This window comes from Camelus dromedarius, chromosome 34 (assembly GCF_036321535.1).
Source record: "Camelus dromedarius isolate mCamDro1 chromosome 34, mCamDro1.pat, whole genome shotgun sequence".
Lineage (NCBI taxonomy): Eukaryota > Metazoa > Chordata > Mammalia > Artiodactyla > Camelidae > Camelus > Camelus dromedarius.
Genome location: NC_087469.1, coordinates 14556621 through 15710053, shown reverse-complemented (window position 1 = coordinate 15710053; position 1153433 = coordinate 14556621). Strand labels below are relative to the sequence as shown.

Here is a 1153433-nt window from a genome sequence, read left to right as displayed (position 1 = left end):
TCTTTCAAACCCCCAATACTGAAAGAACCCAAACAAATGTGTCCTCCATACCTGCACCTGAGTTGCTGAGCACAGATTAAACACACACGCACCTGCGCGTACACGCACGTGCACACACACACACACACGGAGACGACTTGGTTCCACTACAACTCCAAGGTCTTCAAACTATGATGAGTTAACTACATTGACTGCAAGTCTACTCTTTCTCTCTTCAAATCTTTCTCTCACTCCCCAAGTATTTCTACTCTTGTTTCAAAGAGAAAATAGAAGCCATCGGACAGGAACTCTTTCTTATTTTTCTTCCAAGACATAAAAATCTTCCATCATCTGCACCCTTCCTTGCTTCCTCTCCTATTACAGTGAAAACCTTGTCTAAATTTCTGCAAAGTGTGCCTTCTTTCATTCCTTCTGACCTTCTGAAGAACTTAACACTATTTTTAATCCTTCTTTCTGTAGCGGCATCCTCCTGCATTAGATTTTTCCACCAACATTTAATTCAGCTGAATTTACTCTAAACAACTAGAAACAAAACAATGCACGACAACCCACAGATGGGAGAAAATATTTACAAATCATATTTCAGATAAGGACCTAGTAGCCGGAATACACAAAGAATGCTTATAATTTAATAATAAAGTGTAACTCAATTGAAAATGAGCCAAAGATCTGAATAGACTTTTTTTTAAAAGGAAGATATAAAAATAGCCAATAAACAAGTGAAAAAAATGGTGAACATAATTCACCATCAGGGAAATGCAAATCAAAACCATCATGAAACACCACTGTACCCTTCTTTTACAGTCAGAAAGACAGACTGTAAGTAAAAAGTGTCGTTAGGGTTTGGAAAAATTGGAACCCTTATATACTCCCAGTAGAAATGTAAATCTTTGGAAAACAGTCTGGCAGGTTCTCAAAATATTAAACTTAAATTTATCACATTATGTAAGTTTCATTTGTAAAACATTATATTTCCATTTCTGTATACCTACAGCATTCTCACCAGGAAGGATTTAGTTTCCATCCATCACCATATGGTTAACCTCTTTTGCCCATTTTGCCCTCCCTCCCCTCTAGTAACCACAGCTTTATCCTCTGTATCTCTGTGTTTGTTTTTATTCAGTTTGGTTCCTTCATTTATGTTTTAAAAATTTGTATGCATATTTGTTATATTCCATATACAGTGAAGTCATACAGTATTTATCTTTCTCCATCTGACTTATTTCACTTAGCAAAATACCATTAAGACCATCCATGCTGTTACAATGGCAAGGTGTCATCTTTTTTATTGCTGAGTAGTATTCCATTGTGTGTATACATATATATATATGTATGTATGTACACACAATAGAATATATATGTACTGCATCTTAATCATTCATTCGTTGATGGGCACTTAGGTGGTTTCTATACTTTGACTATTGTAAGTAATACTGCAATGAACATGAGGATGCACATTTCTTTTCAAATTAGTGTTTCCATATTATTTAGATGAAATATATAATATTGTAAACCAATGTTACCTCAATTTAAAAAATAAAAGATTAAATTTAGAATTGCCATTATGACCCAGTAATTCTACTTCTAGGTATATATCCAGGAGAGCTGAAAACATGTCCACACAAAAACGTATACATGAATGTTCACATAGGAATTATTCATAATATCCCAAAAGTGAAGGCAATCCAAACAACCAGCTGATGGACAGATAAATCAAACATGGCACATCACTATAGTTCAAGATTTTAAACATAAAGGAATTAGAAGGGATGATGTGGCATATACTACAACATGGGTGAACCTTGAAACCTCATGCTAAGTAATGTAAGTCAGTCAGAAAAGACCATATATTGTATGCCTATTTAGATGTAAAGTCTGGAATAGGCAAATCTATTGAGGAAGAGAAACAGAACAGCGAGTATTCGCCTAGAGCCGGGAGTTTGGTGAGAAACAAGAAGTGACTATTAACGATGACTAAGTTTTCCTTTTGGGGGCTGATGAAAATGTTCTCAATTTGATTGTCGTGATGGTTGCACAACTGTGGAAATACTAAAAATCACTGTATTGCACACTTTAAATGGACGAATTATGTTACATGAATTGTATCTCAAAAAAACTGTTAAAAAAAAACCTCGGGAATCTGATTTTTATGAGAATGCAGTTTTATGAAAGCATGAATAAGAGGTGCTCAATCCAGCCTGGAGACCCAGGGTTTCAGTGCAGACTTCCTCCTAGCAACAATACTTGAGTTTTAAAGGAGTCATCTGGCCAGCCAGAGTGTGTGTGTGTGTGTGTGTATGCATGTGCATGTGAGTGCATAGTATAAAGAAAGAGAGGAGAGGAGAGGAGAGAGAGAGGGAGAGAGAGATCACGTTGTGGTGGGATATTCTACAGAAAAACTGCATATAATTAAGAGGTAGCATGAACAGATATAAAGCTTTGAACAGTAAGTAAAGGTCATAATACAGAAAGCCTCTGAACGCCAGGTTAATGTGTTCAAACTTAATTCTACGTCCACTGTAAAACTGTAGATGGGATTTTGGTAAAAGACATATCATGAGGTCTGTATCCTACTTCTGAGTTGTGGTAGATGGGTTCTTTGAGAGAAGGAGAAGCAGGGTGGGAAAGCTAAGAATGAAGGCAGTGAGGACAGGTAAGGCACCACCACAGTTACACAGGCAAGAAATAATGACAGCGGGACACGGACCAAGGAAAGCCACGGAGAAGAGCAGCAAAGGAGGGAGGAGACTCAACAAACCTTGAGGAGGTTTCATGTTTCATCTGGTGGGTTTGTGATATAACTTCCAAGGGGAAGGTGGGAACGGAGAGGAATCAAGGATCAGGCCCAGGTTTCCAGTAGAATGAGCCAGTTGTCTTTGAACTAACGAGTGATCTAGAAAACACAGAAAGAAGGCTGAGTTTAGGGAAAGCTGCAAGCGTTTTGGTCTTGAAGACCAGGTATGTGTCTTTTTCCGTCCAGCAGATCCAACATGAAACACAGTGCGAATCAGATAGCTGAATGGACACATTGCAGTAGAACTAGATTCCCAAATCAGGTATCTGGGTTCTCAAGCTTCCACTGAGCCGATTCCCCCAAAACCCCCCAAAAAATGGCCAGCATTTGGAACAAATGCAGAAAGTAGTAGTTAAGCGTTCCTCTGGTTTCTAAGCCTGCCTGGTGTTCTATAAAATGAGGTACTTGCCAAAGTTCATGGTGACAGAATTGTGGAGGAAAGGATGTTATTGGGGTGGAAAAACAGGCAGGCTTTGCAGAATTTTGATTTAGAGCCTCGGCTGTAAATGCCAGTTGTTCCACTAACTTCATTTTGCTAATGCAAGAACAGCGTTTGCAGTAATAACATATTTCAGTGTGAATGTCTTTTTAATAATCCTTAATTTGAGTCCTCATTCCCTTGATAGCCACTTTGAAGAGACAACTGCATTCCAAAAGTAACACTGCATGAGCGCATTTGAGGGAAGACTAACCATATGCGCACACACACACACAATCAGAAAGATGTTACATATATTTTAACACATTATCATATTTCTTAAATGTCATCAAAGGAAGACCCCGAGCCCTTTAATAAGCAGTCACTCAGAATTTCACAGGCATCAGCAATTAACAACCCATACCTTATCGTCTGTCAGCATCTGAGCAGGACAGAGATAGAAGGCAAGGATGCTGTGATGAAAAGAGCAATAATAGAGAAAGACAAAAGAGGTGGGTAGAGAAAAAAGCACAGCTCATAGTGTAACCACAGAAGCCAGGGCAAGCTTGCAGCAGTGGGGACAGCTGAATATATTTTATCATGGAATCCGATATAATTTAGCCACATTTTTTTTTTTAAGCCAGTGGAGAGAGGCAACAAGCTAAGTCAGGATCAATGAGTTGACATTGATGGGTCCAGAGTAACAAAACTGCCAAGAAAACATAAATGCCAACAAAGAAATATGTGTGTGCCCTCACCTTTCCCCTCCCGAGCCCTCGGTAGAACAAATTTATTTTTGTGTTATTGAAAATTGCTCACACTAGCACCCCCACACTCCTCATCCATCCCCAACTGTCTTCCATTCTTCCCACCTGCAGTAATTCTTAACTCTTGCTCTGAGAACAGTGTCATGAGACTAGCCTTGAAATTCGGGCCAGGAGGCTCAGAGAAGCTTGGTCACCGTGAAAGAAATGTCAGCAATGCTGTGTGTTTACACAACGCTCTTTACCTGCCACGTGGGAAGAACTAATTACTTAAAGATAAACAGAATGTAAGTATTTATTATTCTTCAATCTCTTACCTCCCCAGCCACATAAAGTCTCCTTCTTGTTAGAGCTTTTTGTTTGTTGACCACCTTGTGTTCCCTTTTTATGCCACTTACATCCTTAAACAATAACATTTGTAAGTACTTTTTGTTGTCTGTTTCCTTGACTGTGAGTCCCATGAGACTAGGGGATGTCTTTGTTCACTGATCCCTTCTCCTAGTCCAATGGACATTTAGCTAACATGTGTTTAGGGGTGGTAGGGGGAAGGTACAGATGGAAGAGGAAAAAAGGAGAAAGAGGAAACAGGAAAGAAAAGAAGAAATGTCAGCTCTTGGTTACTCATGATCAGATACACAGCTAAGCATGGCTCAGGCATTTTGGCTCTATACATTTAATAAGATTTGGGTCACATGGCCCCACCAGATCTTTACTCATACAAGAGAAGTAACAATTTATGATCTAGGTCCTACTTGCCCCAGTATATGCCAGCTCCTTGCCTGTTTCTGTACCTATTATGGTGGACAAAGAAGGGAAGACCAGCTCCATAGTCTATGGAATTTCCATCTTAAGGCCCAGAAATTTTTTAAAAAGCATAGCAGAGTGATCTAAGGAAAGAAAAAATAGTAAGTATGATTTTATGTGACCACAGTTCTCTATCCCTTGATTAGACAGTTCCATCATTTACAGACCAGTCCAAAAGGAGCCCCATTCATAAGAAGCGGTCTCTAACATCACAAAACATTACCTACAAGTAACAAAATAGTTGTTTCTCTAGTGATACTATGAGTACAAAAACAAACAAAAAAACACAAAAACTTTAGGGTGGCCCCTAAAGGTAACTGTCTCTTTTGAATTTTCCAAAGGACATAAGTTCTACACCATGGAACAGAACTTTCTGTAGTGACGAAGATGTGAAGTTTATCCCCATCTGTGCCATCTCCAATATGGAGCCCATGGCTATTCAGTACTTGAAATTTGGCTGATGTGACTAAAAAATTAAATTTTTTATTTCATTTAACTTTATTTACATTCAAATTTAAATAGCTACATATGGTTAGTGGTTACTGTTGGACAACTCAAGATAACATCAGAACAACTTGGCTAATGAGGAAGGCTGGCTTCAGCCTCCTACTCGTTGACTTTCTGTTTCCAAAAACAGTCTGAGTGGGCATTTCTAGTAATATCTGACTGCACTTTAACTGGTAAGCCAATAAGTACAGATGTATTAAAGTCTGTGAGTAAATCTTCATCGTGTCTTTTTACAACCTAGCTTGAAATAGTCCTCTCTGGAGTCACCTCTTTGGTTTACACAATAAAGAATGGGGGCATTTTCTTCAAATAATAATGCACATGCCTTGTGAGGAAGGAAACATGTCACTGTATGATCTGCAGGTGGAGGTGGTACCAAATGTGGAAGACAGTCACGGGCAGGAAGTCTCACTGGAAATTTGGGAGGTTCAGAGCAAGAGAAGTAGGATGGTTCATTCACATTCTGAATCCTGCAAACCAGGAGATGGGAGTGCAGCGGCGGGTTATCCTCAGAGGGCTCAGCTGGGAGGGCACCAGTCTATACACCAGTGGACCTTAGTCTGAACACCACCACTAGCACTGTACACTGTCAACTTCTGTCCTGGGTCTGGTGTATGGGAATACATTTTCACAAGATAACTGTCCCTAAGAGAGCAAGAAACCTTAGGAATTATCAGAAGATTTTAGTTACCAATGTTTCTTCTTTCTCTCTCTCTTCCCTCCCCTTCAACTTTTACTTGCTCAATAGCTATTTGTTGGTGGCGGATCATGTTCTGGGCTCTGTATGGAGCAACAGGGACACAGCGCTACACTAGTCTCAGACCATAACTTCGAAAAAGCCAAGTTATGTTGGGGAAACAAACAAGTCAACAGTATTAAGTTGCCTTATGAAACTCACTGAAAAACTTAATTTCAAAAATTCTGAGCTTCTACTAAAGGAGAGCTGGAATGAACACATGGTGTTGGTACACAGTTTGGGGCCCAGGGAGCACTACCTTCAGTCCCACTGTTTTCCTCAAACACACACACACACACACACACACACACACACACACACACAACAGGTTTTTCAAATTCCATTTTTAAAAAAGCCCAGAATACAAGGACGTGATGGGCCTGTTTTTCCTCTTTTGTTTTATATTTATAGAAAACATTTCGATGATGATTTTTGCTGCCTTTGCTTTTCCAGCCTTTCAAAGGCAACATTATTCAAAACCCCTAGAGCTTTTTATTAATTCATTTTGGTTTGGCTTCAGATTTTGGATTCCTAAGACTAGATATTGGTCAATGAGATGAGATGGGGCCTCGGTAAAGACCCTGGTGCCGCCATCAAGGCTGGCGAGGTTTGCAACCACAAGCACTGGGAAAACCTCTAGCCTGGGCATTGGTGCTGGATGGTTGACATGGATTTGGAGAAGGGGGTGTGGTCCTGACACACTTCTATTCCACAGGGACCCACTGATTTTATAATTGAGTTGAGTTTAAAATGTGAAACAGATTGGCTTTGCTGGCAAACTCTGAGCACAGGTGTGTTTATTTCTTCATAAAACAATGATACTTCCATACAAAGCCACGGGACCCCAGCTGGCTCCCCTATTTCTCATCACGTAGCATCGTCAACTCAATTACAGATGGAATCCACTTAACTCATTCCATACTCCTTTCTTAGACTCATTTAATTACCCATACTTATTGCTGTTATTTTTCAAGGGCATTTAAAAAATTACATCTTTTCATATACCAATGTGGCGTACATAAAAAAAATAATCTGAGGCCTGATATGAAAAAATATCTCCCTTCAGCAGTGAAAATGCCATCAGTCCACTAGCATTTTGGTTTGATGGCAGTGCCGCCTTTGATTTGACTGGCCTTGGCCCTGACCAGCATATCACCCTTTTACAATATGCTCCCTCCAATATACCATGTCAGTTCCCACCAAAAGTGTTGCACTTCTCCAGATTGTCCTGTATTGAATTAAACAACCAGAGTACAAGGTTTTCTCCTGTTTATGACTCAGACCACTTATAACCCAACCCCCACTAATTACCTTATGACTATGACCAGAGGTTCTTGTTTTAAAGAACACATGATAACTAAGGCAGATGTAGAAGTAATTTTAATACATGGTGATGCCTATAACAATATAAGTATGATCACAAAGCTGGGATGTAGACCTGAGGAAGGAGAGACACTCAGTTTGGAGGACCAAGGAAGTTTCAGGGAGGAGACCCCTCCTTCGTCAGGTTTGATAAGAACCCATCACATACAAAAATGGGAGACTCTTCGAGGAATAAAGGATATGAAATTGCATGTTCATCTCCATAGGTAGGTATCAGAAATGAAATATTTAGTGAGTACTTCCTATGGAGTATAGTGAAAAGATTAGATAGACTTTGTGGTTTCAATTTCTGATCCTACTTCTTACTGCAGGGCTTCAGGCAAATGATTGACCCTCTCCAGGCTTCGGTTTCCTCATTTGTAAGGTGGAGAAATGTTACTTTGGGCATTGGGTTGCAGTAAGAATAAATAAGACAGTGAATACAAACTCATAGAAAATGCTCAAGCTCCCACATCAGAAGCTCCCACTTCTGTCCTTGCCGTGAGATGACAGAATACCAAGCACAATTTCTCTTGGGGAGACCTCCACAGGGAAGCTCGAGGAGCCCAGGATGCCAGACTTCTTTCTGATAGGATGTCCTCTCCTGTGAAGGTCACCATCTCCCTTGACCATCATTCCTAACTTTTAGGGAAGCTCCTGGCAAAGTTACAGCGAAGACAAAGTTCAACTCTGCCTGCCTTTCTTCAGGCTCTAGGCTCTGGAAGTCAATCCAAAGTCGGGAAAGCCAACAGGGCCTTTCCTGGCCATTAGGTCTATCAAGTCGCTGCATAGCACACGCTCCATTAGAGAGCTGTGTGATATCTACCAGGGAAACAGAGCAACAGCCTGGATGACAGTAGCGGCAGCTCTGAAAATAATAGAACCACATCCTTAGGGGGAAAAGCTTTAAAAGTTAAGTCGCTTTCTCACTTAGTTATCTCCATTCATTATTCACACGAAAGTGCACTTGGAGGAAACACAAGGCTGCAGTAAATGGATTCTAACTCTGTGCAGGACGCCAATTTCCTGACGGCGACGGAGTCGCTCTTGGAACTTGCTCTTCTTGGGAATCAGACTGATGTCTCTTGGCCATGGCTGGTTAGCCCTGACGGTTAAGGGACGATGATAACAAGGCCGGGCTCATGGGTTTGATGCCAGGGAGGTCCAGTCAACCATGCCTTGTCCCTTCCCATTCACCCCTCAGCCGTTTACTAGGTGCCAGACCACGTGCAAGGCAATAAACAGGAGGAAAAGGGTCATGCTCTAAGTCGGAGGGAACTCACAGTTTAATGGAAAGGCAGCAATGGTAGTAAGGTAACAGAACAGCTCATCGGTGGACCAATGGTGAAAGAACCATGATGGCAGCCTTGGAGAAGCAGCCCCAGCGCTCTGGCCGTCGCCAGGATACGGGAGCATCCTTGGAGGCTGGATTAACTGTACAGTGAAGAGACAATGGGTCTCACCAGCCTTCCAGGTCATTTACACTCACAGATGTGTGCTGCTAAGTTTGGCCCAGCCCATCTACGAAAAATGTAATGAACAACATCCTGGAAGAGCTATGGCTAATTCCACAATCTCTTGTGGTTAGAGCCATGTAACAACCCAGGAATTCCACCCCAGACCAGCACCAGGTAAGCAGACCTTAGCATCTGGAGGGAGAAGTCCCAAATAGGCTTCAGCCCAGGCTAGCAGCCCCTCTTCCAAGGACCAAGCAGGGTTAGTGAGGTTGGTGAGGGCCAGTGCAGCTCCCCATTCCAGTCCCTGGGAGCACAACAGACGTAGAAAACTATGTGCTGCCACCCACAGCCACAGAGGAGGACAGCCAGTGTCTACAAGGTGAGAAGGTGTGAATGGGTCAGTGCAAATCAACCACTCCTGAAAAAAGTACAACCTCAGAGTGTATATCATGCAAATATTAGATCCACAGCGCCCTGCAGTAATGCAATATTAATCCTACTGCCCCAGCCAAATCACTCTGATGACCTTCTGATATCTGCAATAGGCTGTTCTTCACATTCTACAAAGAAGAGCTCTGAGCCGTGTAGCATAGCAGTGACTTCCACAAGTCTCTGTCACAGATCAGAAGCCAGGGCAGAAACACCACCGGCGAAGAGGGTGGCCCAAGAGTGAGGCAACGGTGGCCCCATCCTTGGCCATCAGCTGATCTCTCTAGAATGGAAACCTGCGAAGATCCTGGGATCGAGACCCAGACAGTCTTCGGACGGGGTCCTAGATCTGCCACTTGCTGACCGTGTAACCTAGTGCAAGGTCACTGAAGATCCCCTTGCCCCAGGGCTTTATTTGTAAAACAGAAATTGCAGTTTCACCCCCACAGGATGGCGGTGAGGGTTAAATAAGAGCTTGGATGAATGCAAAATACTTCCGGTGTGACAAGCAGTTGCAATCAAAATATGCCAATGGCCTTCCATCGTTCGGTTTGCATCTGAAAAATACGTCTGACCTCCCCAGATATGGAAAGCGTTGAGCTCCTGGGTGATAGACCCAGAAATTCAAAGTGAATATTTGAGGTGTGACTTTATTCTGATAGTCAGAGGTTTCCTTAGAACAGCCCCTGCCGGTGATCGGGCTGGCATTAGGGATTTGCATTTTTTTGCTCCTGCTAACCCCGGTATTCCAAGACAGCGGAGGACTGTGTTAACTGATACATCATATGTTACAGGAACCGGGAGCTCACACACAAGCTGAAGATTAAACTGAGCCGCATACCCAGAGCCTCGTTTACAACCTCCGCATGTTCACTGCTGCCATTTAGCAAGCCGGGGCGCTGTAATTATTACCTGAAGCAAATAATATAGTCAGCACTTCATAAGAAATGCAAACGCTTCACCCTTCCTTCGGTTTTCAGAGCAATACCATTAATTATGATAAATTCTTCTGATACTTGTGTGACTGAGGTAGGTAATTTCTTAGGTATTCCTCTGCAATTTGACATCAATCATTGTCCACTTAGCATAAATTAGGGCCAAGATTCCATGGCTAAATTTTATCACTTACTCTGCCTCGTTCAAGGAAGCTAATTCTTTTCTTAAACAGGTATCGAATTGTTTTCAAAAGATATTTTTTAGCAGTGGGTGTGTTCAGGGCTTCATTTATGTTGTTCCCAAAGCACAGAACTCTCACAGGGATTTTCAGCAGCCATCCTACCTTACGAACCCAAGAGAAAGTTCAATTTCCTGAAAGATCCCTGGAACTTCCCGGTTCAGTGTCTCTGAATCGTTTTATATGATGTTCCATTAACATCTCCCACCACTTTGTCTAATTGTCTGTTGCCTTCCTCTTATTCACAACTCACTTAATGAACCTGACAAGGCTGATTCTCATTAACTGAAAATCTGCAAGAGTATTGGGGTGTTGATGGCTTCTCTTCATGGACTTAAACTTTCAGAAGAAATACATCCTGGGAAAGAAAGATGGAGAGGAATTATCTCCACGTAGCAAAGTCACGTGACGTTAGGACACCAGGAGGAACTTCCTAAGGAGATCTGCCTGATTCCTTCTTTTCTCCCTCTCCTCCCACAGATTCAAATATTTCAATTTTCCCCTGGAAAAAAAAAAGTGGCTGATAAGTCTCCAGAGTACCATGGGCATGTAAAGGCATCTCCTTGTTTATCAAATCTGTACTTAGAGTTGGAGAAATCTTATGGTTTCTAGGATGCAGTAATCTATCAGTAAGTGGTGTTCCAGGGCTGAATAGGGCTCTGCTGATGCTAAGCCAGAGTGGGGTATGGCCCACCGAGGAGCACATAGGCTATTGAGCAATGAGACTTGTGCTCCTGAGATGAAACATGAAGATGACAGTCCCCACAGCTCTGGGATGGAAAATAGATTCTCCACAATATCAGAGACCGATCGAGTCATGATCAGCGAGGATTCATAAAGAAGGTGAAATTAAAGCTGCAGCTTGAAGAATTCTTATTGGGGCAGAGCAGCTGGGTGAGGTGGATATTATGGAGAATCACAGGAGCATGAGGCCGGGTAAGTAGGTGAGAGGAATGGCTCATGAAGAGTTTCTGGAACCAGTGAGAAGTTCACCTGCTCTGAGACGAAGTTCTCACTGGAGGGTATAATTTTGGACGGGATTGCTAAAGCTGAACTTACCATGCCAATGCCCTTTCAAGCCCAGGGCGTAGCACGAAGACAAGCACTGCAGTTTGAAGGAGAAGGGATGGGGACTCCCTATTATTAGGTTAAGGAAGCTGCTCTGGTAACCACTGTATAGAAACATCTCACAACTTGAAAGCCCAAAGAACACTGGCTTCTTGGTCAGAAAAAAAAAAGAAGATCATGAGGCTTTCAAGATTCTGAAACCCAAACTTTTTATTTTGTAGATGAGGCTGGTGCTTGGGCACTTGGTGACTCACTGAGGACACACGATCTGCTAGTGGCTGAGAACTGTTTACGCCCCCTCGGGCCGGGGCGCCCTGCTCCTTCTCTCCTCACCACCGTCAGCTCACTCCAGCTTGCTCCTCTCTCCCTCAGGGAGGGAAGTCTTCCTAAAGACCATTTAGCAAGGCTGTCCCTTCACCCAACGTTCTCCTCCGTCTCAGGGTAGGATCTTGCCGTGTTCTGAGATCTAGCATCGACGTCACCTGCTTAAAAAGGACTCGTTGGTTCCGGGAGCAGCCGTGATGTCTCCCTTCTGCTGAGCTCACAAAACCAAACACCTGTGGCTCTGGTGACTTCCCGTCACGTCTTGTTCCTAGTCACTCGTACACGTGTCTCAGCCTCAGGGTTACGAGGGAGCTTTCCGGGATGAGAACCTTGTGTTGCTCGTCTCGGTACCCCCTCTCTGTTTAGCGCAGTGTCTTCACATAACAGGGTCCCTAAATACCTAATGAATGTGTTGAACTGTTGTACCCAGTGTATTTATATCAGTCAGTAGCTATTAAACACAAGGTGCCTGAATCACAAGTACAACGGCCTAGTGTAAAACACCGCTAAGGGGAATGCCTCCGAAATGCATTCCAGTGAGTTTCCTAGGTGAGGTAGCCTGAAACAGAAAATAATTATTGTCGTTGTTAGTGCCTACAATGTGCTGGGCAGTCGTGACTTGGAATATTACAAATTTATGGGCATCCTGCCTATAAAGGAGTTATCAGTTGAGACAAGATATCGTCCTCTCTAGAGTCACTCTGTGAATGCTGGCAGGTCTGATGGATTTGCCGAGCTAAGCTGGCTTTGGTGGGAACTGAAACAATTTGTCAAACTCTAAGGGGTTGTGAGCGTGAATGGGTATGGGAGCGGACGTTTAATGCTGCCTGGAAAGCGAATCTGGAACTTTTAGCCAAGGCCAGACAACCCAGGAAGGAAACAGCCCAAGGACTCTGAAGCGGGCAACGCGACGTCCTGTGCAACTCGCTCTGGTTAAAGGTTGACAGGAGGAAAGATTGACATCCTTGATTTCCAGGCAGTGAGAGGGCCAGCTTCCCACAGAAATGGGCCCCAGCCTCAAATTAAAGCAGCGATTTACAGGGATGAAGGAGGAATTGAATCCCCAAACCACCGCTCTGGCCCTTGGCCTCTCTTCTGAAACTTCAGGTGTTTGGGGAAAACATATGCTGAGTCAGCAAGCACAGTGAACGGGAGACATGCCTGTAATCACAGCCCGGGGTGCCTGCTGGTAAACCGGCACCGCCCGGGCTCTCTGTCCTCAAGGAGACTGTCATCTAGCAGGGGCTGAGCTCATGAATGAAGAATAAAATCTGAAGGAATGTGAGAAGGAAAAGATGTGAAAAACCTGGAGGAAAGGGAAACTGGCACTAACCTGTGTGATTTAGAGGAGGGTTGGAGGGCAGAGATGTGCTGAGTGCTGTGGGCAGGGACGGAGAAGCCATGGAGCTGCCACCATCTGCCCGCAACCTGCCCACCGCGGGCACCTGGAAAACGCAGTCTCCTCCTAGACTAGCCCCTGACACTGTGGTACCCAGCAGCCTGACATTAACTCATCAAAATCTCCGTCTCCTCCTCCCTAGGTTAGAACTGTGGTTAGAAATGCCAGGATGGCTTATTAACAGGACTCTGTCAAACGCTGTCAGCAAACGTAGTAACAATAGATAGTATTTATCAGTTATTTACTCTTTGATGACCATTATTCCAAACTTATCATATATATCAATTTGTTTAATCTTGGCAAAACTTCCAAGAGGTAGGAAATATTATTATCCCCCATTTTACTGATGAGAAAACTGAGACACAGAGAGGTTAGATACCTGGTTGAGGTTACATAGTTGGTAAGTAGGGGAGCTGGGATCCTAACCCAGGCAGTCTACTCCAGCCCTTGCCCCCGGTAGCCAGAGAGCATACAGTTGGCAGAGCCAGGACTTCCAGGAGATGCCACGGTCCCTGAGGAAGACGTCTTCACTGCAGGCTCTCCCGGACATCTACAGACACCCGCTAGCTTCTTCACTGAACTCTAGTCCAACAGGATCATCAACACTTCAGTCTTCATGCCCAGGTCAGACCTCTCTTTCCTCCCCTGACTGTAAGCCAGGTGATCTGCCTACCATTCAGGAGGGCAGGGTAGCCCACTGCTTCTGTCTTTTATTCAGTCTCCTACTGACTATGTAGGGGTTAGGCAGGGGAGGAAGGGGAAGAGGGTAATTGCAAACACGCAAGCATGGAAAGCTTCTTATGGCAGATGTTTAAGCTGATTTTTTAGCCCGTGGATGTTTTCGTGGGTCCTGAGAGCCTCTCCCGCGGGGCCCCCCGGCTGCAGACCCCAGGGTGCTGGCAGTGCTTCCTCCCCTCCAGCTGCTGCTGCCGCCTCCTGAGCCCAGGTGCACACATCACTCCTCACAGGTCATTTCCGCTGGAATCTGAACCCTTTCAGAGTCCTCCAGGGAAGGGTTTTAACCAGTTCCAGGCTGACTCTCCACCTGTGGGGCCCACAGTCTGGTTCCTGACCCCAGTGCAGCAGCTGTGTCTCTCTTTTATCCAAAGCAGCTCACTAGCCCTCCTCTCTGGTCCTCTGGATGGTCTAAGTGTGAGCTGGGCATTGGTCCACCATATTCTGTAACTGCCGAAGACACACCAGAGCCTTCTCAAGGAGGCTGCTGGGTACGGGCTGGCAGGAGGCTTCCGAGCACTCGCGTGGCCCTCTCAAAGATGCTCCTCACCGAAACCTCCCAAAGACTTGCCTCCTTTCAAACAGCTCTGCGGATGAGGGAAATTCAAGAGTCATACCACTTTTGCAGAGGAAGCCTACTTGGCACCCACCTCATAGTGCACAGGCACCTCGCTTTGACATTTCTCGGTGCTTCCGTCAAAAGTCCTAATTCAGCATGATTTGCAGAATGCTTATTATGTGTCAGGCACTGTTATAATTGTTCTGAATGTACTACCTAAGTTAAGCTTCAAAATAATTCTATCATGAGACACAAATACCCATATTTTAGATATAAGGAGAATGAGATTTAGACTGCAGATGTGTTTCAGTACAAAGTATAAGGGCTTAGCCACTTCAGGCAAAGGACCTGAACTTCTACGTAAGTTGTCTACGCTTGCCGTCTGCACCATTTTACTCTGAAGCCCACTCCAATCTGACTTTCAATCCTCCCAACTCCGTTAGAACAACTCTTTTGAAAGCATCAAGCACTTCCTCGCTGCCATAGCTTGTCATCTGACATAGCTGAGCCCTTCTGTCTTCTTGAAACACTTACTTCTGCAGGATTCCATGACCACACACTCTTCTGGTTTGCTTCCCACCCTGCTGGCTGCCTGCTCTCAGTTCCCCTCTGCTACTTCTTCAGCTGGCCCCTATGTGTTGAAATGACTAGACCTCAGCCCTGGACCCTCTTCCCTTCCCTGCATTCTCTCCCTTGGCACTGAGTGTGATGCCTTTAAATGCCACGCCTATACTGAGTCCCAAAACTCTATCTCCACCATGACCCCTCTAAGTATGAGATTTGCACGTTTTCACTTGGAGATCTTAACAGGTATATTAAGCAGAATTTGTCCAATATGGAGTTTTTGATAACCTACCCCTATCCAAATATCTTTTTCCTGCCTCCTATCCTGGTTTTCTCATTAAAAAAACCTAGCATCACGGTGCATCAATCTAAGTACCAACCACTGTTACATCCTCCGTTAAAACTGTGCCCCAGTCTCCACGTTTCCTCCATCATCAAATCCAATTGTTTTTATTTTCAAAATACATCTCAATCCTCTCCAACTTCATGATCATCACTCTAGTCCAAGCCACCAACTCTTCCTCTCCACATTCCTGATAAACTTCGAGTCATCTCTTTAACCTACGTGTGTGTTGTTACATTTCTTTACACGGCAGCCAAGGTGATCTTAGAGCTATAGACCAAATTGCACTGTGCTTTGGATTAAAACCTTTCAACATGATCCCACTGCACGTACATAAAATATTCAAACTCAACTCCATAGCCTACTTCTTTTTCCTCTTCAGCCCAGATTTCTTCTCTTCACTAGCTTATGCTTCACTTCCACCGCCTACCTTTAATTTCTGAGCGTGCCAAACCCTTTCCCACCACTGGAAACTCCCATTTGCTGCACGTCATCCTTGAAGCACTCTTCCTCAAGCTTTCTGCAGTGCTGGTTCCTTCTTCCTCGAAGGCCAGCTTGGATAGCACATTCTCTCAAAGGCCATTGATGACCATCTTATTCAAAATGGCTTTCTCCTTTTAATCTCTATCTCATCACTCTCTTTATGGCTTTTCTAATATCACCAACATTTGTAAATAAACAAAATATTATTTATCCATGTGTTTGTGTAATTGTTGGTCTCCTCCATCGGAAGGGAAGCTTCAGAGGATGGTGAACCTTATCTCTTGCTTTCATTGGTATGTTCACATAACCTCTCATATAGTAAGTAGTCAATAAATATTGTTATTGACTGGATGAATGAATGAACAAATGGATGGATGGTTGAAGGGCTAAAGCAATGAATCATGACATGTTGGTAGATTGAACACACTATTAAGTAGGTAACATATCAAGCCCTGGAATAAAATTGGACAAAAATGGATATTCTACAAAATGTTAAATGGAAAAATTGATCCTGTTTACAACTGATCCTTTTCTACAGATAGCTTAGCCCCTTTGGCAACTGAAACCACAACACTGCCTTTCCAGGGCTCAGAGTGGAGGCACAGAGAGGGGCGCTCTGGACATCGATGAGCCTCAGGCAGCCCAGCCAGAAGATGCCCAGTTGGAAGCAGTAAGAGGGAGAATGCCCTTTCCCTCAGAACAAAAGCCTCCAGTAAGCCTGCAGGATCCCGCATGACTGCAGTCCTGAAGGCTCCACTTTGGAAGATTTTAATCTGAGAAAAATGGCTTAGTACATAGCATGCTGTGGGGATATTTGTTTTGGAGGAGATTGAGTTCAAGTCAAATGCTCTGCATTTACAAATCCAACTGATTAATAAACAGCCCCAGAATTTTGCTCTTTCTCTACAACACACTCAGGAAAATGGATGAATTTTATTATTCTACTTATTATTTTTTATCAGCAAAAGTAAAAAAACATGATTTCGCCCATCCCTCCTCAGCTGTAAAGTGAGAGAGGCAGTATGATTATATATTGCTGGAAAGAGATGCAATTGCAGGGAATTATAAATCATATTCTTTTGTTTGGTTGGCATTTTTGTTTATTTGTGTCTAATGCAAAGAGCAGAAGATTTACCATAATTTGTGTTCTATAACCTGCAGTACATGTGACAGGAGAAAAAAAAAATCTATTAGCAAAAATGTGTTTTGCCTTTCTGGGCCAAAAGCAAAATAGTGCCAGGTTGAAATATTCATCTATTTCTCCTGCCAGGGTTTATTCCTTTTAGTGACAGTCCTCTACCCTTAAAAAACAAACAGACAGACAAAAACTCTAAGGGACTCTCTCAAAAGGCGTTGGACAAAATGCAAAGCTTTGTCTTCTGGTCTCATTAGTGATTACAGTGACGGATTTCTTTCCAAGAAGGAAGAAGATTCCTTTTGTTTGTAAAAGAAAATGCGAGTGATCAAGTTGCAGGGGTCCTCAGGGCGGGACTGTGACTGGGAAGCGCGTGTGGGGCGGCACACGCACCCTTGGTGGGAACGCCGTGCAAGGGAGCAGTCTTCAAGTGGGTTTGCGTGTGCTCTGCGTTCTGAAACCACCTTCCGTGGCAGAATTCAAGTCTGTAAAGGAATCACGCTTGAGTGTATGAGCAGGTTTTGCGATCATTTTCTTTGTATCCATTCGGGGCAAGTCAAGAGGATACATACTTAAATGTTAGTATAAAATCTTTAAGCTAGACAACTGGAAACTCATTTAAATGCTGAGGAGGAGGAGACAGGAGACAACATTCCTAAGGGAATTTTCATAGTGTAACCCTTTCCAGATAGTTTTAGTTTTGTGTGACAAAACCAATCACATACATAAGGGCAGATATAAAACAAGTAAACCCACACGTCTCTTGATTTTTAAAAAAAATTCCTCATTCTACTTGATCATTGTTGGTACACAGGAATGTGATTGTCTTTGTACATCAATCTTGAATCCTGTGACCTTGCTATAATTAGTTATTTGTTCTAATTTGTTTTTTTTGTTTCGTCAGTTCTTTTGGATTTTCTATATAATCAGGCCATCTGTGAACACTGACATTTTTATGTCTTCCTTCCCAATTTATTTTTTTTTTCAATTTCTTTTTCTTGCCTTATTGCATTACCTGGAACTTCCAGCTCAGTGTTGGAAAGAAATGGCAAGAAGGGATCTCCTTACCTGGTACCTGATCTTCGTGACACATCTTCAAGTTTCTGACCTTCAAGTGTGAGGACAGTTCAGCGAATCAGAGACACCACCCATGGTTCCCTACTTTGGGGAGCCCCATCCTACCGCATTGATGGGCTCTTGTTCATAACCAGACTACTAGAAAGCAGGCGTGGTTTTATAGCTTATTGCTGAAAATTCATGTGTATACACTTGAGATCACGAAAGCAGGAAGACATAGTGTGCAGACTTCAAAGGATGAAAACTGGTGGAGAGAATTTTAAGTGGCAAGATCTTTTAAAGAAAGGCTAGGCCCACTGGTACAGCACACGCTAACCTACTTGTCCCCCCTGCCCCACCCCAGTCGTTGAGGAAGAAGGAACCTGGTTGATGGTCTTCATATCCACCACAGGCAACACTCGTATCCTAGGAGACGTGAATGTCCGTCTGGACTGCCTCTTCAACATCCTGACCTTTCAGTCTCTTGAGCAGATCATCTCCAATGACATTTTCCACTCTATTCATGCTACTCATTCCCATAGTTACATTCTGGACCCTGTCATCATTCATAATTGCTCTGTCTCACCATCTCCCATCTTTCACTTACTGTTTATATGGTTCAAAACAATTGAGAATTTCAGCCTGTTAACCATATACTTTCACTTACTCCATCATCCCTCTGTTTTCTTCTCTTTCTATCGATGTTAGGTTACCTCTTTATTACCCATCTCAGATGGCATGGTCCGTATTTTTAGTAATATTCTTACCAATACCCTTGGACACTGTTTTTCTCTTTTTTAACCATTCGTTTTCTGACAGGCTTAATCTTTTGAAAAACCACAACCAGGAAGAGTCCTTTATTCCTGCCCTTCCATGGCTCTCTTGGGGCAATGCCTGAATGGAGAGAAAAGAGAAGAGAGCTGCGTGGGAGGGAAAACAAAGCTGGCTAATATTTCAGAAAGAATATCTGGCCACATGAATATTTTAAAAGTTAATTCTGCTAATTATTGTGGAGAGGGAGCTCAGGGCACTATCAGAGCATGCCCAAATGATCCGAACGCTTCCTCATCAGGGGCCCAAGGAATAGGGAGAAGGCGTCAGATTAGTGAGACAGTGCTGTCCAGCCCTCCTTCTGATATTTATACTTCAAGATGTCAAATTTAACTCCCGTCGCTAAGGAAATGAAGATGGCTTAGCCCTCACTCTTCTTATATATACGTCTCAGCATCCTGCCATCTGTGACTTATTTTTGTTTTTAGGGCTTCCCTAGACAATTGTTTACTGTCTTCTAATTTTGTCTGGAAAAGAGTGACAGATTGTGCGTGCATGTGAGGAAGGGGTAAAGTGAGAGAGGGCAGTGAAAAGTGTCACCAAACCCAGCCCCCCCCCCTCGCCGCCCCCACCCCCACCCCGGGGATGAATCTTGGCTCTGCATTTGCATCCCATTGCCCTCCCCCCAACAGCTGCTGCAGTTGCAGAAATGACCACGTATGCAGGTGACGGTGTTGAACAAACCTGACATTCACCCTCTGCTGAGCTTTGACAAAGAACATTAATTTCTCAGCATAAGTAGTCTTTCTCTGGAAGTTAATGAGAGAGACGATCATTGTCTTCAAAGGTGGAAGACGAGCCAAGGGCAACACCCTAAGTTCCCAGTAAGAAGCGGCAGCAAATCCTTAGTTCTGAATCCAAATCCCGTCTCACTTTTCCACCAGGTGATCTGATCCACCCGCACTCGCTGACCGTCAGCTGCGGGTTGTCGGCTTGTCCTGCAGCAGAATCAGTGCTCGCTGGAACCTCTTTCCCGCCTCGAAAAAGTACAACCACCTTCTCCCTTTCGAACCTCTCTCCTGCTCGCTTACATCCCTGCACCGAATCTGACGGTGTTCAGGAGCTGGGGGGAGCCAGATAACCACCAGGCCCCATGGTCGTGTGCGGCCTGCCAGTTGCCAACATGGGTTCGTGCTGGCTGGCCCTTCTATCCGGATTCCAAATCAGAGCAATTCATTTCGGGGCCGCTGTTCCTTGCAGGCACATGTGCAGTAACGCAGTCGGCCCATTAACACGGCAGCTGCGGAGACGAGCCACATGCGCTGCGCCGCCGGGTTAAAGCATCCTCGGCCGCTCGTGGAGTCAGGGGCTGGCGCGGGCGCAACGAGCTGGCGCGCCGTGCGCAGCCGTCTCCCGGCGCAGGGAACACAGTCTCAGTTTTCCGTGTGGGCTGGCAGGCTGAAAACATCTCCCAGCAAACTGGAACTTTCTACACCACTCAAGAGTGAGGGAAAGGGTCCAGGTGATCCCCATTCTCTGCTCCACCGGGGCTCTCCAAGCTGAGTTTAAAACCGTGGCTGCCTTCATCGACTCGCCCACAAAGATGGATTGACACCTTCCTCAAACCAACGATGGCTTTTGATTGGTTATAACGGATCCTGAAATCTCTACAGAACAAGGGCTTCACGTGATCGCCCTCTGCAGTGCTCAGCGTTATAGCAAACGTTGCTGTGCTCTTGGATTGCAATGTATCCTGAGAAACACACTCTCCTTGTGTACAAATATTTCATGGATATCTACGTATCACCGTTTTAAAGACTTGAGGATAAAGGGAACACAAACGTGCAGAAATGACTTCCATTTTTACGATGCATCTTAAACAAGAGGAAGAAATGCTCTTGGCACAAAGGCTGAGCGTCTTTCCAGACCTTCCCAGGCATGATGTGAAGTAGCTTCAAGCACAAAAATAACTAATAGCAATCGAAGGAGTGAGGCTCAAAATGGTAACGCTCTCGTCCTGGGGTGTAAGCTGAAAGATGATCATATTTCTCACATTCCTACGAGATAGCGCATATTCGTCAGAGAGACAGAGAAAACATATTTAAGAACCTTCCAGTAAACATATGTAAGAACCTTCTTAAATGTGTCATCACAACCGCGTTTGCCAAGACCTTTCCTAAAATGATGGACTCACTTCTGTTCCTGTGAGACATCACAGATAGCCCTTGAATTAGCCTGCGAGGGCTGTCATGACAAAATACCACAATCTGGTTGGGTTAAACAACAGACATTTATTTTCTTACAACCCCAGAGGCTAGAAGTCCATGATCAAGCCGTCAGAAGGTCTGGAGTCTTCTGAAGCCTCCCTCCTTGGCTTGAGGCTGCATCTTCTCACTGTGTCCTCATGTGCTCTTTCCCAGTCGCCTCTTCCAAAGAGCGCCAGTTGGACCGGGTTGCAGCCCACCCAAGGGGCCTTATTTTAACTTAATCACCCGTTTAAAGGTTTCATCTCCAAATGCAGTCACATTCTGAGGTCTTGGGGATTAGGTACAGATGAATCTTGAAGGGGCAAATTTCAGCCTGTCACAGCCCTTCCCACGTCAGTCTGTGTCTACACTGAAGAGTGGAGAAGGTATCTTTCGGGGACAGGTTAGCTCCTTGCTTTCAGTACGGGCTGCACCTTAGAACCAACTAGGGAATTGTGAAAGCTACCAGTGCCCAGAGCTCCACCTCACGTGAACGAAAGCATCGTCTCACCTCGGAGGGTGAGGATGTGAGCATGTCTCAGACATTCACTAGGTGGTGACGGTGCACATTCAGCACTGAGATTCACTCAGAAGAAACAGAGAGGAAGGGGCTGAGGGCCACACCCCAATTCCTTCCCCCAGTCTCCCAATCACATGAGCTGCTTCATTTCTCAGGAAGATGAGTGAATAAGGAAAGAGACCAACTGCCCCCTAAGTACCCCTTGCAGGTGTCAGGGTGCCCTGAGACAGGTGGCCTGTCTCAGCAGAAACACAGCCATCATGCGTGGTCAGCGATGGGGTGGTGGGAGCAGTGGCCCTCTCCCTCCTCCACTTCCCTGACATCTACAAGGGAGGCCATGACCAGTTTCTAGTAGCCAAGCCTCATTTTGCATGATCCAGGCACAACCCTGGCAGACCTTCATCTCAGACCATCTCACTGGGGCAGCAAATTGTTCCACCCAGTCTTTGCACGAGACATTTATGGACCACGGAAAGCCAAGACTTAGTTCTCCGTTCCCTGAACCCCTCTGGCTACTGGACCTCAATTCTGGGCAGCCAGGCAACACATCAGAAATCCACTAAAGCAAATCATTTTGCTTCTCCACAGCAGGCTGACTTCAGTAACGACCAAGAATTCATGACTGCCCTGGTTTGTTTACACTGGCTGGGAACCGACAGTGTTGTGAATTATTTGGAGACACAGTTTCCCCTATAAATTAGTTTCAATCCATGCTTCAAATGAGTAGGCCAGCTTCGAGAGTGTCTTCTTTGTTTTCTTTTCCTTCTTTAGGCAAATGGCTACTCAGGCATCGCCCTTTACAGAGCATATCCAATCAGTAAAAATAAATATTCTCAATTAGTAAATAAATAAGTGCCTTTGACCCCAGCTATGCAGATCCGGAGCTGAAGAACTCCTGAGTTTCGGTCCCAGCATCACCATTAACCAACTATATGAAATTTAGAAAACGCACTTATCTCATTTCTAAAGGGATGGGTGTGTCAGGCTGGTCATGATTACTATGGTGTGGAATCTCTGTAGGAATAATGACAGATGAAGAGAGAAGGGAGATCTGGATACTTTTGGTTTAATTAAATTAACTACACTGTTGCTGACTGTCTGCTATGTGCCCGGGACTGTGCTGGCATCCAAAGATAAGATACACAAATAGATACTATGTGACTCTGCCGTGAAGGGCACCTTAAAGTACGGATCTTGGTTAGCAGGATGGAGAGTGAGGATAATGGCAGGTGGTGGCTGTTGTAAGGATGCCTTAGCTTCTTTAAAAGAACAAAGTATCAGACTGCATTTGTATCAGTCTCTTTGGAGACTGTAAGGAGCACCCCTTCCCAAGAGACAACGCAAATAGTAGCAAAGATAAAAAAAAAAAAGTAAACGGCAAGCCCAAACTGAAGGAGCACCGTCATGTTCAATCCCAGCCAGCTAAGGATGGTGGGAGCTATCGGTGTTAAACGTAACTGAAAAGAAGAACCCTGCTTCCCCACGTGGGGTGGGAAGCAGAGGCAGGACGTGCTCTCTGCCTGTCACTCTCCCCCCACCGGCTGGATCTGAGTGGACTGTGCTATGACAAACGACAACAGGGAACAGCCAAGGAAGGGTTAGTGCGTGCGGGGCAGAAGCGTACCTCAGGCACCGTCATCTCATGTAACACGCCGGTCCCCTAGCCGCATGGTACACACGGAAGCGTTTTCCTTCTACAAAATGGATAGCACAAAAGAGTGATCTAGCCGGCATACTAATAATGGGAAATAAAGGTGTCGGGGAAAGCTCTTTGAAACCTCAAGGACTAATTTGGGAATTCTCGGCTTTGCGTACCAGAGAGACGCGGTGAAGATGTTACTCAACAACTCTGACGCACAGGTGCCTCACGCTGAGCGCGCACTCTCGTTTTTGTAATTGCTGCTTATCTCAGACCTTTCCTTCCTGATCTCTGAGGACATTTTCGGAAGCTAATACTGTCACTATCTCCTGATCAGGGTTATGGGTGGCTTTCTTTTTCTTATAGAAGGATTATTTTCCTGGTCCCTTCTCCCAAACACTGCAGTTTAATAATTGTATCTTTTCTGGGCAGTATTATTAGCCTGGGGTTTGTAACCCCATCTCCTGAGCTCCTACAATGAGCCAGGGACAATAGCATCTACATTATCATGTCCCTTTTGTGGATGCCAACCCTGATTACTGTCCTAACTATGGTGTGCATCTACATGTGTGTGTGTGTGTGTGTGACAGATGACAATCGATAGATCGATAGAAAGAGTAAGTTCTCAGACTTAGAGCTACCAGTTTTCTATAATCTGTTTTTAAAGGTTAGTGACCACGGCCATGTTCTTGGTCCATAATCAGAAGCCCACCCCTCCAGGTACAAATAGTTCATGTGTCCATGCACACATCACCACCATACGCTCGACAGAGCCAGGCGCAGAGCCAACACAGAGATAGTTTACAGGGAAACGGGAGAGACACAGGGAACCCCACCTCAGGCACAGCCACACGGCACATGGTCCCTTCATTAGACACAGACCCTCTCAAACACAGACAATGGTACTTGCGAGCGATCAGAGGACCCCACGATGCACTTGCTCAAGTAACATCAAGTCAATCAGGGGCAGACTTTTACTTCCCCTTAACTTCTCCCTTTACCAGTATTGTGATCTGATGTGATACTCAAAATATGCCGCCAAAAAAAACATGTTTTGCAAGCTGCTGGACTGAAGTTATTTCAGGATGATTTTTCCCAAAGAAAGAGAAAACTTCTAAGGAAAGGGAGGTGTGCCTCTCAGCACGGGACTTTTCAATTTGCTAAGATCATCTCCGTCACAGCAAACATCAAGATACTAGGCAAGGCACAGCAGATTTTTGTGCCTCTATTTCTCCATCTGTAAGATAAAGCAGAAATTCCCATTTAAGGGAACGATGGTCTACGTATGGTACACATCACACGTGGGAAATTACATGCTGAGTTGGGAATCTGTGTTGTATTTCTTTTTTAAACGCACTCTTTAAATAAGAAAAATAACAATGAACATTTCTGTAATATGAATTTCTAAGTTTCTCATCTTTCATTTATTGTTGGAGAAAATCAAATTCTACTGGGTCCCCCAGGGCGTCCTAGTTTCCATATAGATGCTGCGGGGGTGCCCTTGACGAAGAGACTTTTCAAGTGTCCATGAGACCCAGAGTCTTCCAGAGCGTTCTTGGTGACAGTGAGGTCTACACATTTCTTGCCTGCTCCTCCTGGGCCCTGAGGTGGGTCAGGCCATCCCAGTGAGACAGGAAGGGGGCAGGGCCCAGCCATTCAAGGAATGCTACAGCGATTAACATCAAAATGGTGAAAGATTCCACCCCCAGGACGCCTTGAGGCTCAAGATGGTGGGAGATTTGACCTCTAGTAGACCTTGAGCTTCACTATGCACCCATTGTAATATATTAACATGGTGAATAACATGCCCACAGGCTCCGTGGCACTCCCAAGGCTGGCCACAGAAGGTCACAGAGTGGGAAATGGCCAACTCCCTGGGAATCCCAGCCCCTTTCCCAGGGTAGTTAGACTGGTCCTTCCACTTATTAGCATATGAAGCTACCAAAGCCCATAAAAACTGGCAACACAGCACCTCAGGGCAGCCGCCTCTCTCTCTCTCTCTCTCTTTCTCTGTGTCTATGGAGTGTGTACCTACTTTTAATCTGAGCACCCAACCCCCACACCTCGTGGCCTTTCTCTTGCCTTTCGATGTATCTCTCTGAATAAATCTACCTTGACTCAACTGTGGCTCACTCTTGAACTCTTTCCTGCATGAAGCCAAGGACCCACACCTGGCAGGGCACGTCCCAGGGGCTCAACTGAAGCCCGGGACACGGCCCTCCTCAGGCCCCACATCTGTTTTTCCTGCATCCCCAGGACAGGTCCAGGGTCTTCTCTACTGCTAAAGGGTCTTGCTGGAATTCAGAGATGTGTGTGGCCTTGGGCAGACTGGTTGGCTGGAGAGAAAAGGGCTCCAGGACTGTCAGATAAAATTATTAGGCAGGGATCTGCAATTTCAAGTTGAGTTCAGAGTGGGACTTTCCAGAGGACAATCAGACATTTGCTTGATAAAAAAAAATTCAGTAATCTGATTGTATAGAGGCTTTAGCCCATATTGTTACAGATCAGGTTACAAGGGTCCAGGGAGGTTAACTCACTTGCCAAACCACATTGCTAATAAACGAGAAGGGAGGAATTGATACCAGATCCTTGGGCTCAAAATCCAGTGTCTTTCTTCACCATGATGTGCTGCCCATGGGGGACCCTGAATTCTCTGCCTGGATCTGGCTTCAAGGAGGTTTGTCCAGTCTGCTCCATGCAGTTTGTTCAAGCACAAATGAACCATCTTGGGAGAAATATCATACTGCCCACTGCTCTGCTAACCTATCCCCTGGGCTCACAATCATTAAGATGTCTTTATTCAAGTGCTGATTAGCTTGACAAATATTTCTGGGATGTATGCTTTGTATCAGTCTGTGAAATTGTGATTTATGTGAAACATATATTTGGTCATTTGCATATAACTAAATACACACACACACACACACACATATGTATATATATAAAAACATAGACATTTGGATATTTGAGTTAAAACACTGAACCACAGAAGAAAGATCCAAGATGTTATTTATACATAGATGGATAGATAGATAGATAGATAGATAGGAAATGTAAATATACATACACACCCCCACACCCCCACACTCTTGGCCTTCCATATCCATGGGCTCTGCATCTGCAGATGCAACCAGCCATGGATGAAAAAAAAAAAATTTTTTTTTAATTGCAGGAATTTCAAAAAAACCAAAAAACTTGAATTTTCCATTTGCAGACAACTATTTACATTGCATTTACATTGTATTTACAACTATTTACATAGAATTTACATTGTATTAGTTATTCTAAGTAATCTAGAGACAATTTAAAGCATAGAAGAGAACATGCTTCGGTTATGTGCGGATACCGCACCATTTTACATGAGGGACTTGAGCATCTGCAGAGCTTGGTACCCAAAGCAAGTCCTGGAGCCAATCCCCCATAGATACTGAGGGACAGCTATATATATGTAGGTTTTTGTTTTTTTTTTCCCTTCAGAGCAATCACATCAGATACTAGATGGGATTTAAAACTATTTAAATAGATGAAGTCATCGAGAGAGAGGAAAGAAGTCTCAGATCAGAGCACTGAAGAATTCCAACATTCACAGGTCTTGTTGGGGCAGAGTGACAGGCAGAAGAAACTGAGAAGGAGCAACCAGAGAAATAGCAATGGAATAAAGACACCATGAAGCCACAAGAGCTAAGAGAAAAGAGTGAGGCTGCATTTAGTCAAGTGAAAGCCACTGCAGAGTCTGATGAGATGAGAGGTAAAAATTTCCATTGAAGTTTTCAAAATGGAGGATATTGGTAATCTTTGCAAAGGCGGTTTGATTGCTGTGATGAGATGTGGGCTAAATTAAAGCAGGCAGAAGAGTGCATGGGGAAGATATTTTTGAATAAAGATATTGACACGGGTGACAGACGCTGTCATGAAACAAGCAAGCTACAGGTTATATTTCTACCCAAGTCCCTAGAAATTATATAAAGTGTTTATTTAAAAGTATTTATTTAAAGACTCTATAATAGTACTGGAAAATGAGAAGGGGTGTCATCAATAGATCAGACGGTATGAAGAACCTCTCAAAAATGGAGTGCAGATTGGATTGGACTGAAGGAGAATAGCAAACCTGAAACTCGTTCAGGGGAGGATAGATGGACAGGTGGGAGCAGCTGGAGAACTGATGCTCTATGATGGTGGATGCAAAAAGCAAGAGGCAAGGGGACCTCTTGGTGTGCTTGGCTGGAGAACAACCAAAAGACCCACCAGGGAGTTTGGCTCCTCCCTCCACCCTCCACCTGCCTCCATCTCGGGCACCAGTGAAGGTGGGGCTGGACAGGAGGAGCAGCACCCCGCATCTGAAGACACAAGAGGGAACAGGAGCATCGCCTCTTCCCAGAGTGACTACTAGAGCATCTCCCCAGTAGCAAAATCTTCCCAGCATCACAGAAGACCAACCTTTTTAGGCAGGCAGAAAGGTAACTCCACAATGAGACATCAGTATCTGAGGAGAAAGAGAGGCATTTCCTCAGAAATTGATAGATGGAGATATTTTTCATGTATTTCATATTTTTCATCAGCATGATAAGAGAGGCTTCATGGTGTGATGTATTAAGTACCAGTAAAGGTCCCTGAAAGAAGAGCCAATGCCGAAGTGTTAGGGAAATGAGCAGAGTGGACGGAGCTGTGAAGCCAACTGGTGAGATGGAGCATCTGAATGAGGAATTATTCCCCCAAGGCAGGAAAAGTTAGCAGCCATGGGGGACAGATTTAGATCTTTTAGCATATATTTAACAGCAGATTAAGAAGGAGAAAGTAGAGAAATTTCAGAGCACTAAAAGATAGAGAATCAGAACAGCTTATAGAGATTCTGAGAAGCTGACCTCGGGAGGAATGAGAAGATGAAAATAAGATTTATCACTGGCATCTCTTGTTTAGACAAGAAGATTATCTCTAAAGTAATGAGGATGCTGGACATTATCTCTAAAGGAAGGAGGAAAAATAATTTTTTAACAACAGTAAAAGATGCTCTTCCCAGCTGTATTATCATTCAAGCACAAGAGCTAAACAAAGGGACCTTCAGAAATGAAGAGTCTCAGAAATTGTGCTGCAGTATGAGCTTGCACTACTAGTTAAGAGGAATTAAAAATCACAGAGGGTGGGGGTCAGGGGAAATATCAGCCACCTAAGCTACTTCTATTCCCTCCTGAAGTCTCGCTGAAACAACTCCAAAGGTATTTTAAAGCAAACCCTCCAAAGATATGGAAGATAAGAGAGGAGAAAACAGTAACAAAATTCTGATTGGTGCAAATCAGATAGACAAGGAGCAAAATCGTTTTGAGGCTTGAGAAAACTGAATCCCCAGTGAGAAAGAAGAAAAGCCAGGAATAAACGCAATTTACACCAGCATCTTCAAAAGACTTAATAACTGGGGAAGCCAGGCACGCTGGAAACCAGTTTGAAGCAAAGGAGCTAAATTAATGAGGATTGATTGAAAATTGATTTGAGAAGTAAATCAGATCCTCTCACCAACCTGGACTGGCTTGTTGACAGCCTTCCCCTTCCCTTCCGTGCAAAACTGGAGATTCGTCTTTTGAGCAAATACAAGAGAAGCTCTCTGGACTGGCGGGTGCCTGTCACAGTCAGGGCAGGAGTCCATGTACTAAAAACAGGGGACCCAAGTGCACATGTGACTACTGGGCACTGACAACCTTGTCCTGTTCTTCAGTTCACCTCCAAGAATGCTAGCAAGCAACTCTTCACCACTGACAAGAGACTAGCAGTCTTCTCTGGGGAATCCGACCCAGCCAAGAGAAAAGATCCACAGCAACTAAAAGGTTTCCCCGTGGGCTGGTCCAGCCAGGCCCTTCCAAGTCCTCGAGCCAGAGCCACACGCTTAGAGCCTCCAATGAGCTTTGTAAGAATGACTCTGAAAATAAGAGCTGGGAATGAAGGATTGCCAAACATCTGAGGATAGTTTATCATATGAAATATAGAGACCAAAAGAAATATCAATAAACACCCTCCAGAAAAAACTGAGACGATGCAAGAAATATCCTCTTATCTCCCTGCTTGCAAATAAGGAAAATTGCAGCCATAAAGCAGGAGCAGAATGCCAATTTAGGAACACTGGGAGGCCCTGGAAATTATTTTTTGTAATAATAATAATATAATAATATAAGATACAGGGGGAACTATGGAGAGGTTTGGAAGGCAGCATTGAGGAGATCACACAATATGTAGCAAAGATTTTTTAAAAAGGAGATGGAAAACAAGAAAGCAAAGATGAGGAAATCAGAGGCCCAGTGGAGGAGGTATGAATACAGATGAACACAGCCAGGTCATGGGAGGGCAGGTCCTCACGAATCCAAAGCATTCTGACGGGGGCATTTGAGCAAGTGAGTTGAGGGGCTGGCAGTGGGGGTGGGGGTGGGGGACTGGCAAAGTGTTCCGACAGAAAGGAAAACAAGGGATAGAATTTCTTCAGTGGCCTCTAACGTGGCAAGAATATATAAAACACAGGTGAAAAGGTGACCATTAGCTTTAGCAATTAATAAGCCATTGATCATAAGGACCTTGGCCAGCAGAGCTGCACAGCAGTTACAGGGGCAGAATTCACGTGGCCCTGGACTGAGTAATGACTGATAAATGACAACGTGACTGGTGGCTACTTTTTACATTTTTATTTCTGAGGAAGTAAGGGCGCAGAGCAGGGTGCTGTACAGAGGGTCTGGGTGACTTCCTGTCGGCCATGAGCATCATGCTAGGAAGGTTTATCCTAGAGGAAGGATCATAGAAACCCACCTCCCATGCCTGTAGTGAATGAGCGTTTTCTCAAAAACAACACAAAACAAAAACACAGGAGGAAGACTCACATTCCACCAGGGGAGGGAGTCTGAGAGCTGGCCTTTGTCAGAAACACCTCAGAGACTTCCTTCCCACAGGCTCTGACATAGAAATACCATAGATACTCCTGTGCCCCGGGCATGGTTGGCGTTTGGAGTATTTCTAGGGTCTTCCCCCCTGAGTTTCCTTTGAGGTACCCTTGACAATTGAGTTCACTCGTCCCTCAGTACCCACAGGGGACTGGCTCGTTCTAGGACCCTCTTGGAGACCAGAATCTGCAAATGCTGAAGTCCTGTGTATGAGGTGGGATGTATCTGCATGTGACCTATGCACACCCTCCCGTATGCTTGAAATCATTTCTAGATGATTTAAAATACCTAATACAACGTGAGTGCTATGTAAATAGTTGCCTGAAGGCAGCAAAATCAAGTCTTTCCCTTTGGAATTTGCTGAATTTTTTTTTTCCCCAAATATTTTCGATCCTGAGTTGGTTGGATGCTCTGATGTGGAACCTGCAGATACAGAGGGCTGACTGTATTATAGACTTTTTAGCCTTGGATCTGGACCTTCTCACACGTTCATCTTGTCGTTCCAGACCTTCCCTTGCTTCGGGACTCACTTTCATTAGAGCTTGGATGTCAGCAGCCATGGGCAGCCTGCCCACCCCACAACCAACCCTGGCAACTAGAATCCAGGTTTAGAGCAGGCTCCAACCCTTGTAGGACCCAGGAAAGGAGGGGAGGGACAAGAGTAGGAGGGCGTGGTGAAAAGCGGAGTGCCCAAGGACAAGGGACTACTCCGCTGGATGTCCCAGAGGCTAAGAGGGTACCGGGGGCTCTTCGTGTCCAGGGTAATGCCTGGCATCTGGTAGGCACAGAAGTCACTTGTGTTGGTGGGGGCGGTTGTTATTCAGACCCAACAACCAGCTCACCTGCCACCAGTTGCGGCAAAAAGGAAGCAGTCCTGAAGCAGTGAACTGGCCCGAACCCCCAGCTGTGCGCCAGGCTACTTGCATGAGGTTATTATTTCCTCTAATCTTCACAATAATGCTGCCAGGCACCAGCTCCCCACCAAATTTCATAGCAGATGAAAATGAAGCTTAGAGAAGGAAGAAGCTTGCCCAGAGCTATTCAGTGGCTGAGCCAGGATGTGAACCAGTCTGTCTGCTTCTCCCCTACAGGGGAAAGCATTTTACAATTGATGGAGAGGTGACTCCAGCATTTTAAGGCGTGTGCTTTTCCGATTAATGTCACCTTCCAGAATCAGATGCCCCATTTGCAGACTGAATTGCGACAAGCTGACTAGTCTTCAGTTTTGAAGGTGCAAAAGGTGTTCCAGGGGCGTTTTGTTCTCCTGCCTCCTCCTGCGAAGGGACTATCAGATTACAGAATGTGGCCGGGGGGACTTTCTCCCCTCCCCTCTTCCATTCTCCCTAAATGAGTTTTCATTTCATAACAGTCATTAGCTGAGCTCTGGGAACGAAGTGTAAAAATTTCCCCTCACCTCGGAGCCCTTACTGGCAGCAGTTCCTTGAAACTCCTGTAACCAGAGCTGCATTTAAGCATCAGAACCTCATCAATTAGGGCCCCCTGTGCAAGGGTCACGTGGCCTGCACCACGCTAAGCCGGACCCACGCCAGGGAGGACCAGAGGCCTCATTACCAGCCCTGGGCTTTTGTGAAATTCCTGAATAAGCAGCCATGGAGTATCTGCAGAAGGTTGCATTTTCTTTTTCTTTTTTTCTCTCTCTTTTTTTTTTTTTAACCTGGCTTTAACAACTGCTTTTACAGACAATTTAACGCTGTGGGTTGCCAGCTGTGTTAATGCTGACCCCCTTCCCTCCTGATGTCCGCCTTGTGAAATGGCCATCAGAGGGAGACTCCATGCCCCTCCTCTTCCCAAGAAAACCGTGCCTTTCTTCACGTCCGGGGTTGGGACTCCATGCCAAGGACAAGGATTTTATCCCAGTTGCTGCTTGCACAGAAGCAACCAAGGGCTTGAAGTCTGTGTTGCTGACATGTGACCGAGAAGGACCCTGTGGGATCTTCCCAGGGCAGACAGCGCCCCCAGGCATCCTTTGCAGTAGCTCCTCTCTGAAGCACCCAGATAATAGCATCTCATGTTTATTTCCTGAGTTTTTCAGATGCTAAAAACCACCACCAAATGGAAGAAATGAACTCCTTGATGATCGAGAGCACGTGGCCCCCAGACCCTCTGGTGCTGAGGGAGCAATAGTGCTGACTGCCCTGTTCCCTGAACATCAGCCAATCAGAGAATTGTGCACCAGCTGATCACCTACCCTGCGACACCCGCCTCCCTTACCTGGCCTTTAAATATGCTTTGCTGAAACCCTTTGGGGAATTCGGGGTTTTTTTGGGCATGAGCCACCCCATCCTCTTTGCTCGGCCCTGCAATAAATCTTTCTCTGCTCCAAAATGCAACCTTTAGATTTGGTTGGACTCACTGTGATCGGGGCACATGAACTTGCCTTCAGTAAAATGTAGCTCATTGGTTAGTGAGAAAAGGTTGCAAATTGTGGGGGGGGGGGGGGTTGGGGGGGCGGTGATGCCCCGAGTCTAGGCTGCCTCTGGGTGGTGGACAGGGAAGCAGATGAGGACGGGGGTGGAGCTTGATCTCCGATAGTGTCTGCAGCCTCTCTGCTGAACGGGCGGTTTCAGCATATGTGTCTCATTTGCTCTTGGCCCAGGTGAGCCATGGCCACGGCTGGGGGATCCCCTTGCTGCTCAGGCTGAGCCTCATGTAACAGGATCAACTCAGATCCAAGGCTTGCTTCCTCATGTTAAAGGTTCAGGAAGTGAGTTTTATCAGCTTGCTCCCTGCTAATTAGGGTCTAGGGGCATCTAATATACTGACCAAGCTCCTGTTAGGTATACTGATGAGCCAGACTCTACTGATGCTGCTTAAATTACAGTGAAAAATACCAGAATACTCACGTTGCATGGTCCCTGTCTTCTCTATTCTCTGCCCTTAAGTAAAACAGAAAACAGACACACACAGAAAGAGGGTTGAAATCTATTTCAAAACCATTAGAATACTCATAAAATTTGAGCCAGCAATTCCACGTAAAGAAACTTGAAATATGAAAATCATTAGAATTACATACAAAGATTTAGTTATTAAAAAATGCCACTTATACAAATCTAATATTTTGGAGAAAAAAAAAAAACTAAGTGTTCACAAATAGAGGATTGACTTTAAAAATTGATTTAGCCATGCAGGTTAAACTTTAGATTACTATCTGTGCAGTAGGAATAGAGCATGACACTGTAAGTTAAACAGGGAACAATAGACTTCATGGTTTTACGTATCAGACTAAATAACCTGAACGACCCTCCTGCAGGAAAGAATAAAAAGTCTGGATAAAATATACACTAAATATCCCTTGAAGGCTTATAAAAAAAATGAACAACCAAATAAATGAGTGTCTATAATGCTCAGATTGTGATTTTAAACTATAATTTCCCACTAAAAGCAGAACTTCTTAGAAAAGTAGCTAATTTTAAGTCTTGGGCAGAAAAAGTAGAAGATGATCCCGGAACACCTGGGGTCCTGTTAAAAGGACTTTGAAAGCAAGGCCCTTGAAGGGGCTCTGAATAGCCAGTGATGGAGCAACTTTTGCTTCACTGAAGGTACAGGCAGACCTCAGAGATACTGTGGATTCTGTTCCAGACCACCGCAATAAAGCGACTGTCGCAATCAAGAGAGTCACATGAATTTCTTGGTTTCTCGCTGCATGTAAATTTACGTTTACACTATCCTGCAGTCCATTAAGTGTGCAATAGCATTATGTCTAAAAACACGATGTACATCCCTTAATGTAAAAATGCGTTATTGCTAAAAAAATGCTAGCCATCATGAGACTTTGGTGAATAGTGACATTTTTGTGATAGTGACATCAAAGATCCCTGCTCACAGACCACCATAACAAATATAATAATGAAAAAAACTGGAAATGAAGGATATGTGATTGACACAGGGCAGATGTAAAGTCCTATTCTTGATCTGAGTATTGGTATAAAGGTGTTTACTTTATACATTGTTATATATTTTTGTGTGATATTCTGTATCTGTTTTTGAGTTTATGATAAAAAGGTTAAAACATATCAAATGGGACTAAAAAGAATTCATCGAGGTTGTTGAAGTTAACTTTTGGCCTGAGGACAAGTGCTGAATCTTGACGTCTTTGAGGCTCTCTGTTTTGACGGCAACATGACACACTGGTTGTCGGTTTCCCAGGATCCCTGTCGGAAGCAAATTAAAATCCTCTCTGAACAAGCACACCTTCAAATCAGGCAACAAAAACTTTCCAAAGATAAAGTTCCAAAGAGCATCAGCTCATAGTAAAACTGCCAAAACCCTCAAGAAAACAAAGAACCATGAGCAAGAGACAGCAGAAACAGCTAACAGCAGAATCAGACCTGTAAAGCAAATGCCATAAAAAAGAAAATAATAGGTAATAAGTATGCTTAATATGGAAGAAAACAAACCATTGAAAACATCTAAGTAGATGTTTTTTTAAAAAAAATCTAATTATAGAGATAAAAATAAATAAATAAACCCCAAATTTAGGACACAAGTGGGGGACAGCCAACTTCAAATACGATGAAACAGCCTGTGGCAGGCAAAATGCTTGCCAAGAACAATTAGAAAAGCAAAAAAAAAAAAAAAAAAGTACAAACACCTATTTGAGGAAATCTCAGCACTAGTAAGGTAATCAAGTTTTGAGGGGGAAAAATTAGAAAAGGAGTAATCTTAGGAAAAATTGAACCAACATACTGCAGATGAGATTTTTTTACTTCGTTTGTGGTCCTGAACAAAATGATGCGCCAAGGAGAGCGCTTGGGGAGAGGGACCCTAGCAGTATAGAGAATACGTAAAGAAAAAAATAATGATAAAAGATAACCAAGTTAAAATTTGGCAAAGGGTTTGAAGTAGCATTTCACAGATGAGAAAAATGATTGGCTGCAAACAGAAGAAAATTTGCTCAACATTATTAATAAGGAGATACATGCAAATGAAAGCCACAATACAATGGCATCTTATTCCCCCCAAATTAGTAAGTCTGACCATTTGAAATGCTGAAAAGAATAGGAAATGATGGAAATACCCCGCTCAGAGTCCACTGATCTGGGAACACAGTTTAGCCTTATCTAGGCTCCAGGAGGTCCGATTCGAGGCGAGCTCTGGTATGGGTGCGCCATGAGAATGGCAGACATTTTTAAGGAAATATATAAATGACTTGCAGTGCATTTATATAATCGGATACTATAAATAAATATGAATGAAATCCAACTATATGATGAATCTCAGGAACATACAGCAACAATGAATTTTAAAATTTATTTTTAATACAGGTATAAAAGAGTACATTCAGTGTAACACTACTTACGTCAAGTTCAGCAGCACGTACATGAGGTTAGTTGTAAAGATATTCAAAGAAATGTAACACAGACTTCAGGATATAATGTTACAATTATTTGAGGGCATGGAGGAGGGGGTGACACAGGTGATGGATCAGGAAGTGCACCCAGGCCTCCAAAGCCCTGGCGATTTAACTGTACATGTCAGTTGTTGTTGATTGCTTTTTAAGCCTGTATACTTATTAAAACATTTTGTATAAATTAAATATTTTAGCAAGTTTTGTTTAAAATCAATCTGTACGAAGTGCAGTATGATTATAGAAAAGGAAGGAAGGAAATTAAACAGACTGTAAAAATTTCAAAAACAGCAAGTTATTTTAAACAAGTCCTTATTTAGTAACTAATATGTTCCAGAAAAAAAAAACAATTTATGATTAGGCAATATATTTTAACACTTTGACATAGTTTAATAGACGTGAGGTTCAGAGAGGTGATTTTCCACAGGCTGCCTAATTGCTAAGTGGTGAAACACTGTTTCAAAGCAGGACTTTTGATTTTATAATGTGTTCTCTTGCTTTGATTCTAACCTACTTTCTATAAAAATTCAGGTCCAAAGTTTGGAAGTTTTGGAAAGTTTTAATATTAAAAAGTATCCTCCATTATAAGGGTGTCTCCTATCAAGACATAGATTTTTTTACAAACGGGTTAATAGGTTAATTATGTGTTTTTTTTTTTATTTTATAAACTAACATTCTACAATGATCTCTTGAAAAATAAGATTATTTTCTAAGAATGATATAAAATACAGAAACTGGGATTTAAATGTTTGATTAAATAGACTACATCTTTTTTTTTTTTTAACCTTTCATGTGAAAAAAAAAAATCACCTAAACAAATCTGAAAAGCAACTGGAAACTGGAAAACAAAATGGTTTATACCAGACAAAAACTTTTTAACCCTAATATGTAATAATCTCTGGGGAAGAATAGCAACAGAAGAAACAAATTTCCCTCCAAAAAAAAAAAAGCAAAAGATAGAAACAGGTAATATTCAGTAAATGCTAAAGATACAAAAATACTAATTAATCAAAGAACAACACAGATAAAGAGCTTTTTAATTTTTTTAATCTATTAGTTTGGGAAAGGTTGGAAAGGTTTACAAGATATGTATTGTTAGGATTTGGTCATATTTCTAGCTCTGTGTCCTATTGGTACTAAGGCAACTGGGTTTAAGTTTTCAAGGGTGTATTTGGCAATATTTTTCAAAAAACAAAGCACACACATCCTTTGCCTGAGCAATTATGTTTCTAAAAATGTTTTCTAAGAAAAGAAACAATAGCTTTCAAAGGCATATGTATTAGGTAGTTTATCAGAGCATTATTTATAATAATTAACATTTGAAAATAGCATTCATCAATAGGAAATTGGTTTCATAAACTATGGAATTACATGAATAGAATATTATGCAAAATATTATGCATTTAAATAGTCATATCAATCAATATTGATACAGGAAATGTCTGTTCGTTGATTGAAAACAGATTAAAGAAACTGACACTGGCTTCTCTGGATGATGAAATTTTATGAGATTTTTATTTTCTTCTTTTTTTATTAATTACCTATTTTTATTGAAGTATAGTCAATTTGCAATGTTATGTCAATTTCTGGTGTATAGTATAATGTTTCAGTCTTATATACACGTACATTTACTTGTTTTCATATTCTTTTTCATTATAGGTTACTGCAAGACATTGAATATAGTTCCCTGTGCTCTACATTATAAACTTGTTTATCTGTTTTATATATAGCAGTTAGTATCCTTATTTTATTTAGCAATGAGCATATCTATATGTAAATAAGAAGGAAAACCAATATTCAAAAAAAAACAGGAAAGAAAATGAATCCTCAAACACACAAGCATATTATTAGCAAATGGATTTTCAGAAATGTAACTGCTACCACTTATCAGATATTCCTTTTATGTCAAAAATGATTTTCCCCAAAATCCTGGAAGATATGGCTTAGTTACACACTCGTGTAAATAGCAAAGAGGTGATGTGGTTATTATTCTGAGGTCAGGTACCTCTCGCTTTCATCAGTCTATGCTGACGCATAACACTTGGGCTCTGCACCTTGACTCAGTGGACCAGAGCACCGTGGACAGGGTTCAGTGGGTCTGTGAACCTGAAATTGTAAGCAAAATTGCATTTGTATATGAATTTTTCTGGGGTAAGAGTCTATATCACCCATCACAGAGTTATTCCATATAGTCTCAAAAGATAAAGGACCCTGCCTTCGAGGGAATATGGCTTCACATAAGATCATCAACTCCTTGTAATGGTGTAGACAGCCATACCTCACTTTCCTGCACTTCACAGATATTGCATTGTTTTTTACAAATGGGAAGTCTGTGCAACGCTTCATCAAGCAAGTATATAAGCACCATTTTTCCAACACTGTTTGCTTACTTCATGTCCCTGTGTCACATCTGGTAATTCTCTCCTTTCAGACTTTTTCTTTACTGTTACATTTCTGATGGTGATCAGTGACTTTCATGTTACCACTGTAATTGTTTGGGGTGCCACGAACCATGCCCAGGTAAGATTTCAAACTTAACGGATAAATGTTGTGCGTGTTCTGACCACTCCACTGACCAGCCATTCCCCGATCTTTCTTCCTCTCACTGGGCCTTCCTGTTCCCTGAGACAAAATAATATTGAAATTAGGCCAGGTGTTCAAGTGAAAGGAAAAAAATCACATATCTCTCACTTTAAATCAAAAGCTAGTGATGATTAAGCTCAGTAAGAAAGGCATGCTAGGCTGAAAGCTAGGCTGCTTGTGCCAAGCAGCCAAGTTGTGAATGCAAAGGAAAAGTTTCCTGAAGGAAATTAAAAGTGCATCCACAGTGAATACACAAATGTTAAAAAAATTGAAATCAGCATTATTGCTGATACGGTGACAGTTTTAGTGGTCTAGATAGAAGATCAAAAAAGCCACAACACTCCCTTAAGCCAAAGCCTAATCCAGAGCAAAGCCCTAACTTTTTTCCATTCTATGGAAACCAAGAGAAGTGAGGAACCTGCAGAAGAAAAGTCTGAAGCTACCAGGGGTAGGTACATGAGGTTTAAGGAAATAAGCTGTCTCCATAACATAGAAGTGACAGGTGAAGCAGCCAGTGCTCACATAGAAGCTGCATCAACCAGGAAGCTCACTGAGCAAATGTCCAGAATTTTTACTGGGGTTTTAGGGCATAGACTTGATTTATTAACTCACTGGCCATGTGACTGCACTCAGTCTCTAGCCTCTCCCCTCCTTGGAGGTTGAGCTGGCTCAAAGACTAACCCTCTAATCACATGGTTGGTCTCTCTGGTGGTCAGACTCCATCCTATCTAGGGGGCCACCACCACCACCACCACCACCACCACCACCATCACCACCATCACTACCACCACCACCACCATCACCACCATCATTACCACCACCAGTCACCTCATTAGCATAAACTCAGATATGATCCAAGGGGCCGATGAGTAACAAAGACACTCTGTCACCAGGGAATGTCAAGGGTTTAGAAGCCCCATGCCAGGAACCTGGGACAAAGACCAGACAAACGCTTTATTGTACCGCAACCTCCCTCTTTCCATGTCTCTTTCCCACATCCCATTTTGTTTGGCTAAAATGAAACTTCCACTGTCAAACTCTGCATTTTTTAATGTGGTTTTGAAAAATCATACAGCCAACTTTATTAAGATAATTCTTTCGGTAGTAATAGTCATTTATATAGACTGACTGTGGATATAAGGAATTCACTTGTAAGTGAAGAATTAGACCCTAATTTTTGGCACACAGCTTTTGTCACATCGATTCTGAATAGTCAGGGGACTTTTGTTTTCCCTTCTGTATCCCCGGTGAATCTGTCAGTGATTCAGGTACTCTAGTCTTTTCACAAGTTTGTCTGACAGTGAAGTCCCCAGTTTTAATTTACAGTTGGGTTCCAACTAATCACTTGGTGTCTATGAATATTTTAGAGTGAATTAGTCTTCAATTTCCAAGTTTTTTAGATTTTTAAAAGATAATATGAAATAGTTTTAGAACCCGTGCTTAAATGTTTCTAAATTCACATGTAATAAATCACTTTGATACTTGACTGCTCAGAAGTTAGCCATTCAGTATATAGACAGTTTGGCTTTTAACCTTCGCTGTGTCTCTCTTATATAACACACACACATACACATACACACACACAGAGAAATAGATGCACATACGTAGGCACACATACATACATTTCACATAAAGGAGAAATTGGAAAAGAGAAATGGAAGAGAAATTCCTCAGGTGAGCAATTTGGGGAAAAGGGATGAGATGCCAACAGTGGTGAAATAAAAGCACAGCACAGATTCCTGTTCCTGATGAGCTTATGTTTCCATCAGGATTACTGGAGCAGCCAGTGTTCCTTTTGGCATTTTCTCCTTGAATACTAAAAATTTCAGGGAACAGAAAAACCCTCCAGATTTATTTAGGCGAAACAAGCAAAATGTAACCCATGAAACAGCAGAGCCCCTTTGGGGGCTAAGGCAGGGGGAGGAGTTGCAGGCACCTAGGAAGAGGAGCATGGTGCACAAGCCAGTCTTCATCAATGACCCAAACCCAGAACCATGATAGTAAAAAATAAAATAAAATAAAATAAAAAAATCTCAATCCAAATATGTTGTCTAAGGAGACTAAAAACTCCTTAAAGTACCCAAGCAGAGAGGGAAATTCGATGCAACTACACTTGGATCAGATGCACTTCAGGAGCACCAGTTTCTCTACCTAATTCTTAGGGTTCCTTATCAGAAACCCTGTTGGGTTCCCAGTCCCTCTGCTTTTTTCTCTCTCCTTGACCTCGTCCACCTCTGAGCACGCACATGCAGGGAGACAAATGACTTGGTCAGAGGCCAAAACTGATGCACAATTCTGTCATGAGTTCCCCCTAAATCAACTGAGAGCAGCAGAAGAAATGGCTTGGAAGAAAACCTAGAAAACAGCAAGTCCTCTTTTTCCTCTCTCTCTCTCTCTCTCATCCTTGTAGCTTTGGAGCCACCAGATGGCGATGTCACAGACCAGCGCTTAGAGCCTCCGGGTGCAGTGCAAGCCTGAGAGTTGGAGGGTGCATTAAAGGGAACCCTGCAGGGTGTCGGTGCCTGTGTCCCCAGCTGAGAAGCCAAATGCTGTGCAAAGAACAGCAGCAGCTTAAAGGTGGGTAACTTTCCTCCCAAAGTTCATTCTGAAACAGCAGGAAGCTACAAAGCAGATTCCACGGGGTTAGATCAGTTTAACCTCACCAGCCAGATCAGTTGTGAACGCACAGATGTTTTCCGAGAGTCAAGGTTTACTTGAAGACTCCAGAGAAAAAGACAAAACCCAATGAAACCAGTGAAACCAGTCAAATCACGCTCTCAAGAGCTTCATGTCACCCCATCCTTTGTTTAATTCTTTCCGTTCACTGGAGCCGCCAGCCGCCTGTCACGGCAGTTTCACCCCAACACAGGCAACACATGCACACACTCACATTTTAAAATGCAAAGATTGCAGAATTACCAATAACCACACCGGCTAACCAAAGAAAGCTTTTCATTGATTTCCTGTGTTGTAAATTGATCCAGATGATTTCGGTGGCTTACGGGGCTCATTAACTCACTAATTTGAAATAATCTGAACACGAGCCGAGTTAAAGTTCTCTTTTGCCCTGTGTCCAGACCCATTTAACTCAATTTCTTGGAGCGTGGCGCAAAGGAACCCAAAGCTCAATGTACGCTTGCTTGTGCTGTGTTCCACTGACAGTGCTTCTTGCCCTCAGCCCTGGCTGTGTGTCTAGGGTTAAGGTCAGAAGAGGAAGTTAAGGAGCAGGGACAGAAAAGAGAGCATGAACGGAGAAATACAAATATACTCTGGTGACTGGGAGGAAAATACTTCAAATCCAGTCTCTGGTTTTCATTCGAGGTAAGATGGAGAAAACACAACCACACTGTCCCTCCCGTTGAATGCAGCTCTGTCGCCCATACAGAATGCACAGAGCATCCTTTTGGGGGCTCTTAATAGTAAATAGTAGCAAGAGGGTTGGCGAAGAAGACGAAAAATCAAATACCACTAAATTGGCAGCAAGTTTCATATCGTAATTCCTCTCTCCTCTCCTGTGGGCTTACAGTAGCATAAAAGCTCGAAGTGGGGGCTGACCTGTGGGTAGAAAGCCCAGCAGGAGGAACCTGGAAAAGAAATAAAACCATCCTTATTCACAGGGGACATAATTTTCTATGTAGAAACTTCAAGAAAGCAAGAAAAAAAAACCCTAGAAATAATGAGTTTAGCAAAGTCACGGGATATAAGGTAACACACAAACATCAACTGTATTTATACATAGTGGCAATAAACAGTTGGAAACAGAATTTTTTTTTAAAAAAAGCACTGCTTATAATAGCTTTAAAAAAACATTAAAGACTTAGGTATAAATCTCACAATTCACACTCTACTGTATCTCTTTGCTGAACACTGTAAAACGTTGATGAAAGAAATCAAAGAAGACCGAATAAATGCAGGGACACACAGTGCACGTGTATTGGGAGACAATAGGTAAAAATATCAATTTCAAATTCATCTATAGATGACACAATTCCAATAGTAAGAAACAAACAACTCAACTGAAAATGGGCAAAAACTTAAACAGACACTTCCCCTAAGAGGATACATATATAGGGTAAAACAAAACACACCAGCACAGAAAGATGATCAATAGCACCCAGAGACAGCCATTGGGGAAATGCAGATTAAAACCACACGTGATCCATCCGCACTCCTACCAGAATGGCTAAAATAAAACATACTGACAATACCAAGTGCTAGCCAGGATGCAGAGCAGCCGAAACTCTCACACCTTACTGCACGGTAGTACAGCCGCTTCAGGAAACAGTTTTTCTAAAGCTAAACATATATTTACCATAGGACCCAGAAGTCCTACTCCGGCACATTTTACCTTTGAGACTTGAAAATTCACATTCACACAAAAAGCAATACATCAAATGTTGATAGCAGCTGTAGTCACAGTTGCCAAACCTGGAAACAATCCAAGTGCCTTTCAAAGAGTGAATGATAAACACGTTGTGATACATCCACGCACTGGACTGCCACTCGGCAACGGGAAGGAACAAACTATGGATACACACAACCACCTGGATGAATCTCAAAGGCATTACGTAGAGTGAAAGAAGCCGGTCTCAAAAGGTTATATAGTACATAATTCCATTTATATGATAGTCTCAAAAAGACAAATCTACAATGATGGAGGATATATCAGCATTTGCCAGGAGTTAGGAGGCTGGGGTGGTGCACAAAGAGGTTAACAAAGGAGTCTTTTGGGGAGATGGAGCTGTTCTGCATTCTGTGGTTATAATACTCTGTAAATACGGTAATATTCACAGGTCTGCATGCCCCCCCACAAAGATTTGGTTTTGCTGTATCATTTATAGGACAGGCATTTTACATATATTATCTCATTTAACCCATATGACTCTCCAATTGGTTGGGTTATATTATCCTTTTTTTTTAACATTTTTTTATTGAGTTACAGTCATTTTACAATGTTGTGTCAAATTTCAGTGTAGAGCACAATTTTTCAGTTATACATGAACATACATATATTCATTGTCACACTTTTTTTTTTGCTGTGAGCTACCACAAGATCTTGTATATATTTCCCTGTGCTATACAGTATAATCTTGTTTATCTATTCTACATTTTAAAATCCCAGCCTGTCCCTTCCCACCCCATGCCCCCTTGGCAACCACAAGTTTGTATTCTAAAAAAAAAAAACATAAATACACAACAGAAACAGACTTATAGACATAGGTTTTATTACTCTTACGTTAAAAATGAGAAATGAGCATTTGGAATGGTTAAGCAGATAGCTAGCAAACAGAGGAATTAAAATTCGAAACACAACTGTCTGCTTTCAGGGACTACATGCCTACCTGTTATGCTATAGCCTCTCCATCATTTAATTAAAGGAGGTAGGTTAATGCTACCTAAAGTATAAACTTTCTAATCTCTTTTAAAACTATTTACTATGTAAAACTTGGCTATTTATTAAACCAGCCCCAGCAGGCCTTCCACTTGGAAATGTCTTATTAGATATTGGTTAGTTTTTCCGTGTAGTCTTAGAAAGTGCCTTCTCCAACCCTGTCATCCAGGTCTCCCCCTCATTCTGATCGACCCCACCTTTGCTTATTACACATGCATAGGGCTTTTATTTTATTACATACCTCTCGGACATGAAAGGAATCATTTCTGAGGTTGTTCTATCTCAAAGCTGAAGTCTTACACGGGCCCTAATTAAACATGGCACCGCTATTTAAACCCTCTGATTTAAGAACAAGATGGAATCGTGGTTCAAGCCTTTGAAGTAAAACTCTGCTGCATATGCAGTTCGTGGAGTTGTGGTAATCCGTGTCTGTGTGTGGAGGCCCCTGGCACGGCCCAGAGAGGACCGCCCTAGTTCTGTCCTCCAAAGGCATAGCATGTATCAAATGCGTACTGTCACCTGGTCATGCATCATTCGTGCAAAAAAAAAAGAAAAAAAAGTCTGACCCTAAAGCAGATAGCTTTAACGTCTTCCACAACTGGCATTATCATTTCTGCCACTTGATGCACTCACCAGGCCCTGGATCTGGCATTCCGTGCCCAGGAAGTGAAATTGTTTAAAGAGCAAATACATCCAACTTCCAGCAAAGAAATCCTATACTTGCCATTATAGTTGTCGGTGCTGAGCCCAGTTATGACGTGCCTGTAAGACAAAGGGAGGGGAGCAGGGAGCTCCGAGTCAGGAATCTAGGGGAGGGGATTAGTTCACACATCCAAATTGCTCCTAACTTACAATCCAATGAGTGAAAAGCACCAGGGACGCATGAAGATGGACGGGCTTCTTAATGTAATCAAGCGGGCACTCAATTTCTTTTTACTCTAACAACATTTCTTGGACTTCAGGGCGGGCGAACAAAGGAAACCCATCACAGGTGACCCCTGTGAGCTACAATAAGATCTTTCGGAGGGAAGAAATTCAGCACTACTGATTTTGCTGATCTTACTGCAGGATCTAGCATATGGCAGACGCTCGACAAATGAGGAGGGGGGAAACAGGAAGACAAGAACAGGAAGAAAGAATCGAGAGAAGAGAGACGGCTGGCCAGGAGGTGAGCTGGCTCCCAGTTAGGCGGAAAGACTGAGCCCACAATTAGCAGAAGAGATTCTCCCAGAAGGCCCTGGTAGTGTCTGCAATGTCTCCACCTCTCTTTACTTGACCAAGGAAGCAGGCTTAGGAATCCTCTCACGATCACAAGGAGCCGTGAGGCACTGGTAGATGATCCGCCAGCAAGCCGCTTCCTAGCCTCCGACAGGAATCCAAGTGGAAGTACACGGGCCAAACCAGCCTCGAGGATTTCCCAGCCTGGTGTGCAGGCTGGTTGGGTGGATCGGACAACCTCTATGGAAGCTTCACTACTTTCTGTTACTTCACTGCACATACAAAATTAGTGATTAGCATAAATAACCTTATGCATATGGTAATAGTGTCCGTGGGCACCTCCTACGTACACAGGCAGGGCGCCAGGAGGTGTCACCAAGTTGTATCAGACGTAATGGAAAATCCAGGCACAATTCATGTTTCCATGAATAAGGACCCATTTTCTTATTCACTAGTCAACACAAGTATACAAATAACTCTGAAGTCCAGGTTCAGGAGAATCAGTGTCACACGGAGGGGGAGCAGTACACCTGGAGAAAGCAGGAGGGTGAGCGCTGCTCTGCGGTTGGATGACACTAGCTAATACCTCCCTAGATCAGAGCCACTGTGTCCTAATCTAGAAGATGCGGGGTTTGATCCAGAGCAGCGCTTCTCAGACTGTAATGTGCATTTGCATCACTTGGGGATCTTGGTCAGAGGCGTGATCTGAATCAGGAGGTTTGGAGTGGGAATTCTGTGTTTCTCCAGGCTTCCTGCAATAGCCATGCTCGGCTGCATCTTCAGCAGCAAGGATGCAGACAATCCGTAAGGTAGCACTTTGCTCTAAAACTCTGAACTAAGGAAGGGATGGTCTGGCGGCCAGTTCTGTGCATGTTGTCTCCGGGGTGTGGTTTTGTAAATGCGACCCACAGTAAGAGCAGGGAGTGAGGGGTGTGTCTCCATCAGGAGCCCATGAGTCAGTGGACCCCAAAAGTGGAAGATGCAGAGACTGGCCCCCATCCAAACTTCAAGAAGAAAAGCCACTGGAGAGAGCGCAGTTATGAGAATGGCATCGAATCCGCACCACTGCCGGTGTGTTCCAACGCCATGTTCCCTGCCGTGAAGTTGCAACACGTTTCAAAAGTCTTATTTCATTCTGAAATCATCTTTTTCTTTCCAGCCTCCCACCCACACTGCCACACAAACCATTTGTTTTTTAGGAGAGGGAACATCCCTGCGAGACAACCCAGAGCTCAGAGCAGGGCTGAGGGTGGGGGACTGACGAGATGTGAGCAGTTCAAACTTGGGTTTGTTTTGTTTTGTTTTTCCCTCCAAATCTCAGCCTGTTCTAACACTTCATAGACCACAACTCATTAAGAAAGAAAGTAGAAATTCTGAGCTGTACCCTTCTTTCAGCTCCCCAAACTGTGGCTCTCCAAATTGCACAATAACATCAACTTTACGAGGAGGTGAGCAGACAAGTAAAAACAACAACAAACAGCAAAAAACAAACAAGCAAACAAATCTGGACTAAAGACTGTTCTTGAGTCATAAAGCCAGCCATGCGGGCTTATTGCCCATCCTAGGAATTAATTAGAAACCAGTTCACCTCTCATCTAAGAAAATAGTATCACTTCTCTTGCTTTAATATGCTTGGGCTTTGGCTGACATTTCATTTGTTCAGGAGGATTTTTTTTTTTTTTTTTTGCTCTTTCCTGTCGAGAGACATTGGCAAAGCTTCGTGCAATCAACTTTCTCATCCCGCCTGGCAAGGACTGTTAGATGCTAAGACAGGAGCTGCGCAGGGCCGCTGTCATGGATTTGGATACTCAGCATATGGATACAGAGCCATAAAACAGGAAGTTTTTAATGAGACACCTCAGCCCCCAAATGTGACTTGTTTGAACACTGTTCAAACTCTCGTCTAACTCCTCCACTGCTCTCTGCTGGCATCTGCGAGGGGAAAGGAATTAAGCAAGAACGCATCATCTTCCTGAGTTTGCAAATAACATCCCCATGTGAGGCGCCTCCATCTCCCCCGCTGGAAAATGGTGATGGAAATGACCTACCTTATTTAATCAGTGTTTATAATACTTGATTAGCCCCTCAGGCCACCGCGGCGAGGTTTAGCTAAGAACGGAAAGTCCTCTACACGAGGCTGTTACCTTCCCTGCTTCTGGGAGAGATTCCGTGTGCAGCTGACAATAGCAAAGTGACTTTGCCTCCCATCTGCTTGGGTAGATGGAAAATACAGAAGTAGGGGAGGGAGTTAAAAATGAGCCACGATTCAACTGGGTTCCCAGGAGAGCAGAAAATGAGCCAAACAAAATAATGTATATTTTTAACTCATAAATAAGCCAGCAATATCATGTTCAATCTTTATGAAGTGCTCTGGTACAAATGTGGCCACTAATATCCTCCTTTGCCTGGCCATCTCCACGTTTCTTAATGTATTTTATTTCACTACATGAAGAAAATAATAGGAGGCTTTGTTAGGTAATGATTCTACATTCAAAATGAATTAAGTAATATAAGTAGTGACTCTGATTGTTTAAATGATTATGGCTACTTCACTCTAATCATGTGGGTGTTTCACGAAAGGTTTTAGGTACAACCTTTCCTCCTGCCCGCAATAAAATTATCTCCGGAAATCCTGACATTCTGCTAAACCTTTTGTGAATAGGTAAACTAAGTCCTTAGCTTAGACTTGGAAACCAACTATTAAATCTTTCTAGCCCTTAGAGTCTATGAGTTTTAAGTCGCAGCCCCATTTTTAGAAATTTACAAGTCAAAAATTCATTCATTCACTCTTTTTTTCCCCAAGAAACATTTATTGAGTAGCAATTACTTGCTGGGCATTGTGCTGTGTATGTAGTATACAAGCGTGACCAAAGAGTTCCTCCCTCATGGGGATTACAGTCCACTGGAGAAGACAAAAGTCAAACTAATAAATCCTAATTAGCAAGGGTACTAAGTACTTCCATGAAAGCTTAAGACTGGGTACTTAATCAGTTCTGGGAAAGTAATATTTGACCTGAGTACTGAAGGGTCAGGAGGGATTACAATTGAGAGAACAGCATGTGCAAAGGCCCTGTGGTAGGAGAAGGGCACAGTGTATTAAGAGAAGTGAAACAAGGCTTGAGTCAAGTTGCATGTAGCACTCACTGGACAAATGAATGCCGTAGAACATGAAAGGAGGGAGGATCTCCATTTAGAAGAGGTGATCAAGGAAGACTTCCTGGAGAAAACAAGACTTGAAGCCAAATTTTAAAGAAAATGAAGATGGTAGAAAGGAAAGTATTAAGTATTTCCAGCAACTGGCATAGCAAAAACAAAGGCACAAAATATGATAGCATCAAATATTTTATCACTTTTTACTACCTTTCTTTTAACGTATGTACATGTGAACTTGTTCATTTGAAAATCAAAGATGTAAACTGCCATATTTTACAATTGAATTTATACAGAGGAGGACCTAAAATAAAAAGGATCAGTTCTTCTCATACAAAAATTAACTCAAAATGGATTACAGACTTAATGTAAAAGGTAAAACTATGAAGATTTTAGAAAAAAAAATAAGAGAACAATTTACGGTTCTAGGACTAAATAAAGAGTTCTCAGATTTGACATTGGAAAAACTGATAAATTGAACCTCATCAAAATGAAAAATTTGTTCTGCAAAAGCCCACGTCAGGAGTATGAAAAGGCAAGCTAGAAACTCAGAGAAAATAATTTGCAAGCCAAATCTCTAACAAAGGACTTGTATCTAGAACGTATAAAGAACTCTTAAAATTCTGCAGTGAAAAAAATTTAAAAATGGGCAAATAAGCACATGAAAAGATGCTCTACATATTAGCCATCGGGGAAATGCAAATTAAAAACCGTGATACCACCATACTCCGATCAGAATAGTTTAAACAAAAAGAGTGACACCACCAAATGCTGACAAAGATGTGGAGAAACAGGACCATTCCTACGTTGCTCGTGGGAATGTAAAATGGTACAGCCACTCTAGAAAAGTTTGGCAGTTTCCTATAAAATTAAGCATTTAATTACTCTGTGTCCCAGTAATTGCCTTTTTGGGCATTTATTCCAGAGAAATGGAAACATACTCAGACAAAAACCTATGCACGCCTGTTTCCACCAGCTTTATTGAGAATAACCAAAAACTGGGATGTCCTTCAGCCAGTGAGGGGTTAAACTGTGATGCATACCTTCCGTGGAATGCTATTCAGAAACGAAAAGTAACTAACTATTGGCATACACAACCACGTGATGTATACCCAGATGATTATGGTGAGAGAAAAAAAAAAGCCAAAGGTTATATACTGTATGATTCCATTTACATAACATTTGTGAAATAATAAAATTTTAGAAATGATGAACAGATTGGTGGTTGCTGGGGTTAAGGATACTGAAGGTTGTACATTAAAAATTACAGAGATTTTTGCAGCCTAGAATGATACTACCTGAGAACATTTTTTTCTGACAGGTGACTAAGAAAGGAGCAGTCCAAATCACCTGAACCCAGCAAAAGACGTGTATGATGAAAACCTAGGCATCAGTCCATGCAAGGTCCGGTTTATTTAGGATTTACTCTTAATCCCAGGGTATCGCTCCTCCATGTCCTAACCCAAAGCATATGGGATTCACCAAGGACCCGCTACTTGCAGACCGTGAACTTCAGCATTTGTTCTGAAGTCGTTTGAGTCTCCTGAAACTCTGCCCAGCTATGCTTCTTAAATCCACAGATGTCCCCCTAGTTAAAAGCTCACTTCTCTTGGCTTTCTTCTTAGGGATTTTTGGCTTCACACTTCTTCAATGCTTTGTTACTTCTCAATGCTTCAGATTCTTTCCTCTAGATTTTCTAGTTTTTCTCACTGGAATCTCTGCAGTCTGCCTTTCGTGGAAGAGGAAGTCTCGGTTGCTTTTTATTTTTAATTTTATAAAACAGCTTAACAAAACTTCTATTTTGTATTGAAGTAGAGTTGATTTACAGTGTTGTGTTAGCTTCTGGTGTACAGGATAGTGGTTCAGTTGCTTTCTTACCTTGATATTCATCTAATTTACCCCTTTTTTCTGTATACTTTCACCCAGAGAGACCTATCCTTCTGCTCCAACCTGAAATAATTACTTTCAGAATGTACTCTTGTGAAAGATAAAAAGTCTTTATCCTCAGATGTCTCGAAAATATTTGTATCTCTTTTACAATTTTTTAAATTGAAGTATAGTCAGTTACAATGTGTCCATTTCTGGTGCACAGCACAATGTCCCAGTCATGCATGTACACACGTGTATTCACTTTCATATTCTTTTTCATTAAAGGTAATAATGAGATATTGAATATAGTTCCCAGTGCTATACAGAAGCAGCTTGTTTTTAATCTATTTTTATGTATAGCAGCTAACATTTGCAAATCTCAAACTCTCAAATTTATCCCTTCCCACCCTCTTTCCCCGGTAACTGTAAGATTGTTTACTACGTCTGCGAGTCTGTTTCTGTTTTGTAGATGAGTTCATAGAGTCCTGTATCCCTTTTGATTAGAATGTTTTCTGGCTGTGGTAGTTTAGTTTGCCCATCATTTTCACTCAGGTGTTTGAAGTCGTTTGCCACGTTGCTCTGAGTGCATTTAGTGAGCATTCGGAGTTGCTGATGAGAACACAACTTCATTGGATCTGGAGCGTTTCTTCCTCCTCTTCCTCTTCTTCCTTCTTCTTCCCCACGTCGTCTTCTCCTCCTCCCGCCCCTCCACTCCCTCTGTTGTTCCTCCTCCTTCTTTGTTGATATGCATTTTCCCACTGTTTCTCCCTCCTGTGTCTCCTATTGGTTGGATGTTGAATCTCCGTTGTCAATTACTGACATTCCTATTCTTTACTTGCCAAATTTTTATCTTTATAGATTTTCCTAATAAATTCTGAGCAATTTTCTCAGTTTTTAATGTTTTATCTCTTCTCTTTGCGTGTATTCATTTCAGCAATCATATTAGTGATTTTTTCCCTTAATTTTTAGGATGTTCTTCTGGTTATCTGACTATCCCATTCTTACAGTGTTCTGTACTTATTTCAGAAATAAAGTGTCTTCTTTTATCTGAAAATGTTGATTTTTGTAAGTATCTCTAAGTGGTGGTTTTAAAATATGTTGACAAAATCTTTTCCAATCCATCCCTCTAAAGATAGAGACGAATTCCTCTCTCCTTGAGTGTGGGCTAAAAACTTAGTGACTCACTTCTAAGGAACAGAATATGGCAAAAGTTGCCACCAGTAAAATGGCAAATCAAACAGTTTAAAATATAAAAGTACAAACCTATATACTCTCAGATCTCTTTTATCTGCACTCATAAGTGGCAGACTAGCTCCTCTATAACAGTATTTGTGAACTTGTTTAATTTAATGAAAGTTGAAATATTTTAGAAAGATAATATGACATTGGAAAATATAGGAAAATAATTGAGGTATAGTTGATTTACAATGTTGTATTAGTTTCTGTTGTACAGCATAGTGATTCAGTTATACATATGTGTGTGTGTATATGTTTGTGTGTGTATATACACACACACATACATATTATTTTTCATTATAAGGTACTAAAGGTAGCTTTTCAACAATGAAGTAAATTAAACATCTCCTTTTCAGCAGACCAAGGTTTGCCATACAGGACAAGGCAGAAAATAGATAACATATTCAATTAGCGGGCTATGTAATTCCGTATCGAACAGACAGATAGATTGCTGGCTGAAATTGAAACAACCCATAACTAATGGTACAAACATGTCAGTGGTAAAAGGACTTTTTCATAGTACATTGTGAGACTTGATACATAACAGAATAATAGAAATTCTTGTTAATTTAGTGGCATAAATTACTAGTTCCTGATTATATGGATATTAATCCACGGTTCTGTTCTGTTTTGTTTTGTTTTGTTTTTGTATTTCATACATCAGAAACTGAACAAAATACTAGAGAAAAAATATTGAGCAAAAAATAGACCTGGAGCATGATTGGAAACTTATTTTCGTGAGAAAGATAGAAACATTAATCAAATAGTCACACAAGTAATTGCTTGACTAAGTCAGCATTTCCCAAATTTTGGAACACAGAATTTATTACAAATAAAAATGTATTATTGATGAAACACCAATAAAAGACCCTAAGATACAATATGCAAATGAGTGAAAGCAGGCGGCAGGGAGTGGTACCACAGAGTACTTAATTACTGTGAGGAGTGATAAAAATTTGATTCGCTTGGGGTTTTTGTTGATTCTATCATAGAAAAAAAATCAAAATTAGAGAGAGAGAGATTTTATTAAAAACAAGAATAAATAAGATGATTCAGTATCACAATATATGTAAAAAATAAGACCCTGTGTACAAGATGGGCCAGCGGAGACAAAATAGACCACATACATCAATGTGATAGTTAGTTTGTAAATGTGGCCAGTGTGTCAGTGCACAAACTGAATGTCATTTATCCATGCATCAGGTGGTCATCCAGGCAGCACCTCAGCATTCTTCATGATCGCACCCCATTTCTTAAAAGGCAAACAACAGCATAGTAAAGCAAACAGCGATAAAAACATTCTTAGTATTTTCTTCATACATATATTTTTAAAACATTTTTATAAGAAAGCCTATTCCATGCATCACTTTCTTTTTCCCTCAGCACTTCCCTCTCCTAAGTATTTTCTGGGACACTCTGTGTAAGCACCAGCGGGGAATCTCTGAGGGAACGTGTTTTTAACTCTCTATTGAATAATAAGATAATAGAAAGTTAAAAATAGGAGTGAACTTCAGGGATAATTTTAGTTAAAAATCATAATATTACAAAAGAAGAAATAGCAAATTTTTCAGAATATTGCAGCATTTTGGAAATTAAAAATACCCTAAAAAATATCTAACTAGACCCCCTATTGAAACTGGCACTGTGCAAAATTCCTTGCCCAGCATTCATGTAGTGCCTGCCTTGAAATTTTCACAGATGGATGCATTCTCATATTTGTCTGTTCAGTAGATGTTAATAGACTACATTTGTTATGCTAGAGATAATTGCAAAATCTCAGAAAATGTGGTTTTCTAAGCTCTCAATTTAATAAGGATCATAATAGCAATGAGGTCATACTTGACACATTCTACAATAGAGGAGAAATAAACCTAAATATTACTGGAACTTCAAACAAATTAAAAATTAGACACTTAATATTCAATCTCAGCTTTGTAAAAATATGCTATTTTTTTCATGTGCAATGATTAGGATACAGAGGGAAATCATTTTAGGTTAAAAAAAAAGAAAAGCTAACGTTAACAGAGGAATGTTGTAAACAACCAGCAAGTATTATCAAAATTATTAAGTTGCTCAGGGTGGCCGGGACTGTTGTGATGTCTTCATCATTAAATTCCACGTTTTTTCTTTAACCGAGATAACTAACACCTTCATTAGCCTAAAATGTTTCCTTGCACTCCTTTGTAATTCCTCCCTCTCCATCTACCTTTCCAGTAACCCTAGGCAAACACTGGTCTGCATTGAACCACTATACATTTTAGTTTATGTTTTCTAAAATTTCACACATGCAGAATCATAAGTGTGTGCTCTTATTTTGCCTGAATTCTTTCACTCAGCCTAATTATTTTGAGATTTATCCTTGCTGTCTCATGTATCAGTAGTCCATCCTTTTATACAGCTGAATAGTATTCCAGTATATGGATAAAACACAATTTGTTTATCCAGTCACCTGTTGATGGACGGTTTGGGGCAATTACAAATAAAGCTGTTATGGCCAATTCTGTACCAGTCTTTGTATAATTTTTTTTAATTTTTGTCATATTTATGTATCAGTACTAGTCGAAAGACTGAGTTGAATGGTAGATCTGTTTATCTTCTTAAAGAGACTTCCAAACTCTTTTCCAAAGTATGTGCACCATTTTATATCCCTCCCAGCAATGCATAAATGTTCTAATTCTTTCACATCCTTGCCAATATTTGATACAGTCTTTAATGTTAGATATTCTACTAGATATGCAGTGATATCTCATGGATTTGATTTGCCTTTCCCTAACAACTAACGCTGCTCATCATGTTTCCATGTGCTTATTTGTCATGCACATCTATTTTCCCCATTTCATTGTCAGATTTTTTACTGAGTTTTCTTGTTATTGAGCTTGAGAGTTCTTTATATATTATAAACACAAGTCCTTTATCATATATGTGGTTTGCCATGATTTCCTCCCAGTCTGTGACTTTTTCTCATCCTCCTAACATTATCATTTAAAGGGCACAGTTCCTAATTTTGATAAAGTGCAATTTGCCGATTTCTTTTATGACTATGCTTTTTACGTTGAGCTGTGTTTTATGGCTTAAAGCAGAGGTCAACTAACGTATTTTTTCCTGTAAAATGTCAGAGAGTAAATAAAGTGAAAAACTACCGTGTACAGTAACCAAGGTGGTGTGATAGCAGTAGACACCGATCGATTGAACAGACTGGAGGATCCAGGTATGTATTCACACAAACACGATAAATTAATTTATGATAAAAATACAAAAACTATTCAGTGAGGGAAAGGATAACCTTTTTCAAGAAGTAGAGTTTGAGCAATCAGACATCCTTGTATTAAAAAGAAAAAGAACCAAAACCTATACCTTACACCTCACAAGTTTATTTGTAAAACGTAGAGCTTTAAAACTTTGAGAAGAAAACATAGGCTAGAACCTTTACACTTTTCATCTTAGGTAAAAGGTTTTAAAATATGATCCGAGAGTACAATCCATAAAAGAAAAAAAGGGGATTAAATTTCAGCAAAATAAGAAAGTAATTCTGCAAAAGACACTGTTAGGAAAATTAAAAGACAAGATACATGTGCAATTCCTATGTTTGACAAAGTATTTGTACAGGCATAGCTCAGTTTATTGCACTTAATTTTATTGAGATTTGCAGTTATTGCATTTTTCACAAATTGAAGGGCTGTGGCAACCCTGCATAGAACAGGTCTATCAGTGCCATTTTCCAATAGTATTATTTTTTCACTAAGGTATGTACATTTTTAGACATAATTTAATACACTATAGTATAGCGTAAACATAACTTTTATATGAACTGGTGGTCTAACCCACACATCTCACCCACATTGTCCCCACGGTGTGCCTGTATCTGGGATGTATAAAGAACTCTCAAGACTCAACAAAAAGAAAACAAATAACTTAGTGAAAGAAACAAACAGGTAAAAGATTTGATCAGTCATGTCTCGAAAGAAGATTTTGGTTGGCAAGTAAGTATATGAATAGGTACTCTAGGTCACTAGACACTGGGGAAATGCAAATTAAAACCATCAAGAGACACTAATGCACTTATTAAAAATAACATTTTTGTAATGAAACTGACAATATCAAGTACTGGTGAGGATGCAGAACAATGAGAACTCACACACTGGTGCACAACGGCACATCCACTCAGGAGAACAGTTTGGCAGTTTCCTGTAAACTTAAAACATACTGGGATTTCAAAATGTAGAATGGATAAACAAGATTATACTGTATAGCACAGGTAAATATATACAAGATCTTGTGGTAGCTCACAGAGAAAAGAAAATGTGACAATGAATATAGGTATGTTCGTGTATAACTGAAAAATTGTGCTCTACACTGGAATTTGACACAACATTGTAAAATGACTATAACTCCATAAAAAAAGTTAAAAAAAAAAAACACATAATCACCACATGACCCAGAAATTACACCCCTGTGTTTTACTCTAGAAAAATGAAAACTTAGGTTCATATAGACACCTGTACATGAGTGTCTACAGCGGCTCATTCAGAACTGCCCAAAACGAGGAATACCTCAAGCGCCCTTCAGCAGATACATGTAACACACTGAGGTGCGTCTGTGCAAGGGAACATGACTCAGGAATAAAAAGGGAGTGACCGCTGATGCTCTCGCAACCTGCGGCGTCTGCGTGAAGAATCCGGCCTCAAAAGGTTGCATGATTCTATTCATGTGACATTTTGGAGAATGAAAAACTGTAGTTCCTAGAAATAGATAAATGGCTACTAGGAGCTGGGGGAGGGGGGTTTAACTGCAAAAGAGCGGCACAGAGAATGAAGTTTTTGATTGATAGACCTGTTTTGACTGTGGGGGGTGCTGCATGAACACACACCTGTGTTAAAACTCATAGAACTGTTCACACAAAAGTTAATTTTACAGCACACTCACTTAAAAAACACAACATTACAGTCTCTTTAATGACTGCAACTCATTCGTATCTCTGGCAAACCCAAAACACTGAAGATCCTGCTCAGCACAATTTCACTAATTTCTTTTAAAATTCTGGATAGACAACCCTGTGAAAGTGGGAACAATTTATGACAATGAAATGCATATGAATATTTTGGTAGTGTAATCAAGAAAATCACATCAAGTTAAATTCATAGCAAAATTCATTTAACACATATTACTGTTAACGAATCATTATTATTGGGTGGCATGACACGTAGTCTGTTTAAATGAGGGTAATTAGCATTACTTTTATAGACACCCATTGTAAACATTTCAGTAGACTCTGCAACGGTTGTCAATGTTTTTAATCCTGTTGATCATCAAACACAAAACTCCTGTACAGACGTCATACGCTTGGTCCTTATAACAAGAGAAAGCATTGTTTAGAAGTGGCATAATTGGATCATCGGGCTACTGAAGAGAAGTATTGGAAGGCTTCTATGAACCCTCAATGATTTCTTGCGTACCTACTGCATACAGTGTAGCATGTTAGAACTTTGTGGACACAATTGCAAATAATCCATGACCCGCAACAAGATTCATGGAAGAGGGAGAAAGATAGAAATCATGAAACGGCAGATGCAAATATGTGAACTCTAACGTGTTGTGTGAACTACAAATACTACGAAGGAGGGTTCGGTCCACACGGTAACCACAATAATCACAAAATTCATTAGGTTTTCACAGGAGGAAGAGAGGGTTTGTAACTGGAGAGGGCGAGGACCTTGCTGGGAGGACAGCGACTGAGTGGCACAGCAGTTAGAGTTAAGGGCTTACTGAGACTGCGCGACTCACTTGGGATGGCAGGCACTGAGTGAGGAGACACGGGAATGGAGGCTGGAAAGATGAGGAATGTGGTTGGGACAGGCTGAGTTTGAGGCATGGAGTAGATGGAAATGCCTATCGGAAAAAAATAAGGTGAAATGGATGAGATCATCAAGAAAATGGGTAGAATGAGAAGGAAGAAGGGATGTGAACAAACATCTAAATCATATGGGCTTTAGTAGGAGAAGGCGTCGAGGATACAGGCTGAGCAGGGGCTGGCGAGGGAGGAGAGCCGGGAAAGTGGACTAGAGAGGAGGGAGAGAAGACCTTACTAAACCCTGAAGGATGCTGGTGACTTACTTTTCATAGGCTGCTGTCAATGGAAGCCAAATTTCAGATACATGAAGACAGAATGAGAGGCAAGCAAGCAAAAACACAAAGTAAAGATGTTTTAGGAGATTTAAACATCCAGTGTGAAAAGGTCAGCAAGCCTGATTCTCTTAGGACAGGGTTAGTCTCAAAGAATGGTAATGGCCACAACAGACATTTGGATTACGTGCAGAATTGCCCCCGTTTCTTCTTGGAACAGAATATCCACAGAGCAATTAAATCGGTACCTGCAATTGTGGCTGGACAACACCTCAGCCTGGGAGGTCAAGGGAGAGGCATTATTCTTCTGATGATTTGCAGCCTTCTGGGGAAAAATAATGTTGTAAGTGGGTTTTTTCTCCAGCTGTGACCAATTTCCCCGCACTGCATTAAGGCATTCAGCTCAGAAGCAGCGAGCTCAGATGACTGGAGCTCCCAGGACACCTCACCGTCCAGGCACCAGGGAATAAACGAGTACCACCTCTTGGTCAGGTCTTGATTTTCCTTTTGTCCTTTGGGGACTATTGCTACTGCCCATAACTGGGTCCTTGGACAGTCTGTCGGCAAGGTTCTGTGGTGCATTCCCAAGTTTTCCGCGTCCTGGACCTCACCTCACGAGGCGCTTCTCATTTGCTATGACCTGCTCCTGATCAGTGAGGGCGCAGCGACTCATCACACTGGGGGAGCGACAGGTGAGCAAGGCGGACTGGAGAAACCGGAATCAGCGTCTCTCTAGAGGCTCTTGTTCCATTTTTTTTTTTTTTCAGTGGTCACACATGATAGTGGCCCCATGGGATGGAGTAAGACATCTCACATCCAAGAAAACATAACAAAAATATCTCCCCTCTTTTGCTGCCCCAGCCTCTTCTTCCAGGACGTGAGCACTCCAAGACAATAGAGTACCCTCACGGAAACAGGCTAAGTGGGCTGTTTTAATATGTGTTTTTGTTTCATTTTACTGAAGCTTCATTCTACTTCTGTGGAGACCTGGCTGGAGGGTATTGGATAAATGCTAAATAACGATCAGGCTGAGAAACAGAAATGGATTCCCTAGCACAGTGGATATAAAGGGAACAGGCTTAATTATTGATTCTCATTCCTGCTTTCTTCACACCTCGGCTCACATTCGAATAACTTGAGGGAGAAAACGGTTCAGAATCTAGTAAAGCAGAAACTATTCTAAGGCGCTTAGAGTGTCAATTCCATCTTTCCTTTAATTTGGAAATACATTTCTATGCCGTGGTACCAGATCAATAAAGAAAATACAGGAAGAAAGTTTGCCGATACAGAGTCTAGGGGCTGAAGTTGTGGCTCGCCAGGTGGAAGATTAAGCACAGGAGGAATCAGACGGCCTGCCCTGTGGGATGTTCTGAGGCCACCTTTCTATAGGATTTTCAGTTTAGAAGCGTGTGTCTTTAACTACCAATTAGAAACCTCAAGAAAATCTTTGGAGGCAGTGGCTTGGCGTGTATTTTGCTTTGGCATTTTGTGACCATGAGTTTTGAATCGCTCCAGCTTTTTACTAAAGGAACCACGTGAAACATGAACATCTCTCCGATTTATGAAACTAGTTCCAGACTCTCTCCTGGTGTATCAGGGTCAAATTCAATGAGTTAATGTAGGTGGAGAAACAGATGTCTACAACAGGCGTATTACCTTTGCCACTTTCAACATGAAATTGTTAGGGCGCTTCGGTGAAATAATAAAGAAAAAAATCAGAAGTCTGAGCTGTATGAATAACAGGAACGTGATTGTAATTGTTCCGCAAGCTTGACTTTCAAGATGTTTCTACAGAGGCGCAGTGAAAAAGAGAATTGAGGCAATTACACATTCAATCTAGGTGTCAGCTGAGGTCCTTTGAGACTTTCATAAAATTAACTTTGACCACTATTCTCATCTTTAATAAGAAGCTCAATATCCTCTGTAAGATTTTTGCGCACACCTTAAATGCACCTTCTCATGGTTGTCTGTGTTTTTAATTAACTATTCCTATTGAAGGTGCACCTGCCCTCCCATGACTGTTCCCCTCTGGTTGTCCCGAGCTGACTCACTCACCAACAGTCCCTTTACTCCCTAAAACTCTATCCTTAGAAGACATTTTTCTGTAGCAAATGGCCGTTACATTGCAACACTATCCAGAATTAATTTTAAATATGAATCTTGCTATAATTCCTCCAGCCACCCCCACCACCAGGAAATCCTCATTGTCCAGCATTTTTTTCTGGAACCCTTCCCACAGACACCGGAACTTCTCTCAAGTTGCTTGGCCCTGTCTCCTGTCCTCAGAAGTCTCCCCTTCTTTTAATTTTTTGCTTCCTCAAATAAGTGTTAGCACTCATGCAAAGCAGTTTAACTGTCTCTTCATTTCATGGTCTTCTTCCAGAATTTCATGTTCTCAGAGCGTCCTCTTTCACACCTACGAGCAAGGCATTTTGCTGAACAGAAGAACAGAAGGCCATCCTCTTAGGAGAGGTTCACACCACTCCCCTAGGGGGCAAAAGAGCAGTTATCATGTTTTTAAAATTGTTTTTCCAGGTAAAGTAACCATCCCTATTGAAAGATGAACAGAAATTAAGCAGCTTTTGAAAGCCACAAACGTGGCCATGGAACTGGTCTGGTAGCTCAGGCCCACCTGGCCCTGAAGTCTTTAAGCTCTTTCTTTTGTGCGTCACCAACCAAGCACACCTGCTTTAGGTGCAGTTGCTCAACGAACACGAACCCAGTGTGTGATCCGCAGCCCACACTGGCCATATTATCCAAGAGAACATCACAGTAAATTCTGCTAAACATCTAGCTGCAGGCGAAAATGCACTAAACCTAAAGTATGACTTTATCAACCACCCATTTAATCCTGAATTTGTTTTTAAAATGACTGAAAATCAGAATGACTAAATTGCCTAACAACCTAAATTCACTTCAAATTGTGATTCAAATTGTCTCCCACGTTAAGCACATGTATATGAGCTTCTGGGTGCAATTGTCAATTGTCCTAGTCTGTAGTTTGGAACCCACCATTTTTCCCATATTAAATAGTAAGACAAAGTTTCTCTCAAGCAGCCTCTGATATGGTTGCATTCTTCAAAGTACATCACAACTGTTCCTGAGTCGTTATTTTTACCATTTTTTTCTATACCCTGTTGTGTAATTTGTTTACACCAAGTAACCCGAACACCATTAATACAGCCAGCTGAATTTTTACCAGCTCTGTTGATATTACAAAATTTCCTTCTCCTTTTTTGCCTCTCTTCTTCTTCTTTTTAAAATTTCATTTTCTGATTAGAAAAAAAAAGAAAGTAAAGTAGCAATGAAGATAGTGGATATGAGTCATGTTGTTCTTGTCTTTTTTTTTTTTTTTGGTTTTTAATGAGAGCATCTCTAGAGTTTTGCCATCAAATATGTTAGCTGTTGATTTCAGCTGAATACCCTTTTGCAACAGAGTTTAATCTTCTAAATCTAGTTTCCTTAATGTGTTTATACTTTTGTAAAAAAAAATTGAAAATATATTGATTGTCATCAAACATTTTACAGCATCTTTTAAGATTATTATGGGGGTATTTTTGTATTAGACTTAGAGATACGGCATATTGCAATCATATCTCTCCTGATATATACCAGCCTTTCAATCTTAGGACAAATCCTACTTGGTCATGGTGGGTGATTATGTGAAGATACTTGAATTTGATTTGCTAATAGTTTGGGGTTTGTATCAATTTTTCTCAGTGAACTCACTTACAGATTATTATTTTTTCTTTCTTTCCTGATGGCTGGCAGCTTTCTTGTGCAGGTCTTTTTGTGGCATTTGAGCTTAAGAAAATGAAGTGGATAACACTGTCATCTTCAATGCTTTAGAATAGTTTATATTGCATGGAAATTATCTCCTCTTTGAAATTCTAATGGTAAAGTTATTTGATTATGGATCTGTTTTGAAGACTTTTTGGTAATTTATTTTATATTTTTGTTCAAATCAAATTTTCTACTTTTCCTTAATTTAATTTTGGCCAACTGATATTTTTTTTCCCTAGGAAATCATTCACTTAATGTAGTTTTAAAGTTATTTAGCATAAATTGTGTGTAATATTTCTTTGAATTAAAAACAAAAAACCCCAAAACACCACTTATATGTGGAATCTAAAAAAAAAACCACAAATGAACTTATTTACAAAATAGAAACAGACTCACAGACATAGAAAACAAACTTATGGGGGAAGATGGGGTGGAGGGATAAACTGGGAGTTTGGGATTTGCAGATACCAACTACTATATAAAAAACAGATAAACAACAAGGTCCTACTTTGTAGCACAGGGAACTATATTCAATACCTTACGACAGCCTATAATGAAAACGAGTATGAAATGGAATATACATGAACGTATAACTGAATCACTGTGCTGCACATTAGAAATTAACGTAACAATGCAAGCCGACTATACTTCAATTAAAAAGTCTCTCTTACTATGTGCTCATTTTTAAAAAATATTTTTGTTTTCTCTTTTTTGTCTTGATGGGATTTGCTTTTTCATTGCCATTAGTATGTTGTGCTTAAAGAACAGCTCTTGGATTTACTGAGAAATTATATTATTTTGCTTTGAATTCATTAAAAACCCCTATACTTATTACATGTTTTCCTCCATTTTCTTAGGTTTATTTTGTGGCTGCTTTTCTGACATATTGTCTCGATTGCTAAATTTCTTTACTTTATTATTATTTTAATAATGAAAACATTTAAGATTATTGCCTCTGAGAATAACTTCCGTTGCATTGCACTAAAATAATAAGTAATGGGTTTTTTTATTTCTGTTATTTTTCTAAATAGCCTATTATTGTAATTTTGATTTCTTTTTTGTCCTAATAGGTTTTGTAAAGAATGTTTTAAATTACCAAATTGCTGGGTTTTATTTTTGTTGGTTTTTTTAACCTTTGGTTATTAATTTAGTTTATTATATTGTGACCGGGTAACATTTTCCTATTCAATTTCTGATCTGCGAATCTTATTTGTGTTCTACAATTGAATCAATTTTTATAATTGTTCATTAAGATTTGAAAATAAGACATATGCTCTGGGTGTCATGTACAAGGTTCAATATATCCATGAACTGAAATGTATTATAATATTAAAACTGTCTAAGTCTTCAAGATATATTTTAATGCTTCCTATAACAAGCATGTTTCAATCAATTTCTCATTTACTCATTTAACCAGTGTTATTTAGCACCTTCTTTGTGCCAGGCTCACTTCGAGGTGCTGGGGACACAGCAGTGAAGATAATGTGGGAAGACCTCTGGGGGCAGAAGCCGAGGGAGTGAAATCATTTACCCAAGGTCACCCTGTAAGAGATGAATGACTAGGTAACGTGCATCCATATATACGTCTTCCACATTGAAACACTTCCATAAACACCATGCTTTCTGTACGCACTGCTTTATACTTTGATTTTTATCATTTTTCTTTCTATCTTGGTTTCAGTGCATCTTATTTTATTGCATCTTCATGGATGTCATAGTGGAAGAACCTGGGACCAACAGACAGATGCATTTAAATGGCTTCAGTTCCCCCTCAGTTAGGCTTAGCTTATCCTTTATGGTTTCATGTTCACTTTTTTTCCCCTTAAGAGAGAAGTTGTGGGTGAGCCATTCCCTTTCCCTTGCTGCTCTCTGTCTGTACTACATGACCTTCCTCAAGAAAGTTGCTTGCCCGTCTTCATGAAACGCCTCTTGGACAAACTTGAAGTCCTCTAGGTTCCATCTCTTACTCCAGCCATGGCTGCAGCAGTCCATTCCAAGAAGACATCCGCCAACCTAGAACACCACACCTCTGTGCTGTGCCCCCATCACGTCCTGCTCAGGTCCCTTCTGTAGCGGGAGTGGCCGGTGTGATCCTCACCCAGCCACAACCCGGAAGTGCAGGGCACCATCCTCAACCATGGAAGGATGAGAAGATGGACAATACAGCTAGCTTTCATTTTGGGGTCAGGCAGACATGAGTCCCACCTCAAAAGGCTCCTCAGAAGGTTTGTGGGGTCCAGCCCCAATCTCTCTCAACAGTGGCCAACTCTACCACGCGTCCTGGTATGGGCTTTGCCTCTTGCCCTGTTTCATGCCTCTGCCCTGAAGCCTGCTTCTTGGCATCATGTCCAAATATGTCACCATACCTGAGCTTTTGTCTCAGGCTCTGCTTTCTGGAAAACCCAGGCTGGGACACCTTTCTTGCTCATCCTGCTCTGCACATAGCTTTTAACTCTCCTTACGCTTTTTAAACCATCTTTCTCAAGTCTTCATCTCATTTTCACATTTAGGCTACCGAACATTGTTCTTACAACCTGGTGTTGCTCTTTTGTATTCTCCTGATGTTTATTTTTCTCCTTCAATATTTAATGTATGTCCTTTTAAAACTGGAACACGACTTTCAATGACATTAGCGCCTTTAGATTTATATCCTTTTTCTTTATCATTAGAATAATTTCTGATTATATGGATTTTGTTTCCTGAGGTGTCTTTTTTTTTTTTTTTAACCATCCTATCCCTCTTAAGCTGTGTTATCTTTCAAGCCTCTTTCCTCAGGATCACACACCCACCCACACATTCTGATTATTTTTAACTGCGGTTCTGAAGTCACGTGTGTGTCTTTTGAGGCTTTGTGAACATCACGAGATTGCGTTCTGCAAGCACCTCTCATGACAGTGACCAGATTTGCCTCCACGGTCAGAATTAAAGCAGTGCGACAGTTCCCTCCTTGTGACTTTCTTTGCCACTTAAAATACAAAACAAGAGCAAGTCATGTCCCGGCTTTAACAGGATGCTCCACTTTTAGAAGATTCAGATCCTCTAGGGGTGCCTGCACAGTCAGACTATCCCATTAGGTCAGTCCCTTTCCCCTGAGGAGTTTTGCATCATGTTTCAGGGACATTTATACAGTGGCTTAGTGAGGTTACAGCATCCCTCTGCAATCACGACACTTTTACTTGTTTCTGCTTTAATTCCATGGTCAACTATATGCCATTATGCTCCAACCTGAGGCTGGAGACTTCTACTGATAAGAGTATCTTAACATGTGTGTCTTAACTGTTCTCCTGCCATTTTTATTGCATTCATTTTGTTGATGCAAGCTGTCCCCTTCTATCACTGCATTGTAGCTATATTTAAATTATATATATACACATATATATATGTATCTGTCACTTTGTATTGAAATGCGCAGCCAGATTTTACTTAATGACAGTGTTCAGTGCCTGACACACAGATACCTGAGGCCCACTGATATTGTACTTACTGTATTCATTATTTTCTCATTGTCCCTCCACCCCCATCCCAAGGCACACCTTTTGCTATCCATGGTATTAATTTTGCAGTTGAAGCTTTCCTCTGCCTTTTCAGAAAATGTTTATTTTTTGTTTTAGTTGGGATCACAGTGATGAGTGGGTTTACATCTTCTTCCAGGTGTTTACCTGAGGTCCTCCATCATTTTCTCAGAGAACATCATTCTTTTATAATAAGCCATGATGCAGAAAACCAATTTTTTCCTTATTATTAGTGTAATCAGGAGATTATTTCCCATAGCCTCCTCCTAGTAATAACAAAAATAACAACTACAGTTACAAGTAATTGAGTTTCTTTGCTGCACTAGGCTTACTGTTTTTTTATGTACATTATATCGAACCCTCATAACACCCATGACAGCTGAGGGCTCCTGGCCCCTTTCCCAGTTAAGAAGATTGAGTTCTCGTAATCAGAAGTGGTGGATCCACCATTTACCCTAAGCTTATCTGATCCCAAATCTTTTGCTCTTCTCTCTACTGCAATATATTTATTTGTTGATTAAGGTTCCAAAGTTGTTTTAATGTCCCTTGGTTGCTGTAATTACAGGGAAGACAGGAAATAATTTTTTTTAAGCCTAGGTGTTCTGTCCCTGGTCAGGTATGCAGAGTCAATAAAGACATTTTCCCTTTCTCTGTACCTCTTCCTTCTTCTCTTGTGAAAGAGATGAAGTACGTTGTGCTCGGAGTGTTTGGCAATACAAGTGCGCACTCTGCAATTCACCGTGCCGTGTGTACACGTGGTGCTCGGCCTCACACGTCTCGTCCTCTTGGGCCCATAATGGAAGTCCCTACCCCTGCTCTATTCCTCTGCTGGCGCAGGAGGCTGCCACTTCTGCAAACACCCTGGCTTGGTCCTCTGTTGGAAAATACCCCAATCTCTTTGGTAGACCTTTTGTAGTTGTTATATTTAGTACCTGGTGATGGAAGAACAGACAGAAAGATGCACTACCGATGAGTTAAACGATAGTGAAAATTGTTGAACATTGTAAAGAGATGTTCAAATAGAAGATCTTACAGAAGAGGAGTTAGATTCCCCCTGCCCCCTTGCAAGGACTTGAGAAGAAAATGGACAGTTATATTCTTATCAAAATGAATGTCATTATTGCACAAAATTGTATTGAACTCATTCTTCCAGACGTCCAGAGTCCGACATGGATGATGTTTACATCGACAAACTGAGTCCCTGTTGAGTCAAGTCAATACAAAAAGTCAAGGAACCCTGATTCCTGTTGTGGAGATGACTTAAATCACAGCCTTTGCACGTGGCTTCAGGTTCCACCGCTTACAAGCTATATATGTTCTTCAGCAAGTCACGTAGACTCTCCGTGCCTCCACTCTCCCATCTTCTGTAGAGCTTACCTTAATTTTTATAGCTACCATGTAAGTCCACAGTCCTCTTGGAACCTCAGAGGTCAATGACTGGCGTGATTTGTAAATTAGTGAGGACTTTTGCAGATGCTCTAAGAATCTCTGTAAACTCTGTATCTCTTGCCCCATGGCTACTGTGTCAGTGAGGTGGCTATTAGCTCATCAGTTCACTCAGCTCTGCAGTTACCTTTTTGGGGACAAGTATTCACAAAGTCCCAGACCCTGAGGTCTGTCTCTGAAATGGTTGCAGGAAATAATCTTCTCTTCCTTGTGGGAGCAAATTCTCAACAGCAAATAAACAAGGTATTGGTTGATTTTTCTTTCCAAAGAAGAGTGAATTTATATTTTGGTTGGTAGGTGGAATCAGAAAATACCTATAAAAGAGACTAAGAAATTTTCCCAAGGTCATATGGTGACGTAGGTGAGAAAACCAGGGCTTATGCCCAAGTCTTCTAGATACGAAACCCTATGCTTTTCATCTCTACCCCATTATCCCCACAGGAAATATACACTTACAAATATATTTACTGAATAAAATGCAAGTACCTTATCATCAAACAGATAAAGTTTAAGAAAGAAGTAGGGGTTTCAGAGAAGGCTAGAATTAAGTTGTGGGGTTGGGGGTGGATCTACATGGAAAGCCACACAGATGAGCTGAGCATATGATGTGGACACTGGGGGCTCTGAGGAAGAAGGTTCCAAGTGGAGAACATTGGCACCAAAGGGGTGAAAGCTGTCTGAGGACAAAGCTAACCAATTTTACAAGTCTTCTTAGGGTGACAGTCTGTACTTTTGGAGTCCCTCGCGGGTCAATATCCAGCACAGTATCCATTGTCCAGGAGAGATTTGTCTTTGCTGCTGATGCAGTTGTGTGTGTGTGTGTGTGTGTGTGTATCCCAGCAACCACAATTTCTAATAAATATTAATGGATGAGGAGGGGAGAGGGGAGTAGAGAGAGCAGTGGTGTTTGGCCTTGGGACAGCACGCAGAACCCACCTCTTTAGTTTAGGTATCCCCAGTGGGCTAGATACTGGGTTTGCTGCATTGATTGCTGTTTCATAATATAAAATTTAATTATCTCTATTATTTTACAATAAGCTGTTCTGCCTTGGGGCCGCTGGCACAGGGTACAGTTAGTAACAAATCTAATAAATAAAGAAATAAAACACTTCATTTCCCGTTCAGAAGGAAGCTGTGTTCTGTTCTATATGCTTTGAGCTTAGGGGAATTCACTTTAGCTTTCCCAAATACACTTGTTCTTTGGCTGAGATGAAACAAAGGTGTCTTCCAGAAGAAGGGTTTCAGAGAGGCCACCGTCAGAGGCTCTAGACTTTAAGATGTGGGAACAATTGCGCTCCTCCTAGCAGTAAACATGTCACATCTCCACACATGTTCTGGGGGTTTTTTCTTCCTCCTCAGACTTTTATTGGATTCCCCCTCCTTACATTTGTTAGTCCAAGAAGTACAGAATTATGAATCCTAACTCTGATCAGTCCTTCACCTACTTACATTTTGCTTACCCAGTTTTTTTTCTTTTGAGCAAAGATTTCAGTATTAGCCAGATTCAGGTTAGCAGATACAAAGCACAGATTCTGAAAGATGGAAGAAATGTTACTGAGGATGTAATTGAAGTCAAACACTGTGGTTCAGTGAGATGAGGAATACATGAGATGTAGTTATTATTAAGCCATCCAGACTTTGGATAATGTGTAATAAAGGGTCCTCCATCCAAATACACACTGTCAGTCTCAACAGCATGCATTTAATAAGCATTGTATAAGCATAAAGTACGCATAATCGTTATGTCTAGTGTTTTTGAGGATACAAAGAGATCTGAGACAAACACTTTGAAGGACTAAAAAAAAACAGGAATAAATATAAAAGAGACTCAAAATTATATCTCAAGGCAGAATATAGGAGTTCCTAAAAAATAAGAAGAAGTTAAATGTTCTGTCAAAGAGCATATGGAATCTGATAGAATGATGGGAAAGGCTTCATGGAAGTGATGGTGCTTAAAGTTGGCCTAGAAAAAAAATGAGCACTCTACAAACACAATATTCAGTGAAGAAACAATTCCAAAAATTATATTCAATATAGTCTCTATAAATTTCAAAAATTTTTTAAATTAAAAATAGGTGGCTTAGGAAATACACACAGATGGAACTAGAAAAAAAGGTAAAGTGATTATCACAAAAAAAATTTTAAATCATTTCTACTCTGGGGAAAAGCAGGAGGATGTAACTGGGTTTGGTACCCACCAGTGGCTTCTAGGGGGAACGTATATTCTAAACCAGGCTGTTGGTCGATGAGCTTTGCTTTACAAACACTCTTTGAGTTGTGTATGGTAGTACATATGGCTTCTGTAGGCTTTTCTGCATGTATGGTGCATTTCGAAATAAAAAGGTTAAAATATACATGTATGATTAAATTCCCTTAAATACTTTGGTAAAAAGGGGAAAATGCCGTTGTAGAGATCAAGCTATTGGGGAATCATAATTTTATTAGGCTTTATATGATTAAATGAAACTGAATTAAAAATAAGGTAAACTACTAGTATTTTTTCAGCATGAGGGGAAGGCATTAACATCTGAAGTAAGTTAATGTCAATAGAGACTTAAAAAATAAAAGGAGGGTGTTTCTGAGGCTTTGAGGATGGACAAAGTGTACTGATTAGAGTTGTTTTTGTTTTGTTTTGTTTTGTTAAGCCACAAACAAGCACCAGTCCATCCCTCTTCCATCTTTCAAAGGTCAAAGTCTTTGAAAGAGTTATCTGTTTGGGGTTTCTAATTTCCATGATTTAATTACATAACATGGCACCCCTGAAGGCTTCCCTATATTCCAGATCCCCTTTTCCTACCCTAAGATTTTTTTTTAACCACAGCCACACTGGGAATATGACAGCAGACAATCATCTCTCCTTTCTCCAGCCTTCATACACTAAGATGAAGATGTAGATATGGTCCAAAGCAGTAGCAAAGGTAAAAATTGGACATTAGTGCTTCAGAATCAACTGGAAGAATCTGAATGGCTCTCAATTGGCTGACTGTGTTCCAGCCATGGTAACCTCCTTGCTCATTCTGCAGTTCACCTTCTAGCCTCAGTGCCTTTGAACGTGCCTTCCTGGCATTCCACTCCTCTTCCCCAAATATTCACACAATTCACTTTCTCACTTCAATACATCATTGCTCAAATATGCACACATCAGAAAGACCTTCTTAAACACTATCTAAACTAGCTCCTCACTGCACCCCAATGTTCATAGCAGCACTATTTACAACAGCCAAGACATGGAAACAATCTAAATGTCCATCGACAGATGACTGGATTAAAAAGTTGTGGTATGCATATACAATGAAATATTACTCAGCAATAGAAAAGAATAGAATAATGCCATTTGCAGCAAGATGGATGGACCTGGAGATCATCATTCTAAGTGAAGTAAGCCAGAAAAAGAAAGAAAAATACCATATGATATCACTTACATGTGGAATCTTAAAAGAGAGACACAAATAAACTTATTTACAAAACAGAAACAGACTCACAGACATAGAAAACAGACCTATGGTAAAGGGGGTGGGAAAGGATAAATTGGGAGTTAAAATTTGCACCTCTTGGGGAGTGATGGAAATATTAGCTATCTTGATTGTGGTAGTGGTTTCATAGGTATATACATCTATCAAAATTCACCAAATTGCACATCTGTTGAAAGTCAGTTTACTGAATAGAAATTATACCATAATAAGGTTGTTTAATTTTTTTTTAAATAAATAAAAACTAGCGCCTTTATCTCTTCCCAAAGTCGGGGACGTTTTTCCTCTATTGACATTTTTCCTACCTAATTTTTCATATATTTAGGTTTCTTTTATGTTATCTGACTCCCACACTGAATTGTTAACTCCATGAGAACAGGGACATTTTCTCCATTTTTTTTTGTTACTGTGTCTCTAGAATTTGAAACAAGGCCCTGGCACACAATGGGGTCTAATAATTGTTTGTGGGATAAATGTGTTTGTGTTTGAAAGACCTTAATAGATTCAATGGCTCTTGTGCCCAAAGAGTTGGCAGTAACGCTGGCAAGTGAGCACCATAAATATCCCTCTTCTTTGCTCTCCCTGGTGGCCTAGAACACTCCATGGAATGAGGACTGGATTTAAAAATTAAAGAGAACAGTAGAGCTAAAAGAAAAAGAAAAAATCTCCCTTTTCACTTATAAAGATTCCAGAATTCCTAGTTAATCTGAGAGCAGCACTTAATGTGAGAGTTTCCATCATGCCTTGAAGGCAACCCCCCAAAAACCAACAAAAATCAATGAAAAGGGGGCTTGCAAAGCAGGTGTAACATCAGGATAAGTCCCTTCCCAGCCCCCCGTCCTGCCCTGCCTCCCTCCTGACGAGGGTATCCCTCTCATACAGACGCGCAGTGGCCCCCACCATTGAAAAGGTGAGTGAGAGGTGTTTTGAGTGCAGCTGAGCGTGGGGAAGCTGTTTCCAGATTCGGATGGACTAGGAAAGGCAGCTCAAGGGTAGGGGTGGCGAGGCTCTGCTGGGTTTCACTAGAAGAAGGAGCATTGTTGTGGCTGGAGTGGCGGTGAGATGAGATCAAGGGAAGGGAAGAGGAAAACTCAGGGGGAATCTAAGAACCAAGATTATGAAAAGCTTCCTACTTATGGATGCTGTTTCCAACCTTCAACTCTGCGTATGATGAAGACCCCAGGAACCTCCCCCTTGGGCCCCCATGCTAATGTGCCCATTCACTTCCCACCAGCAGCCCATATGAGCTTGCTGATGCATGTGGCTCATTTTCTTTGAGCTTTTATGAGGTTTTGCTTGGTGAGGCCATCCCACTGTGTTCAGATCCTGTTTACCTACAGAATCTGCAGCACTGCTATATGGTGTTGAATCGAAGGGCATTTGAAAAGGGGGATGAAAGGAAATGAAAGCTCGTCCTTACCTTGAAACACGTATCAGGAGCTGAAATTAGATCCCACCTACTGGGAAGGGAGAGCACCTGTGTCACCCAGCAAAGCTCAGCCCCTTTGGCACATCCAAAGCCTCATGTCCCTGCCCCCTGGGCTTTGGCACCAGGGGTTCCACGGCTGTGCCCAGGATAAAAGCACTGTCCCCAGCTTGCTCTCAGGCAAAGACAGCCTGCTTTTAATTAGAAGCAGGAGCCGTTGTTAGATTTGTATTTTTCTTTCCTTTTTTTCCCCCTATGTTTGATGGCATGATGTGTGTTACGTATTTAATTAAAGAGGATCTAATGAGTACTTCTAACAGCCCTGGGGTCAGAAGAGCCACTGCAGAGATTCATGCAAATGAAATAGGCTTTATTGCTTCCCTAGTGAGCAGCAGTGATGTTGTCCAAAATGGCAGAGTCGGTGCGAGCCCATTGACTTCCAAATTCCCCAGGAAAAAAAAAAAACAAAAACCCAGTGGGGGCAGGCAGAGAGGTGGGGAGTAGAATTTGCAGGCTTGTGTCTGGGCCCAGAAATAAGTCTAAATATAGAAGGGGGGATGTCTAAATAAAGTCTAGACTTTATGAAGAAAAGGTACAAAGGAGCCAACTGGGTCAATGGCTTAGGCCCGAGAGCAACTCGAGAGGACCAAGACCCTTAGGAACCCACTTGTGGACATAGGAAAGTGAATCGGGAAAGAGCGAAGGAAGCAGAGGTGAAGCAAAATCTGCTAAGGCATTTGAAGTTCATTTTATGGGAAATGGGCTGTTACATGACTTGATATGCACTTCCTTCATCATGCTGCGTTCATGTATCTGTCGCAGCACTTGTCCCGTGGTTTATCTGCAGATGTATCTACTGGACTCTGGACTAACTCCTTTAGAGTGGGCACCTCCTGTCTCTGCTCCCATGGATCCTACTAAACTTCTTCTGCTATACTAGGTACTCCACTGTATTATAATTGCCTGTTGAGTTTCCGTCTATTGTGCCTGCCTGAGAGTTGATTAACTGTGAGAATTTTTTTTCCATATTATTTTTTTCTTATTCAGATGCATATGCCTAGCATCTGGCACAGGGCTCAGAATATCATATGCCCTCAGCAAGTCATCATTAAATGTATGAATGAATGAATGAATGAATGAATGAATGAATGAATCCAGTGTAATCGGGCTGATCTGAGGTTAGTCTCAGAATACTTATTGCATCCACAACAAAGACTGACCACAAATTTGCCCCTGAAAATTAAAATAAGAGAGTTGTTTAGAATTTTATTGAAAGTCAGCTACTTGGGCAAATGGTGAATGATGTTATATTGCATATTATACCAGAAGACTTCTTTAAAACCTTCCCTAAACTAAGATATAAAATAAGAAATGTAATTCATTGTCCATAGTTGTATTCTAGTTTTGAAAAAAAAAATACTGAGCTGTTAAAGATATTTTTGATAATTGGGGGGATAGTTGGTATTAGATGATATTCAGAAATAATGTTTGTTGGTACAATAATAGAGGCTGTGTTATATAGAAGGTTGTCTTTGTGGTGGCTTTTAAAAGTAGCTGCAAGGGCTTTGATACCTACCCAATGGAAGGAAGGGGGTCTATGGCTCTTTCCCTTGAATATGGGTGTGTATGTGCCTTTGTTGGCCAACAGGGTTCAGTGGAAGTGATGCTACGAGGCTCCCAAGGCTTTGTCAGAAAAGCCTGAGCAGCTTCTCCTGGAAAGGTCATTCCTCTCTTGAGATGCTCCCCATCAGAGCCCAAGTGCCATGCTGGGAGAGGCCCATGCCACCTGGAGGGGCCACATCTGGCGGCTCCCGTCCACAAGCCCAACTGAAACCAGACTTTGAGTCATTCCTCGGCTTATTTACAGAGGCCTCCAGATAAATCCAGCCCCCAGCCATTTGGACACTTCCTACTGAAATCCCAGATACCGTGGAGCAGGGGCAAGCCACGTCTCCATGCACCCCTGACCCACAGAGTCTGCAAGTGCAGTGAAACCATTGCTACACTGTGTCAGTAAGTCTGGAGTGGTTTGTTCAGCAGAAATAGTAGCCGTAACTGTCTTTGCTATTTTCTGGAGGTGCATGCTAAAGAACTGAGAATGAAGGGCCGTGATACCTTAGCTTACTTGTAAAATGGCTGCCCCAAAATGTGAACAAAGACAGCCAGACAGATAGAGCAGTCAAACTCAGCACAGTATTAGCAACTGTCAAAAATAGACAATGATTCTGTTGTTACCCCTTGCTCTCTTTTTCTACTTTTCTGTAAGTTTTAAATTTTGTATAACAAAATTTTATTTTAATAGTGTTTCTAAACATCTCTTTCTTTCCCCAAAGCTAGGTTGATCAGGAAAAAAACTAAATGTATCACTCACATAGCTCTCTGGCCTCTCACAAACCCCTTTGTACAGCTGTCTCCTTGTTCGGGTCCTGCTTCCTCCCCTTTCCTCCATCAGGAACTCTTCTGCCTGGTGGTTCCAATGAAGAAATGCAACCTACTGCCAGCAAAATCATCTCTCTTTTTAGGGAAATATATCCAAGATCTTGCGGTAGCTCAAAGAGAAAAAAAAAATGTGACAACGAATATATGTATGTCCATGTATAACTGAAAAGTTGTGCTCTATGCTGGAATTTGACACATTGTAAAATGACTATAACTCAATAAAAACATGTTAAAAAAATCACCTCTCTTTTTGAGATGCGTCATTTTCCAAGGCAAGGGAAGGGATTAGGATTGTAATAACTAATACTTTAATAGGGTTTCTTTCAAATTAATGACATAATATTTTAAAAGACTTCTTGAAACTACTAAGATTAGTAAAAAAAAAAAAAAAAAAAGAACAGAAGACCTTCATTAAATTTCATATCTATTGGCAAAACAAGGGCAAAAGACTTCCTGCATTCAAAATTTAAAATTTCCAAAGCAAGGCAATGGATTACTATTCTCATCAGAAGAAAGCAAAGCATTTTTCTAACTCATTGTAGGACAAATCAAGCCAAAAAAAAAGGAACGTTAAAAAAACTTTGATCAGAAGTGTTTCTGCCTCTATCCTGACTCCCAACCCCAGGCTCCCTTTACTGTTTAATTCACTCTGGAAGTTCCAGCGTGAACCCCTCCCTGCTTTCCCCAGCTCCTGCTCACTGCTCTGACCATCTGTTCCTTTCTCCTTTTGAAGGTCACTGTTCCTCGGAAGAGCAGAACCAGGGTGAACCTTGGAACCCCTATTCTATTACAGACAAAATTTCTTTCATCTTTAAAATGTTCCTTAAACACGCCTCCCCACCAGGCTATGTAGACAGAAATCATTTTCTCCCCGATGACGCCAATTCCTGTACATCCTTTCTGATAATAATAATAATAACAACAATGTGAATGCTAATTTTATTGAATGTGTACTGTTCTCTTATTAATTATTTCAATTAATCTTCACAGCAGCCCCATCGTTAGATTAGACACCATCATTATGGCCACTTTAGAGATGAGGAAACTGAGGCAAGAGGTGGTTGAGTAGCTTACCCAGGACCGTTAAGCTAGGAAGGAACTGAACCAGCATAGAAGCCAGGAGTCTGACCAAGAACCATCATGTGTTACTGCCTCCCCTAGAAGCCTTTCAACAAGCTCGGATTCTGCACCCCCCACCCCTAATGCCCAGAACCAGAAGGAATCTTCTTGTGCTCAGTGCATCATCCAGACCACTGTCGCCTGACTGTGCCAAGACATCTGCTAGCCTTTGAAGTCCATGCCATGTTGTCCTCATGATCTATGTGGCACCAGGTTCCTTGACTTCACCATGTGGAAGTCATTATACTTCTGCTATTGTTCCCTGATCCTACACACCAGCAATCATGCTGAAGATCTTCTAACACTCCAGGATCAGAGACCACTTAATCTTCTGAGCTTCTTACAGCCACATGTCACCATCACTCAGATCTGACTCTTCTATGTTTACGGTCTTGGACTTGCAGCAGTTCCTTTCTGATTTCTCCCTCTTTATTCTCTGTCTCCCTTTTGCCTTTGCTTCTACTGAAGCTGCTCTTCATTTTAGCTGTGAGTTGCAGTGTGTGTGCCATTCCTTTTCCTTCTGTAACTCCGAGCTTCCATTCTCAGCTCACCTCTCTCCCTACTCACCTCAACGTTCTGCTGAGTCATTTACCACCGCCCTCAAATGCTTCGTTCTCCTTGTCTTGTTTCTCCTTGACAGTTTTCAACTTTGGGAAACTACCCTTTGCTTTTTCCATCCACCCACCGAGGCTGTGAAATGCAACTGGAGAATTTCATAAAAACCTGATTAATCTTTGTTAACCACGAGTTGATTTAATTCAACTCAGCTAGCTTTTCATCTCATCTGAAATTTCATCACCCACTTATCTCAACTCCACATCTAACTTCCCCTGAAAGATGCCTGGAATCGATTTCTTCACCCACCCAATCCACCCACACTCCACCCTAGGAACACATACGTAATCTGTCAGAAGTCTAGAATGCCTTCCTTTGCTCACCCTCTCAATCAAACCTCTTATAACAGAAGCAACCCCCACTGCTTCTTCTTGAGACCAAGCTCACTATGTTGGGTTTCTTTCCCATCACTTCCTTCTTTCTCAAATCTTGCTCTATCAAAAATCCTCACCTTCTGTCTTATAGCCTCAGCCATTCTTCTCTGACTACCTCTGTTCTATTTACAAACATGTTTTTATGTCTTCGCAACCTCAAAATAAAATGCTCTTTTGCTCTCCTGCTAACCTATCTCTCACTACCTTGAAGCTGCTACTCTATTCCCTCAACAGAGTCTCCCCACCACCCAGACCTTCAGCAAAGACATTTGCATTCATATCCTAACCATCCACTGACTAATTAAATCTTTGTGAGATGGCTTTCCCTCACTAGTCTTTCAAAATGGTTCTCTCCAGGCTGCTGGTGATCTCTAGATCATTAAAGCCAACAAGCGTTTCCAAGTCCTCATGTGCAGACTTCTCTAAAGAATCTGAAACCTTTGATTATCCTGTATATCATCAAATTCTATCCCATATAAATCTCCTTGTCCCCTTTCCTCTCTCTCTTTCCTATTCCTCTTTCTCAAAAAGAAAGCCATGAGGTCAGGTCTTTTATCACTGGTCCCATAAGATTCTTTCCCTAAATTTCCTCTAAATTGTCACTTCCAAGTAAATGTCTATATAAATGTATAGTTTTCAGCCCCTGCTTATTTTCTCCTGATGTCCAGTCTGGAATTTTCCAATGCTCCTGGATGTCTCCATATATTGTACAGCAATTTCAGACCCAACATGTAAAGCTGGATGGCCAGAGTGAGCATCTTACCGTAACTAGCCTATTCCTGTTTGTTGCCGAGTCCACTAACTGCCTTGGCACTCCTCCTCCTACTGAATTAGGTCACTAATCCTCCAACTGGACACCAGTGGTCCATACAGTGGAGCTCTTATCCTGGCATGCCTCTGCTCAAGAGCCTTCAAAGGCTCCCTTCTGCCAATGAATCAAATCCAGTCTCCGAACTGGCAGTCAAGTTCTCCCGTGCTCTTATGTACCCTAATTTTCCAGGATTATCTCTTCTCTTATCATATATTTACTTTTTTTGTCTGTTAGGCCAATGTGTGAAGAGTTTAAGCTCTTTTTAAAAGAGTGTGTTATCAGTACATTTATAAAACAATGGTGCCTGCTTTAACATGCCTCAGGAGAACGTAGTGATTAAAGGGATGGGCTTTGTGGTCCTATTTAAGCACCTTAGAATTCTAATTCTGCCTATCTAGGAGCTCTATGCCCTGGGCAAATTACATCCTTTCTCTAAGTTTCAGTGTTCTCATCTATAAAATGGGTGTTTTGTGAATCAAATGAAATAATGCAAGAAAAGTGCTGTCTAGAGTACCTAGCACATAGGTAACATTTTAAATGCTTCTTATTTTTCATTTTGTCAAACTGTTTTATAATGATTGATCTCTGCTGCTTCAGTCCGGGTCCCACACAAAGGACCTTCATTCCAAGCTCACTTCATAAACAAGCAGTTCATTTACATAACAAAGAATTGGGATTCCAGCAGGCAGTGTTCTGTTGTCCTCGGTGAGAAGAACTGATCAAGTGATTTAAATAGTTTCTGACTTTTCCGGAGGCCACTTACTTTAGTAAATAGAACTGTTCAAACCAACTGAAACTAGACAATGAGCCCTCGAGTTTTCTGAGCAGCCATCAGCAGTCCAAGAACTCATTTACATTTACTGGAGGCCCCTTCCTTCGTTTCCCGGCGCTGACTCTCTGACAAACCAACTAGCCGCCCAGGTTCTTTCTGAATTTGGAAAAAGCTATCTGAGTTCTAGTTTTGAATCTACCAGGAGGTCTCTGTGTAACCAAGGTAAAGTACATACATATTTTGGGCTTTTGTTTTCTCAATTCCCCTCCAAAAAATAAGAATCTCCCTTACCCTCACCTAAAAGCACGTGTTAGGCGCTCAGTAAGTGTCTACATGAGTCAACAGCTGCTCTGAAAGCCAAATGAGTCATTAGGCGCAATCACACTTGAAAACTAAAATAATAATTTAAACTTACACAAGGTATTAAATACCATACGATGAGTACACCAACTGCCTAGGTTCGAAGGCTTGAGGACCTTCCCTATACAGTCGGTGTGCATCCACGGGCGCCGCATCCGCGGGCGCCGCATCCAACCAACCGCGGATTCGGAGGGCGGACTGTACTACCTGCCACTGTATGTAAGGAGCTTGAGCAGCCGGGGATTTTAGTAAATGAGGGAGATCCTGGAACCCTTCCCTCACGGATACAGCGGTGGCTGTAATCCTCCGACTCCCCAAACCCCCGAGCCCCTCCTAGAAGCCCTCCCGAAACACTTCACCGTAACAGAGCATCTAAGGTGGAGCACGGAGCCATCCTACCCAGAGGGTCTCTGCGTACCACCAGCACTCGGGGACCTAACTATCAGTAATTTCTCCAGGATGCCTGTTACCGGTTCCTTGTAGCATCAGACGGGGCCGGAGAGCTGGGGAGGCTCCTGGCGCCTGTCCTGGCCCGTCTGCTCTCCCGGTGACCCCAGCCCGGGGCAGCCCCCGGAGGCGCCTCCCTCGCACGCGAGCCCGGAGCTCAGTCCCGCTGGCGCGCGGGTCTCGGCCCTCCCGGCTGGGGAGCAGTGACTGAGGTAAACCCTGGCACCGCAAACCCCACAGCCATAAATTTCACTTACATCTAGTAAAACACAGGCGTCCAATTAAACCCATAATCCTATAAACTCGCCAGCAATCAAGCTCACAGGTAAAAATGAAGACGGACAGGTGCACTCAATCAATACCACAGAGGTTACAGCCTGCAGTTTGGAGGCTGGTCCTACGCTGATTCTTCTGCTGCTCTTGCTGTTGTTTGTTTTCTGCCTGGGTAGAAATAACAAATGTTCTTGCTTGCTCTTCCGTTACGTCGTCCTGAGCACTGGAGCGCGGCGGAACCCTGAGGCGGCCCAGATGTGGGACACGCGGGGGCAGGGAGGTCCCTCCCGCAGTGGGGCCCCCGCTCCCCGCCCCATCCCGCTCCGCGGCCCGCGTGGTCCCTTTCCGGCCAGACCCCGGGTTTAGCCTCAAGTGCCTAGAGGGTGGCAGGGAGTCGCTGGTGATTTCCTCAGCCTGGGGGAAGGCCTCTGCCTCAGGGGCCTCCTCTGACCTTTACATCCATTCCCTTGGCCCTCTGGCCACCTCGGCTGGCTGCTGCCCTCCTCTCCCAGGACCATTTACACTCTCTGGGTTGCTATGGTTATCCAATTTACAGGGGATTTCATATAAAGATGAACACCTTTGAAGAGTATGAAAAAAAGAGTTAATCACTTAACATTCCAGCAGGCAACAGCCCTCTGAAAGGGCAAGGCGGAGGCGGCTTTGGGGGGTTGCCTAACTTCCAGCACTTTCCTCAATACTCCCGTCCCCTTGTGCAGCTTCTTCCTCCCTTTCCTTTAAGTCCTCCTGCCTTTCTCCCCTTGATTCTCTTCTGTCTGCCTGCTAAGCCCTTCCTTCCCTCCGTCTGTCCTTTCTCGACTCCTGTCCTCTCACACCTATTGTGTGTATGACCCAGTCTGCACGCGCCCTTCTCCCCTTTTTTTCTCCAGCTCCATAATGTAAACTAACCTCCCCTGATTGCTAAGTGAACGGTGAGATTATAGTTTTGTCTTCACGGTGCTCTAATTTTTCCAAGAACACAGAAAGCGGCTGCACGGGTCTCTAAACAGATTTCTTCAGCTATGAATTAATGTCTCCCAAAGCTTCCCTTCCCTCTTTTGCCAACTGAAAAAAAGATCCGTAATGGGAAGTTTAAATGCTCAGGAAGGAAAATGCATCTAAGCAACACATCTAGGTCCTGGCGTTTGTTAGGATCAAAAGAGATTTTTGGTGACTAATGACTTTTTTCCTTCTCTGCAAATTCCTAATGGAGTCTCTAGTCAGGCCTTTGGACCGTTAGCTTCTCCGATGTGGACGTCTCCTGTTGGCTCAGGCACCGGGGCCTGGGATTTGCCAAGCCTTGTTCATTATCCCGGGGACACGAGTCATTACAACATATAGAAGAAATGTTTCTGGCAGCGTGCACGTCTGATCCCTGCAAGTAAGAACATCAGGGAGACGGGAAGGCTTTGGAAGAAATTCAGGTCTATTTCTCACAGAAGCCTCTACATTTCCCTTGTCCAAGGATCACGCAGCTCTTGAAATTGGGGGAAAAGGGTATATAGGGAACATAAAGAGGATTACGAAAAAATCCAACCACGTAGATATGTTCTTTCCTTAAAAATCATACAACTCATGTTCACAAACACACACACACACACACACACGTGTATTTTCTCACACGGCTGTGTTGTTGTACAGAGCGGGATTAGCTCTTTGAAACTCAATGGTCAGATTCCAAGGCTGGAAGAGAACACAGTCTTCTTTTACACAATATACCTCCCCGCAAGGCTGCATGTGGACCAGAAAATAAACTCCACCTGCTCTAAGGCAGCCGATTTGGCAGAAAAAGGGAAAAGCTACGAAATAGGTCCTCAGCCATCACAGACACCCAGGCCGAAACTGAGGTCGAGGCGTTGGACCTGGCGCCTCCCATTTATGTGGTCTTCTTTCATTTTCAAGACAAGCCCATGACTTGAATGTCACCGTTTTCCCCATTTTGCCAGTGAAATGTCATAGCCAGAACTGAGACGTGAGCCTGCGTCTTCTGTCTCCGCGGTTTGATTCTGGCCCCTGCCCCGTGCCAGCCCCGCTCGGCTTGGACTGCCTTGGCACCGAGGAGAGTTAGTCTTCACGCCACTTGGCGCGCGGGCAAAGCAGACGTTACCCCCAGCAGCCTCAGCCCCAGAAGAGGGGCGGGGCGACTCTTTCCCTCGCCTGCCTCTCCGAACCTGGTGACAGGGATAAACCCCACAGAAAGGGTAGCTTCAGCGAGTGTGGATAATCTCCTTCAGACACTGGTGGATAGGAAATATATATATATATATATATATATATATATATATATATATATATATATATATATATATATATACTTTGTCATTAAAATAACCCTGTTTTTCTAAGCTGCTAATAGGATTATTCAAAATGTTTAAAGCAAAATCCCAAAGCCTGTTATTGGTTTGCCAAAGAAACTAAGTCTTTTTTTTTTTTTTTTTTTTTTTTTAATCTTTCTAGAATGTTGATTCTGAGTCAGGCAAACACATGGGCACCCCTTTCTGGGCTGTGCCTGTCGCTCAGCATGCAAGGATTTCCTGAGTAGGTTTCACCAGCCCTGGTCCCTCCCTCTTGTTATTCCATCTGCCTCCCACCACCCTCCTTGGCACCATCACACAGATACAGGGGGCATCAATCTGGCTCGGCAACCTTCCTGCGGTAACCGGGCAGATGGGCAGAAGTGTGCAGTGATTGCATCTTCTTCCACTCAGCACTCAGGCACGCAGCCCGGGCTGTGAGAACTAGTGCTTGTCTGAGGGCTATCTGGTAAATGCCCTTAAGTCACGTCAAGTCGGTGTGTTTTCTTCTGGCAATTAGATTTGAAGGAATGCGAGATGACAAGGTGGATTTCTGTTTCTTTATTCTGGGTTATTGCATCTCTCTGTCCTCCTTGCTCCATCACCACACGTCACAAAAGCCCCGTGCCTCGGCACGTGCCCTGTACAGAGTTAGGGGACAAGTACCCAAGGCAGAGGTCAGCCCTGGTACAGAGAGCGGCTTCTGTCTGGGGGAGTGGCCATCGGCCCAAGTAAACAACAGAGCACATCTTTTTGACAAGGAACACCCGGGCAGATAATGATGGGGGAGTTAGATGCCTGGAGGTGTACTACCCAGAGAGGACAGACGCCTGCACACACAGGTTTACAGGCTGTTTATAGAAGCTTTCCAGGGTGCTTATGGAATGCAAAGCAGAGCACCCCTCCAGATAGATAAATAGCTCCTACCTGTTTATGCTGCCGCATCGCCCCTACTCACCTCCCTCCTCCCATCTCCACCCCTGGACCCTGTGCCGCGGCTGCGTACTGTTACCGAGACTGGACTCAGACATCACCTCCTTTCTGAAAGCCTTCCCTGGCCGTGCATTGCCCAGCCCACACCTCCAACCCCCCCCCCCCCCCCCGCTCACGGCTGCCCAGCTTTTCCTCCCGGAGTCCCCGTGACCCCCTGAGCTCAGCTCAGCTCAGCTTGCGCTTCTTCTGCTAGAATTAGTTCTTACTCGTTGTTCAAATCCCCAGTGCCGAGAACGTAAGATGAGGGCGTGGAGCACGTACGCAGTGAGCATTTGAGATCTAGAAGAATTCGCCAATGACTTCATGACCCAGACTGGCGGGTTCTGCTTCCGCTTAGCCCGGCTCTAGCTCCACTGGTCTTTCCTCCGTATGTTCCTACCCTAAATACAAACTACTGAAATGGGAATTTTCCATCCTTCTACCTGGGATGTCTCAGGTTTTGCAAATAATAGCAGGAAATTGCAGTGCTGTGATGATGTCGGCTTTTAGTTTATTGTTTCCTCCTGTAACCTCACGTCGTAGCACATACACACACAAACCCTCATGTGATAGAGCTTCATTCTCCCTCGGTGGATGAAGTCCCCCGTGGATGGCGCTTGGGGGGCTATGTCATTTGTCTGAGAGATACGGGAGGAAGAGTTAATATTATGGCGAAACAGACAATTAGCATAACAGGGTCATTAAATTGACAATGGAAGAGAACACGGCTCCACAGTCCCCCAAAGCAATCAGGGTGCCCTAAAATGGGAGAGTGGGGGTGACAACAAAAGAAACTGAACATACTCTGCCTCGTTTTTGTAGTTGCCCTGAGTCTGGTTTTCAGCAGAATCTGTATCCGGGGAAGGCTCTGAGTAAGTCTGCTGCACGCAGATGCCTGCATTCTCGGCTAAGAGACGAAGAGCAGGAAGAGATGGTAGACTTGCTAAGAGGGGCAGGAGGCAGTGAAACTGCTAAGGGGGTGGGGGGAACTGGGGAAATCGTCAATGAAAATGTGTAAGTCAAAAAAATGCCTGGGAGGGCTAATTGGTTTTGAAAATTATTTTCTCTGCCAAAAATGCTGATCAGGGATCTCGCCTTCTATTGGGAAAACAGAAACCATCACACACACAGTCTCTCGCCCTCCAAACATCAAACCTACAAACCTGTTTTCCCTTCATTTATCTTCTTCTTCCCTCTTGTTACAAAAAACATTTCAACCACTCATTTACTCAAGTGAAAAAGGAAAAAAAAAAGGGTTATCTTCCATCCGCCCTGTTCTTTCATCCCCTCAACCCACAGAGCAGCAGATTCACAGTAACTCGTGCTCCAGCTCCCCGGTCATAACCCTTGTCAGCTCAGCACTTCCCTCTTACCTGGACTGATGCAGTAGCTTCCTCACCGGTGTCTGCTTCCCCTCCAGCCTCTTCTGATCTCTCCACACAGAGGCCAGAGCGATCTTGGCAACTTCCAAGTTGTATAAGGTCCCAGTTCTGCTTAAAACCCTCAGATTACCTCCCCGCCACTTAGAATAAAATCCAGATCCTTATGACAGCCTTCTGCGTTCTACAGGAGCTGGCCCTCACCTGTCTCTCCAACTTCTGGCCACACTTTTCCTTGTTCACTAGCCCATAGGCACCAGCCAGCTGGACTTCTTATGAGTTGTAGAAAACACCATGCCTTTTTACTCTTTTTCTTTTTAAATTTTTTATTGAAGCGTAGTTGATTAACAATGTTAGTTTCAGTTATACAGCAAAGCGATTCAGTTATCCATATACACAAATATATTTTGTTTCTTTCCAGATTATTTCCATTATATGTCATTATAAGAAATTGAATATAGTTCCCTGTGCTCTACAGTAGGTCCTTATTGTTTAGCTGTTTTATGTATAGTAACATATGTCTGTAAATTCTCAACCCCTAATTTATCCCTACTCACCCTTTCCCCTTTGGTAACCATAGTTTGTCTTCTATGTCCATGAGTCTGTTTTTGGTTTATAAATAGAATTTGTTGTTTTTTTTAGTTCCACATGTAAGTGATGTATTTGTCTTCGTCTAACTTACTTCCCTCAGATGATGACCTCTAGGCCCGCCCGTGCTGCTGTGCGTTTTATTCCTTTCCTTGAGACTGAAACGCTCTCCCCTGCCATCCACTTTGCTCATCCTCTTCTTCCATCGTAAGCTCTCCCGGAAGCCTTCTCTGTCTAAATTAGGCCCCTTCCGTAATTCTCTCCCTTGTCGTCACCTTATTGTTTCTTGTAAACTTCTCACGGCTTGCGGTGAGTTAATGCATGTTTCTTTCCCTGTGCTTGGGTCGCTCCCTGGAGTGGAAGCTCCGCTAGAGCAGGCCCCACCTGGGACAGTGTTGTCCCCTGGGCTACCCTGGGGTTTAACTATCATGTCTTCAACAAGTAAGCTTTTGGTTAGCGGGGTGGACTCCAGCAATTCAGATGAATTTAGAAATAAAATAGGAGAGCGGTAGAATGACAAAGAAATGCACTTTTAGGACTTTCAGGACATGCAACGCGCTCCTACAAGGCCTAATTTATTGAAGGGGTAAGACTCGTTTGTAGCTGGCAGCGTCCATTTGTACCCATCTGCAGCCCAGTGATTAATGCCAAGTTCTTAGAAGCAGTCTGTTCCCTTAAGGAGGCAGAGTCTGCGTTTAAATTTGATAGAAGTGGCCTGGGTCATGGGAGAACTTGACTCTGTCTTCTTGAATTGTTGTCTGTTCTTTTCCACATGTGAGAGTCTCTTTCAAACCAACTGTAAGACACTTAATAGGGAGGAATTTGCCCTGTATTTTCTCTCTTTATTTAAACCCTAAAAACTGCAAACTTTTCTTTTTGCTAATTCTAAACATAAAATGCATCCTTCATGCATGAGACGAGTTGTGTGTGTGTTTGTGCGTAAGTGTACAAGTTTGTGAGCACCCACCCTGTCATTGTCGCTACCATGCAATGAACAATGTGTTAGAATCCCATATCACCTTTTAATTCAGGTGAAGAATGCATTTCCGCTATGCCTCCCTGCTATTTTCTGCTGCTATTCAGAATATAATTGAAAAGAAAATAGGGTTTAATCCCATATAAATAGGCCAAAATATGAATTCTGTGAGGGCGGGAGACACGGTCTGCTTTGTTCATTGTTGACTTACCGGTGAGCACAGAGCACCACGGCTGCTGCGCTGTAAATGCTCGGTCAGGACTGAATTGATGTAACGCTTCCTGTAGGTTTAGATCATGTCCAGAGGTCATTTCTTGTGCATCTTCCTCCTGGTCTGTCCTTCACAGGGCTCATGGCAGGTGTCTAGAAAATAAACACCTGTTGATTTTCCCTGACAGCTGAGGTTCCCAATGCCTTGCCATGGCCCCAGTTCCTCCAGTTAGGCTGTTTTTGAAAAACGATGTCTTCCCAGCAGTTTCAGTGACCATGTGGTTTATCTGTAGGCAGTTTTTTTTAAAAAAAGAAAAAAACAGCCCAAACAAACAAGGGTTCTGGGACCCAAAAGGAGAGGTTAGCACGCCCAGCCTGTAGGGGATCCCGGAGCCCTGAGCCCTGCAGAGACCTCCGGAAAGGAGTTTCCCATCTCAGTTCCCTCTGGCACCAGCCAGCGTTAACGCTCCAAGCATTTATCCCTGTACCTTTTCTGTCCTCAGATAACTCAGAAATGGTTGGATTAAGAATGTCAAACTTGGCTTTTAGGTAATCCTCAGTGCAGAGGGCAGCAGAGTTAAATTTGAAGAGAAAAATGGTTAAAAGATAAAGAAGATCTGAAGCAGCAGGAGGAGCCAGCACGTCTTATTTTAGGGGACACGGAGATATTTTCAAAACCCTTTTCATCAATTAGGTGCCTGGGTATTTTCTGCGTATTCGCCTTGGCCCGTCTGGTGTGGGCTACAGGATAACAAAGACTGACAGAAAGTTCCAAGACCCTCCCACATTGGAATCTCGCAGCTGCAAGAATCTCCCTGTTCTCAGCTCTGGGTCTTTGCTCAACAGTCTGGGCTCAGACCCTGCTCCTGTCGCTCACAGGCTGTGGGAACTTGGACCAATGACCTAACCTCTTGGAACTTGTTTCTCCTCTGTCAAACGGAGGTGTTAACCGTGTCTTACAGAGATGCTGTGATGAGTTTACCCACAGCAGCAATTCCTCCGGGGCGCGGTCCATGGCAATTGCTAACTACACGTCATCCCTAACATCATCATCATCTTCTCCTTCTTCTTCATCATCTTTAAAAGCACTCATCTCTTCTCCCCTCCTCTCAGCAGCACAGGGTGGCAGATCAGGACTCCCCTCCCCGTCCTACCTGGGCAGGAACGTGAGGGCTCACCTCCATGGTGCAGACTTTAGCCAGCTCCTGCCTGGATTAGCACACCAGCTCCGAGGCTGGCCACTGGCCTCCAACAGTGCTGTTATATCCTGAACAGCAGCAGATGATAGCAGGGAGAACCTCTCTGCCCCAGAACCCTCCTGCTCACCACTTCCTTGTTTAGTTTGACTCTGTCAACACTATTAAACGAATCTTTGCTGCTGTGGCCAGTTTGTGCATCTCACTGCCTCCCTACAGCTTGTACCCATCACTGGCCCCTGCTTAGCCCTTTTTAGCCACCTCACTTGTCCTCGCTCACATTTCTGCTTCATCTATATAAAGCTACTTTCTCCATGAAGCTTTTCCTGACCATTAGCTCCAATATCTAATTCTGAATTTCTCTAACACTTTAAAGCCTGTTTCTCTCTTCCGGGGACGTGGTTAATCAGACACTACCTTATTCATGATGAATGTGTTATCTGTGTTGGAGGGCAAACAAGCCTTGGTTCTGTCTGTGTGACTGTGGGGAAGGTATTTAAATTCTCTGGGACCCAGTAGAACACATACAAAACAGAAGTAATTGTATACACCTTGACTGGTTATATAAATGAGCGCGTCTAAGAGAAGTCATGTTAACACAGGGCCAGGTTCATTTTAGGAGTTTAATAAACAGCAGGGGCATTGTCCTGAGACTGTCCATGTCTGGAACCTCTTCGAAGACAGGGCTTTATATTTCTTTGCATACTCACGCTGAGCAGAAAAATACCACACTTGTCATATACCCTTAGTTTATGGTGATTAGTACCTACTTACTGAATGAATGAATGAGACATACTTCTACCCATAAATCTCTTCTGTCTCGGTGTGTTTACCATCCAGCTATTCTGGAGTTTTGTGTGTGTGTGTGTGTGTGTGTGCATGCATATGTTTTGCAATTCCTTTAATAGACTCAGCCTTGTTTGTAAAATAATTAGATCTCTCTAGAGATCTTAAAATTGACATCCAGTATCAATTTGTCACAAAGACTGAAATTCCACCATTACAGAGATTTTCATTCTCACCCAGTAATCCTTTCTTTTTAGTGCAAAACCCCCATTTCCAGGTCTGTATTCATCAGCTCAGGATGCCATAGCAAAATACCATGGGCTGGGAGCCCAAAACAACAGAAATCTGTGTTCTCACAGTTCCTGAGGCTGTAAAGTCCAGGATCAAGGTGCGAGCAGGGCCAGCGTCTGGTGAGATTCTCCCCGTGGGCTGCTGACGGCCGCCTTCGTACCGTGTCCTCACATGGCCTTTTCTCAGTGTGTGCATGCAGAGAGCTCTCTCTCTCTTCCCCTTCTTGTAAGGCCACCGAGCCTATCAGATGAGGACCCTTAATTACTTCCTAAAATACAGTCATGTAGGGAGTTAAGGCTTCAATATATAAATTTGCCGGGGACACAATTTGATCCATAGAGAAGTAATTCACACCCTCATGTAAATTCCACTTCTGGTACTTTTCCCTCCCTGAGAATGACAACAGGTAACGTGGGGAGTAGGGTCTGATAGTGGGGAAATGACTGCAGGCAAACTTAATCTGGGGCTTCCTGCGCACAAATGCCGTGTTGCAAAAGTATTGTCATGGTCCCAACATATTAGGCTGTCATTATAAATTTGTCGAAGCAACTTGGACCCCTACCAGCCAAACCTTCAGAGCTGTGGGAGACGAAGACGGATGCAGGCCCTTCACATTTCTTCCCACGACCCCACCACTGCTGTTAAATCCCAGCCTTCCAGCTGCTGCCAGAGATGGAGGTCACCTCTCTACAGCTCACGGACAGTGTCATCAGTTTTGAGTAACTGTCCCCATCCATGATGGGGACATTGTGAAGAGCAAAGCCCCCCCCCCCCCCAAACCTCTGCCCAAAATGCAGAGCAGTGGTCTCTGGCAGGAAAAGGGCACATGAGAAAGAGGGAAAACAGAAAGCCAGTTTCCAAGGCTCAGTGCAACTAAGCACCCATAAATCACTGCCAGCCCGGAGGGCTGGCTTTCTTGTTGGTGTTCTTTGCTGTGATTCGCTTGCTCTCTAGCTGCTCTTAAACTAGAATCCTCCCACTACCTCTACGTTTGTTGCTTTTTATGATAATGATTTTTTGAAGAGTACAACCCAGTTGCCTTGTAAAATGCCCCTTGTATTGGTTTCCTGTTGCTGTGAAACAAATTACCATACGTTTAGCAGCTTAAAATAATACCTTCCCTGCCTCCCAGTCTCCATGGGGTGGGAGCCTGAGCCTGGTTGTTTTGTCTTCTGCACAGAGCCTCACCAGGCTGAAATCGAGGTACTGGCTGGGGCTGAGATCTCCTCTGAGGGTCAGGGCTCTCTTCCAAGCTCACTGGTTGTTAGAAGAATTCAGTTCCTTGCAGGTGTCGATCTGAGGCTCTCAGTTCCTAAGTCCTCCATCTGCCATGTGTCCTCTGCATGGCAGTTTCCTTCTTCAAGGCTAAAAGGAGAATGTTTGCTGCTGCTTCTCTCCCCAGGGAAAGGGCTGAGCCTTTATTTAAGCCTCTCTTACTGACTGAGTCAAGTCCACCCAGCAAAATCTCCTTCCAAGTAATCATCTAAAAGTCAACTGATTAGGGACTTTAATTACATCAGCAAAATCCTTTCACCTTTGTCATATAAAATATTCACCAGGCTTGGTTCCAGGACCCACCTGCCCTCCCCATGAATACCAAAATCCACAGATGCTCCAGTCCCTTCTAAATGGACTTCCATAAAATTGTCTAGTACAGATGGCCATCCATGTCCACAGGTTCTGCATCTGAAACCCCTGGGTACAGAGGGCCAAGTGTATGTGAACATTCAAGGGAGGGACTGTCCATCATCCACAGGCCCTGCCCCTCCAATGTGGGTGATTACACAGGGAACGCACAACTGAAGGATCTGGGGTCCACCTTAGGAATCTGCCCATCACACCCTCCACTTTGGATATGCCGGACTTTCTATCTCCTCATAATTAAAGTCAGGCCATAGATTTTTGGCAAGGCCATTGATGGAGCAGTACACACGTGCTTTCTTGTCTCCACTGCTCCTAAAATACTGCAGGAGAGGAAGGCAGTCCATGTTTGTCTAATGGCTCTAGTCCCATCAGCTGACCTGGCACCTCCCCAGGGTGACACCTGCCACCAGGAGGAATCAGATACTGGTCGAGTGTGCTGCAGTAACACTGCCTGGATTCAAATTCTGACATCAGCACTTACTGGCAAATGACTAAACTCTCCATTTTCCATTCATAAAATATGGATATCCCTAAGCCTACACAGAGCCCATCCCTAACATTTTTAAGGTCCAGGGGAAGAATACGAATAGCAGCTTACAGATCGTGCATCAGAATGTTCCAAAGTAGAAATGAAGCTAACAGATCTCTGAGTGAAACATATCTTATCCTCCTCACTGGGCAAAGGCAGGTGTGTAACAATCTGGAGGCACACGGACTGAGCTCAGAACTCTTGGACTCCCAGGAGGTCCTTGCTGAAATGGGATGCTGTCGGGGAGACAGTGCCTAAGCTTCTGCTCGTGGATGACTCTCTTCCCATTCTCTTCCCACCCCTGGCTCCATCCCACGTTGTGAGTTACATGAAAGTAAGTTGACTGACAGCCCAGGCTGCACAAAACACTCTGTGTGTCCGTCAGCCATGCAGGGGGGTCTGGTCCTGGCTTGGAGACCCAGGACCACGTTGAGAACACAGTCTTCCAGCAAGGAAAGACCCAGGTACGAGGTCTGCTCAGAACCTCAATTCAACTCGGGGATGTTAGGGAAGGAAACCAGGGTCCCAGGTGCCTGATGGGTATGTCCTTTCGTCCCCATAGAGCAGATTCTTACCCTCTGGGGAGCGACACATATGGCGAAGAGCCAAAATCAACCCACTGAAGCAGGGAGTCGAAGTAGGGACCTCCCTTGTCTGAGTCTAAGGGGGAAACTGACCTATCTCATAAAGATGAGTGAGAAACGAATGAGAAAATGCATGTTGAGTGCTTAGACCAGGGTCTGGTACAAAACAAGTTTCAGTATATAAGTTAAGTCGTTATTTTCAGATGCTCTGCAGTTTGAGAGAGGGAGAAACTCCAGCACCACCAGCATCTGGCACTGAATTCTCTTGCACTCTTGCATTTTCTAGCATCTTCTCAAACCTAAAGGCAAACATAGAGGGAACGCTGCAGGCAAGCTGTATTCTCAAATCAGTTTCTCGCAGCCAGGGATGACGTCGTGCTCTGAGCCCTCTGAGTCAAATTAAAATCCCTACCTACTCCCCTACCTCAAATGGAGCCTGCCTGATCGAACCACTGATCACAGACAGGGACGAAACACACATCTCACCATGTCTGACATCCTGCTTCCTTCTTCATTTGGCCGGTATTCATCTGCTGTCTCTCTGCATCTTCATTCGGTTTATGAGTTATCGTTAATTACAGAATAAATCACGAATACATGCTAAGCTGAAGAATCTTGTCTTTGAAAAGCTTCTTCCTGCCTTCTCAGTTTGTAGAGAGCTGTGTTGAGAAGGCAAATGCATTCCCTGGCTGGCAGACTTTGTCTTCCTTAGAATTTAGGTGTGATCTATATTCAAATGACAGTTTAATGAGCCTTTTCCTATTTCCAGAAACCTTATCACATCATTAAAGCGTAGAAATGAATAATACATCTAGCAGTTGGATTAAGCTGAACTTGAGACCTGATGCATCTTCAAAGAGAAAAAAAAAAATGGAGCAGAGGCAAAATCAAGGGATGCTGAGCCCAGGAGAAGGGGTTAAATGAGGGGGTCAAGAAGGGATATTTTTACTCTCATGAACCAACATAGGTAAATGTCACCAGGATTTTTCAAAGTCTTAATGTGGCCCTCCTGCTTCTCTGGGCATGGGCTGGAAGAGGATTTTGGAAAATGATCGGCTGCCAGCCAAACTGGCTGAGGATGAAGCGTTTACCTGCCGTGACGTCATTGTGAGCAAGACGTAAGCTGCCTGCATACGTGTCCACACCACTCCCAGGGCAGGGGAGCTCACAGTGACCAGAGACCTGAGCCCCAGGGTCAGAACTCCTCCTCTGTCTCCCCCTGTGTGTCCTTGGGTTGAATAGCTTGACTTCCCTACGTTTCAGGGTTTTTTTTTTTTTTTTTTTTTTTTCCCCATCTGCAAAATGAGAATAGTAAGTGCACTTGCTTGGGTGGGCTGTGGGGATGACCCAGCGAGTAAGCCTAGATCCAGGTCCTAGCGCTGGGCGTGGTACCAGTAAAGGCACAGTATATTTCAGCTATTATTTTTCATTCTTTAGTATTGTTGCCAAAAAGTTGGTCTCTGTACCCCTTTACCTGAATTGCGAGTAGGAGGCAGAGTTTGGGGTAGAATTAAGAAAGAACAGCTTTATTGCTTTACAGGCAGAGGGGGTCACAGCCGGCTGGTGCCTTAAAGGCTGTGAGCCTGTCTTGGGGTAAGGGTCCTGGGGTTCGATAGAAAAATGGGAACAGGAGGGTGATAGCAATCAGGGTGTGAGCAGGGGCTACATTCCTTTCATCTTAATAAGAACTTGCTGTTGTTACGGAGGAATTTAGGAGGGTCTGCCCATTTTCTGGAGGTTCAGTCCGTGACCTTCTTTCAAGACCTCTAGGGTAAAAGGATAAGTTATTCTAAGGAAAGAGTGCACAGGGAGGGGAGCGTGTCAGTCACAAGGTCAGTTTAGCTACAGGTACTGGCCTGAGCCACTCGGGAGCCACCTTGTCAATTTCCTACTCTTTTGGTGCCTCTGCACTTGCTACGTCCCTGCTGGGAATGACCTATTTTCCCGACCTTCACCCAAGTCCACTCTCCAGCCTCAATTCCCCAGCCTTTCTCCTTCTGAGAACTCCTACTCATCTTTCAAAACCCAGCTGAAATGCTCCCCAGCATGATCCTCCCTGACATCCCTAGTCAGATCAAGTGCTTCTTCTCCAGATCCCCTTAATTCCCTCGGCACACCTGTGATCAATGTAACGCTTTGCTGAGAGTTTGTGTTTTACCGTGGGTTCTTAAATGTTGGTTGAATGAGTCTAGCTTCACTTTTCTCTCCTTCCTGATCGGTAGAAACACAGAGGTGAGGGCACGTTTCCTGGTGGCCTCAGGGCTCTCTGTCCAAGGCTGAGAGATGCACGTGTTGGTGATAAGGGCTTTTCATTGCCCCAGAGCAAAGTCCTTTGACAAATTCAGCCAAGACAGCAAACATTTTAACCCAACACGCCCCATGCAGAGTGTTGGTGAGAATGTGGCAATTTAAGTCCACTCCCAGTTCCGCTGCCCCGGACAAAGTGTCTTGGAGATGCTGCAGATCCAGAGGCCATCCCTCACGACTCCCCTTCCCCCACACACCACACTGGGGAGCTGCCAGGGCACTGCACCACTCACGGTCCTCCCGTCCATCTCCCTGTGTCCTTCTCATCACATCTCCTGGCTCACAGCATCAGGACCTTCTCCTGATTACAATATCTTCTCCTGGCTGTCTCCTATTTATCTCCCTGAGAAATAAATCTAATATGTCATTCTCCTACTTTTAAAAAAAATAGCATTTTTCCTGACAAAAGGAGCCCAAACTTCTAAGCTAAGAATTCGAACCCTTCATACTCTGATCCCAACTTTCTTTTAGATTTTCTTCTTCGTACTTTCTTTTGTGAGCGGTGTCTTGAAGCTACACCCTGTGCCATTGCAAATGTGTAAATCAGATCATGCTACTCCTCGGTTTCAACTAAATTTTGAGTAACCACATTGGAAAACTGGCAGTTCCACTTACACTGATCATGTATAACCTATGACCTAGCAAGACCTCTCCTGGATGCTTTCCCAACATAAATCCATATAAGCACACTGCAAAAAAAGTGTGCAAATATGTTCAGAGCAGCACTATTTGTAATAACACCAAAGTGAAACAAATTAAATACCCCAAAGAGTACAATGAATGACTTATGTTATAGTCCCACAAAGAAATACTATACAGCAATGATAATAAATTTTCTAGAGCCATATGCAGTGATGTAAATGAATCTCACAAATGCAATTTTGAGAACAAGAAAGCAAACACAACTAGAACAAACTGTATGATTCCTTTTGTGTGAAGTTTAAAAAAAACTTTTTTTTAAAGGTAAAATTTAAAAAAAACAAAAAACAAAAAAAAGACAGGACAGTGCTGCCCTTGGGGAAGGTGCGACTAAAAAGGGACTGAAATGGGTTAAATTGTGCCTCCCAGAAATGCATGTCCAAGTCCTTACCCTGGATGGTTGTAAATGTGAGTTTATCTGGAAATAGGGTCTCTGGAGATGTAATTTAGTTAAGGATTTCAAGATGAGCTCATCCTGGCTCCAGGTGGCCTTGAATCCAATGTCTGGTGTCCTTATGAGAGAAAGGAGAGGGAGCTTGGAAACACACAGGGTGAAGGCCATGTGAAGATGGAGACGGAGGTCGGACTGATTCACCTGCAAGCCAGGCCACGCTGAGGATCGCTGACAGGCGCCAGAAGGCAGGGGAGAGGCGTGGAAATGACTCTCCCTCAGATCCTCAGAGGAAACTAGTCACGCCGATGCCTTGATTTCAGACTTTGGGCCTCCAGAATCACGAGGGGACACGTGTCTGTTGTTCTAAGCCATCCGGGTTGTGGTAATTCGTTACAGCAGCCCTGAGAAACTAATACAGGGGCATTCGGGGGGTAACTGGGACGCAGGTGACATTCTGTTTCTGGCTCCGTGTTCAGCTGATGAAGATTCACTTGGCTGTACCCTTTGCTACATGGGCACAATTCAATAGGTATGTATTCTAAAAAGTTAGAAGCATATATAATTGCCCTTTATTATAGTTTGAAAGAAGCCGTCTCATCACAGTCCAGCAGGGAGAATAAGGCTGGATGTCATCTAGTCACAGATCATCCCAAGTGACCCATGACAGCCAAGGCCTGTATCCCACCCACGCGTCACGTCTTTTGGGGGTCACCCGTGGCTCTGCTTCGCATCACCTTCATGAACCAGATCAAGTTTTCCTTCCCGTGTGACGCTTTCTAGAATTGTCGAGGCAGACAGGAGATAACAACAGAAGTTCTCTTTCTCCCATTTCATTGCTTTTATTTGGGCTACTTGCTTGCACATTTATTTCTGGCACTAGATGTGAACACCCAGATGGCAGGACCATCCTCCTTACTGAGCAGAGCTTAATGACTGGGGGCGCAGTTTCCACATCAGACTTGGTGTCAGACGGACTGGGGCTTTAATCCCGTCCCTAGTGACCTCAGGCAATTTAATCCCACTCGGCCTCAGTTTCCGCAGCTGTAAGATACGGGGTAGTGCTACGGATGACGTGATAACGTTGTGAGGACTAAAAACGGTAACAGATGAAAAGTTCTCAAAACCATCCAAGGCATGGATGAAGTGTTCAGTAAACACTCCCTGTGTCCTTACTGCTATTACACACCTACTGCAGGTCCGGCTCTGATCTAGGGTTCTAGGATTTATGGTAAAAAAGACACAGTCCTGGCCCTTAGTGGGCCAGGCTGCTGCCCTTACCATTGTTGGCCGTTGTCTGTACGCCGAGCCCCCAGCACAGAGGACACGTAGTAGGTCCGTGATAAATGTTGTCGAATGCTCACTGCTCATCCCCTGACTCCAAACTGCCAAGCTTACTCTTGACTTCTCGTCCTTTCAGACTTTTCCCTCAATATTTTTTCTCCCTGGATTCTCACTCCCATTTTTTCATGAGTCATTCCTTGAGAAAAGCCAGCTTTTGGGGTGAGTGTCACAGCCTAATCTCTGTAGCATCGCATACATAATAATCCATGTTAACAGATGCCCGATTTATGGGGAAATGTAAAGCCATGATGTGGGGAAATTATTCATCTCATGCTTTTGTGGAAGAAGCAAAACACACAGTCAATTAAGTCTGGTCTTCTCGAAAGCCTGCATTTTTTAAAAAATTGTGACAGACCCTGGGGAGCACACTCTGTACCACGTGGCAATAATTATTTAGTCATCGTGAATCGGTTTCAATTGCATTACACGGGAAAATGTAAGGGCCCTCCAGCGGCCGGATAATCCCTCTTGAATCCCAAGGGTTCTTTGCGGCAGACGGCGTCTCCAACGGAATGAAATGCCCACTTCGTCTTCTGTAGGGAAAGAAAGAGGGCGAGCCCTATTAAGGTCCCATTTTCCCATTTTAAAAAGGACTCTTGTCTGATTCCAAACACTCAGACAAGTTTGAAGCAAACTGCTTTATCCCTTAATGCAGAGATCATACCATCTTTCTGAGAGCTAACCATCGCTATCAGACAACACCTTTTTGATTAAGCAACTATTGTAGCTGGGCTTTGTGGGAGGGAACAGCCTACGGAGGGAGAGCGAGGTGAACAGAACACACCGCTTCCATCCCCGAGGGACTTCCAGTCTGTTGAAGGGACAAGACTGACTCCTTTGGACAGCAGGATGATCATGTGTGAGGCTAAACTTGACCTTTCTTGTCCAAAACCACGTTTGTCACTCTCTTCAGGGCACGGGAAAGACAGTGCCTCGTTTGAATAAATAAAAATGTATTTGCAATTTACTGATGGTAAGTGCTTGTGAGCACCTGTGCTGGAGGGACCAGCATGAAGGTAGCCGTGGCCCCCGACAGTCTGCGGGGGGAGTAACAGCGAGTGAACAGGGCTCAGGGGGCCTGACGGGTGCTGGGACAGACAAAGTACCGGCGGTCTAAGGACACACGGAGCAAGCGTCTAACTAAAACTGAGGAGGGGAGGGCGGTCAGGGAAGCCTCTAGAGGAAGTGACATTTAGGTCAGGGCCTGAAACGAAGAGATATTTAGTGACCAAGTGATGAGGATGAGCTTAGAATGTTCTAAGAGGTGGGAAAGGGGGCTGTGAAGAGCTGATGGGGGAGGGGGAGGGTTGTAAGACTGAAAGACATTCCGTATGGCTGGAGCAGAGGGGAGGGGGGCTCAGGGAGAGGAGGGGTGGGAGCCGCGCTACACCACTGGGAGCTGCAGATAAACGCTGCTGCCCACCAGATCTGGTCCAGGCTCCACGCAGACCCTTTCTTCCATTATCTCCTGCCAAACACCATTCTGTCTAATCAGAACTTATTTTTGCTTCCAATTCCCCCAATTAACACACATTTTTATTCTCGACTTACCTTCCAAATCCACTGCATCCTATGGTCAGTCAACTCCTGGGCACCAACCTGTTTCCAGTTTCTGGTTTTAACTCTCACACCCTTTCAAAAAAATGCAATCCTGTCATGTGAGCATTTTTTCAATCACTGTTTCTAACAATATTTCCTCCTGCCTCTCCCTTCCTGGCCTCAGTCCACAGCCTGGCTGAGCCCCTCTGCTGGGCCCAGTCGGTTCCTAGAAGGAGTCCTCAGCCTGGCCTGGGTCAGGAAGGAAGGTGCTGGAACACCTGGGGAAGCCACCCCTGCCTCAGGTGTCTGAGGGGCACGTGGCTGCCCTCACTCGCACCTGCAAGAATCGCCAAATCAAGAGGTGGGAGGGAGTGGTCCCACATCCGAGTCAGGAGATGTGCAATCTGTCAGTGAGATAAACAGCAAATCTGCCCTGAGCCTTGCACTTTGCTGTGAAGTGGTGTTTGGTCTAATGTCACCGGGCACAGACCCCTCAAAATGAATTCATCCACAGGGACAAGAGGGGACAATATCCTCTTCTGGACCCGACCCAGCTGCACGTGAAGCCTCTCCCCAGCACCCTGGCCGACCTCGTCCCGGTGGCCAGTAAGCCTTCCCACGCTCCCCTGCCGTCCCAAAAATGACCCCCGGCCTTCAGCATGGGAGAAGAATGATTCTCAAAGTAAACACACTTTCTTTTGTTTTTCATCACAGAAAACACTCTGCAGGGCTGATAAGAAGGGTTAGACCGTTGAGCTATGTTAGCCTGAGGCTCAGCACGGCAGGCTCACGGGGTGTACTTGTGCAGAAAGTTATTTGGACCTAATAGGTTTTACACAGTAGAGGGCAAACCAGCCACTTCCATCAGCCAGGACTGCCCGTTACCTGCTGCGGGTGACCTGTGCTGGTGGCTGCCGAGCCCAGGGAGCTGGACTCCCGACAGGAGACACGAGCCGATTTTGAAGCTGAGGAGGGTCTTTAAACTGGTGGCAACATCCCGGGAACTGGCGCATCTTGACACCACGGGTTTCTGGAGCTCCACGCAAACCCAGCTGTGGTTCAAGTTCTGCACCTGCAACGCGGGATCTCCTTCTGGACAAGTTTTCTTCAACCCCAGGGCTGGTTCCATCTTTGGTGACAGGATTGAGAAGGATAAAGTGTATACAGAGGCCAGTTCCGACAGTTCGAGGTTTCGCGACCTGTCTGAGGATCCTGAGACGCACACAGCCCTGTCGCTTCCCTCCTCCTCCTGTTGTGTCCATCGTCTTCCCCTTTCTCCTTCTTCTTCTTCACTATTCATATTTTTTTACTATGGCAAGAGCACTTGACTTGAGATCTTCTTCTCTAAAAAGCAAATTTTTAAGGGCATTTTAAGGGCACACAGCAGTGTTAACTATGGGCACAATGTCGCACAGCAGACCTCTAGAACTTCCTCATCTCGTGCGCCCACTGAACAGCACCCCCTTCCCTCCCCACCAACCCCCGACAGCCACCGTCGTGCCCTGTTCTGGAATCCCCTGCAGCTCCATAGCAAAAAAACCAAATAACCCAATTTAAAAAGGGGTGAAGGAATTGACTGGATATTTCTCCAAAGAGCACGAAAATGGTCAAAAGGTCTATGAAAACATGCTCAACATCACTAATTATCAGAGAGCTGCAAATCTTCTCCCTTAGTATCCAAGTCATCTTTAGGTGTAAGGAGGAGGAAGAGAAATGGACTAGAGTATCTCCAGGTCCAGGGATGTCAACACAGCCTGTGTGTGTGTGTGTGTGTGTGCACGCGCGCGCACGTGCAGAGGGTCAGGGGACAGAGGGAGGGGGACATTGGGGTGGGGTGGGCATTGGATTCTCAGAGGTTGTATTACATGTAGAATAAAAGAGTACATGCTTCCCCGTCTGTTAGTCAGAGGTTCGAGTCCTGCGTCTTGACACGGACTAGCCACGAAACCTCAGCCAAACCTCTGCTGTCATAGCCTCCGAGAGCTTCTCCACCCAGAGACGGAGGAACAGAAACAGTGCCTTCCCCGACAGTCATTGTGGGGACGGACAAACACAGCAGTCAGAAAGCTCAAGTGGCAATAGGACCCACAGCATTGAAGTTCGACGCAGCTGGGTGTGACAGAACCGGACGCCAAGCACAGGAGCTCACTGGCAAGAGGACACACCACAGAGAGCCTTTCAAATGCATTTTCAGACAAGACGATCGCTGTGCATCTGGGAGCACAGTATATGTGTGTGTATACGACCCACAGCTCACCTGCTGTTCCTCCACAGGGAAAGGTCTGGCCCTGAAAAGGAGACTGAGATTGTCTGGTTACCGTTATTTCCTCCAGAAGAAGCCCCAGCTCAGACCTTCCAGACCCTCCCAGAGACACCCAGCCCGCACGAGAGCCTGCTCTGGAACCCGACTGCTTTTTATTTCCAGCAGAACCCCTGGCCCGCCCTCACCGAGACGGAGGAAGGACTGCTGATTCTCCGCTGGAAACAATCTCTATTTCCAGATGCTTCCACTGCTTCCTTCTGCTGCGGTTCCCCTCTGCCCCCTCCTCCCCCCGCTTTTGCTGCCACCCGAATCCAGCACCGACAGGACAGCAGGCGAGGACACCAGCGAGGATGCGCACCGCCTCTGCTGGCGCCGCGAGCCAAACAACGGTCAGCTCCGTCCCCTCTGGCGTCCTCTCTCCTGCGTCCCTGCAGCTCGGAGCCTGCGCGCGGCCTGATTCGGCTTCCTGGAGAGCAGGCTGCCCTGTTCCTAGTCGTCCAGAAGCCGGGCTGGAGTCCTATAACAGCGGACTGCTGACCTGCGGGCCAGACCAGGAGCAAATCAGGTGGCTCATGGTGCCCATCTCTGCAGGCCATGGGCTCCTGCCCAACTCGGATTTATTTTCCAACATGAGACCTGGAACAGAAAGTAGAGAATAAAGGAGGACGTGTTAGGTTTCACCAGCTGACGTAAGTCGCAGCATTATGCCTCGTGACTGGGGAGAGGTCCCCGCGCCGCATGGCTGGTCTCCCCCTGATATTTTCCCCAGAGGCCCCAAGGGCGAAGAGACCAGACTGCCTGGAATGGATGATTTACACCTGGAAGTTGTGGACTCACATCCCTACATGCAGACGTCATCCAGGGTGCCTCCCAGGTCAGATGAGGGAAGGTGGACTAACCCCTTCTTCTGCCCTGCAGATTTCTTCTAGAATGCCACGGAAACTCTGCCCACCTCCCTCTCCCATCCAGTCGCCATTCCTTCCTAGGACGGGCCTCATCAGTCCTCAGGACATGGCAGAGCTGGGATTCCAAACAACAGGCTCCCCCAGGTCCCCCTTGGAGGCTGTGCAAAATGCACAGTCCTCAGCCTCCCCCCAGAAATTCTTATTCATTTGGGGGCTGCTTTTTATAATGTCCTTGGTGGCTACATAGGAGCTCCTGGCTGAGAATCCCCGCTTTAGAGAGCGGAGGAGGAGCAGGAGGGGGGACTGAGCCTCTCTCTGTCTGGGCTCCGGGGTCTGCGTCCTCCGATCGCGTTGTGGTCTTTAGACCCGAGTGCAGTGCACTTCGAGGGACTGTCTCTGCATCGCCATTGCCCACCAGACGGACAGCCCAGCAACGAAGCTCGCCCACCGATTCTCTGTGTCCTGCGGAAATCTGAGTCTGGGGGGGACGTCAAGAGCTTTGGACTGAGGTGTCTGAGTCCTGCCTCTGACCTGGCTCAGTCCTGTCACCACCTGCTCAGATGACCTTGGGTTGGGCAGACCCTTGAACACTTCCCCAATCTCATTTTCTTCACCAGTTACTAGATGAGGTTGAAATAAATAATAATTTCCCTACCAACAGCAAAACTCTGCAATTAAACAATCATGTCAATGATCTTAAAAAAAAAAAAAACTTGTTCATGTATTATTTTGATCCATTTTTGATGGAATTTGGTACAATGAACTTTCTCAATTTATTTTGAACTTTTTTTGTAAAAAGCAGAAAATAAAGTTCTTGGCATGTCAAAAATTGCAAAAAAAAAAAAAAACAAACCCAATTATGTAATGGATTTTTAATGAAGTCCATATTTTTCCCCCCTTTGGAGTAGCAATCCTTGGTTTCAGGGTCTAATAGTTAAACCCAAAGTGATAAGAATCAAATCAAGTGAAAAGAATTTTAACTCTGTCATCAGACTCCTGTGTGGTGATGGCTAAGTCTCTTCCTGGTGCTCATGTATCGAGGGAGGGTATTGAGGGGAAAAACAGGTGCTGGCAGAGCCCGCAGGTCCCCAGAATTAGGGATGGGACTGGTGGCTGTGGAGCTCATGTCCTGATGTTATCAACAGGGCCCGGGGCCCAAACCTGGTGACTCCAGGTCAGGATAAGAGAAAACTGCCACTGAAACTCTGCCCCAAGCAAGGGCCTTTTCCTTGCAAAGATCTTGCAAAATAATAAGGGAAGGGAAGGAGGGGAGAAGATGGCTGTATTTGAAGTAGAATCATGAATCTAAAGAGAACGTTTCCAAAGATTTCTACGATGCATCAGCAGCTCCTTAAAGTCACAGCAAACAGTTTAGATGCATTATTTAGTTTCCATGGAAAATAAACAACAGGGTCGAGTAGAATAGTAATAGTGAATTTAGTCTTCCGTCCCCATCCGTCACCTGTGCCCATGCATTTTTAAGACAGGAAAGCATTTTCCCGATTCTAGCTGGAGCCGGAAGGAGGAGAGGGAGGTGGGTTGGCTGGGGCCTGCCGGACGCCTGGCCTGTGCGTCCGCGGGGCCTGAGGTCAGAATGGGACAGAGGCTGGGTGGTATTTAGGGTCACGGGGATACCTGGTCCCACTCCAGGCAAGACCTATCCCTGCACAGGACTTCACAAACCCACTTTGAGGTGTTCAGAACCAGAGTGCCTCCACCCCCAGGCTCTGCTCCTCAGGCCCTCAGGGCTTCTCCCTGCCACCTGGGTGGGGGGCTGGAAGGGTCCTAAAGTGCCTGTTCAGAAAGCCTGCAAAGGGGCCCCACAGCCCAGCACAGAGGCCTCACCCTACCCCGTCAAGTCCTCCCCCGGAAATCAGCTCAGTCACCTCCCAGAAAGCAAAGCAGGGAGACAGGAGAAGCTCTGTGTGCCTCGCTCACCAGCAGGGCTGCCGGAGCTCTGAGCGCCAGCTCTCGCCGTCTGACCGCGCTTCCCCACTTAGGGATGACTTCACACACCCGAAATAGCAGCAGCCACAGAACAAAACACAACGAGGCTCAGGCAGTAAGAGCCAAATCAAGAAATAAAAATTAACACGAGAAGTGCCCACCAGTATCCAAGGTGACGTTAGGACCTTCTCATGATGCTGAGACAGGATGAGCTGAAGGTCCGGGACTGGGGCCGTTGAAAGGGCTCTGTTCTAATGAGGCAGCAGAGAAATGAGACTGAGTTTTTCTAATACCTTGTTTTGGTGGTTTTGTAAAAGCATTTTGAACATGTCCCTGTTAGTTCTGGACCGAGCTGTTTGGGACTTTTCTGCGAGCAGAGGCACAAGGCATCTAGAATTCCAAACTCCACCCCATCGTCTAGGTACCAAGGGGTGCACCGAATTCTGTCCACGACATTAACTGAGGGAGAGAGAAGTGAAGCATGCCAGCTCCAATCGCTCTCATCTCACCTTTCAGACTGAATTCCTGTCTAGTAATTACCGCCTGCGATTCTGAGCTGTAATACACAGTTATCAGCCAGCACATCAGAGAGGTTAGCAGAGCAGGGCGTCCGCCGTAGCCTCGGAGAAGAGGCTTCATTATGTTTTTGCTGAGTTACTTCACCCTGTGGCTGTTTACAGTTATCTCCACTCTGCAGAGCTGTTCTGCTCTTCCAGGTCCCGAGTCCGGACCTTTCCCCTCTCCACAGCTGGAAGCGGGGAGAGTTCACAGACCAGACCCTCCCCTTGAAGATGTAAGACTGAGGCTTGTGGCACATTCTTGGAGGAAGTCCTTCACTCTTGGGTTTCTCCTCCCAGACACACAACCTTATGCAACCTGAACACTTACTCTCTCACTTAGGAGCCAAATGACCTTAAGACATATCCTGGATCACTTTGGGGCTCGCTGTCTCCTTCTGTAAAATGCGGATGGATAATACCTACCTCATACTGCTTTTATGAAGATTAAATTAAATAATACAGAGAAAATAAATAGGTCAAGTGGTTAAATTCGATTGAGTACAGCATTTTGGGTCTTGCTGAAGCTCAGGAAATGGTAGATGAGATTGTTATGATCTTCTAGCAGGTTTTGTTATGAAATTTGAAAGTAACTGATACTATGTCTGAAACAACACTCAGCAGATACGTTAGCTGCCCCCTCCCGTCGCTGGACCACGCCTCCCCCACTGGCACACAGGCCGCCAGGGAGGGAGCACCGGAGCCTGGCTCCCCGCCCAGCGCAGCGTCTCTCCCACTGCACTCACAGAATCATTCCTGTACACACCGTGGTGACTGAGCGTTGAGGAAAGAGTGCTTTTTTCTCTTCTCAGCTTCTGTCTCTGCTCAGCTCTCACCAAACGAACCACCAAGGAGCAGAGTTGGTTGGTCAAAACCCACAAATTTGCTCAGCCCCACTGACCAGCAGGTGCATCCTCAGCTGTTTCTCTGTTGAACCTTCTTACCAGCCCTGAAAGGGAGATATTATTATGTTCCCTTTTCCTATGGTGTTTAAAAGCTTGGTCTGGGTTAACAGTCTGCCCCAGGGTCTCCATAGCATATGTGTGGCAGGGAAGGATCTGCGTCCCGGGCGCCTGAGAGGGTCAGGTGAGGCCAGGTGATGTAGGTGGAGGGCCTGGCACAATGCTGACATACAATCTCAGTAATCTGATCTTTTCCTTACCCTTATCACCTCCCAGAGTAAACCGTAGTGTGGAGGTGGTCCTGCCAAAAAATTTACCTGCCACCTCTCTGACCTCTGCACCCCTCACACCCGTGCTGCAGGCATGGTGAGCTTCTTGCCAGTATCTAAATGTGGTCATTTCACCTGTACGCACTGAGCCGGGGCAACCCACTCCTCCCTCCAGCTACATCCCCTGCTTGCCATTGTCTTTAAATTCCTCTGATAAGAAACATGCCCTACAGAAGACCTAAATAGACATTTCTCCAGACATCCAGATGGCCAAAGGGCACATGAAAAGATGCTCAACATCACTAATTATTAAAGAAATGCAAATCAAACCTACAATGAGGTATGACCTCACACTGGTCAGAATGGCCATCATTAAAAAGTCTACAAAGAAGGTGTGGAGAAAAGGGAACCCTCCTACACTGTTGGTGGGAATGTAAATTGGTGCAGCCCTATGGAGGACAGTAAGGACGTTCCTTAAAAAATTAAAAATAGAGCTACCATATGATCCAGTAATCCCACCCCTGGGCATATAGCCAGGAAAGATGAAAACTCTAATTTAAAAAGATACACGCACCCCATGTTCATAATAGCACTGTTTACAGTAGCCAAGATATGGAAGAAACCTAAGTGTGTATTGACAGAGAATAGATAAAGCAGTTGTTATATGTATATTTTCACACACACACACACACACACACACACACACACACACACACACACACACACACACAATGGAATATTACTCAGCCATTAAAAAGAATGAAATAATGCCATCTGCAACAGCGTGGATGGACCTAAAGATTATCACACTAAGTGAAGCAAGTCAGATAGAGAAAGACAAATATTACATGATATCACTTGTATGTGGAATCTGACAAATAGTACAAACGGACTTATTTACAAAACAGAAACAGACTCACAAACATAGAAAACAAACTTATGGTTACTAAAGGGAAAGGGTGGGGAAGGGCTAAATTAGGAGTTTGGGATTCACAGACACACACTACTATTTTATATATAGATGAACAACAAGGATTAACTGCATAGCACAGAGAACTACATTCAATATCTTATAATAACCTGTAATGGAAAATAATTGAAAAAGACGTGTATATGTATATATAACCAAATCACTTTGCTGTACACCTGAAACTAACACACATTGCAAATTCAGTTTTAAAAAAAGAAAAGAAATGGGCCCTATTTCCCCCAGAACAATGGGACATTATCTCCTTCTGCTCCAGCAGCAACTCGTTATCCTGTACCTCTGATTATAAATTCCTTCTCTGTTTGACTCTCTCTCTTACTGGATTCAGAACCTTGGGTACCAGAGTTTATGGCTTATTCTTTTTGTATTCCTGGCATCTAACAGAAGGGTTGGCACATAGTAGGCACTTAACAAATTTTTGTTAAATGAATTAAAGCTATTGAATAAAACCCCTGGAGTCCCATGGTTTCTGATCCTCTGCTGACTCCCTGGAACACAGACAGTGAAAGGCTAAGGTTCAAGTGATAAAAATTGAGAATCTGGAAAGAAGCAGGCATTAAATGAAGCCCCTGCTTAGAGAGTCCTCAATTCAGTGCCTGTCCCTCTGGGAGCAGGAGGGATTTCCATTCTTTCCAGCTCCCTGAAAACTCTGGCAACCCCTTGTGTAGCTGAAAAGAATGGATGGTGTCCCCTTTGGTGGAGGCATCCTGAAGGCACCTGGATGGACGGAGCCCTGTGCAGACAGGCGAGTTCCTCCAGGTGTGACTCTGTGATGGAAAAGCACTGTGGGCGCTTCCAGGAGGCACTTCGGTGGTTACCCTGGCCCAGCTTGCACGCAGCCGCAGACAGCTGTGTGAGTTCCACGAGGGCGCACTGGCATAAATGTACTGGATTTCCATGTTCTTTTTTCTCTTCTCCGTGTGCATTCCTTCCATGCCAGAGCAGGCGATCACCTGACTAGATGTTCACAACTGCCCAGCAGCATGGCTAGAGACCAGACCAAGAAAAAAGAGATGCTTCAAAGGCCAGGAGAAGGAAGATAACAGCTCTATATTTCAGCCAAATATATGCCCCACTGGGGCCATGCAGATATGACAAACCCGGGCTGAGTCTAAAGAGAAGAGGTGGTCCAGACCCGAAGCCTGGGAGATGGTGTCCCTGCAGATGTGCCAAGGTCTCACTCGCCCTCTCTGGACGAACTTGGACTTTGCACAACTCTCATCTGCAAAACCAGGAGAGTCGCATTTCATAGTCACAGTGTAAGAAGGATCTCCAGAGATGTTAGTCCCAAATCCCTCATTTTAAGGGGGAGGAGACATAGATGTGCAGGGGACCACCCGGCCAGTCTGCTGCAGCGCTGGGGTAGGGACCCAGGTCCCTGCCTCCATCTCTCAGTCACTGCACTTCTTCTGAACAGCATTTCCGATTCCTAGAAGACAGTGCTCTGAGCCAAACAAACTTACAGTCTTGCTCTGTGTCGAACCCAGGGACTAGGAGGAGCTGTGCGCAGCTTTAGAAGACCAAGAGCTGCCGGGATAATTTGTCTAAGGTTTGTGTCTATGAATTGTGCTTGTGGCTTGATGCTGGATTGAACATTAAAGTCAGAGAAACTAAGGAAAATGTTAACAATCAGATATGTCTTCCCTTTCGCATGGTCTCTTACCCCAAGCTTGATGAGGTCCCCAGGGAATTTTTCCCCTATGCTTTCATTCCTGAAGCCTCCGCAATTTGACTTCGCATCAGTTCCTGCCCCGGCTGTCCCGGTTTCACACACCCACACGCCCACCCACACTTACGAAACAGAAATAGTTTTATCAAGTGGCCGTGCCGCAGATTGCTTCCAAACAGCTGGGCTCAGGAAAAGCTCTGGGGATGAGTTCGGATCAGGAGCGGTCTTCCCTGGCACGCTGTCTCTGGATTTGCATACATGTGGGCTGAATGTTTTAATTAGCGCTGTCAGCCGGTCTGGTCACAGCTCCCCACCAAATGCCCTGCTTCTTAGGTGAACAGTCGAAGGCTGCTCAGAGGTGGAGCGCTCTGGCTTCTAGAAAAGGGAAACAACACCTGGGCGCCTGCAGCTTACTTGTTCATTCATGTTCAACAGCTCTTCCTCGAGGACCTATTAAGTGCCAGGTATTGCGCTAGAATGTGGGGATTCCAAGAGCAGTAAGACATGACTCCTGTTCACAAAGAGAACACAGATGATAGGCGTTAAATGAACACGTTATAAACGGGCAGCGGGTGGGAAATGTGGACTGCGATGACACCGAGGTGCCCAGGGGGTCACGGGAGACCAGAGGAGGAGCATTTTACCCCGCCTGGGGCACCGGTGGGAGGGGCCAGGGAATGCTTTCCGGTGCTGAGCATCAGGGAAGGCTTCCTGGAGGAGATGTTCAAAATGAATCCCAAAGGATTTGCAAGAGCTGTTAGGAAACAGGATGGAGTGGGCAAGGCTTTCTCGGCAGAAGGAACAGCATGAACAAAGAAATGAAGAAGAGCAGCATGGGAGCGGAGTGGAGCGGCAGTACAGGCGGCCGCATTTTGAAGAGGTGGCTGGAAACAGAAAATAGCATTTGGGAGCGAGTGAGGGGTGGAGCAGGGGAAGGGGAAGAGGCTCAGGCAGGGAGCACGTGCTTGACATCGGTCCAGCGTCTCACGCGTTGGCATGCATTGGCTCATCAGCTGCAGAGCAGCCTCGTAGTGTGTCCAGGGGAGATGCTAGCGCTTTGCGAGTCCGCTGGCAGGCCCTTAATAGCCAGCCTAATGATTCCTCTTCCATCTCCATCCTGCTCTGTCTCCCACCGCCTGTCTTCTCTCAAGCTCCAGGGTCTTCCTCGTTCCTGCTCTTCCTCTTAGCACTCCGGTTTTCCCTTTCAGTCTCCTCGGCAGCTAATCCACTTCAGTGTAACCCCAAATATTCCCTTCCCTGGGGACTTACCCTTGGTCCTCCTGTCACTACAATTGCACCCATATCTTCATGATTACCAGATCCAACTCCCCAGCTCCTACCTTCCTCCGGGGATCTGGTCATGAATCTCCACCTGCCCAAGTGGACATCTCCACCTGGGTAACGGGCACCTCACTGACTATGTGTGAACTCACGATTTCTCCATCAGACCTTCTCTTTTAGCTGCAGTGCTGATCTTTGGAAAACTGGACCCTATTCGTCTCTGCATTACCCCGAGTCCTTCTTTTATCCCCAAACCTCGTCCATCTCTAAACGGTGTCTTCTAATTCAGAGCCATTTCCTGCATCAGCTCGTCTCACCGTCCACCCACCTGCTGCTCCCATGGCAAGGCCTCCATGTGCAGACGTCCTATGACCCTACTGTGAAGCCTTCCTTGATTCCACGAGGCATCCATGAAAGTTTTTCAGTCTGTGTTATTCCACTTGTTTCACTGAATTATTATTACCTTTTAAGCCATCTGCTACTGGCCTGAGCTCCTAAAAGGTAGAGAACAATCACCCACCGCTGGGCTAGCCCCAGGATGAGACTCAGACTATCACCTGGTGCCTGGATGAATCATCAATTTACAGGAAGGAGAACTGAGGTTTGGAGAAGTCGAGCATCTTGTGAAAAGTCCAACACTGGTCTATCTGGGACAAAAACCTTGGCTGTGGGTTCACAGATTTTTCCTTTAAAGTCAAAACCAGCATCTCCAAGTGTACCACTTCCAATTCCAGTGGCACCACTTCTGGGAACACTCTCCACAAGGCATTGCCTCATTTCTTGGGTAGCTGAACCTCCAGGGGTTCGCATCCCAGTGCACGTAGGGCAGCCAGCTGTCTAGAGCGAGGGACGCCAGCAGTGACAGCCCCCAGGCTGCGCGGCAAGTTGCTTTTCAAATGGCTCTTAGGACGGAGTGAGTCCCTGCCAGGACGCATACACTCAGCCACAGCCTGAGTGTCTCCCCCTGAGTCACACCTGCAACTTGACTCCAGCCCTGCCATTTCCCAGTGCCACGACCTTGAGCAAATCACACCGCATGGAGCTTGTGTTTGCTCACCAACGAGAGTAAAGATAGCTACCCTTCAGAACTGTTGTGCAGGAAACGGAAAGCAACGGTAGAAGTGATAGACACATTTTCCATGTGCCTCGTTACTGTAGCTTGGTGAGTACACTCACACTGCAGCAGCCCAGTCGGTGCTCACCGTGATGACATCAAGTGCCACGTGGTCTGAACAACAATCTGTTCTCTTTTCAGCAATTTCTCTGAGCCATGGATCCTCCAAAGTCCCCTTTGTTGGCCCTCCAGACCTTGAATGTGCAGAGAAAGGAGAATGCAAACTCACATAAATAAAATAGAGTCTTGATACACTGCAGATCCACCATGGTGGTGCTGTTCTGACCTTATTGTGGTCACTTTTAGCAAAATGCTTTGATATCACCCCCCGACCCCCGGAAAAAAAGACATGCAAGAGAAATGCAAGATGTGTGAGAGGAAGAGGAAACCTGTGAGAGGTGTTCCTGAGGGTCAATCACACTAAACATCTTAGAGAGGATATTTGTCTTACCAAGGCATTTTCCCCAAATGAGTCTGTGCGGGTTTCACAGTTTTCACACGTCTCTTAAAGAAAAGGCCAGTGTACTCCTGGCGTTAGAAATTCAGCCAAATGGTCCGAGCATCCAGGAAAGTGTTAGATCTATTTCTAAGAATTCCCACAGGCTTCATCACCCCAACTTTTATTTGCCTTATAAACCCAAAGTTTCCAACCTGTGTGCCAAGGGCCCTTGAAGGATATAAAATTATTGCAAGCAGTTCCAATTGAAGTGTGCATTGTGTCATCTCCCACCTTAAAAAAAAAAAAAAAAGATAATTAGTGTTTTGCAAATACCTCCACACTTATTTTATTTTCAAGTGTATTTTATATTGTCATCAGTAAAATGTATGTCCATATAAGATCATTACTGAATTTATAACAGCTGTTGGTCATTATGCATTTCTCTCCAAAATAAATATTAAAGTGACTAATAATAACTTAAATTTTTATTGTGGGGAAATTGGCAAGGGGTGTGCTCTGCAAAACGTTTGACATAAAAAGCAATGGCAATACCAGAAAAGTTTAGACATCACTCTTACAAGTCAGAAGCCAGGATAGGAGCGGACCTGGCAGTTGGCTTCCGGGAGCAACTCAGAAACATATGTGTGCTGCAGAATGACCTTGAGAAAGATCTTCCTGCTCCCGAAGATGAAGCTATTTGGGTCTGTCTGCCAAGCTAATCCACCACACAGCCCTGGCATGAGATGCAGGGAGAGCTAATCTTTCCTCCTTCCATCTGGGGGACCCAGGGGGGGGACCTGGGGGTGGGGGACCCGGCAGTAGCTGCCAACCCAGGGCCAACAGGAGGATGAGCAGAAAAGGGCAGTGGCAGCACCTCCCTGCCAGGAGCATCTCTCCTCCATTCCTCCTGCATCCCTCTCCATCAGCCCTCATGACAAGGCACCAGCAGTAAGTCAGACTGGCAAACACTCGGCCAGGGGAACGCAGCGGTGGCAAGCAAGGTGACTAACCTCATCAAGTCGTCACAAATTAAATACGGTCTGTGCAGGAGAGTTCACCTCCCTGCTTGCTTTGGGAACAGGAAGCTGAGATTTTCTACACTCTGACCAGGTAAAGCCAGCCTAGGTCAGGACAGGACCAGTGTGAGGTACACTCACAGCAGGATTGTCAGCTCACCACCAGTGGTACACAGCGGTCACCCAGGCAGGTCACTGCCTGCCCCCTGGGTGACACAGACGTGGACCCTGGTAAATTGGCTGAAGACTCCTTTCTTCCCTACTGAGCAGAATAACCAGCCACTGGACCAGCCACTGGACTCCCGCACGCCTGTGTCCCCACGAGGGAGGAAGGATGCTGTTAATACCCGCTCACCTTCCGCAGGGAACCGAAGCATTAATTAAGCGCGGTTTGTGAAGTGCTCTGAGGTTGCTGGATGAAAGCTGAGCTCTGAGTGCAAACTATTATTGCTAATTAATTATTGTCAGCAGAACTATTTACTCTGTGTTTTCAGGACTAGGAGCCCTTGTTTACTGGTCAAAGAACGTTTTCGTTGTCTGTTTTCCATCCTTTTCTCCCACCCACAGCTCTGGCTTGTATCTCTCTAGACTTTCTCCACCGCCCTCCTTCCTTCCTCTCGCCTCTCCCAGGTCCCTACCTGGAAAGCAAGGTATTCAGCCTCCTCCTCGCACCCTAGACATAAGCAGACTTTCATAATGAGAGGATGAGAAATCCTTAGGAATGTGACTGTGAGCTGGAAAATAAGAGGGATCTGAAAGTAAAGGTCTGTAGAGTTGGCTAGGAAACACAGAGTCCCTTTGGGAAAAATATGCAATTATCCTCGACAGAACACAGAGCTGAAAGATGGGAGCTTTCTGCTGAGACGGTTTTTGCTAGTGTACGATCATGACCTCTGAGGGGCGATGATGCGCACGATCAGAACAAGTCATCGGAAATTCTCGTTGCAGTGAGCGTATGTCAGGACCAACAGTCCTCCTTTTTATAAATCCCTCCCCTATGCCACCATCCCACAAAAAAAAAAAAAAAGCCTGTTTAACTTTAATTTCTATCTTCAATTAGTTAGGATAACAATCCTATAGAATTCCTAGAATAACGTGTGCCCCTGAGATTAAAAAGAGGGAGACCAGAGGCATTAGGAGAACAAAGCAACCGGGATGGAACAATGCACTGTCTTCCCATCTTGGCTGCCACCTGGCACTCACCACGCTGGCATCTGAATCAAGGGCATTGTGGATGCAAGACAAGAGACTCCCCAGTGAACGGTAGCTTTTATGAATAAATTGTACTTGCCAAAATTGGCCGGTTGTTTGTGGACATTGATTTATTTCCTCTGATTCTTTCTGATTGTTATATTTTGGATGGTGCTTACTGACGTGCGAAAGCCATCTCGAATGGCTGATAAATCTTAGAGATAACGGCAGAGGTCAGAGAAAGTAGGGAGGAAGGAAAAGGTGCGCTTGCCGTACACTGGGAAAACTTTGTATGTAAAGAGCGACTCCCCTGCCCATTTAAATGCCGTTTCACCCCATTTTGTCATTGTACAGTTAGTCAGGACATTTGCTTGTTTTGTTTTGTTTTGTTTCGCTTAATTTCCCCTTCTGGAGTTAAGGCTGGAATGGAGAGTGTGGTGCAAGGGCGCGTTTTATCTGTATGCTCAGACATTCCTGCTGGGTTTCTTTGTTACTTCTTTGCCTTTGACTCCTTGACACTGCACTTGTGTGTGTGTGTGTGTGTGTGAGAGAGAGAGAGAGAGAGAGGTGGGTGAGGGCAGAGAAAGGAGAGGGGGAGCTTTTGGTGTAGCAGTGATTGGCACCCCTGGAGAATAGGACCTTCTAATACTGCTTTGAATGTGCACACCTAACATTTTCAAGGTCATGCAATGGGAGCACACAGTGCCTTCAACGTGAGCCCAACCTGCTCGATTCCCTGGGTCTCAGTGCTCTCTATACTGGAGTCTGAGTGCCAAGTTTGCATCTGGCTGGCTTTCTAAAAAAAGAGCATTGAACTCAGTTTAACTTCCAGGGGGATAGTTAAGCATTAAAGTTGCGGATGTAAGGCTGGGGGGCCAGGGAGGTGGGGAGAGGAAACAAGGGCTGAGAGGGTGGCAAGAGGCTGTTTCCACCTTTGGATCACAACTCTTGAAACATTACACCTAAAATAGGTCAACAGGGATTTGGGATAAAGTGGGATAAGCTTTGGTTAATTATCCCAATGTGCCGAACGCCTGCTTTTAAATCCTGAGTTGGATTTAATCACAGGAGCTGAGAAGATCTTCCAACATCCAAATCCATTTGAAAATTGACTGGAGGGGCACTCTATCCAAAGGGATAGCTTGTCCAGTAACAAGGGAACAAACACAGCAGCCGCATGGAGACAGGAACTCACGAGGGCTCGTCTGTGCACCGGCTCCAGGTGTCATTCTGGGAGCCGCGCAGCAGACAGAATTAAGGAGCAAGGGCTGGCTCTGATCATTTTCCACATCCTCCCTGTCAGGCTGGGTCTCCTCAGTAGAACAAACCTCAAATTCAATACAACAGAGACAGGAGAGGAGACAAAACATCTGCAATCAATTGGTGGGGAGACATTAATAAGAGAGATGCTGAAAATGGGGGACGGAGGGCACTTTAAATCTCACTTTTGGACACACTTTGTATTTAGAATTCTCTTTGCTTTTTGATAATCCTGCACGCATGAGTGCACAGTGGGGGCCCATTTTAAGAAGTGTGAGCCTTCCTGAGAGGTACGTTATTGTTAAAAAGACTAACTTTTGCTACAGATCTAACAGCAAGTCGATTTATTTCAAGAACAATTTGAAAACCATCCTAGAAAACGGTTTGGGTTAACCTCTACTGTCAGCTTTTTAAAAAAGCTTTCCATGACCTTGGTGAGGCAGAGATTCAGAACAGACCTCCCCAACCCAGATTCCTTTTCCCACCGCAGATCCATCCCACCCCCTCCACCCACAAAGGCATTGCGCACGAGAGACCTGAAGTTGGAACCCTGCCGTCAGAACCCATCTGGGTCTACTAGCTTTGTGTTTTAACATTTTCTTTTCAGTTTTCTTCCCCTTTGCTATGCATCCCAAATCACATGTTTGCAGAGGGCAAGGGTCCTATCCACTTAGGTTTGGGAGTTAAAAATCTCAAAGAGTACTATACCTTTGAAGAGCACTAGACTATGTCTGTTGTTCAATAAATGATGAAATGATAGTGAAATGAACTGTTCTAATGACATTGGTTGAGTGTCCAATATGCAACGTTGCTGTTGTAATGTGTGCAAAAGCTCAAAAGCCCTTTGCCCTCAGGAAGCTTATAAGCTAAGAATGGAAGGAGGAGCAGAAGCAGAAGGCAGGAATGACTGCAATGGAGGTAGAAGAAACTGAGCGCCACATCAGTTGTGCAAATAAAGTGTCGAAAGAACACGGAGCAGGAAGGGTTTCATGGAGATGACAGGTGGAGGGCTTCATGGAGAAGGTGGCATATGAGTTGGATTTCATGGGAAGATTAGGGCTCTGAGAGAACAGGGCAGGAGAGGAATTCCAGGCTAAGAAAGCTACATGAACAGCAGTACGGAGAAGTGAACACGAGGGTGGGGTCAGACCACCGTGATTAGCCCAGCATCTGCTTTGACCCAGGATGCTTCGACAGATGTGGGAGGAGCAAACCAAGGTTCCTTGGAGAATCACGTCACTCACCTGCTTCTAGAATTAAGGGAGTCTCTTCAACACCCAGGAATCAGAGAAATAAATTTCCTTTGCAAAATCACCGTATCATTCCAGGGAAGAACCCACAGAGTGATCAACTATCACACAAACAAAGACCCCGAATTCCCCAAATCTCACTCTCATGAAATAGCTAACCCCTACGCCAACCCTCTCTCCCCAGGCTGTTTGAGAGGCCTTCCACAGTCACAGATACAGAGCTTTCTGCCAGACTTTAAAACAAGAATTTCACCTCGGAGGTGAGAACGGATATGAGAAATTTCAGCCCGAAGAGTGATTTTTCCCCCAAGGCTGTCATGAGCACCTGAAAACAGGGGTTTATAATGGAAGTGTCATCGCAACTGTAACTACATTGCCATGGAAGTGTGACACTGTCCTCCAGGACCAGCACAATAATAAGACGGAGCATTTAAATGATGCTTGGAAGGACAGCCAAGAGATGTCGTTGTCTTTTTCTAGATAATCTCTTCTCCCACTCTCTTCCATTTCCAGCTTTTAGACACACAAGTTTCACTGGGAAAAAACTTAGTGCAATAACAGGAAGTTTTATAACTGGAGAAAAAATAATTACAGAGGATGCTGGTCTCTGACTTGAGGCAACTGTCACAAGGAGGCTCTGATAACCTCAGGGCTCTTGGAGAGTTCACCAGGGTTCAGTTCCCTCCTGGCCAGCCCCCGAGCCTCGCCAAGCAATTCCCAGGGATTGTCCCAGAGTCAGTTATCTTAACATTCCATTCCAGTGCAGAATCAAGGTCGTGGGGTCAGGCTCTCCCATTAGACAGCACAGCATAAAATGTAGCTCTTTGCAAGAAGCTGTAGCCAATATTAACACAAAAGGAGGTTCTTTCGCCAACAGTTGTACAAACTACTTCATTGATCCGCTTCCATAGACTGTATCCTGAGTTCATGCAGAGTTTCATCAAATTTAGTGAAGATGTCCCAAGTCACAGAGGGGGGAGAAATGAAATTCACGTGCTCACATGAGACATCAGGGAGAACAAAGCTCACAGAAAATGAAAACCACCCTGTCATCACGATGAAAACGCACACAAAGTGTACAGCCATACATTGTATATTATATACATGTTTGTTTCAAAGCTATAAGCAAATTTCCACATCGCACATGCCTGTAGGAATATCCTTTTGATGTAACAGAATACCACACCGAAAGCTGTGCGTCTCAGTCTTTCCCTCATGCTAAGTGGGAGCAATTTAGCTAATTGTGCATGGCTTTTTTTCATTAGTACAGTTTCAATCCTCCTTGAGTGATTTGTTAAAGAATAGCAAACCTCCCCCATTTTCACATTTAGCATAAGACATCCTCTCTCAAGGGATGCTGGGTACCACGAGCGAGCACGCCCATCAGCGCAAGTGAGCCTGCCCATGAACCAGCCGCTCAGACACCTGCCGTGCATACTTGTACCCTGAACACCTCTGAGAAGTCAACCCTCCACAGGACAACACAGACTTTCCCAAACTTGTTTCACCACAGTATTTATATTCCCCACCCTCATCTTAATTATTTTTCTGACATGACAATTATTCATTGGGAGTGTTTTTGGGAAATGCTGGCATGAAATCAGCATGCACACTCACAGAGTATGATGCAGGGTTTGGGGTCAAGGTCACCAGGAGAGGCCACTTCCCCAGCCTGCGTTTCCATGTGGAAGGCCTTACACCAGAGGAGTGCATCAGGCCTCCCCTCCTCCCCGATCTGGATCTGTCTTCCTCCACACCCCTACTGGGGCAGCTGGGACAGAGACTGAGCGTGAGGGACGTTAAGTCTCTCTGGTTCTGGGGTGAAATTTTAACCCTTGTCAGTGAGTCCAAAGCTACATCCACCAAACTGTTTCATCTCCAAACAGATGACATTTTTGAACTCCATCTGTGAACTCTGTATCTACCCTTCAGATGATCCCAAACTCGGGGGAACAGGAGGATGGTTTGTTTGCTCCCTAAATTTAACTAGCAACAAAAGTGTTTCTTCTTCCCTAAAGCCGGTATCACTGATCCACTGTGTTGGGCTCCCTTCAGGAGCGGCTAACACAGGCTCGTCGCAAGAGGTAGGTGCAGCGTTTGTGATGCGAGTGAGGGTTACACCTGGACAGTCCCCAACCAGAGGGAACTTGCCTTCCTCAAAACGGAGGTTCCACCATTTGATAGCCAGCCGTCCAATCCCAGATGTTCACTTGTAAGTATCACCCGGGAAAAAAATCATTGATATCCCTGGAGAAGAGGTTACAAATGCAATCTTTCATAAACCGTCACATTAGCAATAGACTACATTAGAAAATTCATGGGTTTTGCAATTGAATGATCCTCAATTCAAATCTTGTGTCTCCCACTCGGAATGAGGTTCAAGATGCCTACGGTGGTTTGAAGCTTGTCTGGAGTGAGTGACATAGTCTGTGGCAACATGTGACGTCCAGTCCACAACACGAGCCTGAACCACTGGGTCAGGTGACTGATGCCAGGGCCCCGTCCTCCGCCCGACCCTGGTATGAGAGAAAGAGCAGAGCATTCTCACTGGAAGGAGAGGTGAGGTCGAGGAGGAGCCAGGCCAGTCCACGGGGCCGGACAGTGGGGTAAATGGGACAGAGCCCCAGCGAGGGGTCTCGGACTCGGGTACAGGCCCTGCCTGTCTCCTCCATGGCTCCACCTGAGCCAGTTCTGAGGAAGCAAGCGCCCAGGTTCCTAGCCTCTGGCCACTAGGGTGTTTCTTAGGACACCAAGAAGGCTGTGACAAGTTCAGGGACTGGCTCCAAATCCTGCTCCAAGATTCATCTCAAAGTGGCTCGGTGCCCAGCAAGCCCCTGCCCAGGATCCAGGCAGCCCAGGCCAGCCTCGGGGCCTGTCTGCAGACACCGCCCCCCTCCCCGTTCCAGTGCCTCCAGGGGCAGCCGCAGCCCCGTAGCAGACAAGCATGGCTTGCAGTGTGTGTCATTTTAAGTCCGCACCATCTGTTCTGGGCCCTCATTATGAATTCATAATGAACATATGTGACAATTACATCTGTAAAAGGAAAACAGGAGGATTTTTTTGTGATTTAGTTTCAAGTCAGTGCTCTTTGTGCAAGCAAGCGTTGTTCTGAGGACTTTATTTTTGTTTTTATTTTTGTTTTCCTTTTTTCCTAATACTCGAGAAACTATTTGTGGCAGATTAAGTTCGAGCTCTAAGCGCCAACATTCAGCTTCAAGTGACTAAAAATGGGAGACTACAGCTCCCTGCTCTAAGAATAAGACATAAAGTAAAAACCAGGGCCTCCCCCCTGCCCCCTGCCCCCCTGCCCCCCTGCCCCCAGGAGCGACGCTGGAGTCAGGTTGCAGTAACAGCAGGGATGGAGGGCTTGGACCACGGCTCTGATCTCCTCCCAACTCTGTGACCTCAAGCAAGTGGCTCTAAGCCTTGTCCCCTCTACATAACAGACATAACAGCAACTCTGCATCAAGTTGGGAGGAATAAGGGGGGAAGCCTGGCAGGGCGACCAGCACAGCACGCAAGGCAGCTTTTAGCATCAGGCTGCAGTTTTACCAAACTTGAAGTGAGAGGAGGGCTGACATTTTATAGACCAATAGTTGGAAATAGATCTGGCCCTCACTTTCCAGAGGCCAAGAATCTTATAGTGATAAACTAGAAGTTTTGAAATCTGGACAGTTCTTTTACCGTGTGTGTGTGTGTGTGTGTGTGTGTGTAGCTATGTAGAGACAGATGAATGATACATTCTTCTATACATAGTTAGATACATAGATACATAGATTACATACATAGAGATGTAAATAGATGCATAGATTACATACATAGATATGTAGATAATAGACAGACAGACGTGATTCACACACGAAAAACTGGGAGACCATGTTTATCATTTAAATAATGATTAGCTCTGACAGTATGATTGGAAAGGCAGGGGAGGGAGAAAGTTAAGAAAAACAAAAAATAATCTGAATAAGGGCTCTCTGAAGACCATTCTTGGTGTTCTGAATAGTCACGGGTTCAACCCACGTAACCAGGAGGGCTTCTCTGCTCCTGACGGCAGCACAGGGAGACATTACAGAAGGTTCTGGACTTATTTGCAGGTATGCATGCTGGGCCAGGTTGAAAGGAAACCATTTTGAAATGTGGGGAACGGAATTCACAGCCTGACTCATCCGCTCCTCAGGAGGGTCTGATAACGTGGAAAAGCACCAGGTCACCTCTGCCGCCAGGTCAGCAGGAACGTGGCCGGGAGGCGGGCCGCACCAGCACCTCAGCAGCAGATACCAGGATGTGCGAGGGTCCAGGACGACCCTGTGCTCCGGGCCCAGCAGCTGCTTAATCCCAGCTGAGCCCTACGGTGCGGGGGGGGGGGGGAGGTCTGCCCCCTGAAAGCAGGTGGAGAAAGTCCCATGACGTGCCTGTCCCACACGGGGTGGATTTAACGAGCTTAACACTTCAGTCGGTTGCTTCTGCCTCTAAAAGCGCAGGAGAAGCTTAGGGCCACCCGGTGAATGGCACCTGCTCGCTCTGCGTCCGGGAGCAGACCAGGCACAGCAATTACAAACTTCTTTCTCGCCTGGACGAGGTGACAGCGGACAGCTGGCAGCGTTCAGCCAGTCCGAGCCCCGCTTAGCAAGGTGCCCCGTGGTACCCATCGCACCGAGTCGCGCCCATCACCAGGGCACGTGGGCGTAGACGGTGCGCCGAGGGCACTGCACAGGGAGCTGGGAAGTGTGCTGCTCAGACCCGTGGGACAGCAATGCTGCCTGACAGATGGGGAGTCAGGCTGGGGACTGACCCACGAAGAGGTGCAGTGACATGTGTTAGGGCGTTGACGTCTCGAGACCTAATACTACCCTCCACCTCGTCCCCTCCAGAGGCAGGTGAACGTAGGGAGAACTCCTTGAGATGTCCACCTGCTTGCACACAGAACCTGCATCATCTCTCGTTTTTTTTTTTTTTAAACCTGAAACTTGGGGGATTGTGCTACGACAGCTTCTTAAAATCCTCTGGTTCAACCCTCCCCACCCCCCCGTACACATGAGAGAAATGAAGGAATCCTCAAGGGTGCAGGTTTTCTGAAGTCTGTGCAGTGTTTATCCTACTGCCTTGATGATGAATCAATGTCTCTCTCTCTCATTATGACCTTTTCGGTCTTAATTTCCCTTTTTTGAGACGTCATCTTACTTATTCTGTGATGTTGCTCAATTGTCAGCCCTCAAGTTCCCGCTCCCCTGATTTGCAAATTATTCCTCCGCACTCAGGAAAAAGAGGAGGGTGTGACCTGATTAATTTGGGGCGGGGCGATGAGGAGAGAGGATGAAATCTTACTGTTCTTCCTCAATCATATTTAAAAATTATAGCAGAGATGCACTCAGAGGAGCCCTGGACCAGATGCTGCCCTGCCTAGGTCCCCTGCCTCCAGTATTCCCGCCTCCACACCATGCTTAGTAACCCTGTCTGCTGATCTTTGGTGACGTCCATCTGAACCCAGGTATCTGACACATGGGGGTCTTCAGATATAATTCAATAATATTAGGGATTTTTAAAGTACGTTTTTATTTCTGATAATGTAAAAATTAACCCAAGCATTTTGGGAGTCACCCAGATGCTCACCTTGTAACAGAAAACTGCCAAGCAATTAAAGTGCTTGTGTCTGTGTTTGTGTTTACAACAGCGATGGTGACAAGTTGTTCTTGCTTCATACCGAAAGCTAATGAGAGGCGAACAGAGGCCGACTACATACATAAATTATGCTTTCTTTCAAAGTGAAGGTCAAATGACCTCAGTGTTCACCATATGCATGAAGATTTCCCAGTAGGTGGAATAGAAAGACATAGTGGAAGAATGGAGTTATCACACTGCACAGGGTAATAAATTATGACAAACACAAAAGCTACATCGCGGCAGCCGGTCACCCACACAGACCTGCAATTTAGACACACAACCCAGAGCACCGTATTAAACTTTGCTTAATTTTGATTTTATTGGCTTTAGTTTCGTCTGTGTTTAGTTACCCATTTTTAAATTTTTTTAGTTCTATTAGAGCTACAAGAACTGTATCCCTTAATGTGTTTGTGCATATATAGCTGTGCTATAATAAAACTATTTTTGTCAACATCGAGGGTTGACGGGTCTGTCAGTTAGGGTCCCTGAACCATCTCTTTCCAGAGAAGGCCCACGTAGAAGGGTTAGCCTGAAAATAATTTAATTTTTATTTTAATAACGAAGGGATGAAAAGGAATCAACAAAGCTTGTTGAGGAATCCAAGAACTAGCAGCAGTGGACCCAAAGGGGCAAAGGGAGGTCTCCCGGAGAGCGCAAGGAGCCAGAGCAGCTGCAAGAGGGGCTGTGACCAGTCCTACAGCCCAGAGAGACTGGACCGCTTCCACAACCCAGCACCGTAAGAAGAGGGAGATGAGGGAACAAGTGCCTGTCGCTCTTCCCACCACGCTCTGACCGCCGCGGAGATGGCCCCAGTCATCCAGAAGCCAGAGGGCGCGGGAAACTGGAGGAAGCAATTTACAGAGGACACCCCGGGGCCACAGAGCAAAGCGAAGAAGGGTGGAGACTGGCTGGGGGAGGAAATGAAGAATAACCAGAATAATGTGGATTTTTATTTTTTCTTTAAAAAGTGCAGCAGAAGTGATTCAAATTTGAGAAACACTGTCCTGAAAGCCGGAGTCCATAGCGCGGTTCCCAAGACCCTCCCCTGGCTGGACTTCACCCACCTCTCCATTCTAATCTCTAGCCAGGTGAAGTCACTCACAATTTTCATAGTAAACCATGTTTCAAGCCACTATCACCTTCCTAACATTAAACTCCCTGCCCAAAATATCCCTCTTCATCCCCCCTGCTTGTTTACCATCCACCTGTAAACCGTAACTCACCTTGCAAGTTTCAGCACAAATGTCAGTCCTTCCATAAAACCGCTCCTGACTGCCCTTAGCACAGATGAAGCAGTTAACTACACCCTCCTCTGGACGCCTAGTGTGATATCCACACACACAGCACTTAGAATAGCACAAAAGCATTCACCTTAGCACTAGACTCTAAGTTCCTAAAGGGCAAGGTGCGTATCTTTACTATCTCTTCATTCACACCCATTAAAAGAGTATGTCATATAGTAGAACTCAGTAAGCACTAGGAAGGAAGGAAGGAAGAAAGGAAGGAGGGAAGGAAGGAAGGAAAGAAGGAAGGGAGGGAGGAAGGATGGAAGGAAGAAGGGAGGGAGGGAGGAAGGGAGGAAGGGAGGAAGGAAAGGAGGAAGGAAATGAGACCATATGAGTATCCAAGTTTTGTCATTATAGGATCTTGAGCAATTTATTGCATCTCTGGGTCTCAACATCCTTATCAATGAAATTAAGACAATGATAACCAGGTTCTCACAGATCTTGAGAAATCTAAATGGGAAAAAGTGCAAGCCTCTAGCACCGTAGCTGACTTACTGAAAACAAATGCAAATGTTCCTTTATCTAATCATCCATTGTCTCCATCTACACACCGTCTTTCAGAAACTGAAAGCACTTGTAACTCTGATCCAGTCAGTTTTCTGGATCTATTCCTGAGTCAAAATAGCAATCATGTGGCCCCATGGATAGACCTGTCCACCGGTGCTCGTCTTTCCTTCTAAGGGAAACAAAAACCAAAATAAAAACAAACACAAAAAACATGCTGCTTCTTTCTTGATTGAGCAAGAAGGGAGAAAGTAAACTGGTAAAGACATGTGGGTGGAAATACGTGATTTCTGCTCTTCAGCAGATTTTTTTTTTCCTTCAGATGACTGACTGGCCGACTAAGTGGATGGGTGAATGAAAGAATTTTCTTCAGTATAGGAGTATGCTACTTGCATGGCTGGTGTCTCTGAATTTTATTCATGGAAGGAATCAGCTAACTTTATCCATGGAGGGAAATTGTGATCAGGCAGAACCCAAAGGAACTGCTGGTTATATGGGAAAAAGCAGAAAGAAGTCAATACTTGCTTCTTGAGATCAAGTCAAATCAAGTCAACTGTTAAGCTCTTACCTATAAGGTCATTTACAGCTCAAAGAAAATACCCCAAACCAGACCAAAACAGAGTGGACAAAGAAACACCATGAGAGGCTTTCCACGTAAACCCCCAGATGTCTGATGGACCTATATTCGTTGATGCATTTCTGCCTGAAAGTTCTAAATGAACATCGAGTGTCTGTCAGTTGATATAAAGTGATTTACTCCTAGGCTCATTCTTTTGGAGATGCTGGCCAACTTTGTGAATCTCTGTTGTAGTGAGGCAATTCTACAAATACCAACGTTATTTTTTTAGTAGAATCAACATGCTACATCACAAACTTTTTGCATGGTCATAGTGGGAAACTTCCTAGTTTATGTAACTTCAGACGTGTGTGATTTACAGCAAAGCCAGCAAATTTAACAGTGGCTTCTGTTGGATCTGTGTTTCTTTGCAGCTCAGTTTCATGTAATGTTGTCCATGAAAAAAGGAAATGAACAATCTGAGCAAAGAGAGTAGAGGTGAAGACTCTCCAGGGATGGAGGAAATTCCTCTGACCCAAAGATCTGTGAGGTTGCTTCCTTTTTCAATTCTCCAATTTTCCTATAGCTCCTTTAAAATGCAACATGTAAAAATCTTCATAATATAGGGCACGCTCTTGTGGAAAAATTACTTTAAACTTTTACCATAATTTAGTACATTTATTTCCATCTTGTAATAGCATCTTATCGGGATTGATCTGCAGTTGATATTTGGAGTTTCCTTCAGATCTTTCCTTTGAAACTTCCCCATCTCACTACAGCTTACATATTTTGGGTTTCTGGCTTTAATTGCATTACTTGGTACCTCTTCATTCTGAGTTATGAGTTTTACTACAGCTTGTTGAGGTCATTTGAATGGCATCTCAAGGTCATTTTGAATTTTCTTTTTCTTTGCAATGAGGAATGTGTTAAGATTATTTTCACATTTTCCCACTCTGCACTTGGGACCCGCAATGATCTGACCTCCATCCGGGACCTCTCTCTGAAGCATCACTTGACGCGCACCTCTGGTCTGCCTCACACTGACAACAGTTACCTTTCAGAAATGGTCTTGATCATTCCTCCAACTAACAAGAACATACCTTTTCAGCCTATAGTTGAAAGTACCATTTACACAATTGAAGCAAAAAACCCTACTGAGGTTAAGAAAGATCATTGTCTACTTCATCTAAGTGTCATAGCAGGAAACCATGTTGGTCTAGAAGCCTCACTTGCCGAAGTGTGGTCCATGGACTAGCAGCATCAGCTTAGAAATGCAGAATCGTACCCCTACCTGAGACCTGAGTTCAAATCTGCAATTAACAACATCTTGGTGCCCCATGTGCACATTTGAGTTTGAGAACCAGTGCTCTAGACGATGTATTTTTCTGATAAAATGTCCTGTGCTTTCCTAGATAGCTGGAAATTGATAGTTTCCTGGTTTGCCTTAAGATTGCCTCGATTTTGATGGGGCTGCAGTTTTCAGGGTAATAATTTTTCAGGGATGGCACCTACACGCACCCTCCCGCAGTCCTCAAGAACTTTCTACTTCTACATAATTTCTCTGTAGAAGTATTTACCAATTACATTATTACCTCAACATATTTCAACCTTAACTCTCCCTGCCTTTCACACTCCAAGGAAACTTGAAGTAGCTTAACAGGTTATATAAAGGAAAAATAAGATTATTGACTTTCTTCGCACGGGTACCCAGTACCAAATTCTTAACTGATTGAAGGGCAATGTTTAAGCAAAATAGAAGCGTGAACATGTATTCACATTTACACCAGAGGAATTTGATTCAGAAGACGCTGGCTCTTGTAACAAGCTGTTTTATAATCTCATGGGCAACCTGCTACTTCCTTGGACCATGGACTTCACTGCAGAATGTAGAAGGCATGGGCTTGGAGGTAGTGCTGGGTTGCGATGATAACTCTGTTACTAATTATGTGGTCATTGGCTGATGCTTAACCACCTTCAGTTCAGATTTAGCATATGTAAAATGAAACAGTAGTACCTACTTTATGGACATGAGCATCAAATAAAACAATGCATGAAAAAACACCTCTCTGGACCATACGGGGTACTCAATAAATAATTGTTGTTATTGTTGTTAAAATGACACTCAAAATTGTTATTGCTAAGGATTGAGACCTTCTCTTAATAATTCAGTATTTTATCCCCAGTGCTTGGGGCTCATTAACTATGTGTTGAATTAACGATTAAATGGATGGATGGATGGACAGATGGATGGATAGACGGATGGATGGGTCTAGCTTTCCTGACCTCTAAAGTGAAAGATTTGTAATAAATGATTACCAAATTATCCTCTACCTTTAAATTTTGACCTGTGTTATAAGTAATCCCTAGATTTGTGCTTAGCATTGATTTCTAGACATGACTAAACCTTAAAAACAAGAATATGGGCGTGTTCAGAAGGCAAACTGCGCTATGGCCAAGGATAACATAACAAAGCATACCAGGGGAAGCCAAGGGGAAAAAACCGTGACATCCCAGGGAACACGTTCCACCAGCCACTCTGGTTGTGAATGTCATCCATTGTTGCTTTCAGCAAACCAGGGATCCAGAAAATAGGTAAGTGCTAATGACCCCAGGGAAAAAGCAGCCTATCTATTTTCATACGCACACCTAGAAGAAATTACACCTTCCTGACAACTTGATTTAGATGAAATGTCATGAGAAAAAGAATGTGCTCAATTTTTCAACAGGGAGAAAAAAAAAAAATCCAGTAGAAAACTCAGTTAGGTCTTGGGGTAAGATTTTCTTGATATTAAGCTGATGATGCCCTGTGTGCAATAACTGCCCCTTGACTTTTATTTGTATAAAGATAGTTTTCTTCACAGGTTCAATCGTTTTTAATCATTGCCTCTGCTTGGGACCTGACCCTGTACAGTGCAAGAGATTGGAAAATATTTCTTGAATGGAATTACTTCATTTAACCCTCACGACTATAATTCTGGATAGCGGACACAAGAGATTTAGGTAGTTTTATTTTGTGGTTTTCAAGGTTCTGAAAGGCTAAAAATTACTCAAGCACACTTGGCGAATACTAATAAAGTCAGGTCTTGAACCACTGACCGTTGTCCCAAAGTCACTGCACAAACCAGGACATCACACTACCTTTGGTGGCCACAGAAGCTGGATTGAGACCAGGAGTCATTCGTTCAGTTAATATTCATTGGACACATCCTAGGTACTAAATATATAATGATAAACAAATCAAACATAATTACTGCCCCAGGTAAAGTTGTTAGGAGACAAAATAGGCTGAAAAAAGATGAAGCTATGTTGCCCAACTCCTACCAGGACTATCCTTGGCAATTGGATAACCCATCTAAAATATTTTTTAAAAACCTGTAACCCCTCAGAGGACTCAGCGATAGACTTTCAAATGGCAACAACGTTTAGTGACCAGGAGGATTTCCATGCAAATCTGTCCTCTGCTTCTGGTCAGCCAAGTGCCCCTGGGAATGTCAGGAGGTCCACTTTTCCGAACATCAGTTTCATCATCTCCAAAGACAGGGATACAATGTACACTTTGAGGAACCATGAGAACAAAAGGAACTTTAATACAAGAAAGCCTGGAAGGCAGGGCCTATCACAGAATAAGAGCTCAAAAGACTTTCTTTTCTTTCCCCTTTTTCACTTCCTGTCCTAAAAGTCAATGGCAAGCACCTTGATTTCCTTCAAAGACATGAAGTCCCGTAAAAAGCAAACGAAAGAGGCATAGAAAAGGGAAACGGGGTGCCTGGCTGCCCAGTTGGAATGTGACTCTACATTTCAGCAGAGGCTGGATGGTACCCTCCCAGCAGCCCCGGCGACTTACGAATAGGCAGCTCAGCGCCACGTGGCTTAGCCTCCCCGCAGAGCTGCAGCAAGGGGGCAGCCGTGGTTTCACATCTAAGAGCTTTGGGGATGGCTCTCGCGGAAACCAGAGGGGAGTGGACAACCACCACGTATCTCCGGCTCCAAGCATTCCGAGTGTCTATAAAGAAGAATGCTGAGTGTCTTTAAGGAAAATATGATTATTAAAAATTATTGTGGCGCTTCTGTGACTTGTTCCCAATATGCCTCTCTATTTTGTCCTGTTATTTGTTTATCCTTAAACATTCTCTACTCGACCCAAACTGCATTATTTTATTTTCCTTCAGTTTGTTCTGAGTTTTGCTGACTTGGATCATGCTGTTCTCTCCCTATAGAATGACTTTTTCCCTTTGCTACTTCAAACCTAACAGTCCAACAAGACCCAGACCAAACACTCCTTTCCCGTCAAATTTTCCTGAAATGCCCACCTACCATCCCACTGCCAGCTGAAATTAAACTTCCAACTCTGGTTTCTCTTTGCACTGCCTGCCTACTTCTTGCTGCACTCTCGTTTTCCATCATGTATTAATGTAATCTCTGTATATGCCTTATCTTCCCTTTTAGATCTGAACTTCCGTGAAAGCAGGAACCACATTGGAGTCATTTTTATGTCCTGATGGAACCACAGTTGATTAACATATAAAGAAAGCTAAATAGGTCTTCATGAAATGAAGAAGACAGTTGTTATGATGATGATGACAGTTGTTATGATGATGATGGTGGTGGTGGTGGTGATGATGATGGTGATGATGGTGGTGATGATGACGATGGTGATGGTGATGGTGATGATAATGATGATGATGATCAACTAACATTAATTAAAGGTTACTATGTGTCAGGCCTTCTTCTTGGGTTCTTTGCATGGCTTATCTCATTGAAGTCACTCCATAAACCTATGTAGTAGTAACTGCAGTTACTATCTTCAAAGATGCCAAGTTACCTACCCAGAATCACATAGCAAGAACATGGATTTTAACCAAGTCATTTTTCTTCAGAGATAGCATGAAGAACTATAAAAATTATGGTAAGAGTTAATTTTATGTGTCAACTTGACTGGGACAGGAGGTGTCCAGATTAAGTATTATTTCTAGATGTGTCTGTGAGGATGTTTCTGGATGAGTTAGCTTTTGAACCTGTGTACTCAGTGAAGTAGATGGCCTTCCCAAAGTGGGCGGGCATCATCCAATCCATTGCTGGCTGAAATGGAACAAAAAGGTGAGAAAGGAGGCATTCCCTTTTTCCCTCCTGCCTCCCTGCTTGAGCTGAAACATCTTATCTTCTCCTACCCTCATACTGGGGTTTACAGCATCAGCTCCCTGGTTCTCAGGTCTTCAGACTCAACCAAACTGGAATGACAATTTTCCTGAGTCTCCAGCTTGCAAATGGCAAATTGTAGGACTTCTCAGCCTCCCTAATTGCAGGAGCCATTTCCCCATAATAAATTCTATCTATATATCTGTCAATATCTCTTACTGGCTCTGGTTCTGGTTCTCAGAGAACCCTGACAAGTACACTACCTGACTTACCTCCATTTTTTGTCCTTACATTCTCATAGTTTTAGGAAAGCACTCCTATAATTTTGGAATTACATAGCCTCTAAAGAAAACTTTCAGACTCATTTCTTCTTTATACTCTTTTTCCCTCCTATCTTTCAAAAATGAGGCTTTTAACAACCACTTAGTGAGAAGACATTGTGGTTAATTCTGACCAGAACAAAGCTAAAAGGACGCCCCGGCTGAGTGGACACAAACCTTTGATGCATCCGGAGTCCTGGCTGAGTCAAGTGCTTTCAACCTCCCTTCAAAAGGAATTATTCCCACAGGATTATATTTAAAGCCCTGCGGACATTAACAAAAGCAGATGCATCGGAGCAGCAAGACATATACCGGGAACTGCAGCACAGGAGGAGATCCCCAAGTTCCTCCCTCACTCCACAGGTCAAGTTAATGCGTAAGTGCCATCGCAGAGTGTGGACACCCCAAAAAGTGAATAGCTCTGTACCAGTTAGCATTCTAATGAAGAGATACATGGTGCACATGATCAAGGACTAAAACAGGTGGTTCCAGCAAACCTCAGACAGAGTGACGGGGAAGGGGAGAGAGTAACATGTAGGCTGGGGTCTGGCACGAGGGAGGGTGTGATGATGAGGAAGCAAGGTGGCAGGATTCCAGGATCTCTGAGCTCTCTACAGTTCTGCTCCCCCATCTGGAATGGTCCTCAGGGATTCAAGGCAAACAGAAGCAGCACTAACTGCGGGCTCATTAAAATGGCACGGGGCACATTTCCATTAGAATTCCTGACATGTGGATGGAGAGTACGGACCTGGGTCATTTCTTGGCTTCCCCTGGCCCTCTTGCCCTGCCCCTGCCCAGTGTCTCTCTTTGCACTGGCTTCCCTTTCTGGTCCGGGGTCCCCTTTACTCTCTCATTTTCGCAGCCGTTTCCCTGACGTTTTCCGTATATGAACACAGCACACGGCCTTGCACGATGTGGATGCTCAAGAAACATTTATAGGCGGGTGGGGGGGTGATTTGGCAAAGGTCTCTAGTCTTTGTATCTTTGGCACGTAGCTAATCAATAAAGGCTGATTGGAATAGAATGAGGGCTGTGTGGCCAAAGAAACGTTTTTCTGAAGCTCAATGGCTTGATTTCGGAGAGCGGTTGTGCCTTGGCAAGAAGGTGTCCATTTCCAAATTCACAGCATAAATTCCGTTTAATTAGTGACATGAACTAGATGGCCACAGCTGCTGTTTCTTGCAGCGGCCAAGGGCCTGGGGGGACAAAGCAGCGGCAAGTGCAAAATGACTCAAATGCTCGGGGAGCAGAGCATGGTGGGCACAGATGGGCCCTGCAGACCTCTCCCTGCTCCACCGCCCAGGCCCGGAGGAAGTGACGCCAGAGACGCAGAGACACACCTCCTGGCGCCTGGCCTTTAGGTTTCCCCAGGGGGGTCTTGGGAGCCCAGGAAAGTTTCATCGTTTTTATTTTCACACACGCATTCAAAAAGGAGCTATGAAGCAGCCTCATTTAGCAGACTAAATGTAGAATTTACAGTCAAAAGATGGAGCTTAAGAATTGTTATTTTTGAACAGGTGTTTTTTTTAAATTGAATTTTAGTTGCTGTACAATGTTGTGTTAGTTTCCAGTGTAGCACACAGCGATTCAGTTATATGTATATTATTTTCCCTATAATACTCTTTAAAGTCTGCTCCGACAGACAAATGGTACGAGGCTTGACAAATGTATCTGATGACAAAGTCATCTCTAAAAGGGTATCAGTAATAAAACAAGGCAAAATGATACTTGTTTCATAATTACCGTTGTAACTGGGATGGCGGAAATGTAATGTTTGGATGTCTATGTTATTACTAATGCAAAATTAAGAATTTATGTACACTCAAAAGTTCTCTCTTTAATGGGAAATAAAATCCAAGTGAATGACTTAAAAAAAAAAAAAGGAGACAACATCTGACTCCATCTGCAAACACTAGCCATGTGCCATTAAGTGACCCGCTTTTTGGCTTTGAGCCTCCATTTCCCAACCTGCTAAACAGGAATGACAGTTCTGGCTCTAACCACCTCAGCAGTATGCTGCGGTTATCAACTGAGTCCGTGCACACGTGTTTAGCAAAGAGCAAAGTATCGTGTAAATGCAGATGAGTTCATATTTACCAAACAAGTGGCCCACTTGTGGACAGAACACGGCCCGCTACCCTGTTAGGGACATTTTTGCTCCGTAATCCCATCCACTTCACACAAAACCGCTGTGCAGGCAGTAGTACCTTCCCTTTGCAAGGCAGGAGATTAAAGACGGGTTTCATGTTTGCGAGCGGTCACAGAGCTCACGCATCTGGATTCACCTCGTTTCTGCTCCTAATCCTGTGGAAACGGAGCCCTTGGCCCCGACTCTAAGTCTACCTGTGGTTCACATTTGGGCTCACAGCTTTAAACTGCGGTAGAGCACCGCTGGCCCTCTGTACCCTGGGTTCCACATCCACAGAACCAAATGCTGAAGGATTTTTTTTTTTTAATTCCAGAAAGTTCCAAAAAGCAAACCTTGAATTTGCCTCCAGCACTTACATTTCACCGACCTATAGAACATTTGCACTCTATTAGGCATCATGAGTGATCTAGAGATGATTTAAAGAACACGGGAGGATGTGTGTAGGTTATATGCAAATACTGTGCCATTTTACATAAAGGCCTTGAGCATCCTTGGATTGGGTGTCTGCAGGGGGTTCTGGAACCAGTGCCCCAAGGGTACCAAGGGATGACTGCACTGTCTTCTGAACTCCCACACTCAGGCACGATTCATCCAGCCCTCCGATCCGCATGCTCACTCTACGTGTAAGGCATTATTTTCAATCCTGTGGAATATTTTTAAATGTGTTAGTGGCAATGTCTTCCTTCATGAAGCTTACATTCCAGACGGAGAGAAAAATCGGGGAAAATTACTTACAATACCATGTATCACAGACCGATGACCAGCTGTGCTGTTAAACACTGACTATATAATAAACTCCCTTCTAAGCATTTCAAATGTACCGGCTGTGGACATAAATGAAGACCACCCAGATGAGGAAAAACAATTTATTCAGAGCTTGCTGTGGCAAAGGAGGCAGTCACCATCACTTGCTTCTGGCTGAGACTCAAATGCAGGCAGAGAGTGAGAGCGCTTTATAAAGGGGGAAGGGAAGGCTCCGGGCACGCCTTGATCGGAAGCTGTTGGTATGGGGAAGCTGGAGGCGGGCCAGCTGGAGGTGCGACACCCTGCGTGGCCAGTGAGGGGAGCATGCTTGGCTTTCTCTAATTAGTCCTAAGTAGGAAGCAAGGCAAAAGTCAGGGAAGCTGATAGTGCTTGCCACGCAGGTTGTGGCTTGGACTAGTCACTTCCTGGACTAGTCATGGAAGACTGTGGGTGTTCTGTTCTCAGACATGTCTGGCCACTGTCCATTTGTGTATTCAGTCTCTCATAATTCACTTACCACCATCATGTGGCACAGACACTGTGTTAGCCAGAGGAAACTGAGGCACAGAGGGATGAATTAACCTGCCCAGAGTCACACAGCTAGTAAGAGCCAGAACTGTGACTCGAATCCAGGCTTCCCCCAGAACCCGTGCCCTCACCCACCACACTAACGCCGTTGAATAACAAAAGATCAGCCACACGAAAGGAAATGGGCAAAGAACCAGAGCAGAGAGTTTACAGAGAAGAAATGCAATAACTCAAGATTAAAAAGGACGTTCAGACCTAACCAAATTCAGGGGAATAGAAAATAAATTACAACCAGATACCCTTATGATTTTACCTACCTGGTTGGTAAAGATCAAAAAGTCTGATGATGTGCAATGTGGGTGAACTTGTAAATTTGAAAATCTGTGAAGGAGAATTTGATAATATGGATCAAAACTACAAAGACACCTCTCTTTGTCCCAAGTTTTATTCTTAGATATTTATCACACAGATAGAAAGCCATGAGAGAAACGACATACACACAGGGATATTCGTGATCACATTTGTAAGAGCAAGCCCTGGGACAGGAGCACTCACCATTCTCAATGCTCATGTATTAACTCATTAATTCCCCATAATGATCCTAGGAGGCGGGCACTCCCTCCATAGTTTACTAGATGAGTCAACCAATGTACAGAGAGCTTAAGTAAGTTGCCCAAGGTCATAGAGACAAGATTTAGACTCAGGCAGACTGGCTCCAAATTCTGTTCTTAACCGCTGTGCTATGCTGATTCACCACCAGAGTTACAGAAGACATGGTTCTACAGGTACCAATATATAATGATCTCCAAGAAATAAAATGAGAAAAAAAAAAAAAAACACAACACAGGGCAAGCTCCAGAATAATATGTATGTGTGTTAATTGGATCTATAACACATAAATATATATAAACATTATATTATATGTATATGACATGTATGGAATATACTCAGAAGGTGAGAGGAAGGACAGGGTTGAGGAAGAGATACGTCCACCATAAAAAGTTATTTTTTGAATTTTGGGCCATAGACATGTTATTAAAAACATAAGGATAAGCACTGAATTAGCTCATATCACTTTCCTGCTGGAAACCCTAGAGTTGCTCCTATGGTACTGAGAACAACCAACTGCAGACTCCCTGGCACCGTCGAGGCCCCGCCTGAGCTACCCCTCCCCCTCTGGAGTGTGCAAATCTCCTTCCAGGTCATGCTGTGCAGTGTCTCAGGCCTCCTTTCACAGCTTAAACATGCTGAGCTGTTTCCCACCTCAGGGCCTTTGCACATGCTGTACTTTCTGCCTAGTTTCTTTTTTCCCACATTTTGCAACCACTTGACCGCCTCTCATCCTGCAGGCCTTGCCTTAGCTTCCCAAGGAAACCATCTCAAGTTGTTTCCCTCATTCCTGTTATTTATCAAGTACCTTCTTTTATTTATTTTTCTCAATTAGCATGACTCATAAGCTGTAATTACTTATTTTGATTCTACTTTCTTAATGCCTTTTTAATTTGTTATTTCCTTTCCCACAACAGGACTGTATTTGTCTTCGTTTGCATGACAATGCCAGCACCTATCACAGTTCAGAGCAAATAGCAGGTCCTCAATATTAATTTGCTAATTAGCCCTGTTATTCATATAGAAAGAAACCCAGCACGCAAGAGAATTTGAAGGGCAGGACTTTTCACTCCCAGCCTACAGCACAGTGGGAGGCAGGAGGATTTCACAAGAAACCTTACCTTCACTTATTGAAAGGGTCCCCCAAATCTTGAAACGAAGTAGTTGCATGATCTGTGAGGGAAAGATAAACGCACCAGCTTTGATGTTATAGAGGCCAGAATTCAAATTTCTGTCAGCATATTCTGTGGCTCTGGGTAAAAAATTAACACCTAAGAGCTTGAATTGTGTCATCTGCAAACTTGGGATGGTGAAAATACGGTGAGGATTGAATAAAACAAAATGTGTAAATCTTGGCCCATAACAGTCCCTCAGTTAATGGTGATTGTTAACACCTCCTCACTCTTTACCCGAGCACACAGATGCCTTCAGAGAGGGAATCAGCAACAACTGACAGCCAAGCCTGCTTGAGGGTCCCGCGTCCCTCAGAGTCTGGAAGGAGGGTCCCTCCCCCCAGACTGCTGTCACTGCTGTTGCTTTGGCCCCACCGTGGCATGGGACAATAGCAAACCCTAAGCATCACAGTCCTTCGCTCTGCGGTGTGGAGCCGCGTCTCCATAAACAGCGTGTAGTGTTGCCGGGGATGCGACTCCATCAGCGTCACCCAGGTCCCATTGTCGCCATCAGCCTGGAGCACAATGGCCACATGTCAGGGCCTTTCAGACGCTTTCATTAAGGAGGATTTGGATGTCTTTTTTATATTATTATTATTCCTTTTCTCCTTGGGCTGTGCAGCCAATGTTGTCTGGATGCTGTGAAGCAGACGGGTTATCACTGACCTGCTTCTTCCCCGGGTTCTCGAAGATCAGAGAACCCGCCTGTTCCGAGGAGAGGCGGACCCCGGGGCTTCAGGCCGGCCTGGGCACCGCGGCCGGCTGTGCCCGAGACGGGCTTGAGACCCTCACACGCGAGTCACGCTTCCCCGGCAGTCTGCCTGTCGTGACCCACGGGAGCAGAACGAGGCAGTGACCCTGGAGACGGGAGCCCCGCCGGCCCCTGCGGAAGGGTGCCCTAAAGGCGGCCGAGAGGGGAGCTGACACGCCCTTCAGGGCTCCGCCCGGTTCCAGAGGAAGGATGTGCACTCCCGGTCTGCTGTTTCCCGAAGTCCAGCCTCCAGGCCCCTCAGATTTCTCCCCACCGTTCGAGGAGGAAAAACAAAGACAGCCAGCCAAAGAAAGAGAGAACTCTGCCAGCCAAACTCATCAGCCTGTCCTCAGGCTCTGAGAGCGTGAAATGGAAATGGCCGGTCTCCAGTGAGCCTGCTCTGACTGTATTATTTCAAAAGGCTCTGGACACAGATTAACTCCCTTTGCCTGCTGTTTAGCTTTTGTTTTTCCTTCTCTGTCTTCTTCTAGGGAATGAGAACGAGATGCTCGGTGATGAATTCGTCGGCCGGCACTCTGCCCCCACCACAAATCCTTGACGTGCCTCTCTCACCGCTTCTGGATGGGAATGTTCCATCTCGGAGCCATGCTCCTCATTCTGTCAACCCAGACACACTCCTTCAGCGCCGCCCCAAACAGCCACGCCACGGCCATCAGGGAGCAGAGAGGAGGGAGCGAGGCAGGGGGGCGACTCCTCTCCTCACCGGGACGGGCGGGACACATCCATGTCCCAGCAGTCGGCTCTCGTCCGCAACAGCTTTCCATCCACTTCGCAGTGGTGCAGATGGCCTCTCTCTGGCAATGTTGAGCTGCTCTACTTCCAGCACCTCGAGGGGCCCTGGCAGGAGGTGAGCCACCTACAGTGAGTGATGACATTGGCCTCCCCCGCACTGTAGCTGAGGGAAGTTGCACTAAATACTCCAGACACCGTCTGTGCAGAATACAGACGTCCAGAAAGCAGACAGCTCATCCTGCAACGTAACCGTAGTGGAGGCAAGGGTTAATGTGAGCAGGACGGCGCTGAAGACGAGAGCCCCTGAGTCCTCCTCTTCCAGTAACGAACTCTCTTACGGCCTCGAGCGCGTGCCAGCCTTCGTTTCTCCATCAATGAAATGGGATGACTCCTAACTGAGAGAACGGCATTCTTTATTCTCACATTTCTCAGACTCTGCTTTGAATCCTTTGATTTCTTTTAATATGTGCAGTTTCTTCTCTTCCAAGGCAGCATGTTATGGTGAAAAAGCAGACAAGCTGCAAGAGAGTACCAGCTTCTTTCTTTGCTGCCTGACCTTGAGCAAGTGTTTGAATTCTTTATGCCTCAGTTTTCCCATTTGTAAAGCCAGAATTAGCGCTACCTTCCTTGGAGAAGATAAGATAATGGTTTGAAACTGCTTAATGGATGTATTCCAAAAGCGGTAGCCACTCCCATTGTGACTCACGACCACCAGGCACTCACTTGACATAAATGTCCCGTCTCCTTGCATGCTTAGGACATCCCTGGCGTACAGCAGACTCTCCGTAAATATTTGCTAATTGATACACTTTCAGGCTTCAAGGCAGAACAGAACTGTATTTCCTAATGGTGTCATCCTCGCAGGATGGTTTTATAGCCCCGTTAGTTTGAGAGCAGTAAATGGAGCTAAAAATGCTCACGTCAAAGAGTCGTGGTATCCAGGCCACTGAAACATTTGATTTCTCCTTTTCCCCATCAAGTGCCAACATGTGAGTGAATTCATCTCTCCTCTCCATTTTGATGTCTGTCTTGACGCGAAACCCATTCTGGGAATGAGCTGATGACACCCAAACCGTATCCTATTAACACATCTTCCTTTCAGAAGCCGCTGCTATTTTACAAAACGCCTTTGGGCGCGTCGCGGAGAGAATGCCTGTGACAAAGGAATCCAGGCTTTGATCAGAATTGTTTTCCTTTGCGCTCTCTTCAGGCACCGCGGGAAGTTTACTCTCACAACAGACTGACACAGTTGTCAGCGATTCTCATGGAAATCTGGGGAAATATTGCTTCTGTAGTCCCTGCATTTCTGGTCGGAAACAATGTTCCTGAGGCCAGCAAGCCACACGAGTGCTGCTGTCCTGGCAGGGCCACTGTCCAGCTCTGACCACCTTGCTGCCGAGGCTTTGACGGTTTCAGGAGGATTATTCTATTTCCTGAGCCCTCGATATCCCTGATCCATGAAGCTAGGGCCACTATGCCATTATCTGCAGGTCCCGCCCTGGCCCAGCCTCCAAGAATGATCCTGTCCCCTGGCAGGGGGAATACAAGTTCCCTAATTCAACATCGGGTGAGAGTTTGTGCAGTTCCCATCCTAAGGACATTTATTGAATCAGATACTCTGTAAGCAAGTAGCTGCCTTATTACATTGATTCTTCTCCACAGCCCTAGGAAGTGGGGGGTACTATGATTCTTATTTTACATAGGAAGACATTGAAGCACAGAGAGGTTACATCTCTTGTCAAGGTTCCTTAGCGAGGAAGTATTGGAGCCAATGGTCAGACATGGGGACCTCTGCTTTTAACCCCTTGCACACCGCTGTCTCCCAGGGCTGCCTCTGGTTGTCCTGCAGCCACTCTATCTGATACCTGGGTCTTGTTCAAGGCTGGATTTCTTTTTTTTTTTTTTTTAAACACCTTATTGTAGTATGGTTCCTGTACAGTAAACCATATATATTTCAAACGTACAATTTGATGAATTTTGATAGATGTAAATACCAATGAAATCTACCACAATCGAGATAGCTAACATTTCCATCACTCCCCAAGAGGTGCAATTTTCGAATTTTCTTGATCGTGAAATCTATACAGAGCTGCTCAAACTTTAATGTGCAATGAATCACTTGTAGGTGACTTGGAGAAGGGGAGGGCTTCAAAGAGAAGTGTGTACGGCCGGGAGGAGGGGGGATGCTGGTTAGAAGGCATCCCGGGCAGAGAGAAGAGCAGAATAAAGGACACCGGTAAGAGGGACACAACCACTGGGAGCCCTGCAGGCAGCCCAGCCTGTCTGGCATCGAGTCAGTCTTCCCGCAGTTCCCGTCCATCCTGATGACAGCCTAGCTTGCCAGGACCAGATTGTCCAGATGAGGCAAGAGATGCAGGCAGGGTCTGGCCACCAGGACTGCAGGTCACAGAGAAAGAAGCCAGAGGTGGGTTACCTGACACGTAGGGCAAAGTGAAAGGCCAGCCTAGAAGTGGAAAGAGCTGGCTTCACAGAAAATCCGTGTTACATTCCAAGGTTCAGTGTGAGTCCAAGATGCAGCGTGTGTGCCCCAGTCAGGGTCAGCCAGGCAAAGCGCTGGGTAGCACAGAGCTTCTGGCAGGGAGGCCCCCATTGGGGGAGATGCTGGCAGCCAGCATCAGTGCCCAGGACCACATTCACTAGATGTTTGCTATCAAAACACGCAGGGGACACAACGTCACCACTGTGATATTCCTGCCAATAGCACATAGCCTGAATCTAATTATGAAGGAACATCAGACAGTCGCAAATTGAGGGGCATTCTGCACAATAACTGGCCTCTACCATTCAAAATTTTCAAGGTCAAGAAGGACAAAAACAGCTGAACAGTTGCTCGAGATTACAGGAAACTCAGAAGACACGGTCACCGAATGTGATCTGGGATTGGACCCAGGACCAAATTGATAGAAAGGATGAAAATCAGAAGACACAGGGACCGAATGCAGCACGTGACCTTGGATTGGACCCTGGACCAAGGGGGAAATGTGATAGAAAGGATGTTACAATCGAAAATTTTTTAATATAACCTGTGCTAGATAACAGTATTGTATCAAACTTAAACTTCCTGATTTTGATTAATGTGAGAGAATATCCCTTTTCCTTAGGAATTTAAGGGTATGGGGGCACATTGTTACGAACTTATTTCCAAGTACTTCAAAAAAGCATATATCATATGTAAATATGTAGAGAAAGGATAAGAAAGAAAAATGTAAACAATTGTTGAATTTGAATTTGGATAAAAGAGTATAGTATTTCTTGTACAATTCTTATAATTTTTCTGTAAGTTTTAAAATAATATTAAAATATTTTTTAAGTTTCAAAAAAAAAAAGACTTAAGAGATAAATAAGAAAAAAAGAATGGATCTTTAACCTGTAATTTATTAGCATGACAGACTCTCAGACCCCATACCAGACCCACAGACTCAGAACCTACATTTTAACAAGATCCCCATGTGATTTATATTCACCTACAAGTTTGGGAATCTCTGCCCTACTGCACCCAGGGCTGGGCACCTGCTCCTGGCTCTCAGATGTTTCAATCCTAGCTCATCTCCAAACTAGGTCCCAAACTCCTACACATCCCCTAAAACACAATCCAGAAATCATCTCCTCCATGCAAATATTTCGTACCCCTGCCCACAGCTTCCTTCCAGAATATCTTGCTATATTCAGTGATTTCCAAGGAAAATTTTGATTGTATCCCCATTTTCACCTTAAATTGGAATTCAGTTGCATTTTCCTATTAGACTAAGATACTTATTCTTTGGGGATCCTCGGCACTGAGTCAGTGCTCAAGAAACTTCTGGGTGAATGAATGAATGAACAGTTGAATGAATAAATTCAACTCGGTGCTGTCAACCTCCCTGCTATACAGATGGCTCCGGGAATAAACCTCTGGAGTCTCACAAGGGACAAGAGGTAATTTAGGTCCGAGCAGGCACCGGGGTCTCTCAGCAGGGAACAAAGGAGTTGGTAGGAAGAGGGGTCACAGCAAGCCGATTTCCAGCCTCTGACCCAACATTGCTCCAACACACTGCACAGATAACTAGCACGTGACCTTGTTATTCTCGGGGCTCTGCGCCTTTAAGAGGCAGCCCTTTCTCTCTGCTCTGGCAGGTGCAGGTGGGAATACAGAATAGAACATCAGAAAGCTCAAGTGACTGAAAGGAAAGGAGAGGCTTTGGTTTCAGAGGAATGATCTCCCTCTCTTGGCTTCAAATGCACAATAAGGAATGGATTTATAATGAGCTGCTTCTATCCAAGAAGTAAAGCAAATTCAAAAAGATCTACTAGTTACAATCCAGCCTCCCTGGTGTTTTCAGTGAAAGAATAATTTTGGATCTCAAACCAGAGCGTCCTGGCTACGTAAGGCTATGCAGACTCCAGATCTTACAATGCAGACGAGGTCGGCTACCACAGGACTTGCAGAAGAAGTATTTTATTTTGAATCAATATGGGACTTTTTAAGAATTCCCCCAGGAACAGGGTTTTGCCAAAAACTGGAGCTTAATTTAATGAGGGTGAAAAGTTTAAGAAAGAAATATAAAAGGAAAGTCCCGCAAGGACAGGAGACTTGGAGCAGAATCTCGGGCCCAACTAGTTGAAATGCAGCAGCCATGGCAGGGAGCAGATTTGGGCCTCTGGGGATTTTCAGTGAGACTCTCCTCAGCCTGGCGCATGTGCCAGAAGCTTCGCAAATGTGCAAAAAGAGAGCCAGGTGGAATCGCTTGAGGGAGTTTATTTATTTTAATACGGACTATGTGATAACTTCATCTGAGTCTGGGAGGCAGGTGAAAATCACCTTTGTTTTGCAGATACAGAGGCACAGAGGACCAGCGCCTGCCCAAGATCACACAGTCTTCAGAAAGGTCCACATCTCCCAACTTGAGAAGGCCACAGCAGCCCTTTAAAAAGCTATCTCTTTGTTTACAGAGCCATCAAGCCACCTCCCCTGGTACCTCTTCCTACTTACTCTCTGAACCTCAGGCCCTGCGGGCTCGCAGACCCTGCTGGGATCTTCACCTTGGACTTTTCGCATCTGCTGGCCTCCTACAGAATTTTCACTTCAGTCTCATCCTTTGGTTCAAAGCCTACCTTCACTCAAGATGTTCCTTCAGTCCCTTTGGTTCCCGCTGCCCCAGCCAAGAGCCTGTGCACCCATTTGTGCAGCCCTGGCTCCCAGGGCACCAGCCGAGAGCGCAGGTTCCTGGTCTACAGCAGAACCAGAACTTAACTCCAAAGCCCAGGCTCATTTTCCTGTTCCTCAGTGTCAACTGAAGATGTCCCAGGCTCTGTCTCTTCTCTGTGGCTGAGAAATTAAACATATTGAAATGTCGGCTTCTCTGCTCTCAGAAATCTGTCGTCTAAGCTGAAAAGCCTAATACTTCCAAGGTCCACAAATCAAATCTAAGAATTCTCCTGCTCATATTTCATTGTTCCACAAACAGTTTAAGAGCCAAATGAAGCTCTGCCATCATTAAATGGCAATATACCATTTAACGTAAGCCCTGGCACAATCAAAGCCTGCAAACTAGAAGATGTAAAATACTCATCCCTATCAAATGTGCGATTTTTTAAAGAGTGCATTTGTACTTAAGGTACAGACTGAGCAGTTAAAAAGTGACGTATTGGTAAGTGGGGAGGAACAGCGACAGGAAGAATGGGGAAGTCACTGGCCCATTGTAAGACCAGAGACAGGGCGTGTTTGGCAGCTGATCTAGGTCAGCTCACCCGAAGACTGGGCGCTGACTGGGCCCTTGCTCTCACCGCGCTTCCTTGTGAACCTCGCCTTCACGCTTTCACGCTGGTTTCTCCGTGAGGCTGGACCCCTGGCCGCTGGCAGTTTCGGGGCTCCTGTCTTCTCATCTTCACTGCCAGGGTGCACAGTAGTCTCTTTCCTTGGATTTATTGCCCAAAAGAAGTTCGCAAAGCTATTGATTAGCTGGGCTTGGGTCACGTGACCAGCCCCCTGGCCAGGAGGACTCAGTGGCATAGTTGCCCATGGATGGAATTTGAAACAAGTTTCACAGGAGAAGAGATGTGGACTAGCCAGAAAAAAAAAAAAAAAAAAAAAAACTATTGACCTCCACTATATTCTTGAAGGAGAAAGAAAACTGTTTTTAATTCACAAGGGCTGTTGGTTAGGATAAAAGAGAAAAGAAGAAAGAGCTTTACAACAGTGAATTCTTTCATTTCCTAGGGTGAGCCCAAATACAGAGCTGAAGCACTTTGCTATGATTGGTGAAAAAGCTCAAATCAACATTAACCAAGCCCTGATCGCATTGCATTATAGCTCTCTATGCCCAAGACCGTCTTCCCAATGACAATTGAGCTCTTTAAACTTAAGATCCTATTATATCTTTACTCCTGAGGCCAAGGCCAATGCCAGCAAATAGTAGAGGAGTTTCTGCAAATGTATAAGCAGGGAAGGAAAAAGAAGGAGAGGGAGAAGTGATTTTTTACTCAAATTGCCCACCATCCAGTGGAAGAGCAGGCATGATGCAAGCAAGTGCAACTCAAGACAGAATAATCAGTGCCAAGTGAGATTATTAAAACATTCTTCAGTAATTTAAAAGCAGTGACTTACTGCATTGAGGAAATCAGATAAAGCTTCATAAGAAAGTTGCCTTTGCAGTATTCCCATAGAAACTCAACTCAATGACCCATAAAGAGGAGACAGTGTTCAGATCTAAGCAACAGGCAGGAACACTGCACCATAACCGTAAATCGCTTATACATAGCATAGGGTGACTTCAAGTGTCCGAGAAAGGTCTTTCTCCCTCTTATCTCTGTAAAAGGATCTCCTTCATCTACTCATATTGCCTGAGAATTATTTGTAAGGAACAAAGCCTTTCACTCCATAATTAAGGACAAGTTTTTAAGTGCAAATATTCTTTGACTTATAGGAAGGAGTAAGTGACTGATAACTAACCCTTCTGCAGAAGCTAATTGTGGTGGAAGGAAGAGAAAGGGTAAAATGGAGGCACTGGGTTCTGGAGATCAAAACAGACACTGCTGAGAGAAGGCAATTACGCCCTCACGCTCAGAAAGGCAGTGAAAAGGGGAGGTAGAACCCATCCCAGGCTGGACGATCTCACAGTGTCTGTTGAGCTGGAAATGCAGTGACACTCCTCCTGATGCCAGGCCCTCCATTAGAAAGTAAAGCGAGCGACCACTGGCTCTGTCTTAGCATGCCTTGGTTTTAGTAGATTAAACTTAGGTGGGGGCTTGGCTTCACAGTCAACTCTGTGCTCTACCATGGCAAAGGGAATCAGCCTTTTAATGAAAATCAAATTAGCTCATAAAAAAGCAAGGAAGTGGTTTGACTGAGTTCTTTTGCCACAACAGTGAGTGCTACATAGCAAATTCAAGGACTTGAAAGTAAACTTTTATCATTGCTCACAGGTACATGGCACGATGGTTCATTTTGAGGGTTAACTTGGCTAGTCAGTGTCCAGGTGTTGGTCAAACACGAGTCTAGATGTTGCTGTGAAGGTATTTTGTCGATGCGATTAACATTTACAATCAGTAGGCTTTAAGTAAAGCAAATTGCCCTCCATAATATGGGTGGGTCTCGTCCAATCAGTTGAAGGCCTTAAGAGCAAAGACTCAAGCTCGCTAAGGAAGAGGAAATTCTGCTTTAAGACTGCAACATAGAAACCCTGCTTGAGGCTCCCATCTGTCAGCCCACCCTACAGATTTTTAGACTCAAGACCAAGGTATCAATTCTTACCTGAATTTCCAGGCTGCAGGCATACTCTACAGATTTCAGACTTGCCAGAAGCCACAGTCATGTGAGCCAATTCCTTAAAGTCTCTTGATTTATAGGTGATAGATAGATAGATAGATAGATAGATAGATAGATAGATAGATAGATAGATATTCTCCCCATAGAACCCTGACTGATGCACATAATTGGATAGGTGGGCAATTCTTTGGGTGTCAGTGATTACAGGCTGGTCTCTCCTGTTCTAGCAGGTGAGGCGGGCTCGTTCTCAGGGTGGCACAGGTGTGTGACAAGAGTGGGGGTAAAGCACCTAAAGAAAGAGTGGAGGACATCTCGAGACCTAGACTCAGAGCCAGCACACCATCACTCCCACCACTTCTGGTGGCCAAAACAAGTCGCAAGGCCAGTTTGGATTCAAGGAGTGGGACAGCAGAGTCTGCTCCTAGGTGGGAAGCATGGCAAAGCCAAGTGCAGAAGGCGTGGAACCAGGGAGGCCGTTACTGGAGCAATGAATGCAGTCAACCTAACACACTTAGGAAACAGGCCTGCAGAGTCTTGACGACAACGCAGTTATGATCTGCAACCTGGTTTGGTGACTGCCGACCCCCTCTCGCACGAGGGCACGTGGCTGTCCTCTGAGTCCTTCTTCATATTTGCCCGTGCAGCCCGGCTCTTAAAAGGAGTCTTAAATGCTGGTGGGAGCAGAGTATCCCAAATCTAATAATAGACCTAATCCATACAAAAACGTTTACATTTTATGATTCGATCTATGCAGCACTCATCAGCTCACAAAGCACTGTTGCAGTCATCGTCAGCTTTGATACATAAGACCCAGGAAGTGCTAAGGGTACAAATGGAATTAAAGGAAAAACTAAACAAAAGGGAGCGAGAGGAAGACCCGAGGAAAGAAGGGCGCTGAGGCTCGAAAGCATTTCTGCCCGAAGACAAATGCGAGAAAGAGCACTTGTGGGGAGAGCTGTGTGCACCTCGGGGACAATTCTGAATTAGATTCGGAGATGGATAGTGAGTGGGTGAAGATGACGGATGGCGTTAGGGGGGATATATGGCACCAACTCCTGGAGCAAGAGAGCAAAACAATATCTTTGGAAGATGAATTTGGGGAAGGAAGTCTTCCTAGGTGTAAGCAAAGGTATATTAAATGCGAGTGTGTTTTTATTTCTTTGAAATACATTTCTTTTTACCTCTCCCCTCTTAGGAAAAAAGAGAAAGGGCGGAGGAAGGGAAGGGACATGATACAGAACACAGGAGAGGAAAGAGGACGGGAAAGGCATGGAAGAGATTCTCTGCCTCCTTCTTCAAAGTCACCTGGAGGTGGAATCTGAGGGTGAGAGTGGAACGAGCGACGAAGATGGAGAGCCACGGTGTCGGAACTCAGAGAGCGTGTGGGCTTGCCGTAGCATGACTAGGAAAACAAAAGCAGCCCCGAGATGCTCACAGCCAGGGTTCACTCTGAGATGACAAGAGATTTAGGCAGATGTGCTGAGAGCTTGAACATTCCTGCCCCTGTTGGCAAGATGATAGAACTCCCCTCACAGCTGTTCCCAGAGGAAGGTCAAGTGTTAAAAACATACCCAGGGCTGTGCGGTCTGAGCGCAGCACACAGGCCCTTTCAAATGCTCAGGGATATCAGGACAGCAGTTTGATGTTTATTAAACACCAGTGGGGTCTCCAGCAGAGCGCCAATCCCTGCGAAAGCTCAGGTCTCAGCGCAGAGACATTTTACAGGCACAGGGCACCAGGGAGGCCAGGTCTGGGCAGCCACCATCATCACACAGTTGGGCTGGCCTTTTACAATCTGGTCACTGTGGGCAGGGAAGGAGTCTGCTTTCAGAATGAGATGTTTTATTAATCTTCTCCCTCTTGGAAGCGTTTCCACAGCCAGCCATCAGAGAAAACCCTAGATGATCAAGAAAGGATGAAATATTTTCTGGAGTAGAGAGTGTGAAAAGAGATTGGAAATAAATGATGCCGAAGGCAGTAACAGCCACAATCCACCCATGCCAGCATCGCTGCCAGTCATGTTTGTTCGGGAGAGTCACTAGGCTTGAGGGAGAGGGTCTGACTCAGGACAAATAGCAGGAAAAAAAAAAGACGAAGCTAAGTGAAACCCGACAAGGAGGTCCATAAAAGGAAGTCCAAGGAATGAAAAGTAATTCTCAAAATTATATGACATCACAGATCAAAACAAACATGAATACAACATGATTTGGGGAAGGAGTACAAAACTGAAAATTAGAAGAAGCTGGTTCAGATTCTGGCTCGGCCACTGACCAGCTGTTACTCGATCTCCTCCAGTCTCAGTTTCCCCCAGGAACTGGGAGAACAGTCCTAACTCACGTGATTATGGTGAGTCTCAAGGCAAGAAGTCCTAGGAATGTGCCTGTAAGCTACAAACGTAGCTTTTCAAATGTTAATTCCATAATTGGTATTATCATCATGTTTGATAAAAAAAAGGTGATTCCAGCATGTAAATTTGCATATTCACCAAAAGCTACGAAAATGCTGATGCGGTAACTACGGTCACTGCTGTGGAACCCTCCTCAGTCTAGATCGGCCAAAAAGAGGATTACAGAAACAAGTCTGAGGCAGACCTGCCCTCCCTCTTGCACCGGTTAGAGAAATGAAAAATGGACTGTATCTTTCGCAGAAATGTCCCTGTTACCGCCTTCAAACTAAATATTCATTCTTGCCAACTCTCAGAGCTATTCTGAGACAAAGCAGAGATCATAGTTTATCTCTTGGGCTTTTAATATCCCCCACTTGCCTGGATCGAGAAGTTGAGGTGCATGGAGACGTAACGCAGCTGGTACCAAACCCACGTCTGCTGGGTCCAGCCCGGCCTCCCCCGCCAGAGGGCAGGACGCCGCCGGGCGCCCCAGCTGCAGGCGAGGAGCAAAACCCAGAGAGGATGTAAAATGTTAAACAAATCAAGACCAAGAAGGGAAGAAAAAGATGTACTCGGAGACGTATTTTCAAAATAAGAAAGATAAATTCTAAGAATGAAACAGGTTGGGAGAACAAGACAGATGCTGAAATAAATATGAAAAGAAGACGAATGTGGGCCATCCAGAAAGCAGAACTCGAAAGTATTGGATGGTGGTTGAAGAAAAGGCAAAACCGGGGGAGTCAGATAAACACGGAAGGGCAATAAATCATAGAAATAGCACTTCTGAGAATTATTGGGAATACAGCACATCCCACAAAGTGAGTCTGCGGGAGTGAGACAAATGCAGCGTGACGCAAGAATGCAGATATCGTGACAAGGATGGAGGCCACTGTTGGGAAGATAAATGCCCAGAACACGGGCCGGGCCTCCCCGGCCGTGCGCAGGGAATCCGGTTTACATGCGTTTCCCTAAACTCTTCCTCTGGGCTCTTCTCTGGTCTCTTGCTACTCAGTCTGGGAGTGGAGGTCACCTCCCCGGACCTGACAGTGGCTCTTATTTACTTTGTAAGTGACAGATGGACTTGTGCTCTTAAGAGAGACACTGTCCTCCTGCTATTAACTGGTAACTTCTCCTGGGGAAGAAGCCACAACCCTGCTCTCCTATTCCCAAGTCTGGGCCTGGTTGCAGGGAGGTGAGTGGCTCCAATTACGGCAGGCAACATCCACAACGTGCCCATCTTTAGCCCGGAGCTCATCACTGCCTTCCCACGGAGTCCTCAGGCCCGAGATGAGGCTCGTCACCTGCCTCTACCATGAAAATCCCCAGACCAGAGGGAGAAACAGCAGCTTGTCACAGGGCAGTGGAGGCCGGCTTTGGAGTCAGACACACGAGGACTTGACGTTATGCAGCCATTGCAGATCAGCTGTGTGATATTGAACCAGTTAGTTGACTTCTCCGAGGCCCCTGCTGCTTCATCCGGGAAATGGGACTAACATTTAACACGCAGAGATAATTATAAAATGCATGTGTTTTATGTAAAACAACTGGCTGCTCTGAGGACTCAGAAAAGGTAGCGTTCGGAATGCCTATGACTCATCACAACCATAATCCTCACCTGCACGTGGGGTCTGGGTTCTGGTGGCCCAAGGCCTCGCCACCCCCGGGTAGCTCAGACACAGCAGAGATGAGGCTGGAGAGGACCCGCATCTCAGCTCTGAAGGCAGGCGGGAGTCCAATTAAAGCAACAGGCAGCAGCCAGACCACAGTGACGCCGTCATGTTGGCATCACTCATTCCACATTCATCAGGTGCTTTCGCTCAAGGAGGGGCTCGGATTTTGCATACTGGGCACAATTGACAGGATGCTAAGCCTACTGACTCTCTTTATAGAACAGGGCTTTTTTTATTGTTGTTTTTCCTTTGGAAGTAGTTTCACATCCATTGTCTAATGTGATCGCTTCCTTTCAGTGATGTAAACGGAGCAAGGGAATAGCCATCTCATTCTCTTACCTGAGGAACCTGAGCCCCAAAGGTCGTGACCCACCTAAAGTCACGCAAGGTCATGCAACCAGTAGGTGGCAGCTCACAGAGGTTCCAGATCCACCACAGAGGACGGTACAGCTCCCAGCCATCTCAGCCCTCTGCAAAGGGAAAGAGTGATTGCTTCCTGTGCTGCATCACAAGGACCCCCTAAGCTAAAATCCCTCAGGCAAATGAGTTCTCCTTCAGGGAAGAGAGTGCACAACCAAACGATCAGATCAGCAGGAGAGTAAATGCAGTTACTGTCAAAGTGGAGACCCAGAAATCGCCTCTCCTCTCCACACAAAGTGTGGTGCTCCAACCAGCAGCACCGTCGCACCAGCGTGCTCATAAGAAATGCAGAATCTCGGGGCCCCCTCCAGAGCCTCTGAATCAAAATCTGCATTTTAACAAAATTCCCAGTTGATTCACATGCAGATTCATATTTCAGCAGCACTGATCTCAATAATTCAGACAGGAAATTGTCTTGCCACGGATAGAGTCCTGAATTCACTCTGTCGGGGAGGAGCTCTACTCTGCACCGCCGGACCAGGATGGCTTTTAGGATCCACCTGCGTAATGACCTACCCTCACCGCTCCCTGAGCGCATCCACCCAGCTGTCTGCGTCAGTTTGCCTACCTCATTCCCAGTCGGCTTCTGTCTTGACAGAACAGATGCAGAGAGAGCATAGTTGGGGGAAACAGCCCTCATAGAACTAGAGAGGGAATAAAGCTGACTCAACCTACATCATCTCAGGGTCTCTTGCAATCCTAAAACCCCACGGACGGCTCTGTGTTGTATTCTTAGTTTGAGCTTCTTGTTCTGTGCAGGTTTCAGAACTTTGGCTTGCCCTGATCTCTGACACGTCCCTATTTGTCAGATATTTACCAGGGGAAAAGTCAGATGTGTACCTTTTAACCTATTTACCTGGGGATAAACTTACAGGCATAGCTGACTGCTCTCCTGATTACTTCTGACCTCTGTTACCGGAAGAATCACCCAACAGCAATTGACTCTACGTGGTCCCTCTTATTGGAACAGCTGCATCTGGAATTCAGAGGAACAGTCCTTTCAGAATATTCTGGGGAGAGGCATGTTCAGTCTATGACCCAGTTTCATCTGTTTTGCAAAAATAAGGCAACTCTACCTGGCTCTTCTCCTAGGAGAAGTGGGACCACATTACATCATGCACAGGGAGGTGTCCAGAGGTCCCACCCAAAGGTCATCATTGTGGAACAGGATTATTACCCTCTTGCCCCTCAATTAAAATAAGTGGCACTTTAAAATGCAGTAACAGCTGCTCCCAGCAGTGTCTCCTTGCAAAGCATTTGTGTTCCCAGTTCTTGCTTTTCCCTACAGCCTTTTACGTCTTTGTTTAAGCTGTGCTTCACATTCACCATTGTGAAATCCACAGGAAATCCTCAATGCGAAATACCTGATTCCAACATCCAAAACCAAAACAGAGCCCAGGGACCCAGAGAACGCGCTACAGCTCTCACACCTGGATCTGAAAGGCCCTTTGCCACTAGAGCATTTTGTAGCCATAGCTTAAGGTGGGGGGTGTCTTCCTGTGATGCAGTCAAATCCACAAGCTTCACACTTGGGTCCTGTAAGAGGCCAGCGGCGTGCAGTAAAAGCAACACAATGTGTCAACTACATGTGCTCACCGTTGGGAAAAATAATTCGGATGCATCCAAACCAAAGAGAAGGATCCACAGGCTTAGTTTCTATGGTCTATTTCATGACATAAAATAATCAGTGTCAAATACAGAAAACGATGAAAATAATCAACAGGAATAATCTAACTCTTCACGCTGTATTCTCTTCTCAAACGTCCAACAGCCCTTCCACTTCCTTGCTCTTAGCTAATGACCTTGCTTGTGAAGAACTTTCGTAAAGTTCTGTCTACTCCCATCTGAGTCCTTATTCTGCCCACCTCCCCACCTTATGTTAATCACCGAGGACCAGGGCTCACCACTGGCCAAACACAGTCCCTAATCCTGGGGACCGGATCTCATCACCTCTTCCTACTCAAGAACATCACTACAGAAATTCTCTTCTCTCTCCATCCCATTCCTTATTTCCTGGTTCTTCTCCACTGCTGGGCTGTTCCCATTAACATCCGAGCATATCGTAATTTTTCACATGAAAAGATGGATGCTTACAGCTACATTTCCCTCCATCTACTGGCCCCTTTTTTTGTACACTCCTTTGAAACAAAACTCCCTGGAAGTGTTTTTCCATATTCACTGTCTCAATTTGTCTTCTGTTAACTTCCATTCCAGCTTTCACACCTTCTGACTGTCTCCAGTGAAACCGCTCCTCTCAAGGTCAACAGTGACTGACACATGGTTAAATCTAACTTCGCATTTTCAGTCCTCATTTCATTTGATTTATTAGCAGCACTTGATAGGACTGATCACGTCTTTCCCTCGGTGTGCTCTCTTCACCAGGCTTCCAGGATGCAAAGGAACATTCTTGGTTTCTTTTTACCTCACCAGTGGATCTTTCTTGGTCTCCTTTTCTGATTCTTCCTCAGTTCCCTGATCTTTAAAGACTTGAGTGTCCGTGGCTTGAACCCTGGTCCTCTCTGTTCCAGATCTACATTCCTCCCCTCAGTGACCTCGCCCAGCACGACAACTTTGATGTTCAGGTGGATGACTCCCAAGTTTATACAGCCAGCCCTGACACCTATCTTTAACTAGAAATCTTCAATATTTAATAGGCATCTCAAACTTAATAGGCCCCAAACGGACATCCTGATCTTGGTCCTCAAACCCACTCCTCCTGCAGTTGTTCCCATTTCAGTTAAACGCAACGCATCCTTTATTTGCTTGGGCTAAAGCCATTGTTTCATCCACGATTTCTTTCTTTCCCTCACACCTCACAGCCAATCCATCAGAATTATTTTTTTAATTTCTCACAAACCATTGAGAAGGTGTTCACTTCTCATCAGCTACATTATTCCCATGTTGGTCCAAGTCACCATCATTTTTCACCTTTCAAATGACCTTGGGGTTTCTGTCCCTGTCCTCTAAAGTCCAGCCAAAGTGATTCTTTTAAAATATATTAATTAGATCATGTCACTATTCTGTTCAAAACTTTCTGGAGGCTTCCAATCTTACTTTATAGCTGGGTCAAGTCATCATTAGCAGGACTTCCATATACGCATCTACGAAATGATAACAGAGGTCCCCACCTCATAGAATACCTGCGAAGAGTAGATGCTGTAATGTCTGCAGCTCATTTAGGGGAATTCTTGGGGTGTGCGAGAAGCTCGGAGATGTAAACTCTCATCGTCCTTAGCAAATACGTTGATAAAATATTTAATCAAAAGGATCAATATTCTATGTCTACAAATTATAATAAGATCTAGAAATAAAGTGAGAAATTCTGTTCCGCTCTCTGTGCAGTTATTCCTAAAGAACCAGACTTAACATCAGGCACACCATGAGCCAGGCATCGCCTGGGCACCGGGCGCCGGGAGGGGTGGATAAGCTTACTCAGCCGGCAGAGAAAGAGTCCAGTGCTGGAAGCCAAAAGGTGGTGACAGTGGTAACAACAAAGTCAGTGAGGAAGGAAATGTCGGTGACGACCAGCAAGAATTCACCCAGGACATCCATCCTTCTGCCAGCTCTAACTTACCATGGCTCTGCCTCCGGGGTAGTTAGCCTGCAGTTAGCCCCCCGCGATCCCTCGTGCTGCCTCACCCCGTCCCCTGCCCTCTGGTGCCTCCGTCTCTGCCCTGCTCCCCAGCCCTCCCCACGGGGACCCTCTGTGGCTGCTTCTGAAGGAGAGCTGTCCCACCCGTACCGGCCGGCAGAGAGAGCGTCTTTGCGCTGGTGTCTGGTGACTTCTCCCTGTACGTGTGGCTTCTTTTTCCCCTCTGAACTGACTATGACCGCTTACCACCTGAACGGCACCACTAATGCAGCGAGAGAGGAAGAAAAAGCGCCAAAGCCCATTAAAATGTAACAACAAAATAGCCCGAGGCTCAAGATGCTGAGGCGGCCAGCAGGAGAGCTCCTTCCGGTCCTCACTCTCTCTCTCATTCAGCCGCCCGCCCAGACATATCGGCCTCCCCCTCTCCGCCCCCAACGCTTTTATTTTCCCCCGTTGGCTGCCTGGGTTCCCACATTCTCCTTCCTTCCCTTCCCTTGTCCCAGCCTCCTCGCCATCCCTCCTTCCTGAAAGATTTCCCTTCACAGCCTCTTCCTTTCTGCCTCTGGGTAGGCTGGTGTTATGGGGTCTACGTATTACTAATTCTCAGTGAGAACATCATCCTGGGGACACGGGAAGGATGGGGATGGATGAAGGGAGACCACAGGAAGCAGGAGACCTGCCCGTCCTCCTCACAGCAAGCCCTTAGCCAGAGGTAAGCGGTGATGAAGGACAAGGACGCAGCAGGAATGGGGACAGAGAGCCCTGCTGGGGGAACCCAGAGCACAGGGCTCAGAGCCAGCACAGGGTACAGAGGAAAACTGCCACTGACTTGCTGGGTGACTATGAACAGGCCATTAAACCCTGTGAGTCTCATCTGTAAAATGGGCGTGGCAAGCCCTCCCCACCTCCTGGCCTCTGTGAAGGTCAAATGAATGGTGATTACATGGGAGAAGTTAGCATATCTATAAATTGGTTGTTATTATTACTTATGGAATCTCTTGAAGAAAAGATGTGCGTAGGCTCATCCTGGTGACCCCAGAATTAACAGATGGCCTTGCATGTGGCAGGCAGCCATTGAACTCTTGTGGAATAGAACTGAATTGAATTCCCAATCTTTTCACATATTCTGGAAACACCCTGATGTTTGATTTCAACAATAGTCATTTCTTCTATCTCTCAAAATCACCAGGACTAAATAAAACATGGCACTGCCCTCTAATGAAATATCTTCTGTGCGATCGTTAAAAATTACCTACTTAATGAGTTTCAACAGCCTGACAAAATGCTCTTGTTATAGTAAGTTTTAAAAGATACAAAGTTGCTTATATAGTATGAGCCCAATTATTCGTATTGTGAGTACATAATATTTATATCTAAAATACTAACATTCCAAAATATTATTACTCTTAATTTTAATAGCAGTAATTTCTGGATTGTGAAATTACGGTATGTATATTTGTGTGTGTGTGTGTGTGTGTGTGTGTGTGTGTGTGTGTGTGTGTATTGCTATTTAGAAGATTTCAACAATGATTAATATTTTGGTAATTTAAAGAAAATATAGAATGCTATTTTAAACAAAGACTACAAATGCAAGGAGCGACTATATGTGCCCCCTCCTCACTCCCACCTTACCAACAGTACTGAGTTCTTCTAAGACAAGCAGAGAGCGCAGGGTCAGGAAACCCATAAGACACCAATGAGTATGTGAGTTATTTTATTTCCAAGACATCACACCTGAAATTCCAGTGCCTCCATTTCTCTCAGATGTCAACAACCTCTTCATGTAGAAAATTTGGACTAGGTTGTTATGCTCGTGAGTCCAGAAATGGGTTACCAAGATGGCAGAGGAAGAAGGAGGTGGCCGCATTCATAATTCACCTGAACTTCCTAGCATCTCTCTCAGGCATGTGACAGCACAGGTCTGTAGGTGGCCGCACGTTTTTACTTCTCCTTGAAGGAGCTGCGCTCGCTGATCACTGAGGGGGGCGTACCCAGTGGGGAGCTGACAGAGCCGCCACATGGAGGCCGGTGATGGGGTCGTGCAGGAGAAGGATCACCTGGGTGGGATACAGCACCCGGTACTGGACCAGGGGGAGGGAAGGTTTATGAAAAACACCAACTTCCCGTGCAAAACCTATATTTTTATGTCCTCTCTCTTCTAAAAGATATACCTTTCAAACCCTGACTCATTCAGTACCAAGCTCCCAACACTCCCAGAGACAGCGGGAAGCTCCCTCACACGTGTGTTATGTTTTATGCACTAAAGGCTTCAATACACTCAATCCAAATGTCTTGGTTCCCTTGTTTGTTGGAAGGGGATTTTGTCTGCTCATCTGAGACTTTTGCCGTGTTAGGTGAGGTATCCCAAAGGTTTCTGCTTTGAGAAAAGTAAACAAAGGTATCCTCCCATGGAGAAACGTTAAGTATTTTAAACCGTCCAGATATTGTGGACTGAATCAGAAGGAGCTGCGATGTAAAATGTAACATCATGGTGAGAAAGTAGGTCTCTTATGAAGCTGACTTGAAATTGAATTCAACTGCTTAACAGGAAGCTAGTGATTAGCAAAATTAGGCAACGGCCTCGGACGATAAAGAGAAATTTCTTGGATTCCAGGACGGAACCTGTTCCCGAGAGGTAGAATCTGTGCAGAGAAAATTCCATTGTTGGACCTGCCTTTTCTCCATCGCTGGAAGAGATTTTTGTTAAGGCATCTAAACAAAAATGTGCCTAGTTTCTGAGGAACCACATTGGCTCCAGATTCATATCTTATAAACAGAAGACACCTCCAAACAAGAGAACGCAGGTAACATTCCTTGGTGTGTGTGGGCGTTTTACCAAGTGTAATTTTCTAAAAGAAACTCGGAAAGGGTGCGTGGTTTGTAATATGGGTCTAGGATTTACCCTGAGTCTTTGCATTGACGTGGCGCATTTGTGTCTGCTACGGCTGTATGCTTGGTGCATCCCATCGGGTGCCCCACCTTACCTGGTCCTTTTCTAACACTGAATTAATGTCAGAATCCCAGCCCTGGTGATGGGAAAAGGCCCAGTGACGGGAAAAGTCGTGGTGATCATTTTCCCTTAGTTACACCTAGATATACATGCATATATATATTTGTACATATATATAGATGTATAAATGTATTAGTACATGCAGATGTAATATATATAATTAATATATGCAGACATTATATATGTGTGTGTATGTATGTGTGTATATATATATATGTATGTACACCACTCCTGCTGTGTTATTTTTTTTTCAAACTTTTACCTGGGTTCACTCAGCTCTCACTAATACTCGAGCCATTTATCTTAGCTTGGACTCCAAAAAATATTTTTTTGAAGTGTATAAGCATTCGAATTTTGGTTGAATACTGCTCCTTGGACACGTATGAACCTTCAAAATAAATCTTTCTTTTTGATGTTGGGCCACTGAGTGCCTCATACCTTTCCTGCAGTGCCATTTATCTTAACCAACGTATTTTCTCATTGGCTGTATAAATACACATACGTTTTCTTGTTTTATTCACCTTGCCACAGAGGGGGGAAAATGGACTCTGACGAGAGGCTTGGGTGATCCCTCTTCTGCCACAGTCCCAGGAGGAAAAGGCGGCACAGAGACTGTCAAAACCTGGAGAATGCCTGAAGTGTAATGACTTGTCTAACTAGCCTTCACAGCATAAACCACTTTGAGAAGCTTCCAGAATGGCAACCACGATAGTAAATCGACAGTGCCATCTGCCAAATGGCCTGGAGATGCAGAGAACCGATGGGCTCATTAATTATGGATGACAATCAGAGTCAATTTGACCTCATTAGGGGCCAAGAAGAGGAAATCATTGAGAAGCCTGTTCTTAATGGACCTAAGTGTGACGGGGGGTGTCACGGGGGTGGGAGGGCCCATCTCCCCACCTCCCCTCTTCCTTCTCTTGGAGAGCAGCACTGTGACCAGAACTGCATGAAGTATCTAAATAATTTAGGCAAAAGTCAAACCGTGGGAGGCCCTGAATTTCCAAAACCCAATACCTGTCTGTATGGCTCACAGCTCATCAGATCATGGCACTATCCTCCCCTGCAGGGAGGAAGAGGACTTCACCAAAATAGCGTTTCTTCAAGAATTTTTTTATCCCTGATTTTGTGCCCTCTGTTCAGGGGACAATGCAAGTCACCTCCCTGTAGATGAGACACACCAGGGCGTGCGGAGATGGGGGGACCGTAGGGCTGCCGTCAGCCTCTCTGTCACACTGACTCAGCTTCCTGGACCGTTTACCCACTCCTTGGTCACAGCCTGTATTTCTCAGAGCACAGACTTTGGGAAAAGAGTGAAGCTGAGTGTGACCTCTGATTGGACCTGCAGGGGGAGCTTTCGGGAGACAGGATGCAATTACTCAACGGGGTTGCAGCCAGAGCCAACGGGATGACTCCGCCTCCTTTGTATTTCTCCAGCAGAGCTCACTGCCGCTTTCCCATTTGAGCTTGAGAAGAGCCTCCATCCTTCTCCAGCACTTTCTCTTTCAAACAATCCAGTTCCACTGAGCAAAACAGAGATGAAGACACCCCCCGTTGTTGTGCAATTCATTCTGGGAGTTCTAAGCAGAGTCAGAGGTGTTATCTATGTGATCAATTTAGTCTGTTTGTGGAAACAAAATGTAGACCAAAGGAACAATCAGAGAGTAATAGAAAGCATACACTAGTTCACAAGCAAGGGGCCCCAAGCCGATGTTACCATTATTCCTAGAGAGGAAAGGGAGCCATGAGCTCTCTCCTTGGTTACAGGGGACATAGCAAGTGATCTTGTATTTAATTAATTTGTTAATAACCATACCTGTACATTGAAAAATTAATTGAGACAGGATAGATGTGTTTTGATTAGCTAAACTACCCCAATTCATTTCTCAGCGCATAGACCTGAATTTTCTCTCCATTCTAAACTAGTGTTTTTCCAATCATACTTCTCTAGAATCACTCTTTGGCAAGTGCTTTGGTCACCACGGTACTACGTAGAGCTCATCTTCACTCAAGGATGGATGTTTGAAGCTTCCGAGCAATAGGCATGCCCCTTGATCCCTAGCATGGTGGCTCTTCCCTCTGTGCATCCTCGTGAACCTCTCTCATTAGGAACCATGAGCAGTTAAATCAGAAAAATCCCTTCTGCTCATTTTGAAGTGTCCTGAGCAGTTTGCTTATACTTATTCTTTGAAATTATTACTTTGGATTTTTAAATGCACATTAAATTAATTGGAGACTACTAGTGAAATATAATAGGAGGCAAATCAAATGTAATATTGAGAAATGCCCATGCTCATTACTGCCCACTATGCAACTAGGGTGGTCCTTCTCAAAATATATATCAGAAAAAGCATGCTCCTTTTTAGAGTATATTAGAAAGACTACTGTTTTCCAGTATAATAAAGTACCTTCATAACCATTCAAAATATTTGCATAAGCATTGTCATATTTGATTCTCACAGAGATACTCCGAGGCAGATAAGGCATGTTTCCCTGTCCCCACATTCCTACTGAAGAAACTGAAGTTCTGCCTGCTCGTATACTTCTCTAAGGTCACACTGCTAGGAAGTTTCACAGCCAGCTGCTTGACTGACTCCTGGTCCAGTGTTGTCTCTGCTACAATCTCTTGTGACATTTCTCTACACCAGGTATCAAGAACTGAGAATTTAAATGGGATAGATTCTACCCTATTTGCAAGCTGACAAGTTAGATGGCCACAGTGTCATGGATGCTGGAAAAAGACATGAAACTCCTGGTTCAGAGATAAAGGGTTATTACCCACAGCAATTGTCATAGCTAGAGGAATAGTATCTAGCCCCAGTTCCCACAGCCCAGTTCCCTCAGCTGCTGGCCCAGGTGACGCCTGAAAAGGCAATAAGCTCCATTATAAAAGAGTAACAAAAATAAATAAAAATAAATAAATAAATAAAAGTATAACAAACACTAATCATAGGGAACCAAGCCTTATACGATATCCATTAAGCATACCTGTCTTTGCACGTTATCTTTTTCTTTATTGAAGAAGAGTTGATTTACAGTGTTGTGTTAGTTTCTGGTGTACAGCAAAGTGATCCAGTATATGTACTTTTTCACTAGGCTTTATTACAAGGTATTGAATATAGTTCTCTGTGTTATACAGCAGGGCCTTATTTTTTTAATCTATTTTATATACAGTAGTTTGTATCTGTATGTCGTCTTTATTATACTGGAAGTGAGATGCTTTCCCTTCTCTCCAGATGGATATTTGCGCTCTCTCTCTCTCTCCATATATATATCTCCTTTAAAAAAGTATATGTGTATATATATATCCTTTTAAAAGTGTATATATACACCCTTTAAAAAAGTGTATGTATATATACATGCACACTTTAAAAAAGTATATATATATAATCCTTTTTAAAAAGTATATATATATACCTTCTTTAAAAAAGTGTGTATATATATAGCCTTTTAAAAAGTATATATATATCTCCTTTAAAAATGAGTCTAAAACAAAGGCACTCAGTACCTCTGTAAGGTATGCAGAAATATAAGAGACTGATGGGGAATTGCCTCTAATTCTATGTACTAATACTACGATGTGCAGGTGTTACAGTTTACTTGAGTTTAAGTGAAATATTCCATGTAACAAAAACTAGTAATGGTTGGGTTAGTACTTAAAACCCATGTATTTCTAATCTACATTCCATTTGCTACTATTCTATGCAGCCTGTCCACGGTTGAGGCAGCATCTGGGGACAATGAATATCTCTACATCCATGAAATCACACCTTCTGGTCAACGACCTCTCCCTCAGTCCTGTAGTAGAAAAACCAAGCACCTACTTCCTTTGCATGCAGGATACACCCTCTATATAGCAGGAAATGTACTGTGACTCCAAAGAGAGTGAACATGAAACAGGAGGACTTTGATCTGATGAGCTACTTGACAGGAGTGTGAGTCCAAGATTTGGAGCCAGAGAGAACCTGGTCGCCCTGAATAAAAAAGCAAGAAGACATTGAAATGGGAGGATGGAGATCAACAAGGGAGGGAGGACATTTGTGGAGCCCAGAGGCTGAGTAGAGTAAAGGCAGCTACTTAAGAAAACAGAACTAATAAGATGTGAGTTCTTATGATGCACCCTAGTGCTTTGGAAGCATTGGGAAGAGGGTCTTTGAGAAGAACTGGCAAGTAATGAGTTTCATTGGTGAGTCTCCTTGGGTTAGAGATAGTGACAAGTCAGGGTTCTGAAGGGAAGGGAATCAAAAAATCACACCTGTCTGGAAACTCACCAAAGCCTCAGGAAGACCTAGGACATTTCCAGAGATGCTTTGTGCTACAGAAAGTTGACTTAACATAGTCTGTATCGATTGACCCCTTTTTCCTCCAGGTTCTAGTTGGTTGGGTTCAGCCAATGGGAGGGACCAACAGTAGATCCAGAGGAGGAGACTGTAGCCAGGGTAGTCACTTCCCCAGCTCCCCAACTAACTGGCTGTCTCACTTTACCTGCCCTCACAGTTCTTATCAGGTCATCCTCTCCTAACGCCTTCTCCCTCTAGCTCCATACCTTGATCTCAAGGAAAACCCAGTTGTCATCAAGGTAGAGTGCCATAGCTTGGATTCTTAATTAGGCTTCACCACTTACTAGCTGTGTGATCTTGGGTAACTAATTAACTTCTCTGTGCCTCCTTCTTTATGTGTAAAATTGAGTTAAAAATAGTACCTATGGCAGAGGGATGTGTGATGATTAAATAAGAAAGTCCTAGCATAGTGTTTGGCATGTAGTAAGTAGCTGACAAACACTAGCTAATTTTCATCATTTTATTATTGCTGTTATTGTTATTTTTCAACATCATCAGTGTGGGAAAGAAGGAAGTTTTGCTCTCAAAGGCCCATTAACTGTTAAAACTGAAAGACCTAGCTAGAGACCCAGTAAACGTCAGTGAACATGTGGCCCTCCTAAACCAGGAAAAGTCTAGACCTCATCGTATTCATAGCATATTCAGAGCATAAGTTGTGCATATTTCAGTTGGCATGTCAAATATTAACAGCCCATGTTTGAATATGTTCATTCAGTTCTAGAAAAGATGTCATCTCCATATCAAGGGATTAAAATCATTGTGTGAATGTTTCCTCTAAGCTGAGATTTCTTTCACGTTATAGGATTCTCTATTATTAATCATTTTCTTTAATATCGTAATAATGTGATAGGAAAATCAAATTAGGCTGCTAGAAATTCCCAATCAAACCATATTAACTTTGTCTAGTAGAGACTTGAGTTCTCTTCCTAATGAGAATGCTAACAGCCGGCTTCGTCTGCACACCACGCGCCTCAGACAAGCTCCCAACCCCGCTTTTTCTGGAGAACGTGCCCGTCACCCTGCACTCTTTCCCCTTTGTTGCCATTTACAACCAGCCAGTTTCCAGTGTTTGTCAATTCTGCTCTTGTATTAACTCCCCACTCTCTGTTCTCTCCACCAGGGCACAGACCCTCACTAACCCATGTCTAGTCTGTCATCACTGCCAGCAGTGGCCCCTGCCTGGCCTGTTAACACTCTAATTGATCTTCCACATTCTTGCCATATTAAAAATCGATCAAAGGCATGCCTCTGATTATGTCATTTCCTTGTTCAAAAGGCTTTTACGATACCCTGTTATCTACCGGAGGCAGAGGTTAGGGGACACATTCTTAGCATTTCAAGCACACCCGTGCTGGTCCTAAATTACTTTCCCAACCTTGTCTCACACTACTGTCTTCACTAACATGTTTTGGTAGTAGAATTGGATTTTTAAGCTATGCTGAATATTTTCACTTTGCATATTTGCACAACATTTCCAAATGCGCCCTCTACTTTGTCCACCCTGCTCTGTGCACCAGGAAATTTGGCCTATGGGGGTTATCTTCCTCTCTGGTTTCTAGCTGGGTTTGGCCATTGGAAAGCACAAGTAAGAGATCAGTGAGCTGGAGGAAATTTACTGTTAAGGTCCCCACCCTTTTGCAGAAAATCCCTTTATTAAACTCTCTTCAGCTACTCAGGTTGAGTAATCAGCACCCATCTGTTCTCCACTGGGACCCTGGCTGATTTAGTAGCAGGTACCAAGAGTGGCACCAAGGAAACAGCCCTCCAGTGTGACTCAGGGGATGGATTTCAGGAGCACATGGATAACCTTGAAAGATGGAAACAGAATGCTGGTTATCTGACTTTCAACGGCATTAAGATCACTCAAATTAACAAGCATGGCAGCATGAGACAGGCGGCAATCAGGAAGCTGTGGCATTAAAATGGCTATAGGGATTCTAAAGCTGTGAGATCAGGTGACGCTGCTCCCGCCAGCTACAGAGAGAGCACACAGGGAGAAGGACAAACTGAAGCTCTTCAATTCCCAGCTCAGGACTTGGGTGGAAAGTCAGGAAGGTTCTATGACAGCTTTGAAGGAGGCCCTCATCCCTGTGGCTGCAGGGCGGTTATGGCTGAGCAAAGACACAGTGGCAATTAAATATCAAAATTTGCCAGATGTCTTATGTCAAGGTAAGGCCACCGGTGGGAGAGGAGAGGAGAGGAATCCCATGGCACAGGAGGGGACATTTAGTCAGATGAATCAGAAGGGTCTGAGAACTCTGGATCTGCAAATCTCTCCAAACCTCCTTTATCTATAGAAGCCCCTCATCGAAGCCCTGCCTGATGGAAACTGCCTTCCCTTGCATAAAAAAAAAAAAAAAAATTAATGATTTACATGAGGCAACTATTTTACAAGGCAGCACTGACCTCCTGCAGAACCACCCCCTCTCATCACCTACCACCCTGCATCACCCCCAGGACCATAAGAAGAACCAGATCCCAGATGGAGAACCTAGGCCTGGAAGACTTGGGCTATGCATGGTAAGAGCTGAGGACTTCACCTGTCTGTATTGCAGATTATATTAAAGAATTGATATACTCAATGGGTGTGAGATCGCGGTTGCCATTGGTAACGCCATCCCTCTACGGAAAGTTACGTCTCCAGCTTCTGATTCATCTGCCTAAATGTCCCCTCCCACATCATGCGATTCCACTCCTTTCCCACCGGTGGCCTTACTTTGACATAAGATGGTACAGTTGCATTTATGTTAAACGTCCCAAATAGGTGAACCTATAGAGACAGAAAGTAGATTTGTGGTTGCCTGGGGCTGGGAGGAAAATGGGAATTAACTATCAAGAAGCATGAGGGACCGCACTGGGGTCATAAAACTGTTCTGAAACTGGTTATGTTGATAGTTGCACAACTTGGTAAAGTGACAAAAGATCATTTACTTTTGCACTTGAAGTGGGTGAGTTTTATGATATATAACTCCTTCATAAAAAAAAAAAGAAAAAGAACCGCTTGCTGCCCTCCCACCTACCCCCCCCCCAAAAAAAAAATCTAGTGAAAGCACTTGAAAACCACTCTCCAGTAATGCCTGTTTGGGGGCAGGGAGTCCTTCCCATTTTTAACTAACTAAACTGATTAATTTTTCCTTCAGTCAGAAATTTGCAGTTTTTTCCAATTCCAATGGCACTGTGCTTAGCTCATCAACTTTTTTCAGCTCTTCCCTCTCACTGACACTTGGCACCTCTACTGTTGTAACATAAACACAGAGTAAATGAGTTGTAGCTGCGATTTGCAAGGCCCACAGGAAGAGGAAGAGACTCCAAGAAACAGATTTTAAGCAATAACATGTGAATATATCTCATTCTCATAAATGGCCTTTTTCAAACCTTATATTTACCAAGTTGGTAAAGAGCTATATTTTATTGCCTTTTTACCTTAAACAACAAAGGTGAATTTTTGAGTGAGTGCTTCCACTGTTAACACGACACCACAACCCCTGTACGTGCTCAAACTCTAAATAACTGGACAAAAGTTTCTCAAGTGCAGTTTCCCCAACTTGAAAAGAGAGGGTGAGGCTGCAGGAAGCAACTGGAATCAGGTTATCCTGGAAGCATGGAGACATTCTGATGGTCTGGAGATAAGCAGACAGAAGGGCAAAAGGCATCTAAGCTACAAGGAACAGAAGAGCCTGGAGGCTGGAAATTACTGCAAAATGTCAGGAAACAAGAGGTAGTCAGGAGAGAGAATCCAAGGCTCTCATTGAGTTTTGTGATCCTTGTACGTTGCACTTGTCTTTCAAGCCATTAGAATAAACATTTCCTTACCGAAAGATTTGAGCTGAGTTCCTGGTTCATTCATATAATAGGTGTGTGCTGTGAGCTACTATGCATCAGACGATATATTATGGAAAGCATAGCGGCGCACCATGGGGAAAGCAGGGTGGCACGTTGGTTAAGAACGAATTTCAAAGTCAAACTCCTTCAAGGTCAAGTCCGGGCTGCTCCATTACTAACAATGTGGCCTCAGGTAATTAGCCTCTCTTAGCCGGTTCCCTCATCAATAAACTGGGGATAAAACATATGTCCTACATCACAGGGATATTAGAAGAATAAGATAAGAGATTGTATATGAAATTCTTAGCAGCGTCTGGTAAATAAGTATTCAGTAGCGGTTGCCTTTTATTTCCTGAGTCAGTGTAGAAGAGTATTATGTTGATGAGAGGAATCACCAGTGAAACAATCTGGGTCTGGAGTTCTCTTTGTGGGATAAGAAGTTTAATTTTTTTAACAGCTGTAAGGCTACTAAGATTTTCTATTTCATCTTGTATCAACATGGGTAATTGTATTTTTCAAAATATTTGTTTCTTTCAATGAAGTTGTTGAATTTAGTACCATTTTGTTGTTCATAATATCTCCTTATTTTTCTCTCTATATATGATCTATTTTATATATAATATGTCTGTATATACATATTTATATAGATAGATAGATGTATACGAATATATATGTTCCATGGTGATAATTACGTACATTCTTGATGCTGTTAATTTATTTTTTCTCTTTTCTCCTTGATGGGTCCACCTAGGAGTTTATCAATTTTGTCGATTTTCTTCAGACAACCAACGTTTGGCCTTGTTAATTTTCTCTATCTGTGAGTTTTCTATTTCATTCATTTCTGGTCTTATCTATTATTTCTTCCTTCTACTTATTTTAGTTCTATTTTGCTCTTCTTTTCCTAGCTTCCTTAGATACAAACCTAGGCCATTGATATTATATCTTTTATTTTTCTAGTAGAGGCATTTTAATATTATAAATTTCCTTCTAGGCATTGCTTTGGAAACAAACAAATTCTAATATATTGTATTTTAATTATCACTTAGTTATATCTTCTAAATGTTTCCTGTGATTTCTCCTCTGACCCGTGGGCTGCTTATAAATTAAATTTCCATATTGCAGTTCCCTCCGTGCTCACTCATTACTGCCTTATTCTCTTTTACATTCTTGAACATAAACATAATAGCTCTATACACTCTTTATCTGCTAAATCCAACATCTGGGTCTGTTTCTGTTGATTGTTCTTTCTCTTGAATATCAATTGCTACATTTTTGTATATTTTCCTATACCTAGTAAATTTCTTTTTATTTTTATTTGGTTCCAGATTGATGGAGATATAACTGACATATAACATTGTGTAAGTTTAAGGTGTACAACGTGTTGAATTAATACACAAATATGTTGCAAAATGATTACCAGCCCAGCATTAGCTAACACCTCCTCTGTGTCACATAATTATCATTTCCTTTTCCAACTAAGATTTATCCCCTCAGCAAGTTTCAAATATATAATATAGTACTGTTAACTATAATCAGAGGCCCTGAGCTGGCTGTTAATACGGTTCCTGAACTGGGGGGGGGGGTGGGGTGGGGGAGGGGAGGGGAGTAGAGAGGGGGCAGACGAACGGTGGCAGCAAACGTGAACACCTGTGGAGTAAAAGCTGGGGAAACGTGCAGGGAGTGCACAGCACCTGTGCTGGCTGTTGGCTTTGTTGGTGCTGCAACCTGCTGGGTTTGTCTGCAGAGCAGGTCCCTGTGAACCACACCTGCTCCCACTGTGGGGTTGCTACTGGTAGCTTATGATTTTCATCCTTCTTCCCAGCTGTCTCTGCACAGCTCAGCTCTGCCAGCCTGGGTGGGGTGGAACCAATGCGGGACCTTTGTGCGATGACCTGAAGGCTGTGGAGGATCTTCCTTTCCTGGCAAGGGGAACCTGTTTCCCTAGGAAGCGCCCTCTGGACACTGAGCAATGCTGGCTTGGAGGAAGGAGGTGGTGTGGGATGATGCAGGCAAAATGAAGCTCTCTTTTTTCCCTTTTTGTGTGGTTACACTCAGGTTTTTTGTTCCACTGTGTTGCTAAGTTTCTTATGTGGACTCCAGAGCTGCTTTTTGTTCATTGATCTTTGTAGGGGGCTGGAGGCTGGGGTCTCCTGTGCCACCATTTTTGTCTACGTCTAATAAATTTGGATTGTCATCTAAACACTGTGTATGATAAACTGCATAAACTCTGGATCCGGTTACATCCCTCCAAAGAGTCTTGATTTTGTTTTGTTTTAGTAGCCACCTAACTAGACATAGATTCAGAACTCAACCTGTTTGGGGAGGGGGAAGATGCTGAAACCTCTGTCCATTCTTTGTGTCTTGGCTGGGATGCTCGGAGTCAACCTGGGGCACGCACATTTCACGGCTTAGTCACAGATCTGGGCAGTTGATTTATTTACAGTATGGGGGAGGGGGGCGCTTTCCCTCTCTCGGGCTCTCCTTTCAAGGATTCTTCTCCTCCTCACTTTCCAGTTGCTGTGAGTGCCCTAAACTCTGGCCTCTTGTACTTCGAGACAATCTGATTGCAATCTTCTATCTAAGTATTTCCAACTTTGCCTAGTAGGTACTGGGGTCTGTGCTCAGGAAACAAACAAGCCAATAAACACAAAACCAGCCCCTTGACAATGGATTGAATAACACTGCAGAAATAAAAGTGACAAACCTGCCAACCAATTAGCAATAAGGGAGTAAGAGAGAAATCAAAGACACACACACGGAGCTCCTCTGATCTGGAAAGCCTTCTTCTCTGCACGCATCAAAAGCTAATTCATCCTTCGAGGCACAGCTCAAGCTTCTTTTCCCAGTCCAACCTTTCTCATTTCCAAACATCACGGAGGCACTGCCTTCGGTTGCGTGGGGCTTTGTGGAGCACGCGCTTTGCACTATCCAAGTTGATTTCAAGCTCTGTGAAATTAAAAACACGCTTGATGCATTGTTGTATCGTCATAGGGCCAATCATAGGGGAGGTTCTCCATAAGTACTTGGCGATTAATTGATTCTCCCACTAATCTCAACTCACAGTGTCTCTGATAATAGAGAAATAGCTCCTAAGCATCTCTAATCCTCACCAGGCTTTCTTAACACTTGCTGAACCTCCGCTCAGAAGGAATTGCTACACTTGCTATCAAGCTTGCTGATCCGTTTATAACATCGGGTTTTGCCAGAATTGTCCATTTCAAAGGGACAGAAAAAAATGCTGCATTGAGAAGGAAGAACTTTTCCTTTTGAGTAGCTAAAGACCTGAAGAAAACATGCTGGACTGGTAAGTAGGTCCCTGTAGCATGGCTCTAGCTCTTCTTCGATCAGGAAGAAAGGGAGCATTGTCTGTGGCCACAGGGCCCTCCCCGTGGGGTGACCTGTCTGTGTGGGGCGGAGGAAACCCTGTGCAGCTCTTAGAAATGTTGATGCACTAGACTGCAGACATAATGAATGCTAACATGCAGCTGCTCACACCCAAAGGCTTCTTAGTATAAATAACAAAATGCAAAATTATAATAAATGGAGGTTCTGTACTTCCGGAAAGTTCCCAGAAGGCAGCAAATTGAAACGGCTCAAAAGCCCAAAGCAGAGTAAGAGAAAGGAAAGCCAAGGTGCCTTGGATCACAGGGCCCTGAGGAGCTCCAGCCAAGTGCGGCCCACGGAGAGGGCGGCTGGGGTCCCCTGTGAGGAATGCCCATGACTCGCCGACAATTGGATGGAGCCTGTTTTAAGGCTACACCCAATACACACGCACATGCACTCTCTCTCTCTCTCTCTCTTTACCCCCTCATGCAATGAATGAGAAAGAGTAAGTCTTAAGACACAGAGAATTCTGCAATCTTAATTCACTTTGTCTCTTTATAGGATTAGCCTGATTAAAACAAACAACGTTTAGAAACGTCTATACAATAAGAACAGGTTTTAGGGGACAAACCAGAGGCAAAGGTGGGACCTGAGCATGAGCAGACAGGGGCAGGTTAATTGCTGCCACCACCACATCCGCCACCACAACCTGCGCGACATGCCTCTCCTGGAGACACAGCCAAGTGTTCCCTTCTGTCTCTCCTGGAATTTGACTAGTGAGCCCTGTGTCCATTCTTTGTTAAAGAGCTCCTGTAGGGAGAACAGGTATGTTCTGGATCCGTCTTATCCTGACGTCCCTGAAGCCTCCACGACCCTGGGGTGAGGTCAGCTCAGCACAAGGATGCGATTTGTTCCATTGCTGGATCAGCTCCGTGAGGGTAGGGGCACCACCCCGGCCTTCCTTGTAACCGGTGTGTCCAGCAAGGCAGAGCCTGGCACAGTCAGCACCCAGTGCACGTTTCTTACCAGCTTAGTGGCTTGGTTTCCACATACTTAAATAGGAATATGGATAATTACAATGCTTAACTCACAGGATCTCATGATTATGATATATTAAATGAGGTTAAACATTTAAGGCAGTAAATCAATGCCAGGCCGTCCTAAATGTCCAATAAGAGCTATTTATTATTATAATAGTTATTACTGATATTATTAAATTGGATCCTCCCAAGGGTCTTTTACAGAAAAAAACCTGTGATGTTTAAGAGCACCTATAAAGACCCCCTATTTTAACATATTTCCCTCATTGAAATAAAAGTACATAAAGATTAAATGTCTTTTGTAAAAAAAAAAAAATTCTCCTTTACTTACTGATCGTTTTGAATATATAACCTCTGGGTGGAGAAAAACCAGAGATCTCCAAAACCTTGCTAAGTTTGAGCTTTTAAGGTGATTTTTCCTTAGGCAGAATGGAAGCACCGAGAACCTTGGAGCTGCTAGCAAAACGTAACAACAAGTGGAAGAAAGACAGACTACTCTGGGGTTCAGTTTCTTCATTTAGAAAAGGAAGTGGCTGGCCTGAGTGGTTTTTTTTTAACATTTTTTTATTGAGTTATAGTCATTTTACAATGTTGTGTCAATTTCCAGTGTAGAGCACAATTTTTCAGTTATATGTGAATGTACGTGTATTCTTTGTCACATTTTTTTCTCTGTGAGCTACCACAAGATCTTGTATATATTAGTTTCTAATGAGCTTTCATTTCTAAGAAGCCATAAGCTCATTTAATAAGCTAACTTGGTTGAAATGAAAATGTCATCTAAGCCCAGACTTGCCAGTTGTTAGGCTAAAGTCCATCCCTCCTGGTTTTACTTTGGAAGCTCGCCGTCTGGTTATCTGCACTCCCATGTTCTTATCTGTCTAATAGGTTGTGTGGAAAGACTGCAGAGCTTCTCAGGCGGCATGGCTTATCAGGAAGAAGGACAAGGGGGCCCAGTTTCGGAGTGAGGGTCCAAGGCGGCCCCACACCAGGAAGCCAAGCCAGAGCTGCCACGACTACTGCTGTGGTCAGCGGTTACGTCGCCTGCCAGCTTCAGCCCCCTGTCCTTTCTGAGAGCCCTGTGCCTTGGTGTTCCAGGCAGGCAAGCTCTTCAGTACAAAATGACTTTGTCCCTGCACTGTGTGCGTGCATGTGTGTACATGTGCACGCGTGTGTGTGAACACAGACAGGCATGGCATATGCGGAACAGTCCTATCCAAGAATATTCTTCCAAGCATCACGATTATGAAGACACAATGCATTGTTCCCATTTTACAGATCGAGAAGATTGCCTCCAGAGTCTTACTCACAGGGCTTCTCTCAGCCAATCCTGAGGACCCCGTCTCCTCATTACACACCTGTAACTGGGTCCCAACACACTTATGAGTCGGCTTCCCACAAGAAGCACTCAGTAACATCTTGAGAAGAAAGTAACAGATTTTCAAGAAGCAGAGACTGTAGGACCAATGCAAAATTAATCATGTCCTACGCTCTTGTCAGTCCCACCTCCATAGAAAACCCAACCTGAACTATGAAATATTGCTTCCTCCCTAGAGAGCAACTTAACAAGGAAGGCCAGAAATCCCCCAAATAAGAAAGATTACCAAAAAAAAAAAAAATTCCTGATGTTGCAGCTAAAGATGCAAATGAGACCTCGTATATAACGTCGCGTCTGGCTTTACTGATGGCACCCAGATTCCCGCGCCGCACCCCCGCCTGGCGAGGACCAGCAGCGCCGCTCCAGGCTGTGCCCTCCGTCTTCGCTCTCACCGCTGGGAAGATGAAGAAGCCCAGCGGGTGTGTTTAATCATGCAGCCTCCTCACCTCCAAACTTCAGAAAAAGAAAGGGGGGTAGGGAGAAGGTTAACATGCCAACTTTTTCCTCCTACCTCTTTTTGCTTTTCACATGGAAAGAAAGGGGAAAGGTGAGATGTTTTGGCTGATAGCCAAGCCAGGGAAAGAGAGATCTGAGCCCTGCGAAGGAGAGTTAAAGAAAGACTCCTTTATATCTGGAGGTGAATGATGAGACATTTCTGCTTGTCAGTAGAATCTAAGGAAAATATTTATTTACTGGGGAGCTGCCCGGGGCCCTGGGGATCTTAGGTGGAAGAAACTAACTCATCGACCTCCCTTTTGCTGGTCTGGGAAGTCCAAAGGATCCAACCACGGAAGCCCTGCAAGTAGGGACTAACCCCTCCCTGCCCATGCCTTCCATGCACTGGGTAAGAAAGACGGCTCCTAGGTGCCAGGGCCATGGAGATCAGGACCCCTGTGGTGCAGTAAGTGAGCTGCCCCCACCAAGGAGAGAAACCAAGACCTTTAGAGAGCTGCACGTCTTGCTGAAGGCCTGGGGTGAGCAGCAGGTCCATGGCCAGACAGCCAAGGTGAGTCTACACTGAAGGGGATTCATTGCACCTGGACCTGGATGTGAGGCAGCATTGTGACTGTGAGTCACAGAGATACCGGGGCTGAGCTACGGAGACCCGTGTTAATCTGTAAACAGGATGCCGCTGGCACTAGGAACCGAGCCATTGCCCTGGAACGGGGAGGAAGGAGGGAGGACCCCCTTCGTGAGACAGTAGCTGTCAGCAGGGCTGCTTCTGGGTGAGGGCTCACACCAGGCTCTTGGATAATATTTGGCAACAAGATGGCCCCTCGGAGTAAGAGTTTGGGGACTGGCTCTCCACCTGGGACCTTCCGCTGGCTCACTTAGCAAGGCAATGGAAAGTGTGAGGGCTACAGCAGGACTTTCCTGGGGAAAAATACTCATGGGAAGTTGTTTGAGGTCCATAAAATCTGCCTCTGATCAGTAGATCATTTTCAGCAACATGGCAATGAACCACACCTTGCTAAATTTAGAGGAATTTGATAGATCTCTGAGGATGGCAAATTAAACCCGTTTAGTCCAAGGGCTGTAAATGAATGGCCCAGGGCTAAACATGGAGCTGGCTTCAGAAACACTCTCTCTCTACAGGTGCTTCTCCCAGTGGAACGTAGTCCCTGTCGCTCCCTGTTTGATGTGTGTTCCCATCTGCTGGTGTCTTAGGTCCCCGGGGGTGATATAGGCTGTGATTTTACTCCAACTCCTTTTCCTTGGACGGATGAGGACACCAAGACCCAGAGAGTTAGGGGGCAGAGGTGCTTCTTCTTCAGGGTGTCTTCTGTCATGGCCTGTTCCTTCCTCACTGGTAAATAAGAATCTGTTATTTCTTCTGGCTCTCCCCGGGCTTTTAGTTCTGGACTAAGAATCGAGTCATTTTCTGCCTGGAGATTCTGACAGCACCACCCCCTCCCATGCATGGGCTCTGGGACTGCATTGTTCCTTTGCAGAACGAGCCCCTGGTAAGTGTCCAGGACCTGAATGAACATGTCCATCTGGGTCCTCCTGACCTTTACCGCATTCATCAAGTTTCACTGGGTTGAGAGAAAGGTAATAGCGCCTTTTCTTTCCTCTGTCCTCACAATTTAGCACCTGATCCTCAATTCAAGTCTATTACCTTTGAAAAGCTCATGAAGAATTGTTTTCCTTTTGTCAAATCTCAGTTGAAGAAAAAACTCTTGTTCAAGGTTTTAATGGGCTTCATCTCTAGTAGCACCTGTTAAATACCCATCTTGGCTACTAATTTCCTGGCAAATTGTCAAGAGTTCAGTTTGTTGCCGTTGTCAGTAATTAGACAGCCTTCGCCTTGTGTAAAGGAAAAACCTACAGCTTCTCCTTCCTGCGTAAGGGAAAACCCCAGTTCCCTGTGTGTCTCCTTTACCTCCATGGAGAACATTTTTGACACTTCACTTCTGGTCATCAAATGCGTGAAGGATTTTCCCCACATTAAACAATTCTCTGTGACCCCAGTTGGGTGTCCTTACCACTCAACCCAACTCTGACACTGTCTGCTAAGAGGTAGCGTCAGGTCCCACAGGTTAAGGGCTCAGTCCCACAAGACTGCCTCCCACCACCCCCAACACACACACACACACACACACACACACACACACTTCAGATGCCCTCACGAGTCCAGGTTGTTACCTGTGCTTCTGACCAACCAGCTGTAGATCAGAGGTTCCACGACTCCTTCTTTGTGTTCAGTTAATTTACTAGAGTGGCTCATGGAACTCTTACACTTACCAGTTCAGTATAAAGGGATATGATAAAGGATACAGATGAACACCCAGAAGGAAGCGATGCACAGGGCAACACATGAGGGGAGGGGCGTGGAGTTTCCACGCCCTCTTCAGGAACACCACTCTTCTAGCATCTCCATGTGTCACCAACCCCAAAGCTCTCCAAACCCTGTGCTTGTGGGATTTTTATAGCGCCTTCAACATGTAGGCATAATCGATTAACTCCTTCTCAGGGGAATGGAGGGCAGAGCTGAAAATTCCAAGCTTTCAATCACAGGTTGGTCTTTCTGGTGACCAACCCTTTTCCAAGAGCCCACCTAAAGTCACCTCATTAGAACAAAGGGCACTCTTATCACCCAGGAAATTACAGGGGGATCAGGAGTCCTGTGTCAGGAACCAGGAGCAAAAAACAATGTATCCAATGTATATTTTCTATTATCTCACACCTTGGTACCCTTTACTTCCCAAAATTGAAAGGTACTTGGGCCAAACGTTAACGTTTTGGGGCTTCCTTCAAGGCCATAACACATGTGTCCATCAGACCTAAGGGCTGCATTCTTCAAAGCAGGTAGCTTTCCAAGAGAGAAAGCTTTCAGGAAATTTGCCTGAGTTTTGATCACATGGCACCCCTCTGTCATTTGATCAAAGAACAAATGATATCTTGGCTCCACAAATGAATGAGCCATTGAATGAGTGAAGGGATAAGCATATACATGAACTGATGAACGAATAAACAGAAGGAAACAGCGAACAAAGTGGGAGAGGCTGCAATCCACCAGTTGAGCTGCTCAGACTGTCAGTTCTATGCTTTCATAGTCAGGGAAGAAGGATGCTGAGATTGTGTAAGGGAGTCCACCAGTTTTATGGTGGCAAGAACATCTAGATTCAGTTCATTCTCTTCCTCATATCTTGATGTCACTTGCCATTTTCACGTGCTCTAAATTGACGTCACCCAGACGAGGGAAGTCACAGGGAAAGAACGCAGGACTCTGACTCCCAGACCAGTGGGCTCTCCACCCAGAGCCTTTCCCCAGCTGGGAAGGTGTCGGAGAACTTTTGAACCCAGCAATTTCAGAGTTCCGATAGCCACTCTGCTGCTCTGTTTTTTTAAAGGACTTATTTCCTTTTGTTTCCAAATGCAGATGCCAATCTATGAAGGATAATGCACCTTTTAAGCAAAAATTTTGCTAGAGAATGTATTCTCAGAGAACAGTCAATAAATACACATTTCTCTAAAACACATATAAATGGCAGAAAAATGATTATCTATCAAGCGGGTTTGGCACCAAGAAGAAAGGTTTGCATTATGTGCAATGGTCAACAGAGGAGTCGTTCAAAACTCTGGAACCTCAATCTAAAACCTATGATCTTCTTTAAGGAAAAATGATTGTTTAACCGAAGGCAGATTGCAAAGAGCAGAGAAAGCTGCTGCGACAGAGGCTACAAATGTTTCTAAGATGGAGGGCGTAGACTTGAGTGGGGGAGGTAAAAGGTAAAGTTCTCGAATTTTCCTGGTGCAGATTGCCATGGGCGCCCTCTCCACCGCACACCAGCAACACAAAGGCTGCTGCGCACTCAGAGCCTTGGGTCTGGCCTGGGCGGACTCTGAAGTCCCCTCCACAAGGACTGACATCTCGACAGACAGATGGCTCCCATACTGACGGTGCAGACACCCAGCCCTGCGGCCTCACTGGGCATCCATCAGCACCCTCAGAAACAAGTCTCTTCGAGGAAACAAAAGAAAGGAAAGAAGAGGAACACGTCTTCCTAAAAATAATAACAAAGGTCATAGAATTTGCTTTGGTTGTGGCCCTACCCTTCCTTCCCTGTCATGCAGTTGGGGTTGAACTCTCCTGCTAGTCTGACCTTGACCTAAAGCTGTCTTACACTCTGCAGACCCATATGAGCTGCTTAGCATCCAGCCAGTAAGCCTTGGCCTCTGCCTGCCTTCTGTGAGCTGACCCAGCCGGGGCCCAGGAACGTGGACTTCACCACGAACTGTGGCCCACATTACTGGGCTGCGTTCCCCTAGCCCAAGGCTCCACACTCGTCTCCTGAGCAAGGAACACTCAAGATCCTACGAGACAGTCTGTGTCTGATTTGTTAGTTATAATCAGCGGCTGAAAGACTGCAAACAGATGAGGCACTTTGAGTGAATGAAAGAAAAAAAGAATGACTGGATGGATGGAAATTCCTGGGACGTTTGACTGTCAACCACTCCAGGAATCCTGAACTCACCCCCTCACAGCCCACCCAGAGCTGGGCGGACTATCAGCCTTCTGAACCCCCACATTCTCTAGACTTTCTGCATCTGTTTCCATCCTGATTTATTATTTATTAGTTCATTGTTTTTAACTTAGCATCTGCACTTGCTTCACCTTCACCTCACTCATTCGAGACATAGCTATTGGACACTAAATGTTCTATGAGTTTTAGAGGATAAAGAGACAAACCAGGTCCACACCATCTCCTCTGGCGTGGATGCTGGCTGGAGGTGGCGGTGGGAAAGGGTGTGTGTCCAGACTCGACGGTGTGGGGAGTGGAGTGAAGTGGGTGAGAAGCAGAGAACCCTTAGAAGAGCTCATGTGTATTGAGTGCTTGCTGTGTAATAGAAACCTTACTAAGTGCTTGGCAAGCATTAGCTCATCCTTGCAAGACTCCCCCGGAGTCAGCGTCATTACCACCCCCACCTGGCAGACGAAGAAACCGACTCAGTCTTAGAATGGTTACGCAACTAGCAAAGTAAAAGCCAGACTGGGGGTGGGGGGTAATTTAGGAGTTTAGGATTAGCAGGTACACACACCACACTGAAAACAGATAAATAACAAAGACCTGCTCTAAAGCACAGGGAACTATATTCAATAGAAAATTTTTTTTAAAAGAGCCAGAAAGACTTTTCTAACTCAAGAACGAATTCCAATTTATTCCCTCTTTATCTCTCTCTCTTTCTCTCTTTCACACACACACACACACACACACACACACACACACACACACACACGTTTTGGGCTGAATTTATATTTTAAGGACAATAGCTTCTATATCGTTAGGAAACCAGTCTCACATGTGGAACTATTTTATTGAACGGGCTGGACTGGATAAAGTGCAATCAAAAGAGTAAATTTATTCTTTCTTCCAAAGTCCCTGCAAAATCACTCTGGATTAGTCTTCTCTATCCCTGGGATAAAATTTCAGGAAAGTCTTAGAGCTGTCCAAGCTCCTTTTAATCACAAAAGCAGTCTCGATTCAGCAAGTGAGTCCAAAAGCACCCAGCGCACTCTACCCGTCAGAATGCCGAACTTCGCTCCCCCTTAGGATTCTCCTTCCGCCCAAGCCTGAGCGCTTGCAGTGAGGCAGTGGGGACCCACCACTCCCCTTCCGCTGCTCAGCCTGCTCCCTTCCTACGCCCCCGCCCTGCCCAGGATGAGAGGGAATTAAAAGGAAACTACACCATTATTCACGGAAGGTACTGTTGTAATCTGGAGATGGGCACCCTCTGGATAGCAGGTGTACAGTTGTTAGCCTTTTTGCTGTATTTTGCTTGTTGTCTTTTGCTTTTAAAAGCCTCCTGCTGGGACCCTTCATTACATCTCCCTGGATCTGAGCGCAGTCTTTCCTCCTGAGACCACCTAGGACTTCCCTTCCAGAAGCCCAGCCATCCAGGGCTCACTGTGGGGGTTTTGCTCCTCTCAAGCAGAATCCCCATCAGACATCCCCAAGCCAACACCCACGCGTGGCCTCTGGGATGCGTCTCCCTTCATATTAGAAGAGACGTCTCTCCCAAGAGCCTCTCTGTGCTGGTACCAGGCAACCAGCTCCACCCTCAGCTTCCATCTTCCTCAGGCAGAGATTAGACAGCAGTCCTTAGATTTCCCAAGCTCTAGAGAGCTCCTGACAGGTTCTCTGGGTAGCCAGCCCCCTTAGAAGCTTCCCTTATTCTGCCTTGAAGAAGAAGAAATGCTTTAGGGCTCCGAAAGCCCCTTCCCAGCCTCTCCAACCTTGACTGCTCCTGTCGGGTGGGTGAGGGTGGTCCCCACCTGTGCTGTTTCAGAACCATCCCAGCATCTCCTGCACAGGTGGGCTAGCCCTGCCTTCAGGAAGAGCCGCTTGGCCCTTATCTTCTACTTCCCTCTACTTCTCCTTTTATGGAGGAAAACTTAGAGTTTGGGCTTTACAGCTTTCCTCTTTCTTTTTTTCTGTTTCAATATATATTTTGTCAACAGGTAATAACAGTAATGACAAGAAGGTCAGATGTTCCATCTGCACATCCGAAATTATGTTCAGTGAGACTTTGCCCCCCCCCACACACACAAACCATGAGTTTTAGAACTTTCTCTTTCCTTCAGAGGCAGAAACAAGCTGCAGTTGGTCCCTGGGACTGAATTCAACTTCCGGGAAAGAATACAAACCTTCAGCCAGAAGACTTTCCTTCCTCCCCTCTCTGCACCAGTGCCTGTGTCAGCAGGGTGCCGCCACGAGAGACTTTGTCTCATCTTATCCAACTGCTGGCAAGTTCTGAATCTTAAAGAGAACTGTTTTGTAGTACAAAGATGAGAGTGCTTCATAGACTACTAAAAAAGGAAGAGGGAAAAAAACTAAGTCATCAAGAAAAGTTTTTAAAAACCCTCTCTGCATAGGCTTAGTTGAAGAGCCTGTATAATGCACTTGGAATTTACTTTAATTATTAACATTGAAAGAAAATGTTCCTTCTAAGCATAGAAACTTCAAAGGGTAAGTAGTGATCGGGCTCTGGGTACCTTTCCTTAACGTGTTGTCGTGACAGCAGGTGCAGCCACGCAGCTGTTTGGAGCTTTGGTGGTGGTCGGGGGTGGGGTTTGTTTTGTTTTGTTTTACGCAGTGATTGCAAAGTGTTTTATTAGCGAAAAATAATCAATAAAGTTCTACGTCGTTGGCGCAAACTGAGACATAAACTCTGACTTGGCCCAAGGTCACCCTGCCAATCCTTAGAGGATGCCCTGCTCTTTGCATCAGCGACCGAGAAGAGGGCTTCCAGGGGACAGTGAAAGAAGGCGTATGTGTGTGGCAGCCTGCTCAGTGACGAACATCTGAGACGTGCCAAGGGTCTTGATGCCAGGAGGAGAGGGACTGATTAAGGAGATTCAAAGGGAGGAGGAAACAAAGACCTGTTAGAAACTGCACAGAGTCCAGCCAGATACATACACACGACCTTGGATGTCCTGTAAACAGCTTGGAGACTCCAAAGCGGTCTCCATCACTTGTGCAGCTTAAGCCTAAACTCACGGACACACCAGCCCTCCTTCCACAGAAACGAGAGAATAACCTGCTAGTTATTTGCAACTGTCACCTCTTCCCGTCTGCAGTACTGAGCAGCTGCAGTTTGACTTTCTGGTGGGGAACCATGGCTCGGAAGTCGGGGAAGCCGTCTCAGGTAACACTGACCTGAGTTTTGTTTGTTTGTTTGTTTGTTTTAGTTATTTGTAACTTTACTCTCAAAAGAGCCTGATGATTAACAGGAATAGTTACCTCTGAGAGCTCACAAAATAAACTACAAAGTGGAAGGAGGTCCTTAAACCACAGCTTCATCGCTGCTACCGTCTTCATCACCATCCTCATCCCTGTCTTCTTCCTCTTTGTCATGCTCATCCCCATCACCATCCTCAGCATCACCACCATCGTCATCAGAGAAAGTCATCAGCCTGTTTTAAGTTATGGGGTAAGTATTTCCCATCCAGCTCATATTTGGACAGGTTTCTTTGCATTCCTTAAACACTCGTTTTCACCTGGAATGTCCTTGACCTTGTTCCCCTTAGCTGAAAAGTTTCTTTTCAACTGTAGTCTCATCACCTTGTCCCAGCCAATTAGATTCTATCCATGTCTCCAGGAGTAATCTACAAAGGAGAGTGTGCAACATGTGTGCTCATACCTCCCTGCAGGTGGCCAAGAGGCCTGTCACTAGAAATCCCAGAAGTCACCTGCTTGGTTCGGTTGGGAGACATACACACTTACACACACACACACATGCACAGAGTAAACGCTCAACATTGGTGCTTTTCCACGGGTGGATTATTGATGGATTATCCTGAAGGTGGCGGAAGAATGGAGAAGAAACAGGAGGCACAGACCAAATACTGAGTATTTGCTCACTGATTAATTCAATCAACAAAAATGTATTGAGTTTGGAAACTCAAAACCCTCACTTGTACAGCCTCTTCCCTCAATAAACTTGATTCTACACAGAGTTCAGCAGAAGCAATTATCTAAAGGAATCAAGCCTCGTCGATTGACAATCTCAGCTAAGAAACACCTGCACCCTCTTTTCTTGAAGAGTTTGCCTTTATTTTTGATAAAGGCAGAATCCTAGGACAAGCTCGCCTTCCAGTGTCACATGCTCAGCCTGATTCCAGGCCTCTCGTTCGTAATAATGCCCACTTAACTGGTGCCATCATTGCTACTGTCATTGTCATCAATAAATATTTGTGGAACAGCTACTGGGTGTCTTGTGCTGGACCAAAACCCTTTTTGTAAAACAGAATGTGCCGTCCCTGCTGTCTAGAAGCTTAAAGCAGTAGATGTTCAATAGATTAGCTAATTAATGGCAGAGAATTGTTTAAAACTCCAGAGCTGGACCAAACTTGAAAAAAAAAAGCTCTCATGTATAATCAGTTACTTTTGATTTATGGAAAATATACTCTGTTCCCCTCTAATAACAAGCAGGGAAATAGCTATTTTCTGTTTCGCCCACAGGGATTTCTGCATACAAATAATTCAAACAAAACCAAACTCTCAAACTTTACGCTTTCCCAAGGGAATCATCTTTTATTAGAAATCGTCACTTCAAAGGTTGGAATAAACGTGGGTTTTTTTTTTTCAAACACCGCCAGCAATTTGCATTTTTGTGTGTACGTTCACTAAATGATTCTGATCAGAGTCGGGGAATTCATCCTGCCAGGAGTGCTGTGAAAGTGTGAAACTTCATAGCACAGCGATATCAACCAATTAGTGACAGAAATTGGCTGGATGTTCGAGCCCCTCAAATAAACTTGGGATCAATCAGATGAATTTCTGACCCAAGCGCAAGAACTGATGGTAGGAGTTGGTGTTTGTGTAGAACCCCTTCTCCAGCAGCATCAAGGGCTTTTAAAGACTTACTTGTTCCTGACAGATGTCATTTTTAACAATAATAACCTGACATTTTCTTTAGCACCTTACCAAAGTTTACAAAATGCCTTCTCACCCAATATTTTATTTCTGTCCTTTTTAAACATTCCCATGAGTTTGATCTTGTTATTCTTCTTATTTTATGATCAGAAAACTGAAGTTCAGGCCCGGTAAGAATTGCACAGTTAAAACACAGACGAGCAAGATCTGGAAGCCAGATTTTATTTTAATATATTGGAATCCATCTTAAGCTGTTTTGGCCTGAAGTTTTCAGATGGTTTTATATCAAACTGTATGGAGAGAGTAACGGTGATGATAAAAGGAACCTAAATTATCCAAAAATCCCATTACGTGCATTAGAAATAGTCCAGATTAAAAGTGACCTTTCTACGTCCCTTGATGCCAAGCAGAACTACACCAGGAAAAGACTTAAATCAAACTGCTAACTAGCCCTGTCTTTCTAACCACAAAAAACCATGCCATGTGAATAAACCAGCAAAGCGCTGAGACTCAGCTCATATCCAGAGCCGATCATCGCGGGTGTGCCCCGGCACAACCTGTCTAGTTGTTAACGACACGCCCCCTTTCTCACACGTGAGCACCTGCAGTTAGATGCCGAGGGCTTTCTGTAAGCCTGACTCTAACCTGAGCGGCGTCAGATATTGTAGCTCGTGGAGCTCTCAACAGCACCATTCTGGGATGAGCATCAGCCTAATTTTTTTGTTGTTGTTGTTCTTCTTTATTTTTTGGTGCATCTTAAAGACATTGAAAAATGTCTGAAGATGCTACTGAGTAACTCACATAAGCTGTAGCCATAGGGACACGCTGGGGAAAGCAGACGGGCTGTGTTTAGCTGGGGGGAGTGCCAGTGGGTATTTCGTACGAGGGGCAACTATAATCTATTGTATGGCCACTGTAGGAGAGAGGCTTTTTTTTAATCTGCTTATCTCCCACGCAGGCTTTATTTGCTTTGATGAGACCTCTCTCTTAGCCTTATCTTGCATAATACACAGCAGAGTGCCAATGAAGCATGGCGAGCTCCTTAGGAAATCATCAGTGCCCCACAGGGACTGGAGCCATTGATTCCCTCCTGGGAACTGCCTTTAGAAAGAGTGATCTCAGAGGAATTTAGAAGAAGCATTAGCTCTGTCAGTAAGCCCAGAGGGGGAAAAAAAGTAGAGACAAATTCCACCCTCCATTCAATTCAATTCAGCAAGTATTTACTGAGCCTAATGGAGTCTTCAGGACATAAAAGGAGAGGGAGGCAGACCTTGTCTTCAAGACGTTTGCCCTCTAAGGGTGAGATGAAGGGGAGCTCCCGTTTCCTGCAGAGTGACAGTGTCCCCCGATTCGCCTTCTGCTCCCATTTGGTCCACGGGGCCAACTCCTTGACACTTGCCCACCTGTCCTCTGCTACTGGCACTGTCTGTAAGTGTTGGGACATAACTCAACGTGGTCTATTGGTATTTTCCCGCTGTTCTCTGCCGAAGTCCTTCCTGTTCTCTGCCGAAGTCCTTCCTGTTCTCTGTTCATAATAATGTGTCAGCTCACCTTTGTTGGTTACGCACATCTGCTTAGCAAGGCAAATGCCAAGAACCATAGCATGGGCGTCCCTCACAGCCTGCTTATCCTGACACCTCACTGGCTCCATTCTCTCTATTTTGTTTTTCTTGGAAAAGGCAGGAGGACCTAGATTCGCTTTCCTTTGCAAGCGTCTTAACTTCAGTGTGTGTTGTGCCCACACATGAATCAAATTCTCTAATAAATAAAGCTAATAAAGAATGAGGTTCAGTTGAACAAAGAGGGTCTATCATGCAGTGACTTGGAGAAGAGGCTTAAGGACCAATTAAGAAAGATGATTTTGATGAGGGAAAAAAAAAATGACAGCTTACTTTCTGCCAGTAAGTGTGAGATGTGTGTGCAGGTCAGAAAATACTAATTAGGTTTAATTTATTTTCCTGAATTGGAAAATACTAGTTAGAGATATGCCAATTTCACACACATACAACAGATTCAAATTGTATCAGCCAAAATAGACTCCATGAAAGAGGAGCCCCACGTGTACATCTAAATATTAAAAAGCTTTAAACCAAATAATCAACAAAGTAAAATCTGTTCTACTTTCCCACCTTAACAAACATAATTCACTATGACTTAAGAGATCAGCTTTGAATTTAGAATTGCGGGCCTCCTCTGAGTTCTCCATTGCGTCCTGGCAGAAGAGAAAGAACTGGGGGGTACCAAGCCTGTACTGCACCTTCTCACCTCTGGCTCTGACCCACAACACAAGGAGCCTCATACACACGTCTGTGTGCGCCCAAGCCTCACCGCCGCCCACTGCCCACAGCCTCCCCTGGACCCCACAGGCCTAGCGGTGTGCACGTCAGTGATGCAGCCCATCCTCAGGAGGGCAGACCAGAAAAGGGGCCCTTTCAGATGCAGTGAGGGAGCTAAAAGCCGTCTGAGTGGGGAATTTTGAGATCCTGGGTAACCAGAAAACAAACGGTCTAGAAAAGGGGTGAAGCCTCAAAGTGTGCACTGTCCCCTGGCTCCACCGACTCCTCGCCCTGTGGGGAAGGGCAGGACTCCCCTCTCCTCAGAAAGTGGTCCATGGATTAGCATCAGCTGCATCACCTGGGAGAGTCAGATTGCATCGTCCCAATGTCCCCAGAGGAACTGGATGCACAGCGAAGTTCAGGAAGCGCCGCTCTGAAGTGTGGAGCCTGAAAGCAGCCCGGTTTGCCCGGGCGAAGGCAGTGCTGGCCATAGCGGTGTGCGCCCCTCTGTCCCTCTCCTCCCACCCCAAAGATCCACATGGACCCTCCGCTTGCTGCCTGATGACCCTCTCATGTTGGTTGGTGGCTAACGGCAAATCTCGTTTCATCTGTGAGTCGTTCAGCCACAAGTGAGGCTCCCCAGTTATTTCAAGGCCATTTTCCTGGCCCGTGAATGGAGAGCCTCAGAAACACAACTTCGATACCAAAGAACGTGCCTCCCTTTGTGATCCCCATGCGAAGTAGGTCAAGGAACTCAAAGATAATCAAAGCGTTTTAAATTGGAATCAGCTCCCAGATACCCTATAATGGTTTGCAAATGCAGGCTTATCTCTTCCCCATTTAATTCCTTTCAGTAGGCGCGGGTAGAGAGAGGCCTACTTTATTCCGAAACATCCTTGAGTCATCGCCCCTGGACTCCAGTTCCTGAAAACATTACAACATTGATCAGGGCTATGATTCTGAGCTAAAGGGTGTCTATTGTTGGAGGCCCCTGCTGCCAGGCCACGTGAAGAGCTCTGGAGGGGCTGCAGAGGGGTATTAAGACGCCCTGAGATACGAAACAGCTCCCTTGGCGGTCGTGCCTCCAATACACAGATCCCTGAATGAGGAAAGGCAGAGAGAAGTGCAAACACCCTGTAAGAAAATGAAGGCGCTGACATAGAAGAGTCTGTGTTTCAGATAGGTTCCTTCCAACCTATTAAAGACTTGATTCTCAAGTTTCTGGACAGATCAAAAGGAATTGACCTCAGGTCTCAGAAAATTATCTTCTTCTGCAGGGTACCTCTTCTGCTCTAGGTAAGGCAGAAAGGCTATTTTTGACATCTTTATGTTTTTATCTTTTATAAGAACTGTATTTATACGTGTTCCCAAAGTACAGAATTTGTCACTGGCATTTCCCAGCTCATCACGAAATAGAGACATGTGGAAGACTGAGTTTTTGTTTTGATATTCAGAGTGGGAAGGCATGTTCTGGAAAGTCCATCTGTAGAGAAAATGACAATTACTTTATTAGAATCATTACTAATAGAACAGGTTGACATAACTCAAAGTGGAAAGTAGGGAATTATCAAGATAATTTATAATTCAGTACAAAAGGACACTAGAATGTCTGCCTTAAAAATTCGAATCCACTATGTCTGTGGTTCTCAAAGTCCGGACCCCAGAGCCACAGCACCACATCACAGGAAAACTTGTCAGAAATGGATTCTCAGATCCCGCCTCGTACAGGATTCAAAATCTCTGGGGACAGAGCCCAGCAGCCTTGTGTTTTAACAAGACGGTCTGATGCACAGTCAACTGGAGAGGCACTGCACTAGATCACTGGGTCTCAAATTTGGTAACAAATACCAACGCAGGGCTCACCTTAGACCCTTTGAGATGCAATCCATTACACGGAGCCCAGGTTTCTCAGGAGTTTTTAAAGCTCCCCCAGTGATTCTAATTCTAATTCTGCCTAAGCCAATGGCTTAGACCCCCTATACTGGATAATTTTCATTTTATAGACATAGCTCTCATGTACTTCTAAGAAAACTTTTATTCAAGAATCGGCAGGCAATTTACAAGCAGGGGCATGTCATCAAAGACCTGTACAGCCAAGCCATGATCCCCAAATCATCGTGGGCTTTGGGCATACCTAGCTCAAAACTGCGGCATTCCAGGCTAGCAAGCATCATTTGCACAGCTACAATTATTTCAACCATGGTTAAAAAATGAGAAAGGAATTCAATTAGCTTGCAGTCTTTTTACATGTTTCTAGAGAACATGGCACCTGTCACTCGGAATAAGAAGTGCGTCTCCGTCTCTCAGGATGTGGTATAATGAGGTCCCTCTCTGAGCTCTGAATGCAGAGATGTATTTATGGCACAAAGGGAGATTTATGTATTTTCTAAAAATCCTGGAAGCCAATAATAGCCTTGACTGACTCTCTAGGGCTCCAAATGCAACTAGATTGTATTTGGGTATAAATCTGGATGCATTGTAATCTTAGCCCTGTTTCCCTCCATTAAAGGCCAGATGGGGCAAAGGGGTTTAGAGGGGAAAAGTAATGAAATTATTTATAAAATGCATAAAAATAAAATACTAAGCCAGAGAAGGCCATTTTGGTATAATCTGCACAAAATTCTCAAAGACATCGTGCATAAGTGCCATCTTGGCGACTATGCTAATGAGTTCTTGGATAACACGGATTCTGTACAATCACAGCTTGGTGGGTAACATTTTAATTTTCCTTAGTGTCATAGAGAGTTGTAAGGAAAATATATTCAGTAAAGGATTTGTCCCAGGGTAAGAAAGAGATTCCAGAACTGTTTAACATCTGCCATCTGATATTTCCTCTCTCCTCGATCATTTCCCCCTCATTCAAGAAAGCATTAATGAGAGAATGAAAAGTTGGGAATGGAACTGACATCCTTCATGGCCCTGTCTGTGATAGATGGGATGACCCCGGGTCTCAGGAAGACGGGGTGGCGGCAGGTGTAGACAGTTTCTTAGAATCACTCCGGCTCTGAAGTGAGGCATGTATTCCAACAGTTAAAGATTATAAGCACCCAAGAAGAACTTAAAAAGAGCTGACACATGGCCATTAATGAAACTGCGCTAAAAACGTAGCACGATCGCTTTAGGAATTCAAAGGACGGAGGCTTGGGCTGTATCCTAAATGGTACCAGAAGCTCCCGGTTCCATTAGCCTTGTCCCTACTCCAGACCTGAGCGTTCTTGGAAATAATACCAAGCATTCCTCTGCGCTGTTGGGTCTTGACAAGCTGTTACCTATCACTCATCAGTCAGAGCTCGATGGAGATTCATGACCACACCCAGAAGGACACCAGCAGAGGCCCGAGTGTGTGGAAGCTGCTGTGACATAAACCCAAAGGCCACTGTAAGGGCTCTGACGGGGGTGGCAGGTCAGCACTGCTGCCAATTCCTATCCTCCCGAATAGGATAAAAAACATCATTTTGGCCACAGCCATTTGGAAACTTGATTTAAAAAAAAAAAAATCTATCCTATGGAGCAGAACCAAGAGTAGTAGAAATGCCCTAAAGACATTTTTTCCAACTAAATTACATGCATTTATTTTTCACCATGGGGGTCAGGATCGAAAAGCTAACAGGCTCCAGAGGGACGGTGCATGCTAATTTCACTCATGGTAAAGGTCCTTTCAGACGTCACTCAAGCCGGCAGCACTGGCGGGTTTGCGGTGTGCCCGGCTGGAGGGGTGCCAGGCACGCTCCCCCTGGAACCCATTAGACTGCCTGCAGAGAGATGGGCGCTGCCCGGCCACGCACGCATCCTCGCCATCCCAAAGTTTAAAAAAAATTACTAAGCAATTACACAGATTTCCCAGCTCTAACAACAAGGCTAATGGCAGCCTATTTATGACTGAGGACAGCAGATCGGTGCGGCACAAAGACAGCTAAGCAGTTTAGCGCCGCGTTCCAAGCTCCCACTGAAATCACATTCAATTGCGATTCATAGAAAATTGTGGGGAGGGGTTGTGTTTCGTGGTGCACACACTGGGTACCACCCTCAACCATGTGGAGGGAGGCAGGCCACACCCGACTCCCTAAATGTTCGAAGATGCTCTTCTAATCGGCTTTCGGGATAAACAGATGCCAGAACACCATCTTCAGGTACTAAAAAGGAAGCAAAGACAAGCAGGTCCAGTCTGCCTAGCTCTTATTTTATAGATAAGGAAACTGAGACTTCCAAATTTATGCATGAACACATACACATGCACACATGTGCATACACGTGCTCATGTACACACACACACACACAACACACACACACACATACACACACACGTCTCTCTAAAGAACACTATATAACCTAAAAAAATTCTATTAGGGACTCTTCCAAAGGAGTGTCATGCCAACAAAATTCTCTTCATGAGAAACCTAACCCAATCATGCAGGTCACGTCCCTCTTGGTGCTAAAAGCATAGAGTGGAGACACTGCCTGGATTTCTACCTAATGCCGCACAAATCAGAGCATCCTAGCCCTTTTCCCAGCTGTAATTTATGATCTATCGCATGGTCGCTTGTTTAATCTCTGTCACTCGCAACTGTAAGCTTCATGAGGCCCAGGTGAGATCACAGGCTTGTTCACTATTGGATGCCCAACACCTGAAACTGTACCTCATCCATGACAGTCACCCTATAAATACTGGTTGAATGAAATGAACAAAATAAGAAGAAAAATCAGTGGATGTCACAGTATGGTGTTGAAGTGCTTCAGCTGAGCCTCTCGGTGAAGCTCTCCTTCTCTCTACAGACAGGAAACCCAGAGAATACATAGCTGCTCCTCCACAGGTGAAAACCGCCCCACCCCACCCTGAAACCTGGATCTCCATCTTGGATGACCGTGAATAACACCATTACCTCGGCTCATAGTGATGATAGCGATGGTAGGAAAGGCGAGAGCTTTCTACATGCCAAGAAGCATAAGGCAGAGGTTCCAGCCTATCCCAGGGGAGGGTCACCATTCTCACTGCAAAGGATATTTGGGGAAGGCCTGTCACTCTCCACTGTGCCTTCAGTCAATGGCAGGGACTGGCAAGGCTCGTTGCAAAGAGGTTAAATCTATTATTGCCCAAGCCTGTGTCTGACCCGAGAGGCTGAGCTCTTCTTAGACAGGACATTTGCCGTGACCAGCATCGCCAAAGGCCAGAAGAGTGCCCTGCATGGAGTAGGAGTTCAACGAATGCCTGTTGATGGAGAGCAGAGGTGGGATAGGAAAAGACGATGATGGAGAGGAGAAAGTACATGAGTGACGGGAGAGACGACGTCTTGTTTACTCTGTGTCTCTGGTCCTTGCACGGGACACAGACCGTGGCATGTGTCCAGGACACCAACAGCACACACTGGAGACTTCCAGGCTAAAGCAAACCACACCTTCCTGACTTCTGAGGGGAAGAATCCAAAGTGATGGGTGCTGTGTTTCTTCACATCAGTGAAGGAAAATTAGCCGGCCCCATGAGTTCAGCAGAGCAGCTGAGGTCTCCAAGGGTGATACCAAAGTTTCACACTTGACGTAGCTGGTCCCCTCCTGCCTGTCTGCAAGAGAGCTCCCCCATCCAGCGGCAGCCTCCACTCTGCTTCTCTCCTCATCTGCTTAATTTCCTCCCGCAAGACCAGCAGCAGTTCACCTGTGGACTACGTAATTCAATAGATTCGCAGACATGTCTTGAGTCAATTTTAATTCTATTTAAAGGACAGTCGATAGAGTCATCTCTGGGGCTTTCTGAGCTGAATTTCATATTCCATACACTAAACAACGTGGACAAGAAAAACGCACTTCTCTTTAAAGATACACGACTTAGGTTTCCAGATTGCTCCATGCCTACCCCGTGTCTCCATTTCAATGAGACTCAGGCTCAAGCTTGGGAGCTCATTTAGAAAATCTGAATGGCAAAGGAGGATCGCATTTATACATAAGGGAAGGTTTAGACTGATCACCGTCTTTTTCTTTGGGGTTTGCCAAAATGAAACTGGTAGTCACATCTTTCTCAGGAATTTCTCACTCTTGTACCTTTCCCTGAATTCATGCTGTTCCCTCTTCCTGGGGTGCTGTTCCTTGCCTTCCTATATGTTCTCATCCCTCCATGCTTTCAAGACCCAGCTCAAATGCTACACCCACCAACTAGTATCCTCTTCCCTCCCACTCATCCCCACTCCCTCACTGGAAAGCACCTCCTGAGAGTATTGCCTCTCTTTATCACATTTTAGCTCATATTGTTGCTATGAAATGTATTTTTTTAAATTTTTCTCACTCATCTGCAAGCTCCTTGAGGGCAGCTGACATATCTGATTTATTTTGTTGTCCTCCTCTATTAGTCTGGTTTTGTTGGTTAAAGTTTGCTATTCCAATGAATCTAGTAGCTATGCCCAAAGTTTCACTTACGACAACAAACATGGATTTCCCTCACTTGTGCATCTGACAGTCAGCTGGGGTGCCTCTTCCGGGGACTGAGTTCAAGTGCACTCACCTGCCTCTCAGTCTGGGACCCAGACTGAAGAAGCAGCAGCTGCTTGGACAAAGCTTTCCCTCTGGTGAATCGCAGGGGAACAGGAGGCCGGGCTAAGCCATGCAAACACAGTTAAAGCCTCTGCTTATGTCACATTCTCTCCTATGACATTGGTCAAAGCACGTCACTTGGCCAAACCCAAAGCCAGTTGTGGGGGTGGGGGGAGAGCAGAGATGAATACTCTGCATTGCAGAGTCACATGGGTGCGTAATTCTGTCCCATTTTCTCCACCTCGCAGGCTGCCAGCTTCTCATGGTGCTTGGCCGAGAGTCACACTGCCCACCACTTGTACTTGGCCCAGCACAGTTCTGGAGGTTGTTTGAGGGTTGAACACACAAGGAAGTGAGTAGGGTCAAGAGGGTGGCTTCTCGTGTGCAACACATCCTGGCTCCTGTCGAGCTCCTAGCCTGGGGTGTATCCACAAAGGGGCCACAGGGGTGGAGGGAGAGAGCAGACAGCCATCGCTAAATGATGGCTGGGACTTTTTGAGGAAGCAATCCATTTCGAGACATTGGTAGTACTGAGTGGACTACCACCAACATTTATCGCTGGGGTTCTGGAGGTGAGAACAACATCTTTGCTCCTTAAGATTTTCATCTGCTCCTGCTGTCTTTTCCCACCTGAAGTGCCAAGTAAGCCTCTTCCGGCCGCGTCACAGCCACCTCTGGGGCAGGACTCACTGCAGGGTCCAGACACCCACCTGCGGGCTCAGGTGTGAATGACCAGCGGGTGTGAGCGAAACAGACAAACAGCGAAAATCCCATGTCTCTGGGGCTGTAACAGATACAGAGGAGGGAAAGCAAAACAGATACTCCAGGGAAGAGCCTCCTGTACACTCGCGACTTAGCCAAGTTCAAAGTGTTCTCCCGCATTAATTCACGGACACTGGGGAGGATCGCAGAATACAGAGGAGGCTGGCGCACACCTACTCTTCCTCAAAGGCTGAAAGAGAGGGTCCCAGAAGCAGCCAGTCCTTTCGGAAGGTCAAGGGGGACTGGGCGTTTGGGCAAGGTCTAGCGTGCCGAGATGCCGGCCCCCGAGGCTCGGCGCGTGTCCCCAGACGTCGCTCCGGAACGCGTTGCTGTTAAAGCACTTACTCTTCTATTGGATTCCATTCCAGTCAGCGTTCAAGAAGGCTTTTAATTGCACAATAAAGTCCGTTTGTTTGATCCACGATGCCGGCTTTCTGAACTGTGTTTGCTCCCACACACCCTGATCCACGCTGCTCAGTGCGCAGTAATTAGTCAAGTCGATCACAGCCCTTAGTGAAAATTTACGAGGTTCTACCAGAGTGGGCTTCTGAGATCTTGATGCAACATGAGGATGTCACCGCCTCTGCCCTCATGATAGATGATCAATTTATTTAACTCGAATTGCATTTTCAATAGCCCTCTCTTCCCAGAGTCAGCATGTCTGCTGCAACTTGCACTTGCGACGGGGAGCCAGTGATAGGGTGTAGCGGCTGGAGAGAAGCTGGGTAGAAAGAGAAGTGTTTTGGGGTTTTTTTTTTTTTTTTTTTGCATGCTACCTTGGATAAGAACAGTGACATTTTGAGCAAGGACAACAGTGCCCGTGGTAGCCACAGTCCTCCTCAGCCGGGAACAATTACCAGGGGATCTGGGCTGCCCAGGCTTCCTGTAAGTTCTCCCGATGTGATGTTAGTGGAATAATTAATGTATATCAAAGCAAAGGCTAGCCCAAGTGGATATTTAAACAGCATGCCGTGTTCCTTCGTCACATGGCTTCCTTCTAACTGCACAGAAAACCCAAGTGAACACTTAATTCCCTATTATGCCTTGGAAATGAACTTGACGGCACTGATAACAGCATCACTTTAAGACGGAAAGTTGAGAGAACATATTCTCCAGTGTCACCCGTATGGCATATTTGTCTTCTGCTTAATTTGCCCTCACTGTGTGTTATTAGAAGTTAACACTGTAGTTTTGTTTAATAACCGGCTTCACCGCCCATGGCTGACTCCAAACTGATCACTCAGGCCTGCTGATGAGAGTCCTAATTCATCCTTGTTAGAGCAATTAGAGGGAAATTGGATAACCGTGCCTCTTCTTGCAAAGGTCTACGTGCAGCCACAGCCTATCCCCCAAGATGTTAAACAAACGCTCACTTTGGCTGCAAGTGAAATAGATACTTTCCTTGTAAGTGAGATAGGACCAAATTAATGTAGACTTCAAGAAGTTTTTAAGTGGGAGCTGGAGCTCAGCTCCCAGTCTCCTCTCCGCTCCGTTCCCCTCTCTGCACACGGCCAGGTTAAGTGTTCTCTGCCATTAGAAATCAATTATGATGCTCTGCAGCGCTGCTCGGGCTGCCGGGGCCCCAGCTCCACCTCAGCACATTGCCTCCAGGCATCTCTCCTTCTTGCCCTTGACGTTCGAGTCATCATCTGAAAGTAGGGAAGTTCTCGGAGCTTCACGGCGCATCCTGTCTCTGACAGGTCCCACGTGCCTGACGGAAAGATAGCCACACATGGCTTGCGTCTGCCTGGGAAGATGCTGTTTCTTCTGGAGATGGATTTTTAACCACAATGGAAAGGTTCTGGGGTTGGGGAGAGGGTTATGATGGGCTGGGGAGACAAGAGATGGGAGGAGGAACACAAAAAACGACGTGAGATGTGAGGAGAGACGTCTGTTGTGTGATGGTCCAGTTGGTCTGGACCCAAAGAACAAAGACAGGCAAGAAGCAAGCGTCAGTGAAAAATCACAACATTTCTAATCCTTAAGCCAACGTTTCTGCTAAGATTATTAAGTTTGCTCTGAGTCTTAACTATACGTATTTAACTCCTTGGGTCTCTTATCTGTTTTCTTATCTGTTAAATGAGGTCCCTGTGACCTCAAAAGTTCCTGCTGACTCTATAACAGAAATGTGTTTTGCTACAAGTAATGGAGAAAATGTTTTGGTTTTTTTTTTTTTTTTTTGGTGTCGCACCACAAGAAATCTAGAGAGAAGTCGCTGTTGACGTTGGTTCAGCCGTTAGTAGTTACCCAGATCCGTATCTCTGCAGTTCTTTGGGGCTTTTTCTCATCTTGCCACCTGCTGGTCGCCCAGGTGGTTGATGGCTTCCAGGAGTGGCGTCCATGTTGTTCCACACAAGAACACGGGGATGAGCGAGGAAGCTCCTCTTCCTGAGGCTTTGTCTCTTTTAGGAAAGAGATGCTCTCTCCTAGATGCTTTCTGTCTACATCTGGTTTCCCTGGAACCTGCCCTTGGCCACCCCTGGGTGCAGAGGTGCTGGGAAGTCAAGGGTTTTCCAGCCTCTGCTGAAAAGGAGGCAAAGCCAGAGGGTGTTGAGATGGGTTCTGAGTCAACCTGCAAATCTATCCCCAGGTTTGGAGCTTGAAGTGTGCTGCCTCCCAGCTTGGCTGTCTCAGACGCGCAGAGGAAGGCAGTGTGGGCAGGCATTATTACTGCCATAAGTATTCCCAGTTCTTTTCCATTTCCATACCCACCCTGAGGGGTAGTGCTTCTCCAGCACATGAAGACAGGTGCAGCCAGGTAACTTGCTCTGGCCAATAACATGTTTGCCAAAGTGGGGTGTGTCCATGCCCCCCGTAGTTTCTTCACAGATGAAAGCATTTATGAGACAGCATGCAGTTCTTAGCATCTTCTTATCCCCTACCTCCAGAGATGTTCCCGGGGCCGGGAGCTCCGTCAGCCTGGGTCCAGATGTGAGGATGAAATGGAGCAGAGGCCCTGATGGTACCCAAGCTGCACGTGGTAGGGTCGTGATTCCGGGGATTGCCAGTTATCACAGTATAACTTAGAGTGTCTGGACTGAAACAGATGGGCCAAGAGGGTGTCCTTATTGTTGAAAATTCCACAACAGCTGTGAGGCCCCAGTCTAGACCCTCGCATCACCAGCTTTCCCAGAGTTGGCCCATTTCCTTTGCCCCTTTCCTTCACTTCTGCCCTGCAGTCTTGAGAGCTCCCCAAATGACTGAGTGCTATTCTGGCCATGGAGATGTGATGATGGAAAATCTGTGGAGGTGAGTGCTTTTAGAGCGCGGCAGCTTTGTGTCGCGATGGGGACCACCTGGAGATTCTCCTTTCAACATCTGTTTGTTGAGTTTCTTTCTGGCTCCTCCAGGCAGGGGAGAATGAGGACCTTTCCTGGGCTGCCGCACTTGAAATCATTTTGTTGCTGCAGCAAATGCAATAATAACAATGGCAAAGATTTCCTAACCATTTCCTGGGATCCTTTTTCCCCATAATCATCACCACCACCCCAAGGCCATCACGATTATTACTGCTGCCTCTAATGACATCTAACATTTAGGGAGCCCTGCGGTTGGGCTGGCGATGGGAAATGTATAATCTCTTCCCACTGAACATACATCTTTAAAAGCCACTGAGACAGGCAAGCCATAGAAACGCCTGAGAGATGGAAAATCCTCACCTAGAGACGCAAAGCGAGGCAGGGTAGGAGGGAGAAGGGGCGGGTTAGACGTTCAGGAAGCTCGTTTCGTACTCATTTACAGCCTCCCCTCTGTGCCCTAAATGAGGCTCCTGTCTTTTTAGGGTCCCACTTTCTCCAATTCACTATTAAATATAAAGAACGTAGGCACGTGAATTCTTTGTATTCTAGTAAACCCAGAGAGACAAGCATTGATTTTAGAAAAATCTACATAAGGGGCAACCTGCCCAAGCCATGTCTGCGGTGTGGTGAGGGTCTTCACAGGCACCGGGTCCTCCCTGAGAAGGCGTTTCCTCCTTTGTCCGAGCTATTTGTTTACTTGGAAGGAGAGACATGGACAAGCAAACAGGAAAGGCTAAAGAACACTGGGCTATTTATTTGCAAATATGAGCAGTGCTGTGGGGTCTGCAAACGCAGGAAGATGTCAGATCACAAAGAAGAAGCAGAGATGGCTTATCGGCCGGGAACACCTCACTTCTGGCTACAAAGTCTCATGCGTCACTTAGACACTCTAGCTCTCCGAGTCCTTCCTGGCGCGAGCTTCCCCTGGGGGCTCATACGTGCCATGTTCCGCCAATTCTGGGGCCCTCTGAGCGGTCTGGGGAGGGGACCTCGTCCCCATTCTCCCTTCCAGGAGCTGGCATCTTCCTCCACGGGTGGACAGAAACAGAAGGGTGGTTGAGTTCCCGAACGCCTGGCCAATATCACTCGGAGGCCAGTTGCCCTTTGAAAGGAGACCCGGGAGTCATGGCCCCTTCCTGGGAAGCTGCCCTTTCCTGACCTGGTTTTCCACCAGGTTTTCCACTCATGCCTTCTCTCTGCTGGAAGACGCCACACTGCATCTGGTTGCCGTGTCTCCTTCGTTTTCTCCGGTCTGTGACATTATCTGTCTTTCCTTGTTTTCATGATCTTGGCAGTTTTAGAGTACTAGTCAGGTAGTTCGTAGAATGTCCCTCGATTTGGATTTAGCTGACATTTTTTTCTCACAATTATTCTGGAATTTGGGGTCTGGGAATGACAATCACAAGAGGTGAAGCACCCTCTTACCAGGAAGCAGGGGCGGGTGGGGTCTGCGTCACGTTCACCAGCGATGTGTTGCAGCTTCTCTTCTGCAAAGTCACCGCCTTACGTTTCTTTATGCTGTTCTTAGGCGGTCCGGGCCACACCCAGGAAGTGGGGAGGGAGTTCAGCTCCACCTCCTGGAGAGGGTAGTTATAGACATTGTTTTTGGAAGAAAGATTTTTGTGAGGACGATTTGTCCTTTCACCACCATTTATTTATTTATATTGGTATGGACTTCTGTGTGTTTGGTTTAGACTCCGGGTTACAATTCAGTGCTATGTGATTTATTTTCTTGCTCAAAGTGTTCCAGCTCCGGTCAAGGGGAGCACTTTCAAGTTGGCTCTGTGTTCTTCTGATATGCTGGCGTCTCCCTTCCTCCCTTCCCTCATTCCTCTCTTTCTCTCTCCCCTCCCTCTCTCTCTCTCCCCCCTTCTTCCTCTTTCCTCCTTTATTTTTGTGTAAAATGTTTAGCACTTTCTTGCTTTCTGCCACTACAGTGCACTCCAAGCACATCCCGCATTTTCTCTGCTCCAGCCCTGACAGCAGGAAACCCTCCAAGGAGCCCTAGTTTCTCTTTTTCTTTTTCTTTTTCTTTTTCTTTTTCTTACTGAAGTATAGTCAGTTACAATGTGTCAATTTCTGGAGTACAACATAATATCCCAGTCATGCATGCATATATATATATTTGTTTTCATATTCATTTGCTTTAATTGGAGAATGGCATGTAGAAACCAAATCTTAGTATTGAGTGTGCTCCTTGCTACCCATGTCACTGCTTCTAGCGTCTCAACTAACTGAGCTGGAAAATACACGTGTGTATATGTATGATTGTTTGTTTCCTGTCTCCCCAACTAGACAGGAAGCTCCACGCGGGCGGAGACTCTGCCTGCCTTACTCACCACTGCATCCTAGGACAGTATGCCCTCCAAAGCAGGTGTTCACTGAATACTGAAGAAACTGAGCTATTACCAGTAAATAGGAATGTTATTAAGATTGTTGGTTTTCTTAATATCAACACAGGACTCGACGTTCAATCTCCAAAACCTATTTTGTTAAAAGTTGCTTTCTTATTGAAGCCTAACATTGGCTCTTTAGGGTTTTCGTTAATTTTTTCTTTTCTTTTTTTCTTTGTTTAGGTTTTCTGTTTGTTTCCACCTGTATGATAAAGTCACCAAAACATTTCAAAAATAACAATAATAGTCACACATCTAGTTAATATCTGTGTTGATATTAAGGAAACCAACCAACCGGGTCACAAGTCTTTTCTTTCACTTCCCGTCCAAACTCTATTCTGTGCTCCTGGGCGCTGTTAATGCCTCACCTGCCCGCTCATCTCACCTTTGATTCTTCTGTCTGCCCTTGTGTTGTAAAGTGCGTGGGGTCAGACACCATCACTTCACTTTGCTAAGTAACAATATTAGAATCGCGGATAATGATGAGGGCGTGTGAAATTCATTTCAGTTCCTCCTCCAGCACCTTGGGATGCCCCAAGCTTACAACAACGCTCTGTACAGAAAAGGCTCATTATTTTAGACCAGAGGAAGGAGGGAAAGAATGATGCATTCTTTACAATCTGAATTAAATACAAATAATAAAGCAGTTCAGTTTCATTCCTTTTAAATACAAATAATAACTAAAACCAGGTTTAAAAAAATTGGTGTTGAATACAGATTCTGGGGGACCTGTTTTCACAAAAATAAATGCTATCGACCTGGCATTTCATACTTGATTCTAAGCCAACTGTAAATGCCAGCTGCCATGAGTAACAGTGGATATTGCTAACTTTGATCAGATGTGTGTTACAGATTCCTCCAGGTGCGCCTACCTACAATGCGCTAGAATTTTGCCCATTTACAGAGGTAACTGAGTCCCGAGTCGTCAGGAAGTTACATGCCCAGAGGGACATGGAGTTCTGTCCTGAACCTCACTTCTTACGACCTTATTTGTTTTATGAAACCCCTGTAAAAATAAACTCCAAACCTTTACCCAACTCTCTAGGAATTTGGAAAGAAAGAGCTCAGAGGTGGAGAAATGCTACCACAATCGCGTGGGGAGATTGGGAATCAAGGAAGGCAGTGCTGGAAACCGTGCCATCATTTTGGGCTCTGAAAGCAATTCCCCCATGAACCTTTATTTTCAACTCGTATAAATCTTAGCAGATCAATTCTGCAGGGACACCACTCGCTCCCCGCCTCCTCCCTTTGACTCAGAGGAGAGTCATTTCGGCAAGTTTCGGCCGAAGCAGAGGTGCCCTTTGTGAGCCACGGGCCCGAGAAAAATTAACGTGTTTGGGTTTGCTTGTTTTGTTTTGTTTTTAAAAAGTCAAGACCTTTCTTCCCCGGCTCCCCATAAGTCACAAATAGCTTTTCTTTCAAAGTTCAACCTTGTCAGGCTGTTAATCCTCGGTGAGGAAAAGTGCCTGTGATAGGTTTCGAAAGGTTTAGCTTTCCAATAAGGAAGTTATTAACTTTTACATTCCTGGTTGGCACTTTCTCGATGGTTCTGGAAGTCTCTTGGAGACTAAACAACAAAGGAGCTCCAGCACTGGGGCAGCTGGGCCAACCTTCTCCTCTGGGTCCCTTTCCTCGCCTCAGTCCTGCGCTTTCCCCATTCGGAGAAAAGGTGCCCTCATAGAGATGTCGCCATACAGCACAGGGCAGGATGGGGAAAAGGGGCAAACTTCAGGCGGAACACCCGGGGGTGGGAAGGGCGACAGCCTGGGCTGGGGGCCTCGGCATCTGAGCACCGACTCCCGCGCTCACAGGGGGATGCTGTTCATATATGTTGAACACCGTAAATTAGACCTCAAATATTCTTGGGCTTATCAATAAGTTATTAGTACCCTTCAGATTCATTATCCATCAGTTAGCAAGGCTTTCCCAAGGCAGCTGTGGAAAGAGTGAGGGAAAAGAGTAAGGATTTTAAGTTAAAAGATCTGATTTTGAATCCCAGCTCCAGGTTAAGTAAGTCGACACTCCTGAGCCAGTTGGTGTCTCCTCACCTATAAAATGAGAATAATCCCCACTTCTTCAGGTGTTGATGAAGATCATGGTAACTGGCATTTACCGAGGGCTCACCACGTGCCAGGCACCGTTTTATGTAGGTTTCTTACTTCATCTTCGCAGGGGGCACACGCCATTATCATCTTCATTTTCTAGATGAGGAAACGGAGGTTTCCAGAGATTAGGTAACTGTTAGCCAAGAGAGCAGACAGGGTTCCCCAACGCCCACTTACTTAGCCATGGGAGGTAATGGATGTCAGAGCATTTTGTAAACTCTAAAGGGCTGCACAAAGATATTGTCTTCATCAATATATGGCATCTTGAGTATAATTCCAGATGCTACAAGTGACCTTGAAGTAAACCCAGCAGAGGAGGAACCGTGAGCCCCTGACAGGTGATTGTGTGTAATGCAGTGGTTCGCAAACTTTAGCAAACTTCCGGATCGCCTGGAGGGCTTCCTGAAGCGCAGATGACGAGGCCCAAGCCCGGAGCTTTGGCTTCAGTGGGTCTGGGGTGGGGCGGCAGACGTGCGTCTCTCACCAGTGCCCAGATGATGCTGGCGCTGCTGACCTAGAACACGCTTTGAGCCCCACGGGTGAGCGTTTGAAAGCACAGGCTTGGAACCAGAACTCAGTTTTGCCCTTTGCTGACTGAACAAGTTTTCTGGACCAACCCTCTCGTCTACAAAGCATAAATCACAATAATGTCTACCTTGTAGACATTCTGTGAGGGTAATCATCAGTAAAACACATGTCCAGGCCTTCGACCCAGACCTGGAACGTGGGAAATGCTATGTGTGTGGACGCCATCCTCTGCAGACCCAGCTTTGCATCCTTGTCGGAGATTTACTGCCAAATCCTGCAAGGGTTAAATAGACCATCGACATTTTCTGTCTTTGAAAATCTGCAATTTCATTTTTCATTGAAAAGGGGATGAAGTCATACTAACATGCTGTAACCATCAGGGTCCCAACAGGAAACAGATGGTACACTCAAAATAGGAAAATTCCAGGAGGGTTATTTACAAAGGGACTGTGCATAATGTGTGGGTGTTGGGGAACCACACGGGAGGAGACAGTGACCTGGGGCGGAGTAGCAGTGAAGGGGCCATCACTCTCCAGCCAGAAGGAATGAGGACGGAAGGGGCTGTCGTTGGAGCTGGTGAGAAAGGATGCCTTAGCGTCGGCTGCCTTGAAAGCAGTAATCTTTGATCAGGGGAAACAACCAGATACGGGCGGGCAGGGCGAGAGCCCAGGGAACCGATGCCCACACTCCTCCCTACCTGCGTCCTGCCAGGGCTCCCAGATGACAGCAGTGTTGACTCTGTTTCATCCCACAGAGACCAAACCCAGCTGTGAGCCAGAGAGCATGGGAACGGGGATGAATCCAGCAGACGTGCTGACGTGTATCGTACCATTTCATCCTTACACAAGCCCTATATTCTCCCCATTTTACAGATGAGGAAACAGAATCAAGCTAGTGCAAGTAACTTGCTCAACACCATGCTGTTGGAAGTGGCTGGGTCCTCAAACCCAGGCAGCCTTGTTCCAGAGCAGGTCCATTGAACAGCTACAGTAGAGGAAGCCTCTAGAGAGAAATAGCAGAAATTAAGATGCATATTCTTGGTTAGTATAAAAAAAAAAAACCCTGTAAATGATGAATATTATGTCATTGGGAGCTAGGGCCCCAGTGACCCCATCTGTCTTGTGAAGTTTTTATTTCTTTTAATTGAAGTGCAGTCAGTTACAATCTGTCAATCTCTGGTGCACAGCACAATGTCCCGGTCATGCATATACATACATATAATCATTTTCATATTCTTTTTCGTTAAAGGTTATTACAAGATATGTCTTGTGAAGTTTGAAAATAAAAGGAAACAACTTTATATGCTAAGATGACAAATTGGTAAAATGTGCACGTGGTCATTGGTAATGCTGGCTATACTAGGGCATTCAGATGACGGACAATTTTCTTTTTATTTTCTCCATTTTCTGAAGTTCTGTAACATGGGCAGATCAAGCTCACATCTTCTCAGCATAAAAGCAATGAAATAAAATTTTAAAAAATAAAGTAAAGTGAAGGGTGAACCAGAGACTCTCCAAGTTCCCTTGAATGTTTTATGAGGCTACAATCTTGATGTCAATCTCTTTATCTCTCCTCTTTTAATATTAAAGCCACCCTACAAATATGAATAAGGGTCTGCAGAATCCGTGTCAAGCCTGCAGACCGCGTGCTTTCAGAAAACTGGTGAGACGGGAGTGAAAGGGGTGAAGTATTACAAAATTGCGGCGAAGCCCTCCGGTGCAGAAGCGGTGGGTTTTACCCTCTGGCTGGGGAGAGCGTGATGGTCCACAGACGCCCCTGACGAGGCCACAGGCGGGCTGTGGACCATCTTCCACATGTGTCTCCCTGCGTGCGGGTGATGGAAAGCTACCCCAGTGCTTCTCCCCTGAAACAAAAGTGCTCCATAAAGACGACATAGAAGGGCAGGCTTCTGCGTTTCTGACTGTGGTACCACGTTTCACCATCACAAATACGGGAGGCTAACACAAGCCCGTCAGTTCTCAATATGGTGTCGGCATCTTTTCTGTGTGTTCTCACTGGTCCACCATCCATGTCTAAGATGGGTTAGCTCTCTCCTAAGCAGAGAGATTATCTAATCTGGCAAGTCACCCACTTTCCACTCAGTATCTCTTTGAGGGCACTGAGTCAGTGGTCCCTCGTGGACCTTTTGTTTTGTAGCTCTTCTCAAACCATGTTGACAGAAGAACAGCAAATTCACCCTCAATGGGCAAAGGAAGTGCCCTCAACTTTTTAAAACCCTGCAGAGTTCCCAGCATAAGGCCTTGTATTGGGGGCAGATAGAGGTGAAGAGACAGGGAAGCTAATACATCCGAAATGTCAGTGCCTCTCACTTGTAAGAACCCATTCCGAGACCCTAAAACTGATTTTTATGACTGTACTTTTGCATTCTTCTTTCTAAAGAGAGCCCCCCAAACTGTGCACAATTCAGACATCACAAAACCTAGATGCACCTTGTATGTACATGTGAGGATTTCAGACTATTCCAGGCTCTCTAATCCGCTTACATTTAAGTAACAAAAGCTCGAGAAATGCTCTCCTCCACCGCTCCCCACTACCTCGCAGCCGGTCGGCAGCTAGAAGGAGAAGATGGTCCCGGTGCCTGAGCCGTTTAGAGATGAAGGATGCCCACCCCGACGGACTGCACCTCAGTGATCGGGTGGGGACTAGGTTCCGGATGGGCGGCAGTGACAGGACAGCGAGGGCAGAGCCGAGCTGCCCAGCAGGCACGGGCACAGGGCCCGGGTCCCGCGCGGTGCTGAAGAAGTGGGCTGCAGGCATCTGAGCGCGTTCCTCCGCGCCGAGTCTGCGCCGCTGAGCCGCGGCGCTCAGAACTGCCAGCCTCACCTCCTCATTCACAAGGGGAAAGCGGTCTTGTCTAGCTCTCCAGGTTTCTATGAAGATAAAATGGGACAATACGTGTAAAATGCCCAGCGTGTTGCCTGACACATCATAGCTGTTCTATAAACAGTAGCTAATTTTCTTACCACTAAACCAGAAAAATAATAATGATAATCAGAGCCCCACACCCCCACGCGACATGCAGTGCGATGCTTCACTGAGCACCTTACATCACTCCTTGGCCCAGCCTTCTCACGTCTCTTATTGGCACACCATTGTAACTGTTACAATTTTATAACTATCCTATAAACGGGAAAATATATCATAGAATTAAGAATAGAAGTGAAAACTCAAATTAACACAACAACAAATTACAAAATCAAAATTGGGAATTATATTCCGAGGGAGCTCAAACAGTTCACAGTGCATTTACTTCAATGTATGTTCACCGATCATCTTCTGTATATAGGCATTTTGCATGATGCTATGAGGAAGTCGAAGATCAGAGAGATTCTCTACTCTCAAAAAGCTTGTAAAAACCAGAGTGGATTTCCCAAAATGGACTGTTTCCATGGAATTCTAGTACTGGTAGGTGTTATATGAAAAAGTTGTTCTATGGACAAATCTCAGAAACTTCGGGTTAAACAGAAGTAAACAGGCTCCTCGACTATACGACTTCTCAGGGTCTTTATAATGCTTATTCTCTTTACAAACCTGCTCAAAGGGAAAAAAATCAGTCTGCAACACTTTCCAGACTTATTTGACCACAGAACTCTTTACTATTGTAGAATCCCACGGGTCCAGGTTTCCTGGAAGATACAGAGGGAAATACTGGATTAGAGAAGAGAGATCTGCCACGAACACACCCGTGACTCTAAGGTTGAGTGGCATTCGACATTTTATAAAAACTGGATAAAGAGAGCTGGTGTCCTAGTTAGTGAGAGTCTGGAGAGGCTTCCAAGGGAGGTGTGGTCTGTGATGGTCCTCAAGGGCTGGGCCAGGTGTTGTATGATGGCGACGCACAGAAGACAGGTGGGAAAGGTCAGAGAGCTTGGGTGGAGCCTTGCCACAGGGTAGCACGGGAACCACAGCAAAGAGTCCTTGGAGGTGACTGAGCCGGGACCAAAGCCACACGCCAAGAAGAACGTTCCGACCAAACGTGAAGCCTGCGTTGCAGGGGGTAAAGTGAGGAGGTGGGAGGCCAGACAAAGCTTATCTCATTAATCTCGGCAAGAAGTAATACATTTTGAACCAAAGAGACAACAACCAAAAGCCGGGGCTGAAGTGTTTTGGAGCTAAAATCGAGCTGACTTGACAGCTTCTGTATGTTTTATTATATTGAGTGACATCTTTTTTACAGTCAGACGTGGTCAAGTTGTGTGTATTGAGTTTACAAGATTAAGTGAACTCAGCTTCTGTGATTCTCAGCGTGGCGTGAACTTGAGAACGTGAACTTGAGAACCCGAGCAAGTTGCTAACGGACAGGTGTGTAAATTTCTCACAACAGAAGACTTGCCACGGGAACCAGGGACACAGGATGTGACCAGATAATGACAGACCCTTCTTGTCTCCCGAAAGGCGATGCCTGGAAGTAGACCTGAAATCCTACGTGCCTTTCTTCCCCTTGACTGATGGCTGCCAGTATCCATGAGGGTCCCCCAGACACCACCCACTTAGAATCCAAGGTTCTGCAAACCTGGAACCATGTTGAAAATTGCTCCCAGCACAGTACACAAACAGGCCCCGAGAACAACGTAAGCCCGGGCCTCTGCTCTCTTGCTGACCAACTGGCCGACCCACAGCACACGATGCTGTGACTCTAGCTGCTCAGGCGGCAGCAGGCTGTCTCGGCCTCCTGGCCCGGATCCACCGCCCAGAGGGCGCACACCCACATGTGCACGGAGAGGCCTGTTCTCCATTCGTCAGATGAAGACCTTGCTGCCCCATCCTGTGAAAGGCAGGTGCTTTCTTCCTTAATTGTTGAAGATTAAAATTCACAAACCAAAAGATAAAAATGCTTCCCCAGGCCATGACGGTCAATCAAATCACAGACTTTGGGAAGAAATGTGTTGACTTTTTCCTCCCTTCTCCAAGTGAGTGAAATTGCCCCCGCCCCCCCTCAAGTTATTTTAGCCACACACAGATTTGTGCTCCCTTCTGCGCCAGGTAGTCACCAGTTACTCCTCCGAGGGCAGCCGGAGCAGGGAGCCTAGGTGCCTCTGTCCTTGAGAAACTGGTGTTATTCAGCCACTCAAGAAACCTATCTTGTTAACATCCTAGGCAAAGCTCTGTGCTAGACACAGTGAGGGAGATTCAAGTGTTTGTTCAAGAGACCTCATCTCAATGAGAGAAATCAGGGAAGTGATCTTTGAGCTGCACTTGAAGACCCGGAAGGATTTGAACAGGCAAAGATGAAAACCTGGGCATTCTTTGGGAGATAAATTTTATAAGTAAGAAAATATCAGACAAATAATTAAAAGCTAGGTTTGGGGTACAGGATAGTAAGCCAGACCGAAGGCATCATAGAGTAATTATCTGCGGTTTATGCCTGAGTTATGTGAATAGATGAATAGATGGATCTTGGATTATTTGCATGACTGATAGAACAGTAATAACCCTTTTTTATTTTATGGAAAATGTGCACAATCTAAAAGGGCTCCAAAGAATTAACCTGGTTACAGAACAATGTGCAAAATCATATTAGAATTTAAAACACAGACACAAATTCTAACTGTGCTGGAAAAGGAAAGAATTGATTTATCAGCAATTGTTCCTAATTAGACAAGTCCACTCCACTGTCTGGTTACAGCTGGCAGAAGCAATAATCTTTACACATCTACCCTTGGCAAGAATGGACTACAGTTCATTTTAAATTTCCAGGTTTATTTGGGAAGTATAAGTACCCTTTTGGACGTAATGAGATATAATCGGAATGATAAATATGAGTTGCTTCATGTATACAGGGCTTCAGTCTAATAACTGTTTAATGAAAAATTATTTGGCTGTTGTTAAATCTTAATAAATGTTTTAAATAATAAATTGGCCTGTATTAACGGCTGGCTATTAGCTCTCACACTTCTTATTATGTACTAACACAGTGCTTTAGATTTAATATGGTAGTTCTCATTGTTTATTTTCACAGTTATTGCTCAGACCTAATACTGCATTTTTATTCCTCCAGATTCTCAGAGCTCCTTTCTAATGTTAATGATGACTTCTCTCTTTTTCTAAACCCCCGTTGACCTCCATCCAAACACAGCTGCACCACTGGGTGCATTCAAGGACCCACCTACTCAAATGAAGACTCTGCTTCCAGAATTTTCCAGACTCTCGTCTTTCTCGGTCATGGCTTTGACTAGGCTTCCATTTTAATGATGCTAAAGAACTTAATGCAACCTGTGACTCTTCGGGGTGATGGCACCTGTTGAAAGGACTCACCATAAATGTGAATTCCTCTTCTGTCTTTTACCATAATGTAGGGATTGAAGAGAACGTTCAGTGAAAAAGAACCTGGGGCCTCACAGCAGAGCAAAGGGTCCACGGTGCCCCTGACGCTCCATCCGGTGATGGCAGGACCCCGCCCTCATTGGGTCATCTTCTCCACTTGAACCCTCGGAACAAGTCTCAGCTCCTTTAAGAGCCTCCAGTGAGAATTCAGTCATTGTCTCTGTGGAAAGTACGGTTCCCCCAGTGCAGCGTGGTAAATCACGGGTAATAATAGCTCTTTCCAAAACAATCCTGAGGCAGAAGCAAAATCCAGCTGAGAAGGTTGTTCAGAGTCAAGACGTGGGACCTGGATCTGTCTTTTATTTAGCTCCATAAAAACACTGAGTATCTTCTGTCGCTGCTGTTGACATAATGTATTATTATTACTGTTCAGCTATTATTCCCTTAATGCCTGTATTTTTGTCTCTTTATTTCCTACCAGGCCTTCACTCAATGGGCCAAGTGTCCACCTTTAACCCTTAGTTGCCTGCTGGCCAGATTATTGTTCAAAGTCTCTCCACTTCACCACCAAGCGTCAGGGCCACACTTTAGGGAGATTTCTAGTAACAACATCCTAGTGTGCAGGGAGTAGAGCCAGGTTTCTAAACTGCCCTGATTCCCACTCCATGGTGGGTGGCATTATCAAGGTTGGATTTTTTTTTTTTTTTTTAGGCAAAACCCCCATCACGTTTGTTAAGTCATTTTCACAGTATAAGAGCAAGCTGAACGTTTTATGTCTATGCAGGGACCCTCAGAGGGACTTCCAGCCCTGTCGTGACCGCAACTCATTGTGGTGATTCATCTTCTGTGTCAGCTTGACTGGGCTAAGGATGCCCGGGTAGCTGGTGAAAGCTGTTTCTGGAAGCATCCATGAAGGTGTTTCCAGAAGACAGCAGCATGTGACTCAGTTCACTGGGTGAAGCTCTGCCCTCCCCAGTGTGGGCAACAGCCCATCCACCGAGGCCTGAATAGAACAGAAGTGCAGAGGAAGGGGGAGCTCTCCCTCTCTCCTTGGGCCGGGATGATCGTCTTCTGCTGGCCTTGAACACTGGAGCTCCTGGGTCTCAGGTCTGTGGACTGGGGGACTTGACACCAGTGGCCCCTTGGTTCTCAGGGCTTCGGCCTCAGGATGAATCACACAAGTGGCTTCCCTAGCTCTCCAGCTGCAGAGGACGCACTGTGGGACTCCCCGGCCACCGTGGCCGCACCAGCCAATTCCTGCAATAAATCTCCTCTTGTATTTACGTACATATTATATATTATATATGTGTGTGTATATATCTTATTGGTTCTGTGTTTCTCTCAACAACCCTGACTAATACCCTGATTATCTGGGACTGGCTGGGACTGCTTATAACGTGACTTAACGGGCAGAGATGTGGAAGTTTTGCCACAAGAGTGTTCAGAGAGTGACTCACCACGCAGTTCACACCCCGAGTCTTAGTGGCACCACAGCACCGCCTGGAAGATAGGGCACCCCACCCCGAAGACCCCATGTCCTGCACATTCCTAAACCCTAACCCCATATGCGCTCAGGTGCCAGAGCTACCTGGGGCTCAGCCAGTCAAGCCTCCTCCTTAGGAGCTTCGACTAAGTTTCCAAGACCCCAGGATGTGACATCGCCCACAAGTTCGCGCTTGGCTTCTTTTTGACTTATGAGACAAACCAGCATCATAATTCTATTTTAAAATATCATAAGGCGGATTGTTTCATTTTCCTTCTTTAGCGTGTAATTATTTCTAATTCCACAATTACTTTGCAAAGTGACAGTGCAGTGATTAAGAATGCTCGCTTTTAGCAAATTTTTCTTATCACCAAACTCTATAAAAAATTTAACTTCCTCCAAAAATTATGGCTTTGTTGGGTAGTTTTTTATTAGACAATTTTGGGACCTGAAAACTCTTTGTGACTGGTTCTTCCATACTCCAGCACACGTGTAATTATAATTAATTGCTTTTCTGCACATTTCCTTTTTCTCTGGAAGGAGAGAAATAGTTTTGGGAAAAACAAGAACTGTAGGAAAAGCGGGGAGGGGCCCTTTTCTTTGTTAACTGTGTGGGGCTGGCTGCCTGTCTAGCTACAGTCAGCATTTCAACCGCACATCTTTTCAAGCTGCGCTCCTGAGCAGCTGGAACAGGCTATGAGACCCAGGCCAGGATGAAATGCCACAGCGTTACATGGTTTCAAACCAGCAGCCAGTCTATGTCTCCCTGTCTCTCTCTCACGCACAGACACACTCACACACAGACACACTCACACACGGGGACTGGGACTTGAACTGCCCCAGAGTCTGTCATTATGCTGGATGATATGGGCTTTAGAAGCACGTGAGTTGGCAAACCTCTGCTCTTCACCTTCTCTGAATCCCAAGTGAGGTCTGAACCCCAGGCCAGGAAAAGCCTAGGAAAACAAGTCACCTGGTCACTCAGGCACGTGTCCCAGGGTCCCCATCACTGATCAGGTACACACATGATGCTTTGCGAAATCAAGTTCCAAATCTCTGGAGCCTTACCCCAGGGTGAGCCTGCGAACGAGGATGAGAGACCAGGTCCAGACACCCACAGAGCTCTTGGCCACTGGAGGCATAGCCCTGCCAGGTCACTCGTTTTCTCCCAGGACCACAACTGAATGAGCCTCTCTCTGGGGGCCGTTGTTGCGAGTAAAGAAAAGAACAATATGCCTTTTTATCCAACCACAGTGAAAGGCTTATGGAAAAAATGCGGAGCCTGGCATTTGATGGAGAAAAGAAAGATAAATAATCCCTCATACTTGGGTCTCTTAATTATCTGAGGGGCAATGAGGTCTGGCTAACCTTCCCTTCATTATCTCTGACCCCTGCTCTCCGACTCTGGACAATGGAATTGGAAGCTGAAAGCTGAATGAAGGGCAGGGAGCAGCTCCTCAGACGATTTTCAGGAGGAAGTGCCAGAGAGAGCCTGGGAAACTTCCGTTCCAGCAGGTCGACGAGGTGGGGGCAGTAATAGCTCAGTGCTCTGTGTGTGTGTGTGTGTTAAATGCGCTAAGCGCTTCCTAGACATGAGCTCACACAGCCTCATGGTTCCCTGGTGAGGCAGGTGGAAAGCTTCTGATGCCTCTTCTGCGTGCGTTGACTGTCAGCACCAGCGCAGACCCGCCTGTGCAAAACCTCAGAGGAAGTCCCAGGTACGGAGGGAGCTGAGGGAGCTGTCCCCCCCACCCACCCCGATACACTAGGATCTGACGGGCGAAGATGGATTAAGTCCCTACTGTGTGCCTTGAATTGTTCTGCGTGAAATACACACTGAGAAAGTGAGAGATGCAGTTTTTCCTCTTGACGACCTTACACTGTGGGTCAGGGAATGAAGCTGTATGTGTAAGAAAAGCCGGCAGTATGGCCCGTGGGGAGAGCCGGGCAGCAACTGGACCTGCTGCTAAAATCCCCATGTTTCGCATCTCAGGGCCGCCTTGGTGGGCGACTGGCACGGCCTTCTTTGCAGTGCTCCGTCTGGACATTCCACTGGGGATGTGTGGGCTCCTTAGGACTTCCACTAGAGGAAGACTTCAGGGTTTTTGTTTTTGAGATTCTGGATCTGCTCCCAAGACTTGAGCCCCCTTGGCGTCACCCTCCAATCCAAACACAAGGACAAACGCACGTCCTGGAAATGCTGGCGGCCTCTGAGAGAGGCAGCTGGAACCCCTCGATGTCTGCTCCGGGTGGGGCGCTGCTGGCCTCCGTCGGGAGGGCGCACTCCTGCCCGTGAACTTGCGGCTGCGGTTCTTCCATTAGCGTGCCCGCGGGTCAAAGGCAAAGGTGGAGCGGACCGCACACCGCCCGGCCTCCCGCCTAGGGCTGCGGAGGGGCGCCGGAAGGGCCCGGCTGGGCGGGGAGAGGCGTTCCCCCCTGTCTCTCTGTCAAAAATAAAACAACAATAATAATAATAATGCTGAGGATGAAAAGCCCATTATGGCTGGAGGGCGAAAATAACATTTTCATTCTAAAGTCTATAGGAGACATCTTCCCGTAGAAAATGATGATCTTGCACGTCGGGGAGTGCAAAGACTATTTAATCAAAGCCTTTAAGAAGATCAAACCTCATCATGAGATGTTAAAAAAAAATATACAAAAGCAGATAAGAAGAGGTTTGGGTTGCATGACCAGAATCTGAAAATCAGAAAAGAGCCTTTTAGTTCCTTCCACGACAAGAGAAATATGTCATTTTTTTTTCCCCTCTCGCTCAGCAATCCAATTTACTCGCTACAGTGGTATGAGATGGGACTTAAAGAGCATGGCCAGTCCGACAGCCTGGGCCCCACAGTGCTTGCCTGGCTCTTGTTCTCCCCACGGTCGTTACTGACTGGCCCCGTTTTCTTGTTTTGGTTCATGTTAGGTATGATTTTTAAAAGAGATGGTAGAGACATTCCACCAGACACGGATAAGAAGGTGCCATGGGAAGAATAACAAGGTTGCAGAAGGATATGGGACGGGGTGTGCGGCTCCCTCTTGCTGGTCCCAGGAGAAGACTGAGGGTTCAGATCTTCACTTTTAATGAGGTGGGAAGCCATAAAGAGACTGGCAGGACCCCCAGGCAGGGCCACTACTATCCTGCCAGCACCATCCGGTTCTCTGGCCCAGATGCTCTATCTCACTTTTTGCCTCTGAACTGGCTTACTTATCCCTATAGTTCTATTGGTTCCCTGAGCTCACTCCTGATTGGTTATTTCCTTCACTCCTGATTGGTCCATTTCCCTCACTCCTGATTAGTTATTTCTCTCCCTCCCGATTGGTCCATTTCTACAAAGCTTGTTCCTAATTAATCAACTTTTGTGATACCTTTTTTTACATGTGATGTTGCAAAGTGTAAACTGGCAGCATATAAAAGCCTGTGTATACCTACACGCGGGGTCCAGAGCCAGGAGTGTTAACTCCTCTGGGTCTGTTTGTGTAATAAAGCTGAGTTCTCCAGCTCTCCGAGTGCTGCTTGGTCTCGTGCCCAGATCCAGGCTGCTGTCACAACTGAGCTGTGACACAGTTTTGTGCAACATTAAGACCAGAGCAGGACTAGCCCCACAGAGGGCCCGGGTGGACAGTGGGATGCTGGAGCACAAAGCCTGTGGAGAAAGTGGGGGTGGAAACAGTACCATAAGGGTGAGACCAAGGACTCAGGGCACGATGAGATTTTAATGCAATTATCTGTACTTCCGCCAATACAAAGTGAAGTGTGCTGGACACTGTACGTGGGGAAATATTAACACCAATAGCTCCCACTGAGGCATTACCACTTTCCTACGTTGTGTCTAAGTCACCACAACTTCTCCAGATAGGCATTCTTTAACCTCACTTCACCCGGAGTCAGAAAGGTGAGGCCACTGGATTCATCTAAGTTGTAGCTGGAAAGAGCCAGACCTGGAATCCACCTCAGGTCTGCACAATTAAAGAAGCTTTGCTCTTTTACTTACGGAATAATTCCCAATTCTTTTCAAATATAAAAGCCTCTTTTTATACCCACCTTCCCTTTAAAAAAAATTCTAGAACTTTTACTGAGAGGTAGTTGCACATTCATGCGTACAGTCTGTGGGTAGTATCGGTTTGCACTTGCCTTCAGAGGCCCGTAGCAATCTCTCTGCAGCCCCAGAGGCTCTCAGTCCTCATCATAAAGAACTTACTATGAAAACCATTCTGAGAAAAACAAACGTGAGTGGTGGGCAAGGGTTCACACATTCAGGCTCCCTCTTCCCTATTGAAAAAAGAAAGAGGTCAGCTAGCAGGTAGGCTACAAGATGTAGCCAGCTGCAGCTCCATCCCTCCTGGCAGCCCCTTGGGCTTCTTACATTTTGTGATATCTTCCTCCTCCAGCATGTTTGCCAGATGATTGTTTCCCTGCTGTTGCCTCTCCAGGCTCCTCTGATTAACACAGCATCGTTGTTTAATCAGATTTCACCTAGATAGAATTGTGGGGTAATTTCCCAGGACCCTCACAATCTGCTAGGAAGGGTTCTAGGTACAGTTTGATGAACAAGGCAGACACAGGAAACACACACACACAATACGATGAGATCTCAGTGCATGAAACACACACATGTAGAATGCAATGAGATCTCAGCGTGTGTAAGGAATATATATATATATACACATATAATAATAGTACTAATTATTATAGCGTAAAATTGTGTAGAGGTAGTAAGAGGATGGCACACAACAGAGGAATGGGAGCTTTACAAAGTTCTTAAAGAGGTTTTACACATGGAAGGAAATGAGCTAAAAGGAGATTTTGAACAGAGGAGAGAGAAGATGAAATGAACACCCCCACGATGAGAAGGACTCACTAGGCAGTAATGAATCGGAGAGAATATAGAACATGAGTTTCGATGTGTTTACCATTGAGCTGAGGATAAATAAGTAATCCACACAAATAAAAGAAAAACTAAGGCAAGCACTGCACAGCATCCTAAAAACGCCACTGCCAAGTTTTGGCCTCTCCATGACCTTTTTCTTTCCGCCACCTCCTGGGGGAAGAACTACTCTGAGGAGGAAGGAAAAAGTCCAGGGACAAAGGCTGGGCTTCTGCCTTCCTTGGTTTCCTGTCCCAGCTTCTTCCGAGCCCAGGCAGGCCAAGGAGAGCCCAGCGGGAGATACACAGGACACACACTTCTGCCCCCAGCATCACTTCGGAAGTTGTAAATGTGCTGACTCCCACTTGGAAAAGAAGAAAAGGTGAAAATAAGAGATGATATAATGTCTGCATGTGCCTCTGTCTCTCTCTTACTCAAGCCTGTCACCTCCAAAGAAGGAAATGGAAAAATGTAGCCAGGAGCCTTTTGAAGGGGAGAAATGTTGCAGTCTGTAAGCAGTATGTTTGTACCTGGTGCCCGGGTTCTCCTCTCGGAAAGATGTGGCCTTCTGTAACTCTGGGTTAGACATTTTCACGCTCTTGAGAGCAAGCCTATTTTATAATCAGCAAATACGCCTGAGGTTCCTGGCTTTAAGCAGTCTCCCACTATTTTGGTGAAACCGCCTATTAATCTTCACGTATCACATATACATAATCAGAGGCACTTAGAGATGGATCCGAATCCTACAGGAAGCCCCTGGGGCACCGGTGACCAGAGGTGCGTTGGGGGGGGGAGGGCGGGTGGTTCCGGACACCAGGATATTTAGACAGTTGTCTTCACAGTGCTTCTCGCTGCTTCCTGATCTCAGCAGCTCAAGTGGCTTGGGGAGACTGGGCTACCCAGGATGGCTGAACACCTCTCTGCACTAAACCCTTCCACATTCATGATCTCACTTAATCCCAACCAGAAGCCTTCAGGGTAGACAGTTTATTATTAATGTTACTTTATCAAAGAAGGAACTACATTGCCCCAAATCAAACAGTCAAAGAAGTCTGAGTCAAAGGCAGGTGGGTCTGGGCCACACCCCAGAGTTTGCAGAACAGCGTCCTGCAGAGACAAGGACCTGGTCTTGAACACAGATAGCATGGAGAGAGGCAGGCTCTTTGGAAAGCACTTTGGAAAAGGGATGTAATGAGTCAAGACCCAGCAGAGGGTGACCCATGTTGCGACAGCAGAACTGGCCCGAGCTGAGGGTGTGGGGTGGAGTGGCGAGGCTGCCTCTGGCAGTGTTCTGGGGACACAGTGATGCCCTGCTGGGTCACATGGATGCCCATCAGACGAAAGACCCAGCTCCTTTGGTTTTCAGCAGAATAGCAAAGCAGGAAAGCTTGACCTTGGTGTGTGCCTTGGTCCATCCCATTACCCTCTCTTTCCCTGCAGACCGCTCTCCCCACCACCAGTTTAAAGACGTGTCCCCAGGAGCATCTTCCTTGGCGCCCCTTTCATCAACATTGTATTTTGCTGATGCAGGTGCATGGCCCTTATTTATGTTCATCTCCTAACCTTGGATCTTTTTCTGACCCTCCTCACTCTTACCCCTTTCCTTTCTGTAATATTTCCTTACTTGCTGCTATGATTTCTCATCTATTTTTCTCTCCTGAGATAGCAAAGAGAACAAAAGAATAAGAATGGGAGAGATCCTTTGCATCTCCCTGAATGATTCATTATTTGATTTTCTTTCATTACTTTCTTTGAATGAGCTTCATAAGATCTATGGTAACTGGGTACCCTATTTGTGTCAAATGCTCTTTTGATATCTTGGCATTGACTAAATAAGCATTTTGGAGCATCTTCATTTTCCTTTCTTTATTTCACGAGTCTGATGGTTGGGTCTCCAGCTAAAGGAAGAGAGGAAAGGAAAGGGAGGAGAGAAAAGAAAAGAGAAAAAAGATTTGCAGGACAGACAGAGGCCAGACAGAGAGCAGGCCTTGTCCATTCCCTGGACCGTTCTGGCCTTTGTGTTCCCTCGGGAGAGAGGGACATGGTCAGGGAAGAAGTTCAGAACGTGCCACCCCAAAATACGTCACTTTGGCATGTTGATTAGCTTGAGCTGAAAGCACTTAAAAAACAGCAGGGGCTGAAAGGCCCCTCTTCCCTCCCCTTCTCTAATATTCAATAACAAAAAATCAATAATTTTTAAATTTCAAGATCTAATTGGCTTTATTAAATGATTCATGAATAGGGCAACTTCCCATCTTGCAAGCAGAGAGGCACTCTGAGGAGCTGTACAAAATGGAAGGCTTTTATAGGCAGAAGAGGGGAAAGAGTGGATTGTTTCAGGCTTAGGTACCTGCCCACGGGGAATAGAAGGGGGCTCCACGGCAGATCACTTCATTGCTGAGGACCAGAAAGTTCCAGACTGTCTGGTTAAGACTGCTTTTCCTGGGGGAGGTTGTAGCTGCAATTAGGTTAGGGATTAAGTCTTGGTTTGCTGATGTGGGGCTTGGCATAAGTGACTCCATATCGGGCCTGTCATTTCTTTTGTGAAAGTATCTGAAAGCAGGATGTAAAATTTCCCATGAGAAATGTGTCCCCTCTGCACTAGGAAGAAAGGAGCATTCTTATCACCAGAAACCAGGAGTCAGCGCCGAAATGGACCCATACAAACAAATCTACCAGAATAACCGTGATCTTCTGTTCATTCCCCCCTTACACTTCCTAGTCACTTTCTCGCAATGGACTAACCCCGAGAAGCTTAACCCCCCTTTCCTTTGTCTTGTCACTTCTGCACAAAGTTATCTTTCTTTGTTAAAAAAAGGTATATAAGCTCTCAGTCTTAACCTCCCTTTCAGATCTTCATTTTTCCTATGAAGGCTCCCACATGCACGAAAAAATATTAAATAAAATGTGTATGCTTTTCTTCTGTTAATCTGTCTTTTGTCAGTTCAATCCATAAGCCCCAGCCACAGAACTAAGAGGGTAGAGGAAAATTCTTTATTCTCCCCTACAGCATCAATTCAGTGTTTTGTACATGTGCGCGTGCATGCGCACACATGCACACGCACACACACACATGCACACGCACACACACACGCACACACACACTCTTCATTTTCTCTGGAAATGTCAGGGTTGGAAAGGCATGGAATCGTGTAGACCACCCATTCATTTTGGAGCTGCAGAAACAAAGACCCAGAGGAGCATAGTGACCTCATTAAGCAACTAAAACCCCTTCCTGTTTACACTGGAGATAGCATCCAAGCATCCTGACTCCCATTTTGCCGTATTCTTTCCACCGACCCACCTAGAAATGGAGCACTGAGGCTTTCTGCCTTTCCCTGTAGTAATCATTTTTGGCTCTATTTTCCATGAACTTGTCTGAAGTCTTCTTAAAGCTATTTCTGGTTTCAGTGTCACGCTCCCAAGCAAGAGGTTGAAGCCATTGGGACAAAGGAAGATGGGACCAGGAAGGGATTTATTTTTGTAATGTCTCCGATTCGTGACCTCTTTCCTTCTGAGAGAGTCAGGGGCCTTGCAACTTAGGAGAGTGATGTAGACGTGAAGGACTTTGTTTTAGGAGGGGCCTCATGGCAAGCTGTTAGAATTTCTCAAGCAATGAGTTATCCTTCCTCCCAGATAGAGGTTGGCAGCCCACAGACATATAAAGGGTAACCTGGTCTGACTCTGCTCTTGGACACCTGTCCAGCTCTTCCATTGCAGCCGTCAGTGAGCTGAGAGCCAGGGTAGCTAGTCAGAGGATGTCTCAGCCGGGACCCCCACCTGCCTCAAAACCTTCATTAGCCCCCTGGCGGACAAACATGGGCCAAACTCCCCAACCGGCTCCTAAATATGATAAAAATAGCCAGTGGAAACCAGCCAGCTATCTCCAGCACCAGATCACGGGAGAGTCAGGAATGGAACCCAGGGGTGGAGACTCCCAGGCGGCAGAGCAAGCCCAGCTTTGTTCCGGGGGAGGCTTTCTGTGCCTTGGCCAGCTGTTCGGAACTGAGGAACTCTTCAAATGTCTCTTGAAAATCCAAAGTTGGGAAAGGTCTTCTTTTTAATGATCTCAGCCTCCTCCTGTTCATTTCCCCGCAACATGGCCTTTCATTTTACCCGGGGTCCGAAATAAAAGGGCTTGGCCGGGGCGGAGAAAGAGACAGGAGGAAGCCGAGAACCACAGGGCTTGGGGCTGGATTCTCTCCCTTCAGGCTGTGAGGATACCAGCTGCTTGGGGGATTTGCATAATGAAGAAGCGAGAAACTGGGGAGGCTGGGGCTGAGAAAGTCTGAGGGGTGGGGGGCAGTCGGGTGGGGTGTGCTGCCGTGGAGAGAGATGGCGGACCCTGCCAAACTGCTCCTTTTCTTCTTAAGGAAATTCTCATTTCATCTTTGCTCTGTCTTCTCTGTGACCATTTAGAGGAAGGAAGACTTCCAATCTGCATTTAAATGGAATGATTCAGGAAGCACAGAAGCCAGTGCAGGCTTTGCACCTTCCCCTCCAGGAGAAGGCCTTAGATGCATTTAAACTGACAGCTGCTCTTTGCAAAAGCAGAGGGCAGTTCCCACCCATTTCCAGGAGCCCCGATGGGCCTCCGCCAGGGGCTCTTGTGATATGGTTTCAGGGATGGAGAAGGGCCTTGTCTCAAAGGAAGGATCGAATGCTGTTTGGAATTCCACCATTTAATCGAATTGAACTTCCTCCCCTGTTGCTTTGATCTGTTTTTAAACTACAGACGTCCCAGAAGAGGTAAAGCTCTAACTGATTATCGGCCGTTCACATCTAGGTGTGACTGGGGGCTTTGAGAAGAGGTTTTCATTCCTTTCACAAATATTTGAAAAGCAGCTGGTCCCGGGCAGGCGCCTGCTGGTTTCTGGGAACAAGGCAAGGCCTGGCTGAAAGGAATCCTCAGTCCATCGGTGGGTTTGCGGCTCAGGGTAAGGTGAGAGGGCGCGAGGTGGAGGGAGAGAATCTGAGCTCAATGGGAGGGAAGGTGGAGCAAAAAAAGAGAAGCTTGGGCATGCTGAAGATGCACGTTTAGGACAATTCTGTGATTTTCCATTTTTGTCCTGGGTGGGTCCTGTCTCTGATAAATGGCTCCCTGCTTAACCTCGGGGGTGAAGAGGCTCCTGGCCTCATCCTGGAGTCACTGAAAAGAGAGCAAGGGGCCGGGAAGTAACTGTTCCCATAAACGAGGGTGTCATTTTCTGAGTCTCCTCCCCGTCCCCCTCCCAAGACAGCTTCGCTTCGTCCTCTTATTAAAATCTCCCCTCCAGTTTGCTTGGTCAGCACGTGAATGTGCCTTTTCATTAAGATTATTTCTATTTCTGACCGGCCCCCGGGTGGGTCACGGGACGGCCGCTTCACGCTCTTGCCACATCAGTCCTCGTAATTACTTCTGGAGCTGGCACTCCGCACATCTGCATTGCCTGGGGGCCAGGGAGGGCGCATAAACCCTCTGAGTGACTATTGGAGACGGGGGGGGGGGTGGGGTGGGCAGGAACAGGAGGAAGTGGGTGAGTGGGATGGGGGACAGTTTGTGTGAGACCCTAGTAAGCACCCCATCCTTGGCTTTCGGAAGAGACGAATCAGCCATCTGGGCCAGAGGTGGGCGGGGGAGAGAGCGGAGATGAACCCTGGAAGAGTCACCACAAAAACAGTACCTTCTCAGCAGGACAGGCTTCTCCTGTCACTGCATTTGCCCAGCAGAAAAGCTCTCTACTCCGTTCTTTCTGTCTGGGAACTGGCTCCTGGGTTCTGGCTCTGTCACAGGGAACTTGGCAGCTTTTACAGGTGCTGCAGCCGTGCGAGGGAAAGGCTCGTTGCCAGAGGACGGCAAAGTGCTGGAATGCCCCGGGAAGGACCCCCCGGCCCCGCCCCCGTGGGCCACTGCAGAAAGTTAGCGTTGACCAGGTGGATGAATGAAACTTCTGGGGTGGGGTTCAACGGTCATGTGGCCCAACAGCCAGGCTAAAGCACCTCTCCCTGCCAGGCAGCACCGACTGGACCTGCCTTCAGGCGGGAAAGGTGCTTGTTAGGGTTACTTTTGTTCTACGGCCGAGGCAAGTGAGTAAGACCCCAAGCAGCTCCAGGAGGCCCCCAGGGCCCCTCGGGGATAGAACACGCCGGAGTCCTGGCCTTCCTCCCGGGCTGCGGGGCTTCTGCTAAGTCTGTGTCCTCTCCGTTTAGGGCTTAGATGACTAAGAGGGTACAGGCCGGATGCCATTCCTGCCGCTCACATTCTGGGAGGAGGACGCTGCCTTGGACTTTCGGGTCCCCTGCTCATCCTCCCTGGGCGCCGGCTGGTCCAGGCTCAGCAGGGAGCACAGCATGGGGCAGAGGGGACAGAGCCCCACTGGAGAGACGTGATGGGACTTCAGTACTGAGCAGCTCTTCCTGGGACCAAAAAAAAAAAAAACCAACACTTTTCACAGCTGTGTCTCCTCTTCAAGTCACCTCTGTCTCGGGACGGGTGCTGGAAACTCACGGCTGACAAGCCAGCCCTGTGTGTTCGTCTGTACGTTCCTTTGTTCTTGGTGTTGAGCACAGCGGAGCCAACTACATCCCCCCCCGCACCATCCTGGTGGGGGATGCACAGATAGGACCAGATGCTGCCTGCAAGGAGCGCTCATATTGCCTCTCGAAGGCAATGGCATCCCTCCACCTTCGTGGAGCAGCACAGTCACTGTCCTTTGTGCTTCACAGATGTCTTGTCCTAACTCAGAGCAAGCCCATGGGGCGGGTGCTGAGTGGCCCAAGGTCACATGGGTCCCCCAGAGCCATGATTTGAAGCTGGCTCTCTGCCATCTGAGCTCCTGCTCTCAGCCACCATGCTGAACATACACCAGACCAGCAGTAGGACGTGGTGTCCAGAGAGGGTTGCGGCTGTTCAGAGACCACAGCCATCTCCTCTATGGTCCCTGCCAGGTGGCTTTTGATAGCTGCTTCCTGACGCTCCACCAAAAATCCTGGCAGCTTTCCTAGGCCGGCTTAGAGACAGGGACAGAAGGATGGTCCATTCTGATTGGCCCTGTGTCTCAGAACAGGAACTATTTCCCACTCCCTGGCTTCAGGATGCCAGGCTCTCTGCTCTAGAGCTGAGATGAACAGTGAGGCTGGGAGGGGCCTTAGAGGTAATCCAGTAGACCAGTCCACCTCCATCCCTCAGTTTACTGGAAAGGAAACGGAGGCTCAGGCCGACTTACCAGGGGTCACGGTCTGTGGCAAAGCGGGAACCCAGCCCTGGGCCCCTGTGTTCCTGCTCTCTGCTGCTTCTCAGGTGGGAGCTCACCAGGGAAGCTCAGGGAGAGTGGCTGGCTTTAGCATGTACTGTCTACGAGGTCAAACGGGGGATGAACAGAGGAGCACTGATCTGGGGCCCTTGGCTTCTGTCAGTCTCCCCTCTTTTCCCCAGCCTGGCGTTCACCAAAGACCAGATTCTGAAAACTCCCATTTGAACGAAGTCTCTCCCTGCTTCATCCTGACCTGCAGCCCTAACTGAGCACAGCCCGCTGAGCTGGCGGTCCCTGGGGGGTGGACTGCACTCCTCTTGCTCTCCTTGGCGAGGGACTGAGCCTGGGGCAGCACCTGGACTGGGGTTTCCCTCCACCTGCACGGTCTGGTCTCCACACTCCCTCCCCTCAGCCCCGTCAGTGAGTGTGCGGCCAAGAGCACCCCAAGGATGTTGTGAGACTGACCGAGCCCGGCGACCTGGGGGGCAGGCTGTAAAATGAACTGTTCATTTTACTGGTTTTATGAATGAGGACCCAGGGCCGCACTGGATTTTGAATTTGGGCAGGATGTGTCACCTAGGGTCATCTCTGCAGCAGGAGAGAACTAGCAGGGGACTAGAAGGGGGTGGCCCAGGGGGAGATAACATCTCCCACCTGAAGAGCCAGGGCGATGATTTACAGGTCTGGGAGTCTAGTGCCTGATTCAGCAGAAACCCTTTGTTTCATTGCACCGGGTGAAATTCAATCATTCCCAGGGAGGGCCTTTGCCCGGGAACGGGGGGATTCGGGCTCTTGGTAAATTAGGATTAAATTGCTGATCTCAGCGAATGAAAACTAACAACGGCGGCCGGCCTGCCATTGGCTAGGGCACCTGCAGAGGAGACGCAGCCCCGCCCCGGTGAGGGCGGCTTGAGCCACGTGAGGGTTTGGATAAGCCTGTGGGGGTGGCCGTGCTTTAGGGCAGCTCTTGAAATCTGCCATCTCAAAGCCCTTGCTAGGGCTTATTTCCTTCCTGAGCTGCCACAGAGAGGGGACACGGGGTGAAGAATGGAGCCCTGATCTCCCAGGAGCTGTACCCTAGGGCTGCCCTGCGAACTTCTGCACAGTTGCTGCTCCGTTCACTCTGGCCCTGCACACTAGTGTCACCTTCCTGAGTCTTCTCCTGGAACACTTGGAAACGTCCCCGCCCTCCTTCCCTGACTGCTCTGCAACGGTGTGCCCGGTCCTCGTGGTCTCTGTGTCCCCTCTCAGGGAAGGCGCGGGATGGCTGCCCTCACTTAAGGGCAGTGTAAATTCTCTCGTCTCCAAGTATCTCCGTCGCGAATGCAGGTGTGACTTAGGCCAGTGCCTCATCAGACAACACGTTAGCTCGGCTTAGTAACAATCAACTGAGACGGAACGTGAGGCTGAGCAGCCACAGTAATGGCAGTAGCTGTCATCTGCTGAGTAATTACTAGGTACCAGGCACTATGCTAAGCTCTCTACAAACAACATCCTCATTCCTTTCTCTCTATTTTTTAAATCCTGACTGCAGCTCGGAGACAGGCATCACATTCCACATTCAGAAAGGTTCAGAAATGTATCCAGGGTTACACACCAAATAAGCTGAGTCAGAAGCCAGCCGCAGGTGGTCTGACCACCCCTCTGACCCCCAGCTTAGACTTGTGGCAAACGCTGGGCAAGGGGAGCTCCGAAGGTGGGGACTTTGCCTCCAGGGGGCCAGAGAGGAAGGAAGGAGAGCAGAAGCGATGGAACAATGAACGTCCTTAGAGCGGCCCGGAGCCTGACCCAGTCAGTTCTGACATGGTCTCCCCGCCTTTGCCTGACTTCAGGCAACTCGCTTGCCCCCGATTGTCATTTTCCTTGTCTGGTAATAGGGACAGGGTTACCCCCACTCGCCTCCCTGTTCTCAGGTCTCTGCTTAGGGTTTCTTCTCAGAAGCCTCCCTGACCTTTCACCCCACACATATTTTGCCCTTTCAAGGCAGGGATGTGTCTCTTCCACAGTTACACCCTCAGCCCCTCATACACATTAAATGAATAAGTGAATGAATGAATGAATGAATGGGTAAATGCATGAGCTAGCAATGGGAGGGCAATAGCCTGGAACACAGATGACATTCAAGAGATTAGCTTCATTGGTTCCTTTGGTAATTTTGCCGGGGGTGGCTTCAACGTTAAGGTTCAGAATCACGTTCCTGTGCTCCTGTGAACTACGATAACAGCGCTTGAGGACGAAGAGACTTTTATTATTAATATTTCCCTGTGTTGGGCGGGCAGCTCTGGCCCTTCGGAAGGTATTCCCTTACCGTCAACCTCTGGTTTCCAAGCATCTGTTTCTCCGACTCACGAGGTGGCGCTAAGCTTGTTAGGGAGCAGGACTCAGCGATGTGCTCTCCACCCGGAAGGCAGCCGATGGTGTCCTCTGTCCTGCAGGTAAATGTCACACCTGTTCCCTCACCTGGCCCGCCCAGGTGTGCAGAGACACCCCTCCTCCAGTAGGTCTGTGGGTTCTTCAAAGCAGGATGGAAGTGAGCTCCGACGTTGAGCCTCCCACACCCACCTTTCTCCCCTTTTTACACACCCATGCACACACATGTGTGTGCTCACACTCATGTGTACAACTCATACACACATGCACACACATGCATATATGCACACACACTCATACACGCACCTCCACCTGAAGTCCTGCTGCAGACATCAGCTGCTCACGCTCCCAGGGAACAGAAAGGTGCGGTCGCCTGGTGTCCCAGGGACAGCCTCCTTCCTGTGCACCTTCCTCGCCTGCATTGGCTTCTGACAACCAGGCAGATATTTTTCAAACCACTTTTGGTTTTTTTACTGAACAAAGGAAGGAAAAAAATGTTCCTGTCATTGTTCACTCCGCTGCTCCTTCCTCCTATTAGCTCTGCTAAAATGCACCCGAAGAAAAGAAAATACAATTGCATACAATTAGCAATGGAAATTATTAATAGGAGCAAGAGATTCAATCCATTCTACAAGTAATTCTGAAGTGATTTTAGTAATTGATAGTAATTAAACACTAATTAATTCATTTCCTCATTAATGTATTTACTTTATTTATGGGTATTCACTTTAATTACACTTGTTTGCAGTCCTTGGGTGAAGCAATACAAATCTGCTCTGTTTTCTGAAAATATTTAGTCGGGCTTCTGTAAGTCATTCTTTGAACAAAGACTAATTGCTTTGGGTGGCAGCTAAGCACGCCAATCACTCACCTGGGAAGGTGGAGCTGAGGGGAGGGGAGGCTGTGTTACCTGCTGGACTGGGCCCCTCGCTATTTGGTTTAGCTGTTTAATGAACACTTTGTTGACACCTCTTAGAAAAGACCAGAAGCTTAACCATGGGAATCTGTTCCCCATGGACCTGAAATGTCAGAAAACGGACATCCCATCTTTGAGCCTCATTGGAATGAGTGTGTGGACCCCAAAGAGACATGGCGCCGGCATGTGTCTGTTCTCTGGGTGTGGGGTTGTTAGCTGGGTTTGACTCCCAGACTCAGAGTGCCGGGAAGGGCCCCCCTCCCTGGTCCAGCCACTCAGTTGCTGCTCATCTGTCTCTATCAACTGGCCGTGCTCCTCGTGTTCAGACACTCCCCCTAATATTCCATTTCTGAGCAGCTCCAACAATTAGAAATTCTTCCTCATATTGAGCCCAGAAGTCTTTATTGGAAAGCATCTTCCTGCCTGATTACTCCCCATCCTCAAGAGCTCTACCCGCGAGGCCATAAGAATAAGTTCAAGTCCTTCCACAGGTCAGCCCATCGGATGTGAAGCAATTAACGTGGCGGCTGTAGACACGCCAGCCCATTCACCATTCTCACACTGAATGTGTTTGCAGCCCTTCAGCAACCTGCTGGCTGAGGGGAGTCCAGTCTCTTCTTCATCACCTCTAAGGTATGTGAATGGCTCTGGTTTGACTATCACAGTGAAAAATGGACATGACCTCCCTCAGTCAAGATCCTGTACTTCTATTAATGTGCATGCGCTTGGACTGGTCACATAACAATCACGGCTCACGGGGTTGTAGTCCCTGCGAGGAGCGACAGATGGTGTGCTGAGTGTTTCTGAGGACTGTTACGGATAATGGATAGGTCACAAGGAGTAAAGAGACTTTGGTCATGAAAAAGGTTTGGAAATCCCAGGCCTGGCATCAGCTAGAGGGAAGGGGAAGTCTGCCTCCCTGTGCCTCCCTTTGATGCAGACTGTGTTTGAGCTCAGCCTGGCCCGGAGAAGGGGTGAGGAGTCAACGGAGGCACACAAAACACACAGGATGAGGACAGCAAACAGGGCCACGCTCGTGAGGGCTGCCATTTCAGTCCCCATCATTCTGGACCCCAAAGCTCCTCTCCATTTGGGGAAGGAAGGAGGCCCAGGTAGGGGAGCAGTGGTTGAATTTGGAAGGGACAGGAGAGTTGGGATGGGTCTGTCTTCTGGGACGCCCCAAACTGAATGTCTGTGAGGGGCACAAGGGCAGGGGCTGATGGCAATGGCCACACAGCCAAACTGCTAGAGAGTCATGTCTGGGGCTTGATGTGCTGAAAGAACTGTGTTGGAGAAGGGGTCGGGGGACAATCCCAGGAGAAGGCCCCATTCCTGGCCTGGAGGAGCTCGTGCCCGGCGAACACCTGGGTGCGCAGAGGAGGCTTCAGGAATGACCACACTCCCCACCCCTCCGGGGCAGATGGAGCCTGCTCTCCGCGGGGAGGAGAGCCCTCGCCTTCCCAGTCCCCCCAGTGTTATCTGGTCCCTTAGAAATGCCTTTCATCCTGTTAAGTAACTCCTGCCTCACTGATTTTTGAAACTGCAAAGGAAAGGGTTTCCACCTGTGTAGAAGTGAATGTATCAGTAATATGGATGTATGTGGATTTTCATGAAAATTGTGTGTGTGTGTGCACACACGCCATCTAGAAATACCCAGAGGTGTGTTGTTTAGTTTCAGCGGCCTACACTGTAGGATTTGCATCTGCTAATCAGTTCAGGATCTGGAAAAGTAGCTTCCGATAGAAGAAGTCCATTACCAGTCAGCCAGCTGTGAAATGCTGTACCTGTTCCATATCGTACAAAGAAAGGCCTGTTTTCATCTCCTACACATACACACACATGCATGCGCGCTCACACACACAAACGCCCCATGTGCCCCTGGTATGCCACAAGGGAAATCAGGTAAGAATTCATGGAAAAGTCCCTGAAAGAAGAAAAAAAAAATCAAGATTCTTTGAATTTCGTTTTTCTATGAACTGGAATGAGATTTCAGGACCAGAATCTTTAACATGCTGTTTTATAATTAAGGAAGGATGGAAGGAAAAAGTGAAGGAAGGAAGGAAGGATGGAAGGAAGGAAGGGAAGGGAGGGAGGGAGGGAGGGAGGAAAAGTACTCTTGCAAACACAGAGGAGTGTGAGCTTGATAAAAAGCTGTTAAATGAAAAATAATAATTATGAGAATAAAGTGCATATGCCCCGTATATAAGCCAAATTGTCTCACCATCTCTCCTTCTTCCGTCATCTTTGGAGTGGTGACATTTAAGCATTGACTGGAGTCACATCCCCTGAGCTATTGATCACTGGGTTTTGGCTCTGAGAGTGTAATGTTAACACAACTTTAAGAAAATGAGAGTACGAAGGAGAAAAAAAAAATCAGATGAACCACAATGGAAGAAGAATAATGGGACCTTATTGAGAATTGTAGTCCATTATCCTATTTGTTGCTAATCATGACCCTTTGCCTTGGTTTCTTGTCCCAAAAAGGACCCTCTCTACATTCAACGTGAGTTGTGTATGTGACTACATTTAGGCAAGGAGATTCCTAACCCAGAAAAATAAGAGGAACACAGCCACCTTTCGTGGAGGAGAATAATTCAAACTGGCAACAAAGCACCCACCCCACCACTTAATGCAGAGGCTGCAGCAAGCACAGGATTCTGACCAGCTTTCTATTTAAAGTGAGTTTCGTAATCAGGAGTCTAATTACTGAAAGGCTCTCGTTGACATGAGATGAGAACTGGAGCAAAACGAGTGACCTGGCCACTCCACGCCTGATAAAGGACGAGCAGCCTAAAATGAAGCCAGATGAGCTGGGGACACAGGCGGCCTCTAATCGAGGTGCAGAAGCAACTGAAGGGCTTGAGGAATCAGCAGAGCAATCGAGAAAATGCCCCGTCGGATGTGTCTCTGCTCCGACACGATGGTTTCCGCACACTGCTCTCTCCCCGCGAACAATTCCACTCTGTTTATTTTCCGTTCCCTGCTTATGTGAGTCGTCTCCCTCCAAACACTCGGCTGCACATCCACCTGCTTGATGTGCTGGTTCCCCAGTGAACATACCACCGCCACCAACAAAGCTGGCCGTGTGCCCGGCCTCCCGCTTTGCTCTCCTGCTGTATTTCACATGGTTGATCAGTCCACTCCCCTGGGCTACCAAGACACTGCCTCTCATGTTGGCTTCCAACCCTGGGGAACTGAATGTGCCAGGACCCCGAAGTGTGTGCACTTTGACCTGAACAGTGTACGCACTCATGCTAGGGAAACTCCCGGCTCCTCTTCCTCTGTTCCCTCTTCCTGAACAGAAAGACTTACGGCCACCAGCGCTTCCCTCCCTTCCCTGTGTGTTCTCTCATAGCAGTTGCACACACGGATAAGGCTTTGACTCTCACCTCCATACATATGATTATCAAATTTAACTTCGGTCCTGAAAACAGGCCCAAGAACCACTTCCAAATGTCCAATGGCTTGTGAACATATCCATCTGGACGTTCCCACCAGAACTTGAAACTCAGTACATCCCAGTCTGAACTCACCGTTCCTCCTCTATGTCACCAAAAAAGAAATGAGCTTCTCCGTGTATCACGTGGGTCTGTTATGACACCTCCATCACCGCAGGCCGCAAGCCCTCAGCATCCCCCTTCCTCTTCCTCTGCAGCTGATTCCATTTTGAGCTCTGTCCATGTTGGCTCCGTGCTATTTGCTTTATCTGCCTTCAGACACCTGTCATCTGCTGTGAGGGTTACTGGAATAGCCTCTTACCTGCTTCGATGCCCCTCGTCTTCCACATCTCTAACTCATCTTACAAATCCCTGCCAGAGTGGTCTTCCTAAAGCCTCGCCCTGATCATCTTACTGACCTGTCTGAAAACTTCCGGGTCTCCTGACTCACTCAGTCACAAAATAAAGCAAAACAAACACCATGAACAAAACCGTCATAATCTGCATCTACAACCCTCCGCACAAAATCTAGCGTAACTTGACCACATCACCCACTGATGCTGTCACCCACCCCGAGCGTTTGATCCAGGCTGGACCACGTGCTGCTCCCTGCCCACCACCACTTCTGTCTCTGCACCTTCGTTCCTGGGGCTCACTCAGCCTGGAACGCTGTGCCCGTTTCCACGGATGCAAATCTCTGACTCAAATGCCATCTCCACCTAGAAGTCACCCCTGGTCTCCAACTGAAAGCAATGTTATATTCATCTGATCTCATTTACCCTTTTTTTTTTTTCATAATCCTATCCCTTTCAACTTTGTATTAAAATTGCATGATAGCATCTCATTTCTTTTAGAAAACAGAAAGTCCTTGAACTCGAAGCCAATCTCTTCACACACACATACACACACACACACAGGCACTCACCCCGTGCCTTCTGCATGGGCTGTGCTTAACATGCACTGAATTGATGATCATATAGGAATAAATACAGGCATCTGAATGCTCATACCTGCTCACTAAACATGCAGCCATTCATGGCCACAAAATATGACTCAGTCACCATATAAGTCGCTTAACCACAAAGTTACGATGTTCCCACGGTGAGAGCTGTGTGTGTATAATTGCCTGTCCGCGTGCACTCATGTTTAAAAAGACAGGAAAACAAACTCTTTGAAAAAATGGGCAATGACTCTTCCTCCAAGGACCACGAGGCATCCTAGTGCGGGCGCCTATATAAAAAAAGAAAGTGGAAACACGGATGTTGCTTTGAGAATTCCCAGACCAGATGAAAAAGCTGCAGCAACTGGATGAAGTCCACATGCGTTGGATAGATATGTGAGCGAGGACGGGGGCCGACCCAAGCTGCCGCTGGTGGGATGAGGCAGCCCAGCCCAAGAATGTGCTTAGAGCGAAGGAAGCACAACCGCAGACAATCCCAAAATGGCTCTATATGAAAAACGGCCTCCCAAATACGCAGCAAGCGACGCTGGTGTGGCTGGCATAGAGCTGTGTGTGTGTGGATGGGGTGGGGAGGAATATGGGAATGAATGAATGAATGAATGAGTTCAGGGCACCCTGATAAATTCCCCCTGGGATAAAATCCAAACGTCTGCTTCTAAGAGATAAACAGAAAGCTCTGCTCCTCAGAGGCTTGGCCAGTGGCTGAACACCACGCTAATCTCCTCTGCACCGGGTCCCGGGCACCACGGCAAATGTGTGTCCAAAAAAAAAAAAAAAAGAAAAGAAAAAGGAAGCAAAGAAGAAGAGAATCTCACTAAAGGCAATAATGTGAATTCAAATACTCTTTGCAGTTTGGATGAAAGGAACCCAAATTAATGTTGTTTCAAAGAGGGAACAGGAGCAAGAGCAGAGAAATAGATTAACTTGGCTGGAGAGATGAGGAGGACCCCCGAGCTAAAGGGGCGAGGGCCTGCGGCTGCCAGCGAGCACAGCGATGCTGGGCCTCCCCGCGCCTTGTCCCCCGCTGAGCGCTTTTCTCTTCACTGAGCCTTTTGATCTTGCGACCCCCGCAGGGAACAGCAGCCCAGGTGCTACCATCCCCCCTCCAGGGAAGAAGGGGAAGAAGTTTCCTGAGGCCGAGAGAGCCCCACACTGGCCCCCACCTCCTAAGGGCTTCAGGCTGGCGCTTCTAAGGTTAGTGTGACACCACCGGGGGCTGTCCTGAGATCCAGATTCCAGGGGGGAGGGTACAGCTCGGTGGTAGAGCGCGCGCTTAGCATCACACGAGGTCCGGGTTCCACCCCCAGTACCTCCATTAGAAGAACATGTAAATTAAAAATAAAAATGAATAAACCTACTTACCTCCCCCGAAAAAAAAAAGGATTTAAAAAAAGTCCAGATTCTAGCTGCCAGTCAGAGGTAGGCCCATGACTGCACTTTCAGGCCCCCCCCCCGGGCAAGGCGGAGGCTGCCCGCTCGGGCTGACACTTTGAGCAGCCTGGCTTTGGACGCCGCATCTGTCTGTGTGTGCCGGGTTGGAAAGACTTGTCTTGGTGAAACCAGACTATTGGCTCTTCATTCGAAGAATGTTCTTCAATTTACACTTCTAAAGCCCCAGAGCAGGTGTCACCAGGGGCGCCCGGTAGGACTGAGTGGTCTTCGGCTCAGACGGGCATCCTGAGCTGGAGCGATGCCCCCTCTCCCATGCCTCCGAAGTGACCCGGCACACGCCGCAGACTCTGCAGATCTCCGTGTCTCCGAATGAGCAGAACCAAAGCTCACCGCCTCCGGTACTGCACTACTGCCCTGCTGAAGGAGGCGGAGAAGCCTCCTTGTTCTGATCAATTCGGCCCTTGCAAACCCCCCGAAGTCCCCAAGCGCGGAGACTCCAAAGGAAGCTGGTCTGCCCCACGACACAAGGCAAACTTGACTCCTCGTGTGCCTTCGGGGACCTCACAGGCTTCATCACCATCGCGGTGCCCCTCGTACGGGAAGAGCAGGCAGGTGTCATTACTCCAGCCCTCCCTGAGGAAGCAGACAGGCACGAGGAGGGAGAGCATCTTACCCGGCATCCTGGAGCGAGGTCAGGACCAGGCTCCGATGCCCCATTGCTGACCCCACGCTGGAGAGAAAGGACCAGCTCCTCACTGACCACGCACGGCTCCTGCGTCCCACCACTTCAAACGTACTCCTCTGGGACTCAGCCCTTTTTATCTTCAGAATGTGGTACATACGCTCCATGACACACTCTTTGGACTTAAAAAGGAAGGAAATACTGACACGTGCTGCAGCATGGATGGACCTTGAGGACATTATACTAAATGAAAGAAGCCAGACACAAAAAGACATGTCATGTGTGATTCCACTTAGATGGGGCACCTAGGGCCCTCAGATTCACAGGGACAGAAAGTAGAACCACCCTTGCCAGGGGCCGGAGGCGGGAGGAACGGGGAGTTACTGCTGAGTGGGTACAGAGTTTCAACAAAAGACTTCTGTGGATGGATGGTTGTGTTGATTGCACCGCAATGTGAATGTGCTTAATGCCACTGAATTGTACACTTAAAAATGGTTAAGATAGTAAATTTTATGTCACGTGTATTTTATCACAATGAAAAACAGGGAAAAAATGTTGTTCTAAAACTAGAATCATTCCTGGGGGAGCTGGGTAACACTTTTAAACTCGGATCATTTAACATCAAGGGAATTTATGTATTAGAGTTCTGGTGACAACCAGCTGATACAAAGGCACTGCTAGAATGCGGGGAGGGAGGAGCAGGAGGGGCAGGAGGGGACCCCTGAAAGCCAGGCCCGTTTGTACGTCTCCACCTGCACCGCCGGGCCTCAGCACTGGCTGCGGGGACTGACCTCAAGGCTCTCGTGGCCTCCAGAGGCTCCCTGGCCAGACATGGTCCTCCCTGCCCGTGGCCCCCATCCACGCTCAGGCTGAGCTGTGGTTGGTTCCCAGAGCAGGGGCGCCCTGACACCTCCGTGCTGTTTCATAGGATGTGGCTTCGGGTCAGGGAGACTGGGGTCACTGACTCCACAGCAGCTCAGCGCTGAGCAGGCCCTGCTCCCCGCAGCTCACCCTCAGCAGCCTCACGGAGACCGTGACGAAGAACTCCGATATCCGGCCGCCCCGCTCCAGGACCTGCTGCCGCGGCCTCATTGCCAGCCCCAAACGCCCTTCAGGTACAGCAAACCTCCAGGAAAAATTAAATCCTCACCCAACACCCTTTAATTTTATCCACTTGGCTTAATGAAGTTTCCGGTATCAATGACCTCGGGGGCTTTTCGTCTGACAGTGCCGCTGGTAACCAAGCCCTGGGCTGGGTGCCCCCACCCCTCCCTGCAGCCTGGAATCTCAAGCATTGCCTGTAATCTTATTATCTATTTCTGGGCTCTGTTGCATTAGCACCTTTTTATTTCTCCTGGCATGTTTGACAGTGAGTTCAGGCTGGTGAGAATCATCTCTTTGTGCTGGCAAACGGGGACTGCATTGGTGGTTTTAGAATAACGACTCATAGTTAAAATTACCCCCAGGATGTCATAACTACATGGTTACAGCTTTCTTCTTTGACAAGGTGGAGAGGCAGAGCTCAGGTGGCCTACAGGAAGTTGCTTTGGGCAGAGGAGAGAGAAAGATAAACAGACGCATACCCTGAGTCCCCGGGAAGCATGAGCACAGGAGCAGAGGCCTAAGCTTGTGATCAGGAAGGAGGTTGTTCACCCCCATGCCCCCGACATCCTTCTGCCCATCCAGGATGGACATGAGAATTTGCGGGATTCCCCCCCACGCCCCGTAACCACGAATACCCCAGGCTGTGGGGTTCACCCCCGTTTCTGAAATTCACAAGTGAAGCTTCCATTCGGCCTCACTCATTAAAGAAAGGTCTCTGCTAAAAGGGAAATGTTATTGGAGGGGGTGGGGCTCACTATGAACATTAATAATCCAGGCTACGTTAATTCATAGGAGCTCTATTGCAATTTTTTTTTTATGTTTGCTTTTAGTATCGAGATAAACAATATCTCATGTGAAGCAGAACGTAGAATGCAGTGGTATCAGGACTGTGACCTGGCTCCCACCCACTCAGCCCTCCATCCCCGCCCCACTCTCGGGCTTCCAATGAGGAAGGAGGGGCGGTGGTGCGGCTTGACAGCCACTGTCCTGTCAGCCTCTAGCAGGAACCAAGGGGGTGGTATCCAGAGATTGGAAAAGGAAAGTTTTAAAACGCCGATTCCAGTCAAGGAAGGAGGTCACAGGGGAAGGCCAGGATGATGGGGATACAGGCCCCTGGGGGAATCGATGTAGGGTCAGAATAGGAGCAGAAATGGGACGGGGGTAAGATATGTGCATCCCTCAAAAGGGCCAACGCAGATGAGCGGACGTGAACCTGGCCTCGAGAGTCAAACCTGGGTCCAGCCGCAGCCCCAACACGACCACCTGTAGGTCACTGAGCAGATTACTTAACTTCTCCGTGACTCAGTTTTCTCCTTTCTGAAATGAGAACAATAGGGGAACCTAATTTACAGTGAGGACTGAGCACGTTAGCACAGCAGAGTGCTCCGAGCCGAGTCGGCCGGGCGCAGCCGGCATCGGCAAATGCTTTTCACATTTTTATTATTTCCCTGTAGCTACTGCTGTTAGGACTGCCACCCTCAGCCCCTAAACTGCTGTCTCCTTCTCCTCGTCTGCAAGTCCCCAGAGTGCCGCACTCAGCCCCCGGGGAAGGGGGTCTGGAAGAGATTCCAGGGCAGCTGGGAGCTGAATTTGTTGAGTCTGGAGGAGACACAGTGTGGGGGGAACGGGGTGAGCCCAGGGCTGGGGGCAGCCTGCGTTTGTCAGGAGGGTGAACGGGAGCCCAGCAGGGTATGAGGAAGTGAGGTGGGACCCCGAGAAAGCCGATTTTTTTAAACCCAACTTCTAATCTGTGTAATTACTGCCGCGGGGCCAAGGCACCAGGGAGGAGGAACCTTGTACACCATCTTCTCTTTTTGTTTTCCTCTTCATCAGGGAGACCTTGAGAGACCTCCCCAAGGTTTTGAAACATAATTACATTTTTTCCAAGAGCAGGGCGGACTCAGCCTGCAAGAATGAGGCTGCATCCCAGCCTCCCAGGTTGCCAACTGGGGCTCCGGAGAAGCAAATGTGCAACAGGCCATTTTTCAAATGACACAAATTAATATGGGGGTTGTTGGAAGAGCCAGTGCACTTTGGCACCTTGATTATAACGCTCATTGCTCCCCAGTGACACTGTCTGTCCAATGGGCTTCTGGTGGGCGCTTGTGTGAGGGCAGCTGATGAAGGAGGCACGTGCTTGGTCCCCATTTCCATCCCAGTCTGTCTGTCGCTCGGACTAAACTGTCGCCTGAGAGCCTGACAGCTTTCTCCGGGTCTCATGAGATAAAGGGTGATGACCAGCACCATGGAGGATGGGGGCAAGAAGGTGGTATGATCTCACGCAGGGACCCAGAAGACGTGAGTTTAAGCCAGCGTCATCTTTGACTGATCAGGCTACCTAACTAACTTCTTGGACTGTTATCATGAATAATACTGACGTTCCTGAGTCCAAACTTGTTCTGCTCACTGCACAACAGGCCAGTAAATTGGGAGACAAGGTCTTGGGGCAAGGAATAATGACGTTGTTCAGAAAGCCAGCATCTTCCCCAAGTCAGAATTCAGGCTTCTCTTATACTAAAAAGGGGAAGTGTGTGCTTGTTGCAAATTTCTTGGTGTTGGAACCCTTTGTTCTTGCAGCTGCCCATGTGGGTCAGGTCACAGTGTCCCCTGCAAAACCTCCCACAAATGTTATTTTCTATTCTGCAATGTTTTATCTTTTTATGAATGCAAAAGTGTTAATATCCTTAACCGTCAGAGCCCAGAGAGTAGGCTGCCCTGTATGTTTCAGGCTTCAGGGAACATTCTTTTACAAAACGTGCAGGACCAGCCCAGGAAACAGAGCACAGGGCTCAAGCCAAAAGGAACGGGTCTAATGTGGAGTCAGATTTGCTCTTTTCTATTACACTGATACCGCCCAGCCCACCTCACAGGCGTATGCATCCTGTCGTAACGGGTGCCAGAGAGCCTTCTAAAGGCCCACAGGACAATGTGACTATCAGGATGGTGCTCAGAGACACAGCAGGAGTGGGCCGTCGATCCAGCAACACCAGGGCGTGCAGCGCAAGTCTTGGTACGGCAGCGAGTGAGTGGGGTCGGGATCACACTGGAGTCCGCTAGCGACAGCTGTGGAATGAGGTGTCAGAGAGCACCACACCCTCAGCCTTTCTTTCTGACCATGAGGATGCTGCCCCCACGGAGATCCTCCTCTGTGATGCCGCCCTGGGGAGGCTCCCTCCCCACCGTGGTCACGCAAAGCACTCAGTGCCAGGCACTCCCCACCAACGCACTGTCCGTTTCTTTCTTATGTCTGGACACCTTGCCTCCTTGCACACACAGTGACATCTCTGATTCTCTCCGCAGCTCATGTCTGTGTCTGACTGGCCTGGTGGCAGGATGCCCCTCAGCCCGGTGCATCTAGTGAGCTCAAAAGCAGGTATCGACCGACTGAGCCCGGTTCTCCCCAGTTCGCTCAGTGCCCGGCTGTGTGGGGAGGACCTGACTTCTTCATTTCCTGAGACCCATCCTTCCACGGCTCTCTCTGCCTGCAGGAACCATGCTGAAGCCCCAGCCCCGGCCCCTACCAGGCTGCCTGTGCTCTGTCACTCCCAGGGCCAGTCTGCAGGACCCCAGGACCCCACCCAGGTCCTCTTCTCTTGAAGAGCAGTGACACCTTTCCCCAATCGTCCACACCCACCAGAGAAAGAACCAGGGCAAAGTTTTGCAGGGTCAACATATGAGAGGGCTGTCATCTAAGATGTGCAGCCTCAAGTCAGCAGAGCTAGGTTACCATTCTCTTTCTCTCTCTGGGCCTTGACGTCCTCATCTGTGAGATAAAGGGCCTGGACGAGGTGATCCCTGCAGTCCTTCCTACACCTGAGACTCCACAGTCCACCAAGGAGGACGGGACGGCAGCCAGGAATCACTCAACAGAGAGCTAAGCACCGGGTCGGTTCCCAGGCTCCGGGGCTTCAGTTCCGCAGGTGCCCCTGTACCAGCCCCCTCCCTCACCGCGGGCAGGGACAGCACAGGCGGCTGAGAAGGTGTGAGGGTGGCTGATCGGCTGGATGTGGGCCCAGCGGGGTGGTGCTCTCATTGCAGGACGGTTACCCCCATGTTTTACACATTGCTTTGCAAGCGCCCCCTTACTAGTTGTCAATCACGCCTCCATAAAGCTGTTAAAATTTGAAAAGAATCTGCTTATAAGAGAACGTCTACTTTTTTCCCATCATTTTCACGGCATCATTTGTTTACACACAGCAAAGAGAAAGTGAGGGATTATGAAGAAGGATCTGTCCACGCTCTGGTTTTGTGCTTTGTTCTGGCTCTGAAATAAATTACACATTATTCTGAAAAAGAAAACAAAAAAGAGGGTTAAGCCCTTTGATTGGAGAGTTGGCAGCTTGTGTTCAGATCCTGATTTTGCCTCTTACAAGCTGTCTGATCTGGGCCAGGTGATAATTGTCCCAGTCCTCGGTTACATCGTTCCTAGAGGAATAACATACATCCTGTCAAATACGAGTGTGTCAAGGATTCAGTGATGCCCTTGGCACCTGGCATACGTTAGGTACCGAGTAAGTGACAGTTCAGGGGTTAAAGTCAGGATCTGAATTGCATGGGGAAGTCACACCCAGGACCACGTGAAGTTTCACCCTGTTCCTGAGGTCTAGCCTGGTTTTGCGAAATTGTAGGCCATTTTATTTTAAATGGAAGAAATCTCCAAAAAGAGTCCAAAAGAATCTTAACTCCCCAGGGTCCAACAGCACGAGCGGTGAAATACTGGGGTCCGGTGTTAGCTATGTGGCTCCAAGTCTGATGTCTTAGGGCTTCTTTGTGTACTAGTTCCCCCCAAGTTCTTACCCCTTTTTCCTACAGGAGAACCTTATGCCCCGCCTCTCCCTGGACCCCCAAGCCACGCTGCCTCCGAGGCACCGGCTCCAGGCTGCAACCCCCGACTCAGGAGAATGCAGACAGTCTGATCTCTTGGCACGTTACAGCTGTGTCATGCCACTCTCCTGAGGTGGCAGTTTCTTGTCTGCTGTTCTGTTGAGCACATTTTTAAAGAAGATTCTCTTGGCTGCCGCTGCCTCGCTCTCCTTTGTGGTTAGATGCAGTGGCTAGAATCTTGCACGTACGTACAAGTCAATTTGCCTTTAATGATGATTTTACCTGCTCTGAAGCTTATCAGAGGGAGGGCTCACGCACCCGGGGTCTCGGCTCGGAGCTTCCCGTGGTTCTCAGCAGCTGGTCCATAGACAGTTGCACCTGTTTTGAATGTCATCAATGTGATGCTAATATGCAGAGCGATTTGTGATGCAGGGAACTGGAACCAACAGTGAAAGAAATTGTGTTTGGGATTATAAATCACTTCCCCATCAGCCACTGAGCTTTCTTGGGGATTCAGCCGAGGGGGTTCTGCAGGCGATGGGACCCTGCGCCATCCCCTTAACTGACTCCTGGTCTCTGAGAGGAGGGTCCGGAGGGACATTGTTAAATCTGGGAAGGCGGAATTAGAGGGGGCTCAGGTGGAGGAGAGGCTGTAGGCAGAAGGCAGGAGCGAGGGAGAGAGGGCGTTTACTTGGTAAAAGGCTCCACGGAAGCATGCTTAGGCCCGCTTCCCTTGCTATGGCTGGTGGCTTTTGCAGAGGTTTGAATGGAGAGTTCTGGGAGGGCCTTACCGAGAAGAAGGGCTCCTTTCGGGCTCATTAGAAACTCAAGACTATAATCCCCACCTCAGAAAAGCCTCCACTTCAGGGAGTTGCTCTTAACGACTTTGAATGAACCAACTTCCATTAGCGAAACAGGATGGGGAAAGTTCAGGGTCCACTAAGTCCTGGGGACGGCCGGGCTCATTCCGACGCTGAGCCTCCTGACTTCCGTGGAGTCCCAGGGCCGTCTCCCAAAACGCAGTCGGGTCCTGGTCGCGCGCATCTGTGAAACAGAGCCAAACCCTCTCCTGAGCGGCCGGGCCTGGAGAGTTTCTGTATGCTGTTATCTTTGTTTCCTTGTTTTATTTCTCAGAAAGAGTGAGGATGGGCACAGCATAAAACAATACATGACCCTGAGACCTAGCTCTAAAGACACTCACCATCCTTCCGTTGCCCTTGAAGCTGCACGCTCCTCGAGACTGAAAACAGGTGTGGGACGAGGCTGGGGTTCTTTAGGTCAAGCCATAGAGTTCACTGTGGTTTGACCATGCGGGTAACTCAGAATTTTCTGGAAAGCTGCAGAGAAGTTTCGGGTTTGGGTGACAAAGGACAACAAGGTGGGGTGGCGCAGGTAAGAGAGGTCACTTTGTGTCTACTTGTGACAGCTTTTATGTGAAGGTTGCTATAGGCTGTCAGCGCTGCGGGACAGACGAGCCTGGGAATCTGCTACGGGCAGGACACCAGGCAACAGCCCGCCCTGGAAGAGTTAACACAGCCATGAAACAGCAGAATAAAAGCACAAGGTGGTGGGTCCCAGGTGTACGATGTTGGTGCGTTGAATGCGGCAGGATGTCAAGGGAAGGGGAGCTTATCCTAGCTGGGGGCAAAGAGGAGGCGAAACTTGATCTGGAACTCAGGAACTGGAGTGGAAGTGGGGAGGGCATTCTGGACAGAAAGAGCATCAGGGACAAAGGACAGGGTGCGTGCACGGCGGTGCAGCCTGAGGACTAGCAACACGGAGCTGCGTAGCGTAGGAGAGGGAGACCTTGGGTACCGGGAAGCCATCAGGGCAGCAGAGGACACAAAATGAAGACACCCTGAACTTCCGATCTTGCTCCTTTGTACCTGAGACGCAGGGAGTGCAGGTGGGGTGGGGAACCCACTGAGAGTCTTGCCACCCAAGCCGGCAGGTTCTGTTCTCACAGCTGCAAATAATCCATTTTCACCAACACTAGAGGGGGTTAGCTGGCAGCGTGCGAACCCACAGGGGTCTGGGAAAGGGCGTCCCCAGCGCAGCTCCCTCCCAGCTAACTCATGCAAGTGTCTGGGAACAGCTGAGTCTCCACCAGCCGAAGAGAGTCACCCAGAGAGTCAGCATGCGAGGGTCTCTGAGTCCCAACCCTGCTCTCGCTGTTTCCAAAGCTGCAGTAGAACTCTGGTCCCTCTGGATTTCCTTGGGAGAAAAAACTGTTATTTACTCAGTGGGTTTATTAAAAATGCACCCATTACCTGAACACCACGAGGCAACCATACAAAAATATATTTTTAAAAGAATGAGAACTCAGCTAAGCAGAGATGCCAGCGCACCTGCAGCAAGTATGCCAGTGGGGCTGCCCCCCATCGGATGGATGAGAGCCCCAATGTGAGGGGTCACTCAGGATGTTCAGGCTCCCTAATCCAGCAGTGGGAGAGCGGTGGAGATGGAAAGGTCCACCATGTGGTTTCCTATCTTCCTGCTCATCCGCATTCCAACCTGGGGCTTCTAGAGTGGTGCTCAGACTTGGGTCAGTGATGAGACCAGGAATGGGTGGGATGGGAGGTCTCAGGTAGAAACATCCCGGAATGGAGTTTGGGAAACACTGTTAATTAGCTGCCTGCGTGTTATTCGGGCTTCACGCTCCTCCATAATCTGAAACACGTTTGTGGTTAGGCTGTGACTATTCCTGAAGAAATCTTGGGGGGTAGGCAATGATCTTTCTAAAACTCAAATCAGATGATGTCCATAAGAGTCCCCATGGGTGCCCAGTGCTTTAGGGTCCAGATCCTTCCTTAACACAGTGTGTGTGGTACTTTATCACACACTGGCTGGCTGGCTCACTCCCCTGACACCCCCCACCCTTGGTCACTCACAGCTTTTTCTAGGGCCTCAAACCATGCTCAGCTGGTCTGCGCCCCCAGGTGGAAAGCCATTTCATCTCTCCAGAGTACCTGAGATGTGGACATCAACATCTCACTTCTGCCCCAAGTGATCGCTCCTCATCCTGCAGGTCACCAGAGGCGTCACCTGCTCCTGGAAGCCATCCCAGGTCTTCCACTCTGGGATAGGAGCTCCTTCCCAAATCCCAAAGGGCCTGAAGATCACACTGGGTTGTAACCCTTTGCTCACCTGACTGTCCCTCTGGGGACAGTTCATCCCAGGATGACAGCGCCTACTGCCTCAAAGGAGAACCTCCAAGTTAAAATAAAGGCCTGACTCTGATGCTTGAGTTCCCTAAACCTCAGGCTCTCCTCTTTCTGTAAAAAGGAGGTGATAATAACACCTGCCTCACTGAAACATTTTGTGAGGATGAAGGAAGACATTGTATAGAGACAACTCAGCTCATCACCTTGTGCAGAAAGTGACCGGCATGGACGACCACGGGCTCTGTCCTGGACTTCTTCAAAAGAAAAGACTGAGGCTCAGAAGAGTGAACTCACTCACCCAAAGTCACGAGGAAGGTAAGGAGACAGCACAACCTGGGCTGAGCCAGCTCCAAAGCCCTGTCCAAACCTCTGTGCCACCCAGGGCCCTGCGGACCAGAGACACCACTCCCTGGCCAGACTCGGCCCAGACGGCAGACCCATTTCTGGTGCAAGGGCAACACAGACTTCCTGGGCCTTCCAGCTGAAGAATCTGGGGGATCTGCTTCACCCTAATCATCCGGGGCAGTGATTCCGAGTTAAGCTTGCTGAAGACACATTTGTTTATATCTGGAAAATGTAATAGTTTAATGGAATGGACAAAGGACTGGGAGTCAGCTACCACCTAATGAAACATTATCATGTCAGTTCCTTTCCAGCCCTTCCTTTCTCCATCATAAAATAAGAATTTGGGAATAAATGATCTCTATGGTCCTACCCATTTCTAAATTTCTGTGCCACATATGAGAAATAAGACAGCTAATGCATTCCCAAGTCAACACAGGCCTTGGGTGGCCCACTCTCGGGTGACGCACACCTCTGCTTCCCTCCTTGGCTATGCATCATCCAAACCTGTCAGTGCCTTTCTGCTCTCCGCCAAGGTGAGGTCATGGGAGTAAGGTCAGCCACAGGGAGAAAACATTCGTGCCAAACAAAGATGGTTCGAGCCTCCCTGAGCGTCGTAGGTCTCCTGGGGGACAAGGAAGCAGGTGCAAGAACCATGCCTGCATATTCTCTCAGCACCCTGCTCAGAGGCCAGTCCATCTCTGCCCCCCTGGTCTAGTGAGGACTTGGTCCTGGAGGAGCAGCTACTTAAGAGAACTGACAGCCTCCCATCAGCTACACTGCAAGAGGCTGATCGGCTGCTGGCCCAGCAATCGCTGCTAAGAGACCAGTCTCCACTGGGGATCACAGCTGTGTTTGCATTAACTGTCTAGGGTGACCTGCCTTCCCCAGAGGCTCAGCGCACGCTCAGCCCCACGGCTCGGCTCAGAGAAGGCTTTGCTTTCAAGGAAAGGAGCGTGTTTACCATCGATGTGATCATGTGTCACAGGGAGCTTGAGACTTGCCTGGCTTTTGCTGCAGCTGTGTGAATGGCTGTCACAAACTTTTCTCTGTCTGGCCCAGATCACCCAGAGCCATCGCATAACCCTCTCTACCTACCGTGTGGTTAGGGGCAGGGAGTGGCCACAGAGATGTCGTCTCCACCGCAGGCTGCCCTTGATTCACGCAGAGAGAAAGCCCCAGGTTGCAGGCAGCGGCACCGTAGCTGCGCTCAGATGCTGTGATGGCTTCATCGACCATCACCTCATCGGCATTAATTCAAAACAGCACCTACCTCATAGGTCTGTTGTGAAGATGAAATGAACAAATATAGTTAAAGCCCTGAAAACGGTGTCTGGCACGGTGGAAGCTGGCTACAAGTGTCAATTGTTGTTTATATTCATTCAGTCCAGTGCATATTTAGGGAGCACCTATTCTGTACCAGGCACTGAGCCAGGACTGGAGACTTAACAGTGGGTAATGGGCAATGGAGACCTGCTTCCTTTCTGCCCTCCAGACACTTAGACCCACAAGCGTTCTGGGGGACCTTCTCCAGAGCACAGAAGCCTTCCCCATCAGTTGGGAAGAGCAGCCTCTCAAATTCCCACTGTCCAGGGTGACATGTGAGAGAAGTCGCTCAGACTGACTTCTGCCTGAGATGCAAAGCAGGGGACTCCCCGCCTGCATCTCCCCTTGGGCTCTGCAAGCCACCCGTTGTCAAAGCTGGTCCCTAAGGCCATTTGGTTTCAACTTCATATTTACCTACTGAAAAAAAAATCCCTTTCAGCAAGGCCTCCAGGTCCGTCTTCTAGCAGGACCACTCCAGGTACAGTGAGTCCCCAACTCAATCCTTTCAGTAAAATTGTCCCCTTTAGACAATTTAGAAACAAGAACAAGGTAACACTGAGAAGATGACCCCATTGCCACCCTCGGTGAACTCATTTTTGGTTCCCCATAAAACCTCATTATTCAGTGATGACTTGATATTAAGTGGGCAGTTGCCCCAGAGCAGCTGAAGCATCTCAACCTGGCCTCCTCCTCTTTAGGAGCAGAGAACAGCCACTCAGCATCCTCAGTGAACAACCCCAGGAGGGGAGCCTAACCCTCCGAAATGCCAAGCAGTTGCAGAGAAACGTCTGGAATTCCTCTTAGGAATTCATTTTAACTGATCCCTCATTCAAAAAATATTGACCACGTGGCACTAGAGGTTAAAAGAGTAAGAAACGTCTCTTCATTCAAGGAGCTCACAATCCTGTAGGGGACGCAAATGTAGAAAACTTACAATGCAGATGGGGTGAGCTTGACAATAGAAATGTCCAATGAGTGACTGCTTACTGCAGAGTAATTTGTTTAAAATGTTATGCGGTTGCTGACAGGCTTTCCATCCTCAAAAACTATTCTCATCTATTCTCTGGAAATTCCTGAGATATATGTCTACTATGTTGGTTAATTCCTTCACCTGCCATGCCCTTCCCTCCTACTTCTTGTCCATATGGTAAACTCCTATTCATCCTTTAAAACCCTTTTCAGACTTTGTCATTCAATTTAAGCATTCCCTTCCCTATACTACTTGCCCACTTTTTTCATATTTCTCTGTTTGCATGTATTGTTCTATAATCTGATGAATTATTTGCATGTCCACATTGTTTACTAGATCACATGTTTCTTTAGGGATTAAGACAGTACCTAGCAGATATTCTTAAATGTTCATTGAACTAAACTGTATATAACAAAGAGTGGTATGACTACTATGACCACCACTGTATCTACTATTTTTGAGAATTTTTATGAGCCAGGCATTCTGATAAGTACTTTATGTGTATTTCCTCAGTTTTTCCTCAAAATGCCTTTAAAAGCAGGAAGTTATCACAGCTGGCTTCTCCAGTAAGTGGCACCTTACACAAAGGGAGGAAGGGAGGGAGGGGGGAAGGACAGAAGGGCGGGCAGTATCTTTCATGAGCCAGGGGAGTTATTTAGATAGAAAATAGTATTCCTCATAAACTCCAAATACTCTTCAACCAAGCAAAGGAAAAGGAAGATCAGTGAGCACTGGAGCCTGGAAGTACTGAGTATATCACTTGATAGAACACCCTCGTTTTACAAAGAGAAGTCTAAGGAATCTTGGTGAAATAAACGGCCTTTGTGCTTTCAGTTGAATTTAGGCAGAGACCTTTTGCTTCTCACCCATCACTTTAACCTTGGACCCAATGCTTCTCAAGGACAGTCCCATTGGCCTCTTGTGTGTTCTTTTTCCCCCAAGCAAATGGGGCAATACCAATGGACACTGAGTGTCCGTTTATTTGCTAACACCTTTACTGCCCATTCTGTGTCAGGCTCTCTACCAGGTCTTGGGTTCACAGAGACCTGTCCTCTGAAAGCTCATATTTTGAGACCAGGTGATCCCACCTGATCCCCATGAATCCTACTACGCAAACCACCCAAGGTCAGCTCACCAGTGGTGGGAACGTCTGTGTACTCAACTAGCCAATAAAGTTTTTAAAACTACTTAAAAATCAGGAAGAGAGAAATAATAAACACCTGAAATTGAATTGGCCTCTGATTTTAACCTAAGAGTTGGAGTGACTGTGGGGAAAATGTTATGCATAGAAAATAAATGTAAAATGCGCCCACTTCATTTTTTCCTGTGTCGTAGTTAACAATTATCTGTGACAAATGCCTTTCCAGAGCAAATCTCCAGATTTGTTAGAATCTACTTGTAGACTATGAAGTCAGGCAACCTGCAGTCCTTCCCTCCCATATTCTGTTATCTGACTTGCAGCCAACCTCCTGCAGAGCCCGGGACCACGTGACAAAACTCATCCTTCTCTTAAGGCACCGAGGGAGGGGTTGTCTGTGCTCAGAATTCCTCGCGGACGAGGCTGCTTAGAATGCTCCACAGTCCTCCTGGATCTCTCTCCCCATCTTCTCCAAAGCTCTCATCCCATGTCCCAGCCTCACTGAGACAGTTGCTCAAGGTTGGAGGAATCACCAAAGGGTCACCCATTGACTCCCAACTGGTAATAGTTTTACAGGATGAGCCAGATTTTTCCAAGCCAAGGAGAAGGAAATCCAGCTCCTTTTGGGGTAGAAGTAAGCGACGTACCTCACGCCAAGACCGCAGCTTCCCTCACCCGTCACCCTGCGACTTCCCAGACACCTGTGGGGACAAAGCCCCAGGCAAGTGTTAGGTTGTCACACCAAACCTGGACGCCCTAAGTGCTGCTCACCCACCAGGGCTGCTCAGGCCGCGGGAAGGCAAATATAACCTGTAATTCCTCATCTCGGTTAGCAGGTGACAGGCTCCCATAACGTGGCATCCATATGGCATCACCCGTTCTGTTGAGCACAATTTTAGGGCAAGATTCATACTGCTTCTCTCTGTGCTCAAAATAGATGCCCAAAATTGGGATAGAATTTACATAAGTTGGCTGAAGAGACTGTGTTCAATTAAAAAGCTTTTGTTGCCAAGGAATTTTTTTAGTTGATACATATGCTCCTTTATTGCAGTCCTATGGGGGGGGGTGTTGGTTCCCTCTCTCTCCCTCTCTCTCTCTCCTTCAGTTCCTTAATTAACAAGGAAGGGGAGGAGATGGGTATCTGCCCTGATTTGAGCGAGCAGCAAATGAAAAAGCAACCCAGATGGAAAGAACACAGAACCTGGCCCAGAAGAAACAGAAGTCAGCGGTGCCCTCCTGCCTAGCCTGGGGCAGGGCAGGCTACGGCTCTCGTCTCTGTGTGTATTCTGGGCTCTGTCCCAGGGAGAATGGGCTGCCCCACTTTGCAGTCACCATAAATTCCATGGGATGTGTTTTCAAATGAGCTGACACTGAGACAGGGATTCTAAAATACAAAACATGCTTTTAAAAAAAACCATAAAATAATGCTGTTCTTGGGGAAAAATTGGAAAACAGAAAAGCATAACAGAGAGGAAATTCATAGGTAACTTGATCTTTCAAAGATGGACCCTGTTAACATCTCAGTGCCTTTCCTTCCAGCCTTTGCTGCAATGGTGTATATTCACACAAATTTGGGACCATAATATATAAATACTTTTGTAACTCAGCAGTTCTGTTTAATGTTGTATTCTAATTTCCTGAGCACTTTTCTATATCATATATTTTAGGAACATCACTTTTAATGGATGTAGTCTAAGGTCTTAAACCCTTTCTCTGTTTTGGATATTTGTGTTATTTCCAGTTGTTTTGCTAGCCCTATATAAATATTGTTGCAATTAACAGCCTTGACTTTGCACACACCTCTGATGACTTCCTCAGGATAACATTTGCCTGGGTTGAGATCTGAAGTGTATATTTGATAGTGAAAAAAGTTACAGTGAGCTTTTCACATGCTTTGGGACTTTATGATTAATACATGCTTTTTTTTTTTTCTGTGACCCAAGGTTTGTCTCCCAAACTATCCTGATCGCAAAACTCAAGAGAGGTGCTTGTTAAATACACAGATCACTGGGTCTCTTCTCTGGGAATCCTGATTCGTAAGCTTGTGTTGGGGTGAAGAAGTCAGGGTGATGGACAAGCACCTGGAATTGTGTTTTGGGCACATCTGAAAAACCTGCAGATCAGTAGAGCTCTCCTGGCTATAACCAGGATATAACGGATAATGTCAATTAACCATAATCACAAAGAACTAGTAGCATCTAGAAAAGCAGTCCTGTGAAGAGGAGAGACCCCTATCAAGGGGATTCAATGTCCTGGACTCAGATCCCGACTCTGACACTTGCCAGCTGGTGGCTTGGCGCAAATTATGTAACCTCTTTGAACCTGTGCTTCTGCCTTTGCAAAATAAAGAAGATGCTCATTGCCTCTTTCCCTTCAGGAAGTGTAATTAGATGATGTGTGTAAAAGTGTGCCATAGATGAGAGAAATTTTTGGTTTGATGTCTTGACTGGGAGCAAGAGCTGTAAGATGCTCTGTCTGATGGAGGAGACAAGCTTTGCCACAGACACCAGTTGTTTGTAAATATTCGCTCCACGAAAACCACTCATTGCAGGGCTGTCCCATTTTATGTCAATACACCAACGCCGGAAGGTCACCTCAATAAATAACAATTAGCATTTATTGAGCACTTACTCTCCATCAGGCATAATTCCAGGTGAATTAGTCACATGGATCAATTGAAGCCTCACGCAGCTCCATGAATAGGGGCTACTTTGATTACTACCATTTTTCAGTTGAGGAAACTGAGATGTAGCTGCGGTCTATTTACACAGCCTACCCGAGGTGCAACAGCGGCATAGTTAACTACCCCGTGAGAGGTCACACAGCCGTTCAGGAGCAGAACAAGGCTTTGAGTGCAGACAGTCTGCCTCCGTGGTCCCTCCTTCTGATCCACTAAACCACGTGATCATGGGTGGTCTCCACAGTGACCGGGAGAGCAGCTAGGGTTTCCGGTTCCTTACTCTGCCTCCCCTTTAAAAAAAATGTGAAAGAGATGAATAGGCAGAGCACCATGTGATACCATTGTGGTGGATACATTCATTCTACCCGTGTTCAAACCCATAGGATGTACAACATCAAGAGTAAACCCCATGTACACTCTGCACTCTGGGTGATAACAATGTGTCAGTGTAGGTTCATTGTTGTAACAAAGGTACCATCAGGGCCAAGGGGGACACTGATAGTGGGGGAAGCAGGGGATATATGGTAGCTCTCTGGACCTTCCCCTCAGTTTTGCTGTGAACATAAAACTGCTCTAAGAAAACTGTCTATTAAAATAAAAATGCAAAAGGTAGTAGTTTTCGTATAGGCCAGCCTACGGATGTCCATTTGCCCTCTACAGCGTTCACCCTTCTCCTCCATAGTTATTCTGTAACGGTCGTTACAGAATATTAGGACTGGATGGCATGTGGACAGACACAGAGTCCAGGGGGATCTCAAACCAGAGGCCCCGTTCCAAATGCGGCCCCCCGCAGCCTTGAGGTGCTGCTGTGTTGGGGAAGGCCTTTTGGAAAGGCAACAGTAGGCACCTTGGCACTGTCACGCCTGGCCATTTCACATCTGTATTACCTGCCCAGTCCCAAAAGGCACTTGAGTTTGCTCCTCTTATCCAGTCTCACCCTCCAAGAAGAGACAAAAAGCCCAGACAAATGAAATGGGTTGCCCACGTTCAAAGCAAATGAGCGGCAGCGTCTGGAGCAGACCCCAGCTCTCCCAACTCCCAGACCAGTGCTCTTCCAAACCACAATGCAGGGGGAGCCACAGCAGCATCCTGGCCCGCAGCAAAAAAAAAAAAAAAAAAAAGGAAAGAAAAGAAACAACCAAAATCATGACGCACAGTTAGGAAGGGAGAGTGAGGATGGCTGGAGACGGGACAGACGGCTCCCGGCAGGGCCGGCGCCCCGAGAGCGCGGCTCCTCTGCCCGACGCAGGACGGGAAGGCGCCCTGGCCGCCAGCTGCCCTCGCAGCGCAGGTGCTCGCGCGGTCGCCAAGCCACCCTCGGCTGTCGCGGTGCCTGGAAGGGGGAGGGGGAAGCCTCGGAAGCGCCCCACCCCCGCCCGGAGAGGCGGGAGAGGCGAGGCTGCCGCCGATTGTGGAGCCTTAATTGAAGCCGGGGAAGAAGAATAGGGGCGCCCGGGCGCTTTCTCGGAGGCCCCGCAAAGAAAGTGTGCAGAAAGGATGCGGGAGCAGAGCCGCACAAAGCGCGCCCCGGGCCGCCTTCGGATTGCCGCCTCCCAGCGCCTTGTAGCTCTGGAGAACTTTTAATAGAAATCTGCGGAATGAAATGGGCTACAGCTGTTTGCCTTGATAAATATATTTTATGCTACATGCCTCAGCCGCCATCTGTTTGCTGATACGAGCACTTCTTCGTGGCAACTAAGGAGAAGCCATCAAAAGGCATAGCAGGAGATGGGTTTCCGAGCAGGTAGAGAGGGAGAGGGGGCAGGGCAGGGGGACTGTTTTCAGGCTGAAAGGGGCCGGCCTGGGGATGAAGGAGGCAGAGGGCAGTCGCAGAATAAGAAGTGCTTCAGGCGAGCTGGAGAAACCACCGACCCGTCCCCTCTTCAGCCATTTTCCAGGATGCTCCCACTGCATCCTAGAGCCCTCATTCTCTCCTCCCTCCTCCTCCTGCCTTTGGCCTCCAACACTAACACCAAGATGGTGCCAGGAATTGCAAGGGTGCCTTTCTCCCAGCCAGTGCGGCCCATGGTGAGCATGGCAAGTCATTCCCCCGCCAGGAGGGGCTGTGCACCTGATTCCACAGTCCCCTGAGCCCGCCTCCCGACCCCTCTGATCTGGGCAGAACAGACACGGACAGGGGCAGAGGCCAATGCCCTGAAATAATGTAACCTATTCCAGGACCAAACCAAATCAGGGAGCAGTTTTAAAGGCCCTCTGCTGAGCCCTGTGGCCACACAGCTACCCATCCCTGTAAGACCATTGGAGAGATGGCCCACGTGTGCTGAGAACAGACATGCAGGAGGAGGGGTTACCCATCCTGGAACTGTCAAATATTTTCATGAGAGGCAACAGATTGGCTCACTCTCAAACCCTCAAAGCAAAAGAACAGAGGACACCAGCATCCCTGGGGAAAGGCTTAAAATACTGGGAGACTTCTGATTTCTGAAAGCAAAACCTATGTGAACGTATCTTTCTTCTTCCTTTCCTTCCTCAGGGAAAAATGGGAGAGGCCAGTATGACTCACCCCTGTCCTGAGTGGCTATTTCTGGCACCCCGTGACATCACTTCCTCCTATGACCCTACCCACCAGCTCTCCCGCAGCTCCCCTGAGAACAGCGCAGCCCGGCTGGGAAATGGAGTCAGCAGGTGTGGACCCCACAGAGCCCCACATGGAGCAAACTGACCCCCCCCAAGTGCCCCTCCCACCGGGGTGCTGTCAGGGAAGAGACCGTGCTGACCCATCCAGTCATACGAGGGCCACTGTCACCACCAGCCTGCCCCCGGTGCCTCCTTCCCAACCCTTTTTGGGGCTGAAAAGGGGGGACAAGGTTCCAAAAGTGTATTCATCAGAAACAAGCTGGATGGAGCACCTGCTGCTCTGTGCCACCTCCTGGCAAGGATGTGGGCAGGGTGACTGTTGGTGACATGTTTGAGATGCTCTGACAGAAGGCACTAAATCATTGTGCACTGAAGATGGTGATTTTTGGTCCAAGAAACCAAGGGCTTTGGCCGTGCTTCAGAGCTGCTGGCTGTTCATCGGAGCCAGAGCAAGCCTTGGGCTCCGTCAGAGCCGCGGCCCCTGGTATTAGTAAGTGTTTCCATGGCACTTGATATTTGCAATTATCTTTTCTAACACGTCTGCCTTAGCAGAGGTAGCGGGCCAAATGGACATCCTTCTGCCCTCCCTGATGTCTGCCAGCCTCTGAGGGAGCAGTCCTGGCCCCGTCGTCCACCTTGAGAGGCGATTAGCAGGGCCGGCTGGTCCTAGAGTTTGCAGCCTCTTCTGTCTATACTCGGTTGCTGGCTTCACCCTCACTTCTTTGAGAACTTCTCTGTCCACGCTTCAAGGCCCATTCAAAACAGACTTTATCCACCTGCTCCTCCACTCATTTATTTCTCAGTTTTTTGCTGAGCGCCTGCTATGTTCCAGGCACCGTTTTAGGCACTGAAGATACAGCAGTGAATAAAATAGAAGAAAAATTCCCTATCCTCATGGAACGTACGTTCAATTAGGTGGTAGATAAATAATAAGCAAGTGAATATTTAGTACTATGAATAAAAATAATGCTAGGGGAGGGTTAGAGAGTATCTGGAAAGGATATCATTACAGATCTGATGGTCCAATGGCCTGACCTCTGAACAGAAACTGGAATGAAATAAGGGACTAAGTTATCCAGGGAGAAACATCCCAGGTAGTGAGAGAAGCAGGTGCAAAGGCCCTGAGGTGAGAGCACACTGAGTGCTGAGAAACAGCAAGGAGGACCAGTGCAGGACATGTGTTGCCGTGGTAACAGATGTAGACAAAGAGGTAGCCAGGTCTTTCTCTTTCCAACAGATCCAGCCCCACAGGACCACCTTATACTGGTCCTGTGAACTATACTGGTCCCGAAGTGGCTCATTTGGACCTTACTGACACCTGTTTTGTAGCTTCACCATTTCACACACTTGTGTTTTCTATGCCCAAAGTAGATGAAGTTTCCCCAGAATTTCTCCAGATTCCTGTGTCTTTCCTGGGCCCCGTGGTCTTCCCATCCGTCCCTCCTGCCCGACATCCTGGCTGCCTTTCCATTGCCCCCGTGAAAGGGGATGCTGTGAAAGAACCACATCTCGTCCATCAAATGTCCCCGTGAACCCACCTGACGGCCCAGGACCACCTGCATTTTTAGTTTTATTTTCAATCAGAGAATGGTTCCACTGTTCAAATTAATTTTAAACACTTCCATCTTATGAGAGAGCATTTATTCACTCCGGAGTCATTGATTAATTCATTAACTTTAAAAAAAAGTTTTACTCTGTGCTAAACACTGTGCTGGGGAACAAAAGGTGAACAAGGCAGTTCCCCTCAATTAGCACTAAGTCTAGTGGACAAACAAGCTATAAGAACAGAAGCAGATGCCAATACAAAAATACAAAGAAAGGGCCATGAGAGAGCAGAAGACAAAACAGTTAATTCCCCATCCTTTCTGGAGAAGACAGAGAAGGCTTTCCCAGGGCAGTGACATGATAGGTGGACATTGAAGGATGAGTAGGAGTTTACCAGTCAGAAGGGAGTGAAAGGCTTTAGAACCAAGACTCTCCACTGGAGGTGATGTTTTTCTCTCTGGGACAATGGGCAATGTTTGGAGACAATTTAGTTGTGACTCAGGGCAGGGGTGCTCCTGGCCTCTATTGGGTAAAGAACGTGCAGAACAGTCCCCAGCACGCAGCTATCCAGGCCAAATGTCAGTGGTGCGGAGGTTGAGAGACCCACGTTAGAATTAAAGAGAACAATGTGTAAAAGGCATCAAGTTGTACAAGGGTCAGGAAATTCTAGAGAACAGTTGAGGTTCAAGTGTGAAGCAGAAATCTGGTGGCAGTTGAGTCCACGGGAGGAGATGGTGCTGGAAACGCAGATTTGAGAGAAGTCTCACACCCTAAACTATGAAGTCTGGCCCCACAGATAGAAAGGAGCCCATCAAAGAGAAGCTGAAGTGGGTGAAAAGGACAGCTGTCAGCCCCCCAGCCTCTGCCCTGAGCAGGTGCTTTACTGCGTCGCCTCTCATTCTTAGAAGAGAGAGACAGAAGCTCAGAGAGCAGTTGTTGTTTCTTCCTTGATGATGAGGAAACAGGGAAACCAAAGTTCAGAAAAGGGAAGCTGCTTACTCAAGGCCAGCCACAGGATCAGCCACAGAAAAGGATCCGGATTCCAGTGAGATCTACCCGACGTCTGAGCCAGTACCCTTGCTGGCAGGGCAGCCGCTCCCAGTCTGACCTGCACGCTGTGAATCCCCACTGGCTTCCAGAGGCAGCCTTCCGGCCCCTGGGATGTAACCACGCTGCTCTGCACAGAGCCCTCCTGGAGGAAGGGGAGGCTGGCTAACACGTGCGTCCACTGCAGAAGCTGGCGGCCAGATTCCATTCTTTCTACTCGTTGGCATATTTTGGGTCCCAGGAAACATGTTTGAAGCATCTCTGGAGAACAAAGGAGCATTTGAGAATCATTCCCTTTTTCCTTTCTTTCTCTCTTCCTTTCTTCCTTTCTCTCTTTCTTCCTTACTTCCTTCCTCTCTTTCTCTCTTTCTTTTCTCTCTCTTTCTTTTCTCTCTTTCTTTTCTCTCTCTCTTTCTTTTCTCTCTCTCTTTCTTTTCTCTCTTTCTTTCTTTCTTTCTTTCTTTTCTATCTGTCTGTCCTTTTGTCAGTCTGCCTTTCTTTCCCCTGACTCGGTGTGCTTGGCACACTATGAAAATTCACTGAAACCTATCTGCCTTCCCCCCAAACACATAAGCAGTGGCATTTCCCAGCCCTCCTGTGGCCAGGTAATGGAATCCCGGCCAATGAGATCTCCATGACAGTGGCCTGTACCTCGTCCAGGTGTGGCCCACACATCCCCCTGCGTGCCCCTCCTGCTCCTGCTCCCCGTCTGCTGCATCCCGAGGGTGTGGAGGGTGTGGAGTTCCATGGAGACACAGAGGGAAGGAGCACAAAGCCTGGGGGCCAGGAGGTCTGCTGCCGACCCACTGTGCTCTCTCTGGGCTTGATGTGAATGGCAAGCTTTTACTGGACTGAGCTACTGAGACTTGGAAGTTTGCTACAGTAGCTGGATTTACTTGCCCTACCTAATATAGGGAGCACAGAGGAAAGAAGATAACCTAGAACTGAGTTTTCCATACACACAGAATTCAAACAAGTGGCTTCTCAGGCTGAAGTCCAGGAACAGGCCGGTCTGGCAGTCATCCGGGCATCACAGCCCTCCCACATGCCTGCTTCACCGTCTCTAGTGTGGGATGCCGACACCACATTGGCCTTAGAGCCAAGCGGACATCACCGCTTAGGCTGAAAGAATGAGAAAGAACACAAGAGAAATGCCCCTAGTGCGTCAGCGCCGTCGAGGGCCCTGCCTGGAAGCCCCACCGCATGACATCGGTCCACCCTGGGGGGCTTGCCTCCTTGCAGGGGAGGCTGGAAAACGTTACCCTTCTACTTAGCATCTTGCTTCTCAGGGTAAAATCAGGGCTCAGATAGTAAGAAAGCAGGGAGAATGGATATTGGCTGGGAAACTAGAAGTCTTTGTTTTTAAAAAAAAGGAGGCGACAGTGGTTGCGAATCAGATGCTGCCGGATTGGCTATGTGGTGCCGCCCTCCGCCCTCCATTTATGTTCCAGGCTGCTTCTGGCTCCAGCGGCCCATGAGGTAAAGACGCGGGTGTCGAAAATGGCTCTGCCCCAGGAGACGCCCACCCCCACCTCCGAGACAGGACGTGCCCCCGCGTCGTCCCTCACGCTCAGCCCAAAGCCTCTGCACGCTCGCTCCCACCCGGTTCTCCAAGAGCCGCTCCTGCAGCAGATGCAGGGCGTCTCCCCACCCCGCGTAGGGCTCCTTTCGGCGACTCGCCCACGACGGGGAGCCAGGGCGTGCCAGGGCTTCGGGGCGCCGGCTGCTCCCTCGCCTCCCAGTGAACACCATGAAAACACACACTCTCCTGCCATCTGACGAAGCCAGTTTCCAAGTCACGGGAGGCACTGACGCTGCTCTCTCTGCCTCTCCTGCTCGGTGTTACTAAACGCTGCTCCCTGTGGCACTCAGCACAGGCCTGCAGGGAGAGCCGAGCCCAGAAGTAACCTTGAACATAGGTGTGCGGGTGACAAACAGCTTTACCAAAATGAGCATAATAAAGGGCCAGGAATCAGCCCCTTGAAGTTTGCACTTTGGGGGGCCCCATGGGAAAAAAAACTGGGCTGGATTTTCAGACCTTACACCAGGGCCCCCACCCCTGCACCCCGGCAACTAGCGAGGAGGCCAGCTGAGGAAGTGGAAATCAGCCTGCCTGGCACCTGTGCCCCGGGAAGCAGGCGGGGAGCGGGGCCGCTCACTCAACCGGCCAATGGCCGTGAACCAAGGCTACTCCTGGAGCCCCAGCACTGGGATTTTAGGAACAGACTCTCCATGGTCTGGTATAATTCAGTGTCTCCCCAGCAGGTCAGACTGTCTCTTTTTGTTTTCCTCTGTTTCTGTTTCACTGAATCTGATTTCTTCCCTTCTCTCTTGTATGAGAAATATCTTATTCACCCGTGGAGGGAGTGGGGGGACTCTGGTAACCCAGGGCAGTGCTTCCTAAATGCTAATGTGTGTACACATCCCTGGGGGATCTTGTTAAAATGGAGATCCTGATTCAGTAGGTCCAGGGCAGGTCTGAGATCTGAATTCTGAAGGGCTCCCAGGTAACACCAGCGCTGCTGGTCCAGGGACCAGCCCTTCACCTGGGCATCACTGGCAAATTTGCTTTGATTGGGTTAAGCTCTGAGATTTGAAGGTTGATTTTTCCAGTGTACCTGGAGCATCGTCAGGACCTTGGATGGAAGACGCTGGCACTTTTAGAATTGCTGATCCTTCCCTGCACCTTAAAAGGTCATGAGTCTAAGGCTTAGAGGCATATTTAAAGGCAGAGCACTTTGGCAAACGAGCCCTCCCCCCACGAGACAGCGAGGTGCATCTGAGATGTGGATCTGTTGTTCCCAGGAGGCACCGCTGACTTTCGGCAGGCCATGAGGGGGTGACTCTCACTGTACAGTATCTCTGGGGAATGTCCTGCTTGCACGTGGCCTCCCGAGCAGAGGGGGCCAAAGAAGCTCATGCCTCCTTCTCTCTTTGTTGTCAACAAACGGCTGTGTCAACAGCATCCCAAAGACTGATAATCTCGGGGAGAACAAGGTAGGGCACAAGGTGTTCACCAGAGCACAAAGCTGAGGGCTTGTCCCTTTAAGCCAGCCTCACAGGGATCACCTGACAGTGTTAGGAAGGAGCCAGCACTGCTCTGCAAAGTGTCCGTGACCACCTTCCAGGCGTGTACCCGGCACCACGTGGAAGGGCTCTTGTGTCTAAAGCATCCTTAACAACAGACTGAGCCACTTCATCCGCCCAGGTCTTCGCCTCCCACCTCATCTTCTCTCTCTTCTCTTAGACACTTAACTGCCTCTTTCTCTCCTAGATTTTCCCAATTGTTCTTTGTCTTGTCCTTGCTTCACCCTTTGGATATGACACATTCTGTTGCCTTCCCAGTAACAATTGTGTGACTTTAGTTTCTCTTTTCTCCATTTCCGACTTTGGATGAGAAGCAGGTCCTTCAGCCACCTTAGGTAAGATGCTTCCCACTCCAGCCCCTCTCCCAGGTGACCTCATCCACCCCGTGGTTTCATCGACCATTGGTGTGCTGAGGTATCCCAAAGCTCTTCTCTGTTCCAGACTCAAATATCCACAGGCACGTCAAATTCAAGGTGTTCTGATTGGCGCTGATCATCAGATCTGAAAGAATAAAGGAAAGAAATAAGCAAAGGACTTCCTCTTTAATCCCCTAGTTCGTGAAATGGCACAATCACCCCCCTCGATGCCGGGAACCACCCTTCACTCTGCCCTCGCCCTCGCCTACCCACAGCTCAATCAAGTTTTAAGTCTTATAACTTCCTTCTTCAAACTACTGTAGACCCTGGCGTGTTTTTCACTCTTTCGGTGTCTGCGTATAACCTTCCCCTGTGCTTGGGTGCTCGTCCTCCTCTTCTTAAATGGCTTACCGCTGGCAACCTCGTGGATCACGTCCCAGCCTGCTTTGACTCGCCAATGGTGTATCGACTCTCTGTTGCCAAATGAGTGCACAGAGGAAGTGGTCCACGAGTGCGTGAGTTAGGAAAGGCGCCTGCTAAGTTGGGGGTTTTGCCCAGAGCTGCATTGCCCTTGGCTTTCAGGTCATTTACACAACACTGCTGAGGACACTAGTACTTCCCCCAGGAGAACGATTCCCAGTTATCCCAAGAAAGAAGAGCCACCCCCATGACTCAGCAGAGAACAGTAAACTCTCCCCACTCGTGATGTGTTTGTCTCTCCAGGGATCATGTCCCTGCAGGTGAAAGTTTACCGCACTGACTCCCCCCTGACTTGTTTCTGGCCAGCAGGGAGATGGGAGCGATTAGAGACTGTTTGGAGGAGGCTAATGAGCCCATGCTCTGCTGCTCGGGTGGCATGGTTTTCTCCCTTTCTTTTTGCCTCTCCTCCTGCCTAGGAGCACTTCTCATGCAAGAATCCTAGACAGTCTTTGAAATGCAACTCAGTTTTCGACAGTGTATCTTGTGTGTGTGTGTGTGTGTGTGTGTGTGTGTGTGTGTGTGTGTGTGTTCCAATAAAGCTTTATTTACAAAAATAGGCAGTGGCCAGATTTGGCCACAGGATGTAGTTTGCAGATCTTTGTCCTAGACCATCATTTGTCCGTGAGGCCTTGGACTGAATGCTTTGTTGACTCCCCAGGCCATGGCAGGGCCTTGGGGAACCTGGTGGAGTGGGGAGGGGTGGACTTAAGAAGTCTCTTGCTCAGGCCTAGTGGGACTGAAGCTCTGGCAAGGGAAGGGGCTGAGACAGAAGATACTGGGGAGGACAGGAGCCACCTGAAGCCGTTCTCTCATCCTCGGTTAATGCTAATTCCTGGGCTCACTCAGGAGCCAGCAGCTCTCAGTCTGCGGGGCATCAGAATCGCCTGGGGCACTTGTTTAAAAACTCATGGACCCCTGACCTCAGAGCTTCCAGGAGGTTCAGTGAAGCTCAACAGTGCATCTTTATACCACGGACCCCAAAATGCTTTCCAGGAGCTGATACACGATGCGAGCAGGCTGCATAATTCTGCGTGAACTAGAATACCAAGCCTTGGCTTCCAAGCGCTAGGTCTGTCTCTTACCCGTGAGCGAACGTGGGCAGGTTACTCAGCATCTCCGACCCTCAGTGTCTTCCTTTGTACAGCGGATCCCTCCCACCTGAGTGACTATGCTAATTATTGGAAGCAATATCAGCATTTTATAACCTCTAAATCATGAGATTACTACTGCTGATAACAGTAAGTGGTTATAAGCAAGTTTTGGTTTTTTTGTTTTTGTTTTTTGTTTGTTTTTGCAGGGGCTGGTTACAAACAACTTCAGAATTGTTAAACATTATAAAGAGAAGATGAAGTAGAGAGGAGGTAACAATGAGTCATAAAATGAAGACAACAAAGGCTCCAAGACAAGAGAGTTTGGTGATGGGAAGGCGCTGGCACGCAGACTCTGGGGGTGGGGTGATAAGAAGTCGGGGTGGGGGTGTGAGCGGCGCCCATCTGTGCAGACCTTTGGAGGCCACGTTAGGGGGTTTGGATGCTTTTCTGAAGGCCATGGAAGTGATGAATGTATTTCAAGCAGAGGAGCACTGTGATGAAGTTTTCATTTAAGAAAGTCATTCACACTGCAGTGTAGATATTGGACCCAAGTAGGTCAAGACTGGAAGTAAGGAAACCAACTCAGGACTCTGTGGCAGTGACCTAAGCAAGGACAGACAACAGTGATCAGGGCTTAGAGAACAGCCATGGAGATGGAGAGTGGCGGAGGGAGTCAAGAACAGAGTCCAAACGTCACAATCTCATCTCAGAAACCTCAGCTCAGCAACTGCAAAGGACTCCCTCTGGGAAGGCAGATGGGGTTAGCAGGAAGGCTCCATACTCCTAATCAAAAGATCTGTATTTAACTCCTAGCCTTGCAGTTAATTAATAATTTAAGTTAGCTTCATGGATTTGGACAAGTCACTTAACCTCTGCAAGCCTCAGTTTCCTCATCCATCAAATGGGGATAATTAAGACTGTCCCACCGCGCTTCCTGAGTGGTTGTGAAGCTCAGATCAAATACAATACAGAAGTGGTGCCTTGTGAATTGTCAAGCGCTGTGCAGTTGTGAAGCAGCCACAGCGTTCTCTAGAGACGCGGTCAAACCCAACACAAAAGGAATAGACATAAGAGACAAAGATCACACGGCTCCTCGTCGGAGCCTCCTGCCTGACTCTTCCTTGGCCTGTTTGACTTATATTAGGCCAAGGCTTATTTTCATGGTTCCTTAAATTTTATAAAAGCTTTCATAGTGAGAAAACTTTGTGAGAATCTTATTAGACACAGCAAAGACCAAATCAGCACAAATCTCACATATAAAAGCCTTAGGAAAAAATAAGGATTTCTCTAGAGGTTCTATATGTGCTTAAATGGCGCAGATTGCTAAATGGTGAAATTACAAATGAGATGTGGAATGGCATATTTGATTATACAGAGTTATCTGCAATGCCTCATAGCACAGAAGAAATTTGAGAGACTGTTTATCTGGCGCAAACTCAGGAGAAATCTGCAGAACTGAATGAGCTCTAATAGGGCGTTCCCCAGACAGAGGGGTGCTCTGTGGGGACCGCACGGCCTCATTGGGGTACCTGGGACCCCGGTTCCACACTCTCTCCCAAATTCCAAAGGCTCACATGAATTTGATTTCACTTGACACACCTGCAAAGAAACGCAAAGATCATCCCCATTTCACAGGTAACGAGATTGTACCCTAAACAGTTATAAGGTGTGGTCTCTACTCCCAACGAGTTGGCAATCTCTTCGGGTCCGTGAGATGGGTGTGTGATACAAATAGTGCTCCTGCGTGGTCCAGTGCCAACACAGGGTCCTACATCCTCTGGGAGACCAGAGACCACAGGCTTTGGTATGTGTACACAAAGGAGTACTACTCAGCCATAAAAAGAATAAACTGATGCCATTTGCAACAACACGGATGGACCTAGAGATCGTCAATCTAAGTGAAGTAAGCCAGAGAGAGAAAGGAAGATACCATATGGTATCACTTGTAAATGGAATCTAAGAAAAAGACACAAGTGAACTTATTTGAATCACTATTAATAGTCTGCTTGTGTTGTGGATGTGCTTACGACCAAGGGTGGATGGAAAGTCATCCAAATGAGGGGAGGTGGGGGTTGCACCAAGGGAGTACGTGGCCTCTTCTGACCCTAGATCAGCACCATGCTCTTCATCAAAGTCCCGAACGTCATCTAGGGGCACGTGAGTCCTAGCCACAGCAACCCCCTAGATGTGGATGTTACAGTGGCACCCTCACACATCTGCACTCTCAAAGTAGACGGTAAAACAATCAAACAAAAGCAGGTGCCCTCCCCCCACCCAAATTCCGCTGGAGCACCCACAGCCAGTCTTCTCTCTGCACCCCAGCCCGGCCTCAGGGGCCCAAAGCTGCTTGGCCAGGGCCCTTGGGAAGGAGGACCGGGCTCCGGGCTGCTGGCGTGGCAGCTGCAGCGCCCAGCAGGCAGGTGTGCGGGCGGGAGGCGCTCACGGGAAAGAACAGATTGAGAAGGGCTTTGGGAAGCCTCCGGCACAGATGCCAACGCAGAAGGGAAACTCCCCCCTGTGCTCCATCTTCCCACCCCTCCCAGCAGCCCAAGGAGCGGGGCAGGGAGTCTGAGATGGAGCAGGGAGAGCCGTTCATCTGAATCCTGCAAGGTCTAGTGCCTCCTCTTCAAATCTGGGCAGTTGAGGCTGTGACCCTGGAGGTCAACATCACGGTGGATATGTATTAAAGCCCACGTGCAGGGGGCCACATCCCGCTCAATGACAAGAATTTGTCATCTGATTGTGGAAGCACAGATGACAAAGCAAACACATAATAAACCTGGGTTTGTGTGTCTGTGCACATTGGTGGGTGCGGACATGTGCTGAAATAGAGGGGATGAGGGGATAGGAGATCCACACACGTTGGTGTGACTTCACTTTGTAATCATTATTAAAAGAACGAAGGTGGAAATTGGAATCAAGAAATAGCACAAAGGCAGAAAGAGAAGGCTTTTTCCTGCTGGCACCGCCTACTTTTCCTCAGGTCATAAATAACCACGCAGAGGGGTCTACAACAGCCTTTCCTACAGTGATTCCATTTTGTGATTCTTACACACACGCGTACACACACCAAGTTTAAGTAACATTTCTCAGCTGAGGGAGACACTGTTTGTCTACCCTTTTATCTTAGACCTTGTCACAGAAATAGACCCCAGGAAACCCTGGTTACAAGACCCCCCTGCACAACCAAGTCCGCTTCTGCCTAATGTCTGCCCGATCTCAATCCACAGACACGCGTTCAACGCCCACGATGTATCACATCCCACGGATTGTATCCCACGCCAGGTCCTCCAGGAAGCCTTCCTTGATCCAACCCCGAGCTTTGCTCAGCGTTCCTCATTTCTGCCCTCAGATACCCTGCATTTACATTTTTGTAGCACCATGTGGTATTAAAATAATTTACTTTTAGATCTGCCTCTGACACTGAATCGATTGTAACATCTTGCAGGCTTTGTAAGCTTTTAGCGTAGAACAGCGTCCGCCGCGGAGTAGACACGCCGGGGACGTTTGCTTGTCAGCGCTCAGCCTCCGTCGCGGCACAGTACGTCCGTGTTACAGTCCCTGATGTACCTGGCCGTCTCACCTAGCCGACTGTGGGCTCCTTAAGGACAAGACCAGATTCACCTCGGAATCCCCAGGGCCTAGCACAGCGCTTGGTACCCAGTCATGAACAAATGAAAGATGAGTGAATCGCACATGAATGAATCTATCCTTAAATTCCCTACGACTTCTCCGAGGCTGCCTCTGATTCTGAAATGAGAGTGAATGTGTACCGTGCGCGCGCGCACGGGCCGTAAGTGCCATCGCCTTTCTCAGGAGGGGAGGCCAACGGATCGGGAGGCTTTCTAGAGAAAATGTGATTTCAGCTGGGCCTGGAGAAGGCGCGGTATGTGGATATGTTGACGGAGAGGGGAGGATTGTCCGGGAGGAAGGAGGAGGGAGCAAAAGGAAGGAGCTGAGAAGGAGCAGTCCCTCTGGCCCCCGGGCCTGCTGTCTGTGTCTGCTCGTGTGCAAGAAGGAGCAACAGGGTTGGCTCGCTCTCCTTCCCTTGCACTCGTTTCAGACTTCTCCGAGCCAGCTGGTTATCTGATTTGCTTCCCACATGATCTTTCATAACTAAATATTCTGGGGCAGGGATGGGGGGGTCGTAAGGTGACCAACTGTCCCAGTTTGTCAGGGAGTAATGGTCTGCTCGGACTCAGGACTCCCGATGGTAAAGTTGGGCACGTCCCAGGCACAGAGGTATGAGGTGGCCCCCGCAGCCCTGGTGAAGAGATGGGGAGAACCGGGAAGAGTCACATGAGGCTCTTAAAACGACTCTCAGCCCCTTCCTACTACAGCCTCTAATTCTTGATTTATTTTCTCCTTTGAGGACAAAAGGAAATAGTTTGACAACTGAAGGAGATATTCGACCCCCTCCAAGAAGCTTTCTCGCACGCCTCCCCCTCCTGATTTAGGTGCCCCACCTCAGGGCTACCATAGGAAAATCGCAGCCTTGTGTGCACCACCGACTGTTGTGAGGTAGTGATCTGAAGTCCACGCTCCCCAGGTGCACAGTGAACCCTCTGCCGGCACGCGCTGTGCCTTATTCGTCCTGGCAGCCTCAGTGCAGAGCGCCGTGCAAGCCGCCCGGTGCGTATCAGTGAGTTTTGTTGGTTGGTTTATTGGCTGTTAGGTGATGGTGCCCCATGATTTGAGTGTTCCACGGTAACTAGTGGATCCATCCAAAACCGACCGGTGTAGGCCCTTCTGGAAACAACCTACTCCATCTGCAATCCCATTTTGAAAGGAAGGTGAGGCAACTTTGGTGTTGAGCAGAAATCCCCCATGTGACACCAGTTTTTAGTCACAGGTATCCACTGTCGAAGGCTGAAGGCTCAGCAAACCTTAGGCCACTGAGGCCGCGTACCTCCCCAGACACTCTCTCAGGTCAGTGAGGAGCCAAACAGCTTTCACCATCCCCGCTGGGGAGGCAGCAGAGCCCAGAGGTGGTGGCCCCTGCTTGGCAGACTCATTATCAGAAGCCTTGGCCCCAAGCAACTTGCTACGTCGTGCTGAGATTTGGGGGAAGGGATGAATTAAAGGGTAGAAATTCCAAATCAGGTCCAGGAAAAGGAGAATTTATGGATGAAATCATGTCGGCTAACTGTATTTTTCCCAAGGCTTTTTTTTTTTTTTTTTAATTTTCAAGCCTACTGAAGATCGAAAGTAAATATGAATGAAAATGCATATATCTTTCTTTGAACTTGGTTCTCCAATTGCTAACATTTTGCTCTATTTGCTTGAGATTGCTCTCAATGTTTTTGCTAAGTCATTTGAAAATTAGTTACAGACGTCTTGAAATTCGACCCCTGAAATACTCCGGCATGCATGTCCTAAGAATTAGGCATTATCCTACATAAGCACAATATGTTTTTTTCACTCCTAAGACATTTACCTCCCAAGGCATTGATACATTAACATTATCTAATATATTGCCCGTACACAAACTTTCCCAATTGTCTTAGAAATGTTCTGATCCAGGAAGCAATCAAGAATCATCTACCCCATGTAACTGACATTCTCTTTAGTCTTGACATTCTTTTTAATCTAGGGAAGCCCCCTACTTTTTTTTTTAATCATCTTTTAAGACTAATAGTTTTGGAGCACAGGTTAATGTCTTGTAGATTATCCCATAGTCTAAATTTGGGTGTTTGTTTCTTCACTCTCAAGTTCAGATCAGACATTTCTGGTATAAGTACTACATAGATGATGTGTCCTTCTCACCCCAGCATATCAGGAAGCTCACAGTGTCACTTTGTTTCAGTCTTGGTAATGATCCCCCATGGCATCAAAGGCTCAGGAGCAAGAACAAGTGGGGCAATCAGGCAGGACCCTTTGTTCCTGCCACTTGGGTAAGGTGATGTCTGCTAGAACTCTCCGCCATGAAATCTCCTCTACTGTTTGTAGATAACAAGTAACACATGGGGTGAGACCACGTGAATATCCCATTCTCCAACAGAATTCACCCAACAGGTTTATCATCCATTGATGATCTTTGTCTGAATCCGTTATTGCCATGGTGGTTACAAGTGGCGATTTTTTTTTTTTCTAATTCTATCATTTCTGCTCCATGTATAGGCTAGCATTCTTCTGTAAAGAACACCATGGTACCCCCTAGGCATACACATGCTTATTTGTTAACTTTTTATCTCAAAATAATTATAGACCCACAAGAAGTTGCAAAAACAATATTACAGAGAGGCTTAGTCTACCCAAACCCAGCTTTCCCCAGTGATAACATCCCACACAGTACATTATCAAAACCAGCGAATTGACACTGGCACAGTGTGATTAACTAGACTCCAAACTTGACATGAATTTCACTACTTTTCACAATTTTTTTTCAAACTTAATTGTTTGCATCACTTTTGACTCACTGTTTTCACTGTGTTATAATCTATTACTGTCCTTATTCTTTTTGATGCTCAAATTATCTCCAGTTTGGCGAGTGAGAGCCCCTTCAAGCAAGCTCATGTAACTTGTTATAAGCGACTTGTTATCAGTCTCTGAGCTATTCTTTGGTTTCTGACGCAAGATGTCCCAGGCTCCAGATCTGAAATTAGTCATTTCTCCTGGTCCCTTCTTTTTTTTTCCCCCTTGAAACTGATTCCATTTTTTTCAGTGGGGAATGATATTTCAGTATAAGATCTAGGTGCTATGTGAGCAAATTGCTACCGGTGTGTAAGGCCCTTTCTGTGAACAAACCAGAGTTCAGACTGATTCCTCTCATTCAAATCCAACAGCACGGAATTCTTGCTCTTATTTCTACAAACCTTCTCCCTAGCTCCTTTCACCATCAATATATTTAACTCATCCGCTCAGACCTACAATATATTCAGAATTGTTAGAATTACTGTATCACTGCTGACCACAAGCCTACTAAGTAAGTTCAAAGTGTCCTTACAGTTCTTTTTTTTTTTTTTTTCAAATAATCCATCAGGATATACAGTTGGAACATTGTACTTGAGAGTCTGTGAATTCATTATTTTCCGCATGCTTATGTTACCAATTTGATACGTGGTTGACTTCCTTTGTTTCATTTTATACTCAGGCTTAAGATTTGCTTTGTATTCATTCTGACTGATTTAATCTCATTTTAAGATATATATATATCTTAAAGATATATATATATATATATATATATATATATATATATATATATATATAAAACATTTGTATGATTTATAAGTCAAAACTCTATGGAAAGGCACATTCAGAGAAGTCCCACTCTCCTTCCTGACCATCCCTACTCCGCTCGCCCCACAGACCCCAGGACAGGTAACCGTTTTCATTAGTTTCTGGTTCGTGCTCCCTGCATTTCTTTTTGCAAAAAACAGGAAAATAAGTACATTGTCTTGTTTCTTTCCTATACAGAAGGTAACGTACGATATGTGCACTTTCACACCTTAAGTTTTGTATTTAACAACATATCCTGGAAATCACTGTGCATCGGTTCATAGAGCGTCTTCATTCTTTCTTACATTGTGTGTACTCGCCCGTGTGGATACACCATAGATTATTCAGACACTCGAGTTTAGATTATGGGATATTCTACAAGACATTTCAGAAGGCATTTCAGTTGATATCACTTTTTTTTTTACAACAAATAACATCACAGTAGATAACCTCATCGCGGTGGTTTGTATTTGTGGAAGGGTATCGCAGGGTAAATCCCAATAAGAGTAATTGCTCAAAAGGTAAGTGCCCAGCTTTGTTCAGTATCCTGGATTCTTCTCCATGGAGACACCATTCTACTTGCCCACCGTCAAATGATAAGAGTACCTATTTCCCTGTCCAAAGTGTGTTTTGTCCACCTTTTTAATTCTACCAATCTGATAGGTGAAAAATCGTGTCAGAGTTTTGTTTTACATTTCTTTTACTAAGAGTAAGTTTGAGCAGTTTTTTACGTTTGAAGACTATTTGTATATATTTTTCTCTAAAGTGTCTCCTTCTTTTGCTCATGTTTCTTTCCAGTTTTGGACTTTTTTGATTTTCGAATGTTCTTTAAGTATTAGGGAGCTGTCAGCCCTTTATCTATGAGCTATGTTGCATATAGTTTCTCCAAGTTTGTTGGTAGTCTTTTGGCTTTGTGATTTTTTTTTCTAAGCAAGAATTCTGTGTTTTTTTAAAATATGGTCAAATTTATCAATCTTTTTTTCTTCTTAAATCTGGATTTTGAATTATGATTAGCAAAGATTTCTCCATACTCAGATTATAAAGAAATTCACTCATGTTTCTTCAAGTACTTACATGGTTTCTTCTTTCTTTTTTTTTAACATTTAAATCTCTGATACATTTAGAATATAGTTTGGAAGAGAGTGTGATGTATGAGTTCATTTTTATCTTTTCCCAAATGGCTATCCAGTTGTCCAACCCTTTATTAAAATGTCCACCCATTTCTCAGAGCTTCTTAAATTTGGAGGCCTTCTACCTAACAAGTCCGGCAGTCAGCATTAGTCAGGTTGAACCAGAAACGGATGGCTTTTTATGTTCTGTGTGAAGCTGCCAACCCTAAAAGAAAGAGAAGACACTGAAACAGGGTTAGAAACTCAGAGTTTCTAAATATACATATTTTGCTTATTTTTAAGAAATACATGCAAATGACAAGTGTATTTTTAAGAAATGCATGCTAATGACAAAAATGTTAAATAATACAAAAAAGTTGTAGAGTGAAATGTGAAATCATCCTCCTATATCAGAGCGCAGCCTCTCTAGAAGCTACCACTGTTGCCAGATTCCTACATTTCCATCCACATAATAGATGTTTGTGCAGAGAGAGAAAATGAGAGAAAGAGACAGAGAGACAAATGCTTTAAATGAAAGAGGAGGAAAGTGAGCTCACATCCCCTGAAGACTCAAGCACAGAGCACACACAGGTTATCTCTATATCTGCCAATGATCCACATCTTCCAATGGTTCTGTATTTTCACTCCATTTTACAGATGAGAAATTGAAGTTCAGAGATGTAAAGTGACTTGTCCAAAGACCTCAGCTTGCAAGGGGAGGCTCTGGATTTAAATCAACACTGTCTTCTCAGCACCATGATGTGCACACACACGGAGTGGGTGGTCACCACATATAAGTGGCTCCTTGGAACTCTTGGGGGCACACTGATCACTCCCAAAAATGACTTGGCAGTGGAGCAAAGGGATATCCAGGTTGTGCTGAGAAATGAACACGTCATGTCCTATTCATGTGCTCCTCAACAGGAAACTCCCCACGATGGGAAGGGAGGTTCATACATCCAGGCTAAACCTCCCATTCCACCAAAACTCTGAAATTTTTCCCTAAGCCCTGCTACCAGGAGAGAAAAAAATCAAAAGAAAAACTGGATTGTGTCAAGAAACATTAGCAGCTATGACTCAAAGATACATGGTGGGTGGGGGGTGCAGATCTGTTGACTCAGAGGGGTCTGTCTCTTAGTCACTTAGCAGCTTTCACCACACTTTAATCTTTTAGAGAAAGAAAGTGATTTACAAAGTGGGGGGGAGGTAAAAATAAAGAATGGCAACAGAAGGATTTGCTTCACAACAGCAATCCGTGGCAGCATGCAAGGAAAGTATAGAGAAGAGAGCATTGTTATTTCTATTCCGGAGAGAGGGCTTTTGAATAGTGAAGTAGATGGGTGTCAATTTCTGTGTATTAAAACACTCAAAACACAACTCTTTCTCACAGAAGTTCCCTCTATTGTAATGGAGATGGGTTTTTTTTTCTTGTTGTTGTTTTTTTTTTTTTCTTGTTGTTTTTTTTTCCTTCTCCTCTTTAGGGATTACGACTCTTTAGATGTGCACAGGATAAAAGAGAAAGGAGGAGTCAGCGGCGAGGATGGGGGCGGGGGTGGCCGATGCAATTCCTCTGGAAGGTTTACAGGCTGTTTTTGATTCCCTGAGGATTTTACTGCTTCTAGACTGAGGTCCTTGGGCTGGTCCTTTCCTTGAGATCCATGAATGTTGGATGGTAACAAGCCTCTCCAGTCGGTACTTCATCAGTATATGGTGGAGTTCTAGCTCATGACCAATCCTACCCAGCTCCACCCTACCCTCTTTCCAGTCCCCTCAATTGTCACCACCACAGAAGATTGTGGGGCACTAGAATTCTAGATTCTGCACCTGCACTGGACATGCATTCGGTCTATATTGATTTTGATCACCAACTGCAAACCTGCACTTCTCTTGCAAGTACACTGGAGGCCTTGCAAGGATGCTCATCTTCCAAGGATGCCCGTCCCTGCATCGATGACCATCTTTGCACTGACAGCCCTCTGTGCACAGATGCTCATACAATCGTCTGCTTGCTCAAGGGCAGGCTCCACCCCAGCACCTCACCTGTGACCTCCCAGCCTTCCAGTAACCCTCCTCCTTTTCTCCGTCCTTTACCTAATTTCCTTCTGCTTCTACTCAGATTCTAGCCAAGGGAAAATGCTGTTCCTACTCAGATTTTCTCCTTTGTACCATCAGGAAATATTCCTCTGCTCTTCCTAGCAAGTCTCCACACCCTTTTCCATTTAAAAATTCTATTAAAAACCCATGATTCATAGCAAATCTCCCTTGAGTTCTTCAAATGTTTCAAACAACTCTATTCTCAACCTTTAGCATCTGTCTATTGATCCAACAACTAGCATGTTTATTAGACACTGCTAATATGAGGCGAAAATGACATTTGTATATAAGACTTTACAATTTGCAAGGAATTTTCACACATTTTCCTATATGACCTCCACAATAAGCCCTAAAGTAGGATGGGTAGAAATAATTAGTAATCCCATACTGCAGATTAGAAAACTAAGGCCCACCCAGAGAGGTCAGGTGGCCACTGGAAGTGAGAAATCGCAAAATTCAGAGATCATGTTTGAAAGCTTAGGCACTTTGTATTAAGCAGGAAGTTGCACGTGTGCACGGGCGTGCGCCCCTCCCCCCAGCCCACACACAAACACACACGGTCTCTCTTTATAGTTGGAATTAGTTGGAAGCATGTTTTTCGCTGTCTTCCTGATGTGTTTGTTCTGCCTTCCCTTTAATCAATAAAGTCCCCCTAGACTGGAGCCCAGAGTGGCTCTCTGAGCTTGGTGCCGAAAGGGGTTGGGAAAGTCAAATAAATCCACAGCTTTTAAGAGCCAAGCTGGATAAAGGTTTCGATTTGCGCAGGTGCTGTCCCATCTGAAATTGCAGTGAGAGGTATTGAGGGCCCTTGCAGGTGGGCTCCCTTGAGCTTTACCCATTTCGTAAGTATTAGTGTTTTGGGGGGAGCAATTTCCATTCTGCCGACAGGATAGCGAATGAATCGGCGCTGCGGTCTCCATCCCAGCCATGCTCCCTCCCCTCGACACAAAGGCCAGTGCAGATGAAAAGCCCCCATAGTGGGCACATAATTATCATCAAACTGCAAACCCATTTCTCAAGGCTTCTTCCCCATTGCTTGAGAACTGGATTAATCAGCATGGCTCACAGTGGTTTTTGCATCTCTTAATTTACTACCAAACACTCCTTCTCTCCTGAGAGGAGATGTTTTGTTACGTGTAATTAGACCATGTACGCAAGCCTGTGTGGGGCTTGTTATTTTTGCACAGGAGGATTACGGAGCAGTCTCCAGGTGGGGGACGCTGACATGCTGCGGGAACAAAGGTATGCTGGCTGCGTGTTCATTTGCAAACCTCCTCTGGCCCAGCGCTGGCAGGCTCGGTGGGGAGACGTTAGGGCTGGAGGCATACATGGGCCCAGCTCCTCCTCTGACTAATTGTCTGGGGCCAAGAGGATCAGGAGATGGTGGCTGAAGCCTGTGCTCTGTTTCTCCTGAGGCTTCCTGCCTCCTGAGAGCAAGGCTGGCAGCAGCCACCATGGGGCTGGAGGGCATGGTGGTGACTTCAGCACCTCCCTCTCCAGGACACACGCAGGGGACCAGGACATCTAGGTTGAGCTGCCTCTGATTTTCAGGAACCAAGAGGTGACTGGGCTTTGGAGACCGAGGTGCCAAAAGGCTTTAATCGCCCATCTCGGGGCTCTTCCATGCAAAAGCCTGATTCCCCATAATCCTCAGCACCGCCCACAGTGAGGTTCTTGCAAATCTCAATTTCACCAGAAGCAAAATGAAAAGAGAACCCTGAAGCTCCTACTCGCCTGTTTCCAAACCTCTCCACTAAACTCGCTTAGAACCTCCACTTGTGACTCAGAGCATATGAGAAAAAGCTGTTTAGAACTCGAGCCAGTCCGTGAAAAGCATCCTGTGTTTGCACATGTCCTCAGCTGTCTTTATTTTCCTGCTAATGATGGAGAAGCAAGGTCTGTCGGGATTACTTAGGGTCAGGTGCCTCACGGGAGCGAGAGGCGTGCTGGTCAGACAGGAGGAGAGAGACTTGACGCCAGTCTAGACTGTGTGGTTAGGAGGCCCCAGAGCTCAGCCACGCTTTCGATCAGAGGTCCCCGGTTCCTGCTTCGTCGCTTCCTGGCTGTGCGACCTTGGGTAAGTCATCAGGCCTCTGAGCCTCCCTCTCCCCAGACATCCGAGGATGGTAACAGTGGCAATGTCTGACCTTCCTCCCAGGGCCCCGGCGACGATCAAAGGAGATAATGGACGTGAAAGAGCCTTGTAAACTGTACTCCGCTACACAAAGGAGAGTCGTTGTTATTGATAATAATGACTCTTCCCACTGGTAATGGCTCTCATCTGGGACTTGGGGCGGGGGCGTTCTGCCAGCTCTGTTAAGGTCCTTTGTAAAGGACCAGCGCTGAGGAGCATGCACCCTGTCCCACCCCAGGGGACTCTGTCAGAGGTGCCGGAGGAGAAGTGCCAGGGCACCCCGTCCCTCAGGGTTGACACAGCATAATTGTTTTGACATATGATGGAATTTGTCCTCGCGTGGGTCAGAAAAAAGCCTGGTCCTGATGCTTTTCATCTCATTTCAATTACAGTCATTAAAATCCTTACTCCTGAGTCAAGCCTTTCCAAAAAGCCATCAACGACAGCCCATTACAGAAGAGTTATTTATAGCGGCGCATGTTAATTTTACAGTACCACAGACCGATGATTCATGGCTTGGCATTAGGGAGAGACATCATTCACTGGGCTGAGTGATCCCTGCCATAACAAGAACGGCTCTGTATCTCTGCGGGGACGACTCAAGGCCTCAGACTAGAGGCCAGGCCCTGTTCAGAGCATCTTGGCCTTGGCCCATGTCACCCAAGGAGATGCTCTGCCCTGGGTGGGGGAAGGACGGCACGACCTGCTTTGGGGTCGGTGGGTGACGTCTGTGGGGTTTCTGAGACGGTCTCTGGCCTGGGCCAGAATTTCAGCTTCTCCTTTTCATATTTACAGCTATTAGTGTGGGCATTCGGTAGACCTCATCTCATTTGCTGCTGTTCAGTACCTCTTAGGGGATATTTGATACTCGCCTGGACTGGATGGATAAAGATGGATCTGGGGCCATCAAAAGCCCAGCATCCTTTTACCCAGACTCCTCCAGCCTCAGGTTTGTAAGTGCCACTTCGACCGATCAATATTGGGCCTCTTGATTCTCGGTCTATTTGTAGCTGAAATTCTCCCCCTTGATTAAAAATTCACCAGGAGGCAGCCTGATGTGACATTTGTGAGTTCCTGGAAGTCCATAAATGTTGAATGTTAGAAATTAGCCCTAGTTGTTTAGATGATGAAAAGCAATAAGCAAGCAGGAGGGCTAATATTCAACACTCCTATATTTTTATTATCTGTCTGTAAAACCTCATGGCAAAGTGGAACTCAAACTTCATACAAAGCACCTCCGTGTTTGATGGAACCTCTGTATCTCTCCCTCTAAACGACCCTCCCTTGCAAAAGAAGTTGAGTTGGGTTCAGTGCAACTGACAACCCTCTCTCCTTCCAGCTGGTAACACTTTGACAAAGGCTAGCTGGCCCAAGTTCCCTGCTCCGTCTTAACACAGACCATGAAAACAAGTATTGGAATTGATTACCTTTGCTCTGTCTTCATATAATAGTACTTCTGTGATCACTGGGAGGGTAGATTGGCAAAAATACGTGACTTCATTATTTTGGAGTTTTCAACCACAGAATTTTCACACTCGACCCATGATTATTCCTTTGAAATTATTTCCTACCCACATCCCAGCACTTTTCCAAGCCTCTGTTCCCTTCTTTTAAGCGACTTCTTCTGACATTTCTATAACGTTTCCTCTGTAGACCCTTCTGGGCCATTGATCACGGTTCTGGGAGCTTTGCACGCTTCCTGGGAGGCCTTGTCTAGTCTGGGCTGAAGTCAATGAAAAAACAGAGGAGGTTCAATGACTAAAGCACTAATCAAGCAGGCTGAGGGCTGTCCTGTTTCTTTCACTGCACGGCCATCCAGAGAGCAGTTTGTACACGGAATTCCAATTCTGTCTGGCGGCCAGTACATCTTACAAAATACACAGAGACACTCTTCTTGACTCTGGAATGGGGAAACCTAGAAATGTGGTCTCTTAGGGGTGGATTAAGGAAGTGCAGGGGTAAGAAGGCAGAATCTGGAGCCGAGTGGTTTGAGTTGACTCCTAGCTCTTCCATGCATCAGGTCTGTGACCTTGTCTCTCTGCATCAGTTTTGTCTTCTGTAAAAAGGAGGTAATGATGACATCTGTCTCAGAGGGTTGTTATGAGACAGTAAATGAGCTAATATTTGAGGGCATTTCCTAGCATACAGTGTATACTAAGTGTTGTTAAATAAGACGTTTTAATTTAAGAAGCGTTTATGGAATACCCATCACCTGCTGCAAGACACAGTATTAACATGCCAATGTCGAAAAGGAACAAAATGTGTTCGCCTTTAAGGACACTTTTTGGAAAGGTGTAGACATGTTCTCAAACAAGAGGGCAGGGCTGGAACGTGCCCTACACGGGTCTACTCACACAAGCCATGGAGGAAGATACTCTAGCTGGGAGGGGTCCAATGGTTACACAAGAGACAATATTTGAATTGTTCTTTAATGGATGAGTAGTATTTCCAAGGGCAGGTAAGGTGGGGCAGGCGGCAGAAGGCTGCCCCACCCTATGCGCGCAGCACAAGCACAAGCCGATTTGCTACCCCGCACGTCCACCAGCCCCGTATTTGTCCCTTCCACGTGCCTCATTTCCTAGGTCGGCCTGCTCTTTCTTCCTTTTTTTTCCATCCCTTCCTCTACTTGCAAATTTCTACCACTGGCCTCCCTTCCCCTCCAATTACTACTTTCTGTTTATTCTCTGTTTCTTTTTATCTCAAAAGAAAAGCAAGCAATTTTTAAAAATAAATAATATAGAAGGGTATAAAATGAAAAGCAAAATGCTCCACCATCTCCTCCTTAGAGGTAACAACAGTGTGGTGGTCCATGAATTCTTGATGCATCTCCCCCGGATGGGGGCATTTTGTCTCTCTCTCCTTGAGTCTGAGCCAGCTTACAACCCCTTCCACCCCTAGATAAGTGACAAGTGGCAGTGACAAGTCTTCCCAGGCTGAGGCATAAAAGGCCATGCAGCATCCTTGCCACTCAACACACATACACACACACTCACCTTTCTCTCTCTCTCTCTCTGTCTCTCTCTCCCTCTCTCCCTCTCCCCCCCTCCCCCAGAGCCCTGGGCTGCCATATAAGACTGCTTCCCCGAGACAGCCTTGCTGAAGGGCGCTGGCACTTGGGGCATTCGTCCCCGCTAGGTCCTGTCTTCCCGTTTCCTCCAGTGCTTACCTAGCTACCTCTCTTAGTGAACGGACGCCACTGCACAACTGACTTAACCAGCCTTTTAATGGTAACCACTGCAGTAACCTCCAGGTTTTTGCATTACAATATGCAGCCATAGGGGGAGGGTATAGCTCAGTGATAGAGCCGCGCCTGCTTAGAATGTACAACTCCTGGGTTCAAGCCCCAGTACCTCCATTTTTAAGAAGTATAAATAAACCTAATTACCTCCCCCCAAAAAATTAAAAATAAATTTTAAAAAATGCAGCCATGAACATTCTTATCCATATGGTTTTGTGCATTGTCTGGGGGTGTCTGCAAGATGAACTCCTAGAAATAATATTGCTGAACCAAAGAATATGTAATTTTTTAAAAATTTGCCAGACAGTACCAAATTGCCCTCCAAATAGGCCCCATCAGTTTAGACTTTTCCTGACAGTGCATAGAGCACCTGTTTCCCTGCAACGTCGCCAACACTGAGTGTTACGAACTTTTTCATCTCTACCATTCTAACGTTGCCTCTGCCTTCCTTACCACGCGCCCCAGCTGTACACAGTGTGAGCAATGATCCCAACGGTGACTGGTCCCAGCCTGCAAACCCGTGGGGCTGAGGTGCGTGTGGAAGCAGGCAGGGGGCACGTGGGATGGTAAAGGACAAAGACAATGCCAAGGGCAAGCTATTCCTAACTCAGGTGGATGAGAGCTAATTTAACATAAAGGTGAGCCACAGAACATCGCAGCCCAGCAGAACGAATCTGTCAGAACGTAATGAAATTCAGCTCAGTGACATCCTACTAATGGCAAGTGTTATCTGAGGTCCAGAAAGACCCAGTTGGAAGAAGAGGGCTGGGGGCTTACGGAATGAGGAGGGAGAAAAAAAGGTCTCTCAGTTTATCAAAGTACTCACTGGACAGCTGGCTAAAAATGGAATATTTTATAACGATTGATTTCAACCTGCACGATTGAAAGAATAGTGATCCCCAAACCCAGCTGCCGAGCGGTATTACCTGAAGCAATTTTTAGAAAAATACAGATATTTCGTCTTCCTTGCCATCGCCTCTGAGCACATACACTGTCATTTTAGATTCTGATTCAGCCCACCTGCCCGTCTAGCCAGCCCTCAGGAAATTCTGAGGCAGAACAAGGTTAAGGAAAGTGTTTCTGGAGCAGCGTTTCTCACACTAGAATGTGCGTCAGAATCACCCAGGACTTATTAAAACCCAGGGAGCTGGACGCCACCACCACAGCTTCTGATGTGGTACATCTGGGTGGACCTGAGCTGCTGCATTTCCAGCAAGCTCCCGGGTGGTGCTGGTCCGGAGCCAGAGCTCGAGGAAGGTTCCCACAGCATCAGCAACACCTGGGAGCTGGCTGGACCTGCAGGCTCTGAAGCCCCACCCCAGACCTAGCGAGTCAGAATCTGCATTCAACAAGATCCCCCGGGAATTGCGTGCCCACTCAAGTCTGAGGAGTGGTGCCCTGTGAGTCTTACCTCTATTGCCTCCGGTACTATTCAAAGGGAAGAGAAAGCTGGGGGAGGACCTGAGTTCTGGTCCCAGCGCTTCTACTAATAACCTTTGTGATAAAATTAATTGCCTCATTTCTAATGGTTGCTAATTCCTTTTAAATAAAATGAAAAGCTGGGCTAAGTAATCCTTTAGATGCCTTTCCTTCTTTCCTTTGATTCTAATTTGGTCATTTGTACACTGTTATGGGCTGAACTGTGTTCACCCCAAAATACATATGTTGAAGCTCTAGGCCCCCCCCCCAGTACCTCATGATGGGACCATATTTAGAGACAGTTTAAAAAGGTACTGAAGGTTACATTGGGTCATTAGGGTGGTAATACAATTCGACTGGTGTCCTTACAAGAAGAGATTGGGACAAAGACCTGGTAAGATTGTTGCCAGAACACGGCCATGTACAAGCCAAGGAGAGAGGCCTGAGAAGAGGCCAACCCTGCTGACACCTTGACCTTGGGCTTGTACCCTCTACAAGCGTGAGGAAGTTAATTTCTGTTGTTTAAGCCACCCAGTCTGGGCTTCTTTGTTACGGCAGCCCCGACAGATGAATACATACATACTGAGCTTTGTAATTAAAGCTAGATTAGAGTCTAAATGCAGAAATCTAATTTCTTGCTACGACCCACTTCACATCAGATCCATTAGCTCTTGTAGGCAGATTCGCCAAGAATGCCAGGGCTCTCCGCGTGTAGTGCCTCGGGTTTTCTGGGCAATACCAACCCAGGCGCAGGCTCATTTCCCTGGATTCCATTCCCAAGAACCACGGAACCCTCATTTACCACCACACATTCATCCCACTCTCTCCAATCTGTCATTCCTGCACCCCCACCAGCCCCTCCCACTCTGCCTGCATTTAGCTGTAAATTTTGATCTCTGACCTCTGATCTCCTTACACCCTCTTTTTCAGAAATCAGGCAAAGTACACTTCTACACCCTGGCCCTGGTTGTTTCACAATCCCTTTGCCCAAGAAAAAGTTTACACTTTTTACATTTTCAGTCAGATCGTGTCCTTTTTCTCAGCTACACCAAAGAACTCTTCTAGAGCAAACAACGGAGAAAGATGATGAGGACTGAACCCTCCCGTGTAGGTGCATTCAGATTACCTCCCCACTTCACTGTGGCTGCTAGCGCAGCACAGCTAGAAACAAGGATTCTGGAATTCCTCTAGTCAAATCAAAGACTCAGACCTCAAAACATTAACATGAGACTTCCCACTGTTTTGAGAACCGTAAAGGTAAGCCTGTTTTTCACATGCAAAGGATGTAAGCATCTTGGGCATTCTTCAGTAGAGACACAGGTAGAGTCCCACAAAAAAAAAATTAAACATTTTCTGAGCAATGGAGAACACGTTAACACTTTTTTCTTTTTTCCCTTCAAGGTAGTATAAAGCTTGTTTCTCAAACAGTAATGTGCATGCCTGTCACCTGGGGTCTCGTTAAAGTGTCGATTCTGATTCAGAAGGCCTTGGGTGGGGCCTGAGAGTCTACCTTTTTTAAAAGCTCCTAGTGGAGGCCCGGTCTGCTAGTCCCTCGACTGCACTCTGAATAGCAGGGGTCTAATGGCAGCTGAGACCTGTGCTTTCTGCGGTTTCTGCAGAGACACACCCTAGCCTGGTTAGGAGAGCTCAGCGGGCTTCTCGCCTGGTCCTAGAGGGCACAGCGACCGCACGACTGTAACTCGCGGGAGCCACCGGAAACGGCAGTCTTCGGTCTCCCCAAGAGTTCACCAAGTTTCTGAGCAAATCCATGTGAATAGTGCTCTCCATACTTGTCTGCACACTGGGGTCACCTGGGAAGCTTTGAAAATTGCTGATGCCCAGGATAACCCCCAAAGACTGTGATTTAATTGGTCTGGAGTATGTCCTGAGCTTTAGAATTTTTTTAAGATCCCACCCCTACGCCAGGGTGGTTCAAATGTGCAAACAAGTCTGGGAATCACCACTACAGGGTGTATTGACTGAGTACAGGACTGGGGTGAGGGAAACTGGTTTTCTGGAGGACTCTCAGTTGATCGTTCACGCATTCATGCATGCATATGTGCGACAAATAATCACTGAGAACGGACTTTGGGCCAACACTATGCTGGGTCCTTAAAATTCAAAGAGGAAAGACATAGCCCCTGCCCTGACAGGGTTTATAGTCTGGAGGAGGAGATGCAGATGAGTGAACAGACAGCTAGAGTGCAGGGTGATGGTTCCCGGGGGGTGGACCTGCGGCAGCAGAAGTGAGGCCGCGGGGCTGAGAAATACAGGAGGGGCGACACGAGTGACACAGAGCCACTACCTCTCAGGGTCAGGAAACCAGACAGCAGTTCTGATGGGAAGAGCTTATGACACTCATTCATTTAACAAACATTCCGTGAGAGCACGGAGCATGGGTCCGTCATCCAATGAGTGGCCGAGAAGATTGCAAATGAAGCAGTCGACTCGATAAACACAAAAAGTCTCACGCTCCACTCAGAATTTTTGGACTTCCCAGTAGAGTAGATGTTTCTTGTCCCCACCTGCTGGTAATCCATTCTCTCTGCTGGTACCAAAACTCTGAACTTCCTCTAAGAAACAACTTCTCCATCACTCTCCGCCCATGTTACCTGAGGATCTATGTTCTTCAGAACACCAAGTCTGCCCGGCTCTGATTTTACACTTGGACATCAACCCGGTGTGTATGTGCACATGGAACTGTTGGCTGCCATCTTTAAACTGATGGATAGAGGCTAAAGATGCAGCCAACCTGGAGAAGGGAGCCAGGAAGCAGAGACGGGCATCTGATGACACTGTGTACCTAGAGGAAGTCATGCCTTTGTCCCCTACTGCATCTGCTCATACATTTCCTTTGGGACCTAATCCAATTTGAGTTAGCTTTTCTGTTATTTGCAACCCAAAGTGTCCTACCTCCTACACCTAAAATGTGTGATTAAAAAAAAGACCCATTAATGTCTGTTCATGAATTGCTCAGTTTCCTGTTTTGTGAAAATGTGTTTTATAGAGATTCTATTCTAATATGCCTTTAGGTGTATAAATGGAATTCTGTAAAGTCAGTCAGATCGTGAGCTTAAGATGTTCTTTAGAAAAGCATTTAAGTGATGCTATACCTAGTTAGCAGCTGCCAGCTAAGGCTCAAAGAGCAGATGGAGAAAAATATTCCAGATTGTTCTATTCACCTTCTAACAAGTACCTGAGAAAACTTTCCAGGTTTGGAGAAATGCACTGGGGGTTTTCACTTTCCAGACAGTATTGCTGTGTGATTGGGACTCACGGGTGAAGAGGAGCTGGCGAGGCATGGGAAGTCCTAAGGCGCAGAAACACAGCCAGTCAGCCTGGAGTCCCAGCAGAGGGATGTGCTCAGCTCCTCCAGGGCCAGGGTGTCCTGGGCCCCAGGGTGCACTGTGGTCACTACAGTGGTAGCAAAGGTTATAAGGTGAGCTGGAGAAGAGATTGTTAAACTAAGCCTGTCTCTTCACCAAGTCCTATTGGTGTCCTGTTTCTAAATATCTCTTAAATTGTCCTCTGGATTCCAAACATCCTAACATGTTTGTCCAAATTTTCATCAGCGCTAGCCTAAACTAATGCAACAGCCTCTTAATTGTTCTTCCCACTTTTAATAGCATTTCCACCTGCAGGCACACCTTCAGTCCATCGTGCAAACTGCTGCCCAAGTGGTCCAATCATGCTACGTACTTAGAAAGTTCCACACATGTCCCATCACTTAGAGAAGAAGGTCCAAGATTAGTGTCAAGGTACCTTTTGCCTCTATCCACCTGTGAAGCCTCCACATCCAGTCCCCAGCATGGGCCAGGCTGCTTCAAGTATTTGTGCCCATGCTCACGGCATTCCTTCTGTCTTGAAGGCTACTGGGAAAACTCCTCTTCATCCTTCAAAACCAAGTTCAGATATTCCCATCTTCAGGAAGCCTTTCTATGAACCCTCCCCACCGGTAAAGCCGATTCCTTCCTCCTCTGTACTGTGTGTGTAACTTCCATTTACTTTTGTCCCCTAACATCCTGTTATTATATGCTTGCCTTTCTGTCTAAATTTGAGTCCCTTTAAGATGGACCAGTTATTTATTTTCTATCTCTAATACCAAGTATAGTGCCTGACATAGAGGAAGCACTCAGTGAACGTTCAGTGAATTGAACTGATTGTGTTTGTCTCCAAGTCAGCATTGAGGGTGGTTTAGAAGCACCTGATCATCAGGCTGGAGATCAGAGTTAGGTTAAGATGTGGTGGGTAATAGCTAGAAGTCAGCAATGAAACGTTACCCCCATGTTGTCGTCTCCCCTGAAAGGTTATTTGATTTAATACATAAGGCTTCCCATGTTTAGCTCTGGCATTAGAAGTCATATATTGTGACTAATATCTGAAAAAAATATATTTATAAAATGTGTAGGTTTGAGCTGAAGTCTCCATAGAAATCTCAGAGGCTCACACTGACTTATACCCAAACATCTTCTACACTCTGGGAGAAAATGGGATTCTAATTACCTACCCTAAATTAAGTAAAAACGTCTAAGAGAAAAAGGAATTCTTGAAAAAAAAAATTAAAAGACTGACTTTGATCCTAATTATGCAAAACTAAAATTAACTAGTTGAGACAATCTAGGCTGAATCCCAAAGGGTCAGAGCCGGCTGAGGAAAGAGCGAAGGCTCACTGCCAGCCCGCCTCCCCGACCCAGGTGACAGTTCCTGAGTGATGATTTCCGAATAATCCGGCCCAGAGCTGTGGGGGGGGAGGGCGTGAAATGGATGGCCCCTCGTTTTTCTTCCCTGAGTCTACATTCACCCTCCTTGGATAAGCCCTGCTGGATTTGGGTTGTGTTTATTCCCAGTAACCATTACAGTTACAGCATTACTTTAAACTAGCTGCAGTAAAAGAAGGGAAAAAACAACAACAAAAAAAACAAGCCAGAGGGAGGCGGAGATTGCCTTGTAAAATTGGCAAGGACTTTCACTTGCTTTTTGCTGGTGCTCTTAAATTCAAGGCTGGTTTCCATGTTCCAGAAGCCCTGTTCTGCTATTGACTGACACTCAGCAGAAAAGGCAGGGGGCTCTGGGGCAATGGTGCCTGCCGTTTACCCTCCTTGTTTAGCAGGCTCCTCGTTAACATAACAAGATTAGCCTTTCTGCTGCAGTGAGTGTGGCCTCCTCCTTCCAAGGACACCATCGTGTTCGTAAGTATAATAAATCCTTAAAAAAAAAAAAAAACCAATAATAATCAAGAGACAAATGTAACAACCTGGAATTTCTGGAGTCTCCATCAATCTAATTAGAATGGCAGTGAAAGGACACGTGCCTAATTAAACCTCCAATCAAACTGAAATGATACCCATCCTATTTATACAAATGTTTACTTCTGTGGCTGGAATCAGCCCTTCTAGCAGAGGAGGCAGCAACTGGTGATTAAAAAAACAAGTGAGATCAGATGTCTCCACCAACTAAGTAAAGTAACAGCTTTACTTGGCTGCTACAATGCATCTGATTCTTTTTTTTTTTTTCTCATTAAAAATGGTTTTATCTTTTTAACAAAAATGCATGTATTATAAATACATGGCTTGATCAGTTTCGCCGTACTGAAGGCATCCATTTACTAGCACCAATCACAGAACGTGTCCAGCACCCCCGAAATCTACCACTTACCCCTTGCAGTAACTCATCCCTCTCCTCTCAAGAGTAACCACCGCCCTAGCTTCTCTCCGCAGAGCTGAATGTTGCCTGTTTTTGTTCATTATATAAATAGAGTCATTTGAAATGTACTCTCTAAGTGTCTGTCTGCTTAACTCAACACGACATTATGAGATTCACCCAGAGTGCTGTGTTTTACCTCGTTCTGCCTTGTGGCCGGGTAGCGTGTGTGTGACTCCACGGGTCCACCCTGCTGTTGGATCCTATTCTTTGTTTTCTATTTGGGGCTACTATAAGTAGTGTTGCCATTAACATTCCAGTACTTGCCCCTTGGTCAAATACATTCACAGGCCGACTAGGTACATACATAGGGCTGTAATTGCTGGACCATAGGTTACGCACGTCTCGTGAACACTGTCACGTGGTTTTTCCACGTAGGTTGTAGCAATTCGCACTTCCACCGTCATGATAAATCTGGCTGCCCCACTTGGATGCTGCCCACGTGGCTGGGACTAGGCAGTATGTTACTGAGTCTTCACATCAGCCCCGAGTTCAGATGGGGAAACTGAGGCTAAGAGACTTGCCAAGATAACACTAAGGGACAGCTGGGGCTCCCACCCAGGTCCTCTTGTCCTGAAAGCTGGAGCTTTTATTCTCTCTGCTAATGCCTCCCAAGTGTTCTGGTTTGATGTCAGATACCAAATGCACCTCATTCCTAGCAGAACTCCCAGGCTCCTGCAGTCTTGCGTTGTGGTGCTTGTCAACTTTACTCACCCCTACCCATCATTTTTGTTCTCTGAAGTTTCTAAGTCCAAGTGATGAAAGGTTCACTTGACTTCCAGGGGCCCACACTCTCCTCATTTTCCTTCTTGGCCTCCTGGCTGGTTCCTTCTCTCCCCTCCACCTCTGAATGTCCCAATGTTCAAGGCTCATCCTTTCTGTCTCCACTTCTCCCTTAGTGACTGTGGAGACCACGACCACCCAGTGCTCCAGATGTTTCTGCCTCTCTGTCTCCCAGGCACAAGGTAGGACTGTGCTTGCTGGGCTACCCGACACCTCTTGTATGTGAGTGAGGCTGTGTGGCTAGTGCTGGCCGGTGGTTGTGAGCAGATGTGATGTGTGTCACTTCTGAGCCAGAACGTTTCATTGTTGACACAGTGTCTCCAGAGCTCGCTCCCCTTCTGCCCACCTTGTCAGCCTGGGTCCTGGAGGAAGGGAATGCAGAGCAGAGCTCACAGTTGACCCACAAGGGATAAATTGCATAATAAGGAAGAAAAGTGGTGAAGTTATAAACCACTAAGATTTGGGAGAGTAAGAAGTGTTTGTTACTTAGCATAACCAAGCCCATTCTAACTGACACAATGAACATATTAGTTTTAAGAATTTAGGTAGACCCTATATTTTGACAGTTCTCAAATTTTAACTCTTGGTTGATTCTGAGTCCTGAACTCCAGGCCCAATTATTCCATCACTTCTCTCAATCTTCTCTGTGGAACTAATATACATCGCAAACTAGGCATGTCCAAAATGGAGTTTCTGATCTCTCCTCTCCCTGGACTTGGACCACCTACAATCTTCCACTTCTCAATGAATAGCAGCTTCAATATTCCCGGGACTCAGGACAAAACCCTTGGGAGAATTCTTGTCTCTTTCTCTTATACCCCACATTGACTCCATCAGCAAATCATTCAGGCCCACTTTACTTTTTCATAGTTTTTTATATTTTCCAAATATATCCAGAATCTGACCCTCCTTTGGTTATCTAATTCTAGATATCGTGTTTTTTTTCAAAAATTCATTCTTCTAGATTTTAGCACTTTTACTGCTTTTTTTCTTTGAAATGTTCCCACAGCACCCTGTCTCACCCTGCCCTCAACCTTTATGCCATGACGTTATGGGGTCCTGGCTCTCCTGTTCTGATCTTTCTTTGCATTTCACTGGCTACTTTCTCTCCCTCATTTCAGCTCCCTGATCTTCTTGCTATTCTATCTCCATGAGAAAATCAATGCTTCTTATGGCTTTAATTTTCATTTTTATCCACGGTTTACAAAGTGTATGGGTAACTATTATGATGCTGGGAATGATGTTAGGAGGTATATGGATGAATATTTCTGTTTTAACTGTTATCATTTTATTTTAATTGTGTATTAGACAAAAGACAACTAGCATATAAAGCCTGAGATTTCACAGATATTATTGCTTAGATGAAGTCAAAAAATAAGTTTAAGTCAGATTATAGTAAAATATTAAATAAACAATATTATAGGAGGTGTGAGACAGGGTGAAAAATGTAAGTAGTGAATCCTCAAAGATGAAAGGCGGTCAGTTCCCTCCAGTGAATGGACACTTGTGGCCACCTGGAGAGTTCCATCTGGATGGTCTGCCATACCCTCAACATTAATCAATAAATCTGAAGTGGATTTTCCCCCCAAAACCAGTTCATCTGTTCATTCAATGATGCCACTCTTCTAGCAGGCCAAGTCCAACAACTGGACATCATCTTTTATTCATCTCTCTCTTTTGTCCCTTTTATTCACTACATTTTAAAATCCTGAAGTGACTGTCACATTTACCCTTTCCCTTTTATTCTCATTAACATCATCCCAAGCCATGACCCAATTACGTCATACCCAGATCATTGTAATGACCTCCAAACTATTCTCCTGCCTCCATCTAAATTCAACTGCATTCTGCCAATGCCCCAAATTCATCATCCCCATGTTACTGATGACAATGTCCAAGATCCCTAACCTCATGCTAATAATAACTAGCATTTATTGAGTTTTCTGTGCTAAAAGCCTTACAGGAATTTTCTTATTTAATCCTCATGACAACCCTATGAGGTAGATACTACAGATGAGGAGACTAAACTTTAGAGGTTAAATGACTTGGCAAGAGCTAGTTCTGGCAGAACCAGAGTTTCACCCCAAATGGCCTAATGCCAGTATCTTTGCTCTAAACTGCCACAGTATACTGCCTACTGACAAAATTAGCGTTCTTTCTAATTACACATCATCTTTGTCTCCTCTGTTCTACTTCCTTTTTCCCCTTTATTTAGGTGAGTCTCATTCTTCTTTATATTTGATTTTTACTCATCTTTTTTATTGAAGTATGTATAGTCGATTTACAGTGTGTTAATTTCTGGTGTACAGCATGATTCACTTATACACACACATGCACACACACTATATATACATTCCTTTTCATATTCTTTTTCATTATAGGCCATTATGAGGTACTGAATATAGTTCCCTTTGCTATACATTAGAACCTTATTGTTTATCTATTTTATATATAGTAGTGTGTATCTACAAATCCTGAATTCCCAATTTGTCCCTCCCCATCCCCTTTCCCATCCTGGTAACAACCGTCCTACACAGTTGGTGAGAATGTAGTTTGGTGCAGCCATTAAGGAAAACAATATGGAGATTCCCTAAAAAACTGAAAATAGACTTACCCTACGATTAGCAATCCCACTCCTGGGCATATATCTAGAGGAAACTTTAATTTGAAAAGACACATGCACCCCAGTGTTCACAGCAGCACAATTTACAACAGCCAAGACATGGAAGCAACCTAAATGTCTATTGACAGATGATTGGATAAAGAAGATGTGGTATGTTTATACAATGGAATACTACTCAGCCATAAAAAAGAATAAAATAATACTCAAGGCTGGGCTTCTCAACTTCTTATGCACACAGGGCCTTTTCAGCTGCCCATTCCTTGTGTTCAATAGACATTCATAATCATAATAACACAGGCTGATTTCCAAAACAAGCCAGTGTTTCAGAGACAAGGAGTCAGGTGTGAGTCCTGCCCAGAGAAATCATGGCCTCAGTGAGCATTTGGTCCACCAGGATTTGTTTTGCTCATTGATCTTCTTTCAACTGGTCAATTCATTCCTTGAGTTTTTGTCCACAGAGAAGCTGGAAAAGAAATTGAGCTGGCAAAGATAAGCTGTCTCTTCTGTTCTTTCTGTGTAATAAAAGGCCACACACACAAACACACACACAAATCTTAGAAACTTAGACATCATGTTGCCCCACCCCTTCATTTTGAGATGAAAAAACTAAGACTGATACAAAGTGACCCACACAGGATAACATAATTAATAATAGTTAGTGGCAGCTCCAGGATTGGAAACCAGAACTTTAACCACCAATGCAGCTTGTAAATCCTAGCTCTTTTAATAAAGTCATGGCCTTGCAAACATGGTTCTTTCTGAGATTCAGTTTTCTTAATTCTGCAACAAGGCTAATATTAATGATTACACTTATTCTGAAGGATTGTTATAAGAGTCAATTATAGTTAAGTGAAATAAGTAGGGAGCAAACATCCAACACATAATAGTTGCTCAACAGACGTTTGTTTATTCACCCAAATGGTTAAGTCAAAAGACACCCAGGAAGAATCTAGAAAAGAGATGTTTTTAGAAGATGACAAAAACACTGAAGATCTAATCACACAAAGTTTCCAAAAATCAGAGAGAGCCTTGAAATCAGGGTGGGGAGAAGGGAGGCAGGAGTGAGAGGGGAGTTTAATAGCAAAGGTGTCTCAGGTGTTTGTTTATTAAAGGAAAAGGTGTGTGTCAGCTGGGTGACCTGTGAAACACTAATTAAATTTTTTATTCTTTTTATCCCCGGAAAACAAACAAACCACTTTTAGCAATGCCAAGCTTTCTGGAGACCCAGGAAAATAATTGCCTGGGTTGAACATTAATTGCTTTGAAAACGAGTTTTAAATTTTAGCTTTGGCTTTGTTTTTCAAGATGTTAAATGATTGTTAGGGCCAAGTCTTAGGTGGCTGGTGACCCCTAACCCAGCAGGAGGAGGCAAAGCTGAGGGGAGTTGCTCCCCAACCTCTCACCCTGAGAAGTTCAGACCTCAGGCTCCTTGCTAGGTCTCTGTGTAGCCCTGGTGCAGGGCTACAATGTCACACCCCAGCTCTCCCGTTGACTTGGTGGAGGCCCTTGGAAGACAGTTTCTCTGAGTGTCTCTTTCTGTCCTTGTCTATTTGCTCTGAAGGCTATGAGATTTAAGGCTTACATGGAGACTGTGAGGACTGATATTAAGTGATCAGGAAAATTCTGATCTTGCAAAATGTCTTGAATTTTTAAATTATGAAAAACTTACATGCGTGGAAGTACATAGTATCATTTAACAATTATTACCCATGAGCCATCCATATTTGACACACGTTAAGAGAGATTTGCAAATGTCAGCCACTATATATAAAAACAGATTTTTAAAAAGCTTCTTCTGTATCACACAGGGAACTATATTCAATATCTTATAATAATCTTTAATGAAAAAGAATATGAAAACGAATATATGTATGTATATGCATGACTGGGACATTGTGCTGTACACCAGAAATTCACAGTGTAACTGACTGTACTTCATTTTAAAAAATTCCTTATCTGCTTTAGAAAAAATTTTTTAATGGAAAAATTTACAGATGTAATTGAACCCCCTCCAAACCATATTTCTCCCTCTTCAAAGATAATCACCACCTTGAAGTTGGATTTTGTCTGTCCCGTTTATATTTTTACTACTTAGCTATTCACATATAACACACAATATTAATGTGTTTGTGAATTTTCTATAAATCATCTGCACATATATTTTTGTAACTTGCTCTTTTCACTCAGTAGCACATTTTTGAGATTATGTATGTTGATACATTTACATCTAGTTCATTTTATTTTAATTAGTAGAAAATGAAAACATTTCATTGTATGAATGGACTACACTTTATCCATTACATTATTGATAGACATTTAGCTTGTTTCTGATTTTTTGCGATAAGTAGTAAGTCTGCAGTGAGTATCATTGATCATACCTGCTTGTGAACATGTGCAAGATTTTCTCGAGGATATGCATTTAGAAGTCAATTCCTGGATCACAAGGCATGTATTATCTTCAGCTTTACTAGATATTGACAAATTCCTCTCCAAAGAGGCTGCACTAATTTTACTCTAATCTCAAGTTTATAACAATTCTTGTCTCCTCTTCAGTGCTTGATGTTATGAGACTTTAAAATATTTTTCCTAATCAGATGGGTGTAAAATTGACCTTCCCTTTAGAAGTTAGTCCTTGACCGCTAGTCTGAGACCCTCTGCATTTTGGGTGACCGTTTTACCAGGAGGCCTGTTTCCCTCCATGACTAACTGTGTAAGTGCGTGCTTATAAAGGAATAAATTAATTCTTTAATTACTTCTCTATTTTAACATATTTTCTTTTCTACCAACAAGTTTGCACATCTTAAAATTTTATTGGCTATTTGAATTTCCTCTTCTGTAGATTTCTTGTTCATGTCCTTTGCCAATTTCTCTCGTTTTTTTTTTTAACATGTTTGCAGAAAAATATTTTCAATATTGTGGAAACGAATCCCTTGTTGACTATGCAATATTGACTTCCACATTCCAGAGCTCTCAGTTATTTCTAATGGGCAGACGTGGATGTGAGAGCAGTCAAGAATAAGCCCTCGTGTTCCGAGTTGCCCGGGCACAGTCACAACAGATCTGGAGAGCAATGTGGTGGGGGGGCTGGAACTCAGAAGCCCTCGTTTCTACACGCACCTTGACCTTGATTATCTAGGAATTCTCAGGCCTCTTTTTCTTCATCTGTGCAATCATAATATTAATACCAGCCTCCAGAGCTTTTGTGCAAAGCAAATAAGATACATGAAACCACCTTTGAAAATGCTGTGCAAATGCTGTTCTTGCAGCAGGACAAGATGCAGCAGAAATTCAAACGTAAGGCTATTGTTTAGACCGCTTGGGTTAGTGTAGATAAAGACCAGAGGCTGGGTGGTTTAAACAATAGAAATTTATTTTCCCACAGTTCTGGAAGCTGGAAGTTCAAGATCAGGTGCCGGCTGCATTGGTTCCTAGTAAGCACTTCCATACTGGTTTGCAGACAGTCCCCCTCTTGTTGTTTCCTCATGCGGTGGAGAGTGAGTCTGGTGTCTCATCCTCTTCTCATAAGGGAACCAGTCCTACCAGATGAGGGCTCCACCCTTATAACCCCTTCTAACCTTTATCACCTCCTCAAAACTCCAGATGTAGTCACACTGGGGATTAGAGCTTCAACATAAGAATTTTAGGGAGACACAATTCAGTCCACAGGAGCCATGGTCCATTGGTGTTCACACATTTATTTCCAAACAGATCTAAGTTTCTTAATTTTTCATCAGAGCTTGGAGACCTAGGTGGGAACACCGTTAATTTTGTAGCATTATCTCTGGCTTGCTCTGTTCAAAAGTATTATTGTTATCAAACCAAGGCTTGACTATTTCTGTGACTAGCATTCGTCTTTTTCCCACACAAAACTGACTGGGCAAAGAGACTAGACCAATACTGTCCAACGGAACTTCCTGTGATGTTAGAAACAGTCTATCGAGTCTACAGCGTCTAACACAGTAGCCACTGCTGGACCTACATGTGGCTACTGGGCACTTGCATAGGAGTGAAATGATGGAAGAATTGTATTTTTAATTTTACTTAATTAATGTCAAGTTAAAGAGTCCCACGAGGGTAGTGGCTACTGCATCAGGCCGTGCAGGTCTGGACCACGTGTTCTCCTCCGTCACGAGTGACTGTTTCAGCAGCTGCTTCCCCTCCTCCGTTGTGTGCTCATAGGTCCCAGACTCAGCACAAGACGGTGCCTTGTATCTCCCTACCCTCTGATGACCAAAAAGGAAAAGAATAGGAGCTTGAAGCTCACATCGGAATTCCAAACTGGGGACTGGGTGTGGGTGTCAGAGAACGGCACAAAGCAGGAGGCCTATGAAGTCAGGAAGGAAAAGAATCTGCAGGAAACACTCCTACAGAAAGTGTAGCACCCGCACATGCTTTAAAGGTCAAGCATCCGGAAAGCATCAGGTTTTTACCTTTCCCATCTTTCTTTCGCTTTCAGGAAATCTGAGAAATAATCCTCGGCAATAGAGGGTTTCCAGATTTATGATGGAGAGGTCCCCCTGCAACCGCACTGAACTAAAATTCAGCACGCCTGAAATGAGAAGAGAAAAAAGGCAGCCACTTGTTACTTCAAAAGGTTTCCGCTTTTAAAATGATTTTCCCTGGGTCCCAAAATAAGAGTAGTGCACAGAAGGGGACCAGAGAGCAAGACAATTCAATTACCAGCCAGACTGTGAGATCAGCCATCGCTGGTCCCATCTCTTATGAGGATGTCCCAGGGAAAGTTAATCAATTCAAGTTCCCAGTGCATCTGAAACTAAGAGCTATTAGTTCAAATAAGCAGGATGCCCTCAGCTTGTTGATAAGAGAGAAATACCACAGATTTATGAAAGCCATGACTCTGAAATATTTGTCAAAGCAGAAGACAGACTGGTCCAAATCTGCTCTGAGAAAACAGGTTTGAAAATACCAGCTTTTCCCTACAGTGTTTGGAATCTTGAAAGCTACTTCTCCAAACCCTGAGTCTGAACTTTCAACCACCAACCTGTCTCTCTGGCTCACCCTGCTTCTCACACACTCCCAAGCTGTATTCACTGAGTTTGTGATTTAGCAAATGCTTTTGTGTGCCTGACAACAACAGACATTCAAATGATGAGAACAAATTATTGTGCCCAGATCAATAGGCCAAAGCCACACACATTTTTGCTCAGAAAAAAAGCTTTCCATTTCCCCACCTAATGGCCTTTAACATCTGTGCCAATAACCATCAAGCCAGGACTAAGTGTCCCAGAGCTGGAGCAGGGAGGTGAGTGAGACAGGAGCCAGGGGATGGTGGACACCATGTAACTCACCAGAATCATAACGGTTCGGAGTTCTCAGAGGCAAGCTCGCCCTCCAGATCTCCGCTCCATTGTGAAGTCCCTCGCCCACCCTCCTTCGCCATGCGGACACTTCTGCGGCCTTGCCCCAAGTGTCGGGCATCATCAAGGCCCTCCAAAGCGATGGCAGGATCCAGGTTTCCACCGTGAGACAATCTGGCCTCACGTGAGAGAGGCACAAAGCCTGGAGGCATCCTACTGACTTTTCGGAAGTCTTGTTCCGCCCCTGTTACTCCTCAGTGGTCCCCATTGCTGTTATTTCTCGCAACACATTCCCATCTCCTGCCTAAGAATCAGAGTAACAGCCAAGGCCAGCAGAGTGGCCTGCAGTTAACAACGCACTTGGTTGGGAAGGGATGCGAGGGCCACTCCCCCCAGCACCCCCACTTGACCTGGGGAGCACTGTCAAACCTCCCCAGCCTCTCTTCTCATCCACACCGTGGGGATCATAATAGTAACAGACCTCCGGTTCCTGGGGTTTCTGAGAGAGAATTCTCCATCAAGGACCCCCAGACGCCCGAGTGGGCTGAGCCTGATCCCCCAGCTCTATTAAAACTCCCAGCCAGGAGGGAGGCAGCACAGGCTTTCTCACTCCCTCATCTCACCCAGACCCAGTGACAACAAAAGGTGAGAGGTTTAACACTATCCATGGTGCCGTTCGGGCATGTCTTGCACCTACAAATTTGAAAAAAGAAAATTAAAAAAAAAAAAAAAAGTCTCACTTGGGCTGTAACACAGAGCAAACAGTGATGAGCCAGGGGCATGCAGTCTCTCCACAGAGCCCAGCCAGGGCACCATCTGCATCTCTCCAGATTCCCTTACTACTCATTTGCTTTTCAATGTCACTTGTATGACAGGGGTGATGCCTTGCAGGCCCCAATGCCCCTTCCCTGGTTCACAAGGACTCCTTAGCTTCCCCCCCCGAAATCCACAAACTCGCACTCCAAGAAGCATCTCCGGTTTTGTCCTCTTGCCCTTGTGGATTTCACAGCAACAGACAGTGGGGGCAGGTAGGAGTGACTACGCCTTACTTTGGAAGACTGCATCCCAGCGGAGGTGGGCAGCAGAAACGTTTTTTCCTCCCTGTCCTATCGCAGGCTTCAGGGGTGACTGACCCACAGCTCCCTTGGTGATTCTTGGAGGTTCCTAAGACTGTGCAGGGCCTACCAGTGAACATGCCAGAAATCCTGTCTGTGCTGAGCGGGACTCTGTCCACCTACTGGTGAGAAACAGAAAGAGACCCTCGGAAGGAGCCCAGCAAGGCAGGGCTGCAGGAAACACCTAAGGAAGCCGGCCAAGAAAGAGAAAACCAGACAAAGAAAGGCACAGTGGAAACAAAAGCTGGTAGTCTGCGGGCAGAATTTGCTTCCAAGTATCATTGCACATGGGAGATTTAGAAGGAATTCTTTCCAGAAAGTTCTGAATTTAAGACATCAGAGTCAAATGTAAAAAAAAAAAAAGTTATGGGAAAATCAAGTAACACAAAATAATCTCAGGTTTTAGAAAAACTGATTGTCCCTAGATTTTCTTTCTAATTGGATGAAAAATCAGATGTAACTTTGTTTTTATGGAAATCTGGCCACCGGCGGTGATTCACAGCCCAGCCCAAAGGACCCAGTGCACAGTGTCCAATGTCTGTCTACCCCAGTCCTTGCGGACCCCTGGAAGCGCCAGGTAGGCGAGGCCGCTCCCAGTGACAGAGCTGCGAGGAGACAGAGCTGTTTCTCCCCCACACATATGTTGATATGCAGAAAAGCGGACGGCCCTGCTTCGCGCAAGCTGTCCTATTGAAGCCTCATTTCCTGTCAATCTTCCTTTTTTTTTTTTTGCCATGAAGCTTTAATTTTTTGCCACAGCACTTTCTACATTTTGGTTTCCTGCAAACCTCAGGAAATAGACTGAAATTAATATCGTCAGATGCTTCTAAAAGTGCTGGCTTGGCGGCATTGCAGAACGCTTTCGGATGCCATTTTGGGATTAAAATATACCAGTTATGTCCCCATTGTTTGTCGGAGAGATCTGTGCAAGGGCTTGTGTCTGAGGTGGGACCAAATTGAAATGCAGGTTTAAAAAAATGGGGAAGGAGCCCCGCAGTCTGAGACCAGGCAGAGGAGGCAGGTAAGCACACTGGAGGAGGAGGCAAAGAAACCCAGCTCCAGGCTCACAGAGCTTCCCCAGCGCCCCGCCGGGGGAAACTGAGTCCAGGACCCCTCACTTCTGTTTTCCATGTAGAACTTTTCAGCGTTGGGTAAGACCTCAGCGCCTCCAGATCTGACTCCAGAGGGAAGCAGAATGTGTCAGGAGGAGTGAGAAGAGGTGGAGAGATCTTTTATTAGCTCTGCATTCTGAAGCCACAATGTGTTGGGGGCGGAAGTAGCCAGACCCTGGCTTTTCTCATGTCTCTGGCCCTGAGGAGTCCAGGCCTGGGGTGAGGCCAACTGAATTTCGAGTGCCCGCCACGCCCCAATTCTCAGCAGACCCCCACCTTTGCAGACTGCAGTTTCTCTGTCAGACTAACGGGGAGAGACAGCAGTCTTCCCTTTCTCGCTGTGCAAGGACCTCGCAACAATCAACTCGTAACAACTGTGCAAACAGGCTTTGGGTTCTTGAGGGGGAGAGTGTGACATGAATCCAAGTTATTTTTATTGTTGGCTTCTGCATCGACGACTTCCTCAGAGTGTTAGATGAGGCCACGCTGGTTCCACGTTCTCTAAAATCTACGTAAAATCTTTGTAATGTTGCGGAATACTCAGTCCTTTCACATTCTTTGGGTTTGATGTAGTCGTCTTTGGGAAGAGTCAGCTACAGTGTCTCCCTCTACAGCACACAGCCCCCATCCAGTTAACCCGGGAGACTTACTGATCATATAACCAGCTCCTTTTCCTGTGGGTGGACACCCCCGGTTCAAGTCCTTACCACCGTCTTTCTCTCCAACCCCAACAACCACACAACTGGCTTTCCTGCTCCGGGCTCTCACTCTTCAGGCAGGCTCCCCAACACCTTCTCCCATCTTCCTAACATGCTGCTCTAGACAGGAAACCTCAATCGTCCTTCATAGAGCATCTAAGAAAACCTGTATTTTACAAATGAGGACACCATTCCCAGAAAAGCTAAGGGCATCACCCTGACTCACCTTGCTAGCCAGGGGAAGAGCCGGACTAAAAGTTAGATCAGATGGCCAAATACCAGGTCTATATGATTACTTATCGCATCCAGGGCTACCGCAGGACTAGAAGCACAGTCCCCTAGCACCACGTCTGCACTCCCGCGTGTCAGTCTTCTGGGGCTCCACGTATCCCACAGAGTAAACTCAAATGCTGGACCACTACACGCAGCTTCATAGAACAGAAATATGACACAGAGGCTTGAACACTGGGGTTCGCTTTTTTCACGTAAGGAGGTCAGGAGGTAGGTGTTTCAAATCAGATGCTGCCGCCCCAGGAAGTCATCCTGGATGCAGGTGGCTTCTCACGCCCTTTCTGCCCTCCTAAGCCTGGGTCTTTGCTTCGTGGTCCCAAGACGCCTGCTCCACCTCCAGGCCTCAAGTGCACATTGGAGACAGGAAGAGGGAGAGAGGAGCAAAGGGTCAAAAGCATGGACCGAGTGAATCCGTTTTTATCAGTTGTCCAGTAGCTTTCCCAGGAACCTCGTCTAGTAGACGTCTACTTACAGGTGGAAGGTGAGAGGTCACGTGACACCCTCTAGCTGCAAGGGAGGTGAAGAGGTTCAGAGTTTTAAATGGACATAATGCCACTCTAAAAAAAACCTGAGATTCTGTTAGTGAAGACAAAGAGGAGAAGGAATATTGAACAGATCACTGGCCATCTCAGCCCCAGAGAGCTTAGGGTCGACATTCAGACCCTCAGTAGTCCCAGCCCAGCTGACTTTTCTGGTCCCACTTCTTCTGCCTGGCCACTCGCTCCAAAGCCCAGCCACCACAGGGCTCCCCAGGCCTCCCAAGCCCGTGTGGTGCTTGTCTACCTTACATTGCTCGTTGCCCCTCACTTCTTTAAAACCCAGATGAAACATCTCTTAGCTTTCCTAATGCCCGCAGTCAAAACTGACCTCCAACTTTTCTGTGCTCCTATAACATATTGTATTTATCTCTAGGAAAGGACTCATCACATTCCACTTTGAATCGTAATTTGCCATGCACAGATCGGCCTCATTCAGCAGAACGTAAGCTTCAGAAGAGCAAGGACCACCTCTTGTTTATCTCCACATCCAGGACAAAATTTAAAACGCTGGTATGTTCCCTAGTAAATGCCAAAGTGTTTATAATTGGAATTTTTTTTTCATTTTGCAAGCATGGCTAATGATGGATGAAAAGGAACATCTCATAAAACTGTGTCAGTAAAAAGGCTGTTATATCCCATCCCCCTGGAATCGTGTAGTATTGCTCTCCTTGGAAGCAGAAGGATGAATTCTGGAATTCTCTTCCAGCCTGTGGATTCTGTGATGGTGTTGACACCCCAGGGATCATGACTGCAGCCTTGGTGGCTGATGGTTTGCTCTGCATCCTTCAAGCTCTAAGCACGCTGGGTGACAAGGACCAGGGTTTCTTTGCCCCTTTGGTTTGAACCTAAGCCTTGTGAAACTCTGCCGAGTTTTTCTGCCCTGCCCTGTTTTGGTTTCCAGTCCAAATTTCCATCAGGCTGAAAGGATGGCTATTTTCTGTATCCCCTCACTGCCATCAGCACCACCAGGACTCACTCTCTGACCTTCTCCCCTTGGCTCTGTGCCCTGAGGGGCTGACTCTGTGGACTTCATCTCCAGATTCCTTCTCCTCTTTGTTTCCATTTGGGTTCAGCCATCAGGAGTCACCCAAAAGAGATGAGTGTGCAGGAGGAGAGAGAGAGGTGGGAGTACTTCTTCCTGTTTCCTTTCTGCTTCAGTTCTGACACTGGTGGCATCCTGTCCCTCCAGGATTCAGCCCCTGCCAGGGGGCCCCACCCCCTTGTCTTCAGTTCACAGAGGCTCTGCCTACACTGGTGCCTCCCCTCACTGTGCTTCAGGGCTGAGGTGCTGGTAATGGGTTAACCACTGTTCCTCTCCCCTGAGTGCCTCAACATCACCTCTTATTGGCTCTCATAACCCTGCCCATCCCTCTGGGCAGTCTCTGAACTTCCTCTCCACATCCCATCTGAGTGCACCTTATTTTATCCAGACTGGCCTGGCTGCCCAGGCCCTTGCTCTATGAGCTGCATTAAACATCTTCATGGTAAGGAGTATTCAGAATTCTGAACCGACTCCATAAACGTACCATCTATGACACTTTCCAGAGAAGCCCCGGGCAGTGTCCTTGTTCTCCGAGGACTGAGTGGATCTTCACCAAAGACCCAGATGTGTGTCTGTTTCCACAACTGCACTATGCTTGCATGTTCCAGAATGAAATCTCCTTCTCTCATAACAAAAAGAACACTTGTCCTGTCTGGTCCGATGGCTTATATTTGGGGAGATGGGGAGAGGAGTCGGGGATAAAGACCCAATGGATATTAAAGTCTCTGATTCATTGTGTCTAGAACCAAATAAAGAATTTTTCCCCAAAGACTTCATCTCTCTCCAGAGCTGAAAGGTTTGGATGTAAAGAGAGAGCTGGTCAGACGGTCACCCTGGGAACTCAGAGTGAACACATCTCTGCTTTGCGTGTGTGCTCAGGATGTGCTGAGGGAATGCAAGCTTCCAAACCCTCCCAGAGCCGGCCTCCGAGGAACTCAGCCTCAAGCCTGTGGAGGGAAGAGGCATCTGACTTTTGTCTTTCTCTCTGTCTCTTTCTTTCCTTCTTTGTCTTCATCTCCCTCCCTCCCTCCCTCTTCCCTCCTTTTTTCTTCTTTCCTTCCTTCCTCTCTCTCCTTCCCTCCCTCCCTCCCTGGCAGGGGTACCCTAAAAGAACACCACTAAAGCATGCGTACGTTTTTGCACATGGAAAATGACCACTGTCAGTGGACTTGCTAGTGGTTAGTTTCAGGTTCGGGCTCCTCCCCGAGGCCTGCTGAACACTGTTTGCCTAAAACTGTCAAGGGTTCATCTTTGGCCCTTGTTTCCTTTCTGTGCATTTGAGACAAATTTAAAACCCTGGAGACTCAGCGTAGCTCATGCCTGCTCCTGGGCCCTCGCCTTTTCCCTTCTGCCCTTCTTTCCCGCCCAGGACTGCAATTACTGCTTCCCCAGAAGCCCGGATCAGATACGGATGAAAAAAAAAGCAAGTCTTGCCTTGGAAAGCAGAAGACAAAAGGAAATGAATGCCTCAATTTCTGCTTCCTGCAGGCATATTAAAGCAGACTATCACTGGGAAAAATCGATGAGACATATTGTTAAATTCAAAGAAGATATAATTGCGGAATAACAGGTACCATGTGTGATTCCATTTCTGTGTCTGTGCACCGAGCGCTTGTTCCTTGGTGTGTATGAACACGGAACAAAAGACTAGAACTGTTACCCCTGGGAGCAGATTTGGGGTGAGGGTGGGTGAAGGAAAGTGTTCACATTTTACTCTATATGCTTTTGCAGTATTTGGTTTTATAAAATGAGATCATCTTCTTTGGGTTTTGCTTACATAAGTCATACATGGATTCAATCACAAATAGTGACTTCTTTCACAGTTTCACAGGATCTTTTCTTTTCCTTCTGGTCTACAGGGAAGAACCAGATTAATTTTCTTTAAGTTTTAAAACTTGAGATTCCTTCCCCTGAAACACATTCTCTGTCATTTCGGGGTGTCATCTTGCTTCCCGATCATGATTTAAAATAGGTTGTAATGAATCATGTTCCACAGCAAGTTTGACTCAGTCAAGTAAAAATGGTTCAAAGGAAATCAAAATTATGAATTAATCTCCTCCTCGATTAGCACCGTGATGCCTCCCGCACTGAGTTTTATGGCTTGTGTTCTGGGAGGTGGAGCACCAAGGGGAGAAAAAGGGAGCATTGGGCATCAGGGTCTCTGGTTTAACGGGGACTCTGTCGGGCTCGAGCCCTGTCCCTTCCCACTGTGAACCCATGACGAGACTCCCCTGCTCACCCAGCCCCTCCCCAGAGCATCCGTGTCTCTGAATCACTGTCAACCTCTCTTAGGAGCTTATACTGCTGTCCCCTATGTCTCATGAGACAATGACAGGCTCCTTGAGGACAGAATGTAACACTTTTGTTTTTGTTTTCATTTGAGCAGGGTGGGGGTAATTAGGTTTATTTATTTACTTATTTTTGGAGGAGGGACTGGGGATTGAACCCAGGACCTGGTGCGTGCTAAGCATGCGCTCTACTACTAGAACTATCCCTTCCCCCTAGAATGTAAATCTTTTTTGTCTCTGTGTCGCCAGCTCCTGAATCAAGCGTCTGACACAGAGTAGGTGCTCAGTAAATGTGTGTCACATGAACATCAGAATGAATGAACAAATGGTGGGCTGCCTGTGTGTCTTCAACTGCATCGAAGGTACTCAAGGGCCAGGACTTATGTCTTAAGTCCTCTGCAGCCCCCTAGAATGGCCTAAGAAAAATCAGCATTCAACAAATACGTTGATAGATTGCTCCTGTTTTAAAGGATGATAAAAACTATCCACAGAGATTTATCTCTTGATTTTTTTTGCCAGCCTATTGACAATTTCAAGGGGAGGAAAGATGTATTTTTTCCCTCATTTGGTAGATAATTCAGATGAGGCACAGAAAGATGAGATGGTTTGACAAGTGAGGAGAATGGAAATGTACCTCCTGACCTTTCCAGGGACCTTTCTGGCCCCCTCCAGAGCCCAGTGTTTTTGACTGTGGACTTCCTCTTCCCCATTAGGGAGCATGCCCAAGCTTGCTTGACAGCCCACTGCTAAGTGATCTCTGAGTTTCAGGTTAGTTAAAGTAGAAAGTGGCACTTCATAATTAGATGGTAATAGCATAATTATTTGAAGGTGCCTTATAATTACATCCTTCCTCCCCAAGCTCCTTTAGCTGCTTCAGCTGGGATCTCTGGTTCTGTCCCCTTTGTGTCCTGTATCAATGCAATGCCACGGGGCCAGCATGAAGTGTTTACCAGCAATGGTTGAACCTTACCAAGGGAGGAGCCCTCCGATGGATTCTCTTGCAAACTCAGAACTCACGGGCTCTCACTGCTACAGCGTGGCTAGCTCTACTTCAAATCATTTTGCACGTGGCGCCAGATAAATGAGTTAGGGGGTTGAGAGATCATTGAGAAGCCATTAAATCTAGATACCTCTTCAAGATTTATCTCAGAAGGACTCTGTGACTTCAGTACACCTTGCTGAGATTCTTGCCATAAGCAATTCTTTCTTATTTTGTAACTTCCGGTCCCATGACAAACAGATTTCCTATTGGCTTAGCCTGGAAAGAGAAGAAAAATTACCGTCACCACCCTCCACTGAAGAAAAATATCTGTGCTTCTCTTTTCTCTTGAGATAGAGTATACCTTCAAACCGACGGTCTCTGAGCAGGCAACACCCCCAAAGACGAGGGCAGAGAGCGCTAACCATCAGCTCAGGTGGAACAGCACGGGGGCTCGCAGTCAATAGCACACATCACCCACTTTGAAAAATGGCTGATTGAATGAACACCTTGTCTCAAGAAAGAAAGGGGCCAAGGGAGTCATTAATGAAAGCAAGAAACTCAGTTGTACATCTCATTCCAAAGATGGATTCACTGTCCTCCTCTCCGTCCAGGTGGGTGAGTTAGTGTAGTGTGGAATTTGTCCGCCCTCACTGAGAACTCTGGTTAGGCGATGAATTATTCCAAGTAAATTAACTGTATCGATCCCCTCCCCTTTCTGACACTTTACAGATATTGCTATCAAATCACGCTCCACACAAGTGTCAGTTTTTGCCACAGACGTCTGAACAGAGGAGCAAATATTCTCTTGAGTGTCTCAGAGTCTAATAAAGCCTCGTGGGGTCTCACAGGGCCTGAGGGAAGCGGGCGGTGACCTAAACCTTTGATGAGACTGGCTGCTCACATTGGAGGGCTGGCACACTCGGCTGATAAGAACAAGGTCATGGGTGTACTCCCTTCTATGTCTGAGGTGATGTCAGATCCTAGTCATGGGCTGTATCTTAACTCTGGCCAATTCTCATACAAGTGCAAGGGGACCAGAAGGAAGATCTGGGCCACAGAGCCTGGAAAAAAATTGTGACTATTACAATTCTGGGAAAATAACCAGACTACATACCCTATGAATACGATGTAGCACAAAACTTCATAACCTCTAAGGAGGCAGCCTCTTCCAAGGTGAAGTCGTGCAGAATTTTGTTAAAAGCCACAACTAGGGCTGGCTTCTTTGATGTTAATTCTTCTTCCTCATTATAATAACCAAACTCATTCTTTTCTAAATAATAAATTCTTGATCCAAAAAAAAAAAAAGGAATCTTTCTCTTTCTTATCTAATTGAGCAGGTTTTTTTTTTTTTTTTGTCTTTTTTATCCCCCTTCGGATGAAAACTACCATATTAAGGCTGTTGAATGTATTCTAAGGATGAATTGTCTAAGATGACAATTCATTCTTAGCTATCTGGTCTGTCCCAGATAACTAGCAAGTGTATACTATACAGCATTCTTTTCATCCACACTAAAGGCCCTTATCGCAAACTGAAATACTTATGGGTGGAGGGATACAATCTCTGAATTTGTCTCAAAATAAGGAAGAGGCATGGAGGATAAGTGAAACAGACTTGGCCATGGGTTGATCATGGTTGAGGCTGGGTGATGGCACAGGGGGGTTCTAACAGCAGTGGTTCTCAAACAATGGTGTGCATCCGAATTATGTGGAAGGCTTGTTAAAACACCGAGAGCTGGGCCCCGCCCCAGAGGTTCTGATTCAGGAGGGCTGGGGGAAGCCTGAGGGTTTGCATCTCTGCTTGACACTGCTGGCCCAGAAACCACACAGTGAGTCATTTGTACTATACTATTCCCCGTTTCAGATGATTTAAAAAAAAAAAATCAAGTGGGGCTGAACTGGGCTGGCACAACAAAGCAAGGTGGAGGAAAAGGAGTTTCTACTTCTGCTCAGAATCTCAGACACACAGCAGAAAAGAGACACAGACTACAGGGGAAACACTGAACCACCAGCTCAATTCCCATTGGGCCGAGTTTGGGAAATATTAACACTGGTTCTCCTCATCTCCTCTGAACCTATACTATGTAACTGGGAAGTATGCTAGCTTCTCAACTGTCTTCAGGCTGTGCCACCAAGCACAACAACCAGGATTTCTCACTGTTCTTTTCATACAAGAGCTGGAGTTAGGCTGTGATCTATACAGACTGACAGCACCACTTCCCACATCTGCCTCAGACTTGGGTTGGGTTTCAAATGCGTAGTCAGAAATCTTTTTCTTCCATCTTTCATATGCACCTTGTTCCAGAAGATGGATATGGAATTTTATGCATCTAGTTGGGTATCAGGTGATGGAGAAAGAAAATTTCAAGCTTGAGGCTGAAGGATCACCAGGAGGACAGCAGGGCTTTGGGTCTAATTTCATTTTGTTTAAAAAAACATTTAGCAAATAATTACTAGATGCCCAGCATTAAGCAATAGACTCTGGGATATGCAAAAATACACTTTAAAAAAAGTGGTCCTTGACCCTGAAGTTCTCATGTATAGTTTGGAAGGAAGACATGCAAATAAATAATTATACTATAATGTTAATCATCATGGAATAAAGGATCATAAATGCTGAGGCAAACTAGATGAATGCACTTCTTTTTTTGTATATATGTATAGTTTCATATTTTATTCATTTATTATTGTATCATTTTATTTTAAATTGGTGGGGGGAAGTAATTAGGTTTTATTTTATTTTTAGAGGAGGTACTGGAGATTGAACACAGGACCTCAAACATGCTAAACATGCACTCTACCACTTGAACTATACCCTCTCCCTGTATATATATAAAATATATATATATATAATTAAAGTGTAGTCAGTTTACACTGTGTCAATTTCTGGTGTACAGCATAATGCTTCTGTCATACATGAACATACACAGATTAGTTTTCATACTCTCTTGCACCACAGGCTGCCACAAGATATTGAATATAGTTCCCTGTGCTGTACAGTATGAACCTGTTGTCCATCTATTTTATATATATTTGTTAGTATCTGCAAATCCTGAACTCCCCATTTATCCCTCCCCATCCCCTTCCCCCTAGTAACCGTAAGTTCGTTTCACTGTTCATTTTTGACTCAGAGGAGAAAGAGGTGAAGCAAAAGTCATTATAGAAAACAGTATGGAGATTCCTTTAAAAAACTGAAAATAGGCTTGTCCTATGATCCAGCAATCCCACTCCTGGGCATATATCCAAAGGAAACTCTAATTTGAAAAGATACGTCCACCCCAATGTTCATAGCAACACTATTTACAATAGCCAAGACATGTAAACAACCTAAATGTCCACCAACAGATGACTGGATAGAGAAGATATGTTCTATTTATAGAATGGAATACTACTCAGCCATAAAAAAGAATAAAATAATGCCATTTGCAGCAACATGGATGAACTTGGAGATGGTTATACTAACTGAAGTAAGCCAGAAAAAGAAAAATATCATATGATATCACTTATATGTAGAATCTAGAAAAATGACACAAATGAATTTATTCACAAAACAGAAACAGACTCACATAGAGAACAAATTTATGGTAACCAAGGGGGATGTGGGTGGAAAGGGATGAATAAGGAGTTCAAGATTTGCAGACGCTTACTACTATATATAAAATGGATAAACAACAAGGTCCTACTGTATAGCACAGGGAACTATATATAATATCTTATAAAAGCCTATAATGAAAAAGAATCTGAAAAGGAATACATGTATGTGTGTGTTGTATGTATAACTGAATCACTGTGATGTACATCAGAAATTAACACAACATTGTAAACTGACTATACTCCAATTTAAAAAAAATTTAAAGAAAAAAATACTGTACATATAATAAACAGAAAAGAAAAAATAAAGTTTGTCATCTAGGAAAAATGCTTAAAGGGCTTCAAGTGAGACACACCTGCTCCCTGGGCTCCTATAAAGGTTTACTAACCTAGGCCTAGGGTATGTGTGTGTGAGGGGGAAGGGGGTTATGAAAAAGAACAAAGGAGAAAAAGAATAAATGCAGTAAGATTTTTTTTAAAGACTTTGAAGACCACAAATGAGTCATAAATTGGAATTTCACTTTGTCTTTCAATATTTTCCACATAATCAGCCCATTCATATACACATGGCCTGTTCCAAAATAACACAAGACGTGTTCCAAGCACTGAAGAGTCATGCTGAGGCTCGCTTCTGGTGCCATCCCTGGGGCATGGATGAAGGTCCCGGCCTGTGCGTTCAGCTGGCGATGAGACAAGGCCCGGGGGCACTGCCACCACCTTTCATACCGTTTCCCGTATCTTTTCTTCCCTGTAAATTATACACTCCAGGCTTTTGCCGAGGGAGATAATGCTGTTCCCATGTGCACTGAATACCCAGCGCCCTGCATGTATGCGTGTGTGAAGGCTAAACAGGTCTATTGTTCTTAAACAGTGCTGCCGGAGAATTGTCTCCTCGTGCAGAATGATGCTGAAGAGATAAAAATATCTTTCATTTCTATACTGCTGTGCATCTTAAAGTGTGTTCCACATTTTGCAAACTATATATAGGCTCGATTCATTACCCATCCCCATAAAATACAGCCGGAGCAGTGGCAGGCACGTGCCAGATGTTTGACAATGATTTAATAACAGAGGGAAGAATAAGTTATATTGGACTCAGAAGAGAGGAAACGGGATGTGGGGCACTAGGTAAAACGTTGCCGTTCAGCCCACATCATGTACTAAGTGCCTACTGCCTACTGGGGTACCAGCTGGGCGCTGCGTGACCTGGGGAGGCTCCGCTCCCACGTTCGTGGGGCTTCCGGGAAGTCGAGGGAGACACACAATCAGATTGATTCTACAGTCGAGTCTGATTCATGGTAAGATTGAGTTAAAATCAAGGCGCCATGGTCCTACTGCCTTTGAAGGGAGTCCTTTAACCATCAGCCACTCTGATCTCAGCATTTCCTTCCTTTACTACAAGGCTTGCACCCAGCACAATGATCGAATGTATGTTGAAGAAAAGCTGTTCTGGAACCCAGAATCCAGGCCGGACTTGAGGCATAGGTCTGGGGGAAATAAGGAAAGAAGAGAAATCACAAGTTGAACACGTTGGGGAAAGACCGAGGGCACTCAGAGTAAGATGAACGTGAAACAGTCTGGGGAACAGTCATAACCAACCAGCGCAGCGGGGTCGCAGGGAGAACGGAGTCGGTCACACTCCCTCTCATTGCCTCCGGGCCCAGTGACTCAGCAGTGTTATCCCGCCTGCGCAGTACCCGTGTGTTGTTGCGGAATGGCTGGCGCTGCGCAAGCGCAGTGGATAGCCCACGCGGTTGGCTACATGGCTTTGCTTGCTTTGCTGTATAAGGTGGGCGGGGCTTTCCTCCGCGCCACCGTGGAAGTGGGTGTACTCCGCTCCGTGATGAATGCGTGTCAGGGATACCTACAGCGTTCTCCGGCCTGCCTGAATCCGTCAAGCTGCCAGGCCTCAAGCACTTGCAGTACAGGGGTCCATGCAGATGCCAGGGCCACTGCTAATGTTCTTGTGGGTGGGTATCTGCCCTGATGCTGAAGTCATTAAGTCACTGGGGAAGCACTTCCAAATCTCTCCAGGCTGAGAGGTGTGGCTTCTGGAAAACAGATAATAAGATGTTAGGATTGGGAAGGATCCCAGAGAGCCACTGCCTGAAGAAGAATATACCCAGGTTTATTGAGTGGCTACGAAAGGTAGCAGTGCCCAGGCCAGAAGGCTCACCATGACCTCTCACTCGGGCCTGGCCTTTAGTGAATTAGTGGTGCAGACTTGCCTGCCCTTCGAGGGATGCTTCTGAAAGCTGCATTTCTGGTTCTTGGGGCCTTACTGCATGGCTGTGGAGAGACTGACCACAGTAAACAGGGGTTAAGGTCTTGTAATCCACCTACATAGATGTGAAGAAGGAATTTGTTTCAGATGAGTGAAAAAGAAATAGGCTAGAAGATTATGACTGCCCAGGTCAGACAGGCTGCCACCAGGGAGACCCTCGGAAGCCCATTTGTTCTCCGGAAGTATATGTAGCTTCACGCCCTTATTAACTTATCCAGGATGGAAGAGTCAGGTTACCCCAAACTCCCAGGAGGGGCCGGTTCAAAATGTGTTTAAATCCCTGGACAAGGAAGCTTAAACCAGCACTGGCAGGATATATGAAAAACAAAAGGAAATGTGGTTTATAATGTATCTGTGCAACCAATATTGCAAAGAGGCATTAAACAGGAAATTCTGCTCATGATGACAGCCTGCCTCATAAAACAGCCTTTCTCTCCCATTCGTGGCAAGGCTACCTGGTGAACACAGCTGTAGACGGGGTGGGGGTGGGGGCAGTCAAAACTCTGGCCCAAAGGTTGTGCTGCTTCTCAGCCCAGCAGCTTCCTGTAAGACTACAAGCAAATGAGCCTAGAAAGACCAGTCTAGAAAGGATTCCACCTGACTGATGACCTCCAGGGCAGTTGTCTGTCTTATTAAAAAGCCAGTGAGATGTTCCATCATTTTTTTCCCCTGCATGCACCTGTGAACACATCTCCCCAGCTAGAGGACAAACTTTCCAAGAACAACAATTCATATATTCATTCCACACGTCTTTATTCAGTACCCAAAACAGGCCTTTGCACAAACTGAGGGAGTAATAAATATTACAGACACTGAACTAACAGCCAGGAGGAAAGTCACTAGAAAGCAGTGATGAGTCAGGGTCTGACCTCCTGCTGGTTCAGGCTGAAGAGCAGTGCCCCTCCCCCCCACCCCACCTGCACCTGGACCCAGAATCTCCTGCCTCACTCTCTTTGTCCCAGACCTCAGAAAACCGCCCGGGCACGCTTGCTGCCGGGAGAGCAGAGCGTGGAAGATGCGCAGGGTAGACTTGCCCCTCTGGAACTTCTTGGCCAGCGAGCAGCGGTCTCTGGGGCAAGCCCTCATTCCCTGGGGCTCCGCCCCCGCGCAGCTCTGGGAGATCCCGCTCCGCCCGCCCCGCAGGCGTGAGGTGGTTCAAGGGACACGGCACTTGGCCCAGAAGGCCTCAGGGTGGGGGGTCGGGGAGCGGGGAGCTGAGGACTGTTGAAGAAGGCCTCCCGGGCTGCACGCCAGGTGAAGAAACGCTAGAGAGGATGCCACCTGCTGGTGAGGGGCCCCGGCTTGCACGGTGGGCGTCACGGAGACCCGGAGCCTGGATGTGCACAGAAGAATTCGGGCAGCTTCCCAAGTGACTGGGTTTCGGCTGTCTCTTCAGGGCCGCCAGCTCCTCAGACCGAGCCCACAGCCCCGGACCCCCGGGCAGCGCGCTCCGGACGCCCAGGGACGCCCAGGTTTCCCACCTGGGGCGGCCGGCGTCCTCGGCCCCTCCCCTCGCGCGGCGCTCCAGGTCTGAGACTCCAGCTCATCTCCATCAGGTGGAGCCGTCAGCTCCTCGCCGCCTCCCTCCTCCCCTCCCACCTCGCCAGAGAACTGCACGCCGGCACCTCGCAGCGCCAGGAGGTTAACCGAGCCCCCGGAGGAGGTGAGGCCAAAGACCAGCCTGGGCGGAGATGGCGGGGCCGCCGTCGGTTCTGGCGCCAGAGCCCGGCCGGCTATGGGTCCTGCAGGTACCGCTGTGTTCTCGCTGCCCCACGTGGTGGCTGCCGAAGACTGCCGTGGTTTTTCCGGCACTCAGGGTTGAAACGCCTCTTGGTCCTTTTAGAGGCAGACAGCTCACCACTTAATCCGAGCTTTTTTCCTTTCTGCCCGAGACCGGAGGCTGCGAGGAGGGGGGCCGAGGGGGTGGAGAGGGGAACAGGTCCAGCTGGCTGGGGGGATCTGAGCCAGGTTGGGGGTCAGGAGGCCAATCGCAGGGACCAGGGGGAGAGCAAAACCAGGTACTGCAAACCTCGCACTCCCCCACCCCTTCTCCTGTCCAGGAGTGAGCGTGTGTGGTTTGCACGTGCTTGTATGTGGGCCTGCTTTCAGTGCATTTCACAGGTCGTGACCCGGGCATCATGACCCTGGGCCTCGACCCTGGTTTTGTAATGTTTTCCTCAGGGACTGAATTAAGTAAGTCTGGGCCCCAGGCCACTTAGGAATTAGCAATCAAAATTAAACAACAGCTTAAATGATAAATGTCAGTTGCAACATCAAATGTTGCTGTGTGAGGTACAGCTTACATTCTAATATTATTAGTCTTATCCACTGCAAGGTTGGTCTTAGGAATGGTACCCAGACCTTAAACTTCTTCCCGCCCCTATAGATTCAATGGAAACTTCCTACCAAAGTTACAGCACTACACATGCCATATTTCCACTCTTGGTATGTTATTTGGCATACGTTATTTAGAATGATTATTCATCTTTCGCATGTGTTTCTTGTTTGCCTCTTCTGTTTCATTGTGTTGTCTGTTATAGCAAGTTCTTGGACTAAGGCAGTTCTGACACTTTGCTTCTGTACCTTGTTTTTGCTAATTTAGATGATGGGGTGCTTCTTTTGGGTTCCTTTAGTTTCTGTGGCTCAGCGTTTCTTTTTCCCCCCCAAAGCTTGCTTACAAATTTCCTTTGATATATTTAACAGCCTCGAAGGGATGCAGTTAAATAAACTATTAAGAACAGAAAAGTCAACAAAGTAGACACCTATTAACTTGTAGATCTTTGATGTCAACATGTCACTACCAGACGTCAGCTCCTACCAGCAGACACTCTCACACGTGCCCCTTGCTCATAAATACCAAGGGGTGCGTTTTTAAAAGTTAAGATCCACACGGAAACTTGGATTTGGAATGTGCAATGCAATCAGCAAAGTCCCCCAAATATGCAATAGTGATGGAAGAAAAGCTAAGGGTTTCCCAACAGATCTCCCCAAGGTCCAATGACTGATGAAAGTAATGATTGATTTTATAATCGCAGGGCACAAATCAAGAGAGAATCTTTCATTTCCCTCTTCTTACTCATGACCTCCCCTTCTGTATATTTTTATACGTTGTTTTGTAATGATCCTTATAATTTGTATCCTGCGTGCATACTCCGCTCCCACACTAAATTATGAGCTCCTGAAGGCATGGTCTGTGTGCCTATGATTTTATTTCCCCCAATGCCCTGCTTATACCAGGCATATCTACATGTCTATCAAGTAAATAGCTCTAGATAAACTCCCTTTGATATTCTGGATGAAATAGAGTTTGATTTGAGTGTGGGTTTCACGACAGGTAAAAGGTTCTTAGGAGGCGGTTGCCTATGACCTTGGCCTCTCCTTTGCAATAGGATTCACAGCACCTCTTGGAGAAAAGGCACGCTCAGGGTGATGGAGAGGCTCCAAATGCAAAGACAGTCTGTTCCCCTATCCTTGGTAGGAAATGCACAAACCAGGATAATAATAATAAGTGGGCATGTGTCACAAATCTGCCTGTTTTCCCTCTAGTTCCTTCATTTTGTTTTCCAGGAGTATCGCGAAGCAAAGCCAAGGTCCAAACGTTCTGGTTTTATTACCTAGCCCGCCCCCACCTAGGAAAGTCTCAGAAATGCAAAGCATGTTTATCTCTTCCCCAACTCAGAGACTCCTGCTGCACACCCCGGCCAAGTCCTTCCCGAGGAAAGATGCACCCCCTCGCTGGCCCCTTTTCCCCGCTCAGCCTAGTTTCCAGTCCCCGGTACAAAGGCAAGGCACGCTTATCTTGATGTGGGCTCGTGCAGAGAGCCATCCTTAAGTTCACCCCTTAAACAACATTATGTCCTGTGGACATAAAGTCACAGCTCCGCTCCCTGTTCAAGATGCCTTTTGGTCCATAATGGTGACCAAAGCTGAATTTCCCCCTGTGTAGGGGGTTATAAAAAGAAGGAAGGAAAGAACAGAGCCTCCCCCGACTCCCTCCGTTTTGCCTAGATCTCCTTTTTCCGAGTGTTTCCTCTTTAATTATGACCTGTTTCCCCTCCCTCTCCCCCCGCCCCAGCTTCAGTGAAAGGAGCCCTTCTGTCACTCGTCACTCGCTCCCTGGCTCGCTCGCGCGCTGGCTGTGGGAGGAGCCGCTGGAGGAAGCCGTGTGCCTGGGATGCCGAGCGCCAGAGGATGGATCTGCTCCGAGAGGGGACGTCGCTGACGATCCCGGCTTCCCGAGGCGGCTAGAGACAGGCAAATTGCCTCGGCTGGCTGCCGATCCCGCGAGGCACGGAGCCCGAGGCCACCCGGAGGGACCGACGGACAGACCGATGGTCGGCGCGGAGCCGGGAGGACCGCGGCGGAGGCTGAGCAGCGCGAGCCGCCGGGCGGGAGAAACTCGCCGCGAACCCAAGTTGCCCCGCCGGCTTCCCCTCTCCGCGCGGAGGAATGAGACCTTTCCAGCTCGACCTGCTCTTCGTCTGCTTCTTCCTTTTCAGTCAAGGTAGGACCCGTGCGCCGCTGGAGTTGCAAAGAAAGTCGGCGGGGTTGTCAGGGCGCGGGAGGCGGCGGGCAGGCGTGCGGGCAGGCTTCGCAAACTCGGACTGATGGATGCGTGTCTCCCGGTGCCCGGCCGAGCTGCACTGGCCCTGCCTCTTTGCCTTTGAAAAGGCAACAAAATGACACTGTTTGTTTTCCCTTGGAAGGAAGGGCTGCGGGAGGGGAGGGTGACTTTCTCCCTTCACTTGTCAACATCCAGCTCAAACTCTCCAATGCAAATGAGTTCTTTATGCTCCCGGTATGTTAATTAGGAGTATCTCGGTGGATGTGCCGCTCTGAACTTCTGGGCGCCACCTCTCCTTCAGACGCAGGTTGGGGAAGGAGAGGCTGGAGAAGGAGAGCTTTGTTTAGGTAGATTTTTCAGCTCTAATAAGGTCTGGCTTGCACGGGCGTATTCGGAAGGGAATGTGTGCAGAGGGAGGGGGCTTCGATGACCGAATGGACCGTGGAGGTGATTCGCAGTGGTTGGGGAAAAGCTTCTAAAGAGTTTCCTTGTACGTAATGGAGTTCTCTGAATAAGGCTGAATTCCGAGTCCTTCACGGCACTCGATTTCAGGGTATAAATGCAGTTCCGCCCCTGGTGCTGATTGCTGCCTTTCTGCAGCCTAGCAGGGGCAGAGAAGCTGGTGGACACTGGGAGAGAACTTTGCCACCTGGGGCTCCCTGCCACTGGGAGCCCTGGGGCTGGGACCGGTGGAGGGCGGGGAGGGCAGTTTGGGAAAGGGATGGTGAGTGCCGGCCGGCTTAGCCGGCAGCGTCCGGAGTCACCTGTGGAATTGAGTTTGAGGGCTAAGTCAGCCGGTTCCTTCCCCCTCTCTTGGAATGCTGTGGCTGTCTCTGCCATCTGAGGCAGCATTGGTGCCAGCCAGCACAGCTCAGAGAGAAACAGGACTCGCTCAGAAAAATCCACAACAGAGCACGTCCATCTGTTGATTAAATGAAGGGTAAAAGTTTTCGAGAAAGCAGAGCACGGCCATGGGTGGCTGGCTGTGTAAGCACACGGCATAGCTCCCTCTCCTCCCCTGTCAGGGAGAAGCCAAATGAAAGCAGAAACCCACGCCTCCTTCCCCAGCTCTTCCCCTGGTCCTTGTGGTCACTGCAGATTTTCCCCTTGTCCAACTTGGCTTGTGACCATCCTGATTAAACCTGGAGGGCCCTCCCCACTCGAGTACATATGTACCCCTGCTTGTGTATAATTATAATGTACACACACACTCTCATGTATTCCAGTGGTTCTGTGCCTCTCACCAGGACTCCCTACAGCAGCAGGAAGATAAATTGCCTTCCCCAGAGCTTTCAGGCTGAATGAATAAGAACTATCTTGGAACACGAGTATAGAAACATTTGGGTTCCATGACCATTTGGTGAGACTGCCTTCTTTCTTGGATGTGTACGTGCTGGCTCATGGGTACACACCTACACCAACACACAAGCTCACCTGCATTCCGCTTTGCCTCTTTCCAATTCACTCACTCAGGAGGTTACCTGTAGAACCTCTGAAGAGAGGATCCAACCATCCCCCCTACACCCATGTTCACCAGACCAGTGCATGTTGTAATCAGTCATCTGCAGTCTTAGAAGTCTGAGCTGCGACTCGTCTCTAGATGGACAGGAGAAGCTAGAGGTATCTAAGTGCCTCTCTGGCTGTCAGAACCATCACAGCCTGCATCTTCTACTTTGCTTCTTCCTTTCTCAGTCCAGAGCTGTTTCTTGACTGCCTCGTATAAATTTTTAAATATTTACCTATGGAGGTTAAATGCTCTGTTTCTTCTCCCCTTAGCCCTGAAAGCACTAGGAAGAAACCACAACATCATGGGGGTTCATAGTTCCTTGTTATTCCTGAGTGTTCTGAGCTTGGCCAGCTCTGCCCACCCTACCGAATGGTAAATGCATAGTCCACAGGACTCCAAAACAGGTCTAAAGAAAGACAAGGAGACCAAGGTGGACAGAGCCAGTCAGAATCCCCTCCATCACTGGGCAGGGTAGGCTCCTTGAATAGACAGTGTCTGACTACAGGAATTAACGGTCAGGTGGGACAATGCTTACCAGACTTCACTGGGAATATCTTTTGACTTGATCCCTGGACATTTATTTGAATGTGGGTGTTGTTTTGAGTATTGTGAATTCCCCAGAGGATTCTACTTGACCCTCTGCACATAGATGCTCATGTATGTTCATACACTGTGCCAGCCCCTACCTGGTGCCATTTATCAAGTTATGGGATAGAGTGTATCTACTTTGAGCAAGTCATGAGAGGACTAGCCCACAGGCACCAGCTGTCTTGCCCCTGACTGTGGTTGCACCCCACCTGGCAACCCCGGACAGCCACCCGTCTGATCCCACCTCCTGCGTGCGCTTCCTCCTGGGATGCTGTCCAAGGAAATGTGTGGAGATTCTGGGATGGTCCACCACTCAGAGAAAACAAATATCCAGGGTTCTTTTTAGGGCTTTCTCTGGCCCTCTAGTGACACATCCATCTACTGACTGACACCTGTCATGTCATTTTGGAGTTTCTGGGAACAGTCCTCCTGCTTCAGATCCAGGTTATCTTAGTTTCCATAAAGAGAGGGTACTCCCTAGGGCGCTCTGAAGGCTTTAAAACACCTAGATAAACTCTTAAAGTCATTTCAATCATCCTTTCTCTTCTAATTTGTTGAACATTTATTCACTTTTCCTTTTTTTCATGACCCTTTAGAGAGTGAAATTAAGATATAATTCATGTCAGTGATATGCTGTATCTTTTCAATTAAAGTTTGGGCCTTGCATGTAGATTGTGATGAAATGTTTATTTATCATTCTTAAGGTGGCAGTAGAGAGGCCACATGCCAGCCCTGCGTGTCCGCCCTGGCCGGTGTCCCTGGGCCCGGCTCCCCATGAGAACGTGGAGCGCTGCCCGTATGTGCTGTTGGTGGGTTTCTTTCTCGCTGGGGATGCCTCTTCCTCAGCTGTCAGGACCGCGTGCTCTGTACAGAGAGGGATAATGTCACAGCACCATTTGCCTCCTGCAGAGAAGAGGCCTGTTCTGCCCCTGGGTGAAAAGGAATCGATTCTCTTGTCATCCATACACTTAGAACTTGCTATACTTTTTTCCCTTTATCATTTCGGTTTGCCCACAATGATTTCCTCTTCTGCCCTCCTTCGTCTTCCAGACCAGCCCAGCCAGCCCGCACATCCATGTCTTAAGTAGCTTTGGAAGGATGGTGCTCTAGCAAGACGATGATGCCTTGCTGGCCATCAGATCTCGGGGTTGCGGACAGTTGGGGGGGATGTGCGCTGATACAAACTCGCCGCCTCCCACTGCAGCCGCTCCTAGGAAAGGTGTCCTCTTCCCTGCTTGCTGACCTTTGCCTCTAGCACTCCCAGAGTGTCCTGTCCTGCCTAGTAACTTTGTGGGTCTGAAGTTCTAATTCAGTGAGTTCAGCTCTCTCGTTGGGTGTCCGTGTGCGCCACGCTGCTCTGAACTTGTGGGGGTGAAGGTGAAAGCTTGCATTGCCCTGTCCGTGGCATCCCTGAGTGGAGGACTCGCCCGGGGTCTCATTTCCCCCTTGGGAAGAATCTAAGCCACTTGCTCTCCTGACTTGCTGGCAGGATCACCAAGATAGGCTGTCAGCTGGCCATTGAAGGGGCAGAGGGTCATGGTGGCATGAATGTCCAAGGGAACAGAGAAGCATCGAGTGGGCTGCGGGTAAAATAGAGTGTGAATAAGGAGAGGTGGTCAGGTGAGGGGAGCCCTGGGGGTGACAGGAAGCATGAAGAGGGAGGACCAAGACCAGAGCCTTCAACTTCCAAGAAGTGCCCTTGGCAGCAGGGAGGTGGGGGGCAAGGAGGGAGGGGGAGGGCGTCAGAAGCAGCAAGAGCCCATCAGAGGCGGGCAGCCACAGGAATGCAGGGGACCCTAGGGGGTACAGGCCCAGAAGGCATTAGGAAAGGAAACTGGGAATGAACAGCAACTTTGGAAACATTTATCCTTTCCCAGAAATGTCACAGAACAAAAGACGGGGCAAGTCGTTTAGTGTGATGCTTCCCCATGGGCACCCCAAGTGGTCTGACGCCTTGTCTAGGGGAGGAAGAATTGCTTCTTTTGTCCTGGAAGGTCAGTGCATGGCTGCCAAGGGCATGGGACCACTTCTTTCACAAACCTGCTGGGTGAGGGGAACTGGGGCCGGTCTATAGGGTCTAGGGGGGCAGTTACTGTGTCTGCCGCCTGGCAGGGAGTTCTCAGTTGCCAACCAGACCTACTGAGCAGGGAGGAGAAACTCCCCAGGCGGAGAGGAAGCGGGTGGGGTCTGGGCCCTCACACTGCACTTGGAGGATCCCACGGGAGCCTCCCTCCGGGACGCAAAGGCAGAGCTCGCTTGGAACATGGCAGCAAGGAGCTAGGCATGGTCCCAAGGAGCAGGTCTGCCTGGCGCGCCGGAGCTGGTAGGAGCCAGGGCCAGCAGGAGAGCGGGGGGAGCAGGGCGTTAGGCCTGAAGATGCAATTTTTCTTTTTTGTTCAGCCCAGTGGGGTGACTTAGGCGGCATTATATTGCAGACCCAAAAAAGGGCATGAATAATCCCGAACGAATTTGAGAGATTTCAATAGCAAAATAATAACAGTACTAATGATTCCTTTGATTTGCAGAGTACTTTTCTTCCAAGGAGATAAAAAGATAAACTGTTTTGGAAACATGAACAAGGGAAAGAAAATTGCCTGTGGTGGAGGATTGGGGAGCAAGGCCAAGAACATTCATTTTGGGGTCTCAGTGTACACGGGGGTGGGGAGGGGGTCACAGGGGCTTAGGCATCACGTCTCAGCTATAGTCCTTATCCCTGCAAGATGTTCAGGTGACTTTTGGGTGAAAGATCAGCCCAAGCCTTTTGAACCAGGGTCACTGCAGGAAAGGCAGGGCACCGAATTCCCTTCTCCTGTGCCTGGGAACAAGGACGTTTTAATTCAGCAGTGGAGGGGGCAGTAAGGCCAGGAACGGGCTGGACTCCACACTTGGACTCTCACCCCTGCGCCAATCCTCATTTAATGGTGGTTCTCACAGCACAGTGATGGGGGCCCCAGTCTTCCCTCAAGTGGACACCCCAGCGGTCATGGTGCAGGGTCTGGCTGGAGCTGCTGCCCTGGGATGTCCGTGCCTGTGGGTTTCACATCACATCACTGCTCCCCACAAGGGGACCAGGAGCAAAGCCTGCCAGCATCCTGGGCCCAGGTTGTGATAGTGTCACCCAGTGTCCCGAACAGAGTGGGATTTCATTTCCAGTTAGGAGCATGAGGCAGCGTCCAGTGCACAGGGACAGGACTGCTCCTGGGTCATTTTCTTTTCTCCAGTGGAAAGCCAGACTCATCCAGTTAGGAGAGCCCGTCAGATAAGAATACAGATACCTGTAGATCCTTGGGATACTTTGGTCGTGTTCACACAGAAAATGCTGCGTCCTGCTTTCTGCTGAGCTCGAGGCGTGAGCCGAACCCATCCCGTTGTCACTGCATAGGGGTCTCCACCTGCACGTTTACCGTGAACTTTTCATTAACTTTCTCCTTCTCACCCACTGAAAGAGCTAGGAGTCAAGCATTATGCTCTTTTCCCCCTTTTCCTCCTTTCCCAAAGGTAAAAATGAGTATTCAGGCTGGATACTTCTAGAAGTCAGTAAATGTCAATATTAGATAAGTGTTTCCTTTATATCACTGCAATTTAGCATAAGCTGCTTGGAAACAAATGTCTTCCGTAAGCATACAGCGTTTCCGTGAGTACACAGTCAATACCTCTATGAGGATTAAATAAATGTCAGCTTTCCCTGGGTGCGCCGGTAACAAGCCAAAGCCAGGGGAAGAGTGGCCGGCGCGAGCGAAGCCTGCGCCTTGCAGAGTTCTTCTGTTGCAGCCCTGGCTGGGGCGTGGAGGGTGGGAGGTGGCCAGTCATCTACGTCCCTGCCAGAATCAAGGGGAGGGGCTTCCTGGCAGTCTGGACACTTCACCAAGCCTCCTCCCATCCGTGACCCCACTCCTGAGACACACACACACACACACACACACACACACACAATTGCTAAAGTGTAGCGATGCCCAGAACTTAGAACAAATAAGCCATTTTCCTCAAACGGGCGATGAGCTCCCCCGCTGATCTTCCACCTGGTGTTGGTGTCCTCGTGTGCAACGTGAAGTTAGATTCACCCGAGGTCGCTTCTAGACTGTTGAGATGAACGTTGCAGTGGAGTCCGTTTGTGAGGACTAGAAGGAGGCGCCCACCAGGCTGGACTCTCTAGATAGTCTGCTCATGTGTCCGCGTTCACTGGACAGTTGGTGCAAGTTCACGTTCTTTCTTACACTTGGAAGACAGAGATCTGAAGTCTGGCGCTGAGAGCAGCAGCAGTGACCAGCAAACCTCACCCCCGCCGTTCCACCTGCCCCGGGGCCCCCGTACAGTCTGGGTCCTGAGGGCCATGTTTGTTACTCCTTCCTTTGTGGTCAAGCAGCATTTTATGACACCAAAGCTCAGCCCTGGGCCACTCGGCCATCCCTCATTGTGGGCCTACTATGTGGTAGGCACGGTGCCAGGGGCTGGTGCTGTAGAGATGCGTATGGCTCTGTTTCAGCCCTAGGGGAGCTCTCGGTCTAGTCCAGGAGCAAACATGTGGCCTCGTGGTTACAACACTGCGTGGCTCAGAGCAGGCAGACTGTTCTGAGGGCAGCAGGACCGGCTGAGGGCATCAAGAAAGGCTGCGCAGAGGAGGTGACGATTGTAGAAGACATCTAGTGTGGTCCCGATGAACCTCTGAGTGTGTGCGCAGGCCAGAAGGCAGGACAGAGGGTGGCGGTTCCAAAGCATTGGGTTCCGTGGTGGCTGGAAGGCCGTGTGTGGTGGCAAGTGGGAGAGGAGGCTGGGGGTGGTCGGGACGCCGGGCTAAACGTTTTAAGGATGGATTGTCAGAATTAAGTCTGTTCTTCATTGTTAGTAGCTTATGGGTCTGTAATTCTCTCTATATCATGGGTTCCAAGGACCAAAAAAAAAAAAAAAGAGAAGAATCAACATGTTATTTATTCTTGGTATTCCTTGAGTTTCACATGGGGGTTAAAAAAATGTAGAACTGAATGGAAATACACTCACTCATCTTCCTACACAGGTGTGCACAGAGGGGTGGAAATGTGAGCAAGAGAGTTAAGTGTGAATGACTGGCCTTAACTGTTGGTTTAGATTCCAGAAGGAAGGCCAAGGAAGGTAGTAGGTAGGTGCATTCTTAAGAGTGATGTGCTGGATAAAGAATGTGGAAGGGACCACGAGGACACAGAAGCAGAGGCGGCCGAGGACACACTGGACTGTTGGTTGGACGCAGTGCAATGAGTAACAGAGGTTACCAGTTTCTGGGCCCCCGGGAAGGCTGGCCAGAGACAGAGGCAGCCTAACAGTGAGGACGAATGGTAAAGCAGATGAGCAGACGGGGACAAGGATGAGACAATCAAGAGATACCTAGGGCCGCTGTGCAGATGACATCCTTCCTGTTCTCAAAAGGAAGCTAAGCCCCACTGGCTTTGAGGGAAACAAGGTTATAAGCCAAGTGATGTGACTCAGGTGTGAAAAATGTTTACAGGTCTCCAGCCCCAAGAAACCTTTCCTTCAGGAGTAAACATCATCACATCGACCACGTGCTCCGTGTTCTGTTCCCTTCAGGAAATGGGGCAGGGGAGGGTGGCTGGCAGGGCAATCTCAAGACTGGAGCCAAACTAGCCATTGTTGTGCAGAAGCAGACAGTGACATCTCCAAGACTCGACGTCCAACCCTAGTGTCTAAGGCTGGACCAGTGGACAGCCTCCCATTGCTGAAAGGCCAAGGGAGTCTGGGCCACCAGGAATGGAAGAATCAGTTCCTAAGAAGTAGATCAGAGAGTAGACTAGATGACATTGAAATTCTCTGCAATTCCAAGCTCCCCTGAGTATTACCTGTTAACAACAAGCTGCTTATTTCGGACCATGCCTTCCTCTGCTGTCTGCAAGGTAGATGATGTGTTATAGATCTCTTTGCCCAGCGCATGTTCTTGTAGGTGCCAGACAGATTCTTTTGGTGGTTGGTGGTGGTGGTGGTGATGGTGGCAATAACTGCACAATCAAGATGATTGTGATAATACTTAGGGTTTCTGTGAAGCTTCATGTGTTGCAGACCGCCTTCCACACGCACTGGTTCACTTCATCACCACCGCAGCAGGGAGAGGCGGCTCTTGCCACCATCATGCCCTCAGAAAGGTGCTGTTGCTTGACCGAACTCACTCGCCATCCAGTTCACTGCGCTGTGTGCCTCGATGCTTCTCAAGATGCCGGTAGACCCAATTCACCGACACTGAATAATGCATGAGAGGATCCTAAGCTGTGGCCTAAGATGAGCCATGTTAGAACTTGTGGGAATCCTCAGTGTCTAGGCACAGAAGAGGGTTTTAGGGGTTCCCTATGACAGTTGGGGAGCTGATCTCTGAACCAGGACCCCCACTGGAGGGCTTTCTCTTTTTGACTTCAGATTTTTTCTGAGCTGGTGCCTTCATCTTTCTGGCATTCAGCTTATCTTCAGGGCCCAAGGTTCCCAGGCCCCTCCCACCTGGGGAAAGGACAGGTCAGACTTTGGATAGCAATCCAGACACATTGCCTGGGTACTTCCTTTGGTAGTTGTTCTGACCAAAAAAGACGAAAAAAAGATTAAAAAAAAAAAAAAAAAAAGCAAGGCAGGGTCTTTTCTTAACTGGTTGATTAAAATATCCATTTCTTTTATCCGTGTACCACATCTTCCATCCCCGTGCCTAGCACACTATCTGGCACCTAGGAAGCTCTGAATAAATACTGAAATATTGGCATGAGATGTGAGGACAAATGAAAGGAAAGAAAGCTGCCCCCCCGACACCCCCACATCACCACACAGCACAGCGGAGGCTGGGAGCCCCCACAGGGGGTGGAGGAAAGACCCCGACTATTTAAAGTTTAGTTTTGCCCCATAGGAAGCTGTTCCTCTCCAAGTGAGGCCTTGGATGGCCATGGGGTCACCAGGATCACTGCCAAGAGAAGCATCCTCTGGCTGGCCACCCACTCCTCCCAAGGAACAATCAGCAGGGGAGGGTATAGCTCAGTGGTGGAGCGCGTGCCTAGCAGGGTTCAATCCCCAGTACCTCCATTAAAATAAATAAATAAACCTAATTACCCCCCCCAAAAAAAAGACTCCAAAACAAACAAAACAAGCCCCAAGAAACAATCTGGCCCTTCTGTTACCTAATGCGTGTCCGTCCCCATCTCTGTCAGTCACCTGCACATGTCACAGGTGACTCATCTCTGGTGCAGTGTGACAGCCCGCCTGTCACCCTTGGCGATGCTGGGAGCTATGACAGCTTCAGCATGATTCCAGGCCTGGCTGGCTCGTCACGCAGGCATTCAGGGGACAGAAACTTAGAGCTCTCTCCTGGAGACCCATCCCAGTGCCGCCCAGGGAGCGCCTGCCCCCGTCCCCTCCTCACCACCCCCGTTACAGGAAACAGCAACTGCCAGTTAGTCTCGCAGTGGCTTTGCTCTCCACGGCCTGGGACCTGCACTTCACTGTGCCACGCTGAAGGATGCTGGGGTTTACCCCACGTTCACAGGGAGACCCATCTCTTTGGGGAGCTGGACTCTGAAGCCTCCTTCTTGCATAGGATGCTGTGTGAGTGGGACCTGGGGTGAGAGAGCCCGTTTTTGTCTTGGGACCACACGGGTCAAGAGCTGGCTGAACGGTTTCGGATCTGAAACCAGATGAGCACTGCAGTTCCTACATTGGCCTGATGGTGGCAGCAGCAGCGCTTGCAAAGCCCAAGCGTGAGCTGAGAGCCGGAGGGCCCCGGCGGCCCCTTAGTGCTAGGAAGAGAGTGGGGCTCCCTGGTGAGGGTGCCCGGCCCTTCTCGGCCCCGGGGCGGCGGGGCTGGGGCAGCTGAGCGTGAGCAGAGGGCACGGGAAGGAGGAGCCGGCCTTCTGCATGGCAGCGGCTTCTGGAGGAGGCTCCCTTCCTTCCCCTCTTTCTGGTAGTGTGAGGGCAGGGTGTGAAGGGGGCGCCCGTGCACAGGGGCAGGAGGTAGTGGGCTCGATTAAAGATGCTCCCGGGCCTTCAGGTACGAACTGCTGTATATAAAATAGATAAACAAGAGATCCTGCTGTGTAGAACAGGGAGCCATGGTCACTGGCTTGTAGTAACCTATAATGGAAACGAATATGAAAATATATGTAATCAATGGATAATGGAATAGCTATGTTGTGCACCGGAAACCAACACAACTTCAATTTAAAAAAATGCTCAAGGGGCTTGGAAGGGCTGAGGAAGTGAGAGCGGTCTCCCTGCGGGTCATGAATGGGTCAGTCCTCCCAGGAGGGTGGCTGGCAGCCAGGAGCCCCACTTCTCCCCCAGGGGGCCCCCTCCCAGGTGTTTGCCCTTTTAATGATCTGGGAACCAATATTCCTCATGCTGCTCCCCTCTCCTGCTGAAAAAGCCAAACAAACCTGCTGAACTTAGCCCTCATTGTTCCTGATCCCCTGGGCAGCTTGAGAGGAGTTACTCTGTTTCACCTCTGGACAGAAACGGACACCATTAGAAAGTTGCCATGAGCGGTGGCTGTGTGTTTGGAAGTGTGTCTTTCCAGGCAGGGTGACCGGATCCCGACGTGGGTGCCAGTCACCCATGCCCTGCACTCTGCTGGAGGGAAGTGGAGGAGTCCTCTTGGCCCCGAGAATTCCTTACATCTTCCTTTATCTTCTGGGGGAAGCCATTGCCTTGTTCACCTTTTGAGAATTATGAGCAAGATGGACTGAAGGCCCAGGGTCGATCCATGTGCAGCAGAAAACAAGATAGTGAAATGTGGGCTGGAGGAAGGGCGAGGTCATGCTTGGAGCAGGCCTCCCCCGTCGTCTCCGTGTGGCCTGGTCGGGGCTGCTCGAGCTGGCCGTTTCTGTTGCCTGAAGTCATCAGACACTGTGTGACCATCCGTTAGGTTTTGGTTACCAGTGCGATTTTGGATGAAGTTTGCTCCAACCCAAGCAGCCTCCCAGACCTGAGTCACCACCACAGCCCGTCGCTGCCATCTGCCAGTCCTCACTGTCTGCCTGTCTTCCCGGGGGTGGGGGAGGGCACAGCGGAGGTGGGGAGGAGGTAGAGTTGTGCCATTCGTTCTACCGACAGGTCCACCGGCAAACGGCAGGTCGCCTTTTGGGCATCTCATGTCAGAGAGGAGAACCTTTGGCATAATGTTTGCAAAACCTTATTTGAAACTGCAGGCTTGATGCTAACGCAGGTCAGGGAGGAAGAGCAGAGCTGCATAATTTGAGAATTTGCTAAACACAAGAGAGACAGTAAACAGACGCTACAGCAACACGGTGTGTGCCCTTGGTCCTCCGCCTTCCTGGCCCCTTGATTTGGCCACCGGCTCCCCTCTCTCCTTTCACAAGCGCGCCCTTCCTTCTGGGCTTCATTAGAAGGGTGCACGGGGGAGCGAGGACGTGGTGAGAACAGAAAAGATTCAGAACCAGAGCGCTCTCACTGTGCTTCTGTCTCTGCCGCTAACCCCTGTGGTTGCTGTTTGGCACAGTCGTGGGGAGGCGTTACCAGGGCCTGTGGCCAGGTCCTTTGCTGAGTCTGCCTGCACTCTCTGTCCTGGTTAATTCTCCCAGCAACCTGATAAAGCCAGGACTGCTGTACCCATTTGCAGATGAAAACTACTGAGGCTTAGATGCTATAACTTGCCCAAAGGTCGCACCACTGGTGAGGGTGGAACCACCATTCAGACACTCATATGAAGATCCCAGGTGCTTTGCCACCCATCCCTTCAGGAAGAATTCTGGTCCCACTGGTCCCTCACAAGCCACAGAAAGCCTCGGCCTCGCCCGTGGTCCTCCTCCTTTATAACATGTGGGGCCTGGGGAGAGGAGCTGATGAAAGCGGAAGAAATCGTCTCTCCTAATGCAGAAGCACAGGGGAGAATTCGAGGAGCTCTGCTCCACGGCTGGTGCTGCCTGTCCCCTCCACAACCCAGCCCCGGTTCAGCCTAATATTTTGAAAGCCAAGTGCTGATTTCTTAACAAGGCTCCATCATCCCCTAACTTTCCTTCCATGGATTAGAAAAACAAGTTAAACCTCATTCTGCTTAGGGAGAGGTCAGCCTGGCATTAGCCCTGCTGTAAGGATGGGGCCACTCTACGTGAAAGGACACGCAAGACGTCAAAACCCTCCTTTCTGTCAAGTCTCGACGAGTAAAAATGGCAGGAGACCACATGGATCTGAAACGATGAACACTGGTCCTTAGGGAGAAATAGAAAGGACTCTTAGGAAGCAGGGGAGTCTGCACTCCGTCAGCCCTCGACTCTCCTCTCTTCAGCTCCAGCAGGTGCGTCTCACCTTGTGTCAGAAGTCGTTTCTGAAGATGGCATGGCTCTACCGAGGCCGTGCTGGAGGTCATAATATTGGCTTAAGATAGCCACTTGTGATAAACTAGCAAGACATGAAAGTTCTTCGAAGTTTTCAAAGCTCCTTTAGGTGCAACCAGTGGAATACAGAGGAAGGATGCCGGGCAGGTAGATCTCCGCGTGGAAGACATAGAGCCCCTTCTCGCTGCACTTCAGCGGAGCACACGGGTCGCGCTGGCGCTGCACTGCCCGCCTTGCCGGGGCTCCGAATCCCCGTGGAGGGGTGCCTGTTTCTCCAGGCACGAGCTTTGCTTGGGGTGGGGGGGGTCTCATCATCAAATCAGGGCAGAGGCACTCACAGATAGAAATCCATGTTTTATAGGTGAAAGCAATTGAATGATGAGCTGATCAGAATCAAGGAATACTATCTGGAGAAACGTATTACCTCCCTCCCCTGTCCTGCTGTTGATAATCATGGCAAATCTCTGTTTCCCTCTCATTGTCAGCAGATACTCATTTTCTCAGGTCCATGCCGCTGAATTCTTGCTGAGGGAAGTAAAACTCTATAGACACTGCCACATTTTTTTTAAGTGAAATTGTCTTTGTCTTCTTGTGCTGTGTTGTCCACCTTAAATGCTCACACAGGCAGGGCAGGGGTGTCTACGTCTTTCACGAGGGCTGTTGTAACCACATGGACTGAAATGTGTATTTTCAAAGCCAAATACGAGCTCCCTTTATGCCAAACAGTTCTGCTGCTTTTGCTGAATAGGGTTTAAAGCATTTGAATGCCCGCCAGGCACCAGTGTGTGGGGCACGGAGGTCACAACTTTCTGTAAATGTTCAGGTGCTCTCGTATAGCAACTTGGTGGGTACATGTCCATAAAAGGAAAACAAGTCTCTGGTGGGTGCGTTTTCTTGCGTGCGTTTGAATTCCCCGCGTCGACGCCGCGCCCCAGCCTCAACCTCGCTTCTGTGTGAATACTGCGCATATTAACTTAGGCGGGACAAGGGGTCTGAGAGCAGTTTCTAACCAGAAAAGGTCAGGTGGCTCGTGGGAGCTGCCTCTGAGAGGTTTTGCATCACGTCATCTTTTATTTTTATTTATTTATTTTTTTATCGATGTACCGTTGATTTATAATATTGTGCTAGTTTCAGATGTACAGCAAAGTGATTCAGTTATATATGTATAAATATTCTTTTTCAGATTCATTTCCATTATTGGTCAATACAGAATACTGAATACAGTTCCCTGTGTATACAGTAGGTCTTTATAGATAGTAGTGTGTATCTGTTAATCCCAAACCCCTAATTTATCCCTCCCCATCTTTCCTCTTTGGTAACCATAAGTTCTTCTCTGCTGTGAGTCTGCCTGTGTTTCGTAAATAAGTTCATCTTAGGATGACTTGCCTGGTGAGAATGGACTAAGGGATCTCCCTGGGTCCTGAGCTCAGGAGACCAGACGGGTGCTACGGCCAAGAACATACAATTTGGAACATGGTGGCTCTGTCCGCCTGTCACTCACGTCACTGTCTCCTCACAGCTGAGAAGAAATCTGAGAATCACTCCTTTCTGTGTGACTCTCAGCCCTGACCCAGGGCGGGGAGCCCGGGAGAGCCAAGCGATCGTCTGTGCTGATGGGGAGAAGGGCGCTCAGGACCCGCCATAGGTTTTCTTCCACCTGCATCTTACAATGTGTATTTTAAAGTCCACCAGCGATGCTCGTGTCCATAAAGGATGGATTTTCTGTTTGGTCCAGTGTGGAGATTCCACATGTATGTAACAGTGCACCCCGAGAATTCCTGTTGCGTTTTTAGAAAATCTTCAAGGTCAGGACAACCACAGACACTGATATTTACCTCCTGGTGAACTGGGATCTGCTGGCTGCTTGCTGTCATTTTATTTTTCAATTCATATAAAAAAGATGTTCTCATCACGAGGCCTCTGGGCCTCTTTCTTCAACCCAGATCACTCAGAGGAAAGCAAACGCAGGAGCTGGTGAATCCAGCGATGGGAGGGAAGAGCGGTGGGGCCGGCACCAGACTTCAAGGCACCTTCAGCCCCGCAGTGGCTTCTGTGGCTGGCTCGTGCGCGTCCCCAGGTGTCTGAGTAACGACGTGGTGATCAGAGAGATGAAGGGGCAGAGAGACACAGGTGCGTGCAGCTGGCAGGCTCTCGAGGAGAGACAGATGGGCAGACAGAAAGATTGAGCCAGCTGAGATGCGTGTGGGAGACAGACACTCGTCCCCCAGAGATCATAAGACTGTAGGGTTCAAAGAAACAGCTTTAACCCTCCCGATCCGGGTCGGGGGGGGACCGTCTTTTTCATGATCAGCTCTCATCCTCACTTTAAAAAGACCAAGTTATGTCGAGTGGCCTCTCTAAGGTCACACGGGCAGTCAGGGTGGAAGTGAAGGTGGAAACCCAGAAGTTCCAAGTACAAGCCCAGAGGTGCCTCCACCCCTCCCCACTGTGCTCCTGTCCCCAAGGGGCATGGACTTAGTGGATTCTTGGCAGCATAGGCCTCTAGGGTATTTCCTGCGTTAGCACATGGGGCGTGCTGGGGGCAGTGTCTCCACCAGGAGTCAGGAGAACTTGGGAGGGGGCCTCGGACAAGGGTCCTGGTCAAGGAAGGGTGGCTGGTGCTGATTCCAAGTAAGGTGCAGAGGTCTCTGTGCAGAGGTCTCTGTGCAGAGGCTGGGGGAAAAGTCGCTCTTGACGGGGCCTCTCTCTTATAAATGAGGCAAACTGAAGACACTTAGTAGCTTTGTTACAGTGAGGCTTTTATGGTGCCTGGACGCTCTTCCCGGGGCACCTGCGTGGGTCTGTCAGCCTGTCAGTCAAGGAAGACCTGGTTGAGGGACCAGAGCACCCTCATCAACTCGTCATCCTCCAAGCCTGTGACGTCGGCCCTAGACTAGAGGCCAGAAGCCATTGCCTGTGCCCGTGCCTGTGGCCTGGCGCTGGGCGTAACCCTTGGTGTAACCCTCACATTTAAAAGGGCCCGGGTGTCCTCTCCTCCCCGCCACCCAAAGGTGTTACTTATTGAGGGGCGTCCTGAATCGTTACGAAGCTGCGCTAAAGAGAGGTGAGGTGTTTGTCCCTCTGGTTCAGCGTCTCCAGATGTGTCGAGCCGGTGTCCAAGGTTAGGACAGACCTGCTGGGGTCCTCAGTCTCTCTTCAAGGCAGGACACCGCGTGGCTGTCTGCCAGCAGGCGAGGCCAGTCAACCTTTCTCAACAGAGCTCATCAGGAGAATTAAAACTCAAATGCCCTAAAAGACACCCATGGTATTAACGAATGAATTTATCCCTTCTGTTTCCAAAGTGGTGCTAGGGATGTGGTGTCCTTGGGAGAAGAGAAAAATAGTTTTCTGGGTGCCCCGGTTCAGAAGAGAGACCTCCATTGAGGAAGGCTGTCTAGGACTGCATTAGCTTCCTCTGGCCGGTGTGCAAATGACCACAAGCTTTAGTGGCTTAAAATGACACAAATTTATGATATTACAGTTCTAAACCAGTCTCACTGGGCTGAAGTCCAGGTGTCAGCGGGGCTGGTTCCTTCTGGTTCTTTCTTGGGGAAGTCTGTTCCCTTGCCTTTCCGGCTTCCAGAGGCCGGCCACCGGCATTCCTTGGTGTGTGGCTCGTTCCCGACAAACTCCGACCTCTTGCCTCTGTCATCACATCTGCTACCACTGAGCCTGACCCTCCCGCCGCTCTCATAAGGATGCTCGTGATGCCATGAAGCCCACAGAGAGAAGCCAGGGTAATCTCCCATCTCAGGATCTTTTAACTTAATCACATCTGCGAAGCCCCTTCTGCTTTGTAAGGTGACATATTCAAGGGTCAGGCACGGACATCTTTGGGGGTTCATTATTCTGCCCACGACAAGGGCCAAAGACAGAGCAGAGCCTTTCAGGAACACGTAGACATCTCTGTCTCTCTGTGTGTGAAGTCTGTGCCTCAGTCTCCCTAGTCCTAAATTAGAGAGGACCATCTCCCGCCCCATTTGTATGTATAACGTGCTTCGGGATGATCAAGCAAGAGGTGCTTGGTGTGGAAGGGCTACTGTAATATCCCACTATGACTTGTATAAATTATGCTACATTAATCAATGGAGCTGCTGCTAAGCCCGGTGCTGGAGTCCCTTGGGGAGAGGCTGGGAGGGGTGTGTCTATTAAGAGTCTGTAGTTAAACCTCACTAAATGATTCTTAATAGTGATTTACTTTGGCTTCATTAGCACGGGGTGTGGGAACGCTCCTTTAAGACGCCATATAGACGGGCCTCCTCCTGTCTTGGGAGTAACTGAAATGAAACAGGGGTCAACACAACAATCGCGTAAAACAGAGGCCACAGGGCCCTGGGTTTCCACCTGGGTCTGCGGGCTGTGGGCATGTTGGCTGTTTCGTCCCTTTGCCTCTGTGTCTGGTTGAGTTTCTGGCCTTTGGCTGAGGGTCCGGCCAGGAGGGAGGCATGCGGAGTGGGTGTCACGGGTGTGTGGCAGTGAGCGTGGGCTTGTGGGCTCAGGGATGGGCTTGTGGGTTCCTCGACACACCAAGCAAAGCAGAGTGTAGATTGTGATGGATTTAGACACCACTTTGGATCGTTTAGGTTTTAAGACCCCATCAGTGCACTGGGAAGGCTTCAGGAAGTCTCCCGCAGGTTAGAGAGGGAAGAAATTCAGGAGCTTAGCTCCCCACCGCCCAGCCCACCACCAGGTGCCTGAAGGCCCTGGAGAAGGCTTGGCTGTTGGCTCCTTGCCTTGGCACTCATCAAGGGGTGGAGTGACCAGCCCTGTCCTGGGCCAGCTCCCCGGCTTCCAGGAGTACAAAATGTGGGGCCTCCGACAGGTCTGTGAGTCTGCCCCCATCCTGCCCTCACCCCACAACCCCCCGCAGCTCTACCTCTGAAGCCCCATGAGAGACGTCAGCAGTGGACAGTGACAGCATCTTCAAACAGGTTCACAGAATGCTCAGCCCTCCAAGAGCCTGTGTCCAGGAAAGGTCCTGTTGCTGCTGGACAGTCCCGGGGATTGCCGCTGGCTCCGAGCACGGGGCTCCAGGGACTCAGAGGAGAGACAGGCCCCGAGAATGATTATAATCCCATTATGCAGAGCTCCCCCTATTTATTTCTTCATATGGATGCATTTGTATATATTTGCATTTTGTTCTATCTGATAATATGCATAGAATTCAAATTGAAATGACTTGAATCGATTTGAATATTAATGAGGCGTTTAAAGGCTGCCATTCCTGGCAGAGTTCCCTGGCAAGAGAGCTTGTGGTGCAGGAGTTCAGCCATCTCCTCGGGCACCAGCCCCACCAGGCACGGCCACCAGAGCCCAGGGCGGGGGAGGGGCATGCCCCGGGATCGAGATTGAGGCCCCTCCACGGCTCCCAGCCCCACGGCTCCCAGCCCCACGCCAGGAGCCCACTCCACTGCAGGGGGCACCTTGAAGACAGCCCCTCCGAGTGTGCTTCAGTTCTGCTCAGAGATCAGATGGTCTTAGCAAGGCCAGGAGGAATGCTTCCCACATTAAGAAAAGCCTGGATGGGAGGGTATAGCTCAAGGGTAGAGTGTGTGCTTAGCATGTACCAGGTCCTGGGTCCAACCCCCAGTACCACCATCAAACAAACACACAAACAAACCTAACTTACCTCCCCCACAAAACAAGCAAACAAACAAAAACCCCAAACAAACGAACAAGAAAAGCCTAATTGCCTTTCTCTTCGAGAACTGGGTCACGAGGGGCAGAGACGTGTGGCTCCCAGGCAGGTCCGGGCGAGGGTGGCACCTGCTCAGGGACCCATCCCGGTGCTGGACTGTCTGGAGTCCTGGAGCTGCTCCAGCACATACAACATACAGCACCTCCCAGGTATTTTGTACAGGATGATGACAATGTGTCCAGGTGCTCTCAGGGGGCCTGAGGGCCGTCAGCTCTTCTCGAGGCTCTGGTACGGAAACACTGGATGCTGGTCACTGCGGGACAGCCGCATCATGGCACCTGCTTAGGTCCTGGGCTGAACTTGCAGAAGGAACAAGATAGAATGGCAGGTGCACGTAAGGATGCCCCCGCTGGGACTCAGCTGGCCACCCTTCCTCTCTTTGTCTAGACACTCGGGGAGCAGTTTGTCCTAAGCCTGTGGTACCTACCAGGCTTCAAATATTTAAAACTCAGCATCAAAATTTGTTGGCCCATCGTGGAAGAATAGCAGTTTCCAGCAATTTAAATTGGGTTAACCATTGTCCACTGTATAGAGTATTAAGGATTAACACTTCTAAGTGATGCCCAAATCACTCAGTCTTGGCTAGTTCCAAGTTTAAACCCCTAACTTCCATTCTAGCGGCTAATTATGAGAGCAAGTGGTAATGAAAATATATTTGAGTCATTTAGTTCCCTCATCCACAAGGGTCTCGTGTATACCTCATTGTCACTTCTAATTCAACCATCTGAAAACTAAAATCACTTCACCCCCAGTTGTGGTCCTAATCTCAGTAAAGGGCATGCCTGTATTGCCAGTACCTCGCTCTGAAACTCGGGTCACCAGCAGCCTCCCTCTCATCTCCCCTGGCCAATCGGTTCTCTTATTATGACAGACCTTCCCTCCTTGGTCGCTCTTTTCTCTTCCATTGTCCCACTTACCCTCATCATTTTCTCCCAAAGTATTAGAGCATCCTGTCGATTCCTCACTTTTCTCCTAAGTCGTCTTTCACCATTGTCTTTCTTTATTACTTGTATCCTCCTAAGAGATAAGTCAGATTTACTCTTCCCCATCTCAGCCAAGTCCACTGGCTACCCTTACCCTTTGCCATTTCTATAAACGGAGCCCCAACACCTCCACCTGTATCTCAGTCTACACCATCGCCCCACATTGAAAGTGCTCTGCAATCTGGCACCACCTGTCTTCCCAGCACCACCTTCTCCCCATCCCTCCTTGCTCTCCAAGCTTCAGCCAGATGAATAAATAAATAAAAGACAAAAACAAAAAACTGATGTTCCTTGGAGAGATCACGCCTTCACGTCTTTGCGTATGCTGTTCCTTCAGCCTAAGTATTCTTTTCTCATCATTTTTAGAAATACTCTTTATATTTCAAGGCTCAGCTCAAACCTCACCTGTTCCGTGAAGCCACTTCCTGTTTGCAGCTCGGGGATGCTCCTTTCTCTGTCCTCCTCCCTCGATGTGGTGTAAATGTCCTGTTGTATCCGGTGTTCCATCCTGTCCAGCTTGTGTTTACCTGATGTCTTACCGGCTCAGTTGGGAGTCTCACAGGGAGAGAAACCCTAACGTTTAGCATCTTTGTATCATCTGATCATCTGTGAGTGTGCTCCGCAAATGTTTAATGAGTGAGTAAGTGACAGGAACGAGTGGAAAAGATACACTACTGTTCAGAGCTTGCCCGGTACTCTGCGGCCTCCTGTTCAGCCCTTGCCCCTAATGGCATCTAGTTGTCTTGGAAAGACACTGACATTTACTAAGCACCTGCTCCACCTGCCAGGTACATCTCGTGATCTCATTTGATCCTCCACAAAAACACTACGACGAAAACATCCTCATTCCCATTTTGCAGGCGGGGAAACTGAGTCTCAATGAGTTTAAGAAATTTGCCCTAGGTCATATCTCGGGTGGATAACAGAGCTGAAACAGAAGCCGAAACCTTCTGAGTCCTGTCCTCTTGCCACTACGCCAAAGCCGCCTCTCCCTCTCGAGGGAGTCCGAGCAGCCTGCTCTCGGCTTCCCTGGCCCCCGTGTCAGGTCTCAGCGCTCCGGGAGAATGAGTCTCCTTCAGATCAGTCCTGGATGCAGTTATTATTTTAGAGGGATGTTGTAAGTTGATAAGGTAGCTGTTATATGTTAATAGCTATTGTAATGTTGTTCTTAAGGCCTATTACTTGTGCTGGCTTGTATTTTAATGTGTGCAAAGGTGATTACAACTTTAATATGAATGTTAAACAGATTAGCTGATTTATATGTGAAATAAATAAATAAACGAAACTCATACTCTCATTTCTATTCATTTCTCTCTCCCTCTCTGTCTTCCCCCTCCGTCCAAAAGCAGATGTGGTCTGTGGAGCACTGACAATGGAACAAAAAGAGTGTTTTCTGGGGGATAATAGCGGTTACAGACAGGTCTTCTGTTCCGAGTGAATTTGGACTCTGTGCCCTTAATAGCTGCTTGTCTGAGAGTTTGTGCTTCTGGCTGTGTTTGGGGAGTTCAGTTTTGTTTGTGAATTGTACGTTCACCATTCTCTCCCTTGAAATTGTGTTTCCCACCTCTGGTTTGCCCCTGGTGTCCTCTCGGTACACACTGGAAAGTGTGTCAAGCTTTTACAAAGGCAAGGCCATCCCTGTGCATCCCGATGTATCCACGGGCGCAGGACACAGAAGGGAAGACAGATTAGAAAACGAGCAATTAGAGCACAGAAACCTGGGGCCGGGGGGTCTGCACAGAGGTATTTCTGTGGGAGCAGGCAGAAGGGAGGCTAGCCGCCTGGTGGGGCGAGCTCTCAGAGGAAGCTTCCTCCAGGAAGCAGAGCTCCCAGGAAGAGCTGAAGTTAGCTAAGAAAACACACAGGGGGTCTGAGGGGGCAGGGGAGGGAGCTTAGGGGAAGGAGAGAGCATTGCAGGCAGAGGGAGTGGCATGTGCTAAACCCCCAGAGAATGCAGCCCAAGAGCTCGGCGTGGCCAGAACCAGAGGCACCGAGGCCGTCGGTAGCGCCAGGGCTTCAACACACTGTGCACAGGTCCACAAGTCAGGGAGGGGCCATAAAGGGTGTGAGGTTGCCAGGGCACCTTCCGTGAGGATGTCACTGCTGCAAAGGACAGACGAAGGGAAGAGACGGTGCAGTTTGGTTAGAGATTCCATACGTGGGGTGGAGGGAACCTAATTAACAGTCATTGAAAGTGAAGTTTGAAGGGAGGGTGGAGAACACACCGCTCTGAGAGGACAGGGAGACACAGAAAGAATGGTAGTGGAGGAGAAGTACACAGTCACAAAATATTGGAGAAAGAGGGACAGAAGTGACGCTGGAAGCACCCTGTGATTACCCACACCCAGCACATCATGATCAGTTATGGTAGCGTTAAAATCCAACTCCCTGAAGTGTTAACAGTTATCCCCTGGGCTTGATGTCACAGGCTTGTAGGCGGCACCTTTGAGGGGGCCACAGTGAGGATGAAGGTGATAGCCGGACCGGGCATCAGCCCTCCATCGTGCGGGAATCCGGGCTCCAGAGTGCAGGGTGCACGGTGGGCAGAAACTGAGTGAGAAATCAAAGAAGAAAGAGACAGGGGTGACTCCTCTGACTGCGCAGCGCGCAGGAAATGGGTGCTCTTTCCCAGTGCACAGAAGTGAGTTACAGCCGCGACGGGGCCCTCCAGCTCTGTGCACACTGGCTGGAAGGCCGGTCCGGAAAAAGCAGAATTCTTGACATACTCCCTAATCACCTTGTAGGCAGCTTGATTTTGCAGACGGTTGGAGGGAAAAAAAAATCAATGACGGACTCTACCACTCTGGGCTCAAGTCTAACAATCTTCACTTTTCCAACAAACATTTAATACTTATTGAACACCCAGTATGTGCCAGGCCTCATGCCAGCAAGACATAAACCTCTTGATGACTTAGACAGGCAGGTACTAGGCACTCAGTAAATGTACCCTGAAAGCGTGTAGGGACGATGAACAAATGTGATGGGAACCTCGAAGGGAAATGGGTGCTCATCTTCAGAATTATAATGAAAACACGGCACTGGGCATGATCAGACACCTATTCTGGGCTATAGGCCTATCGCTGAAATCCAGAGAAAAGAAAGATCTAGAAAGATGCGTGAGGAAAAGGAAAGTTGGCTCCAGAAAAGTGAGAGCTTCAAACAACAAAAGGTACTTTGACAACACAATGCAAATCATCCTGATGAAGAAGGAGAGGGGGCAACGTCTAAAGAAACCAACGTGGCCGCATGGGCAACTCTCCAAGGAACTCAGGTTGTAAAAAGACCACATAGAAAGGATGGAAGGGGGTACCTGGCACAGGGTGAGGACAAAAGAGGAGGATGGGCCAGGTGGCATAAAGAGCCTGACTGAGCCAAGTGTGCAGAAAAGGAAAAAAGAAAAAGCAAACCGTGAGAAACAATATGGAGATTTTTAGGCTCCAAGGAAAGTGAATTAAAAGGAGAGTACTTCTTACGAAAGGAGCATAACATTAATCAGTTATGGAGAACCTCTCCTCAGCTTCTCTTTTGATGCTGCCTTTTGGTTGGGGAGGAGTTGAAAGCTGAGAGAGGTGGTGTGATGGTCAGAGCCTGCATAAAGTGGTGGGTGGTCCAGAGTCCCAGAGGTCAAGGATGCAGCAGCAGCTCGGCCTCTTCGTAAACTTGTGCCCGTGGTAACCTCTCCTGGTTGAGTTTTCCCTACTGTAAGATAGAGGTGACAAGAATATGTATGTCACAGATCTGTTGTAAAGATTAAAAGATAAGGATGCCAATAAAACACTCAAAGTCTGACACATAAATTCAATCAACGTTAGCTGTCGTGATGCTGATGAGGATGGTGATGATGATTAAATGTTTAAAACAAATCTGATTACAAAGCCCAACAAAATTAACTTCCCGGGATATTGAAACAATTTGAAGATATGTCCCTGGAACCATGCTGGGTGAACAATAGTCAAGAAATAATGGAAAATAGGAGAGTCTGGAAAAATACCATGATTTTTTATTTTTAAAGTGGAGGAGTAGATGGCAATAGATTCTAGAAACAGTGGACAGGAGGTCATAGAGACCTCCCGAAAAACAAATCTGCAAGAGATTAATTTGATGGTTCATAAACACCCAGAAAGTCATCTGTGGTCACTAGAAGCCACCGTGGGCTTGCTCAGAGCAAGTCATGCTAACATTTCATTTAAGAAAAAAGATTGGCATTATAATTTCATCATCTGTCTCTCCTTTGTGATGTTGTATTATTTGCAAATTTGATAACAAATCATCCTCTGTCAGGTGTATTCCAGAGTCTTAACTGAAAAGATTTGTTAATTGAAATCTCAACAATGAGCTCACTGTGTGACATGGTGACAGATAGTGGACCCTTCCGTTTCCTCAGTAGAAAGCACTGTGTTCGGGCTGGGGACACTGGTGGTCCCACAGCACTCTCTGCTGATGTGACCCCATGTGGGATAAGTGTGCTCCACCCTGAGGCTCATGCCTTAGCTGCTCACAAACAAGGACGTATGCAGAAGAGCCAGAGTGGTGCCAAGCCTGGGGGTTATGTCATCTGAGGAGGGTGGGGAAACTGTGCGTTATTTAGGCAAGAAAGTCAAGACTTAGGGGTTCTCTAGCTTTATTGTGCATCAGAATCACCTGGGGTGCTTGTTTAAATTGCAGATTCCAGTGAATCCAATCCCCAGATTCGTAGAGATTCCAATTCATTGATCCCAGGAGGAGCCCGGGAGATTGCAATCAAACAAACGTTCCAGGCGGTTCTCATTCCAGTGGCCCAAAGACCATATTTTAAGCAACATTGACTTGGAAGAACAAAATAACTGTCTTTGGAAATAAAAGGTAGACTCTTGCATGTGGTTAAGAGGAGTCCTCGACTCCCCTGTCAGCCACCGGAAGGTGGGAACCCTGGCTACTCACGCCTGTGTCTCTGGTTCCAAATAGGGTGTCTGGCACCCAGGAGGAGGCCAGCAAATACTTGTTTAATGAAATCACAGGAAGGCAGGAGAAAGGACTTTGCCGAGGAAGAGAGCTGCTGGAAAAGGAAGCAGGTGGCCTTGTTAGGCAGCCAGCCGCCCATCAAAAGCCATCTTCATGGGGAGACTGGATCCTAATGTGTAAGAGCTGGCGTCGAGGAGATCGCACAGGGAGAGAGGTTCGTCTATGGTGACCACCAGCACTTTCCCCATTCTTAAAACTCAGTTAAAGAAATACATTGAAAACAGCTATTTGACCACAGTCCAGAGATAATGGAGTCAGAAGGACACGGAGAGGAAAGGGACGTAAGTGATAAGCATTCAAGCAACACTTAAAACACTTGACAGAAAGCACTCGATGTCTTATCTGCAGAATCGGCACCTGCAACATTGTACATTGTATGTACCTTAACCCAGCCCCTAACATTCATTGAGCACCTACTGTACACAGGCAGGAAGCAGAGCTGGAGCTGGTCTCTGCCCTCATGAAGCTTACAGGACGACAGATGAGGTCATGAGTCTTGTTCTGCCCACCCCCCACCGCTGATCACAGACCATGAACCTGCCCCTTCTAGTAGGAACAGCACCATCTGTCACACAAATCACTAGGTCCCCAGTGCTTAGCACGCTCCTGGCATGCTGGGAGCATCAATACATATATGTTCAATGAATCAATGAATCAGTGAATGAATCAATGAACAAATGAAACTAGCATTTACTGAATCCCTTTTTGCTGGACAGTGTAGTGCCTACTTTGTATCTATCATGACTCTTAATTCTCCCAAACCCTCTAAAAAGCATCCTGCTTGTTTTATAGACATCAGAATGGAAGCACCGTGGAGTTACTTGCCCAAGGTCATAAAGCTTGTGTTTGAGTTTTGTGTCTCTTAAACCCATGCCCTTTCCACTGCACCGTACTAGTACGGATAACTCTGTTTCAGACAAGGGGACTGAGATCCAGAGAGGTACAAGGTCTTGGTCAGGGGCAGCCTAATTGTTTGTAACAGAACTGGGTCCAGACCTAAGCTCAGAACCATGGTTTCAGAACCATCCGGGGCTCTTTGTCACACAGCAGCAGCTGACCTTGCCCCGCCCACTGACCCATTTTTGCCAACCCTTTCAGGCTCCCAGCTTTCGCCAGGGAAGCGTGTGCCTTAGCCAGCTTTCTCTTTGCCACTGAGTGGGGGCCCCCGAGGCCACCTCAACATTGGGTGGGTCAGTTTGAACTTGGCCGTGCGGGGCTGGGAACTGTGGCAATGCAGACATCCTAAGAAGACTCTCCCACCATAAAAATGAGCAGATTTTCATGCCCAGGGATGTTTGGCCTGTAACTTAGAAGCCTGTGACTAACATACTCATGCAGATTCACCTCAGGACTCAATTTCTGCCTCTTTCTTCTTCTTCTTCTTCTTCTTCTTTTTTTTTTTTCCAAAACTCAGAGTTGGCAGCAAAATAAGTTGTGTGCTAAATTGTTCTCCAGCCTCTCTGGGCTCAGCTCTGCCCTTAGTTATACAAATCGAATTCCCATTGACTTTGGCCAGCGTCCTGCTTGAGTGGAAGAGAGGGTAGATTTCAGGCGATCAGCTCAATCAGGGCAGAATATTGTTCCTTCTTCTCTGTCACATTTTATGTGGATGATGGGGAAAATGAATAAAGGGCTTTTTCCCCTGACTCCTCTGCGGTTTGTCAGCTAGCTGTGCTGCAACATTTTTCAAGGCAAGAGAAGAAGACTGCGCAGGGAAGGAAGAGAGGGTGTGCGGTGTGGTGTGTGCACACATGAGGGGTGCTGGCATGCACACGTGGGTACAGTGTCAGCAGGGGCCTGAGCGGCCAGCAACAGGAGCCATCTGGCTGGTGTAAATAGAATAGTGGGCAGGTCACAGAATTGCACAAGAGCCGATGAACCAGGCTCTGAGGTGGTTTGCATAATACCCCAGACCATCATCCCCACGCCTGCTGTGGCCTGCACACACGCTGACCCCGGCGCCGATCTCACCAGCCCTGCTGGAAGGGATGCTCTGCTTAGCCACTTCTCAGCATCCCTGCCTCTCGAGGCTGAGTCTGAGAAGTGGGTCACGTGAGCAGTGGCTGGGTCCTGGGCCCGCACTCTAGCTGCAAGGGAGGCTAGGAAAACCAGGATCAAGGCTTCCCTTATTCTCGGGGGAAACACAGCGTGGGAAGGGAGACGGGCGCACAATGCTTCTCGCTCTGCCAGGCCTTTTCTGTGCAATCACAGATCTGGGAAAGGTGTGCAGGTCGATTCTCTACTGTGATATTTTTCCCTGTGAGATAGCCTGCCCTCTAACTCATCTGCAATTCTCAGCTTTCCAAACGGGAGAAACCAGATGAGCTTCTGTGTCACTTTGTAGCCATGGGTTTATAATCATAAATTGGAAAAGGGACCCTATAAATTCTCTGTCATGGATCTGTCCCTCCCAGCCTGGTTGAATTTTCAGATGTTGCTTTTACCTCATCAGGTTCAGTTCCTGGTCGTGCTGTCTGTGCACTGAGCCCAAGTCACAAAGAACCAGTATCTTTGAAAAATTAGAGTCTTTTGAAATAAATAGCAAGAGTCCCCTGTCTCTTTGTCTGCAAGCCTTACAGGATGGACTATAGGAAAGACGCAGAAGCTCAGCCTGGCGGTCTTGGCTAATTTAGGTCAGAGACATTGATTTATGACAAGTGCCTTCCGTACTAACACTTTAGGTTGATCTCAAAGCAGAGAATCAGAATGATTTTTTTTCACCTCCATGGTTCCTTTCAGAGCCCTCACTACAGTAACTCCCCCTCCTAGGAGTGCTGAGTTAAGCTCATGCGATCCCATTTTAATGGGTGCAAGAAAGAAAGAGTCGCAATGACATGTCGAAGGTCAGATGACAGGACAGAGAAGACGGCACCCAGAATAGAACCTAAAAAGCCTGTCCACCGTCCAGGGCTTCTAACTCTCATTTTCACATCTAGCTGTTATCTCTTGAGACTTTCTAAGCAATTGGTAATGATTACATTCTTTTAGATACAGATCATTACTCTCTGGTCACAGCTGGAAAAACCGGGCACTCAGTGAGTTGCGTCTGCAACCCCTGTTCATTCTAGGATCAGACACACATCTTGGTGATTTTTCACTAATGATTTAACCTCCAAACTGGTGCACTTTTTGCGACATCTCTTCAGTTTTGTTTTGGAATTCATGTTACCAGAATTGTAGATAGTACATTCTGCTCATAAATAGTCAAAACCCACCTAAGTAAGAATCTGCTTCATTGAGAGAGATAACAAAGAAGTTGTGGTATATGTATACAGTGGAACATTACTCAGCCATAAAAAAGAATAAAATAATGCCATTTGCAGCAACATAGATGGACCTGGAGATTGTCATTCTAAGTGAAGTAAGTCAGAAAGAGAAAGAAAAATACCATGTATGTGGAATGTAAGCAAAAGACAAATGAAGTTATGTACAAAACAGAAACAGACTCACAGATATAGAAAACAAACTTACGGTTACCAGAGGGGGAAGGAGGTGGGAAAGGATAAATTGGGAGTTTGAGATTTGCAGATACTAACTACTATATATAAAATAGATAAACAACAACTTTATATGGTATAACACAGGGAACTATAGTAACCTACAATGAAAAAGTATATGAAAATGAATATATGTATGACTGAAACATTATGCTGCACACCAGACGTTGACACAACATTGTACGCTGACTATACTTCAATGAAAAAAAAAAAAAAGAGATACAAAGGAAGGTGAAAGCTGTTGTGTTGAGGGGACTAACAACAGATTAAAGGGGAATTGAAAAGCAGTATTTGTTTACTGTTTCAACTCTTAAAACTACCGGAGCCGTTTTCTCAGCCACTGCAAGTGATGGAGGTACTGGGGGCTGGAATCCGAGGGAGAGACCACAGCACCGCCACAGCCAGCCTGTCCCTCTGCAGCTGCGTGTACGTCTCCTAGAGACTTTTTAGATACCCACGCTCAAGTGTTTCTTCACTTCCTCAGATGTCACTTATTTGGAACTCGGCAAACACCATTGTCATGGAAGCAGTGTTCTAAATTAAACTGGATTCCTAAGCGAATCCACAGAATTGTATTTAACTCGGAATGTAGCTGAAATACTAAATGTCTGCAGTTTAATATTGTGTAGAAGCCACCCCTGTCATCATGTCAGTAAACTCGTTAACAATTCAATGACTGAATTTAAAAAGGTAAAATCAAAAAACTCTTCCGTAATTTGGTACTTAATAAAAAACAGATTTCTTTAGAGGACAGTATGTTGATGCAATGCATGACTTTTCTGGACCCTAAAAGGGTGTCAGGGCACTTGTAAGTGTTGTTTATTTGTTTGTTTGTTTGTTTTGGTGGGAAAATGTACTTAGGTTTATTTATTTTCAACAGAGGTACTGGGGATTGAACCCAGGACCTTGTGCATGCTAAGTGAAGAGTGAAAAACAGGAAGAAGGACTTTCGAAATGCATAACATCCCTGAAGGGAAGAGGGTGGTGGGAGAGAAGGCTGCAGTCCCCCAAGCCACCCCCAGGTGGCAGTGTCAACCCTGTGCAGTTTGGCTGTGGTTTGACTTGGGTAAAAGAAGGCTAATTTCAGCCAGGTTTTCTTTCGCGTTGTGTTGTCTTAACTCAGGTGGAGTCTTGCATTAAGCCCATTAACACAAAACTGTTTCCCCTCATTGGTTTTGCTGGAACAAAATGCCAACCCTTCAACACCACTTAGCGCACTCGGACCCCAGAACTCTGCAGTTCCCGGGCAGTGCAGGGTAGGGAGAAGGTGGAAGGTTAAAAAGCATGGAAAGGCTCTCCTGCTGCCTCTTTCCTCCACCGAACAAGAAAATCCTGGGAGGAACCCCTCTCCAACTTTGAAGACATCCAAGAAAGCCCTATTCTGGTACGGCAAGCCCGTCACTAAATTACTCAAATTAGCCTCCTGCCATCAACTGTGTGAAGAGAGTCAAACCTGCCATCACGGCTCGCTGGAGGCCCTTCCACTGCTGCTCCCTCTGCCTTTGTTCATGGGGCAGACTGTCGTGTGGAGGGCAGCCCCTGCATCCTAATACAGGGTGGCTTCCATCGCCCTGAACACACCACGCTGCACCCTGCCCTCCCCACAGCTCCACAACCCCAACGAGACCTTCTTACTCCCTCTGCCCTGGTTCCCACCGACTCATCCTTCTAGACTCTGCCTGGACAGCCCTTCCTCAGGAGATTTCTTTCACTCTTTCTGTGAATTTTCCTAGCACCCACGCTTACCCCCTCTTCAGACTTGCCACGCCCTACTGAATGGCCCCTAAGTTTTCCCCCACGGTAGCCCCTCTCGCTGGAAGACTGGCGTTCCTAAGGATAGAAATCTGTCTTAGCTCTCCTCCCTCTGTGCCCATGGGAGGCCTTCAGCAAGTGCTTATTGACTCAGTGAATGGAGTGAATCCGCCTGGACCACACTGATGTTCACTGACCCTTTTGCCCCCAACCTGGTTTTCACCGATGAGTGGCTGCATTGGCACTTGAGCGCCATCTTCTGTCCGAGGAGGAGTTGGCTGTGCTCTGAGCCTGGTTCTCTGGTGGTCCCAGAGCCTAGGTCTTTCCCGGCAGAGACCTGTTCCAAAGATGTGGCAGAATTTTTCAAGATGGTTGGAAACACGTGTAATCATATCCTGTTAGAGCTGCAGGGACTTGAGATACCGTCCAGCCACACCCACTCTGTTTACAAATGAAGGAACTGGGACCCAGAGAGGTGCAGTCTTCTTCCTAGAGTCACACAGCAAGCTTGCTGGCAGGCCTGCAACTAGAAATTTCACCTCATACCCTGCCCCTTTTCTACTGCAAAGTCCTATTGTGTAGGATTCCTGATCCGCGGGCTCCTGAGAGCCTACTCCTGGGATAAAGTGAGCAAAAAGGGTGCAGTCTTATAAATGGGCTAAATACATAAATATGACAGCTCACCCATCTCAGAGCAGCCTTCTTCAGGAGGAGCTTAGCATATTTAGTAGGGTACTTGTAAACAGGAGCAATTTGAATAGTTTCTCCAGCACACTGTTAACATTTATACGTGCCCCATTTCATCTGTAATCTGCTTTTACAAGGCGCTGGTGAGCCTTTGATGGCACCAACGAATGACCCAGACAGCTTCATCCCAAATGTTCAAACCGAGCTGAAAATTTGGGAGCATCTAAGGTATTCATCTCCGTAAAAAAACAAAATCCAAACACGTTGACTAGAATTGTTCTTCTCCATCCAGATACATTAACTTTTTCTTCTTTTTTTCCTGTCTTCCTTTTGCATTTTGCCATTACCATGTTCTGGTTATTGCCCACATCTGGAGCACGGCAGCTGTCCTGTAATGTGCCGGCTGCGGTGTGTAATTTGGAGGACTGGAATACAAATATCTGTTAATTAAAAAAAATAGAGAAGCATGCTTGTCAGCTTGTAATTATGTAAAGAAGAACACCAACTCCCAAACTAATTTAAAAAGCACAATGAAAATAACTTTACCAGCGGCTTTCCCAAATCCAACAACTCTGCATGTAGCTATTAAGTTTCCTCCAAGCAGCCCAGCTTCCTTCGCAAACGTCCGTGAAGCGTCTCTGCGAAAGGCAGGTGGGCCCACTAGGACAATCAGGGGAGCAGGCCTGGGCTGACGGTCAGGTCACTGGGCTCTGTTATTTGTCCCTCATGACGAGTCTAAGGCAGGGGTTCTCAGCCTCGGCACTGCTGCTTTTTCGGGATGGGTGATTCTTCGTTGTCATGGGCGGTCCTGTGCGCTGCAGGATCCTTAACAGCATCTTCCGCCTCTACTCCCTGGAAGCCAGTGGACCCACCCACTCCCCAGGGGTGATGAACAAAATGTCTCCAGACACTGACAAAGGTCCCTGGGGAAGGAGTCGGGGGGAGGACTTGCCCCAGCTGAGATGCAGTCATTTTCACTGGCTGTATAATATAAAGAACATGGCGCTTGGCCTCCAAAAACTTGGGTTTAAGTGGACGTTTCATTCTGATTCTAAGACCCCAGCCACATCACCTGGCTTTTCTCTACACCTGCTTCCTCACCTCTGCCATGGGTTGCTGTGAAGATCATGTGAGACATGGAAGATTAGATTCAGAAAAGAGCATTATAAAGGGAAGTTTTTGTCATTGTTTTTATTATTATTATTATTATTATTATTATTATTATTATTATTATTATTATTATTATTATTATTATTATTGCAAGATGGCTCCCAAGGTGAAAGTTTGGAGGCCATGGGATGCTGTGCGCCATGGGAAGTGATGCCCTGTTAGGTCTTGGACCTCGTTAACGCAGGGCACAAACTGATTGGCCTTCACCGGTTAGCACAGGTAGGGAGGACCCCCCCCCCCCACGCCAAGGCTGGACGGGCAGGTAGAGCTCGCGATGTTCTTTGGAGAATCTGTGGGCACCGGTGGAAGAGCACTGGGCAGAGACACTTGCTGGGAATCAGCTGATGGAAATGGAGTAATTTTACACACACGAGAGGAAGGGCTGTGGGAGGGGCCCAGTTCCTTCCCACAGCCTCCCTTCCCACCAACAGGTCAAAAGGTGTCTGAGCTACTCAAGCTGCTGTGAGGTTGTGTTTCTGAACCTTTTCTATTGTTTTTTCTTTTTTTTTTCTTTTTCCTTAAATTGAAGTATAGTTGATTTGCGATGTTGTGTTAGTTTCAGGTGTATGGCATAGTGATTCAGTTGTACAGATACCTATATATTGTTTTTCAGAGTCTTTTCCATAATCGGTGGCTACAAGATATTGAATCTAGTTCCCTGCGTTTGTAATAATCTAATGGTCTTTTAAAAGCAAAGAGATTAGCAGCTGTCTGGGCGGATGGGAAGACAGCTGGGTGGACGGTGAGGTGATCTCTCAGGGGCCCTTTCAGCTCCAGAATTCCAGGACTCCGCGTTCAGGGCCAGGTATTCTGGAATCCAGACCCTCCCTTAACTCGGCCACCGACTTCTGTGGAGATCACTGGGACAGCAGCAGCTGCCACTCACGGAGGACAGCTCCGGGCCAGACAGTGTGCGCAGCCTTCTAGGTTTATTATCGCATTTAATCTTCCAGACAGTCCTGTCAGGTGGCTGTGATTCCCAGTTTCCAGCCGAGAAAGCTGACGTGTTTACAGGTGAAGTGACTTAACGCAGAGCAAGGGAGCGCTGTTTGTAAGAACGAGGTGGTCCGTGTGGCGCCCACGCCAGTTAGGAGCAGGGTCTGGGGAGGTTGCTGGGCTCCCAGCACACAGGCACGTGGGGACGGAGGGCCATGGGGATGGTGCCCGGGGCGGGGGTGCAGAACTGGCCTGTACACACCCCTCCTCCCCTGCCCCCCGCCCCCCGCCCCCCGCCCCCCGCCCCCCGCCTCCTCTGCTGAGCTCTTGATGGCTCCGCGGCTAAGCTTTGAAGGCCAAGCATTATGTGAGGGTTTAGGGGGATGCTGCAATGTAGAAAATAAAAAATAAAATAAAGACAGGAGGGAGAAGCTGACAGCTTGACTAGAGCACATACAATCAATACACCCAAGACAACAATTCCTGCAGAACCGCGCCTTGCTTACCCAGACCCCCAGGAGACGCACTCCGCGCTGACACTCGGCGGGGATTCTGATGCGCTGCAGATCTTTTCATCTCCTGCCTGCTCTTGCCGACTGTTTCATTTTACGTTATTAAATATTAAGTCCCGTAAACACTTTCATTTGTCTGCGCCATATCGTCAGACCAATTACCCCTTGGTAACCGTGTCAGTTCCTGTTGGTTTCACTTATTCCCTGAGCAATTCCAAAATCCTAGTGCAGGAGAAGACACTGCTGGCCAGGACTCCTGTGTTCTTTTTTTTTTTTTTTTTTTTTCAGACCCTGGCATCAGCTAACCCCTTGTATCTACTCAAGCCGAATTGTTTTCTTTCCAAGTGAACAGAACGGACATGTTAGTAAGACCCCACCATTCCTCCAACAGACTTAAGTCAACTGGTATAACTTTGACAGTTCAAAATTCTAAAAGTTGAGCTCCGTCAACTCCAGTACCTGAGTGTGGGTTAGACAGAGCATGTCCTCAAAGTTACTGTCTTGACACCCAGAACACGTCACATTCTGTGACTTTTCTGGCTGTCACTGGCTGATGCTCTGGAGTTGTTCATTATTTCCCAGTGCTCAATAGCCAAAGAAAAACATAATGAGGCCAACGTGATACCCAGGGAAATAATATAGTCTGAAGTCAGAAGGAAATAAGATTGTTGAGTTGGATGATATTTTGGATTATCTATGTCTCTTTTCTCTCCGTGGCAAAGACAATCAAAGCTTAATAATATTTACAGTTCAGTTTTGAGACATTACGAAAGGAAGAATAATTAGATACATGTATTCAAATACCAGTTACTTGTAGGTGAGTAGTTAATCATGTTTCTCAGTAGCTGCATCCCAGGACCCCACTGTGAAAGCCAAGGCAGTCCTGAGAATTGGAATCAGGTGGTAACTATCATGCAACTAGAAGAACAGACCGTGACCCTTCCCTCCCAGTAACTACCAGCGTACTTCACTCGCTAAGTCAAGTACCAGTGTTCAATAGATAGAGCTTATGATGTGTAAACAGCCAAAACGCCTCCCTGTAAATAAGCAATACAATTGACCGACCCAAGGAGATTTGTCAACAGTGGGAAATAAATTAACTAAATTAAAGTAATTAAATCAAATGGACTTAGTTTTTACCAGGAACTTTAATTAAGGCATCGTCCTATAGATCTTTGCTAGTCCCCTCAGAGCTCCCAACCCATGCTTACGTCTAATCCATCTTCTCATTCTCGTGCCGGCTTTGTTAGTTAACCTTTTCTTGGCTCTCATGACCCATCTGTTGAGTTGGGAAGGCAACAGTCTTACGCATCTGGCAGAGGGTGGTACACTTTAATTAATGTTTGGAAAGTGCTTTGAACTGGAAGTGCTCGGTATTAATATTGCTTTCCAATGCCCTAGACAGTCTAATGAAATGATATCTTAATCTGTGTCACAGCTAATTCATTTTGGAACTGAGTCTACTGAAGACAGATTTCAGTTTGGGGGTCACGGGTAAGATTTCTTTTTCCTTGGGGCAAATATTGACCTCCTGAGCCTCCATCAATATTTACCTCTTGGGTCAATAAATCTCAGTGTTGACCTTGATAAAAAGTCAACATCTCCGCAGAACCTCAGGGTCTTCATCTGTGCTGCCTTAGTTCCAAGACTGTCACTTGATTCTGTTTTAATAAATCCTTATTTGGAGGAGCTTAGAACACAAGCTGTTGGTGTGCTCCCAGGGGCAGAGTTGCTGGGTGTGTCCCCGGCACTTGTGCAGAAATGCTGAGCTGAAACTCTCAGTGTGCTTCCTAGAGAATTTCTGGTCTTGTGTTCATACTTCTGTTCTTGCATACTTCTGGCTTTCTAGGAGGGCGGACCCAACATGGAATAAAAGGAGGGCCAGGCAGACTCCTCGCAGAGTTTATCTAACCGGACGATTTCATTGAGTAGCTGAAGGCTGTCTGTCTATTTGGGAGAAGGGCACTGCACACAGGGGCCCCACCTTGGGCCTGTAGACGGTGGACGCTAATCTGAACATACTGACTGTAATCAGTAATGCCCATTGCGACCTAAGGGACCATGTCACTTCCACTCCAAACCTATGAACGTGCCTGGGATAGTCTGCCGCCTGGTCTGGGACCCATTGTTTCACGTGTGTGGATCTAGTCATTCAATAGTCGTGTTCATTGGATATTTTTTAAGAAACTGCTGTGCCAGGCTCTTTGCCCGGTTGAGGGTCTGCTCTCTCTCAGTCCCCACATTTGCCCGCCACCTGGTAGGGGCTGAGAATGCAAAACTGCATGAGGCGTGGGGCTGGTGATGAGGGAACTTCCCCGAGATCACAGGCACAGTGGAGTAGACTCTTCATTTTCCCCATATCTCACCTTGCTCAAGGGCTCCTGCCCATGCCTCTGCCGCTGTGAGTGAGTTCCGGCCTTGCTGGCATATGTGTGTCTCTCAAGTTGGAATCACGTGCGGGCAGGACTGAGGCAGGTCATTCACTCCAGGGCCGTCACTTCCAACCGCCTTCAGACATCTCACCAGCGTCACATCATCTGTGATCTTCAGGGAATGGTTGGGGTATTTGCCTTTGATGAGGACATGAGAAGCACGTTTCATAAGAGCAGGAGGTGTCTGCTTTTGAGCCCACGGAGAAGATGTTATCCAAGAGGGAGGGAGGGCAGCGGTGAAATGACAAACTGATAGTGCGTCTGCTGTGTGCGTCCTGTTTGGTCTTCGAGGTTTGAATTTAATTGCTCTTCATATAGATTCGAGAAGTGGGAAGGGTTCATCACAAAGTGTTTTGTTCAGAAATGTTGCACAGATAAACAGATTTCTAGAATAAATGTGTGTCAAACTCAAAACCCTGTCCAACACATCTTAAGATAAATGAGATATTTTTATGCAATTCCCATTGATTTATCTGCTTTTAATGGGCCCATTTGCAAGCAGCAGTGCTTCCAAACTCTCACGGATGGGGGGGGTGTGTGTGTGTGTGTGTGTGTGTGTGTGTTTGGTGAAGGAAGAAAACTAGCAGTTCATTCATTTCAGAGACCTGAGTGTTGGAAGGCCAGATCTCTCCTGCAGCTCTTCCTCTCCTCTCCCTTATTTGTCAGTCGTATCAGTAATTCAGGGTATAAAGCCTATTTTGTATTTACCTAGATTTTTCCAAATAGTTGAGGAAAAGACACTCATGAGAAGGTGAAAAGGAAGGGACCTTTGGACTTATTCACAGGGAGGGTCTGTGTTGTCTGAATTTTTAGCTTAACTGTCTGCTTCCCATCTGCGTTTTTCTGGGTATCCCGGGCTGCCTCGTCTCCATCCAGGAGCCAGCTCAGCAGTCTGGTCTCCGAACTGTTAGCAGCTGCCTGGAACCACAATTCAAATCAGATCAATCTGGATGAGTTTGATTAATTGAGCTCCAGGAGTTTTGCTCGGTGCTGGTCCTTTGACTCAAAGCCTGAAGATCCCAGGCAGTGTGTGTGTTGGGAGAACTCTAAATATGCCCCAGTGGCTCTTTAGAAAGATTGGATTTGTCTCAGTGTCCTAGGCTCCATTTCTGAAAATGGCAAACAAAAACAAAAACAAACAGACAAACAAAATCTCCCATAGCAGAGTTTGCCCCGTACCGTGGAGAGTAGCTGGGACATTAGCTGCCCTGCTATTAAGATAACTGCTTGTTTTTGTTTTCCTCACTTCACATCCATTTATGGGGAATTTGCCTTTTATTAATTTCTGGCAAACAAATTAACTTCTTTTTCTCCTTTGTGTCTCCCGAGTCATGCCAAGGTCTTATCAGGTGCTCTGCCTTGTTCCCTACTCCCAGCAGACTTCCAGGGGAAGTCATTCATTCACTCATTCATTCAGACAACAGCCATTTATTAAGTTTCTGATATTTGCCAAGTATTTTGCTGAGACCTGTGGAATTTTAAAAAAATGCATCAATCAGGATTCCTGCCCACAAGGACAAAACGTAGCATAGAAAGACAAGTCTCTATAAACATGTGCAATAAACATTAGAAGTGATGATGATAAATGACCTTAAACAGTGCTAATGTGCGTGGGGTGGGATCAAGTCTCCTGTCCTTGAGCACTGGTTGGATTTAGAGAGCATCAGACACATGGCCCCAAGGTTGGCTAACAGAGTGAAAGATAGAGCATCCTCTGGAATAGGGACCAGTGGAGGGGAGGAAGGTTCATGTAGAAAGTGCCATCATCTCCTTTGGACTCACTGAATGTGAGGGAACTTGGGGATCCAGGCAGGGAGGTCAAGTTGACAGCTGAATGTAAGATACTAGAGCTTGAAGTGTGAAGGTGGGGGAATCTGGAACAAAGAGAAGGATTTGGGATTTTTCAACATAAGGGTGGTGGTTGGAACAAGGGGAGTGGCTGAAGTTATCCAAGTATAGCTTGTGGGATGAAGAGAAAACAGGCTCAAACAAAGTCCCAGTAAAAACCAAAATCCAGGGTGTAGTGGTCAGGATTTTCCAGGGGGAAAAAAAAATACAGAACCAATAGGCTGTACAGAGAAAGAAAAAGAGATTCATTAAAAGAAATGGGCTTATGTGGTGTGGAGGCTGGGAAGCCCCGCCATCTGCTGTCCGTAAGCTAGTAGACCAGGAGAACCACTGATGTAAGTCCCAGTCCAAAAGCAGGCAGGTTGACCCAGGAAGAGCCAATGCTTCAGTTTGAGTCCAAAGGCAGAAAAAAAATTGATCATCCATTCAAGCAGTGAGGCAAGAGGAATTCCCTCTTCCTCATGGGAAGTTTAGCCCTTTTTGCTCTTGTCAAGCCCTCAACTGATTGGATGAGGCCCACCCACATGCAGGAGGGCAATCTGCTTTACTCAGTCTACTGATTTAAATACTAATCTCTTCCAGCAGCACCCTCCCAGGCATACCCAGAGTACTGTTTCACCAAATATCTGGGCACCCTGTGTACCAGTGAAGCTGACACATAGAATTAACCATTACAGGGGCATACAAAGGAGACGGAAGGGGCACCAGAGAAAGAGAAGGTAAAAGAGATAAGAGAAGTGCTCTCATTGGTAGGAATAATCCCCCAAAGCGCCTTTAACACTTTGCCAGGGAGGTTTTGCATGAGTATTTTGTATTTGTTTGCACACTTCAATATGATTGAGCAGAAGAGCTATGTGTGAAAAGCCCTGTGCTAGGTATTTTAGGAGAATTCACAGATGAAGATGATTCCATGCCATCAGATTTAGTGAGAGAGGTAGGCATATCCATTGATAAAATGGAAGAGTAGGGATGGGGCTGATGAAAGCACCAGCCAGTCTCAAGGTCTTGGATGTGGGTCCCTGTCATACACCATCACTTAATGCGGGCAGTCGGGGAGAGGTCCCCTGACCCAGAGGATGGGAGTTGGACTCAAATGCAGGAGCTTCTTACAGATGCTTGTACGATGTCAGAAGGAAGATATTTCCATGGGGCACCAGCCCATGTAGATTTCACTTAAGATCCAGGGTCCTCTGGGGACATCCCATGTTCCAACATTCTGTCACTGTGAGTGATGACTGGTCATGGTCACACAATTATTCATTCATATTCACACTCCCAGATATCCTGTTAATGTTTTTTTCTTAAAAATTCTAAACTGCAACTATTGGCAGGGGTGAGTTAACATTTGTTAAATGCCAGGCAGTGTGCTCCACACATACATGAAATTGTCCATAAACCTAAAACTTCAATCCACTTGAGATTATAAGAAGCTGTGAGGCTTAAGAGACAATAGAGGAACGCTGTTTTCCATTGTGCTTTGTAGACTGCAGAGCAGCAAACAACTGAACAATGTTATGGCTGAGTGACAGGGCAGCCCTCGAGATTGATGGCATGCTGTCCATTTTACAGAGGACCAAACAAAGGTTCCTTGAGACTGATTTACTAGTGACTAGGAAAAGCTGGCAGTAAACCCAGGTCTTCTGACATCTAGACCTGTTGGTCCCAACCTGGTCCTCCAGGTGACCCCCAGCTGCCTGTGTAGGAGGAGGTCAAGTCTTGGCCCCACATCCCGCTCCTGTCCAGGCGGAAGTTGACCGCGATTCAGCAGACAGCCTGCAACCTGCAACAGGGCCACCCTGCCTCCTGCTTCTTAGAAACCTCTCCCATTCTAGAACTCGCCCAACTCCCAGGCCCAGCGTTTCTTTGCAGCCTGTGCTCTCTTCTAGACCCAGAAAGTGCAGCCCTGGCACCGCCGGCGGCTCTGCTCTCGGGGACACTGAACATCAGGTAAGGTAGGTTTGAGCTCTCACCTTCCCCCCGGCAACAAGATTTGACAAGATTTTGCAGTAAAAAAAATTAAAGATTAACACTTGACAATTAATCTCTGACTTGAAAGAGCCGTCTATACCATACGTGTAACCCCTGGACATTTCAATTTCCAATCTGTGCCAGTAAGATAACGTCCTGAAAATGAAACGCAATCATTAATTAGCAACGTTCCTTGGAATAGATTGATCTGCAGGGGTGAGCAGTTTCCACGATCTGAGCGGTGGCTTATAATAAGGAAGGAGAGAGATGAGCGTCGGAGCCTTGAGATAGGTCCCAAGGGCTGGAGTGCAGAAGGCCAGCTTCTGTGAGCCAGTGGCCAGCTCCGTCCTCCTGGGACCTAGCTCTGTGCATTCATCAGCCAGCAGCAGCCGTTATCTCGGCCACAGTGGGTGAACTGAGGCACAGAGGGGAGACACCAAAGAAACAGAGGAGGAGGCCCCTGCTATGAAGACTTGTAATTGCACTGCAGAATCAGATCATATACACACAGAGCAGGTTAGGCGCACCACCAAGAGGGACCCACAGGAGCACAGATCCCTCCAGGGTCTGGTGTTCCTGGGCCCGTTTTCCTCCCTCTGTGTCACTGAGGATGACAACTAGAATTGCCTGGCAGCAGTTGTAAAAAAAACAAAAAAAAAAAGTATTTGTAGATCCTTGGCGAGGAGTCATCAGGCCAAAACAGTGCATTGTGATTTCTTATTATATTTAATGGAAAATTGAAGCACTCGGATATTTCCAAAGTGTAATTTGTTCTGATGGGTGGGCCGACAGTGAATTGGACTGCTTCGCTAGGGAAGAGGCAAAAAATAAATTAAACAAATTAATGACTGTGACGCATTCCAGGGGAAAGAAAGCGCGTTGATCATCCACCCCCATTACCACCCCTAACAAAAAAAATCATCATTTTTATTGCAGTCACATCTCCTTGGGCTGCTGCTTCTTGTGGGTATTTTTAAAGAAAACTTCCCCTCCAGTCGTTTTCTTTAGCCCAATAAGCACAGTGGCTAATTTTCTCTCATTTGGAGATTCCCCCCTGGAACCATATGCCATTAAAATGCTTAGACATGTGGAAATGGGCTGATGAAGATATGAGGAGACAGGGAGCTTCAGACGAGGAGAGACTTTGTCAGATGGAATGACTCTGACATGGGATTCACTAACCAAAAGAGAAGGATCCTGCCACGGGGTGGTGAGGAGGAGAGCTGCGCCCTGTCCCCTGAAGCGTCCGGGAGGCACCGTGTCCCCGGTGCACAGTTCAGTGCCCAGCCTCCAGCAACTGCTCCTTGGCCGAGCGAGTGAATGAATGAGTGAATGAATGAATGAACCGACGAGCAAACGGACAAATGAGCAAGGCAGATGAGCCACGGAAGCAGAGAGGGGGACCAGAGTCTGGGAAGCAGGTGGCGGTGGGATGCCGGGCTTGGGAGCAGGTGAGCATTCAGTGGGGACCGTCAACAGAGGGCAGACAGAGCACAGCATGGCGGCTTGGCCCATGTCCCTCGGGCCAGTGTGGACCCAGAGTGGTATGTCCCCTCTTCATAGAACTTTTCACATGGCGCGTTTACTTGTGTGATCATTCTTTCTCTCAGGGTAATGTTCAAACCATGTAGGAACTGGTGTGTCAATGGCACAGACCATCCAGAACAGACACAATCCCAAGGGACAGTGGCTATGAAGCCTGACCGTGTCTCTGTCACGAGACATAAGCTTTCTGAATATGAGATCATGCTTGTTTCAATACTGCTTGGACGCCTCAGCACCTGGCTCAAGCTTCTGACATAAACATAGTTCCTCGTTTCGGCACTGTGGCTGCTCTGTGCAGTAGCTGCTCAGTAAATATTTGTGGAATGAGTGAAGGAAGGTGTTAGGTGAGGAGGGATGGGTTGGGACAGACTGCAGTGAGGTGTGGGCAGGGAGGTTTCCCGGGCTTACGCAGATGGCAGGACCACCTTCCTTCCCTCTGGGGGCCACATAGGACCACCCTAGGGCCTTGACATGCTGGGGAGAGAGGGCACAGGCAGGTCCAGGCCCCCCCCAAGCAGCCCAGACGTTTCCTCCAAAGAGCTTTCCTCGGCTTGGGTAAGGAAATCTGTTCATACTCTCCGACCTCCTCCCCTTTGTTAGGGATCCCAGCGTATTAATTAAAAACTGCGGGCAGCTGTAAGTGTCTCCAGAACAAGGATTAAGCCAGCTTTGTGTCAGTTGCTTTCAAAGCAATTGCTTTTGCTCGAGCAACGCTTTCTTCAGGGGTGAAAGCAACATGCTTTCCACTCATCTCCTCTGTGACCTCGTTACCCCGCTGGCCCCGTCCCCTAATTCATGCTTCAAAGCAAGTGCAGCAGGGGGGACCACAGTGAAGCGCCATGTGCCTGCAGCCACGCCCCTTGGACAGACGGACAGACATGGTTCACTGGGTGCTCATGTGATCAGAGCAAGGCCAGCGTCGCGAGTGGTCAGCTCCCCTGCCCCCAGCCACCTCTCCGCGTCGGCTGAGTTCAGACACCTGAAATATGTTGACATCACTCACGCTGAGTCGTGTGGATGACAGTCTTCTTTTTGGCGTCCATCACGTAAGCATTGTTGACTCTGTACCAGTGAGCACACCAGGGGACACGTTTCTGCCTTTTCTGGGAAGGGAGTTTCTGAGAGAGCCGTTTAAGGTGAGCCCGGCTGTCCACAGGGGGAAGCCACTGGGACGGGCACTGAATGACTATTAAAATGAACCACCCAGGAGGGCCACCTGGATGGCCTGTAAAGGCCCTTCCTAGGTTGACACGTAGTTTCATAAATCAAGTGGGCTTGAGGTTTGAATGAAGACCCTCGCCCCTCCTCGGTGGCAGGCAAGGCTGTGTGCCTTGTGGGCCGTCTGCTCTGTGGGGCCTGTGCCGCAGGCCCCCCATTATCCAGTTTCCCTTTCTTCAGTGTCAGCTACCCATGGTCATTGGCAGTCTGGAAATTACTAACTGGAGAATTCCAGAAATAAACAATGCATGCGTTTTAAATCTCATGCTGCTCTGAGTAGCGTGATGAAATCTGCCGCTGCTGTGCCCTGTCCTGCCTGGGACGGGAACCATCCCTCTGGTCCGGCGCATCCTGCCTGTTAGCCGCTTGGTAGCTGTCTCGGTTGTCAGACGGACTGTGTTCAAGTAACCATATTTTACCTAATAATGTCCCCAGAGTGCCAGAGTAGTGACACTGGCAAAGAAAAGCCATAAAGTACTTAAGTGAAAAGTTCAAAGTTCTCAACATTATAAGGAAAGAAAAAGCCTCGCATGCTGAGATTACTAAGATCTCCGATAGGAATGAATCTTCTATCCGTGAAATTGTGAAGAAGGAAAGGAAACGGGGGCTAGTTTTACCGTCACACCTTGAACTGCACAAGTGAGGGCCACTGTGTATGATGAGTGCTTAGTTAAGATAGAAAAGGCATTGAATTTGTACAGGGAGACATCTTGAGAGAGAGAGAAGCCACATTCACGTAACGTTTATTGCAGTATAGTGTTACCCTTGTTCTATTTTATTAGTTGTCATTGTTGGTGATCTCTTATTCCGCCTAGTTTATATATTAAACTTTATCATAGGTATGTGTGTGTGGGAAAACCCATGGTATCTATAGGGTTTCCTGCTTCCCGCAGTTGCAGGCATCCTTTGGGGGTCTTGGGTCTTGGAACGCATACCCTGGGAACAGGGGAGCCTACTGTCTAGAGGGCTGGAGGGGGATGTGGGGGTCGGGGTGGGAGACAGACAAGCACAGGAAAGGCAGGACAGAAGGAAGCCATTCTGAGCCCCCAGACAATTTGTAATTTGCAGATTTTTATGTTATGAGCAATGAATATTAAGCAAATCAATACATTCTCCATTGAAGTGATAAATAGTCAATCAGCTGTAATAGTACAAAATACGTCTAAATTCAACTCTAATGTGGCCATAAAATAAAATGTCAAATCTGAGGCAGACTTTTTTGGAGAGACCTGATGTGAACTTCCCGAATTCCTCCCTAATCCTCACTTGGGTGCAGGCGATGGCTGACTTCATCCTCCAGTACCCATGGTGTTGACGTCAATATCTCCATCACCCTCGTTGGGAAACTGAGAGGAGTTACATGAGCTACAAGAGATGTTCACAGCCCCTGGTGAGAATTTAGACTCAGCACACACACACGCACGCGCGTGCACACACAGGCACACGCACACACAGGCACACGTCCGGGCATCTTGTCTGTATGCCATTCAGCAGACTGTGCTGTGAAACCCAGCTTCAGCAAAGAAAGAAAGGGGGAAAGAAAAGATCTAAATCAGGATAACATAAATACGCCTGTGGCAGGCAGAGAAAAACCCAAACAAGTAATAACACCAGGGAAAAGTCACTGCCGAATTTATATAAAAACAGTATATCAGAAAAGCTGTTTGAGAGACCTCTGAGAGGCAGAAATCATGAAAACTCTTTCCTGCCAGCCTGTGGTTTAAAAGTGTAAGAATTACTCCTCTGTGAAAAACTGGTGACCAATTTGATTATTTTCTGTCAGCAATCAGCCTTTCTGTCTTAGTGGCTTAGTGGGGCTGCCTCTGTCTCAAATGTGTGTGTGTGTTTAACTCACATCTGCATCTCCGATCTTTTCTGCAGCTCTTCTCTCTGAACTATCAGTGTGTTCAAATCATAAACAAATAAACAAAACTCTGTTCTTGAATCCTCATTGTTCCTCTATCTCCTGTCTTTTTAGAACTTTCTACAGGACAGCTATGTAGGAAAGATGCATACATATTTGTTCGAGCTCTTGTGAGCCTCCAGCCCATGATTGGCCTTTTGTAAAAGCATAGTTTCAGTTCTTTGTTTTCCCCTTTGGTGAATGGCTTCTTTCCCCCAGGGGAGTGCTCTGCTGCAGACTTCAGGAGAGTGGGAAGGATGTCCAGGAGGCATCCAGCCAGTTCTGCCTCTGCAGGATTGATGGACCAGCCTGTCTGTGGCTCCTGCCATCACTCAGAGGCTTGGTTTCCTTCTGGTTACATTGTCTCCAGTGTCTCATATGCCAGGGTAGAGGTGGGCACAGCTGTCTTCACACCTCAAATGCAGTCAGCCCTTCCACGATGAGGAGGTGGGCAAGTGTTTCTCATGGAGACCTTGGCCTCTAATCACAGCCCTGTGACAACAAAACCTTCTTGTTCAGGACTGTCTACTACTCCCTGAGTCATTCCTAAGTAGAAAACACCCCTCCACCAGCAGCAGACACCCCACAACTTCCGCCTTATGCCAACACTCACGCTGGTCAGTAAGGCATTACTGGGCACTCACTGTGTGCTCTGCAGTGAGCCAGATGCTGTGGGCAATAAACTGGAAATGGTACGACATGGTTTCTGCCCTTCTGAAGCTCATGTTCTAATTAGAGAAAAATTCAGAAATCTGAGAGTCCATTATCAAATGCTCAAAGCGTTTCTACCGATGCGCTCGCCTCTCTTTTTAACCTCAGGGCTCTGGGATTATTAGGCTTTTTCCGTTGCTTCTATTTTGTCTCAAAGCAAAAGGCACACGCGGTTCCTCTCTCCCAGGGCCCTCGTCAGCGCATGTGCTTTCCTCGCCTCTTACGGTGGCCCGACAGCGGCCCCCGAAGATGTCCACCTCCTAACCCCGGAGCCGCTGCGTGTGTTAGTTTACATGTCCAAAGTGACTTTGCGGATGTGATTTGGTGAAGGATTTTACCATGGGGAGATTACCTTGGGTTATGTGGGTGGGTCTAATGTCATCACAAGAGCCATTCTATGGAGAGACAGGAGGGACAGAGCCAGAGAAGGAAATGTGATAACAGAAGCAGAGGTTGGAGCAATGCAGGACCAGGAGCCAAGGGAGGCAGGCAGCCTCTAGAAGCTGGAAAAGTCAAGGAAAGATTCTCCCCCCAGGGCTTCCAGAAGGAACCCAGCCCTGCCAACCCATCTTCGACTTCTGACCTCCAGGACTGTAAGACAGTATAATGGTGCTCTTTTCAGCTGTTGAATTTGCAGGCATTTGCTACAGCACCAATAAGAAACTAGCACACAATCATGCCAGCCCTGGTCACCTGACCCCCATGTGCCTCAGCCAAAGCTGATTTGAATGATGACACATTGTATTAAACTTGGGAGCATTTTTCTCTGCTATCTAAAAACTGGTTTTTCTGAGTAGGACGCCTAGCTTAGAACTTTCTTCCTTTCTCTGTGTAACTTCCCTGCCCTCGTGGCACAGGAATCCTCTCTCTGAACTGATCTGGTCTTGGAAAGTCCCCTTTGTTTGGGAAGTTCAGTCTTTGTTCCCCAAGAGGCCTTTCAGCCCAGGTCTGCTTCATCATTTTTGTACCAAGGAGCTTAGTTACTGTGTAAGTGTAACCAGTCCTAGCCTCCTGAAAGTCCTGTGGTGGATGTGCAGATGGGTGGCTCCCCGCCCCAGCCCTCAGCTGTGCAGCGGGAGACGGGAGAAGAGAGACCCCAGCCCAGGTCAGCACCAGCTGGCAAAGGCTTTCATTCCCAGCTGGACCTCAGAGAAGGATGTGTCTTCCTACATGGAGGAGAAGAATGTAAGCTTCTTTTTAATACAGCAAGCATGAGTAGAGACCTGATGGTAGAAATAAGAATGAGCGATGGGAGAAAGGTGGCCACAGTGAGGAGAGCAGCCTGCTTAAGCTGGAGCGTTTATGAGACATGGAATTAGTTAAGCGCACAGGGTCAGGTTCTGAAGGACCTTAACCGCCAGCCAAGGGATTAGCCTTGGTGTTAGGGCGCTGGGTATCCTCGTGTATTTAAAGTTGGAAAGTGATCTAATGCTTAGGTTTCCATAAATAACCAACCAAAAGCAAGAAGGAAAAAAATAGCCAGATATCTTAAATTCCTCTTGGGCCTATTGCCTGGTTTATCTTGGACCCCAAACACATAGACATGTGCAGGCTTTCTCAGATTATTTATTTTGGTTTTAATGTACACAGTGGAGAACTCGATGTGAGCTTGGCTGGATGCTTCATAGAAAAGGGCTGTGTTCTGTGTGCATCTGTTGATGCAACTGGTACCCAGACCATCTGTGGGTGGTTCCTGCCATTCTTAGCAGCCCTCCTCTCTTGGAGAAAGAAGGCTCCTACACTGAGTCATTGGGTGGCCACTGGATTTTATTTTAGGAATGTGTCCTCAGTGCTGCGGGCTTCCCACTCACTATGCAGAAGAGGATGCCTTGTGAGGAGAGGAGCCCTGTTTGTCTAACAGCAGCACGCTGCGCAGGCAACCTCTCCCTTTTGTCGCAGGCTGAATGAGGAAATGCTCAGCCTTTGATCTGCAAGGGCGAGAGAATCCGGGGAGGAAGCGAAGCAGCCTGTTCGGACTTGAGTCCTTTATGGACTCGATCCACAGACATAAAAACACCCTTCCATCCCTCCACATGAAGACGCGTGTGCATCACCATTGCAGCGTTCCAGGAGAGTCAGAATCAGGAAGCGTGAGAGCTAGAAGGGGCCTGGGAGTCCGACTGCCTGCCGGTCACCGAGCTCCCTTTACGGAAGTTCCAGTGAAGAGTCCCGCTGCTGCTTCCTGCTCGCTTCTGCTGGCGGAAGACCCACCACCCCACAGAGGTGTCTAATCCACAGCGCCCAGGAAGCTCACAAACAGCACTTCCAGAGAGACCGGGTTATATGTCTAAAGTTCACTGAGAATCATGCTTGCAGACCCAGCAAATTCATGTCTAAGAATTTACCTAAGGAAATAAATGAATTAATCAATGTCTAATATTCCTCTCAATGTCTAATAGTAAAGAAATTAAGTGAATTAAAAATCATGTTGTAGAATGATAAATATTATTACAGAAAACCAGTAATACCTAATATTTTCAGCACTCAGTCTGTGCCTTTCCTGAGAGCTTTGCATGTGTTGTTTCATTCATCACTCACTCAGCTCTGCAGTGTTTCTGGTACGTGTGTGCACGTGAGCAGGTTTTGGAGGCCGGAAGGGTTGGGGATTCTGTGAACACGTTAGAGTTTGTGCGGACCAGCTAGTGAAGTCTCCTCCCTCACACCCTGGTGCTGGCTTCTGAATTGCTCTGCCTGCCCCCAGCTCTCTACCTCCCTGGGGCTGAACAAAGCTTTCCCCCCAGTTTGCTTACCCCATGAGTGGGGTCAGTTACCTGTTACTCCCATCCTATCAAGACAGGCACCCTCGGGAGACGGGACTTTTTAGGAGGGCTTTGAAGAAAGAGAAAAACAGCATTGGGCAAAGCTCTGAAGAAGGAAAATGGAATCCCATGAGTCTTTTTAATGTTTAATTGTTTTTGATATTCTTTGAGAAGCCAAAAGCTCCTCCTTGTTTCCTGGACCTGTCGCCCCTAGGGAAGAGCTGCGCCGCCGTCTGTCTGGACACTGGACTGTGAACCAGGGCTCCTCCTTGGAGGTCCTAGCATGACTCTGCTGACTTTCCAGCTGTGCACGTAGCCTGTGACTGTCCTGGACCTGAGCTAACAGCTCAGTGATTAGAGCCAGATCCAGGTCCCCCTGAGCTCCCAGCCGCACTGAACTCCTCCTACACAGGGGACAGCTTCATTCCAGGGAGTCTTATGCTGTTCTTGAAACTTGACCTTTTTTTTTTTTTTTACAATCAAGAACACTTTCAATCATACAGAATTGGTTTCTTATTAAATGAAAGGAGGAAAGATACCAAGCGTGGTAGGTATTATACTTTAAGTTGATTACAGAAAGCATTTATTGAGGGTTAACCACTAGGCAATGGATAGAAAATCAATTACACGGTAGTTAAACATCCAATAATATGTGTTTTAATGAACAATTCATATTTAACACCTCTTAGGAAATAATGAGTGGTATTGGAGTTTTGGGGTTAGGCCGCAGGTGGGATTTCTGAGTTAATTCCTGAAGAGCCTGGCGCCATTTTTTTTTTTGAATTGAAGTAGAGTTGATTTATAAATATTATGTTGGTTTCAGGAGTATCAATTACATGTGGAACCCGATGCCATGTTTTATCAAACAGCATTTCACAGCCTCGTGGTGAGTGAGGGCTGGTTCACTTCTGCTCAAGCACTGTGTTTCCTGACAGCTTAAATGACCACAGAGCTTCTAAGAGTCACCCATGTAGGCTGGGATCAGAGAGACCACTGATGTCAGGTTTGTCAGAAGGAGCTGGTCGTTGTTTTGGAGAACTCGCTAAGGTGACGCTGTGCCTCATGAGATTACATTTCCAGGTTTCCTTAGGTAACGTAGTGGCCACGGCATCCCAGTCCACAGACTCCCACTTCTCCATCGGCTGCCATGTGTCTCCCACGTGGTACATGAGAACCTGGCCCTGAGCGCTTCATCTTTCAGAGGTGTGGTGTGTACTGCGTGCCTGTTTAACTCAGCTCAGCTCCTCTCCATGCTTTCCCTTCTCACTACACTGTCCAGTCAGGTGCGGTTGCAAGAGAGAAAGAGGCCACCCAGGGTCGACACCTGCCGAGACGCCCACACCTCCAGCTTCCGTGGAAGCCGTCCCGGAACCCCTGGCTCTGCTTCGGCTCTGGGTTCTCTTACGTGCAGCTACTGTTTTCAAAGTTCACAGTTTGTGCTCCTAGAGTTAGCCCATGGTAGAGTCCTCCAGTTTAGTCAATTCACAGATATTTTACAGAGTTACAGGAGAGGTGAAGGAGGGAGCAGAGAGTGGAGGACAAGAAGAAAATAGCAGTGTTCAGCTGGCAATTGAAAATGAGAACCAGTGAAGCGGGGAGAATACAAAGTGGGTATTTCATGGGCAGAGGACGGCGGAGGGGAAGGTGAGCTCACGCGCGGGGACGCGGGGTGGGAAAAGGACCAGAGGAGCCGGTGAGCTACTGACTCCGACAGCACTGGCTTTGGTGGACGTTGTGAAGATCGCCAGCCCAACGTGGGGGAGGAAGGGTGGTTGGCAGTTAGGAACCTGGGCTGCCGAGCCTGGAAGGCAGGATTTCCGATTCTTCCTGCCAGTTGTTAGCCTTGTGGCCAGGATGTCATGTAACCCCTCGAGATGCAAGGCCTGTCACGCCCTAGTCACACAGTAGACATTGTGGATGCACAATGTGTGGACCCGTCTACCCAATGTGGTTGTTTTGTCCAGATAAATTGCAAAACCCCATATAGAACATTCAACGTATTGCCTGGTACGTAACAACTAGGACATTAATAGTAACAATAATTGTTGTTGCGTCTAGGAGTAAGTGAGATAGCCAAGCGTTTGATTCTCTGTAGCCACTGAATCTTAGTATCTAAGTGATGTTCTTCCTGTTGCTTTGTGAGCTCTTTTCATAGTGACTGGCATACAGTGTGTTCCCAAGATATGTTCAGTAAGTGAATCAAACAGTCTGTAGAATTTTATGGTGGAAGTTCACCCTACTGAACATCCAGTCTAACCTGTAGATTATATGCGCATGGCCTGTAACTCCTTGTCTGACCATTTATCAATAACTAAAGCAGAACAGCATTGCATTCACGAGGAAGCTGAGGCCCAGAGCGGTTAGTTGGTTTGGGCTGGGTGACCCAGTGCATGAGGACCAAACCAGACTTACAGCCCAGGCCTTGCAGCTCCCGGCGTGGTAGCTTGTCACGTCAACCAGGTCCTCCCGCCCATGGGACACGGGTGGCTGGCCAGTTGCAGAGCCTGGAGGCCACTGCCTGAGATGTGACTTCATTTTGCAGTTTCAGGGGCTTCACCATCATTTCAGGGGAAGAAATGCAACTTGAGTCTAAACTCTGGGTTTTTGTCCTCACAATGAGGGTTTGCGCCCCCGTTCGAGGCCTCAGGGTTCCTGGGTTCCGGGTCAGAATGCTTGGCGGTTCTGGTTAGGCTTCCTGACTCGATCTACATTTCTAAAGCACCCACCCAGGATCTGAGGTTTGGAGAGGCCGCCGTCTAGCAGCTGTCAGCACGCGTTGTGGGAAGGGCGGATGCAGAGTGCCAGGGGTCAGTGCCGTCTGGGGAGAAAGCGGCAGTTCTCCTTGGAGGGCGCATCCCTGCTCTTTCTGGCTGATGTGCTGGGTTGATCAAAGGGGATTCGCCTAGAAGCAGGGACCAGGGAAGAGAAGATGGTGACTACGGGGGATGAGAAGTGAGACGGGGTGTGAGCACCTGCATCCAAGAAGCATTTGGTCTCATTTCCTCTTCCAGCCAGGTTTACTCCATCCCGTTCCCTCAGGACTTCAATCCCGGGGACTCTTAGCAAAAGGCCTGACACATGACAAGTACTCAATATGTGTTTGATGAATGAATGAATGACTCCCTGAATGAATAGAACTTTAGAGCTAAAAGGGACCTTAATGGACCACAAGTGATGAATATAACCAGTATCATTGCAATCATTAATTCCAATAAAGCAACTCTCAATAAAGCACTATAAAATGCAGAATTTGTAGTCATCAACACGCTTATTGTTGTCGCCATCAGGAGGGTGGCCTGCCTGGGATTTCCCTTCTCTTTTCCAACTGCCCAAAGGAGGTAGGAAGACTGACATACAGCCCAGTGGGGGAAGGGAGCATCTATTGTGAATCTAATGCTGCTCGGAGGGTGGAGGCAGGTGAGTGTCTTCCCCTGAAGGCACCAGAGGAACCCGAGATCTGTTTCCCCACAGCCCCAGGGAACATCTCTAAAGATCTGCTAAATTACAAATACAGATTAAAATGATATTGAAAGGCTGCAAGCCGTATTCTTCTAGGGAGTGGAGACCCAGGAAGAATGACTTCTTTCAGCAGGATGATGGCAGTGCTGGCTGGAAGGAAGGTGAGGAAAGAAGGCGTAGGAATGGCTCCTCAGTGCCTCCAGGAGACGAGCAGAGGTGTCCTGGTGCCCTGGACACAGCTGTCACACCCACACTTGTGGCAGAAGAGCTGCAGACTCTGGGATGCCCGAGAAGGATCTTGGCGGTTTTGTCATCACCAAAATCACCCTGGCCAGCGGCGAGCTGGGGGTGGGGGCTGCAGAGGGGAAGGCCCCGAGAATCTATGAACACGTCAAAGCAGTTTTACCATCGGGAAAGCAAACCAAAAGCGAAGCATAATGGAGAACTCGGCAGATAGAGTCTGTCAGTGAGATTTAATTTGTTTTGGAGCAGAGAGAGTTGCGAGGGCCCCGGATCTTGATTGGAGTGGACAGCGGGGAGGTGGCTGCGTGGAGGGCCGGAGCTGTTCAACCCAGGTCGGACTCAGGTAAACCAATCGGATCAACCTCTTCATCAGTGTCTTGGATAAAAGGCAAGTGGAAAGAGGGCAGAGAACAGCCTGTAGATTAAATTTGGTTGGAGCCGATAGCTGACAATCCCCCATGCTGTTAGCCAAATGAAAGCTAATGCAACTATGAATTAGCAGCTCCGGGAGCCGTGGAGAAGGGAGTTCAATTCTCCCTCCAACCCAGCTCCAGCCTGGATGCAGAGGAGCCCCAGAGGCTGGTGTGCCCTCCCCAAGCCCGCAGGTGTCGGAGGGGGTGGCGGGGAGCAGGGCACCCCCCATGCTTCCCCTCTCAGGTCTCAGCATGTGGCCTCAGTCATGCCTTGTCTCCTGTGGGGCCACGTTGAGCCCTGCCTCCTCTGGAAGTTTTCAGGTGCAAAGGAGCTCTGTCCCCTGGGAAAAATGGATTCATCTTCTCACCTTCCCCTGCCAACCTGGAGCAGGACTCTTTCCTCATGGTGAGCCCTGGCCTGACACCTGAGATGCAAATTAAGAAGTCCCCACTCAGCCTGAATTCAGTAACAGTGTAGCCCCCAAATCTTGAGACTGGCCATTTCCTCACCTTGTTCTCACCCATCCCCACCAGATGTTAGTGAAACTAAGAGGACGTAGGGGACAAGGACGCCTTCCTTTTACTTAATGGAAATTTGCTCTTGAATTCTTCCCTTAGAGGAAATGCCTGCCCTTGACCCCTCACATCACTCATTCTGGTCCCACTGACCCTGTGGTCGTGCCCAGCTCCCAACCTTCCACCCGACATGGCACTTATGCTCAGAAATGGATTCAATATTTATGTGTGACTTCATTTATCTTTTGGTCTGTGATTTAATCTCGTCCTGAGCTTGCCCTTACCCGTGGCGCTGTGTGAATGTGCCTGCAGGCTCCAAAGAGGCCACGTCAGCCCCGTCTAGGCAGGTCTGTGTGTACAGTACAATCTGTAAAGGGCTTCTTTTGATGCAGTGGGGGATAATGATATCAGATTGTGCCGAGAAGGGCAGAGAAGAGCTGAGATGAGACGCAGGAGTGAGGTGCTCTGTGGCAGAGATGGAATCTCCATCCCTCCCTCCCCGGACACGGCTTTCACTGTAAGCGAGGGGAGGGAAGGGATGAAGATGAATGTCTTACCATGGGGGCTGCTCAAGGCCCAAAGCCATCTCAAGAGCCAACCCCGAGACCCCCAGGGAGAGGCCCAGTGGAGCCGCACCAGGGCCTATGACACTGATGGAACATTTATCAGGAATCTGTGCAAATGAGAATGCCAGAGCAGGCTGGTCCCAGGAGACTCTGTCTGCAGGAGGTGGGAGGTTGGAGGAATATCTCAGAATAAAATCTTTTAATGTTCCCCTCCACAGCAATATAGCCTCCTTAATATGACAGACCGGAGCTCCTGCCTGCCTTACTGCCTGCATGCTGATGAGTGGAGCCGTGTAACAGTGCCTCTGGGTGAGGGGACTTTACAAACAACTTGGCTTTGCGATGCTCGGAGATAGAGAAGGAAGATGAGGCTGCGCGAAAGCAGCAAGCCTGGAGGAGGAGGCTGCCCCCCTGCAAGCCCGGGGGTCTAAAGGAGAGCCCCCAGGGAGAGTCCCTGCTCTTGGAGTGGCCACACCGAGGGAGCCGGGGGAGACGTCTGAGCCTGCCTTCCACTGAAGGACCCCATTCATTAAAACAATATACAAAACACCCTCCAGCACAGGCCACACGACTCCCAGGATGAATGCAGGTCACTGTCCCTGCCTCGCGGCCACTCCATGGTACTTGAGTGACCCTCTCCAGCTGGGAGAGCAGGGAAGGGTGTGGGACCTGGGCTTTTATGGGATGAGTAAGCCCCTGTTTTCTGAGTTCAAGGTTAAGGTTGTGCCCTGATTCTTTGTTGCCAGGTTCTTGAGATCAGTTGGCAGGGTGACACAGTGGCCAGTGTGAACTGAGCCCTTTGGAACCCTATTCTGTGAAAATGGTGATGAGGAGGAGGAGGTAATACCGCGTAACATGCGCTCAGTGTTTCCACGTGCCAGGCACGGCAGCATGGGTGTTGGATGCTTGTATCATTTAATGCTTTCTCAGCTCTTCGCTCGATAATGCCATTACTCCATTTTTATTAATGAGTAAACTATGTCTCAAACAGATTAATAACTTGATTACAGTTATAAAGCTCTTAGGTGATGGAGAGTGTAAACGTATTAATCATTGGAAGAACACGCACGGAGCTCCCTTGCCGTATGCCGTACTACAGAGTGCTTGAGCCAGAAGAGAATTTAGGTATCATCTGGCCCAGCACTTTTCATATCTCTGGTGAAAAACAATGAAGCCTGGAGAGACTTCTGTAAGGCTGAAGCCCTGGAAACTGGCGAGGCTTGTATGAGAGGCTAGTTCTGCTGAATTCTAGCCCTTTGTTCATTTCGCTTTGGCAAACTCCTTGTCTCGTCGTCTGTCAGTGTGGAGCATTGCAGGATTTTAATTGTTAAGTAACTTGTTGATGGCTTGTGGGGAATTAAGTGCCTGACGGAACTCAACCATCTAAAAATTGGAAAACCACCAAGGGGAATGCTTGTGTCCGTTGAGAAGTTACAGCTGAACTGAGACAGACAGCTGGGGAGCCCGCCACCTTCCCTGGGGGAGCACCACCCGACATGGGGGTAGCTGCCTCCACCCAGCCCACTTGGGGAAGGCTGCAGAGTTGGAGGTGTCTGGCTCTGGGACCCTTGTTCATCCAGGCAGGCTTGTCCCTGAAGACTGAAAAAGGATGACGAGGAAAGAGTGGGGAAATGACCAGAGATGAAGCCTTCTGTCTAACCCACCCAGGCGTGCCTAGCCCGTGCTCTGGGCTGGAGTGGTTTAAATGCCGGTTTATGTCCCGCGCTGGGCTGGCTGCCAGGAGTCCCTTGGAGAGTAAATTAAAGGTAGATTCCTAACCTCTTCTCCTAGAACTTCTGATTCAGTAAGTCTAGGTTATGATGCATCTATATTTGTAAAAATTGCTTCCCAGGTAATTCTGATTATTGGCCAGACTTGGACCCACCACTGAGGGCTCTAATGTCACTGGGCAGAAACACAGTTTCTGGGAGCTGGAGAAATCAAGTGACAGAGATGGCCGGTTAAATGAAAGAAGGTGGTGTGGGGCCTGGGGACGTTTTTGTTTTTGTTTTAACTGTAACTCCTGGGCCGTGGCTAAGAATGACGCTGAGAGTGATTCAGGTGCTGAGAAATAAGAGAGAAAGGACTTATGGGCATGAGCCATTATTTGAATGCAGATGAAATTTTCAATAATTACAACTTCTTGTCAAACATAAAGGCTCAATTGAAATAAAATCATGAATGGTGTCCGGATTATCTAGATCGATTCTCCTGTAGGCACAGTCCTGGTAGTCAGCAGATAAAGCTTCTATCACACTAGGCAATTATCTGGATAAGTGAGGCAACTGATAAACTCCACAGTAACCTGGCCATAAGTGGATTCGCTGGGACAACTCTGGCCGATGGAGCTGGAGGAGAGGAGGGAACCAGAGCACAGTCCCAAAGGCTGCAGGACCATCATGGCCTCATTTGGTGCTGTTGACATTTAAGGGCTGAATTACTGCCTGTAGGAGGAAAGATGGGGGAACAGGATAAATTAGAGGTCTAAGGTCATCCCTCAGTTTTGCAGCTGGCAGGCTCCCAAAGAGAAGTGTTATGAGCCTTAAAAAATACGGCAACTTCAACACTGAGAACATGACCTGAGCACATAAGAGATGAATGTGTGGACACTCTGGTAGCAGACGGGGGTGAACACACACACACACATGCACACACACATATATACACAGTGCAGAAGTGGGGAAAAGTTACTTCTCTCTGTTGTAAATTCAAATGAAGTCCGGAGTAGTGAAGGCCATTTGTAAGGTCTGCTGAGCTAATGGATTCATAATGACTTTTAAAGCTTCACTCGGAGAAGAAACACTGTTCATTTTTTAATTGCACATAATTATACTTTTTCATAATCTAGGGCGGCATAGCAAAAGTAAATCTACTGGCTTAATTATAAATCTTTTTATTATCTGGAACCCTGCTGAAATAGGAGGCAAAAGAAACAACTATTGTTTTTCTAATCTAGGAGAAAGGATTAAAAAAAGTTCTCTCAATGTTAAATGAGTTATGGTGCTTTTGAGGGGAAAACACTGGTTAGTTTCACGGTCGATACTCCTTTTGGGGGAAGGCGGTTTGTAGGAGGGCCGGGGGGTTCTGCCTGCCTGTGGTCCACACTGCTTCTTGTCCTAGAGGAGTGGGCATTTGGTGGTCTGTTCAATAAGCTAAGAGTCCACATTTATCCCTAGAGGTGGACTCTGGGCAGAGCTTCCAGCTTGAAGGGGCAGGAGACTGGGGGGTGGGGCAGCAGAGGGGGTGAGAAGTCAGAGCGGGTGAAGCTCCCGGGGGCATAATCAGATGCTTCTTTCTACTGGGTGTCTCCTAATGATTTTCCCAAGGCCCTTGGGTGACGCTGTGGCTCACTCCGAGTGACCCTGGAGGGGGAAGATGTATCTCTGACGGACATGGGATGATAAGTTGGCCAGGAAGATTCATGGCTTTCATGGAGATAAGATTTGCTGTATTCTCAGTTTCCTGCAAAGCAGAAATGCTGAATCAGTCATGCAAGGGAAGCAGCACCATCTGGGGGGAGTGAGGGCAAGTTCCAGGGCTGTGTGGAGGGAGGGAGGGATATTTTTCTCACTGAGGTACAGCATGGTTCTCCACGTCCGGCTCTCCTTGTGTCTTATCTCGCAAATCCGAGAGATGCCCGCAGCCTGTCAGAGGGCCCGTCTCTAGGAGGCAGCAGTTGGGTGGTTAGTGCTGGAACTTGTGAAAATGGGGTGCCCTCTCAACGGCACCGTCCCAGCCCTTGCTGAGCTGCCCCCAGGGGCCTGTCTTCTCCCTGGGCCAGGATTCCATGGTCCCTTCCAAAGGCATCAATTCTGGATGCCCCTGGTTTGAGTGAGTCAATTATTCAGTCATTGTTGGGGAGGCAGGAATCCAGAAAGAAAAACTAATTAAGCCCTTAAAGGTTGAGCAAGCCATTCGGGTCTGGTGGAGATGAATGATGGGGTAGCGCATCTCAGAAGGGGCAGATTACTTCTTGTGAGGAGACAGCAGTTAGCAATTAACATCTCTGAGTCCCTCTGAACTGCTTTTTAACCATCCTCTCCCAATTCCAAACCGACATGCACATCAAGCCCCATGACAGCTCAAGTACGCTGCAAAGTACCTGTGTACCTGTGTCACACCTGGAATAGCCGTCGTGACCACCTCGGTGGTGCGTGCGGTCTGTTCCCGGAGCTGGCTCCTCTCACTGAAGCCTCTGTTTGCCCAGGCAGGCTCCCGGGGCTGGGCTTCACCCTCCGTGGGGCCTCTTGTCTCCTTTTGCCGCTTCTAGGCTCCAGGAGCTGTCCTTACATCTGGTGCTGCCGAAAAGCAGTGTTTCAGTTTTTACCCCTCTCTCTAGAAAGAAGCAGAAAGAAGTGGAGAAGTCCCTTACTGTCCTCTACATCCTGTAATTAGTGTGGGTTTCCTGGAAAAGGTGGACTTTAAGGTGCAAAGGTGGTAGTAAACAGTGAAAAGACAACTGGGTCGAGAAAGACTTTATTGTACGGTGTAAAGTATGAATATTGTAACACACCTGCAAGCATTATGAGTTTTGCTAGCTAAGCTGAATCCCACTCGGAACCTTCCAGACCCGTTTCCAAGTATATAATCAATAGAGACCTAGAACAACTGGTCACTTTATCCCAGGGCATGCGCTTTATTCCCTTCAACTCCCTCATAGCCAACAAGACACATGCAAGTTGAGCATCCCGGCACCACCACTTACTAGCTCTGTGACCTTGCACCATTTACTTAACCTTTCTTAGCCTCAGTGTGCTCATCTATAAAATGGCAATAATAATACCGAGTTTGCAGAATTGTAAGAATTAGAGAAAAAATAAAAGTCAGGTGCCTGGAGTCAGAGGCTGGGTACCTAATCGATGCTCAGTAGGTGTTTTTTGTCCTTGTCACTGTTATCACTGTCACATGACTGGATGCAGGAAACTGCACACAAGTCACTATTTTCCCACTTGCTGGGAGTTTGACCTTGGATGAATTGCACAGTTTTTCAAAACCTTAGTTTTGACATCTGTGAAGTGACTAGTAATTTCTACTTTACCAGAGAGCAAAAGGTTTGGCAACAACAAACAGTGGCTTAAACAAGTAGGGATCCATTCATCTCACTTAACAAGCCTGCCAGGGACATGATGCTAGAGATGGTTCAATAGCTTAACCTCATCAGGACCAGCACCTCAGCAGCTCTCCAGGGTTTTCCAGACCTTTTCTATTGGCTCCACTCTTCGTGGTCTCGGTACAACTGCTGTCCCTTTACAGCGTCGGGGAAGGGGGAAGCAAAAGGCGCGGAAGATCTACCTCTTTGTGTCAGGAAAGCAAAAGCTTCCCCTGTAGCCCAGCCAGCAAATTGATGCTCGCATGTCCCTGACCACGACTGGGATGAGGGTCGGCCCAGCCAGCTAACAGTGTTTGCCACGTCTCGTAATAGCGCTGCTGAGAGAAAGATGAGCTAGTGTATGTTAAAGCATTTTGTAAGTGCTTTACAAAAGAAAGTTATTATCCTTACCCCAGCCTTTCCACAAAGCAGAGGCCAGTCAACTGGTAAGATAACTATATCGTTCAGGCCTTTTAACCCTCACGGAGATCAATGGAAGGCGCTCGGGAGGCGGTGGTTGTTACAGTGCTAGCGGGCAGGTCATACCCTCCTTCTGACCAAGCTGGGGGTTATCCTATTTCACTCTGCCAGTGAGATGATGTTTGAATGGGGCTTGGTGGCTTCAATTGTCTCTGCTTGATCTAACTATGAGGGGACGCCCTAGATAAATCCATGGGATTTCTAGTACCAGCAGGGGGGACTCCTGAAAGACTCTTTCTCCAGTAATAGGGTGATGTTAAATTCACCATAGGTGGTCCCCTTAATGGGTGCCCCCCTAATTTGTATACCCTCATGACGTCCGTAACAAGCATCTGCTGTTTTTTAACAGCTTTACTGAGGTTTAATTTACATACTGTAAAATTCATTAAATGCACAATTGAATGATCTTTAGTAAATTTACACAGTCGTGCAACCATTACTACAATCCAGTTTTAGAATAATTCCATCTCCCTAAAAGGGTCCCTCATGCCCCTTGGCAAACAACCCTCGGAACTGTCCCCTGCCCCACCCCCGCCCTGCTCTGGGCAATTACTAAGCTCCTTTCTATCTCTAGATCTGCCTTTTCTGGACGGCGGAACTGTACAGTATGTGGTCTTTTGCATCTGGCTTCCTTCACTTAGCACATGAAAATGATCACGTTTTTGCATGTAACTATCCAACCGTCCCAGCACCATTTGTTGCAAAGACTATTCTCGCATTGAATTGCTGTGACATCTTTTTAAAAAAATCAATTGACCGTAAGTGTAAGGGTTTGGTTCCAGACTCTCCATTCTGTTCCATTGATCTACATGTCTGCCCTTACGTCAGCACCACACTGTGGGGATTACTGTAGCTTTATAGAGTGTTTTAAAATCAGAAAATGTTAAGTCATCCAACTTCTTTCTTTATCAAAATTATTTGGGCTATTCTGCGTTCCTTGCATTTCTGTATAAACCTTGGTATTGGATTATCAATTATTGCAAAAAAAAAAAAACCCTGTTGAGATTTTGATAGGAATTATGTAAGATCTAAAGATCATTTGGGAAGAATTGCCATTTAACATTTCTGAGTCTTTCTATCCATGAACATGGAATGTTTGTCCATCTATTTAAAACTTTTTTAATTTCTCTCAGCAATGTGTTTTAGTTGGCAGTGTGCAAAGTTTTCCCTCTTGCTAAATTTATTCCTAAGCATTTATTATTTTTGATGTACTGCTCATGGGGTTGTTTTCTTAGTTTGGGATTTAGATTATCACCAGTATATAGAAATAAAACTAATTTCTATATCTCGGCCTTATATCCTGTGACCTTGCTGAATTCATTTATTAGTTCTAATAATTTTTGTTGTAGACGCCTTAGGATTTTTAATATATAGGATCAGCTACAAAGAAAGACAGTTTTCTTTCCTTCGTCTTTCCCATCTGGCTGTCGAGTATCTGTTATTAAATTTTACATTTAATTACAAAGAGGAGAGAGGAGGTCCTCAGGGAAGATAATGTGATGACCTGGCAGAGGCAGGACCTGCAGATTAGGTCTGGGACGGCAGAAGGACCAAGGAGTCCCTCATTAGACTGCAATGAGTTTGGACATATGCATTCACTTCCCAAAGTGCTGGGATGAAGGAACTTTCACGAGAAAGACATGTGTAGGCTTGATGGCAGGGACTTTGATGGTGAGACAGAAGATGCGCTATTGTTGAGCTCCTTTCAGAGAAACTGAACGGCAATCTGGTGTTTTTCACCTTGGTCCGTGATGAAATGGTTTGTTCCCTTCCCATTAAGTCGGATGTCCTGCTCTGCTCAGCAGAGAATGGCTGGTACTCTGCCCGTTCCAAATAAAGGTGAGAAAACGGTGCCACCAAGGTAGCCAGCTGAACAGTCAAGAAAGCCTGGAGTACAGGGTTTATCTGCCATCCCAGCGGTAATCCCAAAGCGGAACAGCCATGCCTCCTCCTTTCCAGTGAAGAGCCTTTTAAATCAGCCTCATTATTTAACCTGCAATGGCTATATGGCTGTGTGAGCTGTTATCTATTTATGTTGACTATTAATAAATTATTAGACCATATTGTGTGGGTTTTAATAACTCCATAGGAAGGGAAGTGTGGCCAGGAGGTGAAATCTCAAGCAATTACACATTCGTAGGTTGAGTTAATTTTTTTCTAGCACACAGAAGCTGTTCACTTTCAAGTCAGTTAAACACGTGGGCCCTGTTGCCCTTACTGAGGATTCCGGCCGTGCAGAGAGAAGGCTGTCCCCGCAGGCGCGCGGCGCCTGGCCGGGAGAGCGGGCAGGGAGCAGGCGCCGCGGGGACGGCCCGGGGAGGGCTGACGCCTGTTGGGTTGGGTGCTCTGGGCCTTGGCTGTTCACGTGGGCCAAAAGCCTCCCTTGGGACAGGAATGTTGACGGTCGTGGTCCTATCTGCGTGAGGCCAACCAGGGCTGTTAAAATGTATTCTTCTAAATCTGCCTTAAAACAGGGCCCCTGAAATTGGCCCGCTCAACGGCTTTCCGCATGAGACCCAGGGAGCCACGCGGCACCCCTTACACGCATACTCTTTCCTATTCTGGACAATCGAGTGAGAGGCTGTTGGAAAGTCAGGATTAGAGTGTCAGCCAGGGAGCTACCTGATGAACTCTGCTCTGCGATGTCAGACAGAGGCAGGGGAAGCACCAGGCTGCAGCCACAACATGGAGATGGACTCAAATCATTTTCTTGTCAGCAAGGATTTTAAAATCAATACGAAGCCTCCTTGAGACATACTTACTCTCTTTCTTCTTCCTTTGCTGTGTGCTGAGGGTAAGGGTGCAGCCTTATTTCCAGGCAGCCGTGGAAATAAAATCTTTATACTCTCCCTGGGACATGGGGGCCTCGTCCCCACCCATCCAGGGGAGAACACAGCACCCTGCTCTGCAGTGTTTGTCACCATCTTTCCCCTTTGCCATCAGGAGATTGAATCCAACTTTCCTGCCTCGTGGCTGCCGTCTGGAAACTGGTGCCAGCCTTTCCAAGGATGCCATAAGGAAGAATGAGGACAGGCATACGACTGTTGCCATTCCACATCTGAATTATTTGGAAACCTCTAGACTACTCAGATCCTCACTCTTACACTTGCTACTAGAAAGCAGATTCGGACGTAAAATAAATTTGTTTCCTAGGATGGCCATCCTAGAGGGTTTTCTTAGGGAGTGTTCAAAAGAGAAGTATTGTAAGATTGTCCCAAGCGTGGAGTCCACAACACCTGGGCTCCCAGAAGATAGGGAGGGTCTCCGTTGTATCCTTCTTCTCTTTCCATGACCAGTAGTGGATGCTTGCGGACTGATTGACTGCAAAGGACAAAGGGAAGGAAAAAGATTAGAGGGAGGGAGGGAGGGAGGAAGAAGGGACAGGTATAAGAGAGTCCAGTCTGTCACTCATTCACTCAGTCTTGACTTTAGCACATGCCATGTGCCAGGCACTGGAGTAAATGCTGGAGATACAGCAGCACCCACAATATGGGCCCTTCCCTCAAGGAGGGTGTTGATGAGCTGGGGAGGAAGACACGCATGGATAACACGCAGAAGTCTGTGCTGGGATAAGTGCAGAGCGCTCAGCAGTGGGGTGTTCAACTCCACAAAGGTTTCTGAGAGAAGGTGAGGACTTCTTGTCCACGTGAGAATGGACGATCAGGAGGGGAGGGTACTGGGAAGACGGAATAGAATGTGAAGCCCGGAGGGGAATGACTGCATCGTCTGGTTGAGTCGTTCAGTGTGGCTGGGAAGAGCGCGGGTAGAAGAGGGTGGGGGCCCTGGGGCCAGTGGGATGCCCGGTCTGTAGGTGATGAAGAGCTCTGTAAGAAGATGTGGGGAGGATTTGGGTCACAATCCTGAGATCAAGGAGGGCTGGGGGCTTTTACGCAGGGATATGGCATGACCAGCTAGGCAGTTCGGTCAGCCCCTCTGGACTGCATTGGGTAGGGGATGGCTTGGGGGAGCAGGACTGAGTGCGTGAAGATGATGAGGTGGCTGCTGTGAAGGAAGATGGTAAACCGAGTGGAGGCAGCGGAATGAAGGGGATCCAGTGCCCCGCCCTGCATCCTCCGCAGCCTTCCTGGGTGTGAGTTCCAGGCACAGGAGGGCGGAACACTTGAACCAAGAAAGTGGATGGATCGTAGACACAGCCTTTGAGCTTGGAGAAACCTTGAAGGAGAAAGGGAAACTCTTGCCACGGAGCCCTGGAAAGCTTAGGAAAAGTCCGGAAAAGCCTGCCCCAAACTCTAGAGTTGGGCAGAAAAGTGATGGGCACCACGGATGGGTTTGGAGACATTTGGGAGGAGCTCCGTTCTAACGCGGTGCACACGGGGCTGAGCAGGCACAAGGGAGACCCAAACATTGCAAAGAAAGGGGGAGAGAAAGCTTTGGAGGCACAATGGGCTTCATTCATGAACTTCCCGAGTTGCTCCTGTTACCACAGTAACACGTCAAGGGTTTTGCAGATCTGGGAGGAAAAAAAGAAAAAAAAAAGGAAACCCTGAGTTACAGTACTCAAAGCAAATTAGGTCACTGTTACGAGTTATTAATTTTAATGCATTAAGAAAAGTGTGCAGGGGGAGTGAAGGGTTTGTGTGTGTGTGTGTGTGTGTGTGTGTTTAAAAACACAGTAAATGGGAAACAGCAAAAAGTACAACAACAATTATGCTGAAAGCAAAGTGAAGTGTTCCATAAAATGTAAGAAATGAACAAATTACACGCCCCTCCTGCCTCCTCCCTCCAGTTTTGTTGGGAGCCCGGGAGATGGGGGTGGGGCGGCTCCCACAGCCCTCTGATGCAATTAAGAGCTCTCGGCTCACATCTTTGTGCCTGTCGCGTGGTGTTACTTAAGCCAAGCTGAAATTCTGCACTGAAAAGAAGGCACACAGGGGCATTTTTCTGGGCTGAGTTATGTTGAGTGTGGAATCGCTCTCAGGCAAATGTGCAGTCTGATGAGGGGGAAATTGGAAGCCGTGAATAGATTCTCCAGGAACTTTGGTACCCAAGGGGACTCCGGCAGGCTGGGTTTTTGGTTTCTGGGCCTGGCTGACTCACTCCGCAGCCTACTTCCCTGATGGGGCTCCGGGTCTCCCGGCTGTAAATCTGGGTCATGTTCTGCTCCAGCCAGAACAGGCTCTGTGTGCTTTTGTTCTGTCTTCTCTGACTTCCCTTTTGTTGTTGTGTCTCTTTGTTTTCTATCTGTTCGGTTGGGTTCTGCATCTTTTGGGGCAAGTCAGAAAATTCTACATTCCAGATGATGTCACGTGTGCAACTGATCTCCTTTTTTCTATGCACAGGGTACCTGCCTCACCCCGACCCTCTGATCTCTTCCTGAACACACCCTGGCCACCCACATGCCCACACATGCTCCCCTTCACTCCCTGTCCCAGGGGCCATTTAGGTCATTAGATGCTTTTCAGACTTGGAAGGAGAAGCTAAGACTCAACACTGGGGCTGCATCACCTCACTTGGCCCCTGGGATCTGACCACACTGACCTCTGTGAAGTTCTCTTCTCCTTTGCCCTGTGAGATCACTTCCTCTCCTGTGCCTTTTCTCCTCTCTGACCACAGTCACAACCACTCTCTGAACCCGGCTCCCTGCCCACATTCTTAAAAGTTCCTAAGGGGTCTGTGTGTCCAAACTGGATACCTCCCTCTCCCTCTCTCTGTTTTCTCTGGCTAACTTTATTCTTTCCTTCTCATAGTTTTGCCAATCAGGGATCAGCGCACGACTCCCAAGCTCAAATTTTGGTCTTAATCTTTTACATAAACTCAGAGGAACCAGTGAGACCCCACCACCCGTGGAGCTCGTGAGCAGCGCAAAACCATTTGTTTTAAAACTAAACTCCATTTCCTCCTCTCCTCAGTCACCTGTTCTACTTTCATCCTCTCCCAGCAAACAAATAAGACAAAACAAAGCAAAATTATATTTAAAAAAAAAAAACAATGACTACTCTACTTATCTTTTACTCCTTATTGCCACTGAAGGATAGCATTTCCCAGCCAGTCATGTAGGTGAGAGGTGCTTGAGGCAGCCTGGATCTCACCCTTTCAATCTCTGTTTGGGAATTATGCTTCTGCAATAGCTCACAAGCCTCCCTCTCCTCCTGTTGCCATTGTCATTGCTGTGGTTCCAGCCATCACCCTTTCCAGCTTATTTACAGCTCTTTCAGAAGCAATGTCTGTCTGCAGATTCCCTTCTCTAATCCATTCTCTACACTGATTTCAGAGTTGTCTTTCCAAAACCTGGACCTGATTGAGGCATTTCCTACCTATGGTCCTAGGATAGCTTCTCATTGACTAGAGGATGATGTAAGAAGCATTTCAAGTCCCAGGGAAATCTAGCCCCAGTCAACCTTGCTGCCCTCATTTCTGGCCACTCCTCCCTACCCCATGACTAGCCACACGTCCTTGAGTCTCTAAATGCTCTGTGCACATCCCTCTGTCTGAGCCTTTGCTCCCAATCTTCCCTCTGATGGAATCCACCCCATCTTTTCTATACCTGGAAAACTCCTACTCATCCTCCAGGCCCTGATGCCCCCATGAAGAGTGACTCTCCCTCCCTGGACTCTGGGGAATCACCTTTACTGTAGCACTCTTCACAGTGCCTTGTGTTTACCTGTGCACATGTCTGGTTCCCCCATCAGATTCTGAGCTCCTTGAGAGACACCACCATTGAACCCTCATCCAACATGGGGAAGCTTTATTCTTTTTCATTCTTGATTCATGTTTTATTCTTCTCCTCAACTACATTCTCACTTACAAATGGAGGAGTCCATCACAACCTATTCAAGACTGCAGATCCCAAAGGTGGCAAAGCTTAAGTGAATTGGGTGGTCGGAGTAGAGGATACTGCTCAGACAGCCTCCTCTGGATGACAGTCTCTCCGAGGTCACATATTCTAGGAAAGGATACTCGGAGATTCTGAGAACATATGAATGCGCCAGGTGGATGAGAGAGTAAGCTCCTGTGCCTGGCTCTTTTGCAGATGTTGCTAGGGGGTCAGGGGTCAGAGGGCAGAGAGTGGGTGGGAAAAACTCTTAAAATTCTGGGTTTCTTTTCTACTGTGTTGTTAGGTGGTTGGAGTAAAAGTCATGTCTACATTGTCCCATAAAATAGTCCAAAGGAAGAGTGGACGGGGGAACCTTCATTTTTCATTTATTCAATAATGTTTATTTTTATGATAAAGGGAGAAAGAAAAATATAAGCCTAGCAGAATCTCACAGAAGTCTGGCAGATCTCATGTGTGGCATTGCTAAGTAGGAACAGATAGAGAATGGTGTATATAATTAACTAGCACATATAAGTATATGAGTATGTGTACGTGAAGTCATAAGTCCAATCAGTATTTGTTGAGTAGCCACTGTGTCCCAAGTATGCAAGGTGTGTGTGTGTGCATGTGGGCACACATGTGCACACATACGTGTCATGAGCTTCAGTAAGAAGCTGTCCTTTGAGTAATTTGTATGACCTCATCTCATCTGTCTTTCATACATTCTGGACACTGAGGCTGGGAAAGCAGATTTTTTTTCCCCAGAAGTTAATTTACCTGGGGAGTGGAAAGCTCTGTTTTAATTGATTCTACCTTTCACGAGCCAAGTAACCTATACTCTCAGCACAACTGTCAATATTTTGCCTGCCTCGTCCCTTAGCCTCGAGCACGCAGATGGGGCAGGCAGAGAGCCCTGTCACGCCTCAAGGGGGAAAGGACGAGCAGCTCCGGGTAATGATCTGCTTTTGATTTTTGTCCCTTCCTTTTCCTACACCCTCTCTCAAATCCACAAAAACGGGGGGATATCCAGAGCGATTAGAAAAACTTCTGACTGAGACATCTTTCTCCTTCGGCTTTCCTTTTTTTCCCACCCTCTTTAGTATTCAGAAGCCACCTGAACATCAGAGGTTTCCACAGTGCTTGGCTGTGCCCAACATCCCAACCACAGAGTGAGGAAAGAAATTCTCACTGGAGATGTTGCCGTTCCTTTCAGGCCGGTGCCAGGTGGCTTCCGTCACTCCCAGAAAGAATTCTGGTGGAGAGTCACTGAAGCAGGGAGGGCTTTCTGCAGAGGCAAAGAGGGCAGGTGGAGACGTGAGTTCAGTGGGGAGTAGCCCCTGACTGTACAGGGTACTCAGAGTCTCTCAACTGTCCCACAGACACGGAGCTATCCGGACAGAAGCTGGGGAGGTAGGCACACACAGGAGTTTAGGGTGGCTCCCCAGAGAGATGTGTGGGGCATCAGATGACAGGATAATGCTCTGAGTAGCCCAGCAGGTTCAGAAATGATACTGGGTTCTCTGTTAGGAGTGCTTCGTGTCGACTTTCATTCTACAACCCGCTAGTTCTGTATTCATCTTCCCATCTTACAGGAGACGGGTCTGATTCCTATCTGAGTGGCACAACGAGCAGGTGGTTGATCAGATTTCAAACCCAGGTGTGCCAGGCTCCCGTCCATCTTTGCTGCTGCTGTTGCCCAGTGTCTCCTCCGCTCCGGGGCCTGATGTGATGTGATGTGACGTGCGGGCAGGGAGTGAGGACACGAGGAAGGGGAGGGGCATGCAAGGTGGGGGTTGTGAAAAGGACACTGGGGAAGAGAAGCAGGATGTCTCAGCCCTCTGCCTGCCATGCATAGGACAGATTGTGCTTCTGGACATGGGTGTCCCAGATCCAGATGTGTCTGATTTCTGTCGGCTTCAGCCTGTTCCCTCACCGTTGCAGCTACAAAGAGGAGTGAGTGCCTGGGAACGCACGCAGCAGAAGCGGGTTGGAGAAGACAGGCACGTGCAGGTGGGGAGCTGCTGGGGCACTGCCACCGCCTGGGGTCAAGGAGCAGCGGAGGGGCTGGGCGGGCAGGAGGGGCAGCTGAGGGGATTTTAGTGCTGAGTCCCAGATGGTCACGGGAGGATGGAGCTGGGAACTGGTGGTCACTGACGGCAGGAAGACACAATGCCAAGGAGGAGAGGGCAGGCCGGGCAAGCTCCCAGCTGCTGACATCTGCTCCCCAGCTCAGCCCTCCTTCTGAGCTCTGCTCAGGCCTGACAGCCTCCTCCATTTAATCCGTAAATCCCCCCATGGGCCTCAGGAGGCCTCCGTGACTCTATGCCTGTGTTACAGGGCAGCCACTGCATTTTCCTGCTCTCTGCTCCATCCCTTCCTCGTTCTCAGCCTCCCGTCAGTGGAGGAAAGCAGTGGCCTGCTGCCGGGGATCCAGCCCCTCTCACCTGTCAGGACGTGTGCACATGGGCTGGATTCCAGGGCATCGAGAGCCCAGGGAAAGGACAGGAGAGCCTTCCAGTGACAAATGGATGGTGATGGTGTGTGGCAGGTGGAGGATGGCAGAGGGGCAATGGCCAAACCTTTGCAAGGGCTTCCAAGATCCTGTAAACCCTCACCCTTTTCCCTGCAGAAGGAGGGCGCTGGGAATATGAGCAGGGCTCTCCCCAGGACAGCCCCTTTCAAGGGCACACACAACCTTGCCCTTTGCCCTCAGAGCACGGCTCCCAGGGAGATTTCTTACTCCTTCCCTGTCTCCTCTGCCACCACACACACACACACACACACACACACACACACACACACACACACACACAGAGTCACATTGAACGTCCGGGTGTTGGGAAGTGAATTATGCTAATAACAACTTCCATTCTCAACTTCTCAACCTCCAGGGAAGCCAACCAGGAGGGGTGGGGAAACGAGAGGAGGGGTCCCTGGGACGGGGCAGCACACATGGAGGCGTCCAGGCAGTCCTGCAGTGGCGGGAGTGCAGGCAAGCAGGGGAGCAGCCCTGTTTGCTTGGAGAGACAGGGATTTTAGTGGAGCCAAGCTGATCCTTTTCCTTCCCCTTCTTTCAAAGCCCCACATGGCCTTGCCTTGAAATGACGGCCACTCTGGGGCCAGTTTCTAGGAGGGAGGAAACAGGAGCTGGAGTGCAGACTGTGCGGCTGGTGTGTGAAGCCACATATGGTCCTTATTGCAAATGGGCAAATATAATAATGACATAAAATTAACGGGCATTAGACTGCCTGCGTGCCTGGAAATCCTCTTTGTTTTAGATCCCAATCGTTTCTTATGTTGAACAGATACTTCTGGAGTGCTTGACACGTGCTGGGGCCTGTGCTAGGTGCTGGGAGAGAGCTCTCTGCAGGATGTAAACAGGAGCGTGAGACCTAATTTGTGTTTTGAAAGGCACTGTCTTTGCAGTGAGGAGAGTGGGTGAGGGTCAGGATGTGAGGGTCAGGAAACCCAGGCGGGTGGATTCAGCCAGGTGAGAGATAATGGTGGCCTGAACTAGGAAAGTGGGGGAGGAGCAGAGCACCCAGAGTCAGGAGGTGTCTCGTCTCCCAGAGGCAAAGCCACTGCTTATGGAGTGCCTGCTGTGGACAGGGCGCTCTGCCGAGTGCCGGGACAGAGCGGTGAGCGGTGCTGAGGAGTGAGATGAGGAGAGCTTAGTGATGGGCTGGTCACGGGTGGAAGGGCAGGGAGAAGCCATGATGACTGATGCTCCCATTTCTGGTTTGAACCAGTGGGGTGGACAGAAGAGCCTCACAGTGACTGGGATCCCGTGAGGAGGAGAGGGTTTGGGAGCAAAGCCAATGAGTTCCATTTTGGACATACTGAGCTGGCACTGGTTCTGGGGCCTTTAAATAGAGATGTCCAGGAAATATTTGGTTACGTGGGGCTGGAGCCCAGGAGAGAAATCTGCTCCAGGTTTACGGAAGGAATCTGGGCAGAACTCCCAAGGAATACCAACATTAAAGAAAGGGGGAAAAAAAAAAGAGGTCGACAAGGCTAACTGGGAAGAAATATCCAGAAAAGTAGGAAGGAAACCAGGACAGAGTGCTGTCACGGAAGCCAAGGCAAGAATGCTTCAAGGAGAGAAACCTGACTGGTGACATAAATAGTGACCCGTGGTCACTGAAATTCAGAGCAACGAGGTTGTTAAACCTCAGAGAAAGACGTTCAAGAGGCAGGTGGACATGGACGCCAGAACGCTGTGGGATGAGGAAGCAACAGGGGGTGAGAAACAGGTACGGTGAATGCACACCTCTTTCAAGAAGGCTGGCGGTAAACAGAGGGGAGAAAGCCGGCGCGTAGACGCAGAGGAACGTGGGGTAAAGACAGAGTTGTTTTTGTTTTCAGGATGAAAGAGACTGGCACATCTTTTAATCCTACTGGGAAGAAGGAGAGAGGGTAACACTGACAGGACAGGGTCCCCAGAAGTGAGAGAGTAGGGGATCCAGGGCACAGAGGGAGGCGCCAGCCTTCTGTGGGCAGTGGTGCGGTTTTCCTGTGTTGTAAGAGGAGAGGTGGGGAGGCTGAATACAGATAAAGTCGAGATGATGGATTTGGAGACAGGACTTGAGAAAACGCTGATCCGTTGACTTTATTTTCTCTGAGGAGTCAGGACGGAGCATCTGCTCCCCATAGAAGCCAGGGAAGGCAGCAGTGGAGTTTAGGAAGCTCGGGGAAGATGGGATTCAGCCTTTGTGGGGAGGGGCAGACAGCTCGGACACAGGGGCACGGCGCGTGGGACACAGCGAGGGGGGCCAGTTGAGGCTGGAGGTCACACACACCAGGGAGGCCAATCTGAGTGTCAAGGTAATTTGGTCTAGCAAGTCCCAGCATCCCAGAACTAGGCACAGGGGAGGCAGACCATGAAGTGATCTGAGGTTGGGGTGTTCAGGGTAAGTCAGATGTGAGGACAAGGGGTAAGTGCAATGAGGGACATGGTGGCCCGCGGTGTCTGAGCTGCATCGGGAAGAGTGAGGATTTGCACAGGTCTGAGGGACAGGGAGGAAGAAAGAGGCCAGAGAGCAGAGGTCTCATGGACATCCAAGGACATATTCTGAGAAATAGCCAAGAAAGATCGGAAAGACTAGGGAGCTGTGGGCAGGAAGAAAAGGATCTAAATTTCCCATCTGAGAAAAAAGGGCCATGGCCCTGCCCCCCAGGAGAAAAATGAGCACCAGTAGGATCTCTCCACAGGAAACTTTCTTTAACTGGACCCCAAATCCAGATGCAGTGGTTTAAATTGTACGGTGAAGTGAGGAGCTTTGCGCTCGCAGAGATTTCCCTCTACCTTCAATTCCTTGGTGCAGTGATGTGAAAGCACAGTGCTAATGCTGTGCACTTACGTCTGTCTAATCAATAGGTCTCTTGGGATCTACAGACGCATCTTCTAGTGATAAAAAAAGACATTTTATGGGCAGAGTCAGTTGTGGGAGAGCAAGTCAGACCGTGTCAAGGCAATAGAGCGGGAGAGTTAGGGGAATGAGTTTTGGGGGTCAGATTTCTAACCTCGCCACCTCCTGTCTGTTTGACTGTAGTGAGGGGGTTTGCTCTCTCTGAGTTTTCATCTCTACAATAGAGAGAATGAGAAGCACTCCGTGGCACTGATATGACAATTAAACGATAGAATTAACTGATGGAATAGATGATGTGATCATAAACGCAGCATCATGTCCGGCATGCAGTAATTGTGCAGTGAATGACAGCTAGTGGTGGCTGTGGTATTGTCACTGATCAAGGCAGGGGGACAAGCCAGAGTCTAGGGCGCATCTCTAGAAATCAACACCTACGGCTCACGCATGCCATTGCCAGCTGAGCCAGTCCCACGCAGCTCCTGCCTGTCCCCTCTGGAATCCTTACACCCTCACCCTTCTCTGCATCTGCTCAGAAAACCGTGTGCTCTGATTTAGCGCCTCATCAGGAAGAGAGCTTCTCTTCCAGACCACAGCTGACTGTGAGAGTTCAAAAGGCTTCTGCACCACGGGCCTCCCTACACTGAAGCAGGACTTGGCCACTGCTGCCGGAGTGGCCCAGCCCAGCTTTGTTATCTCCCCCAGCCAGGGAAGCAGGCTCGAGCCCGCATGCAGAAGCCATGGGTGGTGGCTCAACATCAAGGACCTGGTTATCAATTATTCTAATTGCTATTCCTCTCCGCGGCCAGCACTGCCAAGGTTTAAAGTCGTTTCCATCCTCCAGATCCATAAACTTGCCCTTGGCTTATTGAGCCAACCACACTAGTTTAAGAGAAGTGATTTTAATTACTTGACTGGAACTACAAAAGGGAGGGCATGAGGAGGGTCTGGGGCTGTGATCAGTGTTTAAGCAAAGGGCTGGCATTCTCCCATCTTGGAGGCAAAGCCGTTCCTAAGGGTTCCATCTCCCACAGTGCTCTCTCCCACCCACGGCACTGAGAGGGCAGACGTACAGAAACCCACCAAGCCCCCGTTCCTCCATTCTACAAATTACACAGTTATTTAGGACTTGGAAGGTGTGGAAACCCAAGCTGATGGTATAAAATTTCATTTCCCTTGGTCTGCAGCAATACACTCCTTCCCCCAACCCAGTGTCACAGGAACATCTTGCTGATCTAACTCTCCACTCTCTCTAATGTACGTCGATCAGGGTTGCACACACTTAGTGCTATTGATTGGTAGTGGCTGCTTGGCATACAATGTAGGAAAAGAGGCTGAAAAAGAACTCTGTGCTTGACTAGTGATGTCTGCCATGGGCACAGGCATGAAGAACAGAAGTACCCTTTCTAGGTATTTGCAAACCCTTTCTTAGATTACAAACTTCCAGGAGGAAGAGAACGTACCGTTTTAGTGCTCTGTGCAAACGTACCTAACATATGTCGTGAGTTATTGATGATGGTGAAGAACATTTATGCAAAAATACAGTCATTTAACTAGTGAGCTAAAATCTGCTGTTCGCCCTCTACCCCATGAGCCTGCCAGAGGCCTGTCAGAGAATAAGCAACGCAGTTTACAAGGTCTTCACTCCTTACACTCAAAACTACTTGGATAGTCAAAAGCACCGTTGTAAATATTAGACACCAAATTGTCAAAATAAATAAAGAGGGAAGTTGTGTGGTGTGGCAAAGTCTTCTCTTCTCCTACTAAATCATGTTTATTTGCTTACTTGTGATTCACTGGCTTTCCTCAGCATCCAGAGACAGTTTTGAGGCTCAGCTGGACGCGTGCAGGGTAGGGGGAACAGCATTATAAGCAAATGAACGACAAATATTTATTTGGCTTCAGTATCATTCATCTCACTCGAGTCGTGTGTCCTTCCACTGCTACGCCATGGGTCTGTCTTCCGCACGTATATCATAATGCGCTAACTTCGTATTTCTGAGAATGCATAACACACACGCACACGGCTTGAGGAGATGAGTCGCACCAGCCAAGTCTTGCCGCCCCTGTAAGCTGCATAATCACATCCCGAGTGAGAGATCAGCGACTCGCAGAGGCACAGCAAGACTGGAGAGAGGAGCAGACACCCCAGTGCTTCTATCATCCCATTCTCCAGAAACGTCACCCCGACTTTGACGTACGTCCCTCAGCTTAGGAAATTAGTGGAGGGCACAAAAATGAGTATCTGCTGCCCTCAGAAGTCATGGTGTTGCAGAAAAAATGTGTTATAGCTCAGTGTTACAGCTCAGTTGTGACAGCAACCTGGATCCAGGCGAGAGACCAAGCAGCACTCAGAGAGTTGGAGAACTCAGGTTTAGTATGCCAGCAGGCCCAGAGGCGTTAACACTCCAAGCTCTGGACCCCGTCTGTAGGTTTACACAGGCTATTATACGCTGCCAGTTTACACTTTGCAACATCATATGCAAATAAGGCATAACAGAAGTGGACTAATTAAGAACAAGCTTTGTAGAAATGGACCAATCAGGAGGGAGAGAAATAACCAATCGGGAGTGAACTCCATGCAAATGAAGTACTACAAATGGACCAATCAGAAGTTAGGGAAATGGACCAATCAGGAGTGAAGGAAATAACCAATCAGGAGTGAAGGAAATAACCAATCAGGAGTGAGCTCAGGGAACCAGTAGAATTTTAGGGGTAAGTAAGCTCTTTCAGAGGCAAAAAGTGAGATAGAGCCTCTGGGTCAGGGAACTGGATGGTGCTGGCAGGAGAGTAGGGGCCCTGCCTGGGGGTCCTGCCAGTCTTTTTATGGGGCTTCCAACCTCAATGGCAGCCACCAGAAACCTCACACAAGAACCAGATTACTCGAGTTCATCATTACTCATTACCCACAAAACATAAGTCTGCAAAGAACCAACTGGAGCCGCTACCGGAGAAGCAGGCTGGGGGCAGCCGTGCCTCCCTTGGAATTGGCCCACAGCTGAAGCCTCAGCCTTAAGGAGAACCCGGGATGCTGGGCCAGGCAGAGTCACCTGTCTAAACCTTCAGTTTCCTTCTACAGATGTGAAAATGAGAAGGTTGGACCAAGTGATCGCTCATGACCTTTCCAGCTCTGAAGTTTCTACTCAGGACCTGAGCTCGCACTCAGTAAAATTCCAACTAACATTGATTCTAAGTTGGAATATTCCTAAATTGGAACTCCCCCATCCCATGATCTAGATTAGTGATTTTGAGTGTTTGTTTTACTTTGTAGGTAAAAAGTAATGAAATGAAGAGGGAAAAAGGCTTCAAAAGGCTTCTGGAATTAAACCTCACAGCCTGGCTTTCTACACTGATTAGCTGAGTTTGGCAGCCTAGTTGTAGGCTCACGGCATGTTCAGAAGAGTCTCTCTATCTTAGGCCTTTGTTTTGCCCTTCATGAGATATGATCTTAATGAGTGGTTCTCAAAGTGTGGCCCCAGGACCAGTATCACCTGGGAACTTAGTGAAAATGCAGATTCCAGGCCTCCCCCAGACCTGCTTAATTAATACTCTGGGGCTGGAGCTCAGCAATTTGTGTTTCAATAAATCCTCCAGGTGGTCTTGAGGCATGCTAAACCTTCAGAAACACCGATCTACGTGAAAAAAAAAAAAATAGCACATTCTAAGAATCAGGTGACTTGACGTCTACTCTGGTTTTCCCATTGACTGGCTGTAAGAACTTAAGTTACTTGCCTCAGCTGCTTTGTAAGTGAACTAGGGATGGCTTTTCCTATGTTACCCATTCAGACCACAATTCATCCGTCGGCATGGAAGTGCTGTGAACAGGTTGAATGTATTTTTCATATGATTAGACTCTTATTCATTCATTTAACAAATACTTCTCATCATCTGTATGTGCCAGACACTGCTCTGGGCCTGGAGGATGCTCCAGGAAGAAGACAGATGAGGCCTTCACCATCATGGAGCCTGCATTGCACACTGGATCCTTTGTGAAACCGTTTGATATTTGCAAACACTTAGTATGATCCATTTCAAGATTGGGTTCAGGCCTCTCAGGGGAATGGGAAAACGGGAAATGCTTTTACCTAAGAGTAAGATCAGGTTATGTCAACTATAATAAAGAAGAAGTTGAATACAGTGCAGCTAAAGCAATATCAACTACCAGGACAGAACACAGGAAGAGACTTAAAAACTGTCAAGCTGGGCCTTGCCCTGCTCTGGTAAAGACTTGAATAAATGGTACTCTAGGCCTTATCCAGCTCATAAGATCACAGTTCTGCTCTCTCCATTCAAGCCGACTATCTTGATTTGTCTTGGACAAAACTGTATACTACAAGGAGTAAAGCAAAGTATGTATTTCCTGACCTCTTTTCCAGAATCGTAATTGGTCAGATCTCTACCATCTGAGATATGGGCCCAGTGAGAATAAATAAACATTCATCAGATGGATGGACCCCAGGACAAATGTTTAGAAGTCAGATTTTAATCCTTAGCCACTATCATTGACAAGCAGCTGCTTTTTCTTTTCTTTTAAATTTAGAGCTAGAATTCAATTTCCTAAATTTTATGAAAAGAAATGAAAAATATGCTGGGGGGAAGAGAGTGGCTCCGGAGAGTTTTTGGACTTCAAAACCCTCAAAAATCTTTTAATGATTTAAGTGTAAAGGAATCAGAAACATACAGATGAAATTCCCCTTGGTAGCCACATGGTGCTTACAAATTCTGGAAGGAAGTTTCCAGCAATGAAATCTGCTATTTTTTATCAAGCCCAAACCATTTGAGATGCCTGGTGAACTTCAATATGGTGCAATCATATCTTTTTCATAACAATCCCTTCTCCCCAAGGGCAGAAGGGGAAGGAAAGGCCTAATTAAGGAACGTTGGTTTTTAAGGTCAGAGTCTTAGGGGGATGTCAGGTTATCACATGCTGAGTTGTTTGTGGTGTTTGCACTGACCCACAGATGTGCTATGAATGTACAAAATTAAGATGGTGATTGTCTAATTTTGTGCTACTTTTCAACATACATTTGGCAAGACTGGTTCCATCTTCAAGTTCGAAAACAGTAAATTTCCAAGCTGTCATAATATTGAGGTCTCATGTGTATTGCTTGCTCTGCATAATTAATTGTAAAGTGCTAATTTGTACACTAAGATATTTTCATTCAAACATGGAAGTGAAAGTCTCAGCTTCTTCGCCTCCAGCAGGCAGGAGGAAAAGTGGCGGGCATGCTACCCAGGCATTTACGACGCCCCTCCTTTCACCGAGGCCACCTGGCAAGGTGCTTGGAGAATCTTCCGCTGTTCAGGCCTTGGCATCCACCTGCAGTGAAGCCTGCCCGGGACTTTCCAAGTCCTGTCCATTTTTGAAGATTGTCCAAGCGAGAGTAGTCGTGTCTGGTCTCCTTTCTTCTGAATTCTGATGGCCCCCCCCCCCACAGTCTCTGTGTCTAATGTTTCCCTGAATTTTGTACTCTCCATCATTCTTTCTGGAGCTTACTGTGTCTATGAACTTTCTGAGAACAGAAACCGTGCCTCATAGTTCTGTGTCTTCCAAATCACTCTGCAGAGTTCTAAACATGTAGTCGTGCTTCATGTACACTCGTCTTAGCTTGGCTGCCATAGCAGACAACTTTAGCATCTCAGTGGCCTCCAGCAGGAAATACTGACCTCTCGTTAATGTCACCGGGGGGCTGTGGGTCAGCTGGGCCTCTCCTCCACGTCACTTCATTTTAGGGTCCTGGTTGAAGGAGGAGCACCTATCGAAGACGTTTCTTTCTCATGACTGAGGGCAGAAATTGGCCACGCCAATCAGACACCTACCTTCCAAGCGTCTGCTCACACGTGGCATGTATCTTATTTACTTGTATACCATCAGCCAAAGCGAGTGCTAAAGCAGGGGCCAGTGTAAGCCAGACTAAGAGGTGAGGAAGAAAACCGCGCCTACAGGGAACACTACAAGTCACATGGCAAAGGGGGCGGGGGCCCAGGAGTGGGGAGCAAAACATAGCCTCCCCTAGTGCTCCTGATTGATGGTACTCGAAGGAGGGAGGGCTGACCTGTTCCTCCTGAGTGTGGAGTAATGTGCTGCCCAGGACGGAGCCCCCTCCGAAGCATGGATACGGGCCCCAGTCACAGACGCTCCTCCTTGGCTTTGCAGCCCTTACGGTCCATGTGTCCTCTCTTCTGCTAGGTCACTTCCAGTGTCTTTGGTCAGCACTAGTCTTCCCAGGCAGACATGGAAGGAGGTTCTTCTTCTTCCAGAAGTATTCTTTGGGCTTCAAGTAGCAGAAACTGACTCCAGTTGTCTAAAGCCATAAAAAAAAATGTTGCCAACATAACCAGAAGTTCAGAGCGAGGTACTGTTGAAGGAAGGCACAGGGTCTATTTCTCCCTCTTTGTCTTGGCCCCTTCTACCATGGATGGCCTCAGAGAGCTGCCGACATCAACCTTGGCAACGTGATTCTGGGTTTATATCCAGAGAGAGAGTGTGTGTGTGGCTTCCCATCACTCTCTCTTAAGAGTGACATGCGCTCCCAAGCAGCCTCGGCAGCCCTGCGCCTCACGGGTCCAAAGAGGGGCACCAGCCCAGCTCTGAACTGATTACTATTCAGGGGGTGGAGAGCCCTCAGACCAGTCAGTCTTATCCAGGGAGTGACCAGCTGGCCATTTCCCCAAAGAGTATTGCTGCTATTCAATGGAGGAGGAATAGAACGGGTCTCAGAGAGTGAACTACATTCTCCAACCGTGTCTGGGAGTCACTGCTGATCCCGGATAGCTCATGGAGATGTTGGGAGCTGGGCGAGATTCGCAGGGCCATTCGCATCTTGTTGGGTAGTTAAGGTCAGAGGTGCATTCTAAACTTCACCTGCCTACCACCCACTCCTGTTAACTGTGTTTGCTTGGCTGAGAGCCTTTTCAAGGGAGCTGGTGGTTCCCTTAAGACTGCCTCTTGCCTGCCTTGACTGATTAGCTCACCCCAGATGTCACGACTCAGCACCCCCTAGTAGGTCATCAAGAGAAAATGGTACTGGTAGTTATGATAATGAGTCAAGTTCATCACTAGGTTCCATTATTGCATCAAGTCTGTCTTGGCTACGCTTCACCTGCCACGCCAGTGGGAACCAAGAGAGAGGCTGGTAATTAGGCTGATACAGCAGGATGCTTTGTGGTGCCTAGATTCAAAACAAAGACCTTGAAACCTAATGAATGGCAGGGGCAGGGGCCCCACGGCTACACAGCCTGGCCTCTTGGATCGAGGCACAGTGCTTCTTCCTTTCTCTGTTCATCAAGGTCTTCCTCCAAACTAACAGGCAGGCTGAGTTATTCCTGTCTCGCAGCTCATGGTGGCTTGCCTGTTTTGTGTGTGTGTGTGATGTCCTCTTGGTTCATGCCTAGTGGGAGAGGTGCTCAGGGCTGGGGCCACTGAAACTGCCAAAATCTTCGCGCAAACTCGCTGGAGGAGTGTGAGATGGAAAGGGGCGATTAGTGTGGAGGGAAATGGAGCAATGCCTCAGATGGCTACCGACAGGGCCCAGAGGGGTGAAGAGACAGGAGAGGCGGGGCGGGGAGACCAGCTCTACGCACCTGGCAGCACCTTTACATCCCGAGAGCCCCGCTGGGCCAGGTCAGCCTGCTGGAGGTGTGGACTTGAGCATCTCTGGGGAAGGTGACTGTGCTAATGGCTGCCTATGCGTCCATCCTACCCCGTCTTTCTGAAAGGACTGGTCTCCAGACTGGCTTTCTGGAGGCTCGACTCACTTTTTCTAGGCTTCTCGACTCTGCCCTGCTCTTGCTCGGGCTCTGAATGATGATTTGGGGTTCTCCTTAGGTGCCTGGGGCTGGAAGCAACTCTCCAGGGCTTCTTTCCTGGTCTCTACAAAGTCTTCCCATGTGCTGTTCTCATTACAATGTCCCACTGGCCACTGGGTCCAGAAGAGGAGCCATGTTCCTTCACAGTCCTCCCTCTGCCCCCCACCCCCACCTCCTGCTGCGTCCTGGGAGTTTGCCCACATGACAAATCCTTCCTCTTGCAGGGAAGGGAGTGGGGCAGACACAAATCTGGGCTGAGCCTCCCTTTCTCTGGCTGTCGATGGCCAGCAAGGCGTGGAGGTAATTTAATGGCTGGGCAGTCTTAATGCTAGAATGCCCTGCTCTGTCTCTGCACCAGCGTCCACGTTGGATTGGGCCAGATGGAGACTTCACCAGCAGATGTATTGGCGGCTTCCCTCTGTCTGCAAAATCTCCATTTGGTTTTTTAATTAGACAAATGTCAGTGTCTTATTCCGGGTGAGAAACTGTTTTCTGAGTGTGACCGCAATGCCACTTTCAAAAAAGCAGCTCAACATGCAGACTGCCTGTTCTTCGGGTGCCTCCTTCCGCCTCGGCGGCTCCTACTTGGAGAGGACGGGTGGACCTGGAAACCCGTAGTCATCATTGTCATCAGCAGTGCCTCTGAGCTGTCACCCCTTGGAGCTTCCTGCTTCTCGCTGCTTCCCTGCCTCCCATCCCTTCCTCCTCACCTCCTTCTAATCACCAAGACTTTCTCCCCCACAGAGGATGAAACACAAGGGGAGGAACAGTGGCCCAGGGCAGTTGCAGAGGGGAAGGTAGGGAAGACCCACCCTACCTTCCTTCCTTCTGACCGTTGGAATACATGTCTTTCTGTCCTGCTCGGTGCTAAGCCCAGGGGTCCAGCCCAGAGCGACTGCTGGGCTCCTTGTGCTCTCGGTATCATTGGAGGACAGCGACACTCCATCAGAGGTGTTACCTCCACCAGCTAAGTGGGGCCTGAAGTGCTGAAAACGCACTGCGTTCCATCAGAGTGACTATTACTGTTTCCCGGGACGCGGGGCAGGTCGCGGCTGACGTGTGAATGTAGATTGGTTCTCTGGGCTTTGGGGCCCAGCCCAGCTGCCTTATTAGCCATGTGATTTTTGAGCCTTGGAGGGGCTGAGAAACTTGCTCAATTTCATCATCCATGAAATGGGAATACTCTTATTTCCCTCATGGGATTGCTCTGAGAATTGAATCGGTTCGTTTATGACAGTCCCTCCACAGGAGTCTGAGCCTTGGTAAGTTCTTAGTAAATCATAGTAGGATGTATCGTGGAAACTCCCCACTGACCCCAAGTCTGAGCACAGGCTTATCAAGTCACCCAGATGGACAACTACAAAGTCCCAATCAAGGATTTCAATACCTTTTTACTTGCTAGCCTCCAATCCAAAAAAGCCTAAAAACTCCCCCCAGACGATCCCTTCTCTGCAAAGTACTCCTTGGTTGACCCCTTACTCTTCTTTTAAATAAACGCCTTTATCCCAGGGGCTGGATACCCATCAAACAGCTGCCCCCTTTCCCTTCCTAAGCAGGCAGAATCCGTGTCCACAGAGGGGGTCTTTACAAAGCCTGGGTGCTCCTGGGAGTAGAAGATTGAACCGTATGTCGGTTCCAGGGCACTGACGCACCATAAAGAAAAGCCTGCCCGGTGATAGACTCAGGACTGAGTTAGGTTTGTTGCTCTGAGTTCAGGTTGACAATTTAGGGTGATTTTAATGACTCTGAAATGTTTTATCTTTTACAACCCTTGGAACTGCTGCTCTGCAACCTTCACAAATTGCCGGCTTTCCATCCCTCGCTCCCTGTCATCTTCAGTTAATGCAGGGTCCATTAGGAGTTGAGAAACTTATTATTGCAATAAAAAAATATATCCTATCCATATCACAGACCATATATCTGAATCTCGCATAACACCCTCCCCGGGATTAATGCATATTTTAACCACGTGTTTTACAACGGAGATGCCTCAGCCCCTTGCACAGCCATTTCCACCAATGCTGAGACAATAGTTGCAAAAGGTCATCTCTGAGGTTGGGATGCTGCCTCTTCTGGGTTTATGGAGAACAAAATGCATCCCCGCCTCCTCCAGGCCTCCCAGGAGATGCCTCGCTCCTGAAAGAGTGGAAGACCCCACGGAGATGGACTGTTACGACCCCAGTCAACAGAGTCCAGTCTCAGTTGTTAAATTACCCAGGGGGTGCATGTGTGGGGGGTGCATGTCTGACCGGAGACCACCACCTCATCACCAGAGCCACGTCCCATGAGCTGGTGTGCAGCAGGTTGAGCCTTCACCCTGGGGCACCCTGGATGCACTATGTACTGTGCCTGGTGTCTTCTGCAACTACAAAGAGTCTTTCTTGCTCTCTTGCTCTGAGAACATGTCAGGCTGGCGAGAATGTCCACACTCAATCCCATGGCTATAAACCCATGATGGAAAGAGCCCCCAGCTGGGATCTGGATTTTAGGTCCACCATTCCTGTTAACTCCTTCTTCTCCCTTCCCTGCCCCATTGGCTCATTTCTGCTCAGCCTTCAGATCTCAGCTTGTATGCCATTTCTCCAAGGATGCCTCCCCGTTTCCCCTCAGCACCTGGAGAATACGGAGTAGGTCTCCCATCCCTCAGGATCACGGGGCCCTATATCTTCATAGCGCTCATCTAAATTGTGAATAAATATTTACATGACTCTATGTTCAACATTCAACTCTCTACTTAGGTTACAGGTTTCACAAAAGAAAGAACTGTCATATTTAATCTGTTGCAGAATCCCCAGGTTCTGGTAACAGGAGACACTTAAATTTGTTCAATGAATGGATGAATGAGTGAATGGTTTAGAGCAAGTTACTTAACTCTCATAGCTTTTGTTTTTCTTAATAATAATAAAAATAGTGAATGCTTCTATGATGCTTACCTTAAACCATGCCTATTCTAAGAATTTTGTATAATTATAATCAATCTTCATAACAACCCTATGAGAAGGTCACTGTTACTTCCCCCATGTTACATATGAGAAAACTGAGGCACAGAGAGGTTGCATGACTTGCCAAAGGTCACACAGCTATCCAGTGATGGAGCTCAGGTTTGAACCCAGGCAGTCTGGCTCCAGAGCCCCTGCTTTTGGTTGGACAAAATGATCACAAAAATCTCTTTAGCTCTTTAGTATGTGTGAATTTAGAAGCTACCAACTGGAATGTCCACCTAGATTCATCTGTTTAATCAGTATTTATCAATGTCTGTTACGTACTGGGAACTGCAGACACCGCAGTAACCAGAACAGAGGGTCTTGCCGTCATGGAACTTAGGTGCTGATGAGGGGAGTCGGGATAAAAAATAAAATAAACAACAGATTTGGTAAGTTAGATAATGAGTGCAGTGGAGGGAGATAAAGGAGGGGAGAGGTTTGAAGGTCATGTGGGTGGTGGCATAATTCCTTTAAAAAATTTTTTTTACTTGAAGTAGAGTCAGTTTACAATGTGTTCATTTCTGGTGCACAACATAGTGATTCGGTCACACACACACACACACACATCCCTTTTCATATCAAGTGGTCAAGGGAGGTTCTCTGGAAAAGGCGACATGTGGGTAAAGATCTGAAGACCGTGAGGGGGCAAGCCACGCAGATCCCCAGAGGAAGAGAAGACCGGGCAGAGAGGTGGGCAAGTGGAGAGGCCCTAGCGAGGGAAGGGCCTGGAAGAGATAGAGAAAGTGCAGAAACTGAGCCGGAGGGAGGGCGGGAAGAGACGAGGCTGGAGGGCAGCAGAAGCCGGACTCTGTGGCGTCGTGTTCATCTCCATCACTCTGCTTTAATTTTCTGTTTACAATTCGGTCCATCTTTCTGTTAGCCTCAGGGAAAGACCCATTCATCTCTGTGGCTCCGAGGTTGAGCTCTGAGCCCTGCCACAGCTGGTACTCAAAAGGCTTTTTCAACAAATGCTAGGAGTGCTAGCAGACCTCCAATTCTATACTTTTTTTTTTTCTTATGTTGCCGAAGTTCTCTTATACTTTACAGTCTGTCTTTCCAGCGAAAGTTTTCTTGCCTGGCCTGGAATCTACAAGGTGTCTCTTATATTTCACTGCGTTATGTGCCATTGGCAATGACCTCCCATTGCAATTTCCTCTCTATTGCTGCCATCCCAAGGTCTTGGGGACACTATGATAGTCTTTGGTGAATGCAGTCGTAATGATACTTGACAGATGATGATGTGATGATGTGCAGAGTCCTCCCCGTCAGGAGAGGCACGGGTTCACGGTCAATGTGGGTGTGTGTGGAGCTTAAGATCAGTCACTGTGTCTGAAGATCGGGGGTCTGGGGAAAGAGTGCAAGGGCATTTCCAACTGGAAGAGATGTAGCTTTGCACTCTGATCAAATCTCAAGTCGAAATTCAGGTGCAACCCTCTACTGACTGGTTCATGGACTGTGTGCCGGGCTCCACGTGGGCGATTGGACACACATCAGAGCAATGCTCTCATTTGAAAAAGTAAGGTAACTGAGGCTTCCTTCATAGGTTTGCTTCCCTCTTCTCTTTGGATGTCCAAACGGTGAAACTTTCTTCATGCTTTTCCTCTGTCAACTAGAATAACTCAGAAGCAGAAAAAAGTAGGGTTCCGCCAAGCCATTTTGATTTCCCCCGTGGCCCCCAGCAAGGCAGAACAGCCCACAACGAGGCAGATATCCCAGCAAGAGGCCAGATGCAGCCTCCGACGTGGGGCTGCACAGGAGAGATTAGGGTCTGAAGGGATTGTAAACTTTCTGGAGGATCTAATTTGTTTCATAACATGTGCAATTCACACCTTCTGTTTTTAATACGATTCCTAATTATTGGTGAATATAATGTTCCCATACATGCTGAAAACAGTGAAAGGAAATGAGATCTGAAGGAAAAACACCACTGCGTGTGGCAGGAGACTCCCCATTGGCTTGTCTGCTGGAGGAGAGTCAGGTTACCGGGCAGAGGGAGCAAGGAAATTGTTTGGAAGGTCCTTGCCATCTGGGAGGGCCTGTGACTCATCTCTGGGAGTAATCTTGCTGGTAATATTTCCCTTTTCTGAGCCTCAGTTTTCTTCTGTTTATAAAAGACTAAGGCTCCCAGTTCTTTCTCAGCCTCCCTACCTTCAAATGCTTCTCTTTAGCAAAACCCACACCAGCAACAAAAAGACCTCTGCAGCCTCGCAAGGCAAGATGACTTTGATTTCAGAGACTGGGAGCCACGTCTTTGAACTGCCTGCCTCTCTAGTGGTCAAGGGGCAGAAAGAGGCCCATCAAAAGTCTTCAAAGGAGAGGGGGGGGCGTGGGGAGACCGAGGGCCAGTGTCTGCAGTGAGAGGACTCGGAGAGGGGCAGGCCGGGCTGGGCCTGGGGCTCTGCACCCCGCCCAGCCTTGACGTCTGCCTGGCATTTTGTTCTACAAAGCTTCTACTTTAGCAGATAAAATGGATTTTGACCCGGAGACCTGAACTGACAACTCTGTGTACAAACCCCAAACAGAATGGCTCTGCCTGACAGCTGTTTTGTCTCCGCTGGGCCTCCCCACTTTGCGCAGCTGGACCAGGATGCTGGCACCGCTAGGTGTGGACAGGAGCACCCTGGACCCTTCGGGGAGTCTCATCCCCGCTGCAGCCGCTCCCCAGCCACTCAGCACGGAGTGGCAGCCGGCAGATGGGATCAGGCTCTGTGTTGTCGGCCGTGGAGGTGGGCAATGACCACCTCACATGTGTCTCCGGTGTTTTGTTAAAGGTTCACAGCCAGACGGGTTAGACAGTGGTGGAGCCTTTCAGCAACTGAATCCCATGCCAGTCCAGTGTGTGGGCTGAGGCTTGCGATGTGCTTATGGGTCGCAAGTAGGACAAGTCCAGTAAAACCTAAAAAAAAGACCCTCTCTCCCCACTCTCTGACCCCGGCGAGGAACAGTAAATGCCACACATGGTCTCCTCGACTAGGAATCGCAACGAGAAAGGGCAGCATAGAAGTGCCTACCTGGCATGTTGATGAATCACAGTTATTTAGGGCTGTTCGCCCAGGATACCACTTTGCAAATGAGAGAACAAGGCAGTTGAAGGTTAGAGGATTTCCATGAATCTCACCAGAAGCCCGTCTCCCTGGTTCAGACCCACAACTAGCAGCCCCCTGTGTGAGCCTCACCTTCACTGAAAGCCATTAACCATCTCCTCCATCCACGTGTGCTCGGCGGGTCCCGCCTTCAAGGAGAAACCCCTCTGAATCGAGCCCAGCTCCCCCTCTACAAATCGAGCGATGTGGCATCAGGGCCATCCATCGGTGATACGAAGTGGACTCTAGACATAGCACTGCCCTTTTTGCCAGACCAGGGGATGACCCAGACCCCCGTTAACATCTCCTCTGAAGCACTGCCACAAATGCCAATCTGAAGATGGGATTTTATGTCACCATTTCATCATCATCATCTGCAGTCAGTTATTTTTTATATACATAACAATCCTCTGTCTTAGACACCTTCAAAGAGCATTTTCACAGTTTCTGTTCTCTGGGGTCTTACTGTCTCAGAGGAATAGCACTGATGCTTACAGACACAAAGAGAGTGTTGCAAACATTGAGTGAACGAGGAAGAAAAGTAGATAAGGCAAGATTAAATATGCACATTATGCAGACCTCCCTCCTTGACCACTTTCCCCCTAAGCTATAGATGTGCTGAGTGGGAGCAGGAGACAGACTTTCCTGGTCCAAGTAAGAGCAGTCTTATAAAACAGATTCTTTCTTTCCCTGCTGTCAAAAACATCTATTTAGATTCATCAGTGGAAAAGCAGCAGCAGCCGAACTAAGAAGTGTGGCTAAGAAGTCTTAAGGAAATGTTACTAGGAATGACCCCTTATTCATAAAAGATTTTGTGACCGAAAGTCTGTCATATTGATGTTGCTTCAGACCGGGTCTCTTTAACAACTGTAATATCCCTGTGAGTAATCAGTCTGATTAGAGCCAGAGATGCAGTAAATATCAGGGCACAATTTAACCAGCAACAGCAAAATAGCAAGTAATCATAAGTGTGGGGGCCTTTGGCCATAAAAATGCAGATGTTCACGTTGAAGGCTGGTTTACACCACCTAGATTTTGTGCTAAATGAAGCTTGAAATGCATCTTCTGAAGTACAGTGTCCAACTGATAAAAATAGTCCTAAAAGCTTTGCCTTTGTATTAAAAAGAGGTTTCCAAGGGGATGGTCCTCTTAGAGCCAGGCAGTTTGCTCTTTGCGTTTTCATAAAATCATAGCATTTCAGAGTTGCAAAGAACCTTCGAGGTCTTACAATCCAGCCACCTCCCAATGCAGAAATCCCTGCTTGAGAATTACCTCCAGGTTGGGCTTGAAGTGTGCTATCTACCCAGGACAAGGGTATCATAGGACCACCTTGGGGAGGGTCGATTGTGTTTCAGGGTAAACCAAGGGACTACATTCATTGTTGGGCACCTGAAGCTAACGTGCACCTCCCAGGCAAGGTGCCCAAATAACCCGGTCTCCCTGCGGGGGCAAGGGGGCAGGAGGACTTGCGATATTTGGAAATTTCTTTGATTTAGGACCATCTTCTTATTTTTCCAGCTGGCAGCATCCGTTGTCATGCTGACCTATTAGGGTGATTACAGAAATTGTCGGTGCCCCCACATACCTCATTTTCATCATTGCCAACCTCCTGCAATCACGACCTCTGAACATGCTGTAAATCCAGTAGACTGAACGGCTCCAGGAACTCAGCAAAGAGGCTGCAGCTTTTTTGTCTTCACTTAGGCCAAGGGTACGAGTAGTAATAAACTGAGCGGTCAGGGCCAGAAATGTGATCATCGAGGGAAATGAAAAAGGGTTCAAGAAAAAGAAAACCAAAGTCAGAAAAATGCCCAGCTCTCCTTGCTTTGCTGAGTTTCCAAATTCATTAGCAACCCCAATTATTCAGTTCTTCGATTTTAATCTCTAATTAAACACTGCCACCGACACTGTATCTATGGAGGGTGAAATTTAAGTGGCTTCGTCTTAATAATTGTGCAACTATGATCCCTGCATTCTTAACCTGGGGTGGGGGGTGGAGACAAAAAAAAAGTTTATAAAGAAAAAGGAAGAAAGAAAAGAAGAACATGGAGTGCCTAAAGCTCATACCAAATGGTAACTGCAGAGAGATGGCTGTTTCCCTCTAAATATAGCAGAGATGACTACAAGGCTTCCAGCATTTTCCTCTATTAAATTTCTTAAATCAAAAGCATATTTGCCAATATGAGGATGTTTACCATAGCTATTCTTTCTGGGATAATTAGACAAGCTGAAAACAACAGGCCGATGACACTATGTTGCTGGCTGAATGGTGAGACGATTGTTTGCTTATTTCACATGGTCGAAGAATCCTGGGCTTCCTTTTAAAAAAAAAAATTATTATTCAGATGAAGAAATGAAATCAATGAATATAGGCAAAGATGTCGGATGGTAGCATTTTGGTGGCCAGATTTCTGTTTACTTAAAGAAAATCTGCCTGAGAGAGGGCAGGCACGTTGATACGTCCTCAGAAGGAAATGTGATTGAAACACAGGTAAGAGGGAAACAGAACACAAAATTGCGTCTCTTCCATGAAGATAGCCATGTAGGAACTGGGTTTTTCATACATGATATTGGAAGGGAGCTGGGTCGTCATGCTTGCCCAGCATTCTGTTCACGTAATTGTAATTGTTGGTTTTCTCACTCATCTGCCCATAGATTGTGGACTTTTAAGGGAAAGGAGCATGTCTTTCACTTCTGTACCCACAGAAATTAGCACCTTGCTTGACACCTTGTGGGAAGTACCAAACAAATGTTTGTTAGACAAATCTGCTGCATTAAGGCAATATAGTCATGAATACATTCTTTTGAATTCCATTTTATAAAGCCTTAAACTAATATCATAAGAAACATGCACTTTAAAATCATGAGTGAATATCTGTCGCATAAGTTTGTGTATATATGTGCGCATACACATATTTCAAATAGATTAATTTGATCCAAAAAAATCAAACTAAAAGGAAGCCAGAAATTTTAAGCAATGGCAAGAAAACTATTCCTCTGTTGTAAAGACACAGCGTGTTCCATCTGGCCAGGACTGGGTCTCTTTTGTCCATTATCTAGACTCCTTCACCCAGAGGGCATTTCCTTGCCAGACTCCACCACAGAACTTTTAGGTGGTCCCAAATCCCTCTGCACTCTCGCTGATGGTAACACCATAGGACCAAGGCTCCGTGGGTGTTTCTGACTGAAGGGTGACACCCAGGAGCCAGGATGTGCTTTGTAGACCCCAGAGTGCTGGGCACTGGGGGTGTTACTCATTGTCCTGTGGAAGTGAAGAATGTGGCTGGGGAGGCTTTGCTCCAATGCTCCTGAAACATTTCACACCACAGTGGGGGTGTCCCCAGAGCCCCCTGGCAACCAGCTGGAGTCACTTCAGCTGTGAGTTCTAGGATGGCAATGGTTCCCGGCGAATTCATTGGTTATTTCTTTGTTTCAAGGAGGACAACTGATGTTGAAGTCGTTTGCACTGGGCACCCTCAAGATGCATGTATTTTATTGAGACTATCAAGCAAGAAAAGGACTTTTTCAATCTCTCCCCCCAAGAAGTTTACAGTCATGTAGGGGAAATGACTTAGAATTACAAATCTAACTGTAATTAGAATTACAAATAGCCCCACATTTGGTGCTATTCATCAGTTTGTCAGCATCGTATATGACGTTCTGAGACACCCAAGTTGTGAGCTAAGCCAAAAAGAAAAATGTTGAGAGCCAGACACTAAGAAGAATCTGTAACTCGAAGCAGGTACCATACACAGGTTTGAGCCAATATCCCAGCGCCTGGCTGTTGGTTCCATATTTCGGTCTTTGCCATTAATTTCTGCCTTAAGTCTCCCCCAGGTTCCTTTCTTCTCTCTCTTGCCCTCTTAACTTCCCCTCTTTTCCTGGTTTCCAAGAAAAAGCAGTCACTTGATTTAACTTACAACTATTTTGAAAGTGTCTTTAAATAAGTGCAATGCATCCCTTCCAACAGAACACTCTGGAAGAGCTCGACAGCCCTGAAGATACACAATCAATACTTTGCCTGAACCATTGATACCCCTGCCCATCACTGAAATATCATTACAGGAAAGATTTCAACAAGATCACGGCACATTATACTTTAAAGTTTGACTTTAAAGGATGCCTGGGCTTTGCTGAAAGGCATTAGTAATGGAATTCTTTATCTCTGAGCTTAATTTATTCTGAGGAGAATAGGGCCATTATCTTAAATCTGTTTTTTTTTTTCCAACAGAGAAAACAGGCCTCAAAAGTCCAGCCCTTATAAAGAAATCATTGTTTAATTACTTTTTTGTTTAACCCTTTGCAGAAGGAAAGGGAATGGGAGTGCATTATTGGGAAATGAATATGCATTCCTATTGGGTTGCCATCAATAGACCTGCAGTATTTCTTTTTTTTTTTTTTTCTGTCATTTCTATTCCTAGGCTTCTCTGCATTTTTCACATGCAAGAGCTCTGCAGTCAAGGAAGCCTCTGAGTAGTTCTGAACCCCAACTGAATCCACTTTCCCCTTGATCATTGGTGATAAAGGGGTCTTTGGTTTGAAGAATGCAAGCTATCGATGACTGAGGGATTCATGTTCTGGTGTTAGACTACGTATTTGATATAAATTCAGCACATGAGACCTGTGTCTTTACCCACATGGGAGCAGACACCCTTGCATTTAACTCCTCAACTCTGGCAGCATGTGTCCACCATGCAAAACACCTGTTTGAAGGGTAGGGAAGATGATTTATCAGGGATCTGTCAACCGACTATGCCTTTTACAAAACACCAACCACCACACAATTAATATGACTATTGTTGCTTCCCACCACCAGCAGATTTGCTTAACTGAAGGGCAGTGTTGGCTTTGTAGAAGGAGATTTGAGCTCCAGGAAAGATGCTAAGGAAATGCTGCATGTCTAGGATGTCTTCCAGGGCCTCGACTTGCTTTTTTGTTTTTTTCTTTTCTTCCTATTCTAATATGTAAAACTCAATCACTGGGCCTCCATGACACATTTTGGGTCACATTTGGGGATCATTTGTGAACTAAATGGTGTGTCCAAATGCTATAGAACTTCAGGAACTGCTGCTTTGCTAGTCCTAGGCTTAACCAACCTCCGTGCTCAGCTCTTTGGCTTGAGAGTACCTTTCACAACAGCTGCTTCCAGAACCCCAGCCCTAGGATTCATCTGGTCAGATAGGCCAGTTGATGGGAATGGCATAGCTTTCTAGAGATTGAGGGGCGATTCCCAACTTTGAGGAAGGTTTGTCTTCCACTACCTTCTTGCAGATTCTTAGATAAATGGAGGGAGAAAAGCAGGCACCATTATAATCCCAGGAACAGGATTCTTATCAGCCCTCCACATCTGACTTTCAGCTCCTTCCTTTCCCTTCCTTTGTCAGTTAGGATACGTGACACTTTTTTTTTTTTTTTTTACTGCTTTTATCAGAGATTCTGTGTTTAATGGTTGCTGGGTCACATTTTACAAGTGCAAATGATTTTGATGACCTCCATCCACTTCTTCGTGGCTATCTCCACATCTATAAGGAGTGAAAGGCTATAAAGAATTCAGACCAGCTCTTGTTTTGATCAGCCTCTCCAGATGATCATTATACCCAAGTCAGAAAGTCAATGCACTTCTCATATTGGAGTCATGTATGTAGGACATCCCCATTTTACAAGAGTGTAGAACATCCCTTGGGTTTGTTTCCATCTGGTGGGTCAGTTAGTTTGTAACTGAGTCTAACTGACCTCCTGCCTTCTGTTAGCCTTTATTACCTGCAGTCCCAGGGAGCTCAGAAATGGGAGAGATTTTTTCCACCTGCTTTCACATCTCCTCATCTGACAGCAGCCCTACTGACTGTCCAGGTTTGTAGATTCCAGGACAGTTGGAAAAGGGAGCCTCGCTTGTAATCATCAGAGTTTGTGTTGAAATTTACACACTCCGTGTTCTAAATTAATGGCTATTTTTTTAAGTCGAACATAAGCCACAGAGACTTCGGCTAATTGTACGTCTCAGTTTATGGAATATTAGCACCCGTTGAGGAAGAACTCTTTTTTCTGTATTTTTTAACCTTTATCCCTGGTCCTCACTCCTATTTCCCCTCCTCTCCCTAGGTAACTAGTCTATGTTTGCTACATGTCTTTGAGTGCGCATGTAAACCATGCAGCATTCTCTGTGTGAATGGTCTTCATTTATCTCGACGACATAGTGCTGCATAGATAGTTCCGTTTCTTCTCCCATCCAAGTCTGCTTTTAGTAACTGCTCATATTGTTGGTATTTACCCAGTTCTTGTCTCTAACTGACACATATATCAGTTTTATTCATCCATCCCCTTTCGATGGACCTTTAGGTTGCTTCTGATTCCATTCCCCACTGCCGTGAACCTGTTTGAAAATTCTAGCATTCATTCCACCAGACAAGATTTCTGGGTCTTAGGATACGTCATTTTATTAAGTACTGCCAGGTGTGTTTGAAAATAATTGACTAGTCTACATTCTCACCCCTAGTACCTGAGGGTTCCGTGCTCCCCACGGGCTCACTAGCCCTTGGTGTTCTCCGCTTTTCTAGTTCTTGCTTGCTTAATTGGCACAAAGTAGTATTTCATTGTGGTTTTCATTTACTCTCATTGCTGATAACTTTGACGCTAAGTGTTTACTCTCAACTGTGCACGAGGTAGGAAGGAGCAGCATCAGAGAACAGAAGCAGGGCCAGCAACCTGAGGGTGCCTGGCATGAATGGTGTGGCTCTGCAAGGCAGCCGTGCAAACTCCCCGACCTCTGTGAGCTGCAGGCCTTCTAAAGGCTGCTCCGATTCCCATTCTGCAGGGATCTGGCAGCGCTTGACAGGCTTGGCCCGCACGAGCATCTCGTCCCCCTTCCTAAGCAGAGGCAAAGTTACACGCCCTCCCTGGTCCCAGCTGCAGCTCGGGGTGTCATCCATCAGTGGCTATGTACAGACTCACTTAGTTTAATGTTTCTGTCAAAGTAGCCCACAAGTGCCATCTTATCAGAGGATCAATTTTATCTCAGAGGGTCATTAAATTCTTTTTCACGAGCATAAAATGGGCTTCTGCTGCTGCGTGGTGTACTGCTGCTCATCTGAAACTGGAGATGAGATCAAAGGGGAAGAGATTTAACCAAATTATCCATCTTCGGAAAGTAAGCTGCACTGCAAATGTATTTTTGATGTGGCATTGTGCAGCACACAGAGAGGGGAAATAAAAACATCCTGACAGCCCTGCTCTGCACAAACAGGGGGAGGCTGTGAGTGTAACCCTCCGTGGAAGCAGGCTCCCCTCTCCTTCCCACTGGCAGCGAGGTGGGGAGTGGGCTTGGTTAGGAGTTTGACGGGTGAACGATGGAGGTCTCATGTTCGTGGTAGACCATGCTGGGGTCCAGGTGAATTGCACATTCAATTGTTAAGTCTTTTTCCAAAATAAGAGAACCCTTGGGGGAAAGCTTTTGATTGTCTGTAAGGGTTTGAACACCTTAAAGAGAAGCCTTCCTAAACTGTGTGATCCCAGACTGGCCGCTTCATCATGGGGTTTCCCACCCACCTGGGAGCAACACTCTGCTCACTCCACCCCCAGCGCGGTGGGCCTGGGCCAGTCGCTGCTCTTCCCCATGTGGCCACACGTGCTCATCTGGTCCAGGGGCCAGAAGAGATTGTTAGAGTTGTGGAGTTGTTTGCAGTCCACGTGTGTGAGGCACACTTCTAGGGTTGATAGCTTGGATTGTTGCAAGAACAGGGAAGAAAGAGGCCAGGGCACAGCACACTCGGAGGAGTTCAGCCCCAGGAAGGCGCCCGGGGCCCATTATCCACTGCAGCTCCTTCCCCAGCCTCTTCCTAGCGTCCTGTGTCTGCAAAGTCTTAAAGGAGCCAATGAAAGGAGCCAGAAGCATCAAACAGCAGCCATAGCCACACTTACTAACATATCCCTGGGCGGAGTACAAGACTAAGTGTGACTGGGCATAAGGGGTGTCAACAATAGTAAAGCAGAAACTGCTTGGATGAGACCTAAAGAGGCAACTAGTCACAGGGATGACATCTGTGGTGAGTGAATTCCCAGGTGCCGGGGACCGCCGACCATGCTCCCCCTCACCCGGGGGTCTGAGCAGAGTCGGATCTCTGGATGGCATTACAGTCCTGGCCAGTTGGCACAGTCCCCCGCACCTTGGATGGAGGGCACTGAAGCCACTGACGGGCCCCACCTTCTCCACGCAGTTTTCTAGGGCACCTGTGCCAGTGTTCCGTCCGCTGGGAATACCCCAGCTCTGCCTGCTTCTTAGGCTCTGATGTTTTCTCCATTCCAAGTAAGCAGCAGAAACCTTTAAAAAGCGTGCCCAGGTACTTTGAGGAGGTGTGGAGGAGCGCCGTGCAGCATCCTCGGGACCCAAAGCCCCGTGTTGGGAGAACTCAGAGAAGCCCACTCAGAAGACCAGCTCAGGTCTGCTCTGAGATGCTGCCCTTTTCTTAGGGATCACTTCCCCTCTGCAGACTAGCAAAGAGGCAGGATGCCGTGGGCTTACTTGCTTAGATACCCAAACACCTCTCAGTGGATTCGAGCACTCACGGTGTCCTGGAGAATGACTTCTCTGTGATGAATGGAGGCCTTGCCTTGAAAAGCCCAGCAACATTTTATATTTGCCATAAGCCGTGCATGCACTCTTCAGAGAAAACAAGAATTAAAAAAAAAAAAAAATTTGCAAGATAAGTAAAGAGAAATGTAATCCCTCAATGGAATGAAGGGCGCTTTGAAATGAATGGGGGATAATCCTTTTGTTGTCTATTACAAATGCACTGTATTTCTGCATTATCAGCCTATGAGAATGTGCCATTCGCTCTGGCGACAAAGCCACTGCAGTGTCTTCTCTCGATGTCACAGTAAGTGTGTGCGGCCAGTAGTGTTCATCGCCTGGGGTCCTAACCATCTGCCCGATGGGGTCGTGTGGCCACGTGGCTCCTGGCAGAATGCATTCTGTCCCAGGCCCAGGGCAGCAGTAAAAGGGAGGCTAAGGACAGCGATGGAATGGACGTCCCACCCCCACCTGCTCCAGAGGCTGAAGAAGCCGGCGCTCTATTCACAAGGGCTTTCAGTAACCAGAAGAGTTGTAACTCAGACCCTGGCTCCATCTGAGACCTGGGCCCCGTCCGGCTCTTCTGGGATCTGGCATTCAGTTCTCTTAAAGGGGGAGCAGGAAAACGCCAAGGGCTTCTCAGAAGCTTTGCTTTGGATGTTCCTTCCCTCCTCCCGCCTCTCTGCTTTTCGTCTCCTTCCACAAGAAGGATGCTCCTCGACGGGAGGCAGGTGTCATGGAAGCACTAGGAACGGTCACAAGCTGTAACATCGGAGAATCCCTCTTCCTGGGAGTTAATTCCTTCAAAGCTCAGTGTTTCTCACGCTCATCTGTGGCTTCTCGCAGGCTGCCTTGAAGCCCTACACCCTCTGGATTCCCAGAGAAGATGCAGCATGTTATGAATGGTTTGATATCTCCCGCTCTTAGTGCCTAGAAAGCTCAAGAGCTCATTTGATCTCTGGTCAAGAAAACATTGGGGGACGAGGGTGATAAATGATGATGTCACTGTCCTGCTTTAATGTTCCCGTGGCCAAGGATAAAAATGAAGCTCTGTGGCTGGGACTGCAGAGAGCTGCCTGCTCCAACAGGGAGCCTGGCCCAACAGCCTTCAGCCGATGCCACCCTCCTCTTGTTCTTTTAGCTCTTGGCTGTTTTCTGCCCCGGGACCCTCACGCATCTCCTCTCTGTGCCTAGAATGCCCTCCCCTTTACCATTAGTCTGATGACTCCTACTCATCCCTCAGAGCCCAGCTGAAGCATCACTTCCTCAGGGAAGCCCCTGGAACTCACTGAGTAAATCGGGCACCCCATAGCTCTTCATTTTACTTAATATGATTAAAAATGAAGAATCAGCTGGGGAAGTAGCTGCTTGCTGCGGTCTCCTCACACTGGAATATCAGCTCAAGAGGCAGGAATCACACCTGTCCTGTTTCCCACTGTACCCCTACACAGGGAGAAATACTTACCAAAGAAATAAATGAAGGCCACCCTAGCTTTCTCCAGTTTGTATATACAAACCTCAACTCATCAGTTCCCTTCACTCCTTTTGAAGGAAGACAGGAAGCCTGAATTCCCCATGGTGTCTCTCAGAATCACATCATCCTCCGAGGTCCCCCAGACGTGATGACGCAGGCATGCCACCCCTGGAAATAGATTTTGTCATATCTTCCAGCTGCACCCGGGGAGGATCCTGCTTGACTCTCATCACTGGCCTTCCCACCGTCTCATTCCGTACAGCAGCATCCAAAAGCCCACGCGAAACACCGAGCACCATGTGGCTCTGGGGAAGACATGTGCAGAGACCATCTCACAGGTTCGTGTTCTGCCTTCCGAGAGCTTACAGTCTAAAAAATAGAAACGGATGCTGGAAACACAAACTCTGTCCAAAATATCCTGGATCAAACATGATCAAAACATGAAACTGAATGTTTAGGTGTTTATAACATACATAGTCTAATAATATAACCTTTTTTCTTAGCAGGAAGGAACCAGTTTAAGTGCATTTGGAGGTGGTAGAGATGATGGGACAAATAGAGGGTGAAGCTTTGAAGTCCAGGGAAAAACAAAGGATTATCTCATAAGAACCCAGACAGCCAGGACTTACAGCGGGTCAGTTTCTCTAGAGTCTAAAACTTCCAGCCTTGCAGGTGGCTGGTTCACTGGTTCTGTTTAGGGCATGAGCTCAGCAACAAATTAAGTAGAGTGACCCAGTAAATGCTAATAAAGGCCAAGAGGAACCTGGGCATCCCCATGCATACCACACACACTCGTTAGCACCCCTGCTATGATGGAGACCAACGGAGCGACCTTCAATCATCAGAAGCTTAAAATGCTATGACTTAAGTTTAGGGGGACACATACTACATTGTAAAACCTAATTAGTATTACCTTTGCTAATTGCTGCCTAGCACTGAGCTGGAGAGAATAAATGCGTGATGGACGTTTCTGGGCTGCAGCTATAACCCCATCACCATTTTTAAAGGAAGTGAAATTATAGGAGAAGCGCCATTTGAAAAGGTATTTATCTGAATTGTTGTGAGTGGTTTGAGGGAAGTGGGGGAGGCATGGGCAGTCAGCAGATTTATTTGTATGAATCCTAAAGGCTGAAATTTTCTCGGAAGAACACTCTTTTTCTCTGATACGTCTCTGAGGTGAACGCAGGGAGGCCAAACAATAAGGGAAAATTACTCCATGCGCAAAATCCCTCCCTCGCATGCAAACAGCTGTGCAGGGGGACAGTGAAAGCTGTCCCATGGGCGCTTAGAATACCCAGCACCGCCCCCGCGCAGACCGGCAGCCCACCGCGGCCAGGCTGGGCTTGTCCCCTAGACCAGCCCTGCGTGAGACCCACTCTCCGGAGGCCCAGTGAGCTACCTGCGCTCACGTGGGATGTGGGGAGACCCCCAGCCCCTCTGACCATCTTGGGCGACTGTGTCCCCCGTGCCAGGGGCACAGGACTCAGGTTGGGCCGCAGCTCTCTTGGCCCTGCTACTGCAAACAAAATCAAAATAGCAAGAAGGGTTGAACCTCCAACCACACCCACCCACCACGCACACACACACACACACACACGCACACACAGCCTCACCTTGCTTCCAGCTGCGCTTAGCATTCGTAATAAGGTTGTGAAAGGGAAATCATTTTTGCAGGGTTGTCATTTTTTTTCTTCCTCCTTAAGGATAAATGATAGCTGATCTCCCAAGAATAGTCTGTCACTTGTGCCTCTCTCAGGGCCCCTCCTGAGTGTATACTAAATGGTAGCGATTAAAATCAAGTCATAAATGGTACAGCAAGAAGCGGTCGTAAAGCTAGTTCAGAGCTTTGTTTTCATGTTGGGTTCTGAGCAGGGCCGGGGCGCTCTGAGGTCCCTCAGCCTTGGCTGGGGCAGCAGGGTGGGAGGGAGACCTCCAGCCACCAGGGCAGCCCCTCTTCGTTATTTTAAATCGTGAGTTTGGATGTAAAATCTCATTTGGAGAAGAAAACACTTTCACTGCTAAAAATGGTTGGAAAATCTGCAAAGCCATTGAAGACCAGGGAGGCTATGTGACTTCCCTGGGGCTGCACCCTGATCCTGGCAGGGCCGGGGCCAGCATTCAGGCCTCCTGATTCAGTGATCTCTCTCCAGGTTGCGAGAGAAGGAAAGGGAAGAGCCCCAGTGGCTCCCAGGGCTGCTGGTGGCTTAGAATTGATAATCGGCGACTCCCTGAACAATGTCCAGCCCAGCCCGACTTTCACAGACACTCTTAGGTGTTCTTAGATAAGATTCCTTTCCCTGAGCTAGCCTGGCCAGTACCATGCTCCTCTTTCGGTGACAACAGGGACCTCACTAACGCAGGTGTGGAGGGGGGTGTTAGATCTTGCCCGCTGCTGCCGCCCCGCATCACCTCCACCACTGCCCTGGCTCTCGGGACAGCAGGTCCTAGGAGCCAGCCTTCCTTGAGTCAGCTGGTCAGGGCTGGATTTGAAGCCAGCTGCCTCAGTGTGGTTTCTGGAGTCTGTACATTTGCCTTGATTGTCAGCCCACGTGGCTTCTTTGGGAGAGGCCCCTGCCATTTGCTGCCTGAGACAGCGAGACAGACCAGCAGCTGGAGAAAGTCCTCCTCCGTCTGCAGCCCAGGAGTCCCTGCATCCAGGGATGGCGAGGCCTGTCAACGGCAGTCACTGCGCAGAACTTCACAGCACTGCTGTTTTCACACCCACCCTCCTCTCCATCCTTCCTCCCAGCGCCCCTGTCCTTTACAAGAGCTGAAGGTTTTTGGTTTTTTTTTTTTTAATGGAGCTGCTGATAATTAAAATTAAATCTTTGTTCCACCAATGTCTGAAACTCTGGGAAGTTATTATCAGAGTCAGGCAGTGATATTTTGATATCCCAGAATCGTTTTGATATAAGGAATAAAGTTCTAAGGCAGGAGCAGACAGGAGCACCGAGCTATTTCCTAATCAGGCTTTATAACGTGCAGTACCTTGAATGCTTCTCAGATGTTCCCACCGTGGCTTCTGTACACTTCAAACCCGTGTGCCTTTAAATGCAGAAGCTAGGGACTGAATTAATGAAGGGAGCTTCAAAAGCCCCCCTCTTTGGCAGGCTGAAGATCTGAGGGATAGCTCAAAGAGGGTGATGGGGCTTTGAAAATTACTAAGCACAAACAATAAACCTCATTAAATAAAGTCAGCAGAGTGGGCTCAGAAATGTAATAAGGCAACTGGGGGACAGACGGGTCGAGACTCAGCCTGAGAACTGGCTCTGTCAGGGGGCTGGGGCTGGAGTGGAGAGGAGTGCATCTGCAGCGGGATCACGTGACCTCAGTAGAAGCCGTGCTTAGGGAAGTGGTCGGGAGGATGCTGGGAGAGCCCGGGCCACTGCGAGGACGTGATGCTGGCACGGCTGGCCTGTGGCACGAGGGTGCTGTGGGCTGAGGGGCACTCTGAGGTTAGGAGTGGGGTTGCCGGCTCCTCTCTTGCTCACCCCAGCAGCTTCAGTAACGTCAGAAGAAGGCAGGGCTTTTGAGCGGGGCCTGTTAAAGGAAGAGAGATGCTGGGGGAGACCGCCTGGCCATGCACATGACGTCCCTGAAGCTTTGTCAGGACGTGAGTCACACCGTCCAGCAGAAGCTGAGCTGGGGCTTCCACAGTCCTACAGGCGCCTCTGTGTGCAGCCAGGAAGTGGGAAACGGGGGATCTTATCACTCTTAGATGGGAGAGTTCTTCATGAGATCCTGTTAAAAACTGGCCAGCACACGGGACGATCAGTGCCAGGCCAGTGGGTAGAGTTTTCAGACGTAGGTTGGGACCGCCGGGCTGTATGTGGAGACGTTTCATTGGGACACAGCGGGAGCACGTTGAGGGCTGCTCAGCAAGGGGGTCCATCCTTCTGCCTCTAGGGCCTCCGGCAGGAAAGCCAAGGCCACTGGGCGAGCGAGGGCTTGTCCTCTGCAACAGCCGGTGCAAACCCTTCTTGGCTGTCATTGCCAGTCAGGGCAGCCCACTGTAGGTACCAGGCGTCCCTAAGGGCTCTCTGGGGGAGGCCAGTTCTCTCGTGACCCTGCTGATCATCGCAAAGCATCCCCCTCCCCTCCCACCCCGCCCCACCTAATAATTATATCTTCATTTTAATTCAAGAACTTAACTACAGAGATGACAGTGACCCTTTCCCCCAGAATGAGAGGACGGAGGATCCTCCACCAGATAGTTATTTGTGGTTGCAGCTGGGGGTTTATTTAAACTAATTTTATTATTCATGACACTGACAATTTATGCAGTGAAAGCAATTATAGGCTATGATTGGCTGCCACGGCTCAGGGCGAAAAGTGCCACTTCCCTGGATATGCAAGAAAGAAAGGCAGAGAATATTAGAAAAATGATCGGCCACGGCGATATTTTTTATGAAGTGTTCCCCCCCAAACCTTCACTTAAAAAAAAAAGCTAATTTAATTTCCCAAACACCCTGCAAAAGATATCTAATTATCCACTCCTAAATTGCTCTCATAATTTTTCCAAAGTTCTCTATTGTTTATGCCTCTGTGAGTTCTCCTTGTCTACAAGCAAAGAAGCTGTCATCTCAACATGCAGCTCCCAATAAAACCTACTGGTGGTGATGCCTTTTAATGCTGCGCTCAGAAGTCCCATGCAGCCTCTGATACGTTTGTCCGTTTAATCAGGAAGTATTTGAGGAACAAGAATTGTTATCATCTACAGTTGGAGAAGGAGTAGAGGGCATTGACCTTTTTCCCCTTTTCCTTACATCAAATCAAAACGAATCGGGGTGCATCCACACAGCGGAATACACCTCGGCAGTAGAAAGGAGTGAGCGACTGGTACGTGCAACAACGTGGATGAATCTCGAAATAGTTATGCTGTGTGAAAGGAACCCGGCCAAAAAGGAGGTCTTAGTATGTGATTCCATTTATAAAGCACTAGAAAAGCAAGCTCATTTTTAGAAACAGAGAGCGGATCAGGTAGTCGCTTGAATCGGGGGAGGCAAAAGAGAGAGAGTACAGGGGAGCGTGAGAAAGCTTTGGAGGAGTGATGGGAACATTGTCTTGGTTGCAGTGATGACTTCATGGGTGAATACATACCACAGCTGATCAAATGTACATGTTAAATGCGTGCAGCCCATTGCATGCTGATGACGTCGCAATAAACCTGTTAAGACAGACACACACACCTTAGTTAAATCTCGGCTCCAGCGTTACTAGGTATTTGACCTTAACCTCTCTGGATGGTCGCTTACTCATCTGTAAAATGGGAATGAGAAGGTCTTCGCTACTTACCCCATAGGGTGTTAGGAACATCAACGTGAGAAAACAACAGTCCAGGCATATACCTACTAATAACTTCACAAGTGGCCTTCCTCAGCCTTAATGCCTCGGAGAAGTAAGAGGAATCCATGCTGCTGTCCCAGGGCCCAGCACAGAACCGGCACTCAGTCTTTGTTTAACTGAAATGACTGACACTTAATAAACCTCCATGGGCACCACAGGGTCTAATTATTATCTATTCACTGAACATCTGTTAGGGACTCAGAATCCTGAAATAGAGCATCCTAGAGTGGAAGGGCATCCGGAGAGCCTTGGTGCCACATCCTAGCCTCAGATGGATAAAACATAATGAAGCCTAGGGATTCAGGGCATCTGGCCCGGCCTTTAGACGGGATGCTTAATGAAGGAGAAAGTGGTGATCAAGACGAAATTCCTAGAACTTTCGGTGTGCCCTCCCACACCGTTGCCGGCTGCAGGGACTGATCTGTAGAGAGCCTGGTAAGAATCTGGTAAGAGCCCTTTAAATTCACAGCACAGCCAAGTGGAACCGAGGTGGGGGAGCTCCCTCACTTCAGAGCCTCTTCCAGGCCTCGGAGGGCTCTGAATTGTAAACTGTCTGATGCCGGCTTTCCTGGCTGCTGTCTAGATTAGCATCCCAAACTCTCAGAATTTTCTCCCTAGCTTCCTGGCAATCAGTTCAGCCCACTTGATCACACACCTGCCTCACTCCAGCCTGTGCAAAACAGTTTATGTTGCCCTTTGCAGATCCCAAAGTACTTTCACATAATTATCTCATTTAGTCCTCACCTTGGTTCTGTGGGGTGTATAGGATGGGTCCTACTAAGATTCCTGCTTGTGGTTAAAGGATTGGATGCCCAGGTCAATAAAAGATTTTCCCAAGATCCCCCACTGAACAGAGTGGCGAGAAGAACCAGTTCTCTACCTTCTCGCATTGTTTCCCGCGTTCTCTCTTCTCGTGCCACCCCCGGGGGAGGGATGACCTCACCTCTGGTTGGCTGATTCTGCAGGTGACATTGTGCCAGTCCCCACTTTTCCAATGTGATGGAGACAAGTAATGTGACCTACGTAAGGTCACACGATGGCTGAGTGGAGATGAAATCCTCCCTTCCGCTGTACCAGTTTCCTCTCCAGCACAGGCACACCTCGTTTTATTGTGCTTCACAGATACTGCATTTTTTACAGATTGAAGGTTTGCGGCAACCCTGCGTCGAGCAACTCTGTCAGCGTTGCTTTCCCCCCGGCATTTGCTCCCTTCATGTATCTGTGTCACATTTTGCTAATTCTTGAAATACTTCAAACCCTCCACCAGCAAAAAGATTATGACTCACTGAAGACTCAGATGACGGTTAGCATTTTTTAGCATTCAGGCATTTTTTAATTAAGGTATGTACATTTTTTAGCTGTAATGCTATTGCACACTCAGTAGACTACAGTATAGTGTAAACGTCACTTTTATATGCACTGGGAAACCACAGACATTCGTGTGGCTGGCTTTATTGCGATGTTTGCTTTATTGCAGGGGTCTGGAGCCGAACCCCCAGGATCTCCAAGGTACTAGATTCATTTCAAACATTTGAAATGTGTGTGGCATTCTGTTGCATTTACTTTCCCAGCCAGGGCTGGGGAGCCCTGGGGGTGATAGGAGGTGTGGGGGAGGAGGGGTTGAGAAATGAAAACTGACTCAGTGGACCAGCCCAGATCCCTGCCTCTCCCATTCCATCCCTGCGGGGATGGATGGGTTGCAGAATAACACACCTCACCGCTTGCTGAGGAAAGAGTGACCCTTTGACTTCATGAATTTGGAAAAAGAACAGCATGGAAGCTAAATTTGGGCAGATAGGAGAATCCTCCCCAGAAAGCACGCTGACTGTGACCGTAATCAGTAATGCTCCTTGCACCTTAGCCTCAGATCCCCGAAGCATCTCCCGCCGGTCCACCGACAAAGACATGCTTGTCTTTTTGTCTTAGAGTGATGACCGCGCGTGCTTGCTCTCATATTCATGGGCTACACTCAAAACTGAACCCGGGCAATCACCAGGAGTTTCGGAAGGTCAGACTCAGATGTTTTAGATGACACGATACCTCAATTATTCAGAGGCAACCGTTTCCAAACTGCCTTCTGTAATTCCGGGCCCCGCTCACTTTGCATGGGTTCCTGCGCGCTCCGCCATCACTGTCTGCCTTTCCCACAGTCAAGGTGAAGCAGTGTGGGGCCAGGGAGAATGATGTCTAACTCACGTGTTCACCTTAGACTTTGACTTCCCCGAGCCCACTTGGAACCATTATCCTCTTTTTTGAATGTCGAAGATTTCCTTTTTCCCCCCAAGGACACATTTATGAAACGGATCACCATTAGAATGTGAATTTTCCTGTCAAGGGTGGGACAGAATAAAGAATGTGACCATTATTCTCTGCTCATAAAAGAGGCTTCCCTCCAGCTGTTATTCAAGAGACAATCGAAGCCCGCGCGGCGCCCGGTCACCCTGCAGACTGGCGTTCCCCAGCCGAGGGCCCGTCCAGTGCTCGGTGCGTGGGACCAAGCTGTCGACTGGTGGCAGAGCTCAGCTCTCCAGCCCAACTGTTCAATAATGCTCTAATTAACTATTGCAAACTTCAGAGGACCCACTAACTATAATTGAGAGATCAACAGAGCTGCACAGAGTTAGCTGTGCATGCTAATTACTGAATTATCCAACACCTGTTTTAGAATGTAGCACTGCAACATGGCTGTGTTTTCAGGCGGAAGACCTTTGGTTTGAGAAAAAAGTTTGTCTTTAGTGAAAAAAAGTGAGGCTCACTTCTTATCTGATGAACAAGACAGTTTTCTTGGCTCCGGAAGGTGATAAAGCGATGGCTGAGGCAACGCCAATGAAGGCGGTATGTGAACTTGACCTCAGGGGTGAATGTGAAGGGGAAGAAAGGGACTGCTGAAAATGGATATCAATGAGGACTTGGGTGGCAGGGAAGGAGCCACGCTTAGGATCCGTGTGTTTCACAGCTGTATCCAAACATCATCACACCTCTGAATCTTCTGCATCCAGCTTGTACCACCATCTGGATGCTATTAATGGGTCAAAACCACTTAGCATTTTCCTAAAGATGGGGAGGAGCAGGACGGGGTCGAGATATGTCAAAGGGCATCTCTTGAGTGAAGAGGAAAGGCGGGGGTAGGGGGAGGTAGGAGCTCCCGCAGGGATGAGCAGAAGAGCACGGGCTGAGAGAGGAGAGGGCGCAGAGTTCAGGTGAGAAGCTGATTGCACGGGGAAGAGAAGAAACCACTCATTATTCCCATTCCTCATGTTACTGATTAGCTTCAATGACCCGTAATCAGTGAATTCAGACAGAGGTGAAATCATGCTTACCCTGGGAGACTTATAATTTTTTAGTTAAAATATTTGTTGCCCAATAGAAAAGCAAAACTTGTTTTTTGAGCCCCAAGCACCCTAGGATGAGCACAGTGCGGCGTGCCCAAGGCATCCAACCTGAGACAGGTCTCGAGCCAGCTGGCTGCCCTCTGCTCTGTGCTCCATCTAACTGATACCCACCTTATTCAGAAAAGAAGGGACTCCCATGGAAGAAGTGCCTGCAAGAAAATAATAATGCAGATTCAGTATTTCTGGCATTTCCTCCGTTGGGAGAAGAATGTTGGATGATGCTCAGGATGCTGGTGTTGGCAGTGATGGTGGTGGCAGCGAACAGGATAGCTGGCTTTCACAAACAACACAAACAAAACCTAACAAGATCTAAGGGATGCTGGGCGTCTAGGATGATCTGTTCTCAAGCTGTCTTTTCCAAGAAATTCAATGCATTTGATAAGAATATGCCTGAAAATTTCTCAGAACATCCATTTGGGGAACACACTAGATTTTCCTGTCTCCATCCTTTCTCCGGGAAGCCTGTGCTAAGAATGAAACCAATGTGGGCGTTGCAGACCGTATCATCACACTGAGATCCCTTATTTTTCCCATGGTATTCCTACCGTGGGATCCAGGTAGCCTGAATGTGAATCTTCTCAGACTTGACACACCTCTGTATTTGTGACTTTTCTCATTGCTGAAGTGTAAAAATGAAGTGATTGTTGTCCATGAAGGAAGACCCATGGTCATCCATTGGGTCTTCTCCCAATGACCCATGGTCATTCTTCTCCCATATTCAAAGCCATAACAGTCTGAAATAACCCGGTTCCCTCCCACTGCCCAACCTTAATGGAGGGCCTCTGTATTAAAACTAAATCCATGGAGGGGTTTGCATTTAAATACGCTATCCTAGCCTCTTAAACTTTTGCCTCCTTCACCCAACGTTTATTCACAAATGGCTGGGTTAAATTATCAGCTCCGAATGATGTTAAGCTTTGCACACGTTGTTGTGTTGGCTGTCTGATTCGAAGAAACCCCATTGCCAAGCAACCGCTGGTTGTGTTTCCCATGTTTACCGACCTCTCCACCTCTGCGCTGAGACACACTTGTCATGCTTTCTAGATGAGCTTTTCCAGTTCGTTAGCCTCTGCGGAGAGGTGACATCACTGCCTTTGAGCTCTCCTGCAACCTTGGCAAATCTCCTGGTCTCCTTTCTCCAAGAATATGCCTCAAAATCTGTCATCTAACTGATCAATTAATTAGTTTCCAGGGTCGCGATCCTTCTTGTGTGATCATTTGTTATTTCCCCCCGTAGTGCGCTGTGCTGTGTTTCCCTTTAGAGAAGTGGGATCCGTGTCGGTTTTCTGCGTGTGTCTGTTAACCACCTGCCCAGCCTTCCTCAAAGTCTCCAAGCACATTTTCCCTGAACCCTGACAACCTGGCTTTGGAGACTTATACGTCTCTCTGGGGTTAGGCTTTGAGCCCAAATTGTAAACTTTTATACGCTAGTGTACTGGGAGCTACCTGAACCTTGGGTTAACGTCATGTCAATATAAAGATGCATTTGTTGAATAACGAGGTTTAGGGTCCACTGATTGGCACACTCTAGAACAGTGCTTCTCCAATGGTGGTCCTGGACCTACTTCCAACAAAGTTATCTGCAGTGATTGTTAGAATGCAGATTCCCAGTGACTGCCTCCACATTACTGAACAGGGTTTCTGGGGCTGGAGCCCAGGATTTTCACAAGCTTCACAAGTGAGTCTTATACATGCGGAGAACTAGGTGATACTAGAGAACTTTTTGTAACTAATAGACGGGAATAATTTATTCTGTAGGCCTAATGCTTCGTAGAATCCTAAGGCTGACCATGAATCAATCATAAGGCCCACTGAGGCCATTTGTGCCATCTCCCAAGGAGACCACGCATCCTCCACTTCAATATTCGCAGAGATAGGGAGCTTGCAACTTCAAAAGACTTCCATCAAAGCTGCTCTAATGATGAGAAAGTTCTTTGTACTGATTTAAGCCTCCATCTTCACCTCTCCGTTATGGTGTCAACTCTGAATAAATATATAATAGCCCTCCTTTTATACGTGCTTTCTAATACTGGACCAGAAGTTCAAATCAACAAGTATTTTTGAGCACTCTTTATGCATCCATACGCCAACTTGTGTTCGGCTCTGGAGTTCCAGGCCTAAGTTTTGGGCCAAAGGCTTGTCCATGAGATTTTCACAGTGTGATATGGGAGAAGGAAAACTGTATGAAGGGAGGTGAGTGCTAAAACAGGGGGGTGTGAGAGCCCCAAGGTGAGAGCAAAACAGTCTTCACCACTGAAAAAGTACCCTTTATGAAACTTAAAGAGGGTGTTGGAATTTTTTTCCAGGTGCAGAAATTGAGTAAAGGTCATTCCAAGCAGGCGTGTCAGCAAGAGCAGCATCGTGGAAACTATGATAGGGACCGTGCACTTCGGGACTAGTGCCAAGTCACATGCGCACAGGAAATAGGAAAACAGGGGTGCAGCGGCAGGCAGGTGCCAGGCAGTGAGAGGAGAGGCACTTGCTGGGAACAGGCTGCAAAGGGCTTCAAATGCTGCGCTGTTTGAAGGTATCTCTCACCACCCCTCATGGCCTGTTTTGCCTTTCCAGGTTGCCTCGCTCTCCTCTTAAATGTCGCTGGCTTCTCAAGGACCCTTTACAGCGCGTGGTGATTCTCCTGTCTCCTCCTTACCTGCCAAGAAGTGAGGTCCCAGATTCAGTATCTGACTCAATCCCTTTTCGGAAGGGAAGTAAAATTAAAGTAACAAACCCTGAGGACTTCTACTTCAGCAGGAGGAGATTCACTACTTTTAACTAACATGATACTTGCTCTAATGGGAAGCATGCGTATCCATGGCAGCTGGGGTGTTAGCAGATGGGTTCGGCAGGCAGACCTCAGGGTCTATCTAAACTCTCAGCTCTTCCTCCCTACGGGGAGGAGGAAGAGAGAGTAAGAACCCCAGAGGGCCTCTTTGGCTAAGAGATCATGCTCTTCCCCACGGAGTCTTTCTGGTTGGTACCCGGATTTCTGGAAACTGCCAAGTCATCGAGGTGGTGGTTTGGGTGAGTGGTCCATCAGCTTCCGTCATTATGAAATTCACCTGTAGCCCAGTGAAGGGTGTGTGTGGAACATTCATTAAACAATTGTAAATATCTTGGGGGAAAAAACCTCTGTACGGCACAGTCATTAAATGTCCACACATCCTATCCAGGGAGGTGAAGTTCTCTGCATCCATGGACCCTGAACCCAGGAACTCTAAAGCTTTCTTTGTTTGGGTGACTTTTAAAGCTTCTGCAGAATTGGAAAGCTGCCGCTCAAAATGCACCCATTAGTCAGTCCAAGTATGTGACAGAAAGTTTTCCACCAGTCAGGGAGTCACAGAAGAGGGGCAAAATCAGCTCTTTGCTGCACTTCAGACAATCAAGAATGTCCAGGATTGGCTTCTGCCATTGCAACATCTGTTGGCATCAGCAGAAAGTATGAAAAATAATGGAAACAGAATTGCTGATGAGCAGAGAGTTGAGGGACATGGTTTCTGCCTTCATTCCGCTGTCAGCTGGGATGCCTCCCTCCCCAATTTCTCGTCATACTGAGACCCAGAGTGCTTCTCCTGATTACAACTGCACACTCACACAAAGGGCAGGGTGGACAAGCCAGCCCAGCATTTCAGAATAGCAAAAGGCAAATACACAAGGGAAGATTTGTGTTGTGAGGGTGGTTAACCAGGGACATGAACACTGTAACTACAGAGTTAGATTTATTCCCACCAAACCTCCCCCGCTGTGCGTAAGCAGGATGAAATTCTAAATGGTGGCCCCTGCGGAAAAGGGGGTCTGGAGTTCCTGATCTAAATGAGACCGTGATGTATGCACCTGCGCACACTTGAACAAGTGGTGGGCAATTTTTAGATACATTTGAAAGCACCCTTCGGTGAAAAGTGTTCTCAGAGAATGTCAAGAGGGCATGAGTCAGGGTGAGCGCCAAGTTTCCAGAACTAAAGTGCTCATTTCCCAGATGTTCTAGAATACAAAGAGATCGTATGGAAAATGACCTCAATCAGGGGCCTCTTTATGACTTGACCCCATCTACCCTTGCATCCCAGAAAAGCTTGCTGAGCTCATCCTGCTTTTAGTTCAAAGTAAGAAATGAATTTTCCCGAGAAGTTTTGACACTGGTTTTTCAAAACCAGGCACCTTTTTTCTTTTTTTAAGTTGCATTAAAAGCTTTAAGGAAAGCCAGCTCAGCCACTTGCTGCGACAGGTCCTAGCCTAGGACCTTGTGTCTTGGTGACCATGACCGACGAGAGCACAGTAGGGCTGATTCTGAACTTCCCGAACCAGGCTCCTTGGCCAGGAAGCCGGGTCTGAACTGTTTGTGATGCCAGCCTGTTTGTGGGCTCAGCAGCCTCTGACAAGGGCATGGCTCTGGAGGAGCGTGGAGAAAAGAAATGCGACTAGCTAGCACCTGAGAATGGCGCCATCAGCAGGACTCGAGGAGTAGGGAGAGGCATCGGCACACAGAGTTCTGCCCCTTGGTGCCTCGATTCCATGCTGGCTGATACATGAGACACTCCCATTAGGTGCATTACACTGACACTGTGATTGGTGGAGGAGCAAAGCACTTGTCAGCCGAGTGAGTATTGGCTGTCACTCCTGTTATCAAGCTGCCTGCTTATTTGCGATTTTATTTTCAGATGTGATTGACAGCTGGATGGCTCTGACATTCTCGGCGCAAACATACAGCCTGTTATTACGCCTGCATTAACATTTTGATAAACACACGGTGCAGCATTGGAAAAGTAATTACATGTCATCACTTCAGTGCTTCATCAAAGAAAAGTTTACTGTGTAATTGCTCTGTGATTTACCTAGGTAGAATGTGTTACGGTCCACAAAGGCTCTCTCCATTTAATAGTTTACATTTACTCTTTAAAATACACAAGATCCCTTCCCAGGGGCTTCCTTGGTCTAAAATAAACTTGGCAATATAATTTAGCTTTCCATAAATACACTTAGATATGACTGTGGAGTACTTTTGCATAATAGTTATTTAATGCCAAGTGTAAATATGGAGCACATTATATTGGCTGAGCTATCCAAAAAAAAAAAGAACTTTTTGACGACAAGGAAAAATAGGATATTGTTACCTTGGTTTTCGCATTAAGAAAAGGGCCTTTTGCTCTTATATTTATATCCATGCTTTTCACAATGACATCTAATTTTACAATAAAGTGACTTGAGCTGAGGCGCCGAGCAGTAGAATCTAAAATATTGGTTCTTGTTAGCGTTTAAAGAGCTCTTCTGATGTGGCAATGAAAGAAGTGTATTCTGGAGGAAAGCACGAATGATTGCAGGGCACTCGTGAAGCGGAGACGAAGGGACGGATTGACTGATGTTCACTCAGTGGGGTCTGTGTGAGCGGCTGGGTGTCTAGGGAGCAAAAGGTGGGGGTGGGTGGGTTGAAGCAGATAGCGTTTGAAAGCCCCCAACAGCATCTCCAAACATACATTGCTTTTATGGCTGATGTCGGCCAGGCACTTTGATTGTCACGTGCTTTGTAATTACTGAGGAGCAAATCCTTACAGCTGCAGCCGAGATCAAATAGGTAAAGCGTTTCTAGGATGCTTGCTGATCATCGGAACATCTGGATTAGCCTCCACTTGAGGAAGGATAGGCACGGGGAGGTGATGGGGCGGAGAGGGTGGGCCGGATCACTGTCACAACAGCCCAGACCTTTAGCTTCCCACCCCAAGGGTTCTCCGTAGGCACAACACCTACCAATAAATACCATGGCTTCCTCCTTGAACACTGAGATGAAAAGTGGGGCTGATTTTGAGATGGAAGCACAAAAGCGGGCCAGTCACCCAGGAAGGGACATGGAGATATCTGGAGATAGAAGCTTCTGAGTCAGAAGTTTTGAGTCCTTGAGATGACCTTTACCATGAATCTAAGTGGTCACTTTGCCAAAGGATTATTCTCTCAGATGACCCACTCGGTACTGTGCCAAGGTTAAATGACCAAACCACAAAGATCCAGGTGAAATCCAGAGGATTTTGATTCTCTGGCTGTTTCTCCATTCTTTTGGGATAACTCACAGCTGCATGGAACGTGGTGCAGCCGTGAGAGAACCGGGGAGAAATGGAGGAGTTTGCAGCCTGATCTGGAAAGGAAAGTGGGAAACTGACTTCTAGACAAAGATAAAGAGGAGCAGGGAAAGGATCAGAAGAGGGCGAGGGCCGTGGTCTTGATCAGAAGGGACTCCCGTCATCTCAACAGCATGACATCTATTCAGCTAACCCTAAAAAGCCATGGCAACTTTATCAGCTGCTTCTCCAGTGCAGCTGGCAGCCACAAAAAAGAAACCGTTAAAACACACATTTCCAGATGTGTATAAGGGTTCGATAATTCCACGTTAGTGTCTATTAATCCTCTCTGGAAACTGGCATTAACTCGGCTTTAGCACCAGTCTAAATAAACAAGTCAGCTCTTAGAGCAGGAGCGTCTTTGCATAACAGCTGCATATAGCACCTGCATCCTGGTTGTAGGTTCCCTCTATGATACCTCTGAAACGGGCTCCCCTTTCCCACTTTCCGTTTAGCCGGTCTCAGAATATTTCCTGCGTTTGCTGTCAGCGATGAGAAGAAAGATGCCACTGTAATTGCCAGTTGGCCTGCAGAGTAATGTCCTGTAATTGACAACGATTACTTACCTGCAAGAAAGAAAGATACACTGACTAGGAGAGATCGTCTCCAGCATTGCGTCCAACCCACTCTCTTCTTCCCCTTTGCTTTCCACCTGAGCCCTGCGCAGGATGTCTCTCACTTTGCTCTACTGTTCCCTTTTGCAGAAGAAGAAAGTGTAGTGAGGTCCCACAAGGGAACAGCCGGTCCCTTGGGAGTAATTTCACCGAGTTGGGACATTTAATATGGATACATGCTGAACTATCCAAAACCAGAATTTGTTCCCCATCACTTTTAACGCACCCTTTGACCTGGTAATCCAGGGGCGGCCAAGGCTTCAGGCCATTTTTCACCCGTGCCTCAAACTACTAGGCTAGATCTTTAGATCTTCATTATCCTTGGCGGGGAGAGGGGTGTGCGCGCACATGTGCACACCTTTGCTCCTAAATTCAGGGATGTGTTGCATTTTTCCTTGAGAGTAACATTGATTCTTCTTTTTTTTTCAGAAAGCTTTAAAAAATTGCACTGTTAGAAAAAATATATATGGGTTAAAATGCATTTTTCATGTCCTTTCACGCTCTATTGATTTTTTTTCTCTCGTTTTTCTTACAAAAGAAAGTTTTAATGCAGTTTTAGGGGGAAAAAAAGCAGCCAGCAGTTGCTCCCTCCCCCAGGAATAAAAATACTGGACACCTTGCTTAAAAACGCTACAGCATACGTATATATTGTATATATATACATATATATATATATACACATATACTATATATACACATTTATATATCAGCGTCTGTATATAATGGGGGCGGGAGGTGGTGAAACCCCATTAGTTACCTGTAACACAACTCTTCCCACTACACAGTGTTTTAATAGCTGCAGGGGACTTTTAACTCTCCACACTTTTAACTGCAGTAAAGTTTAAATGTCCTACGGGGAGTTTTTGATGTACCCATGGGATATTCAATCTGAAAACAGAGTAATTGTATCTAAAAACTAACACTGCCTAGAGACTATGTATTTATCCATCTATCTCCCATCCACATGCCTACCCATCTCTCTCCCTATGAGTGAAGGGTCACGTGTGGAGTGGAAAAGCACTGAGTTGCAAGCCAAGGGCATCCAGGTTTTAATCCCAGCTCCAAGATGCTGGACAAGTCGCCTCTGAGTCATCTGTGAAATAAGAAGTGTGGACTAGATCTCCAAGGAGAAGTCCAGCCTTGACACTATAACTGTTTATCACCTACTATATTAATGTTCTGCCTTCTCATGCATAAAAAAAATGTGAGTCCAAGGTCTCTGTTATCCAATATTGTTGTATGTCACTTCCTTTATGTGATGCTGTTTCTGTCACCTCGGTATTTCTGAACACCATCCTGAGCTCACAGATATTTTAGCGACAGTTCAACCAATTTCTCCCTGTTCAAAGTTCTTCTTGCTCATTCACAAGTTATGCTAGCCAAGTAAATTGATAAATTGGGATAATTTTTCAAACAACCCAAGTTGCTTTCATCTAAGTCAACTGATGCTGAAATTATTTTAGCTCCCAATGTAGTTTACTTCATCTTTCTGGGGTGGACCCCGTGTACAGTAGGTGTATCTGGGAAGTTGAGGAGGGAGGCAAGTGAAAGAGAGAGAGACTTTCCACTGCAGGATCATAGATCTTAACTATGAACCGCTTGGATTCCGTGGATCAGATAATTTACTCCCTCTGCCCCTTTACTGACCAAACCCCATCCATTCAGACTTCCATTTGGCTTAAAAGTACAGACGCCGCAGGAAGATTTGGAAAATACAGTCATCCCTTGCTGTCCACAGGGGATTGGTTCTAGAACCCCCCACAGATACCAAACTCCATGGATGCTCAAGTTCCTTATGTAAGATGGTGTCGTATTTGCATCTGATCTACATACATCCTCCTGTACACCTTAAATCATCTTCAGATTACTTACAATACCAAATTCAAGTTTTGCTTTGGGGGACTTTCTGAAAAAAAATTTTTAATGTTTTCAATCCATAATTGGTTGAATCCACAGAAACAGAACCGGCAGATATAGAGGGCTGACTGTACGTGTATGTATGAAATCCAGTTTTCATATCTGAGCCCAGTTCCAGGTGCATTTCAGCTCCTGGCTGGCCATTCCAGGAAAAAAACAAAAAAACAAAAAACAAAAAAAAACCTCTTGCCTCCAGTGGCCCCGTGCTTCTTGCTATCAGCTAAGAAGCATACAGTGCGCCTTCTCAATCCGTGGTCCCTTACCAGAGGCGGACATCTGCTTGGCTTCCCCCTTCCTGTTCGGAACATCTGCCAAGCCTCCTATCTGCCCGGCGAGGGTCTCCAGCCTTGCCTTGGCCAGGTGCCACAACCAACTTACACATTTCTGCAAACTCAGGCAGCCTCCCACCCCTTCCTTATCCGTTCTTCCTTTTCCTTGGTCCTCATTAATTCAACTCTTCATCATTTCAGAGTTGGTCTGTCTTAAAGCTTTCTGTCATCTCCTATAGGGGTTATCAGTTATGAAATATTTTGGCTTAATGACAAAGTCATTCGTTTTGTTTGGTTTTTTTTTCATCCATTAAAAACTATTTACTCAGTGTCTACCGTGAGCCAAGCCCCGTGATAGACGTTCCAGGCATAGCCAGGAGCCGTGCAGCGGAGCCAGCGCCAGCCGCCCAGCGATGCGCTGACGTTCCCCTGAGTGTGATGAGATAGTAAGCTATCCAGATGGTCTCCAAGCTTCTTTTTACCACACTGACGCCCCTTTCCACATTTTTCTTGTCCCTAGTCAGTGCCTCTCGTCCTGGGAAGCTGATTTTAGGGACCCTTCCCCCAGCAGAAGTGTTTCTTCCTGGATGGAGCCTTGGCAGGCCAGCTGGAGCAAATCTTGGTCAGTAGAGAGAACCTCTGATGCTGATTCTGGAGAGAAAAGACCTGAGCCTTGTCTCAGTTGTCTGTGATATTTATGCCAGAAGGTTCTGAAGGGTAGATAGAACAAATGTGCTTTGAAGTCACTATCTCCAACATAAGGTCACCTGGCACGTTCCTCCCATCCCCAAAGTCAAGCATGGCCACGCTGTGCTCACCGCCTCTGGGGAATCATATAGATTTAATTTCGCTTTCACCGCCAAGCCCTTGCCCGTTTCTAACGTTTTACGATGTAGGGACAAGTCCTCCCATGAGATGCCGTGTTTTCTCTCAAAGTATTCATTTCATTAATGATCATACTGTGTTACTGTTTTCCCTGTACGATTCTATAGATCATTTTTATTATGTAGATACGAACTCTTTGATATTATAATTGTGAAGTACATATTATGAAGACAAATGCTTCGGGTATAATGAAAATGGATTGCCAATAAAACTTGAAAAACAATGAACCATATTTAAAAGCGAACTCCTATCCAGAGCACTGTCACTCTGAATACTCTGTAGAAGGCCCTGGGATGGAAGAAGCCTATTTTCAGTGTAATGTTGATAAAGCTTTGACTTTGGTAGCATCTTAATTATCTGATAAAAGCCAGAACCCAGTGCCCTGCTCACCTCTAATGTCTAATGCCTTCTACTGGCATTAAAATTATCACCACGGCTCCAGAAAGAGAAACCAGCGTCGGATTTCCAAGATGTGAATTAGAGTTTAAAGAGTCACTTGGTTTTGTTTAAACAAATTACAAAAATAATGGGTTGCCCTTAAAAGGTCTGTTTCATATATTGTCATCCTTCACTTTGTGACACCCTGACAATGCCATTTCCAACATTATGTCTCCCATTAGTCGCTGGGGAGATTCGTGATTTCTGGGGGTCTCATATGTGCTTTTTTCCCCCACTTTACCTCTGATTCTGAAGAGCAGAGTGAGGACGTTCAGGGTCATACCTGGAGATGTGCAGAACAGATCAGTTGATTGACTGATGGATAGATTGACTGATGGATGTAAACTCAGAAAGTCTGAATTTGCAGAAGGTTGGGAGAAGATGGGAAAGGGGCCAGAAATCGAGGTGGGGTCCCCCAGAGGCCAGTAGGTGTTCTAGAATATGGAGGAAAGAAGAGGGGCAAGCATAGACCTCTGCCAGTTCAGGGTCAATCACACAACAGGAGAGTGTGACCTAGACAGGCCCGTAAGCTGTGTGACCTCCTCAGGTCACTTCACCTCTCTGGACCTCTGCGTCTCCGCTACAAAGTGAGGACGCCGGGCTGGGTGTTGCTGCGCCTTTAAGATTTCGTGAGCCTCTTGGGGCTGGAAGCGGAGCCAACTGGGAGGCTTAATTCTGAAAACGTCCCCTCTCAAAGAGCGAACGTGCCTGTGTAAGTGTGTAAGGAAACACTTTGTAGGGTTGACCCAATTCCCACATTAAGGAAATAATGCCCAGGCCCATATGGCTAATTCCTTCCCAGACTGTTTGTTTGCCATCATGCAGACCTACCCTGAAAATAAAGCATCTAGTCGAGTTTCAGAACCCAAATGGAGCAGAATGCAAATGAGCAAGATAATGGCGAAAAGTACATTTACTTTGAAAATTCTTCTGTGTGCAGTCATCAGCCACAGAGGCACCGGCACTGTTGATTTTTAAACTACGCCGCTTCGTGATTCGATCATGAAATTTTTACCTTGGATAAGAGATGCCTTTTATTGAACACCTTCCCCTACTCTTTTTTTTTTTTTTTTTTTTTTTTTTTGCTTTGACAAGCACCTAGCCTTGCTCACAAGCATAGTTGGAGATCTGAAATACTTGTATGTTGTGTCGCAAAAGAAAGGACATTTGACCTCACTGTAAACCATGACCCTGGCCCCTAAGGTCGGGAGAGTTCCTGAAGGCCGTGTAGCTGCTTCAGCTCCGAGTCCCATCTGCCTGATGCCGCCTGGGAATAAGAAAGTAAGAATGGACCTACGACCAGAGGGTTGCATTGAAGTAAGGTTGGGGTGGGTATCCTGTATCACTTTGGTCCATGAAGTACCCACAGCGCAGGGAGATGTGACGCTATGGGGTTAGTCTTGGTGCTGCAGATCAGCAGGCTGGAGAGATGGGAGTCCTTAGGGGAGGACAGAGGGTGAGTGGTGACCTGGGTGTCCCAGTCTGTTGCCTTGCTGATAGGACTAACCTTCTAATTTCCCATCTCAGCATCCTTTAGTACTAGGTAAACAGTTATCTCTTCTTTGTTTGAAAAAGCATCTGTCCAGCACACAGGTAGTGGAGTCCAGCTAGACAGGTGCTTAGATCCTCTCCGAGAGGCCGCTGGTCCATGAGGACATGGAGGTGTCCCAAAGGCCTTTGTTCTGGGTGTGAGTCACTCCCCTCTTAGCTTTTAGTGTGTTGGAAAATAATTTTCCATGGGCTGGTAATTATATAAAAATTGCTTTTGCTTTAAACAAGAATTATGCGTGAACCTTTTGAGCAAGAAGAAAAATGTACAGAGGGAATCGTTAATTTTGAATAAAAACACTTACTTTCCCGTAGCCAACGAGGGAGGGGAATGCGAAATTAGTGTTTTGTACAAACAGCCCAGTGCCGCTCCCCAGTCTGTTTGCCTGATCTATTATCCAGTCACCTGCAAAGCTGAACGTCTTGTTTGGCCTGAAACTGACTTTCATTCTTTTCCCCCCTACCTATTTTTTAAGGACTGTGTTATATGCATACCTCAGACTTCATTTGCATCACATTAAAGTAAAACATTTTAAATTTCTTCACAGCAGAAGTAAATCTGACAGACTTTATGAAGCTATTATACCCGCAGGTATTTTCTACTTTTAAAATACATCCTTGTCAAGCCATCTTAATTATATTATTATATGTACTTTTGAACTTGTATCCGCTCTTCCATGATATATTACACTTTTGACAGAGCCGTCCAAAAAAGCTTCCATTTATATCAAAGTCTCTGGCTGAACAGAGATGTATCTGTTACGGATTCTGGAGGAATTTGTTAATTTACACGCTGGAATGTGTAACCACTGATGGGGCCGGTCGCTTTAATTTTCCATCCAGGCGATGGCACATCGCCGTTGGCCTTCAGGAGTGGTGGCCAGAGGAGAAGCTGGTCTCCAGCTGCCTAATAACTCAGCTGTAGAGGTGAACACTGGCCGAGCCCCAGATGCCCTCCAGGCCTGCTCTCAGGCTGCCGTTCAAAGGACCACAGCTGTCGTCAGGGTGCCCACAGCCCACCAAGAATGCGGAGGGCTGAGCAGTGTCTCATTTGCTTTCTCATTTCTATTCAGCACCGTTGGTGCACCGAGCAGGAAAGTGTCCACATTCACAGAGAAGATGAAACGAGGCTGGGCCAGGCTGGGGTGCGATGCGAACAGAGGAAGAAAAGCTAAATGCTCTATAGAACTGTTTCAGAGGTACCCAGCCTGGGGTCCCTTCAAGGCTGCGGCTTTAATGGAGCTGCCCTCTGCATTCGGTGCAAAGTGGGGACACTGTGGTCTGTCGGGGCAGCCTGATCAGGTTGGAGGCCATCCTGAACTAGTCAGACCACACCTCTCTTTGCTCCTGAGAAGGGCGCCCTCGGGGTGCAGGCTCTGTGAGGGCAGGCATGGGGATGCCTGGTTCACTGGTGTCTCTGGCATCCTGCACGGACCCCAGTGAAATGTGCTGAGTGAACAGGGTTGAGCTGGTTTTGGTTCCAGGTGCTCAGGGCTCTCTGTCTTCTCTGGACTCGTTTTTCCAATGACCTGTTTTCCGTGTCCTCTGATAGCCACTCTCACACACATACACTGCTGATCTGAGGGAGGCAAGCTTGTTGTCATAAACGTGCTCAAGCCAATCCTGCAGAAGGGATTTCTGCTTCCAAGGAGCAGCTGGGGCAAATGACAGAGGCCCTTCTCCCTCTGACTGACTAGATTCTCTCATAGAGGTTTACAAGGTAACTCAGCGCTCCTGACCAGAGGTCAAGAGAATGACAGTAGCTTCATTCAGAAGCCCCATCCTTCCCTTGGAGAAAAGATTTTTATCCCCTTCTTTTTCATGATCTCCCAAACCCTGTGAGGTGTATCTGTATCTGGCATTGTCGAAGGAGCAGAGAGGTTAGGTGACTTACCCAAAGTCACACAGCACAATATAGCATGAAATGCCCTAAACGGTCCAGCTTTTCCATCATTCAGGCCATGGATCTCCCCCTTGATGTCCTTTGAGGTCAAAGGTGGCCCTGCATGTTCCCCTCCCACTCAGATGTAGAAGTCCTTTATCAGTGGTGGAGGGAGTCGCCTGTTCTTGCTTCTTCTTCCTTCCCAAGAATACACAGGCCTGATCCGGGCATCAGAGCAGAAGGCAGTGTGCTCACCGAACCTGGCCGGCAGGGTACAGCTGTTTGAGGGATGGAGATTGTTTCTGAAGGTCTGTTTGGACTGTTTCAGGCATCCTCTGCTCGCTTGACCAAAGGAGGCCCCACGGATGCTCTTGATGTCTGGTCCTGGCTCCAGGCCCCCCGCCAGGCCAGCTTCTGGGTCGTAGGCAGACCTGCCTGTCTGGAGAAATGGGCTCCATGCCTTTGGAGGCCAAGGAGAACAGTTTGGGTCCAATCTCTCTCTGAGGCAGGAAAAAAAAAAAAAAAACCCATTGCCCAGGGCAGAAAACACATGTCCCCGTTGTCACCGAGTGTATATCCTGTGGTCCCTGCATTTCCCTGCTCCAAGCCCTCCTCTGTTCCCCATACGGAGCTTCACGTCTGGCAGGCCGAGTCCCAGGGCCTCTGAGCACAGACCGTGCAGCCTGTGCACCAGCTCCAGCAGGAGCAGGAGGTGGCACGCCCCAGGCCTCCTGGAGGCCATGCTTGCATTCTCACTGCCGCCTTCACAATGAGTGGAATTGGAAGAGAGGTTAGGGGAGCAGCTGTTTATCCAGTTTGGGGCCTGCCAAGCCTGGCATGATGAAGGTGGGGTGAAGCCAGGAGGGCCCACTTTTTGGGGGAAAGCAGGGGCTAGGCCAGGAGGCTATGTTCTAGTGAGATGTTTGCTTCTCACAAGGCTGATCTTTCATGAAGGATCTGCCTTCAGGGAGACGTATGTCTCTAGGAACCAAGGTCAGAAGCTCAGAAAGAGCGCTCCGGCTCTGGCTGAGCTCTTTGGCTCTGACCCAGCAGTGGGGAGCCATGTCTAAGTGATGATCCACTTGGCAGGATTGGGCATCCACTGGCCTCTGCCTCCGTAAGCCAGGCCAGTTCGGTTGCCACCTTGGATAATTACATTCTTGGCAACAATCAGCCATCTAATGGATCAACTGTTGAGTGTGTGGTACACACAGCCCTGGCATCTCAAGGAGGGTATGCAGAGTGGGCCGTGCGGCTGGCAGAGGAGGAAGATGCACTCTGCTGCCCTGGCAGAGTATCAGGCTGGGCCAGAGAGGACGTGGCCTTGGCCTTGGCCTTGGCCTTGGCCCGTGAAAGGAGCCTGGCCCCAGGACAGTGATTGCACGGGCCAGACCCTCGCCAACTCCCACTCCTGCTCAATAATCAGGCCCCAGTTTCAAAGGATGCGTTCGTCTGCACAAGGAAGGGATGAACTTTACTGAAGATAAGAGTGTTTAGAGTCATTTGAAACTGATGGAGGAAAAGGTACTGGGGATACCATCTGAAAGGCCGCTCAGGGTTGGCACAACATGATAAATAAAATAATGGACCCATTACAAGGCACTTGTGAACCCTGTGGCTTTGAGGACCAAACTTTCATCACTTTAGAAGCCAGAGAAAGGCATAAGGACCAGCTTGCTTTTGGACAGAGGGGTATTTTTTCTGCTTAACACAATCCAGTTTAAAGACCATTCGTTGAACACGCACTCTGTGAGATGGATTTGCAGTAAAGACTCAACATGGCATAGCCCCTGCTCTCAAAGACTTTACAATCCTAGTCTGGAGTTGGGGTGGGGTAGGGGGCTGAGAAATCAGACACCCGATGAGGACAGCACGAGAGGGATACTGTCAGCCTCCTGTGAACACGTGTGACCCTCAGAGCCAGGAGTTGAGATTTTATGAAAGGTCGACCTGGGTTCCTCCCCTGGAGCAGAACTCGTTTGGACAACCAGGGGGGAATTGATCTGTTAGCAAACACGCACAGCTCTGCAATTCATATACAATGCGCAACTTTGGGTTCTCCCAGAAATAGACCCTGTGATTCGAGTGCAACCAGTTCATTTGGGAGGGGATCCCTACAGACACTGTACGAGACAGGGAGGAAGTCGGGCAAGGGGAAGCAGCCAGCAGACAGCAGTCCACGATCCAGAAATCTCCATGGGGGCAGCTGGAGCTCAGGTCTGCACAAGACAGACCTCAGAATCACCCAAGCAGACGGGCGAGGAAGCGGGGCGTTTGTCCCCCTGGCCTCATCCTTCATTGGTTGAGAGCTGCTTCAGCCTCGTTCTGCTAGACAGTACTCCCACCACAAGCAGCCTCTTGTATGGAGAGTTGTGTTGCTAAGAAGGCAGAACAGGGTGCCAGCCACGTCAAAGACAGTAATAAACCATGACCAGACCCTGCACATGTACAGGACACCACCCTCCTAGACTCGGTCGTACTTTACCCTCAGGACCAACCTGCTGACAAGACCAAGCAAGCACCGTGGCTTAGCAGCCATGTCTCAGCAAATCCCAGTCCCCCACTCCGCCCTCACTAAAGAGTGAAGGCGAGGAAGCAGGGCCAGTCAGTCCTTCTCCTGACAGTGCCCTCTCCTCGCTCTCTCCACCCAGGGCCCCGGTGCCCATCCTCAGACCCCGCCGGCCCCCTTCCACTGAAGCTCTCTCGAGGCACACTGCGGACCCATGTGGGTCTGCAGGGTCCTTTAACCCCCTTTCCCGTGCCCTGCACCACGCAGCCAAGCAAGAACCGAGCCCGCAGCAGGGGCTGCCTTGCCTTACTCTCTGGCTGTACCTTCTTTAGCCTCAGCTTTGCCTCCTCCGTGGCAGGAAGGCTTTGATTCCCTCCCGCCCCCTGTGCCTGGCATATCATAGTACGTGCTTCATGGACATCTGGTGATGGCGCTGACCTGGTCCACTGTCAGACCTCCCTAAAGAGAATTGGCTATGCCCGTGCACCAGCGCCCCCCCCCCCCAGTCTGCCTGGAGCACTTTTCTATCATGAGGAAAGAGAAGTTTCCAAATCTGGAAGCTCTCTGGCCACTCAATAAATGATCAAGTTTCTATCGAACGCCTATTGCTTACCTGGCTCTGAGGTGAGGCGCTGTAGTGGGTACGGATATGTCAGGCACGCATGGCCTCCTCAGGGAGTCCACAGTTTTACTGCGGAACTAAACTAAAACCTAAAAATCAATTACCTCAGAAGTAATACTGGACTGAGAGGCAGTAAAGGTAGTGGTTAAAGGCTCATTAAAAAAAAAAAATAGAAGGCAGAAAGTCTGGGTTCAGATTCTGGCCAACTTACTTGCCTCCTAGCTGAAGGTAGCTTTAAATAATCACCTCACAGAGCCCCCATCTCTGTCACCTGGAAATATTAACAGCACATCCTGACGGGGTTTGTGAGAGTGGAAAGAGTTATTGCGTGGAAACCACCACGTGGCGCCCAAGGATCACTCAATGAAATGCACTGGTATTATTCTCTAATATTGGATTATCTGTTATCTGATTTGAGTCACTGCTGACTCAAAGCACTGTGGAAGTTTGGGGAAGTGAGTAAGCAGAAAGGCTTAGTCATGGAAAGAGTGATGGATGAAGTGGGTGTTAGATTGGCCCTTGAGAGAGTTTCAGAAATGGGAGGGAAGGGCAAGAGCCTCCCAGCCCAGGAGAACAGCTGGACAGGACGCTCGATGGCGAAGGCATGCTGTGTGCCGGCATCTCGGGGCATCTGGACCCACAGGAGTGCCCGGGAAATGATGAGACAGTCAGGAGTGCAGGTCCTGAGGGCTGAGTGCCTGGAGAGGAGTGATTCAATTTGCCTGGAAAATGGTTTTGGGTATTAAACAGGGGAATGGCGTGCTAGCGATGGAGTCTCAAGCAGGTGATTCTTCTGGAGGTGTAGGATGGTTCTAAGTGCAAGAACCTGGGAACGAGGGGACCGCCCAGGCTGTGGGAGGGAGCCTTGCCCTGCCTGGCCAGGTCAGGTGGGAAGGGAAGCACAGTCTCCCTGCAAGACACCAACCACTTTCCCACGTTCTCTTTCTTCCTAAATGCTGGGCAATCTTTGGCTTCTCCATAGCGTTTAGACAAGGAAGAAATCCCAGTCCACCATCTTCCTCCAATCACTCTCCTAGGATCCCAGTCCAGATACACAACGGAAGCATGCATATTTCTCTTTCTTCTGTTTTTGTGCTCCAAAGACGAGCTGACATTGGTAAATCACTGCAGCAGGCTTTAAATGATGTATGAAATGAAAAATTCCTTCCCTGTGTATTGGGAGCCTCTTGCCCAGTAAACAGTTGTCTTTGCCAGGCTGGCTACTGTATTATTCAGCTCAGAGGCAGACTGAAACTCAATGGAGGTGAGAAACTTGAGATTACAAAGGAAAACAAAGGTAAAATTTTAGAGAAAGGTAATAAAAATATCTACTGAAACATTTACATGCCTTTCACTTTTTTTTTTCCTTTTAATTTTTGCTAAAGCTTTTTGGATAGGAAAACTTTTTCTCTACTTCCTTATGCATTTTTCTTCCATCCAAGTGTCTGCTCTCATTCTTTGAATTCCCCAGAAGACAGAAACAAAGACTTTGTCAATCCCTTCAGTCCTATGCTGTCAATCACTTCAGTCCTGCACAAGCGATAGTATTTCTGTCCCTTTCTCAAGGACCATTTTTGGTTTGACCTGCTGCTTTGAGCCGTTCAGGATGACCAAGGTGGGAGGGACATTGGTGATGGATTTGCCCAGGTGGGCTCCCCACCCCTCGGAGTCGTGGACAGTGTCCCTGCAGGGGATGTAGGATGGCTGTTGCTTCAACAGCCTGGGTCTGCTTTAAGAAGCGGTGGGAGGAAACTATCCACCTGATCTCTACCCCAGGATCTACTGATCCCAGGCTTAAACACAGCCATGACTCACCCACTCTGTGAACTCCATCAGTGCAGAGAGCAACAGGCAGCCTCCACTCAGGGCAGCCGCCTCTTGCCTTTCAGACAGAGCTACAAATAGACTGAGAGCCTCCTTAGTCTGCAGGGAGGGCAGGCTTGATCAATTTGCTTTTAGCCGATGAAATAATCATTGACGTTTAGACGGACTTCTAATCTTGGCGCAGAACAGTCAAGAGGCATTTTAGCTATAGATGGTAAATGGAATCATCCCAGGATAAATTTAGCAAGGTGGCCTGGGGGCAGAAGAGAAGGAGGCTTTGGGATCCAGGAAAGATGTGGGAGCTAGAGGCTCTCCACGCCTGGAGGCAAGCGGCGTAATTCCCCCTGCTTTCTCGGAGGGGACCCCAGGTGTGTGTGATGGGGTCGTCCACACGTGCGTGCAAGGACGGGCGAGGGGGAGCTCCGTGCTGGGCGCTGGGCGCGGAATCACGAGTGTGACACACACTGTAGGTGCCTGCAGGCTGCCAGAAAAACACGCAGGGGAGTAGAAAATCGTGGGCATGCAGTGAGCGGTGCGCATGCGCGGGACTGATGCTGGGTCCCGAGCAATCGGAGCATGCGCCCTGCAGCCCCGCAGCTAGGACTGGAGTCCGGGCTCCACCGGCTTCAGGGGCGCGCACTTGGGGAGGTCATCTCCCCTCGATCTCCTCACCCGTACGACGAGGATAAATCTACACCAACTCGTAAGCTTATTGTGGGAGAGAAATATATGCAAGGCACATACTTCAATGAAGTGTGGGTCATTATTTCTTATAAGGAGGAGAGCAAGAGGGGACACCTGGCAGTTCACACATAATCAGCTCCAGCCTTACATTTGCTTCTAAAACGAGAGCGGCCACGGACAGTCATCCCTCGGTATCTGTTGGGGATCGGTCCCAAGACCTCCAAATTCCAAGGTTGCTCAAGTCCCTCATGTAAGATGGCATAGAACAGACGGCCCTTCCCAGGCACTGGATACAGAGGGGCGACTGGACTTTTCCCAAGTAATAAGAATTATAGAACTTTGTCATTGCCCTCACCTCCACCACGTGGCCATCACATCGTGTCACCATGGCAAGGCAGATGTCACGGGAGGCATGTGACCCTCCTAGCCCCACTCCCACTTTTCTGCAAAATTCACAGGGGAAGGGGGAGGGGTGGTGCTCCATTATCAGCATTCTCAGGATCATTCTGGAAGCCACTGACCTTTCATGCAGGAGACAGATTCTGGGATGCAGTGGGAAACTGAGCTTAAACTAGGTGCTACTAGTTCCTTAGTGGGCCTCAGCCTCCTCATCCAATCACACAGGAGTAATAACTTCGTCTCCTTAACTTCACAAGAGGAATAGATAAGGAAACGGCTTTGATAAATGGCAGTGAGCTCTATACTTCGTAATACACATTATCTGGTCAGACGCTTTCTTCAGTCCAGTGTGCAGCTTCAGGCAAGATGCCTAAGGAGGAGGGTTAACACCCGCTTCACCACCTATATCACCCGAACTGACCCGGCCATCAGGGGGGTTAACACATGATGCAGCCCGGTAGCAGCTGCAAGTCCCTGCAGAACTTGCTCCTGGCTGCCTGGCTCCAGGAAGGCTCTGTTGTATGAACTTTGGCATAGGATGGAGGACAGGGGAGGAATGGCAGCTACTGGGGGTTCTGAAAAGCCTGCATAACCTCCCCTGCAAGTCCAGCTTCACGTGCCTGCAAGGATCTGGGCTTCACCGACTCCATTCCTCTTTCTCTCCCTGCAGCTGCACGTGTGCACACACATGTGCACACACCCATTGCCCCCTCCGTCGAATATCTGGAAGCCTGACTGGGCTGAGCTGTCTTTCTGGACAGCTGAGAAGGCTGGACCCCAGCGCAGAATGGCAGCTGAGTAGTCTTCCCCCAGGCAGCACGTTCCAAACCAGCAGCCCCGGTGCTGCAGAAACACCTCCGTACTCTCCTCCACACCTCCGTGCGGGTGAAGAAGGCACCATCGAGGCCATGGCAGCCAGGCATCCGCAGAAGTTGCTGACAGCCTTTCAGACAGAGGGGAGTGAACAGGAAGGGAGGAGACCAGTCCCCAACCATCACACTTCCTACGTGTGGAATTAACGCCTTGTCACCCACAGCTCTGGTCTCCCAGCGCTGGCTGTCATGGCCACGGAGCAGGTGCTGGCTGTCATGGCCACGGAGCAGGTGTGATGCCCAGGCTCTCCGTGGCCAGAGAGCCACAGCAAGAAACTGCCAGCAACACTCCCATTCTGTCTGTTTCTCGAGTGCCTGGCAGTGTAGACTCAGCCCCAAGGGTCTACACTGTCAAATGCATCACTCTGGCAGGTTGATTTCTCTGTTCCTTCTCCAGCTCTCAGAGTCATAGAATGCAGAACCAGAAAGGACCTTGATGTTACTGATGAAATAATGAGGCCCAATGGGGTTAGAGTAGATGGTAGGAGTCGTGGATGGTAACTGGGGGCCAGAAGTCAGCGCCTGTCTCCTGATGCGTGCTTCTCCTGTTGCCTCAGCCCGAGGAGACTGAACCTCTTCACTCATCACGGCTGCTCACTGCCGACAAGGGACAGGGGCTGGAGGCCCCTTCCCAAGCCCGCTGCCCTTGTACCCATGTCCATTAAACTAGCTCAACTGCTACTGCTCAGATGGGTTCGGATTTTCCTAGCTCCCAGGAGGAATGGAGTTTTTGTCAATACCCACAGCGGAGGCTCTGGCTTGGTTTCCAGTAAGAGTCAGTGAAGCTGGGAAAATTACTCATTACAGTTTTATTGATATTCACTTCACTCTGCAAATGACGTGGGATGGTTCTGACAGGATGTCTTAATGGGACTGGCTGAGAATCCATTTGGGTGGATGTGGGTTAATGGGGCTGAAGGACGAAAGGGTTCAATTGCATTGGCCCTATTCCCCAGGCATCTCCTCCACCATAAGGAGCAAAACAACAGGACAGTGCCCAGCATGATGCTTGGGGTAGAACTGCTGCTCAGGAAATTCTCACGTGTCTTTCCCTCTCTCTCCCGCCATCATCTGAATAGCATCAAATGTCCTCCCTTGGCTATGGCTTTGTTCGTCACTGTTTGCTTACTGTTTGCTCACTGCCAAGAAGGGCAGGGGCTGGAGAGACCCGCTCCAAGCCTGACGCCCACCTGCCCATCCATATTAAACTGGTTCTAATACTAGAGGTTTAGAAGCAGGTCACTACAGTCTTCTGCAGAAAGATTTCTTATCACCTGATGCAGTAGAGTGTCCCAGACACCGGTGACAACCTGTTGGATGAATATGTCCCGTGGACTGGCCCCAGGGAAACACCACCTGCCCATCCCCACCCCAGACCCAGGCGGGGAGAGAATTAATGACTGAACAGTTAAATATGGATTCTCATTGACTGCCAGACAAGACTCCAAACTACAAGCATAAATAATTTGAGAGCTGTGTTTGGGTAGTTTTCTGTAATTCACTAAGGGCTTTTACATATGTCATTCCATTTGATTCTCGCCACTATCCTGTGAAATAAGTAGAGCTAGCGACACCTTGTGAATTTCCTATGTTGATCACTTGCCTGTTTACGAGGTCAGATCTACCCCTATCCTTCCTCTGCAAACTGCACCTCCCAGACTTCTTTCCAGCTGGTTTCTGTGTGGGTTCAGCTAATGGAGCTGCTGTCCAGGGATCAGAGGGAGAGAAGAGAAGCCCGTGTGTTTCACCCCTTCTATTCTGGCTTCACGGGGCCTGTAAGACTGTAATTGTGTCTCACTGGTGGTCCAGTTCCCTCTGGGTTGGCCCTGTGCCCCCAGCCCTGGCCTGGCTGACCGCTGTTACTAGCCTTTGGGCATCCTCACTCTCCCCTTTTAGGCCACCTGGCATGGACTGTGCTCACCCAGCTGCAGCCTGGCTGATGCATTCCCAGAAATGATGAAACCAAGCCCAGGGCAACACAGCTACCGTGTCCCGTATCTTCACTGCAAAATAAGTCTTCATACTTCCTGAACCCTGCCCTTTCCCAACCCATGTGAGGGCAAAGAAAAGGAGTCAATTTAATATAAGTTAATACAATTCAAATTAGTACAACTCTAGGGGACCCAGAGGGAAAAGCACAGACCCAGAGCAGGGGAGCAGAGGAGGGGGAGTTTGTCTGCAGCCTGGGGCATCAGTAAAGGCTTTGTGGAAGAGGTGACGTGTTCGAGCTGGGCAGGATATAAATGTGCTGATATGGGCATGAGGGAGACACTGGGTCCCACACTGCAGAAAAGGATCAGGTGTGGGTGACCCCACTTTCTGAGTGTCCCTGGGTGCTGCCCTGCATGTGTCCCTGTGCCTCCCTCCCCATGGCTGACAAGATTCTCGTCCTCCCGCCTCGGACCAAGGCGGCGGTCTCCTGGCCAGGCGGCTGCCCCTTCTCCACCCGCTGTTAGGGAGCATTTCTCTAAAGCACACATCCCACCAAGCCAACCTCCCGTCTAGACACCTGAGATGCCTCCCTATTGCTTATGAGATTGGCTCCTGCTCCCAAGCCCAGGATCCAAGGCCCACGGGTGGCAGTCTGGCCACATCGGGAACAGTCACCAAGTCTCAGGGAGGCCGTGTGTTTCTCTTCTTTTGCTCAAACTCTCCCCTCTGCCTGGAATGCCCTCCTTTTTTCATCCAGCAAATTCCTGCCCAGCATGTAATGCTGTTAAATGCCATCACTTCTGTAACTCCCTTGTGAAGTGTAAATACTGGCACTCTTCTCTGTGTCCCCGGTACCTGTTGCCCACACTTAGATTGGATTGTATCGAATGTTTGTATCCTGATGCACTTACCAGTCAGTTCCCACACCAGGAGCTCACAGCTTGTCTTCTGCCTCCCAGCACCAAGTGTCAAGCAACTGGCCCATAATAGGTGCTCATTAAACGTCTGTTGCCCTGAAGTGAATTCCAGTGTCCTCCCTCCTCCTCATCTCCTTGTACATATTCCCCTCCTGAATTCCTCTAGTTAAACTACCGTGTCTCTCCCCTTCCACACTGTGATGGGCACTCAGGGGTGTCTGGGGGGCTGGGGGATGAGAACCCCGACCTGCCCCAACACTAACACAACTTTCTTTCGCGTGTGCTTTTCATGCAATAGTACATCGATAGAGTTGAATACGGCTAGAAAGGTAAATGATAGCAGGGAAGAAGGAAATTAAGAGGAAAATTCCAAAAAGAAAGATTTGTTTTCAACGCAAATACAGAGAATTTTTTTTTTTTAAAGGGGGTAAGACAGGTCAGCTGGGAAGAAGTGGTAGGTCATGGGAAAGAGAAACAGCCAGACTCAGGCTGAGGTTGGCGCTGTGACCAGGAGCCTCCCCCTCCCCACGGCCTCCTGGTCCATTCTCCATCCTCTCCTCACCGTTTTCATTCGGAAGTCACTTCCTCTTCCAGGGAGCTGGCCTGACTGCACCTTCAGAAAAAACTTCTTTTCACAACTACATTTCTTCTCAGGGTTGGGTCATACTTTTATCTCTAGTGGTAATTAGATTTATGCGTGTTTGGGCCAACACTTTAAGTCTTCTGCACGTGTATGTATGTGTGTGTGGTTCCCACACTGAATTATAACGAACTCCTCTGGTTAAGAGGCCCTTTTGAGACGATCTCATGCTTGTCCTCTGGGCACGGCTTCCCCCGTCCTTCGACACTGCTTGCTACCGTCCAGCCAAGCCATCCCTCTGTACGAAGAAGTTATGTATCACCGACGCTTAGAAGCAGAGACTAAAACCAGACTGTCTGCCTCCCCACCCAGCTCTGCTAAACGTAGCCCTGCAGCTTTGCATGAGTTTCCACACCTGAGTTTCCTCATGAGACAAAATAGGGATACTAATGGGAGCTCCCTCACAGGCCCACTGTGAGGGTTAAATTCACTAGTATGTATAAAGCGTGGGGGACAGCACCTAACTCGGAGTAAGTAGCATGTGAGTATTTGCGACTATCATGATGATTATTTTTCACCTGCTGGCTCTCCTCCCGTCTTCCTATCTGAGGGCCAGGGACAAGACTCTTTGCTTTGAGATCGTATAAAGTCTCCTTTCCAAGGCTCTGCCTACAGGGTAGCTGAGAAAAAATCAACTGTTGTCCTTGCATGACTTTCTTCAAAGGGTATTTGCACCCCAGCAGCTCAGAATGTAAATTTGAGGGAAACCAGAATCTTTGTCCACAGCTTGAGTCTTCAGGGGCTGAGGCCTCTATCCTAAGAGACTGTGGCCCTGTGGCCAACCCTGGGAACCCCAGCCAGGAGCAGTGCAGCAGCCTTGCTTAAACCATGCTTCCCTCCTGAACCCTTATCCCAGCAAAAGCCACAGTCCATCCCAGCAGCCTGACACCCTGCCTCTCCAGCCATAAATAGAACTATGACTGGGTTTGAAAACAGCCTTTCCCTCGGCATCCTTTTGCAGAAGATGCTGCGTATCTGCTCTCTGTACACAGGCTGGTTTGTACGTCGTCCAGCACAGCCAACTCTGCCCCTCTTCCTTCTCGGAGTCCGAACGGAACACACACGCACACGCACACACACGCGTGTGCACAGCTGACCAACCTCCTCAGTGTTCAGAGCCAAAATATGAATCTGCCTTGTGGATGACAGGTGAAGATTCAACCTGGCTCGTGTGTGTGTGTGTGCGCACGCCCGCAACAGAGAATGTGAATGTGCTAATGTCTTAGGAGGCCAGAACTGAGAGATTAATCTCTTTTGCTGATAGCAAACATCACCCAGTGGCAAGCAGCATGCACCTGGCCCCCTCATCCCCATCTTTCTCCCCCTCCTTCATGCCCCGTTCTCAGTATTTACACTGGATCCCTAGTGTAAATGAGAGAAATGCATTTGGCAGTCTGATGTCCACCGTTTAAGTCCTGTTGCTTCATGGAATCAGGCCCGGCAGCCTCTTCTCATCAGAGCCGGCCCTAGAGCAGACTTCGGCGGGCTGTGTGGCATCCTTCAAGGTTAATGAGAGGAAAGCTCCCCTGGACAAGTTTGGTCTCTATTTGTGTATTTCGCTGCCATGACATGATAGCTGGAATGGACCAAATTGCTTCCCAGCATGGGCCCTCAGTAAGATTTCTCGAGCTTTCATACAGGAGCCTCTTGGCCCGGTTGGCTGGGGGGGTTTGTGTGGGGCCCCGGACGGGTGCCAGCAGGTTCTGCGTGTCTATTCCATATTCCACAAGCTCTGTGCCCTTTGGCTGTCTGGAGCAGGGCTGGGGCACCAATGCCGGTTAACTTCCCCCAGGTCTGTGGAGGGGTGGGGATGGGAGAGAGGGCTTCTCCATCTCCCTGTCGGAGCCTTTCACTGCCCCCAGCCCCTGCCGTCCTTCCATGCACACCCTCGGTGGAGCTGGAGGACCCAGGCTCAACCCTGCACCCTGGATGAGCAGGTCTGCCCAGAGATCCTCCTCCCACCACGTCTGTTGCCTCCTTGGGAATCAGGCAGGGAGCTGTGATAGGAAACGTGTCCGCTCTGGGTCTGGAAGACCCCATTTGAGTTCTGGATGTGCTGCTTATGAAAGACATGACCATGAAGGAAATACCTGTCTCAGGTCAGAGCCCCAGATGCAGTCCCTAAGCAAGGATTCCTGAACAAGTGCTCCCAGGAGACACAGGAAGGAGAAGGGGCAGCAGATAGAGATGGAGAAGAAGCCAAGCTGGAGGGTGACTTCAGGCAGAGACTCAGTCCCGCTGATCCTGCCAAGAAGCCCCAGAATGTTAATTACACATCTCAGCAAACACTCATCCTCCCCCACCGATCACTGACTAAGGGTCCCAAGGAGCACAGACACTATCAGGCATTTCCCATTCTCTGTAAGTTTGGGCAAACGGTGGGGCCAAGCGTCTCCCTGGGCCCAGGGGTAGTGGTGCCCGAAGAGTTGCAGGTGCGGACCAGTAGAAACAAAGCACACAGGTGGGTAGGGAAGGCACATGGGACCAGCAGAAGGATGCCGAGGGTCTGGGTGGACCACAAGTCATGGCCCCTGCACTCCCAAGTCCACTGAGCTTCACGGCCCTCAGTGTAGATGGAGGATCCTGATGGGTATACCGTAAAGTTGACATGAGAGTAAAAGGGGGTCACGCACACAAATGCTCCACACCTGTGGGCACAGGTACTGTCAGCGACCTTCTTTCCCATTCACCTGTCAGGTTTCCCACCTGCTGTCAACAGTTCCACTCAGTTAAGAAATTGAGTGCTCGTGACATAATGTTAAGTAGGAAAAAAATTCAGTATATAGATCTGTGTCTCGCCATTTTATAAAAATCTTACATATATAATATATGTGTGTATATATTATGCATATAACATTATTAGAAAATGCTCAACATGCTAATAGTGATTATCTCTGGGTATTGAAACTATGAGTTATTTGTTATTTTGTCTTTAAACTTTCCTGATTTTTCTATCATGAGCAAGTGTTATTTTTATTTTAAAAAAGATATTTTAACATCTTTAACATTTAGAAACATCAAGCCGTTTAATTAAATACTGTGGGAAAAAACTTAAAGGCCATCTTGTCTTCACTTGTTCCCAACTCCCACGTTCAGATGCAGAAGCAGAGTCGTGAGGTTGATAGATTTTATCTTTGGTTCTTAAACCCCAGCCTAGTTATGTATTTGCATCTCAGCAGAGATCTTGGTGAATACTGTGGTTTAGGTAAAGTTAAACAGGCGTCCTTACAGTTTTACCAGCGTCTTCAGTGTAGTCAAGTGCATCTTGGTAGGTACCCTGTGAAGTGTTGTACAAAATTACCTAGCCCTGGGACTGTTTCTTCAAGGAGATTTTGAGGCACTTTTATCCCAGGACCAACTTTGGGAAACAGCAGGCTTAAGGCAAAGAGAAGGAGGGGCTCTTGTGGCAGATGTTCTGGAGGCAGGGACATCTTTCACTGCTTTCAAATCTCCTTTGGGGTCCACAGGCCCTGCCTCCGCCCACTGCCTGGACCAGGTCCAGGAGAGCCCAGGTGCCAGGAGGTGGTGAGAGGGAAGAAAACATGGGCCATCACCCCAAGGTGGGCCGATCGCACCATGTCTGGCTAGACCTTACCCAAAGGTGGTCGGAGGAAGTCTGGGGGATGAGCCCCCAGTTCTGTGGCAGGCGGATGTTTTTCCTGTCTTAATTTCTTTTGTGGTATCAAATTTTGTTTTAATGTTAAGTAAAATGGACAAAATGATAAAGGTAACATTTGAGAAACTAAACTCACGAAAAGCACATTAAGACTGACATCACTTCTTTTACTCATTAAAACACCCAGAAATGGAGAGTGGGGTGAGATAAAAGCAGAATATCCTGCTTAGTGCAAATGAAAGCAATTCCTCATCTTAAAGACTCAAATTATGGCCACAAGATAACTCCCGGAGATGGTAGTTCACAGAATCAATAAAACTCCAGTTTGTTTGGAAAGCCAAGTTGCCTATATGCCAAAATACATATTTTGCAAATTGCTTAATTTACATTTGAAAGGACCCAACCTTAATTCTTCAAGAAACTGACTGGAAGGATTGAGAGAAAGCAAAGAAAAAAAAAAAAAAAAGAAAGAAACCCACAACACAGCAATTTAAGCATCCTTTTTTGGTTCTGCAATATACATAATTTGATTGAAATTGATAGCATTTGGGAAAAGGAAAAAAATTTTTTTCCCATTTAAGAAAAAAAATAGCAACAACACAAAACACTTGCCAGAGTTACACGAAGTGGGGCCAAGCGTCTCCCTGGGCCCAGGGGTAGTGGTGCCCGAAGAGTTGCAGGTGCTGACCAGTAGAAACAAAGCACACAGGTGGGTAGGGAAGGCACATGGGACCAGCAGAAGGATGCCGAGGGTCTGGGTGGACCACAAGTCATGGCCCCTGCACTCCCAAGTCCACTGAGCTTCACGGCCCTCAGTGTAGATGGAGGATCCTGATGGGTATACCGTAAAGTTGACATGAGAGTAAAAGGGGGTCACGCACACAAATGTTCTGACGGACTCTGAGATGGAGGAGACACGTCTGACCGGGCTCAGTGCCTGCACTGCCTTGCTGTGGTGAGACCTTTAGCGCAGGGCCTTAACCTTCATGCTTCAGTTTCTTCGTTGAAAATGAATCAATCGTAAAAGCCCAGCAGATACTCTGAGCTCAGATAGAGGGTCTTGAATTTGAATGCGTAAGGTGCTTTCTTTCTCTGCTGTCACCAGACCATTGCATCAGTGACGCTCTCAGCTCATGGCATCCAAGGAGAGAGGGCTCAGGCTTTGGGGTCTCAGAGCTGGGCGGCCTCCCACAAATGACTTCTTCTCTCAGGAATGGGATTCCTGGCTGTGGTGAGAAGTGAGGAAGTTTGTGTGTATGGTGTGTGGCACAGAGCAGGTGCTCGGGAACAGCCGCTGGCCCCGTTCCTGCCTGCTCATTGAAGAGCATGTCGTTCTACAGACGGGCTTCAGGGAGATTAGACAGTTTGGTCCCAGGCTAGATGGCTGTAAATGGCAGAGCTGAGACTACACCCACAACCTTCTGAGTCTCACCCAGCCCAGTGGTTGTTCCACCCACTTCATCCCCTCCCTGTCTCTAGAACTCCCGAAAAGTTGTGAGTTATAAAAGGATGGCTGTGTATGTGTATGTGTGTGTGTATATATATCTATATATAACTGGATCTCTTTGCTGTACACCTGAAACTAACATTGTGAATCAACTACACTTCAATAAACATTAAATTTAAAAGACAAACAGAAAAAGAATGGCAGATGGAAAGCAGTGGGGTCAGGTGAGGAGGTGGGGCGGCCGAGGCCTCCGCCAGCCCACCCTGCTTGCGATGCAGAGGGCTGATTTATGGCTGCTCGTGCGTCTCCCGGCCCGTGTGCTGGAGTATCCTGCCCACATGGACGTTCATGGCCCTAAGGGAGCTCAGAGGGATGATCTGGCTTTATGCTGTCCCATCAAAAATAAGCGAAGAAAGAGCTTGCCTCCCTGCCAGGACATCTTAATCACTCTCACCGGGAGCCTGAGTCCACCATTTGCAGCCTACAGGCCAGAAAAGAGAGAGACCCACACTGGGGAGACAGGGTGGGTGACCTGAAAAAAGGCACCTTGGCCTTGGCGGGTGAGGCTGTGGTTCCCTGGCCAGCACCGTCTCTGGCTGAAACAAACCTCGTGGCTTGAGAGCAGGGCGGGAGAAGGGAGCAGATGTGACCCTGGGTGGCTCTCAGACCATCTCCCCCTCAGTAGCTCCAACAACTCATCACTTCCTCGAATTGAACCATAAATATCTGTGTGTTACCGAAGTGATGTGCTGAACAAGCTTCCACGCAGCCATGGGGAGAGGTGCCTCCCTGCATGGGCGCATCACACGTGTCCCCCAAAGGTCTGCAGCAGACTACTTAGGTCCAGCCGTTTATAAGTGATGCTGTGACCCCCGGTCCAGGGCTTTTCCCACTGTGCCATCAGCATGTCATCTGGGGCAGCACAGCCCAAGGACCCACACACTCAGATTTCCAAAACACAGCCCTTTCATTCAGTACATACACCGGCAGTCTGGACCATGTGCAATTGGACACGGACACAAGGATCTGAGATCAAAGCCTTCTCTGTACAGCATCCTTCCGCTTCCCAGCCCTCGGAGCTCCTACCAGAGGCAGCCTGAGGCCCCGCTGCCTTCAGAGAGGGGCACCCAGGGACCCCACGTGGGCTGGTCACAGCAGGCACCTGAACTTCCAGCAGCCAGCACTGCCCTGTGTTTGACTCGGCTTGTACTATCAATGTGGTTCAGGGTCTGTGTTATCCCCTTGTCTTCCGATCTGCCCGCCTCCGTGGCCTGGCTTTGGGTGTGGGGGTCTCCTGGTGAACCAGATGAAGGTTTCTCCTGATCAGAATCCTCGGGGGCTCTAGTCTCTTAGCCTCGCTCCCCTGTGCGAGGTGGGGCCCTCACGGGCTAGATTCCCAGACTCAAGATTTCAACCCCTGAGTCTGTCTTTTGAATTTGGTAATAAACATTAGCCGAAATACTGTCCTCTGGAGTCCTGGCGAAAATGTTCCTCTGTTGGCAGCAGGGATGGTGGCCGGGAGTCATCCACTCCCTCCCAGCCCCTGACCCCCATCAGTGTGCATGGGTAGCTCATGGTCACCATGGGAGGTGCAGGGCGCCTGAGCTGGGGCAGTGAGGTACCAGAGGAAGAGGAGGCTCCCCCGGTGGTCCATCCCCATCCAGAGGGCAGGCGCCCCCTGCTGCAGGGAAGCAAGACCCCAGCAGTCTCCTCTCTCCCCCTCCAGTTCCTCCCCTGAAATGTGGAGATAATAAAATCCACCCGACAGTGCAGCCCAAGTGAGCTAATACGGGTGAGATGTCTCCGGAAATTGCGAAGTGCCCTGCAGACAGTGGCTGTTGTCACCGTGTCATTAGCCATTGGACTCCGACTCCTCCGGCCCAGGCTCAGGCCAGGCCCGACTGCAGGGACCCCACCTTTCACTGGCCAAGGGAAGAGGTCCTGCCGCTACCTGACAAAAACGGCTACGCTTCACCTCTTCTTTTAGAAACTGAAATGGATAAAACGTAGCAGTTCATGGACACTAAAGAGCCTTTTCATATCAATTTGGGAGGAGTTGTCAGCTTTAATTTATTAAGTTAAGTTCCAGGGTTACTGGCGAGCTGTCAGCCTCCTGGTCCCGGATGGGCCTCAGCTGGGCCGTGCCAAGCCTGCATCCCAGCCCCGCCACCTGCCAGAGACGCAGCCCTGAAAAGGCCGTACCGGCGTTAAGGCGGCCCCGTGGCTCTCTCAGTGGGTCTGCCCACTTGCCATCCCCACCTTGGTTTCTTTCCATCTCTGCAGTGCCCCCCACCCCATGCCCGTTCTCCTTTCTCAGACCCCTGTCGCCAAGGGCTTGTGGCTGGAAAACATCAGTGGGTTTTCCAAGCCTGTCTCCTGCCACACCTGATTGAGGGATCCCACCAGTCAGGAGGGACGGGGTGGCTAGGAAGACCCTCTTGGAGGAGGCTCCCCTGGAGACCCCTGTGTCTTTGCCAGGCTTCGTGGTCTTGCTTCCAGTGGTCAGCGCCCTGGTGGTCACTTGTCCACAGTACAACCCACGAGGCAGTGAACGTTCCTGGGGGATGAGACTGGGCAGACCCACGTCGAATGCAGGGACGGGGCAGGAGTTGCTCCCCCTTGTAATCAGTGGTCGAGCGAACAGGCTCACTAACTCCAACACCCTCCACGAAATCTCTCTCCAGAAGCATCTCACGGGAGCCTTTATACTCGGGGATCTTCCAGATTCCCTTGACCTCCAGGCAAGAGCGAACCCCACCTCCAGGCCTGAACACCTGCCTTCCGTACAGTGGGGACACATGTTAAGCTGTGTCAGTGGGTTTTCTGTTAGTGTTTTCTCTTGGTTCTGTCTGGTTCGGAGACCATATCTTGGTCCCAGAGAGCTGTTCTGTGCCTCCTCTTGCTGCTCTGACCATGCAGGGTGTTGTCCTACAGGGCAGGGGAGAACAAGGATGCCTCTGTCCAGAAACAGGAGCCAGTCTGTCAGTTTGGCTCTGGGTTGTGTACAGTGAGGCAGGGAGTCTGTGGAACATGCAGGTTCTTCAAAGCATCGAGTAAAAGCCTTGCTTTGCAAAAAGAAAAAGAAAAAAAAAAAAAACCTGTGATGGTTGATCCTTCTGAACTCGACCCCTATTCTCTCCTGACTGGGAGGTCAGCTCTCAGTCCGACTGGAGGGTGTCATACTGAGTCAGACTCGTGGTCAACCCAGTGTCTTTCTGTGACAGGGGCCAAAAGGACATTGGGCCTTTGGCGGGTGGTAGTCCAGTTTCTGAAAATAGACCTGTGTCCTCATCACCAAGAATTCGCCCTTCAGGGCCCCCTGAATGTGGCTCCGTCGTCCCTGTGCCACCTCTTGGGGTGAGTTCTTTAGCCTCATTGTAGAAGCCATCACATGTGGACCAGAGCCAGGTCTGACCATGAAGCTCTGCAGATTCTTCGGCCTCCAGAAGGGGGGCCATCAGTCCCACACTTGCGCTGTGGTCCCAGGATTAGATCCCAAGGGAAGGTGACCCGTAGAGGACATCAGGGCACTTAGTCTGAAAAAGAAGAGGGTGAGCCCTAATGCAATCACTGACTTCCAGTGGATAAGTGCTTCCTATAAGGAGCGGCGGATGTTGGCCTCTCCACCTGGAACAGAGCAGATGGAAAAGCATGTGTGTCCCAGAATCCGAGAGACCCGACTCAAAGTAGGGGGCAGTTTTCTCATGACTAAGAGAGTCAGGTCCTAAAACAAGTTTGAGAAAGTCCTTTAGTAGCTCAGACATAGACAGTTGAGGAGATGGAGCCATGTGGCACGAGGCAAACCAGATTCAGCTTCACGGGTGGGATGTGCTGTCTCAGTCCTGTCGTGGATGCAGAGATGGATACAGGCGAGCCTCCACGGGCCAGCCCCGTCCAGGCAGCCTCGGCAAGGCCCCTTCCCACCACCTCCTCCCACGAGTGCTCCGTCTGTCCTTGCCCTACGTCTTCACTGTGGCAGAGCTTAGTGGAGCCTGGACACGTCCCGCCGCTCCTTGCCTGCCCCATCCTTCCTGGCCCAGAGCCTGTGGGGGGTACAGGCTAAGGGGGAAAGGAAGGAGGGAGGGTTACTCCCTTGGACTGCTTTTCATTCCTCCTTGTTTCAACCCAAAGGCTCATCTTCATCATATATGTAGTCTTTGTCACTTCCTGCAGGACCCAGGTAGAAAAAAAGACAGTTGTTGGGTAGGTGGGCATAAGAGTAAAACCTTTCTGGCCATTTGAGACAGAATCAAAAAGAGCACCATGAACAGTAATTTAAAAGTATGCCTAGACCCTGATCATGGCTCTGAAGGACGAAGATGACATTGTAGGGCACACAGGGGCGAATAAGTTTCAGCTTTATTGCTGCAATTAATTGAAATGTAATGGATATAACTCTCTTTCAATCAGCAAACATTTGTCAAGTACTCATGGTGCTTGGCCCTGGGACTGCAGATCAATAAAATGGGACTTCTGCCTTTGAGGGCACAGCCATCTAGCGGGCCAGACGAACATGCAAGCAAATAAGGAAGCAGAGAAATCTGATACATGCTATGGAGGGATCTGCGCAGGACACTACACACACCAGAGGGGGATTCACTTCTGAGTCCATGTCTGTGCCTGGCCCTGTGCTGGGTACTGGGGATGCTAAAGCAGCAGATAGAGCCCTTGCCCTCGTCGGGGCTCACACTCAGATGAACACACCTCAGTCTGCCTGCGGAGCTCAGGCCCATCTCCGGGAGAGACGGGACCCAGGACTTAGAGAAGAGATTTAGCTGTTCCACAGACACACACAGAGGACAAGGGCTCTCTACACAGAAGGAACAGAAAGGACAAGCACCTGGAGCTGCAGACGGATGGCCTGTTTGGAGAAGCTCGGGAAACTCCTCCGCTTCTTCCTTGGTATCCCCAGCCCCATCTGCCCTTTCAACTCAGATCCTCAGATGCTGTGAGTGATGGGAAATATGACCACGTCACCCATGTGCAGCCTCAGAACATCAGCTGAGATCCTTGGACGTGACCCTGGGCACTGGGACGTTCCTGACCATTTTGATGAAGATGAGTCAGTCCTCTTGTCCATGAGATTTGTCCAGAAATCATATATGAACTAGAAGAAACTAGACTGGATTTCAGTACCTTCTGGAGCTGTGATGTATATGAATTGCCCCTTTCTGCTAATAGGAAGGATAAAAATTATAACTCTCCCCTAGAACTCTTGTCTCCAAAATGGCATGAGAAGGCAGTGATTACCAGTGTCGGGAGACACCCATATAATTTAATCTCGGTAGTGGATCTTATTTTTTAATGGATCAATCTCGCAAAGATTTCTCAATGTTCATGTCCCCAGTGAGAAGTCGATTTTATTGCTCTCGCTGTGTGCACTTCCCTTCCTGAAATCAAGAATACAGAAAGCATTCTGTAAGACACACAGCAGGAAGAGGATTCATCCTTGTCCACTTAAATATTCATGACAGCTTGCATTCTGGTTCAAAAAGACACTTGTTTATTTAGATAAGATTTAATTTATTCATAATTTACCTAAATTTGCAGACGCACGCATGTACATTTCAGCGTGTAAGTAGCACAATACATAAAACATCAGCAAAGCATGCAAATTGTACAGTGACAGCAGTGGAGCCCGCCTGGATGTTCCAGGGAGATAACACATTTCCACCACAGCAAAGACCTCAGCACAATGGCCTGGGATTGTTTGCCTGCAATACGCTGACTCATCATGAGCTTTTTACCCAAGGCAGACTTCTCATTAAAAAATAAAATGTATATATAATAAAAAGTGATGCTGAAAAACAGCTTTCCCGAACCAGTGTCGTGCTTTCTCCTCTTCTCCCTGGTCCTTCGTTGTTATACAGCCGACCCCTTCTCCGCTCCCAGCCCCCAAACAAAAGGAAACAACAAATTTCAATTCCCTCTACGTTTCCAGTTAATTAATGACAGCCTTCCATTCGCACATGTTTATTCACTCATTCAACTAATGTCCATTGTGCACTTGTTGTGAATGATGACTATTCGAGACTGTTTCAGCAGCCCCCTAGAGCCTCTTCTCTGTCTCCTCCATGAGACGGTGAGCTCGCTGAAGACAGATGCCGTGACCTGTCCACCCCGGTGACACAGCACCCAGCCCTGACCCTGGCACGTGGTAGCTGATGGATAAATGCTGTTCATGGTCTGGATCATTCTTTTCAGCAGCATATGGAAATCTTAGAAATAAAGATAAAAAGGAACTTTCCGTGAAAGTTCTTGCCATGAGCGCTTCCTCGTGGCTGGTCGCTGGCCTTGAGCCTGACAGGTCCTTCATCCTGACTCTTACAAGAGGAGGAGAGCCCAGTTCTCGCCCAGAGCCGGCGAGGCTGTGCCTTTTCCTTCTAGGTCTTCAGGGTCTCTCCAGCCAGAGCACTGTTTATAGGCTTTAGGGGAGGAATGGGAGAGACACAATCCGAGGAGACCATAAGAAGATTTAAAGGAAGGGGATTTGTTTGGAGTCTTTGCTACCTAAAGGCGTTAAAACTTTATAATGCCAAACAATCCCGTTTTTCTTTATTTATGGATCATATATTCCCCCGTTATTACTGCCATATATTTTTCCAACCTGACAGCTGATAACACCAAAAATTCACTGCTAGGAAAAATTCCACTTACCACTCTCTCCAAGATAATAATTTTAGAATTAAAGGAAAAAATACATATACATGTCTATGCAAAAATATCCATATTTATTTTTAGCCCCTGAATTCACTCTCCACACTGAATATGGATTTGGGGTCTAGAATCACATTTTGATCAGAGTTCAAGGGGATTCTTTTAAGAACATAACCCTCAGATATCCTCTCTTGCCTGTTAACTGTTAATTTGGGGAAGAAATACCAGAGCAGGTCATCCTGGTTTCCCCGGAGTTGGTGCAATTTAATTTCAATTTGTCAAATGTGGCACTACGGCAGAGATTTATTTTTCCTCTTGATTTATTAGAAATGTTCTGAAAGGGGCAGTCTGTCACTCAGGTCATTTCTGCCAGTCCTCTTGTTGCCATTTCTTTTCCTTTGGCTTGCAGTCCAAATCCACAAGAAGGGGAAAAACCGCCTAAGAGATAAAAACCACAAGGGGGAAAAAGAAAGAAATCAATGTGTTTTAAACATGATTGCAGGATGGGTTGTTTAAATTGCTTCTGCACGTTGATTTAAAGCATGCCCAGTAGAAACCTCTATTATATTAACAATCTTTTCCCTTCATTTCAATCACTGTAGTTGCTGTATCTTATTACCTTTCAGACAGATGATGTCCAAATATAATGTTGAATGCGATTTTTTTATGATTACTATTTGTTAGAAGCATGATGGGCAGTGACTTAGAGGTCTCGGGACAGGATTGGTAACATAAATAATGTGAATTCCAAGTAACCCAAGATAATGATAAATCAACTGCACATTTAACTATAGATTATGTCCTAGATGTATTTCTGAAAATGGCAGCTCCTCCAGGCTCCAGAGTGTAGGGAGATAAGATGTAATTCTGGCCGGAGACAGCAAGTGGTGGGAAATGGACAGCCAGTTGCCCTCCCATGTGGAATGAACGGAGCTTCCGGTGCGAGAGGTTGTGTTGGGTGTTGACAAAAATCACCTTTAATCTCAACAGTTTGTCACTGAGATACCATTACCGAGACCGCTGACATCTTTTCTAGGACTGCTCCTCGCAGCCTACCTGTGCTTCAGCTCAGAGGAAGTGGAGCCATTATTCTCTGTGTTGCTTTGACAGCCTTACGCCAGAGTGACTCCCTGATGATCGTTAGGATGGGAGAGGGAGGTTAGGGGTCTTTTAATTCTGAGCCCATGTCTTAGACAAGATCTGGCTCCTAAGTAATTGTTACCTAAGTAGCCCAGTGAGAAAGAATCCAACCCACCAATTTGCTAGGTTCCTCCTTCTACTCTGAGTCTAGGACCATCTTTATATGTGAGGATCCTAGTGTTTCATTCAGGACTGTGACATGTGATCTGACCTTTATTTGGAATTTCGCTTTTTTGCACACTGAGCATGTGTTTTCACATATGCTGTCTCCCTCAGTCTCATGAAGCTGGTTAGATTCAACCCATTTCACAGTTGAAGAAACTGAGTTCTAAGCAAAAATGTCACTCACTCCAGGTTAAACACTGAGATTGGATTTGAACCAAATGTCTTTTTTTAATCCAACATTTCTATTCTCTTCTGTACACATTACTCTGAAGCTGTTGTTTCGTTCATTTCACCAAAACAAACAAAAAAAACTTACTCAACGCCTTCTGTATGTCAGGCCCATCACTGTCCGAGGTGCTGAGGATCAAAGCAAGGACCCACGGACCCTACTGCTAGGGGTGCAGTATGCAGTTAAGTGCACTGTGTGTTAGAAGAGCTGTGCCCGGGGCATTGTGAGAGCACCTGGGGTCTCCATGACCACCAGGCTCAGGGAGAGCCTCCTGAACGAGCAAGCCTGTGTCAGATCTGACCACGAAACCCTTGCACGCTTCATCCCTCTGGGAAGTGTCCACCTCTTGCACATAACCAGGAGGTCTGTTGACCCATTCTGCAGTACGGAGGTCAAGGAGAAATCTGAACATTTTCTCTTTCCTATGCAAGCCATATACACAAAGAGGAAGCTGGCCTTCTTGCTCCCATGTTCTTTCAAAAGGTTTAAAAAAAAAAAAAGAAAGGAAACAGCTCCATCCTCTCGGCATCTCAGACAGGCGTCTCTAACCAGGTTGTCAATACAATGAAGACTTTCTGACTGTTTGGTTTGGGTTCAAGCAGTCTGCTCATCTTCCTTATATCTGCTTGGCTCAGATTCTTATCATACACCTAACAGTCCTGGTAAGGAGAACAAAGGCTGTTTACGGGACTTTGTTAGAGGCAGGATTTATACCAGGCAAGAATCTTAAAGGTATCAGATTTCAGAGTTATTCAGCGGCACCTTTATTCCCTGCCTACCAGATTCCCCTTCATCCTTGTGTGAGTCAGACCCTCTGTATAGTTAGAGGGAACAGCCCCACAAGAGACCACCTCTCTTCTGACATCGACTGCAAGTTCAGGAGGGTCCCCCAAACCACCCTCAGGTGTGATCATTTTCTAGAGTGACTTACCAAACTCACCCGAAGCTGTTCTAGTCACAGTTAAGGTTTTCTGCAGGAAAAGGATGAAAATCAGCCGAGGGAAGACCTTGGGGCAGAATGTGGGCAAGCACCAAATGCAGAGCTTTGCGTGTCCTCTTCTTGCAGAGTCAGGATGGTCATCTTCCTGGCATCCAGGGAGAGTTGCCAACCAGGCAAACTCACCCGAGCCTCATCGTTCAGAGTTTTTATTGGGGCTCCGCTACATAGGCATGATTGGTTGATAGATCGATTGATTGCTCTCAGGGTTGATCTCCGTCTCTAGGTCCGCTGATGCCACACAACCCAAGGCCCCCAACCTAAATCACGGTTAGACTGTGTGGTGTGAACCAAAGCCCCAGGCAAGTGAAGGCACTAGAGACACTGGCAGAAACACTGACAATGGCCAGACCTCTTTGGGGGCAAAGTTAAGTTCTTTCCAACACCAGCCTCATTACCAGCTCATAGGTGCACCCCCGACCCCCGTGCAGAATCTGCTTTTCCCTGTGAGCCCCCACAGCACTTTTCCATGTCTCTGTTTACTTTGATTGTACTGTAAATTCCTTGGGGCTGGAGACCACATCTGAGGACTTACCCTGCCTCCCACACTCAGCACCTATAGGATCAAGCACATAATATGTGTTCAATAAATTTTAATTGGGTTGAATTTTTCTACTTGATAAAGAGACCCATCTTTGGATTTGTCAGGAGTTTGGATCTTCCCAGCTGCTTTTCTTTTGTTTTCTGGCTGACATCTCCCTTTTTTAGGTATAATTCTTCCCTAATACCCAAGTGCAAGACATCAAAAAAAATTTTTTTTTAACTTTCTCCTTAGCTTCCACTGATGGTCACAAAATCTTCCTAAGCCTGAGCAAGTACCATACACCTTCCTGGGCATGTCGATCGTGTAATGTTTATAGGAGAAAATTATTTCAAAACCCTGGGAGGTATAGAGTCCAAAGCAGCTATTCCTTACTTTGTGTTGTTTCTCCATGTGGTGACATTATTAAAGGTAAGTCTGTAGGAGAATCCAGCCCACTGAGAATCAATCACTGGACTTTGGTTAGGAAAACTGCACTATGGTAGAAACAGAAAATTTCAAACAAAATGTAAACCATAGAGAAGAGGCAGGGAAGTCACTGAAAACTGCACAACTGGATGCGCCTGGTTTTCCCCCTGGTATCTGTTTGTGGTTGTATGTTTGTTGTCATGTGGGTGGAGCTGCTATACTCTGAGCATGATCAGTGGGCGGAACACTCGCAAAAAAAAAAAACAATGATTTGCTTGCACCGAGCTTCTAATTACATGCCAGCTGTGGAGTGTTCCTAATGTGTCTGGAACAGTGGTGCAGACGAGGGGCCACTCTGCCAGCCGTGCGTGTGAGAGCGCTGTTGGCAGTGCAACGCCGCGCAGCCCGCCACGGTCCGCGGTGGCGAGGAGGGCTGGGAGCTGGGGGTTGCCGAGACACCGGTCGTGAGAATTCTCTTCTTTACAAATTAGGGTAGAGCAAGACTCTAAGATGGCAGAATTTCCAACCAAGAGCATCTCAGAATAATATTCAGTCTGGCGTTCAGAGTGCCTAGAGCGTTCTAATTTCCAAACTTTTTTCTCAATAGAGTGCTGCTGAGATAGTCTCCAGTGTCATCGGGTTGTTCTCTCTTTTGCCAAGAGCCAGACTCTGATAGAGGATTTTCTTGGAGCTTCTGAAAGGACAGGGGTGTCCACATTGTATCTATGACTCAGGCTTTTCTCTTAGCCCCAGATCGGAGCAGGTGTTAACATTATACCAATGAGCAGTTTCACCCTCACTTGGACTTGTTCTGGTGGCTACAGTCATCTGGAAGGTAAACTCTCGAGACAAATCAGTCCCCGCCCAAACTCCAGGTCACGTGAGCTCTGGCAGCCTTGGCCTGCAATAGGAGGTCATGTGATGGGGTCATAGGCCCTGCAGTGTGGCTGCTGGGATTATAGGCCATCCAGCCTCAAACCACAATTCGAAATTCTATGTATCTCTCTCTAGATTTAATGGTTGTGTTTCAGCTATCCCTGGTACAAAGTTATAATGTAGGGAAAAAAATCTTAGAAAACAGACTTTCTCTCAAACAGTTGTACATTTAGGTGGATGCATATGGGGGGAGCAGATGCTCAGGGCAGAAGAAGTTGAGAAAAAAAGACATGGTGGCCCCTGAAGGCTGAAAGAGAAGGTAGACTTTCATGTGACTAAAACCTCAGGAAGTGGCAGGGTGTTAATTCTTCCTCGTACGTGTGGAGTCAGATGTAGGCTGAACATCATTTTCAAGAGTCTGAGACCTAATCAGCCCTGTAAAAACACACCAAGAGACACGTGGAACAGGGGGAGATGGGAGCGATCTGTGGACGATTTCAAATCAGCGTTTGTTGAACACGGCAGAGAGTTCCATGTGTCAGCAGCCCGTTCATGTGTCTGGAGACACGCCACACTCAGGGGGCTAAAGGTGTGAGGGCGCTCATTCTTCATGCGCAGCAACGTGTCATCAGCCAACTCACAAAGGAATTCCAATTTGCATGCGTCGGGGCAAAGGAAACACTTTTGAGACTCAGGCCATCACTGTCCTAATGGAATGGTGCTGATCTTCCAAAGGGTGCTTGTTAAGTGGGAACCACAGATGAGCGGATAGCAAGACAGAAATTAGTTCACACAGCACATGTGCAAATAGAGGTGATTAAATGCGTTTTTCTGTCAACGGGGAGGCAGCCGCGTGGACCTGCAGTAGGCCAGCTGGTCTCGGGACCAAAGGTGAATCCCGTTTGCCATAGATGGTTCGAGTTTGCACTTGTGTGTGCCTGTTTGTGATATGCGGGTGTGCCTGTTTGCAGGAGGATGGGTGGTGCCACGTGCAAATCATTTCTGTTTGAAATGGTTGGAACCGAGCATCGAGGAGACTAGATAAGAGAACTAGGATGATCCTGTTATGAGGATAACAGCAGTGAGAAGTCTGTGGACAGCCATCCATGGGCTCAGTCCGCTGATGTAAAGGTGGTGTGGCGGCCTGAAACGCGATTCTCTGCCTTGGATTGCTTCAGTGCAGACCTTTAACATGATTCAAACGGAGCTTGCTCTGTGCACTGCAATAGAGTGCCCTTGAACAAATCCCTGTTCAAAGGAACGTGCCATCTGGGTACCAAACGGAAACACAAAAACAAGCACTGTGAGGTCCTGGAAGAGTCCATGCAGGGAAGAGTCCAGGCTGAAAAAGAAGAGGTTTTCTGTGTCCCAGTAGCTTCATCCTGGGCCACAAGGACACTTTCAGAGCCTACATCTGCTTATTAAGAAGCACAAGTTCAGTGCCACCTCTCAGAGCAGGAACCTTAGGAAGGAAGACCCCTCAGGACCATAAGAAGAGAAATACTGTGGCCCCATGAGTTTATTCTCCACCCGGCTCTACCCTCACAAGATACACAGCTCCTGCTCTGAGTATTCCAAATGTTCAGGGAATCTGCTGTCCTGAAATACATTCCTGCCTCAAGCTTTCCTTAGGATAATTTCAGCCACTGGGAGAGGGAGGAGGCTTGCCTTTCTGTGCAGCCTCTTCTGGGAATCTCCTTACAGGAGCAGGTTTCTTTTGGGGCAATTATAAATTTTCACAAGCTCGTCTATTTATTTTCTCCATCATATTTATCTCCCAAGCATATAATCATTGTGCGAGCTTCACTTTAAAAACAAACATACATTGACTCCTAAGCCTTACATTAATGGATGCTGTTCATTCTCATTTACTGCTGCGCTGAGCCAAGGGAGAAACATCTGTTCACACCGTGTACGTACCGACGGTGATGCTAAACATTGCCACCAGGCACGGAAATGTCTTGACCCCGTCATTCCCTTCAGACCCCCACCGGCTGCGGAATCTGGGACATATGCTCATTTTCCTTATTTTAAAAGAAAAAATGTGGAAATATTTGACAGAGAAATAACACTTAATTTTTGAGAGTTTCCAAAGTTTAAATAGTATAGAATTAATTGTAGATAAAGATTTAAGGAGTATATTATTTACACAGCCATAGAGATAGATGAATAGATGATAGATAGATAGATAGATAGATAGATAGATAGATAGATAGAGATTAATGCCTGCTTGTCAACCAGTTATATGCCATGGAGGCAACTGCTAAATAATGTTTTACAAATATAATAACAACAGTATGAGCTTGTCGTTAGTTCCTTGACCACCTACTTGAGTCTAACTGTCACCTCGGATTATTTCTCTAAACTTACAACTTGAGGTTGTTGCTTTAATAGGGTATTAGGATCCCCTCAGGAAAGATTCCAGGCTCAGTAGCCTTCAAAGAAAAAAAAACCAAACCTTATAAATTTGGGGTAAAAATTATTCAAGAACACATTCATCAATCATTGAGCCGGTTAAGGAGGGTTGCATTTGTTGCTTCTAAGATTCCTTGGGACCTTCAAAATTATGTACTTGTTTTTTAAAAATAGTTCAAAAGAATGTGTTTGGGCTATGCAGAGATTACCTGATGATCTAGGTTGCTATTTAAAGTAGAAGAGGGTGAGATGGATGGATGAAGCATGGGGAAAGAGATTAATTTAACAAACAATGCGCACGTCCTCCAAGAAAGCTGTGCCATGACTTGACCTACTGAGCCCAGCAATTCTCTAGCCATAGCCATCACCTCCCCCCCCCCCCCCCAGAACATCATCTCGGTGACAGTGATCTTGCACCGGTGACTAGACGGCATCACAGCGATCTCAAAATTGAGCTTAAGCCAGGAGCTGTCAGAAGTATTATGCCAGGTGTTTGATACTTACTCAATAACCTTAAAGTAAGTATCAATGTCCCTGTTTTACAGATGCAGGCAGTGAGGCCCATGCAGAATAAACAGTGTGCTTAAGACCAGAGAGCTAGGAAGTGGCCATGCCAGGATTCAGCCCCAACTTTGTATGATCCACGATCCATGTTCCTAATCCCTGAGCTGAGGTTTAGCGTCTGTAAAGTCTGGGTGATGATAATACCCAGGGTGGTATTATTCATACATATGAAGACATACGTGGACATACTCTTCAGCCACAAAGCAACATTCCAGTAATTATGATGTGATCTTTCTTCTAATTGCTCTAATGAAGGACCAGGGTGGCAAAAAGCATGGAGGCCCCAGGCTGCAGTCATCAGTGACATAAACAATAAAGCCACCCCTTGGCCCAGCGTGGGGAGGCGCACTGTTAGGAAGAAATCACTTCAAGAGCTCTTGCACTTCAGATGCTATGCGAAGCTCGTTTTGCATCCAGGCAGTTAGACAGTGAATGCATCTGGCACCGACGCCTTTCTCTAAATGCCTGCCTGTCCAATCCCTGCTTAGCTGGCTCTTAACAGCCTCACTGAAATCGAAGCACTAAAAGATGACTGTCACCAAGCCACCTGTAGAATCCAGGGCTGTGAAAGGATAAGTCCCTCATTTAATTGCAAATGGGAGCTCCTTGCAGTCCAATTCAGAGGGCCATCACTTAGAAATGTTAATGCTATTGATTGTAGCATGCACAGGATAATGGCATTTCTCAACATCTGTTTTCATTTAAAATTTCCAAGTTGCCTTTGTGTTCAGTTCTGCGGGCACCACTTGGTAATGATGCAGCTCCTACTTATGAAGCAGGAGGACGGACAGTGGCAAGTGGGAACCCAAACAAAATGTTATTAATGAATATTTGCAGCTGCTGGTGGGACGTGGTGAACAGCTGCCAGCATGGATGACAGAATTCATCTTGTAAAACGTACCTATGATAAATATCGCCCAGGAGTGATTAGCAATGGTCGTTAATTCATGAATGACTTGCAAGCAAACCAGCGATTTGATCGCCATCAGTCACAGGATGCATTTTTCTTTTCTTTTGCAAGGTAACCAGGGGCTTAAGATCATAACATGGTCCTCATAGCCACATTCTTGGCTTTCCCTTTGTATCTTGAGAGGTTTAGTCTGGAAGAAGAAAGAAATAAAAGAAGCAGAAATGTCTGCGTGTTCAGGGAAATGAACTGTGGAAAGACCATGCACATCTTTCAAGGCTCGGATTAAAACTAACTTCTTCCCAACAGCCTTTTGGGCAACTTCAGCCTTTGGAACCCTCCCTCCGGGTTTCCACTATAGTCATCTGACTTTCCGCTCATTTAGCATTTAATGATATTTTGCCTTTTATGATAAAGACGTACTTTTGCATTTCTTATTTTCCTATGTATACTTCAAGTTCTTAAAGAGTATCCATTTTTACCTCTTTTCCTCCCATCTTGACCCTACCACAGCCCCCATACTTGGTCCCTGGCACCTAGTAGTTCTCATTAACCATTTCATTATTTTATTAAAGTATAGTTTATTTACAATGTTGTATTAGTCTCTGGTGTACAGCATAGGGATTCACTTATACATATATATATATTCCTTTTTCATATTCTTTTTCATTATAGGTTATTACAAGCTATTGAATATAGTTCCCTGTGCTATACAGTAGGACTGTGTTGTTTATCTATTTTGTATATAGTAGTTTTTATCTGCTAATCCCAAACTCCTAATTTATGCCTCCCCCATCCCCTTTGGTAACCATAAGGTTGTTTTCTATGTCTGGAGTCTGTTTCTATTTTGCAAATAAGATCATTTGTATCATATTTTAGATTCCACATATAAATTGTGGGGGAAGCTCTTTAGGCATCAGGATGGATATCCATTTGTTCCCTTTCCATCCCACGGCTACGTTCTTAGGGGCGAGTAGAACCCTTGGCAGCTGGTTGGAGCCCCAGAGGCACCCACCTCTCTGCAGACCGGAGCACGGGCTTTGGAGGAGAGCCAGTGTCTGTGCTGAGCGGTGTCTCTCAACACCTCAAACAGACATTTCCCGGAACATCCAAGTCCTGGAAGTTCAAAGCAGAAATAGTGTCTGAAAAAATTGGAGGAGATTCAGAGGAGAGAGAGAATGATGATCTGGAGGCCAGGGAGAAAAAGGGACCCGCTTGATAAACAGCCGTAAAAGGATCTGTCTAATGATTGGTTACATGGTAACATGAGGGGCGGGGCCAAGTCAGTCAGTATCATCTCCAGGAGGCCGGTGATCTCTCCAGGACTAGTGATACATCGTCCTCCATTCATTCTTTCTGCACATAGTTACAGAGCATCTACCTCGTGCCAGGCACACAGGTTAGGGGTCGGGATACAAAGGGGATCACACCAGGCAGATCACACACGTGGCACTCGCCATCTAGCCAGAGAAACTGGTGCTAACTCAAGGGCGACACGAATAGACGTCCACTTGCCATGGTGTCAGTCCTGGAAGGAAGAGAACTGAGCTGTGGGCTCAGAGCTATAGATGAACGGCCTGGGTGGGTGACTCTTCAGGGCAGACTTCTCTGAAGAAGGGGGACCTAAAGGCTGGCTGGGGGTTAACTGGGCCCAGGGGAGGGAACAGCACTCAAAACACCTGAAATGACAGTCGTTCTTGGATTTTCGCTAGATCTCCTTATTCTTTGCGTTGATACTGAAGCGTGTGCTTTAACTACCCCACAAATGTGGGGTTTTTTATATTTTTGTAACTGTATTTCAATGTAATTGCTTTCTTTTGCAATGCTATCTGCTTTGTTTTATCTTTTGAAAACATTATTCTGAAAAGAGGTCCACTGAGTCACCAGACTGCCGAAGTGTAAGAATTCCTTTCCTGAGTCTAGTGTTCGGTTTCTTAAGCATAATTTTGAGGGTGTTTCACATCCAATGACCCCATTGTTGTTGCTCTACCTAGAGCCACAGTGTATGTAGCTACTGGATGGTGGAAATTATGCTGGAATTAGAGTCAGGAGGCCCGTATTTATGTGTAGATACTGCCCATGGCTGGCTGTGTGGCTTTGGGCAAGGTATTACCCTCTCTGAACCTAAGTGTCCTCATAGCAAATCTTAGGTAATTTAATACCTGCCTCGTGGGGTGTCATGAGTAGGAAATGAGACCATTTATGTGAAGGCGCCTGGCACAGACGGACCTTCCATATATGTTCTTTGAATCTGATTCAAGGCTGTAGGCGCTTCAGCTCATCTGCATATGCAAACATCAGCTTGTAGGAGGAGAATGCTTTTTGTCTCCCTCCTGCTGGGACTCGGGGCCTGCTGGGATGCCTGGGGATGGCTCTGACAGTGAGGTGCCAAGAGAAAACCTGGCTCCGTTTCCAGCCGTGTTCCCACGGGCAAACCATGCTGAGCTGGAGGGTTCACAGGGATCAGCAGGAAAAGGGAAAACAATTTGTTCAGAGGCCCTAGAGTCAGACACTCAGCATGCTGGGCTCGTGGGGTTTTTCAGCTTTAATCAGCATCAAGTCGATCCCATTTTAAGAGATGCTGACAAGTCCAGAATATCTACAGGTAGCTCTAGCCAGACAGCCCGGCTCTCCACCCGGCCCCTGCCCCTTCCCCTGCCATCCTGGAGGCTGCTGGGCACCAGTGCCTGGACCACTGTTCTGGATTCAGCTGTCAGCATCCGCCTCAGTGCTTCAGCTGGGGACAGCGGGCAGCAGAAATTTTGTTTTCTCTTTCAGGCTTGTCAGATCAGTTGTTTTTTTTTTCCCCTCCTGTCTTTTCTTCTGTTGAGTTCCATTTTTTCAAAAATTAATTTATTGTGGCTGAAAGAACAGCAGACAGAGAACCCCGGAGACTGAATTCCCCCGATTTATCCAAGGCACCAGCCCGGTGCTAGCAGTGACAAAGCATGTTCCTCATTGTACAAACCCACCAACGAGACCAGCCAGGATCTGGAGTTAAATAGCTTCTGTTCTCGGAGAAGCTCAAAGCACTTTAGAAACATGAGCTCATTTGGGGTCCGTTCTGACCTGGATTCAAAGTGCCCCACGATCCTCCCAGGACACAGATGTCTAAGACAGCCTGTGTTCCTGCAGAGCCCACTCTGTCTGCCCAGCATCAGAGAAGTGGAGGCATAAAGCTCAAGTTAGATGCACCTGTGATGACCAGCAAATGCCCTGAGGTTAGATGAGGGACTTTCAGTTGACTCCCCATGTCCTCTAGGCTTTGGTTTATACCTTAGCTGAAGTGTAATACTTTCTTTTCAAAGGATCAGAAGAAATCATGAATATGAAAGCACCTAGCGCGATGCACTGCAAACAGTAGGTACTCAATAAATGTTAGCTGAATCCACAATGTTCAGAGTGATGCAGGCCAATGGGTTCTGTACCTGTTGTATTGCCTGGGATGGACAGTGTAGCCCCGAACATCCAGCGCCCCTTTCTCTTTCTCTGGGACATCTTTTGTGAATACTAGAGGTGTTAGACGGACTAGAGAGGGTCACAGAGAGACAGTCTTCTCATTGAGAGGTAGGCATGTTCATTGGAGCCCACTGAATGTGGTGAGCCTCTAACTACTTTGACCCACAGGAAATGGTAGATGCAATGCTGCATATTTCCCAGCCCAGCCCTTAAGAGACCGTCTCTGCAAATACCCTTTCTAGAATCCCTGTTCTGAAAAAGTCCAAGCGAGCCACTGGGAAAGGCCGTGGAGAAAGAGCCATGCCAGCCAGCCCTCAGCTCTCCTGGCCAGCCCAGCCCAGCCACCAGGCCCTGGAGTGAAACTGGCTTGGACCCTCCACTATAGACCAGCTGAATAACTGAGACCATGTGCAGCAGAAGAACCACCAGCCACGCCCTGTCTGAATTTCTGACCCATGCATCATGAGCTATAATACAGTGATGGCTATTAAGTCTCTACGTTTGGGGGTATTTTGTTATACAGCAATAAAAACCTCAAAACTACCTGAGTTACAGAAAGTACCCAGGGTCAGACCACCTTCCTCAAGAAGACATACATATTAAAATTACATTAAAACAGGAACTGGGCAAACTATGTAAGTGCAGGACCTCCTGGAATTTGAGATGTGTGGCTGGAGTGTAAGTGAAGCCACTGCAGTTAGGGGAAGAGAAAGTCCTAGAGCAGGAGCCCCGGTCCCTCCTCCGGTCACCTTCCCATACAGCAACGAGAACCCGTGCTGTGTCTGAGGACGTACTGCGCACTCTGTGGAACAGTAAGGCCACCAGCCAGTGCTCCGGGGGCCCTTACCATGTGGCATGCTAACACCTCCCACAGACTGGCCATTTATTCCTGACAGCAGTCCCACAAGGTAACTCTTAGGAGCACCCCCATTTTACACCTGAGAAAACTAAGGAACAGAGAAGTCGAGCCTTTCCCAAGGTTACAAATCTAGAAGTGCACTGTAATATTTCATCGTCCCATTAACTCATGTGTGGTTTCCTATTGTTGCTGTAACAAATTACCAGAAGCCCCATGGCTTAAAGCAGCACAAATTTACTATCTTATATTGCTAGAGGTCTGGAACCCAAAATGGGTCTCTCTGTGCTACAGTCAAGGTGTGGGCAGGGCTGCGTGCCTTCGGCTTGCTCTAAGCATCTGAATTTGTCTCCTCGCCTTTTCCAGCTTCCAGGGCCTGCCACACTCCTTGCCCGCTGGCCCCCTGGCCCGCTGGCCCCCTGGCCCCCTACCTTCTTCTTCAAAACCAACCTTGCTCAGGCAAGCCTTTCTCACACTGCATCATTCTCACCTCCCTCTCTCACTTATAAGGACCCTTGTGACTGTGTTGGGCCACTTAGATACACAGGATAATCTCCCCAGCTCCAGGTCAGCTGACTGGCAACCTTAATTTTATCCACAGCTTTAATCCCCTCCCCTTGTCCGGTGACGTAACATTTCCAGGCTCCAGGAATTTGGACATGGACATCATTTTTTTTTCTTTTTCTTTTGTGGCTGCAGGGCATTATTCTGCCTGCCACGCCCGAGGAGATGGGAATGACTAGGTCTCCCTTTATAAATGTGGGAGCTGAGGCTCACAGCAGTTAAATAATTTTTCCAAGGTCATGCACACCAAATGTCACTTCATATGAAAACTGTAGGGTCTCCGGCCAAAAAGCAAGAGTAGTCTGGAAAATGGCCAGATAAGCCCTTCCCTAAGGCAGGCATGTTATTTGGAAGTGGACTAAAAAAAAAAAAAATCACCATGCCTTTCCACCAACCATGGAAATAGAATTTTTTCCATCAGCTTTACGGTGGTGAGAAGCATTATTGGGGGTTTTCCCCCCGCCAGCTCCTCCAGCCCGAACAAAAGAGAGAAGCCTTGTCTAGGAAAACCCCTCTGAGGTTGCTCGCTTATCTGTCCCCGAGAATTGAAGAAACACCATTTCTCATATCCAGTAAAGCTTCCGATAATGAACTCTGCGATAAGGAGGTTCCATTCATCGTGAAGCTACAAATCGTTCCAGTGCATCAACCCTTTCAGTCCCAAGAGCGATAAAGAGGGGATGTTTTGGAGCTCTTTAAAAATAGTTTGTGTGTCTCGGACCTAGAAAGGTGAAAATGTCCCACCTGACACCCCGCGAGCCCTGCCCCAAGCGCGAGTTTTCGCCCCCGCCAGGCTGCTGGCCTGATCTGCACACGTGCCACACAGCAGCCGTTGGCCGAGCACCGGCGGCGAGCCAGGCACTTGAGATTTCACCCGCACCAAAACCCTTCTCTGGCCCTTAGTTTCCACATCTGCAGAATGGGGATAAAGATGCTATCAACAGCAGTAAGTGGCCACAGGATTCCACCCAGGTCTGTTTGGCCCCAACCCCATGCCCTGGCCACCTTGCTTTCTCCCTTGAACCTGCTCGCTCTGCCTGCTGAGCCTCTGCCCGTTACTTGTCCTCCCAGGGACACCATCTGTCACGCTGTCACATCTCCCATCTGTCAGAACCTCCCAGCTCTCCCACCCCACCTCGCCCACCAGGAAGCCTGCCCCACCTGCTCCTACTTTGTTCCTCCCTTTAGCCAAAATCCTCTACCTCTTACAGGGCAGCGGCCCGTAACTATGTGTTCATATTCATCTCTCCTCCTGGGTTGGGTTCATTCTCGCAGGAGAGACCGTGAACCCGTCTGGAACAGAATCCGAACCTTGCCCAGTATTTCACTTGAGTTCATCACGGGCCCCACCATAGGATTAGGGGCACGGGTGTTCAGTAGTATATCTTGATCTGAAGATGGACCTACTTTTATCTTCTGAATTTCTTGGTTATTATTTGAAGACGTTTACTATAAAGTTTCATTCGGAAAGTTAAGGCGCCCGTGGAGCACCCACGGCCAGTTCCTTGCTGGGTTAACCCTGAGCCTCTGCAGCGTCCCCTCCACCCCAGGAGGGGTGCAACCTTTTTCTTAAAGAAAATTGCCACAGGAACAAAATGGGATGGGGATTTTTGTGTGTTTCATTCATTGGTGGACCCCCCAGTACCTGGCACATGGTAGGAGCTCGAAAAATATCACATGAATGAATGAAAATTGTTGAAAATATTTTGCTTGTAAGTTTCAGGTGGGTACCTTAATTAACTATTAATTACATGACTAACTTAATGAGCCCTCATCAGATGGAATCCGGATGTTCTGGACTCCCTCAAGTGTAGTCTAACTTTGAATGTTTGGAGTAAGGTCTGGATGATGAGATTCTCAACCCCCTTTCTGGATAATTCTGAAACACTCCAAAGCTTAAGAACCACTGCTTTATAGTGGAATTGTCCGTTAGTTCCAAACCTGGCAAAGGGCTCTAAGTTACATTGATAAATTGTCTGCAGGTGACATCTTTTTGGCCGGCTGAGAGGTTGGCCAAGTTGACCCTATCACCCTTCCTCAGAGAGGTGTGTGGAGGACCACCTCCTCCAGGCAGCCTTCCAAAGTCTATTCTGAGCCCTACCCAAAGGACCCTGAACTGTTGTAACTGTGGGAGGAGACTCACTGAAGTGCTCATATTTGGGAGGCTGCGGGGAAGAATCATGCACCAGTTCTGCCTCCTACGATGGGCCTGCGGCCCCTGCTCATCCTCACAATGCCTGAGAAATTGATATTCATGTTGTTTTGTCTTGACAAGCAAGGTGGAGCCATGTCAGCGAGTTGCTTCTGTATCTCTGTCTTCTTTCTGCATATGGCCCTGAGCGGCTCACGGGGCTGGACCTGCACTCAGAACCTTTAATGCCCCTCGGCTTGGGAGAGGGCGGTGCACACTGAGAGAAGCCCTGGTGGGCAGGCAGGAGCCTGATAGACCAGCCCTTCACCCCAGGCTGCCCGGCAAACTAGGGACCCCAGGTTTCCTGCCACCCTTCTCCTTGGGGCCCCGCCTGTCCCCCTCCCTCCCCTCCTTCCACTAGACTGGGTGCAGGAGTTCTAGACATCTGCACCTGCCCCCATGTCCTCACCAGGCCTCCTTCTTGCTCCTTTTCCCCTGGCCCACCACGTAGGCTTAGCGCAGTTCAACAAAAGATACCAGGTGTTCACCACGGACAGGGCCCTGGGCCAGGGGAGGCATGTGGGGATATGCTCCCTGCCACTGGGGGCTCACCGTCTAGTGGTGTCTCGTATCTAAGGAAGCTGAATGGCTGTGAAAACCCCTGCAGAATTTGGGGACCAGAGATGAAGTGATGGACTCTAGATGGAAGCAGACCTGGAATCAACAATTACGACCCTTGGTAGAGTCCACACAACGGGGGATCCTGACAATTAACAAGGATTTATTTCTCTGTAGTATCTCTGAAGCCTCCAGATAACTCTTAAGGACCTCTCTCTCTCTCTGTCTCTCCACACACACACACACACTTTACCAAATTCTACTTTAAACAACATATGTAGTAAAATGGATGGTTAACATTTTATTGAAACCCTATAGCATTCTGGGTGCTTTGTACACATGCTTTTATTTAATATATGCAACAACTGTGGGAGAGAGATGTCCTCATAATTAGGTGAGAAAACTGAGGCTCAGAGAGGTTAGGGAACTTGCCCAAAGCCACACAGCTAGTACACGGCAGAGGCGGGATTCGAGTGTCGTCTGCCTTGCTCCCAAGCGGGTTGGGCACCTCATACTCTGGCACACGGCCTCCCTGTAGACATTTCTTTTCTTCCCTGTTCACCCTTCCTAAGTCATTATTTGCCTTTTGGATGAACCAGGAGCAACTGCAAAGGGCTGGCCTGTGATCTGGGCCTCTCTTTCCCACTAGAGCACCCCCCAGCCACCTCCCCAGCTGTGAACACATTTCATCTGGCATGTGCAGGCCTGCTCCCCGGCTCTCTCTGCGGGGTCCCTGGCCCTAGACTCGCCTCACAAGCTGATCTCTGACAGGTGCTCTTGCCTACCTGAGAGCCGCTTGCCGATTGTCTGCTGGATCTGGGCATCCTCGGAAGGGTCCTAATACTCTCGTCAAGATCAAGCAGTGCTTCTGCAGAGCGCAGTGACCGTCCTAATCAGTCTGGGCTTTTTTGAGGCTCTCCTCCTGCTGCAGCCACTGATTGGAGAGCTGCCTGGCTCACCAGAGGTGTTTGTAAAGGGAACCGCCCCCAAGCCTAACAGGAGGGGCCCCAAGATCTGGAGTCTGCTCCCGGACTGTTACAGGTGAGCAAGAAAGCTTCTTCCCCGTGGGTTACCAGTGGGTCCACATAATGCCCTCTTGGCCCACAGATCCGGGTGGGGTTGAGGCAGCCAGACCCCCAGGGAGTCAAATCCAAATCCATCACCTGTTTACTCCATGCCCCCTAAAAATAGTGTCCTTCTCTGCATGTGTCAGGACAGGAGCGAGTTTGGGGAGCTCTAAGCGGGGAGCTCAGTGGAGCTTCCAGATCCCTCTGAGACCCGACATTGTGTCTGACTGGTCTTTTTGTCATTTCATGAACGTCATTCTGCTGTCCCTCAGACTAGAAGGACGAGAAAGCAAGACATCCCTCCTGGTCAGGGCTGGGGCAGGGGGGTTGGTAACTGAGACAGAGTTTCTAATGATAGGACATCAGGGACTTGGTCACATGGACACCTGATTGGTTAGAGGAGTGGCGTGGGTGGCCCGTCCCTCCCTCTGGCCCTTCCCACGAGTGGGCGAAAGAGTAGCGTCGTTACCCCGTCCTCTTTGCTGCTGGAGACCAGGGGGCAGAAGCCGTGGTTGCCTGCAGCCCTCGGCCAGCAGTGTCGTCTAAGTCACCATCAGCTTTTGCTAACTGGCTCTGCCATTGCCACTGCCCTCGGCACGCTGGGCCCTCCCTCCTTGGAAACCGACTCTGACTCAGAAAATCCTCATTCCCTTCCTTGTCGGTTGACAGATGCGAAAGCAGACGTCTTCAGCACGGTGTGCACGGCTTATCCCCTCTGCCCCCTCGGATCCTGGGTGGGCTGTTGCTCCACTTGGCGTTTTTGCTGTATGTTGATGGCCTGGCCGTTTGATTTTTTTTCCCCATTCCTGTTCGTTTCGGTAGCACTGGCTTTCTCCCACGTGGTCTTTCTTCCCTGCGCTCCTACAATTGCGTGCTCTTTCCCTCAGCCCTGTGTTTAATGCAGCAGGTCCCCCTTCATCAGGTGACGTGTTCCCTTAAGTGCTTCTGATTGTGCCCAGTACGTGTACATTTGCTTAACGAGGCTCTGCTCAGCTGCTCCCTTTAGGTGCCAAGTCCGTGATTAGAAGGAATGCCTTGCGTGTGCCATTTCTGCATGCCTTTTCAATAAATCATCTGTTCCTCTTCTCTGAGTTTGTTTCCTGGACAATGATTGATTGTCTGCGCCTCCTACTGCTCCGAGAGCAGCTTCAGTCTGTAACAACGTGGAGAGCAGACCTTGGAGCCTCTAAGAGCCGTAGCTTTTGCTTCCATGTGGCCTCTGACCTCCCACCTGGGGTGGAGGTGGGGGGTGAAAAGGAGAAGATTGACAAGGTCCCTGAAACTCTGTGAGCACTTGGGAAATCCCTGGTTTGGAGATTAGTACTTGGGTCTGACCTTAAAATTCAGCACGAGGGATTCTGAATGAAAACATAGCCAGAACTTTCTTTTTCCCTCTTGGGTCTCTAACTTTACAATTCTAAGCAGTTCTAACACACTTAATTCAGGACTGAGGCAATGAATCCAGAGCAGAGACAGATGAAACTTGCCCTCGGCCCACTTCTAAATCCAGTAGCCATTATAACACTGTCGGCTTGTCAAACAATAGATTCTTCGCTTCATCTCAGGAAACATAAACTCAAAAAGAAATCTTCCACCAAAAGGAGAAAAACACTTTGCCTATTGTCTGTGAAAGTTTAGGATAATTAAGCTGACATACATTAGAATGACACTGAATAAATACTGCTCTTATTTTTTTTACCTACTTTCTAATGTTAACATGTAGCACTAGTGATAATGACCAAATTCTATATTTATGGAAAACTGATTCTTAAGAATCCAGTGGGGCAATTATCTCCATATTGTATGTACTGTTTCTCTATAAATGTTGAAAATTCAATAATTACCACTAGAACGAGCTGTGGCATTTTGAATACAGACACATAATGAGGAAAGAGGTCACTTATTCATTAATATTCATAACACACACTAATTCCTCCTCTTCTGTGGCGGATGAGCTCAGCTTTGCATTTTGTAAGAACTTTACATATGCCATTGAAAACCTCTGTTATCATGTGGCTTTTACTCACTGAGAGTTGATAAGAGCTGTAAGAAAGGGAAAATGGAACAAGAAGTATATCTTATAATAAAAATAATAGATCCTATTTATTGAATACTCATTATGTATCATGTATTGTGTGATTTCAAACTGGTCTTCTTCATTCTCTCAATAGCTTTACAAACTAGACACCATCCTTCTCTCATGTTGCAGGGAAGTCAATTGAGGGTTCAGAGAAGTTAGTCATGTGCCTGAGGTCACACAGCAAGAGCAGTGAGAGCCAAGGACAGAAGCAGGGACTGTCTGGTTCCACAGCCTCGTCTCTTCTGCCTCGTCCCTTCTAGCAGACCCAGTCATCTCAGGGGCTAGGCTGGAATCTTGATGCCCCAGGTGTCTCAGTTGGGAAATAAAGTGTGTCAAGGGTTGTTATGGAAATGAACTCATAAGCACTATTTGCTCCTTATGGTCCTAGAGAAGAATTATGAAGGTATAAACCAGAGACTTTCATTATCTCTTCCCAGTAAGCCAACACTGCAGGAGTAGATTTCCATTTTTGTAAAGATTTAGAGCCAAAAGAAGGGACCAACAGGTTTAGGTGCTTCCATGTCAGTGATCAATCTTCTGAATTTAGGGTACAAAGGCAGGAAGGTACCCTAAAAGAACCTATTCTTTTTTTGGTTTGGTTTGGTTTGGTTTGGCTTTGTTTTATCGCTTGGTAGATTTTGAATGAGAAGCTTTGCGTTAAGTACCCCATTCATTTACTCATAACTGTGACCCATTCGCTTGAAAGTCATCATATATATAAACCTCAATACAAATTATCTAAGCTCATGAGTCCTAATGGCAAAAGAGTTAATCAAGGTGTCAAGATGCTTACGAAGATATTGCTGTTTTTTTATTGGGTTGTTTGTTTTTCTTGTTGTGAAGCTGTATGAGCTGTTTGTATATTCTGGAAGGTAAGCCCTTGTCAGTTGCATTATTTGCAAGTATTTTCTCCCAGTCTGTAGGCTGTCTCTTCATTTTGTTTATGGCTTCCTCTGCAGTGCAAAAGCTTGTAAGTTTGATTAGGTCCCATTTGTTTATGTTTGCTTTTATTTCTATTGCCTTGGGAGACTGACCTAGGATGGCATTGCTACCATTTATGTTACAGAATATTTTGCCTATGTTCTCTTCTAGGAGATTTATGGGGTCCTATTTAATGTTTAAGTCTTTAAGCTATTTTGAGTTTATTTTTGTGTGTATGGTGTGAGGGAGTGTCCTAACATCATTGATTTACATGCAACTGTCCAGCTTTCCCAACACAACTTGCCAAAGAGGCTGTCTTTTCTCCATTGTATATTCTTGCCTCCTTTGTTAAAGATTAATTGACCATAGGTGTGTGGACATATTTCTGGTTTCTCAATTCTGATCCATCGATCTGTATGTCTGTTCTTGTGCCGATACCATACTGTTTTGATTACTGTAGCTTTGTAGTATTGTCTGAAGTCTGGGAGGGTTATGCCTCCAGCTTCATTCTATTTCTTCAGTATTGCTTTGGCAATTCTAGGTCCTTTGTGATTCTATATAAATTTTAGGGTTATTTGTTCTATTTCCATGAAAAATGTCCTGGGTAATTTGATAGAGAGCACATTAATTCTATAGCACATGAAAAGATGTTCAGTATCGCTAATTATCAGAGAAATCCAAATCAAAACTACAATGAAGTATCACCCCACACCAGTCAGAATGGACATCATTAAAAAATCCCCAAATGATAAATGCTGGAGAGGGTATAGAGAAATACTGGTGGTAGGGATGTAATTTGGTGCAACTACTGTGGAAAACAGTATGGAGATTTCTTTAAAAACTAAAAATGGACTTGCCATGTGATCCAGCAATCCCACACCTGGGCATATACCTGGAGAAAACTGCAATTCAAAAAGATATATGCACCCTAATGTTCATAGTAGCACTGTTTACAATAGTACTGGACTATCAAGATGTGGAAGCAACCTAAATGTCCATAGACAGATAATTGGATAAAGAAGTTGATATATATATATACATATACATACACAATGGAATATTACTCAGCCATACAAAAGAATGGAATAATGCCATTTGCAGCAACATGAATGGACCTAAAGATTATCATACTAAGTAAATCAGAGAAAGACAAATATCACACACATTTATATGTGGAATCTAAAAAAAAAATTAGATAAATGAATGTATTAAAAAACAGAAACAGACTCACAGACATAGAAAACAAACTTATGGTCACCAAAGAGGAAGGAGGGACGGGGATAAATTAGGAGTTTGGAATTAGCAGATACAAACTACTATATATAAAACAGATAAACAACCAGGTCCTACAGTATAGCACAGGGAGCTATATTCAATGCCTTGCAGTAACCTATAATGGAAAAGAATATGAAAAAGAAGATGCATATACATATATAAAATTGAATCACTATGCTGTATACCAGAAACTAACACAACATTGTAAATCAACTATACTTCAATTTTTTAAAAAATATTAAGCACTAAATGAGCAAGGGAATTTATTCTTCAGTTATTCTTTGGGCAAAATTTCCACTCACTGCAGTGAAAGTCAGGTGGGCAAAATCTCAAGGCAATATTTTGGTCCAAAATACTTATAACGTTTTAACCAAAAGTATCCTCTTAGCAGTGTGAATGTGTGATGAGATAAAGGAAGGACTACCCAAGGAGAAGCAAGCAACAGGAATCAGAGATGGATCAGAGATTCCACCAATTTATTTGCTTCATACACAGGTGGTGAGAGGTGCTTTGGACTAATGAACATGTTTTTAATGATTTTGAAGTGAATCCCAAAGCCTTGTTATCGCTCTAGTCACAAAGGGAAACAAGGCTGCAAATGCCTTCATCTCGATGAGTCCTGGGTATCTGAAGACACAGTCCTTGAATCAAGTTATTTTCAGCTTAAACCCATCTCTGAATTATTTTCACTAAATACCTATCACCTCCCTAAAGTCGTGCAGTGATTACAAGGAGAGGCAGGTTCTATTTCAATGTTGGAAGCTAGTTTATGGGTCTGAACCGGGGAAAACAGGACCTGACACCTGTGACTCATGGCATGGAGAAACAGGCATTATTACCTTGATCTGCATGATGTTGTGCACCTGGCCATGGACCCCAATGAGAGCCCCAGCTTCCCGTGAGAGTCAAGGTGAGCGGGCTCTCACAGTCCTCTTCCTCAGGACAGCACCATGTTCTTGGGCAAGTGAACGGAGATGGTTCACACGGAGTCTGAGAGACAGCGCCCAGCCCAGAACCTACAGCAGAGCTTGATGGAAGGAAACACATTGGCTGATTGCTTGAGCCCGGGTCTCAGTGAAACAGACATAGCTGCTCATCTCAGCAAAAAGAATCTGAGTTTCCAGCACAGAGGCTCACAGTCCAAGCGAACTAAGAGCGTCTAATTACTCACCATTACCTTTCATCTGGAACCTCACAGGCTAGTCATCAGATAGTCAGCTGCATTTGTGACATGTCTACCACGTGCTGAGTCCTAGAGACGCGTAACTGACTTGTGGGCGTGTTGGCTCACCTTTCTAGGGCACCTCACTCTGCGTGCTAGACTGCGTTCACTGTGGATGCTGTCAGAGCTCACCTAGAAGTGATGTCATTAAGTGCGAATAAATTCTAGGGGAGCTCTGCTGCCTAAACCAAAAGTGATTGGCCCCGGGGAGCCTGCGCCATCCCCGCAACTCCTTGTCAATATCACCGTCAGCCGCATCTTCATAACAGTGCTACTGAAAGCCTGCTGTATACACGGCTCTATCATCAATGCCCTCAAAGCTCCCAAGTCGGAGAGTTAAGGTCTTTGGTCTTCTGGGTCCTATGATCACAAGAGAAACAATAGGTTAAATGGTAGAAAATAGCAAACTGTTTGCTTAATAGGTAGAATCTATTATACGTTGATATCAGTGTAAATGGTTCAAATGTAAAATCGAGCTTAAAAAATCCTCCAGTCTGAAAGTGCCTGAACCATCTCATCTTTAAGTGACAACAGAAGGTCTGGGCTGCGTCATTGTCAGAGCTGGAGTGGTGGGAGGGCTGGATTCAGAAATAGTCTCTTGGCTGTAAATTAATGCTCTAAGGGCTTGGTCTGATTTATTTTAGGCTTAACGAAGTTCATTGCTAATGTGGAGTGCTATAAAAGAAGGCTTAGCTCTAGCCGGTACTGTTTCTGCCCATGGCACACTGGTCCCCATTCATTTCCTCATTCATTTATCTATCCATCCATCCATCCATCCATCCAGTCAACCACTATTTATGGAGACTTCTCTATGTTCCAGGCCTTTGCAAGGTTCTAGGAACACAGCAAGAAACAATCCACACAGCCCCGCTATCCTTTTGGAACTTATAGGACAGCAATCACATGGAAAATTCAGACAAGGACCACACGGCTCCATACAAAATCACTTGGTTTCTGGGTCAGCGTTCTCCCTGGAGAAAGAGGATGATGGGAGGGAGGAGGGGAGAGTGCTGAGGAGCACCTCCCTGAGAAGAGCAGCTTTCTCAGAACAAGAGGAGAGAGGCAACTGCGAACTCAAACAGGCCCTGGTGATGCACCAGCCGTGCGGCTGCTTGCTGACTTCTCAGAGCCTGGCCGCAGCAGGAGCTTAGAATCGGGGATTTAACACCCCTGTTTGGCCCTCAGCGGGGACCAGCAGTGTGCCCAGGGGTGCAGGCTGAGCAGGCTGAGAGCCTGGGTGGCCAATGGAATGGAGCAGATGGGGTTTGTCAAGCGGGCTGCATGGCTCATTAGCACGCTCCCTCCTTCCCGCACGCACTCCTACACGCGTGCAAACACCTGCAGCTGCTGGGGAAAGAGCTCAGGGCTTGCGGGGCTTCAGACAACCTCCAGAATAGCATCACACTCTCGGGGCTGCAGCCAGGACCACAGCAAAAGGTGGAAACTGCTCTCTCTCGCTCAGCCTTCCTGATTAATTTGGTGTTTCAGACTCAGTAGCCCATGAGGGCTTCATCTCTTTCAGCTACTCCTCCAAACAGATGTCTGTTTCATGAGCCATTCCTGAGCCTTTCTTGGGAGCCAATCCCGCCCCCCCCCCATTAATGCCTCTGGCTTCAACCAGCCTCCAGAACACCGGTGATGCCCTGGTACAGGGCTGAGAAGACCTCTGGGCTGATCGCTCTTTCTCGTCGTCCCATACTGCCATTTATGGGATGTTTGCAAGATACTTAAACCAAGAAGAGAAAACATGGTACAGCTTGGAAACGGAGATTCTGGAAGAACCCTACGGGACTTGAGGGCTTACACAAAATATTTTTAAAGTGCTGTCCAGAAAGAAGACCCCCCGGGAAGCCCTCACATGTCTGCAGGAAACTAATATATGGTAATCAGGGCAGTGTGGAGCGGCTGTAATTGTCAACAATGTAACAAGGAACTTATCACTGTTTTCCGCTGTGGCTGCATATTCCTAGAATCCCTGCTTGCTGGAGAGGCGTGAATAGAAGATTTATTTTGTATTGTTAGACTGTCAAGGCATCTAGAGCCACAACTTTTAAATGATAACCTCCCAAGCTTACAGAAGTTATGAATGACATGCCTTTAGTGTGAGCGAGGGGCTGACAGCTCTTCCCTCCCATCATCCTTCACTCCGTGCCCTGTATGATCAGTCGCTGAGCACGCTGCCCTTCCCAAACCCAATGGGACCATTATTAAGAATGACAGAAATCTGTTTCTAGCCACGAGGCGAGCTGAGGCCACTGACGTGTCATCACAGAAAGAGAACTTTTTCACAGCTGGGCCCCCAGGGCCTCGGGAGAAACGTCTTTGCCAAGATTGAGACCATCTCAAGTTAACTGAATGTGAGAAAGGATTCTGAGGGTGGGTGGGGAAGAGAGGGAGGGATGTCCTAGGAGATGGATGCAGCTTCAGGGACATTTTGTACGTATTCCACCTTAGCCGCTACTTAGTCTTGGGGGCAGCACAGCTATTCCCTAGACGCAGGCATGATCACAAAGTTTGTCCAGGGCAGGACACGACACACTTTTTCCTCGACCTCTGTAAACCCTCTAACCTCTCCAGTCAGTATTGAGGGATTGAATTAATTAATTAGTTAGTGAACAAATCTCTTGAATGGGGTTACTAACAGAGCATCAGTCTAAAGACACAGGACAGGGCAGTTTTGTTTTTCACTCCTGCCTCCTCCTTCCTTTGCATCCACGTCGCACTTAGAACTCCTCTTGTTCCACGGGTATTGCAGTCTGTCTCCCCTACCTGCCCTGCCCGCTGGATGAAACAAGCCTTTGGGAGCATGGTCAGTGCCTTCTTTGTCATCTTCTCTGTCACCCAATACACACAGCACTTCGTCTGCATCTGAATAAACAGTCATTGGGTTGAATCAGGGTCCCAGCTGATCATAAGGCCGTCTTGAGCGCAAAGGAGCGGGTGTGTTCCCTTCAGCCTCCAGCCTAATTTCATTTGCTCCTGGGGCATGTGAGTCAGGGCTTGTTTGCCAGACTGGGCGATCCTCTTCTTCCGCACTGCCCCTTAATGAAGGTCTGCAGAAGCCAAAGGTGCGTGTTGTGAAACTGTTATTGTAATATTACCCGTGTCTGCCGTCCTCAGGTTTATTATTAGAGGCCTGTGCACAAGAGCTGGCTCCTTGCCTGTTGGTGTTTTTTTTTTTCCCTAAGGCAGCTGAAAACAGAATAGTTGCATTTGTTTTGAGGGGGGGAAAGGGACAAGAGATTTTGCAAACAGTTATGAAAAAAAGCCAAACTGGTCTATTTTGGAAACTCTCGACCTTGACAGAGTCCTTCTAATGCTCTATAAACATTTGTTTTGGGTATTTAATAAGCTGCCAGCTGACAAATTGCAGAACTTCTCTTTGCAAGAGCCCCTTATCTTTTCTAGAACCACTGAGATGGCAAAATATATTCTCTGTCTCCACAATTCACTCTCTATTTGCATGTGGAAATTGGAAAGCAAGTTGTTTTTCTTCGTTTGCATGACAAAACTCAGACCCCAAAATACAATTCAGCATTTAATTTGAGCTAGTTAGAGAGTGCAGGAAAGGGCCTCAGCCCCCACTTGGCTCCATTTTGCAGCCGCTGCTTCTGTCATTACAATTAAAATTGATGTATAACACTCAGGACATAAAATACCTCCTCGGGCAGTGATGCAGTGAACCTGGGGAGTCGGCTGCCTCAGGAGGTCACTGGGAATGAAACAAACCCAGTGAAAAACTGCCTTTATTTTAAGGCTTAATAACTCGGTTACAACTTGGCAGAGGCCTCCCCTCAGCATGAGAGGGGGGCCCGTCGGCCCTGGGCAAGGACAGTTTCGAGAGTGACCCCTTGGAATCAGCCCCTGATCGCAGCTTGCCAAGAACAGATCATGAAAAAGAACTTAGGACAGTTAATGTTTAAATAAACGCTCTCCTTGGCTAAAGACTCCCCGGCAGCATCCTGCGAGTACACTGATGGTCTAGTCTTTTTCCCTCCCAGTCTCCAGGGGGCGCTCGGTGGTCCAAACTGCAAGCAATTCTTCCTCCCCCCAGGGCAGTAGCTGCTCCCGGGAGGGCATGGAGTGGAGGTCGCCTCCGGTTTGCCAGGAACCCTCTTCACACACCTTCTTTCTGATCCACACCAGCTGGGACGTGTATCCAGTGCTGGCTGTGAGGCGGGCACCATGCCGGGCACAGAGGGGCACAGATAAAGAGGGTCCGCTCCATGCCCCGCGGTCCAGCGAGGGAGACAGGCAAGCGAGCCCCAAGCTGCGTGGTGAAGTGAAACTCTGGAAAGAAGTTGGATCCGATTCTGACTCCGACATACCGAGGTTCTGTGTCCTCGGGCAGGTTACCCACACTCCCTAACTTCAATTTCCTCTCATCACCTTCCCCTAAGAGCGTGATGAGCATTATTTAAGACTGCGTCTGTGAACCATCTAATTGCACGCCTGGCACTTAGCGCTGAATAATTGGTGGTCAAGTCTGTCCCAGGAAAGAACAATGAGCCCTCAAGGAGGAGTCCCGACCCACGTTGCAGAGGAGACGTGCAGAATAAGTTAGAAAGCCTTCTAGAGATGCTGAAAAGACCATTTTGCAAAACTCAGGTGATGGCTGAGGGGAAAAGACATTCTAGGCAGGAGAAGAGACAGGTACAAAGGACTGAAGATGGGAAAGGGCAGAGTCTCATTGGGCACCTGCAGGTGGTTTCCTGTGATGACGCATGGGGCAAAGTTGGTGTGCCCCGTTGCCATGGGTCCATGTCACGCCGGGGTTCCAGGTGACTTTTTAAAAAAATTTTTTGTTTGTTTGGGGAGAAGGGTTAATTAGGTTTATATATTTATTTTTAATGTAGGTGCTGGGGATTGAACCCAGGACCTCATGCTCACTAAGCATGCACTCTACCACTGAGCTGTGCACTCCCCACTAAAGTTTTTAATTGAAACACATTTTAAAATTTCCCATAGTTATATATGTATGAATTATGAAACATATCGCTAATGAGGTCTCAAACACTAGAGGCTGAGGGTGAGTCTGAGGGCTGCCTGCCTGCCAGTCGGAACATCTGTCCCTGCAGAGAAGGGGGGAGACAGAGCTGGGCTGTCTCATTTCCCAGAACTGTCCCTTCTCCTGACATCTTTCTCACTGCACGGAGATGCAGCCATAGTTCACCTTAGTGATCCGATGATTCCCTGAGCCACCTTCCAAAATCTCAGTGTGGAGAATTCCTTCATTAAATGAGAAGTGTATGGTGTCATCAGTGGGGGCCTGTGTGGTCAGAAGAACTAAAACTCTGGCAGGGCAGAGCTCTGAGTCGTCCCCTTCTTCCCTGCCATACCGCACCCTACTGGCAAACCTTCCTGTGCACTGGACATGCCACAACTCTCTCAGGGTCTCAGTGACACATCCTCTGCAGAAAGCAACGTGGTTAATATCAGATCCTCACCTAATGAGGCAACAGGCTGACCTTGGAGGTATTGTGGGTTCAGTTCCAGACCACCTCAATAAAGCGAAGATCACAATAAAGCAAGTCACACAAATGTTTTTGGCTTCCCAGTGTGTATCAAAGTTACACTATACCGTAGACTATGGAGCATGCAATAAATAGCATTATGCCTAAAAATACAAAGTACGTACCTTAATTAAAAAATATTTTATTGCTAAGAAATACTAACCATCATCTGAGCCTTCAGCTAGTTGTAGAAGTAACATTAAAGATCACAGATCACAGAGCACCACAACAAATCTATTAATAACGAAAACGTTTTGAAATAGTGTGAGAATTACCCAGATGTGACACAGAGACACAAAGTGAGCAAATGCTGTTGGGAAAATGGCGCCATTAGACTTGCTCGACGCAGGGTCGCCTCGCACCTTCAATTTGTAAAAATTGCATTATCTGCGAAGCACAATAAAACAAAGCACGCTAAAGCGAGATATCCTCTATTATTACCCCTAACTTACAGGTGAAGAGCCAGAAGCATAGGAGAGGTCATACAACTTGCCTGAAGTTACACACAGCAAGTACACCGTCGAGCTTGGGGGGGTGGGGGGTGACACTCCAAAGCCCATGAACAATGGCCACTACACTGAGCTCCATCTCTGGCTGAATAAAGGACTTTTGTGGTTACTCAAACTATTTGAGCTTCTCGTCCCGGAGTAATACAATATTAGGACTAGAAAGGACTTACTCTCCTACAACCCCCAACCCCAGTTTTCAGATGGAGATCTGCGGGAGTGAGGGGCTGCTGGCCCGGGGCCCCAGGGCTACTTGGGGGCAATACTAGGCCGGGGACCACATCTGAAGGCAATCTATTCTTTTTTATTACCATCACTATTAGCACTCAGATTGTTGTTGTGGGTACATGAGGGAAAATATTATTCATGTTTTTATTATCTCCATGAGGCTCATGAAGGCTGAGGAATCAAGACAATAATTTTCCCTGAAGATCTTAGCCGGGTTTTCATCTTATACGTTCCCCAGCCTCTCTTTCTGTCTCTTTGCAGTCCGCACTCAAACTGGGATTCAAGGTCTGGATGTGTGTACAACTGCTGGGCTGGTGACTGTTCGGGCATTTCATCTGGCACATGACAGATTCTGTGTGAATTCTGAAAATGTGTTGAAATCGTCGGAGGGAGCTTGAGACGTGGGCATAGTAAGAGGACAGCCAAGGAGCAGATGGCACAAGGACACAAGTGCCACCCACCCCAGCACTGCCCAGTGGGTTGGGTTTGAGCCTCTGGTCCCGTGGAGGTGGGCAGGGGGCTTGGATGGAGAGGCTAAGCTGAAAACTGTGAACAGCCCTGGGTACTGATACCTCCTCCTCCCTTCGTTCCTTCTTCCCCTTACGTGTAAATAAATACTGAATGTCTGTTTTCACTTTGTGCTGTGGAGATTGGCAGTCATCCTGAAAATCAACGCTCTTCAGCTGACAAGGTGACAGGGCAGGGAAATATTATTTAATTTATTCATAGATGAATGAGTGTCAACATAGAGACAGTGGCCTGCAATCAGATCAAGATTTCCTTTCTTTTGATGGGACGCCCTACCACACGAAACATTAGAGTTTAGAGCAAAACCAGATGAAGTGGGGTCAGTCTGGAGGGGCAAATTGTCCAAAAAGTGCACAAGGACCTTTGAGGAAGATGAGCAGAACTTTTGAGTAATTAAAGCCTTTCCATCAAAAATGGCTCCTAATAGGTTCATCTCCTCCCCTCCTCCCCTACCAGGTCTGTTTATTAAGGAGAGGCAGCCCTTCTCCAGACCTTCAGTATGAGACCTAAATTAATAAAGAAGTCTTTTCTGGTATTTAGAACACTTGTCATCGCTGCATTGTTTTATGTATTCATCTATGAAGGAATTAATCGATAAAAAATGACGTTTTAGTACATTAATGTATAAATATATATACACATGCATATAAAAGTCTTTCATTATGGGTTGAGACCATCCACAAAAACTCCTCAGACCTTATGAACTGTTCTCCTTAAATGATAAGCCAGCCTTTTTTCATCTCAATCTCCTGATAACCCCTCCCACAGCAAAACACCCACCCAACCTCATCCGTCTGCTGGTCTCAACCCCTAGCCAAGCAATGTCCAGCCGGTCACTAGAATGTGATTCCTGACCTTTTTTTGTATCTGTGATCCCTTTGACAATCTAATTAAATCCTGGAATCTGCTCCCTAGAAAAACGTGCCCAAAATTTGCAGATGGTTTCAGCAGTTCATTCACTCTTAGGGATCGGAATGCTCCCAGGTTGGGAAGCCCTGCCTGGGGAAGAGGTGGTTATGTAACAGTGACTGTCTAATTTCTGTTAGTAAATGTTGTTGTGAATGTGATCTGTGACTTTTAGTTTCATTCAGCTGACAAATGTCCATATATTTTTTTAAACAAAAAGTTACAGATCAAAGCAGGAGGGTACGTTTCACAGTTTCTTTCTCCCTCACTAAAAAGGTATTTTGTCAAAAGATACTTACCCACACATCAGCTCCTCCTCCTCCCCAGCCAAAAACCAGTTACAGACCTATTTTTCAAGGGCAAGTTCACCAGAGGAGTCAGATGCGCTTCCTTGCCATCTTCTCATAAACCTCCAAGTAGACTCCATCCGTACCTTCCACAAACGAGAGATGTGCCGTCGGAGAGCATTTTTCAGTTCGTAGGCATTTCCCTTCCACCTTTATGTACTTAAGGAAGAAAATTGCCACTTATTTGTGCAGAGTAAATTGGCTTATGTGCCATAATAGGCTTCTCCACCCTTGCCTCTGCCAGGAACAGGTCATCTTCAGACTCCTGCGCTGCACAGAACTCAGGGATTCTTGACAGCAAGTAGAGAAATCACATGCTCCTAAACTGTAATTTCCTTCTCGGATTAAGACCTCACCGGTCACAGGTTTTTGGTTTCAGCAGGTTTATTTCCTAGCATGGCTGGTTGTTGACTGGGATGTAAATTGTATTTCATGTGCCCATACCAACATACAGCCAGAATGTCCGAAACACGCATATGCACAAACCTAGCTGCATCCTCCCAAGCAAATGTACGTGCACACATGCACGCTTACAAACAGACACAAACATGCGCGCGCACACACAAGCATCGACATGCAAACCCACGCCACTGTCTTTGCTCTTTTCGGTTGGAATAACTCTTCAGGGCACCACTCAGCTATGTCCTACTGCAAAGGACCCTGTTCCAATTTGATGTTATTAGCCATTGCCTTGGCAACAGATATAGATGTTGTATGTGTGGCAGTGGGATCCCAGGTCCCTGTGGAGCTCTTACTCTTGAGTATATCCAGTTTATAGCTGAGACAAAGTGAACATAAAACAAGCGGGTTAGGAAAGAGGCAAAAAACATGTCATGTCCGGGGTGGGGGATAGCATAGTTGACAGCAAGTGGTTGCCCAAAGGGTGCATGTGGAAAGTTAGCCCTGAGCATCCTGGGATGGAAGGCCTCCTTTAATTAAAATATCATCTGCTTCAGCTTATCTTAACCTGAGGACTTAGAAATTTACAGGAGAATTTCATAGGAGCCAAATATTTTATAATTTTTATATATTACAAATCCCACTAACAATAGGATTTACTTACTTTTTATTGAAGTATAGGTGGTTTATAATGTGTTAATTTCTGGTGTACAGTGATTCAGTTTTACTTATATATATATATAAATATATATATTTATATATATATTTTTTACATATATATATTCCTTTTCATATCCTTTTATATATATATATAATATACATATATATTCATTTTCATATTCTTTTTCATTATACGTTATTACAAGGTATTGAATATAGTTCTGTGCTGTACAGAAGGACTTTGTTGTTTATCTATTTTATATGTAGTAGTTAGTATCCGAAAATCCTGAACTCCCCGTTTATCCCTCCACCCGCCTTTCTTTCCTCACTGGTAACCATAAGTTTGTTTGCTGTGTCAGTGAGTCTGTTTCTGCTTTGTAAATAAGTTCATTTGGGTCGTGTTTTTAGATTCCACATAGAAGTGATCTCATATGGTATTTTTCTTTCTCTTTCTGGCTTCCCTCACTTAGCCTGGCCATCTCCTTCCAGCCCTTTGCCTGGGCTCCTCAGCCCGGGCATTTCGGAGGCCAGGGGTGCCCCTCAGACTCTCCTCTGCCCCTCCCAGCACCTGGCATCCAGCCTGGGCTGGCACTCTGTTTTCACGTATTCAGTGTTTCTGAATTGATGAATGAAGGAATCAATTAGGTGACTGTGTGATACCCATTTAGGAAGCTCCCAGGAAATACAGCTCCCTTATGTACAGAAACCATTTCCCATGCCGTGTGAGTGATGAGTCTAGTACCAGCGCTGTCTCCCTGGGCTGCTCTTCCTTTGTTTCTGCCCCCACCGGCCTTAACCACGAGCATGCCATGTGTAGAATATTTTAACTGCTCCCTGGTTAACTTCTCCACTTGAGGTAGGGCCAAGGCAGAGAAAGGAAGGGAACCACAAGCAGAGGACTAAGGCGGCAGGCAAAAGGCAGTAGTAACTGTGGCACTGAAACCTAGCTTCTTCTCCATCACAGCCACACAGCCGATTGGTGGCATCGCCTGCCCATGGAGCAGCAATCAGTCAGGTTGGTACCGACTGGCTGGGGATTTGGGGTGTTCGGAGGTGGTGGAGTGGAATCTTGTTTTATTTTTGCTTCTCTTAGATTTTAGAATGGTTCAACTTTTGATGTCAAACAAATGGACTAAGGATGTCTCCTGTGACAGGCCGCATGGCAGGCACGTGTGTGTTTCTCTCTTATCCCCGTCCCGCGTTGCTGGGTGGGTGTCATGATTCCATCTTACAGATGAGAAACAGGGCCTGGCCAAGGTCCGGCAGCACCCAGGGCCTCCGACTCAGATCCTTGGGCTCTTTGCACTACATCCTGGTGCTAACACGGCTTGTATTTGGGGAGAATTGTTTTCTCATCTGACTCCCACATTTTAGAGATTTGGGGGTGGACGCACCACACAAAAAACCCCATGGATCATGCGGTTTGCCTTGGGCTGTGTGCTCAGGCGCCACATCGTCCACATTCACACTTGTACCGATGGCAACAATATTCCAGCCCCTTGCCTGGTGTCTGACTTACGGTGGAAATTCAAGAAATGTTTGTGTCAATGAGTCCATGAGAAGCGATGTATCTGTCTGATGTCCTCAAAGACTGTGAAGCCGTCAATTAACTATGCTGTAACTCTGAGGATAGAAAAGAAAGCAAGTACACTTAAAAAAAGATTTTCTACAAACTTACGGCTACCAAAGGGAAAGGTAGGGGAGGGATAAATTAGGAATGTGGGATTAGCAGATACACACTGCTAAGTACTCCTTTAAAGAAGGTAATCATATCTTCACCTTCCTATCTAGTTTAGTACCAACATGTTATGTCTCAAATAAAATTTTTGAGGACAAAAATCCATAATTTCTATGATGACAAGGTTGATAAAGAATTAGGAGTCATAAACTACCAGATTATTTTAAAATTAGAGATACGTATAAGTAACACGTGCTTACGTCAGACATAGGGGTTCCCCAGAAATCATTCTGAAATAAAGTTTTTAAAGGTGAAAAGAAAGGTTTTCTAAAAACAATTGAAACTTAAAAGGGGTGGAGTTTCCAGTGAATCCTGTTATGCAGGATAAACTCAGTTAACCATAAATCCACATCTTTTTTCAAGCACTCAGGTTAATCAAACTTTTACCAAAAAGCAGAAAGCTGGATGCGGCTGAAGTTTTGCTGATGTCAGGCCTGAGGGCATGCGTGCACCAGAGATGTGAGGTCCTCCGTGTCCTCACTCCTAAGCAGCCCTGCCCCTCACCGACCCCAGCAGCCAGCAGACATCCTATTAGCCGAAGCTTCCTGAAGCCACGGCCCAGAACCCGGCCACTCTGCTCTGCCATCTCATTATCCCCGGTGACAGCCACAGCCCCTGTAGAATGATCCCTGGCTTCCTGTTTGCTCCCTCATTGTCCAGGGGTTGAATGGTTCTGTTCAGCTGGAAGGCCTGGAGTTCACGCCTGGCCCTCGCGGTGGCCTGTTTGTATGCTGGGGACAGAGTGTTGCATCTCAGTCGCTAATGGAGCTGAAAAGGTGCCTGGGACTCATTATTCTCGAGGTAATCCTGAAGGCCACAGTCCCACAAACGCCATTTGCAGACCAAGAAGGCAAGAGAGAAGCATATTTGAGATATCTGAGAATCCTAGTATTTGGTGGATTTTTTTTTCCCACTTACAAGAGGTATAATGTTTCTGATTTTCTACTGCAATTAAATCTTAATCAAGGGAGAAATCCCTGCCCGGAGATCTTCATACCTGCCATCTGTGTCATTTACACTAACACCCTAGTGAGATTGTCTTTCTCTAGGTGCCGAGCGCCTCAGACCCAGGGCATCCTAGTGCAGCCGCCTGCTTTATCGTGGAAACCTGGCTTTCCCCAGACCAGAAGGTGGAGCAGGTGCTCAGGCAATGCTGAGAGCTCAAATGAGGACACAGGGATGGGCCACGTTTCCCTTAGACAGAGACAGAGGCTGTCGGTCCCACTTGGGTCAGATTCTAAATAGCCCAATTTAATTAGTTTTCTGTCAGTCTAGACCACTTCCCTGAGATCTCCCGGGAAATTCTTAATGATGCCAAACCCATGGGCACAAGGGATGTGCCCTGGATGCAGCCAGGACCCCGGCCCTTTGAGATCTGGTTACAGGCGACCTGGGGCAGTGTTTAAAATGCTCCTCAGCCCTGGCTCTCGTTGGGATCCCTGGGGGAGTTTCAAAGTAACTCCAGGGCTTGGAGTCCCACCTCCGGAGATTCTGATGCGTGGCCTGGAGAGGAGCCTGGGAACGTGCCATCGTAAAGAACAGCAGAGGGGAGACCATCATCTGAAGCCCCTGCGGCCCCCAGCAGCTCACATTCTCGCACTCAGCCCCAGCATCCCCGGGCGCTGTTGGCGCTGCAGCCCCTGGAGGGCAGCCTCAGCTCCTGTGGGTCTGTCCCCGGAAGAAATTGCTCACAGCCTCCCTGCATTCTCCTGGAAGTTTCTCAAAGTTGGGGGCAGAAGGGTTTCCAGGGACAAGGAAAAGGTTCTGCCATCTCACTGGCTCTCCTCCCGCTTGACCCCTTTCCTTCCTCCTGGCTCTCTTCTCTCTGCAGAACAACACGAGATACTCCTCTTATTTTCTGCTGAACTGCTAGTTCCCCTGGGCTCACGTTCCTGGGAAGCGCTTTTGCTTGCAAGTCCTCTTCATCTTATTTTTCCAAGGAAAACCATTCCTAAACAAGAGAAATCTGGGAAGAGCTGTTAATATAGTGTTTCCCCCTCTCCATCACACACACACTCATACACACACATACACACATAAACACATACATATACACACGTACACACACACATACACACACACATAAACACATACATACACACACATACACACATAAACACATACATACACACATACACACACATGCACACACACATATACACACACATACACACATATACACACACACACATACACACACACACAAACACACACACACACACACACACACCCCTCTTTGCAGTTTACCGAGCATCTGCTTGTAAGTCCTCACAGGCACCCCTTTGTGCTAGGGCGCAGTGTGATCTCCATTTTACAGATGGAGAGACTGAGGCACAGCTTGGTTAAAATCACAGAGCTGCTGGGGATCTGGACCCGCCTTTAGAGCCTGCAGACCCCAAACCCATACTCTTTCCGCTTACAGCACTTTGCCTCCTCGGTCAGAAACCGTTTCTCGGGCTAAGGTTCCTCTGCACCATTTCTCTAAGGAGACCCCTAAAGACGTGCCCACCGTCCAGTCAGAGCCCCAGAAACCAAAGGACTACCAGAACCTGGAAGTCAGGCCCGGAGGGTACACTCAGAGGCTCCAAGTGTTAAAATGACTGTACGCGGCTCCCGCAAGCCCCCCTTGCACCCCCTCACGCCCCAGGCCAGCCTGTGCTTGTCAAGGATGCTCAACCCAAAGTCCGCCGGGGGAGGCTGGCTGCTGGGAGACCCTCTGTTTCTGCTAATGAGGGGCTCTTCAACTCTTTTATTGAAACAGCAAATGGCAACCCTTTCCCAAAAGGGTTTTCCTAATTCTTTAGTTACCCCTGCTTCCGTGGAACCCAGCACATCTGTTTCTTCTGCCACTGGACCCTGAGCCCTGGGAGGATCCCGGGACGTCAGTCAGCATGTCGGGAATCCCAGTAAGCACTACGCTGCGGTTCTGGTCAAGGAGCAGGCTGGGACGGACACGGAAGATTCGTGTGTTTTCAGAGAGAAAGGGCTCATGTGCCTGGGGTCCCAGAGTGGGGCCGCCCTGGGAGTCACTCCCGGGGGCCCCTGAATTGGGAAAGCAGAGAGGGGCTGCAGAGACACCTGCCTGGGGCCCCCCAGAGCACAGGGAAATCTTTCCTTTCCACCTGGCTGTGGTGGGAGCAATGAGCCATCACTTCCACAGTCATCAGTTCTCACAGTGGGGAGCAGAAATCCACCTGCTCCAAGATAATCCCCATCCTCCTCCTTGCCAGGCACACAGGGGAGGCGGAAAACACAGAAGAAGCCCATGCGTTGCTTCTCAGTGTCCACGGCCGGCAGGATTTGCGTGTACACACAGATGAATTGCTTCAGGAGAGTCAGGATGTGACGATTTCATTTTCCTTCCCATTCCAAATTGTTGATGTTTGGAAATAAGTTGCTCCTGGTGCTTCTGATTCACAAGGACAAAATGCGAATGCAGGAAGCAGGCTCGGTGGAGTGATTTCCATTACAATGACAATTCTTTTCAACGATATGATTGTGCGCTTTCCTCATATACATCCGCCCAGTGCTGACTGTGCTCGGAGGCTGAGGCTCACGCTCCCATGGCCCCATCAGCAGCGCTTCAGGAGCCTCAGATGCCGTGGATTAGGTCTCAGCTCCACAGTAAGCCACCAGTAGAACTCGAGTGCCCATCAGGGCTGGCTTTGGGGGACCAGCAGGGAGGAGTGGGGGACTGAGCTGGCTCCACAGGTGATGATGAAGGGGGCAGCTCTGCACACAGGAGTCGGGGGCTCACTAGACACTGACCAGCAGATTCTTCCTACCAACAGCAGCCATGCCGTCAAAACTATCAGTGTCAAGTCCTTCCCTGGGCCAGATACTGTGCTAAGAAATTGATGTGTCTTATGCTCACAACAGCTCTCTGAAATAAGCTTAATATTCGTCTATTTTATGGGGATGAGAAACTGAGTCTCAGAGAGGCTAAGTGAGTGGCAGAGGCAGGACTTACATCCAAATCGGTTAGATATTCAGAGCCCAGGCTCCTGTTCCCCTGCACAAGGGTGCATCCCCCAAATCTGGTGACCCGAGGTTCAGACCCCAGAGTTCTGGTTTGCTAATTGCAGGTGGCCTTGAACTGTGGGCTTCAGGGAATCTGAAGGGTGCTTTTTTTCTCCCCCTCTCTCCCAAGCATCATTTTTTCCCTCCCAGAAAACGTGCAGAGGTCTGCATAGTACCAGCCTTTCTGGCCCCAGCCCTGATATGTCCCTGCACCCCAGAAATGCTGTTTCGGGGATCTTCCCCACTCACAGGCAGGCCTTTTGCTGCCATGACACTCATGCACTTGGAGCTGCAACTCTGCTTGGGAGCATCAGCATTTAAAACGAGCAAGAGAGAGGGTGATACTTAACTCAAGGGGGATCCCACACCAGCATCTCAAGTGCCCTATTACCCAGTGGGTGTCTGCTTGGCACTTCACGTGGGAAGGAGGAGAATTTCGGTCTCAGTGGCAGACACATTGGGACGTTTCAAATCACACCACTTAGGCAACCTGGTCTGCTTAAGGGGAAGGCCGTCTCTGCCACCACGCTTGTGATGTGCCCTCCTCCAGCCATGCTGACTGGCTGGCTCTCCAAGGCTCTCCTCCTTCCCACTAGATTTAGCAATGCCCTAGCCCTGTGCAGCAGGACAGGACTGCAGAATGAAGTCCCTCCATCCAAGGGGAATTTCGAGGTCATGCCCTGGGCCAGCCTGGGCTGGGACCCAGAAGCCGGGGAACCACCACCAACTGAGCCTCTCTCTTTTTATCCCATTAGCCATATCTTTCGGTTTTCTGGTTCCCCATTTTAACATTTAATCAGTCAGGCCTTACCCTCCCCCCACAATTCCCCAAGTCACCTCTGGAGACTGATGGGTATGTTCAGGATTCCAACTTTATTGCATTAGAAAAATAAAACAAAGCCTATGTGCCCCCACGGATGCAAAAGTGTCCCAGTGAAAGGTTAGTCTACATCACAAATTAAATGCAAGCATGATAGCGAAGTGCCTTCTTATTGGCGGTATGAATAGCAGAATAACCAGACAAGGTAATAGTTCAGCATGAAAAATGTGCTGTCATTTTTGATTCATGCTTTTCCCAGCGCCTGCGTGAGCCTTTACCTGGGGTGGGAAGGAGCCTGGCATTGACGAGGCTGCGCCGGCGTGGGAGAGCTGTGTCGCTGTGGGTACCGGGTAGGGAAGAAGAGCCAGTGGTTCAAGCAGCTCTGTAATTAATTTTTTTAATAAATAGGCTTTATTTCTTAGAGCAGTTTTAGATTTACAGGAAAATTGAACAGAAAGTGCAGACACTCCCACATACACTCTCCCCACCCCTATTATTAACATCTTGCATTTGTGTGGTATGTTTATTACCCTTGATGATCCAGTATTAACATATTTTTATTAATTAAAGTCCCGGGGGTGTGGATAATACGCAACCCTTTCAGATCAGCGTCTTTCACTAAGCAATACACATTTAAATTTCCTCCATGTCTTCATGACTTGATAGCTCATTTCTTTTTATTGCTGAATAATACGCCATTGTCTGGATGTACCACAGTTTGTTTATTCATTCACCTATGGAAAGACATCTTGGTTGACTCCAGTGTTTGGGAATTAGGGGAAAAAAGTTGCCTTATGCATGTATGTGCAGGTTTTTGTGTGAACATAATTTTTCAACTCATTTCAGTCAATGCCTAGGGGAACAACTCCTGGATCATCTGATAAGAGTATGTGTAGGTTTGTAAGAAACCACCGCGCTGTCTTGCAAAGTGGCTGCACCATTTTGCATTCCCACCAGCACCAAATGAGAGTTCTCGTCAGTCCACATCCTCGTTGGCATTTGGTTGTAATGTACTTGCAGGAAGTTCCAGGTTCGAATACTTATGTAACCATACAAACCAACATCACGTGACATTTTCATACATGTTCTCTCATTTGATCTTTGTTCCCACCCTGTGAGGAAGCTTCTATTATCCCCATTTTATAGATGAGGAAACTGAGACTCAGAAAGATTATATGAAAAGCCCAAAATCATACACTAAGTGATGAGAGCAGGGGCTGGAATCCAGTCTTCTGAGGACAAAGTCCATGTTCTCTTGCTTCTATCTCACTGAACCAGCCAAAGGGATGGTACCCAGGAGGGAACTGTAGACCCAGGCTGGCAGGCTCTAGCTCTTCCGGGTTTATTTACCCAGGAGACAGAATGAACATGTCCTAAGGGTCCCCAAATCGTGTTTTGGATAAAATTTTATATTAAGTGTTTTAAAAACTTAACTCCGACTGCCATGAGAAATATTGGAACATCGTTGGACTTCCTTACCATAATGTTGTGTCTTAGAATTGTTTTTACTTTTAAATAGCAGAGGAAGGCACACTATAATATTTTCAGTGCTTAGTCCCCTTTAAAAGTTTCAGTCCAGCCCTGCTCTCACCCTGTTCAGATATCTCACATCCTATCATTGGAAACTCAACTATTAGAAATGCATTCATTTATGCCTTTATATAACTTTCCAGATTTTCAATAGGTACCTATTAAAACCCAGGTACTGGTTGAGAGTGAAGAGAAGCAACACGTGTATTTGGATTGCAAATTTATTCACTGCAGAGCTCAGATATGCAGAGAACTAGCGTTACTCCTATCTGCCTCTTCCTTATCTGAACTTCTCACGAGTGGGCTTTTGGTTCACTCCAGTACGCTTGGGCCAAGGTAATAATTTACACACGTGCCTCAGTTAATTCTGTTTCTTTGGGTGAACTTGTTTAGTCTCTCAAGTTGTGCCCTCTTCCTGCAGCTGCTCCCTATCGTCCTCCTGGGAAGTGCTCACGCTGGCCTCGCACTGATCCGCGTGTGAGGGTCAGTGTCGGCGAGCCAAGGTGTCCAGCTGGTGCTGCCACGAGCCTTCTGCTGAGCTCCTGGTGACGTCTGGTCTACCTCGCTATTCCTGCCCCTTCTTCTCTTTTTCTCCTTCACCCTCTGGCTAACTCATCACACCCCTGACTCAGCATTCGTATCCCAGGGAACTGAGGAACGTTTGAAAGGACAAAGGCAACCCTCCCTCAGCCCGACAGAGGAAGGGTGGGGTTGGCTGGGTCAGGACCACAGCCTTGCCATTGACTCAGAAACTGCTCTCAGACCCCTTTGCAGACCCCTCCTCTCTTTAGTCATTCTGTTTCATAAGTGCCCTAGAAAATCGTTTTTTTTTTTCTTTTGAAAGAAGGATGAGAAAAGGAAATAGATCTGCATGATAGGTACGATTTTCTGCAAACCCCATAAACATCAGAGTGGCCAGGCTCTCATTTCCCACGAGCTGAGGCCCAGAGGAAACTCCTGTGAGCAGAAGTCTGGTGAGATGGCAGCTGCCTGCATTAGGCCCAGGCCAGGGACGATGAATTCGATTTTTATCCTAACACTCTCTGCCCCTTCCTTCAGGATTTAATACCTCAACTATTTCCCATTTCATCAGGTCAAAAAATAACAACCAAATTATCTGTACAGGCCCCCCAAAAGTGCACTCTTTCCTCCGTAAGAGGTTTCCCAAACACAGACCTTTCTTCTGAAGCAGACAGTGCGCAGAAGGCAATTTCTGATCTTTTGTTCCCAAAGATGGTTTTCCTCTCACCATCCTAGCGGTAGAAAAAGGCCATCCCGAAAACCACTCTTTTTTTTTTTCCTCCCAAACCTAACAGGTGACCTCATTTTCATTTGCATTCTCATATGCAAATCCCCCACACCACCCAATTTAGTCAGTATATTATTTTATTCATAATTTTTAAAAGAACACAGGCCGTTTCTAAGCGGAGCACAATAGGCATTGTTCTTGTTTATGGTGTTTCCATCCATCATTTGCTCCTCCAGGAGCAGAAGCAGGAACAGGAGACAGCGGCAAAGCCTGGGCCAGTGGTGGAGACGGGGGCAGGGATGGCAGAAGAACGCCCTGACCCACGTCCGAGCCAGCACTGTTCTCACCACACCTGGGGCGGGGCTGACATCACTCCTTCCTCTGACTCACTGGCGGTGATGTGTGCCCGTCATTTAACAAACGAATATTTGTTCATATGCTGTTTAGGTTTACCGCAGGCTGAGTGTAACACACGCTGAAAACAATCAGAAAACATAATTGATCAAATGGTTGGGTCATTTGTATTATAGTGTGTTTTTCCAGTTAAGCCTGAACTGAGCACTAACGATACGCTAGGTGTTATGCACGCTGCATCTTTGCAATAACCCCATGAGTTAGCTGCTTACTCGTCTCACTTTATAGATCAATAAACTGAGTCTTTACAAAATTTAATTCTCTGATCAATGGCACTGGACACATCAGGAATGAGCCCCTTTCCATGAGGACTTGAAGCCACAACTTTTGACGGGGAATCTTTTACTGTTCACTCATTCTTTAGTCCATTTCCCGAGCATGTGGACCAAGACTGTTTCCTCTGTTAGTCTCTGCCCAGGACCCAGCGCAATGCCTGGCCATCTCAGATTGGGAGAAGAGAGACAAGTGACCCCCTGGGTTGGCCACTGAGAGGACCACCCAGGCAGAGTGGGTGAGGGGAATTAGAGATGGGGCTCAGATTCCAGCCTGGGCAACTAGGTAGACAGAGATTTTAACTATGAAGATAAAGAAGATGAGAAAAGGATGTGGCTGCAGGGGAGCCATGTGATTAAAAAGGTTGATTTGGAACAGGGGCCCTTTGAAGTGCCTTTGAGACATTTAAGGGAGTTGGATGCAATGGAAAAGTTTGGGCTGGAGATACAGATATGGGAATTGTCCACCATATATGATGGAACTGATGGGATTATTAAAGAGAGTACAGCAAGGAAAGGAGAGGTCAAGGTCAGGGCCCCATGTTTAGGGAATGGGAAACTGCCAGGGAGGCTGAGAAGAAGCGGAAAGAGAGGGATGGGCGGGAACAGCAGAGTGCCCATCACCCAGGCTGAGGGGAAGTTGGGAGCAGGCAACCACGTTCAATGTTTCCTGCAGCTCAAAGAGGACGGAGACAAAGGGCAGATAGACCCCAAGACTTGGCATTGGTTTTGACAAGACAAGTTTTTGTAACCGTAGGGTAGAAACCAGAAAAGGTCAGCTCAAGAGTGAATGGGAGGAGGTGAGGTGCACCTACTGTGTGTGGACAGCTTCTTCCAGATGTTTTCTGGAGAAGAATGCAGAGAAAGGGGCGGACCGCCGGAGTCAGCTGTAGGGTCTAAGGGGGATTTCAAGAGCGGGTGGTAACTGAATATGGGTTTGCTTGCTTTTTGCCTAATGGGGATGATCCAGGGGAGAGAGAAGGAGCTTCAGGATGCAAGAAAAAGAGGAGAGAGCTGAGGAGTCCTTAAGAAGAAAGAAGGAGGTAGATGCAAAGAACGTGGTGAAGGGTTGGCATCTGTCAGGAGAGACTGTAAACACAAGAGGACGGAAGAAGGGAAAGATGGATGCAGATGTGATGGGGTTGTGGGTGTGGTTGTGGCAATGTCTAGATTCTCCATAAACTATTGAGAGTCATCAACATTTAACAAACCTACATTAAGTGCCTACTGTATGCCCAGGCTAGTAAGCACTAGAAATGCAAAGGGGATGAAGAGTGCTTTTTGCGCCTAAAGGGCTCGTGGTCACAAGGGGGAGATGAACACCCCGTATTACAGCCTCATTACATGACAGAGACAGTCACAGGACGTGGCGTGCAAAGGAAGGGACACAACCAATCATCGGGGCAAAGAAAGCAGCTTGGATTGCCGCACAGGGGGCTGAATAGCTGTCACACTTTGATGGTGACAGTTATTTAGAATTCTGATTTTCTACAAATCGAAGTCATGATGGAGGAACCGAAATCTACAAAACAGCCCATTTTTTTCTCCCTCCTTTTCCTATGACGCTGATGACACAACGTGCAGCTGCCTGGACGACTCCAGATTGAACTCTGACTGTCTCCAGATCAAAACAGTCAGATCGTAAGGCCTTTGTGGTCAGTAAGGTGGAGAGGTGGGGACCATGGGTCTGGTGAGGCTAAAGCTGACTCTTACCCAAAGCATCGTGCAGGCTACGTTGTGCACGCCTCTCCAAAGTAAGCGTGACCCCCAGGCCCCCCCCGCACCCCCACACCCCCGGGAGGCGGCTGTGCTGCCTGCTCCCTTGTGCCTCTTCCACAGCGGCGTGTGCACGCTGCAGAACTACCGGTCGGAAACGGACGGGGGAGGCCAGGAAGGGAACCCGTCCCTGTCTCACTGTCAAAGCCAAGGGCATGGAAAGCCAGTGAGACCAAGATGAATGCCAAAGAACTTGGACCTGCAGCCCTGGGAGGCCGTGTCCATAGGAACGAAAGAGAAATGGTTAGAAATGATTTCCTCCCAGATTGTGAGGGCAGGGACTGAGCCCCTCTCATCTCTTCCCCGCCCCCAACTCCGTCCCCTGCTCTCTCACGCCCACAGTGTCTAGCAGTTGTCAGGGGAGGCAGAATAGCATCGTGGCTGAGAGCCCGGGCTCTGGAGCCAGGCTGCCGAGGTCATCGTGTATCAGCTGCGTCAAGTCTTGACCTCTCAGTGCTTCCATTTTCCCATCTGTGAAATGGGGATAACGATGGTTGTAATATGAGCAGCTACATCACAGGATCACTGAAAGGATGAAAGAGAAAGAGTCCCTGGCACATGGTAGATAGTTAATAAATAAATAAAACTGGATGAATGCCGAGAGGAAGTAGGGTGAAGAGCTGAGGTGTCAGAATAAACCTGCTTGCATTGTTGGAAGACAATCCAGTGAAGCCAGTTCATCAGGAGTGTTTCCTTCTAAGACAAGCTGTCTCCGCTGGCTGACGGGACGGCAGGCTTAGAACAAAAGCCCAGGCGGAGAGCATCTGTGCTTCACTGGGTGGTGAAAAGGAGAAGAAATAACAAGAACCAAGTATTGTGTTCCTGAAACTGGCTGTCCAAGCGGTACCATCTCTTCCGCCAAACTAAGGTGCTGAAAGAACACTTACAGTCATTAACAATTTATCTTTCCAGGCAAATAAAAAAGGACCAGTCTTTTTTTTTTTTCCTCTAGTGAGCAACATGAAAAGAAGATGTGGAAGTTGGGTCTCCCTTCTTTCTCAATAGGAAGGAAAACAGTGTGGTGGAAAGTCCTGTTGTGTGTTTGGGCGTGTTTATGTTGATTTGGATCGGGTTGGTTTGAGTTTATTGTTCTCAGCATTTGGCAAGGGTTTAAGTTATGTGAGTAACAGACACCACCGTGGGGCCGCCGGCCCGTGTGATACAATTAGTTGCGGAAACTCCTTGAACATAAAGCGGGCTGCTTCCTTGTGGTCAACACATTGCAAATCAAAGAGGATGCTGAGACCATGTACATCGGGAATGACGAAACCCATCCCCCTGGGGGTTGATTGGCCCCATCATTTCATCATTCTGTCATTCATTACATCAGTTGTTCCCTCCAGTGGGTGGGCCCCTGGCTCAGCTAAATTACATCTGGCCCATCTTTTCACTGATAACCTAACTGGCCCCCCGAGCTGCCCCTTCCCCTGCTATCATGCAGGCAAATACCCGAAACCCACCATGCTCCATCAGCCAAGATTGCCTCTAACTGCAGATGAGGGGATGCAGAGAGAGCCACTGCCTCTTCCTCAGACCCCTGCTGCTCCTGCCACCACTGATTGCTCATCCGGAAAGACCAGCTCCACTCCCTGTCCTCTTTCATACTGGCCTTCACTACTGGCTGCCTGTCCAGGGGCTCCGGCCCAGTTAGGAAATCAATGAGGGCTTCATCCAAGGTGTCCTGCAAGCAGGACTGGCCCAGCTAGTGCTCCCTTGCGTCGGCCCAGCGAGCCCCGGGAGGGAAGCTTTGGCTCCCGGGTGGACGAGACATTTGCTCGGTGGCTGCTCCACTGTGAGCTGCGAGCAAGCCTGGAGTCGGCCAGCTCCCTCCCCACTGTCCGTCTAGATTGGCAAAACACCAATCACCTTGATGAGAAAAAGTCCCCCCAGACTGGTCCTGGAGGAAGTCAGTGTGTCCGAAATCATCACACCATTTTTTTCCCAGGCTGTGTCTCCTTTTACAAATTCATTATTCATTTTTATTAATGTTCTTTTATTACTGATGGCCATTACTGTCTTTTTACACATACTATGGAACCCCGTTCTACTACTCATATGCACCGGGGGACAGGACTAGACATAGGTTTAAAATAATCTCTTCCATTGTGGTGTAATATTACCATATCACAGAAAATTTGGAAACTAGAGAAAAGAAAAAAGAATCAACCCAGATCCCACCAGTCTAATACAAGCTCTATTAGCACTTCGGTGAGTTTCCTTTGAGCCTTTTTCTTACGCATATTTTACCATAGTAGTGATTATCTTTGCTTATATCTTCTGTCTCCCCTTTTTTTTTTCTCTGAGCCTAGTTATCATACACAATTTCCACATTATATAATTCTCATAAGTGATCGTTTTTCGGATTCCATAATATTCCGTCAAACCTACGAACCATAATTTATTTAACCACATCTCAACTGCTGAATATTTGGGCTGTTTCTGTTATTACACTTATGATGTCTTGGTGTTTAGAACTATCTTCTTAGAACAGATTTACAAAAGTGGGATTACTGAGTCAAAGAGTATGAACATATTTTTGACTGCTGATATGCACTGCCAAATTGCTTTCTAATCCTTATCTCAGTCTAACTATATTCTACAGGCTTGTTTAGTCTGCAGAGCTGTTTCTGTGTTTGTAGGGGGACGAATGGCCCAGGTGTTGCAGCAGTATGGTGACAGTCTGGGCTACCTTGCCACTTAGAGGAAAGGTCCTTTGAGAAGGCCATTCTCATTCCCTGGAGCATTTCACACCGCAGGGCCCTTGGTGGACAAGGAAGGGACAAACAGGGGGTCTCTGACCACGCCAGCAGTGAGGGCAGCCTTGGAAGAAGCATGTCAGTGCATTTCTTGGTTGGGGTGAAAAGCAGAAAATTAATGTCAGACTTGCATAACTCAAAATGATTGTTTCTGCTGCAATAAGACATTTCCTTACAGAGAGCCACCTGGCTAGCTGTCACCAGTTCACACGTAAATAATGAAAAACAACTCTCTGAGGGCAAAGCTCTGGATGGATTCCGCTCGTTTCTACCCCCACCCCGCCACCCCCTACACCTTCCACAACTCTTTGCCCCCATCGGGGTTCAGAGGAGTTTGGGATAAGAGTCTCCCTCTACTTGTTTCTGTGGGCAAAATGTAATTGAGACCGACTTCCCTGTGAGATCCTCATCTCCCTTGAAATGTCTGGCAAAACCTCCCAACAGGTAGAAAACCAGAGCCAGAGTTGTCCAGGCTTGGAAGGCAGTGCTTCTTGAAGACAAATCCATTGGCCAATGTGGCTCATGAGGTTTCTCCTGCAAACTCATAGGTGATCCTCTGTCAAACACCCATTTATGATGCAACTGACGATTCTTTTGTCTCTAGTACAAATTAATACTACGTTCAGAGGCAAGACAAGCTCCAAGCAAAATCGTGCAAGAGGGTAATTCTGACTTCAGGACTGCCACACCGCATGTGCAGGTTGTCCACTGCACAAGAGCACCTGGCTTGGGGAGCCTGGGGGTTGGTGAATGGGGAGGGAGGGCTTGGCAAGTAGGTTAAGACTGACACTCAGCCTCCTACCTACTGTCCAGTTTATATACCCTAGCATAAGGCTATGTCCAGTTAATATTTTTATTCTTAGAGTATCATCTTTTAAATGAACCTTTTATTTGAGAACAGTTTTAAAGTTACAGAAAAATTGCAACATGTAACAGAGTTCCTACATACCCCCCATCCAGTTTCCTCTGTCGTTAACATCTTACATGATTGTGGTGCAGTTGTTCTAATTAAGGAATCAATATTGATACATTATTATTAACTCCATTCCATACTTCATTTAGAGCTTCTAAGGTTTTACTTTCTGTCTTTTTTCTGTCCAAGGACCCCATCCCGGATGCCACACGACATTTGGTAGTTTTGTCTCCTTGGGCTGCTCCTGACCATGCCAGTTTCTCAGATTTTGTGCGGTTCTTTGATGACCTTGACAGTTTTGAGGAGTACTGGTCAGGCATCTTGTAGCAGGTCCCCCGGTTGGAATTTGTCCGATGTTTTCTCGCGATTAGACTGGGGTCATGGGTCTGGGGGAGACCGCAAAGGTAAAGGGCCACATTCGTCATGTCACGGCTTGTCACTGCTGAGGTTAGCTTTGATCACCTGGCTGCGGTCGTGAGTGTCAGGTCCTCCACTGGGAAGTTACTCTTTTGTTCCCACTTTTCATGTTGCTTTAGAAGGACATCACTGTGTGCAGCCCACATGTAAGGGGTGGGGAGCTATGCTCCCCCAGCTCAAGGGCAGAGTATCTACACAAATTATTTGGAATTCCTTTGCATTGGAGATTTATCTATCCTCCTTTATTTATTTGTTTTGCTTATTTATTCAGTCATTTATGTACGAGTCCATACCATATCCACATTATAACCCCAGTCCTAAAATCAGCTGTTTCTTCAAGGAGCCCTGGTTCCTTTTATGAGAGAGTGGCATTAGAAACCAAAATCTGGATGCTAAATGTGCTTGTTGCTACTGGAGTGTTGTTGCTTCTGGGCCCTTTCAGAAGACGAAGGAAGGAAATATACGTGTGCACACTAACCCTCACATACACACGTGTCGATAAATAATTCCATATGTAACCATCTGTATCAAGCTCTATCCAACTCTAATCCATTGCCACATTCCAGCTGCCTCCTTTTACTTATCTGTAACCTCCCACCCCAACAGTGAGTTATCTGGCACCCACCATCCGCCATCCGTTCCCTTAATTGTTCGACTCCAGTCTACATGTAGAGCATATCAGAATGGTTAACCTGGAGATTCCTTTCATAATTCACACAAAAGGCACCACCATCTGGGCTGCTGGCATCCCTGCATCGCCTCCAAGCTGAGCTTCCTGCCAGCCAGGTGTAAGGGCCTGCAACCTCTGCACTCCCCGCCTTGTCTTCTCCAAAACCAACCTTGTCTCTCAAAAGGATCCGTTACCGTTACTTATTTCTCGGTACCAGTCAGAATAAGCTAGGCTTAGCCGCCGGAACAAATGAAAGGCAGCATCTCAGGTCTGCTTAGCACAACAAAGCTTTATTTCTTATTCACAACAGATTCTGATGCCGCTCGGGTGGCCCTCCTCCGCTCTCAGCTTTATCATCTTGAACTTGTGGCCTCCAAAGTGGGGACCAGAGGGGAGGAGAGAGCTGAAAGCTCATGCAGGACGTTTTAAAGACCCAGGCCTGGCAGTCACTTACATCCCGACTGCCCACATGCCAGTGGAAGGACTGTCTCTTGGCCTTAAGCTACTTTCTAGGAAGGCTGGGGCAGCGGAAGTCTCCCTGTGAGCCAGGAAAGGAAACCATACGCCGACCACATAGCGCTGCCTCTGCCTTAATCTTTGTGTGAGTTTTGGTCAGTGTGTTAACTTTCCCCAAAGCAATTTTATTTTAAATCTTACCTTTGTAACAAAAGGTCTTATTTTACGATTAAGGGGTTTTGAATATTTGTAACCAGGGAGAAAGGAAAGGACATTTTTTTTTTTATTGAAGTATAGCCCGTTTACAACGTTGTGTTAATTTCTGTTGTACAGCATTGTGGTTCCAGAATGGGCATTTTAGGAAATGTTTTTAGCCCCTCCCCTGAAATCAGTTGTATAGGTAGCCTTTTTCTCCCAACACACAAGGTCAAATTCATGATGATATTTAATTTTTTTAAAAGCTCCATCATTTGTCGATGACTCACCAGCAGAAGCAAGTCCACAGTTTCCTCTTGTTCCCCAGAGCTAAGGCGGCAGGGGGACGTGGACGGGCCACTTGTTCCCCAGAGCTAAGGCGGCAGGTGGACATGAATGGGCCAGGTGGTCCACGGAGCCCTCTGCTGTTCTTGCATGATGCATGGACCAAAGATATCTGTAAGGCCCTGTTCAAGGGCACCTTCCTCCATGTGATTTCTGCTGCTGTGGGAGAACAAATGTTTTTATTAGGAAAGGAGATGAGCCCCATTCTTCATAGAATTTTAGTGTCAGAGGAAACCTTAAAAATGAGGTCCAAATAATTTTTTAATGACACAGGGAGAAAGCGTATGATAATTTAACATTAAGGGGGAGGAAGTGCGTGTTACAAAATTGTTCCATTTCACTCTGCAATACACTATGCGCAGGGAAAGCAGAATACACCAAAATATTAACCATGGTTTTCTCTGAGTGGTGGAATAATGGAGGTTTTTAATTCCCTTGTTTATATTTTGATGTATTTCCCAAGCTTTCTATAGTGAGTGTACATGACTTTTATCATCTGAAAAGGAATGCTAGGAAAAACTTTAAAAGATCTCCAGTACAGCTCACCTCCCCATTGTAAAGATGAGAAAACCAAGCCCAGAGAGATTAGATGATTTGTCCAACATCACACAGACAGTAAATTGAAAGGTCAGGAGCCAAAGTGCCAGCATAGTTAGAGAGTATAGCAGGTGTAGGCTAGGCCCTGGGGAAGCATCACCCCACTGCCACCGCCCCCCTTTCACCCTGATCCAAAACACCTGGAGTTAAAAATGGCTCCCAAATCCTCCTTCTGTTCCACCCAGAGGCTTGGAGCTCTTGCAGCCTCTTGGGAGGGGAAAGGAACTTCGATTTCGCATCTGAAATAGACAGGCTTTGTGCCGGAACTGTATAGCCTATTGACACCCGACAGTGAGAATCGGAAAGGGTGGGGAGTGGGGAGAGGATGACTAACATTTGAACTCAACAAACCAAGCTGTAAGACTGCTTCATCCCCATTCTACAGATGAGGAGACTGAGGCAAACTCATAGCCACCAGTAGCAAAGCTAGGATGCAGACGTCACCCCCGGGTTTCTGGCCTAAAGCCCTCATGTGAACACCATGACGACTCAGCCTCCCTGCTGTACCGTGTTTCAGATGCATATGCAAAGCTCCATACGTATCTGTAGAATATATGCAAAGGCCACAGTTGTATCCTATGCTCGCGGTTTCAGCAGGCTATCAAATCTCACCATGGAAACACCTGCCAGCCGAGCACAGGTGGCCTGGCCTGCATCCTGAGATGATGGATATGTCACAGATGTGGGCATCTGGGCACTTCTGGGAACCCATATACCTCTGCACAGGACACCCCCAAGCTGGATGCCCTGTCAGGAGGCTGCTCGGGGAAGATATATACTGATGAGAAATCTCAGCCCCAAAATTCATTTTTCAAAGAAGCCAAGCAAATCTGGTGATTTATTCTCTGTCATTCTGATCCCAGCATATGTTCCACATCAGGTAAGTGAGATAGAAAGGATGGTTCAGCAAACATTAAGTTAAAAGAAACCCTGTCAGGCTGCCCCACGAATAGCTGGTTTTTATTTAAAGCCACAAAGTAATTAATTACATTGAGTAAAAAGCGAAGGCTCAGTCCTGCTCATCACTTCTCAAGGGTTTTCAGCAGAAGACGCTGTTCTTACACAACCGCAGCACACACCCCCGCTAGCCTGGGGCTGTGTGGCTTCCTCCTTTCCTCCCTTCTCGTCCGCCATCTCTTCCTGTTTTCCTCTGGATCTGAATCCCTCCCTGCCTGTGTCTGTCTGTGCTTCCTGCCCACCTTCCCTCTCCTAACTCCTTTCCTATCTCTTCCCTTCACTGTGACTCCTGTTTCTGGTCTCAGAAGTTCAGTCCCTTCTTCCACACACAACCTGGGGCTTCCCACCAGTGCGTGAAGCCAGGCTCAGCCCAGCTCCCCCTGCAGCTCTGCCTCTGGTGACAGACCTAGAACTTGTCCTCTCCATCCCTGCCAGCTCTGCGTCTCCTCCTGCAGGTTCAGGTGGCAGCAGAGCACTTGGCTCACTCAATTCTGCTTGATCCTAGGAAGGGAGTTGGACCGCATGCCATTAGTTCATGAAACTAATCTGAATAGGAGAGGACGTTATGACTCTAATTTGCTTCCTCGGTGACTATTATGGATGGAGCCCTGTAGATGGACGGATGGGAGGAAGGAAATAAAAAAGAATAAGACATTCTCATTTCATTCATACATTAATTCAAAAAGCATTTATGAAACACCTACTGTGGGCTAAGCTTGGTGTAAGACGTTTAGGATCTGGAGATAAAATAAGGTTCTGATTCTAAACAGTCTAGTTGGGGAGACACACATGAAAATAATAATTACAGTACAAAGGGAGACATTATAAATAGTGTTTGGGCAAGATTTTCTGGGACTACAGAAAGGATAGCATTGCTTGGGTGGGGCAGGGAGAAAGAGGGTTAACACAGGTTTCCCAGGAGACAATTCTGCAGACAAACAAGGTAGGAAAGGGAAAATGTGTTTTAGGGAGAAAGAATAGCCCTGTTCCCCATCACAGGGGAATAAAGGGCTGAATCCTGTTAGGAGACCTACTGGTACAGCATGGCTGGGACATGGGCGAGGGTGGGAGACCCATGGGACATAAAGCTTCCAGGTCTTAGGGGCAGGTCATGGAGAATTCTAAGTCCTACCAAGGATCCAGACTTCAGGGTGTGGACAGTGGGGAGCCCCTGAAGACATTTAAGCAAAGGAATAACATGGTCCATCTTGCATTTGGTAAATCACTCTGGCACATGTATAGATCAGCTTATAGGTTTGCCAGACAGGTGCCGGAGATGACCACGCAGATAAGAGATGAGAAAGGCTGTACCCAGAGCAGAAAATCATCAGCAAAGGTGGCAGGAGCACTGGCTGAGTTTCTGCTGTGTCCTAGGCGCTGGGCTCAATGGCTTCATACACGTGACCTCGTGTGCGTGTTCAGAGGCACATACGTAACTGCAGAGCTCACCACACCAAAACCGCACGTGTACATCTGGTAGACCTTAAGCTCCTGCGTGACAGTTCTTCTACACTGAAATGATATCGAGGGGTCCTTGAATGGAGTTGAAATAGCTTGTCTTGGTGTTTACGTGGACTACGTGATAGCTTTTGTTCAAAAAGAGCTAACGTGGCCCTCTCCAGACGCCCCGTGTAGTAACGTGTATCGGTACAACCTTTCTGCAAACCAGCATGGTCATACTTCTCAAAAGCTGTAAAGTACGCAGTTTTGCTTACAGCCATTTCTAGTCTAGAAACTCAAACTAAGGGAAAACTAGGGATGTGTGCAAAAATTTAGCTAAAAGGATATTTATCACAGCATTGTTGTCATAGCAAAAATCTAAAAGTGATACAAATCGCAACAATTGAGGCCTGGTTTAATACATCATAGCACAAGCGTACAGTCACGTTGACTTTCAATGCCGTCGGGTGGGGGTATATTCGTGGACATAGAAAGATGTTCACACAGATTTAGCCCCTCTTCAAAGATGCAGTCTAAATAAAAACGGGTGATTGCTATGCAAACACAACCTTAAGACAAATCCCCTGGCATCGCCTTGCACTCGTTTCTAATATATTTTTAAGTGAAGAAGCAAGCTACAGAACAACATATATAGTATGATCCCATTTTAATTAAAAATAAAAATATGTGCATGGGAATCTCATGAATATGTAATCCTAGAAAGGGCGGCGTGGTGTCTACTGAAATGTTAAGTGTATTTGTCACGGAGTAGTGAATCATAGGGTGGGATAATTTTTACTTTCTTCTTTTAGACTGTCTGTTGTTTATTGTTTGTTTGTTTGTTTTCATTTATTTGTACAATGAGGATGTATTTCTTATATTTAAAAAAAAAAGAAAACAGGAGGAAGGGAGCCCATCACAGTCCTTACAACTGTGCGGTGCACAGACTTACCCCCCCGCCCCTTTTGCCTCATTTATTCAACCACCAAGCCCGATGTTCCTATGAACTCCAGGCGTCATGGATGGTGTTGGGATACCAGGATAACTAAGTGTGATTCCTGTCCTCAGAGAGCTTACAATCTAACAGAAAAACTGATTAATACGTAAGTCGTTACAACATGGTGTGGTGGGTTGAGCAATGATGGAAGTATTCGTGTCGTTTGATAGGCTCGCAGGTGATTAGAAAGGGACTTACTGAAAGTGCCTGGGTGGCTGTCATTCTGCTTTCCAAGCATCTCTTCTTGTCTTGTCTAACAAAGCAGCACGGGGTACGGTAGATAGAGCACCGGGTGGGAACTTGGTTCAGTCCGGCCCTTCAGCCAACCCAGGAAGCCTTTGTTGTCTGTGGGGCAAAGCCTCGTCATTTGGTGCACAAGACCTTTCTCTGGCTCCAGCCTACCTTTCCAGCCTCACCTCCTGCTGGGACCTTCATTAACTCCACATCTGCTTCACACCTGAATGACCCATGAACGACCCGTCACACCGTCCAGACCCGTGAACAACTCGATGACTTTAAACATACTGTTCTCTTTACCTCTAACCCAGGGCTTCTGTTCCTCAGCACTGTCGACATTTGGGGCCAGGTAATCCCTGACTGTGGGGCCGCGCTGTGCCCGTGCTTTGGAGGATGTTGGCAGCATCCCTGACCTCCTCTCACTAGAAGCAGTGGCCTCCCTCCAGTCGTGATCATCAAAAATGTCTCCAGACGTTGTCAGATGTCCCCGGAGGAAACTATCATCCAGAAAGTTGGGGCGTGGAATTAGAACCAAGGAATTACCCTGTGCTGTGACGGTCCATGGTTCAGTCCACGTTTACTGGGCTCCCCCTTATGCTCCACATTGTGCTGTGGGTTAAGGGGCCACTGGAAGAAATTCTGTCCCTGCTCCCTCCAGTTGCTGGGGGGGAAAACAAAAAACCTGTGCAGACCACACGACTAACAAGCACCAGGCTGCCACGGGTGAGCCGGGCCCAGTTCTGGGCCACAGAGCGCTCCTACACGGCAGCTCAGCTGGTGATGCTGTTCCAGGGCCCGGGGAGAGGAGGCCGTTTCTGTCCTGACACCTGAGGCTTGGGACCACTCGCCGACGGCAGTGCTTGCAACTCTCAGCAAGGCACACGGTGCCTCCGTGGTGGCAAATCCAAATTCCGAGGCCCCACGGAGGCCGCACGTGGACGTCACCCTGCTGGGCTCCCGCGGACCGCTCCAGGCGGGACCGTGAGGGCTGGGCTCTGCTGGCTGAGTGGGAGGCCCTGTCACCCTGGGCTGATCTGAAGATGCTTTCTCTGGGCAAGAACAGCAGGCGGAGGACTTGCTGAAAGGAAAAAAAAGGCATTCCGCTGAGCCGCCCCTCCGCCCTCTCTGGATAACCACAGAGGTCTAGCAGTTGACTGCGGTCACCCCAAAACCCCCAGGCTTTGGAAAGATGTCCTGCATTGGATGGAGCTAGAGCCTCTCGCTCGAGAAGGACTCAGTCTCTCTTAGGGGCCTGGATTAACCCAGTGTTTGCTCGCATGGTAGGAAACCCACGGTGGACCTGGCCTCGCTGCCAGTGCCCTGCAACTCCACGTCTCCACTGAGATGTGTTTTTCCAGCACTTGCACATCACCTCATTTGACTCCCAACCACCCTGGGAAGTAAGTGGCAGTTGTCTTTATTCTACCAACGGGAAACTGCGGTTCTGCGAGATGCCATCGCTTGCTGAGGATGGACAGAACCAGGATCCAAAACCCATGTGTCTGCCCCTCTCCGTGCTCGCTGCCCGGCCCCTCAGGAAGCTCCATCCGAAACACACCTTCCCCACCCGGTGTTCTTCACCCCTCCCTGTGCGGAGCAGGAAGGGAGTCCGGGAGAGAGCAGGGCCTGGGAGCCCCTGAACTGGAAGGTGCCCTGCAAGCGCCCGAGCCAGGCCCAACTGCCCTCCGGGGGAGAGGCTCCGCTCCCATCGTGCTGCATCCGGAAGGGCAGTGGTCCGTCAGGCTCCCCCGAGCCACAGAAGGCAGGAGCCTCTGTCTGCAAGCTCTTCAGGTAAACAGAGCAGGGACGTTGCCAGTGTGATGTAAGAGAGCCCCAGACTTGGTGCGAGGAGAAATGAATTCAAATCCTGGCAGTACCCTCATCTACAAAATGCAAATAATAGCATTTCCCCCTCCAAGATCTGTTAGGCTTAAAAATACAACTTCTAAAAAAAAAATCACTTATGAAAGATATTTTCCAGTACCTGGTACGTGAAAGGCAACTGTTTGTTGGGAAATGTTTCTTGAGCACTTACTGTGCACCAGGAAGAGGACGTGAGGGAACGAGATGGGCTTTGCATGGCCTCAGTGGCCTAGAGCGCCCGGCAGGGCCTGACTGGGCTGCTCAGACTTGCCTAGAGGGGTGGCTGGGGTGCTCGGGAGGAGGGGCACAGCTGACACAGGAGGAAGAGGGAGGTGGCACGTCCTGGGGCTTGTATTTATCTCCTAGGGAGCTGAGACGGGCACCTGGATCAAGGAGCTCCCACCAGCTGCGTTCCCCGCACAAAGCTGGCTTTATTGGGAGTGTCCATGCTGCTGGGAAAGATATGTAACTTGATGCTTAACTCAGTGGGACTGGGGAGAATTCCATTCTGCTGTCGGGAACCAGCTTCCAATGCATCCATCTGAATTTTTAAATCGATGGACTCCTTAAGTGAGCGCATCTGGCAAACAGCTCCTTCCGCTTGCCTCCCGTGGCTTGCATATTCTTTTACAGAACAACCAGGAGGTGGATCCAGTGACTTCTAAGAATGAGGAGCTGCTCTGGGACCTGGGGAGCTGGGTATTTGTCGTTTGCCCCAAGTGCTTAGAAACACTCAGGCCTAGGGGACAACTGGTTATCAATAGCATATTGGGAAACTTATTTTATTAAGTTAAACCACATTCCAGGTTCTGGGGTGCAGCCGGGGCTCATCCTAGGGTGCTTTGGTGTGGAGCAGCTCATAGGCAACATCCAAGACTTGTTACGGAGCAGCCAGGAGCAGGCGCAGCACCTTTACAAATAGAAGCTTTACAAATAGGAGCAGGAGGCTGGGCTGCAGCAGGAGCCAGCTGTCAGCTTGGTTTCCACTGAGGATGCAGATCTGATTGGCTCAGAAGATGGGTCAGCATCTCTGAGAGAGCCCTGCCCTGGAGGAGCCAACCCAGCCCAAGGGCTCAGCTGTCCAAAGGAGAACTTTTCCAGCTGGAGCTGAAAGAACTTGACAGGAGCCCCATTCTGCATCCGCCCTGGGGGAGGCACAGCTCACACAGATGCAGTGTTGGGGTGCAGGGGGTGCAGCCCAAACCCACGCTCAGCCCCTCTGTTGGCACGCTGCCCACACGCACCGCGCTAGGCGTGGGTGAGGGCACGCATGGCGTCCTGGCTACAGGTAGCCCAGAGCTTTGACAACCAGAGCAAACTTCTGTAACTAAAGTCAGTCCCGACTTCCCCCTTCGCCTGCATATCTGAGGGCAGAGCCCACCCCGGGGGCCCCAGAGGCCCCAGTCTACTGCCAGGGCACCCAGGGCGCGGGCTCTGGGCACCAGCTCGAGGTGACTTAAGTGGCCACTAGCATGGATTCTGTTCTTTCCCCCTCCTTCTGCACATGGGTGTTCCGTCCTAGGGCCCGTTCTCCTGCTGGGTCAGGGCCCTTGACCTTAACCCCCTCTCTACTTCCTGCCCCTTCTTCATTTATTTAAATAACCTGAAGACCACCTGCAAGAGCCTGCACCCACGTCCCTGGCGGAGAGCCAGCCACGGGGAAGGTATTTGGTACAAGGGGCGTCCCTCCCTGCCCTCCCCTCTCCCTCCAGGCTTCGGTGTTCACTCTGTGACCCCCAGAACCCCCATCGCTTCCACCTCAGTCAAAGGCCCTCCAGTTCTCTCCCCTGGCCTCGTTCCTATCCTCCAAGATACTGGGGCGGGGGGTGCAGGAGAAACACGGAGGGGACTAGTATGTGTCCTGCTGCCTGGGGATTTGGAAGGTCCCCAGAAGTATCCACATAATTGAGACACACAAGTTTTTCTTTCCATCAGTCACTCACTCAATACTTACTGTCTGCCAAGTCAGTGTCAGGGACTGGGGCAAAAGGAATGAATAATGTGGGTCCCAGGCTCCCAGGAAACACACACCCATGTGTGCACTTGTGCACACACACACACACACACACACACACACACACACACACACACATGCCCCTCTTCCTTCACTGGTGCTCCCAGGGTGGGAGGACTGGAAATTGTGTCCATTATTCACATCTTTGCTGTGACCTAGGTTCTAGACCCAATGTTAGTTCTCATGCCTCATTGGACCTTGAATTAGCCACAGTTCTCCAGAGAAACAGAATCCACAGATATGTGTGTGTGTGTGTATATATAAAGAGAGGTTTATTTTAAGGAATTGGTTCACACGATCATGGGGCTGGCAGGTCTGAAGCCTGCCAGGTGGGCTGGTGGGCTGGACACCCAGGGCAGAATCCGAAGGCCATCTGCTGCCAGGGTTCCGTCCTGCTCAGGGGAAGTTAGTGATTGTTCTGTTCAGGCCTTCGGCTGATTGGATGACGCCCCCGTCACAAGTAGAGCACATTGGACGGCAGTCGGCTTTACTCAAAGTCCACCGACCTCAAGGCTAAATCCAAACACAGCTTCACAGAAAACAGCCAGAATATGTTTGACCAAGTATCTGGGCACAGGTGTCAGTAGACACATGAAATTAAGCATCGCTGGCCTATGAAATCAAGAGATTAAACTGCAATGATTTGGAAGATTCCTTCATTTCCAGTATTTCAGGCATCTAGCAGCCCTGGAAAAGGAGACACAGTCCTTCCCCTGTTGGAGCTCTTTAGAGAACCAAGATATCCTTGGGGGTTTGCCCAAGATCAGCGATGCTGCAAAATGATTCCACCGTGCACCCCCCTCCCCAGCTTACTCCAGACGACAGAACCCCAGGATGGGGCTTTGCTCAGTGGTCCAGTTCTAACATTCATGGGAATCACCTGGGGAGCTTTCGGCCAAGCAGTTTCTCAGCCCATCTGTGAAGATTATGATTCGTTAGATGTGGCATGAGTGTCAGGGGCTTGGGCCCTAAAACCTACCCAGCAAGAAAGGAGCTACTTGGGACCTTGGAAGAAGCACCCCCAGGGCAGGAGAAAGCCAAGAGCACCACGCCTGCACCCCCAGGAGGCTGCTTGATAAAGGGGCCCCCAGGTGACTTCATCTGGGGTGGCCTGTGGATGCATTTTGAGAAATGCTGGCCTGGCCTCCCCAAAGCATCCTAGGCTGAAGCAGTGAAGGTGGGGGAGGTAGGTGCCTTTGGAAACACATCAGTTAGCAACACACCGCTCCCCTTTGCTGTCTCCTACACCCCTGTCTCCTCACCTGCCCCTCCCACCCTGTGCCTGAAGCCTCCTCCTCCCAAATCTCTTCCTCAAATTACCCCAAACTGTAAGCCATCCCTGCTCAGGGAGACCCTGCCCAGGTTGGTGTTTTACCTGCCTGAATGCTGCTTATCACTCTCTGTCCCAGAAACTGTCTTAGCAACCTCAAGTCTAAGGGTCTGTTCTTCCAAAGAAAGATCAGGAAGGAATTCAGCATCCTTCCTGAACATACCCAAAATCTTACTATTGTGTCCCGTTTTTAATTTGTAATGCCTCTTTCCTGCCAAATAACCCTTGGAGATCATCAGACCTGCTGGTTTGGGGTCTAGAGGAGTTAAGAGCTCCCCCATCAGTGGGAGCTGCACTGGGTCTGTCTGCCCGGGGAGCCAGCTGCAGCCTCCCTGCTCTCCAGGCAGGTGGAGAGATCGTGGTTCCCTGAAAGTGCCCCATCCCCGCCACCCCAAGTCAGGAGGCAGGTGGAGAGGAAAGGGTTTAGGGAGGCGGGAGTGCGTCCGAGGCTGTTAGGATAGAGTTAAGACTAGAGGATGCTGTTTTCAGCTGATGCACACTTAGCCTGTCAGTAAAGGAAGCGTAGAGAGGGGCCTCAGATCTCTGGGTCAGGACTCGATTCCTACAGGACAAAAGGCCCATCCAGCTGGATTCGCCTGCACCAAATCTATTGCTGCATCTGAAAGTATTTTTCAGTGAAGATGTTGACTGGCCACCAGGTGATCTTACCTGGGTCACCTCTAACGATTCACAGCCAAAGAGGAAGCCAGTCATTCATTCAGCGCGTCTCGTTTTTAACTGTCCACCGGCATCAGGACAGGCACTGGCGATACGGTGCCGAACGTGAAAGACAGTGACGCGCTGCCCTGGTAAAAGCCCACCACAGAGCCAGGAGAAGAGGCAAGCAAAGGATTAGACAGACGGATGGTGGATAACGGTTTTAACACTCGCGAGGAGTCCTGCAGGGCAGAAAAGGGTGCAGGCTCCCTAACCAGGTGCTGCAAGTTCAAGTCCCACTGCCGCCCAATCAAAGTCTAAGCCTCAGTTCCCTCATCTGTCAAAAATAGTAATAACAAAGCAAAGGGGTAGAACACCCTTGCTCGGCAGGTTGGCTAAGGATGACCGAGATGACCGGAGTGGGGGCAGCACACACAGACCTGGGCTGTAACACTGTGTGGTCGGTGTTGCTTCCTCTTCCTGCCCCTCCATCTTCCGTGGCGCCGCTGGTCAGCTCCCTCGTCTGCCTGGGATGAGATGTGGAGCCCAGGCAAGGGCTCCAGGGGAAAGCCGAAGTGAGCCCTCCTCAAATGCCCCCGTGAGGGAGAGCCCCAGGGGTGGCGGGTGGCAGGCAAGGGAGCCTCCCTCGTCCGGTGTGACGGGGTGGAGGTACCAGGTCATTCAAAGCTTGTGCGTGACCGGCCACCCCCGTGATCACTCCCAACAAGACGCCTGATGCGCTTCGCATGATTTTATAACCATCAAACATTCTGTGAATTGCCATTTGCAGACGATTATTACCTATTCAGAATCCCCTGGCGCAAATGGATCACACGCCATACGTCGTGTCTGAGCTCGCATCGCCCACTCACTTACCCCAAATGCTGCTGGGTGGGACTGGAGCGACAGGAAGGGGACGGGGCTGACCCGCAGGGAAGGCGCAGAAGTCTCGGGAGAAAACCAGAAGGCTCCTTTGGGTGTCTGTAGGTCAGGTGAGGGGACCAATTTTTGATCTCTCTGGGCATGTTTAAGGCAAGAGAAGAGAAAGGAAGTGAGTGCGTGGGTTCTGCTCATGACTGGAGCAGCAGTGGCCGGAGGACGCTGACTGGGGTGCAGCAGGGGGGCTCCCGCCCACACCCGACTCGGGCTGCTGGCTCAGGCACTGCTCCAGGTTGAGCTGTGGTCATCCAGACTCTGAGGCTTGGCGTGTGGGAAGCGGGGAAGCTGGACATGCCTGTGGAGTCTAATCAGGAGACTTTAATGGGATCCTCAAACCTTCCCATAGAGGGAGCTGGGAAAACAGTCGTCGATAGCTGTTATCCGCAGAGTCCTAGCCGTGGGCCCATCACCCTGTTAAGTCAACCTGAGCAGTTACATATTATTACCCTCGCTTTACAAATGAGGAACCAGGGCTCAAGGAGGTTGCCAGTTGCCCAAGACCATACAACACACCAGAGTCAATACTGAGACCCACATCTTTTGATTGCACGACCCCAGCTGGAATCTGTGTTGTAATCTTTTGCCTCTCCCCTGGGAGCCATCCTCTGGAAGTTCACCAAAGACACATTTCTACTTCCTTATCCTTCCCAGGGCCTAACATCAAGCAGGATATTCAGGAGACATTTAATTAAAAGCTGCTAAATGAAGGAAGGAAGGAACTGGGAGACTGGGAAGTCTGTCCATGCATTTCAATGTTAAATGAAAATATACAAAATGCGTGAATATCATATGCAAATCGACATCCATTATTCGCATCAGCTGTCACACTGGAGAGAGGAGAGGGTCGCGCGGTTTCCACTGGGATGGGCTCCCCTTCCTGATGACAGTATCTTTCAATCACGTCCACGTCGACTTGAGCAGGTGTTGCAGGATTCATGTGCTCTGGCCTCTTCTTATCATCTATCAAAATTCTATCCATCCTTCAAGATTTGCTTCCACGGAGCCTACCCTGACCACTGGCCCTTAGCGAATCTATTAAGCCCCTACCATGTTTCTGGGCCCTTCGCTAGGGGAGACACATGTAAGCCGGTAATGGCGATGTATTAGACGTCGTGCAATGTTAGATGCACCAGCCCCCTGCCATCAGATTTGGTAGGAAAAGTCCTTGGTCTGTCCCAGAGGCCCTTGACCACGGGGCTGGGGGCCTGATGTAAAACACATAGGGAGGGAAGCTGACTTCTAGACTTGCTGTCTCTTCCTGTGTCCCAGTGTGTACTGCCAGCTGCCCTGTCCCCCCATTTGAGCCTGACACCCCCTGGAAACCCCAGCACCTCCACCAGTGTGCTTCTAGCCTTGTTCCTAAACAGCCACACTCAGCAGGAGCGCTGGGGGCCTCGGTCATGCCCACCTCTTTGTTGTGTTAAACCGCCTGTATATCTCACATTGGTTCCCCTTACGCACAGAGCAGCCACCCCCAACCCCCTCCTCTGTGCGGGGCCCTCAGTCTCTGTGCCTGGACCAGTCCCTGCGGCCAGGAAGAATTAGTGCTTTGTCTCCGTGCCTCAGTTTGCCTGCATGCCAGAGGGAGCAATCTCTTTCTCTTACCTCCACAAGGGAGTCCTCGGGGATGAATCAGCATGAGCAAATCACTTTAACCAGCATAATTATCAACAGCACTTTCTGATCCCCAGTCAGGAAGACGATCATTAGGTTTTCAGCACCCCTCTCCCCCTGCCCCAGGCAGAAAGTTCATTCCACAGGTGCCTGTTGAGATGACGAAAGCCCTAAGCCAAGAGCGTCCGTGAACGTGCCCCATTCGGGGAGAGGATCATGGGTGATGCTCTTAACGGCACCACGAGGCACAGTAACCTCTTACGATGTTTCCCTAAGACCCAGGTGACGCCATCCCCTTCCCAGCAAACTTGTTTGCTGGGTTAGAGACACAGGGTTGCATGCCTGTTTCTCTCTTTAATGGAATAAAAGAAAATGAAAGAGGAATAATGCCACACATCTTAGGAGGAGAGGAGAGAGAGAGAAAGCCAACTAGCACAAGATTCCAGCCCTGCCCCCTCTCTCCCCAGGTTCTTTCCTCTCTATGTAGGAGTGAGTGTTCTAATTCTGCGATGCTGTCATTACTGTAATGGGCTTGGCAGGCCCATATTACACCAGCGAGGCTGTCAGGACTGGATGACACGCTGTCTGTTACGGGCTCCTACTGTTCTCAGTCAACCGAAGGCCAGGAAGACAGGGGAGGAGGTGGGGGAGAGAGACTCCAGTCGGTTTAGGCATCCCAAGAGATGATCATTTTAACCCACTCACAACATCAGAGACAAAAATGATACTGGAGGCCACCCCTGGAGGGCTGGCAAATGCAAAGGGTTATGGGGATTGGAAGGAAACAGCAAAACAAGGAGGTGAATTTACTCCACTGAGAGCATCCTTCCCTGGTGGCCCAGCTTGGATTGCTGCTGACGGATTCTGTAACATAAAGCTAAAGCGGAAACCATAGAACACCGGATTATGGGGCTTGCCGGGGGGTCGGGGGTGGCAGCAAATTAAACTTTTAAAGTTTTAACTGGAAAAAAAAATGGTGAGTTGGAACCTAGTTGAGTACGTGGCTATAATCACTTCCTCGCCTCCCAGCCAGATGGCAGCAGCGGGGACAATTAACCGCCCTGAGAGCAGAGGACTGTCTCATCCACCCAGGCTGAGGCCACCTTTGTCACTGCTTCTTCGCTCCTTCTAAAACCACCTGACTCCCTTTGCCTGACCTCTGACGTCCCTAAAGGGAGACAGTGAAGACAATTATAGTAGTGCCCTCTTCCTGGAGCCCTAAGGAAAAGGGCTTTAATAAAATAACTATATATACTTCAATTTAAAAAAAACACTGTAGAAGTAAATGATGGTGACCCAGCAACTATCAGAACATTGTTTATTCCACGGCTAAATGCTGGAACCACAACCCAGCTGAAATATCATAGCACCTGCGAGGAGCACCTGTGACAAGGAAGATGCCCCCCCCCCCACACTCTGCGAGGCTCCGGGGGCGCAGGTGCCGTGTGGGTGTTGGGGGTGGGGGACGGATGCCCCCGGTCCTCAGGAGGACGTGGGCGCGTTAGTCCAGGCTTTTGCTTTGCTCTGCGCCATCTGCAGTTGGGAGCCGCCCTGGAAAGGAGAAATACTGGGAAGAGAGTGGGGAAGGACACGGAGACCTAAGTCTGAGGGATTTTAGGACGTGCATAAATCCATAGATGGACCTGGTGACAGCTGGGTCAAGACTCTCCTTCTTTCAGCCCTAGAAGTTTGTCCACCATCATGGCTTTCGTTTTATAGTTAGGGAAACTGACACCTACCCAGTAGAAAGAGTTGGCAGAGTCGTGGAATATGGTTGGTCAGGGGTATCTGGTGACCATCAGGGACTTCTGAGTTACCAGTCTGTGGCCACAGAAGGTGGGAGATTCTAGGCGCTTTTTATGACCCTCTGACCTTTAATGCACGGCTTCCCTCCCCCATCTCTTGGCGCCATGACTGCCCTCTTGTGTCATCTCCAAGCTGACAGCTTTGATTTTTCCACCTGTGCACTGTTTGATTGCCCTCCAGAATTCTTCAAACCACAGCAAGGAACCCCTGCACTTGACGATCAGAGCTGAGATATTGATGCGAGGGACCCTTAGGTGGTTCACTGCAGAGGATCCGGGCATGTGGGGGTCTCGGCCGAAGGCCCAGCCATCAGGGGACCCCCACTTTGGGTCCTGAAGTAGGACCGTGGAAGAGCCATGTGTATGGGGTCCCCGAGGCTGACATCACAACCCCCAGCAGCTGAATATTATGTACCTGCCCTGTGTGTGAAGTAACTGACAAACCCAGCATTTGGGGCCTGCGTGTGCAGAGAGAGGGAGGGGTGCTAAGCAAAGATCGCAGAAACTGAGACTCGTGGAATGAGTGGACAATCATTTTCGGGATTGAGGTCCGGTTGTCACTGGCTCACACAGGGCTGGCGGGAGCCTCGTGAGGCAGTGGGGCTGCGGCAGAGAAGGAGCCGAGGGGAGAAGGTCCCCAGTGCCCCCGGAGAAGGTGCATCCGCTGAGAGCAAACCCAGAGCAGCAAAACCCGAATCCACACTGCCACCTGTTTGCAGCACAGACCTCTGAAGCTTCTGCCAAAGGCAGAACACAGCACAGGGCGGTCACCTTCCATCCACAGCCGGCTAGGAGAGGGAGTGAGGGGCAGTGCGCACGGCAGAGCTGATGTTTGCTGAGAGTGTGGGCACTGCTGCCGTCGGCCCATGGACCAGAATGACCTGCTGTCTGATGTCTTTCATGGAGAAACCGAGTTCCATTTCATTTTGCCCCCAGGGTATGTGGATGAGCGGGTTAGACAGAGGGAAAGCTAGCATTTGATTCATTCTCATCTGAATCCTTTTTAAAACTCAAATGGCATGCATAATCCTCCCCTTAATTAGAGCTTCTGAAATATCACTGGGCATCTGTATAACCCCACCTGTCCTTGCCCTCCACAAAGAAGGATGATGGGAGAACTTGGCTGGGGAAAGGGGGCTGGTGCAGGCTTGTGGGGAAGAAAAGACACAGGAAAAGAGAGGAAAGATTCAGGGGGCAGAAGCCAAGAGAGTCGGAAGGTCAGCTGCAGTCTAAGTGGGATACTTAACCAGAGTCTGACGCTCTCAGAGAAGAGAGGGAGACAGAGAAACTGCGCTCGCTCAGCACCTCCTGTGGGTCCGGTGCAGCGCGAATATTCCTCCCCACGTGTGCATGTGAGAGGGGGCCGTTTCTGTCATCGTGACTTGACAGGTGAGGAAATGGAGGCTTGGAAACTCATTCAAGGTCATATAGCAAGGATGGGGAAGGGCAGGCTTCAGTCCTGTGCTGAGGGCACCCGCTCACCTCCCACTGAGCCCTGCCAGAGCTTCGGCCCCTCCACCGGGGCCCAGCCCTTGAGTAACCAATCAGGCTGTTATAGATTCCATGTGCATGTCACTTGGCTCCAGAGAGACCATACCGCTCAAGAGAAGACCCCTGACAGCTGTCACCTCTGTAATGCCCCTTGCACCCTCCATCCCCCTGCCCCGCCACCAACAGAGCACCGTTCAGGGCTCAGCAAATGATGAGAAGTGAGCAGAGCTGCTCCTCCCAGCCCTCAGCACAGATGTGGACCTTCCTAGGGTCATCATTTGCTTCATATATTGAAGATCACACTGCAGCCACCAGGCTGGTCATGGAGCTGTCAGATTATGGAATGCCAGGTTAGAAGGAATTCCAGCCATCATCTAGCCTAACTCCCTTATTTGGCTCCAGAAGGAAGAGATTTGTTCAAAAATCACACAGCTAGCTCATGGCAGAGCCAGAATCAGCTCTCGAATCCAGCCCAGCACTCTTTTTTCTCACCCAGACAACGAGAGAAACGTGTTTGGAAGTCAGGGCAGGACCCCTGAGCCCCTGCCCCTCTCTTCCTACCTTGTCACACTCTCAAACTTCAGTCCTGGGAGCCCTGAGTGTGAGTGGCCTCTGAGAGTGTCTCTCCATAGCTGTCAGCCACAACCAAAGGGAAACAAAGAAACAAAGGAGAGATTCAGGGCCAAGTACAAGTTGGAAGGGACTGTTGCAAAAGATGTCCCCAGTTCAAGGGAGCTGTGCCCCACCTCCGACTTAACTTTTACCCAAAGAGAGCCTGCCTAGCAGGTTGACAAAGGAGAACATGACAGGAGTCCCCACTCTCACCCCCCACACTGAAGGTCTCCATAGCAACAGTCATGCGACCTCTTAGGGTCATGTGACAAAGACCCAACTTAACCATGTTGTAAACCAACAGAGTTCATCTCTCTGTCACAGGCAGTCAGGAGGTGGGCAGGAGAGCATGACTCCCATCTCTGTCCATGAGTGTTGCTTCAACTCCCACTGTCCTGCCCACATTCCAGTCGACGGGAAGGGGAGAAACAGAAGGGAAGCACTTGTCTCTTTCTTTTAAGGGTGGACCCATCCCTCCTGCTCACGTATCGTTGACCAGGAGTTGATCACATAGCTGCACGGAAGGATGGAGACTGCAGGCTTATTCTGGGCAGCCACATTTTCCACTCATCTTTCGGGTGTGCTTTAGTGGTAGCTAAAAAAGCAAAGAAGAATGTCTATCAGAAACATCTAGTAATCTTTGTCTCCGTGGACATTATTTTTAATGAACGTGAGGCATCGGCTTTGGCAACCTAATGCAATCCAGCCCCCCCCCCCCACCCAGGGGTCCCACTGCAAGCACTCCCCAGGGCATCGCAGAATGAAAGACGAGAAAGCCAAGATGAACAACCAGGAGACCCAGAGTAAATTCAATTATGGGAGATCCAGAGCTAGATATCAGAAAATGAGATTGAAAGCAGGGGGCAACCTCCTGGGGAGGCTCCCCAAGAGATTTTTATAGGAAAGAAGATAAAACCAAGGAGAAACAGCACGGATCGTAACTCTGCTCCAGCCCCCAGGGGCCGGGAGGGGTGCCCAAGGTCTACCTCCTACGATCCGGTGATACACAGACACTACACGGTAATTACATTTCTCCAAGATTGGTTAGCCGTAAGAGTAACTACGTCCCAAAGTAATAACAGTATAGCCATATAATCTGAGTGAGTTAGGCTTGCATTTGCTTCCTAAATCCTCTTCCCATTTACGGATCCTGACACTTCAGGGCATTTCCAAGGAGCTGTTGACCGCTAACCTCGTTTCAGAGGAGAAGGAGCAGGGGATGGGACTGGGGTTGTCTTACTCCGGAGGAGGCAGTAAGAGTAGACTCTGGACACTGCCCTCTGCTGGTGATGAGTGGCAAGTCGCAATACCCTGCCCGCCTCAATGGGTAAGAAATTCTCAGGCATGGCCAGTCCACCGTGGTCCCCTGCAGTGAGCCTCAGGGAGGGCTGTCAGTAGCCTTTGCCTGGGCAGAGCACCAGGGCCTGACAGGCAGATTGCCATCCCGCTTCCTTTATTTAGGCCGTTCATGACCTCAAGCCCCTGTCAACCCCATTTCCACCCAGAGTTTCCGTTCTTCTCAGACTGGTCAGGACAGGGATTCCAAGCCCTAGCAGATTCGAGAAGAAGGGATGGGTTGGAGGAAGTGGACCACATCCCCCATGGTCCAACATCAAGGAATGTGTAGAGACACTGACCTTTGGTTTCTTACTCCATTTATTGCTAACCGTATGCGTCCTAGAGGGTGAAAATGGACAACAGAATAACCACCTTCCTAACCACCCCAAACCAGAGTGGCCACCCTCCTTTAATAGTAACTCCTAAGATGCGCATGGTGCGCTCCAGTTTATAAAGCATTTCCACACCGATTGTTTCATTTCCTCCTCAAGACAGTCCTATCCATAGGTATCATTGGTCTCTATCTGATAAGACTCAGAGATAGAAGTAGTTTGCCCAAGGTCGTATAGCTAGTAAGTGATGGAGCTACGAGTGGAATCATGATCATGTGACTTCAAGTCCTCGACTTTATTACTGCATCACAACAGCCTCCCAATTCCCAGCAGACCCTAGGAGGGAGCACTGGCCCTGCTGGGTGTGGTGATGTGTGGCAGTGGGTTCGTCTTGCTCTGCGATAGTCTTGTTAATTCTTCTAATTATGATGCAAGACAGTAAGAACAGGGACTGGCTCTTAAGTGCTCCTTGGGAGACCTCCAGCATCGAGCTCAAGATTGAACATAAAGGGGGTTCCCAAACATGAGTGAAATAGTTGTTGGTGGTCCATAGAAATGCAAGCTGCATGAACACGCTAGAATGAAGCCCTCTGACGGAGATAGCTACCAGGAAGAAGTGGGGTTGGTGCAGATAGGCTGGGCGTGCGTGGAAGGCTCCCACTGGCTGTGAAAACTCTCACTTCTCCTCCTACGGTTTGAGCTTTGTTTGAACATATTTAATGAGCTAAGGTTCTCACTAGGGGAGCAATGGACAATAAATAGGAGCTGTGAGTTGGCAGCCTCCCAAAATTCCAGAATGGATACCTACGGGTGAATCCCAGACCAAAAGGAGAGAGGAAAAGAGAATCTCAGAATGGTCAGAACCATGCCAGAGACATCTTAAATATCCAGGTAATATTCGTGATTGAATGAATGGGCATGAATGAATATTCCTTGAGAATAAGGAAAGCCGTGCCAGCTAAAACCCAGTTGCATGGGGAAGCTCAGAGGTTGGGTCTGTGTTGGGTGGGCGTTGGGTAGGGTTCCTTTGGACTCTAGGCCTGTGCTTGGACTTGCTTAGCTGGCATCACGTATTGCCCACTACTTCTCCATCTTGGCCATTCTCCTCTGAAAACACCTCATCCTGTCTTATTCCAGATGGACTTTCTTACCCCAAAGAGAATTGGATCTGTAATTCTTCACTTGGAGAGACTACATTGATAACTAGTTTTTCAGAGAAGCATATTTCTTCATTGTCTGAATAGAAAGGGGTATAAAATATTAGATATATTTAAGTCCAGTTCTTATAGTCAGGCTCTTTATGTCATAGAAGTAAATACTTTCTCTAACAGTATGTTTGTAGAAACAGCTAATGAGCTATTCCTTCTAGAAAATTCTCTTTAAAAGCAAGCCATCCTGCTGGCCAGCACCATAGAATGTGTTGTCTACTAATGATCATCAAAGATTTTTCTTTGATCACTAATCCCTACTGGTAAAAAATTTAGCATACGCCCGAAGTATATGCATCTCTGCATGAATTACACACATGGACTCCAGTTCCAATGTGTTGTATGCATTTAAAAAATACATCTGCAAAATAGGCAGTATAGAATTAAGAGGTGAAATATTTTCCTGTATCCCAAAGGATCAAATGGCTTCCTGGAGTGCCCACAACCCACTTTGGAGGCCACTGGCTTAGACAAGATGGCACCCAGTGCACCCAAAATAAACAGAATCAAAGAAGCATCTTAAATAGTTTTCCTGGGTAGCTCCTGTTTTCCAAATCGGTGCTCAAACGTCTCATTCTCAAAGGTTCCATTCCATCTCGTAAGGGTTAAAAACACGCCGACATGCCACACTTCATATCGGTCAAAGCTTTTTCTGCCACAGAAGCAGTTTTGAGGGAGAAATTGTCATCTAGCACCACAGTTATGCAAATGTGATAGTTATTTCTGACACTGGTAAATAATAGTTCTGTATGCATAGACACTGTTTTCCTACCTTATCATGCAAGGTCTCAAGTCATAATTTAGATGTTCGCAAGTGATTAGCATTTTGGGGCAACAGCAAGCAATTTGTGCTGTGTTCTCAACTGTCCTCTACCTTGAAAGGTGATTAGCACTTTGGGGGTGGGGGAGGGCAGAGCCTCACCAAATGCTGCTCTGATCAAGGCAAATCATGCTGTCTGACGGGATGACTGGCTGACATCCGTGTACAAGCAACACCCAGGGTTGTCCTGTGTTCACACTAGAATTAACGAAAGCTGCCTTTATCAGAAACTCATCTGACTTCTCTTCAAATGGTAGGAAAATCACTGCTCCTCAAAATAGTATTACTATAAATTATTGGATGCAGAACAAAAATGGAATGAAAATATGTGTGTGACACTGGTAATACAATAAGCATAGTGCTGTTATAAAAATCTTTAAAAGACTGCAAGACAGCACTGCCAGCCCACTCTAAAAATAGCTAATTGAGAAGGATTCCTTGATGCTAATGCTCTTAATTGCCTGGACAGCTTTATAGAAAAGTCAGTTCGTTACTGGCTAGTACTTTGAGAATCTTAATAGCCAAAAACCTGGAGCCCAGTTAAATAGTGTCACAGCGGGAACCCTGGTTCCTTCCTGCATGGCTGTACTGGAAGTCTTTCTGGCTAATTAGTGAATCACAGCCATTATGCAAATGAGCGCCTCCTGATTGGCAACAGCTTGTGTCTCTCCCCACCACCCATGCAAATGAGGCCAACTGAATGGTTGTTTGTAGTCCAATGCAGAATGAGAGAATGATAAAAGTTAGAGCCAGTCTCCTTTAGGGATCACATGGTCTAAGTCTCAGTTTTATAGATGAGGAAACTGAATCTTCAGAAATTAGGATTCTTGGCTACATTTCCCTAGTTATCTAGTGATAAAGCCAAGCTTAATTTCAGGTTTTTAAACTTCTAATAGACTGTTTTTCCCTGCCTTTAGTTTTTATTTCATTTTGTAAAACTTTGGGATTCTACACACAGAAACTCATGAGAGCCTATTGTAGCAACAGGAAAACTAAGGTTGATAGAATGAAGTGTCATCAGATCAAGGACTCAAGAGAGCTGTCCTTTGAGGGATCTTAAAACCACTGGACTCTCTACCATCATGTGGCTACTGAGCCTGTGCCCTTGGGAAAATTCCTGGGTCTTCTAACACCATCAGGAAAGGACATTGGCATGACTTTCAAAAGCCCTTGGAACACTTCCCCATACTGCTTAGGAAATACCCAAAGTCTTTCGATTCCCCGCCCCCTCCCCGAAGTTCTGAGCTGAGGCCGATGGCTTCAGTCATAGCAAATTTGTACATGAAACCTCTGGACTTCTGGATTGTTGGGACTGGCTTTCTCTTTTCTTCCCTTTTCCTTTCTTTTCCCAACTCCTTTGTAATCATCTCAAAGCCAAATGCTCATTTCCACCAGAACTTTAAACATTGTGCCTTTATGTAGCACAGCTTTTAATTTTCCTCTCTAACAGAAGTGATTGTTTATGTTGTAAATGCCACATTAGTCTCCATGAAATGGAGATGGAATTGATTTTCATTTCAGAGATTTCACAGCTTGCCCCAGAACTTTATGCTTGATTGCCAATGCTCAGAAATGCATGGGCTTCTGAGAGGTTCAGAAATGATGTGTGTAACATGGCATATAAAAATGTGAGAATTGGAGCCGCATTTGTTGGGAGACGGACCCCTGTGTCTCAGTAGCTGTGCCCGTCCAGGCACTCAAAGAAACCAATGCCTTGAGTACAGGTGACACCTTCAAGAAACAGTTTTCAGTCTGAAGTCAGCTTACCCACAGTACCACCATCTTTCCCTGCCGGAAAGCTCTGGGAGATTTACCCGTGGATCTCTTATTTTAACAAGCGTTTCCTGAGTACGTGCCCAGAGCTGCTTAGGCGTATAGGAGTGAAAGGAACAGTAGCATGCACCTTGAGACGTTTATAACCTAACTGGGGAGAGAAAACACAGGATGCCACCAGTGTATTTGGTAGGGACGTGTGGATGCACTCCAAACTGAATTCAGAGTGTACACCGCTCAGAGCAAAGGAAGGGGAAAGCTACACAAGCACATGAGGGATGGAAATGGAATGGAAGGCAGATGTCAGATTAACCCAAAGGAAGTGTTTTGTTTTTGCCTTGTCTCCCCTGCTGCCTACAGAGCTGAAGCCCCCTCCCCCTTGGGGAACTTGTTGTATTTAACTGCTGAAGCCAAGATGACAGATGGCTCCCGTCTCTTCCAGACATGTGAGATAATGCCATTGGCATTTTTCAGGCTTGGACCAATACTCCACCTGTCCTGGTCTTGGTCATCTGTTGGCCTGATCATCCAGGGGGCATGCCTTCCAAGGGGCCTGACTTACTTTCCTGGAAGCCCCTTCCTCTTCAAGGACTCCTTTGAAACTGGAGTTTTTAGAACACAGTTGACATTTAATACAATACAATTAATATATTCCCTATCATTCTATTGACTATTTATTACATTTGACAGATCATTTTAAAGGTTTACATATATGTAAGGGGTGGGCAGAATGACATCTCTGTAGCATACTATTTTTTTTTTCTGTGCAAGTTTTTAACTTTTTAACACAAATTTCTATTTTTTAATTAAAGTATAATTGACATACAGTATTGTATTAGTTTCAGGTGTGTAACATGGTGACTCAATACTTTTATTTAAGTCTGGTTACCTTCAGTCATCATACAAAATTATCACAATATTTTTGACATATATATTTGTAATATATCTTTAAGCATATAGATTGCTTCCATATCTTGGCTATTGTAGATGATGCTGCAATGAACACTGGGGTGCATAAATATTTTCAAACTGGTGTTTTCATTTTCTTCAGATTAATACCCAGCAGTGGAATTCCTGGATCACATGGTAGTTCTGTTTTTAATTTTTTTGAGGAAACTACATTTTATTTTTCATACTGACTGTATCAGTTTACATTCCCACAGAAGGATTCCCTTTTTCCGCATCCTTGCCAAAACTCGTTATGTCTTGTCTTTTTGATAATAGCCATTCTGACAGGTGTGAGGTGCGTTGTGGTCTTCATTTGCATATCCCTGATGGTTAGTGGTCCTGAGCATCTTTTCATGTGCCTTTTGTAGTACCACACAAATATTACGATTATTTGTTCCAGTTCTGTGAAAAATGCCCAGGGGATTTTGATAGGGATTGCACTGAATCTGTAGTTTGCTTTAAGTTTGCTTTAATGCATGGGCATTTTAACAATATTCATTTTTTCCATCCATGAGCATCGTCTTTCCATTCATTTGTGTCATGTTCAATTTTTTTTTCATCAGTGTCTTGTAGATTTCAGAGTGCAAGTCTTTCACCTCCTTGGTTAAATCTATTCCCAGGTATGTTATTTCTTTTGATACAATTGTAAATGGGATTACTCTCTTAATTTCTCTTTCTGATAGTTTGTTATTAGTGTATAAAAATCCAAAAGATTTCTCTATATTAAATTTTGTACCATGCAACATTGCTGAATACATTTATCAGTTCTAATAGTTTCTTGGTGGAGTGTTTAGGGTTTTCTATGTGTAGTATCATGTCATCTGCATATAGTAACACTTTTACTTCTTCGCTTCCCATGCCTTTTATTTCTTTTTTCTTGCTTGATTGATGTGGCTAGGACTGCTAATACCAAGTTGAATAAAGGTGGCAGGAGTGGGCATCCTTGTCTTGCTCCTGATCTTAGAGGAAATACTTTCAGCTTTTCACCATTGAGTATGGTGTTAGCTGCGAGTCTGTCATTTATGGCCTTTATTATGTTGAGTTATGTTTTCTCTATACCCGCTTTACTGAGGGGTTTTATCATATATGAACATTAGGTTTTGTCAAAAGCTTTTTCTGCGTCTTTTGAGATGGCCATATGATTTTTGTTCTTCGTTTTGTTAGTGTGGTCTATCACACTGATTGACTTTTAAGGTATTAAACCATCTACATCCCTGAAATAAATCCCATTTTATCTTTTTAATGTGTTGTTGAATTTGGCTTGCTAATATTTTGTTGAAATTTTTTGATTCTCTGTTCATCAGTTGTAACTTATCCCCTTTTATTTCTGATTTTATTTATTTAGGTCATCTCTCTTTTTCTTTTAATGAATCTGGCTAAAGGTTTATCAATTTTGTTTATCTTTTCAAAGAACCAGCTCTTAATTTCATTAACCTTTTATATTTTTTTAGTCTCTATTTCATTTTTTTCCATCCTATTCTTTATTATTTTCTTTCTTCTACTATCTTTGTAGATAGTAGGGGTTTGTTCCTCTTTTTCTAATACCTTTAGGTACAAAGTCAGATTGTTTATTTGAGATTTTTCTTGTTTCTTGAGGTAGTGTCTTATTGCTATAAACATCCCTCTTAGAACTGCTTTTGCTGCATCCCACACATTTTGGAAGTTGTGTTTCCATTTTCATTTGTCTGAAGGTATATTCTGATTTTTTTCTTTGATTTCTTCATTCACCCATTAGCTGTTTAGTCTCCATGTATGTATGTTTTTTTCCAGTTTTTTTCTTGTAATTTATTTCTAATTTCCTACCATTGTGGTCAGAAAAGATGCTTGATATTATTTCAGTCTTCTTAAATTTATTGAGACTTGTTTTATGGTCAAACATGTGATCTACCCTAGAGATCGTTCCTTGTGCCCTTGAAAAGAATATGTGTTCTGCAGTTCTGGGATGAAATGTTCTCTATATATCTATTAAATCCATCTGATTTAATGTGTCACTTAAGACCAATGTTTCCTTATTGTTTCTCTGTCTGGATGATCTATCCATTGATGTAAGTGGGACATTAAAGTCCCCTACTATTATTTCATTACTGTTAGTTTCTCCCTTTATGTAACATTTGTTTTATATATTTAGATGCTCCTGTATTGGGTGTGAAAATATTTACAAATGTTATATCCTCTTTTTGGATTGATCCTTTTATCATTATGTAATGCCCTTCTTTGTCTTTGGTTTCAGTCTTTGTTTTGAAGTGTATTTTTTCTGACATTAGTATTGTTACCCCAGCTTTCTTTTTGTTTCCATTTGTATGGAATATCTTTTTCCTTCCCTTCCCTTTCTGTCTATGTGTGTCTTTAGACCTGAAAGGAGTCTCTTGTAGGCAGCATAGAGATTGGTCTTGTTTTTTAATTCATTCAGCAATCCTGTGTTTTATGATTGGAGCATCTAGCCCATTTACGTTTAAAGGAATTATTGACAGATGTGTACTATTTCCAGTTCGTTAATTGTTTTCTGGTTATTTTCGTAGTTCTTCTCTGTTCCTTTCTTCTTGTCTTGGTTTCTTCTCTTGTGATTTGATCATTTTCCTTAGTGTTATGTTTGGGCTCCTTTTTCTTAATTTTTTGTGTATATATTGTAGGTTTTTGGTTTATGATTACAATGAGGTTCATATATATCAGCCTATTTTAAGCTGGTGGTTGCTTAGGCTTGAATGCATTCTAAACGCACTACATTTTTGCTACCCGCTCTCTGTTTTATGTTTCTGATGTCATACTTTACACCTTTTTATTTTGTGTATCCCTTCACTACTTACTGTCGGTATAGTTGCTTTTGCTGCTTTTGTATTTCAACCTTCATACTAGCTTTTTCAGTGGCTGCTCCACTGCCTTTGCTATATATTTGCCTTTACCAATGAGATCTTTTTCTTTCATGTATTTTCTTACTACTATGCCCTTTTCTTTTCTGCTTAAAGAAAACCCTTTAACATTTCTTGTAAGGCTGCTTTCGTGATGATGAACTCCTTTATTTTTGCTTGCCTGGGAAACTCGTTATCTGTCCTTCAATTCTGAATGATAATCTTACTGGGTAGAGCACTCCTGGTTGTAAGTTTGTTGTTGTTGTTGTTGTTGTTGTTTTTCTTTTGGCACTTTAAATATATCATGCCACTTTCTTCTGGCTTATAAAGTTTCTCCTTATAAATCAGCTATAGTCTTATGGGAGTTCCCTTATGTGTAACTAGTTGTTTTTCTCTTGCTGTCTTTAAATTTTCTCTTTAACTTTTGCCATTTTAATTATGATTTGTCTTAGTGTGGTTCTCTTTAGGTTCATCTTATTTAGGACTCTCTGTGCTTCGGGAAACTGAATATCTGTTTGCTGCCCCAGGTTGAGGAGGTTTTCAGCCATTAGTTCTTCCAATAAGTTTCCTGCCTCTTTCTCTGTCTCTCTAATTTCTCTGAAAGAGCTCCCTTTCCCTGTCTTGAAGGTATGGCTTTGTGTAGGTGCATCCCCTATGTAGACTGTGTGTGCTGGGTGGCTTTGGCAGGCCGCATAGAGCTAAGGTGGTCGTGGGCCAGGGGGAATCCCAGGGTGCACCAGGCAGCATATAATTTACATGGCAGTGTTGGAGGGTGGAGTCATCTGCTGGAGGATATCAGGGAATCTCAATTTGAATGGTTCTCATCATTGTTATTCTAAACCTTTCTACTTAATTATCTCTAGCTCTATTGAGTTATAAATACATATCTTTTAATGTTAACAGTATGAGCTTTATTGGCCAAGGACATAATCAGTGATTAAAACAGAAATCTCTCGATGTCAAAAAACTGCCACCCTAAATTAACGATAGAGTGTAGAGAGCCCCAATTCCACTGCCAGTCAATTAATAAGACTTCTTTACATCAAGATAACAACTGGGTGTGATTTAATATTTCTGATTGAGGCTCCAAAATTGGGCATTGGGTCATCCAGGCTGGTGCAAGACTCTCTCTCCCTGTCTGTCTATCTGTCTGTGCGTCTCTCTCTTTTTCTCATCTCCCCTCCAAATGGCAGATGGCAAACACACATGCAAGGTAGGGGGGAGGAAGTGGAAAAAAGTGCAAGTAAGTGGCATGGAGAAGACTTACTTGAAGCTGTTAGGGAGACACATTTTGACAAGAAGAGCTGGAATTAGCTGGCTGCCAAGGAAAGCTCTGGAGCCACAGGAATGGGAAAGGGGTGGGGGGATAGGCACTCAGGGAAGCCTCGGTCAGTATGCTGACCATTTTCCATTGTAAGCCTTTTTCTTCTTTTTATCTGTTTTATCTCTCTCTCTCTCTCAACTTTCTGGTGTGTTTCTTCTTTAAACAGAGTAGGGGAGGAGGCGGCTTTACCAAGTCCAGTTCTCATTTTGCATCGAAGAGTAGTATCGATTTTCTGCCCATAACTGCTGAAAATTAGAATTTCTTCATGAAGCCAGGTTCTATTCTTGTTGTGTCCCTTATCTTTTTAAATATGATTACCTGCGCTCTGGGGCTTCATGGCTAAAATCGTAATGAACTTCCCCACCCACCGCAGTGCACAGGATCAAGATAGAATTGCCTGCAGGCCCGTGTTTGTGGCTGTAGGAGGGCCAGCAAAGGCCATGGGCTGGAATAAATGTTTTTCCTCTGGTTACTTAATGCCCTGTCTTTGGGCCACCGGCTTATTGACTTACTACTAATTTTCTTGTCAGGATAATTCTTCCAATCAAGATTTAAAACAAACTAGGAGGTTACTAAAGTGCTGAGATTAAAGCCTAATGCTTTTTTTAAAATTTGATCCAGATACTCTTATCTGGATTCTTTGGGCCCGATTTAGCCTCAGCACAAGCCTTCCTTAAAGGGCCAGGCTTGTTTGTTTCAAGCAAACACTTTCTTTCACATTAGCCTCTCCTGCTGCGTATTTGCTCACTAGGAAGAAAAAACAAATTATCCCCACTGCATCAACTTTCATGCAGCTGCTCAAGGCAATTTTCTTCAATGTCTTACCCTGGAAAAAGAGACCAGTCATTTCCTAAGTGGTGATTTGGGGTGACCTATATTTTAGGAAACTGTCGGGTTCAACATCAACTCCTTTCCTTCCAACATGTAGACCCAAAGCCTTAATAGAGAACTGCACTTAGAGGAGAGATTATTGAGGAGGGAGAGACAGTTCAGGAAGGATAGAGCACAGTCACCTGATGCACCTAATGTGCAGACTTACCATGGCTTTGAAGCCCTCCAACCAAACACCCAGCCCAGCGACCTAGTCTGAGTTGAAGACCAGAGACAGACAGACAGAGAGCATGAAGTTCGAGGGGTAGGTTCTAGAGATGCTGTTTTCAACACTGAACATCTTTATTTTCCACCAAGTTTTCTTTTAATCTCTCTTTCTATTAAAAGTCTTCTCAACGCTAATGCAATAAATTTAGATCTGTAGCCAGATGCAAAGCAAAACTTTTGGCAGGGAATATTCTGTCAAAAGACATTGCAAATGAAACATGCTCTCCCTTGGGGATTATTCTACAGTTTAATTTAATTTGATATTTCAAATTAAATTAATTCATATGGTTTTGCAGTTTCCAGGGAAAACAGACTTCGTTTGTGATGTTCTGCCACCAAATTGTTTGGAAGCCATCATGTATCTTACATTGTTAACTAAGAAAGATAAATAGTGACAAGGTAGGCTTTTCCCCTCGTTTTGGTCCCAGCCTTGAATAAAACACGAGGAAATCCTTCCAACTTCTTACTCCCCCTTTACTGGGCAGCATAAATATTTATTAAGACTGTTATAGTTAAGACTAATGCTATCTGTGGACCCTTCTATCTAATCATTTCCAGGCATTAATGAAGATGTATGGAACCTCATGAGAGGAACAGATGTGATGATTCCCATTTTATAGAGCAGGAGACAGGTGGTGATGAGATTTACCCAGCCTCATATGGGAACCAGGATGAGAGGCAGGAGCTCAGATCCAGTGCCCAGGTTCTCAACACTTCGTTTTATCAGGTTATGCTCCCAGTTTGTAGCCCTTCACTAGGTCTGCACTGTCCAAGAAAAGAGAAAATTGAGTCATTATTGAGTAAATGAATCAAGATAGACATTCCATCTGGGAGCTGGGGAGAAGACTCATGTTCCATGGTTGTCTTTAATTTTGTAGATTAGCATGCAGTAAAATTGCCTCTTTTCTTCAGCTGTCATTTTGCTTGTTGTTTTTCCTAAATAATCGAGGCTACCAACTTTCTTTTGCAAGTGTGGATATCCAGGAAGGGGGCCCTCTAACCCCGTGGTTCAGGATGGAAGGTTGCAGCTCCTCAGGGTAACTATGGGATGCTCCTGTCTGATTCCGGAAAGCCTGGCTGGCTGTGAGTTGGAGAGAAAGATGCAGTGCCCCTCGGAGGCAGTGGGGGGTGCTTGGTGCTCTGATGCTAGGTCACTTTGATTGGGAAGGCTTCCTCCGGTGCGGAGAATGGGCAGGCAAACATTTGCCAACATGTTATGGCCTGGGGAACTTTTTTTGCCTGTTTTTCTTCTTTCTTTTATAGCGTAAGTTTATTGAACGCATGCTGTTCCTTGGGTCTACTAACCTCACATCCCTAAACATTGACTGGAGGAAGGCAGACCATTTGTGGAAGGCTTACATCTCTGCTAGTGCCTTCTTACCCACTGGCCACGTGAAAACTCCTAGACTTTTCTGCTGAAACAGAATTTAGTATTATCACAAGAGACTCTGAAAGAGCACAGAAAGCTAGGTTTACTGTGGTTCACTGCTACCTCCATCAACAAAGGACACATGTTTTAGAGAACGAAGAGGTTTTATCTATACCAACGTCTCCTCACCACCTCCAACACTGCCCAGCTCAGCCCCATTTCCTCCTAAAATCCAAAGGAAATGTGCAGACCCCATCACTCTTTCTTACACTCTTCGCTTTGAGAGAATTCTTTCTCAGGGGTACAGCTAGGAGAATCCATGGATTTAGATTTCTTTGTCAGGAGAAGTGAAATTTGCATTCCTCTGACATGTGAACCTTAAGGGGAAAAAACAGTAATTATTAGAACAATGATACTTTATACAATAGATGCTCATAAATTGTACCCAAACTTGAAAGGGCTCAGTGTCCTATAGTTCTGCGTTTGTTTTCAGGTGCAGCACCCAGTGGGCTTATTCTGTTGTAAGGATAATGCTATTATGCAATCATTATTATTAGCACAGGAATGATCATGTAAATTCTGCAGCTTACCTAATTAACTCACCAGCCAGCTAGCACCTAGGATCTCTTGAAGTCACAAATGCCTAACTAATCCTGACATTTTTTTTAAAGCCATCTTTTCAACTCTTGGGAAAGGAATCCACAAAATCCAAAAGGGAGGAGGCTCCTAAAGATAGTTTCAGAAGCCAAGACCCATAGCCAGCTACGTGGCTGAAGAGAAACAGGAGGGCTACAATGGTTGGAACACCTGCTCTTGGTCAGTGCCTGGGACAGGTGTAAATGCAGCTCTCACTCCATCTTCACGACTCAGGGATAGATGTTCCTGTCTCGATTTTGCAAAAGAAGAAACTGAGCCACAAGGAGATGAAGTCACCTGGTCAAGGTCACACGCCTAGGCAGAGTTGGGATTTGCAGCCTGCTCTCTCTGGCTCTCCAGCTCAGATTCTGACAGATTGCATGTCATTCTCTGCCTGCCCTGGTGACAGGTAGAGACAAATGGGGAGCCTAGACTTTTGTCTCTTCTGTTCTTTCATCTATCACTCTATACCCTTTGCATTTTACCCTTCTCGGGCTGTCTTCTCATAATCAGATAGACACTGGAATTTAAGACTAGTTCTCGCTCTTTGTTTTTTTTTTTTTTTTCTTTTTCACTCAAAAATATTAGGAAAGGATCCATTTGCAGCAGGTATTGTAACAATTACTTTGCACAGCTTTTTAATCAATGGTCGCTCTTGCCCCTAAGATCTCACATTCTAAAATTATTGTAGCTCTCTTATCAAAGGGCTAGATGTGTGGAAAATGATCTCTCTCTGTGACAAATACTAAGTGAATCGAGTTTATGAAGCCAGAGGAAGAGAAACTGGAACAGTGTTTTTAAAACAGCTTTCAGGTTTATAACAGAGATATTGAAACCTTCCCAGCTGTTCTCCATTGCGAGCAAAAACAGAACAGAAGGAAAGTAGTTCACTCAAAGCAATAGACATTCTGATTATGTGTAAGAACTTTCTGGCTGTGAAGAATTGTTAGACAAGGACATGGTTTACTGAAGCGGGTCGTCCTTGGAGACCTTTCCGAATACGACGATTTGCTTCCTGGGGCATTTGGGACTTGGGGAGAGTGGACTGAAAGAACCGAGCAGAAGGGTCATCCAGTCTGAGTCCTCTCATTGTGCGGAATGCATTCAGTTTGCCTGCACAGTCGACGTGAAGTGGAAGTTTCATCAATTTTCTGGTAAATTCTGCAGCACACATATAAGATAAAATATGTTTGATCTAAATGATCGAAATTGATTTCTCTGTCCAAATCACAGAAGTACACATCCATACAGTGAAACTAGACAGGATCATATTAAGATAACAAGCTTAATTGGATTTATAAAAATCTATAAGTGTTTTTAGATTCTTAGAGGTGGGTGCTGTGTATATGCCAGTCATCTCTAGAATGGTAGTCACTACGTGCTTTATTAGCACTGCCCTGAAAACGGAGAGATGAGCATCGGTCACCAAGGACCTGGGTTCAAAGCCTTGCACTGCCATTGGATCCTTTGTGCAATTAATGTGGTACATCTGAGAGTCCACTTTCTTATCTATAAAATGCAAAACATTACACCTACTTCCTGATATGGGGAGAGAGAGGTTAAAATAGATGGCATTTGCCAATCACCCCGCAGAGTGCCTACCAATACTGGGAAGGTTGGTTCCCTCCCAGTAAAGTGTTCCAGGGAGCCTCTTCCATTCCCACAGGGGCTGGTGGCCCTGGTCTAGGCCAGGAGCACTGTAAGACCCTGCTGTTCTGTTCTTGCTCTGAACTTGCTCTGGCAAGTTCATACCACATCCCTAAGCCTTTCTCAGCCAAACCCCTCCTGTCTGGGCCCTCGTTTCCAGAGAGGACAGGAGAGGAGCCCTCCTTTCTGGCCAGCCTCACTTGAAGCTTCAGTGTTGGCTTTGTGCCCCTGCATGTTTAAGCACTGAGCATTTCTGCAGCCAGTGAGTCATAATTGAGGACGTTTTCATGGCATCTCCAAGGAACAGGTGTGTGCTCAATGGGGTAGACACTGAGGAGGCGGCACTACGGCAGAAGCCTGAACTGGCCGTTAAAGGACCCACATTCTGGCTGCAGGACTGCCGAGGTGACTTTGGGCAGGTCACCTCACTGCTCTGTGCCTCAGTAGCAATTAGGGCTCATTCGGTGCCTACTGTGTGCCAGGAGCCTGTTGATTACACTGTTTTCCACATCCACGGTAAGCCCCGAGGTAGATGACACAACCTTCGTGTTACCGATGGGGACACCGAGGTTCAGCAGAGTTGGGAGGTTTCACCGAGGACCCCTGATACCCAGTCAACAGAGGAGCGGACATTCCCGCTCATGACGCGCGACAACCCAGTTGCACATGCTTCGCAGCCCCGCCTCGGTTTCCTCCCGGAGAAAATGAGGTTAGACAAAGATCTCTAGGGTTTTCTATGGCCCAGAGAGTTGATGAGTACAGTTCTGGACTTCTTCCCAGCCTCACAGCCAGCCGGAACGCACGGGTGTGGAGTTATGGAAATGATCACAAGAGTCAGTTTCATCTCCCTCACTCCCGCCCCTTAATTTGTCTGCTTTCCTCCGTAAAGACCATCTGGGAGTTCTCCTTTATTTCCTTCTCTGAGAAATCGTTGTTGACTTTTTTTTTTTAAGAAGTGCTTTTTGGTAGAGGGGGCAGAATTGAAAGAGTACTTTGGTAAAGAAGTCGCTCAAAAAACGATCCCATTTCCTTTGGAGGTGCTCTTGTGACATGATTATGAGCCATCTGTTAACCTCCTCTCCCCTCCCAGGACCTTCCTGGTGCTCAGCCGCTGGTGTCCCCGAGGGAAGGCTGGCAGGAAGGTGGGGGTGAGCTTCCTCCCTGGGCAGGGAGGAGCGGGGCGACTTGGGCAGGGCTAGTCGGTGCGGTGTAGCAAAGGTGTGGAAAATCCAAGCCAGACCTAAGTACCAGCCAATGCTCTAGGGATTAGCAGAGAAGTCACATCAGGAGCGGGCCAGGGAGCCAAACGGATGCACTTGAAAAACGATCCAGCTCCCAGGAAACACAAGCACAGTCTATAAACACTCCACAAACACAGCATAAATGAAGAAAGGGAATTCATCACCGTCTCCAAAGCCAGGAGGACAAGGTGCACCAGCCCTGAGCAGGGAGCGGGAGATGGGAAGTACACCCGTGAAAAGTTCAGAGCCGAGAGGCAGCTGGGCAGAGGGCCGGGGGAAGTCTTCACCACGGCCCGGAGACTCAGGAGGGAGGAGGTTAAGGGCTCAGAGACCCGGGGTCCAGGGAGGCCCAGGAAGGCTAGACAGAGGTCAAATAAGATGACTCAAGTGATTCTCCCTCCTACGAGTCAATGAACGGAGGAGTAATTATGTGCTCTTGCAAATTGCTTGGTAAATACACTGAGTAAATCAAAGAAGCCGTTTCAGCAGCAGAGTAGTTGGGGATGAGCAGATTGGGGGCTGCGGATTCCAACGAGATCCCACGCAGAGTTGCGTTTATCAGTGATATTTTTTGTCCTCACCTTGGGTGGCACACTTGCCCCAGTTTAATCCACAGTTATTAATATGAAAAGCAGCTGCCCTTGTCCGAGGGCAGGCACTCAACCAAGGGCCTTCTCCCGGCCTCAGCCTCCCTGGCCCAGCCCCCTTCCAGAAGCATCCTCCTCCTCCCTCCTCCCCACGACACTCTCTCCCACCTTCCTGCCCACCCCACCTTCAACAATATTAATGGTCCCAGCCTAAGTACCTGAGCGGAGCCAGGCCTCTCCTCCACAGAGCCCACTTACAGCTGGCCTGCAATGCCTGCTGGGAATAATTCTAGCCGTAGGCAAGCTCAAGAATTATTGATGAAATAACCTTTGGGGGCCTGAGTCTGGGGTTTTGCAGATGCAGTGGCAAGATTATTGTTTAAGTGGGGACTTGATCAGGCAGTGACCTAGAAAACATTTAATTCTTTTATTGCTTTCATAGCTTCCTGGGGCTCACGCTGCCTTCTGCCACGGAAGCCTGGGCAGCTTACTGGAAAAGGGAGTAAAAGGAAGCAGACAGTGAGATTGGCTGCATGTCCAGAAGGCTCAAAATTTCCGACAGAGCATCTGGCCTCAGGATGAGAGGGCTCTGGGCCTCCACCGAGCCAGCCGGACTGGAATGGCATAAAATAGTTCAGCTTTGCAGTGACTGGCTCTTTTCACCTTAAAAGCTCAACCTCACCAGATTCAGAGCAGATAAATCAATCACAAAGGAGGTGGTTATTAATGGAGCTGCTCTTTACAGGGGCCACAGTGCTAGGCTGGTTCAGACGGAGACTGAGAAGTAGATGAGAGGAAACTCATCCGGGAAGGCCACATCCAGCCAGAGGGACAGGAAAAAGGGTAACGCCCTTCGGTGGTGGGGGCCTCAGGCTGACCGTGGTCTCTACAGGGCAAAGGCACTGAAAGCACCATCTGCAAGAACAGTTCTGCAGCAGGTGTAGGAGTCCCGTCTCCACTCTGCATGTGGTCATTCCCTCACTCAGTCATTCACTCTCTCCGTTTGCCCTGAGCGCCCACCCTGGGCCAGGCACTTTGCTGGGTTTGGAGATTCCAAAATAAATAAGACAGTTTCCAATCTCAACATGCTCAAAGGAGATGCACCTCTAATCACATGGGGTCCTTAGTACCACAATAGAGGGATATACAAAGCCATCCCTGTGAGCATAGTGGCAACTGCCAAGATCACTGCTTTGTAGAAAGGTAACATATGAATAGGCCATTGAAGGGTGAGTAGGAGTTTCTAGTTAGAGAAAGACAAGCCAGATAGTGGCAATGAGATTGCATGACTTAATCAAGGAATAGCAAATGATCTGGGATAACGAGGGTGTAGAGTGTCTAGTGGGGAAAGCATGAGATAATATAGCTTTCAGTATTAAGGTCTTTCCACCTTACCACACACTGGCTACTTGGCCAAGGGCTCTGCTTCTGTGATTTATTTAATCCTTATCACAACTATTCAAAGAGTTAAATAATTACATGACTTGCAAGGGTCATGGCTTGTTAGGACAGAGTGGGGATGTGAAATCTGCTTGCCTGAGATGAAACCACATACCAAGCTCTGTGGTTTAAGTCAACCTTATTGAAGGAAGGGCTAGGAGATTTAAAATTTTAGAATCCAGTGCACCAGAGCTATAAAGTACCTTAGAGGTCACTGAGGCCAACCTGGTCATTGGGTAGAGAAGAAAAACAGGTTAGTTACACAGCTGAAGGGATTCCATCATTTTAGGAAAGGCCTTTAGTACCACATTAAGAAGTTCAGAATCACTCAAGGTAGGACATGAGCATGTCTATTTCATAATATACTCTGGAGCCAGTGAGGGCTAATTAGAGTAGAGCAGAGACGGAAGGCAGAGAGACACCACTTGTACATGGTGTGGTCCACAAACCACTCACCTTGGAGCCACCAGAGGCCCTTCTCCCAGACCTAGAAACCAGACGTTCTAGGGAAGGGGCTGGAGAATCTATGTTTGTAATAAGCTTCCCATGTGACTCATAAATATGATGGAGTTTAAGACCAGTGCATTGGGAAGTGATTATAATGCTTGCAATACCCGAGGTTAGAGATAGCGAGGGCAGTGATCATGGCAATGGAAGGAGGCAGGTCAGGACTTTTGTAGCGATCAGTCATCAGGATATGGTTGGGTGAGACATAAAGAAAAATCTCCAGGATCACTCTGGGGTTTCCAGCTTGGGTGACTGGGTAGCTGGAAATGGAGATACTTGGCGGTTGGAGTTAGCTTTGAAAATCTTGAGTGTTTGACATATCTGCAGGGTAAGCCAGTGGAAATGTCTGTCAAGTCATTTGAAACTCGAGTATGGAGCTCAGAAGACAAGAGGCAGAACCCTGATACAGATATGAATTGGGAGTCTTGATAATCACCTTCTCTGCTGTCCATCCATGACACCTGTACAACACACATGACACCGTGTTGTATCCGTGTTATGTACCTGCTCCTCTGCTAAACCACAGGCTGATTAAGAGCAAGGGCCCAAGAGTGACTCTCAGTGGTTAGACCACTTGAGGCCACCTGGCTACTTTTTTCTTCTCTCCTTGATCTCTGGCTTTGACCTTGTAGGCCTCTTTTCATGCAGATGTTTAGGAATTTGGTGGGGGAAACAAAGAACCCGTAGAAACGGCCCTGCCAAGTACACTGAGTATTTACCATAACACAGCCAGTTATCTGCGGGGTTCGTTTGGGTTTCTTTTCTTTTCTTTTCTTTTCTTTTCTTTTCTTTTTTTCTTATCTTGGTCTTGTTTCACTGGTCTCAGCTCATGTGACACCATTATAAAATTCCATTTTGTCTTTTTTTCAGATGTTGAAATGTGAACCAAACGCTGTTTTTAATGAGTTAGGAAATTGTTCGGGCTTCTCTCTGTCTTTTTCCTTTTGAATTGCTACAGGGCACTCCTCAAAGCTTCAGTTGGAAGCCGGCAATTTCAGAGTAGTTTCCTGTAGGCAAAAGGGGCTATTCTGTATCACAGAGATATCATGACAGCTCAAATTCAAAGAGTCTCTGGTGAGGAACCAGGACACAGGACTCAGAAGCTGGGAGGGTGATGTTGGCGGAGGTTCCCTGAGATCCTCTCAAGGGGATGGCCAGAGGCAGGGTGACTGCCTAGGATAGCAGGGTGCCCCCTGGTGGTCAGGGTCTCCCTCTTTAAGCTGGGCCTCTAGCCCAGAATATTCAACTACTCAGTGGACATGTCCACCAGGATGGCTCCCATCATCTCAAACCTAACATGTCTTGAACAGGGTCAGTTGCTTTCCTTGCTGAATCAGTTCTGTTATTGCTTCAACCTTTGTTTAGTGTCTTCTATGTGGCAGATGCAATTTTAGGTGTTGGGATCATGGTGGTCCACAAAGACACAGTTCCTGGCTTGTGAAGTCTATGCTCTCACAGGGAAAGCAGATCTGAAGTGTTGTTGACATTGTCCTGAGCGTCATGAATAACAGTAGTAAGAGTAACGTTCTCTGAGTCCTGAGTATCTACCAGACACCATTGCCGTCACCATCGGACATGGGACAGAGAGCCTAGACTTAGTCCCAAGGGTCAGGAAAGGCTCTGAATCCTCTTCCTCAGCCCCATTTAGTGTCCCTGTTGACCCCAGTTTTCTTCCGGATACACACACTGAGGTCTCTGCCTCTTCTTTCCACACCTCCCTCTCTAACATCACCAGGCCTGGCACCACAGTCATCACTTGCCCTCCTCTCCATCCCTCCTGGCTCACACTGGTCCAGCAGCCTGTCCCGCACACCTGGAATGTCACCACAGCCCTGGCCTCTCTGGTCTGCACATCTCCTCCAGATGAACTTTCCAGAAAGGCTGCTCACTGCTCAACGTCTTAGTCACTTATTCAACAAACATTTATCAAAGGGGCATGCATCCCCCCCAAAAAAAGCAGGTTATATGTTTCAAAAGAGAAACATGCCATTTATGTCCCTTGACTCAAGAGAGTCCGGCCTCCTTAGCCTGGCACTTCTGCTCCCCGCCCCCACACGCCCCGCAGAGGCCAGCTTTCCAGGTTCATCCCCACAAATGGCCTGTTCACCATTTCCCCAAGCATGACTTCTGCCTTCTGGGGCCCCCACCACTCTCCATTCCTATTTTATTATCCAGAAATAAAGCCCTAATCACATGTCACCTCTCCCGGGAGGCCACCCCTGATGAAGCCAAGCAGAAGGGCAGTAGTTCCTCCATCACTGAATTTGTTCTGAGGTACATCCACACTGCACACATGCACCTGTCTGTGCCTCACACACCCACACACACACCACGCACATCGCTGAGAGCCCCCAGGAATCCGTGTGTGTACCTGCCGTCGGTAAGCCTCGACTCTGCTCCTGGTCTGTGCTGAGCAGCCCAGCCAGAATCTCTCTTTTACTCATCACAACCTTCTAATGAAGTGGGCACCGTAATCATACCCCTGTATTACAGATGAGATGAAAGAGGTTAGGTGAATTGCATCAATTAGGTCACACAGCCGTAAGTGGCAAAGATTCAAACCACTTTTGAATCTTTGATTCAAACCAGTTTGGACCAAATCCCATGTGTGAAATACTACACTGCCATTCATCAGGCGAGAGTTCTTTAAACAGTCGTGTGCCTCAGTGGCCTGGTACACTGCTTTGCACACGGTCACGTTCACAATTATGTTCGCAGTACCGAACACAGAGTCCAGAACCTCTCCTGCCGTGCAGTCTACACTTGTGACGAGTGATGGGGACTGCCGTTGGCCACCGCGACAAACCTTCTGAATGAGAACAGCGAAACAGGGGTCTGAGTGTCTGTGTTTACAGAAGTCCAGGTGATTCTATGCAGCCCACAGTGGTTAACTGACTTGCCCGAGGTTTTGCAGCCTCCCTCCCACCTCCAAGACACTTCTTCTGGCCGAGGCTTTTCTAGTCAGCCCCTCTGCCTGTCTGCCTGGCTGGAAGGTAACATACTAACACTGGGCAGCAAGCAAGCCTGTATCTCCACCTGTCCCATCTAAGGGGATCTTCCGTTGGTTTTCCTGACTCTTCCCTCTGAGCAGGTCCTTACTGAGACAAGCTGAGCAGGGGACAGCCTCTGAGCAGCTGACCTAAAAACTCCAAATGACCACAAACCAAGTCTTTGACCTGGAAGTGCCTTGTTATTGGGTTTTGCTTAATGCAGATCCATCGTCTTCGGAATCTCCTTCTTCCCTCTTCAGAGAGAAGCCACGTTGCCCGGCAACCAGTGTGTCAGGGACTTGGCAAACCTGGTGATCCGTAATGGTCTGGCTGCGTAACCTCTCTCTGAAGCTGTGTTTGGCCTGTCTGGTTCTAAAAACCACTGTCTGCTGATTTCTTAGCAGCTAGGGTGATATAGTCAAAAGAAAATAAGATTGTGGAGTTAGACATACCTGGGTTGATGTCCCAATTCAGCCACATACTGGCTGTGTGATCTTGACAAGTCACTTGCCCTCTCTGATCCTCAGTTTCATCATCCCTATTGTGAGGGGAGTTTGATGGAAAATCTCTGGTTCCTTCCAGTTCGTACATCTATGATCTGTGTTCCATGGCCTGAGGTGTGAGCACCTCCTATGATCCAAGGTTAGCCTGATGAAAAGACTCCGTTCTGTTTCATGTTGGCCATTCTGAGTTATCTGTCCAACCCACTGAGGCAGGAGAATAAATCAGAAGCACCGAGAGGTTAGGATACATTATCCTTCTCTGAATACCCCTCCTCCCAACCGCCCCATCTTGCCTTGATAATGAAACTCCATTGCATACAGACAGACAGCACAACTCTCTGGGAAATCCTCAAGAAATGCTGTCCATATGTTTCTGAGTCATTTACACTGAACCCATCATAATATTGTTCTTTGAAGATCCATTTACATTTGTTCTAAAGGCTTATTTTAAAGCTTATGCAAATGAGCTAGATTAAGGTTGCATTCTGGAAGCCGAAGCTGGAAAATGGGAAGTTCATTTGAAAGCTTGGTGTAAATAGAGTTTCACATGTGTTCTAAATAGTTCTCCCTTCTTAGCCCAAGTGTCCTCCATTCAACCCCCTGGTATCCTCAGACCGATGGAAATTCTCTGGGAGGGAAATGCTAATCGAGGGCAGTTAGGAGGAATGGAAAGAGCGAGCGAATGGGACTCTAATTCTCCCCCTCTTGACTAGCCTTATGGCGCTGGATGAGTCACTTAACTTTCCTAGCTTTCCATCTCTTCATTTGGGACCCACACAAGAACTCTGTGGGGCCCGCATGTCAGCAGCATGAGAGTCGCCTGAGAAGCAGATTCTGGACTTCTCACTCTGATCCACTAAATTGTAGTCTCCAAGAGTGAAGCCCCAGAATCTGAATTTTTCATGAGCCCCCTAAGTAATTCTGGCATGTGCCCAGGGATGAGAACCACTAGACCAGATCGTATCTCTTTTCAACTCGTGTCTCCCTACCTTCCTCCTACACTCTCGGATGTGCTGCAACTTCCCATTCATCATGCGGCCCCTACTGTGGGCTCTCAGGCATTTTCTCTGAAGAACCTTGATGCCCTTGCTGAACTCGGGTTGGATGCGAGACACCATCACTTGTCATCCCAACACACTCTGATGGGGAAGGTGAGGTTAGGGTTCAGCATGCAGCTGCGTTACAGAGCCCTGAAGAGTGGCTGTGCTTGCCCTTCGGAGGCTAGGAGACCCACCGGTGGGCACACGCAGCTGCATCAGGAAAATGACATGCATATGAACACCCATATGTCTATGCAGGTGATGGGTGAGTAGCATCATGAGGCTCTGCATTAGAACTTGGACCTGTGCTCCAAAGCACTGGTGAGAGTGGAGATGGAGGCGGGGGTGGGGGTGCAGAGAAGAGGCCTGTGCATGGGGAAGGACACCTTGTCTTTGACCTGAGTTGCCTTTTCCTGCTGGTGAGAACAGAGAGCTGGCCTATGTTACCTGATGCCCGGGGGTGGTTTTTGCATTCAGTGCCCGCAGAAATGAGCTCGTGTGCTGAAACCTTCTCCCTGCCCTGCCACTGCCCCTGTCCCCACACAGCCCCACGGTCAGCGCCGTCCAATGATATTTCCAAGAACCTTGTCACTTGTTATGCCGTGGAGGACTCTCCTGGACCAATCTACCTCTTCCACTCAGTGAGTCCAGCTTGCACCAAGTAGCATGACCTCGTTTTAACTCAAATCTAGCAAGGGTTACCTTCTCTGCCCCCGACAAGAAAAGGAACTGCCGGAGCCCAGTGAGGCAGAATTAAGAATTTGTCTAAACTGGACTTTCAGTCCATTTCTATGCCCCACACCCCTCACCTCTCTGCTCCATCAAAGCTCTAAGTGCCCCTCTACCAGACCCTAGCATCTGGGGTTCTCAGTACGGGACTATTGTCTTATTAGCCTTCCCTCCCAAGATAAAAGATGCTGGGGGAGAGCAGTGCTTTACCCATAGGGATGCGTTGCAAATTTAAGCAACGTGCTTCCAGATAGGGGAGAGATCTCTCAGGGAGGGGCTTCCGTGTGACCCCACCCCCAGCCCCAAGTCTGAGCATGTTGTGACCACTGAATATCCAGACGGACTTTTCTCCAGACAACTCACAGACGACTGTGGCACCAAAAGTAGAACAAATACCGTCTCCATTGAATTTAGCAAGAGAGCAGTTTCGTTTCTTTCAATGCTGTTTGAAAAGCCATATTTTACAGTGCTGCTTCTATTCAGCCCATCTGCAGTTTCTTCCATTAATCACAGTAGAATTTCCCACTGTAGCTCTCATTACCTGCTCAGAATGAATGTGGAGGGAAAACATAATTAGATGCCACTTTAAAAAAATAGTATCTTGAAAATAGAGCAATGACTTAAATAAAAAAGGAAGGGGGGGTGAAAAACACCATTTGAACTAATGGGCCAAATTACCTCAGGTTAAGCTGGATTTTAAATCAGCTTTTTCTTTCTCTCTCTCTCTCTGCCCCCACCCCTCCAGTGAGTGAATCATGACAAATCTAGAGTTCAGCTGGATGGATGATTCGATTTCCTCCTCTCTGCAGAAACAATGAAGTATTTCTATAATATTAAGCCCGTCAAACTGATCAAAGTGCGGTGTCAAAATTCTAAGCACTCCTTCCTGTCCAATCCTCTCAGCTCTGGCAAAATGGAGCACATTTTATTTGCTGGCCCTAAACTCCCTGAGGTTTTTAAAATCTGATCTGCGCTGCCCGATTGGCAGGGGCTGGTGTGCTTCTCCTTTGCGACCATCCAAGCCGCAGTGGGAGTGTTCACTGAAGGCTGCCTCGCCTCCCGAGCCCCCCACCCCACACCTCTGACTGTGGTCTGCTCCTCCTCCTCAGCCGGGCCTGAAGTACGGACTTTGTGTGTGATCAGACCACGCGGCTGAGCCGGCCAGAGGCCCTCAAGCAGAGCGCGTCAGGGGGCGGAAGACCCAGGCAGGGCTCCTGATGCTACCTGACGCCCGGCCCCTGACCTACAGACCAAATGCTGCTCGACCTTACCCACATCCCTCCACGTCTTCACCTGTAAAGTTCGAGCCATTCAGTAATGCCTGCTCAGCCTACCCCGTGAGGCTGTTAGTCGGATGAAGATTAAGTGATTTATGGAGAAGCCTGTAACCAGGCCAGTAGAAGGTCAAATTAATACCCACATTAGTGTCGTCTAACGCTCTGTGGGCAAGGCATCTGCGGAAGGCAGGCCAATCACATAAGGTGGAATCTGCGTTTGAGACAGTAATTGGGACCGTGGGAAGAGTCTGGATTTGGGTTTCCGTTCTGTGCGTCTGTGAGCAGGTTACCTGGTCTTTCAGAAACACGGTTTCTTCGTGTGTACGATGGAGATAATACACACCTGCCTTTTAAGATTGCGGAGGTGTTAGAGGATTAAGGGAAATGTGTGCTTAAGCATCTGGGACACAGTGGGCCCTTAGGAAGTGGAAGCTTGGCCACTGAGGTGCTCTGTTTACTAGACACGGTTGGGAAGAAGGAGGAAGCAGGAGACATCACTCTGCCTTTAAGGAATTTCTTGTCTGACACCAGGTCGGGCCTGGTGGTCTGGGGGGCTGATGGCGGAGTTCATTCTTTTCTTTTTTTATAAGCCTTTTCTGTTTCCCAGATAACTACCTCATTAATGCAGCCACAAACCTCTTTCTGGGTTGTGTGTGTGTGTGTGTTTTTTAATGTTTTATTTTGGCCTTTTGTTCCTAAGACCTGCTTGGGCTGAAATAGGAAAAGACATTTCTGGGAAGGGACAAGGACAGAGGGAGCCAAAAATGGGATGGCTCTGGTGACTTCACGCCTTAATAAATGAGAAACAAGCCCAAGGTTTACAGATTAAGTGCTGTTAATTACCACCGAGCAAACATTGAACCACAATGTTGTGCTCCTAGAAAAAGCCAGGAAAAGTCGGCCTGATTACTAAAGGGCTCCATTAGCAGGAGGTATGAACCCTGCATCCCACCCATGTGGCCCTGAGGGCCGCACGGGAGACACAGGCAGGGTCTGCCCGGTGCCTCCGAGAAGCCCACTTCCACGTGTGGCCCGTGTCTGGGACCGCGGGTGAGGAGGATGGGGGTGAGCTCTCCGCGGGAGGGGAGGCGGAGGACCAGGTCCGTGGGGGAGGCAGGACGGCCAGCGGGGCTGCTGGAGGCTTCTCACCTTGGAATCAAAGATAGATCGGGTTTTGTTCCTGGGACTAGCTGTGGGCCTCGCACACTTTGTAACTCGCACGCCCAGGTGTACTTGAGCATTTTAAATGTCCAGCCTTGACCAACCTTCTGCACACACAAGCCTCCTCTAGGTCACCGTGTCCCCAAACGCCCTCATTCACTGGAGGAAGCCGAGATGGGGAAGCAGGTAGCACACACTGACGTGTCCTACGTGCCGTCACTGCACTAAGTGTCTGAGTAAGTGCTCTCATCCCATCACCACCAGGATGGTGGCCATCGCTGTCGTGGTTGGGAAACCAAGACTTCATGACGTTGAGACCTTGCCCAGTCCTTTGCCAGGATCCACACGTGGCTTTGCTCTCTCCCGCCCCCACAAGCTGCCTCACCCCTGGAGGGCTGCTTGGCTGGTAAGGCACCAGGATGGGTGATGGGGGAGCAAAGGCCAGCTCATGCCCGCCCGCCTTCTCCCAGCCTCTGCACTGTCCCCTCGGCATCTGGAGCGGAAGCAGTCCTCCAAGTGTCCTCCCTCTTGTGTCCTTGGGCCCCAGCCCAATGCGCTGACAGCCACCACTAAAGCCGGCCCCCAGTCAGGAGGACACACTCATTCTCCCCTTGGCAAGCACATACCTACTCGGCACACTCTCACCCAGGTTCCGCCGAATCCTCATCAGAAAATTGCCAAACGGAGCAAAGTGGGAAACTTACTTCTTAGGAAAACTTTAACTTTTTTTTTTTTTAATTTTCTGAATCTAAATAAGGGCACACCCTTTGAGTTCTTTATCCTGGCTACCACAGGGACAAGTTTGGTGAGCCTCACCGGCCTCTCTCCCTGTAAAAAATGTATGACCTTTAACCCCACCCCCACCTCAACATTCTCATCTGTAAAATCAGGACACTGGTCTGGACCAGGGTTTCTCAACCTCAGCTCTATGGACATTTCAGGCAGGAAGATCTGTTGTCGCAGGGACTATCTGAAGAATGTTTAGCAGGATCCCTGGCCTCTCCCAGCTAGATGCCGGTACCCCACCCCTCCACCTAGTAGTGACAGCCCCAAATGCCTTCAGACATTGTCAGATGTCCTCTGGAGAACAAAACTGCCCCCAGTTGAGAACCACTAGCCTACATGATTGCTGAGGGTCCTCCCAACGTTCAAGTTCTCTATTTAGAAGATGATATGAACACACAAAGAGCTTGGATGGGGTTGGCTGACTAGAAGTGGACTTCTATTCAAATCCTAGTTAGGGTCAGGGTTCTGGCATTTGCATTTTAGCTTTTTATAACTGGTCCAATTACTTCACTTCTCTGAGCCTGTTTGCTTATCTGCAAAATGGATCATAGGGTTGATTGAAGGATTCAATTAGAAAATATATATGAAACATGCCCATGGCACATAGTACACTGCCCAGTAAGTGGTGCTGTGATTGCTATGACTGAGACTCAGAGCAAGCCAGATCATTTGCTTTCTCCAGACAGTCCCTCTTGTGACCCAGTTCATGCAAATCCACACGCAGGTGGCAGCCAGCTGCAATACCTCCGCAAAGACACTGATGTGTGTATCAAACGTCACTGCGTGCTGGGCGCTCTGCTAGGCTCTTCCGGGGAAATTCTCGAAGAAGCAGCATGGAGAACGAACAGATGCAGTGGCAACTGTGGGCATACCCAGGCCCCTGTCAGAGCGCCAGTGCCTGCAAGGTCAGGACCTGGAAACATCGGGGTATTTATGTTGTACCTTCAGTATCGGGAACGATTCCTCTTGCTTTTGCCATTAAATTCAGATTATCCCCTCATCCGGTACCCAGGGCTAATGCCATGTATGAGAAAAGAAGGGATGAAAAGGAATTTTTAGCTGGACTTGTTCACTCCCAATGAGTTCCGGTCTCCGCTTTGGCTTGGTTCTGGCCAAAGAGAAATTTACTTCAGTTCCTACAGAAAGAGACAAGGAGGCAATACATGCCCTTAAGCCGGAGTTACAGGTTTCAATCTCCTCTTCTCTCATTTCCTGTTTTCCGAGGCCTGACAGCTGCCTGTTACCTTCAACGCCGCCTTCCCCAGTAAGCGCCGATTCCCGGGCGCACGTTACCGAGCTCACATCGCTGGGCCGGCCTGCCCCACAAGAGGTTTTGCTCTTCAGCGGGCGTACTGATCTGTCGCCGGGTTCCAGGCCTTGTTTCTATATTAAGTGCCAACAAAGAGTGGCAGGGGAGGCTGGAAATGGGGCCGCTGGAATCTCTCCTTTCCTTCTTCCTGGTTGGGGTCTGGCTGCTCCAGGGTCCCAGCAGGGCGCGCCTGGCCTTGTTGGTTTCATCTGCTGTCACTCATCAGCCTCTGACTCGCACTCAGATCCAGCCACGTTTGGGCACACCTGCAAAGCGCCAGTCTCTTTCGCATATTCGATCTCACCTCGCCTTCACAGGAACCCATTTTACAGATTTATAGAGAGGTCAAGGGGATCATCAAAGACCACCCTGAACAACTGGTAGAAATGAGTCGACATGTCCCCCCACCTCTGAGTCCCAGCTCCTCACTCCAGCAGCTGCCAGCCACGGTCCCGACAGGAAACCCCTTTCTTCCCCAGGACAGAAGGCACCCTGTCCACGCTGCAGATGCTCTGACGCTCCAGACAGTGCCTGTCATCCCTGCCCTTGACCAGAGCCAGAAACAGGGCTGCACCAGAGGACATTGTCATTCCCGCCTGAATGTTTACATCCGTGTCTTTTAGTCATCATCTCCTTGGCCTCAGTGAACATCATCCTCCCAACTACCCCTTCTCGTCTGCCTGCAAACTCCTATTCATCCGTCAAGAATCACGTCTGCAAGGAAAACGTCCCTGACCTCTCCATGAGTCTCCACTCCGCGTGTCTTTAGCACTTGGCACACACCTCTGCTCTAGCAGATGTCGTCCCGTACCTTGTTTATCACTTTCTGCAATTCCTCACACATAGTGGTACTAAATCAAGATTTCCTAAATGAACAAATGGATGAATGGAAACTTCGAGGGTGAACTCTTGGGCCAAATAACACGCCATTTGAACTCCTTTAGAAATGGCCCAAGAAAAATCTGCCAGAGATTCTGAAAGTAGAGCTTTTTTTTTTCTTTTTTTCCATGAAAGCCTGGGAATTTTGAGACAGCAGCAGAGAAAAGCCTCTTTTCTTCCCACCCACTGGTTGATTTCCTTTAGTGCAACGCCTCTCCAACTTCAGTGGGCATACAGATCACCTGGGGATCTTGTTAAGATGCAGATTCTGACTCAGTGGTCCTGGGGTGGGGCTCCCAGGTGGCCCACGAGCTGCTGGACCACACTTTGAGAAGGAGACTCTGATTTCTTCTGCGCTACATCCTGCCTCGTCTGAAGTTGCTGGCCTGTCACTCAGAGCCCCCAGCAGGGCCAGAACGCCCTGGCGTCCCTGTGCCAGCTTGGCAAAGCAGCTGTCTGCTGGTTTATTTATTTCCTCCCATTATCACCAGGGGAAGAGAATCCGTAGACATGCCACATCTTGTTTACAGCAAGCCCCGGAAAAGTTAAAAGTGCAAGTTTAAAAAAAATTGCATCAGCCGCCCCTTAGAATCATACATATCAGGGGAAAAACGGGCTAAAGGAAATTCATAAAATATTAAATGACACTGTGTCAAGACACAGATAGGGGCAGAACAGTAATTAAAGTAAACAGCACATCAAAACCCTGGCTAAAACCGTTATTTAAATTGAAAGTAAATGTAGGAACGGATCATGTAGCCTGTATAAATGTGTTTCCAAGAGCCTTTTAAGAATATTAATGATTATGGAAGTATAATGGCTGCATATCAATGATCATTTCTACAGCAAGTGACAGCTCAGAGGGAGAAAAGAGGAGTCCAGATTCTTCGGAAGATGCAGCCGGTTTGGTCTTCCCCTCACGCTGTGTCCCTCCCAGGGACGGGGGGAGGGCTGGGGGGACGATGGAGGTGTCCTGAGCAAGTGATGCCGCTTTCCTGGGTGTGAAGGCCAGACGGCTGTTCAGACAGGGCACCTTAGCCATGACTGGTCCTCCTCCTTCTCGCCCAAGACGCCAGCTGAGCTCCCACTATGGGCGTTGGCACCGTGAGTCCCCACCATCTCTGAAAATACTTTCCCACCTTGCTTTTAAGTTTCTGAAAATGTCAGCAGACCAAACCAAAAGGGAGACCGCAGAGTCCCGTAATTGACTTTTCAACCAGGGTGCTAGGATCATCCACCTGAATTAGAAGGTTGTGCTCGTCTCGGAGGCGAAGTGCTCCGAATGTCTCAAGACGCCTCAGAGCCCCACGTTCTTTTTTTCCGTATTCACAGTGAGGGCCAGTCCCCTCCTTTGATATTGGACTTCACCAAAAGTCTCTGAGAATACAATGGGTAGGCGAGCTGTTCGGGGTCCCAAGTGAAGCCCTTATGCATGGTTCCCCCCGATGGTTCAGCCTCCCGCTAACTGCTGGGGTACGTGGCTTCCTGGTGAGAGACGGGCTCCCACTCGGCCTTGTCTGCCTACAGCCCTCTGGGGTCAGATCCCAGGTTTCTCCCTGGGACTCTTCCTCGGCAAGATCTCCTGGGGGGCCTCTCCCAGCATCACAAGGTCGCCTGCCTAAAATCGTCTCCTCTTCTGTCCTGTGTTCTCCAGGACGGCAGGCAGCCAAGCCGGAGAGAGTGTCCTGGTTCTGGGCCAGCTTCCCAGGCCAACCCCAGAGCAGGGGTTGGAGAGGAATGCTCGCTCTTTGTTGTCTGTCGTCTCTGGCTCCAGCCTCCCTGGGACAGGTGACACACTGGATTGGCCATTGTCGTGAAGCTGTTTAGGCCTGACTCACGTAGCAGGAAACGGTCTCGTCCGGCTGACCTGAGCGCTCCGGAGCTCTGGGCCCAAGCACCGCTAACAGCAAAGCGCCGGTTCCCTTTCTGGGCTTGCATTTTCTCAGGGTAGCCTCATGAGGAGTGAGTGGACAGGACTGGGGTGCTTCTGCAACCCTGGGCTCAATCGAGTAACTTCCCAAATTACTGCATTATTACAAGCGATGAAATCATGTTATTGTTGATAATAGTTTCACGTTAGTTACTGTATCATTCTAGCCATCACTTACAATCCTCCATCCCAGATCTCTGGCTCCGAGTGCCATTCCTGCAGGAACCTCCAGTCTCCTAATGGACAGACGGGTGAGGTCCCGAGGGGGCGGCAAGGAGGTGAGATTAACGAGGTCCCCACTCTTGGTGCTCCCCAGAAACTCGCCGAGCCGCTGGCGGGGCACCTCCCTTTGGGATTTTATTCACCTTCTAGCAACCACTTCCCCCTCTTCTCCCCGCTGGGGGCTCCGTCCTCCGCTGCTCCCTCAGAGAGCCGCTTGCACCAAAGCAGACACTGTTTCCAGCATCTTTCTTTCACAATCCCTTTTGTTCTCTGCTTTTGATCCCGCGTATGCTGGGGGGGCCAGGCTTTTGTCTTTCAGCTTGTGAATAAATGGAGGCACTTAGGAGCAACAACAATCTGGCGCGTTTCTCATTCTCCCCTAACTGGGAGCAGGTGGGGTCAGGCAGCTTGGGACCTACCAGTGGTCTTCTTGGGGGCCATCAGGTCTGGTGAGCAGATTAGAGCTTGGGAGTCTCGAGACCTGAGGGCCAGGCTCAGTCCGTCCAGCAATCAGGTGTGTGACGTTCAGCCAAGCCTGCCCCCTCCACCCACTCATCCCCCATGCACCGTGCAGGGCACTGGGTCTGCGACGATCAATAAAATCACGTCTGTGGCCTCAAGGAGACTGCAGAAATGCGGGAAGCACACAGGAGAATACATACGAGTCATGGTGGAGGGGACGCTCAGCTAAAGCTTGAAGGATTAGGTAAACACTGGCCTTAGATGCCAACAGTGGACGTGGTGGATGAGCCCTGGGACAGAGCCATGCAAGAGCGTGATTCACAGGGAGCTGCAAGTCACCCTGTGAGGCTGGAGCAGAGTGAGGAGAGAGACGGAACTCGGGGCTGGAGAGGTAGTCGGCAGGGGTCAGATCACGGGGACTTTGCAGACAGTATTCACAGGTCTGTATCCTTAGATTCAACCAACCGTGGATCGGTCGCATTTGAAAAAGATTCCAGACAGTTCCAAAAAGCAAACTTGAATCTGCCACGCAGCAGCAACTGTTTCCACAGCATTTACATTGTAGTTGGTATTATAAGTAATCTAGAGATGCTTTGACGTATACGAGAGGATGGACATAGGTTATATGCACATGTGAGGACGTTTTATGTAAGGGACTTGAGCATCTGGGACTTTTGGTATCCGCGGGGGTTCCTGAAACAATCCCCCATGGATACCGAGGGAGGACCGTCTGCTCAGAAGTTGAGAAGTGGAGAAATGCAGACAGATTTGTTTGTAGTGAAGAATTCTCTTGAGAAGCAAGGAAGAGAGTGGCTTAAAGGGGGACATGGGGACAGAGAAACCAGTTAGGAAAACGTGGCATCACCTCAGCCAGGGTTTGTCGGCTTTACGGCATCCCCACTTGGACTGTTGATCCTTGCTGTGGACGGCTGTCCTGTGCATCATGAGATGTTCAGCCGCATCCCTGGCCTCCACTCACTAGGTGCCGGCAACAGCCACTCAGTCGTGATGATCAGAAATGTCTCCAGACATCGCCAGTTACCCCCGCGAGGGCAAAGTCTCCCCGGGTGAGCACCGCTCGTCTAAGCAAAGGATGACGATGGTGGCACACCTAAGTGTGGTGTGAAGATGGGGACAGATTGAAAGCATATCTAGGAGTCAGTCTGACTCGTGACTCATGGATGCCAGAGGAGGAGGGGTGGGCTGAGGCCAGGCCGACCCCGAGATTTGGGTAGACAGCTAGGGGATGCTGAAGGTGCCCTGAGATGGGGGAAGAGGGGATCATCCAGACGGGGTGGACACGGTGACCAGGCTGTTTGGATTCATCACACTTGAGGGCCAGTAGGTCCCCTGGCTGCAGGGATCCAGCTCCACAGGGCTGAGGGCCTGAGCCCCGGTGTGGGTGGGAGACACAGATTGAAGGTCCCTGGGAGGAAGGAGACTGCCCTTAGGAGGGGCATCCCAGAGAGAAGAGGGCCGAGGACAGGCCAACATTTAAGCGGCTGGGGGAAGGACAGGTCACTGAAGAAATGGTCAGAGACGTCAGTGGGAGATCAGGAGGATGGTGTCCCAGAAAGAAGACAGGGAGAGAGAGTTTGCAGAGAAAATGTCACAGAAATGTCAAGGAAGGGACGGGTGGGAACATGTCCATCGACACCTCAAGGGGGTGCTTTTGGAGCAAATGTGAAAGATCTGGAAAAGGTTCACAGCGCCGGACAAATGTGATAGCTCTCAGTGGCGACTGCGTCCCCTCCCTGACGGGGGGCCCCTGCGCTTCTGGCTGCCTCCTCATCTTGTAATGTAGCAGGCGCTGCACCACCACTGTCCCCTGCCCCAGGGGGCACCCCGCGCCCCGCAGTGGCCGTAGCACCACCTGTGAGCTGCCGGCCAGCCTGTCCCCTGTCTCTCCTCTGCTCCCCGCCGTCTCCAGCAGCAAAACGCCAAGGAGCAGCTCCTGTCTGCCTGTAGCCCTGTGTGTACAAGGAGAAACCCCCGCGTGTGGGGACAAATCACTCCCTTAGGCAGCGAGGAGAGACCCTGCTGACCCACTGGTTCCCTCCTGGGCTCCCTGAGGCTCTGGCTGCCGTGACCTGGTGAAACTGTCCAAATTCCCACTTTCTTTTTTTTTTTTTTTTCTCTTTTTTAATTGAAGTGTAATCAGTTTGCATTGTTGCGTTGATTTCTGGTGTACAGCATAGTGATTCAGTTATACATACATATATAATGCTCCTTTTTATATTCTTTTTCATTAGAGGTTATTACAAGCCATTGAATATAGTTCCCTGTGCTGTACAGCAGGTCCTTGTTGTTTATCTGTTTTTTAAATAGTAGAGTGTGTCTGCAAATCCCAGACTCCCTCCGTTCAAAATAATTTCCTCTCTTTGTCTCTCCTGCCTTGTCCCTAAGCAGACCCTCCCAGGCCCCACTCCCTCCTTCCCCCGTCTCTCCTTCCACCCTTTATCCACACGCCACCTCTTCCCTGTGTTTCTCAGAAGTCTGTTTGCCACACTCCATTAGACCATCACATCCTCAGCACCTCTTCTGCCCCGCCCCTCCTCCCACCCCTCGAGCTTTGGAGCCTGGGCTCCACTCCCCAAATACAGACAGCACCCTGGGGATGGGGACAGTGCCTGTGAGGTGCACAGAGACCAGGGCAGGAGCCGCAGCCCTGCCCTGTTTGAATGACCACAGGAGAGGAGAGGGGCCGTGGAATCAGCACAGGGGAGGGAGGGACAGGGCGCAGAGGACCCAGTGACTTACTGGACAGGTCTGTCCCTAAGTCCTTCACAGCCCTCGCTCCACTGATCAGCCCTCAGGGCTTCCTCTGCCTCTCCTCCCGCCCTGTGCAAAGTCCGGGTTTCCACGGTTTCTTGGGTCCTACATCGGCATCACTCAGCCTGGAAACAACTAACCATGTGAGCAGGCGGCCAGCGGTCTAACGTGTCATTTCCCCTCAGGTTAACAAAGACTGGTAAATTCCGCACGGGCCAGGCAGAGTGCTTAGCGCTGGAATAAAGCAGGAAGCAAGACACACCCTGTCCTGCCCCTCTAGAGACCTGCTATGTTCTAGCGGGGAAAACACACCCACAGACACCTGCCTTTAGTGTGGTGGGTGAGCGGGACGTGCACGGTGCGGGCGTGGCCAGAGTGCTACAGGAGGGCACCCACCCACGTAACACCCCGTACCCATTCTGCAGAGGGCAAAACTGAGGCTCGGGAGCTTCAAGTGATCACCCAAGGTCGCACAGCTATTCGGAGGTCCCCTGGCCCTGCACCCCGGTGATCATGTTTATTTCACGGGGGCTGGCTGCCCTGCTGCGACGACCTCTGTAAGTCCAATCTGCCCCGTGGGAACTGCCTTTGCCCCACTCTCACGTGGAATGTGCTGGAAGCTCCCAGGCAGCATTGCCCTGCTTCTCCCAGAGCGGCTGGGTGTGGGGTCTGCAGGAGAAGTGCTTGCGGACCTGAGGCGGCCCCACTCCAAGTCCATGCTGTCCCCTGGGCCTCCTCATCCCTGGACCTGGGTCAGCATCCTGCTGCCTGCAAGTGTCCTCACCTGCACCGGTACCAGGTTAGTCACTCGGCGCAGCTCTGGCTCCCCACCCCCCACAGCCCCTTGCAGGTCACCGTTTTGGCCCTTTTGTCCTCACAGAGACCGTGTTTCAGTGGCAGTTGTGGAAATGGCCCAAGCTAAGTCAAATCTGATCTTCTTTGGGGAGAAAATTGAATTCTCCACTTTGTGAGGCAGACAGAGGGATTAGGAGGAGGACCAGAAAAGCACAGCTCGCCCGGGCGCAACGCCAGACGCTCCGCGGGGTGGAGGGAGGGGCCCTGCCGAGCAGGCTGCCGGCCGGGGGGTGGAGACCAGTCGAGAGGTGGGCAGTTCTCCGCCTTTGAACCTTCCGAATAATCACGGAAGACACATCCTTCAAATTTAGACTCAGCAACGGATCAGGGCACGGCTGTGCATTTACTTGCTCATCCTAAAGATCTGTCAACTTGGAGGCCTGTCTGCTCAGGCTGAGGCCACCAGAGGCAGAACGCCATGTTTCTGGTGGAGAACGCTTTCCAGGGGAACATGGGAGGTGAGGAGGAAGAGGTGGCCCGTGCTTCTGCGAACCCAACCAGGTGGCCATGTGGCCTGGCCAGCCCGCTGGCTGCATGCGGGTCCGGCCAGCCTCACATGGGAGCTGCCCCGGAAGCCACCTCTTCTGGGGAAGCAGCCAGCTGTATGCGAGCCTTTGCTGTTTTCCTCCGTCATTTCACACACGTGTATTGATAGTTTCTCCAGGGAACTCTGTGCTGTGCACTGGGAATTCGGACCTAAGTCCCTGCCCTCAGAGAGCTCTCAATCATCTTGTCCCCACCAGCCATGACAGGCCCTGCTGCGACCTCTGACAGGGGTGTGTCCCAGAGGATAAGGTGTCTCAGAGGAAGAAGCAGTTGACTGCCCTATATGAGAGGGTGAGAAAGAGACGAAACCTTTCAAGAGGGGGCATCTGAGCCAGGCTTTGAAGGATGAGTAGGAGTTTTCCAAGAAGAAGGTAAAAATGTGGCATTCCTAGCATGGGGAGCAGCATAAGCAAAGGCATGGAGGTGCAGACACATGGCATGTGCAGGAGTGGCATGCGGTCCAGTGCAGTTTCTCTGAGAGAAGAGAAATGACAGGGGAGGGGAGAAGAGGCTGGAAAGGGAGGCTGGGGTCACCCATAAAGAGGCATCTTGAGAAGCTGGACTCTTCCACGAAGCCAAAAGTTCATCCCCAGGGAAGTCCCAAGAGAAACAATGGGAAATTTATCAGAGAAAATTCTAGAAAACATATCAGAGCTCTTTCATGGGTTAGTGAGGGATTTCAGGCATAATGGCTCCCCTAACATCCCGGAATGTCAGAGCTTTAAGAAACTTCGGAGAGTGTCTCTGTGGTTGTCAAACTGGGTTCAGAGATCCCCAGGGTTCCAAAGAAGGGCCTTCGAGAGGCAGTCTAGGATGTTGGGTTTAGAGTGTGAGGGAGGGGGCTCCGTGGGGTGGTCCGCAGGGCCCCAGGGACAGAGACCACCAGCCCTGAACATCCACTCCCAGGCTCCTCCAGCAAAGGCAGGGTGACAGTCCATCTTGCTGCATCCTCCAACCAAGGCTGGCTTCTGAGGAAGTCAGGAGAGCTACTGAATACACACATCCACACTCGGGGGAAAAAGGAACCAGCCAGCTTGTGGGCGAGCAGGGGCAGCCTGATAGCATGATAATGCTTCTGTTCATGGACGGGCAACAGTGAGATGTTAGGGGATGTCAAAAAAAAAAGTCCAGGCGGATGTTAGCACAGTTTCCAAACATGATGGTTTGCTTTGTGCCCAGAGTCAGTGAGTCAAGCCACTAATGCACAGAGCACCAAAATGAACCCTTTTGTTTTGCTTTGATCGCTCCTGATCACACACTCTGCCAGAGATATCACAGCTTTGATCTCTCGCCACTGACGTTAAGTTCTGGAGCTCAGTAGCATCTCCTTGAGATTAATTCTTCCTGGCACACCCCACACCACGCTGTCCTCTCCCATACATCACACCCAACCACGCGTCCCTCTGGCCTCCTGCCGCAGTGGTTACCCACAGGCCTAGGAAATACCCACCTATGTCCTCCCCGTCTGACCTCCTCTCACCAAAACCCACACTGGTTAAAACCCTGTTACAATGAAAAGCCCGCTAGGCAGACACCAGAAGACAGGCCTTTGATTCCTGAATCAGCCACTTTTCAGGGAAATTCCTCACCTCTCTGAACCTCAGTCTCTTCATCTGTAAAACAGGAATGAAAGTACCTATTTCCATACGTGGCACACTGCCTGGCACAAAGTTAAGGTGCCATCAATATTTGTCGAATGATGAATTGACTGGGTGACCTGTGATAAAGAGGAGTACAGGGAAGTTATTACTAAATTATTCAAGTTTAATAAGAACTCTTGTCACAGAGGCAAGTCTTGGTCTTGCTTCCCAAGCTCAGCACTCAAAAGATGTCTCCCTGGAATTCAAAAGGGGAAAGGAAAGCCTCAGGAAGGAAGGCGGCTAAAACATACACCTGGACTCAGTCTCAGCATGACGTATCTGCTGAGCAGCAGAACAGACGTGGCCATCCCCCAGGGAGAGAAAGGTTTCGCTCCAGCTGGAAATTCATAGAGCCCACCCATCTCATCAGCAGCCCCTCCCAGATCCTGCCTGGATCTTCGGAGAGGGCTGATAGGGAGTGACAAGGCTCAGAACCTCCAGGGTGTCCATCTGCTAGCTCACTCACTCTGAATCTTCTCCGTAAGAGGAATGAGCTATGACAAGAAGTCTGCGTGTGTGTGTGTGTGTGTGTGTGCGCGCACGCCAGGGGCCTGTCTCGTGGTGATGTACCATGGCACAGGTGTTTAAGGTGCAGAGAAAATGAACCGACCTCAAGGAGATGGAAACAAGAAATCTTACGTAGGAACCTCTCTTCCCCTCGTCAGGGCAGAAGACACCTACCTTTGAAGGGGGACTGGGGGTCACGTTCTTCGCCCCACTTGTCTCTTAGGTCACCCGTGGGCCCAGTGAGGGCAGGGTGTGGTCTCCATCTCTTCCCCAGCAGGAGACTTGGGTCTAAGAAAGAGCCAGAAAGACGCAGAAGCTCCAACGAGACAGACTCAGCCATCTCTCTTTCCATCGTGCGTGCCCAGGGGTCTGCCTACACCTCCTTTCATCACAAGGCTTCGTGAGAGCAATCAGATCAGAGTCCAGTTTTCTGCATCACAAAGCTTCGTGAGAGCAATCAGATCAGAGTCCAGTTTTCTGCAGCCGTGTTCTTGGGTAGAAGAAAGTCCCCATGCACCCTGGAGGGAGCGATCGCAGGGCCGGTCCTCACCTTCTCGTAAAGCACCGTAGTGTTTTGTTGGGGTGGGGGCTTGCTTCCCCAGTTCCAAGTCCCAGCACGCACTTGTGCTGGTCCCTTTCTTCCTTCGTTCCCTCTTCCCCTACTTTTGCACGTCATACCAGATCATTTATGTAATTCAACAAAAAATTAATTGACCAACTACTCTGTAATCAAGCACTAAGGATAAGTGCTGAGCGCTAAGGGCATAAACACATAACACATAGTCGCTACTCTCAAAAAAACTCGCAGTTTAGAAGAACAGACAATACTATATGTTTGCTTTGGTTGCTCAGTTAGGGCCTTTTTTTTAAATTGAAGTGTAGTTAATTTACAAAGTTGTGTTGGTTTCTGGTGTACAGCATAGTGATTCAGTTGTACACACATATTCTTTTTCATTATAGGTTATTACAAGATGTTGAATATGGTTGCATGGCTGTACTATACAGTAGGACCTTATTGTCTACTTTATATATAGAAGTTTGTATCTGCTATTCCCAAGCTTCTAATTTATCCCGTCCCCCCTCCTTTCCCTTTTGGTGACCATAAGTTTGTTTTCTATGCCTGTGAGTCTGTTTCTGTTTTGTAAATAAGTTCGTCTGTTGATACATCTGTCTAGATCCCACATGGAAGTGATGTCATAGGGCATTTGTCCTTCTCTGGCTGGCTTACATCACTCAGTATGGTCATCTCTAGGTCCATCCATGTTGCTGCAAATGGCATTTAGGGCCTTTCTTTTTAAAGCACGGAGGAGGAGGGTCCAGGAAATGCTTTCCTGCCTTAGGTGAGGTGCTAGGTAATGTCAGCCACAACAGTTTATCAGGCCCACAGAGCATGTGAGTCAGGAAGCCACTAAGAACTGACTTTAAAAAATTGATCCCTCTTCATAGCAGAATGTGATGGCCAGGTCGTGGCCCCTCCCTTCATTTATTAACCATTTCTGGCTCCTTCTCCATCACCTCCCCACTCCGTGAATGCAGTGCTCTCTGGGTCAGCCCTCTGCTCCCTCCTTTCCATTGCATTCCGCAGACACCAAGGAGCCGGCTAAGTAGGACGGCTGCCAAGGTGTCAGTGGGTAAGTCCAGCTGTGTCCCCTGAGGACCCACCACTGGCCAGTGCCACTGGCTCTGAGCTGGCTGCCGGGGCAGAGATGACAAATCCACGGTCCCTGCCCACGAGGGGCTCAGCCAACTGCAGGAGCCCTACCTGTGCCAGACACTGCGGTGCCATTTCCACGTGCAGCCAGGGAAGACGTAGAGGGAATAGAGAGGGTTGATTCCGCCTGGGGAGACAAAGGATGGCTTCATGATAGACATGACAGCTGGAGCTTACCGTCCGGGGAGAGAAATGAGGTTTTGTGTGGAAATCTCTTTGCTCCAAAGTAACGCACTTATTAATTAAATTAAAGCACGAACTAAAGCACGATGGGAGCATCGGGAGGGAGTGTAGATCAGGCCAGAAGACAGGGAGTGCTTCAGGAAGAGGGGGTGTTGGAGCTGGACCTTGCCAACTGGTAGCATTTTCAACATCCATCCATTTAGCCAATGTTTACTGAATAGTGATCATGTTACTCTACGTAAATAGGAATGCAATAAATCAGAAGACAGACAAAAACGCTTGCCCTCCTAGAGCTTACCTTCTAGTAGGGAAGTCAGAAAATGAACGGTATAAATTAGCTAGCGTAGGGGTCTAGCTGACCTCCTGGAACGGGTCGCTGGCACACAGTTTAGTCTTTAAGGCCACATGGTCCCTGCAACAACTACTCAACTCTGCTGTCGTGGCAGAAAAGCAGCCGTGGACAGTACATAAATGAACAGGTGCAGCTGTGCGCCAATAAAACTGAATTCACAGAAATGATGGGGGGTGGGGGCTGGATCTGGCCCGTGGGCCCTCATTTGCCAAGCCCTGATATAGTATGTTAGACAATCAGAAGTGCTCAAAAAGAAAACATAAATCAGGAAAGTGAAAATACATGCGAGACACGTTGGAGGAACGGGGTGAAATTTTAGTAGGGCGGCCGGAGGAAGGGTCCCCAAGAGAAGGGGGATGAGACTTCCTATAGCAAGTGGGGGCGTAGGCACGCCCGAGGCCAGGAGAAGAGCCTGAAACAGAGGGAGCAGCGAGTCCAGAGCCCGGGAGCCGAATGAGGAGGAGATGGCTGGGAAGAGGATGCTTGCAGGCCGACAGATTTGATAGATAAGGCAGAGATGCCACATTAAGGAATCCTGATTTTCTTCGTTGGGAAGGACTTTTCTGCAAATTCCTCTCTTCTGACCAGAGTAGACACAAATGGTTCAGAAACACGAGCTTTTCAGCGATGCGGCAGCATCCTGGTGTAAGCCATGTGTGGCTGTCCCCGGTCGGGGACAGTGCTCGGGGCCCCGATGGCCCTGCACAGGCATGAAGCTGCAGTTGCCCCCCTAGAGCTCCCCGTCATTGTCCGCCCTCGGTGCACAATCCTCCTCCCCATCCTCACGGGGCCCTTCAGCTCATCTCCCAGCTCCTCCCTGCAAGCCTAGCGTGAAGGCTGCGTGTTTGGTCCTATCTTCACCTTCTTGTGGAAGAGGCTCCTTAGAGAAGATGCCAGGGAAGCACCTGTTCTGGGCTTTGTGTTGTGCTGGATGCCTTGTGTGTGCTGTTTATTCCTCAGAGTCGTTCCAGGACGGTGGTAGGAGGAAATCGAGGCAGGGCACAGTCTGTGACGCCCTCACGGTCCAGTTCATGGGTGTCAGAAGGTGAGACTCAGCCAGGACCCAACGTTCTTTCTGAGTCCCCATGAGGCTCCTCACTCAGCCGGCCCCAGAATGCGCTTTGGCTCCCAGCCAAAACTCTTCCGTTTCATGGTCTCCTCTCTGACCAGCTCAGCAGGTGCCTGACTCACTCCTTCCTTAGGAAGCCCAGTTTCTCTCTTCTCTTCCCTTGGGCATGTGAAGCAGAACTTCTCCCGGACTCTTCCAGCCCCTTCCCTTTCACCGTGTCAGACCAGATCCCCCACACTTCTCGGCCCTTTCCTGGCTCCTCCTCTTCTGCCGATCCCCTCTCTGTCTCCTCCCATTTTTTTTCCCAGGCATCTTCTTCAGCCTCATTCCTCCAGCATCATCCCCATGCCTGCCAGTCCCGGCCATCAGCCAGCCCCTTCCTCCTCGATTAGGGTGATCACACCTAGTCTGCCGAGGACAGGCCTGGCTTGTGCCCACTGTCATGGCATAATTCTTAATAACTCCCCATTCGCTCTCCAAAGTGTCTCTGTTCGAGTGATAGATATCTTCACTTGGACTGAGCATGGGAGTGAACATGAATTTAAACCCCTTGGATCTAAGTTGAAAATAATCTTCAGTTTGTTACAACTTTCTACCCATCAAATGGTTTTTATTCCCTTATATCGTCCTGCAATCTAGCATATTTCCTTGGGGTCTGATCTTAACTACCGTAGTAACACCTTCTTGGAGGGACCCGGAGCCTCGCATTTAGAACTTGGCATCGCCAGGGTGCCAGGCAGATACAGCCCTTCAGCAGAGCCCTGCCGTGCTGTATGCCCGCATCTCATGCAAACAGCACTGCGCCGCGCGGTGGGACAGTCACGCTGGGTCTAAATCCGTCCCCTCAGCAAATATTTACTGGGCACCTACTGTATGCCTCGGGACACAGAGGTAGACAAAACAGACAGTGTCTCTGTTCTCCAAGAGCTCACATTCTTGAGGAGACACACACAATCCACAAAACAAATACATAGTATCAGGTGATGAGCAGTTCGATGAAGAAAGAGATGGCAGGCCGACAAAAAACAGGAAGGACCCAGGGGAGGGACCTGCTCGGCGTGTTTGAGAAACAGCAAGGTTAGTGCGGCTGAAGCAGAGGAAGTAAAGAGGTGAGGAGGAGCTGAGGTCCAAGGGGTGAAGAGGCCAGATCCTGACCCTGAGCCCCTGAAGGGTTTGAACAAAGGAGCACCAGGATACGATTCACGCTGTGCACGGGGGGCGCCGTCACCCTGGGGGAGAGGAGACTGCAGGTGCTCTCACCCGGGTGCAAGCGGATGCTGTCTGGGGCCAGGGTGGCAGCAGAGAGGGGGTGAGGCCCCACTAGCATCACACCCATTGGGGTGCCTGGCCAGCGTGGTGCTACCCAGAGCCCAGGTAGTTCTGTGAGCACCCAGTGAACTTGGCAACCACTTATTATCTCAGTCTCAGTTTCCTTGTCTCAACTGTCACCTGACCATGCCCGCCTCAAATGACCACTGTGAAAGGTAAATCAAGGGGAGGAGGGTACAGCTCAGTGGTAGAACGCATGCTTAGCATGCACAAGGTCCTGGGTTCAATCCCCAGTACCTCCATTAAAAATAAAATAGACAAACCTACTTACTTCCCCCCTCAACAAAATTTTAAAAATAAAATAAATAAATTTTTAAAAGGTAAATCAATTAAAATATATGTGCAGAGCGCAGCACTTGTCCCACCACGGGGGCTCAGCAAAGGCGAGTCCCTTCTCCCCTCCATCCCCGAGCTTGCCCTCCAGGGCTTCCCTGGGGAACTCTTGACTCATCTTGAGAAACGTGGATGGCCCTTCTGCATCCATTGCTGCTTCCAGGCCAGCAGGGCTAAAAGCAGGAACAGCCAGGAACTGTAGCTTTCCCAAACACCCCTTTGTATATTTGTCTCAGTAGATTTTTGCCTGCGTGTTTGGTGAGTCATTCTTCTATGAGGATTCTTCATTTCTGTGCGGCCTCGTGGAGCTGGGCTCTGTAACCCGCACCTGCTGGCAGCTAGCATCTTCAAAGAGCTACTTCCCACTGAGTGGAGCCCAGCCAGGGACCCCCGCCCTCCCCTGGAGCCATGGCACAGGAGAGGTAGATGCCTGGCTGCCGTTCCAGGACAGCCCAGCCTGCCTGAGCCTGAGACCGAGGGCAGAATGTCAGCTGCAGGAGATGGAGGTCTCCCTCCTGACAGCCTCCGGGCAGCCGGGGTGGGAGAGAGACCCAGACCCAGGACGCAAGCCCCCCTCTCAGCCAAAGCTCTGCATTGCTCCCTTGCCCAAGCTGGGGATCCGTGAATCCCTGACCCAGAAAGACAGGGCTCTTGTCATGAGGAAAGGGACATTTTAACTTCCATCCACAAACCTCCCGAGGAAAAAGATTTAAAGTTCTGTCAAAACAGGTTAGCATATTAGCAATCACGGCTCCCTACCATCTGTATTTGTTCCATTTGTGGTGTTTATGACGGTTATCCACATTAATTATTTCGCTGCTAAAGTCCCTTCTAATTTCTGAACACTGTTATTTCTAAGAAAGATGGATATTAAATATGCCACGCATCAGCACAGGGTGGCATTACAGCATGCTATTAAGTTCGGATGCTGAGGCTCGGCAGAAAAGGCTTTGCTGTTCGTAATCGCAATGAAATGTTTTATGCTGCGGCTCAAAATGAAGTCTAGCATTGATGGAAACCGATTTCTGAGTTTGGCGATGACTTTGAGGTCACCAAGAAAAGCAGGGGCCACCAGGCTGGTGGGGCGGGGAAGGGGAGACAACCAGAGCACAACGATGGTGGGGGCGGGGGCAGGGGGAGGAGAAAGTGCAGAAACAGTGATTCCCCGGAGTGGCGGCAGGGCAGACCTGCCCCAGGGGGTTTAAAAGGACCAGTTTCCAGAGAGAACCCTCAGGTTCAAAAGGTCTCAGGTGAGGAGTAGCTGAACTGCTAGGACATGAGCCCCCATAAGAGAATTTACAGATGGCGAAGGAGAGTAGAACCTCTTTCAAGAACCTCCGCTTACAGACCACACTCACACATCCACTATTTCACCGGACAGTGCGGCCGACTGGGAAAGGAGCTGTTCTCATTCTCATTACCGAGACAAAACAAGATAGGTAATCTTCCTCCTAACTCCCAACCCCACGCCCCAAAGAAGACAGCAGTGGGTTAACCAGCTAAACCCCAAGAAGGCATCTTGAAGGCAAGGTCCAGCATGAAGGTCGTTGAAAAGCAAAGGAAGTTCCCTTTGTGGGGCTCTTTGCCTAAAAGCAGCAACTGAGGTTCCGATCTGAAGGGGGTTTGGTAGGATTAAATGCTTCCTCGAGGTCCCTTCTTGCACTCTCTCATAGGCTCATTCATTTATCAAGAACACACAGCACAGCTGCAGGCGCCAGGCTCTCAGCCTGCCCCGGGCCAGCAGAAGTGAATGGGACACAATTCACTTTCCAAGGGAGACGGACAGCTAACCGGAGCAACAAGCAAGGCCACAGTTAGCGGTTGAGAAAAAGAAGCAAACAGATACTGACTGAGAACAGTGGGTAGATCCCATTTAGATGGGGTCCAGGGTGCAGTGAAAATCAGCTGATATGAATCAGCTTAGTCAGCTGTTGCCTTCCCAGATCACCAACTAATCCGCCACAAACTCCAGCTAGCAAATAGCTCCCTTGCCCGGCATGGCTAGTTCTTAAATCAAGGTGGTTCCTATTTCTGCTGGGGAGATAGCTCCCCCTGGTGGTTGGAGGCCTAAGTTTTTACATGGATAGGACAGTATAGGAATCCTCTGTAATTCCCATCACCTTAGATGGGACCTCAGAGATCCAAAAAAGCGGATGCCTGCCTTCTCCCCAGGAGTGGGGGCAATCTTGAGTCATCCTAAACTTCCTTTATAGCTGAGTTCGAATCCCAACCTACCTACTTCCTCAGTGTTGTGATTTGGGACAACACTACTTAAATTCCCAAAGCCCTTTGTTTCCTCACTTTATTTAAAAAAAAAAAAAAAAAAAAAAAAGAGTGTGACGGTACCAATGCAGTGTTGGTGTAAGGATTTAAAAAGAGCGGAACAGCACCTAGTTCAGTGTGTGGCACCTAGCAAGTCCTCCAGAGACGTTAGCTGCTTTCCTTGTAGCTTAGCTTAAGATTTTCAAAATCTTTCCTTATAGCTCCCTCCCTCTCCCCTCCCCTCCTTCCCAAATTCTTATCCTGTCCTCTCTCCTCTTCCCCAGCCGTCCCCTCTGTTCTCCATCCCCACTTCTTCCTCTCTTCCTCCATCATCTCCCACATTCCCCCTCACTTTCCGATGCTCTTTCCCTCCGCCCCCCTCACCGCATCCTCCATCTTATGCCCAACCTCTTGCCAAGGCATCTGAGAACTAACACGGGGTGGGGGGGGTGCCCTCCGGTGATAAACTGCATCCTGTGCTAAGTCAGAGACGAGCTATCTTCCGTTAATCAGTAACACTGCCGATGGCCCCCCGTATTCTTCAGTGGGGCACCAAGAGCCTCTCCTGCCACTTCCCCCTGGACTCGTGGTCCCGCCGCCGCCGCCGCCGCCCCCCCCTCTGCCGCCGCCGCCACCGCCACGGCCACCGCCTAGGTAGTCCTGGGGGATGACTGCGCATGCTCTGTCTTCCGCTCGCTCCGGCGCACGCTCACTCATGTTTGCACGCTCTGTGTTCCTCTTTCCCCTCCTTTGCCTGCCTGCCCTCTGTCTCCTTCTTATCTCATCTTGCTTCTCTTCTGTACCCTTTCGCGTGCTCTCTGCCCCTTTCCTCTTGTTTTTGATGTGCAAAATGGCCCGCGTTCCTCTTTACTCCCAGACCGCCTTTGCTTGAGCAGCCTGCCAGAGATCTCTCCCGTCACGGTAAAAGCTCTTTCATCTCCATTTGGAGCCATTTGCGCCGATCGTTTCTCTCTTCAAGATCACACTGATGAGCCCGTGTGGTCTTTAGCTGTCAACAATCCCCAGGAAAGGAGAACAGGTCCTTAAAACTTGCATTTTAATTTGGGGACCCCCTCGGGGGCTGGGGGGTGCCTGGTGGAAGCCACCAACTGGCTCAAACGGGCCACCTGGGCACTGAGCTCTTTGGGAAGGAAATTGGAAAGCATGGAATGGTTGTGTTTCCTTCCCACACAAGACAGATGGAAGGGGTATTGGAGGCCAAGACTGCTTTTTCTCAAGTGATTCTCTCTCTACACAGTTTTCCTTAAGGAGGAAGGAAACAGAATTATCAGACTACAAAACAGTCCACATCAGTTGTCTGGGCATCGGTCCTGGGGTGGAGGGACTGGAGGCTTGCACAAGGCCCCCGACTGTAGCGTCCCCAGAATGCAGTCACACAGAAAGTTGGCTGTGAGTTTAGAATTTTTTAAATCTATGTATTAGGCTCAATTCCTCACCCTGTGGCTTGAGGCCTACAGAGGGGGAAAAGTCATACAAATGAAACTGCTCGTTGTCCAGAAGCAGGCCTCCCTTCTCTCAGGTGGGACTTGGCCATGTGCCTCCCACCTTGGGGCACCTTGAGGACATCCTGCTATCTTGTTTGGGTTCCTCTCAAAGCAGATTCTGAGACAAGGATTCAAATGCACATGGTTTTGTTTGAGGGGAGAGGTGATCCCAGGAAACACTGGTCGGGGGGCAGGGAGTGAGCAAGAAAGGGAAGGAAAGGAGCCAATGTCACTGTCACATTGTCATCACTGAGTGCGTTGTGCCCAGGCTCACTAGGCAGCTCCGAGGGTGTGGCCTTAGCCCACTGAGAAGTGAGCAAATTGGGATATTTGTCCTCATAAAACCCATCCATCATTTGTTGAGGGTTCTTCCAGGGCGATAATTCCCTGCACACACACACCCCCTCCCCTTGCTCCTTACATGGACCGAGCATGTTTCTGCAGCTACAAAAGATGCCCTCCTCCGCCAGGGACTGCGGACAGTCCCAGGTGTGCACGCAGGTGCCTGTGTGTGCAGAGCTGGGTGCTGAGCGTCATGGGCAGTGCTCTCACGGCATCCGTGCTTGGCCTGCACCCCATGCCCCCTCATTCTTGCTGTTCTAGCCCTGGGGCAGCAGACTTTTTCTGTAAAGAGCCAGAGAGCAAATAATTTAGGCTTTGTGACCAGACTCTGGCAACTACTCAGTTCTGCCGCTGAAGTACGGCGGGGCAGGGAGGAGCAAAAGGCGAGCAGGAAGCCTGAGGTGCAAGATTAAAGGGGATGCTCGCTGCCAGGGCTAGGCTGGGGCACCCCGCCGTGAGTGAGGGCCCCTTCAACGTTGCACCCTGGACACCTCTCCTCCCTTACACGAGTCCTGGCCCAGTAAAGAGAAAAGCGACCACACCCACAATGTGCGCAGATGGGTGAAGCTGTGTTCCGATACAGCGACATCCAGGGTCAGGCCGACCGTAGCTGGCCCACCTCTGCCCGCGCCAGACTGGTCTTCAAGGTCCTCAGAGCAGCCTGCTCTTTCCTGCTCTACCTTTTCAGGTGCTGTTCCCTCCCTACCCTCCCCCATCACCTCACCTGGATGTATGCTACTCAGCCTTCAGGTCAACGTCACTTCCTCAAGGAAGCCTGCCCCACGCCCCGGGCAGAGCAGCCCCTCCCCTAACAGGCCCTCACACCCTCCACTCTCCTTCAGGACACTTATCTCGGTAGTAATCGAATAATTAATTGTGTAATTAGTTGTTTAATGTCTGTCTCCCTCCCCGGAACACAAGCTCCCATCAGTTACCAAGGCCTGTTAGGCCTACCTGCTAGAACGTCTGGAATCTTCCCCAGCCCCTTTCTTCCTCCAGTGCAGCCCCAGGCCAGGCCTTCGTCTGGTCTCACCTAGGCCCCTGCAACAGCCTCCTGATTGACCCTCCTGGATGTGTCATTCCTTTGCTTAAAAGCATCCTGTGGCTCCCCAGTGCCTTCATGAGAACGCCCGGAGCACTGAGGACCCTCCAGCCCGCACTTGGCTGCCAGCCTCAGCCAGGCCCTTGGCCTCAGTCATGCTGGCTACCAGTTGTCCCTGACTTCCTAGAGGAGAAGGCCTCCAGGCCTTCACATCGCTGCCCTTTCTCTCCCCTCTGCTCTTCCCATCAGTCCAGCACTTCCCTGGGAGGCCTTCCCAGGCCCTTTGTCCTCACACCCCACAGCATCCCCAGGCTTACATAGGTATCTGCGCCGTGGGCCTCCACAGCCCTTGTGTTTACCTGATTTCATGTTTCTTACACTGTGTCACGGCTGACTGTTTACCTGTATGTCACCTTTATCAGACTATGAGCATCCGTAGACCCCGAGCCAAACACCTAGCACTCAGCGTGGAGCACCTAGCACCCAGCACCTACCACCTAACACGCAGCACCTACTACCTATCATCCAGTACCTACCACCTAGCACATAGCACCGCACCGGCACTTAGGAGGCCCTGAATATCTGGTGAATGACCAAAACCCTTGGAACACCTGAATTGTAGCTTCTCTCAGATGACTGTCAGAGGGCTGGAGTGGCCTCTGGACCTCCTGTCACTTTGTGGGAGAAGCAAGGATGGAAAAAAGGGAGTCTTGGCCCCAAAGTGGCACTATCTCCACCGGCTCCTTTTCTCTACTGGCAGCTTTTTGGTTGTCACCAACCTCAGAAAACCAAAGTCCCAAACTCACAGACCCCCATCCCCACCCTTCCCTCCCACAAGCCCCACACGGCGACTGGACAGAAGCCCTAGACCCTGATGTCGGGGCACATGGCCTCATGCCTGGGCCCTCTCCTGCATTCTGGCTCCTAAGGAGGAGGTACCAGCACCAGGAGAACAAGGGGATGACCCGCAAGCCTCTGTTTTGTCTTTTCCTTCCACATCCCTAGGAAACAGGGGACACACTGAGATTGGACTGAAATCTAGGGGCTGAAGAGGGGGAGCAGATGGCAGGAATGGCTCCCTGGCTTGAAGAGGTCCTGGCCTATGACTGTCATAGCATCGCCCACACAGGGCGGCCTCTGAGTGTCTCATCCCTCCCAGTTCCTGCCTCCCTCAGAAAGGCCCCGTCAGGAATTGCTGACAAGTGGGGACAGCCCCGGCTCCCTGGTATGCACACATATGCAAGTGCGCACACACACACGCACCCACACACTCAAGCACGCTCCCCCGTAGCTGCAGCACACACTGCCTCCTCCTCCGGGCTCCCGGCAGCCAGCTGTACTGTCACTCTTATGATTGCAGATAATTCACATTCAAACAAACTCTGACTCACCAGAGACACAGAAGGAAAACGCTAGTGCAGTGGGAACACTGCAGCTCACTGCTTTGCTTTTCCCTTTCCCAGCATCTTTCATGTCCAAGAGGACCGTGGGGAGAGGGGCTTGGCTGGCGGTGGCGGAAGCCCAGGTACCACGGCACGAAGGAACAGTAGACCAATGCCCCTGGGGAGTGGGCTTCCTGGATCTCCCTTTCAGTGGAGTGCTAGTTCGATCATGTGCCTGGAATATCTTTGGGGTGTTACTGCCCCCTTCATGAAGTGCTGCGTAGCCGGCCCTGTACAGAGTCACCCGGAGAGGTGGGGCAGGTGAGAGAGTGGCTCTGCGGCTTCGAGAAGCCCTGGCCTTTGCCTGCAGAGCATCATCAGGCAGTGGGGACTGGGCTAGAAATCCCCACCTTACGAAGTCAGATCTCTCAGCCCATGCCCCCTAAATCAAATTTCTATGGGTCTAAACCTTTCTATTTTTTTCCCTCACAACTAACATGATACTGGTTCTCCTAACCATGTGGGAACCTTGATTTAATACATTATACTACCAAGAGTTCTCCTTAAATTTAGGTGGTTACGTGCTCACATCTTAGGCAGGATGGAGATCCTTATTTCACACTAACTCCACCCCTCTGCCACCCACTCGGTCCACGGAAGGACAGAGCAAGGTCTTTTCCCTAAGGATCTAAAAGCACATCCTAGTCTCCTGAGGTTAGCGTTCAAAACCTGAATGCTCAGAGTGTTGGATCTTTAGGTGGTTAATTTGACTACTTGTAGACCACAGATTTTTCTTGAGGGACAGTGAACTTGGCCAGCTTCTTCCCGCGATGAGCTGAGCAGAGGCAGCTGCAGCTCTCACTGCCCAGGGAGGGGGCGCCCGGCACCCAGGGCTCCCATAGCCCATTCTCCGAGGTGAACCTTCCCCACTGCCCCCGGCCCACCACACCTCACTCACTGTAAAGAGATCTATTGGGTTAAAACTGTTGCCTTGCATTAATTAAAGTTTCATTAATTATTAAAGTGGCATTTATTGACCTTCTGCAACTCTGAAATCAGCTTTTGTGTTTCTGACTGTTGCTGCCCTTTAGCGAGTCTGTTCTTAATAATCGACTGTGATCTGTTTGACTTGGATTCAACTTTTCTTATTAAATGAAACCAAACCTTGATTGGAGGTACTTAATTATAAGTTAGACTAATTTGCTTCCCCTTGGGGCACTAGGGACTCCAAGTCCACAGTGGGATGAGGGGCTCCCCCATCTGAGGGCTGAAAAGGGGCGCCCTCCCTGGGAGACATGAGGGGTGATGGTCATTCACGCAGAGCGTGGTTTAGCGAAATACTCCCCTGAGCTCACATCCGCACACACGTTAACTGGATCTCTAAGGACTGCCTTCTCGTCTTAGGAATGTCGCAGCCACGGAGAGTTACTTGAATGAGATGAAACTGTCTCAGGAAGCTTTAGCCGGCTCCCCATTTGGGTACTTCCAGGACCAGGCTGAATATAGACTGGAAGGGTGTGTGAGGCGGTGGAAAGGACACTGCGCTGTTCCTCCTTCCCTCAGCTCTGTGAAACCCTGCCTTTCTGACCCCGTGAGCTCGGTGAGCATCCCCCTCTAGACGAGGCTCTGCTCCTGAAACCCACCTGGTGGTCAGGGACCTGCTGCCCGTGGACAGGTCTGGGGCTGACGGATGCCAGCCCACCTGCTGATTGACACACAGCACGGAAGCAGGAGCACAGGCTTTGCGGGGAGGAGACTGAGGTTCAAATCCAAGAGCTGATGCTCATTTTCCATGTCTCTGGGGGACGTTTACTATCATTCTGAGCTTTGGCTCCAATGTCTCTAAAATGGCTTTGACAATAACGACCTTGCAGCGTGTTTATGAGGATTAGAGGTGATGAACGTGAAACGCTCGCATGGCAGCGCGATGCTTGGTGCATAGAAGATGCTCAGTAAATGTGGCACAGCCTCGTGCCCCCTTGCCCGCTGCTCCGTCTTCTTCAGCCCATCCCCGCTTGGGCTTCTGGCTCCTGTATGCATCTGCCAGGGCGGCCATAACAAAGCCCCACAGACCGGGCAGCTTGAACAATGGAAGTTTATTTTCTCACAGTTCTGGAGGCTGCAAGTCCAAGGCCAAGGTGCCAGCAGGTTGGCTTACTGAGGCCTCTGTCCTCGGCTGCAATTTGGCCATCTTCTCCCAGTGTCCTCGCGTGCTCTTCCCTTGTGTGTCTGTGTCCTTATAAGGACACCGGTCATACTGGATTAGAAGCCTCCCTGAAGACCTCATTTGAATTGAATTACCTCTTTAAAGTCCCTGTCTCCAAATACAGTCACATTCTGTGGTACTGGGGGCTAGGACTTCAACACATGAATTTGGGGGGAATGCAGTTCAGCTCGTAGCTGTTCCCTTCCACCACCACAGCCATGTGTTAGTAGCTGCTTGTCTGGCCTTTAGCCGGGTAGGTGTGAGCCCTGTCTTCCCTTTTAGCGTCTTCCTCCATACAGCCTGCCCTCCCACCCACTACTCCTCCAAGAGAACTTGATTGGAACCAAGTTCACCTTGGGACAGAGTTTGTGATAAGGCCAAGCAGTCAAGTTAGATTCTTACTATAGGGGAAGTTTGGGATGCCAGGCAAAGAACTTGGGATTGCTCTAATAATTTCTGGATCCATTTGCTTCGGGATCTAATAAAACATACTTCATAAGGTTGTTAAATGAAGTGAGCACAAAGTGTAATGATGCCCAATGCAATGTAGGCGTTCAAATGCTGCCGCCCTTCTCTCTTGATCGGGAGGGATATGCTGAACATGGTGTTATAGAAAGATGCATCCGGCCACGAGGGCACAGGCTGCACTGGGATGGGGCAGAAACTGTGGGATTAAGATGGATCAGAGCGTCCACTTTTCCCAGTACCACTTAAAGGGACTTATCCCCCCTGTTTAAAAAAAAAAAAAAAAAGATGGATCAGGGCAATTACAGTGAGATAGAGAAGAAGAAAACTTCAAGACACTTGAAGGAAGAAACACTGAATTTAGGGAGTTTGGATATGAGGAGGCGAGAATGAAAAAGAAAGGGAGAGATGATAGTCAATCTTGTGGTCTTGGACCTGGCTTAGTGGAGAACAGTGCACTTGACAGAAGGGAAGCTGGGGAGTGAAGGGAGGGACCCGTGAGCTCCGTAGAGGTCATGCTGAGGGGGAACGGAGGACCCTGGAGGTACTGGAGAAAGCAGGGAGAAGGTTAGATCCATCAGCCAAAGAGTGAGCTGAGATAGCCTTGGCTCTCCAGTCCCCAGGGGCCACTCCTGGACATTGAACTGCCCACCTCCCTGACCCTGGGAAGCCCCCTGGGAACGGCAGCTTGTTAATTAAGCCATTGTTACTGATGGTGATGACTCCTGGTCTTGTGTACCCTGGGTCAGGATTTGAGACCTGAGATGAAGGGCTCTATTTCCAGCCCTTTCCTCCAGTCACCCCCTTTAAAAAGGAAATAGGGTATTCACAGCTGAATTGCAGATCGGCTTTCCTATTTTTCCAGGAGGAGACCAAGGAGAATTTCCAATCAGGAGAGCTTTGCTGGCTAAATGCCCTTGGTGAGCGGGGCACTTTTAGGCCGCCAGTAGTGTTCATTTCAGACTTTCAGGCTTTCTCAGATGCTTGACTTCACATAGTCATTTTGCCTGCTTTCATGGCAAGAAAACGGGGAGAGAGAGGAAGACACACTGGCAGATGAAACTTCAGGAGGCATAAATATTTTCTGACTCCCTGATCAGGAATTTCTTTCACAGGTGAAAAGCCTGTGGAAGAGGGAGACAATTATGTCTTGATCATCTCATGGCACTCAGATACCGTAGAACCTGTATTATCCCCTTAGTCAGGGACACCTACGAGAGGTCTGTCCATCTGGTGGTGTCCTTCCCTCTTATCCCACCAAGCTGCCCCATGTGACACTGCAGGGGAGTGGATGGGCAAGAGAATGAATGAGCATGGAGGAAGAACTATTTTCCTGGAGGAGGCATGAAGAGAGAGGTTTTGGCCCCAGGTAGAAGGGTTCCCAGGAAAGCAAGAAAAGCTAATCACAGGGACCAAGAGGACGCACTTAAGAGCAATTATTTAAAGGAATTTTTCTACTAGGGAGAAATGAACCAAGGGAGGGAGACTTCCTAAATAAGTGCAGCCTATGGAAGAAAAGAATGAGTTAGATTAGGGTTATTATCTCTGGGGCTGGCAACGGGTCTGAGTGCCCCAGACCCTGGAGTTGAGAACAAACCCATCCCAGAGGAAGTGCCCGCTGGAACAGCTGAGAAGCAGATTTTAGGTGCTGGCGAGGAATAGAGAGATCAAGGGGACAAGGTAGAGAATACAGAAATAGACTCCCATATGTGTGGGAGGTAGTATATGATAAAAGGGCATTTCAAAGCAGTGGGGGCAAGATCGATGATTCAATAAATGCTGTTGAGCAACTGGCTAGACATTTGGGAAGAAAAAAGTTAAACAGGATCCCTTCCTCACGCCTTATACCAAAATGGAGTCCACCTGGATAAAAAAATTAACAAAATCATAGCACAAGAGAAAAAGAAAATGTATCACACACACATGTGTGTGTGTCTCTGTGTGTGTGTGTGTGTGTGTGTGTGTTGGTGTACCCAAAATCAGAGGCTAAAAAATAATCTGTGAGAAAATATTTGTAACACAAAAGACAAAGCGCTAATTTCTTCCATTTGTCATCTGAGAGCTCTTATATATAATTCAATAAGGAAAAGAGTGCTTAAAATTCAATAAAGAAGAAACGTCTTATGAGCCAGTAGAAAAATGAGCAAAGGACAGCCCCAGAAAAAGAAAAAAAAATAGCTAATAAACATATCAAAAGACAAACCACTTCAATCATCGTTGAAGAAAAGCAAACTAAAACATGGTTGATTTTTTTTTAATCTCTCAGGCAAAAAAAGATTAAAAGTTTGATTATAGCCCCGTGCCCTTGTGAGCAAGGATATAGGGGCTCGAGCACACTGGAATCCTTCTGGTGGGAGTGCAAAATGCAACTTTGGAGGATAACTTGGCAATACTTGTCAAAATTTTAAAGTCACATGCCATTCAATAAAAATTTTATTTCTAGGAATGTAACCTAGAGATATATATGTATACATGTGTACAAATACACACGATACCCCTCAGGGAACCAGGTATCATGTAAATGTCCTGTAACATGATGGTAGTTTTATAAAATTGCAGTACAGCCAATCAGTGCATGAGTACATAGTTATTAAAATGATAACTCAATCCATGTGATTCAGTTCGCTCTGTATGTACCAAGCCACTGCACAACATGGTCACTTAAAACATTAGCCACTGTTTACTGCCTTTCATGGTTTTGTGGCTTGGCTGGTCTTGGGCCAGTGGTTCATTTGCTCTGGCATCATCTGTAACAGGAGGGTAAGGTGATAACCGTGCCCACCTTGCAGGCTGTGGGAGAGGGTAGAGGTAAAGTCTTAGCACCTGACACACGACAGGTGATCAGTAATTGGTCGAGGTGATACTATTGCTGGCAGTGATGACAGTGGTTCCGTTGGCTTCTCACGAGAGCCCCTGAGCAAAGCTGCTGCAGCGTCCAGCTCTCTGGGGCACCGTTCATCCCTGCTAGGTGCGGCTGGCAACCCTTGGCCTTGTTCAGTATACAACCTGCACAGCTACCCACAGCAGCCGCGGCTGTGAGGCAGGCCAGGCGAGGTAAACAGGAAGGAATCCAGGGCTCCTGGCTCCTCCCAGGCCTCCCACCCCGTCCTCCAGGACCTGTGAGAGGAGCTGATCAAAGCATGGGCCGGGCTTCTCCCTCCAGCCCGACGTCAGCCTGTCAGAGGAGGCTCCTGCCCGTGGCCCATCCAGCCCAGCGATGGGCGCCACCTGCAGCACTTGGGCTTTGAATGAGGGTGCAAGAGAGTCAGTGATGATAAGAGGAATCATAAGGTCATGCATTTCTGAATTCGAGGAGATCGCGCTTTCTTTCGTTTGTTGCTCTGCACAAGCCTGCGTGAATACCTGTGCTGCCGGCAGCCGGGTGTGTTCTGTCTGGCCCCACGCTGAGCATTTCACACGCATCGTCATTCAATTCTCACAACAAATCTGCGAGGCGGGAGTTGTTCTTCCCCATTTCGCAGATGAGGACGGCAGTGGGAAACAACCCTTAGGAGGCTTTCCTAAGATCGGGTAGCTGGTTAGTGGCAGAGCCCAGATTTAAAGTCAGGTATCGCTGGCCCCAAGCCCACACGCACAGCCGTTCCGTTTTATTTACAAGTTAAGCACGGAGTACATTATGACCCTGTTCTAAAGAAGGCTGCGGAGGCCTGACAAAGGTTAATGAACTTGCCCAGGGCCACACAGAGAGCTGATGACCAGAAGCCAGGACCTGACCAGTAGTGACTAGTCTAAGAGTCTTAATAAAATAAAAATTTTAAAACTCTTAGAATTTTCTCCAGTACCTTCCCAGGATGTTTGCCTGCCCTCTTTATAGATGGGAAACCTGAAGTAGAGGCCAGAAAAGGCTTTGTCCAAACTCCCCCAGTGACGGTGAGGCATCGCTCCCCTGGGCTGGGAGCAGCTGCAGGACCCCTTCAGGGAGTGGTCCCGGGCGGCCCCAGCCTGTCTCCTCCACAGTCAGACCCCTGTGGGGTCTGTGCCCCGCTTCTCTTTCACGTGCTGTGAGCGTCCCCAAGCACCCCAGGAGGGAAGCACCAACCAGTGGCTTTCCGAGGAATCTGGTCTCAAGACGACTGGCCACGGGGTGACAGGCTGCGAGCTCGAAGCCGCCAAGGAGAAAGACCCGCTGACTCGGGGCCTTCGTGCCCCGCTGCCTCCCTGCACGTCTCTCAGGTGTCCTCTCGCAGCAGTGTAAACACGCGCCCGCTGCCTCGCCCCTCGCGACAGAGAACCCGGGGCTCGGGGCGTCTCCACGAGTCGTGTTGATGTTTGGATTTACGTGGACAGAGGGCTGTGGAGGCCACTCGCTTGTGACGTCAGCTCATCTAGGAATTCGTCATGAAAGTGGGGAGGGGGTCACACACACACACACACACACACACACACACACACACACACCAATCATGTGATGCATTTAGCATCAAAGGGACTGTGTTTCTGAGAAATGAGCCTTAGTCTTGGAAAGTGGTTGAAATGCATTGAGATAATTTCTCTGGAGCTACCTGGTTCAAATGGCCCTTTCATGACAATGCAGTGTGGTTTTGCAAAGAGACACTGACGTAGGCCCAGGCTTTCAGAGGCTATTTTGGGATGAATGGGCTGCTGGGCCAGCTTTTGTGGGTTCTTGTTAAATGAAGTGAATCTGGAGGCCTTGATTCTGGGCTTTGTCTGCATGGCCAGACACAAACCGAGGAAAGGAAGGTCTGAGGCAGAAGCTGGGTTTGGAGGGACTGAGCTCATTAACCCAACACTGCCGAGGAAGGCTGGGCGTGAGCGCCGTGCCTGTGAAGGAGAGCTCAGGGAGATGTTAGCACCACGAATTTAGACCTATTTGGACGGTGGAGCTGGAAGGAGGTTGCAGAAGAAGAGAGTTAATGTGCTGAAAGGTGACATGAACTTGACAGACAGACCACACCTGGCCCCTGGGGGTTCCTGGCCGCTTCTTGAGGCCAGCCCCCAGCCCTCTGAGAACGCTGCCCACCAGGTACATCCAGGACAGGATCCGGCCCAGTAAGGGCCAGCACGCCCCAGCTTGGTCCAGGGACAGAGGCAGAAGCGAATAAAGGGCAGTTGTGTACGTGTAGCACAAAGCGATAACCTTCAAGCATTTCCCAGCCCTGCTGCTCCGAGAACCTGGCTGGCTTCTTAAGAAGAGAGGAGCTATGAGGAAGGGGAAATAAACCAAATGAGAGAGTTTACGGAGCTGAGGATACGAGGCCACCCTGGTGGGTGGCGTCATAACAACTCCAGTAGTGGGACGGTGTTTCCCTCTCATCCACCCTCCCTCTCTGGAGTCTAAGCATTTCCAGGCTTACGTGAGATATTTTTCTGACCCCTGGAGCTGGAATGGGAAGATGTGAAGGGATTTTTTTTAATATATTTTTATTGAAGTACAGTCCCTTTACAGTGTGTGTCCTTTTCTGGTGCACAGCACAATACTTCAGCCATGTAGGAACATACATGTTTTTGTTTTCATATTCTTTTGAACCATAAGTTACTACAAGATATTAAATACAGTTCCCTGTGCTGTACAGTATAAAGTTGCTGTCTTTCTATTTTATATATAGTAGTTAGTATCTGCAAATCTCAAACTTCCAATTTGTCCCTTCCCACCCTCTTCCCCTCCTGGTAACCATAAGTTTGTTTCTGTTTTGTAAATAATTTTGTTTGTCTTTTTTTTTTTTTTAGATTCCCCATGTAAGTGGTATCATACGATCTTGACTCTAACCCACAGTCTTTATTAGGACCACTGAGGGGTGGGCGTGGGACCTTGGGTGGTTACATGGTGGGGCCTTAGATTCAAGACATCAGCTCTGAGCTCAGTCCTCTCATAACAATGCCTTTCACATATCACTCCTTACACTCCTCTTTCATTCATTCTGCATTTCCTGCGCAGCTAGCATGTGCCAGGCTGGACGGCACGATGATAAACGATGATAAACGCATAAGACACATTTTCCTGCTCTTGAGTTCACAGTCTAGGGACAGAGATGGACACCTAAGTTATTAGAAGACCATGATGCATTGTAATAAATTATAATAAAGGAAAGAACATAGTGCAGTGACAGTAAGTGTTGGGTGAGGGGGGATCTAGAAAGTTTGAACCAAAGAAGAGACTTTTGCATTGATTTTCAAGGACACGTGGGAGGTAGCAAGGAAGAGGGGAGGGGAAGGTACTGCTGACAACAGGGAGAGTTTGGACAAAATCTCAGAGACAAGAAGGGCCAAGGCACTAGCAAGAAGTCAGCGGCGCAGGAGGCGGTAGCCTTCCTTCCCGGCACCGGTCATCCTCCAAGAAGGAAAGGCAGCAGCCAACCAGCAGCTTTAGGATAATGAGCCTGAAAGCCTTTCACGTACAGGATTTCCTTTGATTCTCACATCAGCCCTGTGGCCGTTGGCGCCATTCTACAGGTGAACTATGAGCCTGGGGTTGCACACGGCTCCCTGGCTGCAGTGCTAACGAGGAGGGGAGAGGGGAGGGAGCTGCCAAGGATCCATAGCCGTCCCTCGGTATCCCCACGGGATTGGTTCTGGGATCTTCAAGGACACCAAAGTCCACAGATGCTCAAGTCCCTTACCTAAAACGGCGGCGTGTTTGCATGTAACCTTCACATCCTCCCGTGTACTCTAAGTCCTCTCCTGATAACTTACGATTCCCAATACGATGCGAGTGCTATATAAACAGTTGTGAACACAACGTAAAATAGTTGCCGACGTGCGGCAAATTCAAGTTCTGGTCTTTGGAACTTTCTGGAATTTTTTCCCAATATTTTCAGTCCACAGCTGGTTGAATCCATGGATGCAGAGCCCATGAATACGGAGGGTTGAGTGTAGCTTCCTCCCAGCAGAACTGACAGGAGCATGAGGGTGAGGGAAGGAGGGAAGGAGGAGGGAGTTGGCCAAGGTACCTCTTTTGTTGATTCTAACAAGAAACGAACTCCACCTCGTCCAGATAAATGGCTCTACATTATTGTCCAGTAACTTCTCTTAGACCTTAGAAACTGTAGGGCGGAAAAGGAATATTCACCTGTCCCTGCACCTGTCCTCCTGCTCCTAGACACCTGGGGGATCCTGGGAGCCCCACCAGGAAGCGTTCACTCTCAGAGCAGCAATCGTCTGTGTTAGGTCCACCCCCCCCCCACTTCTGTTCATGGAAGCACTGTTCTTCTGTCATCCAAGCTCAAAACCTTGGACGTCAAGTCTGACCTCCCCTTTCTTCCTGCATCCTCCAACTCACAGCGGTGAATCGTTAACACCACTTCCCTCCACCCATTCCTTTCCATTTGCACCGCTGCACTGCTTTAGACCTAAGATTCGCCCACAGGCTTCTCGGCTTCCCCTTTTACCCCATTTCCGCCATTGCCGCCCACCCATGTGACCCCCGGAGATCGCATAATCTAAGGCAAAGCTTCGCCCACTTTGGTCCCCCCATTCAAAGTGACTCCAGTGTCCTAAGTGCTCATCAAATGTTTGGTGAATGAAATAGTCTTGAGGGAGTTACACTGCCTTCTCAGTGACGTGCAGAGCCGTCTGCATTCAGAGCCTTCCTTCTACAACCAGGTCCGGCTTCCCTCTGTGGCCTGGTCTTCCCCGCCTTGCTCACGCCTGGCCTGCTCTGCAGAGATCTGGGCTGTGGCCGTCCTCCGCACGGAGTGTGTACTTCCCTGCTCTACTTTGATCATGGCTGTTCCTCAAACGAGAAGCCTTTCCCCCTGCCCTCACCTATCTCTCTGTGGCAGAGTGGCTCCCCTCTGTCAGGACCCTGGTGGAATGCCACTCCTCTAGCAAGCCATACCAGGTGACACCTAAAACATACACGCGTCTCTGCGTGTTTAAGGAAGATAAGAAGGGTGTTAACTTAGTCCTCTGAGGCCACACGTCTGAATCTCATTTTTATCCATCTGTTAAAAAATAGTGATATTAACTGTCTTTATCTCACAAAATTGCTGAGAAGATCAAATGAGATCTTGTACATGAAAGTTTTTAGCAAATGACTGTCAGGGCTTTAACAACAATGATTACTATGCACATATTATAATTATTCTTATACATACCTTTTTCTCTCCTTGATAAGCTCTGGGTCTGCTCTGTCTAATACCGTCACCACCAGCCACACATGGCCCCTTGAAATGAGGCCAGTCTGCATTCAGATGGTGGTGTAAGTGCAAATGATTTTAAAGACATGACCAAAATGAGTGAAGTATCTGGTTAATCATTTTTATTATGATCATTGATTGAATTAATCATATTTGGGCTGTATTAGCTTAAATAAAACATACTATTAAAAGAAATTTCACATTTCTTTTCACTTGTTTAATGCAGCTACTAGGAAATTTAAAATTCCGTGTTGTATGTCTATCAGACATCACTGCCCTAGAAAATCAGAAGCATGTTGTATTCATCTTTTATAGCACTTGTGGGGATACTCTCAGTATTTGTCGAATAAACAGTGATGTGAGTAAACTCTTTTCTTCATCCACTCAGCCACCCTGGGGGAGGTCTGCTTGTGACATCGGCTTGTGTGAGGACGAGCTGTGGGGAGGGGCTCTGGCTTTGCTGTAATCACCTCCCAGTGCGATTTCCCCCGCCCAGTCTGCATGTGGCTCCAATCGGCCACACCCCTGTGGCATCCAATGCCACCACCACACCCCTCAGCCTTCATTCAGGGTGCACGCGGGGTACAGCCTCCCCCCTCCTTTCACCCGCCCTGCCTGTCTCCTGGCTGCCCCTCCCCACCCCACCCCCCACCTCCGTAACTAGGAAGGGAACCATTTACTCGAAGGAAGGGGAGATAAATTAGGGAGTGATTTTCTTACATGAAGATAAAACTTACACATGAACGACCTGCAGGGCCCTCCCCATGCAGCATCCTAGGACCAGAGACCCCCCCACCAACACACACCTCTCTCTATGGAGCAACGGTCAGTACTTTGCTTCCCGGCCGTGAAGAGGCAGTAACTTGGGCGGGAAACCTGGAGCCTTTCCTACTGGGCTCCATGCTGGAGGCCACCTGTCTTCTCTGGGACTCACTGCCAGAGCAGGGAGAGGAGCCAACGGCAGTTGGAGTCGCTCAGAGCACTGGACAGGACCCTGGGCCGCCCTCCCCTGGCCAGCAGAGCTGGTGTCTGAGCCATCGATGAGCCCAGCCCCTCCCGCTCAGCTTCTCCCCTTCCATTTGGATTCCTCTTCCTCCTCTGGGTGCAGAACCCTGGCTTTGGTGGCTGAGAGACACTAAAGGGCTAGCCCTGAACAGGTGCCCTCCTGGCCTGCCACCTTCAGGACACGCGGCCTGTGTCTCCACCAGGGAGCGGCACCACCTGCCCCTCCTGGTCCACCCAGGGCTGCCCCACCAAGGCAGGCCTGCGGAGAACACCCGGGGTGGGGCTGTCCCCTGGCCTTGACTCCTTTTGACTCCATAATGGCGCCTGAAGAGATTATATGACTTTTTAAAGTAGAGCCTTAGCAGGCCCAGGAGAGGGATTTGTCCCTCCTGAGTGTCTTTTTCTTTGGGATATGAGTCAGAAGGATTCTTAAGTCTTCAAAAGCCCCTCATCTCTCCGTGAGCATGAGATCGTGGTAGCAGCAAGGCACAGTAAAAAACCTGCTGATAGACAGATGGAATGGTGTAATTATACGCAGGAGGGAGAGAGGGAGCGTTTGCTGAAATTATTAGTGTGGGCAGACAATTAGAGGCTTTTCCAGAAGATTACACTTTTCCCTCCCATCTGCGCTCCATTTAGGAGTTTTTACATTCACAACACTATTTCCTCCTCAGCTGTGCCATTTGCCATTTTGCCCAAATTATTATTGTGCTTGACTCTGCGTTTGCTCCGACTTCACCAGCGTTCCCGTCTTCTCCTGGCGCTGGCTCCCTCCTCGTCACTTCCCATCTCTTCCTCCTTCACTCCCCCTCCCGCCTACTCCCTCATCCCCCGACAGAGCTGAAAATGTCTATGGAGAGTCTGGTGCTGCGTCGCAGGCTGAGCAGGACGCAGTCTGATGCGAAATGATAGGAAGGTGGTCAAAGCAACCTGGGGCGCTGCCTGCCGGCCCCGGCCCCGCCCTGAAGCCAGGCGAGAGGCCGAGCCCCCAGGGAATCTGGGTTGGACGAATCCACGGTTCGGTTCGGTGTGGGAGGAGAGGTCATGTGTTCTCGCTCCATCCAGTTTCACCTAAGCTCCGGTCACTGGGTTGGATCTAAATCTTCTGACTTCTTACAAGCCCAGGGCTCTAGATCCCAGGGCCTCATTCAGTGACTACTCATTCATTCATTCATTCATTCGTCCGACACAGAGCCCGGGAGCAGCTGCTGTAAGCCAGTCACAGGACTTAGCCCTGGAACGGTAGAGCAGGACCTCGTTTACTCAGTGCCTGCTCTGACTCAGGGCCTGCGGAAGGCACTCTCTTGGCAAGTAGGAGTCACTGTCTTTACATTCTAGAGGAGAAACCAGGTGCCAGGAGGCTGAGATACCAGAGGCATCGTACCAGATCCTGGATCTCTGGCTCCAAGGCCAGTGCTCTCCACGGCATCCCCTTGGCCCTAGGAAAACACAATGGTCCTGTAGCAGCCCCCTCACAGTCCTGTCATCTTCTGGATAAACAAGCACATGAACAATTACAGCAAGTAAGTGAGGGAGGGGAGCCGTGAGGGAGGGAAGCCGTGAGGGAGGGGAGCCGTGAGCCAGGCGACAGGGGTGTGCGGCAGCCGGGCGGAGCGGGTGACTGAGCGTCTGCGAGGAGCCAGAGGCGAGCGTGCTGGAGCAGCGGCCAAAGTCGGCCAGGGAGAGAGGCAGGGAAGGGCGTCCTGGGCAAGGGGGCAGGAGGCGTGTCCGGCAGGGCTGAAGGAAAGGAGGTGGCTCTTTAATGCATCTATGTATCCAGCCCTTTCACGTACATGGTACCATTTAATCCTTGGGGCAGCCCTTAGGCAGACATCGCTGTCTGCATTATACCGATGAAGAAACGGAGGCTCTAAAAGGGCGAACAACTTCCCTGGAAAGGAACTGAAACAGTGGAGCCAAGATGAGCCCTGGTCAGTCTGACTCCAGAGCCTAGCTCCTGCCCTCTGCCTGGAGAGCTGCAGTGTGTTCAGACGATGCGCAACACTCGGTGAGGCCAGCACACGCTGCACGCAGTCCTGCGTGATTTCACGGTGGGAAGGGAGCCTCGTTTAACTAGCCGACGGCCTTAGGAACCGTGCGAAGGGGTCGGGACTGTCCTGAGGTGATGCGGCCCTTTACGTGATGTGTCCATCCGCAGTGGCTGGCAGCCGTGTGGAGGTGGCGGGACAGAGCCCCAGCCTGGAGGCAGGTGGATCTGCCAGGGGGCGGGTCCAGAGGTCACGAGCAGGCGTGATGTGCCTGATCGAAGGCTGTGGAGGCAGAGGGAGGATTTGGTACTGACTGGAGGTTGGGAATGACGGAACAGGAGGAGTTGAGGATAATTCGAAAGTTACGGCATAAGAACCTGGATGGATGGTGTTGCCATTAAACCAAGCTAGGAACTCAAGAAGGAAGAGCAGGTTCTAGGGGGAAAGTGACAAGGGCAAATTAGCTAAGAAGAAAGCTTTAGGCCATTGGGGCTTTCATTTTTCTTTCTTTCTTTCTTTCTTTTTTGTTAATGGAGGTACTGGGGATTGATCCCAGGACCTCATGCATGCTAAGCACGCACTCTACCCCTGAGCTACACCCATCCCCCGCATTGGGGCTTTCTTATCCGAGACAGCTGTGCCAAGAATATTTTGAATGAGAGATAACCTCAGTCCTTCCTCACGAAAAGTAAATTAAAAAATAAGGTCTCCCAGGGGCGTGACGCTATACGGGAAAAGGAAGAGTCTCCAAAAGTCAAGCTTCCGCTTCTTGAGTCCTTCGCCTCTCGGGTCTCTGTCCCAGCTCCTCCTTGCAAAGCTGCAGAGCCTCAGAGACGCGAAAGCCTGCAGACACGCCGTCCCATGTCCCACGTAGACACACAGACAGAGAGACCGCACACCGATGTGCTGGCTCGGCCCTCGACACAGTTCTCTGACTCCCAACCCGGGGGTGAGCAGAGGCCCACACAGCTGGCTGATCGTGTTCTTGGGGCACAGGGACACCAGTATCTCTGGAAGTGTTTGCTGTGCCTGCCGAGATGGTGGCACTTTGACAAGGGGTCTAGAGGGTGAAGTCTTGGGAGAGGTGGGGGACCAATGCCAGCTTTAGAGCCAGGTGAAGAATTCCACCCACCACGTGACTGAGAGAACTAAAGAGTGAATCCCAGTGGCTTTGACAAGAGAAACCCCAGAAGGACCGATGATTCGAGCAGGGGTTGGCAGACTTCTTCTGCAAAGGACCAGAGAGTTAATATTTTCGGCCCTGTGGGCTCTGTGGTTTCTCCCACAAATACTCAGCTCAGCCTTTGTGGCAGGAAAGCCCCACAAACAGAACACAAACAAACAGGCTTGCCTGCATCCCGACACAGCTTTATTTACAAAAACTGGCAGTGGCCAGATTTGGCCATTGTTCGCTGACCCCTGACACAGAGCATTCTGGGCACAGTGAGCCTCGCATCGAATCTTCCAATCAAAGAGAAGAATGAGGCACCTCCGTCCTTTGGAGAGTCCACGGCATGCTGTGCGGGTTCAGAAGACGAGGAGAGGTCGGATGTTAAGCTCCCTTCCAGCCGTCTGGAAGAGGAAACTTTACATTTACTGAGAACCTGCCCGGTCCTCGGTGAGACTTCACATATGCAATAAACCTCCACCATCATTACTATTAACAACAGCCCTGTCTTAATAACCTCTCTTACAGGTTAAAAAAAAAGAGGTTAAGAACTGTCCCGGAGTGGCATTGCTTAGAGTAGGGCCAGGATAAAACTTCAAAGTCTTGGAATGGCATATCACCATTCATTAATCCCCCAAAGCACACTCTTCTTTGTTCGAAGGATATTCATTGCCCCCAAACCTGCCCTCAAAGCTGCCTTTTCTGCACCCCTCCCTCCAGAGTTGACGGATATCCGAACAGTCATTCTCCACACTTTCCTTGCTTTCTCTGCGGTATTTTCCTTCCCCACTTTTAAATGTCATGGAGCGTGATGCTGACACAATCAGACAGAATCCCCAATCTAGACAGCCCCACAGCCAGGGGAGACAAAACCCCGGCACACCCTCGCTGGGATACAATGGAAAAGTGCAATTCACTTTAAATAGATTCCCATAAATAAGCAATAAAACAGGAACAGCCATTTGCAGTGAGCATTTCCAAGTTTTGATGAGCTAGGAGTTCGGACTGGGGGAAAAACAAAGAGCCTTTTTCATTATTTCCTCATCCCTGCAATTTTCTTTTACTGCCTGCCGACTTTGAAAGAGAAAAAAGCAAATGCGGCTCCCTTAGGGATGGAGTCTGTGCTCCCCTCGCCCGCTGCCACCTGCCAAATTCCACCTCCCAGTTGTGCGAGTGTCACTTTGAGATCTGTGCCTCTGCCCGTCTTCTACATCCAACCCCTGCTGCCCCCACCTGCCTCCTCCCTCCACCAGCCTGCCGTAGGCTTCTGTCATCCAGGGTCAAGTGTCGGCAGAGATGAGGTGGACAGATAGGTTGAGATCTGGGGAAGGGGCAAGGAGGTGAAGGTTGGGACCAGAGAATCTAGGTTTTATAAAGATGTATCTAGATGTGGATTTGGGGTGCAGCCCAGGCCGGGTCATGGTCAGAAATGTCTCTGTTTCCTTTCTCTTTTTCTCTGCTTGCAAACAGAACATCATCACTGGGAAGTAACCCAACCTTAGTTTATAGGAGCGTGGAAAGCTACAGAGGTGGTCACTGTGGACCAATGAGATTTCCCCTTTGTAAACTCACCTGATTTGAAATGCAGCTAGCCTGGCTACAGGTGTGTGTGTGTGTATGTGTGTGTGTGTGTGTGTACACATGTGTGTGCACCCATGCATAAGATAACATACACTTACATGTTCAGTCTGTCTGGAACCATATCCCATGCCTGAGTCACATGACCCTATGGCACTCCTGCATAGTCTCTCTTTCCTTGTTGACTTTTAAAGCATTCATCACCTCCCAATGGAAATTTTCCATGTTCTGACTTCCCACTGGCCTTTTGACAACCTCTGGCTTTGTTTTTCACCTTGAGTCCTAGGATGCTTAAAACCAAAGAGTGAGCTGTAACCAAGATCTGGTTTTTCTACTAACGTCAAGCCACTCTTTTCCTTTCCCAAAACTCACTGCACCTTCTGTGACTATTTAGTGATGTCAAACCCCAGCAAAGTGGCCACTCTCTGAGGTTGTCCTCAGTAGCCATGATGCAAGCCCCTTACAGGTAGTCACACAATTTAACATTTGTTTTTCTATTATCGTATATTGTTCTAAAGTTGATTCATATGTGTTAGACTGTTAAGCTCTCTAAAGATAAAAAAAAATACACACATACACATAGACATTTCTCATTCATCCTCATAGTAACAGCTAGCTATTGCCGCATAAGAAATAACACCAAACTCAGTAGCTGGCAAAACTAGAAGCACTTCTTATTGCTCACCTAGCTAATGTGTCAGCTGGGCAATGTTGCTCATCTGGGCCAGGATCAGCTGAACTTAGCTGGACTCAGTCACCTGTCTGTAGTTACCTTGAGGTATCTGGGGAATGGCTAGTCTTAGATGAGCTCCTTCACATATCTGGTGGTTGTCTGAGTGGTGACAGTCATTATAGCCATGCCTGAGCCATATATCTGCTGTGGCCCAGCATGCTGTCACAGGCTTGTTCACACAGCAGTATCAGGGCTTCAAAGGGGCGAGTGGAAGCACGCAGAACCGCTAATGGCCTCAGCTCAGAACCGGCACACTCTCACTCCCACTATATTCTATTGGCCAAAGTAAGTCACAAGGCCAGCTCAGATCCACAGGGGAAGAAAATAGACTTCACCCACCAATGGAAAGAGCTGCAAAGGCTCATTGCAAAGGATATGTGTCTAAGAAGAGGTGGCATCTTTGCAGTTACCCACTAATGTTTGGATACTTAACATAAACCAGCACAAAATCCAAAACAGGGTTCTGTTGTCACTATACCCATTTATACGTTCTCATCCTTCTTTATACCTAACTTTGGTCTCTTCCAAGTTTGGCCATGGTGTGGTCATCCTGGAACTCCACTGCAGGTCAGGAGGAGAAGATCTTTGTTGCTACCAAATAGATCATTCAGTTAAATAGGATCAAGGGATGAATTCCATCTATTGTTAGATGAGCCAACTTGTGAATTCATTGGATGGTAGTAAATCCAGTAAGTTTCATTACTTCCTTTAATAAATAGTCAACAAGCATTCAAATCTTTAGTCAAAAATGCTGGCCTAATCATTGCCCAGAGAACAGCCCCAGGGTCAAGGGGAAGGGACTTAGAAGGGCCTGTAGCTTCCATCCTCTGGCCAGTCTCTCTCCTCCACGCTAAAACTCAGTAGTCATGTGACTTCAAGGTTGCCTTCCATCCAGATCAAGATCATCTGCAAGGTTAGTATTTGTGGCCTTTCATGAGTACCAGTGAGCCAGGCTGAGACATAACTGAATCAAATACAACCACGAATGACACACTGTCATCTTTAATCTACAAGTGGCTCTTTTTACTTGCTTCTTAATGGATGTGTTTGTTCACTTATGTATCTCTTTTGTGTGGAGAGTAGGGGGTAGGGCCGGGTTGGTGTGTTGGAGTTTTAGGAGTTGAGAGTCATTTTTTTAATGCTAAATTGACCCTGAGATTCTTCTCTTGAACATTTGGCAGTAATGTAGTGAGTGCTTACAGTGTGGCTCCTGCCTTTTTTAAATGTGTTTTTTAATTGTAGTAAAAAAAATAAACATAACATAAAATTTACCATCTTAACCATTTTTAGTGCACGGTTCAATACTGTTAAGTATTTTCACATTGTTGTAAAAAAGATCTCCAGAACTCTTTTATTGTGCAAATCTGAAACTCTATACCTACTAACACCCCCCCCCCTTTCCTCCCACCGCCCAGGCCCCTGGTAACCAACATTCTACTTTCTGTTTCTGTGAATTTGAGTACTTGAGATACCTCATATAAGTGGAATCATTCAGTATTTGTCTTTTTGTGACTGGCTTTTTTTTTTTTAGTGTAAACAAAGTTTATTCTAGGAAGAGCAATTCACTGAGAGATAAATACTATTTTAAAATGTACGTCTATGTACTGTTCATTTTTTCTAAGAACAATTTAGATCTCTGGCTTTTTAAACTTACATAGTTATCAAAGGAGTAAAGCCAAACACAAAATAAGAATCAGCAGAATGCAGTGATCCAATCATAGAGGACAGTTAAATGTGCTCATACATATTCAAGAAATCAGTCGTCTAAATTATAAATAATAAGTAGTTCATTTGAGTCCTTTTTTTTTTTTTTTTAGATTCCACATATAAGTGATACCATGTGGTATTTTTCTTTCTCTGTCTGGCTTACTTCACTTAGAATGACAATCTCCAGGCCCAGCCACCTTGCTGCAAATGGCATTATTTTATTCTTTTTGATGGCTGGGTAGTATTCCATTGTATATGTATACCACATTTTCTTTATCTGTGACTGGCTTATTTTACTCACCCTTTTAAGGCTGAATAGTATTTCATTGTGTGTATGGACCACATTCTGCTTATCCATTCATCTGTAGATGGACATTTGGGTAGCTTCCATCTCTTGGCTATTGTGAATAAAGCTGCTATGAACATGGGTATACAGATATATCTTTGAGCCCCAACTTTCAAATCTTTTGACTACATACCCAGAATTGGGACTGTTGGATCAGAAGACAGTTCTAGTTTTTAATTTTCTGAGTATCCTCCATTCTGTTTTCCATAGCAGTAGCACCATTTTACATTCCCACCAACAGGGACCAGGGCTCCAGTTTCTCCACATTCTTGACAACACTTATATTTCCTGGTTCTTTCATAGTAGCCATCCTGATGAGTGTGAGGTGGCATCCCATTGTGGTTTTGATTTGCCTTTCTCTGATAATTGGTGATATTGAACAACTTTTCATAAGCTTGTTGACTACTTGCGTATCTTCCTTAGAGAAACATTCAAGTCCTGGGTTATCTGATATTATGTTTTTGTTGTTGCATTTATGTATTTAATACTATACATGTCCATTAAATCACCAACAAACAAGAAAACTAGAACATTGACGTCAGTCTGTGTCGTACCCCGATTTTCCTCTGTCCAAAGCAACTAAGCACTCTCTTGAACTCTGCGTTTGTTATTGTCTTTCTTTTCCCCTTTTCAAATAGTTTTATTACAGCTACATGTTTTCTTTGAAAAACAATATTTGGGGGTTGGATTCATTTTAACTTTTATTTATTTTCTGTATTTTATTTGTAGTATATTGTATTATTTATTTTATTTAACTTATGAATTTATTTATTATGATACAAAGGATGTCATGCAATATTTATTATTTGGAGGCTTGCTTTTTTTTTTTTACTCAAATTCTATCACTAAGACTGATCCATACTGTTGCACGTAGCTAGCATTCATTTCGGCTGAGGCTTCTTATTGTATCAATTGCATTGTAAGCCCACAACACAATGTAATTTTTCATTCTCTTGTCAGAGTACAAGCGTATGGTTTCCAGGTTTTTCCTGTTTATGGATAGCACTCATATGACTATTCTCGAACATGTATACTGGAGTCCACCTACAGGAGTTGCCCTTGAGTACATCCCCGGGAGTGGGACGGCTGGGTTCTAAGGTAGTTGAATGTTCAGCTTCACAAGATGATGCCAACTGTTTCCAAAGTGGCTGCATGATTTCACACCCCCACCAGCAATGTACACAAGGTCCTGGAGATCCATGTTCTACCCAGCACTTGATATTGTCAAACGTCTCAATTTTTAACAGTCCAGGGGGTGAGGATGGCGGCTCATTTGCCCTTGATGCACATTTCCATGATCACTAATGAGGCTGAACATCCCTTCATGTGCTTATTGGCCGTATGTGTTTCTTACATCAAATTAAGAGCTTCTGTTCATCAAGACACTGCAAAGAAAGTGAAAAACAAGTTCCCAACCAAGACGAGTTCTTTGCCACACACACACACAGGTGACAAAGATTTAGTGCGAAGAATATTTGCAAGACGAGGACAGTTCACCTAATGGAAAATGGGCAAAAGAAATGGCAGGCATTTTACAGAAAATCCCCAGTTATTACTTTATTAACCATAAAGATGTGTTTCTGTTCATAACACCAGCTGGTCATAGAATGGAGTCCTTTTAAACATCGAACAGCAACTTCTTTTAGTGTAGACATGGTTTTCTAAAGCCCCATCCTCAGCTCGTTCAGAGACTGGGCAGAAAAGCTTGCTACTTCCTCCCTTGCCAACTGGATGATTCATCTGAGTCCAGAAAAGGTGTTCACAGGGACAAAACCTCGAAGCCAAGGGACTCTCACCGATGGTTACCTAGGGACACTCAGGGCTCAGAAGACTCCAACGCTGAAAGCATGAACCAGCGTCCTTCCCGAGAAGAACTAGGTGGCATTCTCCCCACAGGGCCCCTTCCAGAGTGTTTCCAGGGGAGGCGGGGAGTCCCCATGACGATCCATGCACTGAGGAAAGGCACCATTTCTCCTGCCCTAACACCACTCTCAGATTGATGACCCCCCCCCAAAAAAAAAAAAACCTACGTGGAACTAATTTCTTTCAAACATTCCCCAGAATCAAAGAAACCATTAAGTATTTAGGCTTTGGAGGACTTCCCTGCTAGGGTGAGGTTCCTGGTGACGAGTAAAGAGGAGGAAGGCAAGAGATTAGCAAGGAAATGAATTAAGGGGAACAGACCCAAGATGTCAACAGTTTTAAACACAGACTGCACTGCACATAATGCCAAAATGGGACCATCCCGGAGGTCAGCTGAGGCTCCCCTCTCCGACTTCCTCCAGCAGCTTAGGGGAAATCCTAGAGGGAAGGTCCGAGCGGGAGAAAAGCAGTGAGGCAGGGAGACACAGAGGGACTAAAACTACAGTTGGTGCTCACACCCCTGTCCTGTTTCTCTAACTAGCCTTCTAAGGTGCTGCTTGCCATCTGCAGAGAATAGCAAATGTCTTCCCATATTTATTCACGTGCCTGTCAAGGGGATCTATTCCCGGTGCAGCAGTGGGAAGTCTGACTAGCAGAGGATGCCTTCAGTGCTAACGGGTCAGTCCTAGGATCTCCTCTGCTGGGTAAGAGACCCAGGCAGCCCCAGAGGAGTGACAGGCAGACAGGTAGCTGGTCGCATCGGCTTGAAGCAAAACTAAAAGCTGGACCCTTGCAATGGAAGCTACCAGAGGAACTGGCTAACAAGACATCTTTCCCAATCTCCAAGCAGGGTCTGGATGGAATAATTAGACATGTCTACACCGGGGAGTGTCAAGGTAAGACAGGCCAGGTGACAAGACCGGCAGCTAGAAAGTCTGAAGGCGTCTCCTGCTTCAGGACATAGGAAGCATCCTCTGGGGAGCTTGAAGGGGCTGGAGTGGCCGAGCCTCTGATCTCCCGCGCGCGCACACGCACACACACACGCATACACGCGTGCACGCGCGCGCACCACACACACAAGCACTGGGGAGGATGCTAAATGAGAGGCTGGAGGTTCATCCTTCAGGTGACTCATTGTCCCCTCAAGTCTAGATGCAGCAAATTCCTACACTGTATGTTCATTTCAGAGGCCACTGGCAGAACATACTGGCTCATTTGAAAATCATCTTTCTTAACTATTTCCAGGATTCTTTCCAGCTGCTAAAATGGCACATCACAGGTAGCTGACATTGCCAGCAGGATCACGGAGGTTCAGCTTATCACCTGCTGAAGATGGGACAGCTCGTACCCAGTACATCACTACACTCCTCTCTCTCTCTCTCTCTCTCTCTTCCCCGCGCACGCACACACACACATACACACACTCTTCTACATCGCTTCTTTACAGCCAGCCAAACAAAAACAAGATTGGGAGAGAAAAATAATCCCTCCATCCAACCATTTTCTTGCTTTTATCTCCTCCTTCCTCATCATCCTGACTCCTCTTTGGAGCCGAGAGAGCTCCGGGTAGTTAGTGTTCCATGTTATTAAGCAAGAATCTCCTATGACAGCCACCATGCCATCTCTGAGTCTTCCAGCATGGAGAGAGACAAGAACAGAGCATATAAAATACACACACATCCCTCCTTACAGGAAACTGGGACAGCAACAGAGCTTATAAAACACACACCATCCTTCTTACAGAAAACTGACACCACACATTCAAAGCAAGTAACAATTCCTTCCTTCATTGTTTAATTATGAGCTGACGCAGCCAAGATAAAGGCCCAACCATTTTAGGGCTCAAAAATGCCCATCACCTTCTAAAGAAAGCGGAGGCTTACCCTCTCCTTTTATTACATTTGTTATGGTTTTAGTTTGTTCAGTGGTAAATGCAATATTGACATTTAGAACCCCTAGCGAAAAGAAAGAAAGGGAGGGAGGAAGGAAAGATGGAAGGAAGGAAGAAAAAAAGAGAGAGAAAGGAAGGAAGGAAGGAAGGGAGGAAGGGAGGAAGGAAGGAAAAGCAACCAAAACATCATTAGCTTCAAATCCTTCAGCAGTTTCAACTGGAGGCCATGAGTGCTTCCTCCCTGTTTTTAATTTTTTCCCCTCCCCGCCAAGTATTTCCACAGAGGCATGTCTACAACGTGTCTGCAGTCAATATCTCTTATGTAAAGCATGCATGCAATCATGTTCTAAATTGAAAGGGAAGGCTATTAAATGCACTTATCAGATCGTCTGGCTGTGGCCGGAGCTGGGCGAGGAGGTAGCCAGACAGCAGAAGCAGGGCAGGTGGGAGAAGGATGCTCCCTGTGTTGCTAATTTAAGTGTCGACAGTGATGCTGAGCGCTCGGGCGACATCCATCTTAAAGCCCCAGTTCTTTCGGGCTTCTCTGTATTGATGTATTCGCAGGAGTTATTCTTAAAGAAGTTATGTGTCTTCTTACCCTTCACATTTTCATAAATAAAATTATTTATCACTCAAATTTAACCAGTGCCCAGGATCCCTTTTATTTTAGTTTATTTTCCTGGATTTTTTTGCTCTTGTTTGGTCGGGGGGAGGGGCCTCTCCCCCACCGACCACAGAGCTCCTCATCCAAGACTGGCCACTCCAAAGGGCTGAGGGGACTTTTGGAAGCTTTGGTCTATGTTCTCGTGGCTTCCCCCACACACGAAAGCTTCCGGCTGAGTGCGACTGCTTTACTTCCAAGGTTTAATGGTTCAAAAATAAAAATAATTTTAAATAACTTTGGGCTAAGTGAATCTGGGGCTGTTACATTGGGGGGGGGTGTGAATTCCTCCCTCTCTGTATCAATCAGAAAGAGATTTTTCGGTTGCAAGTGGCCTCTGAATCAGGACAGTTCTGTGAGTCAGCTTTGGCGAGAAAGCCAGGAGAGAAAATAAACAAGTAGCTCATTGCCCAGCACAGAGCAAAACCCGGCAAATACCTGAGATAATGTTGTATAAGTTAATTAGCTCCTTTCTGCGGCCTGGTCTTTCCTAGTGCATTCATGGCCTTAGCCCTCCTGGGTGTGTCCCAAAGTAAGGCGTGTCCTACCTGTGTCTGCCGCCTGTTTCTGGCCTCTCATCCCCGGGAACCCCACCTCCAGCCACACCTTTCCTTGCAATTCCAGGAACGCCGTGCCCGGCTGCCCTGCGGGACCCTCCTGCTTTTGAACAAGTTGCCTTCTCTTCTAACGTGACCTTCCCCTTTTATCATCTACTTAGTAATTCTTACTTGCCTTTCAAAATGTAGCTGAGGGTCACAAGCCCAGGAAACTGTCCCTCCCCTGCCCTCCCCTGCCCTCCCCCTGGGTCTGTGCCCCACCGCCACCCCCTCGCCCCGCATCACAGCAGGCAGCACTGTCTCCCTCAAACCCTCAGGACTCCCATTGTCTGTGAACCTTCCCTTCCTGTTGGTTGATAAGGTTCATGAGGCTAAGATGAGGTCTTTTGTGTCTGAATCCCGGCACCAAGCAGAACGCCTAGAATGGTCCGTAAGCATCTCCTAATGAGTGGATACACGGGTGAATTAATGAAAGGACACTCGCACAGTGAAAAGTCTGGGGACGGCCTTGAGAAGCCACACAATACACAGAAACCTGCCTCTAGACTTGAGCCATGAGTCAGAAAGCATGGGTGGACAGATGGGCAGTGGGGAAGCTCAAAGTGGGACAGGAGGCAGAGACGCCTGCCCACAAGCAGGACCAGAGGGAGAGGGGGATCGCGAGCGGTCGGGGCTGCGCGAGGCAGGCTTTGCTCGCACCCAGGGAGGGGCTGCGGAGCCGGAGAAGATGACCTTTCCTGGTCTAGAAGGCATGGGAACAAGCTGCCGCACGGACCGAGGGGGCCTAGAGTCAGCTGCTGTGTGAAGAGGCAGGGGGGAAGGAGGAGGCTCCGGCGACCCCTGACTCAGGCGACATGGCCATCCCTGAGGATGTGCGTTCAACCGCTCTCCACGGCCAAGAGGCTGACAGCAAACAGTGGGGACACACTCAGCGTCATGAGCAAAAGATCAAGATGCGATGGAAAGACCCTGTCACGGCGCTTTAATTCAGCTATTGTATTTTAGAAACGTTTTAATTAAAGTTTATCTGTTACCATCATGACTGTAATCCTGAGAAGCACAAAGCCGGCCCTGGCAGCGGAAAGAGAGAAGGAAAGCACATCGTAATTAAAATAATTATTAATCTAATCTCATTAAGTATAGATTGTGAATATCACTGCTGTTATGATGCGCTGGGGACAGACCACGCTTCTGAACCCGTCTCGTCGGCGTGCGTGGAGGTGGGGAGGGCAGCCGTGCCGCGAAACCCTTCCCCCTCTCGTAAGGCAGCCACCTCATCTCCTTCCCGTGGAATTCCTACCTCCAGCTGTCCTTCAGGAAGCCCTCCTGCACAAAATCCTCACTGTGCTGGGATCGAGAGAGGCTCTGTGTTTTGTTGTGTGCCCTTCGCCTGCCCTTCACTGCCTTGTGCGGAGCTGCTGGCCCCTTCCCCTGCCCTCGGCCCCGAGGGCACCTCCCCAGTCCTTCCTGCACTGGCCGTTTTTGTGGGTCCAGCTCCCCATCTATGGCCATGAGCTCCTTGAAGGGATTTACCGTGTCCTTCATCTTTCTATTTCCTTCAGCATCTCTTTCCATCCCAGTAGCCACAGGACTGTGTATGTAATATTGCTTCAGCTGTGGACCAAGAAGGGAGGAAGGAGGCAGGGAGGGAAGGGGGCAAAGAGAGAGAAGAAAGAAGAAGAGGAAAGGGGTGTGGAGTGAGACAAAGGCTAGAACCTGGGTCTGCTGAGGGTCACTAGTGACCTGGACCAGCCACTCTTCCACCTTCTGGAGTGCTCCCCCACTCCCAGCCCCACCCTCCCCCAGATACACACACACACACACAAAACCAACCAGCTATCTCTTTCCATTCCTCATGGGTGCAGATGACTAATGACTATCAAAGCGAAGTGATTAGGTGGCCTTTACAAGCTTCAGCACCTACCAGGATAACTATAAGTCACTCTGACATCATAAATGCCTTCTCGGAAGTATAAACAGAGGAGGAGACTTACCCAAAGAAGTGAATTTACTTCTCAAGTGTTTTCTATCTCTCTCTCTCTCTTTTTTTTTTTTTAATCATTAGTGAGTAAAGTTAGACTTGCCTTGTTTGCCTGGTAAGGGATTAAAGGGTTCTGAACCCAATTCCAACACTGGGGTTTAGGTGGTACGGGTCCCACGCCACCACCAATTCTCCGCCACCCCCGCTGCGTGTCTTACAGTTCCGCTCAACTCTCTTGGCACTATCTGCGCAGAGAGAGCCAGGCACGAATCACCTCGGGACCCAGTAGGCCGACAACAGGCCGCACTTGTCTGGGGCCTGGCCAGTGTTTCAAGACTGCATCTTGTTTCTACTCCGTAAGCAAGTTTACCTCCTGAGAGAGAGGAGGCTGCCAGGCCTGCTGAATGGAGCCTAACTGGAGGCTTTCACTGCTTGTAGACAAAACGGAAAAGGGGCTGATATCAGCACCCTTATTTTCGGCTCCTGTTCTTCAGATCCACACTCCCAGGTCTCCGTGGTCCCTGGGCCCCGCGGCTCACACCCTAGCTAGTCGTTAGCATTGCTTGAACACTACTGAGTGTCAGACCACGTGGTGGGGGCATTACATTACGCGCCAAGTCTCCTGTTACCCTCCCAACCCCTCTTTAATAGGGCACCACTGGGCTTCCCATTATGCAGAGAAGAAACATAGGTTTCAAGAGGTCTGGTGACTCGCCCAAAGTCACATAGAGCCCGTGTCTGTAAAACGCACTGGATGCCCCAGACCCACAGCTCAGAGTCAGATTCGGAAGTGTTTCCCCTTGTGGGTGGCAGCTGTTTGGAGAAACTCTCCTGACGTCACATAGTCTGTCTCACTCACTCAAAACCATCCAATTATCCAGACATTCCAATACTTCGGAATCGCACCTCTAACTCTCAGATTCAGTTCACGCCCTTGGAAGTAGCTCCAAGAACTCACGACACCATCTGTCCCAGTTTGTTGGTGGGAAAATTTAGGTCACAGTCTCCATCTGATATAGATCATAGGGCTTGACATTGATTCTCATCTATAAAAATATCTCATGGAAAGATACCTGAAATTCTATCATGAGTTCTTTTCTCTCTTTTTATCTTAAAAATTAACCACTGCTGTATTATTTTTTTTTAATATCAATACCCCTAAAGAGAAACATGGTAACTTCATAGCCTCTTAGCGTGATCCAGTTTACCAGATTCCCAGTCCTCTCTGAGAAGACTGATGGGAGAAGTCTCCACTCAGAGATCATTGCTCATTTGTAGAAAAGACCTGAAAGGGGTATGGGAGGGAAAAGCAAATGCAGCAAATACAGCTGCTCTGCCTCGCCAGGAGCCGGGCCAGATGCCTTCTGTCCAACTTATTTACTCCCAGCACAGCCCCTGCCCCCATTTTACAGATGAGGACAGTGCGATTCCAGGAGGATACAGTATTTGCCAGTGTCACCTATTCTAAGCTAAAAAGAAGAATCAGTAAGTGTGGGGCTGGATAGGAGTGCGCACATCCAAGAGATGTTTCAGAACCAGAAGCACAAGCTGCTGAGTCCTGCAGACCCCCCAGGTCTAACGCACAGAACTTGGGCACACCCTCAGTACCGGTTTTGTGCCACCTCCTGTTTCTTCTCTCAGGTCCTGGAGATGACTTTTTCAGCGGTTAGGGAAAGGAATATTTTATTTCTTTGCATCAAAAAACAGAGAACATAGAACTTTAAATCTGAAAACAACTGAAGATTTAGTCCAATTTTGACATCTGGCCTCCTGATTCCCAAACTAATATTTTCTTTCATCCTATGAGATGGTATGATGTTTGAAATCTAATGTATAAAAAAATTCTGAGCAATCTTTCTGTTGCATGATTTCATTTTTTTTAAAGGTACATTTGATTTGCTTGCAATGTGTTTCTCGTCTCTCAGGACCTGGGATTCAGAAAGGCAGATTCCTCAGGAATACTGATCCAATAGTATTAGCCTTACAGCACCCTGAAGCAGAACAGAACAGGGGTAGGATTAACACCGAAAGAAATTCAATTAAGCAAATATTGACTGAGTCCCTACTGTGTGTGAGGGAGGTACTAACTCCGGGGATGATTTGCAAAGCTCGAGCATCAACCTCCAGGTTCTATCGCTGATCCTGTGTGTGTGTGGGTGTGTTTCTGTATGTGTCTGTGCACACATCCCCATGGACATATACAGTTCTCCACTTTTCCCATGGCGAACAGAAATGAATAAATCCCTATAAACTGCCCCCCTCACGAGCAACCTTGGAAATAAGTCCCATTTACAAATATTTCATCAGCCCCCCTACCTCCAGCCCTGTGTTCCCCTGATGACTGTTGGCAAGCACATGAATAAAACTCAGAATGATTTCCTTCCACTGGGCATCAGTCATCACTTTCCTGGGCAGGTAGGTAAGTGATTCAGTGCAAGGCTACTCTGGAGGCTTTAGGGAATGTCTGCAAACTCCACGACTCTGGGGCTGGGACCCTGGAGAACCTAGCTAGGGAAAGGGTAAGCTGCATCCAAGCGGGGCACCAGGGCGCCTTTGGAAGTGCCTGACGTTACTTCTCACATTTTACCACCTAGGAGGAAACTACAAGTCCCTTTAGTCATTGCCGCAGAAAAACGTTTTGACACAAACTCTCATACATCACGACGGAGGTTAGTTACCAAAATGCACACATTTGCCTTAGCCGGTTTCATTTACTACCCTTTAAATTATTCCTCAGCCTTGCAAATCTTGCTGTGACAGACAGAGCAGGGGAGGGGAACCACTAAGTGTTCATTTTTCATATAATATATTCCAATCCTGTCAGGTCGTGCTGCTGAAGGTAATATTTCTGGCATTCATTTAATGAAATTGACATTGATGAATGGTTAATTATACAAATTACATTCTTATTAAATCCCCTAGAATCGGTGCCTTAAAAATTTCCTAGCTATGGGCTTCTTGTGGTTGATACCTTTTTTTGCTCTGAGCAGCTCCTCTGTCGGTGGCTGTAAGACTCACTCTGCATATTTTTCCTCCTCTAAGAAACTTTGAAAAGCATTAAAAATCCCCTAGTTAAGGCAATTACCGCAGATAAGTTGATCTTCATGGGATGTCTAAACCCCAGTTCTTGCATATGTTTATTCTGATTTTTTTCCCCTCTCTAGACAGTTTCTGCCCTGAAGGTGGTAGGGAAAAGGGGGAAACGCTGCCTCCTGCTGAATAAGGGTCTGAGGGGCTGGGAGGAGAGAGAATTAGCTGTGCGGCCCACACCCTCCGCTGGCTGCTGGCTGTGTGTGTAGACCTAGTAAGGAGTTGATGCACATTGGGCTGGTGGGAAAGAATTAATAAGTGGTCCCTCGCCTGCTACGTATCGTTGGCTGAATCATGTTATCAGGAGAGCAGCCTGGTTTTCGCCCTTTCTCTGGGGTATAGAAGGATGCATCGTATTCAGTAAGAGAACATTTTTTTTCTGTTACCCTGACTGGGCGTAAGACCGCTGATCATCTGCTAAGCAGCGGGCACAGAGTAGGCACCCCGGGGAACTGGGAATGGTCTCAAGCAGTTCAAACGTTCTTGGGAAGTTCTCAAAGAACTATCACAGACTTGGATTGTTTCCTCCAACCAGGAGAGGCAACAGAAAGAAGCATGGCTGGGAGAACCAGACCCAGTTCTCAGAGCCATTGTAATCTTTCTCAGTCGTCAAAGCCTTTAGAAGACGCTGCTTCCGCTCTGAACCCACAGCTCTAAGCGGGGCTCTGCCGGCTCCACCGGCTCAGCTGGGGGGCCCCTCCCACCTGTGCTCGCTGGTGTCTGCGCCTTCTTCTGTCTCTGTCGTTCTTTGACCATCCAGCTGGCTGGCGACGGCGGGGGGCAGGGGTTAGGTTAGTTTGATCAATTTCAACCTGTGAATAAGCGTGGCGGGTGTGGACTGCTTGTGGCAGGCTGGGGCGAGGGTGGCACGCTGTGTCAAGTCGTCGGTTAGACTGAAGTTCGCCTTATTATCTCAGTGAGTCATGTGGGCAAACCTCCTGATTTATGCCGAGTACTATCCAGCCAGCCAGACACTAAGCAACACTCATTCCCACGCATCAGTGCTCAGGTGAACCATCTGCAAAGTCACAGACCACGATGGTTAATAGTCCTGACTCTCTAGAGTCAGAAAGACTTGGGTTCAAATCCAGACTCTGCTCCTTCCTCGCTATGGGACCTTAATAGGCTTAAACCCCGTGTCCTCATTTACAAAATGGAGGGAATAAACGCACCTTCAGAGGAATGTTGTGAAGCGTCAGAATGCATTTAGCAAAGTCATGGGCATGGGGCTCAGTTCGTGAGAGTCATTTATATTAAACAGGAATATTTTTCAGCTACAAGTAACACAATGCCCTTTTGACTGCGGCTTAAACCATAAGGACATATATTGGTGGCTTAACAAAAGGTCCAGGGGTAGATGGTCTCAGAGTTGGTCTGCCAGCTGAGCAATGTAATCGAGAACCCAGGCTCCCTCTATTTTATAATTCTACCATCCATAGCGTGTTACTTCTTTATTTTTTTTAAAGATACTGTGCTTTGAATAGCCTTTTTTTTTTTTGAACAGTTTTAGGCTCACAGGAAAAGTGAGCAGAGAGCACAGAGATTTCCCATATACTCCCAGCCCCCACACATGCACTTCCTCCCCTATTATCAACATCCACATGTTACCTTTTCATCCTCATACTCACAAAATGGCTGCCAACATTCCAAGTATCACATCCACATTCAATGCAAGAAGGAGGAGAAAGGGACAACACCAGCAAACCTTCATAGCATGCCTTTCCATTTTTTCCAGAAAGTGAAGTATCTTTCCTAGAAACAGAAATCTGCATAGCAGATGTCTCCTTCTATCTCAGTGGTCAGAGCTTGGCTATCTGTCCAGCTCTTTACTACTAGGTGGGTAAGGGGGCAGGAAGTCGGAAGTGGCTTTGGAGTAGCTCTGTCATTAGTGTCATCTAATTCAGCCTCACATCTTCTTGTCCTGGTACAGGAGGCTAGCCCAGCCATCTTTCTTTTTGCTGATTAAGGGGTGCATGGCCACCTCCACTGAGATCGTCTGTCCATACTGGTTCTGTCACTCTCCTGCTGGAAGGCGTGGGAATGGGTAAGACCAGGCAAAAGATGGCAGAAGGGTCCTTTCTCCTCGAGTCTCTTTACTTCTGAAAGGTCACTCCCTTAGAAGCAAAACAAATCTACCACCCTGTCCGGGGGGAAGAAAGTCCTTCTCCACGTCTTCGCTCGGCCTCCCAGCCCAGACCCATCTGCAATGGAGTCAGCTTGTGCAATCACACATTCCTGGTTTTAATTGTACAGCAAGGGGGAAGGTGGGAGATATTAATCAGGTGTTGGAAGCTCAGAGAGTGAATGTAATAAATAGACTATTAAGTTAACCAAGTTTTCGGCTCCACTAGTGAAAGCTGCCATCTATCTTGTGTGGTTTTCTGCATGCTTCATTACCGCATATAACCATACTAAAAAAATATGCCTTATCCTTTATAATGAGATGATAAGTTCCCCGCAGCGGCTGTAGCAGATCCCTGATTCTGAAGGTCCATGAAGCTGGAGCATGGGGAGCGTGTGTGTCCCAGGGTCTGATCCTGAGGCCGATGACAGGACAGGGCTTTGGTGGTAACCAGCCGGAATCATCTGGTCCTGAACATGCCCAGGGCACCGGGATGCCTGGGGGCTCAGACCCCTGCCATTCTCTCCCCATTGTGGAGAAGCAGTAAAAGAGGGATGTTTACCCCAACCCCAGGCAAACATCGAGTTGTTCCTGAAGTCAGCCTCACCCTGATCTGGTCCAGCAAGCTCTGCAGGACTCATTCGGGAGCCGCACTCGTGAGACGGCTGGACTGTTTCTCTTCTCTCACCCACCCCATCCCGCCTGCAGCACTTAGCAACTCAGCGGATGCCTGCAGCCAGACGGGGCTGGGTGTCCATCCCGGCACGACATCTCCTGGTCTCGGGGGCCTTGGACAATTCATTTAATCGCCCTCACCTTGGGTCTCCCCTCTATAAAATGGGGTTAATAAGGCTATCTTTCTGGAGAGATGGAGAGAATCAGACGAGATAAAAAAAAAAAAAAAAAGCACCCAGCCCTGTGTTTGATGCCAAGACCCTCCTCCAGAGTGAAGACAAACTATCAGATGGGTTAATGAAATCTTTAAGAGTCACAGCCGACCACATTATTAGATGGTTCCACTCATAGGAAATGTCCAGAACAGGGAGCTCTCAAGAGACAGAAAGCAGGGCCGGGGAGAGGGGCTGAGGCCAAGTCTAAGGGCGACAGCAGAAGAGTGTAGGGCTTCTTTGGGAATGGTTGAGAATGTCCTAAATCTGACAGTGGTGGTGATCATCTATATCTGTGAATATACTAAAAACTATTGAATGATATGCTTTCAATCGGTGAACTGTGAAGTATGAGAACTATTTCTCAATGCAGCTATTAAAAAAAAAAAAGACCCATTTGCTCTCATGGAAGTAAAGTGTTACCGTAGCAAAGATGGTAGCACGTGGTGGTGTGTGGCTGCCTGTGGGCCTGAGACGTATCTCTGGTCCAGGCACACGGAGCCCAGGGCCACGTCAGATAATCTTGAACTTGAGAACTCAAAGGCCCCTCAGAATATGCATCCCCAGACTATCAGGGGCAGTTCTCTAAAGAACTCTCAGCACCTTTCCCAATGCACCCCAAACCAACCACCAATAAACAAGAAAAAAATATGCCTACAGACGCTAGTTTGAGAAGCGTGGGTCTAAGAGCAGCGTGGATGAGGCCGTCCCCAGAGCCAGCCCCCGGGGGTGGGAGAGGCCCCAGGATGGGAGGGGATTCTCCCGTGACCGAGACAGGCTGGAAAAGGACGGATATGGCCGAATTCCTTCTAGGGTATGAACGGTGTTTTCTCAGTCTCCTCCCCCCTGGAGCTTCTCCGCTCGGCCCGCCCCTTGGACGGTGTGCCCCCACAGCTGTGTGCTTCTTTTTTGCTGGGTGATTTCCCCTGTGCCCTTGAGGTCCCCTTGTGCCCTGAGGCTGAGGACACCCCCGTTTTGTGTCTCAGGCAGGTCTCTCCTCAGGGCTCTACACAGAGACCTAGATCCATGCGCCATCTCAGATCCCGTCTGCCCCAAGCTGAGCCTTCATCCTCTTCCACTCTCAGACTTCCTTCTGCTGGATTTCTTATTCTGGTTTTATCCTCGTCCATCTAATTTCTCAAACCAAAAGCACAGAACACCTCATCCTCAACACCTCCCTCTCCTCCTGTCTCTCAGTCGACAAATTCCTTCCATTCTGCCTACTAAATAGCTCCCTCTCCTCTGCTTGGACTACTTCTGTGGCCTCCTAAGTGTCCCCAAGCTTCCAGTCTCTCTTCATTAACCCATTACCCATGCAGCTGCTGAAGTGATCATTTCCCTGCTTTGAATGGTTACCCGTTGCCCACAGACTAGAGTTCAATCCCCTGTGCGTGGCTTACAAAGCCTTTCATGAGCTGAGCCTGTGAGCGCCTCCTTTCACTCCTCACCTCCACCATGACCGGCTCCCAGGTAGCTAGGAAGCAGACTCTTTGTTCCTGGGAGTGACAAAGACAGACAGCAGGCATTGGGACGCCCCCACATTATATGCTGGTGATTGACCCTTTGTCCCCACCGCCCCCAGACCCCCAACTAGAGAAAAATGGTCTAACACTGCTGTCTGCAGGCTTCAGTCCTGTGATACTCAGCTCCCCCCTCACCGACTCCATCCCTAACCCCCACGTGAAACTAGATGGAGGCCAGTGAGAAGTGTTTTTCATTGTAGCCTCCATCCAAAATTGTGGGCTTTTAAAATAGAGAATTGAGCCGTAATTAATAATGCGCCGAGTGTATAATCACAGAGCCAAGCAAAGGAGGCCCAGCCCGTTAGGTCAAACGTGCTGAGTGCTGTGGGGCAGCAGAAATGCACTTCTAAAGACATGAACAGTAGCAGGAAGCATGGAAGGTCAGGTCGCTGGCTCAGTTGGACTTGATTATACGAGGCTAGTGTGGAGATAAAGGCCCCAGAGCTGGGACGGTGCGTCTGAGAGATAAACAGACCCAGCAGGAGAGGGGGTGCTGATGTCAGCCCTCAGAGGACCTGAGAGGCCAGCGGGAGGGGCGGGCAGACAGCCAGCCCGGAGGTGAGGGCCTTCCACAGACGCTGAACTTGGAAGTGACCCAGTAGGGCCACGTGCACCCCCCTCCTCTTGACCGGAGGCAGACCCCCTTCCTGTGTGTACTGGTTAGCGTAATCTGCACCACCTCAACTGGAAACCTACTTTTCTGCAGGTAGAGGTAAGACTCGCTGTGCCATTTCTTCAAGACACCCAACAGAGCAGCCAAGGGTAATGTGTTTTCATTGCTGTCCAGGCTGGGGGACCAGAGGGAGTGTTCAGAGAAAGCAGATCCGCTTCTTGGAATCCATTGACCATGACCATCTCTTAAGTAGAAGTTAAAATTCTTAGCCTCCAAGCAAAGCCCCCACCATCCCTTCCCACTAACCTCTTCAAATGCTCTTGCCAGGAAATTTGGAAGAGAAATGAAAAGAATAGTTTCCTTGTGTGGGTCCCCAAGCAGAACAAGGGCTTGGGTGAATGTCGGTATTGGGGGATGATTTCCTGTGTGGGATTAGGGAAGAAGATGGGTGCTGGGCCATGGGGTCTGGATCCTGAGAGTTCGTGGGTGGGCTGCTGGTAGCTCCACCTCGCCCAGGAGCCTGCTCAGGGCGGCAGCTCCCCGAGCTTGTTCCAGCCCATCCTTGGCGCCACTGCTTTGTCCGGACATCTCAGGGTGGAGTCAGCACAGGGTCTGGTCTGGCCCATGGCAGGTGCTCACTAAGACCTTGCAACGGCTGCGAAATCCTGGACAGAGATCACCTGTGCGCCTGTGAAGTCCCACCCCTTTGTCGACGGGACAGATCGCACAAAAAGGCAGAATGCAGCGTCTTTGGAGTTCTTTCCAAGCTACAGAATTCCCAAGACATTGCTGAGAAAAGAACTGCCTTTCCCTTCTTGTGTTCCGGCAGAGCAGACCGTTTCCAGGGCAGACCTGGCGAGCGATGAGGAGTAGAGTTTGACAGGATCCTCCAAGCCCTCCCCTTTGAGCCTCTCCATTAATAAGTGGACGTGGGGGCCAGAAGGGGTTAAGGGGTTCACCCAAGATTGCAAGTGAGTTAACGGCAGAGGCATGACCAGACGTAGCTTCAGTCTCAGAGAAGCCCCCAAACCGACGAGCCTCCCTGGTCTATGCTGAGCTCTGTTGTCCTCCAACCCTTCCATAGTTACCTCGTGGGAAAAGCTCAGCATGGAGGGAGGGAGCTCTCTCCTGGCCTTCAGAGCTTCTCTAAATGCTTCTGTGAGCAGAGCAGGGACTGACACAGTTCCCAGGGGAGGGAGATCTGACAGACCCCACCCAGAATTGTCCCTGGATTCGGAGTATATTCCAGAAACTCCTCACTGTTCTGCTCCGGGAACCTCACACAAGGCACGTGTGTGATGAGCGAGGCCCTGGGCTCCCATTCGTCCTTCCCTCCCCAGTCCCTGTGCCAGCCCCGACTGTGGTAATGAGTGAAAACACAGATGAATTTTGGAAACATATTAAGAAGCAATTATAGATTCTTTGCCTTTAGATGCTTCCTCCTTCCCCTTGGGTCTCAGGAATTAACATAATGCCTTGGTCAGGAGAAGCTATGAGAATACTATCCATCTGGATCTAATTTTCAGAGCTTCTGGGCTACAAAGTGACCAGAGCTAAAGGTCTATTCATAAATTTTCCTCTCGGTGCCGCCTGCCTGAGCCCAAACTCTGCCTGCAACCAGCCTGTCCTGACCAGATAACAGATGGGACCAGCTCGGATTCTGCACACGCAGCACCGCTCTCCGGCTGACCACGCTCTCTCTCTCTGCTCTTCCAGGCCAAATGTGGCCTTGTTCCCTTGAACTTCATTTGTCTGGGTTGTCTGCCTTTACATCTTTGCAGGCGTGGCTGCCCAAGTTAGCTGAATACAACCAAGTGCCCATCATTGGACCTGCTTCTCCTGTGGCTTTTCAAGCCCTCAACTACATTGCCCCTTCCCGGCTCCAGCTGCACACCCGGGGACCATTTCTGTCTTTAATACTTTCCCTGGAGTGCAAGGAGGGCTAGGTGAGGAGGGAACTCAAGCTTCTTTCTTAGGCTACTTTTTATAATTTGATGAAGAGCAGATCACTAATAATTGGCTAAAATATGAAGTTTGAGACTTAAAGTTTACCTCAAAGCAATTAGAACACAAGACTGATTCAAATAGGGATGAGAGTTTGCTACTTAACTAGTTAGCTGGTTTGTTAACCTAGTTAGGTGACAGGAAGGAAGGAACTCATTGCTATAGATACAAAAAAAAAAAAAAAAAAACCCTCAACCGGTTCTCTAGCTAGACAGCAAATTCCCTAAGTCCTCTTAAGGCTGTTTTTATTATCTTTGTATCCTCCCGGCTCTGTGCCAGGAATGGAGGACAAAGATTATCTGAAAATTCCCTGTGCTCCATCTATCCAACCCTCTCCCCTCCCCAAGCCTGCGGCAACCACTTACCTGTTCACCGTCTCTATAGTTCTGCCTCTTTCCAGTGTCACATAAATGAAATCATACTGCATGTAGTTTTTTCAGACTGGTTTCTTTCACTGAGCAACTATGTGTGTGTCTAACATTTCACTGAGCAACTATGGGTGTGTCTAACATTCACCCATATTGTGGACAGATAGCTCATCTCTTTTAATCGCTGAATGGTAGTCCATTGTACGGATTCACCCAAGTCTGTTTATCTCTTCATCCATTGGACGACATCTTGGTTGCTTCCAGTTTTTGATGGTTTTGAATAAACTTGCCATCAGCATTCCCATGTTTTTGTGTGCACATAGGTTTTCAGATCAGTTGGGTAAATCCTAGAACTGCAATTCCCTGATCATTTGGTAGGAGTATGTTTAGCTTTATGAGAAACTCCCAAACCATCTTCCAAAGTGCCATTTGCATTCCTACCAGCAACGAATGGGGGTCCCTGTGGCTCTGCATCCCTGCACTGTCTTGTCAGCTTTTCCAATTTTAGCCATTCTAATAGGCATGTAGAAGTATCTGATTGTATTTTAAATTTGCATTTCCCTAATGGCAGATGATATTCAGTATCTTTTCATACGCATACTTGCCATCTGTATGTATTCTTTGGTGAAGTGTCTGTTCAGATCTTTTGCCCAATTTTTAATTGGGCTGTTTGTTTTCTTATGGTTGAGTTTTAAGAGCTGTTTACCTGATATATGATTTGCAAATATGTTCTCCCAGTCAGTGCTGATTTGCTTGTAAAAGATTACTGTGCCTGCTCATATAGGGACATTTTTAGGGAGCAAAAGAAAAAGCAGAGAGACCAGTTGGGAAGATTAATACAAGGGCCCACACAGGAGCTGATGGTGGTTTGGACTAGAATGGTGGCAGTGGAGAGATGTGAAGAGATTCTGGATATTTCCTGGATCAAGCACCCACAGGACTTCCTGGCTTTTGAATATGGTGGAAGAGGGAAAGGGAGAAATCAGGAGAGACTTTTAGGTGTGAGGCTTGAGCCACTGGCTGGATGGTGTTGCGATGTACCAACAAGCCAAAGACTGGGAAAGGAGCAGACTGCGGGTGGGGGAATGGGGTTGCGAGGCTGTTTTGGATATGATACAGTTTTCAGTAACTATCAGACCTAGAAAGAGATTCAAAAAGGCAGTTGAATAAAGCTAGAGCTCAGAGGATAGGTCAGAGCTGGGTTTACAGTTTTAAAAGTCATTTGTACACCAATGGCATTTAAAGCCTTGAAATTTCATGCAATTACCTTGGGAGAAAAAATTTAAATGAGAAGAGGGGAAAGCCCACAGTGCACCCTCCCGGGTGTCCTCCAACGTGGCCTGGGTAATCTGACTCATGAGGAGATGGGAGGGGGCGTGGAATGAGCCAACCACAGAGTTAGCAAGTCTTCAGTGTTTGCTGCCGAGACCTGTAGCCTTGTGCCAGAAAAGATGGATTAATTCCAAACCAGGAGGAAAAATCTAACCACCTGTAATTAACAAAGATGCCCTGAAATACACATAAGCTATTACAAGAATTAACCACAGATGTGGAAAGACTGGGGAATATGCTAGTGGATTACAAATAGATGGGGTTCAAGAGGGAAAATTTCCTGGAGGAAGTGGTCTAAGATCTCAAAGCTGAAAAAGAGGCAAGTGATAAAGAAGGAGAAAGACCGTGTAAGCATCTGACACCACCTGGGGGGAGCCTGTCTCAGGGCCAGGACCCTGGACCTAGAGGCCCCTCTCACTTCCATCCGTACAGTGGGTCTAGCGACTTCCCAGAGTAGTCCAAGATGGGCAACCCAGCAAAAACAACCAAAGAAAGATCCACGTGCCTGTGCAGGAGACCCAAAGAACAGAGAGAGGCGAGTTTGGGTGACAGACATTTCTCTCGTTAGCTTCATACTGCAAAACTCTTTGCCAGGAGCGGGGATGGAAAATCCTCACAGGTGGAGAAAACTTCAGGACATCACCGGAAACCCCCACCCTTCATCCAGAGCATTCTTACTCTCAACGCATACCACCTCAACCACGGGCAAGTGGGAGGACTGACATTTTCGTTAACTCAACAATAACCAAACGCCCACAGGAATAGACTCCCAGCAGCATATTCAGGGCTAGGGGTTTAAAATGGAGCTGAACATTATTAAAAGCCCAGGTGAGTCACCTGGGGGAATTAAACTTAAAAAAAAAAAAAGGAACGGCCTGCCTACAGCTCTTTACAGATTTGGGATGGCAAATGGCACGATATTGGCTGACTCTCAGCCATAATGAAAACCAAGCAGGGGCTCTTCTGTCATCCGGGGAGATGGGAAGGAACTAAAAAGGAGCAGGAGGAAGGGTCACCGTGTTACCTGGGCTCTTCTTCCCCCGGAAGCTCCCCAAGCTTGAATCCATCAGACTGTGGGGAGAGGGAAGCAGTCTGGGGAGAGGGAGGTCCAGCCTCTTTCTGCAGCCACCAGTTCTGCTCCTAACGCTTCATGAGGTGCTGAGGTTGTCCTGAGACAAGGTTCCCAAAATCCGCAGTCACTAACGAGTGTGACCAAACAGGTCTGCCCCAAGTCCTGGAGAAAAGAAGCTACAGGGTTTCTCTCCAGGATGCGGGGTGTCCAGGATTTTAACTGCTTTGTCCCAAGATCAGGGAACACTGACCTCTGCAGACAAGCCACATCCAGAACCTTGGGGTCTTCTGTGAAGATGTCACAGGTTCACTGCACTCCTGCCCAAAGTTAAGAGGTTTCCCTAAATAGCACTGGCCTCATTTGTCCTTGAAAATAGTGCCCCCCACACACATACTCACACACACACATGCACACTCACACACTTCTCAGAAATGTTAGCTGTGAGTATCCCAAATGAGACCCCAGAAAGGGGCTCAGAGTCCAGGTAGGATGCCCGTTCAGCTGGGTAACTTGAGATTCTGTCTGGAAGCCGAAGCACGGGCTAAATTGTTTTTTGAGTCCATCACAGCAAAGTCGAAGTCATTATAGCCATGGCCCTCCAGGGAAAACAGGTTATGAAGAGGCTGTTTCCCTCTCTCTTCTCCCCGAATCTTCCATCCACCTCACATCGGGAGTCACAAATTCATCCATAGAAACCCGCTGCTTTCCAGGCAATTCCCTTCTGCAAAAGTCCATTAAACACGCAAGCTACACCTATGTGCAAACAGCCCAGCTGTCTCTAAAGCCACATTATTGTTGTTCCAGGAGCACTTCTAGGCAGGCAGTTTTGAACCAAAATATTTGTCAAGCAACTTAATACCCAACCTTGTGCATATAGTACTTCTGAAAGATATTTGCAACTGGAAATTGTTTGTCTAGAATTCCAGAGAATGGAAATGGACTTTTGCTGTGATTGAGTTCATTAGAGGCACATTCTCTGATTGTTTTTTTATTTCCTGGAACTCTCAACTTTCAAAGTTATTTCCTTGAGATGCTTTGTCCTACATCATAGAGTCATCTGGAGCTTTTTTTTTTTTTATTTGTTTGTTTTTTAACCCAGAGTGATATCTTTGCCTGAAATAAATTGAACAGAAAAATGCAGAAGTATTGACCAAGAAGAATGCCTTGTTGAACAAGTTGCCTGGTCACTCCAGCATTTCCTCGGAGCGATGTCGAGTACCTGAACCTTGTAGGAGTGTGACGTTGGGAGGGAACCCTGACCCTGAGGCTGTCGGTCAGGACTGCTCCCTCCCCAGGAATCTTTCAGCAGTTATTTGCCCATTCCAGACCCAAAATGCATCTACCCACACCAGCACTGCTCACTGATCAACACATCAGTTCAGGGACTGGTTCCTCAAGAACATGGTCTTTTTTATTCTTCTGATGCAAGACTTCACAGCGAATACAAATAAAAATGGGACAAGCCAAAACCCCAACAGAGAGAAAAAGAGAGCCGTGTTCAGCCCTGAGCGTTAATATCACGCGGCAGGAAAATCAGCCGTGTTGGGAGACAGCCTGGATGACCGGGCAGCACAAATCACTGATATTGTTTTCCCTGTGCCGTGGAAGTGAGAAAAATGTTTCTTCTTTGTTCCTAAGTGAAGGAAATGGGTTATTGTTCAATAAACTTGGCTGCAACTTTCTTCTCATTAGATTTGTCCCATCTTGGTCAATTCTCAGAAGGTTGGGCAGCCCGCAAAGAGCTCTGAGGGCACCGAGCTCTCCACTCCGCAGGAGCTGGGTGGATGGCGCACACACTCTCCTTCTTCCCTTCCCCTGCTCTCAGGCTCTTCTTTGCTCACTCATGGCTGCAGGAAGAGGAGCTGGTGCCTGGACAAGGGCTGGAACCCAAGGCTGTCTGTGGTAAATACACAGATGGCGAGATAACTGGAAATAATTTGCCAGTGAGAACTGGATTCCAGGAATCCATGCTCGTCCCGATTAACTGAGATCCCACTGCACTTGTTTCTTGTTGATGAATGTTTCCTCCACGTCTATAAAAAAAAAAAATACACAAGAAGAAGAAGAAGAAGACAAATGGTTCTGAACCAAGGGTGTAAGTCTCAGGGTCTCCTGAGCAGGTTTTTCAGAATAAAAACGCCCAGATCTTCCCACTCCAGGGACTCTGAGTCAGTGACAACAACAACAAAGACAAAAGCATAAAAGTACTCATAGTCACCAAGCATAAGAAGAACCTGTCCTAAATTCTTTACATAAATTACTCCATGTCATCTTGCTCACAGCCCTAGGTGATAGGTACTATTATGACCCTCATGTTACAGACGAAGAAATGAGCACACTTGGAGTTGAAGAAATCTTCCCAGAGTCACACAGCTGACGAGAGCTGGAGGCGGGCCTGAAACCCACGTCATATGTTTCCAAACTCCATGCTCTTTACCGCTAGGGCTTGCTTATATTTCCATTAAAATGTCTCCTGAAATATGCATACCTGGCTAAGAGCCACTGCACTAAAACTTATTTTAAAATATTCTCAGTGTAGAATTTTCCCCTCGGAGCTGGCAGTCTCAGGTGCAAAACATATGTGTGGAATGAAAACATCATCCCACAAGCATCGTCTGCAGACCGCAGTGGCTGTGTCTGGATTTTCTTGCCAAGGCAGGTTGACTGGTTTGTCGGTAGCAGTGATGAGACTCACCTCAGGAAGGTGGAGGGAACTTTATGACAATTCAACAAAATTTTACAGGGAACTGCCCTGTGACTTGCACTTCACTTAACACAGAGGATACAAGCTGAACAAAACATGGTCTCTGCTCGTGGTGTGAAGGGGAAAAGAGACACACCCCGAATAATCATAGTGTCATAAGTAGCATACTGAAGGCTGTGGACGCGTAGAGTATGATCATAGTTCGTCCTGCCTGGAGGGTGAAGGGTGGCAGCCATCAGGCTGGATGCTGAGGGATAAGCTCCAGGACCTGCGGGTGAATGTTCTCCCTAGGGCATTCCTATCAAGAACATAGAGCGTTTGTGGAATAGGAAGCAGATTCGCGTGGCTGCCGCTGAGGATGGAAGGGGATGCAGTTCAGCCAACTGTCACTGAACCAGCCTTTGAGGGACCTGAATTAAGGGAACCAGTTTCCCAGATGCTCTGCAGGACGTTTGGTCCTGTCTAAAACATCTGTAAGATATTTGGTCCATGCTAAGGGGTTCTTGAAATTCGGTACTATCCAAAACATCCAGGAGCATATATGGTCCATGCCACACGGCTTAAGACAGGACCAAATGTCAAGGACCTTTTGGAGTGGGCCAAATGTCTCATGGAAATTTGGGCAGGACCGAATGGTCCCCCAGATGCCTAGAGCTTTTTGGCTTACACTGAGTGTTTAGTGGGTGTCTAGGACAGGACCAAATTTCTGCCAACTCCAAGGCAACTCACAGCCCAGGGAACAACAGGAGGCACTGGCCTTGACGGTGTAGACACCAGAGCTAGTAAAGATGGGGAGACTCTGGGCGGCCCTGTTATAGAAGTGACCCCAAGAGGATGAGACCTGAATTCCCTCATCCCTTTCAGTATCCCCAGCCCCGCAGAAGACCTGCTGCCCTCCGTCCCTCCGAGGCTGCTCCAGCCTGGTCTCATTTAGAGGAGGTGGTGGGAGGAGGGGAAAGCTTTTCTCAACGCGGAAAAGTGAGATCCACCCCATGAGGTTTCCCTGGGCTTCACTCTCCTCCGCATGCTTCCTCTTTTATGCACTTCCAGTTTGTCACTTTGGACAAGGATAGGTTCCGTGCGATGCTCTGTGCACTCTGCCTGCTACGTAGAATAGGTGCTGGGAATGATGATACTAATGACGGGAAAATGCAGACAGACCCAGCAAAAGTGCACAGCCTCCCTCTGATCCTCAGATCAGTAATAGAGGGTGGAAGGTGCGTTGCGGATATTTCCACTCAGCTTGCTCTAAACAGCTCCAGCATTAATGGAAATTTTAATGAAAAACGAAGCCTTGATCAGGTTGCCACGCAGAATTCCCACCCTGGGCAGAGTCTGGTTGATTTCCCTTGTGCCAGGGGCACGGGCTCTCTCACACACACACACACACACACCCCACGCAGCGAATTCCCTCCAGCCTCCAGGCCAGTGACCCTCATGCTTTCTCCTGCCAGTCTACGCCTAGAGCTTTAGGCACGATTGCGGCGCCTCGCCCGTGCTGATAATCAGAGCAAGCTTAGAAATTAGAAATTGCCCAAGAGCTCCAAGGTCTCTCAACCTTCTTCAGCTGCTCAGATGGAACCTGGAATCTGCCACAAGGAGCAGTAGGTTCAGAGGTAAAAGTCCAAGGGGCTGGGTGCTGTGCCCCTCCCTTGCTGGCATCCCTGGAGTGCCACCCCCCACTTCCCTGGGCACGAGCTATTTGTGTGACTTCCCAAGAAACGCGGAGCACACGCTCCCGGGAGATGTTTTAATTATGGCAAAAAGCTCCGTCTATCCCTGTGCAGGAGAAACCGGCACCTCCCTGCGGAGAACCAGGAGTTGTGGGAGAGAAGCCCTCAGTGACTTTGCCTTGTTAAACCAAGACATGATATGGAAGCTTCCTCCACGGCCCCCTCCCACCTCGGCGAGTCGGGCAGTTGCCCAGACTCCCCGGCACTGTTTCCGCTGCTTCCTCCTGGGCCAAGCCTGAGCAGCAACCTGACACCTGCTCTTCAACAGCATCTCTGCCGAGGAGAGGCCAGTGCACAGGGAGCGTGGATCCCTGACTCCTGTTCTGAGTAGATATACATGAGTAAGAGTAGAGATGGAACAAAGAAAGGAAAAAGAAATGACTTCGGAAAAAATGAGACCCTCTAGACAGCTAAAGAGCCTGCTGTCGAGAACCCGTTTGAAGCAGAGGTGATGCTCGGGGCCTCTTCTTATTTCCCTCCCCAGACGTCCCTCCCTTGATAAGTCACACGCTCTGCTTTGCCATTTCCAACATCACCGTGTTCTCCAAGGGGCCTGCCCCCTTTTCTGGTTTCTTTGATGGTCAACGAGCAGATTCCCCAAAGTCACTGGCAGTTGCCATGGTAATGGGCTCTTGGTCATAGCAGTGCATTTTCTCCTTTTATTAGGCCCTCATGCTGCTGTTCAGCAGGTGCCTGACTCCTCTGTGATCGCTGATGGAAATACTACATTTTCCTAAATGATAACACTTTTCGGGGGTAAGAGTAAACACAGTTTTCACCTTTCAGACCCTGGTGGCAAAAAAAAAAAAAAGAAACAACTATTCAGGGAAAATCAATCTTATTTTTCTCCTCTCAGTAGGCTTTTGGCTCCCTCTCTGTTTCTCCCATCCCCTCTTCCCTTCCTGTCCGCACCTCCCTCCCCTCACCACCCTTAGGAGGAGGAAGGCCATTTCCAAGGCTGGGTTTGGGCCTCAGCTTTGTGAACTGAACCAGGGTCTCCTGTTTTCACTCAGATCCCAGTAGAGATGTCTGCTCAGACCATCTCAACCCTGACTGCACATAGATTCTCCAGGGTGCTTTATAAAATTACCCACATTGGGGTCCCACCTCAGACCAATTAAATCAGAATCTTTGGAGGCGAAGCTTGGGTGTCTTTTTTTATGTTCCCCCATGGGATCTTAAGCAGCCAGTGGTGGAAACCACTCTGTCTACATCATCCCCAAATCCATAGACAGTTGCCCTCAGAACCCTGCAGGGGTAATCTTCGCAGCTCACATCTGCTAGTTCTGATAGGGGGTGGGGTCATGGGTGACCTGGCAGAAACAGTCAGCAGGATCTCCAGCTGATAGCGAACCCACTGAAAAGACCCTATGAGTACGAATGAACCCCAGACCTAGGCTCTCTGACCCACCTGAGTAATGTACCACCTCCTTCAATTACCTTTCAGCCCAGGACATTCATTTCTTATTCTCATTTGGGACAGAACACAGAATTGTGAAAGTTGTAGGGGCACTTCTCTCCTGCTTCTTGCAGAGGGTAGCTCATGAGCCTGTCTGACAATGGTACCTGTTCTCTTTGTGATAAACAGCACACAACCAAACAGTGCTTATCAGAAACCCACAGGAGGCATGACCCACTGCTAGTTCCTATTTATTCTGAGAGACAGCGTCTGTGCCATCTGGGAGCTTATGTCATAAGAAAAATGACACCATCCAAAACACAGCTACCCAGAAGGCAGTTACAACTTTGTGCTGTCTTTTTTTCTTTCTTTTTCTTTTTTTTTTTTTCCTTAGTATGTTTGGTTTTGAAATCTGTTCAGGGTATTTCACCAAGATGGTAAATGAGAGAATAGTGTGGCTGTGACGTGTAAACAGCAGTGGTTTCTTTAGTGTCTTGGTTTCTACAGAGGCTCATTCCTTCCAAGCCTTTCATCTGGTCTCAAATGATCTCCCCACTGGCCTCTGTCTCCTCCTTGCTATGCAAAAGTCAAAGCAAAGCAGAGTCATTTGCCAAACCTCTATCCCCTCTAGCTTCCTGGATGGTGTTAATATACAGCCCAGGGGAAACCATATTGCATCTTTTATTGGTTCTTGGAATGGCTTCATCCTTTACTAACCAAGCCTCATCTTTCTCAGTGTCGGTGCATGTTCTAGCTGGGGGACAGTTTGATGGTTTACTGCCTTGGCAATCAATGTGACATGCCGAACAAGATTGCTTTCTCTGGCCTGATAATGGTCAGGTCACCCTTAAAAGTTTGTTCCTCCTCCAATGGGCGTCAGCCTGACGTTTCCAGCCGTTTACTTGGCTCTCACGGGAACTCTCATCATCCAGACAATGGGTTCCCTTCTTGGAAATGGTCCAAGACACACCGTCAGTTCTCAATTAGCCATGCTAATGGAGGCGAGCAGTGGTGCAGATAATCCAAAATAGCAGATTATCTGAAAATCGCTTTTATTGGCTTTGGAACAAATGCAATGATGCAGTGCATGTAAGTGTGTATGCATGAGTGTGTTTCCCAGAGCGTCGTATTTTCCGCGGATTGTCTGTGTTTCACTTGTAGCAGAGTTTGCATTCTCTGAGGTGGCATCATTTGGAAGTGGGAGTGAGCCTCCCAATTGTATCATGGTAACAGAGGGAAGCCAGCCTGGAGTTACAGATGCTCCCTAAGGTATCTGCAGAGGCGACCAAGAGGGCTGTGGACCTCTGTTTCAGTGGTTTTGTGGGCACTGCTGGGCTTGTCCCTTCCCACCAGGGGCCCCACTTGGCCCTGCATGCCCCCCGTGGGGTGGCTGGTGCCCGCTGTCTGCCCCAGATCCTGGCAGGGATGTCAGGAGCTTCTCCCAGCCACTCTCTCTACAGTCTGCACAGTTACCCCTGCTTGGTGGCCACCCTGAATTTTGACTGCCCCCTTTAGCACCAGAATGCCACCTGGGACGTGGAGCCTGTCAGATTCTCCTGCAGAGTAAGCATCTCACAAGCCAGCCTATCTTGAAAGTTGGTCACAAGGGCTGGCTTGCAAGGCACCACGTGGTAGGAAGTGGTTCTCAGACTTTACTGAACATAAGAATCACCCAAGGAGCTTGTTTTAATTTCAGATACTGGGCTCTACTCACAAAAATTCTAGTTCGGATGGGGTGGGTTCCTTCCATTTGCATTGTTGTCAAGCACATGACCCTTTGAGAGACTCCCTCTGTTTAGAGAACCATTCAGACTCTGCTTCTGATCTGACGGTGGGAAGTGGCTTAAGTGAAGATAAACATCAGCATTTTCAGGGCCTTTTCCTCCATAAACCATTATGTTGTGGCCCGAGTGTGGTTTGTGATGGGCCAGGAGGGACCGTAGATTTGGGGCGGGGCAGCCTTCACCAGGTGGGCTGGACCAGGTGTCCAGACACTTGGACCAGCGCACCTTCATCCCAGCCTGCCCATGTCCAGAAATGCACAGCCAACTCACAAGCGCAGAGCCTTCTTCGATGACACAGTAATATAGCTACTGCTTGTGAGTCAGCCAGAATTATTGCGAATGTTCCACATCAATTTTTCTCATTGAATTCTCTTAATTCTATGGGGTGTTATTCTCATTTTGGAAGGACCCGTGGAGAAGCTTATCTCAGTCTTTGTAGAGCCAATTTTAAAATAAGAGAAAAAAATAAACAAACCCAGCATGTTTGAGATTCTTGAAGGAAAGACAGCATGTAAATCAGCTAATTGTTATTAACATTCATAACTATATCCTTGCAGGCAAGAGGAAAAAAGTATGATTTTCTGTAGCTTTCTAAGAGATGGTTAAGACTAGAGCAATTAGCTAACTAATTAGCCAGATGAAATGGTTTTCTGTGATCCTCTGACGGATGCCCACTGGCCTGTTCTCTGTGTGAGATATAAGGGTTAGGTCAATCCAACAGCTGGGACCAACTGCCTAAAATGGGATTGTCACTCTGGACAACTTCCCCTGCTCCAAAGATCAGGGTGGACAAAGTAACAAGTCCAATTGTTTATGTGACCATTGACTTTCTAAAATAAGCAGTAGGATTCATGGTCACATAAAGGACAGTACTCCTGGTAGATCAACCAAATGTTGTCAGTCTTGAGGCAGAATCACGCAGGGTGTGATGGAGGAGGAGGAAGTGGAATAAGGCCCAGAGGCAACAAGAGAAGCTGTTGACATGGAGCCCTCAAGACAGAGGAAAGGCCTTAACGAGATGCAAATCCTGTTCAGGAAAGCTCTCCAACTCAGTAATTAAAGTCTATCCAGGAGTGTAGGGCTGGCAAGGTATAATAGATCAAAAGGTTAAATACTTTATGTTGTTTAATCAGATATTTAGCACAAATCAGATATTACTTTATTGAGGTTATGAGGCTAAATGAGGGCACCGTGGTGGTGAACATTCATTACTGAGATGCCAACAGGTCACAAAAATAGCAAGATACACCCCTGAGTCACCTCGAGCCCTGAGATGAGGAATCAGACCAGAAAGCCCATGCAGGACTAAAGTGGCATCTCGGCTTTTTCTTTAGGAGCAGCTTAGGAAGTTTGGGTTATGCGTTTCCCCAGAGAATGAAAGGTACCAAGTCCTGAATTATATAGAAATGACAGTCTCCTTGAAGCTGGATATACCTACTGATGTGCAAAAGCGAGGTAGGCAGCCACAGCATTCAGGACCATGGAAAGTTCCCTCGTTCTTGCAGTAAGGCAGAGCCTTCTCATCCTGGGCATTACCGTCACAGACATGGCGGTGCTAGGGTACTGAAGCTGCAAGCCTTAGAAACACTTCCCTGAGAAGGGATCCCATGGGGATAAGGAGTGTCCTGGACCCTTCCAGAAGTGGGAGAGCTTGACTGAATCACAGAGGAGCCGAGTGACCTCCAGGCTTCGGCAATGCTGATCTTCTCTGCTAGGTTCAGGAGCATCCAGTGAGGAGGGCTTTGTGGACTGGTCATTGCCTGCACTCTGCTAGCTTTGCTGACCTTGATCTAGTCAAGTTATTTCCTGGTCTTTTCCAGTAGATAGAGGTAAAGCCAGATGGAATTTTGCTGAAAACTAAGAGGAAGCAAAAGGGAAAGGAGCGATAGAACTCCAAAAGCATTGCCACAACTGAACACATCACAGGGTTCTGCATCGACGCGGTCAGACTGCACAGCTCCACCCAACCCCATCTGCAGAAACCCCAGCTGATTCTCATGCCCTCCCAGAGCCCACACAGAGCCCTGTCTGGGGTGGAGACAGCCAGTCTCTGTATTATTTCCTCTATCCCCTTACTCCGCCTCAACCCCAACCCATTTGCAAGCCCTGATTTTCCACAATTCCTGGCCCCACTCCAGGTGAGAAAAGGGAAAAGACCCTGCCCTTTCTCTTCCAAAGAGCACATCCCTGGGCATTGGTTCCACCAGCTCTCACCCGGCAAACCTGTGTCCTGTCCCACCTGGAGGTTTCTCCTGATCATCTCACTCTGGATTGGTTGCATGGTTCACCAAAGCATGTTAACTAGCCAGATATTAGGCTGGACTCTACTTTTTTGGAAACTATCCACTATTTCCCCAATACTCCAAGCCAGCAGCTTTCTAACTGAGCCCCTCAGAGCCTTGGGGTTCCAAGAAAGTCCAAACTGCCTGTGCAATCAGTGGGGAGGCTGAGCAGGCAGGAGCCAGGACCGTGCCACCCCCTTTCACCCACTGCCTTATACTTTACTGATACCAACTTTATTTGTTGAGATTCCACATAAAATCTCATCTGAAAATAAATCCGCTACTTAAGAAACAAAGATTGGAAGCCATTATGCCAGGTTTTCCAGAGACTCCAATGACAGCCTCTTTTATTCGATTTCCTTCCCAGGAGATAACAAAACAATCGTAGCAATAGCCATTGTTGGAGGCTTATTGTGAGCCAAGAGTTTTCAATACGTTGTCTGGTTTAAACGTTTCTGTAAATGAAGAAACTTCATTCTGCACATGAAGAAGTGAAGAGATGATGATTTTAAAATAAAATTTTAAAAAAGCCCAAAACCTCACCGGTATGAATGGCAAAAGCACCGGCATGACTCCAAACTCTGCAGTCCTCCTGACCCCACTCACCAAACACTGCTCCTGTGAGCACCTGCTATTTCTGGTTCCAGAGACACGTCCAGTTTTTGACTCTTTGGCAGAGTAAAGATAATTGACAGCCCAGAGTCCAGGGAACCCTCAGGACTTTGTAGCTCAGGTTTTCATTTCCACCCGCTTCTGGAGGATTCTAGTTAGCTTCCAACACCTCCTCTCACCCTTCTCAGGCCCCACCCACCTTTTAGAGTCACAGCGTTTTATCAACAACACCTTAGTCAGTAACAAACAGTGTCAGGAACAGAAAGAATAAGGAAAAGGTAATTTGGGCCTCAAAAGCCAAATAAAGCTGGTGTTTGCTTTTGCTGCTGTGTTGTTTCCCCCTATTTGAGCAGAGTGGGTGGAATTTCTGTCGTGGTGTCACCACGTAGAGACCCAAGCCCCAGACAAGGCTAAGGAGACCAGGCCACCAGGACCTTCCCTCTAGCTGGGCACCCACTGAAACAGCTTGGACCCAGCTTTCATATGGCTTTCCAGGGCAGCCTGGCACATCCTGCTCTGGAGATGACAAGTATGTTGTGAGAATTGTACCCCCTCTCTCTTCTCAAAGTGGCTTCCAGTCCCCAGAGTGAGAACGCAGTAGCTTCCTTCCCTGGGTAGGAAAGGAAGCAACTTGATAGGAGGAGGGAGAGCTTTTGAGTTGACAAGTGAAGTGATTTTTAACCTTCGAAATTCAGTTGTTGTTTGGGGGGGGGGGGGCGGTGAAGGAGAAAAGAGGCAGGCGTGAATGCTTCAGCCAGTCAGACTTTTCAGAGAAACAAAGAAGGTATTTGTCAGAGCAGAGAGCTATGTAAACCCACGGAGAATTCAGGCAGTTAGCACCTTGGCAAGCCCCTGCCTTTGCAAGCTGTGACCTAATTTCAAGAGATACCACTTACACTGTTTTCTGGATAAAAGCAAGCAACAGCAGAAGCTCTCCTGGATGAGGCTTTGACATCAGGAAAAATTATCCTGATGCAAGTGACTAGTCCCGTTTCTCCATAACCCTACCCTGTCTCCTTTTCACAAATCTCTGCCAGAGCTGCCAGGTCATCAGCCACCAGCACAGAGACAGGCAGGTATGTGCCTGCACCACCTGTCCATGGTGGGTAAGACCCACGGTTAATGCAGCCTTTGCCAGTGGGTGAGCTGGGGACGTCTCTCAACGTCTTCTTCCACCCTAATTAAAATCTGGTGGCTTAAGCTGTCTTTTTAAGGCCAGGAAAGACCAAGGAGTTACCTCTAGGGTGAATGAATAGCCCTCTGCAGACCCCTGGCCTATTATCTAGTAGGTTACTAATAAAACTTATGAAGAAGAGGCAAAAGCTTTAAAGAAGCAAATCCTTAAAACACTCATATGGTTTAAAAGCACTGAGGCATCTTGGAAGGGAAAGGGAATGGAGATTCAGATACACAAGATTCCACTGAGTCCAAGAGTCCGATATTCTGAGGGGCTCAGACCTCCTACAATGTCAGGCTGTGTGGCTGCAGCTGGAAAGGTCTGGAGAGGCGTGGTCCAAGCCCAGTGCTTCCCTCCAGACAGATGCGGAAGGGGGTTTAGGGCCATCACGTTCTCAGGTGGGGGGAAGGGGAGGGGAGGGGCATCTGTCTGAAGTAAAGGAGCTTCCTAGGTTACACCTGCCCCTCTGGTCTGTAAGGTGACCCGTAGGAAACTCCCTCCTTGGAGGTCTTCCTGGAAAGACCCAGCCTGTCCTCGTCTTCAGTACTTCAGGGGCAGCATTCACTTCGAATTCCGTTCAGTTTAAGTATTCTAGACCCACGTTCTTGGGGTCGATTCTTCATCCTATCACTGAAATGGAAAAAGTCCCAGGTGCTAAGGAGAAGACCCATCCTTTAGCAGCTTTTAGTGATAAAGTCACCGTTCCCAGTCGGGAAGGCGCCACAGCTCCCTCTGCCCCAGGTATCCTAACCATGAGTCCTCACTCATCAGCCTACTGAAACTGACACAGAGATCAAAGTGGAAGTTAATGTGTCCAGGCGCCCCTCCCCGGGAACCAGAGGCCCCTGGTGGGGACAATCAGAGTCATTAAACTCCAGAATTGTGGGCTGTGGCCTCCCTGTGACTGAGGTGGAGATGGGTGCTGGGTTTGAGCCTGGGGTGGAGGAGGATGGTAGAGAAGACGTGGCCCTGCCCTCCAGGCAGTTACAACCAGGGAGAAGTTGGGGCATCTCCCCCAGGATCTGCAGATAGACATTTGCAAGCTATCCTTTCTACCTCCCTTTTTGGCGCAACTGACTATGGCTATAGTGGAACGGAGGTGTCACTTTCCATTTGCTAGCACGAGAGGTGGGAGAAACTTCAAGAGCCTCCCACCTCCCATCCCCAGGTCTCAATGTGCTTCCTGTGTGTAACGTCAGGGAGCCTTCAGGATAGCCCGGGGGCCTCACCCCATCTCGCCCAGCTTCTCCCACTGGGCAGACGGGCTCTGCTCATTGTGCTGGGCAGCAGCGTGCCATCCTGAATGCTGCCGGGACCAAGCTGGGCTTAACTGTCCCTCTGAGCTGGAACAGAGCTCAAGGGGGGCACCTGAAGATGCGTGTTTATAGGACGCCTGCCCCTGGGGTTGCTTTCTCTCACGCAGTATCTGGCGTCTGTATTACACTTGACATCTTTCAGAGCCGTTCTGTATCCATTTCCCTATTTGAATTTCACGACAATCCTGTGAAGTATCTTCATCTTCATCTTAGAGCAAGGAAAGTGAGGTAGTAGACCCCAGGGTCAAACACCTAGTTGCTGACTGAGGCCAAGAGCTTGTCTTCCTCACTGGGTGCAGTAGGCGCCCCTTCTGCCATCCCATCCCGGCCCGTCCTTCAGGGAGCAATTCACACGCTTCTTCTTCTAAGACGCCTTCCAGGATCACTCCAGGCCCCAGTGCTGTCGCCTCCATCTGACTGCAGTAAGCCCCCTGTCTGCATCTCTCAGTTGCCCGGTTATTCAATCACTCTCTTGTTTACTTAACTTTTCAGGTGTATACATACATTCTTCCAAGAAAATTATAAGCAAGGTGTCTGGCATAAGCTTTATTACACTTGTTCCCTCTCCCCCCTCCCCCCGCAACAAAACCCAATTAAGAGTGTAGGAGACATTTAACAAATGCCGGCTGCTGGATGCATGAATGAATGACTTTTTTAATCAAATATAAATTAAACTGGTGTCTCATCCAAAGCAGAACTCCTTTTTGCATTAACCCCTGTGGAGGCTTCTCTAACGGCAGTAGGAGACTCGCCGGGTGGCTGGTCCTTTTGTTGCTGCTCCACAGAAAAGAACCCGGGGAGAGGGCGGAATCTGAAGGCCTCTGACCTGGTGGATGCCCTGTGGAGCGAAAATTTGGTATTAAGATTTCAAAAAAGAAACTCTTCCAAGCTCCCCATGTGGGGTGGTAGTAACAGTGGTAGCGTCAATGAGGTTGATAGCAGGGAAGACAGGAGACTGTACTACATATGATTAAGGGCAGGGCTTCAGAATCAAACATCCCCAGGGTCCCCGCCCTGCCCCCTACTGGTTGAATGGATGACCCTGGGCAAGTTGTATGACCTCCTGTCCAGAGTCCCCTGACCTAGAATCTACAGCATAGGGCTGCTATGAGGATGGGACGACACAACGTCTACAGAGCGCCAACTGCCCTGCCTGGCATTCAGAATGTGCCCCAGGTGCGGTGGCTCCTGTCACCACGACCGTGGGCTCCCTCGGTGAGCTCAGTCCAGGCCCCGTCCTGCCTACCCAGGCTCATTGGCCAGAGGAGACCAATTACACATTAAAAAAAAAACAGAAGAAGTAAAAAGGGACCCGAATTGAAAGAAGCCCGTCCTTCCTTTCCGAGAGACTGAAATCCCAGCTTTCCAGCGACACCCCCAGAAGCATGGGTTCCTCTCAAAGGAGGCCTCTGGACAGGCCAGAGGCCACTGGTGCCTGTCGGCCTCTGGGCCCAGAGTTAACAGGCCCTCACCAGCTCATCTTTTCCCCTTTGGTGGGAAGGAGGTCGGACTTCCCCTTTTTTTGCCTCAATCTCTAGGAGGCATCATGACTTCCTCTACCTTCTCCTCAATATCTGAATTCAGAAGCGTTAATTGGGGACCTCCCACGACCTTACGGAGGTGTCATGATTAGACCTATTATTACCACCCCAAATGGGAAAATTGAACACCCACTGCTTGATGAACCCTTTATCACAATTGATGCCATCTCCAGGACTTCCCATGTATTGGGTGCACTGGAGTCATCATTCCTTATGTGTGTTTCAAGACCCTGTACAAGTACAAATAATTTAAACTAATTAGCTTATTATGAAAAAGGAATAAAACAAATGGCACATGAATGAATTGTGAGGTTTCATATGGATTTAATATCTCCCTAATACCCGAAAATTTGGTAAATCCATTATGCATCTATAATCACACCTGATGAATCCCCTCGATAATTCAGAAGTAATTATGCATGAACTGCTGCCACTTACTTTAAAGTGCTAGCAAAATAAGAGATTTATCCTCAAGATCTAGTTAGGCTCCGGGATGGCGAGCACTAACCAGACATGTCCTGGCGAAGTCAGCCGTCAGAAACGGCACTGGCTTTGCATCCCCCTGGGGCCTCCACTGACGTCTCTAAGAAGCAGCCTGAAGCCTCAGAATGATTCCCTGCTTGAGACACGGAGTTGAGTTTTCATTGAGGTTGGTGTGTGAGATCTGGGGCGATGGAGCAGGATGCCTAGTTGGAAGAGCCACCAAGGCCAGTGGAGCCCAGCACGCCATCCAGGATCACCAGTTCCCAAAGGCCAGTCATGATCTAGCAGAGGGATCTTATGGCAAGGAACCATTTTCTCCTTTCAGCATGGATTGAAGGTTTATTTTTTCTTCCCCCAATACCTGTAGTTAAATCAGGGCCCCTGACTTCAGCAGGCCCTTCCAACCAGGCAAAATGAAATTTTCTTGCCTTTGAACTACCATAGCTTTTTATTTCCAGCTTTCTTAAGATATAGCTCATTATTTATTTTCAGACATAGCTCCTATTTTGATTGTTTCTTATAGACTGTGACAGTACTATTTATTACATATATTCATTATATATGTGTGTACATATATACATATATAAAATATTTATTAAGTATCTCTGGGCTGGGGACTGATATATCAACAAGTAAAACAGACAAATATCCACGCCTTCATGGATTTGACATTCTGGTGGGGGGAACATAAAATAAATACATAAGTAAGATGAATAATATGTCACATGGGGATAAGTACTCAAGAGAAAAATAAAGCAGGGAAAGGGATACAGTACAGGAGTGGGGTGCAAATTTTAAATTAGGTGGTCAGTCCCTGAGAAGCTGACAACTGAGCCATGTCCTGACGGAAGTGAAGGGTTGAACTAAGTGGATCACTTAAGGGTAGGACATGTTGGGCAGAAGGAACAGCAAGTGCAAAGGCCCTGAGGCAGGAGATGCCGGATGTGTTCAAGGAACAGCAAAGAGTCCAGAGAGACTGGAACGAAGTCAGCAAAAGAGGGGAGATGGAGTTAAAGAGGGAACAAGAAGGCAAGACCACGTAGGATGCTGTAAGTCATGGGAGGGGTTTGGGGTTTTATCCTGAGATGATTTGGGATGGAAAAATGACACCATCTGACTTGAGTTATTAAAAGCATCAACCAGACTGTGCAGTTGAGAAGAGAGTGTGGGGTTGCAAGGGTGGCAGCAGAGGGACCAGTTAGGAGGCTCCGTCAATAATCCAGGTGAAGGATCCTCATAACTTGGCCCAGGATGTAGCAGTGATGGGTAAGAAACAATCAGAGCCTGAATTTGAACACTTTGAAGGAAAAGCCAGTGGGCTTTGCTGACAGATTTGATCTTCTCTGTAAACATTTCAGTTCCCAGAAGAGTACCTTATACCTAGAACGTGCCTGATAAATGTTTGCTGGATGACTAAACTAAACGTATGCATAAAGTATTCAAGTAATTTGGACCTCAATCAGGAGGGTTGGGGTTGAATTCGCTTTGATTAGAGGAAGAAGAGCACAGCTCCCACAACTCAGTTCCTCTCCCAGGGCTGAGCATCCTTACCTGGTAGAAACTCGTTAAATATTTGTTGAGTATGTGAATAAACAGGTTAATTAAAATAGGTGTGCAAGACCTGGGACCTTGTTTTGACTTCCAACTGAAACTCCAGCAGATTGGCCCTGGGTCCAGGGGAACTTCTTTCTATAGCCCCTGGCAGAGTTGCAGGGGTAAGTCTGGGCTTCATAAATACTGCAAAAGGGTGACAAATCTGGGGTGCCCAGAAAAGTGCCTAAATCTGGTTTGTCAGCCGTGGGAAACGAGACATACTGCCTAAGTGCTTAAATGTCATCATCATTACTAAATTGCTGTAGGAATCAAAATTCAGTTTATGCTATTGAGAATCATTAAACTCTCTTCTGAATCTGATGCCAAAATTGAAATAATTGGCTCGTCGATGGTGCAACATGGAAAATAACTATATCGGCTCGTGGAGGGAAATGTTGTTTCAACGTGGAGAACAGAACGGGGACTTGGGTAGGTAGATCGGTTCGGTTGGCAGTGTTGCTGCCCTGCCACTACCGTTGACAGCCCAGATCATGATTAAAAATACTTGGAGCACACATTTAGAGTTACAGGAAAATAAATGGATTTTGCAATTAAACAAGAGTTTTAAATCCATTGGCTTTTCCAAGGCACGGTTAAATTCTGTTTTGGGAGGTCAAGTGCAGATCAGACATACTGACAGTCAGCGCAGGGACAGCACCAAACAAGAAGAAAATAAATAACAACAATAACAGATTGAGCTACGGTCCAAGAACAAAGACGTGTTTTAAATGAAAATCATCACTCACGGACGCCGGAGCACAAACCCAGACCGATTCAGCGCCGGTTCCAAGGTAGAGAAAGACCCACAGAGCGCTCATATCTTAACCTGCAGATGCTAATGGTGACCTGCGGTGGGGGTGGGGTGGGTTAATTAGCTGCTGGTTGTAAAGCATTATTGCTTTGCTGAGTATTATTATTTTAATAAAAGAGGCTCATGAAAACGTCTCTGGTGGTAACTCCTGAAGAATCATTTTGAGGACAAGAGTACTCATACATCACCCTGAGTGCCGCCTATGTATTTGAGTATCAACAAAAAATTTACTGTTTAAACATAAATCTCTGGAAGAAGTTGAAGTTAATTAAAAAGGTTTAACAGCGTATGCATTAGTATTAGCCCTGGCCCTCTTTAGCATGGAAGGAAGGGAAGGAAATAAAACAAGGTAAGCGAGGAAGCAGTTGATGTAGGCATTTAATTAAATGTGGTCCAAAGCAGAGGCAAAGATACCGCTTTATCTGCCATTCAGAGCCAGGAGAGAGGATGGGAGGCAGGGATTGTTCCCTGAAGAGCTGTTCGTGTTTTTAATTAACAAAGGCTTTGAGAGTCCTTCCTACATTTTTTTTTTTTTAAGTTTAGAAACCTAGAACTTCACCTTGTGCTATGATGCTTCCGGTTCAGATGTGGGCGACCCCTGGCCAAAAACTGTAGCCTAGTTTCAGTACATCTCCTCTGATTTACGCCCAGCTATTACTCACTGACTGGTTCATCCATGCCACAAAGATCTGTAGAGCTCTGACTCTGCACGGCCCATGGAGCCCTGTCGATGGCAGGGGCTGCCGGCATGGGCTGATCTGTGCCCTCCAGTGGCTCACAGTAGAGAGAGGAGGACTGGCATGCCAACCACAGCACCCCATGGTCAATAACAAAAAAGGCACGCACTCAGTATTTGGGGATCACAGCTGAGGACGTTTGGGTTCCATGTAAAAACTAAATGCTTCAGTTGGCCCAAGACTGTGACTACAGCAAAGCCAACGTGGGGATAATTTGTTGCTTTGGAATTTTCGTAACATCGGTCTGCATGCCTCCATCTCCGGGTCCCACTATGATTCCTAACTTTGTCCTTCATACCTCCCAGCCTGCCTCCCTCCATGCCATGTTTCAGAACATGCCGTGTTTGTTCCACTTCTGCTCATTTATTTCCCCCGCATTGTTTGGAGCGCCTACCCCACCCCTCAAGGTTCACCCCAAGTCCACCTCTTCCACGCTGTGTATCTTGACTCTCCTGGGCTGCAGTGGTACCTCCTAGGACTTGGAACGTTTGCCATTTGTCAAGAGGGTTGGTCAAAAGCACTAGAATCAAGCTGTATGTGGCCAGTACCACCCACTGTGGCACTTAAAATACTTGGTGTCTTTATAACCTCTCGCTTATTACTTATTTCATAGATATCCCTTGACCTTCCAACTCAACACTTTAACTCTTTGAGGCATTTAGTAGGAAATCAATACATTCATCCTTTATATTGTTTTCCCCAGACCCGTTTCAACTTAAGCTCTTTGCCCCAATCATTTCATCCACCATAATTTCTCTCCCTCCTTCTCACCTCATCTACAAGTTTTCTGGACACAACCCCCCTTCCTCCAGGATTTTAGGACCAGGTTCTCAACAACTCCCCCCGCCTTCTCTTTCTCATCACCTCTTTCATCCCTAGTGATTTCTGATCCTTCCAAGCCCCCGACTTCTTTGGTTTCAAGTCCTCTTCCCACCAGTGATCTCTATCTCTACCTCTTCTGCATCTTGAAACTCACAACTCAGAACTGCTGAACATTTGGATTTTCAACTGTTAAAACCCTTCCGCATCCTTACTCATTTTCTCACTCCGTCTTCACTTGTCTGGCTTTCCCGTCGCCTGCCATCTCTTCACCCTCTGCTGTTTTCTCACTTCCCTCCCTGGCCAAGCGTGAGACTTCCTTGTTTGTTGTTGTGGCCTATTCCCAGATGTTAGCTTGGAGAGGATGGTCGTCGAAGGAAATCAGACCTGTTCTTCTTAGACTGAGAGCTGGCTTGGAAAGGGCAGAGGAGAAGGAGGGAGCAGGAAGACGAGGGCAGAGTTTACATTCCTGTGAGTCTCGCTTGGGCTTGGCCACGTGGTAATCCGCTCTCACAGAGAGGCAATTTCGTTCCCCTCCTGTTCCCAGTAGGAGTCCAGAAGCAAACTCAGTGTTCTCTCCCAGGAATGCTTTGCCTCGTGTGGGCACAGCCACAGTATTTACAGGGAAACTTGGCACAAACGGAGCCACTTACTAGTCTCAGAAGAGGAAACAGTGAGAACTAATCACCAACCCTAGTGAGACCGGTGCAGGAAGGGCTTTGAAACTGGGACTGGAAGGCAGGGAGGCATCTGTCAAGATCTGTTCCTTGACACGCTAACAATATTGTTGGCGCTCCCTCTGCTGCCATGGGTGATGGAGATACACTCTTTGAAGGGGGCCTTTGGCTCTCCAAAGAGCAGCCCGGCAGCTGCCCATGGGGACCTAGGCTCCATCCGAAGCATCCGAGGACATCTGCACATTTCACAGGGAGGCTCCTCCCCACTGGACACCTGCCTTGTGTAGGGTGCACAGAGGGCCCTTTCATAACCACCACTTGGAGCTGCAGAACTGGCACTCTTGCCCTGAGAAAGGGTGGAAGTCGGGCATCTGCACATCCAAGCAAGGGCACCTGTGATGAGGAGTTCAGTGAGCATTGCCTGGTCTATGGGAACTGGACTAGCAGGACAGATGCAAAGGTCAAGGAGAGGAAGGGAAAAGAGCAGGGAGCAGAGGCCCATGACCCAGGGAAAAATGACAAAGAGGAACCCAGGAAAATTCTTTCTCGCTTGCCTCTCTCATGGGCTAGTCCTCACGCAGAGCTGGGCATCCTGAAATACAAAGGTCCCAATGGTTCAGCCTGAGATTCAGGTGGAACCAATGTGAAACGGCACCCAGTGACACAAGAGGGAACGTCTTTAAGACCAAGTTGTGTGGTTCAGACCAAGTGCGATGAGGTTTGTTCGCCTGACGCCTGGAACCCTCCGAGCCACGCTTTTCAGGGGCAGGCAGCCCAGAGGGAAAAGCTGACTTAATTCATAATCCAAGTTCCTCCCTCAGATCTATGCACATCATGTACACAGCAAGCAGATTAGAATGCTTTTGATGTTTATAATCTGACCTGACAGTCTGTTTGCTAGTTCCAGATGAGGACACATTTCGATTGTGTGTGTGTGTGTGTGTGTGTGTGTGTGGTGTGTTCCATCAGTCTTGACAGCCTTCTTTTCCAAACCAAAGTAGGACCCCCAGGGCCCCCACCTCTCTACTGTCCATGCTCCTCCAGGTGGCCCAGACCGGTCTCCACACTACAAGTGACAAGAGCTCTCAGGGACTCCTCAGAAGCTGAAGGGAAGTGATGGTCTCAGGAAATCACAGAGCTTCTAAGCCTTATTCTTTTTTTAGCACAGTGCAGGGGAAAATAAAACAGTGATGACTTGGGAAGGCGGGAGATTAATTGTCTTCTCTGGGCACGTTCATTCCATATTCATCGTCACAGCGCTGATCGTAATGAAGTCACTTAGTATTCATGCAGGTGCCACATCAGGTTCCTCCATAGAAGTTTTATTGTAATTTAGCATACGTTAATGGATATCTATATTAAAGTGTTCCCAATTAAGCAAGTGGCCCTTCTATTCTGCAGGCCAGATTGGATTGGATGGCCATGAAGTGTAAGCGAGCTAAGCTTCCTCAGATCCCAGCTTCAGGGGTCAAACCTGAAATGAGTTTAGCTCCTTCTTGTGTCTATTTCACAAGAATCCTAGTGGCTCAAAAATAACTTTGTAATTGACTGATCCAGACAGAAGAGTTAGAAGGTGGGTGATGGATGGGCCCAATATATTTGAACAAAAATCAGCACTGGGGAGAATGCCAATTGCACGTCAGGCCAGCTAGCAGAGCAGACAGGAGAGCAGAGTCAGGATTCACTGATCGCATCTCCAGCCTGCAGAGCCCCGAGCCTCGCCAGCAACTGTCCTGGGATACAGTTGGTGGTGGTTCAGCATCTGCCTTCTGAACTCTCCTGGATTAGAAGCTGCTGTGTTAGAGCTCAGTGGAGGTTACTTTTCAAGGCTCAAGGGATTGGGTTCCATTAAAAAAAAATGCAAACAACTTTTAAATGAAGTTTGGTCAAGCAAGGGAACTTTTTTTCCCTTTATGTTTACCCAGAAGTAGAAAAAGAAAAGGACCAAAAAAAAATTCAAACTGAAATACAAATAGCTGATTAGACTTTCATTGGAGATAGGACTGATTCAGTCAACACATAGGGTTTCATTTTTTGAAATGTTATCAAAAGGTCAGAGCCAGTGGCCTTTGAAGACAAATCTCATCTGACAGAGGTGGCCCTCCAGAGATTCCTAAGGCTCCAGGTCCATCAGCACTGAAGTGTTTCTTCTGACTGGGCTTTGGGATGGTTGGGGTCTAGCCAAGTCATAAAGAAACCCGTGGACTGTGGCAACACAACTCAGGATTACGAGATGCCAGCAGGACAAATGGAGATGCCTCTCATGTTACTGGAGAATCTTAGTTCATCCAACAAAAACTTATTAAACTGCATTCTTCCCGGCCCTGGGGATACAGTGGTGAGCAAAACAGAGCTTACACGTTCTGGAAAAGGAGATGGGTAATAAAGCAATATCCAAATGCTATGCCTTCTGTCACTGGGGCTGTGGGAGACTGGGAGATGCTCCCATCACCACCTGGCTCTTCAAGACTGAAGTTCTTTTGAACAGCGGTCCCCTCACCACCTTCTCGCCAAGGTTTCCACACTAAATGAATTTCAAGCCTCAGCCTGGGCTTCCACTTCCCAAGGCTGATCCGCGACTACCACTGGCTGCCAAAGGACTGTGGTGATGACAAAGTATAGGATAGATGAAGAAAAATGAAGAGGAGGGAATTGTCCACAGACGGTGGGGCTACCCTCCCCAGACCATGTATGGCAAGATGGTGGCCCCCATCTGAGCTCTCCCACTTTGGGCTGAACGTGATCCCCACCCAAACAATAACTATTTCTGCTTGCATAGACTCGGGGAGCCCAGGCAAGACCACAAACGGGACAGAGAACAACTCCCGTAGCTTTGAGCTTAGTTGAAAACGAGGGTTGGTGAAACACAAAGTTTCTGGCTCTCCTAAGGAGAAGATCAACTTTAACTGCAGTCAGCGGACAGACAGGCAGGTTTTTTCCAACAGCAGAAGATAGTGGAGTGCAAGAGAAATGTGTTGGAGCTTTGAATTCCTTAAAAGCAAGTGAGGCGTTTCTATTCCAACCTGTTTGGCATGTTTTAGGGAAGTCCTGTCAAGAGGAAATACCTAAATGTCCGGAGTTCTCTGATTCCAAAGCAAAGTCCCTGTTCGGAGCCTCCCCTTCCCAGGACATTACAGTTCTCCCCCCATGTTGGAGCAATTGTAGATTTTATAACGATTTTGGAGTTTACTGATCCTAGTAACATACATGTGCCAACAAAAGGGAATGCTGCAAAGCTCAACTCTCTTTGTGCCTCAATCTTTAATTCAAGAACCCCCTTATTCAGAGGTGCCATGCCTTTCCACCACTGACTCAGATGTCTCTCCTCAGGCTCCTGCTTCTATCTTAGCACGTACCGCACTATATGGTGACCTCGATTTTCTTGCCACTCTTCCCGCCGTGATCTGTCTGTCCCCAAAGCCAGGCTAGGCTTGGTACACTGTAGACATTCTGCAAGTATTTATTAAATGAGTAACTAGATAGGTGGATGGATGGATGGATGGATGGATGGACAGTTAGATGGATATTGGAGCCACCGATTATTAGCTTCTACTAGGATAATCTTTCTCTGCATTTTTACCCTTTTTTAAGTGACTGATCTTCAGGGGTAACCAGCCTGAGGGGAAGAAATAGGTCCCCATTTTCCAAGTAGGATTTTATCAGACAGCTCAAGCCATATTTTTAGCAGGATTTAGACCTGATTCAGTTTTTTCCTTTCTTCCAGGACTAGGAATTGAAACAAACCGTAGATAGGATTTGCAAGAGGACAGACTAGCTAAGTTTGCCTGCCGGCTCTGAGCAAATAAGTAGATGGAGGCTTGGACAAGAGGCTGGAGAAGAGACGGGAGGAGACTGACCTATAGCGCTAAGCAGGGAGAGTGGCATCTGCAGTGGGAACACGCAGCCGAGGTCCAGAGGAGGAGAAAACAGGGTCACAAAGGCATTTGGAGCAGGAGAGAGAAGAAGTGAGAAGAGGGTGGTTGCAATGTGATTCACAAATGCTGCCTCTGCTAATTATGGAAATTTCCCAAGTACTCGGAAATCAGCCTGCCTGGAAATCAAAGCTCAGCACACCAGTGAGGAGGTTCTGTTCTCCACTCCAGAAAATATGTCCAGCTAAAAACCCTTCTTGAGGCTGGATCGGGGTTTTCCAGAGCACAATGAGGAGGTGAGGGTGATGTGGTGAGGGGTGAAGAGTAGGGGCTGAGTCATCTCGCCATCCTGCCCTCCACCCTCCCCTCAGCAGGCTTTGCGATGGGAGGAATGAGAAGAGGAAGAAGGGAGGTAACTCGATATTTACCAAGTACCTCCCCTTCTAGTGCTTTCACATGTCACCTCTTTTTATCCCTCAGTAAATACGATGCAACAGGTGTCACTCTCATTGTACTGACGAGGACACAGACTCGCTGACATTAAGCGACTTACCTGAGGTTACATAGCAAGTGGTTACAGCAGGATTCAGATTCCAGCCCAGATGATCTAGGCCCCCAGTGTGGCGTTAGCCCTGTAATCCCCACTCTGAAGAGGCACAGGGACCTCAGCCCATCTGGCCAAGACCATAAGCAGCAGCAAGACAAGGGTCCCAGGCACATACCGAGCCCCAAGAGAGCACAGGTAAGAGTGCTGGGGCGGGGGGCGGGGCAACACAAAGCACCGGAAGCCAATAGAAGAACAGGGGACCGGAGAGATCTGGGAGGCAGGAGGAGGAGCGGACGCTCAGCATTCTGAACGTGAGCCCAGTATGCAAGCAGAGATGCTGCACACCCTGTGGCTTCATACACTTTTCAGGTCAGGGCCAGTTCCAAGTTTGGGCATCACCGAGCCCTCGAGAGGACAAGTACAGGAAAGGAGAAAGAGGAGGACCACTGGTTTCTAGGACTCCTGGTCCTATGTGCCAAGGGCTGCTTGAATGACTCCCAGCTCTCTGAAATAGATATTTTCTCCATCTTAGGCAAAGATAATTAGCTCAAGAATAAAATAACAACAACGGTCTACATTTACTGAGCACCTAGTGTATGCCAGACCTGTGCACACCTGTATCTCTCTTATGCCAGGATTCTATGGATATTTAACGGTAGTGCTATTACCAGTCCTGTCTTCACAAATAGGAAGACTGAAATTTGGGGTTTTCTATGACTTTCCTGATAGCATGAAAATAATAAGTCGCAAAGTGGAGATGTCATCCCACGTCTGTCAAACTAGGGGGGCGGCTTCTGAGAGCAGACTCTGACTCAGGGACACCTGAGTCTTACAGGAGACACATCACTTCCTTCACTGATCCTCTCACTACCTGCAGGCCTGCTGGTCCTTCCTGTGACTTAAAAATAGCCAAGTTATTCGCAAAATTCTTTAGTATTTTCACACTGGGAATGGGAACCCAAGGAGGACGTGTTGGGGGAGAAGGCGGGGCCTCCCCCTCGCTCTTCGTGCCTGGGACACACTGAGTTCTTTACAAGGCATTTTCATACCCACTGGCTCTTTAGACTTTCACAACTACCTCCTGAAGTAGTTGAGCAGGTATTTCCATCCCCATTTTACAGATGAGGAAGCTGAGAACCCAGGGGATTTTGCAACCTGACCAAATATCCAGTTGGTATCACAGCCATGTGTTAGACCTATGTGTCTCTGACTCCTGACTCGAGATCTCTGCTCTCTCTGATCTGGCAGTGGTACTCATCACTGTGGGCACACAATGTCCAGCTGAGAAGGCATCCCAGCCTCCAGGCGTCTCCCCATTCCCAGTCTCTCCTCCTCTGGCCATCTCCTGCACCAGGCCCTTGACCACTGTCCAGCCCCAGCCCCACTGTCCTGTGGCCCAGGAGCCTGGAGGTGCTAAGGGCCTTGGACACTCCATCACCCCTGCCCTTTCAACGAGGAAGCTTCTCTGCTCCTGCTAAGCCTCGTGTAACCCTCAAGTCCTACCTCCATGGGCCAAGGGAGGGAAAAAACTGGGGCCAGTGATCTGTTCTGGAGGAAGAGGGGATATAGCCTTGCCTTTGAGATTTAGAACTTTTTTAAAGGTCAATCCTGAAAAGAAAAAGGGTTTCTTGTGCTTATTCTCAGCATTACTCCTGAGCTAGGAGAAGTTTAGGGGCAAGTGGGGCCCAGAAGCGGGATCTGTCCCCACTAGGGCAGCAACTACTACTCCAGGCTGCATGAGAGGCTGAGCCAGCTTCCTTCCCTGGGTGCGCAGACACTCTCCCTTCTGCTCCCTATAGAGCAATGAGCCCCTCTTGGAGACCAGAGAGGTGAGAGGTACAATGGAAGGAGCACCAGCAGAGATGGCCATAGCCAAGAGGGGCCAGACCTGCAACCCAGGGCTGAGGGTGGCTTTTTTTGGAAATCTGATTCTTTACTGCTGGGTGGATATGGGGTGTGAGGCGAGCTGGATGAGGGAGACTGTGATCCCCAATACATTCCTGCCAGGTATGCCCAGGGCCAAGCTAACCAAAGACACCAGGTTCCCTTTTGTACTTTTTTGAGAAGAAAAGCAGACCTTAAACCCTCTGGACTCAAGGGTCAAAGCTTATTTCCCAAAGTCCCCAGCCTCTCCAGCCCATTGGATCCTTCCCTCAGTGCCAGAGTTGTTCCAGCCCAGCCATTCTACTGCCCTCTGAGCCATCACTTGCTTCACCTTGATTGGGCCCAGCCATGTCCCAGGCATCAAGAGCGAGGCCAACATTCTCCCAGGGAGGCCAGCAACTGCAGTACTGTGATGAGCACAGGCTTGAGTGGAGACTCCTGGCTCTGTCCCTGGCCAGCTATAAAATGAGGAGGGGGAAAAAGGGCACCTTTGTCATTCAATTATTGTGAAGACTAAATGGAGTCGTTCATGTCAAGTGCTTATCACAGAGCCTGGCACAAAGTACATGCTCAGCTGGGAGCTCGCATCACTCACTCAGGGAAAGCAAAGTCAGGTCCAAGCCACCTACCTGTTGACAGAGTAGAATAGAAAACTCACACAATCTACATCCGAAACAGACTTCTACACTGGGTCACCCCAAAAAAGAGACTACTCTCCCTTCAAATGAGAGCTTTGAGGGAAGTGAAGCCAGATGACCAAAGCAGCCCTCCGGACCAAGAGGGCAGGGCTCCCCGGCGGGCAGGTCACGTGGTGCAGACTGGGCGTTAGTCCACTGAAGGCGGCTAGAAATGCCTTTGAACAGAGACATTGTGGCAGTAACATGACTAAACCATGTGAAACAAAGTCTCTGTTGGGTACATCCATCCTTCCTGTCCTTTCCATGTCTACATTGTAGATAAATTCTCAGCACTCAGGTTCTGCTCAAATAAATATACTGCCAGTACAAAAATATGCATGGATGGATGATGAAAAATGAAGGCAAAGTAATATTTAAACTGAATTCTAACATCTAAGAAGTAATTTCTTTAAAAACGTTGACTCCAAGTGGCATAGGGAAAGAAGGATTAATGAGAGGTTGGAAGTACATTCCTCACAGTGGTGGCCGATATGCAGTTGAGGGGGCTGATGGAGCACGGAAAGCTGGGCTTGGCAACTGGGAGCTGTCCGAGGTGCTGACAGCAGCCCTCTGTGGCCTGAGTGCCCAGAGCACCAGGAGGCAGAAATGAGAGACTCAGATGAGAAAGGTGTTTCCTCAGAAAGGGTCAGCTGGAAACAAAAGCTAGATTCAGAAGGAATGAAAGGGATATAAAATAAGGAAACATAGAAACTCCTACCTTCAGTAGGATGTATGCACCCTGATGCAACATTACGACAGCAATTGCCTCCCTGCATCAAGTGTGTGTCTAGGTCAGCTCACACCTGTTTTGAAGCAGACAGCTGAGCTGTAGTGCACTGCCCCTGAGTGGACATACAAGAAATGGAAGATGAGGGAGGGTACAGGGAACAACGTGAGCAGCAGTTCAAGCAGGTCTTCCAAGGGCTCCCACCAGGTTGGCCAGGGGGCCTGGACACATTGCTTATCCCTGTCTCCTGGGACCCACAGCCCCTCACTGCCTCGCCCCTCCACAGGTCTGCTGTGTAGGCCAAACAGAAAAGCAGTGGCACAGGGAAGGGGGCCAGCAGCAGGGAAGGAGATGAGCAAGAAAGGAGCAGGGGCAAGGAAGTAAATGCTCAGCCCTAAGAGGAGAGAGCAGGGAGGGTGAGAAGGTAATCTGTGTTATTGCCAGTGTGTCAGTCACAATTACTCACTAGCGAGAAAAGTAATAAAGTTACATTATTCACACATTACGTGGAACAAGCTATTCATGCCGCCTTCCTCTGAGCCAAATATTGTGATAATTTTAGAGATCGTAACTTAATTGAACAATGAATTAATAATCTCATGTGAGGACATTTTCTTTTTGTGTGTGAACTAAAAAGCCCAACGTTTTCTTCCCATTCTCTGGGCCACGCTGCACCCAGTCACGGAAGCAAGAACACATGCAGATTTCCCACCTCAGGGAGAGACCCACAAGGTCAAGCCTCTCTTTGTCTGGGGCTTATTTAGCCCAAAATGTGATCCCAGGTCAAAGAAATCCAGCTAAATATTCATACAACATTGCTTGACATCAGTAGTTCTCAAAGTGTGGTCCCTGACCAGCAAGCAGTACCAACATCCCCTGGGAACCTGTTAGAAATGCAGGTTCTTGGGCATCTCAGGCCCCTTGAATCAGAAACTCTGGGAGAGGTCACAGAAATCTGTGTGATAGCCTTCCAGGTGATTCTGATGCCCAGGGAAATTTGAGAATACTGCTTTATAGAGTCTAGGTGGCCTGGAACCCAAGAGTGAGGGGTTTCTCGGAGTCTGGGGAGCCAGACTTTCCCTAAATGGCTCCAAATCAGAAAGTGATGAAAAAGGAAGGGAAGCATCCTGCACAGACCATAAGACCAGGGGTCAGGGACCCACGTTTTCATCCAGGGTCCCCGGCTTAGGACAAGTTACATAACCTCACTGAGCCTGTTCCTCTGCAAAATAAGGATAATAATTCCTGCCTCTTCACATGATTATTCTGGGGAGAAGATGAGCTAATGGATTTGAAAGTGCTTTGAAAACTACAAAGTGCTACACAAAAGTAAGGGATTGTTATTATGTCAATACAGGAAGAGGCTGTGACAGCGTGCCATGTTCTCCCTTCTGCTGCTGATGCAAATCATCTCAGGGTGAACTGGCTCTGCCTGCACCCGCCCCCAAGCTCCCGCTGGGTTTTCTTTCCTCATGTCTCTCTATCTCCCCATTTTGCACACACAGCCATACCTGCTCTGAGCAGAGCCCGCAGAAGTGTGACTTGGGGAAGGAGAGGTGGGGTTTCCTCGGGACCTTCTACTTCTACACATGAACAATTTCTAACTGTCTGTGAATAGAAGACATTGTGCTGGGGCTTGAGGTTCAAGTTCTTATGTCATACTACCCACTTCAAACCCAGTTCCAACACTTACTAGCCATGTGGCCCTCAGCAAGCCACTGAGTCACTCTCTGACTCAGTTTCCTCCTGTGTAAACTGGCAATAATAATAGAACGTAGCTGATAGAGACGTGTGAGGATGCTCAGTAAAGAATAGAAAGAATGAATGAATGAACAGGCAACTGAGTATTGGCTGGATGCTCAGATAGCTAAACGAAGAGGGAAAATGAAGTGGCTGCTGTGTCATGTACAAGCAGAAAGGTCCGTTTAGTCTACACGAGAAGAAAAATCTGTTCCCTGTTTTGGTGTGGGGAACACCAGGCAGGGGCAGAAATGGATATTTCAGGCAGGACACGGAGAAAGTGTCTCCCTCCCAGTGAGTCGGGGCCCCCACTTGGGTGGAGTGGAGTGGAACACGAGGTATGTTGAGGATGATCAGACCTGCACTGCAGGTGGTCACAGCATCAGGCCAAGGGCAGGCTCACATTGTGGGGCCTCTGTGTGTGGTAGTGCTAACTGGAGTCCCAGGCCTGTGGGGTGGAGAACACCAATTCAAACCATTGGCCCAAGGGGCCAATTAGGAGTCAAAGAAGAGCTCTTTGGCTGGGACCAGGGCATGCTTCTAAAAGTTCACCTATATGAGGTATTTTTCCCCACTAGCACTTTTCCAAACCCAATGTGTCTATCTGGAAATGGGGACCTTTATCACCTGCAAAGCTCTGCATTCTGCTCCACATCAAAGCTGGCATCCCAGGAGTCATCTGCCACCAAAAGGATCCTTCTGACTATGTCTAGTGAGAAGGCTTGGTCTGGAAGAGAGCAGGTGATTCTATCAGGATCCTGGCAGAAAAAGATGACACAATTGAACTGTGTAATCTGGAGAGAGTTTAATAAAGAGACTGTTTGCAAGGCTGTGTTCAGGGAGTCACACCAGGAACAACAGCCTGGGGATAGAAACAGAGGCAGCCCTTACCAGCCCTGCCTATAGGAGCGAGGAGAGGGAGTGGTGAGAACCGGGGGCGAGGAGAGGGTGTTGTTAGATGGGGTGGGAAGGAGAACCAGAAAAGAGAGCATCTCATACAGTACCCGTCTTAACAAGGAGCTGCAAACTCCAGCCAAGAGACAGATGATCTCATAGATAAAGAGTTGGGGTCAGACTCCCAAGGCTTGGGGCCGGGTGGGGGTGGGTCTGGAGAAGCAAACAATTATTTTCCAGCTCAACAGTCACTCCAGCCCCACAGAAAGCAGCGCAAAGCCCTTTCTTACAGCTGCCTTTGCTCCTCCGTCCACATGGCCACTTGGAAAGGAAAGTATGATGAGAGGCCCAGGAAACACCCCCGATGGCCCAGAGGTCCCTCAGCTGGTCCCCCAGCCCTCACCCCGGAGCTTCACCCCAGGAAGTTCAGAAGGCTGGCAGCTGACACTCACTCATGAGCCCACTTGGATCCCCGCTGTGCTTCCTGGGGTACGGACATCTGCTTGGCTGCTGAGAGCATCGTCCTGGTGTGCCTCCAGCCACATGTGCACATCCTCTGCAAGCCAAGTGCACACAGTAGGCCCACACTAAAGAAGAGCTCTACATCCCCCAGAGGGCGACTTAACTGAAGGAAGCATGAAACATACTTTTTGCACAGGCTTGGTCTAGAAGCAAGGAGGATGCGTCCTGGGCGGGGAGTGGGGGTGCAGGTGTTAAGGAGGGGCGGAGAGGAGAGGGGGAAACTAAAAACGCAGAGGCGCTGTCATTAGAATCTGCCTTCCATGGCCAGTCATTCCTGGCCCTCTTCACTAGGATGTGCCCTTTAAGTGCTCATTATCAGAGATTCTCAAATTGCGTGGGTTTGATGCCTCTGCTGGGTTAGTAAAGTTTGCCTCCCTGCTACAATTAGACACTTTCACAACACCCTCAGTTGCTCAGATTTTACCCGGAAAAGACCCTGTACGGGAGCAGGGAGCTCTGAGGGGGCAATGAGGAGGGGGACTGGGCTCCAGATTGCAGGCTCGACGGGGAATCTGAAGACAAGGGGAAGATGGGGGTGCTCCATTTCTCCCTCCCAGCGGAGGGTGGGAGAGGATGGTGGAGAGGATGGCAATCAAGTTTCTATTTTCTGGTCTGGAGAGACAGAGAGGCCCCAGAGGAGATGCAGGTTAGCCCTCAGAAGGAGGTCTGTGGAAAGGCTGACAATAGAACAAGTTGTTGGAAGAAATTGTGACATCTCCCACCACTGTTGTGAAAGCCGTGAGAATGAGATATACTGCTTCTCCTGCTCAAAGGGCGTTCGTCAACTGCCTGCTGTGTGTTCTCAGGGCAGAGTTTAGACATGTGCCCTGGGCGATGCTCCCACAGCCAGAGGAAGGAGAGCAGTTCCTTCTGGGATCTTCTCATGGAGGTGAGGCTCGCTGGGCCTCCAAGGAGGGAGGAGGTCTTGGCAGGATTAGAGAGGGGAGAGCAAGGGCTTGATAAAATGAGTGATCAGAGGGGAAAAAAAAAAAAGAGTGATCAGAGGATGCAGGCAGGAAGCCCTGGAAAGACAGGTGAGGTGTGAGGTGTGCCTGATGAAACACTATGGACTAACCTGGCCTGAGCAAAGAATGCTCCCCGATGTCCCCAAATTAGAACCATAAATTTGGGGAAGGGGCACACTTCGCCTTGCTTGGTGTTGAGAGAGATAGCATGAGGATCCAAGGCCCCCGATTCCTGACACACTGGCCCCCACCCTATCCTGTCACCATGCCAGGAGAGGGGATCTCCGCTGGTCCCCGTGAGGTCTCTCTGAGCATCTGACATCTCTCCGATCCTGCCAACACCCCCCACAAAGTACATCCCTCCCCCTCTGCCCAGCCACCAATGCCATCTCCCTTCTCTCGAGCTAATGAGGCAGCAGGCCCCATGCGGGGTCCCAGTGACAGCTGCTAGGAGCATGTTTACCGAAGCCAACAACTGGACCTGACAAGACGTGTTAATTAGGAGATGATGTACTGTGGTAGGGCACAGCAGCCTCATGGCAGCTGGACGGACAGGGTCAGTCACCACGGAGCCAAAGAGGCTGCCATGACATCCTAACTGAGGTGAAGCTTGTCCCCTTCACCAAGTGACAGCCGCACACTTGGTGGAGATGGCACCACTGGTTGTCCCTGACAGGGCCACCCTGAAGCCTGCCCCAGCAATACAGTTTGGCTAGAGGGCTGCCTGTGGGAATGCAGGCAAGATGATAATGTTTCCCTGGGGCTTTCAAGGCCCTTCACAATCTGGCTTCAATCCTTCCCCTCCTTCCTGTGCCCCCAGTGATTCCCAACATCACGCAATCAATCACCCTTCCCAAATAGGCCCATTCACACATCTGTGAACTTGTTCCCTTCCCCGGGCCTGAAATCCCCTGACCCCCACCTCCTCCTCCTTATATGGAAACACAACTGAAAGAGAGGTCCAGCTCAAATGCTGCTGCTTCTAAAAGCTTTGCCTCTTTCTTTCACACGCACACACACACATGTACACACACACACATCTTTCTTCAAAGGTGGGTTCAAAATTTTGGTTGTTCTTTTATGAGACTTATCGACAGGCTGGAATGCACCAGTACAACAGTACCAGGGCCAGTTGTTAAAGTACTGAAATATTTTCATACTGACAGATAAGGAGCCGCTGGTCCAAGCCCCCTCACCGAGCGTGCCTCTCCTCTGCCCAGACCCTCCTCCGTGATACCTCCTACTGGCCAGCACCTGAAGGGTTAATGCGTGGCACAGTGGGCCCCGCTTTGGCCCCGTGGCCGGTGTCCGTCCTGATTGGTCAATGCACAGGCAGTGCCAGTTACTGAACATTTGAACATCAACCCTGCTCCTCTGTCTGCTGTACATCGAAGTACTATGTGCTGTTTCCCGCAGTAGAAGGTCAGCACCTACTCCCCTAGAGGTCCGTGGTTGTACATATGCCCGGGGCTGTTGTTTCCAAAGAGCCTGGCGGTTAAAGGGCACACATCCACCCCCAAGAGCCCCAACATGCTAACGAGTTGAGGCACTGCTTTTCTGCCTCTCGATCTCAATCCCATGACAGCCCATCCTGGACCCAGGACTGCAGAAACGTGTGTCTGTGGGGCCAGCGTTTGTGCTCGAAACCCAACCGACGGCTCCCACCTCACAGCTTTCTCTTCCGGAACACAACCCCGCCATTCACTGGATGAGCACGTAGAGAACACCTCCTGTGTGCCCGGAAGTGGGCTGTGGAAATGAAAAAGGCTCAGCCCCTCACCACAGAAATTCAAATCACAGTGGGTGTAGACAAGAAAACAAACACACTGCAACAGGAAGGCTGTTATAACAGAGATAAAATAAAGGCTGAGTGTGTCCTGGGGGGTCTCAGAGGAGGAAGGGCTCCTAATTCTGTGCAGAGGCAGGTATGGTTCTCAGGGCGGGAGAGAAGAGCTGGCTCTTTTTAAGGACGGGCAGCACACGGGAGGAGAAGGTGAAGACACAGGGAATTTCATGTAGGAAATACACAGTGGTTAAGAGGGCACAGAAGGGGCAGCAATGACCAGAGTGGCTGGAACAGGAGGGGCGGGACATCAAACTGAAGACTTGGGGTGAGATGATGAGGATCAAGCCAAGGAGTTTATCCTGTCAGCGGAGATGGGCTGATGGAGGCCTTTATGCCAGGAAGTGACAAGATTCCATTTGTCTTGTAGCAAGATACGTGAGTAGCAGTCTGGAGACTGGATTGGAATGCAGGGCAGATGGGGCAGCCTGCAGAACCGGACTGATACGCGATCTGCGTATGAGCAACTTCTTACAGTTACTAACCCTGAGGTTTGTACAGAGCCTTTTTGGAAGGAAATATAACTTGGTTCAGGGCATAAAGTCCAATGGTTTCCAGAGATCCTACCTAACAGTGACTGGGGACAGACCTGGGTAAGAAATTCTGAGACCCGGATTCTAGCCCAGCCATGACTACCTCGCTGTGTGACCTTGAGCAAGAAACTTAACCTGTCTGAAAGCAGCCACTGGGAGCACGCACTAAAGCAGTCCCATGCTCAGATCCCAGGGCACAGGGTAGGAGGCTGTACTCAGGGCCTACTACAGCAGGACTAGAGGCATTCGGCTTCAGTATTACAGGGACATGCAATGTTCCTGGTCGAAGAGGATGGGAGAACTCACCCTATTCTCTGCAACAGGGTGCAGTCTGACTTCCCAGGGCCTGGCAAGCAAGGTAAGAGTTTAGGATAATCCAATACTCAGTGACCTTTGTGATGAGTCACTAGGAAAGCTGTCAACAGTCACCTCTTCACCACCCGGCCCCACCCCAGTTCCCACCATCCTTACCTTGGGAGGTGTTGAAATTTTTCAGGCCACCTCCCCAAGCCCTGAGTCAGTATCCAAGGGCCCCTTCCGGCAGCCCCGCCCTCAAGGTTGGCCGCAAGTCGGGCATCTTGAGGTTGCCCCGCATCACATCATGACAGGTGTTATTGATGTGTGGGAGTTACTCAGCCCTTTGAAAAATCACAGCCACAATATTTGTCTCCATTAACATCCATGGCAGCACTTCAGTGAATCAATAGGGTGCTTAATGCTGAATTACATGACATGCTCAGCCGGCCTCTGCGGAGTATAACCTGTCAGGTGAAGAGCATGGGAGAGTGCTCCCAGCTGGCCCCCAGGCTAGGAAGGGGAGACCTGAGTTTTTCCATCGGCATAAATATGCATTTGTTTACCTGCTGAAAATGAACCACAGATTCTCAGTCTTGCCAATTATAATTGCTTTTTAAGCACCGGATGGTGCTTTCCTTGTATGTCTGGTGTAAGTGAGTCGTGCTTCGTGGTATAAGACCAGGGGGGTTGGTTTTCAACTAGTGGAAATCAGAAGAAAAGAAAAGAATCATCTCTTTATGGAGAATAACAGATGATCCCAGCTGCACAGACGTACCCCCATCCTCTGATTCCCCCATCTTTCATTCCAGCTTTCCCCCAGGGATCCTTGTCCATCATTCTTATTGATTTGACCCACGGTGCCGTCTTCCTTGTCAGTAGCCTGACCTGTCCTCCAGGGATCTCGAAGCACTAAATCAACATCCGTCACCAGTGAGGATGGTCCTTCTCAGGCCAAGGTGAAAAAGCAGTCACGGCAGGTGCAGAAAAGACTAGCTCTTCTGCCCTCCTCATCTCAGCTTCTGGCTCTTCAGTTCTTATCAGTTCAAGCATTATTTATTGAATTCAGACAACCGTTCAGTATTATTCTCTCAATGGGCTAAAATATCTACCTGCCTGCCCCTCCCGAACTGGGGGAAAGAGGGCACAACTTTTATTGCTGGGTTCAACACAGGCCCCAATTCACAGAAAAGTACTTTTCTGGTTGGTTGGCTCCTTTTCTTGAGGACCTAGAATTTCCCCGTATGTCTTTGTCTGCTCGCCTGGTGTCCAGTCAGTGCCTTTGTCCTGGCCTCCCTTGGCTGCTCTGTCCTCTTGTTTAAGGCACCCATAGGGATGCCCCGCATGCAGCCTAGCCCTGACGACAGGCGCCCCCTCTTCCCCTGCAGGCCTGTCAGCTCTTGCCCCTTCCGCCTTCCTGCCCACTCCTATCTGCTTTCCCCTCCTTCTTCCACATGCAGGATTCACACAGATGCTTTTCTGATCATTTCTGTGGCTGCAAAAATCTCATCAGCGCATCAAACAGTCGACATCACAAAATACCAACACAAAGACCTTCAAAGTCCTTGACATGATGGTAAATTAGCAGCAAACTGAGAAGAGCACATCGGAGGGGGTGGAAATGCAGGAGAACTAAGAGCCCCCCCGCTTCATTAATTTGCACGTAGTCCAGGCTGAGTCCATTTGCTGCTGGGACACTGCTCCCCCAGGGGGCTTGTCTCACGCAGTGTCATGGGAGGGAGGTGTTTTCTGGTGAGGCAGACAGTGCATGTGCTGAAAACCTTGGCTTCCCTTCCATGTGACAGGTTATTATATCTTCCACCCATGTTGCTGTGTTCAAGAGAGGCAGCAAGCTGTCCTGCCAGCAGGTTTTGGCTGTGTCACCATAGGCCAACGACTACCTACGTCCTTTTTCCTATCTCTAAAATGGAATCAAAGGTTGTCGGGAAGCTCAAATGAGATAATTAGTGGGTAAGACTTTATAAATTATAAATGTGACATAGATTGGTTTATCTAAGAGCCTGGACTCCGAGAGTGAGATTGCCTGGGTTTGAAATCTGTGTCCACTGATCCCTAGTGGTGCAACCTTGTGCAAAATACTTAATCTCTCAGTGCCTCAGTTTCCTCCTTGTAAAACAGGGCCCAAGTAGTGTCTGCCTTGTGAGATCTGTTGCAAGGATTGAAAGGATTAGTATAGATAGAGCATTGGGAACAGTGTCTGGCATGTACTTAGCACTCTAAACAGTGTGGCGGCCGTGATTAGATTCCCCTTTTAGAATTGGAGCTCCTGGAAATCAAGAATCTAGCCTCTCCTGGAGCGTAGTGAAGGTGCCAAGTTAATTGCATCGGGGCCTGATAAGAGTGTGTGAGATCTTGCCGTGGTCACAGGGGCCACTGATTGCTGTCCTGCAAGGGGTTATCAGTAGCGGCCCTTTCTCCAGAGGGACCATGAACATCATCACTCAAAAGCTAGAGCCCGTGCCTCCCCTTCCACCTTCACCAAGACCTTCGTCCAGAGAATGGAAACTCAAAGTTCAGCATGAGATTAAAAATGTCACCATTTTTAACAACATTTAAAAGGTGCCTCTAAAAAGAGTAATTAAAACAGCACCCAAAGGTGTGTTAACTTTTTCTCTAAGAACAGAGTTCTCTGCTGGCAGGTTTAGCACGTGAACAATTGCTGTATGAGCCACAGGTTCCAAGAGAGACTAGCACCTACAGGGGAATAGTGACACAGACGCCGTCCCAGGTAGCTCCTCTGATCTATGCTGTGGCCCTGCTTCTCACACCCGCCAGCTCCTGGCCAGCACTGGGACAGTACGCCAGAGCTGTCCACTCCAGAAATGACACAATTGGCATCCTCAGAGACCACAACCCTAGGTCCCCAACTCCGTCGGCAGCCAGAAATGAGCATTTTCCACCCATTTTGGACAAGATAACTGTCTTCATAAGGTTTGAGAAATATGATGATGTACCTCATTTTATATAGCACAGTAAGGTTAGAATTTAGTGCAAGACAGTAAAACCAATCTAAAAATGTAAGGTACTAGCGCAAAATCAATAGGGGTTATTAGGAGCAGAGCGTTACATCTGAGGCGATAAAGCCTTGGGAATCCAAGAAAACAATGTTCTAGTAAAACTACAATAAATGGCCGTGATTTAATCACATGGTAAATAAGTTGGTATTTCTACAGATTTTATAGTTTCATGGTATAAAATGCACATTAGGGATTCATCCAAGATAGTTCTTATAAAGAGTGTATCCAGGAGTGCTATCATTCTGGCAATTTATGCTTTTAAATAATAGTATATTATTTTCTTCATAGACCTAGATTTTAAGCCTCGCATGTGCTTTTAAGATTTCACTTACTAGTAGGCTAACGCTCTGCAGACCCTCAAGTCTTTTGAGCACATGGAATTCTATTATCCACTCTGTTCTCCTGCCCCATAGAAGAGATAGGCTTGGGAATTCTTAGAGGAACTTGATTTTCCTATTTTTCATTTCGCTGGGAAGTAATTCCAAAGGTTGGTTCAGAAAATAGGAGGCTGTTTTACTTGGAGTTCTCATCCCCTATTTAAATAACCCGAATCAGAGGAGGCTCTCCCCATCCCCCACTCAGAGCTGTTCTGAATAGTCAAATGAAGATTAAACTCTTGATTTAAGTAGCTACATCTTAGCAGTAATTAACATGTACATCAAATACTTTTTTTCCCTTTGATATGATGTGGTACTAGAATTTAAACCCTGATGAAGGTGCCAAAATTAACTGCAATGGGAAATGAATAATAATTCTTTTAAGATGACTTTGCCCTTTGCATTAGCTTTCATTCGAGCCCTTTGCCAGACTCTGTGTTCTGCTCTTAAGAAATCTGCAAGTCAGGCACACAGGTCAGTTCCAAAGATCTATGAGTCAAGAAAAGAAAAGAAAAGAAAAGAAAAGAAAAAAAAGAAAAGAAAAGAAAAGAAAAGAAAAGAAAAGACAAGACAAGACAAGACAAGACCTTGGCCCCATTCCCACATCTCTATGTTCTCATCCCCATTCGTTGGACACACTAGGCTTTTCTCTAAGAAAAAAGCAGAGGTTGTCTTCTCTGGGTTTGGATGATTTATAAGAAGCTAAAAACGGAATTTAAAGTGGGTTGTGAGGCAGGAAGAAGAGATCAAGGGACCTGTAAAGGCATCTGACACAGGAGGGAAGAGAATGAATGTGGGACCAGAGAAGGGACTAATTGCAGCTTCTCCTTAGTGTAAAAATCCCTTGATTTAACTTCCTAGGGCAACGGTTCTCTACGTTTGAGGGCGATGAAAATTTGAGACCTGAATGAAAGCTATGGACTCTCTTCCCAGGAATGCACGCACAGCACACAAGAGCACCGTGTGCTGGAGGACTCACCCATCCCACCGACTTCTCCTCCCCTCTTGCCTTCTCCTGCCTCTCCTGGCCCTGTGCCAGCCCCTCTCCCATCCGTTCCCCCAAGCCTCCATTTCTCAGTTCTCCTTGCAGCCACCCAGTAATTGGCAGTGGCGTCTCAGGAATACTATTTCTGTGCCTTTGGCTATGCCATCACTTTGATGGAAAACTTCCTGGGAGCACTCCCTCCTTCGTCATCTGCTTCCGCCCCTCTGCCTTGTACCCCGAGCCACCCAGTAATGTAATCACTGTGTCTTTGGGAAATGAACGGAGAAATGAATACAACATTTCATGGCCAAAGCAGTCATGCATCTCCACCACAACGCCCAGGGCTCCTCTCTCCGTTCTCTCCTGTCGCCTGGGGCATCCAAAGGAGTCTGCTCCCCAGACACGTGACCGTGGGCCTTAATGAGAATTGCAGGCGGGTTGGCAGAGGAGGCCGGATACTCATTACCTGGGGGTGACCACAGCTGCCAAGAGAGCATTCCGTCCTGGAGCCTGCGCAGCAGAGGTAGTGGGGCTCTCCCCAGGCCAGACCCACGCCTTGCTTGCGCATGGAGCTGGGAGAAGAGGCTGATGGGAGCAGTAACCAGGTGACCTAGGACTTTAAAGCACTGCCAGCCTCTGGCTCCATTATCATCTGGGACCATCCTAACTCAATCTAGACTCACCGCTGTGGCATAACCAGTTCACCCAAATAGTTGTATACCTTCAACCTGAATACCTCCAGGACAGGGGACCCCCCACCCCACAAAACAACCCACCCAGGGTGCTGGCAGGAAGGGCTGCACAACAGTTAGGAGCGCAGGTTTTGCGTCAGACGGGCTTGAGGTCACAGCCCGCCTCCGCTACACGCTGGCTGTGGCTTTGCATACTACTTAACTGCCTTAAGCTCTGGTTTCCTTACCTGTAGAATGGGGTAATAAACAGACCTACCTCTCGGAGCGCTGGAAGAGTTAAAGGCAATAAGCAAGAAAATTGCTCTGCATGGTGGGCATTCATGACAGTCATTAACCATCGAAGAGATGGTAGTAAACATCCAGTGAAGATCGTGTCAGGCGCTGGATGAGGAACGAGGAAGGCAGAGGTGAGAAAGATGTGGTCTCAAGGCAGAGAAGATGGTAGTGAAAGCAGGAGGGAGGGAGCCCAGCTCTGTATTACAACAGTTCCTCCTTACAGTGCAGCAACATCCGCTCTCCCTGGCTCGCTCCTCACTGGCCCAGGTTCAGCCCCCTGGAGCATCTAAAATCACTGCGATCCCTCTTCCGCATGGCAGCCTTTTCGCCTCTTGAAGACCACAAATCATGTCCCCTTAGGTCCCCTCTTTTCTAGGGTAAGCAGTCCCAGCTCCCCTCTAAAAGTAATAAGCCTGGCTTGTCTTCCTACACGCCCTTCTCCAAGGAACAAAAGGCATTTTACCAGCCCCAGCTCATCCATCTTCTCAGCACAACGGGCCCACAAACAAGGGAAGATTTACCCGCCCAGCCCAGACCTGATACTGAGAGAAAGTCAGTTCTTTTTGGGACCCCCACCCAGGGCCCCCCAGCTGAGACACCTCAGACCCCAGCTCAGATGCACCGTCCAACAGGTTGTGGCCCGGTTGTCTACAAACACGTTTCACCAACTTTGGCTGGTGAGGCGCCACTGCCCAGCTCATAGTATCAGGCCACCAGAAATCCAAAGGAACCCTTGGGATCATCTGGACCAGGGCTTCTCAGCCTGGGCTTTGTGGCAGAATCTCCCGGGGAGTGTTTAATGAAGACACCAATGTCCAGCCCCATTCACCAACCCACAAGAAATTCTGATTTAATTGATCTAAAGCTCTGGGCATCAAAATCGTTTCCAAAGCTTCCCAGGGCATTCTAATACACAGCCAGGATTAAACCCCACCTGTCCAGCTCACCATTTCCTTTGGCACTTGAGAAAACTGCCCAAGGAGTAGGAGTGACCTGTCCAAGGTCCCAAAGCTAGTTAGAGGAGAAAGCAGACTAGAAGTCCTGCCTCCTGCCTCACAGTCCTAGCATTTTTCCACTAGGCTACCTGGAGGTTAACATCCTGACCTCAGACTAGAACCCAAGGTGTGCACTTGCGCCATGAGATGCTGTGAGAAACAGTGGGTCTCACTCTTCCAGCCTCTAAGACCCACCATGCTGATCCCGCTTCTCTTTTCTAAGTCTTCGCTGCTCCCTCGCCTCTGTACTCCTGTCTTAAAATGCAGTGTCAAAGTGTCAGCCACAAAGGGAGAGCTCTATTCAGTTTTCAGCCAAAAGAATTACACAGGAAAGAACCTCATCGTAAATCAAAAGCCAAAAGCAATTCTTAAAACCAAATTAAGGTCCTGAGCATTCAGCAATGTCTCTTTAGAAACCAGCCCTTCGGGTTAACTCCTCTGCTAAATAAAGGCTATATAGTGGGGAGGGTCGGGGGTAGGGGGCAGTATTAAGATTCCAGAAATGTAATCTGAAATAAATACGTGACATTTTCTGGTCAGGGTAATGCAAGGGTTTTAGCTCCCAGTGTGATGGAGCTACTTTACATTTTAATAAACGCACATCGAGAAAATATTATTGCTCTGATATTGGGAGATTATTTGTGAACATAAAACATCAGAACTTGTCAGGAAGGCATTTATTTTCTTTTTCCTTCTTTCCCTACTGCAATATTCTTTCACCTAATAGAAGATGATTGCAAAAATAATTATATCAAACAGTAGCCAACTGTTTGGCCAACACACAAAATAAATGGGAAAAAAAAACGAAGGTTATCCAGCATTGGATTGCCAACATGAGAAGGGGAAAGCGTGTGTCAAAGCAGAGGGGGGATAATTGCACATCAATCAGATGATTACAGAGTGGGTGGAAAAAATTAAGGCAACTGATTGGCTGCTGAATGTTCAGATCCCAGATGGAAATCAGAACATGGATCAGAACTCATTAGTCAAATTATCCGTTTCCTGTATCCATGTGGAAAAGCCAAAAATGTAGATGGAGTTACATGTCTGAGAACATCAGCTCACCTTAAAACGCTGCCACGTGTGAGCCTGTAACCACGGAACACCGGGACCACAGCCGGTTTCTGACGGTTCTTGAGCTCCTGGAATTACGTGTATTCATAGATATACCCTTATCTAGAAAGGGATTCTAGGATTTTTTAAATATACTTCTAAAAAATTTATCAAAAATAAATAAAAATGAAAAATTGAGAACTGCTAAACGGGTCTCTCCTCTTCATTTGAAAAATAAAATAAAAATAAAACTGCTCCCAGGAAACAGTTTGGCAGTTCTGCAAAAAGTTAAACATTGAGTTACCATGTGACCCAGCAATTCCACCCCAAGGATGTGCCCAAGAGAACCAAAAACCTGTGTTTACACAAAAACCTTACACAAATGTCCATAGCAGCTTTATCTGCAATAGTCAAAAGGTAGAAACCCAAACGTCCACCTAATGATGAATTAGATAAACAAAATATTGTATAGCTGTACATGGAATATTATTCAAACATAAAAAAGAATGAAGTATGGCCAAATTCTAAAGACAGAAAGAGACTAGTGGTTGCCAGCGGTGCGGGGGAGGGGGGGTGGAATTAGAAGTGACCCCTCATGGATACAGGGCTTATTTTTAGGGTGATGAAAATACTTCAGAATTAGCTGATGGCGATGGTTACGAAAGACGGTAAATAAAAACCACTGCATCATACATTTTAAAGGAGTGAATTTTATGGTAGGTGAACTCTACCTCATTTTTCAAATGAGCATCCAAAAAAAAAAATCTGTCCCCAATAATTACTGAGTTCACCAGACAGTAGTGGAGGCAGATCATAGGAGAGCATACTGAGAGCAAGTAAAAGATAGAAGAAATTAACCCAGATTGATGTTGTGTGTATCTATTCACTCAAATACTGATGGAATGCTTATCACATGCCAGCACAGTGGGCCCCGTCGACGCCGGCCCCAAAGTGGAGCCACAGACGTCCTCCTGCTCTCTTGGACTGGCCTTCAAGCGGGAGGGAGACAGTTCACCAGACACACAGCAAACTGTGTAATTACAACAGTGATGAAAGATATGAAGGGGGAGCACAGCACAGGAGAGATGAGAGTGTAACAGGCCAGGCAGGTGTGGGGCGGGAGGCCCCCTGGAGGAGGTGGGACTGAGGGTGTAGGATTACAGCACATCTAAGGAACTAAAGAAGACCCGCGTGGCCAAAGGCACCAGAGAAAGGCGGAGGGGTGACAGGGTCCAGAGAGACAGCAGTGGCCTGTGGACCAGGTTAAGGATTCGGGGCTTTAAGCTGATGGGTCAAGCAGAGACGTGATCTGTTCCTAAAGCATCAAGCTGGCTGCTCTGTGGGGAACAGATGGAGAGAGGCAGTGTCGGCGGGTGGAGAGCAACTGGGAGGCTACTGTGGTCTTGTCAGCCATAAAAAGGGTCCAGGGACCAGTGTACCCACATGGTGGAGGGCAGCCTGCTGTGGGGTATGGATGGGAAGGACACAGGAAAGCAAGTTTGTGCAAATGCTGTTACACCACCTGGGCTCCGGCACATCATACCACTCGCCACGCCGTCAAGAAAGATACGAGGACTGCAAATGGGGAAGTGAAAAATGGAGTCAGTGAGGTGGGAAACATGAAGACGCTCCATCATCCTCACCGTCCAGGCTGAAGACGCCAGGCAGAAAGGGAGTCTAGCTTCCAGGTGTGCACTCCCCAGAGTGAACAGACTGTGGAGTAAATTGAATAGAGAACCACCCTTGACGTTTGAAAGAAGCCTAAACCTGCAGACGACATTACCCCTCAAAGGTGTTAGACGCTGAAAATATAAATGGGTTCTTGAAGGAAAGTAGTGGAGAAGGTTCCGATGGCGGTGGTAACAGTAACGGTGATAATAGCGCTACTGACTGAGCATCGGGAGGGAAGGACTGGGCTGAGCACGTCACAGGTGTCACCTCACTCATCTTCCCCGTGACCCTCTGAGGGAGGTCCTATTCTGGCCCCCTCTTGGATGAGCACTTTCCTGGGTTCACAGGGCTAAGACGGAGGGGAGGCAGACCTGAGCCCGGCACTCTTGTCCCCGGCACCTGCCCTCCTGGCCCCTGAGGTAGGCGGCCCCTTCCTGCCAGCATCTCCATCGCAGGTCCTGGAGGCTGTCAGGTGGGTGTGGATTCCTCCTGAGACTTGGAGGCGTGTGGCCAGGAGTCCCGGCCTTCAGCGCCTGCTTGAGTCAGACTGTGAGGGCCAAGGGCCTCTTCGGCTCTTTGAGGACCTGCTATTCCCTGAGGGTGAAGCCCCTGCCAGGCCTGCAGGGACCCGGGAACCACTGAGGTAGCTTCAGATGAACTCGATGAGCCTGCCCCCAGGGGGACGGAGAGACCTCCGAGTGACCACAGGGAAGCAGACTCCTGTTCCCCTTTGCCGCGTCCGCAGGCCAGGCCCCTGCAGACTCTCCTTGGCTCCTCCATCCCCGTTGGCTTATAGACCAGAGCCTGACGCTGGCTTTACAGCCATCAGATCTTCAGCGCAAATGCCCCACCCCGGTGAGTGGATGGGGTCAGCAGCGCACAGTGCCGTGACCACCCGTTCCCCCAGGGAAGTCCCTTTGTCCCTAAGCCCAAAGCTTCATTTGTTAATACAAAGCACTACTTAGGAAACTGTTTAACAAAATCCTCTTCCAGATGGAACCTCAAAATTCCTCCACCCTCTGGCCACCTTTCCAATGACCTTCCAAAGGCGACACAATGTGGTACAAACGTTTAAGAGCACAGGCTTTGGAGTCAGGCGTAGCTTTGCAACGGAATAAAAGTGTGACCTTGGGCCAGTTTATTTAACCTCCCCGAGCCTCAGTTTCTCCATCTGCAACATAGTAATAATAAGAACATCTCCCAACAACATTGGGCTGTTCTAAATGTTCCCTGAAACTACCTACGTAAAATCTTACCTCTGTGCCTGGCACACGGTAGGAGTCAATTAATGGTCCCCGCTCTTGTTCGTAATGATTAGAGGAATAAACTACCACAAAAGGAATGTGCTGGAACAGCCGTTCTCAACCTTGGCTGGGTATCAGACTCACCCGGGGAGCTTCTAAACCACTCCGTGGGAGGCTGCACCCCATACCAGTCTCTGGTGAGGGAACCAGTTGTCAGTGCCTGTCAAAGCTCTGGATGATGCCAATATGCAGCGAAAGTTAAGAACCACTGGAACAGGACAACCCAGGATCCCATTCCTCGCCTGCTCCACCCAGATGAGTGGAATCGAAGTGAACATCTGAGTTTCCCCCAGAAAGGAGCTGAGCTGAACAGGAAGCTGCCCCCTTACTCTGGCTTCAGACACACCCACCCACCCTTCTCCCCGAGCCACTCTTGGCCTCAAAGTCACTTCAGGTAGGTTGAGAAGGAGACCTTCCTCACACATCTCCCCAGGCAGGAATAACTCAGCCAACCATGCTGTCCCTCTAGGACAGAGAAAAGGAAATCATTAGTAATAAATGCCACATAAACAATGTGCAATTAACCCAGCCGCCAGGGCCTGGGAAGACACACATGAGCCGTCTTGGCAAGAGGCTAAGCTGAGACATGAAGGAAGCCACCTGGGGTTACGGAAGTGCAGCAGCTAAACCTCAGCCCCCCAGAAGCTGCCCCCTCCCTCCCAGTCCCCTTCTGAAGTCCTGGAGTCCTGGCCTCAGCAGGAGTGACATACACCCAAGGTAGATGGAAGGGACAGTCATCAATTTAGCACAATTAAGTGTGGGATTAGAGTTGGCAGGAACTTTAGCCCCAGCTCCGTCTCTGTGGAAGATTGTTCTGGTTCCCCTGTATCACCAATAGCCTTTCTCTTCCGTCACTGCCGCTCTGCCTGAGTGTTACCTGTCCCCAAATCCACCCCCTCCCCACAGTGATGATTTGTTTATCAGGGGCTCAGCACATCCTCAGCCTGCAGCCTGGCTCAGGAGCTGCCCTGCCAGCTCCCTCCCCTGCTGCCCCCAGCTTGGCCTCCTCACTGTGCGTCTCTGTTGCCCATCCCAGCATCAGAAGCACACTGTGCACCAGCACAGCTGGGCCCCAGGAAACAGCAAATTACACGTGCTAGTTACCAGCTCGCGAGTGTGCCCAGTACTCTGCCTCTGGACCAGCCTCCCCGTCCTGGTCGACTTCCCTGCCCCACCCGGGACCACCCCCCCCCCCACCTTAGGCAGGGGCGGCTCCTGCTGCACCTGCTTCGGTCCAGGGTGATGACTGGCTGGGAGAGGAGCTTGGTGATTAAGGAAGCCATCTGGGGGAGGGGAGAGGAGGCACGTTCCTAGAACACCTGCCTGGGAACCACTCTAGGAAGGCCAGACGTGCACCTCCCACAGACAGAGGAAGGGCACCAGGGGCTAAATGCAGTCGAAAAGCAAGGTTAGTGGATTTAATGAGGTGATCTTAGGCAGCTTAATTCAGCTCGATAGCCTGGGGCTAGAGGAGGAGCTGAGCGGAGCAGAGTCAGACGTTAAGGCTGTACTAATTAGATTTCACAAATGCCTTTGTTACTCAGCCCGCCAGGTGGTTGGAAGGCTCCCCCAAGGGGGCTTCAGAGGCCGCCCCACTCAGCTGCCTCCCACCTTTCTCTCCCACCTGGCCTGCCCACCCTCGCCCCAGCAGTGGTCCTGACTGGGGCGCCTGGCTCAGACCCCACCTGGCCCGCCCCTTGGGGTGGTAAAGGGTGTGGGTGGGGCAGCAGCTACCACCTCTTTCCTGGCTGGTATGACAGGCTGGCTGGGTGGCAGGAAGGCTCAGGAGAGAGCGGAAGGTGCTCATCGTGGTCGCTGGTCACCGAGATGGGGTGCCCGTTCCCCAGCCTGACGGCTGCAGAGCTGACCCAGCTGTGGCTGTCCTGAGCTGAGTGGCGATCCCGTCTTGGGACTTCTGTTGGTTGCAGCATCCTCACTATTCACCTGTGCACCTGCAGGGCCAGGACTCGGAGAGGAAGAGGCCCGAAGGGAAGGAGGGGTGCCCCTCTCGGGAGGATTGGGCCCCTAAGCAAGGAATGGAGGACTCAATTTCTTCATCTGCAAAATGGTTGCTTGCAGAGGCCCCAGGACATAAATTACAGTCGTGCAGCCTCCTTTTGACCTTGCTGTCATTAGTGTTCCAAGGACAGAAGAAGCCACCGAATGCCTGCATGACAACAGGGACCAATTAATAATGGTTGTAATAGTTCTTGAACCAGGAGAGCCGCTTAGCTCCTGCGGAGCGGGAGCCACGTTCCTGCTACGGAGGTGGGGCCCCACCTGTGGAGAGGCTGCTCCCCCCAGTGGAAGGCCATGGTTATGGTCAGAAGCTCCCGCCTCCGCTCCTCTGCGTCCTGATCTCGCCCTCAGTCCTCCCTCTCCAGACTAGAGCTTCACATCTGCATCAGAAAACAGCCGACCATCACAGACTCACAGAGTCTGACTCCAAAATGTCACAGAGGGAGGTGACTGCCTCGCTTGCCTTTCCTGGAAAAGGGCCCATCTCAGCTCGGCTGCCCCATGGCTCCCCAATGGCTTCCCGGGGCTCGGGCGCCAGAGCCCCCACCCCCGGTGTCCTCCCAGGAGGGCTGGTACTTCTAAGCCGGTGACAAGCCCTGTGGCTGGTTCACAGCCGCCCGCCTGCCGGGAGAGCCCCTTGGAAGCCGGCAGCTACTTAATGAGGGAAACACGCGCGTGAAATTACAAAGCTCTGGAATCCAGGCAGGTTCTTGAGCTGCTAATTTCAGCCAGAAATTACCTGCCCCTGCCGGCTACCCCCTCCCCACACATCCAGGGCCCTCGGCCACCCCTCAGATTCCTCCCTTCTTTGATCCGTTCAAGTTTTTGGAGGAGAAAAAAAAAAAGAGCAAGGAGAAGAGCAGGCCTGTTGATACGTGGCAGTTCCAGCAAGTTTTAAGGCCTCTGCAGAGTTTGAGGAGAACATCCCCGGAATCTTAAACGTGCGCCCTGCGTTCCCTCCCCCGCTGCCTTGAGCCAAGTCACATGTCTTGGAAACTGGGGCTGGAGGTCTGGGTCCCTCCTCCCCTTGCTCCCCGCACTGGAATGTCTAGGGTCTCAGTCTGGCATCAGCCCCAGGATGTGCAGGGCCACCTGGGATGTGGCCCTGTGACCAGCTTAAGGTGGTGCGATGTGGCCTGGACTCTCCTCCCTCCACAGCCCTGTGAAATCAGCAACTATGGTGATCATAGTCCCTGATGTTTCCTGAGTCATTACCATGTCCCAGGTCCTGTTCTGAAGGACTTAACACAGCTTAACTAGTTCCATACCCACAACAACCCTATGAGACAGGTGTTATTATTTCCCTGTATTCCATGGTGAGCAAACTGGGACACAGAAAGCTGAAGTCACTGAACTCTAATGTCACATCCAGTAAGTGACAGACCTGAAATCTGAACCCAGGCAGTCTGGCTCCAGACCCCATACTCATAAATCCTATGCTAAGCTGTTTCTTCATAAAATTAGTATTTGGCAGGGTAGGGTAGGGTGTATATATATAGCTCAGGGGAAGAGAGCATGCTTAGTATGCACGAGGTCCTGAGTTCAATTCCCAGTACCTCCATTTAAAAAAAAATAGTATTTTAAAATGCATACAGTTGGCTCTGATTTGAGTGTTTCATATGCTGGGTGCTGTGTTAGGAGCTTTGCGTGCCTTGTGTCAGGGAATGCTCACAACAGCCCTGCGAGGCAAATGCTATGATCTCCTTTTACAGAGGAAGCTATGGAGGCTCAGAGAAATTAAGTAAATAGCCCAAAGTCACAGAGATGGTGAGTAGCCGGCTGGGATGCCTTCCCAAGTCTGTGTGAGCCCAGAGCCTGAGCCCACTTGGAGATAGTACTCTCCAATGCTCCTTTCCAAAGGGAACTGTCCGAGTGCCTCTTTTTTGTGAGCCAAAGAATGAATGAGAGGGTCTCTGGGGGTCCCCTGCCTGTGTGCCTCTGATTTGACTCTGGAGAAAAGGTGCAATGAGAGGTATCTGTTTAACTCCCAAGAGGGACCACGTCCCCTGCCCTCCGAGACCTCAGCTCTCCACTCATGTGCCCCAGGCTTGCCTCCCTCATCCTTTCCCCCAGCTCCCAGCACCCTGATATACCCCGGGCAGGGATGATCAGGGATGCGCAGTTCCAGGCCCAGCATGACGGATATGTATGGCCAAGAATGGTGATGTATTTATTAAGTGAAACCGACAACTTTCATTAACCCAAGCAGACATTATTAAAACACGCTGGTTATCTCTGGGAAATGAAGTGCCCAGTGCAGGCTGCGAGCAGAGCCCCGGCTTGCATGCTCCAAGCTGCTGAGTGTGGGCTGGGCCTTCCTCCTGGCATCCTGCATCTCATCCATCATTTCCCACGAAGTGGGCCCCATCCTGAGCCCCCGTGTTCCTCCCTTGCAGCAGTCACCGCAGGACCTCTCCCTCTGGCATCCTTCTGAGGCAGGAATCCCAGACCCAGGCGGCCTGAGGCCCAGAGACCAGGACGCTCTACCCTCCCCCCGCCTGCACCTGGAGATGGAGCTGCCACTGGGCCCCTGAGTGCCTACAGTAAATGCAGCCCATTACACTGACCAGAAGCCTGGCAGTGGCTGAGGAGGCACCACTGAAGATGTGCCCTGGTGGGGCCCCAGCTTTCCAATCCCCTGGACTCAGTTACAAGATAGAGTTGCCCACGGGGGATCAGCTGGGGCAGGTGGGAAAGCAGGGATGCCAGAGAAGAGACAAGAGGATGGGGGAGGAACCGAGTAGAAAGGGCAGGACCGAGAAGAGCAGGAGACAGGCCGATGGGGCGGGACCACCCCTGCGCTGTGCATTGTCTGTGATCATGGGTCTTTGCTGAGGTTGCAGTCCACATTGCAATTTAGAGTAGACCATCCCATTTGCTCCTGGTAAGTCGACTTGTAAGGTTTCAGTGGCGGGAGGGGACCCAGCGAGGTTCAGTGGCACAAGTGACTTTGCAACATGGGAAGTGGCAGCCTCAGGATGGAGCCCGGGCCTCTGACTCAGCCTCCAGCCTTGTTTCACAGCCTCACCTCACCTCACAGACCGCACAGTTCTTAAGTTTTAAACATTGGTGCCTGGCCAGGTCGAGATGCTCTGCTTAGAGCGTGCCGTCCTGCGCAACCTCGGACCCATGCCCAGGTGCACCAGAGGCTCAGGCCACATGCTGTGCACACGCTCCACCCGCAGGAGCACGGGCAGCAGGGCCAGCGAGGACCGCACCACCCTGACTGATCTACCGGGCTCTCCATCGCCGTGTCTGCACAGTGAACCCTCTGCAGGCTGTGGAGGACACTAACTAGATGCTGTGTGCAAGTTGTCCAGTGCAGCCTGGCGCACAGTAGGTGTTCAGCATCCCATGGCTCCTAGCGTTCTTCCTGAAGACCAGGGCAAAGCTGTGCTGTGTGGCCAGTGTTTATTGACTGCTCTGGTTTCATCCTGGTTTAGGAACAGCACGTCTCAGGGTTTCAGGGATGGTCTCTTCCTATAAGTCAACTCACCCTTGTCACCTCTGTGTCCTCATTTTTCGTTGAAAAATGCTGTTGTCATAATACTGGGCACCCCGAGGAGACAGCACGAGGGCAGGGGCTGGGGCTTAGTCATCTTCTATTCCCACTGCCCAGCGTCTTGCCTGATGTGATGGATTATCAGTAAATGTTAATAGATGGATAGGAGGGAGGGAAGAAGGAAAAACGCCAAGTAAACCAAAAGCGGTTGGGTGATAAGCATCATGCCATTCCGTGGACGCTTGGCCATCTCAGCAGATTCAGGTGCCTCTTCACGGCAGCTCAGCACAGGTGATGCTCAGCCTTGGGACCAGAGCAGGAAGGGGTAGCCGTCTGGAGGACGTGGGTAAATGCCTTGCGCTGGGGAGGACCGGTCCTATGCGTACTCCTGGCCTGTATCACTTTTCTCTTCCCATCAGAGGGCCTGGCCAACCCAGAGCTGCCGGCCCTCCAGGGCCAGAGAGGTGAGAGCCCCAGCCCACCTGCCAGCGCTGTGACTGCCGGGCATCAGGCAGAGCCCAGAGAGCGGTCGGGCCGGGCTGCCAGCGGCAGATGTCCCCTCGTTAGTGCGCTGATGCGTGGCCCCAGCGTGGCCTCAGATGGCCAAGACCCGCACCCCTTCCTTCCCTCTCAGCATGTCTGTGGAGAGAAGGTAACAGAGGTGGGGCTCCAGTGGGGGCTTTCGCTGGCCCTTCTGTGCCCTCCTCTCCTTCTGTGCCCCCCTCTGCTTTGGCAAGACCGTCTGTCCTCCGTGCAATTCCACGGAGGAATTGGCCCCAGCCCCACCCCTTCCCGTGACCTCTCCTTCCCTAGGCCCCAGGGAGGCTTCTGCCTCCTCATTTATCAGGAGCTAGGGCTCTCGCCGTGGGGAGGAGAGATATTTCTCTCCAAACCAGCTGCTATGGGATGATGCCAGGAGGGAGCCGGAGCTGGCTGGAGCCCCCGCCTGCCTGCTCATTGGTATTCAACAGGAATTTATTGTTTTAATCAAAGCACTAAGTGAAACAGGGAGCTCTGGTAGCCTCGCCCTGGCATGGGGCTCAGCAGCTCTAGAAATCTGTAGAGGATTCTCCAAATTACAGTCCATCCGACGCAAAATGGATTCTCTTCTCAGAGTGCGGCCAGAGCTGCGCGGCTGGGAGCTGGGGTCCAGATGCACGGCGTCGGTTCTCCAAGCAAGTAAGGGAAGGATCTCAGGCTGGTCTCCATGCCTCAACCAACCAGACCCCCAGTAATGATGTACTGAGACCCCTGCAGACAAGGCTAAGAGACAGAGGCTGGCACCTCCCTTGGCCATCCTTCCTCGGGCAGCTCCTCGCCATGGCCTTAAACTCTCCCGGAGCAGTTCTTGGAAAGCTCATTTCCTCTTAGTTGTCCTTCCAGCCCCGAGAACCGGCCCAGAACAGATGGCAGCAAGTTCGGGGTGAATGGATTCATCGAGGCCACGGTTCCCAGAACCGGCCAAGGGAGGGTCACAAGTTGGAACCCTAGCCCCAGTGACAAAAGTCCAAAGCTAGGACGAGGCTTCAACCCTGACCCTGGCACCACATCCCCTCCTTCCTGTGATGGAATTGTGAAGTCGAAACGCCTGGAAGCTAGAAAGGGCTGGGGAGGGATAAATTAGGGGTTGGGGATTAACAGACACAAGTCACTATATATAAAATAGATAAACAACAAGGACCTACTGTACAGCACAGGGAGCTATATTTAATTTCTTGTAATAACCTATAATGGAAAAGAATCTGAAAAGAAAAAATATATATATGTGTGTTTATGTATAACTGAATCACTTTGCTGTACACCTGAAACTACACTTCAGAAAAAAATTTAAAAAAAAAAAAAAAGCACCTGGATACGGGCCCGAATTCTGTCACTTACTAACTGTATGACTTCAGACAAAGTGCTTAACCTCTCTGAGCCTGTCCGCATCCTCAGATGAGGAGGGTTTCACAGGATGGCTGTGAGGATCAGATGAAATAACGTATGTAGATGTGCTGGGTCATCCATGAGGCGCTGATAAAGGCAAGTTGCTGTTATTGTAGCATCTCTGGCCCAAGTAGACAGTGCAGAGGTCCCCAGGGCCAGGCCTCAGGGAGCGGGGTTGGAAGACCTGCCCCCTCCCCAGTAACCCCACACACCACACGCTCCGTGACCCCCAGACCTGGAGAGCTCAGAGGGCTCGGGTCTCCCAGCCGGAGCCACCCCTGATGGCGCACACACAATGCGCGCCTCGCTTCAGAGCGGCGGCTCCAGCATTCATCAAACGGCAAACAGAAAGGCTGCCGGGGCTGACCTCTTTGCCACCACTCCTGGGGAAAGACTTTGTTTTGAGAGGAGGGAGGTGAGCCATTCCCCATCTCCGTAAACAAACTCAGCCATTCAATTAGCTCCTGCGTGGTGTTGATCGCACACCGGGAAAGGCTGCTGCCCCGCCGGGCCCCGCCGGTTGCTTCTGTGACTTTGCCAGGAGAATCAAAGAGGCAGCCTCGGGTGACCTTGTTTCATCTCAGATGCTCACAGGATCCCTGGTCTCCTGAAATGCGTGCTGTCCTGTGTGCACAGCTCTCAGGCTGAGACGTCTGCTTTTAACACAGAGTCCTGAAGGAGGGCCAGGTGCTGAGGAAGGAAGGACGGAGCTGGGAGGGGAGGATCTGGCCTTTATGGGGCACCTCCTGGGTACCAGGGTGGGACAGAGGAAGGAGACTGTCGCGCTGCTGGTTACGCCTCACTCCCCCATCTCTTTCCTCTGGATCCTACCGCCTCACATCTGCAGCTTGCGCGGGCGGCTTTGGAAGGTGGGTCACAGTGGGGGCGCACGTGGGCACAGCAGAACAGAACTCCAAAAACATGCAGGGCAGCGGGGCTGTGGTTTGGGGTGAGCAGGAGATTCCAAACTGGTGTCTAGGAATTTCTGGGGGAGGCTCCATGGCATTGCAGGAGGACGGAGTAGGATGGACGGGGCGACAGAGCAGGGAACCGGCAGGCCCAGCCTCCCAGACTGTCTCTCGTAGGTGTTTGGGGGAGGCCTGGCCGAGTGGTGAAGTAGAAGGCTTCTGTTTACAGCCATCTATCTCCCATAATTAGCCACTTAAGAAGAAAATAGCCTTCAAATTCAAAGGTAAATTGACTTACATTGGGATAATAACGTTTGATTGAGCACAGGAAGTTCATCTTTGGAGTATGAGAGCAAACAAATTGCTTTTCTTCCCCGGTGCTTGGGAAGAAACAAGATGAGACTGCAGGTGCTCCCGGAGCTGTGTTCCCATCACCCGAGGGCATTAGCAGGCCCAGGGCTCAGCCGCGGAATGGAGGGCTCCCACGTCTCAGTCTTGGCCGGTTGTTTCCTGATTCTTGTTTGGGAGGGCTTTTAAATTATACTGCATCACGTGATGCAGCAATCCGTTATTACTGTCAACAAGAACATGAAGAGACATAAATTCCCTTCCTTAGATAGACTGGTTCATAAATACATTTGTTTATTGCTTCCTAGATGGGAGAAATTGCTTGGGGCTTTGGCTCCCTGGAACGTGGCGGGGGCCGGGGGAGAGCGCGGCAAGGGTTTTTACATTTTGCTTCTAAGGCTGTGAAATCGTGGCTGATTTCCTGTGGATGTCACTGAGCTCTGAGCTTCCCGGGGAGGGGCATCGGGAAGGGGTGAGAAGGTGAGGAGGGAACACATAAATAATAAAACACACTGGGCTGTGTGCTGTGATACAGATACACACTGTTGTGTCCGGGACTCACATAGGGGACAGGAGCTCTCACTGGAGCAATCGAGTAATTTTTTTTCAGAGGAAGAAAGTTTGAGTCAGGCTTTGAAAGATGAGCCATGGAAATGAATTATCAGAGGTGCACACAGACCCCCAGGGCCTCCTTGGCCCAACCCCCTGTCACTTTGGATTCTGGAAGAAATTCAGATTTTACTTAGGTTACTAATAGAAACTCCTCCATGAGCTTTACCTCAGCTATGTCTTTCCTTCATTTATTCTGATCATGTATTTTTAGGATAGGGGTGAAGTGACTTGAGCAGCCTGCAGATTAGAGCACACGTTTGTGCGTGTGTGTGTGTGTGTGTGCGCGCGTGTGTGTACATGAGTGTACCGCTAAAGTGGATGTGAAAGGTTTCAGTCCTTGAGTCCAAATATGGAAGAGCAAAATAAACACTTTTTCAAAAAAGCTGATAAGGACCTGTATTTGTTAACTACTGCTGTGGAACAAAGTACCCCCAAATTAGCAGCTTAACACAGATTTATTATCTCCAAATCTCTCAGCTCCCAGCAGTCCCAGGGCTGCAGTCAAGGTATTGGCCAGGGCTGTAGTCACCACAAGGCTCACCTGGGGAAGGATCTGGTTCCGCGCTCCCGCCCGTGGCTGTTGGCTGTTGGACTGAGGGCCTCAGTTCCTCACCAGATGTTAGCCAAAGGCCACCCTCAGTTCTTGTCCCATGGCCTCTCCAACAAGGCGTCTTTCTTCTGCAAAGCAAGTAGCCCAGAGGACAAGTCAAAGAGCGTGTGTGCCAACCAGGCAGAACCCAGAAGTCACCGCCTTGGATGGCTGAATTGCAGATGTGCCCCGCATCACGCTGGCCGTATTGTCTTCACTAGAAACAACCACCAGGTCCGGCCCGGACTCGAGTGGAGGGGAGTACACATGGATTTGGGGACCACTGGGAAGCTGCCTTGGTCACACAGGCCCTGGGCTACCAAGTCAAACCCCCGAATGTAGACTAAAACAGTGGAAGGCCGGTCAGAGGTTGAGGCCAGGAGCAGAGCCCGGGTCTTCTGGTTCTCTCCCAGGGCCTGTTCCACCACAGAGAAGGTCGCACCGGGAGGGTAGTCAGAGGATGGACCAGAGCCAGGGGACAGTCCTGGAGAAGCCGGCCCAGCGCTTATCTGCTGAGCATTGTGAGCAGGTTCCCTGCAGAGGCCAGTGGTGGTCCCAGGAATCTTCTCCAGGCACAGCAGACCTCCCCCAGAGGTTTTCACTCAAAGGAAAAAAAGAGGTTTTCATTTGAAAAAAAAAGTGGGCCTCCCATTTCTAGGCAGGCCCCTACAAGCCTGACCCAGATCCAGCTGGATGCCAGGAGAGAAAGGGGTGAAGCAGAGAGCCACATGGGGGTGGTGAGAAGAATAAACAGTCCAAGAAGAGCCGCCACCTTTTCACTAAGCGTTAAAGGCAACAGAGAAGAGTCAGGGATGAAATCACAGGTGTGGAGGAAAGCGCCCGCCTCAGAAAGCGCCATTAGGGGCCAAGATGCGGAGCGAGAACAATGCGGCTGAGACAATGGATGCGCTGAAAAGCCCTGGAAATAGGGTGCGCAGGCTCCCGCTTCTGGGATGTCTTCACAGATTAATAAGGCTTTTGAGGATTTCTAGAAATGTTTCTATGAGTCAGAGCCTGAGAGGGGCCAACGTGGGGCTCTTTGAAGCTTCCTTTTCAGCAGCTTGAAACAGCAGACTTCTCTGCACCCAGCAAGGAGGGGCGAGGCCTGCACGAGCCAGGAAAGGCTATTGTGTGTCTAGAAAATGGGAGCCTGTGAAGGGACTTGATAACAACCCCTAGGAAGCTATTGAAGTTGGAAGGCAGGCACATGCCTTAGCCCAGGAACAATCCACCCCAACAATGGGAGGGAGGCCGCCATCACTCAGATACCCAAAAATGCATGATCTTCAGATTTCAGAGGGGGGTGGCATTCTCAGAAGCTTATGAGTAGGCCCCAGAAGGCAGAGATAACGTTTACAAGGCAAAAACAAGAATTACTATTCCCATGGTAGAGGTACAGAAACTGAAGCAAAAAGACATTTAATAACTTACCCAAAGACTCGGGAATAAATGATAGAGCAGGCACTCATTCTGTACCATTGGCATCCACTAGTTAGTAGCAGAGATCCAAAGCACCAGTGGCATAAACAAGCTAGGAGTTAACTTTTCTCTCATATAACATGAAGTCCAGAAGAATGTAGGCAGCCCATCCTTAGCAGTGGCTTCCATACTTCATTTATTCCTCATGGTCATAAAATGGCTGCTGAAGCTCAAGCCATCAGCTTTACATTTCAGGTAGGAAGAAGAAGAAGAGCAAAAAAGCAAAACACCCTCTCAGGAGAATCAGCCATCTTTAAAGAATTGTTTATGATTTTATCTCATTAGCCACCTCTATCTATTCAAGAGGGGACTAGGAAATTCATACATTTTTTTAGCTTAGTTGCAGTCCCATATATATATATATATTAGGTAGGTAAATAGTACTTTTTGCCATAAGACCCAAATTTCCTGAATCTAAATCCAAAGTTCTGTCTACTACCTACACTACCTAGGGTGACCATGGACAGAATGGCCCAGACTACCGGCCAATACCATATCCCCTAATGCTAACACAAAGTCAGTGGCTACACTGAGCTATCCAGTATCCAGAGTGTCCTGATGCCCAAGCATTTGTGCTGAGCCAAAGGCCCCAGGAAAATACTACTGTGCCCAGTAAATCCTGGCCCCATTAGCTATGGGCCAGCCCACATCTCCATTCCATTCTACTCTGCTCAAATGAACTCATCTCTCCAAGAGCTGTGCAGAACAGAGCACGGGTCTTTGCTTCCATTGTAGGACTATTATGAGATGTCGTAGGAGAATGAAGTGGCTGTTATATTCCACTCCAGACAGAACTATATTTCCAGATGCTATAGTATTGGTCAAGTTCTGCAGAAATCGGAGCAGAAGGTTGGCAGTCAGTTGCATGTATTTTTAATTCCCCAGCGATCAGGGCAAGTTGCCACATTCTGCCCCATTGATACTAACTTTTATTCCATGTCTGGGAAGACAAGGGTCCCATTTTTCACTGGTGCAGCAAACAAAGAGCCCCATAACCAGCCGTGGGGGAAGGAAGGTACTTGAGAGAGCAGAGTGGGGCCACTTGCCCTTTGAGACCAAAATCGTTTGGCGCTCCCACTGGAAACAGTGACGCTGACAGCAGAGCAATGTGACAGGGTCATTCTTCCCACCAGCTTCCTCTTCCCCCATGTCCAAATTTCTTCCTGTGACATTTCAAGTTACAAGGCTCCCATCTCAGAACTTTGACTTTGAATGTCTTTTCATATTGGCCTTAAAGAAGATGGTGTCATCCATGACCTTTTTAAAAGACCACGGGGGCTTAATTAAAAACTAAACTTGGCCACTTAATTCAGATGATCCTGTCGACTCTGGGGTGCTGGAGTGAACTCAGCCTTGTCAGCGTGCAGCGGGCTGCTGGCACTGCCCTTTGGTGTCCCCACACTGTGGGGCTGCAGAGCAACAGGCAGACTCTGGCCGAGGCCCCAGGACCAGCAATGCTGCTCCTGGCGAGAGAGGGGCCCGGCCACCAAGAGCCAAGGGGCTGAGGCGGGAGGGAGGAGCCCGTGCGAGATGGAAGCATCTGTGCAGGGAAGGGCCCTCAAAGGAGGAGCTTAGGGGCCACACTGGTGTCTGGTGATGGCTAGTCCAGAGCAAGGGAGTCCCTCCTGTGTCCTACCTTTCCTGTTAGTAACTCAGTGGAGGGGGGACTAGAAGCCATATCTTCCTGCTTTAAAGAGTCTAGTGACTGGCAGATGGCTGTGTGGACACATGTCCCTTGGGGCCTGGAGACTGCAGTGTGGGCTCTGTCTCTTGCTCCCAGGACCCATCTTTAGCAGCCATCAAACTCATCGGGAAAACCAGGTCAGGGGGCAGCTTCTGCTCTTTTTCCTTTATTAGTGGTGGCTTTTATCCTCGCTTCTCTAGAGAGGAAAGCAGGGCTCACGGTGCCCAGGGAGGCTGTGAAGAGCTGTGTGCTCCTCAGAGAGTGTGGAGGGCCCTGGGCAGAAGCATCTTCTCTCTGCTGGTGTGCCTCCTGGGAGACGAGAGGTGCGTTCCTTCCCATTTCTTCTTTGCCACACCCAGTAACTATAGACTCAGTGCAGCTAGGAAACATGGAAAGAACTTGTCAGAGGCCAAACCAGCTGCTTGACGCTGGGGCTGAGATTCTCACATTCCTACCTTCCCCTCTTCAGAAAGAAGAGCGTATAGTGAAAGAAGATCTCGATTCTGGTACTTCTCCCACCACTAAGTGGCTGTGCAACCTTAGACATGTTACTTAACCTCTCTGGGCCTCAAGTGCCACCTCTGTAAAATAGAGTGACTAATACTCGGCAGGTGATGATCTTCTCGGTTTCCTTGTACTTAATTCATTCATTCTAGAGTTCGCTGAGCATCTACCATATGCCAGGCACTCCTTAGATCTGAGCACAAGGCAGTGAACAAAGCATTCTTGCTACCCTCCTTCATGGGCATAGATGCTGGACGTCAGAGTTACTGGTACTTTCTGGATGGTGACCCTTGAAATTGGTGAACAGCCTCTGGAGAAGACAGCTCCATCGTGAGGCGGGATCCCCAACTTCAGTTCAAATGGCTTTCCCTGCGGTCCACCAGAGCCTAGGGCAGAGGGGTTCACCCCGGGAGTTTTTCCCTGGAGACCCATGCTGCATCCCCTGCTCCTAAAGGAGGAAGCCCCTTGCCAGCCTGTGCCTCTGGCTCTGAAATCATAGTTTATTACAATTCTTTATGACCACGTGCACACCACAGGAAGCTTTGGAAAAGCAGGCAAAGCCCATAGCTGTAGAGCTGGGGAAGCTTCTGGCAAGGAGCTCCTGGCCCACTTCTGTCACTGCTGGTCACCTAAGGCTTCGTCGTTTCTTGTCATTCCCCTGTCACTCTCAAGGAGGTAGTGTGGCCTGGCTGAAGGGACTGGAGAGTGGGTGGTCAACTAGGTCTTTGGAAAAGGAAATCTCATTCTAGTCCTGTCTTTGCCACTTACTGGCTGTGTGACCTTGGGCAAAGCACTTCATTTCTCTGAGTCACAGAAGCAGCATCCATAAAAGGTACTCACAACATACACCCATAAGGTTTGTGGTGGAAATAAAATGAGATGATTTATGTAAACACTTGGCAAATTACGAGGCTCAAATCCAAGGTCAAGTGTTTCAATAGGAAGACCCTGACAAGGGAGAAATAGCCAGGACTCAAGTCATCCACTGAACGGTGCTACCCAAGGCCTCCCTCTCGGGGTATTGCCTCCTGCTGATTCCCATCCTGGTCTCCTCCCACTGGGCACAGCAGGACTCAGCTCTGCCCAGGGGCTCTCTGCTCTGCCTCCTGCCCTGCCCTCCGCCTCCCAGGCTCCAGAGCCTGGCTGAAGAGTGAGCTGAGTCAGGCTCCTTTGTCTGCCCAGAATGGGCTTCCACCCCGGTCAGGCCCTTCCACCCCTGCTCAAGTGTGTTAAGAGCCCTGGAAAGAGAAGAGGAGGTCAGTGAAGCAGCCCTTGAGGGCTCTCCAGTTGGGCCAGCCACCCACAGACCTTGTCACCATCCCCACAGCTGCAAGGAAACAATGCCCCTGGTAGCCAAGAGGACCCTGCATCCATGTGCAGGCCTGCTTAGGGAGTGGTGCCGAATGCACAACAAGCAGGAAGGCCCCACTGGGCCCAGGGTCCCAGCGCAGCTGCAAAGTGGCTTTTGCCAGGAAATGCCATTTCCCCCAGACCCCCGCCCCGATGGAGCAGAGAGCTGAGAGCTGCACGCGTAAAGCTTGCAGAAAACACCATGCAGACCCTAAATACAAGCTCCTTCTCTGTGACTTCAGAATTTTGTATGATCTCTAGGACAATGATTTTTTTCCTATGTTCTATTGAGTGTCTCTGTCTTTCAGAGAGGACTCGTGGCTAGACAGGGAAAGGGAACTGGCCAGGAGTGTGCGTTGCAAATCAGAGAAGCTCAGAGCTGGGCAGGGACCTTACAGAGTTTTTGCTGCTGCCTCTTTGTACCCTTAAAAGTCCCACTCGTGAGGCCTCTGAGGCTCAGAGAGGTCAACCAACTGGCCCAGACCTTCCAGCAGGGGACAGTCACGCTGCCTGGAAAGAAAGGACTCGCTTCCCCCAACCCCTGACCCTGCAGAACTGAGCCCTGCCCTGCATCTCCCTCCTTAGAATATGCCAATTCCCCCACTCCTCCCGGCCGCCCCTCTGCCTTCCTCCGTCTCCAGGTAAGTTTGTCCCGCGTCCTACTGCAGACCTGCCCTACTCAGCACTGTGCCCAGCGTGGGGATAGGGTCTTGGGAACGGAAGGGACGTCCACTGTGCCAAGACACGGCCGAGGGAAGGGAGAAAAGCGATATGAGGTCTTTTCCCCATTAATATGGAAAGGAAATGCAGGAGGTTCTGCAAATGCAGTGTCTCCTCCATCTCGCCCTGTGATTTGTTAGTCAGTCAGCAAACACCCGCCTATCCACGGGACGCAGTTGACAAAGTAAGGACCTGGCCTTTTCCTCCAGAGAACAGTCAGACCACACCTCCTGATGCCCTGAGTACCGTGGCAATGATGACAACAATACAGTGGGTCAAACTGCACAGCTTCCTGGAGGGGTGATCTAAGAGCCATCTAAGACTCTTGCTGGGGGCCAGGCGGGGGTGTCACAGATCCTTTAGAGAATCTGCTAAAAGCTGTGAAGAGTATGAATGTTCTCCCTCCCTAAAGCTTTCATGCACTTTCCCTCAAAATTAAGAAATTGCACAAGTCCTGCAAATCACCCTCCCTGTGCACACGCAGACCCCAGCGAGGACGCTGTTCTAGACTGTCTCACACGTGGAGCAGTGAGGCCGTGGAGAAACGACCTGCAGGCACGTAGGTTGGCTGACCGGACAGCAGGGAGCAGGGACCAGCGGGTGTTCCCCTGCCCACCCTGACCCCGGAGAGTCCACCTGGTGCCCACACGAGCAGGGCAGGGCTGGGGCTGGGGACTGTGCAGCACGCTGCCGGCCACCATGGCCAGAGACAGCTGGCGGAGTGGAGATGCTGGTGCCCCTGAAGCCTCCCGGTAACGGTGGTAAACAAAGGTAATTTTCAAGTCACCAGTTAACACTGGCTGAACGCGTGAGCAGTGACCGGGAGGTCAGTCACTTACTGGGCTCACTGTCGGGAAACTGCTCTGAAGAGCCTCCGGGTCCATGGTCCGCATCTGTACAAGGGTGACTTGCAGGAAACAGCATCTCGGCTCCTTGGAAAGCCAAGCCCACAACACTCACTTCTCCAAAGCCCTGGTGCTTTTCCCACTGGAGAGCCATTTTCTGCGGAAGGGGTGAGCTCCACGGGCTTCTGGCCAAGAAGCCCTTTGTGCGAGCATCCTAACGTGGCTGGACCACATGCCCTTCCCCTTCAGCGCCTCCAACCCGGCCTGGCCCAGCCAGTTCCCAGGCCTCCACACCGAAGGCCTGCCAGCCCTCTGCTCTGGGCAATAGCCTGTTTCTCGTTCCTCCAGCCCCTTGCCCCTGTGGCCACACCCAGCTCCCTACCCGAGCATCCATTCCCCAGAGCACACACAGCCCAACCTCGGACTGGTTCCAAACTCACTTCCTCTCCAAGGCCTTCCTAAGTGGACTTGCTGGGCCCACTACCCTGGTCCACTTGGCCCCAGCCCAAGCCAAAGCGCTGCTTACTTGCGGCCCCAGGCACACCGCCTGCCGCACAGTAGGCTCGCCTGAGGCGCCATGTTTTCTTTGCCGTGGTCCTTTCCATCCTGATGTGTTCTGTCTTCCCAGCGGACCAGACTCCTCCAGGGAGCCGCCTCCTCTAGACCCCGATCTTCCTTGGGAGGCCACACAGTGTAGGAGAAAGAGTAGGAACTTTGGGGTCAGCTGAAATTGTCAAATCTTGGCTCCCCTACGTCTCAGCCGTGCGACTCCAAACAGTAACTGTTGGGAAAATACCTGGAACCAGGCCTGAGACATTATAGGTGCCCAGTTCACTAAGTCCCTATCCATGGGGACTGACCACAGTTCTGGAATTTTATTTCATGGCCCACCGGAGGCTGCAAACTAACCCTTAGCCATCTCAGGGACTCATCTCTGGAGAATCCAAGGCAAGAACCCCCAAGCCCTAGCACTGCAGGCCCCTAAATCTGCCGGCACCCTAAGAGGTACCCTGAGGGGATGGAAGGCGGGTGGGGACTCTTGGTCCTGCAAAGGGCTAGAGCTGCTTAGGATCCAGGAATGGTAAACTGTGTGACCTTGGGCAGGACACAGAACCTCTCTGAGCTCCCCTTTCCTCATCGTAAGGAAAATCTCCACCCTGTCAACCCCAAGCATTGTCAAGACGAGCAACGTCAGTGCCCCGGGCGGAGTAACCAGCTGGGGCACCCCCTACTCAGACTCCCTCCCTGCCAGAACACAGGGACATTCTCCCTGGGATTTATGCCTGGAGGTTAAGAAATTCTCTTGTTAAAGTATTTACACCCTTCAGTTATGGCTGGCTACAAGCACCGAGCCAGTTGTTAAAACCTGAACACCTTAATGCCATATTAGTGTATTAGATCACTTTCTAATAAGGCAAGTCCCCCAGGGAATGGGGTGAAATGAGGCACACAGGACAAGTAAATTGTGATGCAAGGAAGCACGAGACAGCAGGCGAGGAAGAGCCCCGGTGGGGTGCCCAGCAAGGGGGTTCTTGAGAAGCCTGGGATCCTGGCTCTCCTGGATGTGTGGTGAGGGGACGAGGTGGGCAGATGAGAGGGCAAGAGAAAGTTTCACTCGCTTCCAAATTTTTTGGTGATATTTCCTGCCTCACTCCATCTCCATTCTCACTCCCATCCCCCGCTCGACCTGCACACTCCCAGAGATGATCAGGGATCTGCAGTTACCAGGTCCAAAATCCCCGATGCTATTCCTCTTCCCCCTGGACAAGCAGACACACTCTCCCCCACCTGGGAGGTCAGAGACTACTGTCTGTGTCCCCAGCCTCCTTGAGCCGGGGACAGCCCACCCCCACCCCGGGGCACAGCTCAGACCCTAATTACACCCTCCATCACTTTCCCACTGAGGCTGAAATGGGGACAGATCACTCACCAAGCAGTGGCAAACAGCCTTCACAGGCTGTTTCACCTCCATCCAGCCCCCTAGTTGCCAGAGACCATGTTCTCTTTCCTCTGGAGCGTTGGCTCAGTGCTACAGCAAAGCCAAGTGTGGCCATTGGACACAGAGCCTGCAAGGGGGAGGGAAACTGGGCTTCAGCCCTCAGCCACACAGGAAGGCAACAAAAAAAGGGTTTACCCAAGGTGGCTCATTTCTGGAAGACCTGGGGACTTAGGACCGGCTAAAAACCCTAATAGTTGCCAACCCTGGGACTTGGGGTGGGGGAAAAGTGAGTGTAAACTTAGACTACATTAATTGCAAAATGATGTTCAAAGGTTACAGGGACATGACATGTCCCTGGGCCTTGCTCGGTCGGGCCACATCTGGGATTTTGCATTCAGTTCTAGATGTCGGTTTGAAAAGGGGTATTAACAAAACAGAGACTACCAGGGAGGCTAATTAAAGGAGCATGTCATGTAATAGGAGGGAGAGGCAGGACATACAATGGGTAAGAGCACAGATCTCCAGAGTCAGCTTCCTGGGTTCACATCTGAGATTCAGTAAAAGCTCAGCAAGTGCAAACCAGTATCAGTGTTTGCATTTGGCCTTAGTGTTAATCACTGTCAGGAGTCCTATCCGCAATCGCATCCGTATCTGTATCAGTATCAGCATCCATATCCACACCCTCACGTTAGTGTCCATGCGCCTGTGGGTGCCCAAAGGAGGCACTCTGCCGCAGCTGGGCCCTGGCTGGAATTCAGGGGGAGCCCCACTCCGAAGGGTGAGGCACAGGAGAGAGGGGCTCTCGGGTGCATAACTGAAACAGGATGGCCCCAGCCGCGGTGAGCTGGGGTGCAGGGCATTTCTCCAGAGCACGGGCAACAGGTGCCCCAGTCAGGACCCCGAGGCTGGGAGGTCAGGGGCTGTGCTCACACACGTCCTCCAGGGTGCAGCACTTGAACCCAGGGTGCCCGAAAGTGCGGATGTGCTCTGAGTTCAGAAACATGGGAGGTCTTGCCCCAGCACTGCTGCTTAATGAGCTGTGTGACCCAGAGCAAATTACTCAACCTCCCTGAGTTCCCATTTCCTCATTTGAAACTGAGAGCAGCTGCTCCGCAGGGCTATTAGGAGGAGAAGATACTTTGCAAGACTGACCCACTGGACCCTGACGGAACGCCAGCTCCCTCTCCGGGGCAAGAGCAGAAGACCCTGAGCCATCGGCAGCATAGCTAATGCCAGCCCCTGCCAGTGGGCGGGTGGGCAGCGGCCACGGCCCTGCCCCCTTGGCCAGAGTGACACTGGTCATGGACAGAGTGGTCTGAAAGTCCCGGAAGAGTCAGCTGCGCGCCCCACGAGGGCTGTCACTTTGGTTCCCTCCACGCGGGCCCAGCTGACAGCCCAGGCTGTCCAGCTCTGGAGGGCTTGGTGGGCCCTTCATTTGCCGACGGGTTATTTGTTGTCCCTATTGTCACGAGGAGCAGCAGAGAAACACTGTCTCCAGCCAGAGCCACAGGAGGCAGACACCACAAGCGGCAGTAATTGCTCTGATTGGACGGTGTTTCGTCAGGTCACTGGGAGGGACGGGGAAGTGCAGCCACACTGCAGGTGCCCGGGGACTCCCGGGAAACCCTGGGGGCTCGTGGCTCCCTTGAAGAATGGGTGCCGGGCTCCACGCACCAAATCGCTGTTCTGTCTTTCTGCCTGCAGCAAGCTCCCTGCCTCAGAGACTGATGCCTCTGGTTTACCCTGGTTCCCCCACCACCATCTTTCCAACGTCGTCTGTTATCTCAGGAGACAGGATTCCAGCCCCGCTCATAAACCCACTCGCCGGGCACATATTCCTCAGTGCCTACTAACTGCCAGGCTGTATTCTAGGTGCTCCGGGTGTGCTGGGGAACAAAAGGGATCCCTGAACTAGGGGGACAGACACTAAACAAAACATAATAAACAAGTAACTTACATAGAATGCCACCACGTGTGAAGTGCTGGCGGGGAATGTGGATAGAGCAGAGTGAGGAGGACTGGGAGTGCTGGGGCAGGGCACCCAAAAGGAGCTTCCCACAGGCTCTTCCCAGGTTCTGCCCCCTCCCCCCCCCCCCAGCAAGTTTCCACCAAACCACTTCCGATTGCTGCTTCAGGGAAGGAGAGCCCCGACTTCCCCCAAACTCCTGTTCCCACCCCGACCAGCCAGGGCAGCCCTCCCAGAAGACTTACATTTTGCAAAGCACTTTTAACATGAAAAATCCCATTTAATTTTCTCCCCAAGGACACCCGTGGCCAAGTATGCTTAGTCCCATTTTGCAGATTAGCAAACGGGCTCCGGGAGACTGAGCAAGACCAAGGTCACATGGCTCTAGTGAGTGATGTCGCCCCAGTGTGACCCAGACCTGTGTTCCCAACGCAGCCCTGGGGCACCCGCAGTCAGTAAGGCCCTCACTCCCCAATCTCATTCCACCCGGAGCAATCACATGAGCCAGGAATAATAAAGCCCATTTTGCCGATGGGAAACCAAGACTCAGAGAGTCTAAGTAGCTTGCTGAAAGCCACACGGTGAGCAAATGGCAGAGCCAGGACACTTCCCAGATTCACCTCCTGTCCCAGTGCCCTTCCCTGACCACAGATCCCTCGTCTTCTTACGTCAGCTTGTCCCTCCTTCCTCGAAGTCCTCCGAAGACGGACCTCGGCCCCGTCTCTGCACCCAGACCCTGGCTCTCCTTGAAGTCATTCATTCTTTCTATTCAGTCGCCCCCACGAACACTAAAAAGAAGAGAGAAGATAGATGGCAATAAGAATTGCGTTCCACTATTTTACTTAAGTCATAATCATTCCTAATCTAAATTTGCAGGGACGTATTACACAGTCTAATCATTCACATATATTGTACTGCAGTTTCAATTTAGTGAAAAGTAAAAGCCATTCCGAAGGCGGAAATACGTTAAATGAACATCTCCCAGATCACAGTCCTTCAGCTGATAAAGCACAGCCAGAATTTTTTAACTCGTGGATTAGTACTGTCCGCTCTGGTCTGGGTGCACTTCCAGCAGCTCCTTCATGGATGGTTAAAGGGTGAGGGGATCCAGAGCAAAGTGAAGGCTTCCAGGCTGTGGGGTCAGGGCGAGGGAAGGGCTGTGGGTTTGGGAGACAAGGTGGCTCCAAGGACTCACTGCCCCCGTGATGGCAAAGACGCCTCCTGGGGGCTGCTGACGGCTCCCGGCTTACCCCTCGGCTTCCCGCCCCACCACCCACCTCCAGCCCTGCGCCAGCGCACACTAAACATGCCATCCCCTGGGCAGACGATGCTCCTTCTGACCTCCCCGCCTTTGCACGTGCTGTCTCCAGAGCCTGGAACACTCAGCGGTCCCACGTTATCTGCCTGTCTCCTTCTTGTCCCTGGGGTTTCAGCTTAGATGCCACGTGCCCTGTGAACGTTCTCCAGGAACTGCCGTATCTGGTGGTGGCTCTCCCTACAAGTCAAGGTGCAGGGCCCCTCTCATCGGAGCACCCACCGCTCTCTCTTATAATTGTCTGTTGATGTGTCTCACCCACTGGTCCGCCAGCTCCTTGAGGGCAGGGACTCTGCCTTGTTTACAGTGTGTTCCTAAGCCTGCTCGCGGTAGGTGCTCAGTGAATGTTCATGGGGAGAATCAGTGGTCCTGAGCATTTGCTCACTGATTTGCACTCCTCAGACACTTTCAGAGCCTTGGCCACATGCCTACCTCAAGACTTCCCTGTGAGCTGGGCCAGGTGTCCTCCTCATCTGGCCGAGGGTCTGCAGTGAGCCCCCAGCAGATCAGTGGCCAAGTTTCGTGAAACCCAGGCCTGGCCACTGGCCCCGAGCCTCCCGCTGCCCTGCCGGTGGTGGCTACCTATCGACACAGGGAAGTGGATGTGCCAAGGTCCACGCAGCCCAGAAAATGTGGTGAGGCCTGATGTCGCATGAAAATTGGCTTTGACCAGAGTTCATCTCCCACTGATGCCACATATACTGTGCGACACTGAACAAGTCATCTGATTAATATCTGAGCCTCCATTGTCAGGTTTACAAAAGACGGTGCAGATGCCTGCTACCTGTCTCAAAGGATTGTTATTAAAGATCGAGTGATAAGCAAAGCATGACAGGGGTTACAGATGTCAAGGTGACAGTGCCTATGTGAGCATATGGGCCACAAGACACCCCCAACTCCTTACAAAAAGGGGGGGTGCTCAGTCAGGCAGCTTTGAACTTGCTCAGGAATATCCAGCTCCAGCTGGGTTCCCCAGCTGCCCAGTTACCCCGTGATGATTTAGACCAGGAAAGAAGCAGTGCTCAGCAAGGCGACGCTTCCTGATTTGGGCTCTGTGTCCCTCACGGACTGGGATGCGTGAACGAGAGCCTCTCCGATTCAAGGTCCTCAGGTGCCTCTTCCGGGCCAGACGTCTTACTGTGTTTTCCCAAACGTGCACTGTAACCTGAGCTCACCCCTCAGTAACCATCGTGGAAATGCAGCCATGGTGGGGAGGGACCCTGCGGCTGAGTGGTGCTCTCCAACGGAGCGTGTGTTCTTAAAGAGAAGAAGTAAAGAACAAAGCTCCTGTCGCGGGCTGCGGAGGGAGTTGGGAAGGCAGACAGCCATTACTCAGGCTGGAATCCGGCCAGGGCTTATGATAGCATAGTTATTTGCCAAGAAAAACACCGCCCTCTCATCTCTCAGACAGCGAGGGGAAACCAAAGCCCAACTGGTCACGTTTTGTGTGGAAAGCTTGAAGACACACAGACAGAATCTAGCGATAACAGCGGCCATTTCGTGTATGAAGTACCTTTTAGCTGGATGGACCCCCAGAGCGACAGGCATTGTGGACAGATGGACAGACAGACCTGAAGGGCGAGGCACAGGTCCCCTCCCTCCCACCGCTCTCACAGGCAGCCTCCCTCAAGTCGTCTTTGCCGTTAGGCGTGAAGGTGGGAAATCAGGCAGTTTCCTACCCTGTCCTCTGCTTCCAAACACTGGGAAGAAGACAGGGGTGAAAGAACATCCTGTCGATAAAAGTGCCCAGGCTGTCTTGGCAAAGGTTCATTCCTTTCCAGCGCACCCCAGAGCGCTGCACAGGGGAGTCCAAAGTGTGTGGCAGGCGATGTTGCTGAGCTAAATGGCTGTTACTGGGGTTGGGCCTGTTGGCTGTGAGACGCGTGTGGTGGAGGCATCCGACCTGCAGCTGTAACCAGACGTGATGAAGAAGGCCTTCCCAAACTGTAGTGAAACCCCTCCCGCTTCAGCTTTGGTCCGGCGGGACCGAGGGAGCTTGTAGGGCCGACGTCTGTTACTCTGAGCATCCTGGTACTAGAGGAGACATGAGCCCACGAGGAAAATTGGGAAGAGCCGCCTTTGCTTTCTCTGCTGCTTGGACGGCAAGGCCGGGCCAAGCCCACAACGGGGCCCAGCCAGAGAAACATGTACAAAATGGGTTTTCAGACCCCTGGGGGCCGCGTAATGCAAGGGAGGAAGGGGCTCACTGGAGAATCCAGGAGCGTGAGCTTTGACAAGCCGCAGGGACAGCAGGAAAGGCGGCCATCAGCAGGAGCCGGCCAGACCACATAGACATATTGTACAGGACCGAGATCTGGGCGGCAAAGAGATGGGGACCCCGACACCCGGCCTCCAGGCCACGGGCTGTGAACACCCTCTCCCCAGCAGCTGGGCTGTGCCCCCAGCGCCCTTGTATTATTTATTTTCCTCCTTCGAGCATGCAGCAAGCGTGCGCCGGGTGCCCTGATTGCCCCCACATTGTATTTCTCAACTGTCGCTCACGAGGACGGCTTTGTGGCAGATACATCATTTCATTTTCCAGGAGGTCCTGAGGGGCAGCCACGAGATTGCACGAGCTGAATGTCAGCTACGTTAAACTAACACATTCACATCATTGAAAAACCCTATTTACACGTAATAAACATGGGGATAGATGCCACGGAGGAAATAATATAGTATTGATTAAAACAATGGCCTGTAATGCCTTCTGAGAGGCTGCAGTCACTAGCAGCTTCCTCAGCGGGCCGCTCACAGGCAGCCTCCCCTCCTGGCAGCCGCTGGCTGTCACTCCCCAGGCTGAGAAGACAGGCGTTTCCAGGCCACGAGCGAGACCGCAGGAGCCTCCCCGGTGTGGAGCCCTCGCTGCGGGCCAGGCGCCGTGTTCAGTGATTGATCTCATTTTATCCCCATAGCAGCTCCACGAGTGGGTGGTATTATTATTTCCATTTCACAAAGGAGGAAGGAGAGGAGTTAAATGTCTTGCCTGGAGTTGTGCAATTAAGGAGCAGTGGAGCTGGCTGGAAACTGGGTCTGCCAGAGTCCGCAGCACATCCTGTCCGCACCGCGCTCGCCCCTTTGGTGTCTGCGTTCTGTGTCTGTGTGTGTGAATACATAGCCGGGGGAGAGAGAGAGGCGCCTGTGTGTTAGGCTGGCACCAGGCGCCGGGGGCCTGGAGGAGACCGTTACTGCTGATTTGGTGGCGTTGGTGGGGGGCTGGGTTTGTGAGCAGCTCAGGCTTGGCCGTGATCCCTGCTGTCCTGTGCTGGGAGGAAGACCTGCAGTTTGGCAAACCTGGAGGTTTCAGAGTCTCAGAAATGGAAAACCTCATTTTAGAAAGACAACTCATTGCCCTGGAGCGGCTGGCAAGCCGAGAGCGGGAGCGTATCTTCCCTGGTAACCACACAGCCCCCTCGGTGCGAAGGAGTCCCCAGCCAGCTGAGGGCAGCAGGAGAGCCTGCGACCACAGATCGGTGGCTCAGGTGGAGGAGGCTCCCTCTGAGAGTGCACGGGAGGTCAGGACCAGGGGAGCAGGCCAAGGACAGCGGGGTTGTTTTCCGTGATGATGAGAAGCTGGTGTCGAGCAGGGGAGGATGGGAGAGGCTGACGGCCAAGAACAGACAGCAGTGTCCCCCTGGCAGGGACGAGAAGCTCTTCCCTGCGCTGTCACTTACTGATTGTGTGACTTTGGGCGAGTCACTTAAGCTGCCTGAGCCTCAGACCAAGCATTAGGGTAATCCTACCTCTGTGTCCATGTTGTAAGGAATTAGTAGGAAAATGAGCGTTGGGGCAGGAGGCGCTGGCCTGCGGGGCGGTCAGCACTCGATGGAATCTCGGCCTGAGTGCAGGCAGCGGGCACTGCTTGGTCCCCGTGGGACTCAGGCCAGCGGGAACTCTGCGTTCAGCTCCCCCTTCCCCAGCTGACCCGGAGCTGAGGGTGTCCGCCTGTGCCGCCGCCGTCCCCGCCGGGCAGCCCGGATTTGGAAGGTAAATGGGCAGGTTTTGCATCTGCCGAGATCCTTGCTTTGCGGGCTTTTGCCTTCTTCCGCTGTAGCAGAGGATTTCCACTAAACCCTCCAACCGTGTCGGGATTATTGCTTCCGGAAGCATCAAGGGAGCTCATTCTGATACCAGCTCACGCCGGCAAAACATGGCAAGCAGAAACACAAACGGGGACTTAGCGAGGCTGATGAAGGCGGCCACTGGGGCTGCTGCCTAGCAAACAGACAGCCCATCCTCGGAGCGGGCAGCGGTGGGACCCTGGTCTGACCTGAGCAGGGAGGTCACTGAGTGCTCACCCCCTGGTTAGAGAGAGGAGAAGCCTGAGGTCCAGAGAGGTTCCATAATTTGGTCAAGTTCACCCAGGAGGGCCGGTCGAACCACAGAGGCCAACCTGGACCAAACAAAGGGGAGGAGCCTGGCTTGGGATCAGACGGATTTGGGTTACTGCCCTCCTGCCACTTGGCTGTGTGACCTTGGGCAGGTTGCTTAACTCCCAAGAATATGTCTCCTCATCTGTGAAAGGCTGTGAGATCCTACCTCACAGAACCAGGGAGCGTGAGGCCAGGGCTGGTCTATCAGAGAGGTTCAGTGAGCGGCAGCCCCTGGCCGGCACCCCCTCCCCTCTCCCTCCAGGTGCCCCTGCCTCAGAAAGAAACCAGAGGCTCTCCGTGTGAGGTGCTGAGTGTCTTACTCTGGTCCTAAGACCCAGTCCTTGTTCAAGAGGAGACTTCTGGGTTAGGACCCGGCCATGTGGGGGCAGAGGTCCCCCAGACCAGAAGATCCCAGGGCCTGGACTCAGAGTGGAAAAGGGCAGAGCTCTGCTTGTCCACGGCGCATGGAAACCATGCCAGCCCCTTCCCAGACATGCACACACTCACCCCCACTCCCCACACTCTCACACAACACAACAGTACCCACTGCATGTCCACCCCACAGGGACCCCTGTGCCCATCTTCTCAGCCATCCCCACAGAGGGGCATGTACACTCTGTGTATGAGGTGCCTAGGGAGGTCGCGCCAAGATCAGGTCACTGTCCTTCCTTTTCTGAATGTGTGAGGTCAAGGATTCCTCTGAGAAATTCCCATTTTGCTCTCCTCCTTCTCAAGATGCTGAGGAAGGAGCAGTGAGTGCAAAAAGGGGTCCAGGGTATGCAGAGAGGCCGGGGGAGGATTTCCTAGGCTGCCTAGGTCCCAAACTCCCAAAGGTTGTTTTTCTTGGAGAAGAGGAGGACCGTCTGTTAAATGTCTGAGTAGTCGGATGGAAGGGGGATGGCTCTTGTTCTGTGTGGCCCCAGGGGACAGATTTGGGACCACTGAGTCACAGTTGCAGGGCCATAGAGGATATTTAAGCTAAATAGAAAAGAACTTTAAAATGATTTTAGCGTTCCAAAAATGAAAAGTACAGCCTTGCAAAGTAATGGGCTCCCTGTCACTAGAAGGATCCAAGGGGAAACCCTGTGATTACTTCTCTGAGATGCTGGAGACGGTTTACTGCACTGGCTGTGAGAGTGGGACTGAGCGACCTCGAAATCCCTTTCTATGAGAAGAATCTAGAACGAGGAGTCATTACTCCCCTTGCTCAGCTGCTCTCCCTGAAGGCAAGGATGAAGTCTAGAGCAGAGGAAGGATGGCCAATTTCTAGGATGCTGGTCTCCAGGTAGGACTCTGCCCCATCTTGGGTTATTGGACCCACCCTGGTCCAACAGGTGCCCCAGACCTTCTTCTTCCCTGGATTCTGCCCCCGGCCATCAACCTGAGTGCAGAAGACCAGGGACTGAATTTGTTGCAGGTGACATTTTGATGAATTTAGACCCAAACTCACTCAGCGTATTGATCCTGGAGAAAATGTTCATCCTTTAAAGACCACCCAGCTGCATACTTAATCCATGTGCCGTGTGCCTGGTCGATACGAGATGCAGCCAGGATAAACATGTTGCAAGCCCTTTATTGAAAGGGGGCTTGTGACATTCAGCCACTCTTCCTTCCAGCAGGCAGGGCCATCCCAGTACGTGGGAAGGTGCCCCAGGGGCTGGGTGGTGGTCAGTCAGCAGGAATCATGGGTTCTGAGCCCCCTCGACTGCCGGCTACTGACAGCTATGGGACTGGGGACCAGCATTTACCTGCCCTAAGCCTGTTTCCTCCTCTGAGAAAGACTAACAGCGCCCTCACCAGTTCTGTGTGGAGTAAATGACATACCTGTGTGTGACGGTGCCCAGCACCAGGAATGGCTCGCTAAGCCTAGTCCCTTGTCCTTTGGTCCAGCACAGAAAACTTCATCTGTGGCTCAGATGTCTCTTGCGCCTCGACTGATTAAAAAGCACCCAGACATAGAGCATTAGGGAGGAGAGAAAGCAAACTAACAAGCAAATTGACACTCAGACCAGTGGCCCCGCCGGTCACACGCAGGGCCAGGTGTGGCGCCTGACACATACCCTGCCCACCTGAGGTCAGCTCTGGGAACAACATTTTGCAAGTGGCGATGCTGAGGCCCAGGGAATTGTCCATGTGGTGTGACACTTCCTACCACTACACGATGTGTCTGAAACGGAAGCTCGGGAGGGCGAGCGCTGTCTGTCTGGTGCACCGCGACGTCTGTAGCGCGCAGCACTGACTTGGAGTGAATGCTCAACGAGTGCAAGAGGAATGAATGAGTGAATCAATGATGGCTAGAAAGAAGACTCAAAGATGAAAACCCAAATGACTTGGAACTTAACCGCATAAGGCTGACCCCCACCTGAGGCTGATTAAGGCCCATTTCTGGCAAAGGAAGGGCTGTTGAAGGAAGAAGATGCAGAGTTCTGTTCTCAAACCACCAGATAAACTCTCAAACCTGAGCCCTCCCTTGGCCCCCAATACATAAGGGTAGGTTGTCCCAGTCCATTAAGTCACTCTGCACGTGTAAGTGTGTACTGAGTGCCTGCTGTGCACCGGGCTCTGTGCTAGGTAGTAGATTTGCAAGAATCAGTGAAGATGGTCCCCACCTCACAGATGACAGGGGTGGAGCAAAAGATAATAAACCATCATCCCACTCATAGGAAGTCCCATAGCCACAGTATGTGTGAGGCATGGGGGTGCCTAACTGCAAGAGTAGGTGAGAGAGGGCCACATGGAGAAGGATTTTCAGCGGGTGGGGAGGCAGAGGGCCTGGACCATGAGTGGGATGGGATGTTTGAGGGGGTGTAGGAAACCCTGGGAGATCGAACAGCGAGCTCCAAGGCACAGAGCTGGAATTCTTCTCAGAACCAGTCATCATGACCAGCCCTGTGATCGGGCAAGGATGGGTCTGGAAACAAGACTAGGGACAGACATGGGGTGATCATCCCTGCCATCCAGGGCTGAAGAACGTGGCTCTGCCTCTGGCAGCTCTGGGCGCATCACTCCTTGCCTCTGAGCATTGGTTTCCTCCTCTGTACAAGGTTGAAGGAGGTGATGTCTAAGTTCCCTTCCGGTTCTACCATTCTGTGACATTTCTGGCTAACGCACAAGATCAAATATGTACACAAGACCAGGAGCATAAGAAAATACACAAAGAAATGTGGGTTAATCTCTTACAAAGAGAGCAAGAACTGAATAGCATGGCTATGCTGGCAGCTCCTGTTACACCAGTGGGGTCATCCCCCAGACCCATATCCTGGCTCCCAGGAGCCCGTAGTCCCTCCCCAACCCTCAAGGAAGGGGAGGTTCCCAACTGTCCCCTGGGAAGTCTCACCCATGCGAGCTAAACGCCTCCAGTTGGTACAGGAAGAAGCAGACAGGAGGGCCTCCCTGCCTTCGTGTTGGGCCGGGGGAAGGAGCTGAACGTGCGCCTCATCCCATGGAGCTCCCAACACTCAGAAAAAAATACTTTGGTCAAGAGTAGTAGGAATCCTTCCCAGCCCCCAGTCCCCTGCGGTCGGCTCTGTTTCTAAGCTGTGGTCTCCAAGGAACAGGAGGTCCTCGGACTCAACAAATCTAAAGCTAGAGGAGCCTTAGGGATCCCTTTGTGAGAGATTGTTAGTTTGGGACGGGGGAGCACCAGCACTCTTTGACAGTACCTGAAATCCAGTTTTCTCCCCAGAAAAAATGCCTACACACGCCTCAGTTTTGTATGCAAATTCAGAAGAGTAGAACTCCTGATGGAGGTCCCCTTGAGGTCCTGAGACCCCAACTGAAGTCCCCTGCCCTAGTCAAACTCTATATTTTGCAAATGAGAAAATTGAGGCTCGGAAAGAATAGGCGCCTTGCCCACGGTCACCTAGCTAGTTAGTCGCGTCCCAGCTTTTCTGCATCAGTTACGTCCACTCCTCATCACGGCCCAGGAGGTCTTCAGTTCACAGAATGGGGGAACAATGAAGGGGCCACCTGCGTCAAAAGCCAAGGGGCACTGGGAGGGGCCACACTACTGTGTGAGAAGTCCCAAGGGCCATGGGGTCGATGGTCCAAGCTTCCTGGGGTGGCTTCCCTTGGTCTCAGGAGCCGGGAGAGGACTGGGCCGTCCCTCAAAGCCTGAAAGCCAGGACAGCTCAGGACCTCCTGCTCACCAGGCCCCTGGGTTGAAAGGCCCATCTTTGTCTTAGACCAGCCTACCTCACTGTGTCCTCCAGCCAGAGAAACCTCCCCAGATTAAGCAGAGGTACAAATCCTCCTGCAGACTGGGCCTGGGCCACCGGTCTCCCCCATGTAGCTATGATGTCCTTTGTGGACTGGCCGGAGCCCTACTCAAGGCCCCCCAATGGTTTCTGATGGGCAAACAGGTCACAAAGTCATCATGAAACCCCTCCACCCACGTGCACTGGAACCTCTGAGAGCCACTGCTCCAGAACAGAGCAGGAGGGGTCCACGTGGACCCAGGTCCTTTCTGGCACCGCCCATGCCCGCTCTCAAAAGTAGTAAGCAGCCCACAGATGACCCAACCAACAGAGGGGCAGGTGGTGAATAAATACCGTTCTCTCTTCCGGGGAGATTTGTTTATGGTCAGCTGGAGCCTGGAACTCCTTCCCATTCTCCCACTGCGGTACCCGAGCACGTGCCTTCCCCCTCGCTCCCAGACATCATCCCAGCGCCCTGTCCACTGCCCTGGCGGGGCGGCCAGGTTGATGGCCCCAAATGGGGTCGCCTCTCCGGGGCACAGCTATTGCTGTGCAGGGTGTGTGCAGGCCCCGGCGTGCCTGGTGGCAATCAGCCTCCTGCTGGGCCGGCCTCGTGGTAAATAAGCTTTCATGTTCTTATTAAGTGATGGCTGGTGGTTCAGAATCACTGCCCTGATCTGTCTGAGGCTGATTCCTTAATCAAAGCTCTCGGGCTCTCCTCGCCCCCTCACCGCTGACAGGTTATCATTAAAGAGAAGAAAGCACTTTGATTTCTGTTGCCGGGCTGCCAGCTTGGACCTGGGGCTCTGGGAGGATGCGGGGAGCTTAGTTTTACCCCAAGCCTTGTGTTCAAATCAGCTCTGCCAGCGCCAGCTGGGTGACTTGGGGCAAGTCGTGGAACCTCTCTGATCCTCAGTGCCTTCCTCCAGGTCCATCTCAGGTGCGGGGAGGGTCAAGGAGAGCTTGTATCCGACGGACGCTGCTAAGCCTGCCAAGCCCTGCGGGATATCTTAGTCCTAATACCCAGTCACAACCACATTCTCAGACCCACGTTCAAGTCCCTCTGGGCAAGGGGCTTCTGTGGAGCTTTCTGGAAATAGTGAACCTTCCATAAGGCATCTTAGAGAAGGACGGGGGATTAGAACCAGCCTGTGGCATTCACCTAACCCTCTCCCAGAGGTATCCCCCAGTAAGAGCTCAGCCCGCGGCCCCAGGGCAGCCCTGCCTTCCTCGCCTCCCCCTTCCTGTCCACATCTGTGCTTTTTGAAGTCAAGAGAAACGTTGGGCTGGGGCCTCCATGTAGCTACATGGATAAATAATTACTAAATAAATAAGTAAATAAATGTAAACAAAGAAAGCCTCCAGTGAGCTTGAATTTCTGCCGTGCTGAAAGGTAACCGGCAGATTCGATTTAATTATAAGATACAGAGTTGTAATGGGGTGTGCGAGCCTCAAGAGGGTTTCAGTGATGGAAGGACAGCAGGGATCCCTGCCTTCTCTGCCGGCTCCTCTCCTAAGCCCACTATCTCTTTTCCTTCCTCGCCGGGTGGGCGGGGGCAGGGGCAGGGGTGGAAGATTTGACACTGTCCTGGGGGACCAGGTCTGGCCCACCCTGGGCCTCCAGTCCTTGCCAGCCTCAGCCCTCAAGACTGCTCAAGTCATGATGCCCTGGTGGACAGGCCTAGGTTGGAGGTGGGCGGAGGGGCAGAGCAGGGAGGCCTACACACTCGTCCACATCGCTCCCTCCTCTGCCCCAGGGAAGGTGTGCAGTTTCTAGATGGACACGGGCCACACGGCCAGGCAAGGCATGGCATGACAACCGGACTAGGAGGAAGGCAGCTGTGACGGTCCCTGCCTGGGGACCAGAACATGTCATCACCTGGCATCCCTTCTGTATGGCTCTTCTACCCAGAGAGTGAAGGGCACATCCTCCAGCTCACCGAGGCTCAGTCTACCCTCTTCCAGCCCAGGTACCCTAAAAGACCCTACGCTCCCTGCATTCCCGGGACATTTTTTCTTTCTTTCCATCCTCTTCCCCAGTGCCAGGTGAGAACAGGTGACTCCCTCCACCCCTACCCTGTTCAGTGGGTTGTGGGCTTGAGGGAAAAGCCGGCCATTCCTGCCCGACACCAGTGACAAATCTTTTTAAGCGTGTGGCCCTTATAGGACCCTCTTGGTTAATCCTCAGCCTTCATGATTTTATTTGGGCCATAAATGGGTGACAGGGAGCTTTGTAAGCACAAAGCTAAACTGCGGCAGGACTCCTGTTGCACCCTGCCCCCACCCGGGTGGGCAGCTGCACCTCGTACCTCCCTGCCCTACCCCCCCCCCACCCACCACCTCCCCGGAGACAGCCCTTCCCGCTCCAGGCAGGGACTCCCTGGGGGCCTGGCTCCCACGAGGGCTTCTCAGCGCCCCCGACCACCTGGAGGTGCTGACCTAATTGGCCAGCACCCTCTGGACACACGTGGTCCCCTCCTTCCCACTGGGGTCTCGGCGGGTCACACACCTGGGCCGTGTGCGCAGCAGCCTGGGCGCTGGGGTAGATGGGCCTGGACTTTCATCCCGGCTCCTCCACTTCCCGGTTACATGACTTCAGAAAAATTACCCAACTTCCCTGAGCCTCACCTGAACCACGGGACTACGAATCTGTGTGAACATCGAATCCACAAATCAGTCTTACACCCAAAGCCTCTTATGGGGCCTCTGCCTCTCTGAGGAGCTGGGCTTTAAGAGAAGGACAGGGGATGGGGTGGGGGCTTGTGGGCATGGAGGGGGATACCCTCAGCCTTGTCCTCTGGGGACATTGTTGGTCCTACTAGAAAAGAGAGGAGAGATGCCCTCTTTCTGCCTGGACTCCCAGCGTGACTGGCAGTGGCTGTGCCCGGCTGAGGCTCCCCAGGGGAAGGGCCACAGCTGTCGGGGATCTGGCCCCATTCAAACGTTAGTCCCCAGCTCCCAACTTTCTCTTAGGAAAAGTCTAAAAGCCTTGCAGGCAGATGGCCTTCAGCAGTGCAGTGTCTCACAGGATGAGGAGACTGACGACAGTCTGGTTGGGGTGGTGGGGATGCAGGAGTGGCCCTCATGATCCCCCACAGAGCAGTTAACCACCAGGATTAGCCATCTTAAATCAGAGATGGCCGAGGTCATCTTGTACATGTGATAAAACTGTATCTCATAAAATTACTCCGCCAGCGTTACTAAACTTTCCCCGATTCCCTGAACCTCTCACAAAGAGATTATGCTAGTCGTCCAAAGAACCTCATTTATAATCACTTTTCCTGGCCTCCAACTTACTAGCTGTAAGACCCTGAGTGAGAATTTCATCTTTTGGATTATCAGTTCCCCATTATTAGAAGCAAGAATGGTATTTACCTTATATAGAATTTTTTATGATAGAAAATAATGCATGCAAAGTACTTAGCCCAGAGACTAACAAACCAAAAGTAATCAGTAAATGACAACTTTAATTGCAATGGTGAATTCAGTGAGCTTGGTCCCAGGTGAACGATAACCAGCCCAGTGGAGAGGGACAAAGCTGGGCTGCGTCCAGCCCCTGGGGAGAGGTGGAAAGCCAGTGCCCTAATTCCGGCGCGCAGAGGGGTGTGGTGGACTCCGCCAACCTTGGGGGCTGCACTGATGCCCAAGTGGCCCAGAGGAAGGCCACATTCCCAGTCAGCTGGTGGCCGTGTTGGAATTCCAAGCAATTAATCAGCTGGGAGAAAGGCCCCAGGCAGCATCTGAGAGAGGGGATGAGAAAGGTAAGGAGGGCGACAAGAGGCAGGCAAGGTCTCAGAGAACCAGCCCAGGGGTCTGAGACTCAGAACTGGTGACGAGTTGTACGTCACAGAGAAGGGAGACCAGCGTAGCAAGGTCACCAGGCATGTAGTCAGGCATACAGCTTTGCCACTCACAGCTAAGGGACCCTGGCAAAATTTTTACGCCTCTAAAATGTCCAATTCTTTACAATCAGAGGCAGGAACGGTGAAACTTATCTTCATGAGGTTGGTGTGAGGGTAAAACAAGACGAGGAAAACAAATGCTCAGGGCTGTCTTTTTCTGGCCCACAAATACAGACTCGGGGCAGTAAACAGTGATTTGGGGAAGCCGGAGGCCTGGGGACCACATGGACACCAGGTTTCCCGTAGGCACGTGGGATCTGGGGCCAGGAGCAACACAGACAATTGTGGACCCCACAGCTGGTGGTGAGGCATTTGCTAACATGCTGCCTGCCTTGGCTGCACCGCGGTAGGTCTGTGCCAGCCAGTAAATGGCACGGCCGAGGCGGCCGAGAAGGCGGGGCTGGCAGAAGGCTACCCCTGTGTTGGTCCTTGTTGTCATTGTAGGAAGCCACAGGGCACTTATCATCCTTACTCCATACAGAGCTGGTAAGGGTGCACTGCTGGTCATAAAAAGTTTTTGCAATGATCACAATGATTGCCAGTCTTTCCTAAAAGAGACTAACTTGACGTGAGCTTTTACTGTAATTCATTGTTTTGAAAACTTAATTTAAGACCACAGCTGTTTCAGGTTTCTCTTATAAGAGCTTAATAGGTATATAATAGCATAGTTAATTAAATACAAATCAATAGTTTAAAAGAACTAATTGATACTTAATATGAATTGGGAACAAACTTTGTTCTAATATAATTAACTCGTATTAAATAAGCAATGAAAAGATCAATTATGTCTTTACAACAATGCAAACTTTATAGTGTTTTAATAAACTTAGAATTAGCAAGCAATGAGATTCAAGAATTATGAAACAGGTATGACTGGGCTATTAAACATTTATTACTTGTCCTAGAGGCCCAGGGCCATGCACTAGTCAGGATTCATAAACATTTACTGCTCCTCTCTTCAGGATGTTTTACTCAAGAGGTTGACCAGAAAACTGTGATCTTTGCATGCGTTATGGGCATCCTTATTGCCTGGGATGGGAGTAATTATGCTGAAAGCAGGACTAGGCAGACCCAATGCAGAAAGTAGTTTAGCAGAATCATGGTGAGAACTTTCCAATCATGAGACTCCAGCATCCTGCTGCCTTGGCGGGGGTCAGCGCCGGGCAGAATGGCTTGTGATGGACGGTCACTTGTAAGAGAGGACACAGGTACAGACACCCACTGAAGGCAAACCCCAGACAAATCTGCAGCCTCCCAGGCCCTTTGGGGGAGCCACCCCACCGCCCTCCTCTGGACTCCTACTGCAAGCACTGCCGTTCGTGTGGAAATAACTCCAGCACTGCCTTGTGACACTTTTTTGACTGAACTGTCACTTGTCTTCGACTTTTCTTTACCATTTCACAGGTATATGCCTAACTTAACCAACTGGATCGTAATCTCACTGGGAGAGGAAACGTGTGTTACGTGTTTTTGTCTTGTGCACAGTGCCCGGTGCTTAGCAGCCTCTCGATGACTGTTTGTGGGTTGGGTTTTGTGGCTGTCACGTTCTGTGAATAGTGCTGGTGGTGGAGGGATGGTAGTGACACTGTACAGAGGCCACTGGTTTTTATGTCATTCATCGCATCATGAATTGGTCTCCAGACCAAGATATTCACTCTCCGAGGTCAGTGAAGCTGGGTAAAAATGTGTCTCTTCAGATCTGAACTCCTGCGCATGTAATCATTCAGAACCCACCCACTGGGGAATCCCTCAAGCACAGAGTCCCAAATGCACAACTGTCACCCCCCCACCCCAGTGACCTAACTGGCTTCCTCTGTCAGTCACTTCTGACACAGAGCCCTCATTTCCTCCAGTCTTCCCCACTAAAGACGCTGTAGTCATCCGGTCCCTTTCCTCTGCCTGAGCCTCTCTGACCCTTAGCCCCATTGTCTCGGCTGAGAACATCTCCAATTCGCCGTTTTCTCTCCACCCTCAGCGCCTCTGGTCCCCTGGCCTCGCCTGCTCCACTCACTGGTGGTCTTCCTGACTCACTTTACTCCTCCAGCCCGGCTGACGTCACTAACCTTCAAAGATGTCACCTAAGAGTTTATTATATCATCTTGAACAAGTCATATCACCTCCGAGTCTCCCCTTTCATATCCGTTAAAAAAAAAAAAAACGGGGAGCAGGGAAGGATTTGATGGTCTCTAAACTCCAGTCTATTTTATTTCTATTTCTTGAATTCACCCTTAATTCATTCTACGCCCTTTTCATCAAGTGCTGTCTCATTTGATTTTCATGTTAGCCGAGGGAGGAGGGTCTTTCTACCAGGATCCACATTTCATAGGTGAGAAAATTAAAGCCCAGAGAAGCCCTGAGAACTGTCAAGTACCGAAACAAAGCTCCAGCAGGTGATGGTAGTTTTGAAGCACACATGGCATCCCCTGCCCCTCATGCCCCCCCCATGCTCCAACCAGGTCCCGCTGATGTCTTCTCCATCTGCTTTCTGGGACCATCTGGGGGGCTGTTTAACACCTTTGCACTGATCTCCCGTGTCAAGGCAGTGGGGATGTGGAGGCTCTGAATGTCCCCCTGAGAAGCCCAGGGTCCTTTCACCTGCTTTCTCATCTCAGGCTGTCTCGGGAAGGCAGGAAGAGGGAACAGACGTCTACCCATCACCTCTCACCAGGAGTGTTGCCATAGTCTCCCAGCTGTACTCGGCTGTCTGGGAGTACCTTCTCCCGTCCGTCACCTGTACCAGTACTGATGATCTTTATAAGATGCAAGTCTGGCCTGTCTGTCTTCTGCTAAGCGCTCAGTAGGAAATGTCCAGACTCCTGGAAAGGCTCACCAGGTTCCCCCAGAATCTGATCCCTGGCCCCATCTCCTGCCTCATCTCACGTTCTCTGCTCCCGAATCTTTGCTGCAGCCACACCAAACTGCCAGCCCGTCACACTCTATTTCTTGTTCAGTAGGCTTCTGGGGACATGGTGGAATTTAATAGCTTCAGGTGGTAAAGGTTTAGTTCTCAGCAAGCATCCTGAACCATTGTGACTGGGCACACTGGGGACAGGAGGGCACCCCAATGTGCTGAAAAGCCTCAGAAATGGTGAGACAGCAGGACCTGGTACCTGTCCGTTGTCACCGGCTCTGTCCATGGTTATTTCGGAGCTCAGGAGTTTCTGGCTCGGGCAATAAGCAAGCACTCTCCTGGCCAACATCAGCCTCCTGCCGGTGGCAGGACTGCTCAAGACCTCCTGAACTGCCATCAAGTCACACAGCCAGCCCCCACCCACCTCTCTTCTTTCCCATCACCTCTTGTGCCACCACCCCCACTGTCCCTTCTTAGCAGCCCTACCGGCTGCTCTCCAGTCTCTTGGTGCCTCTCACGAGCCTTTTGAGTGGCCATGTGATGCTGCTCCCTGCATCCCCTGGGACCAAGGGATGGGCGTCAACAAGTCTTGGCCAATGGAAACAGCCAGGTCCTACAGAAGACCAGTTTCTCCACCCTTTCTGTCTGTATTAGCCAGGGCTGCCATGACAAAGTGCCACAAACCCGGTGGCTGAAAGCTCAGAAATGTATTGTCTCTCAGTTCTGGAAGCTAGTAGTCCAGAAAAGATGTTGGCAGAGTTGGCTCCTTCTGAGGGGTGTGAGGAAAGGGTCTGCTCAAGGCTTCCCTCCTTGGCTTGTCAATGGCCATCCCCATGTTCGTTGGCATTGTCCCTGTATGTGTGTCTGTCCTAAATTTCCCCTTTTCATGAGGACACCAGTCACACTGGATTAGAGCCCGCCAGTGACCATTTTAACTTGACGACCTTAACTTAACTCAAGTCTCTGCCTCCAAATAAAGGCACATTCTAAGGTACTGGGATTAGGGCTTCAAGGTCGGGTTTTGGGGAACACAGTCCACCCCATCTCTGCTGTCGCTTCTCTGTCTGTTTTGAGTCACAGCGTCAGCAGCCCTGGGATTCCAGAACTCATCCTAAGAACTAAGGCAGCGACCGGACCTGCATTCCGGCCCGAGCGCTGTCACCAGCTGTTCTTTGCCCTTGAACCATCGTTGCTTTATTTCTCTGAGCTGGTTTCTGAAACCAAAATGGAGGAGGCCGTTCCTGCTTTACCTGCTTCTCAGAGCTTCTGTGAACATCCGATAAGACAGTGAATATAATAGCCTCGTGAAAAACTAAGTACCCCACTTTTGTACTAATATCACTGTACTATCAGTATGATTACTAGTAAGAAGACAGGAATCCTCAGGCTAGAAAAAGCCCACCCTCACCCTCTGACACTGAAGGAAAACCATTCCGTTTATGAAGCCATCCCTTTTTGTTCCTCCCAAGAGGAAATCTCACAGTTCCCAGACTCTAGTTCAGATGAATTACAGCGTACGTTCACTCCACACCGTCCTCACCTAACCCATCCACTGTGCCACGTCTAAGCCCCCTGGATTTCTTTCTGGCCTGGATAGAGAAGAACTGATTGTTACCCAATATTTTTCAGTTGACCCCTTCTATTACGTCAGACTTGTCCTGATCACTCACCACGTGCCAGGTGCTGTGCTTGGAATGAGGGTCTCTGAGCCCAAAAAGGCATCAACCTCGCCCGTCTGTTGCTCCCAGTCTAGAGGCCAGGAGCCCTGGTGCAAAGCGGCCTTCTCCCTGAGAAACATACCCCTTCCCAGGAAGCGCTTCCTAACCTTGGTTCTCCTCAGACAGTGCCTTTCACACCCTCCTCACAGTAGCCTTAGCCTTCTTGGCTGTGAACTGTCCCTTAAGCCAGGCTGACTCCATTCGTGTTAGTATCTTCCACGGGTGACTTCGGTGCATCTGGTGGTCCTGCTAGGGATTTATGCTCATCCAAAGGCTGCAGCCCCAGCGTCTACGCGGAGAAGACCTCATCACCCTGCTGTTCTCGAATGGGTATCTAGGACCTGATTCCACCCTCGGTCCCATGCAGTGTGACAAGAGAGGTGGCAGTCTGGTGGCTGGTCTAGCTCCCGAATGAAGGATTCTTGTTCTTTCCGTCACATCATCTCTCCCCTGGTAGCCCAGTTGATCTGGCTAAGGGGAGTTTTCCCAAGTCTAAACCACTAGTTCCTGCTCCCCCCAGTTTCTCTCTGGTCAGTATGTTTGACAGCGCTGTCTTCCCCACCTGTGTTTGCAGATTCTCCTGCCCTCCCCCACTTCAGCCCCTGGCACGCTTCCTTGTGTGGACCCAGGGACCTCTAATTTAGCTCTGCGAATCTCTCCTAAGAACACCCCAAATTTTCCTATATGGAGAGCTAGCTAATCCTCATTTCACTAACCCCCCAACCTGCTCGTCCTTGCAAAGATCCCAGTGGCTTCTCCCCACTTCTCAGTAAAGGCTCAGTCAGAGAGCCTCTCACTTAATAAATTTCTGCAGTGTGCTTATTAGAGCCTTGTAATGCAGCCACCTAAATAATTAAGACTAACCCACACGTGTCAAATTAAATGAGCCAAATACATTGAGAGATTGCCTCGTACTCCATTTCTTTTATTAATCAGTTTTTTTAAAAAGAAGAAAAAAAACCTCTCTTCCTGCTCATTTGCAAAAATCAAACATGGTCCATAAGACTCTTTCTTGCAATAACTGTGAGGACGTGTAGCCTCTTTCCTTGGGCGAGCCCCCTGGGGGGCTCATTGTGTGACATAGGGTGGGGAGGAAGGGGTTGGGGTGGCCGAGACAGCCATTGTAGATAACAGAGAGTCAACAGGTTGTCTAGTGTCTAAATCTTTAGTAGAGTCATGCCCCCTCCATTTTCCTGAGCGTTTAGGGGACTGTGCAGGATGCCCAGCAGGAAATCCATCCAGCATCCTTTCTGCCCCAACTCTTCAGTGCTCCCCTGGGCTCAGTGCGAGAACCCAAGCTCCCTTTCTCATTAGGAGCCGCTGCTGATGGGCCTCAGATGGGCATAAGAAGGCATTGGAAGATATAATAGGAATCATCAGCAATTGTATCGCTCTGAGGATGAACAATACGTGTGCAATTATGATGGGCTGGTTAACGCGGCCTGTCGTCAGCATGTTGAGGTTTCAATACAGAACAGGCAAGGGGCTATTGTTTGCTGCAGCTCAGCGCCTCCTCGCAGCTTGAGCTTAGCTTCCGCTGGCTCCCTCCTGGCTCACTGCATTCCTGCCTCTTGAAGGTGGTTGTTAGAAAGAATCCACAAATACAGTAAGTAAACATCAAAGGGGCTTTGATCCGCACGGCCCTCAACAGAGCAGGAGCCCCTGAAGAAAGGGCCAAGGCCTTGGATGAGGGAACTTAACATCGCCAATTTGGGCGCCTGAGATGTAAGGCTGTTTGAAGTGAGGGCGGTTTGGCCGTGCCTTCAGACAAGCAAGCAAGCGTGGAGGGAGAGGAAGAGAAGTGAGTGCCTTTGGAAAAGGCACGCTCAGATCTGCTTCTCTGCTCTTTACTGATAGTCAATAAACCCCTTTAAAGAATCAGAAGATCAAAGCCGGCGACCTCCCTGGGCCATGGCATTCTGCCACCGCCCACCACGCTTTGTTTATCTCTGGGGCAAGAACCCCCAAGCTTGACTTATCTGGGTCTCTTGGGCCCTTTCATCCTGCTGCCAGCGGAGGCTGGGCCTGGGCAACAAGTGGTGGGTGGGGAGGTCGGGAGGAGAATGAGCCCACCCCTCTACACTCACAGCCTGGATGCCGACTGGCTGGGGCTCCGAGAAACACCCAGGGTCATGGGAGAAGCTACTGTGACACACCATTCAGTGGGACCCTCCTTCTCTAAGAAACCGATGGAGGGAGTAGCTGGGCACCTGGAAAGCTGGCAAAGCCGGGGAGGAGCGGCAGTCACTTCCCCCAGAAGTCATATCCATTTACCCAGTTTTTGGCAGCTGCCACATTTGTATGACTTCAAAGCAAAGACGTGGGGACAGGGAGTCTAAAATAATCACGGGCAGTCATTTAACATCTTTGAACTTCAATTTTCTCATCTGCATAATATGAATAGTAATAACCGATCTGCCTACCCCATGCGGTGGTTGTGAGGGTCAAAAGAGAAACCTGGTGTGGTTTTATTGCTTCAGAACCCGTAAAATGCTTAAGACAAATCAGGAGTGAAGGAGAAATAGCGGAGAGGGAACCTTGGCTGGCCGAGAAGCTCCAGTCCAATGCTCACACACAATGGGCACTGATTTACAAAATATCCCCGGGGTGGGGGAAATGCTCTCTTGCGTTTGCTACCTAGAATTGTCGTTCTAACTTGCTTTACCATTGGGTCAAAGTCTTGAGGGACCAGAGTCTAAGTCTTATGTCCCTTAGCCGTCCCAACTCCTGTGTTCCACACTGAGTCTGCACCCCGTAAGGGCCTAATGATGATGCTGAATTGTGCCTGAATATAAGGATGCACAGAGATCCCCAGTCCTGGAAATTCACTCTCTACCTGTACCGTGGCCCCTGTGTCTTCCCCCAGATTCACCCAATCACTTCTTCACCCGCTGTCTGGTTGTACTGCTCCATCCTGGACACCACTGGCTGGACCCTGCCTCTTCTCTGGGCCTGATCACAATCCTGGGATATATAGGGCCTCGTTAACCTAGAGAGTAATGGTTGTGAGCATGGGCTGTGGAGGCAGACTGCCTGGGTTCAAACTCTTGGCTCCATCATCTACTAGGTCTTTCAGCTGAGGCTGCCTACTTAATATGTCCGTACAGGAGATAATATAAAATGGGGATAACAATGGTATATACCTCATAAGGTTGTGAGAATCAAATGTGGAATTATTGGCCTGCTATTATGCCTGGACCATAGTAAGTGCTTTCTAAATGTTTATTAAATGACTAAGTAGCCCTTTTATAGGAGGAACAAGCTTCACATCCCTTACAAAGGGACCTTCACTGACACCTGACCCATTCTCAGCTCACCCAGGTATGCTTTTCTTCCAGAGCTGGGCCTCCAGAAGAGAGGATGCTGTCTGGTGCTGGGCTACATGGCCAAGGACAAGTTTCGGAGAATGAATGAAGGTAAGTGAGAACCCGCCCACACTCTCGGGGGCAGTGGGGAGGGAAGGAGCCATGCTGCACAACTGTGGTATCAGGGAAGAGACCCTGGGGCATCTCAGAATGGACAGTGGACAGAGCAGTTTGGTTTCGATGCAGCTGTTCATGCAGGAATGTGGGGAAGGGCAGCTCATGCCTGAAACTCTCTGTGCTGATTCATGAGCATTCTCCCTTATGCCACTCTCCCTCCTCCTTTTGTACCCTGACTTCTCTCTCTTCCCTGCCTTTTGTTCCTCACCTACCCACCCAGTGCAATTAAATTTGCTTCTATTTTTTTTTTCTAATTCAGACCTCTCTGCCTTTCTCTTTAATCATTCACATTTCTTGAGTGCTTATTGAATAAATAGCACCTCACAGGGCACTTGGGAGGACACTGAAGAAGAATAAGGCAGAGCTTTTATTCTCACAGAACTTCCACTTGGAAACCTGCCCTCTTTTCCAACTCCATTGGCCCTACCTCGCCCTCTTCCTCATAGGCCGTTCTGCCTTCCTCTAGTGCTGGGTCTTTCCTCTGAGACTTGACTGGGTCACAGAAGGCTGGGGGAAGGTACTGACATTGACATGCAGGCTGGGGTGTGGAAGGAGGGCTGTCACTTACAGACCTGCTGTAATAAAGAGCCAATCCCCTCATCCCCAGCCATCTGTCTCTGTGCAGCTAATAACCCTCTCCATCAGATGCCACAGACTGTTTGTCAGGATTCAACAGTAGATAAACAATGGCTGGGGATGCCATTTATTCATTAAAGTCAGACAAATGAAGCCCTGGCTTCCCACCAGCCCAGCTTGCGGTGAGCCGAGCCCCTCCCCTCCCAAGGCCCAAGGCCCTCGTAGCCTCATTTCCATTCCAGGCATGGAAAAGGCAGCTCACCTGTACCATCTCAACCCCCAGAGTTAGACCATAGCATGGTTCCAGTGCCCTCTTTCTGTGCTTCTCTGCTGGCTCTCTTCCCAGCCTGCAGTTCAGGACACCCACACCTCCATGTGCTCCCCAGACCTAATGCCTCACCAACTATAGGCTTGTTGCCAGCACCCATCATGATGACAGTCTGACAACAGTTAGGCCAGCACAATTAAACACAGGGAGTATCGCCTTCCCCATTTTGCTGCCTGCCTGTATAAGAAGGCAACAGCATCAAGAAGCCACTTCCTACTTGTAGGAGCCCCATGGCTAAGCACAGCCAGGGTTGAGGGCTGCATTTTCTGCATCCTGCCAGTCAGCCTCCCTTCCTGACTTTTCTTTCTCAGCCTACCCCCTCCCTTTCCGCCACCACCTTCTTGAGAGTGCTAGGCAGTAACTTCTAATTTGTGGAAACTGACAGCATGCCTCTGTCCATGGTGCTGAATAGACACATTCTCTTGCTGGCAATGCTCATTAGAGAAGCTGAAATGAGGTTCACAAGGATTGGGGGAAGCTCCAAAAAGTCAGCGGCTGGGCTGGATTCAAAAGCTCAAGCTTCTAGTGTCTGACCCCAGTAGAAGGATGCTGACTCCAGATCTTGGGGGGGGCCTAAAAAGAGTCTTACTTATCACGAGGCTGATGGACACGATTTGACTCCCCCTACCTTTCACAAATGGCTAAGAGAGGGTATGCAGTCAGCCTGGGCCATAACAAAATGCCACAGACTGGGTGGCTTAAACACAGAAATTTTTTTTCTCATGGTCCTGGAAGTCCAAGATCAGAGTGCCTGCATGGTCAGGTTCTGGTGAGGGCTCTCTTCCTGGTTTGCAGACAGCAACCTTCTCACTGAGTCCTCACATGGCAGAGAGAGCAAGTTCACTGGTGTCTCTTCTTATAAAGACATGAATCCTATCAGATCAAGGTTCTACCCTTAGGACTATTTAACCTTAATACTTAAAGGCCCTATCTCCAAATACAGTCACAATTAGGGGTTGGGACTTCAACATAGAAATGGAGGGTGGACATAATTCAGACCATAACAAGGAGTCTAAATACACTGGCCACAGCAGAAAGATACAGTGGCAATACTCTGAATCAGAGGTTAGGAAAATAGTAAGAAAAATAAGTGAAGCCTTAATATCTCCTTAGATATTGTTTAAGTAAAGAAGGGAGGAAGAAAGTCCAGGAGGACTAGAAGAGAACTTGGAAACAAGACCAGGACCTGATTACCTCTGAGGACACTCAGCCTTACTTTGTACAACAACTTTTCAATAGTTCTTTCTTGTTTAAAAAGGAAGGTGCCTCTTCTCTCTAAGCCCCCTCTTCAAACACACACAATCCACACAAATGGGTTATTCCTTTCAACTGATTGTGGTCAACTCAGTTAGGAATGAGAGCTCCCAGGTGCCTTACCCCAACCTATACCCTCCCCCAGTGAAGATGAATTGAGAATCAAGCAAGGTATTCAGAAAGAGAGAGGCAACAGAGGCATAGTAATGGCCAGGAGGCAACAGAGCAGCTAACCCCCCACCCCTGCCTTCCTCTCTGCATGTGGTTCTCACCCCTCCCAAATGCAGTGATACACATTCATGCTCACACACAACCACACACAGAATAGCCATTTCTCCTTCTGGATAAACAAGGAGATAAGGGGTTGGTAAGCAAGTTAAACCACCATACATGAGAAGTTGCAACTCTCAACTAACAAAGAGGAGACAAGATGGGAGGTGGGTGAGTGGGGTAGAAGGAGAGGTGCAGGAGGTGGGTCGGCTTTGGCTCTGGAGGGGTGGAAGGCATGAGGAGGAAAGGAGGAAGGGGCCTGGTGGGGAGTGGAAGGCTCCTCGGCTCCCACTCCAGCCAGTCTTTCTACCCCAAGCACCACATTATACATTTTTTTCTATTTCTAATGCTCACATGCCCAAACTCCAACATGCCTGCAGATTAGAAAGAGCATCCGCGTGGAGAGCTGTTTTATGGTTTATAATTATCTTGTACCAATACTCAAAATAATTATAACTTCCACATATTAATAATTGAACTGGAATAGCAGCTATGACATAGATCAAGAAACAGAAATCTCTGTCCACGCTGCACTATACACCTTGGTATAAACTGAATAATTGGTAAAACAGTAAAAAAAAATATATACATTTTTTTCTCCCAGATGCTGGAATTAGTGAGATATTGGAACAATTAGCTGCCTCGTCCATTAAAGATAAGGTGGTGATCATTATATTTCCAAATTAGAATAAACATAAAAGACCTATTGTGCTTTATTAAAGCATATTTGTTCGGTTTAACAGTGTCTAGCAGGGTGTCTGTCACCCGGGGAGAAGCGGTCCCCTATTTCATTTGTTTCCTTGTTAATTTGGTGTCTTTTTATTTTCTTTTCCCTCCACTCTCCCCACCTCGCTACATGCCCCCAAAAATAACAGCTTGGGAAGAAGCAAGAGAAAAATAATGAATGAACAACTTTATGGATCTGGGGTTTATCATAAGCTAGAGTAATCACAATTGATGCCGTTAAACTACACAAAGCAATAAAAAGAAAACACTGTTCAAAGATCATTTAAGGAGGCTTGTGATAGTTAGTGAGAGGTTTGCTCTATTTGGAAGCACGTAATAGCTTCTCTGCTAAAATCTGCAGCATTTGCAGGAATGGCGGTGGCTGGTAATACAGGGGGTGGGGGTGTGTGCGTGTGTTCTTTCCTGTTTGGACTCAACACATCTGAGGCATCAAATGGAGATATGAACCCAAATCAATGAAGGATAGACAAGAAAGGAGCAAATAAAGACAGACTAGGCATCAGAATATCAGATTTGCTTGACACAATTGTCTTCATGTGATTAAGTACATGGGTGCTTTAAGTAGAACCTGCTGGAAGGAGATCATTTATGTATTCATCAAACAGTCAATGAATACGCACCGTAAAAATAATACCCATTTTTCATAATAAGTGCCAGCCACTGTTCTAAGCACAAGAGCTTTAAAGTAAATAAGACGTAGCTCCTGCCCTCAAGCTCCCAGTAAAAACACACAGGTACATCTCAGTGTCCACAGGGACACTGTACCCGACCACTTCACCTAAATTAGAGACCCCTCTTCCCCCACCATTGTGCTCCATTGTGACAACCAGCCTATTTTCTTAGGACTAGACTGTCCCACTTCAGAGTTACCTTCAGGGAGGCAAAGACCCTGCTCCCTCCTTTCCTCCTAATCCTGGGGCCTTAGGCCAGGGTCTTGCACATAGGGAGCAATCAATCAATTCTAATGTAAGTAATTAAGTAGCACGACGAGTGACAATAGAGGAATGTGCAAAGTCACCCACAGGTGTAAGGTGGGTCTTGAGAAGGTGCCCAGCCAGCAGAGCGCCCTGATGTACAGCATGAGTCTCCACATCCCAGCAATTCCACAAGCCTTGCCTCTCAGCCTCTCCTCTGCTTCCAGTTCCACAGTCCCTCCTGGGAGGCCAGGACCCGGGCAGGTTAACAGAGCGGGAGGACTAGGAGTTGAGGCCACCAGGGGTTGTGTCCATCCTGTCCCCACCTGCCTTTCTTTCTCACTCCTCCTACTAGTGGGCCACCTTCTCACCTAGGGCATCCCTAGGCAGGTGTCTCCAATCAGATCTGCAAGGGGAATTGCTTTCACGGTCCCCTCCCCACACAACCCAGCACACACACACACACACACCCCATTCCCTTTCCTTCTCTCGTCCTTCCCCAGTTACCCATTTCTCCTGGAGAGCTCAGAACCACTCACCTGCCGAGCCCACATTGCTTGCCCAGGGCTGATCCTGCCCACGGGCAGGATAGGAAGCTCTCACATGGTCTCAGATGAGGGGCTCTGCCTGCCTCTCAGAAAGCCCAGTACTCTTCTATGTTAGAGCCATAAGCAACCCTACAACTCTAGTGCAACCCATCAACCCAAGGACACCCAGGGGCATCGAGGGACTTGCCCAGGGTCAATAAGAAGTTGCTGGAAGAGCCAGGACCACAACCCAGGTCTCCTGACACCCAGTCCAGTGCTCTTAGAATTTAGAAAGAAGAGGCTGAGACCATGATCAGAGGGGGATCCCCTAACACTTTGACTTGAAAATACAGAGAAAGTGGGAGGGGCGGGGAGGAAAGTGGGTGCACAGAACACAGGAGAGGCTCAACCTGATGTGGGAGAAAATCAGAAAAGAGGTGGGGAGGGGGACACAGGCCAGGGAACACCCTTCTATGGAACCAGAAAAGTCTATGAGGCCCTAGGACTCTTGAGAAGGGTAACGCCGGGAAATGGCAGGGAGTGAGGAAGAGGATGTTCAAGGCAGGAGAGAGGAGGCAGCAAAGCCTGGCCTCCCTTCCCAGGTGTCCCTTGGAGGACGAGGTGGGCCCACCCATGAAGCTGTCCATCCTCCAACAGCGGCACTTTCTTGGGCTGCACATCTGGTGGGACCTTCAGAATCACAGTGACCGGCTGCTTCCCCCAGCGCAGTGAAGGGAGAGCAGATATGCCTCCAAGCACTGTAGCTTTCATCTTCCCAGGAAGAAACAAATGCAAGTGATTGGCAAAGGCAGCTTCTGTTCACTGGAGACCGAGCCGCTGTGGGAGGGGCTGGAGTGTCTGGGAAGGAGAAGGCGGCTGGCCCCACCCTGGGCTCTGGCTGCCCCACAGCCCCGGAGGGCGCTGTGGTCCTAGTCCAGGCTCTGCATGCGAACATCCTCACCTCTCAGCCTGTGGGGGAGACAGAGCCTGGAGGATGAGAATCAGGCATCTTGAGCAGCTCAGAGTTCTTGGGATGGCGGGGGAGCCCACTCTCTCCTTCTGCACCCCTCTTCCTAATCCGTAAGAATGAGTCCAAAAGGTCCACTGCTTCCGGCCTGTCCCCCATCCCCCCAGAGCTGATAAGGAGCCCAGGTGCCCCATCGGCATGTGTAGTGGAGGGGCCACAACGGACAACGTTGGATGCTGTCATCTGTAAGCCTTTGAAATGCGATGATTCAAAAACCCATCCGGGCTCTCAACATCCTGCCACACCCTGTTCTCACTCCTCATTCCATGATTTTAAACACCTGGTCACCAAAGGAGCCAACACTAGGAAATTCAGCAGCCTCAGAAGACGGATATGTGTCTTTTTCTATCTGTCCCCTGAGAACGAATTCGGGCAAATGTCAGCTGTACCCGGGGTGGAAGGGAGGCCATCGAGCTGGCCTGTGGGACAAGCTGCACTTTTTTCAGGCCGGGGCAGCAAGAGTAGAATGGTCTGGACGTGGCCCGGGGACCTGACTCGGGAGAGAGTAGTTCTGGTGACACAGGAGCCCCTCCCCGTCTGCCTGTGCCCCCCCACCCCCCGCAGTCTGGCTCACGCTCAAGGCCCGCAGTCATCTTCCTGAGACCGTCCCTTTACTGCCTGCCAGAGCCCCCGGGATGCTGGCTGATACTGTCATTTTGTTAGCTGGGGCTTTGGGGTGTGTTTTTTCTTACTTCATTTTTCTTACTGATGCGTTTTCTTCCACTGGGGCTGCAAAGCTGGTTATTTGTATAACGTCCCTGTTTATTATTTATGGCAAGACTCAGATTTCCAGGGCACTGTATGATTGTTATTTAATTCACTCGGCGCCTTGGAACAAAGGGCCCGCCGTTTCCATTCTCCTGCCACGATCTGATTGGGGATCCCAAGCTTTCACCCATGTTGGTTCCTCAGGCCATGATTCCTACTGGGAGACCTGCTTCTCTGAGGGGGACTGGGGGCCACCTAGACCGTAGACCAAGCCAAGCTCCTTCAGACTTCCTTTCCCTTCACACCCATAGCCAGTCCTCACCAAGACCTAGAAATGGTACCTGCTCATTGTCTCTTGAATCCATCCACCTCTGTCCATCCGACGGCCACCACCCTTACCCATCGCCACCCTGCCCTCCCTGACCTGGAGTGCAGCTGTGTTCGCCTAACTGGTTCCATTGTGCCCGGCCCCTTCCCTCCCAGTTCATTTTCCTCACTTCAGCCGGAGCAATATTTCAAAATGCAAATCCAAACGTGTACATTCCTCTTGAACATATTTCAATGGCTTTCTATTGCCGTTAGGAAAAATACCCAAATCCTTGGCATGTTTTATAAAGCTGTATGTGATCTGGTTCCTACCAACCCCTTTGGCTTCATCTTGCCCCCTTAACACTCTGTTCTCTAGAACAAACATGGGTCTTTTTTCAGCTCCTCCAACACGGCACGCTCCCGCCTGCAATATAGCCTTTGTCTACACTGGTCCCTCCTCTTGGGATAGTGGCCACATTCGCCACACGCCATCCCCAAACCCTTCACGTAGTGACTCCTGCTCATCTTTCAGATCCCAGTTCAAGTATCACTTCTCCAGTGACACCTCCTTGGAGCCACCCCTCCCATCTAGATCAAGTTCCTGTGTTACATGCTTTCACAGAACCCTATTCCTTTCCCTCTGAGGGCTTAGCTCAGTCTGCACATGGACGTTCATATTGCAGTTACTTGGCTCATGCCTGTCTCCCCTCCCAGTCTGCAAGTTCTGCTTGCTCTCTGTTGTCTCCCAGGAGCCTAGCATCATGTTTGCACAGAGTAGAAGAGTTTGAAAGAAGAGCGAGGGCAGTGAACTTTTCTGCCTCTGGTCAGTGGCTCCCAGGGTGTGGGGGCTGGACGACTTGAGAATCATAGACTCCTAGAAGAAACATCAGGAACCACTTGGAAAAGAGGAAGCCGAGACTCAGGAAAGTGACGTGGCTTACCCGGAGTAGCACAGCTGGCAAGCGATAGAGCGAATGCTTGAACCCAGGCTTCTGAGCCTAAGTCCAGCTCTCTTCCCACTTCCCTGTGCCAAGTCCTGAATGTCTGGGCATGACAGGCTGAGCATATCCTTCAGGGAAGTCTGCCTGCTAAAAGTGGATTTGAGGCCATGTTTTGAAAGAGACAAGAAGCAAGGACCTCTGGGAAAAAAAAGAAAGGGAGGTAGGTTCTTTGATACATACATAAAACATGTCCTCTAGGAGCCCAATACTGTGCTGGGTACAGGAGCTGCTGAGGCTGGACACAGTCTTTGTCCTTAGGAACTTTGTCCTCCACTTGGAGAGATTAGATATATTTCACATCAAGTTGATTTTGTGGTTGTTTTGTGTTTGTTTTTCTCCTTAGCTTCGCAGTTTGTATGCTTAATGTGACTTGGGAGCCACAGAAATCTAGATTCAAATCCCAGGCGTAGTCAGAGCAGGTTTAGAACCATATCATCAAAGATTCTTAAGACCAGAAGGGATCCAAGTTCCAGTCCACAACCTCTTCTGATGACGCAACATCCCTGCCAAGTACCAATGCACAAAAATACTTTTGAATACTGAGGTGCTATGCACTCATTCATTCACCAACCATGTATCGAGTGCCAGCCCTGTGCCCAGCACTGTGCTGGGCCCTTGGCATGTAAAGACGCCACCCCTGTCCCCAAGGATATCATAGCAATCACAGCACAGTGTCATAACTGCTGCAACCAGGTGTGTCCAGAGCCATGGAAACAGAGAAGGGGAATCCAGTCAAACTGTCAGCCAAGTGAATCATGCCCAAGACAGCCTCCTGGAGAAAGTGATATCTGAGCTGAGCCCTGTGAGCAAATTTTATTATAAGAGAGCATGGCAGCGTCCGCTTGAATCCCTCCAAGACAGGAAACTCACTGCCTACCAAGGCCGTGGGCAGCTCCTCAGCCAGGCTCTCATAAAGGAGTTTCAAATGTAAAACACCCCTTCCACCCCAAGAGTCTACAGTTTTGTCGTTCTAACTGCACTGATGACACTGGGAAAGAGTGACAGGTGGCAGCCACTGGCCAAAACCCTGAGCCTCTCCCTCTGCCAGCTACTAGGTCCTGAGGAGGCATTCCTTCCTCTCTCTGCCTCCCCCTCTCCATCCTCAGCTGCCTCAAAAGCTTCCTCGCTGAATACTGAGACCCTCCCTCCACCCTCCTCCCCAGGGTGGGAGAGTCTGAATAAATGAGGGTGCTTAATGGCCTGCGGTGCCATAAAGTTTTAGAGCCACGTGCCGGAATGAGCAGGTTCAGGCTGAGATGAATTATCCAGACCTTTTATCAGAGGAGAGTCAATAAAAATCTGAAGGCGCTCGCCCCATCTCCAGAGAGTGGCCGTGTCACACGGCAGGGCCCTGCGCTCTGGAAATAGTCATCGGCAGGCGCATTGCCCCCCAATCCATCTGCTTTCTTCCCTGTGCCTTCCCTCCTCAAGTGTATTCGTCTCTATGGTAACTGTGTTGTGACTGGTATGGGAGGAGTTTAATGACATTCAGAAGTACCAAATCAAGTCCATTTATATAATGGTTTGAAATACACATAATGGCCTGTGGAATATAGGACACGGTGACAGTTTCAGTAACTGCGTACAGACTGTGGGATAAATAGAGCAATGCAATGCCCCGCTCCACCTCCAAGTCAAACGTACCAGGAATAACCACTATTTTAGTACAAGAGCAGGCTTCTCAGCCATTACTCATGAAAGGGTCTCGAAACACAACACCAAGCTCTTCTCTTTTGAGAAAGGATGCTGGCTAGACCGCAGGTCCTCTGCACCTGCCTGGGTTTGACCAGAGCGTCAGGTCGGGCAGGTCCAGAGAAGGCAGGGCCTTCCAGAGGAGTGGAAGGCACAGCCATCCCGCCCTGGGTCCTCGGGCGCCCCCTCTCGGCCAGCCTGTAGTAGGACATCCACTCCACGCGCCTGGGCCTATAGCTCCCTCCTGTCTGGTTCAGAGATTTCCCAGACTCCCACTGTGTGCCTGGTGCAGTGGGGGACGTGGAGGACGCCCGTATCTTGGCTCGGGCTCCCCCAGAAGCAGACCCTAGGCGAGGACCAACCTGGGAGGTGCAGAAAGTGCCAGAAGGAGTATAGGGAATTGACATGAGAAAGAGAAGGTGGCCAATGCAGGGGCACCGTCAGGCCCCCCACATGGTGGGTGGCCAGAGCCTAATCCTAGTGGCAGGCTCTGGGAAGTGCTGCGAAATACACGCCTCGCAGTTAAGCCACTCAAGGAACAGGGTATCTAGACAGCACTCTCGTCAGTCACTGGCTGAGGGCTGCGTGGGTTGCGCTGTTCATTCCCCGGCACTTCTGACCTGCTCTTTGCAAGGACAGAGTGGCCTCTGCAGGGGAAGAGAAAGACCTCGGGAGAAGGGTGGGAGAGTCTGGTGGTTGGGAGTCGGCCTGAGGGATCAGGTGGGGCACTGACAGAGTTGGCTACAGACCTGAGGGAATTTTGAGTCCAATGGGGAGACAGGCTCATAGTGAAACAGCAGAAGGCAGGGTGATGGGAGAGCTAATGGGGTGTGCAGGTGAGAGGCTCTGGGAGGCAGGGAGGCCACTTGTTCTGACGGGAGTAATGCCGGGGGGACTTTGACGAAGTGGGATGGGTGACGGGGGGCCAGCCTGAGAAGGCACAGGCTAGGGAGGCACTTTCACACACATGTCACTTAATCCTCACGACATCACAAGGTAGGTGGCGCTACCTCCATTTTGAGGATGACATAACTGAGGCTCAGAAAGATTGAGTCATCTACCAAAGGCATGTAGCTATTACCCAGTAAACCTGAGATTCAAACCCTGGTCCTCTTACTTCTGCTCAGCCACGGGAAGCTTGGTGTGTTTGGGAGATGGGGGTGGGCTGATTTGCTCCATCACCATCAAGGGCATACATGACCTGCTGGATATCCATAAAGACTTCTTCCCATGGCCAAGGGCAGCCCTCTCCCCCATCTCGCCACATTGCACTGCCCACAGACCCCTACTCAGCCAGTCAGGCAGCCCCTCTGATCTGCCCCAGATGTGAGCTGGACTGACCGCGCCTAATACTGAGTGAATTATCTGGAAGTCACTGCCCTGGGGGTACGGGAAGGAGAAGAGGCAGCCTGGGGTGGGGGCACTTCAGTTCTAACGGTCCCCACAAGCATGCTTGTTGCCAGTCCTCACCCTCCCGGCTCTCCTCTCCCAGCCCTGCTCCAAACCCCACTGCCTCAGAAAATGTGGCGGAGGAGGGATCACACACACAATTCTCCCTGGAGCAGCATTTCTGCAGCATGTTAATAGGTTTTCTGTGAAACACAGGCTGCATGGTAAATAAGGTGGGGGAGAAGCTGGGTTAGCCCTAATGAATCACATCTCTCCTACAGAACCTCCTAGAGCCTTTAACACGCCAAAAGGTCCTCAGAGTTTCCCAAACTTACTTGACCACAGAATATTTTTCCTGTGTGTATTAGGGCTAGGGTTTCTTGGAATCCACTTAGGGAAATAATGTTTTAAGGCCAGATCTGCCACTAACTCTTTGTCAAATGAGAATAAATTAAGCCTGCCTCATGAGAACCAATAAAATAAAAGGGATGAAAACTCTCTACAAACCATAAAGTAAACGGTGCTGTGAAAGAGGACATGAAAGAGGACGCTATTGTTTATTCACATGAAACAAACATACTCAGTTTCCCTGAGAACATTTCATTAGGAGGCTAATAATAATAATAACAATAATAATAATAACAATAACAATAATAATAATAATAATAATAAATTTTTTTAAATAAAAAGTTCTGTTCCTGAATAGGCATGTGACCTTGGTCGTGATCTCTCTTGACCTATATTTTCTCATCTGCAAAATGGGTGTACTCATGATGCTATCCCTCTTTCTTCCATGCATTTGTTTCCATGATAAAATATGCACAATGGTTGTACAGGTCCTTTGAGAAAGTACAAAGTACCATAAAATGCAAGGCATGATTATTACTGTCCAGGTTAATACCCTCAATTCAGCCCTTTTTGTGCTGAGACCAAAACAGGAGATGTGTTGGGGGGGGATTGGCTAGTGGGAGAAATAACAATGACTAATAATTTTCATCCATATTTATGATGATAGGAGACTTGTATGAGCATGTCGCTGAGGGGAGAAAATGAATGTTTCATGAGTGAACGTTAAATGTAGTATTAGGATGAAATAGACAGAAAGACACCCCAACCCCCACCCCGCCTCGCCTCTGCCTGCAGGTTCAGCTGGGAAACCAGCACAGGTCCAGGCTCATGGCTGGCTCCAGGGAGCAGGGCAGCCAGTAGAGAGGGAAGAGCTCGGCCCCCAGCGTGGATGGGGAGCTGTCCATCACGGACTGGCTGAGGGAATCCTGTCCTGGAAGACAGGAGAGCCAGTGCCCACTCCATACACCAGCTGGGTAGCCTTGGGCAAGTTACTGTCACCACCCTGAGCCTCCACTTGCACACTGTTAGATGGGGGTGATAACACAATCAGCTCTGCATGGCTGTGAGGTCTCAATCCAAGCTCGGCTGTTTGGGAGAAGGTGTTGCAATGCACACAGGTGGGGGGCGTTACTATGCGTTTATGCACTCAACAGACCGCTACTGAACATCCACCAGGTGCCAATCACTGCCACGACCACAGTGTGCTAAACGCTACGCTCATCACTTTATACACATCACCTCGTTTAATCATCACCACAATCCTGAGAGGTGTCTGTTACTACTCCCATTTTCCACATGACGAAATGAAACTCGGGAAAGATAAAGAACTTGTCCAAAGCCCTCCGACTAGTAAATGGCAGAGTCCAAGGCTGTATGTAGCCAAAACTCTTCATTCTTCACCCATTTTTGTCTGTGCTTCTGCAGAGTCAGTGGTCACTCTGCCGCCACCCCTCCATCTCTTCCCTGTTCTGTTCATGCCTCGAACTCCCCCTGGCAGCACCACTTCCTCACCCAAAGGAAGAAGCCTTGCCATCCCCTTTTGGTATCCTTCAGGATACTCTCCCTTTGTTTTCCAACCCCCCTCCCCTCTCCCAAGACTCTTTTAAGAGGTCTGATTGTCCATCCTCCTTAATGCATTCGCCCTGAAGTGCTAATTTCTGTCTCCATCCATCAAGACCTGTGCCTCCCAAGACCCCTGGGCAACCTTCATCTCTGGGCCAGCCGTCGGGTGGTGCAAAGATTGAACACTTCTCCCTTAAACACCCTCAGAAGATGAAGCGAGGACAGACTGGGCAGTGCCAAGGTTAAACCCAGCCAGGTCTCCTCTGCCTCCTGATGGACGCCTCTGGAGGTGGCTTCTGGCTCCCTCTGTCCACCACACAGCACGAGGACACAACCATCCCTGCAAACCTCTTCCCTGTAGGGCACTTCCATGTTATCTTGGCTCATCCGTTCTCCAGAGATGAAGAGATTGTTTTAAACCTGCCGCCGCACCAGCTCTGCTCCTGGCTTCCAATGCCATTAAGTTTCATTATAACAAATAAACACCACAATGACATTTATAAGTTACCACTGAGCACAGAAGCACAAATATGAAGCAGATAAACTGCATTTGATCCAAATAATTACTGCAGGCAATATTGGGCTTAGTCTGAGCTGGCAGCTGGGTACCGAGTAATTTATTAGATTGCGTAAGGCAATGTTGCCCGTTGCGTTTTTCATTATTGTGTCCCTTCCCCTCTCTGTGGTCTAAATAGGTTAGAGGAGTTTAGACAGTGCACGGCCAAACAAAGACAGACTTTGCTCAAGCAGATTAAGGCTGGGAAGTGTCCAGGAATGACCGCTTCCCAACCAACATGGCACTTGTAAGAGAAGAGAGGGTTCAGGATTATCTGGATGCTGCCGCCATGGACAGTTCCCTGTACTCCCCACCCACTGGCGCGGATACAGAAAGAGGCTTGATGGAGGGAATGAATGGAAGGGCTGGATGGAGCCCCCAGGACAGCAAGCCTGGTTCCTGCTGCTCGGTTCCTGCTGAGTTCCTTTGTGTTCTGCCAAAGACCCTCTCTACCAAAAGGCCCTGAGTAGCCCCAGGCAGCCCCGGGCAGCCCCAGACCCCAGTCTCAGACCTCTCCTGCAATAAATAAAGGGAAGGAAGCAGTCTGCCAGCCAACTCTGCAAAACAAAGCAATGAGAGCTGGCTACCAGCTGCCGCCTCCCTGCCAAACCCAAACTCATAAAGTTTGATTCAAGGGGTTACAATACCTCCTATTCAGAGTCCCTCCTGCCCCATTCTCCCAGCCTTAGTAAATTACCCAATAAGCAGCAAGGACCTGTAGTTATTGTGCAGTTAAACGGTATTTGCCCAGTAAATCCTGAGCGGAGCACTAACGGTGATATACAGTAACTAATTACAGACATGAATTCTCTCCCCAAGACGCCAAGTGGTACCAGATATTGTTGCATCTCAGGGAGAAGCCTAGAAAGCCGCCCTGTTCCCTCCAGTGAAGCCATGAGTAGCTCTCCTATTAGAGGGAGCTGTCGGCTCATCCAGTGCCACTCCAGGCTGGAAAACAGAGACATCCCCAGAGGGCAGGCAGGAGTGGGGCCTTGTCTCCAGGGAAGCCCCCCATTGGCTGCCCCGATCCTGGGCCCAGCAGAAGGGCCTGGCTGGGCACCCGCTGTCCTCCTTGAGTCGTCTTACAACGGAGGAGGCTCCACATCACAGTGGCTGTTGCCAAGGCCCAAGGCTCCAGCCGTGAAGGGGATGGAAGTCATTACTCACAAGACCCCAGACTGAACTAAGAAATCTATTTCAAGGACTTGGCCTTTGCAAAGGGCTTCTGAGCAAAGATGCAGCGGAGTGGGCCATGCCTCTGCCTGGGTGTGGGCGACTTTTGCCCTAAATTGTCATTCATGGGGCTGATCTCAGGCCTAAGGGTGCCTGGGAGGCTCAGCGTTTTCTCTGGCTGATTGTGGTCTGCAGGCGGGACAGGGCCTGTGCCCGGCGGCAAGAAGCAGATGTCCCGTCAGCTTCATGTGTGTTTTGGAGCACAGCTGGGGGCAGCTGGGGGACGCAGTAGTCACCTCTGCTTCCTGAAGAGGAAACCACACAGCTCAAACACCCTCTGCGCTTACCAGGGACTGTCTCGTAAACAAAAGCCCAGAACTGGAGTCAGATGGTTCAAATACCAGCCTCCAGCACACACTGTGTGATCTTGAATGGGTTTCTTAACCTCTCTGAGATTCTATTTCCTAATCCATAAAAAATGAGAAGGATTTGCTCTACCCTTTGGGATTGTTGATGTGAAAATATCTCGCCTGGAGTTGAGGCTACTGCTTCCAAGGAGCTCTATGCCTGCCGGTCCCATCCTTCCCACCACCAACTCATCTTCTATGACACATGAGCTCAGGGACCCAGCCTAAGCCTCCTGGAAAGGAAGAAAACCGCTCAGCCCATCCGGCATCCCCAGCAGCATGCACACTCCCTCATTTTCCTCTCAAGGTGCTTCTAGTACAAAATCTCTCCTTTTCCAACATCTCCACTTCATACAATCAAAACAAAGGCGGGGGCAGTAATTGCATGTTCATTTTCTTTTGTTTCCTTGGCTGTTGCATTCTCAGGGTTGATGCAGATAATCCCAGCCCTTGCCAAGGCCACTGCCAGGTGGCAACAGGAGAGATTAGGTGATGGTGACACAGAAGAGGGCTGGGATGGGGCACACACTTGCAGTGGGACTTTGGCTTTGAGCCTTGGCCTTCGAGTGTCTACATCACAGCTGATTATAGAGTGTTCTCAGCTGGGTGTCAGAAGGATGGATTAAGTAAAATAATGTATGTGAAGAACTTTGTGGAGTAGAAAGTGTATACTCAATTAGTTGTGGTTAATATCCTAAAGCAGTTGGAAGATGGGACCCAGAACCCCAGGGCCGTGAGAAGAAGAATGACTTTTTTAATTAGGACACATATGTAGTTAGCTCTCAATTATCTGTTGGCAAATTGTCCCCATTCCTGGCAAATGCCATCGCCAAGATTGCTTAATGAAGTCCTCTGTTAACATTTCACAGCTTCCTATTTTGTTCTTATTTGCATGAGGGCCCAAAGGGAATGCAAGTCCTTTAAAGGCAAAATTAGCTAAGATCCCCGTCCCCTCCTGGAGAAGGCGTGAGCCGTAGAGACGGCGAGCTGGGAAGGGTGGAGTGGGCCAGTACCAGGGGTGATGTTCTCCACCCAGCTGAGCAGGAGGCAGGAGGGAGCTCCATCACTGGGCTTTTTGTGACTTTTTTTAAGTATGAAAAATGCCCAGAACCTCAAACACATCCATATTCAAACACAAATACCCAAATGCATTCCAAAATTGAAGATAAATGTTACTTACAATTATTTGTTATTTTGGAATGGCCACCATTTTGGATTCTTCACATCCTTGCTCCTCTCCATTAACAAGGATCACTAAGAGTTGACTGTATGCAGGCTCCAAGAGGGGAGGAATTCAGAACATGCACCGAGATGCTCTGCTTCCCATTGGGAAGGACTTCAGCAGGCAGGAGAAGATTCCTCTGTAAACAGCAGGTCGCAATCATGGTCCCCAAGGCAGGGTTAGTGAGTGACACAGAAGTAACTCATGCTTCAAGTCCAGCCTCCATTAGCCACAGTGCAGTCTGGATCCTGGGCCTGCTTTGCACCTCTCAGTGGGTACAGCAAGGTTGTCCTTCCTGTTACACCTGGGGACCAGCAAAACTGCCCAGGTCCTTCTGATTCCATGAGCATCCACAGAGGGACCTTGGGGTCCACTGCACGGGGGCCACGGCGCAGGACTCCGTCCTTCCAGCTCCACCTCAGCTTTGTCTGCAGCCACTTTATCCACACGCGATTCTAGCAACAAAAGGATGCAGACAAAAAAAAATATGAAAGCTACTGACCTCATCCAGTGTCTTCACTGTGCAGCCTAGAAAACCAAGGGATGTTCAGAGACAGACAGCAGCTTGACCAAGGTCACACAGCAGCCGAGCCGAGACTGGCAAGAGCCCAGTCCCTCTGAGCCCATGCTGTTTGCATACAATGGTGCTTCTCAGATGTGAAGCAAAAACCACCTGAGAAGCTGTTAAAATCCAGATTCCTTGGCCCAGCTCAGATCCACTGTCTTGAAATTTCTGTCTTAAAGCCCAGGAAACTGTATTTTCCATAAGTTCCCCAGGTGATTCTCACACACATAGAAGTTTTAGCACAATTTCCAACTGGCAAGGCCTATACCAGCATAAAATGATATTTTAAGATGTTTGGTCTTTTTTTAATGATGTTTAGGACACAGATCTTTCCCCAACAGACCGAGTGTCCCTGGGAGATTTGCTTTTCCTTCCTTGTGCTTCATTTTCTTCTTTTCAGCCCTAGGGCTCCCCAAAAGAAGACTGGATAAATCACAACTCAGAACATTTCGATTGGCTCAATCCGGGCCAAACAGATTGACTTCTAGTTCAAACCCTGCATTTACAGATGGGAACTGAATCTCAGAGATGGGAAGGGTCACACAAGGGCGCAGCTAAGAGGTGGCAGAGGTGGCACCAAATTGGTACCTTCTGGGCCTGGGTGCACGTGGCCAGGGCATGGCTTCCTATGTCTGGACAGTATCTCTTACAAATGGGAACAAGACTTGCTGGACATCGTGGGGTCAGTGATCCCCGGCCTTGCCTCCAGCCTATCCCAGTGGTTCCCAAGCTGACGCGCTCTAAGAGGGCACCGGAGAAGCTCGATCTGCCCGTAGCCGATGCCTACAGCTACCTGTCAGGCTAACGACAGTTCATAACTGCTCTTTAGTACCACTTTCTTTATCTCACGCTGCTCCCTCCCCCAACAGTGATTCAGTGAACACATATTCCAGTCCCGAAGACACAAGAGCCTGAGACTCAGAGAAAGAACGGGGCTTAGCCTGGGCCCCTGGCCAGCCAGCAGCAGGCCTGAGAGGGCATCCCAGAGCCCCAGCCTTCACGGGCTGCCTGAGCATCTCCCATCTCTACCCTCCCCCACCGTCACCACCAAAGCCCCCATTGCTTTGCCCGTCCCCTCTCGGTCAGACCCCAGGATGACCGCAGGCAGGGATGGATGGTCTGTTTCACTGGCACCGACATGCCAGTATTTCCAGCAGCTCTTATCAGTGTCTTCTTGGCAGCCAGAACTCGGCTGAATGGATGGGGGATTACCTCTCCTGGCCACTAATGAGCACAGTGCAGCCTCTGGCTGGGGCCATAGGCTGATAATCAGGAGGCGAAGGATTTATAGTGACCTTGGAGTCACCCTGCCACAGCCAGCCCCATTGTTTTTCATTAAAGCCCCATGCTGTCCAGGACAACCTTGGCGGACTGTGCGTCCTGAGGAGAGACCTGGGAGGCCGAGAGAATCACAGGCTGCCCAGCGGCCCGAGCTCAGGGAAGGTGCGAGGTGGGACGCCCTCAGAACTGCTGCCCCTCACCCAGCCCTGGGGAGCGCAGTCCGCCTCTCCCGTGTAAGCCCAATAAAACTCCAGCACAATGTCTGGAATGTTCATAGTATTGGCAAGCTTCTCCTCACCTGTGTATCAGAATCAAGGCAACCAACAGCTGCCAATGGCAATGCTGGGGCTGGAAGTGTTTGCAAGCCTCTCTCCCAGCAGAGCCCCAGGAGAAACAGGCGATGGAAAAGGCCCATCTTCCACCCCTGTTTGTTCTTCTGGCTTCGCTGTATTTCCAGTCCTGGTCCAAAGGGAGATGCTTGACCTCTCTCCAGCCCAATGGGACTCTAAGCCTGTGCAAACCTTGACAGGAGCTAGATGTGCCACCCAAGGCTGTCGCTCCCACTGCTCCCTACCTGGAGCAACCAAGTCCCTCTTAGACAGTCACATCAATGACTATAACTTTCCACATTTGAAGGTGAGTTCTCAGGTCAACACCACATGAGAGGACACATTGTAAGGCTCTTGTCCACTGCCTGAGCCATAGTGAATGATCAGTAGGTGCGAGTGAATCCCACCTTCTTCCTCCAGACCCTTGGACCCAACTACATCGAGAGCATCTTCTCCCGAGTGATTCGGGGCTCCTCTCCATCAGCATATTACAACTGAGCTCACTGCCCCTCAGCCTGCTTCTTCTCCTGAGACAAAAATGGCTCCACTAGTCACCTATTCACCCCGCCCTGCAGGCCAGGGAGAGGGGGCCTTTCCTCCTCCATCTTCCTCATCCAGCATCAAATGCTACAATTCGACCTTCAGTGGCTCCTAAGTCCATGTGCTTCTTTCCATGGATAAACTTTAGCCTGAGCCCTTATGAGCAAAATCCCTTTGATCGGTCTTCCTACCTTCATATTACCCTGCTTCATCCATCCTCCTCACAGTGGCTGCTGCGATCCTTCTGAGACTCAGATCTGAGCCTGTGGGTCCAAACGTCTGATGACTTCTCATTAAGTGCAAACTTCTTAGCGTGCATTCGAGGGCCCACGCAGCCAGACCTCCCACGTTCTCGCGATACGCATCCTGGTAAACACATCCCTGCACCAGTCCCACCAGGCTCGTGGCGAGAGCAGCAGCTGCCGGGTGGAGGGCACGCAGGGCTCCGTGCACTTTCCTCAAAGTGTCCTGATTTATTCTCACAAACATCTGACAAGCACTGGAGGCCACCCAGTGGGGACACTGAGGTTCAGAGCAACTGAGAAATTTTCCCAGGGCGCACATCTCTAATGGCAGAGCCAGAGATCAAGCCTGGACCGGGGGGCATCCGTGCTCTTATTCCCTGAGCACATTCTGGCGCCCAGGCGTCCCTTACCCTGGGCCCCACCCCAGGGAACTTTCTCCCTCCTTGCTTCCCCTTCGAGGCCATTTCCAAAGCCAACCCTTCCGTGAAGCCCCTCAGAAGGAAAAATCTTTCTTCTTAGGACTTTCTTTTTATTATTGTCATTATTATTATATAAGTTTCAGGCGTACAACATAGTGATCCACAAGTTTTAAAGGTTATACTCCATTTATAGTTACTATAAAACGTTGGCTCTGTTCGCTGTGTTGTATAATACATCCTTGTAGCTTATTTATTTTACACACAGTAGCTTGTGCCTCTTAATCCCTTATCCCTGTCTTGCCCCACACACAGACACACACACACACACACACACACACACACACACTCGCTGCTGGTAACCACTAGTTTGTTCTCTGTATCTCTGAGTCCGTTTTTTTGTTACATCCTTGGGACTTCCTTTATACCTCACTTTATACAACACCTTTTATTTTAGCTCCCTGTGCACATATGTGTCTCCTCCAGACACTAAGCTCCTTGTCACGGAAGACACATCCCTCCCTCCCCTGCAGCCCCACACCCGGCCAGGGGTCCTGGAGGCTGTCAGGGTGGGACCTGGGTGGGACTCGCCCCCGCCTGTGGCCCGTGGCATATCACCAGTACCACTACACTCCCCGTCACAATCAGTCAGTCAGGGGCTAGGACATAACCCCATCACCCCCAATCTCGTTCCCCCGAGTGGGTCACGACAGGGCATTCTGGAAATTCCCCAAAGCTCATTCTCCTGCATTAGGAGCTGGTCCTGTGCTGAGCAGCAGGAAAACAGCCGAAGTCGAGACTTGGGCTTCCAGGTGGGATCTGAGCCATCCTGCCCTGGTCCCTTCCACCCCACCTGGCCTTGTTCTGGTGCCAGCTGGGCAGGGGGCTGACTCACTCCTTCCCTTCCTCCCATCTGCTTGCTTCTCCGGACCTGGGCGGCTTCCCTTAATCTCATAAGAGGCAATTTGCGTGCTCCAGGCAGGGAGAAAGCTGGCGACAAATATCCCCGGTGCAGGTATTCTTGATCCTTCCCCAGTTGGTCACTAATAACAGAGCAGACGGTGACATTTGAGCCTTTTCTGCATGGCTGACCAGGCAGCTCCGGGAGGCTGAAGCTGGCTGGGGCCGCGGCAAAGGCAGAGCTGCGGGAGGATCAAATGCTCACATCTCTCACCTGCGTGACTCACGGGAAGAAGCAGATTCCAATCGGGCCAACTTCAGATTTGCAAAGCCTCCTTGCCCGGCTCTGGGACCTGTCATGACAGGGGCTGCTCTGGCTCCAGTCCTAGCAGTCCTGGGCTCAGGAAAGGCTCATGAATGGTGATGAAAATTAGAACCAACCTTGAGGAAGCACTTTGCACGTGCCCGGATCACTTCCACGTGAGGCCTCGCATCCTCACAGCAGTTTGGCAAAGGAGGTATGTCACCCCATTTTACAGATGAGGAAAGCGAGGCTCAGCGTGAGTGAGGAAAGTGCCCCAGATCATACCGCTAGTGATAGGGCTGGAGTTCCTTCCCAGGCCTGCCTGACCTTGTGTTTTTCCCACTGTCTAGGACCCAGCTCTGGTAGGTGACCCTTCAGTTAGGTACTCAAAGCAGGTACCTGGGTTACCCATCACTCACGCCTTTGCTTGTGCTTTTCCTGCCCCAGAATGACATCTCTCCTCCATCTCATCCCCATTTCCTGATTCCTCCTGCAGGAAGCCCCTCTGTCTCTTCCCCCGCCCCATGCTTGCAGCAGACCTTTATTTAAACCCCAAAAGAACCTTATGTGACCTTTTTATGAGACCCATTACTTTCTCCGTGGTAGTCTCAGGACTTGGGTTAAGTGTGGCCACGCACAGACTCTCAGCAAGTTTTGCTGAACGTCCTGGGCGTTGCATGAGGCAGGCAGGACTTCAGCGGGACTGTCCCGAATTCAGGAGCAGGGGTGGTGATGGACGCCTCCTTACTCCACCTGCTCCTGGACTGCTGAGCATCCCTGGGGGTGTTACTCAGCCTCCCCATCCCTGCTGCTCCCCCTCTGAAGGAACAAGTGAGAGCGGCCGTGCCCTGGGCTCTGTAAAAGCCAAGCAAGCTCACCAAATGGCCCTAACGTTCTTGTCCAGGTCTGGATGGGATTAATCCCAGGGGCAGTTGTCACCTCACCTCCACCTGCTGCGGGAGCAAAGGTCTGGCCAACGTGCCCAGGGAGACGGTGGGGGTGGGGTGAGCACACCCCCACCGTCTCCTGACCACTTTGACCTGACCTCTGAGCATGGATCGAGGGGGGATTGCAGGGGACACAGGGACATCAGCGCCCTGCTCCCCACATCAGGCTCCAGTGCGAGTTTGCACCGAGGCTTTCTCTCCTGTTCCACTCGCTCACTCCAAATCCTTTGGTCTTTGAACTAGTCCAGGCGTCCCTACAGACAGCTGCCTCTCACCACCACCCTCGGGCTTCTCGCCCATGCCCCTGCCCGCTCCTCCGCAGGATGCTTCCTGAGCCCAGCTTCTCAGGGACCCTCACCAACACCAAGCAGAAGCGGGATCGGGAGCGGGGAGAATGGGCCAGTTCCCATCTCAGGCCTCCCTGCTCATGAGCATCCCAAGGGCTCAGGCGCCCTGCTGCAGGACCTGCTCATTCCAACCCCCTCAGCTCCCCACTGACAACCTGATAATTCTCTCTGCTAACACAGTCGTTGCAAGCTATTGCAGCTGTCTTGATACTGTCCTTCTTGCCAGAAAGATTCTAAGATAAAAGAATGTGCTGTGAAATCATCATTAAAGCCTGGGGAAGGAGCCTAGGAGAGGACCCGTCTCCCCGCCCACTCACCCTCTCCCTGCATCCCAGACCCTCCCCGCCCCCTCTCCTCTCCTCCCTGACGTCTTCCCTCCATCTCTCTCTCTCTCTCGCTTTTCTTCCTTCCCCCCTGTTCCTCTCCTGCTCTGCTCACCCTCTCGCCCTCTCGCTCCTTCTCCAGAATCTCCCTTCGCCTCCAGCTTTTCGCTCTCATCTCTTCCCTCCTTCTCTCTCTTGTTTTGGTGCCACAAACAGTCTAATTACAACAGAGAACTTGAAGAGATGGGGGGGGAACCTCCACATATAGCTGATTAAAATGTCCTATGAAATCTAATTTGTAAAGCTCAAATCAGAATAAAAAGTGTTACTCCCACAATTCAGGGCCAATTTGATTTTTAATGAGATGCCTCAGAGACCCAGCCAAGATCTCATCAGCTACCTTCCCACCTGCCACAAACTCTCCGATATGGGCCTTCTGTCTCTCCTCTGCCACCATCCCAGCGTCTCTCGGAGCCACACACCAGTCTCCCTTCTTAGGGCCATCTGCCGCTGAGAGCTTGGCCCTAACTGTCGTCCGAGTCTGGGGATTTTGTATCCCCAAGATGGGCAAGTGTCATTGTCCAGGACCTCCGTGGCCATCCCTGACTCCCTCGGGTGGGGGGGGGAGGGGCCGTGGCAGCAGCCTGCCCACTAGGTCCAGTTTTCCTGGGCTGTGTATCTGTATGTGCAAATCAGGGTGTGGGAAAGAATCCAGGCCTAGAATTCATGAACCCCAGACAAACCCTACTCGTTAGCTGTGTGACCTCCAGCAAGTTACTTTGCCTCTCTGATCTGGGTTTCTTTGCTATAAAATGGAAATAGTTCTGCTCCAAACTGTAATTACACGGTTACAAGAGGGACGGCTTGTGAAACACAGATGGCACTGTGGGCCAGGAGCTCAGTGGACATCAGTGTCCCGTGTCCTGTTGTCCACTCAACTGTGGACTCCCAGGGAACGTGCGTGGGTCACAGCACCCTCCTTCTTCAGCACCCTCCCGATCCAGGACCAGGCACAGGGCTCTGCACTCAGCACAGCTCGGGAGATGAGGACACAGTCATTAGAGCCAGAAAGCCTTGGATTCACAGCCCTGGTCCCAACGCCTGATGCTCCCTGGACAACTTAGCGAACCTCTAGGGCTCTGTGTGCTGAGTCCCCGCAAAACGGGGTTGTTAAGGCCCCACACGACCAGTGTGGGGACCGTGACAGCCACAGGGAGGGCGTACGGGGCACCTGGCGAGTAATTAACATGCACGGCTCCTGTGACTGTTTCCCCTCCTTGGGCTTCACTTCCTCATCTGGAAAATGGGGATAAAAGTAGTACCTACCTATTAGGTTGTTGCGAGGGTGAAAATGTTAATGAGCCGATATTCTTACATCCCAGAACAATACCTGGCCTATTATGCACACTGTGGGGGTGTCTCTTTAGTAACATAGGAACAGGCTGCTTAGCGGGTTCAGTGAGGCGTCAATGGGGAGGGCATGGGGTCACACTGGGTGATTTGCTCCCAAGTGAGAGTGAGGCTGGGGTAGGGTCCGCTGCAGAAAAGAAAAGGACAGGAGGACAGGTGGAGAGAATTAATTACCTGCTCCCTCACCCACACCACCCACCACACTACACCACCCCTCATCCCGCTGAATTTGGCCTCAGTCCCATCCTGGAAGCCACGAAAACAGTAAGATTATTTCTTGGATTCTCAGGTTTATCTGAAGCACACCAACCCCCACGCCCGCTGCCCTCTTGAAGCACACCCCCTGCAGACAGCCTCCGGCTGGGGGTCTCTCTCCTGCCTCTGCCCTCTCGTGGAACTAGGTGCCAGGAAGTGGCGTGAAGTGGAAAGGGGAACAGCATGTCCCAAGCGCAGTGGGGCGCGGCCCATGTGCGGGCTGGAGGATGGCTGGACCACAGCGCGAGTGCGCTGAGGATTGACGAGCAGGGATGCTGCAGCCGGGAGCCGGCTCCTGAAAGCGGAGGATTGAGCTGGGAGCAGCGAGGAAGCACTGCTGGGCCCCAGGCAGAAAGTGAGGCGCTCCGGGGGCCCTGGTCCCCTGGGCCAGCCTGGGCTCTGCTCCCACAACTTGAGGGGAAGCCCTCCAGGCACCGCTCTCTGCAAGTAACTGGCTGCTGTGTTTTTTCCTTCCTAGGTCAAGTGTACTCCTTCAGCCAGCAGCCCCAGGACCAGGCCGTGGTGTCGGGGCAGCCGGTGACCCTGCTGTGCGCCATCCCCGAATATGATGGCTTCGTTCTGTGGATCAAAGATGGCTTGGCTCTGGGCGTGGGCAGGGACCTCTCAAGTGAGTACCCCCAGGTCTCCTCAGAAAGGCCTGGAACTCGCCCCTCCCCGGCCCACCCACCACCCTCCTAGGAAACTGCATCTTCACAGGGGTTTGAGGATTAAATCTCAGCTTTCATTGCAGATCCCACGGGCAGAGTCAGGCAAAGCCGGCCCGGGGGCCAGAATCCACAGGACCTTGAGGGCCCCTCTGACGACTGATGAAATACGAGTCAGTCCTCACTCTCGTGGTCAGTTCTGCACCTAACACACTGTTGCCCTGGAGGGTCCATTCCAGGGTCAAACACGTGTCTCATAAAGTCGGATTTCCAGAAGTGCCGTGTTCTTGTTTCTTGGTCCAAAATGTTCCCCACCTAAGTCACAGCCCAGTTCTTCCTGCCCCCCGTCCATTAAAGGGAGCCAAGCAGATTGAAAAGTCAAAGAAACCTGGCTGGTTTGAGGGGTTACCATGTGATGGGAAGAAAAGAAAAGTGTTTAAAATAAATTCCAAGTCTTATTCAGCCCACCCAGGCTGGTACTCAGCAAAGATGGGCTCCTGTGTCTGTTGGTGACTGGCATCTAAGCTGCCTGCTTGGTGCCCACGCCCCGTCACCTGTTAACTATTGTAAATGTCAACCCATAAGCCCATATGGACACCTTTCCAATCCATATTCTCCCCTGGGAGAAAAAAGAATGAGATCATCTTCCAGGTCACTCACCCGTCAGCCATCACTGTTCTCGCCCCGGGAGAGAAGGCATGTGGCTGTTCACTAAGCTAAGCATAAACTATAAAATTCAGAACGAGGGATGTGGGTGTCCCTGGGACTGGAGAACGTCTAGGGTGGAGAAGGAGAGAAAAATACGAATGCCACCGAGAAGTAGCTTTGCCTCTCTTGTGGTGTGCAGCTACAGGAAAAATAAAAATCCAAGCGCACTTGGGAACATGACGGATGGGAAATTAATATTTTAAAATGGGAGTTATGTCTCGCCAAAAATGTATATTGAAACATTATAGCAACGGTCAAAAGCATCACAGGGCTTGAGAGCTGCCGCCCAGCTGAGCAGGGATAAAATACACAATAGCTCCAAAATATACTGTGCGGCCATAAAATTTAAGTATTATGGGAACCAGCCAATTTCAGGGACTCTGAACTCCCTTACCCCAGAGGGACAGGGAAAATGACAAGGAGCCTCCCAAACCTGATACGTTCACGCTCCGCGTGGCTCTCAACGCTGCTAGTTAAGGAGGCTCTGAGTTCCCGGCCAGCGGTGTTCAGCTTCGGTGAGGGACTGGGGTCTTGTTGGGTTGCTGGGCAAGAGGGGGCCGCAGGACACCATGGATGGTTCACAAAGTGGTCACCACCACGTGGATAATTGACCCTCTGGCATCCACTTCCATGAATGGCTTTCTGGGATGGAGGATTTGGTCCTGCTACGTGCTGGGGGGCAATGATGGAACTGGGGTCTGCTTCCTCTCTAACTTGGTCTGTTGATAGAAAGGTCAGCCCTCTTCTTGCAGAGCCAATGAACTCAGACTCGAGTGTGAAGTTTCTCTGTATTTGATCACCCCCCAAAATAGCATCATGACAATAATGACAGATGCTCAATAAACACTGGTTTCTTGCCTGATAAGAAAGTGAGGGTAATAGAGAATTCAGTTCTGCACGTATTTGCAGAGCACTTAAAACTACAAGGAGACTGGAGCCCAGCGTCGGGGGACTTCATCCGGCTGCAGCTCCGCCCTCTTCTATTTTAAATGTGTGGCCCCATGCAGTCTACCAGGAGTGATGCCTGAACGGAAGACCTCACTGTCTTTCTGGTCACCAAGGCTGGAAAAAACAGTCGAGGGAAGTGATTTATAAATATACTGCCTCATATTGATGGAACATTTTTCTTCTAAGAAGCTCACAGGATCTCATAAATCTACAATGATTCACAAGGAGAAAAATAAGGATTTCGCCCTTTATTTGGCAGGTAAATAAAGTCACAGCTGAGGAAGAAACTGATTCAAACTTATGCCCAGTCCCAATGCGTGGGACCCTATCTCCTAACCCCAGAAGCCTTTGTACCTGGTCTGCTCTTCCTCCTAAAGATGGGAGGAGCCCTCTTGGGCTGCCCTGCAGCACTGTTACGTTAAACCAGCATTTACAGACTACTTACTGTGTGCCAGGCACTTTACCTAGACTATCCTATCTTATGGTGTTAGGGTGAAGATAACTCTGTAAGGTTCTAGCATTGTCCCTATTTTACTGATAAGAAAATGGAAGCATAAAGAAATTAAAGTAACTGACCCAAGACAACAGAGCTAGGAAGTGATGGAGCTTCCAACCAGGTTGGAACCCAGGCAATTTGTCTGTAGAACCCAGAATCCCAATAATGTTGCTTCCTGCCCCGGGAGTAGCAAGAGAGAGTAAGGAGTCTGTGGAAGGAGCTAGAGCTTCCTCAGAACCTGCACTTCTGGGCCTGCACTTTCCGAAGATGCTGTGGGTCCCTGGGATGGTATCACGGCTCGCCGCCTAATTAGGCAAATACAAACAAACCCATCACTGATGTTTTCAGCAGCTGATGAGAGCAAAATCTGGCCTCTGATCGCTTGCAAGACAACAAAAACACCAGCTCCAGACAAGAAGCCTGCAGGAGACCAGGGGCTGATCACAGGACCGCAGGATCCAGAGGCTGGTCCAGAGGGGCTGAGGGCCATAAGCCAGCTTCACCAAGGGCAGCCGCAGCAGGGAGAGTGTGGAAAACACCCACATCCAGCCCCTCACCCCGCCCTGAGCAGAGCCAGCCTAGCTTCCCCGGGCTCCTTCCAAAGCCCATCAGAGGGCAGGAGCGGCTGGCAGGAGGGGAGGCGGTGCTCTTGGGAGTACAGATGATGGCTTGTAGCATCTCTGGCCAGGCCCGAACAGCTGTGGAGGGCAGGGCCATTTGATGGCATGCTGAGGACAATACTAGCCATGAAGACGTGAGCCTGCAAGGCTCAGCCACACAGGATGCACCCAAAAAGCACCCTTGGGAGCCTGGTGGAGGATCCCAGCTACCTCCACTGACCAGGAATGGGTGCCTTTAACAGCCCATCCCCAGGGAGCACTGCCCCAGCTCTGGAAGACCCTCGGAGCTCCAGTACTTCATCCAGGGTAGAAATCTCCTCCGCAACGTCCCTGACAGGTGATCATACAACCTCTGCTTGAATGTAGCCAGTGACGGGGACCTCACTACCACCTTTGGGTGCCCAGATCTTTGTTGGACACCAGTAAATTGTTAACAATATCCTTAAAGTGTTTCCCCATGTTAATTCTGCCCGTTGATGTTAATGCCGTCCTTGGGAGCTGCATGAACACATCTAAGCCCCACTAAGAGACTTAGAAATATTTTAAGAGAGCTGTTGCACACCCCTTTGTCTCTGTTTCTGTCTCTTAAGCCCTCATCCTCTCCAAAAGGCCAGATGTGCCCAATGCCCTCCTCCAGTAGCACATTTCTGAGAGCTCGCTCTGTCCCAGCGAAGGCCCTTCAGAAAGAGGAGCAGTTTGGGGCTGCTGGAGGGTAGATGGGTCTCTGAGGAGGGAAGGGGACAAGGGCAGGGAAGAAGGACCCTGTGAAAGACTGGTGGGGAGAAAGCAGAGCCCCGGCAAGGGGCTGGGTGGAGAACAGTTCCTGCTGGGAGAAACTAAGGAAGTTGGGGGCCCAGGACCCGAAAGGAGAGGCCCGGCCCTGCCTGGCCAGCCACGACCCATGCCGGCATTTATATTCAGTCCTGCACAGCAGCAGGAGAGCTGCTTAAAGATTTATCATCCTCAAGCTTTTATTTATCTATTATTTATCGTCAGCAGTATAAGAGGCCCCAAATTCCTAAACGTCCTGAGTGCCTCGTAAGTGTTTAATCAGGCCCTAGGGTTCAAGGGTGGTCCTACCAATGACCAGAAAAGAGCCACTTATGGTTCAAAGTGACCAGAGGTTCCTGGGCGCTGGCGGGGTGGACCTTGGTTTCTACTTCCTGTCTATCCTGAAGCAAAAGTTTTCCCCAAAAGCCACTCTTGGTCCTTTCCCAAGTATTTCTCTGTTTCCTTCTTCTTTCTCCCTCTGACTCGGTCTGCTCCCTGTGAATCTCAGCCTGGGTCTCTCTGTCTCTCCGCGTGTCTCCTTATCAGAACGTGTGTCTGCTTGCTAAACGGCAGCGCTGAGCGCGCCCCTTTCCAGGGTAACAGCCCTGCTGTGTCCATCCACACTTAGTGCTTCCAACCCTGCTCTCTCCTTCCCGCTCTATTAATAGCTTCCCTATCATTTCTAAACCTAAAACCCACGATACCCTTACACACACACACACATGCACACACACACACACACACATACACACACACACGCACGCGCGCACACACACATATACACACACTCGCGCGCGCGCACACGCACACACACACACATACACACACACACACGCACACACGCGCGCGCGCACACACACGCACACCCACCGCACGCACACACACTGCCCCAACACCCTGGGGATACCCATTCTTGTGCTCCTTACGCTCAGGACCGTGCGTAAGGACCGTGAGCAGCCACCTGCTCTGCCAGCCCTCCAGCCCACCCCCACCACTCCTGCTCAAGTGTCCCCTCCACTGTGCCGATCTGTCCCGACCATCTCCTCCACCCCTGCCCCAGCCCCCCTGATACGCCTGCTCTCCCCGCAGGTTACCCACAGTACCTGGTGGTAGGGAACCACCTGTCAGGGGAACATCACCTGAAGATCCTGCGGGCAGAGCTGCAAGACGATGCCGTGTACGAGTGCCAGGCCATCCAGGCCGCCATCCGGTCCCGCCCCGCACGCCTCACCGTCCTAGGTAAGAGCCGGCCGTACACGGGGGTGAGGATACTGTGGGAAGCACCCTGGGCTCAGCTCTAGAAGCCAGGGGCCAGGCTGGAGGGCCCCCCCCCCCCACCGGACATGGGTCAGCTGGCATTGGCCTTCCGATGTCCAGGGCAGGAAATTTCACTTTCTCCCTTCTGGGGAGGAGGTACTGACACATGGGGCAGCAGTGGCCGGAGCCCTGGGGGACAGTTTGTGTGTGCGGCAGGGGCGCTAAAAAGGGCTCCTGGGTGCTTATTTACTCAGTCAGGAAGCACGTCCTGCATATGTGATCCACATCAGGTCCTGTGCTGGGAGATGGAGATACAGAGAAGGGGACACATCCCTGAGCTCCTTCTTCCTGACTCGACCTCCCTGGGGTGCTAACAAAGCCCCATCTACCACCTCTCCCGTCAGGTTCAGCCTGGAGCTTGATCCTCTCTGCGATTCGATTCCAGCCCCCACAGGGGCCACCCTGACCCTGCTCCCTCCCACCTTCACTGCCCCCTGGGAGACCTGGCTCTCGGTGGGAGACCTGGCTCTCCGGTAGAGGACTGGGCTGCCTACATCACCCCTAGGAAACGTCATTTCAGGCTCTTGTTCCAAATCATATCTTTGCCCCTTGGTCTTTCCTCATCTCAGCTTCCGTGTCTCTGGGACAACCTGCCTGGAGAGGCCCCCACTCCTTGACTCAGGCACACCTGCCTGGAGACCAGGGAATGGGCTCAGCTACCCCTTAAGCTGCCTTGTCCTGATTTAGAGTTCAGACCCGTCGACTCCCTCCTCCAGCCAGATGTTAGGAGGAGCCCGTCCTGCTGGGAACCCAGCCGGCACACTAGTAATAGCTCACATTTGCATAGTGCTTCACAGCAGCGCTCACAGCACTCTCCCTCACACTCCCTGGCTCCCTCGCCCGTTCTGCGGGACAGGGATTGCTGCCCCAGATGAGAGGCTGAGGCTCAGAGAAGCAAAGAGCCCTGCGTAGTGGGTGGCGCACAGGCAGCCAGAGGAGGCAGGCCCCCTCCCGCCCCACCCGCCTCCAGCAGCTGCCGTGAAGTTTGACAACAGGGCCAGCAGCTGGGGTGCTGCCTCCTCGCCGCTGGGCAGATGAGGCGCACGGCTGCTCAGGGATGAAATATTGAAGAGGGTGTCAGGTTATCTTCAGATCTACATGGCCAGCTCGCGGGGCAGCCTGCCCCAAGCGCAGCTGCAGACAGGCCCTGGAGGGCCACTCACCCAGCCCGGAACCTGGCTTCTTGAGACGGGGAGGAGGAACTCGGGGCCAACCTCAGGAATCCCATTCAACCTCCGAGTCTCCCCTTGCCTGCAATGAAAGGATTGAGAAAATAAACTTGGTCTGGAGGGTAAATAAGCTGGGATCACTTGACCAGGAAGCAGGCCTCCAGTGTTTAAGGGGGAAGCTGCCATCTTTTTTTTCCTTTTTTTTGAAATACAGTTTACAATGTTGCATTAATTTCTGGTGCATAGCATGTTTCAGTCATACATGTACATACATATATATTCCTTTTCAGATTATTTTTCATTATAGGCTACTACAAGATATTGAATATAGTTCCCTGTGCCATACAGTAGAAACTTGTTTATCTATTTTATATATAGTAGTATCTGCAAATCTTGAACTCCCATTTTATCCCTTCTCACCCTCTTCCCCCTACTGGTAACCATGAGTTTGTTTTCTATGTCTATAAGTCTGTTTTGTAAATAAGTTCATTTGTATCTTTTTTTTAGATTCCACATATATTATATGGTATTTTTCTTTCTCATTCTGGCTTACTCCACTTAGAATGATGATCTCTAGGTCCGTCCATGTTGCTGCAAATGGCATCATTTTATGCTTTTTTATGGCTGAGTAGTATTCCATTGTATAAACATACCACAACTTCTTTTTCCAGTCATCTGTCAATGGACGTTTAGGTTGCTACCATGTCTTGGCTATTGTAAATAGTGCTGCTATGAACATTGGGGTGCATGTGTCTTTTCAAGTTAGAGTTCCCTCCAGATATATGCCCAGGAGTGGGATTGCTGGATCATAGGATAAGCCTATTTTTAGTTTTTTGAGAAGAAAGGTTGATGCCTTCATCTCTCCTGAGATGGTGGCTAAAATGGGACCAGGTCTGCAACTGGTACAGTTACTGAGGGAGGAGAGATGGAGGATTTAGTGTCTAATATATTTTCTGATTTTTGAGGATTGCAAAAGACCAGAACAGATTTGCTGAGCAGAGCTGTAGAATCTTCATCTCCAGAGGTTTTACGGTCCCCCTCCCCCCACCCACTTTGTACTCCTTCTTGAGGGTCCCAGAGATGCTAAAATGGGAGGAATCTGAGCAGTACCCACTCCTGACCTCACACAGGACCGAAAACAGATGGAGACGCCTCTCATCCTTAAGTTCCCGTCCTGGTATCGGAGCTTCTCCCAGTCATACCCGGCCACTTACAGCCTCCTTTCCTTCCCACAATCTCTGTTAGATAACAAAGTCCACATTATCCCAAATGATTTACAGATAAGGACATTGAGACTCAGAGAGGTAAAGGCTCTCATGGGAGGTCACACAGCTTAATTAACCCTCAAAATAGTCCCCAGATTTTCCAACTCCAAACCAATGCTTCCTGCCCAGTCTCTGAGTTTCTAAAAGCAAGCAGAATCTCCTTCGTCTGGCTGACTAAAAGCCAAGACTCAGAGCCAGGTCTTGGGATCTGATCTCAAGAGACTTAATTTTGTCTTGGGTCACATATAAAAGGCTCACCACCCCCGCACCCCAACTCCACTGGCCTGACCTGGCACTGCCTTCTGGGCACCGAGCTGGTCTGTTGGGGGAGAGATATTTTACATGCCTGGAGATCAGGTGAAGAGGCGGAAGGCAGAGCTCCTAGGAGACCCCAGCAGGATGGCCTGGGTGGACTCCCTGAGCCTGGAAGGGGGCCGGAGCTGACGTTTGTCCATCAGCCTTTCATACAGACTCCACAAAAACCATTCCTCCTAAACAAACTAACCCCAGGCAGGAAAGAGCTTCCCTAGGTCCTGCCTACAGTCCTCCCTGACTCCTCAAGGCCACCCTAGGTCCCCACCCCTGGGCTGGTCCTGCAGGGCTCTGGCTGTTTCTCTGAGGTATACAGCCCCGCCTGATGCCCTGGAGGGAGGCCCTGCATGCAGAAGCTAACCCAGGTTTCTAAAAATGGAGCCCTGGTCTGTTCACCGTGATGGATAGACAGGGGTCCTGTTCCAGCAGAGGAGAGAGGGGTGTTTCTACCTTGGCCAGTCAGCTTCCCAACCAAGGTCCCATCTGGGGCTTCGCTGTGACATCTCAGGCTGGGAAGATGTCCCAGCCGGCTCCCCAAGAGGGGCTGCCTTCCCCGTGTTCCAGGAATGAGAGAGCTTCCTAATTTAGTCTGTATTTGCCTGAGATAGATTTTTAATTAAACAAAGTAAGAGCCTGATTAGAACCTGTAGAAGATGTGAGAGCAGAATCAGATGGTATTCCAGCAAAACTGCAAAGCAAACACTTCAATGGGAGCAGAGGGAGACCCCCAGGGGTCTTCCATCAAAGCACCAAGTGAAAAGGGCAAATACGAGAGATTACATAGCCAACAGATGTGCACTGTTAAAATATGCATCTGCCAGCAGCCTGCATGGAGAAGCCAGGGGGCTGGCTCACGGAGTCTGCTGCGCTCCAGGCAGGGCATGGGGACCCGGGCCCGGCAGCCAAGCCTAGAGTCACAGACACATTCATTACCTTGTGTTTCCAGCTCTCAGATGCAATCAGGCAAGGAGCAACTGTGAACTGAGCGTTTGGTATCCCGCGGAGGCAGAGGGAGGGAGCCAGGGGACCGAAAGGGAGAGGTGCCAGGGGCAGATCGTGGGAAGCTGAGTGAGGCAGGGAATGGGCATCTTTCCACCTCCAGAACATCTCAGGTATCATGGTATCAGAGACAGAGCAGCAGGCTTGGAGGCAGCAGTCTTGAGGTCCTGTGTTAATCAGCTGTGTGATCTTGGCCTTGTTGCCCAACCTCTCTGGGTCTCAGCTTCCTCACCTGTAAAATGAAGGTGGTGATAAACCAGATGATCTCTTATTATTTGACCTATTATTATTAAGAACTGTCCAGCTCCCAGAAAGCCACAACATCCACACAATAAGGAGCCCAATTTGCTCCACCAAATATTTGAGGAAAATCCCCCAGGGAACCCGAATTCTCATGGTATCTGAGGCATAGACCATAACTGATGGGGGTATTTTAGGCACCATCTCACTCTGAGGCTGCAGATGGGACCTTTCAAACTCCTGCCCAGCCCTGGGATTCTGGATGTGGCGGCGCACCTTTGCCCCAAAGTGCCCCCTCAGTACGCAGCTTCCATGTACACCCAGCCACCTCTGCAGGGACACAGCGTAGGACCTCTGCCATGTGCGCAGAGCGGTGGTGCAGGAGGAGGGGCTGGGGCTGGGAAGCAGAATACCTGCACGCAGCTTACTCACTGTGTGACCTTGGCCAAGGTCCTTGGAGCTCCCCCTGGTCCTCTGGTTCAACTCTATGACCAGCACTTAGTCCAGGACAGGTGCTCAGTAACGCTGGGGACTTTTAATAAATGTATGAGTGAATGAATGAATGATTCCTCACCTATAAAATGGAGATAATAAAAATAGCAACTCCTAGAATTGTAAGTATGAAACTAACACACACACACACACACACACACACACACACACACACACTAAGGGCCATGCACTTTCAGAGCTCACACCCACGCACACTGCTGCTCCTCCCACCTGCAGGAACTCCAGTGTTGAAAAGAACCAAAACTGTTCCAGGATCAGAGCTGCAAGGGTGATACTGCATTTGATCCTTCTAACTTCCTGAAAACGTGCAAGGCAAGGATTTGGGGGACCCAGAGCAGGAGGACAAGGGCACCAAGGATTCGATCAACAAGTCTTTACTGAGTACCTATTGTGTGCCAGGCACTGATCGAGGCACTGGAGGTCGATCAGTAAATGAGAGGGAAAAGCACTCCTGCCCTGGGGGAGCTTGTGTTCTAGCGGAGGGAGAGACAGTCAGTAAAGAAGAAACCTTAAGCAAGCGCATTGCGGAGCTGCGTAGGATGTCAGAGGGTAACGTGTGCTGTGAAAATGAGAAAGCAGAGCAGGGGAAGGGAGGTTGGAAGCAGGCAGGGGAGGATGGTGGATGTCTGGTTAGTTATTAAAAAGGGGATTTTTCCCAGTCTTCCTACCCCATTTCCCTCTTCTTCTGGGCCTGCGTTCTAATACAAACTCTGCTATCTTGTGGCTCCCATTAGAAATAAAGCTTCCTAAATCAACATGAATCGTTTAACGATGGAGAGTAAGGCAAGGCAAGTAAAGAGGGAGTCTTTCAAATGACGTCATGCCTCAGATACTTAGGGGCAAACAGATAAGGCCCAGATGTGTCCTTCCCTGGTGCATTTTTCAAAACCACAAGCTTCATCTGCAAATCTTCCAGCAGGGGAGCTGCAGGGGAAGGACTCCTAAGTCCACAGGGCTGGCAGTTGGAAACCCCCCAGTTTCCAACCCCTGACCTCCTGGGTAGGTGGGTCCAGAGAGACAGTGCATGGCTTAGGTCACACAGCCGGGGAAGGCAGAGCTGAAACAGAGCCCAAGAGCGCTGGCTTCTAAGATCATTCTTCCAGAAACTGGTGTCAAGAAAGCCAGCCAGTCGCCCTGTCGGTGGGGGACAGTCTGAGCCACTCTTCAGAGGTAAGGAAGCACCTCCACAGAACAAAGCCCAAGCTCTGTCCGCGGCACATGGGGCCCCCTCGGGCCTGCCCTCTGCTTCCTTGCAGCCCCAGGTCCAGGATAACGGCCAGCGCGCAGCGCCCCGCACTCACACACCTCTGTGCCTTCACTCAGGCGTGTTCCTGCCTGGGATGCGCTTCCCACTTTCTTCCCTTGGCTACCTCGTGCTCACCTGTCAGGATCCATCTTAGACATCGCCTCCTCCTGGAAGCCCTCCCTGAACCCCACATGACCTGGCCGTCCCGCTCTGCGCTCCCTTAGCCTTTTGTCCTCGCCTCAGTCACAACACTGTTGTATTGAACGTCACCGTTCACACGTCTGTCTCCCCTGCTGGGTCTCCCCGAGGCAGCATGCACCCCTCACGCCTGGCACAGCCTGCAGACACATACCAGGTACTTAGTAAGTGTTCATCGTGTGACCCTAGGAACAGGGCTTGGGGCTAGTTAGGGTGACGACACTGACCCTCACCACACAGAACAGTCCCGGGCGGATAGTACGCCCTCGATACGTGTGAGAGTGGTGTTGTGTTGTTGTGTTGTGTTGCGTTGGGTTTAGAGAGGCAACGTGGCTTCACGGTTAAGAGCCCAGACGCCGACAGCCAGCCTGCCTGCACTTGAAAGCTGGCTGTGTCTCTTTACCTGTGGTGACATCTTGGACAGTTTTCCACCCCTCTGTGCCCCAGTTTCCTCGCGTATAAAATGGGGGAATAATCACACCTGCCCTCTTAGGGTTGTAGAGAAGGTTTCATAAAATAATACATGTAGAGCGTTTCTCAAAGCAGCGCCTCGTATGCGGCCGGGCACGTAAGCGCTGGCTGTTACTATTATTCCTGTGGTTGTTGTTGCTATTATCCCTGCTATGTTAGAGGCACGGACAAGCGACTTCTCCCTGGGGAGTCAGGCCTGGGTCCTAGGGAAGCTTCTCCATCCAGCAGGGAGGCAGGAAGACACGAGCCCTGCAGCCTCTCCCGGCCCACGCGCCTGGGAAGACGCACAGAATTGACTTCCTTATCTCCTCATTAGGCGCGTTTTGCCTGGGCCCTGGCCTGGTCTGAGGTGCCGTATCGCATTTGTGCTGTGTGCCTGTTTCCTGCCACATTCATTACCCTGCAGTCACCCTCATGTAGGGGCAGCAACCCAGCCAGAGATGGGAGGGAGGAGCAGAAAAAGCACCCCTGGCTCCTGAAGCCGCAGATGGGAGGCTGTGCCTGAGCCCCCGTGCGTCTCACCCCCACACCCCCGCCCCTGCCGCCGCTCCGCCCTCGCCCTTCCTGCTACGGCGCCCTTCTCGGGGACTCAGGCCACCCCCACGGTCCCTGGGGCCAGAAGCAGGTTCCGCTCCTCACCCTCTCTTTGGCCGCTGCTCTCCCCTCTCTGGGATCCTGGTTTAACTCTGTGCCCACCTGCTCGTGCAGCTGTCACTAAATTACCTGAAGCAGACCAATGGTCCCTCTCTTCCAAATTACACTCTAAGCTCCCTGAGGGTGGGGTCGGGGTCTCTGAGGTCCACACTTGGGTTCAGTGCCGTATGTCCCCCTGAGAGGCTGCCCAGAGCAGTTGCCAGAGGATGGGGGAGATGGAGGGTCTCCCTGGCGGTCCCTGTAGCCACAGGTGGAGGTGTGTTGACTTCAGAGCTGAGTCACCGTGGGCAGTGCCGCTGAGTCCCGCTGCACGCTAAATCAACCCCTGTGGCCCCTCAGCCTCCTTGTTCCTATAATTTGCCATGATGCATGGAGAGGAGTGGCCTCCCGGCCCCCTCCCCTCTCCCTGTTCTTCATCTCAGCCTCCATGGGATGTCAGGAGAGGCCCCTCCTCCCTAGCCGGGACCCATCCATCACGGTGGGAAATGAAGGGAGGGAAGGAGACTCACAGACGCTGGGAGACTCCCAAGGCTCCAGAAGGGCTGAGGATTCCTCAGGGATGGAGGCAAACTCAGGGCGTCCCTCTTGGCCTGGATGTAGGTGGCAGGGGGCAGGTGGGGACAGACTGGGCCAATGAGAGGAGAGCTAAGCTGTCGAAGTGGCCTTGCTGGAGGCACACCCACGCAGCCACCCCAGGGCCGGCCCCTCCCCTCTGCTGTTTCAGCATCTCTTGCTTTCAACACCTGCACAAGGGAAGGCAGGGAGGTTCTGTCGGAGCCCACCCAGGGTCTGCTGCATGCAGAAGGCTCAGCCCCCTCTCCTGTCCCCCACCACTGCATTTCTAGTTCTGCTGACCCCAGTACACCCCGCCATCACCAAATGACTTAGGCTGCCCCGGGTGGCCCTGCGGTCCTGAGTGTGCCTCCCCCATGCCCGGGGCACCAGCATTTCTCCAGGTCCGAGCAGGACAAAGGCCCTGGTCTGGACTTCCAGAGGTGTGTGTCATTGCCCTGGTCCTGCCACTGACCAGCCATGAGACGTGGGGCCGTGATGCTTAACATCTCAGGCCTGCTTTCCTTCTCCCCGGGAAAACCGTGAGCTGGAAAGATGACGTGCAAATCCTCTCCACAGTCTGACTGCAGTTCTCCCTCATTCCATCGTGGCTTAGGAGTCGGGCAGGAGGGACATTGTTCCCTGAGCCGTTCTTCCCTTGCTCCCAAGAGCAAGGATAATATTTCCTTCTGCTGCTGTGACTAAGTGTGACTCTGGGAGACGCTGAACAGGCGCCTCTGCTGAGCCACGGGGAGCATGGGCTCAGACCATGGAGATTTGCAAAAGTCAGGACCTTGATCCTCTGGTGTCTGCCATTCAGTGTGGAACCAGCAGCTCCACGGCTGCCCGTGAAATTCAAGCCAGTTTCTTATAACTTTCAGAATGCAGCTGCCTTGAGGAGGTCCTCACCCACTCTGCCATCACCGGCTGCTTCCTCTGGCTGGGACGTGGCCTCCAACTTTCCTCCTGCTGGAGAAAACACAGGCCAGAGCTGCCCTCTGTTGGGGTGCCCTACTGCCTCCTCAGTCAGGAAGCCCAGCTGGCCACTGGCTGTTTACCAGGCTCCCTGTTCATGCATCCAGACACAGAGACGCCATGCACAAGGACATACGCACTGGTGTGCACACAGGTACACACACACACAGGCGCGCGCGCAACTCAGAGCATGGCCAATTCATCAGTGCCCCCACCATAGAAAGACACAAGAACACTCACTCAAGACAATAATCACTATTGGGAAATTGATAAATTTTGGTGACCTGACAAAAGTATTGACCCCACTGCTTGTCAGAAAAGGACGGAGTAGGCGGGGCAAGAGACCCCCAGCATCAGGCCCACTTCTCCACCGAGTCCCACAGTGAGAAATGACGCGGAGGGAAGAGTCACAGCTGACTGAGAGGGAGGGCAGGGCCCATCAGTCCCATCAGGCGAAGCCCCGTCTCGCGGCCAGCCTCGGGGGCAGCGTGGGGGTCACCCCCAGGACTCCGCCAGGGGCCAGCCCCGAGGAAAGCCCGAGAGGCCGGAGCGGCGCAGGGAGACCAGGGTAAGAATAACTCACTGCTTCTCCGCTCCGACCTCAGCCCCAGCCTGAGACGAGGGTTTCATGGCAAATTATGGATTTAAAACTAGCAATGAATCTCCATTACAGCATGAAATGAGAAAGGAAAATGCCACTAAATGGAAGTTTCCCCAGCAGCCAATGGGCAGGGGAGGGTGTAGTTTTAGAAGGAAGGTTAGAGATGCAGTCGTGCCACCCAAAGCAGACTCTCTGGAGCGGTCCCCAAGAGATCCCTTGTCCTGGGCCGCGCAGGACGACACAGAGGCAGAGGACACAAAGTCTCCTTTTACAGCTGAGGGGCTGACCCACAAAGAGCCCGTGGTCACACAACAAGAAAGAAAGAGAGCTAGAACCTGAATTCAGGTCTTTCTGGATGAAGTCATGCCCCTCCCCTTTCCCAAAGTTCTGCTCAGAATTACTCCTCCCCTTAAGATCACAGGTCTCCTTCCAGCCCCCAGGGGCTCTGGGAGCCCTGTCTGAACCCTCCTGCTGCCCAGGGCCCCAGAGTCAGAGAGGCGGCCTGCATAATGACCCGAAGGCTGCAGAAACCCTGTCCCTGCAGCCCTGTTCTCCTGACGCACCTTGGAGCCAGGGCCCCCAGCGCCACAGCATCCATTTCCCATCCCATTAAGCCTCATTGTCAGGGGACTGCCCGCTGCTTCTTTTCCCATCGCTCTGGGCCTCTAAATTATTCTGCCCGTGTAGGGGTTTTCCTAAGCGGGAGGATTGTAGGCCCCCAGAAGCCCACACAGCTGCCTCCAACCCACGAAAATAGCTAACGGAGCCCCACAGCCCACGAAAGCTGGCTTCCAAAACAGTGTCGCATGTTCACAAGTCGATCAAGGTGTTTGTAAATGTTTATAGAAAGGGGGAACTTTCCATATGTAAATGTGTCAGGAGCCATGTTAGAAGCTGAGAAATCACCCGGGGCCAGGGACACCACTGCACCACTGTATCCTCTGGAGTGGAAGGCAGGACACGGGGGAGCCGGCTGGTGGCCACACAGCCAACCCCTCAGAAGAGCTGGCCCTGTTCTGCCCCAAACACACCCCTACTCACTTCCCATCTCTCTGCGCACAGAGGAAGAGGCTCTGACAGTAATACAGATGAGAGGTGGGGGGCTTGGGCTAGGATGGTAGCAGTGGGGGCAGTGGACGGTGGTACGACAGAAGGAGAGGAGCCAAGGACGATGCCAAAGATTTGGGCCTGAAGCCTTTTCTCCCTATAAAATAGGGTGCAAAATTCTGAATGAAGATGTGCATTTCTTGGGAGAGGCTTCACATTTCTTTTTTTTATTGCAGTATAGTTGCTGTATAATACTATATGTTACAGGTGTACAATATAGTGATTCACAAGTTTGAAAGGTTGTGCTCCATTTATAGTTATTATAAAATATTGGCCATATTCCCCATGTTGTACGATACATCCTTGTAGAGGATTTTATGCCTAAAGTTTGTAAGAGAGGTTTCACATTTTCAAAGAAGTCAGTCAGTAAGCTCCCCAAAATTTAAGAACACCTAATCTAGACCAACCTCTTCATTTGTAGGAAACTATGGCTCAGAAAGGTTGAACGACTTCCCCAAGGCCACACAGCAAACTAGCGGTAAATTTAGAGCTATCCCAGCTGCTTTTCCCACCATCTCGGGGGTTTGCCCAGTGGTATTGTTGCGGCAAAGTGTGTTACAACTCAGTGTTACAGCTCAGTTACGACAGCAACCTTGATCCGAGCAAGAGACCAAGCAGCACTCAGAGGGCTGTAGAACTCAGGTTTATCACACCAGCGGGCCCAGAGGAGTTAACACTCCAGGCTCCGGACCCTGTCTGTAGCTTTACACAGGCCTTTATAGGCTGCCAGTCTAGACTTTGCAACATTGTACAACATCATATACAAATAAGGTATAACAAAGGTGACTAATTAGGAACAAGCTTTGTAGAAATGGACCAATCAGGAGTGAGATCCATGCAAATGAAGCACTACAAATGGACCAATCAAGAGTTAGCTCAGGGAACCAATAGAAACTTAGGGATAAGTTCCACTTTCCTAGAAGTAAGCCGTTTCAGAGTTTAAAAAGCAAAATAATGCTGCAGGGCCAGGGAACCAAATGGTGCTGGCAGGAGGGTAGTGGCCCTGCCTGGGGGTCCTGCTGTCTTTTTCATGGGGCTTCCCACCTCAGCATGTGTAGTCAGGACCCCGCCCTGCCAGTCCAATAAGACGCACTCACCCCAAGTTAGAAGCATCTACAGGAGAGAGCAGGTGTATAGAGATGGCCCCTCCTCTGCATCCAGGCCAGGGTGCCCCTCCCAGTGCCCACAGCGGCCTTCGCAGCCACGTGCCTCCCTTTCCCACGGCCATTGGTCCACCAGGGATACGCAGGCTCTGAAACCTCCCCAGAAGGATCTGAGAGAACGCCTCTGTACCACTCGCAGCTCCCTTTTCACACAGAATCGTGGTAAATCTGCAGCTTATCTGCCTAAGAGAATGAGAGCCCTTGGTTTTTATCTGTGTGGGAATCTTATCTGAACAGGTTCAGGTGGCAAGAGTGGGAGAGAAAAATAATTAAGGGGAAGGCAGGCGAAGCGTTGACATTATTATCACCTCAGTGCCGCAAAGCTTTTAGTTCGTGTCTTTGCGCCTGTGACACCCAGTGAGGGGAAGTCCACCGGGCCCATTATCTGAGCCACACACCCGCTCGCCCCACCGCCCCACCACCTATACATCTTATTAAATGGGTTCCATTGGCAAGACAGAAAAATAATTAAGGCGAAGGTGGGTGAAATGTTGATGTTATTACTGTAATGCAGCAGCCTGTTCGGTTTCTACACCAATGAAACACAACCGAGGGAAATCAGTTTTAAAGATTACCTTTCCAAGATGCACATCGGAGCGCAGGAGAGTACGTCAAACCAGGAAACGTTTCCGAGTCTGTGCCAGTCTCTTAGGGGCTTTTAAGCCCACAATTTACCTTTTGACTGCATTCTATTTTCTTGCAAATCCTTTATTTCCCACTTATTTATTGACTAGAGGCACAGCACCAAAAGAAGAAAAAAGGAGAGTGATTCTCCAGTCGCTGGTCTTAAAACTCCATAGCAGGAAACGGTTCTCTGGAGGGAGGGTTTTAGCACTTGCTGTGAACCAGCGCTTAATTGAATCGCTTTCCCTCCCTCTGAGGTGTGCCCGCCCAGAGGGGATGGCTTCTTCCCAGGGCCACCGGACAGAGGAGCTGCCCCATCTTATCTGACCCAGGGGAATGGGCTAGGGGGCTGTGGGCAGCATTTCCAGGACAGGCCCCTGAGCCTTGCACACATGAGGAGCCTGGAACTCTGTCCAACAAGAGGTGTCAAATGCCTACTCTGTATGAGGGATTGTGGGGTCTCCCAAAGAATGAGAGGCCATCAGAGTGGGCAGACACCCTACGACTCCCCGCGCCCAGGTTCACGAGTAGCAACCAGCAGCTGGCAGGCCAGATCCGCACTCATACACGGACATGTCTGGTTGATGCCCAGAGCATCTTAAGAGATTTTTTTTAATTCATCACCAACATTTAAGATTCTGGAGGGTTTTGTATTAAAAATTCAGATTTCTGGCTTCTGTTGCAAAGATCTGGCAACATCAGGCGCATTCGCCTGCTTGGCAACAATTGTGTGAGGCCTGCTCCCTTCAGGCGATGTGGCCACCAGCCCCGATCGATGGGCTCACATTACCTGCATTGAATCTGCTGTCCCTGATCCCGCCAACCCCAGACCTGCCTTCTGGGAGCTCACAGTGGGGAACGAGGGTTAAACTAGAAACAGAAATGGGAAAAGGAGATGCAGAAGGGAGATCCCAGTCCTTCCAGTGGAGGCACCAAGGGCAGGCTTGAACGGGCTTTAGGTGAGGTTTCAGGCCTTGGAAGGGTTTGGACAATTTAGTTGATTTGGTCTAGATGAGGGGGCAGCGTGTCCTTCCCTGCTAACAGCGGATCTATTGTAAAGAACCCAGAGCTTGGAGCTGAACTCTCCCTGCCACTCACTGTCTGGTATGAAAATGCACCATGTAGGATGTGGCCCAGAAACAGGACCCAGGACGGGATGGACCAGGATCTACTCAGCAGGCGGTGAACTGAGCAAAATTACTCACATTCCCCAGCGGGGCCAGGGAGAGGCTCTCCGCTAGTCAATCTTGCATTCCAGTTAATAGAGAGTCATCATCAATTTTATACCCACGTCAGTACCAAAAAATAAATAAATAAATAAGAATGCATTAAAAATAGATCCCATTTTCCACTGAACGAATGTGAGTCTCTGGAATAACTTGTGAGCTGCCTCATTTGACACAGAATAGGCTTTGGTCCCAGGCCCTTGGCGCTGCCCTGGGTGATGGGGTCTCTGAGGACTCCCAGGGGGGCCTCCAGAGCTCTCTGTTCAGTGTGGCAGCCACCAGCCACAAGTGGCTATTTAATTTTAATTTCAAATTAAATTAAAATTAAATAAAACTAAAAATACAGTTCCTCCGTGGCACTAGGCTCACTTCAAGTGCTGAGGCGCGTGGGGCTTTGGGAAGGCTGGTTTAAACTGGATTCAGGCATTCCTGGCCAAATTCCATCTAATCAAACTTCAGCAACCCAACAGCATCCAACAGCAGAAACAGATGCAAAGACTTGGACCTGGAAGCACAGAGGTCAGCTTCCCGGAAGCATTTGCATTGATGTCATAATGCAGTCAGTGAGTGGATGCTTCTCATTAATTCACTCACCCCTCTCTACACCAAATCTTCATTAAATTCGTACTATGTATAAAAGCACCCCATAGATAGAAAGTGGAGGTTTAAAACATCATCTGTGCCTTCCAGAAGCCATGGGAGAGAAAAAACATAGAAACTGCACAACCATACAAGGCAGAATGAAAAAGGTGCTTGAAACAAGATACAAAATGTTAATTTCAACTGAGAAAATCTGGGAAGACTTCACAAAGGAATTGTCAAACTCTCCTTTGATAGAATGAGTGGGATTTCAGTAGACTGATTATTTAAATTATTTGACAGATTATTTTCAAGTAAATGAGGCATCACCTCACACCTGGCAGAATGGCCATCATCAAAATTCTACAAATAATAAATGCTGGAGAGGGTGTGAAGAAAAGGAAACCCTCCTATACTGTTGGTGGGAATGCAAATGATACAGTCACTATGGAGAACAGTGTGGAGATTCCTTAACAAGCTAAAAATAGAGTTGCCATATGATCCAGCAATCTCACTCCCGGGCATATATCTAGAAAAGATGAAAACTCTGATTTGAAAAGATACACGAACCCCAGTGTTCAGAGCAGCACTATTTACAATAGCCAAGACATGCAAGTAACTTAAGTGTCCATCAACAAATTAATGGATAAAGAAAATATAGTGATGAACGGATAAAGAAATATATATATAAAGGTGTATATAATGGAATATTACTCGGCCATAAAAAAGAATGAAATAATGCCATTTGCAGCAACATGGATGGCCCTAGAGATTATCATACTAAGTGAAGTAAGTCAGACAGATTAAAAACAAATGTCTTATGATATCACTTACATGTGGAATCTAAAAAAATGATACAATTGAACTTATTTACAAAACAGAAATAGACTCACATAGAAAATAAACTCATGGTTACCAAAGGGGAAAGGCAGGGAGAGGGATAAATTAAGAGTTTGGAATTTACAGATACACACTACGATATATAACAAGGACCTACTGTATATCACAGGAAACTATATTCAATATCATAACTTTTAATGGAAAAAAATCTGAAAAAGTATCTGAATCACTTTGCTGTACACCTGAAACTAACATAACATTGTAAATCAACTATATTTCAATTAAAAATAAAATTTAAAGAGATAATAAAAATAATCATACGAACTAAAGCAAAGGCATGGATCTGAAGGTGGGAAAGTGCTGGCTAGTTAGATCCTGGCTAAACAGAAGGTAGGACAACCAAGACTTTGCCAAAGCACTTGCTAGAGACAAAAAAGAAAGACGTGCCCAGAGAGAGGGTACTAAAATGTGGGTGAGAGGCACTCCTCAGTTTTTGTTAGCCAGGGAACACCTGGGAATGCCTTGAATCCCATTCAACTCAACAGTGATTCCAGCAGCAAATATCCCGTGATGCCTAAACAATGTAGTTTCTTTAATGATCCAGAAGGTTCCATGCCTCCAGGCCCTGAGCCACTTAATTGGCGTTTGCTGTGGGCCCACTGACCGAACCGCCAATGTGTGGGAGAAGGTGCTGCCCACAGCAGCCAGGTGACCCGGACGCCAGGCCAGCTCTGCTCCCGCGGGTCCAGCCGCCTGGCCCTGAGCCATGAGTCCCTCTGGGTCTCTTTACGCGCTGGAAGGTCAGAGGATGAAAACCACGGTGTGAGGTCGCCCACTCCCCGGAAGCCCCTGGCCCTGAGTCTTGGCTCTCGGCGGCCCGGGAGACCATTAGCACCTCTCTGGGAATATTTAACTGAAAACAATTTCTAGCCGGGATCTGTTATGATTACTAATTAGATCTGATTATAATTATCTCTCACTGCCATCCCTTACCTGACACGCAGACTAGGACGGGGCCTCGCGACAATTAGCGGCGAGTCTTCCCTGATGCCTCTGCTGATGAGGAACACAATTGCAGGGTCGGGGGCCTGGCTTATTAGACGGAGGCTGCTGTTTACCGAGGAATGTTGTGATCAAATTAGATTAAAATTAGTGAGAGGGGAAACGCGGAGTGCAGAAATGCACATTTTTCCCCTCAACCATCTCCTCTTTGTCTCAGCTGATGACATCATTTTTGGGGAAGAAGCAGAACTCCCCACTGTGCTCCCCTCCTCTTCCTCACCTTGGGTTTTCAGGGTTCAATGGCCAACCCGAGTGTGCCCCTTTCTACTCAACCAGCCCGGAGTGATGCAGTGGACGTGATCAAAAGACTCACTGGTGTGTGACTTTGGACCACAGCTCAGTCATCTGGGAATCTCTGGGCTCAGCCCCTGGCTTGGCTCAGAGAAAGTGCTGGTAACGGAAGGAGAAACTGCATGAACTCCCATCCAGGACCCATAGAGGGGCGTCTCCCGCCCCAAGAGCAGCAGGCCCCACCGGGAGACGAGATGCCAGCAGAGATGGGGCTGACCAACGCTGGACATCCTCAGCTGCGCACCCCGGTGCTTCCTTCCCCTGCCCAATAGAGGGAGTCACTTCTCAGAGTGATTCTCCGTGAGGAGAGGAAAGCTGGGAGCCAGCTGTGCATCCTGGGGCAAGTGAACTCACTTCTCTGGGCTTGAGCATCTTCATCCATAGAGACTTCTAGGCTCCTGGGACTGATCCTGGAGAGCAGAGGCAAGCTTTAACAGTTCTGGAAGAGTGCAGTGTGGCCATGACATGGAGATTCTGGCAGCTGTGGGCTGGTGCCCTGGGGAGACCTGAATACTTTGCTTAAACTACTCAAATTACCAGGCAGGTCTACCATCAACGTGCTCTATGCCAGCGAGAGACAGCAGAAGGGCCAGGCCCACAGGAAACAGCCCCTCTCGCCGTTTTGGTGAAAGGGGACACTCACACTCATACGCACACACACAAGCACACACCCATGCACTCACACACAAGCACACACCCAGCCAGACAGGCCCTGAAGCCCAGCTGCAAGGCGAGCACCCCCTGTGTGCAGCCTGCAAATGCAGGCAGCTGCTCTGCCTGAGCATTTCACCTGCGACCTGCAAGGACTCTAGGCGGAGTCCAGGAGGACATTTCCTCCGCCATCACCCCAGCTCCAAGAGTGGACCCCCCCAGCTCCCTCCACCCCTGGTTCCTCACCAACAGGCCCCCTCCACCCACTCGGGATCCCAAGAAGGAGTTCTGGACAGTTGTGACCCAGGGGTGGGTGCAGCCCCTTCCCAGAGTTTCCTGGAGTTAGAATCTGTGTCTGTCCCCCTGGGCTGAGCCCTGCTTTCCCAGCCTTGACACCCGCGCCTGCCACCCGCCGACAACCTTTCTAGGGGCTCGTGTTCAGGGTGCTGGCCTGGGGGAGATGCAGGCCAGGACTAGCCTTCAGTAACTTGATATCCTCCCTGGATTGAACCTCCTTTCCCAGGGACCCCTCCCCCACCCTACCTCCCCGGAGGCCTTCCTTCCAGTTGCCTCCATCACACCCACTCCTCACTCTGAACTTGGCCAAAGACTTGGGTTCCCACATGGTGAGCAGTGAGCTGGAAAGGAGACAGGAGTGGTAGAGAAAGCAGGGACTTACCATCAGCTCCTTCAGCCACTTTGAACAAATCAGTTCATCTTTGAGCCTCAGTTTTCTCATCTGATAAATGGACATAATGGCTTCCCATCTAAAAGGTTGTTATGCAGATCAGACGAGTACTGAACAAGAATGTGAAGGTCTGAAGAGAAGTTGGGGGAGTCACGCTGGCGCGGTGGTGGGCTGCCCAGGACGGCTGCGGGCGGACATCTCTTCCCAACTCTGCATCGGTGACAACGTGTCGGCAGCTTGAAATTGGCCATAATGGGAGGATTTACACCTTATAAATCACCCAGCACGACAGTCAGTGTTTTGTTTGGTGCTACATCGCGTTTGGAGGCTGGTTTACCAGCACACTGTTGCTCCAGCCACTCCCCAACTTCATGTGTCAAGTAGAAGCAGGTATTGCTGTCTGTCCCCGCAGTCCACAGAGCTGTTAGACGTGAGTGGAAGCACCCTGACCTCTTTGGCAAAACCAGGCTGGAGAACCCGCAAGTGTGAGCCATTATTTCCTGTGATTAATGTCCCTTAGTATAATCGGCCTTCATCATAAAACGAGGAAGAGCAGGGTCTGTGCTGTGAGTCACACCAGGAACTGTGCCCAGATTGGAGAGGCTGAGGGTTTTCTCAGCAGCCTCCCCAGGGGCTGGCCTGGGCATGGGCCCTGGAGAGCACGCGTGATTCAGGCCACGGCCACCCTGGAGGGCTGGAATGACGAGGCTGGGCCCCAGAGGGCCTGACTCTGACCCAGGCGCTACCCCTCACTCATAGGTGACCTCAGGCATCTCACTTTACCCCTGTGAGCCTCCAGGGATTGACGAGAAGATGAAATAAGATCCTGTATTGAAAGCCACTGGAAAAGCATAAAGTGCTAACCTAACGCGAAGTAGGGGTCCGAGGAGGCCTTCCGGCAGACGTGGGAGCTGGACGTGGCCTGATGGGATGCAGGTCTAGCCACCCAGATGCAGACAGGAGAACTCGGCCCCCTATCCTGCAGCTAGTAGGAGCTAAACCATTCGTCTTAAGCACCTGCTGTGTGTCATCACTTTTCTAGGCACTAAGATACGACAGTAAGCAAGGCAGAAAAAGTCACTTGTCTCATGGACCTTCCACCAGCGTAAGGAGACAAGCAAGTACTACAACGTCCTGAGGGTCACAGAGCAGGCGAAGCAGGGTGTGAGGAGAGGGACGGCACGTAGTCTACATGGGCGACCGTATAAGCGTCCATATTTTATAGAGGTAACCAGGGAGGGCCTCTTTGAGCAAGTAACATATAATCAAAGATCTGAAGAAAGTGAGGGAGCTGGCGGAGCAGACGGTCGGAGAAAGAACATTCCAGATGGGGCAGGACGGGGGGAGGGGGTTGGGGGTACAGCAAAGGCCCCGAGGTAGGCGTGTTCTTGTCGTTTTCCAAGAACGGCAAACAGGCCTGCTTGTTTGTGAATAAAGGAGCAAGTGATGGAGAGGAGGTCAGAGGAGCAGGGGCCAGATCTGGCGGGATCCTGGAGATCACAGTAACGACCGCAGGTCTGACTCTGCTTGAGATGGAGACCAGCAGAAGCTCTGGGCAGTGGGGAGGTGGAATGTGGACGGGATCCTCCTGGCTGCCGTTTTGAGACGAGATCCTGGGACTGGGAAGGAGGAGATTGAATGCAGGAAACCAGTTCGGAAGCCACTGTGTCGTCCAGGCATCAGGTCCCAGCGACCCAACTCGGGGGGCAGTAGCGCAGGTGTGAGAGGCGATGAGGTCCGTGTGTATTTCAGTGGTGGAGCCACAGCACTGGGGGTGGGAGACACAGAGGAAAGTCAAGGGCACACGAGCGTGTCTGGCCTGAGCCGCCGGTGGGGGGCACTGCCATTTGCTGAGCCATCGGGAGTAGGACTCCAGGGTCCTGTGCCTCCTGCCAGGAGAGCCATGAGAAGGGCGGGCAGCACGCACACAGCTCAGAGAGGGGCCGGACGCGACTCCGAGCTCCCCGCCTGCTCCACGGTCACGTGATGCTAACAGGGCGCAGCCGCCTCTGCCTTCCACCCTCCACACAACTTGAGAGCCAGAGGTCTGAGCATTCGCAGGGTCACCTAATCCTGAGCCATTGCTCCCTGCACGTGTGAGGCTCTAAGACGGAAACCCCAGGTGTGAGCCATCTTCCAGGCCCTCTAAAAATTCAGAGTCTGCTGGGGGAGGGGGGCGACATGTACGCATGAGACGGTTCCACATGGGAACTAGGCCGAGAAGAATAAGTGGGACAATCAGGGAGCAGGCAGAGGGGCACACATTTTTAGCTCTTGCCTTAGGCTCCAGTATCCTTCCGGGAGGAAGCAGAGCTTGGGACTGGAGGCGGAACCATTGTGGGGTCAGCCAAGGAAGGTGGGGGGCCCTGGAGGTGAGGAGCAGAGAAGGGTTCCTATGGAGGACCTGTGGTGGGTCAGAGGGCTGGAGAGGCTTGGGGACAGAGGGCCTTGAAATCGAGCTACAGATTCAGCTCCATTCTGCAGGTGAGGGGACCACTAGAGGTCTCTGAGCAGGCAAAGAGGAGGGTGTGCAGGCCCATCCTTAAGCTGTCCACCTCCACCTGAGTCCACTGCCTCACCTCTCTTCCTGCACTCCCTCCCAGCCCCCAACCCAGCCCAGGGTCTGAACAGTAGGGCTGAGGCCTGCATGGAGGAAGGGGGCCAGTCAAGTTCACAGCACCCACTGGAATCAATCAGTGCCCAGCCTGGCTGCCCTGGCTGAACCTCACCCCTTCCGGTCACCAGCTCAGAGCCTGCAGGAACCTCCGCTCAGTGCCTTCTCTCTGCCTCCCTGTCCCTGAAACCTGGGGCCTCTTGGCCTGTTTAAGATGAGTGTCGGTTCCACTGGGGACTTGATGGATGGCCTCGGGTCTGGAGGCTCGTCTCTATCTGCAGGGCCTGGGAGCCCATCCATCTTCCCTTGGCAGCCCATTCCCGCCCCAGTGCTACCCTTCCTGGGGACAATTCTAAGCATAGGTGGGTCCCCAGAGCCCAAGGGGTTGGCCTGCATCTTGTCCCCACCAGGTACAGGAAAGAGGGGAAGCATTAGAGCAGGACCAAGGCTGGAGTGAGGCACAAAATGTAAGGGGCATCCAAAAACTCAGTGATCTAGATAATACTTTAATGTCATATTTTTTTAAATCAATATTAACGCCAAAAAAGCACTACTTTCTGAACAAAAAATTAAAATATTAAATGGAGACAGGATTGGTAATGGCGCCAAGCCAAGACATACTGGAACCTAAGGCAAGAGTTAAAAATGTGTGCCCCTATTCTCCTATTTCCATGATTTTATGTATTTTTTTAATTTTTAATTTTCTTGTCAGAATGTTAATGTACTTGAAAAAATACTGAAACATTTAAAAGTAGGTGTATTTAAACCCACAACATTATTTTAAGCCTAAATATTTTGTTTACAGCAAAATGGGGTTTCCTCTCATTTTGCTTTCCTGGCTTTGATGGAAGCTAAATGCATCAGTAATGATAATAATCTATGTCCCTTTGCTTATCTCATTTTTAGTTGAAAAAATGGCCATGTTTGATCATTTCTCATGACCAAGTGACCATATTAAAGCATTTGTAATTAATTTCAGCTTAATGATCCTGTCTTTTTTTTTTAATTGAACTGTAGTCAGTTACAATGTATCAATTTCTGGTGCGCAGCACAATGTCCCAGTCATGCATATATATACATATATTCGTTTTCATATTCTTTTTCATTAAAGGTTATTACAAGATATTGAATATAGTTCCCTGTGCTGTACAGAAGAAATTTGTTTTTTATCTATTTTTATATATAGTGGCTAACGTTTGCAAATCTTAAACTCCCACATTTGTCCCTTCCCACCTCCTTTCCCCTGGTAACCATAAGATTATTTACTATGTCTGAGAGTCTGTTTCTGTTTTGTAGATGAGTTCATAATGTCCTATTTTCTTTTTCTGTTTTTTTGTTTTTAGAGTCCACATATGAGTGATATCATATGGTATTTATTTAAAATTGTGATAGTTTCTTCATCATGGATATTTTTGCATTCATTTTGGTATTTTTTTTTTTTTAATTTTCATTTAAATGTGATTTCTCCATTACTGAGGGTTTTGGTGTGCCCATAAATTTCATGCCCGGCCTTGGATTGGAGCAGAGGTCTTAGATCGCCTGCCCCCAGCCTGAACCAGGAAAGGGTTCCGGGGCCCCGGGCTGGGGGAGGGGCACTAAGACTGAGCCAGCTCTGGGGCAGTCAGCAGTCACCGTGCATCTGTCCAGGAAGGGCCAGCTGGGGATGCTGAGCACAAGATTCAGGAGGCTGGGGGCTGGGGAAATTGCCCTGGACCTAAAGTTCCAGTTCCAACTCAGACTCCTGCTGTGTGCGGTCAGGCAACTCTCTGATCTGATCCCTACTGGGCTCTCTGCTCCCGAGTCCCAGAGGGCCGTTCAGGCCCTGCCCTGCCCTGCCCTGCCCACCTCACTGGCTCACGGTGAGGTTCAAGGTAAATAAGACGAATGCCCACCCCATGCTGGTCAGCCAGGGCACCCGAGGCTATTCCACAGCCTCTTGGTAATGCAGTATCAGAAAGCTCTGCTGAGAGTTTAACTGAATTCCTCCACCCTCCCTCCCGGGCGCATCTTTTCTGGATGACCAGCCTCCCTGTCCCGCCCCGAGGTGTCTATTCAGTCCTACGGACCCCCGTTGGCTCCCAGCCATGGCTCCGAGGCAGCCACCTGAACACCCCTTTCCTGAGCATCCGAGAGGTGGCAGGGAGCTGGGGGCTCAGACCAGTAAGAGGTCAGGGTCTTCCCTGCACACACACCCCACCTCCCAGCCCCTTCAGCACCCTGATATTTCACCGTGAACAGCTGTGGAGGCATAAACCACATATAAGAAAGGGCCCTTTCAGAGTCAATTTATCAGAATTTGATAGGAAGCCATAAACACTACCTGGTGGCTGTTCCCGGGCCAGCAGCCGAGCTCCCTGACCATTAGGATCAGCAGCCTCCTCCGCTCCCCTCCTCACTCCAGCCCCATCCTTCCCAACGCCCACCCCACCCCTACCCTCTTCTCCCCCCTCCTCCACAAGAACTGGATGGAGGCTAATTGGGAGCAGGGAAGAAACTTCAGGAAAACTAATGAGTGAGCATGTAAGTGGACGTCAGCTGAGGGGACTCTGAGAAGCCATCAGGTCCGTCCCCCGCCTCAGGACCATGTCACCACACCACACTCAGCTCATCCCTGACAGGGGAAACCAGGGCTCCACAGAGAGAGGGACCAGCCCCCTTTCCCTCCCTGCGTCCCCAACAACAGCTCTTCCTGATGTCTAACCTCACTCCCCCGGGCTACACTGCAGCCCGTCTTCTCCTTCCAGTGCCATGGAGACTGTCTACAGACCATCCTATGTGTATCACTGGCCCCCCTATTACCGATGTCCATCCTTGTATTTGATAAGCCCTTGGGAGCTGAGTCAAGCAAGGATGAGGGCCATGTGGCTCACAGAAGGCAAGTAAGAAAATAAAAGTCTGAATTCTGAAATCACTGTTCCTGAAAAAACACATCCGTGCATCAGGGCACCCAGAGCCATGGGGATGAGTCACCATGGCCACAATTCAATACCAGGTCTGACTCCAAACACAGCCCTGCAGCCCTGGACACACACACACACACACACACACACACACACACACATTCACTCACTCACACAATGTGCTCCAAAGTCAAATGCAAATGGTATTTCCAATTATATATCAAATGTGGATTATCCATGCCTCTGGCCACGAACATTAATGCCCATCACAGAAGCCGACTGTGGCTTTAAGACACATCCAATACATTTCACCTCAAACCGGCACTGAACGCCTCACCCCGTCCGCGCCTCTGAGCAGCTGATGGGCTGCTCCTGCGCAACACATATCTATGCAGTGCTGACACCCCAGGTTCCTGCACAGTGACAGTGATGTAGATCTGAGCTGAAACCCATATATTCTGTTCCCAGGACACTCCCAGCAACTCTGTGCTGCCCTGTCTCTTTATAAAAAGTGTCCACTGTGCACAGAACACTTTCCATGGTGAACCAATTGCTAATCAAAGGGAAAGGAAAGTCTTAGAGGGGAGACGGCAAAAAGAAAGGAGGTGATTAAGGATCCAAGGGTGGCCAGGGCTGGCTGATGGGTCCCAGAGAGAGGGGTGGTTGGAAGTGGAGAGCAGGGAGCACAGAGGATAAGAGACTTGTCCAAGGTTTCAAAAAATCCCAGGGACACAAACTGTCCTGGGTCTCGTTTGGTGATTCAAATGCCTGTAGCCACCTCCGAACCAGGAACGCCCTAAAATTGGCTTGTGAGTCCCACCTGGAGTGCCAGTACGGCCAAAGGGGACCCCCTGGATCCTAGCAGGTCTTCGATGCATCTTAGTGTTTAACAGTGTTTCTAGATCTGTCTTCTCCAGGCATCCCCACTGGAAGCTTAGTTTCACCTCCCAGCGCCCTCTTCACGCAAGTGTCACCTCCTGCCCCTCACTCATTTGCTCAGCGCTCGTCTGTTAAGCACCAGCTCTGTGCGAGCTCTCAGCCGGGGCAGGAGAGACAAGAAAGAACATGACAGGGCTGCTCCCTCAGGAAGTCACACCGACCCAGCCATCCGCGAGGCTCAGGAGCCCCGCAGGAGCCCAGGAGAGGCTCCCACCCAGCTCAGCCCCACAGCACTGGCTGAGGCACCTTGCTAGACACCAGGACACGGGGATGAGACTGGTCCCTGCTCAGCTGCAAGGTAGTGAGGGTCATGGGAGGCACTTCAGCAAAGCCTGAAGGTCCCCTAGGTGCCCGCCAGTCAGAAAGGAAGGACGGGCGCCCCAGGAGGAGGGAGCCGCCCTCCCCTCCCCACCCACCGCCCAGGGATGGGAAGGCATCTAGGCCGCGGGGTGACTGCAGGCGGAGAGGCTGGCATGGGGGCTGTACCTCATAGGCGTCGGGGAGTGATGGAGAGGGCCCTCGTGGACTCCCACGCCCCAGTGAGGGCCAGCCTCCCCAAGGCCAGCAAGGGGAGGAAAACAGAAAACAGAAAACATCACTCAGAATAGAGAGAATTTATCTTCCAGTTGAGGTCTGGGCACCCACCAGTGAGTGGGGTTCTTTTCAGCCTGAGGGATGACAGCACACAGAGGGTCCTATCGGGACCCTCCTCCTCCGAAGGGTAGAAGGGGTCTTGCTGGGCCTGGGGTTTGGGGGAGAGTAGGAGACTGGAAGGAGACCCAGGAGTGCATCAGAATCAGGGCCGCGGGACAGCTGGCCCAGGGCACCACCCAGCGTGGGGGGCTCCTCCATCCTGGGGCCAGGGGCACCTGAGCCCCCACACGCCCCCGGCTGCCTAGCTCCCACTGAGGAGCCATCAAGAGGGAAAGGTCTCTAGGCTGGAGGTCAGAAAGGTGAGATTCGAATCCTCACTCCGCCACTGAAAAGCTCCGAGGCCTTGCCGCCAGCTTCGGAACAGCACCCCCACCTCACGCGTCTCCTAGCAACACGAAGGTGACCCCCCCAGTGAGTAACTGTGGGGGAGAATTAGCGCAGTGGGTGTGTGACCACTGACACTGTAAAGCGGAAAGTTAGCATAAACACTAGGGCTGTCTAGGGAGCCGCCTTCTCCATCCCAGGCCAGCCCCCCACCCAGTTTTCCACCTTGTCACAGTTACCTGTATGTCTGTAGGGCTGTTACCCTGTATGGCTGTCTGGGAAGATCTGATAAGTTTATCGGTGGCCATTGTCATCATGAGACACCAGGGCTCTTTCCCCGTTGCTTCTCATACATCGCACATAACATTTTACTTGAGTTTTTTCTTTTTTCCAGCTTCATTGAGATATATTTGACATACAACATTATGTAAGTTTAAGGTGTACAACGTGTTGATTCGATACTTTTATATATTGCATATGATTACTGTCACTCCATTAGCTAACACCTCCACCCACCACATAATTACCATTTCTGTTTAGTGGTGAGAACATTTATGACCTATTCTCTTAGCAACATTCAAATATATAATACAGTGTAATTAGCCATAATCACCATGCTGTACATTGGATCCCCAAAACTTGTTAATCTTATAACTGGAAGTTTGTACCCTTTGACCAATATCTCCCCATTTCCCCACCCTCAGCCCCTGGTAACCATCACTCTACTGTCTGTTTCTTGGAGTTCAGCTTTTTTTAGATTCCACATGTGTGCTATCCTACAGTATTTGTCTTTCTCTGTCTGACTTATCTCACTGAGCATAATGCTCTCAACTTTCATACTAGTTGTCGCAAATGGCAAAATTTCCTTCTTTCTCGTGGCTGAATAGTATTCCATTATATTTTATATATATACACAACATCTTCTTTCTCTATATCCAAAACATATAAAGACTTCATACACTTCAATAGCAAAAAAGCAAACAACTCAAAATTAAAACAGGCAGAGGAATTGAACACACTGTTTTCCAAACAAGACATACAGATGGCCAACAGGCATATGAAAAAATGCTCAACATCACTAATCAGCAGGGAAATGCAAATCAAAACCACAGTGATACATCACTTCACATCTGTTAGAAGGGCTGTCATCAAAAAGACAAGAGATAACGAAGTATTGGTGAGGACGCGGAGAAAAGGGAACCTTTTGTGGGAATGTAAATTGGTGCAGCCACTATGGAAAACAGTATGGAGGTTCTCAAAAAAATTAAAAATAGAACTACCATATGATCCAGCAATTCTACTTCTAGGATATATCCAAAGGAACTGAAATCAAGATCTTATGGAGATATCTGTACTCCCATGTTCACTGCAGCATTATTCACAGTAGCCGAGAAGTGGAAGCAACCCAAGTGTCCATCAACAGATGACTGAATAAAGAAGATATGCTATATTATGTACAATGGAATACTACTCAGCCATGAAAAAGAAGGAAATCCTAAAATTTGTATGGAGCCACAAAAGATCCCTAATAACCAAAGCAATCCTGAGGAAGAAGAACAAACTAGAGGTATCACATGTCCTGATTTCAAACTATACTACAAAGCTACTTAAAAAAAAATTTTAATAAGAATAAGAAGATTTTTAAAAGCTACAGTAATCAACAGTACTGTGCTGGTATTACAGTAGACACATAAGTCAATGGAACAGAACAGAGAGCAGAAATAAACTCATGCACATACAGTCAACTAATAGCTGACAAGGCAGCCAAGCATATCCAAAGAGGAAAGGACAGTCTCCTCAATAAATGGTGTTGGGAAAACTGGTTAATCACATGCAGAGCAATGAAATTGGCCAAAACATCACTCACAAAACATGAACTTGAAATAGAGTAAAGACTTAAACATAAGACTTTGAAACCCTGAAACTCCCAGAAGAAAACACAGGGGGAAAGCTCCTTGACATCGGTCTTGGCAGTGATCTCCTGGATTGAACACCAAAAGCAAAACCAACAAAAGCAAAAAGAAGTAAGAAGGACGACCTCCAGCTGAAAAGCTTCTGCACAGCAAAGGAAACCATCAACAGAATGAAAAGGCAGCCTACAGAATGGGAGAAAATATTTGCAAATCAGACACCTGCCTTGAGCTTTGCTGACACTCTGCCTTAACCGCAGGAGCCCCCAACATAACAGGAGAGAAGGCGGCGGGCCTCCACCCCAGCCACCCCAGTTCCCGGCCACCAGCGCAGAGCACCTGGCACCACTCATGCGTCTCCTCGTTCAGTCCTGCACCACACGAGGCCACCATTAGCCCCACTTTATAGATGAGGAAACTGAAGCTCAGAAAGTTTAGAAACTTGCCCAAGGTCACCCTGGTCTATCTGAGAGCAAAGACGGTGCCCACTCCTCACCCCTATACTGCTCCCCTGGGGCCAGAGATGCAGGGGTTGTGGGGCCCCAAACCCAGCCCACCGACACCAGCAAACACCAGCTGTGGGGATGACCAGAGGCCAGTGGGGAGCCCTTCCCTCCCCCGGTGAATCGCACCAAGAGCAGAGTCAAGCCAGCATCTTCTCCTGGCCACCCACCCAGCTTTTCTCTGAAGGGGTGGTGATCTGATACAGAGCACACTGGGGCCAAAACCATCCCCACCCACCACAGTGGTGATGAGGAAAAGGGGGCCCTCCGGGAGGAGGGCCCCTGCCCCTCTCCTGCGTGCACCACCCGCAGTGGACGCTGGGCTGGCCACCCTGACTTCCCTTCCTCCTTTCAGGAGAGAAGGACTCCTCCCTCAGTTGCTGGGCTGTCAGAGGTGGCCAGCTCTCTGCTGAGTCCCCTCTGGGTGGGGGATCACCTGCAGCCACAGGGAGGAAGCCCACTTCCAGTGACTGGCCCCCCAAGGATGCAAAGGCCAGCCTGCCCTCCCAGAATCAGACAACCCAAAGGAGCCCCCCGAGCTGTACTGCTTCTAGTGGGATCTGCGGGGAAATGTGAGGTGCCACTCTCATGGTCCAGACTGCCCCTCTGTCCCATTGGGGTTGATCCAGAAAGGCCTCCCCACTAGACGTCCTCAGGGCTCTACCTCAGGAGTTGGTGTGCAGGACCCCAACCCATGTCCCCCCCAGGACGAGACAACCCTGTTTCTCCGAGTGACGCGCTGTGGATGCAAAGGCTTTTTACGGCCCACGTCGCAGCATCCTGGCAGACTGTAGAGCAGCAGTGCTCGCCTATAGAGCGTACCCTCTCCATCTCAAATGCAACGCAGTGCTCACCAATTTCTGAGGAGAAATGTGGTCTCTCTCTGTGAAGAATGAGGAAGACAGGTGATTTCAAAAATACCTATAATGCTCAAGTACAGATGAGCGGTGAGACGCTTTGGGTAATGAACTCTAAAAGAATCGCCCTTTTTCAAATTTAGAGGCTTGCGGGGTTTTTTCCAAAAACAGGCTCAGCTCAGAAAAAGACTTTTTTTTTTCCTCTTAGGATTCTGGCAAATAGCGGATTTGGTAAATTTGCATAAAGTTGAAAGGTACATTTAGTGGTTTTTCTGGGATTCCCTGAAATGAATTTTTGTGGCAAGAGGCCCAAAGGAAGCATTTTGCCTGTTTTCCTCACTTGGCACGCAGCCGCTTGGCTTCACGGTTCCGCGTGACGAGGGACAGTGTATTGTCTCTGCTCCTGTTCACCTTTTCCCCGTGGATGACTGGCCCCTCGCTCGGCTGTCTCTTCTCCTCCTGCCTGTTTCTCCCTGTGTCCCCCTCCCTGAACTCGCTCTGTCTCTCTTGCTCCTCCGTCTCCCCTGCCAGCCAACTGCCGTGTGGAACAAATGCGCGTCTTTATAACGCAAACAGTGGTGTTCCTGATCTCTCATTTTAAAAGCCAATTATTGGGATTTCGTAAGTTTGTTTTTAAGCCCCTTAATGAGGCGACCCTTTCCCCCTGCCCCTCCATCTCTGCAAAGGCTCCTGAGGCTCCAGGTACCGGTGGGGAGGGTTCCACCTGGCCCCCTCTCCCTCCATACCGCGAGCCTCAGAGCTCCTGGAGGAGGCTGACTTGCCAGATGGGAGCCTCTAGCAAAACCAACCGTATCGGTTCCGCTTTCTATTTATGGGACCAACCCGGACACTCCCGAGTCCCGCGGCGTTTTGCTGGGTCAGGATGGCCGCCTTGAAGCTGTCAAAGAGTGGGGCGCACAAAGCGCGTCTCACGGGGAAGCAGCCGGGCGGCACTGAGGTTAGGAGAGCGCCGCTGGGCTCCCGGCGCCTGAGCCAGTTTCCTGGGTCCCCTGCTTGTGAGTTGAGTGACTTGTCCCAAGCGGATCGGCCGTTCTATGCCTCAGTTTCTCCATCTGTAAGTTGAAGATAACTACGAGGCCCCACAATGGCATGAGACTACTGTGAGGTCCAAATGAGTAAATGGCAACCCATGCCACCACGCTTGACTTCTCCCCCAGACCGAGCCACGTTGAGCAAGAGAACCTCCAAATCAAGTCAAGGTCAGAACCAGCCAGAGAGCTTTGGGAGACGCTGTGCAGCAGACATGAGCCAGAAATTCCTGCAAACATGCCCGGGAAGGGCTCTCCCCCTGTCCTGCAGCCGTCTGCACAGGAGCCCAGCTGGAGAGGGAGCCGGTCCCTCCGCATGACAACCCACCTCCCCGGTGCCCGAAGGACGTTCTCCCCTCCTCCCGCGCCTGCCCTAGGGTCCCACCTGCTGCCCCACGGCACACTGTTCCTCTTGCTGCTGCTCTCACGGGCCGCCCCTTCCCTGCTGATTTCTCCCTCTGGCCACGAAAGGGGGCTACCTCAAGTCCTCCTGCACCTGCTGTCCCCACACTGTCACACATCTCCCACCATCACCCTGTGCCGGGCGCTTCCATGGACACACACACAGGCACAAGGACACACACACACACAGAGGTACACACACCCCTGCTTGCGTGGAGCCGATGTCTGTGCCCTCCCCCTCCCCATCATGCTCTCTCTCCCCCTGCTCCGCACACATCCTGTGATTCATTTGTGTGCTCAGTATTAATGAAACATCCGTCTCCTCGCAAACAGCTCCTCACTGATGAGATGGCTTAGACCCTTTCAGGGTTTAATCGGAAATGAACAGAATGCTCACTCTTCCTAAATTGAGGGGGGAAACAAGTGACTTGGTGTGACTTTGTCCCTGACAGCATCGGTCTCCCTTGCCCTCACCCCTCCTCCCTGGGGGTCCCTACCCATCCTGGCCTGTTACCTCCTCGTCGTCACCGTGGTCGGTGCTTTGCGGCAAAGTGCTGACCATGACGTCTAGGGAGGCTGGGGGTGTGGAACAAGGAGGTAACAGAATAAGAGGTTGAAACAAGCAGTTTCACACGTACGTCTGTCTCGTAAGTCTGGCAACACTGAAAGTATCCCAACGCCGCTACTTACTGGCTATGTTACGCTGGGCAAGTAACTGCGTCTACCTCGTATGGGGTTGTTGTGAGGATTAAGTGATTCTTTTTATAGCGCTGGGAGAGTTCTGGAAGTGCAAGCAATGTACCGATGTTAGCTATTATCTGCACCAGTGTTGTTGTGTCCTTATTGCTACATCTGAGGTAATACGCTAGGTGGTGGGGGAAATGCAAAGGTGCATTCAGACTCGTCGGGAACTGTAGGGAACCTAAAACAGGTCCACCTGTCAGCGTAACGGGGACTGCAGTGGGTGCCAGCGTGAAGGCAGAAGCTCAGTGCTGAGGGAGCAGGGCGAGTTCACTTCCAGCTCCGTGGGATCAGACAGGCACCGCCAACCAATATTTACTAAGGCTCACTGTGCGGTTGACACTATAATGGTACAGGGATAAAAAGAAGAACCCGGCGAGGGCCAGCCGTCAAGGAGCTCACAGCTGTGGGGCAGCCAGCCGTTATGGGCTCACGGATGTGGCACACGGTCTTAGGGCAGAGGCTGAGATTGCCAGAGGGCTTCCTGGAGGAGGTGACAGTAAAGAACAATCAAGAGTTAACACCGCAAAGGGGGCCTTGGAGCTGATTGAAGGGAGGGTGGGATTCCAGCTGGTTAAGACGCAGGATCAGGGCATTCCCAGCAGAGGGAACATCACAAACCCTAGCATGTAGTTCTAAAGATCAGGCTATTCTTGCAGAGAGGTGAAGAGATGAGGCCAATGAAAGCATGAGGGAAAGAGCTGGGAGAGAAGGCGGAGCCGTGGAGAGCCCTGGATGTGCTGCACGCTGAGAAAAGGGGCTTCATCCCGGAGCAGCAGGGAGCAACGAACACGGTCAGCAGTGGAGGTGGTGCCTGTGGACAGTCAGCTGGCCGGTGGAGGTAGAAAGGATTGGAGTGGAGCAGAGAGGCCCAGCTGTGTGAGGGCTGAGGTGACCACAGGAGCCCAGAGCTTTGGGCTGTCTCTCGGGAGCAAACCGGACAGCAGGTGCCCGCTGAGTCTATCAGTGAACTTCTGCCACTTAATCAAGCACCCCAAACTGAATGATCCTGTGAGTCTGCAGTTTGGCCGAGCTCAGCTGAGATCACCCACCTCTGCTCCACACGGGTCGGCTGGGTTCACGCCCACCTTTGCAGCCTTCTGGTCCCATGGCCTGTCTCTCGTGGGCACAGAATGTGGGGGGACTGGAGGGCCAAGCCAGGCAGGGCAGCAGATCCCCCCACCGGGGAGCAGCAGGGTCTTCATCCCGTATCTGGTGAGGACGGGGAGGGGGAGACGGAGAGAGACCGCCGCTTCCCAGGCAGACAGCTTGGCAGAATTCTACGCCCCAGGCACTCAGCCAGCCATCTTTCAAGGGAATGAGCCCAGTCTGCCTGGAGAACAAATAACATGTATAAAACGCTGGACCACTTACAAAGCGTCTTCCCACACTGCATCTCACTTGATCCTGGCAGCTACAGAGCAAATCTGGTCTCATTATATTTTCTACTTTACAGGTGAAGAAACTGAGGCATGGAGAGGCTAAGAGACTTGTCCATGGCCACAAACTAGCACAGGTAGTTCTCAGCATTTGAGCCCAAGCTGCCTGATCTTCAGTTAGCTAAGAAAAGGGAAAGTGACAATTGGGAAAGAGTGACTTATTCCAAGAATTGCAGGTGATTCTTGTCCACAGGAATAAATTGAGTTAAGAAGAGACGGGGAATGAGGCAGGAGAGGTTGGCAGGAGCCAAGGAGTTCGGACTTTGCCTAGATGGCAGTGGGAGACCTTTGAAAGATTTTAAACAAAGGAATGCTGGCTATTCAGCAAACGGTGAGGGGATGAGTGACTGAGTACATAGAAGACTGATCAAACTGCTGCGAAGAGCACTCTGGGACAGTGTGGCGGGTGGAGGAGAGGGTATTAGGTACTGTCACCCAAGCGAAAAACGACGAAGGCCTGAGCCAGGGAGACCGTCGGGGACGACAAAGACAAAATTGTTCCTCTTCCTTTCTTACCTATGGTGCTCAGTTCTGCTTGTAGTCATCATTAATGTCAGCAGGTATTCTTGAGTTGGTGTTGTTTCTTTTTAACACCTTTATAGTGGTGATTTCTGTACAGTAAACTACACATATCTCAGATGCACAATTTCACGAATTTTGACAGATGCATATACATCAGTGAAACCACCATCGCAGTCAAGGTAGCTCACATTTCCATCACTCCTCAAGAGATGCACATTTCAAACTCCCAATTTATCCCTTCCCACCCTCTTTGCCCCCTGGTAACCATAAGTTTGTTCTCTGTGTCGGAGTCTGTCGACAAGAGACAAATTTGAGAACTATTTCAGAGAATTAACCAGGATGGTTAGCAACGCCGGGTGAAGGAGAATAGAATCCAGAAAGACGCACAGATTTCTGGCTTTAGTAACTGAATGGTGGTGCCATTCCCCAAAATAGGAGATATGCCTATTTGGGGGTTATCAACATGCAGATGTTGGCTCAGTCCACAGGAAAGCAATGGATGGAGTTTAGAATGACGTATGCAGGCAAGAGCAAGCCCCAGGGATGACCAACAGTTACGGGTGGGAAGAAGACAGAAAGCAGCATCGAGAGAGGCCGGGAGAAAACCAGAAGAGGACCCTGGAGGCCAGCTTAGGATTTCCCTGTTCCCTGCCTGTTCTTATTTTTAATTAGAACTACTTACCAACACCCAACATCGTATTATGTATTTATCCATTTATTGTGTCTCTCTCACTAGAATATAAACTCCACCCAGGCAGGATTTTTGTGTCCCCGGTGCCTTGAACAGGGCCTGGCACGCAGAGGATGGATTTTCTGAACGCACTTTGAGCTGGCCCTGAAAAGCAGACCCTAAAAAACTGGTGCATCTCAGTCCTCTTTACATTCTGCAGTTCTGCACTTTGGCCATTAGGTGGCGCATCTATGCCCGCGAGGAAGCTGGAGGCTGGGATGACACGCGGCCCAGAACCTGAGGACAGGGCAGAATGACAAAAGGGAGCCCCACCCTGGATCTGAGCAGCAAGAATCATTCCTCCACTCCCTTAGCAGACGTCTCTCGATCACAAACTGCGAGCCAGGCCCACGCCTCCTTGAGCCCTCTGAAATCAGCTTAGGAATGCAGGGTCTGAATGCGCAGGAATCGAGGCTGGGGGCAGGGGGTTGGGTGGGAAGGGCTATGAAGCGCTGCCCCAGCTCCAGGGGCGGTCCGTGCGCTGCTCTGACTCCAGCAGAACCTATCACAGGATCACACAAACCTGGATCTAAATTGCAACCCTACCCCTTACCTGCTGTGTTACTTAGCTCAGTAATTTGCCCTCTCTGACCTCTAGTTTCCTAATCTACAAAATGGGAAGATCCTAATAGCACCTGTTTCAAAGGATACTGAGAATAAAACAGGAGGGCCCTTGGCCCAGTGTTGTCCACATAAACAAAACTAAATACTATTCTTAAAAACTGGACGTGATGTCTGTCTCACCCTTTACAAAGCTCTCCTCATTCTTCACATCATAAAGGTAGCCCTCACAACAACCCTGCAGTTATCTTTATTGTCCCACTTCCCAGGTAAGAGGGCTAAGGTTGTCAGATTATATAACTCGCCCGCAATCATACAGCTTGTAAAGGGATGGACTCAAGCCAGGTTTGGCTCAGGAAACACATAAGGGATATTTACAGAGTGGCAGGTGCTTTGCCAGGTGACAGGGACCGAGGATGGATGAGGCTGCTGTCCAGGAGAGAGACAAACGTGCAAATCGTTTCCAGAGAAGAGGTTATATATTGAGACAGAAGGGTGCCTGGGATGCTATGGGATCACAGACAAAAGTCACTTGATCCAACCAGGAGATCCCAGAAAGACCTTATGGACTAGGCAACCCCTTAGCTAAATCTGGAAGGCTGGGTAAGAGTGATCCAGGGAAAGAAGGAACTCCAGCATCCCAAGATAAAGAACTGCCCGTGCCTGTTATGAAACCGGTTCATACTGGGTTCTGCCTTCAAACCCAGTGTCCAGTGAGCAGAACACTAGCCCAGAGAGTCACGAAGGCAACAGGGGGCCAATCAAGGGACAAAGGGCCCACACGTGTTCTCATTATCTGGTGAGCCTTTTTACAAAGCACTCGTCCGTTTATAACCACCCTCAGAGGCCTCCAGAGCAGTACTCCTCAGACATCAGTGTACATATACATTATCTGGGTCTTTTTTAAGCGTAGATTCAGATTTAGGTGGTCCTGAGGAGGAGCACAAGTGTCTGTATTTCTTTTTTTTATTATGGAAGTATAGTCAGTTTACCATGTTGTGTCAATTTCTGGTGCACAGCATAAAGTTTCCATCATACATGTACATACATACATTCTTATTCATATTCTTTTTCATGGTAGGTTACTACAAGATACTGGATATAGTTCCCTGTGCTGCACAGTATAAACTTGTTGTTGATCTATTTTACATATAGTAGTTTTACATATCTACAAATCTCCAGCTCCCAATTTATCCCTTCCCACCCCATCTGCATTTCTAACAAGCTCCCAGGTGGTGCGGAGGCTGCAGGTCTATCCCAGGCACACACTTTGAGAAGCAGAGTTCTCCCCATCAGCTCCAAGAGGGCAGGATGTGTCTGGTTTTACTCAACTACTCAGACTGTGACGTTGAAGAGGCTGAAAGAAAGACATGGAGGAAGAAAAGTCGGGAGCTGAACCTGATGCAAAGACAAGCCTCTTCGGGGGCAAACCTCCTCTTCCCTCCAAGCCAAGGGCCCTCTGAGCTGTCATCCTGCCTGCCTGCAGCCTTCTCCCCAGCCTATGACCCAGACAAACCAGACTGGGGTCCCTCTTTGACCGAGGGATCTTATGCTTCCAAGAAAACAGGCTGAGAACCACCACCACCCGAAGCCCTTCCCGCCCAGGCTTCCCCTCTTCAGAAATGGCAACAAGCAGTCAGTCGCCCAAGACCAAGCCACAGAGACTTCCTAGCCAGTTCTCACCTGCCACCCCCAGCTCTACCTACTCCTCTGCGCACACGCAGCACTCAAACTGCTGGCCTCAGAAGCAAAGTCCCATGACAGACCCCTCACCCAGGATCTTTCATTTATTCAGTCAACAAATATTTACTGAAAACCTACCGAATGCCAGGCACGGATCTGGACAAGGCAACGCTGCAGTGACCAAGACAGACAAGGTCTGTCTTTGTTCTCAGGGAGCCTCCTTTCCAGTAAAGGGAGATAATAAATGAATCCAGCGATAAAGAAAACTGAAGTGGGCTGGTGTGATGGAGAGTGATTGAGGGGCTGTTATGCAGGTTGGCCATCCCCACCGAGGATGTGACATTTAAGCTGCGCTGTCATTGACAGGGAGAAGCCAGTGGGATAAGGATACAGAAAAGAGCATTCCAGATGGAAAAGCCATGGGGTGGGGCGTGGTGAGGGTTGCGTGGCTGAGGGGAACCATGTCCCAGGGGCAGGATGGGGCTGGGGTGCAGGCACTTGTAGGCACTTGTAGGTGCTTGTAGGCAACTGAGCGGAGTTCAAATTATGTTCCAAGGAGAGTGTGGAGCCCCTGGAGGTCCTGGAGCAGAGCACTGACACAACCAGACCGTGTTTTTACCAGACTGCTGGTGGAGAACTCGCCGTACATAAGTTGAACAAGACTGGGGCGGGCCTGCCCTCCAAGAAGCTTAGTGTCCACGAGGTATTCCCGGGGAGGGGGAGGATGACCTTGCTGACCTCCCACCTCTGCCACTGGCGTCGTAACCTCCACATCCGTGCAGCTGTGACTTCCCTTGGCAGCTGTGCCCCATCTACCATCTCTGGAGACATCGTCTGGGCTGGCAGAGCATCCGGGGACTTCTGGACGCCCAGCAAGGGCCACTTAGGTGACCAGCTGGACTTTGGAGGAAATCTCAGAGGGCTGCCCATGGCCTGGCACCGAGGGAATTTTCCCAGCCTGTCCGGGCGAGGTTGGCCAACCCCACAAACCAAGACCAAGGACTCAAATGGACCTGATGCCTTGTGGTTGCCAGACACTGAGGCAGAGAGCAGTTCCAGGCTGGGGCGGAAACCCTCTGAACCCAGCCCCACTTTGCCGTCTGTGCAGCCGACGTCCTGTGGGAAGGACAGCCAGATGGCCACTGCTGGCACAGGCTCCAGTCCAGAAGTCCAAGGCCTTCTGATCGTGGGAGCCCTTCTCAGAGACAGCCGTGGGGCTAGGGGCCATTCCACAAACCTCCAGCCACAGAATCTCTTACTTCCGTAAAATGGCATGAAGAGCCCTAGTGCACAAAGCAGATGAAAGCTTGACCTCCCTGGTGGAGCCGGGCTGGCCCCCCCCCCCTCCTTCCCTGCCCTCACTCGCTGGAGCTCTGCGCAGTCTGTCCTCTCTGGCCTCGGTTTCCTTCTCTGTCAGCGCCGAGCTGCACCTGCCTCCCTGCCCGCCTCCCCACGCGAGCCCCCTCGCCCTTGGCAGCAGAGCCGGGAGAAAGTCCTCAGGGGCTCCCTCCCGCACAGGGAGGGGGGCGCCCCACAGTGCCCAGCCACGCGTGCGGCGCCGTCTGCAGGGCTGGTGGCCCGAGAGGGGCAGAGCAAGGAGGAAGGCCCCCCAGCCGCCGGCCCAACTCCTGGATGGCAAGAGAGTAACCTGCAAAGAGCCAACCAGCCCACGACGGTGGGACCCTCAGCCGCAGGATGTCCCTTTCATAAGCAGCACTGAGGAGCCAGTCAGCACTGGGTTCTCACTCCCACCAGCCCGTCGGGCTGAGCCTTCCAGCTCTAGGGACCTGCTCTGTCTCTGAACCGCTCAGGTCCTCCAGGCCTCAGTCACCCAACGGTTAATGCATTTTTTCCTGACTGACAGCAAGCACAACACCGAAACAGTCAACTATTTTTATCTCCGGATTAATCACAAAAGGCTAATGCTTCCACCTTCTCTGTGATTAAAAATTAGGAGACCAAGCTCTACAGTGGCTCAGGATAATAACCAATCCGGAGAGGGCTTGATGTATGAATAATGCATCTCCGGCTCGGGCTGCTTGAGACTTTCTCCCCTCCTGGCCCCCAGCTCCGGGCCCCCATCTAAATGGAGGGGTAATGAGTGCCCCCTCCCGTCAGAGCCACAGCTGCCAAGAGCGACTGTTGATTTCTATTCAGCCTGCTGGCCCTCAAACCTCCCCCTCCTCCCCCCACCCGCCCCCACACACCCCAGCCCCATCCACACCCCCCACCCCATCTGCTGTGCACCGAGGCGGAGGCCGATCAATAATGCATGGTTACATGAATAACCGGCGTGATAACCACTTATTCAGGAAGATGTAATCAGGGCCCATTCTGAGGGGGTGTGTGTGTGTGTGTGAGTGAGCCTGAGCACACACGCAGCACAGTCCCACTTCCCTCTTCCCTCCTCTAACCCAATATTCCAAAACACAGCACCAGACATCCTTGGGTGGAGGGTAGAGCTCGGTGGTAGAGCACATGCTTAGCATGCACGAGGTCCTGGCTTCAATCCCCAGTACCTCCATTAAAAACAAACAAACAAACAAACAAAAACAAAACACAGCACCAGAGAAGCAGGAAGGAAGGGCCCCCTCAGTCTCTACGCTGTGATCGTAGGAGGTTCCGCTGAGCAAAGGCCCAGAGACAGTCAGTTCTCAAACCTGGTCACACCCTGGAATCCTCTGGGAGCCTTAAAAAGCCCTGATGCTCGGGTCCACCTCCCAGGATGGGGATTTAGCTGGTGTGGCCCAGCAATGGGACATTTCTGTTTATCACCTCCCCTAGAATACTGTGTAAAATGCAGCCAAGGCTGAGAATCACTGTCTCAGACCCAACAAACGTCAGTGCCCAGGGGAAGGTTCCAGATCACCTTTTATATCTGAGGAAATAGAAGCGGGAAAGGGGACGGCCTTCCCGCTTCAGCCTCTGATCTCAGGCACTTTGCACAATCGCGCCCCGTTGGCTCACCACTGGGGAGGCCCAGAGACACGATGGTCAGATATTTATCCTGTTCCTGAAGCTTCGGATGGTCCTTTCCAATCTCCCTGGCCCTCCGCAGGCTGGGCCTGAGGGCCTCCATGCAGAGCAGCGAGCAGGAGAAAGCTGCCACCGCAGAGGGAGGGCGGGAACCCCAGCCCAGCCCAGCCCTCCCCTCTGGAAGGGCCGTAGCTCAGAGATAAAATCCCCTCCTCAGCACTGTCACACCCACCACCCATTTCTGGAAAGCCCTCATTAGCCTCCCCGTGGCTCTCTGGCCACACCCGCACCAAGGAGGCCTCTGGCACTAATGAGGGGGTAAGGGCTGGGCGGGGATGGGGGGCTGTCTTCACCGTCCAGCCCACACTCACTATCTGCCTGCACCCAGGGCCCCCTGGGAGGCTGAGCAGGGTTGAATGAGGCCGACTTCCTTCCTGGGCCAGGACTGTGCTGGAGTCCTGGAGCTGCTGAGAGCAACTTGGAAGCCCTAGAGTTTTTCCCTTAGAAAATAGACGCTTGAGGGTTGGCACTCGCTGGGCTGTAGTCCTGAACCAGGCCTCCTGGAGGCCAGGAAGGGCAGGGCCAGAGCCACCAGCTGAAGGTGCACTGCTCTGGGTACTTACCTGGCCCCAGGGTCTCCTGGAGTTTCCTGAGGATCCAGGGAGGAGCAGGAGGGAGTGGCAGGTGGGAGTGGGGGCACTGGAAGGCCGAGCTACTAGGTCAGGGCTGGCCTCCTCTGCCTGGAGCTGCCGGCTCCCCCAGTCTGCAAGCGCAGAAGGTCGCGTGCTTCCCGGCTGGAAGGGCCTTTCTCTGGCTACTGGGCAAAGGAGGCCCTTTGTGCAAAGATCCCAACTTCTCACCCAATGACCCCTACATCTACTCACTGAGCAGACTTGCAGCCCAGCCCGCCCCAGGCCTCCAGAACTGACTGACCGGCCCCTCCCCAGGAGAGGAAGACCAGGGGTTCTTCAGGTGGTCTCTAGGGGGCCCTGCCCCTTCTGGTTTGTCCAGGGAGGAAAGGCAGGGAGCAGCAGAGGCCTGAGACCCTTGTGCGTCCACAAGCACGAACATCAGAAGAGGCTCTGTGACCTTAGTTCAGTCACTTAATTTCTCTGGGCCTTTTCTCCCGACAGTGGTCACCCATCTTCATACCTGCCTGTCCCCATACCCCATGCTCATCATGGGGATGGAAGGTGTGACTCTGCTGGAGTTGGCCGATGTTTATGGAACTTCTGCCAGGCACTGGGCTCTGTGCTGGGCGCTGTGGGCACTCCCCGTTTCTAGGCGGAAACCACACTACTATGAAATGGAGTGGAAGAAACGGGCAGGAGAGATTGTCTGACTCTGTGATGAGGGGTTGGAGCCGCTCTGGGTGACTTAAGTGCTAAGAAGATGCCGGGGGTAGCACGGTCCTCTGAAACACCGTCTCGGCCTTCAGCGGTGGCCTGTCACCTGTCCCCTGCGAGGGAAGTGGCCAGCCTGGTGCTCTGAGTGTCCGGGGACCTGCTTCCAGCCCTGGCTCTGCCACTCACTCGCTAAGGGACCTTGAGCAAGTCACTTAATCCTGCTGAGCCTCGGTTTCCGGGTCTGTGTAATTGGGCTAACAATGTTTACCTCGCAAGATTGTCGTGAGGATTCAATCGGACAACAGATGTGATAGGGCTCTGTTTAAAAAGAGGGAGAGAGAAAAGAAAGAGAGAAGTTAAAAAGAAAGAAACTGGGAGTGTTATCCGGGCAGCAGCCATGCTTCCCGATCTGTGAACCGGGTCTGCCCTGTCCCCTCGCAGGCTGCCCCGCGGGATGAGATGATGACACGAATGTTCTCTGCAAATAAACACGGGAGAGTGTCGGGGTGTCAGGGATCCCTGCTGCTGCTGCTGCTGCTGCTGCTGCTGCTGCTGTTACAATACAGGGGATTATGCACTTTTTTAAAGAATGATCATTACAGTTTGTCATCCTCTCCATAAAATCAGCCCAGCCCGAGGGGAAGGGCGCCCTCAGCCTGACCTCTCCCCACTCCGTCTCCCCGCAGTGCCGCCCGACGATCCTGTCATCCTGGGGGGGCCCGTGATCAGCCTGCGGGCCGGGGACCCCCTCAACCTCACCTGCCACGCAGACAACGCCAAGCCTGCAGCCTCCATCATCTGGTTGCGGAAGGGAGAGGTCATCAACGGGGCCACCTACTCCAAGGTGAGGCCGGGGCAGACGGAGGGAGGGGGCTGCGAGGAGGGGCCGCCTCCCCTCATCCCTCTGCCGCCCTTGCTCTGTGTCTGTGACTTTCTGCCGCTTTTTCTTTCTGGCTCTTTGTCTCTCCGCCTCTCTGTGTCTTTCTTTTCCTCTCTCCTGCTGTGGCTCTTTATCTGACCTTTTCTGTCTCTCCTCCTCTCTCTCTTCCCTGGGGTAATCGCTGGGCTTGGGGAAGACCCTAAGGACAGAGTGGTCAGAGGAGGAGACTCCAGAAGTGGCCAGTGCCTGATAAAATACAGGACACCCAGTTAAACTTGAATCTCTGCTAAACAGCAAATAACTTTTTAGTGTAAGTATGTCCCAAATATGGCATGGGGCGTACTTCTGGGCCATACTTATACTGAAGATTACTCCTTGTCTCTCTGAAGTTCACACTTGACTGATGGCCTAGATTTTCATTTGTTCAAGCTGGCCGCTTCCCCAGGGCTGCCCAGTGAGGCTGTTTAGGTACTTTTCTGCCCCAGGTGCCTGGCTGGGGAGGGCGGGAGGGGACCAGGGAGGGCCGAATCCAGCCCCTAATCCCTTGCCAAACCCTGCGCCCTACTGTACCTACCTGCTGGGACGCTTTTCTCTAATTCACACGAGATGCCATGCGTCGGAAGGGCCCTGAACTGGTCCCTGTGTTTGTCGTGTTCCATATTTTCTGTATTTTATGATGTTGTGACATCTTGAGGAAGGACTGTCCCTCCCAGGGCTGGCTAGCTCCTAGAGACAGCAAACAGCTGAGAACAGGCCTCCGGTATGCAAACCGAACAGCCCTGGGTCCACCGCCTTTCTCAGGGAATGACCATCCAGACAAGGGTGAAGAAGGAAGGGCGTGTCCCTCCAGTCTGTCCCGTCCCCCCCTGAGGCTGGGTTGGCCTGGCCTCTGCCAGGGTTTGTGTCCCAGAGGACATGCCCCCATTCCTTATACCCAGCATTTTGTCCTCATCCACGTGGAAAAGGCCCCTGGGAGAGCCTGGCCCCATGTGACTGCGGACCAGAGCAGGGAGGCCACACTCCACCCTCTACCCCACCCAACCCTGTCACATTCCCACCGCCCATGATGGGAATGACAGCCCTCAGCAGGGAGGGGGCTGGGTTCCACCCCTGCTGTGTAACTTCAGAAAAGTCTTGTGCTCTTGACCTCAGTCTCCTTGTCTGTAAAACAAAGGGTCTGGATCAGGGACTCTGTGTCAGTCTGCTTGGGCTGTCTTCATAAAATACTGCAGACCAGTGGCTGAAACCACCAGTCACCCCAGCACCCTCCATCCCATCTGTCCATCTTAGTGGCTGGAGTCCTTCCTTTAGATGCAGCTGCCACTCATCCTGGCCGTCTTTGTGAAGGGCACCCCTGTTGGCCCCTGGGGCACAAGACTGGGGTTCAGCCCCTGAGGATGCAGGGTCTGGGGTAAAAGGCACTGTGCAAATCCCCACCTCCTATTACGGCCTTATACAAAACACGTGAGAACAGGCACCCAGTAGATCCCCTAGATAGCTATTAAAAGGGGAAACGGCATTAACATTTAACGGTAACCCACAAGCCTTGGACCAACTAAAAGGGGAAGCAGAGAGATGGTAAAAGAGAAAAACAAAGGGACCCAGCAGGTGGGCGAGGTGGGTGACCGGGGAGAGAGAGGAGGCCTTGTTGCCAGGCAATCAGGCCGCTCCAGCCCTTTCCAGGCTGTGTGCATATCAATGAACATCCCAGATTTAGCACCAGGCTTGGGGCACCCACACTGCGTTCCCTCCAAACCTCCATCCTCCCTCACCTGTGACGAAGCAGGCGTCACCAGGCCTCCCACCTCTAGGGGCTCAGCCTAGCTCTCCACTGCCCAGCTGAGGCTTGGGGTCTTTGGAAAGAGCAGAGTGGCATCAGCTGACCACGCTGGACAACCTCACACAGTGTGCAGTCTTCCCTCCACCAGCCCAGCCCTGCCACCGCCACTGCCAATTAAATGCCAAGTGCCTGCCCTCCTGGTAGGACAGGGGAGCCGGGTGCACAGACAGGAAGCAGCACAGGAAGGCAGGCAGGGTCCAGGGATGAGCCCCAAGACTCCCACAGCCTCTGGGACAGTCAGGAAAGCTCTTTAGAAGCAGTCCGCGCACGCGCACACGCACACAGGCAGAGGGGCGGAAGCCCACCCAGGCAGGCCTCTGCCCTGGCATGTTCACCCCTGCAGGTGAGGCATGTATGCCCACTCCTGGTCCCTACCTGCACATACAGGTGGGCTGGGTCCTAGTGGACCTGCAGGAGCTGCCATCGGGGTCACACTAGTGCCCCTCAAGCTGGAGGGAGAGCTGCCCCAGGCCTTGGAGATGGTGGCCCCAGAAATGAGTGACTCACCATTAATAATCCACTGACACCCCCTCCCCCTGCGCTGATGTGTGTGCTTATGAAGGTTTCTGAAGCAGGAGGTGGGGGGCTGGGGCCCCGGGGTGTCCCCAGAGTCAAGTTCAGGGGAGGGAAGACAGAAGAAGGAGCAAGGAAGACAGGGAAGCGGGACTGTGACAAGAATCAGCAGATAAGAGAATGTTCACCTGGCCCAGACCGCAAAGTCCAAGAGCTTCATTAGCATATGAGAAGAAGGGAGGCCAGGCGAGGTTTCTACCAGAGCAAGAAAGGAAAGGTGCGGAGGGAGGAACGAGGGAAGGAGGAACTGGGGTGAGAAGATGGAGGCCCAGCTCTTCTCCCCGAGGCTTGGCTCCCTCCCCACGAACTGGACCTGCGAGCTGGGGGCCCGGGTGGGGTGCTCAGGGCCTCCCCTGGGGAGCGGGCGCTGAGCTCTGCCCTTGCTTAATGAACATATCTCCCCTTCCCTAATTAGGTGGAACAAACAACTTGAACCAGAATTTTTATTTCCCAGAAAAGCACACGCCTGGACACAGTAAATATGTCATTAATCATCATTCTGGGAGAGAAGCCCCTGCATGCAGGGAGCAGGGCAGCAGCCAGGGGCCTAATTAGGAGCTCGGGCCCCTTCCTCCCCTCCGGCAGGCAGGCACCCGGTAGGCCCTGCTCCCCTCCACCCCTCAGCAGAGCAAGCCGTTGTCGTCAGTTCCTGGCAGAGTAAAATTTATGTAAATGTCCCTGTTAGCACAACGGGAAAGTAAAGAAAAGGAGAAGGAAGAACAAAACGGCTCTCCCTCCCCACCTCCCCCACCCCAACCCCGAGGTCTTATTTTCATCCAGGAAATTGTTCTTATTATCACTTGGCTATTTATAGATGCGTGAGGTCTGCTGAAAAGCCCTGAGCCAGCCCGTTGCCATGGTTCGGCCGAGCTCTGGGCTCCGGCTGGGCTTGGGGCTAAACCACCCCCACCTCCAACCCCACCCCCGTTTGCTGGCCTCCAGTTTAGCACCCTGGCCCTGAGGCTGAGCTGAAGACCCTCACCCCACTGGCGCCTGGGACTGACCACGTCACCCTCCATCCCTCTCCGAGATCCCTCTGCCCAGGGCTGAGGCCACCACCCCGCGTCCAGGCCTGCTGCCCTGCTCTGTGGATCCCTCTGCCATCTGAGTCTTGCTTTATCTACAGCAGGATGAGCTGTTCTGGACCGAGGCTCAAGTCCTGTTCCCCTGGTGCTGGAGGCCACTGAACTGGGGACCCAGAGGCAGGGTCCAGCAGCCTGCATGTCACTGCTAAACTCGGAGGCTCCTTAATCGTCTTAATGTTCCCACCTTTAAGTGAGGTCACACTAACCGCTTTCTAGGGTCTCCAGAGGCCGTGGTGGGGGGCCGTGGGCGCAGGGATCACCATTCTCAGGTGCAGATCCCAGCCCTGCCCAGCAAGGTCCTGACTCACTTTGAACTCAGTTTTCTCTTCTGTTATTTAGGAAACAAGACGCCCTTCCTCCAGGGTCCTGTGAGGATTAGAGATGATGTTGGGGTTCTTTCCAGGAAGGATCTGAGCAAGTAGCCTATTCTTCTATTCCTTGGCTCTGGCTGTGATAAAACAAGACGGTGTCAGGCACCACTTCCCTGTAGGGTCAGGTTCCTCTCTGGGGCGCACTGAGCAAGTCCAGTCCCCCCACTCCTAGTGGCCCTCCTGCCCAGCCCGCTCCCCAGCACGCACCCACCTTAGTGGGCCGTCGGGGAGCTCAGGGAGCAGAGCACCAAGCTGATGGGGAGGTGGCCGGAACGGGGCGCAGGGGAGGAAGCGGTGGCAGCAGGGACGGAGAGCAGCTGCTGTGGGGAATGACCTCGTGGTCACGGGGAAGACAGGAGACCTAAATTTAGGCCTGGCATTAGTTTCTGGGGCTGCCATGACCAAGTAGCACAACTCGTTTCTTCAAACAACCAAAGTTTATTGTCTCACAGCTGTAGAGGCCAAAAGTCTGAAATGAAGGTGTGGGCAGGGCTGGGCTTCCTCCAAAGGCCAGGGAGGACCGTCCTGGCTCCCGGCATTCCTTAATAGCATCACTCCAGTTTCTGCCTCCTTCTTCCCACGGCCTCCTTCCTGTGTCTCCCTGTGTCTTTCTTCTTCTTACAGGGACACCAGTCATTAGGTTTAGGGCCCACTCTACCTCCAGGGTGATCTTGTCTCAAGATCCTTAACTGATTACTAGTGACTTGACTAAGTTGTGAAGGCCCTGTTTCCAAGCCAGGTCACATTCTGAGGCTCCGGGCGCACACGAGTTGAGGGAGAGGCTATTACAAAGCCCACTCCAAGCCCGTCTTACTTATTTCACCACCGCCCTGAAGTGAGTTCGGTCAGCTCCACGCCCTCTCTTGATCGCACCTGTTTTGCCCCCGGTCAAGTGGAAGATCACAGCATCTGTCTTGCCTGTGGCTCGGTCAGAGCTCTACTGAGGCCAGGAGGTGAAATGACTGAAAAGTTGAAAGGATTTATACAGGTGAAGCAATGGAAGGGTCAGTGTGCATTGGTCCCACCCTCACCCCCACCCTCCAAACTGCACGCCCCCCACACATCTCCCATCTGTGGCCTCCATCTCAGTGCCTCCCGCAGACGCAGAGACTCTCCCAGGCCAGGCACAGACAGTGGGAGCTGGTTTCCGTGGGACCCACGCATCAGGGTGGACAAGCCCAGGCTGATTTTCACACACGATGGAAAACCTTCTAGTTCCTTTCTCCTCCCACAGCATTGCGCTCAGCCAGGCCAGGGAGCCAAGGGTAACCCCCACCCCCAGCTCTCGGTGGCGATGGATGCCCCCGGGTGTCCTGAGCTGACCGCCTCTACCCACAGCACGCCCCTCTCCTCTCTGAGGCTGGCGTGTCCTCCCCCATCCGGCCAGGCAATCCCAGCCGAGTTATGAGTGACATGAGGCCCTCTCTCCCCTCCTCCCAGACCCTACTTCGAGACGGCAAGCGTGAGAGCATCGTGAGCACCCTCTTCATCTCCCCCGGCGACGTGGAGAACGGGCAGAGCATCGTGTGCCGAGCCACCAACAAAGCCATCCCCGGAGGGAAGGAGACCTCGGTCACCATTGACATCCAACGTGAGTACTGACCTGGCCTGAGGCCCAGAGCCACACCCCTGAGGGACAGCTGGAGGCAGGACCTGGGTCAGTCATCTCCGTGGACCGGCGCTTGTGTATCTATGGGCTCCCATAGGACCATCTGGTCCTTCTTATACTGTCACAGATGAGGGTGACAGTCTTCTTAAAACAACACAGATAAGAGTCCTTTGCAAACGGCCTGTTCAAGCCACATTTCCACACCTGTATAAGGTAGATCTTCCACAGCAATGAATAGCATGGTCAGCCCGGGCCCTGCTGGCCCGGCCAGGCAGCCCCACGCCTTTCTTGGAGAGGAAGCCAGAGCAGGGACGCTGGGATCAGAAGGCACTTGGGGCTCCAGAGTGGGGAAGCACAGCTCCACGCCCTGCAGAGGGTGCCTGGGCCCCCCTTGCAGAAGGGCCAGTCAAGGAGGGAAGCGGAGCAGGAAGAACATCCCTGAGTCAGCTCATACTCTGCACATACTCTATCATTCAGTCTTTTTTTTAACTCTTCTGTTTTTTGAAGTCTAGTCCGTTTACAATGTTGTGTCCATTTCTGGTGCACAGCGTAATGTTTCAGTCTTACATGAACATACATATATTCCTTTCATCTTTACAACAGCCGTTTGGTCCCTCTCGGAGGAAACCGAGGCACCCAAGGCCGCACGGGGGTCAGAGGCAGGCAGCCTAGCTCCCCAGAGCCCGCGCTGGCCCTTCCTCTCCCACAGGTCCGCACCGGGAGCCCTCAGCCTATGTTGGTTATTATGCTTCCCATTAACAATAATGATGCTTTAAAACTCCGCCTGCACCACATTCCAAAAGTCACCTAAGGAGGCTCCTGAAGTCGAAAGTGTCTGTTGGCCCGGGAACAAGGCGATCCCGGCAGGGGAGCCCACGGCCTCTCGCTGCTGGGCTGGTTCAGACTGGAAATATCAGCCCTCGGAAGTCGACTTTTCTTCTCTTAAACTCCCGCCCACCCCTGCCCCGGAGCATGATGTCACCACGTGCTGGTGGCTTTGTTTCGAGGCCCTTGAAGATCCAGGTCAGAGCTGCAGTCTGGCATTCACTTCCTCCCTGTCATTTTACTCACTTTAAACCAAATCCACGTAAAGACACTCCCCAACAGCCCTGGCTCACCTAAGGCGCCTGGATTCTGCCCTCCACGTGGCTCTCCACGGATCTGGAGTCTGGAGGGGCCATGTCCTATGGCTTCCAGAGCCCATCTCGGGAGCCAGGGAGCAGGCTTCCCTCGGTCTGGAATCCTGGCAGATGCAGTTTAGGCTCCAGAGGGCATAAGAAACTGTTGTAACCCTCAGAGGTGGGACGCCCAGACACACATGGCCACCGTCCGCTCCCCACTTCCCCCACCCCAGTCCCCCAGCTGGTCAGGAGGCCGATGCCAGCCCCGGAACCCCACAAAAGAGACCACCTGGTCAGCTTCTGGGCCCTGGCAGGAGCGACCCCGAGGGAGCAGTGTTTCTGCTCCAGCCCGTGATCCATCACACAAAAGAACCCCTTCTGTCAACAAGAAAGTCATCATGACAACAGCCCACCAACTGTTAAAACACAGTCCTCTAAATACACTCTAATGAGATGATCAACTTCCCAGCGCACACGGACTGCAGTCTGCACCGGAGGTGAGCTCCAGCCTGACCAGGTCTCTGGGCCTCGCTGGCTTTCTTTCCAGGGGCGACTCAGCCACCTGAGGAGGGAGCCAGTGGGAATGGGATCGGGGTGAGGCTGAGAAACCAGGTGCCCGGTTTCCTAGTTCAGCCCCATCCGAGGCCCCCCAGGGTCGTGGTTAAAGCCACAGCATTCCTCCTGGTTTGGAGTCTAGCTCTGCCACTTACTGAGTGATGCTGACCTGGTTATTTAACCTCTTTGTGCCTGGGTTGCCTCCCCTGTACATGTAGGTAACAGTGCTCGGCTCACATGCCGGCCGGGAGAATTCGATTAAATCACCCTGTGCACACTCTGCACCTATCAGCTGCTGTCGCCATGTCCCCCACCCCCGACTGTCCCAACAGGATGAGGTCTCCATCCATTCGTCCCCTCTTCTGAAGGTGTCTGCATGTTCCTGCCAAGCAAAAGAACACGCTCTCTCCACCTCCTCTCTCCTGCCCTGCACCCGCCCCACCCCCACCAACTTATTCCTTTGTTCATTCAGTAAGCATCCAGCTGTTTACTGTGGACACCACAGGCTGGATCGGAGCTGCCTTTGCAAAGCTGCTCATTTTCTCAGCCAACCAAGAAGCATCCAAACTCAGCAAAAACACATTTGTTGTTTGTTTGCCTTGGTCTTCAGATGTTACCCAACGGAAGACAAAAGCCCCCAGACTGAGTAATGGGAGAGAAAGCTTAACACCCTCGAAATCTCGCTACATCTGGACTCCGCATCCAGCTGCCAAATTTCAAATGGATGTGCTATAAAATCACTGAGTCATGGAGTTTCTCTCTCTTCTCACCCCCCTCCTCGATGTACTACTCCCCCGGAACACACACACACACACACACACACACACACACACGCAGGCAGGCAGGCAGGCAGGTTGCTGATAGAAACACTAACAGACTCTCAGCTGTAACATCTGTTCAATGTGATCTCAGTTCCACCAGCTACATCAAAGCTGCCCCCTGCAAGTTATGCAGCCGACATCACAAATGGGATTAAAGTCATGCTTAATAGTTGGATATGACATAAGCTATTTCTACCTCTGGAGCCTGGGAGACTCCTGGAAATTCATATCCTGTGCATCCAGAGGAAACAGGTGGACAGAGGGACACAGGTACCTGTGGGCCTGAAGTGGAGGCACAGGTGAGGCAGGCAAGTGTGGAAGCACCCCTGGGGCCTGTTCTCCTGGGCACCGAGGATGTCACAGAGAGGTAGGGAAGGTGCGGGAGAGAGGCACCCACAGGGTGAACTGAGAAGGCAACTGTTGGTGCAGGAGGGGATCAGGCAGCAGGAGGGGTCCTCCAACAGGTGCGTGCTCCCCTCCCTGCCCCGCACGCCTCATCGCTTTATAAAGTACACCCAGGTCGGGGCAGGTTTTAGAGTCTATTGAAGTGGCCCTGCAAGCTGGTCAGCACTGGGGTGATGGGTACAGGCTGGGGAGAGGCTGCAGGACTCCAGGGGGCAGAGTTCTCCTGGGAGGTGGGAGGAGGCTCTCATGGCTAGTCCTGGCCGCGTGTCTTGGTGACCACTGGAGTTAAGCTTTAAAAACCAAGATGGAGATCGCTGAAGTACCCAGCACTTCCCTGGTAATTAACTCTCCAGGAAAAGGCGGCAAGCCAGCTGTTCCAGTAGTGGAGGCTCCCAGATCATGGCCCCCGTCTGGAACTGGGGGAGAACGCAGGGAGAGCAGGCCCCAGCACAGCCCGCCACCGATGCCCAGGAAGCAGCGTTCTCTCCCCGTGTCTTAACCAGCTGTCTGCCGACACCAGTGCAGGCCTCTGTGGGCCATCTCCCGGGCCCGGCCCCGGTGCTTCAGGCTGGGCAGGCAGGCATGGCCCGGCTTGAGCTTGGACAGGGCACAGGGAGGCCAGGCAGCCAAATGAGCCCAACTGCGCGGTGGGCTGGGCTCGGGCCGCAGCCGGGCGGCTGTGCTGATGGCTCTCAGAGAGGCTCGGGAAGCCCCTGTCGTCTCAGCCAGGAGCTGGGCCTGGTGGCTGCTGTCTTGTTCCCCCCGTGGCGCCCTTCACACGCACCTAGAGGGGCGGCATTTTTCTCGATGGTCTCTGAGAAACTGGCCTCCTTACTTCTTTTTCTGAAAAAGGGCTGGACCCCTGGAAAGTTCTCATGCCCTTCCAGCACTCTGCTGTGCAAAGTGGTGAGGACGGGCAGGAAGATGTGGCCCAGGGGCCTGGCTGGGATGCAGGCACCAAGCCGCTCTCTTCACTCGGCCAAGAGCTGAGCTCCAGCCAGACCTCCAGGCCCCGACGAGGAAGGATGGGCGCGAGCTGTGGTCTCCCCTCCCCTGGAGCGCAAGCCCAGGGGCACAGTGATGCCCGGCTTTTAGAGCTGGTCCTGGGCCAGCTTCCCCTGAGCTCAGGAGGGCCAGCCTGACTCGAGGCCGCTCTCTGGGCCGATTCTCCACCTGTGTCTCTGTGCCGTAGCTCCCTCCTCCTCTCTTTCCATCTCTAGGTCCCTCCGTGTCTCTTCTTGTTCCCTCGTTATTTCGTTTGGTCTTTCTCCCCAGCACCTCATCATTTTCTGCCTCCATCTATTTAGTCTCTCTTGGTCTTTTTGCTTTTGGTCTGAAATCTTTGTCTGGTTATGTGTCTCCGCATATATGTCAGTCTCTCTCTGCACCTCCCTCCATCTCTGCTCTCTGCTTCTCTGTTTCCTGCTTCTTTTTCTTATTCTGCATCTACACTTCTCTCTCTCTCTCTCTCTGCACCCCTCCCCTCATCTCGATGCCTCTCTCCTCTCTAGGCCTCTCTCTGCCTGGCCCCCTCCCCTCCTGCACAGGTCTCTGTCTCTCTCCCTCCCTCTGACTTCCCATCCCCTCCACCTCCACTGCAGAGCTGGGCTTCTCATCACACTGAGTGAGAAAGATGAGCCCAGCCTGGGGATCTGAGGGCTGGGTGACACCAGTCAGGACACAGCAGAGATGATTAAGCTGATGAAAGGCTGTAAATGCCACTTTCAAGGTAACAGACACACCAGAACCCTTACACACAGAGGCACGAACAGACATGTCAAAGGCAGAAAGTTTGTATTTAAACGGGGCTTAGTGTCCACATCCCCCTCCTGCCCCCTACCCCCTCTTCCCCTCTCCTTTCTTAAGTGTTTTGTTCTCCCTAAAGCTGGAAGGTGGGCAGCATGCTCCCAGGGCGCAGGCAGCCCTACGTCCTGGCTGGCTGTTCAGCCCAACATCCAGCCTTGAATCCACAGCAGGAGCCCTGACCCTGCCGCCAGGGCCACCTGGATGGGACACTTTCAGGGAGTGAGGGAGCAGCCCGCTGAGGCCCCCAGCTTTCAGGGGACCACCAGGGGAGGGGCTGCTCTGAGGGTCCCGGGGTGGTGGAATCACTTTCCTCTACTCTCCGTGTTACCCATGGGGGTTCAGTCTCCAAACCATGCACAGTCCCCCAGAAGGGAATCTCTTCTCTCTGCAGACCCCCCGCTTGTCAACCTGTCGGTGGAGCCACAGCCAGTGCTGGAGGACAATGTTGTCACGTTTCACTGCTCTGCAAAGGCCAACCCAGCTGTCACCCAGTACAGGTAAGAGGCACTGCTGGGGAGGCACGGCCTGGCCACCGGACCCTCCACCCCCCCCCCCCGCCCATCACGTGGGTGTCACTTGTGCTCCGGGGCATCCAGCGCAGTGCTTGGTCCACCGTGGGGTCCGGGATCCTTCGCAGCACACCTGTCCACCCTTGGCCAGGGGCAGACTTTGCCTTCCTTCATTGACACACACCCCCCTTCCTCTGAAGCAGAAGACAGCACTCCTGTTTGAATAGCTTGTTAGCCCTTACTTCTATAAAAAGGGAAAGAGGCCCAGGGGAAAAAAAAGTTAAAACAACCGGGAGATCCAGCACAATCAGCATGTGGACTCTAGTCCTGTCTCACCCAGCCCTTCGCCCGGGTAGGGCAGGATTTCCGGGACAGCCGGCCCTGCGCACCGGTACCCGGGATCCTTCATCCACAGTCACTGTGCGTCTTCTGCTCACAGCACTGCGGAAAGCACCACGGCTTTTTACACGCTTGTCTTTCCCTGTTGACTGAGCTTCTCGGAGGCAGGACCTGCACTCTAGTCACTTACGGCGCCCAGCGTGGAGCAGGCGTGCGGCAGGCGCTAAGTACTCCATGACATGGGCTCGCCGAGCAGATCAACACGCAGAGCTGCCCCTCTGGGCACCTTCCTGCCCGGGCGCCATCACCGCACAAGACTTCCAGAGACAGAGTGGCCTCAGAGGCGCTCAAGGGGCCGACTCAGACACCCACCTCCTTGAGGTGCCTGTGGAACTGACTGTGGCCCTCACTCTGCCCCGTCCCTCCCCCCAGCCCAGACCTGCGAAAGCCCAGCGTTGCCTCCACCATCAAGATAGGTCATTAAGCCACAGCATCAGCCAGTGCCAGGGGTGCTAATGGTCCCAGGCTGGGGAGACAAGGGCAGTGCAGCCCCAGAGGCCAGAATGAGAGGAAATGGGCCAAAGAAGCTGCCAGAGATTCAGGTTGGACATAAGGCAGTGCTCCCTGCAGTGCAGATAATTAACTCTGGAACCAGAAACCCAGGAAAGGCATAGACTCTTTTTCCTTGAGGATATTTTTAAATAGGATGAAAACCCACCTGGCTGTCGATGTAACCGTTCACCAGGCTGGAGGCAGGAGAAAGATCAGGCGACCTCCAGGCTCCCTGGAGTCATACCGCCCAGTAGGTCCAGGGGTCAGGGCTGGCGTGGCTCGGACAAGTGACAAAGATGCAGAAGGAAGCACGCAAAGAGGCTTTCCCCAGGCTTCTGCTCTGCACCTGCGAGACCTGGGCTCCATCCACAAGGTCAGCGTCTCTCTGCTGTCTGCTCTCTGCTCATAATCCTCAAACACCAGACATCATGTGCCCAGGAAACACCTCTAATGCCAGTTTCCGTGGGCATCCCTTCTCACCTACTGACCACCGGGCAGACACACCCACGTGCACACTCACAGCCATCCAGGCATACCTGTTGGACCCCAGACCAGAGCACCCAGCTTCCAACTTCCATTTCTCTTCCCGGTCAGCCTCCAGGTCACCTGAGGACCTAGCCACGCACAGGCTGGGCAGAGGGCAGGGCCCTGCTCCAGGACCTACCTACGTCCCCAACTCTGACCAGGCCAGGGTGCCCGATAACCCAAGAAACCAGGCAGCTAGGCCTGATTCCCAGGACACCACCGTCGAAAAGGCAGAGCAGCAATGATGATGATAACAGTAATAAGGTGTAAACCTACGTATGGGGGGATCATCAGAGAGCAAACGTGGGGAAAAAAAGCAAATGTGGCAAGATGCTAACCACCGGTGAATCTGGGTGCGGGGGATGTGGCAGCCACCTGAACCATTCTTGTGACTCTTCTGTAACTACAAAGTTCTGTTTAGTTTTCAAACTAAAAAGTTAACAAACACACCAAGAAGCAAGCACAGGCCGTGCAGGTTTCCCCAGGCTCCAGGTACCTGTGGTTTCCCTCCACCTGCATCTTTCCCTGCAGCTCAGAGTCCCAGGTCAGCCCATCACATGCAAGGAGGAGCCAAGAGTTCAGGTGGCCCCTGCAGATGTGCACCGATCACTTGTCCCCTTCCCTCCTGGCCTTCCGATCCGCCAAAGGGCCCCAAAATGCTTCAGTGTGGATCAGACTCCCTCTGGGACTCCAGAGGCTTTCAGGGAGAATTTCTGGCCTTCAGGAAAATGTGGGAGAGCTGGGGTGACCTGGGAAGGAAGGGTGGGGTGTGGCCGTGGCAGGAGGAGGTAGGCGCCCGTGTGCCCACCCCTGCCGGCTCAGCCCCTCAGCCTCAGGGAGGGCTCATAGACGTAGTGCTGGGCTCCAAGGGGAAAAGCCTTGAGCACATCGCATCACATGAGTAACTTGATTTTTCCCAACTGACTTTGACAAGGCTGCAGGGATCTTGGATTCTTTACTTCCGTTAGTCTTGACTCCTTCCTCCCTGTTCAGCACAGAGGCTGTGGTCTTAGAAATTGGAGATATGCCCTCCTCCACCCTAGCACCCAGCAAGGGGCCCCAGGGAAGGGGGTGGGCAGGGGACCTCATCCAGCTGGGCTCAGCGGCCACTTCGGCTGCCCTGCAGGACCAGGAGCCCAAGGTGAGCAGAGCAGGCCCACGCACACCAGAAGTACATCTCCACCTGCCTCTCTGCTCCCCTCTGAGGCTCTCAGGGCCGCCAGCCCCACCCCGCAGGGAGCAGGGAGGGGCGCAAGGCCCAGTGTGAAAGGCGGGGCACTGCGGGCGGCCTGACGCCTGTGATACGCCAGCCTCCTGATTCTGTGATAGAAATAATTAATCCTCTTCCATTTGCCCAGGCATCGATTGGAAATGGCTTAACCTGACTTCTGTTCCGAGGGGCTGGGAGAGGCGGTGAAAGCACCAGGGGTGGCAGCGGGGCAGGTGGCGGTGGGAGGCTGAAGGGACAGGAGGAAAGAGGAGGAGGAGCAAAGCCAAAAGGCAGAAGAGAGGAGAGGAGAGGAGATGGGAGCTAGGAGAGGGGATGGGAGGGGACGCAGGAGAGGGGCAGGACTTGCTCCCTGGCTCACCCTTGATCAGGTGGCCAGCTGCTTCCGTGAGTGATCTGAGCTTCTGGAAGGAATCCCTGTGAGGGGGGTTTGGTTGGGGAGGGAGGGGAAGAAAGATGGGGAAGAGAAGGACTAGCAGAGTTAGATGTGAGCAGGGGACTCGTGGGGCACACCCCAAAGGCTCAGCCCCAAGCCAGCTTCCTGTAGCCCTGCGAGAGGACAGTGTAAGAACTCCTCCTGTTCTCTGCCCGCCTCTCAGGTGGGGTCGGGCCCTGGGAGCCGCGAGCGGCAGCTGCACAGAGGGCAGGGCTCAGAGCCTCATTCCCCACAGCCGCCCAGCATCCCCTCATGTCTCCCTTCTTGGCTCTGAGAGGGGAGGCCAGGCTGGTCTGGGAAGAGGAGATCAGTGTGGCCTGGAGCACTGGGCTTCAGGCAGTTCTGAGCTCCTCGGGGCCCTCCTGCTGGGGAGAAAACCCCCTCTTCCCCAGGAGCCCCCAGTAACAGAAAAGGACTGTCCGTCAGAGCCCAGTCACCCGGGCCAAGCCAATCCCTGCCCCAGCATCCGGGGCTGTGCGCAGCCAGGACCAGGGGCCCGCCTCCTCCCAGCGCAGCCAGCTGCCCGGCCTCCCCCGCATCCCACCACCTGACCCCTGACTGCAGTAGGGTGGATGGACCCTGTCTGGGACTGAACTCATCTGCCTCAGGCAGGAGCTGTGCCTGACTATTAAGTCTGGTCATTACATTAAAGTTAGAGATTGAAATGATTCATAAATAACTCATAATGGCTTGTTGGGAAGCTCCTTCAGCTCTCAGGGAGCTACGGTTTGCTCTGTTGTTAAACTGTAATTGTTATTATTAATCGTCTTCTTAATAACTACCCAATAGTAATTGGAGATAATGACCACACGGTGCCAGCCTGGTTCTCTGTGTGATGCCAGGAGACGGCCGCCTCTCGGGGCCAGTTGGGTGGGCTAGGCAGGAGCTAGTGAGGGAAGGGCAGGAGACCGGCCTCTGAGGCACCAGGAGAGGCTCTGAGGATGTGGTTACAGGGAGCCCTGGTCCCAGAGTAATGCTGTGGAGCCCAGCTCTGATCAAGACATACACTCCAAAATAGGCTTGAACCACAGTAAGAAGAGCCGGCTGGCAGCTGTGTGATTTTTTTAAAGTGTGTTGTCCACCATAGGATTAAACCAGGGAAAGCCACGAGTTCTGTCTCCTTGGGTGTCTATAAGGAAAGCCCCAGCCTCACACACATAGGCACACACACCCCTGGGGCGCACGGCCCCACAGAGGCAGGCTGCTGTCACTGGTCCAATGCAGTGATCACCGCCCCAGGGCAGGCCCAAGGCCTGCTGGCCTACCGGTCTCTCCCCTCTGGTAGTATCAATCGACCAATGAAAAGAGTCTGCACAGCCGTCTTCCCGCCCCCCCCCCACCCCCGACCAAACCAGGGCTGCTGGAGCCCAGGCCTCTGAGGAGGGGAGAAGGGTGGGAGGCAGAGGCCTGGCAGGGCAGGTACCATCCCCAGGACGGAGGCTGCAAGGGCTTTCAGGGAGAGGGGGCACCATGAGGTGTCCCACCCTGGGGACAAGAGTCAGGACAGGGGAGCCTTGAGAGCTGGCCAAGGGGAAGGGAGGGGCAGTCGGAACCACTGCTAATATCTCTCCATCAGGTTCTCACCTTGTCAGGAAATTAAGCCTCCTGAGCCCCTTGTGTGCACAGGCGTGTGTGCTTGTGCAGGAGTGCACACGTGGATGCACACACACCATTAGACCATGGCCTCTTCAGTCACGGACTTGGCCTCCTTCTTTTCCAAAGTGGCCCAGGACAGGGCCCCCAAGAGAGCTCAGAGCAGGACGGCCAAGCTGTCTGGGGACTGACTGTGGGGTTACCCATCGCCTGGCCAGCCAGGTGGACTGACCCACTGATGAGACAACCCACCTCCCTCCAGAGTAACCCTCTTGTTAAGTGCCACTGACAGCCTGGTGACCCGTGGACCGGAGCCCACCGCCTCCACCACTGACCCCTCCCCTAGCCCTGGAAGGAACCCCTCTGTGGAGATTTCCCCTGAGGGACCCCTGGGGGCCTGCCCCCACCGCCTGTCCCCAGGCCTCGGTCCCTGTGGGATGGGTGCCTGCAGCTCCCAGACAGAAGCCCGTCCCCAGGCGGGAGGGATGCCCTTGCCGCTGGAGGCCCACAACAGCCGGGGATGCGTGTGTTGCAGGTGGGCCAAGCGGGGCCAGATCATCAAGGAGGCCTCGGGGGAGGTGTACCGGACCACCGTGGACTACACGTACTTCTCAGAGCCCGTCTCCTGCGAGGTGACCAACGCCCTGGGCAGCACCAACATCAGCCGCACGGTCGACGTCTACTGTGAGTGTTGCCGTCTAGGGGCTTTCACAGGCCAGGGGGCACTGTGTGGTCTCTGCTCACAGCCGGAGGGGCTGTCATGGACTCGTTGCACGATGACAAAGCCTCACCAGCTCACAGTGCCATGCATTTTATGAAAAGCTTCCCTGTGTGCTGTTCCGTGTTTATCTTGAGCCTCATAATCACCCAGGGAGGCTGGAATTCTTACCCCTAGTCCCCAGATGAGGGGATGGAGGCCCGAGGTCACGTGATGAGGAGGTGGCAGAGTGAGAATGAGGTGGGGTCTTCCTCCTCTTAGGGGCTCACGGACATCCCCCTCCCCCCTGGTGGCCTGGCAGGGAGCCCAGGTCGCTGTTCACAGCATGAAGCCTCGGCTGGCCTACTGCCCTTCCCGGGTCGACCAGCACTTTCACAGCCTGTGCGCCCGCCCGCCCGCCGCCCCTGGCGGCTCAGTGGGAAGCGCTGCTACTCCCTTCTCGGACCAAGGGACTAGTCTGGGTCTCCTGGCCCTGGTGTCACGCCTCCTGCTCCCAGGGAGCAGCTCCCTGCACACCCTGCCGTCACTGCCCCTGAAATCCCACTGCTGCACCCACTCTGGGGACCACGCCTCAGTCTGCAGGGGTGCCAGTTGGGGCAAGTGTAGGGGGAAGGCGGTGGGGGGGCCTCCACTAACCTGCACTTAGCAGGGGCGCCCCTGCTTCAGTGAGTTGAAAAGAGGCTGGTGGGACTGGAGGGGAGGATGATCTGAGAGTACCTCGGAGGAGGCCTGGCCTCCCCGACTCCTTATCTCAGAGCCCCTCGCAGGACCTGGGAGGGCCCAGGGAGCTGAGCCAGGTGCACGGGTACCTCGACTCCAGGTCACAAGGCTGAGGCCTGCCAGAGGTGGGCAGTTGACCTGAAGGCAGACACACAGAGATTCCAAGACCCAAGGTTTCTGAGACAGGAGGAAGGACCCTCTGCCCACACTCTGGGGTAGGGGAGCTTCCTGGGGCTAGGACAGAGGGAAGAGGATGGGAGAGCCCAGGGCCAAATCCAGGCAGAAATGGGGCCAGAGCAGCCTTCTCTGGGGCTGGTGCCGCCTACTCCCCTGGTGGACCTGAGAGAGGCTGGGCTTGGGGAAAGAGGGGCCTCTTCCTTACTTCCCAAGTCCCCACTCCCAGACCCAGGCCCAGAAGGGAGTGGACTGACATGTCGGGGAAAGGGCTGCAGTGGGTCCAGGTGGCACCCATGCTCCCCCGCCATCTCCCCTCCAGGATGAGGGAAGGGAGGCAGCAGCCAGGAGGGTCCCCAGAGCTCCTGGCCCACCAGAGCCCTGTCTCCTCCTCCCTCCCATCACAGTCGGCCCCAGGATGACCACGGAGCCCCAGTCCCTGCTCGTGGATCTGGGCTCTGACGCCGTCTTCAGCTGCGCCTGGACAGGCAATCCGTCCCTGACCATCGTCTGGATGAAGCGGGGCTCTGGCGTGGTGAGTCTGTGGCTCAGCCCCACCAAGAGCCCTGCATGGTTGGGGGGGCCGCAAACCCGGAGGGAACTGCCTCCCAGGGCCCCTCTCACTCTTAGACTGGGGGCGTCAGATTCCAGTGTCAGCTGAAGGAAGGACCCAGAAAGAGGAGAGGGCACCCCAGGCACCCACACGTACCCACCTTGATGCTACACACATCCAGCTACTGCAGTTTTGCCCTATCACGAACCTTTTAAAAAAGCAGGTGGTCCCCAAGACACTGGGGGTGAAAAGTCACTAGAAAGGCTTTTCAACTTCCCCCAAATAGTTGCTGCCTTTCAGCTTTGGGGTTAAGCTCTGCTTTCTTCCTGTGCTCCTCCTTGTACTGCACGGTGGGCATCACTGCCCCGTCACGGGAAGGGGCATCAGACAGGGTCACTAACGCCCACAGCCGCACAAGGAGGCACCGCTGAGGCCGGGATTCCACTCGGAGCAGATAATGCCAAAGCCTGTTTGTTTTCATCCCCCCAAACCACATCCCAAAGGGAAAGACGGGTCCAGGCCCTCAGAGAAGCTCAGCTGTGGGGTGGCTTCACCTGAGGCCAACCTGGTGCAGGCTGATCGGCAGCCCCCCTGGACGAGAAAGCCTCCGGGGCCCAGCCAGGGAGCCCCCGCCTCCGCCCACACTCTTCTCTCCCCCAAACACCCACCCCTGAGGGCTGCCTCTGGGTCGGAGCATCTTCAGCCACACAGGGTCCTCCGTGCTGTGGGCTCCCCGGGACAGCTCACCCAGCTGGAGGCCACGTCCCCTACCACTGGGCCTGCCTCGCAGCCCCTCCTGCTGGTTCTGAGAGACAGTCCTACTCTCATTGCCTGACCCTCCCCACTTCTCCTAGGTCCTGAGCAACGAGAAGACCCTGACCCTCAAAACCGTCCGCCAGGAGGATGCAGGGAAGTACGTGTGTCGAGCCGTGGTGCCCCGAGTTGGGGCCGGGGAGCGAGAGGTGACCCTGACTGTCAATGGTAAGACCCTACTCATGCCGGGGCAGGCACGGGGCGGGGTGAGGCGCCAAGAGGCACCTAAGTCATCCTGGTCCCAGGCATTGCCCCAAGGGGCTGACGTTGGTCCATAGTAATTATGTCCACCTCATCCAGTCCATGTGCGGGCCCAGCCCCAAGGTAAGGGAGGACCTGAGTGGTTTTCTGGTCACCTCCCTCCTCTGTGTCCCTTCTGAGGGATCTCAGCCCTAAGAATGGTGGCTGATAAATTCATTTCCTGGCCAGGAGAAAAGGGTCAGAGGGTCACTGGGCAGCCAACATCAAATCCACATCCATCTTTTGACCTTGACCTTGGCCCTGGTGGGAAATGTAAGGGGACATCTCTGTGACTCCTAGTCTGCCTCTTCCTATTGAATTAGAGCCGCTCAATGGGGAAAACCTGCCACTGTCCCCACGAGACCAAGTTCAGGGGGTCCCCTGAGGGCAATGAACGTGTCTCATTACACATAATAAAGTCATTCTCACAGGAGAGCATCGCCACCTCTCTCCAAGAACGCAGTGTGAGTTAGCGGGTGACAGTTACAGGGACATTTAGGGCACGGGGCCTGGAGGATGGGATGCTGAAGGTCACAGAGAAGCTGAGTCCTAGCTCAGATCAGACCCAAGGAGGCTGTGGCACCAGGATGGAAATGCCATGTCCCTGTGGTGTTGCGTGTTTGGGCCGCTGGTCTGAGACGGGGAGGAGGCTAAGGCGGCTCCCTCCGTGTTTCCCAACGTCCTCCCTCAGCTAGGTTTCAGTTTCCTTGCGAGCTCCCTGCTGCCAAGTAGTCTGTCTCCGATCAAAGCCCCCGAGGCTCTGAGCCCCAGCAGGAACCAAACCACAGACCCACGTCTGCAGGGCCTCTGTGTCTGGACCCAGATCAGGGCCTTAGGGAGGGGCTGAGCTAAGGTCCAGAAATCAGCCTAGGTGCCTTTATCTCAGCCCAGGAAGCTGCCCACGGACAGCCTCACCTATTTCCCCTCTGCTAGAAGCCAAATCCAGCTTGGTGTTCCCTCAGCCACCCCCTCTGCTGGCCCCGCTAGCCAGCCCCTCTCATCTCTTCCCTTTCCTCCCCGCCCCTCCACAAGAGTCACGGCAACCCCAGAGTGGGGGCAATGCTACTCGGACCCCACAGCCTTCTGCCCCGGGCAGAACCCTGACTTGGGAAGCCTTCTTGCCTTTCCTACGTGTCCCCAGGACACCACCAATAAATTGGCACTGCAGGGCTAAAAATAACAGCATCTGATCGTGCCTCCATATATCCATGGCAACCAGGCTGCAGCCTTTTCCTGCCGGCTCCGGTGTCTGACACGCAGCTCAGGAGCCAGGCCCCGGTGAAATCAGCAGCCTCCCCCGCTGCCCGCTCCCGGAGGGCACTGGGAGTCGTGCTGGCCCGTGACCGCGGGCTGCAGACCCTCAGACTCACACAAGGCTCCCGGTGTCCCCAAGCTTGAAGCTTTTAAACGAGCATCCTCGTTTCTGGGGAAAACATTGTGGATAAAGGAGAGACTGACATTCCGTTGTCACTGCAGAATTTCAGGCATTTCTCAATAGATTCAAAGCAGTTTCCCAAGGAAGGAACACACGCCTCAGAGGGATATTCCTCTTGGATGGGACACCGAGGCCTGAGCCCCAGTGTCTGTCCAGGGTTTAATGTGCACCCTCCAGGGTCCATCTCTCCAACCCCTTCCTCAGCCTCCAACCCTTCCGGTACAAGCTCCCCTAGGCTACCAGGAAGAGAAACACTCAGGAGATTAGAGTGAAGCAAGGAAGCTGTTTGCTTGTTTCTGCTGAATGAGGGTCATCTCGCCCTGAGGCAGGGGGATGGATTGAGTGGCCCAGAGGGGAACCTGCCGGCCTCACACCGGAGTGGACTTGGGAGTGGACTTGTCTGTAGCTGTACCAGATGGAGGGATGGTAAAGCCCTTTGGGCAGGGCCTGGACGAGGCTGAAGGGATCGACCTATGAAAGGATCCAGAATGAGATGAGGTTCTCATCAAAACACATCCCAGCCGGTGGATGACTGCTGGCCGCTGCCCTCTGGGGAATAAACTGGCACAGATCTGAACTGATTTGGCTCAAACCTGGGATCTGCAGGGAGTGGGAGATGGACAGACCATATTACTGCTGCCCTCTGGTTCCCCCAACCCCATCTACCCTTATCCTGATTTCCGTTTTCTTTCGAGAAGACTTTTAAAAAAGAATGTATTTGCCTGACTGCTTTTAGAACAGCTGAGAACCCCCCAGGGAAATCCTAGCTCCTGGGAAGTGAAGGGGAAAAGGTTTTATGGTATCATCACTTTCAGCCTAGCAGCAAAACAGAGCCCCATCCAAGTTCCTAAAGCATCAAGCCTTCCTGGCTTTGGGTCAAAGAGAGGAACTCTTAAAGCCCTCTGAGGGTGGAAGCCCTATCTTGAGGGTCCCCCACACCTGCCTCACCCAGCTCCAAGCCATGTGACAGCCTTAACTCAATAGAAGTCACCTGAGTGTCTCCCAGTACCTTTTTCCCCTTGGCTGAGAGCTACTCATAGAAATGCAAATCTGTTTTAACTAAACTGGCTAATAAACAGCAATTATGTTTGCAGTGATTTTTGTTTTGTTCCCAGCATAAATCTGCCTGTCCTCCAGGTCCCTTGCTCTAGCTCCCTTTCCTGTTTCCTGCCACCTAAGCCCCCAGTTTTACCCCAGGGATCAGGAAGGGGGCACAAGGGTCTCTACCTCTAGACCCCTTGCTTCAATCACCCAGCCCAGCCAGGAACCAGCGGCTCCTGCACCCGCCCTCACTGCCAGGTGGGCATCACGCAGGAGAGACTCGGGTTAGATAACAGGCAGAACTGGACAGGGAGCCCTGCTGGATTCCTGGTGGGCCCTCCGGGCTGTCCAACGCCGTAGATGAGCCAGGTGTTCCCAGAGACATCCATAAACATGACAGACACACGCACCCAAGCCTGGGCTGGGTGGGATAAAGTCGGGGTCAGCTTGGGAGACATGGTCCCACCTGGGTGTCCGCATATGTATGTGCAGGCAGGCCAGGGCTGAGCTAAGGCATCTCCTGAGACACCTGTGAGATGGTGCCCAGCCCAGTCCATCTAGGCAGGGCGATTCCCCACCAGGTGGAAGAACATCTTTTATTTCTCTTCCTGTCCGGTTTGCCAGGCCTGCCGAGGATGCCAGTCTGTAGGGCAAACGTGCCCTCTACTGGAAATATGATGGAATAGTTTGAAATTGAACTGCCGGCTCCCACGGAGGTGACAATAAGGTAGCAGAGGTGACATTAAATGCTTCCTGGCATTTCCCCAACTCCCTTCTCAGGCTTACCACCTCCTTCCTAAAGCGTTCCCCACCTGCCAGGTAGGTTATTCTCTCCCCTCTAAAATCGGTTAGCGCTTCGTCTACACAGCTCACCTCACCACCTTTTATTAGTTATTTACGTCTCTGGGTGTCGGACTTAGAAGTGCTTACTCAGATCCCTTGAGAGGTTTATGACAGAAGGCCTCGTTTATCTCTGAGTCCCCTGCTCACCCATCGCCTTGCAGGTATAGGCCTTCAGTAAATGTTTGCTGAATGAGTTAAAGAAGGTATAAACTTCTGAATCTGCCAAGAGGGGCCCAGCCAGGGCCTCTGATGAGCCGTTGTCTCCCCAACAGGACCCCCCATCATCTCCAGCACGCAGACCCAGCATGCCCTGCACGGGGAGAAAGGCCAGATCAAGTGCTTCATCCGGAGCACGCCGCCACCCGACCGCATTGTGAGTGCTCCAGGGAGGGCAGGGGGGCGAGGGCCACGGCAAGTGCGTTGGGCAGCCTGGCGGTTCATCTCTGCCCGCAGCTGTGCGACCCCCAGGCTGGTCAGTGACACCTCTGCGTTGCCTTTCCTCGGTGGGGAAAATTATTCCTGCCTTGTGTCTCTTGGAAAGGCATCATGAAGACGAAAATCACAGGCAGCCTCCTGTCTCTGGGCAGGCTGTGCTCCTTGCCTGCAGGTGTGTTTGACTCCACTCTGGCCCTCAGCTGTGCACCAACGTGAACCGTTCCAACCACATTCTGCATCCTGGAGGCAGACGGGCCAGTGAGGGCAGCAGAAGGAAACAATAAACAATGTGTTCCCTCTCCTGGGTCCAAGGCCAGCCTTCGGCCAAATCGTGGACAAGGTGCAGTTTGCAGTTGGCAAAGCCCTTTCTGCACCTCCCGGAGCCCTCTATCGGCCTCCTCTGCTTTGATGTCCACAGAGAACGCTGCCCCGTTTATTGAGTTTTCCCTCTAAAGACATCCCTCCATTCTCCCTCCCGTCTTCAAAACCCTCATCCCCGCAGGGCAGCCCAGGCTGCCTGCGGTACTCAAACCTGGTCCCCTCACTGCCCGCCTGGGTATTTGCGTTTGTAAAAGCAAGGGTCCTCCATCCAAGTCCAGCTGAAACTGGTGGAAACCAGGGCACGGAAACCGAGGGAGGCAAGCATCTCCCAGCACTGTGGGGGTGGGGGGTGGGATGTTGTTAGTGAGACTCAGTGCCCAGGCAGTCCTCCCAGAAGACTGCCCCCGGGTCAAGTTCACAGGGCTTGGCAGTGCCAAGGAGGGCGTGGGGGCATACGCCCAACAAATCCGATGTCACCCTGAAGTTAAGATGTTGTAAGAGCATCATTGTGTTACACCCTTCCTCAGACGTTCGGTTCATTCACTGTCTGAGTCACACAAAAATGGCAAGAATTCACGCGTAGAACTAGTACCTACGCCTCCCCGTTCCCTTCGCTCCTCAATTTTTTTTTAATTGTAAGTGTAACACGTGCCTGTTGTAGAATCCCACTCACTCCTGAGCGTGTTCACACAGTCTCCCTCTTCATGGAGATGGAACTCGAGGCAAGCGGTTCTCAACTGGGGCGGCCCTGCCCCCGGGGGACATTTGGCAATGCCTGGAGACACTGCAGCATGCAGCCCAACATCCTATAGACCCAGGACAGTCCCGCACAACCAAGAATGGTCGGGTCCGGGAAGCGGCTCCTGGCTCAGCCGCCCCCACCTCCCGCAGCACGGGCCGTGTTGCCCAGATCCCACAAACACTGCAGCCAGGGTGGGGTTGGGCGCTTACTGTGCACGGGAAACGGCCCTGAGGAAGGTTAAACGGTCATCCTTGTAAACCAAGATAAAGAGTCTCACAAATGCAACCCTGGGAACATACGTTTGTACAAACAGACCAGACTCAGTCACTCTGGGGCTGGCCTTCCACTCTGCCTGTCAGGGGTGCCTGCTGATGGAGGGGCCCCCACCGCTGCCCCAGAGTCCCCTGCTTGCCTGGGAAAATGTTCCAGGACAGAGACACATAAGGCCCCTGGTTGACAAAAATACCCTCCAAGGTGGCCCAGCCTGTGTGTATGCTGTGTGTTGTGATGAGTGTGGACCTGTGTGTCCACGTGTTGGCGCCGTGTTGGGGGCGGGGCTGTACTAGTGCTGTGATGTGTGTGTGTACTGTGCTGTGTGCATACGTGCCATGATGTGTGCATGTACCTTTCTGTACACATGCGGGTGACCTGTGGCAGTGAGCATGACCATGAGCCAGGCAGCGCCCACCCCGGAGCAGGGAGGTGGCCCGGTGGACCTGGCAGGGTGGCTCTGTCGGGATGTCCTCCTAATTCTTCGCACCCGGACAGGCCTGGTCCTGGAAGGAGAACGTGCTGGAGTCGGGGACGTCTGGGCGCTACACGGTGGAGACAGTCAGCACCGAGGAGGGCGTCATCTCCACACTGACCATCAGCAACATCGTGCGGGCCGACTTCCAAACCATCTACAACTGCACCGCCTGGAACAGCTTTGGCTCCGACACGGAGATCATCAGGCTCAAGGAGCAAGGTGGGGCCGCCCGGGCCGCCGGCCTCTCCCCGCCGAGGGCAGCACCCCAGGCCAGGTTCTCCAGGGTCCTCAGGGGAAAGAGCGCCTACAGGGTACAGGCGGGTCAGGGCCCTTCCCCACCCGCCTGCAGCCTGGGCTGGTCAGTGGGAGTGGCCCTCCTCAGCCCAGCTCCCCCGAGGCCAGGGCCACTGGCCTGCACCAGGAAGCCAGCGGGGAGGAGAGCTGCTCAGGTGGCGGCCCCTTGGGCAATCGACCCAGATTCCAAGGAAAGGCGACCACAGAGGGGGCCGAGCTAATGGCCAGGATGAGCTGCCCCACATTTCCTAAAGGCCCTGCTTCTGGCCCTCAGTAGTTCAGGGGTGGGATCCCTGAGGAGCGCCCCTCACCGGCGACGCACCAGACAGATGTTGGGGAACCTGGCCCAGCCCATTAAGATAACAAGCCAGTCCAGTTTCCCAGAAGTCCCCCGAGGGTGCCTGTGCTAAGCTAGGAGGTAGCACCTGAGCTGTCCAGTCGGACTGTCTGCAGCTCCCTGGGAGACACAGGAGACCCAGGGACCACTGTGCACTGACGACGGAGACACCAACCAGAAGGGCAGCGCTGGGCAGAGGGGCTCAGGGCTGCCAGCCGGGTGGGAGGGAGGAGGTGGCAGGAGGAAGGCTCACCCTGCTGTGACCCCGTGTGCAGACCGCCCAGCTCCTGGTCAAAGGAGATGCTAAGAACTCTAGTCTTGGCTCCGAGTTCTCAGCCTAGACCAGAGGGCTGAGAGCCTTGCAGAGGAATAGAGGGGGCTCCGGAGAAGCTCAGCAGCCAGCCAGCAGCGCGCTGCATCCTGAGATGGGCTGCAGATCTAGCCCCTCTGCCAGCAGGGGTTAAGTCCAGGCAGACAGGCCGACCCAGGGGGACGCAGCCCTGGCAGTCTCTGACTCTCTCCAAGATGAAGGCCCACCCACAGGCCATCAGGCCCTGGAAGAGATTCTGGGCTGAGCAGGTGGTCTAAGCTGGGCCGCTGGGACCTCAGTGCTACCCTGTGGATCACGCATTGCTCCCAACACCTCTTCCCTAAAAGGTGCTGCTTTGCATAATGCTTTGCACATAATTTGCATAATATCATCCACACATCATCCCAACCCTCCCGGTCCCCTGTTGCTTGCCCTCCGTGTCTCCCCCTCAGCTCCCCCACTCCCATGCCCTCCGCTTAGTGCTCTCACCCCAACCTCCTCAGAACCCCGCCCACACTCAACTGTGACCTCTCTCGGGTCCCACCCCTCTGGAGTCTCTAAGTCAGTCTGAACGAACTCCAAGTTCAGTTTGGCTAGCCTGGATCTGTGGGGCATCCCAGAGACGTGATGCAGGAAGGAGCCCCCGCCCCAGCCCCTCCAGATGGCCACCCCTCGGTCCCACCCCACCCTGGCCAGCCAGGTCCTGGCTGTGGACGCTTCCTTTATTTCCAAACAGGTTCGGAAATGAAGTCGGGAGCCGGGCTGGAAGCAGGTAGGAAGGAGACATGAGAAGCCCCCGGGACGGGGGAAGGGACTGCTGGGCTAGTGGGGGAGGGAGCCCAAAATGGGGGTAGGGAGGCCGGTGTAGGCCACTAACTTCTCTGCCCACCCCCCATCTTGAGGGTTTAGTACAGTCAGAGAAGCAGGGAGAGGGTCCCCAACCAGCACGGGTCTAGGGACCCCAGAGACCTGTCTCGCCGCCCGCAGGCTCCTCACAGCCCAGGACACTGGCTCCTGCCCCACCTTTCTCCCATCCCTTCTATTCTGAAGCCCTGGCTCCTCCCCTCTGGGGTCAGCTCGCCCTGCCTGATTCCTCCTGCTTCTCAACATCACCACCAGCGTGGCCATCGCTTCGAGGACACCAGGGCCGCCCAGCCCTGCTGTGGCCTGCGCCATCCATGCTAACCCCATGCTTTGTGCTGGCCAGCTCCACCCCCCAACCCCCGCTCCTGCATTCCCCATGGAGTTGTCATTTCACCACCAGCCTGAGGCCTCCAGGCAGAGCCTCTCTCCCCAGGCACCTGGCAGCAAAGGGGTGACCAGGCTCCCTGAGTCAAGTTGCTGTATCTTGGGACATCACGGGAGACAGGTGCCCCCACCCTTCAGGCAGAAACCCAGAAAAGAGAATCAGGACATCGCAGGCCAGACCCTTGTTCCCATCACGCCGGCCCAGAAGGAGCTGGGGCCAGTCAGTTCCTTGTGGGGCCCACACGCCCCCTCCCCTTTGGGTGCACGTCCCCTTTAAGAGCACCGATCTGAGCACAGGTAAACTCACAGAGGTGACAGTGTCAACTCCTGCAGTGTTCTCCCTGATGCCCCCCAGAGCCCTTCCTGGTGCTGAGCTGGTGCCGCCCTCTGTCTGCACCTCACCTGTCTGCACACTCATCTGGGCTCACACTCGTCTCAGCTCCCTGACACCTTCCTTGGTGGCTGAGACTCCTCGTACCCAACCCACCTCCTCAGATGGAGAGGAGGCTGAGCCGGAGGGCAGCCCCTTCCTCCACTCCCTCTCAGGGACGTCCGAGGGGAGCTCTGTCGGGAGAGGGGCAGCCTGCACAGGTGACCCAGGCAAGAAGCAAACACGCACAGGGAGGCTGCAGAGGGGTGCCACCCCTGGGCCCCTGGGCCCCTGCCCCTGCAGGACTCCCTCTGCCCCACCCACCCACTCAGGGCAGTTCTTCAGATAAGATGGTGCCCCACCACCACTCCCCTCAGCTGTTGACAACTTAAGGAAATCTGGCTTCACAGGATGCCGGAGTCAGAAGACGCCTCAGATGCCACTTCCTGGTACTCGGGTTTCACAGGTGAAACACTGCGGCCCTGTGAAGGAACGTTCCACTGTCATCCTCTGGCTCTGAGCTCAGCTGAGAAAAGACCTGACTTTTTCCAAGGAAAATTCCTAGGAGTCTATAGGAGAAACCAAATCCAACTCACATTAATAAAATTCTAAAGCATAGAACCAGTGAGCTTCCACAACAGCTTTCCTTTCCTGATGGAGCTGAAGCCTAGAGACAGACTCACCTCGCAGTCAGAGCAAGCTCACGGGGCTGGCTGAGGCCAAGCACCTCTTCTCACTCCTGACTGTTGACACCAGCCCAGACACCTCCCATTTTCAGCCGTACCCACCTGCTCCCCCATCATCCCCCCTGCTGTCCTACGGGGTCCCAGCCGCCGGTAGACAGATGATGAATGCACAGTGTGCAGGTCCTGGGCTGGAAGGAAAGTCCCCAGTGTGACTGCCAACACTGCCAACCATGGGGCAGCCCCTCCTCCCGGGGAGGGGCCCCCTCGTCCCAGCAGTGTCTCTCTGTGGGGCTCTACCTCTCTTCCTCTTTCTAAAGAAAACCACAGTGACAGGCCAGAGGCTAACCCGCAGCCCGAGACAAATACCTGGACATGCCCCATCACCCACACTGAGAACACGGCGTGGCGGGGTGGGGCGGGGCCTTGGAAAGGGCCTTGCTCCCCTTGCGTTTGCCACAGGCCCCCTTCCCACACAGACGCTGGAGCAAAGGCTTGGCTAGGCCTGGGTGCCAGGCTCAGTGCCAGCCTTCACCTGCATTCACTCATCTAAGCTCCAAGCACCCCATTTTACAGATAAGAAAAGAGAGGTAAAGTGCATTGCTCAGAAGACAGCCTGGCACCTGGGCTGTGCAGAGCACGTGAGACTTGGAGGATGCCATGTGATGCAGTGCACGGAGCTGGGCAAGATGAAGGGGGTGGATAAGGGCCGACCTGGACTTATGCTGGCTTTACTGCAGCTATGTGTCCTTAACCAAGTCACTTGATTTCTCTGGACCTCAGGGTTTCCATCCATCAGCGGGAGGCTTAGACTCTGAGCCCTAAGCTCTTCCTGCCCCTGCGTTTTCTACTTTTATTCCCCTGTGCACTATTCAGGGTCCCACATCATGTGCTCGGGCCCCCTACGCAGCCACAGAAGTGTCAGGACTGTCTGGAAAGCACCCACCACAGCCCAGCCCAATGTCACCCTCTCCACCCTGTCTCTACTTGGCTAGGGCAGGAGGCAGACTACAGACACTCAGCAGCCTGAAGGTTTGCCTGGCTGGGGTGGGGGGTGCAGGGATTCCTGCCCAGAGGACTGGCCTAGGGGGAGCAGGACTGGGCATCGCTCCTTAAAGAGGTGGGGCAGCTGTGGTCCACACCCCCAGCCCCGGCCCCGGCCCAAGACCTGGCCTCTGGCAGCTACTGCCTGTGATGTCCAGGCCCCGGGGAGAGGCTGCCTCAGACCTGAAAACTCTCTAACAGCTGGTTGTCGGTGTCCACCCTCTCAGCACATGGGGAAGGGAAGAGAAGGGAAAAGCAAACGAATAAATAGCAGCAGTGACCATGGTCAATTTTCAAAGAAAAGCCAGGACTCCTGACTCCGCAGCCGCTGCAGGACGGAACGCTCCTGGTTTAATCCCACCGAGAGCTAAACTGTACCAGCCAAGCCTCTCACCTCCGGCGTCCCCATCCCCTCCCCCTGTCTGCTTGCCTCCTCTCCCCCCAGCACAATTCCCGTCCCCCAGTTCCCCTGCCCTCTCCTCCACCCCGAGCCCCGCCCGAGCTGACCCCTGTTGGACTCCTGCCCAGGCCTCCGCGGCCTTTCCCGGGAGCACCCATGCGCTGCGGTCCGGCCCCGGCTTGGCAGGGGCCGTGCCCAAGGGAACTGTGAGATCCGGGGGGACAGTGGGCTGTCCCAGCTCCCTCCTCAGTGCACCCGCTTCTCTCCCACAGAGTCTGTGCCGATGGCCGTCATCATCGGGGTGGCTGTAGGAGCCGGCGTGGCCTTCCTCGTCCTTCTGGCAACCATCGTGGCCTTCTGCTGTGCCCGCTCCCAGAGAAGTACGGGAGGGAGACCCGGGAGCTCAGGGAGGGGGACAGAGAAAAAGGCCAGGCTTAGACTGCCCCGGAGAGCAAGTAAGCAGGAGTGCCACGAGCAGGGGCCCTACCGGTGCTGCGAGCTGCTGGGGCAGGGATGGGGTCTGATGGAGCTTTTTACGTGCAGTGCTTTGCGCGGCAGCTGGTACAGAGTGGGCACTTGGACTGATGCTGAGCTGGACAGAGGTGAACTACACCTGGCAGGGCCGTCAGCTAGCACCTTGGATTGAGCACATACGGCATGCTCAGTCCATCGGGAAATGCGGAGAAGCCCCGGGGGATGGGAGGGGGGTGATCTTTGCCCTCCAAGATCTGCTAGTCTAACCAGAAAAGCAGGTCACCCACACACATGAAAAAGAAAAAAAAAAATTCAAGGAATTGCTTTGTGCAGACTTTTAAAGGTCTTTAGTCATTAGCAATAAAGTTCTGGTGTTTATGCTCTCTTGAATCCTGTGTGCCCGGAGCTTCCATCCTGGGCACAGCTCTGAAGTTATGTGTGACAGACGGATATGTGGAAGGGTAAAATGGGATGGTGGAAACAATGCAGATAGAGTCTTCTGGTCCTACTTCTTCTACCCCGTGACCCCGGGCAAGCCACAACTGTTCCAGGCCTCAGTTTCCTCCCGGGTAATAGCAAGGGGGTGGATGACGTAGTTTTAGGGCCCCACCCGGCTCTAACATCTACGAGCATAAGGCACAAAAGGAATAATCAGGGTGAGCCTGCCCCTCGTCCACTTGGCAGCCTTTACGTGTTGGCAGAAAGCTGCCTGTATCCACCACCCAAACTGAGCAGCCTTGCTCTCTTGACTGCCCCCAGTGATGCCATCTCAGGCCCTCCCTCGCCACCCTCTCAGCGGACAGCATAGGGGAGCATATTTTAGCAAGAATTTTTTAACGGAGCTCCCCAGGTATAAGTCAGCTTCCTCCCCCAGAAACTGTAAGCTCTCCATCATGGAAGGGTTGACACCATCACGGAAGCTGGACCACCATGTGCAAGGACGTGTCTGCTCTGGGCGGGAGGTTGATCATGGGATCTCGAGGTCCTTTCTAACAGTCAGATGTGTGATTCTCTGAACAGAGATCAGAGCCTGGTGAAGTAGGTCAGGGAAGACTTTTAGAAGATGAGAAGTTAGTAGGATGACAAAGTGGGCAAATGGATGAGAATGACCTCCCAAGCCATGGGAGGAGCAGTGAGAGGCTGAGGGGGGTGCAACCAGGAGCCAACAGAGAAAGCGCTCTGAGGCCCCAACAGCCCACAGCACGTCCAGACAGCTGTTCTCTTTTGGAGGGGGCGGCATGAACTGCGGAGTTCAGGGGCTGGAGGGTAAATTCGAAGGGTGGGGGAGCTTGACATCTCAGGTCCTAATGCCTGTGATGACAACTGAATCTGTTGTCTACACTTTCCTATTTTATGTCCAGATCTCAAAGGTGTTGTGTCAGCCAAGAATGATATCCGAGTCGAGATTGTCCACAAGGAGCCTGCCTCTGGCCGGGAGGCTGAGGAACACCCCACCATCAAGCAGCTGATGGTGAGAATGCGGTCTGCTCCCCATCCCGCCCCGACCTCTGTGCCCTGAAGCTCCCAGGACCAGGGGCTTCCGGATGCTCTAATGCCCCTGAGAAGCAAAGCTTCAGTTGAGACATGCTCCCTCCTCCCCCTCCCATAATAAGCCAGGGACCTACAGGCAGACCTAGGAGACATCGTAGGTTTGGCTCCAGGCCCTCACAATAAAGCGAGTCACAGGAGTTTGGGGGGTCTCCCAGTACATACCAAAGTTATGTTTATCTATCCTATAGTCTGTTAAGTGTGCAATAATAGCATTATGTCTTTTAAAAATGTACATACCTTAATGAAAAAGTACTTAATTGCTAAAAAATGCTAACCATCCTCTGAGCCTTCAGCAAGTCGTCGCAGTGAACATCAGAGGTCACGGATCACAGATCACCGAAACAAATATGATAATAATGAAAAACTAAAAATTTGTGAGAATTACCAAAATGTGGCCCAGAGACACGAAGTGAGCAAATGCTGTTGGAAAAAGGGCACCGACAGACTTGCTCGAGGCAGGGTTACCACACACCTTGAATCTGTAAAAAAATGAAATATTTGTAAAGCACAGTAAAACTAAGTATGTTTGTATTCTCAGCCAACAAAGGCTTATTGTGTGTCTACTGTATTGTGCTTGGGGTTCTAGGAGATCAAAGGTATCTAAGACGCAGTCCTGGCTTTCTATGGGGAGGGGAGACGGGCATAAATTGCTGTAATATGCTGTGATATAACGTGTAATTCTACACACACACACACACACACACACAGAGCTGTTACAGTATCAGGTCCCTCCCCTGCTCCCCCGACTCCCCAAGAAGTTTGAGGTGGGCACAGGTTCCTCTTTGGGGACTAGACTGCCTGTCAGAAGCAAACTCATGACTTTTCCAGCCACACCAAGGCCACTCCTCCTCCTCCCATTCCCCACTCATGCACCATCACCCACCCACCTGTCCAAGCAGAATCCTGGAAAACCCTGGCACATACTGTGTCACGGTTGTGACACACTGGAGTAGCAGCAGCAATCAAGTGGGTAAAGAGCCTGGGCCTCCCTGTGCATCAGTCTCCTTGTCGAGCACATGGGACGAAGGTCAGGGTACGCGAGGCAGGGGTGAGGGCTGAGTGAGTCAAGCCCGGAAGAGGCTGGAGCCCCCCCCCCCCCCCCCCGGGAACACGGTGAGCGCTCAGGGGATGGTAGCTGTTGGCGCTGCTGTGAAATCACCTGTTTCCTTATCTGTCTCCACTAGATGGTGAGCAAGCTGCCTTCTCCATCCCCGTGTCCCCACAGCCTTCACACAGCCCCTGGCAGATGCTCCCCAACACTTGGTGGATTGAACTGACCTTTTCTCTGCTGCTCTTTTTCTATCCCGTTGATTTTCAGATCCTGTCAATTCTGCTTCAAAACATTTCAAATCTGTGCCCCTGCCTGTCCTCCACGGTTACTCCTCAGTTTGGGCCTCTCCGAGGCTCCCCCAGTCTATGGCAGCACCCTCCTATGTGGTCTCTCATTCTCGCCTTTCACCACGTTCCTCAGTCCACGCCACAGAGTCCCACAAAGGGTCCTTCTAAGATGCAGATCTGGTCCTGTTACTGCCCTGGTCCTGTTAAAATTCCCCAGTGGCTCCAGGTCTGCTGGAGAGCCCCACCGCCGAGCGTGTCCTCGGGCCCTTCCTCAGGAGGCGGCTGCCAGTCTGTCTGGCTCCACCTTCATGCCAAAGGCACCCAGCCCTCCAACACCCCAAAGAACTTGCAGTCCCCAGCCTTTGAGTCTTCCATGTCTCGAAGGCTTTGCGTTGCTGTTCTCTCTAGCTGTGGGTCTTGTCTGTCAAATTTCACATTCTCCTATGAGAAACAGCTTGAATGTCACCTCCTCTGTAATTTTCCAGGCTTGTCCCTCAATAGCTGGCAGAGCTGGGAACTTTCTGCACCACCATGCCCCCCACAAACACTTTGCATGCTCCTCTTTCATGGCGCTGTCGCCTGAAAGAAAATGCACAACCTAAAAGTTGAGAATTGTGTTTTATTTGACGGAGTTTCTGAGGACTCAAGCCCGGGAGCTGGCCTCTCAGATGGCTCTAAGACTGCTCTGGAGAGGCAGGGGAGGAGCCAGGATACCTAGGAATTTTTGCAACAAATACCAGGTAGTCAGAACTTTAAAAGATGACTGTTAATTAAAGAAAACAAGACATCTCAAGTTAAGGAACTTAGCACTTTTCTGTGTATGGGAAGGTGCAAAAGTCTGGGCTCATTGAAATCATTCCTTTGATATGCACCTAGCTCTCTAGGGCCAGTGTCTTCTTTCCCATCCCGAGGGCCCTCAGGGCACACTGCTGGGGGTGTCTGCAGAGGCCAGGCTGCCTGCTCATCTCCATCCTGAGTTCCCCGATCACCATCTGGGCGGTAGTAGTGGCTGATGACTTGATGGCTGCAGCCGCCTTTGTTTACTGATATGGCTGGAAATTTTTTTTTCCTTCACAGTGCATTGCTCTAATTATGTGTTAGCCTCTCCAATTATCCCAGAGTTCTTCAAGGGCAAAGGTCACGTTCCCCAGTTGTTGAATGTCTATCCCCTCCAGGCCTAACTTAGTGCCTGACACAGCAGAACATTCCATCTTACTAGGGAGGGAACCACAGCCCAGACCTGGGCAGGAATGGGCGTCTCCGTAGATGAGCTTTACCTAGTCTGGTGTGGAAGTACCCAGCCTGTCCTTCGTCCCCAGGGGACCTTGCATTCCCTCCCACTGGGACGTTCTGACCCCCTCAGACTGTCTCCACAACACCCCCCAGTCCAAACCCACAGGAAAGAGTGGGGGTCACTCAGGAGTTGGTTCAGAGTGGGGATAACCCTGGCAGAGAACCCCTTGAGGGCTCCCCTTGGGGAGACCTTTGTTCCCTCGCTCCCTTCACCCCCGGCCCTATACGGCCCCAACTTGGAGGTGAGTCAGGCTTAGAAGCTGAATCTGGTGGGAAAGAAGAATTCAATCCAGATAGAGCCACAGCATTTACTAGGAAATGGAAAAAAAGCAGCATTAGCAGGGAGGTGACAGGGTGCAAGTACTTTGGCCAATTCTGCGAGGCTCCAACACGAGATCGGGGAAATGAGTCATGACGGAGAAGACACGTCCCGGTGCCCGGAGTGGATGGGAGCCTGGCCTAGATCATGTCATGTGCAGAAGGGCTACGTGGAAGGACATTCTGTGCCATAGGACAAGCATGGCTACAGCTGTTCGGATTAATTAACAAACCCACTGTGTGCCAGGTCTGCTCTGTTTTCATTTTCAGAAAGTCATTCAGAGCTGTGTCACCTGCTTCATTCATCTGACATCAACCTAACACTGGTGACAGTCCTACTGCACACCGGACGCTGGCAGATCAAAGAATTAATAAAACATGGTTAACTATGATTCCACTCCAAAAGCATTTTGGTCGCTGACCACGATCTGTAAGGCACTGTACCTGGTGTGCTGGGGGCCCCAAGAGAAACAAGAAGCCATCCTTGTCCTCAGGCTCTTTTTGGCTTCTGTTAAGGAAAATATGAGTAATGGAAATCATTGCTGTGAGTAACAGGTGAGGTCTTAGCTGCCAGCACCTCACAGGTAGTTATTCCTTCTCAAGACCTTCATGAAGCTTATCACCGGTGAGGAACTGCCCTGCAGAGCCCAAGCCCTGCCCAGAGGGTCTGTCCTTATTTATCCACAGGTCCAGCTCCCTGATGAACACAAACGTTTCTTCTTTTTTCTTAATAGAAGAAGTGGCAAAAGTGTTTTTTCTTTTTTTTTTTTAATTTTGTTATTTTAACTGAAGTATAGTTGACTTACAATGTGAGCTTCAGGTGTACAGTAAAGCGATGCAGTTACATGTATATGTACATAGAGATGTATTTTTCCTATTCTTGTCCATTATATGTTATTACAAGAAATTGAATATAGTTCCCCATGCTATACAGTATGTCCTTGTTCTTTATCTATTTTATGGATAGTAGTATGTATCTGTTAACCCCCAAACTTCTCCTAATTTATTCCTTGTCTGCCGTTTCCCCTATGGTAACCATGGTTTGTTTGCTATGTCTGAACACAAGTGTTTCTTAATGTATCTTAATTTACTCTGCTTGACTGCCCCGAGCACAATGCCTGGCCTGAAAGTCAGTAAATGCTCTCCGAATTGAATTAAATCAAAGTGCGGTCTCTGGGAGTGATAACCCTACCCCAATGGAAGAACGTAGGTCTTAGAGACCTGGCCGTCACCCACCTCCCTCTCCGTCTGAATCTCTCAGGAGGGGTGGGGGTGGGGTGGGGGTCCAAGAACAACAGTGAGGTCTGGAATCTCCTCCTGACTCTTGTCACCTGTCTCCAGAGGCCAGGCAGGGAGGGGTGGAAGGGAGGCAGAGATGGCAAGCTTCTTTTGAGCACCTTTCTTCAGCTTTTCCTGGGGGGACGTGGACGGTCAGCCCACCTCCTATCCCCTGAGCAGCCACTTTTGGGTTATAGATGGACCGGGGTGAATTCCAACAAGACTCAGTCCTGAAGCAGCTGGAGGTGCTCAAGGAAGAGGAGAAGGAGTTTCAGAATCTGAAGGTAAGAAGGTTATGACACAGCTCTCATGACTCCAGCCCCAGATCCAGGCAAACAATGGCAGCAAAGAGAAGAGAAAGGCCAGAGGTCACCCTGGGGACAGGCGCCTGTCCTCTCCCTAAGGGTGGACACCCTCCCCGCTGCAAAGGCACCTGCTCTTTCTCCCCAACACTGCGGCAAGAGTTAAGGCTGAGGCCTCACAATCTTCCCCTCCCACAACTCCTCACCACTAACTTTTTAAATGAAGTTTTCATGTTCCAGACAGAAACAAAAACCAATGAAATCCTGGCGCTCAAATGGGTTTGAGCTGCCGTGACTTACCAAAGCGTACTTGCCAGGACCCATCCTGCCTCCTTCCCCTAGTGCTCCCCCTTCCTGCTGCCACTTGAATATCTGCCAGACAGCTCTGCTCCAAGCCCCCCCCAGGCCAAGCCTCCCCCGCCATCCATCCCCTTCCTCCCTCCCCTTGTAGGGAGGGCCTGGCTCAGCCAAGAGCCCCCCGCCTTGCTCAGAGCCGGTGGCCTGACGCTGCTCTCCCTCCGGCCCCCCCCAGGACCCCACCAACGGCTACTACAGCGTCAACACCTTCAAGGAGCATCACTCGACCCCCACCATCTCGCTGTCCAGCTGCCAGCCGGACCTGCGGCCCGCGGGCAAGCAGCGAGTGCCCACGGGCATGTCCTTCACCAACATCTACAGCACGCTGAGCGGCCAGGGCCGCCTCTACGACTACGGGCAGAGGTTCGTGCTGGGCGTGGGCAGCTCGTCCATCGAGCTCTGCGAGCGAGAGTTCCAGCGGGGCTCCCTGAGCGACAGCAGCTCCTTCCTGGACACACAGTGCGACAGCAGCGTCAGCAGCAGCGGCAAGCAGGACGGCTACGTGCAGTTCGACAAGGCGAGCAAGGCCTCGGCCTCCTCCTCCCACCACTCCCAGTCGTCCTCCCAGAACTCCGACCCCAGCCGGCCCCTGCAGCGGCGGATGCAGACTCACGTCTGAGGCCACCGGACCGTGGGCGGGGAGGCCCGCGGGGGCCGCAGCCCGTGCTGGCTCTGCAGACACGGTGGGTCCTCGGCAGAGGACCCCACAACCAGCCGCCTCCAGGACAGCTCCGAGGGCCTCGGCCACCACCCTCCTCCGCAGCCCCCACCAAGCACAAGCGCGGACCGGGCCGCAGTGTGTCCCGGGCGTGAGGATGGGGCCATGGTCGGAGGACGCAGCTGAGCGCCTCGTGCCCGTGCTGCATGCCCCGGCCCCCGGCCCTCTCCTGGAGGCCCCTCCTCGGCCTGCCCCACCAACAGGCACTAGAGGCAGCTGTAACTCTGCTTTAACGGAACTGCTCCAGGCGCCCGATGAGCTCTACCCCTTGCTAAACCACAAGCCCTTCCCCTGTGCCTGTGCTCCTAGACAGCCCTGGGGAGCCGGGGGTCAAGCGCTCCCTGCCCCGAGCTGCCCCAGAGAACCCAGCGCCCCTGCTGCTCACAGCCCAGACCCTGGAGGCTGAGAAGCCAGAGCGGCCCCGGCCACCACGCTGGCCCGGAGCCCACCCCCAATCTGTTTGGTGTTTTGTGTCCATACTCTTGCAGTTTTGTCCTTGGACTGGATGCCTCTGGACTCTGAGGTGGGACTGGCCCAAGTGGAGACTGGTGTCTGGGACAGGGGTGGGGGGGGAGTGTGACACCCAGGGGCCCCTCGCCAGGCTGGGATCCAGAGCCTCCCCACCCACCCACCCCTGCTTCGTGTACCCCGCTCCTCTCCTCGGCACATTCGGAGTCAATATAAGGAGGGTGAGAGCTTCTCTGGTCAGGGTTTTTGAAACAGCCACTGGAAGGAGTGTGTCCCGGGAGACGTAGGGTCTGAGGGGACTGGACGGCAGGTCTTTAAGATGCTGAGACCTGTCTTCTCCGCTGAGCCTGGATTCACACAAGGAACCGTGGTCCTGTCTTCGGTAATGCTCCCGGGGCAGGCGAGACAGCAGACCTGCACCTCACTCCTCCCCGCCACTGGAGAATAAATGTTTGGGGCCATTACTCCAACAGATCCACTCTGATCTTTTGTTCCTGCAGAGCCCCAGGAAGAACCCAAGGGCTCAGAGTACGCTTTGGGAACCCAGGGTTCCTTGCCCTGCTCTGATTCAGCTTTCCTCGATCATGAAGGCGGCTGGTAGCCCTGGCTTTCATGGCAATAGAGCCTCCAGGTAGACTCTTGTCCTGGTGGACGTGCCCAGCCCAGAGGGACACACCAACCGCCTGACTCATGCCAAACACAGCTCAGAGGCAAAGGGCTCAGACTGCACATTCGAGGTGCCCTCCTAGGCCTTTCTCTCAGCAATATTCTGCAAGGGTAGCTCCCTCCACTGGGGGTTCAAGGGAGGTGGCCCTCTTCAAAGAGCCTGTCACCAAGCACCCCAGCACTCTAATGTGAGATTCAAATAATGCTCTAAGAATGGCCGCATTTTGGTGGGAGCCTTGATGTGGCGCGGGCAGACGGGCTGGTGGATAAACAGGGCCGAGTAAGACTGCTAGCTCAGGAAGCAGGATTCCCAGGGAACTTTGGAGAAGCCACACTGTCCTGGACGTTGGAGGTTCCTCCTAAGTTTTCCACCCATCTCCTCCACCTTCCCCGGCAGCCCTTACCCATCAAGAGAACCTTCATCGCAGAAGGCTGTGTCTCATTCATACGTTGATTCCTTGGACAACCCCACCCCACAGATTCTATACATAGCCTTCCCAGTGCCTCCAGCCAGAGGATTTTTCTGCTTCCATCATATTTTCTATTGCTTCAAAACCCTCCATTCCCTAGATATCTTCCTTTGCAGCCTCCAAGCCCGAGGGAGTAGAAATTGATAAGAAATACATGTGTACCCCCCACCCCCACGTCCCGCTCCTGGTAACGTTCCCCGTGCAGCACTGGTGCCCCGTGTGCTGCAGCTTCATCCTGACAAGCCATCTTCCTTCCTGTCATGTTTTGCCTTTGCCAACAAGCAATAAGGATCTAAGAGCAGATGCAAAGGCCTTGGTGTGCTAGAGTAAGGAAGAGGATGACCTAAGGGATGTGTCCATTTATTTCTCCTGGTCTCCCCAGCTTGGAGGTGGGGGGGAAATCTACCTCCTACTCCTCACCACAGCCTACCTTGCCCCTGGGCCCCTGCCACACACACACACAGCTCTCATAATAGGATGGAGGTACCCTTTCTTTCTTGGGACCCAAAGTTCTGGCACAGAATAACCAGGGGAACAGGAAGAAATCCCATCTCCCAGAGAACAGAACTCTCTTCTCCCTCGGGAGCCTCAGACACTCGCAGGGCGAGAGTATGGACATTGTGGAAGATGGGCAGAGAGCACAGGGGCAGTGCAGTCAGGACTCGGCTACCCGGTGTCCACCCCTGAGCCCCCTCCACAGCACAAACACAGCAAAGGATTGCCGAAGTGGTAGGAGACCGCAAGCGAGGCCCTGGCGAAAGAGGAGAGCACAGACGGGGGAAAGTGGCAGGCTCTGGGGGCTTCTGGAATGTTGAGACATTGAGAAGGAGCCTGGACAGCACCGTGTGCACCCCTCAACCCCTCAGTTGTCTCCAGCAACACTAACTTCTCATGCAGGAATAAGGTGAAAAAAAGCTGGTAAAGGGAAGTGTTTAAAAAAAAAATGAAGGCAGTGGGAAGCCCTGAAGTCCCCTGTAGGTGATTTCAAATTAACTGAAATGGGTCCTTCACATTTGTAATCTTACTTCATTCTCACAATTCTACAAAGCATTACCATTGTACAGACGAGGGAATGAGGCTTAAAGAAGCCAAAAGACCAGCCCAAGGTCACAGAGCTAACAAGTGACAAGCAAGAGATTTAAACACACGTGATTTCCCCTGTGAAATGCTTCCGTCCTACAGTGCGAGCCCAGGCCAGTTTCATCCTAGGACATGATGAAAACGGCCAACGAAAACGGACTCACTCAGGGGCAGGCTGAGCAAGGGCCAGCTGCAGCTCCAGCGGGAGGGCAGGACTGGCACCCTCCCCCGCCAGTCCCCAGATGACCTGGAAAGACCACGGCTCCCTGGGAAAGCTCGTCTGTGTATCAAATCACCCCCAGCCCTCCCAAGGCCAGGATCCAGTTTTCTGATAGCTTTGCAGTTCGTTATTGGCTCCAAGTCACTGGATGGGGGCCCAGTTTCTAACTCTCAGGCTCTCTATCGGCCTGGAAAGATCAGGGTTACTTCCACCACGTCTTCAACTTTCATGGCACAGGAAGTGGTCTCACACTGAGCACTAGCACACCGCATCAAACCCGCCTCCGATGCACTGGAAACCAGCGCTGTAAAGGAGCAGGCCTTGAAGATGCCTTCGAGCTTCTGGAGTAGGAAAGTCTGGGGGAAATAACAGCAAATGTGATGCAGCCCTTTGGGGATTTCTCAGGACGGGAGAAAAAGAGCTCGCAGCAACTCCAGTTCTCACTCCCTGCATGGAGAGGCACACACAGCGTGAGGCGTTTTCTGTGATGGGGTCAGAACTGAAATCACAAGGCACATGCTCCGCCAGTCCCATCAGCCCTTCCCAGGTGTGGTGAGCGGTCTATGACGGTGCCAGCAAAGAAGGACGAGGGGGGGCCCTGTGATTAGTTTCTTCTCTAGGAAGTTGCCCTAGAAAACACACTCTTTATTAAAATAAAAGTATAAATATTTAAATAAAAACGATCCTAATTTGCATATAGATTTTTATTTACAATACCACTTTGGGTGTCTGTTTAAAGAAACATGAACATTCAGACATAATGACATCTCAACCAAGTCTTACATTTTATTTCCCCTTTAAATAAGCCTTTTAGAAGCCTCTTATGGACGTTGTTTTTAGATGTAACCACACACCAGCTATTTGCAGCTTCAGCAGCAAAACCACGAGCGTTCTCTGAGAGTCACTGATAAAACCTTCCCTCGCTCTGACAGTTCCTTCTCATACCCAGTAAGGCTCCGATCTTTTCCCCAACCCCCAATGTTTCCATCTTCCTAACTAGGTCACAAACTGGGGGAAATGAGAAAATTCCAAGCTACTCTTCTTTCTGAAAATAAGGATTTGTTTTCCTGGATGAATACATTCGTGATGCAGGGAGAGGACCATCCGCCCTTTCCCTCTCTAACTGCCATTCTTCCTGGGTCCGTCTCCCGCTCCTCTCGAATGGCGAAGTCTTGGGCATACACTGAAAGCTTTCATGACTAAGGCCTTGCGGTTTCACTCCCACCACCGCCCTCATCTTTAAAAGGCCTTTTGTGAACACATGCCATTCACAAGATGCATCGTTGCGTCGTGGTCGGCATCCCTGGTACCCATATCCGCCTGCCGCGCCGTGTTCCCAGAACTCCTCTCTGAGACAGTCCGCTCCGCCCACCCGCAGGGCTGGGACGGCCTCAACCCCTGGGCCGAAAGTCTCCCTTGAGATCACTGCTCAGGGAGCCCAGCCATGCAAGGGGATCCTCTTCCCTCCTGTGGCCCTAGGACATATCTTGGGATGCTGAGAGCATTCCCATAATGATCCCCTATAGCTGTCTCCTTTGTGGTAAATGTGAGTTGTTCAATGTTCAAAGACAAGGTAAAGGAAGTCTCAGGAAACAGATCTTCTGTGAGAGAATCAGGTTCTTATTCAATGGACCCTCTCTGAAATCTACTCCCCATTATGCAAGAGGGTAGGCACAACTCAGGATAGGAGCTGAATATAGGGGTTCATCCCTGAAAGTCACCCTCAATTAGGCAAAGACAGGTTCAAGTGGACTAAGTTTGAGATACCATCTTGACCACCTTCGTAAAGAAATTAAAGGGCCAGGGCCTTGCTGCCCAAGGACACAGTGGGCACTGCACTTGGGAGAAATACGCAGTGAAGAAGGCATTCGAGATCAAGGGATACAGATGAGGATTCAGGAATTCTACAGCAGGATTTTCAGATAAAATTTCCTACCTGACTTTATTTAAAAGTTTTTCGGGGAAGGAGGGTGTAGCTCAAGTGGTAGAGCACATGCTTACCATGCATGAGGTCCTGGGTTGGGACCTCCATTAAAAAAAATAAATAAACCTAATTACCTCCCCCTGCCAAAAAAACAAAACAAAAACAAAAAACATCCATTCATTTATCTGGCTGAGGGTCTAGCTCAGTGGTCAAGTGTGTGCTTAGCATGCACGAAGTCCTGGGTTCAATCCCCAGTACCTCCGTTAAAAATAAATAAACCTAATTCCCCCCCCCCCCCAACAACAACAACAAAAAAAACAGCAACAATAGAAAAAAAAAAAAGTTTCTCTAGCTCTCTTGCCATGCAGGGCCACGAGTCGAACAGAAATCTACAGAGAAAAAGAACCAAACTGGAGAGGATCTCCCCACCAAACTGTAACTTGTTCTCTGATATTTTTCCTCAGGAGAGAAACAGATTTTTAAGCAAGTGAAGACACTCCTTAAGTGTTTAGGTTGGTGGTGTACGTAAATAGAGTTTTAGGAAACCTCAGAATAATAGACAGTTCTGGAACAGCTTTGTTCAGTAATTCCAACTTCGATCCCCTGGGGTGATTTCTCTCATTCCCTCCGCCAACTCCACCCTCCCAGTCACACAAGATCCTTGAGGAAGCAGTGTCTCTGTCGAGGGGTGTAGTTCTTTAAACTGTTGGTCTTGCCTGGGAACTGAAATCTGGCTCCCAAAGTTCATTCTTCCCTAAAAACCTTTGTCATATCCCTCTGTGCTAACTCCTAGACAGGACTGTGGTCTCCTCAACCTGCTCCCAACCCCTGCAATCCCTTCACTTGAAGAGGTGAAGCCCTCCGATACATTTGGGCTCCCCCCAAATCTGACATCTAACGAGACCCAAGGTTCATCTCCCCGCCTTACTTCTCGGGTCCTCAGAACTCAACAAGAAGAGAAAGGAAACAGGAAAACAGGCTATAACTACCGACATACATACATACATAGATTCCTCCTTAAACTTTTAAGTTGGAAAGATTTCCTGGAACCACATCTGGTACAAAACCATGGAAATGCTCAAAACTAACAAATAGTTTTCTGAAGCTATAATTAAGACATCAAAAAGATCAGATGGTTTAGGGGAGAGCGTACCAACTCTGAGGATGTACTTCTCAACCTTCGTTTAGGAACCTATCCCGGTAGGCTGCGTGCCCTGGAAATGGACAATAGCACCCAAGAAACCCCCTTCTCCAAAAAGCCCTAAGGGCATCTGACTTCAATATAAAAACCACTGCCAGAGAGCAGTTTGAACTCACAGTTCACTGTTGGGATTATGCAAAGCCTGTACCCGAGTCCTCTCACCAATGTCTTACCTTCCCCTACTTAGCCTGAGGGTGATTTGAAGACAAAGACTTTTTTTGTAACTAGTGGTACCTGGGCGCGTGTTTGGCCCTCCAGATGTACCTCACCGGTTGCATACATGCTTTCCGGCATTTTCTATTATGCAAGGCAGCTTTCCAATCTAATATTTGTATCATACTTTACAGTCTACACAGTGTTTTTCCAGACGTATTCCCACTGGATCCTTAAAGCCTCATTGTGAGGCAGGCAGACATAATCAGTACTTAACAGGTCACATGACAGAGCAGGGCGTAGACCCCAGGAGAGTATGAGCGCTTACACCTTACTGCCTCACAGACAGAGCAGCTTCCGCGTTCAAAATTTTCACAGGCTGGCCAGTCTCTAGGGGAGGCAACTGGATGTATTCATACCTCAGAAATCGTAAATAAGGACACACAGCTAAGGCACACTACTTGATGTGAGTGTACACTATCATGTAAATGTGTTGCTGGGCTGGGTAAAGTTTTTCTGGGGGAGGCGGGGGATTAGGTTAATTTATGTTATTTATTCTTAGAGGAGTTACTGGGGATTGAACCCCGAGCCTTGTGCATGCTAAGCATGCGCTCTATCACTTGAGCTATACCCTCCCCCTCTAAAGACCGAAACTCTGTCTTGCGCAGCTAGGAGGTTGAGCTAGGAGCCCCTTCACTTCGCCCGGCCTGTTTCCCCTCTGCGGAGAGCTGCACTGCGCAGTCTAAACTGGATGGAGCAGATGGCTCCGGGTCCCTCGCTGTCCTAGTCTGTCCCACCCCGGCCCCTGCGGTGCAGCCCACGTAGGTCACGTGAACGGGGCGCAGGGGGAGTTAGACCAGCCCAGGGAAACTCGGGCGGAGAAAACCGCCGCAAGGCTGCAAACCCCGCAGACAGGCGCTGACTCGGCGGCCGTTGCCAGGCCCGGAGCCGGTTGCCAGGGAGGCGCCGGCCTCCCAGCGCCGGGAGATGCCTCCCTTAGCGCTGGCTGCCCGAGGGCGCCGCTCCGCCGGGCCAGCCCCGCGCCCGCGCGACGACGCATGCGCGCCCCGGCCTCCGCCCGCCCTCGCCCCCGCCCCCGCCCCCGCCCCCGCCCGCGGGGGAGAACCGCGTGTGCGTCTAATTAACGCGGCTCAAGGGCACGAGGGATTAGGATGGGTTTTGCACGCAGACCGTTGAGTTGGAAGAGGCCTGTGAGATCATCCGTAGTCTAGACGACTAGGGCAGTGGTTTGCGGGTGCTTGCTAAAATTCCAGATTCCTGGGCCCCATCCCCAGCGACCTGGGTAAGACCCAAGAATCTCCATTCTTAAATCGCCCCCAGATAATTCCGGTATAGGTGGTCCTCATTGGCTGAACCCGCCCTCGTGTCTCAAGGAATGTAGGAATTGGAGCATAGACGTGGAGAAGCGATCAGCCCAAGGTCGGGTAGAATTAGGTGGCAGAGCCCAGTCGGCTGTGCCTTGCTTGCCTCCTGCCTCCTTTTAAGAGCGAAGTTTAATCAGGACCAGGCAGGCCGGCTGGCAGGCGGTTCATCCACACCGGTCGGGCTAACTTTAAGAACGAAAGTCCCTTTCTCAGAACGCCAAAGAACCCATCCAACAACTCCACATCAAAGCTCCACCGCCTGCTCTGACCCCACGGTACTGCCTCCCTCTGCCTAGGGGTTGGAGCACCCTGGGAGGGCTGAGCCCACCCCCAGAACGATAGCGGGTTGGGGGGTATACACCCCTACCCCATACACACTCCTGTGTGGATGTAGCCATGTGGCATCACAGGCATCACCCAAGAATGTAAAACGCTCTTGTGTCTACATGCGTGGGTGTGCAGTTTGAGGGGCAGAGTATGAGTTTGGATTCTGGCTCGAGTTTAGGCACATTCAGTAACAGGCAGTGGCCCTGATCCAGGACAGCTGGATCACATGTGCCGACAGCCACTTTCAATGGCCTGGACAGGGAAATGGACACTCCCTTGCATACCTTCACGAGACGCAGCTGGAGAAACGTCAGGGGTAAGCGGAGCTGAGATCCCCCACACACACTCACGCTGCTCGGAGTCAGCGAGGACCCCCAGAACAACGCCCGGGTGACAATGCTCGCCCATGTGGAGAGAAGGGGGTTTGGGGCTGCAGCCCAATTTGCTTTTAGAATCCCCCCTCCCCTGGGAGGAGAGCAGCTAGCCAAGTAGTTCTGCCAGGCTTCCGAGAGACCAGGCAACTCCATTCCCCACGATGGTCCTCAGGACCTCTCTGTGGGATGAGCATGGGTGTTCTCAAGGCCACTCCAACACTCTGTCGAGAAGGGTGTCCTCTTCCTGTTCTCCCAAATCTCTGCCCTTCTCTGTCTGTCCGGTCCCAGCCTAGCTGTCTCAAAACCTCAAGGCTCAATTCTTTCTGAGAAAGCCAGGAACACAGCTGTGAGTCCCTTCCCTGTGGGGGAGGTCCAGCTCTCCCTCCTGGCTCCAGATGTAAAGGAACAGCTGTGAGAGTGGCGGGAAGCCCAGTTGGCGGCTCAGCAGGGCCTGGGAAGATGGAGAACAAAGGCGGGTGGAGATGGGCAAACAGCAGGGCGATCACAATTCTGGAGACGTGGGGGGATTTCATTCCCTGGCCCAGTTACTGGCTGACAGGCTGTGCCAATCCCTCAGATGCTGCCCATGCCCTGCCCATCCCTACTCTGGCTGCCTGGGCCACTGGCAGGACCATCTGTAAACTCCATTTTATGACCCCACTTAATCTGAGAAGGAAAACTTGGCTTTCTTTGTGTGACTCCACCCCTGTCCTCAAACGCACACCTCCTGGCTTGAGATTTTTGGAAACAAGGCTAGAGAGGGAGAGGAAGGGAGGTGGAAGAGGGCTCTGCCACTCCCATCTGGCATCCTCCTGCCCCTCCCTACCTCTGGAAAGTGAGCCAGAATGCAGACGTCAGGCTAGGAGTCCAGCAGACAGGGCTGCTCTGGGTACCACTTGCTTGCCTGCTACACCAGGGTGATGGTGCATGACTTGGCACCAACCAAGCACTGTACTCAGTAAATAATTATTTCCTGGACGACCCTGGCCTGCTCTGGGCCCCACTGGCTCTCTAACCAGCCTGTCCACTGCCGGGAGCAGGGCCCACTGCTGTGTCCCACCACCCATCCATGTCTTCTTCAATTTGGAAAGACACGGGGTATCACGATTGCTTCTGTTTTAGGAAAAATAGTTTAATGATAAGTCTGTAACCTCTTTTCTAGATGTCTTCCCCTTCTGCATGGAACCCTTATGCCAGTGCTCTCCCCATGCCTGCTGGGAGGGAGCAGCCCCTCTCTGAAGGGCACCACCCACTCCAGGTACCGCCCGCTCCAGACGCCCTCACCCTCCTGGGAGGCCTGCTCTGGGTCTAGGTCCTAGAAGGTCCATCATTTTTGTTTTTATAAAAAGTGGGCAGAACACTGTACGATGCCCCCTTTTCTGGATGCCATAGGACCAGCCCACGGCACGTTCCTACCCCTTAATTAAATAGCCCATTAAATAATCTCCTGGCCCTGGCAGAGAGGGAGTGCCACAGCAGCCAGCCCCAGGCCTTGGCTGGGCTCCTGCTGCCCCGAGCCTCCACCCTGACTGGATCCGGCCTCCACCAGAGCAGCCAGGGGCACGACCTCGTCTCAGACCTGGCCTCCTCCCCACACAGGGGAGGGTGAGTCTGAGCAGGTCATGCTGGCACCAGGCACCCCCACAGCCACGGATGGGGGCCGCTCAGCACGGGGAGCAGAAGGACGGGTTCAGCTCCTGCCCAAGTCAGAAGTAAGTGAGGTTCTTGACCGCTCCAATCTCCAGCATCCGCTTGATGGCCAGGGCTTCCTGGGAGACATTGTGGCCTGACCCCTGCAGAGACAGCCAAGGAAGCAAACTGAGGAACTCCTAGGCAGCTCCTGGCCAGCCCAGGACCCCACAGCCCCGGATCTCCGTTCCCTGGGCGGCTCTCGGAAGGAAGACAGAACGCAGAGGACGCTGGCCTGGGAGTCCAGATGCCTTGGTTCCAGTTCTGACCCTCCATATGCCCTCACCATGAGCCATCTCTGGGCCCCTGCCACCCCCCTCACTCACCCGAGGATTCCAGGCCCACTCGCCCCACTGAGCTGACACGTGGGGCCACTTACCGCCATGGACTTGAGCGTGATCTGCTCATAGTAATGAATGGTCTGCTTCTTGTTGTGGGCGTCTGGGTAGCCGAAGCCGGCAATGTGCACCAAGTCACAGAGGTGGAGGGCCAGGGTGATGGCCAGCAGGCCCGTGGTGGGCTTCTGAGGGACAAGGGGTGGGGAAGGCATTAGAGGGAGCCCCGCTCCTTCCACCACCTCTAGGCGGCGCTCTGCCACAGAGCCTTCTGTCAGGCGGCCGTGCTGTTCTACAGGGCAGCCAGGAGCTATGCGGCGCTAGTGCAACTAAGCCACTGAACTTCTAATTTTATCCAATTTTAATTAAAATGTAAATGTAAATAGCCACACGTGCCTCCTGGCTACCATACTGCCTTGTACAACTCAACACATCTGGGGAGGGTCTGGGCCTCTAAGGGTGATGATGGCAATCAGGATGACAAGAATGACGGTAGAACACTAATAATACCTACCGCTTTCTGAGTAGGCGCTACGTGCCAGACGCTGTGTTAAGTGTTTCAGCCAGTGTAATGTATCATCTCATTCGGTCCTCACAAAAACACACTGACGTAGATGCTGTTATTAGCCCCATTTCACAGATAGGGAACTGAGGCTTCAACTGTTAAGCAAGTCACTCTGGGAGTGAAAAGGTTCTGCTCTCTGCGTTGGAGACCCTCACCTCTTTCAGGAGCCCTGGGGCTCTCACACTCCTGGGCTGTGCACCCTTCATGAGGGTGGGCTCTCCCCTTCTGTAAAATGGGGACAGCAGTACACCCCCCACCCCCAGCGGCACGGGCTGCTATGAGGACCTCACTTCCTCCATCCCTAATTCATCCATGGGGATGGGCCACCTGATAGTCTCACCTCACAAACCGCCTTCCTCCGCTGGGGTGACTGCTCTCCAGACCTCTTTGGTGCCCACTCCCCGGACCTTGTCAGGCCCCCTAGTGCCAGGTTCCCCCCGGCATCCCTTCCGGAGCCCTCCTCTCCCTCATCTGCCACTTCCTGCCCAGGACTTCCGTCTCAGTCCCGTTGCTTTTACCACCATGGTGTTGTCAAGTTCAGACCTCTGCCAGACCACACATACATCAGCTCTAGCCGGCTCTGCTCGGACGTGGGCTCCTTAAACTCACCGCACTCTCCTCTCCCCATTTTCCCTTTGTTGCTTAAACATACTGCCATTCACCTGGTTGTCCCTGCCGGAAATCTAGAATTATCATAAATCTTTCATTTTCACTTTAAAACCATGCTGTAGCAGGAGAATTCTAAGAGGAACCTTGAGAGTGTGCGAAACCTACGAATATGATGAGACATGCTGTGTTATTCTGCTTTGTAGGGCACAGGACCGTAAGATAGGGAGATAAACCCTGGTGGGCTTGACCTCGTCTCACGCGTTTTACACCGGGGTCTAGAGCGCTGTCTTGGAGGAAGTCGGAGACACAAAAAGGATTTATCATGCGTGGCTGGTCTGACAATGGAGGGGGTCGCACAGCAAGATATGCGGGCAGCCGCTATGAACTAAGGGTACCACCCCCAGGCCAAAGCCAGCCGGGAAATGGGGACCTCGGACCTGGAACCACAAGGAACTGAATCCTTCCAAGAATGAACTTGGAAGCAAATCTCCCCACTGAGCCTCCAGACAAGAACTCAGTCTGGCAGCCAACTTGATTTCAGCCTTGTATACCCTAAGCAGAGATTCCAGCCATGCTGTGCTGGACTTCTGACCTCCAGAATATGAGCCAATACATGGATGTTGTTTTAAGCCGCTAAACTGGTGACTTGTTAGGAAGCAACAGGAAACCAACACAGATATCCAGTCCATCCGCTCCTTTCCTCTTCCCACTGCCAAGAGAGCCAGGCTCTGGCCTTAACCTTCTCCTGTGCTCTCTAGCCTCACTCTCTGCCATCAGGGGCATAAACTCCTCCTTGCTGCCCCCTCAGCATCACGTGCACAGGAACTCAGTGCCAGGGGAGTTGCTGGTCTTGCCAAATGCTCCCATAAGGTCCAACTCCAGTACCACTTCCTCTAATGGTCCCACCTCCAGACAGCCCCTAACAGAGGTCAGCCCCTGCTCCAAGACCCCACGGCACTTGGGACAACTCTCTGCCGGAGCATTTTGTCATTCCAGGCTGCAACCTGTATGTTTATTCTGTTAGATTGAGCTTTCCTAGGGCAAAGAGCATGTCTTACTTCCCACGCATGCAAACTTGGGGGCTGGCGCTGAGCGGTCACAGAAGCAGGCAGTCAGCACAGGAAGTTGAGTCAGAGTAAATGTTCAGTAAATAACAAAATCATGTATTCAAAATTTGGCAAATATTTATTGAGTGTTCACTGTATACCAATCTCCATGATAGGCATATGACATAATTACCCCTTTAAATCTTAGAATGACTTTAAAACGTCAGCATTAATATTATCCCCAGCACACAGATAAGAAAACCAAGGCTCTGCGTGGTTGACTAGCCTAGGGTCACCCAGTAAGGTACGAAGCACAGCGAGTCCTGTCTCTGTCTCCTAGCAACCTCTATCCGTGATCCCACACAGCCCCTCTGAGGGCTCAAAAGACACAGTGGAAGCACAGGCTTGGGACCACAAGGGCACTGAGAGCTGAAACCGCGCCCATAACTTACGAAACTACACTCTGACTCCCAAAACTGCCACACCTACCCAACCTGGATCTGCAGGACCAACTGCAACCTCAAATTCTTTTAACTCCTTTAGACCAATATGTTCCATGATAAGATCGCAGAAAAAGTGATTAAAAAAAATTAACTGCAGGGCTTGGGCTGCACTCTGTGTTTTAAAGATAAGACTACTGACTGTCCCAGCAAATCCCAGAAAAAAAAAAAATGTGAAGTGAAGGGCCACAAATAGCAAAATAGCCTTCTTTCTTACGGGTGAGTTGCATTCCATTACATACATACGCTGCCTCTTCTTTATCCACTCGTCTATTGATGTGCACTTAGGATGCTTCCATATCTTGGCAATTATAAATAATGCTGCTATTAATAGCAGGGTATATGTATCTTTTTGAATTAATTCTTATTTTGTTGTTGGCTTTATTCTTTTGATAGCTATGTAAGTTTAAAAAGCTAAAGCTCTAAACGTTCTTAGAAACAATGAACAGTACTTACATGTAAATTTTTAAAAATATGAACAGGATATTGTATGTTATGTATTTACATGCAATATATTGTGTATGTGCAAATTGTAACAGTTCTACCTAATAAAACTGAAAAATGAGAAAAGTAAATTTAAAAAAAGACCACTGACTGTCCCAGCATATCCTATTTATGAATTCTGTTTATAAATTTTGATCAGCACCTGCCAAAACCATCCTCTAACACCAGCCCCCTAAGCCCTAGAAATACCCTTCCCTGGCTCCCTGCTTTGGAGAAGGCCTGGGGCATCTCAGAAGTGTGCGCTCTCCCCGGCTGCACAAGCCGGTATACATGACTCTGATTACAGGTGTGTGCCCGAGGTCAGGGGACTTCAGCAGGTGTCATTCAAATGCCAGCTGCGATCTCTGCTATAATTCTCCCCTCTCCTGGGGTCCTCCACGCCTTCCTAAGCCTCTAGGAAGCCCCACCTACTTTCCACCCAGAACGTCAGCCGCCCAGCCCCAGCTGCTGGGTCCTCAGCCCATCATCACCTGCTTAATCTTGCGAGGCTGTTGCACTGGTAGGCTCAGCAGTTTGTCAGCTGCAATCTCCATAAAGAAGGGGTTGAGAATCCGAATCTGTTTGGGGTTGACGTCCCAGATGAGGGGAGGCTGTTTCCAGAAGCCCTTCCGCACCTAGCGGGGCAGGGTTGGAAGGGAGAGACAGGAGTGGGTGGGGGCCAGCCAGGTGGTCCTCGGCCAGGGGCTGTGCTCCATGCGAGGGCAGAGGCCCTCAAGGGTGCTGGGTGAGGGGAGGAGGGGGAGGCAAGAGGAGAGGAGTGGGGAGAGAGGGCAGCCCCGAGGGGAGACCAGGTGGCACGTGTGAAGAGTCTGGGTCCAACCACTGCCCACTTCCAGGGATATCTGCACAAGTAGAAGGCGCTAGCTCGACACTTGGCAAAAAATGCCAGGTCGGACAGTTCAGCATCCAACCAGATGGCAAAGAGACACAGTGGGCTTTCTGGGGTCCTCCTAGAAGGACACAGATCTCGACTGTTTCAACCTGCCCCCACCCGGAGGTGACTACGGACTGGTCCCTTTGCTCCCAAGCTTCTCACTGGCAAACATATTTTGGCAGCTTTTCCGTCCCAGGCAGCCTCAAGCTGGGCGTGCCCTGGGCTGCTGCTGCCTGACTCCTGCAGGCTCTCAGGCCCAGGCTGCGGGGCGGCCCGTCAGAAGCCCCGCAGAGCACTGAGCTCACGCCTCCCCGTCCCCGGTTCTCAGGAACTGCAGGGCACACATTCTGGCGTGGGAGGTCCTGACCCAGGCAGTGTCCCCATCACCAGGCCTCGACCTCTCCCCTCCAGTCTCCCCACATACCCGCTTCTTATCACTCAGGATGGTCTCAATCCAGTGGAAGTCCATGGCCTTGAAAGCTACCAGGACGAGGAGTGTGTCCGGGTTGTTCTCCACTTTGGGGTTGAAGTGGGCAGATTCAGGGTAGAAGAGGCGCATGGTGGTCTTAGAGCCCACGTCACCCTCGTAGCCGGCCACGGGGGCGTTGTTTAACCTGGGAGGCGGGGGGAGGACGCCTGTCACCTGGAGCCCCGCCGGGCCTGCTCACCACCAGCCCACACAGAGGAGGGGAGGGCGGCCGCACGGACCTGATGACCACGTCGTATTTGTTGATGGCTTCGCCCAGCGAGCTGTTCCGCAGCCGATGTCCGTTGCCCACCACCACGCAGCGACGACACTTGAGGCTGCCACGGGGAGAGGGTGGTCAGAGCAGAAGCAGCCCCTGCTCCTGCTCCGCCCAACTCTCCTTCCCAGGCCCCTGCAGCCCCTGCTCCCCAGGCATCTCTGAGGAGTCCTGCTTGTGGTCTTGCTGACTCTGCAGCCCCAGGCTTTCAAAGGGGAGGAAACTGAGCAGAACATGGCAGAGAGAGCAGGGACGGAGGGAGATATTTGGGAAGTACCAAGCAGAAACCCCATTTCGGAGCCCCACCCCCCACTGCCTGCTGCCCAGGCCTGCCTGTTACCACGTCGATGCCCTCCGCCACCTCTGCCACTCTGGCAGCCGGATGCTCAGGCTCAGTTGCCATGGGGACTGGCATATCCACCTCCCCCAGAGACAGGCAGGCTCACTGGGAGGTGCTGGACCATGACCCCTTCACACCAGGGCAGGAAGGAGTGTCTCCTTACCTCTGGATGCTCTCCGGAATGGAGTAGCTGGTGATGGCTAGAACCCGGAGAAGCAGGTCTTCTACAAAAAGAGCCGGGTTGGAAGGGGCTGATGACAACAGCTAGCTCTCCAAAGGCTGCCAACTCTCCCTCCCCTGACCTCAGTATCTGAGCCTGGCTAAGAGCGTGGGCACTGGGACCATGGGCGGCAAAGAACGGGAAGCAGTATGGCGAGGTGAGCCCACCGTTCCCACCCCACCAGGTGGGCACTTACCACTCCCCTTGGTCCCAAAGGGCAGCTCATAGGCAGATGGTGTCTTGACCCAGAAATAATCCTTAAGCTGCAGGAAGATGGGCTGTTCTCGGGAGTAGCTGCACAAGGTGAAAGCAGGGTGGGGGTGAGGGAGGGATTAATCCTGATGCCAGCAACAGGGTCAGACCACTAACATCATGTACACACAACCAAGGCCTCTGCTTCCCTCACTGCCTTCACCTGACCTGTGCCCACAGCACTCAGCACCCTCACCCCGTCCTCACATACTTACTTGCCGAAGAGCTTAGAGGCCTTCCTCTCCGCCTCACCCTGGAGGCACGGCTCTTTCTTCTCTGGGATGGGAAAATAAAAACTGGAGACAGCAAAGGAGAGGAGGCAGGAGCTCCAGTCAGACCTCCAGGGCTAAGGGGCCAGCATCAGCCCAGGCAGCTCCCACCTCCTCCCAGGGCACTCAGGTCCCAAACTGCTGGAGAGCAACTCGCAGGGTGGAACCGTGTCAGCCAGTCTGACACCAAATCATTGTGAATCCAGCTCTTCCTTCTCCTGAACGCCCTGGGTGAGGGACCTGGGGAGTCATCCCTACCCTATCCCCCAGACCCACCACCCACCCTCACAGAAGGATTTCATGCTGGCATGTACCGGAGCGGTCACGCCCTGGCTCTCTGAACCCTCCTGCCCCACTAGGTGCCCACCTCCTGATGCTCCAGCTTCCAACCCCGTTCCCAAGAAGAACCCATGGAAGGTCATGGAATATGGACTCACAGCTCAATGTACCTGTCTTCTCGGGAGATGGAATACCACACCATGACAGCCAGGACCAGAGCCAGCATGGCCAGGAGCTTCCAGCCTGCAGGGCACATGCACAGAGGAGCTGGAGGCAGAAACAGGCAGGTACAGCCCCAGTCCATCTTCTCGTCTGCCCTTTGGGGCTCCTGCAACCCCAGCTCAAGCAGGCCCTGAGCTTTCTGGCATGGGGCTTGGACCTGAGTGTTTTCACTCTCCTTTGAGATAAAGAGAGAGGCCCCTGGGTCCGTGTCTGTCCCACCACAACCCCAGGGCGGTCCCAGGATGATGCTGAAGACTACTTCGGCGGAGCCCATCATTCAGGGTGGGAGAGCCCCCAGAGAACACTCACGGGACTTGCTGACCATGTTTCTCAGGCAGCAGGGTTCCTGGGGAGAGCTGTCATCCCGGCTGCCTCGAGCCACCTAGGAGGTAAGAGTCACAGGTGTCTGGTCAGCTCCAACACCCTCGCTTAGCCACTGGAGCAGGGCACACCCACAGCCTGCCTCTTCCCGCCTCCAGAAATCACAAAGCTGCTTCCGGGGTGGCCACCCAGAGAGCAGGCCTCTTCACCCTGGACGTCGCCTTAACCCCTCAGAGGCAGCATCAGGGATCCAGGGGGGCGTCCTATGCCCCAGAAAGAAAGGGAAACCAAGTCCCACCCCTCACGGATTTGGTCCCAGGCCAGGCTGGCCTACTCTAGCTTCTCCCTGGCCTGGTCCCCTCACTGTCCTCTCCCTCGTTTTGACCGAGGAAGGGCCAGCTCTGGCAGGCAGCTGTGCCTCCACCCATTCTCTACAGGAAAGTTAAGCTAACTGTGCAAGGGCATGATTCAGATTTACACAACCGAAGTTAAGCTTGTCTATTCCTCACTACCCAAGGCATTCCCCCGCTTCTGGCTGCTCCCTCTCCATCATCAATCTCCCACGACTCCGCCCAGACACTGGGGTGAGGGTGGGGCCACCTGATGGTCCATGAGGCCCCCTCCAGCCCTCCTAGACTCTGGCTGAATGCAAAGTACCCACGCCCTCATCACCCAGGGGCATGGGGGGAATCAGGGTAGGCAGGCTCTCTGTATGGGAGCTTGGGGAGTGGGAAGGGTCTGTTTAGTCAAAGAGGAGACAGGAGACCCTTTCAGGTAAGGATGGGGCTGTGGAGGAAGTGAGTTGCTACACAAAGATAAACAGAGAGGTCCCTCCAGTCACAAACCCAGCCAAGGGCCAAGCTTCTGAGTCAACAAGGAAGAGATTTCTGCAGTGTCCACAGCCACATGAAGAGGCACAGGACGCACAGAGCCAGTTTCTGCTATCCCGGCCGTGCTCCCCAGTGACCTGGGTGGTAGGCATCACATGGGCCACTTATTGAAAACACAGATTCCAGAGCCCTTCCCTGAGATTGCTTCAGCACTGGGGTGGGACCTGGGGTGGGCATTTTCACAAGCAGCCCATGTGATTCTCTTGATGGATCAGGAAAGGGAGGGAAGCATGAGTGTGTTCTCATGAGGATCAGTGAAAAGATCTCAAATTTATTTCTCAAGGGTTGGGGGGACTGCCTCTGGATGAGGTCTGGTTTTTGTTACAAACCATAAATCGATTATCCTGAACACGGTCCTATTATGGAGTTGATGCTTTGCTCCCTAGGGTATCCCCCAGGCTGCACGCTGAGTCCACAAACACCCAAGGATGAGAGTCTTGAGGGGAAGAGTAACCCAGGTGGGGCAGGGCGGGGACCAGAGTCAGATGTCCTCAGTAGGGTCGGGAACACCAGGGGATGGGGACGGCCCTGCCCAGTAAAGAAAAGTCCTAGATTTGTAATCAGAAGACCCCAATGAAAGCCAAGTTTCTAGTAACTTCCCTGGTTGCTTTTCCAAGGTTGGTCTGCTTCCCCGACCTACCCATGGCAACCGTCAAGTCATCCCCTACCTTGTTATCCCCTCCACAGCACTTCTCATCTGTAAGTAGTCTAGTTACTTGCTCACTTGCTTTCTGTCTCCCCCACTGACTACAAGCCCTGTGAGGGCAGGAAGGGGGTCTGTCTGATTCCCAGCTCCAGTCCCAGCACGTTGCCTGACACCCTGCCAGAGCTCATCAATTATTGAATGAATAACACAATGGGTTATCCTGGGGGAGTCATTTTTCCCTCTCTGACCTTCAGTTTTTTGGTCTGTAAAACTGCAAAGTTGGTCTAAGAAATGCTCGCAACTCAAATACAATTATCAGATCAACAGCCTGGGCCTCACTAGGATCATGTTAGAAACGTACAAATGCACAAATCAGAACCTGCATTTGAATAAGACCCCCTCGATGATTCACATGCACATTCAGGTTTGAGAAGCACTCCTCTTGACCTCGGCTGAACAAGAAAACGGCAGGATCTGGGTCCCAGGCCTGGGGATTCTGACTTCACTGGTCTGGCCCTGCGCTGGAATTTTTTCTTGCACCCCAGGCGACACTAACCCAGCCAAGGCTGAGAACCACTGGTCCAGATAATGGCGAAAGCAGGCTTCTCAAACTCTGAGGTGCACATCCTGACTCAGTGGGTGTGGTGGGTCTGCATTCTCACCAGCTCCTGGGGCTCCCTGCTGCTAGGCTGAGACCACACTTTGAGCTGCAAAGCTCTAAACCAGGCCCTTCCCAGCTCTCACATCTCATTCCATGAGGGGCTGCACCCTCTCCCGCCCACCACACCACCCCCGCCCTCCCAGTCTTCCTTTCTCATCACGGTCCAGGCCATCGCACTTATCTCCCTTTATCAGGAGGTCGCAGCACTGGTTGCACAAGGCAATTCCGGAGACGCTGAAGTATGACAGGTGTCCAGGTCCCGCTCTCCAAGAGTCTTATTTGATTGGTTGGGGGCGGGGCCCAGGCATCGGCAAGTAGGAAACCAAACAAACAAAAAAACTTCACCTTTCCTGTGATTCTAACAGGCAGCTGAGATGGAGTATGTTCCCCAGTCACTGAAAGTCAAGGCCTTGGCCACGCCACAGGCCCCGCCTCCACGGAGGAGACTTTTGGGGGTCAGAGGTGACAGGTTCTGAGCCACAAGACAACTGCCCTTCTTTGGTCTCCTCCCTGGGAAAGCTGTACCCTTCCTCCCTAAACTGTGCTGGTCTCGGGCTGAGCAGGCTGGCTAGTCCTGGAGCCCTGTTCCAGGAGACCCCCTCGGAGACTTCATTAGCCGACCCCCTCCCCTTGCTGGGCCAAGCCAAGAGGCTCACTGAGCCCCGAGACGTTCCTGGAGCACGGGCTTCTTGGGCTGGCTGCCGCCTCAGGACAATGACCAGCCTTCGCCCAGCAGCTGTCCCACATGGCTGCCAGCCCCTGGGAACCAAAGGACAGGAGGAAAGTCACAGAAGGGCCTGGGCAGGAGAGCAGGAGTCTGATCCACTCATGGGTGGACCAAGGTGCCCCAACCTCTACCTGCCAACAGCTGCCGAGGAGACCAGCCCACCCAACCCACTGGGTAAAGCGGACCCCAGGGCAGGAAGGCCGTGTGCTCTCCTGCTGCCCTGCTGAAGCCAGGCTGCGGAGCATGGCCACAGAACTCGCCAAGAGGCAGAACTGGAGCACGGGGTGAAGAAATAAGCCCCCACGCTGCCCTGGCACCAGCTCCGAGGGCACTCCCTGTACTGAGAGGAACAGAACCGGATACCACCCACGGGCCCAGCAGGAAGCCAGGCCCCCCCAGAGCCCTTGGCCCATCAAAGGGATCTGGCTTCAGGTTCCTGAGAAGGGCATGGGAAGATCAGTGGGACCCAAGCACAGGCTCTGTCCTTCCTGGTTCAGAGCAAGTCACTTGATCAATGTCACCGACCTTCAGTTTCCTGGAGAAAACCCAGAGCCGCCTGCCAGCCACCTGACTCACCTGGCCTTCTTGCTTCCTCCTCACCCCTCCCCCTGGACACGATCCCACCCACCTTTCCAGCATTGTTCCCAACCAGTGACCCCCCTTGCCTGGTCTCTCCGCCCCTGCCTCCTCCTCCACTCAAGTCTCCCTCTGCCTAAAGCAAAACAAAACCCTTCTCTGCCTCTAGCTCCTCTTCAGGCTACCTGTGCCTCTCTGTCCCGGCCTCCAGTGCTCTAACTCCTGAATCTGGGCCACATCGTCACCTCCCATCCCCCCACCCCCCCACCGCCCCTGGTTCCCACCCCTGTTTTCGTGCGGAAATCGCTCTGGCTGAAGCCTTCGGTGGCCTCCTAGTTGTCGCACCTGAGAAAGGTCTATTCTCACTCTTTCCTGTACTCTGAGGACTTCGCTACAATCAGACGACACCTCCTTGGCTTCTGCGTCAAGACTCTCTCCAGGTTTTCGGCCTACCTCTGTGTCAGTCCCCGGCTCGCTCCGATTCTCCAGAGAGCCGCCCTCGGACCTCGGCCCTTCCCCTGCCCGCTTTCACAGGACAAGTTCATTCACCATGAGGCTTAACTACTGCTCATGCCCTGATGATTCAAGCTCTTTTTCACCTCTTTCACTTCCCTCCCCGATCCCATCCTAATATTTCTAATTTTCTACTGTGCACCCTCCCTGGGATGATCTTAAACTCTTCAAACTCAACGTGTCCAAAACTGGACCCAGGCTACCCACCGACCCCCACACGATCATCAGCTCATCCTTCCAACATCCCCTCCCCTTCACAGCATCCCCACTAAACACGATCCGTTCTACCCCCTTTTCCTCGTTCCAGCAAATGCTTGCTGAACTCCTAATAAATGTTTGCCATCGTGCGAAGCACTGGGGATGTGAAGCTTTATAAGCTCAGCGCAGTGTAAAGGCCACATAGTCCAGAGTCTCCGAAGTACTTTGGAATGCAGCCCTCCACCTTTCTTCTTGAGTCACAGGTTGATTGTAGATCCCACCCCCATTTACCTGCTTCCTGACTGGTCCCTCGGCAAGTCTTTTGTCACTCAAGCCTCTTCTTTGGAACTGCCAACACAGTATCTTTCCAAGAAACAATATGGACCAAATTACCCTCCCGCTTCAATGGCTCCCCATTCCTTAAATGGAAAATCAAAGCTCCTTAGAGGCAGCCAGGGCCCTTCAATCCCAGGCCACAAGCCCTGCAGGTGCATCTCCCAGCTCCTCCCAAGCACAGGGCAGGAGCCCCCTTCTCCTTCCACAGGCCCATCTCTGCATGGGCTTTCCTCCATCAGGAAGACCCTAGGCCCTCCCCGCCGCTCCCCTGGACAGTCTAACTCCTCCTGCAGCACTGGCTCAAACGGCGCCTCCCCTAGGAGGTCTTTCCCGACATTTCTAAACGATGGTTTGTTCCCACAAAATATAGTTCATATCTTGATTTTAGCACCTACCAGGTAATATAATTTCATATTACATAATTACTATTTTCATGTCTTGCCCACTGTCCTCTGACCTCTGAAGTTGGAGGCTTGTTTATACCAAGAATCTATCAGAGTACCCGGGCTAGAGAAGACGCTTTATCACATAATATAATTTTATATTATTAACTGTTTTTGTTTCTTGCCCATGAGACTATGATCTCTGTGGTCCAGGCCTGCTTTTTATCTTCAGACTTTATCCCAGGGCCTAGAATGTAGCAAATCCTTCATAAACATTTGACACAGGCATAACAAGATGAGATTAAAAATGTACTACATCCCTTACTGAGAGCTGAAATGTATTGCAAACTTACATGTGCAACACCAGGGGTCCCAACCTCCTCGCCACTGCTTTGGGGACCAGATTAATCACTGTTGTGGGGGGCTGTCCTGTGCACCATAGGATGGTTACCGACACCTCTGACCCCTACTCACTAGATGTCAGCAGGACCCCCTCTCCCCAGTTCTGACAACCTGAATGTCTCCAGACATTACCAAATGTTGAGAACTGCTGTGCTAGACACTTCCAAGGGCTGTCCAAGTATGATCTCAACCCTGTGAGTTAAACACTATCATTACCTCCATTGTGGAGACAGAGAAATGAGATGCAAAAATGGTCAGCATCTTGCCCAGGGGCCCAGAGCTAGTGAGGAGCTTAGCTCCAGGGCCCACACTCCTAACCTGCTCCCCCCGCCCCCGCCACCCCCTGCCGCTTCTAAACCTTCCTGTGAAGAAATGGCTTCCTAGACGCCAAGATCCCTGGAATGCCCACCTGCTGCCCTTTGGAGCAACTGGAAGAAGTCACCCTCCATCACATCAAAGTCCTTCAAAGGCTTACAGCAGCGAAGGGGCGCCTCCCGTGCTCGATCTCAGGAAGGCTTCCTCATGAGACATGGTTTCTGCACCCCCCCCATCGCCCCGGGGCGCCCCTGGAAGCCCTCCAGCAGGTCTCCAGTGCCCACAGCTGCATTCGCGGGATGACTGGACACCATCTGGACACCAGACTTCCACGAATGCTGGCTAAGACCGTGTTCACTTTCTCACAGTCATGCCACTCCACTGGCACAGCACCAACACCCCTGGCTGGTGAGCCAGGCCCCCTGGGCCCTGAACTTGTGTGGCGTTCCTTTTGAACCTAAAAGCAGGACTGTTCTACACCTGCCTGCAAACATCTCGCATCAGGAATCTCAGGCCATGTTTCCAGCCTGTCAAGCTGTGTGAATCTCGACGGTGCCAGCTAACCCCCAGCAATGCCTCTCAGCTTAGAGCCCTCTGCCAGTACCCCAGCGGGCACCAAGCTGGACGGTGATTTAATGTAACTAACTCAACCACAAGGTAAGGCGAGGTGAGGACACAGGCCACTGGAGTTCTCCTGTCTGTGAGTTATAATCCACTTTAATCAGTCACTCTTGGGTGTTGCTGGCCAAAGAACCACAATTCTCTGGAATGAATCAGTCATCTAGATCACCCCTCCTCAGCACGAAACCTCTCCATGGCTCCCACTGACTCAGAGAGGAAGCCCACGCCCTTGCTTTGACCTGGAAGGACGCAGTGTCTACTGGGCAGCACCTCTGTGCCCTCCCTCCCCACCTCCCTCATGTGCTCGGCTCCACTCACAGACCTCACCATCCTTGACTGGGTGAGGCCAGCTCCCTCCTCTGGGCCATTGCACTGGCTGTTCCTTCAGCCTGGGATGCTTTTCCCCTAGACATGGGCTTGATAGCTACAATTGAGCTCTTCACCCTCCTTCTCCACCTCCAGTCAAAAGTCCTGCACACACCCAACATTTCAGATACCTCTCCTACGCTTACATAGAACTTTTGTTGTTTTTTTCATTCACTGCTGTATCACCAATGTCTAGAACAGTGGCTGGCACACAACAGGCTCTCAATACAAATCTGGTGAATTCATCCATGGGGCTATTCGTCGGGGATGTCGTTGCCACAGCGCAGGCAGAGCAAGAAGGGACAGGCAGTAGCAATAGGTCAGATACCTGCTCCAGCCCCTCTGGCCCGGCCGTTGGCTCGACACAGCCCGCACTGTGCCCTCTCCCCATCCTGAGCAGCACAGCATGGTCACGGCGGGCCCAGGAGGGAGCAGGCTGGTCTTGGCCCAAGTTCACATGAGGGAGCAGAAGGCAGAAAAATTCACAATGGCTTCAGGGCCAACAGTGGGCAGGTGGGGGCATCTCTCCAGCCATCCAAGCTTCGAGGAAAGGGAACGGATAGGTTCCCCACTGCAGCACAGGAAGGCTCTCTGTTCCCCATCCTTGGGGTCCACAAGATACCCCCCCAACTGGTGCTCCAGACAGCCCGGGGCTGCAGCCTCCTGTGTAGAAACCCTGTTTCCTCCACTTTATCAGCTGCCAGTCGCAAGACACCACAGGATCTTGTGGTGAAAACCATACTTGTGGTGCCTGCCCGGGTGGGGCAGAAGCTTTGAATTCCATTCTCTGGGTGAAAAAGCTGAAGTGCTGTGACGGGTCAGGAATCAAAAAGGCAGGTTCATGCCCAGAATAAATAAAGGAAAAATCCGGTGTGGTCATGGACCTGCCCCAAACTCCTGGGCACAGTCCTTCCTCAGACCTCTCACCCTGGAATCAATGAATCTGGCCCCAAGGAGCCAAAGCTAAAAGCACTACTGGAAGCGGGGTTTGAACCCAGCTCATCACCAGTACGGCCAGTCCCTTCCCTCCTCTGGCCTCCAGATGCCCCTTCCGGAGATGGTGGACGGCACCAACCCCATCCCATCCCGAGGGGGCCCCCAGCCTCACGTAGAGCACTTGCCATGCTTCTGGTCCAGGCTCAGCGGCGCTGGAAGCGGGGAACACACACACTGGACTTCAAAGACTTAGTACAAAGGGAAACGATCACCTTAAAAATTATTTACACTGATCACACATTGAAATAATATTTTGCCTAGATTGGGTTAAAACAGTAAAATTAATGTCAGTTTCTTATTTTTACTTTTTAACAATGTGGCAAAAATAACTTTTTTTTTTTAATTTAAAATTACATGTGTGGCTCATCTCTGTGGTCCCCATTGCATTTCTATTGGACGGCACTGGACCAGACCATCTCCAAGGCCCCTCGTGGATGGAACTTCACCCGCCTCCCAGACTCCTTTTCAGGAAGGCTTCACCGCAAAGCAGGGAGGCCTGGGGAGGCCCCAGTCACTTGGACTCACAGCCACAGCGAAAGCTATACTGTCCCTGGGTCTCAAGAGAGTCACAGCCAATAAGGCCCTGCTCTCCCATCTCTGTCAGGGTTCAGGGCATGGAGCACAGGTCGACGTGACACTGCCACCGGCTCCACCGGCCCAGCCTCCGCTCTGCCCGCACCCACCCTCTTCCTGAACTTGGCATCTTGCCCCAGTGCCTGCCACGATGGGCTCACGGCTCTGCCCTGCACGCCGCACCTTCCTGGGCCCCACGCAGACGGCTGTGGTGGGCGGGCAAGCAGGTCACATGGAACTGTCTCCCCAGAGCCTTCTCTCCCCCTCTGACCACCAGGAGAGCTGGTCACCGGGACTGAATCCTGCCTCGGTCACTTGCCAGACTATGACTCTGGGGAAACCACTAAGCACCGTTAAGCCTTAGTCTGCCAATTTGTAAAGCGGAGATAAAGACTTCCTACCAGGTTGGTTGCGGTGGTAAACAAGAAAACGCAGGTAAGGCACCCAGAAAATGCACAGGAAGATCGGCAGTACTCCTGCCTTGTGCGCTAAGTGGGAATCCAGCAGCTGCCACTGTGTGGCCTGAGGGGTAGATTAAAACATCATTGAAAAAAACACCATTTTCCAGTCTGTTCTGTGACCAAGAGCACAGCAGTAAAAACTGAACCTTACCCGATGCAGAACAGGATGGCCAAGGAACTGAGGAAGCCCCGGGTGACCCCCAAGACCTCACCAGCACTTCTAAACACACCTTCCTCTCCCCAAAGACAAGAATCTTAGCTCACATGCCCCCATCTGCACTCCAACCTCTTTCGGGATGAAGGCGGGGGAGGCAGGGTCAGTACCAACCCTCATTAGGGGGGCTGATGACAGTATAAATGTTGGGGGATCTGAAATCACTTTAGGGACCCAAGCCCAGGCCGCTGTCCCCAGCTTCCCCTCAAGAGTCCAGCACTCAGACTCCCCCCGAACCTCCAGCCCCTGCTCTGGACGCAGGGTCCCAACCACTCCGGCAGTCCGCCCACCCCATCACCTGTTTCATGTCTCTGTAGCAGGGGCACCACACTGTCTCCTGTACTCACAAGCTCGTACAACCCAAGAAAGTAGGGACTTCTGGTGGCCCGCAGTATCCCCAGCACCCAGTTTAATACCTTACGTGTGGTAGGTAACTGACAAATATTGAAATGAACAGATGTCCAAATGAATGAACAGATTAGCAGAACAAGTGTGAACAGAAAGCTTCATCAAGTTAAAACATCGCAGACCCATACTTCGCAATTACCTGGGCAAACGAGGTGCCACGGGCTCGCTGGAGGCTCGGCATAGGACTTGGCAGAGACAGCAAGGACCGCACTTTCTGACAATCACACGTTGCTGTGCTCACACCCTTATACCAAAGAGGTGTGGTTTCTACAGAACCGTCTTCCGCTACCTTTGACACCTTTTAAACAGTGTCGACTCCAAGATGGCTGGACCACACCATGGGCTGATATCAACACACCCTGTGGGCTCCCAGGAGAGGTACAGGTCTGGAGACACCCTGTTACCCAGGAAACCCCCCTTCTTCCTTACTTGCCCCTCAAGAGGGCTAGCCAGGGTGAAAACCCCAGCCAGCAGTCCCCAGACCTCCAAGTACCCTTCACCTGCTGGAAGTAGAGAAAAGGGGTCTGGACACAGATCTGAGATCCAACCCAGCCTGTGCAGTCACAGGCTGGATGTCCCTGGACAAGGTCCTACATGCCTCATCTGTGAAACGGGGGTAGCAAGAACAAGTTCTGGGAGGTGTGGGAGCCTCAAAACACATCCCGGGATTGAAAGTCCGCAGTCTCAGAAACAGCCCCTGATCAGATCCCTCTCCTGAGCGGTGCCCTCTCTGCAGGACAGATCCTCCCAGAGCTGCTCAGCCACAGGCAGAGGCGGTGGTGCTGTGGTGAGAGCTCCAGCCTCGGACAAGTCAGAGACGGCATGTTCAACAAATACCAGGATATATCAGTACTCCTTCAAATCAATTAAAAAAAAAAGACCAAGGAACCAAAGAGAATAAAGCAAAGGACAGGAAAAGGCAATTCACAGCTTAAACTCACACAACTAATGAACATGAAAAGATGTTCAACCTCACTAAGTGACCAGGGAACGCAGATTAAAACCAAGTATCACTTCTTGCATGCTGCTGGCAGGAGTTCATTGAGTCAAGGGCTTACAAGAGTAATTCATAATTTCTCGTAAGGCTGAAGGTGTGCAGACTCTACAATCCGGCAATTCCACGTCCAGGCGTAGCCCAGAGTCAGCCACCCTCGTACGTCTACACCCACTAGAGATGCTCATTGCAGCTCCGCGGCAACAGCGAAAGAACTGAAACATCTTAACCAGCCATGAGTGGAGCGGTGACTGAACAAACTGTGTATCATCGCAAAACCGAACACCAGACAACCATTTAAACTGAATTAATTACTCTGCATGAATCTATTCAGAAAAACCTGATGTCCAGATTTTTAAAAACTGTAAAAAGATACACATAGTACGATCGCATTAACTTAAAAAAACACACAAAACAAGACCATATAGATAGCATGTAAGTGAAAAGAATTAAAAAAAAATAGAGGAATCATTCTTGGTGACTATCACATTCTAGGAAGAGATGAAGTAGATTGGGATGCACTGTGCGGATAAGACTTAGGTCTTTTCTTCTAATATTCTACTTCTTTGAAAAAAATCAGATATACGGAAAACATTAACATCTGTAAGTCTGGCTGACTGTCACATGGGATTCTATTATCCTTCATATTTTGAAACATTTTTATATTTAAAAGAGGGAGCATGGCGTAGAGGGGAGGCTATAGCTCAGTGGTAGAGTGTGTGCTTAGCATGCCGGAGGTCCTGGGTTCAATCCCCAGGACCTCCATTTAAACAAATACATAAATAAATAAATAAAACTAATTACCCCCCCTAAAAAAGTTTTAAAATAAAAGAGGGAGTATAGATTTTAAGACAAAAATTCAGAGGCTATAAAAATAGAAAGATAAATTCAACAACATAAAGATTTAAGAAGCGGGGGTGGGGGGTTGTGGGAAGGGGAGGGAGAGAAAGAGAATAAACAGTGAAAAGACAAATGAGGAACTAGGACAAGTACCTGCATCATATATACATCGGACCAATGAATTCCCTGAGCCTGTAATGCGCTCGTGCAAGGCAAAAAGGAGAAAAGTCAACAGGTCAAGTAGAGAAATGGGCTCAGAACATGAATATTCAGTTTACAGAAAGTAATACGACAGCCCCAGAGGAGAGACTCATACTTCACGGATCCTACCGGCAGAGCTCCAGAAGCCTCAGAGCCTCCGGTGCTGGGGGCAGGGGGACAGGCTCTTTCACGGATCAGTAGTGAAAGTAAAGCCGGGGTGACCTTTCTGGAGGTGACTTGGCAGTGTCTGTCGAAATCCCCCTTAGCCCAGGAAGTCCACTGCTGGAAGTTTATTCTACAGAAAAGTCTCCTATGTTTGCACGAACTTTTCTATCAAGATCTTTACAGCCAGCACTGTTAGTGACGGCAAAAGATGGAAAAGACTTGAAAATCTACCAAAAACCCACAGGGACCTGTTTGGACCCAACACCACACAGACAACGGAACACTCTGCCTTTGAAAAAGTGGATACCTACACACACTGCCACAAAACGGTCTCCCAAGCATATGATGACACTGTGAAAAGGCAAGGGGAGAGCAGTGTTCTGTGTCTCTCCAATGTGCTTTCACCAAAAGACCTGTGTGCATACGTGGATAAGTCTCTACAGAAATAGGTTATTTGAAGGATGCAGAAGAAACTCGGCAGTGGGGGGCAGGGGTCAGAAGGGGAGAAAGACTTTCTTTATATCATATACTCTTTTTTATGTTTAATTTTTTAACTAGTGACTGTGATACAGTTTCAACTAAAATTGTGCTAAGAGAAGAGGGAACAAACAAGGAATGTAATCTCTGGCATCTGACACACCCAGACCTGAATTCCGGATCAACCATTTCCAGGCTGCACAGGTGTTGGACAAGTTACATCTCTGATCTCAAGTTTTCTATTGGGTCAAAGGGAGATAAAAGCAGGGCACTTCCTCCCGGGGTGACTGGACATGCCGGTAAGAGCAGCTCTAAGGTCGTTACCATGAAGAAGAGGAAGCAGCCGGCCTGACGCCAGAGCCTGCATCGCTTTTCCCTCTCACGGGTCCAGTGGGCATGGGCCCTCCTGTCCCTCCTTCTGTCCCGCTCCGCGGACAGGGGATGGCAGGGGCAGGGCCACTGGGCACAGCTGTGCACCCTGGACGTGCATGGTCAGGCCTGGCGGGGAGAGTCGGGGCTGAAATCCAGCCCTCCCTCGGCTTGTCAAACCATCGCCCTGGGCAGGGCTGTGTTCAACTGCAGGACCATTTATCCTGCTTTCCATGGAGGCTCTGAATGGGCCAGCAGCGGAGCACTTTAACCCTCCTCCAGTCTCTTTGCCAAGTTATAAAGAGCCCAGAGCAAAGATCTGAGTGTCCACAGACCGGGGGTTGGCCCCGGGGAGGCTGGCCTACTCAACCCATCCATATGTATCTTTGTGTGCATCACTTCCTCTGAGTGCACAAAGATACCCTTTTGACTAGCAGAAGTGGTTTGTAGGGAACTGAGTCCTGCCACCTTTGGCCATCCGTACCCACTTCCCAAACCCAGGCCAGCAGGGTGATGCTCTCAGTGAGGTCGCCCTGAGGATTAGCCCTGTGTGAGGTCAGGAGAGCCTCGGGGACACCTCCCTTCTCCCTACTTGCTCCTCCGAAGGGCTTGTCAGAAGGAACAGCCCTGTCCCAGGGCAGGCTGGGGTCCCGAGGCCCCCAGGGACGCGGTGAAGCTGGGCCGTTCAGCAGAAACCGGAGCCGCCAGGGCGTGCGGGCCTGCATGCGGGGACTTCACTAGGGCAGGAAACCAGGTAACAGGCCTGGGCACGCCTGGGGGCAGGGAGACACACCTGACAAACACAGAGGTGAGTGAGAAAATGTGACGTCGAAACACACCGTGAGGCCAACAGGACGGGGCCGTGGAGCAGAGACAGGGCAGCTCCTTGGGAGGGAGGGTCAGCGAGGAGCCGGCTCTTGACCTCAGACCACAGAGGTGGGTGTGTTTCCAGGCCTAAAGAAGAGCCTGTGGTGTGCCGGGTATGAGGAGCAGAAACAAGTGCAAAGTGCCTGCAGACAGTGAGTAAGGAAGGGCCAGCAGGGCTGCCAGCTCAGCCGCCGGCTGCACAGTCCAGGATGTCACAGGCCACTCCGGGAACCTGGACGTTATGCAAGGTCCCAGAAGTCACTGGAGGGTATTGACAGAGGAACACTCTGGATTCATTTTTAAAAGATTCCTGGGGCGGTTCTGCAGCTCTTGTGCATAATCCCATTTAATTTTTAAAACATTCTACGTGGTAGTCCTCCTTTATTCTGATTTACAGATGAGGAAGATGAGTAATAAATTAAGGGTCCCAGGGTCACCAGAAACAAAGAATTCAAGCGGTCTGAACTGCCCGGAAGCCCAGCTCTGGGCATCCACGGACTGGGGCGAGCTGCCTGGGGTCAGTCTGGACAAGGTCTTGCATCTCTTAGGCCTCAGATTCCTCAGCTGTGGAATGGGGTGGGGGGAGCAAGAACAAATTCTGGAGGAAAGAGATTCACAGACAGAGAAAACAAACATGGTTACGGGGTGGGGTGGGGGGGAGCGGGGAGGGAGGGGTAAACTGGGCGTTTGGGATTGGCAAATTCAAACTATGTACAGAATAGATGAACGACAATGTCCTACTGTATAGCACAGGACATTGTATTTAATAGCTTGTAGAAGCCTATAACGAGAAATATGAAAAAGAATATATATACATATATATGTACATACAACTGGATCACTATGCTGTACACTAGAAACTAATGCAACATTGTAAATCAACTATACTTCAATTTTAAAAATGTTAAAAAAAAAAAAAAAAAAGAACTAGTTCTGGGAGGTGTAGGAGCCTCAAAACACCCCCTGGGATGGAAAGTCCGCAGTCTCAGTACCAGCCTGGCCCAGAGCAAGCACTTGGCCCTGGCAGCTGAAGGAGACTCCTGGTCTGGGCCTCCCTGGGTGCCCCTCTCCACTAAGGGTCTGCCCCAGGCCGGCACACGGCGGGGTCCACAGCTCCCACCTGCTAACACAACCACAACCACAACCACAACCGCACTCCTAGCCGCTGGGTCCACCCCACACGCTAAACGGGGCACGTGCAGCTGCCGGGGGGACAGGGGTACTGACACCCAGACTCTGCCCTGCACTGAACGTGCATCCCGCGTCCTAGCCAGGTTCAAGGTGCATTGCTAGGGTCGGGAGGAGGAAGGGGTGGGGGAGAGGGGCATGAGGCTTCACTGGAGAAGCTGCTCTCCCTTCCTGAGTGCAGCCCCTCCTAGAGAAGGTGTCCAGGCCCCTGACCTGTCCACCTGAAGCCGTCGCAGTGGGGCATGGCCACAGACCCCCTGCCAGCGCAGAGCCCCTCCCCACAGCCGCTCCAGAGTTGAGCCCTCTTCACTGGAACACCACTTCATTTCCAGCACGATGTTCCCTCTGCTAGCTGCCGTCCCCTCTCCAGAGCTGGTACTCCCAAAGTCCCGGAGCAGGGACAGTCCAGGTCAGTCCGGGGATCTCTGTAGAAGTGGATGAAATTCCAGCTCTAACCACAAAGGGTGGCTGTCGGCACGGTAACGTAGTTTTGGAGTATCTGGGAGCAGGGATTCAGGCACAGAAACCTCTCTCCCCTGACCTCGAGTTCCAGTAGGGCTCTGGCTTCTGCAGGACCCGAGCCTCCCTCCTTTCTTCACCAGAACCCCTGGCCAGCACTGTGATGCACACTGGCCTGCAGCGGTGGCTCTGAAAGAAGGAGGCTGCAGGGTGTCAGCACGAGAGAGTGCACGTCTTAATTTCTATTAGGAGCCCAACAGGGTTAGAGCTGCTAAGGATCGGATTAGGGCAAAAGGAGAGGGTGATGCAGGCTGGTGGGGGGCAGGCAGCACAGGCCCCTGTGGCGGGGTCTCTGGAAGAGAAATGAAGCCACAGACCAGGAAAACAAGACCTCCATTTCCCACATCCCGCATCTGTCCCCCGGGAATAGAGAAGCCATAAGAGAGGCCCTTTTGAGGTCATTTTGCATTGGTAAGACTTTCTATGAATGAGCTGTATACACACTCTCCCTGAAGTAAAGGTTAACGATGAGGAGAGGGAAGGGGCAGCCAGCGTTCTAGGTGTTGCTGGGGAAGGTGCAGACCCTCCAGTCTGAGCAACCGTCCTTCTGGGGCAGGACCCAGGGCAGAGCAGGTGGGTCTGCCGGCAGGAGGGCTGGCTGATGCTCAGGCTGTCCGAGATGCCCCAGGGCCCCCCTGACCCAGGGCTCACCAGCCTCTGCGGGGAAATGTGGAGGCAGATCTGAGCACCCGTAGCTCCAACCACCCCAGAGCCAGGAGGCAACTGGAAGACACTCTGAAGACCTTCTCAGGCCAACTCTGCTCTGGACCACTCAGACCCTCTGTGTTGAAAACCTACAAACACAACTCTGAGCACAAACACAAGGATCCCTGTTCAAACACAAGAGTGCACCCCAGAGCAGAGGAGCGTGGTGACCCCCACACGCACGCACACACGTGTACACACACACACTCCTTTCCCCCACTCCCTGCCCACCCCACTCCCACCCTCAACATACAGCGTCCGGGGCCTGCTGGGCCCCCTCTGCCAGGCCGCTCTCTTCCCCCATCCCTCGTGCAGGGCACTGCCCGCTGGTTCCTTCAACTTCGGCTGCGGCTCCAGCCCAGTTTGTTTGTCAGGTTTCAGGTCCCTTGGGCTACCAGCCAGGGAGCCTGGAGCTGCGAGAGGATCAGGGAGTGGCTAAGCCAATCCTCCGGGGATCTCTTCACCTCCAAAAGTTGAGTAAAGGGAAGCCCTGGGGCAGCCAAGCCCAGATCCCAGAAAGAGAGCCTTGCCCCTTTCAAGCTGAGAGGTACCTGGGAAGGTGGGGTGTAGGGGGTCAGAAAAGCAAAGGAGGAGGACATGCAGCCTTAAAGGGGTGTCTGGGGACAAGGGAGTGTCCGGGGGCAGCCCGTGGCCAAGGGCAGGCATGGGGCAGAAGGCCCTGCCCCAGTGGAGGGCACCGCACAGCACCCAGCACTCAGTCACCATCCTCCTGGCCTGTCCCAGCCTCTGTGCACCTGCTCCTAATCTTGATCTTCCCACAGACAAATCCAGGAAACTCTAAGGCCCTCCCCTGCCACCTTCTGCACTGCTCAAGCCCCAAGGCATTAGCATTTCCAGCATGTCCTGGCACCCAGTCCTGGGGGTGGCGGTGTTTGGAGGGAGGGCAGGACTCGGGCAGTCAGGGCCCGGGGACTGAGGATTCCAGGTCTAGGGCTTGCTGAGCCGGTTTGGGCCTCGCCCACGCTGCCTCTCCCCAGAGCTGCTGGCCTGGGGTCCTACAGGATGTCCCTGGGCACACAACCTCAGTCTCCTCTAATCCTGGGCCTGGCCCGCAGCTCCTCCACTCTGCCCTCTCAGGAGCCATCCTTGTTCTCAAGCTGAAGAGCAGGAGCTGTGAGTCCACTGTGGGCTGGGGACGAACACCACCCTCTGGGCCAGATCACATCCAGGGCTCTCTCCAAGGAAGCCTGTGCCAGAAGCCTTGGAGAAACGGAGGCACAGAGGAGGAACAGATTTGGAGAAGACCCAGGGGACCAAGTCACCACAGGGGCCCTGGCCCCATCTGAAGGTGGGAGTCCAGAGGACCCGCCCGTCCTCCCGGCCCCTTCCAAGAACGTTGTGCTTGGAGTGACAGGATCAGGGCCCTGGGACAGGGTGCCACTCACCCCCAAGAACACACCCAAGCCTGGCCAGCTCACCTGGCCTTCCCGGCCTGTCAGTCCAGCTGTTCCGGAAAGAGAACATTTTCTTCTCCCTCTATTTGGACAGCTGCAGGGACAGTGATGGTGAGAAGAGAATGTCTGACTATTGAGGGAGGGGGCTGCAGGGAGCAGGGCCACAGGGCCTCTGAGGGGGGGCCCAGGCTCTGGAGCCGGGGGCCCGGGGCTGCTCGACAAGGACAGGCAGAGGCTGCGGCCCTACAAAGAGGGAGCCAGAGGGGCTTCTGGGATCAGGTCCGGGGCCCAGGAGGAGGGAACAGAGGCCAGAGGGCACCAGCGGAGAAGGGTTCCCATCTTAAGGGAATGTGATCGGTTACAGGGCGGGGTGAGGACGGCCTCTCCGGCCCAGCCCCAAACCCTGTCTGGCCTCACTCCCAGACAGGCCCACAGCCCCCTCCTCAGCAGCTCCAGGGCTGGCAGGTGGGGCTCCAGAAAGGAAGGCAGGCATCAACAGGACAGGGTCAGAGGACCTGGAAATGCAGCTTCTTCCCACCCTAGGAGGCCAGAAGCAGAAATGCAGGGTCAGTGTTTCTCCTCCCTCATCCCACGCTCCCCGCTTCTCAATGGTTGGTCTCTCTCACTGCCCTCCCTCTCCTTCTCCTCCGGGTCCCTGTCCCCTTTCCAACCACCCCATCCTGGTGTCTCCTTGTCCCCATCTCCAGCTCCTCCTGCCTGCCTCCCCCGCCCCCAGTTATGTAAGGGTCCTGAGAACACACAGAGGGAGCTTTGTTGTCAAACCAAATCCATACGGAGCCGGGATCGGCCAGCGCAGCTGTTCCCCATTCCCTCCGCCTTGGCAGGGTCGAGATCCCGGGCAGGAAGCCCCCACGCGCCCCCATTTTGGGAGGTGGGGGCAAACACTGGCCCCAGGCTCCCCAGGCAACTGAATGGGTGGCCAGAGATCAGTCACCACTGCGTGGGACCACAGCAGGGGACCAGCCGGTCCCCAGGACAGAACAAAGCCTCGGTGCAAAGCCAGGGCCCCAAAGCCCAGAGAGCAGAGCTCTGGGCTGGGAACAGGGCTGCACGGCAAAGGCCCAGAGGGGAGCCCAGACTCCCACCAGCGCATCCACACGTGGATGCAGGTCCGTGTTCTCTCCCACACAGCCCACGTACACACTCATCCACACACTTATATGTGCACACACACGTGTGCGCATGCACCGTGTGTGCTCACCTGGAAGGCATCTGAGCAGAAATCTCTCTGCTCTGGCCAGCCTCCTCCATCCCAGCAGGTGCCGCTGGGGGAAAGCTTCTGCTTTGGAGAGAGGAGGGCAGAGGGCAGAGGGCAGAGGCCAGAGAAGCTCCACCAGCCAGCACTTCTTTGGAGACCCTCTGGCTCCGGAATGAGATTCTGCTTTCCTGCCCAGGAAGATGTCCAAGGAGGTGGGTGAGGGCCCAGGAAGCTGAGCTTAAGATCAGAGCATTGCACACTTCAGGCAGGCACTGCCCCTTTACCAAATCCGCCTCAAAAATGCTAGAGCTGCCAACAAGAAGTGCTCCTGAAACTGCACTATCCCGACCCAGCCCACCCGAAGTCCAGCGGCCATGTCAGGCAGGACGGCATGGATGCTGAGGCCTGGGGTGGGGCAGGGTGGAGGGCAAAGGAAAGAGGAGGAGGCAGACATGAAGGAAGAGAGGTGACCAGGATGGAGGTGAGAGAAATCTAGAGGAGGAGATGGGAGGGAAGGCAGAAGGGTCGGAAAAAGAGGAAAAGGACCAAGGAGGGCACAGCAGACGAAGGAGGGCAGTGTGGAGAAAAGGCCCCACACAGCCTGCGAGGGTGCCCCCACTCCACGAACACCCCCCACAGCCCCCACACACCCTCTCAGTCGGACAAGAGGGTCCAGGAACAGCAGGACAGGGAAGGGGATCTTGGAACCTGAAGGATAGAGCAGGACCTCAGAGAAAGGACAGACAGGGGCAGGGTGAGAGAGAGCACCAGGGAGGCCCAGGGTCCCTCCTGAGGCAGCCCCTGCCTGGGGGAGTGTCACTCTGTGACCTTGAACAGCAAGTTACTTTTCTGAGTCTCAGCTCTTTTCTTGCAAAAAGAAAGCGTTATTGAGAGGCTGCTGTGTGCCAGTGCGGTGCCGGGTGCTGGGGATATGACGGGGGTGAGACAGTCCCAGTCCTGCCCTGCAGTCTAACAGCAGCCTGGACTTCGCAATGCCTGTCAGCTGTGCACCACGGCCCCGTGAGCTACCCACATGCTATCAGCCCGATTATCAGATGTGCTGATGGAAAACCAATAAAGCCCCAGACATACCCAATTCACACAGCTGGGAGCACACAGAGGAGACAGTCTACCTGCCTCACTTCCTGGCCCAGAAAGAAGGCAGCCTTGGGCCCATCCTGAGTCACAGAAAACACACCCGCATATACAGAGCTGGGCCCCGGGCGCTGGGATGTTACTTGAAATGCACTCTCATTCAAAAGCGTCACTTACTCAGAGGAGGAGACCAAGGCTCCACGTGGGACCCAGGGCCTTGCAGCCTGGCAAAGCACACAACCCGTCTCAGAGCCCTGCCCTCGCCCACCCGTCTGGTTTGGCTTGTGCCGCTCTGGGCTCCTGGGGGACAGGGTCCCCTGATGTGACAGATTAGGACCTGTGGGGGGGGTGAGGGTGCAAGAGTAAGTGACAAGTGTGCAGGGCCGTCGGGGAGGCCTCAGAACAGGCTGGAGCTGGATGCTGAAGGACATGCAATCCAGAGAGCGGACTGCTGACAGCACCCAAGCTACTCGGGGGACAGGGGAGCAGAGGCGGGGAGCTGAGAACATGCTGTGGGGAATGTAAGGACAGCCTTACCAAAGCCCAACGGGGGTTTTCAAATAAAAATGCTTTTAGGCCAAGACACCCTCTGTCCCACTTTCAAATGAAATTTTATGTGGAAACCCAGTATGTAGCAGGAATAAGAGTGGAGCTGTTTGGGTCCCAGCAGGAATAGGGGTGAACCGCCCCCTCCTGAGCCCGCACTCCTGAGGTGACACCCCCTCTCAAGGGTGCCTTTCTTGGACCCAAATAAGGGGACAGCTGACGTCAGGACAGGAGGGGAGGTAAGGACCAGTCTGTTCAAGGACCTGAAGGCTGGGCTGAGGAGGGCAACAGATGGGGGCAGGAGTGTGGCCAGCTGGCCTGGAGAGGGGGGAGGGGGGGCCGACTCCTGTCCAACCCCCCGGGCTCCTGCCTGCCTCTCTGGTGTCTGAACAGACTGCGGGGCCGGGCCCTGGGACAGACAGCTCAGATGTCAGAGGGAAACTCTCTTCACCCCAGGAAAAAGGGGAAACAAGGCAGGGCCACAGAGAAGACAAGGTCAGAAAACCCAATCTACATCCTCCTCCTGTTCATCAAACAAATGTTTACTGAGCACTTCTTTGCTAGACATCGTTCCAGGCATGAAGAACACGGCGGTCACCAACAGGTTCCCAGAGCTCACACCAAACCCGAAAATCTCAGGGAGGAAAAGGCCCTGAAAGTTTTCAAACCCACCCACACCACAAACATGCCCCTCCAATGCCTGCATCTCCTCTGGGGGTCCCTGTCAAGGTCATGGGTCTAAGCTTGTTCATCTTCAGCAACCAGGCACTCGCTCCTCCACAGGCAGAGGCGCGCCTCTGGGTCCCTCCCCACCTAGCGGAGGCAAGGGAGTCAACAGAGCACTGCACGCACTGTTAAACCTACAAGTTTTATTTTATATCATGACAAAATATAAAGCCTCATGTCTAGCTCTGCTGGTTCTCAGTCAATTGCTTGGAACCAAAGGAAACAAGCAGGCTCCATTCTCACCTGCCCAGGGTTCCCAGGTCCCTCGGCCTCTGCCACGTCTGTCCCCTGCTTTGCTCCCCTCCCATGACCCTTGAGCAGTGGGTTCCCAAAGCTGGCCCCTGCTGGCCCCCACGTCTCTCCTGTGGTCCCTTCCAACCAGGCCTCCCACCCCCTGACCCGAGCCGAGAGGGCTGTGGTGGCGGCGGCCTGAGGGTGGGACAGAGCAGAAAAGGGTCTTTGAGGAGCCTCTCTGGCCTTGAGCCAGGCTAGGACGGGGGTCCAGGAGAGCCTGGAAGCAAAGCTGCTGTGACCTGGCAGGAACCTGGGGACGCCAGGGGCCGAGAGCAGCCACCTTGCCAGGGTCCCTGGCACACAGACCCCGCAGGACCCCTCCCCTTCCCCACGTGTCGTCGTGGTTGCCGGATGAGGCCTTGCAGCCTTGTGGGCGGCAGCCGGGGAGCTGCCTTTCCAAGGAATAGGAGCCGGCGGGCAGGCCAGATGGAAGCAATTACGGGCCGGGAAAGCGGGAGAGGTGGGGGCCTGGCAGGGGCTGGGAGGGGCCCCAGCAGGAGGGAGGAAGGCAAACCCGACCCTGCCCAGCTCGAGAGGCCGGGACAGGATGCCGGGACAGGACGCAGGGGACGGGGCGCCAGGACCGGCAGGGCCAGATGTGGGATGCAGGACCGCAGAGAGCTCTGGGCTGGGAATCAGGAGGGCCGTGTCCCCCCTTTGTCACCACCACCCTGTGGCCTTCAGCAAACCTCTCCACACCTCTGGGTCTCAGCCCCTTCACGGATCACAGGGCAGGGTAAGATGAGCTCCGGGGCAGCAGAGAACGGGGCTGAAAAGTGCAGGTTTTGGAAACAGGCCTAGGTGTGAGTCCCAGCGCAGTGCCTTAGGAGCTGTGTGACCTTGGCCAAGTGGCTTAATCTTGTCTTCATTTAAAAATGGGTTTAAAGAAATGGTTGTGTGAGCTCACCTGAAGTGATGTAAATAAGTGGACAGCTCAGTACTTTCTTTTCTTCAGGTTTATGGGGCCAGACTTTTAGTAAGAGCTTGATAGTTAAATGCTCACTACTTCTGTTATTTGCCAAGTCCCTTCTATTGTAAAGACAGGTATCTACGGCCACTGCCCGGCCAGGGGACACGGGTCAGACCACAGGCCCTAGGAGCATCACTGCGGGCCCTGGAACCCACACCCTGCAGGAGGGTCTGGAGCCGAAGCAGACACTCCGGCGCACTGGCCCAGCCCTCTGCAAAGCGCTCTCTGTCCTCTTTCGCACAACCATCTTCCCCACCCCACCTCCCCAGGGAAGGTAAGATCCTGGAGCCCCTGACCCACTCAGGTTTTGGAGCGAAGCTGCCGCCAGGAAGAAGGGACCATCCTACTCCCAGACCTTCCTCGCCCTCAAAGCCCAGACACACACCCCACGGCCCGGGCAGCAGCGCTCTCCTCCCTGCGGGGCTTGCGGCAGGAGCCAGGGCCTCAGGCTCCAGAGCGGTCTCATGTCTCTGTAGGGTGCCTTCGCAAGGGGTGGGGAGGCAGAGATCCAGCAGTAGGTCTCCTGGTCCCCAGGCAAGGGGCCAAGACTAAAAGAAAACCTGCAGCTCTGAATGGCCTTCCTCACTCTGAAGGGCAATCAACCCAGCACACCCGTGGCAGAGTCCACCGCCTGCTAGGTTCATGGGCGCCAGTCGGGGGCCCATGGCACCTGCCTGGGGCCCAGGCATCATGTACAGCTGCTCCCACTTGTAGCTACGTTTGACCACTTCCTCCATCTGTGGAATAAAGTGCGTCACAGCGTGTACACACACACACACACACACACACACACACACACACACACACACACACACACAGAATGTAGTAGAGGTCAGGAGGAAACCTGAGGCCAGAGGTGGCCAGCAGCCCTTCCAGGGGTACTCAAAACACTCATGCAAAAGTGCTGAGGGCCTCTGGGAAGGGGTGACAAATGAGAGAGGGGAATTAATAACCACAGCCAGCGCAACCCACCTGCCCTAGTCATTTCCTCAAGGAAACCAAAAATTTCAGGGCAAGGCCATGAGTCTTGAGAAGGAAGAAGGACCCTGAGGGCAAGGGGCAGGAGAAACCAACCAGCGGCTGCAGGGAATCGGCTGCAGGGAATCATGTAGCCACGGGGCAGCTGAGGAATCAGGAGGGAGGTCTGTTTGCTTTCTGGGTGCCCTGCTCCCCAGCTCCCCCGAGGAGCGGGGTCCGGTGGCCGCCTTGACCACAGTCTGTAGGTCTTGGCCACAGTCTGTAGGTCTGGGCCTCACACTGTGGGACCCTCTGGGACACTGATCTGAAGGGTCCCCTTCAGGAGGCAGGGGCTCTGCGTCCCCGGGGGCTGGAACCATTCTGTATGATTCTGAGGTGGAGGGTCCCCCTTCCCCCAGACAGAGCGGGCAAACCTTTAAGCTGCTCTGAGAGGAGGAATTCACACAGAATGTGCCCATCCCAGGCCTGGGTGGGCAGCCGGTGCACAGCAGAGGCGAGGCCAGTGGCGGTTAGCCACAGATGACCACAGGTTAAGCTGGGACACAGGAAGGAAGGTCTGGCCACTCTGCTACAGCTGGAGAAGGGAGGGTCCTTTCAGGATTTGTTACAATTCTGAAAGCAGATTCTCAGCTCTGCCCAGAAAACTGGATCCTAGGACTCTAAAATGTCTGGGAGGGCGGAAGGACCAAAGAACTCCGTCTCTGAGGAGTGGGGGTTGAGGTAGTGCTCTGAGTAGGGAAGCGGGCAAGGGAGGGGAGGGAAGGGAAGACAGCCCAGAAGGCACCGAGGGCTTCCTTAGCTGGGCCTCCACTCACCGGCAAGGGGCCCTGTGGCCACGAGCAGCAGCTCACGCCACAACCACAGATGCCTCTCAGCTCGCGTCCCAAGCAGGAGACTCACTCTACTTTCTGAACTCCTTTCTCCAACACCCCTCTCCTCCTAACTCCTGTCAACCTGGACTCTGGGGGGGGGATGGTTCCCACTCCTGTCTCTCCCTCAGCTGCGAGAGTGAGATCTAGGACCCAGGGAACAGCCTCAGATCTCCCACCTAGCACACTGGTGCTCAAGGACGAGGCACCAGAGCACTCCCAGTGGAGACAAAAGCAGGGCCGGGAACAGCTCAGAGGGACCTGGGCCACCTCGGCTCAGGTAGGAGGTATTCACAGCTCCCAGCACAAGAAAACACCCCAGAAGTTAATTTCTAGGCCCCAAACAGCTGGCATCTCCCAGGCACACTCTCTAGAATTATGGGGCAGCTCTGGAATGAGAGTGTGAGAGAAACACTGCTAATAGCAAACACGCACATACCTCTGCCTTGGCGCAGACACCTTCCACAGCGCTCAGCGCCTATCAGCTCGTTTACGATCTCCCCACAGATGCCAGGGCCGGGGCCTGGAGCTGGTGGGCGGCACAGCACCGTTCAGGAGAGCGCGGCATTGGTTTGTGCCTCTTGGGACACCCCAGCCAGACCAGGCCCGTTCCCAAGGTTCCGCAAAGAATAAGTCGGCCTGAACTTGGCTTCCACATTGTGCCTCCCCCCTGGCGGTGGAAAGCACAGGCTTCCCTGAGAAGCCTGTAGGGGTGCCAGCCCGTGGGTGGTCATGAGGTCAGACGGGCACAGCTGGGCACCCGGACACTGCCTAGAGCCCCAGCCTTCTGGTAGGAGCCCCCTCCCCTGGCCCTCAGGACCCAGTCTGTGGGACAGAGGGAGCAGCAGCAGTAGATCAGGCCTCGGATGGCCCAGACAGAGCCTCCCCCAAGACTGGGAGTGGAGGAGGCAGACGTGCTGGAAGCTTTGGGATGCCTGGGAGGTCCCTGCCGGCAGGGGCCCCCGGAGCAGACAGCTGCAATCATGGATTCTGGCCCCTCTGTACTCTACCTTCACCCCAACCCCATCCCTCCCCACTGCCCACCAGCCAAGCAGCTCTGAGGCACAGTAGCCTAGGCCCAAAGACCCCCACGACGTGGACCTGGTGTCCTCGCATGGCCAGCCTTCAGCTAGCAGCCCCCACCTTTGGACTCTTCTTGGCGACCTTGGGACTCCTGCACACAGAAGGACCCAGCAAAGCCTGTCACCTCCAGCAGAGCCAGCCCATGGATCTCCTGGACGTGGTAGGGCAGTTGTGGGGAGAAACCATGGCTCAGAGGCGGCTGAAGGTGGGGACGCCTCTCCAGCCTGGGCGCAGGGGTAGCGGCTAGAAACTTTCCAGAGAAGAGGACCGTCCTGTTCGCTCACTCGCAGGGAGCAAAGAGAAGCGGCTTCCCGCGAAAAGCGGTCCAGAGAAAGGGATCCCGGGGCTGTGGCCGCCCCCCACCCCCCACCCCGGGAGCCGGCCCCGCGCGGCGCCCACGTGCCCGGCCCGACCACCAGCTCCCCCAGCCGCGGGGCCGGGCCGGGCTGGGGGGGGGGCACCCGGCGGCAGGGCCCGGAGGCGCGCCCCGCCCTCCCCCGCGGGCCCGACGGGCCGGGCCGCCGCGTACTCACCCTCGCGGGTGGAGCGGGGCGGGGCAGGGCAGTTCCGCGCGCAGCTCCGATCCGCTAGGCGCTCGCGCTGGAGGCGCGGCGCTGGCGCGGCGGCTCCGCTCGGCCGGGTCCCTGTCCCGGGCGCGGGGCCGGCCTGGGAGCGGGCGAGTCCGCCTGCTGGGAGGCGGGGGCCCGGGCCCGGGCCCGGTCGCGGGGCGGGGAAGGGGCCGGACACGCTTGCGCACACGGCCAGGGAGCCGACTGGGGAGCAGGCGGGTGGAGGAGGAAGGGCGGGGTGGAGGAGGAGGAAGGGCAGGGGCTATCCCGCTTGCGGGCGGGGCCGCTGCCGGGCGGCTCGGGATGGTGCGGGAGCCGCGGAGGCCCGGGGGAGAGGGCGGGCGGCGGGGCCCGGGCGCGAGGGGCGCGGAGGGGTCCACCGACCGGTGAGGGGAGAGCTCTGGCGGGCGCAGCCTGTGAGTGGCACCAGAATGGATGTGCCCAGCGCAGCCTCTGCACACCCTCCTGGGAACAATGAGACCCAACAAAGGGCTCTCCGCTCTCCCACACGGTGAGCCGCATCCTTCCCTCACGCAGGAAAGCGAGGCACTGAAGAGGGAGGGCCACCCCACCATGCACAGTGGCCAGGTGCCCTGGACAGAGACCTGGGCCCTTCCCCTGCCCTGCTCCAGATATGCTGCCCCCACACTGTTCCCTCTACATCCCTCTTTGCACACCCTCTCTTGGCCTTGAGAAAGCGTCTCAGTTTCTGTTCCTTACTGAAGGCGCCAGGCATCCTGTCTCCGGGGGAAACCCCATCAGGCCGCTACCCTAGTTCCTGGGGCCCACACTCCGCAATCAAACCTGGGAACTATTCAGGCCAGTAACAGTTCAGAAGTCACCCACAGAACAGTCCTCAGCACCCAAGACTCTCTTTCATAGGTTAGTGTTTACTGAGCCCTCGGTGTGAACAGCCTGATGCTGGGGGCTCCAGGGCTAAGAAGAAAGTGTAAGACACCCCACCACCATCACCACCACCACCCAAGGAAGCTCACCATCCAGTGACAGAGAGAAGGCTCACGGTGGACTCCCATTCAACAATAAGGCAAGACAGGATGTGACTAAGTATAAGGTGTAACTGCCGAAGAGGAGTCACAAGTGTCAGTTCAAGATTCATTTCACCTGAAACTGGACGGACTGCTTATCAGCTGAGAACAGATAACACAGAAAGCTCTACCCTGCGTGAACAAAGTGGAGAAAGCAGGGTGAAGACAGACAGCCTCAAGTTCTTCCATAGGTGACTGTTCCCTCCTAAATCACACCTTGTGTGGGCAGAGGTTTTTTTCTGCATTTCGCCCATGTCTAACTTAATTATGTTTGAATTGTGCCTTTGTCAGGTATTCACTCAACAAATATTTATTGTATATCAGCTCCAGGTCTGGAACTAAGCTAGGGAGAAAGAACACAATGACTTAAGTCCCTGCCCTGGGTAAGGCTAGAGGAAGATGGAATCGCTTCCCTGTCGTACAGGTGGGAAACCTGGCCCGAAGGGAGTGAGCATCCACCCAGAGTGACCGGGTGAGTCTGGCAGTGCTGAGCTGAGAATCAGCCCAGCGTCTGCACTTCAGTCAACTAGATCTCCACACAGTTGGCAGTTCTCGCTGTGAACCACGTAAGCTTCACTTTGTGGGAAAACAGAACAGAAGGGTCCACTTTTGCTCCTGGAGACCTGATTTCCAACTCTGCCTCAGTCACTAAATAACTTTAATTTTCTTACTAGAAGAAAATGAAATAAGTGTGCCAATTTAAAGGGCTGTAACACAACGTTGTAAAATGACTATAACTCAATTTTTTAAAGTTTATAAAATTTAAAAAAATTAAATTTTAAAAAATAATAAAGGGCTGTTGTTAGTATTAACTCAGGCAGTGGACCTGAATTTGCTCTGGAAGTACAAGGTGCTATGTAAGTGTGTGCTGTTGTTCCACGGGTGGAATCCCTCCTCTGTCCTATAAGCTGCATTCAGATCTCCTATCCCCACCCTCCTCCAGTTTATCCCAGGCCTGGTGACTGGGTGCCAGAAGCTAACTGTAATCCTGACTTCTCCCCTCAGGCCACAATGTGCTGACTCATGATCTTTCCCCTCCGGCTTCTCCATGGCACAGCCAGATGCTGACCTAGCCGCCTAGAACCCGTCATCCATGGGTCAGGAGGATTCTGGTACTTTTCATCTGGAGCCCCTTCTGCCTCTCCGGCCCCTCTTCGGCCCATCTGCAAGGCACTTTGAGTTGCTCAGCAAGAGGCCATGTGGTGGGGCAAGCAGGACTCTGGCTCCTGAGACCGTCCATGTCGGAGGTGAGCTGTGCCAAGGTTGCATGAAGACAACCTGAGGGTCCATGGTCTGGGTTCTGGTCCCCTTCTCAGCCATGCTGCCTCCATTCCCACCTCCTCTGCCCAACCCCCCCCCCCTTACCTCTCTGGCTCTGGCTCTGCTGTGGAGGAAGTGGAGGACACCGCTCTGCTGGGGCAGCAGAGGGCCCTCGCTCAGAGCAGAGGGAGGAGGCAGAGGACAAGGGGCGTGGGAGGGGCAGGTGCATCTGGAGCTGGGGGGCCCAGGGCCCGCGGCTCCTCCCTGGCAGGCAGGGGTGTGGGTGGCAGGCGCCGAGCTGCTTGACACATGTGCCTCACAGGCTTCTGGCCCCCGTCCCTCACACGTGCCATGTTAGCATCCTGCCCACCAGGAGGAGGGAACGGCAGGTTGCTGTTTGAGGAAGAAACAGACCCAATCCGGCATTTCAGAACACTTTTAAAAATAGCAACTGCAGGATGGTGTTTCAGCTCCTATTTTTATCAGATTTATATGGCTGGACGTTGGAACTGAGCAGTTCCCAGGGTTCTCAATAGCAGTGGACATCACTATTGTAGTCTTAGAAACTGGCCGGTAGGCCAGGGCTAAAATGCATTCCAGGAGCCCGTAGGCAGGAAGGTATCCCAAGAAGTCATTGCACACAACTCTTGTCTCTTTTGGGGGCCATAAGCAATTAACCACAGATAGTTTGTGGTTTGTTTTTTGCCTTAAAGTCTCTTGGTTGCCATGACTCCACTACATAATCTAGGATTTCACGGCCTTCTAATCTAGAGGTCCATTTAAACGTCTAACCCAAATATCTCTGGGCGCAACCTTTAGGCCCTTCTTGCAGTAGGAATATAGCAGCTACCATTTATGAGCCCTTAGTATGTCCACAAAACTCACTTATTTAATCCTCGCAAAACCCCTCAGGGTGGGCACTGCTATCACTCCTAGTTTAGGAGCAGTTAAGGGACTTGCCCAAGATCATATTTGGTTATGATGCAGCTCCTATGCCGGAATCATCACAACATGCTGGCTCTCCAAAGGAGGTGGAACAGAAGTTAAGAACTTCCCCCATAGCCTTGACTTTCATTTCTTCCTCAAGGTCCTGAAGAGAAAACTGGCCAGGGTGCTATTCGATGTGTGTGCCCCCTGCTAGAAGCCAAGTTCTAGGTCCCAGCCATGCTGAGCCATGGTCTCCCTGACTGCTGGGTTTTGGCTTCAGCTGGCCATTTGGCTGTCAAGGTTTAGCCCAGAAGTCTGGCTTCTCTTGGCATAAGCTCCCACAGCCCTCTGTGCTTTTCCACTCGTGGAATTACTCTGTAATCAATGCCTACATTCCTCACTATGGTAAGCTCCAGGAGAGTTCTATGTCCATAGTCTTGCTTAAAAAAAGAAAAAAAAAAAAGTAGGGTAGATGTTTACAACCTGCTGATTGAATTGAAACACTTTAAACAAATATAGCCCATGCTTATTTTTTTATCAGTGGTTAAAACTTGGTAGCTTCAAATTTATATAAACTTCAGAATCCAATGTAATTTCAGTAATAATATAGAACAACTGTAGGGTTGCCAACATTAATTTTGCTAGGCAAAGCTATTTAAAAAACAAGTACTATTAATTATCACCATCTTCTTACAAAGGACATTTTAGCATTCTATACATATGTTTGAAATAAAGATTTAGTCCTTTCTGAGAAGAGTCAGCAGACCAACATGAACCTATTCAGAAAGAAAATAGATACATTAAAATGTTTAGGATATAGAAGTATTACAAGAGAAATATTTTCAAGTATCACTTGGTATGTAATTGTTTCTTAATTTTTTTCTCCATTCCAGGATCTATATAGGCAACAAAAAGCAGGCAATGTGGAGCTCACTGTCCAACTTGTCCTGAAATGTTATTTTTCTCAGTTTCACGAAGGAATGTTGACAAATGTAGAACTCTCAGCAGTTTTGCTCTATGAGGAAACATTTGGGCAAACTGAGAGGAGCCAAGGAACAGGAGTCCTGCCTCCCACCACTCCCTCCCCTCCCCAACCAAGCTGGGAAGGTGGCGGGGAGCCATCCAGGATTTATCCAGGCAGGGTGACATCTACCACGGCTCCAGCAGAGAAGGGCCGCAGGCGCACACCGAGGGCACGCAATAAAACCCGGAAGGCCCTCTTTCCAGCACCAGGAACAGATGCACACACTGCCAGAAAGGGGCTAGGGTTGCTCCTTAGTCAAGGTGGGGCTTCAGGCTCCTGGGTCTGGCTTTCTCACGATGCTGTCTCAGAGGAGGGAGGAGGCTGGGTTCTGCAAAACGAAAGCAGCAGGAGAGCTGAGGCCGAGGAGGTGGGTGGCTCTTATTCTGGACTGAGAACCAGGAGACTGGACTGGATTCAGAGCCGAGCTCCTTTGCTTGCAGGTGAAAGGCCTCAGGTGCTGGTCTAGCTGCCGCCACCTGCTCCGGGCCCAGGATGCTGTGATGGAGGGAGCTGCTTTTGGATCCCCGTGGACAGAGACTCCCTAGACACAAGTTCAGAAGAAGCATAACAAAGCGACTGGCCTCCTGACTCGGCCAGTTCTTCCCTGCAGCTCTTCCAGAGTCCCACCACTCAGGTGAGATGGAGATGCAGTGAAGGAACTGTTCCCAGTGGTGACAAAGTCAGTCTACCTCAGGCGGAGAGTCTCGAGGTCCATCACCTAGGCCCCTTTTATCCAACTGGCCATTTCCCAGAGTAAATGCAAACAATTCTTGTGGGCAGTGACCCTGGACACTGCTGGGGGCTTTGGGGGCAGGAGGCTGAGCCGGACGTCTTCTCCCAGAGCAGTTTCCGGCTTGCAGGTGCTCCCTGGGTCTTAGTTACTCCTATTGCAGGCTCTGGGGGAGAACTGACTCTCTTCCCCTTGAAAAGCAGAGCGGGTCCTGACACACAAGCATCATCTCTGCCTCCCAGCCCTGCAAGGGAGCAAACTAAGCCTCCCTCTAGATCAGCCCCTAACTCCTGTCCTGTCCCGTCCTGTCCTCTGCTCACCAACCCCGCTGAGCCATGCCTCTGGAGGGTACCAACCACAGGTCGTACTGCCTTCCTGTTCCCATCAGCGCTTTGCGGTGCTGGTCGATGGAGACGCTGGTAGGTATTTGGTGGATGGATGAGCAAACATGTGAGGAGGGGGATGGGACAGATCAGGCACTGATCTGCTAGGGAGTCAAGGCTGGAGAGGCCGGGGATGCCTTCACAGGGCACAGCTCCAGGGAGTTAAGAGACCCATCCTGGCTGTCCTCCTGTTGGTCCAGGATTGGCCACCTGTTAGTCTTACCTGAACATTCACCCTCCGTGTGAAGCCGGATGAAACCCTCGCTGACAGAACTTCATCTGTCAGGGGCTAGAGGATGCTCCCAGGATGGAGTCCCTCCACTCTGCCAAGAGAAACCTCTCTGGGTTAGTGTCCCCTCCACTCCTCTGATCGGCCCCGTTTATTTTCATGATAGTTCAGGAGGAGGTCCTCTTCAGACCTCCCAACTCTTTATTTTTCTTATACACGGATGACAAGGACAAGCAGGGCTCCCCTTCAAAGCCAGCCGGGTGTTCTGTGGCCAGAATCCCCACCTGGCGGGGGGAAGCTGGCTCCCGCCCCAGGGCCCCACTCCCAGCTCTTCCCTCCAACTGGCCCCTCAGCACCCTCGATACCCCACTTCACTCAGGCCTTCCTGCTGGAGGCGCGCTGGGTGGGCGACTGTGCCAAATGCTGTTGAGATCCCAAAAGCCCACTCTGGACATCAGCCTGGGGCAGCCCTGTCTGCAGGGCAGCCTCCCCTGTGTTGTCTCCTTTAACTCCTAAGTTCGCCGGTCTGCGTGCCCACTGGCCTGGAGGCCGGGAGCTTCATTTTAGTCATCTCTGTACCCCACGCTCAGGACACTGTCAGGACCAGTCAGCCAGTGAGTCAAAGTATGAGAGGAAGCAACATGGTCCCACGTGACGTTTACCCAGCAGATCACGGATCCTCACCCCTGCTCCCCTTTACAAAGAAAGAGGCTCAGGAACAGGCTCTGGATGCCTTGGGTCTGGGACAGTGTTCTGGGGTGAATGTCGACCCCGGGAGGAGAGCACGGACCAGCATCCAGGGCGGTGCCTCACCTGTAGTACATGTTTAATAAACACGCAAGGAACAAACGACTGGAGCTCAGCTCTGAACCCAGCCTCCTGGCTCTCGGTCCAGGGGAGCAGAAGAGCCACGCCCCTCCTCCGCCTCAGCTCTCCTCCCGCTTCCATTTTGCAGACCCCACCTCCTGCCTCCTCAGAGAGATCATCATGAGAAAGCCAGTCCCAGGAGCCCGCAGCCCCACCTTGACTAACGAGCAGACGCCAGCCCCTCTCCACCAGCACGTGCATCTGTCCCCGGTGCCGGAAAGCGGGCCTTGTGTTTAACTGCGTGCCCTCAACATCCGCCGCGCCCGTGTCCCTGCTCTGCTGGAGCAGTAGTAGATGTCACCTTGTCCAGATAAGCCCCTGATGGCTCCCTGCAGCCATCAGCCTCGGACACTTTTAAGTCCCTTCCTGGCCTTGTGACTCTTTGGATGGGGACCTATGACGCTGGTCACACCTTGAACCCCTGCCCCTCAAGGCTTTTGGACTCCACTGCAACCATGTCATTTTGCCCTGCTGAGACACTTTGTATTTGCTCTTCTGGTTGCTCCGTGTGAGTTTGTTTTGTCTTCCTGCCCAGATAATGAACTCAAGGCCAGGGACTCACTGACCAAATAACGGAAGCAAAGGCAGGCATCTGGGGCTTGTGTCACCTGATTCTCATTAGAGCCCTCCTCCTTCCAGGCAGCGATCTTCCATCCTTGTCAACAGGAGTTTATCAGCGGGGTTGGCTCACGTGCAGGAAGTGTGACCTCAATGCTCAATGGGAAGGGAAAGAGGAAGTACCACAAAAAAAATTGATAGATTTTTTTCCAAAAAGTTTTCGTCTTTGGTTTTTTGGGGAAACTCCCAGATATAGGAACCTAGAAAACTAACAGAAAGATACAGCAAGGGGGAAGGAAGAGGGCCATGGCAGCAGGAGTGGAAGCAGAGGTAGTCGGACTCAGGACGCGGGAGTCAGCGAGGACGGGCAGGTGCACAGGGACCCAGAGGGAGCCCTGCATCCTCCCGGCCGGCTGCAGCAGCCACCAGACACTCGCCCCCACTCAAGACCTTCCCTGCTGGGTTCTGCCCACTCCACCTCCCCAGGCCACGCCGGCAGGCCACACCAAATGAGACCGACACTTTATTCTCATGCTGGTAAGAACCCAGTACAAAATACACTTTTAAAAAAAATTCACTTGGTGCTAAAAATCCCACCCCCCGCCCACATCAGTGTTTTTCTCCAGACGGCCCGGGGCGGGGGAATCAGCTTTTCTGGGCCTCCTGCAAGAGCGTGAGCAGGGGGTCATCGGCCCTGAGGGCAAAGGTGAGGGTGCGCCGCTGGTAGTGCTCAGGGTCGTGTTCCAGGTTCTCGATCACCTCGGCCAGCAGGTGGGCGCGCTCCACCCCCGCGCCGGGGGCCTCGAAGCCCAGCGCGGTGAAGTGCACGTGCAGGTGGTAGTAGGAGGGCAGGTAGTGCAGGAACACACGGAGGCGGTCAGCCCTCACCTGGTAGCGCTGCAGGATGGCCTCCTGGCGAGAGAGGACGGTGACGGGGGGGGGTCACCCTGCTGCCCGTAAAGCAGCACCAGAACCCCCTCCTGCTTGCGATGCGACCAGCCTCTGGACATCTAGTCAAAGCCCTCCCCACAGCTCTCTGCCCACTGCTGGCCTCAGATCCCTCTGCCAATCTAGGGAGTCAGCAAGTGCGGGTGACAGCAGCAAAATGGAGGCGCTTTCTCCCAAAGGAAGGGGGCGGTAGCCTGGATCAGCCTCCCACATGGTAAAACCTCAACAGTCACCGCCGGCCATCTAGGAAGTCCCGTTGGTAAGGACAGGCCCAGATTCCCAAGACCGTGGGGCCTGTCCTCCCCCGGATGATTTACCAGCACTTAAATCACCCAGACGGCAGGAGGAAGCCTTGTTCTCCCTCTCAGCATAGAACAGAGTGGAGCAGGGACACCAGGAGATGGGCTGGGGCTGCCTGGGGCTTGGGGAAAGAGAAAGGACAGGGGAGGGGCCTCGGGCAGGCGACTGTGAGCCACAAGGTCTCGCTGGACTCCTGGCGGGAAAGGAAAGCATCGACTGTGGCCCCGGCTCCCTCCGCCCACCCCAAACTTGCTCAGGGGTAGAGCTGTTTCTACCCAACCCGCTTCAGGAGCCCCCAAGGCTCGGAATTACTACGAGACTCATTTCCATTGTGAGCAAACCTCTGAGGCCATCAGAGGTGAAGACAAAAAGACAGGGCCTCAGTGGGCTCAGAACACCCCAGAACTGTACTCTATGCTGCCATGTGGAGCTCCCCCGGAGGTCTTGGCAGCAGGGTGACACCAGGGCCAGGGCACCCAGAGGGCTTCCGGTGGGAGTGCTGGCCTGGCATCTTCTGGAGAGAAAGACGCCGTGCTCAGCCATCCAGAGGTCGTTTCAGCAGAGAAACGGGTCACTCCAGAGAGAGACAAAGGCAGCCAGGGAGACGGTGCTGAGGGTGGGTGGAGAGAAGGCAGGCTAGGCACAGTGACGAGGGTGGCTCAGAGGTGAAGGGCCTGGAGGTGCAGGGAGGGTCCCCCTGGGCAGAGCCCCACTGGCAGGTCTGCATCGCAGCCCTGGAACCACCCTGGTTGAAACAGGTGAGCCTGTCCCCTGCTGGGTACCCTGGTGACTGCAGGCTCTGGCACGGGGGCCGCATCTCCTGATTCCTCAGAGCGGAAGCACGGCTGAGACCAACCAGGCAGAATGGCAGGCTCAGGAGGATCCCCTCCAGACACTGAGGCCCAGAGAGGTGAAGTGCCCTGCCTGAGGGCACCCGGCGGGCTAGGGTCACAGTGTCAGAACCAGGACCAGTGTCCAAGATTCTAGGCTCTCTTCTTCCATCTCCCTTCACCTCCAGGGCTCCTTTTACACCCCGCTATTTCATTCAATTCAGCAAATCCCCCAGGAGGAAAGTATCCTAGAATGCCAGGTGCTAGATAATGCACGTCTCTGCTCTCCAGGGAGATGAGAAGGGACGTGGAGACATGCATCAGGTTGTAGGCTATCAACCAAGAAATGTGTCCAGCACCACGTGGCTGTCACAAGCAGGACAGGCAATCCTGGGATGGGAGGGCATCCCAGATGCAACCTGCAGGAGAACGGCAGGGAGCAAAAGTGGGAAGCCGGGCTGAGGAGGGCCTGTGTGGGGTGGAGGGGGCTGAAGGTAGAGATGGAGGGCAGGGCAGGACCAGGAACAAGGGTCCTGCGAGTCCACCAAGAGCCTTCATGGGCCCCCGCATGGACATCCAGAGATGGACTTCTGGGAAGGGTGAGGAAAGGGGCCCCAGAACACACTGGAATCGGAATGTAATTCCTCTGGGCTCCAGGGTGAATTCAGCCAAGGTGGCTCACCTGCCCCTCCCAGAGGATGTTCCTGAGCAGTGGCAGGTGCTCTGGAGTGAGGTCCCGAAGCGACTTGATGCCCCGGCGATGGCAAATGGCGATCAGGTACAGGTCATCGAGCTGTGCAGAGACAGACAGGGTTAAAACGGGCTCAGCAGGAGACAGGGCCAGGGAGGCTGCCAATCCCGGAATTCCTCCCAGAAGCCAGGAAGCACCTACACCCACGGCCTGCAGCGCCAGCCACAGCCAACCCCAGGGACCCCGTGGCGGGACCAACCCCAGTCAACGTGTGCACCCATGTGCCCAAGGTGAGTGGGACAGTCTAAGAGGTGGAGGTTCTGTTTATTCTTCCTGCTGAAAAATATTATGAGAATATTTATATACTCACAGCTGCTGGGAAGTGGGAGGTAGGAAGGAGGTTCAAGAAAGCGCCAGGGTCAACTCTCATGGTCTAACTGCATGTATATAAGTAACTGCCTTAAGACATAAAGTGACAAAAGTACAGGAGGAAATTGATGCAACATTGTAAACTGACCATTCTTCAATTAAAAAAAAAAAGTACAGGAGGAAGAAGGAAAGACTAGCTAGGCTGATCCAGAGAGGCTTCCTGGAAGAGGAGGCAGGGGATCTGGGTCTTGAAGAAGAGGTAGGGTTTGGATAAAGAGCACTGAGGAAGAGGCAAGTGAAAACAAAGGCTTGGAGGCAAGAAGTATTGGGCACCTAAGGCAGAGAGTAAACCATTCCGTTTCCAGAGTCAGAGGCTGGTGAGGGGTGACGAGGCACGTGAGGGGAGACAGGGAGCCTGAGGCCAGCTCGGCACCAGCACAGCCTCACCCTCTGCTCTCTTCTCCTATCTCATGGGACTCACGGGTGGCCCTTCCTGCTTCCTTCCTGGAAACAGTGCCTGGCTGAAGACCCGGAGGTCACCTCAGTACAAAGACCCAAGGCCAACAAGATCTTGAGCCAAGAGCAAATGGATGCTTCCTCCCACCCGTCTCTGCTCACTCACACCCGGCCTTGGCCGGTTACCATGTCCATGTGTGAGGCAAGCCCCAGACACCAGGGCTCCGGGGGCAAGGCATGGAGACAGTCCAGCAGCCCTCAGCCCTGCAGTGTGAGTTGCTAAGATTCTTCAAGGAGATAATTTGGGGACCATGAGTCACCCAACCAAATCCCCAAAGGCCCCGACTTAAAAACTGAAAATGAGACTTTCCATCTGGTGCCCGATGTCCAACTGGGCCTCTTCATGCCACACACACCCCTCTCTGCCGCAGCCCTAAGAGGCCAGGCTTTCTGCTCCAGACCCACTGCAGACTAGCCCAGTGGGGACCTTCCAGCTGATGGCCCGGCTGTGCCCTCCGGGGCTTCAGTTGTGCCCACAAGTCTCTTCTGGACTCTTCCTTCTCGTGGCCTGAGACCACGACATTTACTCCTCCGCCTGCCCCCTGCCTGCTAGGGGCCCAAGGAGAAGCAGGAAACAAAACTGCTTGAAGATGGAAGCATGTGTGCATGCCTGTGGGTGTCTTCAGCTGTTCTCACGGTCACTGTCACAGGACTCCCAAATACCAGGAGCATTTGTTTTAGATGATCCCTGCTGACCAGTCTCAACCACGACAATAAATCACACCTCTCTGCTCCACTGGTACGGAATGAGGCATGACGCCTGGGTTGGGCATCAGCTCACGGGCTGGGTGAGGAAGGGAAAGGAACCCAGACTTTGGTATCAGACATGACCTCAGATTTTCTGCAGGCAGCCAAAGGGCCCCCAGCCCAGAGAGAGGATCTGAAAAAAGCTAGACAAGGGGCTGGCCAGGCTCTCGGGCTGGCACCCCGAAGGCAGCCCATCAATCACTCAGTGGAGACACGAGCAATCTCTTTTTATAAGGGAGGACGGTAAAACCAGAGTAACAGCTTCCTAGCAAGGGTGAGTGAGGCGGAGAACGGCTGGAGCTTTGAAGCACCACCTCTCCTTCTCCGGAGAGGCTCCAAGGAGGCACTTCCTGTCTGAGTGCTTTGGACACAAGAATCTGAGTTACATGAACTGAAAATGGATGTGTGTCTATACAAACACATACATGCTGACACGTATAGTATGGAAAGACTGTCTCTGGAAGGCGAGACACAGTCTCTTCTGGGGAAGGGAAATGGAGGAACTGGGCTGAGAGAACTTACTTTCACAGTCCGCTCTTTGCACTGTTTGCTTCTTACCATACACATGTATTAACTAGACGCACTTTCCAAAATAAGCAAATGAAAAAGAATTTACAGGCTATCTCTTAAGAGAACTGAGGGATTCTAAAACCTCCAGGGAATTAAGAGTGTCTAGGAGACGTCAGGCACTTGACAAATATTTGTGAAACAGATGGATGGACTGGGTACTTGACCCCGAGCCATCAGCTAGGGGAACAAAGATACACTTCTGCAACACTCTAGGGCGATTACAAGACCCCTCAAAGCACATGCCAGACCCTTCTCTTTGGTCCTTCCCTGCTGGAGGAGGACGACGGACAGAGGTCCAGGCCTGGCCTATCTCCCTGCTGGACACACTGCCTGATTCTAGGGAGCTGTCAACCTCAGTGCTCTGTCACAAGTCAGGTCTGAGACACTGAAAGGTGGCAGTACAAAGAGGCAAGTGCTAATTACGCAAAGGTTAAGGACAATCACACCTGACTGCCATCAAAGGCACTGATACTTAAGCTGGCCCGTTCACAACCAGGGGGTGAGTCGCCCCAGCCGTATGGCTGGGAGCCCAGTGCAGCTCTCGAAGCCTTTTCTGTCTTAAAGGGGACAGAGAGAGGACAGCTCCACTGGCAGGCCAGGCAGGACGCCTGCCAGCACCAGGTCAGAAGGACAGAGGATTTCCGTTTTCGGTGCTGCGGGTGCCAGTGTGTTAGGGCTTCTTGAATGGGGATGCTTCTGCTGTCCTGCATGGCCCTCAGACCACCATCCCCCGTGAATCACAAGGTCTTCAGTCTTCAGGGATCTTGTGAGTCACAAGTTCCTCTTACCACATCCCCCACCTCCTTCGACCCATCTGTAATCCAGAACCTGCAGGTGTGGGCCACCCAGGGGACAGACAGAGTCCCCAGAGCCACACAAAGGCACTGCCCAGAGTTGCCGCCAGTATTCCCATTCCATAGCCTTGTGCCAGCTCCCCAGCCCCCCGCCCCCCGCCCCTGCCCCAGGGCAGGGATAAGCTGCGGGGCAGGGGAGAGGGCCGCCTCTGCCCTATGGTACCCCACGAAGGGAGGGCTGTCTTCGCAGGCCTACCAGCTTCTGATGAATCATACTCAGTGCTGCAGAAACTCCCTTCAAATCCCCCACCCCGCCTTGAGCCATGTTTAGGAACTCCCATGAGCCTCCCTAAGACACAGCTGGCACTCACCTGCCTGTGAGCCTCTGAGCCAAAATTCTGTGCCCCTCACCCCAACCACAGGCTCTGGGCACCTCTTCTTTGGCAACGAAGGAGGGACGTGGCTGGTGGGGAAACCACCAAATCACACCAGGCAAACTGCAGCTAAGCTCAGCTTAGGACCCAGAGGCCTAACGGACAGGCCAAGCTGAGAACGCATGAGAAGGTGCCTGGCCTCCAGAGCAGCGGCTCTGGGTGATCACGTGACTGTGAGAGGAACACAGAAACCAGAGGGCCCAGAAATCTGAGAGAACGGCAGATCTGAGCTTGGATTACCACAGATTTCAACTGGAGGACGGGGCATTTATCTAGTCCCCACCCCCTACCCAGCAAGCCCAGGACTGAGTGGGACCAGCTCGCCTGCACACCGTGCTCTGCCCGTTGCTGTTACTCTCGGGTGGGGCAACGGTTAAGTGTGAGTGGTGATGGGCCGCTGTGAAGGTGAGGAGGGAGGAGAGGGTACAGGGAACAGGAAAGGGACAGCGAGAGTGAAGACAGCTCCTCCGGAAACCTGCTCCCAAGGTCAGGAGAGGAGAGGGCCCCTGGAGGCCAGGAAGCAGAGCTGAGAGGCCCCGGTGGCCCCTGGGCCCCTGGAGGCCTCCTCTGCGGCTCGGGCCACATGGGCGACTCCTCAGGGGGTCACCATGGCCTCTGCCAGCCAGCGCTGCAGACCGTGGGCCTGCCTGGGTCTGCTGGTGTCCGGTGGGCAGGGGGGATGCACGCAGTCCACCTCAGAGTTCCAGGTGCTCCTGGGAGGGAGGGTGGTAGCCCCAGCACTTGGCTGGGGCAGGAAAGGCCTGAGTGGTAATGGGGGCAAATGCTGGCTCACTCCTCACCCCGTGGGTAGGAGCAGAGCCAGAAAAGGGCTCTAAGCTGAACCAACACAGTGTGAACATTTGCGTATGACAGGTAGGCACTCCCACGCAGACAGCTTGGGCCTCCCGCCCCTCCTTGTTGGTTAATTATAATCTGCTCAGAGAGAGAGCCCATGTGGGGAGAAGGGCAGGATTAAGGAGGCCCTGCAGCCTGGAGCAGGGTCCTCAGAGACAGAGGCCCAGTACGAGATCCTTTACCTGCTGTTGGTTCCACTTGAGGTCGGGGATGAGGACAAAGCCATCAGAGGGATCTGGGTTCTCAAAAACAATCCGGTCGGCTTCAGCCTTCTTGTCGAGAATATTATACACCCACTGGAAGGAGGGGGAGAGAGAGGGTTCACACAACAGTCACCTTTCCTTGAGAGACACCCAGCCCTGGGCCATGTAGGCTCTCGAGCCTCCCCAGGAAGGACAGCCAAGTCACAAAAGGCCACTAAGCTTGGGGGATCAACACTCAGGCTGTCTCATGTCCAGGGATCTACTCATGGGGTCTGGAAGAGATCTCCCCTCTCCCACCACAGCCATCCCCACAGGGGTCCCTGCAGCTCAGACGGGGCCGGCTGTTTAGGCTCTTCCTGCCAGCACTGTGTCTGTGCCCTGCTGTGACCTCACAGGCCTGGTCCGCATCTGCCCCCTTCCCTGCCCACAGGCCTCGGGAGAAGGGCCCCGTGGGCCCCATGCCACCTTGTTCAGGACCACGGGCAAAGTGAGTCGGGCTGGGAGCTCCTTCTTGCAGAGGGGCCCGCTACGGGCCAAGGCAGGGCAGGCCTCGGTTCTAGACGGTAACGTGCTGGGTTTCTCTGCCTGCTGGGGGTCTTGTGAGTGGTGGGGTTCGCACCTCTGCCCCACTTGGAGACACAGCTGATGCGGGCCCTGCGCGACAAACGCCACGTGGAGAGGCGATGACACCGACTTTTCCTGTCAACCCCGGGCTGCCAGCTCTCTCTCACCCTTTGATCAGCTGCTGCCAACAGTCTTCAGAGGACCCTTCCTTGGGTGCTGTGTGGATCCCAAGGACGTCACTTTATCATTAAGGCCCTGGTGGCCTCTCTGAAGAAGCCAGCCTGCAGGAGGTTAAGATAAGAAGGCCCCTGTTCTCACTGGGCTCCAACCATGGGCCCCGCTCCTCTCTGCTTCCCCAAATTCTGACAGCCCTTTGCAAACGTGACTTCCCTCCGGGTCAGTGAACTCTGTGCCCGACACGGGAGAGAGAGCCCCGCTGGAGCACCACACAGAGGGCAGGAGCTGGGCGCACGCTGCTGTGCCTCCGCATCACAGTCATGCAGGGCCTCGAACTGACCGAGGGGTGGGTGGGAGGCCAGGGGAGCGACACGGCCAGTTGAGTGCAGGGCTCCTCTGCCCACTCCCGGGAGTGCTGACAGCAGTACCAGCGAAGGCCGAGACTCACCCCGCGTCCGCGTGCTTGGCTTTCGGCCACCAGGGCCAAGACCAAGTGCAACTATCAGAGAAGGAGGAAGGAGAGGGGACCTGCCCGGGAATATCAGGGCCTCAAGAGCCCCTGTTAGGAGCCGCAGGCCAGTCACGACGTGGTCGATCCCCAGAAAAGAGGGGCTTTCCCAAGAAAGCCTGGCGGCGCCTCTGCCAGGGCCAGAGCAATGACCGTCCAGCAAGTCAGTGTCCCGAGGAGGCACTTCCTCTCTGACTGGAAATCTCTCTGGGAATGTGCGACTGGAGAAAAACGCCAGCCGGAACCTGAGCTGAAGCGTCCCCAAAATAAAGGGGACAGAGAGGTAGCATCCTCCTCTCCGTGAAGAGCCCTGTCCTTTGCCCCCAGATAAGCAGCTCCTGCCTCCAACTGGAGGCACCTCTCTCAGCTTGCACTAGGACCCCAGGAGGGAGGTGCTGTCATGGCATTTTCCAGACATGGAAATGGGCTCAGGATGCTCCAGGATGGCAGGGCGAGTGTCCACATGGCTGACGCTGAAGTCGACATCTGGTGACTCACGAATCGACACTTTAGCCTGACGCGCTCTGACATCCAGGAAGCCTGCCACATTTTCTGGGGGGGAATTACAAGTACCTCAAATTTGAGAAGACAAATAGGGTAGCTGGCTAAGGCCACAGATGCTGGGGCCAGACTGCCTGGATTTGCATCCGCCTCCAAAGGGCTGTCGTGAGGATCCGATGAGGTGACGCACATAAAATGCTTGCAACAGTCCCTGGCACCCTGTGAGTACTCAGCAAGTCCCAACTGAATGTCCACCCTGCTGTCCCCACCCTGTGCTGGTTAACGATGCCACTATCTACCATTCACCACCCAAGCTAGACCTGGAGTCACCCCAGATCCTTCCCTTGCTGCTCCACATCAACCAGTGTCAACACCCTGCCTCTTACAACACAAGGGAAGCCCCTGGGGCCTCTGCCCTAGTTCAGTCTTCCTGCTTCTACCCTCACTGCTTCCAACTAACTGGTCCTTGTCGCCCACATGCTTAAAACCGAGTATGGGACCCTCATCACCTACGGCAACGGTTCTCAAACCTGATGGTTAGAAACAGAGAGGTTTTTTCAAAAATGCAGATTTTAAAATCCTGGCCCCTGCCTGCCTTTTTCTGTTGTCTCCTGCCATCTCTCCCAATGCATCAAGGGATTCCAGCCCTCTGTGCCTCCGTTCCTGCCCACCCCTCTGCCGGGGATGCCCCGTCTGCCTTGTCCACCTGGCACACTTCTCTTTGTCCCTTAAGACCCAACAGGAGGATCCTTTTCTCTGTGTAGCCCCCCCCTCCAGTCTGGGCTGATCACTCCCCCTTTGTGTCACCACTGTACCTCATATACAGACCACCGAAATGCTTATCCCTTTATCATGCAAGTCTCAGACTGCAGGTCTAGCCTCCTTACAAGACTACGGGGACGTTATCAGTGTTCACCTTGCTGACCTTCCAGAGCCTTGCACAGGGCTGGTGCAGAGGAGATGCCCAATAAACACGACTGCTGCCAATTAAACTGAGTACCTGTAAATTTGCCAGGGACAGCCGAGCAAGGATACATGAGTACTCTTGTCAGACAGGAGCTGGAAGAGGAGTGGGGTTTTTTCTATTATTTTCCAAGAGGAACTGCATAGTGGTCTATAAGAAGGTCTATATGTGACTAATGCCAACTGTATTAAAGGCTTCTTCTCTTCAGTCCCACATATGTGCAACCAGTGCAATACATTCCAGGAGATCCCCCGCCACCCCGAATAGCAGACCCTGTCTAGGAAGATGGAGATTTACTTCCTTTCCACTTAGAAGACAGAGCTAGGATTTCTTTTTTAAAAAAAAGGGGGAAAAAAAATCAAGCCAGTGTGAGCCAGAGGGGCCTCGTGCAATACTGCAGAGGGGAATGTGGCTCCCAGCCGGGCCGGGTCTCCCCCAGTGGGACAGAGGGCTGTTGGCACACGGGGCCTCCGGCAAGCCCTGCAAACCTCCTGTACTTCCTCCTCCCAAGTACAACCCACGTCCAGCGCCCTCACCCCCAGGGCGCCCTCCTTGCTCCTGGGCCTGGGAGAAAGAGCTGTGAGTCTCCCATGTTAGAATAGCTGCCACCACTGTAGCCTGAATTTCAGGTGAAATGCAGAGAAACGCTGAGAGACAGGAGTGAGTGATGAAGAGATGGAGACAGCGAAAGCCACAAGTGAGCAAGAAAACAGCTCATCCATCATATTCTCTCTGAGCGTGCATGTGGGGCCAATCCCAGGCAGAGGCTCTGCTTGGCGCTGGGCACAGACCCAAGGAGAAGTGGGATCTCTTAGCAAAACGGCCTCGTGTCTGGCCCAGTGGCTGAAGAAGCTCAGAAGAAGCTTCCAACTCGCAAACACAGCCCTGAAAGAAGAGGCCCCACACCAAGCCCCCAGGTCCTGCCCTCTGGAGTGAATGCAGGGGGAGCGAGGGAAGGGGAAGTTTCTACCTGGGACTCAACTCCTGGAGGCCGGTTTGCTGCACGTGAAACCGGGAAGCAGGGTCTGGATGGGGTGGACTTAACCAGCAAGGGTCTTTACCACTCCCAGACCCCCAGCCAGAGCCATTCTGAGACTACATCACGGCTACTATAGAGTAGACAGAAACTCTTCCTACGGACCAGACTGCTTGGAGATCCCAGGGCGCCTTGGCGGTGCGCTCAAGTCCCTCATCAGTGACGGTGACCGTCCTCTGTGAAACAGTGACCTCGCCCCAGCACTTTCCACGCCCCGTATCCTGCTTATGCTTCTCCCAGCACTCACAGCCTCACGTCTTGGGTGGTTGCACACATCTGCATGCTGTCTGTGGCCCGCACAGGAGGGAGGCCCCACGAAGGCCGGGACGCAGGCGGCTGTGCTCTCTGCTGTGTCCCCACCTGTGCTGGACGACAGCACTGGCCCATCTGTGGTGCCGTCTCCACAGATGCTTGAGAAGACACACTGGCCGTGGGGACGGCACTCCGAGTCTGACCCCTGAGTCTGACCCCCTGAGGCCAGTCACCTGGAGGCTGAGGCTCTGGGACTCCAGGTGGGGCAAGGTGATGTTCCTGTAGTCGCTTCCAGTCTCCCGGACCAGGTGGAGGTCCTGGTGCAGGTATTTCTGCAGGTGCGCCTCTGTGGCAGGGTAAACCACGGTCGTCTTCACATCTGCAACGACACAGCACGGCCCGGGGCCAGAGTTAGCCCCCAGCCCCGCACTGTCCTGCCACACCCTGGCCCCACAGGCACCACAGAAAGGAGATGGCCCCCATCCCGTCTTTGATTCCCTAACAAAGGGAGCCAAAGGCTAAGAAGTTATATTCGCTTGTGACCCACCCCCACGAGGTGCTTTGGGCCGCTGAATTTGTGAGCTGAGCCACATTCAGAGTCTGGAAGACACAAAGTCTTCCTGACAGGTCACTGGGCCCCTCGTCCCCAACAGAGCCCTTCCCTCTTATTTTCTGGGCACAGGAATGAAAGGTTTCTGGCTCTTCTCATGTACCAAACAACCAGGTCTGTGGCTTCCTGGACTCAAAGCTGAGAATCTGGTTTAAAGCCAAGGAGCCTCCCTCAATGCAAAGCAGTGCAGAACAGCACAGTGGTTAAAGATGCGGACTCTGGGGCGGGACTGTCAGAGTTCGAGTCCTCGCTCTGCCAGCTCCGTCCCGGGGACACAGACCCCAATCCGTGCTTAACCTCCCTGGGCCCCTACTTCCCTACCTGTCAGCTGAGGGTAACAGCAGACCCTGTGTCACAGGGTCGGGAGGACTGGCAAGTTAATACCCGCAGAGCTCTTGGAACAACGCCTGACACGTAGGAATACTTGAGTACTGGCTATTTTCAGTCCCGGGTTTCTCAACCTTGGCACCATCGACATCGTGTCAACATTTGTGTTGTGGGGGCGGTCCTGCGTGTTGCAGGAGAGTTAGCAGCATCACAGGCTTCCACTAGAAGGCTCGTTAAACCCTCTCTCCAGTTGTGACAACCATAAATGCCTCCAGACACTGCCAACTGTCCCCGGGGGGATAAAACTGCCCCTAGTTGAGAACCTCTGTTTTCATCAGCAGGAAACCAGGTAGTTTTTCCTAAACAGACTCTAGGCAAGGGTCCTGATCCAACACCACCTGGTTCTGGCTAAGTCCCTTTCCCGATTTCCAGTAACATCTGCTACAGCTGTCACCACTACTCTAATACTTCTGTGCAGTGCTTCCACATAGATCCTAAAAGCAGGACAGGAAAACAGTGTCTTAAAACCAGTTGGGATGTTTTCAAAAGACCCACGTCCTCCCTGACTCTGGATTCAGAGGTGCCCTCCAGAGAGGGGAGCAGTGAGCAAGGGCTTTTTAACACTCTGGGAAATTGTCAGGTTTGCCTACATACCTCGAGACCCAGCTCAGAACCACTAACCCAGACTTTCACAGTTGGTCCGAGGACACAGGTGATTTTAACGCTCGTTTCGCGGGTGAGTGTGAAAAGAGGTCACAGGGGTTCAAGACTTTTCCCACAGCACGCCGTGGGACGGGGCAGAGGCAGCACTGGACCACAGCCTCCCCACCTGTAGCCTGTGCTCTCTCCACCCCGGCCTAAAGGCCCAGGGCCGTCTTCCAGCAGCCGGTGGGGGCGTCCAGAGGCGCGACGGCAAGCACACGACATCTGGTGGGTGTTGACCCGCTCCGGCAGGTGAAGTAGCACGAGGAAATGTGGGCGGATGTGTGGCTGGCCCCTCCTGGGCTGTGCCACCTTGGGTCTATTATTTTAACTTCTGAGTCAGCTTCCTCATTTGTTAAAGGTGGTCATAAAAATCTAACCCAAAGAGTTGTTGACGTTAAACAAAATGTGTCACCTGAACCACTAGAGGAGCTAAATAAATGTCACCCCACTTCCTGGGAATCTCTGGATCTGACTCGGAAAGGGAGGCACCAAGGCCTCCTCACAACCCTCTGGCCACGTCTCACTCCACCACTCTCTAACTGCTCAGGGTCACAGGCCAGAGGTCAGAGGTCAAGCACATCAAGAGCTCGGGAGGCAGGAAACTGCCTGAAATAGATGGAATGTCACTGCCTTGGCCTCTGCAGTGGCCCCTAAGAAATCCCATGGGATCTGCAGTGAAGCCTGGTGGAGGACGGATGGAGATTCCAGTCCCAATCAGCCTGGGTTCAAATCCTGGCTGTGTAACCTTGGGCACATGAGGAGCTAATGAGCAGCAGGCAGGAAGCCTTTAAAAAGTACCCCACCCCAAACACACATGGAAAAGTGCTCCCCAAATGCTGGCTCTTACTCTTTCTGTGTCGCTGTGTTGCCTGGGCAGGGTGGCAGGGACAAAAGCCCTGAGCACTGGTGTGGGGGAGATGGCAGGGATCATGGCAGAGCGGACGCCAGAGGAGAGCCTGGCCTACTGGCCACACACACCCAGCCCTGGGCTCACGGCCTGGGCTCCCTGGCTGCTCTGGGCAGAGAGTCACTGGGCCTGTGGGATGCCTGCTCGCCAAGGCTGGTCAAAGCCCGCCCCAGCCACCCGCGGGGAAACAGGCCCCTCACGAGGCCAGCCCCTCCCACCCACCCCACAGGGATAAATAAAAAAGGCTACTTTCCAACTGCTCACTTCCTGCTGACCTTCTTCACTTCCTGAGAAACCCTGCCCAGAGGAGAAACCCCCTGCTGCACCCTGAGCCCCGTCAGAGCCCGTCACTCCACGGCCCAGCCTCGGTCAGACCACAAAGCCCTGGCCAGGAGCTTGCAGCATCAGGGCCCGCCCGGCTGGGACAGTCCCCTCCTGAGGGGCTACCCCTGCAATCTCGCACCAGACCTCCCCCAACTTCACTGATCACCATTCTCCGCTTGGACCTCTCTGCTCCAGCCACAGCGACCTCCCAACACTCCCCCTCACTCATATCAAGCCCGTGCCCACCTCGGCCTCGCACCAGCTACTCCAGGGCCAGGCCAGCCTCCCACCTGAGTCATGGTTGCTCTCTCCTTCATTCAGGTCTCTGTCCAAAGGTCAGCTCCTCAGAGTTCCTGACGGCCCCATCACGCCATCTCCTTCACTCATCATTACTTCACAATGGAGTGGAGAGTTACTGTCTGATTCCCCCATTAGATGTACCTTCCAGGAGGACAGGGATTTTGTCTTCCTTACTTTTTTATAAATCATTTTATCCCTAGCTTCTGGAATAGCACATGGTATCCAGTAAGCCCTCAACAAATATTACTGAACAAATGAATAAATGAATCTGGACTTTTTAGACTTTAAGCCCAAGAAGGAAGAGCCCTTTGTCCCAAATGGGAATAAAACCTCTGAAAAAAAAAAGTCAATATATTTCCCAATGCTCTCACTGGTAGCCAAAAGCAAACACTGGTGTTTATTTAAATGACCTGCAACTGAGCTTCACAAGGGAGTCAATGCCCGGTAAGTGCTCAAATTATCGGGTGAAAATATGTTGGGGAACAGGATATCCATGCAGAGCCTCAAAAATATCTCCCTAGAGATTACTTATTAATAACAGAGGGGAGACACGAAGTGATCGGAGTTAACATCACTACTCATGGGATGAAATGACATCACGTGCCTCCTGGGACGTGCCACGGTGCACCGGCCAAAAGGCATAACCCAAATCCAATCATGAAGAGACATCCGCCTCCCACACCGACTTCTGCACAACAAGTAGCTTCACAACTCTTCAAAAGTGTCACAGTCACGGCTGAGGGACTACTCCAGGTTAAAGGACACCAGAGACGGGACTGGATCCAGGATGGGGGAGGCCAGCGGAGATTGGGGGGTGAGGGTCCTGCTTGAAGATGGTATTGAAACATTGGTAAAATTTAATAATGCTCTCCACATTAAATGATAGTTTTATATAAATATGAAAGTTCCTAAAATTGATCACTTTACTCTGGTTCCTAGGACGTGCTTAGCAATGGGGGTTATGACGTCCGCAACTTACCTTTCAATAACAATAGTAACAAAATAATATTATTATTACATGTAGATGGGGAGAGAGAAAAAGGAAAGGATGCCAAATGTTAACAAGAAGTGAAGGCTTTTTAAGGGAGTTCTTTGTACTGTTCTTACAACATTTCTGTAAGGCTGAAAATTTTTTTTCAAAATATAAAGTTAAAAAAAAAAAAAGGTGTCAGTACCCTCTGGACCCTGGGCGCTAATGGCTAGCAGATGTGCTGGGCACTGTTCTATGCCTTGTACGTGTAGTAACTTACTCACTCCCCACCTGCAGCGTGAGGCAGGTATTGCTATGATCCCCACGTCACCCACGAAGCTGAGGCTCAGGACTGGGGTCCAGCCATGCGGTCAGCAGACCCGCCTGGTGCCCTCTCGGTAGCAAGCCAGGCAGCAAGTTGACCTAAGGGGCCACCCGCCCAGGGTAAGAAGTACTTGGCACCTCCCAGCCCAGAAGCTTTTCTCTGTGGCTGGAGAAGCACCAAGAACTTCCTGACCCTGCCCTCTTGCTCGCTTTTTTTTTTAGAAAGCGGTTTTTTTTTTTAATTTTTAAATTTTTTATTTATTTTTATTTTTTATTATTTTTTTACCTGCTGACATACTTAAAATTAAAAACTCCAAAACCCATCCCTCAAAAATGTTCACAATCTATTGAGAGAGCTTCCCTGACATGCCTTGTAAAGCCTCCTATCCGTCATACTTTTTCAAACTTTGCTGTTATTTTTAGTTTAGGGTGTGTTTGCACATAGGTTAAAGGTGAAATGAAGGTGCTTTTAAAATGCTCCCTGCTCCTTCAACTGAGCACCATTTTCAACTTTTTCAGCCATTTCTTTGGTTCTGCACTGCCAGAGTTCCAAATGACAAACATTTTTGTATCTTGTTCCACCTTGATTTTTCAGTTTTATCATTACTCATTGGAAGATAAGTATTTAGGGTTTTTTTTACCAGCTCTCTACCAAAAGAGCCTGGGCACGAGTATGTATGTACATACATCTGTACGCACGTACACACACACACAGCGTGCTCTTTCTACCCCTGCCCTCCCAACACAACCAGATCACGATTTTGAATAAATCCATATTCAACATCAACACCATTCTGATGACGTAAATGCTATCTACTGCTGAAAAGTACACTAGGACTATTTTTCCTTTTCAGCACAATTGTTGGTTTACCAAGGTAGTATTTATTTTTTTTGTTTACTTTTCTATAAACCTGTCACTAATTCATCCCCACATCCACTTCCCATTTTATGAAAAAAATCTCCTCTGGATGTCCTGAAACTCATCAGGCACGAGAGCAATGGTATGTTCACAGAGCCTCTGACCTGCGCCAGCAGGTGCCCTGTGCGGAACTGGCCCCAGGGCTCCGGGCCCTGTCATCCTGGATGGTCCCGCTCCCTCTCTCTTGTGCTGGGTACCTCGTTTCCTGGATCCACTATCTTCCTCTTTCACATTTATGTCTTTATTTTGCTAGACCCATGGTTCTCAAGCTTTAGCGTGCGTCAGAACCACCTGATTCAGGATGTCTGGAGTAAAGCCCTGGAAGTGCATTTCTAACAAGTTCCCAGATGCAGCCGCTGCCACTGGTCGAGGGACCATACACCAAGAACCAACAGCACTGAAGTACAAACTCAAGATACTTCTGGAGATATGACCCAAGGGAGATACATTTAGAGACTTGGAACATCTGAAAACGTCTTTGTTCTACTGTTGCACTTAATTAGGAGCTTGGTTAAAGAGTTCTAGGATGGAAAGCAATGACCCCCAAAGTCTGAAAGCACTGCTCTATGACCTTCCAGATTGTAATGCTGCTGTTAAGAAGTCTGAGGTCATTCTGATCCCCAAACTCTTGTGCTGGCCTGTTTTTTTCTTGCTGTCCCCCATGTCCTGATTGTGTTTATGCATCTTGGAGTGGGTTTATTTTTATCCATCATGCTGGGTAACTGTTGGGTCCTTTCTATCTTGAAAATCATGTTCTTCAGCCTTGAGACTCTTATTTCTTTGATCATTTGCTTCCCCATTCTCTCTGCCCTTTTTTTCTGGAACACTATTTGGATATGTAACTTCTTCAGTTCACTTTCCAGTTTTCTTCTCTCTCCCATTTTCCATCTATGACTTTCTGCTATACTTTGCAGGAATCTGTCTTCATCTTCTACTCTTCTATTGAATTTTTCACTTCTGCTATATTTTTAATTTCCAAGAGCTCTGAAAAAAAATCCTTATGGATAGTATCTTGTCCTTTTGCACGTATTATAATTTCTCTCTGAGATTAATGACAGTCTTTGAAAATTTCTTCTCCCTGCATGGTTTCTATCTCCTCCAAGTCTCTTTCTTTTCCTTCCTTCCTTTTACTGGTCCTTTCATTGTTCAACTGAGACTCCGCTCAAAAGTCTGGCTACCTGGCCTGTCCCCTGTCACATGCACGAATACAGCAGTAAGACGCCTACAGGAAGCTTATGGACAGAGGGGTGCTCACCTAGAGCTTCATTCTAGGATGGTCAGGCTACTCCTCTGCATGACGGAGCCCCCAAGAGCTTATGGCTTTTCCCTTGGGCTGGTCAGATTCCCCACAGAGGGCTCTGTCATTTCATATGTGAAGGGATGAGGCTGGCGGACTGCATTCGAGTAATGAGGAAGAGAAGCAGGTGGGCGGGGGGTGGGCACAGAGTCAGCTCAACACTGACGGTGTGAACCTCCACTTAGGCCCCTACGTTTCAGCACCGTGGCCCCACCTTTACCTGCACCTGGAATCTCTAGACCCTCTGATTTAACCTCTCCAGGGACCACATCTCTGCAAAAGCAGCCTCCAGTCCTGTGACATGGCAAAGGGGATTTAGGCTCAGATTCCTCTCTGCCAGCTCAGGTTCCCAGCCTCAGACCTGCCAAGTCAGTTCCTCCTCCTCCCTTCGCTTCCTCGCTTTGTCTCCTCTCCCTTCCTCTAGTCTTTACGGGGTCATTTTATTTGAAAGTAATTCCTTTCATGTCATTTTTAGCAGTGGTTTTAAAAGGAAGTGGGCGAGCACTTGAACTGCCCCCTTTTAACTGGAAGCCTAGCTCCCTGTCCTTCTGTCTCCTTTCTCAGCTGTTTATTGCCACTTGACCTATTTATTTGTTATTTATGGTTCATCTCCTCCAACTGGATGTAAGCTTCTTGAGAGCAGAGGCTGTGTTTTGTATGGCGGGTGTGCTATGCCTAAAACAGCACCTGCCACACGTGGGCCCTAATATGGTCTGTAGAACAGAATATGTATTATGCCATTTCATTGTTAAAAGAGTGTGTGCATGTACAAATGCAGACACATGAGCACACACAGAAAAAAGTCCAAAATTCAGGACATATTTCAAGATGTTGTGACCTTATCTCTGGGTAGTGAAGTTCTTTGTGACTACAATTTTTATTAAGTTAGTTTTTTGGGGGGTGTTTATTACATTTTCTAAAATAAATATGGATCACTTACATAACAAATACATTAAAAACAAGCCGCCCCTTAAAACTGAAGCCCAGAGAGGTTAAGTAATTTACCCAAGGTCACACAGTAAGTGGTTGGGCTGAGATTTGAACCTGACTCCTCAACAGTTTCCCCATGCCACAGAGCCATCCTCTTTCAGGCCTTTCCCTAAGAAACCTGTGCTGCAGCCATATCCTCCAAAAAGCAACTCTATCAGATAGGAGAAACATGATTAGTTCCAGCCCCTCCCGGAGACACATAAACAGCCATCAGCAAAACCAAAGAGCACAATGAGGTGCCAGAGCAATGAGAGCTGTAGGCTGAGAGGTCCGGGAGGATGCCAGAGTGAGCAGAGGCCAACATGATGCTCGCTGTGATGCCCCCGGGAGCGCAGGAAGTAGAGGCCCGCTGCTGTCAGCACTGGAGGGCTGTCTGAGGAGCAGCAGCACGGAGTACGCTGCAGCCAGACGTGGGCTGGGACAGGCTCGGGAGGGGTGCACAGAGGGGAGAAGACAAGCCTCTCACAACAAGGAACGATGGCTGTTGTACTGACGATGGCGTGTGGTACCAACCACCCTGCCCCCACCAAATCCAACAGTGTGGGATCGTGGGGCAGGCAGCCTGGGGTGGGGCGGTGGCGGCCTTTGTGGGGCTTGGGGCAGCAGCTCTTTCTCTACAGGGATGTTCTGGCGGTAGGAATAGTCACACCAACACACCACAGATGAGCAGCCGCCCTGTCCACACCTGGTCCCTCCCTCCGCAGCGCAGGGCTGGTGTGCCGCTGGCTAGCACACGGCTCGGTCCTGCCCGTCAAGACCCTTCATTAAGGTCTTCTGAAACCCTTCTCCAGTAAATGAAGCCAGCTCTGTTCCCCCCACTCCCCCCTACTCCAGACACGAAAGCCCAACTGCCTCCAGAGGCGAGAGGCAGGGCTGTGGAGAGGAAAGAGCAGCTGCCTTTCTTGCTGTCTGCCAAAGCTAGCTTAGCCAAATCCCCAGGAAAATGCTGTTGCACATGAAACATGAAAATGCAAACCACAGACAGTCTGCTCAGCTTCCCATACACATGTTCAAACAAGACTGCTTTCCAGCCGTCGCTGAGGACTTCTGCATGATGAGGTCATTTCCACGGCTCGGCCTGTGGCTTTTGCTCTCCCCTCATTATGATGAGCCAGTTTCAACTTATTTGACCCAGATGTGTAGTCCCAGGGGAGCAGGGAAGAAGCGACAGCAAAGCATGATTGGAATGGGAAGCCACCCTACTCCCCCCACCGTCCACAGAGGCTAAGCAGAGCCATGCGGGGGACGGGCTGCGAGACCCAGGCTGGTAGGGCAGCCCATCACGGCACTCAGAGAAGGCTGGCAAGGGGGGAGGCTGGCGGAGGGTCTCGTGGGACTCGCATTTTCCTTCCTCTTCTTGGGGTATCTCCCCTGGCTGGATGGACACCCTCCTCAGCCCTGGTGACCAGCGAGGGCAGGCCAGAGGCTGGAGAGGAGGCCAGGGCGTGGCATCCACAGTCCCACGCTGCGGGAAGCTGGAAGTACTCAAGTGAGGCCTGATGAGACCTCCAGATCAAGGATAAATGGGGCTGCAGGGCGCGGTCGGGATCCTGCTGGAAGCCTCCAATGCCCCACAGCAAACCTCCAAACCGCTAATTACCTGTCTCAATGAAAGCACAGGGATGCCCCTGGAGACAGCGGAGAGGCACATGCTGATTTTAGCAAGACCTTGGATCTGACAGGCTCCTTCCGTCTCTCCTCAGTCCTCTCGGGCCCAGAAACTGACAGCCCGGTGGTAACTCTGAATGCAGCAGCCCCACCCAGGGGTTACTCATATAGAAGGTGGTCCTCTAGGGATGGGAACTGCCCCTGCTGGCTGGCTATGTGGTGCACAGCTCTCCACAAAGTTCCATCTGAACAAAAGGATGAGAGTGACATCTAATGAGATAACAAGGCTCCTGGCTGACAGTCCTGGCCTTAGAGCTGTGAGACCCCCATCCCCACAAGCAGAATAAACTGTTCTGGGGTCAAGCAGACCAGACTAGAAGAGATAGTAGACTGAACACTTAGGAGGCCCAAAATATGGCCTGTCTCTCAACTTCCTGTCTAAAGGTATCTCCTTACTTCACTCTGAAAGGAGCACAGGTGCCAGGTCTCAGAGCAACACCGATGTGCCCGCCATCCTGTGTGTGTCGGCGGCAAGGGAGGAGGAGCCCACTAGGAGAGGATACCTCCCCTCCTGGGGGGCCAGGACAATTGGAATTCTGGGCCACCGCTCACTATGGATCAGAACCAGGCTGCCACAGGCTGGAGCCAAACACTGAAGTGGAACCAGCTACCCTGCTGCTAATCTGCCTTCACCCACTGGTCCAGAGGTTAACTGGCTTTCCGCTGACTGGAGCCTTAAGACTGCCACAGAGTCTTGGGACTTTGCCTCGTCTCTGAGAGAGAATGAGAGAAAGAGAAACAGATAAACAAAAGGAGAAAGAGAGGACACACTAGTCTTGTGGTGGCGGCTACATCTCACTAGCTCAGGATCCATTCACTTCTGAACAAGCTCTGAATGCAACACCTTTTCCTGGCCTCCTGAAAGCCAGGAGTTTAAAGGGAGAACTCAACAGGGTCCTCTGCTCCCAGTTGGTGATGGAGAAGACGGGGGCACAGAGGAGGCAGGACTCAAGGGCTCTCGGAGCTGAGGTGGCAGCAGCAGGAGGGCACGGGACAATCAGACAGCTGAGAGGGGCAGGACCCAGATTCTGGGTCAAGAATTTCATTCGTGTGGTAGGGACATTTCCACCTTAGAGTGTCTGCCTGTCGTTATTCCACTGTCCTTCCAAGCCCCAGAGGGGGCCCCAGCTCGTTGGTTTTGAAAGCTCTGAAGCACCGGAGAGAAAGGTAGACAGAAATTGGCTATCTTTAGGTGTCTTCAATGGATGGAGACCCCTGTGGGCTCCCTTGCCTTTCCCCTGCCCCATTAGTGAAGCCCCATTTCAACGCCCAGCTAATGCCAGGAGCCCACTCCACAGCTCTGTCCACATTGCTGCCCTCACCTGGAACACCCCTCTACCGCCCCGTGTCCAGGTGTGCACACTCCACCTCACTAGCTCCCAGCAGCACCCGCCGCGGCCAGGCACTCTTCACCGGCATCTCACAGGCATGTCTCTGCAGGCAGGTGTAAACCTCCAGTTTGGGGTCCACATATTTGGGGGTACGCAGTACTTGCTGGTGAACTGACAAGCCCCACGCATTCAGGCTGTGAAGTAAGGAAGCAGCCAGAGGCCCCAGTCCAGGCTAATCTTTTGATCTGCTTCTTTGTTTTGTTTGTTTGGTGATGAGGTTAATATCCTAAAAGATATCTATCTATCTATCTATCTATCTATCTATCTATCTATCTATCTATCTATCTATCATGTATCACATGAGGATATTCTCAAAATAATTCAGAAGTCTAACGCCCCAGCTAATAATAGTTGGGTGCTCAGGATTTCAGTCTTTTCTTTAATGAATTTACATTAAATGTGAACATATCTACATACAGGTCTTTTTTTAGCACAGGAGGGAGGACCCTTTACGGGTTACCTGGGACCTCAGAGACCCCCCCACGACAGTCCACGCAGACCGTCCTTTGGAACAGCTGTGCAGTAGCCCATGCTATGCACACACTACACCTTCCCCCTTCTCCACACACACAGGGTCCCTTAGACTGTTTTTGTCTTTATTTTTCATTTTTTCTATCACAAATAATGCTGTAATGAACATTCTTGCCCCTCTTTGTGCACATGTATGAGTGATTATTTGAGTCAGATCCTGGAGGTAGAAATGCTAGGTCAGAGGGACACAGGTTGTACCACCACGGCTCTGGCCTTGCCTGGCTTATAGCCCACCCACTGCACGTGAGCACCCAGCACCCTCTCTGTGCAGGGGAGTTTGGGAGAAACGAGGGGTCTGTCTCAGCTCACCAACACCGGCTCCATCTGGGTTTGGCCTCAATGGGGTAACTTCCCTATGGTCTAAGCTACCTACACCTACAGAGCCCGTCCAGTACATCCACACATAAGTGGAAGGCCCCCGACCCCTATTTAACAGCGACTCTCAGACCGTTCCAAAAACCCACTGCCGTGGCAGTAATGAATGACAGAGGGGAACAAATCCACAACAGTGTTGGGAAAAAGACTGGGGAGACAGCAGAGAACAAGAGATTGCAATTCATTTCCTGAAGTTAGAAAGTGGAAGGCAGGGTGTGAGTGGATAAGACCGCGGTGAAGGGAGCTGCGACTTGGAGCATCCAGTGGGCTACATGGAGGTGACCGCCAGCATCACCATGGGAACCCAGAAGAGGATGTGGGCTCCAAACAAGCAGGGACAGAGGACAGGATGGGAAACAAAGCTGGAAACTAGGACCAACCACAGGGTCCCTCTGAAGAAGAACTGTACCAGTCGGCTCCATCCACTGCCCGACCCTGAACCTAGGGGCAGCACTTAATGCAGATGAAAACAGAGGGCTGTGATCCAGGGATATGAACCCTTGGACTGGAGCAGGGGTAGGCATACTCTTCTGCACAAATTTGACAGTAAATGTTTTAGGCACTGCCGGCTACATATAGTCTATTGTATTCTTCTTAATTTTTTTTTTTAAATAAGCCTCTAAAAATGAAAAATCCATTCCCATCTTTCGGGCCATATAAAAGGAAGCAGGCAGATGCGGCCCGTGAGCTCTGGTGGACTAGAGCACATGCAGGCTGCAGAGTCAGCCGGTGCCTCCAGAGAGCTGGGCAAACCGCACACTCAGGCTAGGCCAGTCGGCTGACCAGCCTGCTCCCCGTCTGCACGGCACCCGGCAGCTACCTGTCCACCAGGGCCTACTGTGGGGCTAGACCTACCTATCAGCTCGCTAGACCTTCAGCCTGGTTCTTCATTTTAAAAAACAAATGAACTAACATTCACCAGACATTAGGGGAAAACCAGCAGCCTGAAAAAGAATGACCAAAATAAACAACCAGAACCAGATCCCAGAAGAAATGGGATCATTTAAGGGTCAGGAGATAATTTTTAAAACAATTCTAATTAGTGTCTCAGAGAAAGTCAACCCAATTTGGCCTCTGTGAAGCAAGAGCAAGATGCTATGAAAATGAAATAATCAGAGGACCAGAAGGAAGAAAACTATAAATGTGGCTCCCAAATTAAAACCTTCCCTGGAAGGTCTGGAGGACAACGTCAAGACAACAAGACAGACCATAGAAAGACAAGACAGAGAGGGGAAAAGTGAGAAAACAGAAGCAGCACATGGGATCACCCTAGAAAGTCTAACAATTAACACGATTTCCAGTAGGAGGAAACAAACCGAGAAAAGGAAGTTATCAAAGAAATAATTGAAAAACGTTCAGAGTTGAAGGCTGATGTAAGACTTTAAATGGAAAGGGTCCAAAAGTGCCTAGAGGAGTGAATGAAAAAAAAAATAAATTCCAGCCTAGTAACAGCCTTACAAAACTTCAGTAGACTAAGGATGAAGAGGGCATCCTATACGCTTCCAGAGAAGGAAACAAAGCAAAAATGAAGTCAGAGAAATGAGAATTGAAATGGCATCAGATATCTTATTAGCAACAGTGGATGCTTTAAGTCAATAGGTAGATGCCCTTAATGTTTGAAGGGAAAAGAAATTTAAATTCTGTATTCAGTCAAAGCATCAACTGAAAGCGAGGGCAGCTGCAGAGCAAAGGGAACCATATTCAATATCTTGTAGTAAACTGTGGTGAAGAAGTATGTGAGAACGAATGTTTGCATGTTCCTGTGTGACTCAAGTACTGTGCTGTACACCAGAAACTGATACAACATTGTAAAATGACTGTACTTCAATAAAAAAACATATATATATATATAAAGGGAGGGCAAAGGAAAGGACTCAAAGTTTACCTCTCATGTATGCTTTCTGAGGAAGTCCTTAAGAAAGCACTTCAGCTAAATGAGAGAGTAAAATAAGAAAGAAAAAGACACAGCATCCAGAAAATAGTGGCTCTCATCCAAGAAAGCTGTGGAGGGGAAGTCAAGTTGAGAGTTAAGAGAGGGCCTCAAGAATCAGCTGTCCAATCTGGAGGGGCAGGAACAAGTGTTCTGGAAACAATGTTACAGGAGGGAAGAAACTATCATATAACACACTATTAAAACTAAGTGACTACCCAATTTCACAAACAGAACAGCTCTTTCTCACCTTGAGGGTGTTACGGGCTCATAAACCCATTGTGAGTCATAAATGCATTTACTACACCTAAGCTACAGAACATCATAACTGGGCCTCGCCTACCTTAAACGTGCTCAGAACACATTAGCCTACAGCTGGGCAAAGTCATCGAACGCAAAGCCACAAAATAAGCTACAAGGATGTACTGTACAATATGGGGAATATAGCCAATATTTTATAACTATAAGTGGAGTATAACCTTTAAAAATTGTGAATCACTACACTGTACACCTGTAACATATAATACTGTATCTCAACTATACTTCAGTTTAAAAAACGATGATACTGTAAAATAAATACATAAATAAAAATTTTTTTAAAAAGAAATTAAGAGAAAGGAAAAAAAATAATCAAACACAAAGCCTGTTTTATAATAAAATGTCAAGTATCTCATGTAATTGATTACTGTACTGAAAGTGAAAACCAGAATGGTTGTCTGGGTACAGAACGGTTGTAAGTGATTTGCCCTCATGATCTCGGGGCTGATGGGGAGCTATGAGATACAAGGACGGCTAACAGAGAAGTTGGGGGACAGTAAAGGACAGAAGAGGCGCTGGAAAGGGAAGACTGGAGGCTTCTCACCATACTCACCTTGGACAGAGTGATTCAACCTCGAGTACATGGAACAAGGACTAATGGTTTCAGTATATTTAGGATTCCAGAGGCGATTAAAAAAACATTGAAAATAGTAATATAAACATCAAAAATTGAGGAGGGAGAGTGAGAAAAGTACAAAGGAGCTAAGCCTTTCATCTTCCACTGTGGGAAACTGATAACCTCAAAATTTGATAAATTAAGAAAGAGTTGCTTAAGTACATTATTCAATTAAGTGTCTGGAAGAAACCACCAGAAGCACTAGAAATTTTCCTAATAGCAGTTACTTCTGGAAGGCAGAACCAGAGCGGGGCAGAGTGGTACCAGAGCCTGCGCATGTCCAGATCAGCCCTCGTGCTATTTGACTAAATGACCACATCACTGTGTGACTCTGATAAATGCCCCAGCCTATCCCAGAGACTTAATCAGTCGGTCCAGGTTCTGTATTCAAGAAAACACCTCAAGCAATTCTGATGAGTAATTCTAGGTAAGAACTACATTACTAGATCAGCTCTGTGTTCCACTCAAAGCTAAGAAACGATTCTATGACCTCACATGACGCAGAAGCCCCCTAACTCCTTACTCTTCATTTAAGAAACTAAGTCCCAGAACAACTCCATGGCTGGGCCTGGTGGTGTCTGTGGGCCCTAAGCCTGGGGTATTTCCCATGTTGGATGATGACGGCGCTCTGGCGGTGTCCTGGCTGAGACCTGCCTGGCAAAGCTTGCCCTGCCGGTCACTGTTCAGACAGCTCCCATCCTTTGGCTCAGCTGCGTCGGGAGGGCTGCCGAGGACACCGGCAGGGGATGGGGTGAGAGGCCGTGCCAGTCTATGCTGGAGTGGAGCCACAGAGCCTGGTACCGGGCCCTGTCCTCCAGTGGTTGGAGGAGGTCACAAGCCACTGACTCTGCCAGCTGGCACCGTCCTGAGTCCCTGCACAGCATGGGGCTCCCCTGTCCACTAGAGAGGAAGGGTCAGGCCCGGCTACCCCTCTGCCCCAGAGAAGAGGTGGAGCAGAGACGAAAGTGTGCTACTGCCCAAAAGCCAAAGGAAGGGGCCTTAATGAAATACTTTCAGCAACAGTGACTAGAAACCAAACCTGAGAATGCAGGCAGAGCTCCAAAATGTAGCAGGGGAATGTCCTTAGTTTTCCTAAGGACCTGTCAGTTTTTCTTAATTTTTAATTGGAACACATATTGTACATATAAAACAATGTAGGGGAGGAGGGTAGAGCTCAGCGGGAGAGTGCGTGCTTAGCGTGCACAAGGTCCTGGGTTCAATCCCCAGCACCTCCGTTAAAAAATAAATGAAACCTAATTACCTCCCCTCCCTGACAAAAACAAATTACAAAAAAACCAATGTGGGTGTCTACACACATAAACACATAGTTTACATACACATACATGTATACACATATACACATACATATGTATTTAAATATAAAATATATACCTTTTAAAGACCTAAAATAAAAGAACACCCACGCATAGAGTGTGTAGTCTAAGAAAAAAGTATTGCCAGAACTCTCTGCCCCGCTCCCACAAGGAGTAATTCCTTGGCTGAACTAGAGTTAATCACTCTTTCTGTCTTCCTAGTTTTATTAGGCACAGATGTGTCCCTAAGCAGCGTGCTGTTTAGATCTGCTTGTTTTTCAGCTTTATCTGATCGGAATCACAGTGCACGCACTGCACGTCTTGCTTTCCCTGCTCTGCGTCTGGGGACTCCTTCCTGACGTGTGCAGCTGTAGCTCACGGATTTCCACCGGCGTAGAGGTGTCCAGTGCAGGATTTACTTATCTAGGCTACTGTTAGTTGTTGTTTAGACTGTTTCTAGTTCTTCTATCATGAACAATACTGCCAGGGAAACTCTTTTGGGAGTGGCCAGTCTTGCAAAATGCTTCTCCCAGACAAGGCCTCACTCGGGGCTCCAGAACCCCGGCTTTGCCTCGGCTTGGAGCACAGGAGGAACACCGGGCATGGCGGGAGCACTGAGAGCTCCCTGCAGCCAAGAGAAGGTGTGATTCCCAGGGTCCCTCTGCTCCCTGGCCTGGCCTGACTCACACACAGGAGCCTTCCACCCTGAACCTGAGATTCCACACCCCTGCGGGGAAAACAATGGCCTTTTCAGACAGGGTCTGGATTTATGAGCCACACCTCTCTCCCCATTATCTCCCCTCTTCTTCCCCAGGTAAGAGGAAAGAGAGCTCAATGAAAGGGCTCCATTGACAGGCCACAGGCCTGAGAGCTGAAGCAGGAGGTGGTGACCCAGGCTCTGTCTTGCCTGGATGGCATGAAGACGCCAGCCATCTGGCCACTTCAGCCCTCACACACCTCGGCCACAGTCACAGGGAGAACAAAGATAACCTGTCTGTGGTTGAGGCCTGGGATTTTCAATATGTTATATATAATGTTCCATTTAAGGCTCGTATAATTTTATTGGTGGGAAAACAACAGAAAATGGCTAACACTTTTTGAATGCATGCCAAATGGCAACTGTTCTAAAGTGCTTTATACACCTTATCTCAGTGGGTCATAGCCCATGGTGGTGGTGATGAAATTAATTTAGAAGGTTAAGACCAGCATTTATAAAAAAGGAAACAGACAAGACTAGAATTAAGATGAGAATACTAGATTGTGTCCCATGAAATAAGGCTAAGTACTGTTTTGTGAGCTTTTTGTTTCCTGTATATTCATGTAAATCTACTCACTTCTGCTGGGTCACAATGTCAAATACATCTCTCACTTTGGGTAGAGGCTAAAAAATTGTATAAAACCCTTTCTTGTCTCATTTATTTCATAGCCATCCTGATGGAGGTTCAGTTACTAACCTAATTTAACAAGAAAATAACTGAAGCCACTTTCTCACCTTCATCTGGGTCACACACCTCAGTCACCAACCACCCACCCAAGCTTCCGGTTAACAGCCTCCTTTCTATTCCTCTGTCCTCCCCCAGGACACATACTACTCCCTCAGCCCAGAACATTCTCCACACCACCACCACCCAGTTCTCTGCACAGCTGGCTCCTTTTCACCCTTTAGGCCACAGCTCGGGGGGCACATGTGCAGAGAGCCCGAGGAGCCCCTCTCCTGCTCACAGCCGGTTGGTGTGTCGCCCTGTTCGCTGTCTGCCTTCCCCACTGCCCCCCCAAAGACAGAGGTAACATGTGACGTCCTCACCGGGGCGCACATGGCACCTGGCCCAGCACCAGACACGCGGCGGGCACTTCCTATTTGTTAGATGAACACAGGCACTCCGAGTCTCTGCAGTTCGTAAATGGCGAAGCCAGGATCCCAGCCCAGGTATGTCCGACCCGAGGCTGCTCCTAACCCCTGCACTATATGCTAAAGCTCAGAAACAGCGCGTTGCCCCAGCGTGTTGCACAAGGAAGTGTTAGCATTTGGCTGGGCTGAACTCTGACGCCTGTGCTCTGTTATGTCAACAGGGTGGGGGTCCGAGAGTGCCTCACTGAACAGCCTCTGGTGGTCAGCTGAGAATCTGAAAGGGGTAAGTCAGGAGACTGCAAAACCTCAGGCTAGAGGAGAAGAAATCTGCCAAAGAATGGAGAAACACCAAAAGAAATCATGAGAGAGGCCAGCTTAGAAATGAGTTGGTGACTCTGCCACTGAGACTGGAGAGGCAAGGCTGAGAAGGCTCCAGACAAGAGCCAAGGAGCCGGCAGCAGAGACCTTGGCCTTGCTGCCACCTTGTGGCTATGGAATGCTCAGTCCACAGGGCAAAACAGAGATGGGCAGGTCTGTGGGTTCACTCTTCAGGGGTCATTTACTGAGCCCCTAACGTGGGTCTGGCTGACTGCTGGGGCCTGGAAATGAGTCTGACATGGCTCCAACGTTCAAGGTCCACTGTTCCCTCCATCAGGCAGAGACCCAATCCTGAGAGGTTTACTTCCCCCTTTTCATAATAATTTGGGGGGTGCCCCTCCCCCAAACAAGACTGGGAAGGCAGAGATGGTATCTTCTTCATGCCTGAAGCTCCAGTATCCAGCACTTCCCAGTACCCAGTGCATCAGAATAATCCTATGTGCTAAGTGCTTCTAAAGACAGCACATCTGATTCTCACACCTGACCTGTGAGATCACCAAGTAGAGATGCCAAAGAGGTGTTTATTTCAATGTGAGCCTGGAGTTCTTGGAGAGGTCGTAGATGAAGGAACAAAAGTGAGCACCACCCATATACACAGATGGTGTCTAAAGACCAGTGCCTCTCAACAAGTTTAATGTGCATATGGCTCACCTGGGGTTTTTGCTAATCTGCAGATTCTGATTCTGAGGTTGGGAGCGGGGTCTGAGATTCTGCGTTTCTAACAAGCTCCCAGGTGATACCAATGGTTGCTGGTCCACAGACCACACTTTGAGTGGGAAAAATCTAGACCAGAGGTTGACAAACTATGGCCAGGTCAAATCCGGCCTGTGTCCTGGTTTTCTATATCCAGCAAGATAAGAGCAGTATTTTTTTCATTTTTAAAAGGATTTAAAAAGAAAAGAATACGTGACTGAGACCACTTGTGGCTCACAAAGCGTAAAATATTTATGCTCAGGTCCTTGACAGAAAGAGTCTGCCAACCCTGATCTGGAATGCCACCCGGGGACGTGGGTATAGCCAAATGGGACAGGGCTGGGGACGGAGCCCTGAGCCAAGTATTTATGACTTCCTTACCGCCATGCCTCGTTCAGGCAGAAAAAATAAAAGCACACTGCACTGTTTGTGTGCTAATACTCATGCTAAAGAGACAGTGAGCCCTGGAAATGATGAGCTAAAGGCTCAGATTCCCAGGTGGGAGTGGGGAGCACTAAGGAAAAGGGTAAACATTTGGGGTGCTGACTGGGGACGAAGACCTGCTATCTGATAACTGACAGCCTCTTCCATTGCTTATCTTGGGAAAAAATGACAAGAACAGACAAAGCAGTGGCCACCACCAACTGTGTGCAGTACACAGAAGTACATGTGCTGGAAAAATAAAAAGAAGAGGAAAGGCTGTGAATTCTACGGGGTTGCTCCTTGAAGCAGAACCTTCCGAATTCTGGCCGGGGTGGGGAGAGAAGAGGGGAAGGTGAGGGGAAGGCGTAGCCGCAGAATGGGCTCCACGTCGTGTGTAGCTACAGCGCCTTCTGTCGCGCCTCCGCCACCTTTGTTGAGGACTGTATTGCTTAAATGTCAATGCCTGAGAAAGCAAATACAGCTGGCCATTTCTGTCACCGTGCATCAATCAATCTGGCTCTCTTTCAATAAAGGACCAGGCTGCTTTGCTTTCAGCTGTGAAAGGTTTACTTGTCTCACATCCAGCGCTCACGTATATTTCCAAAGGACAACAATAGCACCCTTTCTTGGGGCGGGGTGGGGGCAGAAAAGACTAAAGCTATCAAAATGACAGTGGCAGGATATCTGTAAAGCCAAGCTGTTTGTAAATGCTGGAGGGCAAATAAAGACAGAAGGATGTTACAAAACTGTCATGTGCTGCAAAGCAGATCCCAGCATTTCCTTGTTGGAAGGAACCTTCAGTGTCAACCCGTCTACCTCCTGCTTTCCACAAAGCTGCCTCACATCACAATTGGCTTTGGCACAGAACATTCTTCTTCCACATCTTAATAAATTAAAAGACACTTAAAATCAAAAACAAATCCCTGCCTTTTGATCTACGAACTCCTTCCTTCTCAAGCCCCCACCCCTCGCTCACACTCGTCTCCCCAGCAGGGAGGGAGTTCTTCCAAGGAAGCAAGTGATCGTGCGGCACCCAAGACACTCACTGCTCATCCCACAGCCGCGTGGTGAGCAAGTCCTCAGTCTACTCAAGCTCTCAGTTTTTCTGCCACCTATTTGCTGTGTGATCTTGGACAACTTCCTTAACCTTTCTAAACCCCAGTTTCCCCACCTGTAAAGTCCTATCACTATACGGCCGTTTTGAGGATTAGATATGACGACACACGTAGAAAGCTCAGAATGGCGGCTAGTACGATAGTTGACAATCCCTAGAATTCAGTTGGAAGATGAAACTGTTCTACTCCATGAATCACCCTCCCACCCCAAAACACATCACACCGGAGCTGGCTTTCTCAACCTCAGCACCACTGTTTGCTGTGGGGACCATCCCACATTTTCTAGGATATTTAGCAGCATCTCTGGCCTCTACCCTCTAGGTACCAGCAGCACCCCTGCCTCCCTGGTGCTGCCCATCAAAAATGTCTTCAGAGATTGCCAAATGTCTCGCTCCCCCTTCCACGGAGAACTACTGCACTAGAATACGTAGATCAGTTAGGGAATGTTCACCATGCCCCCTCCCTCCCCACTCTCCCCACAGGCAGCCCCCTCAGCCCCACTCGCTTACCACTCAGCTGTCTTGGAGGGAACAGGTGATAGGTGCTGTAGATATCATTGGAGAACTGCAGCTGGAGCTCAGGGCTGCCAGTCAGGACCTGGGCCACCTGGTCCACCTGAAACGGCGTCTTCTCCAGGATCACAATGGCATCCTCTCCATCGCCATCCCCAGAAGCCTCATTCACCTGTGGGCAGAGCCATAGGTGAGGCCTGGAGAGCAAAGGTAAAAGTTCCTGGGGCCTCTGTGGGCCCAATACTTGGGCTTTTCTTCCCCATAGTCTTCCCTCTGGGGAAGTCTAGTCAATGGCACTCACGTTTCTTCTCCCAAAGAAGGCATCTCATTAACCCACTTGTGGCAGCTCTCACATCTTTTTTTCTAAAAGATGCAAAGCTTCTCAGGTGTCTTCTGTTTTAGGCTCACGAGGACTCTATCAAATTCTCCTCACTTTACAGATGAGAAAGTGAGGTCTAGAGAAAATTAAGTGACTTGCCCAAGGTCACATGAATAGTCGCTGTCGAAATAAGCTAGAATCTGGGTATCCCAACTAGCTTCTAGCTCGAAGGTTCTCACGGCTAAAATTTTCAACAGGTGCTGCAGACTAAAGACAGGTAGGGCTGAAAGAACCAGACAGAACCTTGCGAAAAACAAGAGCCACAGAGAGAGGCATGGAAGCCTCGGCCCAGGTCCCCCTGATCTTCCCAAAAGTGAGAGCTCCTACCAGTTCTGGGGAACTTTTGGATAGCCTCCTCACAAGTTCTTGGGATGGTCTCCAGCCTCTCCTTAACCCCTGCTAGAGCTGAGCACATGATTTTAGGGCCAGCTGTGTCTGCCTGTCTACCCGACGATACTCTGTACTCCAGAAGGTCAAGGATGCTAACTTCCATCTCTACAACCCCTGCCCCAGGCCCGGCAGCGCATAATATGTGGAAATGAATCACCAATTTAATAAACTCTCTCCTCTGTTAAGGTTGAAGTCCTGTACAGCCAGGATCATATCTCTTATAGTCTCCATGTCGCTGCCTGGGGCCTGGGTGAGCAAGACCGCCGAGCAACATTTACTGGGTCCCTATCCCTTACAGATTTAATAAATGAATGATGAATGCTTCGGAAATTTAACGTCATTCTTCATTGGCAATAGATCTCCAAGTGTTAGTTTTTTATTTTAGTAAGAGAAGAATTAGGAAAACTAGCTGTACGCGTGTTAATTCCCTTAATTTCAGGGGTAATCGTGTCTCCTCCACGAACCAACTCCCCTCTATGATTTTAGTGGAGCACTCTGCCTCCCGCCCCGAGCAACGCGATTGGTATTTTCCAAAGAATCTCCCCCTCAAAAAAAAAAAAAAAAAAAAAAAAAAAAAATTCCGCCTCAAAGGCGACGATTGGATCATTCCTTCCTGCATCACCACCCCAGGGCTGCCTAATGGTACCTTCCCGTGTAGGAAAATGATTTTGTCCCGCGCAGACTCCCTCAGCACTTTTTTCACTCTAAAGCCGGAGAAAGGTAGGCGCACAGAGGCAGAGGTACCATTCCCAACGCCTGCTTCCTTTTCCTCAGTGCTGGGCGCCTCGGCCTCCTCGGCGTCCAGTTCGCGCTTTCTCTTGCTGGGTTGGGACGCTGTGTCCGCCATGCTGCCGGGCGCGAGGTGTGCGCCTGCGCAAGCCCCGGCCGCGGCCCCGCCCCGCCCCGCCCCTCTCCGGACCGCCTCCTCCCACCTCCGCGAAGGGGCCGTGACTACGACTCCCGACGTGCTCCGCGCGGGAGCCTGCAGCCCTGCCGGCTCCAGGGAGCCTTGCAGGGCTGATCCTTGGGACCCGTCCAGAATGAGCATTTTAATTCGAATTACCTGTCTGTGGTCCCTTCGTGGAGGTCGATGCTGAGGAAAGAGAGAAGAAGGCAGCAAGTCCCTTAACAGGAGGGCAGAGAGCTACAGTAGAGAGGGCAGCCCCAGCCTCCCTGGGGGCCGAAGCTGGAAGACACCGTTTGGACTCTGCTTTGACACCTTGTATGAATACATTTTAATCAGAATTGTACCTGTATTGATTACAGTGGAAAGAATGTTTCTGAAACAAATGTGTTCAGCCAATCTTATTTCTTGTTTTGTTTTGTTTTTTTTTTTTTGAGAGAGGTCGTAAAACCATTCTCATTTTTCAACCATTTTCATTTTACAAAAATTTTCAACGTGTTCAGTTCTTTATACATTGAGTACTTTATGCTGAAAGGAAAGGTAAGTGAACAGAGACAGCTTCTATTCATTGCGTGCTTCTTTCCGTGTGGGCTGGAGGATTCTGCCCCTCTATATCCGTTCCTGAACCAGACTTGGGTCTTCTGCACTCATCCAGCCAATCTACTCATGCTGGGTTGTGGTAAAGGAAAGTACAGCTTTTACTGCAAGGTTCTCAAGGTGGAACCAAGCAAGAAGGGGCAGCTCATACTCAAAAAACTTGAACTCCCTGCTGACTTTCAGGGAAGGGTTCTTAAAGAAAAGGTGGGGAGTCAGTTGACCAGTGCCTGATCAGCTCTGTGGACATTCTTCTGATTGGTTGGTGGTGAGGTAAGTGGGGGTTATTTCAGGAATTAACCTCAACCTTCTGGCTGGAACAGCCAGTCTGCGGTCTTGCTAGTTGTGGTCAGCACCGAGTTTGCAGTTTACTTCCACCTGCTGGAAGTTTCCGTATCTGCAAAATAACTCTAGGTTATGTCTCAGGATGTTATCTCTGGCCCTTGAGGAGAAACAATTGTTATTTAGTCTTGCTTGACTGTTTTCCTTTGTTTCTGCATTTTCTCACTTCTCTGATTAGACTGCTCTTTGGAACTCGAGGAGGGCCTAGGAGGCCAAAGCTTTTCTATATATAAGTGGCTGGGAATATGGGGGCTGGAGGGAGGGGGTGCCTGTCCCCTCACGGTGTCCTGCTTGGTTTCCCCCAGTTTGACCGTGTGTCTACCGTGCTACCCGCGGATGTGGTTTACAGCATGAATATGATTCATCTATCAGTTTCTTTTGTTTCTTTTTTTGGCCATATAAAATTTTTACTTATTGTTTCTTTGCAGCCTCCAGTTCTTGAGCACGCCATTCCAGGGACCAGCAGCATGTCAACATCACCTCCTGAAAACTCAGTTCACCTCTGCTGAAAGCTGCCAACTGAAAAAAATGCACAACCTAAAATTTGCGAGTTATTATTTGGCAAACTTACTGAGAAATATAGCCCAGGAGACAGCCTCTCAAATAATGCTGAGGAACTGTTCCAAAGAGGTAAGGGAGGAGCCAGGATATATGAGTTTTTGCTGGTAAAAAAAAAAAAAAAAGTATTTGAAAATCAAGATATTACTTATTACAAAAAATAGACACCTTGAATTAATGATTTTATTGCTTTTCTATGTACAGGAAGATGCAAGAGTCTGGGCTCACTGAATTATTCCTTAGATATGTGTCTTAAGTATCTGGGGCCAATACCCTGTTTCTCTTCATCCTGAATTCCCCTCAAGGTGCTCCATTGGGGCGGCTGCCATGGCTGACGCCTTGATGACAGGCAACATTTGTTACTTACTGAAATGACGGGCAACATTTTTTGTCTGCAAACCATTGGTGTTTTCTACTCATCATCCATCTTTTTTTTTTTTTTTTTTAATTTGGTGGGTGGGAGCATATTGAGGAGAAGGGTTTCAAAGCACTGTTGGGTGAGCTTGCTGTGGTCCACTTCAATTTCTAGCACTTTCTCTAGCTTCCCTCCCCAGTCCCCACAAAAGCTTCAGTGACCAGCTGGACTATTAGCAAGACCAGTTGAAATTATGGGGGCTTTGGTAGAAACTTCAGGGGAGTGAAGTCTCTGCTTTCTAGAAAAAGGCATTTGTCTGTTGATAATTTTTTAGTCCAGCTTGTTTGGAAGCATTAGAAGGCTCTGCACTGCCCTATCCAATAGCCACTAGCCACATGCAGCTATTTACCTTTACATTAATTAGAAGTAAATAAAATATAAAATTCAGTTCCTCAGTCATGCAGCCACGTTTCAAGTGCTTAATAGCCACATATGGCTCATGGCTACCATCTTGGACAGCAAATGTGGAACAATTTTATCACCACAGAAAGTTCCCCTGGACGTTGCTGGATTAGAAGGTTATCACTGAGACGCCCTAGTCTTTAAGCTTTAATCCTTCCATTTTCTTGTGGAATGTCAAAACTTCTCCCCCATTTTTTGTTTTTTAAAGAAAGACTAGACACTTCCATTTCAGGTTTTATGATATCCTCAAAACAAGTCAGCTAAAAACACCTGAACATTCCAGATGCAAAATTAAAAACATACTTCTGGTTACATTTCTGCTCTCTCAAGAACATAAAATTTTCAGAAATGAAAAATGTGGGAGCATAAACCTATAGCATCATAAGTGGCTATGAAGCTGGAGTTCTAAGGGTGATTGCTGGTTTCTAGGACTTGAGAGCCTTGGGCTTTAACTGTGATGTTGAAGGCACAGGCCTGGGCTTGTGCAAGTGAGGGGCTGGAAGAGAGAACTTCCCAGAGATCTCTAAAGGGCCACCACCTCAATGAAAGGGCCAACTATTAAAAGAAAAAAAAAAAAAGCTGCCCCACTAAAGGAGACAAGATATTTAGGAAGCTTATCTGCCTCAACATCTGGCTGTGAAATGAAGAAAGCAGAAATCCCATAAAAATTTGTGATCACCATAATCACAGACCAATCTTCATGCAGGTTTAGAATTCAGATTCATACTGCCCGTGGGATCCACGAATTCAAACTGAAAAATCTATGTAAAGCAGTCTTCTATTCTTTACTATTTACTGTATACCAGATTGACTCTAGAAGAAATGAAAAATCTAAATAGATCTATAACTCTTTAAGACCCTGAAACTGTGATTTTAAATCCTCCCCCAACCCTTTGCAAAAAATGCTGGGCTAAAATGGATTTACAGATGAGTCTACTCAACATTCAGGGAACAATTAATTCCAAGCTTTACTTCTTCACTGAATATTATTTCTAAAAAAAAATTATTTCTAGGAGCAAGGCTATAGCTCAAGTGGTAGAGCGCATGCTTAGCATGCACAAAGTTCTGGGTTCAGTCCCCAGTACCTCCTCTAAAAATAAATAAATGAATAAACCTAATTACCACCCTCTCAAAAAAAATTATTTCTGAAGAAAGCTGGTATAACTGGTAACAAAAGCGGAAAAGGATTACACAAGAAAGGACAATTATGGGCCAATCCTACATACGGGCATAGATGTTAAATCCTAAAGAACATGTTGGCGATCTGAATCCTGTGATTTATAAGAAAGGTAATAATTCATCACGGTCAATTTGCGTTTACCCCAGGAATGTAAGGCTGGCTTAACACTAGAAAATCTAATGTTATTCACTGCAGTAACCATTTAAAAGGGGGAAAACCACATCATCTCGGTAGATGTAGAAATTTTATATTAAATTTCAAACCTATACAAGATAGGTAAAAGTCTTAATCAACTAGGAACAATAGTAAACTTACAACTTGTTGAAAAATATGTACCAAACCGAAAATCTACAACAAATGTCACATGTAGTGGTGAAATGTTTGAAGCATTTCCTTTAAAATCATGATTTAGACAAAGATAGCTACTATTGTCACTTTCAACATTTTACTGGCAGTCCTAGGCAGCAGAAAAAGACAAGGAACTCTAGTTTTTGTTTTGTTTTGCAAATTATATGATTGTTTTTTATAGAAACCCAACAAAGCCTACAGTCTTGTAGAATAAATAATTCAGCAGTTTGCTTAGGTCAATATGAAAAATGCAATCCTTTCTACCAGTAATAGACAAAAAATATAATTTTTAAAATACACTTTATAGTAGCAATAGAAAATATGAAGTACTAAGGAATAAATCTCATAAAACATGAGACTAACCAATATGGAAAAGATTTACAAAGTTTTATTGAAATACATTTAAAGATATAAATGGAGACATACCATTTTTTTGGTGAGAAAGATTCAGGTATCATTAAAACATCTATTCTTTCCAAATTAATCTCAATGTAAATCCAGTAAAACACTAATTGGCATTTTCCTGGCAACTGACAAATTGAATAAAGAATTTATATGAAAGAGTAAAGGAACTGTGATTTTGAGGAGTAAGAGGCATGGGAGGACTGGCAGGTTTATTGAGGCTCACTAACCACCACCGTCAGTAAGCCACTGACGCACGGATGCACGAACAGACAGAGAGGAGCCTGAACGCCCAGGAGTAGACCCCTGAGTATGACAACATGGCAGCAGTGACATCACAATCAGTGGGGGGAAGGATGGACTAGTCAGTAAATAATGGGTATTCATATGGGAAAAACAAATGGCTCTCTGACTCAGACACCAAGAGGAATAACAACAAAAACAAACTCAAATAAAACATCCAGTTGGATTAAAGACCTAAATGTGAAATACTTCGAGAAGAAAATATAGGAATAGGGAAAGACTTCCTAAAGAAGACACAAAAAGCACAGACTACAAAGTAATAGGTAAAAGTTTTTATATAAAAAATAAAACTTCTGTTCTTTAAAATATGCTGTTATATTGTGGTCATATTTTTTTAAAAAAACTACTAATACATACTTAAATATTTAGGAAAAAAATAATACCTGGGATTTACTTCAAAATGATCTAGTGGGGAGGGAATGGGTAGGTAATAAATACAAGCTTATCTCTGGTAATGGTTGAAACTCGATGATAGGTGTATGAAGGTTCATCAAACTTCCTCTTTCATTTAGTAGAAAAAAAATTCTTTTTCATAAAAAAGGCAAAAGGAAAAGAGAATATTATGACAATAGGATACCAGCTTTCAACCACCAGATTAGCAAACATTTAAAAATCTGATAATCCTACGTGTTAGCAAGAACATGAAAAAGTGGCAACCCTTATAGGCAAATGGTAGGAACAAAAATTGGCACAACCAATTTGGAAGAAAATTTAGTATCGTCTTAACAAAACCGAAGAGGTGTATTCTTGACTACCCAGCTGTTCCCTATCTAGACTAAATTCTAGAAAATCTTGCTCCTGGAAACATTTACAAGAATAAAAATGTTCATAGGCTCATTGTTTTTAATAGCGAAAGAACTGGAAACAACCAAGTGTCCTTTTGTGAAAGAATGTGCAACTGTAAACAGTGGTCTATTTACATAACGGAATGAAAGTGAGCTTCCTGGAGCTGCACGCGTCAACACACATCTTACAAACATGGTTTATAAAAAGGATTTTGCAGAATATAAAGATAACACCATTTATGTAAAGTATAAAACCATGTAAAAGTAAGTATGTTGTCAGGGCTGCGTACATGTGTAATAAATTCCCAGAGAACAGCTAAGAATGATGCATTAAAAATTCAGAATAGTGGTGACTTCCGGTGGGAGAAGGGAGGAGAATGGGGAGTGTAAGGTTTTGCTTCTAAGCTGGGTGTTGGGTACATGACTATACATTATACTATTCTTTAGTCCTTCCATATGTAATAAGATAATTTGTAATTAAAAATAAAAATTTTTTCACAATATATACAAATAGCGAATCATGTACACTTGAAACTAATATGTCAATTATATCTCACTTTAAAATATATAAATTCCTTGCAGTCAAAGGAGGAGAAATGGTAGGGGAAAGTGAGAGAAGAGACACAAAAGTACATGTTGGGGGACTAATAAATTCATTTCAACTCAACAATCAAAACAACTTCTATTGAGAACAGTTGAATGAAACTTTGACTATCCTACAAGGTACACGGTCATCTGCCAGAAGAAGTACGCTGATTCTTCTGAGTGCAGAGGGGAGGGAGCTACCGGAAAAGCATGAATTCTGGCTGGCCAGACCCCCGATGAGGCCCCCAGATGTCAAAGCATCGGCGGGTGGGCTTTTGAACCCAGCTGAAGGGGCTGAGCTTTCCTCTCCTTCACCCTGCCTGCTCCCTGTCCTCTCCTGTCTGTTCAGAATGGTTTCTAGGTTTGAGCCTTTAATGACAGGCAGGCAGTAAAAAGAAATACAGGACCGTGCTGAGTATGTCTTCCACGTAGCTTTCAGAAGTGAAGGCCGTCCCCGGGAGGCAGCGGGAGCAGCACTGTGAGTGTGAAAGACTCATGCTCCCTCCTGCCGCCTGCTCAGGGCTGCCCCGCGCAGCTGGGAAAACCACCCAGCTGAGGCCAGCAGTCTGGGCTTCCGGCTTCTTAAGCAGGCGAGTCCCTTCGTCGGGAGGAATGCATCCTTCGCCAGCACTTGATTCCATGGGAAGAAGCCATGGGCACTACGTGCCAGGCTGCATATCCAATTAGGCAGGAGGCAAGACATGGGTGATCATCTTGGTATCAGCAGCTCCTCCCACCTCTGCTTTCTGGCTTCCCCATGGCCTTCCTGGGGGAGTCCCCAGCTTCCCCAGGCCTTCCTGGGGAAGTCCCCAGCTTCCTCACTGCCTTACCTGGGAGGGTCCCCAGTTTCCCCGGGGCCTTCCTGGGAGCCCACAGTAATGGAAGGCATAGGCAATCAGATCCCAGGGTCACATACAACATGCTGCCAACTCGTTCCTTACAACTCAGCATATCTGCTGGAATCCAAGGCCCTGCAAGGCCCTGGGCTCTCTAACTCCATTTCCTGCTTTGCTCCAACTTTCTGGGTCCCATGGTGAGCGAAGTGTCAGCTGAGGCTCTGCAGATCTGAAAGAGACCAAACAGAATCAGGGCTTGTCCCTCTCCTCAAATCCCAGCATCTCTGTTTTTCCCCACAGGCCCCTGCCTCTGCTACATTTTGGTCTATTTTACTTACAAACGCACTGTAACATTATGCCCCTTCCCTGGGTATGTGTGTCCTAGGCAAGTCTTTCCTACTATTTTGCACCTGTTTGCCTTACTAAACCAATACTAAACCAGGGTCCCTCCTGGCATCTTCCCAGCTCTTGGGGGTCATCTCCAACTGGACCTCAGAGAGAGAAACCTCACACTATTAATACTAATAATGATAATAATGGCTATTACTTATTGAGGACTTGTGCGCTAGGCCCTGCCTGTTACGAGTACTTTACACGTGCCAGGCCCTGTTCTGAATGCTTACTTAGTGTATATACTTACTTAGGTATACAGTATCACTATCATTTAACCAATGAGAAAGCCCAGGCACAGAGCAGTTAAGTAACTTGCCCAAGTAACACAGTCTTCTAGAGTCTGCATTTGGAACTACAGGCACACCTTAGAGTGCGAGTTCAGTTCCAAACCACCGCGATAAAGCCAACATGGCAGTAAAGGGAGTCACGCAAATCTTTTTGGCTTCCCACGCACATAAAAGTGATGCGTACACTAGTCTGTAGTCTGTTAAGTGTGCAAACAGCATTATGTTTTTTAAACAATGCACAGGCCTTAATTTAAAAAAATGTTTTACCGGTTAAAAAAAAGGCTAACCGTCCTCTGACAACGCAGCGTTGCCGCAAACCTCCAACTTGTAAAAACGCGCAGTATCTGCTAAATGCAATAAAGCAAAGTGCAATACAAGATCCGCCCGTGCTGGGCCACAGTGGGCGTCCCCTAAAAGCCAAAGTAGAGCAGGCGCTCTGGCTGAAGCCCCTCCCCCCCTTTCCCTTCACCCCACAGCTTACACCGCAGGACAGCCTCCTGGACTTGGCGAAAGCCGCCATCGGGGCCCCGGCCGTCCACGAAGTACATGAAGCGCAGTTCGGCGGGGTAGGCGGCTCTGCTGAGGCCTGACATCAGCGGGATGGTGCGGCCCTCCGCGCCGGGGGCCTCGCTCAGCGCCTGCAGCATCTGGTACCTGCACCACGGGTCCCGGAGGAAGCCCGGGGTGATGAGCAGCACGCGGCAGTGGCTGCTGCTCAGCGCCTGGCACAGCTCGGACACGATGGCGCCGCCTGGGGTGGCATCGCGAAGCTGCAGGAAGCAGCGCAGGCGGGCAGCGTGGCCCTCCAGGTAGGAGACCAGCTCCTGGGCGGCCGCCAGGTCCTCCTCGCTGTGGCACACGCACACATCGTAGTCCTTGCTCCAGCGGCCACCGCTGCTGCTGCTGCCGCCGCCGCCGAGGCTGCTCTCGGCGCCTGCGCGTCTCGGTGTTGGGGTGGAAGACGCCTCTGAGCAGGGGCCCAGGGGTGGGGGGCTGTCCCGTGAGCTCGGCTGTGAAACGTCACTGGGGGAGCATTCCGGGGAGACGGGCGTCTTCGTGGCCTTCTTGGACAGGGCCTGCCTGAACCAGTCTGTGGGGAGAAACACTGCTCTGGCCCCCAGTGCACAGCAGGGAGGAGCCACCCAGGCAGGACCCCACCCATCTCCCCTGCCCACCTTATTTCCACACCTGCTGCTCTGCTAGTGTGTATAGCCTTCCGGACTTGCCGCAAAGTCCCCCTTATCTTTAAAGGTTTGGGGATACATAAAACTCTGGCTGTTTTATAAGTCAATGGGGATGTCATGTCCAGCCTGTCCGCTATAGTTAACAATACATATTGCATATTTGAAAGTTGCTAAGAGAGTAGACCTTAAAAGTTCTCATCACAAGAAGAGAGGGGAGGGTATAGCTTAAGTGGTAGAGCACATGCTTAGCATGCAGGAGGTTCTGGTTTCAATCCCCAGTACCTCCTCTAATAAGTATATAAATAAACCTAATTACCACCTCCCTAAAAAAAGTTCTCATCACAAGAAGAAACAGAAGTCTATAACTATGTATGATAATGGATGTTAACTAGACTTACTGTGGTGACCATTTCACAACGTATACAAATATTGAATCATTATGTTGTATATCTGAAACTAATAGAATGTTATATGTCAATTATACCTCAATAATTAAAAAAACACACAAACAACTTTAGTATAACAATATGAGAGAGGAGAAGAAAAAAAAAAAGACAAGAACTCTGGCTGTTTATACCAGCCTGACTGGGAAGAATGACTGCCTGCTCCAGGCCCTTTGATTTGTGGTAACCCTAGCCTATCCTAACCAGAACTTCCCACGAGCTGACTAGTCAACCACCTGTGAGACTGTTAAGTAGAACCACACGAAGCTGGTAAAGATTAGTCCCCAAACCCACTCTCAGCACTGAGGGGAGGTGGATTTCGATTAAGGGGCTCCCCATTATGGGAGGGAGAGAGGGGCAGGGATTGGCATGTGTTTGGTCCTGAGAAACCCGAGCTTGTGGCTAAATGGGTAAAGTGTGGGAGGCGGCCACTGCTCAGAGCTCCTGGAGAGCTTGGAGCTGAATGACTCAGAACCACGCTTTGGAGTCGGGCACAGATTTGACTGTGGACCTGCTGTTTGCTTTCTGTATGATCTGAAGCAAGTCAGTTTCTGTGTCCATTTCCTCATCTGTAAAATGGGTTCATTTTAGCTGTTGTTGAAGATTAACTGAGATAATGGAGTGTGTGGTATATTGTGAGGACTCTAGATGATTTCAATTCAGCTGTCTCCTTCTTATAGGGATAGAAAGTCTGGTGTTCTGGAGATGGATTTGTTTGCTCTCTCTGCTTGGCTCCTTCCTTGGAATGGTTCTGAAGATGTGGGCGACAAGAGACACAGTGTAAAGCACTCAGCACAGTAGTTTCCAGGCTGGGAAGAGGAGCTGAGCACACCTGGAAAACCCGTGAGCCAGAGGACTGAGGGTTCCCTGATGGACGCCTCCTCTTCTTGCTCCCCACAGAGCCTCTGGGCACCAAGGTCAAGGCAGGAGCCCCTGTCGTCAGCCTTCCTGCCTCTCTCCAGGGCCCATATACAGACCAGGCAGCCTCCTGGAATTTGGAGTCTGCATCCACTCACCAGCCATCCTGCCCAGAGGCTTCCTGGACCTGGAGCGAGGAGCTGGGGAGGAGGTTGATGATGCCATAGTGTTGGGCTCCGAACTAACCCCATGAGACCAGGCATTGGTAAAGTGGGAGATGGGAGGGGACCCAGTCTTGACCTCATGGAACAGCCATCCTACAAGAGACAGAGAGGATCACAAAAGCCACACTCCCCTTCCTCCTGGCCCCAGCACACAGGCTCTGGATGCTCGTTCTCTCCTTGTGCCTGACAGAGGCTCAGTCTCATCCCTTATGGGATTAGGGACAGATGGCCCTGTGATGAGAGCTGCTTTCTAGATAAACCCCGACCTGTGTAGCAGTCAGACTTACAGCGTATGAACTCAGCATGACCAGGTCAGTGACTGTTCTCTGCTCCACCCAGCTCGGAGAGCATTTGGGATCTGCGGAAGGGCGGCCAGCAGGCAGCTCTTTATAGGAGCTTCCTGTGTAAATGCTGAAATCAGAGAAGAACGTCCATTGCTGTTTGGTCAAATAATTACGTATCGAGGCAGACAGACGCTTAGCAGTAGAGAGAGGGCACGTGTAAGAAACCTCCAAGTCTGCCTTCCCCTGAATCACTCCCTCCATCCCTCCCTCCCCATCTCCCTCAGCTGTCCGCGGGGAGGTAGTGTCACACAGGGGTGAAGACCGAAGAGTCTGCAGGCAGAGCACCCAGATCTCTTATTAACCGGGGCTTTTGGCAGACTCCATCTTGCCAAACTTTAGATTTTCCATCTGTGACATGAAATGATGCTAGAGCCTGCTCAGCATTACTGTGGAGATTACATGAGATGATTTGTGTAAACTGCTAACGGTCCATTGCATACAATGCCCAGAAAACAGTATGGGTTAGTATGTGTTTAAAATAATCCAGATATTGGATGGTTATGTTATGTTCATGGTTTAGAAGACTCAGTATTATAATCAGTTTTCCCCAAACTACTCTTTTTAAAAAAATTTTGTTTGCTTTTTTAGGGGGGAGGTAATTAGGTTTGTTTGTTTGTTTGTTTGTTTATTTTAGTGGAGGTGCTAGGGATTGAACCCAAGACCTCATGCATGCTAGGCATACACCCTACCACTGAGCTACACCCTCCCCTCTAAAACTACTCTTTAGATCTATGCTACCCCAAATTTCAGAAAGTTTTTGTTTTTTTGGAGGGAAGGGATAGTCAAACGGCTTCTAAATGTACATGGAAGTGCGAAGGACCAGGAGTACCTTAGATGGGCAGCTTGCCATGTTCCCTGTCTAGCACAATGGCCAATGTCCCTGATGGTGGAGGTTCTTTCAGCCTAGGTTTCTGGGAGGACACTGCCTGGAGCAGAGCCCGCCCTGATTTGTGATGAAGCCACTACATTCTAGTGACACTTCTGAAGATGAAGGGCTGGCGGAGAACTTGGCTGTAGAGCAAGGTCTGCTTCCTCACGACTTGATGGACCTGCAGAGGTCAAAGCAGTCAGAACAACGGGTATGAACAGACACACCGAGACAAGAGTTTCCAAAATTTAAAGGCTGTCCACCAGCGTTGGACAACAGTGCTTTGTTCTGCTAACTGCTGAACACCCTTATGCCAAGATGAAGCACAGAAGACAAGAGATACTGATGACTCACGAAAACATACCCAAGTTCAAAAAAAAGGAGAACTTAAGCTGCAGCAGCAGAGGGTGGGGGTCGGGGGACGGAAGGAAGAATTGGAAAGGGCTATGGGGCCAGAGGTATATTTGGAAAAGAAAAGCAGATAGCTGCCAAGCCAGCCAAAAGGACATGAAAAGGAGAACATTAGCAAGAGCCTGTGTTTCTTTTCCTACCCAATACTCTGGATCTCAGACCGTAGAAGTAGTGAAGTTGCGCCAATGCCTGGTAACCACTGTTAGCTTTTGAAATCCTTCTCCTGCTCAGGGGTTGCTGTCTCTTGACATCTTCAGTGCAACCTTTCAAGATGTTCTTCCCCCTCCCCCCTCTTAGTAGATATAATGTCACTCGCTTTTGATATTATTTAAATATTTTTAATTGCATTTAAATTTGAACATTCACTATTTGTCTTTGAGCCACTCACAAACTGAGAATTATTTGATATTTTTAATGATAGCCTACAGGTTCCAAATTAACATAACACTTAACAGATGTAGATTTAAAAGTTTCAGTTTCTCATTTTATCAGATGACTTACCCTTTTGGCAATACATGGTGCTTTTTGGTAATTGCCTTTTTTTATTGCTTGGTTAAGAAGAAATCCAGTTGCCTAAGAGCCACTGGAAGTGGCTTGGTAAAAGCCCTAGTGATTGACATTATGGAAAAGCTTAGACAAAGGAAATAACAGCATGTCTGACACAGGATAATTGAGCAAGAGTGCGGGTAAGTGCCATTAACCGTACACACTGCCTGCTTCCTAGAAGCCACAACCCTACCGCACTTTCCTTGCTGCTTTTCAGTTCTTGTGCAGCTGAGGCCGTGGAGCGATCACACTCAAATGTGCTTTAATCTTTACAGGATTTCATGATAGTCACATATTGAGCTATAGAAGCCATTGCTGTCAAGCAGATAAGAAGATAATGAACTCAAATCTCCAGCAGGAGGGTCTCATCACTATCTCTGTCTGTTCTTTGGTTTGTTGTGTGGCCTTACGTGTAGTCACTTTTCCCTGTGCTTTAAAAAGAAATTCATCCAGCAGAAAGATAGAGACCTAAATACCTACTTTGGAGATAATTACAAAGACTTAACAGAAAATTAGTGAAAACCTTCTTCAAAACAAGCAAGAGTATGTCACCTTCAGCGTTCCTGGGATACTTTTTCAATATTATATGAAGGAACTTCATGCGTGAGGTACATACTATAAGGTTTCACTGTGTAAAATCTGAAGTGTATTAAGTATTCTCCAGTATCTAACTGGTCTCTGGTATCTCTCATACAGGGAATGTACTGAAACCTATGCAGGCCTATGATTAGAATCTGTATCCTGTGTAACTCACATTACATTTGTGTTAAGCTGGAATCACTGTCTGTGGTAGATAGGACGGTGGTCCCCCAAAGATGTTCACCTCTCAATCCTCAGAACCAGGGAAAAGAAGCTACCCGACTTGACAGAAGCAGACTTTGCAGGTGTGACTAAGGAGCTGGAGATGGGAAGACTATCCTGGGTCATCCAGGTGGGCCAAAGGTAAGCACAAAAGTCTTAGAAGAGGAAGGCTGGAGGGTCAGAGGGAGAGAGGAGATGTGACAGCAGAAGCTGAGGTCGATGTAACGTGGGGTCGTGAGCAAGAACTGCGGCAGCTTCTAGAAACTGGAAATATATATATAAGATCATGTGTGTATATATGTATATGCATACATACATCCATATTGTATACATATGTATGTATGTGCATATGTGTGGGTGCCAGTGTAAAAGTCCATCTCAGCAGCCTGGAGAGACACTCCCTTGCTGACTTGGGAGAATTTTCCGTGTCATGAGAGGGCCGGGTATCAAGGAACTTTGGACAGCCTCCAGAAGCTGCGAGTGGTGTCCAGCTAATGGCCAGCAAGAAAACAGACCTCAGTCCTACAACTGCAAGGTGATGAATTCTGCCAACAAACAACCCGAGGGGGCTTGGAAATGGATCTTTTCTCATTTGCATCTCTGATGGCGTCGAAGCCCCAGCTGACACCTGGACTGTGGCCAGGTGAGACCCCAGCAGAAGACTTTCCCGGGCCTTTCCTGGGCCTTTGTTACTTTTTGTTGTTATCAACAAAAGATAACAACAAAAAGTAACAAACTGGATCTTGGAAAACAGTTTTTTAGTTTAAAAAAATTCCCTTTGTTTTGAAACTATATATGTACTCAAGGCCATTTTTACCTGAAATGGTGTGAATTTATTTTGTATTTACTTTGCTGCAGGTCTCACGTCAATATACGCAGGCACTGAATGCCATGTGGATTGTGTCAGCAGTAGATTTAATGATGGATGCAGTTTACGAATTATGCCTTTGTACATTAGTTCCCTTTTGAGCTTACAAAATGACGGCTATTTATGTATTTTTGAAAATTACCTTGGGGGCTGGGTTAGATTTTTTTTAAAACCCTACAATTTTTAGAGAGGAACTTTAAGAGGACTTCCACTACCAGAGTAATAAAGACTTACTCTAAAGCAACAGTAATCAAGGCACAGAGATATTGGTGCACAAGGTCAGACAGATGGAAGAATAGGGTGTCCAGAAACAGACCCCTTCCATACAGTCTCCTGATTTATGACAAAGCTGACACTGCAGTGCAGGGGGAAAGCTGGCCTTTTTAATAGATGGTGCTGGGTCAATTTAGACAGCCTTGTGTATAAAATACAGCTAGTTTATTTTTACTTATTTATGAATCTTGACCCATATATCACACTATACCAAAAAAAAATTTTTTTTCAAATGGATAGTAGGTATTTGTGAGGATAACAATAAAGCTTTTAGAGGAAAATATAGGAGATTAGCATCTTGACTTTGATTATTTATCAGATTTTTAAAAATTGAGATATAACTGACATGTAACATTACATTAATTTCAGGTGTACAACACAATGATTCAGTATGTGTACCTACTGGGAAATAATCATCTCAATAAGTCTAGGTAACATCCATTAGCACACAAAATTACGAATTTTTTTCTTATCATCAGAACTTTTAAGTGCTACTCTCTTAGGCACTCTCAAATATACAGTAGAGTATTATTAACCATTGTCACCATGTTGTACATGACATCCCAGGACTTATTTATTTTATAACTAGAAATTTATACCTTTTGACCACCTTCACCCATTTCAGCCACCCCCTACCCTCCCAAGATAGACAACGATTTCTTTTTAAACTAGCCATAAATAATAGAACCATAAGGGAAAAAATAATAAATTGGACAACATTAAAATGAAGAACTTCTATTTTTCAAAAGACATTGTTAGGAGAGTGAAAAGGCAATCACCTGAGAGAGAGAGAAGATATTTAAAAAATATATATAGCCAATGTATACCATATCCAGAATTTTTAAGAGCGCTAATCAACTGGTAAGAAAAAGAGAGACAATCTCTTGGAAAAATGGGCAGAAGAATTGAACAGATACTTAACAAAAGGATATCCTAATGCCCAACAGACATATGAAAAGATGCACAATCTATTAGTCATCAGAGAAATGCAAATTAAACCTCAGTGCAACCCCACTTCCCACACACTCAACAGAGTGACTGCGATGAAAAAGACAGACAATATCAAGTATTGGTAAGAGAGTGGAGGAACTCTGGTGCTGCCCGTGGGAGTGTAAATTGGTACAAGGAGCTTGAAAAACTGGCATTATAGACTACAGCCGAACACAAACACAGTGGTCAGTTCCACTCCTAGGGATATACTCAACAGAAGTGCTTATGAATATTGACCAAAAGACCAACATAAGAATGTCTCAGCAGTGGGAGGGTATAGCTCAAAGTGGCAGAGCACATGCTTAGCATGCACGAGGTCCTGGGTTCAATGTAGAATGTAAGAATAAACTGTGGTCTATCCATAAGTGCAAAATTACACTTCAGGGAAAAGAAATGAACTGCTAAATGCAACGTGGGGCAATCTATATATTAAGTATAAAACATCATACACAAAAAGTACCTGAGTATGATTCCAAGTATCAGAAGTTCAACATTAAGTAAAACTATTTATGTTGTTAGAAGCCAGGACAGCAGTTACCCGTAGGTGAAAGTAGTCCCTGGAAGCGGGCATATAGGAGGGCGTCTGGAGTGCCAGTAATGTTTTACTTACTCTGAACGCGGCTGCTCGGGACTGTTCACTGTGTGATACTGAGTAAGCTGCACACTTAAGAGCTGCGCACTTCTCTGTACACAGGTTGCAGTTCAGTTTTTTAAAAGGGCTTTAAAAATAACTAGATGTGACTTCCTCTGACAGTCGGTCATTCCTGACCCTCCGAGTCGCCTAGGTTAGGTGCGTCAGCTCCGCGGTTTGCAGTCCACACCTCCCGTCTCTTAGCGGCACTTGTGTGTGATTTCTAACGTCTCCAGGAGGAGGACGTGGGCGCACTGTCCTGTTCGCTGCTGTCACACGTTGCCCAGCCCACGGTAGATGTTCGAGAAATGATTGTGTATAGGATTCCTCGATAGGCCCTTAACCCTAAATAAAACCCTGTCCTCGCTGAAACACTGTCACAAAGGCCATCAGAAGGGCAGAGGGAGAGGCTGCGACCGGAGCAGAGGAGGCGAGGAGACTGTGGGAGGAAAAGAATCTACAGTTCAAGACAGAAGCCACCTGGCCGAGCCAGGCTCCTCAAGCTCAAGGAGGGCTCCCTGCACCGGCTTCTCGGCGACAGAGAAGGTGACAGGTCTCTCCGAGGGCCTTTCCACCCTGTTTCCGCCTTGTGGGTGCTACACGGCAGCCAGGTGAAGGAACGCAGAGAGGACGGCGGTGAGCCGCGCAGAGGGGCCGCAGGGAGGGGCAAGTCCGGGACAGGTATCGGGGGGATTCGGGCCGCTAGTGGGATCAGACTCGGGGGTCCACCGGACGCAGGGGTCCACTGCCCGCGGGGCCCCTGCCGGTCCTGCCGCCCTCCTGACCCGCCCGGGCCGCGGGGCCCCGCCGCTCCCGCTCCCGCCCGCCCGCGCCTCCGCCCAGCGCTCACCTGCGCCTGGGTGCGCGGCGGCCCCGTCGCGGTGTGGCCGGTCCGGGGCGCGGGCTCCGGCGGCGCCGTGCCGGCCGCCCCGCCCAGGGAAGTGCCGCCGGCCGCCGGCCGCCGGCCGCCCGCTGCCCCGGAAGCGCCGAGGCGCCTGGCCCGCGGCCCCTCCTCCCGCCGCCGCTCCTGCGCTCCGAGTGCGACCCGAGGGGGCGCCCAGTCCCGGGCAGCCGCGTCCTTCGTGCCCGCCTCCCCCGGGCCGGCCGGGACGCTCGTGGGCAGCTGCGCAGCCACTGACCCGCCGGAAGCCTGGAGATGAGTCTTCACTCCCAAGTTCCCCGAAACCCACCAGGAGAACCGGCAGCCAATCGGGGAGAAAGAAAGAAGCCCTTATTTCATTCATTGCCTCCCCTCAACACCCTGCAAAGGAAGCGTTTATACCTTTTTTCTTTTGATACAATCGAGGAAAATAACGCAGGGAGATTGAACGACTTTTCCAAAGGCCGCACACAGTGAGTGGTAAGGCGGGGCTGGAACGCGGAGAGGGCGGCGCCGGGGCAGCGGGGAAGGCAGCCCCGGGCCGCGCGCACCTGGCACGCTCCCCTGGGCTCCGGTCCAAGCGCGTGGCCGGGCGCTGCTCTGCGGGCGCTAACGTGGAGTGTGACCCGCCGGGCTCCTCCCTACCCCTCTGCCTCCACTCCGCGATTTAGCCAGGACACCCTACTTATTAATTCTTGGCCCCAGGCTTTTATGTATGCTTTTTCCCTCAGCCTGGGCTTACCGCCCCTGCTTTTCCGGTTCCCACCCCCCACCCGCCCATTCACTTTGTTAAAATGCCGATCCTTTAGGCTCAGCTTCCGAGGTCAACTTCCCCGGGAAGCTTGCCGGAGAAACACCCAGCCGGGTGGGAGTCCGCGTCCTGTGCTTACTCCCAGCGCCCAGGGACTGCACTGTACCCGATCTAGAGGCGAGGGGCCAGGCAGATCAGAGGTGGAAACACCCCAGTGAGGACAGACACTGTGCTCTGCCTGCTGATGAGTCTCTAGTATGTAGGCCTGGCCAAGAGTAGGAGCTGAATCAATACCCAATAGGTGAACGAACACATTCCTTCCGTCTGCAGCCAAACCCCTGCAGGAACTCGGGAGAGGGGGAACTAGGGTGCAAACAAGATGGTTCACACTCAGGATTTAAGAAGGCTCCTGTGCTCCTCCCAGCCTGGTACCAAAGGCAGCGGGTGCTTCAAAAACAACTGCTGTGAGGTGAAAAGATGAAGGGACAGAAGACTGAAAGGAAGGAGTTAATCACATTTACTGATTGATAAATAGGGTAAACAGACAAGTCCATAGATCTGGGCCAGGATGCCCCCGAATGCTCCCTGCCTGCGCTCTGCTGGGGTGTGCAGAGATGGGCAGAGGCACTCTTTCTGGGTAGGAACCAGGAAGGAGCCAGTCCTGGGCCACGGTGCTCAGGTCCCCTGAGGTGTTCTGTCCAGCTGGGCTATGGCTGGCTGGCATCAGCCTAAGCCATGACCAGTCCTGGGGTCCCGCCCCATCATTCTCTGTCAGCCTGGGCCTCGGGTGCAGTGGTCTGCCTGCCTGCCCAGCCATATAGATGACCTGGATGAGAAGGTGGAGGTGACCCCAGCATGGGGCTGAGGAGGAATCAAGCGGTGAGGTGGGTGTGAACACGGGCCAGAATTAGAGCCCAGGGTGACAGATGGGCAGTGGGGCCCGTGGAGAGCTGACAGGCTCAGATGATACAGTGCTCCTGGGCCTTCTCTCCCAAGTAGAAGCGGCTGAAGAGGAAGGGGCTCAGGTCGATGGTCTGGAAGTGGCCCTCCAGCACCATCTCTGCCACTGCCCGCCCCACGGCAGGGGCCTGCTGGAGCCCGTGGCCACTGAAGCCCGTTGCAAAGTACATGTTGACGACCAGGGGGTGGGGGCCCACCACGCCGTTCTGGTCAAAGGTGTTGTAGTCATAGTAGCCAGCCCAAGCGCTCTTGACCTGCAAGTACACAAGACGTGGGGTTCTCGGGGGGCTGCCGAACTGCGCCATCTCACTCCCGGTCAGGGTCTGCACACAGCACCCTCCACCACGGCTGAGGGGGTGGACAGGATGGGTCCTCAGCAGATGTGGGGTGGAGGCACTGAGGTGTGGACAGGCTGTCCAAGGGCACCGAGACGTCCCAGTGCCAGCCATCTCCTTCCAGTTACCTTGAGAGTCTCGAAAGCTGGTACCCTCTGGGCCAAAAGGGGCCACACCTTATCCTGGAAGAAGTCGTGGTCCACTTCCAGGTTCCCTGGGTCCGGTTCCTCTTCCTGGGGGGAGAGGTGGGCACAAGGCTTACGCTGCCTGTGACACAAGGGCAGACCCAGATCTCACTGACCCCTTTAATCAGTCCCCTTGTAGGTGGGGGATAAGGGGGGGAGTCCCCACTTCCAACCCAAAAGGGACTGCTACATCACTACCGGTGCCAGGCCTTCCAAGGAAGCCTGACCCCTCACCGAAACCCCCATCCCCCTCCCGGCACCCTGACCCATGGAGCTCACCGCAGTGGGACTGCAGCCGCCCAGGTAGTTGTTGCCTAATCCATCTCGGCGGAAATAGGCTCCACTGGGGTCTGCAAGGAGCGGAGCCTCCAGGCCTGGCCCCTGGGGGCAGTGCCACAGGTACACATACCTGCCGTGACCAGCGGTGTTAAGAAGCAGTGGGGACAGCAACCCCTCCCCGACTCTCTTCTCATCGCCCCCTCAGCTGCCTCAGGGTAAGGGGTGTTGTCACCTTTTCCTCGGCTCCACGGGCAGCTTGGTGCCCTGCAGGGTGCCAGGTGGCCCCTTCCCAATACCAGCCAGCTCTGCGATTTGCCCGGACCAGGCCCCCGCTGTGTTGACCACTATGGCACATTCCACAGGCTGGTACTCCTGGCTGTGGTCCACCTTGACCTGTGGGCACCAGAGGGAGAGCAGAGGGATGGCCTGGCCCACGCACCGGGCACCGGGAGTGGTACCTTTCTTCCTGAGCCTCAGTTTCCCCACACTGGAAGTAGGTCAAAGAAGGTCAAAATGACAGTCACCGCCTTCCTCATCCCTGCATTTTGGTAAAGGAGGTCCTTAGGCTGGGAACTTACGTGGACTTCGTGGATCTTTTTCAAAATCACCTCCTCCCCACTTGGGGTCTCCATGCGGTCAGATGAAGAGACAAAACCTGCAGGAAAAAGAAAAGAAACGAAGCCTCTGAGGCCTTGAAGAGGAAGAAGATGGGGGCTTCACTGGTTTCACAAGGAAGGTGAGCTGGAAGGCAGGGAGCTTTCCCACAGACACTGAAGCACACAGAGATGGGGCAACTGGGATGAACTTGGCTGCCCAGGACAGGAGAGCTGTCCAAAGCTTCAAGCAGATCACAAGTCACAGAGAATCCTGGTCAGGAGCTAGAGTCAGGATGCCTGGGACCAGCTCTCAGGGAGAACCCCCTACCCCCACCAACCCTGCTCAGTGTGTGTGATGGTAAGACCTGGTCTAGGCTGGCCCTGGCTGGCAGGGGAAACAAGCAGTGGGCACACGGGACCACAGACGCACGTGTCACCTCTCCTTGGCAGAAAAGGACCCCCATGGACTGGACCTTTCGCCGAAGCCCCTGGAGCAGTGACCAGGGGTCAAACCAACCTTCGTTCTCCAGCCCTGTAAGGAGAAAGAGGACTCGTGAAGAGGGGCTAGGACTCGCCCCTCCTGTGGTATTTCCTGCCCCTCTCACTCTTCTTTAGGGCTTGTAAGCTGGGGAAGCTCATATTGACCAACTGCACCAGAGTCAAATCCCATGGAAGGACAGAGTGCTAGCATGGCCTTGGGGAGGCCCTGCTGGCCAGGAGGGACGTGTTCCTCCTTGATGAGGCTGTGGGGTGCTGAGACCTCCAACCTGAGGCGCCCCTCACCCCCTGACCCCTCTGCAAACATGCCTCACCATAAGATGCCAAAGCCACTCCCTCTGTGTTTATCCAGGGAAACTTGTTCCGAAGCTGCTCTGGAGACATCAGACAAACTTTGGCTCCTTCCTGCCTGGAGAAATGTGTGGGTCTGTGTGTGTGTGGTGGAGAGGGTGAGTGTGCAGAGGGAGTATGGGCCCCAACTCCACAAGTGGGGGCTCCATGCCATTCACGTCACTCCACCACCCCAAACCCCCCTTGCTGCCTGGGCAAAGACCAAGCTCCATCTTCAGCATCTGACCCCCTTCCCTTCCTACAGCCTGGCCACCCTTTGGCCACACTGAACGTCTTGTCACCCCATCACTGTTCCACATCCTTTCACAACAGGACAGGTCATTTTGTTCCCTCCACTCCTGCCTGGGACGGCCTTCCTGTCCACTTCCTAGTACAACCCTGTTCACCAGCACAACCACCTCCTCTGGGACCCTGATGCCCAGAGGTAGCCTTGTAGGTGCTGGAAGAGCACAGCCCCGACCAGACTGCCTGGTTCAAGTCCCAGGGCCGCCGCTTACTAGCTCCGGGTGCCTCCGTTTCATCACATGTAAAGTGGGGATGTTCTGATGATTAAATGAGTTACTATCGGGAATGCATTTAGGACGAGACCTGATGTTATTAGTGAGAGTTGTGGAAGCATCTGTTAAAGGTGCCTGCCCTTGACTGGTCATGAGACCCACTTGAGGTGGGGCAGCCAAGTCAGGCACCAGCCTGTCTCTTACATGAGCCCTGCTCCTTTGCTTGCTTTTTGTCTGTGGCTGCCTTTGTGCTTCAGGTGCGGAGTTGAGTGACTGCAACAGAGACCGTACGGCCTGCCGAGCCTACAAGTTCTACTCTCTGGCTCTTATAGAAGAAGTTTGCTGATTCCTGGGACCCGCCCTGGAGACCCTGAGTTATTAGGTGGGGCGTGTTCTGGGAGGCTGTCACCGCCCGGCAGTTTAGGAACCACAGCACAGTGCTCTGTCCGCGTCTGTATCACAGCACTTAGCACTGGGGATCGGAAGCCTGCCCGTGTCTGTCGTTCCTGACAGACTGAGCTCCCAGAGAGTACGGCCTGTCTCCTCAACTGTCGTCCCGGTTCCCCAAACCGCTGCGTGCGTGCGGCTGGGCAGCAGCGTGGAGCCACGCCAGGTGCCCACCTCTGCACTTTCACGTTGTTTTCCATGGTCGCCGCACCCTTCTCTGAAGCCAGAAAGAGGTAGCCGGAGGGGTTGAACTGGAGGTCCAGGGGAGGATCATCGACCACAGCCAGGTACTCCTGTGTGCAAAGCAAAGCTCCTCAAAGAAGCTGACTTCAGGAAGAGAGGGAGCGCTTCCCCGGCTTTCCCAGCACAGCCCCCGGGTTCGGTGCCCCAGCCCTGAGAGAAGCCCTCTCCAGGCACCACCACTGGGAAGAAAACCAGGGGTGCCAACTCCTAGCTGCCTGACCCACTCCTGCTCCATGTTCCCCCAGCCAGCTGGGCTGCTCCTCTCTCTGGGCTAAAGAAGGGGTCACCACCCCACCCCCAAATCTCACTGCATGTACATTGATGTTGCGCAGAAATTCGACCGAGAAGAGGGAAAGCTGGATGTTCTCCGGCAATGAGAACTGCTGACGAATCCCGCCCACAGACAGCACGGTGGAGGCCTGGGAATACTGTGGAAAGACAAGGGAAGTCGAGGGGGACCCTGTCACACGTGAGCAGGATACTGTAACGGAGGGTGTCACATACCCCGAATTAAAGGGGAGTCCTATTTGCAAGTTTATGATCTAAACTTGCATAAACCCATAGAATAAGCCAACCCGTGGCCCAGAGGACAACAGTTATTAAAATCCTTATTAGCAGATGTGCAGAGCAGAGAGGGTCAGTCCTCGAAAAAGGGCTGGGCACTGTCGGACAAAATGGTAATGGCCCGGAAGTTGAAGGCAGGAGACTGACATTTGCTCTACTAATTAGAACACAGAGGGATCTGGCCAGAGTAGCAAGATTCATGACTAGCTGGCAGTATAGAAACAACCAAAGTGCAAAAACCTCAGAAGTAATGCAGCCTAAAAGGGGGCTGTGAAAGCTGTTTGTGTGAATTATAGCTTGAATGCAGGCCAGACCTGTGAGATCTCAAAAGCTCCAACATTGTGAAATTTGTTTTCAGAAGCAAAAACCTTACTGTCAAGGTCCCTAGTTTGAGTGAGGAAGAACCTGGGACTATTTCTCAACAAAGTCCAAAGCACAGACCTGGCCCTTTGGACCTTCAAAGATTGAGGTCTTTCCTCTCTCCCCCCTTCCCCTGTCCCTAGAGTCCTTAGTGAAATAAGAGTCTGTGCCCGACTCCTGACTCTGCCCTACCCCATATCTCACCGTGTGGTCCCGTTCCACCACCAGCACCTTAATGGCACCTCGCTGCTTCTCCAACCTCTTCAGCCAATAGGCCACAGACAGGCCAAGCACCCCACCCCCCACAATCACCACATCTGAGTGTTCAGGGGGCAGGTGGCTGGTGTCATACAGTGGATTCCAGGCCCCTCCGGGAATGACAGACTGGATCTTCTTCTTAATCTCGGACACCTTTCCATCCCATTCTGTGGGATGCAGTTATGGTCAAAGAGGGCCAGACATTTCCTTTCCAGGAGGAGGGGGTCAGATGATGAGCACAGGAAAAGGTGGGCTAAACTGACACTGAGGTGGCAGTCCTCACTGTCATCCCTTCTCACAAGGTCACCCTGCACCCAGCAGCATCCCACAGCTTTGCTTCGTGGACTCTATGACAGAGTCCCTCTACTTTGCATGCATTATGCCCAGCACTGCAAGATTCAACTTCCTAAAATTAACACTCTCTACTCTCTCCCTAGGCTAGGGAAACTTACACATATTTTTCTCCTGTGCAGACCTTTCTCTCCTCTGAGCCCAGGCTCCTGGACCAAGAGGTCCTGGCACACCCCAAGCTGCACTGCCCACTGAAGCATGGTACCTCTGAGTGGTATCTTATCCTGGATATCCGTCACAACCGTCAAACCTACATGCATGTCCCATCTGTTATCAAGTCCTGATGACTTTGCCTCCTAAATATCTCCCCAACCTATCCCCTTTTTTCCCATCTCTACCACCACCACCCTAGACCAAACCACAATAATCTCTCCTAGACTGGCAAAAGCTCCTGTTTCCACTCATTCTCCTCTTGCCCACCCCACCCCCTGACTTCTTTTCTATATCACAGCTAGAATGATCTTTTCTAAACACCAATTTAACTGCACACCCTCTTGCTTAAAACCCTCTGGTGGCTTTCCCTTACTCTAAGGATAAAAGCCCAAAATCTTTAACATGGCCCATGAGACCCTGTGCGCTCTGGCTCCCGTTCACCTTATCCTCCCTGCACACTCCAGCCCCAGCCCCTTCATTCCCGCCACAGGGGATCCACATGGATATTCTCTCTGCTCTGAAACTCTGTGTCCACTTCTTTGCCTAGTTAACTCCTTGCTTCCATTAGATCTCAGCTCAGTTATCATATTTCTCAGGAAAGCTTTTCCTGACCCCCCAGACTATGCCAAGTTCTCCTGTCACGCTATCTCATAGCTCTGTGAACCGCTCTTGCAACTTTGAGTTTATCTGTGATTGCTTCCTGCTGTACTATGTCTACCCTCTCCACTGAATCTCCAGCCTAGCACAGTGCCTGGCACACCCTAAATGCTCAATCAATGTCTTGAATAAATGAATCCTTTTGTTTTTCATCCCTAACACACAAATCTCCAAGTCTTCCGTCTCCAATTCAAAGTTCCATCTCAGTAGCATTCAAATCTTTCTTTGATCTTGACTTAATACATTTCACGCTACTTCTAACTCTCTATCGAGATGGACTTTGCTAATTCCTTGCACAAGAACACTTTTTTTTTTCCTTCTAACCTTGCTCAGTTCTCCAGAGCCTGGAAATCATGCCTTCTTTGAACCAGTAAACATCGGCTTTCAAGGCTGATCTCAGTTCCCACCTGCTGCATGAACTTCTACAATTACTCTAGCTACTGGCACTAGCAGTGCAGGGCAACCTACAAGTTGGGTTCTACCCAGTGTTGGACTGGTCTACTGAAGCCTTCCCTCTTCAGGCACCTGCAGAGCATACATCGAATCGTCTCTTTCTCTGCTCCCTCCTTCACAGCCACAACACTAAGCGCAGCATCCTGCACGCGAGCAGGACTTAATGCACATATAAGCAACCAATGAATCAGCCTTGCTGTTATTCTGGAGGAAAGGTGAAGCGTAGAATGACCTGGGAATTGTTACCTGAGAAGGGCAAGCTTGGCATTTATACATCTGCCCCGGTCTTACAAGCTCCGGTAGGCAAGGTTACCCCCTTCTCCCAGCGAACCACTGTCTTCCCTCCGTGGGCTGGGCCCCCAAGTCCTGAAGGTCTGGACACAGCTGGAGATTGGGGGCACCCAAGAACCACGATACCCTCCGCTGCCCTCCACTTTACCCAGAGTAGAGACTCCTCTGCGTGTGCCTAGCCCCAGGCCCAAGAGGCCCCGGCCCCAGCCGAGCCACAGTGCGCTCCGAAGCATGGCCCTGCTGCGCCTGACAGGTCTGAGAAGGCCGCCTCACACCAATAGCGTCCCACCCTCACGTCACTACTCCGCGCCGCCGGCCGTTCAGGCGGGCGCGCCCATTGGCCAGCCTCCCCTCTGGACCCCGCCCCTCCGCCCTATAGGCAGCCGTCCTCTCCCGTGACTCCCCAAGAGCCCCGCCCAGTCCCGCCCCCTCCCTCCATTGGCGAGCCCGGCGTCTACGTCAGTCCTGCGCGCCCTGGGGTGGAGCGGGGGAGGGTCTCCCGCGGCGCCGAGCGGAAGTGCGGCTGAGCCGGTTTCCGGGGCCGCTGGTGTGACGTGTCCCGCGCTTGACGCAGCAGGAAGCGGCGGCGATCGCGGCCTGAGTTCCCGGCGCCGGACCGGCTCCTCTCCCGCTGCCGCCATGCTCGACTTCTTCACCATTTTCTCGAAAGGCGGGCTCGTGCTCTGGTGCTTCCAGGGCGTGAGCGACTCATGCACCGGGCCCGTTAACGCGTTGATTCGTTCCGTGCTGCTGCAGGTACCGCCCCCGCGGGATCAGAACTCTGGGCGTCCCCCTGACCTGGTCCATAGTCCCCTCGACTGGCCCTGCGCCTCCCTCCCACCCCGTCGGCCCACCTCAAACTGGTCCCTTACTCGTAATCCGGACTTGACTTCTTTCTCCCGCCCCCGTCAGACCCTCTCGCAACTTTGCGACGTCCCCTCCCCCTCCGCTTTCTGGGACTCTGGCCTGATTTCCTATCCTATTGAGACTTCCCATTGTTCCCTCCACTCACTCCCAGCAGCTTGGTTCTCTGTCGTTTCGAAGGCTGGATGAGATAATGGATGGAAAAGCGTCTTTCAAGAACTGTAGATAGTGTACAGCTGCTAATAAACCCGATTGTTTATCTGAGGGCTACTTTCCTTCCGTCTCCACGTGTCCTTCCTTCCCACCTCCTTCCCCTTCCCCCCAGCTTGGTGTCTCCTTTTTTCCCTGGTGGAGTGCTGGAGAGCAAGCAGTCCCCGCGCATCTTCTCGCCCTGGGAACAGATTTGACTTTGGGGGAATGTCTAGTTATTTCTCAAAGGTAATCCTGGAGGCGTCCAAGTTTATGTTTTGTGGTGATGGTCCGAACTCTGAGATACACTCTTTTTCCAGGAAAGGGGAGGTAACAACTCCTTCACCCATGAGGCTCTTACACTCAAGTACAAGCTGGACAACCAGTTTGAGCTGGTGTTTGTGGTAAGTGGGAGATATTTTAGAGGGGCATGAATACGTTTGCAACACAGTCCTGATTATTAGGAGAATCCTGATGAATTGCACCCAGTGTATATGATGAAGTAACTGAGAAGATAGGGAGGGTGGAGGGGGAAAGGGAGGAAGCTCTTGGGCCCAGTCAGAGAGCTTGGCGTTCCTCCGGTCGGGGCAACCTGCCAAGTGGCTGAGCCAGTCTCTGGAGACCTGGGTTGAGTTGGCTTCCCTCTGTTCTGGGCTGGCATGTAAGCAGATCTGTTGGCTCTGTTTATTTCCCTAAACAGGTTGGTTTTCAGAAGATCCTAACACTGACGTACGTAGACAAGTTGATAGACGATGTGCACCGGCTGTTTCGGGACAAGTACCGCACTGAGATCCAACAGCAAAGTGCTTTAAGTCTATTGAATGGCACTTTTGATTTCCAAAATGACTTCCTGCGGCTCCTTCGGTGAGAGGCCTCTCCTTTCGAAACCAATTTCCATGACTTGATAAGCTCCCTCCTTCTGGAGGGCAGTTCAAGTGTAGTAAATTGTGGCTTGAAGGACACTCCTGAGCTTGCTGCCCAGTTCTGATTGTCCTCTTGATGTGAGGGCCGTGTCTCTGGATTTGGACTATCCTTTTTTCTCTTTAGTGAAGCAGAGGAGAGCAGTAAGATCCGTGCTCCCACGACCATGAAGAAATTTGAAGATTCTGAAAAGGCCAAGAAACCTGTGAGGTCCATGATTGAGACACGGGGTGAAAAGCCCAAGGAAAAAGCAAAGAACAGCAGAAAAACCAAGGGGGCAAAGAAAGAAGGTGAGTTTGAGCTTGGACGTCCTGGGGCCTGAGAAGTCGTCAGGGACTGAAGTGGTCCCTGTCCTTCCTCTGTCATTGCTTGCCTCCCTCACTTGGGGGCCTGCCACCCTCACTGTCACCTCCAGTCCTTGTCATCCCCAAGATGTTTGCTCCTAGATGTTTCCTCGTTACGACTTGGGACACTTTTTCCCATTTGTTTATTTTGTTGGAGTTTGGTCCTTTTTTCAGTGAGTTTTGTCCTTGATAGGTTCTGATGGCCTTTTGGCTACCAGCAAAGCAGTCCCCGCAGAAAAGCCAGGTCCAGTGGGGCCTGAGAATGGGGTGGAACTTTCCAAAGAGGAACTGATACGCAGGAAGCGAGAAGAGTTCATTCAGAAGCACGGGAAGGGTATGGAGAAGTCCGGGTGAGCATCCCAGCTTGCACCATGAGTACCATTATCTAGACACGCTGGAGCGAGAGAGTTCTCGTCTCTGACTCTTGGGTGGATGTTTCCTCTCCCATTTCTCCACCATAACCCTTTGTGCTGTAACCCTTTGCAGTAAGTCTGCAAAGTCAGATGCTCCCAAGGAGAAGGGCAAAAAGGCGCCCCGGGTGTGGGCACTGGGTGGCTCTGCTCCCAAGGAAGTCTTGGACTACAGCACCCCCACCACCAACGGAGCCCCCGAGGTGGCCCCGCCTGAGGACATCAACTTGGTAAGAGGCAGCAGGGGCCAGAGTGAAGGCTACCGTTAGTAAGAAACGGGGGAGGAAGTGGAAATGAGGAAGGTGGTACCCTTGATTTCTTGGAGTGAGGGGGTGAGTCACACTTGGAGCTTCCCAAATCATAAAGGGAGAGCAGAGCAGGCAGGGCGAACCCTGGGCTTTTCTCCCTCACAGAACCCTTAGTGTCCCTGACCCCACCTCCTTCCTTTTCCTACACCCTCCAGATCCGAGGGACTGGGCCTGGGGGGCAGCTCCAGGATCTGGACTGCAGCAGCTCGGATGACGAAGGGGCGGCTCAAAACTCCACCAAACCCAGGTAGGGGGTTTCAGGTGGCGGGTGGTACATGCAGCTGCAGAGCTGATGGGCCTGGACCCCTGCCCTCTGGCTTTTGTGCATCTGTACTCTCCTGTGCCTGCAGTGCTACCAAGGGGACTCTGGGTGGCATGTTTGGGATGCTGAAGGGCCTTGTGGGTTCCAAGAGCTTGACTCGTGAAGACATGGAATCTGTGCTGGACAAGATGCGTGACCACCTCATTGGTGAGTCTGCCGAGCAGGTGGGCTCGTGTTTACGGGGTAGGGATGGTGTGGGGTGGTTTCTCAGTGGTACCATGAGGGTCATTCACTGCTGATGTGGCACTCACACCACACCTGTCCCCCCTCCTCAGCTAAGAATGTGGCAGCCGACATTGCAGTCCAGCTCTGTGAGTCTGTGGCCAGCAAGCTGGAAGGGAAGGTGATGGGGACGTTCAGTAGTAAGTACCTCCCTCAGCCAGAAGTCCTTAGGTAAGGCGTTATCCAGGAGGCTTCCACTAGACCTCCGTTCTTACTAGGTGTGTGATTTTTGACAAATTCCATAACCTCTAATCTATTACATAGCTTAGATTCTAGGTGTTAATAACATCTAAATTAGAAGAACTAAATGAGTTAATACTTGTAAAGTGCTGTCGGGTATGGTGTGGATTCCTGGGCAGACTCCTAGTTCCTTGAGCTCTGAGTTGTCCTGGGCGTCCTTGGAGTATGTTATTTGGGTTTCATGGATCTGCCTCCTCCTCCCCCTTTCAGCGGTGACTTCCACAGTAAAGCAAGCTCTTCAAGAGTCCCTGGTGCAGATTCTGCAGCCACAGCGCCGCGTAGACATGCTCCGGGATATCATGGACGCCCAGCGTCACCAGCGCCCTTACGTGGTCACTTTCTGCGGCGTTAACGGCGTGGGGAAGTCCACTAACCTTGCTAAGGTCAGTGCAGTTCCCCAGCTCATCTCTGACGTTGTTCTTCCCCATTTCCTAGCCTCTGGGTCCAGGTGGCAGTTTCTTTTGCCATTTTCACAGATTTCCTTCTGGCTGTTGGAGAATCGCTTCAGTGTCCTCATTGCGGCCTGTGATACGTTTCGCGCTGGGGCTGTGGAGCAGCTGCGGACGCACACCCGGCGCCTGAGCGCCCTCCACCCCCCGGAGAAGCACGGCGGCCGCACCATGGTGCAGCTGTTCGAGAAGGGCTACGGCAAGGATGCTGCAGGCATTGCCATGGAAGCTATTGCCTTTGGTACAGTGCACAACAAGCGGGGAGCTGGTCTGGGCCCCTTTCTTCCTTGGTTTCTCTTGGAACTTGGAGAGGACCAGGATTACCCTACTACCAACTTACTGCTCAGAAACGGGTCAGCCTTAGTGACATGCTCTGCTCTGGGGTCCCAGGTGTAGTTACAAGCAAGGCTAATGCATCCCAACCAGAGAGGCCTCTCCTTGGTCATCTTTATCCTACTGTCATCCTTCTCCTAAATGTGCCTGATGGCCGAGCATGGGAGTTTTTTCTGATTTTACATGACCTGGTAGGTCACCTAGAGCCCGAGGAAACAGGCTTTTAAGGCGGCCAGTTTGGGACTCCTTCAGGGCAAGCTGAAATGAGCGCAGTAGTCCAGATTTGAGCTGACCGCTTTTTTTTCTCTCTAGCACGAAACCAAGGCTTTGATGTGGTGCTGGTGGACACGGCGGGCCGCATGCAAGACAACGCCCCTCTGATGACTGCCCTGGCCAAGCTCATTACTGTCAACGCGCCCGACTTGGTGCTGTTTGTAGGGGAGGCCTTAGTAGGCAATGAGGCTGTGGACCAGCTGGTGAGGGCTAGAGCCCGGTTCTCTTTCCAGCCTCAGCCTTGGCCACTGTAGCAGAAGCACTGACATCATGTTTCTCCTTTCCAGGTCAAGTTCAACAGAGCCTTGGCTGACCATTCTATGGCTCAGACACCTCGGCTCATTGATGGCATTGTCCTTACCAAATTTGATACAATTGATGACAAGGTAAGTATGGACATGGGGCAGAGTGGGGCTGGGAGGGAGACGGCCAGCCTTCACAAGGGAGCAGTTGGCTCCAAAGCCTTCTGTTGCTGAGGGAGTGGCAGGGAGTGGCCTGGAGCTGAATGGGGATCCTTTTCTCCCATTCAGGTGGGAGCTGCTATTTCTATGACCTACATCACAAGCAAACCCATCGTCTTTGTGGGCACTGGCCAGACCTACTGTGACCTACGCAGTCTCAACGCCAAGGCTGTTGTGGCTGCCCTCATGAAGGCTTAACATGGCTTTTGCCCAATACCAAATCACCGCTTCCCCCCAAAGCCCCCATCCCTGTATCAAGAATGTGCTTCAGAGTATGTGAGCGACTTGTCTTCAGTGTAGTTCAAAGGCAGAGCAAGGGGAGCTCCAGGGGCTTCCAGCTCTAGGAGGAGCTCCTAACCCCACTCCCTGTTCAGCCCAGCCTCCACCTGCAAGGAGGGCCTAGTCATGTTAACAGTCACTGCCCGGTGCCCCACCCCCACCCCAGTCTTCCCTGTTCCTACTCAGGCATCCCTTCACTCTGCCTAGAGACTCGGTCTCATTACAGCTTTGACCAATGGTTAGAAGATCCAACACCAGAGCTTGGCTACTTAGGAATTAGGGAATGTCCGAACATCGTTGCCAGCTCCATTAGATGAAGAGACTTCCAGAGCCAGCTCTGGGCCTTGAGTGGCACCTCTCCCTAGGATAGTCTTCAGGTCCCTAGGGCCAAGATGACACCCCACATGGTGGCAGTGTATGGCCTGTTCTTAATTGCTGCTAACTCGCTGATGACCCCTCTCCCCATTTACCCAAAGCATCAGCTAGGCCAGAGAGGTGCCGCAGATGGGTGAAAGGGGAGTCCCCGCTTCCTCGGAAACACAGGGAGCCGAGCTGCAGTGCTGCAATGGGCTTCTCAGCCTCCCAAACCACCTCCCACTCTGAGAATCCACACATAACTTTGCATGTTCCCTTTCCTGGGAGAAAACCAGCTGTCAGAAGGGGATACACGTGGCCCCCAGCCCCTTCTTCACCTGAGCAGTTCCTGGCTTTCCCTCCTCTCTACAGTGCCTGGTAGACAAGTGCTACGTTGAAGAATACGAACCTTGTTAAGACTTGTCCTGTAGCTTGGTATTACAGACGTGCTATTAGTGCAATAAGGTAAAGGCTGTCCGCCCAGAGAAATACATAATTTATATAAGAAAATAAATTTCATAAATAAACCGCCTTTTAGGTCTTGGGAGTTACTTTATAGGGGACTGGGAACTAAAATCCCTCCTTGCACTAACTCTAGTTCTAGGATGTATGGTAAGAAAGGAAACACCGGATGGATGCTGAGGAATCTGGTAAAACGAATGGTTCTCCTGAGAACGAGACCGCCCTGCTCCAAGGTGGGAAAACACAACCTGGAAGATTTAAACTGAGTTGCGAACATGAGGCTGGTCAGTGCTTCTGCAGGTCAGGCGTTCTCTAAAGTGATTCTAGAAGTAGACCCAGGGCCCTGGGAAGTAAACGAACAAGCTTTTAATACAGCTCAATTATGTAAAATACTGTACACTGTAAAAGGTCTAGAAAACTAGAGCTTCAAGTCATGTTTTAAAAAAGCCATTAAGCTTAATTGAAAAACCAAGTCGAGAGTACAAAACTGCAGCCAGGGCCACGGCCAGTCCGTGGCGTCCAGATCCCAAATCCTTCACGCAGCGCCACAGCCACAGTCAGCGGAGGGGTCCTGTGACCTGCTGTGTGGACACGGTGCCAGCCGGGGGTGGGGCGGGGCTGCACTGGGTCACTGAATATGCTTGAAAGGGAATGCCAAGAACCAGCCGGCACGAGGGTTAGGCGGGTACTCCCCCCGCCACCACCCTGGCCCCGGCCTTCCACCTCGGGGCTGCGGTGCTTCCTGGGAGCTGCTGTGGGTTCTCGTACGTTTGCTTGTTAAACACTGTCCACGGTGGCGAGTCCTCTAGCCCTCATGTACTATGGTCTGTGGAGAGAGAAAATGCAGAGAATACAGTGAAGCTTCACAGAACAGGGCTACACACCTAACGCTGCAGGTGCTCGAGCTCAGCCCTTCAGGAGACGACATGCAAGAAACCAGGGATCTTGTCACAGATGTGACGGGGACACAGGCTCCGTAACAGGTAGGTGAGGGAAGGAGTCACTATTCTCCAAGGTGTTAGGCCCAGGAGAACGCTTTCTGCTGACAGACGGACAAGTAGAACAGGAAATGCCATACCTCTCACTTCACTGTGTGCTGCAGAGGAGCCGTTCAGCTGACCTTCTCTCACCACCCCTGCTAAACGGAACACACATCGGTATCAGATATTAGACTGAAAAGCTAAAACTTAACAGCAGAAAGAAAAGAACCAACTGAAGGGAGATGAAAACACATGGTTTGACTAAGAAGGGTGATGTGTGGCAGGAGGCGGCGGCGGGGAGAATAAACTGGGTTAGTTTTTGCACTGTTGTATCAAATAACAGGGACACGGTGAGGTCCCTGAGTGCGCTAACATTCCTGGTGAGCAAAACAAAAGTGTGCTTGCCGTCCCTAACTAGTCTAGAAGGCCAAGTTTAGGTTCAAAAAATTACTCCAGCCTGGGATAAGAAGCCACACACAGGTGGGCAAATTCAACCAAGCACAAGAGTGAACAGCAGCAGACATCCCACGGGATAAGACAGGTTTCCAGGCTACGGTGCAATTGGCCACATGCCGCTGTTTTAAGAATTCTCTTCCGCAGTCACACTAAGCACATTTCAGATGCTCAATGGCCACGTGTGGCTTGTGGCTACAGTACTAGACAGTGAAGATTATAAAATATTTCTCATTGTAGGAAACTATCGGACAGCACTGGGATAGATAAGGTGTAGGAAGAAGTTTGAAACCAAACATATGGAAGAAAAAAACCAGCAAAAACAGCAATCAGAATTACGGCCAATTAGAGTATAAATAAAAGACACAAGTTAGTACGCCCCTTTTAGAAAAAGCACTTCAGCAATGCTTCTCAACCACTAAAACGTTCATGTCCTTTGACCAGTAAATACACTGAGAGTGCATCCTAAGGAAATGAGGCAGGAGGGAAAACTGTAGTGATGACAATGACGATGCCGTTCACCGCAATGGTGCTCACAACACGAAAAACCAGGAAAAACCTAGAAACTCCTAACTTAGGGGAATAATTAGGTAACTGACATCCGCACTGGAATTTAGGCGTTAAAAACACTGGTTATGAAGACTGCAGCTATGTGGGAAAATGTATACTGCATCACTGAATAAAAGAAGTACCAAGACTATGTATACTTTGTTTACAGCCATGAAGAAATGCTTAGGGAAAAGTGCTGACCGGAAATGGACCAAAATTACTGCTTGGAGGACACTAATGAATTATATGAGAATCATCTGCTTTTCCCAATTACTTGATTTTTCTGAAATAAATGTACTCGGCTCCCACAGAATCTTCTGAACCCAAGTAATGTTCACTATGCAAAAGCAAATACAAAATAATAAAATTAGGAATTATTTGCTTGAGACTTCTGGTCAGCTGATATAATCTTCTGATTTTTTACTCATGTTTCACTTCTTTTATCTTGCTCTACAACCAAAATTCCAAATCATTTGAAATAGAGAATGTTTTCTTAAAAATAAAGTGCAGAGCAAAATGCCAGGCACACAGCAAAAGCTCAGTGCTAAAAACAACAGCAGCAAAAGACCTCTGCCCTCTCGTCAGTATTTACCTACAGAGACTCAAAACATAACCAAGAATGGAAGATAAGCTTGACTTGTCTCAGAATGAAAACATGTTTTTAACCTAAAACTGCTCTGCTATATTTCCGATCACAAACTCGGCTGACCATTCTAATAAAGCCCCCGGCCACACTGCAAATCCTTGATTTTTAAGAATCCGTGGTACCCTAATGAGTGGTAACTTTGGGGAAAGCCGCTCTGCTATGATGCTACGCAGCTAATGAGAGAATCCGTGCGATACCACGATACTGTTATGATTTTGTCAAGAAGACTTAGGATTTAGTGTAACAGGAACAGCGGTCTGGCAGGATTTCGTTCTTTTCAACTTTAGTATCCTCCCGGGGTGGACGATCTCTGAACGTAGATCAAAAGAAATACGTAGAGCTTGGGTACGTGCTCCTTGCCCAGTGGAAAAGCCCGCTGAAAGTCTGATGTGTGGGCAAACACCAGAAAACATAACCCCGAGAAAGAGTACTAAATTGTTTTCACAAAAGAGATAAACAGAAAAGATTTGCTTTTTTTAAGGTTTTTTTTTTTAAAAGTCTTCTGGAGAAAGGGTAGACCTAGTTTTCAGTGTTTGGTTATGGTGATGCCTTTTACAAATCTTCCATCAAAACACAGCCATGGATAATAAGAGCTTGCGGAATTTCTCATCACAGGAGAATCCCACTTGAAGCAACCCGATTCAGAAAAGAAACCTGGGAACGATTATTGGGTACAGGACCAGTTCTCTCTGTATTAAATTCCCTGTACTTTAATAGGCCCTCTAAGATACATTCAGAATGACAATGAAAAGGCATAGACACATACTTTTTAAGAACATATTCTACATAAGGGGGATTTCTGGGTCAAAGGTTTTAAAATGTTCAACATGTTCCAAATCTCCCCTTCAGAAAAGCTGTACCAACTCTACCTTCCCACTGACACTACGTGAATGTATTTCTTTCCTCACAGCCTTGACCTCTAAATCCACACTGCACCTCACTGCTTAGCCTACCCTGCAGACTAACCACGATCTCCCTTCAGTCCGGTTAGGACTCTACTCCTCATCCTGGCAATGACGTTACCCCCGCTCATCTCAAACGCCTCTCACCTGATCCTCCCCGCGTGGAGATCTCACACGTCAGCCGCTTGAAGTACTCCGGAAGGTCGGCGTATTCATTTCCATAGGAGATGACCTTAATCCCTTTGTCCAGCATGTTTTCTCGAAGCTTCTTGAACTCATCCACATCTCCTCTCCGAACCAGCATGAAATGTTCTAAGTCAGATTTATGCTTGACAGCCTCCAGAAAAAGGGCTTGGAAAGTGGTGTCATCCACAGTCCAGCCACAACCCAGGAAAAGAAACGACTTGTTTTCATAGAGTTTCTGAATCTCCCTCTTGCAGGAAAAGAAACAACACATTAATGACACCAAGACACCATGAAGATGTGTCTGAAACAAAAAAGTCAACAGGGGCATAACTGCTACATTTAGCAGACCAGGATGACCGATTAACCCAGATTTAAGGGGCAGATACGTCCTGCGAAGGAGTCTGATCTCCTTGTTACTACAACTTGACGACTCCTCTAAAACTGTCTCTTTACCTGGCCTTCTCCTGCAGGCTCTCTAGTCAGGGTTCACGGATCTACTTATAGTTTATTTTTCAGATCTATGTGCCCAGAGGCCATAAGGCAATGAGTAGTCTTCAGTATTTCTCACTCTTGCCATTTTCAGGATCATATCTGCCTTTTTTGCTTTACAGACTGAGCCATGGATCACCAGAGATAATTCTATCACCAGATTTGCTCAAAGACAGTCTGACACTTAGAACATCCATATGTAAGTGTGTATGTATGTATGTATATATGTATGTGTGTGTATACATATACACATGCATACACACACACACACATACATATAAACATAAAAATACTGGAAATGATTTTGCTTAAGGGATTACTCAATGTCCGTAATAGATGCAGTTGAAACAGATGTCAGAGCAAAGAACAGGTCAAAAGTAGTCCCCTTATGCTTTAGAAAACATCACATTTTCTTGGTCTTTTTTCACCAAAACGCCTCCATTTCATCACCCTATCCAAACTGTTTTCAATTTTTTCCACTGAGCAATAAATGTGAATAAATGTGATGATTCAATATAAGCCCGTCACCATTTATACAAAATCTCTTTAGAACGTGGGCAACAGTAGTGACTGGACAGTGAAAAGCTGCATAAATCAGTTTCGGCACAGAGAGGGTGATTAACGCTATGAAGTACCAAACAATGAAGAAGGTGATATATTCTTTGTGAAGCTGATGCCAATCAGATTGCCCTCTGCTGGCTGTCAATCAAGAACAAAGTAAAACCCTGACACCTGAAGAGGCTCGACCTCTCCTAAGATGGCATGCACACCCACAAGCTGAGCAGCACAGGAAAGAAGGCTTGACCTTCCAATTTTAATTAATGTACAGAAACGGTTATCTCTGCAAGACCAATGGTGTACTTAGGGGTTTCCCAGGAAGGCTTTCCTGAGAACGGCAAGGTCAGCACCACTCACCATGACTTCAGTGTTCCTGAGCACGTTCTGATACCCAGCTGGATGAAGGACAATGCCACTGGGGTTGGTGTAGACCCCATGGATGTGTAAGACGCTCAGCTTCCGCTTCTCCTGAGCCCACTCTAGGACCTGCACGACACAAATACGGCTCAAGCAGGTGGGCAGGGCTAGCACTTGTTTCAAGGTTCCAAAGGGCAAGAGGCTATTCTGAGGACAAGGCTCTGACCTAACCCTCCAGCTTCACCGGCGGGCAAGAATGTGGCCGCCTGATGTGGCCTCACTTTCCATTTCGGGCATGGCTGTTGAGACTGACTGTAACAAGTCTGCTGATTTCTCTTTGCAAGTAACAATCAAATACTAGAATTTCTTTGCCATCATTTGCAAAAACAATAGGGGCTCTTTCCATTGGTGACATACATGACAGCTTTGGGTGACTGTTTCAGTTAATGGTCCCCAAGCCTCCTTGTCTCCATGCCTCCCTAGTCCCCTTTCACACTTCCTCCAGGCTTGGCCACGTGGCTTGCTTTAGCTAAAGGGACATTAGCAAACATGACACAAGCAGACGCTTGGAAATGTTGGCACAATGAGTCTTATTTCTCTCTTGCTGCGTTTTGGAACCTAGCCACCACATGGAGAAGCCTGATGGCCTGCAGGGGTGCGTGGCCCAGCTAAGTGCCTGCACCGACAGGTGTGGAAGCAAGCCAACCCCCACCACCCAGGCTGGCCACCAGAAGACTGCAGCCATGAGGGTAACCTGCAAAACCAGCAGAACTGCCCAACTGAGCCACTGGGTCCAGCTCATATAGCCAATTCACATTATCATGGGCAAATAAAACACTGTTTTAAACCCCAGAGTTTTCAGGGTGGTTTCTTGTGCAGTAATTGATAAGCAGCACAAGCAGGACTTCGGTCACCTCTGGGTTACCTAAAAGGCTACCCGTGAAAAACGATCACTTAGATGACGGCTAAGAACGGCCAACAGGATTCCATGGCTCTATATTCTCAAGGACTTGAGACAGTATAGATTTATTCTTACAACATTCTAGAGAAATAAGATATGGATTAGGGAAAAACAGTCAAGAGGCACAGAGATTGAGAACTGGAATATTACCAAGCCCCATCCTAATGACTAGTCAGTAATTTTAACTGTTAGGCTTCCACACTGCCCCTAATGTGCACTAAAAATACAAAGCAAATCTTGAGGTTCCGGGGTGAAAATGAGAAGGGAAATTTTAAGTCTAAGAGAGATCCTTAACTTTGAAAAGCCCCTTACGCTTCTGATGTTGGTAATGATGTTCGGAGATTATGTAAGCTGTTTCTAGCCATTAATTTCTGAATTTCATTCAGTCATTTACTAATTCAAAAATTATTTACTGCGCACCTACAATGTGCCAAGTACTACCTGAGACATTAGTGTAAGAAGGGCTGGCATGTTACCTGTCAAAATGGAGTTGCTATTCCTGAGGAGTCAACAGCCAGAACACAAACGAACCAAGACAAAAATGGGAAGTTATAGTAAGTGCTTCACTGAAGGAGAAGGACCATCATTCTTAATTAGGATGGTCAGAGGAGGTGACACTTAAGTGGAGACTTACAGGTGAAGAAGGAGCCACACAAGGCAGGGGGCAGCAGGCGGAAAAGACTCCAGCCAGAGAAAACCAGCCTTCACAGCACCATTTCTCTAAGTTGGATTTCCTTTTAAAAGCTGACTTCAAGGTCAGCAAAATCACAAGACTGGTATTGTAGCTGCTACTCTGGCAGAGGGGGAACTGGGACACTGAGTGCCAGTGGGTGAATCATTTGTCTATTCAAATTCCACTCAGCTGGGCTCTAAGCTGGACACAAAGGCAGGTTCCTAGGAAAAGAAAGTACACAAGGGAAATTACAGACACCACAGGGCGGGACAAATGAGACCTGGTAGCGCTTCATTACCTGTTTTTTCGTTTTCTTCTTTTTCTCCTTCAATCATTACGTCTTTGACATCTTTCTATGGCAATGAAAACATTTTCCCTTTTATGGCTTCAGTGTATTTCATCAATTAAATGGTGTTCTTTATAGAATCTCCTCTCAGTGCCAGATTTCAAATTACAAACTCTGGTGACGGTTCTAATAAAACCTTCTCTCGTTAGCTGACCCAGGCTGACATCTATAATTCTATATTATGGTAGATGGCTGGGGTATAGTATGGCTACATTGGGGAAAAAAGTCTGCTGAGTGTCCACTGCACCTTAACCTCAACCCAGCTGCCACCTGGCCTGAAACTTGCTCTTCAGACATAAAACAGTCTTTATACAGTTCAAGATGCCACGAAGAGCAAAGCCTAACAGAGAACTCTAAATTAGTACTGCACCGACCTTGTATTATCAAGTATTAAAGACTCAGCTTTGACAGTTCAAATGACTTCCTGCAATCCTGCTTTCAAACTGAGTGAAACTGTCAAAACCCAAAGAGCTGAACACTTTTAAGATCTGTGCTTTATACTGTGTATTAATTTCATCACAAAACCTAAAAACAAAAATCCAACCAGGGATAAGAGTCCCCCTTTCTACCTCTCCGTAAATCTCAGCACCACACAGTATCCCAACCAGAAAACGGTATTTCTGATGAGGATACGATCCGCTGGCCTGAGGAAGAGACGAACCAGTCCTTTATTTTTTACCTTCTTCTCATCAGTAAGGTCAAGGGATTCTAGTTGTTTGCCCTGATCTGCTGCGTACAGTTCCAGGAGATTGTCAAAATTTGTAGTTAATACCAGGGCTCCATTTTCCATCAGGTGGAGAACTGACTGAAGTAGCTGTTTTCCAGAATCTTCCATCTTTGACTCCAAGTCATCAAATACTTCATATAAACAGTCCTTGAAAAATGTGGATCGAACGTTACTAGTACGCTGGGGAGGGATGTGAGAGAGAGAAGTCAGTCCGGGGGGTTCTGGTACATCATTTGTTTTCATTACAACAAGAGCAACTTTTTGAAGAGTACTTTGCCTTTAAAATAAAGGTAAGATATCCTCTCCCTCACAGGGTTATAATAAGGAAAACAGGAGGATACCTGCCAAGCGCTAGCACAACACCTAGCATGTAGCAAGTGAGCAGGACTATCACACAGCACGCAAACACCCAAAAGCTCTCTATTTAGGCATTTTTACAGAATGACGGCAGTGGAGAAGGCTGAAAGATGTGACTCACTACCAGGACGAAAGGACAGCTGGGGCAGAAAGCACGGCACCCACGACCCTCTAAGTAGGCCTCAGGTAAGAAGACAATACTTTTGGTTAAACTTCCCTCATCTAGGGCGTGCCCACTAAGAGACAGCTCTGAAGGCAGTTAACGTGTTTTTCTGATCTGGGGGGCTTTTTACAGATGCTGATGGATTTAGGGGAAACTGCTTAGCTGCTCCCTGCCTGTTTGTTTCCCGGCATAATTCAGCAACTTGTTTACAGGGTTGCTAGGAAGACTACTTAGTATATAACACAGGTAATCAAAAAAATCTGCATTTTGCAGCTGTTAAAAATACCAAACACTAATTGGTTCTGAACAGACTCCCTGTTTCTTAACATATGGTTCATTTAAATAACTGCTTTCCCAGCTTGTTTTGAATACATGTAAATATCTCTGAGGACTAACGAAGAAACAGAACACGAATCTCAAATGGGAAGTTGGCCTTCTAACTTAAAAGACAAAGGGATCCCTGGGACAAAAGGAATCTGAAATGGGAAAGTAACTGTAATGCTATAATAAATATCTGATCTCTATCCTATTCCTGCAAAACCATTCCATTAGATAATATCAAAACAAGGGGGGAGGGTACAGCTCAAGTGGTAGAGCGAATACTTAGCATGCATGAGGTCGTGGGTTCAATCCCCAGTACCTCCACTGAAATACCAAATAAATAAACTTAATTACGTATCCCCTCCAAAAAAAAAAATCAAAGCAAGAATTAGTTCTTACAGACCGCAATATTCCCCATTTAAGCTCCAAGTAACTGCAATTAGCTGTTAAATAGCAGATTAGCAAAAACCCTTCGGTTATTCCTCAAAGTAATCCCCCAACCTTCCTGGTTTCCTTTGTGTATCTTTCCAATAACAAAATGCTCCAATAAAGATCTGTTTCCACAGAATCTCGTAAGCAGATTCATAAAACACATTTCAACTTGTCAAATCGTTTTCCTATTTTTCAAAGTATTTTTTATAAAAGTATCAGTTCTTTCATTATACCTATCAAATAAACGGTAAATTACTTTCATGGGAGAAAAATCAGAGCACAGAGGTGAAAGGGTACCTCTGCCCGGTGACGCCACCCCCAGAAGTGCACCTGGCTCCGCCAGTCACTGTTCCACGCCGCGTCTACCGCAAGACGGGCTTCTCACTGAGCCCTGCTGTCAGTGGGCTCGAAGATTCTTCTCTAGGGCTACTAGACGGTTCAGCCCACAATTTATGTGGCTAAGAATGTAGGTCATATTTTTCAACTTTTGTCCATTCTCATTACAACATAGCATAGATAATTATGTCACATGCTAGCAGCCTGTAGGTAACCAACGGGGGAACTCTCACACTTAATCAGAATGAACAACCTGATCAGAAATAAATGAAGATTTACCACTCTAGTTACTGAATTTCACTACATACAAGAGTCAACTACTACTGAATGCCAGGCACTTTTCTAGATTTGTCATCAAAACTATGACACCACTTTAACGTCTACCAAAAAGACAATCCACTTGCCCTACAATCTTGCCATCTCAGTTCCGGGAACATACCTGACAGATGTAACTGCAAACAAATGAAAAGACATATGTAACATTATCACTGCTCTGCTATCTGTGACAGTAAAAGGCTGGAAACAAGCCAAGTACCCGCATACAGGAAACTGGTGGGGAGAGGTCCCCAGGATGCAGCTGTTAAGTGAAACGAACAAGGTGCAGGTCAGCACAGCTACAATGCTGCCTACTGACGTGGGCAAGAAGGCCGTGAGGTAAGAATAAATATAATCCTATTGGCTTGTTTTTGCAGAGAAGAACACTGGAGGGATACTCAAAAGGAGTGACCTTTTGAGTGAAAAAAAACCCCAAAAAACAAAAAAACAGAAACAACGTAAAAAAAGAAAAGAAACAAAGGCACGGTGACCAATGTGGGGCAAGTTTGAGAAAAGGAGGCAAAGACATGGGTGGGAGCGAGCTGCCGCGCCCCATGTCAGTCTTTTCACATCATTTTCATTTCCGCCATGTGTGTAGATGATACCCATTCAAAAAAGCTAAAGTAAGTTTAAAATTACAGAGTATGGTGATTCTAAGAACTTCCTTGTTGAGTTTTGTAACTTCATTTTGGACCCTGATTCATACACACGCGGTTAAACAGCACTGTTATCTGGCACCAGTTAAATCATTATGCACACTGATAAAAACACCTGGGTATACAACCAGGTAAGCATGGGTGTGGGGTGTATTTTCTTGCTTCTAAGAAGTACAAAAGGTTAAAGGCTGGAAATAAATGTCATGAGTCACTTATTTTGGCTAACAACCTCTTGATCCCATCTCTTCCAGTTACTGCATTATGCATGCCAACACAGAGGAAGGAAAGGGGCTTTTGTAGCTGCATTGATTTCCTCACACTGAAAAATGAACTTTTTCTCTTGAAACAGGTGACCCTAGAACTCAATTTCCCACCAGTGGCCTCTCTAAGTAAAGACAAAAGAATGAAAACAAACAGGGAGGTTCCATGGTCAAAAGGAAATGCCTAACTCCCACACACATTTATGGACATTTTCTCACTCATTTAAAACGGTGAACTGGGTCCAATGTTGCTTCATTTCCTTCTACTCTGCAACTCCCATCCTTCCAATCCCAGATACAAGTAAAAACAAAGCCAAAAAAATCCTGACTTATTTTAACCAAGGTAATTAACATTTATAGTGCATTTACTATGTGCCAGACACTTCGTATATATTTTCTCACTTATTTTTCACTTGAGTATTATCCCGGTTTTACAGGTGCAAAAATAGATTCTGAGAAGTTCCCTGATGTGCCCAGGGTCCCAGTGCTCTTAAATGGCAGGGTCTTTCTGATTCCGAAACCCAAGCTCTTTGCAGTGTCACTTCCTACTGTAAGAAACTGGCTCTGCAGATGGGCCTGTTAACCCTGTCATATTATTGTTGCTTGTTAGATTCTTAAAATACACACACACACATATATATATACACTTAAAAGATATATATATTTATATGTACTTTCCCAAGTATGTATCTCTGAGATCTGATTTTTTTCATATACATAAACCAAAACAACACAAACAAACTGAACTATGTAAAGCATATACGAAAATTCACTTTCTACTGAGACATTGTAGAGATCTGCAAAAAACTGAAAATACTACTCTTCTCATTTATTTATTTAAAAAAATTTGGGGGGGGGCAGGCAGAGGTAATTAGGTTTATCTATCTATCTATTTTTAGGGGAGGCACTGGGGATTGAACCCAGGACCTCGTGCATGCTAAGCATGTGCTCTATCACTGAGCTATACCCCCCCCCCCCAATTTATTTTTATTTGGGGAAATATAATTACTTTGCATAAACATGTTATTTATGTTACTGTGCAACATAACTTATTATTATTTTAAAATTAATTTAATATTTTAAAATTTTGTTTTAATTCTTAAAACAGTGAATGTCAATATATATAACCCACAAAAACAAAACCTGTTTGAGATTCTCAGTAACTTTTAAAGAGAAAGGAGAAAGAGAAAGGAGAACAAAGGCATTTTGAGACCAAAAAGTTTGATAATTGCTACTCTATCGGATCTGACACTAATCCACAACTAAGATTAATAACAAATCTTTATCCAAAGACAGTGATTCCAGTTTGATATATTTATTTAATATAGATTTGTTAACACTGACCCTAAATTCTCTTATTACCTTTGATCAACTAACCCAACTAGCAAAATCATGCCTTCTATTCTCAGGAGACCATTTCAATGGATGAGTGAAGGTTCCAGCCGAGGTACCAGGGCGACGAGGCACCACCGCGGGTCCCGGCTTCAAACAGGGCTTCTTCATTCACAGACCAGTCTTCCTGGACTAATACAGCAATCGGTCCTCACAGGCTCTTTCTTTCTTCTTTTCCAGAAAGATGACATTTTTATTAACTAACTGGCTGACACACTTCTTTAATACTTTTCTCTTAAATTTCTGGGCAATATACTCTTTAATGACCTTTTTATGTGACAGTGATTTAGTATTCTTTTGGACATTCCCTCCTTTTTTCTCTCAAGTGTACTTATCAGATGTCAACACAGCCACTTTCTGTTGATTAGTGTTTGAATCATTTACCTTTTTCATCCTTTCACCTATTTTTAACAGCTTTATTGAGATACAATTCACGTAACACACAATCCACCTATTTGAAGCACATGGTTATTTGTAGATTCACAGATGTGTGCAACTGTCACAATTTTAGAACATTTTCATCAACTCAAAAAGAAACCCTGTACCCTTTAACTATCACCCTCCTGCCTTCCATCTCTGTTCCAGTCCTAGGCAACTACTAAACTATTTTCTGTCTCTTAACAGATTTCCCTATTCTGGACATTTCATACGAATGAAATAATCTAGTATGTGGTCTTTTGTGACTGGCTTCCACTCCGCATAATGTTTTTAAAGGTTCATGCACGTTGCAGCATGTATCAGTGCTTAATTTCTTTTTATTGGCAAGTAATATTCTATTGTATATTCCATATGAATACGCCACAATTTTGTTTACTTGTGCAAGTTAATGGACATCTGCATTACTTACAGGTTCTGTCTCTTATGAATAATGCTATAAACATCTGTTTGTAAGTCCTTACACAAACATATGCTTTCATTTCTCTTGTGTACATATCTGTAAGTGAAACCGCTGGATCACATGCTGACTCTATATTTAATTGTTTGAGGAATGGCTAGACTGTTTTCCACACTGTCTGCATCATTTCACAATCCCAGCAGTGTAGAAGGGTTCCAGCTTCTCCACATTCTCGTCAGCACTTAACTTCTCTGACTTTTTGATCCTAGCCATCCTGGTGGGTCTGAGGTGTTAGGTCACGCGGTTTTGATTTGCGTTTTTTAATGACTAATGATGTCAAGCATCTTTTCATGCGCTTACTGGCCATCTGTATAATTTTCTTCAGAGAAATGTCTATTCAAATCCTTTGTTCATTCTTATTTATTTATTTATTTATTTAATTGAAGTATCACAGGTTTATAATGTTGTGTTTATTTCTGGTGACAGGCACAGTGAGTCCGTTTATATATACACATATACACTTTCTCATTATAGGCTATTACAAGGTATTGACTACGGTTCCCTGTGCTGTACAGTAGGACCTTGCTGTGTATCTATTTTATGTACAGTAGTTAGTATCTGCAAATCCTGAACTCCCACTTTATTCTTCCACCCCAATCCCATTTTTAAATTGGATTATTTGCCTTTTTATTGTTAGGCTGTAACAGTTCTTTATATATTCTGGCTACTATACCCTTATCAGACACAGGAACTGCTAACATCCCCTGCCACTCTGGGGCTGTCTCCTCACTTTCCTGGCAGCACTCTGTGAGCCTAACAGCTCTCATTAACTTGAAGTCTAGTTTATCTACGTTTTCTTTTGTTGCTTGTGCTTTGGGTGTCATGTTTCAAAAACTACTGCCAGATCCAAAGTCAGGAAGCTTTCAATCTATGTTTTATACTAAGAGTTTTATAGTTTTTAGCTCTTACATTTAGGTCTTTAATCCATTTTGAGTTAATTTTTGTCTGTGGTATGAGGTGGGGATCCCATGAGTTCTTTAAAATCTGTTAATTTCTTATATTGTTCTAGATTAGTAAAAACTTTATCCCAATTAAGGACAAGGAAATGAAAAGAGGAAGTAAAAGGTGCTAAGTTTTGGATGAATTGTGAACCAGGAGGAAATTACTTTTAACCGCCTTTTAGGTTACCCCTTAATGACATGTCTTTCCTATAGGCCCTAGGGCATAGGGGGAAGAAAACCAACACTTACAATTGACTTTTTAAAGAGTAAGAGTTACACCTTTCGTCAAGGTGTACTTACCTTATGAAGACTTTTTAAAACATGCTTTGCCTACTCTATTATTTCCAAATATATCTTAAGTGAATCTTGATTTTTAAAACAAATCAAGACAGGGAGGCCCTTAAATCATTCAGAAATTGATATCCAGTTAAGCTTAATGAAACAAGACAAAATTCCACATACATATATTTGTGTGTGTGTGTGTGTATGTGTGCGCGCGCGTGTGTATTTGCCTTTATAAGGAATGTTAAAAACTAGTGTTGCTTTATCTACAAAATAAGAATTATGCCTAATCTTTCTGAGATTCCCTAAAAGGCATGGAAGTCAAGGAACACAGCACTTATAGTGTTGAGCATAGAAAAAGTAAATTCAAAACACAGCACTAATGGGACAGTGGTCTCATTGTTGTACATATAAAGGCCACAACATGATCACCATCATCACATGTGCGAGCGCGCACACACGCGCGCACACACACACACACACACTGAAATGAGGGGTCGAGATAACTACCCTCAATCAGGTCCACAAACAGACATTTTGCAGACGAGCCAAATGCTATGTGAATCTATAAGCTAGAAATGAACATCCTCACTGCATTTAGCAAGCATGTCCAGTTTTAGGGGAGATCAAATGCCAGGGCACACGGAAGGGTACTCACTGGAGAGAGTTTCTGGATAAGGTCATGGGCAACATGCACAAGGTTCTTGTCTTCATGGAGACATTTCTGAAACTTTTTGCTCTCTTCATCTTCCAGAAGATCAAAATCAATGGCAGCGTCCAGCAAGGCCTGGATCAACCCCTTCCAGGATTTCAGGGCTGGGACCTGGGGCGCCACCGCAGCACTGATGCCTGTTCCAATCACCAGCACTAGCTCCCGCGGCTTCTTAGTTTTCAGGCTTGGGAGCAGCTTCCTGAAAAAGTCAAACAAATGAGAGGACTGGAAACACCCCACAGACACGAGGCGCAGGGAGAGGCCATCTCAAGCCATGAGTTTCAGCTCTAACTCTTACAGTCGCAAAGATGACAACTACCAGTTCCTGACCCCTTTCCAAAGGAACATAAGCTAAAGACCAGGATATCATGCCAGAGCTTCCTGAAAAACAAAGCAATAACCCCACTGCGGAAATCCTGAAGACCAGTTGTAAAATGAATTTTCTCCCTCATAGTCCCCTCAGCCTAAGAAATATTAGGAAAAGGGCCAGTTATTACAGCTCAGCTGAGTTCTGCTAACTAAATTGTATCTTAAACTAACATTAAATTTCAAAAAACAAGCCTGATTTGGATTCCAGAGAGAAAAGAAACCCACACATATTAAATTCCTACTGTTGAGAAATGCGAAACAGAAGATGAAAGAGAGCCAACAGAAAGCTTAAGTCCAAATTTTGTGAACATCAAGATGAAAATGAGCGTGACTAGAATTGAGCACGACATAGTCAAAAATGGGACTAAATCTGCCTTCGGTTTTGTTCTACATATCCTCGGGGGGAGGGAGGGAGAGAGGGAGAGGAAGAGGGAGGGAGAGGGAGAGAAAGAGAGGAAAGAAAGAAAAGAAAGAAAGGAGAGGAGAGGAAAGGAAAGGAAAAGAAAGAAAAGAAACGGAGAAAGGTGGCCAACAGAACTCTGAAAACACAAGAGCCTCATGTACCTAAATAAAGAAACAACTATTCATCGGGAACGAGGGAAGCCGGAAAACACTCCTTTCCTCCTGTGATGAGAATGGAGTTCTGCCCTGCGCTTCTAAGTGCGGCAGCATGGGTACAAGCTTTTGTGTTTTGTTTCTCTATGCCCCCTTCATCCTGGAAACTATACTAAGATCTGCTTGAAGTAGGTTTATTCACTTTAATCTTGCTGATGGTATGTTTTTTTTTTCCCTAAGACACTGCCTTTCTCAACCTTTTGTCCAAATGATAAAATGAACAACAACAAAAAAGGATCTGCTTTCCTTTTGCCATAATGCAAGAAAGAAACAGTACTTTGAGCCTTGAGAAACCTGGTTTCAGGGGAACCCCCTCCAGACCTGCTGTCCCTGCCCCCAACTCCATGAAACACTCATCGAGCACCAGACACTCAGGTCGGCGCTGGCGATGGCTCTGTGGACACAAGGGAGTGCCTGACCTCAAGAGCTTCAGCTGTTGGGGAAGATGGATAATGGATGTGAGAAGGAAACAATGAAAGATGAGCTTCAGTTCCAGGGAATCAAGACAGTGAAGCACACACATATATTTACAGAAAACTTCTAGGATGCGTAAGAGCTGTAAATAGTGATTAACTCGTGACTGGGGAGAACTAGGATTTTTACTCTTCACTGGAATATGCTGTACTCTTTGCATTTTTTATCTCATACATCATAGATTTGAGGTGCGCTTTTTCTGAATTTAAGACTTCCAGTTAAAAAGGAAGAATTTAACAGTTATGTTTCACTTTTAGTTCCTCCTAAAACACTAAATAACAGTAATTTTTTAAGAAGGTGTACATTCATAAAAAGTAGAATAGGCAAAGATGACAAAAACAAGAAAAGCAAACAAAAGAGGTCAACAAACTTTAGAAGTTGTCAAGTAAGAGCTGACTCCCTCTGTGGAAGCTTGGGAGTGTTCAGGTACGTCTGAAGGTGGAGGGGCAGGTGCGGCCAGTGCCGGAGAACTCACTGCGGGGCTGTATTAGAAGCAGTCAGCATCCTAGGACTGGACGCTTACCTTCCAGGGAGGTTGAACCGGAGGACTCTGTACCTGGGAACACTGTGCACAGCTCAGAGGGGGAGATAAACTTTGTTTAAGAACTATGAGACCCTCCCTGCTCCTAGAGGAGGACTCCCCGGCACTAGCAGTCAAACTTACACCTGCACCACACTCCCCATCCGGTCAGGAGATGGGAACAGATCCCTTTGGGGAAAGGGGCCAGCATGAGAGCAAAGACCCACAGATTCTGATAGGAAGAGAGTTCCTCAGCCTGGAACCCAGTCCATGCTTGACACCCACAATGAAACCCGCCAGGCACCGCGCCCCTCATGCACACGCTGATTCTCCAACTGGCTTTTTAGTCTCTCTCTTTTTTAAAGTGTTTCCTCTTAAATATGAGCAGAAAAATAAGAGTCATCTTACATTTGAATAAAGCCCCCAGCATAAGTGTTACACCAAAACAAACCAGGAGACAGAGCTTGAGGGAAGGAAGACACAACATGGGAAAGAGAAGAAAAACTGAAAATGAAACTGACATCCTCACACAGATTTTTTTTTAAAAAAAGGCATCTATGGAAAGTGAACAGAATGCTATGAAAAAGAAATGGGCAAACAAAAAGATTTTTTAGAAATTAAAGACACAACAAATAAAAATTGATAAGGTTAGAAGATACAATGGAGAAGCTCTCTGAGAAAGTACAATAATAAAAACAAAAGAGATAAGACAACTGTAAGAAAATTAGAGACTTGATCCAGAAGCCAACATCTGAACACTAAGAGTTCTATATAGACAGAATGTAGAAAGGAAATTATTAAATTAATAACACAAGAAAATTTCTCCAAAGTAAATCAGTAGCCAGCTTACAAGAGCTACCTGATTTCTATATTCATGTGAAGATGTATCATCGTGAAATTTCAGGCTACTGAGAATAAAATAACCATCTTACCAGCTTCTAATGAGAAAAGAAAAAGAGGTCATATAATACAAAGAACCGGGAATTGGAACAAAGTGGCTACTTTGGCAGGATCACGCAGATGTTAGCAGAGAATGGGCAATGACTGCAACTCTAAAGAAAATGATTTCCCATCTAAAGTTCTGTACTCAAGCCAGACCATCAAATAAATGTACACGTACAATAAAGACAGTGTCAAATGTCCCCCACACTTTCTGCCTATGAGTCCTCACTAAGGAAAAAGCTAATGAGATGTTTTTCAGCAAAATGAAGGAAAGAAGACATGAGGAAGGAAGACACCGAAAAGGAAGACATATGATCCAGGGAACAGAGGATCCAATACAGGAGAGACATATGAGGAATTCTCAGCGTGACAATGAAGGAAAACGGCAGACAGCGGCGGTGCAGAGGCCTGGAGGACTGCTGTCCGGAGGGAAGAAGCCACGGAACAAGCTGAACTAGAACGCTGCTGCCGCGCGTGTCGGCAGCTCAGGGAGGTTTCCTCTCTGTCACAGAGTCTGAAGATAAATTGACAGGCACACAGGAAACAAAGCCAACCAAAAAAATGAGCTAATCTTTAATAACTTGGAGAAAAAATTCTAATCACAACACATTAGGCTCAGCTATGAATACTATGAATACAGTCATACAATGTAAATATTAAAAACCGATTTAACAAAAACTTGCAGTATGAAACACACTGGGAGGCTGTGGGGAGTCCACGTGTGTGTGGTGGTGGTGGACGGCAATGCGCAGGGGAGGAGTCATAAGCCTAATCCTCATTTTCCATAACTGGAAACAAGACAAAACCAAAACCTTAAAAAAAGCAGCACACATACAGCATTCAAAATACAGATGTAAATATTAGAAGAAATGGATAAAGCTGAGAAGTGGGAGGGGTGAGGCATCATGAGCCTTGAAGTACTGACTTTTAAAATTATATACATTTCTGAACTTGATAAAAAATAAAAATGAAATTCAAAATAAAAATAATTTAATTTTTACATGAGGGCCAATGTTAATTAGTGATACCAACTGGGATGCAGGGTAGGTTCATTATTTTTCGTTATCTGCCACCAGTGGTGATTTACTGTGTTCCTCGGACTCCCTTCCCTTGTTTACCTGGGCTTTTTGGTGGGGGGTGAGCCATCACTGAAGAATCCCAAAATCTTGTCTATATCCGAGGCCTGGCTCCCTGTAGAAGCCATCCAGTTTCTAAAATAGATTAAACACCATGGACCACAATTAGATCTGTGAAGTATACCATTCAGAATCAGCATATACACTTAACAGTTTTAAGAAGCTGTACATCCTAAAAGTGTTTTAGAGGTATAATCTGCTAAACAGAAATTTATTAATTAATGAGTGTTCCAAACTTAAGGAATTAAATTCATCCAAAAGAAAGTAACCTCGAAATTAGGACTTTGGTGCTCTCTACTTCTGTTCCCGAAGGGTCCTCCCCGCTTCTCAAAAAACGAAACCAAACCAATGTCAACTCATGTCAATTACTGGCCATCACTTTGTGGAGACTATGAAATATACCTGTTTTTCTCCTCTGAGACAGGCTTGGGGAAGACTTAAGGGATAAAAATAACCCATGGGTAAGTGTGCTAATAACCCCCAGTTATCCATTTACTATCAGCTCAAGAAATCACTGGGCCAAGAATAGAACAATCAATACGAACTTGCTGATTGTTGGACCTTCCAGGCTGCTGGACAACTGTGCTATCATGGGCAGCAAGGCTAAACATAGTGAGACACTGCGAGGAATGGGAAAGGGATTACCAAGTAATTATTCAGGTGATGAGCTAATCAGCAAAAGTACAAGAATTATCATGGTACTCCATGGTAAGATCAATAAAGAGAAGCTGTAACTGCTCAAAAGTTTAGTAAATTTGCTAAATATAAGGATCACTAATTCTAAAATAGCAGTATTTTAAATATTGCTACACACAGGACAGAACACAATCCAGAATCCCAGAGTTTTGGGTGTTTTATTACCTTACATGGTCAATATACAGAAAGAACCTAATCACTAATAATTACTTGAAGTTTGCTGTTTTATTAGCTTTTTTATTTCTTAAAACATTTAAAAATATTTGCTGAATTAGCTTCCCTGGTAAACAGGCTAATTTGCTCACTCCGTATTTCATCACACATAATGGAATTCTTTGATATCACAAACCCGAGGAAAATAGGGATCACAGAATCACAGCAGTGAGCGAGGAAGCAAACCACCTTTCTAGTCAAACCTTTGGTTCTGTTGGTGAGAAAGTGGGGAGCTCAGAGAAGACAGATGAATTACCTGACTCACAAATCTTGCCTCAACCTCATAATCATCTGAGATGCTTGTTAAAAGTATATGTTCTTAAAGATGAAGTCTTACTAATCAACTTAAAAGATACTATATTTCCCAGGCTCTAATCCCAAATAACTGAACCAGAATCTTCAGGGGAATCTTATGATGAGACACAGGAAACACCTAAATGAAATGCAAAAAAACATCTTCCACAATCCAATGTTTTGCTAAATAGAGGACACACACCGCATGCCGCCCTCCCTTCTTCCACATGCACACATCGTTTATTACAGTCTCGCCAATACCAAGAGTTAGGAGTTAACTACCATTAAAATATTTCCATGAGGTTTTAATATATGTGAAGTCATTTCTTCCTTTAAGGTCTAGTCTATGTTCCAGACTGGAACAGTGGCAGCAGAGTGGGAACCTCTCCCACATACAGGACAACCTATCAATTTGGGGATATTTTTTAAAAGTACATGAAGAAAAGTGTGTATTCTTACACTCTCTCCTTAAATATGGTTCTATAAGCCTGTCATCTGGACAACGTACACTCATGTAAAAAATACTGTGCATTGAGAAAGATGAGAGTGAACTACAGAGGGAAATCATTTAATGTTCATTAGGTTTCAAAGATGGACATCTTCAGAACCCAATGTTTAATTCAGCTACGTTAAACCAGAGATTTAACAAACTCTTAGATGGTGCTTACCATGTGCCAAGCACTATTTACAAATATTAACTCGTGTAGTGCCATAACCTTATGAAGTACTATTATCGTCCTATTTTAGTGATGGGAAAACTGAAGCATGGAAAGGCTGGGTACCATAATTCAAACCAGGGCGGTCTGCATCCCAGGTCCATGCTCTTAACCACACCACCACAACCTAAAAATGTTCTCCAATTACCAGCCTCTCAGTCTTTTTTTTTTTTCCGCCTGTTTTTAATTTGCAGTCCAAAACTACCAAAAAAGGAAGCTCCTGCACTCTAGAAAACAGATTTTCTTGAAATAATTGTGTGATGCTTAATAGCTGCTACATGACCAGGTGCCCCGCTGATGCAACCAGTATCAACTAAATTCAGGAGCTGAATGAAACCACTTTTTTCTGGTGATAACCACTATTTATTATGCACCTCTCGCCACCATTCATCTACCAGAATCCTAGATCAGCTCCATCATTTTCTCCTGGAAAATATGCAAGATTATTTTTGCTGGATTCTCTTCTCTGACAGATGGTCAATTCTTAGCGTCTATACCTGAATACTTAGCCTTTTAAATTTTTTTCTTTACAGAGTCAACTGTTCTGAAGGCCCTGTCCATCTGCATAATTTAAAAGAATTAAATATGGCCAACAGCACCTGAGAAGCTGTTACTGGAATGTTCTGGGTCCTCTTACTTAGGAACTGAATGAGAAGTAATTCAATATGCTCACATGATATCTGATCATATACTCATTCTGTTTTCTAATAAGATGACATCTTTTCTTCAGGCTAAAGGATGCCTCATATGACACAACCTTATATGTACACCCCAGTGACATCTAAGTATAAACCATATCTTATTCCTTCTAGAGTGTTATTTCAGAGAGAAAAAAAATCCATTTTAGTGTTTACCCTAACAATCTGCAAGTACTGCTGAAGAGCTTCTAAGCAACCTGAAAACCCTGCACAGAATTCCTACATGCATCAACTAGTTCACACATAAATCTCTTTTTGTGATCACTATTTGAGTTTTCATTTTAGTGGGACTTAGCAGAGGTGGAAAAAAGCTTTTCTGCCACAAGAAAACAAAGGCAATCACCAGTGTCTTCATTACTCCAATTACCGCTAAGCCACCGAGAAATCCTTCAAGGCCAGCTGAGTTCAGCGTAATAGAAGTTAGACACTTGGTAAGTCCCGAGACAAGTAACCTCATTAACAAAATTTTTAAGGCCTAAGTCTTCATATCAGACAGGACACTTTCACTTTGAATTCTATCAACTTGGCAGGAAACAGCATACTTACATCTGGTGGGTAAAAAAGGGAAAAAAATCAAGGCAAGTGTTCTAGGAAAAATCCATGAAGAAACATGGAAAAAGGACAGGAGAAAAAGGATTGGTTATACGAATGAAATTAGGTTTATATAAACTAGAGGACTTGTGAATTTGAAAATAAGAAAGAATTTCAGAAGCTCTTGCTTTCACAGCATCTTGGTGCCAGGAAAGACGGCAAAATCTGGCTTCTTTTTCGTGTAAGAACGAGTGAGGTCCCCCAGCCTGCTCTCCTCACGCTGACCAGGGTCTCTCTGCACTTTCAGTGTGTAGCCTTCGGCTCAAACCGCTGACACGCCAGGAGGAGCGCAGAATAGTACACGTGCAGATAAGGGTGGATGGAATTAATCAAACGGGGAGAAAAGTTCTGATGATAACATTTTTGCCTGGAAATAAAAGATCTACATACAAATGACTAGCCCGCGAAGGTGTACATTTCTTGCTTTATAAGATCAGTTCTATATATAGCTAGCTTTCCCCTCTTCTATTAAAAAAAAAAGTAATTAGAATAAAGTCTGGCTTATTTCTCTAGCATAAATATAGAAATGGGTTAACCTCATTTGTTTAAGGGAAAAACACAGTTATCCTCTGACCTGGAAGAAACCAATCCCCGCGACTGTGGCTTTTAGACTAATCCCAGCACATCTGTTTTTTAGCAACTGTGTGGGGAGGGAGGGAGAGTCAGCCAGTGTAGGGTACTACAAACGGTCGACAATGAACAAATACAATGGTTTAGCAAGGCAGGTGATGAATTCAGTCCTATAAAGCAGACTGCGGGCTATGCTACTTGTTTCGTACACAACAAAGTTCCCATCTTCTTCTTATTCACACAAAGAAATGGAACTGATGCAGAGGAACCGCACACAGCTGCGCCAGGGTGTGATTCCCCCGGGTACCCCGGTGTCGAGGAGGTTCCTCTACCTCTGGTTAACCTAGTCTGCTCCTACTTTGATCCCTGACTCTGTGGACCCGACACCCTCTGCCTTCTGCCAGATGAGATCTGTATCACGCTCACTTTCTGAAAATTTGCTTTAATACAGTCACTGATAAAATGCCAGACTGATAAACCACTTATTCTTGGGATTTTACCAGCAAAAAATGACCTATAAATGAAAAATGTGAGAATGAACTCATAAGATACAGGGTTTCTGGAAAGACTTTAAGGATTGAGAGGTATAACCACAAATTCTAGAAAGCCTTTTAACTCAAGTCCCCAAAATAAACCACATTGGTATTCCAGGCTCAAGAGCTCAAATGTTGTCTGCATCAGCGATTCTCAGTTATAAAACTGAAATACCACATCATGTACAAGGAACAAAGCTGTTTCAAGGAGTAACGGAACATCCAAATTAAGATCTGATTTGAATTAGAAGTTAGTGATGAGGCTGATGATTTTATCGTGCAAAGAATAACTGGTAACTTCCTTCTCTGTCATGGCTTTCCCTCCTGTGAAGCTTCTGAAAAGATACATCCTGAAAACAATGTCACATGTTGCTAAGGAAGGACACTTGAAAAATACTGAATAAAAATATTTCCCCTGTATCAAGTAGTACAATCATACAAGCAACCCCATCACAAAGGGCCCAGGCTGTTCATTAAAAATGAGATTAAGTAAATCTTCAAGGGCAAGATTCTACATTCTAGCGAGTCCCTAAGAACTAAAACTCTCCTGGTAAAACAACGTCGATTACGAATGGTACACCCTCAGCTGCTTCCTCTCCTGCCGAAGAGGACACTCAACGTGCTGAGTGCACGTGCAGACTCCTTCAAGTCTGGGCGAGCCCGGAGGGTGTCACCATTATGGACGACCTCTCTATGACTGAAACCTGACAGGTCTTGAAGGGAAGGCTTTCTGTCATAATAAAAATAAAAATGTTTAGTACTTTGACATGAAGCTTGGCAAATGTTATGACTAAAAACCTCGCGTAGCTGAACGTTAACAGTGACTAAGTGAATTGTCAGCACCAGGTGAGACATCTCAGAGGTCCCCACATTGTGGCCTGTACTCCAAACCCCATCAACAGCAAAACAAGGACAGAATATAAGAAAGATACAGACCTGTCTTTGCATGGTATCTTAAACAGATATAACATATGAAAAAAAGATAGACAACTTGAATAGACTCCCATCTTAGGTTTTTAATTATGTTTAAAACTCTAATCATCAAAATACCCAATAAAGAGGGATTTAAGAGTAAATGCGCTTTAAGTACATTGAATCTTTTAATCTTGTCATTCAGGGGCCACTGCATGTCCATAAAATGCTTGCTCTTGAACTTCCCCTAAACCTAGGATGGCACTGGAACCAGAGGCCTAAAGAGGTCACAGCATTTCCTTTGAAGGAAAGAGAGAGGGCAGACCATTACATTTTGGGGTGATTCACGTGCAGTCATATTTAAAGGAAGGAGAGAAAAGGTCCTGCAAAACTTTCAAGGGCCCTTCTAACTCTCAGTTAGTTATATTAACTCATCCCATTTTCCTTGTTCACTGTGATGTGAACGTAGATTGTTCTGCTTCAGAAAGTCACAGACCTGAGCTTCTCAGCGTTTTCTTCCGTGATCTGATCCTACCTCAGCTTCAGCCTCATGGGAACTAAGCTAGAAATGATGACCAGCAATTTGCAGAAGACTGAAATATGAAACCACCGCACAAACTGGGGAAGGAATCAAGAAGAAAGAAGTTTAAGAAACCACAAACGATGCCCTGAAAAATAAAATTCAGAAACAACACGGGAAAAGATCAGGTATAGATAAGGATAGCTGGAACAGCCCCAGTGATCTCATTGGATAAACCAAGCCCAGTTCTGTATGGAGAGTACTGCGCACCTGAAACAAAGACGATGCTGAACATACACACCGACATAACACCCCTGATACGCACATGACTTTGGCAACATTCTACCACATCAGTCATCGATTAGGACCTAATGAGAGTAGAGTGCCACATTTAGGTTGGAAACTTAAGAAACACATGGACAATTTCACTGAGTCAAAGAACAGAAAATATAGATCAGCAAACAAAAATGTTAAAAGGACTGACGGTACCAAGCTTGAAAGAAATAAGGCAGGTAACCACACCTGCTCTTTAAGCACAGTTTCCCCTAGATGAGGCCCAATCCTCACCCCCATCACTGCCCCTTTTGGAGGTAAGTGCATTCAGCACCGTTGCCATCCTTTGCTATAAAACAAAGCCCTTTGGCTTTTTAACCTGAGATCTATAAACTGAAATGGTAAAATTTTCAGTGTTTACTAAATGCTAGGTCATATGAGCTTGAGATTCAACATCAGTTGCTTATTCACAGAAAAAAAAGAGATTTCTTTTTGTTTGTATAGCTGTCCTATGAAATGAATTTAAGAAACTTTTGTGTTATTTTAGAATTCTCTAATTCAAGTTAAGGCATGAGTCAGGGTATTTATAGGTTACCATCTGCAACGCATTTATGGGATGGAAATTCTTCGCCTATTTATTCATTTCTTTTGGTTTATGAACTTTCCCAATTTGACTGAGAAGTCTGTTCCTAAAAAGCTGAGGTGCTCCCTCCCTCCCTCTAGACCTGCTGGCCTCTTTACTGTTCCTCAGACAGCCCTGGAACACCCTTGGCCTTTCTTTGTACTGGTTGTTCCTCCTCCTGGACGTGCTCTTCCCCCAGGTGTCTGCACAAGTTTCCAAGCCTTTGCTTAACTCACACCTTCTCAGGGACGCTTCCCTTGACCACCGTATTTAAAATCACAACCTCCTCACTCATTGCATCAACTGTTCTATTTTTCATTTCATAGCACATACCACCCACTAGCATACTAACTATATTTAATATTAGCATAATAAATATATTAATAATGCTTATTATTCACATCTGCCTCCTCCCATCAGAATGTAAACTCCTCAAAGGTAGGGACTCTTGTTTAGTTCTCAGTGTATCCCAAGGTTGTAAAACAGTGCCTGGCAGGGAGCAGGCATGCAAATATTTATTGAATGAACTAACTGAAATGCAAGATGTTGCTCATGATTAGAATTACAAGAAAGACATTTATTATGCAACAGAAAAAGCGTTTCCAATTAAAAGCAAAACCCCATTACTGCTTTTACTGCAGCAAGGACCATAAAAGGACATTTCTTTTTTAAATGGGACAAATGAAAAAAGACAAATTCCTGTGAAAATTGTGTGCACAGTAAATCAACATTCAAGCTATCACTTTCCCGATACACCAGCAGTCATAACAGGGAGTGAAGGTAATCTGATTCTAGCAGGCAAAAGGATTTCAGACTTAAGGTTTCAAGACTCTCCTCTGACACTAACTGAACATTTTTACATATAAATCATTTTATTTTTTATAACTCAAGTTTCTGATATCTAAGATGCAAACTGATTTTATGGGTGGATTCTTAAGGCAAGACTTTTCTGGCAAATGACTCAAGGACATCAGTATTTAGGGCTAAGAAATCAGTTTCCTGTATTTTATACATAAAATCTATCTAAAGTGTTTTACCGCTAGAGAAGAAGAAAGGCTTTGTAGCAGCAAAAGGGATTTCAAAACACAAATTAGATTAAGTCATGGTTTAAAGTCACTCAATGGCTTCTCTGTGTTTAATAAAATGAAACGCCTGCTCATGCCTGCAAGACCTGGTCTGGTCTGGCATCTACAGTCCCCTTCAGAGCATCTCACCCAGCCTTTCCCCCATCCACACAGAACACATCACACAGTTTCCTGCTCACACAGTCTTTACTTAGTCATCATACACTTGGCAAGCAGCGCCTTCTCCATCCCCACCCATCCCCTAAGTCTCGGCTTAACTGTTACCTTTTCTGCCCCTTCCCACCAAGTGTCTCACCAAAGATGACTAAGAGCATACCCTTAGGGGCCACACCCCCAAAAGATCTCCACCTTTTAGAGGAAACAGAACTGTAAACAAATATTTATAATAGATTTGCACTAAGTTAAATGTGCACGTATGTGGTTCAGAGACGACTATGTTTGAGTTAAGAGCAAGGAAAGCTTTATGCGAAATAGATACCATTACGGCAAAATTCAATGAAATCGTTAGGATTTCTCTTCCTTTACCTCTCAAAAGCATGTGACACTTAATCCCATTCTCATCTCCTCTGGATACTATGTTTTTCTGGCCTTCCTCCCAACCCTGTAGAGGAAGCTCTCTTCCCTTTGCACACTCCCTGAATGTGGACCAACTTCAGGGCACTGCGGGAGGCTCTCCAGTTTTACCGCTTTACGTATCTCCTCCCCTCATTTACTCCAATGGTTAAATTAAAAATGCCAACTAAATGCTAATGACTCCCAAATCTGGATCTTCAGCTCAGATCTCTCCTGTGTTTCAGACCCATGAGAGCCTACTCAGAAGTTTCAGTACACAGTCCTTCAAAACTCAAACACACCTTAACAGAGTTCAATAACCTGTTCCTTATCATGTGTCAGAGGTCTCTGAATGGCAGAAACAATCTCTGGGTGGCAGGATTATAGGTGATTATTTCCTTCTTTCTGTCTCAATCACTAACACAAGTACTTACTGATTTTGTCATTTACTTTAGAAAAGTTCTTGCAAGGACCTTCCTTGGATCAATTTCAGTAATCCCTCAAGAACAAGAGACCGAGGGGCCAGGGGAACGCAGGAAAGCGGTTAAGCTTGTAACTACAAACCACCTTGATAGTCCTTTCAGGGACATTTGTTTTTTTCTAATAAAAATTAACTGGGAAATATTCTCTTTGATCTGTAAATGAAGTGAGAGATGAAAGTATTGTTCAGATCTGAAATAAGAATCTGAACGCTCCAAAAATAGGCTGTTATCTGCCACAGAGGCCACCAGAACTAGGAAGATGAGCCTGACTTAGAAGAAATGGCTTTAAAAGCATTGCTTTGCAGAGGAGGTGGCATCAGTCTTAAAAAGTGGCTGGTGAAAATAACTGAGGGGAAAAAAAAAAAGATGAGAGAAAAACAGGCTAGGGAGACCCAGAAACACGCTTTCATAAAGAGCGAAGGAGGTCAGGGCAGGACGACAGAGGATCCACGGGAGCAGCCTGGGAGGAAGCACACCCTCCCTCACCGCCCAGGAAGGGCCAGTCCAGGCAGGCGCCCCGGGCAGACAAAGTGAAGCAGAAAAGCAAGGGCCAGCGCGCTGTAATCCCACCTACAGGGAGCTGCTGCTGATACTTCGGTTTACGTGGGGAAACACGGTTTTCAAGAGGAGCTCCTGGAGGAAGTGTAAGCATCCCGGTTTCATGTTCCTATCAATTCAAAAACTGGATTCTTAAGAGTCTGCCCTGCTTTTACAGTATCAATTTTCTTATATGGAAGCCCCCTTTGTGTTTTTGTTCAAACTTTTCATCCTTCATTTATCTTAGTGTCTTAGTAAAATTAACTTCTGAAAAAGTCAGGTAGCTTGAGGATTCATCCAAAGAGAAGAGAGCGTATCTGCAGAGCAGAAGAAAGACAGCAGCATTTCCAGTAACTGAGGGGGACCGGGAGGGAGGCAGCAGGGGCGGGGTCTCCCTGTCCCAGAGGACATGCCTTAGAGGGGTCTACAGAGCTGGGTGAAGAGATATCACACGCAGGGCTTGCCAATATTTTCAGGCTGACTTTCATTCTAGCAACAGATCTCAAATCTGCTCCAGTGCAGAGAGCAGAAAACTGAAACACTATAATGGGCCCTCTCTGAAGCTACCATTTCCATGGGACGAGAATCAGTGTTATGAAAAAGAAAAACAAAAGAAAGGGAGAAAAATCACAGAAATAATAGAACAAAATGTCCCAGAACTGAAGGACATGACTTTCCAGAATGAAAGGGTCCACTGAGTTCCCAGAACAGTAGATGAGGAAAGACCCACACCAGGGAACAGCATCATGAGATAAACTTCCAGTGAGGGAGAAAGGAAAAGAAAAAACCAAACCAACAAAACAGTTACATAAAAAGGTCTAAATGACCGTGCTTGGAGAGTACCTGCAAACACCAGACAGTATGACAGACCGTCTTCAAAACTCTGAGGGAAAATTATTTCCAACCTGGAATTCTACTACACCTCCAAACTACCAAACAAGGTTGTGGACAAAATAAAGCCATTCAAATACTTCGCGGCAAGTTAGGAAGTAAGGATGTAAACCTAGGAATGGGATGGCACGGGAGCCAGCCCAGAAAGGGAGTAAAGGTCAGTTCCTGAATGACACTGGGCGATAATTCCTGATGGGAGGCAGTGGAGGGCAGAAGAGGAAGACGCAGGGCTCCCGTAAATCATGGCAGTGACACATCTGAGCCCATGGAAACACACACAGGAAACGTTACAAATAATGTGATAAATACGTTGGAGCATTTGGAAAAAAACTACTGTGCGCAAGTGAACAAAATAGGCAAAGGTGAACCCACACACAAGGAAGAGCAGAGCTGTCACAGATCACCTGGCTCGACGGCGAATGGCATTGGGCAGAGGTATAAATACGTAAAAGCGTCCTGTTTTAACCAAATATTACAAGATGGCAAACCTCTAAGAAAGAACAAAGGCAAAACATTCTCTGATGCAAATCGCAGCAATGTTCTCCTAGGGCAGTCTACAGAAGCAATAGAATTAAAAGCAAAAATAATCAAACGGGACCTAATTAAACTTACAAGCTTTTGCACAGCAAAGGAAACAAAATGAAAAGACAATCTACATAACGGGAGAAAGTATCTGCAAATGATGTGACTGACAGGGGCTTAATTTCCAGAATGTACAAACAGCCCATAGAATTCAATAACCAAAACACAAACAACCCAATCCAAAAATGGGCAGAAGAGCCAAATAGATGTATCTCCAATAAAGACATACAAATGGCCAAGAGGCACATGAAAAAATGCTCCATGTGGCTAGTTATCAGAGAAATGAAATCAAAACAGAATGGCCATCGTTAAAAAGCTCACAAACGATAAATGCTGGAGAGGGTGTGGCGAAAAGGGAACCTTCCTACACTGCTAGTGGGAAAGTAGTTTGGTGCAGCCACTATGGAAAATAGTATGGAGATTGCTTAAATAACTGAAAACAGACTTACCCTATGATCCAGCAACCCCACTCCTGGGCATATATCCAGAGGAAATTCTAATTCTAATTCAAAAAGATACATGCACCCTAATGTTCATAGCAGCACTAGTAGCCAAGACATGGAAGCAACCTGGGTGTCCATCGACAGATGATTAAAGAAGTTGTGGTGCGTGTGGTGCACACACACGCGCACACACACACACACACACATATGGAACACTACTCAGCCATAAAAAAGAATAAAATAATGCCATTTGCAGCAACGTGGATGGAACTGGAGATCATCATACTAAGTGAAGTAAGCCAAAAAGAGAAAGAAAAATACCGTATGATATATGTGGAATCTAAAAAAAAAGAGACAAATAAACTTATTTACAAAACAGACTCATAGACATAGAAAACAAACTCATGGTTACCAGAGGGGAGGGGAGGGATAAATTGTGAGTCTGGACTTGTAGATACACACTATTATACATAAAATAGATAAACAACAAGGTCCTACTGTATAGCACAGGGAACTGTATTCAATACCTTGTCATAGCCTAAAATGAAAAAGAATATATACATAAAACTGAATCACTGTGCCATACACCAGAAACTAACACACTGTAAATCAGCTATACTTGAATTAAAAAGAAAACAAACCCAGAACAATATGGCGATGTTAGGGGGTGGAGGGTGCGGAAAGGCAGGATGGGGTGGGTGGAGGAACTGAGTCCTGATCTAGCACCTAACAGGCCAGACACTTGACAGCTGACCAGAGCTAATACCATATTGGGCGATTTAGAAATGTGGAGATGAAGCCTGAGGTAAGAGGAAAGTAACCCCATGGCTCCCCTAACGGCTGAGCCTGGGAGGCGGGGAGAGCAGAGGAAACTGTTGTTTTTTCCTTTATCTGACTTTTTAAATCATGCACATGACTTACTTTGATTAAAAAGAAATAAAAAAGAGAGAAAACAGCAACACTCAAAATTTGCAATTTTTCTTTCTACATTTTTTAGTAACCTTATCTTTTGTCTGGTATATCCATAACGAAAGAATTTTTAGTCCAGGACCCCAGAGTGCTGTGGGCTAGGAACGAGGGAGGGAAGCCCATTCCTGGGCATCCAGCATTCGCTGAATCAAAATTTCTAGAGGAGCTAGCTATAGATTTAAAAGTACCTCGGGGGATTCTTATCATCAAGCAAGTTGGAGAAATGCTGACTAGCACACTGGGGTCAGTAAACTCAGAGTGGATTTGGTTTTCTAAATGAGTTAATGCTGCGGTGCTCCTTATGACAGCCGGTGTAAGTTATTTTCACTAAACTAACAATATTATTAGAGCAAACACTTACAGCATGTTCCAATTATTAACAACTAAAACACACACACACAAACCACATCTTTTTACATGGGCAATTAATCCATGACAAAGAAGGCAAAAATATACAACAGGGAAAAGAGAGCCTTGTCAATAACCGGAGTTGGGAAAACTGGACAGCTACATGTACAAGACTGAAACCAGACCACTTTCTTACACCACATATAAAAATAAACTAGAAATGGATTAAAAACTTAAATGCAAGACCTTAAACCATGAAACTCCTAGAGGAAAATATAGGTAGTGTACTCTTTGACCTTGGTCTTACAACTTTTTATGGATCTGTTTCCTCAGGCAAGGGGAACAAAAAGCAAAAATAAACAAATGGGACTACATCAAACTAAAAAGGTTTTACACAGCAAGGGAGACGATCAACAAAACGAAAAGACAGCTTACTGAGTGGGAGACGTTTGCAAACGGTGTATCTGATAAAAGGCTAATATCCAAAATATATAAAGAATTCATACAACATCAAAAAACAAAACAAAACAAAACAAAACAACCCGATTTAAAAAACGGGCAGAGGACCTGAAAAGACATTTTTCCAAGAAGACATACAGATGGCCAAAAGGCACATGAAAAGATGCTTAACATCACTTATCATCAGGGAATCAAAACCAGAAGGAGATACCAATTCATACCTGTCAGAATGGCTACCATCAAAAAGGCAAGAGGTAACAAGTGCTGCTGAGAATGTGGAGAAAAGGGAAACCCTGTGCACTGCTTGTAGGACTGTGAGCTTGTGCAGCCACTACAGAAAATTGTATTAAGGTTCCTCAGAAAATTAAAAATAGAACTGCCTTATGATTCAGCAATTTCACTTCTGGGTATTTATCAGAAGAAAACAAAAATAATTCAAAAAGATATATGCACACCAATGTTCATTGCATCATTATTTACAATAGTCAAGATGTGGAAGTAACCTTGTGTCCACTGATAGATGAAGAGAGAAGATGTAATACACACACACACACACAGATACTGGAATATTACTCAGCCACTTATGACAATATGGATGGATCTAGAGGGTATTATGCTAAGTGAAATAAATCAGAGAAACACAAATACCATATGATCTCACTTATATGTGGAATCTAAAAAAAATAAAATAAAGAAAACAAAATGAAAACAGACTCATACAGAGAACAACAGGTGGCTGCCAGAGGGGAACGGGCGGAGGTGGGGGCCAAACAGGTGAAGGGAATTAAGAGATACAAACATCCAGTTATAAAATAAATAATCCACAGGGATGTAATACACAGCATACAGAATATGATCAATAATATTCTAATAACTTTGTACGGGGACAGATGGTTACTAGACTTATCATGGAGGTCAAAATCTACCTCTCTAACTTATTGTTGAAATTTTCAAATGATGCAAAAAACAGGTTTATTCAACTTAGGCAACTACCTGTTGCAAATACCTTCTCGAATTTCTCTACAGCTTTTATCCAACCACATGGTTGAACAGTCCTTCAATTTTCCATTGTCCATGTTCTGGAAACAGTTTCCATGTTCACCCTTTCAGCATATATTCCTTTTCCCATAAGATACTTGGTCATCTTCACTTATACAAATGCCATAAAATAAATAATAATAGCTCCTTAATATCTTGAAATGCTCCATGTAACACTCTTATTTTAACTTCTCATCACAGAATGCTGATTCATAACCTGAGTACCTACTACAACCAGAGGCACTGGTCGTGCTGCTCACCACCACCACCTGACTATGTAGGTATTATTAATTCCATGCTTGTAAATAACAAAGTGTGATGCAAACCCCAGTCTGTTTTCAAAGATTATGCTGTTTCTAAAATGCCAAGCTGCCTCTCTTCCTGCGAGCACTGGAATTTTAGCCTGATTTCTAGTTCACTTCATTCCTCTTTTTGGATGAGAAATTTAGGGCCCAAAACTTTGAGGTGAATCCCCTAAGTGGTAGAATTAGTCCAAATTCCATAGCTCCTGACTCTGTATTTTTATTCCACAAATCCACGCACCTGGTGCCGCACAGAGCTAGTACTTCTTGAAGTTCCAGTGCTTTCCCCTGCGTTAACTCAATAGACTCTCACGGTGGTTCTAAGGTAGATACCGTCCGTATTTTAGAGGATAAAAAAACTACAGCGAGAGAGAGGCTAAGAAACTTGCACAAGGTTACACAGCCAGCAGTGGCAGAGCTGGATCTGAAACCTAGCCTGTCTGACTCCAAAGTGCAAGCTGTTAGCATCCCCAAGGTTTTCAGCCCACGTGTCTCTCTGGAATGCCCATACAGTTTTAGTCTTCTAATTAAAAGTGTATGCCTAATGTGTGGACCTTTTTTGCACCCTGATTCAAACAAATTAACTCTTAAAACAAAAGAAAGTGAGACCAATAGGAAAGTCTGTGCACTGACTGGCTGCTTGGTGATATTAAAGAATATATATTTTTCAAGGTGTGATAATTGTATCGAGGTTATGTTGAAAACTAGTCCTTATCTTTTACAAATAAACACTGAGGTGTTTACAGATGAAATCATACTTCTGGGATTTGATTCAAAACCATCTGGGAATTAAAAGTGGGATACAGAACAAGACTGGCCCCGTGCTGGCTGGTTGGCTGAAGAAGCCGGCTGATGGGTACAAGGAGTTTATAAGAGTTTACTCTGTAAACATTTGAAAATTTCCACAATTAAGAAAAAATGCATGATAAAAAAAGGAGAAAAAATGTGATATTAACAGTATTTGGGAACAGAACTGTGAATGATTTTCCCCCACTCTACTTTTTGTATTTTCCACGTTTTCTGTATTATTTTTATAGTGGAAAGCATAAAATAAGCTATTTAAAGAAATTCCCTATCTTCTCTAAACAGGCAGAACAAGACTGCCCATAACCTAAGGAGGTCAAAGCTTCATATTTCCCATCTCTTTATCAGTTAATTACCTTTCATACACTTTTAAAAAGGCCACTTTGTAAGGAAAAGTATGGTCTTTAGATATAAACTAGCCAAGAGCATAAAGGCACACAAGTGCAAAATGATTAGAGACAGATTTAACACAAATAATTATGGAAACTAGACCTGTGGTTGCGATCACGTTGTAGCGTACACAAATGTTGAATTATAATGCTGAATAACTGAAACTTTTAATAATGTAAAAAAAGAAAGGAAACCCAAAACAGATATGTTCAGACAGAAACGTGCTACATTTCAAGGGATAATATATGTCATGCTTTGGTTAAAAAAAAACAAAACAACGAACTAGTGATACAGTTCCTCTTGATAGTTAGGCAGAGTTTGAAGGGACAAAGACCTTAAGTATGTAATGCTGACCTTCCCCATAGTCAAGTGGGCCATAGATAGGGATCTCTTCAGCCTGTGGATGGACGGTCAGGTGGGGACTGGGGACAACCACAGCTCCCAGGCCAGCTGTCTTCTGTGGGTCGCTTCCAGTTTTCCTCAGTGACACATCAATCATTTACATACGTGTCGCCGTATGAAAAAAGTTTGGGCGGCAGTGATTTAAGCCAGACCTGCCCTGATCATTACTCAAAAGCTTAATATAAGTATCACAAGGGGCAACAGTATTATGCAATTGCTGAAATGCTGGCATGGAAAAAAGAACTAACACCCATGTTATAGGTCAACAGCATTGCTTTCTAATTTGTGTTTTCTATCTGCACTCCTTCCCACACCCTACTTAGGAAATCTCAAGGTACACCCCAGCAGCACTCAATGAAGTAACCTCCAAACACAAACGTTAGCTCAGTGGCACAAGGTTAAACTCTGGGGATAAAAGCAAAATCCTGGTTCTCTGTGCCAACGCTAAACGTATTCAAGGTAAGTCTGAAACACATTCCACTTGTTGAGAAAGAGAAGTACTTCAGTGTCAGTGGGAACTCTTCAGAGAATAGAAGCTTAGAGCTGGCAAGGATCTTCTTTTAAAAGACAAAAACCTGAAGCACAAAGCACTTGCGCAAGTTCACAAGCAGCTGAACTGGGACTCGTCCCCAGATCTCCCAGCTCCCCACAACTGCCCTTTCCAGGGCACCTCCAGAGAGATCCTGCTGCCTGCTCCTCTGAGTCTGTCTAAAACCATAAAACAATATCCAAGTACTTCCTGCTCTTCAGGGAAATTGAATCTCTGGTTAATTTGCAACTAGCAGATTGCTGTTCAAGGAACCAGAATTTAACCTTATGCTGCTAATTAACCTTAAATTTGTGATACTTAAACACAAGTTCCTTTATTAGTCAGTTCCTGTTCGTATTTAAGAAATGAAAAGGAGGCTTTGCTGTTCTTGCACAGGTCAGGAAATGGCCTTAAAAACAAACAATTAAGTTCTTCTTCACATGGTTATTTTAGGGGCACACACTATTATATATCAAAACCTGTGTAAATAAGCCATGTCTGCACTCTACAAGAATGAACACACCACTAATAAATTTCCATCCTGTACTGAGAAAACAGTCCAGACAGGAAGAGTCCCCAACGAGAGAAGATGAGATTGGTTGCAGAAATGGAAAAATGAAATGCCTAAAAGAGAATCAACTGGATGGGGAAAAGGAAGGAGGCAATATATATCATATTTGCATAAATTCAAATCAGCAAGCGCCTACACTCAAACATTAAGGAAACAGAAACTTCTGTGCCCATATTGGCTAAAGCTGTACTGTGATATGAGGCAAAAACTCTGAATTCTTCAAATTTCTCCTACCAAGCTGCAACAAGAAAAACCCAAAAGTTCCTTCTCCAGAAAAAAAGCCACCGATTTTTTTATTCCTAGGCACTACTGTGTGTGCCTTGGGTTAATCTGAAACCCAAGAACACAAGCTCTGTGTCCCTAGCAATGACATCCGAGTTGGTTCTTTATTTTGTTTCCTGCCACAGAAGACCCAATTCTGCAAGAACAGGTGTCACTTCTTGATGTGCCATTAAGGACAGGTGAAGGTAGAAATAGGTTCTCCCAGCTCCCACACAATCCATAAAAGTCCGATATCTAAAACAGGTTTGTAACTAATGATATGAATTTCAGTCCTGATGTCCAAATTTCAGAGTCCTGGAAAGGAGGCTTCATGTACCTAAGTAACATGTGATATACAACTGTTCAGTGAAATCAGAACCTGGGTCTGGGGCATATCAGTAAAAGGAAGTAATTAATTCTCAACTCATATAGATCTGTGTGTCCTCCCAGTAAATCTGCAGGGGAAAAAAACAGTAGGAAAGAGAGAAGTTGTTTCCCAATCTCCACTTGCATTCCTCGTATTTATACCCCAATCACCTTGCTTATTGCAGAGGCATACACGGGACTTCCCCCTCTTTACAAACACATTTACTCTCACCCTCACTCTTCTTCAGGTCAAAAGCAGACAGAAATTAGACAAGTCAAAATGTTCAGACACACCTAACATGTCTATGATACACTTAAATCATCGGAGGAGTATTTGGGAGTTTACCCTGTACCAGACCTGGGGATAAAAAAATGAATGAGTCCTTAAGGGACTCACAGTTCAACAGCTGCTGCCAATGGTATATCCTGACCCATATAACTCAAAATCAGCTCAAATGCAAAGGACAAGACAGTGCAGTGAAGAAGACCACTGGACGAGCCATAGCCTTATTACTCACCACCCAGACTGCTGCATCCTAGCTGATTTCCAGGCTAGCAAAGCCATCTCCTTTTCAATCTGTCCTGCATTCAACTACCCGGGTCACTTTAAGAATTCCACTTTCAAGGAGTCTCTTTCCTGCTCTAGAAGCTTCAAAGACTCCTCACATCCAGTTCAAACGCTTCTTCAAGTTAAAGCCTTGTACAGACGAGCTCCACTTAACCTGTTCAACTTTGTTTCATGCTCAATATGGCTCCCTTCTGCCAAACCCTTTTAGAGGGGAAGGGCGCAAATCCAACTCCACTAGTTCCTCTAACTTCTCAGGCAGCCTTCATTCTAAGCCGTCTTAAAAACTGTTTCCTCTGTCATCAGCACAGATCCGTTAATTGTCTGACATTCAGGGCTGGACATCAGCTTTGTTAACAAACGGCAGGTATGTCCCAAGGCATTTTTAACATTGCCATCCTAACCAGATGCTCATCTTCCCCGCCACCCCTTAGTGAAGTCAGAGGGTCTTGACTTAGTGAAGTCACTGGCAGTTGGGGCATGGGAGTCCCAACACTGCACCTTGTAAGAGAAGGAAAGAGGGTCTGGAGCGGTTGCAAACCACGGAGGGGGAAAACGAAGGAAGCAGAAGACGGAAGGGAAGATTCGTACTCTGTACTTTGTCTTTCTTTTGGAAGAAGTAGGGAGAGGGAGGGGGAGAGGAGACTCCAAGAAATGAATTCTTGAAGAAGGCAGAAGAAACTCAAGGTGCTCCCTAGGAAGGAAGTATGGGCCCCCGGATAAGGGAAGGGCTCCCCATCCCCTCTGGGAAAGAAGGCTAAGTTGCAACGTGAAACAAAGAGGTTGGGAGTCAGGAGGCGAGGGGGGAGAGGCTTCTGAGATCTGGCATCTCTGAACGTCGAGCGGTAAGGAAAGGAGAAGGGACGCGACGCCTCCCTAGGGGAACTGGCCGAACACAGGGGACGCGGTTGCCGTGAGGGACGAGGTGGGCGCCCAGGACGGTCCGGGGCGAGCGTTTCTGGTGCGTCGCTTCCACGGGGCGCGGGGGCGGGGAAGTGTTTTTGAGTGGGATCTTCTCCCAAAGGGAGAAACGGCTTCCCAAGGCAGGGATCTCCGAAAACGGGAATCCTGAGGACGCGAAAACGTTAAACCGCTGAGGCACCGGCATTTCCCAGCCCCAGTCCGGCTTCCCCACACACTCACCGCGTCTCCTCCAAACGCCACCGCTCCAGCTGCAGCTACCGGCCGGCGCAGCCGCACTGAGCGCGCACCGCCCCCACGTGACTCGGCCCTGACCCGCCCCGACAGCCCCACGTGACCCGCGGGGCCCGCCCACGCCCTCCTCCAGCTCGCCGCCCTTCTGCACGTGCTTTTGGCGCGCCCCGCCCTTCTTGGCAAGATGGCGGCGCCCGGCTGGACGGCGCCGGGCCTTTGGATCCGCGGTTCCTCGCAGCGTCGGGGGAGCCTCTTCACTCTCGTCTCAAAGCCATTCTGCTCCACTGCTACTGCCTCTAGGCCCCTGGATGCCCAGCGATTAGCGGAGAGGCTCCGAACCCAGAAACAAGAACAAAAGGCGAAGGAGCGGGTGAGGCCAGAGGACCACAATTCCCAAGAGGCAGTGCGCTCACGGGTTTCCCAGGCGGGGAGGGAGGTAGGAGGGTCTCTGACAAATATGAAGTAAATTTCGAAGACTTGTGGGAGAATGGGAAGAAAGCCCAGGGGAGAGGTCAGTAGGGTGCGGTATCTTCCTGTGGGCTGGGTCTTTGGCTCCTGCCAACTGCGGGCCTAAGCACTACGTGGGTACAGGTGAGACAGATACGCACCCCTGCTTTCAAATTACCCGGGAAGGCGAGAGTCTAATGGTAACATATAAGCATTCCCAACCTAAATTCTCACACAGACTTAATGAAGCTCCTCCTCACCAGGCATTTCCCGTCTCTCCTTTCCTCCCGTAGGTGCCCCCAAGTCCTGTTCAGCGGAGAGTGCGAGAACTAGTGCGGTTCACACAGCAACTGCAGCGAGTCCACCCCAACGTGCTTGCTAAGGCGCTGAGCCGAGGGATTGTCCACCAGGACAAGAACCTTGTGGTCATCAATAAGCCCTACGGTCTCCCTGTGCATGGTAAGGAGCACTTGGGAAAGGGAGGGGGCCGCTGCTGTTCTCTGCTACAACCAGGGGCAACTCTGGTACATTACTTGTGGGGCTCTCTGAAGCCTTGCTTTCAAAATAATTAAACTTTTGGGGGATACGGACTTATGTAAGGCACTACTGAGGACCCAAAGATAAGTAAGACAGTCCCCTCCTTCTAAGCATCTGGCAGCCAGCAGTGATTTATGGAGTTTGCTGTGTGCAGGCCATCACAGGGGATTGCTATAGAGAAATGCAAACGATGTGTGCTCCTGCCTTCAGATTAATTTCCATCAAAACTTGGAAAGAGAACATACCGTGGTTCTCCCCAGGGTACCTAGAATTTAGTGGACACTCAGATGTTTTTGAATATGTTAAATTTAGTTGTCAAAGACAGCTGGAGTGAATCAGGAAAGATTGATCGAAAAAATGCATTTGTGGAAAGAGTTTTGCTAGGGGAAAACGCATATTTTAGCTCAAAAAACGAATGCTTTGTGGGGAAGTATGGAGAAGGTTGTGCATGAAGACAAGGAATTAAATCAGACATTGCCCAGGGCTTTGTGTGGTGTTTTTCTCTCTTGATCCTCACAGTAGCTTCCTGCCTTTCTATTCCCTGTGAGATAATTATTATCCAGATACTTATGTTTAATACATGAGAAAACCAAAAGTTGGAAAGGGTAAGTAATCTGTCCAAGGTCAACGGCTAGTTAGGAAGGTAGGTACATAGAGTGGAACCCAGGAATGTCTCACCCTAAAGCCCAGTGTCTTACATCTTCTGTAGTGCCTCAGGAGGGCCTTATGGTCTTGCATTTCTCACTAGGGTTTACCTGGCAAATTCTCAAGCCTTTGTCTATGTAGTGAAATATCAGGCCTAATTTTGGTTGCTGATTTTAGTGTAAATACATAAGTGCATTTTTAAGTTTATATGTATATGTATAAAGTATACATATGTATGTATATATACTTCTCCTGAGATATGTATGTGTATTTGTCTCAGGAGAAAGCTACATTCTCTAGGACAGTGCTACTCAAACTTTAATATGCATGTGAATCACTTGGACATTTTGTTAAAAATTCAGACTTTGATTTATTAGACTGGGTTGGGGGCCTGAGATTACCATCTAGGAGGCTCACTGGGCACACTGATACAGTGCTAATCCCTGCTCCATACTTCAGTGTTAAGGCTCTAGAAAGCATTTATAGTTAATCCAGTATGGGCTGTTTTCCCAAGTAGAGGTCTTTGGTGGAGTCTTTTTCTGGCCACTCAAACCTCTGGCTTTTTCCTTCTTAGGTGGCCCTGGGGTCCAGCTCTGCATCAGTGAGGTACTGCCTATCCTGGCAAAAATGCTTCGTGGCCACAAGGCCGAGCCCCTGCATCTGTGCCATCGGCTGGACAAGGAAACTACAGGTGTAATGGTGTTGGCTTGGGAAAAAGAAGTGGCACATCAAGTCCAGGAGTTGTTTAGAACCCGGCAGGTGACCAAGAAGTACTGGTATGAAGCCCATTGATAGCGATCGAGGTGGTGTCAATGCAGGCATCCTTTTCATCTGTTCATCCATTCATTTAGCAGGAACCCCTGGTAATAGAAGGCGCTGTACTAGGACCTGTGGGCAAATAAAATGTATAGGAATCAGATTTAGTGCTTAAGAGTGTTGGAGTCTGATAGCATAGTAGTTCCTAATGTGGCTGTACATAAAAATTATTAAAACTTACTTCTACGAATAATGCATGATTTCATTCCTGTAGTAAAATGTCAGACAGCAAAGATAAAGCAAAAAACTTCTGGAGAATCCATTCTGTTGTTCTAGGTCCTTCCCTTGGGGTAGTTTGGTTTTTACTCATCTGGTCTTTACTCAGCGTATTTATATTCGTGTCCAGCATATATACTGCATGTGTATCTACATGCACACCTGTATGTATAGGTCTGTATCACATTGTACAGTGTACATTGTACTTTCTTTTCCCACCTGACTCTCTTGGGGATTTTTCCATGGTAGTGTGTATAGATTTATCTATTTTTTTTTTAAAGCAGAAAGATACATCAGCAAAAATGAAACCTATTCCTGTCCCCCATCTACTCAGTTTCCTTCTCCAGAAGCAGTCAGTGTTTTTAGTGTCTTGTGGAAACTTCCAGACTTACACAGAGCCTGCATAGTGCCGAATGGCAGCGTACTGTGCCCTGCTTTCCAGCCTTTTTTCACTTGGACAGTATATCTTGGAGAGCATTTTGTGCTGTACGTTTAGAGCTTGCTCTTTTTAATGGCTCTACTGTATGTTTTCATTGTATGGATATATTGTAATTTCCTTATTGATGATTGTTTAGATAAGGTCCCATTTTTCAGAGCCTATTGCAAGAATATGTGAGTATATCTTTAGGACAAATGTCCAGAAATATAATTGCTGGGTGGAAGCATGCGCACATTTAAAATCTGACTAGTTACTACCTAAATTGCTTTCCGAAGTTGTTGTGTCAGTTTGCACTCCCACTGGCAGCGGTTAAGTACCCACTTCCCCTTATGCCTGACCAATGCATTTTTAAAAGATTTGCCACCCTGATGGATAAAAAACTATATATGTATTTTTCCCTGTGTAGTAGTGAAGTTGACTGTCTTTTTGTGTTTATTGGCTGTTTGAGTTTTCCTTTCTATGACTAGACCATTTTCCTTTGCCTACTTTCTATTGTTTATTATTTTCTATCTGATTTGTGATTCTTTTTTTTTTTTAATACTTTGGACGCTAGTCTTTTTGTATTACAGATTTTGCAGCTGTTTCATAATCTTGGGAACCTTTAAAAAATCTATATGCTTGAGATCCACAGAGGTTATGATTTATAAGTCTGGTGGGTGTGGCAATTGGGCATCTATATTTTAAAAAAAACTCCACAAATGATTCTGATGTAGAATCGACTTTAAGAATCACTGTAATAAGAGATTACAGATAATGGAGGAAGTTTAGCATGGTAGCTAAGAGCTCAAAAAGATCTGTGTTCAGTTCTCACCTGTGTCATTTACTAGTGTGGGACCTTCGGCAAATTACTGAACCTTTCTAAGCTTTGTCTTCATAAGAAAAAATGGGAATAATGGAGTTGATGAGGGAGTTAAGTGAGACAATGCATGTGAAGTGTTTAACACAGTCCCTCCCTCATAGTAAAGGCCGAAAGATAGAAAATCAAGACTATTACTATGTATGTAAGTAGTCAAAATGTAAGTGTATAAAAACATGTTGTATTATCTGTGAAAATTGTCCATGGAAGTTCAGCATTGGTAACCATTCTCAGCATCAGGCTTCATGGAGGAATTGAAATAATTAGTTGGGTCTTGATGAAAAAAGAATTTGGTAGACGAGGTGGAGAAAAGTGTTCTAGATTGTGGGGACAGTGTGCACAAAGCAGTAAGGCATATCCTCCAGGGTGGCGAAGGGGATGCTGGCAGATAATGCTGGAAAGGTAGGTGGGAACCTAGTTAATGATGGTCTTAAATACCAGGTGCAGGAGATAGAATAGAAGTGAAACATAGTAGGCAACTGACAAACATTTGCTGACTTACTATGACAGCAGTTTGTTATATTATAGTTATTTGTTTGAATCTTCTTACTGGATTGGAATTCCTCCAGACAAGGGATTTTTGTCTTGCTCACTCATGCAGACCTAGTTACCTACCTTAACCGGTGCCTGTTTACATTTAGTGAATACTTACTGACTGAGCATTTCTGGGCAGTAGTGTTACGTCCCTAGGAAGGGCGATCTGGCAGTCACAGCTCTGTCAGTAAGGGAAAATGTGTCAGACAGCAGCCCAAACCACTACCAACCCACAGCTGGGCTCCAGCGTGTGAAGTGTTACATCTGGGTGGGCTTTTGACCCCTTGGCCGGTGATTTTGTGTTAGGCCACCAAGTAACCAAGCCAGCTGATTAACCTGGAAGGGGCATAAACATAAGGACAGATGAAACAGTCTCCTACCTGTCTGTGGTGTGATGGAGGGATTCCTCCCACAGGAGTGATTTGGAATGACTTACTGAGCCCTGGGTGTGGTTCCTGTGACTTTTCTGAGCCCAGAACCTCCCTGTTTTATCTACTTGGCAAATAGGGAAGGAGTGATCCTGTGAATTTTTCGTTCAGTTCATTTATTCATTTATTTCATATGCAACTGAAACTTACCATCTTTTATTATTTAAAAAGAAAAACAGGATACCAAACCATATTGCCCTAGTTTTATTTTGAACTATACACGCTCACTTTTAAAGGCTGGATGAAAGACCATGTTAGCAATATAATTTTCTTTCTGGTTTTTTCCCCAAATATTCTACAATCAGCATGTATTACTTTAGCAGTAAAAAAAAAAAACCAAAACTGTAAGAGTAGTGTCAAGCTCTCAGGCCAAGCACTGTGCTGAGAGATCATTAGGGATCCTCAAGTTTTAAGAACTGACCACAGTGCTGTAGAGGTCCGCTGTTAAAACCTCTAAGTAGGCAAATCCAAGGAGCTCCTCGCTCACCTTCGTGGCTTAAGCAAGGGCCTGTGTCTCCCTGCAGGGCCATCACCGTGCGTGTCCCGGTTCCTGCGGCAGGAGTGGTGGACATCCCCATCATCGAGAAGGAGGTGCAGGGCCAGCAGCAGCACCACAAGGTGGGTGAGCTGCCTCCAAAGAGGTGGGCGTTCTGCTCTTCCTTTAAAATCATATCTTGATTTCTTTGGCTTCAGATGACACTGTCCCCCAGCTACCGCATGGACAACGGGAAGATGGTGAGAGTACGGCCCAGCCGGAATGCGCACCTGGCTGTGACTCAGTACCGGGTGCTCAGCAGCACCCTCTCCTCCGCCCTCCTGGAGCTCCAGCCTATTACTGGTGAGGGTGCCGCCAGTCTGCAGTGGGTGGCAAAGCCCCAGCGCTCCTGAGCTTCACCCGGGGCTCTGTGCTGGGCTCTGCCCTTCTTCTGAGCAGCTTAGCTTGTGCTTTGGGGGCGCTGTGGTCGCAGCTGGCGTTTGAGATGGTGCCTCTGGTGCTGATCTGAGGCTGGGAACGCCAGTAGGGATGATCGTTAAAAACAGGAGGTAGCAGAAGGGTATAAACAGTCTGCTTACATTTATTTAAAAATTTGCAAGTTGATTCTCAGAAAATGAAGCATAGAGTTGCATATGATCCAGGAATTCTGCTCCCTGTATATATGCAAAAGAATTGAAAACAGGGATTCAAAAAGATACTGCATACCCATGTTCGTAGCAACACTATTCATAAAAGCCAAAAGATGAAGACAACCCAAATGTCCATTAACAGATGAGTGGGTAAATAAAATGTGGTCCTTCATGCAGTGGAATATTATTCAGCCTTAGAAAGGAAATTCTGACACGTGCTGCAATGTGGGTGAAGCTTAAAGACATGATGCTAAATGGAATAAGCCAGAGGCTTAAAGACAGATGTACAGTTCCATTTATGTGAGATGCCTGGGGTGGTCAAATTCCTGGAGACAGATAGTAGAGGGGTGGTTACCAGGTCCTGGAGGGAGGAGGGAGTTACTGTTTCCTGGGGACGGAGTTTCCGTTTGGGGTGATGAAGAAGTTCTGGAAATGGATGGTGGTGGTGGTTGCACAACAGTGTGAATGCACTTAATGCCACTGAACTGTACACTTCAAAAGCGTTAAAATGGTAAATTTTATGTATATTTTACCACAATAAAAAATAAATGCACAAAATAATACTATTTCGTGTTATACAGTAAAATTAATTTTTTAAAAAAGCGTGGCAGTGATAGACACCAAGTTGATGATAATGGTTATCTGTGGTGGAAAGAGGGACCTGTGAGGGGGGAAACTTGGAGGCTTAACAGTATTTATAATGTTTATTTACTAATAGCTTATAGTTTGTTATATTATTCTTTATTGCAGCTGGGGCTTTGCCAGTGTTACTGTGCTTTGATTTAATATGATCAGAAGGAGATGCCGCCAGCAGGGTTGTTTCTGTAGCTGCTCAGAAGTTTCCTCTCTCTTTTTTTTAAAGGGATAAAACATCAGCTTCGAGTTCACTTGTCTTTTGGGTTGGATTGCCCGGTCCTCGGTGATCACAAGTACTCAGACTGGAACAGGCTGGCCCCCCAGGTAATACTGGTTTGAGCCAAAATGCAGCGGAATAAGGGCGGGAACTTCTGCTTTCCCCTCATTAAAGGGGGGCCCCTGAAGTGAGTCGCAGCAAAGGCGTGTCGACTGTCTCCAGACAGGGTGCCGTGCTAGTTCCCTGGCTTATGGAGCAATCCGGAAGCAGTCAGCCCCGTCCTCGTGGAGCTGCAGGATGTGCTAGCAGAACTCCTCTGCTTCGTTGTTTACACTCAGATTTGCGACTGGGGGCAGCCTTTCGTGCTACTGCTGAAGAGCCTTGGTGGAAGCGTTTTTGGGTTTTGCCATTAAGCTCATTCTCTTGGAAGGCCAGAGAACTGGTCAAGGAGAGCTTCCCTGGTGTGGTGGGTTTTCTCTTACATGGGTTCTGAACCCTTCCTGGAAGTGGCCCTGAAGCAGGCTGTCTGTCCCTGTGTCTTCTGGGGGTTGATGAGGCCCCGTGAGTGGAGGTCTTCTGCCCCGCCTGCCGGTCAAGGAGGACCCGTCAGCCTTGCTCTCACGAGCCCTTTTCTTTGTACAGAAGCTGCCTGTCGGGATCCTGAAGAAGCTGGGGCTGCCGCAGTCCAAGGCCCGCCACGTCCCCCTTCACCTGCACGCCCGCCAGCTGACCCTGCCTGCCCTGCAGTCCGGGAAGGAGGAGCTCAGCTTGGTCTGCAAGCCTCCTCTCTACTTCGTACGTTCCCTGCGCCATCTGGGCTTAGGGATCCCGAGTCAGGATCAAAATGGGGACGAGGATGCCGCACACCCAGGAGGGCGGTGAACACTGTCGGGCAGTTTGCCCTGAGTTCTTCGCTTTGTTTAAGGACCTCTGCTGATTTCTCGCTTGGGACAGACTCCAGAAGAGCCAGGTGTGATGAGTTGGAGAAACATCTGCCTCAGGCCTTTATTGGAGATGAGCATCTGGTTACCCACACTTTGGCCATGCTTTGGAAAAGCCAGAGCAGTCTCCCTGCCTCAGAGTGGAAGAGAGCGTAGGACCAGGCAGATGGGTCAGTAATCAGAGAAGGAAAACTAAAGCACAAAATCTGTGCCATTGTTCATCCAACAATAAAGCTCTTGATGCATCAGGAGAGTCCTGTGGTTGGAAAGGACAGAATGGTCATCTCGCTCAGAGAAACTCAGAAGCGCCAGCTGCATCCTCGTGGCGCTGCAGGCTCTCTCAGCAAAGCCCCTGCTTTGTTTGATTAGGAACTTTGTAGACACTGATCATAGACTCAGGGATGTTCTCCAGCCTCAGCCTGGGAGCCTTGCTGTGCTGGTGACAGTGGAGCCTCTGAAGGGGTGTTTGGTGACCAAGGAAAGCAGGTGTAAATGGCGGCAGGTCACAGAAGTGGGTGAAGCAGGCAGGGTGTCAGGCCATGGGGGCAGCACCCATGTCTCGAGGGGGCAGTTGTTAACCCCAGCTGAGTTGCTGTGTGGGAACAGATTCTCTAATTATTTCAGACAGTCAGGAAACCCAGATGTTTATGTGAAATCTCTGAGTATCTTGCCAACTAAATCAAATGTTTAAAAAACACTTGGGCAGCCAAGCAAATCATATTTGCAGGTTGGACTTGGTCTGTAGGCTACCTGTTTGCCATCCATGTTTGAAGAATGGGGTAGGAGTTTGGGGAGAGGTGCCATCGTGAAAGTTCTGGATCAGTGGTTGGCATTTTAGCTCCACGTAGTATCTGTCCTTTCTAGAGCAGGGGATGGCTTTGGTTAAGCTGTAAATGTGTGGTTGTGAGGGTGCCGCCATCTTTTGATCCTGGTTTTGGAAGCAAGCCTCCTATTCTTGGGTCTCAGGAAGGAGGTGCTGAGCTAAGTACCCCTCGGGAGGAGATGATCTCAGCCACCCCGCTCAGTTGTCCAGCTAGCTCGCATCTTCTTTCTTTAAACAGTGCAATCTCACAGATGAATACACCTCACGTTACCTTGGGCTGAGCTGAGCAGAGTTGGAGTGACAGCCCGTTGGGGAACAGCTTTTATGTGCTCTTTCTCTGTTGATAACACAACCACCTCAGCCCCCTTCCCTGTTTCCAAGATGCCTGTTACCATGCACAATGGATTTAACTTTAGTAGCACACATGATATCACTGTTTACCTAAAGCCTAACAGTGTTGGCTGTTGCTTCTACTTCTAGTAAACCACGCTTCTTGAGATAAAGGTGGAAGAATGTGATGTTCAGAAAATACTCATAGTTGACTTTGAATTGGGGAGATAATTGAAGAGGACCCCTGGTTTTGTGAGTGTTTGGAGAAATCCCAGGCACCCGGGAAAGTACTGCCAGGCACCAGGCAGGAGCCATGTCCGGACGCAGGGCGGACCTGGGCTGCAGGTGTCGGTGGTCGGAACAGGTGGGACAGCCTGCAGGAGTCTTCTTGCAGCATTCACAGCTGCTGCGGCGGGCGGGGCGAGGAACGGTGCTCTTCCCTTTCCTGCCTGCGTTTTCTTAGTCCTGCCGGGTGAGGTAGCTGTCTTTAGTCATGAGGATGGTCTACGAGAACTCTCGCCCCAGGTCGCTGTGGCCTGGGGAGCTGGCCCGCAGGAGGCTGGAACGTGCCTGAGATGAAATACTGGCTAGAACCAGTGGCAAGACTGGATTTAGTATTAAGTCATAGAATTAATAAGGAAAGAGTTTTTCAGTTCTTTTCTTAAAAGTTCCACATGTACATGATTTTTTTAAAAATCTAGAACTAAAAGGCTTATAATGAAAAACAGTGTCCCTTGCCCATTTGGGGCTTTTATTTTTAGCTCTCCCCAAATGCCCACTGAGAGCCTCTGGGACAAGCCAGTTGTATTTCGGGGGGTCAGAGGGTGGGCTCACCCCAGACAGCTCACCCGGCTGTCTGTATAGGTGCCTCCCTCAGCTGGTAGGGTCCTTTCAGACAAGTGGCCCTGAGATATTTCTGCTCACTTCCTCTGTGGTGCCCCGCTTGGCACACTCTCACCTGCTATGATCCACAGCGGTGAGAATGGGGTTCTAATCAGGGTGATCACACTGTAGGCTGAAGCTCTTCTTTCCTGCTGTGGATTCACACTTACAGTCAATGAATCCTAAATACACAGGCGCCTGGACGGCAGTAACCAGGCTCAAAGTGCAGCTTGGAAGTAGAATGAATGGGTGCAGCTGACTGGGAACTGATGGATGGGGTACATGGAGAGTCTCGGATGGCTCTCAGGGAGTCCAAGTGGTGGGACAGTTGAGGTGGGTTGACAAAAAATGGGGGAAGAAGAGGCTTGGGGTGGCCTTGCCAGTCTGATGTAAGTGCCATTATACATCCACGCATCCAGGAGGGAGGCTGGAGGTCGCTCGTTACCCTGTGTTCCCAGAGTACTGCGAGCAAGCTTTTCCCAGCGTCATCATCCCACAGTGATGACAGAGCATCTTCATCCTTTCCTGGGACTACATCTGCCTCCTCCCAGCCCATGAGCTTCTTGAGGGCAGGCACCACGGCGTTCATCTTTGTGCCTTTGGCCCCGACGAGCCCTGTACCTGTAAACCCTCAGAAAGTGACTCCTGAACAGAGAGACCGCCCTAGGGCTGTGGTGGTTCTCAGGCTCTGGAGCCAGATGGGCTCTGGGTTCAAATGATGGGTCTACTATTTATTTGCTGTGACTGTGGATAACTGATCTCACTTATCCGGGTCTCAGTTCAGGCACCCGCAAAATGGGTGTGATAATAATTCCTCTACCACACATATTTTAAGGATTAATTGAAATCATTCACCTTAAGTTCCCAGAAGAGTTCCTGACATATGGCAAGAGCCCAAATAGCATAACACATTAAGTTAAAACAGGTTAAATTTGCCATTTAAAAATTTTTTTTGAGGTGAAATTCAAGTACCATAAAATTCATCCATTTAAGTGTGTAATTCTATGGTTTTAGTATATTTCCAGAACTGGACAGCTACCACCACAATCTAATTTTAGAATATTTTTGTCCTCCCCAAAGGAAGCCCGATAGGGTTTAGCAGTCGCTCCCCATTCCCACTCCCACCCACCCAGAGCCAGCCACTGACCTATTTTCTGCCTCCAGATCTACCTATTCTGGATACTTAACAGAGTCATGGAATTTATGATCTTTCGTGCCTCTTCCACTCAGTGTGATGTTTTCAAGGTTCATCCTGTTGCAACATGTCAGTATTTCATTTCTTTTTATTGCTGAATAATACTCTGTGGTATAAATATGCCAGATTTTGTTTATCCAGTCATCAGCTGATGATTGTTTCCACTTTCTGGTTATTATGAATCATGCTGCTATGAATAGTCGTATAAGTTTTTGTGTGGATGTGTGTTTGCATTTCTCTTGGGTACATAACTAGGAGTGGAATTGCTGGTTCATACGGTAACTCTAGGTCACTCGGTCACTCTGCTTAATACTTTGTAGAAATGCCACACTGTTTCCCAAAGCGATTGCTCCATTTTACACACCAGCAACGTCTGACGCCGTTTCTCACCAATACTTCTCATTACCATCTTTCTGACTGTGGGCAGCCTAGTGGGTGGGAAGTGGTTTCTCATTGTGGTTTAGATCTGCCTTTCACTGATGACTTATGATATCAAGAGTATTTTCATATGTTTATTAACCATTTGTATGTTTTGCTTAAAGAAATGTCTTCAAATCCTTGGCCCATTTTAAAATTGGGTTGTCTTTTTATTATGAAGTTTTTTTTAAAAGTTCTTTATGTATTCTGGATACCAGTCCCTTATCAGATATAGTATTTGCAAATATTTTCTCCCCTTCTGTGGATTGTCTTTACACATTTTTAATGATAACATTTGCAACACCAAATTTTTAATTTTGATGTCAAATTCTCATTTCCTTTTGTTGATGGTGCTTTTGGTGTAATATATAAGAAAACACTGCCTAATCCAAAGTCATGTAGATTTCCTCCAATTTTTCCTTCTAATAATTTTCTAGTTCTAGTTTCTAGTTTGGGCCTATGATCCATTTTAAATAAATTTTTGAGTATGATGTATTAAGGTGTCCAACTTTGCACGTGGGTAGCCGGTGGTCCCAGCACCATTAGTTGAAAAGATTATTCTTCCTCCCATGGAATTGTTTTGATAAACTTCCATTTTTGAAGGTCACACAGGGCCAAATACAGATAATTTTATAGGGTACAATTTAGTTGTATTACAGTATTAATGTGAGTGAAGCAAAATGAGAAGTAGCTGCAGTTTCTTGTTTTGCCACTAGATGGCAGAAGTCTCCCAGATTTATGATCCCTCCCTGGGCTAAAAGTGGGAGCGGGTATGAATCAAATATATCAAGTATTCACCATAAGAGTGGTTCCTTGTCCTTCTCTAACCTGATACTTCTGATGCTGGCTACCCCAGCGTTGTAAATCTCAGTCCTTTATTTTTTTAGTTAGCTTAAACATGGCGTTTTCTGTTCTTAGATGGAGAGATGGGATGGAAATCATGGTTTAGGTTCCCTGAGTATCTTCAAAATAGCATTTGACTCATAAACACTCAGTTATGAAAGTACTACACTTCATTATAGAAACGTGGAGCCTGTGATCAAGCTGTTCTCAGCCATCAAAAAGCCTAATGGTGCACTCAGATAAGGATATGTCTTAGGTAGGATGGCAAAGTGACACCCAGCCCTGTACCGGGAGCCCCATGTTATCAACCCCGGGTCTGTGTTATGGGGTCTGCCTAACTGCCTAGATCTGCCTAGACCACAGCACATCCCTGGCACATCAGCGGCAGAGAAGGAAGAAATGAAAGTATGAACCTGAAAGCCTTACCTTCCTTTCAGGAATAAAAACCTTCTGCTCTGACTCACTGGCCCCTCTTGCCTGTTTCTCAAAGTATCAGCAGTTCTGAATTCCCAAAACCTACCCCGGAGGAGCACTGCTGCTTCCACACCTCTGCTTCCTGGCTGAACGTGGGGTCAAAGGGCCACCTTTGCCTCCCAGTTGCCCTAGAGACCGCAGGTCTGCTCTGTGAATCCTGTCCACGGGGCCCACTCCATGTTCTGCAGTTTCCATTCGTTTATAATACATTGCTGCTTTCAATTTTTCACCAAAAAAAAAAAAAGCGCCTAATGGAAACATGCATTTGCACACCATGTGTTTGCATGGCTCCACTGAAATGACACATGTTCTTCTCTTTTGGCGGCTTTTATTTTGGTTCAATGTAGTAAAAAACAATGCAATCTCTTTGTTGATCAGAAGCACTAATTGATAGCTATGAATGATTTTGACTAATAAAAACAGGGCAGTATAATGTTATGTAATAAGTAACGGGGAAATAAAGAGGGCAGGTTTGGAAGCCTGTGCTGCAGTGATGCATTTTAGGCAGGTGACACGTGTGAGCAGCTGCCACCTTTCCCTCCCCGGCTCCCCCAGCCCCGGCACGCCTCCCCCCTGCTCCCCACAGCCTTTCTGACAAGTCCTCAGGCCCCTCCCCTCTCCCACGCGTCCCACCCGCATCTGTGGGCTCCGAACCCTAGCATCAGAGTGGACTGTGCACCTTCTCAGCACCCACTGACCAGACTGCCCCAGGGGAGCTGCCAGGGTGGGGTGCAGGAGCGGGGCAGCAGCAGGAAGCCCCGCGGCCTAGCTCAGGCCGTGCTAACCCGAAGCCAGTCTTTCAGCGCTCTGGGAGCTATCACCGTCTGTCCGTCAGCGGCTTCAGGGAGCCAGGAGTGATGACCTGGACCCACTCAGGGAGCAGGCAAGGGGACGGGGTCCCCACTTTGATGTGGGCTGCAAGGTCAGGGAGGGGGCAGGGGGTGAGGGCTGGCCGGGGTGGGGGCGGGGAGGGGCGGCTGCTGGAGGCCATCTCCTCCCACAGCCAGGTGTCAGGCTTGTCCTCCTCACCCCTTTCATGTCTCCTTCTCTGGGGCCAGGCCTCTGGGCTGCTCTGGGCTCCCTGCCCCACACCTCCAGCCAGTGTCCCAAATGTGGCCCCTACGGCCGGCCCACACACCCTCCTTGGACGGGTAGGGAGGGATGGTGGCCAGGGGAGTACCTGGGGTGGGGACCAAACCCACCTATTTAATTTGTCATTGATTCTAAGGGCCAAGTGGTAACGGTTTCATGCATGAAGCACCCAGCCTGAGAGTCAGAGAAGAGAATCTTCCCTTAAGAACCGAGATCCCAGGGCTGGGAGGGGCCTCGGCGGGGGGGAGGCGGGTGGGCAGCTTCCATCTCCAGCTACAGGCAGCTGTCCAGCTGGCCTTACACACTCGCACTGCCGGGAGCACCGTCTCTGGAGGTTCCCACCCTCGTCGGGTAGGGGAGAAGATAAGAGAACAGGGAGGGAGGGAGATGGACAGAAGGACAGATGGGGGAGAGCCCCAATGGCTGCCCCAGAGTCACACACACACACACACGCACGCACGCACGCTCGCACGCACGCACATGCACCCCAGGGCCTCCGAGAGCCAGGCCTGAAAGGCTGCCAGCTCATCCTGGCCCAGCCGGGGAGTCTGGCCTTGTTCCTGTCTAAAGTTACAGAAGTTTCCCCATTTTTTTTTTCCTCTGGAGTTATAAACCAGATTTCTCCTGTCCCCCTACTTCTCTGGCCTACAGAAGAAAAGCCAAAGGGGGGAAGCAAGCAGGCAGAGGGCCTGTGGCCACACGGAAGGCTGACCTGTCCCTCCCTCCTACTCTGAGCTCCTGGTCCCTGACAGTGACAGTCGCTGGAACACCCAACATCTGCTGCCCACGCGGAGCCTGTGCATGTATTAGCTTATTTAAAGCCCCCAGTAACAGCCTTGTGAGGAATAATACGCTGTTCTTCCAAGTTCTGGCTCCTGTTTTACAGGTGAGACCCACACAGCCCAGAGTGGCCGCTGCCTGAGGTCACATCCAGCTCCACAGCAGAACGAGGTTCTGACCGTCTGTCTCACCTTGGAGCCCTTGCTCTTTGCCTGCATCTCCCCAGCCATCCAGGTGTCCAGAGATGAACAAAGAAGCCCCAGGTGTCCTCTTCCGGCCTCTCCACATCCCAGTCAGATGGACAGCGGCCCAGAAGGGAGCGAGGTGTGTGCTTGGAACAGGAAAGAGCTTCTCATAGCGGAGGAGGATTCAGCTCCATCATTTTCATCCTGCTGATAGCTAGCGGGGCCACAATCTCTCTGGGCCTCAGTGTCCTCACCTGTAAAATGGGTAGGATGAGGCAATGTCTACGATCCCAGTCTCCAGCTAAGACAGTACCTGAGACCTCTCTTAGTTGCAGGACCCTGAGTCTGATTATGCTGAGAACACTGATTTGGAAGAAGAAATAATGCCCTCGGCCCCTTGTGTGAAGCCCACAAGTTTTCTGCCTAAGAACCTTCCGCACGTAGGAGGGCAGTGTGATAAGTCGATATTTGGGTCCGACCTAGGAGTCTTGCCTGTCTTTGGAGGTTGAGCCTCACAGACGGGTCCTGGGGACACAGGGTCCTTACCATTCTGCCCAGCACCTGAGCGGGGAGGCACAGGCCCCACCATCCTGGGCAGTGAGCCAGCACGCCCACCGCTGCTGGGCAGGGTCACTAGAGCAAGAGCGACTCGCTTACATTGCACGCTTACAGTGTACACCGTGCTCTGTGCTTTATCTGCGTGAGCTCAGTAAATCCTTACAACAGTAGGTATTCTGGAGACCAGGAAATTGAGTTAAGAAAATGGCCAGTGGCTGGCAGCTCGGAAATGAGGGGGCTGAGATCTGTGCGCAAATCTTATCCATCACGCTCTCCTGCGGCCGGATTTCAGGCACAGTCTTAGATTTCCACCAACTTTTCTGGAGAGGAGGCGGGTCTCAGGTTAGGCTCCGTGAGCATGTTTAGTATGTTTGCTGAATAGTACGTTTTCCTAGAGTTCCCCAGGGGATGAAGAACAAACCTAGCTACACCGTCTTCACTGCCATTTAGGGGAGAAGTAGGAAAGGAAGGAGAGGTTGGGGCCTCCCCACTTCGAGGAAGACGCGTCCCAAGCTGGACATGGGGGGAGCCCAGCAATGACAGAGCAGTCAGAGCTCCAGGAGCGAGTGCGAGGAGCCCTCAGGGTCGCTCAGGAGACCGCCCTGAGAACAGGGTGGGAACGCAGGGGTTTCCCAGACTGGACGGTCCACCAAAGGTGGAGCTGTAGACTATCTTGCGAGACACCCCCAGCCAAACCACCCAGCCTGGGAGTGGGCGGATCCGAGGGAGGGCGCAGCACCATGAGGGGTCCCCAAAGGGCCTTGGATCCCTTGAGGAGTGTGGGGTGACTTCAAGGTGCTGGCATGAAGCCAGGACTCTTGGATTCCTGATTTGAAAGCCAGAAGCCCAGGACACCAGGGCTGAGGGCACCCCCTGAGATCTGGTATCAGTTCCTCTCCCTGTCCCGAAATCAGACGGGGAGGGTGGAGGTCACTTTATCAAAAGCTTTCTCTCCTTCCCAGCCTCCAAGCAGGTTCCCCCAGCGCCCAGCGTCACTCATCCCGGGGCAGTTTAGCTGCCACCAGTGCTGCTGTTTGGTGCAGGGAGAGGGGAAGGGGAGGCAGGGCAGGAAGGAGAGCAGAGGGCAGGGCCCTGGGGCGTGGGGGACACTGGTAGCTTTGTCTCCCAGGTCGCCTTGGAGGGAGGGAGGGTGGGGGTGAGTGGCGGCCCCACACGCTATGCGGCTGCAGCCCTGTGTCTGGGTCAGAGAATTAAGCTGTCCTCACCTCCCCAGCATGAATAAGGCCTGGGGGGCTGTGACAAGAGCTGTCAGTGCTGGTGTCCTGTCCCAGCAATCGCTGACAAGGCCAGGCAGCTCAGGGCGCCTGGGAAAGGACTGGAAGAGCAGGGCCCAGGGCTCGCCAGGGGAGGGGTGCAGATGGGGACACAGCAACCTTTGTGCGCACCTGACGAGCACTGGCCATGGACAGCTTCCCGTCGGGGGTTCTGTCCCTGACCTGCCTCCCCACACCTGGAATTTGCACACGATGTTCGCCCCCCACCATCCTCGTTCCCCGCAGCCCCAGCCCCTCCACTGTACCCCTTCAATCCTGCCGCAAATCTAGCAGATCTAGCCTCGTCATCACGCCTCTTACAGCTCCTCAGCGGCTTCCGCCCTTTCCCAGAAGACCCTCGCGCTGCGTCCACGCACCTCTCTGGGGCGGAGCCTCACCTCACCCCGCCCCCTCCACTCACCTGTCACTCAAACGGGGCCTCACTGCTAGTCTTCCCTGTGTGGCCCATCGCCCGCCCCAGGCCTGGCTGAAGCCCCTCCTTCCGGCCTCAGAGACCACGACCCAGCCCGCCGCAGGACTCTGGGTCCTTCTGCTCGGTCTCACGCCCCTGCCCCATCACGCACCCTCCTCTGTGAGATGTGCATCCCCATCGGCCCCTGCCCTCCGTGGGCTCAGGGAGGGAGGGTTTACTGGGTTTACAGCAACGTGCCAGTTGCTGAAGTAGGATTTTTCACGCCATCTTCCTCATTTAATCATCCCAGGAGTCCTTTTCTAGAGGAGGGAAATGGGGATCAGAGAGGTGGACTGTCAGCCCAGGACTCACAGCGCATCGCCGGCTTTGCGGGGTGACCTCCCTTCTCCACGCCCCCCTCCTCCTCAGGGCCCTGCCTGAAGGCCTCAGCGCTGGCTGCCAAGTGCAGGCGGTGCTAGGCTGTTCCCCGGCAGTTGCTGCATTTGTAAATGCCTGGGTCTAACAGACGTTTTTTGGTGCACGCTCTCTACCCCAGACTTGGGCTAACTTGGGGGCTGGACTTACCCAACGGGGTGTGTGCAGCGTTTCGGGGAGGTCACCTGTCGGCCTCTGGGCCACTGCTCTCCAGCAGCTATGGGGCCAGGGCTGGAGGGAGGAGGGGCGGGCGTGGGCGTGTGTGGGGTGGGCTGTGGGGTGAGGAGGGCGAGGCGGAGGGGCCTAGGTTTAATGAGGTGACTGCCACTTGTAAATGAAACAGAAGGCGGCGCAGCTTGTGTGAACTGTGACCTCTCCTGTCCATCTCGCCTTTCAGCGGGAGCTTTACGAGGGGCCGCCTCCCTCGGGAGGGACCCACCGCAGCCAGGGGATGCTCGGCGGGGAGGAGAGAAGGCGGGCTGGGCCCCAGGCGCAGGCTAGAATTCACTGGAGCCCAGGACCTCGGGCCTCTCTGAGAGCAGCTTTGGAAAACAGAAGGGTGGTGGGGCTAGATTTGAGAGGAATAGATGGCAAACCTGGAGACGTCTAAAAATGCAAATTCCAAGGCCCCATATCCAGAGTTTCTGCTTCAGTAAGCTCGAAGTGAGGCTTGGAAATCTGTATTTTTGAAAAGCTCCCACAGTGATTCTTAAACACAGCTGAGTTTAGCAACCACCGTCTGGGACACAACGAAACGTCCACTGGCCAGAATCATCAGCTCACCCCGCCAGGAAACGCCGATTCTCAGGGATGATGTTTGACTTTGTGTCCTGGGTGTCCCCACGCCTCAGACACTGTGCTCAGTGTTCTACAGCCATTGCCCTTCGGGGCTCCACATAATTCTGCAGGGTAGGTGGCTTCCCCTACATTTCACAAATGGGACAGAGATGAAATGGTTTGCCCAAGGGGACACAGAACGGAGACTGGAAAATGTTTCTACCTGACTCCAGGAGTCCTCGTTAAGCAGATACTGTTTCATTGCCTGGTGGACCCATGTAAATGTCGCCATCAACACTGACATATCCAGTGTGTGGGAACCAAGAAATCATTGTCTTACTGCATCTTAAATATACTCCCAGGGCCAGCTTTGGACTCCATGAGTGAACCCAGCGCCACGGGGCAGAGACACTTGTCTTGTTAATGACAGCCTCCCCAGTGCTGAGCACAGGCCTGGCTTGTAGGATGACCTAATTGGCACTCGTCAAATGGGTGGTAAATACTGTCAGAAAGGAAAAAATAGGAAAGATCCTCAGTGCAAAGTTAAGGCAGCCCCTTCTACATTGGACGCCCCTTCATAAAACAAAAGAGTTCTTTCCTTTCTCTTTTGAGCAGAGGAAGTGGGTTTGGCTGAACAGGACCTGCTCTGGGGAGGGTGTGTGTGTCACTGCTGCAGGAACGGAAGGAAGTCCCCCTTCCCTCCTGCCTGCACCATGAGGGCAGGTTTCAGGGGGGTCCGCCACCCTCAGTGCCGTCTTCTGCAGAGAGGGGCCCTGCCTAGAGCGATGTGTTGGCTGCTTTGGTGTAATGTCGCCAGTGCTTCATTCATTCAAAAATTACTTTTCAAAAAGGATCATTTCTGAATATGAAAATGAATATGTGTGTGTATGTGCATGACTGGGACATTGTGCTGTGCACCAGAAATTGACACCTTGTAACTACAGTACTTCAATTATTAAAAAAAGAAAAAAGAAAGAAAAGGATCATTTCTGGAGCTTCTCCTGTTTGCCAGGCACTAGCTGCAGGAAGTGGGAAGGACCTGGTCGGGGATGCTAAGGCGCAGGGCGGGCAGGGAGCTGGTGAAGGGCAGCAATGAAATGTGAGGGGTTGGGGCTTCTCAGCCTGGTGGGGAGGAAGAAGGCTGCTGACTGCAGGGCTCCATGGGAAAGTCACCGCTGCCTTCAGAGATTTGCAGAAGAGGCCTGGGGTGCTCCTGGCTGAGGACAGATGACACGGGAGGCGCTCAGCTTGGAGCGGTGGCATATAGATTTGCAGTTAGCATTACTCAGGAAATGCTGACTCATTTCTGGAGTTAAGATCAGGGCTGGTGAAGAAGGGCCGGACTCCATCAAAGGCATCTCTTACCTAAATCTCAGGGCAGTTCATCGGGCACGAAGGGAGGGGGTAATGTTTGGGCCTTTGAAGAGGACTCAAGGTCCTGAGAGTGTAGGAGGAGGAGTCTGGACAAGAGAATCCAGGTGGGAGGTGACCCAAGTTGGCATCCGAACCTGCGAGGGAAACATCTGCCTTCTCGGTCTTTGCCTTGACCTGGAGCCCTGGGGAAATAGCAGAATGAGTTTGAAGAGACATCTTACCAGTTTCCCTGGGCCCTCCACTCTCTTAGGAAGAGGAGAAGGAGAAATTGAATGGCAGGATTAGAGATCTCAGCCACTGGGCTCTGAGATTCTGCTTATACTGGTAAGCTTTGTCATTTCCTTCCTCAGAAGTCAGAATTCGATGAAGGAGATCTTAGAAGTCCAAAAGCCCAACAATTTCAGTGCATAGATAAAGAAACCAAGGCCCAGAGAGGTGAAGAGACTCACCCAAGGTCACAGAGCCAGTTGGTGGCAAGGCTGATCTGGAACCCAGTGCCCTCTCCGTATCACTCCCGTGCCGCCCTACTCCCTGCATGGGGCAATTTAGAGCCACGGGAGCCAGGACATTTAATGGTTGTGGATGTAACTGCAGCCAGGGACTTCCCACACCCGGGGTGAAGCCCAGCTGAGAACAAACATGGGAGTGCCTGGGACAGCGGCCCGTCCCCCTGCCCTCCCTGGAGGCGGTGAGAGCTGTGAGTTCAGCAGCAGCGCGAGGCATCTTGTTCGGATTTTCTCGGCTGGGCGGTCCTGGCAGCAGCTCTTCATTTCCTGTAAAGGAATTAGTGTTTCATCTCTGAGCTCGGCCTCACTGGAGATGGGGTGGGAGTTGGGGCAGAAAAACTGAATCCCCAAAAGTAGAGCCCCTTCTCCCCATCCTGGGCACTCTGACAGGCTGGTGGTAGCCACATAGCTGAAAGCACAGGGCCCTATCCACATGGGCTCTGGGCAGATCCAAGGCTGGAGGACGGGAGGCAGAGCAGGGCCACTCCCTGAGGCGTCCGCCCAGCCTTGGGCTCATAGTAAACAGCCTGGGTCTTCCCTGTTCCATCTGAGACCAGCCGGAGGGGGAAACTCATTTCCTGGCCATGCTCCACGTTGCATCTCACTTCAGCCTCCTTGGTCCACCAGGTCTGGGTTCAGTGCCCTTCTGGGTCCTTACGCCCACCGTGACCCCTGCTGCTCTTGTTTCTAGCCTCATCAACTGTGGCATCGCCTGCCTGCCTGTACGCATCTGCCCGCCGCCCAGACTCTGACAGGGAGGCGTCCCTGTAAGCAAATAAGAAAGGTCAGATGGGGTGGAGGAGGAAGGAACCTATCCCTTTGTGGTTGCAGCTGAGGTCTGAGGTCCCATCTGGTCCCAAGAGGCCTCTGGAGCAGGGATGGCCCTTTGGAAGGAGCCCAGAGATGTCCAGGATGCCAGGCCTTTCTCTCCCCAGCAGGCTACCCCTTGGCAAGGCAGTTCCCAGTGAGGGAGTGGGTGTGAGCCACCAGCCCCCCGGCATTCCCGGGAGATGGGGAATGGCTCTGTTGGCCTTGAAGAGGGGCTCTGGGCCAGGCCCCACCGTCTCACCTTGAAGATGGAGACGTCTTGACTGCTGTGGTAGCACACTGCATGTCACCTGACACTTCAGAGCCATCCACAACTATTCATAGGGGTAAATGAAACATAGCATTTTGAGAGCCTTTTCTTCTCTGGCTAAAAATGCCAGGTCCTTCGAACATTCCTCACATAATGTAGTTTTCTGTACTTGCCTTGACCTGGCTTTTTTCTCCTTTGAGTCTTTTCCTCCTAAAATGTAACCTCCAGAACTTATAGCAGCTCTCCAGGGAGGACTGGCCCACGAAGCCAAGCCATCACATCTCCAAGTCTAGACGCTTCTTTTCTAGAACGTGACCTGAGACTTTTAGCAGCTACAGAGAACTCAGCATCCCGTTGTGACTACAGCTTCCTCAGATCTGAAAGTTTTTCTTCCCAAATACATTCTGCTGGCTTCCCTGCTTTACCCTTATAAAATTCTGTGTGTGTGTGTGTGTGTGTGTGTGTGTGTGTGTGTGTTTGTGTGTGTGTGTGACACAGAGGGAGCAGAAAGAGAGGAATCTAAGTGTAAGATCTTGCATTTATTCTTATTAAATTTTATCTTGACTGACTTGCTCTATAGGTCCAACCTACTTGAGACCTGGATTTTTTTACTGAGAGGTTTTCCGCTGCCCTCAGACTCTCTCTCCAAAATTGCTGATATGTGCTCTGTACTTAGCACGTGCCAGTAAGAATCTAATCACTTTATGTGGATTTTTTTTTTCATTCTCCCTTTAACCTTCACAACAACCTATGAGGTAGGAACTTTATTGGCCTTATTTTATAGATAAAGAAACAGAGTTAGAGAGATTAATTCATTTTCCCAAAGTTGTGAGAGTTAACTGACCGTGGAGCAGGGATGAGACCCCATCTGTCTGACTTCAGCATGTGCTCTTAACTCCACCGTATGTAATTCCCATGTTTTCATCCAGCTCATTCACGAAAACGATGGGAAGGAAAGACTCGGGGACAATGCGGTTGAGGAGGTGAACATGGAAAAGCATGTATCCGCAGGGAGCTGCCTGTGTCAGAGTGAGGATTCTACTGTGAAGGGAGGTCACATCATCTGTCCCCACTGTTTCTTGTCACACTTACCCATTTGCAAGGGACCTAGGAACCCCCTGGAACAGAACTCAGATATCTCCAGTGATGTCCAGATCATCTATGAATCTATAAATGCAGGGAGGCAAAATGAGACAGGAAAAAAACACTCAAAGCCAGAAGTATTGACCAGGGCCTTTGCACATGCAGTTCCCTTTACCTGGACCACCATTGACACTCCTCCCAACCCCCACCCCAACCCTTTGTTTAGCCAGTTTCTACGAATCCTTCAGTCTCAGCTCATATCACGCTTTCTAGAAATCCTCCCCTGATTCCTCAGACCATTTAGCTCACTTGGTATGAGTTTCTGGAGCGCCTTGTCCATCTCCGAAATGCCCGGCACACCTGGAGGGCTCACTCCTTGTCCGGCTTCTGCGAGACTGTGAATTCCATGAAGGCAGAGACCTTACCTGTCCTGTTCTCTACTCTGACTCACCTCCAACCCTAACCCAGAGCAGGTTCTTCTTAGAAAATCAATGAACAGATTTTGAAAACAGCAAGTGGAGGCAGAGGGAAGGAGGCAGCTGCCCAGTCTTTCCTACGCCCCCCTGGCCCTGCCGCTCATCCCTACCGTCTCTCCCACGCCTCACCCCCATCATCAAGGGCTTTGCTTGATGTTCATTTGAACTGTTTTTCACCATCAGCTAATGTGAACGGGAAGGGAGGGCCCACAGGGCTCAGGTCGGTCCTGGCCCTGGGCACAGCCCTGCTCAGGGGATGCAGCCAGGCCTTTCTTCTGCTGCCGGATATTTGGTGCTTTATGCCTCAAGCCTGCCAGCCTGGCCCGACTGTGACTCAGATATTTTTGTCTGCCAGAGCGTGTCACTGCTGGGAAGGTTTTAAAGATGGCATTCAAATCACAGCCATTCTCCAATGACTCTGAAAGTGAGAATGGGCTTTGGGGAAATGGGGTGTCACTGCCCCGAGAACACAGCATCCTGGGAGTTACTGCTGCGTGGATCTGCAGCTCCATGTGGCTCTTTTTTCTGATCACAGCCTCCAGAATGAGGCCCAACCTCCCAGTCCTCCTTGCATCCCGCTGGAGCAGTGTCAATTCCCCAAATAAAGGGAACAAAAGAAGCCTGATTATGTGCTTAACACAGAAAGTGGAGATTCCTAGTGACCTGACACTTGTGTTGCTTTTAGAGTCAATGGTGCTGATTCTTTGCTCTGCGGCAGACAGTATATTGCTTGCTGTCTCATTTATCCTTACAGCTCGGTCACAGGTGGAGTAAGGGTCACTATCTCCATCTTGCAGTTGAGGAAACTGAAGCTCAGGGAAGCTATACGTGGCCAGTCTGGACTAGCTTCCTGATCTTTGCTAGATCCTAGGCTCTCTCGGCTAGTCCCCACTGTTAGCGGCCTTGGGGCCACTGGGTGTGGAATTTTCCCTGACCGGGGTAAGACACAGAAGGAGGCAAAAGCAGGCACGTAACTGATGTGGGGAGCTGGCTGTTTCCTTCCTAGGCCACGTGAATATTTTCCAAATCTGGGGAGCCATCTGTTGATGATGTGAGAATCGGGCAACTTCCACTCTCATCCCGAGCTTGGCAGCGATGGAAAGTGAGTGCAGAAAGAGCCCTTGTGTGTCATAAAGGAAATTTAAGCCGTATGTTTCTCATTCATTTACTCTTAAGTCATCAAATTGTTGGTTTTAAAGAAGCTTTTGATGTCCAACCCGCTTTCTGCTTTTTTTTATGGGGGAGAGAGAGACGAAGTCACGATTCTTTAGCTGTAAATCGCCCGGCTTGGGGGAAGCTGGAGTTGGTCCAGGACCCCAGATACCGGCAGGATGGAGGAACCTCCAGGCAGCGGTCTTATTTAGGAACTTGGACAGAGACACTCACTCTCATCCAAAAAAAAATGGACTTTGAATACTTAGCGTCGGGCATAGTAACAAGTACCCGGTAAACAAATCACGGTCGTCGTCCGTAAGTCTAGCAGAAAGCAGGAGGACAAACAGCTGAATAAGCGACCCTTCTGTTCCTCTGCGCACAGTCACCTTCTGAAGCCGCGGCCCCAAGCAGCAACGCTGCAGTGAAGGAACCGGAGAGGGCACGAGGGCCCGAGGTTACCTGCGCAGAGGACACTGGCCCGCAGCCGGGGTGGGATCTCGGCTGGCTTGCTCTGGAGCTCCTGTTCATACGTCTGCTGCCCCTAGGGAAGGAGGTGCTACCTAGGCAGGGAGAAAGGGACAGAACTCTCCAGGTGGAGGAAACCACCCCTGAGAGGGCCCCCAGCAGGGAAGGACATGACACCTGTGAGGAGCAGAAAGGCCAGTGTGGGGAGCACAGGAGAGGGGCCCAAGGTGAGGCTGGAGAGGGGGCGAGGGCCAGACTGGAAGGGCCTTGGGGCCAAGGCAAGGATGTGGTCTCTAACCGAAGAGCAGAGGGAAAGCACTGGAAGGTTGTCCGAAGTCTCCAGATGCCTCTAATATCCATTCAGGGTTGAGAACCACGGGGGCTAAGGTGGTGGCCATTAAGGCAAGGAGAAGTGGGCAGAAAGAAGATCCTTGGGCTTCAGTTTATAGAACTTGGAGTGTTGCTTGGCAGGGAGGGAAGGGCAGGCACTGAGCATGGAGAGGGAGCGGGAAGCGATGGAGGGACTGGGAAGTGATGGTCATGGACTCTCCCCAGGGCAGGGGTTCAGGGACCTGGGATTTCTAGGAGGCAGCTGCCGTCCTGACACTCCTATTAACACCAGAGCCTCTATCTGAGGAGTGAGCTCAGCTGTGCTCTGAAGGTCGTGCTGGCTTTGAAACCAGATCACTTTTGTCCTTGTAATGCAAACAGCCTAATGAATCTGTGTATAATGCAACATGGCCAGTGTCACAACAGAGGTATAAATGAGACACTAGAGTTGCTGAGAGAACTGAGGGACCAGATCGGCCAGGGGAGTCAGGGGGTGCTTTACTGAGTTGGTTCTTAGATCAGTGCTTGTTCTCAGATGAAGAAGAACGAGGGTGTCCTGAGCACGTAAGAGGGCATGGGGTTGTACACGACCTGTGGGGTCTAGGGGACAGTGGGAAGTTCAGGGTGGCAGCCATGTAGGCGTGCCCGGGAGACGGACCAGGACGAGATGGAGAGATGGGCTGGGACCAGCGGAGAAGGGCTGTGGAAGCCAAGTGAAGGGTTTGGATTTTCCTTTTGGTCCCACTCCTCTAATCCTTGAGTTCTCCTCCTCAGAGGACTTGGTCTTGTACTTTTTGTTGGGAGCTTATGAAAACAAGAGAATCCTTGGAGCCAGTGGGCCCTTGGAAAGTCATATAATCCATTCTCGTGTCCTTGGGGGCACCAGATGTAAACTGCCCTGGATGCAAGAGAAACTGTCCTGTGTTTAAAGCATTTTAAAGATCCTACAACCTCAGAGTCACCGGTTGACAGGATCTCTCATCCTAAATTTCTTTTTTCCTCTATAGTTTCAACTTATTTTTGTAGATCCTCAAAGGAATGGAAACAGTCACCATTTGCTGTCATGCAAGAGTCCCACAATCTGAGGCAATTGCCATTGAAAAATATTTACTGGACCCTTACTATGTGAACGGTTCTGTGCAGATCTGACTATAACGAGTTAGAAGATGCACTCTCTGGCTTTAAGTTGCTCATATCTGGGGAGTCAGGAAATAAAAAAGATAAGAACATGAGTAACAACAGGCAACATATGCTCAGTGCCAAACGAAAACGTCCCGACTCCCCCAGACAGACCTGGGTTGCTCTCTGCCTGTGTTCCCTTTGTCCCTGGTGCACACATTACTTGCACGTAGCAATGATCCTGTAATGTCAAGGCTGTTTGTTTCCCTTCTGTTTCCCCAGCATATTGAGCTCCTTACGGCAGAACAACTTTTTTTTTTTTTTCAATTTTTATTGAAGTATAGCCAGTTATAATGTGTCAATTTCAGCGTTCCATCCATGCATATATACACATATATTCGTTTTCATATTCTTTTTCATTAAAGGTTATTATAAGACATTGAATATAGTTCCCAGAACAACCTTTGTCTCTCTGTGTGACTCCTTTCTCCCTACTGCAGTGTCTAGCTTATACAGATGTTGCTCAGTAAATGTCTGATGGATTCATAAATGAATGGTAAAGACAGCACGTTCCTCTTGGGAGTTCAGAGACTATAGGCGTCCCGATGGGCCAAAATGGTCAGGAAGTTTGACAAAGGCACTGAGGCTCCTACCATGGGCCTAACTTTTAGTGGTGGGAAATGGGAACCAAAGTAATGAGGTTAAGAAGGGTAAGTCAGGTAGGAGAAAGGTGTCCTGCAATCACACTCTGGCTAATATTTTCCAGGTTGGAGCCATGACCTCTTACTTGAAACATAACCAGGGGGAGGTGTAGCTCAGTGGTGCAGTGTATGCTTAGCATGCACAAGGTCCTAGGTTCAATCCCCAGTACTTCTGTTAAAATAAAACAAACAAATAAATAAAATAAACCTAACTACCTCCCCCCTCAAAAAAATTTGTTTTAAATATGTGGACTAAGACCAAGAACAACATAGATCTAAAAAACACACACACACACAATGGATTCTGGGACCACTGACAAGTGAATCATCCCAGTGTGTGACCATGGGTCGAGTCACGGGGCTCCTGACCAGGACCGTCTCTCCTGGGCATTCTCTCGGGTGCTGGAGCACAAGATGTTGCCCTGGTTTTTCTAGAGTTCCCTGAGCTCCCACAATCTGCTCTAGACTGTGCCCCCTTCTGAGTCAGTCCCTTTCTCTCCTGCTCAAATTAAAACAGCTAATTTTAGACACTTCCTGATTACTCCTCCCTGGGTCTCATTAGTGAAGTTAAAACATTTGGAACCTCCACTGGAGGAGGAGCGACTTTCCTTGGTCCTGGTCTGTTTTCCATCTCCACGTTCCTGTTGATGTTGGCTGCCTTGGAGAAAAGCAAAATGAACTCTTTCCCTAAGAGGGTGGACCACAGGCTGTTGGCTGAGTGCCTAAACCAGTGGGTGAGGGGTGAAGGCACACATGTCCAAGGGGTATGACCACCTCTGATGGCAGCCACGTGTTCGGCTCATAATACATCCAAAAAAATGCATAGGGGTTTGTTTTTTCATTTATATATTCATTCAACATTTAGTGACCATTTAGCATATACCAGACGCTAAACTATCCTACACCCCAGGTTCTAAGGACACGAAAGCATTTAATGAATGGCTCTTGCTAGCCAAGAACTTACAATCAGGTGGATGCGATGGACAAGTGTACGACTACCAACCCAAGGATCCACGTCCCGGCACGTGAAGGGCACTGGGCAGACTAGCGACAGCAACTAATTTTGGGAGTGACGTTCCAGGTTCTGTCTAAGGATTTTACATGAATTAATTCTCACAATAGCCTGATGAGCATAGGGAAGGACCACCTAGCTTAGTGGGAGTGAGAGCAAAGAACAGGTACCTAAGGGGAGGAAGGGCGTTCCAGGCAGATGGAATGGTACGTACAAAGGTGTGGCGGCCCCACGCGCAGATCGAGTTTGGGGATCTGTTTACCTCTTCTTGCAATTCTTCTTCTCTGTCTCAGAGGAAAAGGTCCCTGCGAATATCTTGCAGTTGGTAATACCTGTTGATTACAAGATGGATTTCAAACATCTCCAGGGCATTTTTGTTCCACCGACTCCTGCAATAGCTCTTGTCTCCTGCTGATTAGCACCTAACCTAACCTGGCTGGGAGCCCATTAATCTGCTCACCCCCACTGCCAACATTCCATCTGTCTTGCTCCTCCCTCTGCTCCCATCAATTGATCCCAGAAGCGTTCTTCTCACTGTTAGTCTAGATCCTCGTAGGATGGCTCTCTTCCCTCTGCTAACACAGCACATTTCCTCATGGAACTCATTGTCCAGGCCCCTCATCTCTTCCCTTTGAGTCACAGTCATCCTGGGACTGTTCCCAAGCAGGAGCGACAGCCAAAAGACTTCAACAAAAACAAGATAAATTAGAAGCAGCAGCCGCGGTCAGTGTTTGTGCGCTGCCCGTGCTGGACACTGTAGAGTTCAGTGTCTTCTGTCTGACAATCTGATGCCCACATTGGGATTTAAGTGGACCCTCAATCAAAGGATTTACGCGGTACCCACATCTAATGCAGGAAATGGAGAAGGGATCTGTAGAGGGAGAGGAGTTATCAGCACAATGTGGGTCACAGAGGATACACGTCTGGAGTCACTGAGAAATGTGATCCTGCGAGAACAGCAAGGCTACAAATAGTGACGTTTCCAGTCCCGAGTCAGATGGCCTGAGAATCTCAGCACATCTGACCATCACTGCCTCTTTTCAAGAACTTGACCCTCCTTCTTGGGCTCAAGGCCAAGGAGACAGAGCCCTTTCCCTCTCTCCTGCATGCCCTTTGTCCTAAATCATAACAAGAGAAGTTCCAAGCCCCGGGCTGAGACAAGGGAGGCAGGGAGCCCTGAACCTGGCCTCAGAGGGGGGAGAGGACGGTACCTCTCAAGAAAGGCAGCCTTCTTCCTGCCTTGTGTCTTGGCTCCAGGGGACGATGCTCTCCAGAGCACTTGAGGCCTAGAGTCTTTTTTTAATGGGAACAAGAGACTCGTAAATCCCAAAGCCAGACTCCCTTGGAAGCTCCTGGCTCAGCGACGGCCTCCTGGGCTCCCTGCCATGGGGAGCGTCTCCCAGCTGCCCTCCCTCCCTCCCAGAGGACTTCACACATTGACTCCTGGCTCCAGTGGGACAGCCTCTACCGCCTGGCCGAGGCCGTGGACCTGCTCTGGTTACGATGGGTGAGCATCTCAGGGCTGAGCCATAGCCCTCAAGTCCTTCTGAGACTTGGGGTCGCTGCAATGGAGAGATGGTGACCCAGCCTTTGGGGGAAGGTCTGAGAGGTTAAGTGTGGAGAGGTCCCAGGCAGCCATCAAAACAGGAAGAGTTTAGGTGAAATCTACCTACAGTCACCTTTCCTTAAGGGGAGGCCCCGGCACCCAGGTCCACCCATTCTTTGTGTGGCCCCACCCCAGGGGACGCATCTCCCACCAGGTCCAGCCAGCCATCCGGGAGTCTGCCTTCCACTCTGATAAGGGGGCTCCCAGGCCCTCCCCTCATCGCTTCCTTTTCCAGTCAACCTTGTCCTTTGACTAGAGGTCATGAGCAGAGACCTCCAGGCGCAGCTCGTGCTGGGATAAGGGGAGTCAGCCCCGCACTGTCAGGCGGGTCTGTCAAGAGGGCTTTGAGGTTTGTAATTAGGAGGGCCAGCTGGCCTCCTCCCTGAGTCTCCTCCCATTCCCTCACCACCACTCCCCCACCTCCCAGTCTGGCTTGTAACTTGACTTTTTAAGATGGAACCAAAAATTAAGAAGAAAGAAAGAAAAAAAAAAGAAAGGGGACTATTAACCCCTACCCCTTCCCCATGTTCTAAAAACCTCCTTGTGCCAGATCTTCCTTCTTCCTCCTTGAGTCCTGGTGTCTCTAAGTGCCCTCAGAATTTGCAGGACAAAGTTTCTGATGGAGGAAACTGATTCCTGGAAGTCGTCAGAGGAGGGAGATTTCTCTCCTTTGTGTTACAGCAGGTGGGCCGTGGGGCTGGGGTGGAACCCAGACATCCCTGAGTCCCAGGCTTGACTGGAGTTAACAGGGTGGAAGTAACCCAGAGGGCACCAGCAGCCCTGGGGGCTGGTCCGGCTCGGGCCTTAACTTGTAAGGTGACCTTGGACCAGATGTTTCTCCTCTCTGGTCTCAGTGCACTTCTGCTTTTGAAGGTACTTCAGATAAGCAACTGCAGGGAAGGAATGACAGATGTGGACGGCGTCTTACAGGATTTAGCAGTGGAGCTGGACTGCAGTGTTTTCACTGAAACCTGGAGGGGACGTTGGCTCTGAGGGACGAGAGCTGCTGGCTGGAGAAGGCTGCTGAGGTGTGGACAATGCAGAAAGTCACCGAGTCTGTGGAAGGTCCAGGCAGGTCCAGGCAGGTCCACGGCTTGTTCTTGAAGATTCATTTCCTCTCTCAGGCCAATTCAGAGGACACCAGACCATGTCATGGGCACAAAGTTCTAGAAAAACGTTTCTTGACCATTAGGGCGAATCTGCCTGTGGCTCTCTGTCTGCGCCTCCTGGGTCTCACTCCCTCTGTGGGAACCTCCCCCTTAGGGACCCAATTACTGGAACGTCCAGGAACATTTAATTGAATATTTATATTGAAAACAGGAGCCGGGGCCCACAGCCCTGATTATGGGAAGCCGGGGACAAGAGGGGAGCTGTGCTTGCTTTTCACTCCGGATTAGAGCCCTTTAATTGTTCCGAGAGCAGAGAGCAGGGCTGGGATAATGAGTCTGAAGTTTGTTTTCTCCCCAAACTGCCCCTCCCTCTTGCCTCCCCCCCTGCAGAGAAAGGGTCGGGGCAACTGGCTGCCGGCCGTCCTGGCTGCCGTCCACCGGGCGTCCCCCAGGAAGGCGCTGTTCGCTCTGGGCCCCAGTCTGGGTGTCGGGAGCTGTGATGAACCGCACTTGTGCCCAGTGGGAGGGGAGGGTGTGCAGGTTTGGGGGGGGTCCACATGGCAGGAGACGGTGAGAAGGCTTCTGTGGAGGGCCCTTGGCCCTTGGGCATGTGACAGAGATGCTCTTGTCAGAACAGTAGTGACAGCAGAACCCACCTTGCAGGGCGCTCAGCTGGCCCCATGGGTGTGATTTATTGAGCCCTGAGATGTGCCATCCGACTTTCTCTGAGTGTCCCCTGTTCCTGCCCATCGCTCTGAGGACCCTGTGAACATTACTGCTTATTATCTGAGTGGATTCGAGAGAAGCCCCTGACTTGGAGATGCTGGGGGACCTGCCCTGGGTGGCACCCCACGGGGTCTGCTGGCATCAGGTGTAGTCATGTGCCAGGGGCTCACCCGGCGAGACAGGCACCACTGGATGTGATCTGTGAGCCGAGGACAATTAGATCATATAAATCACTTTCTTAAGGCCACACATCCAGCTCCAGGCAGAACTGGGATTTGACCGCGGTTTGTCTGCTCCAAAGCCCATGCTCCTCCTTACTTCCTACCTTATGTGATCAAAAGTGAGGGGCAGGGGCTTTCAGCCTAGGCTAGAGACAGGAAATTTGGTTCTTCTACCTTTTACTCTGAAGGAGGCTTGTGAAGAGAGACACGCGATCGCTGGCGGTGACTCAGTCAGGAGCAGTGTGAGGACGGAAGAGCAGTGCCGTCTCGGGCCCTGGGCCCCTCTCCGCGTGCGCCCCCGGGCCCGGCCTGTGCTGTGCGCTGGGCAAGGGCTCCGCGTGGGTAGCTCACTGAGCCCTGGCCGCAGCCATGGCATGGGGTCCTCTGTTGATTGTAAGAGGGAGCTGAGGCACAGAGATGCTGGGTGGCTCGGGAGCCAGGGATCTGCCTCCTGGTTCCAGCCCTGAGGGAAATACTCCAGCAGCCCTACTGCCACCTCTCCAAAGGGGCCTACCTAGGGCTGGAGGGGGTGACGGGGGTGGGGGCGGGTGACGTCGCTTCCCTCAGCTACCGCAGCCCAGAGATCAGAAGAGGCAAGGTTGGCCCCGCTTTGGACAGGGAGCCACCACCCCTGCTGCCCTCTGGGTGACGGGGTGGCCAGGACTGCAGGGCTCTGAACTTCCTCAGTTCCTCACAAGAGGGGCTGAGTCTGTCCCGTCTGCAGCAGCCCCAGGGCACAGGGCGTTTGTAGTGGCCCTGGTGACTGGGGTGTGGGAGGGGCAGGGGCCATGCGGTACCTGACCTCCAATGGAGGTGACAACACTCGCAGGCCCTAGGGCATGTCACGTGTGGCTCCTTTGCCTGACAAATGCTCTGACTGACTCTGCCTCATTCTTTAAGTCTTTATCCCTCTGCCTGGGTGTGTTTATCAGTGAGGGGCGTTGGAGGGAATCCAAGGTCTAGAGAGATGGGGGAACAGAGGAGGAGGCTGAACAATAGAGCCCAGAGTTTGGGGCCCCACCCAGGATGCTCCGCATTCACGGACTGTGCTTGCTGTCTCGCTCTCCCAGACCCGCTGAGTGCACTTAAAACCCACGACTGAGGCCAAGTGGGGCTGGGAGGATGCTGAGGCCGGCTCCCCATGCAGTAAACAGTAGGAGGAAAATGCAACTGTTTGTGTATAAACTGAAGCCTGTTAGAGACCTGGAAGCTTCTGACTCCAAGGCCCACAGGCTTGGAGCAGAGGACACGACTGGGAGGAAAATCGCATGTGAGCTGTGACTGCTGGGCCCCATGCATCTTGCTGCTGCCCTCCCCACCACCTCACCCTCCTCCACTCCCTGGACCTGCCCTGCTGCCCTCCCCTCACCCCTGCCGGAGCCCAAACACGTCCAGCTGCAGGAACACCAGCCTCCCTTTATGTCCTCTGCTCCTGCACAAACAGAGCAGGTCTGTAGGGGCGGAGACTGGGGAGAGGCCGGTCAGCTGGGACAGGGCTTTCCCTGGGGATAGAGGACTGAAAAAACCCTCCAGAGGCTGGGCACAGACAGGCACTGGACCCCAGTCACCCACGAGGGTACCGGGAACAGGCCCCTAACCAGAGGGAGGGCAGGAATAGAAAGGGACATTGGAGTTTAGAGTCAGGCGGAGTCCACTCTGCGGGGTGGGGGAGAGGGTGGGACAGCCCTGGGGAGAAAAGGTTGGGGATCAGGGCCCTGAGGAAGGCAGCAGTGGGGATGGGGGCACTCAGTCCCTTTTGGCATTAACTGGTTATGTAAATAACATGCAGATTGGCCCTTTATTGTGTTTCAGTCAATAGCCAGGCATTTTTTATCTCTGACTGGAAGCTTTGGCCTCTGTAGGTCCCAGCAGGTCACCAGGTGGGAGGGGGGCCATCAGCCTCAGAAAAAGGAGGATGGGAGGGGAGGAGTCATAGCTTTCCTCTGCCCAGTAGCTGTCACACCGAAGGGGCTGCAGGGGGGACTGGCGGCAGGTAGCCCCTGGGAGTCCCCCCAGGCGGCCCTTTGATGGTGGGGCTGACATCCATAGGCTGGGGGGGGGGGTGCAGCGGGGAGGGGGTCGTGCTGAGCCTGATGGATGGGTGCTGGCAGCAGCTCTGGCCGACCTGCTAGGGGTTGGGGCCTAGGCTCTCCAGAGCAAGGTCAGCCTGAGGGCGGAGGGGGCGCTGGCAGACAAAATGTCCACAGGGGCGGGCCTGGGGACGGGGCTGTAGGAGGGGCTGGTGATGGGAGGTGGGTGTCTGGTGGGAAGAGAGAAAGGACAGGTTCCATGTGGGGACGAGACTAAGGGACATTCTAGGGGAACATGGCCAGAGAGAACCACCTTGAGTTGTGTTTCCAGGTTTCCTAAGGGACTAAAGTGCCTGCCTTTTGTGTGGGTGTCAGGGTGCCTGTGTTGGGGAGGGATGGGGTCCAAAGGCAGTCTACAGGCAGAGCAGATATTGCCTTTCTTGTCAGCCTCCTCCACCTACAACCCCCCCCACACACACACAACTTCCTTTCATTAAAAAAAGAGGAACCTGGTTTCCAGGGAAACCTGACCACTTATAAAACCGAGGTGTCTATATTGACATTTTTGGATGTAAATCATGTCTCTCCTCCCACCTGTTTCTCCTGTGCCACAAATGCGGTGCTGAATTCCGTCCGGCTCAGTCCCTGAGAGTCCATCTCTCCCGTACAGGCTCTGCACCCCTCCCCCTTATATGTCTGAGAATTGCGGGGTGGGGATGAAGGGGGCCGGGGGGCAGTCCCATCTATTCTTGCCTCATGGTCACAAAACGGAGACCCAGTTTCCTGTCCTCAGAGGTAGGAGCTGCACTGCGTCTCGGAGCTGGAGGGCGGTGGGAAGCCAGGAGAGCTCTGCGGGAACCCGGGAGTAGCCGTCTGTGTCTTCTCCCTTTCCGACCTGAACCTGCACCCCGGGGCATGCGCGGCGTCTCCCAGAAGCCTTCCAGCGGCCTGGCATCCTAGGGCAAGAATCTTGTTTCCTCGAGGTGAACATTCTCCAGGATGGTTCAGGGCTGAGGCAACAGGGTTGGGGCAGAGGCCAGCAGACAGCTGTCAAACCGGCTGCCTCCTCACTTCATAAATTCCCCTGCCATTTCCCAGGGATACCTTGATTTTGACCTCAGTGCAGGGAGCAAAGTCCTTTCTTTGTCTCCTAACAAACAGCCTCAGCCATCGCTGGCCTCCAGCGGTTCCTCGGCCCCTCCGGCCCCACCCCCCTCACCCTAGAGGCTTTTTCTCCCTGTGAAGTCTCATTAACTGGAGGCTTGGGGCCAAGACGGGGCCCTTGCAGGCCACCCCTCTCCTTATTAGCACAATCATTTCTGTCCAGCGTGATGGCCTGAGCTCCTTCTGGAAGCCTGTTGGCCCAAAGGCCCCTCCGAGGCCCTGGAAACACTGCCGTGTGTCCTCAGATTGACCAGGGCCTTTCTCCCTGTCACTAGTGCAAAGTGGCCACGGGGGGACTACCTAGGTCTTCTCCGGACCCAAGGAGGCAGCTGCTGTGGGATCAGATACAGGGCTGGTGCGTCTCTAATGTCTTCTTCCTAAAAGCCGGCTCTGGCCTTCTTTCCTAAGATTCCTCGCAGCATTCACCCACCGTACACTTGGGTTACCCAGGAGGTATTTCTCTGCGTCCACGCATTCTGTTCCCGCACACAGCTCGCTCCCTTCCTAAAATCCAGTGCAAAACCTGAGCTGGGCAAGAGAAATCTCATAGGGACACTTGGAATGCCCTTTGCAGGCAGATTTCTCCCTGGTCAGCTGAGTGGAGCCTGGATTTTAGGCTCTTCTCTGTTCGCCCCCACCCCCAACTTCAGTCTGCGAAATCCAAAGTGCTTCCCACTTTCCCCTTCTAGAAACAATTGTGTAGTGGTATGGAGTCAAAGATGTGCGGTCAGGCAGTCCTGGGTTCCAATCCTACTATTGCTACTTACTAGCTGGGTGACAGGGAAATATTTCTGAGCCTCCGTTTCTATATCTGGAAAATGGGGGCAATGAAAGCAATGCCGACCATGAGGCTTCTGTGAGCATGACGACAGAGAATTCCCACAACACACACAAGGCTCGCTGTTACCGCAAAAACAAACCACGAGGTCTGTATGCAGAGTCTGAGGGAGGAGTTTCCTGTCCTGCACATCCAGGGCCGGTGCCTGGGATTCTGTGCTTTTCCCTCTAGCCCCCGAGCAGTGAAGTCCCCAATCAGCCCAGAAAGTTTGTTTCAGTGGAGAAAGGTTTTTCTCTTTCTAAAGAAGACGTGCAGGTAGGAAGTCTCTGAAAGGAGCTCCAAGGCCCTGGGAATATCAGGACCGGGGAGGGGACCGCAGTGACCACCCGCAGGGCTGGGAGGAATACTTGCCATCCCAGGTCTTCTTGATTCCTTTATTCTATGTGTACATCACATAAAACTTCTAAAAAATGTACAAAATTTAAAAATTAAATTTCAGAAACATATAAAAGGAGATGTGTTGGGATAGAAATTCCTCCAGCTTTCTTAATCCTTGAACCTTGAGGGGTTCAGCTGTCTGGGCTGGGCAGTGGGCTCACTTAGGAGGCGTTCTTCAGAGGGGAGAGTGGTGTGGCACCCTGAGGGTAGAGGGTCCAAGGCCCCAGGGGGGTCACGTGGATCTGTCTGGAGTGATTTCCTTGGCAGGTTATATTTTGTTAACAGTCTGGCTTTTCTTCAAGGTTTAGCTCAAGTTCCACCCCTCCGTGAAGTCCTCTTTGTTCTGACGGGATCAGAATTCACCTCCCCATCCTTTCACATATTTTTTTTCTGGTTTCTCTATCCTAGCTCTTTCCTCCGGCCTGTTTTATATTACCTTTAGCCATTTGGATGCTAGGCCCCACTATTAGCTTTGAAGTCCCCAGAAGACTGACGACCAAGGCTCACACTAATTCTAGAGATCCTGACCTGGAGCCCAGAACATCAGAAGCTCTCCATCCATGCTTGTGATGCATGAGTGAATGAGTGATTAGCTTTTAGCCCTCAGGGCCTCATCGACAGGCTCTGATAGGTCCTGATTCTTTGAACCTCAGTTTCCCATCAGTCGGGTAGGGGTTGCAATAATGGAAGCATCTGAGAGAGATCAGCTGGGTGGGGCCAGGGTCTCAGCCGCGACATTCGCCCTAACGGCCACCCAATACATTTGGGAAGGGCTAGCTCTCCTTGTGGGACCACAGGTGTCCTCGGACTTCTGGTCAGCTCTCCAGTGCACAGATTTTGCCTTCCTACCATTCCCTACGTGGCTTCTTGATGTCAAGGTCATAAACTTAGCGGGGAGAGCACATGCTTAGCATGCAGGAGGTCCTGGGTTCAATCCTCAGTCTCGCCTCTAAAAATAAATAAATAAACCGAATTACCTCCTTCCCAAAAAAGGGGTCTTAAACTTAGCTGGCATTAGGCTTGGCCTAACTTTAGGGGCCAAACTTAACCTTGGGCCCATCACCCCCAGACCCCAAGGAATCAGCCCTCGGCTCCTGGGGACAGGCATCGGGACCAGTGCTTGGAGGGCCGTTGGAGTGCTTTGCAGGAGCGTCCAGCTGTGAGCAGGGTAATCTCTGCAACACTCACCTCGTGTCTGTTACCTCCCACTAGAAGCCCTTCCTCCTTTCTCCTTCACTCTTGCCTGCCTCGTCTCCAAGTCACCCACTGGCTTACATCTGCAGGCAGTGAGGCTGTGATGTAAGAGGAGCTGGGGTGGCCGTGGAAGGAGCATCCCCTGCCTTCACTGACCTGCCATCTCCGGTTTGTCATCTGGTCCTGCTTCCAGCAGGAGCTCGCGGGCTCTGCTGAGTGAGAAGAGGCTCTTTTCATCCTCCCTGTCATTCTTCCCTGGTCCTCCCCGCTCTGTCCCTAAGAGGCCCACTGGAGGAAGGGTCTGGCCAAGGTTCTTCTGTAAGCAGAACACTTCTGTGTGACAGATAACAGGGACCCACGGGGCCCCATCGATCTCCCCTCAAATGAGACCTTCAGTCCCTTCCTCAGAAAGAAGGCCTCTCCGCCCATTGCACAGTGGGGAGCCAGGCATCTGAAGGTTGGGGACATGCAAGATAATGTCACAAGTGTACCAGGGCCATCATAGGGCCTTTTCTTTCCTTTCCCTGTCACGGGCAAACACTCCAACCTCCCCAGGGTAGCAGAGACCCAGGGCAGCAGCCGCAGCAGCTGGTAAGATGCTACAGCCCGCAGCCAGGACCCTGGGAGCACCCTCTTCCTCTGCTTCTTCTGTATCTGCTCCACAGTCCTCAGCCCCAGTGGAAGCACCTTCAGATTTATATGGTGCTATTTACTGGCCCTCTGCCAATTAGTGACACTTTGAAATTCCCTGACATGACGCTCTGCTGCTCCGACAATAAACAAGTCATTAGCTAGGTCGGAGGGCAGCTTCCAGCTGGATTTGATTCATTGTTTCTGAACCAGCTCAAGAGGCTCATTAAGATGCAGGATCCCCAGCCCCAGGCTCAGGAAACCCCTAAAGCTGGAGGCAGACGGGGCTTTTGCGCATCCAGGTGCCGGGTCACCCTGTCATCTGCTTTCCCCTATGATCCTCAACTGAGGCTCACCTCTGCTGGAGGGGACACTAATTGCCAGTGCAGCCTCCTTCCCCCATCTCTTAAGCCACAGACATGGGACCAAGGCTTCCCAGGCAGGGAGATTGGCAAAGCAGCAGGGCATGGTGAAAGGAGGCTGAGTGGGAAGGAGAGGCTTGGGCACCAGAGGAAAGAGAGGCAGCAGGGAGACAGAAACTCCAGGGGGTGATCTGGGGCAGGGGAAATCTGGGGGACACCTGCGTGTGAGCCTGACTGTTTTATCCAGTTTGTGTTCTTACCTTGCAGCCGCCAGTGCTGTCGGACCTGAAGGGGACCTTGGAGGTGGTCCAGATCATTCCTCTTCCTGTTTTACAGATGCAGAATCGGATGCCCCAGCCAGATGATGTGACTTTTCCACAAGTGCCTGAGATCGGACGACAACTAGGTCTCACTCTTGGTCCAAATCTCTACCTTCACTACCTCCTAGGAAAGAAGCGTAGCTTGGAAGAGAGCAGTGAAGTGTCCTGCTCCAGGACCAGTGCTCACTTATGCAATCCTCCTTCCATGTTCGCCTCGCATGCCTCTGGCTTTCGGGGTTCTGCATAGATGGAGGGGTCATGTGTAGGTGCCTCAGGGTTTTGTCTGTTTGGGTGAATACGTAAGGAGGCTTGTGGCAGAGCACTGTGCTAGGCATTACAGGGATGAATTAGGCAGGCTTCTCAAGGACTGGCTATGTTTGCAAAAACTCATGACCTAGAATGCTGAGCACAATGAGAGTTACCAGTCGGTAAACATAGAGCTTAAAATCTAAATGGTATCTTCCACAAGCTGGTGCCATGGGGGATACTAGATTAGATGCAGCCCTAGGTGTTAGGGACTATGGTTTTGATGCCAGCATGGGGGCAGATGACTTGATCTCTAGTTTATAAGAGGCAGGCAGAAATCAACACCTCTGCAAAAGCTCGGACACTGTGAGGGATGCATCCTCAGAGGAGTCAGGACTAGAGACTCGTATCCCTCACAGCCTCAGGACAGTGACAGCTAAGCTTGTGCTGCCTGGCGCTCTGAACAGAAAAAAGTCTCCAGTGAAGAAAAGAAGCTCCAGGCCCAAACCATATGTGGCTGGGGTGTCTGGATTTCCACAGTTGGAATTCCCAAGCTGAGAAATTAATGTAAAAATAGGTTCCAGACCAGCAAAACTCATGGGATATCAAGAGGAGGAAGTGCAAGACTGTTCTGGAAGAATGTGCCCCAGAGCAATAGCATTCTCACAGCAAAATATAATCCCCTTTGAAGCTGCACCAAAAATTAAAAAAAAAATTGCAAACCACATAAGGAAATGATGTGCCGTTAGCGAAAGTCAGCAAACAGAGCAGACTAGTTTAGCATTCTAATAACATACAATAATACAGCAGTCTGAAAGGGACTTTAAAATAACTGTGTTTAAAATGATTAAAAAGGCAAAATAAAAAACAAACCCATAAAGAAAGGATAGGCTATTTTGAAAGAGAACAGAGAAATTTGTAAAAAGAACCAAATAGAACTTTCCAGAAATGGAAAAAATAAAAGGTCATTGAAATAAAAGCTCAGTGGATGTGTCAAACATCAGGTTAGACAAAGCTGAACAGAGATTTAGTGAACTGAAATGCAGATCAGGGAAATTGCCCCCCAAAGCAGCACAGGAAGGTAAGGAGAGAGAAAACATGAAAGAGAAGCTAAGAGACCTGGAGGGCAAAACAAGAAGGTCCAAACTTCCTTCCAGAGAGATGCAGAAGGAGAAGAACAGAGAGAATGGGGGACTGGCAACGCTCCATTTTCCCTAATGGATGGGAGACATTCATCCTGAGATTAAAGAAATGTTCGGAGTTCTGAGAAGGACCCACAAAAACAAACCCACGTTCAGATAAGTTGCAGGGAAACTGGATTCAAAGAAGCATAAGCAAGTGTATAATTTTGCCCAGGAATGTCAGAAAGTTCATGGATCACTGGGGCTTGAAGGCTGAGCAGAATCTTAAGAGGCAGAGAATATGGTGAGGCTGTCAAGGAGATCTAAGAAGTAGTAGGAACACATGAGATTTCAGCCTGTTGGACTAGTTTCTGAACAAGTTTTAACACAACTTGTTTTGTATTAAGTTACCTAGACTCTGGACACCTGTTTGTTACCTGAGGGTTTTAGGGGACCCTCCCCTGCTCTGTGTCTTCACTTCAGCCTGGCCTTTGATCCTCCTGTTTGGGTCCCCTGCTCTGTCTCTGAGATCCACCAAGATTCCACAGCCCTGGGAAGAAGGTCTTTTTCTGAGATCACTCATAACCATCTTGCCCTTTGAGCCTCCCCGCTTCTTGGGGCTGGGTTGAAATTGGACTATCAAACCTTCCTCCTGTCTCCTTGGTGTCCTTTGGGAAATAGAAAGCCCCTGCTCTGAAGTGGACAGCAGGGGCTGGCCCCGCTGCATCTGTGCCTTGTTAGCGGGGCCAGTGGCTTCAGAGGAACAGAAAAACCTGCCCGTGGTAATTGGCTCATGAAAGCTGTGTGTTGCTGGAGGGGGTGGGCGGGTCTGGTGAGGAAGGGGAGCAGGCTTAATGGGAAGCAAATGTGAGAGAAGAGCCTCGTGCAGACCCTCCCCCAATTCATGGCCATTAGCATTCCTCAGACACCTGCAGGCACTTGGCCCTGGCTGCGGATAGGATGTGCTGGCTCCTTCCTGCTGGTGCGCAGAACAGAAAGATGAAGTTTGGTTCCAATTAATAGGGGCAGGGAGCAGGGGTGGACGTGAGACGGGAGATCTCTTCTTTCTTGTGTCTTTTGAGAGTATGATTTGATTTTTTGGGAGATTTTATCTGGCAGTTGTTGAATTCTGCCCCACCTTATGGTTGTATGTGGTGTCAGGGAGAGAGCATTGGGCTTTGGGATCAGATGAACCTAGGTCTGAAGACCTGATGATCCCTTTCCTGGCTTTGTGACCGTAGAAAAAGTTCTGAATCTCTGTAGTCCTCAGCCTCCTCCTCTGTAAGAACAATAAAGGAATAATATCTACCAAACGGGGCTACTGTAAGGAATATGTAAGGTAGACCCCTCTAAGGCGCCTAGCAGAGTGCTTTCTAGGACATAAGCACTCCAAAAATAGAATTTTCTTTATCCCTGGATTGTAAATCCCTTTAGGGAAGGATGGCATCTTGTCCATCTTTGTAACCCCTGAGGTCCCTACTACAGTGCCAGGCAGACGAAGCAGACTGTTGAGTAAGTTAAGGAGTGAACGCCCTGCACACTGAGCGCCCCCTGCCCACTGGTACAGGTCAAAGTTCAGCTCAAGAAGCCTGAGATGCCAGGAAGGAAAAAAATTGAGTCCCTGACATCATTACAATGAGCATGTGGCAAACTGGTGACCGACAAGTAGGAGGGCAGCACGTGTTTCCTTGAGGCCACTTGAAGAACTTCATCTGGTTACTGGGGGACTCCAGGTCTGTCTTGCAGGGAGGGAGCTGTGGCTGGGAAGTAGGAGACTGCCCTGCCCGGGGACCCAGCCTGGCCGGGGAAGGAGGGCGTCCCTCTTCGACTTCTCCCAGCCGGTGCAGATGCCCTGCTGGGATCAGGCTGGAGGAGGGCGAAATGGTCTCTGGGGCTGGCGCCCCTCCAGCCATGGAGGCCTTTGGCGGGGGCTCCTCTCCACCTGCTCTCCAGCTGCTGCTGGTGGAGGCCCGGTCGGCTGCGGCATCCTCCATGAATCTTTAATCTGTCATGCCTTGGTGCCAAACATCTGTAGCGTAGATCTACTGGCCGTTTATTTTCTGTTTGTCTTGGGTGTGACACAATCTCCCTTCTTCACTTCAATGACTCTTCTCTTCATTATTACTGTCTCAACCGCTCTGTTTATTTGCTTTCCCCCAGCCCCAACCACTTTCCCTCTCTTCTCCCAGATTGGCGGGGCCCCTGCCAGCTCTCCCTGCTTCCCTTCCTCCCCAACTCCGGACCCTCTCCTCTGCTGTCCCAGGGCCCTGCTCTCCCTGCTGGGAACCTCACTCAAACCAGATGTGGCTTCCTCCTCTTCCTCCTTCTTCCCCTGATTTGCCAAGGGCTGCCGGGGGCAGGGGGGAGGAGAGCTTCCCCACCCACTTCCTGCTCCCCCTCCTCTGCTTCTCTGCCCAGCTCCTTGACCCCCGTCAAAGGGCGGTGAGCAGCACACGACAGGACGTGTGTTTGGTGCCAGTGGTGAGGAGTGGTGGGCCATTCTGGGCAGGAATCTTACCCCTGGGAGCTTAGCCAGTGGGGGCCTTGATCCCTCCTGCAACACAGCTGCCCTGGAAGAGTCTGGGCACAACTGATGACGTTAAATATCCCAAACTCTTTGACCATGGATTGTATCAAGGCCTCTCTGCCTAAGCATCGCCCGATTAGCAACATCTCACAACTGGTTCGTCCTTATGGGCTATGAAAGGGCTTTAGTTCCAAAGCCTCAGCCACCCTCTCCATGGCCCTGGGGTGCAGTGTCATCCGCCGCTCACGACAGAGAAGTCTCAGCTCCGGCATGGCTCAATGATGAAGACCAAGTAAAGATCTGACCTCACGTCTGGTCTGATGTGAAGAATGGCTGATTAGCTTAAAATCTGGGTCCGCCTTTCTCCACCTGGCTCCTTCTGACCCTGTTCCAACACGTGGAAATGAGTCTACTTTGACAATTAAAGCCCAGGTTTGGAGGCAACAGCCAGCCTGGGACACAGCTCTCTGTTTCTGGAATCCTTTCTACCTCTGGCCATGACGGTCATGGGAGTTTGACCTCTGGGATGACCACAGTGACTGTTAGAGTTGCGTTATAGCTCTCACTGGGCAAAGAACGTTGGATTGTACGAGGGGTGAGGGATGTAAGAGAAACTGGAGACGGCCTGTCACCAGACGGAGGGTGTGACAAAGGCTTAAGACCCTATAAAAAGTCACCAGTCAACTAGCTCAGCCAGGGGCCAGGCCGGGTCTTTGGGGGCCTGATCGTTTATTATGTGGCGGTTAGGCTCTCTTTAAGTAAAAGAACTCACAAGTATGAACACAGAGTTACCAGGGCCCCTCCCAGGGCCTTGCAACGAGCCCGTGCAAAGATCTTTCAGTTCTTGGAAAATCCGCCCCAAAGATAGCTTGAGTACATAGATGGATTCTCAGTGGAAGCTTTGTTTGGAACAGATCAGGACAGTGGTTCTCTCCCTTAGTGGGCCCAAGGCACACATGGAGCATGTGTTAAAATGTGGGCCCTGCCTCACCCCCAGAATCCCTGCTTCCATGATCTGGGTGGAGACTATGAGCCTGTATTTTAACTTGGAGTCGTCCAGAGGATTCTGATCCTGGACACCTGGGGATTAAACTCCAGGAAGTACTGGTCCAGCCTACCCTGTCACCAGGAAGTGATGGTGGAGAACGGAAGAGCCTTGCTACAGTCACAGAGCCAGTCAGCAGAGCTGAGATCTGGGGCCTGCGCACCCCGCTCCAGGTTCTTTCAGCTGGACTCACTCCTGGTCAGACTTCACTTCCTGAAGGAGGTGGGTAATTAACCTGGGGGTAGGGACGTGACTGATGTGAAAAGCAGGGAGAGGCAAGGAAGGTGGGGGCTGAGGGGTGAGACACATACAGCCCCACTGCTTAGGACTCTTGAAAGGAGAGAACTTGGGCCCTGAAGGTGGTGCCCAAGTCGCTGGGGAGGGGACCTTTAATTGCTGGCAGGTGCCGTAGGAGTGGGGCAGAGCTTCTCCCAGAGAGGAGCTTCCATGAACAGTCGCTCAAAGCCTTCCAGAGCTCCCCACGCCAAAGGCCACCAAGAAAGGATACAAATGTTAAGGCAACACTCTCATTAAGCTGAAATACTGACTTGTCTCAATAGGAACTTTGTTTTGACCAGACGTTCAGTTTAACATGTAAATGACTCTCACCCACTGGTGAGTACACCTCCTCTTCCTCTGGAGTCTCTTCTGAAGACTTGGTACCCAGCGAGGAGACTAGGGACGAGGAAGGCCGGAGGTGGGCTCCTCGCTGTCCTAGGCGACAGAGGGGTCAGCGGAGAGGATGTAGCTGGAACAGGGAAGACAGCACCTGGCTGATGGGCGACATGCCCACCTGCTGTGTGGGGCGGAGCCTGCCCAGATCGGCCCTGCCCCTACGCTCCAGGTGTGAGGTGAGAGGCACTGCACGTGGCTTCCCTCCTCCAGGCTCCGCCAGCAGCCACCAGGGCCGGGCCTGAGATGCAGGTCCACAGCCTCGAATGTGGAGGAAGCCAGCTCTCAGCTCAGATTAAAGGGAGGAGGAAATTGCTCCAAGTTTCAAGAGGGCTTAGGAGCCTGACAGGCCTCGAGTATTAGGATGAGATGCTCTTAGCCTCTCTGCACTGCACAACTCCAGGGGGCGCCAGTCACAAAGCAGTCTAGTGACAAAGCGGCCTGCTCTTACTCAGTGTTCGCAGGCTCACGGGGAGGAAGGGTGAGGACAGTGGAGGAGGAAGAGGGAAGAAAGGAAGGATGGCAGGGAGGGGCAGTTTTCCCTGAATACCTGCTTTGTGTCAGGCCGTGGGCTGGGACGCTCAGGTGGGCGAGCGCAGGGAGGCCCTAGAGCAGGCCGAGAGGAGAGCGGGGCGGGGGCAGCAGAGCCAAGCCGCCGGAGGAGGGCCGAGCCCCTTGAAAGCTGCTATTGTTTGAGGTCTCTGCTCAGAGAAGCCCCGAGTAAAAAGAGCTTGTTAGAGAGGGCCAGGCGGGAGACAAGCGGCTCTCAGAGAGCCAGTGAACCGTGCGAAATGACTTAAACTAACATCCCTGACTGCACTGGGCTGGGACCCGGGAGTCAGGACCGTGTGCTCATCAGAAATTCATAGAAGGTGCCCCGCGGCTGGGTTTTCTCTGGCCGCCTTGTTCACTGAGCGGTTTTTTCTTTCCAGCCCCGCGGATCTGAAAGGGAGACAGGGGCTGCCTGATGGGGAAGATCAAGTGGCCTTTGAAAACCTCTCTTGGAGTTTATTAAACCCGGGGCCAAGGCAGGCCGACCTGGAGGCCCAGCCAGGCCTGGATGTGCCCGCCGGGCTCCCCGTGGGGAACCTGGCCGGTTCTCCTGTCTCAAACTTGGCAGGTCTACACAAGGGACAGGGAGCCGGTCCTGGAGGAACCAGAGTGAACACACATATCTTCTTCCAGAAGATGAGTGGGGGATGCGAGGGTGGGAGCCTGGGCCGGGGTGCAGATGATGCAGATGATGCAGCCTTCTCTCCCCAGGCCGGCCCGGAGGACACCGCCTGCCTCCTGCTGGAACTCTTCACTCGGGGACCCCTCCAAAGCGTCTGTGCTAAAGGTCCGCACAGAGGAATCGGAAGGTCTCTAATCTGGATCACTGCTCACTGCCCAAGGAAGGGCGGGAATGAGGCTTCTCGGAGCAAGCCTTGGTTTCTGGGATCTGGAGCCCCGCAGAGACGGAGAGGCAGGAGATCACACCTGCTAATGCTCAGTTTGTCCCCAACCTCAACTCCAGAGGGGCTGGTCCACGCTGAGACAGCTCACAGGAGAGGCCCAGGAAGGTCGACATTCAGCTCAGAAAACTCCGGCGAAAGCGCTCTGTAAACCGCGAAGCCTGGAGCCTATGGAAAGCAGAGTTGTGGCGGACCTGCTTATTTCACAAATACTTACCGAGGGCCTTCCACGTGCCGGACGCTCTTCCAGACGCTGGGCAGGAGGAGGGAGCAAAGCAGCGGCTGTGTTAGTGAGCGGACGGGGAGCGGCCTCTCTGGAACCAACACGCTGGTGACCCCAGGCAGTAACTGCACTCCTCTGAGCCCAGGGAGGGGAAGGAAGGGGCAGGACCAGGAGGGAACCACATCCGAGTAGAGCAGCTCCCTTTCGCCACTTCACATCCTGGGATTCTGTGTCCGATTTCTTTTGAAAAGACAGTTCTGCTGATTTAAAAGGTTGAAAACCATCCATCAAGTCTCCCCACCCCCTATTTGAATCTTTTTTTGCCTTGTTTTATTGCCGGTGCCCCCTTCCCAAGTCATTCCTATGCTCTCTTCTTCCTCCTCCCCGTACCCCTCGCCCAGAGGAGACTGCTCTCTCCCAAGCCAGCCTTAGGATTTGGAATCCAATCTGTCTCAGCCCCTTTCTAAAACGCGCGCCCTTCAAACAAGTTCAAAGCCGTTTCAAGTTTTTCCTGAGTCTCTTTCTCGATAACTGTAGAGAATAAGCAGATGGTGACAGTCTGAAGATGTAAAGCTGGAGTTCAAAGTCAGCTGTCCCTGGACTTTGAATGGATTGCAAGGTGTGAGAAATGGCCCTACTGCCCCTATGCTGTAGAGGTCTTCCTCCAGGGCCCAGGAGGCTAACAGACAAGTTTGAAGCACTCACCTCCCAAGTTAAGGCTAGCCCTCGTGTCCTGTTGGAATTACGGACTAGCGCCTTGTCCTATGGGTCTAGGAGGCCACGAAAGACATGGTTTGGGCAGCGATGCTGGCAGTCCCTTTAGACAGGCACTCGTGGAACCAGACACCAACCAAATCCGGGCTAGCAGAGAGATTCCAGCTCATGTACCAACCCTTCCCGATGGGGGGTGGCCGCCTGGAGTGCTCTGTTTAGACAGATCCCGAGACTGTGTTGTTGTTGTTATTATGAGAGTGTTATTATTGACTTGTGATGTCTGCCAGGAGCATGAGCTGGAGGTGTGGTAGAATCCGTGATGCTCCTCTCACTCCAGAACCAAAGGAAGAGAGGGGAGGGTTACGAAGCTTATGCTGATCATATTTTTTTCTGCACAAAAAATATGAGAACAAATGATCTGACAGCAAGCCAGAATATCTGAATTTGGGAACTGTGCCCAAAAGTTGGTACATGTGTTCACTGCATGTTCCTTCCTAGAATCAGAGTTCTTACAGCTGGTAGGGACTCCCAAGAGAAATTATACCTTCGTGGTTTTCAAATGATTCTTTTACAGGCTTGCAACCGTAAGCCTTTCTTTCCAGGAAATCTTACACAAAAGCATGAACAAACACAGCAGATAATGTGGAGCTGCTCTGGTTGAGATGGGGTGTGAGACATGGGCCCTGCTGGCTGTGAGCATCCTCCCTCCCACTGCCAAGTTCCTTCCTCTCCTTGCCCTCTGCTGGCTTCCCAGGACTCCTGGTGCTCCTTGGAGCCCATCTGAAGCTCCTCACCTACTTCTCCTCCCTGCTTTTAGGCAGGGTATTTTAAAATACTTTTGCAGAGGTGAACAAACTAAGGCTCAGGAGTCTGAGTTAAATTAGACGGAGTCAATGTCCAATTATCCTGGAAGCTGTATCACGTTCACACACCTCCATACACACCACCATTACCCACATCCTCAAACTCTCTCTAGTCCCCTTGCTCCCGAGCAGTGAACCACCTCCTGCTTTTTTCCTTTCTAACCTTGCTCACCCAGGCTGCTCCAGGCCTTGCTGAGCATGCCCTTATAGTATAAGCACATTTCACACTCCCTCCCTCATGCCTACAGCTTAATGGGGACCCCAAGTCCTGGTCCTCAGCCTGGGCTGCATCTTGGTACCATTGGCCCCATCCTCTTCTCCATCACTTGTCCACCTCCCTTTGTTCTGCAGGTCCAGAGTGACCTCCAACCCCGTGCACATGGGACAACCTCTGGCTCTGTGCCCAGAGCCCACTCTGTCCTTCCCCACCTCCTCCCTCTCCTACCCTGGCTCCTTCCCCTTACTGGATGCACCACCTGGTTCTCTTACCTACCACTTTGGGCTTCTGTTCATTCCACTCCCTGAAATGCCCTTCTGTCCAAACTTTTCTCCTCTATTTCATTTTAAGGAAGTTTGAGAAGCCAGTTTCTTCCCAGGAGCCTCCCTGGATCGAAGGGAAGTAAAGCTATTTTTCCCTAATATTTCCACCCATTCATCCATGCTTAGCACAAAACCCACTGGCACATGGTACTGGGCATCATGCCAGGGTTAGTTTACTTTGTTCTTGGGTGCTGAGCCCTGGTGTCTTCCTGATTTATTTTGTGGTCTGTATGTCCTCTGCATCTCTCCGCATACACACGGCGGTTGGACGCTGTAGCCCCCTAGGCAGGCATTTAATAAAGAAAGCACAAGGAGAGAAACAAGCGGATCTGGTAGAGGGCAGGATGGCTGCAGGTGCAGGGACTGGGCTGGGGGTGATGAGGGGAAGAGGTGGGACAGAGGGGTCACTTGTTCAGACCCTTTGTCCTTGATGGGGAGCTTCAGGACTGTGTTGGCTGGACTTCCCAGCTCCCACCCAAATCTCCTCGTCCTGGGCTGCATCAGGGACCTCATCTTTGCTGACAGCCCTCTCCTTACTTCCCCAAAAGACAGCAAGGGGCTGGTTGCAGTTCAGTGCCTGTCAACCCATTCGGTGGGAAGGAAACATTAAACACTCAAAACACTGCTTATTGGAGCTGGGTAAACTCAGCACACCACAGTTTACTTTGCTGTCAGAAATCCCTTGGCTTACCACAGAGCAGAGCCCCTGAGGACCAGGACCCCCTCCATGCCTCCTTCCCCACCCACCGGAGGAGACTCGCCTCTCTCCTTTCAGCCCGCCAGCCTGTGTCCTCCCTTCAGAGTTTCTGCCCCCACCCTATCTCTTGTCTCTCCCCAGCTCTCCTCCTCCTCCTGTCTCTTTCCATCCAGCTCTGGATCCTTCCTGAACACCCCTCCAAATCTGGTGTCCAAAGGCCAAGGGAGCTCACCCCTCAGAGTGGAGAGATGAGGCCAGGGGAGGTGAGGTCCAGGCATTTTTTTCAGGGGCAGACAGAGATCAGGATTCACTCCCTTTTCTTCCTCACTCCACACAGCCCCGGGCTACAACCCCTCGGTTCAGGGAGGGCAGGTGCTGAGGCAGAGGGGCAGCCCTGACGGCAGGGGTTGGAGGAACGCGCAGGCGCGTGAGAGGAGTTTGGACAAGATCTGGAAGCGGCCGCGCTGCTCATCCGTCTCCTGCGTAGGTGCCTTGCGGAGTTTCGAGTTAGGAATGAGGGTGTCACCGATTTTGGACCGAGCTTTGCGTTAACTCAAATGTTCCTCGCCGTGACAGCTCCCACCTCCCCGTGGGCCTCCCCTCACCCCCACCTCTCCTAAGACGTTTGCAGCCGAGCCAAGGTTTTCTCTTGGGCTCCACTTGGAAGTGCAAACCTTGTGGGCTTGAGATGAAACATATGCTGCTCTGGAATGTGGCTATTAGCCAAGGGAATGCTCAGAGGCCCCTGCAGAATTTGCAGCCATCTGCCTGGGGTTCAGTGGGGGTGTGTAACAGACCATTTGGGGCCAGGAAGGAGCAATGGCGGCCGAGGGCACCTTCCTTCTCTCCACCCCACTTAGGACCAGTGCTTCTTTCAACACCCGAGTAGATCTCAATGTCCTGTACTTCCTCCCCTGGGGAGACCCAAAGCCAGGCTCAACCTCAGATGCCGCGGGCCCCGTGCTGCGGGCTCCCAAGTGAACAGGTGCTGATTAGTCTAGCATTTTGCATATTCTTTGAATCTAATTCATTTCCTGCCAAAAGGCACAAACAATTGCCCCGCCATGCTCTCCCGGGACCCACGTCTTCTGCTCGCCTCTCTGACTCCACGTGACTCTCCCCCCTTGCCCTCTCCTATAGCTTCCTCTGTCCTCACAGGCCCCAGTGGCCCAGCTGGAACCCCCCCCCCCCCATTCCCCACCGTGGGATGAGTCCTTGCCGCCCAGCGTGCCCTCCCTGCTGTGGTCAGAGAGCAAGGGCTCAGGCTCTATCCTCAGTTTCCCCAAAGCACAGAAATAAATTTGCTTCTTGAAATGAGGATTCCTGACCCCACCCTGTAGGGCACCCTGCCTACAGATGGCTGCAGGGCCAGGCCAGAAAGCTTCTGGCCGGGGCCAGTCCCCAGGAATGGGGGTTTTGTCACGGGAGAGAGGCAGCTGGCAGAGACCCCACCAAAGTCGTGGGTCAAAGGGCTCTGTTCTGTGCATTTCTGGGAAATTGCTGGGGGGAAGGGCTGGCAAGGAGATGGGTTTGGGGAATTCTAAGGGGTTAGAAGGGACCTTAAAGATTATGTAAATCAACACTGTTCATTTATTATTATTACTAAACTTATTTTTTAACTAATGGGGAGTCTAAGAACCAGAGAGTGAAGGCTGTTTCCTGAGGCCATTCAATGGATTGGTGGCAGAGCCGAGGTCAGAGGCAGGGACTCCTGACTCCCAGTCCAGTGCTATTTCCACAAGACACTATCTCCTTGAGCACTTCTTTGAGAAATTTCACCCTGTGCCCGGAGCTCTAGGGAGGTGACAGTGCTTCAGAGGAGCTCTCGCCCCTCCCCGGCTTTCAAGATCCACTTCTGGATGGATGGATTCCTTGAGGAGCAATGTTACCTGTCCTTCAGTGAACCCCAGAAACACACGGGGGAGCAGACACCCCTTGGGAGGGGTAAGTCTGCTTCTCAGAGAGCTTGTTCCCCAACTCTCAGCCCCTGCTACCTTAAACCCGCTGTGTACCTGGTGTTCCCTCCTCAGCTTGCTTGACCAGGAGGAGATGCCCGAGGCCTGCGGGATGCTGGCGGGACCACAGCCGCTCCGCTTTTCTCTCTGAGAGTCTGAAATCAAAAAGCACAGACTCTGAAGCCGTTTAGCTGTAGGCAGCGAGACTAAAACTTCTTGTTCGGGAGGACTTGAGTCAGGGCCACGTGGCAAAACCACGGGCAGACCAAATAACACACAGACCCAGGTCAGGGCCGGACACTCTGCAGCCCAAGACAAGCAAAGCCTGTGAGGCCCGATACCTCACCCATTTGAAATCTCTTTGTCCTACAGAAGCTGTCCCCATATCCACTCTGAACATGTGACCAGGTTTCTGCCCCTTGTGACCCAAAGCACTTCCACCAGAAGTGATGCGGAAGGGAGCCCGACCCAAAGAAGGCTGGACAACAGCTGCCCGTGGGTTAGGTGTAGTCCGTCAAGGCAGAGATGGGACTCAGGGATGGAGAATTAGGGACCACTGCTATCAAATGTCATGTTCCCAGGAGAGAAGAACCCAGCCACAGGCCACTGCTACTTCCCTGCACCTTCCTTCAGGGAGAAAGCTCCTGTGTGGAGGGCACCCTGGCTTGAGAAGCCCACTGTATCCTGTTTCACTTCCTAGAGGCTGTTGGAATGAATGTAAGTCTTCCCTGGTGGAGAAACTCTCCCCTGGTGTATCCACTGCTGTCATCAGGTACTGTCCTCCTCTGGAAATATCATTGTGTGTGTGTGTGTGTGTGTGTGTGTGTGTGTGTGTGTGTGTGTTGGGGGGTTGTAGGGGTGGTAGAGACAATGGACAAATGGTCAGTTGATTCCTGGAATGTGGATTTGAGGGGACAAAGATATAATCAGCTCCATCTAAGTCGGCACAAGGACTCGGGGGTTTGGAAGGAGGCGACAGACCCGTGAGGATGCCCCACCCTGGCTCCAAGCAGAGAGAAACCAGTTCCACCTCGGGACTCCCGGGCACCCTCCCATCTGGAAGACAGAGCTGTGTCTTGCAGCAAAGCTCCATCTGCCAGCCAGATGAGCGATACCTGTAAAAACTTCCCACATCAAGCCTTGTGAGGCTAATGCCTCTTCCAGAGCCTGCTGACAGCAGGAGAACGACCCCAGAACTGCATTTCCCGGAGGACTGGGAGATCTTGCCCTTGAGAATGGTGTGGAGGGTTTGATTTGTCCACAGACATCTCGGGAAGGGGTGTTGCAATGAGAGATGAACAGGAGGCGGTCAGGACCAACAAGGGGAGGGGTTAGGGGACAAAAGCAGATTCTCAAAAAGAGGTCCTACCTTCTCCAGAACAAAAATCCCTACCATTTACTGAGCGCCTCCAACCTGCCCCTTACAGACAGTAGTTCCTTTAGTTCTCACAGCTCTCCAGAGGACGCACTGCTTTCCTCATTTCACAGAGGAAGAAAATGCAGTGCCAAGAGGGCAAGGTTTTCCAAGATCACAGGATTGCCACCCTGTCGGCTGCTTCACGGCTCAGTGAAACAGAGCTGTCTCCCAGACAGCACGAGACCAGCATGGGGGAACACTGAAAAAAGGGAGCTTGAAGAGAAAAAGTCCACTTCAAACCTCGGTCTTGGCTCTCCTGGAAGTGATGGTCTAAAAAGAAAAGACGAAGAACAGAGTTCCTGAAACTAACACGTGTCTTTTTTAATAAACACACCAAAGCTTGACTGTCCAGAAACGCGGGCCATGCTTTGAAAGCAGGTCCTTGGAAAGCTGTGTTCTATCAGAGCTGCTTTCTGGCCATGGCCTTTAGGGCTTGCAGGATATTCCCTGGAAAATCTTCAGTTGCGGCAAATCTTCCTCTTCATTGTCTGGGGCAGATCTGATTTCAGGGAGCAAGAGCCAGAAGTCATTTCAGACTCGAGTGAGTCATCAAACTGGGCTGTGTTATTTCAGGTCCAAATGAGGTGCTGCCGTCCTGCAGGATAGTGCCCGGTGTCAGCAAAAACTCAGCAGAGCCCCTGGGGTTTGGTGGAGAGATGTGCCCAGGATCCCACAGCGGCTGGAGCGTCCTTGCAGAGGCCGTGGAAGGGCCTTGAACAAGATCTGAAGGTTCTTCAGATGGAGAGACACGATCAGACCCAATCAGGGCATAAGTGAAAACACACACGGTTCCATAAAGTGGCCTGGGAAAGATGCCACGTTAATAAAAGGAAAAATGCAGAGGAATGTGTGAGGAGGGAGCTGCTGAGAACATGCGAGCGCCTATAAACTCTACTCTGCAAACCCCAACCCCCCCATCTCTGCTCCAACTTGTTTTTCATTAAAACTCAAGAAAAGCCTTAAAGAAACCAGCCTGTTCGTGAGGCAGCAGAAGGTGGAGCTGGACACCTGGCTCAGGTCTCACCTTTACTGGTCCTCGGTGTGTCCCCTGCCCTGCCTCTTCCTTTCTACATGTCTCTGGGGCTGACTGACCTGTGTAACATTCCCCTGGGCCAGACCAGGATGCTTGGTGTGAGGAAGACAGTTAGAGTGGATAGGGTGCGATGAGAACCACAGTTTCCACTCTGCTGCATTCTGAAACTCCATTTACAGAATAAGAGCCATTTTCCTGTTCATCTCCCCAAACTGGTCTTGGGGACCAGCCAGTCTGTTAGCAGCTGATCCAAACCTCATCACATTTCCAGGCCCCACCCCAACAGGAAATGAGCTCCAACTGTCATCAGAGGGTAGCTCCCAGGTAGAACTTCCCAAGAATCAAATAATCAGAAATGCGAACACCAACAGCAGTTCAGAAGGGGAGGAGACCTGTCTGTACACCAGAGGGGCTCCTGGTTTATGGAGTGGGTGAGAGAGACAGTGACATGAGCATGAAAATAAAATGGAGAGAAAACACCAGCAAAGGTAAGGGTGTTAGCAAAACTGGTCAAGTAAGCACCCGGCATTTAGGAAGCTGGGGAAAGAACCATGGGAAGGAATAGCCTGGCTAGAGTCTCATGGTACCACTCATAGCAGTTTCGGGGAGAAGAAAATTCTTTAGCGGAGATCTGTGGCCGAGAGAAGGACGAGGGTTGCTATAGGAATGGGGGCAGGGAGGGCATCTGTCAGGCCTGGGAGTGGGCACAGCTGAGCTCGGGAGGCAGGCAGCAGGATACGTCTTGCTGAAGCGGGGTGCTGAGCTAGCGTGAGTAGTAAAGTAGTTTGTGCCAGTGGTTTGACTGTGGGGAGGACAGCTGTCTGAGTGATTAAGTTCTGAAAGACCGACCTAGGAGGCCACAAAAATCACCCCAAGATTTCTGAAAACTGAGCCCTGCTTCTGTCTTTGTGCCTGGAAGCAGGGCCCCAGGCGCACTCGATTCTTGGGGTCCTGTCCAGCCTAGGAGGAAAACTTGCTCTGAGATGATGGAGAAACTCTTTTGTGCCCCACCCCCAACTTCTGGGGTGTGATCAGATGCAGAACTGGATGGATTGTCTTTGCTTAGGAGTCTGTGCAGGGACCCAAGGGGCAGGAAGCAGCTGAGCTGCCGCCAGTTAACACTGCAACATGAACACCCCCTAAAAGAAGGTCAGCGGGAGACCTGACAGACTCTGCATTGTTCAGCCAGACAGCTGGGAGCAGCTGCAGGGCCCCCAGGTCTCCCTGAGCATAGGGATTGTGGATAAACCTCAGCCCAGGATCACAGACATCCTGTGAGATCAGTGAAGTGCCAGCCCGTCTGGGCTGGAACCCGAGTTGGGGAGTACTCACTAGTCAATGACGATCAAGGATGGAATTCTCTAACAGCTCACAGTCTAGCCTGAAAGAGCTCACACTGCCGTTGTGGGAGGCTGGAGGAAGGAGCCAAGAACGGAGGGGCCTGTTGCGGTAGTGGAGGGGGGACAGGGTCCTCTTACCATTTTGGAGCAGCTGGCTAAGTGCCCAAGCTCCAGATGGCATTCAGAGTGCCACAGGCCAAGTCATTTTCCTAGTGACTAGGGGATTTGTCTTTCCCCAAGAGGGAGGCCAACCAGGAATTGAATCAAAGAATCATACAGTTTCAGAGCAAGAAGTGACCTCAAAGATCATGCAGTTGATGACTTTTACATTACAATACCTAGAAAAGTGAGGTAACCCACTCAAAGTCACACCCCTCATTAGTGTCAGAGGCAGAATCTAAAACCCGGGTATCTAGACTTGAAGGCCAGGGGTCAGGCCATTGCTGCTCTGGATGAAGCCACTCAACCCCGCTCTCCAGAGGCTGGCACAGGCCAAGACCGAGGTGGAGGGGGCAGGAATTGGGTAAACCAGTGTGTCCATTTCAACCCAAAGTGATCAACATACAAAGGAGATGAGAAATGAGAGGTGAAGGAACATTAAAGATTAGGAGGAGTAAACAGCAGTGGGAACAGCAATGGGAACAGCAGTGGAAAGGGTTCTGGGCTCTGAGTCAACAGATTGTGCTTTAGATTCCTGGCCTGTCACTTGTTCGCTATGGGGCTGGGAAAATATGACAATATTTTGGAGCCACACTCATTCGTCTGTTAAATGGGGCTAAAAATACTGTAGAGTTCTGGTGAGAAATAGCATACGTCAAAGGACTTTGCAGACGGGAGGGGGCCAGGCAAATACCAGTTGTTGTTAGGGTTATCGGGGTTGTCCAGGGCCAGGCTGGCAAGTTTGGAGGCTGGAAGAGGTCTAGTTGGGATTCTCCTGGTTCTCTGGGGTTGTCAGCAGAAGAGGGAAATCTGATCACAGATGAATTCGGGAGAGCAAAACCCAACGCCCGGGTGGGAGTTAAGCTACACAGTGGGAACCTTCGGGATGAGGATTTCCAGTCTCCAGTTTCTGCTCCAAGAGTCCTGGCCTTCCCTGAGAGGGTGCCTCTGACACCTCTCAGCCTGAACAGGATCCCTCTTGGCTGTCTGGAGGGGGAGGGTGGAGTCAGGAGGAGAGGGCAGGAAAGGGGCTGCCAGCCATGAGGCCACGTGCTCCAACCAAGCCACTTGGGGCCACTTGGACAAAGGGACCCAAAGCGTCCTCTCTAGTGGGCCTGATGGTACCACCCTTCTGACTTTTGGCCCCAGTCTTGGACAGGAAGTTACAACTCAGGCATTAAACTCAGGGTGCTGTGTGCGGTACCTAGAAGGGGAAGGGTTTGGAGAAGGGAGGGTCTTGTGATCCAGCCCAGAGCAGCAGTTTTTCATAGGTAACAGCCCTGCTGTGCAGGCTGAGGTCATTCCTGGCACGCGCTCCCCACTCGCTGCAGATGCCTGCAGGTCTGTTTCAATATCTGCAGCAACCACATTCCTAAGCAGGGTGGGTAAGAGGCTTTCTGGACAAGACTGCTTTCCATCAGAAATTAAATTCATGAGGGTCAGATATTTTAGAGAGAGCTGGATTGCTTTTTTTTTTTTTAAGGAAGAAAATAAAAATTCAGAGAGAATGACTGAATGCAGGAACTACAAGCAGGGCAGGGTCCTGAGGGCTGGAGAAGGGAGGAGGGAGCTGGGGGGTCATAAATGAGAGGGAGAAAGGGACAAAAGATGAGGCAGCAGGTCTGGGAAGGAGCCCACTTTTGAGTTGAGCCCAACCAGGCCTTTCTCAGATCCTGATGAGTTTATCTGTTACCATCATTCATTCATCCATCCACTCAACCCATGCTTGACTTCTACTCTACGCCAAGTGCTGTGCTAGAAATACAAAGAAATTGTGTTAGTTATCTATTTCTGTGTAACAAGTTACCATGAAACTTAGTGACTGAAAACTACACGTCTGTTATCTCACGGCTTCTGAGGGGCCAGGAGTCCAAGTGCAGCTTAGCTGGGGCTCAGGGTCTTCAGATTAAGGTTTTGATCAGGGCTGGAGTCTTGTCTGAAATCTCAGTTGGGGAAGGATCCACTTCCAAGCTCATGTGGTCGTGGGCAGAATTCAACCCTTGTCGAGGGTTATTGGACTGAGGGCCTCGGTGGTAGCTTGCCCTTAGCCAGAGGCTGTTCTCCACTCCTTGCCCACATGGCTTCTCTCCAACATGTCCGCATGCAAGCTGGAGGCAACAGAGTCTGCTAGCAAGACGGAACTTTATGTAACCTAATGATAGAAGTGAAGTCTCGTCATCTTTGCCATATTCTGTCGATGAAAAGCAAGCTACAGGTCCCACCCAAACTCAAGGATTGCATAGGGCTGGGAACACCAGGACATGGACATTGTCCAGGGCCATCTTAGAGTCTGCCTGACACAGAAGGCAAGTGCTTTCCTGCCCTCAGGCAGCTCAGTGTCCGCAGCGATGACAGCTCCAATAGTGATGGGCAATGCAGTGCACCTGGATGTGCTTGCAGTGTGCCAGGAACTGTGTGGGGTTGTTTTCTGTACACTTGCTTTTAATCTCTATTAAGGAGACACAATTACGATCTTCTTTTTAGATGAGGGAGCAGTCTCAGAGACAGCACGGCAGTGAGAGAGCCGGAGAATTTGGACTCAAATTTGTCAGACGTCAAAGGCCTTGCTCCCACCCCCATCAATCTCTGGCTCCCAGAGGAAGGACCACATCGCATGGGCAGTGCAAGACGGGTCAGCCCCTGTGTTTGGGGGCCCCGGGGGAGGCTTTCAGAGATGAGGACAAGGGGGGAGCACGGCTCAGGGAGCAGCGGGGCCCTAGAGGAAGTCGAGGGGGCAGAAAGACACCGTCCTTTACTCTTGAGGAGCCCTTGAAGCTCAAGTGGGGAACCAGCCCCGGGACAGTCTTGAGGCGCTTGCTGGGAACGGCAGCAAGTGCACACTGAGCAGCTGTTTGAAAGAGCTCTGAAGAGACTGGAAGCCAGTGGCTGTTTAGATTAGTTTTCTAATTGGCTGAGTGTTAGCAAAGCCTCTTGTGTATACAATGGAAACAGTTCATCTTGTCTATTTGTGTATCCACTCATGTTCTGTCACTCCCTGATCCGATCAGCTGTCTGCCTCTTACTGTCAGTTTTAGCCCAAGAGAGGGTTCAAGTCCGTGGGACTCTTTCTACACAGCCCCCAGCGGGGGTGGGCAGCGGGAAGGGGCAATAAGGATGGAGATGATTCCAGCACTCCCCACCCCCACCCCACCCTCCTCATAGCCCGCCTGTCCCCTTCCTGCAGAGCCCGTCTTCCCCCACATACCAGTTCCAGTCATCCCAACCCATATGTGGCCTTACATCTGTCACCTCGTACCTTCATGACAAACCTGGACACTAGGCTTTATTATTGCAAATTAACCCGAGAGAGAGGTCAGGTGACTTGCTGGGCTCACACAGATTTTGTGAGGCTGAGCCAAGCCTTGAACTTCGGTCCCACACTCTTTCACTTTCTTGTTTTGTCTGTCCACCTGCCCCACCCCACACACCACATCCATCATAGAATTTCCTTGCTCAATAAGCCACAAACGCTCCCCTTGGCTGGCTGTGCCAAGTCCCTCTGAAATGGAACAGGACCCCATGAAGCCCTCCCAGGTACAAATCCTTTCTGTGTCCCCAGTTTCTGGTTTGTAGGAGATAAACTTCATTCCGCCTCCTTGACCTTCCCTGAATTCCAAAGGGCAGATCCAAACAGTTGCGAACCAGGGAAGAGGAGGGGAGTGCAGAGACCAAGGAGGAGCAGTCAAGAAACAATAGTGCAGTCAAGGGGCAGGGTCCTGGCTCCTCCTCAGGGGATATACACAACAGTATCCTTGAGTTCTTCTGCAGGAACTAGCGCCCCCACGCAGATGGCAACTTCAGGCCAAGCACAAGATTCCTGGAACACAGCTCTGTTACCTCACCACCAAGCAGTCAGAAGAAAGTCCACACACAGTGGAAGATAATGCAGACTCTGACCTCCTCCCAAAATGATTCTCCCTTTGAAAATGTTCATGGTCCAGTAGAATCTTTGCAACTGGTTTTTGGACACAAGTCTGCCTTTTCCCCAGGTTGCTGGCCTCCTGAATAAAGCAACCTTTCTGTTCTCAGCAGCACTGGTCTCTTGAATATTGGCTTTTGAGAGGCGAGGAGCCAAACCTGAGTTCAGTAACACATCCACATGCTCTGCCTACCTTTCAGGGTCCTCTAGCACCTCCCATTCTGTCCCCCGCCATGAACCCATCTCAGCCTTACTCTGGGCTTCTGCAGGAACCAGCCCAGGCTCCCTGACAATGAAACATCTTGTTTGTCAGTTCCCTCTCAAATCAGACTGGCACCTTTAGATCAGGGACCAAGATCCGAACTCCTCCCACGCTACTCCAAGCCCAGGCACAAAGTAAGTATTTATGCCTTGGCTGATAATGACGATAAGGCTTTCAGAGGCAGAAATGAGCCCTCCGCCTCTCAGGTCTCTTCCAGCCACTTCCTTCCCCGGAGCCCTGCCCTTGACCTCTAGGTGTCTGTTAACGATTTTCTTTCCTCCTGAGGCCCCGGTGTGGTCAAAATTCCTCCTTGAAATAGCTCCAGGCGCAGACATGTCCTTAAATACATACGTTTGGGAGGAGGGGCGGGGGGAGGAAGAGCTCTACACAGACGGTGGCACTCATGTCAAAGCCTGGGGAGGGGTGGCAAGGACAAGGTCCGAGCTCAACAGATGGGACCCGCATGGGACCAGATTTGTTTCTTGGGAACGTCATTCAGAGAATTAGAAAGAGATGGCTCTACAAATGAGACTCACAGTGAGAGGGTGTTGGCTTCCCCAGTCTTACACGCAACCACAGGACACACAGTTACAGCCACCACTGATTAGACACGGCCTGTGTGCCAGACGTGCTACTGATGCCCTGCGAAAGTGACCACATTTAGTCTCCAAAACTACTCTGCAAAGTAGCATTAGCATCATCCTGGCTGGAAACTGACACTCACAGAGATTAGGTAGATTGTTCAAGTAAATTACACAGGGAGTATAAAAGTCAGAATTTGAACCCAGGTTGCCTGGTCCCCAAACCTTCGTCCTTCATCTCTAGTGACCGTGGATGGCCTCAGAATGTTTTGTTTGTTTATTTCTGAGAGGGACTCAGCAAACATGCCTGTACCTCCTCTCGGGCTGGGCTTCAGTAGAAGGGAGTGAGACGGTTGAGGCTCCTCCTTCTCCAAGAAGGCGCCAGGTCTCGGTTCCTTCCCCACCCAGCACAACCCTCGGCTTTGCAACCTTGCAGAAGTGGGCAGCTGGCAGGAGAGGAGCATTTTTTAGGCCCCAGGCTGCCTTCTTATCTCAGGGAGCCTTGATTTATGTTCCTCTATCTTATCTCAGTCCAGGGCCCTGGTGATGGATTTCACCTCTGGCATTTGGAGGGTTTCTCTTTGCCAAGAGCACTCCCCTGTAGACAGATGGAGAAGGAGACAGCTCTGGGCTCCCCGCTCTGGGATCCGCCCCTACCTCCTTCCTCCCCCAGCTCCCATGGAGAGAGGAGGATGCTGCTCTTTCTGATTGGAGAGGGTGAGGTGGGACTTGGTGGCTTAGCAAGGATAAAACTGGCTTTCCCCAGATGTGGCCCAGGCCTGTCCTTACTTGAGATGTGTTAGGGGAACAAGAGGAGAAAAAAATTAATAATATCGATGCAGTACTTTCCTTCTTGTGATCATCCATATGTTTTTTCAAATTTAATCTTTACAATAAGTAAAGGAAATGGCTTTTGTGGTTCCCTTTTACAGATGAGGAAACGGAGGCTCAGCGGGATTAGGGTCACACAGACAGGAAGTGAAGAGCTGGCTGTCCACCACGTGTATTCTGACTTTAAATCCTGTGCACATTTCACGACACATCACAGCACACTTTTCTCTTTTGGGGAACAGGGCTCCCACGTGCCTTCTCTTGGTTTTTACTTCTTCAAAACAGAGTTGTGGCTTAGATCAGAATGGCCCCCTTCGCTATACCGGACACAAAGGGAGGGGGCATGGCCAGTAGCAAGTGGTACTGTGTTGAGTGAGGATCTGAGGGTCCACGTTAGGCAGACTTGAGGTGGGAAGTCACACTGAGAAGGGAGAAGGTGGACATCAACCCCTGCTTGTGCCTGGAAGGGAATCAACAGTGAAACAGTTTCTCAGCAAACAAGCCTTGAAACCCTTCAGAAGGCATCGTGCTGGGGTGACACACAGTCATTTAAGGCCAGGAGCTATAATTCAAATCCAGGATATCGGACCCTAAATCTGTTAGTAAACCAGAGGCCTCCCTTTCTCGTGTGCTCTGCTTTTGGGGAAGTGGGAGTTCTCCCCTCCAGACCCAGAACAGCACCTTACAGGTGGCAGCCTCACTAGGTAACCCCCCCTTCCTAACCCGCTCTGCATCCATCCTGAAGATTTAAGGGGAGAAGACAGAGATGGTTAACAAGAGGGGTTCAGGTGAGTTGCAGAAAGAATTCCAGACGGTCCCTTGCTAGCTGTGTGTAAATCTTTAAGGACAGGGACTGGGCCTTATTCATCTTCGTGTTCCTGGTGATTAACCCTGTGCTGAGGGAGCAAATAGTAGGGGCTCAATAAAAGCAGGCTGACTTGGATCAGAGACATTAAGTCATGGGGTTCAAAACCACAGAAGCTCTTTTGGCAGGTTGCCCCAAAGTATACAAATTCATGAAGCGGAACTCGGGGACACTAAGGAAGGGAGAGGCTCTTTAAGGAAGGAGGAATTGGGTCGTTAGGTGGGAGGTTTGAAGGGCTGATTAGAAAAGCACATCTTTATCCACGTAAAAGAAAAAAAAAAGGCACATCTTTATTGGAGTTAAGGAGACCTGGTTTCTAGTCCCAGCTCTGTCACTCACCAGCTGAGGGACCTGGGCCAGTGGCTTCCTCTCCATGAGGCTTCGTTCACTCATTTGTAGAGCGAAGGGTGGGACCAGCATTCTAAAATGACTTTCAACTCTAACGGAGCATGAGCTCTGAGTCATTAGCCCATCCCCTCACCCGCCCCCACGGGTTCCGGGGCAAGATAAAGAAAGTCACCTCCTAAAACAGAAAAGAGTTTTACCTCCAACCAGGACGAGTTGGAAGCCACCCTCCTTGAAAGATGAGAAGGGTCGAGGTGGCATTCGCTCTCCGGGTCTTTTCAAGCGTGGGGGTGTGGTTGGTTTAGAGAGTGGCTCCCGAAGCTCATCTCTAGAGACAATTTGACTCAGGCTTCAGAGCCCCGGAGGAGGAGGTGGGGCAGAGAGAGCGCGGCTCCAGTGGGGAATTCTCAGCTCCCCAGCTTGCTGGCCATCTCCCACCCAGGCCTCGTTTGCACTGCTAATCTGTTATGTCTTCCTCCGTAATTTAGCACTTTCAGACAGTTATGGTTAGATTCTGTTTATTTTTCTAAACCTCACAAAAGCCCCATAATACAGCCAGGGAGTGAGCAGCGAAGGAGAAGGGGGTGGGGGGGGGGAGTTTTTCTAGAAATATAAACTCAAGGTTCAGATGCTCTTCCCCATCTGCAGGACAGCTGTTGTGGCTCCCCGTCCATCTCGAAAGCCCCGGCATTCCATTTCCAGGCTCTTGGGCTGGTTCCCCTCCTGCCATCGTTCCTTTGAGAGAATGTGGCCTTGAGATCAAGCCGCAGGGAGCTGCCAGTTACTGCCACCTGACACAAAGCCTCATCGCCCTGGCCTAAGTCTTTCCCCCTCCTCCATCCTCGCTAGGGGTCAAGAAGTGGGACGTTCCTTCCTTTTATTCGCAGTAAGAGCAGGGGAGGCGAGGGCTGGAAAAAGAGACTTCTCCCCTACGTGGCTGAGTAGAAGGAAGCTTGGGGTCCAAGTGGGCCAGCCCCTAACCTCACCTAATCTAATCTAATTTAACACAATCTCCCCCCAACCTGGGGCCCCAGGTGGATTTCTTGTTTTCTTCCCAGGAGGTTGCTGTGTGTCTAACCACCCAGATCTAGCTGGAGTGGTGGAGGGAAATTGATGTCAACGAACTTTTGTGGAAGGAAGGAAGGAAGGAAGGGATGGATGACAGCTTAGAGAACTGAGTGAAATTGGAGCAAGAGACAGGAAGACAAGGCCAAGACGGTGTGGCTCACCAAACACCCTCGTGGAGCTTGGGAAGAAGAAAGATTCAAATGGAAGAGGCAGCAAAGGATGAGTTCAAATTGAGGCATAAAGGATATAGAGCTGGATCTTCCCCCTTCATAATGACCTGGGTGTCCCAACCAGGACCCATCCCTCCCGAGTCCCAGTCTAGGATTTTCTAACCGAGCATGTCATTAGAAGAAAGTGTAATCCCCATGGATCTGACTCGCTGATCGCTAAGTTATCCTAATGTTGGATTCTGGGAACGGTTTGACATGTATTCTGCTTTTTTTCAACTTTTGGATTGTTGAGTTGGCCAAAATGGAATAAATAGCTACCCTGAGAGATGGAAGAAAGTTTCCAGTAGAGGCACGACCTAGGCTCCTCCCCTCGGCCTACCTAAGGACGGGAGGGACAGCAGGGAGCATGCTGAAAATCTAGAAGTGGACCTCAATTAATTGAACTCCCAGCTTCCCTTCTGCTTGTACGTCAGGGACACTGAGCCCTACTGAGGAATCTCACCCAGGCTGGAAGATGGTGTCACCACAGATTTACAGCACTTTATCTCTGTGGTACCCCCAAGGGTATGCAGAGATCCCATCCAGTGAGTCTTCAAGGCCAATCCAGACCTCTAGCACTCTTCTCAAGACCCCAGACCCTCTTTCTCAACAATTTTCTGTTTTGCAGGGAAAAGGGGTGCCCCTCAAGGCAGAATTTCCCCCATTGCCCGTCACCCTCTGCAAAGCTACCTTCCCCAGCAACCCTCCTCCTCAACTGGGGCCATTTCTGAAGGGCAAGCCCAGCTCCAGTGCTCTCTGCTGGGCCATTGCATCACCCTTCAACTCCTCTCTCTGCCCGGTCGGATGCCTTGGCCCCCTCGTCTGGCCCGTGTTGCTCCCAAGATCACCCCCAAGTAATTCTCCTACATGAAAGTCTCAGAGTCTGTTTCAGGCATAGGGAACGTGCATTTGGGATCCCATTTCTTCCTCCATCCTCTGTTCCATTTTCTCCTCTTTTCTCCTGAGTCTTCAAACTCCACCTCTCCTTAGTGTATATACTTCCTCAAGTCTTTCCCATGTTAAAAAATGAAAATTAAACCTTCCTTGTACCTGAAGTTCCTCTCTAGCTTTTACCCCACACATCTTCCCTTTTGGTCAAGCTTCTCAAAAAATCGACCTGTCATCACTCACTTCACCTCACACTCACTCTCCACCGCAGGGTGGTTTACATCTACTGTCAGCACTGAAATGCACTCCTCCAAGTCACCACCAGTAGGCACTTTTCAGTCTTTGTCTTGCTTGACCTGTGAGTGGTATTTGACACCATCAGCCTTTCTCTCAATCTAGACCTGCTTTGCTCCTTTGGTTTGTGAGACTGCTCTTCCCTGAATCTCTTTCCACTACTTTGGAGGATTCTGTTTAGTCTCTTTTGTCCCCCCGCCCCCAACTCCAGATCCATACCCGTTGGTGGGGTTGTCCCAGAGCCGTCCATGGCCATCCATGCCTTCTTCTCACTCTACATGCTCTCCACTTCTGGCTAAGTGACATCCTCATGCCCATAACTCCACATCTGCACTTCCAACCAAGGTCTCTCTTCTGAAGTCCACCTGAAGTTCTCTGAGATAAAGCAGGACTCATCAGCAGGACTCCCTCCCTGCCATGAATCTGCTCACCCTTCTGTAGGACCTGCGTCTTGGAGAAGGATGTCAACAATTTCCCACGGCCTCCGCCTTATCCCCAACATCCAATCAGTCACTCAGTCCTGTCAATTTGACCCCTCCATCATCCCTCCCCTTTGCTCTAGCCCCATTTCTCCTACCTTAGTGCAGCACTCACTTCCTGGTGGCTATTGCTACAGTCTCCCCACGGGTTTCCCCCTGGTCAGAATGATCGTGCTCAATCCACACTGCATACACATGGCCGCAAGAGGGATATTGTTATGAGACAAATCTCGTCCCTCTCTCCTTTGCTTAAAATTCTCCAGTGGTTTCCCATCACTCTCAGGTTGACATCTCAATTCTTCAAAATGGCATCAAAGATCCTGTAGGATCTGGTTCCTGTTGGTTTAGCCTCATTTCCCCTTCCCACTCCTCCTCTTGATGCCGGCAACACTGAGGTCCACTGTTCTGAATTCCAGGACACAGCAGGTTTCTCTTGACTCTGCATCTTTGCGCTTGCTCCTCCCTCCACCCATGTTCCCATTTCTTGGCTTGTCTGCCAGGAAGATGCCTATTCATCTTTCCAGGGATAACTCATGTACTGTGTCATCCTAAGAGCCTTCCCTGATTTCTCAAGCTGAATTAAAGTCTTCTTCCACTCCCTTCCGTCTGCTGCATTTGGTACCTGCCTCCCTGGGGTAGGAGACTCTGCCCGCCCCTTCACCTCTAAACTTCTTGAGCGCAGCGTCCGGATCTTTTCATCTTTGTATCTCTTCTACCAAGTACAGGGCCAGGCGTTATAATCGGCGCTCGAAAAATGTTTAATTAGTAATTATGCCGAGCTTTTATGAAGCAATTTCAATAAGGCCAGGTGGAGTGCTAAGCACTTTAACATCCATTATGTGATTTCATTCACACAATTACAATGACTCTATGAGCTAGGTGCCGTTATCCCTCTTCTAAAGATGAAAACGGAGGCTTAGCAGGGTCAGGCAACTCTCCCAAGCCAGTAAGTGCCTCAGAGGGTATGTGACCGTGCTCTTCATTAAGCACAAGTGTGTGCAGTCCTTCATGGCAAGAAGCACCCAGTAAAGGGACTGGTATAGCTCTGAGGAACTGCCTTGCACGCTGTCTACCTGCCCCAGCCCATCAGTGCGTGCACTTAATGGGCCCTGAGGCTGGCACTTGGGGAACAAGATTTCCGCATTTCCTGTTCAGCCAGTCTTTTCTCCCAGGTCAAAATCCTCTCTCGTGCTGGAGTCCCACGGCCCTGCCCAGACTCGTCCAGATCTGATGCCCAGTTTCCTGGTCTCCTGGCTGAGCATTCCACTTCCTGACCTTTGCAGACTTGTAACTGGCAACACTCAGCGATGAGTGGTTCCCAGACTTGCCTGGCCAGGTCTGTCTTGGGCCTTTAGCCCTTGTGTGCACCCCAAGCCACACCCCCAGCTCTGATCTGAGCACCTCCCGAGGAGACCCAGTAGTCTTAGCGCACCTGCCCCCTGACCCAGGGCCTCCCTGCCTTTCTCTGGGTCTCCTTGTCCTGAGTTCAGCCCCTGTTGTCTGCTCGTACTAATAGCAGCTCAGGGACCAGTTGGCCAGAGAAGACAGAGAAGCAGGGGAGCTCTTGGAAAGGCCAGTGAGAGCCAATCGGGGACCCACTGAGGCTGAGAGGACAGGTGAGTCGACACCTGGTGGGCCTCATCCCCAACACCTGCGGCTGGAGAGCTCACACCTGAACTCTGGAGCCCCAGGCCCACTTCCCGTGCTTTATTCTCTGTCGCTATTTTGCATTAGGGCAAAGTTACAATGAAAGTACAAATGACATGCCCTTGACTAATAGGACTAAAATTCTAAAGCCAGCTTTGATCACTATGTTAATGATCATTTGTACCTGACTAGAGCAATTATATTAACAGTAAGCAGTCACTGATGAGTAAAACTTGGACTTTAGAAATACACTGTGGCCAGGTTGATCTAAACAGTGAAACTATTTTAAATGCTAGTGTCTCAATTTTGTAGGTCATATTTATTTTTTAAATTTTTTTATAAGTTGAATTTATTTATTTATTTTTAACTCAAAGTTTTACTTTAAAAACAATTATTTTTTACTGGAGGTGCTGGGGATTGAACCCAGAACCTTGTGCATGTCAAGCATGCGCTCTACCACTGAGCTATACCCCTCCCCTCACTTTGATTGTAACGCACTTTTACACATGTCATATTGTTTCAACTTGGTTAATACTTTTTCTTCCTCATCCAATAAAGGGGAATGAACTGCGACTGAAAATCATGCCGTATTTATCCATCAATGTGAACAGCAGCAGTGCCAGTGCCGAAGACTTAATATGCAGCCTTGGATTCGTCTGTACAGCAGCCACTAAAGTTGAGAATTGTGGAGACAGAAGAAGCTCAGTAGATTGCACCCTGTCTCACAGCTGACAGCAGAAAGGCCCAGACCAGAAACCAGGCGTTCTGGGTGCTAATGTCTATGGCCCCGCGCTGGGCTGCCGGCCTGCCCCAGGTCGGGCCTCAGTCGGCGGGCCTCTCCGTGGTCCTGCCCTGGGCTCTGGGCTTCAACGGGGGTTAAATACAACCATCTCCCCGCCTCTCCGTGGTCTCGATTTTCTTATGTATTAAACACAGCTTCCTGGTGTTTGCCTCCAGTCCCTTCGGCCTGAGATGGTTTTCCTGTCCTGTCCCCCGGCTGGAACCCACGCTCTAGGTAACGGACGTTCCCGTCTGACTCACTGACTCACTGGTGCCTGGCACATAGCTGTGAGTCGGCTGCCACACGGAGCCACCCTTCCCAGGGAGAAGGCAAGGCGGTTCCCGGGAAGCCCCACGGCAAGGCCACTGTGACAACCGCAGAGAGGCCTCTTCCCCCGCGTGGGGACCGGTGTGGCTCTCAGGAACTGCCTTGCGCGCTGTACCTGCCCAGCCTCTTCCTCCATGTGGCCCGGGCCTCGTAGAGAACGTCATTCCAGAATGAGGAAGGGGCTTTACTATCTAATTGATCTCTTGAGATTCTGCCATCGGGATAGTGCTGGTCGCCTTGAAACCATCCTGACCACAAAGGGCCCCCACTGGTCAGAATAGTCCAGAAGACTGGCAGGGGAAGGGGTACTGCAGGGGTGAGTGGGAAGAGGTCTGATTCTGCCTCCAGAAAACCCGTTCTTAAAGACATTGGCAAGTTTCCTGCTCTCCCAGGGCTTCTGTAGGTTGAATTCGTTCCTAGGGCATCCTGAGAGCCCCCCGGCGTTCCAGTGGTCCCCAGGGCCAACCCCAGGGGTTCTTAGGAGAGACTCTGCCTCCTGCGCAGGCTGGGACTGCCAGAGCCAGCCTTGAGAGTGGGGGTCCCAGCACCCCGGCAGAAGGTGGCAGCCTCAGCCACACACAGCATTGCAAGGCTAGGGCCCGATGGGGGGTTCTGCGGACCGCAGGGAGCACAGGGAGCGTATACAAGTGAGTGCGTGTAGAAGCGTGCAGTGGGCGAGTGTTTATTTATTCTAGGAGCAGTTGCTAAGTCGGGGGTGTTTGCCAGCAGAGAGCTGCCTGAGTGCTGTGTTTGTTTACTTAGCAGAGTGCAGGGAAGGACAGGGCGAGAGGCAAGTGCAGCTCCCTAGAGTTAGAGCTGGTCTTGGGGGCCACTCTGAGGGGTCCCAGACCGGGTTCTGCTGGCTCTAGAGCGCCCCCTTCAGGCACACAGGCTCTGCTTTGCCTTTCTCAGCAGGTGCTCCACGCCTGACCCTCCGCCCAAGCAGGGTCAAATTGCTTATCTCCCATCTTCCCTTCACCCTGGGGGTCTCCTGGCGGCAGGGCCCTGAGAGACAGTGGGAGAGAACCAGGAGGGACAGGGGTATAATGACAGAATGACCAATTCCACACTGGGCTTCACTGACCCATAACTGCGTGGTCTTTGGCAAGTCACTTAACCTCACTGAGCCTTGCCTGGTTCCTCATCTATAGAATGAGGGTGACTTCGGAGGTTCCTGGCAGCTGTATGTTGTTTCTTTCAGGACCTGGAGACATGCGCCAGCTGCTTCCCATCCCGTGGCACCTGTAAGCACGCTCCTGCCCCTTGGGTCTCATCCCACTCCCATCCCTGCCTGAGAGCACTTCCACCGCCTCGGCTTAGACTGGCCTCTCCCACAGGCAACACGTCTGTGCAAGACTGAGACCCCCAGCCTCCTAGCCCCTCGGGCTCTGTCTTCCAGGTTATCTATTGGTCCTCTGTTCTCTGACTTCAGGAGAGAGAGAGAGAGAAAGAGAGAGAGAAAGGGGACAAACCAACAAGAGACCCTCCTGATTCCCTGTCCACCGCCGGCTGCAGGCCAGGCAGGCCTGTTTCCCCAGAAGCTGAGCTGGCTGGAGTTCAGTGTTGGTACTTCCCGGCTGGGTGGCCCCAGGGACTCCCCAGAGGCATCTCCCTCCCTCCCCCTGCCCTTGGGCCCCAGCAGCGCGTCTGCACGTCTCTGAGGGAGCACTGGCCCCCCAGACACAGGCTGGCTGGCAGCCAGGGCTGGTGTTCTGGCTCCTGCACCAGCCAGAAGGGGTGGCAGGAAGGCCCTGTTAATCCCCTGGGAGAAAGCTCCTTGGCAAACAGAAAAGACAGAGTGCCTGCCCTCTGCCCCTGCCCTGGGGCACCACACCCCAGGCTTTCAGGCGGGCTTCGTGCCCGAGTTCTGCCCACACTCCCAGGGTGCTTGGCAGATCCCAGCTGGGCCTGCCGGGTAGGAAAGGGAGACTGGCTTCTTCCTTTTCAGGTTAAGGCCCTTCTGTAATCTCTGGTGTACCCCCATTCTTCTCAAAAACCCAGAGGAATCACGAAGAAAGAGGGTAGGTGGGCACTTGGTCCCTCCAGGCTGCAGGCTTCTCTGGCTCCCATTGGTCGGCAGGCTTTCCTGACAGTGTTTGGAGAAGCAACCAGGCTCAGGCTTACTAATTCCTTCTCCTCTTCCTCACCCATCACCTCAGCAGCCCTCTGCCCCCAGCCCACACACACACAGACATGCACAGAGTCAGCCTTCTGCCCCTGAGGCTGCCTCTTCTGCTGGTGCCACATAGCAACAGAGGAAGAGTTGGGAAAACCACCCCAGGGCCAAAGAGAATCAGTGTAGAAAAAGCAGGGGAGAGAGAGAAACCAGATACCGAGATGACAGCCAGCTGGGGGAGTGTGTTCTGCCAGCAGGCCTCCTGCAGTTGTCCCTCAGAACCAGAGGCCAGGTAGGGGCCCGGGCCCAGCCTCGGCTTTCGCCCTGCTCACTTAGCGGGCCTGCCACCTGCCAGCGCCTGCCAGGCCCCTGCTTCTCTCGCGCCCTAGTCCCAGATCTGGGAAAAAGGACTCCTCCCCCACAAACTAACCCAAGCCCCCTCCTTGCTTGACTGCTACTGAGCGAGCCAGGCACCAAGGGTCCAGCTACTTCTTGTTTTCTCCTGCTATCTCTGCCTCGCCTGCATCCACATTTCTTCCAGCACGGTACCCAAGTAAGGCTTTGAATTTGGGATGGGGGTGGAGTGGATTTCACCCTTCCCAACAGCAAAGAGGAAGCAAATCTGGTCTCAGTTTGAGAGACCTCTACATCCCCAAGGGAGCTGGTGCACTCACCCTGGAGGGTCATTTAAGGACCCCTTCCAGGACTGCCTTAGTGCTCTCAATGCAGGAGGCCAGCAGAAAGGGTCAGCAGGTAGGATGGCTTCCCTGGTTCCCCCAGGTCACAGCTTGGCTCTGGCATTCCCAAGGGGAATGCTCTAAACCAAGCAAGGTCCCCTGTGTCCAGGTATACCATTCCCAAACCCATTTCTGTCATGGATCATTTCCCAGAGACCTTCCAAGATGGGAAGTCACAACTGAAGCTGGTTGTTTAGATCGGAAAATCTGGGTGTGCTGTCATGAGAGAAACCGCAAAGTCTCCTCAGATGAAACTGCTCCCCCGGCCTGTCTACTCCTCTCTCCTGAGTCACGACAATCAACATCTCGGACACTGGGCTTTCGGCCAAGCCAAGTGCTCCTGTGGGCCCTGCTCCTGCTAGCCCTGCCCCTGCAGATAAGTGATCGTTCACTCCCCCTGATGGAGGCCAGAACTGAGGCCCAGGGCAGCCGTGAGGCCCGCCCAAGATTCTACAAGCAGCAGGCTTGGGCAGGACCTGACTTGAAACCTTGGGTTCTTTCCCTGGAATCCTTTCTCCTGGCGACCTGGGGACGTGTCGGGGAACCGGAGCCCCCTGATCATTGGCGGGAGGAAGGGACTAATGACTGCCTTCCAGCAGGGCCTTTGGTGGTGGCCTCAGCCCTCTCAGATCCCCAGGAGCCATCCCCAGATCTTCTTCTCGTGTGCCTGCCAGGCCAAACTTGTCCTTTTCTTCTCTCTCTGAGTCACCTGCCCCGAAGAACCCCTACTCCTTTTCTGCTTTTCCATTCCCCGCTCCCAGAAATTCTGGCCCTTGCTTCGAGAGTAAGGGGGGGGGGGATACCCTGGCAGAGGGGCCAGCATTCCCGGGGTGCTTGGCTCTTACACTGCCTCTTGTGCCCTCCCTCCATTTTGTTTCGGCTTCACCATGGAAACTGAACTCTGTTGGGATGCTTTGGGGCTTGTAAAGAACCCCCAGTACCTAGCCCTGTCCTCAGCCATACTATGCGACCGTAAACAGAAATTCAGACTCTTCCAGGCCTTTGTGTTCTGGAGCAGACGAATATGGGAACCCAAATCTAGACTCAAGAGGCAGAAGTGAGCTGAGAGGCACAAAAAGTATCGTTTTCCTCTAGCAAAAATCAGCTCCGGTCCATCCGGTTCCCTACGAAGCTGTTCCTCTCACCCAATGACCTTGGAACCCCCACCCCAGGCCTCTCAGGGAAAAAGCCAAGTTTATCCCAAGTAACGCAATGACTATCTTGGAGGGGGTGGGGTGGGGAGGAGACTTTATCCAAAACACATGCTATTGCCACTGTTCTAGCTATCTTGGATATTTCCTGCATGTTTGTCACCATGGCAACTGACTCAGCACGAAACCTTGTTTGCTGGGCCCTGGGGTCCGGCATAGCGACCATGTGGTGTCAATTTGGGCCTCTTGGTGCTTTTCTGTCTCTCTGTCTGTCTCCCCCAGCTTGAGTCTCTGTCTTTTTGTCTTTGTCTCCGTCTTTTCTCAGCCTGTCTCTGGGCCTCTCCGTTTCCTTTTTCCAGGGAATAGCTGCTCCTGCATCCTTGGGTGATGTAGGTGGAGGCAGGGCCCTGCTGCCCGCCCCCAAGCCCTTGGGCAGTCCCTCCTGGCAGTCCTTGACCAAGGATGTCCCAGAGCGGATGGGGAAGGCGCATGGCACAGGAAACGCAGGAGGTTGGCTTTTGGTGGAGAAAGGGCTCAGTTAGGCTTCTTGTCTGAGAAAGACCTAAGCCACCTGCCCGCTGAAGGCCCCCTGGGGAAGGAGAGGCTTGGGTTCTGGGACACACGTGTCAGAGGGCTGTGGGCTTCTGACGCTGACTTCCCCTGTGTGTGGGAGTGTGGTGTCTCTACCCCTCAGAGCCTCGTTCATTCCCTAGACCTTTGAAGAAGAGATAGGTGTCGAATGACAGAGCTGAGAAAGAGTTAAAGTTCACAGGAGAGAAGCTAAGGGATGCTGAGGAGTCCCCGACCCTGGAAGGGAGGGGCATCAGGGGGGTAGGGGGGAGCTCACTGTTCCTAGTTCTTTCTCACGGGGCTGTGGGGTGGGGCAGAGTCCTGCAGAGAGCAGTGTCCCTCGTGGGGGCACCAGGCAACAGGGAGGGTGTTGACAACAACAGCGTGTGAGGGAGCGGGGCCAGCAGTCTGGAAAGGGCCACGCATGCAGACAGAATATAAACAGGCAGCTCCACGGGAGGTGAGGGTGTCTCCTGGCTCCCCCGCTATTCCCCGCCCCTGCCCCCGCCCCCGGGTCTTCCTTCCCTGCCTTCCCAGGAGGCCGGGGCCTGGCAGCTCCTGCCGGCTGCTCTCTTCCAAGGTTGCTGCATCCACACCCTTTCGGAGAAGCCTTTCCAGACCACCTTCCAAATCTCCACATTTAAAAAAAATTGTTTTTAATGAAAAAAAATTTTTAAATGGAAGTACTGGGGAGTGAACCCAGGACCTCGAGCATGCTAGGTACCACAGTCCACCACTAAGCCTGGCCACCCCCACCGATCTCGGCATTTGTCCTTGGCTGTTTCTGATCATGCCTGCTCCCCACTCCCTGAGCAAGGTAGGCCTGGAAACTGTAAGGGACCCAGATTTTCAGGCCGGGCTGGCCCCTGCCGGCGGCGGCTCGGAGGAGAGGGGAATGGCATCAGGCTCAGAACCCGGTGTCTGAGTCAGAAACGGCCCCCGTCACGACTCCTGTAGGCTCAGCCCCCAAGGGTGTCGGGACCCAGATGAGAAGAGGGAGGCTGGAGAGGCAGCCACTGGACGGGGCCCTGAGAGCAGTATCGTACTGCTGTACAGCCAGCATCCGAAAGGGTACAGCCAATCAGCCTTCTTTTGGGCCAGGGCCGTTCCCCGGCGGTCCAGTCCTATGGATGGGCCAGAACAGCAGGAAGGCGGTCAGAAAGGACAGCAATGCATGGCTCTGGGGGTCAGCCAATAGGATTCAGGGGCCCTCTGGGCTCTCAGGGTCCCAGGGGTCAGGGACTGGTCTCAGGGAGAGGAACTGCCGAGAATTAGGCGGCGTGTCAGGGCTTCAGTCACGTTGGAAAGGATTCAGGAAAGGCTCTATTCCCAGTGAGGCACTGAAAGGCCAAGGGGGAAAGGGAGGCGAGACCAAGCAGGCAGAGGCTGGGGGGACAGCGGGGTTGGCAGGACCAAGAGGGCCCTGCGTTGGGGGAAGAGCAGTCACAGAACCAAACAGACATGGCTCGGCGTCCGGCGCCACCATTCAGCCTCGGGCAAGTTCGAGAACTCTCTGAACCCCGGTGTTCTCACCTGTAAAATGGGGAAAATACCGATTTTGCAGGTTCTCGTAGGAAATAACTAAGATGTTCTGTAGAAAGAACCGTATCTAAGACCCCATGGGAGGTGCCTGGCAGAGTTCTGCCTTCCTTGGAAAGGAGGGGATGATTCCACACCCTTCCCCTAAGACTGATATGCTTCTTGTTTTTCGCTAGGACCGGCCCAAAGCCTCTCTGGGACTAGAGGGGGCAGGGCGGGCACTGACTGCCGAGAGCAGGGCGAGGGTGGGAGGGGATGGCTGCCCCCCCGCCGGGGAGCGCAAGAAGGCAGTTGTGAGTGGGAGTAGTTTCGGGGTGGGGGGGTCCCTGCCGGTGTGCTGGAAACCAAGCCTCAGTGTCCGCGTCCTCCCTCCTCATGTGCAAGCCTCAGGGAGGCGCAGGCGAGCAGAGACCCTGAGACCACTGTGTTGAAGAAGAGTGTCCCAAAGGATCGGGGACCCAGCGTGGGATGCTGTGGACGAATGACACAGGCACCAAGAGCCAGGGTGTGAAGCCAAGTACGGAGTCAGAGCGGCGGTTGCATGGGACAGAGAGCAAGGTCCCAGGCAAGCCCGGGGCAGGCCTGGCTGTGGGAGTCTGGGTGCGAGGAAGCCAAAGGGCCAGGCTGGGGAGACACTTCGGGCCACTTGGCCTCAGGGATGGTCCCTCTTTCCAGGGCTAAGGATCCAGCTGGTATCTCCAGCTCCACCCAAAGTCCAAGGCTGTAGACTTTAGTCCTCATAATGACCTTGCTACCTGGAGTGAGCCGGAGGCCCTCTGCAGGCCTGTTTTCCTGCTGGACAAATGGCGCTGGGGGAGAGGGAAGCGGGCTGTGAAGAGGAGGGCGGAGCGGTGCTTCCAGAGAAGTGGGCTGTGGATGCCGCAGGAGGGCAGTGAGGGCCAGGGAGGCCGCAGAGGGCTCCAGGGCTGGAGACAGGGTTCCAGCTCACCGATGTGGGGCCACAAAGGATTTGGGTGAGAGGGAAGGGCCTTCAACTCCTCCCTGTCCTCTCAGTCCTCCCCACAGAGACCACACCTCAGGACCCAACTGTCCTCTCCCAGTGACTCAAGCTTCGGCTGCCCTGCTGCCCACGCCCAAGCTGGCCCAGTGCCCACAGCAGGAAGGGCTGCGGCGTGGGCGCCGGGGAGGGGGCACTGCCGAGGGCCTCGGTGCACGAGGATAGGTCCAGGCGGAGAAGCCCTTGTACCTTCTGGCCGTGTCACCCTGGGCCACCTCGGGAATGTGGCTTTGGGCTGTGGTGGAGAGCTGTCCTCCTCCCTCTGCACTGAGCACAGCAGGCCACTTGTTTCTCATTAGCAAACTGCACGACGTCATCACTGCGGGGTGGATGTGCATTTTTGTCCTATTTACTGGAGCAGTGGGTAGATAGTGGTGAGGACAAGTGGGCTGAGCCAGGGACAGGGCCTGTGGGGCAGAGCCACTTGGAGGCCACAGGAAACCATGGTCCCTGCTGGAGCCCAAGGGCAGTTTTGCAAAGACAGGGGGAAAAGAGAAACAAGGAACCAAGGATGCTGGGGTTATAGTTATTGGCCGTAAGTATTGTTAATGATAGTAGCTAGCATTCGTGTCTTGGGGGCCAGCCTGAGCTAGGTCGTTCATGTGTATTATTTCTTTCGTTTTCCCAATAACTCAGTGTTACAGGTGAGGAAAGTGAAGCTCAGAAAACTGAAGAAAGTGCCCTCGTTTTCGTAACAGTGAAGCATTAGAGCTGGGAGTTTTACCCAGGCCTCTGATATCCTGCTGTCTTTCCCACTGCACCACATTGCTCCTACCAGGGTCTAATGCTTTTGTGCCATGAGCACAGCCTGGTTAAGCTGGGAGGCTCTTCTCAGAATAATGTTTTTATAAAAATTACATTAGATTTACAAAGGAAACCAATTACATTGAAATATACTTGTGAAAACATTAAGAATGTGTGATGCAGTAACATACATGCTTTTAATTAACACATTAAATAACAAAATCTAACAACTATCATAATTTCAAAACAGTGATGGATGCAAAAATGTTTTGTGACATCGGCAAAAACTGCTGTGTGATTTCTATTCGTGACAGAGTTATGGGTACTGATAACACCAGTATTCTTTTGTTTTGTTTTGTTTTTTTACTTCTTTTTTTTAAATTGAAATACAGTTAGTTTACAATGTTGTGTCAATTTCTGGTGCACGGCATAATGTTTCAGTCATACAGATACAGACACATATTCTTTGTCATATTCTTTTTCATTATAGATTACTACAAGATATTGAATACAATTCCCTGTGCGGTACAGTAGGTCCTTGATGTTCATTTATTTTATATGTATAGTTAGTATCTGCAAACCTCGAACTCCCAATTTATCCCTTCCCACCTCCTTTCCTCTCTGGTAACCGTAAGTTTCTTTTCTATGTCTGTGAACCTGTTTCTGTTTTGTCAATAAGTTCATTTGTGTCTTTTTTTTTAGATTCCACATATGAGTGATATCATATGGTATTTTTCTTTCTTTTTCTCACTTACTTCACTTAAAAGGACGATCTCCAGTTCCATCTATGATGCTGCAAATGGCATCATTTTATCCTTTTTTATGGCTGAGTAGCATGCTATTGCATATATACACCACAGCTTCTTTATCCAGTCATCTGGTGATGGAGGTTTAGGTTGTTTCCGTGTCTTGGCTGTTGTAAATGGTGCTGCTTTGAATATTGGGGTGCCATGTATCTTTTCGAATTAGAGTACCCTCTGGACATATGCCAAGAGTGGGATTGCTAGATCATATGGTAAGTCTATTTTTAGTTTTTTGAGGAATCTCCGTACTGTTTTCCATAGTGGCTGCACCAAACTACATTTCCACCAGCCGTGTAGGAGGGTTCCCTTTTCCCCACACCTTTTCCAGCAATTATCATTTGTGGCCTTTTTAAGGTAGCAGATCACACAGGGCCTTGTAGGGCATTAGAGAGACCTTGGTGTGTGCCCTGGGTGAGGGGGGAAGACAGCAGAAGTTCCTGAGCAGAGCGCTGGCATGATCTGCTCTAAGTACTAAATGGTCCTCGCAGCTGCTTGGCGGGGGCAGGGTTTGTGCCCAGTGCTGGCAGGCAGGGCGCGGACTGTAAGAACGCTACATTACTCAGTGTCTACCCACAAAGCACTTACACGCTGTGGGTGAGTCAAGGCAAGGCAGGGTGGCGCAGTGGTAAGAGCCAGAGCTTTAAGACAGAGGATCTTGGTTTGAGTCTTCCCACTACCAATTCCCAGCCTGGAAAGTTACCCAAGGCCTCAGTTACCCCGGCAGTGACATGGTAGTGACCACACCTGCTTAACGGCTCCCCACAAATGCCAGGTGCAGAAAAAACAGTAGCTTTGTTATCATTATTAGCTTTTTCAAAAAATTGTTTGTTGATGTTTCATTAGTTTTTTCCCCCAGGGTTTCTCTCTCTCTCTCTCTTTTTTTTAATGAAGGTGCTGGGGATTGAACCCAGAGCCTTGTGCATGCTAAGCACTAAGTGGTGGTGCTCTGCCACTGAGCTATATGCACAACTCTTTGTTATTATTTAAATAACAGTACGAGGTAGCCTTGAACTCCTCACCCAAGGGTGCAGATGATGGTGGCTGATGGTCTGGAGGCTGTGGGCTCTTCACAGGAGGGGAGACAGAGAACCACCAAAGGTGCAGGAATCGGGAGGCGGGGGGTGGAGCCTGACAAAGCCCAGAGGCCAGACGGAGTAAGCAGTGGGTTCTCCACAGAGACACACAGGGTGAAGCCAGCATGACATCTTAGATGGAAACTCAAGAGGCTGAAGGAGGGGGAGGCAGGGGCTGAATTAAGCAGGTGGGAAGGCCAGATTCTGAAAAGCATGAATGGGAATTATCTTACTGGAGGTGACAGTGATGGGAGAGGGACTAGATCTGGGCAGCGAGGGAGGAGCATGACAGACCCACGATGAGGCCAGAGGGGTCGGGAGGGGGCTGGCCCTGGGCAGGTGTCCTGGCGCCCAGGATTGCCAGGCAAGAGGAAGCAAGCCTGTTTTTCCTGAAACCTGATCTTTCAGGCAGCTGTCCCCCTCAGCCTGATGGAGACGGGAGGGGACAGGGGACTGATGGGCTGTCCCATCCCAAGGCATCATTTCCACCAGCTTCCCTCCAGGGCCAGCTCTCCGAGAGGACAGGGGCCCCAGGAGAGTCCCCGAGGGGAGGTGACAGGGCACTGCCTCCTCTGAGTGCAGTCCCCAGCTCTTCTCTTCCCGCCTTTCCTGCGCGCGGGTCTGTGCAGCTTTATTAGGCTCTCGGCCCCTGACCCCTGACCTGGACACACCAAGTCCCCAGGCATCCCGGGAGACAGATTTGGGGGTTGGGGAGCTATTGTCATGTTTAGGGGAAAATCTCGTAGAAATCGTATATTTTCTGTAATAAGGCTAATTCCTACTCATCCTTCGATACCAACTGCAATGTCACCCTTCTGGGAAGCTTTCCTGACCTTTTACATAAGTCAGGTTCCCAGCAGGAGCGGGTGGCTCAGGCGGGCAACTGAGTGTTGAAGAAGGGATGACTGAACAAGCTATTGGCAGGATTAAGGGATGCTCATGACTGCATCTGGAGCCCTCACCCAGCCACGGCCTAAAGGGACAAGGGAAAGGTGCAGTGATTAGGCCACCGTGAGAGCTATGGTGATAGTAGGGGCTGCCTGACAGGTGCTGTGGCCTTCAGGAGGGGACCACAGCCTCAGCCGACCCACGGTGGCTCATCAACGAGGGAGCTGACCTCATCCTCCTCAGGCCCGGGCCTCCCATTGGCAAAAACCCACCTGGAAGCTCGAGGTCAGAGGACGCCCACAGATACAGTCCTTCAAGTCGGGCCTCGGGGTCCAGGGCAGGAGATTGAGGAGTAGAGTGGATTTGGAGGGACAAAGGACAATATCCAGCCTACTTCCTGTGTTCATATGCTCCGGCTACCACAACCAGATACCATGGATTGCGTGGTTCAATCAATAGAAACTTATTTCTTATAGTTCTGGAGGCTGGAAATCCAAGATCAGGGTGCTAGCAAGCTTGGTTCCTGGTGAGGACCCTCCTCCTGGCTTGTCGATAGCCACCTTCTCATCACGTCCTCACATGGCCTTTCTCCCAGGCATGTCGATGAAGAGAGTGCGCTCCTGTGTCTTCTCTTGTAAGGGCACTAATCTCATTATAGGGGCCCCATCCTCATGACCTCATCTAACCCTAATCACACCCCTACCTCCAAATGCCTTCACATCATGAGGTAAGGCTTCAACATATGCATTCAGGCCATGATACCTCCGAAGGCTGCATTTGGTGTCCCCTGACTCTCCCATCCAACCCTGTGCTTACCTAGAACATAACATTGTCATACTCTACTGTAATTGGCTGTTTTCTGTATCATCGGCGAGACTTAAGTCTTCTCAAGGGCACGGACTGTGGTTTACTCGTATATGCTCAATAACATTCATCAGGAAAAATGAATAAAAGGGTTGCTCAGACTAACTAAAACATCACATTTCTTTATTTCGGCTGAAATTACATCATCTCACTGTGGCAGCAGCAGTTACATCCTGTAATTAGAAGCTCGGATCACCAGTTACATAGGCCTGATTAGTAAAACACAAGGCAATAAAGCAAATTGGTAATTTAATGAATTCGGTTTGTTTAGTAGACAAAAGTCCTTCAATACAATTCATGGAGTGAGAATGAGAACAATAAAAGGAGTCCTTGGTGCTGAAAAGTCTCTGAAAATACCCTCTCGGTCATGATGGGTCGGCCGTTCCGAGGGAGTTCATGTCTCCTGTGTAACTCACAGCAGGCCAGCGCACGGCCCTCCCGGGCACACCAGGCCGCCAATTATAAACGGGGCTCTGTACAGCAGCCTCTGTGGGCCTGCCTGCCTCTCTCCGTGTCCACCGCCCCTCTGAAGCCAAGTCACCAGTCTACACCTCTTAAACCACTGCCCACTTTGCCTGGGAGTGAAGTCTTACCTCCTCCCCTCTGTCTTATGCTTGGTTACAGGAGGGCAAGCTTTGCCATCTGGCCTGCCTGGTTTGAATCCTGGCTCTACCACTTACTTACTTAACTTCTCTGGGCCTCAGTTTCCTCATTCTCAAAATGAGGATAACTCTGAAGATTAAAAATATATATATATTGCACCTCCAGCCTGGACTGCGGCTCCAGCAGCCTGACGAATCCCACCATTTTCCATTCTGGCCACCTCCCCGCCTCCTCCTTTCTTCTCTCTACCCAGTGGCACAAAATTAGTCCATTCCTTTGCTCAAAACCTCACAATGGCTTCTTATTTCACTTAGAACACAACCCAGGTTCCTTAAGGGGCCGTGAAGACCCCCCCCCATCACAGCTGCACTTCTGCTCTCGGCTGGGACTGTTTCCCTCCCACTTGGCCCTGTCATATTTCAGAGCTCAGATTGAATATCCTTTGCTCAAAGGAGGGTTCCCAGGGCCCCAGAGTTCCCTGTTACGTTCTCATGATGGCCCAAACTTTCCCATCCCAGCACTCCACACAGCCAGGGAAAACTCACTGCAAGTCACTATGAAGGACTGGGGCCTGGCTGCCCGCTCCACCACGGGCTGCCTCCCGCACTGCCGAGTCCCCAGTGGCCTGCGCAGTCCTGTCTAATGCATGTTGGTTAAAAGAATAACAAAGGGAAAGGTCTTTCCTGGAATGACAACTAGCTTGCTGGGGAGACCAGGCTTGACCTAGGAAACTGTCCAGAACAACACAGGATAATTTGTGTCTGGCCATCTCCTAAGAGCTTGGCCCTCACTCTTGGGGCTTTAGGAATTCAGAGAAAGAAGGAAAGGGTGGGAGCCATCTGGTGAAGACCCTGCTTGAGGCACTCATTCCAGGGAGAAGGAAGAGCAGGAAAAGTAACACTTGTCATGTGTCTACAACATGCCAGAGACCTAGCACCCAACATCTTTTCAAATCTTCACAGTTATCCTTGTTTGACAAAGGAGGAAACTGAGGCCCCAAGAAGGTGCGTAAATTGCCCAAGGTCACATGGCAAGAAAGTGTCAGAGCCAGGATGTCAAAGTTTGCATCTTTGTAACCAGGCCTAGGACCAGAGATGGTGAGACTTCACTCCCAGGCAAAGTGGGCGGTGGTTTAAGTGAGGCTGATGACAGAAAAGCATCTAATCTAACCCTCTGAAAGTTGGGTTGTTCTGATGCTGGGCCCAGGTCTTAAATGCCACCTAGGTGCATGTAGTGTGGGTTTTGAAGGGTCCAATAACACACAAGGCAGCTGGGCCCACCCAGAGCAGCTGCAGCCCTCGGAGATGGCCCAACATTGGACCAGCCCTGGAATGAGGGTCTGGGCACTGCTCCCAGCATCTGACCTTGGAAGGAGCCAGCAGCGCTGTGATTTGGGAGATCTTCCTTCCCCAGCTAAGACCCACTGGAGCCTGTTGCAAGGACACAGGTAAGGGAGCCAGGTGGTGTGGCGTGGGTGGGGCACAGGGGCTCGGTTCTGTCTTAGGAGGTGGGGGAGGGCCAGGAGGGGGTCATTCCTACCAGGCTGACCTCAGCTGGGTAATGTGATCAGCCTGTCATGGTTCGGAGTCCTGATTTGGGAAGAACAAAGAGGCCAGGCCCCTCTGCCTCCTCTAGCCCAGGAATGCAGCTGGGGCCAGGCCGTGACCGATCGGGAATGCAGGTTGGGAGCGCGGCAAATGCAGTTTGTACAGCCAGGCTTTCATGCCGTGACGGGAGCGGGCTCACAAAGCCGCGCTGATGTGCCCCCGAGCTTCCAGCTTTGCCATCCCAGCCCTGCCTTGGGGAACCACGTATCCCAGATCTGGCCCCTACTGCCCTGCTGTGGCCCTTGAGGTGGTGATGGGGTGGCAAGACGAAAGTCCAAATCCATACATCCACCCCCCGCCCATGTTCCCAGGTGCCAGCATCTCCTTGTCCATCTCTGTGCATCTCGGGAAGTCTGATAAATAGGCAGAGGGAAGGAAGGCAGCTGCTACTGAGCCTGCTCCTCAGGGTTGGGGAGAGATGGATGCACAGATAGATAGACAGATGTCCCACAGAAGAGGCTATCAGGCCTCGGGCCACCGCTGCTGCTCGGGACAGGCCACAGAAACCTCCTGAGGCCACCTCCTCTGGGGAGGTGAATAATATGGGGGTTGGGGGGTCTGACTTCAAGGCTGACGGCTGGATGCTTTCTGCATTTTGAAGCTCCTCAGCTCCCCTCCCCAGCCCAGTTCTATCAGTGTAGGGTCCTCTGGGACTGCCCTTCTCTGCCCTCCCAACTACCAGTGCCCCCTCCTCTCCAGCCTCCCTCACGCTCCCTGCACTTCCTTTCTCCCAGATGTCAGCAGCAAAGGTGCCTCACAGCTCACAGAGCACTTTGCAGACACTACATCATTTGATCCTTAGAAGAACCCTAAGAAGTAGGTGCTTTCATCCTCATCTTATGCAGGAGGGAAAGAAGCAACAGAGGAGGTGGAAGCTTCCAGAGGGAAGAGGTTTGAAGATACTGGATGGCGTGCTCACATCGGTGTTTCAGTTGCCTCCAACGATGGCAGGGGTGGAGATGGAGAAGATAACCGGGAAGCCAGGAGCTAAAGTAGCCCATGACGTGGGGACCAGCAGCTCGGAAACTTTCTATCCCCAGTTCCCGAGCACTGGAGGCACTTAGTAAATGTTTGTTGACTGACTGAATGTGCCCAGCGTTTTCTTGATCTCCTTGCCTTATACCTGCTCTTATGAAAAGATGTGAAAGCTACCCTGAGATATACATAACTGATGGTTTTCAAACGATGCTGCTCAAGGGAGTCAGCTCTTGTGTTACAGATGCCGTTCCAGTGAGCAGACACTGAGTCTCTACAATGGGAAGACCCAAAGGAAAAGACAGAGGGAAGGGCTTTCCCAGACAGACCCCCAGTTTGCCAAGGCTTCAGGGGCTCCCAGCTTGGATCCAAGGAAGGAGAGTTTGATGGAGCAGAAAGGAGGGGGCTCTGGCTTTTCCTCCAAAGTCCCTCTCACAGAGTCATGGAATGTGAGAGGCTGAGGGACTTTAGAAATGAGCTAGACTTTTGGTTAAAAAGAAAGAAAGTGTCCCCTGTCTCAGCTGCTCTGTGTGTTGGTTGCATTCACTCAGGCCCTCTGCCAGCTCCTGGGTTTTTGTCATCTCAGCTTCCTAACTAGAGAGAAAACAGGGCTTCTTTCTTCTGGATCCAGCTGGTGTGAAGGATCCTGGGAATGGACTCCACAGTGGTTCAGCTTGAGGGGTGCTCACCACCCTAAGACCCACGATGGTGGCCCTGGAAGCAGCATGTCCCAGCGCATCTTCAGACTGCAGGTTAAAGGATGCAGAAGGAGGAAACGGTTGCCCAAGACAGAGGGTGATGGTGTATGTGGCCACCGTGTGAACACGAGCTAGACAATCACCCCACACTGAGTCTACGACAAAGCAAGTTCATTACTGCATCTAGAAACATTCCCTTGTTTATCCATCGGGAAACAGGTGAATCAGCTGAATAAGAATGGTACCTCTTACGGAATCTTATGCAGCTTTTAAAAAGATTGAAGTAGAACTGTACATCTCTAGATGGAAAATATCCATATTATATTAAATTAAAACATATTTCAGAGCAGTCTATATGGTATTATCTCATTTATGCAAAACAAAGCAAAACAAAACCCTATGTATCTATATACTTATGTCCTTAAAATTCATTTTTAAAATGTTTGAAAAACTTTATATCAAACTGTTAATAGGATGACCCCTATATATGTACATATACTTAAATTTTTTTAACCAAGGGCATATGTTGCTTTTGTATTAAAAATGAATGTAAGTGGAAAGGAAAAGGCCCAATGCTCATAGTCGGCAAGTAGGAAACTTGAGGGATAAAGAAATTAAACAACCTGCACAAAAGCACGGACAGGAAAATAAGAGCCCTGATCTTCAAACTGCCTAGAAGGTGGGTTTCTTTAAGGATCTGGCCAGTCTAGCTGCAGGGGTGGAGCCAGGTGGGAACCACGGGGAATCCAGGCCAGGGGGCAGCAGGGATGTGTCCATGAGGAAGCGGGAGCCTGCAGTCGAGGAGTGGAGTGGGTGTTAATTCTGTGACTTGCTGATGCCATGGACTATTCGCCACCACCCCCTGCTCTGCCAGCAAACACATCCATCCATCTGAAGGCCAGGAATGGGTTAAGCCAGAGCCTTGCTGGAGAAGGAGAGGCCTGGGTCTTCTGGAACATGAAAGGAACTCAGTGGCTCCTGGTGGTAATGAGAAGTGAAGAGGCTCAGGTCCAAATCAATTAGAGTCTCTATCTGAAATGTAAACCAGGTTCCTGCCCGAGATCGCCCCTTTCCCTCATCCTGGTCCTGGAGTCCCACAGGAAGAAAAAGAGAACAATGCAGCCTTTGGATTGGCTGCCTTTTGGAGGCCACAGCTGTCTGCTCCGTGGAGTCCCTGGCCCACGTGGGGAGCGCTGGCATCTCACCCGCCCTCTTCCTTGCTCCTGGCTTCCGCTAACACTAAGCCCTCAGCAGCCAGAGTCGCCGGTGCTAACTCCGAGCTCCACAAGGACCTCCACGCATGGGATTCTCTCCTGGCTCAAAGGGCAGACTGTCCTTAATCACCAGAACAGCTGCACACTCCGGGGGAAACAAAGACATACCAGCCATCATAATGCACGTGAGCAACCACATCTGGGCAGGGTGTAACAGACCAGAAGGACTGCTCACAGCATTTATGTACACCTTGTCCACTTCCAGAAGCAGTTGGTGATGAAGTAGCAAGAGCAACCCAGGATTTAAAGATGAGAGAATGTGGCTTCAGATCTCTGCTTCACCTATTGGCAACTCATTTCTTAAGATTCTGTTTCCTCACTGCTAAACTGAAGTTGATAATTAGAATACTGAATACTGTACAGCACAGAGAACTATATTCAATATCTTGTAGTAACCTATAACGAAAAAGAATACAAAAACAAATATATACTTGTATGTGTATGACCAAAACATTATGCTGCACACCAGAAATTGACACAACATTGTAAACTGACTATACTTCAATAAATAAAACAAAGAACAAAAAAATTAAAAAGATTAAAAACATGGCTTAAAGACTTAAACATAAGACACTATTAAAAAAAGAATATTGACATTGTCATATGACTATCATGAAACTCAAATGAGATTATTTATATATATATATGTCTGTATATACTCTTTATATGCAAATTACTATTTTCAAATAAAATACAAATCCAGACTTAGGAAGGATGGACTTTATTCAGAAGGGATTACGGCCAGGTTGGGGAGGGGACGTGACTGTCGCACTACGGAGAACACTACTGACTATGAGATTTGCAAGCATCTCAAGAGTTGGGCAAAAAGGGATTTTCCTTTACAGAGGGGAGTGAACAAAAGCCAGGTGGAGGGAAGTGGGATGGATGAGAGGCTGGCATTATGCGACAGCCAATCAGAGAATGTTTTACTCTGAGTCCGGTCTATTCTCAGGATGACTGTTTGCTGGCTGAGGGTGGGCTCAAATTCAGGAAGGAGAGCAGCCTGACCGCAGTTCCACTAATGAGCGTTTTGTCCTGATCGGTCAGTGTGGACAAGCAGTTCAGATCATTTTTTTATGAGGTGAAGAAAGAGAGTTTTGAGGGTCTCTGTCTGGCCTTGTCACTGAACGAGGAGGGCATCGTGGAGCCAGTCACATGGGGAAGGCGGGGTTCTTTGTAGTGGCCGACTCCCGGAGCCCGGAAGGCGAGGGGATTTCTTAGCCCTGGCTGCTTTCCAGGATCTCAGGTCGCCTTTGACACTGGTGCTATCCGTGTGCTACAAGGTAGTCGCAGAAGTGGTCACTGGAGAAGCAGTAGAAGTACTAACAGTAGTAGATGTAGTAGAAGTAGCTAATAGTAGTAGAAGTAACAGCAATGGTAGAATACACGTGTAAAATAAAGCTTAACATAGAAATAAACCCTCAAACCACACAGAGAGGAAGAGGAAAATAAAGACTTGCATTTAGTTGAGTACGAGGCTTCCTGGCAACTGTACAAAAATGAAAACACCATGATTCTTGTTGATAAAAAGCAAACAAAAATAGAAAAACCTTATTCTGGTGCTAAATTCAAAGCAAAATCCTATCCAGGCAAAGTGTCACAAGGACACAGAATGAACAACATAATGAACAGTATCTTCAACCAGAGTTTTTCAAACAATGCAGAATTCTTCTGATAACTTCTTATGATAATCCTCAACAAAAATTGATATCAAAATATTGTTTAATGAAAGCATTTCTCTGAAATCTAGACATGGTCTTCTTGTGACAAAAATCGTAGTTTCTTTTACCATACTTTTATCGGAAACTAGGCTGACAGGTTTCTAATCCTCACAACAGCCCAAAAGGTTAAATGTTATTACCCTCTTTTTACAAATGAGAAAACAGAAAGGGTGAGTGATTTTACCAAGGCCACACAGCCCGAGTGGTGGAGTCACCATAAGGCTTAATCCCTTTCCATTAAACCAGGCCACCTGAAGCTTGATACCTGGATTAGGTTTATGATGTGATTGACCAGTATGCCCTTTAGCTGATCTTCAAAAACTATGATCTCAGGCAGGCTTGGGGAAAGGAACGGGGCAGTAGTTCAATGTTCAGTTCCCATGTGAGTATCCAGGGCTCAGACACTCTCCTCTAACTGAAGGGAGACCCTACAGTTTCTTTGCAGCTTCATCTCATTCAGCTTTCCCCCCAGCATTTGATAATATGGAATATCCTTTCTGTTATAACAATAAAGCAAAATAAATTGTAGTCAATAAAATTGTGCACACTTTCTTCTTAGCAAATCCTAGTTTTGTGTTTCCTGGGCAATATTTTGCATGGGGAGCAGTTGGGGGTTTTCAAGCACAGCCACTCCATACCGGTTGCTGATTTTAAGTCTGAGGCTGTGAAGAAATCTGTCAAAAGCCAACATCAGGTTGTCTGAGGTTTCTGCTAGCTTCTCATCAGCCTTGACTCAGTGGACAGGAAACAGAGCATAAGAACAGGAGAGATCCCTGGTTGTCAGTGTCCATATAAATCCTGCACTGGACGCCACCATGAGAATCAAAGCCCTTGGGAATCAGAGCAAATAACAATTTAGGACATTCTGAACCACAACATCATCCTGATTTCTCTCTTTTTTTTTTTTCCCCCTTTTGTCCTACCCTACCTTTTAATCTTCAAATATAAAAAAAATGTATACTCTAGTAGTCTGCTCTAGGATTATCTATGGATGGATATCCTTGCTTTAGGAATAGAAGGGGAGGGAGTCCTCTTAAATGCAGGTGTGCTAGGCCTTCTGTTTGCCGTGATCTAAGAATAGTCATATAGAGAGGACAGGGTCCTGGAATCTCACCATGCTGAGCGACTGCCTGCTGTTCTGAACAGAATTACTCTCTGGGGCAGATATCATCCTCCAAAATTGAACTGGCTCATCTAGGATAATCCTGCAGGTCACATGCATCAACCTAGCAAATTCAAGAGCACATTTACAATTAATCTTCTTCGTAGATGGAGGAGGGCATTGTTCTGAGCTAGGTCTTCCAAGGGAGCATTTTTGAGATTTTTCTATGACTGAGTCTAGTAGTTGATGGCAACATTGCCCTCTGGACGTTGTCAAGATCCAAGTAATTTTCATCATCATTTATGGCCAGGTTTCAAATGGAGTTCATATATCCTGAGGGAAATATGCCACATGTCACAGGAGTATTAAAAAAACACAGGACTCATTTTCCGAGAGCATCCTTTTTCTTAAAGACTGTTGGTGAGAAGCGTAAATAATTTAACAGATAAGTAACTTAACGGAAGTTAAGATATATTACAGAGTATAAAATATTTCTATGAAATTTCAAGATGAAACGTGGAACTTTAAAGGGATTTCATGCTAAGGACAAGCTACCTGTCTCAGATTCCTTGGGCTACACAGAAATTTCTCATTATTGGAGGGTAATTGATTCTGGAAAATGGTCATTTAAAGTGAATCCACTTAGACTGAGGACCAAATATTTAATAGTAAAGAGTAGGGGGAAAGGTGTAGATTAAAATTTTAGCAATAAGTTTATACTGTATAGCACAGAGAACTATATTCAATATCTTATAGTAACTTATGGTGAAAAAGAATATGAAAACGAATATACATGTGCTCCTATATGACTGAAGTGTTGTGCTGTGCACCAGAAATTGACACAACATTGTAAACTGACTTACTTCAATTAAAAAATTTTAAATTTTATATTTAAATTTGTACAAACAAACAATATGAAAAATAAGTTCATATCCCATGTTTAACAAAATGTAAGTTATGGCAACCTTGCATTATTTCTCTAAAAACAAATGGTGATTCAAGCTTAGGGAAGATTACCGGCAGGATACAATATGGCATGAGCCATCTCCTCCCTTTCCCTATGTCAATTTTCTCTATAATTGTTAGTGATCTGTCATTTTCCAATGGCTTTGCGTGAGTTTCAGCAGTTACCTGACACCACTTCCATGGACTTCACGAAATCCTGCATTCTATGCAGGACTTGCCATTGTCTTTGAATTTTTTGGTCAGATACTCACCACATCTACCACTCAGACCACCAGGCTGACTTAGGAACAATGACGCTGATGCGGTGGGGGAAGAGAGGCATATAGAGATGAATGCTGAGTTAGGGGGGAGGCTAATTATATACGTGGTCCATTCATTAGAGAACATTTTCGTATTATAACAACATTTTATTTTCCCTACGCAATTTTGGAAACTGCAGGGATTCACACAGAAACACTTAAATAATGAGGAACCCAGGGCACATGCCTTTGCCATGAAGGATGCTTTGGTGAGAAAGGTGGGATCTTTTCTACAGCGTAGAACTTCGGGAAATTAATTGACCACTTGTTCATGGACTATAACAAACTAAGATGAGTTTCTAAAGAAAAATCCTGTCTTTACTCGTGGGTATTCCTCCAGCCTTGCTCTGTGCTGAGATGGAATAACCCTCCACACAGGTGAGAGTCCTGGTGAGACACCTTAAAAACAGTATTAATGTGGTTATCTGCTCAGCTGGTTTCTACACATGGATCTGATCTCATTCGTCCACAAGGACTACCAGCATTTCAGCGTCCCTTTTTGGAATGTAATATTGAACTACCTGCCATCCAGTACCTTTCAAAGGTGACATTTATGGGAGGTTATCTGAGGAATACTGAATTTACCCATTTCTTCAAATTTTAAAATTTCTATCTTTTTCAAGCAGGGATCCCAGTTCTGGTCTAAGCTGTATCTACCATTGCAATCTGAGACAAGTCTAAGCAAATTTAGCAAACTGGTGAGCTAAGCTCTCTAAAAGTCTATTTGCATGAAAGACCGAGGCACCTCCCAGGAAATAAATCCCAAGGAAAAAGCTAGGGAGGCAGGTTTGATCTCGTCCCAAAGCTTGGTGTCTAGTGGGGGAAAAGAGAGAATTTCTGAATATACCTTGTTGGGGGGTGGGGTGGGGGATAATCTTGTGTACAGTATTCTTTGGGTTTGTCCCCTGCCTTGCCTGGGCTTCAGGGGGGAAAAAAGCAGGCAGCTGCATGGAAAAATCAAAATTGTTTTCATTAAAATCTGAGTTGATATTGCAACACAAGACTGCATTACTTTGGTGGATCTTTAACAGAATAGAATGGAAGGGAGAAGAAGGCATTTTTTTCCTTTTCAGTTGAGAACACCGTGTGGTGTCCTTAGGGCTTTCTGGGAGCTCACCCTGGAAGAGCATCGAAGTCCAGCGTGGTCCATGATGCTGGGCTGGGCTGGTGCTCCCTGTGCTGTTGCTGGGCCTCTGAAGAAAAAGGCAGCTGACCTGAGACTTAATATAAGCTATTCCCTGCAGAGGTGGCAGTGCCCAGTGGATGCCCAGCTGACTGGACTGGTTTGTGTGTACATGCGAGACACCCCCTGGGTTCTCCGAGGATTAATTATGGGAAGACTGTGCAGAGAACCAGAAGCCCTGCATCAGCAGCTAGGAGCAAGAGCCAGGAGAACGTAGACTGTTTCTCCTGGGGAGTCACCGTGTGCTCCCCAGGCTGATGTGACCAGAGCAGGATGGTGTGGCAGATGCTGTCAGCAGTCTCCCACCCCTCCTTGGCCTGTACCGTTTCAGGGCACGCTGGACCACATTCCTGTGCCAGCACCTGCATCTCGGCCTGAAGGCTTTCTCTGCTTGCCCGGCCTGCTCTGTCCACAATGGCTGGAAGTGCCTGGGAGTTAATGCTCCCGGGAGTAGCCTTCAATCAAGGACTGATGGCAATTGGTATATAAATGCCCCCCCCCAACGTAGGATGACTTTGAGGCTGTCTGACACTCCCCGAATTTCCAGTGGGGTAGGTTCTAATTTCCCTTTGTAGCAACCAGCTTGATAACACACGTTTTGGGGGGGGGGCTTCTTTTTCTTCCCTATCTCACTTCCCCATCCCCTACCTATTTACTGGGATCATATCGCAAATAAACGACTTGCAGCCTTTTCTTTTTTTTACTTATTTTTTTAGAGGACATACTGGGGATTGAATCCAGGACCTTGTGTATGCTAAGCACGCGCTCTACCACTTAAGCTATACACTTCCTCTCTCGCGGAATCCTTTTCTTCAGGTGTGCTTCCGCCAAACTAAGGCAGCTGGGTTACACATGGAGCAAAATTAAGCAACACAAGACCGTTCTTCTGGGTTATTTTCTCTTAAATATTCATCGGCCTGTCTTTACAGAGTTGCATTCTAATGTCGATGCCTTTAGTTTTTATTGACTAAGCCCAGCATCAGCCACACGACGCCAATGCCTCAGTGTCAGCTGAAGCCGTTGTCAGTTGTTACGCAGCACTTCCTACATGATGCTCATTGTGAGAAGTTTCTTCTAAAATTTCAAGATGGAAAAAATGTTTGGTTAACCTGACATAGTTCCTCCATTCTGATAAAGAGAATTACAGACCAGAGCCACCCCACTCCCCCACTCCCCCATCTCTCTCTCCAGCGCACTTGAGCGTTCTCCTCTCGTCGTCTGGATTTCAGTTCATATATGTTTTCTCTGGTCCCGGTAATTTATTCCCATTTATATTTACCTCCATTTTTTAAAATATGTGTCTCTTTGTTAACTGCTCAGCTCTTCTGTGGAAATAGTGGGCATATAAACAAGGTGTTTAATAAGCATTTATTTAATGAATTACATTCGGATGCCAACTCTGCAGATATATTGTTCTGAAAATAGAGATGTAAGAATCTCCCTTCCAGAGCATCTTGCCGCTTGGAGCAGTGTTTTTCAGGCTTTCTAGGTGTGATGGTTCCTTCAGCTGAAATCTTACAGGGAAGATATAGCAAGTGAATGGAAGCAGAGGTCCGGCTGAGAGCTGTGGGCCAGAGGAGGGGACTCCTCACTGGGCTCGGACCATCCCCTTCCTCATCTCCCACTGCCCCTGTGATTCACCTCCTAAGCCTTAGGTCCCTGCGGGGAGCAGGTTGACAAACAGCCTTGGAGAACACCCAGCAGGGTGTGGGGTCTCAGACCCCAGGGCTGGGGCTGAGCCACCCAGAAGAGAGGGACCCCTCCTCACTGCGGGCCTGTCTGCCGGCAGTGGCTGAGGGCTGCCCTCCCCCAGTTTACCTTACCCCAGGCACTGACCCACAGGTCAAGAACTCTCCTGAGGGCAGGCCCCTCCCCCAGCCACCTGTCTGTCACTTCATATCTGTCTGGACCATCCTCTGGCCCGTTTGACACTGGTTTGGGTTCCCCTCAAGCTGTGGTGAAGGTGCAGGAGTAGGGCTGGGACCGGAGGTGAAGGGCCCCTGGGCTCAGCGGGGCTGGGTGTGGAAGGATCCTTCCCCCCAGGCCCCTGGCTCTGCCTCTCCTGGAAGCTCCCGGTTCCCAGCTGAGACTCACCCCAACACTCCCCATCCACACCCCCACTGCTTGTCTAATGAGGAAACCTTTTTGACCCAGCCAGTTAAAAGTCCTGGCCCTTCGCCTCATTATTGCCAAGCCCAGAACTAAAGAGGTGAAAGCTGGCAGCCTTGGGCTGCCTTCAACTTGGCAACTGCCTCTCGGGGTCTGTGTCTGGGAGTCCCGGCCTCTCAATAGGGCTGTGTTCTCAGTCCTAGTTAAACAAAGCCGAGCAGTCGCCCTCCGGGGCCTGAGCTCCCCATTCTCATCTTTCTCTGGGGGATTAAGGGCTGCTCTCTTGTTTGGGTGTCCCTCTCCCTTTGAACCTCCGTGGTTTCATCTGGTTTCGGGCTCAGCTTCCTGCCAGGAAGTGGAGTTACCTCTGATTTGTTGTTACTCTCTCCACAGGATGATGCCAAGGGGGAGTGAGTCCCTTTCTCCCCCGAGACCCCCACCTCATGCGTTCCCCCCCCCCTCCAACCTGAGGCCTCAGAGGAGCTCCCAGCTACCTCCTCCTCCCCCTGAACTCTCCAGCCACACAGGCAAAGGGGGGGACTCTGCAGTTGGGGGCCCAGGCCTGCTTACTCTGGGGACACAAAGGCGAGCAAGATGGAGATGGTTAAGGCTGGATGTGTGCTCGCCAGGCTGCTGTGGGAGAGAATCCGCTGAGTGGGAGGCTGGAGCCTGGGAGCTGGTTTCACTTTCCTCCTGAGAGCCCCAGAAAATGGGTGAAATGGGTGTTTCTACCCTCGATGCTCTGGAAGCTAGGTCTCTTGAGTGCAAATCTAGGGCGATTTCTGTCTTCCAATTTTTAAACTATGTACTTTTACCTTTATTTGCAATAGACAGAATCTTACAGCTTCAGGCCTTGAGGGGTGGAGTGTGTGTGTGTGTGCGTGCACGTGCAGGTGTGTGACGTAGGAAGGGGGGTGAAGGTCAACTGATTTTAAGTACATTGACATCCAGGCAAAAGGAAGAAGATATATTTTCTGGAGGGAAGGCTATTGTCTTTATTCTAGAAAAGATCCTCCAGAAAACATCCAGAGAAATAGCAAAGTCGAGTTAGGCTGACATTACTTACAGCGTATAGGAAGTGGCTGTCCATCCGTTTTAACATAGAAAATAACCTTACGGTTACCAGTGGAGGAAAGGGAGGGTAGAGGAATAAATTGGGAGTTCAGGATTTGCAGATATTAACTACTATATAGAAACTAGATACACAGCAAGGTCCTACTGTACAGCACAGGAAACTATATTCAATACTTTGTAATAGCCTATAATGTAAAAGAATATGAACAGGAATATATGTGTGTAACTGAATCACTATGCTGTACACCAGAAACTAACACAACATTGTAAACCAACTATCCTTCAATTAAAAAAAAACTTTTGCTTTATTAATAATCAGGGAAGGGTGAGCTTTGGCAGAAAGAATCCACATTGGCCCCTATTTCTGGAAATCCTACTCAGCGGCCTGGGTAGCTCCCTAGATCTCAGGGGAGAGAAGCTAAAGAAAGGTGTTGATTGATTAGGCCCAGGGGCGGAGCCGGCTCTGGATCAGGACAGGTGTTTTGCCTTGTTCTTGTTTTGTTTCACATGCTGTCCCCCGCCCCCAGCCCCCGCACAGCCTGTTAAGGGTGAAAATGGCCCCTGAAAGCTCAGAGTGAGGGATCTGCTGTGCCCTGAAATGAAAACAGGTTCAGGTGTGGGGTGGGGGCTGGGAGAGGAGAGCTGGGTTGGGGTCTCATGGGAGGAGGAGGATGGTCTCCGGCAGCTAAAGGTTAAGGGTGAAAGCGCTGGAAAGGGAAGCAGCGCTCGAGTGGATAAGCAGAGGCCAAGAGGAAGGCAGGGCCCGGGCCTCCCCTGCGTGCAGGTCGTGGGCGCAGAGGGTGCTGGCCCCGTCTGCCGCTCTCCTCACAAAGCCTGGGTTGTGCTCTTGGCAGGGCTGGGCCTCCCGTCCCCGAGGTCCTGGCTGGGGCTGCCGGCTCTGGGAGCCTCCCTTTGAGGCCAGAGGCCCCAGATTTGTCCCAGTGCCCGGACCTAATGAGACGGTCTTTGGAGTCCGTGGAGGTACCGGGCAGCAAGGAGACATGCTAATTAAAGTGATTGCTGTTCTTTAATTAAGCAATCATCCCCCCAAAGAGGGCATTATCATGCAAATAGAGCCCTCTCGGGTGAGGTAAGGGCTTTGGGCAACAGCTGAGGTCTGTTAATAAGGCCCGCGAGCGTCGGAGGGCAGGGATCCAGAGTGCCCCACGGACGGGGTGGCGGAGCCCGGGCAGCGATCACGCCTCACCGCGCACCCTTTGTCTCTCCAGGCCTCGGCCGGGAGCCGTGGGAGGCGGGGACCTCGCACCCCTGCTGCTCCTTCCCCTCCTCTCCAGCCCTCGCCTCCTCTCCCGGAGCGGCTTTCAGAGCTGTGTGGGGCACCAAGGTTTGTAGGAAAGTGTCCAGTTTGGTCCTTTGTGCAGTGGATGCCCCAGTTATCAGAGCATTGGGACAGGGGGTTGGAATGAGATGGGAGTGGGGGCGCCTCCGTGTTCATAAACATGGAAGATACAAGAGGGTGAGCAGCACCCAGCTGCTGTGATCCAACACAAGAGACAGAAATGCATCCTCACCCCACTGACTGGGGCCAGCCGCTTTCCCTCTCCAGGACCCAGTTTCTCAGCTTTTGAATGGGGGGCTCCTAACTGCTTGCCACGGTTATCACATGGGTATAAACGGTGAACACTCCGTGCACAGGGCCCGGCATCTAACCCAGTGGTTCCCAAACGGGGGTGACCTGCCCCTAGAATAAAGCTGCCAGATAAAACACATCTTCATATTTTTATTTGCTAAATTGGACAACTGGACTGCTGGGGATATTGGCGAGTCTTAGAAATATCTGGGTGGTCACAACTGGACGATGGGTGGTGCCGGCATCCGGTGGGTGGAGGCCAGGGATGTGGCCCAGCCTCCCACAGCACCCAGGACGGCCCCACAGCCCAGGGTTACTTGCTCCAGCATCTCCCCAGTGCTCAGGCCGAGAAACTCTGATGCCAACAATGCCCAAGAAACCTGAGTTGGATTAAAAAGTCATGAGGAGATGGCACATTTCCTGGAGCCGGACCACAGCGGTGTGGTCGTCAATTACCTTTGGGATAAGCTCTTCAGGTGTTTCTCCTTTCTTGAAAGAAAGAGTTTGGACAATAATTGTGTTTGATCAGTAACTGCCTAGCTAATGGCATAGTAATGGCACAGCTAACACTTCTTTTTTTTTTTTTAAAAAAGAGGAGGTACTGGAATTGAACCCAGGACCTCGTGCACGCTGAGCACAGACTCTACCTCTGAGCTATAAACCTTTCCCCAGTAGCTAACGCTTACAGGGCACTGGCTGTTCTAATTCTCACAACAGCCCGAGGGTAGGCTGTATTATTACCTTTATTTTGCAGATATGGAAATGAAATGACTTGCCCAGGGCCCCATCCTAGTAAGACCCTAGATTTCAATGGAGGCGGTGTGTGAGGCTGGTCCAGCAGGGGAACTAGTCTGCTCTGAGGCTACACCAGGAGTCACAGACCTGGAGGCATCCCTGCCACACGCAGGGGAGTTAGGCCCTGGGCTAAACATCCCTGTGTCCGCTGATGCTGCTGTGTGGGTCCCGAGCGGTGTCCGCATCTAGGGCTTTGGGTCCCCGACAGACAGAAGGCCAAGCTGGGAGGGGCAGGGAGTCACCAAGCCGGGTCCTGCCCATCAGAGCTCATCTCTTTCACCAACCATAATTTCCCCAAGCTCAGTTCCCCCAGCTACCCTAGGCCGGGGTAGCGGGTGGTTTGGTGTTTCTAGATCTACCTTGGTAATAGCCTGCTCTCAGCTGGCGCTGCTGTGGGGGAGACAAAAGGCCACAAGTCAACAAACCAGGCAGGCCAGCTAGGGGAAGATTGAGCCCGGTGCTCCCAGAAATCTTGGACCCCTTTCAATTTGGTGTTCACTTGCTGCAAAATAAGTGTTTTGTGTTACAAGGAGACGGAGATACTATCTCATCAGCCCTACTAGTTTAGCACTGCCTCTGCCAACCGCTCACTCCACCTTTGGCAGGGGAAGGAGCGTGGAGAAAAACAGGACCAGGTTCTGTTTGCAAAGCATTTTCATCAGTCAAAAAACTGCCAGGGTTGTGAATATTAAATCAAGCCTGACTCGCGGAGACATATACCTTGCTGTGCTCTGCCGATCGGCTGGGTAGGAGAGTTATGTTACCCTGAAAGTGACAGCTCTAACATTCTGCAGACTTCTCAGAACTGCTCTGGCTTTTTCTGAACAAAGAACAATCCACAAAACGCCTATGGTTTGCGACGCATAGGAGTCTGTTTACAGGACCACAGACTCGGGCCCTCTCCTTGGTCAAAAGGGACCCAGTGACATCACCCATTTAATCACCCTCCACCTACAGGTGGGGAGGGGTGGCCTGCAGGTCTTCTGCCAGTGGACTGAATGAGAGTGTGGCCCAAGTGTCAGGCCCTGACAGTGAGTTCCCTACGGGCCGGCCCCGTTTTTTCCATTGCAGAATTTATAAGTGGGTTTGAAATGAGAGCAGAGTGTTGCTTTGCCAGGAACAAAGGTTTTCACTGTGTTTCAGTCACTAAGCTAAGACACCATAACATAAGCCAGGCTCCCCCGTCCCCAGCTCTAGCCAGTCCCGAAGCAAAAGTTCATCCAAGAACAATAATAGTAATAGTAGGGCCAAAACTCACCCTTACCACGTGCAAGGCATTGTTCGAATCCTCACAAAACCAGGAGGGAGGTACTATTAGTCTGTCATTTTGCAGAAAGGAGCCTTCCGGTTTTCCTTCTTCATAAGTCAGGAGAGGCTCCCATCCTGTCCCCGAGCTCTTCAGATCTCCAGCTTGTCCGCCTCATTCCACATGTAAACGATGTCTCCTGTTAGCCTTGAAACAGGCCAGCCCAGCTCTTCCTGTGGTTCTCTCCCCAAGAACCATTTTTCTCTTCCTCTTTAAACCCATAACCCCAGCCTACACCGTAACCATGGAGTGTTTGTTCATGTAGTGCTCTGCCTGGCTTTCTCATTGTTGTGGAGACACATTTAAAAGGCTGCATAGCATCGGGGTTAAGTGTGTGGATTCTGATGCTCAGCTGCTTGGGTTTTAATAAAACACTATCCTCCCTAGCTGTGTCAACTTGGGCAAGTTACTCAACCTCTCTGAGCCCTGGTTTCCTCCTCTACAAAGCAGGTATAATATGCCTTCCTGACTGACCCTTCCTCCCTTCCATCCTTCCTTCCTTCCCTCCTTCCCTCCTTCACTCCTTCCTTCCTTCCTTCCAAGAAAGGCCCCACAGCCTTCTTCCTCCAGCATTTGGGAAGAGCGTTAAGCACAGTTCTCCTCAGGCGCAGTCCTTTAATCAAGGTGGAAGCCCTCTGTGAAGGGCCTAGAGAAGCTGGGCTGAGGAAAGGCTAACTGGCCCCGTGTTGAGCTTCTGACAAATGGTGAAATGAGAGGAATGGGGAAAGGTGCATCCCGAATGCAGGTGGGGCTGAGAAGGCCTGTTAACGGGCTTTTCCAAAGGCCTTCTCGTGCCCCCTCCCAGTCTGGTACCAGATCAGGGTGCTAATTTCAGTCCCTTGTCACCAGGGAGATTACTGGCCATGGGGCAAGCAGAGAAAAGGCTTTGGGCCTTAAGTGTAGGCAGCTCAGAGCCAAACGCATGCTGGGACCTGGAAGGGGGACGAGACAGAAGGTCCTACAAAGCCAAAATACCTCCCTGGGGGGTCTGCTGTAGTACCTGAAAGTCGGCTCCTGAAGTGTGATCTCCTGAGATCCTGGGAGAACCAACGATAAAGCTAATATCAGCTACTGACACCCTAGATTGAGTTGGTCCACCCAAGCCTTTTCAGTTTGAAAACTTGCTGAGAAGCCCATGACCAGTTTACATTGGCAACTCAGAAGAACCTGGAGGAACTCTGTCTCTCTCTTCATCCTGCTCCCCTTGTAAACTAAGGCAGTCCCTGGGGCAGGGAGGCAAGGGACAGTGAGTAAGAACCCAGTGCAAATTGTTCTCCATCCCCCTCATGAACGTCCCTCACTCGGGAATGTAGTTCTCAGGGGTGTTCTCCCTACCTGCTTCCCTCCTTTTCCAGCATAAATGTGAATGTCAAGGCTGAAACCAAAACACAAGCCTCTGGCTTCTCCAGGATCCTACCTCTGCCCCGAGACAGCAGGCTTTCTTCTCCTGGTGTCCTCTCCCTGCCCGGGCCCTGGACCCTGGTCTCTCTAGCCCCTAGGGATGCAATAAGACTGAGACAGTGATGCAGAGTCAGAAAGGAGTTTCCATTTCTCCTGGGAAATGTGGTACCCAGAACTCCCAGGACTGGACAGATAGTAACTCGGGAGCAGGCACAGAGCTGGTCAAGGATGTGGTCAAGGGAGAGGATAGGGCACAGAAGAGGGAAAGTGGGGAAGCTCGGTGGCTGGCGCCGGGCACGGGGTTGGAGAGCTCAGGTCAGAGCCACATGTCAGCACTGAAGCTCTCTGTATGTACTGTAACCAACCAGGAGAAAAGAAAACACTCAGTTAGGCAGGGCAAAAGCAAGACTAAGGGTAATGGGTTATGAGGGTTCCTTGTCTTTTTATATATGTATGTATTTTGTTAACAAGCACGGTAGAATGCTCACCATGTGCCAAGTTTATCTAATCCTCATAACTATATTTTAAATTTCTGTCACTGATGGGTAACTATTCATACGAGGAGCAAGTATTATCCTTATCACTAATATGTGAAAGATGAGAACACAAACCAATAATTCATATGTGCTCAATTTTTCATTGCTTGGGCAGTGTGATAGTTGTTCACAACTAAAACAGAGAGAGAAAACTTCAGTCTTTTGGAGGAGAATTCACAGATTTTTACCATGATGATGATTGTCATGGTTAAAAATGATAATAGTAGCTATTTTTAATTACTGATTATAGCCTTGTTTCTGAGCCCAGGACTTTATTCACATTATTTCATTTAATCCTCACCACAGTCATAGAAAACGGATACAGTGATTATTGTTTTGTAGTAATGCCCAAAGTGTAAGAAATTTGTCCAAGATGCGAGATAGTTTTCATGACATTCTTTGCTGCTGATATAGGAAATACTCTTAATTGGTAAGGAACGGTGGTTGTCTAAATCAAGCTCCTGAGTAGTAAGCGTGCTCACATGTGGCACACCTGTTCTGGGCTGGCCACACCACCAGCTGCACAATACACCCTACGTCTTCAAAACCACCTGGAGACCTATGGTATATTTATACCTGTTTTTCTGATGAGGAGACTCACCTGAGTTTATGCAGCTTACAGACCACGGGGCCAAACTCCACACCTCCAGAGACTAGCCGGGTCAGGGCTGCCTTAGGTGTTAGATGTCCCAACAGGACTGGAAACCAGATCCTTCCAGCAGCCACTATGACATGATGCCCAGATCTTTTTGTTCCTTCTGGCCTATGCTAGAGCTGTTAAAGTTGCCAGAATTCGCTCCAATAACACCAGCCCCTTGGAGACCTTCACACACTGTAGCTCATTTTTTTCCTCTCTGGGAGGAAGAAGGGAAATTCTACGGCAGAGACTAAGCGACTGGTCCAGGCTCACACAGCAGACAGGAGGATGATGAGGGACCTGGGAATAGATCACACTGGACAGGTTTCTAAGCGCTTTCTTATGAGGACATCCAGCCTCAAATAGCTCATTTGTTAGCGGCTACGCTTTGCAGATATCCCCAATCCCTCTTCATTCTCTCTCGGGCTTTCTTTCAAGTCTCAGATGGGGCTCCTTCACCACCTGAAACTGAATGGCATGGAAGGTGGCATCTTATCTGCTCAGCCCCGTCCTCCGTTACAGACCTGTCTTTCTCTCTCCTGTAAAACGATCTCCACATTCTTCGCTGGTGCACAGGAGATGTGTAAAGTCATTTTCTCCCGAGCTGGTGTGTGGGTAAATTAATCTGGCATCACAAACCCAGTCACAGAGTTAGGTGATCTGTGTGTAATGGGTTTAGGCAGTGAGTCTCCGGAGCTTAGCCTGCTCAGCATACAAAAGGCCATAGAAATCTCTCTCTCCGTGAAATCCTCTTGCTCCCAATTCAGGAAATGTACAAGACAGTGAGAATACAGTCAACCTACTGGAATTTCTTTCTGAAGGAAAAATATCTCACAGAGGAAAACTGTTGATGACCGAACCCCAAGCCTCGGTAGGGGGGTTATCCTGCTTCATTAGAAGTAAAATTCCAAAGGCTTGGGGGAGGGTCAGGTCACTTAACAACATGTCAATATTAAATTACATCATAAATAATCAGAACTTCCTGCATATTTAACGGGAACTTGGTTGTATAAGTTTGGAAATCATCCAACGGGAGACAAGTAACTTTTCTTTTTGTTTAGCCCTCCGGGCCCAACTTACCATGTGGTTTAGTTGTTGTTTTGAACTTTGGAACCCTCAGCAGAGAGTAAGAAGGCCCTAAAACAACTGACTTTTAGATGGCCATTTTCCCTTCCCCTTTTCGGTTTTAAATTGGTTAATGTTTTTTTCTTATGCAGATAAGAGCCAATAAAAGCCAAAGCCATGAACAACAGCAAAACATCACTGTTTAGTTGGTAAACCTTCACCAGAAGGAGCCAGCTTGGTGATGACCCACTCTGACCACTCTTGCTCTTGCTACAGGGGACACTCCTTGACAGTTGCCACGTCTATTAGGTTATTTCTAGCCCAAGGATATTTGAGAGGCTCCTAACATTAATTTGAGCTGGTATCAAATCCAAACAATAACATTTGAGTCTGTCCCATAAGATACAATACAAATGTAAAGATTAGTTATGACCCAAAGAACAAAGTCTCAAATTCTTATCTACAGTTCAAACCCTTCCCTCTGGGGCCCCAACTTCTCTCACTAACTTCATCTCCCACTGCTCCTCTGCACCACTCCACTCTAATCCCAGGGCCACTCCCCATCCAGAGCCTTCCTTCCCCCTGCAACCCTGCCCTCATCCTTTTTAAGTCCTGTACCTTGAGTTCCATAAAAACCTTCCCTCCAAATTCATCACGGTAATTAAGGGGTTTAGATATTGGAGTTTTAGAGATCTCTCCTTGGCCACAAATTTTTAGAGTTCCAGATTCTTCCTGAGGCTTCCCTTCTACTTTTGTGGTATAAATACTACTCTATGCTGATGACTTCCAAATCTAATACCTCCAGCTTGGACTTTTCTATCTTGTGGACACTGGTATTTGGGGATTCCACAGTCACCTCAAGTTCAAATGTGTCAAAATGAAACACATCATCATTCCTCTAAAACCTATCTTCCCTGCAGGGCATTACTCTCTTCCTGGGTACCATGGAGGTAGAGAGATGGCCACCATCCTCTCGAGTTAGAAGACTGATGTTATCCTTGAGCCCTCTCTCTTCCTTACCGTCCACGTACAATCATGTTCCAAATCCTGCCAAGATTCCCTCTTGTTTCTGGAATTTCCTTCTTCTCTGACTTTATTATGATTGTCCTAGTTCAGTCTCTTGATCCAACTGGACTGCCTGGACTGCTTCAGAAGCCTCCAAACTTTTTGATCTCAGACTTGGCTCCCTTAAATCTGTCCTTATCCTGCTGCTAGGGGATATTTCTAAACATAACTCTGGCCATATCACACTCTCACTTAAAACCCTGCATTGACTCCCCACCACCTACAGGATAAAGTCCCAGCTTCTTGGCATGACATGCACGGCCATCTGTGATCTGGCTTCAGCGTCTTTCTGCAGTGCCTTCCCTTACCAATCCCTACCAGGCACATTATTCATTAACTACAAAGAAAAGTTTGCAGTTCCTTTGAGCTGCCTTGTTGTTTCTTGCTTCTATGTCTTTATTCACAATGTCCTCTCTGCCTAGACCACCCTTCCACTTCTTTGGCTTAGTTCATGGGTCAGTTCTTTTGGGAAGCCTTTCTTGACAAGCTGCCCTCCACTCCATCCAAACTCTAGATAGGGTTGGCGACACTACCCCCGTGGTCCCACACCCGCCTGTTGCATGGAAGATGTCTCCGTGTACTTACCCATTTATGTGTCAATATCACAGTTAGACTGAGCTCTTTGAAGCTTGGGGCTGTGTCATATTTCTTTACATATCTCTTTGCCTAGCAGTGGCATCGAGCAGGTGCTCAATAATACCTGTAAAGTGTTTACTTTACACTTGTAAGTGAACACATAAATAAATGCTATATTAGTGAAAAGCTGTTTGCCCCGAAAGGAATTCTCCACTTTACAGACAAGGCAACAAGAGAGTAATCAATATCTTCAAACATGGTGATTATTTCTTAGGTCCAATTATGAGTGACCATAGGTATGGTGATATTCAAATGGCACTGGGAGATTTTGGGGGTACCCAGAATCAGTGGGGCCCCAAGAGAGGAACCTGGAGGTGTCTGTAGTAGAATGCTGCGGTAGGAGAAGGAGGAGGAAGAGGAGAGGAAGAGGAAGAGGAGAGGAAGAGGAAGAGGAAGAGGGAGAAGGAGAAGTCCTCAAACGTCCACGCAGTGGCAGGTGCTTTCCACTAAGTAGCGTATTTATGCTTCACAACAACCTTTTAAATAGATTATTTTTCCCTTTTTCTGTTTGAACAACTAAAGTTCAGTGAGATCAGGTCACTTGGGGCACGTCCAAAGGACGAGTTGGGAAGACTCTGGGACCAAAGGCCATCCTGGCTGCACCAGGCGACACTGAGCCTCTCCTAGTCTCTGAGAAATGTTACCTGCCTGAGTGTAAATGAATGCAGGGCGGGCAGGGTGGGGAATCAGATAAAATGACCTAAGAATCTAAACATTGAAAGTGGTGAAAAGGCGAAGGAACCAAAAGCGACGGGAAGCTGGAACCATAAGGCAGACACTAGGTAAGAGCCAAGAGAAGGGATGGACTGGCCGGCTCCGCAGACGACTTAGGCGGAGAGGAGGGGGGCGGGACCGGGGCGGGGAAACAGGGGAACGTGCGGACCAGTAGTGGGCCGGCCCGAAATGCCGCCTCTCCCGGGGCAGGAAGGGTGAGGGGAAAGTGAGTGCAGGCACTACGGGAACCTCCGGGAACTGCCAAGTCAGCTCCCCCTCACCTATCCTAAGCCAAAGCGGAGACTTCCTCTCCTTGCCTTGGCGGGCTCTCTTGCAGAGCCTACAGGAGGGGGACTAGGAGAGGGTTCTGCACGGAGCTCCCCCCACCCCCGCGCACGTTGGTACGGCCCATCCCCCCGCCGCTGATCTGGCAGGCTGCGCGCGCACCCTCCGGCGCGGCGCGGGCCGTCGCGGAGCTGCGGCTTCCGCGGCGCGGTCCCCTCCTCCCGCTCCTCGCGTGCTCCGCCCTGGCCCAGCGCCCGCCGGGTTACGCGCCCGCGCGCCTCGGCGGGGAGGAGCGCGGCTGCGGGGGCGCGCGCCGGTGACTCCGCCCCCCCCACCCCCCGCCTCCCCTCCCCTGAGTTCCCGGCGCCCGGCTAGCGCGGCTCCGTGTGAGGAGACGGGGACCCTGCGCCGCCCGCCCCCGCGCCCCCGCCCCGGCGTGCGAGGCGCCGCGCCCTCCTGCTGCCCTGGCCGGTGCATGGAGGGGCCCGTTCGGATCGCAGCCGCTGCCGCCGCCGTAGCCGCCGCCAGCGCGCAGGGGATGACCTGGGGGTGGCTTTCGGAGCCGGCTGCCGCGCAGGAGGTCTGGGGGTTTGGCCAGCCCCGCTGAGAGGTGCGGGGGTGGGGTCCCACCGCAGGGTCGGAGGGAGGGGTGGCCAGGGGACACCGCGCTTGGGGGCCACGAGGCTTGCGAGCGCGAAGTCCGGGGGCGGGCAGGCCGGCGTGCCCCGGAGGGCATGGGGGTCCAGGCTACGAGCGGGCTCTGGGAAGGGCAGCTGACGGATGCGCAGCGGGGATCCCGAGGTCCCGCGTCCTTGGGGACTCTGAGGCACCTCGTGGGAGGAGGCAGGGTGAGGTGTCAGTGACACGATTAAATCTCTTTGACGATGATCCGCCAGAGCAGGTGAGATGCAGCATAGCGGGGAGCAAGGGGCGCCAGCACGTTTTCCCAAGGGAGCGAGGTCCCTCGCCTCTCTCAGCCTCCATCCCCGCGGAGCGCCCGCGAGAGACAGTGATTTATGTGTAGGGAGAATCAAGAGAAATTTTCTGCACAATGTATCTTTCTCTGCCTTCACAGACTCAGTTTCTTCCCAGCCCCAGGGAGCGTATTTTCCCTTCCCCTCTGTAAAGCTCTCTGTGGACTGCATTATCATTTGCTAAATACATTACAGCTCGCTATTTATTTCACTCTGCAGCTTCCAGACCTTTGTTGCATTCTCTCCACATCTAGGAATTTCAGTAATAAATCACCGAGGGGGTTAGAGAGGCTCTCTCGCCCTTCCCTTCATTGTTCTCCCTAACCCCACCAAATCAGGTGGAAGGCTCTCCAAAAGGAGCTTTCTCTAGAATGCCTGCCTTTCCCAGTCCGGACTCCAGAGGGTGGCAGGTGCGTTAAGGGGCAGGCTGTTTTTTAGCTGAGATCTAGAATTTAGGGAACCTCATTAACAGAACCTCTGTGTCTTAAATCAGACACCTTGAGAAACAGAAGATTGGATTAAAAGGTAACGAGATTTATTCTCAGACCAATGGCCAGGAAAGATGAAAGAGGCCAGTTCTGATTCTGTGCCTCACTGATGCCACAGCCCTCAGACTCCCCAGCTGACACTTGGCATACCTAGTGGACAGTGCCTGCTAGGATAGGGTGGGGAGGGGCCTGGAGAATGAAATGAGTTTATTCTCAGTACAAGTTTAAACGTTCTGTTACATTTTATAGCTCATTTTGGGGTGTAGTCTCTTTTAGTTGAAAATGTGGGGTAGTTCAACTTTTAATAGAAGATAAAAGAAAACTCCAGAAAATTTCTGGAAAATTTGATTTAGTGCTTAACTAGAAAGCATTCTTAGGAACCCAGAGAGGCACCAAGTACTGTAGTTTCTGTTATGCACATGTTGAAATAAACTGCCTCATACTTTAAGTTATATGAGAAGGATGGAGAAAACCTGTTTCATTTTGTAAAGACGTGCCCTGGGTGTGTGTTTGGCAGTGCGTAGAGCAGAAACATTTATATTTCTATTAAAAAAACACACACACAAGTGTATATTGTTTAACTTGCATGCAAAAACTCGGATATAGTATTTGGAAAATCTGTCTTTGTTTGAATAGTTTAGTCAACCAGGAACATCAGTTACTAGAGGTACTGTGCTATTGTTTGTGTAGTAACTCACTTGGGATGCTTTGATTGATTGCCGTGGTTCTCATCAACCTCCTCTTCTGTGGAAAGTACTTAAACAGCTCTGACTCTCAGGCGGGGAAGTAGAAAGAACCCTTAGGACTTGGAGCAGACCCATCCAGCTTGTGTAGGTTGGCTTCTAAATCAATCTTACTCCTCGCCCTCTTTGCAGGTGGTTTGACTTTGCATGAAAGGAATTAAGTTCACTTTAAGATAGGACCCCGCCTCCCCCGCCTCCCCCTCTCCCATCCCCATCTGCAAGGTATATATAAAGATGAAGTGTTGCTGTTGGAATAGGAACTCCTGTCATAGGGCTGTGCTCTAAAGAGATCAGGTAAAATTTGTTGGCTAGTTCTTGTGCTTTCTTCTTATTTTTCCACTTTTTGCCCTTAGGCGTTCATGACTTTCTAGATGATTTTGTTTATGGCTTTGTCAAAATATAAGTTGAAGTAAAATTTTTCTTCTCTAGAAATGTTTCTTATGCAGGCATTTAGACCAAAATCGGTGTTGTTTCTTAGTAAGATCCTGGAGAAATGATTTCAGTAGCCAAACATTATCTTAGTGAAATCAGGCTGGAGATAGGAAAATTGAAAATAATTAAGTGAAAAATTTGTTATTTTTAACACATCGTTACGTTAGCCATTGCCTTGTTATAAGCATTTGTACTGTGAAGGAGTGTAAATAAGGCAAAACATCAGAAGAGAAGCTGAGTTTTCTGCCAGGTGGTCTTTAGGTATATGATCTTGCTACTTAATAGAAATTAATTAGATTAGAAAGGGAATTTGCAGTCTGGTTGCTGTATAGATTGCTTTGAAGGACTTGGCTTGACAGTGGTTTTTGATTGGTGCTTTTTTCAAGAAATTTTGTTAACTTGAATTAGAGAAGGTTTTATTGTTTTTATTTAAATTTTTATATTGTATGCAAACATGTCACTGATTTATAAACATTCTGCTTATGAATTTTTGTTGCGTATATGGTACTAATTCACTTTCAAGACAGTGGGGGGGAGGGCTTTACTTAATTCTTTGCAATTGAGTTAAGAGATGGTATATGGAACATACTTAATGTCACTTTAAAAAATAGGATTACAATTAAATGAAAACTGGTTTGTTGGTTTTTTTTCTTTTTTTAATCCTTCAAGTTTTCCCTCATTGTTTGTGCTCTTTTCCCCATTGTCAGGCTTAAAACATACAGTATCATTGTCATCTGTCCCCTGAATAATGGTCCTGAGGTGATATTATTAATGTGGCTTTTTAAAATCAAACTAATTATACTTGCCTAAAAGAGCCACATGTGTGTGATTCTAGCTGCCTGGTGCCTTTTGAGAGCCCTGGAGACAAGCTAGTGAATAGAGCTGAAAATTCATTCTGTATTTGATTAAATGGAACAGACTTGCTGCTCCTTACCCCAGCAGGGGCGATGAGATCTCTTGATCCCCGAAGCGGCTCCAAGACCCTGGGAATTCCATTAGCGAGCACCTGAGGAATTTCTGCCCTGCAGTGCCTTTTTTGTATGTGTGTATGTGTGTGTGTGCAGAGGGAGCTGAGCGGAGTGGAGATGGGCGGGTGGCGGGCGGGGGGCGGAGAGAGGCTACATTAGAAGACTCCATATGTTAGCAGATCTAAAATCAAGGCATGACTTAACAGCTTATCTTGTAAGAGAAAAGCCCAACCTGCTAGTCAGGACTTAATTACAAGCACGGCTGGGGTGATGTGTCTTTCCCCCGAAGTGAACACCACTGCAAGTACCAAAAGTCACTTTTCTGCTTTCCCTCCGAAGCACAAGCTAATACACGTTGCAGACTGGGTAAGTTTTCTCTGAATGATCTTTTGATAAATATGTAAAATTGTGTTACAGTTTGGTCTTGCCTGCAAGAGCTGCTTGATTGTTATAATAACTTTTTCAAGCCGAGAGCAAAATCAGACTTTTCTGTGAAGCAGATTATTTTGCAGAGATGAAATACTTGTTGGAGTAGGCATATTTGAATTTGCTCTTTTGCTTTTATATGATTTTTTAATTGTGTTTTTGTGACATTATTGTTACAGAATTTAAGTTCATTTAGGGTATATCTCTCTTTCCTGCTGTCTTTTTAAAGGATTTTTTTTTTCCTGTCGCTGCTATTTTTTAAGGCATCGCTTTGCAGACTTGCCAGCAGCCACAAGTAAATGAAAATATATCTACCAAAAATATTCTATAAAATCTTCGGAGCAGAATTTTTGAGAAACATCAGTGTGTCCTCCTTCCCCCGCCCCTCCTCCCCTGCCCCCAAATAATTTTTGGATACAAACATTTTTCAGACTATTAGCCCAGCTTGTTTCTTGTGTACTCTTTCAAGGAGGAGCAGTTCTGAATCTTGGATAGTGTAGTTAATCAATTTGCATCTTCCGGGAATAGTTAAAAATGATTGTGAATTCCAGTGCTTGTCGTTTTTAACTAGTGCAGAGTGCAGTAGCCTATCTGATGGTTAATTTGATATATTTTGTTCCCAATTAAGAGCATGTTGTGTGTCACAGTTCTTTCCATCCTATTTCCATGTAGCTGTCTACCAAATTCTCCTCGCAATACTTAGTGTTTAGAAAATAAAGAAGCCTGTTAGAGAATATGTTTAATTTTTCCCCCACCTTCATCCTGGGCTTACCTCCTACTAGTATGGCCAAATGGAAAGGACTCCGAAATGAATGGGTGTAAACACTAAGGTTAGCATTGAGCCCGTCTTGGTTCACAGTTGTTCAGGCAGTTTGCTGTGTGATGTATTTTGATGGCCAGAGATAATAAAAAACTACCCCAAAGCACACTTTGTTCTGCTGCATATCAGTTGGAATGTGAGTTAGGACTTCAGTTCTTGTGAACCAGGGATGAGCCTTTTAATCATAGAATTAAGGGATTCTGAAGTTCCTCATATCTTACTTGAGAGGGGATAAATACACAGGTTATGCTACTGTAGTTAGATATATTCTGCTTACATTTTGTTGCCATATTTTTATGTTGCTTAATATAAATAGAATTAAGAAGCTGACATACAGCTGCTTTTCAGCTATTCTTGTCATAGACTAGCTGATCGCTTTTTATTTTTGTGAGCTGGGGCAGTGATCTTGACCTAAGCCTTGGTTTCCTCATCCGTGAAATGGGGATAATAACAATAGTATCAGTTACCACTGTTGTGGGGATTACATGAGATAATGAAAGTAAAGCGCTTGGCATCTAGTCAAACCTCTATGAATGTTAGCTGCTGCTATTTTAAGTAACTCGTCCTGTACATGTTAGTCAGATAACTTTGATCCAGAAGTGATTTCTTTTGAAGATGAAGTAATGAGGAATTCTCAGAAGTTAGTAGTAGTGTGGGTGCGTGTAGCGGCTGTAGTTTTCAGTGTGTTACAGTTTCCTTCATTCTGCAATCGAAACTTAAAAGACACTGGGAAACAATGTATTGCATTTTTTCTTCCAATTGAGGTATAATATAAAAATGTACGCAAGTGTCCAGTTAATGCGTACTCCGCGAATAGCCAGATGAACTTTTATATATGCACGTATGTGTGATAACCCAGACCAAGATGCAGAACATTTCTGTCATTGGAAGGCTCCCTGGTGCCCCTTCCCAGACCGCACCACCCCCAGTAGAGAACGATTCTGACAACTCTTACCATACGTGAATTTTGCTTCTTCCTGAATGTTATAAAAATGGACTTGCACACTAAGTTCTCTTTTGTGTCTGGTTTCTTGCACTGGTCACTTGCACATGTCTGAGATCCATCTCTGTTACTGTGCACGGGCGTAATTCATGCTTTTTAAATTGTTTTAGCATCTTTTACATGTTTTGAAATTCATAAGGGTTCATTTTATTGGCCCATTAGGTGTGTAGTCATTGGGAAAACCAGAAAATAACAACACTTCTTCTGAAATTGTTAGCAAATCAGATCCCAGTCACTGTCTTAGAGAAAAAGCCATGACCTTATTTTTATACACAAAGTTGGGCTGCAGGTAATATAATCACCTGCAGTCACAATTCCATAAAGCAAATCTTTTGATAACCACGTTCATTTTGTGTGTGTTTAGAAAGGAAGGGAGGGAGCCTCAAAACAGAGAAGAACATCTAAGGTAGTTTATATCCTCCGTGCTTAGGATTTAATGCCATAAGCAATACTTAGAATTGAACAGAAGTAACCACTAGCCCAGCATTAGTGCCATATTCTAGAAGAAAACGAAACAGTACAATGCTGTCTTGGAAAAAGAAAAATCCATCAATAATGGAAGAAAATGGAGCAAGGATGTTATACTACAGGAAAATTTTGAAGACCTCACACTTAAATCAGGAAGAATTTTGGCAACTAACCTTCTTAACAGTTGCTGTCAGGCTATGCCTATATGTTTGAAATTTCTGTTTGTATTGTTGAGATTCCCTAATATACAGAATAAAACTTATTTCACCAAACAGTGAAACAAGAATACAAGATGATGTCGATGAACCAGAAGTGCTGTTTGGCTTTTTAAAATTTTATTTTGAAGGGGGTTGTGGTTGAGATTAATAGCTTATATTTCTTCTTCTTCTTCGTCTCCTCCCTTCTCCCTTCTCTGACTTTTTGGGTCTAGTTTTGTTTTTTTTTTTCTTTACTAATTTTTTTTAGGGGGAGGTAATTAGGTTTTATTTGTTTGTTTATTTTTAATGGAGATATTGGGGATTGATCCTTGTGCATACCAAGCATGCACTCTGCCACCGAGCTATATACCCTTCCCCCAATAGCTTGCATTTCTGTTCTTGGAAATGTTGATGAGGGATTTTCTGGATGTTCTGGTTGGACATAGCCCACTTCTCTCTCCGCAGGCATTGTCTTTTTCAGCATTTTTAATTTTATTAAATTTCATTATTCATAGCTCCTGGACATTAGGTCATTCTTCACATAAGCCGAGTGTAGGGATGGGATCCTCTGGACTCCAGAGGGGCAGGTTGCCCCCTTTTCTCTTAAATCAGAGCACCAGTGGCCAAGATTTCAATGAGGGTAGAGAGTGTTGAAGTAGTGATATACCATTCATCTTTTGTCCCGTAGGGGCACTCAAAAGATGCAGATTTTATTTCAAAAGAAGGAAGAACTGTTGACAAATAAAGCTGCCTTGTGAAAAACGCTCTCTCGAAGGGGCATGAGCTCCTTATGCCTTGATATGTTCTAGTGGCCTTTGCAGAAGACAGTGTGGAAAGAGTCTCTGCCTTGGGTGAGACGCAGGATCACGCGACCTCTGAGGGCCTTTGCTGTAGGACTGCACGAAGCAGGGTCTGGTGGGGGAGCTGTGCTCCTTGAGCACCACCTACAGTGCCACCCGCCACACCTCAGGTTTCACTTGCTGCAGTTTCATTTACCCGGGTCAACCGCAATCCAAAAATACTGAATGGAAAATCCCAGAAAGAAACAATTTGTACGTTTTAAGTTGTGCATCGTTCTGAGTAGTGTGATGAAATCGCGGGCCATCCCCCCCAAGATCCTCAAACCCTCAATGTGGTTCTGTTCCTGATATCCAGCTGTCCATGTCATCACGGCTCCACGATCCAGGATCACCCTGAGCGGATGGTCCTCCCTCTGACGCATCGTCAGGTCAGCACTAGCCTATCGCTACATCGCAATGCCTGCATCCGTCCCCTCACTTCATCTCATCATCGTCATTGTGAGAAGGATGATTACAGTACAAGAAGATATTTTGAGACAGAGGGAGACCACATTCATACAACTTTTATTACAGCATATTAAAATTGTTTTATTGTTGGTTATTATTAATCTCTTTCTGTGCCTAATTTATAAATTAAACTTCCTTGAATACACCTTGTCCTTTGTCTCTTGCAGGCAGTGAACACGTCTCTCGTGTTCACGCTGATGCTGTCGTCACTGTGTACACGTCTGTCTCATCGTTTTCTTACTCCCGAAGGACGATGTGATTTTCCCCTACATGCAGTCATCCCTCTCACCCCTCTCCTTGCACTGCCTTACAAATACGACACCCAGATGTCCCGAATGTATCCGAGTCCTAAAGCAGCGCCTCTCGAACTTTAATGTGCGTTTGAGTTTCTTGGCAGGGAGGGATATTAAAATGCAGATTCTGAGTTGGTAAAGTCTGGGGCGAATCCCAAGACTATCCCTTTCTAACAAGATTCCAAATGATGTTGATGACGCTGGGTGGACCACACTGAATAGCAACTTGGTGAGCTGTCACTTCTAGACCCATGGATGATTTCAACACACAATTCTTCTCTAAATCCAGTGAGATCAGTAACTCTGCATGTCGAGTTCAGATAGACCACATCTTCAAGTGATGAAGATTAAAGTAAGCTTTAGATAAAGAAAACATAATAAATATTGAAGATACTGGGACATCCACTGTCATTATTACTGGAATGCTTGCCAAACATTTTACGTATTTAAAATGTATATTTTAGTTATGTGCAACATTACTTTGTGTCCAGAGAGCTGATGTCATGTTTTGTCTGTTTTTCAAATACTCAGTATTACAGGAGTTTTCCTGTAAAAAGTTCATTCTGCACTCTGTCTCTTGCCAGGGAAATTTCTGACAGTTACTGGCTTTTTAGGTATCAGAGTAAAAGTAATTAGCATTTTCTATTTTACTATAATTTGATGACTGTTCAGTGAGTGTGCACACTACCTGGAGGTGAAATTGGCAAGGAGGATGAATGTCTAACGGACAAAATGCTTTTCTCAGGCCATGAAATTACTGTAGTGACATCAGAATTTGGCAGCCTCTTGTATCCCAATGAAAAAAAAAAACAGCATCATAAGCTAGGGATAAGATTTTTCTTGCCCATTTATTTTGGCTTGTTTTCATGGTTTTGGCCCCAGGGCGTGTGTACAACAAAATAACACAGTGAATAAGAGGCAATAAGAATTAGGGCGTGAACATGGTTTCAGCTGGAACGGACATACTGTTTTATCACTCACCGCTATTTCAGTAGTTTAAACTTCCTCTCAGGTTGGTGACTAGGAGAGTGGGTACGAGGAATGCTCATCTTTGGAGTGAAGTTAAACTTCATTATCTGGCTTGATGTTCCATAGCTTGCAATATATTCAGAAAGTTTGACAATTAGCTATTAAAACGGTCTTGTGAGAGTGAATGAATGCCTGATTGTGGTTATGAGTGTGATTGTAGTTTTTATAAGAAAGGTGCTATTTATTCCTCTTTATAAACACCAGGAAAGTGACGTCATTTGATTGAATCTAGTGTTTCCTCCTGGGCAGTTTACCCTGTTCACTCTTGTGAAATTAGTGACAACTCATACACCAGAGTTCCCTGCATCTGAGCAGTAATTCCAATAGATCTTGGGGCTGCTAAACCCCAAGAAGATATTTTTTATAGTTCTTAATAGATTATTAAAACTCCTGAATAGACCGACACTAGTTTTACCATTATGTTGTGCCCGTAATTTATGTTGTGGGCTCATCTTTCTTACTGTGATCACTTTTTAAAACAACGTCATTTTATTGTTCCTTCCATTAAACATTAAATGTTCTTCCAAAATGAAATGAACAGGTTTTGTTCTCCAGTAAGGAGGATTATAGTACTGATGGGTTAAAGACATTTTAGACCTAATTTTAAATATATACTTCTTCTTAAGAATGTATTTTCAAGTCGTATTATGATCTGATTAGAACGGTTCTAATCTCTGAGTTGGTTCTTTTGGTTTCTATTTGTTGAATACTAGGCACACTTATGGCTGAGTCTTTTTTGAGATTAAAACAAAAACAAACATCAGACTTCTACCCTGAGTTCCTAAATCTAAGCTCTAGTCATTAAGTTATTTATGTTTTGACTGTAGAACTGTGTAAGCTCTTTCATATAATTTTCATCATACATTTTAGAGCTGATGTTTTTTTTTTTAATCCCATGGCTAACTAAAGCCAATTTTGAGTCATTCTAAGATGAGTTGTTAACTGCGGTCTCCTATTAGGTTAGCAAACAAAATTGTCATTATTGGTTATTTCTTTTGTGTTTAAGGATGCGTTTTAAAAGAGCTATTGTCACAGTGGTTAGGTCTTAAAATAATTTCACATTTGTCTCTGTGACAGCAGCCGCGGTGGGGTTTTTAATCATAGAATACAGCTTGTGCAGAGATTTGATATTCGGGTTTTTTTTGCAGCATCAAATAAATTTTAGCTCAGGGATTTGACTAGATACACATGTTACTAATGTTAACAAGAGTCTTGTAGCTCCCTACCATAGTGGGTTTCTAAATGTGAGCTTTGTAAGTCCAGGCTGTATCCCGTCCCACAGGAAAATAACAAATTATCTTAAAGAAAAATTGTCCACGTGTTACTTTTGGGATTTCTCTTCCAGATAGGTAGATTGTTAGGGGAAAGATAAGGAAATGGTCAGCCCTGTGGAACAAAGATTTTAACACTTGATCAGATCCATGCTTCCTCTCCACTCCTTATTGTACAAATCTCTTGTCATTATAGATGTCAGCTGGTCATGGACCAGGCACTGCAGATTAAACTCCCGAGGCCTTCAATGACCAAGAATGAGAAACTGAGTTTTGTGTTTTTCATTCGTGCTATTAAGAATTTTTTTCCCCCTTCATGTTGAAATGCGAGTTTTCTGGAAAAAAAAAATCTTCTCACTTGACATATTGTAGAAAGACAGAGTCCCCATTTGCTTGTAAAAGTCGAATTCACTGAGAAATGCTAGCATCTTTTGTGCCTGATTCACCTAGAAGGTCCGCGGGTTTACTTGGGCAATGTAACAGTAACATGGTGACGAAGGAATGAAATGTTGCTTTGGCAAAGCAGGGCCCTTGTCTGAGAGCCCTGCAGACTTTCAGAATGGTGCCTCCAGAGGGCTGGGAAGGAAAGCCCTGTCCGGCCTGGCGTTGCGGGCGCTGACAGGCACGCCAGGGACCAGGATCCTCCCCGTGCTCACTGAGTCCTGGCTGAGGACTTGCCCCTTCAACAGTTACAACCCCTGTCTTGTGGTTCTTTTTCTTCCATATACAGAATAATTTTCTCCTAGCTTCTTTCTGAGGGCGATCATTTCTTAAATAATTTTAGAGTCCTTTGTACTTTGCAGAATGTTTTACAAATTTTTTTTCTGTTCACAATAATGTATGAGATAGTAAAGTTTTCATGAGAACAGAAATCATGAAGACAATAAATGATTAAACATTAGTATCAGATACGAGAGTTTTAATGTTCAAAGTTGGATGAGCTTTAAAATATCTAATGGTAGAAGAGGAGGTCATTTGTAGTCTTTGTTTTTAAGCTTAATTTAGGTTATATTTGCACATTTGTCTGCTTAGGAATAGAATAAAATAGTCAAATTCTAAGATTTTGTTTGCTTGGTTTTTTTGTTTGTTTGTTTGTTTGTTTTTGTCTTTGACATTTGTAAGCCACGGAATCTGCATTCTAGATTCTATTGACCTAATGGAAGATATTGAGAGATTGACGTGAATTTGCCTAAGACAAAATTGACTCCCAGGTGTCTTGTATTTTTAAACTCTTTCCTCTTTAAAGAGATCATTTCATCCCCCCCTCCCCCAGCCACAGGAATGGTTGCTTTCTAATACATTTCTTTAGAGCAGGTACTTGGATGCTTAGAAAATCTCTAATAGTATATTCCACCTGAAAATGAAGTTTGAAAGCCCTTTCCAATTATACGCACAGTAAGGAAAATAGCAAAGGGGGCTTTTTAGAAATAAATCTCATTTTACATTTGTGTCTTTGCTCGTGGAATGAATATAAAATCAATCGACTGTTCTTTCTTTTCACATTCATTCCATGATGCTCCTGTGTCCAGAGCATGACAGATGATGTCGAAACTTAATTTTTCATTTCTTGGATATGTTAGAAAAGGAGTACAAGTTTTGCAGGTTTAAGGGATTCTGCTAGTATTGCATTTGTCAATCGTAAGCTATTTCCTTTCCGTTTTATGTCATTGTATAGTACTGGCTAAAAGAAATGTTAATGCTGCAGCATTTGAGCATAGCTCGCTTGTGTTCTTTCAGTGCAGATCACAAACAGTTGTTAACTGTTTAATGAGATACGTAATAATAGTTTTGATGACCAGATTGAGAAGAAAGAAAGAAAAACAGATATTCTTAAAGGCAAACCTTGCTCCCCTCCTGGGCTGCAGTGAAGGCTGGGTTGTAGCAGCGCAGTCCAGCTCCCAGTAAGAGGTGTGAGGCTGTTTATTTTCACTCTGGAGATGTATATACTACAGAAGGAAAACTCTGGCCTTGCTTAACCTAAGCAAGTCATTACTTATCTACGATCTGGCAAGCAATTTGATTAAGGTTGACAGGACTCGTATAATATCAGAACCAGGCCCTCTTAATGATTGATGAGGCTTGTCTGTAGGTTTTTTTTTTTTCTTTTTTGAACGGAGAAAAACAGAACAAGAATGAATACTTGTTGAGATCTCTAATTGCCAAGTCTAAGCCAAGTCTGTACTGTAGTTTTATTTGTAGTGGTTAATATGTATTAATTTGTGTGTTATTTTTTAGGTTATAGTTAAGTGGCTTTAAAATCCTATTTTTTGGGTCAGCAGATTAATTTGGCTTCTACATGATTAAATTCTTGAAATTTTAGAGATCTTACTTCTTATCTTGACATCTTTCTTAACATGGTTTTCTTTGATGTTATGTATTCTTTAGTGGAATTTTTAACTTGTAAGGAATTTTCCTCTTTATTTTCTAATGAGGTTGAGTTATTTGCAAGTTTTGGCTTTCACCTAAGGCAGTTTCAACCCCTTGCTCTCTCACTATGCAGCAATGATTTGGACACTTGTAATGGCATATCTGGGCCTTCGAGTGTTGCAGTTGACCTTTGCTGTATCATTTGTGCCTTGTCTCCTTACCAGCAGATAGATTGTGTGTGTGACTGGAAAGTGCCAGTTGTTCTTGGCAGCACGTTAAATCATTAGTCTCCACATGGTGCTGCGTCCAACCAGAGAAGATCATTTCTTGTTTTTCATCCTTCATATGCTGTTTAGTAGAAAACGGGTAGAGGAAGAACCCTCTCCCCCTTATTTGAAGTAAATTGAGCGTGTGGAATTTCCAGATCAGTGAAGTCATTGACTTGAGAATGAATTAGCTTTCTGTAAATGGAATTTTCTTAACCTGGGAGTTTTCAGGCAGCGGGTCAGACAGGTTTAGACTCGGGTAAACTCTGGAGTCAGGGTGCCCCGGGTCAGAGCCAGACTCCATTGCCTTCTAGTGACACGGCCTCTGTGTGCTTTAGTGTCCTTGTCTGTATAATGGGAACGGTGGCTCATCAGGCTCTGGACCTCCTCACTGACTCCTCACAGTGACTGGCGCTTGGTAGGTGCTCCTGGAATGTGAGCAGTTGCTCTTGCCACTCTGGTATGTTATCTATGGGAGGAGGGCTTACAGTTGACAAAACAGTACTGTGATGTCACTGCATTGCAGACTGTCAAATCAAAATCAAATGAGTAGGGATTCAACTTTACGAGGCTGTAAGTGTGGGAATAAGCTAGAGTTGATTGTATGTGCTTGAGTTGGTTAGGACATGGCTCCTAGCAGAGAGAGTGGTTAGGTTAGGTGATATATATATACACACACACACACATATATATACATCATTATTTTTAAATAAATATATATTTTTTTAAATAATGAGCTTGACTCTTATGTCTGTTCTTCCAAATTTCCTGCTTTGCCCGTGGGCTTCCATATGGTCAGAGCAGATAAATACTTAGCCAGGATTGGTAGCATTAAAGACCACCAATAAAGTGCCATTCCTGAGCTGTTTCAAAAAAAGAAAGAAAGAAATAGAATAGATATAGGATCATCAGAGGCAAATATTTGACTTGGAGAAAGGCCAGTTATGTGTGCTGTCAGCCCCGCTCCAGCCATGCCCCAATTTTGTTTCTTGGTGGCCAGGATAAGCCCTCAAGTGACTACTGAAGACTGAGGTTCAGCAGTGGAGGGACATCCAGGGAACTGGCCCAGGAGCTGTGGAATCAACTTGGTACATTGGGGCTCTAGGCACCTCTTTCCAGTCTCCTTGTCCTGTAGCTCCTTTTCTGTCATCAGCAGTGACGGTAATAATGCTTCAGAGGAGATGTTTGTCTATTTATTGTTGTTGTTTTGAATATTTTTGGGTAGTGTTGGGAATTCCATCTGTTTCTTCTACCCCACAGGTTGGCCTAACGACTATTTTCATCACCGGTATCTGGGTTTTCAAGGAAAGCACAGTAATTTTTGTAGCAATAGTGAGCATGTTGGCAGCAGGGAACATTGTGCCACAACTCTAAAAATGCACAGATTTTTCAGATATTCCTGCTGGGTGTATAAAGCTTGGTTGAATTGCATTTATAGAGTTTTCTGAAGGAAGTGGTCTTGGTGGCTATGGAGTTGGGTAGCAGTTACAAGATTCTTTTAACCTTTTTGATTTTGGGGAATGTGAATCTAGTATTTGAAACTGTCATTCTTGTCCTGTCATTCCAACCCCATTCTCAGTTGAGATTTGCAAAGATGTGTGTGATCAATGAAATAGACCTGTGTTTGGTTAGTTAACGTAATGTCTTAACTGACATAAACATGTCCTACATTTTGCTAGAAAGTGGTGACCACTTGAATAATGTGTGACTTTTTCAAAGGGAAGAATTCCTATAAACCCCCATGTTGATTATATAATTTTATTATTAATCTCATTTAATTATATATAAAATAAACTAAATGCAAACTTATAAAGCTAAAATGAATACATATATTATGGCAAAACCACAAACCAATATAATTCAAACATTTTAAGTCTTTAAAAAAATTTTTTTTTCATGTTGTCAGCATTGAGTTTAATAGTAGGAAGATACTTTTATTTATTTTATATTTCACTGGACTATTTGATTTGATTCTTCAGATTTTAAGCATGCTTAACATTATTTCTTTTTAATGAAGAGCTTGTTTTTAATTACTGGTCCAGTATTTTATGGGCCAGTCACTTTAAAAGTGCACCGGGATATGTAATACTGAAAAAATGAAAAAACCCATTCAGTGAAGTGTATGTATGCATAGTATTTACTGATTGTTGATGAACTATCTATAGTGAGTGAGAGGTTTGTAAACACGTGTGTCCCTAGCAGACACTTCTCTTACACCATCTGTTATGTCATATGCTTTTCAAGTTTGGCACACGTCTGCTGCCATGAGCTAGAAGGTGATTCACAACTTCTGCTTTTCTATCTGTTTCTATATAAATGAATATATTTCCACACAAAGCAATTTTCTGCCTAGTGGAAGCAAGAGTCAAGGGTGGTGTAGAGTAAGGGAAGTCTTTGGTGAGATTTTTTATGCTATATTTCGAGCCCTGCTTCCCCAAATCATTTCCAAGTGACCCAGGATGACCACTGGGGATACATCATTGCTCTCTTGCGCACAGGCAGAAAGGTCTACTGACTAAAACAGTTGAATCTTTCCCTGGCAGCTCTGATTTAAGTCCTTGTACAATATATTAAAAATCCTAATTTTATGATTAGTTATCCTAACAACCAACTTATTTATTTATGCAAATAAATGAGCAAGTTGATATTGCCTGATATGGACAGGGAGTGACTAATCTACCTGACCTGTATGTATAAATCAAATTAGCATTGTGGCAGATTGCTTAAAAAACATACTTGCTTTTCCTTAGGTATTTATGTACCAAATTCAGGACTTTAAGAAAAAGAAGTATTGACAAGATATGAGACAGATTGACTTGATGGTTCTAGGGAAGTTTATAAAACTCTTTGTGGTTTGACCCAGTTAATTTGGCCAGTGCTCTTCAAGTATGCTTGAAATGCTTCCTAGAGAGGTATCTTCCTGTTTGGTAGTAGCATTGTGTGGTAGAATTTTGGTTACACGATTTTGACTGTACAAAAGTTTATATCGTACTGCAGGAAACGTGACTATGTATGATTAAAAAAACCCTGATATTTTATTTTATTTTTAAAATTTAAAAAAATTTCAATGTAAAAACCTTTTTGTTTTAATTGAAGTATTGTTGACTTATAATATTAGTTTCAAGTATTAAACGTAGTGATTCCATATTTGTATAGATTATACTCCTTATAAATTTAACATAAAAGTTGGCTGGTTTTTTGCATCTTTTTTTTTTTTTTTTTTTTGTACCTAGTAGTTTGTACTTCTGAATCCCCTTCGCCTATCTTGCCCCTCCCCTGCCTCCCTCCCCACTGGTAGCCACTAGCTTGTTCTCCATATCTGTAAGTCTGTTTTGTTTTGTTACATTTGTTTGCTTGTTTTATATTCCACATATAAGTGAAGACATACAGTATTTGTCTTTGTCTAATTTATTTCACTGAACATAATATCCTCCAGGTCCATCCATATTGTTGCAGATGGCAAAATTTCATTGTTTTCATGGCTGAATTATATTCCATTGTGTATATGTACCACATCTTCTTTATCCATTCCTCTGTTGATGGACACTTAATTGGCTTCTATGTCTAAAAAGCCTGATATTGTAGCCTGTCATGCCAATCTCTGCATAAGTGTATGACGAGTCCACTGTATTTGTTTTAGCGACAAACCCTTATGACAATCCTAAAAGTACCATTTCCATTTACCCACTGTCGGTCCTATGCCTTTAGAATGTGTAAGATCATGATGGATGTTTCACAACTACTGAGTCATTTCTGTTTGTGAGCAAAAGTAGCAGTGTTTCTGGTGTTGGCTGTAGTATCTTTTCTCCCCTTAGATTTAAAAGACCTTTTGATAACATCCATTATTTGAACTCTTTTCATTTTTATGTTTTTTTTGTGCACTACATCATGTACTTTGATAGTCATTTGGTCTCAGTACCTATCAAATTATATTACATAATTATTAGCTCTTGATTTTTAAAAATTGCATAATAGAAAGTAAGTAAACATGGGGTAAACATGGATAAACTCAGTGAACAGATCGTAAAACTTCAGTGCTGATTCTCTTCCACAACTGTCTGAGAGTATCAGACCATTCCAGTCATTTCTCTTTTGATTTGCTAGAAGGTCTTTAAGCATATTAAATTAGTAGTGTGTTGAGGTCACATATAATTCCTAGGAAACATTGCTGGGTTTCTCTCAATATACATTTAATAATTTATCAACATTTATTAAGCACTCATGTTGTGCAAGATGTTAGTGTCAGATATACAGTGGTGAGCAAAACAGACGTTCCCTTCCCTCGTGGAACCGACAGACTAGTGTTTAATCCAGATCTGGTTGAAATTTTCTACATTTATGGGATCTATAAATATCTAGACCATCAGCCTAGTTCTGTTTTGTTCTGTTATTTTTCAACAGTATGATGAGTCAGGTAAAACCAAATTCTGTATTTTCCCTGCATGACTTCTCCTTGGCTACAATTTTTACCCAGGGGAAATCAGATTAAAATGAAAATCAAGGCCATTACTGAAGAAGGAAAGAAGTTTTAAAACAAAATTTGAGAACAGAATGCAGTGAGAGTGAAGAGAGACTGGGAATCTTTTGAGCTGAATTACGGATACACAGGACAAAGTTTCTGCCTCTGAAACAACAGTTTCCCAGTAAGATCTGCAAGTCTGGCCTATTTGGGGAGGGGAATGTTACTAATGAAAAGTAGGGATGGCACAGACCAGTGGGGTCTTTTTAAGTGACAGAAACCTGTCAGTACTGAGAAGAGGGAAAACACTGCTTTCGGGAGATCTACTGGTGGACATTCAGGATGAGAAGTTGCAGCATATCTGTGTTTATTTCTCCATTAGGGGACACGTGACTTAGCCTATTTTATAACCAAATGCTGGTGTTGAGCTGTTGTAACATAATTTAAGACAGTGAAAACTTAAGTCTTTAGATTAATCATTTCTCAAGATTGATCTTCAAACCAGCATGGTTCATAATGGAGGTTTTATATTTGCCTGGAGTGAAAAGAGAAAAAACCAGCCAAAAGCCATGTAGTGATTCCTTCCTACAGCTGGATGTATTCTGTAAGTTCTTCTTTTGCCTACATCTTGTTCTGCTCCAGTAATGACAGTAGATGGCATTTTTCTTTTCTTTTAAACTTGGTGAATTGTTGGCAGTCTTAACAGGGGACATAGCGGTGTTTTGTTTTCTTTTTAGATGTTACTGGTTACTGGAATCCAAAAGTCTGGGAACCAATGCTCTAGATTAAATTTCGTGAACTATCCGTGTACAGTTACCCAGATTGGATGTGGTGTCTTTGCTGTTTCTCCCGCTAGATGTTTCTCCATCTGTGAGATTGGTGCCCACGTGCTTATGACACCATGTGTCTCCAGCAGGATTCTCTCTCTGACGGCGGACTTAAACTGGATTCTTATCCTTCTCCAACAGAAATGGAAATGTCTCACTTCGTTTTAAGTGTACCTTCGTTGTTCCATAGATTGAGATCAGGAGGCGAACGCCTAAAAAGTTTCTCTATAAAAGCTGCTTTTTAGATGTTTTATTAGTACTGCTGTTGGTTATTTTAATTAGTAGTATGTTTTATTTGTACCCTGAGGCTGCTTAAGCAAAGAATGTAATTCAAATAAACAAAATAATATCTGACGCTTTGGAACACCCACACCTGCCATCTGGGCCTTTTCCTCTCAAGTACTTACTCAGGTTGTCAGGGAAGCTGGGAAGAGAAAAAGGAGATGATTATGTGGCGCTGTGAGATGTTTTAAATGTAAGTTCTTGGAAAGCTGATAACTAAGTAGTCTGCAAATTGGCAGGGCTGTTTGCTCCATAACCAATGGTTCTTTTCTAAGATAAACACCGTGTTTTCATGAGAAGGCCTGTCTTTTCCATTGTGTACATGTTTCTCACAGTGTTTCCAGAATTCTGTGAAAACCTCACAGATCATTTGACTGGAAAATGGAGGAGGACGCTTTTCACAAAGCAAGAAAGTTCGCCAGGGAATTTTCTGCAGTTTCTTTACCTGAATGCAAAGTAAAGGGACTTCCTGTCCAGGTTCTTACAGTGAAATCATAAACTTGTGTCTTACTTCTTTTTCTTTTCAACCTGCTTTTTTTTTTTTTTTTAATACGAGTGAACACAGTCTCTTTTTTGCTTGCAAACTGAAGTGCTGAACTATATGCTTTTGATTTAATTTTTAGAGCTGAAATTTTGTTGATTTTGGATACCTTTGCTGTTTTCTCTCCCCCTCTCCTCTCTCATTACACAGTCATTTTTGGAGGCTGCCAAAGATGAGGCAAAACCAGTGGAAGAGGTGCATACAAGCTTTTAAGTGCTTTTTCATTTTAAACACAGCGCTTGTAAAATGCTTGTCATAGAATTCTAAAGCTGGGGGAAGAAATCGTGGGTTTTTTTTTTCCACTTGCAGACAGAACCTAAGCCACACTAAATTAATACATGTTCTGCCTGGATAACATTCCGAAGGAAAAAGAAATCCATTACTTTAGATCACCAATTATTAACTTAAAAAAATATTTAAAATGTACTTATTAAATGTTTTTAAAATATATTGTTTAAAAAATTAGGACCCCTGTCAGTTTTCGAAACTTTTTTAGACCTCAGAAAAGTTTTAAATGCTCCTGTTTGTGTGTAAGCCGGGCGTTAAAGATGTCAGAGGTTTAGGGAATGAGATCAAGGGCTCTGCTGTTTTATTTTACTTCATCTTCCCTCTGCCCGTCTTTTTTCCCCAGCTATCTTGAACATAGGTACTTGACACATTTTTGTTGTATAAGTGAACGAGAAACTGCTTTTGTGCCTTTGGGTTACAGCTTCCACCTCCATTCATAATGTGTGTTAGAAAATGGGTTGAGTGAAGAGATTTTAGAAAATTAAGCTCAGGATCCAGCCCACAGCATTCTTAGACTTTTAAGACTGAAATTAATCATCTGTCATTATGTAAACAGTAAACTCATAATTCTCTTCTAATTTTGGTAAATCTCACCGAAAAACAAAGCCAAACCCCAAATCCACACGTTGTGCATTGAAGCTAGTGATGAGTCCTTACAAGTCCAGCTACAAGGTCTGTGGATGTATCAACGTGTAACGTGTATTCTATACATTGTCAGGTATGACAAGTGCTGTGCACTGAGGAAACGTGAGTACAGTGTGATATGAAAGACTTAAGAAATACACCAGAACTCACATATCTAAATGAGAATTGTGTCTTTGAAGAAGTCTGTCACCTCAGGAAGCTGTATATTTAATCTCACATTGCTGTTACTGTACCAAGAAGTTTGGAGTTCTTTTGAAATTATCTTTTTTAGTCATGGCACTTCTAAAAAATTTTTTTGGTGTTCTTGAGTTCTTTTGGGAAATAACCATTCATGAATTAATTGGGTGATGATGATGGAGTTAAGATTACATGGAGGTCAAAATCAGGTGTGATCATAACCTAATGAGATGACTTTTATGCCTTGTTTCTACAAGGACACTGAAAATAATTAACAAAGGATTTTCAGAAAAGTTTTGCCCAGAGAAGCATCATTGGAGTAAGTTTATCTGTCTTCCAGGTTGGGTCTGTCTGCTGCTGCGGTTTTCCTGGGGTGTCTGTGTGTCTTGTATATGTGTGTGTGACTCCTGCATCGGTGTTTCCTTGAATTCTTTCTTTTGACCATCCTGTTTACTGTTGCCCAACGTAATGTCACAAAGCAGCAGCTGCTGGTTTGTCCATACGCAGCCCAGCAGAGTTGTCCCAACAAGCTTTGCTTCCTTTCTGGTGGACAGACAGGACCCAATGCTACAACTGTCTCGGGCTCTCCCAGTTGGACTAAAATGTCATGCTATATTGTGCTGCATTTAGAAAGATATCTCGATCCTTTTTTTTTTTTTTTAAATTGAAATACAGTCAGTTACAATGTATCCATTTCTGGTGTGCAGCACAATGTCCCAGTCATGCATATACATACATATATTCATTTTCATATTCTTTTTTGTTAAAGATTATTACAGATGTATTACTATAGCAATGTAGTTCCCTGTGCTATACAGAAGAAGCTTTTTTGAAATCTATTTTTATATATAGTAGCTAACATTGCAAATTTCAAACTCCCAAATGTACCCCTTCCCTCCCCCTTCCCCTGTAACCATGAGATTGATTTGTTTTTCTGTTTTCTATTTCTTCAGGACATTGTATCTTGATTGTTTCTTTGATTTTTCATTGCCTATCAAAGTGTCTGGGAATGCAGGTTTTCTTCCAACAGGCCAACGTCTGTTTTTTATTTATCTTTAGATTTATCCTTCCGTTTGTGGTGATTGTGTACTAAGTGCGTGGGAATCTGTGATTGACTCGTATGCCAACTTATGAGGGTGCTTGAAGTGTCTCATTATCAGTGCCCAGTGTGCTGACATGGAGCCATAACAGCTTCGATGAAGCTGGATCTGACCTAATTCACATCACCAACTTGAACAAAGCAGGGCCTCCTGAGCAATCTAGACTCCTTCAGTTACTGTTATGAGGCCAAGTTTAAAGATGGACGAAGGTCCTTGGAAATTTCATATCACTATGTTCCAGGTCTCCAGGAAATTCATAATTCAGCAGGTAATATAATATAAAAATCATTGTGAGAGAGATCCAGTGCTCAACCAGCATTGATTCAAGTTTATTTGCAGCAAAGATGTTTTTTCTTCGATTTCTGAATCTTTCTTATTTTGCTTTTTCCTAAATGTTTGACTGTATATATTAGAATGTATTTCATGGAAATGAATTTCTCCTTGAGTTCTTATTTCCCTGTTATTGAAATGAAATCTAAACCAGACCCCATTACGGTGTCTTTTGTAATGGCCAGGGGAAAATTCATTCCATTTGGTAAGGTCTGAGCAAAGCACTGGACTTATTAACAACTATATTAGTTTTATTACCTAACACTTATCTACAGCTCTTTTTCAAATGTTTTCGTATTTCTCCTTCTCATTCTCCAACAAAGAAGGTTAGCCAGATGTCTGTTTGGATCTTTATAACCTCAGTCCGTTCAAGGTTAGCTAGTTCTTTGCACACTTAAAATTTTGCGTTTGGCATTTGTTCTGTGGTTACCGTAATTCTGTTATTTTTTCCCATGAAGCCAATTCCAACGACAAACCTGAAAATCTACTGAGTGTTGGGTTTTTGGCAAGTGTTGACTCTATGATGCTTGCAAAGTCATCCCCTTGAAACTTGCTGTATTTTGTGTTTTTAAAAATCTCTCCCAAGTCACTTTTTAGAATTTTACTGTCTCTATGCAGCTAAGCTTTTAAATATTCGTAATTCTCCCGGCCAGCTCACTGTGGATGCCAGAATTATCTTATCTCCACAATTCTTGGTTTCCTGTGCTCTAGAAGCAGGAAGAAATAGTCTCTTTGAAACAGAGTGGGACAGGAACACTTGACTTTTTTTTAAACACGCCAATATTGTGAATAGAACCCGACTGGGCTCTGGCTCCGACCCCTCCTCTGTCGGTGTGTAATTAAGACCACATTGATTCCTGGTGCAGCTGGCAGCCCCTCACTGTTGCCTTTTTCTGCTGGTGACCTTTGATCTCAGTGACCTTTCCTGGGGTTAGTCCTGGGCCCTTTCCATTGTGTGGGAGCTGAAGTGGCTCATGTGGAGTTGATTATTTCTTTGCTCATTTGGCCTTTTTGGTGCCATAACTCCAAGTCACTTCCATTTTCTTCCTCCACTTTTGACGGTCCACAGTGAAAGGAAGTGCTTCTGCAGGCGGCAGGATCAGGGTGCGTGCTTGGCTGACTTGACGGAGACCCCGCAGGAGTGGGGGAGGGGCTGTGAAGTCTGTAGGTGTCAACATGTTAAAAAATGTTGATCTGAATGGCCGTGCCAACCTTCTGCGCTCTCGAAGTGGGTACCACCAAGAGCTGCACGTCCAACAGCGAGGCTGAGTTCTGGTAAGAGAGCGGCCTGCCCAGGGCCTGGGGCTTGGATACCCTGCAGCTATACTTTTACAAGACTTGTATGTGCCTCGTACTGCCTCCCAGCCACGTGGCCGGAGAACACATCATTGTCAGTTGCACAGGACTACTTTAAGGGATCCTCTAGTTTCTAAAAGCATCGAGAATAACCCCCAGAGACGAACGTGCTGACTATGTGTTGCCACTGGACTTAGGGTAGCACTCTCTTTGCTTCTCTTTCCTCACCCTTCTCCCGCCCCTACCCACCCCTCCAGTAAACCCACCGAAGGATGCCTGCCAGCTGAGACTCTCATTTCTCAAGACCCCACATGGCCCACGTGAAGACTGTCACTGATCAAAGGCTTTCGTGAAGGAATGTGTCTGATTACCCTAAACCGAAGTACCTTTGAAAGGTACATGAGTGTGAAATCCAGTGACATTTGGAAACTTATTTTTAAGAAGTCTGAGTGTCTGACTCCATCCCTGGGATGTCATTTTCTATCTTTCCCTTTTTTGTTAAACATTTTTTTATTAGTAGTATTGATAATGTGGGTTGAGTGTCAAATTGCTACCCCTTTAAAGGTCATGGGGTTTTGTTTTTGTTTTTGTTTTTGTTTTTAAGGATTCAGCCTGAGGCCCCATCCCCAGTAGGGAGCAAGAGTTCCTCCTCTCTCTCAAGCATTTCAGCGTTTCTTTTGCTTGTCTACTAGGTATCTTTCTTAGAGTTTCTCTTATCTGCACCTCAGCTCATTAGCTCTACACCGTAAGATGCATTCTCCCCATTCCCTGCTACCCGCCGAACAGCAACGGCAAACCATGGGAAGCCCTGCTGCTTCCCGTGCACTTCCTGCCTTAGTGAACACACATCATCCACGCACTCACTTGTCCAAGCCAGAAACCTGGACAGTAGCCGTAATTCCTTCATTGAAGGCCGAAGCAGTGGGGAAACAGAAGTAGCTGGACCATAGATTCCAAAGATGTCTGAGAGCCGTATTCTTTCCCAGTTCGCAAACCATTCACTATCTGAGTCTTATCAAGTCCACCTCCAAAGTAGCTTCTAAATATGTCCATGTCTTAAAGTTATTTTTGACCTTTTACCTTTACCCCTGATATTTCTCTAGGACGGGTCCCCATTCTCTCTCACAACAGCCTCCTAACCCCTCTTCAGCCGTTCTCCACATTGCAGCGTAAATGATTTTTCAAAGGCACAGGTCTGATCTTGTCCCTTGCCTGCTTAAAAGCTATTACTACTCCCTTCTTAGGGAAAAATCCAGACATCCTAACCCGCTTTTTTTTTGTTTTTTATGGTCTAGCCTCTACTCACCTGTGTGGCCTCACTCTCTCACTGCTCCTGTCCTTGCCCCTCTCTCCCTCTAAAGAATTCTGCACACACACTATTCCTTCTGCTTGGAATACGCCACGCCCCCTGCTTCCCCCCACCCCAACTCATCCCAATGAGTCACCTGATCGTTGTTTCCTCTGTGAGGTCCTCTCAGCCCTCTCGGTGTCGGTCAAGTGACTCTTCAGGTTTTCCAGTGGCCCCTGTAGTTACTTTATTCTGTGGCTCACCTATTTCATCCTCACTTACCGACTTTAATTCCTGAAAACCTGTAGTTCCCCAAAGCCGTGCGTCTTGGCAAAAACCATTTCCATTGATTCTGATGGGGAAAAAACAAATCATGTTGTATTCCACCCCAATCCAAGATAGCCAGTTTCCACAGATAGAAAAATAAATCCACCAAGCAATGAAAACAAGTTTGTGTATAGGGGATAAACACTATTTTGAAAGTGAGTAAATAGTTTGGTCCTAAATGTAGTGCAGTGAGTTTGCTGGACTCAGCAAAGGAGAAAGAGAAGACCGGAGGGTGGTGGCTGGTGAAGGAGGACTGGCGAGGAAGCCCTTCGGAGGTGGGGGAGAGTCAGGAAATGGACTTGGAGACGGGAATGCTTCTAAAGGCACATAGGTATCTTGCATTCACATGGCACTTAAAAACAGTTACAGCTCATGAAAGCACCTTACGGCAAAGTAAAGGCTAAGCACCGGAGCACTCCACAAGTTGTGGAGGTGACGCACACGCTCTGCAGATGGAAGAGCAGAGAAGATGCTCACGGACCTCCCTCTCTTGGCATCTGTTCACAGAGCATCCACATAGACGTAGCAGGCTGTTCAGATTCCTCTATATGGTACTTTCAGACTAGAAACTGCAGTGTCGTGTGAACTGGTGGGTGTGTCTTTGCCTGAAGCTGTAACATCAAAGTACTATTTCTTAGTTTCTGATAGAAACAGTTATATAAAAGTTTACACCAAATGAAAAGAAGCCATCCACAACATGGAATGCCTTTGCAGGAGCCCTTGTGGCGAGAACTTGAGTCGTTTTGTTAGGTGTCTGTGCTTGAATGACTTCTCAGTTGTCACCTGTCCTCCTGTGACTCGAAGGCTCGTGAAGGCAGTGTCCTGCCTTGTTTCGTTCTGGGCTGAGTTCTCAGCACAGCCCAGTGCCTGACACATAGTAGTTACGCACTAAGTATTTGTTGAATGAATGGTGAATTCCTCTGCTTTGAACTCTTTTAATACTTTCTACTCATTGTGTTTAGGACACTTTTCTTACAAAATTAATCATGGTCAGGTCCTCTTTTACAGTTAGGCTGCAATGCCCTCCTCCTCTTCCTTATTTTTATACCCTTCCCAGGGTCTTGCCCAAAGTCGATGCCCTATGTATAGAATTAATTGATTGAGTAAATAGTTCTTGGAGAAAGTAAGGATTCTTTCTCACAGAAGTCTGTGCAGGAAATAATGTTTGCTTCTTAGCTGAATTATTCAAATATTCAGAATGAAGACAACTTTGAGGGGAGGTTTAAAGTTGGCTGTGATTAAAGTCAAGGTAGTTCAGAGGATTAAGAAAAAAGGTGTGTTGTATGTTTGACTTCCAGAATTGAAACTGTGCTGAATTAATCAGTATTTAATCAAAATTTTAAACTATACATATTTTATTTTTTCTTTTAATTATTGCTGAAACTCATTTTTTTTCCCTCAACAGTTGAGATGTTTTGAAATAGATTGTTTGAAAATAAGGATCAATCTTTTTTTTGAAGTAGGAAATTACTATTTCCTGAAGAATAAGATGCCTTTTAAAAAGGAAGCTAACTTAAAGAATTTTCTATTTTGAAGAACAATGCTGATCCCAAAGCCGAGTTTTTATCCACAAATTAATCACAGTTATTTCCTAAGCCTCAAAGACTCTAAGAAAGTCTGATATAGGAGTCAAGGGAGGGGATAATTCAGAGAGACGGCTTTGATCATCCTTAGGAAAGCAAAGGCGTTCCTTCAAAAAACAGAGGAATCAAATCTAGAAATTCAGGAAAGACTTTTCCCAAACAATTATTCTGGCAGCATGTTGAAAAGGGGTTATAAAAGCATGAAGTTCATAACCTGAACAATAAGTTAAGCAAATGTTAGGGAACTATTTCCTTTCTTACTCTGAGACGAGGCGTACCTTTAGCTTCCCTTGCCGACAGAAATTCTCCTAAGCCTCGGATGGCTTGAAAGTACAGTTTGTAATGCAAGACAAATTGCCTTCTCTGTAGACATGAGGGAAAGGCTTAGAGAAAGCCATGTAAGTCAGGAGATACCAGCTAGTCTTTAGGGATGTCAGTCCAGGACCCGAAGAGCACCACTTGGGCCATATGAGAGTGGGGAGGAGAGTGGGTGAATAAAGATTTTTACCACATGGAGGAAAGAATTATCCCCTGATTTGCAGGTTGAATGGGGCCCTACACTAGCCGTTCTTTTTGTGTGTGTGTGCCCTGGAGAGACTGTGCTACTGGGGGCTTTCTTGAGGGACAAAGTGACCACTGATCATCGTTTCAGACACATAAGTCAGCCATTCAGAACTGCAGCAAAAATGATGGAATTATGTTGGCCATTAACTTCCTCTGAAGATACAAAGGAGGTAGAAGAAGTTCCTCATGACTGTGTCATTCCTTCTGAGACCAGAGAGTTGGCTGAGACTTAACACTTCTGTGTTTCACTTGGGGAATTGATTGGGTCTTTGCCTATGACCAACAGTAAGGCGAGACGGAACCCAATTTAGAATCCAAGTCCTTAGTCATTTTACTGCCTCTAGGAGTTGAGGGATGTAGAAATATATATATGCTTTATGGACAAAAAAAACAGTAAGAAGAGAGAATGACGTTTTGAGATGAGTGGTAATTTACTATTTTGAAGGCCAGCAAATATTGCCAAGAAGTGTCTATTAGCAGTTTTGGCATACAAATTTATTTTTTAGAGATATACATAAGTTAAAATCACATGGTATAACAACAGTGACCCCTTAACCTATGTTGGGGGGAAAGCAGAGATTTTTGTGTCCATGGTGTTTTTTGTAATCAAAAGTTCAGAGATAGACGAGGTTTGATCAGCGTGACCTGTATTGTCGGTTCCTCTCAATACTTTCTGCAGTTAGTTTCATGTAAATTTAGAATAGAGAAATCCCAAGCAGGTTAGACAAGGAATGTTGCTTTATGCCCTATCAGATATTTTAATTAATTTCTCAAATTCATGTTTTAAATCCACACTTTGCTTATCTCAGTGTAAGGATATAAGTAATATGTTGGCGAGTGGGAGCCCCTCACTGTGATGATGGTGGTTATTGGGGATGGCGTTGCACCTTGTGGCCGTCTTTTTGAAAAATAACTTGGCAATCTATATATTGAGTCTTGAAAGTGTTTTTACTCCTTGGCCCAATAATTCCACGTTTAAAAATCAACGTGGGCATTATTAGAAGAGTGGTTAAAGATTTATGGACAAAGATATTCATAGCAGCATTATCTGTAACAGCAAAAAAAATTTAGAAAACCATACATATATACACACATATGTGAAAAAGGTATAGCATAACTATCCAGTAGGGAATGGCTAAGCAAATTAAAGTACATCCATTCAAGAAAGTATCGATAGCCGTTACAAGTTATGTTTATGAATAGTTTTAATAAGTAAACATGATCAATAGATGATAAATGAATAAAACAGGATTTAAAACTATGTTGCATGTGTGTCATGATCTCAGCTATGTAAATCCTGAAAAGGATTAGTTGAAAATGTATCAAAATATTGATGTATTGTCTTTAGGTGGTGGAATCATCATGTTTACTTTTCTTTTTTGTACATTTGTGAATTCTACATTTTCTGTGTTGAATGTGTATGTTTTTTGTCAATGAGTATTTGTAGAAACTTACGGTTAACAGTTTTCTACCTGAAAAAGTAGCATATTCATTGCAGAATTTGTGGAAAAAAAAAAAAACCTTGACTATTTTGTTTAAAATATCACCAGGCATTATGTTAATCACACTGGGCGCCTTAAAAAAATTCTAAGTAAGAAAAACACTTGACATCTGAAAAATGACAATGCGATTTAAATCAGAATTCTGTTCTACCTGATGTGGTTTAAGTTAGAATTCTCTTTTTTAAGTTTTGCTTGAGGATATCTGAATGTTCTGTGTGCCAGAACATAGGCCAAAGTACCTTCTGCAAGGGATGGGTGATGGAGTGGGCTGGCGTCCTCTGACTGTGAACCTTTTCTCTCTGCACACTGTTTCCAGGTCAGAAAAGAGGGTGAGAGGAGGATGGGATAACAGTTTCTTTGCAGAGGAAATTAGGGCCGGTGTCTCCCTTGCCAGGGGAAATTTTTATGGTTAAGGAAGATGACATACATGTTAAGGCCACTGGCCTGTGTGTGAAAGGATGGTAGGGGCCTTGTTCAGTTGTGATAAACATGACCAGATTGTTCATTTGCTAGAGCAGTGCAGGGAAATTGTGTATATTTATACATTTATATTTATGTGTATATAAATTCTAAAATATAAAATGCATTTCTTATATACATTTATAGTATATACTTATGTATATTTGCACATGGATGTTAGATATATATATATTTAAAAAATATATATGTTAAAATATATTTTTTGGTTTTCCAGTAAGTTACTAGTCAAATAGCAATAACTCTAATATTAAGAGTTTCCTCTTTCGTAAAATATACTTTTGAAAATGACAATAGTATTCAACAGTGCTAATGCGTATACTCTGACTTATACATCATCTAACCCTCCTCGTGGTCAGTGATGTTTATTAGTGAGTTTGGACCCGGGTTGCACTTGTGCCTGTTGACTGTAATTTCCAGCGACCTGACCCACAGAGCAACAGAACCTGGGTCCGTGTTCTCATCTTCACAAATCTCTAAAAAGCTAAGCAGGCTTGCTATGGGTAAATATAAACCAAGTCAACAAATATTTAGTAAATGACTGTCATGGTCATAATTTCTTTCCAATCTCCCAAACCACCAGACAGCATGTTACCCTAACAGAAAGACCGGCATATTCCCGTGTGGTAATATTTAGGTAGCAGTAATGAGCTATGGCATTTGAAAGGACAGCTGTGAAGTAACGCACCAGATCATGTGCTGGGGTTAAAAGTTGACTCTGGAATTTGTTTCACTGCTTTTCAATAAATAAATAGTTGAGGAAAGATTTGGCAAAAGGAAGAAACACGCTTCCTTGTCCTCATCCTCTCAGGGAAGTTTCTCCTGTTAACAAGTTGTTTGAGTGTTTACTTTGCCTTGACTGCTTAGCCGCGGTGTGTCAGTTCTTACCCTTGAACCAAGGGAGAATTCAAATAAACCAGAAAATTTTTCACACAGCTGGCCCCTTCTGCCACTGAGTGGTACCGAAGTATTTTCTCCCACTTTAAAAAGAGCTCAGCAAGAACACATTTGAAAGGCGGTCCTTGAACTGATAGTCCACAATGTAGATAAACTGCAGTTTGCAGCTTGGAGATGTTGGAGAACCTGGCGTAGAGAAGTGAGCAGAGTCTGGGAAATATCATTTGATTTATTCAAGGCTGTACTTCAGGTGCTTTGCTTTGTATTACTGCCCAGTTTTATTTCAGTGGTTAGAATTCACCTTTCTTTGCACAAATGGGCAGGCACGTAGAATTCTCATCAAATTCTGCTCTTTAACATACTTCTGGGAATTACATCACATTAAGGTGTTCCTTTCATTTTAAGAAGCATCAAGTGCCTGTGTTCTGTTAGGCATTAAAAACTGCAGAGATGAATATGACATCATTCTTGCCTTTAAAGAGGACACAGTTATGTAACCAGATAAACTGCAGGACAGAGTGGTGAGTGCAGCGGTAGACGTAGCACAGAGGAGAAAGAATGGGATATATCTGGAGGGTGGCAGGGACCTTGCGAATATTACTAATTTTGTTTATTTATCTTTATTGTCCATCTCACCTACAGAATGTGAGGTATACATTTTTGTCTGTTATTTATTCTTATTTATATATATTTTAAGTTGCTCTACCCCCAGCTTCTAAAATAGTCCCTAGCATATAATAAGCATTCAACAACTATTTGTTGCATGAATGAATAATTTTCCTTCCAAAAGGAATTTACTGATTGTATTTCCACCAGCAATAGATCACAGTGATTTATACCCACATCCTTACCAGTGCTGGGTATTGTGAGATTTTTTCAGCTCTGTAAATGTGCTGTATTATCACTATATTAAAAAACACAAAGACAAACCTTTCCACGACTGCCATCCATCCGTCTCCAGCAATTCTCCTTGTTTTTTGCTGCCCTGTTATAGCATATCCTTGAAGGAGTTTTCTGTGCCTGTTTTTCTGTTTCTTCCCTTCCCATTCTGTCCCAGACCCATCAAACTTTTGTCCCTTCTCCATTGAAACCAATCTTGTTACACATCACCTGAGGTCTCCATTACGCCTTTCTAATGGTGTCTCATCTCATTCTAGTTCCCAGCAGTGTTTGAGACGGTTGATGACTCTCTCCTAGAAGTATTTTCCATTTTTCTCCCTGGACCCCACATTCCCCTGGATTTCTTCCTGTTTCTTTGATTGCTTCTTCTTAGTCCCCATTGCTACTTCATTCTCCTCCCTTCAGTCTCTAAGGGCTGGAGTCTCTCTCCTCTGGTGGATCTGTGAAGCTCGTCTAGTGCCAAGGCTTTCAGAGGTCTGGTATCCGCCTGGTCGGGTCTGACTTCTCCCCACAGCTGCAGGCTCCTCCACGAACCTGTCGCTTGACAGCGATACTTGGAGGCCTCACAGGTCTCAGGCTTACCTTGGCCGAGACGCAACTGGTGCGCAGCCTCCTCTTCAGCCTGTCTTCCCCTCTCCACGTCTTCCCCGTTTCAGTAAACAGAGTTTTTATTTACTCTGTTATGCCAAAGACTAAGAGTAATCCTCTTTATCTCACACTCCATACACAAGCCTTCAGCAAATTCTGCTGGTTCACCTGTAGAATGTCTTCTGAATCCAGTCACTCCTCACTGCCTCCTCAGTCAGCTCACTGGTCTAACCCCCATGTGCTCATCTCTCTCCTGAGCAAGTACGTCACCTCCCCCTTGGTCTCCCTCTTCCATTCCTGCCCCACTTCAGTCTAGTCTCCACCAGCCGGTGATCTTTCTAAAGCATAGTGAGATCCCGTCACTCCTTCCCCTAAGTCTGCAAGGACCTGCCATCATAGTTAGAATAAATTCCCACATCTTCACCCCTGCTTTCGAAGCTGGATGGGAGCCGGCCCAGCCTTCCCTGTGCTCTATTTCCTGGCTCAGTCCACTCTCACCACAGTGGCCTTTGGATGTTCTGCAGGCAAGCCCAACCCCACCCAGGCCTGCCCTTGATGTGTATCCTCAGCACAATCCATGAGCCTGAGTCCCCCATCTGAAAAGGTGGGAGAAACCAGAAGTACCCAGCTCGTATGGTGGTTGTGAAGATTTGGTTAATATAGAAAAAGCACCGAAATGGTGTCCGGCCCATACTAAGCAGTATCTCAGTGTTAGTTATCATTTTGTTGTTTTTGTTATTGTTTCTCTCTTAAGAAACGTGCAGGAGGAATGCATTTTGATTGTGCTGAGTTTGGGATATTTGGGAGGTACCAACAAATGAGCTCAAGGTGGTTATGTATTCATGTGGCGTGATAGGTTCTTTGTAACAGGAGGTATCTTAGTATCTTGGAGGAGTGAGCAGAACTCCTTTAATTTAATGTCTAGAGATTAGTTTGTGAATTGAGACGCTATGGATCATTAAATGCCTTGTATTTGACATTCTCTATACTGAGCTTTCCAAATAGATGGCAGGCATCGTGGTCACAACTCTGGCTGTTCAGATAAAAGATTTCAGATGTTTTTGTTATTTAGAATTTCTTCTTCTTCTTCTTCTTTTTTTTTTTTTTTTTTTTTTTTTGGTTTTTGTTTTTGAATGTCTTTTAGTGAGCCAGGTTCTGGATTTTGCTCTGGAAGTCTGTCCTGCCCGCTTCTGTTATCTGGCGCGATGCATCCAGACCTGGGACCCTTACAGACACTGCTGTACGTCAGTCTTCCGATTCTGTGCTCTTCTGTGAGCTCAGGTAAGAGGGGAACATGGTCTTTTTTGGCTGAAGCTTTTCCTCATCTTAAATCCTACAAAAAGCCAGCTTCAACTCTAATGTTTGCCAGTAGTCATGGCTTCTAAAGGCATTCCTAAGGTTTGACTAGTGGAATGATTTTAAAAATTTGATTAATTAAGCAATTTCGGGACCTCCTGGTAGTGCTTCTGGGCACCTAGGGCTTTCCCATCACTGTCCTTGTAATTTATTCCTTTTGTTGCCTTAAAAATAAATATTTTCTGATCATGCTTTTTTTCAATGAGGATATGTTACAAATTTCTGAATTTGGAAATTGTAATAGGAATAAAATGCTGACTACACACCACCAACTAGAAATTTTAGAGTCAGTGTGTAACAGTACTCAACTTGGAGAGAGAGGAGTTGGTTCAAATCCCAGGTCCCTTGTGACCTTGCCTAATTTCTTGTCTAACTGCGTTTCTGAGAAGCTTAAATGTGTTCATTGTTAAATGTGTATATAAGCCCGAGCCTAATACGGGGCCGACATGCATTTCTTTTTATTTTAGATTTTCATGAAGATTTATATAGAAGTATATACAAATACAGTCATGTTTATTTATTCAGTGATATTTATTTAATTCTATATCTGTTAAAAATACTGTGTAACTATATTGAATTTAGGAAGGGAAAATTGATTTAGCAATTTTGTTTCTGTTTTTCTTTTGCTCAACAACAACCTCAGATTCAGTGAAGGCTTTTCCCTTGATCTTCATTTCTGGTAAAATATCCTGTAAGAGTAGATTCAGCAATTTTTTATTTTTTTTAAATTTAAGTATTTTATTGCACCAGATTAATAGTATTCCTGTCCCCCACCCTCTTCTGGGTGGAGGAGAGGAATTTATTTTGATACTTGAGTGTGGAAACCCCTCCCCGCCAAGTTCCTGGAGGAACAGACGTAAGAGATGAAACTATTCTGAACACTAAATAAAAATATTGAGATTGATACCCTGTTTATCCTTATATCCAAAAAAAAAAAAATAGACTTTGTATTTCAGTTTGGCTTCTTGACTTTCTGCTTCTGTTTTCTTACAAGTTGAACATTATTTTATATTAAAAGGAAGTAGTCAAGAAGTACCATAGCCTTTATCTATAAAAATAATTTGCCCTTAAAGTCAATTCCTATTGGTAACATGGGAGATAATTCTTTTTATTTAATAAAAGTCATCTTCTCTTTTTCAGATTCTTCCATTTCTTAAAAAAATTTTTTTTAATTATTATTTTTTTGATGGAGGTACTGGAGATTGAACCCAGGACCTCGTGCATGCTAAGTACGTGCTGTACCACTGAGCTGTACCCTCCCCCCATTAACTTCCATTTCTTAAAAACGCCTTCATTAAAAAAGCAGTTTGCCGTCTCTCATTTATAAAGTTAGTGTTTTGTTTGATTTATAGCATAAGGATTCTTATCTATTCTGCCCAAACTGTGAAGTTCTATGGCAGTATGTTGCTCTTTTTCTTTCAAAACATAAGAAAGAATGTCCCTAGAACTTTTACAAGCTCTAAAGGCCATAGCATACAGATAAAAATAAGGGATTGCCTTGAGTTGTATTGATTTGGATGAAGTGTATTTAATGTACTCTTCTTTCTCTCTCCCCTGATGCCCTCTTCTCTCCCACTCCCCGCACCCCTTTGCACACGGGGAATGTTCTCTTGTAGACTTGGCACCTTTTTTTACTTCTGAGCCATTGTCTGCTGTCCAGAAACTTGGTGGACCTGTAGTGCTGCACTGTTCTGCTAAACCTGTGACCGCGCATATCTCATGGTTGCATAATGGAAAAAGATTGGACAGAAACGAGGACCAGATTAAGGTTCATCGGGGCACGCTGACTATTCTTTCTCTCAACCCCTCCCTTTCGGGTGATTACCAGTGCATTGCCAACAACAGCGTCGGTGCAGTTGTGAGCGGTCCTGCAACTGTATCCATTGCAGGTGAGTCTAGTTTTGTTCCTGTTATAGATGCTTTTTCCTGAGATTACTGTTAATACTTGCATTTTTTGAGTAATGGGATGAGCATGGGCGTTGGAGTCAGACACATATGAGTTCTCATCCCTTGACGCTTACTGTGCGCTTCACCTGGGGAAATAAATGTGCTTGACTTTCTGTAAGCCTAGCCGAGTGTCTTCATCTGTAACAAGGGGGATGGAAATGAGTTAGAACAATTTCCTAACATGCATCTGAATTTCTCTGTGAGTATTTCAGAGTCCTTAATACCAACAGCACAAAAGCTGCTGTTTGCTTTGACGCAGTTATTTCATGCAGTCCCTGGAAAAATCACGCCAAGGACTGATAGTGGTTTTCAGAGTGATTTTCATTTATTTAATTGAAACCAGGCTAAAGAAGTGGGAAAACTGACTGTAAAGAAAGGAATAGTGAATATTAAACTTACGGAAAATCTGGAGTGCGTGGTTTTCTTAGTAAGTCTGAGCCATCTGCCTTTCAAACGGTGATGGCTTCCAGTCACGGAAAACGTCTTTGTGAGGGCACCCCTATTTACAGAACAAATCTGGATTCCCCAGGAGTAGTGAGTTTGTCATAACTGAGAAGAGTAAATGTTTTTGTAGAGCTGTGACCCATGGACAGCTCCAAGATACGCACGGGAGGGCTGAATTCCTGGGGGCAGGCTGCAGAATGCTCTCAGCATTGGAGGTAATAAAAAGCTGTTCCATGCAAGCTCCATCCGTACTAAACTTAAACTGAGAGAAATTGAGACCGAGTTAGTGTATTCAGATAGTGCAAATGATGCATTGCTTTTTTTCCCCCGATGTCCTAGGTTCATTCTTATAAACCATTTTATTGCAATGCAAGTAGCTACAAACAGAATAAAGATGCATAGGGAAAGTGGGTTTTGATGAGAGACTGGATTAAGAAGGATTTATCTTGACAGAACGGGAAAAACTGTGCTTCACAGTTCTCCCTAATGTTTTTAGAACAGCTTGCTTGTCTTGTAGTCTCCTGGAAGCATCGATTTCTGGAAAAGGGTGCCGTGGCTTAGCCCCAGCCCCCAGCTGTGCACCTCTAACCCAGCCACCTTCTGAGATAAGAAGTTCCTGCTCCTCTGGGACCTGGGATGAGCTGCCACCAACCACCATGTTGCAGATGTTTTTAGTTTTTAAATTTCCTTTGGGAAAGAGAGTTCAAATTTGCATGCATGTATTTATCCCTCTACTTACGCACTTAATTTTTTTTCAGTTCTTGGTGACTTCGGTTCATCAACAAAGCACGTTATTACCGCCGAAGAAAAAAGTACTGGTTTCATTGGCTGCAAGGTACCAGATAGTAACCCCAAAGCTGAGGTGCGCTACAAGATCCGGGGAAAGTGGCTGAGGCACTCCACAGGTGAGACTGCTCACGAAAAGCCCGTGGCGCCCACGGAACAATGTCAGTAAGCTCTGTGTGCTGGGGACTGTGGACAAAAACGCATAAGCTGGATTATCGCTCCTCTCGGGACTCAGGTGCAGATGAGAACAAGTGGTTACAGTATAGAAAGGGAACATCAGTGTAGAAGTGATCCGAGTCCCACCCCCCAGGGCTCACACCTTCAGCCCATTGAGGAATCTGCTCAGAAACCATTTCCTTTGAGAAGCTCACCCTCAGGCTCCATCTAAAATAATAAGCCGTGTTGCTTTCTGTCCCCTTTACGCAGCTTCGCTTTTTCCCTCGCGGTATATTTTTGTCTTTTTATTTGCTTGTTTGTCATTTTCCCCTTTCTCTGCCTCCCCATCCCTGCACTGGAACATCGGCTGCGTGAGTCCAGAGCTTTCTTTGTCTGCTACCTCATCACTGTAGCACTCGTTCCCCTGGCCACATTGGCAGGAAATAGGCTCTCAGGACATATATTTGAGAAGAAATGAATGAAGATGTGAATGCATACGGGGTGATCAGTGCTGTAGGCCGAGATCTGCCCAGGATGGTGGCTGTGGTCGGTGTGTCTCGGTCCAAATGTGCCTCTTGTGTTTTGATGTTCTCAGTGAGTGATCTGTGGTCAGAGGCTCTAATGGGTTTGATCTTCTTACTTCTAGTACCATTCACTTTTCTTTTTTCCCTGCCTTGACTTTCCTATTCTTTCATTTAATGAATTTTCCCCAATTTGCTGCTCATGTCACGCCTAAATTTAAAGTCTAATGATCAACCTCTGTTAGTTTTAACTGGTGTCCTTCATAAAGAGAAAGACCTAACTGCATGCCCTTCCTTCCTCAGAGAATTACTTAATCCTGCCTTCGGGAAATCTGCAGATTTTGAATGTATCCCTAGAGGACAAGGGGTCCTATAAATGTGCAGCTTTTAATCCTGTCACACATGAATTAAAAGTTGAACCCATTGGCCAAAAGCTCCTTGTGAGTCGTAAGTATTGGGGGGAATAACGGTCACTCAGAGGAGTCCTCGGAAGCACTCCTCATAGAAAGTTGGGACATGAGAGTTCATTTTTCTTTTAGACCCTGCTTGCTTATCATGAGAAAGTCTTATAAAAGATTACAGGCATAAATAAATGCATTATAGAATAACACTGTACACGTTTTAAAAATATAATGACTTTTTTGAAGAGAATTTTGGTCAAGGTGACAGAGTGGAATACATGTGGGGAACTTTGCCCTTGGCTCAAATAAAAAGAAAATATAGAGAAGATAGAACTTTGTATCAGTGGTAATCAAACTGATGGCTAACTGTGAATTGTGAAAAAATATGTGTCTGTTCCCTTTCAGATGTGATAAGTCATAGCTGGTTGTTAACTTATGCTGTTTGAGTTGAGGTATCAGCAGAAGTCAGAAGCGCAGTGAAGTCGGAGTCCTTGTCCTTGTGGGAAATTCAACATTTCCAAACTGCTAATTTTGAAGTAGCCCTAAGGGATCACCGCATCTTTCCATTTTAATTCTCAACTGAAAATGAGTTTAGTTACCAGCTAGGATCTCGTAGTGTAAAGAAGAATAAATGGGAAGATGGGAAACTTTACAGCTTTGTTAAGGAAGATGTTGGAAAGGGAATATTTAGTAGTCATAATGATTTTTTTTTGTTCTCCCTTCTTTTTCCAGGCCCTTCTTCAGATGGCTTTCACATCCTTCACCCCACCCTTCCACAGGCATTAGCTGTCCTGTCTCACAGCCCTGTGACCCTGGAGTGTGTGGTGAGTGGCATCCCAGCTTCTCAGGTGCACTGGCTGAAGGACGGCCAGGATGCTGAGCTGGGAGGCAGCTGGAGAAGGCTGTATGCTCATCTTGCCACAAACAGCATTGACCCAGCGGACTCCGGCAACTACTCCTGCGTGGTGGGGAACAGGTCTGGAGAGGTCAAACATGTGACCTACATGGTGAACGTACTTGGTAAGGTGTTACTTGTTTAACTCTTCCTCAAGCCTGGCTATTTTTCTGGTCTAACATGTTTGAATGGAAATCCGTTTGTGAATGGAGCAGGGACTATCTAGAAATAGCTGCCCCAGAAGCCAGAACAAGCTTCATTTTTCTAAAGGACAGCTGAATTGCGCAGTACTTCTGGGGGACACAGAGCATTTCAGCTGAGATGTTTTGGGGAACCTCACCCCTCACCTGGTTACACAGTACAGATCCTTGTCCTTCTTTCTCAGTGACGAGGAGAGAGACAGGATTTACAGGATGGAAGATTCTGGGCTGTGTCAGTGTGCAGTATCCAGTAGTGATAACTGAGAGTGCCAGCTAGAAAACGTCATCTCGGAAAGAAATCAGTTTCTTTTCCTTTTCCCTTTGGAATGCTTTCACCTTCTTTTAGCTGGCTTGTGAAATTTGCGTTATTTTCAGCCACGTTTCTGTGTTACTCTCTAGATAAAGCTATTCTTTTCTTCCCTTCTGGCTACTTATCTCACTATCATGTGTAACAGCAGAAAATGTTTTCTTTTATCAAAACAGCTTTTCATGAAAATGAGAAAAACATAGGTAGCAAGTAGTTTTGTAGTAAATATAATTTTTGTAAACCTTCAGGCTACTGTTTATTCACAACAGTAGCCTGACACAGGTTACACTGGAATTAATGTGTGTACGGCAAGTGGGCTTTAAAGTTTCATGATCATTAGGGCTAGATTCATATGCAAAATCTCTTAATTTGGGCATGTGTTACAAGTGCCAGTACGTGATTTACTTTGTCCGGGTAAAAAGTGATTTGCTGGAGATACTAAAGGAAGATTTTTGCCTGGTTTACATAGCATACACCTGGCCTCAACACAGAACTGACCATCAAAAGAACAAAACTTGCAAATAAGCGTTCTTCTGTTTTGGCTCTTGCTGAGTGGGAAGTCCAGGGAAACGATTACTTTATTTCAGACAGATCACCTGAAACAAATGCTCAGGGAAGCCTGAGATTAGAAACGATGCTTGTGTGTATGTGTGTGTGTATTTGTTGTGTTGTGTTGGGAGTTAAGTGCATGGAGAGGTCTATACAAAGAGGCTATAACGTATTAGTAACATATGGTTTACCCTACTGGAGGAAAGTTAATACATTTCTAATTTTTTCTTGATGACCACCGAGGATGGGAGAGTGTAAGTAAACAATGCAATTTAGTTTCAACTAGTTATCGGTAGAGAGGAGGTCTTATATGACTCATGCAACAGTTTAAAAAGTACATCTTGAGGGCTAGAATTTAATTGATACGTTTTGTTTTCAGAACATGCTTCAATTTCTAAAGGACTGCACGATCAGACCGTGTCTCTGGGTGCCACGGTGCAATTTACCTGTGAGGTTCATGGGAACCCAGCCCCCAACCGTACCTGGTTTCACAATGCACAGCCCATTCGTCCGTCCCCACGGCATCGAACTGCGGGAAATGGATTGAAAATCAGTGATGTTACCACGGAAGATTCCGGGCTGTATCAGTGTGTAGCAGACAATGGGATTGGATTTATGCAGTCTACTGGGAGACTTGAAATTGAAAAAGGTAGGCTTTTAGGTTAGGTAATCAGGAAATTTTACTTTACAGATGGGCTTTTGTTGTGGTTAAAATTAAATCATTTTTATTAAAAGGAAATAATCCTGTCACCATAACAGAAGTGTGTTCGCTTTCCATGTTCGTTTCTAATTGCAGGCAGGCATTTCCATGAAGAAACAGCCTTATTTAATCACACTCATTAAAATTTTTTTAAAAATATTTTTTGCCAGATACCATGTAGTTTAAAAAAGGTATAATTTCTAAAGGTAAATGGTGAAAGTCTCACTCTTATCCCACAGCCAGCCAGATTTCTCTTTTGAACTAGTTTTATCAGTTTCTTGAATATCCTTGTATGCACGTGCATAATCAGTCGCATGTACCATGTGAGTGTGTGTGTGCATTTAATAACATCTGGGTTTATTTATTTATTTATTTTTTTTACAGAAGTAGTGGTAGCATTCATGTAAATTACCTTGAATTTTGCCTTTAAAAATTACCTTGAATTTTTCATATATCATTTAACATGTATCTTGGACATTAAAGAGTATTTTCATTTCTTTTTAAAAATGCCTGCTCAGTCTTCCATTGTATAGTTATGATGATTTGACTAGTACCTCATTGATGGCTAGTTCTTATCCTTTGCTGCTATAAGGAGTCTATAATAAATGTCCTTCTACATAGATTATTTTGTGTGACATTATTATTATTATTACATGACATTATTTGCATTATTACATGTATGAATATCTGTAAAATAAATTCCTAGAAGTGCACTTGCTGAATAAAAGCATATATGCCTTGGTAATTTTGATAGATACCATTGCTCTCCAGAATTGTTAACCAGTTCATTCTCCCACCAGTAGCGTGTAACTGCCTGTTTCCTCGTACCCTCACCAAACAGTTGTCAAAATTTCTGTTTAATCTTTGCCAATCTGATAGGTTTTTTAAAAGCACACCTTTTGATCTGTACTTTTCTTATTATTACGAGTGAAGTTGGGCATCTTATCATGTGTTTATGAGCTGTTTGAATTTGCTTTCCTGTGTATTGCCTGTTCATTGTCTTCTACCCATTTTAAATTAGGTTGTTGGTCTTTTTTCTTATTTATACAAGTTCTTTAACTATTAAGGAAATTAACCTTTTGTTTATGAGTTATAAATATTTCAAATTTCAAAGAATCTGTGTGATACAGACCAGTTCTCTGAACTTGATGCAATTAATTTAGAAGGTAATAATACAAAGTAATTTTAACTGGCATGTATTTAGAAATTTAAAATTATTCTTCTCCATAGCTGGGTCAAAAAATCGTAAGGGAAATTTAAAATGCTTTCCATGATAATGAATGTCAAAATCAAATTGTGTGAGGTATGAGAAAATGGAACATAAAAAGAATTTATAGCCTTAAATGCTTATAAAAGAAAGCTAGTAAAACTGAAAATTAGTGAACTAAGTAAAATAAGAGAATAGACTTACAGAAAACAAAGAAAGCAGATAATAAAGATATAGGCAGAAATCAGTTAGATAGAAAATTAAGATAAAATAGTCAGTAAAGATAAAGTTTGACTAAGGAGTTATTCCAGTAATACATCAGGAAATATAAAGTATCATTCATTCCATTTATTGAATAAAGGAGAAAAACAATATGGTTATCTCAGTAGAAGCAGAAAAAACATTTGACATAATCCAGTATTCACGTTAGACACTCTTAGATAAACAGAAATAGAAGGGAACTTTTTTTTTAATTGAAGTGTAGTCGGTTTACAATGTTGAGTAAATTTCTGGTGTACAGCATAGTTATGCATATATATTCTTTTTCATATTCTTTCTCACTATAGGCTATTACAAGATATTGAATATTGTTAAGAAGGGAGCTTTCTTAACTCGATAAAGATTATCTAACAAAAACTTACAGGAAACATTACTTTTAATGGTGAAAAGTTAGAAGTATTCCCTTTAAAATCTCTCTCAGTTGTCATCACAGTGGAGATTCTAACCAGCACAGAATAACAAGAAAAAGAAATAAAATATGTAAGGATAAGAAAGAAAGAAAGAAACCCAACTGTTATTTACAGCTGCTATGATTGTCTACATAGAGAATCCTCAATAGTTTTTTGGCAAATTATTAGAAATAATAAGAGCATTTAGCAAAGGTGGCTGGATGAAGGCCAGTAAGCAAGAATCAGTTGCTGTTCTGTATACCAGTGTACTAGCCAGGCTTCTCCAGAGAAACAGAGCCAATAGGATACATAGAGGAGATTTATTATAGCAAGTGGCTCGCTCGCACGGTTATGGAGGCCAAGTCTGCTGTCTGCAAACTGGAACTGGAGGAAAGCGACGATGCAGATCAGTTGCAGGGAAGGGGAGCTGACTGCTGAAGGCTCGACCAAAGTGTGAAAGCCAGAGATCCTGGAGCACTGATGTCTGCTGTCCTAGGCGTGAAATGGATGGCTCAGCTCAGGCATAGAGAGAGGATTCACTCTTCCTCTACATTTGTGTTCTCTTGAGGCGCTCAGCAGATTGGATGGTGCCCACCCACTCTGGAGGGGGCCGTCTGCTGTACTCAGTTTACCAATTCAAATGCTAATTTTTTCTGGAAGCACCCTCACAGACACACCCAGTTTTCTGGGCATCCCTTAGCCCAGTCGAGTTGCTGTGTAAAATTAACAATTATAACCAGCAACAGACAGAAAGTGTAATTTAAAAGTCACCTTTTTGGGCAGAGGGGTTAGCTCAAGTGGTAGAGTACATGCTTAGCGTGCACAAGGTCCTATGTTCAATCCCCAGCACCTCCGTCAAAAAACTAACTAAATAAATAAACCTAAATACCTTCCTCCTGCAATAAATAAATAAATAATTTTTTTTTAAATCACCTTTTTATATTAGCAACATTAAAAAGACCCAGGTTTATAGAAAGATGAAACGGTTCAAGGATATCAAAATTCAGTATTATATAATTGTCAGGTCTTTCCAGAAACTTTCTGTAGATCTATGCAGTTCCAGTTAAATCCTACCAGTGTTTTGAGGACTTTGACAGACTGATCCTAAAATTTATATGGATGATCAAAGGCCCAGTGATAGCTCAGTTACTCTGAAAGAAAAAGAATAAGAATGTGGGAGACTTGCTTTACCAGATATTAGCGCATACCCGATAATGTGTAGTAATTAAGAAAGTGTTTTATCACTGGTACAGGAACAGACGAATATTAGATCTGAGACCACCAAAAAGACATTTACCCAAAAGGACTTGACCTAAGGGGCATTGTCGATCACCAAGGGGGAGGATATCCATTTTGAGTTTTGATATGCAATACTTGGTTATCAAAATGGAGAAAAAGAAGAAATCAAATCTCTAACTCACATTGTACACAAAGACACGTTTCCATTGGATTAAAGACCTGTCTATGAAAGGCAAAATGGCAACGTTTTTGTAGAAAATATAGGAGAATATCTATATGATCTGGGTAAACGTTTTTAGCAAGGTATTTTAGGCTAACTTTTAAGAAAAGATTGGAATGACTACATTAAAGTTAAACCGTCCTCGTTGTGAAAAGATACCATTAAAAATGAAATGAAAAGCAATGAACTGAGAGAAGATACTTAGTAACATATGTAACTAATGAAAGAACAGTACCTAGTGTGTATAGAGAACTCTGAACCATTGCAAAAAAGATAAAGAACCCAACAGAAAAATGGACAAAAGACATTTCACAGAAGAGGAAAAATGAGTGGCATATAAACACATGAAAAGATGTTCAGCCTCATGACTACTGAGGGAAATGCAGGTTACGACCCGTGAGATAGCATTTTACACTTACTAGACTGGTTATCAGATTTCTGAATTTTTGCCAGGTGTTGGCTGATTTTGTCAAACATAAGAAGTAGAGCTGGAGAAGGAGAAAGACATGCTAGAGAAGATGTCATTTGTAATCAGTATCCTATTGTGAGATCTCTTAAAAATATACCCCCCTCCCCACCCCTGCCAAATTCCTGGGACCAAAAGGAAGGAGTTGGTGCCACTTTCATTTAGAAATAAAACTTTTTTCATGTGTATGGTCAGAAATATGTTTACCAACTATAATTCAGAACAGATTCTTCTCTCAATATTTTTATAATCAGATTTTACCACCCCCCTCCCCCTGCCAGAATCTACTATTTTTTTAAAGGACTACTATTTAGTTTTATATTCCTTTACACCTTTTTCGTGTTAAAATCTGAGGTTTTGGCTTCGCATGTTCTGTATTTACAGTGGTCAGATGTGCTGAGGAGACCTATTGGAAAGCTCCCTGTACATTCCTTTATATACATTCCTTTCTTTCTGAAGGACAGGCAACCTATGTCAGAAGTGTCCAGGAGCCCACAACTATGAAAAATCCTTTTTTTTTTATTGACTTGGGAAAGTTGAGAAGCAAATTAACAAGGAGGGAGATATCTTTGTTCTAATCATTACTGTTAGTACTGCATCACTCCTTGCTCATAACATTGTAAACAGTGTTATTTCAGTGAATGGACGTGTTCACCACACTGCTCTGCGTGTAAAGCACTGTTTAGAAACACACGTATAAAAGGTGTTTCCGGGGGGAGGAAGGAGCTAGTTGTAGAGAGCATGCTTAGCATGCACGAGGGTCCTGGGTTCAATCCCCAGCACCTCTATTAAAATAAATAAATAAAATGAATCTCATTACCTCCCCACCAAAAACAGACAGACAGACAAACAAAAAACAAAACCAAAAGAAGATGTTTCTAAGAGAGCTGCCTGTGCACGACATTGAGAACATTTATGCCACTGGATGAAGTTATTTTGCATGGTAGGTACTACAATGTTCTTAATTTTTTGTATGTGAATTACTTTTTTTAATAGACAGTGGACTCAAGCCAGTTATAACTGCAGAGCCAGCAAGTGCAGAGGTGGCCGATGGCGACTCTGTGACTTTGTCCTGCAATGCCAGCGGACTGCCAGTTCCAGCCATTCGTTGGTATGACAGGCGTGGATTGCTAACCGGCCATCCGTCTCGAGTTCTTAGATCTGAATCCCGAAAATCCCACTTATTAAGACCTGGGGGTTCTGATCTGGAGCCTGTCTACTTCATCACGTCCCTGCGGGGCTCAAGCTCTCTCTACATTCAGGCTATGACTCGGGAACAGGCCGGGAAGTACACCTGCGAAGCTGCAAACGAACATGGCACCGCCCAGGCGGAAGCCATCCTCACAGTCGGTGAGTTTCCATTAGAGGTTCTTCTCGGGTGGATGGTTTCCTTTGACAGTAGGGGACAAAGTGATTTGAAGTATATCTTAATGAATCCAGCAGTCTCTAAATATATACGTTCTTACCAACAGCAGTGAAGTGTAGGACTGCCTTTTTTGGCCTTAACGCGAACCCGACGAATCTTGGTCTCCGCTTCTGATATGTGTGTTAAGCTTGTAGTTGTCCTGCAGAGAGCTGTCATTTGGGAGAAAGCCCAAAGTCTGACCTCTTTGGGACATGAATACTTCTGGTTTTCTAAACTCCTGAAAATGACATTGCAGACATTTTTCAGGTGGGCGCTTGGTAAGTATAGCGTTCAGAGTCTGAAAGGCTGGCTGTCATTGGGAATAGAGCGTCACCGTACTGTCAAACAGTACCCATCTGTATATTTGCCTTAATCTTATTCAAACTTATTTTTCTAATGGAATGTATAATATTCTTTATATTTTGCTGATTTTAGGTGGTGATGACTTAATTTGAAGTACTGGTATTAGAATATCAATATTACTCAAATTAATTCAAATTTGACTTAATTTAAATTCAAACCTTCTATCAGTGGGCATTAGTGAAGGCACCCTCCTCATACGGCTGATGTGAGAATTCAGAGTTAATACCTGTAAAGTGCTTAGAATGGGGTCTGGTAGTAGAAAGCCTTCAGTAAATACCAAGGATTAGGTTCTAATTATTACTATCTAATTATTATTTAACTATAATTATCCCTTGTGGTGGTGTTTAGGGAAGGAAGAAATAGTTGCTAATTTTAGTAAACCTTAAGAATCCTCAAATAAAGAAGGTAGTTAAGTGTTGCATACGTTTATACACCTCTGTGGACGTGTACATGTACGTGTGTGTGCGTGTGTTGATCTGTTCTGCCGAGCCAAAATAGGAATGGCTCTGCTCAACAGTGTTAGCTCTAAGACAGGTGTAATGCGGGCGCTGCTTGAGTAGCATTTGGCTGGTGTGATTATTTTATGTAAATAGAGGGTAGAGGGAGGCTTGGACATCATAGTCATAGCTGAAGGGACGAGAGAAATATCTAGTTGTCCAACTGCCTCACTTTAAATATGAGAAATCTGAAGCCCTAAGCTAACTTGTTTAGATTACATCTTTTTAGATCTTTAAGTTCCTCCCCACCCCCAGGATTTTATGTCTTGATAAATACCATTTTTGTAATGTATAGTAACCCCATGAGCTGCATCCTACCTGAGTGGTCCTTTTGTTGCCTTTTTTACATGCGCTATAATAATAATTAAAGTCTAGCTGAGTCTATTAAAGCTCAGAATAGCATGTAACAACCCACTTCTTCCCATAGGAATCTGAGCCTTATTAAATTCTAGCACACTGACAGCCTTTACTTTGTTTATTGTGAAGGGGGGAGTAAGCAAGACTGCTCCCTCCTCCACCTTTTTTTTTTTCCTTTCCAGAGACCTTGGGTTTTTGAGGTCCTGAATGTACAAATATTTGTAGAGCGAGTTGTAACTCTTCGAAACTATAACGGGAGTTGGCCTGGGGTCCTAAATAGTTTGGGGGTGGGGTTGCTGGTTTGAGTGGTCACAGTGGGAACAACTTTGGCAGATCTGGTTCTGTTCCCTGTTTAATTGGTCTCAACACAGAGTCGTTAATTCATGGCTATTGCCCTAGTTACAGTACTTAGAAAGCCAGAGTTTCATCCAGTTCAAAAAACATTCTACCTCAGGGGCAGAGGGATAAATTAGGAGTTTGGGATTAACAGATATACACTGCTATCTATAAAATAGACAAACAACAAGGACCTACTGAATAGTACAGGGAGCTATATTCAATGTCTCGTAATAACCTATAGTGGAAAAGAATCTGAAAAAGAAAATATATGTATAACCGAGTTACTTTGCTGTACACCTGAAACTAACACATCATTGTAAATCAACTACACTTCAGTAAAACAAACAAACAAGCAAGCAAAAATACTACCTTTAAAAAAGGTAGATGTCCTGACCATTTCACAGAGTTGTTTTGAAAATAAATTAAGGTCCTGGATGTGAAGAAACTTTGGAAAAGGCTGTGAAGGCCTTGTAACTGATAATCTGGTATCTTGTGAGTGCTCACTTTATACATCACGGGGAATTGTAGAGGAAAATTGAATCTCCTTTTTAATAAAAGTGGTGGAAACATCTCATTGCAACCCGAATAACACAGGTGGAATTCTGATACTTCTGCAGCAGACTCAGGCTGTAGCATAAGATTTTTCTCATGCTTCTGTATAAACTGAGGCATGTGGTATTCAGACTCTTCCACAGCCAGATACCACTTCCCAGTGGTAACCTGCCCAGAGGATCCACGAAACACGATAAAAAGGTCCTTCTCCGCTGCCCTAAGCCGCGGCTAATTACCTCCACTTGCTCGAGTCCATCTCTGCATTCGCTGGCTCCCGGTCACACCCTTCACATCCAGCCCACATTCTGACTCACTGGGTAAACACGGCTGTTCCAGGAGCAATATTTGGAAGTTGTCTCAGTGAACCTAATTAGTTTTCTTCTTTATTATTTTCCCACTAGCGTCTTGTTTTCTTTGACGGAGGATGCTTCTGGGACACCTTCTCTCTCTCTTAAACAAACAGAGAACTGACCTTCCACTGTTAGTCCTGTTTTTCTGTTGGTTCTCTACTGAGCTGGAGTCATTCTCCCAAAAACACTCCCACCTTTTACCAGGAATCTGACCTCATTGTGGAAAAGAAACTCAGCCGTTGTTTCCTCTGCTCCCTTCCTCCACGAAAGTAGTCAGAAATAGGAGGCTTGTCGTTGCCAGCATTAGTTGCGCTTTGGAGAAACCAGGCTGTCAGTCCTCGGGTTTTATTGTGCCGGCAGGGTGTTTGTTTTCATAAATTGCTCTCTCGTTTTTTCGCAGCCGCACCACTAACATTCTGCCAGCTGTTGTCACTTAATCTCGCAGAACCTGGATTTCTTCCTCTGTAATGTGGGGTGTTACTATCTACCTGAGAAGGTTGTTTTGAGAATGAAATGAGATGATGTTTGATAAATGTCTGGCACAATGCTTGGCACACAATACATACTCAGAAATTCTTTTTGGATACAGGCGACCTATTTATTTTTTCAGTACAAATGAATTATTTTTACCTCCCTCTATATATTCTGTGTGCTTTGTAGTGAGTAGAAAGGCCATCTGCTTGTTTGTTCGTTCTTTCTTTCTTTCTTTATTATTTTTTATTGAAGTGTAGTCAATTTACAATGTGTCAATTTCTGGTGTACAGCATAATAGTTCAGTCATACATACACACAGATATATTCCTTTTCAGATTCTTTTTCATTGTAGGTTACTATAAGATATTGAATATAGTTCCCTGTGCACTACAGTATAAACTTGTTCTTTATCTATTTTATATTTAGTAGTTAGTATCTGCAAACCTTGAACTCCCCGTTTATTCTTCCCCCACTGGTAACCATAAGTTTGTTTTCTATGGCTGTGAGTCTGTTTCTGTTTTGTAAATAAGTTCGTTTGTCTTTTCTTTTTTAAATTCCACATATAAGTGACATCATATGGTATTCTTCTTTCTTTCTGACTTTCTTCACTTAGAATGACGATCTCCAGGTCCATCCATGTTGCTGCAAATGGCATTCTTTTATTCTTTTTTATGGCTGGGTAGTATTCCATTGTGTAAATAAACAACAGCTTCTTCAGTCATCTTTATTTGTTTTTATTCAAGTACAGTCAGTTATGACACACCAGTCTCCGGATACAGCACAATGTCCCAGTCATACATGTACATACATTGTCTTGTCCTTCTTTCAAGTGGCAATTTCTTAAGCCAAGCTTCAGCTCTATTCAGAAAGAGGGCTTGTTTGGAAATAAGTAACTTCTTCCTTTTTCTTTGCTAGTCTTGCTTCATTTCTTTCCTTTTCTTGACTATGGTGTGTCTTCCATGTGGAAGGTAGGTGTTGTAGTCACCTACTTACCTACTGCATAGCTACCCCCGAAGATTAACAACTTGAAGCATCAGCTCCTGTATTTCCTTACAGGTCTGTGGGTTAAGTCGCTGCAGCCAGGCCACTCTGCCAGCCCTGCTTGGGGTCTCTTAGGTGGCAATACTAAAGCAGGAGCACCGGGCCTTCTTAAGGTTTAAGCCTGGAAGAGCCCAGCGTCTCCATTGGCTAAAGTGAGTCACAGGGCTAGCCCCCGGATTCAGCGTGGGAGGGGACTGCCCAAGGGTGTGACTACTGAGGTGTCTTTGGAGGCTAGCTACCCAGGAGCTGGTAGCCTAACTCATGACCTTTTCTTTACTATTTATTTCACTTTGTTTCCAAAGGAAGGCATTACTCATTATGTTTCATTTACCAACTAGAGTTAAAGCTCCGCATTCTCCAACTTAAAATCTGAGGTTACACTAGTGAGTTGTTGTTGTAAAGAGGGAATGCTGGTGCAGAGCAGGGGGAACAGCGTCCTTTAAGCTGCTAAACTACTGTGTCACATAGCTGATTTTTCATACAGCTGATTTGCTCCTTCGTGACTAAGAGATTCCTAGTAGAGGTTAGATGTTTCCATGAATTATGAATTGAAATGTTACCAGTTTTAACTTCCAGGGCTCAAATTGTACTGACAGTATCAATGTGGGCAATTAGGTCACTGTATAGGAGATGCTGAAAGAATGAACTTCTTCAAGCTCTCTCCTCTCTTTTTCTTCCTCCCTTTCTTCACAGTTCCTTTTAAAACAAATCCAAAAGCTGAAGTAGTCACCCCTTCCAATCCCACTCAGAGTGATAAAAGTGATGGTTCTGAAACTGGATTATTGAGCTCATTTCTGGTGAAGGAACATTCCAGTGCTGTGGAATCATCATCAGAGAAAAATGCCAGTGGTACCTCTGTCCCCGACGCCCCCATCATTCTGAGCCCCCCTCAGACCCACACTCCAGATACGTACAACCTGGTCTGGAGGGCGGGGAAGGATGGCGGGCTGCCCATCAACGCCTATTTTGTGAAGTATCGAAAGGTAATGTCTTCTCATTTATCATCTTTTTCTTCTCACACCTTGACATCGTGTGTACAACACGTGCTTATTATCTCTTGCATTTGTGGAGTGCCTGGAAAGAGAACAAGAGTGTCCCAGGATGATGAGTCTGGGAGAGAGACCCCAGCAATCATGCTGGATTTACCAAGCTTATAAAAGCAGTAAGAATGAATTATAAATAATTTCCCTTAAATTGGGTTTCTAAGAGCCCAGTAACTTTTCGACATTTTTAATCAAACGTTTGAAACCCTCCGGTGTAAAGCTCTATAAACCACTTTTTTAAAAGTAAGTCCTTCCCGTTCTGAGATAGCAGATGCGGATTACTTGGCAAAAAAGCAGTTTCTTATTAGAAACAACTGTTTGAACAAAGTCATCCTTTATAATCTCCGAAAAATGTTTTCATTTCAAATTGCCTTCGTAACTGTATTAAAATCTTACATTGTCTGGTCCTTTATTTTGGTAAACCTTGATCATCTCAGCTGATTTTTTTCAGACAATGTTTTTCATCCAGAGGCTTGTATTAAAGCAAAGTGGAAAAAAATCTCCTCCCTTTGTTTAATGAGACTAATAAATGAAATGAGAGAAGATGCACTCATATTTAAAATAATTTTCTTTCTCCAAGACACTTTGGTGTCCACCATTTAATAGTAATATTTTTAATATTTGCAAAAATTAACATGGTGATATTTGACAGTTTATTCACTGTAACCTGATGATTCTGGTGTTCTGTCCACATGGAAACTTCCACATAATGTTGTCTCTTGGTTCCATTAACCAAGACACAACAGACTGGATCTCTTTTTAATTTATTTCCTCCAACTCATACTGAACAGTGTCAAGACATGAAGAGTGCTGGAAATATATAATGCGTAGTTGCAACATTTATACGCACATAAACATACATAGCAGATACTCTGATTTATCATATTATATATTACATATTGTCATTAATACATGTTACTGTATACTTCTTTAACTCCCCCATCAGCCAAGTAAGAATGGAGTATTGTTTCCATTACAAGAAAAGGAAACAAACTGGGGAATCAAATAATTTGCTTGAGGCCATAAGTTGAGAGTCTTTCCACAGGGAGAATTCCTGAGTTCCTGCTCCGGGTCTCCTTATGTGTCTTAATGTGCAGAGAGAATGTGTCTCCTTCACTTTTGATGGTGAATCACTTCCCAAAATGCATCTGGAATTGGATGACTTCTAATTTGCATTCTATTTGAATAGAAGGATTTTCTCCCCTTTATATCCTTTTTTTTTTTTAAGGCCTTGTTTTCTCTTGAGCAGCTAGAAGATGGTGTTGGCGTGGTGGGAAGCTGGCATACAGTTCGAGTCCCGGGAAGTGAAAATGAGCTCCATTTAACAGAACTGGAGCCGTCTAGTCTCTATGAAGTTTTGATGGTGGCAAGGAGTGCAGCTGGCGAAGGACAACCTGCCATGCTTACCTTCCGAACCAGCAAAGGTGCGTATGACCCTCCTTAAGAGGAAGGAGTTGGCTGTCTTGGTGTCACTTTAATAATAAGTATCCTTTTGGGGAGTACAGATTCTTACATATAAATTTACTAAGTAAGTCTATTATTATAAGCCCTTTGGGGGCCACATTTGGATGGTTGTCTTCTGTTCCATACACTATTTCACAGATGTTTTTGAGCGCTTATGAGAGGTAAGGCATTAGGATAGGGGAGACAGGGAAAACAAAAATGATCAATACAAGAGCCAACTTAATGGGGCTTCTCGTTTGCTAAGAAAGGTGAGACATATACATAAATACCAACTCAAGGCAGAATTTCAGTTCAGCTGGTATTTACCCAATGCCTTCTCTGTGCCTGGCAGTAAACAAAATAGACAATACTCCTTGTGCTTATGGAGCTTACATTCCAGTTGGGAGAGACTTATACCAGAGTTATAAGAACATTAGGAGGTGCTGGGTGTTAATAAGAGAGACAAATTAGGGGATGAGTATAGGAGGAATATGGGCAGCAGTTGGCTCAGTTTAAGCAGAACTTCAAGGAGGTGTGTGGAAAGCCGTGTGGATATCTGGGGAAAGAACATCCCAGCAGCGAGGACAGCAAGTGCAAAGGCCCTGCGGTGGGGTGTACTTAGTGCACCCTAGAGCACTGGGGCCACAGTGATGGAAACAAAGTGGATAAGGGGGAGTGTTTAACGAGATAGCAGAGAGGCCAAAGCACGCAGCACCTTGTCCACCCTGTGAGGACACTGACTTTGGCCCTGAGTGAGCTGGGAGCATTGGAGGGTTTTGAGCAGAGCTGTGACACGGTCTGCTATATGTTTCAGTGGGACGAGCTGGCTGTAGGGTAAGGATAGACTGTAGCTTGGCTATAAATGAACAAGAAGACTTCAGTGAGCAGAGATGAGAATTGGATAGAAGAGGAATTTTATATGGTTCAGTATTAAAAAGAGGTATGATGACTGAGAAGAAATTGTCTATTGACTTTTGAAAAAGACCATTTCACCTCATTCCTGAGTCTGGCCAGAAAAAATGATGAATATTTCTTATTTGAAATGTACTTTGAGGTAATTTCCATAAGGAGTCCTTCGTTGTTTATGGAGTCTGACCTCCAAATACTGAATAATAAGCATGTAGTTTGGTTCTAAAATAATCACCCAATTTCACTTTTTGCCTCTTGAAATTTTAAAATGTAACAGGACGGTTTTCCCATGAAGAAACTTCACAGATGCTTTTTAATAATGAATTTTGTGTTTTAGAATTAAGCAATATGTACAGTAAAAAGACAAATGGACAAAGAGTTGGAAACTTCTGCTCTAGTGATTTAGCTTTTTCCACTTGTTTTTTCTGTGTGTAAATGAAAGCTAGCCTGGTGAAGAAAGACACACTGTAATCATAGGTGCTAGAAAAAGACAAAGTAATTTTTAAGTTAATTCCTCAGATTAGCTCAGTAATTACAATGTAAGTTTTAAATTTAGACACTGTAACAGACAAGTTCATATACTCATATCTCTGTACCTGTTTCATACTTGCATTTCATAGTATCTTTTCTTACTTTACACATACACAGAAGCTTAAGTTACAGTATATGTTTTTTACCCTTTCTAGAGAAAACAGCATCATCAAAAAACACCCAGGCCTCCTCTCCACCCGTGGGCATCCCTAAGCGCCCTGTAGTTTCAGAGGTGGCGGACAACGTGGGCGTGGTCCTCACGGATTCCTCGAGGCACAGTGGAGGTAAAGAGAAGGCTCTTCATTGATTCATTTTGTTTGCTTTCAAATGTAACTGACCTGTTTCAGATTAGTTGGGGGATTAAGCGGGGGGGGGGGTGTTTGTACCTCAGATTATGTTTTACCATATAGCTCTTTTAGGTCCAATTTCAAGCATTTAAAAAAAAAAAAAAAAGTCCTGTATTCAAATAGTGACCCAGTATCATGACTGGTATTTAAAGTAATAAATCCAGATTCAAAATGTTATGGTACTAAGTTTTTATAACTCACAAAAAGGATTTTTCTGTTTCTTCTCTGGCAAGGAAACCAAATTTATTTATTTACTTATTTCCTTTTTTTTTTCTTTCTTTTTTTCTATATATATATATTTTATTGAAGTATAATTAGTTTACAATGTTGTGTCAGTTTCTATATTTGAACTCTGAAAGTCTTTTTTTTTAGTAACTTGTCAAAATGTATGCTGGTCCCTATAGTGAGATTTAGTTTGTTTATTGGGCAGTTACATGTCATCCTCAGCTTTATTGGTACATCTTGTCAGTGTTACTGTTTTTAGATGTCACAGTAACATTTTCAAAAGACTCCACTTTAGCATTTAAATGGCACACCTAACAATTCTACCCGGCGCAACATAATATGCGCTTTGTGACTGTGCTCACAGTTGTTGGGGCATCGAGGGAAGGCTTAAAATTTCACTGCTGAGCGCTAAGAATTTTCAAGCTTGTCCTCCTGTTTTTATAGTCTTCCATGAATTGGTCTCAGACAAAGGCAAGTAATAACATTTGAACAACCCTCTGCTTCTTCAGGATCTTGACCTGTTTTGCTTGAGTCCTTTCGCCTCTGAGGACCACTTCAGCTGCCTTGAGCAGATTAAGTATATGAGTGTCAACTTGATATGAATAAAACTGACGTCTGCAAAACGAAACCCTTATACCTTGACACCCTGTGGTAGACACTGCACTAAATGCTGGAGCAGGAGAGAGAAAATAAACCTTGCCTTCTATAGGTTTGCAGTGTAGTGGATGCTCTAGGCAAAGAAACAGTAACAACACAGTGGGGAAGACAGGCAGGTTAACCCATGACAATGACTTTGATCCCTTATACCTGAGATTCTACCCTTGGTGTGGTGGGATCACGAGAGAAATATCTAAATCACTGACTTGTTGTGAGAGAGGCCCAGTGAGATGAGAGGCTCCCTAAGCTAAGCCTCAGAGACAAGAATGTTAGAGCCGGATGAAGACACAGGGAAAGTGGTTCTAGGCAGAGCCCCTCCTTGGGCAGAGACGGATGAATGACACATCCTATTTTATTTAGAGACTTAGAGACTAGAGGTGTTAGTGTTTGACTGTGCTGTGCGGAATGATGCTACTGTGAGGAGGACAGGAGGGTGCCTGGTATGATGTCCTTAAAAATTTAGTCTTCTCCTGAAAGCTATAAAGAAGCCTGAAAGATTTGAGAGATGGGAAAGGAGAAGTGAAGAAGGGTGAGGCTTAAAAATAAAAATAGTGACAGTGTGCATGGAAAAGGGGGACACAGATGACAGAGTAAGGGAGTTGAATCCACGTGGAATCAGAGGCAGAAATATAGTGACTTGGGCTGGGGACACTGGGGACTATTTACAAAGATGGGTAATAAGGATTTTTAGGTCAAGGCTGGGAATTAGGTTCTGGAAATCGTGAGTTTGGAGTTCTCCAAGCAGACATAACCATAGAGAAGGGACTTATTTATCTTCACAACAGCCCTGTGGGGAAGGTAGCAGAACTACTTTACAGATCAGGAAACTGAGACTCAAGAAAGTTATGCATCTCGCCTAAGGTCATCCGGAAACGGGGGTGCTACAGTTCACATTTGATTTTTTTTAAATTCCAAGTACAGTGTTCTTCCTTTTATTCCTTAACAGTCTTGTGCTATTGATAATAGGCTTCTCTGTAGAGATTTTCCCCTAATAACTTTCTTTTTCTGTTTGATCTGTGGTGTCCTTTGATGAGTTTTAACCTCTCGTGAATCAGCAAAGGAAGTTATTTGATTGTCTAGCATTGAAAGAGCTTCACTAACACTTCTATTCGTTTTGTTTCCATTGCTTTCTAACTTGAAAGGAATACAGTAAGTATCATGCAAAGTTGCCTGCTTTGACTATATTCCTATTTTTTTATCCATTAAGCAGTTTGTTTTGAAAATGCCAGTTTTCTCCATGCAGGTATCATCTGCAACATTATTTTGTTCTTCCGTGTTTGTGTTCGGGTTGAAGAGGTGTTGAGACAGAGGGGTGTTGCTTGAGGCTCAGCACAGGCTGGAGAAAGACGGGGCTCCCTGAGTAATTCACCAAAGTAGTGTAACTGTGGCCCAGAGTTGGTCCTTCCTGTTCCAGCCCTAGAAACTCGATGGTTAGCCAGCCGAAAGACAGTCGGTCTCTTGAGAACCAGCTCACTCTTACACAGTTCACAGGTGACTGAAGTAAAGAATGGCAGCTGACTGCTTCGTGATGTAACTGTCATGCAGGCCAGATTGCTTCTATCAGCATCCTTTCCTCCAGTGGGAAGCCAGTTATAGCCACAAGATTGCTGGGCCTGCAGGAACGGTTAGGGACATGGTTTCAACGGCTATGAACTTGCTCCTGCTGTTTCCGCCTGCTTCAGAATCTAGACCGTCTCATTTGTGGACTAGGACGTCCCCTCCCCTTGGCAGGGCTAACTGAACATGACCAGACATTAGCTCTCTGACCCCTTTTCCCTACAATTTCATGGATCATCTGTTTGCCAACAGCACTTGTCTTTATTTGCCTGCATCTCCTGTCTTCCTACTTTCATCCTGAGCAGCGTTCTTTCCTCCCATTTTTATCAGTATTGATTTTATTGGTTAAATTTTATCTCCATTTACTGCTTGCAGTCTGTTTTTCAGAGTAGCGTTCCTGTATTCTTGAGGTATAAGATAAGATACAATAGTAATGGCTGTTAATAATATGTAACATCACCTTTAGATTGTTTGCTGAATGTGTTTTCTGTAGCTTGGATCATTAAAGAAAAACATTTAAATAACACATAATCTTGAAAATTTGCTATAAATGATAACCACAATTAGACTTGTAGCACCAAATAATAATTACTTATACACTGTTTTAGCCATGAATCCAAAATAGGACAGTCACAATTATCCTACTCATTAACTTTCAGTTTTTCGAAGCTAATTATCAAATTTATGAATTATCTCCCTTTTCCTTCCTTCTGTTCCGTGTATTTTGCAATTTCATTACCCACTAGCTTTTCAGAGAGGACAGGAAGATAGTCATAATATTGTTAACTCTGGCAAGAAGTCTGGTGAAGAAGGTTTAATACAATCACGTTTGGGATTGATCCCTTTCAGTTTGAGTTATTCTTGTCTCTGATACCACGGATTATCGAACGTTCCCGTTTTCAGTTCCAGAGGCACCAGATCGGCCTACCGTCTCCACGGCGTCAGAGACCTCCGTGTACGTCACCTGGATTCCCAGGGCGAATGGGGGGTCTCCCATCACAGCCTTCAAGGTCGAGTACAAACGCATGAGGACAAGCGATTGGCTGGTGGCAGCTGAAGATATCCCCCCTTCCAAACTTTCTGTGGAGGTTCGCAGCTTAGAGCCAGGTAGTGATATTCAAACATTTCCCTTTAAACCATCAGTGCTGGCTTGGGTGCATATTTTTAATAATCTTATATGCTTCTAATTGTTAAAGTAATCTGAGCTTATTACATAAAAAATTGAAAATAGAGACGAGATTATCACCTGAAACCCATCCATCCAGAGACAGCCCTTGTTTACATTTTGGTGTATTTACTTCTAGCCTTTTCTCTCTCGCTTTTTTTTTTAAAAACTTTTCTTTTTCTTTTTTTTGTTTGTTTTGGGGGAGGTAATTAGTTTATTTGTTTATTTTGATGAGGGTGCTGGGGACTGAACCCAGGACCTTGTGCGTGCTAGGCATGCACTCTACCACTGAGCTGTGCCCTCCCCACTGTTTTTTCTCTTTTTAATGCAAATAGGGATCACGCCATACTGTTTTGTGATCCCATTTTCCCTGTATTTTGTCATGTGCATTTTCCAATATCATTAATAATTCTCTGAAAACTCAGTTTTTAATAACTCTGTATCTGCCATGTAAGTACACTGTGATTTACTTAACCCATTTTTTTTTTATTTCTGGGCTTTAGATTATTTCTAATTGCAAATAAGCAGAAACAGTGTTGTGGTGACAACTTTGTGTGCATGTGTGTGTGTGCGTGTGTGTGTTTTGCTATGAGTATTTTAAGAGGAAAATTGCTTGTTATTTGACTAAAATTGATCTGACGCTGAATCTCAGCATGGTTAGACCCAGTGCTTAGTTTTAGGGACTGGGACAACACTTACCACTTCTTTGTTACTTAAATTCAACAGCAGGGGAACTCCTCCAGCCCCCAGTACCTTGAGTCTGTATGAAAGAAATTAAACCGTAAGAGAGAAAAGCAGTGATCACAAATCAACCTTCATTACTTTTTTTTTGTTGTTGTTAGGTTTCATGACCAGTTTTGTGTATGGACTTTTAAATGCACTTTAGTAGCAAATGCCTGTGTCTGTCTAAACAGGTAACATGAGTCCAGGAACACGCAGGTCTAGCTGGGAGAAGGTGGCAGTTTTAAATGTAGGCGAAGCTGAGTAACATTTCACAGACAGAAGACACTGTCTTCAGAAGCCCAGGGGTTATTTTTGAGCTATTAGGAAACTTGCTTTAGGAGTCTGATTTATTCTTTAGATTCAGATGTTCAGAAACTCAAAATCCTTAGAATTTTTTTTTTAATTTCTTAATAGCTAATCCAAACAGATACCTTCTGTTGTAGTTTAAATCTGCTCCCTCTTATCCTAGTATTAGTAGAAGCAGAGTGACTCTGCTTTGACCCACACAGAGCCTCTTCATAAAGGTATTCATCAGATTAAACTTCGCTTCAGTTGTTTCTTTCAAAGGGAGAAGAACCTACTTGTGACCACAGATACACCAACTCGTCCTGTGTTTGACGGTGTGACTGTAGAACAGGCTGGTTAGAGAGCAGGGTGCTCTCTTCTGTTCCCTCCCCGCCCCCTTCCGTGACAGGCATCATCAGTCTCTCCCAGTGACTCCCAGTGAGGTCTTGGAATCTTGAACACATGCACTGAACGGCCACTGCCAATCGATAGGAGCTGACAAGTGGGTTGAAATCCATTTACCATATAGACTTCAGAGGTTGCTATTGTAGATAGATCCTTCAGCACAGCTGTCATATTTTGAACGTTGTACCTTCAGTTGTCTTATTACAGCTTTTTAAAAAATTCTGGTTTCCCCCCTCCAAAGGTTCAACATACAAATTTAGGGTCATTGCTATCAACCATTATGGTGAGAGTTTTCGGAGTTCGGCATCACGTCCTTATCAGGTGGCTGGGTTCCCCAATCGTTTTTCCAACCGTCCAATAACTGGACCTCACATCGCGTACACAGAAGCTGTCAGTGATACTCAGATCATGCTGAAGTGGACGGTAAGTAAAACATCTTCTCTAATGAGAAGAGTTTCTGATTTGGCCATGGTAATTTAACATTCTTGTGACCTGAGGCTATGAACAGCGAATTTTTGAACTTTAAGTAAGGGGAAATTGGAGGGCACAGATATTTGTGTAAAAGCACATGTATAAGTGGAGTAGGGTTAAAAATAAAATGACTGTCTCCTCAGCTCTCATCTAAGTGTTAACTTAATTACCATTTCATGATTTATTCATTTTGAACCCAATGGACTTTTATGTCTTTGGACCTACTGAAATATATTGCTTTATTTTTGTTTAGCTCCTCTGCAAGCTAAAATGCTCTTAATACCTTTGAATGCCTTTGAATTAAATTAAAAATGCCATCAAGGATGTTTCCAAAATGAAACTAAAAAAGTATTGCCACAGAGATAAATAAATCTTAATGGATGTGAAAGTTACATTTCTTTTCGTCTTTGACAAGTCTTTGCTTCTATTTTTTAGTACATTCCATCAAGTAACAATAACACTCCCATTCAAGGATTTTATATCTATTACCGGCCAACAGATAGTGACAATGACAGTGATTACAAGAGGGATATTGTAGAAGGTAAGTTCCGTTGACAAGCTGGAGTCCTAACTCAGGAGCTTTGGAGGGAGAGGGTTTATAAATCTTGTGAAAATCATCATCCCAGATTAAAATAGAGTCAAAAATGAAATGGTATTTGTACTGTCACTTTGAATTTTTCCCAAAGACAGATAATATTTCCAGTTTAATACAGTTGACCCTGGAAGAACACAGAGGTTAGTGCTAGTGTCCATGGTTCCTCTGTGTCTGCAGATTCCACCAACCACACACCATGTGGTCATGTGGTGTACTGCCGGGTGTCTGTATAAGTGGACCCACACGGTCAAACTCACGTTGTTCAAGGCTCAGCTGTATATATAGTATCTTATATTTTGGTTATAGAAACAGTCAGTTACAAAAGTATGGGGGGGAGATGCTGTGTCCGTGGTTCACCTGCAAACAATTTTTCTTTTCTGTTTTGTTTAAATGCATAGTGACCTGAGTTTAAAAATCAATTGCAACTTCTAATTACATTTAAAACAAAGACTGTCTCAGTCAACATTTCCATTGAAGTCTGTGCTAGAAAGATCACATCTCGAGCACGTGGTCCACTTTTAGAGATGCTGAGAAGTTGGAATATAGGTAGAGGAAGAAACAGCTGAGAGCACCAAGGGGGTTGAAGCTGCCTTTTTTACTGCATTGAAAGTAAAATCCAGAACTTTGCCTGTGGTCTGAGGCCCTGTGGGGACTGCCTCACCTCCGCTGTGTGGCATACACTCTCCCTTTCTCACTATCTTCCTCACACACTGGCCTTCTTTCAGTCTCCTTGTGTGTGTGTGCACCAAGATCTTTCTTGCCTCGGGACCTTGGCACAGAGCACTTCCTGCCCCCTCCTCCGAAGGCTGCACCCAGGTGCTCCCCTTTTCTCTGCTGTGTGCTTGAATATTACTTCCTCCCATTGACATGAGATACCGTTGCTACGCTTTCTAACCACGTGCTTTGTGTTTATTCCATGCAATTTATCCTAGTTTAGTTGTGTGTGTGTGTGTGTGTATGAAATTATTTGTTTAAAGCATGTCTCCCTCACTAAATGTTAACCTCCTTGTGGACCAAGAAAGAGCCTTCTTTCTCATGGCTGTAGCCCAACCCCTACAGAGATGAGGTGTTTGGTGTTTATTGAAGGAAGGAATGAATGCTTGGAGTCCAAAAAGAGCAGTGGAATGTCTGGGCACAGTCAGGTTGGGAAAAAGACAACTCACCAGCAACAGGACAGCTGTTTTCAAGTATTTAAGGCCTCCGGGACGTGGAAGAGGGACTCAACCTGTTGGGGGAGGGCAGCTGAAAGGAAGCTGTGTGACCCTCTAATGACACATTTCTAACGTGGGTTCTCTCACAAGATAGCAAACTGCATGACTTTGGGGTGCTCAGTAGGAGCTGGGTGCCTGTTTCTCAGTGATGTCCTGGAAAGGATTCTTGCTTTAGGACGGTCCTTTTTCTTCACTCCAGGATTTTTCTTCTTGGAAATAGTAATGTCCTAATGGATCGTGTCAGAAGATTGTCCCAGGCCAAGGTTCCTTTCCTATGACTTCTTGTTCTGTTTTCCCCCCTAGTCCACAGCTGTGCTTTATTTTCTGCTTAGCCCTTAACCCTTGTCTGAAATTTCGTTTACATGTTTCCTGGTTTTTGAAGTAGAGTTGATTTACAGTGTTGTATTACTTTCCTACGACTTTTTGACATCAAATACTGCATATAGTTTTCTGTTATTAGTAGTCTTATAATAAATTACTTAAAAAAATTTTTAGGGAGGTGGTAATTACGTTTATTTATTTTTTTTAAGTGGAGGTACTGGCGATTAAACCCAGGACCTGGTGCATGCTAAGCAGGCACTACCACTGAGCTCTACCCTCCCCCCAATAAATTGCTTTTAATACGCAATATCATGTTTCTATAAATAGTGTAGTATTCCTTTTAATGTTTATCCAGTGGAATTACTTTTGTAATATAATGAGAAATTTATCATCTGAGTTACAATACCTGACACACAGTAGGTGCTCAAAAAATATTTTTTGAATGAAAGAGTGATTATTTCTCTTTTCTTCACCTGGAAAAGTAGGCAAGACATGAGTCCCTAAAAGCCACTTTAGGCATAAAGAGCTGGGGAGATGTAGAAAGATCGTCGGTGGCAAAACAATTCTGTGACATCAAAATAGGAGCTGCCTTGGGGGAGCAGTGGCTGGAGGAGGTGACGGGACCGTTGGGGAGCCAGGAGCACTCTCTTTCTGGGCCCGGGTGTTGGTCCTGTGGCTGTGTTGTGTTTGTGAACATTCGGGGAGCGATGCAGCAATGGATAGTTTTCCATGTGCGTATTTGACTTCATAAAAAGGCCATTAAAAAAAAAAAAAAAAAAAAAGAAGGGCAAAGAATGGTTAGTGACTTTGTTAGTGCACTGTGTCCTGGCTTGGTCTTCCTTTTTGTTTAGCTGGGTTAGGTGAGCAAGGATACATTCTGAGAGAGGCTACATTTTTGTCAGAGAACAGTCCCCAGCGAGGCAGATGTCAATCCAATGGCCATCCCTCTCTGTCTCTGTCTCCCTCTCTCGCAGGCCCTTCCTAGCTCTGCTCTCTAGAAAGAGCCACTGATAAACAGCTTCTCAACTGTATTCTCTAGTTTAATCTTTGGACTTTTACAAACTCGTGTGACGTGGCTGTTGAGAGTCAGACTGGGAAGTGGCTCTCAAGGACCTTTTGTAGCCAGTAGTAGCGTCTGCAAATGTGAGCTTTCCTTGTGGTTCAGAAAGCATGTTTATGAACGTAACAGACGGAGCAGTTAGATGTTTAAGTGGGCTGCGCTGTGCTGTGTAATTTGCTTATTCCTTATTTTCAAGTTTATGCACTTGAAATTCTTTTTCTGGCAGTTGGAAACCATTGGCTTGTTCTCCCAAACCAAGGAATAGAAGTATTTATTCTCTGTACGTGAAGTTTTCTTTAAAGTCAAGTTTTAGATTACTTATGTATATTGACTCAAACTTGTTTAAGCTTTGAAACACAATTACATTGTTAAAGAATACACTAAGCGAAGAACAGTTATGCCAAGTTATCCTCTCATCTGAATTAAGTTCCACATTCAGATAAACTATAAATGTTTCCAACACACCAATGTTTTTCTGATGAACATTTTAATCTTGTAAATTAAGCTGAGTTCCAAGTAAACCAAAGTATCAGTCATCCTCATGTCTAACTAAGTCTAATGCTTTGGGTTTTTTTTAACCTTTTCTAAAATACTCTCAGAGGCAACAAAAAAACAAAACAAAACTCCCTGTTAAGCAAAGGATATGCTGACTGGTTGCTTTGAAACCTAATAAGGCACTTAAATGTCTTATTCATCGATGACTGGTAAAAACTTTCTCTCTGCTGGTACTTCCTGTCATTTTAGCTATTAGAATAATTACCATAACAATGCAACATTAATCTAACAAGATATGTATTACTGTAACTATGTTCTCTTATTAGTAACATGTCAGAAGCTTAATGTAATTCCATTTTTACTAGTGCTATGAAAGGAAATTTCAAATTTAGTGTCTATTCAATTGAATGTTGAAAGATGAGTAGAAGGCTAGGCCAGGAAGACCTAAAGGTAGAGGAAAAAGCAGAAGTCTTCTATAAGAGGTTTTGGAATTTAAAAATAAGTCTCTTCTAGTGTCAGCTAGATTTTGAGTCAAGTTTCTCCCAGGGTCCTCTTTTCATTTATAAATGGGGGTATAGAATGCCTCACTTCTTAAGCCTTTCATAGGCCATTGAACCTGAAACAAGCAGATTCTCTTCCTTATAAAATAGGGGTCTTTATGAATCAGAGACTTTGTATTGGTGGCCCTGAAAGGGGGCATGCTTCCAGGTCGAGATGGTTTTGTCTGCGTTGAGTCAGGAAGGATCCCGGTGCTGTTGGTCCAGTCAGCCAAGTAGACTGGACTTGTGTACGTGGTTTGGTTTGGTTTTGTTTTTTCCTCCCCCGTTAATTGGTTCTTAAATCAGCTGGTGGTATGTTGAGTTTCTAAGAAACAGTGGAAACAGTTTGAAGAGGTATTTTCTAAGAAGGATTAAAGGTGCTTGAAGAGGTCATTGAATCTGGCAGAAGTGTCCCCGTTTATTAAAGTTTGTCACAGGTCCATGGAAGTAAAACTGGAGAGTGATTTATGCTGGAGGGTTCAGTTTAGAAGTGTTCCTAAATGAAATGCTGGCTGCGCGCCACGGATAACAGAATCGCTCTGTTAGAGATACTTGTGTGGGTTGGAGACCCTAATGCAAAAGGAGAGAAGTAGGGGGGATGGTAGCCAAGAGTTTCCCATAGTAGATTGTGCTTCTTGACTATTCTCAAATTCAGCCGTTCATTTCTATGTCAGTTCATGTCATGTCTATTCCAGTGGAGCTGAGAGTTTCACTAAAGCCCGTCTTCTGAGTGGTCACTTGTGCTGGGCCAGGTGTCCTTTGCTGATCTCATGCCTGGTATTGCTTTCTGGTGGGTGGACAGAGTGCACTGACTTCCTGGGCTGAAGCAGAGAATGAAAGGACTTGAGGGGTGTTTTTTTAACTTATGCATAATTAACATATGTTTTATGAACGGCTTCCCACTATTTGTAATAAAACAGTATGACCACCAACACACAGGAAGAGCTTTAATTCAGTTTATCTCTTCTCTTTCCCACTTTTGTCATGCCGTGTGATAGAAACGCTATTTACCTGTTGTGCACTGCTGAAATATTTATATAAAGTACGTTTTTATTGCGCGGGACTGACCCTGTGGTGACGGACGCTGCTCCAACCTCATTTTGAAATGACTAAGTGGTGACATTGATGTGGCTGTTTAGGCTGCGGGGGATGTAAAGATGGTCTTTTATTTTTCCTTCTAGGTTCGAAGCAGTGGCACATGATCGGCCACCTGCAGCCAGAAACGTCCTACGATATTAAAATGCAATGTTTCAACGAAGGAGGAGAGAGCGAGTTTAGTAACGTGATGATCTGTGAAACTAAAGGTAGGAGGGGGATGAGAATTAGTGCTTTTTCCCCAGACAGAACTACAATTCTGAATTCTGGAGTATTCCTTCTGACTGTTGATGTATTTACCCAAAGAAGCTTCTGTTTTGGACCATTTTTCCAGGCGCGTCCATTTAGACTGTCCCAACAGTCCAGCTGTATGTGGGCTAGAGAAGCTTGTCTGAAAAGTAGTTTACATAAGCATTCATCATATTCATTGATTTCTGTGTGACTATAAGTCACTTCCCTTCTTTTTCCTCCATGAAGGAATAGAACTATTTGCTGACTAATTTCTGAGACTGCTGTGAGCATTGGAATACTTAAAAAAAATGTACAAGAATTTTAAGGAAAGGCACTACATGTGTTTAAAGTGGTTTCTTGAATGACAGATATATATAACACTACCTGCATATTTAATTAAGTGTTCTAGTTAAGTTCAGAGTTAGTTGATAATTCTAAATTGAAATTCTCAACTCTGCCTACATAAACTCTGAAATATAACCATCTCTGAAAATAGGAGATACCACATTTGAGTAACAGAAACAACAGAAGTGGAAACACAGAAGCTCAGAAAGATTGAATTATAAAGCCGAGACTCAGTTTCATCGTTTAATTCTAAGTCATATGTCTTATCACGTGTTCCCAAGACATTTAAGAATCTAGCCAGGCAGAACATAAAGCTCAGTCAACACTGTATTAACTGTGTTGTTTTTAGTAGTATTGTAGTATACATCATTAACTGACTTTGCTGGGGAATAAAAGGTTTTACCTACAGACTTTCAGGTCAGTGAAAAACAAAAAACTTTAAAAAAACTGTTCATATTGCATGACTTTCAAAAGTGTATTACACAGTCCCCAGCCTGTTTAAATAGAATGTGTGATACATGACTCTGCCTTTTAAAGAAATGACTCAAGGTTCTTGTTGTGAACAAAGATGGCCTTATCTTTAGTAATTTGGCGAGGCGTTTAGGAATGACACAGGTGTTGGAGGCCAGCCACTTTCCCCTACCTCAAAGATCAGAGACGGCCGTGATTTTTCTTTAGTGCTCTGCATTCTCTTTGTTCTTCACTTCACCTGATTCACTTCATGCTCCCGGTGTCTCTTCTTGTTGGTGTTAGTGGGACCATCTCACTCACCATACACCGCAAAAGTTTTCAGCTTTAGCAAGAGGTTGGCAACCGATCACCAAGCTTGGTGGAATGAAGAATAAATTAAGAGTAAATAAAGAGTAAATAAGCCTGAAGGACTTCCCAGTGAGTAATCGCGGTACTTAATCTGTGATCTGTAACATCCATTTTGCCTCAGAAACTTGTTTGTTGCCTTTGGAATTGGCAGGGGCCTTAGAATCATATAATCCAACATACCACCCAAAGCAGAAATTTCCTTTAGTCCCTGCCAGGTATTCCCCCAGGTTTCAGTCTCCTTCCTTTGAAAGATGGGCCCTTCTTGACTGGTTTCCAGCCCTGTTCTGGGCAGATGAAGTTACTAGAAAATTAAACCCCAATACAATGTTGAAGTAGATTTTTTAAATTTAAAAAACTCTGCTCCTGTAAGTTGTCAGGAACCATAACAGGAAATATGTTATAATAACTAAAGCAATAACAAAATCGACTGAACACTGCCTTGGGCCAGGCTCCGTGCCAGGAGCTTTCCACTCACTCGTTTACTCTTCATTACAACCTTATGATGGAGTGATTGTCATCTCCAGTTTCCACACGCAGAAGCTGGTTCATGGAGGTTAAAGTCATAGCGCTAAGGATTAGTGGCGGAGCAGGATGGAAACCCAGGCAGCCTGGTTCTAGACATCAGGCTGTCAACCATTATGCTCTCTTGCTCTTCTGTGACACTTAAAGCATTAAGAGCATGTTATTTGGGGACAGAAAAAAAAATGACATTTGAGTCTCACTTGCTGCTATATTTTGTTATTGTCATTATCCAGAGTACCAGTGAATTAGATAAAAGTACTGCATTTACGTGGACTCCAAAAACCTTTTGGCTTTAGAACGCTTAATATTATGCGTGAGGTTTTTGAAATCGTGTATAACTGTTGTAGTAGTCCAAAGTCATATCTTTTAATATTAATCACATGGTAAAGGCATAAAATATGTAATTGTGAGTCTCATTCAGCCCAAAATGTGTCAGATATTGAGGGGTGGGGGTATAGCTCTGGGTAAATGTCTGCTTAGCATGTGTGAGGTCCTGGGTTCAAACCCCAGTACCTCCATTAGAATTAAAAAAAAAAATTAAATTAAATTTTTAAAAATGTGTCAGATATTGAAAATTTGTCCCATCCGTAAGTTGAAATACTTTTTATTTCAACTCTTTGGGAATCTTCTGCAAGTACAATTGAGCAGATAATCGTACAGCAGTTGGGGGTTAGACCACGTGCATATGTTTCTCTGATCTTATGATTTCTCTAGAATTTGTGGCCTAAAAGCTTGGCACATTAGATTTTTAAACTCTTGAGCCCTCTTTGTGACTCACTGGTGGTCAGATCATCCCAGTACGAAGCGTAAACAGACTGGCTTGCTTTCCTAACCAGACCTCCTTCGGAGAATAAACCATCTTGTAGAGTCTGCCTTCACTCTGACATCGTGTTTTCCTTTGTGTTTCAACTAGTGAAACGGGTTCCTGGAGCGTCTGAGTATCCCGTCAAAGACTTGAGTACCCCTCCAAATTCTTCAGGAAACGGGGGCAATGTTGGGCCCGCCACCAGTCCCGCCAGGAGCAGCGACATGTTGTACCTGATCGTGGGCTGCGTGCTGGGTGTCATGGTGCTGATCCTCATGGCTTTCATTGCCATGTGCCTGTGGAAGAGCCGCCAGCAAAGCACCATACAGAGTAAGTCATTCACAACCGTGTCCTTCTGTAAAGATGGGTGGAAAAATGTTGTCAGAATAAATATTGATTTCTGACACGTTCCTGTGTCAGTGTCGCGGTGGAGGACACATTAGATGCTCTTCATTCAGAGGAGTTGACTTGAAAATGGTTCGAGCTGTCAGCCAAAGTAAGTGGAGCATCAGATTAAATTGCCCAGGAGAAATAAACAACAAAGCCAAAACCAAGCAGGTCTCTAAGTAAATAGCTGACTTAGCGCTGGGAAACTCTGGCTCTGTCGGACCACCAAAGAGGATGAGTGCTTGAAGCCTGAGCTTTGGAGTTGCAATGCAAGAACCCCTTCGTGCTGGTGTACATCTTGTCAACAAGGAACAGCAAAGGCGTGATGGAAAGGAAGGCAGTGAAGACTTTTCTAAGGTCCTGTCCCCGGATGACACCCATGGAAGATAACACCGTCCTGGTTGGGTACTCAGTGTACCAAAGCCGCTCCAGGGTGGCACCCCCACCCCGAGATGTGTCCAGTAGCAGGCGCGTTTGCGTTGTCAGTGTGGCACTGTATTAAAACGAATAACCTAGAACCCCTTTCCTTTCCCTTCCCCTCCTCTGCCTACCGCTCCTCTGCCTCCATCTGTTCTTAAAGAGGACAATCAGATCAATTGGAGACTTTAGTCTCTGCTGGGAGGAAGTATTTTGGTTTTCTCTTTGGCCCCGAATAAGGGAGTGAAACAAAAGCAAAGGAAGACACCAGCGGTGACAGGCACTTCGGCAGCTACCAGCAAGGTCCTACATGTCGTTCCTTTTTTAGTTAATAGCTCAAGGGGAAAAATGATTTATTTTTATTGCTTTGATGCCTTCCAGGAGATAGGCAGGGAGAGAATGGTTGGAGGGGGCGGTGGGTGGTGGTGGTGCTGGTCTGAGAGCCTTTGACTGGGTCTTTTTCTAAACGGCTTTCACGTCAGTTACTTTGTGTGAGTACCTACTGAACTGTTAAAAGCAAAGTATTGACTTCGTTGTCTGAGCAAGAAAAATCTGGTTAAGGTCGTTTTCCTTTGAGACTTGATGATATGTTGGAAGGTGGACATTTACGATGGTAATTTTCATTCAGTCATTCATTCAAAGGATACTCACTGGCTGTCTTCTGTGTGCCCTGCACTGGGGTGGACGGTGCAGCTTCAATGTCCTCTCCATACAGTTTAGTGGAGAAGAGAAGCAGGTACACTGAGAACCACACACCTGTGCTATTAACACACCTGTCATAGGAGGAGAGACACCTAGCCCAGGCTCGGCCCCTCCAGTACCTTTGCAGAATTGATCAGAACACTGACAGCAAATCCTGTGTCATTTAGGTACTGTGCTTTCTAAGGGATATTTCACTTTTTCCAAATGTATCTGGTAGCTGTGCCTCTGGAAACCAGATATTTGAGGCAGCTGTTGAAATGCTGTTAATGTAAGGAAAGGGAATAATTAGCCTTTTGCCTTTAATGCCGCACAACTTCCAACTTGGCTGTAATAACCAAGGAGCTATGTGAATAGTGAATGTTCCCACAGCCCCATCCTTTTACTTAAAGGTGGTGTTTATTGCTATTTGAAATATCCTACCTAAAGTTAGCCTTTTGTTGGTGTTTTACGCAATTTCTTTCAGCGCTTTGAAGCATAGGGGAGTTTAAACACTGTTTCTTGGTGTTTCCAGTGCTTTGATACCTCCAGCTTGCACAATTTATTAAATTCTCTTTTGAGTAACTTCTCTCTGGTTAATTTCTCTTCCCCTTAGAAGAGTCATGGTTAACTCACAGCTCCTGGCTGCCTCCACACTGTCAAGGAAAGAACAGCCGCAACTTTATTAAATCCTATCTCACAAGGAGGATTTCAGTGAACACTTTTAGAGAGTTTTATTTTAGTATACTTGTCGTTTATCAGGGATTTCATTAATAAAACTTCCTAAGCAGAAAGATTGTCCTTTTCAGTATCTTACTTTTTTTTTTTTCCTTTTCGCTTTTTTGGTACTCTCTCAACAGAATACGACCCACCAGGATATCTCTACCAAGGGTCAGAGATTAATGGGCAGATGGTGGAATACACCACTCTGCCCGGCACAAACCGGATAAATGGAAATGTTCATGGAAGCTTCAGCAACGGCTGTTCCCACCTCCACCATAAAGTCCCCAACGGAGTGAGTGGGAGCTTAAATGGAGGCCTCTGCTCTGGGCACACGAGCTCTCTCACCAGGACACATGTGGATTTTGAACATCCTCGCCATCTAGTGAATGTAAGAGGCCTGATTATAAATAAAAGTCTCCCCGTGCCCCACGGTGCCAGGGCACCAGCGCAGGGCTGGCACACATGGCTTTCTTTGGTATAGAAATCTCACAGGTTCACGGGAATGGATGTAGCGTGTATCACTGGCAGTCCCTTGATCCTGAGCGAGCTTTGTAAGCTTTCTATTATCAGGTAGTAGTCATTTTCATCGATTTTATTTATATCTTAAAATTATTTAGCACTGAGTGTGGAGTACCAGTGACAAACAGACTTGGAAGTTACTCTTGAGATGAAACAGAAGTACCACTGGGTGCGGACCAGACCAAATACTTCCAATCTGATTTTTTTAGAGCAAAGTCTGAAAACTCAGATGCTTAGAGGAGTCAGGCAGATCATGAAATTGAGTGAAGCAGGTTGGGAAGGGGACAGAAGCCATGGAGGCCACAGCAAACCAGAGAACATGGGTGCGGTCTCCCAGAAGCAGCCCTGACTCGGCTCCTGAAGTCCGCGTGCAAGGCTGAGGGCCCGCGTTGCCAGGTCTTCTGATTTTTCGAAACATCTGTCAATCTAGGTGAAATCGCCAGATTTTTAGCATGTTGGCAACCAGTCCCGGTTTTAGCGTTGTGGAAGCCGCGCAGAGCGTGTCTGCAGGCCACCGATCGTCACTTCTGACCTATTGTGAGGGCTTTTCCCCCCCAGTGTGTGTTTCTGTTGTTGCCTTTAAGATTTTTGCATTTTACAATATTAGTATTCTCTGGCCACAGGGAATGATAAACCGTTAACACTCCTTTATTCCAGGGATAACTAGCTGATACAGTTTAATTTTTGATACAGGAATGGAATGACTAGCGTGTTTTAGATTTGTGCTGGCTAAAGAGATTCTCTGCACTAGGAAGTTTGATTTATTACATCCTTTGGCTAGATATCCACATGACTTTTCAATCATATAGATAATAGGGTTAGTTGATCAAACTGAGCATTTATTTAAGTTTTTGTCTTTGTTACAACTACAGATAAATTTGCCATAACCCACAATGTGCTAAAATTTGAAGACACTTAGAGCTTTTTTTATCTTCAACTTTAATAAAGATTTGTCGAACTATTACCTTTGGAGAACAAAGCTATAATATATATCTGTATCTTAAAGCTAGAAATCTAATGCCTGTCCCGTGACCTAGCTTTAGCATGCAGTAGGAAAAATATTTAATTTGCTTTAGTGCATCTCATTACTAAAAGTGAATAATGATTTCATTATTTTGTGTGGAAAGACATGGCTTATATTCAGACTTTCTATACTTTTTTTGTCACCATTCCTGGTACAAACTACTAACATTGTCCAGGAAACTGAAAGAGAGAGCATTAAAGTTTGAATAGCACATGCTGTTTCCATAAGAAGAAAAAACAAGTCCGATGTTTGCTTTAGTATTTAAACACAGTACTTTGTGTTTTTTGAACAATGAGTTGCTATTTAAGTAATAGTTGCCCCATTCGGTGAGCAGTTTTAGAGGTTATCGTCTCTAATCTTAACTCATTCATTTTCTCACTCTTCTCTGCTGGGTAGGTAGAAATAGAGAAAGTTTTAAAATGCTGGTGACCATCAAAATCATTGAATTAACTTTAATATGTTTAAAATGATTCAGATAAGTACATTACCCTGTAGGTTGTTAACTTCATTTTCTGAAGCTATGAACATAGCGCAGGAATATTGTTTCTCTCAATGTTTTCTTAAAAATTCCTGTTGCTCGTGGGTCAGGAATGTTGAGAGAAGTTCTCAGTACTTTTTGGTTTGCTTAGATTCTGGCTGTTGTTATGAGATGAATGGAAATGGAAAGTATTCTGGGGAAAACAATTGCCTGAACTTTTCCTAACCTCAAAGGCCTGCTCTGGGTTTGGGTGCAGTGTGACAAGCCCCCCCCACCCCACCCCCTTATCAAATTCAGTTCTGCTGGTTTTTTTCCTTCTGAAAGCAGAATTGTGACTCTGACCATAAGCTGGTTTAATTCTTAACTTCAGTTTTGAAGAACTCTTGCCATTGTATATGTCAAGTGAACATTTTACAATGAGGTATGTGTTAATCTGGGCATTTTTCTTAATTGCTGGGCAGTTTCCGCCAAAAGCAACATCAAAATATTAATACTCCCCTCCAAGTCATTGCTGGCTGAGAATCTACTCCATCTGGAAAAATATAGCGTGTTTTAAGACTTCGTGTAGTCAAGTGAACAGACCTCATCGAAATAATTACAGAAGCATGAAGATGGGTTTATCTTGTGACATCATTCAAACAGATTTCCACCCTGTTTCTCCAACTGGCATGACATAAAATTCTTTCATGACTGCTCGGAAAGTAAAAATGAATAGGAGGTTATAACGTATGGTATATTTTGGGCCCCTTAGATTTGAAACACTGAAGGGAAGTGACTAAACTTCTCCCTTCATTTATTTGCCTCTTTCCAGTGCAAAAAAAAAAAAAAAAAAAAGCAAAAAACATGGCGGTTAAGTTTTGAGAGTATAGTTTTAAAATTGTGCGGAACTCATTTGCTAATATATGTGAACAGCGATATGCCCAAGGTGGCTAGGGAGGGGGTTAAAATATACCATGTATCTTTTATCGTTGGCACAGCTGTTACATTTGAGATGATCTGGTTCCTTGTCTATGGTACCTTAAGCACTTTTTTCTTTTCTTGTTTCCTGTTCTTCCTCCCTGACCAGGGTGGTAGTGTGTACACGGCGGTACCTCAGACTGACCCGCTGGAGTGCATTAACTGTCGGAATTGTCGGAACAACAACAGGTACGTGGATGTGTATTTATTTGCACAGGTGGTTGTGAGGAGGTACGTGACCCCCTATTGCTATTGTCCCTTCCACAAAAGAAGTTCTTGAAATTTTACCTAAGATATAAATCTCAGAGTATGGAGTCTTCAGTTCAAGGCTGTTACTAAGTTTTTGCCCTGGCTTTATAAGTTTTTACCTTTCTGTGCTTTGGTTTCTTTAGCTATATTGACAATATTAAAGACTTTATTTCTCACTGAGATATTATTGTAAGGTTTGATGTTTCTGAAATCTTTAGAGTCATTCTCTGCATATAGACTTTATCTTTTCTCACCTATTCTATTTTCAGTAGAGTTTTCTATTCTTTGCTATGTGATATTTTCTTCTTTATGTTATAGATTAGAGCATCTTTGACTTTTAGGGGGAAAACCCTCTGTATATAGTAATGTTTTTTCATAGTAATACTACTGAAATTTTCTTACCAGATTAGTCAATGTGTTTTGTTTTTTGGGTTTTGGTTTTTTTTGAAAATTCTTAAAACCTTAAGATAATTAAGTAGCAAAATCTTGATTTCTTTTAATTTTCTGAGTTTAAAAAATTTTTTTTTCAGAGTAATATGTATTCACAATATTTCAAACAAGGTAGAAATATGTAGACTAACATGTACATTTAAATTTTTACAGAATATTCAGAAATCTTTCATGCTATTTCTTTATATATTAATCCAAAAGGATTATCAGATATTTTGCTGTATTAAAGTTGTGTCTGTCAGAAATCTCAGTTCTTTCTTTTATATAATAATGGTATTTGATTATGTGGTCTCAAAAGTCCTTCCCAGATCTAAAACTATGCAATTTAAAAATTATAGTTAGCACATAAAATACCTGGAGTATGAACTGGAGTTTGGATATTTCATTATTGAAATGAGATTTGACCTATCTTTAAAAAATGAATTACAAGGTTAATGGTTGCGTATGGGAGTTAACAAGACCAGAACTTGAAGAAGGATCCAGTTAACCATCGAATTAAAAGTGCATTGTTTCATCCTGTGTTTGGAGAGTTGCAGAGCAAAAGCAATAAATCTTCCTGGAGATTTTTCTTTATCATTTCCTTAACCCATCTTAGGGTTTCTATATTAGCAAGAACCCTCTGCCTATTTTGTGTACTAAGATTTGCTTGTTACTTTTTAAAATTCTGTATGCCCTGAGCTGAATTTTAAGATTTTTCTTAACAGTGAAGCCACATTTTTAACCCGAGCTTGTCCAAGACTTTTATCACAACTTGTTAGGAACATGCTAAAGAACTGGTAAAGATGGGTCATGCACCTGGTGAGTAATGAGATGGACTGAATTAAAACACATGGAATTACCTGCATCTGTAATGTGTTTTCTTTTGGGGTTCTTGCAGCCTCCAGTAAATGTGGTTCAGTGTAGACATTAGAATGCTGTAATGAGAGGACCTCAGGTCTAAGAATTAGTAGACATAGGCTTTGCCGCTGCTTGAATCTGTGATCTTGGGAAAGTTATATGTGCCCTCTGAGGCTGCTTCCTTATCTGAAAAGTGGAGAGTTGTCCTAGGTAATGTAAAATTGCTCCCCACATACTCTGATTATCGATTTCAGTCATTTGTTGCTAATTGTCTTTATGGTGAGGTATCACATCCCAGTACCAAAAATAGATCCCATTTATAGTGCACTGGGATAGCTGCAGTAGGTATGGAGAGAAGCAGGTGGGTTTGAGAGATGGTGGGGTGTGCAAATTTTTTAAATTGTTTGAGGGGCAGCAGAAGAGGAGGTGTCAGGGATGGTGTCCAGGTAACCAGGTGCGATCACTGAGAGAAGAAACACTGCAGGAATGAAGAGAACCATCTGCCCCTTACACACCTGGAAGTCATCCCCATGGTGCCTCATCAAAGTCACCTTGACCCAGGGCGGCTCTCCTACTCAGATGCCTGAGAACCGACGGAGGCTTGCTGAGGGCCCTTCCACGTGGAATCTTACCTGCACTGTGGCCTGCCACTCCAGGCTGTTTTTTCCTACCTTAGGTTTAAACGTGAATGTATTTCCTGGAGTGGGCTTTTAAGGGGCAACCTACTGCCAGTCTTAGGCCTGTTTTATCATCCCTCTATTTCAGTAATAACTACCTGGGGAGAAAACTTTGCCTTTACTATCTAAGCTGGCTTACTGATATGAAAACTCGAGGACAGCTAAGAGAGGAGTGTGCACTGTGGCAATCTGTGGAGTTTCACTGGATTCTAGAGCTTTTGTGGCATTTGTAAAGAACTGCCTGCCTCACTGTGTTCCGTCCATTCGAACCCCTTTCAGGTTTAAGAGTCGTATGTCATGGCTTCCTGTGAACAGCTAGAAAGAAGCATGTTTAATGCAGCTTTTCAGGGAGCCAGTCCTCGACACGAAAGACTCAATTGAAAAGTCCTTTGCAATTTGGGCATTTGAAGGGTTAAACAGATTTTTAATCAAATAAACCAAAAGCTTTCTACCCTTCTCCTCTCCTCCGTTCAAAAGGCAGTCGTGCAGTTCTGGATAAGTAATCAAAAGGGGTTTGTCAATTGCTTGGATAGTTTAATGGGAAGGGATTGACATTAAATCTGCCCTGTTTACCATCAGTCTTGATAATTCGTAAAAGAGTAGAGAGGACACTAATGACATTCACAGATGAACGAACTGAGCGGTCCCATCAGGAAGGAACGAAAAATTAACTTTAAGGGTCCTGGAGAGCTTGGAAATGGGCAGGAAGTAGCCAAGTGAAAATCAGCTTGGAAAGTGTATGTAATCCACCTGGGAAAACAGAAGTACGAGCTGTACGTGGCTGATAGTCAAGAGGAGAAATCAGCCTGTTGGGAACAGTGCATTAGGAAGCACAGACGTTACAAACGGCCTCCGAGTCTTTACATAATGATCACCCGGAAGGTCTGGGTATTGCTGGGTTCGGGGGCGCTTTCTCCAACGCGAAACCTTCCACTGATGCCGGATATCCTCAGAGGAACACAGGGTGCCCTAGATGAGTACAGCGTTTCATTATAGTGCTACTTCTTCCAGGCCCAGGGTTTAGTCTGCCCGGTGGGTTTAAGCATGGAAGCAGCTGCTTGTCTGGGACACCTAGACTCGTCCCTCCAGCAGGTTACTGTGTTGTGACTCAGCCCACCTCCCCTCCCTGACTACCCAGCTGCTTCACAACTAGCTGTGAAACCAAAGGAAGGAAACCCACAAAGCCTAAGATTTGGTACATCTTCCGTGTATAGTAATCTACCTGATTCCCTAAGGAAAAAAATTCCAAGCGCGGTGTCTGATTTTTAAAATGGATCAGTCCCTTCCTTTCTGGGGAAGTTGCGTATCTCCTACTTCTCATATGGAGACCCGGGACTGTTGTCAGGGCGTCGTGTGGTTAGAATAGTGCCATTGGTCTTTTATTTGTAAGAGTGTGTGTGAGAGAGCTTGCCACGTTCAGTATTGTGTACTCAGTCATTTATACCCAACATGTATTGTGTGACATGCCTATTGTGTGACAGTCAACAATAAACTAATTGCCAAAAGGAAACTCCCACTCTAAGGCTGGAATCACTGCAGCATCCAACACAAAGTGTACAGTGAGGGTGGAGGACCACCAAGGCCCTGGAAGAGTGTCCTCGGGCTTCTGTTAAACAGTAACTGATGACTTCCCGAACAAAAGGGCTAGGTCAGCAAAATGACAGGCACAGTGACGAGAGGGAACAGCAGGGGTGAGCTGAGTATTAAAACAGACCATCACCAAGATGTGACCGTTTCAGAAGACATCCATGAAACATGTTCACAAAAATAAGTATCGCACATCCGAGAGATCCATGGCTATCCCTGCCCTCCAGGGGTAATCAAAAGAGGAAACTTACGGCAAAAGGTATATAATTATCTAATCAGAGTAATTCTGTACATAATCATGCTTAACAAATATTCAGCTGTGTAATCAGAAATGGGATACGTCTCTAGAAAGTATTTCAGAGGTGCTACATGGTTTAACTGGAATGCCCAAAATCTGTTTACTCAAATATTAAAGCACCATATTCTTCTAAGCACAATCCTATGCTGCGATTCTAGTCTCTTATTTTTTTCAGTCTGTGCTATTCAGATCATTGGTTAAAGAATATTGTTTTGTTATGACACTATAGTAGCCATTCTCCTATGTTACAGCTTGGGCAGACAGGCCTCTCCCGTTTACTGAAAGACATCTTAGTAATAAATGGCCAGGTCCCAGGCCGCCTGCACTCTTGCAGAGCAGCACAGATGTCTGCGTGTGGCAAGACGCGCAGGACTCTATTCACTCAATGTTTTTAAACTTAAAATGAGGAAAAGTCGTTTCACGGAGCCAGAGACAACTCAGTGAGAACTTTCACTCCACCTGAAGCCAGGAATAACTGCAGTTGAAGGGTGGTTTGAGAAACCTGAGGCAGTGAAATCACAGACTCTAAGGTGTGCATTGTCAGAGCGCCTTAATGAATGGCACACATTCGCAGGCATAGACGTTTGCCTTTTTTCTCTCACTGCCTGTAGAGTTGGGTCTCTTAAGTTTACATATATGCAGGAGTTATTTTTGTGACTATCTGATTGCTTTAGAAACTTTAAAGCATTATCAGCAAGAGAATTGTTTCACTTACTGTATACTTAGTTACATTTAAGACAGGCATTATATTCCTTTTTTATAGGCTCTGTCCTCTCTGCTTCTGTCTTAGCATGTGACCTCCAAGTTGAAGCCATGTTTACGCCGACACATGTAGACATCCGGAAGTGAACTGAAAGTAATGCGACTGAATTACTTACATTTGGTTATACGTGGTTAATTACCGATGGTTATGTGTTAGGGTTACGTGTACTAGAAAATCTTAAATCAGTTTGGTTTATCATGTTGAAATTTGGGTTATAATCACTTTAACAGTCTAATTCAAATGAGGATTTGACTGTCAACCTCACCCTATTAAATGAGTCACAATCTGGAATAAGAGTCAACACTGCTGTGGTTTCCTGTATCACTTACCTGAAAAATACATGCTCGAGAATATGTAATAGGAAATTGTACTCTTCTCTTGTTAAATGTCTGTAATTTCGTTTAAACCAAGTATGTGTTTATTCTGCTTGCTGACTCCCAGCACAAAACATGAGGTGAAGTATCAGCACACTGATTACCACCCACTGTGGTTGGCCTGGCCCGCCTGTCCTGACCATTCCCTCGGTCCTGTCCCATCCCTGGAATTCACCATCACTTGCCCTTAGACTTCGTTTGAAAAATCTCACCCTTTGCTTTAAATTAAAGAAATGAGCAGGAAAAAAAAAAAAAAGAAAACAAAAAGGAAAGAAACAACAGAAGAATTTAAGGCATCTTCCTGTCTGGTGAGTTTCCATTATTTTTGTCAACTTTATGAATTTCATTCCTGTTAGATTTATATAAGCCAATTATTAATTTATAATATTTTGTCTTTAGGGAATTGCTCTGATTTTTCAAATTCTGGTAAGTATGTTTTTTTCCTACAGCTTAACTTTACTTCTTTTAGGTGAAAACTTCTCTTTCTGACCTGATCCTTTTTTGTCTTTCAGGTTTCTGGTACCTTTGTATTTCTCCCAGATTCTTGCAGAGGTGGAACTTCAAGGCAGAAGCTCCCTTAGTTTGCTTCACAGCATCACGATTGGGGATTTCATCAAGTGCCTGACTGTGCTCCGTGTCTCACTGTTCTAAGAGCTTTCTCTGACACTAAGGTCAGTCGTTGTCCGTCCTCCAGAAGGCTGACGTTTGTCAGACAACTTTGAAGCCAACCAGATATAAGAAAAACCAGAGTCAATATTGGACAAAGACAGAGAGAACTACTATTGTGGTACAGAGATCTTGAAGTGTGTAAGTGCATGTGTTCGTTCTCACTTTTAATCTGTGTGTCTTATTGGGTGTGGTCTATTTAATAAGGTGTTTTGACTAATTAGCTGAATTATTGCTCCTTGAAAACAATTTTACTTATGAAAAGGATATTAAAATAATATGATGTTCTAATGCTTATTATCTGTTTATTCAACATTCTGGAGGTCTTAGTATATGCCATTTACGATGTGCTTGGTGCTGCTGGATATTATGACCTGAATTAGGCTCATTTAATATATATTTCTACTTTTGTCACTTCCTAGACAATAAAATACTTTAGAACACTTTGACTCCAAATTCTTCTCCAATGTTTTGGGTTATTTTTGTCATTTGCTTTATTTACGTATTTTTTCAAGAATGCATTTCTTTATACATGCCAATATATACAGGTATGTGCTATTTTTTCACTCTCTTCAACAAGTTTTGGTTTTTTTAAGCTTTTTTTTTTTTTTTTTTTTTGGATGGGGGAAGTAATTAGGCTTATTTATTTAAAAAAAATTTTTTTTAACGGAGCTACCCAGGACCTCACGCATGCTAAGCACACACTCTACCACTGAGCTATACCCTCCCCACTCCCATCATATGCTTTAGTTCTACCAACATTTAAAACCCTCTGAGACACTACTGTTTTTTGCAGTCAGTATTTATTCAGAATTCCCAGTGGTACCTTTGTTGCTATTCATCCCTTTCTGTATTTCCTCCGTTTTTTCCTGCTGGTACTCGTTTTCCTTCAAATTGAAAAATTCACTTTAGTATTTCTCATAGTCAGGTCTGAGGGTGACACATTCTCCAAGGTCTAGAAATGTCTTCAATGCATCCTCCTTTTTGAAGGATATTTATTACTGTTTCTTAAATTCGTAACTTTCTGTTTGTGCTTTAACGATGTCGTTTCATTGTTTTGTCACTTTTGTGGCTTCTGCTGAAGTACCACCCTTACAGCTGTTGTTCCCTCTTGAGGTGACAATCTCTTTCTTCTGGCTGCTTTCATGATTTTCATTTCGCATTTTTGCTTCCGGCAGTTCAATTATTCACATTCAGGAGCATAATTTTCTTTGTATTTATTCTGCTTGGGGCTCATAGAACTTCTTAAATCTGTGACTCAAACTTTCATCAGTTTTAGAAAATTTTCAGCCTTTGTCTCTCCAAATATAGTTTCTGTCCCATTCTCTCTTTTCTCTCTTTCAGAGAGACTCCAAGTATACAGCTAAACCTTGGAGATAATGAGGGTTCAGTTCCAGACCACTGCAATAAATTGAATAACTCAATAAAGCAATTCACATAATTAAAAAAATTTTTGTGTCAGAAAGCCCATTGTACATACCTTAATTTAAAAATGCTTTATTGCTAAAAAACAAAAAAATGCTAACAGTCACCTAAGCCTTCAGCGGGTTGTAATCTTTTTGCTGGTGGAGGGTCTTGCCTGGATGTTAATGGCTGCTGACTGATCAGGTGGCGGTTGCTGAAGGTTGGGGTGACTGTGGCAGTTTCTTAAAATAAGACAATAGTGTTCATAGCACCCCAGAACAAATACAAAGGTCACTCATCACAGGTCACCGTAACAAATATAATGATAATGAATAAAGTTTGAAATATTTCGAGAGTTACCAAAATGTGACACAGAGACACAAAGTGAACAAATGATGTTGGAAAAACGGTGCCAAAAATCTTGCTTGAATCAGGGTTGCCACAGACCTTCAACTTACCAAAAAAAAAAAAAAAAAAAAAAGCATTACCTGCTAAGTATAGTAAAGTGAAGCGTAATAAAATAAGACATGCCTGCACATATTTTTGAGCTTGTCTTTTAAACTTCTATCTATACTTTCCATCCTTTTCTATCTGTGCTTCAGTCTGAATAGTGTGTGGTGACACGTTCTGTAAACCTCTGGTCATCTATGCTCAATTTGCTCTTAATCCCATGTATTAAGTTCCTTTGAAAAAAATTTTTTTAGTTTAATTTAATTTTAATCATATATGAAGTTCTTAATTTCAATTATTCTACTTTTTAGTCTGGAAACTCCAGATTTTTATTATTATTAGACTGTGGGTCTCTGTTGACAGTCTCCATCATGTCACCTATTTTCTTGAATGTCTTCACCCTGTTCTTTTAAAGTCTTTGCCTCCTAACTCAATATCTGCATCACTTATTTTTCTCTTGTTTCTGTCTCCTGATACGCCTGGGAATTTTACTGAATTCTGGACGTTGTATATAAAAACTCACAGAGGCTCTGGAAGATGTTTTCTTCCCGCAGAAAGAATTTACTTTGCTTTTGGCAGGCAGTGAGGCAAGAGGCAGATCATTTTAACCCAGTTAGGGATTGAGCTGATTGAATGCTGAGTGTCAGTCTTTTAAAAAGCCTCGTCCATTCCTGCTTCACCATTATTTTTACAGTGTAACCCTTCAAGGGTCCCAGTGAAAAGCCTGGGGTGTTTACTGGGCCTTTTCTCTTTGGCATGCCCTGAACTCCAATTTCTGTCTTCCCAGCCCCATGAAACTGCCAGAAACCCTGTTCTACTTCTTAGCTGCCACTTCCTGCTTGATGTGTCAGTATTTCATCCTGAAATGGGCAGATGCTTCATGAGGAAAAGTGATGCTGAAATTCACATTTGCCTTTTGTCTGGACTCTCAGCCACTTAAGTGCTGGGGTAGCTCTCTGATGACTTCAACAGATTTAAGCTAAAATTTCTCCATCTTTTTTAGTTGTCCTTGGCAGGAGAATTGTCCTGATAGAAACTAATCAGTCATAGCCAGAAGCCAGGAATTTAATTTTTACAAGTTATTTCCAGCAAATCATGGTAGCCGTATAGATTTCTCTGACCAGAGATACTTCTGGTTTTGACATCGGAATCCTTCTTACTAATGCCACAATTGTGATCTAATGCAGTTTCCTCAATTATAGGACATTTGAGTCTGAAATAGCAGAGAGAAATACACACTCGTCTCTAGCTGGTAATTTGGGGAGTGCTCTGTTCTCATCAACCATACATCCATAACTCATCGCAAAGTTGAGTGCTCCAGGGTCTTACTATATCTTCTTACGTAACACCTACTGCATTATATTGTAACCATTTATTTATGTGTTCTCCTCTGCTAGACTGGGAACTCAAACTCTTGTGTTTACCTTCACATTTTCAGTGTCTACCACAGTGTCTGACATTTAGCAGATATTCAGCAAATTCTTTTAGAATAAAGGGTTCTTCTGGGTAGGGTTATTTATATAGATGGATAATATCCATTAAATTCTCATCAGTAGTAGTTTGAATTCAAGAAGATTTTTTCCCTCTGACTTTGCTTCACATGTTGGATGAGTCTGTGGATTCCCATGAATTGAAAACATTGAGGGGAATTTTCAGGTTCCCTGGGTATTGAGACAGTGGGAAAGACTAATGACAGGAGACTGGTAACATGGATCATTTTAAATGGCTGCTAGGAGCTTTGTGGTCATACTTGCCAGCATCCCAGAAAAAAAAAAAAAATTTGAGTTCAGAGTTGAATAAAATGTACAATCAAGCAAATAAGGAATGCCGTGCTCTCCTGGAGTCATGATCCGTCTAGCCCAGTGCTCTGAATCAGGCTCCAACAAACTTCCGACCATACCCATGCTTCCTCCACTTTTTACTGGCTTAAGGCTTGCATGGGAACACAGGTTTTCTCTGAATTGGGTATAATTTTTTTTTTGCTATATTACCAAAAGTTAAAATCACAGTAATATTAGATAAAGCTGTCGTCAAATTATTCTGTGCAGGATAAATACCTGACAGACATAGTTTGCTTTCATTCCAGATGACTGGTATCTGAAGTCTACTCAATGTATAGTGAATTTATTTCTCTATTTGAAATGCAAGTTTGACTGACTTACATTAAGGATTTAGTTTACTGACCGATGTCTTACTCTCTTTCAGGCTCTGATCTTCACCCTTAGCATCTGGTATTTCTAATAACTTGAACCAATGGAGATGCTAGTAACAGTTGCACGGACTTCCTTTTACCGAATTTTATATGCTCCAGAAGCATACCATCCCACGTTAAAAAGCTGGAAGTCCAAAGAATTCTTACCTTTATTCCCTAACATGCCTAACTCCTGCATACTACTGGTCAGTCCTATACATTTCCTACCTCACATGCTCAAGTCAAAGCCCAATGAAATGTCTTCTCCAGACTTTACTTACTCCCATTTTTTATAAATAAAAAATATCCTTTGAAATTCCAGCTTCTTTTAATGACAGATAGTTTGATCATCCATCAGTGATAATGACGAAATCTGGACAATCTGAATGTTTTGGAGAATACCCAGAAGCTGGAAGAAACTGAATAAATCTAACCTTGAGAGACAATGGGAGATACTTGTTTATGGATTCTTGCCTGAAGGCATTCTCCAGTCTTGCCTCAAGAACACAAACTGAAGGTGCTGAAAGATGGAGTTTGAGGCCAACGGAACAACCAGAAAATCAGAGGAGAAAATCTAGTTTAAAAAAAATGACTGTACATAAGAAGAAATAGGAAAATGTCATACTTACTCAAGGGGAAAAAAAGTCAGTAGAAATAGACCCGAAGATGATCCAGATGTCGCAACTAGCAGACAGTGATTTTAAAGGCACTGTTACAAATATGCTCAAGGTCTTGAAGATATACACACAATGAATTCACATGGGGAATTTCATCTAAGAAATAGAAACTATATATTTAAAAAAGATCAAATGGCAATTCTAAAGCTGAAAAGTATGAATAAATGGAATGGAAAATTTACTGGTTGGGCTTAACAGCAGATTGGAGACAACAGAAGAAAGAAGGAGTCAATGAACTAGAAGACCATTAGATGTTATCCAGTCTAAAGAACAGAAGGAAAAAAATTAGAGAAAACACCTGTCTTGGAGGAAAGCAGGAAATACAAGGGAAGAATTCAAGTGAATGCTCAGTACTAATAAATTGTAGCAATTAATTCTGCAAAGAAAAAAATAATAAAACCTATATTTTGAATGTCTAATTCTTGTAACGTTTCTTCCAGTGGTGAAAGGGAATGTACCTGATTTGAAAGCAGTGTGTTTTTGTTGGCTTATGTAAGGTCATTTCTCTCATGTGGCCATAACTTTCTTAGCTTTCTGTCCTCTTCCCCCCTCCCCCCATTCCCTCCAGTGCAAATGGCCCTTGCCTTCTGCGTGCTGTACTCAGGAGCTGGTTAATATGAAATGGGAGACGACTTCCGGCAGTGGACTAAGGCAAAGGAAGCAGGAGGATTAGGTCATCATATACAATCACGTTCTTGAGTGGTTTGCCTTTTGATGCGTTCTCCTGCTGTATTTCACTTTAATTTCTGAGATCTTGATATTTCAAACCATAGTGAATCATTCAGTTATTTTTAAGCACCAGTCTTTCTTAAGCATCTGTGAATTCAAAATACCAAGTGGTATTTCAAAATCAGTGAATTTTAGTTATTGATCCCTCTAGACACAACTCTGTTTCTTTTGGTTTACACTTTGTAGGTGTTTCACCAAAACCAACAGTACCTTCAGCAGCGGCCCCCTTCCCGTGGTCTCAGTGGTAGCACCTTATCCTCCGGATGGCTTGGAAATGAAGCCCCTCAGTCACATGACGATGCCTGTGTGTCTGGCTTCCACCGTCCCCGACGGTGGTCAGTCACCTGAGGAGAACATCAAAGATGACGTGGTGCCAAGACCTGCTCAGCATATTTGCTGTCAAGCCAGTAGAAGGGAGATGAATTCTGATTGTGTGGAAGATACAGCAGAGTTCAACAGAGGTACAGCAAGACATTATATATCTTAAGTTACTAGATAGTCTTCAGTTAACTAAGAACTATATAAGGAAAGAAGATGCTTTCGGAATGTTTTCTCTGTGATCAACACATGTATTCCTTAGATACTGGGCGAGGGGTATTGGATACTTAAAAAAAAAGTTGACTAGATAAACAATTCTTTGAAATTTTATTATTCACATCCTTCATCTCAGGCTATTAACCCCATTGCATTTTGGAAAATAAGTCCAAACAGGCTTTGCTTTCAGTTGTACCTGAACAGCAGACTTGCTGGAAGGCGCATTTTGTGATCCTGGGGGTTTTTTTGTTGTTGTTTTTTTTTTTTTCATTTGGGTTGATTCTGGAATTGTAGCCTTTCTTTAAGGTGGTGATTTGGGGGCTTTTAAGGGTTTGCTTTAATCTTCAGATGAATAAATGTTTATGAGAGCTCAACTTTATTTTAAACCTACTACCTCCTGCAAATTCAAACGAAACATAACTAGGCTCTAATTTTGCTCATTATTCTTTCTTTACTGCTCGAGCTAATGTTTTTAGACTACTTTCAAAAAAAAAAATCAGCCTTTATCATTTCATAATGCTTCCAAACTTCTGTTTTTCAGGAGATAGCTGTGTCCATTCAGAAACAGAGAACAAAATTTTAAGTTGGGATCCTCCGATTTTGCCAGCTGTTTCAGAGGACTGTGCTGAAAAGACGTGTTCTCCTCCTGGCCTTCCTGCAGCCAGCCCGTCAGGGGTCCTTCAACAACCCCGGGAAACCTGAGGATGAGGAAGTGACTAGCCATGTTCCCACTTCAAGCCAGTATCTGCACAAAACAGGCCTGGGGATGGACTGTGTGAAGGACATTAATTCAAATCAGAGAAAATTGCTATTTATTTTTTGTAGTGGTAATGTCATATGAATGTATCTTAAAATGTGTGCCCTTTGATACTATTTATGCCTTAAAAGTTTCCCTCCCTACTCCTTCCTCCCCCTCAGTAGTAAACAACCTGGCTTTGCAGAGTTTTCAGTCATCTGAGAGCAGTGGGATCATTCCATGTTGTCCAAGAGCCTCAGTGACAGTCAGAGCTCCTCCTGCAAGGACCCCATCTATTGGCTGATTCAGCCCAGAGGGAATTAATTGCACAGGCCATTGGAAGTTTTCTGATGGAAACCTGTCTATCAATATCGTGTTATCAGACTTCCTGAGAACATTTGAAGTCAACTGCAGTTGTAGCTTTGTGTTTATAATAGCAGATATCTTGTGAATTTTATGAGTGCCTTGCACAGAGGTGATAGTTGACCTGTTGACTGTCTGCACATGGACACATGTTACGTCTGATTTTCTAGGCACTAGTCACAGTGTCCCGGACATGGTTGAGGTTGATGTCTGATTGGGTTATTGCAGAAGGCAGAATGGGAGCCAAGGCCAGGGAGAAAAAGAATGCCTTCAAGTCCTACTAAAATTTAAAAATTAGGTTTTAAAATAGGCACCATGGGGCTCTTTTTGACTGTTTCTAAGAGTAGGAGGAAAATCAGACTTTAAAGTGGTGACTAGAAGAGAAAGATCCATGTTTTAAGGAGAAAGGGGAGGGTTCCAGGGGGACTGTCTTGGCGGAACCTCTCCCATTAGTATAGGACGTGCTCGTGGTGCCACATCCCCAGAAAATCATCATTTTCTAGCTTCCAGCACAGGCAGTGCCTGGAAGATGCAAGTGTCAGAAAAGAATCGGGAGGTTTGAAATGTCCTGGCTTTTTTTCAGAATGTCATCATTGCAGCAGGCACCTACAGCTTTGATTAGCAGAGCTCCTAAGTCACAGTTACTGCCACCTCTGAGTGACAAGGACATTTGCAGCTACCCTTGGAAGGCTCTCTTCTCCACATCTAAAACAAAACAACGTAACACTCTCAGTGTATTGAATAACGAGTCAAGTTTTATGGATCACTGCTCTTTTTTTGGATTGTGCATCCCTTTGGGAAAGAAACAGAAAACAGTTCTTGTGGTGTAGAGTGAAGCAGTTCCAGTGTAAATGAAAACATTTTTAGTTTCCCAACAATGGCAGTGAAATAGGCTAGAAAACTATGTTAATCGACTTTCTGTATAAATGCATCAGTATTTCCTTACACATGTCTGTATATCTTAGTACAACTGTTAGTGGGAGGTGCTGTGTTTTAAGCTGGGTCTCTATGCAAGGCTGACTTCCAGTAGAAGGTAGTGAATACAGTTTCATAGCTGGGTATCAGGGATGCTGCAGAGACAAGTTCTCCATTCCAGACGTGCATGCCTCTAGTTACTGGATTGATTCTTCATGTGGCTTAGATGCAGTTAGCTTTGGAGAGGGGTAGCTTTATCCCTTAATTCAGTGGCTGGCAAAGCACCAAGTTGTAGTACACAGAATATGGAAACATACCTTGTATCTGCCAGTCAAGCTACAGAGATGCAGTCATTAAGGGAGTTGTAGGAAACTGGGGAGTAAATAACGGTAGGCAGTCATTTTGATTCAGGAAACAGAGGTGTATTAGCATGTGAGCCTTAGGTCATAAACTGCTTTTAAAGATTGAGTTTAAATATGGGATTTGTCCACTAGGAAGAGAAAATGACTTTACCTTTAGGGCAATCTCATTGTGGACTGCTTTATTTATATTATTAGTAACGCTGTTTTAAGTGTTATCCTTTTTATTGTATTTTATTTATAAAAAATGCCTTTATATATTGAGATATATAAATATATATATATATATATAAATTTTCTCCATATTTAGGAGTTATGAGTGCTCTGTAACCACGGTTGTTCTGAACTTTTATGCCCTGCACAATCACTACAAAGCGTCCTACCTACTGTCACTTGCCAGGAAGTCAGAGGACAGTACAGTGTGGGAGGTGGCACTAACGTCGTGGGGTCACTGCTGTGTACCAGGCGCCATGCTCAGTGCTCATTACTGCTATCTCAAATCTTACTGTTCAGACAGATCTACAAAGTAGGTGATAAAGTCCCCAGGTCACACAGAGAGCCTGAATTTGAACTTAGCTGGAGCCATAATCTGAGCTCCTTCCATTTTTCCAGACTGCTTTCCAAAAGCACTCGGGTTCACTCTTCTGATGGAACCCGGTCCAGTTCTGTAAGCCCTGGTCCTTCCCCGCCATGGGATTCCTCTGATGCTCAGACTCCACAGCCAGAGAAGCTGCCCTCTGTCCTCTGTGGGCAGAACACAGGCTGTGCTTGGTACCTGGTCTTCCTGGGGCCCTCGTTTCTCACCCCTCACCCCCTGGGAACTTGACCTCTCAGCTTAGTGACCCTGTGATCGGTCAGGCTCTTCATGCTCCTCATCTCTGAACTCTCTGTGAGTCTCTGTTTTAGCAGGAAACTTCCCCGACTCCTGCCATGTCATTCCACTCTTTTATTTCCCTTTCGTCATGCACTGATCGTCTGGGGACAGGTGCTGTGTAGGATGTAAGTGAAATGGCAATGTTTTAAGCCTTTTGAAGTGGTCTTTTGAAAAACATTTCTTCCTGGGTTTTGTGGTTGTTGACTGAGTCTGCAAAGACGAATACATCCTTAGCAGTCTGAGAGTGACGCAAATCTCATTCCAGCTACCGTACTGCCAAGAAGTTAATTTTGTAACTGAATTTACCTGTGTCGCTCTCTTTTAAAGCGAATGACTTTAAGATGCATGTTTTTTGTATCATATTGAAAAGTATGTTTTATTTTCCTTAAAGTTGTAATATTATGTTTGAAATTGTACATATTTGAAATGATGTAGCTCTGACAGGTTTTACTTGGTTGGTGTGATTTCATATTAAAAGAGAACGCTGCTTTCATGGAGAGGTGCACATGAAGATGAGGACCCTTTAATACTCCCTGTTTCTGCAAAACTGCCTATAGCTTGTGATTGGGGCGGGTGTATGACTTACTCTGAAATTCTTTGGACCCCTGTCCTCCCCTGAACATCCTCTCTGCACAGCCAAGACCCAAGTGAGTTAATCCCTTCGTTTCTAACTGCAGAGATTCAGGCCCTGAAGGCAGAGGATCTAGGACAAGTGTTTTATGGGAAGGCTGGGGACATACCTACACCCAGAAGTTCAGTATTTCTACGGAAGGAAGCAAGGAGAGGGGGGAGGGAGGATGGGAAGAGGGATCCCTTCTCAGACCTTGTCTGTTTTTACTGTTAACCTAGAGCCATGTCCATGTGGACCCTGGGGTAGAAATTTAGCCTCAAGAAGCAGCTTTGCTTTACTGCTCTAAAAGAAATCAACGTCTGGGCCACTTTGACCAGAAAGCCAACAGGGACCTTTGCCTGGGGTGGGGCTTTCTTGTATTCCTCAGATTTCTGTGAGCCTCCCCTGAACCTCAGCCCCAGTCCTGAGAGCTCTGAGGGAACTTGAAACCCCTCTTCTAATAAAGTCTGGATCTGTGAGAACCGAAGACGAACTTAGTTTCCGTCCGTTTTCCGTCCCCTCCCAGGCGCCACTTTCCTCATTCCTGGCAAGAGCATCCCTTGGCTCTTGCGCTGTTTCTTCTCATCTGAGCCCCCTGGGAGGCAGCTCTGCTGAGTCTTCTAGGCAGCCGAACAAGCGTGCGTTTGTGTTTCACCCAGATGTCAGGCACACACGCTCGGAGCCAGTGAGTCATGCTGGCGGCTGACAGAGTGTGACTTTGGCCAGCCCGGGTCCCCCGTCAGCCAGCTCCCTGAGTCTGGTGGCAAGAACCCCGTCCTGTCTGCTTGGCACAGACTCTGGAGGCCAGCGACTGCGAGTCCCTCTGACCACGGCAGACACAGTGATGTTCCTACACCCAAGGTAAAAAGGGAGACAGACCCTGGGACTGGCACCTGGCTCTGCTACCAGCCAGCATGGTCCCGTAATAGAAGCCTGTGTTCTTGGGGAAGGGATGTGGTATTTGGAAAGTTAAGAACTAGGGAAACTGTAGGGAAAGATATGCCTGCGTATCTTGCTTCCTGTACCCCAGCTTCCCTTCGGCAGGAAAACCTGGGACTAATTGAAAGAACCCTCTGCTAGAGATAGCATCACGAATGATTTATTGAGGAATCGCTGGGTTCACGGGCTTTGTCCGGAAGCAGCCAGCTTGCTCCTACAGCTCCAGGCAGTGCTCCCAGCACCACGGTTCTCACTTGCCCTCGGACCGCCGACTGGTCTTTCCTCCAACAGTGTGTCTTCCTCGTCCTTCCACCACGGTCTTCCACGAGCTGAGTGAGGACCCCTCTTGTAACCAAGTCATTTAGAGGCCCTGCAGCCGAGCCTTGCGCTGGTTATAAATGCTGGATACTCAGTGGGAAAAGGCAGTTGGGGTCTTGGCTACCTTGGTTTTAAGATCGTGTGTGACAGGGGATATTCCCATCCCTCACCGTCTCCATTAGGCATGTTTGCCTCTTCTCCTTGGGGCCTCATGGCGTTGCAGTCACTGTGATGGTGACATTTACTGGAGGGTCCTGGGATTCTTGTGCAGGATCCGAACCTGGGCTGGTGGATGGTGTTTCAGTGCCTACAAAGAACAGACACAAGCAAAGGAGAGAGAGATGCCCCGGAGGTGTCCCAGATTGTTCCCAGAGGACAAGAGAGACTGAGCATCTTGTAGGAGACTTGGGGCTGCTCTCCTATACCATGAGTAATCTTCTTTGGGATAAAATTGGGCTTACGTGCCGTGGCCTCGGGGCCTCTCCTTGAACCCCAACAGGGGTGACTTCGCTCCCTGAGGGTGAAGTGGGAGAGTAAAATCAGTGACAGACTTCCCCAGCCTTCCGTTCCAGTCAGAGGAAAGTCTTCACCCCTAGAATGGCTGGGGTTCCACACTTACATGGGAGCAAGCAACCGTCCAAGACCTGAAGGGAGAAGAGGAAGATGTGCAATTTCTTGAACAACCAGCATAGGTCCCAGGAGAATAACCCTCCCTTCCCCAAGGCCCAGGAACCTGGAAGGGGACGGTCCTAGATGCTTGAGGTTGGGGTTGGAGCTCTGAGGGACATCCAGCACTGGGGAGAGGCCACAAGTAAGGAAGAGCCTAGATTCCTTGCCCCGGGGCGTCCTCATGTCTTCTTGGGATCGGTCTAGACCTGGCCACCTGATGGGGTCCAGCAACCCTGCCCTTTAGCTTCCTGCTTACGGGGGAAAGTCTCCGGGTGCCGGGCAGCATACTGGAACACCAGCAGAGAGGCCACCGTTGCCACCACCATTCCTGTGCCTGCCGCACCCAGCACCGCAGGGTAGGCGCTGAACGGGGGGTCCGCTAGGAGGAAGAGCGCTGGTTGAATGGGGTAGGTTTAGAGCTGCTGCTGAACTTGGCACCAGTGGCTCATGGGCACCAAGCAGGCCAGGCCCTGCTCATCTGGCTCCCCCTCCACCTGATAAGAGCAAGCTTGACCCAAAGAATCTGGAGACAAGGGCTCTCCCCAGGAAGGAGATGCTCTGTGTGCCTGTACTCTGGAGGTTTTGAGTCCCCAGCCAAGGCCCGTGTTCCTAGCACAGGAGGCAGCAGGCCAGTTCTCCAGGGAACTCTTGGGGCTGAAGGGAAGGATACCGTGATGCAAGGAGTTCCCAGGATGGAGAAAGCAGCTGGAAGCTCAGAGCCCACCTGTGCCCCAGGAGGTGAGACTGAGGCACAGGGTCGGGCCCCCTGGGCCTCCCCTTTCCCTACTTCTTCTGATTCAAGCTGGACTGTGGCTCCTACCCCTAGGCCTGGTCCTTCAGAGACCCCCAGGGAGGGGTGGGAAGGCCAGCAGAGGGGATGACCTGAGGTGAGGATGGGGAAGAGGACAGAAACTGGGGATGGAGGGACTCAGTAGGAAGGAAGCAAAGGAACAGAGTAGGGGATGCCCTGCAGAGAGGAAGAGGTCCCGGGGTTCAGGTCTGTGGAGAAAAGGTGAGTCTATCCACGGCGCTAGCCCAGCACCTGGTATCTTCACCTCAGAGGGATGTCCAGCTGTGCGGTGGTTCAGAGCCAGCACACGGAAGGCGTAAAGGACCCCCGGGTCCAAGCCCCCCAGGCGCCGGCCCCTGCTCTCCGGCTCGATGTCTCCAGCCGCTGTCTCCCAGGCCCCAGCTCCCGGGCCTGGGGCGCTGGCCCTCCGCTGCACCAGGAAGCCCGTCACGTTCCCGGGGCCTTCAATGGCCCACTGAAGGTGCACCTCTCTCCGGCGCCTCCCATAGGTCAGGCGGCTGATGGTGACGTTGGGGGGAGCCGGGTATTCTGGGGTGAGGGTGGGACACACACAGGCGTGTCCACGCCCGCAACCACGTGGATATGTGTGCTTATTACGACTTTGTTGAGAGAAAGCTGGTAGGGTGGAAACCGGGGTTTCTAAACTTGATCACTTCAGTGTAGTTTTGGTCTGTGTTTCCTCATCTATAAACCCAGGAAAGGGAGATTATTCTGACTGCAGGGAGTTCTGTTTGCCTGCGCTCGAGTGCGTCTCATTCACGGTCATATCCAGGGTTGTGGTTGTTGAGGGCCTGTCTGTGCCTGAGAAGATATGGTGTCCAAGCTCTGGAGCAGGGAATCCCTGTGCCTTTCCACCTAAAGGGCTCTGGCTGGAGAGACCCCATCCCCTTCTTCGCACACACTCACTCAGGACCTCCAGCAGGACGCTCTGACTGCAGCTGCCCAAGGCGCTCCGGGCCACGCACTGGTAGGTGCCCCCATGGTGTGCTGGGTCGGCATCCCGGACCCTCAGGCGGAGCTGGGCTCCCTCAGGGTGCAGCGTGAATCCCGAGGTGCCTGGCTCCACCTGCCGTCGCTGGGGTCCCAGCCAGAGGAGCTGGGCTGGTGGCGTGCTGCCCAGGAGGGCACATCCCAGCCAGGCCTCTCCCCCCTCCAGCACTGACACCCGGGGCTCAGCCACTGCCAGCTGCGGAGCTTCTGCAAGGACAGAGAGGGTAAGACTGGAAGATGCCCAAGCTGGTGGGAAGGCTTGGAGGTCAGGTGTTGGCCAGCAGTGGAGTGGGTAGGAGAGGAGAGAGGAGATGGGCCATGGAGTTGACAGTGAAACTTGTCTTGGGCTGGTCTGCCTCCTCTTTCAGGCTTTGGTTCTTTGCCAGATTCCTATCCCCATCTCCTCCGAGGTTTCCTGATAGCAGGAGTCTTCCTCCAGGCTCCTCTCCCACCCGACCCCAGGACAGCTCCTTCAGGTGGGGCCCTGCCCTATTCATCTCTGCGTTCACCTCCTCCTCCCAGCACCCGCGCAGGGCTTCCTTCTCCGCTCAACCTCCCCACCCTGGGCACAGGGCTGAGCCCATAGCAAGTGCTCGGTTTTTATGGACTGACTCCTAAAGACCCAGAGTTTCAGGTGGTAGTCAATCTCCTATGATGGAATTTCCAGCCCTGAGACTGAGTAATAAAAGAGGGAACTATTTCGGGTGGTGGGCCTCCCTGAAAACACGCGAGTCACCAAGCCTTTGGAGACCAAGATGTAAATCATTTTGAGAATTGTCGTATGTGACAGCTTCTCTGTTTGCTTTTCTAAAATTGTTACTTTAATATTTAATTCTTTTTTTCTTGAGTTGCCAAATATAGGCCTGGCAGGGCCAGATAAAGACAGAGAAAAAAAAATCAGACCAAAAACAGGGAGTGAGAGAGAGAGGAAGAGACCTCTGGCACCTGAAACACTGATGCAAGTCAAGAACATAATCAGGCATCTCTCATGCAAATTGATGCAAATGAAGGAGACAGAACCCCTCCCCAGCTAGCCAGTGCCCCCAGCCATGTGTGCCTGCCGAGCCTTTAAATGTGGCCAGTCCTCACTGAGATGTGCTGTCACTGGAAATACACACACCCAATTTTGAAGACAGTTGGAAAAAAAGAATGTAAACTATCTCATTAATAATTTTTATTATTACATATTAAAATGGTAATATATATTGGATATAGCAACTACTAAAATGTTTCACTGATTCTTTTTACTTTTTTAAATGTGGCTACTAGAAAATTTTTAATTACAAATATGGTTCACATTATGTTTTTATTGGGCAATACAGACTTAGACCAAGCCCCTCCTGATTTTATGGATCAAAAAACTCGAATCCCTGGGAGGTAGGTGACACAGTGTCTTGACTCATTTTGCTTTCTAGCACAGCCCCTTGTCCCCAGAGCCCCTCCTACTGATTCCAAAGGGCTGCTCCTCCCACCCCGCCCCAGAACTGGTCTGTAGCCCCCACTCACCTAGCCGGAGCCGGCAATTGGGGTCGGGGACTCTGAGTGGGTGAGCGCCCTGGCAGGTGAACTCGCTTCCAGCCAGGTCTTCCTGGGCCGGCAGAAGGTGGACGGCCAGCGAGGAGCTGCTGTTGCCCAGGGGCCGCTGCTGTCCATCAAGCCAGCTCAGCACGGCAGGGGGCTCGCCTCCAGGCCACTCACAGCTCAGCACGATGAACTGGTCTCCGACTGTGGCCGTGGTCCAGCAGGTAGGGCTCCAGAGGGGTTCCCCTGGGTAGAGAATAAGGACCCCAAGGGATGAGGACGTGCTGGCAGGCTTATCCATCCCTCCTTCCTTCATTTATTGCTTCATTCGCTCATTCCTCCACGTACACAGTCACTCATTTGTTCATTCGTCATTTATTGAGGGCTGACCATGCAGCAGGGAAATAGTGAGAACAGACACTAAGCAAACAATTATGATTCAATGAGCACTGGAGTATAGGCAGCAAGACAAACTCTCTGGGACTTCAGGGAGGAGGACTTTGAAGACAGGATGGCATGTAAACTGGGTCTTGATAGACGGGTAGAAATTTCCAAACAGAACGCTGAAGGCACATTTCAAGACCAACGATTGGTCTTGATCTACTACCAACTGAGCAGTAGAAGTACATTGTATGGTTGATGGGCGCCTCCCTGGAGGCTGGGAGATGGTTGGACTCCACAGACCTGAACCGCCGGACCCCCCGAAATGAGGAGGACAGCTTACAGTGCGGGTGGAGACCTGGGCTGGACTGGACAGAAAAGTTGGGTGGTGGGGACTGGGCTGCATGCTGCCACCTACTTGTTACCCGGCAAGTCCTGGAGCTTGTGGTCTGGAGTCCCGCCCTAGATCCCAGGGCCCCGCTGGGCTCTCCCCGGCCCCTGCCCACTACCCTGCCAGAATGTCAGAGCCATGCTGTTTCCCATGTCCACTCACACAGCGTGATCCTGCAGAGGGCGGGCAGTACCAGGGCTGGGTGCTGGCCAGTGCAGGTGAGGACGCTGCCGTTGGGGAGCTGGGTGGCCACGTGACTCCAGGTGATGTTGCTGAGGGCAGTGGGGCTGGTTCCCTGGGGCCCGCCCCACTGCAGCTGCGCAGCCGGAAGCCCCCCGGGCCAGGAGCAGACCAAAGTCACAGCCCCAAGGGTGGGGAGCACAGTACAGGAGGGCTGCCCCTCAGGGGGGTCTGGGTAGAGAAGTGTGTGAGCATGCAGCCCCCTTGCCTGGGGGGGGCCTGGAGGCCAGAGGTGTCAAGGGGAGGGGAGGAGGGGAGAAACGGGTGAGCGGCAAAAGAGCGGCCCCTTCTGGGGGCTGGTAAGGAAAGCTGAGCTCTCAGGTCAGGGGAGAAGGCTGAGGGTGTGGGCAGGAGTTCAGAGTCCCTGAGGAATCCTGGAAGCCCCCCGGAGGCCCCCACCCTGGAAGCCTCCCATCTCCTTTTCTCTTCTTCGCCTTGGACATGCCTCACTGTCGTTTCCGTTCTCTGCGCCTCAGTTCAGAACCCAGGGCCATGGGAACAGTCCTTTGGGGAGGGGTCTCTGCAGGGTCCTCCCTTCCCTCTGCCCCTTCCTGTGATTTTTCTAGCCCCCCGCCATGCTCTGTAGCTCCATTTGGTTCCCCAGACCCTCCCCCCACTTCCACACCACTTTCCAGGCCCTCGGACTCTGCCAGAGCACAGGTCCGTGGGGGCCCTGTGGTGGCCCCTCCCCACACACTCACAGTAGATGTTGAGCTGGATGGTGCTCTGCGTGCGGGTGTCCAGGCGGCTGTTGCGGGCCAGGCAGGTGTACAGGCCCGTGTGGGCACGGCCAGCACTGGCGATGATGTAGGTGGGCCCAGTGTGGATCTGAGTGTGGTCATGGAGCCACACGTAGTGACTAGGTGGGTTGGATGCAGCCAGGCAGCTCAGAGTCACCTCTTCCCTCTCACTGGCCCAAAATCCCTCCTCAGTGAAGCCCAGTGGCTCCACGGTGATCACAGGATTGTCTGGACCATCTGGAGGGCAAGGAAGGCTTGTCACACCTCCCCAGTCTTCATTCCTCATACAATCATTGCTGAATTCATGCAGCATCCAATGAGCATGTGTTATGTACCCCCAGGCACTCCAGGAACTCCAGGGGCCATTGGCACAGCCCAGTGTAGGGGATCGGGGTCTGTGGAGGTGGGCGCCCTGGGCTGTGGGAGCCCAGGAGGGCAGCTGTGGCTGTGGGAGGACCGGTGCTTGGGCTGAGGCAGGGGACAGGCAAGAGCTGGCTGGGCGGAAGAGAGGCTGGGCGCCCAGTCCTTCCTGTTTGCTGCGGATTGAGAGGTTTCTTGGGACGGGGTCGGTTGGTCCCTCCAGACTGGAGAGGGAGGAAAACAGGGTGGGAAGATGCCCTGAGCATGATCCCAGCAGCCCGCCCTCCTCACGTCTGTGGGTCACCACCTTCCCTTGTCTCCTGTGTTCCCTCTCTCCCTGATTCCCAGAGAGGACCGAGTTCTCTGCCTGCTTCCATTCTGCTCCTGACTCTCTCCCAGGAGCCACTCAACTGTCTCCTCCCTAGCCCTCAGCTCACAGTTCCCACAGACCACCATCATTCATGGACATCATCAGGCAGGAGTCCTGGCTCCTTAAATCCCCTAGACCAGCGCCACTCAAGAGATACACATGAGCCACAGATGTGTTAAATTTTCCAGTGGCCAAATCTTAAAAAGGGAAAATAGCCAAACCCAACCAAACAAAAAAAAAACCCCAATAGGTTTTAATAATTTTAATATTTTTTGCTTAACCAAATATATTCATTGATTTCAATGTATGATCAATATCAAATTATTGTGTGTGTGTATATATATACACATATACATATATATATATAAGTTCATCAATGATTTTTTTAGACCAAGTCTTCAAACTCCAGTGCCCTCAGAGCACATCTCAGTGAGGTTCGGCCACAGCTCAAGCGCTCCGGTCACACGAGTGGCCGCCGTACCGGACAGCGCCGCTCCAGACTACACAAGTCTTCATTTTTCACACAAACTCCTGATTTCTCTTCATTTTTAAATTTAAAATCTGTTTTTTGTTTTTAACTTTTGGAAGTTAATTAGCCTCATGTGTTCTCCTCTTTACTGAAATAACTATTCTGGTCTTCTGTCCACTTTTGTATCGGATCATATCTTTGTTATTGGTTGTTCTGGAGTTCTCTGTGTCTTCTGAGATGTAATCCTTTGTTTGCTATGCGTGCTTTCAAGACAAGCTTCTGTCTGAGTTCTAATTTCAGCCTCTCAGCCTCAGACTTAGTACTAACTTGTCGCCCTCTCTTTCCTCTGGGGCCCCTCCGTGTTTCTTCAGGGTTCAGTTGGTCAAAGGCAGACTTTCTGGGCCACCCCTGAAGTCATGCATAAAACTGTGACTATGAGTGTATGACCATGACTTTGAAAAGGTGAAAACCCTTTGTACTAGAGCCGTGTCTGGCACCAGTGGGTACACTGTCTTGAGCTCCTGCCTACTGGAGCCTCTTGGAAGGCCAGGGCTCTCCTGGGGGCCCTGAGGTGTATCAGGAGGCCAAGCCCAGGTGGGTAGGTGGGTGCCAGCCCTGCCCCCTGCCCCCGACCATTCAGACTCACAGATGACATCCAGGAAGGCGCCATCGCTGCTCAGCTGGTTGACGGCGTTGTGGGCACTGCACACATACCAGCCCAGATGTGTCCGGTTGACTGGGTCCAGCTGGAGCAGGCGCTTTGTGGGCCCCACCAGAGCCTCTCCAGGACCGCGGGGTGCCTGATGCTGCCAGGCAAAGGTCACAGGCTCCGTGCCCTCCTGCACTGCACACGTGGCCACCACGGAGGTCCCCTCCACCGGGGCCGGGTCGCTCAGCCGCACCTGTGGCTTCGATACGGGCACTGGCCAGAGGAGGGAGAGGCCCTGTGTTTGTTATCGCAGGTTGTGACTGGCTGTATCCGGCTGCCCAGCCCTTGCTGACTGGGATCTGGCCTGCCCACCGGGCCCTGAACATCCCTTCCTCATGATCCCAGGTCTTTTCACTCCTGTAGGACCTGGGCCCAGCAGAACACCACAGGAAGCACATGCAAATACATGCAAAGCAGCATGCAAAGCAGCTCAAGTCAGCCTGGTCCCTGGCGAAGCCCTCACCCAGCACGGCCAGAGTGAGGTAGGAGGAGGTGGTGTGGAGCTGGCCACCAGCCGTGTGCAGGGCCTGGCATAGGAAGTGGCCGCGGGCACCCTCCCGCAGCTCCCCCAGCACCAGGCTGCTGTTCCGCAGACTCACGGCCCCCAGAGCTGAGGCCCTGGCCTCCACTTTGGACTCTGCTCCATTGGTGACGGCCACAGGCTGGGGAATCAGTGAGCCCAGCGGGGTGAAGCTCCAGAAGACCACCAGTGGGGCGGGGTGGGAGCCACAGGCCAGCTCCACGGAGCCGCCCCGCACTCCTTGGATGGAGGGGGCCACCTCAGGGGCTTCGCGGGTTGGATGGAGCTGCCCTGGAGACAGAGAGACAAGGCGGGCTGTCTGGGCTTCTCTGGGGTCTCCTGCTCCCCTGTCCCTGCCCAGAGCCTCCGTTTATTGTTCTGCAGGCAGGCTGGTTGGGCAGGGTTTGATAAGACAGCACAGCCCCTTTGGAGTTGGTGGGCAAGAGATGGTTTCTGAGGGAGCCTATGGAGATTCCTGTCTGGCTGTGCTGTAGGGGCGGGCCGGGGAGGGGGGGGGGGGTCCTTGAGATGAGGGAATGGACCAGAGCAGAGGTTCCCAGCAGACCTTTTGGAAAGCTTGATGAAAATATAGATTCCTGGGCCGTATCCCAGATTACTGAGTCAGAATCCCCACCCTACCCAGGGGTGGGGCAGGGCCCAGCAATCTGTGTTTTTAACAAGCATCCAGAAGTCAATCTGACGATCAGCCAGAAGATGACCCCCGAGGCTCAGGGGATCTACTGGCCGCTGCTAGTTCAGGCCCCGGCACTCTCTGTGTAAGGTTTCCTGGGGGGGACTCCAGACCCACTGCAGCAAAGGGAAGACGACACCAGCCTGCCGTCAGCCCATCCAGCAGCCATCTTTCGTCACCTTGCAAGGATGGAGCAACTGCTCCGTGTGAGGCACAGGCTACAGTGACAAATGAGCCACTCGTCCCTGTCCTGTGGCGCTCACAGCCTATCAGGGAGTCAGAGAGTCACCGGTCATTGCTGGAAAAGCAGGCAGCAGGCAGTCTTTCCTGCTCAGGGCCCAGCATAGAACCCCACACCTGCCTGAGCCCCTCGTTCTGCCCCATGTGGCCAGCACATTTAGGGAAGTAAGTGGGTCAGAGGAAAGCCCACGGGGACCATTCACACTAGCTTCCTTGACTGAGCGCCCCCAGGCCATGCCCTGTGGTGGCTCTTCATGTGCATCACCTACTGATCTTAACTGTAACAACCACCCCCCCACCCCTGACTCTGAAACACAAAGTCACTTCATCTAAAACCATGCAGTAGGTGGCGGCGCTGGGACTGGAGCACTGGCTAACCCCCAACCTCAGATTCTTCCCACCACTGTCAGTCTCCCCAGAGAGAGAAGAGGAGGGGGCAGCCATGGAGTTGGAGGGGAGGAATCAAAGGCAAGAATCTGATATTCAGTTGATCCAGAAGGAAGATGTTTGACCCAGAAACTCATTCTTTCCAACACCACGGACCCTGCTTTGGCCCACGCTACCAGCATCTCTCCACTAGACTATCACACATGCCTCCCCACTGCTCCCAGCTCCAACCCAGGTGTTACCTGCCACGCCACGCCTCCAGCCCGACTGCGGCCCTCTGCGTAACTTCCGGCTCCTTGGGGCAAAGCGTGCGCCCTCTGCCCCCTGGCCCTGCCTCCCCAGCCCGGCACAGGGTTGTCGCTCGGTGCATGCTGGCTACATGCAGCAGATGAACGAAGTTAAAGGCCTTCACTGAATGGCTACACAAGTGCAAAAGGAGGACCCCGAGGAAGAAAGGGGAAGAAGTAACAGGATGTGAGTGGGGAGTGGGCCGCCGTGGTGGGGGGTGACCTGAGTATCACTCACCTGAGGCACCTGGAGGCAGCAGGCAGAGGGACGCCAGCAGCAGGAGACTGAGCGGCCAGCAGAGGGCCATCTGACCCTCCATGGCCCCGTCTCCCGGGGGGCCGCCCCGCGAGGCTCCTGCCTGGCTCTCGGGCTCCTTCTCCCCAGAGCAAAGCCTGGCCCTGGAAGGATGGGGGGCGGTCTGTCTCAAGTTGCCGACCTCAGCCCTCTCGGCCCCTCCACCACCCCTGCTCTCCTGTTACCCTCGCTGCCCCCATATCAGGTGGCCTATCTACCAGATAATTCTCTCCACCCATAATGCAGAGCTGGGGAGGGCAAGATCCAGCTGGGCCAGACTTAGGGGAAGACCCCGAGCGCCTGACTTTTCACTTGAATAATATTATAAAGTTAGAGAGTCCGAGCATGCGGTGAAAACAGCCCTGACCTCGTCAAGTCCATCCGCCTGCCCAGGGCGGGACCCCCGCATGCAGCCCTCAGACCACGGGCATCAGGGTTCAGACACGCCTTTAGATGAGCTTCACCCCCTCATGTTTCCCTCACGTTTCCTGGGGAGGAGCTGGTGGCGTGTTGGAAGGACCCCTGGAGTCAAACAGATCCAGAGTTTGGGCTTGACTGATGAGACTTTAGGGCATTTCTGAGCCTCTCTGAGCTTTAGTTTCTTCACAGATAAAAGGGGATAACATCTTCTTTCTTATAAAAAATTATTGTGAATATTAAAAGAATAGTTCACATTAGCATATGTGGGGCTTCTTGGGTGCTAGTGATGACCTATTTCTTGGCTGAGGGTTACAGTTCATTGAGTTGTACATTCATTTTTTATATACTTTTATGTATGCTTTTGAAATTCACATACACACATGCACACACACATGTGTATTCGGCCCAGCAGCATTCATGCTCCTAGCTAGATCTGACCTGCAAAGTCTGGCCCCTGCAGCTGAAATGGAGACCAGGTGCCCTGGATCCAGGGCACTCTGAATCCCAGCACACTCTCTCTCTCTCTGTCTCCCTCTCTCTCTCGCTCTCGCTCTTTCTTGCTCTCAGCACGTCCTGCTGCCATAGCTGTCTGAGGGGCAGCCTGAGATGAGGTCAGAGTCTTCCATTATCTGGTGGCAGGGTTGGAGGGAGGGTGAGATTCCTGGACTCCAGTGAGATGAGCTCTGATATCCAGCATTAGGTGGCTCGATGCTCAGCCAGGACAGAGGCTGTCAGAGCTGAAGCCAGGCAGGCTCCTCCTGGCCAGGCAAGGTTCGCCGTGGTACTCTCCACCTCTCACTCGCCCTAGGACAGTGGACAGACAGCTGTCCCACTCTCTCTCAACCAATGGCTGTGGTTCCTCTGTGCCCTCCTTAGGGTCTTTAGCCCCCACTCCGTCCTAACTCCATTGGGCCTTCTCCAGTTTGTCCCCATCCACCTCGGGCTGTGTCCCTCTGGGCTGACCAGGGGTCTGTGGAACTAAGTTCCTTCTCCCCGACAAGAAGACTCAAAATCTTTCTCCGTGTTGTCAGGGTTTTTGCTTATCCATCTGGTAAACACTGATTTCCTGGCCACCGTGTACCAGGGCATGTTGACTGCTGCTTTCCTGGGCCCTCACCCAGGCCCATGAGTGAGGCTGGACAGAACTTAGTCTCCTGGGAGGAAACGGCGGCTCCTTGGGGCTCCCCAGTCTCCAGACGAGGCAGTGGGGTGGCTGCAGCCAGCACCCAGGTTTCTGGCCGCTGCCTCACTTTCCAGGAACCTCTGCATCCCTGTGGGTCAGACTGTGGCACTTGCTAAACTCGGGGCCGGGGAATCTCCTCCCGGCCGCTTCCTGTCTTGCACTCACTTCTCGGCTTCTCTGAGCCAACCTGCAGGCCCCTCCCGTGGTGCTGTGGCTTTACCCCAGCCCTCCAGCCTGTGTCGACCATTTTGAATCCTGATTCTGAGCCCCCCAGCTTTGGGAAGAGCAGAATGTGGAAGGATGGGGACAGCTGGGCTGGAGCAGAGGAAGCAGATGCTCTTGGAAACAAATGGCTTTTCCATGTGCGTCCACGTGGGCCTGGTCGGAGGCCAACCATAGGCCCCGGGGACCCCAGCAGGAGATGAGACTAGGGCTGGAGAGGAAATGGGCCAGAAGCTCGGCAGTACACCCGGCTCCCGCTGCGTTCATGGCTGAGAGGAGGCGGCGGAGGGCCAGAGGGTCCGGCAGGGGTCACCGCTTAGTCACTTTGTCCACTGCTCCTTGGAGACCGGAGAGGAAATGAATGAGCCCTAGCTGGAGGGGTGGCAAAAGGGAGAGCAGCAGATCAGGAGAGAGAAAAGGGGAGGCAGGGGAGGCTTGGGGCCACGGGGAAGGTGGCCAGGTTTCTGTGCCCGCTGCGCGGTGACAATCCCTCCTGCCATCTGCTTTCCCAGTCCCCGTGCCCTTCCACCCGCAGCCCTTCCTGGGCCGCCGAGGGCAGGACGCTCTGTTTCTCTGGGCCTCTGTCTCCGGATGGGGTAACAATGCGGCCACAGTGCCCGACAGCCGCGCCCCGAGGCTGTTGCGTGAGCTGGGTGAGCGGGCGACCAGGAGGGGACCGTGAAAGGCATAAACCACCGTTGACAAGCCGGGGAGCGGGACGGCAGCAGACCTGGGAATCAGATCGGCGTTTGGATCCCGGCTCCGTGACCCTCTAGCCGAGCGACAGCAGACACGTCACTTACTCTCTCCAAGTCTCAGTTTCTCCCCCAGAGAAGGAGGCCAATATTAGAAAACGGTTGTTGGGTTTGTTACAGGTGGTCACAGTTTTGTGTTTCTGTCAGACAACGTTTCTGTTTGTATTTTAGTGAATTCTAAAACATTCAGGGATGAGATGTAATGGTGCCTTTTCTTTAAAATACGTCTGTGAAAATCAAAGCCATGAAGCAGCCTTAGGCAGGTCTTCCGTTCCACTTTGCCTCAGGGATTTTTACAGGGTGGATGCAAAACCTGCTTGACAGCAAAGTTAGTATTTCCCTATTTTTGTAAAAGCCTAAATTCACTGAAAAGTCATGTTAAGGTGGTCTTGGTGGAAGAGATGAGAAGGAGAAAGGAAGGAGGCTTTGGAGGCTGTTAGAGTCAAGAGGAAGCGATTTCCCTGAACTGGGGACCGGTCGGAGGTCTCTGGGTCCCTGGGAGAGGATGGTCAGGCCAGGCCCCTGAGCCGCGGGGGCGGAGAAGCGGGGACCTCCCAGGGGCTCGGTGGACAAGCTCAGGAGCAGCCATGAGGGTGGAAGCTTCTCCTTGGTTCTGGTACCTCATAAGCCTCCTGGATTCTGGTGGGAGGGGCAGGACTCCATACCCCGTAAAGCATGCAGTCAACTTTATTTGATTTTAAGGAAATAAAGGAACAGGGACCCTTGCACACGTACGTTTGTGGAATCAGAGTCTCACCCGCCTCCCTGCTATTATTGCCACCCGTGTCGCTGTTGTCATTATGAGGCAGCACGGAGCCTGGGCCGTGACGCCAGGTCTGAGTGCATGCTCCACTGAAGGACAAGGCTGGGGTTCCTCCCCCACAGAGGTTCTGGGTCCTTCCCCGCTCCAGTTGGCCACGGGGCTCCCACCATGCCCGGAGTGACAGTGCTAGGGCAGCTTTCTGTGACCGAGGGCCTGGTTGGAGAGCTCGGCCTTGGTGGGGCCCCGTGAGGGTCTGTCTGGACAGGGCCAAGGGGGAGCCAGGCCCGGCGGCGGGGTCTGCAGAGGAAGCCAAAGCTCAAGGAAAGCTCTCCTCTCTCCATCTTGAGGCCCAGTCTACTCCCTCCCTCCCTCCCCACGTCCCACCCACCTCACAGGCACACAACCTGGCTCCATTCTCCAAGTTCCCTGGCTGGGGAGCAGGAAGGAGGAGGGAGTTTCCAGAATGTCTCCATAGAGCTCCAGGGGGAGGCTTGGCAACTGGAAATTGTCAGGCGTCTCCTTGGCAACCTGCAGCCAAATAATTCTGGGAATGGAGGAGAGAGGGGAGCTCTCTGCAGGGCGGCCAAGAGAAGCAAGCCCTCAGCCCCCGGGAGACTTCAGTTCTTCCCCACCTGTGTCAGTCGGGGCCTGGACAGGAGACAGAGACCGCATCAGTTAGTTGAAAGGAGAACTGAATGTGGAGAATTGGTAACTAGGTACAAAGTTGTTAATTAGGTAACAGAAGGGTGACAGGAGTGTGCTTAGGTATCACAGGGGTACAACCGCAGTAGCAGCTACCTTTCGGGGGGCTCAGAAGGAGAGGCTGGAATCACTGAGCCTTCCATGCATAGAGGAGGGGGACCCAGACCTCAGCGGAGGCTTGAGTGGGAAGGAAGGACGCTTGTGCCCAGGCCCCAGAGGAAAGGGCACCTGCCCGCTGGTGCTGGGGATTCTGGGGCAGGGGTTGGGGGTGGGTAGTGGAGGATGAAGCTCTAAGCGTTGGAACAACTGCAAACTGGATTCTGCTGCTGCCTCAGGGTGGGCCTGCCGCCGCTGGGGTGGAGAAGTGGGGTTGGGGTGACGCTCACGGGGAACACACAGGTGCAAACAGGAAGGAGATGCCCACCCTTCACCCTCCAGCCTGTAGTGTCCCTCTAGAGGCTCCTACTGCGGAACCTGAGAGGGAAGAGCTGGCAAAGCAGAAATGGCGGTTCACGGGGCCCAAGGCCGGCATCACAAGGGCAGGGACAGAGGCTGGGTCTGGAGCGGAGAAGCAAGACCTTTAGAGTATTAGCTGCTGGGGGCCGGAAGTTCTGGTCTTCTGGCCCCAGCTTTAGCGGAGAGAGCAGTGCCAAGCACACAGTAGGTGCTCATCTAACATCATTGGCCTCAACCTTGGTTGATTCCTGCGGAGGCCAATGGGCAGCTTTCCCCGGCTTACTCTGGCTTATCTTGAAGACAACACGGACAGGCTCTGACAGCAGGAAGGAATTGATGTGATGGTGATGATGGAAACAACATCAGTGAAGGAACATTTAGGTAAGAGTGGCCTTAGGAAAACTAACTATAAATCACTGTGATCAAATCATACACAAAGGATAAAGGACAAGGTAAAGAGATTCACGGGACAGTAAGAGGAACAAGTCCGGAAGCACATCCCAGTACATGTGGATCACAGTGTATGATAAAGGTGGTGCTTCAGACCGGTGGGGAGAAGATAGTTTATTTAATAAACTGTACAGACACAACTGGCTGTCTGTCTAAAAAAACAAAATAAGCTTAAGCTCTCTACCTCATGAGTTACTAAAACTCAGCTGCAAACAGATGAAAGGCTTAAATGTATTTAAATTTAAACATTTAAAACAATTTAAATATTAGTTTTTATATTTAAACAATTTCATGAGGAAATATTTAAAACAATTTTAAACAATATTTAAAGCAATTTAAATATTTAAAACGATTTAATGAGGAAAAAACTAGGAGAATATTTATATAATCTAGGGTTTGAGGAATTTTTCCTAAACAAAGCAGAAAATCCAGAAGCTACAGAGGAAAATTTTAAATGTTTAAATTTGAGAAGGATGAAAGATGGCATAAACAAAGTCAAAAGAGAAATTATAGGCTGGAGAAAATATTTCAATTTACCACCAAGAAAGAGTTAACATCTGAAATGCACAAAGGGCTCCTACGTACAATAAGAAAGAAACAACCTGGTCAAAAATGGTCGAGACATGTGAACAGGTGACTCATGGAAGAGAACATCCAAATGATCAATACATTGATGGGAAGATGCTCAACCTCACTAACAGCCAAGGAAACGCATATTTTAAAGGTGTGATGCCATTTTCCATTTATCAGAATAGCAGACCTTAAGAATGATGGTAGCTAGGGCTGGAGGAGTTATGAGAGAGACAACCCTCTTAATCACAGCTGACAGGTGTGTGTGTTACCACGGGCTTTTGAGAAAAGGATCTGGTCATGTATATGAAAACAAAAAGTATGTATCTTTTTGACCCAGCTGTGTCATTTCTGGCAATTTATCCTACAAATGAAGACAAAAAAAATCCTGCAGCAAACTCCAGGATGCAAGGATATCCATAAAAAATTATTTATAACCCTTTATTTGTGGCAGCAAAAATATTAATAATGGTTGAATGGTATACATATACCCATATATGTGTATGTATGTATATACCCATAATTGCAGTAATGTGCTGCAATTATTCAAAAGAATACATTTCAAAAAGACAAATGCTGTATGGTTCCCCTTTAGATATCTCTAAAGTAGTGAAACTCATAGAAACAGGAAGAATAGTGGTTGTGCATTCCTGGGATGAAAGGGGAAATGGGGAACTGTTGTTTAATGGGTATAGAGTTTCAGATTTGCGAGATGAAAAGGTTCTGGAGCTCGGATGCACAACAACGTGAATACACTTAACGCTACTGAACTGCATGCTTAAAAGTGGTTAAGATGGTAAATTTTATGTTACGTGTATTTTACCACAATTTAAGAAAGAGAATAAATTAGATTTTCACGATGTCAGATGAGAAAAGCACCTTGCAGAGAAATCTGTGTGGAATTTGTGAAATAAATGACAATAAAAGTAAATAAATGTCTGTTGGGTGATTCAGATCTGCTTGGCCGTACCCTGTGTCCTCTGATCCTGGAGCGCTCTCCACCCTCCTCAAAACCTAGGATTCCCGGAGGAACTGGCGTTGAACCAAGCTCACTAGCTTTGTCAGCCGTCAGGAAGCCAAGCACCCTTTAGACTCTTGCCTTGGTGCTCCCTCATCTCAACCCTCCTCCCCAAACACCAGGCCCCCACAGGCTCTGGCACCACCAGTGAAGGCGCACAGCTGTTTCCAATATTGCGCACAAACTTTATTGAAATGAGAAGCCCCGTTTATCATCCCTCAGGCCCCAGCTCCTCCTGATTAGGTACATATGACCTGACCTGTCAGCAGGGCCTGAGTCAGCAATCAAAGGGGAGATTGTTCTGAGCCAGGAGGTGAGGGGGCGGGAGCCTGGGGAGCTGGGAAGGGCCCAGAGGAGTCTTCCGCCAGCCGGGGGCAGGTGGGGGTATTCTCAAGCTGAGGGGAGAAGTGGAGGGCAGGGCTGAGAAAATTCTTCAAGGACCACTGGTCTGCTCATCTCTGGCCGTATCTTCTCTCTCTAGTCTCCAAGCCACTTCCAAGAGACATATCCTACAGCAGGACTATCTCCGCATCCCCAGGCTCCAAACTCAGCCCCGATTTCTCTTTCCCCTCATCTCTCACCTGTACCAGGAAACCCCCCCGGAGGTAATCAAAGAATAGGTGTCTCTTCATTATTCCACCCTTCCTAGAGTTGCAGCTTATCAAAATCCAAATATTAAAATAACCCAGAGATCACCCAAGATACATGAGAAGATATTCAAGGGAGCTCACATTTTGCTCTGGTTGCAAGCTAACAAGTTAATCTGCCAGGCTCGTGGATGCTGGCAAAACACATGAGACTACTGGGTCTGAGACGGGAGACTTCATTATTTATAGCAATATCAGTAGTCAGAGTATCAGCATTTTCTTGCTCCAGTTTCCGGAGCTCCAATTCCCACAAGGCAACATGAAGAGGGCTGGATGATACCCTCTTGGATGTACGTGCAGTGGGATGCAACACGGGACAAGAACCCCGAGTTTAGGGAAAATGCATCCTTTATAATGGGCAGGAAGCGTGCTGTCCTTTGCTCTGGAGGAAGACACTATCTCTACCTTCCAAGGCTGTGGGCTGTACAAACGTCCTTGAAAAATATCCAGAAAAAAAGGCATTCGGAGCCTCTGCATGCCAAATGTGCAGAAACACAAGTCCCTCGGAGAATTGTCTCCCTGCATCTTGCAGGTATCCAACGTTTGCAACATTGCAGAAAGTTCTGTTGAACAGAGCCGCTCTAAGCAATGAGGAGATAGCTGCTTTGCTGGGTACTCCCCATCACTTCTGAATTCTGACCCAAGGAGTCACAGAGAAATGAGCCAGTGTTGGCTCTTTATAGCCTCACATGTAAGTTTCAAGGTGTTTTCCTTGAATCAGATGTTCACTCACACCACGCTTCTTGTCTTTCCTGATGATTTAACATTTATGTTGGTGCTTCACCCAGGGCTTTCATATGTTCTGTGTTCATAGAGATACTGTGAGAATCCGGGGGGGGGAGAGCAAAGTGACCCAACCAGGACAGAGTGGCCCAATGCTATAGTGCAATGGTTCCCGAACTTTTGCAGGCGTCAGAATCATCCCCAGGGTTTGAGAAAAGAGCTTTCTGAGCCTCATCCCCTGGGATTTTGAGGCAGGGGTTCTGTGGTAGGGACTGAGATATTGATTTCTAGGAAGTTCTCAGGTGATGTCGATGCTGCCAATCTGAGGACCAGGCTGAGAACCACGGCTCCGGTCTGATGGGAACACGCTGGGCGGCTTCCCAGGTGATACCTGTATGGCACCTGTTATCTTACAAATATCTAGGCTTTTGTGCATGTTAGGAAACCACAACTAGCACGTCAAACTAGTTATTTTTTTTAAGTAAAAATAAATTGATTTCAGGATATTTTTACACATATACGTAGTAGAAAGATTGTGAAGAAGGTGAAGGCAGAGGGTGATTGACGTTTGGGCGGGGCTGATGAAGGGGAGGGGCAAGGAACAAGGATTCAGACAGGCCTGCAGTTCGACCCCAGTTCAGCTGCCTGATGGAAACCGCAACCACTCGGCTCCCGCATTTATCAAATGGCGTCCTAACGTTTCCTTGGGAGTTTCTCAGGACATGTAAGGATCGATTTGCTTTCTCCCTTTTCCACTCCCTCCCTCCCATCCTTCTTCCCTCCCTTCCTTTCTCAGGAAGCATGCACAGTCCCCACCCTTAGGCTGCTTACAGTCTAGGACACACTCTGTCCCCTAAGAAATTGTCAGGGGTTATTATAGCTCTGGGTCCCCCACCCTGAGACAGATGCCATCCCTCCCTCCAGCTGCAGCCCAGGACTCTGGAAGGAGGAACAAGCCCTGGCACAGGGGAGAGGGGAGGGTCACGCAGCCTTTCCTGGAGGGCAGGCCCAGACCCCAGGGCCTCCAGCTTGCCAGCGTCCCTCTGCTCATGGCCAAAGGGCACAGTCCTTCTCTTTGGGGCAGCTGTTCCTTTTCCAATCATGTCGCCTCAGATTAACAGCACAGCTGCTTGGTAGTTCCTCGAACCCGCATGAGAGGGATGCGCCTAGCCCTGGCCCAGAAAATCCACCCAGGACAGAATCCCTGTTCCTTTCTCTAGAGCAACAAGGCCCTGTCTTGATGGGCCTGGTCTTAGTGGCAGTAGGGCAGCAGGAAAGAGAAAATATGACTTAATGAGACAGGAAAACCAATATTCTTGTGACCACTGGCGCAGAGAAACCTCTCTGGAGGAGCCCCCTTCAAGGAGCTCGAGCCAAACCAACTGGTGAGAGGCTGAGAGGCAGCCTTTTAAACGAACCCCTGGGCTCCTGCTCTCGGCCGAGCCCTCCAGACTCCAAGTGGCGTCTCCCTCACACCTCCAATTCCCTGGGTCTTTCTGCTCCCTGCCCTCCTCGATTTAATGATCTCAGACAGACATAAAAACGGCTGAGCTCAGCACAAGCGACTGAGACAGGAACGTTGCCTCAGGGTCCCCGTGGACCCCAGCTGGGTACCATGCCGCCCTCGGTTCCATTTTGACGGGATAAAGTGAACTCATTTATTCGGTTATTTTAAGTGAGCTCACACTAGGCAGTGCCAGGGAACGGAGACATAAATCTTTCCCAGCACGCCGAGTCACTGCCAAACACCTTGGATAAAACCTTCTGCCTGTTTGAGACAGTTTTCCACCCCCTTGAGAAACGAGGAGGGAAAAAGTACTAAAAACCGAAGGGGGTCGGTGGGGGAGGGTGTTAGCAGATTCTGGGAATGACAAACTTGTCAACGCTTTGGCCTCATAAAAATTCTTCCAGTAAGAAAGGCAAACTTTTAGCTCAGAGATTTTCCTCAGCGCTTTCGGGGTGGAGGGCGTCGCCGGTCACCTGGCCGGGCTGCGGGTTAACCTCGATGGGGAACCAGGGGTTTTCTTGCATCCATAAAGTCTGCGTCTGCACCCGAGGTGGGGTTGCTTGCCACACGCACCCTCTGGGCTGTAGGTACAGCCTCCCAGGACTTCTAAACGAGCAAACTCAAGCAGGCTGTTGGAAAACGTTTTGACAACCTCCCAGCCAGGAGAAACCTTGCCCCAGGAGCGCAGTCACTCAGAGAAGGGACAGTGAGTGGAGGGGCCTGGCCAGCCCTGTGCGGCCATGGGACCAAGAACGGCTTTTGTTTTTCCTTCACTTAGAGAGTTCTTGAGCATTTTTATTCTTTGCCAACTCTTGAAAGCAACAAGCCTGTAGAAGAACGTCACCCATGACCTCGGCGTCCCTAGTTTCTTGTCTACACACATACTTTTACAGCCTAATTGTGACTGGGACTCCAGACCCCCATCCCGCCCACTACCTCCCCTTCTTTTTCAGCCAAGAAGTCACACCTAGATCTGTGTTCTAGGCCTTCGCTGCTCAAAGTGTGCTCTGTAGACTAGGGGTGTTGCTGCCGCCCAGAACTGTGAAATCAGAGCTGCAGCTTAAACACGCTCCCCAGCTTCTGCTTGCTGTCAACGCTGGGAGAGGGTGCTCTGAACACAGGGGCCGGGACAGAGCTCTTCTATAACCTGGAGAGACACAGTTTCGCCCTTCCCTCCTCTTCCTGCGGGGATGGGGTACCTGTGAGGGGGAGGCACTGGGCTGGGTGCAAGATGGGCTAGGGAGGGCCTCTGCCTCCCTGCCCCACCTCCATGGCGTCTTTCACCACAAGGAGCACAGGTGAGAAGGATTTCAGAGCTGGAAGGGACCTTGGAGCAAGGCCCTGGCCAGGAGAGTGGCTTTGTCCTGGCACAGAATGACATAGTAATCCTCCAGGTGGGGCTAGAACCCAGGTCTCTGGACCCCTCCAGATGCATCACTCATCCCTCAGCAGGACTGGCTCTGGCAGACAAGTCAGCATGTGGGCGTGCACGGCCCGACCCAGGGGCACCCAGCTGAGACCCCTCACCCCCACCCCCGCCCCTCCCTCGGCAGTCACAGCCTCCTGGCTCCAGGGGTGCCCATTCCTTTTTATGTCTTGGCTCTAGATTTGCCTCCAGACTTTTGAGAAAGGAACGACCTACCACATGATTACATGTTGTAAAGAAATCAATTCTCCACAAGTGAATGTCTGGACAGAATAAATTATTACTGCCAAATGGATGCAAACAAAAATTCAGAGGGTTTTTGGGAAGTTGATAAATAGGATCTAAAATTGATCTTGAAGAATAAAACTGGTAATGGTATTTTTTTTTTTAATGAGAGAAAATGAAAATAGCCAAGAGGAGAAACAAGTCCTTAAATGTAAACATTATATAATCATAAGACTTAACATTGTGGTGCTGGTGCAAGGGTAAACTGGAATTAAGTAGGTATCCAGAACCCTATTATATATGCGCAGGTGTATAGAAATTTAATATGATAAAGGAGACAGCAGAAGAAAATGGAAAAAAGAAAGATCTCAATAAATGGTGTTGGAATTATTAGTTAACTTTTTTTGAAAGAGAAAAATGTGACAAATTTGATACACCTCACACCAGAATAAATTTCAGATGGATTAGTCAAATATCTGTTTTAAAGATAGAATCACAATAATAACCGAAATTAAAATTGAGTATTTCCTAGAGCAGATACTCACATTCTAAAACCAGCAGACAAAACTCACAAAATTACTGACATAGCCCAGTACAAAAATTAGGCAGTTTTGTGTGTAAAAGTCATAGTATAAATACTAAGGCAAACTAGGAAAGTATATTTTCAGTTAAAAAAAAAGTATCTTTATTTTCTTTGGAAAAATCCATTCACACATGTATTTCACAAAACTTGGTAAGGACAATACGAAGATCTCATAAGAGAAATGGGCAAAGGACACCACAAATATTCCTCAAACGATGGAACCATATACCAAACAAACAAACAAACAAAAATTCAACTTTGTATTAAAAGAAACATAAACCAGAAAAAGTAACCAAGCAATTTTAAAATGGAACTATCCCTTGCTGGTGAGGGGAGGTGAAATCGGGGGAAAATATAAAAACTGCTGTAGTCATGGCCTTTGGAAGCAACTTGACACTATCTACCAAAAGCCATAAAAATGCTCCTGTTTTTTGACCTAGTACTCAAATATAACACCTCTAATTCTAAGGAAATAATTCAAAGCAGTGGGCAAGAAGATTTGCTGCATTATTTGTACATGTATAATGTTGAAAAATTGGCCACCGCATACATATTCAACCAGGAGAGAAGTATGTGTTGTGTTACATTCACCTGATAGGATAATGCAGTCAATTATTATTGTATTTCCATTATTATAATTATAATAATTCCAGAGACCATGGAGTAACATGAAAAAAAACACTAGAATATTTCAAATAAAAGGATATGATACTTTCCAGGCACTATGATTAACTCCAAATAGTCATACTAAGATGAAAAAGACTATTTCAAGACAGTGTTATTGATGAAAGAATGAGATTTTTTTATAATTTACCCCTATTTTTGCTGTTTTATTGCTTTTATAACAGAAGTGTTAAATGAAAAACAATCCACATTCTGTATAAGCTGGTGATGACAGCTATCATGAGCCGGTCACACGGGGCAGCCAGTGAATCTGAAAGTTAATACAGGGGTGCAGCAAGGAGTTCGTGGCTCCATTTTTTCCCCCTTTTTTTTTTATTGAATTATAGTCATTTTACAATGTTGTGTCAAATTCCAGTGTAGAGCACAATTTTTCAGTTATACATGAACATACATATATTCATTGTCACTTTTTTTTTCACTGTGAGCCACAAGATCTTGTAGTATTTCCCTGTGCTATGCATTATAATCTTGTTTGTCTATTCTACATTTTGAAATCCCAGTCTGTCTCTTCCCACCTCCCTGCCCCCTTGGCAACCACAAGTTTGTATTCTATGTCTATGAGTCTGTTTCTGTTTTGTATCTATGGTGCTTTTTTTTTTTTTTTTTTTTTTTTAGATTCCACATATGAGCGATCTCATATGGTATTTTTCTTTCTCTTTCTGGCTTACTTCACTTAGAATGACATTCTCCAGGAACATCCATGTTGCTGCAAATGGCGTTATGTTGTCAGTTTTTATGGCTGAATAGTATTCCATTGTACAAATAAACCACATCTTCTTTATCTCTATTTTCTTTTCATTTGTGGGAAACCACCTTCCTATGTGCAAAGTTCCTATAGCTCAGGCCCTTCCGTGTGTGTGGCTCTGTCGGGTCGGGTCACAGGAACGTGGTGTTTTAGAACAGGTGGAGTCTCAGAGATCATTCAACGCCAAACTCCCAGCTAGTTCAATAGCCAGAGTTCAGCATCCTTTGCAAGTAACCGTAATGGACGCTTCCGAAGGGCTGACTGTCCCAACAAGCTGGGGGCTCCCCACGTTCCCCCCCAGCCCGTGCAGGCCCTGCCTGCTCAGCAAGGCCTCTCACCCTCACGCGGAGCAGGCCTTCCTGGTCAATCACTTCCTTCCAGCTGGGATTTCAAGCCACAAATCACCAACTAAGGGACTGGAGTGAGACAGCATCACCTTCCTAACAAAACAAAAACAATGAGCTCTAAGTGAGAGACAACCGCGCTGGTGACAAATGTATCCTAGAAATGGGGATATGGAAACCCACGGCCGTTCTACTGAATAGAACCAAAATTACAGGAAAAGAGGACTTCCCACAGGAAAGGGCTGCAGATGGCTGCCTACGCTTTTCTCTAAAGACTGAAGACTTGAGATCTGTGAAGATTCTCATTTAGAAAAATCTTTCAGTTCTTCTGAGTATGAGGGGGAGAGCCATCTTTCCTGCGCTTGTCTTTCTCATTTCACTAGCTCTCTGTCTCGAGCCTCGACAGCGGAGCGGGACTCTGCCCTGGGGTAGACACACCAGTGCACCCCTTAACCAAGAATCAGCCCGGGTCAGGTGTGTTTCTTGTGTTACATTAGAAGAGTCTCAAAGTTTCATGCTGAAAGGTGGGGTAGGAAACCATATTAAAAAGAGATAACAGGGGAAAAAAAAAGAAATAGAGAACGGTGCTTCAACTCCACCTATGTTTTAAATGATAGATTGCAAAGTGTTATTTGGTGGGTGGGGCACAATGTCTGCCCGCCCCCCACTTCCAAATTCATACATTGAAGCCCTAACCCCTGATGTGATGGTGTTTGGAGGTGAGGCTCTTGGGAGGTAATAAGGTCACGAGGTGGGGCCCCCATGGTGGGACTGTGGGATTGGAGGCACCAGACAGGTTGCATGTGCCCCTCTTCCTGCCATGTGAGGACACAGTGAGGAGGCAGAAGACAGACCTCACCTTACTAGAAGCTGAGCCCTGCTGGACCTTGATCTTGGACTTCCTGGCCTCCAGAAGTCTGAGAAAATAAATTTCTTATGTTTATGCCCTCAGTCTCTGGTAGCATTTTGTTGAGGCAGCCTGAGCCGACCAGGACACCAGACAATACAGGAAGCAGGGGAAGAGAGCAGTGTCTCAAGCCAGTGGCTCTGACAGCGGCCTGGGTGATCCCTCCCTCCTTGGAGATGCAGGGGACACAGGACAGCCTGTGGCCACACACAAC

The 1153433-nt window shown here is 48.4% G+C and overlaps 10 protein-coding genes, 1 long non-coding RNA gene and 1 other non-coding gene across 46 annotated transcripts; 5 read left to right on the top strand and 7 right to left on the bottom strand.

Annotated features, from left to right (window-relative positions):
• Positions 1-298490: 298490 nt before the first annotated feature.
• KIRREL3 (kirre like nephrin family adhesion molecule 3) lies at positions 298491-786115 on the top strand. 2 transcript variants are annotated; one of them, XM_010986268.3, is made up of 17 exons: positions 298491-298894; positions 679095-679172; positions 703590-703739; positions 708409-708558; positions 748899-749056; positions 754402-754552; positions 759670-759775; positions 764996-765144; positions 766480-766607; positions 767480-767606; positions 771270-771370; positions 773264-773462; positions 774921-774956; positions 778202-778309; positions 779765-779874; positions 784379-784465; positions 785016-786115. In XM_010986268.3, exons 1-17 carry the CDS (start codon positions 298840-298842, stop codon positions 785457-785459), a joined length of 2337 nt encoding a protein of 778 aa, XP_010984570.2. In that variant the 5' UTR covers positions 298491-298839; the 3' UTR covers positions 785460-786115. The 2 variants fall into 2 exon arrangements, with proteins under 2 accessions (XP_010984570.2, XP_031299256.1); XM_031443396.2 differs by lacking the exon at positions 774921-774956.
• Positions 786116-794937: 8822 nt separating this feature from the next.
• Positions 794938-828111, bottom strand: ST3GAL4 (ST3 beta-galactoside alpha-2,3-sialyltransferase 4). 18 transcript variants are annotated; one of them, XM_031443405.2, is made up of 13 exons: positions 827934-828095; positions 827461-827551; positions 826757-826846; positions 802583-802655; positions 802210-802318; positions 801719-801799; positions 801448-801545; positions 801195-801255; positions 800657-800752; positions 800373-800562; positions 799545-799688; positions 795895-796038; positions 794938-795619 (listed from the first exon to the last, which is right to left on the bottom strand). In XM_031443405.2, the coding sequence occupies exons 4-13, from the start codon at positions 802596-802598 to the stop codon at positions 795533-795535; spliced, it is 1026 nt and encodes a 341-aa protein (XP_031299265.1). In that variant the 5' UTR covers positions 802599-802655; positions 826757-826846; positions 827461-827551; positions 827934-828095; the 3' UTR covers positions 794938-795532. The 18 variants fall into 18 exon arrangements, with proteins under 18 accessions (XP_031299265.1, XP_031299269.1, XP_031299266.1 ...); XM_031443409.2 differs by having other exon boundaries at positions 802210-802294; XM_031443406.2 differs by lacking the exon at positions 826757-826846.
• A 99-nt stretch (positions 828112-828210) lies between these two features.
• Positions 828211-835209, top strand: LOC105094265 (uncharacterized). 5 transcript variants are annotated; one of them, XR_010378959.1, is made up of 4 exons: positions 828211-829206; positions 829340-829487; positions 830021-830262; positions 832667-835209. It is a non-coding gene; the product is annotated as an uncharacterized LOC105094265 (long non-coding RNA). The 5 variants fall into 5 exon arrangements; XR_010378961.1 differs by having other exon boundaries at positions 829340-830262; positions 832667-832860; positions 833540-835209; XR_010378958.1 differs by having other exon boundaries at positions 829340-830262; positions 832667-833375; positions 833540-835209.
• A 294-nt stretch (positions 835210-835503) lies between these two features.
• DCPS (decapping enzyme, scavenger) lies at positions 835504-868673 on the bottom strand. The gene is made up of 6 exons (XM_010986264.3): positions 868453-868673; positions 867035-867209; positions 846486-846631; positions 842230-842343; positions 837754-837864; positions 835504-835905 (listed from the first exon to the last, which is right to left on the bottom strand). The coding sequence occupies exons 1-6, from the start codon at positions 868651-868653 to the stop codon at positions 835639-835641; spliced, it is 1014 nt and encodes a 337-aa protein (XP_010984566.1). The 5' UTR covers positions 868654-868673; the 3' UTR covers positions 835504-835638.
• Positions 868674-872921: 4248 nt separating this feature from the next.
• TIRAP (TIR domain containing adaptor protein) lies at positions 872922-885947 on the bottom strand. 4 transcript variants are annotated; one of them, XM_031443414.2, is made up of 6 exons: positions 885864-885947; positions 880023-880242; positions 879137-879260; positions 878784-878942; positions 876622-877230; positions 872922-875689 (listed from the first exon to the last, which is right to left on the bottom strand). In XM_031443414.2, the coding sequence occupies exons 4-6, from the start codon at positions 878848-878850 to the stop codon at positions 875670-875672; spliced, it is 696 nt and encodes a 231-aa protein (XP_031299274.2). In that variant the 5' UTR covers positions 878851-878942; positions 879137-879260; positions 880023-880242; positions 885864-885947; the 3' UTR covers positions 872922-875669. The 4 variants fall into 4 exon arrangements, with proteins under 4 accessions (XP_031299274.2, XP_031299275.2, XP_010984565.3 ...); XM_031443415.2 differs by lacking the exon at positions 885864-885947 and adding an exon at positions 885432-885514; XM_010986263.3 differs by lacking the exon at positions 885864-885947 and adding an exon at positions 884561-885337.
• Positions 885948-886712: 765 nt separating this feature from the next.
• FOXRED1 (FAD dependent oxidoreductase domain containing 1) lies at positions 886713-893970 on the bottom strand. Of its 5 annotated transcripts, none has more exons than XM_010986257.3 (11): positions 893839-893970; positions 891732-891952; positions 890921-891031; positions 890535-890653; positions 889380-889474; positions 888998-889099; positions 888550-888626; positions 888204-888458; positions 887972-888101; positions 887636-887774; positions 886713-887426 (listed from the first exon to the last, which is right to left on the bottom strand). In XM_010986257.3, exons 1-11 carry the CDS (start codon positions 893921-893923, stop codon positions 887234-887236), a joined length of 1527 nt encoding a protein of 508 aa, XP_010984559.2. In that variant the 5' UTR covers positions 893924-893970; the 3' UTR covers positions 886713-887233. The 5 variants fall into 5 exon arrangements, with proteins under 5 accessions (XP_010984559.2, XP_010984563.2, XP_010984562.2 ...); XM_010986261.3 differs by having other exon boundaries at positions 887636-887740; positions 888204-888364; XM_010986260.3 differs by lacking the exon at positions 893839-893970 and adding an exon at positions 893646-893828.
• Positions 893971-894238: 268 nt separating this feature from the next.
• SRPRA (SRP receptor subunit alpha) lies at positions 894239-900191 on the top strand. Its single transcript, XM_010986256.3, has 14 exons — positions 894239-894446; positions 895064-895147; positions 895444-895607; positions 895791-895954; positions 896202-896358; positions 896495-896648; positions 896882-896973; positions 897077-897195; positions 897324-897410; positions 897721-897893; positions 897987-898200; positions 898605-898768; positions 898853-898951; positions 899096-900191. Exons 1-14 carry the CDS (start codon positions 894330-894332, stop codon positions 899222-899224), a joined length of 1917 nt encoding a protein of 638 aa, XP_010984558.3. The 5' UTR covers positions 894239-894329; the 3' UTR covers positions 899225-900191.
• A 281-nt stretch (positions 900192-900472) lies between these two features.
• FAM118B (family with sequence similarity 118 member B) lies at positions 900473-938500 on the bottom strand. Of its 2 annotated transcripts, none has more exons than XM_010986251.3 (8): positions 938424-938500; positions 919049-919141; positions 914957-915209; positions 907901-908128; positions 905242-905370; positions 903799-904084; positions 901200-901259; positions 900473-900947 (listed from the first exon to the last, which is right to left on the bottom strand). In XM_010986251.3, the coding sequence occupies exons 2-8, from the start codon at positions 919132-919134 to the stop codon at positions 900934-900936; spliced, it is 1056 nt and encodes a 351-aa protein (XP_010984553.1). In that variant the 5' UTR covers positions 919135-919141; positions 938424-938500; the 3' UTR covers positions 900473-900933. The 2 variants fall into 2 exon arrangements, with proteins under 2 accessions (XP_010984553.1, XP_031299272.1); XM_031443412.2 differs by having other exon boundaries at positions 901200-901256.
• A 57-nt stretch (positions 938501-938557) lies between these two features.
• Positions 938558-946518, top strand: RPUSD4 (RNA pseudouridine synthase D4). Of its 2 annotated transcripts, none has more exons than XM_031443411.2 (7): positions 938558-938805; positions 939176-939341; positions 940639-940840; positions 943878-943971; positions 944047-944191; positions 945341-945438; positions 945974-946518. In XM_031443411.2, exons 1-7 carry the CDS (start codon positions 938620-938622, stop codon positions 946211-946213), a joined length of 1131 nt encoding a protein of 376 aa, XP_031299271.1. In that variant the 5' UTR covers positions 938558-938619; the 3' UTR covers positions 946214-946518. The 2 variants fall into 2 exon arrangements, with proteins under 2 accessions (XP_031299271.1, XP_010984555.2); XM_010986253.3 differs by lacking the exon at positions 938558-938805 and adding an exon at positions 938875-938946.
• Positions 946519-1004422: 57904 nt separating this feature from the next.
• TRNAV-GAC (transfer RNA valine (anticodon GAC)) lies at positions 1004423-1004496 on the bottom strand. Its single transcript has one exon. It is a non-coding gene; the product is annotated as a tRNA-Val (tRNA).
• A 36193-nt stretch (positions 1004497-1040689) lies between these two features.
• CDON (cell adhesion associated, oncogene regulated) lies at positions 1040690-1128043 on the top strand. 4 transcript variants are annotated; one of them, XR_010378954.1, is made up of 22 exons: positions 1040690-1040883; positions 1072541-1072677; positions 1074369-1074641; positions 1075902-1076048; positions 1076910-1077053; positions 1077740-1078027; positions 1079338-1079607; positions 1084455-1084808; positions 1089530-1089819; positions 1091129-1091303; positions 1092918-1093046; positions 1096452-1096655; positions 1098368-1098549; positions 1099033-1099138; positions 1104000-1104122; positions 1106744-1106965; positions 1108978-1109228; positions 1111928-1112007; positions 1116707-1117361; positions 1117453-1117479; positions 1117566-1117860; positions 1121779-1123349. XR_010378954.1 is itself a non-coding variant. In XM_031443418.2 (20 exons), the coding sequence occupies exons 2-20, from the start codon at positions 1072602-1072604 to the stop codon at positions 1124404-1124406; spliced, it is 3750 nt and encodes a 1249-aa protein (XP_031299278.2). In that variant the 5' UTR covers positions 1040690-1040883; positions 1072541-1072601; the 3' UTR covers positions 1124407-1128043. The 4 variants fall into 4 exon arrangements, 2 of the variants coding, with proteins under 2 accessions (XP_031299278.2, XP_064338272.1); XR_010378953.1 differs by lacking the exons at positions 1116707-1117361; positions 1117453-1117479 and having other exon boundaries at positions 1117594-1117860; XM_031443418.2 differs by lacking the exons at positions 1116707-1117361; positions 1117453-1117479; positions 1117566-1117860; positions 1121779-1123349 and adding exons at positions 1123357-1123631; positions 1124246-1128043.
• A 984-nt stretch (positions 1128044-1129027) lies between these two features.
• On the bottom strand, positions 1129028-1138914 carry VSIG10L2 (V-set and immunoglobulin domain containing 10 like 2). The gene is made up of 12 exons (XM_064481999.1): positions 1138833-1138914; positions 1136933-1137280; positions 1136407-1136682; positions 1134523-1134798; positions 1133744-1133992; positions 1132795-1133055; positions 1131205-1131495; positions 1130530-1130826; positions 1129744-1129866; positions 1129438-1129462; positions 1129280-1129332; positions 1129028-1129125 (listed from the first exon to the last, which is right to left on the bottom strand). Exons 1-12 carry the CDS (start codon positions 1138912-1138914, stop codon positions 1129028-1129030), a joined length of 2379 nt encoding a protein of 792 aa, XP_064338069.1.
• Positions 1138915-1153433: the final 14519 nt, after the last annotated feature.

Bases quoted from the DNA above. Each gene is read 5' to 3' on its own strand.
- DCPS (XM_010986264.3), bottom strand. From the start codon at position 868,653: ATGGCGGACACAGCGTCCCAACCCAGCAAGAGAAAGCGCGAACTGGAC. The intron at 842,344-846,485 runs GTGACTGGCCTC...CCCTCCTTCCAG, and splicing joins CCCAGAGCCTCAGCCTCCAG to TGGGTGTATAATATTCTCGA. The intron at 835,906-837,753 runs GTGAGCCACCTT...CTCTCTCGCCAG, and splicing joins ACATCCTCTGGGAGGGGCAG to GAGGCCATCCTGCAGCGCTA.
- FOXRED1 (XM_010986257.3), bottom strand. From the start codon at position 893,923: ATGCTTCGGAGCGCACTGTGGCTCGGCTGGGGCCGGGGCCTCTTGGGC. The intron at 891,032-891,731 runs GTGAGATATGGG...GTCTTTCCACAG, and splicing joins TGGTGGAACGGGACCACACG to TATTCCCAGGCCTCCACCGT. The intron at 888,102-888,203 runs GTGACAACACCC...TGGTCACGGCAG, and splicing joins CCCGTGGAGCCGAGGAAAAG to GTATGTGTACCTGTGGCACT.
- KIRREL3 (XM_010986268.3), top strand. From the start codon at position 298,840: ATGAGACCTTTCCAGCTCGACCTGCTCTTCGTCTGCTTCTTCCTTTTC. The intron at 703,740-708,408 runs GTGAGTACCCCC...CTCTCCCCGCAG, and splicing joins CGTGGGCAGGGACCTCTCAA to GTTACCCACAGTACCTGGTG. The intron at 759,776-764,995 runs GTAAGAGGCACT...CGTGTGTTGCAG, and splicing joins CCAGCTGTCACCCAGTACAG to GTGGGCCAAGCGGGGCCAGA.
- TIRAP (XM_031443414.2), bottom strand. From the start codon at position 878,850: ATGGCATCATCAACCTCCTCCCCAGCTCCTCGCTCCAGGTCCAGGAAG. The intron at 877,231-878,783 runs GTGAGTGGATGC...TTCTCCCCACAG, and splicing joins GCCTCTGGGCAGGATGGCTG to ACTGGTTCAGGCAGGCCCTG. The intron at 875,690-876,621 runs GTAAGCTGTGGG...GGTCTCTTTCAG, and splicing joins CCAGGAGGCTGTCCTGCGGT to ATCTGCAGAGCCTCAGCTGA.
- SRPRA (XM_010986256.3), top strand. From the start codon at position 894,330: ATGCTCGACTTCTTCACCATTTTCTCGAAAGGCGGGCTCGTGCTCTGG. The intron at 896,359-896,494 runs GTGAGCATCCCA...AACCCTTTGCAG, and splicing joins AAGGGTATGGAGAAGTCCGG to TAAGTCTGCAAAGTCAGATG. The intron at 896,649-896,881 runs GTAAGAGGCAGC...TACACCCTCCAG, and splicing joins CGCCTGAGGACATCAACTTG to ATCCGAGGGACTGGGCCTGG.
- CDON (XM_031443418.2), top strand. From the start codon at position 1,072,602: ATGCATCCAGACCTGGGACCCTTACAGACACTGCTGTACGTCAGTCTT. The intron at 1,074,642-1,075,901 runs GTGAGTCTAGTT...ATTTTTTTTCAG, and splicing joins TGCAACTGTATCCATTGCAG to TTCTTGGTGACTTCGGTTCA. The intron at 1,098,550-1,099,032 runs GTAAGTAAAACA...TCTATTTTTTAG, and splicing joins AGATCATGCTGAAGTGGACG to TACATTCCATCAAGTAACAA.
- VSIG10L2 (XM_064481999.1), bottom strand. From the start codon at position 1,138,914: ATGGAGGGTCAGATGGCCCTCTGCTGGCCGCTCAGTCTCCTGCTGCTG. The intron at 1,131,496-1,132,794 runs GTGAGTGGGGGC...CTGTCCTTGCAG, and splicing joins CAATTGCCGGCTCCGGCTAG to AAGCTCCGCAGCTGGCAGTG. The intron at 1,129,463-1,129,743 runs GTAAGCAGGAAG...TTCTCCCTTCAG, and splicing joins GCACCCGGAGACTTTCCCCC to GTCTTGGACGGTTGCTTGCT.
- FAM118B (XM_010986251.3), bottom strand. From the start codon at position 919,134: ATGGCTTCTACAGGGAGCCAGGCCTCGGATATAGACAAGATTTTGGGA. The intron at 908,129-914,956 runs GTGAGTACCCTT...ATCCCTCCCCAG, and splicing joins TTATCCAGAAACTCTCTCCA to CGTACTAGTAACGTTCGATC. The intron at 905,371-907,900 runs GTAAAAAATAAA...TGTGTCGTGCAG, and splicing joins ACCTTACTGATGAGAAGAAG to GTCCTAGAGTGGGCTCAGGA.
- ST3GAL4 (XM_031443405.2), bottom strand. The intron at 800,563-800,656 runs GTCCGTGCGGCC...CCCGCCTCCCAG, and splicing joins AAATACGACGTGGTCATCAG to GTTAAACAACGCCCCCGTGG. The intron at 799,689-800,372 runs GTATGTGGGGAG...CTGCCCCGCTAG, and splicing joins TCCTGAGTGATAAGAAGCGG to GTGCGGAAGGGCTTCTGGAA.
- RPUSD4 (XM_031443411.2), top strand. From the start codon at position 938,620: ATGGCGGCGCCCGGCTGGACGGCGCCGGGCCTTTGGATCCGCGGTTCC. The intron at 938,806-939,175 runs GTGAGGCCAGAG...TTCCTCCCGTAG, and splicing joins AACAAAAGGCGAAGGAGCGG to GTGCCCCCAAGTCCTGTTCA. The intron at 943,972-944,046 runs GTGGGTGAGCTG...CTTTGGCTTCAG, and splicing joins GCCAGCAGCAGCACCACAAG to ATGACACTGTCCCCCAGCTA.